At 41.4% G+C, this 1,079,849-nt stretch overlaps 44 protein-coding genes across 71 annotated transcripts; 32 read left to right on the top strand and 12 right to left on the bottom strand.

Moving 5' to 3' along the window:
• Positions 1 to 1,925: 1,925 nt before the first annotated feature.
• On the top strand, positions 1,926 to 2,882 carry LOC102233407 (olfactory receptor 146-like). The gene has a single exon (XM_005803583.1). The coding sequence runs from the start codon at positions 1,929 to 1,931 to the stop codon at positions 2,880 to 2,882; it is 954 nt and encodes a 317-aa protein (XP_005803640.1). The 5' UTR covers positions 1,926 to 1,928.
• A 10,471-nt stretch (positions 2,883 to 13,353) lies between these two features.
• On the top strand, positions 13,354 to 21,874 carry LOC111610099 (olfactory receptor 146-like). The gene is made up of 2 exons (XM_023342531.1): positions 13,354 to 14,270; positions 21,793 to 21,874. Exons 1-2 carry the CDS (start codon positions 13,354 to 13,356, stop codon positions 21,872 to 21,874), a joined length of 999 nt encoding a protein of 332 aa, XP_023198299.1.
• A 1,337-nt stretch (positions 21,875 to 23,211) lies between these two features.
• LOC102224575 (C-C chemokine receptor type 4-like) lies at positions 23,212 to 27,573 on the bottom strand. Its single transcript, XM_014470443.2, has 2 exons — positions 27,510 to 27,573; positions 23,212 to 25,329 (listed from the first exon to the last, which is right to left on the bottom strand). The coding sequence occupies exon 2, from the start codon at positions 25,313 to 25,315 to the stop codon at positions 24,257 to 24,259; it is 1,059 nt and encodes a 352-aa protein (XP_014325929.2). The 5' UTR covers positions 25,316 to 25,329; positions 27,510 to 27,573; the 3' UTR covers positions 23,212 to 24,256.
• A 1,331-nt stretch (positions 27,574 to 28,904) lies between these two features.
• LOC102233145 (neuronal acetylcholine receptor subunit alpha-10-like) lies at positions 28,905 to 36,152 on the bottom strand. The gene is made up of 6 exons (XM_023342166.1): positions 35,942 to 36,152; positions 33,153 to 33,298; positions 32,928 to 33,082; positions 32,516 to 32,762; positions 32,160 to 32,445; positions 28,905 to 30,079 (listed from the first exon to the last, which is right to left on the bottom strand). Exons 1-6 carry the CDS (start codon positions 36,150 to 36,152, stop codon positions 29,454 to 29,456), a joined length of 1,671 nt encoding a protein of 556 aa, XP_023197934.1. The 3' UTR covers positions 28,905 to 29,453.
• Positions 36,153 to 37,937: 1,785 nt separating this feature from the next.
• Positions 37,938 to 45,011, top strand: LOC102232878 (E3 ubiquitin-protein ligase Siah2). The gene is made up of 3 exons (XM_023342169.1): positions 37,938 to 38,486; positions 39,242 to 39,421; positions 42,522 to 45,011. The coding sequence occupies exons 1-3, from the start codon at positions 38,061 to 38,063 to the stop codon at positions 42,891 to 42,893; spliced, it is 978 nt and encodes a 325-aa protein (XP_023197937.1). The 5' UTR covers positions 37,938 to 38,060; the 3' UTR covers positions 42,894 to 45,011.
• Positions 45,012 to 45,108: 97 nt separating this feature from the next.
• On the bottom strand, positions 45,109 to 48,291 carry rbmx2 (RNA binding motif protein, X-linked 2). The gene is made up of 6 exons (XM_005803580.3): positions 48,216 to 48,291; positions 47,411 to 47,526; positions 46,376 to 46,427; positions 46,176 to 46,305; positions 45,908 to 46,091; positions 45,109 to 45,820 (listed from the first exon to the last, which is right to left on the bottom strand). The coding sequence occupies exons 1-6, from the start codon at positions 48,218 to 48,220 to the stop codon at positions 45,390 to 45,392; spliced, it is 918 nt and encodes a 305-aa protein (XP_005803637.1). The 5' UTR covers positions 48,221 to 48,291; the 3' UTR covers positions 45,109 to 45,389.
• Positions 48,292 to 48,508: 217 nt separating this feature from the next.
• On the top strand, positions 48,509 to 56,093 carry ap4m1 (adaptor related protein complex 4 mu 1 subunit). 3 transcript variants are annotated; one of them, XM_023342167.1, is made up of 17 exons: positions 48,509 to 48,801; positions 49,651 to 49,729; positions 49,848 to 49,933; positions 49,997 to 50,103; positions 50,169 to 50,265; positions 50,675 to 50,785; positions 51,081 to 51,158; positions 51,236 to 51,298; positions 51,588 to 51,654; positions 51,748 to 51,801; positions 51,882 to 51,988; positions 52,064 to 52,155; positions 52,548 to 52,592; positions 54,503 to 54,553; positions 54,775 to 54,892; positions 55,181 to 55,418; positions 55,525 to 56,093. In XM_023342167.1, the coding sequence occupies exons 2-16, from the start codon at positions 49,669 to 49,671 to the stop codon at positions 55,370 to 55,372; spliced, it is 1,329 nt and encodes a 442-aa protein (XP_023197935.1). In that variant the 5' UTR covers positions 48,509 to 48,801; positions 49,651 to 49,668; the 3' UTR covers positions 55,373 to 55,418; positions 55,525 to 56,093. The 3 variants fall into 3 exon arrangements, with proteins under 3 accessions (XP_023197935.1, XP_005803608.1, XP_023197936.1); XM_005803551.2 differs by having other exon boundaries at positions 55,181 to 56,093; XM_023342168.1 differs by having other exon boundaries at positions 50,169 to 50,259; positions 55,181 to 56,093.
• Positions 56,094 to 57,864: 1,771 nt separating this feature from the next.
• arrb2 (arrestin beta 2) lies at positions 57,865 to 67,725 on the top strand. Of its 2 annotated transcripts, none has more exons than XM_005803546.3 (16): positions 57,865 to 58,240; positions 60,778 to 60,808; positions 61,271 to 61,331; positions 61,413 to 61,457; positions 61,685 to 61,782; positions 63,005 to 63,103; positions 63,822 to 63,881; positions 64,196 to 64,263; positions 64,377 to 64,512; positions 64,596 to 64,680; positions 64,767 to 64,839; positions 65,192 to 65,329; positions 65,560 to 65,643; positions 65,920 to 65,996; positions 66,071 to 66,125; positions 66,204 to 67,725. In XM_005803546.3, exons 1-16 carry the CDS (start codon positions 58,218 to 58,220, stop codon positions 66,289 to 66,291), a joined length of 1,221 nt encoding a protein of 406 aa, XP_005803603.1. In that variant the 5' UTR covers positions 57,865 to 58,217; the 3' UTR covers positions 66,292 to 67,725. The 2 variants fall into 2 exon arrangements, with proteins under 2 accessions (XP_005803603.1, XP_005803602.1); XM_005803545.3 differs by having other exon boundaries at positions 57,866 to 58,240; positions 66,201 to 67,725.
• Positions 67,726 to 72,103: 4,378 nt separating this feature from the next.
• On the top strand, positions 72,104 to 81,185 carry LOC111609997 (homeobox protein CDX-1-like). The gene is made up of 3 exons (XM_023341843.1): positions 72,104 to 72,692; positions 78,895 to 79,043; positions 79,256 to 81,185. The coding sequence occupies exons 1-3, from the start codon at positions 72,242 to 72,244 to the stop codon at positions 79,472 to 79,474; spliced, it is 819 nt and encodes a 272-aa protein (XP_023197611.1). The 5' UTR covers positions 72,104 to 72,241; the 3' UTR covers positions 79,475 to 81,185.
• Positions 81,186 to 89,254: 8,069 nt separating this feature from the next.
• Positions 89,255 to 93,493, top strand: LOC102222784 (transcription initiation factor TFIID subunit 9-like). Its single transcript, XM_005803543.3, has 7 exons — positions 89,255 to 89,361; positions 90,694 to 90,775; positions 90,886 to 91,022; positions 91,093 to 91,227; positions 91,299 to 91,380; positions 91,451 to 91,564; positions 92,754 to 93,493. Exons 1-7 carry the CDS (start codon positions 89,326 to 89,328, stop codon positions 92,909 to 92,911), a joined length of 744 nt encoding a protein of 247 aa, XP_005803600.1. The 5' UTR covers positions 89,255 to 89,325; the 3' UTR covers positions 92,912 to 93,493.
• A 1-nt stretch (position 93,494) lies between these two features.
• LOC111610121 (GTPase IMAP family member 8-like) lies at positions 93,495 to 96,987 on the bottom strand. Of its 2 annotated transcripts, XM_023342700.1 has the most exons (5): positions 96,905 to 96,987; positions 96,121 to 96,183; positions 95,603 to 95,718; positions 94,850 to 95,395; positions 93,495 to 94,734 (listed from the first exon to the last, which is right to left on the bottom strand). In XM_023342700.1, exons 4-5 carry the CDS (start codon positions 95,382 to 95,384, stop codon positions 93,932 to 93,934), a joined length of 1,338 nt encoding a protein of 445 aa, XP_023198468.1. In that variant the 5' UTR covers positions 95,385 to 95,395; positions 95,603 to 95,718; positions 96,121 to 96,183; positions 96,905 to 96,987; the 3' UTR covers positions 93,495 to 93,931. The 2 variants fall into 2 exon arrangements, with proteins under 2 accessions (XP_023198468.1, XP_023198469.1); XM_023342701.1 differs by lacking the exon at positions 96,121 to 96,183.
• A 1,168-nt stretch (positions 96,988 to 98,155) lies between these two features.
• Positions 98,156 to 102,892, top strand: LOC102231849 (GTPase IMAP family member 4-like). Its single transcript, XM_023341767.1, has 4 exons — positions 98,156 to 98,392; positions 98,952 to 98,993; positions 100,353 to 100,457; positions 101,591 to 102,892. The coding sequence occupies exons 1-4, from the start codon at positions 98,371 to 98,373 to the stop codon at positions 102,361 to 102,363; spliced, it is 942 nt and encodes a 313-aa protein (XP_023197535.1). The 5' UTR covers positions 98,156 to 98,370; the 3' UTR covers positions 102,364 to 102,892.
• Positions 102,893 to 105,075: 2,183 nt separating this feature from the next.
• On the top strand, positions 105,076 to 106,417 carry LOC111610128 (olfactory receptor 1571-like). The gene has a single exon (XM_023342730.1). The coding sequence runs from the start codon at positions 105,428 to 105,430 to the stop codon at positions 106,415 to 106,417; it is 990 nt and encodes a 329-aa protein (XP_023198498.1). The 5' UTR covers positions 105,076 to 105,427.
• Positions 106,418 to 110,083: 3,666 nt separating this feature from the next.
• Positions 110,084 to 118,659, top strand: LOC102231326 (GTPase IMAP family member 8-like). The gene is made up of 3 exons (XM_023341677.1): positions 110,084 to 110,144; positions 111,354 to 111,401; positions 116,030 to 118,659. The coding sequence occupies exons 1-3, from the start codon at positions 110,120 to 110,122 to the stop codon at positions 118,156 to 118,158; spliced, it is 2,202 nt and encodes a 733-aa protein (XP_023197445.1). The 5' UTR covers positions 110,084 to 110,119; the 3' UTR covers positions 118,159 to 118,659.
• Positions 118,660 to 119,994: 1,335 nt separating this feature from the next.
• Positions 119,995 to 123,561, bottom strand: cystm1 (cysteine rich transmembrane module containing 1). Of its 2 annotated transcripts, XR_002753491.1 has the most exons (6): positions 123,476 to 123,561; positions 122,499 to 122,627; positions 122,198 to 122,241; positions 121,161 to 121,275; positions 120,695 to 121,088; positions 119,995 to 120,304 (listed from the first exon to the last, which is right to left on the bottom strand). XR_002753491.1 is itself a non-coding variant. In XM_014470432.2 (5 exons), exons 2-5 carry the CDS (start codon positions 122,566 to 122,568, stop codon positions 120,976 to 120,978), a joined length of 342 nt encoding a protein of 113 aa, XP_014325918.1. In that variant the 5' UTR covers positions 122,569 to 122,627; positions 123,476 to 123,561; the 3' UTR covers positions 120,601 to 120,975. The 2 variants fall into 2 exon arrangements, 1 of the variants encoding a protein (XP_014325918.1); XM_014470432.2 differs by lacking the exon at positions 119,995 to 120,304 and having other exon boundaries at positions 120,601 to 121,088.
• Positions 123,487 to 141,666, top strand: LOC111610085. Of its 3 annotated transcripts, XM_023342476.1 has the most exons (10): positions 125,358 to 125,436; positions 129,979 to 130,056; positions 130,130 to 130,385; positions 131,419 to 132,011; positions 132,136 to 137,381; positions 137,864 to 138,062; positions 139,849 to 140,081; positions 140,168 to 140,452; positions 140,520 to 140,626; positions 140,721 to 141,666. In XM_023342476.1, exons 2-10 carry the CDS (start codon positions 129,988 to 129,990, stop codon positions 140,957 to 140,959), a joined length of 7,227 nt encoding a protein of 2,408 aa, XP_023198244.1. In that variant the 5' UTR covers positions 125,358 to 125,436; positions 129,979 to 129,987; the 3' UTR covers positions 140,960 to 141,666. The 3 variants fall into 3 exon arrangements, with proteins under 3 accessions (XP_023198245.1, XP_023198246.1, XP_023198244.1); XM_023342477.1 differs by lacking the exons at positions 129,979 to 130,056; positions 130,130 to 130,385 and adding an exon at positions 123,487 to 123,549 and having other exon boundaries at positions 125,320 to 125,436; XM_023342478.1 differs by lacking the exons at positions 129,979 to 130,056; positions 130,130 to 130,385 and having other exon boundaries at positions 125,300 to 125,436.
• A 4,539-nt stretch (positions 141,667 to 146,205) lies between these two features.
• Positions 146,206 to 151,324, top strand: LOC102230807 (GTPase IMAP family member 2-like). Of its 2 annotated transcripts, none has more exons than XM_023342480.1 (2): positions 146,206 to 146,263; positions 150,596 to 151,324. In XM_023342480.1, the coding sequence occupies exons 1-2, from the start codon at positions 146,245 to 146,247 to the stop codon at positions 151,231 to 151,233; spliced, it is 657 nt and encodes a 218-aa protein (XP_023198248.1). In that variant the 5' UTR covers positions 146,206 to 146,244; the 3' UTR covers positions 151,234 to 151,324. The 2 variants fall into 2 exon arrangements, with proteins under 2 accessions (XP_023198248.1, XP_023198247.1); XM_023342479.1 differs by lacking the exon at positions 150,596 to 151,324 and adding an exon at positions 148,236 to 150,381 and having other exon boundaries at positions 146,211 to 146,263.
• A 2,557-nt stretch (positions 151,325 to 153,881) lies between these two features.
• On the bottom strand, positions 153,882 to 165,861 carry apbb3 (amyloid beta precursor protein binding family B member 3). Of its 3 annotated transcripts, none has more exons than XM_023342659.1 (13): positions 165,197 to 165,861; positions 160,426 to 160,589; positions 160,284 to 160,339; positions 159,865 to 159,913; positions 159,505 to 159,654; positions 159,072 to 159,199; positions 157,488 to 157,493; positions 157,266 to 157,380; positions 156,812 to 156,893; positions 156,660 to 156,743; positions 155,768 to 155,883; positions 155,514 to 155,693; positions 153,882 to 154,772 (listed from the first exon to the last, which is right to left on the bottom strand). In XM_023342659.1, the coding sequence occupies exons 1-13, from the start codon at positions 165,243 to 165,245 to the stop codon at positions 154,518 to 154,520; spliced, it is 1,434 nt and encodes a 477-aa protein (XP_023198427.1). In that variant the 5' UTR covers positions 165,246 to 165,861; the 3' UTR covers positions 153,882 to 154,517. The 3 variants fall into 3 exon arrangements, with proteins under 3 accessions (XP_023198427.1, XP_023198426.1, XP_023198428.1); XM_023342658.1 differs by having other exon boundaries at positions 160,284 to 160,342; XM_023342660.1 differs by lacking the exon at positions 157,488 to 157,493 and having other exon boundaries at positions 160,284 to 160,342.
• A 2,075-nt stretch (positions 165,862 to 167,936) lies between these two features.
• sra1 (steroid receptor RNA activator 1) lies at positions 167,937 to 170,871 on the top strand. Its single transcript, XM_005803542.2, has 6 exons — positions 167,937 to 168,601; positions 169,197 to 169,310; positions 169,389 to 169,472; positions 169,540 to 169,688; positions 169,777 to 169,885; positions 169,975 to 170,871. The coding sequence occupies exons 1-6, from the start codon at positions 168,577 to 168,579 to the stop codon at positions 170,208 to 170,210; spliced, it is 717 nt and encodes a 238-aa protein (XP_005803599.1). The 5' UTR covers positions 167,937 to 168,576; the 3' UTR covers positions 170,211 to 170,871.
• A 1,594-nt stretch (positions 170,872 to 172,465) lies between these two features.
• On the top strand, positions 172,466 to 189,608 carry LOC102222103 (calcium/calmodulin-dependent protein kinase type II subunit alpha). Its single transcript, XM_005803540.3, has 18 exons — positions 172,466 to 172,700; positions 174,534 to 174,628; positions 176,807 to 176,866; positions 179,600 to 179,654; positions 181,458 to 181,523; positions 181,614 to 181,686; positions 182,143 to 182,245; positions 182,785 to 182,868; positions 182,953 to 183,047; positions 183,124 to 183,246; positions 183,417 to 183,500; positions 183,585 to 183,627; positions 184,753 to 184,793; positions 184,869 to 184,917; positions 185,043 to 185,118; positions 185,892 to 185,986; positions 186,063 to 186,291; positions 186,540 to 189,608. Exons 1-18 carry the CDS (start codon positions 172,639 to 172,641, stop codon positions 186,541 to 186,543), a joined length of 1,437 nt encoding a protein of 478 aa, XP_005803597.1. The 5' UTR covers positions 172,466 to 172,638; the 3' UTR covers positions 186,544 to 189,608.
• An 861-nt stretch (positions 189,609 to 190,469) lies between these two features.
• On the top strand, positions 190,470 to 193,501 carry rps14 (ribosomal protein S14). Its single transcript, XM_005803539.2, has 5 exons — positions 190,470 to 190,570; positions 191,294 to 191,444; positions 191,518 to 191,679; positions 191,755 to 191,831; positions 193,389 to 193,501. The coding sequence occupies exons 2-5, from the start codon at positions 191,296 to 191,298 to the stop codon at positions 193,454 to 193,456; spliced, it is 456 nt and encodes a 151-aa protein (XP_005803596.1). The 5' UTR covers positions 190,470 to 190,570; positions 191,294 to 191,295; the 3' UTR covers positions 193,457 to 193,501.
• A 2,312-nt stretch (positions 193,502 to 195,813) lies between these two features.
• LOC102230281 (A disintegrin and metalloproteinase with thrombospondin motifs 2-like) lies at positions 195,814 to 210,647 on the top strand. Of its 2 annotated transcripts, XM_005803573.2 has the most exons (25): positions 195,814 to 195,972; positions 197,292 to 197,731; positions 198,271 to 198,430; positions 199,266 to 199,363; positions 199,918 to 200,001; positions 200,205 to 200,288; positions 201,447 to 201,600; positions 201,731 to 201,836; positions 201,927 to 202,070; positions 202,140 to 202,272; positions 202,921 to 203,034; positions 203,202 to 203,347; positions 203,418 to 203,507; positions 203,606 to 203,688; positions 205,475 to 205,608; positions 205,888 to 206,011; positions 206,901 to 206,981; positions 207,053 to 207,216; positions 207,303 to 207,462; positions 207,533 to 207,665; positions 207,752 to 207,962; positions 208,315 to 208,444; positions 208,516 to 208,590; positions 208,896 to 209,223; positions 209,791 to 210,647. In XM_005803573.2, the coding sequence occupies exons 1-25, from the start codon at positions 195,906 to 195,908 to the stop codon at positions 210,434 to 210,436; spliced, it is 4,089 nt and encodes a 1,362-aa protein (XP_005803630.1). In that variant the 5' UTR covers positions 195,814 to 195,905; the 3' UTR covers positions 210,437 to 210,647. The 2 variants fall into 2 exon arrangements, with proteins under 2 accessions (XP_005803630.1, XP_023198010.1); XM_023342242.1 differs by lacking the exons at positions 195,814 to 195,972; positions 199,266 to 199,363 and having other exon boundaries at positions 197,647 to 197,731.
• A 1,162-nt stretch (positions 210,648 to 211,809) lies between these two features.
• On the top strand, positions 211,810 to 215,689 carry ndufa2 (NADH:ubiquinone oxidoreductase subunit A2). Its single transcript, XM_005803538.2, has 3 exons — positions 211,810 to 212,121; positions 215,336 to 215,442; positions 215,518 to 215,689. The coding sequence occupies exons 1-3, from the start codon at positions 212,018 to 212,020 to the stop codon at positions 215,607 to 215,609; spliced, it is 303 nt and encodes a 100-aa protein (XP_005803595.1). The 5' UTR covers positions 211,810 to 212,017; the 3' UTR covers positions 215,610 to 215,689.
• A 913-nt stretch (positions 215,690 to 216,602) lies between these two features.
• On the top strand, positions 216,603 to 221,346 carry ik (IK cytokine). Its single transcript, XM_005803537.2, has 19 exons — positions 216,603 to 216,815; positions 217,611 to 217,677; positions 217,752 to 217,844; positions 217,934 to 217,993; positions 218,089 to 218,256; positions 218,340 to 218,454; positions 218,528 to 218,598; positions 218,669 to 218,715; positions 219,346 to 219,509; positions 219,588 to 219,696; positions 219,761 to 219,800; positions 219,870 to 220,027; positions 220,104 to 220,185; positions 220,276 to 220,362; positions 220,498 to 220,555; positions 220,630 to 220,718; positions 220,795 to 220,903; positions 220,982 to 221,016; positions 221,174 to 221,346. Exons 1-19 carry the CDS (start codon positions 216,806 to 216,808, stop codon positions 221,199 to 221,201), a joined length of 1,590 nt encoding a protein of 529 aa, XP_005803594.1. The 5' UTR covers positions 216,603 to 216,805; the 3' UTR covers positions 221,202 to 221,346.
• A 938-nt stretch (positions 221,347 to 222,284) lies between these two features.
• Positions 222,285 to 227,348, top strand: LOC102221052 (rab proteins geranylgeranyltransferase component A 1-like). Its single transcript, XM_014470434.2, has 17 exons — positions 222,285 to 222,380; positions 223,414 to 223,480; positions 223,600 to 223,672; positions 223,747 to 223,871; positions 223,938 to 224,035; positions 224,103 to 224,155; positions 224,223 to 224,366; positions 224,450 to 224,566; positions 224,634 to 224,745; positions 224,827 to 225,049; positions 225,375 to 225,452; positions 225,785 to 225,886; positions 225,963 to 226,026; positions 226,218 to 226,311; positions 226,380 to 226,478; positions 226,659 to 226,804; positions 226,895 to 227,348. Exons 1-17 carry the CDS (start codon positions 222,329 to 222,331, stop codon positions 227,249 to 227,251), a joined length of 2,004 nt encoding a protein of 667 aa, XP_014325920.1. The 5' UTR covers positions 222,285 to 222,328; the 3' UTR covers positions 227,252 to 227,348.
• Positions 227,349 to 227,451: 103 nt separating this feature from the next.
• Positions 227,452 to 231,007, top strand: LOC111610141 (GTPase IMAP family member 8-like). The gene is made up of 4 exons (XM_023342811.1): positions 227,452 to 227,562; positions 227,835 to 228,002; positions 228,763 to 229,386; positions 230,021 to 231,007. Exons 2-4 carry the CDS (start codon positions 227,996 to 227,998, stop codon positions 230,824 to 230,826), a joined length of 1,437 nt encoding a protein of 478 aa, XP_023198579.1. The 5' UTR covers positions 227,452 to 227,562; positions 227,835 to 227,995; the 3' UTR covers positions 230,827 to 231,007.
• Positions 231,008 to 231,441: 434 nt separating this feature from the next.
• LOC111610134 lies at positions 231,442 to 236,736 on the top strand. The gene is made up of 6 exons (XM_023342752.1): positions 231,442 to 231,648; positions 232,503 to 232,583; positions 233,486 to 233,779; positions 236,174 to 236,305; positions 236,382 to 236,477; positions 236,548 to 236,736. Exons 2-6 carry the CDS (start codon positions 232,535 to 232,537, stop codon positions 236,598 to 236,600), a joined length of 624 nt encoding a protein of 207 aa, XP_023198520.1. The 5' UTR covers positions 231,442 to 231,648; positions 232,503 to 232,534; the 3' UTR covers positions 236,601 to 236,736.
• Positions 236,737 to 237,700: 964 nt separating this feature from the next.
• Positions 237,701 to 252,972, bottom strand: LOC102220797 (arf-GAP with Rho-GAP domain, ANK repeat and PH domain-containing protein 1-like). 2 transcript variants are annotated; one of them, XM_005803535.3, is made up of 26 exons: positions 252,037 to 252,456; positions 251,423 to 251,499; positions 251,301 to 251,356; positions 249,499 to 249,927; positions 248,723 to 248,821; positions 248,231 to 248,420; positions 248,061 to 248,156; positions 247,605 to 247,709; positions 247,450 to 247,510; positions 247,242 to 247,362; positions 246,408 to 246,672; positions 246,135 to 246,334; positions 245,942 to 246,027; positions 244,045 to 244,227; positions 243,893 to 243,961; positions 243,718 to 243,817; positions 243,594 to 243,650; positions 242,914 to 243,049; positions 241,706 to 241,805; positions 241,439 to 241,640; positions 241,165 to 241,210; positions 240,846 to 241,060; positions 240,303 to 240,512; positions 240,117 to 240,222; positions 239,901 to 240,042; positions 237,701 to 237,919 (listed from the first exon to the last, which is right to left on the bottom strand). In XM_005803535.3, exons 2-26 carry the CDS (start codon positions 251,497 to 251,499, stop codon positions 237,851 to 237,853), a joined length of 3,420 nt encoding a protein of 1,139 aa, XP_005803592.2. In that variant the 5' UTR covers positions 252,037 to 252,456; the 3' UTR covers positions 237,701 to 237,850. The 2 variants fall into 2 exon arrangements, with proteins under 2 accessions (XP_005803592.2, XP_023198237.1); XM_023342469.1 differs by lacking the exon at positions 252,037 to 252,456 and adding an exon at positions 252,626 to 252,972 and having other exon boundaries at positions 237,831 to 237,919.
• Positions 252,973 to 254,146: 1,174 nt separating this feature from the next.
• Positions 254,147 to 264,690, top strand: LOC102229755 (platelet-derived growth factor receptor beta-like). Of its 2 annotated transcripts, none has more exons than XM_023342470.1 (27): positions 254,147 to 254,253; positions 255,000 to 255,066; positions 255,791 to 255,859; positions 256,065 to 256,159; positions 256,235 to 256,433; positions 257,295 to 257,555; positions 257,626 to 257,756; positions 258,156 to 258,237; positions 258,370 to 258,444; positions 258,527 to 258,710; positions 259,068 to 259,183; positions 259,263 to 259,374; positions 259,446 to 259,533; positions 259,608 to 259,716; positions 260,007 to 260,101; positions 260,190 to 260,322; positions 260,425 to 260,529; positions 260,597 to 260,701; positions 261,803 to 261,905; positions 261,971 to 262,077; positions 262,152 to 262,267; positions 262,985 to 263,107; positions 263,192 to 263,303; positions 263,383 to 263,482; positions 263,597 to 263,702; positions 263,773 to 264,083; positions 264,383 to 264,690. In XM_023342470.1, the coding sequence occupies exons 3-27, from the start codon at positions 255,802 to 255,804 to the stop codon at positions 264,477 to 264,479; spliced, it is 3,123 nt and encodes a 1,040-aa protein (XP_023198238.1). In that variant the 5' UTR covers positions 254,147 to 254,253; positions 255,000 to 255,066; positions 255,791 to 255,801; the 3' UTR covers positions 264,480 to 264,690. The 2 variants fall into 2 exon arrangements, with proteins under 2 accessions (XP_023198238.1, XP_005803628.1); XM_005803571.3 differs by lacking the exon at positions 254,147 to 254,253 and adding an exon at positions 254,273 to 254,789 and having other exon boundaries at positions 264,383 to 264,479.
• Positions 264,691 to 268,637: 3,947 nt separating this feature from the next.
• On the top strand, positions 268,638 to 283,771 carry LOC102229494 (macrophage colony-stimulating factor 1 receptor 2). 2 transcript variants are annotated; one of them, XM_023342471.1, is made up of 22 exons: positions 268,638 to 268,754; positions 275,926 to 276,198; positions 276,279 to 276,581; positions 276,686 to 276,819; positions 276,903 to 277,065; positions 277,169 to 277,499; positions 278,011 to 278,126; positions 278,216 to 278,321; positions 278,510 to 278,673; positions 278,891 to 278,997; positions 279,101 to 279,227; positions 279,315 to 279,419; positions 279,497 to 279,607; positions 280,410 to 280,569; positions 280,821 to 280,894; positions 280,970 to 281,058; positions 281,256 to 281,378; positions 281,461 to 281,572; positions 281,662 to 281,761; positions 282,696 to 282,822; positions 282,906 to 283,014; positions 283,085 to 283,771. In XM_023342471.1, exons 1-22 carry the CDS (start codon positions 268,700 to 268,702, stop codon positions 283,153 to 283,155), a joined length of 3,060 nt encoding a protein of 1,019 aa, XP_023198239.1. In that variant the 5' UTR covers positions 268,638 to 268,699; the 3' UTR covers positions 283,156 to 283,771. The 2 variants fall into 2 exon arrangements, with proteins under 2 accessions (XP_023198239.1, XP_014325907.1); XM_014470421.2 differs by having other exon boundaries at positions 283,088 to 283,771.
• Positions 283,772 to 284,371: 600 nt separating this feature from the next.
• tmprss15 (transmembrane protease, serine 15) lies at positions 284,372 to 293,856 on the top strand. Of its 2 annotated transcripts, none has more exons than XM_023341896.1 (28): positions 284,372 to 284,607; positions 286,190 to 286,314; positions 286,384 to 286,508; positions 286,680 to 286,747; positions 287,319 to 287,461; positions 287,969 to 288,015; positions 288,854 to 288,977; positions 289,239 to 289,344; positions 289,424 to 289,533; positions 289,620 to 289,760; positions 289,840 to 289,989; positions 290,060 to 290,165; positions 290,240 to 290,396; positions 290,472 to 290,613; positions 290,874 to 290,963; positions 291,042 to 291,167; positions 291,247 to 291,390; positions 291,462 to 291,572; positions 291,776 to 291,899; positions 291,965 to 292,072; positions 292,133 to 292,182; positions 292,250 to 292,330; positions 292,402 to 292,546; positions 292,633 to 292,814; positions 292,984 to 293,079; positions 293,175 to 293,314; positions 293,512 to 293,566; positions 293,640 to 293,856. In XM_023341896.1, the coding sequence occupies exons 2-28, from the start codon at positions 286,203 to 286,205 to the stop codon at positions 293,750 to 293,752; spliced, it is 3,096 nt and encodes a 1,031-aa protein (XP_023197664.1). In that variant the 5' UTR covers positions 284,372 to 284,607; positions 286,190 to 286,202; the 3' UTR covers positions 293,753 to 293,856. The 2 variants fall into 2 exon arrangements, with proteins under 2 accessions (XP_023197664.1, XP_023197663.1); XM_023341895.1 differs by having other exon boundaries at positions 284,374 to 284,607; positions 287,969 to 288,040; positions 288,858 to 288,977.
• Positions 293,857 to 296,001: 2,145 nt separating this feature from the next.
• ttc1 (tetratricopeptide repeat domain 1) lies at positions 296,002 to 298,307 on the top strand. Its single transcript, XM_023342949.1, has 7 exons — positions 296,002 to 296,355; positions 296,542 to 296,602; positions 296,701 to 296,813; positions 297,411 to 297,447; positions 297,525 to 297,673; positions 297,852 to 297,906; positions 297,990 to 298,307. Exons 1-7 carry the CDS (start codon positions 296,002 to 296,004, stop codon positions 298,127 to 298,129), a joined length of 909 nt encoding a protein of 302 aa, XP_023198717.1. The 3' UTR covers positions 298,130 to 298,307.
• A 45-nt stretch (positions 298,308 to 298,352) lies between these two features.
• Positions 298,353 to 301,446, bottom strand: pfdn1 (prefoldin subunit 1). 2 transcript variants are annotated; one of them, XM_023342950.1, is made up of 4 exons: positions 301,341 to 301,446; positions 298,930 to 299,096; positions 298,775 to 298,859; positions 298,353 to 298,478 (listed from the first exon to the last, which is right to left on the bottom strand). In XM_023342950.1, the coding sequence occupies exons 1-4, from the start codon at positions 301,374 to 301,376 to the stop codon at positions 298,398 to 298,400; spliced, it is 369 nt and encodes a 122-aa protein (XP_023198718.1). In that variant the 5' UTR covers positions 301,377 to 301,446; the 3' UTR covers positions 298,353 to 298,397. The 2 variants fall into 2 exon arrangements, with proteins under 2 accessions (XP_023198718.1, XP_005803591.1); XM_005803534.2 differs by having other exon boundaries at positions 298,353 to 298,481.
• A 2,446-nt stretch (positions 301,447 to 303,892) lies between these two features.
• On the top strand, positions 303,893 to 307,086 carry LOC102220081 (deoxycytidine kinase-like). Its single transcript, XM_005803532.2, has 8 exons — positions 303,893 to 304,125; positions 305,106 to 305,224; positions 305,576 to 305,659; positions 305,735 to 305,844; positions 306,056 to 306,203; positions 306,390 to 306,505; positions 306,580 to 306,679; positions 306,779 to 307,086. Exons 1-8 carry the CDS (start codon positions 304,044 to 304,046, stop codon positions 306,803 to 306,805), a joined length of 786 nt encoding a protein of 261 aa, XP_005803589.1. The 5' UTR covers positions 303,893 to 304,043; the 3' UTR covers positions 306,806 to 307,086.
• Positions 307,087 to 309,374: 2,288 nt separating this feature from the next.
• On the top strand, positions 309,375 to 317,437 carry LOC102219821 (solute carrier family 22 member 6-like). Of its 3 annotated transcripts, XM_023342761.1 has the most exons (16): positions 309,378 to 309,529; positions 309,703 to 309,783; positions 309,862 to 310,029; positions 310,604 to 310,677; positions 310,748 to 310,877; positions 313,016 to 313,119; positions 313,257 to 313,411; positions 313,758 to 313,926; positions 314,266 to 314,389; positions 314,461 to 314,576; positions 315,330 to 315,384; positions 315,465 to 315,624; positions 315,961 to 316,069; positions 316,148 to 316,226; positions 316,546 to 316,673; positions 317,021 to 317,437. In XM_023342761.1, the coding sequence occupies exons 2-16, from the start codon at positions 309,757 to 309,759 to the stop codon at positions 317,169 to 317,171; spliced, it is 1,749 nt and encodes a 582-aa protein (XP_023198529.1). In that variant the 5' UTR covers positions 309,378 to 309,529; positions 309,703 to 309,756; the 3' UTR covers positions 317,172 to 317,437. The 3 variants fall into 3 exon arrangements, with proteins under 3 accessions (XP_023198531.1, XP_023198529.1, XP_023198530.1); XM_023342763.1 differs by lacking the exon at positions 317,021 to 317,437 and having other exon boundaries at positions 309,375 to 309,529; positions 316,152 to 316,226; XM_023342762.1 differs by having other exon boundaries at positions 309,378 to 309,783.
• Positions 317,438 to 317,541: 104 nt separating this feature from the next.
• pwwp2a (PWWP domain containing 2A) lies at positions 317,542 to 326,989 on the top strand. The gene is made up of 3 exons (XM_014470441.2): positions 317,542 to 319,988; positions 321,261 to 322,830; positions 325,148 to 326,989. Exons 1-3 carry the CDS (start codon positions 319,177 to 319,179, stop codon positions 325,223 to 325,225), a joined length of 2,460 nt encoding a protein of 819 aa, XP_014325927.2. The 5' UTR covers positions 317,542 to 319,176; the 3' UTR covers positions 325,226 to 326,989.
• A 211-nt stretch (positions 326,990 to 327,200) lies between these two features.
• slc23a1 (solute carrier family 23 member 1) lies at positions 327,201 to 336,369 on the top strand. 2 transcript variants are annotated; one of them, XM_014470439.2, is made up of 15 exons: positions 327,201 to 327,505; positions 327,589 to 327,641; positions 329,333 to 329,488; positions 330,206 to 330,363; positions 330,431 to 330,519; positions 330,602 to 330,669; positions 331,274 to 331,455; positions 331,573 to 331,693; positions 331,771 to 331,927; positions 332,002 to 332,149; positions 332,221 to 332,326; positions 334,650 to 334,779; positions 334,854 to 334,997; positions 335,463 to 335,558; positions 335,843 to 336,369. In XM_014470439.2, exons 1-15 carry the CDS (start codon positions 327,490 to 327,492, stop codon positions 336,109 to 336,111), a joined length of 1,893 nt encoding a protein of 630 aa, XP_014325925.1. In that variant the 5' UTR covers positions 327,201 to 327,489; the 3' UTR covers positions 336,112 to 336,369. The 2 variants fall into 2 exon arrangements, with proteins under 2 accessions (XP_014325925.1, XP_023198528.1); XM_023342760.1 differs by having other exon boundaries at positions 327,207 to 327,505; positions 327,594 to 327,641.
• Positions 336,370 to 337,184: 815 nt separating this feature from the next.
• LOC111610101 lies at positions 337,185 to 341,804 on the bottom strand. Its single transcript, XM_023342532.1, has 4 exons — positions 341,327 to 341,804; positions 340,374 to 340,722; positions 339,297 to 339,471; positions 337,185 to 338,656 (listed from the first exon to the last, which is right to left on the bottom strand). Exons 2-4 carry the CDS (start codon positions 340,713 to 340,715, stop codon positions 337,185 to 337,187), a joined length of 1,989 nt encoding a protein of 662 aa, XP_023198300.1. The 5' UTR covers positions 340,716 to 340,722; positions 341,327 to 341,804.
• Positions 341,804 to 348,211, top strand: mat2b (methionine adenosyltransferase 2B). 3 transcript variants are annotated; one of them, XM_005803529.3, is made up of 7 exons: positions 341,804 to 342,027; positions 342,725 to 342,919; positions 344,075 to 344,189; positions 344,655 to 344,807; positions 345,589 to 345,785; positions 347,365 to 347,481; positions 347,617 to 348,211. In XM_005803529.3, the coding sequence occupies exons 1-7, from the start codon at positions 341,998 to 342,000 to the stop codon at positions 347,788 to 347,790; spliced, it is 981 nt and encodes a 326-aa protein (XP_005803586.1). In that variant the 5' UTR covers positions 341,804 to 341,997; the 3' UTR covers positions 347,791 to 348,211. The 3 variants fall into 3 exon arrangements, with proteins under 3 accessions (XP_005803586.1, XP_023198524.1, XP_023198525.1); XM_023342756.1 differs by lacking the exon at positions 341,804 to 342,027 and adding an exon at positions 342,173 to 342,337; XM_023342757.1 differs by lacking the exon at positions 341,804 to 342,027 and adding an exon at positions 342,174 to 342,337 and having other exon boundaries at positions 347,368 to 347,481.
• An 8,827-nt stretch (positions 348,212 to 357,038) lies between these two features.
• On the top strand, positions 357,039 to 621,944 carry LOC102228205 (opioid-binding protein/cell adhesion molecule homolog). 2 transcript variants are annotated; one of them, XM_023342407.1, is made up of 9 exons: positions 357,039 to 357,285; positions 547,215 to 547,305; positions 589,875 to 590,107; positions 598,054 to 598,179; positions 609,802 to 609,930; positions 614,227 to 614,347; positions 614,573 to 614,724; positions 616,714 to 616,749; positions 620,036 to 621,944. In XM_023342407.1, exons 1-9 carry the CDS (start codon positions 357,216 to 357,218, stop codon positions 620,134 to 620,136), a joined length of 1,059 nt encoding a protein of 352 aa, XP_023198175.1. In that variant the 5' UTR covers positions 357,039 to 357,215; the 3' UTR covers positions 620,137 to 621,944. The 2 variants fall into 2 exon arrangements, with proteins under 2 accessions (XP_023198175.1, XP_023198174.1); XM_023342406.1 differs by lacking the exon at positions 357,039 to 357,285 and having other exon boundaries at positions 546,737 to 547,305.
• A 16,693-nt stretch (positions 621,945 to 638,637) lies between these two features.
• LOC102219138 (opioid-binding protein/cell adhesion molecule-like) lies at positions 638,638 to 789,939 on the bottom strand. Its single transcript, XM_005803528.2, has 7 exons — positions 789,381 to 789,939; positions 709,498 to 709,733; positions 688,359 to 688,484; positions 647,775 to 647,912; positions 644,235 to 644,355; positions 642,682 to 642,833; positions 638,638 to 641,701 (listed from the first exon to the last, which is right to left on the bottom strand). Exons 1-7 carry the CDS (start codon positions 789,536 to 789,538, stop codon positions 641,601 to 641,603), a joined length of 1,032 nt encoding a protein of 343 aa, XP_005803585.1. The 5' UTR covers positions 789,539 to 789,939; the 3' UTR covers positions 638,638 to 641,600.
• A 155,751-nt stretch (positions 789,940 to 945,690) lies between these two features.
• On the bottom strand, positions 945,691 to 954,681 carry panx3 (pannexin 3). Of its 4 annotated transcripts, XM_023341772.1 has the most exons (6): positions 954,552 to 954,678; positions 954,083 to 954,337; positions 948,841 to 948,983; positions 948,356 to 948,570; positions 946,750 to 947,501; positions 945,691 to 946,381 (listed from the first exon to the last, which is right to left on the bottom strand). In XM_023341772.1, exons 2-6 carry the CDS (start codon positions 954,264 to 954,266, stop codon positions 946,323 to 946,325), a joined length of 1,353 nt encoding a protein of 450 aa, XP_023197540.1. In that variant the 5' UTR covers positions 954,267 to 954,337; positions 954,552 to 954,678; the 3' UTR covers positions 945,691 to 946,322. The 4 variants fall into 4 exon arrangements, with proteins under 4 accessions (XP_023197540.1, XP_023197541.1, XP_014325930.1 ...); XM_023341773.1 differs by lacking the exon at positions 945,691 to 946,381 and having other exon boundaries at positions 946,388 to 947,501; positions 954,148 to 954,275; positions 954,552 to 954,681; XM_014470444.2 differs by lacking the exon at positions 945,691 to 946,381 and having other exon boundaries at positions 946,388 to 947,501; positions 954,083 to 954,275; positions 954,552 to 954,681.
• A 3,485-nt stretch (positions 954,682 to 958,166) lies between these two features.
• Positions 958,167 to 1,056,246, bottom strand: pknox2 (PBX/knotted 1 homeobox 2). 3 transcript variants are annotated; one of them, XM_023342788.1, is made up of 13 exons: positions 1,056,168 to 1,056,246; positions 1,025,707 to 1,025,749; positions 991,738 to 991,844; positions 988,333 to 988,469; positions 987,785 to 987,796; positions 973,011 to 973,182; positions 970,795 to 970,980; positions 970,522 to 970,657; positions 968,006 to 968,103; positions 963,789 to 963,908; positions 963,417 to 963,493; positions 961,598 to 961,776; positions 958,167 to 960,028 (listed from the first exon to the last, which is right to left on the bottom strand). In XM_023342788.1, the coding sequence occupies exons 3-13, from the start codon at positions 991,822 to 991,824 to the stop codon at positions 959,757 to 959,759; spliced, it is 1,476 nt and encodes a 491-aa protein (XP_023198556.1). In that variant the 5' UTR covers positions 991,825 to 991,844; positions 1,025,707 to 1,025,749; positions 1,056,168 to 1,056,246; the 3' UTR covers positions 958,167 to 959,756. The 3 variants fall into 3 exon arrangements, with proteins under 3 accessions (XP_023198556.1, XP_023198559.1, XP_023198558.1); XM_023342791.1 differs by lacking the exon at positions 987,785 to 987,796; XM_023342790.1 differs by lacking the exon at positions 1,025,707 to 1,025,749 and having other exon boundaries at positions 1,056,168 to 1,056,225.
• Positions 1,056,247 to 1,066,044: 9,798 nt separating this feature from the next.
• On the top strand, positions 1,066,045 to 1,076,226 carry tmem218 (transmembrane protein 218). Its single transcript, XM_005803562.3, has 3 exons — positions 1,066,045 to 1,066,470; positions 1,069,261 to 1,069,363; positions 1,074,371 to 1,076,226. Exons 1-3 carry the CDS (start codon positions 1,066,352 to 1,066,354, stop codon positions 1,074,503 to 1,074,505), a joined length of 357 nt encoding a protein of 118 aa, XP_005803619.2. The 5' UTR covers positions 1,066,045 to 1,066,351; the 3' UTR covers positions 1,074,506 to 1,076,226.
• The last annotated feature ends 3,623 nt before the right edge of the window (positions 1,076,227 to 1,079,849 follow it).

Genomic DNA, 1,079,849 nt, shown 5'->3' on the forward strand with positions numbered 1-1,079,849 from the left:
CTTTTCCTGATATACATCTGATATTTAGCAAAGCCAGACACAATGGTAGATAATTTTTAAAGTTGAGGTTGCTCTAGACAGGGATCTCATAACATCAGAATTAGGTTTATTTTAGACGACTGCATTTTTTTCAGTAGTAGTATTTCTGTTAGGAATTAGCACAGAGATCCTGTATTGTGCTGTTGGGGGTGCAGATGAATTCTGGGAGAAGACGGGGGCCTTCCATGTCAGACTCCTATCTGACATGGAAGACACAAGGCCTTCTCCATGTCAGACTTCTATGCAGATTGCAGGTATTGATAATACAGTCTAGTTAGTCAATTGTGAATCCCAAGCGTTATGTGTTGATTGATATTTTCGGTGAAGTTAAGAAACAACAGGCCAGGAGATGTTGGGTCTGATAAAGAGAAGAAAGAAAGATGTGGGATGAGGGGACTGGCGGCACTGGGTGTCTTCAATGTGTGAAAATTGAGGTGCAGGATAGAGCCAACCACAGACTGGCACAACCCTCCATGTCCGCAAGATCCATTATCCCACAGCCCAAACCTGACTGTTGTGTAGTAGTACATGTGGTGTGATGTCACAAATGTTAATTATGAAGGTCTGGGTGCCAGACTCCCCAATTGAGAAGGCTTCCCAACTCAAAAGTTATAAAAAATGGATAGGACAATCTTGTGAGGTACAGTTATTTCTCCAGTCAATATAAAAGTATGCAGGAGTGTTTAGGTCAGCCAGAGCTACATTTAGGGTGTAGCTTTAAATGTGTATATGATAATTAGAATGATGGATGTTATCAATACTCAACACCAATTCAAGTGAGAAATTTGGGAACTGATCTAAGATTTCAGAGTAAGTGGCACTTGGAGGGTCATGAAAAGCTTGGTACCTATCCATGGGGGCCAATAGATGATTGACAGGGCACACCCCAGATCAACAGTCCTTTGGTAAAAAGTAAATTTTTTTTTATTGTTGTTGTAGTTTACTTTTGGAGGCTTCTTCACTTTGCTAGACTTCAGTCTGGCTCCATTTTGTGAAACATTTTATTCCCTTTGAGAAACCAGCAGTAGAAAATTCTCTTAAATGTAAAAATGGTTTCTTTTACAGATAGACCCAAACTCCTATAGCTAAACATTACATTAATCATAATTTTCTATTTACTGTTTACTTTTAGTAGTAGAGAATGTTTCAAAGATACTAAAATTAGTTCATGTCCAAAATTTTAGCAGTTTCAACAGATTCACAATTTCTTATAAAATCATGGAACGTCTAAAATGAGAAACAAACTTTTTGATATCATTTGTGTTAAAAATGTAGGGTTAGATGCACATGTAATGGCCAAGTGTTGTTGTTGAGCTGCAAGGATGACCACATGATTTTTTTTAGGATTACATCACTCAGTATGGAAGAATATCTACACCCTACCAAATGCCAACTTTGCTTTCAAAATGTCATTATTTACCAAATGACACTTTATGACAACAGTCATCAATATTTATGAAGAATTATTCAAGTTCATGACAGGTGTTATGTCATGTTTATGACAGTGTCATGTCAGTCTTATGCACGACTGACATGCATAAGACTGACATTATGTACATTACATTAGGTAATGAAGTATTACCTGATGTACAAATTAAAGTGTGAAGAAGAAACCTTTCCAAAGATAAACCCCTCTGAGACAGTTGTAGTCACAAGATGGATTTCTTAACATTACGTCAGTTAGCATGCAACCATAAGCACACCCATCCAAAGATAAACTATATCTACCAACAGGAGCATTGCTGCTGACAGATGGTAAAATTTTCCCACAGATACCACGCTCCTCTCCATGCGCTGCCTGTTACTGTTATTTATTTTTATTGATTCTATGATAAGACTTTTGTTGCTGTGTTGTGACTTACTGGTTTCAGCTTTTGTTTTTCAGACTGATGGAAAACGTCACCTACAACAGTTTTATGCTCCAGCTGGAGGGCATAGATTTCACAAAGGAGGTTGTGTACATCGCCTTTTTCTTGTTCCTAGCTTTCTATATTTTTACTATGACTCTTAACTTGGGTTTTTTGATTCTAGTCATTATTGAGAAGAGCCTTCACCAGCCCATGTACATTCTGTTTTGCAGCCTGACAGTCAGCGACATCATTGCAGTTACAGAAGTCTTTCCTCGCCTGCTGGTGGATATTTTGAGGCCTCCGTCTGAGCGCCTCATCAGCTACTATGAGTGTGTGGTTCAGGCGTTTCTGAATCAGTGGGTGAGCAGCACTTCCCACACGCTGCTGATGATCATGGCCTTTGACAGATACGTTGCCATCTGCAACCCTCTGCGTTACGCTGCGATTATGACCAGCAGGATGCTGGTGAAGCTCACGGTTACCGCCTGGGGCGTTCCCTTCTTGTTTGTTTCGGTTCTGATCGGACTCTCTGTCAGGCTCAACAGATGCAGGACTTTTGTCTCAAGCCCGTTGTGTGACAACGCCTCCTTGTTTAAGCTCTCCTGTGAAAGTGTGGAGATCAATAACATCTATGGCCTCTTTTACACCGTGCTGCTGCTGGTAGCATCGGTCGGCTCCATTGTTCTAACCTACGGGAAGATTGCTGTGATATGTCTGACCAGTAAGAACAAATCAATGAAGAAAAAAGCCCTGAAAACCTGCAGCACTCACCTGGTTGTCTACCTGGTTTTGTCGTTCAGTGGATTTAGTGTTATTGCTCTGCATCGATTTCCGCAGTACTCACATTACAGAAAAATCCTCACCATTCTGTTTTTTATCATACCTGGAAGCCTCAACACTATTGTTTATGGTGTCCAGTCAAAAGAAATACGCAACTTTTTATCTGAAAAAATTAAGTCACATCAATGTTTACAATTAAAAAATAACAAATAGTGACACAGACTTTATTTTTCTTGTATACCCAATAAAACGTGAGTTCCAACTTTTAGGATGTGGTTGTTTTTTACTGTGTAAATGTCTCACTAAAATTCCTTTTGTTGCAGTGAATTTATGCTTTGCATCTAGAATAATAATAATGAGACGTCATGCTAGTAGAAATGTGCTTATTAAGGATGTATATATCTTAAAGTGTTTAATCTCTTTTAATCTGACGAGTGTTTGTAGCTGACTCGTGATTAACCACAAATGAATCCGATTTTTTAAAAATATTCTTCATGTACTTTAACAGAGTGCTTTTTTATTTTTATAATATTCTTTGAAACACTGGAAAAAGAAACTTTTCTCTTTGAAATGTAACTTTATTATAGTTGCAACAATATCAGGCAATACAAACTCAGTAGCTGGAAAAAGTGTTTCACCCTTGCACTGTGCAATTTCTGGCATTTGCACAGAAATCAAACTTAAACTGTATTAAATTTATTTGTATATACTTTATCTTTTCAGGCGGCTGCTGTTTTATTGTATAACTGCAGGTTGCGCTTGCTGCCCAGAGAAGCGGCACGTTAAGCACGTTCCGTTTTGTTGTTTTTTTTCGGTCGCACACATAAAGTGATTGTTTACAAGGAGCGATCGTCGTTATGCAAACTGCATTTGGGAGCAGATTTTACGAGTTTTAAAAGGAACAATATATTTCCCTATCGAATCTTCATAATAAAAATGACATTTTAAAAAAACTGATTTCCTGATTGCATTTATTTAATTTCATCAATGCAACGAAACACAATACATTCATATTGTAACGGAAGGTAAACTTAAAGCACCATCGTACAACAGAGTCACCTGGTGCGTCATTCCTTCCAGGACGCACAGCAGGAAAATAAACATTTAATCATGAATGTACGCACTTATTCGCTTTGATAATAGGCTAAAATAGCTAATATAAACACTTGAAGCCTGTGTTGCCTTTATTATAAGCCTTACATAAGACTTTTAATTTTTTGCGGCTCTAAACAGATTTGTTTTTGGGTTGTTTTTGGTTTTTTTTGGTCCAATATGGCTCTTTCAACATTTTGTTATGCCGAGAATTGCATGCCCTGTCTCGGGAGCGCGCATCGCTCTAAACTCTCGCATATTGATGAGAAAACGGACTAAAATATGACCAAAGAGGAAACTTTTAAAGATATTCGTAACATTATCACGTCTCTTAACCATGTAAGCCCTAAAACGGTGGGTTTTATTTAGCAGATTAATTGAAATAAATACGGTTTTTACAGCTTTATTGAGACATATGAGTCGAACGTTTTTCAGTCAGTGTCTGATGAAAATGTTCTCCACAGATGGTCTGAAATTCCCCGATTTTTCTTTGAACACCATAATAGCTTAAAGCATTACAAAGCAGAAGCCCGTTATATAGAACATTTTATATCATCCTTAACTGTCTAGTCCCCAGGCTCAGCTTCTTCAGCATATTTTCAAATATTTGTTTTTTTTAACAATTCAAATAACAGTGCATGAATTTGCTTTTCGATATTTCAATAGCCTTCATGACCTATTCTGCATAGGTCATGAAGAATGGCATGATAAAGCCCAGCAGCTGGAATGGAAACAAGCATGAGAAGATAAAGGCCAGCCACAGTCCCAGGGCTCCCTCGTCACCTCCAGGTGGTCCCAGGGCTCCCTCGTCGCCTCCAGGTGGTCCCAGGGCTCCCTCGTCACCTCCAGGTGGTCCCAGGGCTCCCTCGTCGCTTCCAGGTGGTCCCAGGGCTCCCTCGTCGCCTCCAGGTGGTCCCAGGGCTCCCTCGTCGCTTCCAGGTGGTCCCAGGGCTCCCTCGTCGCCTCCAGGTGGTCCCAGGGCTCCCTCGTCGCCTCCAGGTGGTCCCAGGGCTCCCTCGTCGCCTCCAGGTGGTCCCAGGGCTCCCTCGTCGCCTCCAGGTGGTCCCAGGGCTCCCTCGTCGACTCCAGGTGGTCCCAGGGCTCCCTCGACGCCTCCAGGTGGTCCGGCCCCTGCGCCGACATTGTCCGCCGGACCGGCCTTCAGGGATTCGTCTCCTGCACCACCAACGTTGCCCCCTTGCTGGATGGATGGATAGTTTTGGCCCCACTTGGAGAACATTCAATCCCCATGAAGACAGAAGAGCCAAGGCTGGGTTCCCGAAGCTGCGGCAGCGGTTTGACACCCCCTATACCTTCTGGGCTAATTTACCCACCGACCTGCAGCTTAGGAAGCCCAGAAACACCATCCTGAGCAGATGGATTGCCACAGCAAGGGGCAGCCATCTTGCTGTGGCAATCCACATTTTAGAAAACAAAAGAAATGTTTTAATCACACCTTAGCAGAATATAGAGACCAATTAACTAAAGTCGTGACTTTAGACTGTGGCAGGAAGCCGGAGTACCCGGAGAGAAACCTGCAAACAGGAAACCACTTTTTGAATAGAGGGGGCAAAGGTCAACTAGACAAGCCAAATCAACCAACAGTCATTTTGTTGGACTCTGGGATGAAGCCGGAGAGAACCCACTAATGCACTTGGGGAAAATGCAAACCCCATAAAGACAAAAGAACCCAGGCAGGAACTCAGACCCAGGCAAATGTCTTATTCAAAGAAAAGAAAAGAAAAGAAATCACACCTAAGCAAAATTTAGAAACCAATTAAGTAAACAGTCTCAATTTCAGACTGTGGCAGGAAGCCGGAGCACCCGGAGAGAAACCTGCAAACAGGAAACCTGTCAAATCTTTTTACCTTTCAATCTAATAATTTAATTTAACTGAACACATCAGGATAAGTGTTCAGTCCCAGTCAGATTTCTCCAGCCTCAAATGGTCAATTATGATTTGTTCTGGGATTTTTTTTATCTTCCGAATTTGTTATTTTTAGCTCCTCTCCAAAAGATCCTTGATCATGTTGAAGAGGAGGGGCTGGAGAAACTGTAACGTCAGGTGTGATTTCATTTCTTACCTTTTCCCAAAGACATCCGCCGGTTCTTCCTTGCCGTTGAAACGCCTTTCCAAAACTAGTTGCTGCCGTCGTCCAGACAGACCCGGGACACACTTTTGTCCGCTACCTTCTCCTAACCCGACATCGCCACTTTTGGAAGGTCCCAATGAATCGAGAGGGTTTCCTCCAGCGTTGAGGGAGAAAACGCCTCTCTCTGGCACCGAGAAGAGCATTAGAAATGCTCCTTCGGGCCGTGCTCCATCGGGCCCTTGCCGTGGCAATCCATCTGCTCCACCAGGTGTTTCTGGGCTCCCTCAGCTGCAGGTCGGTGGGTAAATTAGCCCAGAAGTTGTAGGGGGTGTTAAACCGCTGCCGCAGCTTCGGGAACCTTTCAAAGATAAAGTCAATGATGAAAATCTTGATCCCTACAGAAACACCTAGGATAAAACCCAGCAGCTGGCATGGCAACACGCATGAGAAGATCAAAACCAGCCAGAGTCCCACGTAGATCTTTACTGTGAGCTCTGGCCGGACCCAAATGCACAGATTTTTGATCTTCTCAAGCGTGTCGGCCATGTTTCCAAAAAGCTCCTGGGTTTTCTGAGCAGAATTGAAAGCCAAGTGAACCATCTGTAAGACATTTGTGCCTTTCAGATGTTCCCCTGGCTCACACATGTCGGGTATGATGCTCCCCGGGATCCTCCAGCCTTTGGTAATTAAATAATTTATGGAAAGTTGGAGAATCCCGAGGAGCACGATGGAGGAAAATGTCCAGCTAAACCACACTGTGCACATGTACAGACAGAAAAAACAGGCTGTCATGTACACAGAGTGCCAGCTGGACAAAGCAGACAGGTTTTTAGAAAGGTGTGCCACAGGTCTGAAGTCTCGTTCAAGGCGTCTCATGTTCTTTGTGATCTTTATGGGGCTTAGTGGGTCCTCCCTCTCCACGATCGCCTTTGGGTGGAAACTAAGTTTTTCTCTAAACGCTCTAAGGCGATCGCGGATCTTCATCTTGGCTGCCGTTGTTCCTGGTCTCTATGAAAACTCTGTGGGCTCAATGTTGGAGGCAACACATTAAATCTTTAGAACTTCTTTGATCTATTGTGATGTACATGATGTCATCTATGACCTCATCAGTGAGCTCACTGGACTTCTGGGGCAAGGTCTTGCTTCTGATCGTTGCTATGGAAACAATCAGAACAGTTCTGAATCAGTCAAGCTGAAATAATGACTAAATACTTAAATATTAAGTAATATTTTTTATTTAACATGAAGAGATTAACAGTAGATTTCTACAAATTAGAATTTTTGCGTTTGTGGTTTTCCGTACCTGCGGTGGTATAAGTGGTTGTGTATTCCAACCCTGACTGGTTTCGATGGAGTAGGTGGGCGTGGCGGCGTGGCGAAGTGACCTGTACCACCATTGCCATATGTTTGGCTCTAGATTCCACATGTTTCGACTGAGCTGCACCAAACTTACTGGGATGGATCCTTATCCAGCCCCAGACAGGAATCCATAAGAATCTGCAGACTTAAATCAGGGATTTGTTCCTGATCACTGTTTTCTATTTGTCTTCCTTTTTGTAATACCACACACTCCAAGCGTTCCAGTTCAACCTCAGAACACCATTCAGCCCATCGTCTTCCAGCATTACATCACCAGTAACATTGTCCACAGATTCCAACTCAAACTCACTCCTACTTAAATCTACAACAGACTTTACTGAATGTTTTGTTCCATCAACAAATCCAAACAAACCAGTTCTGTAAAACTCACCAAAGGTTGCACAACTTGAAGGCTTGAGTTCACTATCAAAGCGATAAGGTAGAAATAACTGCATTATGCTTTGGTAAAACTTTTCTGGCTCTTTTGTTTCAGAGAAACGCGCATATCGAACAGCTGCTGGTTTTGTCCAAATTCTTTTTGCAATAAACCCAAAGTCATTATTCAACTTTATTGCATTTCTACATTTCTCATTTTTTGTCAAAACGCTATAATCTGAAGCCAACTTAACCAGGCACATATTATTAAACACATTATCATTCGGCCTATTCTTATAGCGGTCAACTATACCAGTCATCCACATGTCTTTTGGGGTAAGACCCTGTGATGTAGCTTTTGTCTCAAAACAGAAATGGGAAAACTCATTTTCACAATATTATCACCAGTTGGAATAAAAATAACGCTCTGAGAAAACTCCTTTAAATGCATGTTGGTGAGTCACATGTCACTTCATCCATCCAAACACAAGAAATGAAGTGACATGTTGATGTACAAATCACTTGAGGATTTATCCTCAGAAATCAAATCTGGATTTTATCCTCAGATGAAGAAGTTTAGAAATAAATGTGCAGAAACTTAAACTGGTTCTTGGAAATGTGTGGCTTTAAAATCAGGGCAAAAACAATAAAAATGATAATTACTCACCTGGAAAATGTGAAAGCAGACATGGTTTTTACAGGAAACCCATCTTTTGGATTCATGAGAATAAAACCTCGAGTGTAACCAATGCAGCCATTTTAATTCATCAGCATCATCGGTCCATCTGAGTCGGCGCGGTTACGACACGTGGGTCAAGTGGCAAACAAGCCTGTGAGCATGACTTCAGCTGCGTCTGAATAGCACGAGGTTTTCCCCCTTCCTGACATTGCAACGTGGTGCAAAAGTATATACACAAGACCAGAGTGCAAAAAAGTAGATAACAAAAGACTTGGTTTACAATGAAAAGCAGAGTTGAATAAGAATTTTAAACGAAATTGGCAGGAGCTGCCAGCGCCCACTTCTGCGCCATTGACCGCTCAGCAGCGCCCTCATTTTACAGCTTTAAGCGGATAAACTGACTCATTATGGATTTATGTCCTATTAATAAAAACTCTCTGATGAAACAAAATAAAATGCAGATCTGATCCGGTTCTGTTTTCACATGGTCTTAACTGCCTCCTTCACAATAAAAGCCTGGAGTTCTCACCCTTAGCATGTTTGTAAGGACAAACCGAGCCTGCATTAATCATGTAATATTAATTTTAGTCGGCCATGCGGAGTTTAATGTGACGTTCAGGAACAATCCGACTCTTTTTTTAGCGGCTCTGTGCCCTGAACAGGAGGACTCAAATCTCAGTTAGTGAGAGCCTTTCTTTGTTTTGTTTTGTTTTTATGACTTTGCTTGCTTATAATGCTCTGCATATGTAGTTCGGCGGAGAATGGGATGTTTTGTTGAGCGTTAGACCTTATTGTTGCCCAACAATAAGGTCTAACTCCGTGGCATGCCCAACCACAGTGTTAGCCGTGCCCGTCCTGGCTTCGAAGCTGTTTATTTTATTTTTTTGTTTTTGTTTTTGTCTCCGAGTGGTGAACTTTCCACTATTCGTATGTTCATATGATACGGAAAAGACTCCTGCACTTCCATTATATGTGCCCTCTGTCCACCGCACTTTTACAGTCGTTAAAACGGTTTAATCCGTTGATAAAATGTAGTAATGCGTTTTTCCGAGCCGCCTTTAAATGCAACATTAGCGTTAAGCGCCAGTGGGTTCAGGACAAACATGTTGCTATGCAACAATCATGGCACAAAACCATTAAAACGCAAACATCTTTGCACTTTTTCCCCCTAAACACACCGAGTAAGTAGAGTAATGCTGTTGGACGCAATGTTAGCTAGTTAACGACAATAAGTCTCGTTAAGCTAGTTAAGAATAGTTTTTTCCAGCTGGGTATTAGTAGTTACATTTATGTGTCCACACTGGAGAGAACCTTAATTATAACCTGTCAAAATGAAGAACGGCTTCAAATTTTTACATCGTTTGAAAAAAGAAAAAATGGTCAAATGCGGAAAATATTCGTTAACGCGGCCTCTGCATGTAAGTATCAGCCGATCACCATCCACCGAAATTAAGGAAATCGGGTGGACCTGGTTCTGGTTCTGGTCCTGGTTCTGGTTCTGGTTCTGGTCCTAGTTCTGGTTATCTCAACTGGTTGCTCTGGTAACAGCTTGCTGGTTTCCTGTGGATAATCAGACGAGGTTTTATCCTTTAGCATCAACTGAACAGAACAGTTCTGGACCTGGGCACTACTGGACCTAGATGGTACCGGACCTGGATGGTTCCCGGATCTAGATGGTACGGACCCGGTTCATGTGTCAGACTCAATGTCGGATCAGATGTTGAGGGAATGAACGATTCCCTGTTTGTCTTGTAAAGTGAACTGATCTAATGAACTCAAACCTTCACAATAACAATCCCGGTTTATTTAATCTGCAGGACTCTGGCGCCCTCTGCTGGCCGCCATTCGTCACTGCACGCTGGAGTTTATATGGAAAAATGTTTTTCTTTTGATCAGATCAAGAGGATGAACGTTGTATTGTCCTGCTTATCAAACTTTAGCAGGCTAAACTGGACCACATTAAATCTTCAAGAGATGGATCCATTTCTGCTGCATGAATATTAATATTATTAGTGAAACGAGTGAAACTCGTCTCTGGGCCCAAATACAGAGACGAGCCCTGCAGGAGGAAAACCATTTTAATGACAAATGCCAAAACGTTTGGAGTCTGGTGGTTGTCATGGAGATTCATTGTTCTGGGTCAGTGATGGAGTGGTTCTGGTCAGTCGGCCTCTCCACCGGTCCAGGTGTGGATCATGATTCTGACTCAGGTTCTCTGGAGACCAAAGTCTCAGTTCTGTAGGCGTTTCTAGAAAACTGCAAAAAATTTGTTTCTGTTGTTCAGGCTCTTCAGATCGGAGCAGGATGTCCTGCTGTTTCACATCTGTAAAGTTCGGGTTCTGATCGGGCCTGGATGAGAATAAATTGTTTTCAGTTTTCCAAAGTTGTGGTTAATTGTTCAAGTCATTATGAAGACGATATTTGGCACCAAACAAAAAAAAACCTGGAAACAAGCAGAAAGTTTGTGTGGAATAAGAGAGCAGAAAGCTGAGCTGCTGTTTCTGTTGATTTATCTTCCCTTAATTATGGTTATAAATTACATTTTTACATTTAGTCAGGTTATCTTTGATATTGAAAATCTGATATATTTAATTATGGCGTCAAACCAGAACTGCAAGCACATATAATGGGTTTCTCGCCCCACCCAGCAGGTCCCCTCCTTGCATTGCCCACCCACACACAACGGGTAGAACAGGCGGCACAGGCCTGTTCCATGCAGTGCTGCCTGAATGCATCATAATATACCAACATGTTATTATGGTTCTTTTCAGAACATTTCTTGTGTTTTATCAAGTTTTTTTTTATGTCTTAAAATTCATTTTTGATCAACAGACAAACATTTTTCCACTATAGTGTAGTAATTCTATTTGGCCATACAATGGAGCCAAATCCACATCTATCATGTCAACATGTCTGAACTTCAACATGCTAATCTCTTGTCTTACTTAATCTATGGGGAATCCCAAGTTTAAATGAACCGTTTAAGCCATCAGATCTATGTAATGTTTATTCGACCGCAGTTTGATTTGCATTTTTCTGTTTTGCCTCGTTTCAGTTTCACACTTTTTCGCATTAAATCCTCTTCAAATACAACTCTGGCCTGGTCCTTGGAGGAAGTGACGAGAGACACAGTTTGGTTCACTGTGAACATCCACAGTGCTTTAATCTTCAGGACTGTCCTGCTTTTGAAACCTCGCGGGATAGAAAACCATTCTGGAAAGTTGCCGATTGTAACTGCTTGGAGTTCTAGTTTAGCTTTGTCTTCTGTTTATTTTATGCTTTCAGGGGGGGTGACTCATATGTCATCCACCACCAGAGGGCGCTGCAGTCCTCCCGTTCTGGATCTCGGTTCTGAAAGAGTTCATTGGCTCACAGATTAGAATCAGAAGCAGGGAATAATTATAAATATCATTTATTGTAAATCAATACAATCGCAGATTCAGCTGATTGATTATACTGACTGAACAGTGAGCGACTCATGCAGTGTTGGTTTATAAAGAGGATCAAATGTTAAAGAATCAGAACCGACTCCGGTCCAAAATAAAGCTCCCAGGTTTTAGGACGTTAGATGATTTTATGTCCTTAATAAAGCACTAAATGATCAGATTAACGGATAATCTGTTGGCATTTAATGTCTTAAGAATCAGAATGAAAAACCTCTGAAGCTAAACATCATCAACAAACATGAGGAAGTTCTGGAAGTTCTCAGGTCCATGAACGACTCGGCCCAGCTAGAACCAACGGAGCCGTTTGGACCTGCAGGGAACCGGAGCCAGGTTCTCCTGGTTCAAATAGCTACACATTATTGCTTCAAATATTTTAATCTGACTGTATTCTTCACTTCCAGAAAACCCGACTTCCTCTAAAGGTTGTGGGATAAAATTCTGCTTGGTTCTGTTTGGGTTCAAAGGTCATGAAGCAAAACATGGTGAAAAACTTCAAACTTGATGAGCTGTAAAGGTGAGAAACCTCAGCAGAGTGGAGGTGACCAGATGTTCTGGTCGGATCCGTCAGACGGCCTTGCCCAGGATCAGGACGCTCATGAAGAAGAACATGACGAAGAAGAGCCACATGAAGAAGCGGTCCATGACATTGGCGACCTTCCTCCACTCGGCGACGCGGCTCTGGGCGGCGCGCTGGTCCTGGTACGACCCGGCGATGGACTCCACGCTCTGCAGCAGCCGCTGGTGCTGGCACACACACCTGGTTCTGACCCGGATCTCCCTCTGGGTCGCCCCGCCGGCCGGCTGCTCTGCCTCTCTCTCCTCGGAGTGGTCGATGGTGACCAGCAGATCCTCCTTCCACACCGCTTCCTGCCCCCCTGCCTGCTGCTCCCCCACTTCCTGCCCCCCTGCCTGCCTAATGACATCTGTAACTAGTCCAATGTTAAAGAGAAAATATTAATCACAATTATAATTATCTCATAACTGTCAAAGTTAAGACTAACAACAAATGACATAGTAATGTTATAATACACAAAGATACAAAACATTTTCAATTTTGATAATTAACTATTATGACAATTATTGCAGATGGTGATTCTTGGTTAATGTCAGCTTGTAATAACAAAGACATTTTGAGTAAAGCCAACTTTGCTTTCAAAATGTCATTATTTACCAAATGACACTTTATGACAACAGTCATCAATATTTATGAAGAATTATTCAAGTTCATGACAGGTGTTATGTCATGTTTATGACAGTGTCATGTCAGTCTTATGCACGACTGACATGCATAAGACTGACATTATGTACATTACATTAGGTAATGAAGTATTACCTGATGTACAAATTAAAGTGTGAAGAAGAAACCTTTCCAAAGATAAACCCCTCTGAGACAGTTGTAGTCACAAGATGGATTTCTTAACATTACGTCAGTTAGCATGCAACCATAAGCACACCCATCCAAAGATAAACTATATCTACCAACAGGAGCATTGCTGCTGACAGATGGTAAAATTTTCCCACAGATACCACGCTCCTCTCCATGCGCTGCCTGTTACTGTTATTTATTTTTATTGATTCTATGATAAGACTTTTGTTGCTGTGTTGTGACTTACTGGTTTCAGCTTTTGTTTTTCAGACTGATGGAAAACGTCACCTACAACAGTTTTATGCTCCAGCTGGAGGGCATAGATTTCACAAAGGAGGTTGTGTACATCGCCTTTTTCTTGTTCCTAGCTTTCTATATTTTTACTATGACTCTTAACTTGGGTTTTTTGATTCTAGTCATTATTGAGAAGAGCCTTCACCAGCCCATGTACATTCTGTTTTGCAGCCTGACAGTCAGCGACATCATTGCAGTTACAGAAGTCTTTCCTCGCCTGCTGGTGGATATTTTGAGGCCTCCGTCTGAGCGCCTCATCAGCTACTATGAGTGTGTGGTTCAGGCGTTTCTGAATCAGTGGGTGAGCAGCACTTCCCACACGCTGCTGATGATCATGGCCTTTGACAGATACGTTGCCATCTGCAACCCTCTGCGTTACGCTGCGATTATGACCAGCAGGATGCTGGTGAAGCTCACGGTTACCGCCTGGGGCGTTCCCTTCTTGTTTGTTTCGGTTCTGATCGGACTCTCTGTCAGGCTCAACAGATGCAGGACTTTTGTCTCAAGCCCGTTGTGTGACAACGCCTCCTTGTTTAAGCTCTCCTGTGAAAGTGTGGAGATCAATAACATCTATGGCCTCTTTTACACCGTGCTGCTGCTGGTAGCATCGGTCGGCTCCATTGTTCTAACCTACGGGAAGATTGCTGTGATATGTCTGACCAGTAAGAACAAATCAATGAAGAAAAAAGCCCTGAAAACCTGCAGCACTCACCTGGTTGTCTACCTGGTTTTGTCGTTCAGTGGATTTAGTGTTATTGCTCTGCATCGATTTCCGCAGTACTCACATTACAGAAAAATCCTCACCATTCTGTTTTTTATCATACCTGGAAGCCTCAACACTATTGTTTATGGTGTCCAGTCAAAAGAAATACGCAACTTTTTATCTGAAAAAATTAAGTCACATCAATGTTTACAATTAAAAAATAACAAATAGTGACACAGACTTTATTTTTCTTGTATACCCAATAAAACGTGAGTTCCAACTTTTAGGATGTGGTTGTTTTTTACTGTGTAAATGTCTCACTAAAATTCCTTTTGTTGCAGTGAATTTATGCTTTGCATCTAGAATAATAATAATGAGACGTCATGCTAGTAGAAATGTGCTTATTAAGGATGTATATATCTTAAAGTGTTTAATCTCTTTTAATCTGACGAGTGTTTGTAGCTGACTCGTGATTAACCACAAATGAATCCGATTTTTTAAAAATATTCTTCATGTACTTTAACAGAGTGCTTTTTTATTTTTATAATATTCTTTGAAACACTGGAAAAAGAAACTTTTCTCTTTGAAATGTAACTTTATTATAGTTGCAACAATATCAGGCAATACAAACTCAGTAGCTGGAAAAAGTGTTTCACCCTTGCACTGTGCAATTTCTGGCATTTGCACAGAAATCAAACTTAAACTGTATTAAATTTATTTGTATATACTTTATCTTTTCAGGCGGCTGCTGTTTTATTGTATAACTGCAGGTTGCGCTTGCTGCCCAGAGAAGCGGCACGTTAAGCACGTTCCGTTTTGTTGTTTTTTTTCGATCGCACACATAAAGTGATTGTTTACAAGGAGCGATCGTCGTTATGCAAACTGCATTTGGGAGCAGATTTTACGAGTTTTAAAAGGAACAATATATTTCCCTATCGAATCTTCATAATAAAAATGACATTTTAAAAAAAACTGATTTCCTGATTGCATTTATTTAATTTCATCAATGCAACGAAACACAATACATTCATATTGTAACGGAAGATAAACTTAAAGCACCATCGTACAACAGAGTCACCTGGTGCGTCATTCCTTCCAGGACGCACAGCAGGAAAATAAACATTTAATCATGAATGTACGCACTTATTCGCTTTGATAATAGGCTAAAATAGCTAATATAAACACTTGAAGCCTGTGTTGCCTTTATTATAAGCCTTACATAAGACTTTTAATTTTTTGCGGCTCTAAACAGATTTGTTTTTGGGTTGTTTTTGTTTTTTTTTGGTCCAATATGGCTCTTTCAACATTTTGTTATGCCGAGAATTGCATGCCCTGTCTCGGGAGCGCGCATCGCTCTAAACTCTCGCATATTGATGAGAAAACGGACTAAAATATGACCAAAGAGGAAACTTTTAAAGATATTCGTAACATTATCACGTCTCTTAACCATGTAAGCCCTAAAACGGTGGGTTTTATTTAGCAGATTAATTGAAATAAATACGGTTTTTACAGCTTTATTGAGACATATGAGTCGAACGTTTTTCAGTCAGTGTCTGATGAAAATGTTCTCCACAGATGGTCTGAAATTCCCCGATTTTTCTTTGAACACCATAATAGCTTAAAGCATTACAAAGCAGAAGCCCGTTATATAGAACATTTTATATCATCCTTAACTGTCTAGTCCCCAGGCTCAGCTTCTTCAGCATATTTTCAAATATTTGTTTTTTTTAACAATTCAAATAACAGTGCATGAATTTGCTTTTCGATATTTCAATAGCCTTCATGACCTATTCTGCATAGGTCATGAAGAATGGCATGATAAAGCCCAGCAGCTGGAATGGAAACAAGCATGAGAAGATAAAGGCCAGCCACAGTCCCAGGGCTCCCTCGTCACCTCCAGGTGGTCCCAGGGCTCCCTCGTCGCCTCCAGGTGGTCCCAGGGCTCCCTCGTCGCCTCCAGGTGGTCCCAGGGCTCCCTCGTCACCTCCAGGTGGTCCCAGGGCTCCCTCGTCGCTTCCAGGTGGTCCCAGGGCTCCCTCGTCGCCTCCAGGTGGTCCCAGGGCTCCCTCGTCGCTTCCAGGTGGTCCCAGGGCTCCCTCGTCGCCTCCAGGTGGTCCCAGGGCTCCCTCGTCGCCTCCAGGTGGTCCCAGGGCTCCCTCGTCGCCTCCAGGTGGTCCCAGGGCTCCCTCGTCGCCTCCAGGTGGTCCCAGGGCTCCCTCGTCGACTCCAGGTGGTCCCAGGGCTCCCTCGACGCCTCCAGGTGGTCCGGCCCCTGCGCCGACATTGTCCGCCGGACCGGCCTTCAGGGATTCGTCTCCTGCACCACCAACGTTGCCCCCTTGCTGGATGGATGGATAGTTTTGGCCCCACTTGGAGAACATTCAATCCCCATGAAGACAGAAGAGCCAAGGCTGGGTTCCCGAAGCTGCGGCAGCGGTTTGACACCCCCTATACCTTCTGGGCTAATTTACCCACCGACCTGCAGCTTAGGAAGCCCAGAAACACCATCCTGAGCAGATGGATTGCCACAGCAAGGGGCAGCCATCTTGCTGTGGTAATCCACATTTTAGAAAACAAAAGAAATGTTTTAATCACACCTTAGCAGAATATAGAGACCAATTAACTAAAGTCGTGACTTTAGACTGTGGCAGGAAGCCGGAGTACCCGGAGAGAAACCTGCAAACAGGAAACCACTTTTTGAATAGAGGGGGCAAAGGTCAACTAGACAAGCCAAATCAACCAACAGTCATTTTGTTGGACTCTGGGATGAAGCCGGAGAGAACCCACTAATGCACTTGGGGAAAATGCAAACCCCATAAAGACAAAAGAACCCAGGCAGGAACTCAGACCCAGGCAAATGTCTTATTCAAAGAAAAGAAAAGAAAAGAAATCACACCTAAGCAAAATTTAGAAACCAATTAAGTAAACAGTCTCAATTTCAGACTGTGGCAGGAAGCCGGAGCACCCGGAGAGAAACCTGCAAACAGGAAACCTGTCAAATCTTTTTACCTTTCAATCTAATAATTTAATTTAACTGAACACATCAGGATAAGTGTTCAGTCCCAGTCAGATTTCTCCAGCCTCAAATGGTCAATTATGATTTGTTCTGGGATTTTTTTTATCTTCCGAATTTGTTATTTTTAGCTCCTCTCCAAAAGATCCTTGATCATGTTGAAGAGGAGGGGCTGGAGAAACTGTAACGTCAGGTGTGATTTCATTTCTTACCTTTTCCCAAAGACATCCGCCGGTTCTTCCTTGCCGTTGAAACGCCTTTCCAAAACTAGTTGCTGCCGTCGTCCAGACAGACCCGGGACACACTTTTGTCCGCTACCTTCTCCTAACCCGACATCGCCACTTTTGGAAGGTCCCAATGAATCGAGAGGGTTTCCTCCAGCGTTGAGGGAGAAAACGCCTCTCTCTGGCACCGAGAAGAGCATTAGAAATGCTCCTTCGGGCCGTGCTCCATCGGGCCCTTGCCGTGGCAATCCATCTGCTCCACCAGGTGTTTCTGGGCTCCCTCAGCTGCAGGTCGGTGGGTAAATTAGCCCAGAAGTTGTAGGGGGTGTTAAACCGCTGCCGCAGCTTCGGGAACCTTTCAAAGATAAAGTCAATGATGAAAATCTTGATCCCTACAGAAACACCTAGGATAAAACCCAGCAGCTGGCATGGCAACACGCATGAGAAGATCAAAACCAGCCAGAGTCCCACGTAGATCTTTACTGTGAGCTCTGGCCGGACCCAAATGCACAGATTTTTGATCTTCTCAAGCGTGTCGGCCATGTTTCCAAAAAGCTCCTGGGTTTTCTGAGCAGAATTGAAAGCCAAGTGAACCATCTGTAAGACATTTGTGCCTTTCAGATGTTCCCCTGGCTCACACATGTCGGGTATGATGCTCCCCGGGATCCTCCAGCCTTTGGTAATTAAATAATTTATGGAAAGTTGGAGAATCCCGAGGAGCACGATGGAGGAAAATGTCCAGCTAAACCACACTGTGCACATGTACAGACAGAAAAAACAGGCTGTCATGTACACAGAGTGCCAGCTGGACAAAGCAGACAGGTTTTTAGAAAGGTGTGCCACAGGTCTGAAGTCTCGTTCAAGGCGTCTCATGTTCTTTGTGATCTTTATGGGGCTTAGTGGGTCCTCCCTCTCCACGATCGCCTTTGGGTGGAAACTAAGTTTTTCTCTAAACGCTCTAAGGCGATCGCGGATCTTCATCTTGGCTGCCGTTGTTCCTGGTCTCTATGAAAACTCTGTGGGCTCAATGTTGGAGGCAACACATTAAATCTTTAGAACTTCTTTGATCTATTGTGATGTACATGATGTCATCTATGACCTCATCAGTGAGCTCACTGGACTTCTGGGGCAAGGTCTTGCTTCTGATCGTTGCTATGGAAACAATCAGAACAGTTCTGAATCAGTCAAGCTGAAATAATGACTAAATACTTAAATATTAAGTAATATTTTTTATTTAACATGAAGAGATTAACAGTAGATTTCTACAAATTAGAATTTTTGCGTTTGTGGTTTTCCGTACCTGCGGTGGTATAAGTGGTTGTGTATTCCAACCCTGACTGGTTTCGATGGAGTAGGTGGGCGTGGCGGCGTGGCGAAGTGACCTGTACCACCATTGCCATATGTTTGGCTCTAGATTCCACATGTTTCGACTGAGCTGCACCAAACTTACTGGGATGGATCCTTATCCAGCCCCAGACAGGAATCCATAAGAATCTGCAGACTTAAATCAGGTATTTGTTCCTGATCACTGTTTTCTATTTGTCTTCCTTTTTGTAATACCACACACTCCAAGCGTTCCAGTTCAACCTCAGAACACCATTCAGCCCATCGTCTTCCAGCATTACATCACCAGTAACATTGTCCACAGATTCCAACTCAAACTCACTCCTACTTAAATCTACAACAGACTTTACTGAATGTTTTGTTCCATCAACAAATCCAAACAAACCAGTTCTGTAAAACTCACCAAAGGTTGCACAACTTGAAGGCTTGAGTTCACTATCAAAGCGATAAGGTAGAAATAACTGCATTATGCTTTGGTAAAACTTTTCTGGCTCTTTTGTTTCAGAGAAACGCGCATATCGAACAGCTGCTGGTTTTGTCCAAATTCTTTTTGCAATAAACCCAAAGTCATTATTCAACTTTATTGCATTTCTACATTTCTCATTTTTTGTCAAAACGCTATAATCTGAAGCCAACTTAACCAGGCACATATTATTAAACACATTATCATTCGGCCTATTCTTATAGCGGTCAACTATACCAGTCATCCACATGTCTTTTGGGGTAAGACCCTGTGATGTAGCTTTTGTCTCAAAACAGAAATGGGAAAACTCATTTTCACAATATTATCACCAGTTGGAATAAAAATAACGCTCTGAGAAAACTCCTTTAAATGCATGTTGGTGAGTCACATGTCACTTCATCCATCCAAACACAAGAAATGAAGTGACATGTTGATGTACAAATCACTTGAGGATTTATCCTCAGAAATCAAATCTGGATTTTATCCTCAGATGAAGAAGTTTAGAAATAAATGTGCAGAAACTTAAACTGGTTCTTGGAAATGTGTGGCTTTAAAATCAGGGCAAAAACAATAAAAATGATAATTACTCACCTGGAAAATGTGAAAGCAGACATGGTTTTTACAGGAAACCCATCTTTTGGATTCATGAGAATAAAACCTCGAGTGTAACCAATGCAGCCATTTTAATTCATCAGCATCATCGGTCCATCTGAGTCGGCGCGGTTACGACACGTGGGTCAAGTGGCAAACAAGCCTGTGAGCATGACTTCAGCTGCGTCTGAATAGCACGAGGTTTTCCCCCTTCCTGACATTGCAACGTGGTGCAAAAGTATATACACAAGACCAGAGTGCAAAAAAGTAGATAACAAAAGACTTGGTTTACAATGAAAAGCAGAGTTGAATAAGAATTTTAAACGAAATTGGCAGGAGCTGCCAGCGCCCACTTCTGCGCCATTGACCGCTCAGCAGCGCCCTCATTTTACAGCTTTAAGCGGATAAACTGACTCATTATGGATTTATGTCCTATTAATAAAAACTCTCTGATGAAACAAAATAAAATGCAGATCTGATCCGGTTCTGTTTTCACATGGTCTTAACTGCCTCCTTCACAATAAAAGCCTGGAGTTCTCACCCTTAGCATGTTTGTAAGGACAAACCGAGCCTGCATTAATCATGTAATATTAATTTTAGTCGGCCATGCGGAGTTTAATGTGACGTTCAGGAACAATCCGACTCTTTTTTTAGCGGCTCTGTGCCCTGAACAGGAGGACTCAAATCTCAGTTAGTGAGAGCCTTTCTTTGTTTTGTTTTGTTTTTATGACTTTGCTTGCTTATAATGCTCTGCATATGTAGTTCGGCGGAGAATGGGATGTTTTGTTGAGCGTTAGACCTTATTGTTGCCCAACAATAAGGTCTAACTCCGTGGCATGCCCAACCACAGTGTTAGCCGTGCCCGTCCTGGCTTCGAAGCTGTTTATTTTATTTTTTTGTTTTTGTTTTTGTCTCCGAGTGGTGAACTTTCCACTATTCGTATGTTCATATGATACGGAAAAGACTCCTGCACTTCCATTATATGTGCCCTCTGTCCACCGCACTTTTACAGTCGTTAAAACGGTTTAATCCGTTGATAAAATGTAGTAATGCGTTTTTCCGAGCCGCTTTTAAATGCAACATTAGCGTTAAGCGCCAGTGGGTTGAGGACAAACATGTTGCTATGCAACAATCATGGCACAAAACCATTAAAACGCAAACATCTTTGCACTTTTTCCCCCTAAACACACCGAGTAAGTAGAGTAATGCTGTTGGACGCAATGTTAGCTAGTTAACGACAATAAGTCTCGTTAAGCTAGTTAAGAATAGTTTTTTTTTCCAGCTGGGTATTAGTAGTTACATTTATGTGTCCACACTGGAGAGAACCTTAATTATAACCTGTCAAAATGAAGAACGGCTTCAAATTTTTATATCGTTTTGAAAAAAGAAAAAATGGTCAAATGCGGAAAATATTCGTTAACGCGGCCTCTGCATGTAAGTATCAGCCGATCACCATCCACCGAAATTAAGGAAATCGGGTGGACCTGGTTCTGGTCCTGGTTCTGGTTCTGGTTCTGGTTCTGGTCCTGGTTCTGGTTCTCTCCACTGGTTGCTCTGGTAACAGCTTGCTGGTTTCCTGTGGATAATCAGACGAGGTTTTATCCTTTAGCGTCAACTGAACAGAACAGTTCTGGACCTGGGCACTACCGGACCTAGATGGTACCGGACCTGGATGGTTCCCGGATCTAGATGGTACGGACCCGGTTCATGTGTCAGACTCAATGTCGGATCAGATGTTGAGGGAATGAACGATTCCCTGTTTGTCTTGTAAAGTGAACTGATCTAATGAACTCAAACCTTCACAATAACAATCCCGGTTTATTTAATCTGCAGGACTCTGGCGCCCTCTGCTGGCCGCCATTCGTCACTGCACGCTGGAGTTTATATGGGAAAATGTTTTTCTTTTGATCAGATCAAGAGGATGAACGTTGTATTGTCCTGCTTATCAAGCTTTAGCAGGCTAAGCATTACCACATTAAATCTTCAAGAGATGGATCCATTTCTGCTGCATGAATATTAATATTATTAGTGAAACGAGTGAAACTCGTCTCTGGGCCCAAATACAGAGACGAGCCCTGCAGGAGGAAAACCATTTTAATGACAAATGCCAAAACGTTTGGAGTCTGGTGGTTGTCATGGAGATTCATTGTTCTGGGTCATTGATGGGGTGGTTCTGGTCAGTCGGCCTCTCCACCGGTCCAGGTGTGGATCATGATTCTGACTCAGGTTCTCTGGAGACCAAAGCCTCAGTTCTGTAGGCGTTTCTAGAAAACTGGAAAAAAAATTGTTTCTGTTGTTCAGGCTCTTCAGATCGGAGCAGGATGTCCTGCTGTTTCACATCTGTAAAGTTCGGGTTCTGATCGGGCCTGGATGGGAATAAATTGTTTTCAGTTTTCCAAAGTTGTGGTTAATTGTTCAAGTCATTATGAAGACGATATTTGGCACCAAACAAAAAAAAACCTGGAAACAAGCAGAAAGTTTGTGTGGAATAAGAGAGCAGAAAGCTGAGCTGCTGTTTCTGTTGATTTATCTTCCCTTAATTATGGTTATAAATTACATTTTTACATTTAGTCAGGTTATCTTTGATATTGAAAATCTGATATATTTAATTATGGCGTCAAACCAGAACTGCAAGCACATATAATGGGTTTCTCGCCCCACCCAGCAGGTCCCCTCATTGCATTGCCCACCCACACACAACGGGTAGAACAGGCGGCACAGGCCTGTTCCATGCAGTGCTGCCTGAATGCATCATAATATACCAACATGTTATTATGGTTCTTTTCATAACATTTCTTTACAGTGTTTTATCAAGTTTTTTCTTGTGTCTTAAAATTCATTTTTGATCAACAGACAAACATTTTTCCACTATAGTGTAGTAATTCTATTTGGCCATACAATGGAGCCAAATCCACATCTATCTTGGCCAGCAACATGTCTGAACTTCACCATGCTAATCTCTTGTCTTACTTAATCTATGGGGAATCCCAAGTTTAACACTATTCAAGACCCTGGCCTTATTTACATTACTGTAAATTTATTTATTTACATTACTGTAAATTTATTTATTTACATTACTGTAAATAAGGCCAGGCCAATAACGATCTCTTTTGTCTTGTCGACGTTCAGGAACACGTTTGTCTTTTTACACCAGTCCACAAGATGTTGTACCTCTTTTCTGTAATTCACCTCATTGTTATCCTGATTGAGGCCTACAATTGTCATGTAATTTTAAAGCATGCTGACACATCCTGTATTTGTGCTGCTTTACATGATTTGTATACAGATTTTTCACCGGATAAAAACCTCTTGCTTTGAATTAAAATTAATTTTTGTTTTTTAAAATTCAACATTTGATTGAACTATTAAAATAATTTCCAGTGTACCACACGACTTAAAGGAATCTAGAGGAAAGTGTTTTTAAATTAATTTTGTCACAGCACTGCGGTGTGACGTATGTGTTTTATGTTGGCGTGTATTAAACACATGTCCATGGTCCATTACAGAAGAGAAGCTTTATAATTCATATCCACAAAAATAACATTCAATAAGACAAGGTACAGAATATTTTTTTCCATTAAGTTTACATGAAAGAAATTAAATGCAGAAAATAAGCGTTTGACATTTGGAAGATAATTTATATCTTAGTTTTAAATGCTGTTATCTTAATATCTTAATCAGAAGCTATGTTTACTGACTATTCCACCTTTTACACAGAGTAATCATACTTAAAAAAGAGAAGATGACAATTTAAAAAGTAAGCTAATGCTATCAATGACTAGTTAGGTAATACTGTAACGATTAAGACAAAAGAAAATCAGATTTCATATACTCTATTAGGGCAATAAAAAATATACTGCTGTATAAGTAATACTGTCAAGAAGGATGCAGCCAGATAAACAAGTGACATGACGATGCTGCAAAGGTATTTCAGCTTGACAAACTGAGAGTGGACCTTCACATATCTCAGCTGTCGTGTTCCTTTTTCTCTGCTACTTCTTGTTCTGATGAGTCATTGCAATGTTTCCTCTCTGAACAGTTCAGACCGCTCTCAGTGTGATGTGTTGGCAACAGTTGCCAAAATCACTCATATGAGTTTGTTCCCAGATGGCCACAGTTTGAAAACACTTTACATTAAAATGATCATTGTAAACATATCGGTATGTTTAAAACCCATTTTAAGAAGAAATTCAAAACCGTTCAATGTATATATATATATTTTTTTCACAACAGTAATAATTAAACTGACCAGGTTTCAAATATAACTGCTCCTTGTTCACAAAGTTTTAAATCTGGCAGGTCATGGCTGTGGGGCTGAATATAACAACATATTCCCTTCAAAATGGAAACTAAAGGCTTACAGTCTGGAATGACCTGCAGAGAAAAAGGGAAGTTAAATGTGTAGCATATCATAATGGCCAAGCCTTTAGAGAAGACTATTTATTATTGTATCATGTCAGGAGAGCGCATTATGACATTCTGTATCGGTTAAAAGATCAGGATTTCCATGTTTGCTCAGTATTCGTAAACAGAGTGAGGTCTTCTCTATGATGTGCTTCTAGTGCTCTGGCTGTTGAAGCTAATGTGTCTGGACAGGCAGGGAATTTTTTCAATCACCAGTTTGTTGAAGTGACTCTGGAACTTTTTCCCTAGGAATGTGTAAAACATTGGACTAATGCAACAGTACAAGTATGCAATGTTTCGGGTCAAGTAATATGCATAATCTAGGTTTTGTTTGGTGGAACATGATTCTTCCTCGTCTGTCTCGCCAGCTGAAATACGAATTGCTCGAAGAAGGCATACAAGATTGTAGGGTGTCCAGCAGACAAAAAATGTGAAGATGATAACAAATATTAGCTTTATGGCTCGACACTTCTCCTTCATCCGGGTGGAGAGAATCCGCAGTGTGATCCTAACGTAGCAGTACATGACCATTATCAGAGGTAAGAGGAAGAAAATCATGAACTGTTGATAGAAACTGACCAAACGCCAGACTCTCATACTGCTTGCTGATAACCCTGATTCTTCACACATTTTGCCTTGCATTGAGTTCACAAACACATTTCGAAGGACCAACTCTTTAACACTTGCTGAAATACTGATACACCAAACAATGACAGACGATATCATGGCATACTTTTTCTTCCTGCGCTTGCAAGCTGCAAGCGCATGCACCACAGCTAGATATCGGTCAAATGTCATGAGAGTGAGGAAGAGGATGGAGCTGTAGAAACCGATGAAATAAGCACTGCTGACCATTTTACACAGAGCTTCTCCAAAGATCCATTCAGACAAATGGTAGGTAGCCCAGAAAGGCAAACTGGAGGCAAAAAGGAGATTGGAAAGCACCAAATTCAGCAGAAAGATGTTTGTGACTGTGGTGAGCTTCTCATACTTGAAGATAATGAGGAGGACAAGGCCGTTTCCAAGGTAACTCAGGAAGAAGTTAACAAAGTAGAACACCGGGATCAATTTTGCACCAAACATGTTAACAGTCTTTTTGGCACACAGCTGGACAACTTCACTGACCACGTGGCTCGGGTCCTCTGTTATATTCATATTCTGCAGGTAGAGCATGTAGTTATAGTCATCATCATCCTCCATGTCTGGTGTTTCTCCTGTGGCACATTAAAGAAATATAGAAGTCAGACTAGAGCTAGGATAAAATCTATTTTCCTATAAGTTACACACAGAGGCCTGGGTTGAAACTCTTACACGACTAATACAAGTCTGAACAAAACAGACAAAAGGTTGAAAAACTACAATTATTTCCCCAAAATTTATAGACAGACATTAGTTATTTTTATCATCTGTATTACCTTATTAAGGTTAGTTGTATGATAGCTTGTGCTTCACCATGTCCAAAAGGTTATTGCAGATATGTAACATAACTAAAAAGGCTAACTTACATATATTCATACATTCACTTGCATACATCCAACATAACTGAAAAGGTTTTGGCCAAAATCTGCTTGCACATGCAGCTCAACACATAATATATTGACCTTGGTCAATATATTAACCATCACAATATGTTTCTAACAGAACAAGGCCTTGTACTTAATTTGTACTTAATATTGAAATATGAATATAGACTAAAATCTGTATTGAGGAATTTTTCTGACATTTATTTGATTCTATGTACTAAAAGTTGTTAAATAAAAAAGTGGATTCAACCAGATGCTACAGATAAACAGGCCACTTAAATCCCAATTGGGGCTTTTCTGCATGAAATTTCCATGTTCTCCTCATTCTCTCTTTACTTGCATGAAAAAAATTGAATGCAAAATTCACAAATACATGCACAAGTCTATGTGAATATTCCTGTGTTGTCTAACAAAACTCATTGAACACTGAGTATTGAGAGAAGAATTAATTTTAGTACATCTTTATCAGATAATGTTGTAACAACATTTAAAGAATCAGTCCCCTTTTTAATTTCCTTAATATCCCCAGACAAGAAATAATTATAATAAGTTGCAGTAAGTAGAGACTGTATTAGAAATACTGTATGTCTTAATCAGAGACATTTAGACCTAAAGTTATATCTTTTAAAACTCCCACATTTATTCCATTAGAATTGTTACCTCTTAAATGTTTGAGATTTGTCATCTCCCATCTTCATATTTCTATAATTTTACTCTGATACTTACTCTGATATGTTTACATATGTCTTAGAGAGAAGTATAGTGTTGAAATAAACTTTACCCATTGATTCATAAACATTTTGTCACACTGATGTTTTTCGTCCCAAAATCAGGAATTGAAACTGCTGATCAGCAAGATTAAAAAGTCACGTCTCCTACGCCTTCGCAACACTGGTATATGTATATGTTTGTATATATATATATATTTAAAAAAGTGTTGCTTCTTACCAGAAATGATACGTTGCCAGCTTTATTTTTGAAGAACATTGTGTTTTAACTCCTGGCTATGTCCGGATGTTGAGATTGCACTGCAGATTTCTCACAAAAAGCTGTGCTAGGGACTGAAATTAACACCGCCATCAGAACAGATGCTTCTCTTGGGTCATTGCTTATGTTTCTCCATCTTAATATTATTTCAGAACAAAGCTTTACGTTCAAACCACCAAACTGTCCAAACATCTGGTCACGTTTCCTGATGAGCGGTTGCCACATTAGGTGCTACATCTAAGCAGTTCATGGCTGCTTCCTACAATTCTAAGAAAAAAGCAAGGCTGTAAGAAGTCATCTTTTTTTAAATTTTGTTTAAGAAATATTGAAAGTCTTGAATTTGGTGGGTGTTTTGCACAGTTATTAGACTTAAAAATGTTAGAACCTGCTGAAAATCACACCATTATTAAGTCCTGATATATAAAAGCCTACAGTTATAAGTACAGTTCCTATTTGTACAATGAGTGCATATGAATAAGAGCTTGAAACAGTTTGAGTGGGCAACTTTCATTAAATTAAGTCTATTTTTTTTAACGAACATTAAAGCTTTCTTCATCAGTAGTAAAACTTTAAGTTCCCAAAAAGCTGATTTAGCTAGAAACGTCACTTTTAAAGGAAGTCATTATGGTAAACCTAAAGAATCAGGCCTTCTCGTGAGTTTAAAAGAAAATCACTACATAAAATAAATAAATAAATAAATAAATAAATAAATAATAAAAAAAAGAGCTACCCCTTAAATAATTTCTGAAACTATATCCTGGTTATAGTTTCGGTTTAGAAAAGTGATGAAAGTAACATCTATATATGTGATTCTCACAATACGACTTTAGCTAAAGTTTTATAAAATAACAACAGCATCAAGAATCAAGCCAACTTGACCTTACCAGTGCAGCTTTGTAGATATCAGCCTGTGGTCAAGACCCAAAATGAAGTCGCATAAAATTTGTTTGCGACTTTGACTTTTGAGAGTAACAAAATCAGAGGGGGCTGTACCTTGGCAAACGGATGTTCTTAAAAGCCTGTGGGCGTGTTTGTGTCTTTCTGTAGACTATTCAGGAAAGATATGACACATGAAATCCAATAACTTTTTGCCAAAAATTTACTTCTATAAGAAGCTGTTATGCACTGTAGCTTCTCAGGAACAAGTAATAATATTACTTGGGTGATATTATTTTGAAGCATCACTACTCGAGTAAAATTCTGCGCTCACTGTGAGCATGCAGTTAACAGTGGACATTGTCTCTGCAAGTACTTAGTATTGTTCCAACATGTAAACATTACCTTCTATAAGTAGTGGTTTCAAAAGTCACGTCATGTTATAGAATACTGCAATAATTATAATTCTATATTTTGTCTGTATGATTACATCATTTTCACAACTTAAGTCAGACTGCAAAAAAGAAAACTACTCAAGTACTCAATACATGAGGCCTTTTTACTGAATATGTTTTGCTCTTCAGTAGTTTTTCCCAGATGACTATTTTTTACTTCTACTAATACATCTCCAAAAATAATAATTACGATGTAATAATATAATATTGCGTAAATGTGCAATCTCAAAAAGTAAAGGGGTTATTTTTTAGAAATGTATTACGGAGTCAAATTCTGACAAGCAAAACAATAACTGTCTTGCTTGTCAGTTATTGTAGGATGAAATGACTGGCAAGAAATATTGCATACATTATTCTAATTTTTTTGAGTTGTGCTAGTAAAACTAGTCATCCAAAAAACTACTGAAGAGGAAAAATATTCATTGAAAACATGCTATGTATTGAGATAAAGACATGGAAGTATAACAGTAGTGCTACTCTTGATTACTATTTTTGACTGCTCTACCTATGGAGGAATTTTTCTGCCATAATCCAATAGCACACATTTTCAACGTGAAAGCAGAATTTCATATATTTTGTTCTCAAAACTTTTAACACTTTTACTTACATTTTTATTTTGAAAGCAGGACTTCAGGCCTTTCTTCTCCAAACTTGTAATGATTGTTCTTAAAACTTCTCCTCGTGCTCAGACTCGTGCTAGTGCCAATCTTCACTTGCAAAACTCTCTGCTCGCTTGGTGGAATTTTCCTGCCATAATCTCGTATGTCATCCACCACCAGAGGGCGCTGCAGTCCTCCCGTTCTGGATCTCGGTTCTGAACCGAACAGGTCCGGTCCAGAGTTCATTGGGTCACAGATTAGAATCAGAAGCAGGGAATAATTATAAATATCATTTATTGTAAATCAATACAATCGCAGATTCAGCTGATTGATTATACTGACTGAACAGTGAGCGACTCATGCAGTGTTGGTTTATAAAGAGGATAAAATGTTAAAGAATCAGAACCGACTCCGGTCCAAAATAAAGCTCCCAGATTTTAGGACGTTAGATGATTTTATGTCCTTAATAAAGCACTAAATGATCAGATTAACGGATAATCTGTTGGCATTTAATGTCTCAAGAATCAGAATGAAAAACCTCTGAAGCTAAACATCATCAACAAACATGAGGAAGTTCTGGAAGTTCTCAGGTCCATGAACGACACGGCAAACGTCCCAGCTAGAACCAACGGAGCCGTTTGGACCTGCAGGGAACCGGAGCCAGGTTCTCCTGGTTCAAATAGCTACACATTATTGCTTCAAATATTTTAATCTGACTGTATTCTTCACTTCCAGAAAACCCGACTTCCTCTAAAGGTTGTGGGATAAAATTCTGCTTGGTTCTGTTTGGGTTCAAAGGTCACGAAGCAAAACATGGTGAAAAACTTCAAACTTGATGAGCTGTAAAGGTGAGAAACCTCAGCAGAGTGGAGGTGACCAGATGTTCTGGTCGGATCCGTCAGACGGCCTTGCCCAGGATCAGGACGCTCATGAAGAAGAACATGACGAAGAAGAGCCACATGAAGAAGCGGTCCATGACCTTGGCGACCTTCCTCCACTCGGCGACGCGGCTCTGGGCGGCGCGCTGGTCCTGGTACGACCCGGCGATGGACTCCACGCTCTGCAGCAGCCGCTGGTGCTGGCACACACACCTGGTTCTGACCCGGATCTCCCTCTGGGTCGCCCCGCCGGCCGGCTGCTCTGCCTCTCTCTCCTCGGAGTGGTCGATGGTGACCAGCAGATCCTCCTTCCACACCGCTTCCTGCCCCCCTGGACCCTCCTCTTCCTCGCCCCGCCCCCCCCACGCCCGCCCGTTGACGTCCCAGCTGGCTCCTCTTTCTCTGTCGGCGGACCGGCTATGGGACTCCTGCCGGGACAGCGGCTGCTTCCTGGACGGCCCCCCCCCCAGGCAGCTGGCCCCCACCTCGCTGACGAAGCAGATCCGGGCCAGGAAGTTGAGGACGAGGAGCTCCGCCCACTTTGGGACGGGCCGGGCCTCGGAGCCGCAGTGGTGAATGTTCATAATGAAGATGGTGAGGGCGGTGGAGGCGGTGACCATCGTCATGGTAGCGATGTAGTACTTCCCTAGTGGGACACAGACAGGTTACCATATGGACTCAGAACCGGGTCAGACTTAAAGATCTGGTACCATGTCTTCCAGGGACATAGTGCCATTTTACAGCTCAGTAACTATGTTATAAAAATATCAAGTACAACTTAAAAAATGCTACTTCCTTATTTAATGCTCTGAAATTGGGCCTCTGTCTCTTTAAGAATCTCCTCTGAAGCTCCGCCTCCAGGAAGTCATCCCAACATGGCTCCTCTTTTAACCCTTTACCATTATTACCAGCATTGCTCTGAGAAGCAGCTCCCATAATGAGCTCAGTAGTTCCACCAGCTCTCTGCTAATTGCTGCTGGCTAGTCTGAAGGAGCTGACAGGGGGAGGAGCTGCGCCTTGAAGGCAGGGCTAGGTCCACCTAGGCGTTTTGCTCAGCTGAATGGTTGTCATGGAGATTAAAGGATTTCTCACACATGAAAGAATCAAACCAGCCCTGCAGGGAAAAACAACATGATGAAAACTGATTTTACGTGATACTGCTCCTTTAAACAGAACCAACCCTGACCACAGCTAACTGACAAACAGATTATTTTTCCCATTTCATCCGTATGGTCGTAACCACGGCGACGAGGTCAAAAAGACATGAATTTATTAAAGCTGAATATTTATTAAGCCTGATTTCAGCCTGCTCCTTTCTTCTTCCGTCCTCAGTGTGTGTGTGTGACAAGGTGTGTGTGGGTGACTCGGTGTGTGTGTGACTGGGTGTGTTTGAGGATTTAAAGCTGCTGCTGCCGGAGCTACCCGGTGCTGAATGGATCGGCGGATCCTGAGCTGTGATTGGTGGATTCGCTGACAGGAAGCATCGACCCGCCGGCTTCCTGCTGATTGCTCTGCCACAGTCATTACGGCTGATCTGCTGACTCAGCAGGATTGAAACTCTTCCTGGTTCTGCTCTGATGGAGCGACCCGATGTGGATCCCGGCCAGGAATCTAAATCCTTTAATTAGGAGCAACGCCTTCGCCCCCCCAGCAGAGCAGAGCTGGAGGCTTTATCTGTTCATCTGGAAGCCGTTTCCTCCACGGAGTCGGACTGAAACGCTGCTGCTGCTCATTAAAACTTCCCTCAGAGAAATTACAGGATTCAGTGAGAAAATAACTTTATGCCTCCAGGCAGGTTTATTAGATCAAACTGCAGCGTCTCTGTTCTGTACGATTGATTCTGATGATTATTGATGTGATAATAATGTGATTATTAATGTGATTGAACTCAGCTGTTTTACTGATACAAGCTGACATTAAACCTCTGCCTGGATGCAGCATCAGCCTCATCTGCCTGCAGCTTTAACAGCAACAGGGGAAATTAGAAACCTGCTTTTTTATCTAATGAAGAATCGTAGAAATGTACATAATCTCTCACTGCATCACATTAACTTTCATATTTATTTCTCCTGAAGATATAAAAACCAGAGAGAAATATTAACATTTCTGCCTGAGATCATTTCTGAATAAAACACCGTAGCATACAGTACTTCTTGTTGTTGTAGGGCAGGCCGTTTTAGCATTAAATCAGTTTCATCTATAATTACATTCTAGTTATCTAAGCAACGGCTGCTGAAATCCGCAAAGAATTTCCTGTTTCTTAGAAGAGATAAAAGTGCTGCAGTCGAACAACTTAAAACAATATTTGATTTTTAATTTAAATTTTAATACGTTATGTAAATCTGGGACATTTTGACAGAATAATTATCAGTGATGTTTCCTGACTAGTTGGAATGTCCATTCAACATATCTGGAATAGAAAAACCATCTAGATTAAATATATCTACTTCATTCGAAGACATAACGAATTATGACGAGTCGGAATTCCAGATATCTATAAGTTAGTTTTGATGAGTCATCATTAGGTTTCATCTGCACAAATATAATATTATATATCTAAGCTTATTATATCTTGAATGATGGAGTCATTAGTGTGTCTTCAATTGGACCCAAAGGTAATCTGTCTTAATTGAGTTTTATGTTGATGTTTGACAGCAGACATGTTGAATCCTCCAGTCAGAGACGTTTGTTCTCTGCTGAGGTTCAGGACAGAGGAAACTCCTCACCGATCAGCGGGACGCTCTCGGACGGCGGCATGCTCTCGGCCACCAGCAGCTGGAACACGGTGAGGGCCAGCAGCACCGTCACGCCCAGCGACACCTTCTCGCCCGAGTCGGCCGGCAGGTAGAAGCCCAGCGGCGCCAGGAAGGAGATCATCATGCAGGGCAGCAGCAGGTTGAAGATGTAGAAAGAGGCGCGGCGCTTCAGGTGCAGCGTGAAGGTGATGTCCGGGTACGGGTCCGAGCAGCAGCCGTACAGGATCACGTTCTTTTTGGCCGGCATGCGCAGAACCTGCGGGACAGGGGTCAGAGGTCGGTCAAGGCAAGCCGGGCAGCGGGCGACCCGGCCGGTGACCGCCTACCTCCCACTCAACGTTAGGGACGAAGTCGGCCAGGTCGGCGCTGTCCAGCGCGTTGAACAGGTCCATCTGGTTCCCGTTGTGGGTCCAGGAGCCGAAGGTCAGGTGGCACTGCTGAACGTCGAAGGGGAAGAACGCCACGTCCACCGAACATGAGCTCTTAGTGATGGCCGGCTGGTCCCACGTCACCTGGCCGTCGTTACGCAGCACCACGTTGGTCTCCATGGAGCTGGAGAACTCATCGTCCGCACTGCGGAGAGGCGAGGGTTAAACCTGGAGGAAACCAGGGCCTGAAGACCACAAGCACTATCCACCCTACAGCATCCCCACCCTGTGCCCTATCCCCGCCCCTGCAGTAGCTCTCCCCTAGGGGGTGGAGCTAGAGACTCTATCAACCTGACGTAGCCCCGCTCACCTGTTGTAGAGCACGATGTCGGGCCTCCAGACGTAGCTGCTAGGGATGCGGACGACGTCCAGGCCGTCGTACTCGTCTCTCCTCCAGCTCAGGAAGGCGTCCATCCACACCTGGCGGACCCACAGGTAGGTGGTCAGGATCTGGTTCCGCTCGTCCTGCAGAGAGCGGAGCGGTGAGAGTGGGGAGCCGCCGAGCGCGCTCAGATGGTGGCGGCGGTGTGGTTACCATGTCGATGATCTGGGACAGCGTGATCTGCAGCGTGACATTGATGACGTGGTCGGTGTCGTCCACTGGCCGCAGAGCGTTGGTGTAGTTGGAGAAAAGGTCGCTGAGCAGCTTCTGGGCGAAGCGGCCATGGGCCGAAAAACACCCTGCAGACCGGATTACTCTGGATTATTCATTCTTAAAGACTTAGTTTACAACTTTTTCTCATGTTTCTTTAATTTCTCTTTTCAAACATTAACTTGTTTCCAGGAGTTTCTGTCCTCTTATCTGATTGTGAATCGTTTCTAATCCGCAGCGCTTCCTGCTGCAGCTGATTCATTCCCTCCTTAATTAACCTGATCATCACCTCAGCCTTAATCTGGAACAGCAGGATTACACTAATCCACTCATTAATGAGGAACAGGATCAGAATCTGATTCAACTCTTTTAAAAATTAAAGTTGTTCAGCATTCTTTTCATGAGTTCATATTTCTGTATTTATTATGTTTTATTGGTTGGATGCCTGCAGCTGCAGACCAATCAGATGAGAGAACCCTGCAGGTGATCCATCAGAACCTGATCTCCGGTTCTTCCCGTCTCCTCCTCTGACCCTCATAAGGGTGGAGGGAAACTCTGCAGATCCATAAATCAGTAAAAAAAAATCCATGAACGGCCCAGAACCAGCAGCAGAACCAACTGGGCCTGCTAAGGTTCTGTCGTGATCCCGGTTTGGCCCAAAGCTGCTGGGTTCTGATGAAATGAGGTCCAGGTGAATTATAACTAGAATATGAATGAATCTCCTGTGGTTCTGATGGAAACAGGAATAAAAACCCAGTTACTCTCTGTGGCCGTTGGAACTGAACTGGGTTCTTGTTCGGCTCGGTTCTGGGTCCGATTCATGTTTCATTGAGTTGAGCAGCAGCTCGTTGAACTAAAAAGGAGCGGCTGCTGCGGCGCTGACCTTCAGATTCCTGAGGACAGGAGACGCTGCTGCTCTGGACAAACATGGACATGCTCACTGGACCCGGTTCTGACCCGGTTCTGGCCCACTATCTGCACCAGCTGGGGCTGTTTGTCAGAACCTGGCGGCCTTTAGCGCGTCTGGGAGATAATCTGAGACGGGACGCCTCCCACGTCTCTCTGGGCTAAACATTTACCTTGTTAGGCTGATTCTCTCTGGCGGCCATCTTGTCTCTGGGGTTATTTACCTCCAGATTAGATCAACTTCCTGCTCAACGTCCCTCTGTTTACCTCATTCTAACCCTTATTACTCAGGGTGCGCTTTAAATCTAAGGCCCAAATCACGACCAGAATCAGATACAGATCAAGTCACCATAAACTTGTGCTGCATTACATCATGACATATTTGCTGCTGCCTCGTTAATAAACCCCAACGTCTGATTGGTTCCGCTGGCTTCAGGGGAACCAATCAGGTGACGCCTTAGTCCTCAAGTCACAACATTTACCCAATAATTACCAATAACTTAAAGAAACATTTTATTTATTTACTCATTAAGGGTAACTGAATGAATCTGATGCGTCAGGAGGCGTGAAGCGGGCGAGTGTCATCAGAGCCGCTCTGCCTGTCGCTTCTTCTTCCCTCAGCTTCAGAGAAACAATCCTGGGTCCAATCAAATCACCAGAACCAACTTCCTGTTTCTGTCTGAAATGTGGAGGAAACTCTGGTTCTGCTGGACGGACAGATGGCTGCTCCAGGTCCGATTACCTGGTTCTGAAATGATCCAGACACCAAGCTAATGCTAACATGGATGGACAGCTAACAGCCGTTAGCTTCCCATAATAATCCACCAGCATCACTGGATAATAATAATAATAATAATAATAATAATAATAATAATAATAATAATAATAATAATAATAATAAATATTATTAACGATAATATTAATATAGTAATATAATAAGTACAGTTATTAATATTATTATTATATCATTGGTAATAATAATAGTAATAAGTAATAATAAAGCTCCTGGTTTCACAGTAAGCCAGTTCTTCCTGTCCCTCCGTTACATTTGATAAATTCTGGAACTGGACGGTTCTGGTCGTTTATTTCTGTCTCTTGTGATTCGAGCCTCAGCCATTAAAGCACTAGACGTCCATAAGCATCTCCCCACTCAGCATGATGCTGCCTCCACCGGATCACCAGCTGGGCTGAGCTCCGCCCACACTGGAGCAGAACCCACCAGAACCAGAAGAACTCGGCTCCCGAAGCTCTGCTACTTGGAAGGTCCTGGTCCAGTGGATTTGTGGACCGAGAACCGAGTCACAGAAAACCAAACCAGCCGGGTAGAGCTGAAGAAATGTAACCAGAGAGGACATGGAGAACCTCCAGACAGGTTCTGGTTCTGCTGGATCAGCTCAGTGAGCCTAGATTGAAGGTGCTGGTTCTGATGAGAAAAGGTTCTGCTGAGGTTCTGCTCTGATGCTTCAGAGGCTGCTGGTTCGGAAACTGGACCGGACCGGGAGTTTCTGCCTCACTCTGTTTAACACCTTGGTTCTGTCAGAACAGAAACTGTTCTGAATCGTTTCTGTCCTGACGGTTCTGACCCATTCCACTACGTCTCACTGCCCAGCAGAACCAGAACCCGTCTGTAAAGGTCCTGACTTCTGTCCTCCAGGTGGGACGTGATGGACTCTGTCAGTCCAGAACCTCCACAGAACCGGTTCTGTTGTCAGAATAAAGCATCAGAACTTTGTGTCTCACTTCAGGAACCAGTACCAGTGGAGGATCCGGTTCTGGTTCTGGTCCTGGTCCAACCCGAGCGCAGACCCACATTACGCTGTTCTTACCTGGAAGCAGCAGCAGCAGCAGGACGGCCGAAGTTCTGCAGCAGAGCTCCATCCTGGTTCTGATCTGACAGTCGGACTGGGTCCAGCCTGAGGAGGAGAGGGAGCGGGAGGGGCTGAGGCAGAGGATGGTGATGAAGGTCTGAGCGTGTGCAGTAGAGCACTGGTCTCTGATGTATGAGGAGTCGTTAGTGCTCCTCTGGCTCTGCACCATGTTAGGACAAAACTCTGCAGGACACCGTCCACCATGCCTGGAGGACAGACCTGGTTCTGTCCACAGAACCAGGTCTTTTGGGTTCTGCTGACCCAAAACTCCATCAGTCAGTTCCTCTTTGATGCAGTTAAAGAAGACAGACTGCAGTTCATCTGATTCACGATTGAATCAGATGAACCGATTCAATCTTTTGAAGATTTCTGCCTGAGCATGCTCAGTTCAGATCAGTTCAGTTCAGTTCATCAGTTCAGTTCAGTTCAGTTCAGTTCAGTTCATCAGTTCAGTTCATTCATCTATTCATTCCAGTGGATCCTGGTTATCAGTGCACAAAGCTAAAATCATTGTTCAGATGAGATTAAAAAGTTTCTAAGGAAACCCAGCAACATGCTCATCATGCAGACGGACCTGTAGAACCTGTCAACGTCAAAGTCTGCAGAGGTTTATCAAAACGTGGTGAAACAGGAAAACAAGTTGACCTTTTTCTCCTACTGCTCTCCAGTCTGCATTATCTGCTGTTATTCCAGCTCTTAACTTTTTGTTTTCTCAGTTATTTCTACACCTGCTCTGTGTTCTGATTGGCTGATTCCCTCCTGGAGGCGGGGCATCAGCAGTCATGATGCTGCCATCTCCTAATAGTTTTCTGTCTCCTGCTGTTAACTGTTCACTGTAACATAGAAAGTTCTCCTGGTTCAGTTCTTCTGCTCTGTCAAACCTCCAGTCGGGTCAGACGGCCGCTGGTACTGACCCGGTTCTGGTTCTGCTGGAGGTTTTTTCCAGTTAAAGTGAAGCGTTTCCTCTCTACTGTCGCCCCCTGCTGGCCAGGTGCAGCTCTGCTGGGTTTCCATAGAAACTGAATTGATTTAACATTCCTCCATTGAAATGTTAAAATAGAAAAACAAAATAAAATATTTTCATGAGAGCAGAAGATCAAAGATTCCTGCTGTGAACAGAACCAGAACCAGTACCAGTACCAGGACTAGAACCAGGACCAGCTGATGGTTCTGGAGTTTCTGATCCAGTTTCCCAGCTGCTGAAGGACGGAGTATGTGACGTCAGCTGACTGTCCAGCAGGGGGCGCCAGAGACTTTTACATCAGCAGGATCAGGTTCAGCTGCTGGGTTAGGGTTTCCACCAGGCTGCAGATCAAACGTTACATGTTGCTTTTGGGTGTTTCTGATATTCATATATTGATTTATTATTGATTGATTTATTTGCTCTGCCTTCTGGAGTTGTTTTTTTTTTTTTATTTGGTTTGGCGTCTTGCACAATGATGATAAATGAATTCTGATTCTGATCTGATGGGCAGCAGCACCAGAACCGGAATAGAACCAGAACCACAGCAGAACCATAACATAATCAGCATTCTTCATCAGGTTGTTTAGCCTCTTCAGGTCCTTGATTCTGGTTTTGGTTCTGTTCCGGACGGTACTGGTTCGGAGAAAGTCTGAAGGTGATGGTATAACATTTAATGTCCACTTTGGATCAATAAACCATTTCCGAATTGACCAAAAAGGATTAATAATTTATAATAATTTGATTTATAAATGTTCATGCTTCAGTTAAATGTTTATATGAAATAAAATTTTACTTTGATTTAATGCTTAAGAAATAAGCAGATTTGAATGTAAATCAGTGGTAAATTATATGGGAAGTTGTGTGTTTGTTCTTTCACTTCTGAATATTATGTAATGCCACGCCCCCTCTCTCTGATTGGCTGAGCGGACCGTCACTCCAAACAGAACCAGCCAATGGTAGTGCGCGGATCAAGATACAAACTAATACAAACTATCCGCCGCCATGTTGCCGCCATGTTGTGTCTCCGCGGCCCGGAGGGACGTCCGGTCGTAAATAGTAAATGACGGTACCGCCCGCTGGGCCGCTGACTGGACCGGACCACAGAAGGACGCAATGAGCCGTCCGTCCTCAGCCGGAGGTGGAGGACTGGGAGCCGGTAAAGCAGGCGGGGGAAAGCACGGAGGCACCGCTTCTGCCGCCGCCGCCGCTGCTGCCGCCGCCGCGGCCGCAGCAGTGGCAGCTGCCGCCGGTGTAGGCTCCGTCCCCGGCTCGGGTTCCGCCGCCGCGTCCTCCGCCGGGTCGCTGCCGCCCGCCGCGGCTCTCCCCGGTCAGCCCTCGGAGCTGACGGCGCTTTTCGAGTGCCCGGTGTGCTTCGACTACGTTCTGCCGCCCATCCTGCAGTGCCAGGCGGGTCACCTGGTCTGCAACCCGTGCCGCCAGAAGCTGAGCTGCTGCCCGACCTGCCGCGGCCCGCTCAGCCCCAGCATCCGGAACCTGGCCATGGAGAATGTGGCCTCCACGTTGCCGTTCCCCTGCAAGGTAAGGTATCGGACCGGACCGGTTCGAGGCGGGCCGGGCCGGAAGACTCCGCTCGACTCTTCCGCCGCATGCGAGCGCGTCGGGTGACGTCAAGGGGATTCCTTCTGAACCAAAACAAAGCTAGAGTCTGGACCCGTCCGGTTCTGGTCCAGAAACAGAACCAGGAATGAGATATTCAGGTGGTCAGAGCGTCTGGTTCTGGTTCTGGTCCCTCAGGAACCAGAGACGGGGTTCAGTACGATCCTTATCTGGAATAAATATTATTATTAATTCAATGTTTTTCTGGTACTGGGGCTGTTTGAGTCAGGTCCTGGTTCTGCTGCTCAGCCTCAGTGTAACAGAACCTGCCGTCTCTGGTTCTGTTACAGACACATTAAAGTTGAAGTGGATTGGACTGAAATCTGAGTCCTGACCTCTGACCTGATCTGGGTTCTGGTACTGGTTCTAGACATCAGCATCAGAAGTGTGTCCTCTTAACTCTAGGAGATTTTTTCTCATTAAAAAAAGCTTTTATATATATATATATATATATATATAGTTTCATGATGTTTTTTCTGGTCAAATTTAGACTTTATTCTGATAATGAAACTCTGATTCGCTGCAGTTCAGAAAGAAAAAGAAAGTGAGGGGAAAAACTCAGATGTTATTTTTAAGCAGCAGAACCAGAACCTGTTCTCAGCTGCAGAACCCAGACATCCAGTTCTGGTTCGGTTCTGGTTGTGACCCGGCTCCGGTCCGTTCCTCTCTCCCTGCAGTACTCTGGTTCCGGCTGCCTGCTGGTCCTCCACCACAGCCAGAAGGCCGACCATGAGGAGCTGTGTGAGTTCAGGCCGTACACCTGTCCCTGCCCTGGAGCCACCTGCAAGTGGGCGGGGCCTCTGGAGGCCGTGATGCCACACCTGATGCACACGCACAAGTCCATCACCACACTGCAGGTCAGAACACACACACACCTGTCTGGAGTCCAGTCAGAACCAGCAGAGCTAGTTCTACTGAACGCCTGTAAGCTGTCAGTAAACTAATCAATATCTCCCTTCAGTCATCCTAATTCTGACCAGACGTATGTAAACTTCTGAGTTCACGGAGGTTTTCATCAGAACCGGTTGTGATGGTTCTGATCAGAACCCAGACGACGGGTTCTGATTGGATAATAGATAAATAACAAATGCTTTAGATAAGATAAGATAAGATTTATTTGTCATTGTCATCAACAGATTAAACGAGATTGAGATTTGCTCGACTCGAGTTAAGATGCAGGTTATGTGTACATACGTAATATACAACGATAAAGAAATGAATAGTACAAAATGAGAAATAAATAGACATCAGAAAATTGTTGCAGCGCCTGGAGGTGTCGCAACAGAATTTACATTTATAACAAAGTTGTGTCAAGAGCAGAAGTTCTTATGCCTTTGAATTTAGTCCATGATTGCCATCGGGTAAAAACTGTTTTTTACGCGATTTGTCCTGGTTTTTATTGCTCTGGATCTCTTGCCTGATGGCAGCAGCTGGAAGAGACCATGGCCAGGGTGTGAAGAGTCATTTAAAATGTCCAAAACTTTCTTGTGGAGCCTGGAAGTGTAAATCTGTTCCATAGTGGGGAGGGGGCAGCCTATGGTTCTCTCTGCTGCCCTAACAACCCTCTGGAGCGCCTTCTTGTCCACAGATGTGCTGCTGCCGTACCACACACACAGACCGTACGTGAGCACATTCTCTATGGAGCAGTGATAGAAGGCCTGCAGCAGGTCTGAGGGGAGACGGTTCTTCTTGAGTATTCTCAGAAAGTACAGTCTCTGCTGTGCCTTCTTCAACAGCTCCCTGGTGTTGGTGCTCCAGGTTAGCTTGTCCTCCAACTCCATGCCCAGAAACCTGAACACTGGGACCCTCTCCACACAGGTCCCACTGATGGTGAGAGGCTGGATGTCCGTTTTGTTCTTCCTGAAGTCGATCACCAGCTCCTTTGTTTTGGAGGTGTTGAGGAGCAGGTTATTGACTTTGCACCACTCTGACAGCCGCTTCACCTCATCCCTGTACTCCAGCTCCCCCCTCCCGCCTGAGATGAGACCAACAACAGTCGTGTCATCTGCAAACTTTATGATCTTGTTGCTGAGGTGGTTGGAGACACAGTCATGAGTGTAGAGGGTGTAGAGAAGTGGGCTGAGCACGCAACCCTGTGGCGATCCGGTGTTCAGGCTCAGAGCAGTGGAGGTGTGGGGGCCCAGTCTGACCCTCTGGGAGCGACCTGTTAGGAAGTCCAGGATCCAACTGCAGGTGGCTGATGGGAGCCCAAGGTTTGCTAGCTTGGACACCAGACGTTGGGGAAGTATGGTATTAAATGCTGAGCTGAAGTCCACAAAGAGCATTCTAACGTAGCTCCCCTACTTCTCTAAGTGGGTCAGGGCAGCATGAAGTGCAGTGGATACAGCGTCCTCTGTGGACCTCTTTGCTTTGTAGGCAAATTGGAGAGGGTCCAGCTCAGCAGGATGTGACTCCGCACCAGTCTCTCGAAGCACTTCACGATGATCGGTGTGAGTGCCACTGGACGGTAGTCGTTCAGGGTGTTGATGTTGGTTCTTTTCGGCAGGGGGACAATGGTAGAGGACTTTAGGCAGGGAGGGACAGTGGCTTGAGACAGGGACTGGTTAAAAAGATTCCAGCCAGTTGGTCTACACAGTCTTTAAGCACCCGTCCCGACACACCGTCAGGTCCCGCAGCCTTCCTTGGGTTCACCTTCCTCATCACCTGCCTCACCTCACACTCCTCTACTGTGAGAGCAGAGCTGCTGTGGACAGGCAGCTGTGATGGAGCTGTGGTAGGTGTCGCCTCAAAGCAGGCAAAGAAGATATTCATCTCCTCTGCCAGGGAAGTGGTTCCCTCCATGCATGGCTGGTTGCTGGATCTGTAGCTTGTAATGTGCTGGACACCCTGCCACACCTGCCTGGTGTTGTTGCTCCTGAGCTGCTTCTCTATTCTCCCTCTGTATGATGCCTTAGCTTGGCAGATGCCTCTTCTCAGGTTGGCTCTGGCAGACCTGTAGAGTGCTTTGTCCCCGGACCTGAAAGCAGCGTTCCTGGCTTTCAAGAGGCCCTGGACCTCCTTAGTCAAACAGGGTTTCCTATTCGAATAGATCCTGATGAGTCTGTTCCTGGTGACATTGTCCGTGCAGAGCCTAATGTAGTCCAAGACTGCTGAGGTGTAGTTCTCCAGGTCCTGATGTGCAAAAACCTCCCAGTCAGTTCTCTGGAAGCAGTCCTGTAGTTGGTGAGAGGCATCCTCAGGCCAGATGGTGACAGTCTGGGTTGTACTGGGGACACGTTTCCACAGGGGGGTGTAAGCAGGGATCAGTAGCAGGGACACGTGATCAGACTGGCCAAGGTGTGCTAAGGGTTTAGCCCTGTATGCTTGTCTGATGTTTGTGTCCAGCTTGTCCAGAGTTTTATCACCCCTGGTTGTGCACTTTACGTGTTGATGGAATTTGGGGAGGACTGATTTCAGATCAGCATGATTAAAGTCCCCAGAGACGATGTGAACAGCCTCGGGGTAAAGATGTGATCAATATCAATAGATCAAACATGATCCATTATCAATAAATAAAAGATCTGAATGAATGTTCAATATTTTCACTGATCTCTGATCCTGAACTGCACAGCATTCTGGGAGATGTAGGCTTTAGCCACTTAGCCTGGGTCATTGAACTCCCACTTTCTGGTTGCTTAGCAACAGCCTGCAGGATAACAGACAGTTTCAAATTCCCCCTGACTTTGGTTGCCTAGCAACAGCCTGCTGGGTACATGGCGCAACAGCATTTCAAGTTCCTCCTCTTTGCCTTGGAACTGCTTTGAAATCAAAATATAGAGTGAAAACTGGACAAAAGGTTAAAGGTCACATCACCAGCTCTGCTGTATGTCCGATAATAAAAAACTGATCAATAATTATCAATATAATAAAGTTTTCTAGCTGTAGCGTCCAGCCCTGGGCGTGTGTGTGGTTGTGTCTAAGCTGCAGGTCAAAGGTCAGCATGCTGTCTCCCCGCAGGGCGAGGACATCGTGTTCCTGGCGACCGACATCTCGCTCCCCGGCGCCGTGGACTGGGTCATGATGCAGTCCTGCTTCAGCCACCACTTCATGCTGGTTCTGGAGAAGCAGGAGAAGTTCGAGGGCCACCAGCAGTTCTTCGCAGTGGTTCTGCTCATCGGCGCCCGCAAGCAGGCCCAGAACTTCGCCTACCGCCTGGAACTCAACGGAAACCGGCGCCGCCTGACCTGGGAGGCCACGCCCCACTCCATCCACGACGGCGTGGCGGCGGCCATCTTGAACAGTGACTGCCTGGTGTTCGACACGTCTGTCGCTCACCTGTTTGCCGACAACGGCAACCTGGGCATCAACGTCACCATCTCCATGTGCTGAGGACGGCCCGGTACCGACACGACCCGGTCCAGATCGGGTCTGATAAAAGCTGTTGAAATAAAAGTTCTGTTGGTTCTGGTTCTGGTCAGTGATCTGTGGATCAGAACATTGTCCCAACTCGGAGACAAAACCGTTTCAGATTGTTGTACCCGTTCAGCTGGCAGAACCTTCGGGGTTGATGGCCCGTTTCTCCAGGGTTCGGTTCTGGACAGACAGAACCCTGAATGGGCTTGGTCACATGACCTTTGACCTCCTGTTGGCAGAACTTCCACATCAACTGGTTCCTGCAGAAGTTCTCTTTTGGGGCACCAGGGGACGGTTTCCCTGCAGCTTTGAGAGGAGAACCAGAACCTCCAGGATGTCTTCAGGTTGGCTCCAGAACCGCTGGATCTGGTTCAGTAGAACGACACAACAGAACCATGTGTTCCTGACTCCGTTCTGAAGGGCTCTTGAGCTGAACCGGACCGACCCTGGGGTTGGGAGGTTGCTGGTTCTGATCCAGCAGCAAACAGTCCACCACCACAGCCTTACTTTTCTACCGCTGCCCTCTTTCTGTGCTGCTGAAGTTTTGATGAGACCCACTGGACCCGGAGTACAGCTCAACTCTACACAACCATCAAGACAGAACCAGAATACAAACAGTTCGGGTTCACTAATGACTGCAGCAGGAAGATACCTCAGAACTCCTCCAGAATCCCTCAGATGCCGGGAACTGGACCCTAACTGCAGCTCAGAACACGCTGGTTCAGCAGAATCTGCAGATTTGGGGTCAAAGTTCAAGCCTAAAATATTTGAAGCTACTATAAAGATCAGTTTATGTGAGCAGAAGAAGAAACATCAACAACATTTTTCGTTATTAGGACCTTTAAACTTCCTGCTGAGGCCGGAGAAAACCTCCGGCCCTTTAAATCGTTCCAGGTAATTAAACCTCACAGACACCTTCAATCAACATATGAATGTAAAACACCATAAAAACATCAATGAGGAATAAAACCTACCTGATGCTCCATCAGCCCACCATTACACTGTCAGGGGTTCCACTGGCTGAGGCTAGCTTAGCATCGTGAGCATGCTAGCTGTTGGATTCCAAATAAATTTCTGACTGATGAGGAGATGAACTTCAGATGTTGAACATAAACACTGTCCTTTAGTTGGTCTGTGATCTGATTAAACCGGTTCTGGGCCAGTGTGCTGGTCCGGACCGGGACCGCAGCTTTCTGGGGTTCAGTCCTCTCTGAGATGACCTGAATAAAATCGGATTCAGACAGGTCCAAGTCCTGTCTGAATCCCTTCAAACACTCCTTATGGAAAATAACTTATTTTCTCTATTTTCAAATAAAAACAGATATCAGGTGTCTAAGCTGGCATGTAACAGGTTAAACCCTAAAAACTGCTGAATGTTTTGAGTTGGGTTCAACTTTGATGAAAATTATACTGATACAAGATTCATCTGGAAAGTTTTCAGCTGTTTTTGTGGCAGCTGTAGCTGAAAATAAATCAAGCAGTAAATCAGATCATGATTTAAAGCTATACACCCAGCATGCTATACTATCAGGACGTTTTAATGATTAAAACTAAAAATGTTTTAGGTTTATTCACATAAACTGATCTCATCTGTTGTTACTATGTTTCCTCTAATGGGAGCTAATTCGGGTAAAAAAGTCTTTACTGATCCCAGATGGACATTAAATATTCAGGTCTGACCTCTGAACCTCCCCGGTTTGGTTAGCAAGCATGTTGTAGAACCCGGAGAGATGCTAACAGTGTTAGCATTATCGTTAGCCTGGATGCTTGGTGCAATAATAAGGATTTATCATAACTTTCTCACTTGCAACTGAAACAAAATCAAGTTGGCATGACATCAAAGACTGACTTCCTGTTGATTTAAAATTACACTTCCTGTTTCCTTAAGCCCACCCACAGGTGTGTGTGTGTTCTGACCTGCAGTGTGGTGATGGACTTGTGCGTGTGCATCAGGTGTGGCATGATGGCCACTTTATTCTGATTGGCCAGTTTAAAACAGAAAATGTGTGAAGAAATTATTTCTACTGTTTGCTGTCTGGAGGTAGATTCATTTTTTTCAGATGTTGTAACCAAATAAAAGTGAGTAAACAATGATTTTATTTGCTCCTATTATTTTCTGTCTCAGAAACATTCGGTTCTGTCTGGATAAACCCGGATCAGAACCCGGTCCAGTGACTCAGAAAAGCAGGGAATCACCATAGTAACCAGTGACTCAGCATTTTCCAGCTGCTTTTTCTTCTATTGAACTTCAAACGTTTCTCAGAAATGAAAGTTTCAGCCAGCATTTTATTATTTTTTTATTATTAAACTGATCTGTAAAAGTCTTTTTTTTTCTGCTGCGGGTTCTGGCCAGCACCCCCTGGTGGCTGGATGCCATGCAGCTACAGCAGCAGCAGTATGTGACATCACAGGAAACACGTTTGAAGAGAAACTAAAACAAGCTTCCAGCTCCGGTTTCAGCAGCCATTGTCTTCATCTACGCTCCATCTCTTGTCTCCTGATGTCTCTGTCTCTTCTTCTGCTGTCCTCTCTGTCCCTCCATCTGTCTTCTCTGTCTTCCTCTCTCCTATCCTCTCTTCTTCTACCATCGTCCCTCCTTCTGTCTGTCTCTCTGTCCCTGACGTCTCTCGCCCTCCTTTCCGTCTCTCTGTCGTCTCTCCTTCTGTCCCTGTTGTCTCTGTCCTCTCTTCTGTCCATCTCTCTATCCATGTCCTCTCTGTCCCTCCCTCTTTCCTGCACCCCTTGGTGGCTGTACTTGTCATAGGCGGCGTCCTGTTTCTCCTCTTTGACCCGGATGGCTGCAGGAGGACGTGGAGACGAATCAGTCGAGGAAGACGACTCTCTGCTCTTTTTCTTCTTCTTTTCCTTCTTCTCTTTCTTTTTCTTCTTCTTCTCTTTCTTATCTGAGGGAAATAAAAACAGCAAAAGAAGAAATTAAGAGGCGTCTGGTTTTGGGTCGGGAGTTCCTTGCCAGCAGGAAGTGACCTCACCCTTCTTGGCTTTCTTCACAGGGACATCCTGCTGCTCGTCTTCCTCAGAGGGGGCGGCAGCAGCAGGTTCAGTGGGTGCGCAGCCGTCTTCTCTGAGACGCTTGGTGATGTCATCAATGTCCTCGTGGTCTTTGGGAGGACGGTAGTTCTTCACATGGTCCACCCGGATGGTCCGCCCCTTGATCTGGAGACCAGAAGCATGTCAGTACCAGAAGCTGGTACCGCCCCCTGCAGCTGAGCAGGGGGCGGGGCTTCTCAGCATGCTCACCTTGATGCCGTTGAAGTTGTCCACAGCCAGGATGGTGCTCCTCTGGTCCTCGTAGCAGACGAAGCAGAAGCCTTTGGACTTGCCCGTCTTCTTGTCTCTCACCAGGTTGATATTAACGATCTCGCCGTACCTGACCAGAACATAGCGTTAGCTCCATGCTACCAGGACGACCTCTGGAGGTCAGAGCGAGCGGGACTTACTGGGAAAAGACGCAGATCAGGTCGCCCTCTGTCAGCTCGTAGGGAAACCCGCCTGCAGGACCATAACACACACACAGCTGATCACTGACAGTGTAGGTCATCATTCACACCCTGTTACATCATTTCCTGTCTGGACCTGGACAGAAATACGGACGACTAAAACAGTGAAAGCTAACTGCATTATTATTACTTACATTTTAATGTCTTGTCGTAAAGATTTTTAACATTTCCTTTTGTAATCTTTGTACTAATTAATGGATTAAACAATCATTGCAAATTCTTTAGGATTTCATGAATGTTTTTGTGATTTTTTTGTTTTTTTATTAATCAAAATGTATTATTTTGTGGAACTACTTTAGAAATATTTACTAACAATATTTTTCATCTTTAAATGTTCCCTTCAAAATCCACAAATGGAATCAATTTGAGAAAAAATAAATAAGCAGACAAATTTAAAATTCTTATTCTTTAAAGACTTTGATCAGGAATGAAAACTAGACATCAAGTCAGGCTGAAGAAGTAGCAGAAACAGAGTCACTTAAATTATGATTTTCAGCATTTTTACAGAAAATTCGAGATAAACTCACAGTTATCTGTCACTGTTAAAAACTGGAGGAATGGATACTCACTATATTTAGAAATGAAGCCAGGGAATATGAATGCAATGTTTCACAGAACAATAGTAAACGATTTAAACATCAGTTAGGACAGGGGTGTCAAACTCCAGTCCTCAAGGGCCGCTGTCCTGCAACTTTTAGATGTGCTTCTGCCGCACCACACCTGAATAGAATCATTAGGTCATTAGCAAGGCTCTGGAGAACTGATCTACACAAGGAGGAGGTAATTAAGCCATTTCATTTCAGTGTTTTGTACCTGTGGCACATCTAAAAACTGCAGGACTGCGGCCCTTGAGGACTGGAGTTTGACACCTGTGAGTTAGGATCTTATTATCCTAGCTGAGCCGTGTCTGTAGTAGCTGCAGATTTTTGGCCACTTCAGGCCTCTGTAGAAACATGTGTCAGGTGAAGACCTCACCGACGAAGATCCAGGCGCTGTCCCTGTACTCGCTGTGCCAGGACACGGCCTCCTTGATGCCCAGGTTGGCCTCGCGCTCGTTCAGCTCATTGATCAGCTTCACCTTCGTCAGCGGACTGCAGACACAACAGAACCACCGAGTCGGACTCAACAACCAAACTGGACAAATTAGGACATCAAGTTTAATAAATCCATGCAAGGTTTAAATATGTATCTCCTTATAACAGATAAAGGAGCTGTTCTACATGAGTCTCATCCATCCTCCGGTGTGAAGTCAGGTCAGATTTATTTCCCATCTTACTAAGGACTTTCTCCTTCTCTGTTGCCCTCAGGGGGCTAAGCCCCCCTGGAGGTTATACCCTAGGACAGGCCCTGCCGTCAAGTTAAAGGCCACAAAAACTAAACCAGTCCAACCAGCATGAAACGTCTGGTAGCAAGCAGAACCTTTCACATCAAATCACATAACTAAATAAGGCTGAATCATTTTTAAATCCTCAGGAAGAAAACGATCGAGAATTAAAATTATAAAGTTTTTGCGTTATTGTATGAGCCGAATTAGAGAGCATAATATTTGTGTCTCTGGGGATGTTCTAGTATGGGTTTGTTCTGATTTATCAGCCAGTTATTGATACACGTAAGTTTAAACTAATCAGATTGTGAATTAGGTCCGGGGAGGAGCGGAAGAGCGGCTGCTTCCCGGACCAGCTGCGGCTGCAGGTCGGCTACAGTCTGCAGGTAGAGGTCCTCAGGTCATCGGTTCACTACCAGCAGAAAAGCAGCCTGAATGAAGGAGAAAATCACTTACTTCATGGTTTAACACAGCTCGGAGGAAGCGGCGTGAGGAGGAAACTGTTTACTCTGTTTACATGAACAACTTCCGCTTCAAAACTCTCCTCTGCTGCCACCTAACGGTCAGATTAATACAGTACTAGTTGGTTATTAAAACGCATCTACTGTAAATAATATGAGAGTTTAAACGATGAAATAATTAAATAATTTAAATTAAATCAACAGTAATGAGATATGAGTATTTTTCCTTCTCAATAAACCAGATAAAACAATCCATTCTACTCCCCTCCTCTAGGGGGCGCTGTGAAGCTAGCGGTTAGCTGTTGAGCCGGTTAAAAGTCTGCCTGGTCTGCTCGTAAACGTTTCATTTATGTCTAATTTGACCTCTAAATATTTCAGGAAAATGGTTTATTCCGACGTTGATCAGTTTGATGTGAGCTAGAGTCATGAAATATCTTCAGTTTTAATATAATTTAGCTAAATGTAATAACCTGGATGCTAAATTAGCTCTTCTGCTGTTAACTGAGGCAACTTAAACTTTCAGGATTTTTATGTAAATAGGCCGAACCGAACTGAACCGGGTCAAGCTCTTACCTTCAGTGGTGAGTACATTTAATTTAAACCCGAATGCTGGAGGTCATTTAAAGCTTCCTGTCAGTTTCTGAATGTGGAGGTTTCTGTTTGGTGGAACTGAGGGGTGGAAGTGAAACGTTACAGGAGCAGAGGTAAATAAAATCGAAATAAAAGATGGTAGAGGACGTTAGGGACTGGGGTCAAAGGTCCAAAGATTCTGGAAAAGAGGCAAGGTCATTTTATTATTATAAAAGATTTCGGCAACAATGTTATTTAAAGAGCTTTACATGATTAGAAGGAACATAAAACGAGAAACAAGCAAAAAAAAACAAGGCAAGAGGTTGAAAAACAGACACAGGTTATGATGCTCCACTGCTCACCAGGTAGGTTTCAGCCTGGTTTTGAAGAGACTCGATGTTTCAGCTGGTTTTCAGTTTTCTGGAAGTTTGTTCCAGATCTGTGGTGCATAGAAACTGAATGCTGCTTCTACGTGTTTGGTTCTGGTTCTGATCCAGCAGCAGCAGCTCTTTAATCCATTCAGTGATTTATGAACCAACAGAGGGATTTAAACAGGCGGAGAAGAGGAAGAATAATTGTTGCTTTAAATTAAGAACATTTGATCCGTTTAATGTTGTAAAGCTGCGATGTCATCATCCGGCCGGTATCTGACTAGACTCCAGAACCGGGTCAGGTTGGACCTGTCCCAGACCTGGTTCTGGTCTAAACAGGCTGAGCTCCCAGTAAAAACAACTGGGCTCTTTTCTGACCAATCAGAATGCAGCCTCAGCTGTGTCAGGTTTGGGTCAGTTCTGTGGCTCCTCCTGCCAGACAGGGGGCGCTGTGGATCTCAGTCTGTGGTAACCTTCTGTTTGTCTCAGAGGACCAAGACGACAACGATGATGATCTCTCAGCTCTTCATCTTGTCCTCCAAGGGCGACCACCTCATCTACAAGGACTGTATCCTTCTAACCCAGTTAGCTTCAGGTCCTGGTCTGGATCTGTTTCTGGTCAGCCTGGCATCAGCCAATCAGAGTGCAGCTTTTTTCTGTGTTCAACACTTGACTCTGAGACTCAGACCGTGGAGAGGCAGGAAGTGATGTCATCGACGTTTTCTATGAGAAGGTCACAGCGCTGACGGGAGACCAGCCGCCTGTTGTCATGGTAATGCTGCCGTCCCTCTCTCCTTCCCTTCATCCCTCCATCTGACCCTCTGTTTTCCTGCAGAGCCATAAAGACCTCCACTTCGTCCACATCAGGCAGGGCGGTCTCTACTGGGTTGCCACGACGACAGCTGACTCCTCTCCATTCAGCATCATCGAGTTCCTGAACAGGTTGGTGTTGGTTCGCCTCCAGCTGCTGATCCGTTAGCCGTGGTGACCTCTGACCTCTGCTCCAGGCTCAGCGGTCTGGTGAAGGATTACTGCGGCAGCCTGTCAGAGAAGGCCATTCAGATGAACTTCGCCCTGATCTACGAGCTGCTGGACGAGGTGCTGGTGAGTCTGTGGCCACAGGGATTCTGTGCTGTTGGTCTGACCAACAGCACAGAATCCCTGAGCCAGAGCCGTAGCTCCGCCCACACGCACAGAGCGCTTTGTGTTACTGTCAGTCATAGTAACGAGATATTTAACTGAAAATGTGTGAAGAATGTCAATAAATATAAATATAAAAAATACAAAAGTTAAAAACTTGATCAGTCTCTGTGTTGGAATAATCAGAATTATTTTACTGTTTTAAAACTAATGAGAAACATGAAAACTGATCAATACTGAAGCAGCAGAGACCCGAGGAAGGATCCATGTCCATCTGTCCATCTGTCCTGCTCTAGACATGAATCCCTCTGTCAGTCTGAATAATCATTTAGCTCCATGTGAAAGCGTTCAGGCTGTGACTCCATGTCTCCAGGACTACGGTTACGTTCAGACGACATCATCAGACGTCCTGAAGAACTTCATCCAATCAGAGGCCGTCTCCTCCAAACCCTTCAGCCTCTTCGACCTCAGCAACGTGGGGCTGGTACGTATTGCCCCCTACTGGGGCCCCCGAGTCATTACCTCCCTCTCAGCCGGGCCCTGGTCACAACCTGATCAGAACCTGATCAGAACCACATCAGGCTCTGATTCCATCAGCAGAGGTTCTGCTCTTCAGGTCCAGCCAGTCTGAGCTGAGTTGGACCAACGTATCCAACTCGTTGTTCTGGTCCAGGTTCCAGGTGAAGCCGAGCTTATCTGGTAGAATCTGGACCCGTGGTGCTGGATCTGATGATTCTGGTGGTTCTGGTTCTGATGGTTCTGGTTGTTCTCTGTTGTAGTTTGGAGCGGAAACCCAGCAGAATAAAGTTGCTCCCAGTTCTGCTGCCACCAGACCAATCCAGTCCAGCAGAGACCCGGTAACAACACTCTGGCTGTGTTCGACCAGAACCGGACCGCTGGTTTTGATCACTGACGTGGTTCTGTTGTTCTCCAGGGAGGGAAGAGCGAGATCTTTGTGGACGTGATCGAGAAGATGTCTGTGGTGATCGGCTCCAACGTGAGTTCAGTCCAGGTTCTCCACGACCAGTAATATCCAGAACCAGAACCGCAGTCTGGAGGTTCTGGAGGTCCAGACTCAGAAACAGAATCCAACAAACCCGGTTCTGAAGTCCGTCAGAACCTGGTGGTGTCATTCAGAGTCTCAGTGGAGACGTTCTGGACTTTTCTGGAAATGAACTGGACCTTCTGCTCTTCAGCTGTCAGAACCTGAACGGTTCTGCTGGTTCTGTTGACCCATGACCCGAGCCGTCAGCAGCAGGCTGAGCTGTCTGTGTTCTGACCCACAGGGGGTTCTGATGAAGGCTGACATTGAGGGAGAAATCCGAGTCAAGTGCTACATGCCGAGCTGCTCCGGTGAGTCTTAAGAACCAGAACCAGAACCGCTTTAGAACCTGGTGTTACTGGGACGCCTAGTCCAGTAACTCCAGATGTTCCTCTGTCTCCCAGAGATGCGGATCGGTCTGAACGAGGAGTTCAGTGTGGGGAAGTCCCAGCTCCGAGGTAAGCCCCACCCCCTGACCTCTGACCCCTGACCCATCCAGCAGCAGGCTCTGTCCACTCTAAGGTTCTGACCCATCCAGGTTACGGCGCTGCTGTCCGGGTCGATGAGTGCAGCTTCCACCAGTCGGTCCAGCTGGACGAGTTCCAGAGCCACCGGATCCTCAGACTGTGTCCCAGCCAGGGAGAGGTGACCTCTGACCCCATCATCGCTGAGCTCTTCATCCTGTGATGACATCACTGACCTCTCCTCTTCCTCCTCCAGCACACGGTGATGCAGTACCGGCTGAGTGACGAGCTGCCGTCGGCGCCGCCGTTCCGCCTCTTCCCCAGTGTGGAGAGGGACTCAGCAGGACGGTAAGCCCCGCCCCCTCAGGGGTTCTGGTTCTGCTTCTGGTTCTGGTTCTAGTCTCCATCAGACTGGAGAACTGTTAGTCTTCACCAGCAGGGGGCAGCATCACCATAACCTCTGGGTCCTCCATGTTCCTGCTTTTCCTCATTTTACTAAACAAACGTTTTATTTATTTGCATCTGACCTTTGACCTTATCTCCATTCTATACCTATGATGATGTCACTTCCTGAGTACTTGATGAAGCATTCCCAGAATATTAAAGCTGCTCAGCCTGTTTACAGCTGACAGTTCTTATCTCCATGGTAACAGTGAACCGCCACCTGGGGGCTTAGGTCCCTGCAGGTGAAGCTGCTCTCTGATTGGCTGCTGTAATGAAGCTGTTGTTGTCCTCCTCAGGTTGCTGATGTACCTGAAGCTGCGTTGCGACCTTCCGCCCAAAAGGTCAGTCTCCCTGCTTCCTGAGGGGGCGGGGCCAGCGGCTCAGGTGGCGCACACCTGCTGCTCTGCGTCACTCGGCTCCCTGAGCGCAGCTGGAAATGGCTTGTTTGTTTCAGGAGGAAATTGATCTGAGTTCTGGTGGTTCTGGTTGGACCCGTTAGTACCCGGGCCACCGGACCCGCTCTGACCAGAACCAGGCTGGCCTGCTGCCACACCCTGCAGCCACTGCTCTGGTACAACATGCTGAACATGCAAAACAGGACAGCGTGGCTGCAGCTCACCTGGCGGGTTGCTAGGAGACCACAGGTAGCCGGACTGGTTGCTAGGAGACCACAGGCAGCCAGGCTCCAGCTGGGTTCCTGTCTGAGGAACAGCAACTTCTGGTTCTCCTGGTTCTGTACCTGAGCTGGCCTGGGTCTGATCCTGGCTCTGCTGATGGAGCTCAGTGACCCGGTTCTGATCCAGTTCTGATTTGGTTCTGACCCTGTTCTGACCTGGTTGTGATCCGCAGCTCAGCAGGACATCTGTGCTACTTTTTTTGCTATTTTGTTTTGAGTTTTACTCACTAATTCAGGCTCAGATCATCTCCTGCCTCTAGTTCATAAACAGAAACCAGCTGCATAAACTATAAAATAACAGAAGAATCAAAGATTAATATATCAATCAATCAATCAATCAAATTTTATTTGTTTAGCACATTTCAGCAACAAGCCATTTCAAAGTGCTGTACATCTTAACAACCACAAAAACACCAAGTCGTGCAACGTAGAATCAACAATCAAAACATGACATTAAGTCCAGTTCCATCGTTAAATTCATAATCGATTACATTTCAAATGCAACTCTAACCAGGTAGGTTTTTTCGAGATTTAAAGGAAGTCAGTGTTTCAGCTGTTTTACAGGTTTCTGGAAGTTTGTTCCAGATTTGTGGTGCATAGAAGCTGAATGTTGCTTCTCCTTGTTTGGTTCTGGCGATGCAGAGCAGACCAGAACCAGAAGACCTGAAGGTCTATATATATATATATATATCAGGGGTGGGCACTCCTGGTCCTCGAGGGCCGGTGTCCTGCAACTTTTAGATGCATCTCTACTTCAACACACCTGAGTCAAATAATGAGGTCGTTAACAGGACTCTGGAGAACTTGACTGCACTTAGGAGGAGATTCAGCTGTTGGATTCAGGTGTGTTGGACCAGGGAGACATCTAAGAGTTGCAGGACACCGGCCCTCGAGGACCAGGAGTGCCCACCCCTGATATATATATATATATATATAGAACAAGAACCCGGCCAAAACTGACTCAAAAGTTACCGGTTCAATCATCCAGCAGGACGGGTCACATCTACACCCATTCATGGGTTAGAATGAACCATTTGGTATGAATATCTTGTAATTATGTGAAAAAATGCATATGGTGTGAATAACTTTCACAAATGTAATTTAAATTATTTAATTTGGGAAAGTATTCATATTATTAATAAAGTATTTTTGAATTTGAATTGAAGGTCAGGAGTTGTGAAATCATTTCAGTTCAGGTTCCTTCATGGTGGAAGAAAAACTGTCCATCTAATCCGACAGATTATCTACCTTAGATTACACAGGAACAAATGAATGGGTTCACAGCTGCACACTACAGACACTACAGTAAGATACTGTAACAGGAAGTAGATATCACTGTAACAGGAAGTAGATGTCACTGTAACAGGAAGTAGAAGTCAGTGTAACAGGAAGTAGAAATCACTGTAACAGGAAGTAGAAGTCACTGTAACAGGAAGTAGATATCACTGTAACAGGAAGTAGATGTCACTGTAACAGGAAGTAGAAGTCACTGTAACAGGAAGTAGAAGTCACTGTAACAGGAAAAATGGAGCACAATGATGATGATGATGATGATACCCCTTCTTCTCTTTGTAGCACCGCCATCAACCTCAGTGCCTCCATCCCGGTTCCTAGAGGCTCTGTGAGGTGAGCGTTGCCATGGAAGCTCTGATTTGACTGTGGTTCTGGTGTTTGATTCTCGACCCGATTTGGTTTGTAAAGTCGGATGGAAATAAGGAGCCGGCATCCGTCCCTGATGGATGGTTCTGGTTCTGATCCGATGGTAGAACCAGAACCTGTCTGGGCCGTGGATGGATGCTGACCCCACGGTGACCTCTGACCCCTGTGAATCCTGTGTTTGTCCCCAGTCTGTCCCAGGAGCTCAGCAGTCCGGATCAGAGCGCGGAGCTGCAGCTGCAGAACAGAACCGTGTTCTGGAAAATCCCGCGGTTATGTGGAGGAACCCAGCTGTCTGCCCTGTTCAAGGTGACCCGGTTCTGTTCTCTCTACCTGCTGGTACCAGAACCTGCTGGTCCAGAACCGGTCTGCCAGAACCTGTAGATGGAATAATATGTCCAGTTTCTCACCCGGTTCTGGAATCATCCGCTTCATATTTTCAATCATCATCAGAGCAGATGGGTTCTGTACGGGCCTGTCTGGTACTGTACCAGTCTGGTTCTGTACCAGTCTGGTTCCGGACCAGTCTGGTTCTGTGCTGACAGTGCATGCTGTCGGTAACAGAACCTCTGATTCTGTCCTGTCCTCTATCCCCAGCTGGACGTTCCGGGTCTGAGCTCCGCCTCCATGCTGGAGGTCGGTCCGGTCGGGCTCAGCTTCGAGCTGCCTAAGTGGACCGGAACCGGACTGCAGATCCGCTTCCTGCGCCTGTCTCCCGTCCATCCCGGCCCGTCTCAGCGCTGGGTCCGATACGTCACGCACTCCGACTCCTACATCATCCGGATCTGACCCAGTTCTGAACCGGCTGGACCCGGTCTGAAGCTCTGGAAATTAAGTACTGTTATACCTTTTAAAGCAGAACTCTGAGTCTAGAACCAGGAGGAAGTTCTGTGCTGATTCAGCCCAATCACGCTCACTGACCCATTCCACTTCTGCTTCAGAACTTCCTGCTGATAATGATTCACTAGCCGACCCGGACCAGCGCAGCGCTGAAGGTTAAACCCGGCTACGGCCCAGCCCGACTCGCTAGGCTCGTCCTTTCCTCTGGGGTCCCACAGGAAGGCCCGTGGTTCTGATCCAGAACAGCGACAGGAAGCGGAGGAGGCTGCAGAGACAGCAGTAACCGGGTCGGCTCTGGACATCCTGATGGAAACAGTTCTGACAGGCCCGGTTCTGAGCAGCGGCTCCAGAACATGTTGCTGCTTTGCTCCTGTTCAGGACAGAACCAGAACACGTCCAGAACTCCTCTGACCCGTCCTGAGATGATAGTTACTGCAGGAAAAGTTCTCCTTTGAGTTCTGTGATTTGAGTAAGTTACTCTGATTAGCACTTATGCTAATCAGCTAATTTTAGGCTTAGTGCTAACTCTGAAGCTTCCCCTAAATTAATGTGGATGGATAAATTCTGAAGCACTGATTTCCTTGGATGTTTTGTAAGATTTCAGTTGAATGAAGTTTGACATCTGGGTTGAAGTTTTGGTTTTTGACTATTAAAAATCTTCAAAACCTTAGACGTTATAGTCATGCACTTATTTTGAAGTCTGTTGATACAGCAGCTCCGATTCATCGCTCCACAGTGAACAGTTTAAAATCTGCTGAAGTCCTGGTGCTTTCTGACCGAAGACCTGAAGCGGTGAGTTTGGCTAAACTAGCAATAGAGTTAGCAACAACTATGAAACTTAAACATGGTATAATTCACTGACACATGGGGCATATCAATATGACTGAATTTAGTGCTTTAGCATTCACTTCTGCTAATTACCATGTTGGTCTAGAGCTTTAGCATTAGTTGGATTATGAGTGGGCATAGCGCTTTAGCATTAGTTTCTGCTAATTACTGTGTTGGTATAGCTACTTAGCGACAGCAGAACTAAAATTTATGATTAGTGCTTTAGGGTTAGCACAGCTAGGTTTGCAGTTAGCGGTCCTACCACTGAGTTAATGTCCTTACTCAGTGGGTCATAGAAGCATCCATACAGGCTGACCTCTGACCTCTGGAGGGACCCGGACCTCCTTACCTGCTCTGTTAACAGAACTCTGAGATGATCCAGATCCATAACTGGAACAATAACCGAAATATTATTTTGATCAGTTTCACTTCCTGCCAGATGTTGAAAGCTTCCAGATGTTTTTCCATGAAGACTTCCAGCTGTGAGCCCAGCCTCTTCCTCCTCTCCCTCCTCTTCCTCAGCCTCTGGGCCGTGTGCAGAGTCGACCGAAGCTCCTGCAGCTGAGTGAACAGGTTCTGCTGATTAACATCTCGTTCCACTCAGCGGACTGCAGGACGGAGCCGGGTTCTGCTGGGACCGGCTGGAACACGTCGGCACCAAGAGGAGCCCGGGCGGTTCTGGTCAGAACTCAAAGCCAGGATCTGGACCCAGACTGAGGTTCTGGTCGGGACTCAGAACTAGAATCTGGACCAGGATCGAGGTTCTGGAGGAGCTTGAGTCAGTCCTGACCCAGAACCAGGAAGTTCTCAGTTTTGTTTTCATGTTAAGAATTCTTACTAAATATTAGCATAAGCTAAAAACAAAACAACTTCCTGCTGAGTCCTCCTCTTTTCTTCTGCTGTAAAAAGGTTTTACAGCCTGATGAACTTCGGACTTTCATCATAATTAATGTTCATCAATAAATTATGGAGGCTTGGTTTTGATCTGGGAACCAGCTGGACCCGTCCAGCTAACCAGGGCCGGCCCAGTTTGGCTGGTTCTGACCTCAGATAAGCAGAAGGAAACAGGTCAGCGCCGCAGACCTGCTGCCTCAGCTGTTCTGGGGAAACAACAACTGGCTGGACTGAACCGGTCCTGGGTCAAAAGAACCGGGTGCCGGTTCTGAGCCGGTCCCGACTTGTGTATATTTTCTCTTTAATAAATGAGCTTTTATGCTTCTGACTCATTTAAATGGTTTTGTTTTCAACTATTTGTTTATTTATATTTTTATTTTTAACCGTCTTCCAGAAACATGTCAGGAAGCTTCAGACTGATCATGTAAAAAACTAAAACAGCTGAGTGAGGAAGAAATTATGTTTGCATATTTGTGAGAACATTATGATTAATATTTGTTATCTTTATTCACATAATAAAGTTAGAGCCCGGGTCACCGGGCCATTAACCGGTCCGGGTTCTGATCTTCTGGTTCTGATCTCGGTTCTGGTTCCTCTCGGATGAATCCTGATCTGTTGAACGTTTCACGCACCGTGTTGACATGTTGGAGGACTCCGCGTTGCGCAATCTGCAGTCTGCGCGCGCACACACACGCACGCAGACGCAGGTTTGTGTTCCCGCATGCCCCCCCCCCCGTCCTTCTCCTCCTCCTCCTCATCTGGACGGAGTCCTTCACGAACCTTAAATCCAAGTTGTAACCTTCGCAGTTGCGGTGAACGTGCGCTGCTCCGGGTTGGCGGCGCGCTCGGTCCTCACAGACACAGCAAGCCCGCTCTCACACACGCAGCCGTTGCGGAAGCTCGGAGCAGCCGAGGCGGCGCTAAAACCTATTAGCATACTAACCAGTTCTGGGTGGATGGACGGCTGAACTGAACCTCCCGGACCGAACCGACACCGTCTGACAACCAACAACACTCCGCCGGCACAGGCCTAATTTTGTTGGGATTCTGCTGCCGTCCGCCTGCCGAGGAGATGGGGGACAAGGCGGGCACCAGGTAGGGGTGTTAGCCGCTGTTAGCTGCGGTTCTGACGGGCTGAGCTAGCGTTAGCAGCCGCTCTGCTGGTTCTGGACGGGGGGAGTTGGGCCAGGCGGCACCGGCGGGTTTAACTGCTTTATTAGAAGGGGGTACCCGAACCAGGGCGAACAGAACCCTTGGGGCTCGGTTCGGGTCTGTTCCCCCTGAGGACGCCAAGGCTGCGGGCGAAGTTAGCCCCGCAGCAGGGTGGGGTTAGCGGGGCAGCCCAGGCTCCAGAACCGGTCTGACTAGAGCCACTGCTGTGGGACTGGAACAGGTTCGGGTCGTGGGTGGAAAACACGACTCCAGCATGAAGACAGGTGGGCGGAACGGACCCTGGAAATCCTGGAGTTTCACGGAGATGTCCGTTATTTCCGGCCGGGAACACACCGAGCTGCTCCGGTTAAATATCAGCCTGGTTCTGGGTACACCTGCTGGTTCCGACCCAGCTGGAGGAGCGGGTCGGCCCGGTTTCAGTCACTGGTTTGAAGCCAGTAAACAGGAAGCCAGCCTGATGGCCTTCTGGTTCCTTCAGACACATGAAAGACTGCATTTTGTTGTGTGTTTTCACCAGAACCAGAACCAGGCCGGTGGAGCCCACCAACCTGCTGCAGAACCTGCTGCATGTGGATCCAGTCGAACCGAGAACTCTGAGTCCCAGTTTCACATCCTGGTTTTAGGAGTTTCCGGGTCACCTTCCATGGAAACCCAGGAATAAGTTCATGTGTTGCTGTGGAGTAGATGGAGCCCCAGTAGCAGTCGGTGTTTCAGGGACTCTTTGAGGCATCTGACTGCAGACGGTTGCCTCGTGCTAACAGCTGATGCTCCTCAGTAATCTGTCCAGGATGACATTTGGTTGGGAAGTTTTTGCTTAGCGACCAGGTGAACTCAAAGTGAGCAGAAACAGAACAAGTCCCATTATGATCCAGTTGATCCCATCAGAACCGGTCAGGAACCTGTCATGGAAACCAGAGTGAACGGTTTCCATGACAGCAGTTGTGTTCTGCTAGTTCCAGAACCAATCCGAGTCGGGTAGCAGCTCGGCCTGGACCGTTTGTTTAGGAAATCTTCAGTTTTCCATTTTGGAAATGTTCCAACTTCCTGAACCGCTGCTCAGCCACTTCCTGTCAGGAAGCGGCTGGCAGGGCAGGAAGTGAGGAGCCAACATGGTGGCCAGCTGCAGGAGGAGAGTTCTGGTTCTGCTGCACCCGAGTCCACAAGAACTCACCAGGGGGAACAGGCTGGTTCTGGTTCAGTGTTTCCTGCTTCAGTCTCACTGGTTCCAGTTCACACAGAGAAACCTGGAACATTCAGAACACTGAGACCGGAGTCAGGGTTACATTCAGAGTGCTGAAGCCACAGGCTGGGTGGTGGGTCTGTGTTTTTCTGGTTCTGGTGATCAGACAGAACCCAGTTTGGACCAAAAGTAGAGGTGCGTACTAGGCCAGTGGAGCCCCTGATTCTGTAGAACCCGGCTGGTTCTGGGTCAGATCATCAGAAGCAGCCCACAGCAGCCCCCGTCTGTTCACCTGATTTCTAGAGAGAAGAGGCTTTCAGGATTGTGACCTCTGACCTTTGTCCTTCTACCTGTAGAGGCTGACATGGAGCTCGTTTCTCTGAGCTTCCTGTTCTGTCCTTTGACCCCAAGCTGACCCTGCTGAACCAGGAGCCAATCTTCAGGTTCCTTCAGATAGAACCATGAGAACCAGCTCCTCCTCCTCGTCTTCCTCCTGCCGTCTGGCGTTTTCCCAGCAGGCCATGCTGCAGCAGGTGGAGGTGATTCCCAGGAGGAGCTTCAGTCTGTAAACACAGCGACATCAGCAGCTGGGCCAGAACCACAACTCGCTCCAGTCTGTGTCTGACTCATTAATACTGAATAATAAATGGGAGATAAAGGTCAAAGGTCAACCAGATTACCAGAACCGGAGATGGTGGGTCGGCTGAACCATTGGACTGGACCGGGATTCTCCTAGAATCATAAACTGATATCACAGCTCTGTGGAGCTCCAAACACGTCACTGGTTCTGATTGTGCTGGAGGTCCAGCAGCTCGTTATTGTGTCAGAGGTAGAGCGACCTGCTACTTCCTGTTTGGTGGTTGTGGTTCTGATGGTGGCAGGAAGTGAGCGTTGGACCCGATAAGAGTACAAATTATGACTTCCTGAAGTTGTGATGGGCCTGGACCCGGACTTCCAGAGGGTCCCAGCACAGCATTAGGCTCTGGACTTTGAATAGGCCTCTGACTTTTCCAGAACCAGTTGTTTAGAGAAACTGCTGTTGTCATCAACCACTTCCTGCTGACTGCACACCAACAGGAAGTTCACACATACACACACACACTTCCTGTGGCTGCTGTTGCAACTCACCTGCAACCTGTCAGAACCACTTAGAACCGGGGGCCCCATTCTGGACCAGTGGCCCCGTGCAGAACCAGTTGCTCTTTCAAACACCTTTCAGAACCAGCAGCTTGTCTCGGACCCAGACTAACTTTCTTCTTCTTTTCCTCTTCCTCCTCAGAGTCTTCAAGAAGTCCAGTCCGAACTGCAAGGTGAGTTCTGCTGAGTTCGGTTTCTGGTGGCCAGACTTGGGTTCTGTTCAGTGGTTCAGGATCCACTCAGTGATGCTGATTAACTAAAACTGGATCAGAAACAGGAAGTGAGCAGTTAAGCCTGAAAGAGGGGGAACAGCGCCTCCATGTGGTTAACATGGACCTTATAGGTTCTGATGGAGACGGGTCCATCAGAACCTACATGGGTCGGTACAGAACAATAACCCAGTCAGACGCTAAAGCCAGGTCCGGTTCAGACTGAATCAGGATTGAACCGGGTCAGGCTGTAGGAGGAGGTTCTGTTCCTAAAGGAACCCAGGTTCTGAATGCACACACAACAGAACCTCCAGAACCAAATGAACAAGTTAGAGAGCTGATCTCAGTGTCACAGACGGAACCAATCAGAACCTGGTCCAGTTTCTGGTTCTGCTTCTAACTGGACCTCCTTGTTCTGACCCGCAGCTCACAGTCTACCTGGGGAAGCGGGACTTTGTGGACCACTTGGACCACGTGGACCCAGTGGGTGAGTCCCGACCTCCAGAACCCTCAGATGTTTGACCAGAACCGGGTTTTGGACACCGACTGATGGGTATTTTCCTTCCAGATGGAGTGATCCTGGTGGACCCGGAGTACCTGAAGGACAGGAAAGGTGAGCCGGACCTCAGAACCGTCATCGGGTTCTGTCGGAATCCTGGAATTCTGTCGGAAGCTGGAGGGATTTTGTCCTTCAGCCAGACGGGTCGGTTCTACAGAGCGGGTCAGACCCAGCAGAACCCAGAATGAAGGTCCAGTCAGAAGCTCTGGGTCTGAACCCTGACTCCGGAACCCGGATATGGTGGGTCCTGCTGACCTGTACTCCTCCTCTTCCTCCTGCAGTCTTCGTCACGCTGACCTGCGCCTTCCGGTACGGCCGGGAGGACCTGGACGTCCTGGGCCTGTCCTTCAGGAAGGACCTGTACATCTCCACCTTCCAGGTGAGACGCTCCACCACGAGGAACCGCTGGCTCAGACTGACACCAGAACCACAGCTCGTTTAGGAGGATACAGACCCCACGAATCCATCAACTATAAACGCCGGGTTCCCCCAGACACCCTGCTGAGCCCGGTGGGAGGGCGCTAGTGCAGTCATCCAGCGGCCTGCTGTTTTTGAGTTGAAAAACTTTTGAAGTTGACAAAAAATGTTAAAATGTCACAAGGTGATTATGGGTTATTGGAAAACATTAATAATACCTAAACACCAACTATAAAGTCTTAATAAAGCGAGACATTAAAAAAAAAACCCTGAAATAAATAAACAAGCTGTGCCTGTCCTGGTGAGGGCATAAAGACAGCCTGGTGGCCTGCCAGGCTTATAATAAGTTGAGGGAAACCCTGAAATGCCTCAACGCGTGATTCCCCAGCACTCGAGAACTTCCAACGGTGTGACTATAACTAAGCTTTTAGAGTTCTGTTGTGGACCATCGGGGTGGAGTCCCCTTAGTCTTCTGAGGAAACCTGAGATTAGAAAGACCCCGTAGAGCAGGGGAGGACAGCCGCAGGCCTCCAGTGTCCTGCAACTCCTAGAGGTCTCTCCTGTCCAACACACTTCAATCCAACAGCTGAATCACCTCCTCAGTGCAGTCAGGTTCTCCAGAGTCCTAGTGACCTCTTTATGTGACTCAGGTGTGTTGAAGTAGAGACATATCTAAGAGCTGCAGGACAAGGGCCCTCCAGGCCTGGAGTCAACCAGTCCTAAGGCAGGTTGACTCTAAGAGGTCAACCTAAGGTAGGTTGACCCCTTAGAGTCCAGTAGGGACGCATTGAACCTGGTGTGAGGGGAATGTGGTTGTCCACCGCTGAGTCTTTGTAACCTAGTGCGGATCGCATGTGGCACTGTTCAGGTCAGAGCAGTTCCCCCTGGGCTGACATTTATATAGTTGCTCTATGAGGAACCATTTCAGGAGAATACGCCTCTGTCAGCTATAAACAGCATAATTCTTGCTTGGCCCGTACATGCACAACACATACTTTCAAAAGTGCAACTATAACTGTAAAGCCCCAATTAGACACCTCAGATCCTGGTCGAGACCCATAGACTCTCTGTAGAGTCCCGTTGAGACCCCTGTAGACCAGTACAGCCCAGTAGAGCCCTGTAGAACCATCCACCTGCAGCTAAATGCTGATTAATGACAAGCTGTATCATGTCGTGTTCTCCAGGCATTCCCTCCAGTTCCTGAAGAGAAGAAAGCCAACAGCCGGCTGCAGGAGCGTCTACTGAAGAAGCTGGGCCAGCACGCCCATCCTTTCTACTTCACAGTGAGTCGTTTCTACCGCTACAGCTCTACCTACCTCTAGAATGGCTGTTAGAATCTGCTGAAGCTGATGGGTTTCAGTGGAGCTCAGGTTCTAGTTCTGGTCCGTTCCCTGCTGTGCTTCCTCCATCCAGTCGTGTCTGTTTATCTGCTGAACCAGATGATAGCAGAGCCTTGGTTCTGCTCAGAACCAAGGCTCTGTTCTGTTCTGTAGCCTGAACAGAACCGGCTACAGGCTCTTATCACGGGAAGTGACTCATTTCCTGCTTTGTGGCGCGGCAACCAGTTCCTCTGCAGCTCTGCGTTGTTCTCCTGCAGGTGACCCTCCAGTCACACTGAGACCTACAGCTGTGGAAAACTTCTAGAAATGACTTTTGTCCCTTTAGGAAACAGTGAAAACTGCTTTTTGATTCTGCTGCTCCCAGATCAGGTCTAGAAGGGACACCCGGGCCCCCAGAGGGCCTCTTGCTGTTTCCAGACCAGAAGAGTCTCCAGAGCTCCGGTCTGCAAAGCTGCACTGATATTCATCAGATCTGGGTCTCTAGTTTATAATTTATAGAGATTAAAGTGTTAATCTCACTGCAGACAGTGAGCCATGACCTCTGACCCTGGGTTTAAATGAGAGATGAGTGAATGCATCCCATAATAACCAGTAGTCTATGTAGCTCTTAGCATTGGTGATGATGATGATGGTTTAAACTATGATGCTGACTGTGTTCCAGATCCCTCAGAGCCTGCCATGTTCGGTCACCCTGCAACCCGGACCAGAGGACACTGGGAAGGTAACAGCTCACCATTATTCATCATTGATTAACAGTAGAGCCGAGTGTCTGGCTCATATCTAAGGGAACCAGCACCTGGACTCTTAACTGGACCGCTCCAGAACCTTAATGTTGATCAGGTTATAAGACGACTGCAGGGGTATGAATAATTCTGAGCTTAGCTGTAGTAGAGGAAGCAGATCTTCAGAAAAATCAGCTGGACCGGCCCGGTTCCACTGGACTGGTCTGGCCAGTAAAACCAGTCAGTCAGCATTAGTCCAGCCTGGTTCTGTTGGTTTTGGTTCTGAAGTGAACCTGGTCTGTTCTCCTTGTAGGCTTGCGGTGTGGACTTTGAGATCAGAGCTTTCTGTGCCAAGTCCATAGAGGAGAAGATCCACAAGAGGTGAGTTCAGAGCAGCAGTTCCACCCTGACACCACCAGGTGGTGCCCTTCCATCCCACCATGGTTCAGGTGCTCCCAGTGTGCCCAGTGCTCCCATTGTGCTGTGTGTCTCAGAAACTCGGTGCGCCTGGTGATCAGGAAAGTCCAGTATGCCCCAGAGAAGCCGGGCCCTCAGCCCATGGTGGAGACGACCCGGAGCTTCCTGATGTCAGACCGCTCCCTGCACCTGGAGGCGTCGCTGGATAAGGAGGTACTGCTGCTGCTTCCTCATCCTCCTCTTCATCGCTCACCTCACTGCTGCCCTCACTCAGCTCTCTGTTTCCCATCATGCAGCTGTACTACCACGGCGAGCCCATCAGCGTGAACGTTCACGTCACCAACAACTCCACCAAGACAGTGAAGAGAGTCAAGATCTCAGGTCTTCCTCCTCTTCCTCATGTGTGCTCATTGGGCCCAGAAAGTTCTGAAGAACCCATTGGTGTCGCTCTCATTCTCTCTCCGCAGTGCGCCAATACGCCGACATCTGCCTGTTCAGCACCGCCCAGTATAAATGCCCAGTGGCCCAGCTGGAGGCAGAGTGAGTCCCAGTTTAACCACAGCCAACACATGATGATGATGATGATGATGATGATAACTTCAGGCTTTCTGTCAGAAACCTGTTTGCAGATCAACTGGTTCACATACCAGCTAGAAACTGGTTTAAACTAGTTTGAGATTGGTTAAGCTAGTTTGGACCAGTTTAGTTGGTGTAAACCAGTCTGAACTGGTGTAAGCTGGGTGAAACTGTTACAATTGTTATGAACTGGTTTAAGGTAGTTGAATCACTTAAACCGGTTCACATCTGTTCACATGGTGTTTTAACTTTACACCAGATAGAAACTGGTTTGAACAGGAACTCTGAGACTAACGTCAGCCTGTGGTTTCCATAGTGACCAGGTGTCGTCCAGCTCCACCTTCTGTAAGGTGTACACTCTGACTCCGACGCTGGATAAGAACCGGGAGAAGAGAGGCCTGGCTCTGGATGGGAAGCTGAAGCACGAAGATACCAACCTGGCCTCCTCCACCATGTAATACACACACACACACACGTTATCATTGACTTCCATTCATTTCTACAGCCTGACCCTAAGCAAAAGTCATTTAGCCCTAAACCTGACCTCTGACCCTAAAATAGTGTTTCCCCTAATGGGGACCAGGAGCAGAGGTCCCCACAGAGATACAAAAACCTGTTTCACACACACACACATACGTGCTCTTTGCTATGGTCGCATGAACTCCTCTTTCTCCTCTTCCTCAGAGTGAAGGACGTGACCAACAAGGAAGTTCTGGGCATCCTGGTGTCCTACAGGGTCAAGGTCAAGCTGGTGGTGTCACGTGGAGGGTAAGACACTTCCTGCTCCACTTCCTGTTTTCTTATCGTTCACATTGGGAAGAAAAACCAGTCAGTTTCCGTGGCAACAAACCCCTTATGGCCAATTAGAGCTCTGCAGGTCATCTTCAGGGCTGCTATTGGATGCACTATTCAATTAATTAGCCTCAGTAACAGACTGGACCCTTCACAATAAAAGCCTGCAGCCAGTTGACTGAGCAGTTATCCCAGTTAGTGGCTACTGTTCTGGTTCCACCCGGTTCCAGCAGCTTCCTGTCTGTCCTGCAGGGACGTGTCGGTTGAGCTGCCCTTCATCTTGATGCATCCCAAACCCGTGGAGCCGCCCGCGTCCCGCCCACAGTCAGGTGAGACACGCCCACACTCGCCCTCAACCCATTTCCATAGCAAACCCCGCCGCTCACCCTGTCTCTGGTTGCAGCCGTGCCGGACTCGGACCCACCCATCGACACCAACCTCATCGAGTTTGACACCAAGTGAGTCACTGACGGGTCCGACCAGTTGCTGGTTCTGTTTCCGATTCTGACCGTCTGTCCGTCTCATTCTCTCAGCAGCGTCTCCCAGGACGACGACTTCGTCTTTGAGGACTTCGCCCGCCTACGCCTCAAAGGCGTCGTGGACGACAAGGACGAGGACTGCTAGGAGGACGCCTCACGCTCGCTTCAACACACACACTGATACATACACACTGATACACACACACACTGATACACACCGACACGCTTCATCACCTTACATTCCCCATCAGGGGGCGGGTGAGAGCTGGACTGCATTGAGGCTCTTGGTTCTTCTTCTTCTCTTGTTTCAACTCCTTATCCCCCCATAATTCCTCCTCCTTTTCTTCAGTGGGCGGGACTTAGAGCTGGCCACTTCCTGTTAGGTGTTTCTGAATGTGGATTGGTTTTGTCTCAAACCAGCGTTCCCCTGTCCTCTGTGCTGCTCCAGTTCAGCTTCAGACTGGGAACTAGTAGTACCAGTCAGTTGGGCAGCAGGAGCCAATGGTCAGCCTGTAGCTGAGCAGAGATCTGCTGCCCCCTGGTGGCCAATCCAAGTCACTGATGTTGTTCTTTTGGTGTCTCAAGTTCAGGAGTCAGAATCCGGTTCCTCCCAGTCCTATGATCAACACCAGCGTTCCCAGTCCTGTTTCATTCCACGTGGACCAGCTGAACCGGTCTGGTCTGGTACAGCTCCTGTTGGTGGCTTGGTGAAGGAAGTGGAGGTTCTTCCTGATGGTGCCAATCAGAACCAGAACAAATCTGACTGGTTCCTGTTTTTAGAGGAGAATCTAAAAAGTTCTGATGTTCAACGTAAACGGGTTTGCAACCTGAAGAGTTCTGGTCGGTTCTGGTCCTTTAGAATATTGTCCCCTTTTCAGCACCAAATGTTTTGGGTTTTCGGGTTGGAGATGAGGTTCTGTCAGAATCTAGATGTTTGTTCTGGAGCTGAATCAGGGTAGTTGAGTTGTTTCTAGACAGAACGGGTTCTGATCTGATTGGGTTCCTCCAGCTAGACCTGAGCCTCCATCAGTCAGTTCTCCTGTCGCCCCGCCACACCGACCTGTTCAGAACCGAGCCCCTCTCAGCCGGCCCTCCGACCCGCCCGTCCGGCCTCGCTCACCAAGAAGAAGAAGGTTTTTTTGTTCCCACGCCGTGCTGTGAATCGTTGGAGCTGTGATTCTGTCCTGGTTTCGTCGTGCTCTGTGGGGTTCCTTCGCTCTACGTGTAAACAGTGCCACCCCCTGGCCGCTGCCACGCCCTGGGCTACCGCCACGCCCTGGACCGCCAACGCCGCCCTCTGGGCCGACGCTGCCCTTTGGGCCGCCGCCATGCTTATGTCTATACAAAAAGAGAAGTGATCTGGAAACATAGAGTTCTTCTTCTATTATTATTATTATATTATTATTATTATTATTCTGCTTCTGATTATTATTATTATGGTGACTTATTACTGCTACTGTATCATCAGCGACCATGATTATCCTCATAATCAGTTCAGAGTCTGTTTGCCATGTATTTTTTATTTTCAGATTTTTATTTAGTTTTCTTTTTATTATTAAAGTGAAATGAACTAACAGTCTGCCTGTTATTATTGATTATATAGAAATAATAACCAACTAATAAACAAAAAAAATTGACGTTCTACTTAATATCTGAACCATCCATCTTCCGCTTATCCAGAGTCGGCAGCCTCAGTAAGGAGGCCCAGACTTCCCTCTCCCCAGCAGTGACATCGTCCCTTCAGTGTGTCCTGGTCTTCCTCTGAGTCTCTTCCTGGTAGGACCTGAACTCCTCACCAGGAAGTCTCCATCCTCACCAGATGCTGATCCACCTCAATTGGCTCCTCTCAATGTGAAGGAGCAGAGGCTCTACTCTGAGCCCCTCCTGGATCACCGAGCTTCTCTAAGGGAGAGCCCTTAGAGAGGCAGAGGTTTTCTGCAAAGAAAACTCATTTCAGCTGCTTGTATCCGTGACCATGTCCTTTCGTTTATGACCCAAAGCTGATGACCATAGATGAGGGTAGGAATGTAGATCGACCGTTAAATCGAGGGCTTAGCTTTTTGGCTCAGCTCTCTCTGGACAGCACCCACTTCACTGCAGACGCCACGTCAATCCGTCTGTCGATCTCCTGCACTATTTTTCTCTCATTCATGAACCCAGAGATACTTAAACCCCTCCACTTGGGGCAGGACCCTTTCTCTCCCCAACCAGGAGAAGGCACTCTACCCTTTTCCGGCTAAAGACCCTCGGTTCTGGAGACACTGATCCTCATCCTGACCGCCTCACACTGGGCTGCGAACCGCTCCAATGAAAGCTGTAGATCATGACCTGATAAAGCCAGTAGGACCACATCATCTGCAAAAACCAGAGAGTGGATCCTAAGACCACCAAAGCGGATCTCCTCAACACCTTGGCTGGTCTGGAAATTCTGTCCATGAAAGTGATGAAGAGAATCGGTGACAAAGGGCAGCCCTGGCGGAGTCCAACCCTCACTGGAACCGAGCCCGACTTACTGCCGGCAGCCCGTATCAAAGGCCCGGGTACCCTGGTTCTCCGGGAGGGCTCCCCAAGGGACATGGAGAAGACATGTAGAGCGGTTGGGCGAACGTCCAGCCCTTTGAACTCTGCTTAAATTTAAAATGTTTAAAACTGGAATAAAATGCAGAAAATAAAAATAAGTAAATAAATCAGAAATAAAGTCAGGTTTTGATTAGCGCTATCCTCTCTCTGCTGCCCCCTGCTGTTCAGGAAGGTAGCGTCATTGTAAAACCCTGAGCTAGACCCAACTGGGTTTAGAGTGGTTCTAAGCAGCCACTGGTTCTGGTTCTGTTGGATCCAAGTCATGTGAGGAACATTAGACAGAAAATCATCACTTATAACAACACATTTCTTTAATGTGCCGGACAATAAAGTCTAAATTATATTTTCCATAAAGTTTTAGACACATCTACAGGCCTCTGGCCCTCGAGGAAAGTTGTGTGAGACCACTGGTCCTGATGGGTCATCATAGCAGACAGAAACCAGTCAGAAACTGGGAACCAGTCCGCTTCGTTTAAATGGTGCAGAGGGTGACGGTACCAGCAGGGGGCAGCAGAGAACAGCGGATAAACCGGACACTGAAAGACACTTCATCCCCTCATCAGAAAATATTATTCTTAATTATTATAATGAAATATGTTTCTATCACGGCTACAACAGAAACCAGCCGGAAGCCAAAAAATCTTTATATTCAAAGTAAAAGTGAAAACGACAGATATGTCAGTATATTATTATTATTATTATTATTTTTATTGTAGTTGTTTCTGATTTTATTTTCAGAACCAGGCTTTTATTTTGAAGGTCTCGTGTCGGCTCTGACCCCATTCTTCATCATTTATGGCCCACCACCATCATCATTCTCCATAAAGTGAAGTTTTATGAGCCTCGGGGTTTAATGATTCACCTGCAGACAGGTGACAGAAAACAGAACCTCTCTCAGGTCACCGCCGGCTCCCGGTTCTGGTTCCGGTCCTGGTTCTGCTCGGTTCAGTCAGAACCTTCTCCCGGTTAGATCTGGAGCTACTTTCTTGCTTCTTCTCCAGAACTTTGAGCTCCTCGCCGTTTAACTGAAGGCTGGATGAATTGGTACCGGTCCGCTGCTCAGCCAACAGAATCAGAACCGGAACCGGAGCTTCAGGAACGCGCCAGAACCTCTCTGGTTTCTCTGTTGGATTCCAGAAAACTATCAAAGTTCACAAGAAGCAAAAATGAAACATAAATCTGATTTCTGTTCAACAGTTCAGACAGAAAGAGTGAATGGGTCCATTGTCCCGATTCCTGATTCTGAAGATCCGGATCCGAATCTGAAGATCCGGATGTTTTCCTTTAAATTCTGAGTTTTTTTCCCTGAAAACAGAAGCAGCATCGATCTGCCTTGATCTAACGATCACATCACAGAGGATCACTGATTCCTCTTCTGGCTCATATGTTGACAACTAAATTTATTTATTTATTTATTTATTTATAAAAGGAAATGATTTTGTTAACTTCAGTAATATCACACCCATTTATATTCCAGCTGAACTGACTTGTTTATTATTATTATTATTAGTAATAATAATAATAATAATAATAATAATAATGTCTAAGTCATCATTAATTGCCTACATAAATAAAATGAATGGAAGAAAAAAACCCCCACCAAAAATAATCGATTATTTGGACCTTTAAAATGGAACCAACTAAAAACTAGAATATTTCTGAAATCAATTTTTGTTTATAAACAAAGAGTAAATGTTTGTAAACAATAAAGGACCGCGGAGGCGCAGCGATGATCTGAGGCAGAAGTTTAAACATCATTAAAGCTCCAATCAAACACTTGAAAAGATGAAAAGTGAAGCTTTACGCGGCTTTACGGCGCCACACTAAACTAAATACTCATCAGCGTAAAACAATAAATCTCCCATAAATCCATAAAGACGCAGATAATTCCTCCACAGGAGGCCGCGGAGGCTTCTTCAGGGTTGTCGGTTCGAGTCCCTCAGAGAGAAACAAATGAAAACCCGATTTATGAGAGAAAATCTGAGAAATATTCCCGACTAACTGGAAGAGTTAGAGCCAGGAAACATGGGAATAATGGAACAATCTGTTCACTGCAGAAAAACAGATCCGAGTTTTTAACTCTTTATTTATGTTAATTATGATTTTTAAAAATAGAATTGTAATATTAAATCAGAACAATAAAAACATATAAATGTAGAAACACGGAAATAATCAGTTAGGATTAGCATCTGCTTAAAGGTCTTTTTTATATTTAGATATACTATAATGAACTAGACACACACACACACACACACACACACACACACACACACACACACACACACACACACACACACACACACACACACACACACACACACACCTGTGAACATTCCTGCGTGTCTAGGCTCTCACTGCGCTGGCCCAACATTGATGTTTATAGAGAGTAAAACCGAACCGGGTCAGAATATTTAGTAACAGAAACGGAGGGAGGTGACGTCAGCAAATGTTTACGTTTCTACTATAATTACGAAACGCTTTTATTTTCCCTGCCTCCTCAATCTGTGAAATATGTTCATATTTATTTATATTAAAATGAGATAAAAGTCTGTTTTACTCTTTGAACATCTTTAGGTTATTTATTCATATGAAGAATAAACCTGCGGAACATTTGGATCCGCGAATCGAACCGCTGTCGGTTTCATCAGAATCAGAACCACACACACAAAAAAACCCCCAAACACATAAATTAATGTTTCAATTTATTAGATATGATCTTAATAATCTTGATGAATTCAAAGCAACTCAGAGATTATTTTAAATCTGATTAAATAATGTATAAGTGCTTAATTTAAAATAAAATTAATCAATAAAAACAGCTTCTATCGATAAAAAGTATTATTATTATTATTATTATTATTATTATTATTATTATTATTATTATTATTATTATTATTATTATTATTATGCTCAAGGCGCATTTTGTAATTAATGCGTAATTCTTAATAATCAATTGAAGACGAAACTCATGTAAAATGATTTTTAATAAACGCCAATAATTAATAGAAATTAAAACATTACTGTAATATGAAGTTCAAGCACGTTCTTAGAACAAGCTGAACTTAAATAAAAGTAGATAATGTGATTTTCTTATGTTTTCAATTTTAGCTTAGCTGAAGTGAAAATGACTTTAACTAAACTGTCATTAATGATCAGATATTTTTATTTCAGTTCATTTTTGGTTCTTTATAGAGAAATGGAGCGCGGCCCTTTGAAGTGTAAAAGCCCCCCTTGGGGATGATGATGACGATGTTGATGTTGATGATGATGATGATGATGATGATGATGAGGGGGAGGAAGAGGAGGATATCAGGCCATAAACGAACCATGTGACCGCGGCCGTTTATACCTGGCGCAGCCGCAGCGCGCGCAGACTCGCAGGGCGGCCGGCAGGCAGCAGGTGGAGGCGCGCGCAGGCCACGGACACGCGGACACAGAGCTCACCTGCAGACAGGTGAGCGGCAGCAGGCAGGCTGGAGCCGCAGTATGCTGAGGGAGAGCCCTCACCTGGGAAGATGTACGTCAGTTACCTGCAGCTGGACAAGGAGCCCACCATGTACCCGCACCAGAACCCGGTGAGCCGCCACCCGGGGCTCAGCCTCAGCCCGCAGAACTTCCCGGTACCAGGCCCGCCGCAGTACCCGGACTTCCCCGGGTACCACCACCACCACCACCACGGCCTGAGCGCCGAGCCGCAGCAGGCCGGCCCGGGCGCCGGCGGATGGAGCCCGGCTTACCCGCCGCCGCCGGCCCGGGAGGACTGGACCGCGCACCAGTACGCCGCTGCCGTGGGCGCTCCGACCGCGGGCGCCGGGCCCGCGCTGAGCTTCCAGGAGTTCCCCGGTCAGCCGTCCGCGCTGCTGCCCGCCGCCCTTAACCCGTCCGCGGGGCAGCTGTCACCCGGTTCCCCCAGGAGGAGGAACCCGTACGACTGGATCCGAACCTCCGCGCCGCCCAGCAACCCAAGTAAGAACCGGAACCAAAATCAGCAACTGGGCCGGCAGACGGTACCGATGCTGCAAAAAATTAAACATTATAAAACTTTAAATCAATCGGTTTATTCTTAGTTAAACATGGAAAATGTTCCGTTCCTGGTGACTCGGTTCGGAGCAGTTTGGGACCGGGAGTCCCGCCGCTCCCAGCAGAGAACTGTTGGACATTTTAATATGAGGCTGATATGAAAACAGAGACGATACGAGTCAGCTTCAGCAGCTGCAAAACTCTGGCAGGAAATACAATAACTAACAATAATTAATCATGATTAATTATTAATATTGACAATATTAATAATGATATTTATTATTATTATTATTATTATTATTATTATTATTATTATTATTATTATTATTATTATTATTATTATTATTATTATACCGCGGCTTTACACTGCCATTAAATATTACATATATATTGTTTATATGTTCGGGTTAAAAAAATTTTTTTACATCATATTTTATCTGGATGTTTCAGCTTAATTTTCAGTTCGTTTCCTTTGATCCCCAATTATTTCAATAATAATAATAATAATAATAATAATAATAATAATAATAATAATAATAATAATAATAATAATAATAATAATAATAAAAGCCTTTCTCTAACGGAACCGAAACATTTCACTCCGATTAATCTAGAATAAATCCTAACTATCGGTGTGAGTTCGGCGGCAGGAGGTGGAGCCGCGGGTTCGTCCGTTCGGTTCGGAGCTGCCATGAGGCTTCATGATGGAAATGTTCCGGTTCGGGCCGACACACCTGGACACTGTTGATGAGGAGATGATAAAGGCGGCACTCACTCAGAGATGGAAGTGGACCAGAACTAGAACCAGAACCTGGAGTTAGGCGCTTGAAAACCGGACCGTCAGAACCGACTCACCGTCCTGTTTAATACCACGACCTGCGGTTCTGTACTCGGAACCGAACCGAACAGAAGTTACTGCTCCTATTCTGACCCAAATGATAGAAACCCAAATCTGGTTCTGAGTTTGGAGGGAAAACCTTTAGCCGGTACTGATCCGGATCAGTCCGGGGTTCCGTCGGGTTGACGGAAATATCAGTTCTCCATCAGAAATATTGAATATTCCGGAAATTTGACTCAAAACTCATAAAAACTTTGATCGACAGAATAATACTGAGGAACTGGGCTGTTGCCATGGTTACAGCAGCCAGAACCCGGAAGCCCCTTCTCTCTACTGGACCATTAAAACCCGAACCCTTCCTGCCAGTAGATCCCAGTAGAACCAGAACGTCTGGACCTTCCAGAACAATCCAGAACCTTTTAACTTCAAAATTTCTGTTAGAAATGATTTAAATAAATAAAATAAAATAGTTTTATTTATTCATTTAAATTTTTCCATTTTCTTTTTTCTTTTTCATGTTTCTTTGCTTTGTTCTGATTGACTGAGATGAACAGAACCAGCCCGCGGTTCTGGACCTGTACCGAGTCAGTTCCAGTATGGTGGAGGCAGTGTGGTGCTGTGGGCAGTCGGTCAGGAGAGACGGTGACCTGAGAGGTCAAAGGTCAAAGCACCAGAACTGTCAGAATCTGTATTGGACCTTCAAACGGGTCTGAAGAACATCTCAAGAACATTGAATCGAAATGATCGATTCGGTTCTGATTGGATCGGGCTGGTGTTGGTTCTGACAGATGTTCCTTTGGTTCTGAAATGCTGGACCACTAACAAACCGGACCGGACCACTGTGGGTTCTGGTTGATTTTGTTGATGACAGATCTGGTTATCAGGCTCTGACAGACAGAACTGGAATGGGTCGGGTCGGTGCTGCCTGCTGCTGCCTCCTGTTTCCTCAGTCTGGTCCTGGATCCAAACCGGGTCCGACTGGTCAGGGGCAGAGCCTGAAGGATGGACCCTTCAGGTTTTGAAGAGTCTGACTCCACTCTTCAAAACCGTCCATCCCGACCTGAGTGTGATCCACTCGGGTCTGGTGACCAGTAACACCGTTTCTGACCTTTAACCCTGCCGAGTCACCTCTGACTTACTGCAAACTCTCTGGTTCTGATTGGACTCTCTGTATGGTCAGAAGGACTTCTAATTCCAGGTTCATTGGGTTAGAACTGGTCCTCATGGACGCCGGACCAGAAGATCTGTGAACAGAACCAACTGGAACAGGATCATCTACAGAACACCAGCTGTACACAAGACCGGTTTGGTCCGGTCTGGCAGTCCGACCCGGTCTGCTTCTTTTCTTTGGTCCAAACAGAAACGATTAATTGAATTAATTGATTATTGAAATGATCACCAACTAATTTAGTGATTGATTAATCGTTCACTAATAATCTAAAATGGCCACATCTGGGGTATCTACAGTGGTGCAGCTGGTAGTCAACTTTCTGACAATAACTCTGATCTCGAGCTGCGGCTCCAGGTGCATTGTGGGTGATGTAGGCTCCGGCTCTGGAAGGGATCAGTCGGTTTCAGCAGTCATGTGAACTCTGAGGCCATAAACAAATGAAAACTGATAACCTGAAAACTGGATGCAGGCGTCTGACTGCAAAAGTGAAAACTGCTCTGCCTCTGGCATCCTGCAAAAACTCACATCTTTACATACTGACAGCTGATGTCATTAAAGGCTGCAGCTGAGAGGAAGAAATCCTGCTGCAGAACTGGGTCACTGCTTGTCAAAATGATCGCTGTACGACCCTCTGATTATTTACATATGGATCCAACAGGAAGTGATGTCATAAAAAACCGTTATGATTATAAACACAGTGAAGCATCTGATGTTCACAAGGAATAGATGATGGATGGATGGATGGATGGATGGATGGATGGATGGATGGATGGATTGATGGATGGATGGATTGATGGATGATGGATGGATGGATAGATGGATACAGGATGGATGGAGGGATGATGGATGGATGGATGGATAATGGATGGATGATGGATGGTTGGATGGATGCATGATGGATGGAGGATGGATGATGGATGGATGATGGATGGATTGATGGATGATGGGTGGATGGATGGATGATGGATGGATTGATGGATGATGGATGGATGGATGAATGGATGATTTATGATGGATGATGGATGGATGATGGATGGAGGATGGATGGATGGATGGATGATGGATGGATGGATGATGATGGATGGATGATGGATGGATTGATGGATGATGGGTGGATGGATGGATGGATGGATGGATGGATGGATGGATGGATGGATGATGGATGCATAATGGATGGATGGATGATGGATGGTGGATGGATGGATGGATTAATGGATGTATGGATGGATGATGGATGGATGGATGGATGGATGATGTATGGATGATTTATGGATGGATGATGGATGGATGTTGGATGGATGATTGAGGATGGATGGATGGATGATGGATGGATGGATTGACGGATGATGGATGGATGGATGATGGAAAATGGATGATGGATGGATAGATGTTGGATGGATGGATGGATGGATGATGCATGGATGGATGGATGTTGGATGGATGGATGATGTATGGATGGATGGATGGATGATGGATGTATGGATGGATGGATGGATGATGGATGTATGGATGGATGTATGGATGGATGATGGATGGATGGATGGATGGATGGAGGATGGATGGATGCATGGATGGATGATGGATGGATGGATGATGATGGATGGATAATGGATGGATTGATGGATGATGGGTGGATGGATGGATGGATGGATGGATGATTTATGATGGATGATGGATGGATGGATGATGGATGGATGATGGATGGAGGATGGATGGATGGATGGATGATGGATGGATGGATGATGATGGATGGATGATGGATGGATTGATGGATGATGGATGGATGGATGGTGGATGGATGGATGGATGGATGATGGATGGATTATGGATCGATGATGGATGGATGGATGGATGGAGGATGGATGGATGATGATGGATGGATGATGGATGGATTGATGGATGATGGGTGGATGGATGGATGATTTATGATGGATGATGGATGGATGGATGGATGATGGATGGAGGATGGATGGATGGATGGATGGATGGATGATGGATTGGATGGATGATGATGGAATGGATGATGGATGGATTGATGGATGGATGGATGATGGATGGATGATGGATGCATAATGGATGGATGGATGATGGATGGATGGATGGATTAATGGATGTATGGATGGATGATGGATGGATGATGGATGTATGGATGGATGGATGATGTATGGATGATTTATGGATGGATGATGGATGGATGATGGATGGATGGATGGATGATGGATGTATGTTGGATGGATGTATGGATGATGTATGGATGATTTATGATGGATGGATGATGGATGGATGGATGGATGATGTATGGATGATTTATGGATGGATAATGGATGGATGATGGATGGTTGGATGGATGCTTGATGGATGGAGGATGGATGATGAATGGATGTATGGATGGTTGGATAATGGATGGATAATGGATGGATGGATGAATGCATAATGGATGCATGAGGGATGATGGATGGATGGATGTTGGATGGATGATTGATTATGGATGGATAGATGATGGATGGATGGATTGACGGATGATGGATGGATGGATGATGGAAATTGGATGATGGATGGATAGATGTTGGATGGATGGATGGATGGATGGATGATGCATGGATGGATGGATGTTGGATGGATGGATGATGTATGGATGGATGGATGGATGGATGATGGATGTATGGATGTATGGATGGATGATGGATGTATGGATGGATGTATGGATGGATGATGGATGGATGGATGGATGGTGGATGGATGGATGGATGATGGATGGATGGATGGATGGATGGTGGATGGATGGATGATGGATGGACGGATGATGGATGGATGGATGGATGGTGGATGGATGGATGGATGGAGGATGGATGGATGGATGGATGATGGATGGATGATGGATGGATTGATGGATGATGGGTGGATGGATGGATGATTTATGATGGATGATGGATGGATGATGGATGGAGGATGGATGGATGGATGATGGATGGATGGATGATGATGGATGGATGATGGATGGATTGATGGATGATGGATGGTGGATGGATGGATGGATTAATGGATGTATGGATGGATGATGGATGGATGATGGATGGATGGATGGATGATGTATGGATGATTTATGGATGGATGGATGATGGATGGATGGATTGACGGATGATGGATGGATGGATGACGGAAAATGGATGATGGATGGATAGATGTTGGATGGATGGATGGATGGATGGATGGATGGATGGATGGATGATGCATGGATGGATGGATGTTGGATGGATGGATGATGTATGGATGGATGATGGATGTATGGATGGATCTATGGATGAATGATGGATGGATTGATAATGGATGGATGGACGGATGATGGATGGATGGATGGATGGAGGATGGATGGATGGATGATGATGGATGGATGATGGATGGATTGATGGATGATGGGTGGATGGATGGATGGATGGATGATTTATGATGGATGATGGATGGATGATGGATGGAGGATGGATGGATGGATGGATGGATGGATGATGGATGGATGGATGATGATGGATGATGGATGGTGGATGGATGGATGGATTAATGGATGTATGGATGGATGATGGATGGATGATGGATGGATGGATGATGTATGGATGATTTATGGATGGATGATGGATGGATCATGGATGGATGGATGGATGGATGATGGATGTCTGTTTGACTGGGCTGTATGGATGCTGATGGATGCTTTCTGGATGGATGCATGCTGATTGATGGCTGCTGCTGATGGATGGATTAGCTGGCTGCTGATGGCTGGCTGATGATGGATGGCTTGGATGGCCTGAGGGATGAATGGATGATTTCTGATGGCTGGCCTGATGGCTGGCATGGTTGGATGGCTGGCTGGATGCTGCTGGCCTGATGGCTGGCTGCTGGATGGACTGATGCCTGGCTGACTTTCTGATGGCTGCTGCTGGCTGGCTGCTGGCTGGCTGGCTGGCTTGGCTTGGCTGGCTTGATGGCACTGCCTTGCTGGATGGCTGGCTGCTGGCTGGCTGCTGGCCTGCTGGCTGGCTGGCTGCTGGCTGGCTGCTGGAGGCTGGCTGCTTGGCCTGGCTGTTGGTGGGTCATGTGACCTGTCAGGTTCTCCTCTCTCAGCCTCTCCTCTCCTCTTTGTGTTCCAGATGGTAAAACTCGGACCAAGGATAAATATCGGGTGGTGTACACCGACCACCAGCGGCTGGAGCTGGAGAAGGAGTTCCACTACAGCAAGTACATCACCATCCGGAGGAAGGCGGAGCTGGCCACGGCGCTCAGCCTATCAGAGAGACAGGTACGTTCCGATCGGGTCCACTCTGCTCCGAACCGATCCGATCAACAGGAAGTACGTCCCCAGCTTCCTGTTTGAGGCTCTGTGGTAGATCTCTCTGTTTTTAACCGATATGATGTCATGTAAAAGTTTGTCATCCATCTTTGTGTAAATCATCTGGAAACTCAAACCGACCAGCCGCGTTCTGCAATACCAACGTTCTGATCCGTTTCCAGGTGAAGATCTGGTTCCAGAACCGCCGAGCGAAGGAGAGGAAGATCAACAAGAAGAAGCTGCAGCAGCCGGCCTCCTCCACCACGCCCACCCCCCCCACCTGCAGCACCGGAGGGGGCGCGCTCAGCAGCAGCAGCGTCACCATGGTTACCAGCAGCAGCGGCAGCAACGGGCTGGTGTCTCCATCTTCTCTGACTCTGAACATCAAGGAGGAGTACTGAGGGGTATAACCGCAGAATGAGTCGTCCTTCCACCAAACTTTCTCTGGCTGTTTGATCCGGAATGGCTGAAAGAACTCTGATTGGTCCAGAACTCGGCTCCTCTGGTGGTTGGACCAATCAGCTCCAGACTCGGGGTTCAAAGGTCGCGGAGCTTCAGGAAGAACTGCTCTGGTTTATGATTGGCTGACAGGAGGTCAGGTGAACCCTGAGCTCCTCCTGGGTTCTGGTAGAGCTGCTGGACCCGACCCGCTCTTAACAGAACCTGAGACCTTCAACCAACAGCAGAGACTGCTGTCACCTCTGACCTGGATCTGGACCTCCTGACTCATCGTTACGTTTTTTTTTTTTTTTTTACCTTCAGACAGTTCAACAGCTGATGGTAAAACTAATGGTCAGAACCAGACGGTTCTGATGGCTCTTGTTGGTTCTGGTGATTTTGGAAACTTCAATCAGAACCATTTTCCATTTCTTCTGGATTTAAAACTCTGAAGGTTTTTTTTCCTGCATTCAACAAGAAATAATTTAAAACTGTATTAAAATGAAAAACACAACTTTTCCTAAAACTGAACTAATTGCTTTTATAGGCTGTTTTATTTTCTAATGTTATTATAACAGTTAATCATTTGGACTCGTGATCATCAGAACCATACATTTTGAATTTTATACATTTGTATAAAGAATTTATCAGATTTATTTATCAGCATGTTTACCAGTCAGTCGTCCCAGAAATGCTAAATATCAATAATAATAATATCAATAATAACTCGATCAATTGAGGAAAATATTTTTATTTTAAAGTTTTAATCCTGAGGATAATTTCCTGTCCAGATTAATGTGATCAATATGATCAAAATAATTGCCGTTTTGTCTGAAAAACGTCATAAAAGGTCTAAACTTTTATTAAACACATCCAGATTAAAGTCAAATGTTTATTTATGTATATTCTTCTTCAGTGATTTTATTTTGGGAATTTGGAGAGTAAAACACAAACAAAGAACTAGAAACAGGTTTTTATGTTTAATTAGAAAAGAATGAAAACATAACAATAACTTGAATGTTTATTTAATCCTTCATAAAACGTCTGAAGGAAAGTTGATGCAATCCGCATAAATATTATGACATCAGACGTCCTGAAAACAATTAATGAGCTGTTAAAAAAAGATAAAGCAAAATAATCCACAGATTTAAAAAACAAAAACACACAAACAGTTTAGATATTAAAACATGATTACAAAATAAAGAGTCAGGGAACCAGTAACTGGTAACCAGTGGTCCGGTCCAGTCTATGAAAACATTAATCATTAATAATTAAACTTCCCATTTCTGTCGGACCAATCAAAGCCTCTCCTCCCGTAGTTTCCATGGTAGCAGCGTCTTGAGAGAAGTTCTGGAGGGAGAATCTGGACCAAAACTTTAATTGGTCTGGTTCCATCGATCCAGTAAAACCGGGAGGGAAAAAGTTTCCAACTCAACGTTTCAACATTCCGAAGCTGAAATGTTTGGAACCAGAACTCCAGCAGATCCTGACCCGCCTGGTGGTTCTGATCAGGTTCAGGTTCTGGTCCAATTCTGTAGGAACCGGGTTCTCCAGAAGTTCTCTGCTGATGTTTGTTTTTGCTCTGATTTCCTGTAAATGTTGGTGATTTTAGAATTCATCATTTGTACATTTCAAATGTCGTTTTTATTAAAAACTAAAAGTTTTATTGTGAAAGTTTGTGTTGGTGTTCTTGCCCTGCTGTCCTGGACTCCTGGAGTCCAGAACCCAGAACCCAGACCCCAGACTCAGAACCCAGACCCAGTCAGGATGTTCTGGTAGGGTAAACGTCCTGTTCCTGCTGATCGGCTCACCTCGACGCTCAGAGACCAAATGTTTCAGGAATCAGAATTTAAACCAGACAGAACCAGCAGACATGTTGGTGGAACCACTGAACCGGGCCTGATCGGACCTGGAGCATCGATTGTCTGATTTTAATAAGCTGTTCTGGAGTTCTGCTCAAACAGAACCATGTTTGCTGAGCGGCGCATCGGTTGAGGTGTGGCGTCCAAAGGGCAAACACAGGATCTGCTATCTGTCCACACTGAGACCTTTGTCCTCCAACAACAGCCCTATCTGACGCTGATACACACTATCTGCAGCGCGTGTGTGTGTGTGTGGAGATGTGTGTGTGTGTGTGTGTGGCAGCTAACCATGGAGTCCGGCGTCTTGAACTTGAGACCTTCGTTCTGTGACCAAATGAAACAGATCTTCAGGAATCATTTGTCTTGAAACTCCTAGAAATCAAAAGTTTTAAAAATTTAAATTTAAAAAGAGACTCGAGCCGTCAGCCCTGAGGAACTCCTGAACTGATCCGTTTCTGTTTCTGAATCAAACATCTTTACAGCTTCCATCATAAATCACCTGGCCATGAAGTGAAGCTGATTATGACCAGGTATTTCCTGGCCTTGACTCTCCGTTGCCGTGGCAACGGGGCTGCCTTCAGGTTAGTGGTTTCAACCCTGCAGACGCTCCAGCAGCTCAGGACGAATCAGAACCTCGTTACGGTTCTGAGCCATATTCAGAACAGCTGAGAGAAAATTAAATATTTTATTTTAATATTTTTAATCAGAAACATTCGTTCATACGCTAGATTATTCAATCCAATCGATTGATTTTTAACTTTATGAATTAAGTGAAATATTTTTATTTTTGTGACCCGACAGAATCAGTAGTTCCTATTTATAGTCATAAACACCTTAACCTGAACCCTTATCGTTTATATAATTCATTAACATCTGTGACACCTGCAGCTGACACAAGGAAGCGCACATGTCGTCACGTAGATGGTTTAGGCCACGCCCCCTCGTTAATGTGACCTGAGTGTGAAAATGTGCCGAGTCACTGAGAGCAGAAACAGAAATACTCTGAAGAAATGTTGGAAACCTGAGACTAAGGTCATATTTTTATTTAAAAAAATGTTTACAAATATTTTTCCAGGATTAAAGGTGAAAATTTAACAAACGTAAATCAGGTAATTTTCTGATATTGACAGGAAATCAGTGATGGAAAGTCAAAGCGTCAGGTTCTGTTAGAATATCCGGGTCCAAACGAGTCAGAACAAGTTGGATCAGAAGGTTCCTGAAGGTCACCACAAGGTCAATATGAACCGACAGGTCCAGAGGAAGTTCTTCTCAGCGCTTCCGTCTCAATTTTATCACATTTTAGTCCAACCAAAGGATCCAGTAGAACCGGCCCAGTGGTACCAGAAGGACTAGTGGTTCTCGGACCGGCTGCTAGTTTTTACTGGAACTAAAATGTTTTAGTTCTGTCAGCAGTTCTGATCCGTCTGTGGTTTTGACACAGCAAGCTGCTCTGGTTCTGATCCATTTGGGATGTGGTTCTGGTTCTGGTCCATTCTGGGTCTGGTTCTGGTCCATTTTGGATCTGGTTCTGGTCCATTCTGGATGTGATGGAAGGCCGGGTCAGGGTTGGGGGGTTAACCCTAACCCATACCTTGTCTCCTTTATCGGGTTGGTTCAGAAAAAAGCCCAGTTCTGTTGGTTCTCTGAGCTCCTCTCTGCTTTCTAGGGGCGGAACTGCCAGGTGGGCCTGATCGGCCAATCACACGCAGAGCTGCATCAGCAGCAGCCAATCAGAGACTAAATAAGGAGCTGATGATGTTTGAGTAAAATGATCAAAATCATGACAGAAAGTCCAGTTGAGCTGCAGGAGGATCAGGAAGAGAAAAACATGATCCAGATATTAAAACAATAAATTCAACATGTAATGGAGAAATTCTGGAGTTATTCTGGAAAACATCAAAGAATTAAATTCAGTTTATTCATGAAAGAAACCGAGCTGCAGGTTGAACATCTAACTGGTTTAAACCTGTTAGAGGTCCATTTATATGTACCGATAGAAACAGAGGATCTGATCTGGATCAGATCTGGATCCTTTAACCTGATCAGATCCAGTCTTCCCATTCAGAGGAATCCAGAGTATCTGGGTGGATCCTCTGCAGCAGCTGCTGCTCCTCGCCTCATTTTTGGGCAAACAGACATAATGAGAGCGAAGCCATAAAGTTTATTATGGGATGGACGCAGTAAAGATGGCGTCTCCTTAGAGACGCAGAAATGTTGGAGGAGGGAGGAGCTGCAGATCTCCGAGGGGGAAACGTCCCAAACAGAATATTACGTTGTTCCTGAAACGATCTGGAAGCTGATTCTTCCTCTGATTTTAATATTTTTCACATTTTCTAATATTAATATTCCTTAATTTGAGTCAGAGACATTAAAATGTCTGGATGTGATGGAGACGTTGTCGTAAACATCCGATTGCTATAGAAGCTCAGAGGATCTGCAGGTTTTCTCGGATTGGTCAGAACCTTTAACCTACTTGATGCCCCGCCCACTTCACCCCGTTTCCATGCCGATAGACTGTTGGACAGATGATCAGGTCCAACCAGGTTCTGGTCCCTATTGGACCATCAGAGACTGGATCCTCCAGGGAGGACAGAGCAGACAGAGGTCCACATGGTGGAGGTGACATCATGCTGCGGGCTTCCCTTACTGCCAGTAGCCATGTTGGATCAGATTAAACATGGCTGGATGGAGAACCACGGAACCAGTAAAACCAATCCCGTCTGCCTCTAACTGGGTAGCGTCTGTTAGTGTGTCTCCACTGGCAGAGTGTTCCTCTCTGGGCAGGAAATGGGAGGAGCCACGTTCACAAGAGAGGTGGCCACACTCTGATGATGTCATTCAGCTCATCTACTACTGGCGGCCATCACTCTGTAATCTCTGGGTGTGTCAGGTCACTGCGGGTCGCTCCATCTGGCTGGTAAAACAGTTTGGACCTGAAGGTTAGACCACAGAATCATTGATTCACTGCTAGCTAACAGCTAACTAGCTAACTGCTACAGTCTCATCACGGATTGGTTGACGTAAATCATTGGCAAATCAATGAACGCTGTCTGCTGCCAATCAAATCGCTTAAGCTCTATAACCGGCTAAGTTTGGCTGGAACCACCAGAACCGTGCAGGATCAGTTCTAACCCAGTTTCATCCTGAGCTGGAGGCGGGCTCACAGGCCAACGACCAATCAAAATGCTTCAAACTCCTGCATTAGTTTGATACTTAATCTGTGAAAAACCAGTAGAACCCAGAGGCAGAACCACAACCAGCTGGTTCTGATGGTCCCAGAAGGACCCGGCCTACACAGAGCTGATGTTCTGGACCATCTCCAGAACTCCAGCCCGGTTCTGGATCCATCACATCTCTGCTGTTGGAAAGTACTGGTTCTGGTTCAAAGCCCTGTTTTGGGTTGTGAACTGAGTAAACTGGTAATCAGACCTGCTGGTTCTGGTTCTCCAGGTCTGCAGCCCGACTTTGGGACTCCCAGCAGAACCAGCAGGTTTACGACCCGGTCTGTTGGGGAGCTGCTCTCTGTTAATGAGGAACAACATCCTGGCCTCTTATCTTGGGTCAAAGTTCACCCAGCAGCAGGAGGCCGAGCAGGAAGTAGTGCCGTCCGAGAAACGCTGCTCCGCTACTCCATGTTCGCCTCCAACTCAGTTCTTGAACGTTCGTCCTGGTTTAGCTGGTCTCTGGGTCCAGGTGGGTCGGGTAGGTTCAGCTGAGCCCAGCTGGGTTCGGGTGGGGAAGGTCCGGTATCAGTCAGCCTCCGTGTTCAGGAAGCTGGTGAAGGCTAGCGGACAGCGGCCATTTTAGGACACATTTCTGCTCCTCCAAACAAAATGGCTGCCAGCCGCGGGCCGGCTACCGGTCCGGACCGGGCCTCTGGGCCTACGAACCTCTGCAGAGAAATCTCCTCTGTTCTGCTCCCGCTGTTCCATAAACAATGATTAGAGCAAATAAAAGAGCGTAAGTAAGTGCACCCCTCGCAGCCCATAAACTGCCAGGCTTATATAGCCGCCTGTTTATGGGTCATTTTCCCATAAACTTTCATTTACAATATGCTAACTGGCCCTAATACGGCTATTGGCGCTGATGGAGGATCAACACAGAGCCGTAAAGCAGCGGCAGTAAAGGCCTGATTAGCCCAGATTAGCATCGCTCCCACCGGCGGCAGACTACTGGTATTCCCCGCTAAACAAACCGGAGGATGGCAGCTTCCTCAGCTCACACCAGCTGGACCAGTGTTCCCAGTTCATTCACTGTTCTCCACCCGGTTCCGGGTGCTCCTCTACCTGAACCGGCCCGGTACCAGTCTTGAGCTCAGGTAATTCCGGATAACCTGCAGGTTTTAGCAGATTCCCGCCTTTAAACCACAATTTATTCACTATGAAAACGATTTTATATAAATGTCACTTTACTTTTATTCAAGGTTTTATTTTAGTCTTAGAAAAAATTAAATGAGTAAATATTTAATTTAATTATTTAACAATATTAAAGTTTAAATTATGAAAATGTTAGAATATAAATATGTCATATTTTATTATGTTATTTATTTATTTAAAAAATATATTTTGTGTTTCATTATTATGAAATTTCTCTGTGGTGAAATTTATATAAAAATAAATTCTTTAAATGTGGAAGTTTAGGTTTTCTTTAAACTATACTGATAAGAACAGTAAATCAATGATGTCGATTGTTATAATCGACTTATAAAATTAATGGTAATTATTATTATTATGTAATTATACTTATTGATCAGAAAACAATCTGAAATGTGACAAAGAAAAACAAACTTAACTCAAGTTGGAAATTAGAAAGATGTTAAATATTTAATAATGAAAACATAATATATTTCAAACAAAACCTTAGAATAAATCAAAGCAAAGTTTTTGAACAATTGTTAAATTAATTTACAATTAATTAATTTAACAGTTTGAACTGTTAATGCTGCATTTCTTAATTTTAGAAAATAAATAGATAGTTTTGCACATTCAACATGTTAACCGTCTGAAAACTTAACATTCGCCTCATGCCAAACTGGGACTGATTTAACTTTTATTAGTATTGATTTTATTGGTTTAACTGTGTCGTTTTATTATGTTATGAATTGAGTTTTTAATTCATTATTGAGTGGTTAGTTTGGTCACTTTATTTTTATGCTTTTATTTTATGACTGTAAAACTGCTTTATAAATAAAGTTATTGATGATAATGATGATTGTAAACTGTACTGTTAAAATGCTATTTTCTTAAATTTAATAAGACACAATTTTGTAATGTGCTTTATTGCTTTTAATTTAATAATATTTTAACTTAGCATCAGTGTAATTGTTCTTTTAATGTCACGAATGTTTTAAATTGGTAAAAATGAGTTAAAGTAAATAACATTTTATTAATGTCATAATGTAATTTTTTCATTTTGATGAAATTAAAAATAATTTCAGATTTAGTAAAGATCAGAAGTGATGAGTTTAATAAGGCGGTACGGGTCAGAACCAGAACAGGAAAGGTTCTGTCTGCTTTGGCTGCTGCAGGAGGAAGAGGAAGTTGAGTTGATGAGAGGAAGATCAGCCAGGAGAAACCATAAAGCAGCGGTTCTGGTCCAGTTCTGATCTCTGGTGGTTCCGGTCTGGTTACTGATGAGTTTCTCCACATTTGATGGATGTTGGTTCTGGAGCAGAACCAACACCGACCCAGATGAGATCTAATCAAAGTTAAACCAATTAACCTTAACGAGTTCTGGTGGTTTGGCAGGAAGACCCGGTCTGTGGATCAGAACCAACATGTGGGCCCATCGAGTTCTGACCAGTCGAGTCAGAACTTGACTAGTCGGGTTCTGATCCTGATTTGACACCAGTTTGGGTCCAACAAGTGGTATCATTAGAGCTGGTTTTACCATCCAGAACCACAACCTAATGGATTCTCTGGTTCTGGTTCACCCTGCTAACCTGGACTCTGTCAGAACCATCTGCTAGACCTGAAGGTTCTGATGGTTCTGAAGGTCCAGTTCTGTAACCCTTTTGTTTCTCACCTGCAGAGCTGAGTACCTGCTCTCCCTGAGGCTCCGCCCCCTTCCCGATATGGCCCAGCCCCGTATGTCACGAAGCCCCGCCCCTGTCCCTGAGGCTCCGCCCTCTTCCAATCTCCCCCTCGTTAACCTTCGTCCCTGTGATAATGTCTGAGGTTTCAACATTCCAGATTCCCGATTTCCCTCCAGAACCTCCAGCTGTAGAACCTGACCACTGATCCGGACCAGAACTGATTGGCAGGAACCGGTCAGGACTGAGACCTGCTTCAGGTTCTGACCCAGTTTTGGAGGCACTGAGAGGTGATGCCGGGTCCCTCTGACCCGGCTTCAGCAGAAGCCACATCAGGGTGTGTGTGTGCGTGCCTGTGTGCATATGTGTGTGTGTGTGCGTGTGTGTGTGGTTGTGTTCCCGTTAAACAGTCAATCGTTAACCAGCAGCAGCTAAAGGCTTAGTGACACCTGAGTTCATCACCGGTTGCCATGGCGCTGACCTGCTGACCCCAGCGTGACCCCTACCCATCATGGATTCACGACCCAGTGAAAAACTCCTGGACCTGCTGCCTAATGGTGCTATTATTATTATTATTATTATTATTATTATTATTATTATTATTATTATTATTATTATTATTATCCTGTGATGTCATCACCTGGTTTCTTCTTTGCTGCAGACGAAGCAGATCAGGAAGAGGAATCATGGGAAACTGCTGGATCCCATGACTCTTCTTCAGGTTCTGGAGGTCCAGTCTAATAGGAACCATTATGTCTGAGTACAGAAAGCCTGAAGTTCTCCAGAACCTCTGTGCTAACCTGACAGCAGCTGGCTTTGATCCAGAGGAAGAGTCGGACCTCTGGATGGTGTCAGCCCAGGAGGTTCTGAGGAGGTTCTGTTGTGCCTCAGGTTGGTTCAGGCCCAGCAGCGGTTCTGTAAAGTTTAGGTTAAGGTTCTGCCGGGCTTCCTCGGGTTTCTGTGGTTGACCTTCGACCTGCAGACGCTCGTTGCAGATAAGACTTGGCACGCAGCTCTGTTTATGATTCTCAACAGGTTTCCTCTTGTCACGACCCAGTCATGAATAATAACCTTCAGCTTATTGATTATCAGCTTATTGATTATCAGCTTATCCACTATCAGCTTATTGATTATCATTATTAATGAGGAAGGTGCTGGTTCGATGTTATTCTTCTCTGATAATTTCTTCACTAAGTTGCTGATAGAAACTGAAACATGAAGACTTACTGATGTTTCCACATGTTGTTCTTTATCCTGCAGCGCCCCCTGCTGGCTCTGCACCATTATGGTGCTATCCTGTTGAGTTCTCAACGTGTTTCAGGGGAAATGTAACTTTTTTCTCTCCTCACTCGGTGTATCCAGATTTCCTATTAAAATATTCATGACTGTTGTGCATATTTTGACACATTGTATATGTTTTAAATAATTAATAAAGATGAATAACACGCAGAAAGAGTTCATAGAAATATTAGAAATGTTTCTGATTGATAAGGAAATAAACACTACATATGTTACAAGTTTATGATGGGATGAGAAAAGGAATGAAACATTTGACGAAATAAAATAACAAATATGGAAGAGATGAAGAAATTCATAAATATCAATGACTTTGTAAACAACAGACAATACCGCACATTAAAAGGGGACAAATAGTTTTGCTTCCAATCGTTAATTTTGTGTTGTTCTTATTCTCTATTTATATGTTTTTCAATACTCTTGTACATTTATATAATTCTGTTTTCTGTGTGAGAAAACAATCATTGTTGACGTTGTTTCGCCATCCTGGTTCTATTCTGTTCTATTTGAGCCGGTTTAGATTATAAATCGATGCAGTTCTTCATGTGAACCTGTAGGTGGCAGCACTGCACTGCGGTGCCAGTGTTGTGTGCAGTGAGGAGCAGCAGAAGCAGTAGCCGCTAAGATGTCTGCACCGAAAACAATCCCAAAAGATGCACAGGTAACTTCCAGACATGTATCACTTTAAGCTGTTTGGTTTGACTGAACTAAAGCAGTTTCTGTCATATTAGCAGTTGTTCTGAACTGCAGCTAAAATGAACGGAGACTCTGTTTAACTTGTTAGCTTAGCTGTTAGCCGCTAGCTTTTAGCTCCTCGCTGTTCTCGTAGGGATAAAAACAAACATTTGAGTTAAATTTATTATTATTTGTTGATTTTAGCTAAACATAAAGTACATTTATAGAAGATGAAGTGTATACTTATTATACATTATATTTGTGTTTTTTGCTGAAGCCTTAAAGCTAACTGCAGAGGTTTAAAACGGAGAGGTGTTGTGGTAAATTTGGACTCCTGGTTATGATGCTCAATCAGCCTTTAATCAGTCCAGCTGGTTTACTGTCAGTTAAATGCTTGCTTAAGTAATCACAATAAATCAAATGTCAGTTTTAATAATAGTAGATTATCATCTTGTATTATATGATGTTATAACAGATGCTGATGAAACACGTTTATTATTATTGTTATTTTTTATTATTACCTCCAAGAGATCATCCTCCTCTCAAAAATGAAGGCGGCCGTACAATGAAATACAATAATCATGTATGTCATTTCAATGACACATTTAAGACATTTGGCTTCTTTATAAATCTAATGTATTACATCTCTTCATGTGTAAATGAAGTTATGAGAATCAAGTGACTCATCTGGTAAAATAAATGTTGCATCATCAGAATAAACCAAAACTTGAGATTAAAATCCTTCATGGATCTGACTTTATTCCTCATTATTATGAGCCTGAACATTAATTGTCATTGTACGTGTTGGAAATGAGTCGATTCTGGCTTTAACGTAATGGGTCTAATTCACAGGTGTCAAACTCCAGTCCTCGAGGGCCGCTGTCCTACAGCTTTTAGATGTGCCACAGGTACAAAACACTGGAGTGAAATGGCTTAATTACCTCCTCCTTGTGTAGATCAGTTCTCCCAGCCTTGCTAATGACCTAATTATTCTATTCAGGTGTGGTGTAGCAGAGGCACATCTAAAAGTTGGAGGACACCGGCCCTCGAGGACTGGAGTTTGACACCCCTGGTCTAATTCAACAAGCAGCTACCAACAGATTTAATACACCTCCTAAAGGAGAGACCAGATGACCAGACACTGTTTACAGAAACATTAAAAACTTTATTTAAAATATGGTCCTGTCTGATTGATGCAGAAAGAGTTCAGAGTATTTTCCAAGGCTTGCCAGAACCCATCAGAACCATCAGACCCATCAGAACCATCAGACCCATCAGAACCAGGCTGGTCCTGATGAATCCGTTCCGTGTTTTCCAGGTGATGATCCAGATCCTGAAGGACATGGGCGTGACAGAGTACGAGCCTCGAGTCATCAACCAGATGCTGGAGTTCACCTACAGTAAGTCACTGAAAAAGAAGAAGGTTCAGATCAGGTGACCTCTGACCTTTTCAGGGTGCTCTCAGGTTGACCTGTAGCAGGAAGTGACCTCTGACCCCTGCTATCTCCAGGATATGTGACGACGATCATTGAAGACGCTAAGATCTACGCATCTCACGCCAAGAAGTCAGCGGTGGACGCCGACGACATCAAGCTGGCCATCCAGTGCCGGATGGACCAGTCCTTCACCTCGCCGCCGCCGCGAGACGTAAGCCCCGCCAAACTGTGGCCCAGGGCCCGGTTCTGGTTCTGGTGTCCATGATGTGCTCTGTGTCCAGTTCCTACTGGAGGCGGCGCGGCAGAAGAACCAGACGCCGCTGCCGCTCATCAAGCCCTACACCGGCCCGCGTCTGCCGCCCGACCGCTACTGCCTCACCGCGCCCAACTACCGCCTCAAGTCCATCCAGAAGAAGGTCTGCTCCTCTTCCTCACCCCCAACCCCCGCTCTGATGACTTCTGACCTCTCACCTCTCTTCCCCTGCAGGTGTCGTCATCCGCCGGCCGGATATCGGTGCCCCGCCTCAGCGTCGGCGCCGTCTCCAGCAGACCCACAACGCCTACACTGGGTGAGTTCAGGAGAGGAACCAGTAGAACCAGTATGCAGCCTGACCTCTGACCCCTCTGTCTGGTCCTCAGGAACCCCTTCGGTCCAGTCGGTCTCCTCTAAGGTTGGAACCCCAGTGTCTCTGACGGGTCAGAGGTTCACGGTCCAAATCCCTCCACCCTCCCAGACGGCCACCACCAAAACCAGTAAGACCTTCTCCTTCCCAGTGGGCCGAGCCCAGAGTGATCAGTTCAGGTTCCAGTCTAGGTTCTATCCCAGGGCAGTTCCTCAGGTTCCTGAAAGGTTCTAGCTTTCTTCTTCTGTGGTGTTGGTCAGACAGAACGTTGAACTGGTCCCAGTCTGACCCTGGCTCTGGTTCTGGACCCAACCAGAACCAGGCTGATGGTTTCTGTGGGAGGTAATGAATCCTCCCAGTATGTGACAGGGAGTCACAGCTCTGTTTTCCCACCATCCGGGTCAGAACCATCAGAACTTTAGAAATATGATGATCAGGTTTGAATATTCTCTCCAAAAGAAACATCAGAGTTTTGGTGGCCATCTTGGTTCCTTCTACTTTACTGTTCAGTAGTTCACTAGCGTTAGCTACTTTTAGCTAATCGCTCTACTAGCACTTGTTGGCTTTTGGAAGCTAAGGTAACATTAGCTTCAGTTCTACCTTTGATTCTGGTTCTGATTCTGGCTCTTTGGATCCAGTCAGTCAGAGGTTGTGGGTTTGAGTCCTGATTTGAGTTGTGCTGAGAGGAAGACTCCGGCTGATGAAGTCTCCACTCAGCTGACCTTTGACCCTCTAAACACTCCCAGAACCATTTGGATCTCAGCTGAGGTCAACAAGAAATGGGACCTGCTGACTTCCTGTCAGTGTTCAGTCATCAGACACCAGAGGGCGCCATAAGCAAACTAAATATATTCATTTGATATAAACCATGTCATCAATCAGGAACAAATCCTTTTGTTTAATTAAATAAAAATAATTAATGAAACATTCAATATAAAAAATACATAACTTCATATTCATAGTAAATATGAAGCTAGCTCACAGGCTGCTGTTAGCATGCTAATATGATCTAGTGAGCTAAAGTGTGGCTGTATGCTAGCATAGCATGTTAGCTTTTTTGCTAGCTGTATTTCAGAGAACTTGATGCTTCCACAGATTTATTTTCATAAAATAATAAATATGTAATAAGTCGCATCATGTCCTGTGTGAGTGAAACATTTTATCAGAACATTTCCAGCTAAAGGATAAAATCAAACAATAAAACCAATAAAATCAGAATATGTAACATAAACCAGATCATTTCCATAAAGTCGTTCTGTAGTTTTTCCATCAGCTGAAATGTGGCAGCAGAGTGATGGCGGTCGTCTGTGTCTCCATAGCAACAGCGGCGTCGCCGGCCGTGTCCAACGTCCTGATCAACCCGTCTCTGATCGGCTCCAAGAACATCCTGATCACCACCAACATGGTGGCTCAGAACGCCGGCGGAGACGCTCTGAAGAGGAAACTCGAAGACGACGACGACTACGACGCTCTATGACCGCAGCTGGTCTCAGACGTAGACTCTGGTTCCTAGAAGCTGAACCAGGACAACTTCTGCTCGCATTTTCAATAAATTAAATAAAACCTGAAACCAAACGTGAACAAATCACTTTGATAACCAGAAGTTACTGAGTTCAGATCGGAGATAATTTACTGATCACAGATGAACATTATGCAATGCTGAAACTCATGAAGTTATAATGTATCAGCATGAACCCATCAGTAACGGTCCGATCAATAGAACTGGGCCCATGTTAACAAATGAGTGAAGGAGAGTCGAGTGTTTAACTAGAGCAGAGAAGAAATAATCATCTCTGGTTGGGTTTCATTGTCCAAATGGTAGGCAAATAATATCAAAAGATATTGGATATAACAGCAATAATATTGTATATCGGCCCAGATTTACATTTCTGTGTATTAGAAATGGAAATTGAACTGATATCCAATATATTTTACTTGTATAAGAAAGTCTCTTTTTACTGTTTCCTGTTAGATGCTGTGAGATATTCCACTCAGAGTGGAGTTTGGGTCAGAACTACCTGGCTGAACCTCTGACTAACAATAAATGGTTTCAGTTCAACTCAGTTCAAAAGTTCTTTATTTGTTGTGAAGGGAATTAAATGTTGAAACTCAAATCATCTGAGCATCTTCAAAGAGTTGTGGATGGTGAGTCTGTGGACAGGAACGGTCTCCAGTAGCAGTCAGTGTTGCAGCTAATCTAAAGAGGCCTCTGACTGAAGACAGTTGCTGTATGATTGTTATGACACACTGACAGATCAACATCCAGACAGCAGAGACCAAAATCAACCAGCTGGTTTTAGTCCTGATTTAAAGGAACTCAGTGTTTTGGCTGTTTTTCAGTTTTCTGAAAGTTTGTTCCAGATCTGTGGTGCACAGTAGCTGAATGCTGCTTCTCCATGTTTGGAAAACAACACCTTGTTGGCTTGGTTACGTATCGTAGCTGTCCAAGAATAAAAAAAGCAATAAAGTAGGAGCATAAGTCTTTATGAAATGCTCTTTAATTAATTGACTCGTAGCCATTTCGCCCTGATTGACAACATCCACAAAACAAATATCTGAGACACTGACAAAGGCAACAAGAACTGGAAATGCTTTCGTCTGATGATTCTTCACCAGGTGACCTAGGATCAGTTGACCCATAACCGGATGGAGCATTTCCACCAGACCTGGACTGTGAGCTTTGTGGAAAAGGCGTGGGCTTTAATCTGTCACAGTGTTGTTCTCCATTTTGTTGAACCATCTTATCGACTATCTGAAGGAAGTTTCTAACCTGCTGCCGGTTTCTACTCTGGGTGTTGTCGAACACACAGTATCTCCCTTCGCACCGTTTTAACAATTCAGAAACGTCTCTGCTGGCCCCGATCTTCTCCTCAAAGCGCTCCCCTCCTAGACCATCTCCATGAGTAAAAAGCACCATAGTAGACCTTAAAGCATCAGGGCCAAACATGGATGGGAAATACTGAAGAAAGCTACAATCTTCTTTAGAAAGTTGACCAATCTTTACCACTATGACCAAGGCATGGACATGTTTTTTATGTAATGCCTTCAATATGTCCACAGCTACTTCCTGAGGAGGCCTGCTGCTGTCATCCACACCTGGAGTGTCCATCACTGTGATTTCCTGACTTCCTATTATGGCTGACATGCTGACACACATCTTGATACTGGATTCAAAGCCACATTCTGACTTGAACTTTTTTGATCCCAGAATGGTGTTTCCTGATGAAGTCTTCCCGGCTCCACTGAGTCCATACAGAACAATCTTTCTCTTCTCCAGACTTTCAGGCGCAGACAGGATACCTGGGAGGAGAAAGCAGACGGTTGGAAGAGACAGAAGACCACTCCAGCTATATTCAGGTGTTTCACAGAACCCTGTTGACTAAATGATGTTATAATCTGAGTCATATTTCAGTACCTGTCTTCTGGAGCAGTTCTTTGACCTGATCCGGTCCTCCATTTATGTTGTTGAAGCTAAAGTATCTTCCTTCAAACTTTCGAACGATCCTCTGAAGTGGAGATTCTGGAGATTTTTCTTCTTTGTTGATAAACTCCTCAAGTGTCCCGTCTAAATGATCGGCACCAGTGAAGAGCAAGTACGCTTGGTCCAGTCCGTATGGTTCAATAACTGTGATGGTGGTGTCCACTGCTTTCTGCTGCTCCTTAGTGAATCGATCTATTTTAACTACAACCAGAAACAGGCAGGATGAGGAATCCAGGTTCTCCTTGCAGAAGGTTTGGATCTCCGTCTCTATGCCTTCACTCAGGATCCCTGGAGTGTCGATCACTGAGACCTCTCTGCCAAACACCGTGTCCGTTTCTTCCTTTATCTCGGTGGTCACAGATATGAAGGTGCGCCTTGATTCAAACGCTGTTCGTCCTAAAATTGTGTTTCCTGAAGCACTTTTACCGACTCCTGTGTGTCCCAGAAGGACAATGGAACGACGAGCCATCGTTGAAAACCCTGTAAGGTGAGAGAATCGGTTTAAAGAAAACATAGTAAAAGTTTCCCCATGTCTAAGTTACAAACTATCTTATTAGCAAATAAAGTAACAGAAAAACTGCAGAGAGAAGAAAATCTGAGAGTGTGAGTTCTTAAGTAAATTGTTTAGCTGCAACTAGAAGTAGGTTAGTTAATTAGTTTTATTCTGAAAATAAGAAAAAAACGAACCATTCTGTTTTCCTCATTCCTGTCTTACGATGGGTCCAAATACTGAAAGGAAGCAACCGACACGTCAGTCCGTCCAGACCAGAGTCACCCAGAGACGCCGTTTCTCCATACGTCCCCTGTGGAAGTTTACATTTACAGATAATTACCGTGTAACACACTTTAAATATTTCCTATTTATTACTTTGAGTTCAGTTACAGTACAGTTATCATTCAGATCGCTCTCACATTCTAACTATAATACAGTGTTGCGTATTAATTAAAGGTTTTATTTCTGACAGAAGATGAGGTCCAGTGAGGATCATTCTGGATCCTCACTGGGCTGCAGATTAATACGGTTTCTGGACCAACAGACCTGCCTCATCAGGAGGTTCTGCTGCTACAGCAGCTCCATTCACTCCCATTATTCTCCACTTCTCTCCATGCACACAGTCCTCATGTGCTCTCGCTCCAGCCATTGTTCGTAGTAGGTTCTTGTTTATCAGTTTTCCATTAAATATTCAACGTAACTCAGTACTTACATTTGCTCTGCGATTCTGGGTCAAACCCACATCGTTCTGTGGAGTTTTGATTTATGTTCCAGGCTTCAGAAATAAAGAATAAACACATTCAGAAGGTTTTCTACTGTCTGCTCTGCTGTACTGTTAACAGGTACTAATAATAACGATAGTCAGGACATTAAATCTATGAAATGTTTTCTATAGAAAAGAAATCAGCCATTTTGGAGACCTGGGATGTAAAGTTACCTGTTAGCCTGAAGCTTTGAGACAAACACTGAGTTCAGACTCATGAAGAAATGTAAAACAAGTGAAGCCTTCGTTTTAAGCAGACTCAAAATTATGTTTTACAACGACCCCATTAACAAAAACACATTGAATATTTTAATATGCTGTAGAACTTTTTTTAAGACAGCTAATATGGAGGAGGAAACTTATGAATGCTCCATCAAAACTACAAACCAAATAATCTCTCACCTGATTCTCAATCCGTCAAACGTTTCAGCTGTTCAGTAAAGTGAAAGTGAAACTAAAAATGTCAAGGATCGACAGCAAAACCTGAGTCAAAACTTTTCAAGTTCAACATTTTTCTGTCAGGTTTTCTTTCAGCCAGTCACACAAACACGGTTTTTTCTTAAAGGTGCATCGGAGTTTCTAGGAAATCTCCAGTGGCTTTGATTATATTTGATCAAAACATTACATTTGTTTCTGTAATATTTCAATTGGTTTGAAAGCTGATTTTCCGTTAGTTCTTTTTTTCCCTTGTAGAACTTTCTCTGGTAAACTGCACACAAAATCAGTGTCTTACCGTGAAAAAGTTCGGCTTTATTTCAGTTTCTCTCCCCGAAGCTGCGGTGAAGACAGGCAACTTTATTTTTCTCCTAGAGATTAGCTGAGCCCACACATTGTGCTTTACGGTAACAGAGCAGGGGCGCCATAGGCTCTCCTGCTGCTTTTCTTATTATTGAGCCTTTTAACTAATAAAAATCATTTTGGTGATTCTAGCTGACCTAAAACAAAAGATTTGTTCTGATTTAACTTAAGATTGTTTAAAAAAAAAAAAAAAAAAAGGTCTACGTGTCTTTATTCAGCGTATGTAAACTTCTGCTTTCAACTATGTGAAATGAAACTGTTACAAAAATCTGCTGCGATTGAAAACATGTCGATGTTTTGGTTGCTCTCTGTGGGGAACATTTAGATGTGAAAGAGGCAACATTTACTGACCCAAAGAGAAGAGTGGGACCTCCTGCTGCGTCAATGTTAGATTTAATGGTTCACGTTTCTGACTATTTAGAAGTGAAGAAGTTAAAAAAAAAATCTGCCCCTTAATCTGTTTTTCAGGAGATTTTTCATTTTTTTCTGTTTCACAAAAATATATCTTTATAAGTTATTTACATTAAAAAGTAATTAAGTAAAAAGATGTGTGCATCAATGACACTATTAACTCCGTAAAATACATCTGATCTGAACACGGATCAGATGTTCCGTATTATTTGTTTTGACAATAACCTATTATAAAAACAAATGGGTGTTTTTGATAATAGGTTATAGATTGTAGAAACTAAGATGAGCAAAGTGTGGATATTGATTATGCTACACAACACCTGGATCCATGTCCAACACAGTAAAATTAAGAAATATTTATTCCTGTATATATGGGGTAGTAACAGGTGGAAGGCCACCCCTGCTGCTTTATTACCGTAATGAACCATGTATGTGCGACGCTAACTCCCAGATGCTGCAACGCGCAGGTAACGAGGTCCGCTCCTTTACAGTCAGCCTGAGGATCACGCCGGAAGGAGCAATGAGGCGGTGTGGGAGGAGTTTCTGCTCAGCTGCTGCAGAGCGACAGGTTGGACGGCGCCAGAGACGCCATTAAAGCAATAATCATCGATAGGATAATTAGGAAATAATCTCACATTGAGACACTAACTTTAATCATTTCTGACATTCTTTATTTCACACGACATCTTCATTCATCTCCGCGCCGAAACAACTCAGCTTCGTCACATGACAGAGATTTATTGAGACCGGCGTCTTCGCCGGTGTTGAAATGATGCAAACCCGCTGTGCGTCTTTGAGAGACTTTCTCTAAAACTTTCCTTCTTGATGTTTTTTTTTATGTAGATTTGAAGTTTCTCATTTAATTTGAGGCTTTATTGACGTATAGCTGTTTCGGACCGTAACAACCTGATTCTAAACCCAGACAGGTGAACATTTCCGGGTTGTTCTCTTCCGTGTTCTCCAGCGACCGGAGCAGACAGACAGGTCGACATGGCGCAGGCCGCAGAGTTTGGTAAGTTTTTTTTTTTTTTTTAAACTTTATTTTTATTTATTTTTAACAACCCATGTTCATAGTTACATTCTTCTGTCTCTTACTGACATTTATCATCTGCATTATAACTTGGCAACAGGAGATGAGTTTGGTAAGTTTACTGACCGACGTCACCAGCTGCACTGATTTACGTTAAAACTTCGGGGTTGTGGATCATTTCTTTCCGCTGTCAGCTCCATCACAATGCGTCACGTTTCACTGGTTCTGGTGCTGCGACACCCTGTGATAATAACGTTTATTATCATTATTATTATGAGTTACTTTGAGTTTGCTACCGCGTCCTGCCTCTGCAGCGCACCGGGCAGTCAGCTGATGTTTTAGTGAAAACTGGTCTTGTTGCTTCATGGCTCATTTAGTTTGTTACGACAGAACATGCAGTAAATGTACCTTTGTGTTCCTATGGTTACCTTGGCATTACTTTCAGATTATTATAACTGATTGCATGTTTTCCTAATATTGTGCTACAAACTGAGGGATTTTTGTCAGTAATGCAAACACAGCTGTTCATCTGTTTCTACAGGGACAAGAGGAAGAAGAAGAAGCAAGGAGCGCCCTCCTCCAGGTATTATCTATCTATCTATCTATCTATCTATCTATCTATCTATCTATCTATCTATCTATCTATCTATCTATCTATCTATCTATCTATCTATCTATCTATCTATCTATCTATCTATCTATCTATCTATCTATCTATCCTCAAGAACTGAGTACCTGTTTTAATCTGATGTGTTATTTGAAAATGATGTAATCAGACAGACTAATTCAACTATTTTCTGATTTTAAAAGTACAAACACCGTAATTACAGAATCTGGCAGTAGAAATGTTTCTCCAAATGACTGTTTACAATATGAAACGTATAAATCTGATACCGACAGTGTTACTGTATATGTGGAAGTGCTTCTAGTGCCATATGGATATTTTGCTGTTTGTTCACTGAACCTGCAACAGACTCAGGAAAATATCACAACAGCAAAGCTGCTGAACAAACAAGAGGTCTCACTTCAACGTTATACTGTGGACCTCTGCTGCATTTTTGGCTCCACTGCTACAGAAACTTTACTGAACTCAGACAAGTGATGCAATAAAATTACACAAGTGAAAATGATGCAGTGAAACTCTCTTTAAAAACAGGTAACTTAGGTAAATGTAACTTGTCACTACTCACTTCTATATATTGTGTACAGTTACTCTCCATATTTCATAAGTTAATATAAGAATTGTCTTTAACTGGTTGGAGAATCTGGCATAAATACAAACTGTTAAAGGGCCAGTATCATGTCAAAACAGCTCTTTATCTTCAATAATGTTCCAATGCTTTTTCCTGTCATGTTGCTTTGATTCTTTCATGTGTGAGAAATCCTTTCATCTCCATGGCAACCATTCAGATGCAAAACGCCTCAGTGGACCTAGCCCCGCCTACAGGGCGCAGCTCCTTCCCCACTCAGCTCCTTCAGACTAGCAAGCAGCAATTAGCAAACAGCTGCTGAGCTCATTATAGGAGCTGCTGCTCAGCAGATGTTGTTAAAAGGTTGACAGAGGAGCCATGTTGGGATGACTTCCTGGAGGCGGAGCTTCAGAAAGAGCCTCTTAAAGAGACAGAGGCCCAATTTCAGGGCATTAAATCAGAAAGTTAAATTTCTATTAAATCATATTTGATACAGACAGCATTTAATAATAACTGAAGGTAATATAGTTACTGATTGTAACTATATTACATTACAGTAACTATGGCAGTAAAATTGACACTATGTGGCTGGAAAACATGAGACTGCCTCTTTAAAACATGCTGCGATGCTACATGGTTTATTAGAGAAATCCTATCACATGTAGTAAAATGAGTTAATGCAGATGTGATGTTCATTACGAAAGTATAATATTGAGCAAAGCATTGTGACTTGGTTTACTTTCCTTCTCCAGATCTCAGACTGGTTCTTGTTGGGAAGACTGGGTCAGGGAAGAGCTCCAGTGGGAACACCATCCTGGGCAGAGACGCCTTCGTAGCCGCAGTCAGTCAGTCCTCAGGTATTTAAATCTCTGTTCTGAAGCAGACATGGAGCATCTGCACCAATCAGAGCTGATTATTAAGGGCTTCATATGTGAGAATCTGGGATTATAATCTGGATTAACAGGAAAATTAAAACAGTAGAAATCTGATCTGTGTTTTTAGTTCCCATCAGAACTCTGCTGCAGTGGTTTGGATCAGCTGAAGGATTTTAGCTGCTCTTTATGAACTTCCTCACAGTAATCCACCCAATCAATCAAAGATCAATTTCTTTTCAAATTTATGATTTGTTGAATAACCATAAACCGTATTTTATGTTAATTTAGATCAAACTTAATTAACCTGACACTATTTTTAAAAAAAACAATATTAATATTTCTGTTATGGCCAACAGCCAATACTTAACTATATCCTGAGACACAGCATTTCATTTGTGTCCTTTATATTGGACATTTTGTTCTTTATCTTCCTTTTCAATTTTGAGTCACCATATTCCAGGCATTCCCTGGGCTGACCTGCTGGAGCTTAACTCCATTCCTCAATCAAAATGGCCGCCTTAGCAGCACCCATGACCTACTATATACTGTATATACAGTACAGGCCACAGGTTTGGACACACCTTTTAATCCAATGGGTTTCCTTTATTTTCATGACTATTGACATTGTAGATTCACACTGAAGGCATCAGAACTGTGAATAACACATGTGGAAATATGCACTAAACAAAAAAGTGTAAAACAACTGAAAATACCCCTTATATTCTAGTTTCTTCAAAGTAGCAACCTTTTGCTGTGATTACTGCTTTGCACACACTCTGCATTTTCTTGATGAGCTTCAAGAGGTCGTCACCTGAAATGGTTTTCACTTCATAGGTCAACCTGTCCTGTCAGGTTAATAAGTGGGATTTATTGCCTTATAAATAGTCATGAAAATAAAGAAAACCCATTGAATTAAAAGGTGTGTCCAAACTTTTGGTCTGTACTGTATATATATATAGCATATATATATATATATATATATATATATATATATATATATATATATATATATATATATATACATATACATCCTGCTTTGCTGCAGCACAGAGAGTAGGAGCTCAGAGTGTTCTACCATCCTGATGTCCTGATCATACCCTCTGTGTTTCTCCCAGTCACCAGGCAGTGCTGTAAGCAGGAAGGCGAAGTGTTTGACAGAACAGTGACCATCGTCGACACGCCGGGCGTCTTTGACACGTCGTTCTCCGAACACGCCAGCAAGAGAGAGATCTCCAAGTGCATCAACATGTCGGCCCCGGGGCCCCACGCCATCCTGCTGGTCATCAAGGTGGGGCCCTTTACCGATGAGGAGCAGGACGCGGTGAGGCAGGTGGAGGAGATCTTTGGGGCGGATGCCTGGAGGTACACCATGATCCTGTTCACCCGGGAGGATGAAGCTGCTGAAGACGTGAAGCTGCAGCTGCAGGAGTGCGGCCCCAAGCTGCAGAGCGTCCTGCAGAGGGTCAACAACCGATACCTGCTGCTCAACAACCGCAGGGCCCACGACCGCAGCCAGGTGCTGGCGCTGCTGGAGGAGGTGGACAGGATGGTGTCCGAGAACGGAGGAGAGTTCTACTCCAACTACACCTACCTGGACGTGGTGGAGATGCTGCGGCGCAGAGAGGAGGAGCTCAGAGCGTTCTACCAGAAGCAGGTGGAGGAGCAGACCAGAGCTGTGGAGCTGAAATACGAACAGCTGCTGACTGCTGCTCAGCCTGAAGGGCCCGACCTGAAGAGGAGACGCCAGGCTGAGATACAGGAAGTTCAGCGTTACTATGACAACTTACAGCGGAGCGCGCGCCATGTTGTAGAGCAGAGCACAAAGCAGGATTCAATGGAGGACATTGTCCAGTTCTCCATGACGCTGAAAGTGAAGGCCAGCTCCTAAAGACCCAGAAGTCCCTGTTTTCATTACCCAGCATGCATCACCATCAGGATGAACAGTCCTGAGGTTCTGGTCCGCACTGATGTTCGTTCACTCAGGCTCCTCTGAGAAACCACTGCGGTCCAGTCAAAGTCCTTCCTGCTGAAAGGTTTCAGCAGCAGCCTGAAGGTTCCTGAAGGAACTAAAACCTTCTGCTACATCAACCAGTTTCTGCCCACATGGGGATTTTTCCTCCCTGAACTGGCAACCAGTCATTTCATTGTTGAACTTTGCTGTAACTTAGTCTAATAGATCATATTGATCTATTGTTTATTCATAAAAACATTAACAAGCAAAAGTTGATCATTGATGAAAGTTGTTGTGAATGTCAGAGTGATGATGAGCTGAGCTCTAAACCTGCAGCAGTTCAAAAACTGTTTTTTAACCCAGTGTTATTATAATGATGCAGGATGAAACATTTTAAAAATGTTTCATATGATTTTTAACTGTGTCTTTTTGACAGTAAATTGAATAAACAGTTTAATAAATCTGAGGAATGTGTGTGTTCATTAGAATCAGTCAGATGGAAGCAGCTTCAGCCGCCACAGATCCATGAACCTGAAGAACCGTGACAATATTTCACTTTGACCCGTCAGACGTTCCAGAACCAAACCCAGAATTCTCCCCTACAGACGGATAATCTCGGGTTTCTTCTCATAATCTGGGTTCTCATTCTGTCTTTCTGCGTTTGCAGATTCTTCCTGCTGCTCACTGAGTCCAGATTCAGAGGAGCTAAATATTAAATATGACTAAACATTAAACCAGAAATATCAGAACCGTTTCCTGTAAAATGTAAATGTTTAGTCGAAAGTTTGGTGAAAAACGTCTTGAAAATAAATGACGTGATGAACTGAAATCTGCAGAACTTCAGGAAAATCAAACTTGCTGTAAAACCTTGACGGATCGTCCAGCTGCTCTGCAGAAGTTTTTCTAATTTTTAAAAAAACTTTTTATCCTCAGAGAATCTCCTCCATTAGAGCTGCTGTCAATATTTACTGCTTTAATAATTAATGCTGCTAAATGAGGCGCCGGGGGAGGAAGGAGCGCTCTTCATCATCATCATCATCATCACACCCAGAGGATTACATCACTCAACACGACGTCTCCATGGCAACCACCCAGTTGACTTTAATGTGAGACTCTTCCAGATTAAAAACAACTTTTGTTAATCTGCAGTAACTGATGGATGTGCGGCAGAGACGGGTCAGAACCAGAACCTTTATCTGGGTCAGAACCAGAACCCAGCAGATGATAAAACCCAAAGTGCTTCTCTGGTTCAGTAATTATGTGAACAGAAATGAACGGATCAGAACCGCTCTGACCCGTTGACCTGGCCCAGTTCCTCCAAATGGTTCTGCAGGTTCTGGATGTCCGGTCCAGGTGCTGCATGACCTTTGACCCCAGCTGCTGCAGACGCCTGCTGGTCATCCAGTCATTCGGGTGGAATAGTTAAATCACGGGCCCCTGAGGACCAGGGTGGGAAACCCCTTATATAAAACACAAACACATGAAGCCCATAGAGGTTCTGGTCCACCTGGTCAGAACCAGAAGCACTTTAATGATTCCTGAATAAATGTTCAACATCAAGGAGAATCTAGAACCTGAACAGAACCGTCTGATTCTGGATGATCAGAACCAGACGGTTCTAAAGGTTCTAGCAATGAACCAGAACCTCCTCAGTCCATCATGGATCAGCAGAGACGATGGATGAACCGTTTGAGACGGAGAAACGTTCTGCTGGAACTCTGGTAGCTAAAAGCACAGACATGATAAAACGATAGACGCCTCCTGGACCGCTCTGGTCTACTGGCGCTGGCGAGACGCAGGGCGGCCATCTTGGAGCGGTCGACCTCTCCAAGATGGCGCCATATTTACTGAAACCCGGGCAGCCATTGCAGGGTCTACTCGTTTATTATGTCTGTGGCTAAATGTAGCTGAGCTGACACCAAGCTAGCAGACAGACAGAAGCAATCGATCAGCAGAGATCAGATCAGATCCAACTGGAAGGAAAACGACTCACCAGGGACAAAAAGTAAAGATTCTGGTTCTGTTCACTAAAACTCTGAAACCAGAGACACATCACTGATCCTGCCGGCCTTCATCCTCCATCATCATCACCTTCACCATCATCATCATCATCTGTCACTCAACCTTCACCAAAAGGTCAAAGGTCAGGATGTTTTCAGTTGTCTACAGCACAACGTTAACCCAATAGGTTAGACTCAAACATTCTGATTATCTCAGTAAAAACTTCAGTCTGAACTCAATAAGATCCCAGCAGCTCAGGATCAGGATCTCAGACCAGTGGAGGTCAGGGTCTACCACACCGGACCAGAACCAAGATGGAGGCTGTACAAAGATGGAAACCGGCCAGCAGATAGCAGCTGGGCGTTTGGAGCTGGTTGGTAAAGCAAACATGAAGCATCATAACCTGGAGGCTGGAACAGTCTAACATCGGATCAGATTCATTCACTCTGGGACTGAAGAGTCTGACATCCAGCTGAGTTTCCAGTTCCAGACCAATAAACACGATGACCAACCAACTGGGTGGACAAAAACAGAAAAGATCCTCAGCGATCTGGAAGAGAGAACCATCAACCTTTAGAGGACAGACATATAAAACCTCAGAGGCCATCGTGAGGAAGAGGACAGCTGTGGTCTTTTGTTTCAGTGAATCTTGTTTATTATGAATCAGCAGGTCTGACCTTTGTGAACATCATCATGAAAACATTTCCTGTTCTGTTTCTCTAGTGAAACTTTTGCATGGAAACTTTTATTTCTCAGCAGAAAACAGTAAAGTGTGAATCAGTAAGGAAGTGTTGACGATGTGCTGCTGCTCTGAGGTCATGTGATGTTTTCAGCTCTCAGCTGGTGGCAGCAGAGAGAGGATGAGATAAAAGCTGATGACAGGAAGTGGATCTGCCAGAGCGGCCGTTCTGATGATGTGGGGTTGTAGTGGCAGTGACCTCTGTGACCTCTGTGGCCCTGCTGGGTGTGTGATGATGATGATGATGATGATGATGCTGTGATGCTGAGCAGGAGTGAGCTCAACGTGACGGTGACGGGGCCTCACCAGGGGGTCCTGGGCCTGGTGCTGTTCACCATCGTCACCACGCTGCCATGCTGCGCGTTCCTCTTCATCAACCTCACCATGCTGTACACGCTGCGCAGCCGGCCGCTGTTCAGAGAGGCGTCCCGCTACGTGCTGCTGTTCAACCTGCTGCTGGTGGACACCGTGCAGCTGTTCCAGAGCCAGTCCATGTTCCTGCTGTCCGCGGTCAGCCTCGCGCTGCTGTACCCGGTGTGCGCCGCTCTCACCGCCTTCAGCAGCCTGACCCACTGCGTGTCCGTGGTCACGCTGGTCAGCATGTGCCTGGAGCGGTACGTGGCGGTGTGCTACCCCCTCCGGCACAGCGCCATCGTCACCCTGAGGAACACCGGCGCCGCCATCGGGGTCATCTGGGGCGTCAGCTCCTCCCACGTCATCGTCCAGCTCAGCCTGATGCTGTCCCGCTTCTCGGCGGCTGACCTGGGGGTCATGCAGATGGTGCACTACTGCGGGAAGGAGAGCGCCTTCATCGACCCCGTGTCTGACCACTACGACAGAGCCTTCACCTACTTCCTCTTCCTGCTGGGGGCGGCCACCGTCTCCTTCGCCTACGCCGGCATCATCGTGGCGGCGCGCTCTGCGTCCACGGACAGAGCGTCGGCCGTGCGGGCGCGGCGCACGCTGCTGCTGCACCTGGTGCAGCTGGGCCTCAGCATGTCCTCCACCGTCTACAACTCGCTGCTGATCGTCATCACCGGCAGCCTGGAGCGCGTCCCGGCCGTCCGCCTGCAGATCGGCCTCTACATGGCCGTCATCATCCTGCCCAAGTGCCTCAGCTCGCTCATCTACGGCCTCAGAGACCACAACATCCGGCCCGTCCTCGTCATGAACCTCATCTGCCAGTGCAGAGGCTCGGCTCTCCACACCAGAACCAGAACCAAGAACAGAATCAGAGTCCAGCTCAGCTGAGACGTTCACTAGAAACTGGGACAATAAAGACGATGATGGGAGGAAGTCAGAATGTTCAGCAAATAAACCTGCAACTGTTTTCACTGAACCGATAATAATAATAATAATAATAATAATAATAATAATAATAATAATAATAATAATAATAATAATAATAATAATAATAATAATAATAATAATAATGTTTTTATTTGCAGAATGTCTTCAGGAGATCATAAACATGTTTGTCTAATAATTAAAACTTGAAGCTGATTTTTCATGAAGAACTTTGAGTAACTTGTTGAAACCTGCAGCTTCTAAAACAACCTGAACTTTGATTAAAAACATCTGAAACATTAATCTGACCATGTTGAACATTAATCCTGCTGTGATTTAGTGAACCTGCCTGCCTTAATGCTGAATATGAAATATCAGAATTGTTATGATGTTAATGTGTTTAATATGGAGTAAAACAGGTTTCTATCATCATGAGATCCAGGATGTTTAAACCAAACTGGATCATTTCCAGCTGCAGATCGATTCGTTTCTCTAGATAAAACTGGAATCACAGTAGATTTCTGGAAACACTGAATTCCTATAAAACCTAAAATCTCATTAAGTTTAAATCTGTTTTTGATTTAAAACTGGGACATTGATTCATTTTAGTTATATTCCAACTCTCTGTTATGCTTCTTTATTATGCTGTAACTGTTTGTTTAGTTTTGTGTTTTTATCATATAAAGCAGCTTATATGCTGCCTTGCTCAGAGGTCAGAGGGCAGCTGGAGGCTAGAAAACTGATCTGCTTTGAGTTTGGTGAATTAAACTAATTCGATTTTATAACTCAGAGTAAAGAGCATCAGTCATTTTCTCTGGTTTTCATCTTCATCGTTCTGCTCCTCATCACATTTCACTGCTCAGCTCTGAAAAGTACAGACAGACTTTGGTTTGTCTACATTAAAAATTAAAATAGATTTTACAATTTAGTTAGAAACGTGTTTGTATTTTAGTTTAGTTTTTTGAAACCCCATGCAGATTTAAAGAGACATATCATGCAAAAGCCACTTTTTTAGCCCTTAAATATGTTTTGTGTACTTTGAGTGCCAAGGAGTGCAAAAAAAAGTAAACTTATTTACTTTTTTGCTGTGCTGAGTCGATGGTTTTATATTCTATGGGTTAGATTTTCCAGTCTGTTAATTTTTCTCTATTGTCTATAATGTTTTCTATTATGTCACAACATTTGCTGTGGAACTGATAAAAAACATGATTTCCAGCTAATCGGTTTTGTGAGGCCTCTTTTTTACTTTCCTTGCAGCCATTTTGTAGTCCAAGTTCAGTTATATTGAAGTTGCAAGTAAACAAGTCAAAATCTTCTGTTCTTGTGTGCATTAAAGCACCTGGTTCCTTACACAGCCCCTTGTCTCTTTGATTAAATTAGATTTTTCTTGGGAACGTACCCACATCAGTGCAGAAGATCCGTTTGCACAGAGAACTCAAAGACGAATGTTTCAGCAACTTCTGCCAGCATCAAGAGGGATTTTTCAAAATATTTAGTCTGAAAAGAGATTGATTGTGGCTCAGTTCCTTCTCTCTACTGAAACAGCAAAGCAGCCAGCTGCTAATGGCACTAAAGTGACAACAAAGTTTGTATTAGAGATAAAGTTTGTAGGGGCGCACCAATTTATTGGCACCGATTTCCTTAGTTTTGGGAGATTGGTGATCAACTGAAACTTACATGTGAAGCCCGTCTTATCCTCTGATCTTTTCTACCTCAGCAAAGGTTTAAAAATCAACCTCTGTCCTCTTCTGCTCTGCAGTGAGAGGTTTGACTGACAGACCGGCCCACCAGGTCATGACTGAACGTTTGCAGTTAACTCAACAATTTTCTTGCTCTACTTAGTGACATAACTAGTTTTTGTCAGTGTCCACCACCAGGTGGTTGGTTGAAGTGAGGGGAGGAAGGGAAGCTATTTATAAAAATGAGAAAAATCTAATCCTTCATCTGACCTCCAAACTTTACAAATAAAATCTTGGGGAAAAAATCACTTTGATCCAAATGAGCTCATAAGTTTCAGAATACTTTCCTTGAATTGCTTTTAATATTTCATACACTCTATGTATAGCCGTATCTTCATATGCCTCACTCTGTTTTTAGACAAGTTTTTGTTTAACACAAATATGTGTATCTTCCACAATCATCGACTAAACTGCTCACACCAGTGAAACTCAGTCATTCTTCACAGTTTTGCAAGAATCTCTGCTTCTTTGTTTGAATAAAACCAAATCAAACTTTGAGGCTGAGTGCTCTTAAAGTTTATTATTGTTTTCTGCATTCATAATCAAACAGAACAGCATGAAAATAAATCCAGCTTAAAGGAGAGACAAGTTTGGTTATTTGGTGTTATTTTCAGATTCTTAGCACAAACTGGCAAAATTTAGAGACCTTTTGCATCCTTGACCATAGAAGTATGGAAGAAATGAGAGTGCACCTCCCTCCATTGTGTAATCGTCCTATCCAGCCACATGATGAAGCCACATTTATCTGAGTCAGCAAGATTTAGAAAATTTGACTCAAACTGTTTAATTTAGCTCAGTGTGTGTTTAAACCAATTCATATAAACTTAAAACAGTTTCCTCTAAAGGTAATTGATCGTGGCTCACCACCACACCTTCACAATGAAGTTTTAGTTCAGTTAAGCCTGATCTGAGTTCATCTCTAAATCTAAATCAACCATTGCCAATGAAGCCACCTGATCCATGTAAGGTAATTTATATAGTTTAGTAATTGTATTTGGCAACATGGTGGAGTCATATACCAAATTATCTTGGCCAACAACATAAATGTCTAAACTTTGAGACAGAATTATCTACGGATAATTCCAAGTTTAAATGAACCTTTTAATCCACCGTATTTATATAAACTAATGTTTATTCGGATGTAATGTAATTTGCATACTGAGTATTTTTCTGTGTTTTCTGTCATTTTTCTTTCACACGTTATTCCATTAAATCATCTTCAAATACAACAGCAGTTCATTCAATAAAGTGCACAATTTGGCTGACTGTGAACAGTTTAGACTGTGAACAATGTAAGAACAGTGAAAATCAGTCCGGACATGGAGAGTGACGTTGTGTTCAGCTGAGCCGAATCAGGGGAACGAGGAGCAGCTGATAAAATGCTGAGAGTTTTTATCTGAGACATGAAAACTCACAGTTGGAGAATGAAAATATTCACAGTAACAAGATGGAAAAGTTAACAGTTGGTGAAGCTGAAGCATGAAAATAATGAGACTTTATTAAATCCAGCTCTGGGAAGAAGAAAGTCACCAGAAGATATCATGTTTAATTTAACAAACTGTTAAAAACCTTATGGGAGTTTGAGTTGTAAATATTAATCCACAACAGGACAGTCTTAGTGAAGTTGTGCTACAGGAATAGCTTGGAAGCAGAAAAGTTGCAGCAGCAGAGATGCACAACGCAGAATTACTTTAGGTTTGGGTTGGGACTTTAACAAAAGATTCTGTAAATATTAAACCGTTACATTTTAAACTCCAGCTGTAACTTTCTATTTCATCACCATCACTTGCTCTGTTTCCAACCACCAGATGTCACATGTTCACAGGTAGAACACGTGACAGACTGAATATATCTGAGCTAAGATGAAACTGAAACTATTGAGCATCAGAACATCAGCAGCAGCAGGAGCAACCAGAAGAGACCAAACATGAGTGATACAACTCATCTTCTTGGTAAGAACATTTATTAGCTAATATTTTTGACTCTCTTCTTCATTAGATATATTTTTTATATAATTTTATCTAATTAATATATTTATTTCTCATTGTTTATGTTTTCAAACTATTTCTTCACATCATTGTTCACTACCTCCATATTACTGTCTTTAAAGTTTAAAGATTTCAAATGATAAGAAAATCACCAGATTTCACCAATGAGTAACTTTATAAATTAGTTTGTGTTGCAGCTCATTGCTTCAACTTCCTATTAATATCAGAGGATATTTTGTGTTTTACTTTCACTAGACTGTAGACTTTTATGCCTTCATAATTTATTGTTCAATCATTTCATAAACATAAATGTTCCACAGTTTTCCTCTCCGTCTGATTTAAAGTTGTGACCGTGGCTGAGTGGTTTGCTTGGTAATCGAAAAGAGTCGATGTCAGTCCTAGCAGAAGCAAACTTAAGGCAGAGATGGTCAAAGGAAACATCGATGCAGCTTCTTCAGACAAACCTTAGTGGTTGAAAACAGATTTGACGGGGAATTGTTTCAGGAAGCTGGAGGACTGCATCAGATTAAGATGAGCTTTATAATTTCCCAGTTAGAGTTTTAGATGAGCCCGGGCTTGAGAAAGACCGTTTATTAATTCCTGATAAACCGGTTTATAACAGTCTTTCTCTGTGGCTTCTTGTCCCTGCATGTAGTAACATCTTCTTATATAGTTGTTGTTTACAGTTGTTTCATCAACATGGTTCTGAAACTTAACCAAAAGCCTAAACTGCCAGATCTATGATGTACTGCAGTTGTTTCCAGTTACAGAGCAGATTCAACATTACAGCAATATTTCTGTTCAGCTTCAGCTACACAGCTTGTTGTTAAATAATGTCACTAATTTAAAAACTGTAAAAATATTCCTCATAGTTCTTTTTTAATCCGCTTTATGCATTATGTTGCACTTAGGGCTAAAACATTTTTGATGTTGAGGGTATTACTACATAGAGTAGAAGTTGCATCCACAGGGACATCAATGACTCTTTTAAAGGTGAATTAAAATAGCAGTCACAGGTTTTTAATTATACATCATAACCAGAACAACCAGGGATGTAATGAAATGTTTCTTTGTTTATTTTGTCACTATGTCTGTCTGAAACTGGTTTAGCCAGAACTAGGTCCTCATGGCATGTTCTACCTATTTATAATATGTGAAAATGTAATTTCTCAGAGGAAATGGAGGTGACTGGAGCAGCTGCAGCTGGATCAGAAACACAAGGTAAACTTAATGCACATACTTTTCTGAATGTTGAAACTAAATCCCAGATCATTGTGTTTTGCATTGTGGCCTTGAAACATTAACTTCAGATTCAGGAATCAGCAGCAGGTCAGGGAGAATGTTGTAACGATGTTTAAAGCAGAGTTTGGATGTATAACATCATCCCAAGCTCTGAATATCTCACAGAGCTCTGATCAACCCTGGTGGACACAGATTGAGATCTGGAGTCTTTTCCACAGCAAACATGTGGTAGTTTGATCAGAGGAGAGCAGAACAGATCTTTCTGATAATTTTTCAGATTTTATTTGTAAAAAATAAGATCACTCGCCGCTTAATTCCACTTTACAGTTATCTTCACATAAGGCCAAGTTGGAGAAAGGAAGCATCGTGTTTTGTAATCAGTCATGTGGTCTGTCCACCATTCTCACCTGAGCTTAAACAAATGATCGTCTAATTTTCCTGTTCAACCGTTTTCTTCCCCTCTCACCATGAGTCACTGTGGGCGTGGGTAACAAAGCAAAGTGCAGACACAAATGTTTTAATCTCATGGTGGATTTAATAAAAAATAAAAGAAAACATATACAAGTAAATACTTGTGCAAAACAGGTAATACATTTGACTATGAGGGAGAATCTGACAAGGAGCAGAGTTTTATAGGGAGGTTATGATTCCATTCACATAGAGAATCTACATAGATACAAAACCAAATTGTTCTCTTTCATAAGGGAAATTAAACATTCAAGGATATTTATGATGGTGCGTAGCAGACAATCAATCTTATTCATATAGCACATTTCAGCAACATGGCAGTTCAAAGGCGTTATATTATAAAAACACAAAAATACAAAGTTATAAAATACACCATCCAGTAAACAGTTGAAAAAAGCAGTAAGCAATACATTTTATCAAGTGTCATCATCACACATCAAATAAGTTTGTCAATATTTTATTTATTCTGGTTCAAAAGCAACTCTAACCCTGTGGGTTTTAATTTAAATTTAAAGGAATTCAATATTTCAGCTGTTCTGTAATTTTATGGAAGTTATTTTCATGTTTCTATTGTCACATAGAAATATTCATGAAACAGTTTACAGTATTGTAAAACAGAGTTTAGAGAAACCGCTTCATAAGACTTTCCCATGAGCATGTGTATCACACAAGAATGAAAACACTGTTACACATTGAAACAATCACGTAGCAACCTTAAAATATTCTCCTTACAATATGGAGAGTGAAGTTGTGTTCAGCTGGGCCCAATCAGCTGATAAAGGAAAATACTGGGCAGGAAAACTAAGGGAAGGAGAATAACTAACAAAGAAAACACAGAGGAAGTATGAGTAGACACAAAGAAGAGCAATAATAAGTTAAAATAAAACCACAGATAAAAGCTAAACACAAAGAAACAGACTAAGTTTTTACCCAACTACAAAAACGAATACAGAGAAACTAACTGATGAAGAAAAACCCAAATTACACTAAGAAACAACCAGAAAAAAGATAAACATCAGAGGATCATGACAGAGATATTCATAGCAAAGATAAATAGTTTTAACATTACAGAAAAAGATGATTAAAACTAAAGAGTATTAATTTTATAGCAGCATCTTTATAGTGATTGTATTTTGGTCAATCCTTGATTATTAGAAGATAATTAGCTCAGTCTAACCTGAAGACTTTAACAATCTTCATCATAATAGTAAAGTATTTACTACTGTAGATGAATAAACATGTTGAAGGTCAGTTTTTGAAGGGGAAACATCCAGGTGGCCCACCAGCAGCCAAAACGGAGTTATTTATCTGAGACATGAAAACTCACAGCAATAAAAATGTTCACAGCAACAAGATGGAAAAGCTAATAGCTGACGAAGCATGAAAATAATGACATTTTATTAAATCCAGCTCTGATAAAAATAAAGTCACCAGAAAATCTCGGGTTTAATTTAAAAAACTGTTAAAAAAAACGTATGGGAGTTTGGGTTGTAAATGTTAATCCACAACAGGACACTCTTGGTGTAGTAGGGCTATAGAGAAATAGCTTGGAAGAACCTGCTTGAAGTTGTTCACTGCATAAAGACTCCTGTCTACCCCATACAGTCAGTAAGACTAACATGGTTAAGACTAAAGAGCTGTCCAAAGACAAAATGGTAGAGCTCCACAAGGATGGAAAGGGCTACGGGGCAATTGCCAATCAGCTTGGTGAAAAAAGATCAACTGTTGGAGCGATTATTAAAAAATGGAAGAAGCTAAACATGACTGTCACTCTCTCTCGGACTGGGGCTCCACGCAAGGTATCACCTGGTGGCGTATCAATGATCCTAAGAAAGGTGAGTGGAAAAGGGGAACCATTGGTTGGATCCTCCAGGCAGCTTCTAGCCACGATTGAGATGGACAAAGAACTTTGCAGCTGAAGAAAAGCCGGGGCCATGGAGCCGAAGACTGTCCGGTGCATGGGGACCAACCCGTCGGCCCCGCAACATGTGGCTTCAAATCGCACATGTAATTGCGATTTCAGCTGATTCCAGCTGATTCCAGCACATCAGCTGGAATCAGACCCCAAAGATGAAGACCAAGGCAAAGATAAAGACCTGGTGCCTTCCTTTCATGAGGTTGACTCGTCTACATCTCAACGGACCAGAAAGATTATGAGACAAGATGAAGGGAGCTTCAGAGCCGCAAGACAAGAAGCTGAGGAACGCTACACACATGAGGAAGTCACCCTAAGACCCGAGACCTGTCGCTTTAAATCAATACTCTTCCTGCCAGCACCCAAGTCCTGTGTGACCTCACCATCCATGCAGAGACGAAAGCTCATCAGACCTACAGATATTCCTGCCTTCATCGATCCATTTCCTCCTCCTGCTGCAGCACCTTCTTCATCATCAAGCCAGGTCTGGGGTTTGAAACACCAAACTCTGTCCGTCTCACTCAAAGGTTCCTTTTTTAGTTCTCAGTGTCAGCAGTAGGGAAAGATAGACTAGATGATTGATTTTACTTATTTGATTATTTCTGCTACTGAATTAAGCTGTACTGACCCTTGCAAAAATGCCTTAATAATAAAATATTTAGCATAAAGAAAATCTAAAAGATGTTGTGGACATTCAGTTAATGAGTCACCTTAAAGTTCTTTGATGGTTGTAAAATAGCTGTGATGTTTGATTCTGGAGAGGAAAAAGTGGAAAAATGTTTTTAGGTTGCTGGTAGCCCATAGTAAAACAACATCCTTGGGACTCGCTGAGTCACTAAAACCAACCTGGTTCAGTAACAAGAGCAAGTTGTAATAAAGAGAAAGAACTGACGTTAACAGGTGTGCTCTGTGAAACTAGTTGGCTGCAGGCTGCTCAGTCTGGCTGATTCACAGGGGGAAGAAGGTTGGGGCATCTGAATGAAGGTTGTCAGAAACCAGGCGAATCGTTTCTCGACGCCAGCGTTAAACTGAGTTTACTTCAGTTCTGGGCAGGGTAAATCCCAGCAGATTTAGGAAACTCAATTCACTCTTTAGACGGAGAGCTGGTAGCACATCTCCCCTCTCAGAAGAGGAAGTAGAGAGAGAGAAGGGGGGTTGCAGCGACAACATACCATAACTGTTGGAATAATATTTTCTTTGCTGTCTTCTGCAGGAGACATGCACAGTAGAGTGGCTGCTGACGCAACTATTCTACATCAGCAGAATGACGTAAAATGGTCATTCTGCTGATCATTTAGTTGTGTGTCAGTTGCAGGAAACCCAAACTTAGAAATTATATTCAAATTGAGGATGTGTTTAAACTGTTAAGTTAAATATGAACAGAAGACAAAGATCTCTGGAGAAAATAGAGCTGGAAAACAAAGGGTGTTTTTTGTGAGCTTAATGTGGTTAAGAGTTTTATTTTGTAGTTCAATATTCTCTGTATTATGATTCGACGAATAATCTGCTTATGAAGACGCAACAGAAAGACCCTGATCTGTTCTGGCTGTCAGAAGCTCATATCTTAGTTGGCTTATTGAATGAAGATATCTTTATTTTAGCAACATTTATTGAACATAAGGACAGAGTTTTGAATCCTTTATTGTATATTTTAGTTATGGAATTGAATTATTTAAATGTTTTATATCTGGGAAGATTGCTCAGCAGCCATCTTGGTGTCATTCTAGTTCTATGTTATTTATAATGACCAACAGGATGTATTATTGACTTGGATTTCCTCTTGCACTACTTAAAATACAAAAGAATAGCTTTTCAATTCTTTCCTGAATACTCATTGTAAATATAACCCTTGACAGTGACATGTCAGAGGGTGATGATCAGCCTTGATCATATATTTAAAAGTATTTTAGACGGTTTTTGAGAATAAAATTTAGTGATGGACTGTCAGACCAACAATAACGTAAACAAAAACAATAGAAATCTCTCACATTTTTACTGAAGTCTATAGTTACATCATTTATCTGGGAGGGTATTTCATAAAGTTAAACTTATAAAGGTTAATAATTTTAAATATCCCTTATTAGTTCTTTCAAGCCAAATGATATTTAAGTAGAAGGTTGCTTTTTGTTCTGACAGTAATGCAGCTTAAACAAATGAAAGATTTGGAAAATTATTTTGTTACTCTCCTTCTAACTCCTCATTTATTTAATATTTTTCCTAACAGAACCAGTGGATCCAGTTCTCAGGATGGTTCTTCTGGGAAAAACTGGAGCTGGAAAGAGTGCAACAGGAAACACGATCTTAGGAAAAAAAGTATTTAAATCTTTGTCCTCATCTTCATCACTGACACTGAAAAATGAGAAAAAATCAGGAGAATTCGAAGGCCAAACTCTGGAAGTGGTAGATACTCCAGGTTTCTTTAACACAAAAGGTGAGCCACTAAAGGTGATGGCTGAGATCACTAAATGCATCTCGCTGTCTGATCCGGGTCCTCATGTGTTCCTGGTGGTGATCCAGCCAACCAGATTTACACGAGAAGATGAAGAAACAGTCAAGATCATCCGGAATCATTTTGGAGAAAAATCAGTCTGTTACAACATGGTGCTGTTCACTCATGGAGATGATCTGGAGGATGAAGATGTCTCCATTGACAACATTATTGAAAACAACGAGACTCTCCATGACATCATCAGTCAGTGTGGAGGAGGATATCACGTCTTCAACAACAGAAACAAGGATCCATCTCAGGTCAGAGAGCTGCTGGATAAGATCAACAGGATGGTTCACAAAAATGGAGGAATCTGCTACACCAAAGAGATGCTGGAAGAAGCTCAGAGAATTAAAAGAGAGGAACTCCGGATTGTCCTGGTGGGAAAAACTGGAGCTGGGAAAAGTGCAGCTGGAAATACCATATTAGGAGGGAAAATATTTACATCTTGTATTAGCTCCTCATCAGTTACAGAAGAGTGTCAAAAAGAAACACGAGTGCTCAATGGTCAAATGCTGAGTGTGGTCGATACTCCAGGTCTGTTTGATACTTTTCAGAATCAACTACAGGTGAAAGAAGAAATCCTCAAATGCATCTCATTTGCTGCTCCTGGTCCTCATGTGTTCCTGGTGGTGATCCAGCCAAACAGATTCACAGAAGAAGAACAAAATGCGGTGAAAATCATTCAGGAAATTTTGGGAGAAGGATCAGAGTGTTACAGCATGGTGCTGTTCACTCATGGAGACGATCTGGAGGAGGAAAACCGCTCCATTGACAACCTTATTGAAAACAACGAGACTCTCCATGACATTGTCACTAAGTGTGGAGGAGGATATCACGTCTTCAACAACAAAAAAAAAGATCCATCTCAGGCACAAGAGCTGCTGGATAAAATCAAGAGGATGGTTCAAAACAATAAAGGAATCTGCTACACCAAAGAGATGCTGGAAGAAGGCCAGAGAATTAAAAGAGAGGAACTCCGGATCGTCCTGGTGGGAAAAACTGGAGCTGGGAAAAGTGCAGTAGGAAATACCATATTAGGAGAGAAAATATTTACATCTGGTATTAACTCCTCATCAGTTACAACAGAGTGTCAAAAAGAAACACAAGTGCTAAGCAATCAAATGCTGAGTGTGGTCGATACTCCAGGTCTGTTTGATACTTTTCAAAGTCAACAGAAGGTGAAAGTAGAAATCGCTAAATGCGTCTCACTTGCTGCTCCTGGTCCTCATGTTTTCCTGGTGGTGACCCAGCCAAACAGATTCACAGAAGAAGAACAAAACACGGTGAAAATCATCCAGGAGATTTTTGGAGAAGAATCAGAGCAGTACAGCATGGTGCTGTTCACTCATGGAGACGACCTGGAGGAGGACAAGGTCTCCATCAAAAAAATAATCAATGACAACAAGGCCCTGAAGAATTTCATTGATCAATGCGGTAAAAGATACCATGTGTTCAACAATAAAGCTAAAGATCCAGCTCAGGTCACAGAGCTTATCAAAAAGATTAATAAAATGGTTAAGAAAAATGGAGGAAAGGGAAAATATTACACCAACCAGATGCTGGAAGAAGCAGAGGAAGCCATAAAGGAAGAAATGGAAAAACTGCAGAAGGAAAATCCAAACATGAGTTTTGATGAAGCAAGAAGAAAGGCTGAGAAAGACAACAGCTTCATCCGTGGAGTTTTGGCCTCTGCTGGAATTGTTGTTGGAACAACAGTTGCTGGGATTATCACTGAAGTTGCTGTTGGAGCTGCTGTTGGAGCTGCATTAGGTCCTATAGGAATTGCTGTAGGGGCTGGAGTGGGCTTGGTGACTGCAGTTACAGGTGCTGTAGTGAAGAAGAAATTCTGTAAAATTCAGTGAATAATTACGCTATTGAGTCACCTGAAGGTTAGTTCAGGAATAAATCACAAAATTAAAGTATCTCTATCATTTAATCATGATTGTTCATAGACTTTCCAAGGAATCTCCATTTTCAAGGTGATGCATGTTTAATTTAGGATGTCTATATAATCAACACTGCTTACTGTATATGTGATTTCTAGAGCATGTGGATAGAAAACTGGTGAGATATATACTGTATATATAAAACTGTTTTTGTATAAGAATAAAGAAAATTGAAGATACAGTGATTTAATTTACCACATAAGAAATGAAACCTTAGACCTATAACTGAAATCTGTTTTGTTGTGTTAGAAGAGTAAAAAATAAAATAAAAAAGAGAGAGAAATATTAATGTAATCAATTACTTTGAAGGGGAAGTATGTAACTTTGATAAATATGTCTGATTTAAATGGCATTTGCATAGAATTAATTGTTTTCTGTTTGAGTTCTGAAATAAGATCAAATAAAGTCAGAAAAAAATGTGTGTCTGGTTTAATGTTGATTCGCTACATTTTTAAAAAAAATATCTGTTTCACCATTAAACTAATAACTGTCCCATCTGATGGGAAAAGGAGAGAATCCATCAAAATTAAATCCCCAATATGCACAATTCACCTGTTCACACAATTCACTATAGTTACCGTCAAAGATAATTTATTGCACAACTTTACACAACAGTTCTTAGTGGTAGATGCTGTTTATTTTATAAAATGGAGAGTAATATGGCTGGAGGTTTTTAGAGGGGAAACCAAATGCCGTAGGACAGATAAATTTATAAGTGAAATAATAAGATTAAAATATCTGAGGAAACCATAAAAGATCCAGACCAACAGGAGCAGCAAAATGGAAGAATCCATCAGTGAGACAAACATGCCAAACAGTTTTAATGCTGTGGAGATGCGAATAATGCATGAAACCAAGTGAACGCAAACAACAGAATGAGGAACAGCTGGAGGAAAATCTGGACAGAAAACGGAGGGAAGGCAGAATAATTATTAGTAATAAATAGAACCAAGAGTCAGAAATAGAAATCAAGGGAAAAAAACAACATTGATCTCAGGAAACTAAACGCACAAAGAATAGAATGTAATAAAGTAACAGATACAAAAAACAAACCTTTTTTTTTTTACTAGCAAAAATAAGAAATGGGTGAATATGACACCCAAAGAACAAAATAAAAAGGAGGTGGTACAGACACAAGCACAAATGAAACCAAACTCAAACAGCCAAAGATCATAGAATGAAGTCTTCTGGAGAATCAATTTAGATGGTTCAGTTCTCATGTTTTTAGTCTCAAAGGAGATTCTAAAGTTTTGGTTATTTTCTTGGGACAGTAAAAATGCTTCAACAACAGTTGTGTTTAATATTTCGTAAATTCATGGCTACAATAAGCACTCTGGCCCTGGATGGCAGAAAAGAGCACTCCAATCATGATCTAACTCTGATAGAGGATATTCCTTCCTACAGGTTATTCTGGATCTCATTTGTGAACAAAGGCAACTAGTGTTTCAGTTACATAAAATCTTGTTACAGTGGTAGCACTGTTGCCTTGCAGCAAGAAGGTCCAGGGTTCGATTCCCGGCCCGGGGTCTTTCTACTCCGGGTACTCCGGCTTCCTCCCACAGTCCAAAAACATGACTCTTAGGTTAACTGGTCTCTCTAAATTCTCCCTAGGTGTGTGTGTGTGTGTGCACGGTTGTGTGTCCTGTCTGTCTCTGTGTTGCCCTGCGACAGACTGGCGACCTGTCCAGGTGACCCCGCCTCTCACCCGGAACGCTAGCTGGAGAAAGACACCAGCACCTCCTGATCCCACTAGGGACAAGGGTGTTAGAAAATGGATGGATGAAAATCTTTTTATTTCATTGTATACTTCTTATAGGAACACCCCTATCCCAAATATGGGATGTTTGTTCCTATAAGAAGGGGTGTATCATTGGGGCATTGAGTAGTTCTAGGAAAGTAAACAATCAATCTGCTTAGATCTGCAGCCGAGGACTGTCACTATCCTGTACATCATAGCTTCTACTGGCAGGTGACCACTGGTACTGAGCCAGAGGAAGTTTTCCTCTCCACTGTCGCCCTCTGCTGATCCAGGGGGAGTGATGCTGCAGGACTCGATGCTCTGCTGGAGAGAAACAGCAGGCTGTGACTTCAATACTGACAGGGAATAATGAAGGTGAAAGAAATGATTGGTGGTTTTATGATGGTACTTGATAAAATGTTGTACTGGCTGCTTGTTCATTCTATGTTCTTAATCAAATAGTTTATTGTCTCGTGTTTTTATCATGTAAAACACTTTAACCTGCTGTGTTGCTGAGATGTTTGGCACAATAAACTGGAACTGAACCAGCTGAGAGGCTTTAAATGGTCAATTAGGGGAAAAAAATTATTAATAATAATACTACTAATAATAATAAACAAAACTGCAGCTGCATGAGAGGAAACATGTTTTCTTTAGAAAAAAAAAGAGAAAATAGAGGAAAAACTGTTAAAATGTTACAATACAAACAGTTACCTATCAATCACTTTATAGATCAGCTGTGACCAATCTGATATAAGATCAATAGTCAATCATCAAAGAGACACCAGCAGAGAGTGGTTAGAAAACGCTTTCAGATGATGTCATCATCCTCCATGTTTGTTTCTGCTCGCTGTCCAATCAGACAGCAGGATTTTCCTCTGAACCTTTAATGACAATAACGTCGTTTTAAACCCAAACATGTCGGACATTCCTGGTGTCAGCAGACCGGACGGTCACATGGTCACTGCTGAGGATGATGATGAAGGTGATGATGGTCAGCGGTGCAGCAGGTCATACAGGCAGCAGCAGCACAGAGCAGCAGAACACGCGGCCAGGTACGACCCGATACCGCCCGGCTGCTGATTGGTCCGAGGATCCATCAGCAGAACTGTTGATGACATCATCAGTCTACCGTTAGTCTGTGGCCAATCAGACTACGGTCTGCAGGTGAGGAGGTTACCTGTGGGCTTCGCCGGATGGGAGGCCTGGTGTTTGTTGCCATAGTAACCAGGTGACATCACCGAGGCCCCCTGCTGTGCAGAGGGTCCTGGTTGGACGATGGTCTGAGGGAAAGTCTGGGAGAGGGGAGGAGAGGGGAGGAGGGGGGGGGGGGGGGTTGTTGGAAATTCAGATGTGAAACTTTAATCTCCTAATTTAACCCAATAATCTGCTTCAATTCTGTTCTGGTCCAGATCCGGATCAGAACTGAACCAGTCAGTAATTTTTATTTTCGAAGCGACTTTTATGGATAAAACGTCTCAAAGCGCTTCACAGGAAGAGAAAGTGCTGAACACACACACACACACACACACACACACACACACACACACACACACACACACACACACACACACACACACACACACACACACACGCACACACGCACACACACACACACACACACACGCCTACACAACATATTGTTTCCTTCTGTTGTCTTTGTTGTAGTTTTTATAATTTTATTTTGTTTCTAATGTTTTAATCTAGTTTTTATGGATGTTCATGTATGAGAGCAACAGATTATTTTATAATTTCCTCTGGATTAATAAAGAACCACCCAACTCAGCCTGGCCTGAATGGCGCCCCCTGCTGTTCAGGTTTTTGTTATCATCCTGTTCTGCTGTTTGTAGTATGAATTTTCTGCTGTATGAATTTTTTCTTGGATAATAAACGTTACATTAAATCTTATGAGTATTTCTGTAAAATGAAATCAGCTGATCTCCTCAGATATTAAAACGTTTTGGGCTTCATGCAGCCGCCAGGCTGGGACTGAGCTGGATTATCTTTAAACTGGACTTTATAGTTTTATTTTATTTTATTATGTTTGGATTAACTATGATAAAACAGCTGGTTATTAACTTTCTGTTTTCTTGTTAAACTCCGTGATATAATGAATACATTTTCTGTAGTTTATTCTGAACTCATTGTCACATCAGCAGCAGGTGAATTCAGTCACATGACGTCTGACAGGAAGCTGCCGCGGTGCATTCTGGGTACCTGATAGGCGGAGCCGGGGAAGGCAGTGGGCGGTGAGTAAAAAGCTGAGAGAGAAAAAAAACAACACATTTTATAAAAACTGAAGCAGGAAGATCAATGACATTGTCTCATAAAGATGACAGCTAAATAAAGTCAGAGTATTGATGTGATAAATCTAAACTAATTTATCATTTGTTTAGGATGAGAAATTACAATAATTACAGAGGTTGTGGCGTCTATGCAATAAGAAGTAAATAACAATTCACTAAAGTTAAAATTTTACTAAATTATTTCTGGCTTTGTGATGAAAACAGAAACAGACCTGGAGGAAACATGGAGGGAGACGAATCGTCAGGGAAGAACGGACGATACGGAGGAGGATGATCACTCATGATGATGGATGGATGATGGATGGATGGATGATGGATGGATGATGGATGGATGGATGGATCTATGCAGAAAGCAGAAACATGTTTTTAGCGTCAGATGAAATATTTTATATTAAATATTTTGATTAAAATGTCTTTTTTTCAGATTTAATATTTTAATTGAATGAATCTAATCATTTAAGATAAACGATTAGATTCATTTTAAATCTGAGACATTATTTCCGTCTCTGTGAATGCCTGAGACGCTCCAGGACATAAATCTGATGTGTCTGCTGCAGATTCATGTGTAATAACCTCATTAACATCGCCATGACGACGGACGTCCCTCCAAAACAGTCAGTCTGACCTCTGACCTTTCGCCAGGCAGTAAGTAAACGTTTGTCCCTGCAGAGACATTTGGACGTGTCTGTGTCCCCCAGCAGACACACAGTGCAGTCAGCTGCCTCCATACCAGCAATCATCTAATTAACAAGTTGCCATGGCAACCGCCACACGGACACAAACAGCCGCCTGTCCCACACAGGAGCAGCTTGTTCCAGTTAAACCAGTCAGCTGCTGCTGGGAGAGCTGGACCGGCAGCATGTTACCATAGCAACTACCAGAACCAGCCCGAGACCCGACCCGACCCATCAGAACCACCCTGATACCTAACTAGCGTGTTGAACAGCTGCTAGTTACTACAGCAGGTACTGATGATGTCATCCAGGTGATCTGGCTGTGATTGGTGGACAGGAACCGTCCATCTGTCCTGCTGCTGCTCCGTCTTCACAAGAGGACAGAGAAACACGCAGCGCTGATGTCTCTCATGTCTCTGATGTCTCTCATGTCTCTGATGTCTCTACCGTTTTAAATGTTTCTAATGTCTCTTATATCTAACGTCTCCATGAAGTCTGAATAAAACTGGACTTACCTGAAGAGGAACGGCTCTGCTGTCCTGACCAGATGCTGACCGACTGAGGAGACGGTCAGAGACACGAGGACAGGGTGAGGCCCAAGGACCCTCCTCCTCCTCCTCCTCCTCCTCCTCCTCCTCCTCCTCCTCCTCCTCCTCCTCCTCCTCCTCCTCCTCCTCTTTGTTTTTCTTGTCTTAGCTGCTTTTTCACTTTTCCTCATTTTTTTTCTCCTCTTGTGAAGAAAGTCCAGTTTGTCGTTTGTTTATGGATCATAAATCTGTTTTTTTAAACTCTGTTGCTGCAGAAATAAGAAGTCAAATCAAACCTTCCTGTTGACTCTACAAAGGAAAACAATCTTCAGGTTCATCCTGGCCTGCAGATAATATCCCATCCATCTGCCTCTTCATAAATATCTCTATAATCTCTCCCATCCAGCAGTCCATTGGTTAAACTCCGTCTCTTCAATTTAAATCAGCCAATCACCTCAGCCTTCCAGAGTGGAGAAAAAGAAAACAAACACACATAATATAAACATTAACAATTATTAATTGCTAATAAAGTATCAGGCAAACATTTGCTGTATGCAAATCCACACATTACAAGTTTTTTTATTATTATTCTTTTAATTACTTTAAGCTTCAACCAATCAAACTGCAGCTTTTATCCCTGAGCTGCATTTCAGGCGGGCCTCCTCTTTATCTTTGGGACCGAAGATGGCCGCCACTAAAGACACACCCACAAGCTAACTAACATTTCATCAGGACAGACAGGAAGTTAATTTACACTCTGGAACTGAAGCTTAGCTGAGATAAAATTAGTGACTCTTAATCAGATTTTGTGCTGCTGATTCAGGTGTAAGAGCAGCATCAGGTAAAAGATTCGTCCAGTTTGGTTTTTCCATTTTGATTCAGCTAAAGGAGCAGAGAGCTAGTCAGAAGAAAATGGCAAAAATATTTCAATAGATTGTTTTGCCTACCTGAAATCACCTGCCAGTTATTTCAGGCAGGTGAAATAACTGTTCACCAGTTATTCAGAGAAATGTTCAGACAGGCGCAGTTCTCTGAATAATGGTGGATCATGTTGTGTGTAATCGTGGTTCTTACTGCACAGATTAAAAACTGTGGATTTTAAGTCAGATGCTGGTTATAAAAAAACTGAGGCATTTTTCTAAATGTTTATTATTCCAGTGAAGTGAGAGGCAGCAGAGGAGGAAAGGTTTTTCTGTCTGTCGGTTCAGGAGGACATGGCTGGACCTTAGACGTGTCTCTTGTCCTCCACTGTGGCAGGAAACGGTTAAAGGTGGATCAGAACCAGAACCACGTGGTTTCCAGGAAACAGAATGCTGCCTCTGCTGCTTCCAGGAAGCTGCTGGCTCAGCCAATCAGCACGGCAGCATTTCTACTACTTTTACTCATTTCATCATGATCAAGAAAATAGATCAGATTTTATAATAAAAAAATTAAAAATGTGATTTTTAAATTTTTTTTGCAGTTTTTCCCCCCATCTTCCTTCCAACTTTCTGAGGCTCCCCCACCAACTCCAAGAGGCCCTCCAGGGGGCCACGGCCCCCACTTTGATAAACCCAGTCATTCAGTCCATTATTTACTTTATAAATTGGAGTTCTTGTGTCGACCAGCAGGTGGAGCTAAAGTCTGACTCAGCCATGAGTCGTTATCTGCAGACAGAACAACTTGAGTTCATGCTGCAGCTGCTCACACCCCCCCACCCCCCCCCACACACACATGCACACGGACATACACACACACACACCCACACACACACTCCCACTGGGAGTTCCCTGATAAACTCTCTGTAACCTCTGATGTGAACTCTATGCTGTTCTGTGATTGGTCCTCTGCAGATACTTCTATAAAGCAGCGGACCATGAGGGGACGTCCCACAGCAGGAGACAGCTGGGATGGACAGAGGGACGGACTGAGGGACACACAGCAGGACTCTGTCTGTAGCATCCAGCACAGTAAGTCACGTTCGGTTCAGATTATCTTCAGGATTTAGAAACTTCCAGTTTCCTCAGACAACAGCAGATAGAGACCAGAAACACTTAGCTGATCAGACAGCTGAAGCTGCAGCTGTTGGTTGTTGGTGTTGTAATGTTGAACTAAATATAACAATCAACTGTAACCTGTCTGGTGACGTGATAACCAGAGGTCAGAGGTCACAGTGTTGGGTGGGATTAGAAACACTGAAGCAGTTTCTGTTTGTTGTGTCATGTGACCCGGTTCAGGTCTGTGCAGAACCAGAACAAACTGCATCTAAATTTATCCTCAGTGAAATAAAACCTGAGTTTCACTTTGAGTCAGCGCCGGTTCCCTTCAGCCTGTCGACCAGGCAGAACTTTGACCCGGCAACTTCCTGGAAACCAGCCGAACAGAACCAGCTTTCCTGTAAACCTCTCTGGTTCTGATCCAGCCTGCCGGTTCTGATCTAGTCTGCTGCTCCATCTTTAACTTTTTTTTAGGCTCTTTGGCCGTTTCCATTTATCATAGAAATGATTCTGTTGTTAATAAATTTCAGATAAAATTCACAGCATCACTTTCTTAACTGCTGTTTGAAATGAAAGTGAAGCGTTCAGCCAGACATCCACCATGATGATTGTTAAAGAAGAATAAATAAAGAATCACATGACTTCTATCTGTTCTCTGAATGCTAGAACTATCTTAACTAGAACTTCCTCACTCTGTTATATATACATCACCTGAAAAACAAAATGTTAAAGTGTTTCTTCTCACTGAATTTAATCTTTTTTGTTATTTGTGTAATTTTTTATTTCAGTCTAAAATACCACAATGTGAACAGTCTGAAGTTTTGATCCGTACTCTTTGGGCAGCATTTTCTTACCAAATACTTTTTAACTGGAGGGATTTCTTGGACGGCTGGTTTTAACTTTTAGCCAGGGGTGAAAGTAGGCGGGTAAGGTCGGGTACTGGGTACCGCCGCTAAATCAGCCTGCAAGAGAGGGGAGCGGCTGTCTGCTGTGAAAAATCAATGGGTGCATGTGCAGCCGTGAGTGGACCCACTAATCAGCAGTGACTGATTAGTTTTTCAAGAACAATCTAAAACACGATTTAACCAGTTAATAAATAGCTTTTTTTCCCCATTTTATATTGTTTCTGAACTGTTCGTGCTTTGCTAGAGCAGGGAGGATCAATACGTCGATCGCAGAAGGTTTGATCTCAGCATGAGGTGACAGACTGAGACCAGCACGTCCTCCTCTGATTCGCTCAGCAAAACATTTTTAACTTTATTAAAGAACAACAACAAAGAAGAAGAAAAAAAATCAACAAAACGTGTTCAAATCAATGACCCAACAAAAATAATAATCTCAATAATTATTGTTTTAACAAGGTGTTGCGCAATTCTGTGCGTTTCGGTTCCATTACCAAAGTTCAAATTAGCTAATCGACCATCGCTGTGTTCAGGGAGATCTTATTAATAATCGCAAAATAAATATCAAGCCTGAAAACCTGATATCGTAACGGACCGAATGTTATGTTTTTAACGTAATCTCTGCTTGCGGAGGCGGTTGTCACGACAACGGGTGTGCTTAAATGACAGAGAGAGAATAAAAAGGTAGGAGTGGTTTTGAGTTGATCACCTATTCGGGTTATTTTACCTTTGTTTTCCTTTGCTGTGGCGCATTACAGCCGCTGTAGTTTCTGAACGTTCAATAAACGACAAACTGATGTGAAATTAAATTAATTGTTTAATATTTTTTTAAAAAAATAGTTTGGGCATCTTGCTTTGAGATCAGAGTCTGAGAGGCTTTTCTTTTATCAAACTATTTTTTTGCCTCTTATTTAGTGGAAATATGGATGTTGATAAGACTTTCTACAAAATAATAACCTTTTTCAACCTTTATAGCTCCACTGTTGAAAATGAGGCTCTAACATTCACAAATGACGTTGAAATAAAATCCAGCTCAACATCTGGTTTGAAATGGAACCTGTTGGAGGAAAAATATCCCAACTTAAGAAGATGTGCTTTTAACTTAACAGAGCTCTGTGGTTCCTCAGTATGAGAGTCAGGGTGAGGAGGCGCCATGTCAGGAAGATGACATGGAAGCTGCAGGATCTTCAGAACAAACAGGTCATGATGCTGATTATCCTTCTGTCTGGACACAGGACCAATGTAACCAGTTTAAAAGCTAAATGAATGGTTATATGCCAGACATGGAAAACCGGGATGCACTCCATGTCAAGATTGTGAAGGAAAAATTTAGTAACAATGTTTATTTGTATGTTTTCTCCATTTGCAAATGTTAATTAAAGCTGTGTTTGTTCTCTTTTAAAGCTGAAGTTTGGTCTAGAATTTTGTGCAACTTAACAAGATGTTCAGGATTTAGGTCTCATGGCATCTCAAGGTGCCAACATTGCAGCCAGTGGGCTGAGGGAAATACAGCTCCGTTTTTTAGAAATTCAAGAGCTACTCAGCTTGCAATAAATATCTGAATAAAATAAATATACACTTTGTTCTCCATCTCTGATTGTTGCACATCCTGTTTATCTCCTGCTTTCCTCCTTCAGCGGGGAAATAAACACTCTAGAAGGTGGAGCAAACCTCTGACAGGAAGACATTTGTTAAACTGACCTTGAGCAATAAGTGGGGGTGTCAGAGAGATCCTGGAGGGGAAATCTTCCTCTAGACCTTTGGATCAGATGTTGTTAATCCAGGAGTAACTAGAACTTTGACTGGGCCCAAAGTGGCCCAAAGGAACCTCAGTTTAGTCAAGATAGATGAAAGATCAACAACTGAGCCAACAGCTGCATTTTACAAATTATTCGCTGAAGATAGAAAAATATTTTCTTGAATCAAAAATATGTTTGTACTTATAAACATATGCTGTGTACGCATAGGCCACCGCTGCCACCTGCAGTTTTGGAGGACAACTGCATGTTCTGGATCTGTGCTCTGCCGGGACGTTCCCTCTCTGGGTTGATGTTGTTTACATTAAACTTTCAACTTACTGAGTGAGTAACAGTGCAGCGTGTGATCATCAGCTGCACTGATGATCTTCCCTCTCCCAAACCTTCTGTAGAGATTAGATTTACTCTGTAAACAAGCTGAGCACAAAGTTTATCATGTTAAAACCTCCAAAACTGCAGTTTAAAGCATGAGGAAGTTTCTTTATAGGTACTGAATATGGAGCTTATTAATGGATGTCTTAAGTGGATGGTTTTACTACAGTTTCTACTTATATGTTGTCTTGTTATTTTTCTCTGTCTTAATCTAAAGGGTTTTCTATATTTTTGGAACTAAACAAATGCAGGTTTGAACGGTGGGTGCGTGAGTGAATGTAAGTGTGTATAAATACATGTTTACAATGGTAAGTTTGTTGTTTGTAAGTTTGTTGTGTCCTAAAACAGAAGATTCAATAAAATACATTTTGGAAAAAAAAAAAAAAGAAGTACAATTTGCTCATGAATTGGTGTTTTCTCTCTTTTCTCTGCTTTGCTAACTTGTTCCTGGTTTTCTGGTGACAAATGTTTCCATTTTGTGTAAATAAAATGTCACAGAAACACAAGGAAAATTCTTGAGGATTACTTTATTCATCTCTTGGGACTTTGGCCAGTATGAACCCGTAGCAGCAGCGCCACCTAATCATCTGCACTTAAGGAACAGTGGAAATATTTTACTTTGACTTTGAAATTTAATGGAAAAACAAAACTTGGAGAAACCAACAGCTGACCCAACACTTTGTAGAATCACCTTAACCAGGAACAACCCAGAGTCCGTTTTCCATCTGATATTTATAAAATTATAATATGAAGCCAAAATCATTCCTAACACCCGGTTGTCATATTGTTATATGACAACCATGCATCATGTATACAGTAGTTTATGGTCTCTATGTTGAACACCTATCAACTTGGGCAGCAATGTCTTTGTGATTTTATTTGAAGGTAAAAAGCGATCAAATGAGCAGAATGTTCTTTATAGACTGGATCCAGGTAACTGGTGTAGATCTGAGGAGGTGCTGCTCAGCTCTTACAGCTTTCATCACAAACTAACTTATCAGGAAGTGAAAGTCCTGACCACACCCAGGCTTCACCACAAGCAGAGCACTTTGTGCTCACAATGGAAATTAGTCATTAGGCCTACAAACGAAAGTCACAATAAATTTTCCATTACATTGTCAATGGGCGCCACACTACCGGAGGTCGGACTTGCCCAGGTAGGGTGGCATCAGTTGGCCACTGAGATCCTGACGAGGCCCCAGATGAGCTGTTGGTGTTGGAGATTTCCTGATGAGCTGTACGGCTGCAGCGTTGTTGGCGTTGGAGTTTCTGGCTCCTGTTTGTGCTGATGGACCAAACAACAGTCCAGATTCCCAGAACCTCTGTGGAAAACACAGGATGTCCCTGAGAGACGGCGTGTTCGAACATATCTGAACTGTAGTCATTGAAGGGCCTTCAATCGGGTTAATAAACTGCTGAAGTTTGTCAAGAGGAACACTTGAATTTATTGTTTCCTGTAGATAATTGATTCTTTGTCCTTACAGAGCTGAGAAATGGTAATCACCATTACAGTAACCAATAAGACCCCTTACACCTGGTACCACTCTTATGATAAAGACCAGGTAAGAGTCCAAACCGAGATATGAACCAGTAGATGAACCTTCCCCGACTGATTTTTTCTCCTCGTCCCCACAGAGTGGGACAAAACTGAAGCCACATGATACAAAAACAGGAGAATGGCCTTTAGGATTTTCGTTGTTAAAATATCCATTCCGATTGTTTGATGCTGTTTTGGACAGAGGCGTCTACCTTAGCTATGGAAACCACTCCAAATGGGACCTTCAATCTGACAATCGCATTGATGATTTCACTGTAACAGAGAGCGATGATCGAGAACACTTTGAGCTGGTCAACAGTTCTGATGAAGTGGTTGACCGCTGTCCCAACTATGGTAAGTCTTACAGAAACATTCAGGCTGCACATTAACGCTTTACTTCCTGGACTGGCGTGGTCTGCTGTTCACAGAGAATCTGTTTCTACTGAGCGATACAGGGAAGTTCCAGTTAGTTCAGATTATGGGCCGATACCGAACAGTTAATGCTGAATGATTTCTACACACCTAGATGAACTCAGCTTCAATTGTTTGACTTTATGCGTGAAATGATTTGGTTAGGAGACAACTCAGCTGGAAACCAAGAGAGAACATTGATCACTGCTGAATGTTGGATTGAGAACATAATGAGTGAACATCTTTTTAGATGTTGTGTTTAGATCAGTGGTCATTCTTTATTAATGTCTTTTAATCCATCCATCCATCCATCCATCATCCATCCATCCATCCATCCATCCATCCATCCATCCATCCATCCATCCATCCATCCATCCATCCATCCATCCATCCATCCATCCATGACCTTCATCCACCATAGTTGCCTCTACTTCTTTAGTGGATTGTTTAGACGCTTGCAAACTAAATATTTATTTGGCTAAGTACTTAGCTTACTAAATAAAAATTTAGTTCCCCAAATAATTATTTAGTTTCTAGTTCTGACGAGAATAAGTAAACGAATAACAAAAAAAATGAATAACATGGCAGAAATATGACTTTTAAAATGAACCCCCGATTTCTAATTAGGTTACATAATCCCAAATTACTGCTGTTAATTATTGACTGGGTAAATTTTCAAAACAGCAACCCATATTTTTCAACTTCAACCTTGTTAAGGATTGTTATTAATCTACTTTATGGGGTAGAAAATAATCTGAATTTTTAAGGCTAAGAGAATAAAACATAAAATATTAGGACCCTCTGCCTGAGACTTTTAATAGTATTACTGACTTATTTTGTGCCAAAACTCAGTTAAAATAAAGTTAACTTTTTAAAACCGTATAAAGAAGTACTAACCCAGAACATGCTCAGTTAGCTTTGATTAAACCAAAAAAGGTGATAAAATTCACAAGAACATTCTTGAATTTTCTTTTAGCAAGAATCGAAGAAGAGAAACGGGAAAGAGAAGAACGCAAAAGACGGCAACAAGAAGAGAAACGTCAGAGGGAAGAAGAGGAGCAGAGGCGCCAGGCAGAGCTGGAACGAGAAAGAAAGATCCAAGAGGAGACAAAGAGGAGACAAGAACAGGAACGCCGAGAATGGGAACGTCGAGAACGTGTAAGACGAGAACAAGAAAGGCAAGAACGTGAACGACGAGAATGGGAACAACGAGAACGTGAACGACGAGAAAGGGAACGACAAGAACAGGCAAGACGGGAACTTGAAAGGCAAGAACAGGAAAGGCAAGAACGTGAACTACAAGAATGGGAACAATGGAAGAAACGACAAAAAGAACTGCAGAGAAAAAGGCAAGAAGAGGAGAAAAGACGCCTGGCAGAGATGGAGCAAGCCAGGAGAATCCAAGAGCAAATTGACTGGGAGAACAAAGCCTCCAAGAGAAAGATCAGAAAAGCTCAGGAAAGACTTCAAGAGCAGGAACAAGCCAAAGCTCAAGAACACCAGCAGCAAAAGACTGAAGTGCTGTACCAGCTGCTGGACGATCATACAGCTTACATAGAGAGAGATGAGGTAAGGTTTGAGATCTTCTGGGTTTACCACATTAAATATGAAAAAGCAAGTTAGACTCTGGCAATAGTTGACCATATGAATGTTTAGACTTGATGCTAATGTGCTGAATTTATCTTTTATGCAGTTCGGAGATGTGCAGCAACGATTTGAAGAACTTCTGTCAAGCTACCAAATCAAAGAGAAAGAAAAGTCAAAGATGAACCTTGAAGACAGAATGAAGTTTCTCCAAAATGTGCTGATGTTAAATTACCTAGAACAACAGAACATCCCCATCTGGTCACAGTGGGCTTTGGATCAGGCCACTGGATACGTGGACCTGTCCCTGACCGAGCGCTTCAGTGTTCTGGAGGCTGTGGTCAAGGTTACTCTGGAGGGTGAGCCTGATTTTCAGCTTGAGCACAGAACAGGACAAGACAAAAAAAACATATTCTTTCTCAGTTTGGAAGATCAGCTGCAGATTTCTAATCCAACTCTAGCCAGACGGGTTTTAGTAAATATTCTTGAAATTACTTCAAAGTTGCCAAAACAAGGCAAGGAAATCCTCAGTCAAATACTTTTCAACAACATCTGGACTCCAAAAGAAATCAAGCTGTTCATTGGACGAACGTTGGGCATGGATCAGGAAAAAGTCTCAAACATCCTTCACTGGGTATGCACCTATAGGTTAAGCTGCATAATGGCTGTCACTGCACTGAATCACAAGAATCCCATAGGATATATTCAAGATTGTATGTCATGTGAGGAGGACAAAGATCATGAGACTATCCTTAGTGAAATGAAGGAAAATAACTATCCAGAAGATCTCCTGTCACAACTGGAAGACACTCTTCAATACGTTGAGGCCGTGTTGCCCAGATGTAAAGGAGTGGACCTAGAGTCAGACGTGATTGAAGACTGTAAAAGGTGGATAGTTTCAATAGATTTTTCCAACCCTAACACTGACATGTTAAAGAGCATCCTCATTGTCATGTCCATAGCTGTGAAGACATGCACAGCCTTCATCACCTCCAGTGGAAAGAGCGTTCAGGGATACTTTCCCAGACTGACTCAGCTTGCATCATTACTGCTACTGCTGCTACAGCAGTCCCAGGACAAACGAGGATGCCTCTTGGAAATCGGAACCGGTGAGGGTAAGACCTGCATCTTAGCCATGTTTGCCACCATCCAGGCGATACGAGGTACTGCGGTGGATGTTGTGACCAGCTCCCCTTTGCTTGCCATTCGTGATCAAGAGGAGTGGAAAAAACTCTATACAATGTTTGGTGTGACCTCATCAACTGTTCCTCCACAACACCAAACTAAAAGTTCCTTTGAAGACCATGACAAGCTGCTTGAAGAAGCTTATTCTATGCAAGTAGTTTATGGCACTGTTTGTACTTTTGCTGCAGACATACTGAGGCAAGAGTTTGAGAAGAAAACAACTCGAGGACAGAGAAAGTTTGACTGTGTTATTGTGGATGAAGTGGATTACATGACGTTGGACAGTGGAGTCCAGGTAACCTTCTTGTCACATCAAGCCAGTGGGCTGAGACACCTGGAACAAGTCCTAGCAAGCATCTGGGCCTTGATGTCTTCCTGCCGTCCGATAGAAATATTTGAAACAGGCGAGATCCAATGGGGAACTAGGATCCAGTACTGTCACAAGGTTGCCAAGCAAGCTGTGGTTGGCTCAGAATCAGACTTTTCAGAAGATGACATACTGTTGCTGGGTGTGGAGCTGGGCCTTTATTCTCAGCAGGATCTCAATAAAGTAAATGAAGCAATGAGTCAAACTCAGACAGAGAAAGGCAGCTCTGAAGATCCCACATTGCAAGTCATTGGAACCATCATGGCCAAGTTGGGACATCAGCAGCAGCATGAGCTGTTCAGGAAACTTGAGACAGAAGTGCTTGATGGCGTGGTGGTGGACTGTTACTCACTAGTAAACAATAAAGCCAAACGCTACGGTAAAGACGATTCTCCCGCAGACCCTGATGTGAAGATACTTCTTCTGCAGAATGGATGTGCCTGTGAAATCATGTCTGAGAAATCACTCATTGAATCAACTCTTGAAAAACTGAAATCCAAAATAAGATTTTCTGGTGAGTGCTCGTTGAAGTCAGTGGAGGAAACTCAGGGATATATTGTGATTCCATCTTTCTTAAAAGAGTATGTTGAGAACCAGTTGCCCATTTTTGCAGAGAATGCCTTGAGAGCCATTCAGATGGCGCTAGACAGAGAGTACATGATTGAAAAGACACCAGAGGTTGACAGGCCTGGTTTCTGTAGTGAGCACTCTCATCACTACGATGCCATAATTCCTGTAGACTTCCAGGCCAGTGGGGTACTAGAGAAAAACAAGCGCTGGGGTGAGGGCCTGCAACAGTTTTTGGAGATGAAACACCAACTGGCAATTTCACAATTATCTAACGTCACAAACTACATGTCAAATGTCCACTTCTTTAAAAAGTACCTGACAGGCAAAGGGATTTTTGGAGTCTCTGGGACATTAGGGGGCGAAGCAGAGAAAGCATTTCTAAAACGGCAGTACAAAGCAGCCAGTTACATCATTCCAGCTCACCGTCATAAAAAGCTTGTAGAACTGCCAGCAGTTCAGGTTTCTGGAGGAAAAACTGAGTGGATCCAGGTCATCTGCGAGACCACATGGAGAGCTGCAGACAGGGGGCAGGTTGTTTTAATTATCTGTGAGGATGTCAAGACTGCCAAGGAGCTGAAAAGTAAAATACAGGTTCAAAAAAGACACGCTGCTGAGATCAGCATGTACACAATCAGTGAAAAGCACAACATTGAAAAGGAGACTTTCAGGAAGGGACACATCATCATAGCTACAAACCTTGGAGGCAGAGGAACAGACATAAATGTTCACCAAGAAGTCAATGAGTGTGGAGGTCTCTTTGTGCTTCTCACATACTTCCCTGGAAGTCACCGTGTAGAGAGACAGGTGTGTGGACGCACTGCCCGCAAAGGAAACCCAGGAATGGCACAGATGATACTTAACCGGGATCTTCTAGCACCAGCATACCAAGGCCACTCAGTGGAAACCATGAGAAAACTCAGAGAGGAGTATGAAGTCAGACGTTTGGATGGTATGGAGAAAAATGAGCTGCTTCAAATTGAACTGAAGGAAAGTCTGTTCTCCACATTTTGTGAGTTTCTCTGTGACTTTGACAAGCACTACACAGAAGAGGAGAGAAGGGATATCAAAAAGCTGAAATCAAAAGATCTTCCTGAGTGTTTTAGGAGCCATCGTCAAAAGTTTGATTATGAGACTGCGATCAATGCTTTGAAAGAATCATGGGCCTTGTGGCTCATCCTCCATGAAGAGCACTTCAGCAGGCATGATGATAGCCACCTCCTGAAAGAAAACCTTATGAAGGAGTTGAAGAAGACTGCAGATCAAATCTTAAAGGGGAGGAGCAACAATTTCTATGACTACATTAAACTGGCAAAAAGCAGAACTGACATACACCGCAGCAACAAAAAGGAAAGCGACTTTGGAGCATTGCTGTACTGGCAGAGTGCTGTGCAGTGCGATCCTTTCTACTGTGCTGTGGCACTTTATAACCAGGCGTACATCACAGTCAACCTGCAAAGGAGCGGCTACAAAGAGGAAGCAAAGCAGTTATTAGAAAAAGCAAAGACTGCTGTGAATGTGTACCTGTCAGAGTCAACAAACATCATGATGTTTTGTAATTTCGCTGTGGCTCATGACTTTTTACCCCACCACAAAGACAGCAACCTGCAGAACCAAATGAAAGCCAGAATGAGTGTCTTCAAATGTTGGAAAGGATACATTGAAAATGCCCTGAAAGCCCTCCAGCACATTGAGAATAGCAAAGGAGAGGCTATCTTAGAAGACTCCAGTGTTTACAGCCTTTCCAAAGACAAAGACCCCATCACCACGAATGAACTAATGGTGCTTCATGAGTTTGGTCTCTGCATCGTGTTTGAGGTTAAAAAGAAGCCAGAGTTTTCCATCGATGCCTTTCTTTGTTTTTGTCTAGGAGTTGTCCAAGTGATAGCAGGTGTCCTTGTTTGTGCTCTGTCCTATGGAAGCGCCAGCCAGTTTGGGCTTGGACTCATCAGTGAAGGGGTTTCTGACATGATTCACGGCATAAAGGGAATGATACAAGGAAGCTTTGACTGGGCGGAGTGGGCAATCTCCAAAGCCATTAGCATTGGGGTGTCTCTGGTCTTTGGTGGACTGAGCAAACTCAAGGGAGCTGTAAGGGCTGTACGAAGTGGTGCCAAAGGTCTGGTTGCTGGGGCTAAATGTAGCTCCGTCCTCACAGTAAAAGAGTGCTGTAAACATGCAGGGAAATATGCTGTTCAAGAACTGGCAAAGCAGGGATGTGTAGCTGTGCTGAGCTACACTGTCAGCAATGCACTTCCAGCTGTGTTTGAAAGGATTCTGAATGAGGCCTTCAGGGATAAAGTCTTTAAGATGATAAAATCTAATAGCCGCCTGGATTCTGCTCTCACAAACTTCATTTGTTCAACAGTACCAAAGACGGCCATGGAGCAAAACTTCACCAACTTCACAATAGACATGAGTTGTGAGAATGAAATCCGTCTATCAGTGGACACGATGACGCGAGACATAATCCCTGACCTGATGATGGACTGCACCCAGGTTGCTAAAGTTCTTGATACCCTGTCAGAGGTCTGTGGTTCTGTGGCACGGCACATGGAGAAACAGAAAGAGATGAAAGTGTTGATGAAGATTTTGGAGTCAGCTCAGTATATCAAACTCTGTGTAGAAATCTTGAATTCATTTCCCACAGAAGACGTCATTCATAAAACCTTTGTGCCTGGGTTGTTGAAAAGCCTGGATCAGCTGCCGCAGGAAAAGTATGACAAGGATGGAAGGCACTCATTAGCTGATGTGAAAAGGCTTAAAAAAGACCTTCTCCACATTATAGCTACAAGTGTTTCAGAGTCATTTGTTGAAGCTTGTTCAAGACACATGACCTCCATCATCACCAGAACCTGCATGACTCGCATAAACAGCGCTGCTAGTAGTGCTGTTGGGAACCTACTGGGCAGGGCTAATACTCAAAGTTTTTTTGACAACCAGCTGTATAAACACCAAATGAAGGAGGCCATCCGCAGACCATGTGAATCTCTATCAGAGGAGGGCAAACAGGACCTTCATTGTTACATAGAGGAGGTTTGTGATGTTGATCGTCCTGCTTCAGCTTTGGACATCCATGTCCTCACTCAAAGTGACGCTCTCCAAGGCAAAGGCATCAGAGTTATAGTTGTGGACAAAGATAGGAAGAAGCTTTCTGAGGATTACTTTCCAGGAAAGGACAGTTCTGCAGGTGATATCGTCCTCCAACTGAGCAAAGACCCAGAAACACAAAAACAGTGAGTAACGATTGAGAATCTCATATTGATGACATTGATGTGTTTTATTGTGTTAGAGTTAAGAAGTATTCATCAATTCATTTTCATATAACCTTATTCACAGCAAGCGTCCTCCAAATACACATTATAAAAAAAAAACATTCAGTTTATATACAGAAATAATCCATTAAATTCAATCATTTCAAGTCAAATACATCCATTCCAATTCAATTAAATGCGCTAAGCAAGATAGTTACATTTCTATTCAAATTGGTAAAAAGATCTTTATCTAAGGAAGACAAGTTGACTACATTGAGTCACTTCCTGTGCAGAAATCTTTGGTTTAATGTATCAGGATATTTTCATAAAATCATGAATTGCCTACCACGTCTTAAATTAGGTCTTAAAAACCTCAGATGACCTTGAGGGTCTTCTGGTTTGCTCTGTTAGATGGTGTTCCATCTGTATAAAAGTGTTTTGGTATTTCTGTTTGTAATTTTCAGGACGTTTGCAGAACGGCTTGCTGGTGAAACGAGGCCCTACAGCGGACATTTCGACATTGTGAAGCCAGACGGCGCTGTGATTCCCGTGAACTCTGCAGATATGAACTGCTTCTATCATGCTGTGGTCCAGGCCACCAGCTGCAGTACCGTTGACCACAAACAGAGGGCAGTGCAGCTTCGAAATGAAATGAAGGATCTGGTGAGTATCATGTCATTCAAAACATTAACAAAACACAAAGTGTGCTGATAATGAAACTAAAGTATTTTTATGTAGAAATCATTTAAACGTTTTGAGAAATACCAAACATAAAGACTTCCAGTCACTCTGGCAGAAACTCACAGCCTCCTGCTCCTCTCACCTCAGTCTGTTTTTAAAGCCTTTCTGAGTTTTTATTTAGCTTCACTTTATCCGAATAAAATCACACTGAGGTTAAAAACTTATTTTTGGAGAGAGTCCTGGCCAAGAGGCGTCAATAAATAAAACACTAACAAGTAACAGTTTAAAGAAAACAACAAGCTATGAAAACCCGGCGCATGGTTTTAAAACTTTTACTTTGGAGGCAAATGCACAGTGAGATAACATCAGTTAATTTCAAAGTTTTCTGCAGCAAGTTACAGGATCAGAGAACAGAAAAAAAAGTCTTCTCCGCCAATTCAGTCTGAGCAAATGGTGCATAAAAAAGTGGCCAAACCAGGAGAGTCAACGTTTCTCAGTGCAGATAGGCTGGCAGGAGCCCAGGTAATTCTTATAGGTAAAAACGGAGCAGGACCAGACTGAACATCCCACCTGTGAGGATGAATCACAGAGTCTGTTGGGATTCTGCGGTTTGTAAAGAACCTCAGAGAGCAGAGGTTGACAGTCAAAACATCTCTATAGTCCAACACAGACAAGCAAACTGCAATGACAAGATAGTTTTTATCTCTGTATTACAAACAACCTATTTAAAAAAATAAAACCCAACTTTGATTTTAACCTTTCTACTAGATTTTCCACATTTGATTTAATTTCCTCTGGGAAAAATTAACCAGTTTAGTTGTATTTGTTTTAAGAACAAGTTTTAAATGTAATAAAGAGTGTTGGATAGCAGCAAAACCTTTCTGTAATAGTTCAAAGACCGGAGTAGGAGTGGATCCAGTGCAATAAATAATCGTCATCTGCACAAAAATACAAATCAGACACATTTTGTCCCAATTCATTTATATAAATTATGAACAGAAGTGGATCTAATATAGATCCCTGCTGTACCATTGGTACATCTCCAGACAACAAATCATATTTAATACATTGTGTCCTCTCCTGAGATAAATTGTGAATCAAACAGCTTGTTTTGAAATACTAGAGTCCCCGAGCACTGACTACCAGAATTTTGTACTGAATGAAATTGTTCTGATAAATCCACAGCACAGCGCTGCTTCTATCCAGAGCTTTTCCAGCTCCCAGGGAAACCAGTTTAAACTTAAAATGACTCTGAACTGTAAGAGTTAACCACAGAAAACTGGGTGAAATTGATTGTCTATGAAAAAGAGAACATCAAGTTATTGGTAGCTCAGCTGTGGCAGCCAATCAGAGACTCAGTTCAAAGAATCCAAAGTCGACATCTTCTGTCTTATCAGGACTTAAAACAGAAAGATGGAGTCATCCAGATGTTTATGTTTTCCAGACATAAACTCTAACTAATGGACTGGATTAATCAGGATTTATGGACAGATACAGCTGATTTTCATCAGCATCACAGTGGATGTTTATCCCGGTTTCACCAACCGGGTGAATATTTGGCGATTGGTGGTGGAATAAGAGGAATAAAACAAAGTACTGATAAATGTTGTTGGTGGATCTCAGCTGCTGAGTTTATATTTATATCTCCATTGTAATTTAAAATATCTGCTTAATTCAGCATCTTGTTGTCAGAAAAAACAAACTGAATGTAGCTCTGACGTAAGGAAAAGTAGACATGATGAAATGTTTGTGACGTGTCATGGTTCAGCTGCTTCAGGACACAGGCAAGTTCGCAGCAGCCGTCAACCTGCAGAGAGGATATGAAGAAACCCACAGATACCTGAATAAGTACATCATCAGTGGAGGAGGCAGGAAGACGCAGCAAGTCATCAAAAAAAACTTCCAGGACAAACTAAACACAACAGACATGCAGGATGTCCAGGAGCTTGAGGCCAATCTGATAAAAACTTACGACCTGGGTCTGGTTGGAAGGTTTGATGAGTGAGTTCATTCTGTCCAACGATTTAAAATCGCAGCCGTCACTCTGCAACACACAGTCATCTCTACTTGATGTTTGGTTTGTGAAGCATCAAGGGCCTGCGGAGGACAAACAGACCCAACGCCGATAACAACAACCGGAGCTGTCCTGTGAATGCAGACCACATCCCACCTATCAACGCCTTCCAGAAAGCTCATGAGATGCTGCAGAAACCAGAGAACGAAGCCCTGAGGGACAGGCTGAAAACAAAGCAGCCTGAGCTTTACGCCATGATTGATAAAACCGGAAAGCGAGGGCTCTGCAGAGAGGTTCTCACCGAACATCACAAGCAGGCGCTGACCACCGGAAACAGCAAGGGGTCTCACAGAATCAGGTGAGAATGCATCACTTCCTGGCTGATTTCAGCCCTTTGCTGATGTCACTTGCTCTGTTTGCTGCAGGGAGAAGCTCGCTGAAGTTCTGGTTTCTGGTGATGCTCATAAAGCAATGAAGATGTCCTTAATAGCGGCCAATCCAGAGATGTCGGAGTCTCTCCGGAGAGATGCAGGTGCATAACAGAGACTGATTCAGCTGCTGCTGCAACTAGCCTGCAGAAAAACAGGCTGTTTCAACCAGTCGGCTAATGTTTGCTCTCTGTGCAGGAATTTATCAGCAAAACAAAAGACCTGATGTCATGTCCACCAAAGCCATCAGGACGTATCACGGCATTGGAGACAGACTGCTGTTGGATAAATACTGTGAGATGGGAGTCATCGACCAGAGCTCTAAGGATGATCTTCGTCAGTGGACAAAGTCCCAGCTTTACTCCAGGAATTCAGCAGAATATCATGAACTGCTGGAAGTGCTGAAGCCGTTTGCTCAACACCAGAAACGCCTTTAGATGTACATTCATCTAACTATTAACACTTATATATACGAAACCAATTCCTAGAGTCCAGCCTATGTGTAACGAATTGGTCTGAATTGTTCTAAAATTTGTAAATATAGCAGTAAGTGAGGAGAGGCATTTTAATATATGTTCGTTTTAAATACTTTTTGTAAACAAATTCGTTTTAAAAATAAAATAAACTAAAGAATAAGCCAAGAAAATGAGGAAATGGAGGATTGTGAAAATAATGTATTGGCAAATAAATAGTTGACTAATTGAAAAACTAACTAAATAACTAACTAGATAAATAAATATAGGAATAAGTAGATAAATATGATAAATGAAAAACTATCTGAAAGCTGGAACAAAAGTCGAAGAAGAAAACAAGGAACAAACAGGAATGTGAAACATAAAAATAAGAGGGGAATAAGAATGTTTTATAAAGGAAGAGGAAGCAGTTTTAATGTCTGCAGGAGGAGATAAGCATGCCAAAGTGGAAGGAGACGCCAGCCACTTCCAGAGAGCTGGAAACACCCAAAGGCTAACGGTGGAAGTTTGTGACCCAGAGATACGGAAACTGCGCTCAAGACTTCACATGCAGAAATATAGGACATTGCACTGTATAGAAAAGATAGATAATGTCATGATCTGTGTTTTTCTGTGTATTTATTTCGAGTTTCTGTGTCCTTGAGTCTCTTCATTGTCCTGTTCTCCCCTTGATTACTCCCAGGTGTTTCTTGTTTCCCTATTACCTCCTGTGTATTTAGTGTCACCTGTGTGTCTGTGTCTTTGTCGGGTCCTTGTCTAATGTGCGCTCAGTCCTTCGTGTGTCCAGTCGTAAATCAGTTGCTACCGGCGTTGAGCCCTGGCTTCCGCTCAGTCGTGCTGCCTGTGTTTTTGGACTGTTTTGACTTTTATTTATCATTAAAACAACCATCAATCATCTCAACCTGGGTCTACAGCGTTTGCCTCACCACCTTCACCACACCGTTTCATGACAGATGAATGTGTTAGCAGCTGGGTTTGTTGTTTGCCCCTCCCCTAATTAGCAGCTGCCAATCTATGTAAACAGGGTTCTCAAATTACAATTAAAGGAGGAGAAGAAAGAGGGGACATCAGAACTGGTGTGGAGACAGAGACAAGGAGATGTCCCTGGGCAGAGTTCTCAGTTCAATTGTAAGAAATTTAACCGTCTCTCTGTGTTCTTATTTTTGTCCAGCGAGAATGTCAGGTTATAGATCTGACATTAAATTGGTCCTTTGTACGCCGGTACTCAAGAAATTTGCCGCATTCTAGCTGGCAGAAGGGAAATCCAGAGACGCCTGTGCGCATGGCAGCTGAATCCTTTGTTTGGACTGGGACTCGTTTCTGCTAGAATCACGGCGACTTGACGGGTCATCCGTGGACAGAGAGAGACGGTTGAACATAAGTAAGAAAAATCTTTGCAAAGTGTGATTGTAAGTCGACCGTGAGGACGTAGAATCGTGTGAATCCGAGGCTCTAACACATAAATAAAAAGCGAGGTTTGGAACCTGGTCCTGCTGTGGGACACGGGGCCCGGTGTTAATACCTGTGAGGACGACGGGGCCCTGCGAGGAACAGGCGCTTAAATTCCGTAACAAAAGTGTGTTTGATAGGATGTCGGAGTCCTGCTACAATCAGAGCGCATCATGCTAAACCGATCCGCCGCACAAAACCATCCTCCAACGTTTATCATATCAAGAGTTTTAACAAGAAAGAGAAACACGGAGTACAACCGGTAAAATTGTTGCTTTAAAAGTCACAACAGTTGGGAGTGTACATTTTATATTTAGGGTTTTATGTAACACCGTACTAATAAGCTACATTATTGTTGGTGAATAATATCACAGTGAACACAGATCCTAATCATCCATCACTAGTGGATCTGCTCTTCTCTTCTTCTGCAGCCCCTGGATGAACAGGAACAACTGATGTTTGTTTGTTCTGTAGGATACAATTTCCCTGTAAGGAGAAAAAACATGAAAGTTTTGCTCCTTTTACATTGTTGTTTTTAAGCGCACTTAATAAATTAAAATAAAAGTTGTTCATTTACATTATATTCGTTTGGCTACAAAAAGGAAAGTTATTAATTAGTTATACTCTACAATTCAAAGTAGAATTCAATTTTTAACAAGATCCAAATTTTTTAAAGTTTTTGACCAACCTTAAAGTGTCTTCAGCTCGTGGAGCTGTTTCAAATATCTTACACAACATAAAATTCTTGAAGGTTTCAATAGTTTCATAAGTTCATATTTGCTGATTCTGTTCTTTATCAATCAATATTTATTTATCCTTTTTCTTCGTTTTCCTTCAGCTTGGTTAATCCTACTCATAATAAACACATGACATTTTTACATGGGTAAAAAAATAATTGACTCTTTCCATCTTTAAGATGACACAAAATTAAAAATAGTTTTAAATCACGGATATAAGGATGAAAAAATACATCTGATGTTGTGATGTTTCTGCTCTATGTGTCCAAAAATATTTCCTAAAGGCTAATAAATTGTTGGAGCAGATGACTGGTTCCCTCCTTGGTCATATGGACCCAACAGTTTTACAGGTCTCAGGTCTCATTCTGTCCTGATAACAGCCTTGCTCTCAGTGAATACAACTATCATCTTTGTATTTTTCTTTCTAAATCCTCTTTTAACCTTATTTCTTGTCCAGTAGCAGAAACACTGACATTAAGAAACCACAATCCCTGAATTACCAAACCTTCTTTAACCGCTGAAACGAATAATTATGGAATTGTACGTATTTATTCATATTTTAAAGATATGTACTTTTAGGACAGCCATCTAGTAAAAACAAGCTGCATGAGCTGGCTAGTACTGTCTAAACCTCAGTCACCATATCTTCTAAAACAGCCACCAGGCAGATCAACAGTTTGACAAACAGATTGCTTTGTGGAGCACCACCTCACTGGGAGGGTGTGAGGCCAGATATGAAGTCTGGTCTGAGTTTCTGCTAACATGCCAATCAGGTGCAAGTTGGGCATGTTAAAGTAAGAGAAACCAGATACTCCATTCAAAGCACGATGAAGACCAGCGAGCAAAACATTCAGAGTGGATGTAGTAGAATATCGGAGTTCAGGAGATACAAGATAGAAGATTTGACTGAATCAAGACATTGCCCAGAAGTTCAGACCGGGAAGCTAACTGGCAAATTGCTAGCTAAGTATGTGGAGCAGGAAAATAGGTCATATTTACTTTAATTTATGCAAACCAATTCCCTCAAAAAGATTCAATTACTGCAACATATAAAAGACAAGTGTAGTTACACCGTGTGATTTTGGCAAACAATATTCTTAAACTCATCCAAAATATTATTCTCCACAAAACTTATTTTATTTTCTGCTTACAGCAGCAGCAATATATTTGCTACATAGATTAAAGATTCATGGTCTCATTATTTGACATGGTTGTTCTGTTCAAAACCTTCTGGTTTGCTTGAGCAGAAATGGCGTAGTGTCTGGGCATGTTAAAATGTTCAACTTTTACCACCCATTGTCACATTTTCTTAAGAAGTACATGTAGAAATGAGGAACATTTACTGAAATGTATCACACTAGCAAGTGTTACAGAAAAAAAATCTATGAGTTTAAAATTGAAGTGATGAAGGAAATCACAAACTCATAGTCAGCACTGGCTAATCAAGATACCATAAATAATGAAGTAAAATAATTAAACTAGGTTTTCTTTAGAGGTATGTTGATAGGTATTTTCCTTTCGAACCTAAATAAAAGAAAGAACCACAGACAACGTATATGAATTTTATGTAGAGCTTTTGCAAAAGGAGAACGCTCTATCAAAACCTCTCCTCCGATCAGTTCTACAGAGCGTTCTGACCTGTTCTCACAAAAACTCCTGTTTTTTTTGTCAAAGAAGGACAGGCAAGGGGGCAGTCAGGAAAAACAACAGAGGTCGTAAAGCTTCTAACCCAAACATCTAACAACCCAGGTCCAGATGTGATATCTGATCAAAGGTCTGAGCCCGGTTCAAATCTCGGTCAATACTGTCAAGAAAACAATATACGACTGATTAAATTAGGAGGTGTTCTTGCAAAAGGGTTTAAAGTCTGAGAAACTCAGTGTTATCTATTTCTCGTAAAGTTGAACAGACAGTAGTGACCTCCAGGTCATTTAAAGAAGAGAACACTTTAAACAGAAAATCACTTTAAACAGAAAATCACTTTAAACAGAAAATCACTAAGATCTATAGACTTAAGGTGAACTAGAGTAAGAATAAAATGATAATACCAAAAAATCTCTAACATATGTATTTACTATTGTGCCTGGTCGTACACACACACACACACACACACAGATGGCAAGGATAAATCTAAACGTATCTAGGAAAGGTGACAATCTATGTATTAATCTTGGTACTGATGATCACTTATTGTTTTTTGTGCTCTAATTGTACTGTACTTTAATTTGCTCACATGTGCACACACACCCTGGCACACAGATGGCGTGCTGCAGATCCTGAGAGCTGATAGTAGATGAGCGCGGTGAACAGAGGTTGCGAGGATGAACCTGTGCTGCTTTAAATTGTACCTACCGGATCTTTGTTCAGTCTGGAAAAATAATTTCCAGAGACATAGAGTTTCGTACATGCCATGTGTGATGACCCAGAGGTCATGAGAACCACCCTGAGGGGCTTTTATCCCACCTAACACAGATGGCAGGGCCCTCTCCCGCTTCATGCAGTGTCTCAGGAAGATATTCTGTTTAAAACCAGAGGTACCTACAACATCCCTAATCTATTTAAATATACCATATTATATATATTATTCTTGATTATCTAACACTTATTGTTTTTCATACTTTAATTGTATTATTCTTAAAACTTGGAGGTCAGAAGGAGTTCACCAAAAACAATGTGCTGCATTGATCAGAATAACAGAAGTAACCGATGGGTGGGGTGAGTGGGGTGAGTTGGACATCCTGTCACCGGATGTGGGGTGGGGTCGGGGGGCACCAGAAATTAAAAGCAATTAATGATTAGGGTCATAAATCACTCCCCGATTAAATTTTGACAGAAGGGTGCCTATATAGTTTTTTTTTAACAAGTATTGTTTTTGTTGTAGCACCTCTGTCACTAAACTGTCAATGTATGATGTCCTGAGGCATCCTTCTGATATAACCTCCAACCCTAACTGGGACGTCACCCTGAGGCGTCCCGAGGGAGGAGTCTGCACCAGATATGAAGTCTGGTCTGAGTTTCTGTATCGACTCGTCAGAAGAAACCAACAACCTGTGAAGAGCAAACATGGCCAGCAAAATGCCTCGTGAGTACATTTCTAACTTCCAGCCTTTTTCTCTAAATGTTATTTTCAATCTGCTCTGAAACACTGTTGGATCAAACAAACATCATTTACAATGCTGCTGAACTTTGAATATTTCTGATTTGATTTGTGGTAAAACTGAAAATGTTTGAAGAGTTTTTATGAGACAGGAAAGGTCAACAGATAAAACATTTCTCTGCCTCTGACATAATTACTGTGGGTCTGTTTGCGACTTGGTTTCGACGTGTTTTTCCATGACCACTGCCTTCCTGTTTCACCAAACTGCTGCAGACAGACTCCAGTAGTATCAACTTGCTTGGTTGCTTGGGGAGTTTGTGGAAGAAAGCTCAACATTTCTCAGTCTTCCTTTTATGACACTTTGTCTGCGTGCCATAAAATGATGAAGGTGGAGCTCAGCTCCTACACACACAGACACTTTACAGTAGATCCTGCCAAACAGGCAGTTCAATGTGCTTTACAATCGGTGCTTTAAGTTGATGATTTAAATTAGTTAAAGAGTTTCTGTCTGAAGAAACGAGAGCATCAAGTCATTCACTCCTCCTGGTCAGCAAGGACAGTGGAGAGGAAAAACTCCCCTTTAACAAGAAGAAACCTCCAACAGAACCAGAACCAGAGAGAAGGACCTCGTTGCAGCAAACAGAAAGGGACCACTGTCAGTCACATACCTTATTTGGAAATGGGACCATTGCACTCCCGAAGTGAAGGGGGTGGTATTTCCTATATTATCCGCGATCTGCCGTTTTTATTTTCTTTTGAAATCTGTGATATATTTTCACCTTTAGGAAGGATTTTCATTCTCTTTTCTTTTCTTTTCTTCTCTCTTTTATTTACTTCTGTGCAGCTCACAGTTTTTAACAAATGCTGTAGCTTTCTGTGTACTTCTAAACATTTTAACTTTAGACCAAATGTTAAGTTTTAACATTTTAACTCAACAACCTCTACCTAACTAGAGGTTAAACACAAGCTCTAGAAGGGTAACCCCAAGATCACTGGGTCTTCTAAAAAGATAGAGTCTCTGAGAACAGTTCTTAAAGATATAGACAGTGTTTTCAGCAAAGTTGAGCTGACTGTCCAGGAACGATCCAAGGTATTTAAAATTAGCCACAGTTTCAACAGGTTGGCCATCAAGTGAAACTGGAATCACTTTCAGGTTTTTTTTAATGTAATTTAATTATCTCTACTTCCTTAAGAAAATGAAAAGGGATGTTCTTTTGTGAGGGATTTTAAATTTTACGGTTCCAGTAATTCCAGAATTAATAATAAATAATAAAGACTTTATGGTATTCTGATTTAGTAATGTAATTATATTAGTTGTGTTACCATCCCCAAGCCACTAGAGGCAGTAGCAGGCCCGAAAAGATGCGACTAAGATTTAGAAGTATACTGAAAACTACAGAATTTGTTAAAAACTGTGAGCTGCGCTGAAGTAAATAAAAGAAAGAAGTTCAAATACATGCTGGGAGTGAAAATCCTTCCTAAAGATGAAGATATATGGCAGATTTCAAAAGAAAATATAAACGGGAGGCCACGGATAACATAGGAAATGGCGCCCCCTTTACTTCCGGAGTGCAATGTCCCATTTCCAAATAAGGTATGTGACTGACAGTGGCCCGTCCCCGCCCCTTCCTGTTTCCTGTAGTGAGGCGTACTTGGAACCAGAATCTGACCCTGGCTCAGTACCAGCGGCCGTCTGCCTCATCAATTGAAATAATTAAAAACATTTCAACATTTTGCTTAATAAGAAAAATGTTATAAAGAAACCCTAAAAATTAAAATATGGATATTAAATCCAAGTTTAAATTGAGGTTTAAACCTGGCAAAGCAGTGAACTGCAGTGAAAATCAGTGATTGGGTAAGACGGCTTTAAACCTTGGTAAGAACGTTTCCAAAGTTTTCAGTCAATAGTTCAACACCCAGTCGTTATCCTCATTATTCATGTGTTGTTCTCCAACAGAACGAAAAGAACCAAACCTCAGGATGGTGCTTATTGGGAAAACTGGAGTTGGGAAGAGTGCAGCAGGAAACACCGTCCTGGGGAGGAAACCTTTTGAGTCCAAACTGTCTCCTTCCTCCCTGACGTCAGTTTGTAAGAAGGAACTGGGAGAGTTTGAGGATCAGACTTTGGCTGTGGTCGACACTCCGGGTCTGTTTGACACCAGCAAACAGGAGACTATTCTGACAGAAATAGTCAGATGCATCTCATTTGCTGCTCCTGGTCCTCATGTGTTCCTGGTGGTGATCCAGCCAAACAGATTCACAGAGGAAGAACAGAAGACCATCAAAATCATTCAGACGACGTTTGGAGAGAAGGCAGCGTGTTACACCATGGTGCTGTTCACCCATGGAGACGATCTGGAGGAGGAGAACGTCTCCATTGAGGAATTTATTCAGAAAAGCACACCTCTCCGTGCTTTTGTCAATCAGTGTGGAGGAGGATATCACGTCTTCAACAACAGAAACAAAGATCCGTCTCAGGTCAGAGAGCTGCTGGAGAAGATCAACAGGATGGCTCAGACACACGGAGGAAGCTACTACACAAACGAGATGCTACAAGAAGCTGAGAGAGCTATTAAAAAAGCAACTAAGGAAATTCAGGATAAAAATCCAGGTACAGATCCTAATGATGCAAGGAGAAAGGCAGAGGAAGATAACGAGTTTATTAGTAAGTCAGTGAATGTTGGAGCTGTTATTGGAGGCGTTGGAGGAGTTGCTGTTGGTGCAGGAATCGCTGCCGGGACTAAGACGGGGGCTGTAGTTGGATCTTTTGCCGGTCTGGCTGGAGCTGCTGTTGGAGCTGGTGTTGGAGCTTGTGTGGGATTAGCAGTGGCAGGTATAGTTGCTGCTGTGGAAAAGGATGCCTGTGTCATACAGTGAATATGCTTTAATTATAATTAAAGCCATGTTATCATAAACACATCAAGTTTTTTACTGCTTTTATTATTTCACTAAGCATCTATGTTTAATTTTAGAGAAGTGTCACTGATGGTTGATGATGTCATCACTGATGACGTCATCACTGCATGTGGGGATGATAATGTAATTATTGCAACTAAAAGCACGAGTGTGAAACTTTAATAAAAATGATTTTTGCATATTTGTTGAACCTGTCACCATGTCAAGACATTATAAGGTGAAGCAGATAATCTGTGAAAAGCTCAAACTGTTGCAGTCTGAAGAAAAGCACCACTCACAACCACAACAACCAATCAGAGACAGAAGGAGGGGCTTAGCGCTGTCAAGCACGCTCATGCACTCACTGCCAAATGTGGCAGGAAAAACAGCATCATGCTACAGGAAAACAGTTTATTCAGTTCATTTATGGCTGTGATGAAGCAGAGAGAAAAGGGTAGGATGTGAGCAGCACATACATGATGGTGATGGACAGCGATAAGACCCGCCTCCTGGCTCTGATTTGTTGTTTCTAATGTGTATTTCTGACAGCCTGAGAAACGAAGCTTAGGGTTCAGTTTGTTCAGATTGTCTCATACTTTAACTCTTTCAACAAACGTATAAAAAACATTTTTCATAAAAGTTAAATACTGCTGCTTTAATGGAGGTCCTTGATTTCTGACCAATATGATTATATTTTTCATTTTTATGTCTTATTTTTATGTCTTATGAACCAAAAGTTCCCATTTATAAAATAAGCTGAACTCTGTGCATCACTAGTTAATCAGGATTTATGTTCATATCTTCATATTCAGTTAACCAGAACAATGAGGCCCATCTGTCAGATTAATAAACATCATTTTTTTTATCTCACAGTTCTATATTAAAATTTTTTTTATTATTTCATGTAATATTTTGATTTTAAATGTCATGTTTTTATTGAAAATCATCACAATTCACAGGAATTAAGGCATTAATCCAAACATTGTGTTTCACTCAGTGATGAAGTTATCAGGATAAAGGAATAAATTAACTTTCAAATAATATTCTGGCTTATTAAATATGGCTGAATCTGGAATTTTTGTAATGACTAAATTAACTGATTTCATGTTTCTGTGTAAACTGTATGTTTGTGCCTTGAAGACATTTAACTAGAAAGATTCTATGTACAATAATCTGTGTGAAACATGTTAATAAAAGCTTTTTTTTCATGTTTTGTAGGAGGAGTCATGTTAGAGGACATGTTATGAAACGCTTCGATCAAACCATCATTTGTGTGTTTTCTTCCTGCAGCTTCTGTATATGATGCTAATAAAGCAGATCTCACTGAAAGCCAGCGTTGCTTCTTCTTTGAAGCTGGTGTGTGTGTCTGACTGGTGATGAGTGACTGTCCAGAGAGGATCTGATGAACTCTGCTGTTTTCAGGCTCAGACCTCAGACTGGTGCTGGTGGGTCAGGAGCGAGTGGGGAAGAGCTCAGCAGGAAACACCATCCTGGGAAAGAAGGAGCTGGACAATCGGTTCAGCTCCGTCCCTGTGACTCTGAGCTCCCAGAAGGTTGAAGGTGAGGTTGAAGGTGGAAGACTGGTGGTGGTGGTGGACACCCCTGGCCTCTTCAGCACCCAGCTGTCTGCAGAGCAGGTGAAGGAAGAGCTGCTAGCAGCTGTGGAGCTGAGCTCCCCTGGTCCACACATCTTCCTCCTCACCCTCCAGCTGGGCAGGTTCACCCCCCAGGAGCAGAAGGGGATGGAAACGCTGCAGAAGATCCTGAGTCCTGAAGTCTCCAAACACACCATGCTGCTGTTCACCTACGGAGACCGTCTGGAAGACACCGACATCCAGCGGTTCATCAGGGAGGATGCCAACCTGATGAAGCTGCTAAAGAGCTGCAGCGGCCATTACTACGTGTTCAACAACAAGAATATGGAGGACAGGAGCCAGGTCCAGCAGCTGTTGGATAAAATCCAGACAATCTCCCAGGATGGGAGCCTGATCTACCAGATAGAAGCCAAGTCAGAGGAGTCCATCTTCACTTGGTTAGGGAAGAAGTTCCTTAGACGCTGATGGGTGTTTGCCTTAGCATCTCCATCAGAGGAAGAAAAAGGTTTGACAACATCTGTACAAACAGTAGAAGGAGGTTCTAAATGTTTCAATAAAGGCTGTGATGATAAAGTGACTGAAAGTTATTGCTCTGCTACTGATGAACTGATCTTGATGTTTCCCTGGTCCATCGTCAAATATGTCAGAAACCCTGTGCAACAGTGGCTGTAATATGGCTATGTGTCTTTTAAGGCTTATAAAATAACCTACTGTTTAAATAACTCTAGATGAAGTCCAGCACTAGCATTTTCCAAACAGCAAGACATATATAAACACAACTCCAACATAATGACTTACAGTTACATACTTGAACAAGGTCAGTAAGCTAATATTCAACCAAACCACTGAGAAAAAGATGGAAGAATAAATGTCTAAAAGTAAAACATTATACAAGAATAGAACCAGTATTATGATGAAAGATGTCCCAGTTCTGTGTGAACTGAATGCTCAGATATATTTTAGAGGAAATGAAGCCAAAGAAGACCAGAAAACTGTGATGCAAACTAAAGAGTAAAGCATGAAATAACCAATAGAATAATACAATATCACAGTCCAGTATGAGGACGTCTCCATTTGGAACCGCTTTAAGTATCAATGCTAACACACTGCAGGACAGCTGGGGCTACCGCCAGCAGCTAGCCATAATAAGACACAGTCTCTGCCCAGACACAGTTAAATCATTTAATTAACACTTACCTGAGTCATGTTGGAGAATCTAATCTACTAAGTAACGACTACCATACCATACCATACCAACTTTATTTATAAAGCACTTTAAAACAACCACAGCTGATACAAAGTGCTGTACATCAAAACACAACATAACAATAAAAAAGCATAAAATAAAAACTTACAGTTTAAAAACAAAAACATACAATTTAAAACTAGATCCTGCTAGAGTTGAAAGCCAAATAAAATAGATGGGTTTTAAGACGAGCTTTAAAAGTGGACAGTGAAGGGGCCTCCCTGACCTGCAAAGGCAAGTTGTTCCATAATTTGGGGCCCATGACAGAGAAAGCCCTGTCCCCTCTGAGCTTCCTTCTTGATCTCGGTACCCCCAATAGCAGCTGATCTGCGGACCTAAGAGACCGATAAGGTATGTATGGGTGAAGAAGCTCAGAGAGGTAAGCCGTGGCAAGATTATGTAGTGATTTAAAAACAAACATAAGAATTTTAAAATGAATCCTAAAATATACAGGCAGCCAGTGAAGTGAGGCCAGGACAGGGGTCACGTGTTCCCTCTTTCGAGTTCCTGTCAGCAGTCGTGCAGCAGCATTCTGTACTAGCTGCAGACGTGAGAGCAGCGACTGACTAACTCCCAGATAAAGTGCGTTACAGTAATCCAATCGAGTTGAAATAAAAGCATGGATCACTGTTTCAAAATGCTGCCTGGAAAGAAAAGATTTCACTGACGCCAATCGCCTTAAATGATAAAAGCTGGACTTAACCACCGTTCTGATTTGGCTGCATGACTACCACCAGTTCTTCCCTAAGGAATGGCAGTCAGTTTCTTGGGAGTCTTTCCTTCGTCGACCTCCTGACTTCAGCATTCCCTTCCTGGAGTTCTGCTCCAACAGGGATGACCTCACATGTTTCAGGTCCACTTCGATCATCACAAGCTCTGATGGATGTCTGGACGTTTGGGGAGCAGGTGACTGAGTTTGCTCACGCTTTAGCTGCTGCCCTATTGATGCGGATTCATGCAGCTCCTGATCCTGAATCTGTTGTGGCTCAAACGCTGGAGCTTCAGGATTAACTGGTGGCTCTGGAAATGTTTCATTTGTCTCACCCAGTTCAGTGTTGCTGGTTTCTGTTTGTCTCTATCATATGGATCTTATATTACCTTTATATGTCCTTGTTCACTTCATCATCATAATTTCTGGTTCCAACATCATTCACCATTTCCATGGTGTCATATCTTTTTAATATTCCTCATCCTGAGAGTCTGAGCTGCATTGTTCAGTCTGCAGTTTTAAGGGAACTTGTGGCTTCAGGGTTTTCGTCTATGGCTGAAGGGAACAAGGTAAAACCTCAATTCAAATTTCTTTTTGAGACTCAGTTCTCACTGCATCACAGAGGAAAAGCTAATGAGCTTTAGAGACTCTTCTGAGTCAAAGTCAACAATCACTTTAAGGTCTTTGAGTCTTACTATTTTACTGACTTACGATGATACAACCTCAACAATACCTTAATCTGTGTCACCATGGAGTATGCCCTTCAAAATGATCAATCTCCAGGCATTTGCACCATACTTACTGCCAATTCAACAATAGAAGCCATATTTTTCTCTGGTCAAAATTACAATGGGTACTTGGTAAACTCTATACAAAGGTTGTTTGAGGAGTAAAAACCTCCTGGCTGGCTCGCCATGTTGGGTAATTGATATCTGGAGGTTTGCCTGTGGCTGTAGGGACCCAAAGTCAAACTGGGAGACACAGGATCCTCAGAACTAAAACAATCTCCCAGTTACCAGCTGATTTTTACATTTCATTGTAATAAGCAATGAAAGCATTATATTGTTATTGTTATGCAACTTAAACAAAAAGCTATATTGCAAATTAAAATAAACTGATAAATAAAAGAACAATAAATCAAGTCAGCAGGAAGCAGAATGAAGCATTTTCTGTTTTATTCAGATTCATTCATACATGACATCATTTCCAGACATAAAGAGCCTCAGCAGCTTATTGCTTCCTGAAACTTGAAAACTCCTCAACCTGCAGAGGCATCAGCCAATCAGGAGGGAAACCAGGAAATGTGAGACTAGTGTGCGCCCCCTGATGGTCAGCAGCACTCACTGCAGCTTCAAGGTTTCCATTCAGAAGAAGCTGAAGCAGACAGAGGAGCTGCTGTCTGGAATGGAAAAAAGCTTTCTGCCCTAACTCTACTTTTCTGCTTTTGAAGGACATTTTAGGGAAATCAGAGGCAGAAATTCTCCTGGACTTTCATCACTCTTCATCAGAGCAGTTCTCTGCTGTTCTATGAAGGAGTAACTTGGTATTGACAGCTAACATCTGAAAATCCTGAGTCGGTTCAGTTTCTACAGGTTGGTTTGTTCTAAACGAAGGAAGAATTGATCGCTCTGATTGGTCAGACACCTGCAGACGTTCCTCCTGTTCAGTTCAGTAGCAGCAACAGGTGAGACAGGAACCCAGCTGCTCCTCAGGTGGGTCTCGCCTCAGGTGTTGCCAGTTCAGACGCTGATGTCATCGCAGTCCAGTCGGACCAGCGGCGTATGGCGGCCATCACTACGAGGTGGCAGCTTGTTTGTTGCGGAACGTCTCAAAGAATGCCATCATCCCTTTCCTCACATTGCTGCTGCTGCCCTTTGGCATCGGCACCAACGTGGTGCTGCTGCTGCTGTTTCCATGGTGATGGGATGTCAACGGGGGAAAGGCGACGCCGTCCATGGAGTTGGCTCGTTTCACCTTGGATGGAGTTGCACGCCAAGATTTGGTTCTGGGAGGCGGAGTCTGAGCCACCAGACACTTCTGGTATTGGAGCTGATGGGAGGAGACAATGAGATGATCCACCAGCAGGAGGCGACAACACAATGACTACAAAACACATGAATGACCACACAGTGTTGGGCATCCCAGGCAATTCAGGGTGGGATTACTATTCACATCCAGCCTGAAGGGGCTCAGATGTTTTCGCTTCATCATTTACTTTTCAGGCTTCCTCGAGTTTTCTTTCTCTGATATAAAAATTTTGTTTGATAATCTGAAATGTTTCAGTGAGACAAGAAAGCAAAAACAGAATAAATCTGCAAGGGAGTGAATACTTTTTCACAGCTCTATAGCCATCAGTTGCAGCCTGATGACATCTTACTTTGCTTGTTTGCAGTCAAAGGGAGATAGCTCCCCCTGTGGTGATAAACAGTACTGCTAAGGATGGAAACTAATTCACAGCTCAGTTTGTTAAACCTCCAATCAGTCAGATAATAATACGCAATAATACCAGCAGTACTATTAGTAGTACTATCAGTGGTACTATCAGCAGTATATCAGTAGTACTATCACTGTAATATGGCCCCTAACTTCTGCAGGAGGAAACAGGAAGGCCTCCAGCTTCTCTCTAAGGGTGATTATATTTTTCTGTCTGAATTTCACAGATACTAAAATGTGAAAGTCTTTAGCTGTGTTCTGATTCCCTGTAAAAGCTCATAATCCTCAACGTCCTCCCCCTCCTCATCATCTTTCCCAAATAACCATCATCATCATCATCATCATCCTCATCCTCACCATGCACGCCGCCTGGACGGCCTCAGAGATGATCCCTGCGTCCGGTTCACACCAGAACACGTGACACTCGAACTGCTGCGTCCCAGCGTCCACGATGACAGCGAAGGTGTGGCTGTCATGGCCGACACCCAGGAAGGTGAGGAATCGCACCTGGCATTCCCAGAGTGGCTCGTCTCCATCCTGCTGGCAACCAGCAACAGTTAGACTGGTGAGGCGACATATTACCTGAGCTCCACCAGCGGTGAGGACGGTACCTCCCCCTTCCACAGAGACAGAACCCTGTCGCTGATGTGGATCACCGTTGGCTCCCAGTCGTCACGGTCTGTGGAGTTCATGATGCTTTCGATGGCTCTGTTCAACACCTCCATACCTGCAGAACAGCAGGTGGTCCAGCGGGTTGGTTACAAAACTCCCCTTTATTCAGAACTGGGTCTACTGATCGGGATCAGCAGAGGCCTTGTCCACACGTAGCTTTTATACAAACAAATCTGTCACATTTGATAAAAAGTCATATCTTACAGATCAGTGTCAAAAGTTTTCATCCACATGAACAAATCTGCCCTGAGCATTGTCTTAAACATGCCAGACCCATAGGGGGCAGTGTAGCACAAAGCTAAAAATGATAAGCCAATTAGATTGGTTCTAAACAACCATGACTTCCTGTCAAACATGCCACCAGGAGGTTCACCTGTAGGTTGAACAACTTTTAAATACAATATTAGAACATAAAGTTGATAAAAACACAAGACGATATAGACTGGGAAACCGAGTAAGTTGATATATTGCCATAATATCTGTTGTAGACTGTAATGTGTCAATACTAAGACTCCTTTTTCCCATGAACACACAAAGACAGAGTTTTCTCAAACCTCTGTTGTGGTTGGAGTTTTTATAAATAATCATTTTTATTGATATTAACCTGGGTTTTTGTTCAGATGGAAGGACCAAATGTATGTAAATATTTATGTAGCCTTTGTCTAGGTGTGGATTAGGCCTCAGGCTGCTGAGGAAACTGGGAACCAGATCTTTAGGATATTCTGGAGCTGACGACCCAGGGATGATTATCTGATTAGTCGGTTTAACAATCTGGGAACTAAAACAGAGCTACAGAACACCTGGTGGACAATAGGTGAGTCTCTGTCCTACCCATGGCTCTGGACACCGGCAGGTTCCCGATGTACTGGACCTCAAACTTCTGGACCTGCTGCCTCACCACCTCCAGGAACTCCACTGAAACAACAGAGCATGGTTACAGAACCTGTAAATGGTACCAGGTGGACCCGGAGAAGGTGAGTCACCTTGTCTGGGCAGGTCTTCAGGTGAGATGCTCTCCATGGTGAGAGAACGCGACGGTCTCATCAGAGCTTTCTCCGACATCATCTGCATGGAAGAAAGAATTCAGTCAGAACCGAACAGAGCAGGAGGAAACCGTGTTTCCATGATGATCAGTGAGGAGATAGCAAAAACTGGGTCTAACACAAGGTCCAACAGAACCAGAACCTCCTCCAGCAGGTCCAACAGATCCAGGACCTCCTCCAGCAGAATCAACAGACCTTGCTCCAGTTGTTTTGATTGCTGATGTCTCCATTGCAGTAACCTGATGAGCGCCTGCTGCTCTGGAGTTGCTCAGACTGATGGTAATCAGTTGATCAGTGTCCTGGTTCTGACTCAGCCCACCAAGCTGGACTCAGCTCTTCAGACTTTGGTCTTCATCAGTTCACTAGCAGGGTACTTCAGGCGTTGGAGTCTCACCTTGGAGCACATTTCGTGCAGCGCGGAGGCGATGGCCTTGGCCGGAGCGTTACAGCGAAACACATGGCACTTCAGGACACAGCTGTCCTTATCGCCGGCCACGAAGGCGAAGTCCCTGAATGCACCACAAACACACACACAAAGAGCCTGGTGAGCAGCGGCAGCACAGGGGGAAGTCCATGGATGACCCTGACGTTCGGCTGTGAGTGTGGAGGGGTTTACCTGTCCCTGCACACATAGGGGTGGGCGTGGCAAAGAAACAGAGAGCAACAATGTTAGAGCGCAAAACACAAAGGTGAGCTTGATTTGAGCTTCTCAGCATGCAGGAGCAAAGCAGCAGCAGTGAGTCCAGCTTAGCTTAGCAAAATGACTGGGAACACCCTCCTCAGAGGCCGGACCCGTCCTACAGCTACAGGTGAAACTGACGGGCAGGTCATGAACAGGTGGACTGTCCAAGCTGGGGACAGACGACATGACTGGTTTCTACAGACCGGCTTTAGTTTCAGCACTCAGGATCAACCAGACCAGATGAATCACTCTGAACTCATCAAACTCTCTGTTTGATGCGTTCTGGAGGTCTGATGGGCCTAACCCATCAGCAGGGGGCGCTAAGAGCAGATATTCAAATGGGTTATATTCCTGTTCTGCTGTCGCTACATCCAGGTGGAATGAACTTTCAATGCTAAGCTTTTTACTAAGGGACAATAGTATATAGAAAATGGATGGATGGATAAATAAGTGAATTGAATTGAATAGTTTCACTCATCATAAATTAATAAAAAAAGAGAAATAAAAATAAAATTACATTATTTTAAATTTGCAAAGTTTATCCTACAGATTTATATAGATCTGATGGTTCCGATCAGATCTGCTATAGTTGAGAGTTTGGGTCATAATTTGTTTTAGAACAATTCTCAAAGCTGGTTTTATCATAAACATGTTTTGTGTATAACAAACACTATCATGTCTGGATCACACAAATAAAAATACGTGGCCTCCAAACAGGCCACGTTTGGAGGCCTTAGACCCGCGGACGTCGCAGGTTCGACTCCCGGTCCCGACGACCTTTGCCGCATGTCCTCCTTCAAAAAATGGCGCCGGCTCAGCTGGCTGCCTGCAGACACAGCTCCTGTTGTGTGCTGTAACTGCGAAATAATTTCCCTGCTGGGATGAATAAATTAAAAATTAATTAAACCTATGAAATGTTTACTTGTTGTTAAAAATGAATTATTTGATTTATTTATAATTTCCTTCATTATTTGCTGTTTTAGTCTGATTTTATCCTGGCATGACTGTAACTAACAAGCTGAATATTATACTGCCCAGCGCTGTGCATTTGTAATGTCAGATAGCTACACATAACGTTTTTTACTGAAGGCGACTCACAGCACCTGTCATGTCCCAGCCTCATTCTGATTGGCTGTCAGCAGCACATGTTTACAGTCGTGTCGATGATCTGTTCAGACAACCCAACCGGGTCGCCCCGTATGTTTGTTTAACCGAGGCCAAGGAACGGTTCCCTTCTTTCGCTAACTCGCCCGCTTGCCTTGCCGATTGACCCAAACTAGAGCGGACTGGTCCAGACTTTGTGGACTAGTCCAGACTTTCCCCAGCTCAGGACCGGCAGAAAAGTCATGTAGCTTGGCCCCAGCTTAGGTTGAGTCTAGACCAGCGTTCTGCAGGTCCAGTCTTTGAGTCCCGCTGGAGGTCTGGACCTACAGAACTCTTATCTAGAGTCATAATAATGTAATTGAAGTTGATTCTGAAGTTTTTTTGTTTCGAGCAACCCGGGTCTGATTAACTCACCTGCCGTTGTTGCAGCCCACGCCCCACACTCGGATGTTGATGATTGGCTGACAATGGAGGGGGCTGTGGTCTAATGGGTCCAATAAGGTCAAGGTGTCTTTCTTGAGAACCAGCATCATCTCCCGACCCTGTAGGTCAGAACATGCTCTCATAAGCATCTTCCTGCTGACTCCGGTTAGCTTAACCTGTTCTGGTTTATCAGCATCCAAGGTTGTTAATATAACATTAGTTTAGTGAGCCCCCTAGTGGCTGGTGAGTAGAACATTACGCAGGTGAATGGCATTTTTAATCCATGGAGGTGCTGTGAATATGACCAACAATATCAAACTGCAGAACTGCTGTCGTTGCACAGAAATCAAATTCACAGTAAAACCCAGATAAAAACAGGTGCAGTTCCAGTATACTGCCACTGGATGCAGCTCTCACGTCTCACCTCGCCCCAGGCCCCAGACCTGTCTCTCTGCTCAGGGCTGCCACAGTGAGACAGCTGCTGGATGACGTTACTGACAGCTAAGCTGCTGCGACCCGGAGACAGATCCTCCTCCTCCACCTGCAGCCAGCCCAGGGAACGAACGGCAAAGCACTGCAGAGAGGCAGGCGACATCAGATTACTGCTACACAAAACTATGGTGAAGAGAGATTAGAACAGATTAGACCATCAGATTAAATCCTAATGCAGAGGAGGAGCTAAACTCTTATTCTGGCATCATGCCCTTCATCATCACTTCCATATTATTGTCGGTATATTGGAACAAAAGTACAGTCTTTCATAGAGAAGATCTTTTTGTGCTACCTTTGAGTCAGGGTCATGGTCTGTGAGATAGTCCTCCTGCCACAAAGACCTGAGGGAAAAGAAGTTCATATAAGCTGTGGAGATGCCGATGATGACTGAACAGTAAAGGACGTCAAGACACCATCTGCATAAAACTGCTGGTTTACTAGCATAAACACTTTAGAGCTGCTGGTTACGGGGATGAAGACAAAAACTGGTGGTTTATGGGAATGTGGAGGTAAAAACTGGTTTATGGGGATGTGGACATAAAAACTACTGGAGAAACAAGTAAAATCGCCTCCACCTCCCAACTACTAGGACCTGACTGGGCCTGAGGTCCAGATGTGAGGCTAACAGAACATCTGTCTGTCCAGAAGCAACTGTTCAGAAGTTGTTTGACCCCCAGCAAACCTAACAGATGGACATTCATCCTGAGTTACCATTCCTCAGAGGCTCCCTCCGTGCCTTTGGTGGGACTCTGGTCTCCTGCCTCTTCCTGCTGAAACACCACAGAAGAAGAGCAGGCTGAGCCACACTGGTGCAACCGGAGAAGCTACAAGAGGAAAACCAGTCAAGTTTCACCTGTGTCTCCAGAGGCTTTAATGTCCCGGTAAGGCGGGGGTGCTGCCACTGGGTGGCGCCAGTGGGAACGTGCCAGTAGTAGGTCCCCGTGGAGTCTTTGATTGTCCTCCAGCCAGAGGGAAGGTCTGGATCCAGGAGGAGGTTCTGGTCTGTCCAGATGTTGTCTGCAGGGACGCAAAAAGCTGTCATCAAACAGACACACCTATCTCTGTCAACGCCCCCTAGAGGCAGCAATGCTCCCCACAGGTAACACAGGAGTGAAGTGATGGGTTTTATCAGATCTATTCAAACTGCCTCTATAGCCAGCTGGTTTTGATCTGCAAGTCATTGTAAAATAAATATAAAATAAATACATTTACAATATAATTATAGAATTAGTAAATATGTAGTAAAATGAACCATCAAGGAGTTAAATGTTTCAGTTTCTGTGCTTTATTTCAGGAAACAAACAGATCAGCTGCTAGAATAAAATTTGCATCACATCTGGAGCCGGTTAAAAACATCCCTGATGATCTCCGCCTGCATTTAAAACAGAGATTATGCAGCATTTATGGGAAAGATTGTAAGTAAGTAGGTCCTCTTTAACAGATAAAAGCACAGAGACAAAGAATAACAATTAATCCATTATTGAATTGAAAAAAGAAATATAAATGTTTATGGTCCACGAATCTGGAACCAGAAAAACCGCTGAAACACTGAGCTCATTTAAATCAAGAACAAAACCACTTGTCTAGAGCTGCCTTTCATTTCTATGAACTGGGACATTGATCGTCATATTTGATGATGACATTTGACAAAATGTAATGTTTATTGTCTCATAACAATAAAATAAATTCATAATTGGTGACTGAATGATGTTTCATGGTGAACACACTCTAAAATTCCTTGTTGCTGAAATGTGCCGTGTGAATAAACTTAATTTGGGTCTGAGGAGAAAACCACATATTTACCACTTTTAATCAACAATGTTTATTTTTATCTGTCGTTGCAGGCTTTTAAAACATATTTTAAAAGATCTTTATTATAAATTCCTCTAAGAGTTTTAAGTCAACTTTCCATCTGTCAGGTTGGTGAAAGATTTATGTTTTAATTGAAGATTTGAACTCAGACTTTCAACAGAAGTAGAGAACTTATTGATCAGTTTCTTCTGTCCAATCAGTCGCTGGGCTGAAGAGCTCCTGTCCAATCAGCTGTCCGTGTCAGCAGCTCACGCGTTGTTTTTATATTTTGCTGTGATCAGATGACATATTGATTCTGATGCCTGCATAAGGACGAAGCAGGAAATTTAACCCTCCTCTTCTTTATGTCCTCCTCGTTGACTCAGCAGTTTCATTCCCACAGATGAAGGTCACCTTGATCATCGAGGGTCGTTGCTGACTCATCAGAACCATGTTCATCACTCAGGACAGCAGAACCGGCCCAAGGTTAAAGCAGGTCCTGTTGGAGCCACCAATCACTGCAGCTCCACCTTTACCTCCACTGTTTTTAATGGTCCGTGCTTCACAGCTCACCTGGATTTCTACTTTAACTCAGTTAGCTTCATAGTTTTTAACAAAAGCATGTTAAAGTCTGTTCTCTCAGTAAAGGACTGTAGAACTGGGTGATGTGCTCTATCTTCCTGATTTGTTAGTCAGACCTGTAAAGATGCTGCTGCAGAAATCAATGCCACTAAAGAGAAACGCCTGGATGAGTTTCTCTGATGCTGAGACATTAGTCCTCTGAGCCTGGAAATGTTCTTCAGCTGAAAGAAGGCCCACTTTGGAACTGTCTTTATGTGGTTCTGAAGGTTCAGGTCAGATTAAACATTGGAGGGTCAGGGTTATTTTACTCTAAAGCTTAGATTTTAGTTTTAGTTGAATAAATTTAACCAACTAAAACAGACCTGGGACTAAGCATGCTGACAAATGTGACTAACACTAAAGCTAACATTTAGTCTGACCTGACCCAAACAGAAAAAGGTTCTGTTAGAGTTAACTAGGCCTGTCGCGATAAACGATAAATCGATTAATCGTACGATAAATTAAAGCTATCGACGTCATTTTAATTATCGGCACTATCGTCTCTTCCGACCTTTTTCTCTTTCAGCTAATGAGACTGAATGAAAAAAGGCTCAACTCCGGTGCTCTCCACTGACTCCTCCCTTCCTCATTTCCTCAGTGTAAAGCCCAGCGCGCACTATACGATCTTAGAACTGTGGCCGATTGTCGGCCCATTTTCAAAACCTGACAGACCACACATTAGCCGACAGAAATCCTTGGTATAACGGTTCGATCGGGTTCGTTCCTGCCGTGTGGTGTCCAACAATGGGCACAAAATAATGGCTACAAGTTCAGTGAACTAATTTTAAAACCAGGCATTAATCAATGCTTTACTACAATCTACCTGCAATGCATGTGGCTAGTATCAGCGTAAAGTCCTGACTGAATGAAAATCATTAGAACCTATTTACGCCACGTTAACGAAGAACAGCTGAAAAGTTACCGGGTTTATCAACTGCGGTAGCAATTTCGCTCCAACTCCTCCTCTTGTCATTTCTATATTCTTTGCATGTTGAATAAACATTAATGTTGTTTCCACATATCATCTCCAATGTCCGCTGGACTTCGGGTTGCGCCGTGTCAGCTGTTTGGGACGTAATTTCCCCTCAGAAAACACGGAGGAGAATCCGCGCTTTCTGATTGGCTGCCTGTCACATTCAACAGGCTGCGTTAAGATCCCATTCGGGGAAAAACCCCTGATTTAGATCGGAGCGGCAACGAGGATCTACGGTAACACACAACACAATCTTAGAAAGACCAATGTTTTAAGATTGTTGTAAGGGGAAAAATAGGATTAAAAAACCGTGTAGTGTGAAATATTGCATCAGGTAGTCGATGTGCCCATTTTCTCTATTTAAATCTAATTATTACTGAAGGGCAACATAATATACAGACTTCATAATCTGCACTCTTTTGGTTGAATGCAGTATTTATTTCCACTTTTACTTTATGTTGTTTAGTTTTTTTTTTCCAAGTGAGTTTTTTGTTAATGGAGACTGAGAATCCATTTTATTTTTGTTTTTGGTTGTTTTGTTTATTTTGTTTATCAGTTCAAGTGTTTAGTGTTCTTTTGAAAATAAACTGTATCTATCTTTGGCAGGAAATAGCATGCATTATTACATCATTTTCAGTGTAAAAAGGTCTTCAAACAATATTATCGTTGATCGTAATAATTTTTGAGACAATTAATCGCTCAGCAAAATTTGCTATCGTGACAGGCCTAGAGTTAACACATCCTCCGGTGAACGGCGGGTTGGTGGTTTCAGATTAATCTGGTTGAGGTTTCTATTCTGATAGGACTCGGTTCTGTCTTGTTGACCCGCGGGTCAGGCTGGATTCTGATTTCCTCCTGCAGCAGCGGCTCTCTGAACCCAGATCATGTTGCTGATCCAACATCATGTATCAGGACCGGCACCATCGATCTGGTCAAACTGCTGAGCAGGAAGAGATGAAACTGAAGAAGCCGTGAATAATTAATAAACCCTCGGACACACGAACCGCTGAATCAGCTGAGAGAGACTAGACATCCTTCATCTCTGTCAGCTGCTGGGCGGAGGCCCGGGTTCTGAATAGAACCAGAACCCTATCCCCCTAGAGTCTCTGGGTCCAGATTGTTTTAAAGCATCAGCCACTCCAGGCACTGATATCCAGCTCTGATAGGTCCAAACCAGCAGACAGGGACAGACAGCTGGATGTCCTATGCAGCAGAAACAGGACGACCCATTAAAGGACTCGCCCTCCTCTTCCTCACAAACACTTCCTTGCTCTTCCTGGTCCTCCGGACTCTGAGGGATTTTGCTGAAGAGCTGCAGGTCCAGAGGCAGAGAGGACTTCAGCTGGACTTCTGGAGGCGGAATCTCTAAAACATTGTCAGAAATAATTAAAACTTTCCATCGAGTTCTGTCTGGAACTCAAACAGCAGATTCTTTTGAAGTCATAAATCCAATTTCTGCTGATATCAAGTTAAAGACATGACGAAGAGATGCAGAAACTGAGTACAGAGTTTCATTACCAGCAGGAAGATGAAGCTGAAGGAGGTTCTAGTTGAGGGCAGAAAATGGATCACAACCAGAACCAGATGTAGAATCAGCTCAGGGATGGGAGTAATGTGAGTGATTGGTTAATATAAATCCAGCAGAGAAAACATTCATGCAGCAGAGCAGCAAACTACTGAACTAACAAAGCCGCTTCAGTCAGGAGTCCTGCAGAGCTCCACAGGTTCTGGTTCTTCTGGACCTTCTTGACAGGTTGTTCATGAGTGGTTCTGATGGGTCGGCCTGCTGGGAAGGCTCACTGTGGTTCCAGGTGTGAATCCTGGTTCTGACTGAGATTCTCTGGAGTCCAGGACCTCTTAGGTGGTTCTGGAACTGTTTCCAGACTGATGCAAGTCAGACACTTTGTTTCTTATCAGTTCTAGTTCTGCAGTTTGGTCTTTGATGAGCTGCTTCGGATCTTCATCTTTGTCGAATACTAAACTCAGTTTGACCAAATGAACTCTGGTCAAACTGCAGGACTTTCTGCCTTTAACTGTGCCACTAGTTGGGATTGAAACTAAAACATCATTGAGCATCTGAGCATTTACACCCAAAAACATCCAACATAAGCCCCAACCTGCATCAGGATTAAACATCCATTATGAGGACGGTCCTCATAATGCTGTCCCACGCCCCGGACCTAGGATCAGATGGAAACCTGAATGCGTGTGTGTGTGTGTGTGTGTGTATGTGCCTCACCATCATAGTTGACGATGATGATGGCCAGCATGTAATCCTTGCCCATCATGGCTCCACCCTCCCCGGTGAGTTGCAGTCAGCTGATCAGGCCCAGAGGACGGCTGCTGCAGCCTGTCTCTCCCCCGCTGTCCCGCTGTCTCTGTGGGTGTCTCTCGTCCCGCCGTCTGCCCTCCTCTCAGACACCATCAGTGTTTCTTCTCCTCCCTTGTTTTGTTCCCCGTCCCGGCGTTTTCTCTGCCTCCTCTCTGCCTCTCTCCTCTCCGTCTGATGAAGGGTGCTGTTTTCCTCCTCCTCCTGATGATGTCATCACTGCACTCCCTCTCTGCCTCACTCGCCCATCCCTGTAAAAAAATGACTCCACTACAGCAAGTTATGCTGAAAGTAAAATCTGTTGGAACATCTTCATCCTGAGGCTGAAGCTGGAACAGGAAATACATCATCATGCTCAGTGGAAGCAATGATGCGACTCTCAGCAGCGGAGAACCTTGAAGTTCTGATAGACTCATATAAATCCAAATATTTCATTTTGCCTCAGGATGTAGCAAAGTCAGTTTTTGAGTAAAGATCACAGGAAAAATCTACAGCTTGAAAAAAAAGCAAGTAACACTAGAATGGCTAGAGTTAGTCCACTTTGACGTATACCTATATCGGCTTCGATAGTCCAACTGGCCTGAAGGATTTTCTCTAGCAGGTGCTTTTGTTCTGTAAATAGGGCCATTACCTTATCAGTACCCTGGTAATGGCCTCAACGCATCTCACAGTTGCACAATTGTTCCTTAGACTTCGACTTCGACTTCGACTGACTTTGTTGTCATTTTCAACAGTATAAAATATGAATATAAATCTAAATATAACATATAAAGTGCAGGACTGACAGTAAAATAGAAGTTATTTAGCTCTGTACATGTGCAAGGTATAAAGTGGAGACCAGTTTTTGAGTGCAGTCCAGTTAAGAGTTCAGCAGTCTGATGGCAAGTAGGAAAAAGCTGTTTCGGAACCAGGTGGGCCTGCACCGGATGCTGCAGAACCTCTTTCCAGAGGGCAGCAGGGAGAACAGTCCATGGTGGGGGTGTGAGGGGTCACTGATGATGTTTCAGCCTCAGGACACGCATCCTGCATCGATGGTTGACCTGACACTTCGCCCTTTTGCCTGAGCTGGGTGTGGAAGGTTGTTGCCGAAGCAGTTTCTCCTTGTGTGCCTTCTTCTCACTCACATGAGAGTTACCGAACTCTTTTGCAGGCTCAACCAGGAAGTCCACCCGTCTCTCCTGCACCCCAATGCATGCCTGATAAAGCACATGTGCATTCAGTGCTGCCATGTCAATCATGTTTGCCAGGTTTGCTGACCAGCTGTCACATAGTGATGGAACTTTGGTCACCCCCCGCAAGATTATGACTGAAATAAATGCCATTAGTTCTTGTGAACTAAATAGGTGAAGCAGTCACCTATTTATCCTCCACAGCACAAAAGGCTGCATGCAAATTTGCATGTGCTAAGTCTCCCAGATTTCTTTTGCTTACACTTTTTGCATGATTTTTTTGAGGTGGATCAACACAATTAATTTGGTTAGTTTATTTCTAAACTGTCATGTTATACCCTCTTAGCTTTATTTCAAAGAGAAACATTACTAATTTCTTTTAGAAAAACCTTTGCATATTTTTTGAAACAGATTCTATGTTTTGCAAACTCTATGTACATTTGGCAAAATGACCTGGATAATGCAGCACAACATCATGGATCAGCTGCAAAAGGTCACATCTCTCCAAAAACACTTCATGTATGCTTCAAAACTAAACTGAAGAGCACTACCTACAGGAGACCTGATCTCCTGCTGGTATCATAGATACCCACCCCCAACATGGACTATTCACATTCCTACCTTCTGGCCTGACGGTCAACGACCACATTTACAATTGAAGAAGGGATGCTAATTTGAGCCATCAGAGTCGTCAGGGTGGACTCCGGCCTTTTGGCCCTGTTGAGCCGATATGGGAAGGACTCGAAAACTGTATCATCCTAGTGGTAAAAAACAAAAAATTGTACCTGTGGCCAATATTTTCTACTGTAGGAAGACTTTAATGTGTGATGTGACGGTGTTGACCTAATTAAAAATAGAAGGTTTCTATCTACATCAAACAATTATGCTGTGGGGAAGAATTTGCATGATTTACAAGGGCCACACACAATCAGTTTGGGGACCGCAAATGCCCCCCTGACCACCGTTTTGGACACCCTGATTTAGGTAATGCAGTCAAGCGATGTAAAGCAATATCTATGCATGAACTTTATTGGCTAGAAAAACCAAAACAAAGAATAAAAAAAAGGTCTGTAAAATAGTCACTGTAAATCCACCTGACGCCGTGCTGACGTCACACTGTTTCAATAGGCGTGTCACGGTGGCCACCTCCCGGACATTCTTGAGGAACTGGCAGCACTTAAAGCTAGCCTTTTCAACAGGAAGTAGAATTATTCACCTCTTCAAAGTAAATATGACGATAAGTCCTCTGAAGGACTTCAAACAGAGTCAAACTGAACATTTTGTTTCTGGATTCATTTTGATGACACAGTTTGAATCCCAGCCAGCGGTCAGGCTTGTTGTCCATGTGGACATTCTCTGGGTACTCCGACTTCCTCCCACAGCCCAGAAATATGCATGTTAGGTTAGCTGCTGCTGCAGCAGATGGGTGACCTGTCCAAGATGGACCCCACATACTCACAGACAGCTGGAGGCATTAACTGCCCTGCGTGAAAAATAGGAGCAGAAAACAGATAGAAGTAATCATCCTTAAAACAGAATTTATATTAACTTTATATTACCTAGCTATGAGTTTTATGAATGTAAACACATTAAAACACAAACATACAGCAATATTGTTTTACTTTTGCTGCAACATACTAAATTTTGATGCTTTAGTTTTCTCTCAGTGTAAAAACTTGAAGATAAAAACCACAACAGACACATAATTAACTACCTGTAACTGATATTAACCTAAAAATCCTTCAGTCAGGAGTTGATTCTTTGGCACATTTGAACATGTAAATGTGCATAAATATGACTTTAACGAAAAGATAAGACAAGAGAAATCGAAGAGTCAAAATTAATTAAAAACAGGTTACATCAGAAGCTTTTATTTTGTTGACATTCTGACCGGATGTGGTGACTGCAGTTATCTAACTTAATGAGTTATTTATTGCAACAACAAAACACAAGACTTTGTGTTTAGTTCATGGGAGTTAGACAAGAAATGGCCTTTAATTAAATCCAGGGTTTACCCGAAGTTTAATTTACGCCTTTATTCTGTAAAAGCTCTTCCGGTTAGCCTAGCTGCTAGCTCCGCTCAGCCTCCCCGGAAAGAATCAGCTGATTCCAGGCTCCAACATGGAGGACATGTACGTGAAACCCGGTGAGTTTCCTCCACAGCATCCGTGCAGTCCGGGAGAACATTACGAGAGTCCCGCTGCGAGGATTACAACGGTCTGGCAGCTGTTAGCCGGCTGCTAACAGTCACAGACTGGAACCTCAATTAAAAACCTCTGTATTCAAACTTCTCCGATCTATCCCATAATAGTCTCTGAGTTTAAGTGGATTCATTATGGCGGTGATGACAGACCTGTGTGACGCGGTGAATTCGGGTCATTAGTAGCTCATCTAATGTCAACCAGCTCAAAGTATGAGTGCTGGAACACTGATGATTTATAAACTTGATGTTTATTGTTATGTTTGATTATTGATCATACATTTCTGTCCTGCTGGATTAAAGCTGCGGGTAGTTTGGATTATTGATCAGAGGTAATAACTGCAGGTGATAATCCAAGCCTGATTAAAATTTATTATTATTTATTATTTAGTCATCAGGGAGTCTCTGGATTTTTTCAGTAAAATAAATGTTTATTAGAGATTATTTTCCCATCAACATGTTCAGTTTCAGAGTGTCTCTCTTTGTTGGTCATAATCAGGATTTCTGCTGGACTGCCTTTATTTACATTTCTGTTTCCAAGGTAACCAGGAGCGAGGCTGGAATGACCCCCCTCAGTTTTCCTACGGGCTGCAGACGGCTCGCGGACCTCAGAGGAACCCCTTGAGCAAGAGAGCCGTTCCAGCAGCGAATTCAGGTAGTCTGACTCACCTGAGCATTGCTTTTCCCTCACCTGTCATCTGATGTGAAACATCTGAATCTCATTGGTCTCCAGGTCCAGGAGCTCCACCCACAGCCCCTCTGTCCTCCAACCCCATGGCCCCGCCCATGTGTGGAGTAGCTCCGCCTCCTCTGCCAGGTGAGAGTCAGAACTGTCTCACTGCACCTGTTCAAGGCACCTGAGTGACGACTTTAATCTCCTTCAGCTGGACGTCCACCTGAGGCCACGCCCCCTGCCCAAACGGGACCAATGAGAAGGCAGGGAGAGGCGGATAGCAGCCAATCAGAGCCCGACCTGGAGGCTGTGATGTCAGTGCTGAACAGAGCGCTAGAGGCCTGCAGGAGCTCCGTGAGGGTGAGTTTCCACCAGCAGGGAGCGCTGAAAGCCTGCATTACCGCACCTGGCCAGCAGGGACACACACTAACACATCACCTGTCTGCAGGCTCAGGTGTGTAATGAGGTCGCTAAGAGGCTCTGCCTCCTGGAGGACAGCTGGAGGTCAGGTAAACTCAGCCTACCTGTAACCAGACGCATGGACGTCCTGTCCCAAGGTAACCTGCCCCACCTGTCTCACCCTACTGTCCCACCTGTCTGTCTCATGTCTCACCTGTCCACCTGTCTGTCCACCTGTGTGTCCCAGAGCTGCAGGCCGGTCACTGGGACTCTGCTGATGAAGCTCATCGCTCTCTGATGGTCGACCATGTGACCGAGGTCAGTCAATGGATGGTCGGCGTTAAGCGGCTCATCGCTGAGACCCGCAACCTGAGTCCAGAACACCTGAAACTGCTCCAGAACCCAACGGTACCAGCCCAGGACCCAACAGAACCAGCCAAGGATCCAATAGAACCAACCCAGAACCCAGGATGCCAGTCCTGAGTTTCCCAGAACCCTGGGCGAGATTCTGTACTGTTCTTCACATCTTCTGCGCCGGACCAGTTTCAGTTGTTTTGGTACTGGTACCATCTGTTTCTGTTCACCTGTTTTGGACTCCTACATCCTGGGACTCTGATTCTGCTCAGACAGACCCATCATCAGAACCTCAGACGGTAAACTGAACCGGACCTACTGACATCAGAACTCTGGACTCTTGGTTCTGGAACCAGAACCTCTGTAGGTCATCAGGTGGACTCGTACCAGAAGAACCAGAACTTTAAGGCCCAGACTATGAGGGTTCTGGACTTTAGGGAACCAGAACTTCTTCATCAGAACCAGCTGTTTAGAACCAAACTGAACCAGAGCGGACCATTCAGCTGATTGGATGGAAAGCTTCAGTCGTTTGTTGATACCATAGAACCTCAGCATGGGTCCAGACCCGGTTCTGGATCCTCAGCTGAATGACTGGTAAACATTGACGTTTCCCAGCCGATCAGCTGTGTGCATAGCTCCGCTCTGATTGGTCAGTTTTCCTGTAGGGGCCACTCTGATTGGTCTTCTGAAACGATTACAGCTTTGACAATTTCCTCTGTGTGTTCTGATCCGATTGTAACCCTGACTGGTTCTGTTGCGGCGCAGCAGCAGAATAAACATCTGAAAAGTGTGGCGTGTCTTTATCGGCTTCATTAATAACCGGAAGGAGAATAAATGCTGCAGTCAGGTTTCTAATAAACCAGAGTTTCTGACTGGAACCAGAAACATTGATGGAAACATCATGTGACTCATGTCAGACTCCAGGTCCTTCCAGGTCTCTCCAGGTCCTTCCAGGTGGTTTTTGAATAAATCTGTATTTAAATTTAAACATTTATTTTCCTGTGGCATCTTTCCTGCTGTAGTTCCAGTGTTTGTCCAGCAGGTGGCAGCAGAGGATCAGACCGAGATGCTGGTTCCCACCTTACAGGTAAGGCTGGTTCTGGTCAGGCAAGTTTTCTTTCCAGGCCCGGTCTGGACGGAACCTACTGGTTCTGGAGCGGTCCTGGTCAAACATCCAGTAAACCCGGATTGTTTTTAGGTACGACTTGTCGTTATCAGAACCAGAACCTGTCTGGTTCTGTTGTTATCAGAACCAGCTGGCAGCAGGAAGTAGGCTGGAGACCCAAATCAGCAGAACTTCAGGTTCTGATCAGAACCAGGGAGACTGTTCCAGACCCATCTCTGAGGTGGCCAGAACCTCTGGGTGAGCAGTACCAGAACCTGTCTGGTTCTGTTGGACTGCAGGCTGAACTCTGCTGACCGGGCCGCCCTCCTCTCCCTCCTCTTCATCTCTGGAGACAGGAGGAAGAGGAGGAAGCCAAGCAGAGAGAAAGATGACAGGAAGAGATCGGATCCCATCGGAACCAGAATCTAAAAATAACCAGGAGGATGGAAGAGATGCTGCAGGGGCCGACTCACAGAGATCTGTACCAGAACCTGGAGGACCAGGACCGGGCCTTCAGAACCAGACCTCCAGAACCTGCAGTCAGCCTGTAACTGCTGAGTTACCAGACCTGACGACGGGTCGGGGAATCGAACTGGTTCTGGTTCCATGTAGAATCCTGGATGTTCTTAAAGGGCCAGCACCGCCAGCATGCGTTGATGAACCCATGCGCTGCTGGAACATTAATAATGTGTTCATCTGGAATTAAATAATCCTCTTTCCCGTTCATCCTGAGATTTTTTGAGGCTAATCTAGAAATATTTGCAAAATTGACATTAAATTTGTATTTTATTACTCAGCATATTAATCACGGACTTTGACTAGACATGAAGTAAAGCTGGGGCAGCAGAAATACTGCCACCTACAGGTCACGTAAAGCCAGTTCTGGATTAGCGGGAATAAATTAGTAAATCTGATGTAGTTTAGCATCTCCACAGGGCCACAGAAGAAGCATGTGAAGGGCCACATGTGGCCCCCGGGCCTTCAGCTTGACACATGTGATCTAAGAGGACAGAGGCCCAGCAGGGACATTCACTGATTGGGTTGGGGTAGCCCAAACCCAAACTCTCTCCAGAACCAGAACTTTCTCTCTCTCTCTCTCTCTCTCTCTCTCTCTCTTTCTTTCTCTCTCTCTCTCTCTTTCTTTCTCTCTCTCTCTCTCCTTCCCGCTGTCAGCTCTGGCTGAGGACTCAGTTTCCATGGCGACGCAGCACGGCCTCTGATTGGCTGAGGGCGCAGTGGGCCGGGGGCCGAGCCTGTAAAGCTTCGGCGTCTCAGTTCTGATTCTCATTTCGGTTTGAGAGACGAAGCGGCTCTTCCTCGCTGCTCTCTCCCTCCATCTTCCTCCTCCTTTTCCTCCTCCTCCTCCTCCTCTTCCTCAGACGGTCGGTCCGACTCCTCGCCTTCGCCGCCTCCATCATCATCCTCGGAGCCAGTCGACCCCTGACCCTCACCATGGCAACGGTCATCAGCACGCGCTTCTCCGATGAGTATCAGCTGTACGAGGAGCTGGGGAAGTGAGTACCACCTTCATCACCCTCCTCTTCCTCACTGACATCACACCAATAATTTTAATCTATCAATAAATGATCGATCATGTTCATCCTGAATTAAGCTGTTTTAATTATTATTACTATTATTTCTTTACGACTTTATTGGACGTTTTGATCATTTTTAAAAGTTTCATGAAGCTTTGCTGTTTATAATAATGTTCATCACGTTGATTATCGATATTATCAATATTACATGTTTCATTATTTAATTAAAACATAAATCTGTGTTTATCTGAATTTAATAATTAGATTATTTAAAGATTCAGCTGGTGATTATTACAACTATTGATTATAGATTATAAATAATATCAGGTCTAGATCATAAATTATAGATTACATCAGGTATGGATCATTGAATATATCAGGTATAGATTATTGATTATGAATTATACGATGCACAGACTATAGATTACATCAGCTTTAGATGATAAATTATATGGTATGAGGTATGGATTATTGATTGTGCTGCCGATCAGTCGCTGATGAGCAGCAGGATTAACACATCGATGGACGGATGAAGGGAAGAGTGAAGCACCTTTCTGACCCCATCCCACTCACCACCCACCCACACACACACACACACACACACACACACACACAGTCTCCCTCACACTTAATGCCAGGTCTCTTACATAATGCGATGGTGGGCGGCAGATTGCAGCTCAGAAGAAACTCGACGCTTTCAGCTTCACTTCCCCTCAGGAACGTCTCCAACTGATTATTGATTATTGATCTGAAGGGATCAGGTGGACAGCAGAGATGGCGGGGTTGTTGACGATCATCTCCATGTCAGAGTCTCTCATTCATTCATCAATTCATTCATTCATTCATTTAAACACAGTAAGATGAAGATGGAGGTCAACATCCCAGGCCCTCAAGCTGCAGATTCAGCCTGAGGTCAGAGGTCAGAGACATGACCAGAAACCCCGGAGCTCCATCCCTCTGTTAGCAGGTCAAAGGTTAAATGTCAGGGCCCTGAAAGCCTCTTCTCTCTAGAAACACGATGGTCACCAGACTGAGGTCAGCAGAGACTTCTGGGAAAACATCGAAACTCGAGAGGAGATGATGGACAGGGAGATACAGAACCAGTCCCAGCAGATCTGTAAAGCACGGTAGAGGAGGGATGGTGATGTGGGTCATCTCTTCATCTTCTGGAGGCAGTGTTAATCGATCTGTCCTACAACATGGCCCAGTCAAAGGCCTGAGCAGGAAGCTGAATGAACTACATCTACGCTGAGAAGAACGGACCAGAACCATCCGGCTCCGATGGACCCACATTCACTTCCCACCCCGACCTGGAAGGGCTGTTTCCATGGCAACAGCCGCTCCACTGGGATGGGTCAGTTAGCTTAGCTTAGCTTAAACATTCAATAGTTCAGTATACCCGTGTGCAGCGCCCCCTGCTGGTTGCATCACAAGGACTCTTTTCTGGAGGGGGATTATGGAACAGGAAGTGACATACTGCACTTCCTGCAGGATGGAGTTCCAGGTTGGTTATGAGTCCAGACCAGACCAGAAGCTTCGGACCCATCCATGTCTGTTCTGGTGTTTCCTGAACAGCAGGTCCAGACGTCCACTGAGTCCGTCCACCAGGAGGCGCAACGACCAACTTCCTCCTCCGTCCCTCTGTAGACATAACAACCATGGGACTGGAAACGCCTCCAGAACCTTTCCTGGACGGTTTTCTCTGGTTTTAGCTGTTTTACTGGTGGATGGACGGCCCCAGCTGTCCATATGTCTGCCTGTCCATCCGTCTGTCTGTCCTGTGACTGATCAGTTCCTCCTTCTGTGTTTCAGGGGAGCGTTCTCCGTGGTGCGGCGCTGTGTGAAGGTTCTATCGGGTCAGGAATATGCTGCCAAGATCATCAACACCAAGAAGCTGTCTGCTAGAGGTGAGAGGTCAACAAATGGCAGACATGTTTCCATCTGAGCTGCTGCTGAGATGCTACTGGCCCAAGCGGGAGGAGAACTGACGCGATTGGCTGAACCCTAACGAGGTGAAACGTGATTGGCTGAAAAGGCTAACCTCGTTTGGCTGAAACCTAACAAGGTTAACTGTGATTGGCTGAAACCTAACGAGGGGTTTGGAGTTTGGGTCATGTGGGTTATCTAAGGACAGCATTTAGTTGTTGGCAGCAGTAAGTCAGGTTCTGCCTTAGGAAACTGGTTCCACTGGAGAGGAGACCTGCCTCCCTGTCTGCTGGTTCTGCTGCAGCTTCCTTCCTGTTAAAGGCAGAAAGTCAGAATGGGGATTGCTGCAAGTTAATGAAACCTCTAAATATTTAGAACAATAAACTGGACGTCATGTATTGACCAGTTGAACTGCAGCTGTTTACTGTCATAAGGCTTTATGCTGTTGCTCTAATTTAGTCTCTAGCAGATGTATAGTCAAAGCACGGCTGTTTGGATCTGTACAGAACCAAACGGAGGAGAGGACCGCCCTCACACACACACACGCAGAGACACACACACACACACACATACATACCCCCGGCTGAAACTTAGTCAAGCTGAAGGATTTTTCACTCTGGGAATTTTTTCACTATTCTGGTTTTAAGATTTCCTTCGGTTGCTTAGCAACAAGCTGCAAAGTTGACAGAGAATATTTCTGTGTGTGTGTGCGCGCGTGGGTGTGTGTGTGTGTGTATGTTCTGCTGCTCGGTGTTACATAACGTTCCTGCAGCTGTTTAACACACCTGATCAATCAAACAGCTGCAGCTGAAAGAAACTGACTGGATCCCTGATTCACATCGAGAAGTCTGAGAACTCGGGGAACCCGGGGAACTTGGGGAACTCGGGGAAGATGGGGAACCTGGGGAACTTGGGGAACTCGGGGAACCTGGGGAACTTGGAAGTGAACTCTTCCTTTCCTGTGTGTATCTTTCTCCAGCAGCGTCTGTCCCTCTGCTCTGCTTCATCACTTTTATTTTTTATTTTTCTGACTTTTGTGCAGAAATTTGGGCAAACTCTCTGCTATGGGCTTTACAAAGACAATTGGTCTGGGTTTCCCTGAATGACCCGGTACCATCATGACCCGATACCACCGTGAACCAGTACCTCTGTGGTCCCGCTGAAGGGGAGGTTCTGTTAGCTGCTTATAAATGGTTAGCAGCTGTTAGCAGTTAGCAGCTGTTAGTGATTAGCTGCGTATTGGTAATTGATCAGCAGCTGTTAGCAGTTAGCAGCTCTTACTGGTTAGCAGCTGTTAGCAGTCAGCCGCTAGTAGTTGTTAGCTTCATATTGATAATTGATCAGCAGCTGTTGCCGGTTAGCAGATGTTGGCTGTTAGCAGCTGTTGGCGGTTAGCTGCATATTTTTTAATTGATCACCAGCTGTTAGCGGTGAGCTGCATATTAGTAATTGATCAGCAGCTGTTAGCGGTTAGCTGCATATTAGTAATTGATCAGCAGCTGTTAGCGGTTAGCTGCATATTAGTAATTGATCAGCAGCTGTTAGCAGTTAGCTGCATATTAGTAATTGATCAGCAGCTGGTCGCAGTTAGCTGCCTGGCTGTGAGGGAATGAGCCATTCTATCAACACTCAGACTGAGAGCAGAAACACACACACACACTGCATGGCTATAAACACACACGCTCCACTCAGCGCCCTCTCTGCCCCGTCATGCTGTCAACATGTTGCTTTATGTGCAGGATGTTTCTGTGAGATATGACCTTTCCCCTCATCTCCGATCACAATGTTGTTATTCTCAGGGCTGCAGCATCAGGCGCCACCGATCCGTGTCTTTATTGTTTATATTCTTTGAACGGGCTGAACTGAAATGTGATTTCACATGTGGTTCGGTTGAAGTGATCTCTGGTTTGATTTGAATGTGAACGCCAAGTGAACCGGAGACCACTCTAAATGCAGGAAGTGGACTACAGCACAGGGCATTCTGGGTAAATACAGCCAAAACTAACATGTTAGCCAACTAACGTTTTAGGGATCAATCACCCCTAGCAACTCCAAGCTAGGTGTGGTTGACCCATTACCAGAACCGGACCCAGACTAACTGAATGTCCTTCATCATCTTCATGGTCAGCCTCTGACCAACCTTCTCTGTTTGTCCCCAGATCACCAGAAGTTGGACCGAGAAGCTCGGATCTGTCGGCTGCTGAAGCATCCCAACATCGGTGAGTTGCCATGACTACTTGATGTTGCGATGATGATGAAACTGTTTCCTGGTCACATCTCAAAGAAAAACCTCTCATTTGTATCATTCGTTCCGGATATTAATAATGCTTTTGGAAACAATCAAAACAATATTTACACTTTGAGGAAATATGAGAACATGAAGATCTCCACCAGTCTGGACCAGAACCAGAACCAGGACCAGGACCTCCAGATATCTGGTCCAACCGCACCCACATTCAGAATTTTCCTGGTTCCTCCTGGCTCCCTGTTCGCTCCGTCTCTTTCCAGAACGACGACGATGATGATAATGATGATGATGAAGATGCTAATAACGCTGAGGACTCTCTGGTCCTGGTATTGCTAATGGTAACCATAATCTAGTAGCTAACAGCTAATTATGGAGGAGATGCTGTTTCCATGGCGAAGTCAGAGGAGCCTTCCTCCTCCAATCTGGTCTCAGATCTGCTGCCTGTGTGTCTGCAGAGCAGGGCGGCCGTGGAGTTCTGGGACAGGTTCTGCAGAACCTCCTTTAGGCCCGGCAGTTCAGATGAGTCTGATCCGCTTCGCTTTGACACACTTTGGAAGTAAGAAGGCAGGGTGCCAAAACTTTAACGCCAAAATCATCAGCAAGTCAACAGAAACCACTGGACAAAGACAAAAGGAAAAAAAAACTGGGTGAAGGTTTAAGTTACGGTTCAGGTGACCTGGCACTGCTGGGGTTAAACTACCAACCACTGAGGTCAAACTACCAAAATCTGGGGCTAAACTACCAACCACTAGGACTAAACTACCAACCACTGGGATCAAACTACCGACCACTGGGGTCAAACTACCGACCACTGGGGTTAAACTACCAGTAGTTGTACTGGTCTAGTCCATTCTGGCCCAGTGTGGTCCGTTCTGGTCTGGTCTGGTTTTTACTGGCCTGGTCCAGTCCAGTCTGGTCTGGTTTTTACTGGTCTGGTCCAGTCTCTCTGACTCAGCGGTTCCTTCCAGTTCCGGCTGTCTCCCGTTCCGTCTCTTCCCGACTGACGCTCTGCTTGCTGAGGGTTCAGGAGGATTTCACCGTCTGAGCTGCAGCCAGGTTCACGTTTCTCTGATCAGATGCTCTTCAGCTGTGGACTTTCATTGTCCACCGTCTCTGTGGACGAGTTTTAGTCCTTTCTTGTAACGTTGCTTCGGTTCCGTGAGGTTTGCTGAGACAGTTTTGCCCTCAGAGTCCCATTTTGGACGAACCAGGTTTCCCTGATGAATGAACGCCGCGAGCTGCTGCTGTTCCTGCAGGTTGTGGTTACATAATGAGCCGCTGCACTGCGCCCTGAGGTGGATTATCCACCATAGAGTCACTAGGGCGCCATCAGAAGGACATCGCAGCATCATCAGCGTAAACGCATCACTTTTCATTCCCTCATTTCCATCCAGGTGGATTTGAAACCAGACGGTCTTTGTTTCAGTGAGTCTCCACTCTCTGACTCAGAGGTCTCTTTAGGATGAGCAACTAGCCTTTCAAAATAAAAGCCTGTCTGAACAGTGCTGCTCTCTGTGAGAAACATTTGAAATGTAAAACTGAAGCAGTAAGCCTGATGAAGTCTGGAGGAGAACAGCCAACGGGAGAAGGATCAGTCACATGGCCCAACGAGCCAATCAGCAGGCAGCGACCCAGCTCCGCGGCCAATCAGGACACTCTATGGGAAGGTGATGGTCCACAGATATGAGCGGTGTTACGTAACTGTGTGTGTGTGTTGCTAGGAAACAGCGCCCATAGGTGAAGGCATTAAAACCATCCGTCCTCCTACACACACCAACAGAACGTACCTGTGTGGAGCACTCAGCAAGAAATCATCAGGTTTCTCTTCAAACACTCCTACACACTGCAGCAGTGGGGTTTAATGTGTGTGTAAGTGTGTGTGTGTGTGTGTGTGTGTGTGTGTGTGGGCAGCAGCTTCTTTCTCTTCTGTGATAATATGAGCTATTATACAATATAAGCAGAGAACAGACGCCTGCAGAAAAACTCATCCATCATCTTAGGACGACTTCCTGCAGAAACTCATTTAGACTCAACATCAGCTGGTGTTCCTCAGCATCCAACCACTGGAACATCCAACCACCAGATCATCCAGCCACTGGAACATCCAACCACCAGGACAACTTCCTGCAGAAACTCAGTGAAAAAATGTCTGATAGGCTCAACATCAGCTACTGTTCGTCCAGCATCCAACTATTGGGACATCCAACCACTGGAACATCCAACCACCTGTTCATCCAACCACCAGATCATCCAGCCACTGGAACATCCAACCACCAGGACAACTTCCTGCAGAAACTCAGTGAAAAAATGTCTGTTAGGCTCAACATGAGCTACTGTTCGTCCAGCATCCAACTATTGGAACATCCAACCACCTGTTCATCCAACCACTGGAACATCCAACCACCGGATCATCATCCAACCACCGGATCATCCATCATCTCTCCTTCCTGCTCCGTCTCCTGATCTCCTGCTGCTCTGCGTCAGACGGACGATAAATGAAAATTCTTTGAGCGATTCTTATTTCCTGGTTTGTTCTTGTGAACTGATTCTCTTTAAATCCATGAATGTCTTTAGGGTTATTGTGAGTCAAAGATGTGGCTGTTTCTGCATTCTGACTCGTGATCAATAATAATCACTGCGGTTATAATCAATCATGCAGCGACTGAAGCTGAAATTCAGAGAAAACCTGTTTTCTGTTTTTCAGTTCGGCTTCATGACAGCATCTCAGAGGAGGCGCACCATTACCTCATCTTCGACCTGTGAGTTCATAGGACTGACTGGTTAAAAGGGACCGTGTACAAGGCTTAGTGCCATCTGGTGTTCAGGCTGGGAACTGCAGAGACGATTATGCATAAAATACAAAGTTTCCATAGCAGTCAGTTAAATACTCTGCTGAGAAGAAATGAAGTGAAAATCATCAATAGCTGCTTTTCCAGTCACCATAAAACGTGCAAATAGGATTTGCAAAAATAAACTTGCTTAATGCAAACTGAAAAAACTCTGGTTTTTGCACTGGGGTAGTTTTTCAGCAGTGGTGAAATTTGTGTTTTGGAAACACCGGTGTGATGTCGACACACTTCTCCCTAATTTGATTCCAGCTGATTATTTGCAGCTCTGGCCTCCTTGGATTAGACCATCTGGCTCCACCAGAGCCGCCACAGCAACACACTTCAGAAAACGTCTCATTCCAACGTCTTAAATCCATAATTCCTCTGTAAAATCACCAACTACAGTTTCCCCAAAGCATGCATAGCTGCTCCCAGGTAGGCTGGGCTTGTCGTTCCTCGGCCTGAATTAGACGCTGATGTCTCCTTTGGCTGATTGGCTGATAGATAATGAGCGCTAGCTCCACCATAACTGATTTATTAATGTATGTTTACATCCATCACTGCAGGGTTTCACCCAGAAAACGAGCTAATCCCAGAGGTCCGGGCTCCGAGGCTTTCCACCTGCAGTCAGCCGTGTGGGGGCGGCTAGCAAAGCATGGCGGGCCACCAGGCTTATATTACACAGGAGGAAGCCCTGTCACTGCCATTATTTTAAGGACTTATTGTGTAAACAAGCTTATCAATGTGGTTTTAATCTCATTTGTTATTTAATGGAAACAATTGGGTGTTTTTGATATTAGCAGAAAACAGAGTTTTGCTTACATAATGCAACAGAAACGCAGCTAGTGAGAAGAGCAACAATAATTCATGTCCATCTGGAGTTTACTCCTGACACTTATCATCTTTTTACCATCATTTGATCCGACTTGATGGAGGAATGTCTCTCAGTGTTGATCAGGGAGCCATTAGAGCTTTTTATCGGCCGATTAAAAAGCTCTAATGGCTCCCAGTGATGATCAGACTGAAGCTGTCATGGCCGATAAAAGCTCAGATCTTAGACCGGCAGTGATTTACCATGTGGCTCCGTGTTCAGCCCGGGGCCAACAAGATAAATCATTGATCAGCTCAGATCTGATCTCTATCAACAGGAAACATTCAGACGGTTTAGAGGAAGTAGAGTCAGTCCAGTGACGGAGAGCAGATCAGACCTGCAGCAGTCGGAGAGCCTGCAGCCGTTAAGGATCCGGCTTATCGGCGCTTTCTGGGTGTTGACTCAGTTCTGCTGTGAACCAAACACCTTCTGTTACATCACATTCTGTTGTTCTGCTGCTTGACTTTCTGCAGCCAAATCCGGGATTATTTATAGAAATGTGCTGGTTTTAATGCAAGCGTTCTGTTTCTGGGTTTATTTAACACCTCCGCCTCTTTATTCATAATCTGACTTAATCTGACTCTGTTTCAGTCACATCCTGTAATTCTTTTATACTCAAAGCAAAACCGATGCATAAAAACATTTTTACTCTCAGAATCAAAACGTCAGTCACTTATAACTTTATTTATTTAAATTTACTCAGTTTTATGAAATGAGTTCTGGTTAAATTCTGTTATTTATTTATTTATTTTAATGAGATCATGTGTGTCTCACTGTTACCATGACATTAATACTTCAGATTATTTCCCTGATTATTGACCAGATTATTTATCAGATTATTGACCAGATTATGGGGTTTCCAGGGTTACAGGTGGAGAGCTATTTGAAGACATCGTAGCAAGAGAATATTACAGTGAAGCCGATGCCAGGTGAGAAGCACACCTGCTCCTTCACTTGTCTGGAGGCATGACGCCTCCCGTTATCAACTGCACCATGTGACCTCTGACCTTTACCTGCAGCCACTGCATCCAGCAGATCCTGGAGGCGGTGCTTCACTGTCATCAGATGGGCGTGGTCCACCGAGATCTTAAGGTATCATACCACACAAATGTTATGGAGAAAACTGGAAAATGAAAAGAGTCTGATCTTTGGTCAGCAGCCAGAAATATTCTGATGGGTTTAAATTGTTACTGGTCCTAGAAACTCCCAGGAGCTCCGTTAGCATGGCTAGCTAACGGAGCTCCTGCTACTGTTAAAAAATTGACAGAATTAGCATTGTTAGCACCAACCATTTAAACCAGTGGGCAGAGTGAGCATTGTTAGCACCAACCATTTAAACCAGTGGGCAGAGTGAGCATTGTTAGCACCAACCATTTAAACCAGTGGGCAGAGTGAGCATTGTTAGCACCAACCATTTAAACCAGTGGGCAGAGTGAGCATTGTTAGCACCAACCATTTAAACCAGTGGGCAGAGTTAGCATTGTTAGCACCAACCATTTAAACCAGTGCGCAGTTAGCATTGTTAGCACATGTGCTCTGTGTCTCCAGCCAGAGAACCTGCTGCTGGCCTCCAAGTCTAAAGGAGCGGCGGTGAAACTTGCCGACTTCGGCCTCGCCATCGAGGTGGAGGGCGACCAGCAGGCCTGGTTTGGTGAGGCAGTCCTGACTGTAGTACTCAGATTACTTTTACTGAAACTTTATCATCCCTTCATGCTTCATTTGGTCCAAGTACTCTGTGTTGTTGTTGTTGTTATGAATGCACATTTTGTTTATTCAGTCTTAGCTCTAGGGTTTTTAACAAATTTAGATTTTAGTTTATATTCTGTTTATTTGGCTTTTTTATTTCAGAAATATTGTCAAAATAATAGTAAGAGTAATTTCCCTGCTGGGATGAATAAAGTACTTCTATTCTACTCTATTCTAAAATTATTTTTATTGTTTAATTTTGTTGTATTTTTATTATAAAATAAAAATGAGACCTGTTATATAAAATACAGGTTTAATTTTTACTTTACTGTCTTCCTCAACATGTTTTCTGTTTTCTCTTCTTATTTTCTAACTCCATAAACAACAGAGCATTTTCACTACCAAGCTGGCTGGAGCTTAGCAACCAGCCCAGTAGCCATGGTAACTGCGTGCAGCAGATGTTGTCTCTGGTGTAGCTGTGTAGTTTCCTCTGTGTGTTTGCAGGCTTTGCGGGAACTCCAGGCTACCTGTCTCCAGAGGTCCTGAGGAAGGACCCATACGGGAAGGCGGTGGACCTCTGGGCCTGCGGTCAGTCTCTCCTCATGTCTCTGTGTTGGTCACATTCAGCTGATCCGCTGCATTCTGGGTAAACGCGGCGTTTCTGATCCTCAGGCGTGATCCTCTACATCCTGCTGGTGGGCTACCCTCCGTTCTGGGACGAAGACCAGCACCGCCTCTACCAGCAGATCAAAGCCGGAGCCTACGACGTAGGTCACATGATTCGCTGTGAAGTCATCGACACGGAGCACTGCGGTTGGTCAGTCTGCTCTCCTTGCCTCCTAGTTTCCTTCCCCGGAGTGGGACACGGTGACACCCGAAGCCAAAGACCTGATCAACAAGATGCTGACCATCAACCCGGCCAAACGCATCACCGCCGCTGAGGCGCTCAAACACCCCTGGATCTCTGTGAGTGGGGGGAGTGTTGGAAAATGATAGTGGTGCTTGATTAGGATGAAGATGATAATAACAATGAAAATGTTGGTGATGATGACAATGATGATGATGATAACAATAGTGATGATGATAACAATAGTGATGATAACAATGTCGATGATGACACGACCTCTTCCTCCCAGCACCGCTCCACCGTGGCTTCCTGTATGCATCGCCAAGAGACGGTTGAATGTTTGAAGAAATTCAACGCCAGGAGGAAGCTGAAGGTGAGGATTTTCACAATAAAGTGACAGGAAGTGATGTCACAGGGGTCGGCTGCTGAAGATGCAGTTTCTGCTTCTGTCCTGCAGGGGGCCATCCTGACCACCATGCTGGCCACCAGGAACTTCTCCGGTAAGCTGATCAGAGGTCAGAGGTCAGGCTGGAGGCCACAGGGCTCCTCATTGCCTGTGAGGCTGGCAGGTCATGACCTTTGCACTGCAGGCTTATGTTTCAGTAGCTGGAGCCTTAAAGAAATCTACCAATCAGCTGCCAGCTTTACACACAGTTAGCGGGTTAGCACTGTGTGTGTGTGTGTGTGTGTGTGTGTGCATGTGCAGCTGCTGTGGTCTAAAGATAGCAGGAAGGGAATCCCCCTCCAGGCTCCCAGTCCTCCCAGTCCCTCCAGCTGGACCAATCGTGTCCAGCCATCTGCACATTCTCAGTACAGATCTGAGAAGGAGCTGCTGCTGCACAACTTCCGGTTCTGCTGGTTTTACTGGTTCTGTTGGACCACCTCTTGTGCAGCGCAGCGCCCCCTGCTGTTACTTTGCTCTCTGATAAAAACTGAACATTATTCAATATTGAAGTTTCGTTTTAGAGAATAAAGTCTTTCACCCCGCAGCCAGTAGGTAGGGTGGGGTCAGAAGGTCAAAGGGTCACCAGGTTCTCAACAAGCTGGGCTTTAATCTGACCAGAAAGTCTCAGGTTCGGACTACAAATCCTCCCATGATGCATTTCTCCACCAGAGTCATCGGATCGTCTCCAAGCTGCTTCTGCTCTCTGCCAACCGTACCGTGTGATCAGTACCGTCTGATACGGGCCAGGTCCAGAACCAGGCCTGAAGGTCCAGATGCTCAAACAGCTGCGGCTCAGAATATCAGGAACTATAAAACCAGAACCGGACCCGTTCTGGTGTAAGCAGCAGAACTGGACCTGTCAGCAGCTGGCTCTGTGAAAGCAGGCTGGTGGAGATCAAAGGTCAGGCGCGCTCTGTGCAGCAGAACCGGACCGGGTCGGGCCCTCAGGAATGTGCCGGGCTCTGCTGCTATCTTAAGTTGCTCCTAAATTTGGCCTCAGCCCCCAGGGAGCGACCCACAGGCAGCCAGACCGCCCCCGGCTGCGGGGCAGAACCAGTGTGGTTCTGACGGGTCCGGTTCTGCTCCCGACCTGCGATGGCGCCGCTCCTCTTCTCTGCTTTCGTTCCATTTTTTCTCACTTTGCTGCTTCTGTTTCTGTTCGTTGTCATCCCTCGCTCAGGAGGAAAGAGCGGCAGCAACAAGAAGGCCGACGGAGTCAAGGTAACACTGCTCCCAGTTACTACCAGAACCAGTACCAGAACCTGCCCCACTAACTGACTGCTGTTTCTGCTGCAGGAGTCGTCTGAGAGCACCAACACCACCATCGAGGACGAAGACACCAGAGGTGAGGCTCCGCCCACCAGACCTGCCGCCCAACACCAACCACCACCCTGACTCTGTGTGTGTGTGTGTGTGTGTGTGTGTGTGTGTGTGTGTGTGTGTGTGTGTGTGTGTGTGTGTGTGTGTCAGTGAGGAAACAGGACATCATTAAAGTGACGGAGCAGCTCATCGAGGCCATCAGTAATGGAGACTTTGAGAGCTACACGTATGTCACCGCTTCACTGTCCTCACTGTTGCAGGCTTTTATTCTGAAAGGCCTTTTGGTAACAGAAAGACGGTAGGGGTCACGAATTTTCATAAATTTAGCTCTCTGCTTTGAACGTCTTAAAAAAGAATGAGCGGTGTTTCAGCTGCTCACATTAGCAGGGAAATGCTTTCTAATTCCTCAATCCATTGACCTAAAACACACGGTGGAGCTCAGCTACACAAAGAGGTTTTTAAACATGGCCGAATAGAACAATGCTGGCACTAGCCTATTTAGCTTCTCAGCACAGTTCAAGATGCTGCAGAGCCCCATTAGGCCGAGGTGGGCACCACTAACTGAGAAGTTAACGTTAAAACACCATACCAACATGGTATTTTGCAGAAACTAAAGCTAAACTTCTACATTAACAAAGTATTTATTGGAAAGCTAATGCTAAAGCCCTACACTACCACGGTGTTTAGTGGAGGCTAAAGCTAACGTGCTAAATTCAGCCATGTTGATACACACCATGCATCATGAGATGAACCTAATCTCAAAATAATTGATATTTATGAGTTTTAACATGTTTCTGTTTAGCTCTAGTTGTTAGCGTTGTATTCTTCTGTAAACCTTCGTTGGCTTGTTGAATATTTTGCATTTGCTCATTAAAGTTTCTTCAGGGGTGGTTATACTGGTAGTTCTGGTCTGGCCCACGAAGTTCTGCTCTGAGGTCAAGAGGTGCCAGCAGAACCTCTCTGGTTCCGTCGGCAGAACCTCTCTTTCTGTGTCTCCAGGAAGATGTGCGACCCGGCGGTGACGGCGTTCGAACCCGAGGCTTTGGGGAACCTGGTCGAAGGCTTGGACTTCCACCGCTTTTATTTTGAAAACTGTGAGTTTGTCTCAGTCTTGTGGACGGGCCAGGCCGGCTCACCTGCACAGGTAACCGCTGTGTGTATGTGTTTCAGTATGGTCCAAGAACAGCAAGCCGGTGCACACCACCATCCTGAACCCCCACATCCACCTGGTGGGCGACGAGGCAGCCTGCATCGCCTACATCCGGGTCACGCAGTACATCGACTCCAACGGCACGCCGCGCACCGCCCAATCAGAGGAGACCAGGGTGTGGCACCGCCGGGACGGGAAATGGCAAATCGTCCACTTCCACCGCTCAGGATCGCCCTCCACCCTCAGCAAGTAAGAACCGGCCACAGAGGCGTTCAGGTAGGCTGGGAAAGACCAGACTCAGCGCTTTGTCCCAGCATTCCTGAATGCCTCTACGCCACAGCCCAGCTTTACTACGCAGCAGCTTTAGATGAGCTTGTAGACGATAAATGAAACATTGACCAGTTTAGTTTCCTCCAGTGTTTTATGGTTATGATGTTTGCTGTAATGATGCTTCCTCCATCATTCTTAGCTGAAGCTCTCTTCCTTTGTTCCTCCAGCTAATGTCCTCCTCCAGAGTGGGCGGGGCTCTAATGGGGCTGCTGTCGCCTTGACAACGGGATGATTGACAGCAGGCCAGTTGTTGTCTGACACCAACCATTCAGGATTTTCTTTGAGGCGTTGGAGGAGGAGGCTGCGGGGTCAGAAAGCTTCAGTCATCCAGCAGTGAATCCCATCACCAATTAACCAATCAGTCATCCAACCAATCACACGGCTTTGTAACCGACCAATCAGCTCGCTCCGTGCAGTGGGTAGGAAACCTTGTATCTCCAGCTGTATGCACACAGCGCCCCCTTGTGGTCAGAAGCTCTCATTGATTAAAGTGTGTGGTTAGCTCTGACCTCTTTGATGCTACTGAGCATGTGCAGAAAGCTCTGCGCTTTCATCATCATGTCAGACGTTTATTATCAACTAATCTGAATCTGAAAATCATCAGAACCAATCACATTGATCCCAAGGAGCCTGAAGTAGTCTGAGACACAAGGTTTCCCCCTGCTGGTCACTTTTGATATCTGCAGTAATAAATAAGATTTAGTTTATTGTTATCTTTAGACTTAAAATATAAATAAGTTGTAATATTGATTATCTGCTGATTGCAGAGTTTATTATAACATCTCATTTACACACACACATACACATCTCTACCTGACATGCACACTGCACCCTCTGGGGTTCAGAGAGTGACAGAAACTTCCTCCACTTTCGATCTTCCACTAACACCACCCACCACACCTAGGAGGGCTTAACGAGCTAGCTTAACGAGCTAGTTTAACGAGCTAGCTTAGCGAGCTAGTTTAACGAGCTAGCTTAGCGAGCTATCTGCTGCCTGCTCCTCCTCCACGGCTCTTTCAGCTGGAGGAAATTTATCGTTCTGGTTGAAAAGTTTTTCATCTAGAAACAGGAAGAGGAAGTGACCTCAGGTCTGTGGACTTGATGTCTGTAAGACTCGTTCTGCTGGGAGATTCTAGGCGCTGCTTCAGTAGAACCAGCAGGTCGTTTCGGAACAAACGCAAAAACAGACGACCAATCAGAACCACCGACACCAAACAACAGCCAATCAGAACCACGACACCATTCACATCAACCTAATACGAGTACTAGTACCATGGTTGGTACCATGTGTAGAGGTGAGTAAATGGATCAGAACTTGAACTGGACTGCAGGTTCTGATCCTGTATATTTAGATAAAACCTTCTAAACGGTACGGATCACAGATATTGGGCTGAAATGGATCAGAACCAGCTAAACTTCCATGATCATTAACCACCACCAGGTTCTGGCTGGAGATCTAATTGTGCTCGTCCTGCACAGTCCATATCCTGGTTCTGGTTCTGATTGGTACTCTTGTTGGACTCGTCTGGACCTCTGTTAGCAGAACCACCAGGTTCTGTGGGTTTGTTCTGGATCGTCACTGTTGGGTTTTTCGGAACTTGGGTCGACCTGGACTGAAGCAGAACTCAGCAGCTCCCTCTGGAGGTTGGTTCTGATGGACCCTGCATGGACAGCTCGTGTTTCTTCCTCCTCGGTGCCAGTTCTGTACAGACTGTGTGACTCTCTGCATGCTGGACTTTGTGTTTAGTGTTTGGGCTTCAGGCGCCGCCGCGTTCCGGCCGTTCCCGGCTCTCGGACCTTTCCGTCGCTAGGGTTTAACTCTGCTGGCATTCCTCATTGGGATCAATGGTGTCCGTTAGCCTTGAGCTAACGAAACGCCGCCGGTGCCACTTTGATATTCTGCCTTTTTGGACCCGTTGTGTTTGTCTCTGAAGCTTTCAGGAGCTTTTTACCGTCGGGAGAATGTAGAACTTTGTACAATCAGATTCTTACCATGACGACGATGATGATGATGATGATATTATACCTTCTTGTGTGGCATTTGTATATTTGAAGCTTTTTAAGCTTCCAGCTTCCTGGTTTGGGTTTTTCCGTGTTTTAGCAGCTGCTGAATGTTTTCCCTGCTGCTGCCCTTTGGTTCGCTTCACACTGATCTCTGGGTCATCCGGAGTCCAGGTTGAGGACCCAGGGGGGCGGGGCATCGGGGGCGGAGCCTTCTAGCTAAGGTTTAGACAACTCCCACTGATCCAACAGAAAGTTGAGTCAGAAAGCCGCTGCACCTTAAGGCGGGTCCATCAGGTTCTGTTCTGGTGACCTGTTCTGTTCCTCCTGCTCTGAATTCATGCTTTCATATCAGTGGTGGGCACAATAATGCTAATGCGCTAACAGCAGAGCTACTTTTTAGCTTCAGCGTTGTTGCCAACTTATTTTGTCCTGACTTGATTTTTCTGGATAAATTCTGAAGTGCTAATTTTCCCAGCTATTTTATGAACCCTCAGTTGAATAAAGTTGAACATGAATAGCATGTAAACATCATTTTGTAATGAACATGGAAATCATAATGTCAACATTAAAGCGGTGCTGACGGGTTGTCAATAATCTGAATGGCTTTACTGTTAGCATTTGTTAAATACCGTGTTGTTGTAGCGTGTTAGCATTAGCGTAGCTAACTTTTTAGCTAGCGGTGCACACCACTGCAGAAAATCTCTGTTTACGCTCCTGTCCCTTTAAGATGCCCCCTCTCTGCTGATTGGCTAGCCTGTGGACGAGCCCTGACCTTTAGAGCCAGTGTTTGCTGCAGCTGATTGGATAATAAATTGCCTCCAGAACGTCAGCTGCAGCCAGCCTGCATTGCAATGCCGCGCCTGGACTCCGGGTGGCGCCGCAGAGCGAACGGCTGTTTCCTACAGTCGCGGTGGTTTTTACAGCTGCACCTTCACTCTGAACTCTTACGACACTTGAAAGTATTTATTAGTGGTGAACGATGCAAAAATATCTGAGATGTCATTTTTTAGAAACTTTTGCTGTTGAGGCTGAGTCGATTCCTCTCCCGAAAAGAATCGTTCTGCTGCAGGATCCGCTTCAGGATCCGCTTCCCGACTCAGCGGCGCGGCGGCGTTAAGATGTGGGATCTCACCTCTCCGCCGCAGCTCTGCAGACAGGAAGCAGGAAGAAGCTCCAGACGTTAATAAGTTAATAAATGAGCCGGCTGAATGTATCCCTGCTGGTTTAAGGTCCAGCCCAGAGAGCCGCTCTTCCTGCTTCCTGTCGGTCTGCAGAACCAATCAGTGATCAATAGTCCCCAATAATCCTCTCAGCTTTTTCTACTATGATGGATATTGTTCTGTACTGTATTAACTGGACTAATGCTGCATGCTCAGTGTTTACCTGTGGGAGTCTGTGTGTGTCTGAGGGAGAGAGTGTGTTTTTAAATAGTTTCTTTTGTAGTTTTTGGAGTATTTTCTTCTTCTGCATCGTGTTCAATATGATTCTGTAAATAAATGAGATGGTCAAACTCTCTGCTCTGATTGGTCCGTTTCTCCTCCCAGTATTCACACACTGCTCTAATATCTGGTTTCTAGATGCTCTGACCTTCTGCAGTGGTACCGGGTCATGGTACCAGGTCAGACCGGTTTTATCTGTCAGAGTTAGAAAAACTGCTGAATTTTAGATTGATTCTAATAATACAGTTATTTCTCTGATAGCTCATTAAAACAGGAGAAATAAATATGCTAAATTAATAAAACTTTAAAATGTGATATAGTCATGCATGCACATGAATATTTTCATTAATTAAAAATTATAAACATAAAGAAAATAATATAAACTGTAGTTGCTTCAAAAATAAATATAAGTAAAAACAAAGAAATTGTTAGTCTTTTTTTCATGTGAAACAATATTTAAAAATGAACAAATAAATAGACTCTATTTACATAATGTAAGACAAGATCAATTAAAAAGATGATAAAATTAAAATAAAAGCACCATATAATTAGCAAGAAAACAAAATCATGAAACTATAAAGAAAGCTGAGTGTGATCAGATCAAAATCGAGATTGAAGGATTCAATCTGATAAACAGAGAGGGAAGAAGTGTCCAGCAGGGGGCAGCAGCAGCAGCTCGAGAGTCTCATTATTTCTACTTCCGGTGGCGGAATTTCCTTCCTTTCTGATTGTGCTCAGTGAAGAGACGCTGTAAGGTGAGTCCTGCTGAGGAATAAATCCGCTTTAATCTTCCTTCCAGGTGACCATCCTACCAACCCAAGTGTGTTTTCTGACAGATTGATGCATTAAGGTTCTGTTGGGGTCTGAATTAAGTTTCTGTGAAATATTAAAGCTACGTTTATGTTCCGTTTTCCGCTGTGCCGTGCCGCCATGTTACGTTTCTCACGGTGCTTTCTCCAGCAAAAAGAAAATAGAGCTGGTTTATTGTGAAAGTTATTATTATAGAGATTATTTAGGGTTCGGAATGATGAGGTGGGATGCTCATAGCGTTGAAATTCTTCACCGGGTGATAAATGTTAGGTTTATTTCAGCGGCGTCTGAGGGAAAGCTAACATGCTAACACTATCCTGGCTGCGGGTTGTGACTCGATGTAAATGTAGAATTTACTGCAATATTTAATAGCAGATCCGAACTTCAGGAGAACATTCTGGTGTCAGTCCGTTAAAAGAACTGGGGCCGCAGCTTTAACTGGCTCTGGTATCGGTTCTGGTTAGCATCCGTAGCATCAAGCTGCAGGTTGAGCTTCCATTGCCGGACAGCTGCTGGTGTGATTCTGAACCTACTGCTCTGCTTGGTTCTGAACACACCCAGTAAGGGACTGGTTCTGAGAGGATCCAGTGTCTCTGTGATGCTCTTGTTCTGAACAGACACAGTGAGGCTGTGATGTTCTGGTTCTGATGCTGTGGTTCCGTCAGCAGACATGGCTCCCCGTAAAGGCAAGGAGAAGAAGGAGGAGCAGGTGATCAGCCTGGGCCCGCAGGTGGCTGAGGGAGAGAACGTGTTTGGCGTCTGCCACATCTTCGCCTCCTTCAACGACACCTTCGTCCACGTCACCGACCTCTCCGGGAAGTAAGTGCACCCCTGTCCCAACCTCTGACTCCCCAGTCTCCCCAGTCTGGTTCTGACGGCCGCTTGTTTCCAGGGAGACGATCTGCCGCGTGACGGGCGGCATGAAGGTGAAAGCGGACAGAGACGAGTCGTCGCCGTACGCCGCCATGTTGGCGGCTCAGGACGTGGCGCAGCGCTGCAAGGAGCTGGGCATCACGGCGCTGCATATCAAGCTGAGGGCCACCGGAGGGAACAGGTAGGCTCAGCTGGAGGTCAGGGTTTACTGCCCGGAGGTCAGAGGTCAGCACACTGAGCTGTGTCTCTGTTGCAGGACAAAGACTCCTGGACCCGGAGCCCAGTCTGCACTCAGAGCTCTGGCCCGGTCCGGCATGAAGATCGGACGCATCGGTACTACTTACTCACACACAGTCGTGTTTTCCATTGACTTCCATTCATTTCTACAGCCTAACCACCTTAGCCCTGACCTCTAACCCTAAAGCACTGGTCCCTACAACCCACACTGTAGACAGAGATGTTCCCACCAGGATATAAAGACCTGGTTCACACACACACACACAGTGTGTGTGTGTGTGAAGAAGCTGAGCTCTGATTTGCTCGTTGTCCTTAGTCACATAGTGGTTATTATGGGATGTTTGTGAAATTTGTCTACATTTGCAGACTCATTTGTTTCCATGGTAACCATGTTTAACTGTAATCATGAAGTCAGTATGTTATGCTGGTGTTATTGTGGTTCCAATTGGGACTTTACTGCCCCCACTGGACACTTGGAGAAGTTTCTGTCTAAACTTAAAACTTTATTTTCCATCTAAAGTTTAACGTTGACTTAAACTCGGGTGAAATCTACTGATTGAGTCATGTGACTAGTGAGGGATTTTGGGTAATGAAGGCGCCAGCAGAACAATACACATTTCTAGTGCAGAAAACTGTAACAGACGCCGACATCGGGAGTAGAGACAGAGGAACGCTGACTGGCTCAGGATCGCTCCAGGTTTTATGTTAGAGGAAACAGGAAGAAGATCTGAATTTTAAGCTGTTAAAGATTCTGCTGATCTTTAATAGATCAGCAGAATCTGATCAGATCCGATGATCTGATCTAAAGGAGCTGTAGACGTTACCAGGATGGACAGAAACAAATCTTTACCAGAAATATGTCAGACATTTTGATCGCTTACAAATAAACAGTTAGCATAATAAAATAAAAAGGTCTCGTTTCAGATCAGTGGCTGCTGTTGTAAACAATATAGCTTTATTTTGTTTCCCATTTATATCAATATTTCCCACTCAGTGTTTGTCATGAACATCTGGCTAACTTTCAGAGGAAAGTATAAAATAAATGAGTCAAAGCCACTTGGTCACCTGAAACCCTTCAGATAGAGGTTTGATCCATGAGGTGGAAAATATCTGCATTATTTTCCTGAAGGTAGAATAAATGTTTCTGGGCTAGAGGTCAGGGAAATGCATTAAAATCATATAAACAACTCAGACTTGTCATAACTCTGTGATTCCTGGATGTTTTTCTGCTCTGCAGGCAGAAACCAGTCTGCTGCAGAGCCCCTCCCCCACCTGTTGCTGGGAGGGGCATTAACCTGGGACAAATTCATCATCACGATTTAATGATCTGATGTTTAAACTGTTTTCTCTGTTTGTTCAGTGACTGTATGGAGATCAATAACTGATCAAAAACTGATTAAATGTTAATAACTGAGGGTGGTTCAGAAATCCCGTCTCTCTTTGGGCCTGAAGCAGAACCTGTCTGTTGCTCTGCCTGTTGCCATGGTTACCATCACTGGTCACCAAGGACCACAGCCTGGTTCTGCTGTCATGGAGTTCTGCTCTGTGGTTCTGATGATCTGTTCGGTTCAAAGTGTCAAGTGAACCTCCGGCACGGTTCTGGTGCACTGTCCCTTTAACTGACCGCCATCTTCTTCTTCTTCTTGTGTCCAGAGGACGTCACTCCGATCCCGTCAGACTCTACCAGGAGGAAGGGCGGTCGCCGTGGTCGCCGTCTGTAAACAGCTGCTGGAATTTCACAATAAAAGCTTATGTTTAACTCTTGAGTCTTGTTGATGTGAAAATGTTCTGATTGGTGCTGAAGCTGAAACCCGCTGAGCCCAGACTGGCTCTGACCAGCAGGGGGCGCAGCCAGCCAGACGTCAACATGGGGTACATATAGGTTTATGTTGCCTTTCAAATAACCACTTTATTAATCTGAAAGGATGATTAGCATAAACTGAAGGTTATTTCTAAAAATACAAAATCTGAGGTTGTGATTTACAGTAGATAGAAAGTTAACCTGCCCTGTTCATGTCAGGTTTTCAGTGTGTGAAAAAGACAATTTCACAACTTTTTACACCTTCAATGTGACCTTTGACCTGCACAATGTAGCAGAAAAACAAACTGAAAAATGCAGAGGGAAAAGAAATAACCTGGCTGCATAAACTCCTTCAAGCTAACGGCTTGTTGCAGGACCTCTGGTTTTCTTCCAGCCTGTGTTTTTGGGAGGAGCCTGTTCTTTATAAAGCAAACAGGCAGCTTGCCCTGCCTGTGCTCAGCCCTCTTCACATGTTCCATGGGATCCAGGTCTGGACTTTGACTGGGCCATTCCAAAGCCTCAGTCTCATTGCAGTGAAGCTGTTCTTCGTTTGATTTCTGTGTGTTTTGGGTCATTAAAACATGAAGTTCCTGTGAAGGCTGAAGGTTTTACTCCAACACTGACTGGTATCTGGAGCCGTTCAGGATTCCCTCCATTCTGACTAACAGCTCCAGATCATGATGCTGCCACCACCATGCTCCACTGTAGATGTTTTCTTTTCATCTGACCATAACATGTTTTTGCTAATGAAGCCGGGCTTGGCTGTTTTCCTGTCAGCTCAGGTTTCCCTCTGGCTGGCCTGAAGCTCAGACACGTGAAGAAGACGATCGTCTCATGTAGGGCACAGGCAGTAGTTACAGAAACTCCTGCAGCTCCTCCAGTGCTGCCTTCCTGTTCAGACATCCTATTCTTGGTAATGTCGCTGTTGGGCCATATTTATTCTCCACTGTTCCATGTGGATCATTGGAAATTCTTTTGTAGCCTTCCCCTGACTGATACCTTTGAATATGAAGACCCCTCTGATGCCTTGGAGGCTCTCCATGCTTTGTGCTGGGAAATGTCTGTAAACATGTCAGGAAAAGCAAACGAGACCAGCTGAACTCTGTGGGCGGTAAATGACTCCCAAATCCCCCAAGCCGCCGGGCCTGGACCGTTCTCATTTCTTTATCTTCTGTCCAGCTGCTGCCTCATTTTTATCAGAACCGAGTGGATTGGATAGAATAGAATAGAATTAAACTTTATTGTCATTGCACTGTCACAAGTACAAGCAACAAGATGTAGTTTGCATCTATCCAGAAGTGCTCTACGAGATATAAATATTTATTTACAGATGTACAAGACTATGTATGTATGGACTATAAGGGGTTATAGCAAGAGATATAGATATTGTGTATAAATATAAATATGGAAGCTATATGCACAGATTATACAGATTATACAAGAATGTTAGGGAATGGATTATAGATGTATATAATATAATACAAGATCCGAACAGATCCAGAACTTCCTCATAACAAAAAGTTTTTTAGATTTTTACACGTGTGAACAACAGAGCAGCTGATTAGATTCAACATAGAGGGAAACTCCTGTCTGAACCATCATGGAACGTTGCCATGGAAATGGCCCTCTGTCGTCTCCATGGAAACGCCACGATGCTGGGATGTTGGTATAAAAAGGTTTTCCTGCTCTGAGCTCCGGTGGAGGACTTTCTCTGATTGATGTCTCAATCAGTAGATCAGAGCAGCTTTGGACCTGGTTCTGATGACGTCCGGTTCTGACGTCATCGTTGGACCCGTTGGTTCGGTCCAACGGTAATTACTTAACCACATTTCAGCCAAAAACTATATATAAAGTATCAACAAATTAAGCAACATTTTCCAGTCAGGTTCTTCAAATTGCTGAATCACTGAGGTTCAGAGAAATTTTTTGTAGCAAAGGGTTTCTCTATCCGTTCATCTTTCCAGAGTTTCTTTAATTATTTGTGGATTATGGATGCTAACATTAGCATTAGCTGCTACCTGTTAGCATTCAGATGCTATTTTAGGCTAGTGTAGCTTCTCTGATAGGCTAACTGCTTTTAGCACAAGTTGAACACACCAGAGTTTTCCAGTGTGACTGCAGCTGCTGTCCAGCAGGGGGCGCAGTCACACCAAGCAGCTGCAGCAATTCTGGCTGGTCCAGAGTCACAACATCAAATTATTTCACACACACACACACACACACACACACACACACACACACACACACACACACACACACACACACACACACGGCGGCGGCGGAGGGAGGAGATAATGACAGAGTGAAGGAGCCGGAGCTCCGGCGCTCAGTCAGTCTGGATCGGTCCGTCTCCCGTCTGTCCCTCCAGCATGGACCGGCCCGGTTCTGGACTGCTGGTCCTCGTCTTCCTGCTGCACATCAGCTGCTGCCTCTCAGGTGAGTTAAGGTTCCTCTCTTCTTCTTCTTCTTCTTCTGTGGTGGACAAGTCCTCCAGCCATGACCTCTGACCCCTGCATGCTCCCTCCATAAGGCTCAGAGTTTATGTTTCAGGCGCTCAGAGAATGTGAAGCAGCTCAGGTTTCATCACATCCTCCTGCGTGTGTGTGTGAGAGAGAGAGAGAAAGAGAGTGTGTATGTGTAAATCATATCAGCTACTGTGAACACATGCATCCATCCGTCTGGGGTTCCAGGGAGGGAAAACGTCTACTGAGCGCACTTAGAGCAGGGACCTGCAGGAGTCAGAGGGATCCTGGTGTTCCTCCAGAACCAGAACCAGAACCATTTCTCCAAAATAAACAAGGTCCAACCCTCAGAAAAACACCAGAATGAAGCAGAACGGATCCAAACCAGAACATCAAAACAACCTGGAGACAGAAACCAGGAAGAGAAACAACTGGACCCATCTGTACCCGACTGGACAAAGACAAACAGGAGAAGAAAGATTTAAATTCACAGTAAACTCAAAAGGAGCCAAATTAAAGATTAAAATTGTCTCGGAGGAAAGAGAAGAACCTGCATTTTGTCTCCAAACAGACGGGTTGGTTCTGGATGGAGTTTAATCAGAACCATCTGACTTCTAGGAACCGGAATCAGAACCAGGATGTTGTTGCACCTGAAGCAGTTGCCTGCGCTCGCTCTGCTCTGATTGGTGGAGCTGGGTCAGATGACTTCTGGTCTGGTTTCAAAACTGGACAGAAAGTCTAGGAAATATGCCTCAGAGTGAAGCATCTTCCTTCAGTTAAAGTCTTGGAGCCATCAGTGGACACCGGTCGGACCAGGCGGTACCAACCGACAGGAAGAACCCAAGAAGCAGAATCAGCAACTTCCAAGCTAAAGCTCTAGAGGGGTTCTCCTGAAACCAGAACATCAGAACCAACGGTCTGGTTCTGGATGGCTCTGCTGTTGACGCTACAAGATGGACAGAGAGAGACCGGTTTGGTCCAACACAAATGGACCCAGTCCAGTCCCTGGTCCCCAGTAATGAAGACCAAAATGTCTGTTGATTGGGTCTGACCGTAGTCCTGGTAGGGGTTGGTACCGGTTGGTCCTGGTTGGTCCTACTTTAGCTCCAGTAGCCTGTCACATATGATGAACTCGCTGGCTGCAAGTGATGACTGACTTCTAGGTTTTTAATGAAGGTTCTGCTGAAGATGCAGTTGGGTCCATTTCACATTAACCGGGTCAATAATTTTTCTGATCTGCTGACATTGATCTGATGATGACCCGATCTTAAATATCTTCTCTCTGTCTCCCAGGTTCTCTCCATCAGGTTCTGTCAGAGTTCAGCATAATTCGTCCAATCAGAACCGACTCAGAGGGACGGCTCCTTTCAGCATCAGTCTCTGCCCACCATCCGTACCGAAGCAAGAGACACGCCCCCTCAAATAAGGACACGCCCAACAACTCCCAGGCACAACAGGCCCCGCCCACTTGGAGATCATCGTTCAGCCATTCATGGAGGGGGAGGAGTCCCAAGGAAGAGGCGGAGCTCTTCTACAACGTGACGGTGTTTGGTCGGCACCTCCACCTGCGGCTGCGTCCAAACTCCCGCCTCATCGCTCCCACTGCCACCTTGGAGTGGGAGGAGTCAGGATACTTGCACTCTGAGCCAATCAGAGAGGACGACTGCTTCTACACAGGAACAGTGTCAGACCTGGATGACACGTCTGTGGCCATCAGCAACTGCGACGGACTGGTAGGTGGTTTCCAGAGCCGAACTGGTCAAAACGTTCAGGACCAGATTCCTGAAAGATGAGGCTGAAATGCTTTGGGGGAACAGCGGCCATATTGGACAGGATGTTGAGAAGAGCTGACAGGGACAAAGAGTAGAGGCAAGGATCAGGTGGTGACGGAGGACAAGAAGAGGGTTGGTTCAGCAAAGGAGACTGGTAGAGACAATCTGGAGACTCCTTGACATCTGGTCCTGGTCCTGGTTTAGGTTCTGGTAGGAGTCAGTGTTTCACATCCTTGAAGATCTGTTTCTCAGTGATCTGCTGAGGAATCTTTGGATCTGAGGAGGTAAATGTGTTTTGAACAGGACTTTCAGCTTTCCTCCAGACTGGCTTTGATCATTTTGGTCTTCATCATGATGATATTTTATCTCTGATAAAATCTGGTAAACTGTACCAGGTTCATCCACTGGGCCGATCCAGTCGGTTTTAGTTTAATGCTGGTTGCTGCCCAGACAGGTAAACTGATCCAGAACCGGGTTACAGCAGGCTCTTGTGTCTCCAGGCAGGAATGATCCGGACCGGAGGAGACGAGTTCTTTATCGAACCGCTGAAAGACGATGAAGAGGAGGGCGAAGGCGAGCGAAGGCACGTGGTTTATCGCTCTTCGGCCATCATCAGGAAACCATCAGCTGCTAATCAGACCTCAGATGACTTCCTGCGAGGTGAGTCAAGCACTGGTTCTGTTCTGCCAGATCTGGTTCAGATAACAGCAACCATCAGGAGGTCAGGAGTTCAGATTGTTGCATTCTGTGCTGAGTGTTAGAATGCTAACAAACCGAGCCACAGCTCCTCCACCTCCTTCATTCCAGCTGAAAGAAGGAAAATAAAACGGTGGAAAAGGTCCAGGAAACTTGGCTTTGGGCTCAGAGACACTCTGAGACACACAGAGACACTCAGAGACACTCGGAGATACAGAGACACTCTGCAAGCAAAGCACTGAAACAGAAAATGCTGTGAAAGACATTTCAACACATCTCAAAAATACACAGAACCCAGAGGAAGATTTTTCCTTCCCAATGGGTTTCCTGCCACAGTGGACTGTAGTGGTTCCCAGTGGTCTGTACTGGTCAGTACTGGTGCAGCCTCATAACTGCTCCTCAGACGGTTTATGAGGTATAGAGAGATTTTCTCTGCCTTGTCTCCATAGCAACCGTTTATGGACATCAGGGTTTGCTGGCTTCAGTGTGTGAGGTCAGAGGTCAGCCTTTGGCTTCTTGGCTTCATCTGGTTTTTATTTCCAGTGTATGTCGTAGTTAAAGCCTGTGGCAATGAGCTGAACTCTGACTGAGAGCCACTGCTGTTCGGTTGGCCGGGTCGGGACTCGTTACAGGACTGACTGGTTCCATGTGGGAACTGGACCCACCACTGGGATTCTGATGAGGTTTTTGGAGGTCTCTGTGGTTCTGGTCCATTCTGGAAAGACCATCAGTTGTTTGGGTCCACTGAATCAGCTGAGCTGACATCCTGACCTTCAGACCGGATGAATTGTGCTTGCAGGGCCGCTGCTAGGACTGCTGAACCCGAACCCAACCCTGGGTCCAAACGGGTCAGGTCGCCGGCGCCGCGACACCATGGCTGAAATGTTTCACATTGAGGTACGTGACCTTTCTGACCTTTGCCCTCTGAACTCCAGATTTATGTCGGAACAAAATATTGGCACCTTTGATCAGTTGAGCAGATGAAATCCCAGGAGTCCATCTGCTTCTCAGCCAATCAGAGATTAGGATGAGTCACCTGAGCACCAGAAAAAACACCAGATTATTTAATCTTTCCTGGTGTCACACCTGAAGTCCAGCAGCCAGCAAAGACTTGAACTGCAGCTAGCGAAGACAGACTGGACAGTTTCATAGACCCTCCTCTGTCTGGTTCTGGAGCACCAAGAGAACCATGAGGTTCTGAAGGTCTTCACTGTGATGCATCAGAACAAACCGCCTGAGAAACGGTTGGTCAGAACCAAAACCGCTCACTGCTGCTAACCTTCAAAGGTCAAAAGTTATCTTCTCCATCTCACCTTATTTTTTTGTGACTCGACGTTTCCTCATGTTTTCTACGTTGATTAATTTTGTGTTTGACATTTACGGTGTTTTCTGGGTGAGGCATTTAGTTTCCTGCTCTCTCATTGGTGCTTACCTGCCTCTGCGTCCTCCAGGTGCTGCTGGCCGTGGATTACTCCCTGCTTCTCTTCCATGGCCGCGAAAACATCCTGAAGTATCTCCTCACCCTGATGAACATTGTAGGTGGAAGCAGTTGTTAGTTTTGCATGCAGCCCTGTAGGCGCTGCAGAGCGGCGCTACATGAATGAACCAGAACCCAGAAGGACTGCTCTGGGTTCTGGTTCCTTCTGTCTGTTGTTCTGCTCTGTCCGGACCTGCTGAGGTTTCCTGCTCTTGGTTTCATTCAGAAGCTCCTCATGCAGATTCTGCTCGTCTCCTCCAGGTCAATGAGATCTACCAGGATTCCTCTCTGGGGGCCAACATCAACGTGGTGGTAGCAAGGATCATCATGCTGAGCGGCACCAAGGTACAGGCTGCAACGTACCACAGGAAGTCACTCTGCTCAGGCCACAGTTAACAGAAAGTCAGTCTGCTCAGGGCACATGCAAATAGGAAGCCACTCTGCTAACAGGAAGTCAGTCTGCTCAAGCCACAGTTAACAGAAAGTCAGTCTGATCAGGCAACATGCTAACAGGAAGTCACTCTGCTCTGGCCACATGCCAACAAGATGTCACTCTGCTCAGGCCACCTGGTAACAGGAAGTCATTCTGCTAACAGAAAGTCAGTCTGCTCAGATCACATGCTAACAGGAAGTTACTCTTCTCAGATCAAATGCCAACAGGAAGTCACTCTCCTAACAAGAAGTCAGTCTGCTCAGGCCACATGCTAACAGGAAGTCAGTCTGTTCAGGCCACATGCTAACCGGAAGTCTCTCTGCTCAGGCAATATGATAACACGAAGTCAGTTTGCTGAGGCCACATGCTAACAGGATGTAACTCTACTAACAGGAAGTCACTCTGCTCAGGCAACATGCTAACAGGAAGTGACTCTTCTCAGACCACATGCCAACAAAAAGTCACTCTGCTAACAGAAAGTCAGTCTGTTCAGATCACATGCTAACAGAAAGTCAGTTTTCTGAGGCCACATGCTAACAGGAAGTCAGTCTGCTCAGGCCACATGCTAACAGGAAGTCATTCTGCTCAGGCCACATGCTAACAGGAAGTCAGTCTGCTAACAGAAAGTCAATCTACGAACAGGAAGTCACTCTGCTAACAGGAAGTCAGTCTGCTCAGGCCATATGCTAACAGGAAGTCACTCTGCTAACAGGAAGTCATTCTGCTCATGCCACAACTAACAGGAATCAGTCTGCTCAGGCCATATGCTAACAGGAAGTCACTCTGCCAACAGGAAGTCATTCTGCTCATGCCACAACTAACAGGAATCAGTCTGCTCACGCTATAGGAAGTCAGTCCTGATAACAGGAAGTTGATCAAATGTAGCTCAGTCTTGTTCCTTTTAAAACCCGATATTAGGATCTCTATGTAACACCAGCTGGGTCACAGTTGTAGAGGTTCTGATCCGGCCCATTGCTCATTAAACCTCTGACCTCAATGAACTATTCAGGCAGAATAGCTCCTGTTTAAAGTAGAAAACCATTAAAAGCTGGACTTGTTTGGCCCCTCAGTCCCAGGAGCTGATTGCAGTGGGGAATCCTCAGAAGAGCCTGGAGAACGTATGCGGATGGTCGTATCTGCAGCAGGTGGAGCAGAGCCAGGAGGCGCAGCATGACCACACCATCTACCTGACCCGCCAGGAGTTCGGTCCCACTGGCATGCAGGGTACCACTACTTTACTACCTCTGGTACTGCTGCTGTACTACAGCTACCTATAGTACTACAGCTACCCATAGTACTACTACTACTAACAATAATAATAATAATCCCCTTCCTGTGCTGTGCGGTGCTGCAGGTTATGCTCCGGTCACCGGGATGTGCCAGCTGCACCGGAGCTGTGTCCTGGTTCTAGAAGACGGATTCTCCTCGGCTTTTGTTGCTGCGCATGAGACAGGCCACGTGTGAGTCACACAAGAATGGTCATACTAAGGATAATACTATCTGTTTAGTGATAAATAACTAAGCTAAGGTGTGTGTGTGTGTGTGTGCAGGCTGGGCATGGAGCACGACGGGGAGATGAACAACTGCATGGACGACGTTCCTCTGGGCAGCATCATGTCTCCCCGGGTCCAGGCCACCTTCTACCGCTATCACTGGTCCAGCTGCAGCTGGAGGGAGCTGCACCGCTACCTGAAGTGAGTAGCAGCTGCAGTGCCTGCAGCGCCAGGAGGGTTTCCACTGACAGCCGCTCCCTCTGCCCACAGCGCCTATGACTGTCTCCGTGACGACCCCTTCAGCCATGAGTGGCCCGCCCAGCCGCAGCTACCGGGCTTCCAGTACACCATGGACCAGCAGTGCCGCTTTGACTTTGGCCCGGGATTCAGCATGTGTACTGCCGTAAGTCAGAGTCTAACCGAATCCAAGGTTCTTACTGATCCAGAATCCAACCGGACCCAGAGTCCAACCGAAACTAAGGTTTTCACCAAACCTGAGCAGCGACCCTTTACAGCTGCCTCTGAGTCGGTTCCTGCTGAAACCTCTGAGCAGAATGATCTACTTATTCATTAATATTAACCTGAATAGAAAATGAACCTCCTACGATCTGGTGGTATCGTCCCTTTAGCCCGTCATTCCCAGACTCTGTCTGTCAGAGGCGAAGAGCTGGCAGACATGCTGGTTGAAATGTTTCCTGTCCTGATCCGATTCAGAGGAGAAAACCACCAGAACCAAAGTCATCAGTAGAAACGTCCAGCTCATCGGGCTCAGAGCTGCTGGACCCGATCTGCCAGGAATGCTTCCTGTTATCAGATCTGAACAAACACTACATCTGGACCCGACCAGCACCTGGACCCGGCTAGCAGCTGGACTGGAAATTTCAGAAAGCTCATTAAAGTCCTGCTAGTGTTTTCCTGTCAGTTGTAGGTTTTTTCTTCATGGAGCTCAGGGTTGTTTTCATTTCACATCTGGAGAGATTTCTGATTATTTTCTGATCAACAAGATCATATAAGCCACAGATCCTGATCTCTGAGTGATCTGTGTCTTCAGTACATGACCCCTGATCCCTGCAAGCAGCTGTGGTGCAGCGACTACAACAACCCATTTTTCTGTAAGACCAAGAAAGGCCCCCCACTGGATGGGACCAAGTGCGGACCAGGCAAGGTGAGTTCACGAATTCATCGTCAGCGTTTATTTAGCGGCCAAGTTCTGTTGGCAGCAGAGAAACCATCCAGTACCTCCCGGGTACCGGTTGGTACCACTGCAGGACATATTTCTAGTCTTTATCCACACAGCCAGATGAGTCACCAAGGCAGCTGTCTGTTTTGCAGCACTGCTTCAAAGGCTTCTGCATCAAGCTCACCCCAAACCTCCTGAAGCAACACGGAAACTGGGGGCGCTGGAGTCCGTTCGGCAGCTGCTCCCGGACCTGTGGGGGTGGGGTCCGGTTCCGGACCAGACAGTGTGATAACCCCCCGTGAGTGACCGGCAATGATCTCACTCACCAGCTGCACCAATCAGACACACTTACCTGTCGCTGTTCTCAGTCCAGCCAATGGAGGGCGCACCTGCTACGGGAACAGCTATGAGTTCCAGCTGTGCAGCCAGGAGGACTGCCCCCCCCTCACCGACTTCAGGTCAAAACCTGGATATGTCCTTCTGCTGACCGGGTTAGAACCTGGTTCTGTCCTCAGGCTGACCGGATCAGAACATCTGAAGTGTCGTTGTGTTTCAGGGAGGATCAGTGTAAAGCCTGGAATCCATTCCTGGAGCATGAAGGAATGAAGCATCATTGGCGCCCATATGAGCATCCTGACCGTAAATACACACACTCAGACATACAAGTTAGCATGATGCTAGTAGCAGACACTGTCATGCCAACATGATGCTAGAAACAGACACACTGCTATGCTAGCATGATACTAGTAGCAGACACTGCCATGCCAACATGATGCCAGTAAAAGACATATTGCTATGAGGCGTGCTGTGGTGGCATAGGGGATAGCGCGACCCACGTTTGGAGGCCTTGAGTCCTCGGCGCAGCTGTCGCAGGTTCGATTCCCTTACCCGGCAATATTTGCCGCATGTCTTCTCCCCTCTTCTTCCCCTTTTCCTGTCAGCCTACTTTCATATAAGGGACACTAGAGCCCACAAAAAAGACCCCCTGGAGGGGAGAAAAAAAGGACATATTGCTATGGTACCAACATGTCAAAAGTTATGCTAATGTCATATCAGTAACAGACACTCCACTATGCTAACACATTGTCAGTAACAGACACTCCGCTATGCTAACACGTTGTCAGTAACAGACACTCCGCTATGCTAACATAATGCCAGTAAACAGGAACTAAGCTGTTCCTGGCTGCTGCTGATATAAACAGTCTCTGCTGTTGCCAGATGTGTTTTTAGGACCTCTGGGTTCATTTTTTAGTAGAATCTCCTCTCATTGTGGGGATGTTGTGTAATGCTGTGGGACGGACCAGATCTGGGTTCAACTTCAGTCTAATGTCCCTGGAATGCACTCTGTAATTCACGGGTCTCACAAATATCAAAGACAGACCTGTGTGTATGAGTGTTTGTACTTGTTTAGGCTAACTCTTCAGGACTTGTTCTGGCATTTTCATGCGTCTTTGAGGACCAATGACCGAGTAAAGGGACTGGATTAAAATGTTAATGGAGTTAATTTCAGGGTCTGTAATTAATTGCTCACATTTAAATCTAAAATCATACATTAATTAAATAAGCAACATTTCCAATTCAAGTGTTAAACCGCTGCTAAATTATTGAATAACTAGAATATGAGCTCAACAACAAAGATATTTAGTTTTTTATTCTTTCTTTTTTATTGCAAACAATTTAAAAAATAAAATAAAAATTATGTTGTTAAAACCAGAAATGTGCAAATACAAAGGTTCTGACTCAGAACTTCTGTATACAAACCCCCCCACAAAAAACAATTAATTCCGTTACAATTTTTAACAAGTTAAAATCTATGAAATCCATTAATTTAATTAATAAATTAAAATTATGACCATACATTTAACTTATTCGGACCAAAGCGAGGTCTGAATTATCCTAATGTGGCGATAAATACATGTGCGTGGCAAAGTACATTCTTGCATATAACACATATAGAGGAACTCTTTCACCCACAAATAGAGGTCAGTGGGGAAAGTGAGGACATTTTCACGGTCCTCACTTTTCTTGCAGCTTCTAGCTTAGGTAGCTTTAAAGGTAAGCAGTGGATTAAGTTCTGGTTAGGGTTAGTAAGGACTAAACTAGTATTGTGTAGTGTCCAGGTTAGGCACAAATACAGTTAGTAAAATGAATGGAAGTCAATGCAAAGTCCTCAGTTTGTATAGAAGTACATGGATGTGTGTGTGTGTGTGTGTGTGTGTGTGGTGTGTGTGGTGGGGGTGTGCGCTCACATGTTAAAGTCATCACACAGGAATCTGTTGTTGGAAGGAAACTCTGAGCCTCTCTTCCCTTTAACTCTTCATCATCTGAGAATAATTTAGTGTCTGCAAGATTTTTATGATCATCTTCAGATATTCCACCTTAAATCTCTCTGAGCCTGTGTGTGTGTGTGTGTGTGTGTGTGCAGAGGACAAGCGCTGCCGTCTGTACTGTCAGTCCAAGGAGACGGGTGCCGTGGTGTCCATGAACAGAATGGTGCATGATGGGACGCTGTGTTCCTACGACGATGCCTACAGCGTCTGCGTCCGAGGAGAGTGTGAGGTCTTTATTGTGCTTCAGTTTCCAGGCCTGACTCACATCTTGATCTGTTTTTTCCTGACTCTTGTTTCTAACTTACTGAGGAATAAAGAGGGAAATAAAAACTCTTGACCCAAGATGAGCCTGAATAATTAGGATTTTATTTTCTTTCAGCCAGTTGTTGTTTTCCCTGTAATTGACCAATTTGATCATTTTATTGTAGAATTAGTTCCTATTTTCTGAGGTCTTGTCGCTCAGCAGCGTTGCATTGCTCAGCATTGTTGCATGTCCTCCCCCCCGCAGCATGTGGGATGCGACGGCCAGATCGCCTCGGACCGTCGGGAGGATCAGTGCGGAGTCTGTGGGGGAGACGACTCCACCTGTAAGATCGTTAAGGGGAACTTCACCCGCAGCACCAGGAAGCTAGGTGACTCACTGATCAGGCACAACATTATGACCACCCACAGCTTCTCCATCAGAGAAACCCCGGGGACCAGGTCAGGGGTCAGGGTCTTCAGTCTGACGGGTCTTATGTTCTCTTTGTCCAAGCTGTTCCATCCAATTGTCATGAAAATTATAAACTAATGTTTGAAATGTCACAAAAAAACATCAAAGAAACAAACATAAAATGTGAATTTCCATGTTGGTATGGAGTAAATCAACCAGGCTGACATGGCTCAGATGTTGCTGCTACGTATGGCAGGAATAACAGGAAGTGGAGGTCGCTAACTGGACCAGGGTCCTTAGTGCCTCTGGTAAGGCTCAGACCCACCAGTGACTGGGAGCGATTGTTACATCTGAACTTACTCAGCTAATGTGTGTCACAAGTCTGTGTAGCGCTGTTAGCTACAGATAACCACTGCTAATGGCAGCTAATAGCAGCTAGCAGGAGCTAGAAGCAGCTAACCAATAATATCTCCTGCCTCAGCTATGCTGATGATATTTAGCAGTTTCTCATCACCACCTCCTCAGATGAAACTGAAAACTTTCTTTCCTGTCTTTCTTTCTTCACTCTGGACAGTTAAAAACATTTTTTAATCTGCTTTTGGTTTTTCTGTCTAGTTTTAGCTTAACTGTTTAGGACTTTGGAATTTCTAAATCCTGAAGGAATTTGGAATTTAGAAATAAAGTTTTCAATTCTTCAAACTTCGGGTTGTGGACCAACCAGTCTGAGGCTTCAGGTTCCTCATATGGTCAGGTTCTGACTGCTTGGACTCCAGAACCAAAGCAGACCTTTGGAGTGCTGATGGAGTCTGTGGTTGTAATGTTATAACAGGTTCATGAATGTCTGAATGATGATTGGCCCCATACTGTAGGTTACCTGAAGATGCTGGAAATCCCCAAAGGAGCCAGGCATCTGGTGATTCAGGAGTTTAAGGGGAGCCCTCACACCCTGGGTAGGTGGACTAAAGACGCTTTCGGTCGGCCAATGACTCAGGAACAAAGTTGATCTAGTTTTACGTTGCAGCCGTGAAGAACCAGGAGACGGATCACTTCTTCCTCAACGATGAACATGAGATTCCTGAGAGCCGGGTGGTGATAGAGAAGGGAGTGGTGTGGCAGTACAACAAGACTGGTGAGCAGGAGGCGCTGCACAGCGACGGGCCGCTGAAGTACGGCGTCATACTCATGGTCAGTCCAAAGAAGGACCGGTGCAATACTGCCAATGGTTCTGAAAGGCCCAGAAGAGCCAACCTCCTCCTTTCTCTGCTGTTCAGGTCCGTTCTCACCTGGACTCCAAGGTAACGGTGTCTTACAGCTACATCATTCAGGACTACATCCGCTCCTCTCTTGAGTCCAACCTGGTGCAGGAGGAAGCTGTGGTCTATGAGTGGGCCCTGAAGAAGTGGTCCCACTGTTCCCAGCAATGCGGTGGAGGTATGTCCTGGCCAGCAGGTGTCCAGTCTACAGTGACCCTCCTGGGACTAAAGGTCAGCGTCTGTTGTAGGGACGCAGTACACCCGGTTTGGCTGCAGGAGGAAGGCTGACGGGAAAATGGTGGAGAGGGTCTACTGCTCCGACATCAACAAGCCCAGACCCATCAGCCGCAAGTGCAATGCCGAGAGCTGCAGATCTCCACAGTAACTCATGCAGATGACCACAGAAACCCAACATGACCAATCCGTCTGGTCAGCAGCAGCAGGCTAACATTTGGCTCTTCCACCAGGTGGGTGACTGGGGACTGGGAGGCCTGCAGCGCCTCCTGTGGGCAGACAGGGTGGCAGCGCCGCTGGGTGAGCTGCCAGCAGGAGTCCAGCAGTGGGAAGCAGCGCCGCTCAGTGAACAGCAAGCTCTGTGGCGATGACCGGCCAGAGGCCAAGCAGACCTGCAACCGGTTCCTCTGCCCCGCTGGTTGGAGGACCGGGCCCTGGACCGCGGTGAGGACATGGCTACAGGACCGCGTCTGACCCGTTTCTCCTCAAACTCTTAAAGCTTCCTTTCTGTTCTCGAGACCAAATTCCTTCAGACTTCCAGTTTCTTCCTTTATTCTGGTTTTAATTTGAATGTTGTTAAGGATTTTTACATGCTTCCCTTCACTAAGGTTCACATTTCTCTGTGGAACAGTTGTTCATGCACCCTCGGCCTTCCTTCTTACAGCTCATATAGCTGCTAACTTCCTGTTTCCTCAGACAAGTCGAATGCCAGCGGGTCACTGGTTCTGGTCCAGCGGGTGACTGGTCCAAGTCCGGCGGTCTGTTTAGAGTCTAACTACCATGAATGTGTTCACAGTGTTCGGCCTCCTGTGGAAACGGGACTCAGGACCGTCAGGTTGCGTGTTTGAATCCTGAAGGCTCACCTGGAAACTGCAGCGATCTGCAGCCAATAGCAGCGCGCCCTTGTCAGGCCCCGCCCTGCAACGGTAGGCCTTGACCAATAAGCAGGTCTCTCGGCTGCAGCCAATCAACCGTTGACGGTGTGTTTCCTTCCCAGGAGACCCGAAGAATGCCATCATCCTATGGCTGTCCAGGTCCAACCCCAGCTTCCCGGCTCCACAGACATCTCCCAGTAAGAACCTGCTAATCCGTCTCCATCTTCTGACCCGTTAGACCGACGTCTCCTCGTTTGTCCTCTTTATGCCAACAACTAAACCGGTCAGAACCATCAGCCACGTCCAACTGGACCTTTGGAGCGTTGCCTATGTAGCAGAGGGGTCGTCTCTCTGACCAGAACCGATTATTGTTGTTGGTGTCTGTCTCACTGGGTCAGACTGGCATTAGCATTGCCCAATCTTTGAGGGTTCCGGCGGTTCTGTAGAACTTCTTGGACTGCTTAGATCTCCCAGAACTTTCTTGATCCCTCTGTGTCTGCAGGGCAGCGTTGCCGTGGCGACCGCTCTGTCTTCTGCCGGATGGAGGCGCTGAGTCGGTACTGTTCGATCCCTGGATACAGACAGATGTGCTGCAAGTCCTGCAGCGAGAGGAACGCCAGCAACTCTGATGGGTTCAATAACTTCACCAACTCCAGCAACTTCACTAACTCCAGCAACTTCACCAATTCCAGCAACTTCACCAATTCCAGCAACTTCACCAACTCCAGCAACTTCACCAAATCCAGCAACTTCATCAATTCCAGCAACTTCACCAACACCAGCAACTCCAGCAGCCAGAGTCCCACTGACTCCCCAGCAAACAACAGCAGGTCAGTAAAGTAATGAATACAGTTTTAAGACATAAAATACACACTGATGTAAAACCCACTGAGACCGTGTCGGACCAGGTCTAACCAGATCAAACTGGTTCAAAATTAGTCGAAACGAGCCAGAATGTTCTGATTGTTATGAATCAGTTGTCTTCTTTATGATTGCATGACATATCTGCTGAATCAACAATTTAGCTGCAAACTTTTATTTATTTATTTTGTTTTCCTCACATTTTTCTTCTTCAAACGTTCAAAGGATTTATTGGACCAAACTCAGAAGACCATACCAAACAATTCATACCAAAGAGCAACTACTACAACTGTTTGGTATTAGCCCTAGCAAACAGCTAATACCAAACGGCTAACAGCCAGGGGTCTATATCAAACAGCTAATACCAAACAGCTATACAAAATGGCTAATACCAAACAGCTATACAAAATGGCTAATAGCAAACGGCTAATACCAAGCTACTTCTACCAAATGTCTTGCGCCTACATGGAGTAGAGAAGCCAATGTTTCAGAGCTCATACCTATTTTGATGTGAAATTTGTGCCTTTGTCTTCTAGTTCCTGGGAGTTGACTGAAATGATGATGTCGGTGACCTCGTCTACCTCATCGGTTGGTGATGTAATCAGTGATGTCACCAACACACCAACCCCTACAAGCAAGAGCAGCACCGACTTTGTCTATGTGGACTACGACTACGAGTTTCAGACGTACGTCGACAAAACGGCTGTTTTTCCAGCTACCACAGCTGCCGCAATTACTGCGGTTACCATGGTTACCACGGTTACCTCCACAGCTGGAACTACGACAGCACGGCCGATAGGAACCACTCCAGAGTATCTGCTGAGCAGGAGAACCGCCCCGGTGTCCGTGGTTACGGTTGATCAGAACCAGACAGCGCCACCAATCAGAACCTCCGAACACACTGCCACAGCACCAGTTGTGCCGGCACTGGCCTCCAGGGAGAAGAACTCGGTGGATGAGGTCCAGTACCGGGTGGTTGGAGCGGACGGTACCACCAGAAACCAGCAGAACCTCTTCGTTCCCCGAGTGCTGCCTTTCCACGAACGGACTCAGAACCAGCGCATCCAGCAGCTTCTGAAGGAGAGGCAGCTGCAGAACCTTCTGAGGCTGGAAGAACGGACCAGGGCGAGGCGGAACCTCCTGGCCCAGCAGAACCAGACCAGGGCAAGGTGGAGGGACTGACCCAGTTCTGTTGGGCTTAATAATATCAGTCAATGAGAAACAGAAACTGACAGAAACTCCTCGATCTTTGTTTCTCTGAGCTTAAAGCAAAGTTACTCTATCAGGCATGAACGACCAGAACCGGGCTGCAGAATGCTCCGGTTCTGTTGGGTTTTATACTCATGCTGTTTGTACCAACTAATCCTGTCTTAATAAAGCAAAGTCTCTTCCAGCTTCTGATGTCATCATGACTCATCAACATCTGGATCGCCTCAGTCCGTCTGAGTGTCCCACAGTCCGCCAAGGTTTCTAGAGAAGAGTTTTTCTCCTTCAATCCTTCCTAGCAGCCAGACTGGTTCAGGGTTATGACCTTTAACCTGCGGGATGTTTGGTCAGCTCTCTTAGCTTCACGCTCTGACCTCTGACCTTGGAGCAAGTGCTGACTTCAACCCAAATCACCAGGTTCTTGTCCCGTCTCAGGTCCTGGTGTTGCCATGGTAAGTGTTTCCCGGGCAGGTTCTCCGGGAGCCAACCTGCAGGTTCTGGAAAGTGCTGCAGATCCAGAATCGGTCCCTGCTTCCAGAACCACCTGATGCCAGTCAGTGAATCAGCCACCAACTGAGACAGGAAGCAGGGAAGGCCTAAAGCAGGCAGGGCAGGAGGACCAGGGAACATGCAGATCCTGCTGCTCCAGGATCTGCATGTTCTGGTTCTGGTTCTGTTTCCAGACCAGAACCATACCCAGGACTTAGCCTGGCCCTGCAGAATGAGGCGGTTCTGATTTGGTTTTCCGGTCCTGACTGGGTTAGGCACCGCCCCATGGTGAGCAACTTTTAAGCAACACGTTTAACTGATTAGCTTAGCGGTTACGTGGTCCATGAAGGCGTTGACCGATCAGAAAGCCCGGTCTGTTAGTGCGGTTCTGATCCAGAACAACATGGCAACATGGTTTGTTGTTCAGATAGATGAGAACAGTTTTTCTCTGGATGAAGAAATAAAACCATAACTATCTTCAGCACATATTTCAGGTCTTATTTTTATTACTTTTTCACTGATTTGATATCAGCCATATTTTCTCTCAGTTCTGATTCTGGTATATTAATTTGCTAAATGACTTCTCTGGATAATAACCTGAACATGATCCGTAACACTATAAGATATAAAACTTTCACACAATATAGAGAAAGAATCAGAATGCTCCAATTATCATAAAAGTCACTGATGTAACTATTGAATCGCTGTTTTTTCCCCATTAATCATAACAAATCCTGAATTTTAACAGCTCTACACTTCTCTTCACTCTGTGATAAAGAACTAGCAGGTGAGCGCCCTCTGGCGGCCAGTAGTTTATCTGTGATCAACTTTTCAGTCTGCTATCTTTAATGGCTTAAATATTTTCAGTTTGATGTCAGGTATAGCTGTACAGAGTTGGGAAGATGCTGCAATTTGACTTCCTGTGAAAGGTTGTGCGTTTATTTACGCAGCCTGATCCTGTGTCAGGACAAACCCAGGGAGAAACACGCCCATATGAGGAGCCTGTCAGAATTCACCCGGGGCTGAAACAACCCACAGCTCGTCCTTGACAGACGAGAAGAAGCCAAGATGGCGGCCGCCGCAGCGAGAAGCCTAAGCTCCAATTTGGCTAAAAACCTCCGAGAGATCCGCCTCCACCTCTGCCAGAGCTCAGCAGCCAGCCAGGGGGCCAGGTGAGCGGGGAGCCGGGGCCGGGGAGGTTCTCCGGTTCATACCGAGGCTAACTGCTGCTAACCGGGGCTAGCTAATGCTAACTGATGCTCACAGGGGGTACCTTCTCCCTGGTTCTGAATATTATTCTCAGTGTTGACCAGGGTTGGTCTCCACCTACCGCATTCTGCGGCCCAGAGACGGAATGAACGGAACAAGAACCTTCCTGGTTCTCTCCGGGTCAGCAGATTCTACTGAGGTCCAGTTTATTGGCGGTTCTGTCCCGGTCTGTCAATCCCAGAAGAGTGACCAACTGTTAGTGGGTCGACGGTTCTGCTGATTGGGTCACTGAGCTGAAGAGAACCGGGTCCAGTTCAGAACTACTGCAGCTCCAGAGCCGCACCCTGTAATGGGTTGTAGTCCTCTGCTCACCTGGACCAGGTGGACCAGGTGTCTCTGTCCTTGTGGTGTGTTTAGGGGTAATTGGTTTCCTCAGACTCCAACAAACCAGTCGCTGACCATCAGTCTACCTGGTTATCACCTGGTTATTATCTACAGGTGCTAGTCAAAAAATTAGAATATCATGACAAAGTAATTCCCTGTAAAAAGTAAAATTTGTATGTTTCATTACTCAACTAATGAAAACTCCAAATTCAGCATCTCAGAAAATTTGAATATTGGGGAAAGGTTAAATATTGAAGACCCCTGATGCTACACTCTAATCAGCTAATTAACACCAAACACCTGTAGATCTGACCTGACAGTTGTCTAAAAGATGACCTTTGACACCTTGTACAAGAAGGCAAGACACAAAGGTCATTGCTAAAGAGGCTGGCTGTCCGCTGAGCTCCGAGTTCAAACACATTCATAGGGAAGGAAACGATGTGGCAGAAAAAAAATGGACAATCATAATAACCTCACCCTGCAGAGGACTGTGAAACAAACCCATTTAAAAATGTGGAGAAGATTCACAAAGAGTGGACTGCAGCTGGAGTCGGTGCTTTAAGAACCACCAGGCACAGATATAGACATGGATTGCAGCTGTTTCATTCCTTGTGTCAAACCTGAACCAGAGACGGCATCAGAAACGTCTCACCTGGACTGAAGACAAACAGGTCTGGAGGAAGAGCGGAGAGGAGAGGCAGAATCCAAATTGCTTGAGGTCCAGTGAAAGTTTCCAAAGTCAGTAATGTTTTGGGTGCCATGTCATCTGCTGGTGTTGGTCCACTGTGTTTTCTGAGGTCAAAAGTCAACGCAGCCACCTACCAGGAAGCTTTAGAGAACTTCCTGATTCTCACCAACTTTATGCAGATTTAATTTTCCAGCATGACTTGGCACCTGCACACGGTGCCAAAGCTATTAGTACCTGATTTAACGATCATGGTGTCCCTGTTCTTAATTGGCCAGCAAACGCTCCTGACCTTAACTCCATAGAAAATCTCTGGCGTATTGTGAAGAGGACGATGTGATACACCAGACACAACAATTCAGAAGAGCTGATGGCCACCATCAGGACAACCTGGGCTCTCATAACAGCTGAGTAGTGCCACAGACTGATCGACTCCGTTGCTGCAGTAATCTGGGCAAAAGGAGCCCCAACTAAGTACTGAGTGCTGAACATGTTCATACTTTTCATCTTCATACTTTCAGTGTGCCAACATTTCTAAAAATGCTTTTTTAATATTGGTCTTAAGTAATATTAACATTTTCTGAGGTACTGAATTTGGAGTTTTCATTAGTCGCGAGTTTTAATCATTTAATCATCAACATTAAAAGAAAAAAATCATTTGAAATATATCAGTCTGAGTGTAAAGAATGAATATAATATACAAGTTTCACTTTTTGAAAGGAATTACTGATTTAACTTTTTCATGATAATCAAATTTTTTGACCAGCACTGCTATTATTACCTATGAATGAATGATAATAATAACCCATAAACTGAGGGAAATTCACATGGCTATTACCATGTGAATTATTTTTTTTTATCTAGAAATTATCTAGTTATCAGCTGGTTATTATCTGGTTAATTCCTGGTTAGTTGGTTATCTAGTTATTATGTAGTTATCACTTGGTCTTTACCTAGTTATCTAGAAGACTGAGCAGAGGAGAGCCCACTTGTCCTATAGGGACACACCCTAATGGATTCATCCTGGATTTATTTGGATTCATAATAACAGGATTTCTGCTGTTTGGAGTTGGCGGATATTGGCACATCAATAAATTTGTGATGGACTGATCCGAACCAGTGAACACTCAGACTGACATGCTGTGGGACAGAGACGCGATTCTTTCGCAGGCAAGCTTTAGATGCTAAAACTCACTAGCGGCCTGGAATCCATCTTGGAGAAGTTGTTAGTTTCAGCCCAATGGGACGACCACGCTAATTTGGATGATTGGAGATGAGAGATGTACCTGTTGAGATTTTAGGGCAGATGGAAATTTTAATTCTGCCCGATCTAAAGACAATAGTTTATTCTGAATCTAGCTCCCTGTGGCCTTGGCTGGCTGACTATCTCAAATCTCCTGGAGTTTATCTAAACAAGTTGCTCTTTCCAATCTCCTCTCCCCTTCTGAGTGACAACCGTGGAGTCATATGGCAGGACTCAAGGACTTGCTCTGAGATAATACCACCTTATCAGAAACTGTTTTTTGCAAGGGAGAGCAGGCTGCACAAAATTCATGGTCAAACTGCACACACATTACATTGTTACAGATACATTTCCCTGACATCTCTGCCTTTGCTGGCCATGTCTTGAATGTTGCTACTTGTACTGTCTTTCCCTGATGTGTTGGTTCTTGCCCTGTTTGTATGTCTAGTTTATTACTTCTAGAAATTGTGCAGTACTCACTATTTAGACCAATATTATACTTTTTAGATTATTATGCAGAGAAATTCCTGTTAGTTTTTCCATGGAAACTCTTTCTAGCTTTTAAATTATGGAATACTTATAATTATCTTGCAACCCAGAAAAGGCATTAGAACAAACTTAGAATCCAGAAAACCAACTTCCAGAACAGGAACATTTAGTTTGCTATTTCCTTTGGTTTATTTTGTTTGTATTTCCTTCTAATTCATGTAAAGCACTTTGAACTGTCTTGTTGCTGAAAATGTGCTAAATAATATTACCTTACCTTACGTTACCTGGTTATTACATTGTTATTACCTGGTTATCACCTGGTTACAGACCCCCTGGTTGCCACGGCGCCCCATGATGATTGTGTTTGGTGTTTCAGGAACTTTGTGGAGCAGAAGTACGTGGCCCTGAAGAAGGCCAACCCAGACCTCCCCATCCTGATCCGGGAATGTTCTGGAGTCCAGGCCCGGCTCTGGGCCCGATACGGTGAGTAGACGAGGATCTGCGGAGGTCTCACTCTGCTGCATTAAGCTCAACCTGGCCTGATGTGTTTGTGCTCAGATTTTGGGAAGGAGAGGAGCATCTCTGTGGATAACATGTCAGCTGACCAGGTGGCCACCGCCCTGCAGACTCTGGCCCAGTCCAAACATTAAGCCCCGCCCCCTCTGAGCCAGCTCTACTTTCTCTATTTTCTCTGTAAATGTGTTGATATGAATAAAGACTCTTGATTCCACAGCTGTGTGTTTACTGGGAGGACTGGGAGGAGTGGTCCAGATTGGTTCATGATGAACGGGTCAGAACCAGAACATCTCAGATTCACTCTTTATGATTTCATAAAACTAATTTCAAAGATTGTTTGTTTTATTGAAATAAAATCCTGTAAGATGTTCAGTTTATTCATAAATAACCCAAATAAGAAAAAAATGTCTTGTGTTTTCTCTAAGTCAGATTTTAATGTCTGAGTGAAAATAAAAAATGTTGAACGTCAGGAGAGCCCTGGATGATTCACAGCAGACCTCCATCTGTGTGAATGAGACCGACAGCTTCACTCCGCACTTTATAGATTTTATACTAAAACTCATCCAGAGATTCATAAGGTAGAACAAAATAGATCAAATTAAACATGCATCTCAGTTTTTAAGCAGGAAAATTAGGATCTTTTTTTTTTTTTGGCACATTGTCCACACAAACAAAAAAAAATCTGAATATGGTTCTGCTTTGCTTTCAGCACAATACAACATTTAATACATAAAGATTATACATAAAAAGAGCCAGAAAATACATGTGCTTTCTATGTTTAGTTGCTTTATTTTATGGTTATTGTAGCTGAACGTCAGAGGTCGTTTATTAGATAATTGAGAGAACTGAAGCAGCAGCAGAACCTCCGGCTGGTCCTGGAGAACCTTCAGCAGAAGAAGCTGCAGTGACTTCTCCAGCCTGCAGGGGGCTGTGTTACCCTGCCCAGTCTGACGGGAAGAAAGCCCTAAACTGGTATTTAAAATAAATTTAATTTCTACATAATCCGTGTCAAATCTTAGCTCTTTATTTTCTTTCATTATTTTATTTTCTTTCATCATGTTCACATTTCTAGTGTCTGTGCCCGTTGGTGCGCTGCTTTAAGCCTCCTGCTGGGGTCGCTGTCTGAATGAAACGGCAGGAAGTGACGCCAGTGCACCTCTACACAGCTTCAGACAAACACAACAAACGGAGCAGCGGAGAAAATCATCTTCAACCTACAGAGAAACACTCAAACACTGAGACTTATACCGTCCCACAGCCGGGATAAAGCTCCTGTCAGCCCGGAGCAGAAAACCAGAAGCCCGCAGCGGAGAACCAGAGACCCGCAGAGATGCCTGAGAGTGAGTCTGTTAGCATGCTAACTGTCGGTTAGATAGTGTAGCATCCTGTAGCTAAAAACAAATCTCTATATAATATAGCAATATGATTATGAATTAAACTCTATAATCCCAGAAACATCTCTGGTTGTTTCAGAATGGGTCCTTTAATCTCAAAGAGACTCCGTTAGCTCAGACCGTCACCAGACTCCGCTCTTCTTCTGCCGGTTTGAAGCAGTTTTGCGGTTCAGTTTCTCCTCTTCGTTGCTTTTAAGCTCTTTATCAGGAAGATTAAAACTGAGGACTCGCGGATCATATCGGCATAACTCTCATCATCTGTAGGGTAAATTAGACCAGACAAAAGCAGATTACAGTGGCTGGTTCCGTGCAGGCCAGATAAACCGGATTTCTGATCATGATGTGGAACCTCCAGATGTTTCCTCAACGGTCTGGCTTTAGGTCTGACACCCAGGGCCCGGCTGAGGCGGGCCGGGTTCCTTCTGGAGACTCCAGGCAACTTTCCTTCTCTTTGTGAAACGTGAGAGGAGGTTGATGAGCTGAGCGCCTCACTCACTTCTTCTCACTCACTTCTCCTGAGTACACGGAGACCCTCCTGTAGGAGCAGAAGACAGGTGTTCTTAGGTGATCTCACATGTCTTCTGGTTTGTAGAGCTAGTGGACGCCTCAGTCAAAGGTCAAAGGTTTGTCCTGGGACTGGGGGTCGCGTTTGGTCCTCAGCCCCAGCTTCCTGTTGTTTGGAGGTAAATGTGTGGCGCCCCTGCTGTCCGCCTGCTGCCTAACATATTGTCTGTCTTGCAGCTGAGAGCTACTCCAACCCTCTGGCCCCTGAGGGCCACGAAGTGGATGACCACCGCTCTGCCGCGCAGTGAGTGCTGCTCACACACACACTGCAACACACATCGTCACGGCTCCTGCTGAACTCTGTGTGTGTCTCCTCAGGTCCAAACTGACCAATGATGACTTCAGGAAGTTGCTGATGACGCCTCGGGCCACGCCCGCCTCGGCTCCACCCACCAAGTCCAGACATCATGAGTGAGTTGGCTCAGAGAGCAGGAGGAGGTCAAAGGTCAACTGTTTCTGCTGCACCCCTGCTGACGGGGAGCCGTGTGTTTATTTCCCAGAATGCCGAGGGACTACAACGAGGACGAGGACCCCGCGGCCAGGAGGAGGAAGAAGAAGAGGTCAGAGGTCATGTTCCAGGCTGGTCAGAGTTGGTCCATCTGTCCTCAGCCGTCCTCAGCTGTCCCCTGTGTGTCCCCTGTCTGTCCCCCTGCAGCTACTACGCCAAGCTGCGGCAGCAGGAGCTGGAGCGGGAGAGAGAGCTGGCTGAGAAGTACCGGGACCGGGCCCGAGAGCGCCGCGACGGCGTCAACAAGGACTATGAAGAGACCGAGCTCATCAGCACTACGGCCAACTACCGGGCCGTCGGACCCACCGCCGAGGCGTGAGTACTGCTGCTCCTCCTGGTCCAGGTCCAGGTTCTGGTTCTGGTCTCTACATATAAACCCGCCGTCTCATGTGATCCAGGGACAAGTCTGCAGCAGAGAAGCGCCGGCAGCTGATCCAGGAGTCCAAGTTCTTGGGTGGTGACATGGAGCACACTCACTTGGTGAAAGGTCTGGACTTCGCTCTGCTGCAGAAGGTCAGGCTGGGGATCAGGGGTCAGGGGTCAGGCAGGGTCCGCTGGGTCAGCTCTGAATGTGTGTGTCTTCCAGGTGAGAGCTGAGATCACCAGCAAGGAGAAGGAGGAGGAGGACATGATGGAGAAGGTCCAGAAGGAGACCAAGTAAGACCGGCATGTCCTGCACGGCTAGAACGGGTCAGAACCAGTTCTGATCTGCTCTGTGTTTAAACAGGAAGGACGTGGAGCCGGAGGAGAAGATCGAGTTCAAGACTCGACTGGGTGAGTCCCCGGTACCAAGGACATGTTCAAGAGTTCAACCCAGGAGTCCAACTGCTGCTAGGGGTGGACAAACCCGTTACTAGGTGGTCGACCCTGTTGCTAGGGTTGCTGTGATTGGTTGTAGGTGTGAACCTGGAAAGACAGGTTTACACCTACAACCAATCACAGAGACTTTTATTGGTGGTTCCTCTTGTGTAATGGCAGTTGATAACAGTTTTCTGCAGCATTGGCGCCTCCTGCTGGTGAGGTGCAGACGTCTGATAACTCTGTCCAGGTAGCTTTGACTTCCTAAGGCTCAGATAACGCAGCAGGTCAGGTCTTGGCTCTGATTGGCTGAAACGTGAAACAAAGTAAAACAATAAACCCAATGCGCCGCCCCTCTACTCCAACTGAGTAGGGGGGCTTCTTTACTCAAATTGAAGCTCCGCTCCTTTACTGTTAACATCAGCAGCAGCTGTGAAGGCCTGACACACTGCAGGAATCTGAGGGAACATTCAGAGAGAAATCGTTCTGTAGTCGTAAGAGTTTTTTCCCAAATGGTGTCACCGGTGGCTGCTGTTAATCCCGTGCTAAAAGTAGCTGCCGTTAGCCTCATGTCCATCCTGAAGCCGTTGTCCCGGGCGTCCCCAGGCAGGAACATCTACCGCGTGGCGTTCCGGTCGGGCGTCCAGGAGAGGAACGAGCTCTTCCTGCCCGGCAGGATGGCCTACGTGGTCGACCTGGATGACGAGTTCACCGACACCGACATCCCCACCACCCTGATCCGCAGCAAGGCCGACTGCCCCAGCATGGAGGTCAGACACGTCCCCACAGAAACACTGCTGTCCCTCTGTCTCCCTCTGTGTCCTCACGCTGTCCTCTTGCTGTCCCAGGCTCAGACGACTCTCACCACCAACGACATCGTGATCTCCAAGCTGACCCAGATCCTGTCCTACCTGAGACAGGGGACACGCCACAAGAAGATGAAGAAGAAGGATAAAGGTTGGACTCACTTGCAGCCTGTGTCCCCTGTTCTTGTCCCCTTCCTAACGTGTCTCTGTTTCAGGTAAACTGGATGACAAGCGAGCTCCTGAAGCTGATCTCAGGTGGGTTGTCCTTCACCGTCTCTGTCCCCACGCCCGGCTGTCCGAGTAACGCCTCCACTCCTCTTTCAGCATCTTTGACGACATCGGGGACTACATCCCGTCCGCCACGTCCAAACCCAAAGACAAAGAGCGCCACCGGGGACGAGACGAAGACAGCAAGAACAGAAGACACGCCTACTTTGAGAAACCGCGCGGAGACGAACACCCGCTGATAGATGTAGACACGGGTAGGTGTCCCCCACTCTGACCCAGACTGACCAGCTGATGGGTAACCTATCCATCTGTCTGTCCCCTGTCCTCCAGCTCCTGGGTCGATCAAAGACCAGATCAAGATGATCAATGAGAAGTTTGGAGCAGCAGCCAACCAGTGGCAGAACCAGGAACCATATCCTTATTTACTGGGACTTCCTGTCTGACTCTGATCCGGTTCTGAATGGTACCATGAGTCCAGTTTTCAGCCTTAACTGGTGTTTACTGGTTCCCAGAGGAGGGACTCCAGTAAGGAACAGCTGGGAGATTTCTTTGGAGGATCCAACTCCTATGCAGAGTGTTACCCAGCAACGTGAGACACACATGCACACACACCCCCCCCCCCCCCCCCCCCCCCCCCCCACACACACACACACACATGCTGAGCCAGGTGTGTCCTGACCTGAGGACCAGCCGCTGTCCCCTCTGATCAGGTGTGTCTCTGCAGGATGGATGACCTGGCGGTGGACAGCGATGAGGAGGTGGACTACAGCAAGATGGACCAGGTGGGTAGTTCTCCCAGCATGCCTTGCTGCTGGCGGCATGGGGTTGGAGGTGATGGCCTGTGGTTCTGTTCCAGGGTAACAAGAAGGGTCCGCTGGGCCGCTGGGACTTCGACACCCAGGAGGAGTACTCTGATTACATGAACAACAAGGAGGCTCTGCCCAAGTAGGCCGGCTGCTCCCTCAGCGCTGACTGGCAGGCGCCAGGCTGCTGCTGCTGACGCTGATGTTTGTCCCCGCAGGGCCGCCTTCCAGTACGGCATCAAGATGTCTGAAGGCAGGAAGACGCGGCGCTTCAAGGAGACCAATGAGAAGGCAGAGCTGGACCGCCAGTGGAAGAAGATCAGCGCGGTGAGTCTGATGAAGGCTAGAGTCTGGTTGAAGCTCCTTCCTTCTGCTCTGGAGGCTAAACTCTCTGTTCTGATGCAGATCATCGAGAAGAGGAAGAAGATGGAGGCTGATGGGTAACTACTTCCTGTTTACTGCTTCCTGCTTTCCACTTTTTGTTTTCTCCTTCCTGTTTACTTCTCCTTGTTTTCTCCTTTCTGTTTACTCCTTTTTGTTTCCTCCTTCCTGTTTTGTGTCTATTGTCTATAAAACATTATCCGGTTGTTTTTCCAGTGTCGATGTTAAAAGACCAAAGTATTGAAGACCTGCTGAAGTTCTGCTCTCTGACCCGTACTGACCTGTTGTTAGGAACCATAAACACACAGTCTATTGTCATGCAAACAAGATTTATCCTGATTATTGTATCTGTTATTGTTGTGATTTCCCAATAAAACCATCAGATCCCAGTTTGTCTCACTGGTTTGATGTTCCGGACCTTCTAGGCTTGTGTAGCAGGAGATTGGGACAAGGGATGGACTGAGGAAGGTTCTGGTCTCCAGCGATCCTGAGGCGAGTCCACTCTGGGCCGGCCAGCAGAACTTGGACTCTCCTTCTAAGATAGAATCGTTTTGAACCAGTTCTCTGATGGTTCTGGGCTGGTTCTGAATGAAGTGTAGTATCTGATGGCTTGCAGGGGGCAGTGCTGCTCTGAGCTCAAAGTTCTGGTTCTGGTTCCATAGCACAAACTGAACAGGACAAGTATGCACTGGGTTGAACCCATGGTTATTTACCACAGCAGGAAACAATGAAAGGTTTGATCTTTATTTCCTTGCCAAACTGGAAACAATAAACCGTAAAAAAAAAAAAAAAAAAAACGTCCAAGCTTCGGACATTGGACTTCTCTTGCTGTGTGCGACAAACTGGCGAACTGTCCAGGGTGTACCCCGCCTCTCGCCCGAAACGTTCGCTGGAGATGGGCACCAGCACCTCCCGACACCACCAGGGACAAGAGTGTACAGAAAATTGATGGACTTCTCTTGCCTGCGTTGGAGACATCAGCTCAGTGATGTAACTTTTACAGGATGTTTGGTTTGACAAACAGTCCCCCCCCCCACCCACATACACAGAGGCTTCTACGGATTACAAATCCAGTATTACACACGCACGGGTATTTTGAGACTATTTTATCTTCATAGAGAAACAGTTATATTAATATAATAATTAGCGCATCCATTTATGCTGACTGGATTTAATGACGTCAGTCAACAGTTAGGGTTCAAGCTTTAAATGGATATATAACTGTAACTCTATACTGGTACATTTAGGCATTTTCTCCCTGTATTATACCTGAAACTTCATAAATGACAGAACACGTGAAAAAATAATGCTCTAAAAATAAACAATGAACACGTTTCCTCCTGGTCACATGACCGTGTTTTTTCTGCCAACATGGCTACCGAGGACCTGCCGTCTGATTTTGACATCGTCATTTTGGGCACAGGTAGGCGCTAACCTGGATGTTGTGACGTAATCTGGCTTGGGTCTTGTGTCGTAATAAGTTCTGGTTCTGGCTCGATCCAAACCATCCCCAAAGACCGATGTAAACCAGTCTGAACCAGACCAGGAGCTGCACTTAGCCAAGCCGTTAGCTATAGGCTAACAGTCAATGCATTTTCAATGACAGCGGCTAGAAGCTAACGGTTAGCTGCTAGATGGAAGAAGTAAGATAAACACTACTACTACTACTAATAACAATAATAATAATATTAATTGTAATAGTAATAATGTAGTAACGAGGCTGAAAGTGACAAGAAAGAAGAGAAGCAAAAAAGGACTACAAAACTGAGCTAGCTTTAGCTAGCTGAGGCTAGCAGCTGCTCAGGCTGGTGGGTGTGTCAGATCATCGGTAGTAAACAATGTTTATGGTCAGCAGCAAATCAATAATCACTCTTATCATCATTGCTCCTCTTTATTAGAACTGAAACGCTGATTGGTTCCAGATTAATCAGAATCAGAACCTGGAACAGGACCCCCACCCACAGACTCAGCAGAACACCAGTGTGCTTACTGGTTACTGGTCACTACAGAACCTCCACATGAGAGCCGTCATGTGGAGGTTCTGTAGAAACCCGGTTGTGTTCCTGGAGGTTCTGATCTGGAGGTTCTGCTGGGTCTAATAAAGTTCTGGTCCAGACTCTTCTGGTTTTGTTAAGTAGAACCCAGATGTTCTCCTCTTCAGAATGAAGCTTGCTGCTGAGAGGCGTTCACCAACATGCCTGAATTAAAACATCTTCAGTTGTTTTTACTCCAGAGGAAAAGTTCATTTCACTGTTTATATTAATTTAATAAACAACAGAGCTGCACAGAGACTGAGCCCCGTGCTTTGACTAGGACACAAGGGAGGTCTGTGGGGATTGTGTGCTATGTGGTTCTGGGTCCGGATAGAAAAGAACTGAGGCGGGCCTCCTTTATCCCCTCCTGTCATCGATTCTGAATGTTAGATGATGAATCTGTATCGGTTATTGATTGATCAGGTTTGGCTGAGTCGGTGGTGGCAGCTGCCTGTTCGAGGGTCGGACAACGAGTTCTCCACCTGGACAGGTGAGCTCCAGCCTGCCTTAGGTCAATGTCTACTTAATGATCAATCAGGTCATTGATTATCACCAATAATATCACCCGGGAGGGCTTTTATTGTGAAAGGCTTCCGTTTGTGTCCTCAGGAGGAGCTACTATGCCGCGAACTGGGCTAGCTTCACCTTCAACGGCCTGCTCACCTGGATCCAGGAGCAGAACGTGAGATTATTGGTTATTGATCATATGATCAGTGATTATTGATCTTCAGCTGACTGATTTGTGTGTCTTGGTAGGAGGAGCCAAAGCCAGAGGAGGTCAGGGATTGGTCAGGTCTAACGGAGGAAGGGGAGGAGCTAATTCACCTGTCACAGGCAGACTCCGCCTCCATCACCAACCTGCAGGTGTTCAGCTACGCCAGGTAAGCTACGCCCCCTGCCTCCACCTGTGGGCTGGGACGACTTGTGAGCTGTTTACATCTCCCCAGTGAGGAAGAGGAGGAGGAGGAAGCTGCAAACACCACAGAAGAAGAGAAAGCAGCTGATGAAGAAGTGGTTAAAGAGTCGTCAGAGACAGAATCTGCAGGTGGGACCTCATCGATACTCATTCTCTGTTATTGATCAGCATCTGGATTAACAACTCACATGTTCAGACTCAAAGGAGGAAGAGGAGGAAAAGGAGGGAGCTGGGGAGGAAGAGGAACAGGTGAGGAAAAGTCAGTGCATTAACCAGGTGTGATCATGTGACACTAACTGTTATCAACCAATCACAGGCCAATCAGGCCGAAGGGGAGGAGCCAGAGGCTGACCAGCCACACCCCTCTTCTCCTGGCCAATCAGAGCCAAGCAGGGAGAAGATCAGTTACGCCCAGCTGGTGAAGGAAGGCCGGAGGTTCAACATCGACCTGGTCTCCAAGGTAAACACAGCTGTGATGTCATCATTTGGACAGCAGGAGTAGCAGCTAATGATGTGACACACTAAGCCCCTCCCCCTCCTCAGCTCATGTTTTCTCGTGGCTCATTGGTTGATCTGCTCATCAAGTCAAACGTCAGCCGCTACGCCGAGTTCAAGAACGTCACCAGGATCCTCACCTATCGCCACGGCAACATAGAGCAGGTTGGGTTTTGGTCTGCCATCCTCCTGCTAGGCTCTCTACTGACCTGTGACCTCTGACCCCTGCCAGGTGCCGTGCAGCAGAGCAGATGTGTTTGCGAGTCGCCAGCTGTCGGTAGTGGAAAAGAGGAAGTTGATGCGCTTCTTGACTTCCTGTGTGGAGGAGACGGAGGAGCAGACAGGTGACTACTACCTCTCCTCCTGATGACATCATCAACTGTTCAGCCTGAGGCATTGTGGGTAATGCAATCTTCTGCCTTCAGCATACCACGGTCGGCCATATTTGGAGTTCCTGCGGGACCAGCAGCTGGGGGACAATCTGCAGCACTTCCTGCTTCACTCCATCGCCATGGTAGCCGAAGACACACCCACAGAGGAAGGTCTTGCCTCGACACGTCACTTCCTGCGCAGCCTGGGTCGCTACGGCAACACTCCCTTCCTGTTTCCTGTGTACGGCCTTGGAGAGATCCCCCAGTGCTTCTGCAGGTGAGAACCAACTGTTCCCATGACGACGACGCCACAGGTGGAAGGGAGGGAGGTTCTGCTCCGACCCGGTACTGCTCGGCAGACATCAGTGCTTGTTCTGCTTGATTTTAAAGTTCTGGTCCGACCTTCTTGGGAGGTTCTGGTTCTGTTGGGTCGGGTTTGATCAGCTGGTACTGCCTCCAACCACAAGCTGGACAGTGTTTGTTTGCAGTTGGGATGTTACAGAAGAGAAGGGGCGTGGCTAGACAGACAGCTACCTCTGATTGGACGGCATTAGAAGCCAGTAGAATTGTGGTTCTGACGCTCTGACCCGGTGTCGTTGCAGGATGAGCGCCGTGTTCGGAGGGATCTACTGCCTCAGACATTCTGTCCATTGTCTCATCGTGGACCGGGACGCCAACAGGTAACCATGGTAACCGCACCAACCAGAGTCATGGGACGGTTTGGACCGGTAGAGGCCCGTTTGGGTCAGAACCAGCATGTTCGGTAGTGTTCGGTCCTGCTCCGGCCTGCTCTGACCCTGTTCTCAAAGAGCGGACCTGGTTTGACCTTTGACCCGACTCACCTGTAATGAGCCCCAGGTCCAATCAGAACCACTCAGAAGTCAAACCTCAACCCAGTTCTGCTCCATGAGGGTGCAGAGGGGAAGAGGTCAAAGGGCACAACCCCATCCAAATGGGCCATGGTTCGGGTTCTGGTCCAACTGATGCTTTGTAACATCACTTCCTGTTGCAGGTGCAAGGCGGTGATCGACAGCCGAGGACAGCGAATAAGCTGCAGCCACGTTGTCATGGAGACCAGTTACCTGGACAGGAGCAAGGTGGCCACACCCCCCAGGTGAGTTCAGTGAGACCATAGAGCACCTGGTGATGATGATGATAATGATGATGATGGTGATGGTGTGTGTCTCCAGGTTCCTGAGCCGAGCCGTCCTCATCACCGACTCCTCAGTCCTTCCCTCAGAGTCGAACCAGCAGGTAACCCCTCCATCAGCAGGTAGTCCCCAAACCCCCCGCCCCCTCATCAGCAGGTAATCCCCTAATATGGGGAGGTAACCTCTCCCCATCCCTCTATTAGCAGGTAACCCCGCCCCTATCCACACTGCTGGATCTTGATTGGAGCAGTAAACAGGAGTAGGAGCTTAGCCATCTCACCTGTGTGTGTGCAGATTTCCATGGTAACGGTTCCCCCTGAAGGAGGAAGTCCTGCAGTGAAGATGGTGGAGCTCAGCTCGTCCTCCATGACCTGCATCCCTGGAACCTGTGAGTGGGCGGGGTTCATCAGGTTGCCATAGAGATGGCCACAGGCTCTAATTGGTTTCCTGTTTCAGATCTGGTCCACCTCACCTGTCGGTCGGTTGGCTCTGCCCACCAGGACCTATCGCCGTTGGTAACCAGGATGTTCAGAACCACAGAGTCTCAGGAGGAAGGTGAGAAGCAGAACTGAGGAGGAGGAGGCAACACAGGTCCGGTTTCCTCCCCTTCTTCTGTGGTGTAATGGCCATGTTGGTGGTAATGAGGAAGGCCTCTGGCCCCGCCTACCTTTGCCCGGCCTTCCCTGACCCCGCCTCATCTGGCCCAATCTCCTGATGTTGTCCCTTTGTCCCCAGACCGGCGTCCCTCTGTCCTCTGGAGTCTGTATTTCAACATGGCAGACGGCATGGCGTCGCAGGTCGAAGGTCAGCCACTGCCTTCTAACGTCCACATTTGCCACGGTCCAGACAGTGCTCTGGGACACGAAGACGCTGTCCAACAGGTGAGACACCTAGGGTCTCCTGGTCCTCACAGGTGGTATTGTGTTAAGGGTTATCATGGCCTCCAGCTCTTCTTCTTCTGTTGTTTTCAGGCAGCTTCCATCTTCCAGAGGATCCTCCCAGAGGAGGAGTTCTGTCCTCCGGCACCCAACCCAGAGGACATTGTCTACGACGGAGACAACTCGTCCACTGGAGAGGACAGGGGAGACATGGGCCAAGACGATGGGCAGAACCCAGAGCAGAACCAGAACCAGGAGAACCCAGACCCAGAGCAGAACCAGAACCAGGAGAACAGGAACCAGAACCAGGAGAACCCAGACCCAGAGCAGAACCAGAACCAGGAGAACAGGAACCAGAACCAGGAGAACCCAGACCAAGAGCAGAACCAGAACCAGGGGAACCCGGAGCTGCAGAGGGTTGGACCTGAGGAATCTCCATCTTCATCCTGAAATCTTCTAGAACCAGCACCGGGTCAAACTTTCTGCTGGCTTACTTTGTTCTGTTTCAATGTTTTGTCTCAATAAAGTTTCATTATGAATCCAGAAACACCAGCAGGTCAGGTGTTTACATACCCATCAGCCTCTCAGCGCATATTGGACCAGTACTGACATAAATAATAACATGCATGCATACATATAGCCGCAATGCGCCTGCGCAGTTGTACAGTCACTTCCCGGAAGTGACGAAGCGAAAGTAAATCCCTTCAGAAAGTTAACTCAGCTGCGGCTTCTAAGTTGTGTGAATCGTTTAACCTGAACAGGTGAGTCCGCTCTGGTTGGGTTGTGATGTCAGAGTTCCGAACCTGCACGGTGCTGTTCGGCCCGGGTGAGGTTTGGACCTGAGCTCGTTACCAGCCTGGTTTTGGAGCTGCAGCTCAGGCGGTTGTAGGTTCTGCTCTCTGATTGGTTCTGATGAGTTCAGCTGTCAGTTTAAACGGAACCAGGAATGAGTGGGATCTTGAGTAGTTCAGATTCGGGTTCGGTTCTGGACCAGAACCACAGCTAAGCGCTGATTTCTGCTCCGGTTCTGTAGCTTCACTCCCTGGACCCGGATGGATGAGACCTGAGGGAAAAGAAGAGGAGGCCACCGACCCATCGGTCCCAGTCCCGCTGCGTCGGTCCATCATGGCTCCGATGGTTCTGTTGCGGCTCTCACCAGCAGAACTCTAACCCGAACCATTCAGACAGTCCAGCATGTACGGTAAGCTAGAAGGGCCATGATTCAGTAAAAAGTTCTTTATAAACTAATAATTTAGTCAGTTTGTCTTAAATATCTAAAGTTTAATTCAGAATCAGCCAGGGTGTTGGACCCTGCTGAGCAGGTTCACCAATCAGCTGTCAGGATTTATTCTCAGAAAGGGGCGGGGCCTGGCGGCAGACCCATACCATATTTTAACATGCTCCACTGCACTCCAGAACCGAAGGGGGCGCTACTTCCCACATGAGCCTCGATCTTACACTGTTGTTTTTTTTTTTTTTTTAAATCTTTTGATTTGTTAGAACAGTTATCAAACACTAACATAGTTGTTGGTTTTACTCTTAATTCTTTTCTAAAGCTGCAGACACTTACTGTTTACAACTTTTTTATTATTAGAAAAATTATCTAATGTATGAAATAGCTCCCCCTTCAGTTCTGGAGAGTCTCCAACTCCCCCAGTTATGACTTGTAAGGCCGACTTTGCATTTCAATATGGTTGTTCCCAGCATCAGCAGCAGTGTTGGTTTTAGTTCCCTGCAGCAGCAGACAGACCAAGGTTTTTATTGGCTCTAGTGGCCTTTATTTGATAGTGAATTGACAGGAAAGTGGGTAATGAGAGAAGGGGGAAGACATGTGGCAAAGGTCACCATGCCGGGAATCGAAACTGCGATGGCCGCCTCCATTACTAAGGCATCCATATGTGGGTTGTGCTTGACCCCTGCACCACCACAGCACCCCATGATGAACGTTCTCTGTCCTGCAGGACCTTCAGCCATGGAACCAGAACCAGAACCGGACCTGACCATTGTCCTGCTGGGGAACTCTGGTGTGGGGAAGAGCGCGTCGGGGAACACCATCCTAGGCCGCGCGGCGTTCATGTCCCGGGCGTCCTTCAGTCCCAGCAGCATCCCTGTCAGACAGGAAGTGGGTCGGGTCTTCGGGACGCGGGTCCGGGTCGTGGACACGGCCGGGATCCTGGAGTTCGAGGAACAGATCCGGTTCTGCTGCCAGGAAGTTCAGCGGACCAGCCGGGCCCACCTGTTCCTGCTGGTTCTGAAGCTGGACCGCTTCACCCAGGAGCAGAACCGGGCGGTTGAGGCATCCCTCAGGGCAGTCGGGGGGGAAGGCTTCGACCGCTGCTTCCTGCTCTTCACCCATGGAGACGCCCTGAAGGACGCCTCGTTAAGGGAGGCCGCCTCGTTAAGGGAGGCCGCCTCGTTAAGAGACGCCGCCCTGAGGGATTTTGTGTTCAGGGACGAGCAGAGCTCGCTACCGGAGGTGGCTCGTAGGTTCTATGGGCGGATGCACCTGTTCAACAATGAGGACGGTGGAGGACAGCAGGTCCAGGAGCTACTGGACAAGGCTGGACACCTGTTGCTACCTTCAGGTAATGAGCTGACTAGCTAATTAGATAACAAGCTAGCAAGCTAATTAGAATTAGATAGCCAACTAACGAGGTGGTATTATGTAATATTGACTTTATATTGTGTTCTAATGTTTTTCCCGCAGTGTTTCTTTGATTCTTTCATGTGTGAGAAATCCTTTAATCTCCATGGCAACCATTCAGCTGTGCAAAACGCCTAGGTGGACCTACCCCCGTCTTCGAGGCTCAGCTCCTCCCTCACTCAGCTCCTACAGACTAGCCAGCAGCAATTAGCAAACAGCTGGTGGAACTGCTGAGCTCATTATAGGAGCTGCTGCTCAGAGCAACACTGGTAATAATAGCAAAGGGTTAACAGAGGAGCTTGGGATGACTTCCTGGAGGCGGAGCTTCAGAAAGAGAAGGAGTTTCTTAAAGAGACAGATGCACACTTTCAAGGCATTAAATCAGAAAGTAAAATTTCTATTATGAAGCATTTTTATAACAACTGAAGGTAAAATGGAAAACATGGTACCGGCCCTTTAAGGAGACAGCAAGCGGTCCACTGGCTCTGTTGGGTCGATTGTTCTGTTTGATATTCAAACTGGTTTAAACTGGAAGGGTGTGAATACTTTTCTCCCCACTTTCTCTGGTCTTGCAGAAACTTCCAGTGACGGGACAGACCGGGTCACAGGTTCTGATGGTCCAGACGGTTCTGATGGTTTTGCTGGTTCCGCCCTGCTGAGGGACAGGAGGATCGTCCTGATCGGACCAGCTGGTTCTGGAAAGAGTTCTGCTGGGAACACTCTGCTCGGGTTCCGGCGCTTTGAACCAGACTCGGATTTTGCCGGAGTGCGGTCAGACCCGGAGCGCTGCTCTGCTGAGGTGGGCCGGGTCCAGCTCACTGTGGTGGACTCGGCTGGACTGTCGGAGGAGGTTCTGACCCTAAACCGGCTGGTTATGGAACTCCGGACCTGGATGTACCTGGCGGAACCGGGACCTCACGTACTGGTTCTGGTGCTGAAGATCGGCCGGCTGAGCTACGGTTCCACCCAACTGCTGCGCCTGCTGACCCGGCTCCTGGACCAGAACCAGAATCTGGCCCGGCATGCTGCAGTTCTGTTCACCCACGGAGACGCCCTGGGGGGCCGGAACCTGACTGACCGGGTCCAGGCCAGCAGCTGCGTGTCGGACCTGCTGACCCGCTGCGGCGGCAGGCACGCGGTTCTGGATAACACTCAGAACCAGGATCAGGTCCAGGTGGACCGGTTCCTACGCCTGCTGGACCAGATGGTCCAAGAGAACTCGGGACGGTTCTTGAGCCCAGCTGACTGGAACCGGCCACCAGGTCCGGGTCAAACGTTCTGGAGCAGACTGAGAGGATCGGGTCTGCTCAGGGTTCTGTCTGCAGTCGGGTTGGTCCAGATTTTGCTGGTCAATAACCAGAACTATCGGTTCTGCTGCTGACCCAGAGACACGGGGCCAGACCCGGTCCTGGTTCTATTCCTGGCTCCATTTCTGAATATATCTGGAGCATTCTCTGTTTCAGAACAGTCCTGTCGAACCGGACCGGGTCTGTCCAGGTTCTGCTGCTGAGCCAGAGACAACGGTTTTCATTTTTCTGCAGAACAAAATATTTCTGTTTTTTATTTTGCATTTTTGGATGATTTTATAATAAATTTCTAACATTTCATGAATCTGGATTCGTATCGTGACGTTTTTATTCATGAAGCTCGTTAAAAGTATTCACTCTCCCAGTTGGCAGCATCAGGATGCGGGAAGCTATTGGTAAGCTAGTCTGTAGTTTCAGTGTTTTGCTACCATGTTAGCTTACTGTTAGCTTGCTGTTCATCCCACATTACCCAGAATCCCTGTCTACTTTCTGTTGAAGGTTTCTAAGTTTCCTCTGCTACTTTCTCCTACTGCTCTCAAATTATTAAACCGAATGTTCAGATTCAGAACCAGCCGGGCCCAGAACACCCTCTGCTGGTTCATGGCTCCACCAGCAGGGGGAGACACCACCTACTTCCTGCTGAAGGTTGTATGGTCCAGTCACTTCTCACTGTGTTCATCTATAGGGACGTCGCTCCTGCACAAGCCTGGTCCTGAGATCCTACCAGAATCTGACCTTGATTCAGAAACTGATCTTGATCCAGGTCTGGACCAGAACCGGACCAGAATCCTCCAGGAACAGCAGCAGCTCGGTTCTGGTCTCACTTCCTGCTTGGTTCACTTTGGTTCCACTTTGAGTCGGATCTGCAGCGATTCGGGTCGACCAACAACTCTCAGGTAGGAAGAGCCGCTACGGGTCAGAACCCCTACGGGTCAGAATCAGTACAGGTCAGAACCAGTACATGAACACACTCTAGGAATAAAGTAACATCCATAGTAAAAATATTAGTATGACGGTTTATGCTGGGGGTTCTGGAGGGGTGTCTCCTCTGGGTCCATGGTGGTCTCTGGTGTAGTGGGTTTCCACTCAGGGCTCTGGATTTGGGGGCGACTTGTGAACATTATTACAAGTCCATGCCTGTAAGGTTATGGAGAAACCTTACAGGCACACACACACTCAGTCTCAGGTGTGTGTGGGGGTGTGTGTGTGTTTGGCTACGGTTTGCAGTGAATGCATCAGCCAATAGCATGAAGCGTGTTTGTTCTACTGAGATTCTATTATTAAACACGCCGTTAGCTGTTCTAGTTTCCGTTTTTTCTCTTTCTGCAGGTTTAGAGGCAGATCGAGGGCTTTAGCACCTCGTTACATTAAACACCTGCTGCCTTCCAGACCAGTCAGGTCTGCTGGTTCTGATCTGCATCCAGAACCAGAACCAAACACAGAGAAGCAGCATTCAGTTTCTATGCACCACAGATTTGGAACAGACTTCCAGAAAGCAGAAATACCGACGAAACCCTGAGTTCACTTAAGACCAGGAACCTGGTTAGAGTTGCTTTGATTATTGATGACTGGAACAATGCTCAATATAATTGATAATGATTCTGATGGTTTGACATCATGTCTGATGTGTTTGTGAAGTAAATGTATTTGAAGCACCTTGGTGCGTGGGTGGAGGATGTAAGTTCTGTCTTGTTAGAAGTCATGTGACCCAAACCCACTCTGACCACTGACTTGCATTTCCTCTCCACAGATCAGTGGGGGGGCGGAGCCAGCTGTCTCAGCATGTTGCCCTGGGTGACGATCCTGTTGGTGATGATGATGAAGAGAAACAGTTAGTGACCTTTCATTGTTCCCACCAGAACCAGAACCACATGGGTCATGATGGTGACACCTTTATTCATAAATCAGAACCAGCAGGATTTGGTTAAACCACACAGGCTTACCAATGTGAAGCGTAACCATGGAAACAGTGCCTTAAACAAAGCCATAAATACCATCATTATCCCTCATTTTTAATCAAATAAACTTGATAAAATGTTAAAATCAGATGTTTTTTTTAAACCTCAGAATCAGCTTCACTCAGACTGTGGAGGAAAACAGCTGCTAATGCACTAAAAGTAGTGGTCATTTTTAGATTATAGTGCGTTAGCACTTTAGCTAACTTTGAAAACAGTTAGCATGCCTGGCTTCCTTTAAATGATTTTTTCCAGATTAATTCTAAAGCAGAAATGTACTTGGTCGTTTGTAAACTTTCAGTCAAATAAAATTCTACATCTGTGTTGAAGTTTTGTTTTTGACTGTAAAGAATCCTTTAGGTAGTTAGTCTTGTATATTCATGCTCTTATTTTGAAGGGAGCGAACACTGTTTCTGTTTCCTCTCCACATGTCCTCTCTGCTTCTATGGGGCAAATTCTAAGGCTGCAATAAACGAACAAATGAAAAATACAAACGACCAGGATATTATATAAATATTTAAATACAAAAATTCATGAATAGATCTCTTTGAGGGAAGGTTGTTGTTCCTGGACAGCAGCAGGAAGTTCATCTCTGCTGTAACTTGTGAACAGAATGTGGGAGGAAATGATTCAAAGACTTGAAGGATATGAAACATTAAATCTGGTTGATAAAGATGTGATGAACCTTCAATAACTGAAGGGAAATAACAGTGCCACCTGGTGGACAGGTAAGGTACTGATCCATCACATGTTCTCTGTGTGTGACCTCTGACCTCAGATGCCTCTGCTGACATTACCAATGTAACTAGAACCAGCGGTGAGAGCCTCAAGCTGTTCCCTGACCTCAGAAGGGGGCGTAAGGGGATCGAACTGCATTTCAGGTGGACCCACCCCCTCCTGCTGCTGGACAACCAGAGAACCAGGTGTCCCCACGGCCGCTGTGAGCTGCTGGAGGACGGGTCGCTGAGCTTCAGCAGTGTCCAGCCAGAGGACTCTGGAGTCTACACCCTGGAGGTCTACAACCAACAGGGGTATAGGCAACACAAGCAGGTGTTCCACCTGCAGGTGGAAGGTGAGTCCAGCAAACACCAACAGCCTCCATAAACGGTGTTTATGAAGGCTGAGGTTCTCCACCTTATGGCACCATGTTAAGGCCAAATTTAAGACTATTCCTCAGCCAGCGGGGCTGCTTCCCTCCCTCTGGAGTAAATACATCCTGAAACCACCCATCTGATTATTGATTGTTGATTAATAATTAATGATTATTGATTAATGACTGATAGGCCAACACAGGGAACTCAGCAACCAGCGCCAGCCAATGAGAAGGAGAATACTAGCTAGCTTTGTAAAGGCTAGCATGCATTAGCTGGTCACCTGTAGCCACTTCTGTCTGTACGGAAAGTTCAACAAAGGATCATAAATGTTAAACGTTCTCTACGTGTGCAGGTTGTTTTCAGGTCCACAAGTCACGCTACATTTACCCATTCACACACTACAAGCTACGTACTGTAGCCACAGCCTATCCAATGCTAACACTAGTTTATCCATTAATAACACTAGTTTATCCATTGCTAACTCCACCCTATCCAATGCTACCACTAGCCTATCCAATGCTAACATTAGCTTATCCATTGCTAACACCAGCTTATCCATTGCTAACTCCAGCCTTTCCAATGTTACAACTTGACCAGGGGTGCCCAAAGTAGGTCCTCGAGGGCCAGCATCCTGCATGTTTTAATTCTATCCCTAGTGGTAGTAACAACCTTTTCAGCAAGTCAGTGTTCTTCTTAGGCCTCTAACGAGCCATCATTGGATCCAGGTGTGTTAAACTAGGGAGGAAACTAAAACATGCAGGATGCCGGCCCTCAAGGACCGACTTTGGGCACCCCTGAACTAGACTATCCAATACTGACATTAGCCTATCCAATGCTAACATTAGCTTACCCAAAGCTAACACTAGCTTATCTACTGCTAAAACTACCCTATCCATTGCTAACTCCAGCATGTTAGCAATGGATAACATGCATTATCCATTGCTAAAACTAAGACTAGTTTTTCATAGACCTAAACTAGACTATGAAATGCTAACATTAGCCTATCCAGTGCCAACTCCTGCATATCCAATGCTAATACTAGCTTATCCATTGCTAGCACTAGTATATCCATTGCTAACTCCAGCCTATCCAATGCTAAAACTAGACTATCCAATGCGAACATTAGCCTATCCAATGCTAACGCTAGCCTATCCAGTACCAACTCCTACCTATCCAATGCTAACACTAGCTTATTCAATGTTAACACTAGCTTATCCAATGCTAACACTAGCCCATCCAAAGCTAACATTATCTTATTCAAAGCTAACACTAGCTTATCCAATGCTAACTTTAGCATATCCTATGCTAACACTAACCTATCCTTTGCTAATATTAGCTTATCCAATGCTGACATTAGTTTATCCAATGCTAACATTAGCCTATCCAATTCTAACACCAGCCTATCAAATGCTAAAACCAGCCTTTCTTATGCTAACCCCACCCTATTCAATGCTAACTGTAGCCTATACAATGCTAACACTAGCTTATCCATTGCTAACACTAGTATATCCATTGCTAACTCCAGCCTATCCAACATTAAAACTAGCCCATCCAATGCTAACATTAATTTTCCAATGCTAACACTAGCCTATCTAAGGCTAACATTAGCTTATTCAAAGCTAACACTGGCTTATCCAATGCTAGCTTTAGCATATCCTATTCTAATACTAGCCTATCTTTTGCTAATATTAGCTTATCCAATGCTGACATTAGTTTATCCAATGCTAACATTAGCCTATCCAATACTAACATTAGCTTATCAAATACTAACACCAACTTTTTTATGCTAACCCCATCCTATCCTATGCTAACTGTAGCCTATGCAATGCTAACACTAGTTTATACATTGCTAACACTAGTATAGTCATTGCTAACTCCAGCCTATCCAATGCTAACATTAGTTTTCCAATGCTAACACTAGCCTGTAAAATACTAACATTAGCCAATCCAATGCTACCACTAGCTTATCCAATGCTAACACTAGCTTATCCTTGCTAAAACTAGACTATCAATGCTAACATTAGCCTATCCAATGCTAAAACTAGCCTATCCAGTACCAACTCCTGCCTACCCAATGCTAACACTAGCTTATCCTATGCTAACACTAGCCTATCCTTTGCTAATATTAGCTTATCCAGTGCTAACATTAGCCTATCCAATTCTAACCCCACCCTAACTGTAGCCCTTCAGTTGTAGGCCTTCCACTGCAGGTCATTAGCATCAGAGGTCAAGCAGCCTGAGCATGGTCACCTTCTCCAAAGCTAATGCAGTTCAGTAGTCTGGTTCCTGGTGTCGACCTATCATCACTCATGGTGATAGCTTCCTGCTACCAGGTCGTAGCCGTGACCATCCACAAATTTCTGTGTCCCCAGAAAGCAGTCAGTCCAGGATGACCGCCATCGTCTGCTCGCTCCTCCTGCTGCTAATCCTGCTGCTCTTCATCATCTCCTTCCTCCTGTGGAAGAGGAGGCTTCTCAGGTCCAGCATTTCAAGTGCAGCAGCCGGTCAGAGGAAGGCGGAGCCAACAGGTGTTCTCTCCAACCATAACATGCCGGCAGTCACTGACTACCTGTTTTGCAGGTGAAAGGGACACCCAGACCTACATGGCGATGCGTGGTAACCATGGCAACAAGGACCAAGAGGAGGGGGAAAAGAAGGAGGAAGAACCTATTTATGGTAAATACATGACCTCTGACCTCTGACCTCCGTGTTGGTCTGCAGCTGAAGTTCCCCCTGTTCTCCACAGTTCCCTGTTATCCTGCAGTTCCTGCTGAGCCGGCTGAGAACATCTATGTCTGATGGCCAATCAGAGCGCTGCGCTGCAGAGATAGCCAATCAGAGCACTGTGGGGCCATCTCTCAGCTGTGATTGGCTGAGCTGTTAAACTGTTTTCCTTTCTACCAAATAAAAAAAAAAAATTAACCCAGACTTTGATGTTAGAACCTGCTGACATTTTTCTCTTCAGGTCTGGCCCGGTTTCTGTCAGACAGAGCCAGGTCCTTTACTGCTTGGTTCTGCTTCATGGATTCAGAACCAGAACTGGATAAGGACTCTGATCATAAACCAGCTGCAGGTCCAGATGGTCCCAGAGTCCTGAAGGTCCTGGAGGTACTGGAGGCCCGCTCTGTGACCCAGGAGAAGGTTCTGGTGATGTTACACATCCGGACCAGCTTAGCATCAGGCCACAGGAAGCCGGTGGAGCTCTAATTAATGGGACAGGAAGTGGTTTCAGAATAAAGGTCATCAGAGCGGTTGTCATGGTGATGCATCTCAGAGGTGACTTGTTAACTTGAGGAAGTGACCTGGAGCTTCACCTGGTGGCAGGAACACATCACCGCAGGTTGAGGATCCAGAGATCCTATTCCAGTCATGATAATATCACATTAAAGTTAAAGTACTATGTATTGCAGCTACTCCTGAATAAACATCATCTTAACAAGTTACTGAAGTAACTGAGTAAATGTAACTAGTTACTCTGCAGTGAAGAGGACAGAGGGTGAGTGAATAAAACCCTCAAGGAATGAAATGACTTTCTGAGGACAAAACAGGAAGCTGACAAACATTCATGAGCTCAGAAAATCCTCCAGATCGCCTCCAGCAGATTAAAGATGGCCGCCACGAAGACCGCAGGACGCCATCACGGTGGACATGGACTCTGTCCTCTAAGGAAGACAATCAGTATACAGGCAGACGACCAGCAGCTTTAGGACTCCCCCTCCTTCAGGTGAGCCTGGTACTGAAGGAAGTCCAGAAGTTCTGGTATGAACCCGGTTCATGTACCGGGCCTTAGGGAAACAGTTCTGATGTCCTCCAGTGAGTAGAACCAAAGCAGCGGTTCTGTGGGCCACCTCCATGTTTAAGATAGCAGTAAAGACACAGAGCCGCCCAGCAGGGGGCGCCACAGTAGACACGAGGCTTTTATTGTTTGAATCAGTGGGATTACATGAGATTGGATCAGAACCAACACCCAGAGGACAGAAACAGGTCATGATTTAAAAAAGATTCTGATGATCAGGAAATATTCAGGCATTAAAATCAGAGAAACTTCATCACAGGAGGGTGATCTGCTCCTCTTCATCATCCTCTTCTGCTTTGTCTTCATCCTTCCGGTCTGGAGTCTGCACACAGATTGGATCAGAACCATGAGCATCACCTTCAGCCTCACGTCCACCAGCAACAGCCAATCAGAGCTCAAGTTTACTCAACACACCTTGGACCATTCCTCGACACAAAGGATTCGCGTTACTGCCATCTAGTGGTCAGATTTATGTCAGGTTATTATGACTCCTTACTGGATTAGAGCAGCCTTTCTCAAACTGTTGGTGGCCCGCGGGCGCCCCCTAGTGGTCCGCGAGGTGCTGCACGTAAACGACCGTTTATTTGGCGTGACGTCTGCTCAAAGTGCGACGGTACAGCTAGCTTACCAAAGGACTGTGTTAAAAATAATAATGGAAAACTGGTTTTAAACCGTGTCACTCAAAAGAAAAGCTGCAGGTACAGGTGGAAAGAAAACAACTCCAGGAATATTCTTTAATCAGAAGAAGATAAGTCACAGCTGCTGAGTGTTGATTCACTAGCGACTCGATTCCTTTGAACGGTAGGAATCGCTCCAGTTAGTCAGAACTGTTCTTTGTTTTTCTAACTTTACTTGGTAATGAATGATGCTCTGCTTTCAGGTCAACAGCAATTGTCATTTTTATTTAATTAAAAATTATTAAACTGAATTAAATAAATACAATTGATAGAAATGGGTTAAATGAATTTTATATTTAACGGTGCAGAAAAGGATTTTTTATTTCTGTTAAAGCAACTCAAATCTGTTTTTCTTTAATTGTGCTTCTGAATCACAAATAGCGCTAAATGTTATTAATGCACATAACACTTTTTTTTTATTTCTGTGTTTGACATCATTGGAAAGCTTAGACACTTTAAGAATCTGTAAATAACTCAAAGTACCCAAGTGTTCATGGCTTCGTCGTGGCCAGTCACATTTACCAAACAGCACCACTCTTCTCATTAAGATGAACAAAGAAAACAATAATATGTGAGTTAAAAGACTATTTTCATTTCAGGTTGCATCATATATTAAGTTGTGTTATTATCGAGGGGGAAATTTCAGGTTAGGTGGTCCATGACAGCTTGCTAAATGGGTTAACTGGTCCTCAGCCTGATAAACTTTGAGAAACACTGGATTAAAGGCGGAGGAGGCCCCGGGGAAGACCCAGGACACGCTGGAGGGACTATGTTTCGCAGCTGACCTGGGAACGTTGGGATTCCCCTGGAGGAACTGGAACAAGTGGCTGGGGAGAGGGAAGTCTGGGCCTCCATTCTTAATCTGCTACCCTTGCGACCGACCCCGGATAAGCGGAAGAAAATGGATGGATTATAGGCTAACTTCGTATCTGTTATCTGAATTTTCAGTATAATTGTAAATAAATTCAGGCAGTGAAGGGACATCAACAACAAATCAAAGCTACATTAGAGTCAAAGGTGAAAATCTGCAGTAATTTGTAAAGATTACTTTTCTTTTTCCGATTTATGTTGTAATTCTTTGACCTTTCCTGCCTAAGCAGCTAGCTGGGCTCTGGCTCAGGCTGGAGCTATCAAGCTAATATCAGAGCCAATCCCAGAGCTAATCCCAGAGCTAATCCCAAAGCCAATCCCAGAGCTAATCCCAGAGCCAATCCCAGAGCTAATCCCAGAGCTAATCCCAGAGCTGGTCCCAGAGCTAGTCCCAGAGCTAGTCCCTGAGCTAATCCCAGAGCTAATCCCAGAGCTAGTCCAGAGCCAATCCCAGAGCTAGTCCCGCTCAAAGCCGCTAACGATGTTCCGACCGCTGTCAGTTCTGGTTCTGTTAGACACAGGTAGCTATCTGATGGCTAACAGTTAGCTTACAGATGGCTAACAATTACATTACCGGTAGCTAACAGGTAGCTAATAGTTAGCTAACAGATGAGTATCAGATGAGTCTCAGGAGTATTCTGTGATGTATTTCAGGTGTGTATCAGAGTTGTGTATTCTCAGGTGATTTCTCAGGTGTGTATCAGAGGTGTGTATTCTCAGGTGAGTCTCAGGCAGTGCAGTGGCGGCGGCGCTCACCAGGAACAGCAGCGTGTGGTGGATGATGAACTCTCTGGTGAGTGCGATCATGTCCTGGCTCATGACTTGGAACATGGAGGGCGCCAGTACCACGGCCAGGTTGTGGGCCGACATCTTGTTGTCCTGAGAGAACACCTGGACCCTGGATAGAGTGGGAGGAGCTAGTGAGCAGGTGGGCATCAGGCAGGTAATCATGTCAGGGTTCGGCTCGGTTACATGTAAAGGTGTCCAAACATCATGTTCAGGGTGGCTCTGCTGTCAGGGGGTAGTTGCCGTAGCAACCGTCGGTACTCTTTGAATCTGCTGCGCTCCTTTGGAATCACTGGGAGATAGTAACTGGTTAGACTGGTGGCTGCAGGTGGAGACGCTTCACCTGTAGGGTGGGGGAGAGGGGGGGAGTACCTGCAGCCTTCTGCCACTGCTGCAGCTCCGCCTGCGGCACCAGGCTCTGCTGGTCCCGGATGATCTGCTTGAGTGAGGAGCCAACGTCCAGGATGCCCTGCTCGTGAGCCTCCAGGGGGGCGGAGTTTGGTGACGTCATCAGGGCCTTCACCAGCTCTTTGACCTTCAGCGCCAGGCCGCAGCGCCGGTACAGGCCCTCCACCTTCAGCCCTGCACACAAGTACACTCCGCCCACTCAGGTTTCCATGGAAACACTCTTAACACAGTTCAGCACAGTTTAGATCAACAGCAGTTCTGGTTCTGCTGGAGGCAACCAGGTCAGTCAGGAGGTTTTGGTACCAAACTGGTTCTGGTCCATCAATTGGACCGACCCGGTCTATCAGAATCAGACGTGGGCCACTGATCTGGACATGGACCCCATTGGTTCTGCTTCAGGTTCTACAGCTGGACCAGAATAATCCAGGTTCTGACCTGGCAGCTCTCTGGTCCACTTCCTGTTGGCAGCTTGTGGCAACAGGAAGTGGACTCCTGACCCAGACTCACCGTAGGTGGTGATGTGTGAGACGCAGCGCTGGATGGCCGGGGAAACAGAACCTTTCACGGCGCCGTCAGTCATCGACATCTGACTCAGCCTAGCTGGGTTCTGATTGGCTGCAGGTGGACCCTCAGAAGCTGGATGCTGATTGGCCAGAGCTCTCTTCAGGTGCTGGAACATGGTCTCAGTGCTGCGCTGCTCCTCAAAGCGTAACGACACGGTCCTGATGGGAGAACACCTGTCCAGGCTCAGCCAATCACAGCTGGGGCGGAGCTGCTCTCCGTATGAATACTTTTGGACTGGACTGAAGGTGTGTGAGAGACTCACCTTTCTGCTGTTACCAAGGTAATGGTGTCTTCATACAAAACCATATCTGAAAGAGGAAAGAGATCCAAACTGACTCAAGATATGAAGAAATGGAAAAAAATTTACATCAACTCAACCTGATGGGGGTACAGGTGTGTCTTCTCTAGAAAGAACAGGAAGTTGCAGTCAAAATTAAAAAATGACTATAAACATCCATTTCCTTAAGGTGTGATTATTTATGGGTGTAAATATTTTTAGGGGGTGAATATCTTGGCGTCAGCCAGTGCGGCTCTACCTGTGGGACTGAGCATGCTCAGTGGGAAGGTCAGGCTGCGCTGCCCGGCTCTCTCCACCGGGTGGAGGCTCACTCCTTCGTCCCACAGCACCAGCCAGGCGTCAGACTGAGTGGAAGCCCCGCCCACGTCCACCATGCGCACCTTGCTGACGGCTGAGGCCCCGCCCACCTCAGCGTAGGACACCCCCCCTGGTAGAATGACCTGAAGGCAGGGCAGAGGTCAGTTTGTCTGCCTCGGCGTCAACGGCGACGGCAGCAGGTTTCTACCTTAAGGATGTGCACCAGGTGATTCTGCAGCGAGTCGCTGTTGTCGGCGTCACAGATGATGTGATCGTTCAGCGTCACCATCTCAAACTGGAGCGCCGACCTGAAATAGCCACAGGTCACGGAATCAGAATTGGAAAACTGAACGAATCATTCCTGCTGGAAGAGCATCCTGAGGCTGCAGCATCTCTATCAAAATCTTCGTCTTCTGACTAGCATTAGCATGCTAACTCCTCAGGTCTTTTCATATTTAGACAGCCATTTTTCTTTTCGAGATGGCAGTCATTTGGAAGTCGCTTAGATCAATTTTGAAGCCTTTTAGACCAATTGAGGCAAACAACTGCCTCATCATTTGTTTTCCACTTTGCTCATCCGGTGGTTCATAATCTTCTGAAGCGAATCAGAAACTGAGGAGCTAGCTGTTAGCCAGCCTCACTCCAGGCACCAACCGTAAAAGCATGAAGATGAAACACAGACTGAGACAGTCGTCTTTATGGTTATCGTTAGCTTCTGCTAAGTGCTTAGCTACTTACAGTCAGCTTCTAATAATTATTTTGTTTAGAGGCTTAGTGTTATCTTTCACTAGTTTTCTATGTTTTTGGTAGTTTATGATTAGTGGAGCTAAGATTCTCGTTTCGCGAATTAGTGGTTGGTGAAGCTAACTTTGGTTAGCTGTGCTGTGCTACTGCTGATTTTAGTGCTAATACATTCTTCATTACAACCATGGCGGCCATCTTGAAAAATCCAAATATTTTCACGAAATATTTCTGTGTCCAGTTATGTCTGATTTGATACCAAAAGTATTAATCCGTGATAAATTATGGCACATTTTGTGCAAAAATTAAGTTTCATTGACAGCCATAACCACCATCTTGTTTTTAGTGGCCAGGCATTTGTTTAAAAAAAAAAATTAAAAAAAATCAATCCTCTGGAAACATCTGGACCACGTTCGGTTCTCATGCACGCAAGTGAGGATTCAAAAGAAATAATCTGCTGCATCATGATGGAGGTTTGTGTTCACACTTCAGCTGGAATAATTAATTTTTCTGGAATCACGACAGATTTCTGGGACTTGTTTATCATTTATTAATTTCTGTTACAAGTAAAATTAATTAATCTTTTAGTATTATTTTTACTGATGACTTCTGATTGGCTGGTTGAGTTTTATGTTTCTGATCTGGTTTCTAATCCTGTTCATAATCTGGATTTACCCGTCTTTGAGGAAAACGGACAAAACTTCTCTCAGGTCCAGGACGTCACAGGCTGCAGAATCATTTTCCAACGAGAAGAAGAAGCGATCTGCCTCCAGTTTCCCATGGAGTTCTTCCTCCTCCTCTTCTTCCTCACCTGCCCAGGTAACACAGAACACATTATTTAAAGGGACAGAGCGCCTCCTGGTGGACACACTGCACTGGGCCGACTACAGGCTCAGAGCGTTCTGGGAGGGGGAGGAGACAGCATTGAGGTCCAATCAGAACCACTGGCATGGACAACAGAACCAGCACCATCAGAACTGGGCCACCAGGTTCTGGTGCTGGTTCTGATAGCAGCTGGTCTTCAGCCTCCTACGGACCCACAGCTCCCTCTGCAGGCGGCATTGGGTACTGCAATGTTTCTGCTGTGATGGAAGAACCCAATCAGAACCTGGCCGGTTCTGAGCCTGGGGTGACACCAGAGAGCCTTTCTGGTTTGGGTCCAACTTCTGATGAGGTCTGACCACACCGGAACCAAACTCTCAGAACAGCCAGGACTTCCTACACCCCAGTCTGGTTCTGGCTCTGGTTCTGGTTCTGGTCCAGCAGTCTTCAGGTTCTTTGTGTTTCTGTTCAGAAGGAATCTAACCTCGGCAGTCATGGTGTCTTTGCTCCAAGGGTCAAAGGTAGAGCCTCACCTGAGGGGACGGAGGCCTGCTTCCTGTTGGCTGGTTGAGGCTGGTGAGGTCGGACTTCTGCAGGAGAACACAGGTGTGTTAGAGGCTTCAACTGTGACCTCAGGTGAGGTCAGGTGAGGTTTACCTGTGTACTCGTTGAGACGCAGCAACTCAATCTGCAGAGCCTGGCTGGCTTTCTCAGCCAGCAGGATGGGGGAGGGGCTCTGAGGGTCAGACGAAGACACCTGCACACAGGTAGAATGGTTCAGTTGATGGTTCGGGGGTGTAGAGGGTGCAGCGCTAAGCTAAGAGAGAGAGACCTTGGCTCCAGAGCAGATCAGAGACATTGTTTCCTCCACATTGTCACTGACAACCACCTGGCACAGCCTCTGAAACAACAACAACAACATCAACATCATCATCATCATCATCATCATCCGTTTTCCTTTGACCCGGTCGCCTCTGCTCTCACCTGGTTCATCATGGAGCGGCTGGAGGTCAGAGCGTGGACTCGCCTGTAGCGCCCCCTGCTGTATTTGTTCTGGATAAACGCCGCCCTCTCCTGCTCCGTCGCCTCCGGATGCAGCTGGTCTGCTGCCGGCACGGCTGGAGCCCACACCTGATTGGCCAGCCGGTTGCCGTAGGTGACAAAGAGCTGAAAGGATGGAGAAAGGTCAGGAAGAACTTCCTGTGTGGCAGGTTCAGCCGACTGAAACGCTCAGGTTTGTTCAGGTCATGGATCCAACATGGCCTTCACCAAACTTTCACAAATCAAAGTTTAACAAAACTCGAACTGTTTACTCCATGACTGAAGAGTCTGAACTTTTTAAACTAGAGCGATCCTCAACATGGGGAAAATATGGTGGAATCTCCCTTTAGCAGTTAAGAGGCTAACTTCAGCTTGTATAATTCAGGATGTTTATGTTTGGACTAACGCTGGATTACAGTCAAATATGTCAAAACACATGGTAGCACATACAGACGTAGCATGGCAACCATGTTTATTTATACAGATTTCTTTAAAGAAGAAAATACAAGGCGTGAGTGGCTATCCCAGGCATACTAGCTATTAGCTTATCCAAGGCTAATGCTAGCCCATCTGAAGCTAACATCAGCTTCTCCAACCCTAATGCTAGCCTACCTACAGTTAACACCAACTTTTCCAATGCTAATGCTAGCCTACCTACAGCTAACACCAGCTTCTCCAATGCTAATGCTAGCCTACCTACAGCTAACACCAACTTTTCCAATGCTAATGCTAGCCTACCTACAGCTAACACCAACTTTTCCAATGCTAATGCTAGCCTACCTACAGCTAACACCAGCTTCTCCAAAGCTAATGCTAGCCTACCTACAGCAAACACTAGGTTCTCCAATGATAATGCTAGCCTATCTAGAGCTAACTCCAGCTTCTCCAAACTTTGGAATGGTCATGGCCTCTTAAGACGATTTCCCTGAAGAACCAATGTTGATCCTTCAGGCTTCACCTGTATCAGTGGTTCAGTCTTAATTTTGGCAGTAATAGGACACCATATGTACGTAGTGTTCTGGAGACAGCCCTTCCTGGGTAAAGCACTCTGCTGTTTCCGTGTTGCTATCAAGAACCAAAACACTGCAGCCAGATTGCTGACATTTTGAGTCGTTCTGGTGATTCTAGTGAAGTTTAAACCTCTAAACCTCCAATTATTCAGCTTTAGCCAGACAGGAGCCCCTTACTTCAGACCCTCAGACCTATCAGTCCTCCTCACATTTCAGAATCACCCAAAGGAAACTTATGTTTTAGTTTTCAGCCTTGGCCGTTACACCCGGGGTGTTTAGAATGCTTAACACCTTCACTCTTCCTGCATGTTTGCTCAAAGCTGCATTTCCAGTTTGCTGCTGCTGCTGATAATTATGCTGTTACCTTTGTGCCCCAACCTGAGACTGATCTATGTCTCTGTCAGCAAGCAACAGTTAGTGATGTGTATGTCTGAATCTGTTCTGGCTCGCCTCCACAGTGATAAACTCTAACTATTGTCAGGGTATTCCCTCCTCAGATGAAATACAACTTATACCCAACCAGTCAATCAGCATCAAGTTAAGCATAAAACATTCTTACTTTGTGCCTTTTAGTTAATATCCCTGCATTTCTACAGCTACCATGTTGGGTATGAGAGAGATTTCATGGTTTTACAGGAGATTTTTAGAGATGTAGCCAGAGTTGCTCATCTCGCCTTGTGTAGCAAGACTTCCGGAAAGCCAGTTTTGTCTTCTGTTGAAGCTGCTGCCACTGAGTAAACGGTACCAACCCCCACGTGTTTAAAGCTTAGTTTTGTATGAATCTGAACAATGATCTACGTTTCCCAACATGTTGATCCTTCAGGCTTCACCTGTATCAGTGGTTCAGTCCAGGTCTTGTTGTCCATCCTCAGGCTGCGGACCCTGGACAGGCTGTTGCCCAAAACTCTGTGCTGAGCTGAGAGCAGACAGACATTGATGGACAATCAGAGCAGTCTGGTCTCTAGCAGTACCTTTGGTAGCCACATCCTCAGTGGCTCCGCCCACAAGTTGTTTGCTTCCTACCTGCACAGTTATGGCAGATGACCAACAGCAGGTTAACCGATGCCCACTCAGGATTGGCAGCTCCGCAGTCACCACACACTTTGTTGTAGGGGTTCTCCCACAGACGTAGTGCCACCTGGCTGCAGGATTCAGCACTCTGGATGGTGGAGGTCAGGCTATCCAGCCAGAGCGACAGGTCCTTTGACGAGTCAACGGACAGACTATAGCACAGAAACAAGGTTAGCAGTGGTGCCAAGCGTAGTGGACAGGAAGGCTTGACGGACAGGTGAGTACTTGAAGGTCTTGTATGGGGTGACGAGGGCAAACGAGTGCTTTCCTGTCGCTTTCACCGTGGCTACGTTCAGGGGCACGGAGAAGGAGGCGATGCCCAACTGGAAGCTGTCTTTGTTGGGGTAAATCCAAAGGTCGTGACCCCAGACGGCAGCATAGGCACGGCTCCGGGAGTCTTTCAAGGTGACCTGTCCATGTAGCTCAGAGGGGGTTGGGCTTTGCAGGCCACGAGTCGCCAACAGAGATGTGACCCACCCTTCCTGAACCTCTGGGGGAAAGAAAGGAGAAGAAAATAAGGATGAGATTCCGAGGTCCTACCAAAGGAACAAATCCAGAGGATTCATGCTCCCATCTTCTGATCTACTGCCAGAAACGTGTCTGATCCTGGGTGATGGATAAGGGGTCTGAACTGGAAGTGATTTGATCTGACATTCCTGTTCTCACTCTGTAGCTCCACCAAACTTCACATCAGGACCAGAACATCTGGAGGGATCTAAAGTGATATCAAATTCTACTGAAGTACTTAGGGACCACGACTAAAGCTATACAAGGCTAAAACAGTGGACAGAGTTAAGTCAGAAATGTCTTCAGCTCATATCTCAGGACAAGAGATGGGGCGAAAAGAGACGGGACAAACTGAGACCTATGAGGATGCAATTCAGGAGAGAGTTTTTAACAATGTTCTTCTTGGAATCCATGTCTGTGTTTGTCTCTCCCAAGACGTGTGGACAGCACCTTCATAGGTAATCAATCATATTAACATGAACCAGACATGAGTCTCTGAGGAACCAAGTCCCAGAAAGACAACAGGACTCTGTCCAGGCGTCACTGTCCTACCGTTACTGTGAGCCATGAAGTCGTAGTGTTTCTTCCTGAAGTAGACGGAGAAGCGTCTTTTGTCCTGAGGCTTCACGTTGGTGATACTGGAGACATGGAACAGCAACTCACTGAACCGGTCCTGATCCACAAAACAAGAACCCAGTCAGTCAGCTGGCCGACACACCGGAGAACACACACAGGTTAAAGCACACAGGAGTACACTTACTGTTCGTTTCTTACGCAGGGACATCAGCTGGCCATCCAATGTCACCCACAGAACGCTGTATCTGATGGACAGAAAAGATATCATCACCTGGTATCCATCCATCTATCCATCCCCCAAAGCCCCCCTGCAAAGCCTTGAGGTTCTGGTCCTGGTACCTGAAGCCCTTCCAGACGTCCAGCCAGCTGGCCCGGACCACAGCGCTCTGAGGAGCTGAGCCTCCGCCGCCGCCCTTCTTCCTGGAGACCCTGATGGTGGCTGCCCTGCGGAGCAAAGAGCTGTCAGCAGACTAGGGCATCTGTCAGGTTTTACTCTGTGATCCTTTAATATACCCTGAGTTAGATCCACTGCTCACTGGTGCTACCTGGTCAACATGACAGGTGTTCTGGTCACATGATTCTAGTGTGACCACGTTGGAATTCAGAGTCCATACGTTACCATTATTAAAACTGAGCTTTAATGTTATTGGTTTCTATGACAACATGTCTGTGTTTCTGGCATCAGCCAATAGGAGCGCCTGGAGGCATTAAAACCAATCATCAGCTCTAGTTAAATGTTGAACAGAAGAAGAACCCGGAAGGAGATCCCTCAGAGAACATCGGACCTGGACATACCTGGGAATCTTCTGCTTCACTGGTTTGGACTTCCTGCTTGGAGGGGGTGGAGCCGGTCGAGTCGGTTTCAAGCGATCTGATTGGTTGGGTGAAACTCTAGATGGTAACCAACGAAAGAATAGCGTCAGTGTTAGAAGAAGGAGAAATCATCATCATCATCACAGACTCACCTGGTGGTAACCGGGTCAGAACCAGGATCCTTATCCACTGATGCCTCAGAACCAGAGACGGCGGGGCTACTGCCTTTATCATCCTCCTCATTGGACGACTCTGATTCAGCTTCTTCCTGATTGGTCCAAGTACCCAACACTGTGACATATGGATCTTCTTCTTTGATGGACAGAGGGGATGGAGACTGAACTGGAACCAGAACCATTGACCAGAATCAGACAGAGAGAAGGAAGGAAGGTCAGCTGATCAGAAACAGATCAAAACTGCTTGGGTCAGTAAGACAGGAACCAGTGGAACCCTGGGCAGGAATGATTGGACAGTGAGACAAGAACTAGTAGAACCCGGAGAAAGGAAACCAGGGTTTATAAGAGCTTTGATCAGTGGACCACAGGTTCTAACTGTATTCAGATCAGTTTAAGCAGATTTAGAAGAATCTGGATTCAGACAGGTCCTGAAATTCCAGAACAGAGACAGGTTGATGGTACCAGTACCTTCCTGAGCAGTAACTCCAGCGACCTCCATAGATGGAAACTTGACTCCTGCGGTTGGGTCCAAAGATGCCTTGACCAGCTGCGACAGAGCCCCGACATCTGGACACGTTCAGAACAACATGGACAGGCAGGTTTTACCATGGGAAGATGTCTGTCTGTCCTGGGTCAGTCTAAAACCCAGAGGATCAGGCTTTAGGGTCAGAGGTTCTGGTCCTATTTCTGGGTCAGAAGAAGACCGTCTGAACCCATCTCTAGAACTTCAGTCCATGTCATTTAAAAACAGGCGAATGGACAGACTTTTCTCTGGTTACAGAAGCAGGAAGCAGGTCATCCCCCCTCCCTGAAACAACCTCCAGCTCCTCCTGGTGGGTTCCACCCGTTCTACCTTCAGCTGTAATCAGCCACCAGGACCACGAAGAAGCAGCAGCTCAACTCTGAGCTCCATGGATGCACAAAACTCTGCATTCATCAATCTATGTTCTAGATTGATGAATCCAATCTAGAACATCTACGGTCCGTCTAAGGCAGCGATCCCCAAAGTCGGTCCTCGAGGACTGGCATCCTGCATGTTTTAGTTCTCTCCCTGGTTTAACGCACCTGGATCAAATGATGGCTCGTTAGAGGCCTAAGAAGAGCATTGACTTGCTGTAAAGGTTGTCGGTACCACCAGGGAGAGAACTAAAACATGCAGGATGCCGGTCCTCGAGAACCGACTTTGGGGACCCCTGGTCTAAGGTTTGTCTATGTCAGATCCTCAATCTGATTGGATGGCTTACCTGTGTGACTCCCTCCGTTCATGTTCAGTGGTGGGTGTGGCTCAAGTGAAAGGGGCGGAGCTGATGGGTTAGGAATGTTGTTAACAAACTCCTCCAAGCTGGTGATGTTACTCAGTGAGCTGATGATGCTTTCTAGGCTCGGAGAGTCTGAGCTGTTGGCAGCAGGTGTGGAGGGGGCAGGCCTTAGCGTAGCCTCACCATTAGCAGCCACAGCGTTAGCAGCCTCAGCTAACCCAGGAATGGTTGTGGAGATACTGTCAGTTAGGCTGTCTATGGGGGGAGGCGCAGAGGGGGCGGAGGCGCTGAAGCTGGTAGCGACTCCAGCCAGAGACGGGATGTTGGCGGCGATGAGGTCTGTGATTCCGTCTAAAGTCGGGAAGTTGTCTCGCGTTGACTTTCGAGGTGAGGAGAGAGGGAGAGCATCTTCATCTGGGGGGAGGAGACAGTGATGTCATCAGTTACATCATTTCATAGGTTGATATTGACATTAATGCCCCCTGGTGGATTGCTCTGGAAATGTAGGACCCACCAGTGAGGACAGAGACTGAACGGATCAAAGTGATTCTGAACCAGAGAGAAACGGGATTAATGATTCAGGACCAGAACCAGTCCCAGAACCAGCAGAAAAATCTGGCAACGTTTGTCAGGATGATTCCTGATGGAGCTTCCAGAAAAAACGACTTCATGATGATGAACTAGGCCGGAGGTTCTGGAGAATGACAGCAGAACTTTCTGGGTCTGCAGGATGGAGGAGACCCTGCTCATGGAGGCCCGGTAAAGATTTGGACCAGAACTTTCTGGCTCCAGTAACTTCATGATGTCTGACTCAATGTCTGATCAGATTCCCTCTCAGAACGAGCCGAGAGCCAACAGTTCTGCAGCTCAGCCTGGTTCCAGGCTCGGTTCTGGTCCGTTCAGGCTGCAGAGGTTCTGGTCCAGCTCCAGACTGAGCTCAACAGAACAGCGTCTGAGGACAGACTGGTTCACAGAAGTATTGCTGGAGCCGGCCGGTCAGACTGGTTCTGCTGGTCTACGTCAGCAGCTGCTGGTGAACAATCAGTCAACCCGGGTCTTGTGACGGGCCTCAGCGGCCCGGGTCATGTGACCGATCTCTCCTCTGAATAACAAACTGAAAGGAGAAGAGAGAGCCACAGATTTTTATCTTCAAGAAAGAGAAACTAAGATGGTTTATCAGCTGAGAGAATCTTTTACCGGATCACAACCGGTAAGACAAGAAAACTAAACAGTGTTCATGATTCCTGACATGAAAACTAAGAGCCCAGAGTCAGAGCCCAGGTTCTGCTCTGCCATGGCTTCTGGTTCCGGTTCTGGTTCGGAACCCAGATCATTTCTGATAAACCTGCATATCAAACAGTTTTTCTCCTGGTTCAGTAGGAACGGTGGTCCTTCAGAACCGATCAGGTGGGTCCAAGTGGGTCCGGTTCTGGAAGATGATGACATCACAGCAGAGGACAGGAAAGGTTGCAGATAAAATTCCTGCTGCTGAACAGAATCTCCCAGAACCGGACCAGTCAGGTCCATCTGATGACTCGCAGGCAGACGGACCAATCAGAGCGCACCTGGAAACTCCTGTTTACATCCTGGCGGCAAGCTGTCTCACCATGATGCTCTGATGAGGTCATGATGATGTCACAGCTGGAGCCAACCTGCTGAGGTCAGTCTGTGACCTCATCTGTGACCAGGAGGTCAAAGGTCATTAGATGCCTGCTGGTTAGAGTAGTGAACCTGTTGGACCTTCAGTGAGGCCGGATCTGGACTGGAACCAGAACAAGAGTGTTTACCTGTGCTCTGGTGCCGTCCTCTTGGGAAGCTCAGCTGCAGCTCATGAGCCGAGTTTCTGAAACACAAAGTCTGAGTCAGCCCGAGTCGGTCTGGTGGATGAATCGGTACCAGGTGAGCTCACCTGTTTAGGACTGAGGGGACGCTCTTGGAGGAGTGGAGCCGAGGTTTTGGAACTGGAGGAGAAGGGGGCAGAGCCATCTGCAGAGCAAGAGCACAGAGACCCATCAGAGCTGACACTGACCTTCCTGAGGAAAACACACCTAGCAGGGAGAGGTCAAAGGTCGTTCCCAGCTCCTTTCTCAGGAGGAAGACACACCTGGAAGAGCCAGACATTTCCCTGAACCAATAAAGCGAAGACATGAGGAGAGCCAAGTCGGACCCTGAGTGTTCGGATCCATCCCGTCTCCACGGAGACTTTTCCTAACAACATGGAAGGTATGATATCACCAGGACCTGGACTCCTATATGACACACGGGCCTGGTACCGACCCAGAGACGATGGTCCACTAGAGCCAATCAGTTTCTTAACATTTATGGGAAAACTAAATCAGTTTCTCTAAACGAAAAATTAATCAGCAGATTTCAGTTTAACTCCTGTAACCGAATCTGGGTCTCCTTCTTTCAGAACCGCTTGCCAATAGAACCCAGAACCTCCCTTCTCCATGTTCTCCTAACCCTCAGTTTGGGTTCACCTGAACAGGTAAAGTCTTCCTGAGAAACAGAAGCAGATCTTACCTTGCTGTCGTCTCCTCAGAGGCTCCCAGACACCTGCAGTTCACCTGTTCACTGGTTCACCTGTCTGTCCCGGGACCTGCACTGCTACCTGTGGCTCACCTGTGGACCGGGTGTGTCTGCTCTATTCTTTTCTGCTCTAATAAACTGCTGCGGCTGGTTTTCTGTCTCTGTGAGGACACCCTTTGCAGAACTCTCAGGGTTCTGGTCTGGTCCGGTCTAACATGCTGGACTTCTGAAGGAGTCCAGAGATGTTTCCAGAACCAAAACCAGACAAAATGGGATCCAGAGATCCACAGAGCCCAGGTTCTAATCCGAACTGGGAAGTCAGAACCTGCTAGCTCAGAACCTTCAGAACCAGAGCTATCAGAACTTTACAGAGGACGTTTCACCAGAGCAGGACCGCCAGTTCCTCTGAGACGGTTTTATAGAGCGGCTTCACTTGTTCTACCTGCTGCAGGAATGTGGGCGGAGCTTCCTCTGGCTGTGCCGAGTCATGTTGCTGTGTGTGCGTGTGCTTGTGTGCGGGCATGTACGTGTGTGGGTGTGTGTGTGTGTGTGTGTGTGTGTGAGCGTGTGTGTGTGTATTTACCGTGTCAAACCTGCATCAGAATCAGAACTCCAGATTCTGGTGTCGGTCCAGGAGTTTCAGAACCTTCAGTCTGTACGCGGTTCTGACCCGCTGATCTGATCTGCAGAACTCCCTGAGAGCTGATGATGATGACGATGGTGATGAAGAGTGACTTGTCAGACAGCAGATCTGAGTCCCACTGAAACCCGATCCAGCCGGTCTGAAAGGTTCTGCTGTAATGGTCCAGTTCTGGGAGCTTCAGTTGGCGTCAGAGTGAGACATCCGACCCAGAGAGGATCTCTGGTTCTGAGAACTGGGACAAGATTTAATCTGTTGACTTTCTTTAAGACCACGCCCCCATCAGACCACGCCCCATTATGCCACGCCCCTTATTTACCTGGGTCTCAGTGAAGCGGCACCACCTATAGGCCCAGCTTTGGGTCATTATGGTTCTGAATCTGGCCTAAAAGCAGAACCATCTCTCTGGCACCAGAACAGGGTCTGTGTTCTTGCTGTTGAGCCAATCGGATCTGGGTCAACTGGTTCTGATCACAAAGAAATCAGATAGAGGTCAGATCTAACCCTATAGAGAGCCTGGTTCTGTCAGATCTAACCAGATAGAGAGCCTGGTTCTGTTCAGATGAACCTGGTTCATCAGAACCTGTGATCAGAACCTTCCAGTAGCTCTCCACCAGCAGACGGTGAGTGTGAAGCTTTGCAGTCCTCTGGGCTGGATGCAGCGACTGCAGGCTTTAGTATACACACCGCCTGCTATAACTATTCATTTTATGATATTTTAATATTGAAAAAGATTTATTTGAAAAAGTTTTACTTTATTAGTATTTTATATTTCAGTCTTTAAAATGCCAGAATTAATTTAAATTCTAAATCGGATTTTCTGATCAGTTATTTCAGAAACATTTCCACCAAACTCTTCCTCAGCCACAGTGACAACATTCTGAGGCGTTTCTGCCCCCTGCTGGCTCCTTAATGCCAGCACAGTCTGCTTCACTCCTGCATTCAGCTGCTGCTGCTTACTGAGCTGGACCAGAAACAGGACCATGAACAAAACCAAGACCAGAACCAGAACAAAAACCAGGACCAAAACAAGAAGCAGGACCAGAATCAAAACCAGAACCAGGACCAGGAACAAAACCAGGACTAGAACCTCATGTGGTTCTGGTTCAGTAAAGCCTGGGTTTAGAGTTTTCACTGACATGAACTGAAGACAGACTGAAGCTCCCATACTGCTGTATGTGTGTTAGTGCATGTGTGTGTTCTGGTTTAGCTATTCTAATTAGGCCCATTTCTGATGTATTTCTATCCTTGTGAAGACCGATGGCATTATGGGGCCCGAAGCCCGGTTCTACTGCGCTGACCCCGTGGTTTAGGGAAAATGTCTGGGTTACAGATAAACACGTTTACTAAAATGAATCCTACACAAGTTCCTCATATGGGTAGAAACTGGTGTTTAGACCCGACCCACTTCCTGTCAAAGGAGAGACGGGGCGGGCGAGCGAATTGAAAACAGACCTCCTCTCTCTTTCTCGCTCGCCCAGCTGGATCAGAGTCAGACTGAAGAGGAGCAGTGAGGAAGAGGAACAGTGAGGAAGATCCGATAGAACCGAGGAGTGGAGCTTCATCTGAAGGTTTCTAACTTTTCTTTCTGTAACTTTTGCTGATTCTGCAGTTCTGAGGTTCTGCCGGTCCAGTTGGAGGTTCCGTCTGTGCGGCTGGAGGTTCTGCTGGTCTGGTTGGAGGTTCTGGGTTCTGAACCCAGGCAGTCTGGCAGGAAAAGTCTCTGAGTGGAGTTCTGCTGGTTCTGATCCGATCCCCTCCACGGCTGCTCGGAAACTTGTTTCAGGTCAGGAAGTTGATCCACAGAGGATCTGGTCCCAGATCAGCAGCCGGCGGTTCTGATCCGGTCATCCAGATCCTCACAGAACTTCCAGGTTCCTAAAGAACCCAACTGAACTGCCAGAACCAGCAAAACTATTCTGGCAGAATGACATCAGGACCAGCTGAAGGGTTCTGACGGACAGCTCCAAATACATGGACCGGACCGGGACCGGAGCTGGACCCAGATCTCCATCTGGACCTCTAACTGGAACTGAAACTGGACTTGGATCTGGACCCAGAACCGGACCTAAGACAGGAGGTTCTGGAGCTTCTGCAGCTGAGCCCGGTGAGCTCAGAGACCAAGAAGGAAACTGCTGTTGTTGTGACATCATGAGCATCTGCTGCTGACCCCAGACAGTCACATGACCGCATCATGACCTCATGACCATCATGACATCATCGTGACCTCAGCTCACCTTCCCGTGTCCTGAGTTGTAACAGCTGCTGGTTCTTGTTCTGTTCTGGTTCTGCTCACTCTTTCTTTCTCTGTCTGCAGGTCAGAGGTGATCAGTCTAAACCAATCAGGTGCCAGACAACAGGTCACCTGGGGCGCTGACAGCCAGGTGAGAGTGACATCACAACTACTTTGTGATTGGCTGCTGCAGGTTACCTGGACAGACGTTACCTGAGGACGAGGACACAGCAGCTACTCTCTCTCTCCTCGCTGCAGCCACAGGAAATACCTTCTTGTTTATTTTCTTCTTCTGTGGTCCAGCCACATTCTTTCCTCAACCAGGACCAGCTGTGATTGGCTGAGCCCAGAGCAGGACGAGCTCTGATTGGACGGCTGCCCTCCGGCACAGTGAGGGATTTGTTTCCGTCTGTTTGAAGGAGCTCAACTGCTTTAACAGACGCTGCCTCCAGGAAAACCCACCAGAACCAGAATCTGGGTCAGTACCCTGCCTTTCCCTGTGGTTCTGTTCAGACAGTTTGCTGAACAGAACCACAGGGACAGAACGGTTCTAGACCCGGTCCTGGTCCGGCAGACGAGTCAGAGGAGAAGTCGAGTCCAACTCATAAAACTGAATCAGAACCTGATAGACATGTTAAGAGGCTCGTTAACAATCTGGCAGATGAATCTGACCCTGGGTCTGATATAAACACTCGGATCAGTCGGGATGATCAGATTAATCTGGATTAGAGGACCATGCTTGGCTGATCAGAGCTGATCAGCTGATTGATGGAATCTGATCAATTTCAGGTCTTCAGGCTGAAGTCGGAGGCGTCTGAAAGTTTCATCTCCAGGCCTCGGCTTCTAACAGACTTTTATTGTGAAATGTCCATCAGGACCAGCAGCCATGACGGCATCCATCAGAGCCACAACAGGAAGTCTGAACCTCCTGCACTTCCTGCTGGGTGAGTTTAAGAAGCTTTCCCCAGGTGAGGCCTTCTACCTGTCCTGAGGAACTGGCCCAGGTTCTACAGTCGGTTGGATGGTTCTGAGAGGAACAGTGGACCGGCTGGGCCGGGTCGGTTCTGTAGAACCCTCTACCGGATGTATGGCTTCTCCGTCACATCGTTGTGGTTCTGACCAACCGGAGCTTCCTGTCCGTCTGTCCAGGTGTGTTCCTGAGTCGTCCAGAAGGGGGCGTGGCCCTGGAGCTGCTACCTTCCTCCCCAGAAGTTCTCCTCCAATCACAGTCCAACTTCTCCGTGGTGAGCTTCACCTGCCCGTCTCTAGGCAGATCCACCTGAGTGTCTCTGCAGCGCCCCCTGTCTTCCTGTCCACAGGTGTGTTCAGGGTGGAGTGAGGTGAAATGGCGCTTGCCTCAGGATGCTGACGGAGGTCCAGAGGTTCTGGTGCAGGTCGACGGCTCCAGTCGCATCCTGCAGCTCCTTGGCGCCACCTGGAGGAGCTCCGGCAGGTACACCTGCGAGGAGCCGTCTGCCGATCAGAGCCGCGCGGTGGACGTCTTCGTACCTGGACAAGGTAACGGTCCTCAACAAGTTCGTGAGCAGGAAACTTGGTGGGGTTTCAGAGTGTCCAGAACCACCCTGATCCAATCAGAACCACTCTGATTGGACCTGCAGGCTTCTGTTTCACGCCTTCTGATGATGCTGTGAAGAACCAATGGAACCAGTGGCTTAAAGCACTGGTGAGTCCAGAGAACCCAGGAGACCAGTCAGAGAACTGAAGGTCTTCTGGGTGGAGGCGGAACTTCAGAAGATCCATCGGGTTAGAGGGAGGTCTGCGGGGTTAGAGGGAGGTCCGCGGGGTCAGAGGGAGGTCTGCGGGGTCAGAGGGAGGTCTGCGGGGTCAGAGGGAGGTCTGCAGGGTCAGAGGGAAGTCTGTGGGGTCAGAGGGAGGTCTGTGGGGTCAGAGGGAGGTCTGTGGGGTCAGAGGGAGGTCTGCGGGGTCAGAGGGAGGTCTATTGAGTCCTGATGAAGCACATTGTTGCAGCTCTCTGATGTTCTGGAGAAGTCTTGGTGGATGCAGCAGCTCATCTGTGAACCAATGTTGAGAGAGGAACAAAATCCTCTCGTCCTTCAACGAGGACTGTTTCATCTGGACCCTCCTGTCCTGATAGTCCTCGGGTTCCTCAGACGGACTCGTAGTCCAGCTTGGACTGAACCTCAGCAGTAGTGCAGGGGCTGCAGCTGGTGGAGCCCCTGACTACCTGGTGAAACATGTCCAACTTCTCGAAGCTTCTTCAAACCCAAAGTTTATTCAGATTTTCTCCTGCTCTGGCCATCTTCTCTCTCTGTGGGAGAGGTTTCTCCATCCGGCCGAGAGGTTCCGTCAGATCATTTGGACCAAATGTTCAGTCCATTTGTTGGTTTCCTTCCTCAGGTCCAGAGCAGTGGTTCGTCCCACAGAGTTCCTCCCAGGTGTACAAGCAGTCAGAGGAAGGTACCATTCCCTGCGTGGTGTCCGACCCAAAGCTCAACGTCTCTCTGTTCGAACGACCCGGCAGAACCGCAGTGGGCGGGGTCAGATACGAGCCGGCTCTGGGCTTCATGGGACGCCTCAACGATGCAGGACATGTCTGCGTGGCGACAGACGGAGACCAGGAGAAGGAGTCCCAGGTCTTCTATGTCTTCACCGTCCTCGGTAAGGACACTTTTACTGACCCAAAGCATTCTGGACCCACCTGTAGTGACCAGCTCCGGTCTGTCCTCAGAACCAAAGCAGATGGAGATGGAGCTGTCGGTGTCCAGCCAGGTCCTGAAGCAGGGGGAGGTCCTGACCATGAACTGCTCCGTCAGAGATGTGGACATGGCCTTCTTCACTTGGACCTTCCCCCGCAGACAGGTAGCCATGGCAACAGTACTGAGTCAATAGCAGCAGGATGACTCTTGCAGACTATCCTACTTCCTTTCTGCTTTCTGAATCTGGAGTGCAATGGTAGGAGTTGATTCACCGAGTCATGACTCGGACTTGGCTGTAGGCAACATCTGGCAGGTGGAACAGAGCCAAGGGCTCAGGGAATCTGAGTCACAGCATCTCAGTCATGACAGAGGTTCTGGCCGTATGGAGGGTCAGACCCCTCACCCTGACATGGGGGGGCCGTGCATCTCAGTACACTAGAGTATGTGGGAGCCTTCAGAGTTAAAACATGGAAGAACACCAAAGCACCATGGTGGCTGTTTTTATTGCATTTTATCTGAATGGTGATGTTCAGTAACCGTCAAATGAATGGTTTCTCTACAGGAAGTAGAACCTCTGACAGACATCCTGTCCAATGAAATTCGCTCGTTCATTAACATCTCCAAGGCAACAGAGTCAGACTCAGGTATGTGTTTCAGCAGGTCTATCAGATCCTACACGCCACTGCAGTAAGACTCTTGACGTCAACAGATTGCTATGGCAACTGATGCTGCTGCTTTAGTTGACAGCTTGTTACCATGGTGACTGTTTCCTGCAGGTGTGTATGTGTGCAAAGCTCAGGACTCGCAGTTTAGATGGACCGTGAGGAAAAACATCACAATAACTGTTCTGGGTCAGTAGCGCACATACACACACACACCGACACACACACACAGACACATGAACAGGTACAGGTAACTCCTCCCTCTCTGCAGACCGAGGCTATGTCTACCTGTGGCCCTCAGGTGAGACCAACATCTCATCTCTCGTCCACCACACCGTGGAGTTGAAGGTACAATGTGACGCCCACCCCACGCCCACCTTCACCTGGTCCAGGCCAAACCAGACTATCGCCATAGAAACCAGCTCCATCAACACCACTCACCTGACCAGCAGCAGGTATGTGGGAAGATTCGTTCATCAGTTTAGTGCAGTGAGAGGTGGAGGTTCACACCTTCACCTCATCCGGATCTTTAACTTGACCTGGTGCTGTCCGGAGAGGAACTGGAAACCTTCCGGCAGGTTGAGGTCAGGAACCACAGAGTTTAAAGTTCAGGGTCCTCACATCGACATCTGGTGGGAACAGCTCTGTGGTGACAAAGTTCTCCTTCCCAGGTAGAATCCAGCTGAACTGTCTACTGTTCTCAGCTGGGACAGTCACTGAGTCTTTCCTTCATCAGACGGTGTTGGTCCTCCTTTAAACTCTAAAACATGCTATCCAGTTGGTTGGTTGGTGGAATGATTGGTTGATTGCAGGTATGTGAGCACCCTGACGCTCCATCAGGTGCAGTTGGACCAGACAGGAACTTACACTGCAACTGCATCCAATGAGGACAGCAGAGAGGACATCATCTTCTACCTGCAGGTCACAGGTGAGAGAGATATGCTGACTGGTCACCTGAGGGGTATTTACCAATCTGTGAGTTCACTTGCCAGTGTGTCCTTGTCCAGCTCCTCCAAGGATTGTGTCTCTGTCTGAAGTTGATAAGAAAGACATCCTGTGTGTCAGTGAAGGAGTCCCGACTCCATCTGTTACCTGGTACACCTGTCCACGTTCGATCAGGTAGACACCCATACACACAGGTGAAACGACGACCATGTTTCCATGGTAACCTTTTGATTTTCCTGCTGCAGGTGCAGTAATCTGAGTGACGGCTGGAGGAGCCAGTTAGGGGTGTTGGAACAGGACGTCACCACAGTGATAGAAGGAGGCGGTACCCTGGTAACCATCATCATCACAATGTGGGAGGGGCTAACTGACCATTGGCTAACCACCCGTGTGTGTCACCTGTTCAGGTAAAAAGTGTGTTGACTCTGAAAACTCTGAACTCTGTGTCGGCTGTTCGCTGCGAAGCTACGAACGCAGCAGGAGGACGAGCGCGAGACCTGCGAGTCCTTCGCACCTGTAAGTACTGCTGGAGTATGGAAGCACCTCTGTGGTTCAGGGTGAATCCTCCAACCTGAAGCATGCTGCAGGATGATCCAGGCTGAATCATCTGTGGTGTTGAGGATCCATCAGCTGCTGAACATCAGAAGGTCGATCCTGAAACCGAGCTGAAAAGCAGCTGGTCAGACATGACCAGGGATCTGCTCTAGACCAGATCAGGGATGTTCGGTTGAGGTTTGAGAAGTCTTGGAGAAGAGACTGACGTTCCCGTTGAGACTCCATGTAAGACTCTGACCTTCTTCTTCCAGCCCTTCTGTCCCAAGTGGTCGTCTTGGTGGCGGTCCTGGTCCTGGTCATCATAGGTGTGATCTTCTTCATCATCCTCATTGCTCTCTGGAGAAACGTCAGTAAGATCATCAGGTTGAGTATTTATTTACCAAACCTCTGCTACGGCCCAAAGAGTCTGGAGTCTGGTCTCTTCGTGTCTGCAGAAGCCTCACTATGAAGCTCGCTGGAAGCTGATGGAGTCTGAAGGTTCTGACGGACAGCCGGGTTCCTACGTGGACCCTGGAGACCTGCCCTACAGCTCCGCCTGGGAGATCCCCAGAGACCAGGTGGCACTCGGTACATAGCACCAGCACCTGTAGGCTCTGCCTGGCAGAAACTCTGCATTCAGTTCACCCTCAAACGCCCCGTCAGGTCAGACTAGTGTCTGTCTGTCTGCAGGTCAGGTCCTGGGTTCTGGTCCATTTGGACGGGTTGTAGAGGCAACAGTTTCTGGTCTGACTGACTCTGACGCACCAACCAAAGCTGCAGTGAAGATCATGAAATGTAAGGTCCTCCCCCTCTGAGTGTCTGAGTCAAAGCTGCGTCTCAGCCTGTGGTTGTGGTTTTGCAGCCAGGAGGGATGCGGCCCAGTCTCTCGTGTCCGAGTTAAAGGTTCTGGGTTACCTGGGTCCTCATCTGAACGTTGTCAACCTGCTGGGAGCCTGCACCAGCCCAGGTACACATTGCACACCTCAGGAGATCCACTTCTGGTTTCACATGCTGCCCTGATCCGGATTAAACTGTTAACAGCTAATCCAGATGTAATCCAGATGTAATCCAGAATAGATGTTACAGGAAAAATGGACCCAAATCCCAGAGTGAAACTGGATTATAGGCAAAAATTTCCATTCCGACGCAGCTGTGTGATTGGTTAGGAAAAGTAAAATAATTTTATTTATATAGCACATTTTCGGCAACAAGGCAATTCAAAGTGTTTTACGTGAATTAGAGAAAATACAAACAAAATAACAAATGAAAAACAAAAGTATAAAACGTTTACAAAAAGGTAAAAGTATAGAGCTACATATTTGTTCCCCATGTTTAATAAGAATAAGAATTTATAAACTAGTCTAGGTTTCTCTGGATTCTTGATCTGACAAAACTAAGTGTTGGTTCTCCATGTTTGATTCTATAAAGTAGATGGTCCTGAATGTGGATCTAAGATAATGAGTCATTTCTCTGAACTCTAAGTTTGTTCTAATTGCTGCTATGGGTTGAGTGAAATCCTCTGGATCTTTTTGTTCTAATAGGTTTGATTTCTATCCTTGGTTGAGTGTCTAAAGTAATAAATACTCCACAGTTTATAAAGTATTTAAACTAGATGCTTCTGTTTTGGGTTGCTTGGTAAGTGTAAGTACTCCATAGATTATAAGATGAGAGTTTATCTGGATAAATTAGACAAACATGGAAAAGAAATGACACATCAGGAAAAATAGCACATGCAGCACCATTTAGTTTCATTGGTCAATGAAGCTGAAAAAAAGATAAAGAGGAGCTGAACTCTGTGATCGTCTCACCAGCCTGAGAGGAAAGAAACCAGAGATTATACTGGAAATAACCTGGAGTGGGCGGGGCCTGAAACCCAGATCCTGGTTCACCATCAGAACCTGAAACCCAGATCCTGGTTCACCATCAGAACCTGAAACCCAGATCCTGATTCACCATCAGAACCGCTGCTCAGCCAGATGTTCCATCGGGTCTAACTGGTTCTGTCCAGGTGCACTCAGACCTCATCCAGAGTTTAGAACAAAGAATAAAGTCCAGTTCCGTGTTCCAGGTCCAGTTTACCTGATCACTGAGTTCTGTCGTCATGGCAACCTGCTGAGCTACTTGCAGAGGAACAAAGACACATTTGGACAGGTGGACATGCCCATCAGGAGGTGAGCCAACCCTCTGATCTCTGACCTCTCTCTCCCAGTGATTGCTCACCGTCTCTCGCCCACAGTAACAGCGACGGCGGCTACATGGACATGAACCAAGACGGACGGGGACGTTATGTCCCTCTGAAGGAGCTGAAGGACACTGAGCAGGGGACAAGCCACGCCCCCACAGGTGATGTCATGTGATCAGGTAAACGCAAACAGGAACAAGATGAACTTATGATCACCACTGCTGTTCTCTTTCAGACCACCAGAAGGTGCCATCGCTCCTCCTTAGTGACTCTCCCGTCCTCACCCTGGAAGACCTGCTCAGTTTCTCCTTCCAGGTCGCTCAGGCCATGGATTTCCTGTCCTCCAGGAAGGTACGACCGCCGCCATGTTGCTTTCTGCAGCCAGACTCTCCTCCATCCTGCTTGATCAACCCATCTGCTCAGTTTGACTCGGCTGAATTTGTCTTTTTAATGTCGCACCAACTTGACGAAGTGTCTCCAGATCAAAAACAAGGTTTAAAAAAATCTGTTCAACTTTGAATGAAAACCAGAGAAGATCAGCTGGAGTCCTTAACAATGCCAGATGTTTGCTACAGTTTGACCAACCACAACATAACCCAGGGGATTATCCCAGGATAGGCTGTAACCCTAACCCTGATCCTGATGGACCTCCTGACCTTCTCCAGACACGTTTCAGCAAAGTCTTCACGTTTGGACCAACAATATGGTTCTGGTGCCACTGGAGTCATTAAGTCAGCTACCCCTGATTACTGATGAGCTGCTTTCAGAGGAAGTACTGCTGGTCAGACGATTCTTCCTTTGTTCTTCTTCCTTCTGAGACGTTCAGCTCTTTGGGCAACCTTGGAGAAGTTTCCTCCCATCACACATGAGCAGATTGTGGCTGTTGGTCTGAGTGATTCAGAGGTCAAAGTTTGCTTCATCTGAAAGTGTTCTGTTCAAGAACTTGGATGAAACGGTTTGGAGAAGCAGCAAAGACCCTCCAGAGTCCCACCTGGGACATCTAGGTCCAGATGTCTCTTGAACCGTTTTACTGCCTGACATGTTGTCCAAATGTTGTGTGTCCCTCAGTGTGTCCACAGAGACCTGGCAGCTAGGAACGTCCTGGTCTGTGAGGGGAGGCTACTGAAGATCTGTGATTTTGGTTTGGCCAGAGACCTTCAGAAGAACGAAGATTACATCATCAGGAGAAACGTCAGTCCCACACAAGACATTGGTCCCTGATTGATGACATCATCAACCAGGTAGCTCATGTGTCCTGTGCCTGTTTGGTTTCAGAGCTTCCTGCCACTGAGGTGGATGTCTCCAGAGAGCATCTTCCAGAACATCTACAGCACTGAGAGCGACGTGTGGTCCTACGGAGTCCTGCTGTGGGAGATCTTCTCTCTGGGTAACTCAGTCTGACCAGTATACAGACCCCAGTATAACCAGTGTAACCAGTTTACACGAGGTGGTGTATTGTGTGGCAGGCTGCGCCCCGTATCCTGACCTCCTGACAACCCGACAGTTTAGTTCTGCTCTGAAGAGAGGACACAGAATGGGCCGACCGGAACACGCTACGTCTGACATGTACGACGACACGCATCAACCCGTCTCAACATGCCTCAACACTCAACATGTCTCCACATGCCTCAACACACATCAATACACCTCAACCTGCATCAACACGTCTTCTGGTTCCAGGTATGCTGTGATGAAGCAGTGCTGGGATGAAGATCCTCTCTCCAGACCATCTTTCTCATCATTGGTTGCTGCTGTGGGCAACATGTTGCCAGCTGACTACCGACAGGTGAGCTGACGTGGATGAGCAGTCTGAGTCATGTGTGGGGTCGTCACTCCTCTGTGTGTTGGGTCCTCAGCGGTACGCCCAGCTGACCGAAAACTTCCTGAGAGGAGACGGCCCGGCCGTACTGCAGTCCAGACGCAGCCTGTCCCGGACGACCGAGACGGAGACAGAGACGGACGTCCATTTGGACAGAAACTCCTCCCACTGTGCCGCACGCTTCCAGGAAGCTGAACTCGGCTTTCACTTCACAGGAAGTCCTTCCTCTGACGTGAAGGAGCGCCTGCTGGAGGCGGAACCAGATGACTCAGGCCCCTCCCATAATGCTTACATCATGCCTGTCGTCACCATGGCAACCAGCAGCAGCACTGCGCTGGACGCAGTCAGGTACCTGTGAAGAGTCTCTCCCTAAATCAGCCATTCTGTCCCAGCTAGCAGGAAGTGATGTCAGAGGCACCTCTGCTGCCATCTTGGTTCTGGAGAGACATTTTTTAACTTCAGTAGAACCTGGCAGACGTGGTTCTAGTTCTGGGTCCAGATGGCCTTTTCCATCCTGGAAGGATGCAGGTGAACCAAGCTGGAAACAGAGCATGCTTTTATTGTGAAACTCCTGCAGGAAGCTGCACAGCATGTCACATGTCTTCTCAGTGGCGTTTCCTTGACTTGACTGTGTTTTTATCCTTCAGCCCTTTGCTGTCAGATCCGGCCGCCATCTTGGAGTCACAGGAAGTGACATCACCACCAGAAGCTCCTGCTGAGGAAGAGGAGGAGAGCTGCCTGTGAAGGTGCCGCCTGGTGTTGGCCCCGCCCCGGTGCAGCTGGACCAATCAGAGACAGAGGAGCAGCCATATTTCCTGCTAATACGAAGACAGAAGCAGCTCTGGCTCCGATTTATCCGCAGTCATACTCTACGCCATGTAGCTCTACTCAGATTACCTGCTCCTGGACCAAATGGCCCAGGACCAAATGCTTCAATAAAATATATTCAACAGCTTCTCAGTCTCATTCAACAGACGTGATCCACCTTCATCATCAGTTCTCTGCCCCATCCCTGTGGGGTCGCGAGGTCATACTGCTGCTAGTTTTCTGTAGCATGTCTGCTTCCTTCAGGTGAGTTCAGGAGTTCTTGGAGGTAAATCTTTTCAGTTTCTGGTTTTCAGACGTAAATGAAGGTTAAAACGTGAAGCATTTACTTAGCACCAGAGTCTTTAGCAGTTCATTTTAAATGACGGAAAGCTGTTAGCATGAACCAGTTAGCTCGCTAACATCAGGCTAGCTTTGAGATTGACCAGTTAATGCAGAATCATCTGAAGAATCTGGTGAAACTTCCAGCTAATTTCACCCTCGTCGTCTCTAACCTGCTCTGATTGAAGAACTAATTGCACTAGATTATTCCACAGTCACAGCACAATAATCCAGTTTCTAACCTAGATTAAACTGCTGTGGGTTTTGGGTAATCGGGTGGAATGTCCCTTTAGCTGAATCAGAACCAGGTTCAGGTTTTTCCGTGTTTACGGGTTTCTGTCTGCAGCCTCTTCTGGTTTCTAATCGGATCAGGTGCCAACCCCACAAACCGGGTCACCAGTTTCACTGTAGCTGTGTTCTGGTTCTGGTTCTCATTCAGCCTGAAGATTAACATTTAGTTATTATTAAAATACTAAAATGACCTCTAAGGATAAAACACTGGTTTGTGTTGAATGTGATGAGTTATAATCTACTGGTCGTCTCATTAGAATCTATTTAAGCCTCAGGAAATGATGGAAACAATTTTTATTCTAATTATTGTAGGATAAATAACATTTATTATGTTCCTCAAACCTTCGATGGACTGGTGACCTGTCCAGGGTGTACCCTGCCTCGTCCGAAATGTCTCGCTGGAGATAGGCACCAGACCTCAAAAGGGACAAAGGCGTAAGAAAGTGGATGGATGTTCCTCAAACTAAAATGGTGATGGTTGTAACACTTTATTTGAAGGGGTGAGCTCTGTACATAAGACATAACACTGTCATAAATAACAGGATGGAGTCTTCATGAATGTTTACAACTGTTGTCATAAGGTGTCATTCGGTAAATAACACATTTAATCAATGTAGAGTTGCATTAAAAGTCCAATATAAGAGTGAACTTTGCATTATTTGGTCAATAATGATCCTTTTAATGCAAAGTTCTATTAAAAGTTGCATTGAAAATGTTATTTACAGAATGACACTTAATGACAACGGTCATAAACATTCATAAACACTCCATGTTCACGACTGTCATGTCAGTCTTATGTAGACCCCTTCAGATAAAATGGTGCCATAGTTGTTTTCTGAAAGCATCGCATCATCATCATCATCGTTTCTGCGTTGCGTATTTCTGAGGTGTGTGAAAACAGCTGCAGTTTGGTCCTGAAGCTCAGCTCCTCATCTGGACGTTGAGGATCTAACGCTGCAGCGATAACGCCGACGTCCAGACGCTGCAGCAGTTCAATCTTCATACGGTCGGCTCTCATGGACAATCTGGAGGTGTGCGCTGTTACAGCCGGCCTGGGCTGCGAACAGCTACTGGCAGTTTCTACTATCTGCCAGGTTCTACTGCGGTCTGTGAGTCAATAAAACCACGGAAATCACACACACACGGTCAGGATAACTTATCTTCAGCTCAACAAAAATCGAGCTTTGGCTTTTGGAGCAAAACGGACAGAAATGATAAAAACAGCACTTATATAATTATTTATTGTAGTATAATGAAACATATTTCTCGCCTGCCATAGCAATGCATGGAAGGCACCTGTTGTTCTACCGTCAATAGAATGCCGCTTTATTTATATATTTCAAATGTATCAAAACGTGCGGCTTGATCTCGGCATTAGGCTATTTTTTTATTGGGGTTTCGACTAAAAATGGCGACGGAATTAGCGAAAAACGAGCAAAATTTCCAACTGCCGACATTTAGAGTGTGATTTATGGTGGACTTCTGATTTTTTAACTCCTCACGCCCACAAATATCGCTCTACTGGTATAAAAGTCGATCTTGACATCACACCGAATGCCTGCTTCTGAAAAATGTTTTCAAATTTTCTCTAAAGTTTAGGGTTTTCTGTCAAGATTCTCCAGAGCGAACTGGTGTCGCAGGGAAAACTCAGGCTCTCAGGCATTCATTTTCATACTTTTCTCAAAAGTGTCAGAGCACCTCTCTCTCGTTGCTATTACTGTGAGTGAGGTTCCGATATGTATCGAAAACTATTAATTTCATAATTATGAATGAAGTATTTATTCCCTGTAATGACTTTCTGCAAAAAACGTTCAAAATAAATATCAATTCCTGTGTTATTTCTATATCACCATCACTTTCTATGACTGAGATTTTGAGATGTGGTGGAAAATGACTACAAGTTAACATCTGCTGATCATGTTATATGAAATGCTTGTGAACTCTCACCAAAAGAACTACTTGGGTTACATGTACAAGGCTGGGAGTTGTTTTCTACAGCTGCATCAGAACCAGACTGTCTCGCCCCTTGTTTTTTAATTCCTTATCCTTGGTATAAAACTCATGTGTTGTCTCTGCCTGGCAGAGCTTTTCATCCAGACCTGCTTCATTACCGATTGTCCTTCAAGCTCTCTGTATTGTGCTCAATATTTGAATAAACCTGATTGAGTGATTTCACCTGAACAGTGCTTGGTAAAATAGTTTTTTTCCCCCCACAACAGAGACGATAAACCTCTTTTCCTTTGCAACTTCATGAAGGTTTTTAGGAAGATTTTCAGGAGTGACAGAAATCTACTCCATCTTATAACAAAATTCGGTCTTCCAACAGGGATGTAGGATTAAATTATGATATTAGCGATTTAATCCTCGGGCTAAGTTTTTACCCACAAATACTGATTTCTAAAAATCAGCTCAATTTTAAAAGTGAAATAATTCTATTTAAGAGAGTGCTTAAACGCTGCAACATCACAAAAGCCCAATGTTTATACCAATATGTTAACATCTCAATTTAAGATTTGAAATTCCTCTTGCATTCGTTACATTTCGTTTAACTTTCCTCAATTTGTGACTATTCTTTTTATTTCGTCTTTTCCTGCTCAGTTTATCATATCTATCTTTTTTATTACTAATGTGTGCCTAGTACTGATTTTTTTTGTTGTAGAATTTTCTATAAAGACGAAAACACAAACTCTGCCATAATTTCGCCTTTTAACTCCATACGTCACATGCAGCAATGAATTGTGGGTAATACATTTCACCAAATGTGGGTTTAGTGTAAGGGCGGAAATAGGACACAAAACGGGCGGAGCCAAAGCAGGAAGTGGAGAATTTGGGACACACTACGACCTGAAACCCTCCAACACAACATCAGAAGGATGGACCGGATCTTCCTCACTGATGCTGGATCTGACCACGCCCCCTCTCCGACCACGCCCCTTCTCTGACCACGCCCCGGGTCTGTTGCCCCGCCCCCTCCTGTCTTTCCTCCTGCTGCTGAGTTCATTTTCATCATTCTCATAATGTTTACAAACATCTCAGATTCATAGAGACATGAGAATCATATTCAGATTGAATCACTATTCAATATAATAAATGATAAAAGAAAACAAGAATCAGGATTATTTAAACTATTTGTAATTCCAACCATTCAATTTTTTCAGTTTTGGGCTGATCAGCTCCTCAGAGCAACAGAACAATTTTAATTAATTCATATTAAGATAATTCAGCCATTACCTCGACGTATCTGGACTCGGGTCACTCCAGGTCGTCACAGATGAACTTCTGGTCCCGTCTGATCCAAACCTGAACTGGTCAGTTTCTCAGAGTCAAAACGTCACAAACTGGAGTCGTTTATGAGCTTTGAAAATTGTTTGATGATGTGATTGCAGAATCAGATCATGTGACCAGAAGGAGGAGGAGAAAGAGGAGGAGGAAGAGGAGTAGGAGGTCAGTTTGTTTCAAGAGGAAGTTTCTCCTTCAGTCAGATTCACTCTGGCTTCAGCCTGAGAGAGAGAGAAAGAGAGAGAGAGATGAGGCTCCATTCAGTGCTGCTGTTGATCGCCCTCGGTGCCTGCGCTGCTGCAGGTCAGATCATATTTATTTACTCATTAATTACCTGTTTATTAAACTCTTATTCACATTAATTACCCAAAATGGTTCCTGAATTTAATACATCAGACCATGTTCATTAATAATCTGATGATTTTATCAGATTATTAAACCAAACACATCAGCTGTTAGATAAAGTTTTAAAAAAATCTGCTCATGATAATTAAGCATTAATATAATTGAGCTGTTAATAAATGTTAATAAATGTTAATGACCTTTTGTTACCTGCCGGTTTAATACCTAAGTTGAATTAATGTGGAAATGAAACCAGGCAGATCCATGGGGTTCACTTACTTTCTAAACTTATTAATAAAAACAACAAACTGATGATTTCATGGGAAAATGTTTTTTTTTTTTTTCATTTTCTTCATAAAATAGATTTGATAATAAACAGAATCTGTTCAAACTAATAATTTAATGCAATATTTCCTATAAACTCAGCTGGTCATAATTCATGTTAAACAATAATTTGCTGTTTATTACTGCATAATTAGTGTTTACATTGAAGATAAATAACTAATGAACCCTTAGGTCACCATATAATAGCCTGCTCGTTATTGATTAATGATCTGATGATTATTGATTAATGATTTGATTATTATTCAGCCGCTGCGTTTACAGAATTACTGTTTTACACAGTAAAAGTGAAATAAAAATAATCCAGAAACATAAAAACTGGCTTATTAAATATGAATATTTATGGATCAGAAATGTTTTCCTCTTTTAAACTTTCTTCAACCGATTCTGACCTGAAGAAGTTTCTCAGAATCGTTTGGACCGGGCTCAGAACCAGAATCAGACTACTGACGAGCTCCGTTACAGAGTGAACCAATCAGGCGCTGGTTCTGACTGACCCGTCCCGGCCGGAACATGAAGCTGGTTCTGATGATGATCAGTTTATTCTGACAGCAGCAGATCATGACGGTCTGGATCTGGTTCTGGTCCAGTTTTTGGTCTGGATCTGGCCCAGTTCTGGTTCTGGTGAAGCGACTCGGTCCAAATGTTCCTCTGATGTTTCACAAGCAGTAAGAGGCCGCAGGTCACATGACTCAACAGGAAGTCACACCTGAAACAGTTGCAGGTTCTGGTTCTGGTTCTGATTCTGCAGGTTTTGTTCCTGCAGGGCCCCAAACGACCGTTTAGACAGCAGACCACAAGCAGGTTACCATGGTGACGACACCTTTGGGATAAAGTAGAGTCCAATAAATGGTTCAGCTTTTGACAACAGTAGCATTAAAAATAAGATTTTAAAGCAGAAAATGTGAAAAACGCTTTTATGTAATTTATTTTTCCAGGTTTATTAATTTGTCTCCATGTTGTTACAGTTTATGAGACAAATAATCTCAAAACAGATCTCCTCCAAAACAATAATAACAATAATACTAATAATACTAATAATAGAAGCATATTATTATTATTGTTATTATTATAACAACAATAATAATAACAAAATAAGCTTATTATTATTGATATAATAATAATAATAATAATTATTATTATTATATCAATAATAACAATAGAAGCTCAATATTATTGATAGTAATAATAATTCATTATTATTATTATTATTATTATTATTATTATTATTATTATTATTATTATTAATTATTATTATAGTTCAGTTTGGACTTATAAAAAGTCCAAACTGAAGTTTATATCATTTTTGTGACATACTGTGTTTGCTGTTTAGATCTGAACGGTTTCAGGATTCCGATCGATCGCTAAACGTTTCTACTTGGAGGAAACTAGCATATAGCTACGTGTCTCTGTGTGCTTAGCGCTATCAATCACTGTTGTGCACACGCTGCTCACTCACTCGCCAGTTACTCTCTGCTACCCTAGCAGAGCCTGTAGTGAATGCTAAGGCTAGTTAGCATAGCTACCATTGAGAGCAGTCACTGGTGGCTATGCTAACCTGTTGCTATTCTAACTTTCCATTACAGTTTTCCTAACAGTAAATTCTTTCTCTGTCATCAGCACATTTAGCAGTGAGTACATGATGATGATTGACAGCGCTAAGCCCCGCCTCCTGCCTCTTATTGGTTGTTTTTGGTGCGTTTCAGCAGCAGCACCTCAGGGAGGATCTGCTCTGATTATCTGAATCATAACAAACATGGAGACGGATCAATAAATCTGTAGAAATTTCTTATCATAAAGTTCCTCTGATGTTTCACACATTAAAACCTCAGCAGCTGGAGGTCTGCCGGTTCTGATTCCGGTTCTGCTCAGACAGCTGAGTCCTGACTGAAGGTGACCTGTTGCCATGGAGACGTCTGAGTTATTTTATACCCCGATTGTTTATGACGGGATGTAAACATGAAACTGAACAGAACCACCGAGTTTACTGTCTGACCCGATCCCGGCTCACCGCTTCTGGTTCTGATTCAGAAAAACACACGTCAGGTCCAGAACCGCCAGAACCACCAACAGGATCTGCTGCAGGACCTGACCTCTGACATCCAGGAGAACCGGACCAAGACAAAACCGGACCCCTGAAGAACTGGACCCAATGCGCTCCACGTTCTTGACCCGGTAGTCAGCCTGAAGGCGCTCCTGTGCCAGATCGTTGGTACCGACCCATCACCAGTGGTTCTGGAGCCGACGCCCTCAGCCCCCACTCCTCCTCAGTTGGACCTATAAATACCAGAGAGTAGGGTGTAAACACGTCGCCGTGGTAACCGGTTCCTCCAACGTGCCGCAGAGTTCAGACCAAAGAAGAAGTCAGAGGAGGAAGTGGGAGAAACCTGGGGGGGTCCAGTGTGTGTGCGTGAGTGTGTATGCGTGAGGATGTGTGTGTGTGTGTGTGTGTGCGTGTGTGTGTGTGTGTGTGTGTGTGTGTGTGTGTGTGTGTGTGTGTGTGTGCGTGCGTGTGTGTGCGGTCTGCGGTCGAATGTGTTTCCTGGCTCTCTGAGGTTTCTTCACTTCTCCCTCCGATCTGAAACCGACTGCAGAACTTTCTCCAAAAACAGAAGTGGGACAATAGGGCCTGCATCAGCTCAGCACCGCTCCCAACCCGTGGGCCTGAACCGGGTCAAGAACCTGGTGCCAGAGCCGGTGTTCTGGTTCTAGAGCCAGAACCTGATCACCATCCATGATCAGGTTCTGCTGATCACCGGACGATCTGATCCAAGTGCAACAGAGACCCGGAGTCGGGAACTGACCTGAAAGCCTCATAGAGAAAGAGGAGGGCAGAGAGCGCCCACTGCTGGTGGACCCACCTGCAGTGGGGGGTCACCTGTCTCTGTCTCCATGAAACTTCAGGTTGTGCAGATCAGACAGAACCAGAACCAAACCGTCCAATCACTGAACAGAAACATGAGAGGATGTAGCATCTCTGGATCAAAAGAGTTCTACAGTTATAGCTCTAGATTTCTAAATCTAGAATTATAGATCTAGATTAATAAATCTAGAGTTACAGATCTAGACTTATAGATCCAGAGTTGTTGATTTTGATTTATATATCTAGATTATATTGCACAGCGTCAGTTGTTCCAGCTGGAAACTAGAGATCAGGCTGACCTCTGAACTCTGACCTGAACCTTTAGAGCCACATAGAGACGGTTCCAAAGTGGGCCTTCTATCAGCTGAAGAACATTTCCAGGATCAGAGGACTAATGTCTCAGCATAAGAGAAACTCATCCAGGCGTTTCTCTGCAGTGGCATTGATTTACTGCAGCAGCGTCGTCACAGGTCTGACTAACAAATCAATGGTCCAGAACGCTGCTGCTGGAGTTCTGGCTAAACCCAGGAAGATGCAGCACAGCATCCAGTTATATATCACCCAGTTCTACATTTCTTCACTGAGAGAAGAGACTTCAAATACTGCTGGTAGTTTAGAAATCACTGAACAGATTAAAGATCTGCTGCTGCTGTTGGATCCATCTGCTGGTTCCGCTCTGCATCAGAACCAGAACCAAACATGGAGAAGCAGCATTCAGCTACTATGACCCACAGATCTGGAACAAACTTCCAGAAAATGGAAAAAACAGCCGAAACCCTGAGTTCCTTTAAATCTAGAAAACCCAACTGCTTAGTTACTTTTGAAACTTTGATCAATAGTCGATTTTTATTTTTGATGATTCTGATGATGATTATTGATCAAATTGAATATTTGTCGATGAGTTTAATGTTTTATGATGTAAATCATCTTCAACTGCTTTGCTGCTGAAATGTGCTTTACAAATAAACTTCACTTGACCTGAGCCCCTAAGCGAACCAAAACCAGACCAAAGATGGACCAAAACCGGACCAAATCGGATCAAATCCGGACCAGCTGTCCAGGTTAAGCACTGTAGGATCAGTAGATTGAACCGGGCCAGAGGAGCTTCAGTGAACTTTGGGTCCATTCCACCACCAGCAACATGGTGACACGCTGCCAGAGTGTGTGTCCGTGTGTGTGTGCAGTTTCAGTTCAGCTTTTCGCAGATTGTGAAACCCGATGACGTCTCCAACGGTCACATGAAGTTCTGCAGCAGATCTGTTCACTGGAGGCGGTTCTGATCCAAACAGGAAACATCTGCTGCCTGGAGGATCCTGCAGTCTGAACCCACAACACAGCCACACACACACACACACACACCGGAGACCAGAACCTAACCAGAACCCGACCAGAACCATGTCATTCAGAGTGATGTTCAGCGTTTTGCATTCAGATCATAAAGTTCAGTTTAGTTCTGGTCTGACCAAAAATCCTCCTTCCTTATGTTTGCTGAATCCAACATGGCAAATTGCTCACGGCTAACTGTTAACATGACTTCTGATGGCTTCCTTTAACTGATGGTTGCCCTCATTGCTGTGGATCATTTGGTCCAGAGTCTCCATCTTGGCTGATCTCTGATCAGAGCGCTCCTTGTTCAGCCTGGAAGTTTAGCTGGACTTTGACTAGGCTGTGTCTTGGTTCCATTGGACCAGTCTCTTTAGTTTCTGATTGGAGAGTGAGATGTTCAAAGCCTCAGCCTGCCGTGAACTCCATGAGCGCTCTGCGTGCTCCTCCACGATGCCGTTTGCTCCAAATCATCTCTGAACCTCTGAAGCGTCACAGAGCAGCTGGAATAACTCTGGGATTAGATTAGATTAGATTAGAATACACACATCTGGACTCTACTTAGTCATTAGGAAACATCAGGCAACTTCTGAAGGCAACTGGTTGACCTCTGAGAAAAGGGGGGAGGGCAAACAATTTTGCTGCACTTTTCAGTTTTTATTTGTAAAAAATACTTTGAATCATGAATCATTTCTACCTCATAGATACAAAACACTTTGTGTTGATATTTCATATTAAATTCCATATTTCTGACAAAATATGAAAAAGTTCAAGGGGTAGGAAAACTTTTGCAAGCTGCATACATACAGATACACACACACACACACATATATATATATATATATATAAATATATATATATATGTACGTATGTATGTATGGGTGTGTATGTATCTCTATGTATGCAGCTTGCAAAAGTATTAATATATATAGAGATTATCTATCTATCTATCTATCACATATGTGTGTGTGTATATCTATCTATGTGTGTATGTGTTGCGAGCGTTGCTGTTGCCATCGAGGTTTTTGCAGCAGCAGATCTTGCGGTCGAACCTCAAACCTCTCTCTCCTCCCAGAAACCATCGGGCCTCAGTCACTTTCTGTTTTTATCAAACTTCTTTCACTGTCCTATCAGGCGCCGCCTGAACTCACTGCTGCCCTCTGGTGGCCGCTGCAGAGAACTCGTTGATGCTTCCAGGTCGGGCTGCGCATGTTTTGGTTTTCAAATGAAGTCTCATCTTTGCGTTTCCATTAATCTCCCGGCATCTTTTGGTTTCATGAAATCCTTTTGGTTTCTGAATGTCTAAACTGACCTGAGCTGCCCTCACTTGCCCTCACCTGGAGTGAGGTGTGAAACTGTCGTCATGGTTTCTGACCAGGAGACTAACAGAGCCGGACTCTGTAAAGTTTCACCTCCCTGGTCATCTTCACTGCAGGTGACCACCGACCCGCTGCCATGACGATGGGCGCCGCCCAGGCTCCCAACCAACCAGGGCTCGGCCCTGCTGCCCCGGATTCCAATCCAAGGATCTCAGAACTGGTTCAGAACCAGGAGCAGGGCGACATTTGGAGAGCACAGGTTCTGGAGCTGCTGACCCGGTTGGTTCAGGTCCAGGAGGAGCGAACCAAGCACCAGGCCCAGGTTGTGCAGCAACTCAGCCTTCTGGTCAACCAGGTGAGTCTAGCCCAGTCAGCCCAGGTAGCCCAGTTTAGCTCAGCTAGGTCCGGTTAAGCTTATCGTCTAGTTTATGAAATGTTTTGAGTTAATCTGTTAGCTTTAGCTTTAGGTAACCTCCAGAACATCTGGACCACATTTCTGGGCCAGCTTGGTATCGCTCCCATAGATGAAGGACCAACAAGAACCTTCTGCTCATGATTGGTTCTGATCCATTCTAACTGAACTCACCTGGACTCACCCTCAGGGCTCCCAGCAAATCCAGAACCTGCAGAACCTGGCCCGGCACCAGAACCTGCTGGTGGAGAACCACCAGGCTTTACTACTGCAGACGTCACGCATCGCCACCCAGCTGCAGGAAATCAACAAGAAACCCACCGCTCTCGGCCCATGAGATCCTCCGACTGCCCACAACCAGCCAATCAGATCTCTGTCTCTACATGCCACCAATCAGATTCTTTAAAATCAGACATGCAGTTGAATCTATGTGCTCTTCTGAAGGCTGACCAATTTTTTTAATTAACCAATTAGCCTTTGCGTTTAATAATTAATGAATTGATTGACTGATTCTGTGATGTTTTAAACTGTAAAACAAACAAACTAACTGTTCACCTGTTCAAGCTCTAAATCGCTTCAGGCTTTAATTGCTCTGTTCCTCTGATTTTAAATAAAATTTTACATTTTTGCTGCAATTTTGGCTTCCTGTTTATGATGAACTCAACACCTGTGTCTTCACACACCTGTCTGTTTACGTACGGTTCTGCATAGACTAGGTTTATGTGAACCTGCCAGGCTCGGTGGGTGTTGCCAACACGTTCTGACCTGTGAGCACCACCTGGTGTCGAGCACCACTTGGTGTCCTCAAGTGTGCGCTCTACCTGTTTCAGGTATTGTTGGTTTACCGGAATTTGTTGTTTCTCCTCGTTTCAGAACCTCCAGGACCAACACTGATCCAATTAAACTCGATCTTCCAACCAAACCAGTCAGAGATCATTCTGACTGCCGGCTCTAAGGTCCAGCTCGGTTGCCTTGGTGACGGGTTGGTGAACATGTCCACCACTGCGCTTCGTCCATTACCGAGGAATTGTCGGAACATCTTGCAGATCAACAGTGTGTCTCCCAGACACACCGGTACGTACCATTGCAGGTACGCCAACCAGAGCCTGGACCACCTGAACACCTGGATACACCTGTATGTCAAAGGTAAGCAGGCCCCGTGACCTTCCTGTTTATCTCAGTGACATCATTGACATTACCTCATTTCCATGATTCTCCTCTGTCAGATCCAGGTAACAACTCTACGGTGTTTGTCACGCCTCGCTCCACACCTAGGTATCCTAAAGAGGGTGACAACTTCCTGTACAGGTGTCTGCTGACTGACCCGTCTGTCACAGACCTCACCCTCCAGTCAGAGGGTGAGGACAGGGGGCGGGGCCTGCCCCCAGGTATGAATGTCACCTTAGACCCTCGAAAAGGAGCCTTGATCAAACATATAAGGAAGACCTTCAAAGGCCGGTACTCCTGTTCGGGTTGGAGGAATGGTCAAGAGTTCCGATCAGAGCCGTTTGCCCTGATGGTGGCTCCCAGTAAGACACCTGTCTCTTTACACACCTGTCGGACATTACACCTGTCTGTCTATCTGTCTGATGCCCCCGAGTCTCTGCCTCACCCTCTACCTGTCTGTCTGCAGTGGACCGCCCTCCCTCCGTCGCTGTCAGTCAGGGTGAGTGGGTCCGTCTACAAGGAGAACGGTTCACAGTCACCTGTCAGAGCAGCAACCCTTCACACAGCTACACCGTCACCTGGACCCACCCACACACAAAGGTGAGCAGCCAGACGTCACTTGTGTCTCTTTGGTCCCGACTGGCCCACCTGTCTTCCTCTAACAGGTAGTTTGGTTGTTTTAGGACCTGGCAGTCAGCGAAACCACGACCTACGTCAATGGGTACTTTAACATCAGCAGCACTCTGACCGTCTCTGCTGTCAACCATCAACACAGCGGACTGTACACCTGTACTGCTGTTGGCAGAGCTGGGGTTGCCACGGTAACCACCCACCTGACCGTGTTGGGTTAGTAATCAGTCAATACCAAGGCGATGATAACAGATCAGGAAACTGGACCAGATATCTGGAGAAAACCTTCATGCTGTCTTCTTTTCCTCATCTTCATCAGATCACCCTTACCTGAGGATCTACCTTCAGACTGCCAACACCCAGCAGGTCTCCGATGAGCTGCCTGGCAACTTCAGCAGGGAGGAGATGACTGAAGAACCAGCGGCTAACGTCAGCTTCGGTTTGGAGGAGCTGCAGAGAGAGCTGGTGTTTAACGGGAGCAGAGGCAGCGGCTACAGGAGGGTGGAGGTGTTCGAAGGTGGAGACCTGACCCTGACCTTCATCATGGAGGCCTATCCTCCAATCAGACAGCATCACTGGACGACACCGGAACACGTAAACAATGATGGCAGCAGCATGTATGAGAGGAGCTACACAGCTACCGCCTACAGGTATCCCAACAATTCCACCTTAAAGCTCTGCAGACTTAACAATTTCACTTGAAACCCAAAATAAAGACACCATGCTAGTCACGCCTTCATAACCTGAAGTTAATACCACCTTAACTAACCACACCAACTGCACTACCACCTTGGAAAGTCCAATAATCATCAATACCACCTTAATAAATGCAGTTATTTCAGGTTTGAAATAAACCTAGCATTCCGTGCCACCTTTAAAACAATAACTACATACCACCTTAATCATGTAACAATGTTTTTTTAGTGAAGATCTTTTAATATTAATGTTTGTTAAGGTGGTATGTTTGGCACCACTTTAAGTGGGTGGTTCTGGTAATGTGTTTTTAAGGTGGTATTTTAGTGCAGCCATTGAGGTTTCAGTGCTAGGAAGGGATTTTATTTAATGATTGAAGGAGATCTTTTTGGTCACATTAAGTTGTTTTTTAAGGTGGTATATATAAGGTCTGTGACTTGTTTTAAGGTGGTATTGTTGTTGGAACAGGTCAGAGGCCAACCTGCTGGTGCGGCGCATTCGTCAGGAAGATGCCGGTCGATATTCTTTTAAGTTTTCAAACTTGTTCTTTAACGGGTCGCAGGATGTGGACCTCCGGATCTACCGTAAGAACCGGTTCCACCTTTTCTACTTCCGATTGTCTCATTGGGTTTTTTGTGCTGGTGAACCGTTCGATCTGATCCGAACCCTGCAGATCCTCCGACTGTCAGTGTCACGCAGCAGAACCAGTCCCTGATGTGCAGCGGGTCTGGTTATCCACGGCCCACGGTCCTCTGGTCCGTCTGCACCCACGTGGACAGGTATGTGAACTGAGCTGCCAGTGCCCCATAAAGGCTCGGCAAGGTGTGTCCTGAAGGGGGCGCTGCAGCCAGTGGCACTTGAAGAACATGAAGTTTTATTTGTTGCTGTTGGGAAGTTTTGGTCAGAAACATCTGCAGCCATGTTGGGATCAGAACAAAAGCCAAGATGAAGCTCTGATCTCCTGCAGGTGTGAACCCAGCTCCAACCACCAGGTGTCTCCATCTGCTGCAACCTCAGAGGACGGGGAGGAGGTGAGGATATTCTTTCCTCTGTCCAGCCCTGACGATGATGTCACAGTCAAGTGTTTGGCGTACAACCTGGTGGGCAAGTCTCATCAAGTGTTTGTTCATCGTGAGTATCAGAGGAACTCAAAGTGAAAAACCTCAGAGATCTGATCCCAGACCAGCTCCGCTCTAAGTACCAGACTGTCCTGGGCCGGCACGGCTCATCTGAAGGAGCAGATTATTATTAACAGAGCTCAGTCTCTAAATCCAGATTAGGTGTAAAACTGACTCCTGCCTCCAAAACTGAGCAGTTGCTAACTTTGTCCATCCGGTGCTGCGTTCAGGTTCCACAGGACTTCGCACCGTCTTCACTCCAGCTTTGATTGGAGCGCTGAGCGTCTCCTCCGTCCTCCTCCTGCTGCTGTTGATTGTGTTCTACAAGTGCAGACAGGTGAGTTCCTCTGGGGCTGGTGAATACAGGTTCTGGTGTTCTTTGTGAGCGACAGGAACCAGAACCAGAACCACAGACAAACAGTCTTCTTCTCTTCAACCAGAAACCAAGGTATGAAATTCTGTGGAAGATCATTGAGAGTAACGATGGCAACAACTACACCTTCATTGACCCCACCCAGCTGCCATACAACCAGAAGTGGGAGTTTCCTCGAGACAAGCTGCGACTCGGTATCAACAGGACCTTTGACCTCTGTGTAGCCTTCCTCAGCCTTCCTCTCCCATTTTTTTACTGTGTCACTGCTCTTTATCCTTCAGGGGGCGTCCTGGGCTCGGGGGCGTTTGGAAAGGTTGTTGAGGCGACGGCGTACGGCCTGGGAACAGAAAACAAGGCCACCAGAGTTGCTGTCAAGATGCTCAAACGTGAGTGGTCCCTCCTTCACAGTCAGCATCCGGCTGCCATGTGACCCACCACCTGAGTTTCATGTGTTTGCCTGCAGCCAGCGCTCACTCAGAGGAACGGGAGGCTCTGATGTCAGAGCTGAAGATCCTCAGCCATCTCGGTTACCATGACAACATTGTTAACCTGCTGGGAGCGTGCACGCAAGGAGGTAATCAGTCCGAACCCAAAGGGTGTGACAGACGGAACACTGAGACCTCGGGATTACCATCTTTAAGCCTTCAGATAGCCTTAAACCAGTTCCTAGCCACTCTTGAGACATTCTTAAGCATTAGTCTACGTTTTAATGGTCATCCATGTTTCATGTAAACCCTCTGGTCCTTGGAGACGGTGGAGTTTGTCTCAAGCTGCGTTTGGGTTGAGAGGCATTGGACACCCTGGACAGGTCTAGAGACCTGAGGACAAACACAGACACCAGTTAGCCTAACTGTTGTGTCTTTGGGCTGTGGGAGGAGGCTGTTATGAGTTATTCCAGAACCAGTCAGGAACCAGGAAAAGTCTGAACCACTCTGGTCTAAACCAGTCTGAAACTGGTGTGTCTAAACCATGTGCTCTAAACCATGTGGTCCAAACCATTTCCAGCAGACATCTGGCCCAACTAGACCAATTTCAGTCAATTCAGTTCTGGTGAGTCACACACCAAGTTTAAGACTCCCCAGAACCAGTCTTAGGTCAGGTCTGATCTAATGTAAACTGGTCAGAAACCATTTAAACCATTCCTGACCCAGTCTAAAGTTGATCTTGGAGGAACCACAACGGCCCTCAGGTGTGCGACGTCCATGTGTGGACACGTTCTCTGTCCCGGTTTGTATCGCCTGCCGATGTTCATCAGAACATCCAAGAGACGCTTCAGGTTGCAGATGAAAGTTCTGCAAACTGGTTTATTGATTGTTTCATGTTTGTTATTAACTAAAACATTTTGAATCTTATCTCTTAACCTTTGACCCTGACAGGCCCCATGCTAATGATCACAGAGTACTGTAGCCAGGGCGACCTACTCAACTTCCTACGGACTCACGCGCCAGACTTCATGGCGTCCATGATCACCGTAGACGAGGTTGGAGACGAGGTCTTCTATAAGAACCTGACAGGACAGCAGGAAAGGCTACGCAGGTCAGAGGTCATCTGTTCTCTCCGGGGTTTCCAGTTGAATCTGTCTGTTGGTGACAGATTCTAAGGAGGCCTCACCTCCACAGAAATCAGTGACCAGTTGGAGTCCGGTCGTCAAAACAGCCAAGATGTTGGTTAAAGTCAGATAATTACTATTTATTTCTGTTGATGCCGATGAGTTCCTGGTACTTAATGTCTCTCCACCTGTAAGACCTGGTCAGGTGAATGATAACATCCAATCATGTGACCCGCAGTGACAGTGGGATTTCATGCTGGTCAGAGTACCAGGAGATGCAACCGGCACTGTCTCCAGGTCCAAATGAGCCAGGTAAGACTGAGCCCACCTGGACGTACCCGGTTTCACCTGCACTTTCACCTGAGCTCACCTGGGGTTCTCTGTCAGGTGAGCACATGGTGAGCCTGTCCCTCTGTGACCTCCTGAGGTTTTCCTACCACGTGGCTCAGGGATTGGACTTCCTGTCCTCCAGAAACGTGAGAACACATCGCGACATACACACGCAGTAAATCAGTGCAGGAATGTCTGTCTCAGAACCAGAACCCAGCCAAGCTTGGTTTCCAGTGCAATCCTAGATCCGGTTTAAGAGCTGCGACCGCATGAGGATGAGGCAGAATGTGTTTAAAATGCTGAAAGTCCTCTGACCTGTATCTCTCACCTGTTGGTGCTCCAGTGCATCCACAGAGACGTGGCTGCGAGGAACGTCCTGCTGACCGACTGCCGGGTTGCAAAGATCTGTGACTTCGGTTTGGCTCGAGACATTCAAAACGATGACAGCTACATCGTTCAGGGAAACGTCAGTAGTTTAACTCAACACAGACTGATTCCTCGGATTCAAAGGGAACTTTATCTTGAAATTTGGTGTTTTATTTTGACAGGCCCGGCTGCCGGTGAAGTGGATGGCTCCAGAGAGCATCTTTCAGTGTCTGTACACAGTTCAGAGTGACGTCTGGTCCTACGGGGTCCTGCTCTGGGAGATCTTCTCTCTGGGTAACCATGGAAACAGTAGCCTGAACCTCACTGAGAAAAGGTCAAGCATCTGAGCATCTTTGACTCACTTCCTGTGTTCATCTGCTAAGGTAAGAGTCCGTACCCCAACGTTGTTGTGGATACCAACTTCTACAAGATGATCAAAGATGGCCACCATATGGAGCAGCCGGAATTCGCTCCTAATGAAATGTGAGAAAAATCTTCTTCATGCTTGTTATGTTTGGAAGCCGGGAAGAGGTAAAAGCACGAGTAGACAAAGAACTCTTCTTTACAGCTTTTATTCTTAACTTACTCAGCAGTACAGCAGCATCAGGTATTCCTTTCCTCCATCTCATTTGCTCTTCTTCTTCCCTCGACAACCAGCACTACTCTCTTACACCACCTAGTGGTAGACACAACAATGCTGATTTGATGGGAATTTATCTTCTCGCCTATTTTCAAGATATTTTAAGATTATCTGAATTTCCATGGCAACAGTTCTAGAAGGTAAACCAAAACCTGCATGAAGAAGGGAAATGTAGTTCCTCCAACCCCGGTCCTCCAGATCTGCTGACCTGCAATACAACTTTATTTACAAAGCACTTCAGAACAACAGCATTGGCCAAAGTGCTGCACATTAAAACAGTTAAGAACTTAAAGCCAACAAGCACCTCAAGCTGAGTCAAAAGCCAAAGAAAACGTTTTAAAAGGAGGAAATGAATCAGCGTGGTAGGTTTAGGGTACCGCAGTCACAGCCTTTTCTTTTGCATCTTGAAGCAATGCTCGAACTCACTGGTGAAAACTGCCCAAGAGAAGGTCTGACCTTGTAGACGCCCACAGCTCCGTCCGAGGGCAGCTTTGGGTTTGGAGAGTCCAGTCCGTCTGGTTTCAGAGGTTGAGCCATGATGGGAGCCAGCCTACATTTCCAGAGCGGCTCCTATCCTGTGATCAGGGTCCTGGGGCCGTTGGACCCCCAGGACCCTGATCTCTGGACCTCCAGGAGCCGGCCTGCTGGAGGAGTCATGGTCCACTAGCTTACTGAGTTTTCCTCCCACTGAGCCGTGAGCCAGGGCCGGTCGTTCAGAGTCAGTTGTTCAGGTGGTATCTCTGTGCAGGAACCGTAACGAAGCTGATTTCCTCTCAGGTATCACCTGATGAAGCTCTGCTGGAGTGGGGAGCCCACCCACAGACCCACCTTTAAAACCATTGGTCAGCTCATCGAAAGGCTCCTCCCCTTGACCAGTGACATGTTGCCGCGTCACAGTGACCAGGTGAGGAAGCGGAGGGGTTTCTAAGCCCTCGCCATTTTCTGACAGGCTGTGGCTTCATTGTTCCACTCTTCTTCTCTCCTCAGGTGATGTATGCAAACATTGATGAATGCAGAGCAGAAGAAGAAGAGGAGGAGGAAGAGGAGGAGGATGAGGTCCAAGGTGGAATACTGAAGAGAAAAGAAGAAGAGCAAGGTAAGATTTTCTAAAGCCGCTTGCGTCCTTCATAAAACTGATGTCGCTTCACTACCTGTTCTCCTGCTAGCAGATCGCCGTGACGACAGTGAAGGAGAGGAGAGGGAGCCGACGATGAACAACATCTACCAGCTCTCCTGATCAGTGATCCGGTGAAGAACAGGAGAGCTGCCATGAACTCACATTGAGTTCATCTCATGTCCACACGTCAGCAGCTCCTCTCCGCTCTCAGACTCTCCTAGAGACTAAAGCCAAAAAGGGAAAGAGTTGCCGTTAAGCCAGCCTGGTCCTGTCTGATCTATTCTAGAAACTCTGGATCTCCAACCGATTGCAGGTTAAGAGGGTTTCAACCGGCAACCTTCTGAATCTGATCCTCTCCTCCAGATCTTCCTTTCACTCCTTCAGACTGAAGCCGATCCACCAGGCTGGTTTCCAACCCAAAGGTTAGAAATCCAGAACGCAGCCCTGAGGCTCCCCAACCAGGTTTGGTCCCTGGGTGGGGTCACCAGCTGGGGTCACCAGCTGGGGTCACCAGGCCGTCCGTCCAACATGGTTTCTCATCTGATTTCGATGATTTCTTCCTCTTCAGGTTTGCCGGTTTTTGGACGTTAAGCGTGTTTCTTCTTCTCTGAAACGTGTTCAGTGTTGCTCGATAAATTGATGTTTGTGATGTTTGAATCATGTTGTGTCATAAAGCAAACAGGAAGTGCCCTCCAGAATAAGGGTCTGGGCTTTATGGAATAAACTCAGAAACAAACTGCTGTGTCTCGACTGGTTTTATTTTCTGAACTTCTAGGTTTCATATAAAAATGTTTGTGATGCACTGAAGGTCCATTTGGACCAGAACCGGTGACATATGAGGTTCTGGATCAGAGATTCTGAAGGTTTCATATGAACAGCTGACACTGGTACCGTGCCGGACCGGCTGACTGTCAGAACCAGCACACTGGAACTCCAGCTGGTTCTGCTGCTGTGGGTTTGGATCTCTGAGACCTGTTTGGGTTCTGAGTCGTCTCTGGCCGAAATGTTCTGATGACCTGCCATGTTCTGACCCGACCTGATGGCGCGGACTCTGCAGGTGAGCCCTCAGGTGTGTCTGGGTGACAGGTAACGATCAATAAGCCGATTAGGAGAAAAACAGCCGATAATCAGCAGCAGTCAGCTTTATCAGGTTTATTCCTCATCAGTCACGCGGCGGCGCCACAGGTGAGCTTCCTGCTGCGCGGCCAGGTGTGGGCGGGGCCTGATTGGCTGACAGCTTTACAGGTGCTGGACTTTAGATTGAGATAAACCAGCAGCAGCTGCTGACGTCAACTCAGCGACAAGCTGACCCCGGCAGAGGTCACGCTTCCCCAGCAGGGGTCTTTAAGCAATATGCTAGCAGCAACATGCTAAGAACAATTGATGCTGGTCATGAATGATTCTGCAGAACCGGAACTGGGCCGATGGAGCCGGCCCCCCGCTGGCTCCTCCGTTATCAGCTGCATTGATTTCTGGCGAGTCAGGGATCGATATAAAAGATCTGATCGCAGGATCGGATCAGAAACTTCTTCCTGGTCTCAGCAGGACCAGGAGCTGAACGGAGCGCTGCAGGTAACTGGTTCTGGTTCTGGTTCTGGGTCGGATAAAACGGTCTTTAATCTCACAAAGCTCTTCTTTAATATTTCAGGTTTGAATTTCTTGGCTCTGAAAATAAAATAAATGAATGTTTTACATTTTAGATTTTATCAGACAAAGTTTGTTTTAATAGGTTTTAAGCTGTTTTTATAGAAATTATAAATTTATCGTTTCATACTGACAAAACCCGAATAAATATACACAAATGAACAATTTCTCTTTATTGCTATTTCACACGAGAATAATAATTTCAAAGTAATTAATGATTGAATTATTTTACCGCAGTGTTTGTGTAGCTTTAGCCAGAGAGCATGCTGGGAGAAATTGGCCGGTTCATTTCCGGCTAAATTATTGTTGCTTTGAATATTTCCTGTTCAAAGTGCAAATTGTTCTAATATAAGAAAAAAAAACATGATTCTGATCCAACCTTATGAACTGAACTTAATTCAGCTTAACTGAACTGATTCTATCTGAACTGAACTTATTCTATCTGAACTGAACTTATTCTATCTGAACTGAACTTATTCTATCTGAACTGAACTGATTCTATCTGAACTGAACTTATTCTATCTGAACTGAACTTATTCTATCTGAACTGAACTGATTCAATCTGAGCTGATTCTATCTGAGCTGATTTTATCTGAAGTGATTCTATCTGAACTGAACTGATTCAATCTGAACTTATTGTATCTGAACTGAACTGATTCTATCTGAACTTATTGTATCTGAACTGAACTGATTCTATCTGAACTTATTGTATCTGAACTGAACTGATTCTATCTGAACTTATATCTGAACTGATTCAATCTGAACTGAACTGATTCTATCTGAGCTGATTTAATCTGAAGTGATTCTATCGGAACTGAACTGATTCTATCTGAACTGATTCTGTCTTAACAGAACTGATTCTATCTGAACTGATTCTATCTGAACTGAACTGATTCAATCTGAACTGATTCTATCTGAACTGAGCTGATTCTATCTGAACTGAACTGATTCTTTCTGAACTGATTCAGTCTGAAGAGAACTAATTCAATATGAACTGAACTGATTCAATCTTAACTGAACTGATTCAGTCTGAAGAGAACTAATTCAATGTGAACTGAACTGATTCTATCTGAACTGATTCTATCTGAACTGAACTGATTCTATCTGAACTGATTCAATCTGAACTGAGCTGATTCTATCTGAACTGAACTGATTCTATTTGAACTGATTCTATCTGAATTGAGCCGATTCTATCTGAACTGAACTGATTCTATCTGAACTGAACTGATTCAGTCTGAAGAGAACTAATTCAATGTGAACTGAACTGATTCTATCTGAACTGAACTGATTCTATCTGAACTGATTCAATCTGAACTGAACTGATTCTATCTGAGCTGATTTTATCTGAAGTGATTCTATCTGAACTGATCCTATCTGAACTGAACTGATTCAATCTGAAGTGAACTGATTCAATCTGAACTGATTCTATCAGAACTTAGCTGATTCTATCTGAACTGAACTGATTCTATCTGAACTGATTCAATGTGAACTGAACTGATTCTATCTGAAGTGAACTGTTCAGGATGTCTCGCCGCCTGTCCTCTTTGGAGGTCGTCCTCCTCGTCGTCTCGTCCCTCCTCTTCCTCTGCTGCGGCGGCCTCTGCGCCGTTTCTTGGCTCAGCCTGACTTCTGGAGGTAAGTGTTCCGGTTTCACTCATGTGACTCTAGGTTCAGTGCTGATGATGTCACCAATGATGCGTTCAGGTGCAGATGAAGCCGTGCAGCTGTCGGGTCGCTTGGTGATCACAGCAGGAGTCGAGTTTTCTGACGAGCTCAGAAACTCCAGCAGTCCCCGGTTCAAATCCCTGGCCTTTGACCTTCAGCAGCTGGTGAGGCTTTTATTGCGAAGGGTCACAGGAACACTTAGCAGGGGCTTTTATTCTGAAATGCTGGAGACAGCATCCTGCTAAAAAGTTGGCTTTTAACATAAAAACCAGGAAGTTTTGTTCAGCTTCAGGAGAGGTCAGCTGACAGCAGTCTGGCCTCTGATTGGTTGGCAGGTTTATGAGGCGTTCAGCATCAGCGACCTGCGGCAGTTCTACCAGTTCTGTTGGGTCCGAGACTTCAGGTTAGACCTATGACCAAACACTAACCAATCACTGATTAGTCAATCACTGAAAAATCACTGATCAATCACCGACCAATCAGTAATCAATCTCCGACCAATCAGTAATCAATCACTGATCAATCAGTCAATCACTTTGATTAACCTCAAAAAGCTCTTCTTTAATATTTCAGGTTTGATTCACTGATTGATCAGTCAATCACTGACCAATCACTGATCAATCACTGATCAATAAATGAACCAGTTCCTGTAGTTCCAGGAGGTTTGTGGGTTTTGTAGTTCGTATCGTAGCTATGGATTCCAGGTTTCCAGTGACAGGTGGACAGGTAAACATGGCTGAAACTATGACATCATCAAGATAAATGTTTGAAACTAATCTGACCTCATTTTGGAGGGAACTTGAACATTTTTAGTTTGAGCCTCTAACACGTCCACAGAATGAATCCAGAATAATTTCAGCTGCTCATCAGAAAGAAATTAAAACAGGAAATGAGGAACTGGACAAATTCATTGATCATTGATCATTTCATTCAGTGTGATTATTAATCATCTGGTGTTTGGTTCTGACCTCCAGTCCTGGCAGCGTGGTGGTGACCTTTGACCTGAGGTTCAGTCATCCAATTGACACTGACAAGGTGGAGCAGCAGCTGAGGGCGGGGCTTCATGTGGCTGGGGGCGGGGCCTTGGTGATTGACACCAACAGCATCCAGATTACAGGTAAATCTGTGATGTCACATCCTGATCAGGGGTCAGGATGTGACATCACAACATGAGCAGAACATTGGATGAGATTAGATTAGCTGTTATCTGGCCATTCAGAAAGAAACATTCAGCTAATGTCCACCATGAGTTGATCCAGCGGCAACTGACAGCAAGAAGTAGGAAGCAGAACCAGAACCTGAACCGAACCAGTACCAGCCAGAGAATCCAGCCAGGATGGGATGACAACAAGAAACTTTTAAACTGGAAGAATTGGAAACCAGTGAAGCTTTCTGGAGCTCCCAGTCGATCTGAAAGATTTGGACTGGACCGGGTTTGATGAGAGGACTGATGGACTCTGAATCAGATCAATAATTATCAATAACAATCAATAAGGATCCTTATTGATTGTTATTGATGAATGTTGATCAATAGGCAGTTAATCCAGTCAGTCTTAACTGGATCATCTCTGTTAGTCCGGATTCATTTCCTCCAACCAACCACCAGCTCTCTGTCTTCCTGCAGAGAAACCTGAAAAGACAACACCTGCAGCAACCGGCAACACGCCTGCAGCAACCGGCAACACGCCTGCAGCAGGTGAGTTTTTCTCCGGGCAGAAGTTCAGTGAAGAGGTTCCAGGTTCTGGTTAAAAGTTGACCTGCAGGTTCCTGACAATCTAACACTGATTGATCCACCTGATCCGTCTGATCCTTCCTCCAGTTTCTCTGAGCTTTCCTCAGACCGAGGTCCGATCGGGTACAGAACCTGAGTGGGTTCTATCAAACTCATAAACCCGTTTGGGTTTATTGGTTTAAGTGATTAGCTGTGTTTCCTTTAATCATAAAATTGCACATATTGAAACTACAAAAATAAATTCTCTTAAAGGAAACAACAATTTTGAAAAAAAAACCCTCCTGTTTTTAATAAGACGTTTTTGTGGTTTTTCAGCCGTATCAAATTATTACACAAAACTGCAATGGAAACTTTTTTGCATCCCGCGAGTCACAAGATCAGCAGCTGGAAGTTCCTGCTGGCAGAAACCATAAAGATGGTGACAGGGCATAGCAGAGCGATGGTTGGTTTGTGTTTTTCAGATAATGTGTAGACGGCTCCACCAGACCTCCCATTGAAACGCGTTGAATCCATCGCTCTTCTCTAAAATGGCCGACTGCAGTCTTCCCAAACGCCACATACGTAGAAACTCCCAAGTTTATTTTATGAACCGTAGCGTTTGCCGCCTTCCGCTTCCAACAGCTGCAGAATTTGGACACAGATCCATCCATCTGTCCATCCAGTATTAGGAGACAATGGTTCTGATTGGGTGTTGATGGTTCTGGTCGGGTTCTGATTGGGTTCTGATCAAAACTTGACTGGGTTCTGATGGTTCTGTCTCTAATGGGTCTGTGTTTTGCAGTGACGTGTCCTCCTGGTCAGACTGCGTGTTCTGACGGGTCCGGTTGTTTTCCGAGCGACTGGTTCTGTGATGGAGTCCCTCACTGTTTGGACTCGTCTGATGAATCTTCCTTCTCCTGCGGTCAGTGAAGAATCCAGAGGGGCAAATAAACCAATCAAAGCGGTGCATTTATGAACCAACGGGGGCAGGGATTATTTGGGGAAGGTCATGTTGGGTTCAAGGACCTGTTAACTGCTAGGCGCTCTCTCAGGTAACAACGGGCTGCTGTGATTGGTTGATTTGCCCTGGAGGGTTTTGGCAGGAATGTGATGCATTAGTTTCTGGAAGTCAAAGGTATTCTGGTCATGAAGGACTGTGATGTCACTTCCCATGTCTCCATAGCAACGCCATGTGATGGACAGTTTGTGTTGGAGGGGCCAAGCGGATCCTTCAGGTCGTCGCAGTCTGATGCCTACAACAGCAGCGTCTTCTGCCGCTGGATCATCAGGTCCAAACACGGTTCTGAACGTTCTTCCTGACCCAGTTTCCTCTTTAGGTCCAATGTTTTCCTGTTGCGATGCGTTCAGGGTGAGCAGGGGACTGTCGGCCCAGGTGACATTCCAGCAGTTTGAGACGGAGGCGAACATCGACGTCCTGAGGCTGTACGAAGGAGTTGGACCCAACAAAGTTCTAGCAGGTCAGACCTCCTTGGTTCTGGAGGACCCTGAATGCCTCGCGGTGCGTCCAACACGTTGAACTTTAACCTGGTGATCTTATTGGCAGCTGAGCTCTCAGGCTCCGAGCCCCCTGGTACTGTGTGGCTGCTGACCGACCAATCAACAGTGGAGTTTACATCGGACAGCTTCAACAGTCTACTAGGCTTCAAAGCATCTTTCAGAGCCGCCGACACCTCTGGGCTGTCCGGTAAGAACCGGGCTGGGTCAGAACCCCATCCTACAGTCAGAACAGGGCTGGGTCAGAACCGGCTGCTTTCTGGTTCCAGACCCAGAAAAGCTCAGCTGCAGCTTCGAAGACGGAATGTGTTTCTGGAGGCAGCAGCAGGATGATGAAGGAGACTGGATCAGAATCAGCGGCGCCACCTTCCCCTCATCAACGGGTCCGAATTTTGATCACACCCTGGGGAACAGCTCAGGTGAGTGGACCGGTTCAGTTGAGTGGACCCTTTGGAGCGGTTCTAGTGGGTGAACCCTGATCTCTGATAGGGTTCTACCTGGTCACCCCTATGAGTCCCGGCCAATGGGAGAAGAGCTTCCGGCTGCAGAGCCTCCCTCTGACTCCACCCCCTCAGCCCACCTGCCTGAGCTTCTGGTAAACAACAAACGTGTGAAAATCTGTCGTCTCATGCTGGGCACCAGGTGTGTGAGCATGTCACCTGTCTGCAGGTATCACATGTTTGGTGTGGAAGTCCATCGTCTCAGAGTCGTCCTCCGTCCCTCACTGCCAGACGCTGATGCCGTCGTGCTGTTCCAGAAAGACGGTAACTATGGCGACACCTGGAACTATGGACAGGTGACCCTAAACCTGACCTCAGACGCCATGGTCAGTGACATCACCAGGTATTCCACATGCCAGACGGTGTTAGAGGTCACCTGACTGACCATGTGACCTGTGCAGGTGGAGTTCGAAGCTTGGAAGCAAGGAGGCAGGTACAATGACATCGCTCTGGACGATATCACACTGACACCTGAGCCCTGTGGCCCCGCCCCCCCAGAGCCAACCAACGTCCCACCTCCCACTACTATGGCGCCCATACCAGGTGAGTCAGCCACACCCCCATGCTAGCTAAACATCATGCCACGCCCCCAGGTTAGGTAAAAATCAGTCAGACCCCCATTCTGGGTAAAAATCAGTCACACCCCACGCTAAACTAAACATCAGACCACATCCCCATGGTGTGTAAACATCAGGCAACGTTTTATAACCTGGTTGAGTTCCAGTCAACCAGAACTCTGTACCTGAGGAAGGCCATGTTCACACCTGTACACCTGACCCCGTCCTTCTCTCTGATTGGTTCAGCTGACTGTGGTGGACCTTTTGATCTCTGGGAGTCGAATTCCACCTTTAGCTCTCCAAACTACCCGCGTTCGTATGGAGACATGGCCAACTGTGAGTACATCTGTGTTTCTATCTGTGTTCCTGAGCCTCGTCTACCTGCTAACCTCACCTGTCTGCTCACCTCTGCAGGTATGTGGACCCTGCATGCGCCAGCAGGTCAGAACATTCAGCTCCACTTCCTGGACTTTGATGTAGAGGCGACCTATGACATGCTGGAGGTGCGGGATGGGGCGGGGTCTAACTCCACCTTACTGGGTAGGCTCCAGGTTCACCTGTCCCGAGTCTCCAGGTGGGTTTGCTCCGACTCAGGTGACCTGTTTCTGTTTCCTCCCAGCTGTCCTCACCGGCAGTACTGGCCCTGCCCACGACCTGTTCTCCACGTCCAATCAGATGACGGTCCGGTTCTTCACGGACAGTAGCGGCGCTGGCCGAGGATTCAGCGCCAACTTCACCTTTGGGGTAGCGCTGGGGTCTCCAGGTGAGAGCACACCTCAGAGGTCCAGGTTCCGGCCCGGCCAGAGGTTCTGATCACCGTCTGCTTGTGAACAGCTCCGTGCGCGGCGGCTCAGTTCCAGTGTCAGACGGGAGCCTGTATCCATGGCAACAGCCAATGTGACGGTACGCTGGACTGTCCCGACGGTTCTGATGAAGCCAACTGCGGTATGTAACTGGGTCAGAGCGGGGAGGGGACGGGTCCAGGGGATCCCAGAACTGAGCCTCGGACCTGGTTCCAGTAGGATCGGGTAGCACTGATTGGCCTGGAGGTTCTAGGTCAATCAGAGGCCTAGAACCTCCCCTAGTCTCAGGTGTTGGCACAAACAGGAAGTGATGCGTTAACCCCTCCCCACTTGTTGCTGTGTCAGTTACGCTGCAGGTAAACGGCTCCAGGCGGCTCCGGGTCCAGATCGGCTCCACTCCGCACACCGTGTGTTCTGACGGCTGGACCTCTCACCTGTCAGACCTCACCTGTCGGTACCTGGGACACAGGTACCCCTGATCTGCAGACAGGTCCCGTAGGACCAGAACCGGTTCTGAGCTTTGACTGCTTCCAGGTCCGGAGACTCATCTCTGCTACCAGCTCTGCCTCAGGACTCTCCGTTCGTATCCGTCAGCCTGACCAGAACCAGAACCGGTAACGGGTCACTGGAAACCAGCGTGAGGTAAGCAGAAGCAGAACCAGATCTGGTTCAGAGGAACCTGCTGACCTCTGACCTCTACAGTGAGACGTGCAGCAGCGGGGAGGTGGTGTCTCTGAACTGCACCAACCAGCGTGAGTAAAGCCGAACCTGAAGCAGAGAAACGCTGCAGCCTCAGGCGCTGACTGTTGCTGTTCACAGCTTGCGGGCGCCGCCAGGTGACCCCGGACCAATCAGAGGCCAACACTTTGGACCAATCAGAGGGCAGAGGACCTGCAGATGGTGAGATTCTGGATCTAACCTCTACTTGACCTTGTCGGGGTCGTTGGGTTCAGTCTGACTATCGCTGCCAGGTGACCACAGAGTGGTGGGCGGAGTCAATGCAGCAAAGGGGGCGTGGCCTTGGATGGTGTCTCTACATTGGAAGGGCCGCCATGTCTGCGGCGCCTCGTTGATCGGTGGCGACTGGCTGCTGACGGCGGCGCACTGCGTGTACGGGTGAGAGACGCGCCTGAGGCTAGCAGCAGGTGAACCGCCGACCTGCAGGTGGCGCCATGTGCCATGTTCTTCTTCTCTGTCTACAGGAAGAACCTCCACCTGGAGTCCTGGTCGGCTGTCCTGGGGCTGCACGCTCAGTCACAGATACACGCTGCGGAGGTTCAGACCAGACCAGTCGATCAGATCGTCATCCACAGAGAATACGACCGGCTGACCAAACACGGCGACATCGCCATGATGCGTTTGCAGCAGCCAATCAACTTCACCCGTGAGTTACACATCAGAGTCCTAGTTCACTCACCTGACACCTGCATGTGACTGTAAACCCAGAGCAATGTCTGTCAGGCTGATGGTAAACCCCGAGTCTTGTTTGTCAGGCTGATGGTAAACCCCGAGTCTTGTCTGTCAGGCTGATAGTGGCCCTTGGTGTGTTGCAGAGTGGGTTCAGCCTGTGTGTTTGGCTGCTGAAGGTCAGAATTTTGCTGCAGGAAGGAGATGCTTCATCGCCGGCTGGGGCCGAGAAGCAGAAGCAGGTTAGAAGCAAGAACAGCCAGCAGAACCCAACAGGGACATCGTGTTGTGTTCTCACCTGTCCACCCCTCACCTGTCTCACCTGTTTGAGTTGCAGGTTCTCTTCCTGATGTCCTCCAGGAGGCAGAGCTTCCCCTGGTGGAGCAGGCCCAGTGCCAGCTCCTCCTACCTGAGTACACCGTCACCTCCAGCATTCTGTGTGCCGGTTACCCTGAGGGCGGAGTCGATAGCTGCCAGGTAACGGCTCACCTGGTCTTACCTGTACAATTGGTATAGAATCAACACAACTTAAACCAGTTCAGGAAGCTGGTCAAATGACTGACTGAGGGTCAGAGATGATCTGACAGCTGATTGGTCAGAAATTATCTGACAGCTGATTGGTCAGAGATTGTTCCAGTTTTTCACTGAACTGGGAATATTCTGTCTCTTTGCAGGGAGACTCTGGAGGTCCACTGATGTGTGAGGAGGACGGACACTGGACTCTGATTGGTTAGTGTGTCTTTCTGTCTCTCTCTCTTTTTCTCTGTAACTTGCTTTCTGATCTCTGATTGGCTCCTGACAGGCGTGACGTCATTTGGCGTTGGCTGTGCACGACCTCAGAAACCTGGGGGCTATGCCCGCGTGTCAGCCTTCGCCTCCTGGATCGCTCAGACCAGACGCTCTTCCTCTCCGTAACATGGAGGACTCGGGGGAAATTGCTTGATCAGAGCAGTAAACTTTTAAACTTTGATTAAATCTGAAAAATGTAATTGAAAGAAATAAAAAGCGTTGAAATCTTCTGAGTTGATTTGTGATTTCTGACACAGTCCAAACAGCTGATAGCATCAGGTCTCTTTCCTGGTCTCTTTGGGTTTCCATGGTAACAGGTGGACTGAATCTCTGAGCTAAACCAGAAACTGATTGGACCTGCTACAGATAATAATAATTTCCTGTTTGTTAATATGCTTCATGGAAGCTCCGCCCACTTTGGGTGTGGCCAGGTGTGACATCATCATCTGTGACGGGGACTCTGGTTCAGTTAACTGGTGATTATTTCTACAGAGCTTCAGCCATGATGGAAACATTCCCAGCAGCATGATACTGCCATTGTTTATGCTGCATCACGTCTGACCTGGTCCAGACCAGAACCTTCATCAATTAATCAATCAATCAATAAATCAATAAATCTTTATTTAGACTTCACACACCCAGAAAGACCAAAGTTATCTACAGGACAATAAAATAAAACGTGACCAATAAAACTCCTACAATAAATCAATAAATGGATCACTAAAGATCAGAACATCCTGATCATTTTAGATCATCTGAGTTTTGAAAGAAAAGAGCTTTTAAAACCAATAATTGATGTGTTTTCAGTCACTAAAGCCAGGAAATGACGGTGAATAGGAAAACTTAAAAAGCTGTTAATCAGATCAGGCTGCAGTTAAACAACATAGTGTTCTGTTTCTGTTCACTTTGTATGATCTGACATGACCTGAGACAAGCAGCGATCTGAATGTCAAAACTTTAAAAACCAGAATTAAAACCTAAAATCAAACCACAAGCATCTAGGCAGCATATATATATATATATATATTTAAATATATATATATATATATATGTATATACATATACATATACTGTACATATAGTATACAGTACAGACCAAAAGTTTGGACACACCTTTTAATTCAATGAGTTTCCTTTATTTTCATGACTATTGAAATTGTAGATTCACACTGAAGGCATCAAAACTATGAATAACACATGTGGAAATATGCACTAAACAAAAAAGTGTAAAACAACAGAAAATAGCCCTTATATTCTAGTTTCTTCAAAGTAGCAACCTTTTGCTGTGATTACTGCTTTGCACACACTCTGCATTTTCTTGATGAGCTTCAAGAGGTCGTCACCTGAAATGGTTTTCACTTCATAGGTGTGTCCTGTCAGGTTAATAAGTGGGATTTCTTGCCTTATAAATAGTCATGAAAATAAATAAAACCCATTGAATTATAAAGGTGTGTCCAAACTTTTGGTCTGTACTGTATATTATATATATATATATATATATATATATATATATATATATATATATATATATATATATATATATATATAACAGGAAGTCCAGTTGTAGTTATAACAGTTATAACAGGAAGTCCACATACAGGAAATTGTCAATATTGTCAATATTGTATAATTGTACAGAAAATGAAACAATAGAACATATTTTAGTTTGTAGAAGGTATGAGATTAATGTTAGAGGAATTTAGAAAAAAATAAAAAACGATTTGATTTGATAAGTGTGCTTCGGGTAAATTTAGATTGTTTTCCAAAAAAACAAACTACAATGTGAATATAATAAAGATAATTAATAGAATATGGTAATGTTTGTAAAATGATGGACTGGCGACCTGTCCAGAGTGACCCTGCCTCTTGCCTGTTGACCTCTGGAGAGAGACACCAGCTGACCTCTTGACCCCACTGGGATAAAGGGGGGGAAGAAAATTGATGGATGGACCATGTTTGTATAAATTCATGTCAGTAGGTGACGGTAATGCAACCATCAGGTTTCTTGCCAGCCGCCAATAAAAAAAAGAAGAAGAAGAAGAAGAACCCGGAAGTGACGTCAGACTACCCGGCTGTCTGTGAGGTGTTGTCGGGTGAGACGGCGTAAAATCATCTGGTTTCAATATTTAATCCTTTAACTTGCTGATCCGGATCGCTTCAGCCCGCTGACGTCACAGGGTCGCTTTTCAGCAACAGCTAGCTCAGCAGCTAGATGTTAGCGTGTAGCTGATCTCAGATCTCCGACCTGCAGTACCACGTGATCACGCTCAGGATGAAGAAGATGATGATGATGGAGGTGTAAACTGGTTCTGGTGTCTATCTGAGGTCCAGCTGGAGGGTCAGAAGGTCAGTGAACGTCTCATTTCAGCTTCAGGATGAGCAGCCGAGGAGCTCATAGGGAGGAAGAGGAGGAAGACTTCTACGACTGTCAGGACAGCATGGAGACGAAGGAGGAAGAGGAGAAGGAGGAAGAGCTTCCGAAAACAGACAGAATAATTGGGAGAGGAGCCAAAGAGAGGAAGCGATGGACAGAGGGAGGAGGGGACGAACGGGAGCGTCAGGAGGAAGAGGAGAGTCAGGAGGAAGAGGAGAGTCAGGAGGAAGAGGAGCGTCAGGAGGAAGAGGAGAGTCAGGTCTTTCAGGATTCAGATGAAGAAACGTCCAGAGTGGAGTTTGACGATGTCTACCTGAGGGAGGTGGAGAAGGAGCTGACGGAGGAGGAGAAGGAGGTAACACCAGTCTCTGCTCCACAGTTCCCCCCAGTTTAAACCAGTCAAACCAGTTCAAGCTAGTTTACACCATTACAACCAGTTCAGAATAACTTAACCAGTTTATACCAGTTCACACCAGTCTGTGGAGCTTTCAGGCGTCAGGTTCTAAGTAGTAAATCTGAGCTGCGAGTGTTTCCGTTTCAGAGTCGTCGGCAGCAGAGCGTCGCTCTGAAGGAAACGGGAAACGGCCTATTCAAAGCCGGAGGTGAGTTCAGTTCTGCCTACAGTCTGGCCCAGGGTTCAGGTCATGATGCGTTCAGGTGCCTTGTTCCCCTCTGTGCAACTGTTTTTGTGTTTCTGCAGACTGGAAAGAGGCGGCGCTAAGCTACACCCAGGCCTTGGCTCTATGTCCAGTTAGCTGCAGCAGAGAAAGAGCAGTGATGTTCTCCAACAGAGCGGCTGCAAGGATGCACCTGGTAAGGCTAATGTGATGCTAACGCTATGCTGCACCTGGTAAGGCTAATGTGATGCTAATGCTATGCTCACCTAGTAGGGCTAACGTTATGCTAACGCTATGCTCACCTAGTAGGGCTAACGCTATGCTGCACCTCGTAAGGCTAATGTGATGCTAATGTTATCCTACACCTGGTAAGGCTAATGTGATGCTAACGCTATGCTGCACCTGGTAAGGCTAATGTGATGCTAACGCTATGCTCACCTAGTAGGGCTAACGTTATGCTACACCTGGTAAGGCTAATGTGACGCTTATGCTATGCTGCACTTAGTAGGGCAAACGTGACACTGACACCATGCTAGAGCTTTGCTGCTTCTGATTAGGCTAATGTGATGCTAACGCTATGCTACCTCAATACAGCCTGTTGGCTCCTATGTTTTTAAATATTCTAAATGTTAGTTTCTTTGAGTTTTCTCGGCTTTGTTGCTTTGCGTCTAGTTTTTGATATATGAGTGGACTCAGCTAACCCAACTCTCCTGTTAAATAACAATGCTAAGTGTATTAGCATTATGCTAATGGTTTGTACTAGCAGAACGCTAACAACTCTGTGTCTTTTCAGGACCTGAAGGACGAGGCCATCTCAGACTGCAGCAGAGGTGAGTCATCACATCATTTTATCACCTTTTACTTTAAATAAGCTAACCAATCAGCACACTGGCTCTGGTTACCATAGCAATAGATCTGGATCCAGAGTACCTGCGGGCGTTGCTGAGGAGGGCGGAGCTTTATGAGAAGTTGGAGAAGCTTGATGAAGCTCTGGAGGACTACAAAAAGGTTCTGGAGCGAGATCCGAGCCACAGTGGAGCACAGCAGGCCTGCATGGTGAGTTCACTGACCGCTGGGACCAACGAGCACTGAAGTCTGGTTCCGACTTCATGAGGAAAACCATGTTTCAGATTCTGTACACCAAATTTGACCCAAATCCTCAGTTACGCTTTCAGTTTAAAGTCCTTTTGTTCCCGTCTCACCTGTCCCACCCTTCACCTTGTGTGTCCCTCAGAGGCTGCCTCAGCAGATTGAGGAGCGAAACGAGAAGCTAAAGGAGGAGATGATGGGTACGTACTGCCCTTGAACGCACCGCGTCTGTGCTGTGAACACCTGGTCCCTGAACCTGTCCTTAAACGTGTGTCCTGTCCAGGTAAGCTGAAGGACCTGGGGAACCTGATCCTGCGGCCGTTCGGACTCTCCACTAACAACTTCCAGATCGAGCAGGACTCGTCCAGCGGTACCTTCTCCATCAACTTTGTCCAGAACCCCAATAACAACCACACCGGATGATGTAATCGTGACATCACAGAAACAGATTATCAAATTATGGTTGAGGTTCCTGATTGGTTAAAGCTACAGGATACCGCAGGACATTGCAACGCCAGACTTCAGACTCAACCAATCAGGAGCTTGCTTTCTGATGACATAATCTGCTGTATCAGCTGTTAATAAAGCAAACAAGAAGTGATGCAAGCATGCTTTTGTGACATCATCAAACAGACGGGAAACGGGGCGGAGCTTAATGAGTTTATTATGAGCAGGAAGTGAATCTGATTGGTCAGTGGGCTCGCCGGGACAGGAGCATCTCTCTGATGTTGTCCTCTGCTTCCTTGACGCTGCGCTCCAGGTACACCTTCTTCTGCTGAACACACACAGGTCAGAAGTCAGAGCGGACCATACAAACACAAACCAGGCTGAGTGTGATGATGTCATGGCTTTGGAAGAGCCTGATAGGCTGACAGTAGATCCTTCAATTTCATTCAGAGCAACTTTTAAAAAGTGAGTTTTTGCTTTTTGAGTAAATGATAAAGTCTGAGCCGCCTCAGGATGATGAAGGCCACAACTCAGGTCTGCAGAACCGGACCTGCCGCGCCAGATGAACCAGCAGCAGAACCGTGATGTGTTCAGGGCGTGCAGCAAATCTCAGCTCTTTACCTCCAGCTCTTTGATCTTGTCATTGACCGTCTTCTGTTTGTCGGTCAGCAGGTCGTCGATCTCTTCCTTGGACTGCAGGACAAACCTGAAATGGCAGACAGTCACAGATCGCCCTCTCCGCCGATGATGTCACGGCTCAGTGGGGGACCACTCACATGCGGCCGACGCCCTCGTAGAGTCGCGTGTTGGTAGGGAGCGTGGAGATCTCGGCCTGCGTCAGCTTGGTGTGTTTCTGGACCCGACCAAGCTGCTCGATCTGCAGGTCGGCCAGCTTCACCTTCTGCTGCGTGTCGATCATCTTCACCTGCAGTTCCGAGAAGGCCTGCAACGACAGGAGGCGTCACTCTGAGCTAAAAAAACAGCCCCAACAACAGGAGGCGTCACTCTGAGCTAAAAAACAACCCCAATAACAGGAGAGGAGGCGTCACTCTGAGCTAAAAAAACAACCCCAATAACAGGAGAGGAGGCGTCACTCTGAGCTAAAAAACAGCCCCAAGACAGGAGGCGTGGAGCTGCAGCTTCAGGGCCTACAGTGGAGCCTTTGCTCCAGTCATTGAGGGACATGTCCTTCAACCTTTGGACGTGTCCCTGGTCCAACACATCTGAGTCTCCTGCTGAGTTCTGCTGATGACCTCATTATTCTCCTCATGTGTTGAAGCAGAGACGCCTAGAAGCTGCAGGACACCTCCAGGCCTGGAGGACCTGGGGGACCTGGGGCCTCATGTATAAAGCGTGCGTACGCACAGAAAATGTGCGGCGCCATGTTTTACACACAAGTCGGCATGCACACGTTTTCCCTGGTGTGAAAATGTGCGGCAGCCGCGCGAACGTTTTCTGTGGACAATAACAAACTACAAAGCGTTAAAACTCACCTAAATACACTGAAATCTGACGACATTCACATTCAATTATTTAGACCAAGATATTATTATTAAAATAATTAAAAAATTATTTTAATATTTTATTGTTTAAACGTAAACGATGAAACTGAAGCACATTCATCCTCAGACAATAACCTAACAAGCACACAAAATGAAAATAAAATTAAAGTATGTGAAAACCTCACTCCAATGTAAATAGTACTTTTCCTCAGTTTTTGTCTCATAAAGATGTAACGCGTTGGTCTGTGCGCCGGAGTGCATGAAATGCATCTATGGGGTCATTTCATTCTCACTAAAAGAAGAAAACAGCAGATTAACTCAAACCTGCTGATTAAAAATAATCATCAGGTTTGATTATTGATCAAGGTGTGTATACATACAATATCATGTATACAAGCAGCTGCGTAAAGGTGAGCTTTGGCTCTGATGGAGAACATCGCCAATGGAAGGATTCAGAGGGAGCAATTGATCAGAGATCATATTGATCTGCTGGGAAATGCTGATGATGGTTTATTAGTGTTTAGATTAGACTGATCATCCTGGAGCTCTGAGCAAAACTTGAAGAAGTTGCAGTACCGGTACCGGTACCGGTGTAACTGCCTGCAGTCGAGCCAGGCCCGCTTTGTGAATGCGCCTTTCTGGACAGAAGGCATTTCTACTCTGTAAATGTACGATTTATGCTCATGATTCCACTATTTAGAATAAACGTCCACATTCCCCACTCAAAGCTCTGACACGCTCCCTGTCTTTAAATCCCGACTGAACGCTCTGCTGTTCAAACAGGCATTTTCTTTCTTTATCTTTTTTTTAACAATTTGGATTTTTTTTTTTGCTTTAAAATGTATTATTTTTATTCTTGTGAGGTGACCTTATGTGCTCTTAAAGCGCCTTTTAAATAAAATATGTAATTATTATTATTATAAATGCTTCTACTGCTACAAACAAGGACGTTGCCATGGTTATTGCTTCACGTGGTGGCAGACTTCCGGGTATTTAAACTAATTTACATATGTATTTATGGGTGGCGACAGGGCGGACCATCAGCTGCGCTCTATTTCCCGCAAGTTGGGATTTATAAAGGCAAAGTGCGCGAACGGCTTTTACATCTGAATTTGTTTTTGTGCGCAGCCCTTTTCTAAATTTGTTCGTACGCAAAGTTTTAGTGTGAAAACTGCGCACTCTTTTATGCACGAGGCCTCCAGCAGTAATCCTCCCTCAGAGTTGACCCACGAGGTTTCTGGTCCTGGTACCACGGCACCAGGGTCCGGTTCCAGAAAGGAAACCAGTGGGAATAGATGAGTGGTGCGTTCAGAGGCCGCTATTTCCTCCGGGTGAACGACCGGGTTCTGACCCTAACAGAGCGGCTGCATCCTGAGGAGAGCGGGGCGGATACACGCAAAGAAAGGCGAAAAATAATCAGAATAATCAGTCCAGAAACAGAAGAGTTCTCCGGATTCTATGGAAGGTCCAAACCCGACTACAGAGGAACCATAAAGTTGGAACCGCTCTAACAGAACCCCGAACCTTCCACACTTATCGATAAATGAGGTTCTGGTTCCGGCTAGCCAGATGCTGCAGGCTAATTGCTAGCTGTTAGCTTTCTGTATGGTCAGACCGGAAACAGGTGAGCGCAGAGAGTACCACTTAGTACCACTTAGCACCAGACAGAACCAGAACCTCGGTACCTTCTTCAGTTCCAGATCCACGGGAGCTGCCATCATGCGCCTCTTCTTCTTCTCGGCTCGCAGCGACGTGGAGGACTTCCGGGTGCGTCACTGCCCCCAGCGGTGACCTGAGAATGTTTTTCAAACAAACAGTACAGATGGAAACAAAAACCTTCTGTACAACGAGAACATGATGCAGGAATAATAAAACATTTAGATCAATGAAAGGTTTTCAACTATTCTGATTCGCTCTTTAAACTGCTTTTATAAAATTTGGTTTAGATTTAAACAATGAAAAATTACCCGTTAAAATATTATTTAGAAAATTTTCTTGTTTATTCAAAATATAATGAATAAATATTCAAAATAAAAGCACCAAATGTAATGATTAGTCAGACTGAGGCAATACAATGTGAAACAGTTTGCAGTTAAATAGTAAATGGATTAAATCTCATTTTCAGCTGTCGACCTTTAACCTTCTGCCGATTTATTCATCAGGTAGATGGACCTCATCTGATCCAGGACCTCTTGAACCCGTGGGACCCAGATTCAGATCCAGATCGTCCTCTGGGTTTTTATGGTGGAGGAATCCCCCCGCCCCCACCACACACACACACACACACACACACACACACACACACACACACACACACACACACACACACACACACACACACACACACACACACACTAACCAGTAGGTGGCGCCATGTCATTTCTTGCAACATCAATGAACCATCATAATGATATAATGATCCTCAGTCACATTGAGAAGAAGAAAATGTGTTTTTTTGGAGGATTGGGCTGAAATATGTACAGGAAGATTTTAATGATAATATGGAGCTGAGAGTTCAAATGAAGTAAAACAAATCCTCCCAAAGTGCTCATCCTGTTCATGTTTCATGTAAAAAACTAACAAAAAAAACAACAAGAACATCCTCTAAACAGATGAAGAAGAAGCCCACAATTACCCAGTCTAACTATTAATGGAGTATCATTCACTGACTAATAACTCAATAACTACGTAATTAGAAGCTGTCTACACAAAACTTTATTCACTTGGAAGATAAATAAAATTAACATTCCTTGCAAATTTACAAAATAATCAATTGAAAGGTTAAAACCTCTACATTTTAAAACTCCACATATAACCGAAGGTTAAGGAAACACACTCTAAAATTTAAATTTTATTTATCGCTGCAAAGAGCTACTAATAAATCACTTTAAAATAGATGACAATAAATGCTCATTCTGTGAAAGGGATATAGAAACGATGGACCATGTCTGTTATGAATGCAATCAAACCAAGACATTTTGGAATCGCTTACAGAGGTGGAAAAAACTGAAAATTGCACTTCCTGATTTCTAGAGATATGGTAACATTTGGAGTGTTATTAAAAAAAGGAAAGCAATAGAACTCTGGATGTGTAATCTGATATTTTGTCTTGCAAAATTCTTTATTCATAAGCAAAGAGTGCTGAGATTCTCCCTGTCATGGAAGAAATTACATTAGCAAGAGTCTGGATGAGAAGAAATAAGAAATTTATTAAAACCTTGGAAGATGAGAACAGAAATACAGAGTCAAAGGAGTCTGTCAGTCTGTGCTGACTAACAGTGGACCTGGCTTCTGGTCAGAGAAGAGAGACTTGATTGGACAATAGGTGTGAATCCCTGATTGTGATGTACCAACACAGATGGTCTGGCCATTTGTCTATTGTTAAGGATAGGGGGTTGTTCTTTGATGCTAGAGGGGGAAGATAAGTCCTGGGTTGGGGAAGTAACACTAGATAGTCTCCAGGATCAAGGACGTCCCCTGCTGTTATATGGCACTGTAGAAGTCTATAGGAGAGCAGCTTGACCAATCACATGATAAGATCATGCAGATAGATGATCTCATCATCAGACACAATCTTAAGCAGAAAAGGGGTGAGGGGCACATTCTAAAATTTTCCATTACAGTCCCCAGTTCTTAACATTATTTTATCTGAATTCCAGATTTGAAATCTCCAAAATATATTGAAACATATGAATACCTGACTGAAAGGGTAATGGAATTGCCCACCAACGCATGTTGATCCTAAAGCATTTATCTCCTTGTTGTAGTTTTATTTAGTATTTTTATTATTGTTTTAATCAGTTTTTTTTTTTTTTGCATTCCCATAAGTCCGCCACTGCAATGTCCTTGATGGATTTACACTATTGTGAATTATGCTTGTTTTGGTAAAGTTAAAAAGAAGAAGAAGAAAAGGAAGATTTGATTTTTTAACAAAACATGTATTTATACAATAATTTAACAAGACACTGTTAAATACATGATCAGGACATAATAAATAAATAAATAAATATTCACATAAGCAGCTTGTTATAATGTAGTTCTCCCTGATCAGAAATGCTTTACAAAACTCTTAAAGCTCTAAAACCCTTCAAGTCCCCGGTGTGTCTGTGAAAGAACAAATATTATTAAATTCCCTCTGAATATCTATTAAGACCACACTCCAGTCCGGTAGGTGGCGGTAAATGCGCCTTAAGTTGGTTGCCATCCGCCAATAAAGCCAAGAAGAAGAAGAAGCCCCGCCCCGCAGGCGGAATTCTGTGAGCGCGGAATTTAATCTGTGAAGCGAGTCGCGCGGTTTTTCACAGTTTCAGCGCGAGCTCAGAGAAACACCAGCTGGACAGGTAAACATCCGCAGCCTCAAGAAATCCTCCCGTCATCACCGGTCAGACATGGCGACTCCTCCGAAGCGGCTCCGCGGAGCTCCGACCGGCTCCCGCAGACACAGGAAGATCTCCATCGAGGGAAACATCGGTGAGTTCTGCCTCAGAACCTGTGGACTCAGGAACAGAACCCGTCCGACCCGCCAGAACCGAAGCAGGTGGCGGGAACACAGCGGACCAGCCGCTGGTGGAGGGTCCGGGCCGGACTGCGACAAAACGGCGGTCCGGGCGTTTTGGACCAGACAGGCCCACCAAATATAACTCCTCCGTATTTATGATTCTTAAAATTCTTTATGTTTGAAATACTGAGCAAATGACAAGAGCTTGATTATAGCCTAAAGGTCACAGTACCAGTCTGTGATTCAGAATTCCTTCTCTAACAGGAGATTAGATGAAGCATTTCTTTTTACAATCTCTTATTAATCAATTCCACATTGATTGTTTGGAGGCCCATTGAGACCAGAGGACGGTGAACTGGTTCAGCTGGACTGAGGATCTTCTGATCCGTTTCATTAACGTTCTTCTACAGGCGGTTCAGGGAGCGGCCGGCGTCTGCTCACAGCTACTTCAGGCTGAAATTAAGATTTGATGCAAATATTTCACAATGTCAGGTAGAGATTCTGTGTTATCCAGAATAAAGGTGGTGCATTTCAAAGTTAAGACTTTATTGACCCCTAAGGGGGGAAGCTGGTTTGTCCCAGCACAGCACACAATAAAACTTAAAATAAATAAAGTAATAAGAATAAACAAATAACAATGAGCAGTGATAGTCTTAAGGACACACACATATCGCTCAGTACATTACTAAATATATATTCAACATTTAAGACACACAGTTCTACAGACTGTATGAATTATAAGAAACTTAGGAGGGTCGATGGCGTGTTTACGAAGGAGAGAAATGGTGGTCTGTTTTCCACTCGGCATCACATTTCACTGCATCACTCCCTGTGGTCGGCAGCTGAACTGTCAGCTGGATTCGGTTTGTCGGGTTCAGTAGGAGAGGAGCTGATTGATGGGTCCTGGTTCAGTCAGTGGGTGCTGATCAGGTGTGTGTGTGTGTGTGTGCAGCTGCAGGTAAATCCACCTTCGTCCGCATCCTCCAGGCTTCTTCCTCGGACTGGGAGGTGATCCCAGAACCGATCGGGAAGTGGTGCAACGTTCAGAGCGACGGCGACGATGTCTACCAGGTGAGCAGCTGAGGCAGCCAATCAGAGGCTGGTCCAGAGTGGGAGGAGCTTCCTGTTGTAGAACTGCGTAGACCAGAATGGGCTCTTTGTGATGTTTGCTTCATTTCATGCTGGTGGTTCTACAGAGAAGTTATGAAGAAAGTTAATCGATCATAAATTCATTAATGGGTTCAAGGATCAAACAATATGAAGCAGCAGGAAAAAACTGCAGCTGAAAAACAAAGTTATGTTGAAGTTTTTGGTATTTTAAAGACTAATATGAAAGTTTAGCTTCTTCAGACTGAAGGGTGAAAGTTTCTCCAAACTGATCAGCAAGACAACCTGACCTCTGACCTCTGTCCACGCGCCTAGGAGCTGAGTTCCTCCCAGAAGAGTGGAGGGAACATCCTGCAGATGCTGTACGACAAGCCGAGCCGCTGGGCCTACACCTTCCAGGTAAGTGCAGCAGGCTCCGCCCCCTGATGCTGCGCTACGCCTCACCTGTGTCTCACCTGTGCCTCACCTGTGCAGAGCTACGCCTGCCTCAGCAGAGTCCGGTCTCAGCTTCAGCCTCCATCAGCCAAGCTGCAGCAGGCGGAGAACCCGGTTCAGTTCTACGAACGCTCCGTCTACTCAGACAGGTACCGACCAGAACCAGAACCCCACCGGCCGGGTTCGGTTCCTCCAGAACCTGATCTGGATTTTCTAGACAAATCAAAGTGTTGTGTTTCTGTGGGCGAGTGTGAAAGGTCATCGTCACGGCAGCACCTGGCAGGTTCTGTCAGGGTTCTGGTTCAGCCCGAGATTCTGACTGAAACCCAACAGAACCGTTTCTCTCTCCACCTGTCTCAGGTACGTCTTTGCGTCCAACCTGTTTGAGAGCGGCAACCTGCTGGACACGGAGTGGAGCGTCTACCAGGACTGGCACACCTGGTTGCTGAACCAGTTTGAACCCGATATCGCTCTGGACGCCATCATCTACCTGAGAGCCCCCCCGCAGGTAAACGACCACTCCTCTCCCGCCAGGTGACCGGCCCGATTCTGAGAGCATAACCAGGTCGGTCACCTGGCCGGGTCTGAATAACTGATATAAACAGATCTTTAGAACGCGGTGCCTTCAGGGTACCTACAGCAGGTTCTGTGTGAACCTGCTGCCGGTGCCTTCAAGGTCCTCTGTGTGTTGCAGCGCTGCATGCAGCGGCTGCTGCACCGCGGCCGGCAGGAGGAGCAGGGAATCCCTCTGGAGTATCTGGAGCAGCTGCACTTCAAACACGAGGCGTGGCTCTACGACAGGAACCTCCGGTAACTGAGCGCGCTCAGACGGCTGCTGCTGCGTTCAGGGCCAGTGGGATAAAATCATTTTTCTGTGCGTGCAGGCTGGACTTTGAGTACCTCAGTGAACTTCCTGTTCTGGTTCTGGATGTGAACGAAGACTTTCACAACGATCGGATCAAACAGGAAGACATCGTTGATAAGGTGCTTTTATATTGAAAGTCTGGTGGCGCATTTATTCTGAAAATCAAACACAGCTTTTATTCTGAAAGTCTGGTCACGTGACATTCATTTGTTCTGCAGGTCAGGGAGTTTCTCAGCACACTATGAAACTCCTCCAATCACCTCACAGAATGTCAACAGCAAGGCTTCTGATTGGACAGCAGCTTGTTATGATGTCCCCCTATTGCGACTTTGTAAAGTTTAATTTGTTCAGTTTTTATAGTGAAAGCGCCTCAGTGTGTGTGTGTGTGTGTGTGTGTGTGTGTATTTATGCTTCAGGTTTTTTTTATTGGTCTTAAATACTGGAAGGGTTCCTGTTTCCTACACACTAAGGAGACAGTGAATGCATCCCTTCCTAGATTCTGTAAATAAACGAAATTGAACCCAAACTGCTCTGACTCTGTTACTGGTTCTGGATGGAGTCGGCGCAGTTCAGAACCCAGCTCTGAATAAGACGCTGATAGATCTTAGAAATCTGAACTTTTTTTGCCTTTTATGTTTATTAAACCTGTATTTTCTGGTTGTCATGGAAACGTGAAGCTCTCCAGTCAGCGCTCCGATAATAAATCTGAATGTTTCAACGGTTCCGGTCCAGTTCCACCAATCAGCCTCAGAAAACGCTGAACCAGGCCTGTTCTGGTTCTGGTTCCGGTAGGGTGGGTGGGTAGACCTGTGATGAACATCTGTCCAGAGTGGGTCCATCGGTTCTGGTCCTGTGCTGTAACCTAAAGCATCAACAAATTACCATTGCTAAGATGACTGGATGAGACTGCCGCCTCACAGATTTAAACTTTCATCAGTACTGGGATAAAGATCCACAAAACGCCGAGTCATCCTGACTCACTTAGTGACCAGAACCCAGACAGAGCAGTCTTCCTCTGCTGCTGCACCCAGAGGACGCCCCATTAGCAGAGGAACACCAACTGGTCCCTCTATGGACCCCAGACCTCCAGCTCTCTGAAGAGGTGTGGGGCCCACTCTGACTCAATCAGAAAGTCCTTAATCAGCAGGTGGAGAAGCCAGATCTTCCAGTTAGCATGCCGGTCTGTCAGGGTGGGTGGTACTGGAAGCAGATCTGAAGTGGACCGAGCTGAGCTCTAAGTGGAACACATCTTCAGCTGACCTGCTACAATCTGGTATCAAACATGTGACTGAACCAGTTTCAGAACATTTCCTCACCAATGAGGTGATTTTCCTGGAATGTGAATTATGATAGAGAACTTGAGCCAGGATGGGACTCTGACCTGAGACGGGAACAGACTAAAGATCTAAAGACCCAGCCATCAGGAACACCGTCAGGTCCTTTTTAGGTCAACACACTGCAGTGAGCGTCTCGCCTCACATTGCGTCACCTTGAGGATGGAGCTGCTTCATTGCACTACATAGGGTGAGGGAGTGAGAGCAGCAGAGTTTTGAGTGGAGTCTAGGATGGGCGGAGTCTATCATTACGTTTATCGTGGTTCAGCTTAGGAAAAGTTTGGTGGAATGTAAAGGTGAAAGGTCTTCTGCATAGCAGTGAAGATTGAGGGCTGAAGGGAGATGCTTCCAAGAGGGAGAAGGTAAAGGACGAACAGAAGAGCACCGAGCCCTGGGGGACGCCTTGAGGTGGGGGCAGTAGAGGAAGAACTACTGGTGAGGTATGACCCAACCCAGGCTGGAGCAGACCGGAGGTCGCCTGTTGGTCTATCAGGTTCCCTAAGTTGGACCTCATGCTACTGTCCGGTTCCCGGGTGTCGGTGATCTTTATGAATAGAACAGATTTATATTCTGCGTGTGATGCTCTCATGTGTATCTGGACAGGTCATCAATTCATCACCGAGACAGAGAGAATGAACCACACACCTGAGGAGAATTTAGAGACCTAGTCTTCCTCCTGTGGGAGGCTGGAGTACCCCGAGAGAATCCACCATGCAAACTGAGACCCGGTCCAGGTCTCAGAATCGAACCCAGGACCTTCTGGCTGCAAGGCAGCGATGCTACCATGAACTGATCATATTCTCTAAATTTGACTTTTTGGGGTAGGGTTAGGGCTAACCCTAGCATCTGCAGGCTGCTGGAGACCCTAACCCTTTTATTTTTGTTATGTTTTGTAAGAAAATCCCGTGAGCCTAGAAAGACGTCTTTTGTTACTGTTGGAAATCAAGGGTTGTTGCCATGGTTCCTGCGAGTCATGGCAGAAGCGTTGTGCATATTTATGTATTTGTGGGCGGAACCAGGGCGGTCCATGCAGCACCTGCAGCTCTGCTTCTTGCAGATCAGGATGAATGGAGGAACACAGCGCAGCCTCATGCAGGTTCATGCAGCTGAATATTTCAGGATTCCCTGCATGCCTTATGAGGGACGCATGAAAACTCAAACTGTGAACTCTTACGCATGAGGCCCACACTGAGCCTCCAGCAGCTTCATCATGTCTCCTCTGCTGCCTCCTGATTGGCTGAGCGGCTCTATGTGACAAACTATGTGACCGACCACAGATGCTGCGAGGCTCGGCCGACCTGCTGGGATGTTTGTTGTCTGGGACTCAGCTGGACCAGCGAGGAGCCGGGTCAGTGAAACAGACGGAGGTGGGAGGGCGGGACAGGGTGTTCTATACCAACCCAGGTCAAAGCAGCAGGTGGACTGGTGAAACTGGCCGTAGGGTCAAAGGTTAACCTTCTGGAGACTCATTGATCCGAGGCCGTTAGCATCAACCAGAGTGGCTCAGTGCTGGACTCAGTTCTGTTTCCTTGTCCAATCATTAACCCCCTGCAGTTGTCCTCTGCTGCTCCACTCTGCTCCGTCCTCCATTCCTCCAGTCCTCCAGTCCTCCAATCCTCCAGCAGCCTGCAGACGGTAAGTACAGCCAGAAAATCCTCTTTTCTTTTTCTGTAATCCTTCAGGAATTTCCCCAGACTGTTCAGATCGTTCAGGTTTCGGGTCCCAGGGAGACGGGGGGTTTGGGCAGTCCGGGATGTTAGTGGGTAGGTTTTGGGTGGTTGATGAGTTTTGCTGTGACGGACCTGCAGTTCGGACACTGACGTGTCCAGGCCGCTCCTGACTGTCCACATTGCGACCCTGGGATGGGCTTCACCGACTTGCTGGACCAGGTGAGTCCGCTCTCTTCCTCTGCGGCGCTCCTATCACCTGATGAGTAACTTTACTGTTGTCTGGCTGCCATGGTTGAGGTGGGCGGCTTTGGCAGGTACCAGTGGATCCATGTGATACTAATCAGTTTACCTGGTCTGATGACGGCGAGTCAGAACCTGCTCAACAACTTCGTCTCAGGAATCCCGGTCCACCACTGCAAACCAGCGACCAATCAGAGCCTGCATGACCTGGGGCGCACCTACCAGGTAACTGTCTCTCCTCCAGGTTCTGGAAGAGCCACTCAGCCAATCAGGAGGCAGCAGAGGAGACATGATGAAGCTGCTGGAGGCTCAGTGTGGGCCTCGTGCTTCAGAGTTCTCAGTTTGCGTTTTCACGCTTTCCTCACAAGGCACGGAGGGAATCCTGAAACATTCAGCTGCATGAACCCGCATGTCTTTCCAGGCTCACAGCGTCACCTTACAAAACCTAACAGAAAAAATAAAAAAAAGAAAGGATCAATTCAAGTGAAAATGTTTCTTCGAACTCAGCAGAGAATAACTCCAGAGTGGATGGGAGATTAATTATGGCTTCAAATGTTTTTGTATATCAGGCTAAATGAGGCTCAGTTTCATTATCGTCGGCTGAAAACGTTTGTGTGGCTGCTGCGCATTTCCACAGCAGGAAAAGTTTCCTTATGTTCACACAATACTCATTTTTTACCTGCATGAAACAGAGTTGATGCAGTCTAATTGGCTGTTCTAATGTGGAGCTCTGATTGGCTGTCCTAATGTGGAGCTCTGATTGGCTGTTCTAATGCGGGGCTCTGATTGGCTGCTTCAGGTAGACGAGCAGCAGCTGCTGAAGGTCTTCATCCCTCCAGATCCTTCAGGAAATAGACTCGACCGCTGCAGGAGGTAAACTGGTTTCTGCCCTTTGTTCTCCTTTGTGGTGACATCTCTGACATCACTTCCTGTCCTAACTCAGGTACGTGGAGCCGCAGTGGCACATGTTGAACTTGAATATTTCTCTGAATGCCAGCGAGCTGCAGACCGAAGGATGCGTGGATGGATGGAGCTTCGACCAATCAGAGTTCTCAGCCACCACCGTCTCCGAGGTAACAGCTGTGATTGGCTGAACGAAAGCAGGAGATGATTGGTTTGGATTCAGCCTGCGGCTGATAACAACATTAACAGCATTAATAACATTACTAACTGGATTAATAGCATTAATAACATTGATAATAACATTAATAATAGCATTAAATTCAAATTCAAGTACTTTATTAATCCCAAAAGGAAATTAAATGTTGTAGATCGTGATGGCTGTTGGCAGGACAGATCTCCCGTAGCAGTCTGTTACAGCGAATCTGAAGAAGCCTCTGACTGAAGACACTCTGATGAAGAGAATGGACAGGGTTAGCTAGAATTTACTTGGTTTAATGAAAAATCCTCCTTTGCATCGTCATCTATTCAGGTCCCTAGTTCAGTTCTGATGGCGCTTTCATCAACAGACTGATGTTAGATAAAAATCTTGAAGGATCTTATCTTCCTCCTGTCGCTCTGTTCTTCTTCAAGAGAACTGCGTCTCCAATCTGTCCAGATGAACACCGAGGTTTTTATATTCCTAAGCCATTCCTCTGGGTCTTTTCCCGGTAGGACCTGAACTCCTCACCAGGATGTCTCCATCCTCACCACATGCTGAGCCACCTCAATTGGTTTCTCTCAATTTGAAGGAGCAGAGGCTCTACTCTGAGCCCCTCCTGGATGACTGAGTTTCTCTCTCTAAGGGAGAGCCCAGACACCTTGCAAAGAAAATGGAAGGCATGTTGGTGGGAGTGAGGAGGTCTTTGAAGTATTCTGCCCACTGGCCCCCAACGTCACAAGTCTAGGTCAGCATCACACCATCCCCTCTATAAACAGTGTCGGTGCCGTACTGCTTCCCTCTCCTGAGACAGACGTCTTTCTCCATGGCCTCTCTGAACTCCTTCCACTCCCGAGTTTTTGCCTCAGCAACCACCCCTTGGACTGCCTGTACCCATCAGCTGCTTCTAAGGTCCCGCAGGCCAAAAAGGCCCGATAGGACTCCTTCTTCAGCCTGACAGCATCTCACACTGAAGGTGTCCTCCAGCAGGTTGGAGGGTTGCTGCTCCAATAAGCTGCCTCAACAATGGAGGCGTGAAAGTCCCCCAGAGGGGCACTCTCCAGTAGCCCTTCTAAGGACTCCAAAAAGAGAAGATAATCTGAACTGCTGTTTGGCGCATAAGCGCAAACAACAGTCAGAACCCGTCCCCCCATTCATAGGCGGAGGGAGGCCCTCTCATTCAGCGGGTTGAACACCAATGTTCAGGCACCAAGATTTGGTGCAACAAGTTTGCTCACTCCTGCCCATCGCCTCTCACCATGGGCAACTCCAGAGTGGAAGAGTGTCCAACCTCTCTCAAGGAGGCTGGTTCCAGAACCAGAGCCATGCGCTTCAGCTTCAGCCATGCGCTGAAGCAAGACCGACTCCACACAGTCCTTGTCTCAAACTGTGGTCTGTTAGTGAGGCAGCCATAGATCCAGGTGAGGCCGAGGCGCCACCTGAGTCTGCTGGAGACTCACCAATCTGTAGAGCAGATTAGGCTAAATGGAGAAATCAGATAACCTGATCCTCAGATCCGCTGCTTTGTCCAGGTGACAGGGGGGTGGAGCAGGTGTCTCCGTCTCCATGGTGATAAGCAAATTTCAGGGGTTCCTGAAATGTGCTTGTCTGCTTCCTCAGATAGGTAAGCAGAACCTGACCATCTCACATCCATCATGGACTTCATCATCTGTCAGAGGGAGGTAGAGGAGAATCTGAGACCATCTGTCAAAATATTACAACTGAAGCCAAACTGGATCCTGCAGTATGACAATAACTCCATCCTCCTAACAGGAAATGGACGCTTCCTTTTCGACTCCTCTTGGACTTCTGGCTTCAGCTGTGGTATTATTTCAGCTTTTACTCCAGAAAGGCAAGAATGGAAGTTTGAAAAAGAAAAAATGTCAATGAAAGTTCAAAGCGACTCCAACATGCTACCACTCTGAGCAGCCCAGCTCTAATTAATAACATTAATACCAACATTAGAAACAGTGTTAATAACAACAGTAACATTAATGACCAAATTTCTAACAACATTAATCACATTAATTCACTTTACGATAATAAATTGCTTCATGTTTCAGAGCTTCTATTGCCCCAACCTGACTTTATCTCTCCACCCGTCTGTCTCAGTGGGACCTGGTGTGCTCTCTGCGTCCTCTGAAGCAGATGATCCAGACCATCTATATGGGTGGCGTTTTAACCGGAGCCATTGTGTTTGGTGGCCTGTCAGACAGGTGAGACTCACCTGGTCAGAGTTTCACCTGACCCATCAGGGCTGTGGGAACAATCAGACATGTTCTATATACTAAGTCTGAATTCATGTCATTTCTATCAGCCATAGGCATTTCCTAACACTCTGTTTGTCTCTCAGGTTTGGCAGGAAGTCTGTCCTTATATGGTCATATCTACAGCTGGCTGTGCTTGGCTGTAGCTCCGCCCTCTCTCCTTCATACACCGCCTATTGCATCTTCAGGTTTCTGAGCGGGATGGCCATGTCTGGAATCATCCTCAACGGAGTCTCACTCAGTACACGTTTACCTGTTTACATGTCTGACTGGTTGCCTGTCGGTTTGTCTGTTTAATCATTTAGCTATAGAGCTTAGAGCTGTAACAACACATTTCCCCAGTAGGGGGCGTCAAAATGTTTTAAGTGAAAACTTTTTCTGAAGAGCTCTTCTTCTTCTTCTCCTTCATTGAGAAAATTAAACCAAAATTTCAGTAATTTCTGTACTCCCCCCTTTTTAAATGTTAGATTATTGGAGAAATGTAATTATTAGAAATTTTAACATTATTTGTTTATTGTTGGATAAAGTAGAACAGCTCCAATATCTGTGCTCGCCTACTGACTGTCTTCCTTCCTGACTCTCCTCAGAGGTGGAGTGGATCCCAACCAAAACCCGGACAGTAGTGGGAACTCTCACCTCCTTCTTCTTCACCTTTGGTCAGATGATCTTGGCAGGCCTTGCCTACTGGCTGAGAGACTGGAGGAAGCTCCAGCTGGTTGTCTGCGCGCCTCAGTTCCTGTTCTTCACCTACAGCTGGTCAGTGAAGCCCTGGTACAGTGGATCCCCGGGATTCATGGGGATTAGGGACCACAGGCGCCCACCAACTGCTAACATCTGTAAATACTCGAGACCACGTCTAAAAATGCTCCTAGCTACGTCTCTTAATAGTTCATACACCAAATATACCTTTGCACCAGGGATGGAGTCGAGACAGATTCTTCCAACACCAGAAGGGGGAAAAACAGGCGGGGTGGGGAATGAGGAGGGTGGGGAGTCCACTGTATCTTCCTACGATTGTCCTGTGATTGGTCAGGTCGTTGAATGTCTGGGCTGTGATTTGTCAGGTGAGTGAATGTCTGTCATGTGATTGGTCAGGTGGTATGTAGAGTCAGCTCGTTGGCTGGTGCTGAACCGTCGGTCTGAGGAAGCCTTAAAGGGTCTCCACAGAGTCGCTCGGATCAATCGGAGACCAGAGGCCATCAACAAACTGACCTTAGAGGTAACCTCTGACTACATGTACAGCTGTATTCTGATCAATGAAGACCTGACTTTGGCACCACGTTACTACAGGTACTTCACTCTCACATGAGGAAAGAGATTGAGTCGAGCCGTTCATCGTTTACAGCCTTCGATCTGGTGAAGACCAGAAGGATAAGACGCATCTCCATCTGTCTGACAGCCGTCTGGTGAGAAATTCACCAGTTTTAACCAGCTTCACCTGTTTCTTTCCTTCATGTTGCTGTTCCTGTTGGGGTTAGGTGTTCACAGTGAACCTTGTTATGGAAATTTCATTTATCAAAGAATGAGAATCTGTTTCAATAATAAGAGAACGATTAATCTTTGTCTTTAAGTTTATTTATTCGAAGGCAAAAAGCGTTCGAAGTCCCGTCTCACTGAACGCAGTCAGGAGAAGAGCCCTGAACACAGTCACATCACATTGTTGTAAAGTCACAGCAAGGAAAAGACCCACCCAAAGTCTGATATATTGCCAGATGGACCACAGTGCTTACCCCCACCTCATGAACTATCCCTCACCTCTTGGAGGGGACGACTTTATGGCAGGAAAGAGAACCGATAAGGGTTTCAGGAGAAACTTCTAATTTTTCTTTGTCAGTTTCTCATGGGTGCTGGGTCGAACAAGGGTACAAACTACATTCCACACGTCAGTCCTTTAAGACAACTGCCAGCTTAAGCATTTTACCCAAGATGTCTTCAGGTCTCTTATACTATCACAGCTGCAGAAACAGCTAAACATTATCTGGAAACTTCTTTAATGGAAAAACACATCTTGCAGAAATACAAAAACACAGCAGCTATAATCAGTAAATAAATGTTAAAAATGTATCATCAGTTCCATCAAAGATGAAATAAGGCTAAAAACAAAATTTTCTATTACAATCTCTACCTGTGCAGGTGTTTACCTGTGTACCTGTCTGCAGGTTCTCCACCAGTTTTGCTTACTATGGTTTGGCGATGGACCTGCAGAAGTTCGGGGTGAGTTCTCTGATTTCTGCTCACCCGTCTTCCTTGTTTCTGGAGTGAACTGCATTCTGATTGGCTGTGGGTCGTTCCAGGTAAGTATTTACCTGATGCAGATCATCTTTGGAGCCGTAGATATTCCTGCAAAGTTCTTGGCTCTGGGCATGCTCAGTTACCTGGGCAGGCGGGTCTCCCAGGTGTCGTGCCTGTTCCTGTCAGCTGTCATCATCTTTGCCAACATCTTTGTCCCCACAGGTACAGAGGTTCTGGTTCTGATATGATCCTAAATCCAGTCCTGACTCACCCTGATTCCAGATCTGATCTCTACCCCATCTTTATTGGGTTTCCAGAACTATCTCCCGCTCTGGTTCTGATCCTGACTCTGTCTCTAATCTTTGTTCAGATTATGTGTTAAATTCTGACCCGACTCACAGTGTGGTTCTGATTCTGACTCAGGCCAAATCACTGGTTCTGATCCGGATCTAATCTCTAATCTGTGATTCTAACCCTGATCATTTTGTGATGTGTGGTTCTGGTTTTAACCCGGTCTGTTGTCTTGATCTGGTTCTGGTTCTGGTCTCTATCCTGCAGACATGCAGAGCCTCAGAACCACCCTAGCCTGTCTGGGTAAAGCCTTCACATCGGCCTCCTTCACCACCGTCTACCTGTACACCGGAGAGCTCTACCCCACTGTCATCAGGTGGGTCCAACAGGCCCGGTTCCATCCTCATCAGAACTTCTGACCCGGTTACCAGAACATGTTGTGATGTCTTTCCAGGCAGACAGGAATGGGCTTCGTCTCCACGATGGCGAGGATTGGCAGCATGGCAGCGCCTGCAGTTCTGATCCTGGACGAGGTGAGCCCGACTGGAACCAGAACCAAAATCAGAACCTTCTGGTACATTTTATAGCTAAACAGCAGCTGGTCCGCTTGGACAAGGAAGTATTTATTCAGCTTCGGTACAACAGGTCCAATTGAGATGTAAACATGGTTCGGTTTTGGCCAATTACAGTCCAGCTGTTAGGAAACTAACATTAGGTATTGATTAATTATTGATCATAACGGTTCAGTTAGAACAAGGTAAATGTCAGATTTTTTTACCTCCCCGCTTAAACGTACCGTATCACATCATCACCGTAGCAACCGACCCACAGAGCTGTTCTTCACATTGCCAGGTGTTTCCTGCACTACCCAGTATGGTCTATGGGGGCGCTGCAGTGCTGGCCAGCGGTTTCGCCTGCTTCCTGCCGGAGACGCTCAACAAGCCGCTGCCCGACACCATTGAGGATGTGGAGGAAAACAGGTGAGCTGTCTGCTGCGGCTCCAGAACTCTTCAGGTTCTGACCCGAATCCCAAAACAGAGAGCTGCACCTCAGCCGGTTCTGATGAAACAACGCAAACATTACAAACAGAACAACTCAAAACCTGCTGAGGTAGTTCCCACCGTGGGATCCTGCAGTGGGATCCTGAGGTTAGACCCGGTATCTGGATCCTTGTGATCGTGGTTCTGTGGTTCTTTTTTCTGGGTTCTGGGAGGTTTTGATGGACGGCATCCAGAGCGCTGCTCCTCCATGACCCTGGAGCTTTCTGATCAGTTCTGTCCTCTAATAAATAACTTGATTGGAATCATTAATTATTCTGTGTGTCAAGGACTGGAGGAAGCTGTGGCTCCCACCTGAAAGAGGGCGTGGCTCTGAAAGAGGGCGTGTCTTCTCCTGATGACTGCAGCGTGGTCACAAAGGAAGGCGTGGCCTTAAAAGGACTGAATGAGAAAGAGGGTAGTGGCCTCAATGCTCTCTAACCAATCACAGGATGCTACATCACAGGGTCTGGGCCAATCACAGAAGACCAATTAGACATGTGGACAATTTTAACAGTGAAATTTAATCTATAATCAATTAGCAGGTGATTGTTTAGAGATGAGAACATGAGCTGACCAGATGATGAATGGCGTTTAATGTCTTGAGTTGAGATATGAATAAATTGACTGAAGACACTGATTATTGATTACTGATTATTGTCTGAAGCACTTATTGGCTGCCGTCAATAAACATGTTGATAAATTGAGTCTGAGCTGTTTCTTTTCTCAGTCACATGGTTCACAGGTCTTGTGTGCTTCAAGAACATTCAGCAGGGATCATGGATCCAAAGGAGCGTGGCCTATTACCCACACAGGTTAGCATGCATCAGGTTCAGATGCCTTCATAGCTTCGATGACGGTTGCTCTCCATCCTCAGCATCACCATGGCAACATGGTCCTCAGACAGGAAGAACACTGGATGATCTCACTGCTGTCTTCTCTCCTTTGTCTCCCATTAAACTACTAGAAGGGAGACCAAACTCCTCCCCCTGCTGGAGGGTGTGTGACCTGCAGCACCATGTTAGTCCTTGTGGACTCCTGTTTGTCTCCATGTTATTGAATTGACTTCAGATGTTTTTGTGCTTTAGTTTTATTCCTCGGGGTTATTCTGGTTCTGGTCAATTCCCTTTTGCTGTTCAACTTTTCAGTTTACCCGTTTGTTTTGTCATGTCCTTTTTTGTTCTATAATAATAATAATTAATAATAATAATAATAATAATAATAATACATTTCTTTAATGCCCATCACATCTTGAGATCTCAAAGGGCTACGTTGTGTCACTGACAGGCATCAACAGAATTAATAAATCTGTTCTTTTATCAAGTTCTGGTCCATGTGAACAGAACTGTTCACCTACTGTCTAAGATTGCAATAAAGACTTTAGACCCTAAACTTTGTTTTAAACTGAGCTGCAGTGACCCGGTTCAGGTTCTGTTCAGTCATCATCTGTGTTTTGATCCATTCAGGGTTCATTCCCCTACAGTTTGCTGGTTGATGGCCCAGCTGGAAGTGATATTGAGTGGTGTGGGAGGAGCTTGTTTTCTCCAACAAATTCTCCATCTACCTACAGCCAGTATCCAATAGCAATTCACCCCGAGAGACAAACATACTCGTCCAATGTACAGGAGTACCAAAACTCCATCAAACAGATTGAACTTAATCCTGGTAATTTCACGTTACATCAAGTTCAGGTTATGATGGTGAGTAAACCAGACATTTACTGGCTTCATCAAGTGGCAGTAGAAAGAAATAACATCCATATAACAGGAATAAAACCTCCTTCAGGCCAGAGCCTGAATTAGCGCGAGCAAACATCTTCTACAACCAAAGCTTTGAGAAGTCAGATGCTGTCAGAGGAAGCACTGACTTTCTATAGGGAGAAGTAATACATCCTGACTCCTTCATTGTTGAGAAACAGGGAAGCAGATAAATGCTGAGTCTGGAAGAACATCTCTGGATGGAGAACAGAGAATATGTGGATGGTGGCAGCAGTGAGGGAGGAGTCACAACATCTTATCTGCTCAGATGAATCCAGCCTGATTGCATCAATAACAACTAATAAAGTGGAACATTTTAATATACAGATGTTATGTTACTCCAGGCTTATGAATAGCCTGGAGTTCTTTATGAATTTATTTAAGAGATTTTGCTGCGATGTGGATCACGTGAGTCACGTGATCCTGCTGCTGGATCCTAGCGGGTCTTCCCGCCGGAGATGCGGTGGGTTTCATAGAGAGAAGCTCCGACCACAGGATGCGCCGCCTGTTTCACCGGCTGACAAACGATGCGTAGTCACAGAGTCTCGCTGACTCAGCCAATCACAGACGTCGCTCTGCCCGCTGTCATTAACTGACAGGACATCGGACCAATCAGAGCAGCTCTAGGCAAGAGGCCGTGGAGCAGGAGGGCGGGGCTTCATCGCCACTCAGTAGATCAACGGAACAAAATGGCGGCCGTGGCTGCGGAGCCAGGAGCTGCGGTTCCGACCACAACACGGTCCGAGATTCTGCCGGAACCCGGACCGTACAGCCCCGCACATCACGAGATTCCGGCGGAACCCAGCGACGGCCCAGAATCCAGTCCAGGCGGGAACCCAGACAACGGAGAATCCAGGGAGAGCCGCCATGTTGGTCCGGAGCAGAACCCCGGGGCGGGACCGGTTTTACCCGCGACAGACAGAACCATAGAGGGTCAGCTAGACCGGAGCGGGACCACAGAGGATGTGTTGAACCGGAGCGGCGTCCACCCGGACCAAACCGCGACCACAGGCCTTTCGAACCTCCCGGTGGACTGCAGCGGTTCTGAGAGGGTCTTTGCCGGACTGCCGAACTCAGGCAGTACCAGTACCTATCAAACCATTCCCCTGGACCCGCAACCCCCCGCAGTTTTTCTGCACTCGGTTCCGGACCCCGCTCCGGTCTCTGAGGCCGGTCTATCTCTGGCCGAACCGGCAGAACCTACCGAGACCACGGAACTGGACCGGTGTTACACGATTCTGGAGCAGGAGGAGTTGGTACCTGGACCTACGGAGGATTCAGTTTTGGATGAGAACTCAGAATCCGCCAACGGGTTCTGTAAGAGCTCAGCGAGACCGAAGCTCGAGGATAGCTCTGGGTCGGAACCGAGTTCTGTGCTGGACCTGAGTCCTGGTGCCGAGGTCCGAGTCAGCCTGGAGCACGTGATCGATGACGCGCTGGTGGTGTCGTTCCGGCTGGGGGAGCAGGTCTTCTCTGGGGTTCTGATGGACGTGTCCAAAAGGTACCGATCACACCCACAACACCCACCCAGCAGGTTTTGTATTGTTGTGACCAGAACCTAACAGGGTCAGAACAGAACTTCTCATGCCATGTGGGTTTAGGGTCAGTGGTCAGAACCGACCCGGTTAGTGGTTGGCCCTGAAAAGTTCTGATGGTTTCTGACTGGATCCATCCATTCATCAGTGGAAGACCTTCTTCGTCTCTGGTGTTTTTCCAGTAGCTGAGCCAGTGTCGGGTTCTCCACATCATCTCCAAGTTCTCGTCTCTGCATAATGATCTCTTCTGACAGAGCTGGTTCTGACAGAACCGGATCGGCAGCATTGTTTTGGTTCTGGTTTCTACATGGGTTCAAAGGTCCAGAAACTTCGTCAATTGTCCTCAGAGCTTTCGTCAGTTGTCTTCACTATCAAAACAACATGGTGTCCGGCTGAGTTTTGGGTCACATTTGATGTTTTTGTGCACTAGAGGCAGAACCTCTACAGCAGGGGTCTCCCAGTCCAGCCCTCAAGGGCTACCAGCCTGCAACTTCTATGCGTCTCTGCTCCAAAATATCTGAATTCCCTCAGCAGCGTTCATTCAGCTCTGTAATAGGCTGGGAACAAGCAGGTTATTTGATCCAGGTGTGTTTGAGCAGAGAATAAGATGCATCTAAAAGTTGTATCATGTAGCCCTTGAGGACTGGACTGGGAGACCCCTGATCTACAGAACCTCTACAGACCTTGGTCTCAGTAACACAGCTCAGCCAGCTTGGTCTCTAGAGAGAGACTGGTTGAGGTCGGCCATCTATGGGTCAGAACAGTTAGGTTGTTCATTGATCATGAAGGAAATTATGTGGCCCATTCATACAGACAGTAAAATTAAAGAGCAACTAGATAAAAATTAAGTATTAAAAAACAAATGTCAACATGATGATGATGATAGCAGCTTTATTTCACCTGATGCCCACCCACCTGGTTGGTTCTGGCAGGATGGTTCTAGTTGGGTTCCTCTCATCCAGCACTGCAGGAATTCTCGTTGGGTTAGGGTTGACCCTTCCAGACCAGCTGATGACTCAGCAGGTTTTGGTTCAGAAGTTCTGGGCCAAAAACAACAACCAGATTGGAAGTAAGCTGAGCCAGAACCAGAACCATTCAGACTCTCCAAATCTTGGTGTTGCTATCTGGGTCGGTTGTGAGGGGGTTTTGACCCGGTTCTGATCCGGTCAATTCTATTGACCAGATGTTCTGGTACCAGCTGTTGTTCTGGTTATAACAGTACTGCCCTGTCTCTGCAGGTTTGGACCTTTTGGGATTCCTGTCACCGTGTTTCCCAGACGAGACGACCGCTGCCGTCCTGCGGCGTCTCTGCAGATGGCCGCCGCTAGCGACAGGCCGCGCACCGAGCTGGATGAGGCAGCCGCCCCCCAGCCATGCGGCCCCAAGCCGCCACCGCTGTTCCAGGAGGGGGCGCCATACCCACCACCTTTGTTCATCAGGGACACCTACCACCAGGCCTTACCTCAGCCGCCGCCACGTAAGATCAAGAGGCCGAAGCGGCGTTACCGCAGCGAGGAGCCCACCTCCATCATGAACGCCATCAAGCTCCGCCCCCGCCAGGTGCTCTGTGATAAGTGCAAAGGTGTGGTGGCATCAGGTGGCCATCGGGAAGCACGACGGGGGGAGGAGGCAACGCGGCGGCGCCGGCCAGCGGACGCTCCCATGTCCTCGGAGTTGAAGCGTCTGAAGATGGACGACAAGTCGGGGCGCAGTACCGACAAGCGGTCGTCAGGGTTACAGGGGCCGCAGTCCTCGCGGCGTGTCCTGAGAGGTGTGGTCTCCTCCTCTTCCTCGACGGCGGCATCTGGCCGGATGCGCCTGCAACTGAACTCTAAGAAGGGTTTGACCCCGGCGGCAGACCGCCCCGACGCTCGCAAGGTCCTCCAGAAGTTGGCTCCGCACCGCCGGCCCAAAGACCAGAACCAGGACCGTGGCAAGGCGGTGACCCGGGCCGCGGCGCTGCAGAATCACGGCCAGAAGGTCCACTTCACCCGCCGCTTGCAGAACCCGGGCGGTGCCACTGTCCCTGGGCCGCTGCCACCCAGAATGCGCCTCAAACCTCAAAGGTATCGTACCGACGACCCGGCGCCGAGCTCCGCCTCTGAGGCGTCGCCCCGAACCGCTACAAGCCCCACCCCCTCGCCGCCAGCTCCTCCCACCCCTCCCCCAGCCGCTGTCGCCATAGAAACGAGTGACGGAGAGGCGCAGGAAGGAGCTGGCTGGCAGGAGGCGGAGCCTCCCCTGCCGTCCTCCTGCTCCCTAGACTCCTCCCACTCAGAGTGCAGCTCCACAGAGACCTTTGACCTCCCGCCCCCCGGGGACCCCCCCTCCTCTTCCTCTGCCCCTCCCCTACCCCCACCTTCCTCTTTCGTCCCTCTGTGCACCCCGCTGGCGGGCGAGGACGAGGAGGACGGCGACCCGAAGCGCCGCAGGAAGTCGTCCACGTCCTCCTCCTCCTCGTCTTCGTCCTCGTCGTCCGTCTTCTCCAAGTCCGTGTCCAAGTGTCTGCTGCCGGACGGCCGCACCGTGTGCGTCGGCGACATCGTCTGGGCCAAGATCTACGGCTTCCCCTGGTGGCCGGCACGCGTGCTGGGCATCACGGTGGCGCGCCGCGGTGACACGGGGCTGGCGGTGCGGCAGGAGGCGCGGGTCTCCTGGTTCGGCTCGCCCACCACTTCCTTCCTGCCGCTGGCACAGCTCTCGCCCTTCCTCGAGACGTTCCAGTCGCGCTTCGACAAGAAGAGGAAGGGGCCGTACCGCCGGGCCATCGCCGAGGCCGCTAGCGCCGCCAAGCAGCTGACGCCAGAGGTCCGTGCGCTGCTCACTCAGTTCGAGACGTAGCATAGGCCCCGCCCCTATTACACTGGCCCCGCCCCTTTCATTCACTGGGAGGAGCCAACCCAGACTAATAAAGACTGTTTCCTGTGTGGAGAGGAGGGGAGGAGCCTCAGATGGCAGGGGGCGGTGCTTAATCTTCCATCTGGTCAGGTGGCAGCATTTCAGCTTGCTGATGTCATCATTTATCAGGAGATTCAGAGCGATGATTGGCTCATCAGGCTGACATCATGATGACATCACTCTTACCTGACCTGTTGTAAACACTAATCCCTCATCAGGCTCCATAATGGTGAGGTCATCAATCAAAATGGCTGACAGTTTTATTTTTGTATCTATCGATGACGCTCTGGCGCCCCCTTCAGGTCTTACTGGGGCTTGAAATGCTGACACACTGACATCACTTCCTGTCGAGTTTGACTGAAAATATTTGTACTTTATTTTGAAGTTCTGTTTAGACATTTAACTGTGAAATTGAGTGTGGTCCAAACTGAGGCTGCGGGTCCAGAACATGGTCGGGAGTCACACACTCTGGTCCCTAGTGTGCTTACATCATCGCAGCTGCGTTTGATTGGCTCCAACCGTCAGTTCAGTTCATTGGTAAACTGGGTACCTTTAATATGGTTCCCAACTGGTTCCCAGTAAGGTGGGTTCCAGTAAACAGGAAGTAGTTTTAGCCAATCAGATTGTTCGATGTAGCTCTTGGATCCTCCTGGTTTACGTTCAGAGACGTTTTGTTTTGACGTCTCACTCGTTCTGTGTTTGGAGCCCTGAGCCTGAGTTCATGGACCGGGGACAGGTGGGACAGGTAGGACACACTGACTGTTAGCCAGACGAGGATGATGAAGGTGGATCTTCTCTCTGCTGTGACTGTCGGACTCTTTTTACCGTCTGTTTGCAGATCAGAGACTCTGACCAGTGTACATGTCTTTCTGTTTGAATCTGTTAATAAACTGTCCAACTGCTCTTTAACCATCGTGGGCGTCATCATTTCCGTGGGCGCCATTACTTCCGTGGGCGCCATTACATTCCCCTCTGTTTGACTGCCGGTGCCTTGCTCATGGGCACGCCTCAGACTTTCTCACCTGCAAACAGATGTTGGGTAAACTGGTCTGCAGAGCGGCTTCAGAGTGGGAGAGTCCCAGCAGGCACTGGCTGAATCAGTCTGTAGAAAGTATTCACGCCCCTTCCAGATTCCTCTGAGGGTTTCAGATCATCAACGCGTGTTAGCATCAGACAACCTGAGAAATGAGAAGGTTTCCTGGGTGGAAAAGTATCCACAACCTGAACGCAGTAACTGGTCCCATCAAGTGTTTCCAATGGGAACGGGTTTCTGGCGTCACTGGGTGAACTCTGACTCCTGCTCTGCCGGGGGCTTTAATTCAGACACTGGCGGGTTTTCCAGCTGGAGGAACCTGTTGGGAGTCAGGCTGCAGCATTTCTGGTTAAATACTAGGCTTTGACTAGGCCACCCCATATAGATACTTTATAGATAGATGCAGCTCTGTCTGTAGATTTGTGACGTCCCTGAACTGATCCGCTGTAGATGTTCCAGACCTGTAACTCCTAGACATGTCCCTGGTCCAATTAGAACCTCCTCCAATTGGAGGAGGTTCTATTTCAGGCTGGTTCTCCTCAGGGTTCAGTCCGGCTCTGCTAGTGGGGGTGTGAGTTTAGTGAGGAAATTTTCCTGTGTCTTAATTATTTTGTCAATTCCAGCAATAGATGATCAATTTTATTTCTCAGCAATGTAGCAGTCAGCACTTACAGTTTAACTGTTGGAGATTAGCTTTTATAGCTTAGCTGGTAGCGGTTATTGCTTAGCAGTTAGCTGTTATAGCTTAGCTGTTAGCAGTTATAGCTTAGCTGTTAGCGGTTAGCTTTCTGTCTTCCTCGGGGGTTTCTCATGTGCTCTGGAGGTTCTGCACATCAGAGCTGCTTCTGGAAATCTTGTGGCCTACTTTCTGTTGTCAGGCAGGTTCTGTGACCTCTGGGTTGCGGAGGTCAGACTGATTAACTGAACCTCAGGTCCGAGTTGGTTTGGAGCTTTTTCCTTCAAGGATGAAATCGTGATTTAAAACTTTTAGCTTTTATTCAGGTTGTTTTTGTCTGAGATGAGTTGATGATCTGAAACAGCAGCGAAGCTCACACCTGTGTCAGTGGGTGGCGTTTATTGTGTGACCTGAGCACAAGATGGAGAGCAGCTGGAAGCACCTGGTTCAGACCGAGCCAATAATCAATGAATTGATGATGTGAATAAAGTGTAAACAGCCTTTCTGTGTCTCTGCAGCGCGCCGCTGAAGAGCTGCTGACGCTGGAGGCCGGCTTCACGCAGGGGCGGGGTCTGAACACACATGGACATCAATAATCAATATTTAAGGCAGAGTTTATATTTATGAAGAAAAATCAATGTATTGATCTTACTGCTGTGTTTCCATGGATACTAGGTACAGGTTATAGGTTCTTGCGTCCTTCAATCAGAAATTGATCAGTTGATCAACTCAGCTCGGCTCCTTATGGAGAGTTTCCTCACCTGCAGACGCCATCTTCAGTTGGAACCAGCAGGTGAGGCTCCGCCCCCAACCCCTCACCTGGGTGTGGCTCCAGGTGAAGCGGTGGGAGGGCTGAGCGGCGGCGCCACGCTGCACAGGTCAGAGAAAATTATCTGTTCTGATCCATTTTCAGACAAAAATGAAAAAGTGATAAGTTTTTATTTGGTTTTGAATCGGATGCAAATTATTAAAATGTCGGACCAGATGTGATTCTCATCTTTATTGATCGGGTTAACGTGACCCGGAAATATTTCTGCGTGAAATGCCAGAGGTTTAGTGACACTGTGGAGGCGCTGGGGCCAAACATGGACCTGGCATGGTCAACAGCAGCCTGAAGCACGCAGATGCTTCCTTCCTGCTGAGGCTGAGGGACTTCCTGCTCAGAAATGAGCCGCAGAACATCAGTAGAGAAGAAGACGTCGGATGCTGGGGTTGGGTTGAAGTCAACACAGGCTGTGATGAACTAGGAACCAGTCTGGCAGGACCATCCCTCACTCCCCTGAATGATACCCAAAGCTCTGCTGGACAGGAAGACCGCCTGCTTCCTGTTCCTCTCAGTGTCAGGTTCTGATTGGACGCTTCAGGTGACCAGGGAGTTTTTTCCCCCTTCACGTCCTCATCCTCGCTTCATCCGGTTCTACTCGTTGTTTTCAGCTCATTTCAGTCTCACGATGGTTCCTCTGGTCCAGTTTGGTCCGGTTTGCTTGTGCCTATTCCGTTCTTTTTCTCTGGAATGGTTGGATCCGGTCCATTGAGATCTGGTCCAGTCTGGTCGGGTCTCTGTCCTCCAGCGACTTTTCTGGAGGCGTGGCAAAGCTCTGGTGAATTTTGGTCCCATGAGTCTGCTCTCCAAATCAGCCTATCAGAGAACAGGTTCTCTAGCAGCTGATTCTCCCAGTGATTTTTCAGATCTGCCCAGTTCCTGGTCCAGTCAAAGTATTTCAGTGGGAACTAATGAATTTAATCGGGTCAGAGTGGATATTTAAACTGGTTTGGTCTGAAATGGTTTCAATGTCTGAATTTATTTCAATATTATCTGATTAAAACTGCTATGTAGTTTAATCTGATCTAACCGGGTTAAAACATGTTTAAATTGGTTTAAACTGGTCGGAACTGGGTATTAATGGTCTGAAATAGGTTAAATCAGTTGGAACTGGTTCCACAAAGTTTAACTGCACCAGTAAACAATTTTTTGAACTGGTGAGAAGTAGATTAAATGTGCCTGACATGGTCAGAACTGGCTAAAACTGGTTTAACTGGTTATAACTGCCTGACCTTGTTAAAACTTGTATAAACTATTTTGAACTGGGCTGAAGTTAGTTGAACTGGTTAATACTGGTCTGACCTGGTCTCAACTGGTTTCCACTCCTTCTGAAATGTTCTAAACTAGTTTAAATCAGCATCCTGCGATTGAACCAGTGGGAACTGGTCTGAACTGGTTTTTACTGGTTGTCTGATAACTTTTTGAAGGTTTGATTTTTTTCTTCTTTTTGTTTGAGTTGAAAATGATGCAGACAGGAAATTGTTTTAATATTGTTTACAGATGGAAATGCAATAAAAATGCTGCATGTGTGAAACATTTTCCTGTGTCGGTGGGTTATTGATCAGGGGTCAGAGGTCACATCCTGATGATGTTTCCCACCTGCTGTCCACGAGGTTTCAGACTCACTTTGGATAAAGAAAGAAATTAACTTCACCAGGATGAAGATGAAGAGGCTGTCTGAGAGACATCAGAGCGCGACGGTTTCCTGTCCTTCAGCGTGACGTCACACCGCCGCGGCGTCTCGGTGGAGAGAGGCCACCGAGAAGAGAGGCGGAACCAGTGAAGAACCAGTATAGCCGGCTTCCACACCATTCCAGCTCCATATTTTGCACTTCATGCTGATCCAGGAGGAAGACGCCTCTGCCTGACGAGTTTCCTGGTCCGACTATCAGGCCATGACAGAACCCTGAGGTCAGAGGTCAACAGGAAGCCTTTTGTCTCCTGAAGCAGTTTCAGCCACAGCTTCCTTCCAGGCCTCACAGCGAGAGCGGCTGGTGATGAAGGTGTGCTGCTCTCAGCTTCCTGTCCTCGGGGCCAATGATTGGCCCCTCAGGTGAGCTCAGGTGTGAGATGGGTAAAGGTTTCTGTGCTGATGGTTAATAATCTGTTAATAATCTGCTGGACTCTATCCTGAAGCACAGAGTTCCTTCAGACGGACGACTGCAGCTCGGATGGAGGACGACACCAGGGTAAGGCATTCACGGTTCTGATTCTGGTTCTGGCTCAGATTCTGGTCCAGGTTGGGGGAGTTCTCAGAACTTGAGGTGAGGCTTTCAGGGCTCAGAGTTAAGCTTTGTTTAAGCCTTTCCAGTGTGATAAGAATCGGTTTCTGTGAAGACATATTATTAAATCTGTGACGAATGAAACCTCCAAGCCATCCAGCTTCAGGTGTCAATGCACCTCTGGACACACAGGTACACAACACTTGAAGTAGGTGTTGTGTACCTGTCCATTCTCAGAAACGTGTGCGCCTTCCTGGAAGTGGTAGCAAAGTTTGTTTGCTCTGAATTGGGTCACAGTGACACAATCAGCGGTTTATAGTCCATGCAAATGATCTACACAGTTACTACATTCCTCAGTCAGTTAGAATGACCTGAAAACACCAGGAATCACCTGGAAACACCTGGAATCACAAGGAGAACCAATCACTTCCTTCTGTTAGGTGAATCACAACAAGCAAGCACCTCCTTCCTGCTTCTTGTGAAGAGGTTGAGTCAGTACCAGGAGCTGCTAGTTAGCTGTTGGTTAGTTGCTGGTTAGCTGCTGGTTAGCTGCTGCTGGCTAGGTGCTGAGGGCTAACTGCTAGCCAGCACGTTATTATCAGATTCCTGCTTTGCAGCATCAGGAGTTGTTAGCACAATGCCACGGTGGAAAAACTCAGCAGCAACTGTTGCTTCTTTAAGGGTCAAAGGTTATTTCCAAACCACCTAAAGTCCATCGTTCTCCAGAGGAAAACACCTCTGTCAGTAATTCTTCCCTTCTGCAAAAGTTTGAACCAGCACCTTCCTGCTTTGCTGTCGGTTTTATCCCGACATTTCTGTTCTTTCACAGGCAGTTTCTTGCTGTTTCTTGTTGTTTCTGTCCTCACAAAAGCTGTTTCTGTCCATTTTTGGCCATTTCTTTTTGTTTCTGGCTGTTTCTGTTATCACACAGGCAATGCTTTTATTTCTGTCCGTTTCTGGCCTTTTCTGGCTGTTTCTTGCCGTTTCGCACCGGCCACAGAAAGCTGCCAAAGGGAAGCTTGCCCTGTCGTTTCAGTCGTTTGTTTCCATTTTCTGCTCTTGCAGCAAGGCAGACTTTGGAAGAACTCTGGTCAGAACATCAACAGTGACTAAACGTCGTTCAATGTCTGATTGGCAAATAAAAACATGAAACATATTAGTCGTGTTAGGAACGCAGTCCTCTGTTTTCTTCTGTTTCTTGTTGGACACAGGTAGATTTTACCTGCAGCACCATCTGCTGTTGGTCTCATCTGAGACCAGCTGCTGACTGGCTACTGCCTCTCAGGCTGGGTTTTTATTGGTGAGGAGAACCAGCTAGTGGGTTCATACTGACATGTTTACCCTGCAGGGTGTAAAGATATGTTCATTCAGCTTCCCTGATTTTCTCAGGAAAAAACTCTTTACTTTTAAACCCCTTCAAGGAAAGCTAAACAGAGCGGCAAGTGCTGCTACCTAATTATCTGGCCTTGGTGTTTTGGACCTGGAACAGAACTCTGGACCTTAAGGAGTGGATTCAACACTACTGTTGTAGAAAAATCTGTTTTCTCAGAACTAAACCGTTTCTTCTGCAGTTAACGTCTTATTCTCACTAAATATTCCTGAACTCCATCTGTTGAACCTGAATACCTGGTCAGGCTGCTGCACCTCTGTCCACACAGAGCCCGGATTGCCTGGAAGATGGACGGGGCCCCAGGCCGAGCAAGGCCGACTCTTCCATAAACCAGCCAATCAGAGCAGAGAGGGCGGGACTAGACATGATTTATACCATTGAAGATGTTCCACCATGGTACCTGTGCATCCTGCTGGGACTACAGGTGAGAATCGGACTAAGCTGGTCCAGTTCCATCCAGAGCGTTTCTGGCAGAACTCTGCAGACCATAATGGGTCAGGTGGGTCCTGACTGGATGTTTCAGTTTACTTCGTCTTGTTCTTGATGAATCAGAATGAGTCACAAAGCAAAGATGTCCTTCAAACAGCCTAAAAATGTTCAGTCCATTTAAATCCTGTTCAGGAGTCCGATCCAGTAAATCTGGAGGTTCTGACAGAATCCTGCTGGTGCCGGCTTTCCCTAAAATAACCACTAATTATTTTTAGCAGCAATAATCAAATGACCAATGAAGTTGTGCAACATTGAAGAGTTTTAGGTTTTCCTCCCCCCTGAGTTGCTTTCCAATCAGTTTTATTTGGGGTGTTGCCAAGGAGACCCTGTGGTTGGGTAGCGGGTCTGAAGCAACTTCCTCTTCGGGACGCTGAGATCCTTGACAGGAAAGCAGCTCCATCACAGTGGGTCAGAACCGAACTGTAGCACGGCCAAAACTACCAGCGTTTGATCAGTTTCTGGAGACCAGAGAAGTTTCGGAGTCTGACATTGGTTTGGCAACGTTGCACACCGGAGCAAAATTAGCTTTACAGATAGCTGGTTAATTTGATCAAAACTGCTCATCAACTGCCAGCGGGGGGCGCAGCCACCATTTGGGTCGTTGAGCTTTCTTCTGAGACTGAAGGGTGACTCTTTTCTCATTGGTTCACAGCATTACCTGACATGTTTCAGTGGCACTGTGGCAGTCCCATTCCTTCTGGCTGACGCTATGTGTGTCGGACAAGACCAAAACACTGTCAGTCAGCTGATTGGAACGATTTTCACCACCGTTGGAATCACCACACTGATCCAGACCACCTTTGGAGTCAGGTAGGTCTCTGCTGAAGCTTCAGGAGAATATGAGGAGCTTAAGACTAAAGTGAGTCTGTGCTTCCAGGCTTCCTTTGTTTCAGGCCAGTGCTTTTGCCTTCCTGATTCCTGCTCAGGCCATCCTCAGCCTGGACCGCTGGGCGTGTCCCAGTGAAGGTGATGCTTTATTTCTCAGCACCGATGCTTTGTTTCTGTAAGTAAACATGGCGACCCTGACATTTCTGGGTTTTATTTCCAGATGTGATTTATGGGAACTGGAGTCTTCCCCTCAACACCTCCCATATCTGGCACCCTCGCATCAGAGAGGTACGATGACCTAGGTGGTCAGGCATCTAGATGTGGGTCAGGACTAATGAAATTCACGTTTTAAGGGTCCACACTGAGGCCAAGTTCACTTTTGACTCATACCTTGGTAGAATCTCTGCATCAGGAAACTGTAAGAACCAAAACAAAACCCATTGAAACTCTGGCCTCTTCAGACAACTTCAACAAGTCCTTAAAGAAGACTAAACTTTAAGGGCCTGAACCTGGTTCAGACAAGGTCATGACAAACTCTGGACTGGACCAGAACTGGACCTCTGCCTCTCTACTGGAGCCTGGTTCTCTTCTGTTGATCAGAGACAGAAGTTGCCAGGTTCTGCTGCAGGTCTGATAATAGAAGACATTGCTCAATCTCGTCAGACTTCAGTTTAGCTTAAAACTTCATTGTTAAGGTGGTTCTGATCCATTTAGTATTTCATGGCACAGAGTCCTGTGGAGTAGTATGTCACCACTTAACCACAGTGCCCTCCTGACCCCTGGCCAGCCTGCATCTCCTCAGCTGGGTCAGATGGGTCTAAAAGATTCTGTGATGTTTCTGTTTTCTATAGGAGCGCATGCTAGAGACGACTTATTCTTTGCTTGTTTACAGATTCAGGGAGCCATCATCATGTCGAGTCTGGTGGAAGTTCTGATTGGTTTGTCTGGATTACCTGGTCTGCTATTGGAGTACATTGGTCCGCTCACCATCACACCAACCGTCTCCCTGATCGGTCTGTCCGTGTTCACCACCGCTGGAGACCGAGCTGGGGCCCACTGGGGCCTGTCTGCTTTGTAAGACACCTGTCCACCTGTCTGTGAAACCTGTTTATCTGTCCACCTATCAGCATCTCTCAACTTCTCAGTTTGAAACACGTAACCCTTAACAGACATGTCTGTTTCTCTCTACAGATGTATGTTACTGATTGTGCTGTTTGCTCAGTACCTGAGGACAACATCACTCCCTGTTCCTGTTTACAGCAGAAGAAAAGGCCTGACGTCCACCAGAGTCCAGATCTTCAAGATGTTTCCTGTAAATGAGACTCCACAGAGACGGTGAAGTCAGCGAGGACGTAATGTAATGATATTATCCTCTGAATCTCGTCTCAGATCATCCTCGCCATAATGCTGGTCTGGCTCGTTTGTTACGTTCTGACTTTAACTGACCTGCTCCCTAACGACCCGAAAAGCTATGGACACAAAGGACGGACCGACGCTCGTGGGGACATCATGGCGTCAGCGCCGTGGTTCAGGATGCCCTACCCATGTAAGGAATTTGCCAAGGAAACGCCCCTGATGTAATGAAGACACAGGGCTGATAATGATGGTGATGTCCCATAGGTCAGTGGGGGTTGCCGGTGATGACTGTTGCTGGCGTGTTGGGGATGTTGAGTGCCACCATGGCGGGGATTGTGGAGTCCATTGGAGATTATTACGCCTGCGCCCGTCTGTCGGGCGCCACGCCGCCACCAGTTCATGCTATCAACAGGTGAGTCTGGAACTCGGTGGCTGTTTTCCTTTCCTGTTCAGATTGTTGATTTTCTGCGTTGCTTATTTCAGGGGGATCTTCACTGAGGGAATCTGCTGCGTCATTGCAGGTCTGTTAGGGACAGGAAATGGATCGACCTCCTCCAGTCCCAACATCGGAGTCCTTGGAATCACCAAGGTGAAAATCTTCACCAGGATGAATGAGGCCCTTCTTTATATCTGGTCAGATTACTCCAAGTTTTACTGGCTCCAGATTAACTGGTGCAGGATTTACTGGTACTTGGTGTTCTGTTGCTGGATGTAGTCATCCCGGGCCTACTGGTCCATTTATTACTAGTTCTAGATGATTGATGATAGGGTTTAATGTTCTGCTCTATTTAAAATTATTTTGTTTATTTAGCGTCAACTGACAGCTAGTGTCACGTCACCATGGGAGCTGAGTGTCTTGTAGTTTCTGGTCACCACTAGGGGGAGTATCTCAGTTTCATGTGCTGATTCCAACAAAGGCAGCTAAGCGGTTATTTAAGGCCAGTAGAAATCTATCTGGGTGTTGCTAATGAAAAGGGGAAACGGTTTTCTGTTGTGCTTAAACAGTTATCTGGCTTGTTCTTAATAGAAATGTAAAGATAAATGTTCTAGTCCTGGTCAAAAATAACACTGAGGTTCTTTATTGCTGGAGATCAGGTGATTGGCCAAAGAGTTTATGTTTTATAAACTCTGGATCCATAGACAACGTCTGACTTCTTGAAACAGGTCGTTACTATTTAAATGCTCACATACTTGATTAACGACTATTTTCTCAAGAATTACAGATTAGAAAGGAAGATTAGATGTAGGTCTGTAAATAAGCCATCATAAGTGAGAGAAGATTTCTAAGTAAAAGTTAAATTACAGATAGCTTAAAAGGTGGTGGTCCATGTACTAAGGAGAGGTTCATCCTATCTAAAATGGGGGCAGGAATCAAAGGAAACACTTTAAATAATTTGGTTCTGATTGGGTCCAACATGCATGTTGAAGGAAGAAGATGAGATGTTTAATAAGTCAAATCTCCGCTGACTCAACACAGATCAGCTCTGTAGTTACATCAATGCCGCTTCACTTACTGAGGATGAAGCGTTCATGTTCAGGAGGATGACAATCATTTTATTTTTAATAGAATCAATTTTGGTTGGTTTCAATGATGAAAATCTTTTGTTCTTGCAGGGCCAAGTTTATTAAAAAATAATTAGACAGCACAGGATTATGGGTAAGTACTGTTATTGCTTCACATTTAATGCCAGATGTGAGCATAAGGTCTACAGTCTGACCGTAAGAGTGGGTAGGACAGTGAATTCTCCGAGTAAAGCCAATTCAGTTTAAGATAGCATTAAAGCTACATTTAAGCTAGCATGACTGTCAACGTCCCCACATAAATGATCTTTACAACTAAATCAGATATAAACAGACATCTAATTTGACAAGACGTATTTCTGACATTAACAAACATTGACCAAACTGTGAAATTATTCCTTCATGTTTAAGATCTTTGCTAAGGAGCAACATGGTGGCGTAATGTGGTAATGCGGTGCCTGTGATGGACTATTGACCTGTGAGAAACCGTTTTCTTCTTAAATCAAACATGACTTAAAGAAATGTTGCCTCCTGATTTAACGCCTTTAAATTGGGTCTCTGTCACTTTAAAAAACGTCTGCTCCTTCTGAAGCTCCACCTGCAGGAAGTTGTTCCAACATGGCTCCTCTATTAACCCTTTAAGGTTTTGACCAGCGTTCCTATAATGAGCTCTGCAGCTCCACCTTGGAGATTAAAATATTTCGGAAACACAAAAGAATTAAAGAAACACTCCAGGTTTGTTGTTGATGTGGAAATAAAATTATAACATGACGGAAAGTTCAAAAAGCTGATTTCACATCATACTGACCCTATAAATGGAGGAGTTTGTCTTTTACTGCTACTTTAGAAAACAGTCTTCTAAAAATGTCAGAAGGTTTAGGAGTTTTAAAGTCAAGCGGAGCAGCGTTGTAGTTTTCTGGCCGATCGCCAATTACCGATCTTTTAAAAAGCTTAACCTGCCGATTCCGATTTTGGTCGATGCCAATTTTTTTTTTGTCTGAAATGTTGCTCAATATAGCAAGAACGTTGTTGAGTTGGCAACAGTGGGTCACTGTTAATAATTATAAACGTGCAGACATAGCTTGGAGGGCCGGTCTGTCAGTCAAACTTTTCTCACTGGAGAGCAAGAGAGGACAGTGGTTGATTCTTAAACATTTGCCAAGCTAGATAAGGTCGATGGATAAGATCGGCTCCGTATGTAAAAATTGGCCGATCAATTATCTCCCAAAATTAAGGAAATCGGCACCAATCAATCGATAAATCGGTGCACCCCTAGTTGGTAGTAAACTCTGTAGACCTGGACAGGCCCGAGTGTTTAGTCCACGGAAAGAGAACATGATGGCGTTTTGCAGTGTGTGTCGATGTTTGTCTGAAGGTCGACCTGTGTGCAGGTGGGCAGCAGACGGGTGGTTCAGTTTGGAGCTGGGATCATGTTCATCCTGGGAGCGGTTGGGAAGTTCACGGCTCTGTTTGCCTCTCTGCCGGATCCCATCCTTGGAGGAATGTTCTGCACATTGTTTGGTAAGCCACAGGTTCTTTCAGCTCAGGTGAGTTGATGAGATCACATTAATCCTTTTTTTTTCTTTCATCCGCAGGTATGATCACAGCTGTTGGCCTATCAAACCTGCAGCTGGTTGATTTGAACTCTTCCAGAAATCTTTTTGTTCTCGGGTTCTCCATGTTTTTCGGCCTCACGCTGCCAGCATACTTGGACACACATCCGAAAGCCATCAGGACAGGTGAGTGTGTTTACCTGAGAATGTTAGTGTTCATTAGAGTTTTTTTTGTTTTGTTGTAATATTTTCCTTGATTTGCTGCTTTGAGTCCCTCAATTTAAAACATGAAAGCTGAGCTGACCCCCACCTGCTGGTGGATAATGAAATGACACCAGAGTTACACACTGCTAGTAGCTGCGTCTGCATCCATGACCTCCAGTCACCTGTCCTACCTGTCGTCGTTACCATGGCAACTGCATCTTGTGGCTGGCCAGGCAGGACTTTCTGATTAATCAGTCGTTCTACAGACCAGAACTGAACCGGTTCTGATTTTGAAACGTATTCAGTTTCAGTGTGAATAAAATCTGGAGTCCTCCTAACTGAACATTAAAGACTCTTCTGGTTGGCTGTACTGGTTTTCGTCTGGAGCTGCTGGTTGGCTGTACTGGTTTTCATCTGACTGAAATTATTCTCTCTCTTCTGGTTCAGGTGTTGCAGAACTGGATCAGATTCTGACAGTTCTTCTGTCCACTGAGATGTTCGTTGGAGGTTTCCTGGCTTTTTGTCTCGACAACACAATACCAGGTGAACAACAACCCAATCATCTGTTGCCAATAGCAACAGCTGATCAGGAGCATTTTCAGCTCTAGTCTTCATGGAGAACTTTCTACTGAACGTTTCACAGAATTTCAGTTTTTATATCAAGCCTCTACAAATACAGAAAAGCATCAAATCCCTTTGATTAGATTTATTTCTTAAAAAAACCAATCCAAAAAAATGACAAGAATGGAACCAACAAAACCTAAATATTGTGGACAGGTGGAGCTGCAGTGATGTCACACTCACCTGTTTTCTTCGTCTGTGTTCAGGAACGAGGGAGGAGCGAGGACTTGTGCAGTGGAGCTCCTCAAGCACCGCTCCCACATCAGGCCACGCCCCCTCTCCAGGCTCCGCCTCCTATGACTTCCCTGTGGGCATGGGCGTGGTCAGACGGACCCGCTGGCTCCGCCGGTTCCCCATCTGCCCCACCTTCACAGGTTTCAGGGTGTGTGAGGAAGATCTGCCCCTGGAAGGGGAGGAGCTAGCAGGACAGGGGGAGGAGCTAGGAGACGCCCCCCTGCCAAGCACCAAGGTGTGACAGTGATGTCATAAGGCTGAGCCAATGAGGTTGAATTTGATCAGATTAAAGCTGCAGTTTCTTCCAGAAAATTGATCAGAAGGTTCGTCTATCAATATGATTATTGATTAAATTATGGCACCTGCAGCTGGACTCATGACAGCTTCCTGTTTCCCATCTGCTGTAGCGCCGCCCCCTCCTCACCTTTAGGGTCAGAACCGGGACCAAATGTTCGGGTCAGAAGCTTGTTAGGTTTTCAATAAAATGTATTGAACTGTGTTTCTGGTGATGCTCTAATTTAACTTTACAAATGGCGCCCCCTGCTGGTCAAAAGCAGCCAAGTTACTCAAGAATCAACAAGTTCTCATCGGGAACTACCTGAGCCCCGTTCTGTTTGGACTGGCCACAGAGTTATGATGCTTTAGTGGAACCCGGTTCCAGAGGTCAGCTCCACTTCCTGGATCCACGACTGAACTCTGACCTTTGGGCTTCCTCAAGGTCAGGAACCATAACCCTTAATTCACCGAGTTTCAACTTTCACCATAAAAGCCTCTTCAGTTCTGATCGGTTCAAATTGGTTCTGATCGGTGGAACCAGACGGTCCGCATATCCAAGACACAACGAGTCCAGTTCCACTGCTGTGTTTACTTGAGAATGTGGCCATCTCAACCACGATGATTATTAAATTTAAACGTAAGAATCTTGAGCACAAATTTGATCACAATGGTTAATTTATTGAAACCTGAAGCTTCAAAGTTTGACATTGAAAGAATGAAAATCTGACATTTTTTATTTCAGCACAGATTTCACATTAAATGAAATTGCAGCCTTATTTTATAAACTCCACTGCTTTTCATGTTGAAGTTTGTTAGAAATGAAGGAGTCAGTAAAGCTCAGAAGCAAAGGGTTAACCCTAACTCTGACCCTGAAGTCCTCCACTGATCAATTAGCAGTTTGTCAGCAGAACCTGTAATGAACTTTGACCTCCTGAGAAGGAAGCTGTTGCAGCAGAGACGGCCTATTTAAAGTCCTTTGGTTTCGCTGACATTAAACATTAATTAGCAAAAATAAAATCTAGAGGAGCAGCTGGAGCTTCAGGTCTGATGGAGGATCATGGTGGCATCATCATGAGGTGTTGTCATGGTAACAGGTAGGTAGGGCCCACCGTACAGCAAGGGCACGCCCATCAGTGGAAACTGACTGACTGGCAGGACTGTCGGGTTTCCCGCCAACATGGGGAGGGCGGAGCCTGCAGGTAGGAACACCTGGACGAAGCGTCCAGTTTCCGGGTCCAGCAGCAGCTTCCTCTGAGCTGCTGGGCCGGCATCCATGTAGAAGCAGCGATGACTGCTGGCGTCTAACATCAGGTGACAGGAAGCAGGGACACTAAGCAAGGATCCGGGTGCTGCAGTGGAAACCAGGTCCTTGCATACCAGGCCAGGTGTGAAAGTCTGTGAGCTCACAGGTAAGGGCTGCTGCGGCGGTTGAACCTGTTCACGCCTCCCAAAGCTCCTGCAGTCTGGATCTCTGCTGGTTTCAGTCTGATTTGAAGAGTTATCCCTGACTTTGATCGGATTTTTGTCAGGGTTCACCAACAGGTGGAGAGGGGGAGGAGCTGGGGGATGAAGGTGGGATGGCATGCAGTTCAGAGGAGGGTGGGTGAAGGGGACACTTCTCAGGTGTGACTGCAGCCTGTAAAAACAGGGATGGAGGAGCTGAATGGGAGCAAAGGGAGAACCTTCACATCGGGTGGAGCGCTGGCTCTGGGTGCAGCATGGACGGAATTGGGGATCTGGGGCAGACTCAGAGGACTTCTGTTTCTGGAGATCAGGTGATGAGCGCTGCAAGGGGGCAAGGGACACTGCAGCTGTCTCTGATTGGTTCAGTTCTGAAGGGACATGGTGGACGGGTTGGACATGGCAGATGGGTTGGACATGGCGGATGGGTTGGACGTGGTGGATGGGTTGGACGTGGTGGATGGGTTGGATGGGTTGGACGTGGTGGATGGGTTGGACGTGGTGGATGGGTTGGACGTGGTGGATGGGTTGGACATGGCGGATGGGTTGGACAGGGGGCCTGCCTTCAGACTCGCCCATTGGCTGACTGTTTTGTTTTTCAATTGCTGTCGGATGGCTGCCAGCGTCGTCCTGTTGCCTGTTTTGTGATTTGCTGAGAGATGCCGTAACCATGGCAGCACGATGTTTACCCTCTGCAGCTGGGTGACGTGAGACGCTCTCCTCCTGGCCAATAGCGTTGCGGCTCATTGGGTTCATGCTAACAGCTTTGCTGTTGCTGATGCTTTTGAAACTTTTCACATCTCTGACCAGGTGCAGTGGAGCTTTGGACGCACCTGTCTCCACCTGCTGCCCTGCAGGGGGGGCAGGTGGAGCATACGGGGCAGGTACTGCCTCCAGCTTCTTCAGGCTGTTAGCTGTGCTGCTGCTCTGCTCCACTTGCATCTTCTTGGACAGGATGTTCATTAAGAGGCTTGACGCCATCTTTGTTTTACTTTCATCCAGAGAATAAGATTTCTGAAGGCATCGCCGGCTTCCTTCCAGCGGGAGACCTGAAAGATCAGAAAACTGGATCAGAACTCAGTCTGCCACCAGATCTGGTCACGTCTGTACAGGGAAGCAATATGTAAGTCAGTTCAATCTGGTTTACATTAAAACATGAGCAGCAAAAGGCTTTCAGGACAAACGGCTGATCAGCTTCAAACATCAGCATGGAAACCTGATGATCGACCGACCAGAAAAACCATCCAACCAACCAACCAACCAACCAACCAACCCACCAACCAAACACCCAACCAACCAACCACCCAACCAACCAACCAACCAAACACCCAACCAACCAACCAACCAACCAACCAACCAACCAACCAACCAACCATCCAACCAACCATCCAACCAACCATCCAACCAACCAAACACCCAACCAACCAACCAACCAACCACCCAACCACCCAACCAACCAACCAACCAACCAACCAACCAACCATCCAACCAACCAAACACCCAACCAACCAACCAACCAACCAACCAACCAACCAACCAACCAACCAACCAACCAACCACCCAACGTCAATGTTTTGTCAGTTTGCTGTTTTGGATCTCTCCGATGTTTCAGTAATGACCTTGAACTGCTGCTGTGTTTCAGGATTACATTGAAATTATTTTCTAAATATCTGACAGAGAAGCTTTTACCGCTGTTGGCCCCTGCAATACGGCCTTTGTAGACCCTGTAGCTGCCAGCCTCGCCACTGGCTGTGGGATGCATGTGCAGCGATGCAGGCATGCTGTTCTGGCGTAGAAATGAAAGTGGACGGGAATGTCTTTCGGTAACTCCTCCCCTCTCAGGAGGGTCGTCCTTCATCATCACCTGTTCAGGTAAGCAGACAGGAAGACAAATACGCTCATGTGATGAAATATTCAGTTCTTAACAAATGTCCCCCATTGATGGTTTTACTCATTAAACAGAAGTGAAGCATCACTCACACACACTCACACACACACACACACTACCAGCTGCTGCCCCGTTCGGCTAAATCTTGTTTCCATCATGGAGAAGAAGTGGAAGAATATGAAAACTTCGGCGTTCATCCGGACAAACTGGAGATGCAGCAGAGAAACGTCTAGACTCTAGAGGAACAGAGCGACTGCACGTCTGCAGACAAACTAGTTTAAACTACGACATAAAGAATATGTTGACAGATGGTCAACGTGTTCTAATTCAACCAAATATGGTTTAATGTTTGACCATGACGGGCAAAAACCAAAACAACAACAGTTGTGAGTGCATGACTTTGGACTAACTGCACTCACCTGTCTCTTAAAGGGACAGTGACCTCAAAATGACAGGGTGGACAGGAAAGTCAGGAAGTTGAACAAATTATGGGAATGTAAAATAAACCCTGTGATGGACTGGTACCTGTCCAGGTGTCCCTGCCTTTGGCCCAGTGTCTGCAGGAAACGGATGATGGACGAATATCTAAATGTTTGAATGCTTTCTCTTTTAACCCGTTTGGATTTGGTGCAGCCATCATGAGGGAAATGTCAACAATGTGCATTCTACCTGAGATCTGCAGCGCTGCACTAAGACGTGTGTAAATATTCAGGCATTAGTTCCACATGATTCTGTAAAATGTCCTCTGGGTGGATTTTAATGGAGCAGCAGAGAGAAGCTGAATCACTTCAGGGATCAAATCTGATGAAAGAATGTTTTCACTGATTTATCTGCTGTTCTCAGGAAGGTAAATCAGTGACGATGTCAGAAAAACTCACCTGTGTTTCCATGGTTACGCGCACACATCCTAAGCCACTCTCAGGCTCCAACTCTTCATCGTCCGATTGGAGGATAACGGAGGGAGAGAAGTGCAGAGACAGATCCTCCTCGGACCATTCGCTGCCTTCGTCCTCTTCCTCGTCATCCCTGCTGAAGATGTCCAGGTACTCCACCTCACGCTCACCTGTCCAGGTGACTTCTGACCTCTTGTCTGCAGGAACTAGTGAACACGGCGGAAGGATCTGTGGGCTGGAGCTGTGACAAGGCGGCAGGTCAGCCTCAGCGCAGCCATGTGCACCGAGGTCCTTCCTCACTCCTCTTCCTCCCTGCAGGACACTCATAGTTTTTCTGTGGAGGAAAAAGATAAAAAAAAACAATTTTGCTGGTGTTTGGTGTTAATGATGGGTTTACTAGAAACTCTAAATAATTTACACAGAAATATTTAAAAGACTAAATTGCCTTCCATGTTGTAACTATCCAGTTTACAGCAATTAGTTGATATTTCAGTTTAACTTTCTATATTTATTATTTTATCTTTATTTATGATTCTCCTCAAAGTTCTGCACTTCATCCTCATGTTGTCATGATTAATCACTAAGGTTTCCTTAGTGACCTGTGTGATTATTAACACATCTTATTAGTGTTAATAATCACTAATAAATCTGATTAATCACTAATAAATCTGATTAATCACTAATAAATCTGATTAATCACTAATAAGACTGATTAATCAGTCCTGTGACTCCCTGCTGCTGATTAAACATACATTTCTTCAGAGTTTAAATCTCAGAGTTTCGGGTTCTGTGGCTCGGTTTAACTTCGACTCAACGGGAAAGAGTCCTGAAACTGAAATCATACATCAAAACACTTTCAAAGCGAAATGAGTTTATTGTTTGGTTAAAATAAATCACATAATTACACATCAACAGTTGAACCAATCAGATCTGTTTACCTGGGATCAGATCAGAGATCAGAACCGACTCGGATCGTTCAGGTTCTGGACCCAGCAGAGTCTGGCTCCAGGTCCAGGTAGAATATTACTATTACTGTACAACCAATAGTCCAGGTTCCCGCTGCAGCTGGTTCCAGTTCTGGAGTCTCTGGGTCCAGAACCGGGCGATCCACACCAACACTGCAGGAAACAGAGACAGAGAGAGAGATTTCTATTTGTGGAGCTGACTGACAGACGAGGCTGCTGCTCTCTCTCTCTCTCTCTCTCTGCCTGTTTCACTGAAGCTTGCTCGCCCGTCTCCAGTCTGTCAGCAACTCTCTCTCTCTCTCTCTCTCCTGTCCACATTGGTGTTGTTCTCCAGCAGTAACCCGGCTGGAGCCATTGATTGGTCCAGGTCAGTTAGAGGAGGGATGTATCTAAGAGTTGCAGGTGGAAGTTTCAGAGGATGGAATTGACCATCTCTGATTTAGACTTTATTTTCTGAAACTCAAGGTTCTGATTTGAGTTTTGGGCCAGTTCTCGCTCCCGACCAGGCGGTGGCGGTAGTGGGCCACCTCGCTGCTTGCAACGCTAGAAATAACCAGCAGCAGAAGACTCGTCATTTCCTTTGCCATATCGGGAGCTGCAGCTGGGTGGTTCTGGTTCTGCGGTTTCGTGGCGGTCCGCATCAGATGCCTGGGTTCCAGTTCTCAGCTCTGCAGGTGGGTTTGCAACCGGTGCCGGTAAAAATCAGGAAATCAGCACTTGGATCCGAGTCATGCGTTATGGACCCGGACCACAGTTCGAGTGGTGGTGCTCTGGTCATTTCCGGTTAGCCGCTTGCTAACGCCAGAGCTGCTTTACGGCAATCAGCTGATCTGACCGGAAGTGAAGGACCAAGTTGCGCAGCAAGTCCTCAGACAGAGATCAGTGGCCGACACCAGAACCGGTACCAATCAGTGGACGGACATGAGCAGCGCATGCGCAGAACAGAGGCTGGTGTTCAGCCCCGGGCTCGTGCAGCTGGTGCAGGTACCGTTTACCTGTAAAAAAACAGCTGGAGGCCTTGGGGGCGTGGCTGCAGGTGGGAACAGGTGGGAGAGCTGGTTCAGGTGGGAACAGGTTGGGCCAGGCAGGTCTCGACAGGTAACAGAGACAGGTGCACTCAGGTTTACTAGCGAGGTGGTCCCGTATTTGGAACAGGTCTCCATGGAGACGCTCTGTTCTGTCATCAAAGTGAGGCCTCCATGTTGTTTCTAAATGTGCACTAGGACTGTTCTGGTTCTGGACGCTAGCTGTTCTCTGGTGTTAATATTCAGTTCCTCTCGGTATTTCGGACCTTCAGTTTGGTACTGAACTTGCCGGTTCCATAGCAACAGGATATGGCCCTGTCTAACCTGGCTCTCTGCTCGTCCCCAGGATGAGGTCCTGCCCCAGGGCCCGAGGGTTCTGGTTACCGGGGCGACAGGCCTTCTGGGTCGGGCCGTCTGCAAGGAGTTCCAGAACCACGACTGGACGGTGAGCGGAACCGGCCTGCGGCGGGCCCGGCCCCGCTTCCTGCGCTGTGACCTGACCGACGAGGACGCCGTGCGCCGGCTGCTGCAGGAGACCAAGGTACCAGAACCTGACCCCGTATGAAAACTTTTGACCTCCTCTCCTCTGGCCAGGTCCAGATGTATCCTGTCGGTGCATGTGATTGGCTGCAGCCTCTGCCCTCTGATTGGTTGACTGTGCTGCCCCTTCCACCAATAGCAGACAACAGACTTCCTGTATGCTTGGACTAGACCAGACTGAGGTTCCTGAATGCTTGGACTAGACCAGACTGAGGTTCCTGAATGCTTGGACTAGACCAGACTGAGGTTCCTGAATGCTTGGACTAGACCAGACTGAGGTTCCTGAATGCTTGGACTAGACCAGACTGAGGTTCCTGAATGCTTGGACTAGACCAGACTGATTTTGACTTTATTGATCTCAGAACAAATGAAATGTTTTCACTCGTCGTCACCTTTGAGTTTTAGATCAGATTTAATTTCTCTAAGTTTACTCAAATACTGATTCTAAAATATGAATAAATGAACATGGAAGATCTGAAAATCCAGTAAAAGTCCAGATTCTTCTGGATCAGAGTCGGATCTGATCCTTCAGCACAACCTGACAACCCGCAGCATCCTCTTCATCAGTCCATTATACGACAGAGTGTCTTCAGTCAGAGGACTCTTCAGTTTGGCTCTCATACAGACTGCTACAGCAGATTAGTAATACTTTTAAACTGGATTATCAATAATACTTTGGGACCAAATTATTATTGATCTCAATAATAGCTTATTGGGATCAATAAGTTATTATTGAACTGAATTGTTCCCTCTCGCTGTTGAGCCGTTTTATGTAATGGCGGCTAATAACCAATTAATTTTCTGCATTAATTTAAACATTCCTTCATTGTCAAGATGTTTGTAGCATCTCTGTCCTTGGACAGCCAGACAGGGTCAAAGGTCATGGGTGCAGCAAAGCCCAGGTCATGGGCTTTCAGAGAGATTCATTTTCTGTAAATCAGACATTTTGTGGATTCCATTTTGGCAGCAGAGAAAAAACAGGAAGTACACTCGATGATGTCACTGATCCTCTGACATCATCAGCTTTATTTTTAGTAAAGAGAAATAAACTGGAGGGTCATTTAAAGGTCTGCTCAGGTTCTGGTGCTGATTGACCCGGTCGGCTCGCCGGGCTTCAACCGGTGTCGTCATGGTAACCTGAGCATTTCTGTTCCAGCCCGACGTTCTGGTCCACTGCGCCGCAGAACGGCGTCCGGACGTCATGGAGAGAAACGCGGACGCGGCGGTCAGTCTGAACGTCCACGCCTCCAGCACCGTCTCCAGGGAGACAGGTCAGTGGTCACATGACGCCGCGGAGCCAGACTCCAGGTTCAGACCACAGACTTTTATATGTTGCATCAGCTGCGGTTCTCACTGACTTTTATATGGCCCTGTTGCCCCACCGTACATCTGCCCCCGGTTCAGACCCGGACCCTCTCTGGTTCTTTATGACCTGGTCCAATCGGTTCTGGTACAAGAACCCAGTTGGTTCAGATAAATCTAGAAATCCAAAAACAGGAAGTTTGTTTTTGCTCCAACAGCTTCCAGTCTGTTCAGAAGGTTCTGGTTCTGTAGAACCATTCTGACGGGACGCCCAGAGAGCCGGATCAGTACTTGTTCAGGTTCCGCTCCAAACCAGGGGATTGTGTTTTGGTTCTGATCACAAGGAAAATGGATTTTAACAATCCTGGTGTTCATGTGCCAGGAGGATCCAGGTCATGCATGTTTCCTGTAACCTTTGACCTTTCTGACCGCAGCCGCCTGCGGTGCCCTGCTCATCTACATCAGCACCGACTACGTGTTTGATGGCCGGAACCCTCCGTACGGCGAGGACGACTGTCCCAACCCACTCAACCTGTACGGGCGGAGCAAGCTGGAGGGAGAGAGGGAGGCGCTCAGACACTGCCCAGGTAAACAACAGGCAGGCGACAGGTGGTCTGTCTTGTTGCCCAGGTGACTCACCTGTGGGGGCCAGTTGGTGGCGCTGATGTCTTAAAGTTACCTGATGCTTTACCTGCAGCTAATTCAGGACAGATTTTCACCTGGAAAACTGGACATTTTGGATCAGCTACTGTTCTCACTAAATCTGCTTATTGTGCAGAAAATCAAAATCAACTCAAGTAATTTTTTGATCCGAACAGAAATTAAATAAATGTAATAAGTAAATTGTGGAAGTCCAACCGGCCAGAAAAACCTGGGCTGCAGGTTCTGTTAGGGTTTTGCATTAGGGAAATGGTTTCCAACAGTATTGTTAATTTATTACAAAAAATAATTGAAAAATGGTGAGTTGGGCCAAAAGCAGAGGTCAAAGTGCAACACAAAGAACTGAAGCACAAACTGACCAAGCAAACAAGACATGAGGGAAACTTAAACAGTAGAGCATCACTCCTCCTGACCAGTAGTGGGCGACAGTAGAAAGGGGAAAACGCCCCTTTAACAGGAAGAAAACTACACCAGAACCGGGTCAGTACCAGTGGCCATCTGACCCGACTGGAGAGAAGACAGAGCAGAAGAACTGAACCATTAGAACTTTCTATGTTGCAGTAAAAAGTTATGATAATGCAGACTGGAGAGTAGTAGGAGAAAAAAGTGAGGTAGTCAGATTGTCTGCAGCCTGTAGCATCATGACTACAGAGGCAGCTCAGGATGACCTCGTGGTTCATTGGTGGACTGACCGCTCACCTGTTTCAGGCGCGGTGATCCTGCGTGTTCCCGTCCTGTTCGGGGAGGTGGAGTCTGTGACGGAGAGCGCCGTGACGTCGCTATGGCAACAGGTCCAGGAGGCGACGGAGGAGCGGCGGGCGCTGGACCACTGCCTGCAGCGCTTCCCCACCGACGCGCGAGACGTCGCCGCCGTCTGCAGGAAGCTGGCTGAGAGAGCGAGACAGGTGGGAGCTCAGAGCGCCGCCGCCGTGCGGCGCCTTATTTTACGCACAAGTCGGCATGTATAAAAATGAACGTGGCGTGAACGTTTACGTAAACAAGCGCAAACTTTTGATCTGCCATGTGCGGCGGCCACGCAAACTTTCTCTGTGGATAATGACAAACTACAAAGCGTCAAAACTCACCGAAATACACTGAAGTCTGACTACATTCATTTATTTGGATCAAGAAGCATCGAACCCGGTGTTTATCATAACTTTAATATTTTATTGTTTAAACATAAACAATGAAACTGAACCACATGGTCCTCAGACAGTAACATAACACTCACACAAAATAAAACAAATATATATATAAAGGATGTGAAAACCTCACTACAAAGTAAATAGTACTTTTCCTTCCTGCTGTTCAAACAGGCATTTGCACAATCTCTTTATTTTTTTAAATTTTCTTCAAAATGTATTATTTTTATGTTTTGTGAGGTGACCTTATGTACCCTGAAAGCAACTTTTAAATGAAATATATAATGATTACTTATACTGCTACAAGCAAGGACCGTTGCCATGGTTACTGGGACTAGTAGTGGCAGGCTTAAACTAATGTACATTAAGATGTATTGCTGGGTGGCGACAGGGTGGACCAGCAGCAGTTGTGCTCTATTTCCTGCAAATTGCGATTTATAAAGGGAAGGTGCGCAGCGTGCGCACGGCTTTATACATCTGAGTTTTTTTTGTGCACTGCACTTTTTAAAATTTGTCTGTACACCAAGTCTTATTGTGAAAACTGCGCAATGTTTTATACATGAGGCCCCTGATGTTTGATAAGTGAAGTCTCAGCTGACTGAACACAGGTCAGTTCTATAGTTATATTAATGCTGCTTCACTTCCTGAGGATGAAGCGTTCATGTTCAGGAGGATGACAGTCATTTAATTTTTAATGAAATCGATTTTATTTAAGGAGAATCCCATGTAGTCGTTACTGCTGAGATCTGGAATCGATGGATCAACAGAGCCGTGACTCTGAGGAAGTTTGGCAACTGGACTGAGGTAAAACCTGGGATTGTTATTATTCTCCTCTGTTAGTCCTCTGTTCTTTGTCTGAGATTTAACAAAGAACTATGAGGAAATACGGCCGTGTGTCAACACAAGATCAGGAGTTTGATGATGGGAGTGTGCAAGGTCTGTTAATGTTTTGAATACAATGCTCTGACTCTGAATGTCCTCCACTACAAACCACAAACTGAAGCCATTTTAACGCTTTGGAACAAAAATCTAAGTTAGTTATTTGAATGAATTGCAGGTAATGAAAACTCAGATGTATAGAGCCGTGCGCACGCTGCACACCTTCCCTTCATAAATTCCCCCGGCGGCCGAAGTCCTGCTGCCTTTAGATGTGCCTGTTGGGTTAGATGGAGAAAACTGCCTCACTAGCCTGCAGTCACATCTGCACAGCTCTGCTGATATGCTAATATGCTAATGAGCCAATAGGATAGCGAGCTGATATTGGAGACAGGTGAAGTTGTGAAAATGTCAAATACCGTGGAGTTCCCAGCCAGGTCTCTGAAACCAAATCTGTTTCTCTCAGCAGGATCCGTCCATCCGAGGAATCTTCCATTTCTCCGGTAAAGAGCAGATGACCAAATATGAGATGGCTGTTGCCATGGCGCAGGCCTTCAACCTGCCGTCCAATCACCTCGTACCTGTGAGTCACCTGATTGCTTTATTGTTTTCTTTTGTTTTCCTAAGACATTCATTATTGCCTGCTGCCAATAATTTTAAGTGGTGCTGATTGGAGCTCTGTTGCATCATCTCATGCTGTCTCTCCATCTGTCCACAGCTGACGGAGCAGCCGGCCGGGTCCGCTCCTCGTCCAATCAACAGCCAGCTGAACTGTTCCCGCCTGGAGCAGCTGAGCCTGAGCGTGGAGCCGCGAGCGTTCTCCGTCGCCATCAGCGAGTGTCTGTGGCCGTTCACGGCCGACAAACGCTGGAGACAGACCGTCTTCCACTGAACCCGTCCTGCTGAAACGGCACCAGTCCACCTGCTTCAAGCTTCACAATGAATGTTTTAGTCTTTTATTTTTTTTTTTTTTTCCCTTTTGGAGGAGTGAGACACTGGGAGGGATCTGCGTCTCCAGATCATCTGCTGTGGAAACTGAAGTGATGCTGTCAGTGGAAACAGGTTGAGCTGAATATTTCCCCACAGGCCTTGATTTAAGTTTAGCTCTGGTTTAGTTTCTGTTCATGAATCTGATTTACACTGAAAAAAATTACATGACTGCTTGGACTCGAGAGGAAATGACAATAAAAGAAAGTCATTCTGATTTTGTTTGGATGTCACCTAAGGTTAAGATCGAGTTCCCGACAGCTTCAGACTGGAGGTATGAGGGCAGGTTACGTGTCTCATTATAAAGTCATGAAGTTTAACTTGAATTATGTTGGTGTTGGGTTTTATTTTCAACAGCGAAGCGTCTCGTCCGTCAGCGTTCCTGATGTTTGTGTCCAAACAGGAAACATGGGCCAGGATTCAGTGTTTGGAAAGACAAAAGTGATAATCCAGCCTTAATCTGGCTGTGAGAGAAGGGGCCTTGATGCCTCAGTGTTTAATAATCTGACACCAAGGTTTAACATGTCTACGTTTCAGGAAAACACCAGTCAGGTTTTAGATCCCGTCCAAAAGCTGCTAAACATTCAGGTGTTGAAACATCTGGAGTATAAATACGTAGGCTTTAGGTAGTTCTTTAAGCTTGTGGGATGGTCACGTGGTTTTTATTTACCAGTTACTTTGATGGTCACTTCACCCATTCAGTCGATCAGTCGATCTCTGCTGTGGAAGAGATCGACAGCAGGTGAGATAATCAGAGCAAGAGAAGCAGCAGAATCCCGTGGAGCCTGTAACTTGTTTGCCTGGAACTTTGACGTAAATAAAGAAATGCCTTTTTGACAGACTTTTTGGAACTGCGTACGCCAGAAACCCACAGTGCCTCCAGTGGCTATTTGAAGTGAATTCACCTTTAAGTCTCAAGTTTTTGATTTTTGGAATTTTGAGTTGTCCGTCAAAAATAGTCACTGCAACGACTTTGATCAGTTTGGTTGAAGGTGGAGAAAATGTGGTGACAGAGGGCAGGAGAGAGGACATGGCAATGGGCTTAGTTTCCAAGAATGATGTGAAGCATTTCCTGAGGAAAGGGCGACAGCACCCTCTGCTGGCCAAAGTGGAGAACAACGTTTTAGTGGCTTATCTAAAGTCAGCCTGCTGACTACAGATCCTATGAAATCGCAATAATTGTGATTTAATGAGACCGGCAACAGTATGTTTGCAGTGAAAACTTGTTTTAAACAGTAAATCATGCGTTTCTCTAGGCTTAAAGAATACTTTAATGTCCAATAAGCGGCTGTGTTGAAAATTTGGTCCTTTATAGGTGGTTGTATCTAAACAGTCAATGGCGGTCTTAATAGTCAATTTAACTGAGATATTGTGATTTTTTTTCAAAGTCCTTAAAAATTCCTCAAAATCCTCTTCAGAAAATGACCGAACGGCGAAAATATCATCTAGAAATCGGAAATAATGTATGGGTTTCTTTGAACATTGTTTTTTTTTTTTTAGGGCCGAGGTCTTCCCCTGGGACAATAAAAATATTTGGGTAAGCAGGAGCGAGTTTTTTTGCCCATCGCAGTGCCCTTTGGAGAAAAAATTCTCCATTGAACTCAGTTTCTAGTGAGTTTGATCTGTAACAGCTGTAAGAGCTCTTTCTCTGTTGTCTGGATGTTCTTTGAAGATCTTTCTCACTGCATCAATTCCTTCCTGAATGTCTATATTTGAGTAAAGACTATCGATGTCGAGTGAAAATAGAAACGAATATTCAGGAATAATTAATTATTTAACTGCTCTACAGCGCCCCCTAACGTGAGATGGGACAAACCATAGGTTGTAGAGATCTGACATTCGGTATGTACTGTATGTAGATCACCCCAAATCAAGAAAAAAGTCTCTTGGAGACAGGGAGGTGGCCATTTTGGGTCAGAGGGGAAATTTGAGCCATTTTTCACTTTTACACTTTAACAAACTCCTTAGGATTTAACCTATCAGCTTCACTTTTGGTCTGGATGCGGTAAAGGGTGGGGCATTAAAAGTTATCAAAACTATACATAAACGCTCAGGGGGCGTCACCAAGTGGCGAACTTGGTGTACTTGCAAAAGCAAACAAAACGCTATAATGTTCCCAAAAAAGGTCAATTGGTACCAAACTTGGCATGAGTGATCCTGACTGGATGCCTGACCGTCCTGTCGCCACAGTCTGGAGTGTTGGATCAAACAACCTGGATGGGTAACTGAAAGAGCTGGGCTTCCTGCACCTCTTTGGTAAAAACAAATGTGGGACATAAATGTTGCATAGCTTAAATTTACTCAGAATAATTCTGCCCAGAAGCACAGTCATGACAGATAAAATAAACATAAAACTTGGTAATGTATGCAGCACCCAAAAGGACGGATGAATTCAGATATTTTCTAATGCATTTTATCAAAGCAAGAAATTGCAAATGGTCCTAATTTTCTTGCTTTCATTTTTACTAGTTGAATGTTCAGTTTACACGTCTGCTCATTTGTATACAAACTCTAGCAGGCGGCTCTATGCCTGAGGATATACAAGATTTCTCTTATTCCCACACATTATTATTACCGCAGACTTTTGATCTTATGAGCTCTCCTCGGTACACCTATTGACACAAACTGAGGCAGCAGGATTTTCGAAATCCCACCTTGCACGATCTCTTTGCCCATCAGATTTTTTTGTGATCATTATCATGCCAAACACCTACTCAAATAAATGTCAGTAAAAGTCAAGACATTCATCTGACTCCCTAAGGCATAAGCGTCATTTACCATAAAAAAAAAAAAAATCACTATGATTCCACGCTGCTCAAGCATATAAAACCAAGGACCGTATCCTAGTCAAGTCATATTAAAGAGTACACCAGAAGATGAGATGTTTGTCACTGGTTTGTGTCTGCAACAGTAAGAAAGCATTTATCTGATAAACAGAAAAACAAAAAAACATTCCACAGAAATCTTGGCTTTGTGCATCACTGTGCATTACCAAGGCAACAGAAGGGACAAACATTAACATTTGGATTAATAAGAATAGGGTGTTGCTTTTGTATGCAAAAAGAATAGTTGCTGGTGATGGATGAAAATTCATGAAGCTTACGGCATTATACATGCTGTTCTCTCAGTTTCTCACAGACGGACTTTCTGGCATCTCTAGTTGATTTTCTCAGTGACAAAACACCGTTAAAATCCTCCCGTCTCTCTCTCTCCGTCTCACTCTCTACCTCCAGAGAGGAGAATGCATCACCTGAGCTTATGGAACACGGCTTCTTCCAGCCCGGCAAATATTTCGTCACATAACAAGTTGAAGCGAAAATGACGCATGGCAGAAAGTCAGGTTTTTATTCAATGTTCACGAACAGGTACAGGTTGATGATTTTATGAGGCAGTAATTCAGTAATTCATTTATTATAAGGAACATCCTGTCCTGGAGAGATGCTGACAAACCATGATTCAGATTCATCTCATCATTCCAGCCTTATGGGGATTGATGAGACAAAAGTCTGGAAAGTGTGGGTCCTGTTACATCTGGTATAAAATTAACAGGATTTCAGAACCAGAACATCACGGCAGCAGTCAAACGTGGTGGTGTGATGGTCTGGAGCTGCTTTGCTGCCTCAGGAACCGGAGCCATGAATTCTGCTCTCTAGCAGAACCCTGAAAGCGAATGTCTGACCATCAGTTTGCGATCTGACATTCAAGAGCACCTATGTTCTGCAGATGGACAATGGTTTGACGATCACCAGCAGGTTCACGCCTGAATGGCTCAGAACAAACCAACTTCAAGTTTTGGAGTGGTCCAATCATAATCTGGACTTTAATCCGACTGAGATGCTGTGTGGCCTGAACTGAAAGAGGCTGCGCATACCCCCCAAAGTGTCTGAATTAAAACAACTCTAAAACAAAGCAAGAACGACTCATTGTAAGTCATCAGAAATACTTTGTCAGTTTTTTCTGCCAATTGAGTGTAACAGAATAGATATTGGACATAGCTACACCGCTTCCCTTTTCATTTATTTTGTTTGAATTGAAGACTGTTCTGTTGTAATATGGAAATTATTCATCAAGCTGTATTTCTCATATTTAGACTGAGGGTGGCAGTAAGCATGTAGTTGCAGAAGTTCGCCACCAGAGGGCATATCGAACACAATAGTGAATACATTTGACTCCGCAAGCCAACGGTAATTCAGGGCTGCTGATGAACGGAGACGCTAATCTTTGCTCTAATAATACCTGTGTGGTAACAGGTAAATATAAATTAGTAAGTGAATTAAAGCAATGAATTAAGTGTGTTAAAGGTTCCTGCTATTGTGGGGAAAGTTGGCAGAGGTGGGCAGAGTACCCAAAAAATCGTACTCGGGTAAGAATAGCAAGTCAAAGTAAAAAGTAGCCGCCTAAGAAATTACTCAAGAGTAAAAAAGTATTTGGTGAAAATGCTACTCAAAAACCGAGTAACTTATCAAATTATCAATTATATAATTTTTAAAAAATTACACAATCAGGCGGACCAAAATATAAAGTAAAAACTCTCAACTTTGACAAAAATTCATAACAAAAATGGATAAAATCAGGCAAAAGAAAAACATTTTCATATCAATTTCTTTCAATGTAAAACTTCTGAAACTTTAACAAAAACTGTAGGTGTTTGTCTGGTAAATTTTTAGTTGGAACATATTTGTTTTTTTTTTCAGTGGGTACAGAGTCCAGAAATGTTACTCATGTAAAAGTAGCAATATTTCATAATAAAATTACTCAAGTAAAAGTAAAAAGTACAGCGCCGTAAAAATACTTCCTAAAATCGTTTTTTCCCCCCCATAAATGTCACTCAATTAAATACAATTGAATAAACGTAGTTACTGCTCTCTGTCCCTGAGTATGTAGTGGTTAAATATTATTAATTTGTTACTCTGGGTAATCTGGCAGCTTATAATTAACCATTACTGTGATGTTGGAACTTAACTCTCCTGTTATGTTTGTTTCTGAGGTACAGCAATAATGTTCGTGGGTCAATTTGAAAAGTGTTTAATTATGCAATAGTGTCAGAAACCAAAAAATTCCTCCAAAACATTTTTGTATCTGATTATTAACTCCAATACTAACCATTTCAATCAATATTTGTGCAATGATGTTTTATTATTTCTCACAAATTAAGGATCAATGACGACAACCTGCTCATTTACTCATTTGGACATAAAAAATGGAATTTACATTTTTTATGTCCACTGATAAAAACTTAGACAGAAAAAAACTATAATTTCCTTGAAATTGATCTTTGGTCATTTTTTTTAAATTACACTTTTTTTTTCAATGGGTGATTTTTATAATTGAACTTGAGACACACATACTGTTCAGGGTCAAATTGACCCGCTGATTAAAATCAAGATAAATGAGTCATGCAGAGATTATTGATGTTTTCCTCCACTTCTGCTGAGTGTCACTCAGTGTGGGTGGAGTTTGTCCACAGGAACAGAAAACGTTCCCGTCAAAAGTTGTTTCACTTTTCTAGTGAAGTAAAGAGAGTAGTGAGAAAGTGGATTTGTGTGTGTCTGTGTGTGTTGTGTTGTGTTTGTGTGTGTGTGGTGAAATATGGTTCATATTAAACTTATGAATGACCAGCGGAAGTCAACATTGTAATGTGTGATCTGACAGTGGATTAATTCATGTTTATACAGAACAAACATAGCAACAGGTCAAGAATAAACAGGAACATTTTTCAGTATCTGGTAACGGTTGACTACAAATGACTTATAGTAATAACTTAGACCCTTAATTAGATTTAACTATGGTTAACTTCCTGTTTGTGTTTTGATGCTTTGTTTTGAAGGGACAATTTCCTGTTTAACTGTTAGTGCAACGGCAGCTTAATGGAGATCAAAAGATGGAAGATAAGTTGTATAAAGTTTGCCTCCCCTCTCATCGAGGCACAAGGTATGTTTATGATTTGAATAATTGCATGTTTTCAGTATTGTGTGACTTAAACTGCATTTGTGTGTATTTGTCTATCTGCACTCTAAACTTTGACAACTTTACTTAAAAAAAACTTAAGTTTTGTTTACTTAACATGTCCTTGTTCAGTGTACTTAAGACCTCGTTGTATGAACTTTATTGAGTGAAGTTAATTTAACTTAGTTAAGTGAAGTTGTTTCAACTTAGATATAGAAAGTAAATGAACGTCTTCTTAACTCAAATACATCAGGTTAGTCCAACTTACATGAACAGGACAGTTTACTTAGCAGAATCTATTAAACCGATTGCCTTAAACGAATTAAATAGCCACAACAAAAGATTTTAAGTTCACAAGATTAAATGTTTTATTTGAGCAAAATGATATACTTAGCACAACATAACAGTCAATAACCCCACAGGAAACTGGATGAAGTCTGCCAAGGCACCTGAATCCTGTGGATAATAAGAAAAATACAAATTAAAAAGAAAGAAAAACATGAGGTTAAAGTTTAGATTTTTTTTTCATAACCTCTGACACAGAATTACAATACATACAAGAGACATTGTAGAAACCTCTCCCATCATCGTCGAGGAAAACTGAGACGTCACAAGATAGCAGTCCCTATGGCAACAACATCCAGATTAAATCGTTGTAAGGGCTGAAAACGTGCGATGGACAGAGGGTAGGATCACTTTCTGTATCAAATCAAAATATGAATAATAGAAAGTTCACTACTTCGAAGCCAGGGCGGCACGGCGGAGTCGGTGAGCTGGCAACGGTGCCGGGCCTGCTAACAGTGAGGGCTAGCGCTCCCCAATGACACCACCAACATCCCCTCAAACAACAACTCCTGCGAGAGTTAGCTTGCACAGCCTCCGAGGGTGAGACAACATACAACTCTGGCCGAAGTCACGATTCTACTGACGTCAAGCATAGCAGCATTATGAGAGGAATCACCTGCACTAAGCGACTTGTGCGTAAGAAGATAAAAAGAGACTGAGCTACTGATGGCATGTTGACTCACCGGTACCACCGGGACATGTGGGGGGTCCCATGTGACTTGGCTGGCATAAAATAATCCACCTGTGCATGCACAATAATGCTGTCAAATAAGAATGTTCTTTAAAATGTTTACAAAATATGCATTTTTTTGCAAGATTCAGAACAGTATGACATGTAAAGCATGTAAAGATTTACTTCCACTGAAAAAGACAAAATAACAACAGAAATAACAACTTTTTCATTTTTTCCACTTAAAAAAGAAAAGTAGAATCCAGATTCACTTCTTTTTAAAATTATTACTAATTATTTTACTTGAAAAAAAGCAAATAAATACCTTTTTTTATTAAATAAAAAAACACTTAAAGTAATGAAAGTACTTGCTGAATGTATTCTCTAATACAACGGTCTCACTGAGTGTGTATAGTGCACATATTTCCGTTTAATACATGAACAGTGTGCCATTTTAATGAACAATGCTGCAGATAATGCATATTGTTTTATAGTGTTTACTCTCTGTGACCCAGTTTACCCTCTGCACATCCAAATTTCAGGCATGACCTGCACAGTTAAAAGCTATTAAGCAAAGTAAGAGAGAGGTTGACTGCAACTTTCAGAGGTTTTAGTCAACACAAAGCAAAACCAATGTTGTTGTTTTAACTGCAGTAAAAACATTCAAGCAAAAGTGAATGTTTTCACTTTTGCTTGAATTGGTTTGTTCCATAAAATCTGAATAAAACCTAAATCAAATACATTGTGCTTGTAAAATGTGGGGAAAAAAAAAAAAAAAAATCATGTAGGGGAAATATTTGTACCAATATTTGGTCAATATTGGCCAATGGAAAAAAATGACCTTTTTTCATTGGCAAAATGAAAAAAGGGGCATTGGTCACACCTGACAAAGGAATAGACACTGATCATTTAGTTTTTCATCTACTGTAGTCAGTCGTCACACAACGTTTCCTGCATGTGTCAATAGTGAACTATTTTAATTTCCTGACGCCGTTTGCACGCGAGCGTTGAGCCACATGGAGTCGTGTGTTGAGTTAACTTGAATAAACCATTGATTAGGCCAGGCTGACAATGTTTGTGTCTGTCTGTTTTTCTTCTGCTTGTTTCGGGTTATTGCGTTCAGAGGGGAAGCATTGCAGCTTCAGGCCCCTGCAATGAAACGTGGTGGTTTGTGAGGCGCGTCTCTACAGCTGTTTGTTGCCTTCTGACTGGGTTTTAACTGTTAGCTTGGACGTGTTTCCCAGTAAAGCCAAGGAGTTGTATTTTTGCGTTGTAAACGCTGCATTGTTTCAGCGATGGTTGCGTTAGAAAAGTTTGAATGCTAATGTGTCCTTACAGTAACAACATGAACAAATCAGTAACAAAGAAAAATCCCCCGAGAGGGAATCTGTTTATGAGTCCTTGATATATAACTGCTTTGGTTACGCGTTTCCTTTTTATGAAATAGCCTTAATTTTTTCTTGAGAGACACAGAGAGACACAGAGTAAAACCATTGAAAAACATGTTGCTGAACCAGACAAGTAGTTTTTTTTTTTTAAATTATACGTTATAGGCCTATTTACTCATCCATCCCAGCATATTTCAGTCGTTGAAACATAATGCACACTGATTTTCTGACAAGGTTTTTATTCACAACAGTTTGACCAAAACATTCAAGCTAACAAAGAAAACAAACTAAAAAAAACAAAACACGAATTGCTGCGTCTCTGTCGCAGCTTTCTGTCAAGGCAACATCAGGCAGAACAAGTTTAATCCTCGTCTTGATTAAACTCTCCAGAGTTTGAATGACACTGCGGCTCCTTCAATCGTCCTACTTTGTTTAATGAGTTTTTTTCCCTCCGAAATTTAATATTTAAAAGGTTCTTTTCAACATGTTTTAGATTAGAACACGTGAAGCTTACGTCTTTGCTTTTTTTTTTTTTATCGAGCTGGTTGCAAAAAAAAAGAAAAAAAAAAAAAAAAGGGGGCCAACAATGGCTAAATAACACCAGCTGCACCGCCACAAAAAGTGATTATTAGCGCCGCTTCTGCTAATTTAAACAAATTAAAACCGGAGGTGGGTTGATTGGCGCTTCAAAATAAAAGCGCCAGCCCAACCGTCGGCCGGAGAGCAGAGGAGAACCCAGCAGGTGTCTCTTATTGGATGGAGACTGGCCGGAAGTGGTTGCTGCGTTTTGCCGGTAGCTTCCCCTCTACTCGCCTCCCGGATCCTCGCTGTTGAAGGTGGGAGTTTTGTTGCGCGCTGCAGTCAGTGGATGTTTTCCCAGTCAGCTCGGAGGACTGGGAGAATTGGACTTTTTGTGGATTTTCAGAAGATTTCCGACTTATTTCCGAGTCGACCCCCCCCCCAGCATAGTCAGCCGAAACGATGGGCAGCATGAAGAACCCGCTGTACTGGGCTGTGCTGATCGGAATGACCATCCTGTTGATGGAGCAAGGTAAAAATGTTGGAGGACTTCTTCTAGTCGCGTCTGTGCTTTGCATGCTGTCGGGTTGTTGGCAATTGGCGGGACGCTTTGCTGATGTCTCCGCTGGGTTTTGTTTTTTTTTTGTTGCTCCTTGCTGACCGCATCATGACCGCCGGCTGAGCTTCTACTTCAGTAAAGCGATTAGTGAGATGCGGCTGAGCGCTCTTGGCTCCCTGAAGTATTTTTACACCGGTAAATGTTTGGACTGCATCCTGGGACCGACTCCTCTTTGAAAGTTTAATCCTATATCCGGATGATCCCAAGTAGTCGGGCTGTTGATTTTTATAATTTTATTTTATTTTTTTGTCGCATGTCGGTAATAAGTACAAAAGCGAGAGGAGGCGAAGTGTTTCTGCAGCGTCTTTGTGATGCACCTGCACGGTGCGGCTGTCCTCCCCCCCCCCTGTTGTTCTCCCGGCTTCTCTGCAAAGTTGATTGCGCATTAGTTCTTTAATTCGCTTCGACAACGTCTTCAGGTCACACAAGTTAAGCCGCGTATTCTTCTCCAGGGCTGGAGGGAGGTGGTGTTGTACTGGAACAGCTCGGTGTGTCCAACCTTGTCTGCACCTGGCATTAAAACAGTCCGTTCATGCGCCGGACTTCTGAGGGCTGCTAACGTGGAGCTCTTGCCCAAAACGACCCAAATGTGAGAGTCAGTCCCCGATTTAAACGTTATGGATTTATTTATTTTTTCCTTCTACTTTCCAACTCTTATCGCCAGTTTACAATTATTCTGTAATTCCTCTTTGTCCTTCCATAATTACCCTTGGAGTCAGGGTGGAATAGTTGAGTTGATGAATCGGTGAAATAATGAAATCAATAAAACAGGGGCAGGGAAGAGATGTTGTAGGCACCCAGTGAACATTTTGTCCTCAAAGCTAATGGGTTAGAAGCAGAAAATTGGCTTGATGTTTAAGCGTTAAAGTTTGGAGGAGGGCCGGACTGTCATGGCCGGAGCAGAGAGTTTCAGAGTTGGGCTTTGAACCCGGCGTGGAGCCGTGAGTGGGTCAGTAATGGCTCCAGAGGGCCCCAGGAATCAAAGTAAACAACAAAAAACGATACACGTACATTAATTATACACTTTTTACAGCAGATGCTTTGTTTGGAAGTTCTTCCAAACAAATTCAAGTTATGTTTTGGCAGGTGATGCACTTTGGATTGTTGTTATTCCCCTAATTTGGCTATTTCAAGTGCTTGTACTGTATGCGTTTTGGAATATTATTTAAAATCTGAAATGGGGAAGTTTACACTGCAGACTTATTTCAGTTCGTTGGGGCTGAACAGCTGATACTGAAATGCATTTCTCATGTAACTGTTTACATCCATCGCTGCCATTGGCTTTAATAACTTATCGCATACAAGCAGGTTGTAATTTAATGTCTTCTTCAACGGAAACGCTACCATTGCAAAATAGTGCTTGTTCGACATAAGCTGAATCTAGACAAGAGATTTGCGCGCATTTGTGACGGAAATGCAGCTGCTGCCTATCAAAAGTTGCCCAAGGTAAGAACCAATCGTCCACAGGGTCCTATGGGGAGGGAAGGCTTGGTCACACGGTCCTGTCCAACAAGGAAAGCTACCGGAGCTCAGATTTCTGGAGAACCTGTCTGGTTATCCAGACACGGATACACAGACATGCACTGTGCATCACAGGTTGTTGTTGCGCATCTGCAGACCAGTCAGGGTGCCAATACTGGGCAAACGAGTGTCAGCTGGACTGATTTAAGGCACTGACCACTGTGTCCATCTTCTGCTGATCTCAGTCCAGATCACATCAATCTGAAGCACATTTACAGACTCAGATTATTGCACACAGAGTGAGATAAGAATAATTATTGAGTTAGTAGGATACTCAACTGGTGCACCAAGAAATTAGCGGATGACTGGAATCTGAGAAGATGATCATTGAATACACATCGCATTCATGCACTACCAGGACAACCACACCCTTAGACGACCTTGCTGTTTTAATCGTGACTGTTTTAAAATGCTCTTTGCTCTCTGAAAGCAAAGCAGATTCTACTTAAGTCTACATCCCATTTGATTCTGTGCAGGTTCTAAAGAGCTGAATGAGTGTTTGTAGTCTCTGTAGGGAATGCGGATATAAAATTATCTGAAAATGTTCAATATTTAGTTTTGTTAAAAAGGAAAAAAAAAAAGGTCTGCGCTCGGCAGAGAAGTTTCCATTAATCATGAACTGCAAGGAGATATTTCATGTTTGTCTTGAGAGATATTTTAATTAAGTAATACACGTGGATAAATGTAACCTATTGAAAAAATAAATGTGCGATCTTCTGTGGTTAACGAGAGCAAATGTAGACGAGTGGAGAAACTCAGTGGCAGTGGGACTTCTATCCCCACTGCTTCGCAAAACCGTTTCACATAGGATTTGCTGATATAAACCCTCTGGTAGAAAACGGAGTGTGGATGCTTTCCTGCAGCCAACGCTCTCATTCACATATTACAACATCCATTGAAACGCTGTTGAATTTTTTTGTGTGTGTGTGTGAATTTTTAAAGGGAATTAACTTCACGACTGATTTGAAGCTGCCATGCGTCCACCTCATTCTGGTGGGTGGTTTTTAGATTTGACTGGCAGTCTGTTGTGCATATTATTACAACCCCCACATGTTCAGCGATGCATCTTGGTGCCACTCCTGACTTTCCGTCTTCGACTACAAAAGCATCTTGTGCTGCTGTGGATTGTAGAATGAAGACGCGTCTCGGGGTAAAGTGAACGAGTTGGGAGGGGACACGTTCATGCGCCAGTGTTCAGTTAGCTTTTTTCCAGTGTGCATTGATTGTCTGAAACATATTTTCACATGATGATCCAGTTTTCAAAAACCTCACCTGCTGTAATCTGGAGCACTTTCGGTTTCCAGACTCGGGTAAGAAGTGGAGATGCACCAATCAGACTTTAAAACTGAACGCTTTTTGGATTTCAGGTTCTGTTTCCCATTTCGGATGTTAACAATATGTTGGGTTCAGCAGCATGGTACTAAACAAAAGACAAAACACATAAGAAGATTAAAGGACTGATGTTTTTGTTGGATGTTTTGCTTTGTAGATAAAAATATGAGTATCGTTTTGTATCAGGACAAAACTGGTGATTAAAGGGTGAAAGGAAGGATAAAGAAAAACAAAGTACACCAACTTGCAAAAACTCAGCAGAAGCGTTGGATTGAAGTGTTGGGCTGGCAGACAGACGATGTACCTGTGGAGGTATTTGAATGACGGCTGGAGTGAATTATGGATGAGCATTGAATTATGAATCTTCCAATGGTCATTACGCTGTATGTGAACCGTAAGGGCTCAGGGGAAGTCTGTTTGATACGTCGCCATCTTGTTTTAATTCAATACGTTTCTGCTACCACAAATAAATATGTAGTGTTTAATTAAATTTGGTAAGAAGAAGGTGCACTCTTAATAAGACAGAGGCTATGTCTTCTTCTTATTATTATGTGTGTGCCTCAAGGTCAAAGGTCAACCCTTGAGCAGAAGCTAAGGATATTCTGTGTGGAGCTCTTTTATAAGATTATCTGAACTGAAACCAAATGCAAACAATGCAAGATTAAATTAGCACGTCATTAATGTACGACAGCAGTCTGTCGTTTGAGGTCAAAGCATTCATAGATGGAATATTTTCATTAATGTTGACAGAGTAATTAGTGTCATTACAAAACACAAAGAGTGCATACCCATACTGCAAATATGAGATATAAAACAGCAGTGGAGCAATAACATGCCGTAAAGCCAAATGATGCATTAGAAAGGTGACACTTGCTGCTGACCATTTACTGATCATCTATTTAAGATTTTATTAGCAACCTTTAGAAAAAAGAAAATTCAGAACAGGATGGGAAAAATTCACCATGAAGCCAACAAAGACAGAGGCTAAAACACACCTCAGAGTTCAGGTACTCCACAGGTCACACCAGATAATACACAAACCTGGCTATGTGTATTATCTTGAGTATGCTGACATATATGTATTTTTTTGTGTATTCCGGTACCTATTATGTACCACAACATGTTTCAAAACACTTGACCAAAAATAGTTCAAGATCTGAGCATTAAGTGGGGGAAACTTCCAAGGTACATCCTTGCAGATTTTCTTTGACAAAGTAAAAGATGTTTACCGATTGCTGATTCATTCAGATGTTAAATGGAGAGGCTGAAACATTCAGCTGTTGTCTTATCCACTAACGACTCCTTTATGACAAACAATCAATACAAAAGTAGAGAAAAAAAATAATTATGCTACCAGAATTGAAAAATTGTCATTGACCTTGGAATTATGGAGAGTGCTCGCGTTATACATTATATATAATCTCCTTCATTAGGGCAGCTCAGTATATTCCCATCGCAATATTAGTGTTTCTCAATGTTCATTTTGCAGAAGATTGTTTGGAATGTATCGATTACTGGCTAATGTATTCCAAGTGTTATAAATTTGCTTTTTTTTTTAAAATCCTAACATAATATGTTAATCAAAGATGCAATTCCTGAAACCAGACATAAATGTCTTTATCCAGGAAACTGGAAAGATGGAATCACAAATCAGAAACATAAAAATAGAGAGATAAAGGACCAGTACCACAACTGATGTAGTCATTGCAATATTTACTTTTATTGTCAAAGTTGCAAGATTTTCTAATATCAAGCAGATCTTCTCTGTTTTTAAAGGCATATCTCAATTTTCCAGCTAAGGAGCAAGCGTCCAGAACACTTACCAAGATTACACTCAATCACACCAACTCTTTTCAGTCGGCTTTAGTCGAACTGTAGCTTGTTTGTCCATAAAGTCCGGTTCATTTGGGGAGGTATGAATGCAACTGTGAATGCTCAATTGAGCTCTGATGCAGACCAAAAAAGTGAACTCTGGTCCACCTAAAAACCCAAGTCTCTGTTCGGTTGCGGTCGGTGCTCTGTGACCACGCCAAAAGACTGTAGCGGAGGGATTTCTTGGTAAATACAACCAAAACAAATGTGAGAGTCTAGCGCTGGCGCAAAAATGGCTTGTAGTCTTTTTTACAAAAGACAAAAAAACCCCCAAAAAACCCCCTACAACAATGCAATCTGATGCTACATTTTCTGTGGAAGGAAGTTGCGCCCAGTGACTTCTTCTGAGGTTTTGTGTCGTTTCCTTTGGTAGTTCTTGGTGCAGCAGCACCACAGGCGAGAGGAGGATGAGGGGGAACGTCGCTTTCAAAGGGTTTGAGTCGTTTGACATTGATCGCGGTGTGAAAGCAAACTGCAGCAGCTGAAAATGTAACAAATGTTGCAACTTTGGTCCCCAACTGAACCGAGTTTACTGCACCGTCAGGTGTGAAAACACCCTTAGTGAAATTAGTTTTTGGTCTATTATATCTTGGTTATAACAAACGCCTTGGCAATAAATCATATATTGTTGGAAGGTTTAATTTCCATTTAAACAGTGCCACGTTTGTATGGGGGACAATACAAACGTGGCTTGAGCAACTGAGTTGAGTATTCGCTTTATATATGGTGACCAACCAAGAGTTGAATTTTATGACTTGAGTTTGACCAAAGTAGAGATATTTGCAAGTAATCAGTTTATTAATTTATTGTTAAATAGGTGATGTGTGAAACCTGGGGCCTTCTCATGATGGTAACCAGCTTGGTTTACACACTGCTGTGACATGTTATCCTATTCCTAACTAGCATTCCTTACCAGTCTGCTAAGGTGGTTGTGCTGATCACTTTTATTAAAAACACACCACCAAACCTGATACCACAAGTTTTCCACAAGATCCCATTGTTGATCCCATTGTGGAATTGAAGGCTTGACTACAGGCATCTTTTAAATATCTTTTTTATCTTTTTTCTCCCCCTCAGACTTTCTAGAGATGGTCTCCATGCATGAAGCTGTTGCTGAGCTGAAGAGCTCCTTCAGTGACAAACCTCTACACCCTAAATGCTCAAAGGCGTGTCATTGCAGATTTTTCCTCCCAGCAGCTGAAAGACTATATTACCATTACTACTCCCAACAAAATCAATGTGTTTAAATATATTCTGTTTTATTCAGTTTTACTCATTTTGTGAAAAGATTTCTGCTGGTATTTGCACACCTCTGCTGTCACACAATTTTTATCGTCACTTATTATTATTTTAAATTTACTAAACTGTTTCATTAGAGTTTCTTTTTTAAAGGTTTCATTGACTCTAGTGGCCTTTATTTAATGGTTGTCAGACAGGAAAGCGGGTTGTGAGAGAGAGGGAAGAGGCGGGCTGGGACTCGAACCCATGAGGACTGAGGCCTCCCTTTACGGATTGCCTTCTTTTTATAGCGCTTTTATAAATTTCACATTCTTACGTTTGTGTGAATCTACTTTGCCTGTCTCTTCACTACTGTTGCACCGGGATTTCCCCATTATTATAAATTATATTTCTATTCTTCTCTCACATCAATGACGTAAAAGTCAGATAAAATGCAAAATGACCATTCTGATTGGTCATGTCCCTCCTGCCCGACTTGGGCGGGGGGACATTGCGGTCGGGTCATTCGGACTGTCGTTAAAAAAAAAAAAAAAAAGTCTGATTTGGGCAAAAGAAAAAAGGAAAGGATAGGCTTCGGATCAGACATCCAACCTGACTCATGACAGAAGCTTGTTGAAGGTCGGTGTTCAAATTGTTTATGCGTGTACTTTATTCTGTACGTGTAAATCTAACCCTGTTTGGATTAGAGAAGGATTCCATTCAATTTGACCCAAATTTAATAATCATTCCGCCCTGAAAATACAAATATAAATGGTTTGAATGCATCACTGAAATAATATGGCACAGGGTTTAGTACTGTTGCCTTGAAACTAGAAGGTCTTCATTTTGAATCCCAACCCTGGATCCTCCTGCGTGGAGCTTGCGTGTTTGTTCGATTTTCTTTTGGGTTCTCCCTACCACAGCCCAAAAACTTACTGTTGGGTTAAAACTGTACTTAAGACACCCTGAACCGCTGCGACGGTCCTTGTACACAACTCCCAGTGTGTGTGAGTCGAAGCAGACCGTTCGGACAGCCTGCAGCAGCTCCTCCGCTCCTGCTGTAGAGAAGTTCTTTGCTCCAGAGAACTTCTCCTCCTCTGTGGCTGTATGTGAGGCGGAGCAGCTTTCAAGATGTACTCCGCCTTGCGCGCAGTCTCTTAAGAACACAGGGGCCTCAGTTCAAATAATAACACTGCTGCTCGTTGCTCTGCGAGCTGCCTGCCATTGAAATATCCTTGTTCAAGGAGTTTGCAACTGATCAGAGGCTTCCTGTTTAGTAAAGTTGATTCCTGCTTGACTCCCCTGAAGTCTGACTCCTGCAGGGTCTTAGTGTGGCACAGCCACAGCAGCACATGGCATGTACAGATGTGGCCCTACACGTACCCAAAGATAAGATTGATTTCTAAAGACATAAAATATTAATGAAGATATTTAACATTTTGCCTGGCATGGATGCCTTAGTGTGTCTAACAGGTTAACTGCAAGGTTATGAGTGGTGAGTTCAATGTTCTGAGATTTGTCAGTTGTGAAAAAGGCGTAGAATAAACTCAAATACCACAGCAGATGCAACATGGAGCAGACGGACACTTACCTTTATGCTCCAGAGACCTTTAGTTGTACTACAAAAAAAAGAGATAATGCTCTATTATTTTCAATACACTTGCAACTGTTTTTCAAGAAACGGGTTGTCAAAAAAAAAAAAAAAAAAAATATGAATAAGGTTGGCTATATTTCTCTCGTCTCAACGTTGGCGAAGTCATTGCATAGAAGGCTATTTGGCTCCTACTAAGAAAATAATAATTTGAAAGTGTTGTTTTGCTATATATCAATACAATAACAACATAACACTTGTATTGGGGTTTATAACCTTTGTCAAAGTTTATACCTTTGCTTAAGTTGTACAATTAGTTATAAAAGAGATTCAACACTGTATCCATGGTTCCTCTCTGTACAAAATGTTTTATGAGGTGCAAAGAACTGGTCCACAAAAAAATGTTTTCAGCAGTAGCTTGTGTGTTTCTGGTAATTTTCATAATATTGTCTTTGATCAAGAGTCAGCCGGAACGGTTCCATCTGGTTCTTAAAGGTTTCTGCTCTGTCAGTTTCAGTCTGGAGCCACTGAATACATAACGTGACAATCCCATATGGATCACTTAAAATGGGAATGCAGATTGTCAACAAAATCTGCGTGTGAAAATCAGCGAAATTTTGTGTGTTCGTCATTTTTTTCAATGGGCCACAAAATCCCATTGTAATTAGTTGTGCTTTCTTTTTGCTAACTTCCTTCATCTTCTTATGATCTTGTTATGAACTCCAGTTGCTGAATAACTTTTAAAATCTATTAATAAACAGCAGCATCCCTCGTTACTTCCTTATTGCTTTGCTGCTGTTGTTGTTTTGCGCATGCAGGTCACTGTGGGGTCATAAACTGCTCAACTCCTCTGAACACACACACACACACACATATATATATATATATATCAAATTTTTGGTCACAGGGCCCAAGATTCCTGGCGGCGCCCCTGCTGCTGGGTGAGATCCAGTCTTGTATCCAACGCAGTGAGGGTGCATCACACACACGTAGCATCTGAACCACCATCAACTTTGATAAAGTTAGTTGTAGTGTTGCCAGCCTGGTGTGGGAGGGATCAGGTTGTTGCCTTTACATGAGGTCAGCATAGTCAGTTCTTCTTCGGATTCTCTAACCAGTCCACGGTGGTGCATGCAAAACCACAAGTTATGCATAAGCTACCAATGCTTCTAACTGGCTCCTCCAGGCTTCAGCCAGGATGTTTAATGCATGTGCAGAACAGCCAGGGAGCTGGCAGAATATGTGATCGGGAACTTTCTGGTTTTCTGTCTTTGAAAGTGTCTTTTTATGCTTAAAAAAAAAAACCTCAGTAGTTCATTGGTGGAGAAAATCCAGATTTTCCAAAAACGTAATCTTCATAAACAGAACATTTGAATAATCGACAAAATCAATTTATCGCCCAGCCCTAGTTTTAGATTATACAGAAATATAATTTTGCCTAAATACCTGAGTGAATAACGACTCCAACCTCCTTTTTAAAATTTTTTTTTTTTACAATATCTAAACATAACATGGACCAAAAGAGAACAAACATCCGACACAGTCAGTCAAGTTACTTTAACATGAAGCTCAAAGTCAAAAGTGACTCATTTCTTAGAGTCTACCGTAACGCCTGTGGTGCTAAAAGGAAAACACCAACGGCGCTGTGGCCTGTTCATCTGGTGCAAAAGAAACAGTGTGTTTCAAAGAACAACTAGATAGATAATGTCCAAGTTTGACCTCTTTGGGAGAATGGCCTGTGGTTTGATAAAACTGAAATTAAAGGGTTCAAATAACATCAATTTGCTTAGATTTTCCTAAAACGCCATTGACAGCAGCTCGTTGTGTCAGTTCTCAGCGGCAGCAGGGACCTGGGGCACAGCACGAAGTAGATGACGACATGAAGAAAGAACATTATGTAGAAATATTGAAAAAATATCTCTAGGCATCAGTCAGGAAGTTAAAGGCTTGGGTACAAATGGGCCGTAACAAAGCCCTAATCTCAGTCTCAGAGAAAATCTGTAGGCAGAGCTGAAAAAGCTCATTTGCGTTTAAAACGGACTCTTTTTACATCTGTGCTGCATAAGCAGCAAACTGTTGTGAGAAGCTTCTGGAAAATGTATATGTATAAATGTAGCCAACGAACTCAGCAGCTTGTATTTAAATGGAGTCGGTTTCACTGCAGTCTGATGTCCTTCAGTCATTTTTGGGATGCAGCTACAACTTCAAATATTTTGGGGGTTGCCGCAAAGCTTAAAGCCACATACGCACAACCGTCTCCTGACTTGTGTGCTGCTGGAGTCGCATGTGTCTACTCAGTCATTAAGTGAAAAATGTATAATTTTTCCTCTTTCTGTTTCCGCCTTCCTAGTTATGTGGATGGTAGCATGCGGAGCAAAAAGTAAAATTGTGCTTAATGTCTTAAATAGAGCAACACTGCCCTAACACTGATCTCACCATGCTCCAACGTGCTGCTTGTGCACAGATATCTGGAATCAAAGCCATGCCACGGGTCCATAGGAGCAGTAGAATATCACACAACCTCCCTCTTCATTTAAAACATGCCATAGTGCAGAGAAACCCACAGCGCTCAACATGTAGCTTAAAATAAACCTCATGGCCTCGAGTATAAAAACTCTTATTTTCCTTCACTCTCTTTCCTTATAACCTAATCCATTTATGTGGTTCAGGAATTACCCATTTCCCTGAGTCCCACTACACCAATTTGTGAATCTTCAATAATCTACCCTTAAATATTTAGAATAAATACTTTCACCTTGAGCAACAAAGCGTTAGTTTTAGCTGATGCATGGCTTCTCCAGAAGACATCGTAGAGCACACAGGAGTGATCCAGAAAGCAGAATCCAGGCTCCGGTTGGAACGTGAGGCCAGTTCTCTGTAAATCCTCTGTGATCTCTTACTGGAATGTCCTTCCTTTTAGGCTCACCTGCGGCCAAGAAAACGACCATGCTTTTCTTTTGCTGGCAGCTTCAGAATCTATATTTATCTCCCCAATTATGTGCTTCAAACATGAAAGGCAAAAACAAAGGCTCAAACCCATGCCTTTTGTGTATTCATCTAATTCTCCGTAGGAGACTAACAGAAGTCTTTGTGTCCTCACTTTAGCAGCTCTGCTTGTTGCTGTATTAATGCTGATTGGTTGACGGCTTCGAGTTCTCCGATTTTTCCTCCCACTGTACGCCTGCACTCGTGTTTTCTGTCGACTGAAACCCATTCAGAGACGGACATGCTGCGCGTCGGGATGTGGTTTGGGTTGCGTCGGGTCTTTTTCCTGACTGGTGAATGGCCTCCCACACACAGCCAATACAGGGTGCAAATACACTGGCGTGTTCTATGTGAAGGTAAACTTACAGTGGGATCATCGGTAGTCTGACTCACTTATGGGTGGGATAGAGGAGCTAAAATGTTATCTAAATATGTAAATTGTGGGGATTGAGAATGAATCGGTTCTGTGTCAAAGCTGCTTCACCTCTTTGAAGATCCTGACAGACTGTATCCATCTCAGCAGATGGTGGAAGTTGTTTTGCACGGGCAATCTTTTTGCCATACAACGCGGTAACAGGGAGATAATTTTGCCATTAGTATGCAAAAATATTCTCAGATCACGAACCTGAAAGTGTTGCTCAGAATTTCAGCCGAAAAGTTTGCGATTTGACCTCCCGACTTCCAGAGCCGACGTGATCTTAGGGAGGATTTTAAACTCAACATTTCGCACGATGCGTTCATTTTAATGCATGTGAGAAAACCGAGTAAGCATTTGCGTAAACACACATTTTTATTTTTTTTTTAAAGTGTCATTAAAGTACTTGCCGTTGTTTGTTGTTCTGCACTATGTGATGGCAGACAAAACTATTTGTTTCAAAAGAAAATCTGCTATGGTTCACACACTACAGCGTTAACATTAAGAACACAAATGTGTAAACTCTGCATGCATAATACTATTTTATTCATCCCAAAGGGAAATTAAAGAGTTACTGTTGATATTGATGGCTCTGGGTAGGAAGGAACTCCTGTAGCAGTCTGCACTGCAGCGAATTCGAAGAAGCCTCTGGCTGAAGACGCAGTTTTTCAAGACGATGGTCAGGGTTGTCTGTAATCTGTTTGATTTTTTTTTAATGTAAAATCCTTCTTTTCACCATCATCTCCAGAGATCTCAGGTTGTTGATGCTGCTGCCCCAACAGAAGAGATGGCACTGCATCACGTTATGTTCCACAGGAGAGGAGTCCGACGTCCGGCTGCTCTGCTCTTGGAATTGGACATAAAGAAAATTAAAACAAAATCGCTAATTAGCCTACGGAGAAAGTTTTTCTTAAAATAATGTAATTAATGGAAAGACGACTCAGGCCAGTGACGTGCAGGGATTTGTATTATGGACAATTCTGTTCCTTCGTGCACCACAACCGTTTACTTTTGCAGTGAAATGGCTAAGTACCTGTAAGGTACAGGATGATAATGACTCAAAGGTCAGAAGCGAAAGCATGTGACTGAAGGTGCAGCTACATTTGTCGCACCCATGAACCTCTGGGGTTATTGATTTACACCTCAAGGCATCGGAAAGTAATTACCTGGTTATATATGAGGTGATTTCTCTGCACAGGGGATAACCTTTTCACTTCAGTATAACATCCTCTACTCACCCTGGAAAGTAATACAGGACATGTGGGACTTCACATTCACAGAGGAAGGAGTGATGGGTCGGTTTATTTATCGCCGCTGCAGACGGATGTTCTCCTCTGTAGGTGTTTGGACTCGTAGGTTTATGTTTTCTTTCTTTTTTTTGTTGCTCAATTGCTGAGATCTTATTTTAGTTGTTTCCTCGTGTCAGTTAATTCTCACTATTTGTGCTTTGTTCTCTTTAGATTATTTCTGTTTGTTTTATGTTGGTTTCTTTCCCCTTTTTGTCCTGTCTGCTTTAGTCATCTTGTCTTCTCTGCCTGCCAGCTTGTTGCTCTGCTCAGCTGTTTCACGTCTCTTAATTTCCCTCTGCCTCCTCTGTTCCCCAGCTGCCTTCGTTTACCTCTGATTTGTCTTTCCGATCAGGCAGGTTACTGGGCACCATTTCCTTTCCCTTGGTATATTTAAGCTTTATGGTTTACTTTGCACTCTTTTATTTTCATAGTTCCTTGTGTTTTCGTGTCCACCATTAATTCTGTCTGTAAGTTTCCTGTCTTCATTTATGTTGTATATTTTTTCATCCTCTACACTCGGGTTCTCTTTACTTCCACACATGACAAAGGAAGGATATTGCTTGACTCGGTAAAAGGGGAATGTTGTGCTTAGGAGCTGTCATACACCATACTTTTCATGCAATATTGTTTGTTCCTCTCAGAGGACGCAACGTATTCATCCTTAAGATAAAGCTGTTTTTATTTGTCTGCCTTCAGCAGAAAAAGAGGGCAAAGAGACCAAAATCCATCCACCAACTGTGAGCTGAGTGAGCGCGGGGGGTGGCGGGGTAAATCGGAGAGAAACGGAAAGCGCGGCGTACTGGAGGTAAAGAGTACAGCTGGGGAGAAGAGAGAGAGAGAGAGAGACAAGAAGGTAAGGAGGCAGTGAGAGAATGAAGAGAGAAAATAGGATGGGGATGAGAGAAACGAGAACTGCTCCATGTTGTGCTGGACGGCTCCTCTTCCCAACAGTCTTAGCAACCGGGGCACAAATTTCAAGTTGCCAAGAAACTGGATATCAGCGTTGCTTTGAGCCCTCTTCCTTCTTTCCCCACTAACCTGACTTCACACATGCTGCTTTTATCAGCTATGAATGTTTTGAAGTGAGAGCTATGTGACGCTCCTTGAGTGTTTTTTTTAAATTCACGTTGCTGTCTAAAGCTTTGGCGTTGTGTTTTGCTAAAATGCCGTTGCTGCGGCTAAGAATGTGGCGTCACAAATGATCTTAAAGAACAATTTTATAGTTTGAAATGAAAAGCACTGAATACTACTATTGTAGTTGGTTGTACAGTAGTTCTAAATATTACTTTTTTTTTCTAAATTATGACCCATTATCTTACTTCTCTGTAATAATCTTGTTAGACCTATTAGAAATATCCCACAAAACTCAGAAATATTGCAGTTAATTTCTTTTTTTGTGCCGCTTGTATAAATGCCTTTTTTTGGATTATGCAAATTCCAAGTCTAATTATCTATACTATGTTCTTGTACAGTGATAAACTCACAACAATGTCGACTAGATTAATACTAAAAATGATGCTAATGTGCTGTGTTTCTGCTATTCACACATTAAACATCAAATACCGTTTTTTTTTTCTTCTTTTTTTTGTTCCATAACGACAAACTAAAACTTTTCCTGCTCCAGTGAAATCCCAAAGGTTTCTTTTTTTTAAGCATGCCCAGCCAGATATGTCAAACGAGGATTTATTCTTGGGACCAAGAATAAAGAAGAAAAAGTCAAGAAAGAATAAAATAAAGCTCTAAAACTCTGAACCATTAAGCCGTCTGCTTCTTGAGCTGACATGTTCTCTGCTGTGCTGTTAGCTCAAGAAACATGGCCGTATGTATTTTATTTGACGCGTCGTGCTGCTATACATTCATCATCGTCACATGGAGTTTTGCAGGCCTGTGTGAAATTTTCACCCGTATCTTAACTCTGCTCACCTTGAGATTTCAGTGTTGTGACCTCCTGGTCCAAAATGTGGAGCAGAAAAAGCTTTGTGTTGTCGAAGTGGTTTTTATTAGTGATTTGGCACTAAAATATCGGCACTCGGTCAACTTCAAGACTGAGTACTGATGGGGATTTTTTGTCTGACCAAAAGTCTCTTTATTTTTACTTTAATAAAGATGAGGATTGGCTTTTCATGTTTTGCAGTTTGTGTAGGAGGTTGAGGTTGCTGATAGGGGGAATGTACAGAGTTTAAATCATTGAAGTGTAGAATTTGCTTCAATCATTTTCCAGGATTGTTGGGGAAAAATGATTCAGATTAGTAAAAAAAAAAAAAACAGTTTAAGTTTTCCAGTCTTTACAATTAGAATATTTTAATAAAATCTGTATTTCTAAACAACGACCTTCTCCTTCATTGATTTAGATTGAATTAATAATTTAATTTGAAATGCTACTACTACTCTCAACTTCATTTTTCTTTTGCAAATCTTTTGATTAGTTTGGCTTTCCAGCGGTCGATAACTCCATAACTTTTTATCTCCGTTTTGAATTTGAAAATGGAACCGTATTTCTTCAAAATGAAATGATAAAATAAATGCCGGGGGGAAAAAATGAGGCCAAAGAAATTGCACACTCAAAGTACGAGTGATTTTTAAAAAATGTCTCTAGCTTTAATTATTGAAGAAAACACATTGAAAAAATGAAAAGGGCCATTTAGCTGGGTTCCTTTTTTTAATCTACAATCCTTAGATCAGATTGTGGCTTTTACAAACTTTGTCTTTAAAAAAAAATGTAAACTAAGCTAGAGTGCAAACGGTTCTCTCTTTATATACAAGTCTTCCTCAAGACGCACCGATAAATGGTAACATTTGGCAGTAGTTGGGGTTTGTCAGATAACAGACAGTGTTCGCCTGCAGGAGTGCAGATGAAGTGCCAGACCTCGTCTCTGAGATGATGAAGACGTGCTCCTCGTCAGTTCTGTTGACTGCAAATGTTTGTTTTATTATTTTTTTTATTTGTTTTGAGTCGGAGGGACGTTGTTCAGCCTGAATTTGCCAGAAATGGAAAAATGCCGGCATCTAATAGAGGAACGGTACTCGCTGAGACGCAGCGTATACTGATTTTTAACTAACTAGAAGAGTCACAGTGTAACATTGAATAGTAATAATAATATTTAGACATGTATGACTTAAAAAAATCAAAGTTTTTTTTTTGTCAGAACAGACATCATATTAGATGTTGAAAGGTTGTAATAATTATTTATGAAAGGTAGAGTGCCTTTGTGTTCAGATAGGTTTCCATGTATTTGCAATATTGCAACATAATGCATCTGATACAACACAAAGTGTTATTTGTTCCTAAACAGGACTGACGGTTTTTTTTTTTTTTGACAAGATGTCACTATATTAACCTACTACTAAATCGTATTCAGAGATAAAGCTCTTTAGTCTGCAGTGAGGATGACGGAGACGTCACAGCAATAAAAACTGAACCCCATAGCGACGTATGACAACGTATGCTTTAAAGATATGGACGTACCGCCACAAAAATTATATAGTATCAGACTCCAGACTCGTAAATCTAAGCTCAGACAATCTGTCGTCCCTTCCGGTTACTGCGGCGAAACAAAGGCCATCATTCAGTCCAAAATGTCGCTTGTGTTTAAGGCCAAGTTTAGGACTTGCTCAAGTCCAGGGGAAAATATATTTCTGTGAATGTGTGGACTGGAAAGAGACCTGACAGGGATGTGATGTGGAAACGGTGCCTGCAGCCATGCCTCCAGAAATGTGACATTGGGACATTTTAAAGGAAGAGGCGGCATTTGACCCCGCCATTAACTTCCAGTCCCTCTGCCACTTTGACAACAAACTCCTGTTGCGACGAATTAGCATATTTATCTTCCTCCTGCACATTTGAATACACACTCGTGATGTTAAAACATATTTATTCTGTCTCGTAAATTCAAATTGGTTCGCGTCTTCCACACGTCTTTCTCTCTTTCTTATTATGAGCTCACATCCCCCGAGGATTCCAATTTTCCACTGCAAAACTTTGTTCTTCACCGTCAATTACGGCAGGCCAATGTTTCCTCTCACCCTATTATTACAAATCAGAAAACAATTACATATCCCTCTGACTGCGTGATTGCCTCCTGTCACTCGAGCCTGCTCTTCCATAATTTAATATTTTGCTCAATGATCACTCAGAGCACTAATAAAAGAGGCTCCCATTTACAGCGCATTTCCTCATCGTCAGCCGCCCTGCTTTTGTTGCTTGATAGACGTTTGGTGGAGGAGAACTCCTCGGTGTGACGGTGTGTGTGACTGAGCTAAGCACGAGGCAGGCCTTCACATTCTGAGTGATCAATATCTGGTTACTGAGTATTTAGCCTTTCAGCAGAGAACCTGAGAGAGGAGACGAAATACGTCTTCTCTCTTCGGTACAAGACTGCCAAAAACACTGGCACTTTGTGTAAAACGAACAAACGGCTTCCGGAGGAGAAACGGTTTGAAATGGAAGTGCTGGTGGGAAATCTTCCTCAAGTCACAGCTCTCAAAAAACAGAAGTACTATTGGGCTGCCTGTAGGGTTACTGGCATATTTATTTTATTTAAAAAAATATATATTTTCAGTTACTTGCTTGAAATTACCAGAAAGAGAAGCTCGGTGAAAAACTTCCTGAAACTCAGAGTATAAACTTAAGTGAACAAGACTGAACCAGAAACGACTCCTAAATATTTTCAATGACCAGAATATCTGGGAAGTACAACCGGCAACAAGTTTAAGAACAGCGCATTTCTTTAAAAAAAATAAAAAATAAAATTAAATGAGATCAAAGTGTAAACAAACCATTGTTTTTCTCTAGTGATGGCAAAGATTTGTATGCAAGGGAGGCATATATTATTGTCAGGTTGGAGTTTGTGAGAAACCATTTTCTTTTCCAATGTCAGTCCTGACCCTTCTGTTGTTTTTTTACTGCAAAGTTGAAATTTGTGATATCAGTGTCATTCCTAATACTTCCTCTTCTCTGTAGGTTAGAGAATTAACCTGTAACAATAATAATGGCTCTTGTCAGCCTGGAAAAGAACTACGCAAAAAATCTTAAATTCTAAACATCAGGAGTCTCACAAAGACACTTCAAATGTATGATTAAGTATTTAGTTTATGTATTTATCTTCACTCACTTTGCACAGGCATTTTATACCGTCTGTGTCCATGTGTTACATGCCCCATTCACTTCGGACCATCCTGTAGGGAGGAGCTCCCGGAATAATAATAGAAGGGCCGTCATATAACATTCATAGCGCCGGTCAAGTTAAGGATGCCATAAAAAACCAGAAGAAAACCCAGACATTTCCATCAGCCAGTGAAATCCCCTCGGATGCTCTGGACAAAACGTGGAAAGCTGACATGTCTGGGGAAAAAAAAGTATGTTTGGTCGCTCCGCTATGCTCACACGTAGAAACCATCGACGACTCATTGGGGGAAGTGATGGCGTTGCACAACACAAATCATTATCCGGCGAGAATGCATGTCACTAGATGAAGCTTCGTAGGAAATGATCTGCGTTACTATCAGGTTATTCTACTCATTCGATGAATTGTTGCAGCCGCATAGCCGAGAAATAAATTCAATTTGACATACGGTTCTGCACTAAAATGATGGGCCTTTTAGTTATAAAGTAAGTAAAAATAAAATCTTTTTTTTTTCTTTTGGAAAGTTACAACAAATAATTTAATCACATTATAGCTTATAAAGAAACCTTGTTTCAAACTGTATGGGTTTTTAATTTTTTAATGTATGCAAATGGTCCAAAGGTAAGCCAAAATTGCAGTCTCCAAGTGAAATAATAAAAAATAGACATTCCCTGGATTCAAATCTCAAAGGGCAAATCATCTCGACCACATGTGGATAGTTCTATATCTGGGTTCACTTGGTTGGAGCTATCGTTGCCTTCCCTTTGCAGAAATGGCGATGTGGCGTTCCAGCTACTGAAGATTAGCAAAAAAAAAAATTATTTTTTTTTTTCGTCAATTCCCAAAAATCTGCCAGTAAAGATTTTAGCGGTTCAACCACCGGCTTGCTCAGCACACTGGCAAAATGTCTTCAGTGCATTAATTTGCTGTTTGTACCGACATGAGTGTGTTGGACAGAGATGAGGCACCGAATGAACCAACAAATGAATATCCAGTGAGAATTTGTGTTCTTCATTCTGCAAATATGGTTTTCAGTGTGAAACGACTCTGAGAGGTCAGCAAGGCTATAGGAAAGCCTTTAAAAAGCGAATCTTTCCCAGCTTGTACTCCGACTGGCCAAATGTAATCCACTTCCCATTCGTGACATGACATTTAGCACATGTTTTATCTCAAAAACAAACTGGCAGGAAAGCACATGTGCTGTCACCAATGAAAAATGATGGCAGTACAAACCATAAATCTCACAGCTTGGAAAATCATTTTTCTGACATCCTACAAAAAGCTATTTTGTGCATTTAACTCCTATTTACAATTACTCCACAGAAAAAAAAAAAAAGATATTGTACTAATTCATTTACATTCTGCTCTTGTAATAATTCCACTTTAGTCTTCATTACAACAACTTGCAATCCAGAAGCTTTTTCTCGGGAATGTGACTTTACTTGTTTTGACAAAATAACGTTGTCTGGATTGTGATTTTGGAGTAACAATAATAATAATAATAATAATAATAATAAAAAAGACAGAAACAAGCCAGAGATACAATCGGCTTTAAATTCCGATCAGATCTAGTCTCTGTACAGGCAGAACACTAAAAAGTACAACGGACAGAAATACAGCAGGTTGGAAAAAAGGTGTCTGCGCTCCGTCATCACATCATTTGTCTTTGTGCTGTGATAGATGGATAGCCTTTATATTGGGTGCTCTGCACTTTCTTCATTGCAACTTGAGGATGGAATATTGGCTATTTTTGGACCGTTGAATAATTTTTACACTCTGCTCTAAATATGTGTCGCACATAAAGGTAAAACTGTTTCTGAAAATGGAGGATGCCAGGAAGGATAAATCCTGGAATGATGCCCATTTTCGACATGGAATAAACGAACAAGGGAGAAAATGATGTATGCAGACATTTGCTGTTGTTCTGTGGCCAGTTTAGAATCGCAGGGTGCCACGTGTAGGTACGTCAAAAGCATTTGAATATTGAGAAAACTTTTAGATATTTTTATGCCACAGATAAATAATTATAGACTTAAAATAATTGAGAACCACTAAATCAGCTCTTGTGAAGCTCCTTCAAATTCTTGTGTGAGTTTTGCTTGATTCTAACCTTGTCTCTTCTATTTCCTACCATAGTTTTTCCTTCTGCTCAACTTTCTATGACTTTGCTTAAATACAGTACTGTGGGAACAGCCTCATGTAGCCTCAGTAAATCAGTGATAATCATGAGGTTATTGTGCGTTTTCCCCGTGACAGAAACTGCAGTGCTAGCTTCGTTACTGAGACGGTTTTTATTTTCCGGGTTCCCGTGGTTCTCCTCCGGAGCGGCTCGGCGGTTCTACCTGCAGCGTGTGCGGGTTGATGCCCAGAGTGGACGGGATGTGGCTGCACACCGCCGGCTCATGGTTCGTCAGCACCGCTGTCTCCATGTCGACCAGCGGCAGCTCGCCGTCCTCCTCCTCTCCTCCCAGCATGCTCTCTGTCGGGATGCCCTGCGTGATGTCGGCCATGTCGCCGTCCAGCTCCGCCACGCCGCTCGCCAAATCCACGGCGGTGGACTGGAGACAGAGAGAGAGCATGAGGACAGACAGAGAAACTTTGGACAGACCAGGTGAGGTCAGAGGTCAAGCGTCCATGAGAGGAACCGGATCAAACCTGCAACATTTCCTCACATCGACCCGATTAGAGGATCGGATTCACTTCAGACTTAAAATAAAAAACCGAAGAGAGAAACTAAAAGAATCTTTAATACTTTATTAAACAGAAAATAGAAATTACATTCATGTTAAAAAGTCGCATTAATTTCACTTTAAAAGCTTCATCTGAGAACCAACAGGAAAATAACTCACACATCCGGCCTCTAACCAGAATCAGAACCAGGAGCATCAGAAAAAGTAAATAGCTTCTGGTTCTGACGAGAACCAGAACCGGATTGTTTAGCTGAGACCCGGAGCAACAGAACCACCAACATTGAAACACCAAAATGATGAAACATCCATCAGTCAGACAGAAAATCCTGATTTACAATCAATCAATCAATCAATTGAGTAATAAATCAACAAATTTATGGTTAATAAAAACATTTATTCTAACATGATTGGACTGCAGTGAACATTAAACTCGTCCCAGCAGGCAGGTCAGGATTTTGTTTCTGTTTACCCAGCAGGTAAATCACCTGACTGGAATAAACCTGAAAACATCCAGATTTTTATTAATATGTCAGATAAAAAATGCAAAAAAATCTAAATTATTAATTATTCTGAAGCCACCTGGTGGAGAAAAGCTCCGATCAAAACAAACAATACTAGTAATAACAATAATAATAATAATAATCAATGATAATAAATGTGAATTTGATTCTTCCGGTTTAAATTATTTTATCACCAAATTAAATGAGAAAATCTGATCAATGTGTGAGTGAGGAAGAGGAGGAGTGAGGAAGGCGCAGGCTGCTCTACCTGGGCCTGCGGCGCCACGATCTGATTGGATGCTGGGAGAGACCAGTGTGTTCAAGTTGTGCTAAAAGCAGTTAGCCTGTCAGAAAGCTATGCTAGCCTAAAATAGCCTCAATGCTAAACATGTAGCAGCTAATGCTAATGTTAGCATTTATAATCACATTTCTACAGACGTTCCATGAAATTGTGAAGATAAAAGGATAGAAAAACATTTTGAACCTGAAGAACAGATTAAAAATGATAAATATCTTTGTTATTTATTTCTATGACTTGTGATGTAAAGCAACAAGAACTGCTGTTGCTGAAATGTGCCGTAAAACAGGCTTTATACAGGAATCCTAGACTTGAATTTACTACCTATGTTTACTATCACTACAATATCTTTACTCCATCCATCCATCCATCCATCCATCCATCCATCCATCCAAGGTAGGTTGGAGGTAGGATCTTAAAAAGGGAGGACCAGACTTCCCTCTCCCCAGCCACTTGTTCCAGTTCCTCCAGGGGAATCCCGAGGCGTTCCCAGGCCAGCCGAGAGACATAGTCCCTCCAGCGGGTCCTGGGTCTTCCCCGGGGCCTCCTCCTGGTGGAACGTGCCCGGAACACCTCACCAGGGAGGCGTCCAGGAGGCATCCTGACCAGATGCCCAAGCCACCTCAACTGGCTCCTCTCGATGTGAAGGAGCAGCAGCTCTACTCTGAGTCCCTCCCGGATGACTGAGCTTCTCACCCTATCTCTAAGGGAGAGCCCAGACAACCTACGGAGAAAACCCATTTCGGCCGCTTGTATCTGTGATCTCGTTCTATCGGTCATGACCCAAAGCTCATGACCATAGATGAGGGTGGGAACGTAGATCGACCGGTAAATCGAGAGCTTCGCTTTTTGACTCAGCTCTCTCTTCACCACGACAAACCGGTACAGCGCCCGCTTGACGGCAGACGTTGCCCCAATCCGCTTGTCGATCTCCAGCTCCCTTCTTCTTCCTCAATCGTGAACAAGATCTCGAGATACTTGAACTCCTCTACTTGGGGCAGGACACCTCCTACTCCCACCCCTCCACCCCCGACCCAGAGAAGGCACTCTACCCTTTTCTGGCTGAAGACCATGGACTCGTATTTGGAGGCACTGATCCTCATCCCAGCCGCTTCACACTCAGCTGCAAACCGCTCCAGCGAGAGCTGCAGATCACGACCTGATGAAGCCAACAGGACCACATCATCCACAAAAAGCAGAGACGTGATCCTAAGGCCACCAAAAAGGATCCCCTCAACACCTTGGCTGGTCCAGTGTTGCACGACCAGGACGAAAACCACACTGCTCTTCCTGAATGCGAGGTTCAACTATCTGATGGACCCTCCTCTCCAAGACCCCTGAATAGACCTTGCCAGAGAGGTTTAAGAGTGTGACACTCCTGTAATTGGAGCACACCCTCTGGTCCCCCTTTTTGAACAGGGGGACCACCACCCCAATCTGCCAATCCAGGGGACCTGCCCCCAATGTCCATGCAATATTGCAGAGTCGCGTCAGCCAACACAACCCTACAACGTTCAGAGCCTTAAGGAACTCCAGACGAATCTCATCCACCCTCGGGGCCCTGCCACCGAGGAGCTTTTTAAGCACCTCGGCGACCTCGTCCCCAGAGATTGAAGAGCCCAACCCAGAGTCCCCAGGCTCAGCTTCCTCAATGGAAGGCCCTCCGATTTTCCGCCTCCTGGTGCTCCCTCCGATTCTCCCTCGACGCCTCCAGGTGGTCCCAGGGCTCCCTCGTCGCCTCCAGGTGGTCCCAGGGCTCCCTCGTCGCCTCCAGGTGGTCCCAGGGCTCCCTCGTCGCCTCCAGATGGTCCCAGGGCTCCCTCGTCGCCTCCAGATGGTCCCAGGGCTCCCTCGTCGCCTCCAGGTGGTCCCAGGGCTCCCTCGTCGCCTCCAGGTGGTCCCAGGGCTCCCTCGATGCCTCCAGGTGGTCCCAGGGCTCCCTCGATGCCTCCAGGTGGTCCCAGGGCTCCCTCGTCGCCTCCAGGTGGTCCCAGGGCTCCCTCGTCGCCTCCAGATGGTCCCAGGGCTCCCTCGTCGCCTCCAGGTGGTCCCAGGGCTCCCTCGTCGCCTCCAGGTGGTCCCAGGGCTCCCTCGATGCCTCCAGGTGGTCCCAGAGCTCCCTCGTCGCCTCCAGGTGGTCCGGCCCATGTGCCGACATTGTCCGCCGGACCGGCCTTCAGGGATTCGCCTCCTGCGCCACCAACGTTGCCCCCTTGCTGGATGGATGGATAGTTTTGGCCCTACTTGGAGAACATTCAGTCCCCATGAAGACAGAAGAGCCAAGGCTGGGTTCCCGAAGCTGCGGCAGCGGTTTGACACCCCCTATACCTTCTGGGCTAATTTACCCACCGACCTGCAGCTTAGGGAGCCCAGAAACACCTTCCTGAGCAGATGGATTACCACAGCAAGGGGCAGCCATCTTGCTGTGGTAATCCACATTTTAGAAAACAAAAGAAATGTTTTAATCACACCTTAGCAGAATATAGAGACCAATTAACTAAAGTTGTGATTTTAGACTGTGGCAGGAAGCCGGAGTACCCGGAGAGAAACCTGCAAACGGGAATCTACTTTTTGAAGAGAGGGGGCAAAGGTCAACTAGACAAGCCAAATAAACCAACAGTCATTTTGTTGGACTCTGGGATGAAGCCGGAGAGAACCCACTAATGCACTTGGGGAAAATGCAAACCCCATAAAGACAGAAGAACCCAGGCAGGAACTCAGACCCAGGCAAATGTCTTATTCAAAGAAAAGAAAAGAAATCACACCTAAGCAAAATTTAGAAACCAATTAACTAAACAGTCTCAATTTCAGACTGTGGCAGGAAGCCGGAGCACCCGGAGAGAAACCTGCAAACAGGAAACCTGTCAAATCTTTTTACCTTTCAATCTAATAATTTAATTTAACTGAACACATCAGGATAAGTGTTCAGTCCCAGTCAGATTTCTCCAGCCTCAAATGGTCAATTATGATTTGTTCTGGGATTTTTTTATCTTCCGAATTTGTTATTTTTAGCTCCTCTCCAAAAGATCCTTGATCATGTTGAAGAGGAGGGGCTGGAGAAACTGTAACGTCAGGTGTGATTTCATTTCTTACCTTTTCCCAAAGACATCTGCCGGTTGTTCCTTGCCGTTGAAACGCCTTTCCAAAACTAGTTGCTGCCGTCGTCCAGACAGACCCGGGACACACTTTTGTCCGCTACCTTCTCCTAACCCGACATCGCCACTTTTGGAAGGTCCCAATGAATCGAGAGGGTTTCCTCCAGCGTTGAGGGAGAAAACGCCTCTCTCTGGCACCGAGAAGAGCATTAGAAATGCTCCTTCGGGCCGTGCTCCATCGGGCCCTTGCCGTGGCAATCCATCTGCTCCACCAGGTGTTTCTGGGCTCCCTCAGCTGCAGGTCAGTGGGTAAACTAGCCCAGAAGTTGTAGGGGGTGTTAAACCGCTGCCGCAGCTTCGGGAACCTTTCAAAGATAAAGTCAATGATGAAAATCTTGATCCCTACAGAAACACCTAGGATAAAACCCAGCAGCTGGTATGGCAACACGCATGAGAAGATCAAAACCAGCCAGAGTCCCACGTAGATCTTTACTGTGAGCTCTGGCCGGACCCAAATGCACAGATTTTTGATCTTCTCAAGCGTGTCGGCCATGTTTCCAAAAAGCTCCTGGGTTTTCTGAGCAGAATTGAAAGCCAAGTGAACCATCTGTAAGACATTTGTGCCTTTCAGATGTTCCCCTGGCTCACACATGTCGGGTATGATGCTCCCCGGGATCCTCCAGCCTTTGGTAATTAAATAATTTATGGAAAGTTGAAGAATCCCGAGGAGCACGATGGAGGAAAATGTCCAGCTAAACCACACTGTGCACATGTACAGACAGAAAAAACAGGCTGTCATGTACACAGAGTGCCAGCTGGACAAAGCAGACAGGTTTTTAGAAAGGTGTGCCACAGGTCTGAAGTCTCGTTCAAGGCGTCTCATGTTCTTTGTGATCTTTATGGGGCTTAGTGGGTCCTCCCTCTCCACGATCGCCTTTGGGTGGAAACTAAGTTTTTCTCTAAACGCTCTAAGGCGATCGCGGATCTTCATTTTGGCTGCCGTTGTTCCTGGTCTCTCTGAAAACTCTGTGGGCTCAATGTTGGAGGCAACACATTAAATCTTTAGAACTTCTTTGATCTATTGTGATGTACATGATGTCATCTATGACCTCATCAGTGAGCTCACTGGACTTCTGGGGCAAGGTCTTGCTTCTGATCGTTGCTATGGAAACGATCAGCTCAGTTCTGAATGAGTCAAGCTGAAATAATGACTAAATACTTAAATATTAAGTAATATTTTTTATTTAACATGAAGAGATTAACAGTAGATTTCTACAAATTAGAATTTTTGCGTTTGTGGTTTTTCGTACCTGCTGTGGTATAAGTGGTTGTGTATTCCAACCCTGACTGGTTTCGATGGAGTAGGTGGGCGTGGCGGCGTGGCGAAGTGACCTGTAACACCATTGCCATATGTTTGGCTCTAGATTCCACATGTTTCGACTGAGCTTCACCAAACTTGGCAAGAGTGATCCTGGTTGGATGCCTGATGATCCTATAGCGTCATAGTCTTACGTCATCTAAGCCCCGCCCTCTCAGAACAGGAAGTGCGTTTTTTTTCTTGGAAAGCGCTATCTCTGGCTCTCTTGACCTAATCAAGATGATTTTGTGTTGGATGACAGATAACAATTGGGCTCACTTGCTTTAAAGTGCTAAGAGTTTTCAATGGAGGGCGTGGCCATGGCGACGCAGCGAAGTGACAGGTCACGCCGCTGCCATATGTTTGGCTCTAAATTCCACAGTTTTGAGCTGAGTTGCACCAAACTTACTGGGATGGATCCTTATCCAGCCCCAGACAGGAATCCATAAGAATCCTTGGTGGGCGTGGCCTAATTTATCTACAGCGCCCCCTAGAAGCTTTTAAAACATCAGCTCCAAGCCATGCTTCAACCCAGACGTATGAAACTTGGTACACATGTGTATCTGGTCAGGACCTACAAAAACGTCTCTTGGAGCCATGGTCCAAACTCAACAGGAAGACGGTCATTTTGGATCAAAGCCGCCATTTCCTCTTTTTTATAGACGTCTCATCTGATCGAACTCGTCCTACAGCTTTTGAGATACAGACTTCAGAATCACTCAGCATAACCTTGAGGCACTGAAGGTCAAACAGTTATCACAGGATTTTTCATGTGGGCGTGGCTTAGTGTCAAAGTCTGACTATTTGCCATAAAACATCAAGGTGCAATAACTTCCACATACAAAGTCAGAGCTGCATCAGACTTTCTATGTCTCATTATAGACCAGCCCTCATCACATTCACATGGTTACCTGATGACATAACCTGCGTCCCTCCCACTTCCAACAGGAAGTCACCTGTTTTTTCTGCTGGATTTCTTACTTTTACACTTTGATTCATATATAAGTGACATAAATGACATGATGATGAAGTCTCTCAGAAAATACTGAAATTATTGTTTGATCCCTACTTCTTCACTGTGTGTATGATCAAATGGGATCATCTAACTCTTCATAACAACACATCATGTCTATCAAACCCTACAGGAAGTTCTTGCTAATCTTTCACTACTAAACAGGAAGTGACAATAACTCATCTTTCGGATGTCAGATATCAGCCATCACATTTTTACACAACATGTGCTCCTTTACCCAATAACAACACTTCTGATAAGCAACTATCGACTCACAGTCGACAAGAAACGTTTTGATTCATGTTCAATTGCCCTGATTAAATGATTTTTTCCTGTGCCAGCACCACCTGTAATAAAAATGTGCAGTGGTTAAGGATTTATTCCATTAAGCTTGGCTAGACACACAAGCTCTTACGCGTTTTCCCCGCCTGTCCACCAGGCGATACACATGAATGCGTTCGGCAGCGCTCCCTAACGACTCACAAAAAATCTGGTGCAGATCAGTCGATGTAGCGAGGAGATGTAGCCGATGTATTAACTTAGGGGGTGCAGTGGAGTCAAATTACATTTCAATGCTGTTGGGATCTTAAGAGGTGAACAAAGGTCTTACATATCCAGTTTGGCGCCAATCGGATGATCCATGTGTGATTTAGAGCCAAACGTATGCATATGGCAAGGAACTGATATTCGCCATTTCGCCTCGCCCACACGGTTCAGCCAGCAGCGAGCATTGACAGAGTTCATCATCATATCATTTTATGTCAGTTTGCACTGCATTAAATCCATGTAAAAAATACAGTAAAAGTAAGACATACAGCAGAAAAAACAGGTGATGTAATGTTGTAACTCATTTAGTTGGAAAGTAATTGTAGATGTTGATGGCTTTGGGCAGGAAGTATCTTCTCTTGCTGTCTTTATTATAATGAATTTGAAGAAACCTCTAACTGAAGACTCATGAAGAGGACGGTCAGGTTTGTCCACAATTTTCTTAATTTTCATGTGAAATGCTTCCAGAGGTTCGAACAGAACCGGCCTTCTTTATCAGGTTGTTGAGCCTTTTAGGGCCCTGGCTCTGATGCTGCTGCCCCAACAGCACAGTGCTCTCAATAACAGAGTTATTGAAGATCTGCAGCTTCTTGCTGCAAACATTGAAGAGTCTTGGCTTCCTCAGACAGTTCAGTCTGCTCTGACCCTTCTGATAGACGGCTTCACTGTTAAGTCTTCAGTCCAGTCTGTTGTCCAGGTGATTTTTCTTCACCACCTCCACTTCTTCTCCTATGACTGAAACAGGGTTTGATGTACCCCTACAATCATCTCCTGTGCTTTCTTTATTTTCATATTTAAGATGATGAAATTCTTCTTTCACCAGGCCACAGTGGGTCAGGAGCACTCCCCATGATTGTGTAGCCTGCTGACTCAGCCTGACGGCCCATTTAAGAGTCAGGAAACTTTTGCAGGTACTTTGAGTGATTTAGCTGATTCTGGAGTTACACCATACATTTCCAGTAGCTTGAAATATTCCACTCTATGTAGCGTAAATTCACAGAATGAACTTCACTTTCTTAAATGAAAAATATTGATTATTTTTTTTGTTGTTTTTTGAAATATTCAGATTTTTTTTTTCTTTAGTTGTACCTGTATGATCGCTCGTGTAGCGACAAAACATTTCATGCCCAGCTGGAGTCAGAGCCGCATGGGAGGTCGCACTGTAAACCTGCTGCACATTTTCGTAACATATTCTTCCTTCATGAGGAGAGAAATGACAGAGTTCCCCGTGCAGCCGCCTCAGGGCTGCTGCGTTGGGAGCCATGGTGTGCCGAAATGAACCACCTGCACCGGCGCGATCCAATATAGAGTGAGATCCAAGTGTAGAGGAGGGGGAGAGAAATATTCAACTTTAATAAGAAACTGAAATCACAAATACTGTGTAAAATACAAATCAGGCGATTTGGTAAGAAAACCATGACATTAACAAGTTCAGGAGGGAAATCCCAACATACGTCCCTCCGGCTCATTTTGGGGAATCTTGAGGCGTTCAAAGGCCAGAAGGATTTACAGTTACATACCTGTCCAAAAAAGAAATCATGTCCGTGTCAGAAGTTATCAGTTTGAGAAGTCGTTACGTTTCAACGTCCAAGGAGTTTGCTGAAATCCTCTTTAGATGGGAATGAACAAACGATGAGTAAACTTACAAGAAATCAGATAACCTAATTGCTAAGCGACATGAGCGGCTGCACAAAGACAATGGCCTTGTACCACAAAGCAGGATCAGTGGCTTATCAAGCCAACTCTGGGTTCAGGTCAGGATTTTCTGCCATGGATCTGGTTCATTTCTAACCGGCGCTGCCTTCTGACCAATCAATAACTTAAGCAAATGAAAGAAATTAAGAGGACAGCAGTTGGCGAATTGCCTTTTTTCTTTTCGCTGAGTTATATCGTTAGGTTTTCCTTTCGTTGGAAAATTTCTTGAGAGACGTTGCAGAGTCGGGATGGCAGGAAATGAATGTAGATATTTACAACGCCTCCATCTGGGGGACTAAATTTAATCTCTAACAGGGTCAACTTTTTATACGGAGCAGTTAATACAAAGCCAAAATATCACAGGCATGCTCATTTGACTGTAATATTGATAATCATATTTGTTTTTACTTTTGCAGGTTCATTCCTGAGTTACACTAACTTACCTAGTGGATAACCAGTAAAAAAAAAAAAACTTCAGTTCAGCTGGCTGGATCTCTCATTCATGGTCCCCTAGAGCATGAATCACCTCATGAATACTCACTAAAATATGAAACCCACACAGTGCCACAAAACTTAAACTAAGTCCTTGACAATGCTTGGAAGTTAAACGTAAGTAATCAAAAAACTAATCAAAATGTATTAAGTATCAAGTATTACGCTGATTTTAATTAATTTTGTTCAACAAAGACAATTTAAAAGAGTTTTTTTTTTTTTTTTTCAAAACAGGTTGCAGGATTTAATGATCAAGGTTGAGAAATATGAGTCTGTCGGTGGTGGATTTGAAACATTTTATTAGTATTTAACACTGATACTTTGTATTTTTCTCAGCTCAAGTGGAGAACAAGAAAGCGGCTTATGAGAGAGGGGGGAGACATGAGGCAAAGGTCAACGGGCCGGAGCGGACGCGTCGAGGACCGAGGCCTCTGTTTGTCCAGAGCTGCACTAGAGTTATGTTGCCCGGAGCAACAGAAGCATCATATAAACCACAACAATATTCGTAGCTGATCATCAGCAAAGACAAATGATAGCTGCTGATTATGAGAAAGCATAAGAAGTGGAAAGAAGAAGCGAAATATGGCAGCTAAGACTAATAAAACATGTTGGACAAAAGAATATCAAGTCTTTGACTTGAGCTTTTAATGATGTACATTTATGATTAAATGTGTGTCATGATACTCAAGTCCTGTACTGTATTCTACTTCGTATTTATTGTCGTATTATATTGAAATCGTCAGAGCGCAGTCAGGCTTAATTATGTATACCAATGCCTTTCTGCAGCACCTTCCTTAAGCTGCTACCTAAATTTGTATCAGTCCTGACCTAATCAGCTGCACTTGCTAACACACAAAAGAACTGAAAGAATCATCCTGTCATACAGTAAAGGCTGAATTTAAATATGACTGCAGATAAATTCTCCTGGCCGCCCAATACCGTCTTTCCCATTCTAATTTCAAAAGACACCAACAGTGGACTCACTGCTGCAGGCACAACGAATTTAACATTAACATGATAACAATTGCGCTGCTGGAGAGGGTGGAGAAATGAGACGGGCTCGCCGTAGTCGTGTCGCCGTGGCCTCACTCTCTTGGGAAGCGTACAGCAGTTTGTTGGGAAAGGAGGGAAATCGCGTCCAGCTTTTCAGAGCAGGAAATGACAGCAGGCAGACTGTTGTTGCGTATCCAGCCTCGTCTCGCATTCGCTGATCAAGCATGAAGATTTGACGGCTCCACACCTCTTTGAATCTACAATCGGGTGACAAAAGGTTGAGCAGGAGATGATGAATCTCTTCAAGCCGTCATTTTCTACATATGTTAAAACAAACAAACAAAAAATGTAGAAGACAGAGAACACTTGGAAAATTATGACTTTCGTGCAGAGGACCATAATAAGAAGGACATCCGTCTCTGGATTGGACCTTACAGACGTAAAGTGCTTTGCTACTCCTGATATTTGAACTCGAGGGTTTGATTAGTCTCAATAGCTCTCCCATTAAGAGCCTGTGTTGACCTCTGTGGAATCATTCCTACTCCTTAAGGACAAACGGACATCCTTCAAAAGCAATGCACACTAGCAAATAACTAGCCATTTCTTTTTTAAAAGCTAAGATCTGTGGATTTCTGTTTTGCTATAAAGGCTTACTGTATTTTTAAATGACTTCATAATGCCATTTTAATCTTTCTGCTGTTGAGTCCGGCTCTACATCCATGCAGCCTCTGTTTCAACTCCTCTGTGATTTGGGGTCATGTTTCAGGCAATATTTAAGCTGCTTGATGCTTCACCTGTCTCATTTTTATTTAGCTAAAGATACTTTGAAAAGCCTATATATATATATACATATATATATATATATATATATATATATATATATATATATATATATATATATGACCCTACATGTCGGTGTAAGCTTAAACAGGTCATTATTTTTTTATTTTTTAGCTTTGTGTTGTCACTGATGCGGAGTGGTGGAAGAACAAAGGACAACAAAGCATAAACTCTGACAGAACTCATTGAACAGAAGGGTATCTGATCGCTTTTTGACATTCTGCTGCTTGCTGAGAAACACCGAGTCTAACCAGCGGATGTTAGCTGGTTAATTAGCTCGTCTATCTACAAACATATAGTCTGCCAGGTTCGAAGACATGCTGCTCAGGCTTCATACAAATCCGATGTTCATAGTTGGTGGTGCTCCTTTTGTTTCCAAATCACGACTTTCCAAGTATTTGACTTTCTTTCTTGTAGATGTTTTCTGGCGTCGAAGAAGAGACGGGCGTTGTCGAGCAACTCGGCTGAAAACAGACGGAGAAAACTGCAGTCCCTTCTGCTTTTTTCGGACATCTTTTTGTCAGAAGGGTGTGCATAGATTAGCGAGTCACTAGCAACCTTTGATTTTTAAGGAAAATAAATAGTTTTTGTTGCTTTTGAGATTTTTTTTGTGCCTCTATTCATAGTAGGTTCTCTGTGTTGCTTGGATTATTCCTGTCAAAATACGTCTCATTTTATATCGCATACAAAACAAAACTTTGAACGACTGAGTAAAATTCTACTTAATGTTTTAAATTTAGTATGTGCCAATTCCCAGGAAATGTCATCTCAAGGTAATAGTTAGAATTCGTATCTTAGCAGGCTGTGCTGATTGCATCAAGTCTTTGACTTTGCAGCAATCCCTCCTCCTGAGTGAGCACGTAGTGCGAGTTAAAAGGACTACAGGAGGAAACTTCCTACAGAACGAGGCTCAGTAATAATGTGAACAACTTGGGTGGCTGGAAAGGCAAAACAGTCACACAAAAACAAAGAGCTACTGGTCCAAAAACCCTCTTCATGGTAAAGAAAGGGTGAGATTACTCTCAATCTTGGCGAGAAAAGGCTAAATAAAAAGGCTCTAATAAAATCTATAGGATGAAGAGCAGAGTGTACGCTGTTTTATAGCAACAGTCGTCTTCAGTGGCTATTTCCAAAGGTGAGACAAGGTTACACAGAGAGAAATGGGCCAAAGTGTACCATCTACAATACGATGCTATTGGCAGCCGTAGCTCAGCTGATTAAACACAGAGATGCTGGGGCAGGTGCAGCTTTTTGGAGAGAAAACCGAGTCGTGCACATCAAAACGGTGACCGAACTCACTGTGTCTAGTCTTCTCTCAGCGTGCATGCATCCTATATAAACAGTGAAATGTTCATTAAGAACACTTTGTGACAGTTTAATGAAGAAAAGTGGATGCTGTTGAATTACGTTGAAAATGAGCATTTGTGGTAGAGGCTGTGTGCACAAGGAAGACGGTACGGGAAAGTTTAAACATTCATTACAAATGCAACAAGTTGACTTTAAAAAAATTACGCAAACTCGATGCCTTAAAATGTATTTATTATGAAATCAAACATGTTAGTTTAATGTTAGTAACTGGATCATTTTGAGTAAGTCCAACAGATAATATAGTACACGAGACATATTTATTGCCTGTAACTTAAGAATTTTTTTAAAACTTAGATATATGTAAGTTACTTGCACTGTAAAGCATAATTAGTTCTTCTTACTTAAAAGAAAAAGCATATTCGGTGCCTCAAAAGGTTCTACTTTTCATTACATTAACTGGTGGAGTGAAATTAACAGTTGATGGCTCCTGCTTTTTGTTTTCCTACTCAAACTTTGACAGAAATTATAGAAAGCAGTGATGGTTTGCTCAGTTTATTTCAGTAAAACAAACACAATGTGCAGCTACGCCATCAGGCAGAGACGGGGTTGTCATGAAACTGAACATACAACTCACTCATGGTGTTCAAATGTAAATGCCAAAGAAAGCCATTAAGAGCTGTGCCGCTTTGAAAGTAGATGAAATGACTGCATAGATGAAGCTTTTGAGTCTGCCTTTTCACCTTTAACATCCATCCATCCGTTTTCTTACACCCTTATCCCATCGGGGTCGGAGGGGTGCTGGCGAATATCTCCGGGGTTCACCCTGGGCGGGTCGCCAGTCCATCACAGCACCTTAAACATTTTTGAAACAAATTTTTGTGGTTTAATTAGTTGCTGCTGCCGGTGGCTGGCACAGTTCGCTGTTTCAAAAGGCCCTCAACTTATTTAAATCAAGTCATTAGTACGACCATGCAAATAATAATAATAATAAAAAATTAAATCCACTTAATTAGTTTGATCAAGGGCAGTTGGTAGCACTGTTGCCTTGCAGCAAGAAGGTCCTGGGTTCGATTCCCGGCCCGGGGTCTTTCTGCATGGAGTTTGCATGTTCTCCCTGTGCATGGTGGGTTCTCCCTGGGTACTCTGGCTTCCTCCCACAGTCCAAAAACATGACTGTTAGGTTAATTGGTCTCTCTAAATTCTCCCTAGGTGTCTGTTTGTCCCGTCTGTCTCTGTGTTGCTGAAACGTTCGCTGGAGATGGGCACCAGCACCCCTCAAAACCCCACTAAGGGACCAGGGTGAAAATGGCTGGGTGAATGGATAGTTTGATCAAAGTCAACATTGTAATTGAATATACACCCAAATTTTCACTGTACTTAGTTTGTGTTAGCAAGAACTTGACCGAGTCGAGCTATGTTCACTCATGTTTTTCAAGACGGTTTCTGATGTGGGCGACATCAGAAACCACGGCCGCCTGAACAAACAAAGTTTAAATTACATTCCGAGTCGCTGCTGTACCTTAGCACATGCTAACTACTACTCATGTAACTATTATTACAATCACAGTTGGTAAACAGTACTTGCTCAAATCTACATTCAAATTGTTTGTTATGCGTCACACATAGCAGGTTGTAAGGAAGGAGGCATCAGACGACATATTCAGCCCTTCATTTAGTTAATGCTTCATTTTCAGCTTCTTTCTTTCACTTCCAATGTGCGTAACGCAGCCTTTAGGGGCACGGGTCAACTTCATGCGCTTGAAATGCAAACAAAAAGATGGACAATTCTCACCATCATCATGATCACATCACATGATGATGTGATCATGTGCAAAATGATCACATCATCATTTTCCTCATTGTATGGCTGTCAGAAAACACAAATGTCTAAACAACAGCACAACAGCTCTCCCAACAAGCTGGAAAAACCTTAAAAATTGAATTTACCCAAACACATTTTTTGATAGTTCCTATCCTATCTTATCAAGACGGCACATTTCCAGAGTAACTTTCCTCCGCGCTGGCCTTGTGGGAACTCTCTTGGCCAAATGAATCAATGAATGCTTTGGGAATAACTCATAATAATCCTTTGATTCTGTCCTGCAAATGTTTACATAACCCATCACTTCCCCTGCTCCCAGCTACGCAATAACTGGAAGTAGAGGAAGTGGAAACGTGAATTTATTACACATCAACGCTTTAACACCTACATTTTTCACAAGATCGCTGTTCAATAGGTAAAGTAACAAAAGTATCCGACATGGACCACATCGGAATCCGTACATCTGCTGCTGATGAACTAATCATTTCTCCTGATTAGGAGCAAACATGAACAAATCTTTAATCAAAGGTGCAATCAGTCCATGAAAAGAAAAAAAAACCTGAAAAATGCCTACAAAAGAAAATAACAAAACAAATTTATATATATATAAAAAAACAGTTTAATCAGAAAATATATTTCCATATTCAAAATGACTGCTCTATGTGATGCAGAATAACTTAAACCATCTGATTGCAGTTAAACGTCTTGATGTCGTTTAATACAGTTACAGTCATTGCAAAACGAAAACACACCACATGTCAATTTTATGCGGGGTTCTTGAGTCTAAATAGAAATTTTGAATTCGGAAAAGAATATGTGAAAAATAAGTACACCCTAAATCCCCAAAATATGTACAAAATACACAAAAACCTTAAAATTAAACAGGTGTACTTTTGTTTTACTACGATTGTATGATAAACTAAATCGTTAATCTTGGTGAACACCACTAGTAGGTCGTGAAAAATTTGTTCTGCTAAAGTCGACACAAATGTTTCCTTCTACAAGGTAAAAATGTTTCATTCTTTTAGAGAAACGAAGCTGCTTCAACCATGTTCTTTCTTATAGAGGCCATGAGATGACAATATTTGATTTCAACAAAACCTTCTACTGATGAATAATTAGTATGCTTTTGGCTTTTGTTAGGTTATAAATCACTCTATGGCACTGAAATACATTAAAGTCCTGTTGTTGAGCCTTCCAGACCTCTCAGGTCTGCTGGTTCTAGTCTGCGCTGCATCCTCAGAACCAGAACCAAACAGCATTCAGTTTTTATGCTCCCCTGTTCTGGAAAAAGGGGAGAAAATGGCAAAGCATCTGGAAAACTAAATTCATTTAAGGGCTGAAAATCCTATTTTTAATATTTATTATTACCGTAATTTCCGGACTATGAGCCGCGACTTTTGTCTCACGCTTTCAACCCTGCGGCTTATGCAATGATGCGGCTAATTTATGCATTTTTTTTCTAACGGCCGCCAAGGGCGCTCGAGCAGAAAAGGTAAGAGTGAGACAGGCGCAATATATGTGTCGAGGAAGACGCAAGTTTAATGTAACTTCGCTCTTTGTGCATGAATAAAATTAGCATGAACAGACCCTCATCATGGAAAATGCAAGAAGAAATGCATATGACGCAGCTTTCAAGTTAAAAGCAATCGAGCTGGCCGATGAAGAAGGAAACAGAGCTGCTGCACGTAAACTTGGCATGAATGAATGAAATGAATTGAGACGCTGGAAACGGCAGCGGGAAGAACTGGAGCAATGTAAAAAAAGATGATAAAAGCTTTCAGAGGTAAGAAAAGCAGGTGGCCCGAGCTGGAAAACATTCTCAGTGACTTTTACCGGTATGTTTTTTTTTTTTACCAGCGCTGTTAGTGCTGTGCTACCGTGTTGCTGCCGTGTCACAGGCACTGTTTGGAAAGAAAAGCTAAGGTATATTATTAAAACTTTGAAAACTCTTTCTGTGTACCGTCTTTCTTTGTAAATGTTCAATGTAGGCACATGCGGCTTATAGACAGGTGCGACTTATGTATGTACAAAATGGTTTTTCCTTTAAAAATGTACTGGGTGCGGCTTATAATCAGGTGCGCTCTATAGTCCGGAAATTACTCTAATAATAACTGGGGAAAAGGACAATTCTGGTCTGGAAGGCAACTTTCCATTATTTCTCTTTATTGTGTCACTGTAATGTAATGTCTCTTTTTTTGTGCATTGTTTTATGTTGCATCATGTAGACCCCTTTCAGCTGCCCTGTTGCTAAAATGTCAATCAACTTGACTTGATTTGTTCATCACTGCAGGTTTTTAAAGCTCCGCTTGTTTTGCATACATAATGTAATCTGATAAATAACTTGGTTTGACACGTGATGCTTTCTGTTCCACATCAAGGATTCTCATGACAATGGCCGTGATGAGTTTAGCAACAAAGGCTATCGCAACCACAGCAGTAATTTCCACTCTAAACAGACATCACCTTTAATAGCTGGAGTCGGTGATTTAGGTGGTGGAAAGAAACGGATAAGTGGAGACTTATAAAAGCTCTCTCTGAAGCGTAATGCCTCTCCAACGTTTAAGGACATCTAGCAATGCCTTTCCCAGTCTATTTGCAGCGAATCATAAAAATCTCACCGCTCACTTCAAAGTGCGGCCGGTACAGGAAATCGCTTTGAAGGATCTCTGAGGATAAGTGAATCTCAAAGAAGAAAAACTTTTCCATCTAAGAGTATCCATTGGTTATCTTAAGGCCCAGCTTTACAGAACAAAGGGGAGTGGAATGGTCTTCCTTGGTGAAATCCAACAGTATAATGCAATAGACTTTACATTTTAGTTGGTGATTACTCTGGTATTACCACAGGCGTGGTGAATATAAGACAGATGGGAAAACCTCCGGCGATTGTTCTGTTATTATTCCTAAGATGTCTCCATCACCTTCCTTCTGTGATGATGGCGATGCCTTCCTTTCCAGTAAAGATTGAACTTTGTTTCTGACTTTTGCAATTGCTGTGCATTAGTCTTATCTAAGAATGTGGGATTGTGTATTTTAAATATGTTTGGCATTTTTTAACAGTTTTCAAGTTTTATCTTCTCGGATAGAATGTGTCTTTGGCCCTCTTTCTATTTCTGAGCTAGCTACGGTTGATTTGTCATTCATGCATCTAATTTAAGAACACATTGCTCATGTGCTCCTCTATACTTAAAAACATCCTCTCTGGTTTCAAATATTGTTTGCTTTTCTACAAAACCGTTTCTAACCCTACATTTTCTACAACCTACACTAATATCCTCTTCTTTCAGCCACTAAAATGACAGCGGGGGGTTGTTGGGATGTCACTGCTTGCTTGTGGATTTGTTCTAGTTTTCTTCTCTGAGATTTCTCACAAAATAGAAATCTGTTCTGTTTTAGTTTTTCACAGTTGCCAGCACAGAGCACTTTTTCTAAATCTAGAGCTGCCTCGGTGTGAAAGATGCTTCATTCGGCCAGCACCTTTAATGCATGCGGGTAAATAAGAAGAGACTCCCCAGTGAAGCAGTCTGCAGCTTGAAGAAGCTGCGTCAACAGATTTGTCAGCTGCACATCTGTGATGCAAACTTGTTCATTCCACCACACGTTGATCAGAGTTGAGTTCTGCTGAATACATTGGAGTACAGTGATATCTTTGTCATGTTCTTGAGACCAGTTGAGCTGTGAGACATGGTACAATACTGTCTTTTGACTTTTGTTATGTCATGCATAAGGGTGTAAAGACAATGGATGCAGGTGGTGTGACTTGAAAGCCCAGCTCCTGTGTGGTGGTGGTGTGGTATTCTGCTTGCTTCATGGTTCTACGTGTTGAAGGTTTAGAGCTCGTTCGCAACCGTCCCTCCAACCGAGGCATGCGGTTAGCTGAGCTGCTGTGATCTCAACCCAATATGCAAATTCTCCTCAGAGACACTGCTGCAATTCTCTTAACAATTCCTTACAAACTTGAGATGCGGTTAAAACTCAGAGTAGATCAGCCGATCCTAAAACACTCAGACCAGCTCGACTGGCACCGACAACGAGGTAAAATTCACTTAAATCCTCCCCAGCTGCCTCCTTTCGTTGGGTCTGCCAGAGGTCTCATCCTAATGCGATATTCCAGGAACACTTTGTAAGAAATGCGCCTTTACAAGCTGTCCAAACCACTTCCGTTCCTGCTCTCTCTCCGTCTCCCTCGTCAAGAGAAGCCAAAGTTGTGATTCCCTCTGAAAGGGGAGATCAGGCCTTGTCCCAATGAAGCTTGTACTGGTTGCTTGTATTTGTCACCTCATTCTTTCAGTCTTTACCCACGGATACAGTATCGAAAGTGAGAAAGTAGATAATTTGATAAATTAAACGTGAATTGTCTTTCAATTCAGCCCTTTCTTAACCACAAACCAGTGCAGCATTTACCCCGCTGCTGGAGCTGCTGTAAAATTGACCTTGAGACTGTGAAATTTTCACAGCACGATGGGACTTTGATTGTTGCTGTTACCTTGAAGCAAAAAAGGTTGTTGCTTTTTTCTGTTGGCTGCTCATTGGTCTGAGCGTGTGCTTGGATGGTTAGAAATGACCGCGCTACAGCAAAGGCAATTAAATGGTTTACGGAAGAGAGAAGAGGATCTGTGAATTGTTGATGACCTATTCTGTCTCAAGAAATCTGTTCCCCGAGCTCACTGACGAGCGCCACTACAGGTGCTGCCTAAAGCTGATGAGAAGGAGCTAATAAAGAGCCGGGGAATGAGGCATGCGATGTGCAAGTTGTGAATAAAGTAGCTGCAAGGACAAGGCTAAGTAGGTATAATCCACTTGTGGTAGTTGGAGCCATTCTTTGATACATTGCATAAAAAAATAAAACTTTTTCAAGACTTTTACTGTTCAAGGTCAGTTCTAAAATAATTTTTTTGATTAACACCAGAATGACCTCTTGGCTGATGTCTTAAACTGTTGCCTCACATTTCTCCAAATGTCTTTTCTCATGATTCTATAGCTTCACCCCAACAACACAACTCTGAGTGAACTTCTCAGCTTGGATGGTTTGATTCTCAAGCCTGTTTTTCTTCCAAGTGTTATGATGGTCAAGCTCAGTTTTAATTTTGTGTTGCCGCACGACAAAAATGAGTCTTTCTTCATTTATGCATTTGCAAACTGTCTGATACGATTTCTCTAGGAGGAGGATTTACAGCCAAGAAGAAAGGTAAAATTACCACAATCTTTTATTTTTTTATTTAGTTAAGATGCTGTTTGGTACATGTGGACTTTACAGACAGCTACCAAACAGGAAACTGGCAGGAACAAAGGTCTCAAGGTCAGGAATCAAACCTGACCTTGAGACTACAGTTGAAGTTTGTAGCCTCTATGCGTGGCGCCCGTTCTGCCACTACACCACCAAGCGTCCCACACAACCAGCTAGAACAGCGCTGCGTCTCTCCTAGAAACAGCATCCCAGTGATTATTCCTGTACCAGTAGACTGTACTTCTGCACACACATGCATGGTGAGAAGCTGGCAAAAGGAAGCAAAATGGAATAAGAAGAAAAAAAAAACCCTGCACACAATAGACAGAAAGATATACAAGCACAGTTCTCTGAACGGAATCACTGTAAAACCATGATCTATTTGAAATATTCCTATAGCACTGATGGTTATCATTGCAATATTAACTGCTTACTGACTGTTTGTCTCAGGCTGTTTGCTTCGCCCACTCTTGTTTCAGTGTGGCACTTTATTGAAGAAATAAATGGAACTGCATATGCCGTCTACTTTATCCATTGGGCTTTGGCTGAGGGAATTATTGAAGCATATTGGATTCATAGATCATTGTTATCAGCCGGGGGCTTCAAGTATCATTAATATTCCGACTGTAAAGATCACTGAAGTGTTCCCCTGTTCCTTCTGGGTTATTACAATGTTTTTCTCAGCTTCAAGATTTTTTTTTTTTATTCGTCTGCTGTCTTTGAAAAATAGTGTAAAGTTAATATTATCTTTTTTTTCTTCTTCTGGAATTCAGTTCACAGAATTACATTAGTCTTTAGCTACCGGTAGGCGTTGACTGCAAAGTGATTAAAAGTTTTTTATCAAGGTCTCTCCTCTCTATACAGTCGGTTTAGTAAAATGCACTTATGTTGTGAAACTGGAAATATGTTTTTAGAAAGCATGCGGTATTTATGCTTCCGTTTTTGTGGAGTCTAATTTTATTGAGTGTATTGAACAGAAAGACTTTTAGTTATAAAAATAACTAGTTTCTGATCTGACTTTGCACATTTTCTATTGCAGACTTTACACACTTCCATTCTTTTCCTTTAGTCCACCATCGGTGCTACGTGAAAACATTTGATAATTTAATCATTTTTTGACATTATGGGGAGCTTTTTTCTATTGTTACTAACCACTTTCAGTTCTAAAATGTGAACCTGAACAGATTTTCAGACTGTGCAAATCACTGTGCTCATTTGCATTTTTTTTTTAAGACTTCATCCTCATCTGAGGGAATTTCAGGATTTATAAACTGTGAGAAAAATGACTTTGGCCATGTTAAGTCTTGAGGCAAAATCATCCTTTCAAAGAGAATATAAGAGATGAAAATGAACTGCAAGGATTGATAGGAATTTGCTTTTCAAACAGAATGAAGCTGAGATTAAAAAGGAAGAGCTTTTGGGGAAACAACTTCTGGTTTTTGTGAAACTTCAGTCTTTTGTGTCAGGAGAGTCTCTGTCCTCTTACTGTGCAGAGAGTTGAGGCCTCTGTATCTTTGGAGGCATTTGTAGAGCAGGTCAATGGACTGAGCATTTAATAGTGCCATGATCCATTTTTAGTTCAAACATCCCAAAGTAAAACAGGTTTCCTACCAATATATAAAATAATAGTGTTGTAAATCTACTGTAACCACAGCAGCTTGGATGGTGACAGAAATATTTGACGCTTGTTAACCTTGGATTGTGTTTTGCCTGCACAGTGTAACATTTCTAAAATATGCAAGGAACTCTGGCTGCAGCGATACACTAATCTTACGATACAATATGATACGGATTGTGCTCGCGATGCGATATATATCACGATATTCAGCAAACGATTCGATGCTATCTAGTACATTTTTATGATTTTCTGAACGACAGAGTGATTTTGGTGACATTTTGTGACTGTTCCATAGACTTGGATTGAATTAATTGAACTGATGGTGTAATGAATGTTGTATTTGTTATATATTTGCTTTGTTTAAATGGTAATTGTGTGGCCTTGTGTATTTGATTATGCAGAAAAATAACCTTTTTTTCATATTCACTTATATTAGATAATGTAGTTCATCTATTTCATTTCAGTTTTTCATTAATTGTAACTGGTTGACATTAATGTTGCACATGTACATTAATGTGTTTTTAATGTACATGTGCAACTGAGTAGATAATGTGAGGTGTGATAGCTGTCATTTAATTCATGTGGATTTGGCATAAAACTTAACACGATACTCACGGATGAGAAATCGATACTTTATGAGGAAAAAAAATATCGACACATATCGTAGAATCGATAAAATTACACAGCCCTACAAGGAACAGAGTTGTTTTTTATGAGAACATTGAAGTCCTGCTAATTCCTGCCCGGCACTTCAGCAAACTGAAAACATCAACGAAAACGAGACACGAGCTGAAGTTGGACGCGTTGATGCCGAATAAACTCCTATGGTTTTGTTCAGTGATGTGTTCCAAACCGTAGAAGATAAAATATGTTTTTGTTCATGTTCTGAACAAGATGAAAAATATATACAAATAGTTTAATAAAATCCATTAAACATAAAAACGGTGATGTGTCTGTGTGTGTGTGTGTGTGTGTGTGTGTTGCGAAACATGAAAGGTGCATAGGGGTGTACATGGCAGGATATGCAGGAAAACATGAAAATACACAGCCTGAGTGAAAGCCTAGTTATCTACACTCCCCTACAGCTTTTTCTCTTTCTTTCTGTTTAATAGTGAGATCAGAAAGGAGGAGGTTCAGGCAATTACTGGCAGCCCAGGCTGTCTCCACAGACTCACTTTCAGCTGTACCGTGAAAATATGAGCCCCTATTTCAAATGTATGCAGATTTGATGCAGTATGGAGTTAAACAAACTGACATGAATTAAGTAGCGGAGTAAATATTTAGAAATGGAAAAGAGTACAATGAGGCCTAAAAGCTTTCTGTATGATCAAGGCTTCACGATATCAGCAGGATATCAGAAGCATTTGATACCATTCCTAAACACGGCGACGACAATATGAATGACAATTTCCCTGATTCTTTTATGCATTTGCTTGTTTTAGAATGACCTCTCTGGGAGCTTTTACCCTCCCGGCCACTAAATGTGGTCGTCGACGGCAATGAAGGTAAAATATATCGCTTGCATAATTTGCATACAGGAGAATTCAAATGTAACAGGTATTACATCACAGCAGCCCTTTTTGTTTGTGATGTTACATGCAGTAAAACTGTGATGAGCTTTGTGAGCGAATTCACAATATGGTGACAAAGCATTTTACATCAAAACATCTAATTTATATATGAAAAATATATAGTCCATTCAGTCCAGTCACACAGACAGATTCCACTTCAGTCACACGTGTTGCAGAGAATGGATGCAAGTTCTAAAACAACAGTCAGGTTCAGTTTATCATGCCAAATGCTCAAAAGTTTTCTAAGGAACTCCAATTTCTGTGGCTTTACAGTAATTGCTCCTGCAGAGTGAACATGTAGTGGCAGTGGAAAGTCGACTGGACATATAAGTCTTCAACTTTGCAGCGATGCCTCATGTATGCATGAAGCAACAGCAGGACAGTAAACTCCACATGAACATGAAGAAACCTCCAACAGAACCTGGCTCAGTGTGAGCAGCCATCTGCCACGACCCTCTGGAGATCTGGAAAGACGGAGCAGACCCACACACACACACACACACACACACACACACACACACACACACACACACACACACACACACACACACACACACACACACACACACACACGTCACTAAAATACACAGAGCAGCAGCCGTGCAGGAGTCCTATGGTAAAGAAAGAGTAAAGAGATAATCGTACGAGTAGCTACTTTATTCATCTAGGATAGACTGTCGGATGTCTCTGTGGTGTACTACGGATTGATTTTGAACATTTCATACATTTCAAATTAAATGTTCAGAAATGCATCAGTATTTGCAGTGTTAGAATTGATATCCACTTCTAAGTGAAATCCTAAGGGATGGCGACTCGTTCTTGCTTCATCGGGGCGAAGACCTGATCCCTCAGTTGAATCCTTTTTCCGTGGGATCCCTGAATGCGTCTTCACAGCACTTGAAGCATTTGCCTCTCCTTGAAACTTATAAGGAGCAATATACTTGTCTGTGAAGCTCCTTTGATGCAAAGTGATAATGGCATGACGAGTTTCCTTGGAGGCAACTGTTTGACAAAGAAACGACTATTTCATGCTCCACTCTTTCTGTAAAGCAACAATCTGCTCTGTCAAAGTGACATTATGTGCTCTGTCCTGATGTTCTTCCAGGCTTTTTATTAACACTGAATATCTCTAAACTTTTATCTCCATTTATTTATTCACTCGACCTATTTTTTCCATAATGGAATTTAGATTTTCACCGCGACTGCATAAAGGATGTACAACTTTCTAATATTATACATAGAGTGCTTTTTAAGACAGCAGTCCCAGAGCTGTGCCAGTGTCTTGGTGAGATTGAGTGACAGTAAAGCAATATCACATGATTTATAGGACATGACAGCCTGGAGTGGACCCATGACCTTAACACGCTTTACAGGAAGACTAATGTAAGAGCAGATCTAACTTGTGCGAGAGACGGGAATCTTTCAGGGAGTAAGAAGGTTCGCTCCTGCAGAGTGAACCTTCTTATGAACTGGTCTGGTCAGAAGTTTATTTGCCCTGTTGTGCGTTTTTATATTTCAAGAACTGGAACGGTACACCTTGAAATGTTGCCTGTAAACATAACAGACATTTAATTTCTGGACATTTATTTTATATTGGCAAAGTTTTATCCAAATGTTGCAGCCTGGCTGCTGCTGAGATCAGTCTGGTGTGTTTCAGAGTCAAGTATTGAAAACGACGTGCTTCAGACTGATGTCCCTGGAGTAAACAATCTGCCTGTCTGCTGTGTGGGGAGGTGAACGATTTTAATCCTGATACCAGAGGCTGTCAGTTCAACTCAATTCAATTCAATACAATCTGGTTTTATGGTATCAAATTACAACAAATGCTATATATATGCGCTTTGTCAGACTGTCAGGTCTAATTATTATCCTGCTATATACTGTAGGTCACAGTTATATACAACAAGTCAATCTCCTTCCAGTCCAAACAAATCATATGAGAGCATTTAGATCCAAGTTCAGTCTAGCCAAACAAAACAAAGACGCATCTCTGAAACGACTCAGAACTGACGGAAGCATAATGACTTCCCCAAAGTCTGACATGTAGCGCAAAGCCAGACTTTGTTTGATAATCCTTGACTTAGTTGAATATTTCATAAAATCAAAGCAGATGGAAAAGACATTGACCAAAAAAGATGAAACCCTTTTTATCCTATGACAGCAATTCCTGCCAACATGTAGCCGCTGTTGCCAGGCTCAGCAAAGCCTTCCCAAAATAAGTCGAGCCACTACCATGGTTCACAGCGGGCTTGGTGTGGTTTTCTCTGAAAGCTTGTTTTTTTATTATTCTCCTCTTCTTCTGTGAACATAGTTGATAAGTCAGGCCAAAGAGCTCCAGTTTCGTCTCATCAGTTCAAAGGATTTTCTCCCAGAAGCTTTGGGGCTTGTCAACATGCATTTTAGTTAAATCCCGTCTGTTTTTTTTTTGTTGTGTGTGTGTGTGTGTTTTTCTTTTTCTTTTTTTTTTTCCGTCAACCGTGAAGCTCTTCTAGCTCTTCCACTACAGAGCAGACTTAAGCTTCAAAACCAAACAGATAGGAGATTGTCGTAGCTTGAATGTTTTTTGGTTTCTTTCGCTGGTTTTTTTTACCACCCAAGTCATCTGATCGTCTTTTGGTCACGTCTTCTGGCTTCCCTGTCCCAGGAGCTTCACTGCAGTTCAAACAACCTTCTATGTTTTAACAACATCGAAAGCTGTGGCCAAAAGAAAAAAAAAACACACGGAGCAGCTTTGGAGGTGATCTTGTAGCCTTCATCTGTAACATGGACATCTATCATCTTCGTTGTGAGCTCCGCAGACAGCTCCTGCTTTTTACTTTCTCTGTTCCCTGTGGGGCGAACGCTCTGGCACAAAACTAGCCAGCAGCAGCAGCATGTTCGCTTTAATTGGGCTCCATCAAAAGCCATGATCAATGGCCTCTTTAGATGCACTATTAAATCTGGCCGTGCTCCTTCAGTAGGTGTTTGCTGAATACATAGTGAATCCCTTCTGGTTCATGACATGCTAAAGGATTTGCGGTACAGGCTAGATGGTTGCTTTTAACCCGAGTCGTTTGTCGGAGGTTTTAATGAGCAGGAAGGGTCTCCGAGTGTATATTTACATATTTGAAATCGTTTGCAGCTGTGGCTTCACTCAGATTGAAGTTTCCCTGAGAAGCAAATTTTGAGACGTCTTCTGCCGTTAAGAGTTATTTTCAGAAGCAGATTTTCAAAAAGAACTATAAGAAACGGGATTTTAAAAGAGCATAAGATATCAGGCAGTGGCCTGTTTACAGAGGCGGAAACTTAAGTTTAAAGTGCTCCACATGTTGCACTGTTGATGTCATTTGATTCCCTTTCCGAGTCGTCTGAGGACAAACCGAGCGGCAAACGGGAAGCGTCTTTCATTAACTGGGCACGAATGTTGGCAGATAAAAATATGTGGTTTACTACAATTTATTTAGGCCAAGGTTCATAGCATTGAACAGTTCTATATTTTCATGTATGTTTTGAGCGAGGACAGTTTTGTTTAAACCCAAAGCTGTCCAAACACTCGCAAGGTTCTGCACCTGAAATTCTTTTCAAGTTTGTTTCTCAAAGAAACTGCGGTATTCCTATCTAAACACTTTAAAACAATGTTAAAGGAGTATCAGCTAAGAAATGCGTGTAAATTACCATTGTTTTTGTTTATATTTTATTCATAAGATGTATGCCAAAAAGTATTTTTGCTCCTCTTAACAATCAGGAGGAAAACCTTTGCTGGCATTACAGCCGTCTAACATTCGTACAAACTGTGAGCAGCTGTTTGCATGCTTCCACCTGTATTGTGATGATATTTTGTGTTGATGAATTTCAACTTATAGGTTGCAAAGCCTGCTTGCCGTTACGTTGATCGCTCCACAGACTCTTCATCAAATTCAAAGGCTCTTCTGCCAGTGCTATGAACAATCTTGTATGTTGTTAGTGCGTGAGGACCGCACAGTGCAACACAAACCTTTCATATTTGGAGTATCAGTGTGTGCAAAATCAATATCACAAAGAACTCCATGAACAACATACAATACAACAGGTATTGTATGTTGTTGCAGTTCTTAATGATGTCTGTAGAGTATTTGGTGACAAAATGTTTTACAGGCTCATGAAAATGTAAGTGTGTGCATGAATGACTGGATGTAGTGTGAAGCTTTCTGGACTAGATGAAGCGCTGAACAGGTACAGGCCAACTCACAAGGATGTCAAACATTTATTTTTTTTGCCGTGCTAGCATGTTTCTCATTGTCAGTGGAGAAGACATGGCCAGATGCTGCGTTTTTTTTTATTTTAATTTTAACAATGTTTTCTTACATTTTTCCAGTATCTGTATAGTCCAGCACTTGTCTCAGGACTAAATTTGTAGTGATCCAAATGCACTGTAAAAAAAAATTCAAAAAGTTTGCGTACTGGTTTTGATGATGAAGACGAGAGTCTGCTAATTCCTCCCTGACTTTTATTAGAAGCATGAAGGCAGGTAGTCCAGGCTCAGACAGTGACCAGCTCCAGGCTGGAGGGAGGCGACTTTGCCGTCAGGTCTTCGTTTTATACCTTGGAGTTACACCTACTGATGCCCTTCGTTATCAATACGCATTGTGTGGGCACTGTTCTCAACAACATGCACTGAGAACGCCATCTTCTCTCTGCGCCTGCTGCTGTGTGAGTACAGAGACGGACAAGCCGGCCAGTTATCTGCTGAAGTCCCGTCCAGTCGGACCCGGCTGGTTGTGTTTTATCTAAACCACGCGTTCCTGTCGTCTTAAACTGGAACTTAGAAAAGTATTCATATCCTCCACAAGCATCTGGGCTCACCTTCTGAATAATACATTTTCTACCTCAACAGGTAGAAAATTTAAAACGGCAGAATTTAACTTTTACAAAAATATGTCTTCTCCATATTTGTTAAAACTGTCAGTGTTGCGACTGTATGTAATATAAATCAGATCATCTGTTTTATACTGTCACAACATAATAATGATTTTAACAAGTATGTAAAAAGTATTTTTTAAGTTACATGCTGCCTGCACCCTTAATACTGTGTACTTAAACATTAATGTACAGCAAGCCCCATCATCAAGTCAACAAGGTGCTTTTCTGATATCATTCAATCAACCAACATCAATTTAATGGGTTTGTAATCTGCAAACAACATTACTGGAAAAAAAAGTGCTTTTAGTTGGAGGGGGAGTGATTCTATGAAAAATCCAGGGATTTTTAAATAAAATGCTATTGTGTCTTTCTTTGACTGATGTTAAAGAAACACTTCTGTTATTTAATAACTCGTGTACCTTTTGGTACCACTTGAGCCCAATTAAAACCTAAAAATAGAGATGAGTAACACTCAGCACAGAGAAGAAGAGATGAGAAGCAGCTTTTCAAGAGTAATTCATGTCTGAAGCCTTGGGCTTTTTTCTCTCCTCATGTTTTTGGGGTAACAGCAACGCTCGTCTGAAACATCCGAGGAATGTTTCAGAAGAACGGCATGTCTCAGGAGAAGTGAAAACAAAAGTGGGTGACTCCATGGTTTGCGCGTCTGTAGTATTGTTGTCATACACCAATGATTAAAGAACATTATTAGGCATAAATATTTTGTATATGTGAATTCCACTTGAATGTTGTGGGTTATGTATTATTCAGATGCAGGTTTTTCTCACTTAGCAGTCGGAAGCAGCAACATGCAAACGCATTCAGGTGCCATGCTTGTCAAATGCAATTAAGCTCCCTGCCATTTGTACAGAAAAATCCCAATCAGCATTCTCTAGCTAAGATCAGAGTTGAGCTTTTTTTTTTTTAATGGGCTTAATAATTCAGGATAGCTGAGACAACAAAAACAAACACAAAAAATGGGGAAAGTTGTATTTGGGATTTTCTGCATCTAAGTAGAATAGTAATGTATAATTTAATAATAATGATATATACACTGTATATACACACAAATATATAAACAAGTACCCATTTTTTTCATTTGCTGTTGGTTAAACATTTTACGTACAGGAAGGGTTTTGCTTGCACATGGAGATTCCTCCCTCAACTTTTACAACATAATCAGTTGCCTTTGAATAAACTGTCAGGAAACCAAAGATAAAGTTGCTTTTTATTGTCCTGGACCATCAAGTTTAAACTCTATCAGATTCAACTGAAATTATAATCTTTGTTTAAATCAATGTTAATTGTTTACTTTCAACAGTCTCTTTATTGTAGTTTCTCTTGGCTGCACTGTTTCCTGTACACGTCATTGTCGACTATTAATGTTTCAATCCAATCAGATTTCAGTCTCTGTGTTGCCGGGGTCAATCTAATCTGCCCAGCACCTTCAGAATCAGTAGAGGAGGCATAAGATAAGCAAATAATATAGCAGTTGAAAAGTTTGGTTTTACCCTACCAGCTTTCAAATTTGTCTCACAGAGCGAACGAGAAGGCCCACAATGATGTCAGAGGGTTTTTTCCCCTCTGGTCACAGTGACTTTATCAGCCCCCAGCTTTGCCAGCTAAGCACAACCTCAGCTGTGCACATTAAGACTTATGAATTTACAGTATTTTATACCTACAAAGGCTGATGGAGAAGGTCTCAGGAAAGGTTTTAAAAAAATTTCGAGGGTGACTTTTTCCCGTAGAACATGACATTGTAAACTCGGACCACTCTTAGCCACCTGGAAAAGTGTTAGTAGGTCTGGGCGGCACCACAGGCTTACCACATCTGAGGAGCATTGCAAATTATATTCGTGGGAAAACCTGCTACTTGCAAATGATCAACTTTGTGTTTGGAATAACGGCAGCAGGTCAGGATGGTTCGTGTTGTAGGAAATCCCTCAACATGAAGCAGAACTATAATTCATATGTCACTTATAGCTGCGTGTTAAGTTTCCTGACAACTACAGGAAACTTAACTCAGGACATCTGTGATGAACGATGGGGGGAATACATCCATTGACTAAACTGCTCCAGGTTCAGTCCCCAAATATGGCCACACTGCACCACTGTGATCTAAAAATTACAGCATGGAAATCAGTTTATTTTAGCTCAATTTCTTCACATAGACTAGACGTTACAGTTGCTTAAGAGATTTCTTTTCTTTTTTGGTAAAACCCATTTAGTGCAACACAGGAAATTGCTATTGCGGAAACATGACCCTTGTTTATACCCACTGCCCCTTTGTCTCTGCTGCAGTGCAATGCAAGATTGTAGAAAGTAGCCCGACTTCATCTGAAAGATTGACTGTGCGACACTTTGCTGACCTTTCTCCATCCCATTTCAGTTGCCAGCCATTTATTTCTTGTACACCCCCAGAGCAGACTAAATGTGTGCTTCACTTAGGGGGAGCGACCACAGGAGGAGAACATTGTCTCTCTCCCCATCAAGCCTCAGAAGATAAAAGACACTCTTCATTTTCGATCCTTCTTCGCTCCTCCGCTAACTCTGTGTTGTGGTCAGACTTGGGAAAAGAGGGAGAGGAGATCAGTGAAGGAGGAAGGTGCGGAATACAGATCAGCAGCAGAGAGAACTCATGCCCAGATTATTCAGAATGCCTAATTGACCTCTGGCTCAGAAACGCCGAGTGCTGCTGCACGGTCTGCCCTTCCCCAGGACCCGCCACCTCCGACCCCCCCGCCCGCCATAATATTATTATACGCGTTTTGTGCGTGCCGTTGCAAATTGGAACTCCTGGGAGCCATCTGTGGGTTTTTTTTAGACTCGCTCCCTCTGTAGTCTTCGAACGGCAAGACAAAATAAATAAAGTCAATTCTTGATCTTTCCAGCAGAGGCAGAACCATTCGGTCCCCAAACATGCTTTACATGCTTAGTGGAAGTAAGGGATAACGTGCTTTACTTGGATTAGGCTTCAGCTGTTGTTTCTGATGTGTTTAATAAGCCAGGATGATTTTCCATTTAAACTCACTGGCTTAAATGAAGTATTAGATTCGTTCAATTTTATGCTCAATGAAAAGATAAAAAGCTAAGCAGTTTTTCACCAACGTTGTTACTCTGGCAGTGCGGAGGGGTTTCCCCAGCAGATCTATAAAAACATGCACTCATTAAGTAGCCGCTCAGTCTAACAAGATAAATGCGGTGAGATTTTGTTTAAAGATGTTTGGGGGAAAAAAAAGTGACAGCAGTAATACCAGGCATTTAGTACAAGTTTTGTTTTGGTATTAGAAGAGCTCGATGTACATACTGTCCCACATGGTCGTCTGTTTTGGGATCACCAACTCACAAACACACACACACACACACACACACACACACACACACACACACCCCCCCCCCCCCCCCCCCCCCCCCCACACACACACACACACACACACACACACACACACACACACACACACACACACACACACACACACACACAATCCACACTAGCCGAGAAATTGCTGCATTTTTGCTCATTGGTTGTGTGCTGTTATATTTACATTTGGATCACAAATGGCATGTGGCAGCAGTACAAGTATCACTAGGTGCTAATGCCCTAGTAACACTCACTCTTCAGCTTTTAATCCAAGGCTTCTTATTCAAGCCTTGGCACGATGAAGCAAGATGGGTTAATATACACTAGATGTGAAAGGAAAGTCCTCTTCGCAATGTTTACAGAAATCTGAACATAAACAAGAAGGTTTTGACCTGCAGTTCAGTCTAGTCAGAAAAGAGAAAACCAGTTTAGAAATGTGCAGTAATATGTTGACTTGCCGCCTCGTTTCTCACATTATGCCAGCAGCAGCAGCAGCAGGTTGTCACTGTTTACACTTTTCCCTCAGCACAAATATTAACCGAGTCAGAAATCAAACTGTGGCCTGGAATGATCTCACTGGCATCTACTGCAAGTGTTTTCTGACTAAAGTGTCTTCAGTGCCATTGAAGAGGAATCTGTCCCACCATTTGTAGCGCTCAGTTGGTCTTTGACGGATAATGTGCAGTTTGTCGTTTGGTGGAGGTCACGTATAACCTCCGTGTGAGTCTGCGATATAAAAAGGAGCTCCTGAGCAACAGTATACTCAGCCCCTGAGTGTGTGTCATAAAGTCCCTTCTCTTTAGTTAAAACCTCATTTTCTAACAGAGAATTAACTAAACAAACCTTCTCTCCACCGAACACACACACACACACACCGACAATCATATGATCCAAACGGTTGAAAGTCATTAAAGCTCAGCTTATTATGTTAACTTCGCTTGCCCACTTGGATGTTTTGCATCGGATCAATCAAGCAACCAAGATTCCATATTAAGATTTAATTTTTGTAAAGCAACTCTGTCCCTAGCCTGCGTAGGCAATCACCTTCTCCATATTGCAGCCTTGGAATACCAAGATGGGATGGTTGCAAAGAAAAAAACAAACTTAAAAAAAGGAGAGTGTTTCTGACTGAGAAGTCAATTGACCACAATAGTGCAGAGAGAAACATTTGTCTGTGCCAGGGCTATTGGATACCATTTTTATAGCTGTTGGGTATAGAAACTGCTACGGGGATTGGACACGTTCCCATTTCAATTATGGCAGAGATCTACAGTGTTGAACAATGGAAACGGTGATAACCAAGGTTGTTTCTAATTCACAAAACAGTTTCTAGATCGTTTCCTTTGACAAAAGTAGTTCTGTATGAATAGATATCAAAGTAACACCACCTTAAAAAAAAACCCAACCTATTTTACCTTCACCTTTCCTTTCTCAGCACACCTCAATTCAGCTCCTCTGAGCCATTTGTTCAAGCCTGTAATACACCACCTGGCTTTCCCTGTCAAAGAGACTGAGTGTCTACAAAAGGGTCTGAACAATTTTCCTTCCTAGCTAGGAGACTTTTCCCTGGAGCTCAGAAAGAATTCTTTTCATGCGGACCAAATGCTTCTAATGCCCACCTAGTTAAAGTTTTTTTTTTTCTCTGCCCACACATTGTCCTTGTAAATTAAACAGAAGTAATAAAGTGAAAAGAATTAAATGGCCATTCATAGCTAATAACGCTATGAATGGCGTTATTAAAAAATGTTGTGGCTGTTTTAAATGACTGAAAGTTGCTTGATCACCTTGATCTGCATGAGAATGCTTTTGATTACTGTGAACATCTTGTGTTCAGATGGTGTAAACACACATAAAGGAAACGGTTCTCCTGAGACACACCTGCTAGTTACGGCAACAAAGACCAGTTTGTCTGAATTCCTTATGGGGTTTAATTAGTGGGGTAATTTAATAATTTACTTCCTGTAATTTTTCAAAATAAAAGCTATAATGAAAATATAGTGCAGTGTGAACATTAAACAACATGCTTTATGAATGAATACTGATTGGTTTGTGTGTTTGGATTGCATAGGGCAGTTTGTCTGTAACTTTGGTAACGTTCAGTGCATAATAAAAGGCGCATTGCAGATGGAAATGGACCAGCTAAATTAACCGTTGTTGGACTTCTCGTAAATGTTGTAAAAATATTATGATATTATCAATCTTTTTTTTTTTATTGCTCTGTTTTTAGGTTTACTCAGATAATCCGACTAAGAAGTTGTGTTCTTATTTTTAAAACAAAACTTTGCAGTTGAAAACCAACGCAGTGACATGCTGTGTGTTTGTGAGAAAGTCAATATGTATGTACATCGCATCACATCATATACCAGTCAGATCTTACAGAGACAGAAGAGGATGGATGAGCATTCAAAGGGCTATTTTGTTACTTTTTTCTCTCGAACTCTTTCCATGTATAAGCTTGAAACCCATGCACATTATTCACTAAATCTAAATAGATTTTACAGCAGTAAAGGTGCTTTTCCACTACAAATCACAATACACACTGACACAAGCAGAGCCACTTCTTCACATTGACTAGTTGCATAGATAAGTGTTTGTAGAGTATAGAAATTTGAGTTTTTTTCTGCCTGCAGGTTGGCTCACAACCACATTTTTTGCTCCAAGGTTGAATCTTAGCACTACATTGTTTGCATTTCATTTGCTTTGTCATTCAAGACAAACGTATGATAAATGTCAAGTTTCTGAACCAGACTGGTGATACTTGAACAACCCCTTCAACAGAAGATTGGAGGAGGGCTTTATAATCAAAACCTTCTCAGATTTATAACAAAGTCCAGGTCCATCCCATCTTTAGCCCTTATTTCTATGGTGTAGGTGGGGGAATCCTTTGTTCTGTCCACATCGGCTAGAGCAGGAGTGGCTAATGGACGGCTCGCAAGCCGCATACACATTTTCTCGCTTTTCAGTGCGGCTCTCTGTGACTTGACTGGTGTGTCAAGATTCCCATGTAGTTTGTATTTTATTTTGAAAATATTTTTGAAAAATGTCAGCGTCAGCCTCCGCTTTGACTTCTGTCCAGCAAAGACGCTTTACACGTCTGTGGTCCAATAATCTTTCTCTAATGCAGTTACTTCAACTGAGCCACTGGCACATTTAAACGGGAAGGTTCTGCTTCTGGCACAAGTCATGTTCGCTGTTTGGCAGAGCACACATGTTCTACCTACATTTTTAATTATTATTATTAAATACTTATTTGTAAGGGGAAAAAAAGTAAAAGAAAGCAACATTTCTGCTTTTCCCTGTTTGTCATGAGCAGAAATCCAAAAGATTTTCTGTTTGATTTACACATTTATCATACAGCACATAAGGCCAAGTTAAGTCATGTTTGTTTACTGACAAGAAAGATGCGAGAACTGATTGTGCATCAGATCCTTAATGTCCCACTTCTCAGTTGACTTTTTTTTTTAAACCATAAACTAAATACCTGCTACAGAGGGAGGGCGGGGCGGATGCTCATCTGTCTCAAGGCAATCCGGTTACATCATTAAATTAACAAGCTCCTAGATTTATACACTTTCTCGGTTTCAAGAGGAATGTATGACACACTTGGATTACTATTATTATTATTTTATTTTTTTTAACCAGAAAAAGCCTTTATTGTGAGTCCTATCGTTGAATTTTCATTGTCAAAGTTAGTGAAGATTCAGCCTGGCAAAGTTTCCTCTAACGTGGGCGAGGTTACGTAGATTGTGTTTGATCCACCTGTTATTTTTCTTTTGTCTTTCAAGAAAAGTTTTTTTTTATGTCTCTCCTGTTAAGTTTGTTTATGTGGAGACAAAAGAGAATGTTGGAAAATATCAGGCTATACAATAAAAAACTCAGTGCAAGTTAAAAATACCAGCATTGAGTTATGAGGAATTAATAGATATGTTTATGTGCTACACATTCAAACTTAAGCTGAACACCAAATACTGAGTCCTAATGTGATTATCTGCAATGGAATGCATATTAATTGGAAAACACTGGAAGGTTAGCTTGTTCAAATGTAAGATTACTGCAGAGCAATTTATGTAACACTAAATCATAATTTCAATACTGCAATAAGAGGGAAACGTTTTCCTTATTGACGTGAACATGAAGCACTTTTACAGTCGGACCGTAAAAACTTGACCTGGTGTACAGCATCCTGAAGAATGTTAGCTGGTCCTTTTAAGGCAGGGCTGCAATGAAGTTGAAATGTGTTTTGGGGGATAAAGTTCATTTTCTAGGCAAATATTGACTTTGCAATTAATTGCTGATCACTCTTTATAACATTCTGGAGTATATGCAAATTGCCGTTATAAAAACTGAAGCAGTAGACTTTGTAAATATTAACATTTGAATCATTCTCAAAACATTTGGCCATGACTGTAGAGAGAGAAACACTGAGAGAAAGAGAGATTGAGACACACCTTATAGTTTGGGAGAGTATATCAGATATGTCTCTCAAGCATACTGTATTATTCAAAAACTCTGAATTAATGAGATAAGTTTAATGTGCAAACTAATTTCTGTTGTCGTTTATCTATTGAAAGTGAATTTCATGTGCATTATCTTGATGTATCGGAGGAAATCCATATCCATTACGTTTTTTTTTAACCTTGATTTATGTGTGCAGTGTTGCTAACAGAGGGACGCTGAACCGTGCTGCTGCCTCACAAGAGCCATAAGTTTAGGTACCTCCAGACAAGCTTAGTTGTGCAACTCAGTTTGAAAAGTTCCTCTCCTTGCTAAGTAAAGTAAAGCAAACTTGTCAGTTCAAACATTATCACTCCACATTCAGACTGAAAGTCCAGTTTTTTAGCTTTAGAGGATTGGATACAGATGGTTTTTTTTGTTCGTTTGTATTCTTTGGTCTACTAAGTGACTTTTAGCTGCTGTTTTAGCACTTCTAGTATCTTCATAGAACAACTTCTGAAATCAGAAGTATCAACATCTCAAAATATAGTATCAGTAAGATACTATATTTTATGCCAGATCTCTCAAGTTTGGATGTTTTTTGTTTTTTTTAAAATGATGTACAATGAAGTTGTTTTAATTAACTAGAATTACACATAATGTATAAGTGTACTTCCAGTTCATCTGTACAATCGTCACCTGAAACAGGAAACGGTTTCATGCTAATTGTCAGGGAAAAGTTTTGATCCTTGTGTGCATTTATGCTTCCTGTACTGTCTGGTTGTATGACAGGACGGTAAAGCTGTGATTAATTGTGTTACAGGAAAAGGTGAGAGTGATTTCTGCGTGGGCCACAGATTCATTCTACCGGCTGTAGGCACAGAGTGTTAGGACTGTTTCACAGTGATTCGACTCGGTTTGAAGCTTAGTATGATTTTGGATTGCTTCCCTTGACCATATAAGGGTCTGAGGCGGGTATAGCCGAATCCAACATTAGGCTATACACACCCAAATTTAATATAAGTAACCCATATCAGAGGCACCTGCGGGATGTTATCGGAGGGTACGCACAACACCATCACTGCACCTGACGTGCAAGAGCACAACCACGTCTCTGACGTCATGACGCACGTCACACAAAACCAGCACAAACCTAAACCATATGCAGGTGTAACACGCGTGGCCCACATTTTATTTTTTTTATTTTTTTTTTACAAATTATGCGAAATAACAAGTACATGAAAGCAAAGCCTACCTGTTTGACACAAGGAAGGAGGAGGACGGAGATTCCCAGGTTCAGGTGGTGTCCGTACAGCTGCAGGCCCCCTGACCCATATATAACTAACTAAAATTTACTCAGAGGAAATATATCATGGTTTGGGTTACATAAAAATAACATATATAATACGCCAAACTTAATTTTAATGAGCCCGGAAACCGAGCGTCTTTCTCTTTATTACGGTCTTCTTGACAGTTTAGAATTCTTTACAATTGTTGCTTGAAAAGCTCAGTGAAAGGATTGAGTGAAACAAAATGAACAGAAAATGAAATTTGCACCAGCTCTTTATGTGAAACAAATGCACCAAACAAAACTGCTACTGCTAGAAAACATGCATAAGAGTTAAGCTTAGCTGTTACTAATAAACTGTCATTTTAGCGTTCTTTTCATATGCTAATGAAGTCATTAGCATCGTTGCTATGCTAATACACAGTACAAAAGCAAAACAAGCTGTTGGGATGAGGCTAATTCCTGGCAAAAAACACATAATCACAAAACAATCTCTAAATCAGCTCTTTTAAAACAAATGATGTCAAACAGAACATAGAATAGACTTGCAGCATTGCTCTCGAAGGTGTAAATAAAGATCCAGGACACGGGAGGTGAAGTTTATACATGACAGGCAGGTTTTCTCTGTAAAACATGTCTGAGTCACACAGCTTCTCATTCATGGCCAGGACGTCATCAGCTGTGCTCACACAGCTCCCTCCGGTGGTTCCACCAGTGGTAAAGCAGATTTTTGACTCAGCAGGGTATTCAGCAAGTGTACGTGCAGTTTCTGTGTTTCCCCCACTTCCCTGAGAAGCGTAACCAGTCGTGTAACGACGACCTCTCTCCCAAGCCACGGGAGCTGCTCATGCTCGATGAAGAGCCAGGCCTCCCAGCAGGAGTTGTCCTGGGTCTTCCCAGAGCGGAGGTTGTGATGGGGCTTCTCATTCTGTGGAAACCGGGACTATGCACGTTTGAGGTGGAGCCAGGTGTAGTAAATTCCAAGAGAGGTGATTTATCTTCTTCGCTAGATAAAGAAATATTCCATCTTTTTTAGGATCTGAAATGACAAATCAGAATCTAACAACTACATGCATTTGTACCTCTGTTAATCACTGGAAAGACCCAGAATAGTTACTGAAATAACTTGAAATGGAAAATAATAATAATAAATTACTCAAATTTACAGGCATATTGCAAGAAAATAATGTTCAGCTAAAACAGCCAAGAATGGCTAAAAGCAAAAAATTGCACTACTGTATTCTGGATTGGCCTTCTTCTGCTTTGCTCTGCCTGCCATTGTAGGAGGTAAAGTGGCAAAGGGGAAATGAGCCTGGTGGGTGGGCATTCGAAGTCAGCTTCCTTCTTATTGTTCATTATTAAGATCCAAGCTTTAAGTCGGAAAAGTTCTCTTTTTTTGTTACTTTTCATTTATGGAGTTCTTTCTTTGTTGGAGGACTGATCCAGCCAAAATTGGCAATAAAAAAAAGCAGAAGAAGGCCAATCCAGAATACAGTAGTGCTGTAGCCAGAATGACATTTGTTACATTTCACAGATACAGGCACCCAGAAGTAAAACATGAAAATGTTTTCATTTGTATGGCAAACCCTCTTGAGTTATTGACTTCAGGTCTTCAATAAAGTCGTCTAAGTATTCTTTGACAGTCAGGCTTGGACAAGCCTGCATCCAAACCAATGACAATAGCACCACTCTTTGGAAATGTCTTAATCATGGCCAAAATAGGCCATAACTCGTTTTTGAGCTTCTGAAGAGCGCCAACCCATCAATGTTCATACGTAGACGTAAAGTGTCAGCTGAAGGATGAGTCGTTTAACATCTGTGAAGTTGTAGCTTTCGCCACTCCAAAATGATAGAAAATACTTTCCCATTTCTTTCACTTGAAAGGTTTTAGGACTTCTTGAATCCTTGGGTAAATCCAAACTATGGTGCGCTGAAATATGTAGTAGCTCTGTCAGTGCACTGTGTGAAATATTTTGATGTGCTGCCTTATCTGCTAGCAAAATTTTAAGTTCAAGTGTAGGATCAGTTTCTTCACAGGTGCTGTCCAAGTCTACTTCAATGCTACTGCCAGTATATTTTGTTCCAGTTGTTGTTGTTCATTTTCATCTTCAAATTCTGTATCAGACTCTTTTTCATTTTCACTCAGACCAGCTTCACAGCTCCTCTCCTCTCTGGGTATCTGGTTGTCCACTTCAGAAGCACAATCCTAGTCAGAGAATGCACCACTTTTGACCTGGACGTCTTCCAAAAACTTGAACTCTGAACTTTAGTCCTTCCTGTGGCTCTTATCCACCTCTGCCTCATTATATAAGCTCATAGTTTCTAATTGTTTTTTGCTGGTTTCTCCCCTTATTATCTAAATGTTTTGTTTCTGTTGCCTGACCTGCATTCCATGTTTTGCTACGCTGTAATTTTCTGCGTACGCTTTTCTGTTGATCTTTAGTTTTTGTGTTTACAAAACTTAACTGCAACATGATGCTAATATTGTCAGATTTCTTCATATTGGATCTTTTCTACTGCTCTAAAGAGTGCCTCAGTCAAACCCGATAAAAACGACACATAACCTACTGTACATGCCTGTGTGCTTAATGACTACAAGCTAGATTATTTTTTATAATTTTCTGAAAACATATATTTTCTTTAGACAAACTGCTGTTAAGAAACAGCTGCTGAAGTTCCTTTGACATTTTATTTTCACAAATGTTTATTAATTTACAGAGCGAAAACACTAACAATGTTTAACTAACCTTGTAAAGCCTTAGTTACATTTCTCAATAGGATTCAGTGAATCGGTCTGCCTGTGCTCCAGCATACGGTGGAGCTGCTTTTAACACTTTGTCAAAATGCCGATGTTTGGAATTTTCTTGTCATGTTTTTATTAATCCTTTTTTTTTTTTTTTGCTCTGTAATAAAAAGTTACATTTCAAATGTGAAAATAAGTATTCCAACTGTTCTTTTTAGGGCTTTGCAACTAATTACATTTGCATTTTCAACTGAATTTTGGCCCCAAGTAGTCATAAATCTACATAATTTGCAAAAAGATAATTTTCCCCTTTTTTTCCCCACTTGTAGTTGCCTCTCAGAGGCCCCACTATATAGCTGTGAATAAGTGAATATTGGCTAATATTTATGGTATTTTTCATAACAAACCAACCTATGATTGAAAAGAAACAGGACTAACCCTAAAACCTTTTGGCTGTTTTCTGTCTGTCTGGGTGACTGGAGGTCTCATTGATAAAGGATTGCGTCGGATTCGTACTAACAGTGTAGGTGCCCCCAACAAGCAAAAATGGCATACGCCAAAAAAAAAAATAAAAACATCTGATTTATAAAACCGTGTGTAAGCACAACAGCCCGCAATTTTCCTTTTATAAATTACAGATGTACCTCAAAGCTCCCACCTCGGGTTCTGCCCACATTCAACCATAAATAGTCAATGTCAGTTTATTTAAATGAGCCAGCCGATCAATGTTATTTCATGATTAACGGGAGACAAAAAGGGAAATTAAACACAATTCCACAGAGGCAGAAAGCGATGTGAGCGAGGTGGCGGGTTGGAGACATAACTTTCAGTTGCCACGGTGATGTGAAATAATGTTTATAAACCTCCACCTGGTTGCTAGGAGCCACACGCCGTCGTCGCCAGTGGATCTGTCGCGCAGCATTATGGACGGGATGCTAACAGGAATCACTGTGTATGTTGATCACCTTGTCATAATTTATGCTAAAAAAAAAAGACCTAAAATAAAATAAAACTGGTGTTTGATCATTGGGAAGAGAAATATGATGGTGACAGAACGTTTAAATATCCTGTAGACTTTGGTTTAGGATTGGGGCTGCCTTATAAACCTTTTATTTGAAAGGTTTTCGTGCTCAAGCATATATCAAAAAGCATTTTTAAATCCTTATGATAAAAGTGATCTATGGTTTAAGTTAAATATGTAATAAAATGTATGAGGGGATCATGATGAAGTGTGGCTTCAGTTCCCCATCTCACCATCTGTCATTATTTTCACCCTGTTTCCAGAACAAGCGTACGTGGAACAGTGGTGGCGTAGGGGACCGCTCACTTTCACGTCAGTTATTGATTGTAAAAGTCCTACTATTTTGTTGCTTTTCACGTAAAAATAAAATAAATAAAATCTGTCCAGTAAATGCAGTGTTTTCCCAAATTCCTGAGTTATTCTAGTACATAATTGACCAGAATAATTTTATTTTGCCTATATTTTAGCAACACAGCTTCCTTGGTTATTTCTAATGCTGGGCTTTTCTAATACATATTTTTCCCCCCATTTCTACAGACGCACTGAACCAAAAGACTTTTAAAAGGATTAATAATTCCTTCCACACACATCAGGTTCACCAGGCTGCTCTCTTTTGGCAAACATTTAATGTCATTCGTTTTGTGACTGTTCATATTGAAACCACACCTCTGACTCCTGAAGCACTGGCTTTAAGCATCCAACCAAACTCAAACCTGTTTGAGAACATTAAAGCCATGTAAAAAAAAAAAAAAGTGTCATTTTCTTCTGTCTGACTGTGACCAAATTGGTTTAAGACTATTTTTTTTTTATTTGGCTGTTTTTGGTCAGAATGTTCCATTTGAACATTTTTCCTTTCCATTTCAGCCCTTTGTGACTTTGCCCTTTGTGCTGAAATAGGAAAAGCTGTGGAGCGAATTATCATCCGACTTCCTCCTCTGTTAGAGCTGTGCAGCAGGTTAAAGGGTACGCTGAGAGAGCACAGACACCTGACCAGCGGCGCTTCCTGAAGACACCGTATGGAGTCAATGTCTCTGCACCAACTACTTTTTTTCCAGGGATCTGTAAAATACTTAAATCAGAACGGAAAATCTTTTCTCAGCACGTCGTTGAAATACCATTTTGGGGATTTTAGCTCTGGGAATTTATTGTACATTATTGGCACTGGGCTTTTCTTTGAAGCTGTTGGCACCAGTGATGTTATGTATCGGCTATATATTGGCTCATTTGTTGCAAAAGTTTAGAACTACTTCAATTTTATTAGAATACGTCAGCATCGTTCCTCTGTCGGGAATCCAAGCAGATTTTCCATATTGAGACAACTGAAACAAAAAGAAAGACATCAGTATTTCCCAAACTAAAGTTTTATTTTTTCCCCCCTTTTCCAGTGAAAGTAGGATTTGAAAATCAAGCAGCATTCGAACCAACTGAACATTTCCACATTTTGCCATGTTAATGCACATTGTGTGGTAGACCAGCACAAATGAGTAATTTAACCTTTAGTTGTCCATCTGTCTGTCCAACCTTCCCTCTGTTTTGAAACAAATTGAAGTCCTGCACAAAAACCACATCAGTACATCTCAATAGCAAGCTCTGGGTTTTTACTCAACAGCGATGCCAACTTCAACTGTCAGTGCGTTTGTCAAGCAACTGACAGGTAAGTCCTGTTCTCGTATGTTTCCTTTCTGATACCACGATGGGTAACGTCCATCGATTGTCTATAAACGCTTTATCCACGTAGGGGGGAGGATGGTGCAGAAAGGAGGCGCCTACTTCCAGAGATTAAAAGAATGCCCATTTTTCCAAATTAAATACAAACACAAAAAAACGTGAAGAGCAGGCATTCTTTTGTATTCAGGCCTCTTGATTTAATTCTCAGTAGAATCCCCTTTTCCTGTTATGTCTGTGCACAACTAGCGACTGAAGAAACGGCTCACGGCCAGTTAGTGGTGCATCAGATTTTCAGTGAGATTTGGGACTGGACTTTAATTTCGCAATTCCAACTCATGAATATGCTTTGATTTAAATCAGTTCACTGTGGCTTTGGCTGTACATTTAGGTCTTTGTCCTGCTGAAAGGTGTATCAATCCGTCCGCAGCCTCCGACAGGTGATTGCCTTGTGTTTAACTCCACCAGCTTCCAATCAACTCTCTTCAGCTTTCTTGTTCCTGCTGAAGAAAATTATCCTGACAACCTGTTACACCAGGTTTTCCTGTGGAGTGTGTTTTCAGGGTGATGTGCATTTTTATTATTCTCCAAACTCTTATGTATGAAACTGACATAGAGGAAAGAAATTGTATCGTTATTTGTTATGTTATTGCTAAATTTCTATATTTGGGTAATGTGTTTTTTTTTGTTTTTTTTTTACCCACTTTGATATTTAGACTGCTTACCCAACATTTAACTTGTGTGCAAAGTACATTTTTGCAAGTACAACTTAGGATATAAGACAGAGACTTTATATGAGGTACTGTAGATAACTGACATTTTTTTAAATGTCAATCAAAAATTTAACTTTTTAATATGGGACAACTTTAATGTACAGTTTTTGTGCTCTGCCATCAGTTTCATCAGCTTCAGTGATGTTGAGAAACTGGATTCACAGATGAAAACATGATCACATTAATCAGCTTCTATCATTTCTTTGTACATGCTGAAATGATGTAGCACAGATACATATTCAGTTTTCCATACAAAATACTTTATGTTAAGAATTAATTATATTTGTGATGAGATTGTTGATATTCACTCAGTTTGTCAAAAGGTTTTTGGTCTATATTCATATATATGTCCGTATCTAAATCGTGACTTTGAAGTTTCTACTCTGTTAACTAAATCTATAAATTCAAGCTCTACACTTAGAGCTTGATGTCTTGCGTTGTAGCAAAATGCTAAACAAGACAAAACAAAAAATCATACGTATGACACATTTTCAGCTCAACAACCTGTCTTTAAGCCTGTAGTGGATCTGAAGTGAGACTGTGGGTGAAGCCATGTGGTCTGAGCAGCGGCTGCAGCTGATAGAGTGGTACCTGCTCAGTCATTGGCTTTTTCAGCCACACTGTCACTGTCCTTGAGCAACACACTTACTCCCACATTGCCTCTGAGTTGGTCAGAGCAAGAGGTGTCCATCTTTGAACGTAAGTGCTTTATGATTATCGTGGGAATGATTTCACAGTGAAAAACACTTTATTTGACGGGGTGTGCATAAGACTGACATGACTCTGTCATAAACATGACAGCACCTGTAATGAACATAACAGAGTCTTTATGAATGTCTATAAATGTTGTCATGAAGTGTCTTTCGGTAAATATTGACACTTTAATGCAAAGTTGGCACTTTTAATGGACTTTAAAGGCAAGTTTTAGAGCAACTTTGCATTAAAAACCTCATTATTTACCGAATGACACTCCATGACAACAGTCATAGACATTAATAAAGACTTATTCATGTTTATGACTGTGTCATATCAGTCTCTTAGTGCACCCTTGACAGGGTTAAGAGGTCATCTGTCTGTCTGTCTATGTACTATATATATGTATATGTATGTGTATATATACAGTATATTTGTACATATAGTGCAGACTGAGCCTTGTTTCCGTTTGTCTTGTTTTTAAAGAATTATAGCTCTGATTTTTATCAAAGCGTGGGTGACCTCATTCTTTTTTCTTTTTGTAATTAAAAGAGCTTTGTCTCAAATAAAGGATTTTTATTGTCAAACAATAACATTATATAAAAACAACATTCTTAATAAACATCCTCCAGGGAGGCAGTTCCATTATTTTATTATTATTATTTTTTTTTTTACCAAAGCTGGTACACATTGCTAAGCTTTTACCCATGATTGTTTGGAAAGGTCAGCTGAGTAATTAGTTTGACAAATGAATTGGACAAATCAGATCATTTGTCAAACTAACTGCAGAAATTGAACATTTTATGAGCTGTCAGAGTTAACCACATATTCCTGAGACGTGGCAGATGGCTGTACAGTCAAACATAAGAGCACGCGACCGTTTTGCACAAAAGCTTTCAAACAAAATTCTACCTAATGTAACTGAATGTTTAATAATTCAGGTACCAGCTGGAACTGCCACAATTTTTTCCTCGGAGGAGCATGATTCACCACCATATTTTCTACCAGTGCAGTTTTTGTGCTTAAGCATGAATCAGTTTTTTCCTGGCTCTGTAGAACCGCTGTGTTTAGTTTTCCGAGCCAGAGAATCGGTTCGTCTCTACGTCAGTAAAAAGGTTTGGTCTTTTCCCCCGTTGGACCATTTCTGTAGATTAGACAAGAACATAACGACACTATAAAACTAAACCGAATATAGATAACTGTATAAATCTGCCAGTCTCATTAGAGATTTCTTTTCAATGTACCCCATTCTGGATAACTAAGCATTTTTTAATAAAATGCCTTAGTACAATTTATTAATTTACTAATGTGGTTGTTTGTGTAATGTTGGTGGTTAGTGGGTTTCCACTTGGGAGCCTAATTAGAGTAGGATGGAAGATGATAGCTGTTATCCTTCCTCTTAATACTCATTATTATACTCTGCTGTCCCTGTCTCAAATCAAAAGATTAACAATCCAGTAGTCTGCCTGTTAAAATGTGGTCCTAAATAAGAAAGTATTATGGATGGACAGACACGTCAGACAGATAACCACCTGTTCCCTCCATAAGTCATATCATGGAATCAATGTAGCCATAAAGGGATTCAGTGTATAAAAAATTCATTTAATCCTCCCCCCACTATTTCCCTCTCCATTTCAACAATTAAAAACGAGTTCAATTAGGAAAACAAAGACATTTTTAAATACTTACAGACTTGAAGTTGTATTAAAAGCCCATTTCTTTTCCTTCCTGAGTCGGACCTCGTTCTCCATGTTAAAAAAAGATCCAGTTAAAAAGGGTTTATTAAAAAGGATTCATAATAGCAGAAAGACACAGCACCTTCATTAGACCATCCTGAAAGGGCTTGGCAGGAAGTTCTAGGTGGGATTATTACAGACAGCCGACATTACATGTTAGCCACGGTCTCTTGTAGTTCAAGGTTCTACTGCATTTATCTGAACTAGAATTGTCAAAGATGATTCCCCTTGAATCTTCCTGTGACAGATGCAGACTAGAACCGGCCTTGGTAGCATTTATGTCCAGAAATTACACCTCACTGGAGTACTAGTTTTCAATTTCCCTCCCCCAAAATTTAGAAAAAATAAACAAATCAAGCCTGACTCACTTTGACTCTATTTGGTGTGAGACTGTTGGGTGGATTTTATTATGTTGGCAACAGAACAGAACTTGCCTATATTGAAGAATATTTTGGTGCATTTTAAGCAGCATTAAATATTTGTTGAAGAGGAAATTTGATATTTTTCACTCAACTTGGCAGTCCTTTATGAATTATTTCAACACAAATGTATGATTAGTTTGGTACATCAATGTCCTCTAAAGTTTGTTCTTTAGTTTATGTGTATGCGCTTTTATGTACCATGATGAAAAAACGCAAAGATAACAAAAAAATATTTAAAAAGTCCTATTACTCGATGTTCAGCAGCGAGGAGAGCAAAAGGCATATTTTTCACGTCTTATGCATATGTGTTGCATATTCTAAAATGTGTCATGAATGGGTTTGATTGACGTGGTGGACCCAGCTTGAAGTGCAAAAAATGATGGTTCTAATGAAATCCGAAAAGGGTATAAGGTCCAGGCGGCACAGGCGGGCAAAAGGCAAGGAGCTGTGACACTGGTAGCAACTGGAAAAGCAAACACACGAATGAAACACAGCAGACAAAAGGAACCAACACGTCTCGACATACGACTGCAATGACAGAGACCTGACTGGGAAACACCGACACAGCTAGGATTAAATACACAAGTGATAATCGGGGAACACTAGACACAGCTGGGAACAATCAGGGGCAGACGATAATAAACCCACAGAAAACCAAATCCTCACAAGATGAAAGTTTTCTGCACCATTTTAATTGTATAAGCCTTCAAACAAATATTACTGCTGGGAGGGGTTTATCGCTTTCGTATTGAATAAACTGTATTCTTGTTCTGATATGACTTAAACCTGACTCTTATATTGTGACTGCAAACTACATTACTACCAAAAGAACATTTATATTGGAGGAGCCGCCCGTTCCGCCCCGGCTGAGCTTCTTTCCTGCTGTGCGTTTGCATATCTGTGATGGCTCCGGTGGAGACAGAAGCTCCAACACAAATTACTTTGCTTTGCTGTTTCCTAGGATGAATGCCAATTATTAAAACACAAGCACATTAGCAGAGGGTTATTAGTTTCACATTGTGTTGTCAACCGCCCGAACGTGTGATGAGCAGATTAATGCTCATTTGACTGTGTTGGGATTATTATATTAGCTGGCCTGCTTGGGAGTGAAAAGTGTAGTTTGCAGGCATGCAGATATGGAAAGATATGTTTATGTTGGGCTTTTGGTGCTCGACTATTTGGTTTATGGCTTTAGTTTGTGTAAATAGTCTTTGCTCATTGTGCTGGAAGTATTTGCTCTGTTATCATGTTCAACATTTGGCCATGTTGTCAAGGGAGATTTTCAGTCTCTGTCGAGTTGGACATCGCCTGATGCTGCTTGATCGTGATTTTAATTATAACCAGTTATTTTTTTGTCAATATTAAAATCAAAAATACATTTAGAAAAAGTTCTTGACAGAAACTGTCCAACTATTGCACTTGAAGGACAGTGAACAGATGTAAACACGCTGTACATGTAAAGTATTCTCTCACCCATCCAGTTGTTAAATTCAGACGTTCCAATCACTTCCATGGTGACGGGTGTGTAAAATTCAGCATGTAGGTAGAAGATGTGCTCCAATGAGCCGGCAGATCGGCTTGTAGAGAGCATTATGGGATGGGTTTCCATGGAATCCAAGGCTTACACCACAAGTGCTACGCGAAGGTCGTGTGCAGTAGGGGTTGCATGGCTTCGCGTTGTTTAAAGTTGATGAAAAGTTGAGTCGACTTCGACTAGCTGCTGTGGCATTGGAGAAACGCGCATTTTCTTCAACTCGCATTTCCAACAGACACTGACAGAGGACAGCTTAGACTGAAGTCTATTATGCAGAACCAGAAACAAAAACAGAACATTATCCCGGACGTCTTAGCAGAGTCGTTTTCTGTCACTGTGGTCCAAAACGTTGCACTAACTTGAGTCTGACATTTTTTTGTTTTTCTCTTAATACCAGTTGATACTGGTGATCAAGTTATTTGCTCACCTGGGACAGCCTCATCTAGGAATCAAATGAATACTTTGACCACAATTGTGCATGTTGGAACATTACAAACTAAACTTGTTATAAACTAAACATTTTTACTTCGGGGTACAATTAAATTCAGCACACTCATATTTGCTCCAGGCGGCTCTCTCTCGATGCGCTGCAGGCTCCTCTGGTGACTCCGACATGCAGCTCTCTGACTTTCCTCAGAATGGAGTTTGAGCTACGTTTGTCTGCGTTTTTGTAAATGTTCTTCCAGGTCAGAAGCTTCAACAGAGTCTGACATCTTGTCTTGCCGCACTATTATTCAAGTAGCCCGCTCGCGATGCCCCAAATCACAATAAGAGCAACCTGGCAAAACTGAGTAGACCAAAACAGAACAAGACATGTTTTTATGATCAAGTTTTCTCGATTAACTACATATTCCTAAAAGCAGCTATTTGATTTGTTTTCCCTCTCTTTTTTTATAATGACATGCTGTCATTAAAAAAGTGCCGTCAATAATGCTCTTATTGCCAAAGTAGCGTTGGCATTCACTGGATGCCAATGAAGCGGCTGCTGTGTGGAACAGCAAAGCAAGGTTTTTTTCCTGGTTCCCTTCATTTCTCTACAGTTCCAAAAAAAAAACATGACCCGTGAGCGAGTGTTACCGAGAGCAAAAAAAAGAAAAAAGAGAAAGTGTGTGTGATTGATTGTTGGTCAGCTTTCCCCGCGCGGCGCCTCAACCTTTGTTTTTCACAGAATCTGTCGCCGCAGACGAGGGCGCATTCCCATCTAATGCAATGTGACACCCGCCCTATCCGTGCAGCTGTCAGAATAAATATCGCAGATCAAATGTAATCTGATTCTGGTTTCACCCCAAGATTCGCATCTGTCCGCGCTGCGTGCATCTGTGATGTTCTTAATGGAGCTAGCATCACACGATCAGCGGTGGAATCGCAGCATCTGTCCAGAACAAATCCTTGTTCTTCTGCAGAGGGATGAAGCAAGAGATCAAACATAGCTTTTGCCAGTACGCATTTCTGGTCTGCATGCCTTGTTATTACTTTCTGTTTGGCTCGTCTGTCTCTTCTTCTCTGTATATGCTTCCTACACCACTCGCAGAAAACCAAGGCAAACAGCATTCTGCAACAGCACACATCACAGGCTAGAATTTTTTTTCTCAAACTCACATTTCGCCTCAGTAGTTTGAGCTCACCAACACCTTATATATACTGTGCAACATTAATAGTTATGACCTTCTCTCTGTCTTCTCCCCACCCCCATTTGCCCTTACCGTCTTGGTTCTCCTTCAAGTTGTTTGTTCCGTTTTGGTACATTTGTGCAGGACTTTTCCGAAACAGATCGGAAGAGAGGGGAAGGGGCAGTGGGGGGTGAAGGGCGGGGCGGGCTGCCAGAAGCTTCTGCTCTGTGCCTGGCCTTGTCAAATTGATTGATGAGAAAGGCAAGCTTGTGTTCTTGGCAGGCTGGGGATTCATCCTCCTGGCAGCTCTGATATACTTATCTTGGTTTAAAGTGGCGGTAGAGGTGGGAGGGGTTGCCATCGCGCTGCAAGGGTGTAAAAAGGAGATTAAGGTGCTGCACATCATGCTAAATGAGATTAGACGCCATCTGATGCACACGCTGCAATGCTATATGTGCTAGCTTCCACATTTTCTTTTTTTTTTGTTTTGAACTTAGTCAAAAGACAGAGTGATGGAGGAGATATGAGAACGCACACGTTTGAAGCTGATGTTTGCTGTCTCCCTTAGACTTCAGCACCGTCCGTCTGAAGCAGCGCCGGCTCCTCAATCAATCATGGATGGATTTTTGGAGACCTAATATATATAAATAAAATATTATACGGGGTTACATATGAATAAAATTACATGTGTGGAGAGTTGTGGTGTACTCTAAATATCCTTCTGTCTCCAGCGTCGGATGCCTCCCGTCTGTAACTTAGAGAAGAACAAGATGCGACGTTAGTCTGATCAGCTGTCCAGATCTCAATGTACAGCAGCAGATGTGAGTTATATTGTTATTGTTACCCCTTGCCTCGACATGTGGCATGATTAATGAAGCAGCAAATTGTTTGAGGAGTCGTGACGGCACGATTCCTTCGGTTGGTACCGTTGGTTTCATCACGCTGCATAAGCACGTGTTATTGAAATTACAACAAAAGTTCTCATATATGTACATCAGCCCCATTTTCTGTCTTTGACTTCGTGTTCAGTGAACATCATGTTTTCAGGCTAAATCGGTGAGGTCCCGGCTCTGAGGCCCTCATCGACCCTTTTCTCTTCTGTCCTTCTCTTTGTGAGAAGGACAGAAGACCACTTTTGCTCTCGCTACAGACTAACTACGGAGAAAACCCAGCAGAGAAAGAATTTGGGCAGTTTGCTCATGTGTGTTTGCAGAAGCAGACTTTGCTCACTGGTGCTGCGTAACTTTTTCCTCTGAAATACATTCACAGAGCAACAGACGGAAAGAATTGGCTGGTGCTGCTGGTGTGGAAAAAAAAGATTGCTTTTGACAGGGTTTCTCGCTCAGTCATGAGTGATGGGCAACCTCTCGTTCACCCACTCAAACACTCAAAACCTCAGTTGCTGCTTTGGCTTCCTCACATCATGAGCAGGAGGTAACTGCAGTCTCTTGTTCTCCGACTCCCGGTTCTGTCAGCGTTTCTCTCTGGCTTCTCGTTAAATTTTAATTGTTTTGTTGCGGTCGTATATATTGTTCCAGCTGCTCTCGCCCTTTTGTTTCCCCTCTAGCAGAATTGTGACAAATTGGGAGGTCTCATGGTCTCGTCTATGTTAAGAAAACATTTTAAGACAAATAGACTTGCCTTACTAATGGACTGAATCGAGAGACGTGGCTTGCAAAGTGGTTCTGAACCCAAATTATCTTTATTGGAAGATTTCCCTAGTTAAAGTCTTGCAAAAGTTTCTCCAAATTATGAACCACTAGGAGCAGTGAATATTATGTACAGTTCCAAACTCTTTCAATTAATTATGCGTCAATCAAAAATCATGAACAAATTAGATCCAAAACCTGCATTGAGACGAGTCCACCAACAAAGAAATGTTGCTGACGCTGTTTTGGATTTATCGTCTATTCATAAATTATCCATCAGCTTTCCGCTCACTAATTATGTAAATTTATCCTTAATTTTGGTCCTGAACATAAACATGTGAGGGCAGAACGGAAGACGAGGCTCAGGAGGATTCTGACGTCAAAGCAACAGAACGTTCGGTTTTCATATGTGCTGACTAAGCAGCAACAGATAGATCATTTTGGGCCAAAATGCCTCTGATATTGCATTTTTTTTTTAATTGAAATATTGAGTCATGAGGATTTAATGAGATTTTGCATTTGTTTGGTGTGACACGTTGTGGTGTGCTTGTTGAAGGCTGTGTTGATGTGTGTGGGGTAACTAATTACGTCCCGAGTGAGATTCGGCTTAGATGGGAGATGCAGTATGTATTTGGTCCAGTAACCATAACAACTACAACAGCCAATATTGCAGCTGTGGTGCTTGGCCAGGTCGAGTGACATTTCTGCCAGCCTTCAAATGATCAGTTCCTCTGTAAGTCTACTCACAGAATGCTTAAGAAGATAGTTTTCGTTTTTAATTCATATTTAAGTTCAGATAGTTAAGTATTAAATAATTGCACCAGATATCACCTGATATGTAAATCCGATGTTCAGATATAGTTCAATTTGTTAGCACTCCTGGTAAACATGGGCCAAAAGCATAGAAATAAATGGATCTTTTATGGTAGCAGTGTATACTGTGTTTTCAAATTGAAAAATGTGGGGCGCGTTCACACCAGCCCTGCTAAGTCTGCTTTAATTAAGCCATAGTTTGTCTGCCTAGAAAGTCCGGTTCATTTGGGGAGGTGTGAATGTGCAACCAAACTCTGATGCAGACCAAACGGCAAACTCTGGTCCAAAGGTGCGGTTTGAATGAATATATGGATGACGAGGCTGCTCCGAAAGCAGGAAGCAGACGATGGTGCAGGGCATTCTGGGTAAATACAACCAAAACAAATGTAAAAAAAACAAAACAAAACAAATTTTTGTAGACGTTATATACGGGAGCATTGCCGCCACCAACAAGTAAGGACTGTTATCTTTTCTTTCCCAAAAAGAAAAGATAACAAAAAAAACACACTAGAACTCATGTCTTGTACAAATTACATTGTTTTAAATAGATTATGGCATGGTAGCCTTACTTCTCGAGTCTTTTTTAAATAAATCGAGAAACCCAGAATTTGACAAATTTTGGTTGCTAACCAAGACAAAATTTACATTCAGCCCAACCGGCACCCCAGAAAAACAAACACACCTCCAGACGTGACCATGAAAATTGAGTTGATGATGATGAAGTTATGCAAAATTAATTGCCACACAGCTTCAACATGTTTGATCGCACCTTGTCTACAGCTTTGTAACTAGCCAAGCTGGTCATGTTTCTCCACCTCATCCATTTTATTTATTAATTGGTAATTGGTAGCATTGTTTGGAATGGTTGACCAGGACAGAGGAGCAGTGGCTGCTGTTGGCACAGTTTGGTTGTTTTGCAGAAAGCGTCTTTACTTTTTGGTTTTCCAACATTTTCCCTGGTTAAGACACTAAGAGACTCACTATTGCTAACATTTTTTTTCCACTTTAGGACCGCTCTTAAAGCCTGAGGTACTTTGTGGATAACTTATCTTACAGAGGTGAAATCCTAAGAACAATCTTAGAATTTCAGAAATTCAAAGATTTCTTTCCTGAAATGTCGACAGGTTCCACTTTTAGATTCTTTGTGCACGCGGGTCCTGGTCTTAAATCTTATGATGAGACGCATTCTGTCAAGGTTCCCAGGATGTTGTAGAGAAAAGGGCCACAGCAGCTCAGATTGGAGTCTTTATGCCCTTTTTGACTGGATTTGATTACCATTCATGAGGCTACAATTCGATCTGAAGTCTAAGAGCATTGAAATCAGTGACAAAAATATTGACAAAATATTTTACAGTATTCTCATTGCTTTAGATGTACCTGTAAAGCTTGCTTAACATTCTTTGAGTTAGGTGTTCCAAAGTGTTTTCTTTAATTTCACACATGGTATAATTTTTGTCATCTTCCCTTGAGAGTCCAGGACATGTTGAAAGTGACCTTATGTGTTCGGCGTAATTTGTCAAGGTGCCACACTTCTCTACTTCCACGATCTGTTTTCTTGGGATCCTCAAAATTAGGACATAAATTCACAGCAAGTTAATCAAGTTTTGGCATTTCTTAATGGAATCGTGCGGGTCTTCCACTTGACGGGTGGGAAACATTTATGTTTTTCCCCAACAGCCCTAGTATGAGATGCTTCTCCACATTATTCATCCTTGCTTTCCTGAAAAAAACCCAAAAAATCTACAGGCTATTTTGGATTCATATAACCGAAACATATACATGCTCCTGAATTTATTTTAAAGCATTTTACAGGTCTTTACTTGGGATTCCAGTATATGTTTCCATGTTTTCTGCACAAGGACTCTCTGAGTCTGAACCTGATTCTATTTGAGAAAGCAATTTCTGCTTTCCTTTCTTCTCTTTTTTTGTTTTTTCGCTTAGTTAAAATACACACATTTTCTTCTTTTCTTTTCACTTTAGTTCCATTTTAGTTCATTGTGTAAGTTACGTCTTGTGTTACATTTTTAAACACTGCAGTTTGCGCTTTTGCTATGTTATCCCCAATGTTTTAAATATATTTATGTAGCTCCCCTGCCTAAAACCTTCCACGTCTCGGGAACACAACCAAGTCTCTGCTTTTCACTTACCTTTATGAACATGAGGGGTGGGAGGAGATTGTTTAATAAGGGAACCTGAGCATATTTCCCATCTTTTGCATGGGACAAACCAGTGACAATCAAATTAACATAATTATTCATTAAATAGGCAAACAATCCCAGATGTTCAACCGCCAACAGATGTGCACCTTCTGTCCGCAACCATTCGGTATGAAAGGAAGTGCACAGAAACCATGAAAAAGAGTGATTTTTAATAATTTTACTTGAAGAGTAGGAGATTGGGAAAACCTTCACAGAATTAAATTTTATACTGTCAATCAAGCTGGAAGAGACCGTCTAAGAAAAAAAACAAAAACAACTAGAAAGCCAGCGAGGACCTTGGCAAACAATATAGGTGTGGTGTGTTACTGTTTGAAATACACCTGAATAATTGACGGCAAGCGTTCTGAACTACACGTGAAACTTATGCAACAGCATGAGGAGGCTATATTCAAGATTCATCCTGTACAACAACGACTAGATCGACGTCTCCAGTAACTGTACAGCAAATGTGCAGTGTGTGAAACGTCCAGACTGTATTCAGCCGGAGTCAAAGGAACCGGACTCCTTAAGTTGCAGATGAGAACATCATCAAAACAGACGAAGCTATCGAGAACGTTCACGGGGGGCTTGGAAGAGAATCTGAACGGCGGTCTTCCGTTCTCTTTGGTGGAAGCGGAGGAAACGGGGCGTTGTGGAGGTTGAGTTTCGTGAAGATGGTTGCATCATGAACAGGTTCAAAGGCAGAGGATATGAGAGGTAGTGGATACTGTGATCTGACTGAGTCCTCCACAGCCAACGCAAGGTCAGAGAAACCCGTCAGTTTTGCTGACAGAGAAGAATCCTGAAGACGCTCTGTTTTTTGTTTGAGGTCAAAAACTGATTAGTTTTTAACTTTTAACTTTGAATACAGCCTGCTGGAATATGTAAGAAAAAGAAATACTTAAGAATTGCTTTACAAAATGCTGATTAAAAAAAAAAAAGTATTAATTTCTTTGTATGTTATTGTCAGCAGTATGTGCTGTAGCTTAACCTGGTTAACAAGCTGCTGTTTGTGTTGGAAACAGCCTCCCTCACCTGCAAGAGTGCCACTTTCAGCGAGGCGAAATATTGTTTCTGGGTCCTGGAGAAAAACTCAGTGACTCTCAGAAACAAAACATTGGCTTACAGTACACAGTGTGAATCAAAGCTTTACACATACAGCTTTACTGCTGAGCTACTTACAGCGTTCTCATCTCTTATTCTGTTTGATAGTGATGTTAATATGCATTGTGTTGGGCTTGCTTCTATAATCCATGATATAATAAACAATGCAGACTCACCGCAGGAGCTTTTCATCTATATAGAACTATTAGGGGATTGTTTTTAAATTGTTGCTCAAAGCATCTGATGCTGCGACAACCTTCCCTTCATTTCTCTCTCCTCTTTCAAGCACCACTGGTGAGGAGCAAGCTACGTTCTCATTTGAATGTCATTATTTAGCAAATATGTAATGAATATTTTCTGAGGAATTACCGTATTTTTTTGGACTATAAGCTGCTACTGCCCCCCCCTCGAACCATGCGGCTTATAGCCCGGTGCGGCTTTTCTGTGGATTTTTCTTCTACCGCCAGGGGGCTCTTTAGCAGGAAGTGAATCATTGGAAGTCAAAATCGTTTGTTGCCAGTCACGTGGTTTTCACTCGGTACAAGCCTCAAGCCTGGATTCAGGTGGACCATCACTACCTGGCGGTACAGGAGGGAAATAGAGCCGCTGCAGGTAAGCTCGGCTCATGGTTCGGCTTTGGAGACGGAAGGCTGCGTCCTTAGCCCTCTGCTGGGTCCTTATGGAAAACCGAGAGCGGCGGAGATACCAGCGGCTTATAGTCCGGCGCAGCTTATGTATGTACGTTTCCAATTTGTTTCAAAACATTTGTAGGTGCGGCTTGTAGTGAGGTGTGCTCCATAGTCCGGAAAACATGATAGATCAAATCTCAAAATGACTGTTTGAATTGCAGGAAACAGGTGCTTCCTCATTTTCTTTACGTCTTTGTATCACATCCTGCATGTGGTACTCAATTATCTTTTATATATATATTTTTTGTCTTCATATGTTTTCACCTCTTACTACATGTAAGGGTCAGTTTGGAGCGTCTTCACGTTTCTTTTACTGTGCTTGTAACCATTTGGCGTTTAGGTATATGTTTCTTACTTACCTAAAGTATGATAATAAATAATATATATTTTTTTTACTTCCTCAAAAGGTGCCGATAATTTTTGCATGTTAAGCAGGAAAAGACTAAACCTGTTGTCTGCTCAAAGTGAAGTCATAGAAAGCGAACTCATCGAGTTTGAAACTTTGCCAAACGACCGGAAAACTTTGCTGCTCGGTGTTGTTAATTTTGCCATGATTTTTTATTTTGATTTTTTTGGCATTTCTTTGACCTCATCGTCTTCTAATAGCTTGGGTCACAATATCGTTTTTAAATGGCTGCACATCTTTGGATGCATTTCAAACATTTTGCTTGCTTGTGTGAAATCATTGAAAATCTGAAAAGAAATTAGACATGACGTACGGAAAGGAGTTGTAACCCTCAGAAGTCCGTCTCTATCTTCGGTACAATTTCCAGATGAGCTGAGATGCACTTCTCTTGTTTCACCTCCGACAGTAATAGCTTTTGGTCTCTTTTCATTTTTGGCGCTAGAAAACCTGCGCGATTGGTAAATGTTATTTTTGTTGTTTTTCCGAAATAGCAAACGGTACTGTAATGCATCAAACTCGCGGTGTGTTTCTACTTTTCACTAACTTGACAAAGTTGGTTCCATCCACTTTGTCCTAATTCAATATGCAATCACTTTAAACAATGTTTCTGTGTGATTTCGCCTTTAGATTACATTTTAAAATAACTCACAGATCCTCAGCTTAGCAAAGTACAACCTGACAGACAAATCTTCACACATTTTGCCTTAGGAACTGAAATAGCTCAAGCATGACCAGAAGAAAATCTATTAGAAGACGGTTTGCAAAATTAGCTTGACCTTCTTAGCTGTAAGGATAATGCTTATCCTCCAAGACTCACACAGTACACAGAATGCACATAATAGCTGCCATGGAAAGTGCAAATAGATCCAGACTCACAGTTTCTGTATGTAGGACAGATTTTTTTCCCCTTTTTTTTGTGAAAATCGAGTCCATTTGACAGATAGGACAACCTGTTTTTAATTGAGTTTCCTCTAGATATTAAATTTGACAAATTATGAGAAGAAGTCTGATACGTAAAATCATTACGGAGTTTGACTTCCCCCCTCTTCTTCCCTTGCAAAGACGTGAGCTATTGCATCTACGGAGTAAAACTGCGTCCAAAGTAAATATTTCAGTCTACTGCCTGGATAATCTGTGATTGAATTCCAGCCAAAAATAAGCCTCGGTGCTGTCTGATTTGAAAATCCGCAAACAGGATCCTTGAATCTTAGATTAGAAAGAATTAGAATAAAAGATTCCCAACATGTCACTGAAGTGACAGCCCCTCTGTCCTGAGAGCAGGAAGAAAACACTGCACACACTGTCCTGCTGCTTGTTTCTACAAACACTTCCACCACCGTCCCACTGTAAGCTCAGGGCGCTTACCCCACCTCTAACCGATTGCAGTGACTAGTGTTGTTTTGTACATGAACAATCTGTTCAAATGAACAAATTATTTGAGTGAACGAGCCAAATCAAATCATCTTATTAACTAATTTGTTCACTTCTCAGTTCCGATAAGGTCAGCGTGAGGCTGCCGGTCGGGTGGATCATCTGTGACTCAGATGATCCACCCGTGGTGATTAAGATTCCCTCAGTGAGAAACACACTTTCTTCCCTATATGCATTAAACTACATGAAACAGTTTTTAAAACGTTCTTAAACGTTGTCTGATATCATAGCAGCTAATGCTAGGCTAAGGTACAAAATAGCTTTCTTTGTCACGCTGTGGTCAGCGGTAGCAAACCGTTGGCACTTTTAAACAATAATGTGCTTAAGAACATTTGTACGACTTACAGGATCCCCAAACGTGTCAACACTGGCAGATGTGACATCAAACCGGACGTGCATCTCTCAAAGTCGTCCCAAAATATTTCAAGATGCATTTTGACTAAATGAAAGCTAAATTCGGTGTCTGTGGTGACTGACTGGTGGATTAAGAATCTGTTGTCCAAGGTGCAATTGATTTATTGATTTCTCATTAGAAGAATAATTTAATCAAACTGACAGAAATGCATTGTTTTCTTTTCTTCTTTTTCTTATTTGCTGCTTCCCGTTTTTTGTAGTTTATTACTTTTCATTATTCTTTCTTTTTAGCTGAGTGCCAAGAACTTTGTGAGTTTCTTAAATTAAGTATTTTAACTGCAAGGTTAAATTTGTTTTATTTATTTTTTGTTAATACATTCTTAGATTTTGGTGAGAAGTTTGTATTCATTCCATATATGCATGCAGAACTTGCTGTTTGAGAAAGTCTGTCTATCTAAATCCTTGGTTATAATGTGTGGGAGATTAGAGTTGCCACCAGGCAATAGAAAAACAGAGCTGTAGCTATTACTTTATAATGTGAAGGAAGCCTAAGCAGCTCCCTTTCGTCATGTCTTCTCCCAGTGGCGACCATTAGAGGGTTTTCAGCCTTTACTATTTTTATTTCATGTTTTTTTTTTTTCTTCAAAACCAATGCAGTAAATGTTTAATATCAAAATCTGCTAGTGTTACGGTCTCAGAAAGGCTAAGACCTTAAACTTAGACACTATGTCTAAATAATTACATATTCCAGAGATTCTTATATCAATACTTAATATTGCAATTTACGCAGCAAGCAGAGCAATGTTGTCTTGTTTTTATTATAAGCGTGCTTAAGGCTAAATACACAACACAACGTCGAGCAACCCAGGAATTTAAATGGCTTCTATGAAGCATCAAACTCTCCAGTTTATAAAACAAAAGATTTCCCAAGTAGAACGGCTCTGATTGCTGCAGCAGAAACAGGAATGTATGAATCATCGTAGCGAAAAGAAAGGTTGCTACGTGGCCACATCATGTTTTTGTCATTCGATCTTGTTAACAATTTTTTTTTTTTTTTTTGCCAATCTTTGGCATTAGCAGGGCCACACTTGACACTAAAATGGCCAGAACGGGAACGCCCACCAAACTGTTTGAATTTCAGGATTTTTGAGGTTTTCCATTTTGTGGCTTCATTGTTGTGGTGAGGACCAATATAAAAGAAAATCTAGTTAATTAGAGGGATTGTAATGACTTAATTATGATTAATTACACTTATCAAACACCAATATTTTCCAAATCATTAAAAATAATTACAGTATAAAAAGAATCACTATGATGTTACTTTCTGTCGGTTTTGATGCACTAATTTAGTGGCACAGAGACTTGCTCTCATAACAGAGGAAATCATTCGATTTGAATAAGGAGACTGCATAGCTGACCTAATTATTAAGCCTAAATAATAAAGACAACAAACAGGTTTTCTGCGGGTTGCCCTCCTAATTGACTGTTTTTAACTTAATGAAGAAAACATGACTTTTTGGGGTATATTACACGGTACTCTCCATCTTGGAGTCTGGGTCCATCACCCAACACAATGCCTACACACTTGTGGCAGATCTGGGATCCAAAGCTTATTGTGGAAACAGATGCTGGCAGCCCCTTACCTCACTGTCTCCATGGTTCTAATTAATGACAGGTCCTGGATGTTTTCCTGTTTGCATATAAAATCCTACTAAAAGTGCCTTGACATGTTGGTACAGAGTTATGCTGCAGAGCAAGCAGCCCATTGCTTGAATGATACCATGTGCTGCCTCCCCCCCTTTCCCCCCGTTTTGTTTTTCCCCCAACTTCACTGGAAGACAATATCACTCCAACCAATTTTCCAAGTCGGTTTATGTCATTGAAGGATGTAGAGAAAAGCACAGTAGATGTGTCGTGCATGTCAAAGCAACAGGAAGAGGAAATACCGGAAGATGGCGAGAGGCTCCCAGCTGGCGGAAACACGGCGCGGCTACATTGTGGTGCGTTCACTGTTAGCTGTAAGTCTTCAAGTTGATAAAAAGTCACAAGTCGTTCCTGTGGGGGAAAAAAAAAAAAATCCCATCAGTTGACTTCAAGATAAGACTTTTTTCTTGGGTGAGTTTTGGGAGAATTCAATTTAATACAGGGAATGTTTTCAAAGTTTGTTGGCTATAAGGGACGAAAAGTCAATAGTGATCTATTTCAAGCTCTTTAAATAGATCCCTCTTTAACATGAATTATTCTCGATGAAGACCTGAGCGTTTACTCGTTCAGTTAACCCAATTAGTTTTCTGACTTGCCAACGTAAGCACCTCTGAGATACAAGGCAGACTTTCCCTCCATTATGATCAAGTGCAATTGGGGACAGTAAACAGAGTTTGAGAATATTGGAAAAGATGAGTTCTCCCCCATGGTGATCACACAGGCTGTAGAAGATGCTGCAGTATCTCGTTACGAGCCGCCCCCAACCTGTCCTCAATCTGTTTTTCATTCTTTCCAGTGAACCCACTTTTTTGTCTCACAGGTCTCAGGTTTGTATGTATTTCTAATCTGAGAATTTCAGAGGGAACATGCTTCCACACAGATGTCAAAACTCCTACCAGTGACAAATTTGCTCATCTGAATCGCAGTGAGTTCACATCCCTGCATGCCTCTGCTTTCAAGCTGAACATTAGGTTCTGGCAGAATTTCGTAAACCTACATTCCTGTTTCTCCCCCCCTTCTTCTTTGTTTGCTTTGCTGGAAGCCTGAAATCATAACCCTGCAGGCTAATTATTATTCTTAGTACCTTGTGAGATTGACAGGCATTGCAGGCTTCAAGCTACCACATGTGGTAGAGCAAATCTTTTGCAGCTTCCTTCTAGTACTCTGTCTGCGAGTTGTGTCAGAAGGGAGAAAATTTGACTTAAATTAGATGCTTAAAAATATCGTGGATTTAAACTTATTTTGACGGGTCGATCGGAGTCTCGTTTTTTTTTCTTTTTCTGAGTTGTTTATAAAAACCATTTGCCTACCACCCTGTAAAATGAGCAGATACCGAGCGTACTTTTTGAGCGTCACGCATTCTTTCCTTTTACAGACACACTCCAATGTATTATGACGTATTGCAATTGCAATCTGTTGCCAATTAGAAACATGTTATCAATCTAAGGAGATGCAGATAATAGCATTGAGTTATTGACTCTGCAGCGTCCCATCTCCTGGACAGAAACAAGAAGAAACCTCCAGCAGCACCACGCTCAGTTTGAAAGTATTTTTTTTCATTTAACCATTATTTGACCATGACGTCCCTTGAGATGAAATCTCTTTTCAAGGGAGAACTGGCCCAAGATACATTATCTGACATGGAAAATACTCAGATCGCACACAAATACAAACAACTTAATATGTGACAAGAGTTTATTGAAAAAAGTGCCGGACATGATAAGAGACAATCTTATTAATTAGAGACTTTTGTAATTCATAATCTTTTCTATTTTTCTTCAATACAGATACATCACACAGTATTACACATTTTTAAGCTTTTGAACACTAGAGTCATAAATAGGCATATGGTATATGATTTTTACTATGATTATGTACTGTAGTCTAACTCGACTAATTCCTGTTTCACACAGCGAGATCTTAAAGGAAGGATGTTAGCAGCCAGCCTGTTGGCTGAACTTAGACACGTTGCTTTGGAGATCAAATAAGGCGGTGAGCACTCAGTGGAAACCAGTCAAAAGTCAACAAACATTAGCAAGAAATAGCTGCGGTGTGATTACTTTCTGTAGGTTTACTACAGGCTGTGCTTGCTGCTCTGCTTAAGCAGCCTAGACCCACAGCAGCATGACAGCAGAGATAACTCTGGAAACTTAAACCTCTTTAAGATTTTTTTAAGAAGGAAAGTTTTGAACCTACTTTTGCAAAACTAGACACAGTGTCTGCGGTTCATGGAAACTGGAACGGCGCTTCTCCATGTTTGGTTCTAGTTCTGAGGATGCCACTCTGATGAGAAATTACCTATTGAAGCAAAGAAGTCCCTGTTCTTCAGGTAAGACTTGAACCGGTCAAGAGAGTCCGACCCAGCTCTCCAGCTCTAATACGTCATGGTCAACAGTGTCAACGTGCTCCGCTGATGTCCAGCAGAGCCATCACTATGGTTGTCCCACTCTCTGTATTTATGTGGATGTCATTGAACTCTTTGACAGGCGTAGTCGCTGTACTGTGGTGAGCACAGAAACTGGACTGAAAGACATCAAAGCGGTATTTCGTTTGTAAGAAACTAGAAACCGTGGCAACAGTTTTTTAATGATTTTGCTGAAGAAAGGAAGGTTGGAGATTGGCCTGTAGTTCTGCAGTATTGATTTCTCCAGATTTTTCTTCACAGTCATCGGTGGGACGTCCGTGTTTACAATTCATTCAATATGTAGCGCAACCGAAAAGCACTGACTTTCAACAGGCCAGGCAATAAAAGTAGACCATAACTATTTTCATTTTCAGTTGGATATTTAACAGTTTGCTGCTCCACTGACAGGCATCATCATTTATCATTTGTCCCACAGCTTTAAAATTGTTCATAGCTCTATTAGCTGCACTGTTTCAGGGATCAGGAACGTTTCACTTTTTTACGTTTAATATGACATGTTAAGTAAGGTGTGCAAATATAAATGATCCGTCTTGTGAGAGGTGGTGATGAGTGTACTGGGCAAGAGGGAGGGATAATGTTTTGAAACCAGTGGATTGGCTGCAGCTTGTTACACTGAATCGTATTTCTCCTCTTAGTTTATAGCCTTGCAAACTGCACACTGCAGGATCTATATTTACCGTTGGACATTTTAAAAACCTCATGTATTTTGCAAGGAAAGTGTATCTGACTGACTTTATGATCTGTGGGTGAAATCTTTATCAAACTCTTTGCCTCTGACATTTTTTAGGTCAGATTTCCTCTGACTCAATTAAAGCAGTTAAACCTTATATTGGATTTCGCTTCTTCGGGATCCTCTGAAGCATATCTATCCTATTAAGGAATTCCACAGGGTTATTCCTGAACCACAAAGTTGAAAAGTTTCCAACTGCAGGTTGAAACGGTGTGTTCACAAAAGCTCAAAAATACTCAGTCTGAGGTTAAAATTTATGGGGTTGTTTTTTTTTTTTCAACCTTCATTGAGGCAGACTACCAACCGAAATATTTCACATAAACGAATGACTACTGAAGAGTTTACATAATGGAAATATTATCTCTCACATATTTTATGCTGAGTGGGAAAATAGCTGAGGTTTTGCTGCTGTTTTTGGTGTTTAGATCTGTGGAGCGTAAAACGGATGTTCTGGTAGGTTTTCATGACAGAATCGCATATAGACCTTGATATGGTAGAAAATAACTTTTAGGCTTGCCTCCCACATTCTCACATAAGTATTTGAAATATTTCCTTTTGTCTTTACAAAGTTTGAGTCGTGCAAAACAGAAAAAAAGGACAGTCGGTATGTTTCTCTATGTGTAACATTGACGTTTGACTATCTCTGTCTCGGTCTGCTGGTGAAGCTTTTTGGTGTGATTGGAAATGCTGCTCCTCTCCAGTTGTCACATTTGGCCAAGGTTTCCTCTTCTTGTGCCTCCAGCCACAAAATACACACTCACCATGGAGTCGGCATGTCTGGCGTCTCTGGAATCACCGAGCTCACCAATACAAATTTACCACTAATACTCATTTTTTACAGAGCAGCACTTTCTAACATCAATTTGCACAGAACAAATTGATAGTCTTACCTGAAAGACTAAGTTTGCTCCCGTCTTTGAATTGGCCAGTTATGATGGGTATTTTTTAAATTTGGCTATGATCAATCATGTACTTGTGTGAGAGTATGTGTGCATAAATAATTCATGCTGCTGAACAGAATGCTATGGCCATAAAATATCATCAATGACTTTTTCTGTTATTTGGCTTTTAAAAACAGACGAGATGAAGATTAAGAGTCAGCGGTTTCATATACTTATGACAATGACTTATCAATATCTATCAATCAGCTAAAGATAAAAAATTAAGGAATAAATTATATGACATTCTGCTATTCTTAAAACACCTGATAAAAATCATCTGCTTGAAAGAATCAATCTGCATAAGACACACACTGCCCAGTCTGGATTAAATAAAAATTGGTGTGCTATTAGCAATAATGGAAGGCTTATTAATCTACCACCAGTCCTACATAATATGGGGCTGAGGCCTGGGGCAGTTTTGGGCCTGCTCTTGATCCCGGTGGGGGGCCGCTTGTGCTCCTAGCAGGGGGTGCCTCCGGGGTGTCCCTAGCCTAGAGGGAGCTGGAAGCCATGTTGGCTGGGTTTTATTAGAACAGGAGAATGAAGTGGAGGTGAAACAGCGTTGGAAGGGAGAGGGGTTGTTCGGTGGATGCAGTGTTTAGGTTGTTCCACTGTGTGGGGCAGCTGTGGGTTTTGGGAGGGCTGGGTGCACCTGTGGTCCTGCTTGGTCACTACTCTGGTCTGGCCTGAATTCCCTCAGACTGGAAACATAAAATGCTGCAAATTCCCCACTAGGGGGAGTAGAACAACAAATTGTCTAACTAAAGACCATAGATATATTTCTATACCTATGGAAAAACGAGATGTCATGATTTCGATCAGTGATTCCGAAATTGGTCTTGAGGGGGCCTGACCAATTGCAGGCTAGGCGCTGTATGAGTAAATGAAAAAATAATTCTTGCACACAGCGAGCATAATCAGGGTTGGATACAGTTTGAATTGGAGCGATTCTATTTCCAAGATTTCAGATTCCTTGTGATTCTGGAAGGACGAAATTATGTGTTTTACGTCATGTCTTCTTGAAACATTTACATTGTTATTGAACATCAGAATATTTACCTAGATAATATGACCTACTCCTAGACCTACTTATACCTTACAGCATGTTTTGCCATTTGCTGTGCACCTATTTAGACTGTAGAATAGTATAAAGGCTAACTTATATAATTTTTAAACACTAACTTTTTAAAACACTGATGCCAAAAACCGGCCCTAGCTGACTTTTTCTTCTCTCAGACATATTTGTTGTTTTTTGTTTATAAGCTTAACCCTTTAATTTTCATAAACTTAGTGTGTACAGAGTGTGTCATGTTGTAATTTAATAGTATTTATGTTTGAAGTTAACATTTAAATTTTCTTTGAGCTGTTGAACTGTTTAGAATATTATCACCTAGCAACTCAAGCCTCATTAGATGCCCTGCAGCACTTGTGGCTGTGCCTCTGATGTACCTAACCACACCTACACTCCATCCATCCATCCATCCATCCATCCATCCATCCATCCATCCATCCATCCATCCATCCATCCATCCATCCATCCATCCATCCATCCATCCATCCATCCATCCATCCATCCATCCATCCATCCATCCATCCATCCATCCATCCATCCATCCATCCATCCATCCATCCATCCATCCATCCATCCATCCGTCCATCCATCCATCTTCCGCTTATCCGAGGTCGGGTCGCGGGGGTAGCAGCTTCAGAAGGGAGGCCCAGACTTTCCTCTCCCCAGCCACTTCTTCTAGCTCTTCCGGGGGAATCCCGAGGCGTTCCCAGGCCAGCCGAGAGACATAGTCCCTCCAGCGTGTCCTGGGTCTTCCCCGGGGCCTCCTCCCGGTGGGACGTGCCCGGAACACCTCACCAGGGAGGCGTCCAGGAGGCATCCTGACCAGATGCCCAAGCCACCTCAACTGGCTCCTCTCGATGTGAAGGAGCAGCGGCTCTACTCTGAGTCCCTCCCGGATGACTGAGCTTCTCACCCTATCTCTAAGGGAGAGCCCAGACAACCTACGGAGAAAACCCATTTCGGTCGCTTGTATCTGTGATCTCGTTCTATCGGTCATGACCCAAAGCTCATGACCATAGATGAGGGTGGGAACGTAGATCGACCGGTAAATCGAGAGCTTCGCTTTTTGGCTCAGCTCTCTCTTCACCACGACGGACCAGTACAGCGCCCGCTTGACAGCAGACGCTGCGCCAATCCGCCTGTCGATCTCCCGCTCCCTTCTTCCCTCATTCGTGAACAAGATCCCGAGATACTTGAACTCCTCCACCTGGGGCAGGACACCCCCCTTGACCCGGAGAAGGCACTCTACCCTTTTCCGGCTCAAGACCATGGCCTCGGATTTGGAGGCACTGATCCCCATCCCGGCCGCTTCACACTCGGCTGCGAACCGCTCCAGCACACCTACACTCATGGAGGAAAACACATGAACAATAAATAGCCCTTACAATTATGTCCTCACTGATATAAAACAGTATTTAACAGGTTTGCCAGAACAGAAGGTCAGGGATGGACAATTAGGCTTTATTTCTTCAGCAACTTTCTCAGTGTGATGCAAGTTTCCCCTCTTGGTACAAAGAAGTATAAACACCTTGGAAATTGTGTAAAAAAAAAAAAAGAATATAGAAACAACCCATCTTATTTGTATGTGACTATAAAGGAAATAATTGTTGGCAAATGCAGTGCTATGGGTTTCATATGAGTGGCAACGACGCGGAACAGTTCCGAGTAAAAGATAAAGTGTGAATAAAACAAAACCTATAATCATTCAGAAATGTTTTTGAACTAAGCAGTAGAGGTGTTGGTTTACAATTAGTTTGTTTCAAACCTTTGATTCACACAAAAATGTATTCCTGTTCATAGTTTGAGGTCTGGAACATCACTCAAAGCGGTGAAGAACCTTGTTACCTAAGAGACAGATGTGCTTCTGAAACATTTATTTTCAGCGCCCTATACACACTCATATTCTTGCTTGAAGCTTATTAACCATGTTTTTCAGCTGCCTGGCATTAATGTGCGAGAGAAACGCAGCCGTCTGAAAGGAACACCTCCATTTTAATCCTCACACCTCTCTTTCCTCTCTGGTCATGCATCAGCTTCGCTTTGCCTAATAGTCTTGTATATATCAATGTTCTAGGTACGTGTTTAACGTTGTTTCCTCCTAGACTTGAACATGTTAGATGTTTGTTTTTTGACTCAAACTAAGATCCTGATTTTCTTCCAACCAACACAATATGTTATTTTCAATATGTTATTTTCAATATGTCCCCAAAAATAAGAACTGGTCTAGGACAAATACAATGAGCTCTGTCCTCAGTGCCTCATTTAGGAACCCCTCCCCTAATTTTAGCCCCAATGTAGAAAAGGCGCGTTGGTAGCCAAGTGCCCCCTTGTAGCAGAAGTTCAATGTTTGAAGAACTCATGATCATAAAGCTTCATCTAAGATTTATAAACTTAATTCAGAGCTTAAGTTTGTGCTTTTTCGTGTTTATTTATACATTTTTGTTGAAACAGAAGTTTAAATAGAGTGTTTCTCCACACTGTCCCATGATTGCCAATTTGGTTTTATCTGGTTTTCTCTTGCCAGATGGCATTTTATTTGCAATCTGGCAAATAAAATGCCAGATTTTATTATGCATTTTATTTGCAAATAAAATCTGGCATTTTATTTGCATTTTATTTGATGCAATAAAATCAAATATTTTAGCAGACTGAGAATGACAGTCTGAGACAGTCAGACTGAGAATGACAGTCTGCTGTCATTCTCAGTCTGCTGAGAATGACAGCAGACTGTAATGACAGTAATGACAGTAATGGCAAATTACAGCCGACTCTAATTTGCCATTGCAGTCTGCTGGCATTCTCAAATAGTTTGTTTCTGTTGCCACAAAGCTAACAAGTTTTGTCTAAAAAAAAATAAAATCCCCCATTAGTAACTGTGTTTTTAATTATCAGGAGCTCTGAGCTGTATAAAGTTGTTGCTCTGCATCAATAAAATTTAGTTTGACTCAATGTGACAAAACGTCCACTCAACTAACTGAAAGAAATGATCTGTGTTATTATTCTAGCTACACTTCTACGCAGGATTTCCCTACATTTTTTAATACTTAAACTGAGAAAACTGCATTTGCATAAACAAAAGTTATGAAATGTGCGCATTATCCTAAACACGTTTCCTTTGTACATCCCAATCAGTGCGGAATTTATTGTAAATGAGGGAATATTAGACTCAGGGGAAAATCAACGTCACATTATGTCAGTCATCAATGTCAGTTGGACGAGATTCTAAACGAAGTTGAGAAATGCAAAAACATTTGGCTTGGCAAGCTGCCTTCCAGCATTAGGGCGAAACGTAAGACAAGTGACCGGGGCAGCGTGTGTGAAACTGTCAAAGCTTTCGGGCCAAATCAGCACACGGCCACTGCAATAAAGAAACAATGGCCTGAAATAAAGGCTGAAACGAAAATGGCTCATAACCAAAGTGTGGCGAAAGGAAGCGTAGGATTTACGGGGTGTTGATGAGGCATTTCTGTCATTACGCCTTTGTTTGTTCACACGACTACTGGAAATACAGAGACTGGCACTAACTTCAATGGTCCAATGAGGAGAAGATGATATCTTTATAGATTTCTCTTGTTGCACATAACAGCAGGGTTTCCCTCAGTATGTTATAAGCCCTTTGGGCCTCCAGGCTTTATTTGTGACCCCACCAGGATTAACATTGCCAATTTATCTTAGGTTTTTCTGAATTATTGCTTTTTTTATAGTTGGTGTTTAGGTATTAATCTTCCAGGCTTCCAAAAATGCATAACTATCAAGTAATATTTACAAATTTCCTGTCAACTTTAAACATTTTTGTACTCAAAAACATGGCAACCGGCTAGATGACTACCTTAGTGCCCCGAGCAACCGGGCTTAGCAAGTTTTCTGGGGGGAAACCCTGAACAGGGATTCAGATTATGACCATCAGGTGAGTTTATCTGTGAAGAAGCCACCTATCTTGTGCTATTAAAAAAATTAATCAATCATACACTGTATCAGGCCACTCAGAAAAATTGTGCATTTGTGCTTCACATAAAAATGTGTCCCGTTAACATAAACTCCTCATGCTATTTAGCAACATGCTGAAAAGGTGAAGGCCAGCAGCTCCCTGTAATTTGTGCTTTGATTTTGGCCTGTTTGAGAAAGTTGAAGGATTTATAGGTAATTGAATTCCTGGCCTGGGTTTAGAAAGCTTGATGTGGTTGAGGGTGTTGTGAGAAACGTACGTATATTTCATCATCTGTTTCTGGTGTATAAAATATTTGCACATCATTAACACTTTTCCAGCCTAACTACTAAGTTTTGCCGATGGGCAAAATTTCTCAGTTCGTTATTGATGTGAAGAAAACAGTGAAGACAACCTTTATGTGTTTTGACACTCTTCTTACCTGAGGCCCAGGAGTGAACGTGTGGAGCAACAAGCTTTCAGCTTTGGTCATAAAGACGAACATTAAGTCTTCAGGTTGTGCAATAAAGCTTGAAGTAAGAGGGAAATGCATTTATCAAGAATTTACTACCAAGAAACAACTGCTTTTATTAGGAACATTCACTAGAGGAGATAGAACAAGATCACGGCTCTGGTTTAGGTCCAGTAGTTAGGATTTGTCCTTTCTGTGTGTAGTGGTTATAAAACTACTTTAGATAAATAAAAAGAAAAAAAGCGATAAGCAAAAATAATACTGTTTTGCAGTAGTAGTTTAAAACACCCCCCACCATAATTCATTTCCCTATCCGAGTAAAACTAAGTAGTCTGTGATTGCAAGATCTAGTGATCTACAATCGATTACTTTGGTCTAGCAAGTTAAAAACTGCAGACCGATACAGTTAAGGGATGCATAGGTTTAATTGAGTTTAAATGTATTTTCTTTAAAGTTACTTTTCTGGTTATGTTTGTATATATTATTTAGAGAGTTCAACCGTCTTAGAATTTAAGTCTTGAGAGTTTGTTTACTGATCGTGTCTCGATTGGTTTTGTCTGAATCCATGCGTTGCTTCTGCTCCTCCATTACAAACACTGGAAGTGAAAGGAGTAACGTCGTGTGTGTGTCTGTTTTCATTATTCCCCTTTACAGGGGTGGAACAAGTGCACATCCAAAAGTATTATGCGTTCACATAATACTTTTAGCTAATAATCCTAACTAAGAAATATCAAATAACATCAAATTCAGTGCACCTAAATGGGATAGTAGAAATACTTTTAATTACAATGAAAAGAAACTCCACTTTTGGTACAAACCAGTAACTCACAAAGTTGTGGAGTTCAGTCCTCGATTTGTTAATGTCCTGTCATTCTTTTTTTTTTTTTTAATTCAAGCTGCTAAAGAGGCTTCAGTAAGGAGTTCATTCAACTAGAATTTTCATAAACCCAATGAAATCCCCCGGACAACAGCTGATCTCCAAGTTGGCTAATGTTCCGCAGTTAAATAAAAGCATTAAAGGGCTCGGCATGCGACACTGGGAACACAATGAACAGCTTTCAGCGGCTAACAATGAATCTGTGTGCTCCATTCTTTACGGGTTCTCCCCGTCATTTCTCCTAAAGAGACGGATCTCTTTTAAAAGGGTTCACTGAGCACAGGCTGGCTTTCAAATGTAGCCATCGAATATCAGCGTGATGCAAATGACGGAAAGTATATCTCTAGATAAATTTGCTGAGGGTCGACCGCGTGCTGTGTGGGCTTCTTTAGAAGCCGGGCGAAATCAGGTCAAGGGGAGAGTTGGATGTTCGATTATCCTGACATGGCACCTTGTTTGTATTATTGATCTTCTCCGGTTGCATTTCAACGTACGGAGTACTCAGGGAGTCTTGTAAGGAACAGAAAGTTTTGAAAAGAACAGTTTTCCTGTACTCAGTTTGCCCAACTTGGCCTGTTTCAATGAAATGTTTCTTCATGTTCTCATCGAACGTGTCCCAACACCGTTTTACGGATTTCAGAATTTATGAGGAAATTTGATTGAAATGATTAAGAAAGTCCTCCACATTTATTGTCAAAACAATGTCAAGTCATAGAATAACATGTAATCATATAAAGGAATTAATTATGTAATGTTAAGCACCGTTTGGACATCAGAGTTCAGGCTGCAGCCCAACACATTTATTCTTTCTTTGGAGTTTCCTCTTTTTGCAAAAAGTCAGCTGCCAGATTAACCGATCGAAATATTAATCCAATGCTTTAAAAATAATGTTATTCAGATTAAATTGAATGCAATAAAAAGTTTTTTTTATTTTTATTTTTTAAAGAAGTAAACAAACATGTTTCTCATGGCCAGATCAGAATTAAACAGCCTTATTAGTTGTGGAATAAAGCACTTAAAGATCATTGTTATAACTGGTTTAATAGAGTGACGTTCTCTTCTAGATGGCAGGAGATCAAGCGACTTATGAGCGAGATGAGGGAGTTTTCTCAAAGACTCAGAGCGGTTTTCTTCCATGTCCTTTGAAAAATAACCTCTAAAGAAGAGGATGAGACACTGATGACTCTTCTGTTGTCGTTGTTGCCACAAGTTGTTAAGCCCTCTTTTCAGAAACGTTGCAGCAACTGAATCATGATGCCTTCTGGCAGCCAGGAGCGTCTATTGTCCCTCCTGATGGAGTCTAAAATCCACTTACAGAAGGAGAACCTTCGTCTGAGGAGAAAGAGCCCCGCTCTTCACGGTTATGGAATGACAGTGATGAAGATGAAGTCGATGAATACCTGACTGTCAGAACTAATCTTTTATGCAGAACTTGGATTATGTGTGAATGCATTGAGTGTGTAAACCTCATACGGTGGGAGTTTCTCTTCCCCCCCCCTCTGTTAGTCAGTACAGTTCCGTCTACTTTGGGGTTTTTCTTTTCCCCATCAGTCTGGTAAATGGTAAATGGCCTGTACTTGTGTAGCAAATACAGGTACACATTCACACTGTGATGGTGATAAGCTGCATTGTAGTTTATCAGTCTTATGAAATGAAATAATTATTTTCTTATTGGTTTCAAATCTATCAAAATTCAGTCGGAAGAGTAGATTATTTTTTATCTAGTCAGGGTGAGATGTCTGTATTGCGGACATAAGAATACCAGCTTTCACATCTGGATATGAAATGATTATATTGCAAGTCAAATCAGCAAAGGAAAAAAATGTATTCATCATCACAATAATATACCTTAAATAATTAAGAGAAGGAATAATACAAAACCTCAGAAAGCAGGACAACGGATTATAGTGTTACAATGTCATGTCCTTGCCTGAATAAATATATTTCGATAGATATTGATATGCAGCGTAGGATAAATATTATTTTGACCTTTGTAGTTTGGTTACTAGGTAGCGATTAGATATTGCGTTACTCTTGGCCTGGGCCGTGTTCTGACAATTCTCAATCAGCAGAACTTGGTCCCCAGAACTGGGAAAATTACACGGAACTTTTTTTTTTCTTTAACGTCTTTTATTACATTTCTTAGAAGATAAGAAACCCAGAGACAAATTTGAAAGGCTAGAGCGGCAGCCTGGTCAAGGTTTACTGACTAGCACTAAAGCAACCGGAGAGACTGTTATAATCAGGAACAGACAAGAATGCATCTCTTTCAAAAGTCACTAGGGACATAATTCATGCAGGCAAGTTAAAAACTGTTCCCAAGAAAAAGCCAGGTGGAGTCTGAGAAGCACTTGACCCTCAGAATGAAGGAAAGGAATAAAATATCTTATTATGAAGCACAAAAATCAGACAAGCCAGGCGTTTTACTTTTTTGCAGCGAGTTAGATTAAACACTGCGATAAACCAAACTGATGCGGTCCCTATGCAGGACAGACAACATGGCAATGGTTCCATCGAGCTAGATCAGCTAGATCGCCTGACTTCACAGAGTGTGTGACTGACAATGTGAACCTCTGTGTCCACAGCACCTGGATCACCAGTGAGCTAAAGGAACTGTTAAACAGGAAAAAGCTCCTTCAGGGAACGGGACGGGGAACTACTAGGGTAAACAGGCGCAGCTCAAAGTCGAGATTAGAGACAGCAGGAAGGTGAATGTGCAAACAAGGATTTTACATAAATCAAAAAAAAAATATGGAGAACTGTCAGCATCCTCTTCATGATCGCCATTGTCGTAGCAATGGCTAATGGATGAATTCCCAAATTGCTCTGTCTTGTGTACAGTTTTTATGCTTTCCTCATCAGAAAACAAATCCAAACATTTGACTGAAAAGTGGCAAAACTTCAGAATCACTCACTCATAACGGAGTTTTGACTACAGTCTGGTAAATCCAGGCGGCTGCGTCCTTGCATGATGGTCTGAATGAAAATCCGAAACTAAAATAAGTTAATTTTATTTTCTCAAAATCACGGTGGAAGGTTCTTTTCATTTTATTTCTCTTTTTGAAATATTTGTGTCTGCTTTAAAAAGAAAAATCCAAAAGTGAATGCTTGAAGGTTTTTGCTTTGTTGAATAAAATACACTTTGTGAATTTTTTTCGAACCATTGTCTCAAAAGAACTTGTGCTGCCGCAGTTTTTGATTAAAGATCTATTATTACTCAACTGCATATGCACAGACGAGCAAAAGATGAAAGCAGATAAAGAAAAAAAAACTGTTTAGATGGTATAACATTCCAACACCTTTTAATTGATGGGGTTTTAAGTACTTTATATAGGATTTTACCAATTTTACTTGACAGACAGTAATTTTTTATAATAATAATTTTGAAACTGATTTCGATTGGGTTTTTTCCACATGTGGTTCCAATAAAGGTACAAATTAAACCCTTGAACTGAGACTGTGCTGTCTTTTAAATTATTAGAGCAGTTGAGATAAAAAGAAAAAAAAAATAAGGCTAAGCTAACTTTATGTGAGCAAACTTGGAATTTGAAACGGGACCGTTTTAGTACTTTACCAGAACTGGCAGCTTTAGTGTTGCGTGCATCTTGGGGGATCTGCATACATTTAGGTTGTATTAGTATCTCCAGTCTGTTCATGCAATCCCAGACTGACTCCACGGTGTTGAGATCAAGACTCTATGGTGCCAGACCATCTGCTGCATTTCTTTTTGCAGCTGAAAATAATTCATCTCCATTCTGAGTGAATTGGTCGGATTTGTTGTTGTTTAGTCCAATCCTGTGAATTAGTCATAATATTGAGGCTTGGAAAAGCGTCAGAGGAACCAATTTTGTTTCGTTTCTTTCTCCTTTTTAAGCTGGACTCTTGATATCTTGAGTCTTAATGAGATAACCTGTGTAAATAAACGGAAAACAAGTTAAAAATCTTCCTCCTTCCTCATCATTAAATGAAATGTTGAAGCTTCTCTTCAGCTGGACCACACAGCCGGGCAACATTTGATCCGTTTTGAGCTGATTTTCCATTCGTGTGACAATTTCTAGACTCGGGTTAAGCTTCAGCTTAATTGTGTGTAATTTAACGAGTAACATACAGGCGCTAGCGAGAAGGAATGAACACCTCATGAAACACTTTTGCCAAAAGCAACGATTGCTGGTTAAAATGTCCTGGTATGGGCTGGCATCTGATGAAAAGAAAGGTGAATGGAGGGATGTACCAGGACGATCACAGCAGATGAAACTAGGGTGAATGCAAGTAAGAGCTCCAAGGAAACCTTTAGCCTTTAAAAGAAAGTAAAACGGCTACGATCGGCCAATCTCATGACTTAGTTGAAATATGTATGGAAATACCTGAAGATCAGTGGGCAGATACAGCAGTCATGTGGTGTAAATTATATGACTCATTAGAAATATTTAAAACTAAGAATCTTGATGTCTTCACTACCACATTCACCTGCTTTAGTGCTTTTTTCCCCCTTTACGTACACAAAAATGGCATATTTACATCTAATTTAGGTTATGAGTAGAACGAACACTGACTTGTGTTTATATAAGGTCTATTTATAGCCTCAGCATCAACATCAGGTGTCCTTCTCTGTTTAAATATTTCTCCCAACAGATTACTGCGTAGGCAGAATAGGTTGAGATCAACACATCAGGGGTAACGTCAAGAACGTCACGGATTAGCGTTGGTCTTGTTTCCTGAACCTAAGGTGTCGTCTGGCAGGTGTGGGGCTTTGCACTGAATATCAAAACCAAGATGTAACGTTTGATATTTTATTTGATATTCGGTCAATTGTTGTCAACTGAAGTGTCTCCAAAAGGCCTTAATTAAAGATGTCGTTAAGCTTTTTCAGAGTTTGCTCATTTGGTAAAAGGGAAAAAGCCGGACCTCTTGAGACTGCTCCAAGAGGTTTGTGAAAACCTTTATCTACTTATTGGATCTCTTAAATTACTTTTTTTTTGGAACCTTTATCTATTTATTGGGTAAAATTAATTTTTTTTTTTTTTTGCATGTTTTTATGTCTTAGGCCAGAACATGACAAAACCTTCATTAATGTATGTGTTGATTTTTTTTTTTCTTTTCCAAATTATGCTCAGACTCTGACAGTTTCCTTCACAGGGACTCATGCAGGATCGTGAACTCAGCAGACTTTGACTAAAGGAGAGTGTCAGATTTGCAAAGCCACTTCAGGTTGTACAATTTCAAGCAAAAATGCATTTTTTTCTTGTAAAAATTAGTATTATTTATTTATTTATTGTACCAGAAAAAGAAGCAAGCAAAATTGAAATAGTATAAGTTCCCTGAGGCAAGCATGGATGTCAGTTAGTTATTTAGTGACATCTTAAACTCTGCATATATCAAGTTTTTATTTTACTTTTTTTTTAAAATCGGGACTCTTTGGAACGCTCCATTAGCTTCCCTATAGCCACACCAATCTTATCGCCTGTCAATAGCCGTGGACGTGAATTTCTGCTTTCATTACAGACTTTATCGAACGTTCTGCGTGCAGAACATCAGCTAAGCCTTTAATGAAGTCGTTCTATACATGGTTTGCCATCTGTAACAAAGCTCAGCTCTGTCAGCACGCTGGCAAATCCACACTCTACTTTCCATGCAGCAAGTTGCTCGTCGAAACGTCGACTGTTGCAGCGGACTCTTTGTTGCCGAGGAAAATACATTTCCGTGCACATTAAGCTTCTAAATTTGATGTGAAGAGGCTCTGTGACGCTGTGTGAAATTAAAGCATTAGTAAAAGTTCGACGTGCAAATTTGGATCTGTGAATTAACAGACAAATGACTTTTCTGAAGGTTTTCCTAGAAGGTGAGGGGGAATAAAGACAAAAAAAAGAATGAGGTAATTCAAATGATTTGGACTCAATCTTTGTTTTTGAACAGAATATTAAAAAAAAACAACACAACTAATCAATTTACAGTTCAGTTCATCGCAGTGCAGTAAATTTGAGTATACGGACTAATCTGATTATAAATGAAACTAAATTATTTGTTTTTACAATCCCTTTTATACAATCTTATTCAAGTAAAAAAAAAAAACAGTCCAGTTTTTTCATTTCATCTTATTGTATCTGCTGTGGGGCGAAGCTGCACAGCTGGCAGCACTGTTGCCTTAAAGCAAAAAAAAAGGTTGTGGGTTTAAATCCCACCATGGAATGTCTCTGCACATAAAGACCCCTGGAGGTCTGAACCAGCCCGCGGGAATCTGCAAGAACGAGCGATTACTGGCAATAGATGAGCGCATCCGACTTTAAAACTACGGCTGCATGTAGTCAACTCCCATACGCACAGATGCGGTTACTTTAATCAGAATCCTGTCCAGTGCAGTAAATATATCGGACTAATGTTCAGAAAATAGCTGCTATGGTAATGGCCTAAGAAGGAAAGGACCAAATAAGTGGATATGCAGTCGGTGAAATTATCCAGTGAGCGCAGATCAGTGAAGTAAGAAATGGAACTGTAGCCACCACACTGCATAATCACTTCATTAAGACTCAAGTCAGCTTTTCTGAGTTTGTTTTTGAAAATGGAGTGGAGTTGGACGGCGAATGGGGTTAGAAAGACAAATCAATGGGGGGATTAGCACAAGAGGCCAGATGGTTCCGGGAGGCGGCTCAGACAGAGGCCCGCGCACCCGGAGCAGGAGAGGAGAGGTAAGCAGATGGCAAATGAGAGGGCTCATAAAATCATATTACCACTAGTGTTATCATTGTCATGATCACAGGTGCCATCTGCAATAAAGGCGCTTATGTCGAACACTGGTTGCTGAAGGTCTGGGGGATGACTGATGGGGAAGCAGAGCTTCGAAACTAGAATATTTACTTGTTTGATCTCGATGATGGTAATTACTGAGAAGAGGATTGTCTCACTCAGCAATTCCCAGTTGTCTTGGTGCTGATTAGAATCTGAGTGATGTGATGTTGTGCTGCAGGAGTCATTTAGTCCTCTTAGTCTGTCTACATATTCAGTTCTTTGGCATGTTTTACTGAGTTAGCATGCATTGCTGATAACTTAAGGGACTTTTATAAACTTTGCTTTACTTCACTCTTTATTATAGGGTACATTTAAATTATTATTTTTTTAAAACATTGAGATTTCTCATTGTAAAACCTGCAGTACAAATGTACATGATCCCATTTCCTGTATGAATATTGATCCATGTGTGAGCATCCTTCTATAACTCGGAGGAAACCATTTCCTAGAATGTCTCTTGTATCAACTCATCATTTAATCCTCTGCCTTATGACAATTATGAGCTAAAAGCACATTTTCATTTTCCACTGCATTTGATAATTTGATGCCTACACTAAGGAAAGTCTTGTATCTTTAATTGAATAGAATCTAAACAATTTAAAATATATTTTTATAAGCATATTTTCATGAAAAAATATTTCTCAAGTTCTGTAAAAGTCAAAATAGTTTTGAAGGTGCTGACCAAGTCTCAGTATGGTCAGCATGTACAACCCCCCCCAAAATCTGTCATTAAACGGAGCATTAAAGGCTCATATTTTATCGTTAGTTCCCATTAAACATTCAGTTTTTTAACATTAAAAGTTATCTAGCTTCTACGTTATCAATAGCCGAGTTACTACAGATTGAAATGTATTTATTTATAAGCGTTTGTCCTGAAATTTACTTAAGGGTGGACGAAACGGGGGATTGGCTCTTGCAATGTGCCTCCTATCCACCCCGACCCTTCAGTCTCCTCCAGACTAGTGGCAGCAGCAATTAGCAAACACCTGGCTAACTGTGAGCCTGCTGAGCTCATCACGCAAACTACAACGCTCCTCAGATGGCAGTAAACGGCATCCTGGAGAAGCATCGTGATGACGATGTGCTGAACGCAGAGCGTTGTAAAGCGTAGGAGCTACTTAAAGAGACAGAAGCCGATTTCAAGACTATATAAAACATGAAAAAGACTCTGTGAAAAATGTGTTTGGGTGTATTTTTGATGCAACTCTGCGTAGTTGCTTATCTTTTGCACACCAACTGTTTTAAGGACAACATTTTAAAGAGGCTTTCTCTTGGCCACTTTTCCAAACAAACCTTGTTCAGTCTTTTTGATTCTTCATGCCGTGAGCCTTCAGCATAGATTGGCTGACCTTGCGGGAGGGTGGGGGGGGAGCTCAGTGGAATATGAGCTGCAGGAAACGGCCACGAATGTTTTCCGCTGGTGAAGAATCCGTCTCGCTTTCACCGTCTCTCACTCGACTCCTAATTTTTTCGAAATGTCCGTCTGACCCTTCCTAGAACGATGGACAACAATGGCTTATGTAAGGTCACTACTGACGTCTTTAAGCCCTTTATATTCTGCAAATGCACGCCCCAATGCTACTGATGGGCAAATTGCCAAAATATAAGCCTTAATAGCGGTGCTGACAGCTGGTGATGATTGCTTTTTTAATTCACTTGACTAGCAGCACCTGGCTGCTTTGAACTTCCTTGTTTTCCATGGAAGCAGCCCCCATGGGCTTTTTTTCCCCTTTCTTTTCTTCTTTTAGTTGAAATCCGTCTACCTTTGTTGAGTTTGGCGGTACTCGCGCTGCATAGTGAACACTTGCCTGGTAGTTTCAATCTGAAATGCTTATTTTCCCTCAGAGTTATTAGCAGTCTGTCTCGCGGAGGCAATCCCGTTTAAGTTCTTTCAAAGGCTGCAGCACAAGTTTGTGAAGTGGCACGAGGAACTAATAGCTGCTACGAAGCAAACGAGTGGCTGTCGGCGGCTGAAGATTCGTGTGAGGTAAGGCAGTGAGGAATGCTTAGCTGCGCAGATGAAAAAGCGAACAAGATTTACAAAAAAAAGGGGAAAAAAATGCGAGAGGGTAAAAGGGATTTCAAGATGAGGTCAGTTAAAAATAATGCACAGAGAAAAACCAGTTCATTCATAAAGCATCGATTCACAGCAAATGTCATTCTGATGAATACCAGCTCCACTGAGTCTGGTCTGCCGATGCAGATTTTTATTCTAACTGTTGAATGTAACAAATATTATCTATACGGGAAAAGGTTACTGTCGACTCCATTCTAGCAGGAAAGGCGGAGAATCCAACAGAAAATGAGATTATACGATTTCCCCTATTTATGCATTTTTCCGTACATCCCTACACTTTATCTGAACTCAAAATAAAGTGCAAAACAATGTGCTATCTCCCCCCCCTCAGTGTTTATATATTACATAAACAAACAGCAAGGATTTATTGCATTTATTGAACTTGGACTAGCTGATCACAGCCAGAGCCAATAACTTCATTTTGATTTAATCAGATCAGAGCGGTAGACGATCTAAAGGAGTCCATCTGAAGTCCCTCTTTCAATCTAATTATGTGGCACAGTGACTGTGAGCCACTTCAAATCATTATCGGTCAAAAATAACGACGCAGGCAACGAAACCCCTGCCAAGAATCTTCCACTTACAAAATAATGCAGGGTGTGGCTGTTGTGAGAAGGCAGAAGGTGTCCAGCAAGGCGACAAAAAAAGAAAAAAAAAGTCACTTCCGTTCAATAGAAGTTTGTGTAGGAAGCAACAAAGTGAGACAGAGTTGTTCTGTTATCTGGATAATCATTTGTTTGGAGAAGAAAAGGCCAGCATTGACATAGTGCCAAGAGTGACCAGAATGTGTGGGGTGTGGATTCACGTGCACTGCTAAATATCTGTGCTGTGAAGGGAGAGTGAGATTCAGTCGACATTAAGAAGCACTTTTCTCAAAAACGACGTACTGTTTTCAACTCTCCTCTTCGGTGTAGTTCAGCTGCGTCTGAAAAAGATCCATCAATCCCAACACCGGCGACATCCTGTTTGTGCCACTGGCAGAATTTCTGGCTGCACAGTGCTTTTGTCTGGGCTTCGGTGAAATGAAATGTTTCCTTTCTTGCGTCTGCGCTGGAAACAATGAGACAATTGTGTCATCAACAAAGGATTAAAAACTAGAACAGAAACATCAATCCATTTTTTTTTGTTTGTTTGTTTGTTTGGCTGCCAGACGATCTGCTTGCAGCGCGATGCATCAGTGACAGTGTAATGTCCATTACCGTGACAGTTTAAACACACCGAGAAAGAATACTGCACGTCTGCGATGGCTCTCAATCTGCTAGCGAATTTCCCACAAGGTGATCTTGAGAACCAAAGGAGGAAATTAAAAAGATGACACAAGCGATGTCTCTGCATGGCGCTCTGGCATTATGTATTCAACATATGCACGCAGAGGTTTCTTTGTACACCTATATGCTCTCGCAGTCTTATAACAGTTGTCAGTCATGATGGCCCCATATTTCCCTGAAGCCTCCATATGAAACACGCCTGGGTCACGAGGAGCCGTCAGGTGGGTGTGTGTACAGGTGCGCGCCACAAATCTGAGCGTGCAGTTCAAGCTGGCGCATATTAAGATATTTGTCATGTATTGCATTGAGGCTGTGTTGCGCAGCATTACAATGCGGATGGGGACTTCCTTTGATGAATAATAGAACACATTTATAGAGCCTTCCAGGGAGCCTAGATACCTAGCAGGAAAAAAAAAAAGAAAAAGGAAATCTGTTGAAGGAAATGTTTGAGAGCAAAGTTTCATGAATAATTGAAAAGTTGTGTTTTTTTTTTTTTTTTTAATTTGCATAATCTCACCTTCTTGAAGGTCACATCTGCTGTTGTTATGTTTGTGGCCTTAAAAATGGGGGAATTGAATTATAGCTCATTGCTTGGCTCGGATCAGTCGCTGCACCGAGAGCAGCGACTGCCTCCCGTTTATCAAAGACGACACGTTCTAGTAAAACATAGACAAGATGTCAGCGGGTGTCAGCAAAACCCGGAGTAAATCTGCGCTTTAGAAAAAAAAAAAAAAGAAGAAAAAAAAACATTTTTAGTTACAGATGGGTGGAGTTGAAAACTGAAGTCCCAAAGATACAACAGGAACGTCGGAAACATACAGGAATTTGAATGATTTATAACGCTTAGAGTCTTAAACTCTTGAACTCTGATGTCTGGCGTATGTTTTTAATCCGTTTTTGCCTTTGACAGGCCCAGCGCGGTCGGGCCAGAGTTCAACTGACGGAGTTGTGAGGCGTTCATTTTCTCTCGCCCCCTTCAAGTCACACCGAGCCAAGCTGCTGTGAAAACCCTCCAGCTGACGAAGTACACGTCACGGCGTTTTTGTCATATGTGTGGTTCGCAGCAGCATGGTGCATGGCAGAGACCAATGACTATTTTGAGTTCACAAGTTCGGATGTGGAGGAAATAATGATCGATCAGCTGAAACATTTCATTTTATTTTTCGTATTATTAATAGCCAAAAAAACAAACGCTTGCCCACTGAATCGGACTAGAACCGACGCAGCGGGAGTTCAGTTTCGGTCCAACACGACGTACGTTCTCACAGCCCCGGACAATTACTCTGTTTCTCTGCATTAAACAAACACACTCACAAAATTCTGACCAATCAGAATCAGAATTTCGCTATTCCCCTGCAGGACTTTTGGTATTATTCATGAAGGAACGCCAGGATTTCATGAGCTTTCAGATGTCATAATAAGACTTGCATGCTACTGGTTTATTGTAATAAAACTCTCTTTTAGTTTCTGGTGGCCTCCCTTGGTGGAGAGGAGTCTCTGCAAAACTTTGCCATTTTAAGTCGGGAGCATTTTGAAATGTTAAATATGATGACACTATAAATCGCTTTAAACACATGATATGTACCTTTGTTTTTGTGAGTGAAATGTAAAAGTTAAACTTGCAATAAACAGCAAAATTCTGGTTTATTTTTCAAAAGTGAGCCACTTTCATATGGGGTCACAAATTAGATAATATCTGATGGTTGTCAAACTGTCATCTCACTTTCACATCATTACGTGCAACACTTAGAATTTTGCGTTACGGAAATCGGCCAGATCAAACTCTTGTGGCTGCTGGTCTGTCTATTAAAATAATAATAATGATGGCGTTTATTATTTAAACGCATTGGCTTGGGTTAATTTTTTTTTTTTTATAAAGAACAGACAAGTCACATGTTCACTAGCTGCATTTCCTTTCCCGATGTACACAACACTTCTTCAATATTCTGCTGGTGTTGAAAAGACACAATTTTGCAACTGCAGCGTTTCCATTAAATAAGAAGTGCAATTGGTTGTCGAAAGCAGAGGCATTTTAGAAACTCAAAAGGTTTCTAAAATGAGAAACAAAAATAAAATCCATATCAACAACTTCCCTCATTTTCTCCACACATTTCACTCTCTGCCTTGTGTGGACCAATACTATTTACTTCTTCATTCTGTGTGCAAGAGGCAAATAGGAGGCAGGGCACAGTAAATATAACTTTGCCATTTTGGATCCTTATCAAAACAGGTAAAGATGGCCGAAAGCTTCTCTCCTAAAGAACCATAAAGAAATGATTATGGAAAGGAGAAAAACTTTTGATGACGACTCCAAAGAAGTTGTTTATGGGTGAAAATTTGGAGTCTGACAGTGATTTCAAATAATAGGATGAGACGGAAGACCAGCTATTTCCAGAGCAAAGACGAGCCAAAGGAACAGCCTGTGAGCAAATTGTCTCCAGGACCAGAATAAGCCCAAGAGCAGTGAAGAAGAGAAAACATGCTGATGTAAAATATTTAAAAGGGTGAAAATGAACTGCTTCTTGCCTCGGAAATTGGCCGACCTGCCTGTGTCACAAGTATGCAAGCAGTGCCACCACAGCAGTCATTCAGTGCAGGACACCGTTACTTTAAAGCTTTTAAATCCAAGGTTCCATCCAGAAAATGATTCAAGATTTGCTCTTACTTAGAAGGATAACAGGGCTTTGGACGGAGGAAGGAGATGGACAAGCAAAGCTCAGTCCCTGGTGGGACAGAGCTTTGTTCAGTCCCTGGTGGGTAGACTGAACAGTCTGTTCAGTAAGGCTGATGAATTGTCTGGAGCAGTGTCGGGCTGAGGACCTCTTGACCCACTAACAAACACTCAGGGACCACCAATCTTGAAAATGTCCCCATGTGAATGCAACATCTTAATATATACAAAGTGAAATTAAAATATTAGTCTCTTTGTGCCACCTCAACTGGGCAGGTTTCATAGCCTCATTAGCTAATATTTCATAACACAGAACACAATGCGGTTTTGGATCCTCCTCATGACCAATCCAAAAAAAACACCCCTCAATTCTATGTAGTCATTGTGGTATTTTCATCTTTCCTTGGTTGTGAATTTTCTGAACTCTTGTCGAGTTTGTGCAGCGATCGTTTTTGAGAATGTTGCTGAAGATAAACCGCAGTCGTCTTGGGACTCAACAGCGGTGCTCGACAGGATGCCGCTTGCATTCGCATCGAGTTGTTGCACTTTCACTTTTGTGTCAGATGTTTCTTCGGCTTTTCTTCAAGCGGTCCTGTCACTATTACTTTAAACAATCCTTTAGTATTTGTATGCTAACTGTGCGTGTCACACTTTGAGTTTATCTCATGGCAAATAAACGGTTGTTCACATGCAGTGCCTTGCGGACCACTAGGGGGCGCCCGCGGACCACAGTTTGAGAAAGGCTGGTCTAGTTTGTATGTCTTCATCTTTTGGTGTTTGAACTCACTTTAATGGGCAAAATATGTTCAGGTGTGAACATATTTTTTCACATAGATCATTGCTAAAATGTGATTGATTTTGAAGAGATAATTTAAATTTGAGTAGAAAGTAAGTTTTTTTTTTAAAGGCTTTTTAGGCATTATTTGAAAGCTAAGGTAGGAAAGTAGGTAAAGAGAGAGAGGAAAGACATGCTGCAAAGATCACCAGGCCGGGAATCAAACCTGCGACGGCCAGCTTAACCCCTGCGCTACCACAGCACCCCTGATTAGAAAGTTAGTGTGACTGAAGCATAAAAGGAAAATATGTACCATATTTGTTGCTTGTAACTAAGATGAAGTACATATTTTTAGTAGTTGAAGGAAAAGGTGTTTTGAACTGAACAACCCCAAAATGCTTCATGTCCACCAGACTCACAAAAACTGGCTGAATAACAAATAAATGAACACAGCAGTTGCAGTGAATGTTGCCTTAGTGAAATGTTTTCCCAGGGTAAATGACAAACGGACTCGGCTTGCCGTTCCTGAGTGGAACATCAAATCCAGCTACCTTCTCCCACTGCTCTTAAGTCCAGTTCTGGTAACCTCCACGTTGGAACACGAATTACCAGTCCTGACAATTCCCCTGAAACAGAAACTGTGTGTTCAATCAAATGTGTTGTATAGTGCTTTTTTTAAAGGAACCAACAAGAGCCATGACTTGAGCTACAGCAGCCCCTTTGACTCGAAATCACAAACTAGCCATTGTGGTTAAAAAGAATCAGTGAGTCATGCTTTCCCCTCCTGCACTTGTTTTAGTAGATCCTGATGACTGCAAGCAGGCAAAATCCCAAAGGAGCTGCAGATATCTGATTGCTTTGACCAAGATGGTTCTTATGATCTACGGAATTACATTTACAATTTCTTTTTTTTGTGTGCAGCATTTTAAAAACAGAATGTACATTTTCTGCCAAATGCGTCTTACCTAATGCTAGGTGCCATTTCAAGGTGGTAAGCAATGCTTTTTACTGAGTCAGTCTCTGGTGGTATTATAACGGGTAATCGGTGTGACAAGTGATAATTTCTACAAACTAGAGACAACTGTCTACTTCCTGTCATCAGAGTATATAGTAAGTATTCCCTGAGAGGATTGTTGAGCAGAATTGTAATTGGCATCGGCTTTCCGTAAATCTGATTTTCCCTTTCCACCAATCTTAAGAAAGAAAGAAAGAATATCCGAAAGGCTCTTAAGGTAATCTTAAGAGATCTTCCTGCCGCGTGTGGTGTGCTCAGAGTGATCCGGTCTGCTCTGGAGGATGTCGGGAATGCTCTGATCTGAAATCACATTCCACAATCGTGGAATCCAATCAAAAAGCGAGGTGACAGAAAAATGGAGAGCAATCCAAAATACATAGAAGACAAAACAACCGCTGTGGTGGACCATAAAGTCCAGTGGGCGTGTGCTTTCATGGTATTTTCTCTGTTTCTACATAGTTCATCATCTATCATCACTCCTTCTTCCAAGTCGGCCATATTTGTTTACTCTGAACTTACGTTTGGTCTCAAGAGGCTTTGAGAGATTTCCTGTCTGACATCTGAACGTTGGTGAGTGAAACTGGCTTGTATGTGCGGTGTTACTCCTGCCGTCTGGCTCGACACTGTAAAACCAAACCTGTCAGACCGATAAATTATTTTATCATTATGTGTGTGTGACCGCTCAAGTTTTGAAAAAAAAAAAAAATCAAACCAACAGTTTTAAAATCTTGTCATGTGAACCAGGCATTGAGTTGCTTTCAGTGGGTAAAAATGAGTTGAATAAGAAGAAAAATCCCTGCTTTCTGATTGGCAAAGATCTCCGTTTGGAATTTGACACTTTTCATGTGAGGTTTAGAGCGACGGGGAGGTATTGTCACAACAAAAAGGGAATTGCACAAAATTTAGATTTTGTTTATGTGCCAATTAGAAGAAACACTGACTTCTGACATCTGAAGTACAAACTATAGACCACGTTGGTGTAATTAAGTGGTTTGTGGGAAGTCTTCCATCTTTATCTCCACAGCAATGTCACTGTGACGTCCGCCCCCTTTCCAACGTTTCTCAAGATAGGTTAGAAAAGAGCATACCCCTGCAGTGTCTGTCTGAGATGAGGAGAGAAATGGCCCCCGAGAAACTGCTTAGGAATGATTCAAACAACACAGCTCAGATTCAGATGTGCTGCCCCGTCTTTCAAAGTCCAAAAAAACCAATACTAATGGGATCTGATGGCATCTCTAGGAAGCAGGCCCAATCTCTAAACTCAAAGGGCTCAAAGGATCAATTGTTAATCTCCCAGCACCAAACTCTGAAAATGTGTTCTTGTGCTTGTCTTTGTGTATCTGGAAAGGAACGGAATAGAAAAAATAAAATGTATAAAGCCTGTGCATTTGTCTCAAAACTGAAGATTGCACTAGTCAGTATAACTATTACAAATACTACAGTGGACACATTGCGCTGATGCCAGTTGTAATCCTGCTTTTTAAATAAAAACCCATCAAAGTGTCGAACGTCGTCTCAATCTGTGTAATGAGGACAAGAATGTTGAAAGGCTGTACAGTCACACACAGAGAAGGACATCCACTGCACTCCTGATCACTGGTCAGTTCGTCCTGCTTCCATAGCTTCTCTCTCAGGTCAGCTGCTGTCAATTCAGCTCAACAGATCTTATCAGGCTGGTTTGGTAGCCATTTTGGCTGTTGGAGATGATGTATCCCCAAACCTTTTTCGTACTCGATCATGAAATCCTCAGGAGAACATTGAGGCAGTGTGGTCAGGGCTCATTCGTTGATCATCCTGAAAGATTCCCTGGGCTGGTATTACTCTGTCGTATTGGTTGTGCTCATACTACCTGAACTTTTTTCCATCTTGTCACAGACCTTAAGAAATATATTTTGGATTAGAGACAAAGCATTAATTGTGAAGTGGGAAAAAAAAAGAAGAATAATACATTGCTTTCAAATCTTTTCAAACCTGACAGACATAACATTTCTTTTGTCCATCCTCTTCGCTGACACTAAGCTGTAAGTTTATCTGTGTGCAATTTGTTCTCAGTGTTTGCACAGCTGTTCTGTTTGCAACATGCTGCAGTAACAGATTCATTATGGCCTCACAGTTAAGTGCTGGCCATTTAATCTAATTTCCAGTGTCTATGGTTACATTTACGGCGCGTTTAAATATAAAGTTTCTGTCGATGGTGTAATTTTGAGACATTTCTTAACTGAAATAACAGAAGGTGAAGAAAATCAACGCCCCCTCCCCTCCCATTCTACATGTATAATTTTGCTCAAAAGGACTTTTAGCAGAGAATATTAGAGGTCATATTATGTATCATATTTTTAAAATCCAAAGTCATTTAATACAGCTTCCATTGAAGGCAACACTGACTGCATTGTTTTACTGCTTTCACAGTAAAACATGCAGAGCTGGACTTTTTAAATACATTTGCATAAGTAGTTTATTTATGTTTCGTTTGTTTTTACCTTTATTATTTTGTTTGGAAGACCATTGTGGTGTGATCAGGACATGTTTTATATATATATAAAAAATCTGAATAAGTTTATCAATATCATGAGACGACGAGAGCTAATGGCTTCCCCAGTTTTATCTTAAAAAGTACAAAGCTGTGTTTTCACAACAGTGTTGTTGGAATTAAAATCTACAAAACCATGTATTAAATAAAACCCCATGCATTTATTAAAAACTTTACCACCTGGAGATCTTCGTCTCGCAGAGGCGACTCTCCTGCTTGGGACTTTGGAGAATTCTCCCAATAACTATTCCAAACAATAAGAACAATCCGAACATGAAAATAAGAGTATTTCTTTCTTGTGCTTTTTTCCCCCCCCTCTTTGATGACACTTGACTGTTGTCATTAAGTGCTAAGGTTGCTCCCATCTGCACCATTTGTAGTCAGTTCCATCAGCCCAGAGACCAGAATGTGTGTGGAGTTTTTCACATCAGGCAGCAAAGCAGCTGTGGTGTTTACTATGTGGTTCCAGAGTCAATACAAAGAAAAAGTCAAGATGAAGACGCACATCTCAAGTGAGCAGAAATGGATGCATGTGTGAATTCTTCTGTGAGTTTCACTGCATTGTTTTCTCTGAATGCATGTAAGATAATTGTAAAAACATTTCCATTTCACACTGAAAATAAGACGAGTGAAAGCAGAGCCAGCGCTGGGGAAAAAAAAAGAGGAAGTGAATAATGGAGTTATCAAGATTGTCTCTGCAGTATTTGTGTATTGTTATTCTCCGTTTCAACTCTTTACCCTGGCAGAGTGTTAGAAAGTGCAGCTTCAAACGCTCACCGTCAGAAATCCAATTGCAGCCGTTTTAGAACGAACCAGATTGATGACACTGAGAAAATCCCTTCTGCACAGTAAATAAAGCTAAAAAGGCCACACATTCTCCTATGTTTACATTTTTTAAAGTTTGCTGTCCACAATGTGTCATAAAAAGATATCTGGACACGATTTTTTGTTTGTTAGCGAATAGCTGCCCCTGGATTATTTATGTTAAAGCTCGTTATGATGCATTACGTTTACATGTTAAGAGTCATGTCTCATGCCCAATATAAAATATTTTTACTCCGCTGTAACGCCAAGAGCTATTTATATAAAGAAAATTAAAAACCAGCTCTCCCCCCTAAAGGACAAATTACCTCTTCTATCTGACTCACTCCTCGGCTCATACGCACGGCGTTATTATGCAGCGCCGCTGAATGGACTAATCCTTCATGCTAAAGGCTCATATTATTCCTTCACTGGCTGTTAAGTTAGTGTGACATTTATTCTGTGCATTAATCACTTGCATTTGATGATCCATTGTGTTTAACCTTGACTGCAAGACATAGAGAGGTAATTCCTGGGTGCAGCTTTTTTTCCACTTTTTCTAAGCGAGAGCTGTGCAGTGGATCGTTGTCGGTGCGTCCGGGATCCGTGAATGTGTTATTGCAGATTTATTTGCTCATGGACGATGGTGTCCAAATGTAGCATCCTCAAAGATTCGCTGAATGTGCATTTCAAGTAGAATATGGAATAAATCTAATAACCCTGGAAAGATCACCAGTCCGTCACTTAATTGACAAACACCATGAGAAAAATAAGCTGCTCTAAAACCCAAGGCACGTCTTTAAACTGTCAGTGTCCTGGGAGAAGAGCAAATATGATTTAACACTAGCCAAAAACTTGAGGTGATTTCCGGTGCCAATTTACCTACCAAGTGAAGCTAGATGTAACTAAACAGATTGAAATCTAGCTGTCAATATAGGATTTTTCATCAAATGAAATGAACTAATCGGAGTCTTCCTCTGAGACATTACTCACGGCACAAATCTCTTTCATTTAAAAACCATATAATCTCTTGAGATTCAAGGAATGAAAAAAAATAAATAAAGGATGGATGTCATCTGTTACATGAACGTTGGAAGCTTCCCGATTGCTTTTTCTTTTTCTTTTCACCTTAAAAAAAAAAAAAAAGACTCCCAGTACAAACACGTTTGTGCAACATGGTTGGAATAATAAAGGCCTCTATTCCCCGTGAAAAGCTGCTGTTAGGCTGACAAGAAATTCTGAGCTCAAGACACGTGTAAAAATGTAGCTGAAGAGAAGAGCGGAATCTGTTCAAGTTCCATTACAATAAATGCATATATAATGGACCAGTGCACTTGTCCCCATTCCATAAATATTTAAACAGGCCCACTCAGGGTTCGAGGCCTACAAGATTTGGGTGACACACAAATACACACACACACACACGCACACACACACACACACACGCACACACGCACACACACACACACACACACACACACACACACACCCGCTCACTGGAAGTGTCATGTCTCACTAAGGCAATTATGGTTTGAGGAATTTCTCATGAGGCTTACCCCCACTACTCGACTAAGCAAATACCTTTATATCATCTGAAGAAAAAATATGAGCTGGAGTGGATGCTGATAAAATAAGGCCCAGGTGCACTGAAGCGCCAGGATGTAGTAAATCAGCCATAAAATTAATTTTTGGAAAGTGTACGCTTCAAGGCTACTTGTGTAAGAAATCTAGAACCTATTGTAGAGAGGAACTGTCATTTGCATCAGGGATATCTCCTGTGATTTATCGCCTGTGATCAGCTGGCTCAGTCACATTACGCAGGTCCCACAGAGAACGGGGACATGGACACCGGTCAGTCTGTTTGGATTTTATCTCATCACTTAAAACTTTTAAAGGTGTTGAAGCAGCCTAGAAAGGTGCAGGGTTTCCGTGACAAATTCAATAATTGTTCAATGTTTTCATGTTTCAACGTCTGCTGCTCCTTCACATGCTCACATAATTGATTGGTGTCCCGGTTGACGTCAGGCAACATCCAGAAGTTGGATTTGAACAAAACTGGAGATGCTAATCAGCTGCTTATATTTTCTAAAAACACTGCAGTGTTGCCATGGTTGCACATCCTAATAATTGTCTCTAAGTAAAAAAAAAAAAAAAGTAGGAGCAAAAAATCCTTCCAGCTACACAGCATCCAAAAGCAGAGGGAGTAATTGCTCAACTCGCAACGCCTCAGACATAAACATCAAGTCTTCATGGTCTACTACTATAAAAACAAAATCAACATAGATGTATCAGAGGTAGTCCAACTCTAACTGCCTTTGTGTTAAAATCCAGGAGCCTGATTACTGATTGTTTTGGGGCGTTCTCTTACGTACAACATTGCTTTGATTTATTTGAGTTTGCTGACATCATGTGCCACTTTTGCCCTCACTGTGCAAAGTAAAACTTGCATAGAGCAACAACAAAAATGGACTTCATAAATATGTACTAAGTAAAATGTTTTATTACGAAAGCTAAAAAAAAAAAAAAAAAAAACAGAACTAAGATTTATAGGTGGAGGGGGGATCAACCAGCAACCTGGCGAACTCCTACCACCATTGTCCAGTTCCAAAAAAAGAAAAAAAAATACAGTACTGTAGAAGAAGGTGAACCTTTTCTATTATCTGACAATGAAAACAGATAGGAAGCATCCTTCCTATCTTGTTACTTAGAAAAGTCTGCAGATTTTGCACAGCCACTTGCAGAATAAATTTCTTATTGCATCCATAATCAAAAGAGGAGACCCACATGTGGCAGGTTGCACACCTCTTATATAACTCGTCCCGGATTAATGGGGAGCAGCAATTGCTTATCTTTGAGACTCCTAATGTAGTTGCTCCTTGGCATTGTTTTAACACACACCTGTATGGTCCAGATCAGGGGTCAAATAGGGTCAAGCTACGTCACGGAAGAGTTGAAAAGGCCACAAATTGCAAGTGACATTTTCATGCCTCTTTTGGTTCAAAATAATTGAAAAAAAACACGACGCAGCCCGGACTTTTGACATGTTTACCAAAACGCTGCTTTCATACAAGCAGCACCTGACTGTGACTTCTCAGTGCTTGGAGAATCTGAGCGTAATTTGCGCAGCATGGTACCCACGCAGCGAGGGGGCAGGTAATCGTCTCTGTGTAGCAACAGACATACATTACAGCAGCTGAAAGAGCGTCGGGGTGGAAATGGCTTCTGTTGCGGCGGGTTAAGATCCATCTATTGTACGATAAAACTAGTGATCCAAATCCAGGTAGTCTGGTTTAAACTCTCTGAAGAATGTCTGTTTAAGGTTTTACTCATCATCTGCCGTTTTGTTACCATAAAGTTTCTCAAAGAGAGCAAATACAAATGGTGAGATCACATAGCTGAAGAGAAATAAATCATGATTTGTACTTTAAGCTTCAGGAGCACATTACTTGATACTTTCCTTCTGACCTATTTTATTTTTCTTTGTAAGAAAGACGTAGCTCTTTCTTGTACAATATTTTTGGTTCGAACAACTGCACACACATTCCTATGTTTAATCTTTTACAATATATTATTTTTGTTGTTATTAACATTGTTAATCCCATTTTATATATTCTCAGCTCTTTTCTTTTTTAACAGAAATATAACATCTTAGTCATGTCTTTGCGCAGTAGATGATCGATTTAATCGATCATCTACTGCAGTGGTTCCCAAAGATTTTCTGGGCCCCCCTATGGATTACAATAAACCCCACCAAAAAGAAGAAAAAAAGAATCAACTGGACACACACATCGTTCAACCAGACATAAACCTATACACATATTTTGTTTTAAAACTCCACTGAAGTTTATTTCACACTTCAGGTTGCAACAAAACAAACTACAAACCATCTTTACAGTGAAACACTTTTGTGTAACTGTTTTTTAAAATTTTTTATTCATCCATACCGCTTCCCGTGCCCCCCACACTTTGGGAACCACTGACCTACTGTAAGTTCTCAGCTAGCAACTCTGGAGTTCTAATTATCAAACAGTTCTCTTTTGGTATTTGCTATTAGAAATTTGTAAATATTGATAATCACTAATGTCTGTTTAAAGATTGGCTGGCAGAGTTAAACTTGAAAACAAACAAAAAAAGAGCTCTGTGGCCCTCCCTTAGCTCAGACGGCCACAGTTATAGAACTTCAGGATAATAGCTGTGGCCTTAAATATTATTTTATCAGTCAAATCAATTCAGTTGTTATTTTAATAGGGCCATATTACATAGAGTTTTATGTAATGTGAAAAGAAATATAGACATTCGTTTGGTACAATTCATACATTTAGATGCATCAACATTATCAGCAGAACAATTGTACAGTATTTTTTGTAAATAAAGTTTTTCAAAAAATATATTTTGTGATACCTAAAACAGACATATAAGCAAATCTTAGCCGCATTTGCATTTGCTTCATATAAGATTGTCCTGGCACTGACAAGATTTCAGTTTTCCTGCACAACTGTCTTGATGTAGTTCCCCATATTTGCACCATCTTTTCTGTTCGTACTCATTCTGATTGCAGAATTTAATTAGCTATTTAAATATATATTTTTAATACGCTATTTTGTACTTTCCAAAACAATGTGTGGCAACAGACTGCTTGCTGAAAAACTCAAATTAGGGCGAGCGAGAAAAGAGATCATGCATTAAACTGAATAAATAAAACAAACTATAGCCTCATCTATTTCAGTTATCCCTGACTGTCACAACACCTGAATCTCACTTGGCTGGCTGAATGTTCCCTTTTGCTGGCTATTAAAGGTTCTATAGTAGAAGTTTTTCTTAAACTTCTACTAACAAGAAGTTTAAGAAAAACCTTTTGAAATTACAAGTCACCTGTTGGATAAAAGAGACAGAAATAATCTTGGAACTCCCTTCCTTTGGATTTCTGACCAGATATGATCTCCAGAGATCTCCCACATCCAGATAACAGGATGTTGAAATTGTGACTGAGATGTTTATGTTGCTGGTGCTCACACATGGTGGCAGTTGTTCAGGGTTTTTAAAAAGCCATCAAGTAGCTGCAGCCCACATTGAGAGTACTTGAATACATAATGGGACAGTCAGTTGCCAAAACACTTAGTCGTGCTCAATGCTGTCCTCAACCCACTGGGACAGTGGATGTTCTCTACACAAGCCTCAGTGCCATCTGGGCCTCCTGGGAACAAGACAGACACCACTCATCTGACTGAGACAACAATAACTTGACTGCACTGAATGACCTCCGCAGTGCAGTCAAGTTCTCCAGAGTCCTGCTAATGACTTGATTATTTCACTCAGGTGTGTTAAAGCCGAGACGCATCCAATGGTTGCAGCACACCCGCCGTCGAGGGCCGCAGTTGTCGTTCTAGTATTCAAACAATGCAGTTGTTCAAATTCTTTGAATTTGGTGAAAGTGTTCTGCCTAAGGGAAATCAGCCGATTACATCGAATCTCTGACCTGCAGCATTCGCTCCTACTTGACGAACACGCAGAGGCAGTGGGCAGCTAGTTTCATTTAGTTGTACCAGCTCTAACTACGCAGGGTAACTAATAATTGCTTTTGCAAAAATGAGGGAACTTATCAAGCCAGCCATAAGTCAGTTGATGAGGTACAGATGAGTATTTATTGATATTAAAGTTTCAGCTGTTACCTAAAGGAAGTTGTTTACAAAGTGGCAGTCTACAAACATGAAGTAATTACTTTGTGTCAATGTTCAATACAAGTATAAGCTTGCAGCAGCAGGAGTATCTAAAATTATTCTAAGACGTCTGTCTTAGAATAACTCTTATTCTCAGACTATACTGCTGTATTGCCGGCAATACAGCAGTATAGAAGTCGATGGGAAAGTGGTTCTATTAATCTTTTGTATTTTCTGCCAGCAGCACATTTGTAATCATTGTTTCAGTCAGATTTTAATGTGATTTTATTACGGTATTAGTAAAGGGTATATGGAAAAATATGGAAACACGAAAGCTGGAAAAATCTGATGATTATGTTTTTTGGGGTTCAGGCTGGCTGGGACAAGTCTCTTTAATCTTCTTAGACATTATGAAAAAAAAAAAAACGAGGGCAGTTGAAGTTTAAAACAGGAGGAAGAGAATATGAGGATCCCCCCTTGTGCAAGCTATAGACTTAGGTTCTGTTAAACTGAAGTGTAGGATGCGACAGGAAGTGGCTACACATAGTCCTTTTTTTCCCAAATGTACATTTTGTAATTCCACTAATTAATTTCTTTAACACGTGTTGCCTCTAAATGCCCACATGTATGCTATTTTGAGGTTATTTCCAAGGAAATGCATCAGTTAACTTCCAGCCAATCTTAAACTGACAAAGGCAGCATGTTCTGATAGACATGCTCTATCAGAACAGACTCCGCCTTGTTGAAATAATAATAATGTAACCAGGGTGTTTTTCTTAGCATGTGGATCCATGATGTCACTATCATAGAGCTGTGTCATCAGAGTCCAGAGGGGAGCCGGAGTCGTCCCGCCTGGCTCCACACGCCCTCAGCGTAGCCACATGTACAAACAGCGGTGATCTCTGTTGACACAGAAACGACATTCGCTTTTAAACATGATCGCTCACCATCAGTCACAGCATTGCTATAAAAAGTCTCTGCTCTGTTGTGAACGGCAGCCTAAAAAACGGTATGGTTCCTGAACACACAGCACGTCTGCAGTACATGATGGCTGGTGTAAAACATCCAGTTGTGTCTGGACTCACACAGACGCAGTTGTAAAGTCGCATCTGTGACAACAGTCTGTTCTGGGAGAGTGAAGCCGTCCTGTACAGGCGCCCGCTGGCATAAAATATTGGCCCAGTTCTGGGCTCTGTGAGCCCAACATGTCATACTTGTGCAAACCCACACAGTAACCCCCGTCATCACTAACCCAATTCACATAGCCGCTTTTGGTGTGTATCAAATTATGTTTGACTTGTGGTGTTCTTCATGGACCATAAAATTCCATCAGTGATTGTGTTTTACGTAACACTGGATCCCATAGTTATGAATAAGGTGAAATAAAACTGTTTAGAGGAGCTGTGGATTCCCCCCCAGCAGCTCATATGTGATTATTGCATATGAACAAGTCAGTATGGTAATTATGGCACAGAAATACACATCAGACAGTGCTACTCTCTGCACAGCTTCAAATAAACAACATGTCAGCACCCAAAAATCTTAAGCCTTACAAATAGTCTAAAAACCAGCGGGGGTTTTCCACTGGCTGTATCCATCTTCTCCCCTTCATTTGTCAAAGGATAGCAAGCCTGTTTAGATAGAAATGAACAATTCAGCTAAACTGTTCCTTTGCATTCACGCCAAGCTAGTTTTTTTTTTTTTTATTGTAGTAGTTTTCCAAGCATCCTGAAAAGCCTTAAGGACTGTGACAATGACGATAGTCATGTCGTGATTATAATTTGAATGGCAAAGCCAAAGCATAGCTAGGAAATGAGAAAGTTAAAAGAAGCCATAAATCAAATGTCACTGAAGCAATTGCTCATCATTTTATTGAAGTCATTGTCAGGGCAACTATTGCTGATAAGATGCACAAGGTCGTGCGCAAAATTAGGACTGTGTGTCTTGTTTTCGGCAGCTCTTTCTTACGCCGCAGAAAAAGAAAAAAAAAAAAAGACAGCCATAGAGAATACTAAGAAAGGACATGAAGCTGCACAGAGACGCAATGTGGGGGAAAAAGCAAGGTTGAAGACTTAGAATATGCTTCAGGTTTCTACCGCCAAATTACGTCATTTAGATTCATGGCACGCATAAAACCGATGATGTACATGGACTAACAGTGTCCCAGCAAACTTGGCGATTAAAATATCAATGTTATTCATGTCACCTTCAGGGTAGGTGCACACCAGTTTATGTGATGCCTAGTTCTAGTGCTTTTTAGTATCCGTTTTCGTGCGGCTTTTTATTGACTGTGTAGGCAACTGCTATCGATCGGCCTGGTGTTTGAAGATAAAGTTCCCAGTTTGTTGGGAAGAACTGCACAACAAGCAGAGGAAAAGCAACTTTGGTATTCAGATAGTTTGGAATTTGACAAATTATTTTGGACTTTTTTGCAGTCGCCTGAAAAAGTCAAAAAAGATCCATAAAATGAAAAAAAAAAGAAAAAGGAGGACATTGTTTACATTTTAATGACTCGCCTTGACTGTCGGGATCCGATGGTATCCCTTTGAAACGACACGGAGAAATGAGAATTCCAGTTATGGGTTTATCTAGGATACTGTCAGACAAATAAATGTATAACCTTCTGTGAAGCACTGGAGCATGCAGCCTTCTGCAGGATACAATAAAATGTTGCTAATGCAGCTGAGCTTGGAGAACTCGAGATGAATTTAGTAAAACAGCTGTGTGCCACAGAGTCACGATTCGATGGAACTGAATCGTGACTCTGTGACTCTCCTTTGGCCAATCAATGCCGAAGCGGAACACTATAACTAAATAAATTGCCCACTCTTTAGGATAATGAAACATGATCTCAAAATGCAAAACGTTAATTGTTTGTTTTTCTCTTTGTGTTTTTTTTTTTCCAGGTAAGTGGAAAAAAAAAAAAACAACAACTGCTGAAGCTGATTGAAAGTGGACTGCCTTCAGGTATCACATTCAGCCACTCACCAGACCCTGGGAACCACTCAGCTGTCACGCTAATAGAGTTCATTGCTTTGTGAAGTTAACATGTGGACTGAAAATCAGGTGGCTTGATGGAATAAAACCTGGCAACAACTTGACTGAAACAGTTCCATCTCACCAGCACACAAAGACGATCTGTTGCACAGCAACATTGAAAACGGCTCAGGGATATTGCATACCTTAACTTAGCAGAAGCCGTATTGCTCCAGTCAGCTGACAAGGTGTGTTAAATCTCGTAAGTAATGTTATAAGAAAAGGACGTTTTGCAGGATTCGGGATTTGTTTTGCAGGATTTAGTGACGGTGACTCCACAGATAATATGATCACAATGTTAAAATGCTTGACTCTCGAAAGTAAAACGATGTTCAACTTTTCTTCAAATATTTGTTACAACTCAGCATAGCTACAAAATAATTTGCTCTCGATATGTAATTCCTTTTTTCAGTTTTGGTGATTTAAAGGCTTTTATTTTGTTGACTACGCAGCGACAAAAGTAACGCGTCAAGTTCACATGTACGGTGGTCCAGCTCGCTGGCACACAGACTGTCTGTTGCACTGCAGTATGTTTTATTCTAAATATAACATTCATTCAGAATACTCTGAACAATTAGAACCCATTTCTGTAGGATTGCCTGTTGAGAATAAGGTCAAAATAAATAATCATAACCAATGTTTAGATAAGTATTTTTAGGCAGAGTGAGGTTATGATAGTTCTGATTCCAAAAGGACAAACATTCACAAACCTCAAGAGACTTTTGAATAAGTTGATGTTTTTGCTGTTGGAAAAGCTTTTCAAGGATTTTATAGTCTGCTGTACAGTCAATAAGTTATTCTGTAAAGTGTCTGTTTCCATTTGTAGTTTACATCTCATAATGCATCCAGCACATTGTCTCCATGGTTTTTACTGCAAGCCATTTCAAAAGATCTGTTTACAAAGCAGACAAATCTACTACGAGCTGACACTCTGCAGCGTAAACCCACATTACACTGATACAGTCATGTTTTTACGAGTTTACATGATATTCCCCTTTAAAGCCTGGTCTGTAAAGTTCAGAGTGCAGTATATGTGCCTCCCTAACCTGTTGTGGATGTTTAAAAGAGGCATGTCTCAGTTTAATAAAAATGCTCATCTCACCACTTCAAACAAAACTTTACATCACTCATCCTGGTGGGTCTTGTTGAATATAAGCAGACCCATGTTGTGATAGTCAAAGATCCCGGACAGACTAGAAAGAGTCCTCTACGAGAACCGGTTCTCTATTCCCATGATTCCCATCCCCTGGGCAGGACACCGACGCTTTTATGTTGGAATTGGGCACCACTGAGTCAAACCAGACTCTGAGTCTCAGGCTCTAAAAGTCTGATTCAGGCAGAGGATCATACCAATGTCCCCTCCTTTGTGAGTTTAGGACAAGCAAATGACATATATTTGAAAATGTTTCTCTGCACAGCTGGACAGAACAGAACACAGCCACACTGAAGACTCTGTATTTATAGTCCCACAAATCTTTTCTCTGCTTTCTGAAATTCTAAATCTGAAAATAAAAACTGCTGCATACTTCTAACCATGGAAAATTTTACTATTTTATCACATATTTATATGAAAATGATATATTTTTTTCTTTCTTTTATTCCATTCTTTCCTCTGTTTGATCAGTCCGTACTGTTGTTGGCCCTTTCGTTTTCCCGGGGTTCCCTTGGTTCTGTCTCTGACCGCACAGTGTGGGCACTTTGTTTGATTCATATCAGCATCACAGTATAATGGACCCACAGGTCAGATGCCTCTTTTGCACAGCACATGCAATTCCTGTTCCATTGTTCTTGACACAGCGGTTAGTGGTCATATAAGCATATCTGGATTATGTCTAAAATAGCGTGCTACTGATTTAATATGGGTTTTAAAATGAGAAAATCTAAAGAAAAAAGGTTGCAAAAAAGGATAAAAGCACACAGTTTTGGTACTAAGAGAAAAGCTCTCTTTCTAACAGTACGCTTCAGTGGTAGTACCATTAAGCTAATGTGCAGGGTAATGCATTTGAAACAATTTATCAGCATAATGGGGAAAGCTAATTGAGTGAATTCTTGTCCAATTGCCCAACTTCCTGATGATCCTGACCGTAAGCCAGTCAAACATATCTGAGTCACAAATTTACACCACCTGTAGTATGAGTATTTGGAAAGGGCAAATGGCCTTTGCCTGTGACAGATGCTCAGTCCCCCACATGCACTCAAACGTCTGTGACAGATAACATCTAACAGCAGAGCTAGGATGAAGAGAAACGACACCGAGAAACATTCCCCGCCAGGATACTGCAGTCTGTGTCAATTCCAATGGACATTCAGAGTAGGGAGCAGCTCCATCTAAGTGGCAAACAAACAGATGAAACCTGCTGGGGGAAGAAAAATATTGGAATACTTTTGATCGACTCACTTCTTTGTTATGGATGTAAATATAAAATGTGTTCTGTATCATCTCGGGGTTAGAATCGACATGCTAAAACATATTTCGTAATTGTCGATGTCGGACAACTAAAATCTCAGAGGTAACCTGAAAATGGAATAAACTGAGTATATTTGTGATATACACTGCTCAAACAAATAAAGGGAACACTCAAATAACACATCCTAGATCTGAATGAAAGAAATATTCTCATTGAATACTTTGTTCTGTACAAAGTTCCATTTGCACAACAGCAGGTGAAATTGATTGTCAATCAGTGTTGCTTCCTAAGTGGAAAGTTTGATTTCACAGAAGTTTGATTTACTTGGAGTTATATTGTGTTGTTTAAGTGTTCCCTTTATTTTTTTGAGCAGTGTATATATATATATATATATATATATATATAATTTCATAGACCTTCCTTTATTTAGTGGATTGCAGCACTTGCCATTGTCCACAGGTTTTGGCTTACTTGTGTGTTGGTTTTCTGACATTTTCTCTGTTGTTCATTATTGTTAGTGAGGTCTCATGATATAAAGTTGTTTGTCATTGTTATTGTTACTGGCATATCCCCAATATCATGCCTTGTGTTGATTTTTCTCAGTTTGTGCTTCTTTTTTTTGGTCACCAGCTATGCTCCCTGTTTTTTTCAATCTCCCTCCACAGCTGTTCATCGTTCCACTGATTGGTCTCACCTGATTGGTCTCTCCTGATTCTCCTTTGCATTTAAGCCTTTTAGCTTCAGTGCTGGATTCTTCAGTTGTTCTCATCCATGTTTAATGACTCAAGCCATTGATGTAAGTCTGTTTCGCATTAGTAAATATTTTGTCAGTTCCTGCTTCTGCTCTACCTGCATTTTGGTCCCGCCAAACAAACATTGTACCTGTTTTTCTTGAATGAGCAAAAGGTTTAACAAGTAATTATAAATATAGAAAAAAAAATAAACATCCTGCACTCTTAACACTTTGCTTGCACGATGGAAATACAGTTTAGCAAATTATTGTCTCTCTTGAGATTAACAATCAACTCATTTACTCAAATGAAATTACATAAAGAATGATCGCTTGATCCATTAGCTTTCTGTATTTAGTCTCTGTTCTGAGTATTACTACAGGACACCGGACTCTGACTGATTTTGAACTTTTAAGCCTCTGCTGCTTTACTACTAGAGAACAACACACAAGGAGGGCGAGATTAAGGAAACAGCATATCTGGATTTTTACTTAGATCTTCCTCCCCTCCTTTCTTCTTTTCTACAGTGAGAGCATGTGTCTTGTGTGTCTTTGTGGCCACATACCTGGTGCATTGCATCAGTGGCAGCAGCCCAACTGAGTGCTGGATGATTTGCAGAAATGGGGACAATTTGCTGTAGCTTACATACAGGAGGTGCTGCCTTCCCACTTCCCAACTCTTTAAATGTGGTAGGGGGCCTCCTGTGAAAATCAAGCTGCAGGCAAGACGGCTTTGTCGAAATAGCCTACAAATGAATGAAAGTAAAGGAAATGAGAAAAGTGGTGGGGGGGGGGGGGGGGGGGAATGCGCAAACACGCAAATGTGTGAAGCTATTTGAAAAGATCATATCTGACACCAGTACTTAGCAAAAATGTTTTTTTCTAGATGCAGTAGGAATTTTCACAGTGAAAACTTGCCTATGTAGGTTTACCTTGTGGTACAAGTGAGCACACGGGTCTAAAGGCTAAATTCCTGATGTATGAGGTTGAAGAAGAGCCAGCGAGTTGAATTCATGAATTGCATTTATTAATACCAAAATGCACCTGGTCAATTTCTCATGCTACCTTTAGGAGTTAGCAGGACAAAATGGCAACAAGCAACACTTGGTAACTTCCTTTGATAGCCTCTGTCTAAGCTACACCCTAAAGAGGACGTTCCCTAGTGTGTCATTTCCTTTAGCTTTAGCTTTGCAACTAGCTAAAAGAGATAGAAGAAAGAAAAATACAGAATTATTTAATCTAAACAAACTCCAAAAAAACAGAAAAAAACACTAACAAAAAATGACTATAGGGTGGTGAGACAGTCCATTGCAAATCATTTGTGCCCGTTCCCCCAAATTTCCTTGAAATTTCCATGTGGATACCAACAGGTTATTCTGCGTGCTGGAAAACCATCTATTCAAAGGCCAAAAATTGACTAAGGCCACCTTTTTGTTTTAACAAAATGTTAATTTGAAAGGGGAAAAAACTCGTCATGTTTCCAAAGCTTCAGCATATGAACCAAACCACATCCAAAACGACTGTTTCTAATGTTTTTATTATTACTTATGCAGAAACCAACCACATTGTCTGTTCTTATTTAATCCTGTGTTTGAAAAAATACGAAGGTGAACTAAATACCGCACCCTCGGATCTCTCGCTGATGATGAAACAGTTGTTAATGTTTAAATAGAGGCTTGTCCTTCATGCTTTTCAGTTAAGGCACCTTGTCACAAGCTGTGCCGTTCCTCCTCTCCACCAATGCATTAAGCTGGATATTAATCTAATATAATACATCTCTAGAGAAAAGTGTTTACTTGCTCACAGAGGCAAACTCAAGGTAAATGTGCCTTCGTCTTTGCTTGGATGCACTTGAAAGAATAGGTGCAGCAGTTTTCAAACGTATATGCAAGAGAAAACACAAAGTGCCACAACGCGTTAGTGTGCTCCTTTAGAGTTTGCTGTGTTGTTTATTTTGTTGTTTTGTTCAGTCCTCCAGCCAAGGCTGCAGACCAAAGCAACAAATGACTACATTCTAGAAAGCAATTGGTTACACTAATGGATCAATTTAGCTCGGAGGAGAGTTGAAAAGTAAGCCGGGGCTGAGACGAGTTCGGTGCAAAAAGTGCTGACCGTTTTTGAGCTGATCACCGAAAAATGAAGAGAGGATGCTTTGTAACTCTGCAGAACAACTTTAAGCGACTCTTTATATGTAGCTACATTAAATATGTGTAGCTGGGTAGCATTGAATACTAAATATTCCATTCACCCTTTCAGCTTCCAAACCCTGAAGGGAAAATGTTGGTATTGGAAAAAGCATGTGATGGAATAAAAACTCTGCTTAAAGAATTAAGCTTCTTGCTTTGGCTTTTTAGTTTAAGTACAATTGGTTCAATAACTATTTGGACAGTGACTGGGTTTTTTTTTTTTTCTAATTCTGTTTTTGTACAGAAAAATTCTGTACTTATTGTTGCTTCCAACAATAAGCTGGAACCGTCCCCGACTTGTTGCAGTTGTTGTTAAATTAAACAACACAAGTGCAGTTAAAGAGCAGACTTTCGGCTTTGATTCAGTAGGTTCAACAAAAAAAGACTGCAGAAAAGTGTGAGGAACAAAAGATTATTATAATAACTTTCCTTCAGGGACTCAAAAGTAATTGAACAATTGATTCAAAGGCTATTTTATGGGCAAAAATAGAAAAAAAAAAATCTTCCAAGGAATCGCTGCAATGCAAGAAGAGGCTAAATCTACAGTTTGATCCATCCGGACAAAATAAGAAAAGCAGCGGTGAACTCGACGACGCAAAAAAGAGATTTAGACATCAATGGAAGGCAACAGTGGTAGATGATCACATATGCTGAGTAGTTTAAAGACTTTTTATTCATTTCTTTAATTAATACATGTGAGTATCCTCAAGTATTTATTTGAATTCTCTAGAGATTTTTTTTTGTTTCACCCAGTTACTCTCTTCTGAGCCACAAAAGAAAAGAAATAAATCTTTAAGTAGGAGGTGCATAATTCTCATTCATCAGTATTTTTGTAGTACCGACACGCATACAACTTTTTCTGGCACACTGACGTGATGTCATATTTGTAGTAATAATGACATTGGTGCCTTTTCTTCTAATAGAAATATTAACAATACCAAAAAAGAATAGAAAAGCTAGACCAGACATTGATTAACAGAAGAAAAAAAAGTGAAGAGTTCTGGAAAAGCATTTTCTTGCAAAATGAACCTCAATCAGAATGACGGCGAAGCTGGAAGTATGGCGAGCGGAACAGCTCCTGATTCAAAGCATGCTTTGGCCAGGCCAGTGGCAATGAAACTCTGGTGTTTACCCACGATGTGACACAGGACAGAAGCTGCCGAATTAATTTTGAAGTGTTTAGAGACTTTGCCGTCGGCTTAAATCTAGCTAAATGCAGTGAAATTTATTGGGCAGCGTTTTCATAACACAGATGGGCAATAACCCAAAACCTACAGGAAAAAGCAACTCAGGTGTTTATCAAAATAAAAAAAGTGGCTATTCGGAGCCCATTGAGCATGCATTTTATTTGCTATGGACAGAAAGAGCCACAAACACAGCGACTGAAAGCTGCCTGGCAGAGTATTAAAAACAGAGGAAACCCAGCACCTGGGGACGTCCATGAGTTCAAGACCTCAATCTGTCTTTTCCAGCAACGGAATTTCAATCAAGTATTCAAAATGAACATTTTCTCTTCAGTCTTAACTGTCCAGCTATCTTTTAGCACCTTGAAATGAAGTTGTTGCGTTCGAAATGCTTTAGTTCGTCACATTTTTATGCAATCCTGTTGTTCAAACCATTGAGTCGAAGCTGAAAGTCTGCTCCATCACTGCCTCCGAGTCGTTTCATTTAGACTTCATTGTGGTAATTTTCAGAACAGAAATTCAAATAAAGCTTCTCTCTATCTATATTTTTATGAAACTAATTGTAAAATTGTCAAGTCAGGGCACTTTACACAAAAAAGAAGAGGAAAAGGTGAATTCAGTCCAGTCATAAATACATTATAATTGAAACTAGTTATCAAACAGTCTTTGCACATAAATTCCATATTAAACACATTTCTATGATTTTCTCTTGTTTGTTGTCTCCTTTACAGGAGCGAAGATAAAAAAAAATAAAATAAAATTCATGTATTTGCATGGACCAGACCGAACTAGTGAAATTCTTTACATTAGAGGCCAATTTAATGACATCCAGACTGACTGACTCAGACGTTTTGTTTTTACAGATTCGAGCCTCCAAAAAGACTTTCTTTTTCTTGTTACAGAAGTGGATTTTCATGCTGTGGTTCAATTTGGATATGTACTTGGTAACTATACAACCCAACAATTATTTCATAAGTTATTTGGTGTGTAAGGGAGAGTTGGCCACGGCTGGAGTGTCTGACAGAGAGCCGGAACAGGGAATGACACCTGAGTAACATTATTTTCTAGCAAGAAATATTGAGGGTGATGGGACTAAGAACTATTAAATGCATGAAATATATTGCTTATGGACTACTAACGCAATTAAAATGTGCATACATCTTTTTAAATTAAAGATAAAAATGCATGCAAATTATTTTATATGGTAAATTAAAATGTTTTGGTTTTATAAGTGTAGATGCATTACCAGCACTGCCCCCGTTTAATAACAGTATTTATAACTGTTACACTTAATGAAATGACCCAGACATCCAGACTCACAGTGGCTCTGACATCCGTATGCCTCACATCCCAGGAAATGGCAAGATTTAACAACCCCATAATTACAAATAATGTTCTAGACAGTGAGAACCATTGATAAATCTCCACTCATCCAATAACTTAAGCCTGATAAGATTTCTAATGATTAGGGCATGGTGCCTTGCACACACCACCTAGCTCCTGCTAATGAAAATTATTGGTCATATACATCAGCCCAGACTGATGCGCAGTGGAAAACACGTAAATCTAAGCAACTCCGCTCCACAGTTGGCGAGGTCGGCCCTAAATGGGAAAGTCGTTTGAGTGTGAATCTTGGCACCAACACTCATTCAAAATGGAAACATGGTCAAATTACAAAAGAGAAAGTACCAGATAAAGCTCAATGAGTCACAAATCAGCGATGGCTCATTAAACGGGAAGGAGATGAACAGCTGGTAAGAGCACCTTTTATGGAAGCGTACACAGATTTCACCGTGCAGGCCGGTCACGTTAAATCCAGTTTCACAAACACTGAAGTAAAATCTGTCCTCCAAACAACGTCGCTGCGCTTTATTCATCATCATGAATCCTACCTTATCTTTAGCCAAAGCTAAGGGGATTGTGACGAAAGACAATAAAGTTTATGGATTGAACTCGACTCCGAGTTTGTTTTAGCATGAGGAGTTTTTACTGCTTCGAGTAGCGCTGATCTGTGGCTCTGCACGGCACTGCAGTCACTAAGGGAAGACAAATCAGACTTGCTTTGAAAAGAAGCTCAATGAGAATTAGTCCCAGTTCCTTTGCTTCTCTAAATTATACATATTAACTGAAGCTAATGCCTGTTCCTCAAGAGTAATCCAAGGTTTCAGTGGCTCCAAAGTTTCTTTAAAACAAAAGTTACTGATTCAGAAGGATGAACAAAATAAAGGTCACTTGTGTTAAGAAAGCTAAGACTAGTGCTATAAATTGGATTTGCATTAAACTGACTTAAATAATGGAGGTATGTGTAATCTAATTCCGTATGAATTATATTCCAGTAAATGAACAGGCAATATGTCTTTTTTTCTAACAGGACAAATGCTGATCGGTGTCGTACTGCTTCATTTTTTTTTTTTTCTGCATTGAGATTTTGGAAGCAGGTCTATGTCAACAATCATGGCAAAAATGTATTTTTGTTTTTACCATATATGACATGAGGCAGAACTAACACATCCCTTCCACTGAGTCAGATGTGGATTCAAAACATTGTTTTATTCTGTAGAGACTAGATTTTGGGGCCTTTTTTTTCCCAGTATTTTCCATGCAAACTGCAAGTCACAGCAGTTTGTTCTTATCTAGGCGACCAGAGTTCTAATAGATTTAGAGAACAATAACTGTACCTCTGTTTTAAAAACTAAATATTTGTACTTGGAGACTGTGGAAAGTCCTTGAAAAGGACAGAGAAGTTGGATTATTTCTGATTTTTATGTTATGCATCTATTGGTGTTTCTGTAGCATTAAAATAAATGTCTAATGTAGGGCAGTTGTAAACGAATATTTTAGTAATCGAGTAATCTATTGATTATCCTTATGATTAATCGGGTAAATAAATTGATAAAATATCACCAGCATAATACCAGTGTTACTATTGGATATCAATATCAGTCAAACTTTTCATATTTGAGCATTTCTAAGTTACTTTTTTGTAGTTTAGAAAACTAACCTGTAACAATAATAGCTCACTTTCTAAGTTTACTTGACAGGTATGCCTTGCCCAGCCATTTATAGCTTTTGTGTCCTTGTTAACAACGGGATTTGACACTTTCGTTCGTCACACTCAGAAACTCATCTACCAGCCATGTACCACCACGATGATTTCCGCCACCCGTTTGTTCAGACCGGGATGATATGAAATTCATTGTGCTGTTCGTCTGTTCGTCCGTAAAGCTACACTTACACTATAAGCATCAGCTACTCAGCCGCCCCCGTTTACCTGTATAAATAATCCCGCAGCGCTCTTCCCGCCGTTCACTTTCAACCAGCAGCTCCTGGAGGAGAAAGGCTGCCATACTCCAGGCAGCGCGCCAGTCATTTTAAGGATTCTTACTGGTCCCCAAAAAAATCGATGAAAACCCGGGCATTATGATCAATCAATAAAATCCCCGCAACTGAACTTGAAAATTGAACGTTATGCCACTATCACTTAGCTTTCGTCAACAACTCAGAGGAAGAAGTCAGAGCTCCGCGCAACGCAAGTAATGTCCCGCCCGGAACACGGTGCGCTAAAGAACAAAACATAAATTAACAAAGCTTCGAGGCAGGTAAATTTTCCTTGAGGAATTTTAATAATCGAGGTACTCGAATCATTCGAGGAATCGTTTCAGCCCTAATCTAATGCTGTGTTTAATACCAGTTATTATCTAGCACTATAGGCTTTAATAAATGTGCAAATTATGACCCTTTTTGCTCCAAAAACCTGAAACCTTTTCATACCAGTGAGTTAAAGGAGCAGGTAGGATTTTAAACTCCCCTGTTAGTCTTTACCAGCCCTTGTTGCATTGCTTTAAGGTGGAGAGTTGTGGAGTTGAAGGATGTTGTTTTGTGGAATATTTTTGTCGTAGTTGTTCTGTGCGACAAATGCTGATGGAAAAAATGGTTCATGCCGTCACCAGAAGGGCTTTTAAGTGATTGATTTTGTCCTGTTTCCAGTTTCTACTGAAACTTGCAAGATGGTTGATGCCAAACAGTGCAGTAGGTGCCAGGATAACATGGCTGTGCTGCACTCTGCACTTTTTCCGAATACATTGGATATGGGGACACACACTGCCTTCCAGAAATATCCATGACATTTGATTTATTTATTTATTTTTTTTACATAGACCTATTTATTTGAAAGATATTATTACATCTGTCTATCTGTCAGTATCAGAAGTTAAGTAGGAAACAATTGCAAGAGCTGTCAGCCATTTAAATTTTTTTTTCTTCACAGTTTATTTTCTTTTTGCTCGTTGTGCTAATTAGCCACCAACAGATCACAGCGATTTGTTTATGAGGAAGATTGAATTTGCAGATGCTTGACTACAGATTCAACTCCCTGGCTGGAGCCCGCCCCCACAGCAGTGTTTCCCAATACAGTCAGGCAGGGGCTCGGCCTCGCCTGCACCGAACTCGGAGTCGTCCCTGTGTGGCGGAGAGAGAAACTCCGGATAAGATGACTTACTGCTGTCAACAGTACAATTAGAGCAAACCCTCCCAGGAAGCTTCCCTGATGAATCACTGGCAAAACTTTGATTAGATGTGCCGTGGCAGAGCTCATAATGAAATTCAGCAATATGCAATTACCACGTTTTGATGATGTGATATTATCATATTGTTTTACATGCAGCCTAGTTAATATTTCACGACACTTCGTAAAACCTTTGAACGGAGCGCTCGATGTAAAAAAAAAAAAAAAGGTCGACAGAGTTGAAACAGACATGCCATTCAATAAATCTGAACACTAAGAGGACAGACTGTAGGACAGCGTTGGTCAGAGCAACGGTTCACGCTAAAGGCAGGCGGCTTGTTGCTACTTAGATCAAGAGACTGAAATGTGTTTTTGTGTTTCCTGGTAATGCTTCAGTTGCGGGACGTGGGCTTGATATGAGAAGAAAAGCCACTCTGTGTCACATAAACAGTTGGGCCATAAGTGTTCCTCTACTTCTCCTGAAAGCTTGTAAAATGTAAAACAGCGAGGCAAAGACTGCGACTCTTCTAATTGCTCTTTCACTGGCGGAGATGGAGCGATTACCTATTGATGAAAGCCTTTTATAATCATGCTGAGAAACATTTATACTCTGACTTATGTCTTGCAAGCAAAGCCTTGAAACATCCAAGTTCAGTTCAGAGCACATTGCTTGTTTGCTTGTCACCCTATTACGGAGATGTTTTCTGTTTTTCCAAACGTGTCCGCAGATTCTTTTGTAAACGCAGGATAAAAACAACCTGTAATTAGACTAGAAAGATCTGCACCCTGTAGCTGCCTGGTAGTGTCAAAACGGCATCCGTGGAAGAAGTGGGACAGAATAGAATCCCAACACTGTCCAAATTTTTAACCGTGACCTGATGACCTCTTTAAGCTGCTGGGTGAAAGCAACTCAGCTGGTGCTATTTTTCTATGAAAGAAGTCAGGAGACCAAACTCTTTTGTTTTTTTGAAAACATAAGGTAAGGAAGAATGTTGTCGGTCAATCGGAAGTGTGGAAGCAGGCGTGGGTGAGACAGTGATGAGTGAAGTGTTGCATGAAGAAAATAAAAAGATTTAAAAAACTGAGGGATTCAGAGATTCCCTCAAAACTAAGAAATAATTTGCTGCCCTAGCTATCACACGGGGACACGGGGGCACAGCACATCCCAGCCACACCCACTCAGTATCTGCAACAGAGAGCGGAAACGATAAACAAGCCAAAAAGCAGAGCTTAAAAGGGATAGGGTCATCACAATAAAAAATTTAATGATCCATCCACCCACATACTCACATGTATGGGTTATTTGAAGTGGCCAATTATCCTAACAATCATGTTCCGGGCTTTTGAGGGGGAAGCTGGAAGGCCTACGGAGAACCCACTCATGCACAAGGAGATCGCCCAGATCCCCACACAGAAAAGGCCCCAGCTGGACAGCCGGCCCTGGGAGGAAACGACAGCGCTCTCGTTTGCTGCATCGACGGCTCAGTGAAAGATGGCAAAAATAATGAAAACGTCACGCGAAGCATGAGGTTAGAAACATCCCGCTCTGAGGGTGATTTCTGCAAAGGAGACAGGATGACGGCGCCGTATGGAGGGGAGGACGGATGGGGAAATGCATCACAAGACTGTGGACAGCAACCTTCTTTCCTCTGTAGGAGCATTGGAGATGGGTCACGACTGCGGCTTCCAGCATGACAATGAGCCCAAACACAGAGCCAGGGCAACTGAGGAGTGTCTCCGTAAGAGTTCATTTCAAGGCTCTTGAGTGGCCTAGCCAGTCTCCAGTCCTCAACCACACAGAAAATCTTTGGATGGAGCTGAAACTCTGTGTTGCCTAGCAACAGTCGTCAAAACGGAGAGACCTGTAGTGTATCTTTATGGAGGAATGACCACAGTCAATCAATTCTAAACAAAGACTTTTGTACTAAATGTTAACTCTATTTTTAAAAAAAAGGCATACATTATAATTATCTGCATTATTTTTTGAGATTCCGCTTCTCGCAGTAAAGGCGTACCCTGAGGAACCTGTGGTGTGCTTCTGCACAAGAACCAGGTACCCCGACTCCTCCGAGGCGTGTGTCGGCTCCCTTCTCTTTGTATGTAAATTACTGCGCCTAAGGGGGCTCATATGATCCAGGACAACGGCGAGTCTACAGACAGACAGGAAGATCCGCTGTTACGTCAAACTAGGACTCCTCCTTTGTAGGGTGAGCAAAAGGACAGCTAAAATCTCCGCAGACCCCAAACATCCTGGGCCGCTGTCTCAGAAGTGAGGGGACCAAATTTTTCGGATGTCTGTTGAAATCTATTTATCTATACTTCATGTCAGTCACGGCTCTCCTAAGTAGGTGAAAACATGATGACAGACTGAGCAACTGTCGCGGCTGAAGAAAGTGTGTGGGACACGTTCCACGCGTAAACCTCTGTCCTTTACGCCCATGTGCTGGATGGAAACTGCCCAATCTTTCACCTTCAAGTTGGCTATGCAAAGCGCTATTTGTAAAAAAAAGAAAAAAAAAAAAAAGAAAACAACAGCTATCTCAAAGGCAGTTTCTTCCCCCAGGCTGCCACTCTAATGAACACTTGAGAGTCAGAGTGCCCACATCTATCGATTTACACTTGCACTACTTCAGCCTTGTCTTCCTCTTTTTTGCACATTTTTATTTTTATTTCCCTTTTCTTATGTTTATATCTAAAATGTCCTGATTAAGAGCAAAGTGGAACCAAAGTAAGATTTCTTGTTTATGTGCACAAACTTGGCGAATGAAGCTGACTCTTTCTTTTTTATTTTTCAATAAAATCTCTCACTGTAGGTGGTTGCCGTCCGAAAGCCTTACAAATTGCTCAGGGTTACAAGACAGACTGATGGACATCTGTGATTTTCATTCTTATCGGTTTGTAAATTGCCTTAGGACAGAGCAATGTGTGTTGTTTTTTTATTATTATTTCAGCCTGCTTCATATAGTCATACAATTTCTTTTTGAGCATTTTTTGTTTTTTTATCATTCCACAAATCAGGCTGTTCTGAAAAAACAAAGACTTAAAAAAAATCACCAAGGCCCGGGTGGGATTGGTTAGATTCTTTGCCCCAATAAAAGAAATAATTTCAAAGCTGCTGTTTATCTTTGGTTAATATTAAAATTTACTTGATGACCTCAAACACATCAAGGTGGCAAAAGACCTCAACTAAAGTTGAGAAATAAATTTAAGGGGTTAAATACTTTTTTCTCAGCACTGCATAAATACACTTTCTAACAAAAAGAACGAGTATGAGGGGAAATATATATATATATATTATTTTGAGGACTTCAAAACCAACAGTCCCCTCCTCTGTGATGCTTGAAGTATCTTCATCTTTTCTTTTCAACAAGTTTGGCCTCAACATGAACTGAATGGAAAGCCACTAATGGCAGCCTTAATTGTCTCCACATTTGTAGGTGAAGTGCTCCAGAGGACTAATGAAGCAGGCCTGATTGCTCCACTCTGGACCACACTGGATGGGGGAAGAGGGGGAATTTAACTCCGAGCATAATAATCCATTCCTATTTTCCACAACTCCACAGCGAGGACAAACGACAGCAAGGGACGCGTAAATCCGAAATGAAATTCCTTTCACATTCAAACTGCTCTTTCAACAAAAGGCAGAGCTGCCACTGTGACTTCATCAGAGCAATTTATCGCCCAGCTTGTGCTGTATGACCCTTCTTTCTAATCATACATGAAAAGCAGGTACTCGTGGAAAATTACGCGAGGAGCAGGTTTCTTCTTTACCACGCAGCTTGACAGCCTCGGTGTTAAAGGACGCTAATTTTCACCCAAGCACACTCCGGCTTATTGGTTTTTCATCAGCGAGTGGAAGATTTGTCAAGGTCGAAGCTGACAAGTGAGCAAGTGGGCGTCTCTCGTGGAAGCAGCAGGGACGCAGAGCAGATGACGAGGACTGTGTTCTGCATGTCATCAGCACTGTTACGGTTGTGTCCTGAGTACACTTCCTCCCAGGCTCTGATGTGTGTGTGTGTGTGTGTGTGTGTGGGTGGGCATGCACTTGAGATAAGTGTTTGTAGTGTTTTTTGTGCTTTCATGAAATTTAGCTAAACCACATTCCACTTTGTCTGGCATCGTCGTCACCGCAGAGTCACCATTAGCAGCAACTAGCGCTGCAGCTTTAGAGGACCTCGTTTAAATTTGGAGTGATTTCTACTCGGAATAGAAAATGCTACGACTCCAACAGCGTTGCTTTTATGTAATTATGTCCAAAGTGAATCGATAGAGAACACATAAGCTGAGGGATCGTTCTCTTTGTGGACCTCTGTTTTGGAGGCCAAGAGTGTTTTTTTTTTTTTCTTCGGGACAAAGTCTAGATATAAAGCCAATTTTATTTTATTAACTTACTAATAAAAAAAATATGGAGGCAATGTTTGACGATGCAAATAGGATACAATGAACTGATACATGTTGTAATGTTTAGAACCTAAAAAAATGCTTTTCATTACAATTATATGGCTCACATAATCAAACTAACTGTTAAGTTAGACAACAAAAAGGAGAATAAAAAACGACTGAAATTATTTTATTTATTAGGGGACAGAGAAAATACCTTTATGCCTATTTCTGAAAAATAATCACCCTTATTGGTTTTTCCACCCATGGCAGCACCAATTGCCATCAAGTCTTTTGACGTGTGTTTTACATCAATGTGGAGGAATTTTGGCCAACTCTGCCTAGCAGAATTTCTTTAATCCATCCACAAAAGGGTTTTAACCATTATTTAGTCAATCTATTTTGAGCTACTGATTTGAAATTGCTGGTTTTTTGCTCTTACAGTTCCCAAATGCCTCTCAATTTATCGTCTCCAGCCCCATATGTTTGCATATCTAATATTGTTGAGTTTTTATCTTGACATGTAGTTGTTAGAAGCGCAAGAGAAGATGGCTTTCAGTCGGCGGAGCTAGCCGACTGAAAGCTGATCTAGCTTTTAGTAAAAACTAAATTCAGTGGAACTCAATTTCCTCTAAAACAATAAGTAATATTTCTAAATACTTGTTATTAAAAAGAAATTATTCTAAGTCATAAGTAAGACTTCATTACACTTTGCCACATTTTTTCAAGTTGTCAACTTTGCTTTATGGCTTTATTCATGTAGTGAATATGCTCTTGTCTCCTGTACCTCATGTAAGCATTTTGTCCAAAAAACCCGTTGCGGTGCGAAGACTGAGAAGCACTTTAAAATGTCAAGCTTGATTACTGTTTGGGTCATGCTTTAGAGCTTTGGTCAGTTACTCAGATGCAGACCTACTCCGAGGATGAGGGACAGAAAAAGATGAACAGGCAGGTGAGGTTTGACGGTTTTCTCATTTATGATAAAAAAAACAAAGAAGCTTTCTAGCACTTAAATAACTGATTGAAATTTTCTTCTTTGTATCTTTTCTCTGCATGATCTTAAACTGTCTGACGAAGAGACACAGTAACGTTGAGAGAAAGCCATTTTTAGGCAGATGGCATTGATTGATAGAATTGACTCTGAGATAACGGAGAGGGGAGACAAATTGAGCAATTCTTTCCAAATTAAAAAAAAAGTGAGACGTGAATTAACAGTTCTTCCCTCAGACTGCAGAGAGTGAACAGATGGCTTTGGGTCAAGAAAAAGAGGAGGGCTGGGAGAAAGAAAAGTTACTGTGTCGTTTAGGCTCTATTGAGTAGAAGGAGAAAAGACAAAAGACGGGAAAACACATGAAGCGACACGCAGTCTTATGAGAAATCTGCCCATATTTTATGTATCTGTTCCTCGCACTTATGTGAGACTATACAGTTATGGTCTAGTCAGAAGTGAAACGGAGTTTAACAAACTGAAAAATAGACATAACAGGTAACGTAAAATATGTACTTGATCTGGGGGTTCGGGGCGGGGGGTTGTGTGTGGTGGCCAGTAAAGGTTTAAATACTATTTGAGTCAGCTAGGGCTGTTCCTTTGACAACACCTCTAGCTCTCTTCAGTGTACAAACATTAGTTGCCAGCAGCAAGCATTAGCTTAACATAGCTGTGCCTGGTAGACTTGTCTCTGGGCACTCCAACATCAGCGAACAGTCCAGAAAAGATACATTAAGGTTAATTGGCTTCTCTAAGCTGCCCTTAACGTTGACCTCCCTTTTTGTCCAGATGGTTTTTATTCAATTGAATTTAACGTCTAACCGAATTCTTTAGTTTGCCTGTGCCGATAGGCCTTCTCAAACATAAAAAGTAAAAACCAGTTTTAAAGTTTCGTGTGTGGATAAAGAGAAGCAAAGAAGAAGGAGAAGGAGAAGAAGAAGAAATTCTTAAATCAAAAATCAATCAATGTTTTAACAGCCTGAGAGTGGAATTGATCGGTGGCGCAGTGCCGGGGCTGGTCTGCTGTCTTCAGACGGTGCAGACCAGAGCAGCTTTACTTTTGGAGGTGACTCAGTTCAGCCCAATAGAGGACGACACAAATCTGTAGATATTTTCCTCTCACTGTTCAGTCATAATGTGTTCCCAAGGCTGTCCAGACAGGGTGATGCATTCTCAGCTGCGGCCTGACTGCTATTCACGGCTGAAACCAGCAGCCTGTCATCCTCACACAATTGGATTAGAGTAATAATACGTCTTTTTGCTTCTAGAAGGCTGCTGCAGCTTTCTGGTGGTTGGTTTATCACCTGTTTAGTTAATATTACTAAACCTGCCGCTTTTCTTTCTTTGCATAACATGAGGTGTGATTGTTCTGTATGACTCCAGAGGACCCTGGTCTATTTGCCACATTTATGCAGGTTGCTATCGTCCAACAGCTCCAGCATAATTGCATATTGAGAACAATAACCCTTTTTCTGCTTTAGCACAGTAAAAATCAAACACACGACAAAAATATGCCATTCGTGACAAATGTCCAGGTTTGTTGTGACCTCATTTGTGATGCTGTTTGGCACAAAACATTTTTCTAATTACTCTGAGTAAACTAACATTATTCCGGTTTCTAAATCTTAGAATTATTGTTTTTATATTTACTTTGTTTTCGACAGTATTAAAATGAACTCATATGTTCATAAAACCGTAAAAAAAAAAAAAAAGACATTAGAAGAAACATTTTTCTGGACCTTACGAAAAAGGAAGCGTCTCTGAAATCATATAATTGATGTGCTGCATGTATAATAGGTAAGGGAGTTTATTCATACGGCACCATTCATTTACATTACAGTGACATTTCTCAGACAATGTTCCAGCTGACAAGCTAGCAGTAACTGTGATGCAAGACAGGTTGGCTGACGAAGAATAGGCTCTACAGCTGGAAGGAACCCTGCAGATCTGAAGGAAATTATTACATTTTGTTGAGCCAAGAGACAGATTGCCTGAAGTGTCCGGAACGTGACGTTTAAGAGTCGGCAATCTGGACCTAATCTGTTGAGAGGAACGAGTTACTACAGCCTGGAAGATTGTTAGGTGAGAGAGATGAGACCTAGACACCAGAACCCGGTAGGAGGTGCGGCATTGACTGAAGACTCCAGAAAGCACTCACATTGTGATCCACTGTCTGGAAGTTCTGTCGAAATTAATGGTTTCGATATCAGGATTATTTATAATGACTACTGACTGAATTTGGTACAACTATGCATGCGTTGTGTACGAAAGCCTGTTTACACCACTGATTAAAAGAAATCTCATGAGATCTTGTGTCATCATAATGAGATTATAATGAGATATTATTATTTTTTTCATCAGAGTTTGCAGAAACGGGCTTCCGTAGTTATGCTTAGAATTAGAATTAATTAGAATTACAACAGAATTACAAATTTGAAACAATTTTTCTCATAACCCCCTTGTTGAATATTCTGTTACAGTAACAGACTATATTTTTTTCCCCCCAAATATAAACTGTTGAATGAAGATAAACACACATAAAACAAGCAACAACCAACATCAGTCGATGAAGGTTATCAGGTATTTTGTTAGCATCTTTAAATTTGCACTAGATACTTTTCGCTGGTCGTTTTGCCCCTCTGCCTCTTCATACAGTTCTGGACGACTCGCGCCAGATTAATTTAAGAATGAAATAGTGATGTAGGATGTAGGATGTCGGATACAGTAGGAGTCTCAGTACAAGACAGCCGTCAGTTCAAATAAACTACAATTTTTTTCACATAAAATTTGAGCATTCTTTTTTTTGACGCCGATTGAAAAACAACGGGAAAGAGAACATCAGAGGCAAGCAGTTCATTCTGAAACATTTACTGTTCTCAATGCTGTTTTACCTCAGGTTCTTTTATCAGTACAGTCATGCTAAGAGATGTTCCTGATCTGGCCGTTCATCCTGCAGAGTTTTTTAACGGATGACAAACTTATCGGCCAACGTGTTTTAGGATTCGAATCAAGTCAGGTGAACACTATAACCTCCAACGATCAGCTTGTGTGGACAGCAGTGGCCACATGCAAAATGAGACATACAAAATGCTGACAATGAATCAGCCAGGCTTGTAGCAGCTGGGATGAAAGATGTTTTCTGTCAGTTTTTGTAGACATTTTGGATGGTGAAGGGTTAAAGAGCCAAATCTGTATTGTCTAAAACAGAGTCTGAAAAGTAAGAAACATTATTTTCCCAGTCCTTCAAAAGACTCCCAATGTCAACAACGACCATTTTAAAACTGCTGACATATTGTTTTTATTATTCTGGCCTGCGAGATGCAAAGTTAGCAGCAGGATAACGTTGGAAACCATCTTGAGAATCTGAAGTGCAACATTGTTAGATATTAAGCCGGCATTGCCTTTAAGAAGCTTTATTTTGATCCTCATTCTGTTTCCAACACATATAAGGCTCTGCTTAGCTCAGTTCCCTCACATACTTAAGATGCAGCCGTCCATACCTTCCAGCTCTCTTTGGGATGATAAAACACAGTCGTTCCACCACTGCACTCTAACAATCTCTCTGCATTAAACTTGAAACAACCCACAAGCCTTAGGGGAGAAAATTGATCCTCTTGCAGACCTTCGTCCCATCTTTTCCTACTGTCTCAACAGATATGTTATTTAAGACGTTCAATTTTGTTATCTTTTGGAGGAATAAATGTGTCTGAAAAAAAAATCTATACAAATTAGAATTTTCTATATTTTCTTTTCTATTTTTGTGGAATTTGTGGCACAAAATCATAACGAACCAAAGCTGTTAACTGAAATCTGCAGTGAAAATTTGTAAAATCAATTATTTGTTGAGTGACTTCTCAATCGTTCATGAGGAAATTAGGTCATTTAACAATTTTTTACAGGGGGAATAATTTATTTGGTCATACCTAAGTCAAACACATTTTCATATCAAACTAAGATAATCTGAGAAAATACGAAACGCACTTTCCAAATGGTGAAAAAGTAATCACCGCCGCTGTTTAATTCTTCATTAAACGATATAATCCATATTTTATGAAAGCTGAGTTCAGCTTTACTACCTAACAAGTAGAATCAGGAAATCGCCTTTAAATTCTGACGGGAAACATCTGAAAGGGCAACACATGGAGCTCCAACTTAAAGCAAAGCAAAAACAGTTAAACAGATTAGGTAGCATTTCTAGCCTGAATAGGAATGCAAGCCATTTCCACTGCCATAAGTAAAAACAAAAACCGTGGGCAAAAGAGAACCTTCTCAGGAGTAGCCAGCTGACCAAATTTACTCCCAAGTGCACAAAGTCGACTCATCCATGAGGCCGTGAAAGATCCAAGAACTTGTGAAGAGGTGTAGGTCTCTGCTGGCCCAGTCAGGGTCAGTGTTCATCGTCCACCACAGAGAGAGTCCCAAGGCCGTAACTGCAAATGATCAAAAATAAAGAATACAGCAGCTGCTTTGCTGCTTTAGGACAGAATGATCGCTGTACTTAATAAAGACATGAATTTCTGTTCCATAGCAGAAAATCCTTCAGGACAGTTTCTGCCCTCAAGTGCACTTTGGTTGTACAGCAGAACAATGATTTGAAAGTACATCTGCAAATTCACATCGGTATGACTCATCAAAAAAAAAAAAAAAAATTAAAATATGGTTTTGGAACAGGCAGGTTGAGTTTGGTTCTGTGATATGAACTTAAACAGGCCTCGCGCTTTAAAAACATGCGATGACGCTGACATTTTTAAATGTGGGAATAAACGTGTTTATTCAGGCTATTTTTTTGATATTAACATTTGTTGATGATTTAAAACACTGAAATAAAAAAAAAAATAGTGCTACAAATACATTGCCGTAGCAATACTGTGTAGATGATGAATGCGTAATGTTGGAACTGGAAAAGACACAAAGGTATAAGTGTACAACAAAGTCAGCCACATGTGGAATCAGGCTTGGCCGTACATGGAGCTGTTTGAAGCTCTGCTGTCCTCTAGAGGAGAGCAGAGTACATCGCGAGCCACCAGCAGCGTCAGACCACATCACAGTGGACAGGAAACGACGATGTCTACTTTAATGTCTGCTCTTCTGTATCCAATCAATTTTGTCCAGTACTTTAGTTCTCTGTAGAATAAAGGCGCAGTCGGTGAAATAACTGTTGCAGACGGCAGGGCCGTGCAGGGACCTTTGGAGGGGCATTTGGCTATTAAAAGATCAGAGCTGTATGTCTCAGCGATTTATGTTGGATGTTGTTGAAACTTAGAGAGGCTAAAGGGACAGTTATAATTTTTTAAAGATGTAGTTATCAGAAGTTCAGACCTGGAAAAAAGAAAGAGGCACTGCAAGGCGATGTTTATAAGGTTAACTTCTAATTTTGCTTAGCATTCTGTACAAGGCAGTTTAAAAAAAAAAAAACACAAAACAATTAACCACTTTCAATGCTGAAAATCTGTCGGCACCATCTCACTTCATGGTTTATATTTTTATCCCAGAGGAGCGTCACACCAGCGTCTGTTAAAAATAGAAGCTCTGTAGTTCAGAGCTTCTTTATTTCTCTTTTTGCAAAATTGAAATATATTGTACGTGTTCACATTACATGTCAAATTCTCTGACACATCAGTGGAACAGAAGTTGGAGAATAAAACGGCGTACAGCAGCTGCCTCAAAGACTCAAAGCTGTCGTAACTTAGCAACAGCCTGGGAAGTGGGATCAGAGATGAAAGGGTGGAAGAGGTAATTGGTGGAGAATGGGGGTGACTGGAGGTGGTGCAGTGGGTTAATGACCAGCGTGTTCAATCTTAAGCTCCCTTGTGTATCATCTTGTTAATGTTGATCTAGTTTGTCACAGTTTAATTGTCATTTGCTTATTGGACCTAAAGAGGAAAGATCTAGAGTCAGTTATTACAGCGATCAGGCCTGAAATATGGGTGTGGTCAGAGCTGAGCCACATAAAGATAGTTACAAAGTCAACCTTCTGTCACCTGGAGAATGTTTCCAGGATTAAAGGACTAATGCCCCAGCAGGATCTAGAGAAATCCATGCATGTTGTTCTTGTTCTGACTGAAACCAGCAAGATTGAGCACAAAACCCCAGATCTAAAATCCTTACACTGGCTCCCTTCAGTTCAGAAAATAGACTTTAAAATAGTTCTTTTAGTTTATAAATCACTGAATGGCTTAGCACCGTTAAAAATCTGCTGTTGTTCTACCAACCATCCAGAACCTCTCAGGTCCAAATGAGGAGGAGCAACATTCAGCTTCTATTTATCTCAAATCTGGAACAAACTTCCAGAAAACTGCAAAAGAAAACAAAAAACCCCACCAATATTGAAGTAGCTCTAAAACTTTAGAACTACTTCAACATTGGAGTCACAGCTTTTAGACTAACAGTTATGGCTGAACGGTGAGGGATTGCTCTACCACTGCACTGGTGTAATGGTCAGCAATATCTTAGTAAACTTGGTGTTTACTCTGTATATTCTGTACATATTTAATCGGGCATTGTTGACTCATGTGTCACTGAGTTCATCTTCTCATAAAAAGATTCATGTGATCCAAGACAAGTAGTGTTGTTGTCAAGACCACCTAACCCGAGACCGAGTCAAGACCAAGACCAGAGAGTATCGAGACCAAGTCAAGACCAAGCCTGGTCTCGAGTACTACGACACTAGGAGACAGAATAAAAAGGCTCTAGAAATTGATACATGTATTCTGGGCCCAAAATATAATGACTGACTACTTATTTAACACCACATTTCTATTAGACTGTGAGAGATGTTTGAACAAGATTTTTTGCACCTCACCTCAGAGGTCATAATAGGTCATCCTCGCATACCTTCTCCCACAGGCTGTTTTACTTAATGATGGCTGTAGGTGGACATCTCTTGCACTGAGGAGAACCTAGAGTTTGGAAAACAATTTACTGCTAATTTGGTCCATTTTTCTCATCAAAGCATTGGGAATTGACTAGAAATGTTCTAAGTGTGTAATGACGCAATAACATCAGTCTGACCTTTAAGAAGAAATCATTTAGTTTTAGGGACTTTCTCTTGTTTCTGATTGTGACCCTCCCTTGAGGACAAGCCTTCAAGCCATCAGGTCGGCAACTGAAGGCTTGACACCATGTGGGTGTTTTCGTTATTTTGAAGTGAAGTATAAGACTGTGCATATTAAAGTTGTTGTTTTTTTTAAATGATGTGTTGTTGCGGTGTCAGTATTTCAACAGGTTGTTGAACAGATGACTGACGTGATGCGGTGTGATGAACTGAAATGAGGAATGGCAGAAAGCACATCTCCTGTAATTAGACCTTTAAATAAGTCTCAAGATTGGTTTGTGAAGTCTGAAGGGAATGGATCAGAAACTCATCCCAGGTCCCATTTAATCAACCAAATTTCAATACTTATTTTATTAACGTGATTTCTAAAGTAGTACACGTTATTTCAGTCAATTGCACTGAATCTCGCAGCATTCCCTCGACTCATTACAAACGGCCACTGAGCCGAAGCTAATCCTGGGGTTCTGTTGCTGATCTATATGGAGGGTAGCAGGGTGCCCTTTATGTCTTAGCTGTCCTACAAAGCTCCAAGATCTGAGGAAGATTAACTGAAAGGCAGTAAAACATAGTTGAAGTTGTGCAAGAGTTGTGCATAATCCAATTATAAAACATTGAAAAATCTCAAATCCTTTTCGGTGCTGTTCAAAGCTGTACGGAAAAAAAAAGAAGAAGAGAACGCTCTTTAAGGTAGAAGCATTTTTAAAGCAGTAACTTTTTTTTTTTTTTCAAAACTAAAACTTCAAAAGAGTAAAAAGTAAATAAATAAAGTGTTATCATGTTAGTCCAAAACATAATCATTAAACCAGCAACACACCTTTTGAAAAAATAATAGAATATCCTTCTGTAAGTGGACAGCAAAACCAGAAAGCTGTTTTCTTTTTCATCTCTGAGCATCAAGCACAGCGGGTCGTCTGCGGTTTGAATTGAAATTGAACACCTGTCTAAGTTTCCATCTTTCACAGAGCCAATTATTATTGGTTGTTCTGTAGTTTTTGTTCAGAATTTGCTCTGAACAAAAACTTTGAGTTTGAGGCAGACAGTGTTTGTCAAAGGCAGATGAGAGTAAAAAAAAATATGAGGCGCTTCACTGCTGGTCATATCTCCAGTACCTCCACAGTATAGGAAACGTTGGACTATGTTTGCGTACAGACTCATCACAGGTGGCTCAATTTACTCAATAAACATCATTCTAGATTCCCATTCTGTCTTAAAAAGCACGTTTTTGTCTCTGAATTTCATTGTAATTCACACAATATCCGCGCTCTCTCTCTCTTTTTGTTTTCCCTGGTGGGTTCATTAAAGAACAAGGAAACAATGGGAGACCCAGCCTCATTTGTTTACACTGTTGCATCAGATAAAAGAGAATTCTTGCAGTTGGCTTAACAACCATAAACGCCAGGCTGCATTTGAAGGAAATGGCTTCCTGGATAGCACTCACTGGTGCACTATATCACTATGTTGACACTGCCTGATGAAACTGTCTAAAAGAGCAACATACATACCCTCAAATGGCCAAAGGCCTTGTTTGATAAACTGGAACAGAACTGAAAACTGATAGCGGAGAGCACAACTAGTTTTGCCAGAGGCATCATAGGATTGCTTTCTCTAAACCATTAGCATCACTTCTATCCACCGTGTTCAGTAGTGCGGCACAAGTATCCTGATCCATCCCAATGACTCCAAGCCATCCGGAAGTGTGGGTTGAAGCCCTGTGGCTGGAATAAAGGGGATAAGGCAGGTTTTGCAGTGATTACCGTTTCTTTCCCGAGGTCAGTTCAAGATGGAGGTGACAAAAATGGTCAGTTTTTACGCAGTGTCAGAGCTTGGAGCTAAACAGAATCAAAATGTGACTCTTTTAAATAATTACATCAGGCCAAGCCAGGCGAGCTGCACCTGTGCAGTGCTATTCACACACCAGGCAAGTGTCATGGTTCCGGGTTGTGTTGGGTTTCTTCTGAGTTTGTATTTTGATCATTTACTTCAGTCCTCCTCTTGTATCTCATCTTTATCCTGTGATTTTATGTAGGTATATTCGGCATTTAAGCTTTCTAACCAAAAGCCATGAATAACAAGTTCCTGTTGGAAAACTGTATGCATTTACTTAACTGAAAGTGCTTTTACAGGTTTCCTATTTGCCCAGTTTGATGAGGTAATGACAAATATGTATAAAACTATTCTACATGTGAGGACATAAAGAAGGGAAGGATGCTATAACATCTGTGTCACATCAATTAAGTATTTTAAGCTGTTCATTAATTTTGAAGTGTCTTCACTATCGGAATTTCTTACCTGTATCGTAAATGTCCCTGTGAACATTTACAGTTTCAAGCATTTGGCATGTGGTGGGTAGGTGAATATTTATCAGTGTAGAGAACATGCTGCTGCCTGAGATTTCTCAGGAGGAAAAACTAAAAAGACAAGGTAATAACAAATAGTTAATAATGAATATTTGATGTGGTAAACATAATCATAACCATATCCATATTAATACACTCGTGTTTTTCTCCATAGATAAACCAGATAAACATAAAATTATTTTATTATAGCAAATATCAATACACATTTGTAATATAGATATTTTCTTCCCACAGTTTCTCTGAGTTTTGACCTAGTTGTTAAAATAAAAGGGCTGCACAGTGGCGCAGTTGGTAGCACTGTTGCCTTGCAGCAAGAAGGTCCTGGGTTCGATTCCCGGCCCAGGGTCTTTCTGTATGGAGTTTGCATGTTCTCCCTGTGCATGCGTGGGTTCTCTCTGGGTACTCCGGCTTCCTCCCACAGTCCAAAAACATGACTGTTAGGTCTATCTAAATTCTCCCTAGGGGTGAGTGTGTGTGTGCATGGCTGTTTGTCCTGTACGTCTTTGTGTTGCCCTGCGACAGACTGGCGACCTGTCCAGGGTGAACCCCGCCTCTCGCCCGGAACGTAGCTGGAGAAAGACACCAGCACCTCCAGACCCCATTAGGGACAAAGGGTGAACAGAAAATGGATGGATGGATATTAAAATAAATTTTAGAGCTAAAAGTGGTAATATCCAAGATGTTGGAAACTGTAATATTTACCTCAGTCATGCCAAGTGCCTCTTCAAAGTCTTTGATTGTGAACATGATCCACTGCCTCCTCTGTGCCAACACGTTTTGTCCAGAGGTAGCTGGTGCGATTCATTTGAGCAGGTTATCCTACCCAAGGGAAGGCCGGCTAGAAGCCTGGAAGGCCAAGGGACAAATCTGAGCAGGCCCCACCTTCTCCCCCCAGCACCTTCTCCCTATCCCACTGTAGTTGTCAGAACAAGTGAACCGGTTGAAAGCTAATTATTAGGAAAAATACGCAATTTCATTTCCTTGTAATGCATTGCATAAGAAAATGAATACATTGTAGTCAATCAACTTTTCAATCAGTTCTAAATTCAAAGGGAGAAAGTCTCCTTATTATCCTCTTCACGTCCACGTTGATGCTCCTAAAAGAGAAAACTGCTTTTATTATTATTATTTTATTTTTTAATTCTTTACATTTTTCAGTCTTCTACTGACTCAGAATAAAAAAATTCTAAATGTAATATTTTCCTCACATTCAAACGGGAGGCGTCCATGCATGGGTCTGTGTGCACCTGGCCTTTTAGACTTGGAGCATTGCAAAGTTTCCCACTAGATGGCAGAAGTGTTCTACTAGGTTGGAGAACCTGGAATCTGGGTTAGAGTCTTTCCCTGAAAAAAATGGGATTTCTACCTCATTGGAATACAAAGATTCTGCTCAGATTGTCATTTGCACAGTGCCGTTTTTCGGGTGTCAAATAGGTTTTTATGGCTGACGAAAACAGTGTCTTCCAATGGGGACTGTCTGACAGGATGTCCTGAAACTGCAGAAGCAAGCTAAAGAAAGAACATATTCTTTCCATGAATACATCCAAGAAAGCTCCCATATCTGAATGGTAGCATGTGCTTAATATGTTCCTTCCTGAATGGCAATGGGGGTTAATTATTTTTGAGCCAGTTTAAATATTAATTTCATTGTTTCACAAATAATACCGTTTTCTCACTCAATATTCCATGTTCTCCAATGAACAGTTTTGAAAATGACTTTTCCTTAAATGGTGGAACAATAAGTGACTCAGAAGGAAATATTGTGCTTGGTGGCCCGCACGTGCGCCTTTCTATTGGCATGGAAACAAACAGGCATGCCTAATAGAACGGCTCGAGCAAGCAGAAAATAAATTTCCTGCTCCATGCATACTAGCTCTCTCCAGTTTCATCCTTATTCATTTCAGTGCTGCTGCTGGTGCTGTCACTGATAGTAAGGAAGGCAAGGACTGTTCATCCACAAAGCATTTCTCTTCTCGGAAGAATTGATTTAATGACAACGTCCTCTGCCCGCAATCGATGGGGCAGAGGGAAAAGTGCATTATGAAGGAAGGAAGAGTGATAATGAAAGATCACAAAGCTATTCCCATCACTCTAACTAGCACCATCAACACTGCACTCTGGTTTATTCCCAAAGTGCCCAGACCATTGGTGGAATTTCCTTCTGCAAGCCCCGTAAATTTTTCTCTTTTCATAATTAGTGATGTTTCATCAGGAGCTGAGCATGTGCTGTGGGATGCATCATCATGCTGGTTCGTTCCCACGAATTCATACAGACAGGTCAAATTACTTTTCCCTCAGCTGGGTTTTATCAGGAATCATCCACACTTCTTCAGCCGCTTTTCTTGGCTCTTCTCAAACATAGAAACATGTACATCATAATTTTAGTCGTAGTCTTGCTTGTTACTCGCAGGAAGTTCAATATCACCAAAGTGTAAAGCATAATGTTAAGTTTTGCTTTACAGTTATGTATGAAGATGCAACCAAAGATCAATGCTTAACATTTGCAACAGAATGCTAAAGAAGGAGCCATATGAGGTGGATGAGGTTTAACTAGGAAAGCAGAAGAAAATTCTACCTACCGTCGGTTTTTGTGATTCTTCTGAGTTTTTTTGATCAATAGGGGAGATGATGGATAGATATTTCTGTCTGTAGCTTGAAGCTCTTTTAAGCTGGTGGATTTAAGATGAGAATCAAAGTACTTACACATGTCTGCTGCTAAATGGTACAGCTCTTTCCTCTGCAACATAAATACTAATTGCAAAGTATGATCTGAACACAGAGTGACGTTTTGCAAATAAGGCCATGGGAATACTATAAAATAAAGGTCTCTTTGCTTCGGCTGCTGCTGCCTCTGTGCCCTGATCCTGGGTCAAGAGGAAGTCAGTAGATGGAGCTATTTTGGTTGGCTTTCTGGGAGTTTAGTTCAGCGAATACAGATTTATGTTGTTTCCTACATGGCCCCTTCTTTGGGAAACTTATCTTTCAGACATCGTTCTCTGGTCTTCTTCAGTCTCCATCTTGACCAGTTAATCAGTGAGTTCTGCTTTTCCTTCCCTTTCCTAGTTTTTCAGCACAGCTTGATGAGGGAGCAGCTTGGTGGATGACAAGCGTTGTAAGAATGTGGAGGAGTGGTCTCATGGTCAGCTATAGTATTGGCAAGGTGATCAGCTAGAGGAGTGGCCTATTGGTCATCTGGAGATGTGCCGATATTGGCAGCTGGAGAAAGATGACCTGTGACCTGTGAGGGAGCAACGTTGGATTCCACTGCACTGGAACCCAGTTTGCATAATCTTTTGTGTAGCTCCTGCTGGAGTTTTTGTTGTGGCAAGACCTGGTGCGGCATATTGCCATGTTTTTTTTTTCCCTCTCTCATTTATTTTCATCCAGGAATGACTTGCAGTGCTCACCATATTCTTTAGTGGGCCATAAACACTCCTGTCAAAGGGTTGGAGTTTGTGACTGCAACAAACTCCAATGTGAGCATCATATGTGAGCATTATAACGCCATTGCTCTACCAGAAGTCAATGACTGTAATTGACAACTGTGAACTGTGGTAATCCATGAGGAGAAGCATGGCTGAACTCGGTGTGGTTTTTAAACCACTTTAGAAAGATGACAAAATGCCTTTACAAAATCTGTGCCAGCTGAAATGCCAGACATTGTACAATGTTTACCACAGATTTGTTGGACATGTCCTGGTTTTTACCAACATTTCAGACTCTTAGATAAAATACTGAGAGGCACCCCTCAGTTAGTCTTTATATTTCAGCATCTAGGAATGTTGAAAGTTACATTTTCTTTTGACATAAAACCAAAACAATATTATGGTAATTATAACTGACCTAGACATCTTATAACCAACTTAGATTACAGCTAACAGCTAAAACTATAAACATGAATAGATTATATCCCCATTCACATACAAAATTCACAATTTATTAAATATTATGAGATTCTCAAACATTATTCAAATGATCCCTTTAACTCGTAGACTTCCGTTCATATCACTTTTCTAAAATAAAATGATCGTCCACATTAGTGGCTACATGTGTTGTCAAATATTGTCTAAAAAGCTGAGAGAAAATTACATTTTAGGAGTGGCAAATGTTTATTAAAAAGATTTAGGGAACAGTTCTATTTTATTTCAGCTACTTTTCCAATCTCATTCTAATCATTCTGGCAAAAAAAAACAACCAAACAAAACAAAAAAACTGGAAAAAAAAAATCAAGACTAGCTATGAGAAATTCGTTCTCCAGATGTAAAAGACACCAAGCAGGAAGCTAAAGTTTGATTTGTTCATCTATTTGTTTATGTTTCCCCCCATCAGTGCAGCGGCTGTGGAAGGATTCCCAAAAATCATACTCTGAGATTCCAATTTTTTTCCCTATCTCAGAAGTAACAGGGAGATTTTCTCCCACATTACAGCTACAGTCCCAAGTAATGAGTCGGTTCCTCTCTCTTCTCGTTGAAAGTGAATGACTTTCAGGTAGCAATCACTGCATGGAATAGTCCTTTAGACGAGGCTTCAGATTTTCCTCCCAGGCAACTTGTGATGATTTGACAGTTGATCCAACAGAAATGAGTTCCTGGTTAAGAGATCCAAGCCACCCCTCTGATCCACACGACCACCAGTTTTTTAAATGTTTGCTGAACAAATCTAACAATGAGACCTAAAGCGACAAACTAGGCTTTCCGATGTATAATGCTGAGTGTTTGTCAGAATGCAGAAAATTGATCACCTGCCTGTGCCTCCGGGCCTAATAGGCCTCGTATATTGCTTTATTCTGCATAACGTAGCAACTTTGCAGTAGCATTGCTATTTCACAGACCTGAGCAAGATTCCAAACTTTCCTCACATCCACTTGGCTTGCCTAATGTTGCTGCCGTGGCGGTGTTTTTCCTTCCCCCTAATTCCCAGATCGCCGAGGAGTCCAGGTGTTCATGCAGAGCAGCTTGCAAGGCAGCAAAGTGATATTCCGAGGCGTGATGACAGTCAGCTCACGCCGCAGTTCTGCAGCATTGTGCCCGCGCCGTTCCTGGGGGAAAGTCAGATCCTTGGGCCTGCGCAGCTGGCGCCGCCTCCTGCCAACAGCCGCGGCTCCCCGTCACAGATGTTCACGCAGGCCTCTCAGCTTCTAGCTTTTTGTGTTGACCTCATTCATGGAGACAGGCAGCCACTGAGTGAAAGCGGGTCCTCGCAGCCATCAGTGAAAATGTTTAGGACATTTGCTGAGATCACTGATGCCCCGTTGAGAGTTAATTCAAATGGATCAACCGGTGTTACCCATGGCAACTAGCAGGTGACCACAACGTTCCTCTAGTTATTATTATTATTTTTATTATTTTTTGTTGAAACAAACAAACAAACAAAAACAGTTGTTATCATCAACAGTTCATTTACCTATAGTAAAACAAAGTATTATCACCATGAGTGTCATGACTTTGCATTTTTTTTAATATAAATAATGACACTTTATTGCAAAGTTGGCACTTTTAATGGACTTTCAAGGTAGGTTTTAGAGCAACTTTGGATTATAAATGTCATTATTTACCAATGGACACTCATAGACATTCATAAAGACTCCTTCATATTCGTGACAGATGTTATGTCATGTTTATGACAGTGTCATGTCAGTGTTATGCACACGCCGTCAAATAACGTGTTACAAAAATATCTTCTGTCCATATAGATATACTTACACAAGCACACACAGGTTACTCCCCAAAACTTGCATTTTAGATTCATTAGACACACTAAGGTTGCGTTCACACAGCAGGTCTTGACGCACAATTCAGATCTTTTTTTGCTGAAATGGCACGGTACGCACCCAAAACCAGACATATGAGCACAACATGGCATGTGAACAGTTTAAACCAATGTTGACCAATGGATCTCACAGTATTGTCACGAGATCATAGCAAGACAAAGGCAGCCAATAAAAAGGAACGTAGCTTTTGTGGAGCATCAACGGTCACATCCTTCGGCTGGACTGGCTGCTGCAGGAGAAAGGTCGGCTCCTGAGAAGCATCCACGTGTGAGTAGGCACACGTCATTTGAAGAATAACAGATTACACTGGTGACACGGGAACATCCCAGCCTCTTCTTTCCTAGTGGCACTGTTAACCTACACCAGACAATTGCAACTTAGGGCTAGTTGAATGCGCGATCAACGAGCGTTCAGGGATTTAAAACCATCGAAAATGCCTGAACAATATCGGATCAAATGATTTGTTTTTACCTCTGTTCTCCATCCATTGTACTGCAGCTCAATATGCTGTTATACAATCAGAATCCGTTTCTTCAGATCACCCTCCCTGACTTTGAAAGATGAAAGTGCAGCTGATATGATCAAATAATCTAATTTAGAGTAGTAATATGTATAACTCTCTCTGCTCTGTAACAGACCATTTGTTTACATACACCTAGAGAACACATGGACCTCTGAACGAAGCTCACCCAAAGCGTCATTACTTGAGGAATAAGTTGGGTGTGTACATGGATATTTATTAAAGGATATTGATTAAAATCTGAGTCATTCAGAATTTTTATGTCAGACAAAAATCTCAAAGTTGGAACTTTACATGCCATAAAAACATCAACCAGAATGGCTTAAAGGCCGTTTTCACGTCAGATTCAGACCTAAAGACCAACATCATCATTAAAGATTAATATCAAGTTCAAACACAGCATGTTTTTTTTTTTCAGCGGCACCACAGTATTTCTTTAATATTGCCTCTTACAACACACTGCATAAGTGTCTTAGATAATGTTTTGTTTTTATTCATATGCAAAGGTTAGATTACTTAACTTATATTTACAAGAGTCTTAATGTAAACAGCTGCTCTTTGCTTAAAACACAGAAGTAGAGAAACATATCTTTGCCCTCACTTTGCCCTAGCGAGGAGAGGAAAACAGCCCACCATCACCCTCAGTCTCACCAGCCTCATATGCTCAGAGTCAAACGGAGTAATTTTTTTTTACAGAGACAGAGCAAAATGTCATCAGCACCGTGCGAGAGCCTTCACATCCTGTCACCTTCTCTCCCTTTCTCGCTTTCCCCTCCGTTTTAGTGATTCCCTTCATCAATTAAGGCTGCTCTCAAGATTGTCTTCAGCTATTTCATTACAGTCAATTAGCCTGGAAAGAGACAGCGTGAGACAGAGGAGAGCCTTTCAGGCAGCGAACAACGTGTGCGGCAGGGTCTGCATACCAAACAGTGACAGCGGCAGGCGGCCGGCCAAGCTGCTCTCAGACTGGCTGAGGGCATTCACCCCTCTGAAGACTAATAATGTTTCTAGGGTCCTCTGTGGAGACCAGTAAGACACACTCAGACCTTATGCCAAAGGACTTAGCCAAATAGAATATTTTAATAATTTTACAAACTCTGTTTTAAGCTCAGTCTATAAACCGGCAGTGAGCTATTTAGTCCCACTGCATGCATTTACAAATGACTAAATGTGTTGATAATGTGTGGATGTTACATGAAAATCATGCTGCTGAACCTGAACGACTGCAGGTTGACTTGACTTGACGCAACCTGCTGAGTTTCCTTAGACAGAAATTTTCTAAGCCACTTTGAATAATTAGACGAGCATCCTGCATTGTTTTAGAATTAGGATGAATTGAAATGCATGTGTGATTGAACGGAAATGATTTTTTGTACAGGGCCTTGGGACGACATGTTATGTGCGCGCATTGGTTATAAATGCTTTTATGCTACCTTCATGTTTCAGAAAGTATGTTTCCTTTCCTCACATTTAGTCCAAGATAAAAGGTAGCTTTGGTTACACCAGCCTCTTTCTAATCTCGCTACATTCACAGCAGGACTAGACAGTGGCTTGAATAAGCAATTATTCCACTTCCACCCTTGATCAGTCTCCTGTATTTATTTATTCTGGAAAGTTGTCATCTACATTTTCCCAAATTGGCATTCAAAGCTCCATGAAAATCCAGCTCAGTGCAAAACTTCTGTATTTGATGCATTATGTTACAGAGACATGGTTATGCTTCTTTATAAAAAGTTTATTGTTCATTCGACATATTTACCATGTTATAATTAGGGTTGCGATGAAAGGATTTAGCTGGTTCTGTTCCGTCTGTACACTCTGGATGGTCCAGTTTGTGGCTATTTAGCATATGGTTGAGAAACAGCTGGCCAGCTCTCCTGAAGCACAGCAGCTTCTCACAACTCCTGGGAATCCAAACGGCTTCTTGGGGAGATCGCCATATGTCTGACTGTGCAGTTTACTAAGAATTGTTGTGTTTTTGTTTTTCCATCTCCATGATGTTGTTGATGCTCGTCCGTCGTTGTGCTTAAATAATCTGCTTTCTTCTTTGCTCTCCGAGGCTCACTTTGAAAATGTTCACTGGCTGGATTTGATTTGCGGTTTGTCATGTTTACGGTTAGTTTTTTTTTTTTTTTTTGATTAACAGAGAAGAAATTGATAACACCATCATGGGCTGATATCAAGAATAGTTTAGCTAAGCAATAAAAGCTTTGTTACGATTTAAGGTTCAATTGTGGTTATTTTGTTCAGCTAACTTGTCATGTTGGGTTCCAGCTTCTTAACCCACATGCAGAACAGGACTCAGATAAATAAAGTTTATTTAAACAATATGAAAAGATTGGTTGAGTGGATCTGATCCTGGGGGCAGGCTCATGGAGTTGTCTTCACACTACAGAACAGCAAAGGGAGATGGTGAGTTTGTGGTTCGAGAGTAATTAGACTGATCTTACTTGACTTGATGATTATTTCCACCAAGAAGAGGGGAAACTGCGGGTTCGTGGTTTCGGTTCCTTTGTGGGCATCTTTGAGGTGATCCAGGTTCCAGAGAGTGGGTTCGGATGAATTTGTTCCGGGTGATGATGTGGAGGCTGCAGCGGAGGGCGGACAGGTAAGTTCAGGCGTGGAGGAAAACAGAGGATGCCAGCTGGGAAATCCAGGAACGGTTTATGGTCAGTCTGAAGAGGTGATGGTGAGACTCGGGCAACCAGTGGGTAACAATCCACGGCGTCATGAGGGAGAAAATCCATAGAGCCAGAACTAGGGCTTCACAGAGAATATTCCACGGCGTCACAAGGAAACACCTGAGAGAGAGAGCAAGGCAACAAGAGTTGATTACTAAGAGTAACTTCTCAGGGAAAACACAGAGCGCTATCTCAGGGAGGCTCAGAGTACCATTACTGTCAAACACTAAGGCGTGGTGGTGCTGGCAGTCTGCTCCTCTTAAGCTCCAGGATAATGGACCTTACCAAGCTCCGCCCACAACCGACCCACGTGACCACAAGTCTCACAAGCAAAGCCTCTCTGCATGTTGTTTCTATGTAAACACGACTGATTAGTGCATCATTTCTACCGGATTTTCACAATATATCAGCTACTCGTTACTCGTGAGGAACTAACAAGTTCATGTCATCAACTGGGAGGTTACTGGTTTCTCAGTCACAAGCTGGTTGCAAACCTGAGGCCTGCAGGTGTCAGTCACTTATGGTAGATCTGAAATTTGGTTTGATGACGTCAATATGAGAAGCTACAGACTGATAGGAGGAACCAAAGAGCTCTGTAAAGGTAAAGGCAAATCTTCTGAAGTTGGGATATAGTTAATTTAATTTCACATAATTACCACAGTAGAAGCCATTTGTTTGTTAAAATTTTATGAAATATATTTTTTCTATTTGATGTTTGTTGTGAATGACGTAAACTCACAAACGATCGAGGTAATTAGTCCAACGTTTAGAAACTACAGCGGCTGTAATGAGCCACAGCAAAGGTAAACAAAGGTAAAATAACCCGAACAGGTGATCAACTCAAAACCACTCCTACCTTTTTACTCTCTCTCTCTCTTTGTAGTTTAAGCACACCTGTTACCGTGGCAACCGCCTGCGCCCCGCAAGACGAGCAAAGATTACGTTAAAAACATAACATTCAGTCCGTTACGGTATCAAGTTTCCAGGCTTGATATTTATTTCTCGATTATTAATCAGCGCTTCCCTGAACACAGCGATGGTTGATTGACTAGCTGTACTTGGTGCTAACGTGGCTAACAGGAGTAACAGTTTAGTCCAAAGCCTTTTCTGCTAAAATAAAATCTTTAGTGTATGTCAGATACAGACACATTGCATATTGATCTGTTTAGCTAACGTCAGACTGTGTAGAAGTTGTATCAGTTCTGCCATTATGCTGTACTTAGCTAACGGGAAGCTAAGTGTGTTTGTGAGACGGCCACGCACGTGACCACATAGAATGGGCATCAGCCAATGAAAAGCGGCCCCTGTGGAAAGGTCCATTGGATGATGAATCACAGGTGCTCTGGCAGTCAGCGGGCACGCCCCTCCAGGTGTGCAGCCTCTAACACCATCTGGTGGAGGAAGGATGAAGTAGCAGGCGAACAGAGAAAGAACCTACAAAGACCAAAACCCGGTTCCCAACATAATGACAGAAAAGAACAGAACAGCAACAACTCTCTGCCATAAAGTTGACTCAAAATGAAGTTTCTGGCTTTTCTACCTAAAGAGATGAGATTACTAAATAAACAGTGGCCAGCTGTGCATTTCATCTGCATGAAAACATTTTCTGAATGGTTCTATTATCATGTCATATCATTGATTCATTAGTTTTGTCTTAACCAAGATGTGACGGCAGCACGAACAGTTCAAGAAGCAGTGTGGCCTCCGAGTCCAGAATATGTGAAGGAATGCCAGGCAGTTGTTGTACAGTGGAGCAATAGTTGCGGGGCTGATGTCGCATCCTCTCTCTTCGCTAACGTTGCGATTTGGTTTGGCTAGAAATAATTATCTTGCATGTTGAAAGCAAACCAGAGATGAGGAGAAAAGTGGAAACAAGAAAAAACAGCAACTCTACTGGGGGAAATTAAATCAAGCTGCTCGGCGTAAGATGTGCTAATTAACAGCCCGCATCGTGTTAAAGCATAATCCTATGGAAAATCCGTCCCAATTTTAATGGCCCATTTATAACGCAAACAAATCATAATTCTTTTAAATGCCAGAAGGACTCTGCTCGTCTTCTGTAAACATGCGTAGAGGTTTTATGTATTTATAGTAGACATTTGCTATAATATTGAAACAAAACCCAAAACATTTTAGCTTGCAGTAAGTAGATGTTTACTATTTGTTAGGAAGCAGAGAAAAAAAACTGAGATATTACTACAATGTATATTCATTTCCACAAGGTTTTGTTCATTTAAACCTTTAGAAGAAGCAGAAGTACAGAATTATTTCAGAATGATGCCATGTGTGGCTTAAGCTTCTTGTCCAATTCAAGCTAACTAGTTCACAATATAGAATCGATCTGCTTTTTCCTACGTCTACTTAAAAAAAACAAAACATGGACGTCCACTAAAGAACTCCGGCCATATCCACGTCACTGTATGTGACATCTCTGTATTTCTGAGATGAGTCCCCACCTGGTGGGATGCAGCGTCGTCAGATTAGAAGAGGCCTCAGAGAACAGCTTCAAGCATCTCTATGTCGCGTGTAACTGTTGATTCCTAGTGCTTTACTTCCCCTCAAACCTGAATAACTGTGAAATCAGAAAAAGGTACTCCCGCTCAGCCCTTTTCTTCTCAAGTAAATCAGAACTGAGCTAATCCTTCAGGGGCTTTCAGTTTGCCGGCGTTTGGCACCAAAAAGATTTGCATTTGAATAGCCAGGGGGAACTACATTTTTTGGGATGTGTAAAAAAAAAAAACAACCTCAAAATAAACATAATTTTTGCTCCTTAGGCGAAACCCCTTTTTGCCAAGACGGGCATCACTTGGCCGTCTCCTGTGATATTCCTCCAAGACGGAGCATGCAGAGATAGACTCTTTGACCATTCCTCATTGCTCGTTAAGTACCGGTTCATGCAGAGTTCCTGTTCATCTTCTACACTCTCCTCCCTTCAGATCACCCCAAAGTTTTGCTTACAAGGGCTGGGAAACCTAGAGACGGCTCAGCAGGTACAAACATCAACCACTAACTAATAAAATCGGTATTAATTAGACCAAATGTTTTGGATCAGTATCCTGATGTATGACCCACTTATGACCAGTTTGACTGGTTGAGCTCACCAGATAAAAAGATTCAGCATATTCATGATTTGTGCCACGGTTCCTAAGGCCTTATGAGAAGTAACAGGTCCACAACATCACAGATCCTTTACAGTACTTAATAGCGTCAGTATTCAAAGTACACTTTCTTTCTCACTCGACACACCAGGAATGTTTGTTAATGAAGAGTTAAATTTTAGTCTCATTTAAACAAAACACTGGGCGACAATTACATTCTCAATTATGGTTATGTTTGTTCCAGCAGGACAGGAACGGCTTTTATTCTGGGATAGTTAGCAAACAAAAGCTCACCATCTCAATGAGTTTAATGGTTTTTATGAACACTTAGTGACAACAAGATGTCAGTATTTGCTACAGAGAGCTTTTCTTGACCGCGAGGCCTTTGTGTCACATCATATTTAAATTATAGGATATAGCAGTGCTTCCCTTTAATTAATGTTAAAACAATTATGACATACCACCGTTCCTTTGGTGACGTCGTTACAAACAATAAATTCTTAACGGGATATTTTGTCACATGCTACACATTCAATGAAGGTGTGCAGCTTTGTGATTCTGACAAAAAGTAAACTAATAAGTTAACAAAATTTCGCATATTCTTCATATACTCAACCCACAAAGTGGGACAGAGAAATGAGAGAGAGAGAGAAAAAAAAAATTTATGACACGCAAAAGCAATTTAGTCAGTTTTCTTTGAAGCCTGTCTGTTTAAGACTTCTCCGCAGCAGGTTTTCTGCATTCCTTCTTTACCCCTCCACGTACAAAGGGGGCTGTCGGTGTGAGATTTTCATACAGCAAGAGATGTCGCAAGCTTTCAACCCACTGCCTCCCACCGCCGTCACTATCGCCACACAAGACATTCAGATTCCCTTTATGAATTCCTCCAGTGTTTCCTGTTTATGCAGAGACAGATTATGTATCATGTTTTTAATTGATCCCTTTGGGGTGGTCGCTCACAATGAGGGGAGACTCTGGTACGAACCTCAGTCCAGTGATTACCATGCAAACATTGCGTTTTAGATACCTAGCTTCAGGCTGCTGTAATTGGTTCTGCATAGACACAGACAGCGAAGAGACGCTGTGGCCGACTGCAGTTGGATCAGGGTGTTTTTTGTGGTACTGTGTGTAACAGCGCATGCACATCCTGTGGAATATTCTTTGTTCAGTCTTGGGAGTTCATTGAGATTTGTTACTCCTTCCTCTGTTGTTGGACTCCAGGATCGTGGTGCTGCAGCTGCACGGCAGCAAGAAGGTTCTGGGTTCAAATCCCAGCCTGGAGTCTTTCTGCGTAGAGTTTGCATGTTCTCCTGATGCATGCGCGGCTTCCTCCCACCATCCAAAACAAGACTGTTCGGTTAATCTGGTTTTCTAAAACGCCCATAGGCGTGTGTGTGTGTGCGTGTGTGTGTGTGGTGTGATTTAAATATTTTTTAAGGCGGTTACCCCCACAAGTTACATTTTAAAAAGCTGGTCATTGGACTGTATAAAACTGAACGTTTATGGATTTGAAGGGAACACAGTTTGACTTAGAGCTAATTTTTAGGCAGTAACATTGAGATTTCATGTCTGGTCCTTAACCTCACAGTCATGCCTTACATTTTTGGCAGTGATAAAAACGTGTTTAGTGATTTCTTCAGTTGGATTTTACAGTTCTGATCAAATATGCTGGAAAGCAATTCCTGCATTCCACACAATTTTAAGCTGTTTAATTGGCAAAAATGTCAGATTTATCCCAAGAATGAATAATAACAGATTGCCCTTACTTATGTGTTGCAGAATATTAACTTGTAGGAAAAAAAACGTGCTTGATGATGGCTGTTCTTGTGATGACAAATTGTCCTCTAATACCACATGTGCTGCATGTACGTAGCTAACATCCGGAGAGTTGAACAGTTTTTCAGGTCCCACATTTCAGTGTCTGATGAACCACTTCTTTATCGGTTTCTTCCTCTGACACCAACGTTCAGTCATGTTCCCGGACATTGCAACATCCTCACCAGGTTGTTTCTGTGTTGTCTGAGGAAGATAAACTCAAGGAATGTTCTGGTCTCACGGTTTTTTTTATGGTACTGTTTCTGGGTAGAAGTGTGAAAAAACACCTCCACCCATATATTGTATCAAAATGTATTGTATGATTCTAATAGCATGATAAAGGAGTCACGTCAGACTTTTCTGCCCATCTTTTCCTTTCCAAACAATTGATTTTCTGTATATTATGAACAATTCATCAGAGAAAAGGACATTGCACCAGTGGTCTGTTGTTTCACACTGTCCTTTGATATTGTTCTTGGACAGAATCAATCAATCAATTAATCAAATTTTATTTGTACAGCACATTTCAGCAGCAAGGCATTTCAAAGTGCTTTAAATCATTACAAACACAAAAACACAATGCAAGATAGAATCAACAATCAAAACACAGCATTAAGTCAAGTTCCATCAATAAATTTGTAATTGATTACATTTCAAATACAATTCTAAACAGGTGGGTTTTTAGTCGAGATTTAAAAGAAGTCAGTGTTTCAGCTGTTTTACAGTTTTCTGGAAGTTTGTTCCAAATTTGTGGTGCATAGATGCTGAAAGCTGCTTCTCCTCATTTGGTTCTGGTTCTGGGGATGCAGAGCAGAACCAAAACCGGAAGACCTGAGAGGTCTGGAAGGTTGATACAACAACAGCAGATCTTTGATGTATTGTGGTGCTAAACTGTTCAGTGATTTGTAAACTAACAACAGTATTTTAAAGTCTATTCTTTGAGCTACAGGGAGCCAGTGTAGGGACTTTAAAACTGGTGTTATGTGCTCTATCTTCCAAAGCGTCTCTCTAACTGCCCTTCTCGTCATGAGGCCATTGTCCAAATGTCTTCACCTCACGTTGTGCTCATACCAACCTAATCTCAATGCTGAGCAAACCCTGGCCTGGTGGATGTGCACTTCTAAAGAGAATACTTCAGTGGGACACGGTTCTGGAATGTGTTGGACTTACTTGGGCATTCCGGTGCCAACTAAAACATTTGCCTTGAAGGTTTTAATGACTCTGAAAGCAGTTCTCTCAGCTATAACAGTACAAGCAACTGTTCTGCTTATAATGACAGGAAGTAAATGTTGCTAACAACACTTCTCTCAAGAAAATCTGCCTGTGTTTTTGAAGAACTCATTCAGAGGACAATGGCAATTAAGGAGGATGTATCTAAGTGTTACAAACTGCTTCACATTCAAGAAAATATATTAAAACAACATCATAAATGGAACAACAAGAAACATATTATGCATCTTCCAGGCACAAAGTGGTTATGAAAACGATGTATACATCAAACGTAACTTAAAGAAATGTTTACTTGGCAATTTGACACCTTGAGTAGGGACTTCGAGACGTCCCTACTCTTTCCAGCACTCTCTCTTCAGTATGTCATCACAACGTTTACAACTAGCGTTGGGCTGAGACCTAGTTTGTATGACCAGCTCAGCAAATGCACAGTTCCACCAGGTGTTTGCTAATTGCTGCTGGTGCTAGTCTGGAGGAGCTGGGTGGACAACAGCTCTAAGCAGGAGCTCCGGATGAACAGGCAGCTCTTTGTGGGAGCGAGTCCTCTGAATGGCTGTCATGGGGGATTCAAATATTTCTCAAACATGCATGAAGGAATCAAAGCAACCCTCCAGGTAAATTTCACATGAGGGCATATCATGATACAAAGATAGGAAAAGTCTTTTTTTTTTAATTAACCTGTCTAATCAACTGAAGCTTGTCGATTCCAGTCAGCAAAATATTCTAAAACTAATAAGACTTTTCACAACAAAAGCAGAAGGTTCAAAGTTACAAAGCCGTACATTTGCGTAACTTAACTTCTTTATTTCCTTGCCATGACTGTAACACCTCCAACGCCACTCTGCTACAGAGGTCTGGTTTAAAGGATATCTCTGGAGAAAATGACTCACTTATTCCCATCCATATGTGACAGGTACTAAAGAGCTGTGAGTGTGAGGCGGCCTTTTTCTTTTGTCCTCTGTAACCTCACTGTTACTTCACTGCAGCCCTTTAAGGTTGCCTTATCCCTCTGGGGTATTACATGTCCTCATCCCCGTCTCTGGACACTTTGAGAGCTGAGATGATCCTCATTAAAGCGTGTGGACAGAGGGCATGTGTCTTTGCGGTTTTTCTTGTCCACACACTGAGAAACTCAATCTGACAAATCCTCTTATAAAGATACCGCTCTCCCTCCATCCAGTCCCAGCCTCTGTTCCCATTAAACGTTTCGGCCTGATTCGTCCTCTCCTGTATGCGCCCGCCGCCGATCAGAAGCAGGCGGCAGTGAAACTAGGACAGGCAAAGTGGATGGTTGTAATAAATGATGAATATCCTTGGCTGAACAATTTTTTTATTTTTTCCCAGGGATTTGACAGATGAGGTACGGCGATCACCATCAATATAGTCTGTGGCATGAAGATGAAGGGTCAGGTTACCATCCCATCAACTACAATAATTGAACTGTCGAATAAACTGCATAGCCCTCTTCTGGTATCCCTCTACCTCTTTCATAAAATTTTCATCAGCCAAAGGCAGGGAGTTATTTCTTGTCTTCATTTACTCAGCCGACTGGAGTACTGTTGAGGACTCGGCTGACAGGAAAGCTGATTGGCAGACATGTTTTTATTAAATTGAAGCTGCGTTCTCCAAGAAGTGCAGTTCAGAAGAGAGCACGGTGTCTGACCTTTAAATGTGAGGCAGCCACAACGTGCTTGATGTTGAAGTCCCGCCCTGCCTTTGCAGCCAACGTCTCACAGATCCCAGATCTGCTGTGCTGCGACATTAAGGAATGCACAGCAGGCAGCAGAGAGCCTTTAACAAACTGCCACGCAGGTAGATCCATTTTTGTTTTTTGGACGGTGACGCAAAATGAACGCTGGCCTCTACTGATACAGCAATAGTGTAGTAAAATCATTGTAATATAATTTTTTCTCACTTTAAGGTGATTAAAGTGCAGTGATTAAAATACAAATGTTTCTCTTGTATTAATTTAAAAAAAACCAAAACAAGCGAAAATCAGTAACACCAATCCTTTTTATTAATGACACAACATTGTTGACAAGAGTATTCAATAAAGTTTACAGTTAGAAACTCTTGAGAAAGAGTGAAGCGATCCTTTGAGCCACACATTTTTGATAAACGGTTGTGTTTTACTGCTGTTTTTCTAAACTGGCTTGCGGTAATGTGTGTTTTTCAACTGTGTTTGGATTGAGATTGGTGTTTCATTTGGTTCATAACGTCTTTTAGAAGAACAGTGTCATGTTTCCACTGCATGAGAAGATTTCTATTGGAACAAGAAAATGTGCCCATTCTATTTTAGTCTGTTCTGTTCTATGGAAGACAGAGAAAGCAGCACTAATGGGATACCATAAACATTTTTCAATGTAAATCCAATATGTCTGCTTTCTTGATAGCAGATATAATCAGTGGAAAGGTACTGATGGGATGGTAACCTGTCTGGAGTTGTTTTGTTGTTGTCGTTTTAATTTTATTGCTACTTTAAGAATCAATACACGCTATTCAATTTTTCATAACTCTTTGCTAAAAGCAATTGTTCCATGTTTGCATAATGTGCTTTTAGGCCATTTGACCATGTTTTATTCTTCAGTTCACAATCTCCAATTTGGAACACATGGAAATAAATTGTTAACGTGAACAGAAGAAATGAACATTGTGGAAATATTTATTTCTTGATGCACAAAGGGCAGATAACATCTGTCAGCTGCACAAGGCAATCTAGAGAGAAACTGTTTTCACTTAGTTTTAGGTACTTGGATGTGAGTTTATTTTGAATATCTGTGGTAACAAGGAACATTTTGAAGTTCACTTCTCGTTGCAGATTGTTCTGACAAATACACACACATTCTCAAATCATTTAAAAATCTCAGTTATTATTACTGCACTAGTATTTTTATGAAAATATGGTAAATGGATGTGGAGCTACTGAGACATTTAGTGGGGAAACTAGTTTGTCACTAATTTCAATGAAGTAATGACACAGATCTTAACGTGCTAAAAATTTTAAAGCAATTCATTGCACTTTTCTTCTTTACGCCACAAAAGTTCTGAGGGAGAAACCTATCAATGTGCCCATCAATAAAGCAATTAAAGTCTCAAATAGCATCTCGATGCTAAACATGTTGCAGCAGCGCAGATATTCCCAGTGCTAGTGTCAGCGTTAATGTTAGTCCACATTTCTAAAGAAGTTCCATGAAAGATCAGGGCTCAATGAAACACTGGAACGCTAAATGGGTACAAGAGCCGTGTGCATCAACCTGATGGTGGAAGAACCTGAATAACAGATTAAAAACAATAAATGTCTTTGTTGTTGCGCTCACACATCCGTTTATTCAATAATTTAGCAGCAAAACGGGTTTTTGAAACAGGATTATCTAGCATGTCAAACATCTCATGAAAGAGCTGGAATTTCAAGAAAGCAAGAACTATATGTTGAGAGAAGAGGACACAAAATAGACTGACATGACTGACAATGCGCAGGAATTAACCAGACCAGCAGACAACCGCAGCCATCACTTAAAAGAATAATCTTTATCAGACAACAAAATGCTTTTTCCAATATGAGCTACATTACGGCTGAACATGAATTAAATCAATTGTGAGGCTAATCAGGTCGAGAAAAGAGAAGCTTGCACAAAACCACGGGGCACTCTGATATGAAGTACTCTGGAAACTGTTGGTGGAGGAGATGGGGGCGGCTGATGCCTGTGGGCATCTGAGTAACAATGCTAGTCAGAACTGGAGCACAAATTACAACATCTCTGAATGATTTAAATTCATCCGTCGGGTTTGTTAAGTCTCCAGTCTACTACAACCAGACTACAGTTATCTTGATTTTCTCCTAAATTAGGCAGTCACCATGTAGATCTTCACTTTATGGACTTTAAGGTACTGAGATGAACGCTTTTGTGTCACAACCTTTTTTTTTTTTGGGATGGACGTTGAGGCAACACCCAATGTAACTTCATATTCCTTCTATGGTTTTGGACTTTTTCACTGGTCATATATTCTGTTTTTTTTTCTTTTCTGTTCAGGTTTGAGAAATGTAAATACATACAGATGTGGTTGAAAAAGAAACATTTTTAAAATAATGATAAAATGCCCATTATCACACACACACACACACACGCCCCCACAAAAAAAACAAGCACACACAAAACTTCCAAATTTACAACGGTAAAGTATTGTAAAATGTTCAAAGTAGTTACTGTTATTGCGCAGTGTTGATCTTAGTGTTTAAGTGCGCTCATGATTGTGTGCTAATAACAAAAACCACACATCGATTTTGCAATATGAAAGTGACACTAACCGCTATTAGCCTATGATTACAAAGTGCAGCCCAGGTTTTATTTCCCAAGCTGTAAAGAAACAGCTCAAAAAGAAGCAGAAGTGTGTGTGTGTGTGCGTGGGGGGGGGTTCTTGTGTGTGTGTGGTAGGAATTGTGAAAGGACAGAAAAACAATAATGTCGGTCACAGCAGCATATCCCTGGGGAAGTCAAGAGGGAGCAGCCATGGCTGTAGGTATTGCATTCACTGATACAGTTTATAATCTCTCGGAGTCCAAAACAAGGTGCTAGCTGGCTGGCTGGCGGTGTAGCCAAGGCTGATAGACTAATGGAATTCGAATGGCTGGCCTCATCTTGCTGTTATGATGGCTGGGTGACAGGCCCTGATGGATAGCTGGAGCTAAAGGTTCGCCTGACAGTCAAGCGCGGTTGATGAATTGTGAGATGAGACAGACATACAAAAGCTGTGGGCAGCCTAGACTTAAAAAGATCCCCCACTCCTCCTCCTCCCCCCGCCACCACCACCCCGCCGCCATTCTAGTCGGTCATCCAGCACGCTCTGGATGACGGCGGCAGCCGAAACATTTTCATCCGTCTTATACCAGGACCTCCTGCTGTGGCGCTGATGCCTTGGGCACAGTGACTCAGCACCCAAAGGAGAGAATTGGTGAAAATTAGAAATGCTTTTTGTGCTGACTTTTTCTTGGCATTGTCGTGTCATTAAAGCTAAGTGTAGGATTATTGAAGCCTGGCAAGCGTTACAGTTACAGCGGTCTCATTGAAACACACTTTCTGTTTGGTGGATAGCGAGTCTTTTCGAGTGAAACTGCGAGTCATCGATGTGAATGACAGGTCAAGTTCAAAGTCTTTTATGATGCCACCGAGTCGATGTCAAAAGTCATTCAATTTGTGACTCTAGCCTGACTTGATTCCTCACCACTGGTTTATAAATTCCTCATTGTCAGTATTTAAGGTGGGTTTAAGGTAGCACTGTCCTGTTTGAGAGGACATGACTCGAAATAGTTTTAAAATGTGTTTGAAAATGGTCACCTTTAAGAACCAGGGAAAGGCAAATTTTGATTTATGTGTGTTTTCTAATTTAAAATATTGTAGGTTTTCTGGCACTAAAATATGATGATCTATCCACCGTAAAAATGTAATACTATTAGTATGAAAAACAACCTATAGATAAAAACATAAACAGAAAAAAACAACAGAAAATCTAGATAATCAAAAATAAAACTACTTGATGTTTTGAAAAATTGATTTTGAAAAAAATGTTAGTTAGCAAATCTATGAAACATTGGACTGACTTCTTTCAGAATAACTCATTACCCAAACAAGAGAAAGAATGCGTTCATTTAATAATTGACCTCGGGATTGCAGAATGAACGAGAAAGTGCATAAATAAATAAATAAATCATGCTGTCAGAATGTTAGTTTTAAAATATATATTTGACCTGTACCTTTGTAAAAAAATAAAAAAAGGAAGTCCTTCCTATGCCTGCTCATTTCACCAGCATTACTCCCAGTGACGGGGCTCTGTTGTTCCTCTGGGCCTGAGCTGCAGTATTTTGTCTATCCTTGCTCTTTTAAGAGGCGGAGAAGAAGAGCAATGTTGTCTCATCTTCAGCTTTGGCACACATGCTTTTCCTCTAATCCTTCAGGCACTCAATTTGCAGGCGGTGAAGTGTGAAGCTCTGTAATGATGGGTTATTGACCCATTCACTGTTTGGCAACATGTGTAGAGGTAAAGCCGATGGACGGTTCCTGTTGTTCCTTGTGATATTCTGAAGCTGCTAATCTGCTGCTAAGGGTAATGTAGATGAAATGGATCATTTGATTTTCTAATAACGAGAACACACAAAAAAAAAACTAATAATGTTTTGTTGGTTAAGGCCGGCCGATCGAAACCGGCGGTTCAAATTCAACAGACAAATATGGTAAGAGAGGTCTGAATGTAGATGTTGGCTCGTTTGAACTTAAAAGGGGTCCGTGTTGTGTATGAAATTTGAATGACTCAAACAGCAAAGAGGTGAAGCTGAAGACATTTCATAGTGAAAAAATTTAAATATTGTACAGCAGGGATGTCAAAAGTGGAGCCCTGGGGCCATTTGCGGCCCTCGGAGTGATTTTGTGCCCAGGGAACCGTTGACGATATATATTTAAAAAAATATGTTTGAGTAGAATGTGGCTGTTGTGAGAACTTTAAAAAAAGATCAGAGTCATATTAAAAATGCAAAACATAAGGTGCTACACAGTCTTTACCGTTCATTGACCATGTTTTATTGGTTTAAATTTAATTTGATATTAAATAGCAAGGCAAACATTCAGTGACTGTCAGTAAAAAGCACACTTGGAAATACAAAAACAATACACCTTATACTCTTACTGATGCTGAAATAAATAAATAAATAAATATATATATATATATATAAACAGCACATTGTATGCTGCTGCTTTTTCTTTCTTTTTATGTTTCAGCACCAACATGATTTATGGAGCTGTAGAAGTCAGACTACTTTGCTTGTTTCATGAAAACATATAAATGAGCTTAATAAGACATTTGAATGGTCTAAAAAAGTAGTAATAGGCACTTTGCGCCGCTGAATGGTTGCCATGGGAAAGTAAAGGATTTCTCAAACATACATGAAAGAATCATGTTCTGTCATACTCTCCAGGTATGTTTTTGATAAAAGAATAACATCATGACATGAGGTGAAGCTCATAAAAGTCGATTTTACATAATGCCACCCCCTTAAGATAATCTTAAGAGATATTCATGTGGAAGAGCGATCCAGTCCGCGCTCAAGGACGTTGGGACCAACCCAATCTAAAATTGGGGATATTTACCATGTTGGATTGTCTTGGCCCAATATTGCAGTGTGTGGGCGTGGTGTGTGTGTGTGTGTGTGTATGTGTGTGCGTGTGCGTGTGTGTGTATGTGTGTGTGTGTGGGGGGGGTGCGTGTGTGTGTGTGTGTGTGTGTTCCCAGTTGGCAAACAAGAACATAGCCTGTTGAATGTGACTTGCAGCCAGTCAGGATACAAAGTGACGGAAACACAAAGAAAATCTAAAACAGAAGATAAAAAAAAAAAAAATTGCCCCAACAGAAAGTCCGGTGGAAATCTGAGATCTCTTTTCCTATCGTTTTTCTCTCTGTTAAACGTGATCCTCAAACTATTGCCATTGCTTCTTCCCAGTCGGCCATGTTTGTTTGTTCTGAACTCACGTTTGACCTCAAGGGGTTTTGCACGATTTCCCATCTGACATCTGAATGCTGGTGAGTGAAATCAGTTGGTTTGTGGTGTGTGTGTGTTTCTCCCGCCACGTGGCTCAACGCCACACACTGTAGAACCAAATCTGTTATAACTACGATTTATTATTATCATGTGTGTGAAAATCAGTTTCAGCACAACTTCTATCCCAGCCTTGTCACCTCCATGCAAACTGTTTCATTTACCTGCACGTTGCTGATCCTCGTGTCCATTAGGTTGAAGTCGAATTAGACTATTCCTTCTGGAACTTTAACTTAGTGCTGTATTATTTGTTTTTGCATTGTCCTAAAGGAACTATTGCCAGATTATTCAGATATATCAAGTGTGAGGACAAAGGTCACTTTTATTTAGAGAAGAAAGTGCATTTGCAAAAATTGTTTTTTTTGGATGGTCTTAGAAATACAACTTTAAGGGAAGAGTTTTTTCTACTTCTTTTTAATGTAATTCATTTCATTACTTACTCCGTTGCATCTAAAAGACTTGGAGCATACATAAATCAAATTAAGCAATTTACCCCTGTATTGAAGCTTGCAAAAGTTTTTTTTTTTTTTTTTTTTTTTAGCAAAAAAAGAAAAACAAATGCGCATAAAAATGGATTTACATCAGATTAAGTTTGTCTGTTTTCCTTTTCTTCAATCATCTGTCTTCTGCAGCTCCCTCCCTCTGCTCTGCCTCTCCTGGGGCGCCTCTGGTTATCTCTCCTGACACGAGGAAGGGAAACCTCGGGGTAATGCTTGACAGGGAGTCCTCTCTATGATTCCCTGCAGCTTTTTTAATTCTCTTGTTGTCGCTGCAGCAAACTGGAAGGGACTCATAAAAGAACCCTGTCATGTCATTGTCGCAGACACAGTGGGAAACCGAGATGGCCGCGACCAGCGCTGCTGCTGCTGCTGCTGCTGCTGCTGTGTGTCTCCGTATATTCTGGTGTGAGTAAACAGAAAATGCACTCTGACGTTAAACAAACCAGCTTCGAATTTCTCACAGGTGCTTTTTAATTATACCATCTCTGATTTTACGCTGAAATAGTATATATTTTTTAATTCAAATCTATCACTGTTAAGACATGAATTCATTCTCATTAATGATAATGTTTTTTATTTTTTTTATTTTAATCCCATATACGGTGGGACAGTCTGAGCTGCTCTGTATCACCTAGATAGAGCCGCTAGCAGAGTTCTAGCTGCTGTCCAGCACTGTGCTCTGTTTTCTTTACCATAAAGGACGCTCCCAGACCGGCACATCTTTAGCTTTCCGTGTCTGATTTCTGTCCTCTGAATCCCCAGCTGGTTGCGGCAGATGGCCAGTTATATTGAGCTCGGTATCTCTTTGTTCCACTGTCACCACATGCTCGCTTCGGAGGAGGGAACTGTTTTCAGTTGCCGAGGAGCCAGAAACCGAAAACAATCTGTTGCGTTTTCTGAAAGAGAATTTTCTTTTTTCTTTGTCTTTTTTTTTTACAAATTTCAGGTATAAGGTCAACGGACAGCAGAGTTGCACTGTGCTATAATTAATGCTGACAGAAAATAGTGTTGACGAAAGGTGGCCAGAGATGGTAAAGAACTGGGAGCAACTTTTAGACTTTAGCCTATAAGCCTGCAGTCTGGGAACAAAATTCTCTGTAGGGAACAAAACATGTTCTTTAAAACAATATAGTTTGGTCACTGAAGAAATACCTAGAGCTTCTCTATGAGAGAGTAACTATACACTGGAAGTCATGAGGCGCCAGTTAATTAGAGCTAAAATACAATCGCAAACAGAGTTTAGGATGACGTCTCATCTGGGTGGAACAAGCGCAGCCATGTTGCAGCAAAAAAGTTGCTGGGTTTCTGCACTAGTTTCCATGCTTTCTCCCAGTCAGCAGACAAATGTATCACACAATGTGTCACATTTCAAAGGCAACATTTTCTTTGATATCAAAATGCACATTTATTGAACGACAGTCTATTGAGCACTGGTTTATTCAGAAGTGGCTGTGTTCTTTGCAGACTCGGGGAGTTTGTAATTACCAGATGGGCAACGTAATGAGGAGCTGTTGTGTAAATGTTGAGCAAAAGGCATTACGCCTTGGGCTTTTTCTTTCATCTAACAGAATGGTTGCAAAGTGAAAGAAACTACACTCTCGTTTCGGGTTATTTGGAGGTGATTTAGTAAAATACACAATCTCTGCAGGGCATTCTGTTCTCCTGCAACCCCAAAATAACTGGGATTCAGAAACCTGTGACATCATCCGACGTACATTTGGAAATATGCTTTTTTAAAAAAAAAAAAAATCACATATAGCATATAACATCATTTTTGGGACTGAGCCACGCAGTTTTGGGGAAAACCGATCCCTCGGATTTCTTATAGACAAATTTCATACTCTTTGTTTTTCTGTCTTTGTGTCGCAAATTTGCAGCAAACTGTCAAAATGCTTTTGATAGCAGATTTTTGAAAATGTTTTTAATTTGGATATAACTGAGATATAACACAAAATCTATTATTTCAATATTCCTAAAAAAAAAAAAAAGGAGGTGATTACTGCTTTTCTTAGTTTTTGTTGCTGTTGCTGTAGTTGTACGGCAACAATTTCTTGAAAAAAATGCTGAAAAGAAATTCTCTCTCATCTTATTCCGCCTTGTCTATTATATAATGCAAACCAAAAGGCAATGAATTGGATAAGCAATTCATTGGTTAATGAATTACTTATCTGAAGAAATGAGTGGCAACATTTTTATTTGTTCCAATAGAGATTTTCCAACCGAACCCTCGGCTTCTCATAAAACAACTCGAACTCAGATTTGTAATTCATCATTCTGTCACTCCATTTTTAATTCTGAGGATGAGTAATGGTGCTCAGGTGATTCCTGTATGGCTCAGCATTCAGTTAAAGCAGCATCAGTTCCTGATGAGTTTCTGATGTACACAGAGTTCTCCATCTGTCTCTCGCTCTGCACCTCGGAGAGGAAATTCTGTTTATGTCACTTTGCCTCTGAAGGTCTACTAATGATCATGTACAGGTGGTGGAACTGGTCTATGTAAGTAGGCTTCTCCTCACCTGCTGTATAGTTGACAACGGAAAACCCTAATTTGTATTACACAACAGCAGGAAAGCCTCCTCAAGGACGGGACATCGAATTCGGTTGGTTTCCATTGCAGGACTCGGTTGGTTGGGATGTGTCAGGAGACAAATGGGGCCCCTGGCCCTCGTGATCCATCAGCCAAACAAGTGCTGCATGCTCAACTACTCTCTTAAATCCCCGTTCCGCTCTAATTTCCAGGAGTGCAAAAATAATTTCATTTTTATTAATGCGTGAAAGGGCAGCACTGTAGAACAGCGCAAGAAAAAAACCCCAACAAAACACACACACAAAAAAGGAATAAACGAGGACTGGAAGAGGGTTTAAAAATGATTCGAGATATTTTTGTTGTGAACCGACTGGCTCAATGAGGAGCCTGGATCAGTTCAGGAATGATCTGCAAGGCAAGGAAAAACAACTGGAGGGCGTCAGATGCCACCTTGAACTGATTTAGTTTTGTATTGATCGGAGAGCGTTTGCCCATGATCCCACCCGTTTAATTGAGCGCCGGCGTAACCTGTGCTGCTGTAGATGCAGGAGTCCAGCAGGAGACGGGCAGAAATAAAGCCAAGAAAACAACAGTCCAAGGTCGTGGGGGGGGAATAAAAATCAGCATGCAGCACTAGGAAAATGTTTTTTAAAAAAAGATGTAGAGGTCCTTTTTACTCCACGAGTCTGCGAGGTGCTAAAGGTGGCAGATGTAATGCGTGTCGCGTTGCTGAGCCTCGACAGGCGAAGCTGCGTTCCAGTTGGCCATGTGTGTTTATTTCAAATCTCAAAATACAAAGGTGGATAACTGACATCCACAGCACTTCCTGTGAGATAATGTACGTCACTTTATTTACAGTATTTCCTTGTGAATATAATTTGCAGGCAGAAGATGAAAGAGACAAGCTGCAGAGCGCTTACAGCTAAATTTTGATTTTTTTCTTCTTCTGTGAGCAACAAGCAGACTGAGTGGAGGCAACTTGGTGGCAGACTGAACTTGCTTGGTGTGTTCTCTTTCTGTTTCACGCCCATGTATTTGTTACGGAAAAAGGGTTTCTCTCCTTTGTTTGCTCGCCCCTCTTGTCGTCTCATCTCTGATGCGAAGGGGCACGGCTGGCAGCACAGAAATGTTCAAAGTACAAATCTTTATTTGCTGCGTGAGAATGCAGTCGGCAGTTTCACTCTATGTTGCAGTGAAGCAGAAGAAAGCGATGCTGTAGCTGTGCTCCTGACATGTTGATGAAAGATATCTCAAGGACCACAACGCTGCGGTCCAGTTTAGTTTCATGTATAAATATTAAGAGTAACTATCATTATGTAAGTGTGCAGATTTTGAGTTTCAGTAACATTTGTTTCAGCTGCCTGAATAGATCACAGTTTAGTCAGTGTTTTAAAGTGCAACTGTGATCAGAGGTTAGTGTGTGAAAGCAGATAAAGCTGAGAGAGGGGGGAGAAGAGCGCTGTTTGTGCGGACGGTGTTGGAGGGAGGCTGAACAGATTGTATGTGAAAGGAAGCAGACACTTTGCATGCAAACACTACAAAAGGTTCCAAACTGAAAATGCTGGCTTTTGATATTTGGCATTTTATTTCCTGCACGTTTCCTGGCATGACCAAAACCAACGCGCCAACCTTACCGCGTCGGTATCGATCCGATACTCGCCTCGCTATCGACATGTGGATCGATAAGCCAAACCCTTACGGAGTTTCGAGTTTTGTTGCCGAGACATGCAGGCGAGTGTCGCTGTGCCGTTTTTAAAAATACGGGGCGATTCACTCAAAGTGTTGAATTTAAAATAGCAATATTTTAACTATGGAACTTCTGCGCCGTCATAACCTTTTAAAACATCACTGAGCTGCTTCCAAATGGCATATCAAATCCCAGTGAGTTATTAACAGTAGTTAATCTTTGCACCGTTATTATCAGGCTTTCCAGCGGCTTTAATTATGAGGAACAGTTTTGGTGAATAATACGACCACCCATGAATAGGCCTCATTTGGCAGCTAAATCTGCCCATGTAGTACGTTTAGTGAGCTGGAATTGATACAGCAAAAGGCAGTCAGTCTATACATCAGTCAGATTTGAACAGATTAACTGAGGGGACGATATTAAATATGCGGCACAGTTTAATACATTCTGGTATGCCGAATAGAGTTTTTTTTATGTTAGATATCAGATAACGTCGTTTCACAAATTACACGAGACTTTTTCACAGCAGCAAAATGGCCTGTTCCTTTTTAGGTTCTGAAGTATCTACCTCTATTAGCACAGAATGAAGGTTTTCACATATCTCTGCGTGTCAGCAGACTCGCCGGCGAGGACCTGACATCCCTACTCATCCTATCTGCAGGTCAGCTGAACCACAGCTTTCTACCCAGAGATAATACATTTTTCAGCAGAAACCCCAGGGGGTGATAACGCACCGGCTCATCAACTGTCTAAACTGTCAAAGTTTTTTTTTGTTTCAGTCCCTGTTTTCTTTGAGGGGAAAATAGTAAGTAGATAACCCCACACCGCATTTATATATATATATATATATATATATATATATATATATATATATATATATATATATATATATATATATAAGAGACAAACATAACTGTATTTGTAAATCCAAGCAATACTCTGTAATTTCTTTACTTGTTATATTTGTGGTTGAAGTGTAACGAACTAGATGTTTGTTTCTTTCTTCACGTGACTCAACATCAAGACAACATTACATTTTGTTGAAATAACGTCAGTAAGATGCTGGGCTTGAATCCTAGGGTTAGGGCTACTCTAACCCTAACCTAATGATTTAGAGCAAACTATCGGGAACAGAAGCATCCTCTTCCACAAAAAAAAAAAAAAAAAGGTTTTAACAAACATCCTCTAAAAGCATTTCAAACTACTTTTTAAGTTTGCCTTTTTTTCTTTTAACAATCTTTCAGTTGGACAAGACGAAACACGCCGGCCTAAATTACAAATCGATCTCCGAGCGTTACTTGGCACAGAGAAGAGAAGATGGATAGATGTGTTCTCAGATATGAAATGTGCCGCCGGAGTGTGGCAGAACACAGACCTCCAATAAGTACTCTTCTTGACAATAAGACTATGGGACTTTTTCTTCTCCCCCCCACCCCCTTTCCATAACATTATCAATAAAAGCAAACTGAAAAACTAGTATGAACAGCAGAAGCTTTATATAAATGTTTGACAGTGGCAGTTAGCTGTGACGCATAAAGTAGCAGTGAAGGATCTGTAGGGAGCGGGTGGGGAATCTGACGGAGAAATCATTGAAATTAATCTTTTAGTTGACAGAAGCATTCTGTCACCCTTCACATACTCAGTTATTATCTGCAGATTGGAGCAATTTTCCACCAAGAAGTGCCTCCTTTTGGCACAGAGCTTGAAGAAGTAAAGGGTCATTAGTCTTCGAAATAAGGCCAGGCTAATGAGGGCCAGTCAAATATCACTGCGGTCCCCTATAAAGGACGTTGGTTTGAAAGCCTGAAGGTGCTACGTTCCCTTGAGATGTTTCTGTCAAATATATATGCAGATATAGAAACCGAGGTGTCCATCATTAGGCTGAATTAGGCTCCTCATTTGAACTCAGTTTACTTATTCAGGGATAATTGTCCACTAGGCGCGTGTGGGGACCGATCCAAGCTAGCGAACTGCTCGAGTTGACGTCAAATTAGGTGAAAATCGTCTCAAAAAAAAATATTAAGCTCAGTCTAATTCCATATCCAGTCCAACATACCTCGAGCCAAAAGTGCAAGGTTAATATTCAAATTCAGGCACATGAAATACAAATCGTTATTACATGGACGTTTAGTAAATTGTAAAATGCCAAAAGCAAAGACAAACAAAGGTAAAGTAAAATGTACAGTCATACTTCAGAAAATTGAGAAATCGTGAGAGAAAATGTCCCTCAAAAAAAAAAGAAAGAAAGAAAAAGAAAAAGTTCAACATATTGTCTTTTTTCCCCCTGCAGAGTCTACATCATTTTTCCAGTTGTTTATTTAGACTCATCCTCCAATAATCCCATCATCTCTCTTCATTCTCCCCGAACTACTTCCGAGTAATTACCTGTGCCAACAAAACTTTACTAAGCACACAGTGAAGCATCTCTGATGAATCACCTGCAAACAATTCATCAAATGGAGAGAGGCAGAGAGCCGACTAGACATGACAGAAACAACAAACTATCTTCAACAAACGAGTCGTTTTAGGGTTTGGAAGAAAACGAGAGAGAGAGAAAAGGAGAGCGAAAGTCCCGAGGGGCCGTCCCCCGCCGCACATTAATGCATAGCTCTTTTAAAAATTTCAAACAAGGCCTTTCTCCTGACCTCCTATTGGACTCCATTGTGCTCTGATAAATGACAAAGCATCCCAATGGGGAGCTAACCTTGGTTTAGAAGACCAGAAAGGTACATGCTGAGCTGTGCTAGCGCTCAGGGCTAGGCCTTTTTAATGAACAAGAGAATAGCTTGGAGTTAAAGGAAATGAGCGCGTTCAAGGCTCACTGAGAGGGCAAGTGCACACACAACATCAGCTTCTTCTATTAGAAAAGTACGACCTCTAACAATCCTTAATGCTTACATGGCGAACATCTTTTTGGGAAGCAGAAAAAGCTCAATTGCTCTAATTTCGCTTCCGTGATGGTAAAGAAGAGGATAATATGAATCTGCTGCCAATTCGGTATGAAAGCCTTCCACAGCCATCACTAACAAGCTCGCATTTTCAGCCAGAATCGGGTCAGAAGTGCCTGCTGGCTTTTATTGCCAGTTGTTGATAAGTCTTTTAAATATCTCCAGCAGTGAGAAAGTGTTACCATCATTTTTTTTTTTTTTTTTTTACTTTCTGCTCAAATTGATCAGGCAGCACATGTTGGCAGGATGATCAAGTGGCTCGTTAGGCAGAGGAGGAATTAGGACTGAGTGTGTCAGATAAGAGAAAGTCGTGGCTCCCCACAGGCGTTTGTGTGGTTTCCCATCGCATGACACCTGTGCTCCCCGAAGGAGCTTTTGGTGCTGCATTTTATCAGCCCGGGCGCTTTTACCCCTCCAAAGCAACCCATATGCGGGGCAGGCGCGCTGCATCTGTGTGTGGGAGAGATAGTTCAGCTCAATATTTGGTAAACACAACATGACTTGGAACATTCTCATTCTGTTAAAATGAGAAAATGTGCAAATGCGTCGCAGTTTGTGTGTGCTGCGTATGTACGGGGACCACTTCAAAAAAAATGAAAATATCATTATAATTGAAACAATTTATGTAAAATGTTAAGCTGATATTTTTACCGTCGTGATTTTCCGCTTCCAGTTAATGAAAACATGGCATAGATTTGAATATTATGTCCCAGCAATAATTTCTCTTTTACCGCGACGGGGACCTTATGAAGTATGTATAATCCCTGCATAAAGGTTGTTATTTTAAATGTACTTTAATCTCACAATCGACCTTCCTGGGAACACATATTTAATCATCTTTTATCTATAAATATCACACAATCTCTCTCAATAGACGGACAGGTAGATATGTGTATTTTATCTCTAAACTCTATTATGTTTAATCAAATGTTTTGCTTGTGAACACAAAGCTGGCCAATAATCTCATTCTAATTGATTCAAAAATGGTTCTGAGACACTCAGACAGTGTTGCTGTATTCTGCATTGATTGATTTTTTTTCCCCCACCAATCAAAGTCGCATAGACAGCACTAAGGAGTTACATAAAAAAAAGGATACATATTGAAGGAGGAGAGGAGATAAACACACTGCAGGTCAGAGGTCACCTGCATCCCTGGTCAGTCTCACTAAGCTCAATTAAAAGCAGCAAAATAATGTTTGAAACTCGCTTTCAGCAAAGCAGAATTCATTCTCTCTCCGCCTGCCGTTCGTGGTAACAGTAACTGCGTGGGCAATATTGGCTCCTACTGCGTGGCTTAACTACAGAGCCCTCTAGGGGATGTGGGATGTTCCATTTTCTTTTGCGTTACCCTACCCTGACCCCAAACCTAAGGAGAATTAAGTCATTCAGTCATGTTTTTGGACTGTGGGAGGAAGCCGGAGTACCCAGAGAGAACCCGCTCATGGACAGGGAGGACGTGCAAACTCCACGCAGAAAGAATCCAGGCAAGGACTTTTGCCGCAATGCAACAGTGCTGCCAGCTGTGCCACTGTGCGGCCTCTAGAAACGACACGTTCATAAATAATGATGAAAACAAAAAATGGCACCAGAGCACCAGAAAATGCAGCCCCTTCAAAAACAGTCATAAATAAATCAGGACACCCTACAAATGCTGGAGTGTTTTCCTAACCTATTTGTACACACTGATGTTTAAAATGATTTTTTTTCTTTTACCATACAAAGAACTTCAATGTAAATAGCAAAACCTAAATTGTTTTGTAAAATGTCACAAAAAAAAAGTTGATGTCTAGTAAGGAAATAATTAGTATAACCCAATATTGTTATTAAAAATGGTTAAAGAATAAATAAACAACACATAACTGCATCACATCATGTGCACATAATTAAAACATGAAGGCTTGCCTCGTTAATCCCCAGAAGTGTAGGTTGTTGTGCTGCTGACCTTTGCAGGAAGAGTGAACATTTTGGGAAGACCAACAGAAAACTTTGAGGCCTTCAAAAAAAAGACAGCTATTTCTCTGGTTCGAAACTTAAAGAGGCCCCAAAAGAATTTGCAACTATCCTTTCTGCCCTATGAAAATGAGAGTCAGGCACTAAATTATTTATAACCCTGGCAGTTGTAGATTTAAAATGATTTTTGCGCAACCAAAAAGTGTGTCTTTGACAGAAGATGAGGCAGGCATATGTAAAAAACAATTGCCATTTCAGCCTGTCAAAACCTGTTATTTGTTGACCGTCTTTTTGCACGTTCCCTTCAGACGTCAAATTCAAATCGAAGATTTTTCGTGGTCTCCCTCAGTCAGAGGAAACATGATGGCAAAATCAAAATATTAGTTCAAATCTAAAATCTACCATGAGATAAGAAATGTGGGGCTAAACCGTAGCCTACCAGTCGGACACTGATAACTGCTTACCACGTGCCTGCGTCTGTTCAAGCAAGCTGGTGTTTATATCCAGCAAATATTGAGTGAGAGGTGGGATTTATCCTGGACAGGTCACTATTACATTACAGAGCCACATAGAGACAAATCCCAGCCACTCAAATACTCACTCCTAAGACCTAAAAAAGGTTATTTTTAAATTCTCAAGCATATGATCAATCACTGATTAATTCGCTTGAGTTTATTTCCAGCTAAAATCAAACCATTTTACCTATTACTTTTGTTCTATTTTAAAATATTACAGCGAAAACCTTTAAGTTTACAGCTTTCTTAAGGATGGCTCTAAATCTGATTTTTGTAGAATAACAACTGACTTGAAACAAAAAAGATTTTTTTTTGGATTTGAATATCAGTGCTGCGAGAGAAAGCAATAGGTTAAAATATAATTACACGTGAACTGTATCTATGTAACATTAAGTGGGTTAGATCAATTTTTATGATTTACTATGAGTCTGTACTTTCTTGACCGCGACTTAATTTATGTTTCTGCATAATTACTGAGAGCATGTGCAGGGAAATGACACTTTCTGTGAGTTGCAATACGTGTGTACAGAACATAGACTGCGCTCAGGATCGAAACACTCTGTAATTTCATGCAAGATTGCTCCATTTCAAAACAAATGTTCAAGTCCACAAAATAGTTTTTTTTTTAATGAATCAGCCTCTTGAAAATTAAAAAACCTCAAGAGATGGACATTTGTAACATAATGGAGTTCCATGTAGATTGACTGAATTTGTCTGTCTGATTGGATTGATTTGATTGGATCTCTTGCACTCTCCTTGGGAAGCAGACCTATGTGTCTGTAGAGGATGTGTATGAGTCTCGTCCAGGTATGAGACTTAAACGAGGTTTATAACAAGGCTTACTCTTTGATAGTAAAATGTAATCACCGTTTATGCGCAGTGGCTCTAAAAAGGTTCAAACTCCTTGTAAAAATATCAAACTTCTGTGAAGCAAAAAGTAAGGCTTAATCGATCTCGTTAAAAGTGCATTATTTACAGTTCTATGATAATAACCTTTACCTAACCAGATACGAACCTCATTGAGATACACAATCTCTTTTTCCAAGAGGGACCTGGAACGATAGCAGCACCGTTGGCTCTCTGTATTTCAAATCAAATACACTTTTAATAGACGGCAATTTGTCAAAAAGCTCCAATAATCTGGTAGCACAAACCCTTGAAACGTTACTTTGTTGAAGAAGCTGTCGGTTCAAAATTTAGTGTTTTTGGTTTCAATCCTGGCACTATTTATAGTGAAACTGAGCTAACTTGAAGTCAAGTTCAGCTGCAGAATGTTCTTCTGCATCCTTCAGTTAAATCCATACTGTACACATACGTTACCACGGATCAAAATGACCTTATGGTAGAAAGACATTGGTCAGTCAAAGAGCTAAAGATGGCACAACATTCTACAGTGCATACACCATGGCACAGGAAAGGTATAGACATTACTGGATATTTGTTTAAAGAGGTCCAGGAGTCTGCCAAGAGGTCGACAGCAACACTGAAGGAGCTGCAGGAATTCCCAATACATCTAAAAGATGGACAATATATATCTATACACATGTTATCTTTGTTTATCTTGCGATGTATTATGGGTTTGGCTCCTGTAATGTTCATCGAGATGAACAGGACATTAGATTGTCCAGCACTGGTCACTGTGAGACGTAAGAAGAAACGTCGACCAAGACGCAGAGAATACAAAGACTTTGGTGTCTGCGAACAGCTGTGCTTCGGTGTCGTGAGCAGAGCCCGGACTTTTGTCCTCAGCTTCTTACAGTAAACCATTGTAGCGTGCTGACAATGGGAAGACCAGGTCAAAGGCTCATGGAACTGGTAAATTCACGTACACAACTTCATACGGCGTTATTGCCGCTGATTAACTCAACGTTTCCGACGTTTCTTTGTTGAAATACACACAATATTTATGATCAAACATGTCTATCGGGTCTGAGACTTTGTTGGTCGTGTGAGAGCTTGGAATCAATAGAATCACAGTGAATATAGCAGACTCTGGCGCCGTGTCTCACATATAATTATTAATAAGAGGTTTAACACAATCAAAAGTTGAAATACTTTTAAACCATCTTTTAGTGGAAGAGGAAGCTTTTCATTTGCTAGTGTGTTAAGCATTAAATACTTTGCCTGTATGACTCGCCACAGAATTCCCACAGTCTAGTGGAGTAACTTGTAAAGTGGAACCGAGTGCAGCCGTGTTTGACCTTCACTTGTTATTGCTCAGGGACCAGGGGATGCCAGCAGTCTTAGCTACTCATATTCAGATTGAATCTATCGGGCCGAAAGAAAAAAAACTGATGCTCTTGCAAGTCTTGTGATGTACAGTTATTGTTGCTGTGGGATTAGTCTATTGTAAGCATCCAACAGATCAAAGGCCAAGGACAGTTTAGCAAACTGATGAAAAGATGAGCTTCTGCGAGTCTCGGCGTAGCAAAAAGAAATGTGACCTGGCGCTTTCCACGTGACGCCGGAGGAGTTATTGAAGCGCGGATGGATAGGTGAGGGGAGGGAGGGGCGGATGGCGGCTAAATCAACGCCGACTGTTTTGTGTGGCGTTTCGAACCAAAACAAGTTGTTCCAAGCTGTGTGTAATTCACCCCACAGATGATGGGTTTTACAGCCTCTGCGCGCGTATTCTGTCCGCAGAAGATCTGTAAATCTGTCAAGGAATGAGTCGCTTCCATTTCCCTGGGTGTAATCTCATTTGCCTCCGGTGCCAATGGAGCATCAAATGTCGGCGCCGGCTCCTGGTGGTTGGATGCCGCGACTGTCTGTTTGCCTGAGTTTAGCCTGGGAGTAAATCCCACCTGTCCCACATGAGGTGCTCCATCAACCACAAAAATCCATTATCCCCAGAATGTTTTAGAGGGGTAATGGAATCCTTATCTTTATTTTGCACTAGGAGAATTTAATTACATGCTGTAATAAAAAGCTCTCCTAGTCTATCAGTGTATGAATATCTGCTCTCTTTTTTTTTTTTTTTTTTTTTATGGGGCTCATATTGTTGTGTGACAGTGTTCCTTGGGCTGACGTCTATATTTTCCGGTACGGACTGCCAATCACTGGCTGCAGTCCTGATTCCGCTCCATCGTTTGTGACTCTATTACATCTCATTCCACAGATAAGATGAGATGAAGCCTCATTTCATACAGCATATGCTTAGCAAACATTACTTGGCATTTGCCTGCAAACCTGTTGTGAGCTATTAAGATGAAAACGAGCCGGATCTGAGCGTCGCAAAAGAGAGGAAAGTAAATATTTAATCACACTGAAGCTTTGTTTTTTTTTTTACATCCTTACAGGATTGCACTTTTCTCCCCGAGCTCCGGCTGTTGTTCGCTTGTTATGCAACTGTTGCATTTTTTACGCATTTTACTGAGACGCTGCAACGTTTTGTACCACGAACTGTTGTAGCTGTTGCTTCCTTAAAATGATACAATCTCACAGTGACTGCTGTATCCACGGTGAGCTGAGTTGAAGGTGAAATAAGATTCTTTAAAAATAAGATTCTAAAAAAAAAAGAACCTTTGGGATGAAAATATAATCATGTTAGTCCATGTTTGGAAATATCAGTGTATCTGTTAAAGGTTTTATAAATTACAGGGATCTGCATAATTATTTATTATCATGGAAAAAAACAATCTACTTTTGTAAGGCTCTTTATTGGATGAGCTGTAAGGGATTTATCAGTTTAACTTTGTTTGTTAATTATTCTTCAATTCTATTAGTAGTCATCTTCAATTGATTAAAATATACATCCTGATCGTTTGACAGATTAAAAGTACCTTTCCATTAAGCCCACATTTCTGTTTTTAATGAGTTTCTTTTTTTTTTAAATGACCTGATGTAATATTCTATTTTTAAATGTCATGTTCTCATTAGCTGTAAGTGGAAAATCATCATAATTACCAGACGTAAAGGCGTTCAAACATGCATCTGTGTGTAATTAATCTACATAATGTGTTTCAACGAGTGATGAAATAAACAGTCTTTCCAATAACATTCGGATTTATTGAATGGGGCATTTATTCCCCAAATGAAGAGGAAATGCTATATGCTCACTTCTGGTGAGCTGACCTGTCTTTGCCAGGTTATTGCATGATTTAAATCTAACCTCAGTGAAAATTTTACAGTAGACGTCCAGCCATTGTATTTGTTTTATTGTAACCAGGTGAAAAAATGGGTACATGTCAGAAATGTGTTTTGTAAACCCTGTTTTGCTTTGTTTCGCCAACTGGTTGCAATTCTTGTTTTTGCCAGCATGTGGTGCTGCTTTACAGAGAGGTCAAAAGATTTCAGGAAGTAGAAAAAAAAAAAACCTCTTGTGTATGTACCGTGGCACTCTTAGAAAAACGGAAGAGAAGGACATTTTTGTGGGCCGAGACCTGGTGAAAAGGATGACCACATGGAGAATCCAAGTGTTCGAAGTGCCACTGCCGTTTAGTACACCCTTTGTAAGAGTTCAGTTTTTTTATGTGAAGCTACGTTACTACATGTGAGCCCTCCATTTTCACTGAAGCTGAGACTTTATATTGATAGAATACGGGTCATTCTTACATTTGTTTCTTTGCAACTCAGAGAGAGAGAAAAGTGTTCTTTTTCATCTAAAAAATAAAATAAAGGACCCATTTTATTTGAAGCTCCGTGTGCTGCATTACTCCCGACTTCATTATTAAAGATGAATTCAATTCAAAGTGGGATCATGCACCCCAGAAAGCCTTGATACAAATGAAACAAAGAGAACCAAGATTTTACAGTGGATGTGCGTTTGTTTAGTTGTTACAGTACAAAATGAGGATCCAGCAAAAACATTTGCAGTTGGCTTTTTACCATTATACGGTAACATTTAAACTCGTGTATTGTATAGACACAGCTATGCTAAACTATTGACAATGGAATGCGTTTGGTTTAAGTGTTCAGGAATCGTGGTGTTTGTTTACTGTTGCGAATACTGTAACTCACCGCGGAGCGAGAACCGCTGGAGTCAGAATCCTCCGTGGGAACGATGCCGGCCCTCAAGCCAGATGCATTTCAAAGCATCATGGTGTGTTGGGTGTGTTGCAGCACAGGACTGAAGTGTCACTGCAGGTTTTCACATTTTAAACAGAGTCCTCCCGATGCTTTCTTCTCCATGCTGTCTGTGAGAGCTCGGGAGCTGCTTTCTTCGTCCACTCAGGCATCATTTACAACAAAACCAACAAACAAAAAACAGCTGTGCATATAATTACAGTACATATTTGCTTGAGGCGGGGTCCTGCTGAGAGGTTATGAGCTGTTGGTAACTTACCTGCGACTGTGAGATGTTCTAGCCTTAACTTATGTCACATCCTTGATTTAAGAGCTGCTTTACAAACCATCATGTTTGCGTTGAGAGGTTGTTTTACATCCTAGCAGGTCATCATCCGTTTCCACTGACCTACTAAGTGAAACAAATACTGCAAACCCACATATGCTAACTGCATTCAGCCAGTGTCTGTAATGCCCTAAAATGACTTTTTAAAAGAAGAAAAAGAAAGAAATATTTCAGTTGCTAATGCCAGTATGTTCTATTTCTATATGTCACTTTCCTACTTTTCCATCAGGTATTTATTCCGTTCACAGGATGTAAACAAGGTCTGTTTTTCAGAGTGTATTTCAAATTAGATGTCAGGTGTAACCAACAACAACCTGTCATGTTGACAGCCGGTGACCCAAATGTGAAAACTATTGGGAACAAAAGGTACGATTAAGAGAAAGTTATGTTTTTGTTGTCAGCCACAAATATTTATTAGTTTAACTTCATCAAGTTGCAACAGTTTCATTGTTTACAACAATTCTGATTGCCAAGAAGTTACACTGAGTAATCTCTGGGGGTCCACAATAGTGTATATTTTGTTAATTTTAAGGGGTCATTTATATTCACGATGTTTTTAGAAAAGTAAGAAGCTATTCCAATAAATGACAGTAATAGGTTAAGCTTTCTGCTGACGTTTCTTTTCTAACACTTTGAACAAACGTTGCTGCTTCACACAGACACAAACTAAGATCTCTAAGTGACCCAGATAAAATTAGAGCCAGTTCAAGATGATTAAAGACCACAAATTGAAAGCATTAGGATAGATTTCACAACCAACCAGTCACACACATCATCAGAAGTGCTTTTTTCTGTCTTTCTTTTTCGTTTTTTTTGTTCTCTGCTTGAGTCTGTTTTATGCCTTCCTTTGTGGCAGCATAAGAAAAATCAGGATGGCTGTGTGGGTGCTGTGACTCTCATGCTTGACATTTTCATCATTTGGTTTTTCATGAAACATAGTTTTTTTTTCTTGAGCATTATGCTCAATTAATCCTTACATTCTTTTTGTCAGGAAAGAGCGTCTGCTGCTTGATCGTTATGATGGCGTCACATTACGGAGGGCTCTTACTGCAGAGCTACACAAGCAGATTGATGTCAGTAATGAAGAAAACATGTTTTGTGTCAGTTAATTAGGTTTTATAGTTATTAGCATCGCTGTCAGCAGAGCTGACCTTTGATCTTTGAATGAAAATATGACCTACCCATCTGGAGCCCTTCAGGCCCTTAGATAGAATCTTGTGGCAATGAAACAGGGCTTTGAGCCTAATAATCTAAAGGTCAAGGAAGCCAGGAGTCATTCAATATCATTTGCAAATAACAATACAATCTTTAATGGTAAGGACACCGTTTTGAACACAAATATTGCCAAGTCATAAAACTCTTAGTCGAGCTTGGCGTAAATATTCAGATTTATGACTGAAACATAGGAGAGGTGATGAACAAATATGGCTTGTGAAGGTCAGAGGTGACAAAGTTCAGTAACTTTAACTTTTCCTTCAGCATCGGTTTGTAATCAGACTTAGACGCTTATTCACATTTATTCTTAATGTTTTCAACTTTATATTTTTCTACTCAGAGCTTCTTAAATGGACTAGTACCTTTCAAGTGTTAATGGTTGTCACCAGGGCAACCGCAATGTCTCACTGGGTTGTCAGAGAGATGTCCAGGTGTCCAGCCCCGCTTTACTGGGAAAGAGGATTACTTTACTGGGACTTTGGTGGACAGCGGCTGGGGGCTTACTGGGAGAGCTTGCTGACTTGTGCATAAAGTGAGGGTGGAGTGACAGATCTTCAGTATTGTAAGGAAAGCATCGATCTGTAACAGACACACTAAATGACATGCAAATGACCTCATGTCATTTTTTTGCAGTTGCAGAAAAAAATATAGACAATGCCAGCAGAATAGGACACAACAGCAGACAACTTTTGACGATCGCAAATGAGGATTACTGTACTAAAGGAGGCACAAGTTTAATAAAACAATCAAACCTTTAAGTATAAAAGGTCATTTCTAATTTTCTGTGTTGAGATGTTTTTAGATTTATACTGGCCACAACAGTAACCCCATTTTTTTCTTTTCTTTTCATTTTTTTAAAGCAAACATGAGATTGGCCTTTATGTTTCCAGTGTTTGCTTTTGCTTTGAAACGCTACTGTTGGTGCCATTTTGACCCGTTCCTTTCTTAGTCATGATGAACTCTGACATGACCTTTTTTCTCATCCTGGAATAATTTTGGTAGACAACTCCTAGGAAGGTTCACCGCCACTCCAGGTTTTCTCCATTAGGGAGCAATACATCTCTCTGTGGTTTGCTGAAGACCCAAAGTGCTAGAAATGTCTCACCAGTCTGATAGATGCCACTGGCTTTGTTTGTCATTTGTTTTTTGAATTTATTTAGATTGATTCAAAAGGAAAAAAAAGCAAATGCTATTTCACTTCTTGCTCACAGGTGTGAAAGCTCCCTGGATGCACCTGCAGCTGCAAACAATCCATCCCATCATCCAAGGGGTAAACATCAGCAGGGAAAGGAAGTTTTTGTGTTCTGCTGTTCTTTTCTTTGAACACCGTGCGGCTTTCATCATCACATTGTCAGCTCGGTCAGCTGGCCTCTTCCCAGCAGCTTCTTCTCCAAACCAACCTGTGTGTGTAATCTGTCATACATCACTGAGGGTTGTTGTGGTCGTCATCAAAACCAGAAAAAAACCCTGCGCTTCTGTGAGCAGAGCCACAAAATAAACGTCCTCATGCTGGAGCGAGAGAAGCCAACCGCAAACCTGTTTATCACCATTTTTATACTTGAATGTTTTCCCAAATAACATGCATATGTGTAGTTAATGACAACATGCTGCCCAGCTCTAACAAAGTCTCACTCTGGAATAGCATGGCATCGACTGCTTTCTCGTCTGAGAACAAAGTAAGCCACTTAAGTGCACTTACCTTCGCTCGTAGTCAGACAGCCATTGCTCAAGGGTGAGGAAGACAATTTCACCAGCATCAATCTCTTTATTAGAAAGTAATGGTCACTTACATTTCGGATTTCTAACCTCAAAGGGCTTTTAGTATTGATTGTTCAAGCCCACAGTAATAAAGATCTTGGCAAATACTCCTTGTGAGGCTTAAAGATGAGCGAGAGCCTGAAGGACCTGCCGTCCCTTCTGTGGGAGCAAGTGAGAGGGCTGGACACCAACCAGTTGCCATGACAGCCACTTAAAACAGAGCGTGCCCTACATGTCACTGCTGCTGTTTGTTTCCCAGTAATTATTCATTTTGTACGTGAGCCAAAACACAAGTCAAGGACTTTCCGTGGCCACGCTTGTGAATGTTTGAGTAATTACTTTAAATCCCGCTTGTATGATGTGAAGGAATCTAGAAACGTGGATTCAAAAAGACATAGAGAGAAATGTGGCGTATGGCCCAGATCATGAAGCAATAAGCGATAATTCATCTATAGACAAGTAGTAGCTGAATGTGCCCAGCTGGCTGATTTGCTGAAACATTTCCACTGATATGCTTCCTGGAGTCAGCGAGGTAATCATTCACAAACATCCTGTTACCTGATCTACCCTTGTGGTCAAAGAGAGTCCTAAAGATGGAAGGTGGCCATCTGGAAGCGGACAGGCCGTTGTTTAGATTGGCGTCTAAAGAATAAGCATTAGCTTTTTCACTGGAGACAAGAAAACGTCTCGGAAAAATACCACAAGACTTGAACTCGAGGCCAGTCTTGATTGCAGCTTCTGCCACTCTTTATGTTGATGTATTTCATACCATGTTATTTGTTGCTGCAGCAGAATCGTGTTAGAAAGATCAGGAAAAAAGAAAAAAGACATGTCCATCAGATATTTTACAGTTAAACTCTGGGAACAAACAGAAAAGACAGTGAAGAAACTTGCTAAAATAGAACAGCAAAAAGCATCTGTCATGCCAGTCGTGACAGATGCATCACCATCCTCAGACATGTCTGACACGGTTTGGTATTTCTTATGAATGATTTCCTCTTTGGTCATGAGAGAGCTAAATCACTTCGCTGTCTGTTTGTCACACTGAACAACCACAGATCATCAACAGAAGCTCACAACCACTTTTTTTTTTTTTTTTTAGAAGTCTTTCCTAACCAGATATGTCGTCTTTGAAGTCCAGGCTTAGGCCACTCTGTCATAGTGCAGAAGGCAGCTGAGCAGAACTTTATATCAACGGTTCCAGATTCATGGATTAAAGGTTGTCTTCTTTTTATTTGCCAGTCAAATGGAAAGTCAGTATTACACGTGCACCAACTATGAACTAGATTTATTTGATCTTTTTATTTTCTTTCTATTCTGTTTGTTGCGTTGAGCAGTGGGGGTAATAGCAATTTTGAATGGAGTCAGTTTTAGACCCGATTTCTTTCATCGAAAAGAGAAGAAAGTGAGTCGGAACATCTCAGGCACACATCACTTTACCCATCCATAAACCATCACCATGTTTGCTTCAGACGTGTCTCCTGCTTCCCTTTTTCTCTCATTTGTGAATGAGACCCTGAGATACTTAAACTCCTGTAATCATAGAAACGATTATCCCAAAGCAGAATGTAAGAGGATTGGATCAAAAAGCTCCTCTGTGTCTGTAACAAAAGTAATTTGAATTGAAAAATTAAGTACATGTACGTAATCTGGTGCTAACGTATAGAAAAATGTGGTCAGATTTAACAACAACAACAAAAAAATGCAATTAATTGCACTGGTTCATTAGTTAGACACATTTTTGCTCATTTTAACCTTCTGTACGTTCTGTCTGTAGTGAGTAGATTAGCGTGTATTCAGCTCACTTTTTATATGAACTGAACCTGTTTGCCTTTTCCAGAATTAACAAATGCATAAATAAACTAAGCTAAATTGAAGTGAACATGACTGTACTGTTAAGGATTCCTGTCAAGGGCAATTGGCAGCTACATAGTCAATAACAGTGAGGAAATGGATGAGGATAACAAGAATAGCAAGAATCCATTATCTCTGACTTTGTTTATTTGTATATACTGTATATATACTGTACACATATGTATAATTTTTTTTAATTTTAGTTTTCTTTTTGATCAAATGGCCTTATTCTCCACTAATGCGCTACACTGCTGGAAAAAAGCGAAGCCTAAAATGATGCATCCAGGCCAACAACCTGACAGGGTCTGTGTGACGAGTCTAAGTGCTGTAGTTCTCTTCCCTCCTCTCGCTCATATGCTTGCCTCTTGAAGAGACTCGGCGGGGGCCTGTCATCTCTGCTGATGCTTATTGTTGGTGTGGCATATAGCAGCACTTAAAAGCATGAGGCCCTCACATTTCAGAGGAAAGCACTTTTATTTGTTCCAGTGTGTGATCATTGCAATCATGTGCACCTAAATGGGCTGAACCCAACCTGCACCGCACAAATCCCCCGAACCGGTAAAAGTCGTCTCTGCGAACAAAGCAGTCGGGTTGACATGGACCCTTGCATAGCTTTGTACAGATAATCAGCATGTTATATTTCTGGTCTTAGGCAAACCATTATGTATTTAATTTTGCAAGACTTTTTTTTGTCTGTTTTTTAATGAACTTGTTGCCCAAAATGAGTTGAGAACTAGTTCCAAGCAATTGAGTTGTTCCTGGAAATAAAAAATGTTTCAGTTCTGATTTTTTTTTTAATAAAAAAAAAGGTAAATGAATGGTAGATGGAACCTTTCATTCAACACTTTGAAATTTATCAAGACAACCATGTGAATAAAATAAGGCTATTTGGCAATCGCGCTTTCAGAAGAGCACACACTTGTTAAATGGTCAGATTTTCCCATTGTGAAATAATGAGCCTAAAACGTTTCAAACCTTTTCCAGTTATCATGTGACTTTATACAGTATGTCCTTAATTTAATCTTCAGCTTTCTACCAGCCCCCAATCAAAAATGTAACCCACCTAATAGACATGTTCATTAGACCTAATAAATTCTCACAAAACAGAACCGCAGTTACTGCAGCAATTGACTTTTAAAGCTTGTCCACTAGAATACATAGGAATTAGAGGCCTACTTATTTATTTATTTATTTATTTATTTATTTATTTTTACCAATATTTATGAAAGAGAGTGATTGCAAAACAAGATATGTATCACCCTTATTAAAATGAACACGTTTTCAGAAACAATTGAGATTTAGATCAGGATGCCAGACAGAAATTGCCAATTGTTCTCTCACTGAAGATATCAAAAGCTCATTAGACAAAGAACATCATGAACCATGTGAGCAGTGTTTCTAGACTTGAAAGGGGCCTTTGACAACCACGGCATCCTCCTGGACAAACTGTAAGCAATTAATCAGCTGGTTTGCTCCTTACCTCAGAGGTAGAGAACAAAATGTTTAGATGTACGGTGAGCAGTAAACACCCAAAAAACCTGCAGCGTCGTCGCACAAGGTCCCATCTTGTGCGACGACGCTGCTTAACGTTTACATATGATGTTTGAACCAGCTGTAAAATGCTGATGCTGATGACACAATCATTATATATTGGTTGAAACTGCTCCAGCAGCGAGATTAACAAATGACATAAAATACATATTAGGATATCCTTAAAAGCAGATGTTACATACTCGATGAGAGACCTAAAGTATCCAGGCATGAAATTGCATTTTAACATTTGTCTTACTGCGTAGCTGGATGGAACCAGGATTCATTGTATCAAAATTGTTCATATAAACAGTTACGAAAACCAATGAAAAGACATGTTTCAGTTCAGTTTTTTTTCTCGAAAGGAAAAAAAAATATCCTTGAAAAGCATATTTTCTCAATCTTGATTTTTTATTTTTATTTTTATTATTTACTACTTTTTAAATGTGTGAAAAAACAACTTTTTGGCTAGAATTTTCCTGCATGTCACAAAGACGAACGCAAAAAGAAATATACCAGGAGGATCAACACATGGCCGCTGAAGAGTGCACTCACTTCCAAGCACCCTTCATCTGGTCGCCTTTAGCAGTAGAAGTGACACACGGTTCCAATTCACCTCTAGCAGAAGTAATGATAAAAACACTGAGTCATTTGAAATTTATTTAATGATGGGGTGAAAAGGTGAGTACGACAAAACCATCACAAGAATCACCAAAGAAGCAATTATATATTAACAATTCATTTTTGACTTCATGAGAAGGTGCAATTCTATGATAGATTTTAGATGATTTCTTCAGATATTTAAAGATCTGACAGGCATTTTTCAAGATAGTTTTGTTTTGTGGCTGTACCAAATATAAGACGAATTATACAAACTTATTCATGTCACTACTATAAACCCACTGTAACGTGCAGCATGTTGTTGTTGACGACACTACAGTATCGTCACACGCACTGACTGGTAGACAAATAACCTTCACACTGAACATGACTCACTGGCTTAAAATAGGCAGCTCACCTGCACAACTGTGCATGGTACAAAGCAATTGCTTCCTGTTCTCGTGTCCTGAGCAGATCGCCTCACTTCTCCGGCACAGTTTCCAGCAACAGCCGCGACAACCATTGGCCCCGTTTCCCTTTTTCTGGGTATTGCCTTTATGGACATGCATGTTTTGTTAAGTTACTCTTCTTCTTTTGTTTGAAGTCATTTTCATCTCGAACATTAAAGAAAAGGTTTTTAATTTTGTGAGGAGATATTAACTGATCGTTTGTGCCAGTTCAACTCACATCGTTTATGAGATGTTCCACAGACTCATTATTTTATAAAAAATAAATAACTGGAGAATTTTGACTCTCTCTTCTTCACTTCCTGCACTCAGTTTGTTCATTTCTGTGCAGATTTTTTTTTTATTGAAACACAGAGGAAGTTCAGTTCCTCTGTGTTCCACCGTTCTTTAAGCTTGGTGCGAGCTGTTAGCACAAATACGATGTGGACAAATACTTTGCAATGCTTGCAGTTGTTTCAGGTGAAATCTAAGCCATGCACGTTCTGTGGACAATGTCTTCATAAAATTCATATGGTTCTGCTTTTTGTGATAACCGTTTTATTAGTTTTCGGATTTAATATCCTGATTAGTCCCTTATAATCTGGAGGGGGTTTTTTTGTTGCTTATCTCCACTCCTTAGAAGAGTGACAACTGTCTTTAGTGTTTTCTGCTTCAGAGCAATCTCTCTTAATAGAGAGCGATGGACTCTTATGTGTTTTGTAATTGCCTGATAATCATTTTCAGATTGACTGAAATTAAAAATAGCTTCATAGAGATCACTTTGAGTGTTGCTCCTCCTCGTTCCACACTGATGTGAAATCTCATCAGGAGAGGCAAACTGCCTCACACTTTTATTTTTTTACAGACACACAGAGGACAGTTGAATCAATGCGCTTGATTAGCACCATCTGACTTCCTACAAACCCACGTAGTCCAGTGGCGCATAGGTGGAGATTTCCCACACTGCATCTGAGGTTTTCAGAAGTCTTTTTTTCTTTTTTTTTTTAAATACGACTCATGTGCTTGTGTCCTTAAGTTGATTGACTGATAAAATAATTATGACCCAATTTGCAGAGGAAAATCTTTGAGGTGGCCGTCATGTTGTACAGGTGCAGAGTGACGAAAGGTTCAATCATAGAGAGATGATACAGTCAGATGTGTGTCTGAGACTGAATAAAGATCACCAGAGAGATAAGGGACGCCTTGCAGACACATGGAGAAACAGCAATGGACTTTCAGCTGGGGGTCAGATGTTAGATCTGCGTGAGGCTGGGCGGCTGTTTCGTGAACCTTACTTGGGTGTAAACATCATTCAGCCGCTGTGAAACTCTGCCGGGTGCTGGCAGCGCTGTCCGATGAGTCCCCGAGGCTTCCTCTGCATTCGTTAACTCTGTGTTGGGACTGACTGTCAGGAGCTCCGATACCTGTCTGGAAGACGGCTCTGCGGGTCTGAGGCCTAAACATGTTCCCCATCGAGGGGAGTGGGAAACCTTTGTCAATGGAATTCTTGCACACCAGTGGACCGAAGTACACTAAAGTATAATAATAATAATAATAATAATAATAATAATAATATCTGAAAACAAAAATGTAGAAAAAGGTATAGTTCTCCCTTTAAAATGGACTATTTCCTTTGAACAAACCTGTCATTATGATTTGATTCGATTCCTATTTATTTGCGCCTTTCTTCATGTATTGTCTCAAATTTTTTAACGAAAGTTAGTTAATGCGCCTAAAATACTTGACGCACACGAATAGTGCGAATTTACACATTATATGCATTATTGATTTATGCATGTAATTGTTTGTTACATAATACTTTCCCCTTTGACTCTGTGTTTGGCGCAAGCAGAAACAGAAAGCGCTGCTGCTGAGAGCCAACAGAAGAAACAGAAGATCTGTTGGAGACGGAGAGAACCGGGAACTTGGCATCTCTCTCTCCTTTAACACCCCTGAGCCCCCCCTCCACATCCCATCTCCCCACTCTCCCGCACCCCCTCCTCGCATTCAGTGCTAGATTAACCGCCTGTGTGATCCACGATCCTCATAGACGCACTGAAGGGATTTGCGCGTATTGTTTGGAATTTCTTTTAATAAAAAATGAAAGAGAGAGAGAGAGAGAGAGAGAAACAACTGGAGAGAAAAGCGCGCTTTGCTTTCGAATGACAGCAAACAGTAAGAGTGTATGTTCCCAGACAGACAGACAGACTCGGCGTGTGTGTGTGTGTGTGTGTGTGTGTGGTGTGCGCACCGCGACTACCTGCACACAGATTTGGATTAGGACTAATGAACTGGGGTTGAATTATCTCCTCTGGGCTGTTGACCAGACGCCTCGTTGTCTCGCTGTGGGAGTTCTTTTTTTTTTTTTTTTTTTTTTTCTTCTTCTTCTTCCTTTTCGGATTTTGACGTCCGGATTTTGACGATGCCCGTCCGGACATCTTCCGTCGCTTTTCCCAAATGCTCACTTCTGGTGTCGCTGAGGATTTTGCTTCTTGTGCTTCACGCAGGGTCTCCGGTCTACAGCCAGGGGGATTCTCAGTCCGACAACAAAGTGATGGACAACATCACCGTCCGACAAGGAGAGACGGTCTTCCTCAGGTAAGCGCAGATGAAGTGATCTAGCAACGCGGACCTGCTCTGTGCCGTGTGTGTTTTTTGCTGCTGGCTCTCGTTCTGTAGTTGTGTGTGTGTGTGTGTGTTGAAGTTGCGCGCTGCCTGCGGGCTTCACCCGAAGGGATCGACGTGAAGAGAAGCGCAACTTAACTGGTTGCCTCTTTTTAATTTTTTATTTTTTTTTTATCATGAAGCAACCTCGGTTTTAAAAGGGGGGGGACCGGGATTCCGCGGGATTAGTGCCAGCAAGAACATTGAACGCAGAACTAATAGCCTGCTTCTAATCTCTGACAGCTGTCAGCCACACTCTTGGCTGCTTTTGCAACTAATGCAGAGTTTAGTGGGAGGGGGGATGATTGTTTTCTGTGAAGACGCTGTTTGGTCAGTGAGCAATACTGGCCAGAGCTGACCTTTCCCCTTCCCTGCGCGCTGAGGAAGGTTTACTGCACTCACACGGATTTAGGTTGTGCCCAAGTGCCGCTGGGCTTTGGTGAGCAATGATCACAAGTGTCTCACTTTAACAGTAGATGTTAATGTTTATTGACCTAAGTCTCTCGAAGCAACACAACGCAGTGGTGCAAGGTTAGAACAAATAAATACACCACGAATGTCACAAAAATCGACATGGGTTAACAAGTTCAAATCGTTGCCATCACTATTAAAAATGTGTGGAAAAAAAAGTCATGAAAGAAGTTTATTCATTTCGTCGTCGGTGAGAAAGATTCTGGCCGCCAGGATTTTTTTTTTCTTTGCTCCTCAACGATTACTTGCAAAAGCGAATATTCCAGTGGTGTGAATGGTTGTGTAGCTACTCGGTTTGCAGAATCAATTTAATACACAAATTGGAAACTTTGTTACATACCTCTTCAGGACACTGCTGTTCAGAAAACAACACTACACAGTTTGAAGGGGCTAATAAAAGTAATTATTTTTCTTTTGCCCCTGCTTTCCTGCTCTTATTACACTTTTGACTTGTGCACGCCTACACACACACACACCCACACACACCCACACACACGCCCCCCTACATATATATTCTTGGTGGAGTCAGTCCGCCTGTGCTTCCCCTTACTCTGTGAGCTGCTCGGCTATTTGTGAAAAGCTCAGACTGTAGTTGCTTTACTTCTGCATTGAAAGGAGCCAGTTTCTGGCAAGAATTCGGTCTGGACGTCTCCCAGTGGGAACGGGCCTCAGGGCAGAACCACTAGATTAAATCACACTTCTGCTTTGGGAACGAGTCTCACCACCACATGAGCAGAAGGATGAAGTTGAGGGCAAAAAAAAAAAAAAAGAATAAAAAAGTTTCTGAACATCTGGGTTTGTAACCTGCAACCTGCTCTCAGATGGGCAGATAGGTATTTGCTGTCGAGGTCAGATTTAAATACTGTGGTAATATCTCAGTTATTAGTTAAGACTGTAATATCTCAGTTATTAGTTAAGACTGTAATATCTCAGTTATTAGTTAAGACTGTATTGGTGATTAGAACTGTTAGATTTAATGGCTAGAGTACAGATAATTGCTGCAAATGGCGGCCCTTAAAGTGAAAAGGCAAATACCCCTTCTATTTGTTTGAATGTTTGAAGGACAAGCTAAAACAGACTACAATAAGTATTACATATTTATTTGCTTTGTTTACAAATGTGTGAACTTAATGGCAAAGTTGCAGATAATTTTACAAATAAATTATGCCGTGAGCATTTTCTGAATTATTGACTGGTTTGCAGGAAGGGCTTGCTTTTCTTTTTTTTTTTATTGTCATAATGTCTATCTGACAGATACTGCAGTCAATTTGTAAGTACAACTCTCATTGTGATCAAGCTGCCTTTTTAGTTTTTCAGCTTTAACCAAAGTCGCTGCAGAATCTCTTTTTACTACTTAACCGACATGGAGATTCAGCCGGCTTCCTGCATCAGACCCAAAACAATTGTGTTAGAAAATGACTTAATATTCAGAGTTCATTCAGAGTGTGATGCATCTGGAAAAAAAATAAAAAAAATAAAAATTAGCAATATTTTTTGCCGGCTGGAGAAAGGGAGACCTCGTGTGTTATCAGCAGAAGTGAGTTATATTTATTTCAATTTAAATGGCACATTTAAATTTTGCATCACAATCAAGTAACTATATTACATTCAGATGATATGAACATTTTGTAAAATAACTTAAAAAGAAGCGTGACTTTGCGTTATAGTCCTGTCTGACACCTTGAAATGGATCTCTGTGTCTGTAGAGCAGGCTTTGGCTGCTCTACAGATTTAAGGATTAAAAAAAAAAATCATAAGTCAATCAAAGCAACACAATATTGTACAAACTAAAAAAAAAGTTGAATTTGCATAATGCACCCTGCCCCCTTTAGAGGATTTTATTGACCATGAAGTCCTGAGGAATTTTTTACTTGCAATTAGGTTCTTAGGCAACACACGAAGTCCGGCTCTGTTGGCCTCCAATGCTCGATGTCAAGTGTATTACGTTTAAAGTCCCATTTTTCTTTCTTTATTATTTGACCTGATTTTAACAAACAGCTGATGAACCGTTTATCTCAGTGGGAGCTCAGCTGTGAGCGCTCACCTAGCCAACCCACTAGAACCGTAGCTGGAGTGCACACTAGCACACATGGTGCTCTGAATCACATAACAACGCCGCCAGCCAATGTTCAACACCGCTTTATTGAATTTTCACAATGAAGATAAGGATCTATTCATGAAGGCAGAATAAGAAATTGCTAAAACAATACGGCAGGGCAGAGACTCAGTGGCACCTAATCTGCATACAGGGCCAGAAGCGCTGCCAGTGAGTGCAGAGTGAAACACACACACTGGGGACTGGCGCATCGGAATCACCAATGCCTTTGCATTCAGAATGGTGACTGATATGCTAAATGGAGGCGCAGGAGTGAGATCTGCTGTTTTATTCTGGTTGGCATGTTGAACAACCCGCTGCGTCGCCCCTCTGCTGACTGCTGCTCTTCCATAAGTTTATGTTTATTAGAGAATTTAATATTTTATTCAGTTCTACGTTTGAAATTAAACAAGGTAGTTAGTATTGTGAGAACAACCCCACTTTTCTATTAACCAGAAAATTACGCAAATTGAAGTTACAAAAATAAATTCACTCAGTGGGAGCTCCCAATTTAGAAAACGCATTTCGCGATAAAAAGCTGCTGAGCTAAGCGCAGGTGGTTTTTCAGCTGTATTGAAAGAGATGTGTTTCACGAAACCGCAATCAGAACACTCACATGAACAACAACATGGCAGACAACAGGAACTAGTAGGAGGATGACGGTTTGTTTTTGTCTTTCACCGACAATGGATCTACCAAAGCTCTCAGGTTCATAAAAAGTTACCTGTTACTCGAAAATGGTGAATCCGTAGCTCTTCTGTAAAATTGCCAATTGCAATTTTCCCCTATGCTGTACATGTAGGCGCTCTTCCTACTGCATGCGAGCTTGGCACTCCTATCTCTGAATAAGACCCTAACATCAACTGGGATGGCTGACAGCTGATGATAATTATAGGAATATTGTCATGCTGAGGTCTAACTTCTTAGCCCACATGCAGAACAACACCAGAAGCCGAGATTGATTAAAGAGATTTATTACAACCAAGGGGAAGGGGGAAAAAACAGATAAACAATCCGGGAGCGCTTTGGACTGGATCTCAGGTCAGCTAGGGAAGAAACAGACGGTAAGTTTGGGGTCGAGGAAATTTGGAGATGGCGCTGACTGAGAGCTTACCTCCGATCGGGAGGAGAAAGGACTGGGGGAAAAAACCTGGGAAATCCGGAGTCTGTTTTGAGGCGCGGAGGGCTGCGGGCTGCGGCGGCGTTGGAGGGCGGACAGGTAAGTCTGAACTGTTCTGCCAGAAGCAGGCTGCCGAGCTGTAGGTTCGGAGGGGGTCCTGGGCTGGATCTATCTTCAGCACGTCTCAGGTCAATCAGCTGAAAAAGGTCAGAGACACAGGTGGATCAGAATTCATGAAGCAAACAGGAAGAGTAGAGCTGGAGTGAATCGGTACCATAACTAGCTAACAATCTGGCAGGGAAGTGTCAGCAGCCTCCTCCAGTTATACAGCTCCTGATGGCAGAACGGTTTCAGGTGCGTGGTTCAGGAGACGCCCTCAGATGGAACAAGGCCTCCAGCGCCCTCTGGTGGATGAACAGCTCCGGATCCCAACAGTACCCCCCCCTCAACGACCGCCACCTGGCGGTCCAACCGAGGAAGGCAGGGAGGAACGATAATCAGAAATCAAAGAAGGATCTAAAATAAAAGAACCAGGAACCCACATCCGATCCTCCGGACCGTAGCCCTCCCAGTCGACCAGGTACCGCCAACCCCGGCCCTGTCGACGGGAGTCCACGATCCGGCGGACGGTGTAAGCAGGATGCCCATCAATCTCCCGGGGGGGTGGAGGGGGCCCGGACGGAGGGCACAGCGAGCTGGTCAAAACAGGCTTGATCGTGGAACGTGGGGTGGATACGGAGAGAAGAAGGCAGACGTAACCGGACAGCAGTAGAACTGATGACGGACTCGATCTTGTATGGGCCAATAAAACGAGGAGACAACTTCTTGGTCATGGATTTCAGTGGGATGTTCCTGGTGGACAACCAAACTTGTTGACCAGGTGCATAATCAGGAGCAGGACGTCTCCTCCGATCAGCGAAACGGCGGTTCCGTTCAGAAGAACGATTTAGTGCCGTGACAGTGTTCCGCCAAATGGAACGACAGCGGCGAATGTGGTGCTGGACCGATGTAACGGCAAGCTCCGTCTCATCCGCCGGAAACAATGGAGGCTGGTACCCTAAGGAGACCTCAAAAGGAGAGAGACCGGTAGCTGATGAGACGTGAGCGTTGTGTGCATACTCAGCCCAATGCAGGAACTGGCTCCAGTCAGTGGGGTTGGTGGAGGTGAGGCATCTGAGTGTAGACTCGAGCTCTTGATTCATGCGCTCGGTTTGTCCGTTCGACTGAGGGTGATAACCAGAAGATAGACAGACTTTAGCTTCCAAGGCGGCACAAAAGTGTTTCCATACCTGAGCGGTGAATTGTGGTCCCCTGTCCGATAGGATCTCCTGCGGAATGCCATGCAGTTTGAAAACGTGTTTAACCAAGAGCTGAGCGGTCTGCAGAGACGTGGGCAATTTTCTTAGCGGAATGAGGTGGCAGGCTTTGGAAAAGCGATCCACCACAGTGAAAATGGTGGTCATCCCTTTGGATACAGGTAACCCAGTAACAAAATCAATAGCAATGTGCGACCAGGGTCGTTTGGGGATGGGCAGAGGTTGAAGCAGACCAGAAGGGGGCTGATGAGATGATTTGTTTCGGGCACAAACTGAGCAGGCCAAGACAAACTCTTTAACATCTTTGTGTAGTGATGGCCACCAAAAACGACGGGAAATTAAGGCTATGGTTCTACTGGTTCCAGGATGGGCTGAGAATTTTGTTGTATGCATCCAATTAATTAACCTAGCTCTGACTGAAGATGGAACATACGTACGGTTGGGCGGCCCTGTACCAGGGTCCGGCTCAGACAACAGTGCGTGTTCTATGATGTCGGAAACCTCCCAGGAAACTGACGCAACTGTACAACTGGGGGGCAGAACATTGGCTGGTGTCTCAGACTCTTCAGTAGAGTAGAGTCGGGACAGAGCGTCTGGTTTAATGTTTTTGGACCCAGGTCGGTACGTGATGGACAGGTTGAAACGGGAAAAGAAAAGAGACCAGCGGGACTGACGGGGATTGTGTCTTTTGGCAGATTGAAGGTATGACAGATTCTTATGGTCTGTCCAGACCAAAATGGGATGCTCTGCGCCCTCCAGCCAATGTCTCCATTCCTCCAAGGCTAATTTGATGGCGAGAAGTTCTCTGTCTCCAACATCGTAGTTCCTTTCAGCAGGGGAGAGTCTACGAGAGAAAAAGGCACAGGGGTGAGTCTTTTGGTCAGATTCGGAACGCTGAGAAAGCACAGCTCCGACTCCTGAGTCCGAAGCGTCTACCTCTAGGATGAACTGTTTCGTGATGTCCGGCTGAATGAGGATAGGAGCATTAGCAAACCGAGTCTTCAGCTTTTTAAAAGCCGTTTCTGCTTCGGGGGACCAGTGGAAGGATCTCTTAACTGAGGTTAAAGCAGTCAAGGGTTGGGCTGTCTGACTATAGTTCCTGATGAACCTCCGATAGAAATTTGCAAACCCCAGAAATCGTTGAAGTTGTTTTCTATTCTCTGGGGTAGGCCAGTCTAGAACAGCTTTGATCTTCTCCTCCGATGGTCTTACCTGTCCGCCCTCGAGCACGAATCCCAGGAAGGTGACTGATGGGCGGTGAAATTCGCACTTCTCAGCCTTTACAAACAATTTATTCTCCAGCAGTCGCTGGAGAACAAATCTTACATGTCTCTTATGTTCTGACAGAGTCCTGGAATAGATCAATATGTCATCAAGATAAACAAAAACGAAAATGTTCAAAAAATCTCTCAAAACGTCATTAACTAAGGCTTGGAAACAGGCAGGTGCGTTTGACAGGCCGAAAGGCATCACTAAATATTCGAAATGGCCCAGAGGTGTCTTAAAGGCGGTTTTCCACTCATCACCCTCCCGGATCCTGAGAAGGTGATAAGCGTTTCTAAGATCTAATTTAGTGAAGACAGTTGCTTCCTGAACCGGTTCAAACGCTGAAGCTAGGAGAGGTAGCGGGTACTTATTCTTGATGGTGATTTGATTTAACCCCCGGTAATCTATACAGGGTCGAAGGGAACCATCTTTTTTGCCCACGAAGAAAAACCCCGCCCCGAGCGGAGAAGACGAGGGGCGAATTATTCCCGCGGCTAGTGACTCATTAATGTAGGTCTCCATACTTTCCCTTTCTGGTTTGGAGATATTATACAGCCGACTGTTGGGCAGAGGCGCTCCAGGTAGGAGATCTATGGCGCAGTCATATGGGCGATGCGGAGGTAGAGAGAGAGCACTAGCCTTACAGAACACAGGGGCTAAGTCATGGTAGTCTGGAGGGAGAGTAGCGAGATCGGGTGGGTCCGCCTCCTGCCGGTTTGCCGGTGACTGACCCGTCGGCACGGCAGAGCGGAGACAGGTGGAGTGACAGGAAATAGACCAGGATTCAATATGCCTCTTAGACCAATTTATTCTGGGGTTATGAAGAAAAAGCCAATCGAAGCCCAGGACAACAGGTGAGTTGGCAGCCGGGAAGACAAAAAATGATAATGTTTCACGATGGTTACCTGAAACCAGGAAATCCAACGGCTTAGTTTGGTGTGTGATGTCAGGTAGTTCCTTGCTGTCTAACGCTGCAACTCTGAGGGGTGTGGCTAACGGATAGGTCTTTATGTCTAGTTGCCGGACTAAGTTTGAATCGATTAAATTTTTCTCACAACCAGAATCTATCATGGCGGATAACGTCAATGATTGATCATCAGTGAACAGTGTAGCTGGTAGCAGCAGACGAGGAGAATTTCCAGATTGTAGATGGTCCGCCAGTCTCCTCATTTCCTCTGGCGGACCACGGCTTTTGCCTTGGAGGGGCAGGTGGAGATGCGATGTCCAGATTCACCGCAGTACAGACAGAGGTTCTCTTTGAACCTTCTTAGTCTTTCTTCCGGGGAAAGCCGAGTACTCCCGATCTGCATCGGCTCCGTTTCGGCTGGTTCTGAAGATGGAAAAGCAGAATTACTGGTCTTGTCAGAACATGATCTCACAAACGGGTGGCAACTCTTGGCTCTTTCCCTATTTCTGGAGCGTAGCCTATTATCCAACCGGATGGTGAGGTTTATCAGTTCCTCCAGGGTCTTAGGCTCATCTAAAACCGCTAACTCATCTTTTATCGAGTCGTTTAATGCATGGAAATATGCGCTTTTGAGAGCCGTCTGTCCCCAACCTGAAGCTGCTGCCTTAATCCTGAAGTCAATAGCAAACTCAGCCACCGATCTTCTGCCCTGTTTCAGTTCTAGCAGACTTCGGGAATCCGATGTTTTATCTGTATCCTGGTTAAAAGCCTGCTTAAACTCCTCCAAAAAGTCATCAAACGAGTATCCGTAATCTGCGGAGTTGGGAAATCTAGCCTCGGCCCATTCTAGCGCTTTTCCTGATAGATGTGACAAAATGAAAGAAATCTTTCTTCCATCATGGAGGAAGCTCTGAGGGGAATGATTGAAGATAATGGTACACTGAAACAAAAATCCTCTACACTTGCTGACTTCTCCAGAAAATCTTTCAGGCAGGGACGGACGGAAATCTGAAACTGTAGAGCGAACCGAATCTACAGACCTGGAAGTAGCTTGTGGATCCGGAACTGGAGCGGGTGCTGAAGCCTGTGAGCTAGATCCTTGCAAATAACTTGCAATCTCCTCTAATCGGCGGTTTGTTTCCGCTTGACGATTGTTTAACTCTCGCAACGCGGCGTCATGGTTCTGAATGAGAGTGTGCTGTTGTTCCAAGGTCTTCCGGAGTGTTTCCGCAGGGCTAGGTTGTTGGCCAGATTGTTCTGTCATGCTGAGGTCTAACTTCTTAGCCCACATGCAGAACAACACCAGAAGCCGAGATTGATTAAAGAGATTTATTACAACCAAGGGGAAGGGGGAAAAAACAGATAAACAATCCGGGAGCGCTTGGGACTGGATCTCAGGTCAGCTAGGGAAGAAACAGACGGTAAGTTTGGGGTCGAGGAAATTTGGAGATGGCGCTGACTGAGAGCTTACCTCCGATCGGGAGGAGAAAGGACTGGGGGAAAAAACCTGGGAAATCCGGAGTCTGTTTTGAGGCGCGGAGGGCTGCGGGCTGCGGCGGCGTTGGAGGGCGGACAGGTAAGTCTGAACTGTTCTGCCAGAAGCAGGCTGCCGAGCTGTAGGTTCGGAGGGGGTCCTGGGCTGGATCTATCTTCAGCACGTCTCAGGTCAATCAGCTGAAAAAGGTCAGAGACACAGGTGGATCAGAATTCATGAAGCAAACAGGAAGAGTAGAGCTGGAGTGAATCGGTACCATAACTAGCTAACAATCTGGCAGGGAAGTGTCAGCAGCCTCCTCCAGTTATACAGCTCCTGATGGCAGAACGGTTTCAGGTGCGTGGTTCAGGAGACGCCCTCAGATGGAACAAGGCCTCCAGCGCCCTCTGGTGGATGAACAGCTCCGGATCCCAACAAATATATCGCAGTTGTTTACATTCGTCACTGCCATAATTTTGAATCGCTTATTCGTGTGTGATTGAATTTTTTTTCTTATTTAATGGAAACACCGCAATTGTGAAATTTTGTGGGGGGTTTTGTACGTCAGGTAGAGACAAAGATTTGCCTTATGCACAATTTGTAACAGAAACACAGCTTGAGTCACACATGTGCTCTGGAACTGTAGTTAGATCTAATATATTAGAATATTACTGAATAGTTCATTCATTTCAGTAAGTCAACTAACCAGATCAAACACAGCATTTAAATGAATTAAACAGACTGACATTTTCAACTCTTTATTTCTGTTTACTGTGATGATTTTCCAGTTACAGCTAATAAAAACACAACATTGAAGGTTGAAAGATTAAATTAGACCAATTCAGAGAAGCATTTTCAATGGTTTACTATGTTTAATACCTGCACAAAGGGGTGGTGTTATGTACTTTTCAAGCACGTTGTGCCATTTTACAGCGCAATCCAGAAACTATGTTATCAGATTTCATAAAATGCTGCATATATCAAACATATTTAAAAAAGATATTTGACGTCACAATTTGAAGTTGGCTTTTGCATATTTAAGAAGCTGCTTCCCTTTCCGTCATTCTGTCTTCAGCGTGTCGTCACAACGTTGCTCCTTCATCATGCCGTTTACAACCGTTCTTAGGAGCGTTGGGCTGAGAAATAGTTTGCATCATAAGCTCTGCCGATGTGCAGCGCCACCAGGTGTTAGCTAAGTGCTGCTGCTGCTAGTCTGGAGGACCTTTGCGGGGAAGCCATGGGGAGGGCGGAGCTCTGTGAGGCGGAAGCTCGGTCGGAGACTGCAGGAGCTTAGCGGGAATAGGCGGAGCTTCGTGGAAGCAAGCGGCTACACACCCCGAATGGTTGCCCTGGCAGATGATGATAATTATAGGAATATAGATTCAAGGATTCTTCAAACATGCATGGGAGAATCAAAGCAACACTGACGTCACAACGTGATGTAAACCTAAAACAGAAGTTGCTTCTAGTAAAACCCCCCAGTTAGAGGTTGTTATTTCATCTGGTGAACAAACCTCATCAGAAAGTAGATTCTAATTTATTGAACATGACTGTAGATTTTATTTTTGTTCACACTCAGCAGTGAACATTCAAACTATGTGCTCAGTGAACAGGCTGACTACCAGCAGTAGAAAATTTACAGCAAAATCAGAATCAAGTGTAATTGGCTTAATTATAGGCAGAATGTGAACCTGACTTTGCCAGAGGTGTAAGATTAAAATAGGAAATGTGTGTTTTTACTATAAATGTATGACCACAGGGTAGTTTGGGTGTCTGACTGGAATTTATCCCAGATGGCGATCAGAAATCAGAATCGCCTTTCTGAGAACACATGTGAGATAATATTACCAGACAGTGGAAGAGTCCGACTGACTGAATGTTTACCTGATACTTGATGCTCGCTGGAGAGGCTTCAATGTCAAGACTTCACCCAACCGGCTTACTTAGAGACGTTTTAGCAGAACAGTTCTATTCAAGTTACTTTGATTGTACTTTAATGTAATTTAATCTGAACGTGACAAGACGAATGGATTTAATTTGAATTAGTTTCTATTATCTATCTATCTATCTATCTATCTATCTATCTATCTATCTGGGGAAGACCCAGGACACGCTGGAGGGACTATGTCTCTCGGCTGGCCTGCGAACGCCTCGGGATTCCCCCAGAAGAGCTGGAAGAAGTGGCCGGGGAGAGGGAAGTCTGGGCCTCCCTCCTGAAGCTGCTACCCCCGCAACCCGACTCCGGATAAGCGGAAGAAGATGGATGGATGGATGGATGGATGGATAGTTTCTATTTGATTTGGACCAAGATGACCAGCTGGTAATAGTTGTTCTAATATGTATGAAAGAACTGAATGAACTATATTTTAAAAGCAATTTTCACATTTTCCACATTGTGCCTACTGCCACGTGACTGAAGCAGAAAAAAGCTTTCTGTATAGAGCACAAAAGACAGAATCAAAAGTACTATGTGAGTGATGAAGTACAGTACATACTCATTTCACTTAAAATGAGTACACAGACAATGCAATTTGGACTTGTTTGTTTAATCAAACACACATAATTGTATCTTGAGGGGTGCATGAGAAAATGGTGAAGAGAGGTGGTGTCTCCATGGTGATCTGGTTTGGATTCTTGCCTCACAGCTTGGAGGTTCTCAGCTCCAGCTTGGGTGGTGCTTTGTGGATTTCCTATGAATGCATAAGTCATAAAATGTAAACTGTCTATTAGTGTAAAACATTAGAAAAATTTATTCAACTGCTGGGAAATGTTATGTCACTCAGGACTGTATAAAAAACTTCTAACCTTTTTCTAGCTATCTGAAGGTCTGTTTCAGGTCTGTTTGAATTACTGCAATAATTTCCATTTGCTAAACATCAGAGCAATAAATCAGACAATGTATTCATTTTAGAAAATATTTCCTTACCCTCTCAATTTCACAATTTCTATTTTTCTTTCACATTTTTATATATCATATGATTGGTGTTACCGTACACAACTTTGGACAACGCAAATGCTTTTATGACTTTTTAGTCTCTGAGTTAAATGGATGCACTCTCAGATGTATTTTAAGGCAATACTGTCATCAGGAGAATGTCAAAACAAATCAGAGAAGATATGAGGAAGAGAATAGTGGATCTTGTTCTGTTTTTTCCATGGGTACAAATTTCAAAAGTCTAAAGGTGCCTCGTTCATCTGTTCAAATATTTGTATGGCATTTTAAATGGCATGTACATTTTTACCCATCATTCCGTGTGTCCCAGGAGAGGAACATGTGTTGATATGAAGTGTGTATGTCAGCCACAGAACAAAAGCAAAAAATCTTGCGAGGTCATTATTCACAGCGAAAGGAGCCCTGTTCCAGTTTGGGCTGAAAGGCCAGTAGGACGGGAAAAAAACATTATTGCAAAAACGTGACACATATTCAGAATGCAGGTTACAGATGACCTTATTTTTTACTGACATTTCCTGTGTCAGTAAATGTCAGATGAAACTAAAATTCAGTTGTTTGGCCACAACCAGCCATTACCTAAACTATCTTATTCAAGGAGGTTTTTGGCTGGTGTGGATCTCCAGAGGTCTGTTTTAAAAAGATATAGGTTTTTATGTCTGGGATGGACTTGCAACCTGTCCAGGGTGTACCCCACCTCTTACCCGTTGACCACTGGAGATAGGCACCAGCCGCCCTCGGGACCCTTCAAGGATAAGCTTGTTGGATAATGTATGGACAGACAGGTATAGTCTTCAAAACATGCGTCTAGTCTGCCAAAGTGATTGAAATGTATTAGGAATTATTGATTTATTTATCTGAATATCATCAGCATACCCGTGGAAGTTTACTCCATGTGGTCTAAGTTTATGAACTAGAAGCATGTAGTAAAGAGAATAGACCCGATCACTAAACCCTGTGGTACTCCACAAATAATTCTGGAGCACGAAATAAATTTATCATTACCTTGATAAAACTGGAATCAAGTATCAGGTAATCCCTACATGTTCAAGTCTTTCTCAGACAATGCTGAGATGAATGCACCAAAAGGAGCCCTGGAATTTAACAGGACAAATACAGACACGTGAGAGAAGGATGCCCTAAAGTATTTGAATCAGAATCACACAGTTTACAGGTAATTCTTCCAAAATAAAAGCAATGGTTGTAAGACCCAGAATATTTCTAAATCTCTAAAAATTCTGTCTCTCATTATTCTCATTATTCTCATATTTAGCAAGTAGAAATGATTTTGCCTACTCTGATTCCAAATACTAGAGATATTTAGTCTAATTCAATGAGAATCATTTGGTTGCATTCTTTTTAATAGTGTAGGGACATATGTAGTTTCAGCTGTAGCTCTTTTGTAGCTTTCCTGACACGTTTGGGGCCTGATCTTCTAAAAGTTTTGTGCATTTAGAAAACATATAAAATGATGTCCTGCCTTCACAAATAAGCAAGACATGCAGCAAGCTGATCATCAGACAGCGAGGATATTCCTCCCGCAATAAAATTGACTACACCCGAGTTTAATACAGATGTTTAGAGTCTTTTTTAGATTGAATTTTAAATGTTTTCACTACTGTGCTGTACCGCGTTGTATTCTTATTCAGATTAAATGCATAATTATTATTATTTTTACCAATTATAATACCGCCAATGCCATGGCTTTCAACACCTAACCTTCTTTTATAGCCACTCTGCTCTCCAGTGCCTTTCATGATGACACAGAAAATCTTTAGTAAACGAGGAAGGTCTGCAGAACCTATGTATCCCACTGCAAACCAAATCTTTGTGGATCCAACACAACCCTCCAACCCTCTGCAATTTGTCTTTGCTCAAGCAATGTAGCGCTCCTTATTTGGAATCTTTGTAGATCAGGCCGCCTAGTGTCCTTTCATGTTTGCCACATAAAAGGACCGTAACTTGAATAAATCAGAGGTATGTTTAATTTTTGAAGGCACACCATACTCCGGTAGACGAAAGAAAAGACAAAACGCCTCCCGAGGCTGCATGTAATGAATGTCGCCACCCCGGCCAAAGTTGGCTGACAGCCTCATGAGACACTTATCAGCCTGCGCAGACCATGTCGGTCCGAAAAGCCACAACATGTTAACAATGACTCAGTCTGCCTGATCATCCATCTGTTATTCAGGTTTTATGCTTCATGTCAAAGCTTTTGTTCCCATGAGCAACATGCTTTCATTTGCCCTGATATTTCTTTTCTTTGTTCGTTACATTAATGAATTTGTGTTCTTTACGTCAGCACGCAGTCAGTCAGTCAGTCAGTCAGAACTTCCTTGCCTGCTGTTTTTCAACCCTTTCTTACAGCTGAAGCATTTGTCTTTCAAAGAGGACATGCATTTTATTCCTAAAACGTCATGAGCCAAGATCGGAAAGCAGTCATTTGTGTTGAGGATGGCAACAATTTTCTCGATAATTCCCCTTTTTTTTCCCCCACCTCTCCGTATCGCCTGGCTGCCATCCACTCCCACCTATTGTCCTTTCAACTGAAAGGTGTCAGTGAAGTTTTCAGCATCAAAACATGAAGATTCCAGTTAGCTACTGTACAGTTTTACCAACCTACTTCAGTGCTGTTCATTCCAATAGAGTCCTTGCAAAATAAATGTCTAGCTTAGTTTAAAAAAATAATGGCTGGATTCTCATTGTTCCAGTTCCGTGTTCAGTGGACGTAATGATGACCGTCCACCATGTTTCCATCATGCTCTAGCAGACCTATAGGAACTGTACTGATTATCTACAACATGAAACAGAAGCCTGATATCGCTTTGGCATTCTTCATGCTTCTATAGCTGTAGAGGGCACAGACAGCTGACCTCCAATGATGGGGTGTAATATCTGTTGTTAGCAGATAATCTTGTTGCTCCCTTGGGGACTAAATGAATCAGCTCATCCCACACCGATCATATCACATTTGCTTCTGATTAATCTGGAAAACAGATCAACACCATGGTCGTTGTGCTTCTGCAACATTTCTGAGCAGATTTTTTCGGTCTACAGGGCACATTGTCTTGTTTGGCATGGCCATTGAACGACTCTCTCAATAATTTATTTGTCTCAAGACAAAGCTGATCAAAAGGAACAAGATATTTTCAATTAAAATTTTTATTTAAACTTGTAAAACAAACAATGCAGTTTGAAAAAGGGAATTCAAAACCTCCGGTCTCATAACAGGATAAAACATTTTGCAGTTTGTGCACTAAAACACAACAGTTTGAAAGAACTTTCTTTCCAATTAGCCTTGGTTCTTGATATTTTATTTAGTTCCTCTGTTGATATTAATGCAGTGGTTTGAGTCCAGTAGTCATTGTCAGAGCACTGTGATAAGTTAAGTCTGAAATGTGGAGTTTGACTGTCCTTGCCCTCTAGATGGACAGTCTTGCAATGCCCCATTGGGGACAAAACTGGTTGCTTCTGGGTTGGCTTGCCATCTCCCCCATCAGGGAGAATTTCAGGTTCCAATGGGTCTTCTTTTGTTTTAGCTTTTATGCACCTCAAGTTGAATTTAATTCAGTTTAGTTTATATATACAGTGCCAATTTACAACTATAATTTGTGAGTCAAGAACCCAAAGTTTGGATTGTCTTATTGGTCATAAGAAGCTACCGTCTTGAGTTGTTGTTTTTTTTTAGATTTTCCTTTTCTCAAAGGGTTACCATTTTAGTTTATTTATGTGGTTCTCAAATAAATAAACAAAACCAGCAGCAGACCATATCAAACCACTACATAACAAAAGAGATCCCTGAAGACGAGCTTCACTCTGAATTCTAAAACAGGAACAAGGAATCATCCTGCATTCTTGTTCTACATCTCTGTTTGTAAGAAATATTACTTAAAGTGTGAGCATGTGTTAATGCATGTTGAGAAATGTACAGTCGATAAATTTGTGTGTCTGCATTTTTTCATCTATTAGAAGTATCATTAGAGACAACTGACTCTGGTACCTTATGTGGAACATTTTTGATCAAATGTTAAAAGCTTCACGGTTTTATAAAAAAAACATTAAAGGAATGGTTTCTGAGATCATTTTACTCTTTCCAAGTACGCTGGACTAATTATGTTTCTGTTGAAGATTTTTTTTGCTGATGAACCTTTCAGATTTGAGTATCATATTAGACCATCTGTCAAGAAATATGAAAGAGACACTATAGGACATTTTCAATAAAAAAACAAAACAGAATGTGCACATTCATGATGAAGTTATGAACCGGACTCTATAACCTCAGGCAACCCCATGGATAAAGTGTGTTCAGTATTGTCAAAATTATCAATATCTGCAGTAATGTTGTCACTATGTTAAAATAAAAAAATCAGATGTTGATACCATAAACAATATTTTCCTCCAGCACTAAACATTTAGGATTATACAAACTTGTCAAAATTTGAACCAAGTTAGTAGCCACCGTGCCATCCCACCAATCCTCGTCTCCGCACCACCATGCTCCCCTGAACATACATTACACCCCAGACAACAGCTCTCAGATAAATCATCATGTCCATAATGTAGAGTAGATGGTTGAGAATTATTAATTCTCCCTGCAGAAGATATCCAAGAATGACCGAAACCAATGTATGGTAGATATATCATGAGGTGTTTTCCGTCGCTGATCTATTATCTTCCTAACTGCTTGTGGGCCTGCAAGTCAAACTTTACAGTACTTTTCAGTAAGGAAAAGAGATGAATAATTATGTACAAGATGTGTTGCTGGGTCCATTGGAAATTGTACTCTGGTTAAGACTGTAATTTTTCCAGTAGCCTTTTCCCATAGATTAATTACCTCTGGACAATCCCACATCAGGTGCATAAAAGAGCCAATGGTTCCTTGGGGGGCAAAACGAGCAATATGGATCAGAGACTAATCCCATTTGATGTCTTATTCTCTGCATTATACATGTTCTATGAAAGAATTTCAGATGTATAAATCTCTGACTAGGGTTCTTGGAAACATTTACGATGCCATTCCAAATGGATTCCCAGCCTATCTCCTTCCCTGAACTTGTCACATCTCCGCCCAGTCATTCCTGATGTAGGAGTGCATTTCTCATTATTTTGACTAATTTGTTAGGAGACATTTGTATCCATCTTAAAAGTGGTCAGACCCCCAAGAAGCCCCGTAGGGTTCACAGGCAGATCTTATTCTAATATAAAATAAACGGGAATGTTGTGCTATGACACTAATTCTTGAAAACTCAAAATGCCATCCACTGCGTTAACACCATTCAACCTGTCTTACCTGTCTTGCCAATTTTTGTGACCAAATGTCGTCCTCATAGTTAAGATATTACTGTTATTGCACAACTAGGATTTATGCCATACATTTTTATACTTCATACACTGCCCATTATTATTTTAAAGAAGTATGTTTTTAATAAAAAGACACAGGAAATTGCAGTGTGATGAGTAGTGACCTAAGTATTTAAAAGAAATAAGAAGTCATCCAGCCATTTGGCATTCTAAAAATAATTTCAGTATCACGTTGATCAGGTAAAAATTGTTACAGGCGTTAATATTCCTTGATAAAATCATGTATTGATGCAGTGGAAGAACTAATTGGAAAACAGGTAGACTAGGTCCAAGACGCTTCACCAGGGTCGAGCTGCTGCTATTCAGCAGCAGCTCCTCTCAGTTTCTGGTCAGTCAACGTTCTACATTTCTTGGTTGTATCCTAGAGTCAGCTAGGATGGTTGCCATGGTTTCTGATCATTTCTGCTTGACTTTTGTCAGCTTCTGTTTGGATATCTAAGCACACATAAAGTAGTTTTAAAGCAAAAAAAGAAAATCTGAAGTTCTCAATTATAAAACATTTGTTAGGACTGAAATGTGTAGGATTTATTGTATTGTAGCTTCTAATTGTTTTACTGTTAAGCAGCTGAGCAACGAGGGGGATGCTGTTCAATTTGCCTCTTTGCCATTCCATACCGTAGCAGTTTTGGACATTTCTTGCTTGATTTAGTCTGCTACCTCAGGACAAGTTGCACCCACCATGTGTCACTTCATCACTGAGGGCTACAGGCTGATAATGGAGTTCTCAGCATGTTACTAATATTTAACTGATGTCTTTTGCTTTTGCTGACCAACATGTTTAATATGTTGCTGTCGTAAATAAGGAAGATTTACCGACCTATACAGCGTCAACTTTTAAGACGCTTCACCAGGGTCGTGGCGTTACAGTGTACTCCCTGCTCTGTTGCTCAGCTTGGGTAAGGCCTTGCCAACATTGTTCGACTTCACCAGTTTTCTCCAGGCAGCCTCCTTGATTTGGCCATTCAATTAAAAACTGGACATTCTTACAGCAGATTTAAGCTGTCAGCACTAATTTATTGTTTCATTCTCAGGCATGATTGTTCAAGTTGTGCTAAGGGAGCTGAGCATTTTTGTTTGTATTTGCTGCTGTTACACATTGTATATCAGTCTGGGAAGATTTTAAACAATTTAATGGAAATGAGCAAAAAAAAAAAAAAAAAAAAAAAACCTTCTTGTTTTTGGTACTGATTATACCAACGTATTAGATATTTTATCAATCCTGCTCCGTCTGCTAAAAGTACATTGTTAGCAGACATAATTGTAACATAAAACTTATATATTGGTTTCATTTAGCAGCAGATGGAGTGGAAATGTACTGTGGACCCTCTGTGTTTGTGGGAGTTAAGGAAAACGTATTTCAGCTCTCCAAGCTGCATTTTCTTTTGAATATTTAGGAAGTTTACGGTTAATTCTTGTAGGCTTTGATGTAACCCACAGCTGTAAAACGCAATCTGTTGAAATATTTTATTGTCCTATTTCACACCAGGCCACTTCAGGGTTTGCACTGGAAGTCGAAGTAAACAGAAATCATGAGATATGGGCACAGAAATTTTGTACAGATTAAGCAAAAGTTGACAGGAAAGACTGTTGATGTAAAGTGTTAGAAAAGGATTTGCTAACTGTTGCATTTAGCATTTCTCATTTAGTCGTATCCTAGACAAGCTTCGCCTCACCATGTATAAAAGAGCTGCTTCTGTTGCTCATAAAATGGATAAGATTGGGAGCTTAGAACTGATTGCTTCCGTCTTTTAGAAGCAAATTGGGAAATTAAGAAGTATTGGACTCTGAGAGTTAATAACGCCTGCAATGTGTGTACAGAGTTTGATGTTTTATTGATCTGCAATTGTAAATCCATAATCGACTGACTTTGAAATCAAAGATCTCATCAAATCATGCCGCTGGGAAGGGTTTCTCAAAGATTATACCTTCTGCCTCAGTAGCAGAACTAACCAGACCCATTTGTGGTTTACAGTTGTGTCAGTGATATTAACTGACTATTGTAATACTGCAGGATTTTTCATTCTTCTACCTTTTTCATTGTCTCTGGTCCACTGGTTGTAATCCATCCGTTTTGTATGGATATAAACTTGTACACAGTCAGAGAACCTGGGTTGGCTGAGCAAGTTGATACCCATCATCAAAGTATCATTGAACATGACAAAAGAAACCCTGAGTGTATTGAACTGGCTTTGTAGTTCAGGCCTCTGGCAGAGAGAAGCAGAAGAAAAGAATCAGAAAAAGGAAAACTTCCCCGCAACCAAATATGGAGCATAACAGGAAATCAAACCAAACAATTCAACTGAAAAAAACTAAACAAAAACAAATCATTCAGGTAAATCTAAACAAATACTTCTCAAAAAAGAACATATTAAAACATACACTGAACCAAATCACAAACATATTAATACTCATAATGTAAATCTGGTTCATTATGAACAAATGTTAAGAACATTTTTGGCTACTCTAACTTTTTTAATCTGTAAAAAAAAAGGAAGTGGTTGATTTACTAAGCAAGCAAAGACTTCAGGAAAAACTAGCATTTTTCTTGAAAAAAAGTTAGAACCCCCTACCCTCTAACGACCAGCCTTCCTGCTCTTGCTGTAATCCTTTGCTGTAGCCATTTGCATCTCTGTCTACAACAGCCATCTTAGACATTAGTCTGAAGCCAAGCCCTCAGTTTGGCTTCTTGCCTGTTTCCAGTCACCTTTCAAAATCTGCATTAGATTCAATTTAGTCTTTGACTCTGCACCAAAATGTCCATTTTCTAATTCACACTTGTGATGGATTTATTGGTTTGTTTTGGCTCAGTGGGGCTTTCAGCTTATGAGGGGCTTTCAGCTGGTAAAGGCTGAAATGACGATCTTTCCACTTCTTGATAATGGCTCCAATGTTGCTCACTGGAAAATTCAGAAGTTTAAAAAACCTTGGCCAATAGTGGGTTTTTTCTCTTTTCTTTTACTAGTCATGATACTCTGATCAGTACTTTGCTCATGAGATTGCTTTTCATAGTTATTTAGTGCTTTATTTATAGCTATTTATTTCATAAATACTGACAGACGTCAGCCGGGCTTTTAATCTCCATCTTTGCTTGTTTCATTCTATACATTGAATACATTCCAATTTTTTTTATCCATATCCTAATTGATGGACTAACTTGTTTTGTTTTTCTTTTTCATATGTGGAATTCCTTTGATTGTTGTCGACATATGGTGTCAATTTCACGTCGGCGGCCCCATTAGAAATACGTAAACTAACCAAACCGTTGAGACGCCCGGTATTTATTTTACCCACCTGTTGTATACTCAGGGCTCTGGAGGCATTTAGTGGCCCATTTTGTTACTCTATCATGTTTCCATAAAACTGTTGAAAAGTGGAAAATGATAAGATGTCAGCTAATGCTGTGTGTCTGCTGCCCGCCCGCCCAGTTAAGTGCTTGCGTGGCAAACCGAGGGTAATGGATTTATTTGTCAGCATGCGCCGAGCAGCATATGCCTACGAAAGATTACACTAAGAGGAGCCTCAATTGTCCTGTTCGGCTCTCACAACATTATCAATAACAATCCAATTCTTTCGGAGACTGACGAAGAAGGTCTTATCTATCCGCACGTCATTGAGAAACCGAAAGCTATCTTGTCTAATAAAGTATGATAGTTGACCACCAGACCCACGGCTGAGATCCAGATCACTTTAGCAATTTTTCTCGTTCGCACTCTGTGGGTAAAACATCTGTTCACCTGAAAAGCAGGCTGAGTTTGGCGTGGACTTTTCTGATTAGCTTCTGAGGGTCAGGAACATCTCTCACGTCAGCAAGCACTTTCTGTTGCACATTAAATGTTACAGTCTGAAGACTTTGTTATATTCTGGTCACAATATTAAACACAAACTTTAATGTTTCGCCATGAATGAAACACCTGCCCCCGCCCATCCTCAAGACGTTCTACAGAAGCACCATAGAGAGCATTCTGACCAGCTGCCTCTCTGTGTGGTGTGGAGGCTGCAGGGCCTCCGACTGGAAGAACGTGAGGAGAGCGGTGCGGACAGCAGAGAGGATCATCGGGGCCCCCCTTCCCTCCATTCAGGACATTTCATCCCAGCGCTGCGTGTCCCGAGGCCGGACATCATCAGTGACCCCTCACACCCCCACCATGGACTGTTCTCCCTGCTGCCCTCTGGAAAGAGGTTCTGCAGCATCCGGTGCAGGTCCACCAGGTTCCGAAACAGCTTTTTCCCACTTGCCATCAGACTGCTGAACTCTTAACTGGACTGCACTCAAAATCTGGTCTCCACTTCATACCTTGCACATGTACAGAGCTAAGTAACTTCCATTTTACTGTCAGTCCTGCACTTTATATTTTATATTCATATTTTATACTGTATTTTATTTTATTCTGGAGTAACCTCACAGCATTGGAACCTCAAAATATTGTCCTGAGCCGTATGCAACGAAATTTCGTTCTGTATACACCCTGTGCATGCAAAATGACAATAAAGTCAGTCTAAGTCTAAGTCTAAGAAAGGTTAAATGAGACCCTATTAATAGAAAACTTGCATCCAACAGATCCAAACTGTTTCTCTCTTTCAAATCTCAGCTTTCTACACTTTTTGAGCTTTTCTGCCATTCATACGTTTTTTTGACAAATATTTTCTGTCTTACAGATTTCTGATTGATTTTAAACTTCACACATATGCACGTGGTCAGATGAATCGGTCTGAGAATTTACAAACCGATTAAGGGAATTAACTTTTTAAAAAATCTCTGATTATCTCAGCGGTTATTGCAGATTCGGGACATTGTACAATTCCATCCACAGTCATTCATCGAGGCGAATTACATGCGGGAGACAACTTAAAGTTTAAGGTGTTCCTGCAAAGTATTTGACACAGTTCTGTAAAGGTGTTCAATATTTATTTCCTGCTTCATTCCAACTTTTGACCAATGACGTCATGTTTGAACTATTTTGCTTTCATTTCTTAGTGTTATTTGCGTTGCTGTTGTCATCTCGTTGGAATTTTATTCAAAATAAAACATAAAAAAAATCAAATCAAGTATAAAATTATGCTTCAATAAAATACAATAAAATTTTTTTCTTCCTTATTAAAACTTAAATCAAGTCGTTGAAGGCGGGCAGGAACTCCTGGGCTGCTGCCTAGGCCCATTCTCAGGAAGACAAGATTTATCTTTTTTACTGTGTCTTTATTGCAGATAAGGAGCAGAGTTTGAAGATAAAAAAAACAAAACAAAAAAAACTTGCATATATCATATTAATTATGTTTTTAATAAAGTACAAAAACCATAACCAGGCGGTTGTTTTCACCCTGGATGGGGATGCCTCGTCTTTCAGGTCTAACAGGATAACAAGAGTCTGGCGTCGAAAAGCGATGGAGCTGTAACTAGGAGTAACGATATTGTGAAATGAACATTTCGAGCAGGGAATGCTGGGAACAGCATCTCGTTAACCTCAAGTTCATTCTTCATACCTTCTGCTTTGATATAGCGGTTGCTTGATGTAACCCCCCTGACTCATTTTTCTTCACAATGTCGGGTCTTATCATTTCTTTTGTAAAATAGGCCAGCATGTGCTGCTGTTTTAATTTCAAGCTTATTAAAAAAAGGAGGATGAAATTGAGGGAGAGTATTAAAGGGTAGAATTAGCATGTAGAGACAATCCTCTGTGAAATTACTTCAGCAAAGGGCAGCTGGTGTTACCTTTAAATCTGCACTGTGTCTTCCAGTTCCACTGTTTACCTGTTTCCCTTCAGCATTAATTAACCCGCCGCTCACTTCTCATCTCGTCTCCAATCGCTGCGAAATCAGACCAGCCGTTCGAATCGTTTGGCGTTCCAGATTTTATCTTACTGCCTCAAATTCCCTATGGCAAAATCCGCTAAACCTGACATGTAATATTGGTACATAAGGCAAGATATTTGAGGGACATTGATTTCTCTTTCAAGCTTCGATCCAGAAAGTGCTGTGTTTGCTAATGTTCAAACAGGAAGTGAGGTGCGTTGTATACATTCATATTCCTGATCTGTTGACAGCTTTTCTGCTTGGTTTCTGCCCGTAATCAAGTAATTCTTGTCATTTTAGACTTTAGGAACTTTGTGAGTCATAACAGCTGGTTTTATGCGTGATAAAAAGTGGAAGGCTTATTTTTTTTTGTTTTTATTTGACTTTTTATTGATTGTGAAAAGTGTCTGAGGATCTATGCTAACCTAACTGTTAGGTTAAGTTTATATTTTACTAATTAGTATTAACAGGCATAAGCAACTTTTCTCTGAGGTTAAAGTTGGTGTCTAATTCATACTGTTTACTCAACGATGCTTGTTCCACTGTCTGAACGTATGAGATGGTTCTCTGAATCATTAATTATGTCACTTCATTTGTGCTTTTCCACCTAAAAAGCTCAGTTTGTTTAACAGTTTAAAAGCTGAATGGAAATTCGACAGAATTTTCTCTGTCACAAAAGCCGCAGAAAACACCTGGCAGCCTGAGGTGAGATGAAATTATTTTCAGAAAGCTCAGATAGTAATAAGCCGTTTTGTGGCATCAATAGGCTATTGAATATTACAATGTAGGGAGCTACTAATTTCTTTTGACTTTGTAAAGCGTGAATATAATCTACTTTTTGGTTAGCTTGCTAATTTTAGTCTCCGTCATCTGCTCCTTTTATAAAAGTCATTAAGAACCCCGCCTGTCAAAGCTGAAAGGAAACCTTTTTAAATTACTGGATAGTTATTGAGCTTTTCACCACTGGTATTGTACCACGAAGCAAATATATTTGCAGATATATAAAAATAATCTCTCCAGAGTGTTCCAAGTGCAGACTGTACTCTGCCGTGAGTTGGCCCCCTCCCCTTGATTCGTTGTGTTGTATTCATGGATAGGATCTTAAGGCACAAAGGAGCTCAAATGAGCTTCCTCCGTAGAGAGGCCGGACTCAGCCTTAGAGATAAGGTAGAAAGACCTCAGTTATCCTCCACTGCATCGTCAAAGTCACTTGAGGTGGCTTTAAGCATCTGATCAAGATGCATGATGGGTGAATCCCCTGTGGAGGTTTCTGGATTCATCACACTCCAGCGGGACCCTTGGGCAGACCCAGAACTTGCTGGAAGGACTCTGCATCCCTTTTGGCCTGGAAAACACCCTCAGATCCTGACCTGAGAGCACCGCTGAGGACCAGAGTGACTGGACATGGAAGGGAGGGAGGGAGGGAGGGAGGGAGGGAGGGACGGACGGACGGACGGATGGATGGATGGATGGATTCTTCTTTCAATGTAGTATATTTAGGGGTTTTTTTCTGGGGAGAAAAAATTTGCTGTTTGGTGTTGCATTTTCAGCTTCTATTTTTATTTATTTGCTTATTATTTTCTTTCACAGAGTCTTTGTATTTTTAAAGCTGGTGTTTCTGGAGTTAGAGCTCTAACATGCAGCACAGCAGCAGCTCGGAATGGTCTACCTTATCTCACCCTGTTGGTTTAAAGACAGAAAACTGCTTTCTACATACATATAGGAACAGAAACGGCTGGAAGGCACTAAAGGGCAGGGTGCAGGTAAACAGTTTCAGCTTACTGCCTCTCTTTGAAGACAGGTTTGAAAAAATATATTTATTAGTAGGATGAAAAGGCACCACTGTAGAGTTCAGAGATGATCACGGAAGCCTTTAATGCCTCTGCGCTGTTTATCAGGGTGAGACTGTTAAAGGAAAAGCTACAGATGGTGAATTAAGAATCAATGTTTGTGGGACAATTGTGGCTCATCATACAAGGGAGTTTTGACTGAAGAGGGAAAAAAATGCCTTTAATGTTAAATAAGCTAAAGGCGAACAGGCTTCAGTTAGGCATGAAAGCCTGTTCACGCCTAACTTCAAACAATGGAATATCAGTGGAGAACAGCTCCTTGATCTACACCACAAACAGAAGCTGTATGTTTTCATGGTCGTAGTTTTTGGTCAGAAAGATTTGATCGTTTTGCATCAGCCCGTGTTGGTTCTGACTGCATTTTTTTGTCTCTCTAATGTAAATAAGAGCATGTTCTGTGGCGTTAATCACTGGAGATGCTATGGGTTTGCTGACACTGATTCAGAGACAGACGTCTCTTTCAGTCAGACCGTCAACTTCCAAAGCCACGCTAAAAGCTTGTAAAAGCGCACACGGTGTCTGTGCGACCCCGCCGGAGACACGCACAGAGTGAAAAACCTGTGGAGTCTAAGTCACTCATAAGACTGCAGGACGGTTGAAGGGGTTTTATGTAAAAATAGCTTTTTTTGAAGTTCTTATGTTATTATACTATTCCCTCATTAAAAGCATTCCTGGAGTGTTGCTTCGATTCCTTCGTGGACGTTTGAGGAATCCTTTGATCTCCCATTTTGGGGGTGCCTAAACGCTTGCTCCAACAAAGCTCTGCCTATTTCTACGCAGCTCCTGCTTGGAGATGAACTTTTTCCTCACAGAGAAAGAGCACTTTTAATTCTAATCTGGATGTAGTGGGAAACTAATTTGAAATATGAGCTTTTTAATTTCACGACTTGTGACAGGATATTTCAAATTTTGACAATATTTGAGAGGTGGACGAAGGAAATTCTGAAAACCTGTAACATTTGTCAATGACATATTGTGGTCTAAGATGACTCAAGGGCCCTTTAAATGATCACAAAAAGCCAACGAGTATTTCAAAAGTTCAGTATTCTGCTTAACTTGTTTAAATTAGTACAGTTCATGAATAAACATAGCCGAGTATCATTGGCATAGCAGTGGACGTCTCTGATCATTTTACTAAGTGAAAGCATTTATTTATCAAGGATTTTGGAAAAAAATAAAAACTGAAAAGAAAGTGGCACATCAAAACTTATTTGTATCTTTTTAGATAATCAATAGAAAAATCTTTTTCTTCATCATGCCTGGGTCAAACTTCAGAGTTCAGTGTAGTTTGATTGTGTCTTTAATTGAGTCTCATAATAATGAGACTCTGTGGTGTTTCCCACCAAGAGAAAATTAGTAAATGGATGAACTGTGCCAGAAATACTATACACATGACAACTTATTATCACAAGAATTTACTTTACTACAAATATCCTTTTGAGCCACAATTTCTAAATTTTAAGCATGCAGTGCACTCTTCAGCTCATCAGTGTGCCCTTATCTGGGTCTGGCAGTGAGTTCTGGGTCGGCCCTGGGGCCTCTGCTGGAGGGCCTGCTGTAAGCTCCTGAAAAGTCTGTTTTTCGGGGCTTAAACATCGAGTGTTTTAGGTTTCATGCATTCATGTTCAAGGATTTAGTGAGGACTATTTCCCTGTAGAATATTATAACTGTTACATGCTAAGTTATGGGAGAAACTAGTGTGTGTAGCACACACCGAACAGTGGGATTGAATTCATTATATATATTAGATCTTTATAGTGTGCAGAAAGTTTAGATTTAATCACACACTTTCAAATTTTTTCCCACACCAAATCAAAATGTTTTGAAAATTCTGATTTAACACACGCAACAGCAAATAATATATATATTTTTTATATATATCCTGGAACAGCTTTTGGCATAGCAGAAAGTATTATGAACATATTGGACATATAAATTCATCTCACCACTGTTGTGGGGATGAGAGTATAATAAATCACGTCGTCTGATTTGCCCTCCATCTAGACGTCCACCCACTGAAAGTCGACTATAAAGTGTAGTCAAGCAATACTTCTGTAGTTGCACTGGAAGTACATTTTGAGGGCTTTCAGACTTGGACACCCTCTGTGGACTCAGGAAGTTTGTTGCCCTCCAGGGCTTTAAGTAAGCCTTCACAGAGTTCAGTGGTTCGACTCAAACATGTGCGAATGCTGAGCTGTCAGCGATGTTCTGATGCTCCGTGATAAAAAAAAAAATTAAGTCTGCGGATAGGTAATGATCTTTTGTCCGAGGAGAAGATTACAGAGAAAAAAAATAAAAGTCAGAAAGTTCAACTTAGATGTCTTAACCTCAATTAAATTTAATCTGTATCTTATTGCTATAAATGCACAGAAATAGTAAAGTATGTGGTTGCACAGGTAGCATCTGCTGTGGTATTGCATAGGGAAATAAATCTAGCCAATAATAACAAACAGTCCACAAAAATACATCCTATAATTCTAAAAAAAAAAAAAAGAAAAAAGAGAGTCCAGTATCTGAGAAGGCAAGATGAACTGTTTCTTTATGGGACTGAATTCTTTTCAGTCCAATTTAACCTACTTGACTGACTTGATACAGTCAATTTGATCCAGTTCAGTTTAATTCAAGTCATTTCATCTGAGTTCAGTTCATTGGTAGTCTAAGCAAACCTAGGAAAAATGATATTTTTATGTTTGTGAAATGTTCAAATTGAACAAAAAAAAGTGTTTTTGATATTTTTATGAAAATGTGATGCAACAATATGAATCTACGAGCTGATCTTTGAATCTTATTGACCACTTATAGTGCTTTATACTAGAGTCCCATTTAGCCAATCACACAGATGAGTGGACAACTTGGAGTAAAGTGGGTTGCACCTCAACATGTGACCTTACTTTGTGCTTGAACTGCAAGGCAAGTACTCAAAATAACTTAAACACAATTATTGTCTCTGTTGGACATTCCCCAAATACAAGCTTCAAGTTCCAAGTTAAGCCATCATGCTATACAAAGATTTGAAAAGAATCTATCTTATTAAAAATAAAGAAAGTATTTCACCGATAAAGTTGATACATCTTCAATAGCAATCACAAAATAAAACACTGATCCAGCCACGTGTAAGAAACAATGGTTTACCTTCACGAAGTCAAAAACCGAAAGAGATTTTTTGGGAAATCAAAGGACTAATTATCATAATAATTTACAAAAAGGAACAAAAAAGAAAAATCCTAGCATTCTCATTTTCAGATTGAAAACGTTTTTTTGTTTGTTTTTTATTCTCCTTCCACCAAAACCTAATTATGTGGAACAATTAAATAACTGACTCACAATATGCAAGTGACATGTTTGGTTATTCCTACAGTTCGTCAACTGCGTTTCCGCCAAATGTTTTGCAACTGAGAAAACAGAAACAGAACAAGATTTTGCGTCACTGTTTCAGGGACAAACATGAATAGAATAAACGAGGAGAATTCATTTTCTTTCGCGATACAAATAAAATTGTAGATTGGGATATTTGAGTATGTTATGTAGCCCCTAATCCTGACCCTAGAAATAAGATAGTTAGAGTGGTGTTTTTAGACCAAATGATGTGCAGTGTAGAATACATTCCAAACCTTATAGATTGATTCATTACCATGCTGACAGTTTCCTCTTTTTTTTTTCTTTCCTCTTTTTCTCATTTTTTACTCCAGTGCACATTATCAGCTCTTTGCAGACTCTGGCCTTCTTAACTAATTCCCACTGCCAATTATTACAGGCCAGACAACAGCTTGTTCTTCATCCAATGACCCTGAGGCGCCGAGTGTAACTGGCCACTGTATCAGAATCAATCTTTCAAGGTGATAGCAGAATCCTTTGGCAGGGGGGAGGGAAAGAAAAAAAAACAGTAGGATAACAAATTGGTCACCCCTGGAAAGCCAATGCTTTGGCCTGTTGAAAACAGACTGGAAATCAGTCATGATTAAGCTGTTGTTCGGTGGTCAGACGTCCCAGGAAAGAGTAGAAACTTTTGCTAGAAAATGACAGTTTGCTAAGAATTTACGAATACATTTAATACAGGAAATGCTTTTGCTTTATGCACATGCGAACTTCAAATTTTATTTTTTCAGAAAGCACTATGTACATTTGGAGTAGCACAAAGGTTTTATATATATATCTTTAATGAGGAAACTGCCCGTGGAGCGTTTGGCCAATTAAAAAAATACCCACCTACGTACGGTCAGAGGGCAGCAACATTTCTAAGGTTTAAAAAAAAAAAAAATCTAATTTGTACTCCTGACAATACACAACACATATTGGCATCAATAAAGTCTATTATAATCTATCAGGACTAAATAATAAGAGGCTGGGGGTGGGGGAGCAAAGTGACTGCAAACAACCTGACACTGGACTGCCAGAGAAAACGTTGGAATACTCAGAAACATGCAGTGGAGAAATGGGCAGAGTCTATGCAGAAAGACCGAGGATCAGGATTAAACCCTGGACATCCTTGCTGCAAGGATTTGGTTTGGGTGATTAAACTATGTCTAATAAAGTAAAATGATACAGGGCGTAAGTATTATGTTCACTGAAACTGGTTCTGTTCTTCATTAAAAAGGGCTTTCTTGTTTTTTGCAATTACAGCCTATTTATCTTACACAGAGAAACCATTCACTTTTTTTGCTTTGGGGTGATTTTGATTGACTCTTACACATGAACTCTTTCTAGCTCTTACAAGTTTCTGGGGGCCCACGTCTATGGACTCTGATGTTCTGTTAGATTTTCCTGAACTGCGTGCTTGGAATCACTGTCTAGGTGAAAAATCCGCCCTCACTTTTCTTAACCTGATGATTATCAGAGACCAGTTATGATTACGATACCAGTTTGAACCCAGCTGGTTCTGATTTCTTCACTTTGTGGCAAAGGTGGAAGCAGAGAGTGGAGCTGAAGGACCAGATAAACGAACCATGAGGAAATACAGCAAAGCTGAAGACTTGACGCGATAAGCCCTCCACTGTCACTACAAGCTTGTTTAGGAGGCATAATAACGCAAAGTTAATGACTCAGTGCTGCTTTAGATACATAACACTTTACCATTTGGTATTATACACTTAATTGGAAAGCATTGTATTAGAACTCGGGAATGGTTGAAGTGGAATTTGTATCATTTGATGTTGTGCAGATTGAATTTTTAGGTTTTCTCACGTTAAAATATGCTGAAATATGCCCTTTAGCTGCTGGAAGGTTGCTCTCTCTTTTCCCTTTTTTCTTTTCTGTGTCTGCAGAGACTGGTAAAGCTGAAACATGGCTGTTGTTGTCTGGTTTCCTTTTAAATCTCTGTCTAACCGAACATGCTGGTATTGGACAGATAAATACATAGACTGCTCCATGTTTACTCCCTGGGAGTTATTTTACCCACTCTAGATACCATGGCTCTTCTCCCGTCACTTTTAGGTCCACTTAACTCTGAATCAATGCTCATCAGCAGAGGCCAGGGGTGACTGTAAACGCCCGACAACGGTGCACTATCGATCAGCATCCACCCAGAATAATTTAAATTGCATACGTCATTATTGATATGGCCAGTACTGACCCAGATTCAGTGTTACCGCTCACAGAGCTCGTCAGGGCAGCTGATAGGCGGAACAGTGTGTGAGAGTCCGCTGAATGCCGGATAATTACAACAGAGAGTTGTTGATTCCCTGACCATACACTTTGCCAGCAGTCTCTTTGTTTTCTTGTTTGTTTGAAATCTTTCCCCGTAATACAGCAGTGGGTAATGAGGTCGTGATGGAAAATAAACCAGCAGCGTTTCACGCTTTTTCAAGCGATCAAGTCCGGTCGTATTCGACTGGACTTGATCCTAAAATAATCCTAAAATATCAAAGGATTAGCTGCTATATTACTTCGTCGGGCAAGTATCAAAAAATGGTGACAACTGGATTAAAGGTCAAATAAATCTGTATAACGATCAAACTGGGTGAAAGCTCCTCTGAACATCAGCCTCAACTCTGACCAGCTTCTTTGTCCTTTTTTTTACAACGTTCTATATATATATTTTTGGTAAGTATAGAATTTGCTTATAAACATTGTCGGTATACCTTCATATTCTTAGCTGCTGTAGGAAATTATTTTAGCCAGATTTATGACATTAATCCACACATCTCTTCACAATCGTTTCCCGGACCCGTCTGTTGTGTGATGCTGTTTCTTCACTGATGCGCTTTAAGACTTCACAAAAAAAGCTGCATTTAAACTAATTTGGTCAGTGCAGTTAGGTGACCCGTATGATTATCTAAAGGTTTCAAGGTCAAGTTCATTGGATGCATGTGGAAGCTAAATTTTTTTTGGCTTTAACAATTTTTTAAAGAATTTTTTTTACAATTCACTATTATGTACGGAACTGTGACCATGTGTCAAAAACAAATTATGAAAGCAGTGAAAAATAAAAATAAATATTTTGTAAGGTACCCTGGATACTTCCACTGAAGACTTCAACTGGTCTTGCCAGTCCATACTAGTGATGTATAATAACAGATACAACTAAATGTAACATGTTAAAAATATTCTGACACAGAGTAATGAAGTCAGTGTTCTGTAAAAAAAGATAGATATTATAAGGCGAAATCTCCTCTGGAAATCACAACACGTCACACTCTTTCCTCTGTATCTGATAACTTTTTATGGAGTTAAAAGATGACAATTTAGTTTGTGATTGCTGATTTACTAGACCTTCTGTGGCCTATAACAAACCATTTCTACAATATGTCCCAGAATTTGTATTAATATCTGTGGAACTGTGGAAGCGTCTACAGCCTTGTTCAGGCTCAGCTCAGTCTAACAAAGCACACACACACACACACACACACACACACACACCCCTGATTATCGTCAGAGGGGTTGCTGCCTTTGTCCCACTAGCTTGTATGTTTTCCATATTTTTACCTTTGTGAAAACAAAGTGTAAGGGAGTGGGTGGAGGGTGAATTTCTGTCTGCTAACCGGCCAATGTTTATGTGTCATCATAAGAACTTGCATTAAACCCTGGCTACCTGTGTGTGAGTACATCTTGGTCTGGCCTGTTGCACTGAATCCAAAGCATTTCCATCGGGACAAATTATATCCTCTCCAAGAAATGTTTCCTCCTCTCGTTTAAGGGCCTCCCCAGAGAGGGGAAGAGGCCAAATCGAACTCAGCTACATCACCCGTGAGCGACCTCCCTGAGCTAGTGGGTGATAAACTAGAGCAGCATTGTGTCCGTGGAGCTGTTTGTGGAACAATGGACTACTGTGCATGAATAAAATCTAAAATGCAGTCCCATAATTCTTAACTTTTTTACATTTTTCTTGCACGTTTCTTTGCGAATTGTATAAGCCTTTTTGTTTGTTTGTTTTTGCAGTTTTTGGGGATTTTATTCCTTCACAATTACAATACGTTACTTATTATACATTAAATTTAATATTTTACTATATTATTATTTTAAAGTCAAAGGAAGATTCATGGCTGCCTGGGGAGTTCCTGTGGTTAGAGCTATTGTCTCTAATCATAAATGCCCTGGGTCCGAATCCTAAACATACAAGGTCTCTGTGTGGGTGTTTTGCTGCTGGATGCTCTTCTGCTCCTTATAAAACAAGCAACAGCAAAAGTAAAGAACGTTGTGTGGAAAATAGTGAAGCAAGATGTAAATAAATCATGCAGACCCTTAAAGTTTAAACACAAACTGGTGTTACAAATGGACAATGAGTCGAAGCAAGTCTGGCTAAAAAGTGGCTTGTGGTCAACAAGTTCAGTGTCTCGGAGTAAGCATCACAAAGACAGTGGTTTCCTGTCCAGAGGAATGGACAAAAGAAATCCTGCAAGTGTTTGTGAGAAGCTTGCAAACGGAAACACAAAACAGTTGACCCGAGTCAGTTCAGGTTTACGCTGTAAATGAATCTATAAGTTGATTAATTGTCACACATTTGCCCTGATAAGACAGCTTCTCCTTATTGCAAGCAAAATGTAAAGCTGCAGTAATGTAGTGACAAGAGCTGCATGCCTGACTAAGAAACGCATAAACTGAAATATGAATGAGTCGGCAATATTTGTCTTTCAGCTGATCTTAGTTGTAGAAATGCACAAGTTTGCATTTCTACAATTTTGTGCAACTCTGGTTGCCAGGATCTGACACCACTGGGCTTCATGACAAGTGTTCATTTAAGGGGCTGGGAAAAGTCAGGGTCAGTTTCAGCAATCTTTTTAATATACATCACAGTGGCTGACCTTCTCACAATAACAATACAATTCACCTTAGCGAAGCTGTTTTATTCCTGTATTGTTGCTGTTCAACACTAGTGGTAAGAAACTATTGACTTTAAATATAGAATGCCTTACGATTAATAGTATGAGAGCTTAATGGGTAGCAAAAGCAACAACCCAATGTCATTATTTTATATTAAATGATATTGTATTTTTAGGTAGTGTTATATAATATGTGAGTCATGTACCGCACAAATCAGAATGTTTGTGTTGTCTACTAAATGAGACTGGTATGTTGACCTAATGGAAAGCAAAATGATCCTTAACCTGACGCAAAAGGTTTGTTTTGACTGAAGACTTAACAATAATGCCCATGGATTTCCAATCTGTCAAATAAACAATTAAAAAAACACGTGAAACGGAATAAAGAAACAATACAAGTGGCAAATAATAAATAAAAAGCCAAACGACAAATTTAAAGTCCTCAATTCTGTAAAAGTTGTACATTTTAGGCTGGAAGAGGCGCCGTTCTGCACGAATCAAGCCTGTGATCCGATGAACAGTCTCTCATGAACGGATCATTCACGAGAGACTGAATTCACGCAAAGCGTCACTATAAGATGCTGTGACATTTGATAACTTGTGGCTGACATAATGTGCGCTTTAGATAAAAGAGGTTCTTGTTTAGAAGTTGGATTCCTCCATATATATTTTTGTAGAAGGGCTACCAACACTACTTCAATCAAGCTAGATGCACCAGCCTCAGCCACGTCACATGTTGTGGCACGGTCACCTCTTACACTGTTGTGTTGTTCATCGCTGGCAGAGCACCTGTCAGCATTTCTGGGCTTTTCTACTTAACAGGAAGCCTTGCCCTCTTAGACATTTGCTTCCTCCTACGATTTAAAGTTGAACACATTTGTGGACTATCATTGTTATAGTAGAAATTCCTGAAACGCAAGGCAAGCTGAGTTCAGATACCACCTTTGGAGACGTCTTGCAGGCACAGAAAGTGCAAGAGAGAACAGACCACAGGAAGACATAGTGGGTTGGGGGGGCAGCAACATGAGGCGCTTGCTGACAACACAATGCCAGTAAGGTTTGTCTGAAAAATTCAGACTCGGAGGAAGCGATCTTTATGTAAGCCTGACTGAGACCCTTCCTGGCCGTGCTGTATCAAATAAATTGTGACTTGAAAGGAGTGAATATTTAAGCAATCGATTTTTCATGTTAAATATTTTTTTGCAAAATAGCTACATTTTATTGATTATTATTGATTTGTAAAAGCAACAAAAAGTGTAAAGAATAAAAATAAAAAATCCAAGAGGGGTTGCCAAATTCTTCCTCGTCACTTTTATGACTAGGAGAGGTTATAAGGGGGGGGGGGAATTTTTTTTGTCATGGTCTGTTCATGTCATTGTGGCCATAAAATTAAACCATGTTGGAACGGAAATGATCAAAGTAGGAGTAGAAAGGAGGTCAAACTGGAACGTCCAGTGATCCCAACTGCTTTGATGATCAGTGGAATATCAGTGATAGCCAGGGTCCAGAACCAACTCAAGACTGCTATGGGAACTGACAGAGATCATGATAGTATCAGAATTTAGGCATGAGTGCGTTTTGTCTGGCCAGCTTCTTTCTGCAGCACGCACAAATTAGAAACTGGAAATTATCCTTAGGAGTTGGACCCAGTGTGAGGTTTTCTGTCTTGCGTATCTTTGCATTAGCCCTGGAACAGACTGGCTCTAGTTCAGGTTGCACTCTGCTATCTGATTGTTTACCTGCTATGATAGGCTTCAAATGGGAACAGATATAACTCTGAGGTGAAACTGTATACCTGCTAAAATGTTCTTAAACAATACATTAAAAATACTGGTTTGAAAAGTTCACCTTTGTGTGGGTGTTTGACAGGAACATGTTCTGAATGCATCGGACCCATTTTACGACCGTTTAAGGTTAGCAACAGCACAGTCCACCCACTTAATATCGATTAAGTTCCCGTGTTGCAACTGTAAAGTTTTAACCCATTCAGAGTTGAGCTACTTGCTTAAACAAAAGAATTTATGAGGTGGGATCTTCTGGTCAAACTCTTCCAGAGATCTTCCACCATGTCAAGATGTTCAAGTGGTTTTTGTTCTTCACCAGCAGTGAAGAACAAGATCGGTAACTGCTTGATTCACCAGCAGTTACTGAAACAATTAAGAAATTGTATTTTCTTCTGCGCTTTATCCATACGAATGGTAGAATGTAAACTTCCCTCCTAAATCTTCCCTTAAGCGGTGATCGCAAACCGCAGTTCTCGAGGGCCAAAGTCCTGTAATTTTTAGATGTGTCCTACATGCTTGACTGAAATGGCGACTGAAAAGAGCTTGATTGCTCTACGGAGCTCTGCTAATGAGCTAATCTTGAACCCGGGTGTGCAGAAGCACACATTTGAAAGTTGCAGGATACTGGTCCCTGAGGACTGGAGTTGGAGACCACTGTCTTAAAGCATAAATTTTTTTCTGCTCTCTTGCTTCTTTCACATTCTCTCTCCTGATGTCTTCCAATAATTAGCAAAAACAGAAGCTAAACCTTCTGCTTGGTAAAATGAAAACATGTTAATCATAGCAGGCCAGTTTTGTTCAGTGAGCGCAAGAGATTGTAGGCAGTCTGAACTTGCCTGTCTTGCTGTGACACATATTCTCTCACTAAGGGTGTGAAACAAACTAGATACTTTTTTCACCTTTGTGTGAAAGAAATCACACACTCACCCACAGCTCTATTAGAGCCAACATGCCACTACCAGGTTGAACCCCGTTGTGCTTTAAGAACTGTCTTAATTCTTCATGGCTTGAATTCAACAATTCAAACTTTCCTGCAAGATTTTGGGTTATATTGACATTACAGCGCAATTACAATTGACAGAGATTTGTTGTTTGCATTTCTGTGATTCACCATGTCACAAGGGTGCTCTCTTAGATCTGGTGACTGTGAAGGCAAATGGAGTAAAGTTCACTCATGGTTTTTAAGCCACTTTTAGATCATTTGATCTTTGTGACGTGGTGCACTGTCCTGCTGAAAGCAGCCGTCACATGGTCGGCATATTGTGGTCATAAAGAGACAGATGGTCAGCAGCAGTACTCTGTGGTCTGTGGTATGTAAAACATGCAGATTCTCAGCTAGGACCAAGGAACCACAAAATAGGACAAGAAAACTTTCCAAAGTTATAACATCGCCACCTCCACCCTGATTCTATTTGAATTGTGTTGTAGCTTCCTGTTATCGTCTTTGTGGCATTGTCTTACTGTAGTCCATCGAAATGTTTGATAAGCTATAATAGGAACTGAGTCTTGACTACGAATTAGGGCAATTATTCATAGACCCAATAATTTAGATTAAAACTACCAAGTCTTGATTATCAAAACAATTATAGCCAAATAATCCAGTCTCAGTTATTGTTTCTAAACACCTCCGTGGTAAGGCGTAAGGTGTAAAATAACAGGTGAAGACCTAACTCCATCACTGAACAGCAAGATGCTACACATGGTTATGAACTACATACAGACGGCTTCTCTCCAGCATACACATGTTTATTACACAAAAGAGTTGTGAGAACTAATGAAAGAATGCTGAAAGTAAAAACAATAGAAATCCTAAAATAGATGAAAAAAGAACCAATAAATAATAATAATACAATAATATTGTATATACAGTACATAATATTATAATATAATAATAATCTGTATTAATGATAGGTGTTTGGATATTTTCATTTGAGTTGCTGTTACGCCTTTATAACATTTGATGCATGCTAACACTATTGTTTTGTATGGATCGGGTTGGAGAACTGGAGCACATGCTATGTGCTAATGCTAATATCTCCCGATTGACAGATTAAATAAACGGAGACCACCTCCAAACCCAGACTTGTGGTTTGTCCGTTCACCACTTAACACACACAACGCAGAAGCCCACCGGTCAAACTTGTTTAGTTTTATAGTTTCTTTCTTGTAAAGAAACTATAACATGTGTTGCTCTGTATCAAGCTCATCAGTACAAATTGTGAATATGGAGAAAATGGGTTTAATTCATGAGGAATTTAGATTGTCAATTAGTTTGAGTTTATTAAGATTAAGAGGCAAATTAGCTCTAAATTCAGGCTAGTATAGACTAATTGACAAGCTTGATATTGATTCCAAATACCATTTTACTAAAGACAAAACTTTCATTTGAGACTGTAATTCTGTATTAGTCTTGACCAATAAAGTGTTACTTTATAAGTAAAGTAAAGTAATGGTTTATTTGGAGAATTTTGAAATTCTCCAAATAATTGATCTTTAATCTATTCATCAATTACCGCAGTCATTGATAATTTAGTCATTTGGAAATGCCAGTATGGCGGCATAAATGAGCAGACAGAAACTAATATTATGCTGTTTGAACAATCTTTCTTTTTAGCTCAAAGCACCGTAAAATTCGATATTATATATTTATGAGTGTCATCTGTTGCCTATGTTTCGGGAATGCTGGAGTCCTGACTTACATTTAGCTGATGTTAGCTTCACTGAAAAGCCACAGCAAGGGGTTGTTTGAGCTGCTGTCGTCATCTCAAACCAGTTAGCCCATTCTACTTATCTCTGACATCACGAGGCCTTTTTGTTACTAGATGTTTTCTCTTTTTTCATACCATTTTGTGTAAAGTGCCAGTAGATTAGCGTTCTCTAAAATACTTGCACTGGGCTGTCTAGCGTCTGGCACCAACAGGCATCCCACATTTACAGTCAGAGAAATCCCCCTTGTTCGACACGGAGACGGCAAGTTTAAATTTCAGTGAGTCATCTTTACCCGTGTGTAAATATCTAAGTGGATTCAATTGCTTCCATGCAATCGACCGAGTTTCTCGTTGTGTTTTCAAGCAATTAAACACCTAATAAAGACCTAATAAGTATGTAATAAAGGCTTACATTTTTCATGGGTAATGTTTGTTGTCCAAGACTTCTTGTAGTCAGACAGGAAAAAGAACTAAAAGTTCATCTGATCCGCTTCAATACTCAATCGAGCATTTCCAAAAATTCTGCTTGCATTTGTTGGGATCCAATCAGCAACACTCTGGGAGCCATGATGACTGTTTGCTACCCAAGAGAGCAAGCTGAAAGACACAGAAAATTAAAATAAACGCATGACCTTTATATCTCTTATATAACAAAGGGTAATCAGGCAATGTTTTAATTTAAAGGGTGTTCACCCCTGTGACCTAACAAAGAATATGTTTGTTTCAAAAGTTCGCTGGAAATTGTATTTCCTGACATTTAAAAGCCCGGTCACGGGGGCGTGCCGTGGTGGCGTAGGGGTTAGCGCGACCCACATTTGGAGGCCTCAAGTCCTCGACGCGGCTGTCGCGGGTTCGACTCCCGGACCCGGCGACATTTACCGCATGTCTTCCCCCCTCTCCCTCCACCTTTCCTGTCAGCCTACTTCATGAAAAGGGACACTAGAGCCCACAAAAAGACCCCCTGGAGGGGTTACAAAAAAAAAAATAAATAAATAAAAGCCCGGTCACTAACAGCAGGATGGATTTTATGCAAAAGTGGACATTCAAGTTGTAAGCAGACAATTTCATAAAACCAGTTAATGCCATCATTTTGTAGAAATTATATTTTACTCTGAAGTGCATGACCTTTGCTCTGCTTGAGGAAGGGTCATGGGAATGGTTTTGTGGGGAGAAATAACTTTCAAAAGCAATTTGTACAAGCTAAGTTACTGTTCTGTTTTTATCACAAAACATAATAAATATTAACTTTATTATTTAGTGCATGAGACAGCAACCTGTCAATATAGCATTAGAATTTAGGCATGAGTGCGTTTCGTCTGGCCAGCTTCTCTCTGCCGAGCACACAAATTAGAAACTGTAAATTCTTCAAATGGGAACAGGTGTAACTCTGATGTAAAGCTGTATACCTGCAAAAATCACTTGGAAAAGAGATGGGGAAAAAAAAACATCAAGTGAAATCTACAGGAAAGAGTTATGGATATTGAGCACACGTGATGTCACAACTACACATAACCTGATCTGGCAAAGATAATTTAAGCACTTTACTTTTCTGTTAGACTCTAGAAAATACAAAGCCAATGGCAGTATGAAGACTGATTGTGTAGCTCATGGGATTCAGAAGTAAAGTGCAGGAAAGAAAGAGATCAAAACAAGATGCTTTTAAGAACCAGAAGAGAGTAGGGACTGAGCATTAAACTCCAGGGATCAGGGCGCGACCCAAACAGGTCACAGGTCATGGAGCATCTCTTTGTCTTCAGAGCAGCAAAGCTCCATAGCGGAGATCAGTGCAACTTTTCAATAAGCTACTGGAAGGTGTGCACTTAGCAACAGATGGCTTTGATGGTAAAGTGGTCAATGCACCAAGAAGAATGCATTAATGTTTCAGTGAAAACTGCTGGAGACACTTCTGAGAATATTAAGCTGAATAAAAAAAAAAAAAAAACTTGGAAGAAGCTTTTTATGTTGGAAAAAAAAGCAGCCAAAAATCCTTATAGCTGAATACAGTAAACTTACAAAGTTTACACAAGAAATACACGAGGAGACGAGGAGTTAGCTTTAACGTCTAAAAGTTAAAACTCCAACTGTAACTTTTGGAAATTAAAGTTGGAGTTTTTATACACCATCTGTAAGAAGTTATACACCATATTGATACTGGGGACCTAAGTACTCCAGTTTTATAGCTTTTTTAAATTCAAGAAAATATATATTTTCTCTTCTGCTATGTTTTGTTACTTTGTTATTGTTATTTCATCCTCAGCATGATCTCTCTGGTGCGCCAGGAACCTTCGATTCATTTTGGCGATTTACAGCCGACTACGAGGCAGCCGGGCTGAAAATGAGCATCCAGAGTCTAAAACCTCAGGCCAGAACAGCGTTAACCCCGAATTGGTTTATAACTTTATAAATTAAACAGCAGCTAAAAAAAAAATATCCATTTATATATCTTTCTGCCTGTCTGCCTAATGCACCAACACACTTCTCCTTCATTAAGATTTGAAGCACATTGAACCTGAATTTTATTCAAGTTCAATGTGAATAAATGTGAGCGAATGATACCTTATGGTGCTCTTCATGAATTTAGAATAAAATTGAGCAAGAGGCTGACAGGCAAGTAGAATGGCAATCAGTTTTATTTTTTAGAAGAAATTAGCTCAGTTGTCAGTAAAGCAGATTTACATTTCTGTATATCTGGTGATTCTGCAAACTTTAAAAAAATGAGTTAATATGCACACATAATTGCAGGCATAAATATTTTATCTACAGGTTATGTGAAGCTTGTTTCCATTGTTGTGCAGGTTTTCTTGTATATACCTAATTTTGCGCCTTATTATTATATCATATAATTCCAAATGTCACCATTCCAAATTTCCATCAAGCATCTCATGTTTGATGGCTGAAGTGCTTTTTTTTAAGTGATTCTACATTTTCCTGCTCTGTTGTTGTCAGTTTTTGTTGTGATTGTAATGTTGTAGATGGCGATGTTTACATTTATCAGTTAAATTCTTACACAAGCGTAGATTTTTTTTGAAAATGGGTCATCTTAAAATGCTCATAAGTGTATCTAACCTTTGCGATTTGTACAGTTTTATAGACTTACACTAGATCCATGGGTACATCAAGATATGGGACTTTTTGTAAAAGATGCCTTGCTTTCTGTACATCTCTTGCTATGGTACATGCAGTTTGGTACTTACACCATAAATCTGCACAAAGGCTGTAGCAATAAAATGATTCTCCTGAATTGGATTTTTCACAAAGTGTGGCTCATTTCGTCACATCTATTTGAAAAGCTTTTTATACTTCTGCAAATGGGGGGGGAAAAGTAGTGTTTTATGTAACAGTTTAAAAAGAGAGTTTCTGAATAAATAGCATAGGAAACTTAGCTTGTATAGTATGTAGCACTCAACAAAAGATCCATTAGAGACTTCCTGCTATTACCTCCCCATATGTGCAGTCTTGTATACCTCTTCCATACTCTCATTCCCTTCTAAGCAGCAGCTTTATGACCTTACCATTTCTCATCTCAGTGATACTGAAAGGTGATGCCAGGAAGCTGTTCATGTTACTGACCCTCTCTTATTAAATAGAAAGCTTGACACAGAAAAATTTCTTAGTTCCTCTAAATTTATTTAAGTTTTTTTTCAAAAAATGTAATCATTTTGGAGGGTCTTTCCCTCAACTGCAGGCAATAGCAAAGATTTTGCAGGGTTAGAAATTACAATGTTATAACCATTATTGAACGTCTGCTTGTTTGTTAAAGGGTAACGTTTCACGTAAAGGAAGACAAATTAAATACTGTCTAGATACCTATTATTAGCTGATAACCCACTTTGTGTTTTAAAACACTTTTGATATTTTTGAATATTTCAAATGAACTCACTTTGCAAATAATGATCTAAGAATTTAAAATTCTTACAGATTTCTTTTCTATTCAGTGAGGAGTGTAAAAAGGTAGCACATGCAACAACAAAAAAACCCATCAAAGAAGTAATGAAAAAACTATGACTTAAAAATTACGAAAAGAAATGAGAAAAAGTTATGGGACGACAGCAAAAAAAGGTTAAGTGTAAATGTTTGGTGGTCACTATTTGAAACCAATCTAGACTTTAGAGATGGACAATGCATCTCTTGGACTTTAAAAATGAATTCATTTAATCGCTCAATGTAAACACCGTAAAATTGAAACATTATACTGAGAGTATAAGTGAAAGAGGTGCTATGTAGAGATAGAAAGGCACAGAGAAACGTAGTGTACGTAGCCATGGCAGGACCTCAGAAGAGCAGAACGAATGAAAGAGTGAAACGGTGATATGAGCTTTGAGCTTAGTGCCGGACCGGTTTGTGTTCATGCTGCCGGGAATTCTGACACAAACTCTGGCATGGATGCTGGCTCTCGTGAGCCCGTTGGTTCGTAGAGGGACTGTCATCTCGAATGTAAGCCGTGTGTTTTGGGCCTAAAAGCATGTGGCTCCGCTGGAGCACTTTCTGCAAACCAGAACATTTTAATTGAAGCCTATAGGACCTGAGTGGGGGGGAGGGGAGAAGCCGAAATCTGACAAGATTGGTTGTTTGTAGAAAAAATAAATAAAAAAAGAACTAAAGTGAGTGAATGGAGAGCACAACTGTTCACTACTTTTTTGCTTCCAAGGCTGGACAGCACACCTGGTTGTTTGTGCAGAGAACCCTGCTGTTGATAGACAGACCATGCGACATGCTGACATTTTCTATAAATTAGAATTGACGAGGACACCTGAATCAGTTGACGGCTCGTTAGCAGGCTTCTGCAGAACATTGACATGTTGCGGAGGTATTTACCACCTGGGCGTTGAACCAGGGACAGAACTGAAACATGCAGGACACTGTCCCTTCAGGACTTTGGACGCCCCTGCACTAATACTAAAAATTCCTCTTCCCTGATCTAAATTTTAATAAAACAGATGTAGATAAAACACATATGCTTCTTGACCGAAGAATGAGGTTCATGTACAAATAAGCAAAATCAGCTCTATGCATACTTTTAATTACTTGATAATTACTATTTAACTTTTGACCTGATTATACACAGTAGATTGGGTGATTGTTCTGAGACTGACATGTAGTAACAGAAATGTCCATCTGCCTTTTAATCTTTATATTATTTGCTTGTTCTTTTTCACAGGTGTGAACAGGGAGATGTTGTGACACACACAGCATGGCTGAACCGCTCCAGTATACTTTATGCCGGCGAAGACAAATGGTCTGTTGATCCCAGAGTGAGTCTGGTGACCCTTAACCAGGAGGAGTTTACCATTAAGATTGAAAATGTGGACATGACGGATGAAGGACAGTATGTGTGCGCAGTCCAGACAAGCAGTCGGCCGAGAACAACCTCAGTACATGTTCTTGTCCAAGGTAAATGAACATCTAAGAGCAATCTGGCTACTGTTGTGTGTGTGAATGAGCGAGAAGGTAGTAGACAAATACCATAAAATATTTAGTGCTAAGAAGGTTCAAAAACCTTGTGGTTTATTAATTGTGTTTGTTGTGGTTTATCTCTGAATTTGAAAGAAAACTGGAGCAGTTTCACTTGATTTACGTGTTTTCTAATGTGTAGGAAAGAATTAGGATTTATTCCAAAAAAATATGCTTTAGCTGTGTTTTTGTCCTCGTGGTATTGGCGCATATCTGCCTTTCATTTATGAAGCCGTGGAAGGCACAAACTCTTCAGAAAATAATGCTCCCACCTCACATTCCTGGACCCATTAAGAACGTCGCCAAGGATTTTTTTTAACATCCCAAAAAATGTCATCAAAGGTGCGAAGTGCTGTGGAGAGCAATACCTTCAAAGATTTTTTTATTTTATTTTTAAACAACGAATAAAGTCAAATAAATAATAGTAATAATATGCGGCCCAGGCTGGCACAATTTCCTTGTGCTCTGTGTTGAAAAAGCAGCAAGAAAAATGAATTCAGAAAAAAACAAACATCAATTATGTGTCCTTTCTTTGTTTTTCATTAGTTGGTAGACCTTGCCCTAAATCTATTCTACAGTGTTCACTGTGAAATTACTGGGAGAGGGATTTTAACACCCAATATTGTCAACTTGGAACCAGAGAAAAACATAAAACTAAGAGATCAAGAGGAATTAAAAATACTTTTTTTTTTATTACCAGTCATTTCTATGCACACTGTTAGCCACCAAGTACTAATAGATGCACAAATCATAAATATACTGTACATATTGAAGTGAATCTGACAAACCCGAACCATTAACTGATGTATTTATCTTGTGCTTAATCCCCTCCTAATTTGTAAAAAATACTCCACCTTTAGTCCCAGGCAGGTATATTTTGTTCAAATATAGACAAAGAAGACAGATGGAAACTGATTTCTCAACAGCAATACTTGCCTCCCTTTTAACAAACCACGTTGTCCATGTTTATTCAGTACCTTTTATATATGTGTAGCTATAGAAATGATGAACTGGAAGCAACCTGCTGATCTTCTGCATTTCTTTTCACGTCTTTGGGTACTTGTAATTTGCGTTAGGTCAGCAGGCATCGCAACACTCAGAAGTTGACAGGAAGAACTCATATAAATTACTGTCTCCTCTCAGGCCCCCAGTTGGTTGTGGCAAATGGGCGCTTGTACTAGTCCAGATTCTGCTGGAGGTCTCTTCCTGTTTAGGGGGAGTTTTTCCTCTCTTCATGCTCGGCGTGAGGGATTGCTGTACAAGTCAAAGCAAAGTACATGCTCATCTAGGAGGAGTTAATACAGCAAGTCAATGACTCGAAGCAATTTGCAGGGTTTCCTCAAATGGAAACTTTCCAAAAACGTTTTTGAATAATTAATTAAGCAAACTGCAATGTTTCATAACTAAGATCAATTGGAATGTATGTGTGATTGATTTGAAATCATTTTTTTGTAAAGCGCCTCGAGACGTTTGTTGTGAATTGACGTTCTATAAATAAACTGAAGTGAACTGAGTGTAGGTTTCTGTCACTCAGTGGGCTTTTACCTGTGACAGCATCTTAGGTGAAGCTTCCCCTCCTGTCTCTCCCTCATTATGATCAGGCTAAGGCTCATCAGGCTCTTCAGGCATCAGGAAAGCACAGCAGTCAAAAGCCTCTGAGCAATTTTTAATTTTTAACCATTTATGTTTTGGATTTTCTTTTCTGTTTTACTTTTGCTTCACTTTCCACCTTATTCTACTGCTATAAATGAGTTACTCTTCTTTGACAGTTGTTTTTAAAAAAAAAAAAAAAACATACATAGAAGTTAGTGGAAGCAGGAATGCTTCATTTGCTGATCACAGCTGCTACTTTCTTTAAGTCGGACTGACATAACTCGTGTGTCCAGCAGAAGGAAATAAGACACAGTTATTAGCTCAATGCTTACAAAGTCATGGCACTTAAACATGATAACTCTGACTTTTGCAGTCAAAAGTCGTGACTCTGTGCCACGGGCGTATTTGTTTGCTCCTCTTCATCAAGCTTCTTGCTGATGGACCTAGTGTTTGTGAGGAGTAGGACGGGGAGCGGCGGCTTATGAGGCTGTTTGCTCAGCCTGCCTCGTGGACTCCCCCGGCTGCCGTCTGTCTGCTCCGTCCACGACGCCGCGGCTTCCTGTCTGAGCCCGACCGACCGTGATCCACGCTCCTGATAACTGCTCTGGATGGAATGAGACCGATGGAAGTCACTCGCTGTGTCAGTGTGACGTTGTTGTCCCGTTTTCAACAAAACCGCCTGACATGTATGTGTTAATAGTCTGGTTGAAAAGCTGAAAGCTGGTGTCACCATGGAAATAGTTATTGGTTGGTTAAATAAAGAAATTGATTCAATAGTTAAATAATTAATTGAACATAATTTAAGCCGTCATATTTGCTACTCAGGTCCCCCCGCCCTTACTAATGGCGTCGTTGCAAGTGAGTGGCTTGACTGTTCTGTAAATTATGCTACAATCTGGAAAAAAATATTTGCCAATTATTGCAAGGGCGCAATTTATTTTTTAAATTTTCACATTGCTCCTAAGAACTATTCATTGGGGTATGATAAATTGCATTTTTGTCTTTTCTCGCACGAGCTTTCAACTTCGACTTGACATCATAGTTGGAGTTCAGTCCTCGCTCATTGTTGCTTTGGAAACGGCGAAAAGCAAGACAAAGGCAAGCCCACCCTGTAGCTAAGAAAGTCTGTGAAGAGCAGCCATGATAAAAGATGTAGGGTCACTGTGTGTGTTCTTGCAGGTGGTACTGCTTTCTGCCGGAGCAACAATAGATTTGCCCATTTCTTTGACTATTTCATCCCCTGGGAGCCATTTATCTGCTCCAATTGTGCAGAAGGTTTTATAAAACAAGAAAGTTGTATTTTTAGTAGATGGTGTCAGAATTAGCTTTTCAAATAGTTTTTCCCTCATGACATGACCAAAGGTCTAATATTAAATGTCAAATTTAAAACTTAGAGGTCCTAATTATAGGGGATAGCAGTACATTCTTGGAATTTGTTTCCAGCTTGTTATACAAAATTAATGTAGGAAAGTCATAAAAATGCGTAACTGTGCTGCATTATTTAAGAAATAGGAAGCAACAGTTTGCTGTCATATAGTTCTATCCCTTACCTTTACACACTGTGCATTTTTGCTACATAAATCTTTACGGAATATTAGGAAAATTTGTGGATATTTTTGACACAAAAGAAAATAAAATATCTTAACATTTACACTAAGCTAAGGTACGATCAGGAATATTAAATAATGTGCCCTAACTCTACGCCTGTGTGCTCAAGATTCTTGTTATCTTGAACAATACACACTTGGTGTTTCTTTTTGTTTTGTCTGGAAACCTTGAAGACTATGTTGAGATTTAGTTTTTATGTTTGATGGTTCGGCAGCAATGTCCCAAAACAAAGATCTTTTTTAACAAAAGCTGGTCTGCTGCAGATTATTGTTTTTTAAATTTGTTTTTATAAAGTTGTCTCAATGTGGCTAAACTCTCATTAAATATTTACAGGTATCCACATTTTATCTTCCATAAAGCAAAAACAATTGTAACATTTTCTATAAAAAAGCACCACCAGACAGTACTTATTTAAATTGCAGCCATCCCTAAAGCATGTCATGCTCTGCATTTTTTATGTTGATCGTCATGATTCATAATGCTGTGTAAAACGGTCAGTGGACAAAATCTAATTTAAATACATTAATTTGCCGCCTCCTTTCTCTACCTGCCTCTGCTGCATCTGCAGGCTCTTTCTTCCATGAGATGAGACTTCTATGCACTAACAACAGCTGATATGGGCAAGATAGAAACCTTTGTTGATATTGTTACATTTAAAATAAAGAAAAATGTTGTATGTTGTTTTTTGGAATTCTAATTAGTACACTGAACTTAGCTTCTGCCCTGATATTCCTTTTTAAATGTTGCTATATGCTAATATTCTTGTAATCCTGCTTCCAGTTTCTGTTGAGATTAAACACTGAATCAACAATATGCTTCAGGTGCTCCATTCCTGGCGTCTGTCTCGAGTTAATGTCGAATCATCAATCAATCAAATATCTTTTTTTTATGGCACATTACATCATGAAAACACAAAAATACAAAGCTATAGAACACACAGCCAACAGTTGGAACATTACATGTTAAGCGCCATTGTTTCATATCAGATTGTTGATTAATGCTTCATTAATTATGTTTCAAAAGCAACTCTAATCAGGTGGGCTTTTAGTCTAGATTTAAAGGAAGTCAGTGTTTCAGCTGTTTTGCAGTTTTCTGGAAGTTTGTTCCAGATTTGAGGTAAATAGAAGCTGAATGTTGCTTCTCCATGTTTGGTTCTGGTTCTGGGGATGCAGAGCAGAACCAGAACCAGAAGACCTGAGAGGTCTGGAAGGTTGACACAACACCAGCAGATCTTTAATGTATTGTGGTGCTGAGCTGTTAGGTGATTTATAAACTAACAACAGCATTTAAAAGTTTTTGCTCTGAGCTACAGGGAGCCAGTGTAGAGACTTTAAAACTGGTGTTATGTGCTCTATCTTCCTGGTTTTAGTGAGAACGCGAGCAGCAGCATTCTGGATCAACTGCAGCTGGAGGATTGATTTTGTTAGGCAGACCTATAAAGACCCTGTTGCTATAATAAACGCGGCTAAAGATAAACGCATGGATGAGTTTCTCTAGATCTCGCTGAGACATAAGTCCTCTAATCCTGGAAATGTTCTTCAGGTGGTAGAAGGCCGACTTTTTAACTGTTCTTATGTGCCTCTACAGGTTCAGGTCAGAGTCCATCTGACTCTATTCCCAGATTTCAGGCCTGATCACTAGGTTTTAGTTGTAATAATTGAAGCTGTGTGCTGACTAGATCATTCCTCTTTAGGTCTAAAAATAATAACTTCAGTTTTGTTTCAACAATTATTTGTTGGCAACAAATTCCACTTAGTAGTGTTGGTGGTAGGAAGTACCAGTTATTAATATGGTGTTGTCTAAAAACCCTTCTTTTATTTCATGCACTCAACGTGAAGTGAGGCTTCATTCAACAAAATCTCCTTCACACAGAGCAGATGATCAGATTTCACAGAGATGCACTTATGGTGTGAAGCTGTTCATAGGTAATGAGCACAAATACGGATGATGGTTCAACAGCAGACATTCTTGGTAAACCTACATTATACCAAGGCCATTCACTTTCAACAAACCGCTGAGTTCAGCATGAGTTTAACTTTCATCTCAAACTGACTGTAATTTAATGAATTTGATAACCCTCATAAAAATACACATTTGCACTGCTGTTCAGGTCGGTCCAGGTTTTCTGTACTCGCCTACAAAACCAGGGAATGGTCCAAATTGGATAAAAATTGGAACAGTGATGTGCATACATGGTGGCGGGTGCAGTGACTGTGATTGAACATTGTCGGATGTCAGAACAACCGACAATGAAAATCATGTGCTAATGTTATATAAGACACCGAAGGCACTTTGTCAACACAGTGGACATCAATCACAGTTGACTCCGTTTGACACAGAAAAGTGTGTAGCTAAGGCCAAGTTGCTGTATTATGCAATTACCTAGCAGATGGAGTGTGTAGATGTCACTGTGGTCCAATGCCAGCACCAGTGGGTACTAACACAGTCTCTTTCCACACTGTGTGGACCTCACATGCTGACTGTAGTTCTTACATCACCCTTTATTTACAATCTCACTCCCAGAAAAACCCATTTGGCACAACTAAATGTGCGTGTTCTCTTTCATCCACTAAAGCAGACTCGGAGTTTATCTGTTAAGACGTGTCTCTCTCCTTGATAAAGCCGCTAAAGGAACTACTGCTGCCATTAATGCCTTAATTCTCTGAAACCTAGAAAGCACTCCTGGATCTGTTTCTTTTTCATGTGTATGTTCTGTGTTCTCAAATTCTTAGTCGGTAACAGCAGATTACCGTTGACTCTAAGCCTGGTTCTGCTGGAAGTTTCCTTTCCGCTGTCACTACATGCATGCTCAGGGTGAGGGATGGCAGTAAAGTCAACGGCAATCTGCTGTGTTTCCTTATATGGAAAACGTTCTTTAACCAATTTGAATAATAACCCGACTGCATTTTCGGATAACTAAGATCCAAAGTGGAACACATGTTTTTATCCTCCAGCAAGAATGAATAAAGATAAACAGAACGTGCAATTCAAAAGCATTCAAGCTCATTAGCTCACATTTTCCTCTGGCTACCTATCAGCATCTAAATACTGAAAAATACTGTAAACTGTAAAAAATACACAGTTCAACTACGAATTAATGGAAGAACTTAGCATCTTTTGCTCCTGATTAGACCCTCAAACTCTGCAGATAAGTCAGACAACAAAAGGCTATAAGGACAATCAAACATTTTCTTGGGAGTGTTTTTAAATCAAGTGAGATATTTTTTCTTCCAAAGGACATAAAAAAAAACATTGTCATGAATTTTTGAGCAGAGGTCAAGAGAAACCTCAAGAGCTGAGTTTGCAAACTAAACAATAAAGACGATTAGTTTCAATAACTAAATGTCTTCTTGTTATGGACACATTTTTTTAAGTAACCATGAATTAACGCTTTGCTGCAAAGAAAAAATTGAGGATTTACTTCCATAGTTTGATGTTTAAGTATATTAATTACTAAACATTTTATTTGACTCTTTTATTTGACTCTACTGGAATTCCTGAAGGAGTTAATTAATCCCAGGTTTTCTTGCTATTTGACAAATAAGCATCTAAGATTGGCATGAGGAGGAGAAATAACTAGGAAGAGGTGGAGCTGGTTGTAAATTGCTGGTTTTATTTTAAATCGTTGTTATTTCATGTGGCAGTGTAATTGAACTGCTACCACACACCTGTAAAGTGTTGCTTGACGTTTTAAAGTTTTCACAAAAAAACCCCAAATCATTCAACGGATGCTATATAAAATCTAATTCTTTGCAAAAATCTGAGAACAGATTAAAACTCATGCAGTACAAAAGCAGATCAGTCTAAAATGTCAATCACTGGTGACATGTTATCAGTGATGTGATCAATAATGAGGGTATTTGCTAAACACATTTTCTTTTATTTTTTCTTATTTTCAGTATAGATTTCAGATGGCAATCATCTATCAACAAAAAAATCCCAAACAAGTAAAAGGTGCAAGTTCACCTGAAAATAGGTGAACCGTAGAGCTCAGAAGTAAACTGGTCCGTTCCAGGGAATGTGTTTAACAGAACTGGTTCTGATTTGAAATTTCAACAAGCGCTTTTTATTACAGAAAGCAAATTGAATCTGAGGAACTCATTAGTTACTGGTTGTTTTGGACTTTCAGCCTCATCCAGGAATCAGATCTGGACCTTTGAATATACAGTTTAAGAACACATGCTTTGTAGGTTAAAAAAAAAAATATATATATATATCTGATTTTCTCAAGTTCATGGCAGTGGTAGCCCTGTTAGCCATCTTGTCATGAAGAAAAACTTTGTTTAACATAGAATGGGGAAAGAGAGAGTACACATGGATGATTGCAGCAGCAGCTCCTTCAGTGTCTATGTCCAGAAATGAGACGTCAAAAACACAATTATTCTAACGATAATATAAAAATGTGTGTACAAAAAAATTGGTTATTGGATATTCTATATATTTAACCAAAGTTAAATAACACTTCAACCAACAGAGATGCTAAACTGTTTTTTTTTCTCCTGCAAGCTGATAAGTTATTATAAAGTGATTTATTAATTTAGCTTTTCACAGAAGACTCTTTACACCTTTAAGAGACTTTTCATTTGTAAACAAATCCAGATTTATATAAAAAAAACTAGTGTTATTTTTAGATACATGAAACCATTTACTAATAGATGCAACCTCTTTCTCTCTTTTTGTCTTAGTGCCTCCAAAAATCATCAACTTTTCAAGGGATATTGTGGTAAATGAGGGATCTAATGTTACCCTGATGTGTCAAGCCGGCGGTAAACCAGAGCCGTCCATCAGCTGGAAATTTATCTCCAATTCAGGTAAGCCTGCTAAAGGAGTGACATTACAGAGGAGCTGTTCGGCCTGCTTCATGTTTTAGTGCTTTATGTTGCTCCTGTCTCTCACTCTCCCCCACATCCCAGGTGTTTTCACATCTATCTGTGACTTTGTCTCACCCCCGGTGGATTTTGCGCTTCGCTAACTTCCCATCATTACCTGTTCCAGATCATCATTATGCTGCAATCATTTACTGGGAAATAAATTGGCCCTGTTGTAATTGGACTAATGAATTAGTATAACTAAATGGACGTAAATATTTTATGAGCAGTTTGACTGATGGAACAAAGGAAGGAGGATTAAAACGGGACGTTGCTTTTAGTAGAGCACCGTGGCCAAATCTTTTTCTGTCTCATTTTCATCCCACCTTCTATGTTTTTAGTATGTTTGCTTCTCTATTACTTTAGGAAGATTGGATTAAACTTGAGACTTGGTTGCCAGTTCTGTAAGCTTGTGTAGCCTTGCGTGGCCTAATTAGGAAAAACACATGCATTTATGTGCTTTTAGAAAACCCAAACTCTGTGGTGTCATTTGTGCTGCTCTTTATTTAAGCCACAGTTTGTGTGTCGAGATTCTAACATGGTGTAAATGTGACTAACCTGCCTGGGAGGAGATAAGCAGCGAGAGGAGACGGTAATTGTTTCTTTGGAGAATCAGAAACAGTGTGCCAGCTGTTTCCCCTGGAAATCGGAGCCAATTGTTTTCACACATAGATTTGGGTGTAATATAACGGTTGAGTGGATTGCTTTGCGAGACTTATTTTATTATTTCTCTCTTTCCAAAAATGACTAAACCGCTACATTTATAAACCTAATGAACTGGGCGACCGTTGTTGTGTACGGTGGGCAGACGAGGCACTTTACTTTCGTAGCAGAGACCAACAATTCTCATATAGATTCCTATTTTGTGTCTGTCTTGATGTAACAAATACAAGTTGAAAGAGTACAGAACAACAAAGAAATCAGTAACGTAGCAATAGACGAACGCTTAGTTTCTGTTTTGACTTCAAACTGAAATGGTCGGCGTGTCGAATAGCTCATGATTTCTCCTTTTCCCTCGTGATTTTCCTGCCAGCACTCTTGAGCTCGTAATTCCCAAACGCTGCCATATTTCGAAGGAAACCTCAGACTTATAGACTGATGCTTACAGGCTTTAATAGGCAATTTGCATTTAAAACCGCTGCACAGATTGTTATAGCCTAAAGGCCTGAATATACCGCCGTGCATCTATGAATGCCGCCGAGTAGGAAAGCACAGAGCATTCGTCTCTGTCTGTGTTGTACAGTCACCTCTACAGTACCGGTACGGGGGATCAAATTTATGTCACGCAGGCTTTGCAGTTGAGTGGACAAGAGAGTGGAATGAGAGGTGTGAATTAGGTTAAAGTGGAAAGAAAGAGGACTCCGATGCAGGACAAGGAAAACTGCATTATTGCTTTTTATAGTAGAACTGCATCAATAATTTATTGATGATTGGGATAGCTTGCTCCATTTTTTTGTTTTTTTTTCTGCAATTACATACAATGACTTTAATTTGGTGGACTCATGACATGCTTTACGCGAGTTGAATCTGATTCTTTCATTTCAATAACTTGTTTTATTGACAAACTGTGTCTGCCGAGCTTCCTTTGCCTTAATTATGCTGTAATTAAATTCATATCCTGTATTCAAAGAAGAGTACATAAGATGATTTTAGAAACTCTGTATATGTAGTCAATGAGGTTATTGATTAAGAAGCAAGAGATACATATATGAATGCCTCTTTCATCATATTTACCCAGATAATTAATATTAAGTGGCTGCACTAACACTGAAACAAGCTGAAAATTTCATTAATTAATTCAGCTACTGTTGCGGGTGGGTAATATGGATTTAAAGTTTTATCACAACATTTTGCAGTACTTTAATGACAATGATAAACGTGGCAGTTAGGACTATGAATTGCTTCTTTTCACATAAAGAAACATAATTTGTATCACTAGACTGAATACAGTCACTCTGTTTAATCATATGTTCAAATTTATTGACATGTACTGAATTATACTCTGAACAGTGAAGAAAATGCTAAAACTGACAATCCCAACGATATGGTCAGTTTACATTTTATTTGAAACATTATTAATTGGAATTATTTTGATAACAATAAATCAAAATTCCTATCATGATAAGAAACGTATCACGATAAATGATACAATAAATGCCCACCCTTGGTTCCTATTAACTGAACACTTATGGGTACTAGTAGAGCTCTGAAATTTTGTTCCTAAATTTTCCTAAACTAAATAGTCGGATGGTCAGATTTAGTTCAGATGGTTATGATGAAGAAAAGTAATGTACCTGGCCATGATGCAGCAGAACAGTGTGAATTCCACTGCATTAAGCCCATTATGCAAAAAATGTTCAGAACAGGAATGAGCATCAAACATGCTTCAAAAACACGACTGGTTGTGATGTTGAACAAAAAGTTTTTTATTTCCACATGTTTAGATCAACAAGTGTTTTTTTTTGTCAATTACTATTTTGATGTTTATTGTGTTTTTGTAAGACTCCAACCTGGCTCCAGGATTCTGACCACTATACATTCTTTGTCACCATTTTTTGTTTACCAAAAGTTTTCATTTTTTTATTCTCTTACGCAGCAGATTCTTGCCCTTGGAATTACATGCCTGCATTGTGTGTGAAGTTTATTTCTGTTTTTTGCTCAACTATTGCCTATCACATCGGCTCCTTTGTCAGCAGTCACACTGGAGGATTGACAGAGAAATGTAATAAGAAAATAAGAAGAATAGAGAATAGCATAGCAGCATGTTCTAATTCTTGGAGGAGCCCAAATCTTTGTTTCAGTACCTAGCAACTTCTGTGTAACACGTCCAGCCCAGGGCCAGTCAGTGTGGACCTACTCAGTGTGAGCACTCCTGTGTGTTTTAAGAGTGAATTAAAAAATAATGAGACACGGGGTGTGTGTGCGTGTGTTTGTCGGCGTGTTTGCGTGTGTGTGCTCCAATATCCAAAGGATTTCAGACGAGCAATGGGGCACTCAGAGGACTGAGACAGCTGGTCATCACATTTGATATATAGTTGGCTTTAAGGCCCTGTGATGGATCAGAAGGGATTCCTGTTTTCCCTGCAGAGCACACAACCTGCATAGTTTTCAGCGGAGGTGGTCAGCTATCACAGGCTGCAACAGGGCAGCCAGAACAAACCTGCAGACACTAGACACTCGGAGAGCTTCATTTAAAAAGGTGGACTGTGGAGGTTATAGCAAGAGTCTTGGCTGTGTACTTCAAGAAGCCACAAAGGCCAAATATTTCCATGCTGTACATGTATCAAAATACATTTTTTTGTCTTTTTGCAGTTTAGCAAGAAGAAAAACTACGTCTATAAAACATAGTTGAAACCAGATATTTACATATGCAACATGAAAGTACGCAATATTGTTCTCTGTCTGAAAGTAAATCAGACTTCATATTTACTGTTCCAGATCAGTTACCAAATTCTACAACAATACAAATTATTTAGAGAATTTCTTTGAATTTTTTTTTTGTTTTGGCTCAGGTGGCTTTTATTTGAGAGTGGTTAGACAGGAAAGTGGGTAATGAGAGAGGGGGAAGACATGCAGCAAAGGCCTGGATTTGAATCTGTGATGTCCACGTTGAGGACTAAGGAATCCATACGTGGGTTGTGCTTTTAATCTGCACCATCACATCACTCACACTTCTTAAAGTTTACTCAAACTCTGAATTTTTTATGCATTCTATAATAATTGGTAAATTTGTGTTTTAACACTGTGTGGTTTTCTGAAATGTTGGCCCATTTGTCCTGACAATACTGTTGAATCAAGTTTGCTTTGCTCACATCCACACACCTTTCCAGCTGTGCACAGATTTTTTCCCTATGGAGCTGAGATTTTTGATTTGTGATGGCCACTCTGAAGTATTGCCAAGCCAGATTGTTACCAATGGGGCTATGCTTGGGGGTTTTTTTGTTCATTTGGGAGACCTATTTATGTCAGAATAGTAACTTTCTGCTGAAAACTTGTTCAACAGTCCAGTCTGTTTTCTGCTCAGCCCAGAAAAGACACCTGACATTGTCTCTGGTTCAGAAGTGGCTTGATGCAGAGAATGTGACATTTGTGTTGTCTGGGTTGAACTTCACTTGACTGTCCTAAAGGCTGTGGTTCTCCCTGTTGCTGGTGCATCTGTTTCTTATGAACTTCTTCCTTATACTCAATTTTCTGTTAATATGCTTGGATACAGAACCAGCTGGTTCAGCAGTGACCTTTTCTGTCTTCCTCTCCTTGTGAAGGCTGTCCATGATTGTCTTCTGGACATCTGTCCAATCAGCAGTCTTCCCCACGATGGCGTCCTATACCGACCCACAGTGAGAGACAGCTTAAGGGCTCAGAAACCTTTGCAGGTGTTTTCTGTTACTTTGCTGATACGGTGTGATACCATGAGTTTCGAGTTTTGACTCTTTGCCACATGTTCTAATTTTCTGAAACACTGAATGTTGGGTTTTCATTATCTCTAACACAAAATCTTCAAAATTACAAGAAACAAGACTTAGAATATTTCTCTCTATACGTGATGATTCTGTAATATATATGAGTTTCACCTTTTTTAGATGACTGGCAAAGAAATATTGCGCAAATATGCCCTATTCGGCATTTTTGAGACGTACTATTAGTGTTTGCAAAGTAGATGGCGATATGAAAAGCAAAATGCACACGTCTCCATTTTCCTTGAAACCAGGTATTTGACCAACACAGACCGGCTTCAATACTATCCCCAAAATAGCTCGCAGTGAGCGATGCTCTGCAATTATGAGTGAGTCAAATGTTGATCAGTTGAAATAGGGAATTGATCTGCCGAGAGAATAGCCTCATCAAGTTTTATGTCATTTTAAGCATGATCGCTTTGTTCCAGAACGATTTCGCCATAGGAAATATGAATTGTGTAACAGCTCAACTGCTTGCCTGTAGTGAAGCAATTAGACTTAATACGGGCCATCTCAATAGGACATCACGATGTCTATTTAGTTGACAACTGTCTTTTAAAACATTATTAAATGCACAAAGGGAGTCTCAGAAGTACGTAGATCTACATTACCACCAGGGGTTTTTATAAAAGACTGGTTTCTCTCAGGCTTAAGTTAACAAAAATAATGACAGTACATTTACTGTAAAAAAAAAAAAACAGAAGGAAAAAAAATAGTCACTGAAAAATAACATGTCCCTTCAGCTGGTCTGTTCAAGCATAGCTTATGTGACAGAAATCTGATCCAAATGCCTTTAGTTTTGATTCTCTAAGCATTATAAATAAAACATTTAAACATGGAGAGTCATATAGAGAAATATTTTCGTCTAGTATTGGTAAAATGGCTGCAGGAGAATAATGAACATAAACCACGTTACAAATGGCACGTTTGTTTCCCTAATACATTTCTCTTTGGATTAGCTGCTACAAAAACATATCACCAAACAATAAGAGCTGTAATCATTTCTTCGTCTGTCTTTACATGAGAAAGAATTTTGGACTTCCATCCTGAAAGCAGCAAGAGACGCTCTGACTAACAGAGCTGAAATCAATGGGTGCTCTTATTTACACAGAGTTAGCAGCAGAAGATGATAAAATGGAATTTATTGACATTCTCCTGGAGGCTTTTGAGAAACTCTAATACTGCTTTAATCTTCTTATGGACTTCTGAGAATATGTGCCTGCTTCTTCTTCTTCTGAGGGACAGTGAAATACCATCAGGGTATAAACTACGGTTTAGATTCAAAATTGTCAGGCTGCCTTTCCCCATTTTGAGAAAAAGAAACCTCCGCGGGTGTTGTTGATTCATGCCAGTCGGATGTGATAACTATGGAGGCTCTGAAGGGCAAGACATTTTCTAGCAATGACACAAAAAAACTATAATTAAACTGACCTTATAACTTATTGGAAGATTTCGAAATAGTTCTCTTTTTAACCGAGAAAAAAGTTAGACTTTTATTCATAAAAGTTTAACTTTTTTTTTTTGGTGGCCCTGAAAATGAAGTGGAAAAAAAAAATATTTTGATTAATTAACTCTGATCAATTTTACCTTCTGTTTGTTTTTCTAAAAGGCTTTTTTAAAGTAAATGTTTAGCCCTGAAAAGCAATTAAGAAATGAAACAAATAAAAGGTTCATTTTTGTGTGTTATTTCGAGGGCATCGCATGAAGTGAAACACTTCACAGACATCAGAAATGGGATCAATTAGAAGTATTGAAAGTAAATAACAGAATGAAACACTTGGTAGGTAAAGTATAATAAAATAAATATTACATGTGCCAGAAAGATCTGCTTACTAGAAATCTGAGATTAAGGTTAACGAATCTTACAGATTATCCATGTGTTACTTGGCCGCTATGCTTAGTGCTGTGATAGTATTCCTTGTACTTCTAAACAAACAGTTTAGTCAACTTTATATAAAGTATGAAGGAAAGTGTAGAATAGAAATGTTCAGTTATCATCTCTTGTTTCGAAGCGTTGAACAAATAAAAACTACTTCTATCACAAGTAGCAGAATACTGTGAAGAATGCCATATTGTGGACGGAGGTGAAGGGAGTCTTCATGTTGTCAGCGCAATAATGAAAACTATAACATTTCTGAAGAAATTTAAACGGGGCCTGCCAAAGTGTGCCTGTCGGCTGGAACCCAGCGTTCTGATGCTAAAAATTAGCATCAATGCTAAAGTAAGCTACAATGTACTCAACAGCATGTGGAGAGTCACAAGCAGGTTGAGTAACATGGGCTTCATTCAGTACGTATAAGCTAAAGTTAGCCAAAATGCTAATGTTAGCCTAAATGCAATGTTAGCATGCAGGTTAGCAGGCTAGCATATTGTCTTACATTGACTTCCTCTATTCAGTGTGCTAAACATGGCTAATAAATAAACAAAATAGCTAAAATGCTTATTTTAGGAAAAAGGCTACTGCTAATGTGGACATTAGCTACTGTGGGGGGCTCATGTTTGAGACCCCCACATTAGCACAAACATTAGCACTGCTAATGTTTGTGCTAATGTTAATGCAGTGTCTTTATACTTCATGGCAAGAAAAATAAGCTCTTTTCTTAACACCAAATTAATTATTGTTTATAAAACATAAGTTCTTTTGAAATACTGCTTATCTGCTTGGACACAAGATATTTACAGTTGGTAAAATTTACTTCGTGGCACTTGGTTACCAGAAAACACGCGCATCTCTTAGCAACAGATTAACAACAAATATTGTTGTTCAAAAAACACAAGATTTATTCTACTCTTTTCAAATACTACTTACCTTATACTACTTGCTATATAACAAGAATTGTGCATTTGGTGAATTTTTCCGAAAATTGACAATGTTTCTTCAAAGGAAGTGGCAGTTATTTTGAGGTGTAGAGTAAGAGATGCCTTCCATGCGTTGCATGGATAAATAAATAAAAAAGACTGGTCCAAGGCTAGTTATTTTCAACCCCAAGCCAGTTGTTGAAAATAACAACCCTAACCCAAAGCACCTCTGGTCGCCTCCCTTTCCCAGAGGGAGAAATCACAGAAAATTATTAATTATTTACAAGAATTACAGCACATTTATAGTGGTGAAAATTTGACCATTAACTCAGGCTAGCGACGTCAAACAAGAAAATTGTAAGATGTTAAACTCTTGTTACTGTGGTCACTAACCCGTCCTGTATTGGGTTCACCCTAAGTGATGGAAATTTTGGACTTTTGCTCTTGTTTGTTGCTTCCGTGTTTTGTGTACTGTTTTCTAGATGAAATGAAAGCTAAAAGCCAAAAAAACGCATGCTAAAATCACAGCACCACCTAGTGTCCTGGCCTTATAACTACAGGAAAGTCAACATGTCTTGGTGGTCTTCTGTTTACATGGAACTTTTCCCTAATCAACATTGAAAATAGCATCAGTTTCCAGACCGTGGTCTCCTGAAAACATAGCCTGAGCTTCCTTAGCCAGATGCGTGGCTTTCAGGCTCCAATAAACATCTAATATTAATAATTTAGACTTCCCAAACGATTCCGCTCTAAGCCTATCTCTACAAATGTTGTATCTTTTCATTTCACACTTCTTACAATATGCTACAAAACAGTGTGAAAGCTATTGACAAGCCAAATCTATATTTCCAACAGATACTCTGTGCTAGCAACCGTTTCAGAAGACATTAAGCTGCCTTGTTTCATGGTAACACAGACCCAGAGCTACAGTATTACCAAGATTCTATTTTTTCCTCTCTCAGTCTTTTTATGTTTGGTTTCTTCAAAGGAAAGAAAAAATACATCAAAAGGGCCCTGGCAAATTAGGAAATTCCATATGCTGACGGATGATATTCAGCAGAAGCACATGTATACTCGCATCTCACACAGGCATAATTTAAGAGTTAAACTCATTCGATGGGTGGCTTATTTGTGTTTTCACTTTTCTTGTGCTCTATTTCAATAATGTAGACTTTCTTTCTGATTCCCAGTCAAAACAGCCTTAGTGTGGTGCCGTCGCCACCTCTTCTCTTAAAGCTCTTCACTCAGTGACCTTTCGCTCACGAGCAAGCCGGTTACAGCTTTTTGATTCCCAGTTTGTCGTGGCTTACGCTTGCTACCATCTAAGCAAATCCTATCTGCTATTCTACTTCAATTTCCTCTTCCCTGCCTGCTTCAGTTCATCAATTTGAATCTACCCTCTTTGTGTCTCCACACTCTTTCCTGAAATGCGTGCATCCCTCAAGCATCTGCTCTTACTGTCCTCCCCTCCTCTCCCCACTAAGTTGCTCACCTTGCCCTGCGCCCAAATGTCTTTGTCGCTTTCCATTTTCTACCCCATTTTCTTCTTTGCCCTTGAGTTTGAACATAGCATTTCAGGGACACAGAGAGGGTACATTATCTTCTGCCCAGCCTCTCCTGAGACATCCCTTCTCTCTCTGCTTTCTTCTTCTGGAAACCTTCTTCTGTGTGGTCTCCCTGATGACCTGCCCTGTCACTTTGATGGCAGTGTAGGACAAAGTACTCTCCTGCTAATGAATAGGCCACAAAGCCAGAAGTCCTATTTAACAAAGGCTAAGCCACTGAAAGTCAAGGGTAGCTTTGCATCGCTGCTGAAATTGCAAGTAGAATCCATGTTGATTTTGTCTATATGGGAAAACATATTTTTTGTGTGTGTATTTTTCTGAATGTTGGATGGTGCTGCAGGCATTCAGAGTGAGTGGGTGAGAGGCATTCACTTTCTATATTCTGAGACAATTTAAAGTGGTCAGAAACCAACAATCAGTTAAGGTGAAATTACTTAAACTTATTATGATTTTTTTTTTTTTTTTACTTATTTGATAAAACTTCACAAAATATTGCAAAGTCATTCTAACCAGCTTAGGCTTTATATCAAATAAACTGGTGTTCAGGTGTGTGTAGATATGGAACTCAAGGTTGAAGAAAATGTATTGAAAGGTAATTAAAAGCAAACTGCAGGAGAAATGAACATGAATATTATGGACTGCTTTATACTGGACTAGGTTTCTAATTCTGCTTGGCTGGCATTGCACCAAGAACTTTACTGCAACACTTTTGGTTCTGTGGCTTCGATGTGAAAACACCATAATGTAGCTCGTCTGCCGCTGCAAGGATCTTAACAGGCATCTGAAACAAACAGAAATTTTAATTCTCCACGCAAAGCCAGAAAAAATGCACTGTACCTGGGGTCGCTGCGCAGAGGTCAGTGTCGGTTACACACTCAACCATGAGACGGCTGGGGAGGCCTTTCCAACGTGTGCACACACAGATGAGCCCAACGGTATCACACTCCTGGCAGATCTAAGTTAACTAAGAGCGAGAGGAAGTTTAAGTTCTTCATTTTAAATACAAACTGTGTTTGTCGTGATGTCTGTGAGTCCCGTGAGGGGGAAGGGATGAAAAAAGTGTGAGCAGCAGCTTTTAGGATAGTCACAGTGAGACTGACAAAGACGTTCAGGCTTCGGTGTGATCACCTCGGTTAGCATTGAAAACACACGTTTTGGATTTTGGTGTGGATAATTTTTTTGGGACTGCGCAAAATTAAAATGTAAACATCAAAAGGCAGAGAGTGGTGTGAGACGCTGTTTACAGAAAGTGCTTCATCTGCCTCTTTCCTCTAGAGGAAGGTAGAGAAACAGAGACTGAGGAAAAAGTACAGATTTAATGACATCAGAGTCGATACATTTTGTTTTTTCCTGTTACTTTAAGGTTCAATATATGCATAAACTATTTTCAACTCTTTATGTTGTTCTATTTTCATTATATTGGTGAAATCTTTTAATTGTTGGCCTTTTCAAATCTTTTGTTTTACTTACAGGCGGTTGGGTAAGGTTTAGTTTTTACCAGGATGGCAAATTTCTGTGCCTCGGTTTTCATGAGGGTTATATTTACTTTAAATGTATTTACAAAATCAAACAACAAAAACACAGATATTTTGTGTGTGTTTTTGTTTTATAGAACCACATTATAATTCTCAAACCGGTGGGCCAAGTGAGCTGTGATTTATGCGTACTCTTAACATGTTAGACATATGCTTTGGCTGCAGGACCTGGCAGGAATTCAGCTCCTCAGCCTTATCATGATTAGCTGTCCGCTGAGGTTTTACTGTGTCTTTAACAGAGATTATGGTCTCTGCTGGTGACTTAATAATACTATAAATCCCAAGTGAGGAAAAGCGTAGCTGAAATCTGCACACTTTTAAAGCATCGGCCCTCCTGATACTTCTCATCAGGTGACGAGTGTCACAGAGACTTTCCTTTCTCTTAACAGCCTTCCCAGGTGCAATTCAGTAATGTACTCAAACCCAGTCAAGTGAGTCTGTGAGCATTTTATTAGTCACATTTAACGTCTTTGGAGGGAACGTCGTGTCAATTCTGGCTTTTTGTTTTCTGCACTGAATGCTGTATTAAGTCTCTCTGTCAAGCACGTCCTACTGATGAAAGTAAAAGAACCAGATCTGGTATTCCATCCCGTTCACTTTCTCATACATCTCTACAGCAGACTTTAGGTGCTTGCAGGCATAAGAGACAGAGTAAAAAGGAGGATGATATGGACGTTTTGGCAGACAAGAAATGATGAGTGGGGGGCTGAACAAAGCACTAATCACGAGTCCTACTCTGAAAATGTCAATGTGTTCAAGAAACCTCTTTGCAAGTGTCGAAAGAGAATACACGTGTATGAAAGGCAGACAGAAGTGGGCATATGTCACGATATTTACCAGTTTGAGCTTCAACATGCGCAGTATGTGTCTGGTCATGTCAGGCCAAATTGCTGTTGTTCAATCGTGGGAGAATCCTCAACAGAACCACTGTTACTCGGTTTAAATCCCGGTGTTTTGATAGTGGGAGGCTCCCTGCAATTTACAAAGCATCAGAATGACTACTGTTGTCGTGCAAAAGCAACAAGGAAGAAATGATGAATCACATAGTTTTACAAACTATCCATTAGCCTCTGTAATCAACATCTTCCTCCTTCTATCGTCCGACAATATGAGATGCCACACAGCGACACTAACACCAAATGAGGCCACAGATGTTGACTCATCATATTAACTGTTAATGACCCTCTCCACTCTGTGTGTGATCTTTCACAGGGGACCTGGCTTCAGATGATGAGCTGCTGGAAATCTCCTCCATCTCCAGACAGAAGGCAGGGGTTTACGAATGCACGGCTGTCAATGATATCGACACGGACGTTCAGACTGTAGACATCACTGTCAACTGTGAGTCCGTCTGCTGCAAGTGTTTGCTCGCTCATTTCAATTAGTCATCATGGATGCATTATTGGGTTATTAGATGATGCATTAAAATTCTGTATTTAGGGGTATTTGTGATGAGGATAGTGTAGCTATATTAGATGAATACTTACTAATTATTTATTTGACTTTTGCCACATAATCTTTAATGTGGCAAAATTATGGCTAAATCTGGGGTCACACTCAGAGGTCAAAGACGTCAGTGCATAGAAGCACAGGTTGAAGCTCGAATGCTGGTGACGTTATTGTTTGTTCACATTACTATGCACTCTTATGTCAATCATATTTATGCGATATAGAAATAATTACTTTTTATGGTCCAAGTTATTGGCGTCAATAAATAGAGTTTAGATCAGGCCTAAAAAAAATCCAACCTGGCCCGAGTCCGACCCGACTTGTTGACTTTAGTCGTAGGGATGAGTCCGAAGTGCACCCGACATATGATTTTAATTATGATTTTGCTGCTTTTGTTTTCAGACCACCATTTAAGTAAGCAGCGTAAGAAAGAAAGAAGGAATGAGAGAAAAAAAGGAAAGAAGTTAATTCAAACAAATTAAAATTTTGATTATTTCTACCAGTATAAATTGTATAGCATTCGATTAAAAAATAGAATGCCGCACAATGTTAGAATAGAGTAATACCAAAAAAACCGTAAGCCTGTAATTTAAGAATTACTCAAAGAAAGAAAAAAGAAAAGAGTGCAGACGAGAAAAGAGAAAGGCCGTTGAGCTTGGTAAAGCCTGACCAGAATGAGGTCAGTGATCAATACCAACACGATGAAGGAATCCTTGACAAGACACTGGAGAAATATTCCTGCGGAGCAGAAGATGGCCTGTCACCGTCGTCAGCGTGGCAGCACTGAAGATACGGGTCCTCAACGAAGGCTTGATGTCTACACAGAATGCATAATTCATGATTTCATATTGGACCTCCCAAAATAGTTTCATTGGAAATATGAGCTGTTCGATAAATGCAAAACGAACAAATGGTCACAAAATGCTCAACGTGACGAGTAACAGAACTGGAGAACCTTGAATACTAAGAAAGTAGCAGCAGCTTGATACGCCGGCCCACCTTCAACTGTTTGCTTGACATTTTAATACAACAATTTTATAGTGGTCCTTTAATATTAATATAATATGTGTGAAAATGAAAGTGCTCATTCGGCATTAATTCACTTTCTTTTAACTCTGTTACTTTTTTATCGTGCAATAAACACACAGGTTTCTGTATTTTTTGAATATCATCTGTGCTGCAGTTTGAACATAATTTCCTCCACTGTTTTAGCTGTTCCTTTATGGGATTCATCTCCAGCTTCTTACTAAAGTAAGCAGCTCCAGTCCACCTCTACTGTCCACCAAACAGATTCAAAGTATCGACATTAGTAGCTGCCCTTTCTTTGAGGGCGTTCTTTTTTTATCACTCAACTTTTCAGCGCCACCTTTCGGTTTGTAGTTTGCTTTTGCTGCTCCATCTTCTCTAAATATGTGGATTTATTTAATGTTACTTGTAGCTTGATTGTTGTTCCCTTAGCTACAATCTGATGCTATGAGTTTAATCTTAATGTTTGAGCATGTTTTTTTCACCAAATGCATGTCAGCAATTATGCTTTAAAGCTTGGGCAATTAATCTTGTCCCCACTCCTCTGGTTGTGATGTTTTTAACAGGAAGTGGGGCCCCGAAACCATATTCTGCTTAAGGCCCCAGACAACCTTGGGCTGGCCTTGCATCCGGCACTGGAGTGCCTGATGTGAGACACAAACAAACACATGATTTATGTGGCTCTAGCAGAGACGAGGCTTTTCTGTTTCGTCACTGTTGAGTTTTTAATAAGCGTCACAAAGACTATTTGTTTCTTAGGCTGGGCTTTATGGGACGAGTTTTTCTGTTTTCCGCCTTCATGGTGAACCGCCTGGCCCTGTAGCACTCGTTCATGTGTTTGCAGGTCTACTCGCGCTGAGATCTGCCTGACTGGAGCAAAGGGAGAGGTAGAGGAGGCGTGTGATACGTGGCATAGTTTGAGGGATTGTTTCCGCTGCGAAACAACGGCGTGCTGCTTGACTCCAGAGTGAGCGTGACAGCTCCTCTACGGGAAAAAGCACCAGCCCATCAGGGAAATCTCCAGTCATATGACAGTCCACCCCTGGGTAGCATGCTTCATGTGGACAAGATTCCTACAAAGAATGTCAGTTGCCAAAGCATCAACTCAGATGACAATAACAAAATGAGCACGATTAAAACAGTTGTCTTATTACTTATTACTGGTTATGAACAGGCTAGCAGTAGCGCTGAATTAGAGTTAGCTACAACATGAAGGTGAAAAATAACTCAAGCTAGCTTTAGCACAACAGCAAACTGTGCTGTTGTGCTAAAGTTTTATCAGTCAACAAAAATGTTGACTGATATAAAGTGCTGAAATAACAAATTGCTAAAATACCATCTTTATTTGCTACCTAATGCACAAAGATAGGGCTAGCACTGTGTTACTATTTGCTACTATAGGAAGCTTGAATTAGCAGGCTAAGACACTCTTTCCATTGTTGATATTCTAACAAAAATGTTGACAAAAGGACAATTTACAACATAGAAACTTAAGATTTAATTCTTTTAAATGTTTAAATGCACCACTTAGCGTTAGCACAGCAACAAAATAGCTGAAAAATTAAAACTTCTTAAATAAATGGAGGCAAAAATATGTCTGTTCTAAACATTCTGACAAATGTGCTGATAGATGCAGAACCAAGATAAAACTAAACAGTTAAAACTGAAGCTTTGTTTTTTTTTTTTCTTTTTTTTAGCAAGCGGCCTCGTGAGTGCTTTACAGACATGTTTGCATCAACATTTATTTAAAAAAGATGCTGCACATCCTTTATGTAAACTTATGGACATGTCTGAACATCCTCTTCATAAGACTGCTTTGCAACAAAAGAGTCTTCAGTCAGAGGCTTCTTCAGACTTGCTGCAATACAGACTTCTGCATGAGAACCTTGGATATTATGTGTCTAAGCAACATTTATTATTCCTTTTAGATTCATAAAGTAATTTAATTTCAAATAAACCATACACCCAAGCCACATGTGCAAAGAGATATATATATCCAGTGTTGTGTGCTTTGAATTTTTATCAACTTTCTTGACAATGAAGTGTGAAAATAATTCAACATCCTCTAAAGACATAAATGATATTTGAAGATTCACTTTTCTATTGTTGAAATGCGTCATGTACAAAACCAAAAAAGGTTCAAACATTTCATATTTGTACAGGAGACTCAAAACTTTTAACCTAAATATAATTCCTATCATACAATCTGTTAATTCCCCCAAAGATATGACATGAGTTCTCTTTGCTTTGAAGATAATTTTTAACTTTGTGTCCCATTAAACTCTGGTGGCACTGCTACATTTTTGATCCCAACTGTACTGACATTTAAAACCTTTTCCTGTGGAAGACCGATTTATTATCTGGTTAATTTTGTGTTATTTTCAACTCAGAGCCTTTTGTTTCATGTTCCACAGTTCAGGTGCAGTCCTGCTTAGTTCAGCTGAGACAGACAAGCTTAGACTTCAGTCTTTTCTACCTGCTGCAGATTTAGAAAAAGGTCACTCGTGTGTTACTTCATCTAGACTTGATTATTGCTGCACTTCGTTCTGGGATAAGTAGGTGAAATATTCAGACTGTGGCTCGTACAAATTGCCACTGTTGAGCTTTTAAAATAGACGCAAAAACGTTCCATATTTGTCCAATTCATCCTGTTCTTCAAAGTCTGTCTTAAAACTCACTTTATAGATCTATTTATTCTCTTTATAGATCTATTTAAGTAGGTGCCTCTTGGAGAGGCACCTGTTTAAATATTCAGTCTTTTCAACCTTTTACGAGACTTAGTGAATCTTGGCGTCTTGTGAAGATTTATTTCTGTGGTCAGATGAGCTTACAGGCATTTTGAAGGTTCTGAGATTATTTCAAGGAAATGTTCTGTCCCCTTATTTTCTTTCTAAATTAAATGTACTTGAACTAAAGGTTGAAATGTTCTAAAATGCGATATTCGCGTACTGCAATAAACAGTTAATCTGAAACGTTTTGGAACCTTTTTCCAGAGGTACCACTAAACCTAACGATGTAAATAAGTGTTATCCAGATTACACTTATGCTTAAAGCCCAGGCAGAGATTGGAAAAAAGACTACTTCTGTGTCCCGATAAGCTGAACTTTGTGCTGCCCTGCACTTGCCAAAACGGCTCTTCTATCTTCTGCCGTCTCCTTGTAGATCCTCCGAGCGTGTCAGAGGGCAGAGATGCTGGAGTGACTCTGGGTCAGAGAGGAGTGCTGGAGTGTGAGGCCGACGCAGTGCCAGAGGCAGATTTCGAGTGGTATAAAGACAACAGAAGGTAATCACATTGGGACTTACATTTTTTCCAATCAGGACATGGAAGTATGAAGAGAAGAATTATTTTTATAATAGAATTATTTTTGTTAGCCAGTTTTAATCAGTTGTCTTGATTAGAAATCCACTCCCACGCTTACAAATGATAGAATTTGGATTCCAAGTTCAATAGCAAACTTTTTTTTTTTTTTATAGAGTATTTATCTGCTGACATTCTTTCTCTTTCCAGGATCTTTAATGGCTTTGACGGCATGGAGATCATCAACACAGGATCCCTGTCAAAGCTGACCTTTCATAACGTGTCTGACGGTGATTACGGGAACTACACATGTGTTGCCGTCAACAAACTAGGCAGTTCAAACACAAACTTCCTTTTGTATGGTAAGTATTTGTAGAAATAGTCACACTCAATTGTGTTAAAAAACTGGGTCAGGCTCTCCATATCAAATAGTTCAACTATTTGATACGGTTGAACTGTTTTCAGCAGTCATCTTAGGCAACCGAGCCTGGTTTAGTGGTCAGTGACGTACATTATTACAATATTCTTGAAGTGTGCTGTAATTTAGTTAGATTGTTTTGGCATTGACAGTCTTAATGAACATTCTTAGAAAGAACAGTTGGAATCCATCTGTCTACTAAGATGGTTCATCAGTTTTGAGAGGGTAGAACTAAAAAGTAGAGCTGGAAGATGCTGCAGAGTTGCTGAATCTGTTCTTTAAAGGAGTCGGCCCCAGGCTCCCTGCTGGGCCATCCCACACTCTACCAGCCTCAGCACCTCCTCGCAATATTTTGTTCTTCAAATTTAAGATAATTTAAAGATACTATGAGGATCTTCGGCTGATTACAATGCCCTAAAAATATAACTTGATTTTTTTCTTTCTTACATTTTGTGAAAAGTCTTAATATGAGGTTTTGTCTTGCAAATATCATAATGGAAATGTAAATAGATGACATATATCAAAAGTGAAAATATAAATTTTATTTTCACCATAAAAGAGAAAATATGATTTAATGTTTCTTTTCGAACAGAAATGTTTTGTTTTGTCTTTCTAGAACTATTATACTAATTTACTTAAGCACCAAAGCAGTAGTTAGGGTAGTGCTTGTTATTTACAATGGAAGTTATTTAAATTAATCAAAGTAACACACAATATGTGTTGGTAACCATCACTTCCAGTGCCTTTCAAAAGTTTTCATAGCCTTTTAACTTTTTAACAAACATCTGTGTATTTTATGTGCTTGTCTACCATGTTTGGCATTAAGAGACTAAAAGTTGGATAATTATTTGCCAAAAAAGGTTAATTTTAGTCTGACTTGAAGGTGAGTGTTTTTTAGATACATTTTTAAGACCCATCACAACTCAATGGCTTGAGTTTCTGAAATTCCTGCTAACACTTTTAAAGGATCCACAATTAGTTGTAACAATAGACTTTATTTGAGAAATATTTATTCTACATGTAAAAACAATACCATGAAAATACTGTAGGCTGTTTGGTTTTTATAAATGAAAATAAATATTGTCCGGTAACACTTGTTTAAGGTCTTGTCTTCGGTCCGGTGTCGGGTCTGTAATTTCACTTTCAGTATCAGTGGCAGTGGCAATAGCTATGCTATAATTTAAAAGAGCTGCCAGCATCGCCTCTCTCTCCTAGTGTCTGTTGCCTGCTAGCTGCAGTGTTTAGGTGCTTTGCGGCTAAAAACGATCAACACGGCATGTGGTTTACAAAGGGTAACAACCACCTGTTAGATCCTTCATTAGTTCAGCTCATGCAAATGACTCGGCCTTCTGGAGAGAAATGTTGTGCTTCCAACATTTCATTTACAGCCAACAGTGACACAGTGTGACATTGTCTAAATTTACAACAGTCAAACGCAATATGATTAAAAACAACTCGGGTAAATTTAACATTCTTGCGTTTACTCTATAGATTCCAGTACAGAACGGACCCAAACTGCCTCATGAACCCAGCATGGTAAAAAAAAAAAAAAAGGTGATTTCCACAGGCAAAAAATATAATGAAAGATATAACATTTTTGAAGTAATTATGAGTTTTTATGTATTACAAACAGCACTTGTTTAGTTAATAGACAACTTACAACATATTTAGGCCAACAACTAATTGTGGATCCCTTTAAGGTGAACAAAATACCAAGGAGAATCAATATATTGATATTTTCCCATCGGTAAGTCGGCCTTCTAGCACTGGCAGTTTTTTAGCTTGAACCCCTGAGGATAGAACGGTGCAGGCAGAATGTAAAAAAGAAAACTCTCACAGGCCTACTTCTCAGGCTTTTTTCAAGTATTCTCAATGATGTGTTGCTGTTCTGTTTCCAACTTGTGTCTCTGTTGCACTTGTTTCCCTGATGTAGTGGTAATTGAACCCACTAGCTCAACACTACTGCAAGGTTAGTATTCCACACCAGCGTGTATTTCAGCAATGTTCAGAAAGCATTAACTGCATGCCGGTAACCCCTTCAATACTGTCATTTTCACAGTTGTACTCGGTTCCCTTTCCGTTTTCGTATTTGACGAGCGGAAAGAAATAATCTCCTGGCTCTTTCGGTCCTTCTTCATTCCTGCTTTTTTCATTAAACGAGATAGATGTTTTAACGATCGTGGGACGGGTTTAAATCACGATGAGGATAAATGTCAAAGCAAACTGCCGTCAGTGTATAATGTGACTGATTGTGAAAATGGCAAATGCAAACTCCATTTCTTAATCATCTTTCATCTCTCTCCTTTTCACACCTAACTGGCCCTGTGTGACATTGGCTTCATTTTGATTTTTGCATGCTGCCATTGTAAGTATTCATCATCTTTTACCATTTATAATGTCCTTGACTGAACCTGTATGCCTGTACGGCCAACTGTGCGCAGCATTCTGCAAAGATAAACAGATTTGGAGACGTTGATACTGTTTATTTAATCTGAACGGCGATCTTTTATGCACCTCGGGTATAAAAATCTACAAATTGTCCTAGAAGTGCTGCTGAAACATAGATAAACGTCTCACTTACTACATGCAATGACTGCTAGTTGAAGAGTCTCGTAAGCAAAGCCACTTCATTAAGACAGCAGAAGTGTATTAATGGCCTTTCTTTTAAATACAAGTGAATGTAATTATTCTAATAAGCCATATGCAGGATTAGAGATAATCCGCTGTAGCAGAGCAACTGGAAAGAGACCCCAAAGGATCCTGTGGAATAGTGAAAATTCCGGGGAAATGATTAGTCGCGACATCAAAAGCTTCAAAGTACAAAGTTAAAATTTGGCCTCAATCGAAATACATTGTTTTTTTTTGTTGTTATTTTTTTTTTTTAGACTGACCTAATTTATCAAAAGAAAAAAAATGGATGAAAAAAAGGTTTCGCTAATTGCAAAGTAACAGTCACGTCATAATAAGTACGTAACCTTGGTTTTGAGGTCTAGATTGCTTTGCAAAAATACTAATGAACACATAAAAATTATACAGTTTGCTTAACTTTAATCTAAAAATAGTACCCAGTGTTTCCCTTGCAGTCAGCTCTGGCTTGGCAGATTATCTATGCTTGCTGTATGTGCAGAGAAAAAGAAAAACAAGTCCAAACTGAGACACAAAATATACCTACCAGTATTTATTTTGCTTTGAAGGTATTGCAAAATAAAATAAAATAAAAATGATAAAAATAGATGAAGTTCATTTTGAATTCAAAATACTTTATTAATCCCAGACAGAAATTCAACTTTGTAATTCAACTTTGTCTGTGATGTTGAGGCCTTCAGAGCTTCTGTTGTGTATCACCATTGCAATCAGTGATTGCATTGTGTTGGTGTGGAGTGCTCAGGTAGTTGCTTTATCAACAGATTTTATGGCATGGCACTTCACTTTCAACAACAGAGTGGTGATGAAGTATCTTGCATTTGCTGTCCGATAGAAAGAGTTGTTGCATTTATAGTGTGATTATACATTTGGACCTGTGCTCAACAACATATTTCTTATTTATGAATGTAAAAAATGACAGAAATTTGAATTTTGTTCTAACATTGTTTGTGCTAATATTTTGTACACGTTGTGTTTCTTAAAACCATCTTCTGCATCTTAAACCAGAAACATGTTCAATTTACTACTACGGAGAATACACTGATGTAGTTAACAGTAACGACAAAATGTCCAAGGACCCCATGAGAGGTTCTAATTCACTATACAACATAAATGTGCACATTCTGCTTTAAACAAAACAAAAACTCCCTCACATATTTAATGTATTTCTCTGCTCTGCTTTCCTTGCAAGCTTTTCCTCATTTTAGCAAGAAAAAAAGCAATAATTGGATCTTGCACAAAATGTTATATTTCTCATTACATGTTTGTTGCACAACTATCAGCTGCAACTTTCATTTAATATGATGTCATAAAAAATTCTTTGAAAGTGGATGTAAATGTAAATGTAGTTAATATGCTGCATTCCATTTGCCTTCGAAGATACAAGTCATTTTGTTGTAATCAAATAATGTGAATTTATCCTCTGTAAGTCTGGGGAGTGTTGATATTAACAATGTACAAGTTTTGGTATAAATGGTCTCTATATTCCAGATTAGGGATTGCTTTAACAGAGATTGGGGTATATTGCATCGTCTGTAGGGCGGTCAGAGGTAATAGGCAAACTGGTACAGATACGGTGATGCATAGAGGTTGGCTGTGATCTGTGGTTTAACAAGCTGCTCAAACATTTAGTTGTTCAGAGGAGACATATTTTTCTCTCTTGGTTTCAGTAGAAGCTTTGAAGCATCTGGATGATGGCTTGACTGAGAGAGACATTAATGTTGTCAGTTAGAAGACCTTCCAGTTCGGCGCAAGCTTTCAAGACAAACTCTGGGATGTTGTGAGGACCGGCTGCTTCCTGGGGATCCTGCTTGAAGCCCTCCGAGCGTCAGCTGTGCTGATGATGAAAGTCGACACATCATGTGGTGGGGGAGGTGCCAGGTTTCTCTCTAGCAGTTAAATGCGCACAAGCTTGCCGAAAAGTCGGTGACCCTGCCTCCAAGAGGGAAATTGCTGCCCTCAGGAACGGGGAAGGGGTTTATAACTTGTTAGTGTTTGGATTCCCTGTCACCTTGGTTTGACGTCCCCTTTGCCGCAGATGTGCCCCTGCATCTTGATCTCCTTTGAAAGTGCAGAGTTGTTGAGCAGAGAGCCGTCATGTCCCCTGTCCGCCCCGCTGGCTGCAAATGTGGCTCCTTCACTCGCATTTTTTATCATGTAAAACTTACTAGATTTTAAACTGCAAGCAGTTTGTTCTTGCATGTATCAGTACTTTTATGCACGATGGTCTTCAGAAATGTTCAACTTTCTAAATACGAATTAGTGGAAGTTGTCATTTTCAAGTTGGAACTTTGTAAGGTCGAGTAAGTGGAGTCCAACATTATGACAGAGGTTCGACAGAAAAGATAGGGAAACAATTTCCATCTCACCTGAGTTTACACTTAATCTAAATACCATAATGTATTTTATCTAATCACTTTCTGCTTAATGCATATTGTTACAACGCCACACAGTACGCTTCATTCCCTGGTAATGTTCAGATTTGTTATCAGCAGACAGAAGCTTCATCTAACAATTCACCCACCAGTAGTTTTAGCACTGTGGAAAAAGCAATGACTGTCTGTGAAACTTACTCTAACATTTTATTTTCCCGTTTCCTTCCTTCCTGTCAGGACCGAGAGCAGTTCAGGACGGCAGTGGCGGTGTGAAGACAGCGCACTTTCACACCTGTCTCCTCTTCATAGCATTTTTGCCCTTCCTGCTACGCTTTTGAAGAGAATTGGATTTGAAAACAATTGGTTTGTTTGCAAGCGTGCACGTGTGAGTGAGCGCGTGCGTGTGTGTGTGGGCGTGTGTGGGTGTGTGTGTGTGTGTGCGCATTTTTTTCTCCCACAGAAACATAAACTGATGCACAATGAAGTATCTTGTAAAGCACTGATTTTGACCTTCTTAATAAGTTTTGGTTGTCTTTCTTTCCTCTTTCAACTGAAGATTTTCAATATTTTTGTCTAAATTATATATATAAAAAAAATGTGTTACTTCCTTTGACATTTAAAAAAGTAACCTGTTATTTAAATGTCTTTATCTTATTGCAGTGGTTCTTTTATTTTTAATCACATTGAATATTAATCTCAGCTGCAGCAAAATGCAAATTTTCAGCTAGTATGAGAGGTGAATGATAAATACCTCAAAGTCAAAGTGAGAGAGTGGAGCAGGAGCAATGGAGGTTACATGAAGACATTATCATTTTGTAATGTATATTATTATCATTCAGTCTGCTTTGGAAGCAGAACTGTTTTTGACTTAAAAATTTTTTTTTCCTTCTCAGCGTTGTAATATTATTATAATATATTGGAGTTGTGTAATGCTAACTTTATTTTAATTTTCCAAGTATATTTAGTCCTGAATATGTTGAACATGAGAACAGAAGAGATAAAAAATTGTAATTATTTACAAATATATCAGATTATCTGTCTTTGTTGTCTATTCTTTTTTTTCTTTTCCAATATAGCCTGTACACTAAAGTGTTAAGTATATTCATAATAGTATTAAGTATTTAGAAATGGTGAAAGAGTTTTATTTCATTTTTGTAATGCCAATTTATGAATGCTTCTTGTTTTACCTCATGCCATTTATACATAACATAATTATTTGGAAAAAATAAAAATAAAGTGGACCTGCTCACGTTCATAAAAAAAAAAAAAAAAAAAGATTTACTGGATCGTTCATAATCTGTTAACAGAGAGTACCATGTTGTAGTTTTTATATATACAAAAAAGAAAAGAAACACAAAATGTGCTGGTTCCCCTAAATGATGTCCTGTGGCCGGATACAGAGCCCTGTGGAATTCCTTGATTGACGTCATGCTTTTCAACTGTATGTATTTGGTGAAATTCAAATAGTCCGACTATTTAAAAAAATGTTATGTCTTATTTTTTTACTTTTTCAAAAAAAAGGAAGCAGAGAATTTCCCAAGTCGAATTCTGTCAATCACAACAAGAAGTGGTTTGTGCACGGTGCCACGATGTTGTCCTTGATTCTCTGGGCCCAAAGGAGTGACATGAAGGTTTTAACAACATCTCGTGCATAGAAAGTTTTTGATATTAAGATTAAGATTATATTTCTCAAAAAAGTCAAGTCTGTCTCATGAATATTGGCTTGATAATGAGGCCCCGGGGTGAGTTCATGACGCTGTCTGTATTTGAAAGTCTTATTTGGAAGGTAGAACAGAAGCAGTTCTGGAGAAATTATAATGCAAATTATTTGTAAGCACTGTGATAAAACTGCAACAGGCTGCAGTTAAAGATGCTAAGATCAACATCTGCCCTGTAGGCAGTGGAAAATTCTAAGGGCCCTTGACCACAGCGGGGCCCCCACAATTTTTATAGAAATGGAAAAAAAAATCAGTCAATTACTGTTATTGTGTATTTTTTTTATTGTTTTTAGCAGTAAAAATTAAATGTTCCCCCTCCCAGACCAAAAAGCACACGTCCATATTTGCACTGAACTCCCCCCCATCTGCGTTAAATGGTTCGTTCCTGCTTAGTGCTTGACGGTGACGTTTCAGCAGCAGTCAGTAGAAGACAAGAACGACTGTGGCAAAATAAATAAATAAATAAATTTTAAAAAAAGAAGAAAAAGAACGACTGTGGCTGTTACTATGCTGCCTAAAAGAATAATAAAGTTATGTTTTCAAAAAATAGAGGTTTGAGAGAGAGAAAAAGACAAGAGTGTCTATTTGTAACAGATTTTCTCCTCCAAGAGAGGTGAGTAGACCGTGTGAGATTATCAACCATTTAGCATAGTTAGCTTAGCTACAGACCACTGTTTGCCTCCATAGCATTAAATGAATTAAAGAAAATAAATACCAAGATATTCATAATTTTAACTTGTCCCTGTGCCTTTTGCCACACTTGACAACAGGTGAGTCAGTCAGCAGCAGCTCTAATCCCCGATACCAACATAAACCCCTTACCCCGTCCCAGTGAAAAAGGTGAGCAACGCTGTATCCAATGACAACCTACTTAGCATCATTCCAGGGAATATATCGGTATTTCTCTGTGTCTTTGCTCTTTTTACAATTACACAACAAAAACAATATATTTGTTGCTGACAGAAATTCAAACAATCCTTATAAAATGATTTTTTTTAAAAACAGTCTCCTGTCTGGACTGCAGCCAGTCCAAACACTTTTACTTTAGCTTGCATTTAAATTACAGCTATATATTCCCACGTCCCTCCTGACCCATCCTCTCCTAAGTGAAATTAAAGCTGCAGGATGTAACTTTTATAAAAAATATATTTTTTTATATATTTGTTTGAACTGTCATTGTGTTGTGACAGTATGGCATGAGAGATAATTTGTGAATAAATTATTTCCTCTGCCTTCTCCCAGTGCTATCTAGAAACAACTAATCAGAGACAGGAGGCGGGTTTTAGCGCTGTCAATCACAATCTCATGTGGCTGCTCATCTTTCCTCCCCCTTGCTCTGTACTATGCTGCAGCTAGCATAGCACAGAGCTATGCAGATTCAAACTGTGAAGGCTCAGTTTAGTTAGCGTAGCTACCAATGACGGCAGATAAACAGTTTTCCTGTAACAATAAGTTGTTTCTCCACCATTAGCACATTTAGCAGTGAGTGAATGACATTGATTGACAACACTAAAACCCTCCTCCTGGTTCTGATTGGTTGTTTTTGGTCAGAACGGTGCATTACTTTAGCTAAAGTACTTTAGCAACAGTAGTAATGCACTACTGTTGCGTTACTTTAGCAACAGTAGTGCAGGGAGGAGGTGGAGGAGATTGATTTTTTTCACAGATTATCTGTCTCATAACTAGGCCTGTCACGATAGCAAATTTTGCTGAGCGATTAATTGTCTCAAAAATTATTGCGATAAACGATAATATTGTTTGAAGACCTTTTTACACTGAAAATGATGTAATAATGCATGCTATTTCCTGCCAAAGATAGATACAGTTTATTTTCAAAAGAACACTAAACACTTGAACTGATAAACAAAATAAACAAAACAACCAAAAACAAAAATAAAATGGATTCTCAGTCTCCATTAACAAAAAACTCACTTGGAAAAAAAAAACTAAACAACATAAAGTAAAAGTGGAAATAAATACTGCATTCAACCAAAAGAGTGCAGATTATGAAGTCTGTATATTATGTTGCCCTTCAGTAATAATTAGATTTAAATAGAGAAAATGGGCACATCGACTACCTGATGCAATATTTCACACTACACGGTTTTTTAATCCTATTTTTCCCCTTACAACAATCTTAAAACATTGGTCTTTCTAAGATTGTGTTGTGTGTTACCGTAGATCCTCGTTGCCGCTCCGATCTAAATCAGGGGTTTTTCCCCGAATGGGATCTTAACGCAGCCTGTTGAATGTGACAGGCAGCCAATCAGAAAGCGCGGATTCTCCTCCGTGTTTTCTGAGGGGAAATTATGTCCCAAACAGCTGACACGGCGCAACCCGAAGTCCAGCGGACATTGGAGATGATATGTGGAAACAACATTAATGTTTATTCAACATGCAAAGAATATAAAAATGACAAGAGGAGGAGTTGGAGCGAAATTGCTACCGCAGTTGATAAACCCGGTAACTTTTCAGCTGTTCTTCGTTAACGTGACGTAAATAGGTTCTAATGATTTTCATTCAGTCAGGACTTTACGCTGACACTAGCCACATGCATTTCAGGTAGATTGTAGTAAAGCATTGATTAATGCCTGGTTTTAAAATTAGTTCACTGAACTTGTAGCCATTATTTTGTGCCCATTGTTGGACACCACACGGCAGGAACGAACCGATCGAACCGTTATACCAAGGATTTCTGTCGGCTAATGTGTGGTCTGTCAGGTTTTGAAAATGGGCCGACAATCGGCCACAGTTCTAAGATCGTATAGTGCGCGCTGGGCTTTACACTGAGGAAATGAGGAAGGGAGGAGTCAGTGGAGAGCACCGGAGTTGAGCCTTTTTTCATTCAGTCTCATTAGCTGAAAGAGAAAAAGGTCGGAAGAGACGATAGTGCCGATAATTAAAATGACGTCGATAGCTTTAATTTATCGTACGATTAATCGATTTATCGTTTATCGCGACAGGCCTACTCATAACAAACTGTCACGACATGGTACAACTTTAACAAATGTAGAGAAAACATATTTTTATTAAAGTTACATACTCCAGCTTGAATAAAATGCAACTACATAGCATTGTTTTTTGAGAAGTCTGGATTGTTTTATGCATATTTTGTACGTTGCCTGGGACTGTTGCAAGTGGGAAGAGACATTTCAGTGAGATAAAACTAATAATAATTTTTAAAAAATCAAGCAACGCATGCTGCATGTGGACTATTGCATGTAAAATTCACTAGCAGTAAATATTGTGCTAGTTATCAGTATTGGACCAAAGAAAGCAAGGCAGTTGCAAGCCATTAAAATTGTGATACTTTTGATAGGTCAGACAGTCTCAAGAAACTGTAACAGTAGTTACTATTTAACTACCCTATCTAATATTAACTAGCAGTAGTTAATATTAGATAGGGGGGCCCAATCTAATATTTTGTCATGGGGCCCAAGATTCCTGGCGGCACCCCTGCCAGTAGGCACCAAATAACGGGCTGTTTAACAGGTTTTATAGTTAAGACTGGATTGGAGTCTCTAGTTTGAAATTTCAAACGCTTAAAGTAATAAAAGGTATTTCTACAGTGAACAGATATTCTTTAAAATCTTCCTTTTAAATAAGTTAGGATAGATTAAAAGATGTATATTACTTTTTTTGCACAGAATCTGTCTCAGATAGTGAGATTTCACATGTTTAGTCCTGCCTGTTTTGAGCAGGCAGGAGGTGAAACCTTTATGCAAATGAGCTTCTGCTGGCCAACCGTTATTATGACCAACTTAGAATTAGACAAAACCACCAATATCTGGAGTAGAAAAAGATGGACTGAAGGACTGAGATATTTGTTAAAATATTGTGAATTATGAAAACAAACAAAGGCCATTTTTAATTTATCAAAAATATTATCCTCATTTTGCTCTCATGAATCTAATATTACATGTGAAGGAAGTGGAATTCATTTCTGCTTATTTTTTTATAGCAATTATTCACAGAAATGATTTCTCAGGATAATTTATAGTCAAGTCAGATGACCAAGCTAATCCAGCTCCATTTGTCTGTCTAGCTAATCACTTTCAATAAAGATCCTTTTCACCGTCCTTACTGATTTCTCATGCAGCTCATCAAAAAGCCTTTTCTTTTGCTCGTGTTGCAAAAGAAAAGTTTTTTTTTTCTTTTGCGGTTCTCTTTGCCTAATGTCTAGGCTCAGTAGTTCTGTCTACTTCCTTTATTCCACTTTTTCTTTGCCATCTTCTTCCTCTGAATGCTTTCTGCTTTCCCCTCCAGTCTGAAGTCACACATCACTACAGGTTCTCCAATCATATTATCGTCCTCACAACAGTTCTTTAGTGATTCTGTACCCAAAATAATAACAGTAATTAATTTTTCAGGCACTCCGTCCATCTTCTGGCAGTGGTGAATTTGAAAAGATCACATTAGGGAATGAATTGGTCAATTCCCTAATTTCTTCTGTTCTGTAGGAAAATTGAAAGGTTGTCTTCAAAAACAAGTCAATGGGATTCTTAATGCATAATTCTCTTTGTAAACATCCTAAAGCCAATAGACCACGAGGTCGACGCAGAATATTCAGGAAGGGCTGAAAGGTTTCAGTTCAAGCCTTACCTCAAGAAGTTGTGAAGAAAACGCACCAGCCAGCCCCCCGGTGTGTCAAAATCCATTTCCGCATGATCAGTTAGAAAGGGTAGCCCCCCAAAATGGGGAGAACTTTCAGCTTTTTCTTCAGGGAATTCTGCTTTTTCTTTTCTTCCTCGTGACTTGTCTCCTCTCTCAAGGTCCTCGTCCATCATCTTCCTTTTGAGCTCGGCCCCCTTTGTGGCTTTGATATTGAGATTTGTACACCTTGATCTGGAAAAAAGAGCCAATATCCAAATCAAAGAGGCATGAAACAGATAGAGCCATTATTGAAACTGATTGTGGTAATCATCGACTGAATCTGACAGACTAATCATGGTTTGTTTCCACACGAGAGGAGGAGAGACAGAAAGACTGCAGATGATTATTCATCCCCCAGTGATGTTTGGAAATGACATGGTAATTATTCTATCCTAGCTTGAGGGATGGCGCTACTGATCTCCCGTCTATCCTGGACAGTCATTTTGCCACACAATTAACCGCATTTAGAATGAACTGAAGTTTGGTCACTTCTCAGGGAGCTCTGCACTTCATCAAGATGGCGGCTGCCAGTGTGCACAAAACTGTCACTGCCTAAGTGCTCAGGTTATTTGTGAAACAAGCTGGGCAACAGCTACAGAAAGGAAAAATATCAGTAAAAGGAAACATGCGTCAATTTTTTCTTTCTTACTAAAGCTTTTACATAAGTATCATGGCTTACAGTTTATTGTGTTGTGCTCCTGTCAAGATTTGTAAAAGATTTGGTGAGTTTTTCTAAACAGCGCCTCGTGTGTTTTATCATTGCTACGTCTGGCAGTTGGTGTGTTTATGTAAAGCCATATATATATATATTGTCTCAGTGATCTTAAAAGCTCCTTGGTCCCCAGGTTTAGCTTTCAGCTTTAACCTTAACTAACTATATGTCAGGTTTTAATGGCCGTTACTACTGATAACGATTTTTAATGTCATATTAACTTCAACATTGTGAATGTTTGGCCTGCATTGGGATAGCAGGTCCAAACACAGGGCCTCGCAAAAGCTTAAAGTAGGATCAGGTTTTAAAACACTACCTCATAGAACAATGTTCAGTCCGTCATCTGAAAAACAAGAGTATGGCACAACTGCAAAACAAACAAACAGGCCTTGCAAGTAGGGCATTATTTAGAGGAACAATCCAGAAGCCCATAGTAACTGGCTAACAAGTAGAGATTCACAGCCTAAGAGGGAAAATCTTACAAGAAATAGCCTAACTCTACCTGGTCTTTTTTGACAAGGAGAAGCCATAGTTAAGAGAAAGGTACAAAAAGTTCCAATGAAAGTCTGCCACAAGTCCTGTTTGGGTCTCCAAACTCAAGATTCGCAAAACCGGTGGGAAGATGCACCGAAAGATCTGCAGCTATAATCGGAATGAAACATGGTTCAGAGAAGTATGATGTACTTAAACACACCACACTTTTGAGGGTTTTTTTCATTGCAACTTGCCCTAAACTTGACCTAGCTTAGGTCAAGTCGGTTAATTGTCCTTCTTATTGGATGCAGATCCAGCAACATGTGATACTGAGACGATCTATGATAAGGAAGCCTTAGGCAGCAAACAGTTTGGTCTCAGTCGAGATCGACGCTGACGGCACTTGGTCCCTCAAAGGTCCGCAGCTTTTCAGTCTTCATTCAACCATGTAGGATATTAGAAAGAAAAGCATCAGTATTATTTCTTTGTTCTAAAGACTTCTTTACCCACGAGAATTCAAAGAAAAGATGATTGAATACTTTTTGTTTTAGAATGTGAAAACAAATGTTGATATGGTTATCACTTGTGTCCTCATTGCTTCATAGGAAATATCCTACATGGGCTGCAAAACGAGGCTGAAAATATCTGCAAGTGTCATATGCAATAAGTGCGACATCGTTATTTGTGCAACCATATAGAGTTTGCAATGTTCTGCCTCGGTTACTTGAGGAAAATATTAGAGGTTTCCAGCTGGTCTGTATATTGCCTTGGTAATTGGACACATCCTCCACTTTAAAATTGGATGTTAGACTCATCAAGTGAGATAATTGCAGCCCCTCGCTAAATACACACAGTACATTATTGTGCTTATGAAACAATTGACTTTGGGCGTTTAAAGGGAGATGTGGAAGAAAGCACAGAGAGAAGTGATTGATCATGACCAGGTAACCGTATTAGTTACACCGCCTCTGTCTGGAAGAACGGGCCAACGTTCAAGCAAGCTAATGTGAGAAACGTTTGGAACTTGAAACGGTTGAAGAAAGAAAGAAAAAAAAGTCTTTCTCAGCTCAGTTTGACAATAAGAACAGATGTTTTGGGTTTTTATAAGCAGCGGGGATAAAGATGTGATTTCAACTGAAACACTTACCAAGTGAAGAATGGCTGTCCTCTAACACGCAACACATCATCAAGCATCACCTGATTTCAAAGGACAAAAGTGGAAATAAATTATAAAATAATATCTGAAGTAAATAATTCAACACGGTCGGATAAATACGACAAAAACAGAAGTGGGCACAGGTAATTTCATAAAGCTGACTTTGGATTGAAAATCATTCAGCTTCTCTTGGATTGAAGTAGAATATTGTGTAATTTCCTTTTGTCTGCATGGCATTTAAAAGTTTAAAAGTCGGGCTTTTCACAGACTTGTCAGAGCAAATGCAAATTCTTCCAGCTGCTACCAAGCATGACTTTTAAAAGGAGCATGTTTGACGTACCACTGAAGCCAAACCTACTTTTATATTCTCTTGCACAAGGTGCAGAGGATCTCAGAATTACACTCATAAAAATGTACTGATCCTCCACCAAAGTTTATCTGTCATACAGGAATGTAAAGGTCCAGATCCAGATAGTCGTCCAACTCTGGTTCTCAGCCCTTTGCTGGCTCATTTTGTTTGCTCTATATTGTTTGCTTGTGCGCTGCACAGGGATTGTGGAGCTCACCCTCCCACCCAATAAAAGCAAACATGCTTTCACACTGAGCCAAATGACAAAAGAAAAGGCCATTACTGGGTTTAATGTATTGATATTCTTTAATACAATTTTACATATAGCTTAACATAACACAATTTATATTAAAGTTATAAAGTTGGAAGATTTTCGTGTCAGATGGAAAGTGAAAGGAGCTACAAGGGGATTAGCTTAGAGGAGGCTTGTCATGCAGAATACCCACAATCAGTTGAGATTTATTTTGAAAAATTCATATGGCATAAATTTAGTCTTTTACATAACAAGTCTATAAATTAGGCTTGTGTGCCACCATCATGGTAGGGAGCACAGTGGTCGTTCAGTAAGTGTAGAGAGGAGCTAGTTAATATATTTTTGGACCAAGATGGAGCTCATGTTTAAGTTATGTATTGTAAAACTGTGTGTTTTCATTCTGCTTTGGAGCTTTTTCTTCAGAGAAACAATGACATAGAACATAACATATTCTTCTATATACTGTACTGCCATCACAGTTTTACACAGAAAGAAGCTGCATAGTACCTTTCGATGCGATCTGTCCAGGATTTTATAGATTCTTCTATCCTGACCTCAAACTAAGCTGTTTGTCTGCTCCATTACTAACAACCCCAAACTCCACTTCCCTAAATGACACCACTGTCACTGAGGCATGAGCGCACTGTCTTTTAGGGATTCTGGCAAGATCATTACATTTTGACTCAAGCAGATCTGCCTCAACATGAGCCAAAAGCTGTTTCACATAGTTCATCAATGCTAATTGTACGTACTTATGTTACATGATAAACAACATTTAGGCAAAATAAGGATCTGTCAAGACAGAGACAGGCGTAGAGGCAATATGATTTAATGATCAGGAAATGTTGCTACTCATGAAACGCCTGTAAAATGCACAATGGACATAATTCTTTTAGGTTTCATAGCGTTTTATAAGCAGTGCCCGTACTCATTAAAAAGACCAAATGCAGAGATTCTGCTGGAAGACAAGAGTTCAATTAAATCTAAGTACTAAGTCAGTGACATCAGAATTAAGACCTGGTCACATGATGGCTTTTGATAGATTTATTAAGAAATCTAAATTGTTTTGCCATAATTTCTTGTTGGAAAAGAAAATTTCCACTTAGAGTTACTTTTTAATCATCAGTGAGTTGAAAACAAAGCATATCCATCCATGAAACACACATACCCACTGTTTTGTCTATTCGAAATGAAGTAAAATACCATGAACAGTAAATGTAATGTAGTAACAGAATAATACTACAAATGAACCCCAAGACGATAAGAACAAAAACCACAAGTTGTTCATATGAAAAGGCCTGTCTGCCTGAATTACATTCAATTAACTCATCCTGTTAACTTCACATTCATTTCCAAGAGTTTGTTCATCTGTTTAAAATAGAATTCTACATCAAAAAGGCTTTTTACAATCAGAATATTGCATCTTTTTTTAAAGTTCTGTTGGAACAATTTACAACTTGTGGATGGCAGAGGTCTAAAGATTAGAACCAAAAATTGTCCAGAAAACCAGTAGGGAGCATTGAATCTTTCATTTTATTTAGACAACATCCTGAAAAGGCCTGAGTTGAGAGTTAAGACTAAAAACTAAAAACTTAAAAAGGAATAGATTTAAAACTGAGCCAGGCTCTGGATGAGTGCCTATCTGCCTGAGTGTCCAGCTATGAGTCAGGCTGTTCTGTGACATTGTGTGAAACTATCAACACCCATTTATATACAGTATATAGATTTATTTATTTATTTTTTGTTACATTTTTTTTCTTTTCTTACACCAAAATCACCACCTGCTTCAATATGTACAACATGGAAAGCCCTTTTTAAACAATGCTAAACAATTTGGTCTGGCTTTCATCTGCATAAATATAAACAAATTTTGGTTGCGCTTTTCCCAAGCAATTGCATAAAAAGTAGTTTAAATGTGGGAAAGCTGTCGATTAAAGCCAGTTTTAAGTGGCATGTGTCATGTTTCACAATTTAAGGTAGTGATGTCCCGATATTGATATCAGTTCTGGTATCGGTGCCAGACCCGATATCAGTGTCATTAAAAGCAAGACGATATTCCAAAGCAATGCCAGTTTTCTGCTGGATTTTCCTCCTGTGCTGCACTGCAGTGCAACTCGTAGTCTAAACCACACTTCATAACAGATGGTGGTGGTAGTATACATTGTGTATTAGCACCAGTGTGTATACACCAATGTATTATTCATTCATGTTTATTTTATTAACAGAGATCATCGATATATTATCTGCTGATCCCTGGAGCAGAGGTCGTTGCTTGACTTTTTCGTTGTCCGTCATTTTGACCAACACTGTCAAACAAAAATCAACTGAAGTGATCAGAATTTGGCGAGACTCTCTGAACGTCACCTGGTCCCACAAACACTCCCCTCAGAGGGAGAATAATCCTGCAGCAGTGATTCAGCTGCGCTAGACGCGCTCCAAAGCCTATAGGCCACAAATCCTCAACGTGCCACCGTCGGCCCTCAGATAGATCAGATCAGGGATGTTACTGTGACGTAAATTGTTCTTATATTGATTGATCTAGAGTGTTCTCGGTGTGTAAAGTTGAAACTGTCACATGCCACATTTTTCTGTCACCATTTAAAAAAAAAAAAACCCGTCAAAAACGGAAAATATTTGGCGACTCTCGGCTAACCCACAAAGGATATTATCTATTAATAAAATAAATCGATGAATAATGCAGAGGAAGTCAATAAATCCAATTAAGTGACGTGGATGAGTACAATACAATGTAGTCACCTGAAAAGATCTGCTGTTTAGCTCCAATTCTTTGAATTCCTCATGTTAAGCTACTTGACGCTACATGAAGTTTCCTCATGAAGTTTATCCTGCTAGCGATTGTTCTTTGCTGCGCAGGATACAACAATACTGGAGCATCTTATCAGTTGTTGGCACACCGTTTGTCCTCTTTACCTCTTGATATGGACAAGGATCAGGACTATGTTTATCTCCTACATAGAGGATTTGTTTCTGTTCATTTATTTAGGGCCACGTTTCTTTAGTGTATATTCTCTTGGGAATATACACTTCCCAGGTGTATATTTCCTTCCCGAGGGAGCAAAAATGAAAACAACAAAAAACAAACAAAGAAAAAACTAAAACAGAAAAAGGATATAAAAAAGTGATGCAAAATAGCATCAAAGTGTCTTGGTTATTTTTGGTAATTTTTTTTTACGGAAGACGTTTTTTATACACTTCAACCTTCATCCAGAGACATCCTGTGGTCACGCGGGACTCTGGTAAACTGCCTGCTGTGATGTGCTCAGGCGGGGCATTGCAGAGGTTATTGCTTTTGCCACAAACAGGAAAACAAGGTATTTAACAGGCTAACTTTGCATCTGTCTCTGTCTCCTTCCTGTTCTTTTCACCCCTCGCCAGCAGTGAGTGGCCCCATTAGACCTCCGCCATCAATTCGCATTTCTAGTCTGCGGTTCACACTCCAGTCATTCTGTCTTTCTACTGTAATATTCAGCCCCAGCTCGTTCCAATGTTTTCATCCGATTGTTATGTTTTTCCATTGGAGGTAAAGGCATCACAATCACAGGCATACAAGAGTGTTCATGTGGATTGTTGCTGGCCATCCAGCGTCTTCATATAAAATCCTATTTACTCTTTTTGTTCTCTGCCATCGGTGACAGTACATACCCAACAGAGTTGCAGTTAAAATTTTTGTCCAAGATGTTAATACAGTAAGCCATACAGATAGGATTGGGTGAAATTGCCATCTTCTAAACTGTAATTTAAAAATAAAAAAGAAGAAAAACATCAAAGCGGCAGAGCGACTCATTTTCTCAATCTAAAGGAACAAACATGAAAACAATATCAAAATCAGTTTACAAAAAAAGGATTTCAACATTTACGTGTTGAGAGTGTTTGGCTTGTGGAGAGACATGCCTGAGCAGCGAGGCATCCACCAGGCAGACCTCCCCCCGAAAACATGATTAATGAGATGACAGCCATCAACCTTCACAGTCTACAGTGCTTTCATCCGAGGCCAAGAAATGGGTTTCTGCAAAATAAAAGAAAAAAAAGAAAAACAAAGCCTGAGAAATGGTTACACCTCCTGGTGTGAACCAGAAAAGGACTTTCAAATGGCTCCCTTTGTGTGCACATGTATTTTTATAATCCCAAATAGAAGCACCCTCTGGGTTAAACATGCTGTAGTCACACAATTACAAAGCTCAAGCATATAGGTATAAACAGATGCAAATGAAGCTGTCAGAGAGGGTTAATTGCTAAAGGTTGAGATTTCTGTAGATAAGCGTGAGCCGCGTCTGTGACGTGTGCCATGATGATCTGTGAAGTATTTAAAAGCTTCTGCAGTGCCCACGCCTGGATGCGGCGTTCTCACATTTATCTAGTTTTGCCTTTACTGCGCCACATGTTTGGATTTTATATCGGTGGGTTGCCGGTTCAAGCCCCCGCCTGCCCTTCCTGTCGGTGTTTGTCAGAAGGGCCGATGGTGCAAAATGGCTGCCTCGCTTCTGTCTGACTGCCCCAGAGCAGCTGTGACTACTATCCAGTAGCTCACCATCACCAGCCTGTGAATGCGTGTGTGAATACGGGTGACATATTTTATGGTAAAGCGTCTTTGAGGGTCATGAGAAGAAGTCTGATGTCATTTCATATCATAACATTACGTAAGAAGACAGTATTGTTTGCCGCATTTCACAAGAGGAACAACTGGTTCCTTGACAGATGGTACATCAGCGTGTACCTTATGCTATTATTGTTATATCATTCTTTCATAATGAGATAATGCTTACATAAAAGGTGAGCTTATTCACAGGAAAACATCATTGCTCTTCCTTTCAGACATGTCAGTCAAACGTGTTTTGCAGCAGGTACATCAGCGGTGTCATGTCGAGCCATCAACATTGTTTTGTCTGCCCCCCAACATTACCTGAAAATTGGTAGGGTTTTATAAATTTGCACAAGCAAAGGGACATATTTAAAATAAAAAAACATAAACAACATTTTAGCAACATTTTAACTGAATTTATTTTATTTCTAAATGAACAATGTGAGCTATATGATGGGTCAGCATGAAGTTGCCAGAAGTTAAATTATCTTATATGTGAATATATACAGAGAGTACTTTTATTCTAATGTAGAATAAATTGTGTTAATGTCCAGCAGGTGCAAACAGAAAATGCCTCGTTACCTCAAGAACAATATCCAAGACAAGGACAACAACAAAAAAAAAGAATGATGTTACAGCAGCAGCGTTGCTAAGGGACGATATATAAAGTTAAGAATTATTTGCACAAAAGTCCTTGAAAAGTGACAATAATAAAAAAATAGCCGTTCATACTTTTACTGCTTCTGAAAGAATAAAGATAAGATCTCCAATGAATCTCTAAATTTATTGTGATGAATTGAGGAATTTGTTGACATTAAAAACACCTTTTTGTTCCTATTTTCAAGTTTTAAAATAATAAATAAAGAAATAAAATTTTTGTAAAAAAAACCCAAAACAAAACAAAAACTTTTAGTTTAATTCTGGAACTGTGGAAATGTAAGACAGTTATCCCATGAAAAGACAAAAATAAAATAAAATAAATCTCCATTTGTATTTATATAATTATATTTAAAAACATTAGTTACTTCTTTGTCATTTTTGGACACTGGGAATTAAAAAAACATCATTTTGTCTTGTGAGACGACTAATTTTCCAGCCTACAGTTAGAGTGATATTGCTAACAGCATAAACATATGGTAACTTTTCTAGGAATTTCTTTAGAATGACGTAATGTTGTGTATTGAAAATAAACCATATGGAAACAATATATTCCATTTGGACGTACCTAACGTACCATCTAAGGTATCTGTTGAAGAGGCATCATTAGGCTGCATTAAAAATGCAAGCAATTTGCTGTGAACAGAAGCATAAAAGAAGGAAGTTCCTACAATTTGGTAAGTCACGTTTGCAGCTTACATGTAAGAATTATTTTGATTAATTAAATACCAGAGTTAAAAGTTAGGGCCTTCATTTCTTACCCTGAGTTCATGATTGAGTATGATGTGGATCTGTTCTTTCATCTTGGGATGAAGTCAACAGTGAATTGAACAGAGTTTACTAATACCGGGGGATTTCACTTTGTAAGTGAAATCCCCCGGTATTCACTTACTTTCACTTTTTCACTTTTATCTTTTACTTTGCATAAAGTAAAAGATAAAAGGAACTGTGTGTACATGTCTGTGTGTGCAAAATAATTTTTTACATGAAGAAAAGAAAAAAAAGAAATAAGCAGGTTGTGGTAGAACAAATATGCCTGTTTTGTTTTCATAGCAGCAGATGTCTAGTCTTGCTGTAAGATGTTCACTGTTTGCATCAGAGAGAGTGAAGAAAATGTCTCCTTAGTGGCTGGTTTTTCCAAACAGTTGTGTCCAGGATGTGTGGGGACTGCAGAGATGCAAGCTGCATTTTTTTTCCTGACCCTTAGACCTCTGCAAGTCCTGATTGAAGGAAAAGTCAGTTTTTTGTTTTTGTTGCAGTCTGGATCTGTCCTGACTGACAGATCCAGACAGTCAAACCACACAGTGCTCAGAATAATGCAGGTGTATTAGATGATCAGCAGGTCCTGTCACACAACGTAATGGTCATGCAAAATTCCGTGTCCCAGAAAATGTTAATATAAAAAAATAAATAATTTTAAAACATAAATGTCAGGCCTCTGAAAAGAATGTCCATTTCCTGACAGTCAATGCTTGGTTGAGGTTTATTTTGCATGAATTACTGAATTGTTGTCATGTGGTTCTGATTTTAAATCAATGCAGTAATAGTTCACTTTTTTTAATCAATAAATGTGTAAATAATGAGTTTTACTTGACCAAAAAAATATTGAATGTTTTTGCAATGCTTGATTTTTTTGAGCTGAAATTGTGCAATCAATTTTTCAAAATTAGTTGGGTGGAAAAAAAATCAAGTGTTCTGAAAAAAATGTTGAAAGTTTGCTTAGAAAATAATTGCTGTCGAAACCTGTTATTGTTTGTCTGGTAAAATCTACAAATAACTTATAAAGTTGGATTTTTATCTTTGTAACATTTTTCTCCAGCCGCCTCCACTCCTCACCTCAGAGGAAAAAAAAAAAAAAAAAATTAAAACTAAACACAAAAAAGCTTAATACAAAAACTGGAAGACGAAAATGTCTATTTGTCCTGTCGTTCGTTCTCTATCGTCTTCTTTTTTTTTTTTTCTTTTTGCTTTCTAAAACCTCTTATTTAGACCCACGGCAGGACAACGTCGATGCCCTTGACCTTGGCTATGGCTGTGGAGCAGCATCACATTTCCCAGCAACACTAAGTCTTCCGGGATTTGAGCGGACTTTCAGACCACAACGAGACGGCTTCTTCCCAAACGGCTGTTAGTGGACGGTTTGTATCCTGCAGCCAGACAAAAGGGAAAACATGCAACAAAGAACTTAAGCAGCTTAAGTGTAAACAGTTGAGCTACCGTATGCGTTTCCAATAATCACAGAACAAAAAGCGGAACATTCTGGACATGGAATCGGTGGTAAAATGTTAAGAAACCCCGTTTTTAAACGCTGCGTTTTGTTCCAGCAGCAGCATTTGTAAAGCTACTCCAAGACGAACATGTTGAGTCACAATTATTGTATTTAAGTTGAATCTGTTGCATCATTTTATCCATTTAATTGATTAGTTTTATAATTAAGTCGATACTTTTTTTCTTTTTCTACTTTGTATTGCCATTAGTGCCGTGTTACCGCAGCAGCCATTGCGTCTGAAAACCACTGCAGTGTGAGGAGCGCTCCTGTGTGTGTTATCCTGTTCAGTGTTGTGGGGTCACCAGCCTATCCTCGACCCGCCATTCTCACACACTCAAACACACAATTTAGAAGTAATGAAAAAGGAACTCATGTCCTCCTGTTAAATTGTCGAATGAGAAATAACTGCCTCATCATCCTCTGAAAACACTAAGTGGGTTTCATCTCTCACATTACGGCTCACTTTTTTTTCTTTTTTTTTCCCAGATGTTTTCGATAATGCACGGTATTCATCACCAGTAAATAGTTCGACACTGCAGAATGAATATGGAAGGAAATTGTTGCACAAACTCCACCTTATATGTCAATAACTCTGACTCCTGACTTGACACGGCTTGATTTTCTCTGCTGCACCTCATTTCCTCTCTGGTGTGGACCTGAGTAGATCTAAGAGCTGGGCTTCGAGGAGATCCCGTCCCATCACCCAAACGGATATATTCTCCCTGGGATATTTTGTTCTTTCTTTTTTAACTCTTCTCTTCATGACTCATTTCCTGAGAGTCTCTTTCATTTTGTCAACTCGTTAAATAAGTTCCTTTTTGATACAGCTGCCAGCAATTGATCAATAGCATCTATTTTACACAAACTAAATCACACTTGGTTAAGACCATAACAATTGATAGACATCTATTTAATTATTATTATTTCTTTCTTGATTATTACAAGAGAAGATCAAACTAAATGAAAAAGAAAGAGAAAAACAAAAGGATGTGATTAGATCTGTGCAGTTTGGACATTTTACTTTTCATCGTACAATGAGAGCACCGGGCCATGAATGACCTCAAAACCACGATGTCTGTAAGGAAAAAGAAACAAAAAAAATGTTCAGACTTCCAGGCAAAGCGCGCTTAACTTTATTTTGATTGAATAACGTCTCGACGACGACTTCAGCCACAAACGCTACTTAATGCTTCCAAAGACAGAAAATAATCTTTTGTCTTTGGATCTTCAGATAATCCGTCTCATCTGCAGACCCCGGGGGGGAACCATGCTCGGTGTTGCGTAACCTTGCAGGCGCGACCATCACCAGCCATTACGGACGTCTGGGAGAGACGCGTTTCAGAACGAATAGAAAACGGTGGCAGAGCAGACAGGGGGTGGCTATGGCAACCAGATAGCATGAACACTTGTAATAGAGCCATTAGCTGTATTATATTGACATATGCTTAAACACCGACATACGTTTCCCTTACTCAATTTGCTTGTTTTGCAACATGATAATGTGACAGCTGGCAACTGGACACATGGTAAAAAGTCAAGCTCAGTGTGTGAAAATGATCTTTGATGTTGGTAACTTAGGCAGAAAATCTCAAAGGTCAAAGTGACATGTCAAAGCTTCTGGCTTGCGGATGTTGAAAGGGATGGACGGAGGAAGAAGGGAAAGAAAAAAAGAGAGGAAGGACCAAAGTTAGCATTTAACGTGTTTTACAAAGTGATGTTTGAAACTTTTGAGAGTTTTAAAATCATTTTTGAGCCTGAAGAAAACAGCCATTGTCATTGTAAGTTTGCTATTTTCTTCTAATTATTAAAATTACAAAAGTAAAAAAAAATACTTTTCATATATATATATATATATATATATATATATATATATATATATATATATATATATATATATATATATATATATATATATATATATATGTGTGTGGTATCTACATATATGGGAGATATAAATGCCACACCTTTCAAAAAACACAACTTAAATTCTAGAGTCGGTTTGTTTTTTTCTTTTTTTAATCGGGATTTAAAATAAAGTGATTCAAGATTATTGACATCAATATTGGTCATGTTGCTCTATCTGGAATGGAAAGTATGACACAGACCCTTTAACCTTTGTTTGCAGAGGTCATATCTGCAAATGAAAACAACAAAACAAACAAACAAACAAACAAAAAAAAACAAACAAAAAAAACGGCTAAAGATAGATATCACATCCTGTGAAATACACTGACTGGCCAAAAAAAAATAAAAAAAAGGTGTCCTTTTGGAGGAGAAGTGCAGGGATGAATGTTTCAGCTTTCATCAAGTTAAACTTGATGCAGCAAGTCAAAGTCAAAGACCGGGACCAACTGGACTGGATCTGAGCGTAAAGAGTGGTTCAGGTACATTTACAAACAGATTGAATATAATAATGTGCTTTACAGACATTGGTCTATCTTACTGTCTCATCGATCTCGGTTACATAAAAAAAAATTATAACAATCTGGAAAAAGAAATTAAACCTTATTTTTTCTTCACGTTTTTTTTTTTTTTTTTTTTTTTTTGGCCAGACATTGTAGTCCGTAACTGACTGGTTCACGATCATCTTCACAAGCACGTAGGTGAGTAAAGTACAAAAACACTCCCATATACATCAGTCTCATCCAGGTTCCTTTGTCTTTAACACGATTCTTACTCATAGTTTTGCACGAGAGTGGAGTGAACGACAGGCGGGACGTCACGTTGGCAACCGCTTGTACTTCTCAGTCAGTGGGGAACTTAGTCAAATGGTTGACTGAAAATTTTCCCCTGAACGTCAGTCCGCCGGCCTCCGGTCCAGGAAAAACAGCTTCCACTGTAGATGTCGGGCACATCGGGTTAAAAGTACACATTCACAAAACATGAATGTCGCTTCATAGCAGCTACAGGGAACATTCATACGTGTTGACATTAGTGAGATGTTTTGCTCTATTATCGTTTTAAAGACTTAAATCAAAGAAATTCTTTAGCAAGCTTGGCAAAGAAATACTCACTGGGTGACTGGACAGACATTTCAAGTCTTCATTTTTTCTCTCTCTCTCTCATAGTTTTACATGACTGCTGCACGACAGCAGACATGTAACGTAGAATAAACAATAAATACAGGAAAAAGATGGAAGTTTGATGCAGATAGAAAGACGAGACAATAAGAAGCCGGGATGTCCCGATGCTACGCAGGTGTCCCAATCATAGTCCTGAATAATGACTCCGGAGATCCGGATGAAAGTCTGATGAAGCTTCTATGCCAGAACCTGATGCAGTGGCATGATTTACAGCCACTTTTGGAAAAACAGAGAAAAAGATATTCCTCCTCTTACAATGTTTTTAATGTTTGTATTTTTGTCATCGTTAAATGTTTGGGCTTTGCTCTACCCAGGACAGTCCATAATTTAGTTATTAGCCACTCCATCTCTTTAGTCGTTGTCATCTTGTTGGGTTCAGTTCTGCTTTTGCTTTAAGTCTTTCAGATGGTCTCATATTTCTCAAGCAGCCCCCTCCTCGACCCCCTCCGAAATTTATGGCGAGACAATTTGCTTCAAATTGCTTAATGTCAAACGTGTCCACCGTTCTGGTAGACCAAAATTTAAAACCAGGAATGTACTGAAGCACAGTAATGCAACTCGGCCTCACCGGAATCCTGATCAGAAACATCCCAGATTTTCAGTAATACTGATATGAATTGAGAGAAATGATTGCTTTAAGTGTGAACATTGCACATTTAAGTTTTACTTCCATTTCCCAGCAACAATAAATAAAATGTCAAAAAATAAACTATAAAAATAAATAGAATAAAGATTTAGTACAATTAATCTGTCACGCGTTTTCCCTTAAACGTCAAAAAAGATGGCTGTAAAATCTAAAGGTAAAGTCTGGTTTGCATAGAGGTCTAATGCTCAAAACAGAAGCACGAGGACCACTGTGGCAGTCTAAGAAGATATGGATTAAATAACCTCGGCTTGTTTAAAAATGGTTTGGGAACAACAGGTACAAATAACTGAAACGCTTATTAAGAACGCAAAATGTAAGAAGTCGTTAATTAAGCCTGACACAGTTCACAACGCTGTCAAACAGGCGTCGGCTCTGAGCCGACAGCGCGCAGACCGAACCGTCGTCCCTCCTGACGCTTTTGTTTTGAAGTAAAAATCACACCAGTGAGTCGCACGATTCGAAGTTCAGACTGTCGGTATGAACGTGCCTTGAAGCTGCTATGACTCTGTGATGATGAGGTGTTTCAAAAAAAATCTCAGAAATGAATGCCTTTCCATAGAGTGCAGGAGTTAACTGTTCACTTTGTACATTTTCTACACACACTATGATCAAGGTAAAAATGAGGATGCACTATGCTATAGGACTTTGCCTGAGAAATAATGGTGTATTCTGTAATATTCTCGACTGATCGCCTTGGAAGGACCAGCGTGTTTTCTGTTTTGCATACAACTGTAAAAAATACAGTGAAATTCAACAATCACATTGCATTATTTCCTTTTCTTTTTTCTCATTGACTTAAAAAAGCTTACTGGTACTGTACAGATATTGAACAGATGTCACACAATAATAGTATTAATCTGAATTTACACTTCAATATTGGGCAACAAACAGTCAACTATCAACAGTAACACACATTTTTTTCATTTTTTTCCCCCTATTTCACATACAAAAGAAGGTTTTTTTGGGGGGTTTGGGAGGACACAAGCTCTGTAGTTTTACCATCATCAAATTAGTGCATGTTTAAACTTTTCCCTTCTCTCCACAGTTGCCTGTCACTCTTGGTGAACCAACAGAGAACAGACTCCGATGTAAAGCCGAAAAGGAAATACGAAAGAAAGCAAAGAGTGTGAGCCAGTGGCATTCTTGGTTTCCTGTTCTTCTCATAGGACTAAATCGTCTGTTCTTGTTGTTCAGCGCTGCGAGAAGCTCGGAGTGGGGGGCCACGTTTCTCATCAGAACTTGAGCAGGTGGGATAAGGCTACAGTCAGCAGGAGGCAGAGGGAGCAGCGGCGGAACATGGGCGCTCCGTTTACATCATGCATTGCACCCGGACCTGCGGAAGAAGCAGAACGTTATTCCACGTCTGTCTGCAAATTTGTTTTATTCATTTTCAGTGTTGGCACTGCAGGAACTTTAGCGTCAGTTCACTTTTTGAGCAACACAAAGTAAGTGCTGCCCACCGTGGTTTATAGCACTGTTTTTTATATATTCTTTACCTTTGCTTTATGATGGAAGGTTTTTTTAAGCATGAGGAACAAACATATTTTAAATTGAACCCCCCCCCCCCCCAAAACAAAAACAATGTAGGACTAGGTTCCAAAAATATATTCTAAAAATTCACAAAAGTTGTTTTTTTAAACAAGCATTCTTTCTATTCCTAACATTCAGTGGATGTAATTTCGTTGATGATGGCTCTCAGATTTGACTCCACATTAAGTGGATCTGATTTACATATGATTTGTTAAATATACAACTCTAGACTCTGCATCCGAATGGCGACAACCCTTTGTCAAAAATAGTTTACCAGGTTAAATGCTTTCTGATCAAATGAGATCTGAGGATTTCTCAAACATGCATGAAAGAATGAAAGCGACACTCCAGGTGATTCCCTTTTTCTATGAAGGAATCACAAACCAAAATCTCCGATTTTCCTGTTTGACTAAAGCTTTATTTATTTTCCCAACAATGACATGTTGGGTTTCATGAAAATAATGAGCTTTGCAGGCTGTGCACAGGTGTCACCTGGGAATTTTCCACAAATCGAAATATAGCCCTTTTTTAGTATAAACGTAGATATTTTCCAGACAGTGTTTGACTTAAGAGAATAAAATACATTTCATTATTTTTATAAATTGTTTTAGGATTTATCAGCCTCCCTATTTTCTTTAAGGTCTTTTTCCTTCCATGCTGCAGGACAGTGTTGGATAACAATGCAGCTGATGAATAGTAAAGTAGACTAACATGCAGTGAGTTACATGAAGAACCAAGACCTTCTACAACATTTAGGACTTTTAAAAGTGTTTCTATACTCACCATAAAGAATTATACTGGCATTAGTGATTCCCATGGTGTTCATGGCGACACAGGTGTAGTTTCCATAGTCTTCTTCTGAGACATTGAAAAAGATGAGCAGTGACTGTTTTCCTTGAGTCTCTATCTTAAGACCGTTTATTCCATTGAGAAGCCTGTAAAATAAAGACAATCTATCAAAGTCCAGAACGATTGGGGTTCAGGCAATAATCAATAACCTGCGCTTTTCAATTCATCCTCATTCTGTTGGCTCAGATGTTTTATCACATTGGTAACATATACAATCAGCTTACAATAAAAATAAATCTGAAGAAATACACAATTCTTATTCTGTATCAAACATTTCTACAGTTGTTTGTAATATTTAGCATTTCATTTATAAAAGAAACCCTCCACTAATCTCTTTTTTTTTAAATATTTTTTTCTTAGCCATATTGCATCAACACTATGTTTGTCCTTCCATATGTAGAGCATTATTTGGTTCTGGTTGCTTTTTTTGTTTTTTTTAGGTGACTACTATTTGTTTGTAACAGGGATTTGATTGGTTTTTATTGATCCAATATTTCTCAAAAACCTGGTCCAGATTTCTGAGTTTGGTCCAATCAGGTAAAACATTACACTATTTACAGCTGGTGACCAGAGCAGGAAAAAAAAAATAAAAATTGAGGACAAAGACATGAAACGTTTTAAATTTGTGGCAATTCACAGGAGCTCTGGAAAGTGACTGGTACATGTATGTCATATATTTGTGCACTTTGTAATACCTGCTGGAATGTAACAGAAATGTTCAAATTTGTCACTCGGTGTTAAATAAGCACCAACAAATGGCAAAATGGCTGAAGAGCATTTTAAGTGTCAGTCTGGCTGAGTGACAACCGTTTCATTTTATGTTGCAGGTTTTTGTCATGAGAAAAAAAAAGGTCTTACTTTGTATTCTACATGACTTAAAGACAGTCCTTATCATTTTCATAGCAACAGAGGTCTACTTTCAGTTTTAGAAGTCAACAGTTTACGTGCCATGTAAATTAAACGTAATGGAATTCATTAAAATGCTGTAATTCTAGTCACCTTTTAGCCTAACGGCATTAATTTCTTTTTCAAGTTTTACCAAATTCTAACAGAAACAAACACTTCCATAAGTGCTAAACCATTAAATGTTCTAATACAACCCTTTGTCAAGAATAGCTTGGCGGGTTAAATGCTTTTCATAAATAAATTTTCTAATCTCTGACAAGTTCCTTTAGTAAAAGTTCCTGCATTTTGAATGAAACACGTACACAGCAAAAACCGGTAGCGGCTGCATTTTAATCCAGAGATTATTTATTCTTTCTTTTTACAAAAGATGACAAATGACAATCAGGATGCCATTTAGTAAATCCTCCTTTTCATATAATATGAATAAACATTGTATTAATTCACAGAGCCAAATGACATCCAATGAAAAGTGACCGAATCCTGTGCATAAAGCAATGGCGATGAAAAAATAAGAAAAAGAAAAGTGTTGTTCTTTTCAAAGCCGTTCTCACAGACACAGGAAGCAGAAAAGGTACACTCGCCTGCGGTCTTCTTTGTACCACTCAAAATCTGCCCTCGGAACGGCAGAGGCTTCGCACTGCAGGACGCCTCTTTGTCCGACCGGAGTGCCTGTACTCCTCGCCTTCGAAATGAAGGGAGGGTCTAAAAATGAAGCGGGGGGGAAAACAACAGCCATCAAACCCAATCAAAGCCGACAGAGTGAGCAGTAAATACATTTAAAAAATAATAACAAATTATATAAGTTCAGTTTTCCAAATGGAAACGTGAATAAATGTAAAATTACTATAAACTCAACTCTGATTGGTTGGTGGTAACTTACTTATTTTATTTTCGTTGCACAAAGAAACTTAAGTGAAATTGGCCATGAAATGTCATCGTAATTATTACTCTTCATGTTTTACGTAGCTTTTTCTTCTTTTTTTCCCCATGGCAACTAAAGGAAATTAATTGTACTAATCATTTCTAGCATTTTATTCCAATTAAATCATTCAGTGCTTTAATGCAGAGTTGAGAATAAACCTTAGGGAATCAGTGACAAAGTAGGAAGAGGACAAATAGAATGAGGAAGTCCACAGAGACTCGTACGTTCATTGCTAGAAACAATAAGAGTAGCAGCATCATCTCCGAAGCTGACGTCTTAGATTTAAGCCCAAACGAAAATGCACATACGTCACACTGAAGGGTAGATTTTCTACTAACCTACAGTTGAAGTTTCTTATATGAAACCAATGCAGCTTCGCCAGACTCCACACAAAAAGACCCCGGCTTAGAGAGAACCGCTGATCTTTATTTTCTCAGACCCAACTACTGCTCCACTTTTCAGACGCCTTATCTAACTGAAACCGACACAAACCTCCCAATAAAACACATAGTACACATAAGTTTATAACTCAGGAGAAAATCCCACTTGTTTGAAACGGAAGAATGCTTCCCTCATGAATAAAGATTTTTAATTTAACAAAGCCATGTGTAATTTATCATTTCAATTAATGATAAAAACTCAAAAAAAGAGAAAATGGTGGTTGGCTTTTTATGTTATTTACTTTACAATCAGACACAAGAAAGAAAGAAAATCTTTCTTTCCAGACTTTCAGCCTTGAGCTCAGATAAAAAAAAAAAAAAACCTTCTCAAACGTAAAATTTAACTTCAATTATTAATCGGTCAGGTTTATGTGACGTGGACGTTCCTTTGTTCGTATTGTTAACATTAGCTTTTAAAGCAGCCGTGATCCTCCTCACTCCGTCAATGCATTAATTATCCATCAGCAGTGGAAAGTTATATGTCGATCAAAGCAGAATCCTCTCTAGTCCAACGTCTGACGGATTTCTTTTTCTCTTTAGATGATGCTCTAAGATTTCCACCTGCTGATGCGAATGGGATAATTCTGCGCGTGTCAAACATGTGTTATGTTGAACCGAGTTCCACCTTGGAGAATTTTTTCTGTTTTTTTTGTTCACCAAAACACCTGATTTTGTGGAAATATCCCTGGATAATCTTCTCAGAAATACTTTTGCAATAATTACACAATTTCTTTTTTAATTTGCAAGTGACACAAATGTCTTATTCAACTCATCGTGAGCAACATCCTTGGCTATTACCGGGTGAGTTTCTGGTTTTTCTAAAAGACATTTATTCAATGAGGAAAAATCAAACCGTTACCATAAAAATGGCTCAAGTTGAAACAGAAATCCAATTTAAAACTTGTTCCGTATTGCGAGGCAAACTAGGTATCCTTCATGTTGCTGCCTGACATTAGTTGTCATGGCGATGAAGACAAACGGCTCAATTCAGAGATAATTAAAACAGTAAATATTCAATCAGGCAGCGTGGAATAGTTGTCTTGTTTGAGGTGACCTTGCTGAAATTCTCTGATAATAAAAAAATAATCATCTCTTTATTTCATTTCATCATTTCATAAAACAAATATGAAATTTGTTTTCATATTTGAAAGCAAATATGAAAACATCCAGTTTTAGTGCCCTTAAAACTGGATAAGGGTATGAAGCGGTGGTTTTTTTCGGGCAGCATTTGATTCTAAAAAACCTATTTTCTGAAAATGTTTTATGTAAAGCATGTAGGATAACATGGATAATCCATTGGATGCACCATGAGACTGTTTAGACGCTTCATATCATCACAAAACAAAGAAGGAAATGCATCTTGAGGGAGGAATTTGACAGAATTGTTCAACAATTCCATTATTACATTAAATGTGTGGTCTCCGCAAATCCATGTTTGCTGAGACCATGAAAACACTTCAATCAACAATCCATTTAGTGTTAAAATTAAACTATTTCCAGTGATCCGTTTGTCCATCTTCCACCTTGTCCTGAGCCTAAAACGTAAAGTTGTTCAAACGAAGCCTTTTTTCATTATTATTATTTCATAAGAAACACTTTTATGTTTTTAGATTTTGATTGTCAATGAAAGACGAAATAATACTTGGAGTTTAAAGCCATCAAAAGCTTCTGTTTTCCTCTATAATTGAAGGCATGGTATGTTCTTTGTGAAGCAGGCGGCATCTGTTTACAGTCCATTCTATTGAATTTCATATTACCGTACTGTAACATATTGTAACATTTTTTACAATTTCTTTTTTTTTTTTTACTTAATACATAAAGACGCTTAGTGATGTTGGAGAAAATCTTACCGTGATATTCAAAAACTCTCTACTGCCCTTGAAACAGGCTTTGCAGAAACCTGTTTCCAGTTTGTGTTGGTGCATCTTCACATCGGTTCCCCTTTGTTAAGCCTGGCACTTGAAACTGCCTTTGCATGTATTCATGTGTGAATGTTCCAGGATCAGGTTACCAAATACAGGTTAAATAATAAACCACCTCTTACCTTGCTTTAGCTAAATGTATCCAGCCACACAAAAAGCTGATTACTGTTACAGGTCGACGCACATCGACGGTGCCATAAAACACTGTCATCTTCTCCGAAGTAGTTTACACAAATATCTGGTCCGTCCAAAACACCGGTACTTCTAGAAACCTGTGTTATATCACAGCATTGAGTCTACGGAATAAACGCAAATATCGCTACACTCCGCTGCACTGATTCTGGAGTTCTTCTTCTGCTGTTGCACTGAATCGTCACTTGCGATAGAAAAACTTTCCCATCGGTGGGGAAATTTTAGTTTTGGGCACGAAGATAATTCTGTATGTCAACTGTAAAAGGAAGCATCTCGACAAAGCATTCCAAAGGTCAAACCTAAAACACAAGCAGAAGCCTAAAATACAAATAATTAGGACCACAAGTGCCAGAACTTAATAAGCTAATAAGGTCCAGAATTGAAATGTATTTCTTTTAATCAAAACTGTAGATGCATATATAGTACTAATTAAACTATCTTATATGTTAAACAAATAAAATATATATTAAGAAGTAGCTATTTATATTTGTAAGTGTGGACTTCCTGCGTCAGAAGCATTCTGTTTGTTCCTCTTTTTGCAAGGAAATGATGTGCAACCAAAACAGCTCCAAACATCCTGAGCCCCCGATGTCGTCTGAAAGCCGAGAGCCATTCTGACCATGAATACGGCAGCTTGGTGCTTACAGTTGACTGTGACTTGCACTCTCCTGATGTCAGAGCTGGAGATGTCGTTCGAGGCGATGCACTCGTATATTCCCGACTGCTCTTTGGTGATGGAGATCAGCTCCAAATGTTCCCCCTCTGTCACAAATTTATGGCCACCTGCACAGAGTAGAGAAAACGGGAGGCATGGGCATTTCGTCTTCTGGCAACACTCACTGGTTTCAATGGAGAACGCATTACCTTCATATTTTATTTTTTTACAAGCCTGATGAATATTAAACAAAATGTTACATATTATTTATATTTGCAATGTTTGATATTACATTTATATATTAATCCATATTTCAATATTACATAGGAATGTCCAAATTACAATTCATATACACACTCTACATGTGGCGGTAAAAAAATCAATGTTAGTCAGAAAAACTGTTTACTACACCTTAGGAGGATTGAGCAATAACCTCCCAAGATAGGACATTTTTACTTTCAAAGTAATTAGTGAAATATATAAAGTCTAAGAAAAGAGCACCCAAAAAAGTAAAGGCAGCCATGTTTTCTGAGGTGATCACAGATGGCAAGGTTTCTCTCTGGTCCGGACAGATTGGTTCACATACTGTGCACATATAAAGTCACGGCGACAGATGTTTTATTTTTCCAGTGTGTTGAATTACAGCAAATGTATATTTCTGATCTTTTGCTGCTTAATAAATTAAAAGGAATTTGTTTTTTGCTTGGCCAGACCCTTCTTTAGAGACACAGACTGTAATCGCACAAAGACACAACAAAGAGTTTGGCCACAAAATGTCGCAGGCTACTGGAGAAAGAAATACTGAAAAGATGTAAGTGGGCCTATATATATATATATATATATAGTGTATATATATATATATATATATATATATATATATATATATATATATATATATGTATATATATATATATATATATATATATATATATATATATATATATATATATATATATATATATATATATACTTTTGACCTTTGGTGCTGCTGCACTTGCATCACATAGTGACAAACTTGGTCAAGGTTCTGAGAGTGAGGAAGCTGCAGAGTTTGATGTTTTCCTACATGTCAGACATCCTCAGGGCCTGATCTGCTAAAGGTTTGCGTGCATAAAAACAGACACAAACTTGATATCAAGTGCAAACCTGATCTGCAAACAACACATACGCAAACGGGTCTGTGTGGCAAAACGAGAAGAATCACAGGCGCAATAAATTTAGCATCGCGTAGGTTTAGAACCAGACTGCTAGAGGCAGTTTTTGCAACTATATCTAATACTTTTGAAAAGTACGTGTAAAACTGGTATTTGTATGTATTTGGTTACTGTGGCGACCAGGAGGCGTAGATACATTGACTTCATTGCTTGTCCAATAGTTGGAAGATTTAAAGGATGCAAAATAAAATAAATAAAAAAAACAAATTTTGAGCTGCAAGATTACTGAATAATTCATCACTTTATGGCAGCACACTGCTGCGTCTTGATGCTCTGCGGGAGCGCATCTATTTTGCCCAGAAAAGGTGATGCAGATTATATTTATCAGCATGTTACACAAAGATCTTGGCTGGTGGTGTGGCACATGCCAGATCACATATTGAGTAAAATGGGTGGGTGTCAAAACACCCACGTCCACCATCGGATGCCCATATAAGACCTTAAAAAAAAAAATCAAGCTAGCAGGAATGGAGCCAAAGGAGGCCTCTGCGTGCGACAGCTCATCAGTTTTGTTCTATTTTGAAGCGAGGATTTACCCTTGGCTGAAGTTCAGTGATCTGTTCTGACTCAGCGGACATCACTGCAACCCGTTTTTGTGTTACTAGAAAGAAAAAAAAAAGTCTGTCCCATACCAACAATGTTAGTCCCAACATTACCTTAAATTCCCCGGCTGGTTTTCTGTACAAACTACATTAATGAATATTGCATTACCTTGAGGCTGGTTAGCAGGGGAGACATTGACTTGTAATTTGCAGCTTCCTGTCCGCACTACAATAAAAGACTGTTTCACAGTTTGCTTTTTTTAAGTAACATAAACAGGATTTTAGCAAGTCTAAATCTAAAATACTTAGAAATATTCTAATGAGCAATTCTTAGGCTATTGACCCAAATTTCTTATTTTATTTAATTATTATTATTATTATTATTATTTTTTTTTTGCCTCTTTTCCCCCAGAAAATCTAATATGTGCCACTTCCATGTGTGGTACAAGTTTGGATGCGTATCCGATCACTTTTAATTTTACTCTAAAGAGTCACGTCGCACTTCAACCGACTTTTGCGTCGCTGACGTGAATCGTGCATCACATTCCTTCACCAGAACAACCCGGACACTGTGAATAAAAAGATGGAATCAACGGCTGACGTTTCTAATGATGAAATTACAAAAGAAGTCTGTGTCAATGAAGCGCATCACTATCACACCACTTGTACTTTGACTGCACATCCAAACAGACTTCTCTACAGTCAATGCAGCAAAAGGCCATCGCAATTAGGTTGTGCTTTCTTTTTCTTTCCTCGCTTCGTCTTGCTACGATCTCGTGATGATATTGTCAGCTCCCACTGCTCTGTATCTTTATTATCGATCCATAGACAATAGATTGATTTGTCTTTGGATCCCTCTGTAGTACATTATTACATCCTTTAGAGGCCTCTGTGTGAACCTCCGTTCACAGATAAGCCTGACTGCCGTCACATTTGTTTAGCATTATGAATGGTTACACACACAAAAAATGGGATTTTAGCCAAATAATAATAACAAAGATACTGGGACTGAGCATCGCAGATTGTAGCCTAAGTTATTGTTCAAACCTTGTTTTGTTTCTTGAGCAGAATGTGTTGCTGGATCCCCAGTAAAAATGTTATTTAGGGTTGGAATGGTGGTTAAAAATGGCCGGTGGTAGCAAAGACCTGGGCTAATTTATTTTCACATAGCCCTTCCTTACATTAGTCCTGTCTGTCTTACTAGCAGTGCTTACTAGACTGAATGACTTAGGCAGAATAAAACCGTTAGGCATAGCTCACTTGACGCAAAATAAGGCGGAGCAAACAGAAATAAAATCCAGTTCTCACCAGCGGCTATGAAAGTTTTTTAAAACTCTCGTTTAAAAACATCTCCTTCACATCTCTCGTCTCTCTAGGAATTAGTTTGACTCTTGGGCGAGAGCTGCTTTATGATCCGTTCTGGAGCTGCACTTTCACAGCACTTCTGTGCAAAAGTGTTTTATTATGACATAAATGTAGATTTTTTTTAATTTTAAATTTTTTTGTGCTAGGCGAGAAAATAGATAGGCGATCTAATCCAAATCAACTGAAATATCAATCAAGCAATATTTCAATATCACCATAATGTGCAGACGTTACTGCAGCCGGCTGGGGATTCACTGCAAAGGCTGTGGGCAGGGGGATAATCAGCTTGTTGCACAGAACCTGGGGATCTGCTAGCAGTTAATTGAACATTTTCATCACGGACAACTAGATTAGGTAGAAGGAAGCTGCTGAGTTAGTGGACTTATCATGTAGCAGCCAAAGATCGAGAGAATTGTGCCGACAATAATGTAATTTACTCACTAAATTTGTGGGAGATTTGATTATTTATGTCTGAATTCAAACACTGTGGTTCTCCGTCAAGATTTAAGGCTGCAAAACCGTTTCAATATCAGCGTCAATTTAGAACATGAAGTTGTTTGTTTCTTTTCTTTTTTTTAATTTGGAAAACAAGTGCGACCCGTTTCCGTTTTAGCGCCGAAAGCTGAGTGAGTGCTCAGAGCCTGTTGCTGCCGCTGGGTTTTTGTCCCAGTGAGTACGTTCGTCTCGGCTCTCATCAGATTCCCATTAAGCCCGCCGCAGATCATTCATTTGGAGATGAGCGAACATGCGTGCGCGTGCGTACGGCCTTTATGGAAGAATAATCAGTCACATCTCGGTATTCAAATAGCAATCTGAAGGGAGCACAGGTGGAAATAGCTCGGACAATAGTCTGTTTATTCCAGCTGAGAAACCTGATGACTGCAAAACCAGAACGCCGAAGCGCTCTAAAAGCTGCGAAAATAACGACCTCAGAATAAATATTAGGATATAAATGTCAATCTAACTTACCGTGGAGAATACAATTAAAGAGTGAGTCATGAAAATCACATAGTACTTGCAGTGAAGAAAAGCAAAAAAAAAAACAAAAAAAAAAAACAATCATCATCATTATCGACTGCCTTGTGGAATGATCTGTGGCCAAATCTTTTGTGCAACATTAGCGTCCATACAGCGTGACTCGATGACTAATGAGAGACACGTTAAAGGGCCAGGCAGTGGCCGACACAAATGTGCAACTAGAAACACTTCATACAAAACCTCAGCAGTAGAAACCATTAGTCTGGTGCTCAGACGCTGAACACAAAGGCTTCAGCTGAGAAATTAGTCCAGAACAATTTACGGTTTTACAGTAGAAAAGAACAGAAGACCAGGAGCTGGTGGGGGGGGGGGGGGCGACAAAAAGGTTAGAAAATGACTTACAAAGCACATAATAGAACATGGTATTTGCTAACCTTGGAGATGTTTTTTTTTTTTTTTTACAAACCCCAAAACAGATATGAATTTGTTTCATGTGGTCTGTAAAAAAAAAAAAAAAAACAGCCAGTGCATTGGCTGCATTTCTGAAATGGTTTATTGGGAAATATTCAGATAAATCTAGATCTAACATGTTGCATCAGAGTTCTGATGCTCTCTAGATGGTTCTTCTATAACAAGTGTATTTCAGCAGCCTCAGCATTACCTTTTACTCTCTATACTGTAGAAAGTACTCCTGGGTTATTGCTTTTCTTTCGTTTCTGCATTTCACATGCTTTGTATTGTTGATGCAATTACTGTTGTTAACTGAACTGTGTCACTTTAGATATATATATATATATATATATATATATATATATATATATATATATATTTTTTTTTTTTTACCTTCGTTTCATAGAAAGTAAGCAGTGTCACATTCACACACAGAGCCAAAGGAGGAGACGCTGCTGCCATCACCTGTGTGGATTCTCCTTGCCTTTTATTTAAATTGCAAGTATATTTTTTTGTATTTCTCAGTTTTTCTCTCAGCTGTTCCTCCTGAATCTGACTCTGCTTGAGGTTTCATCTTGTTAGAGGTTGTTGTTCCTCTGCAGGCCTGCTCAGGATAAGAGATTCCTGTAGTGCCAGCAACTAAAGGTTGCATTTCTTTATATGTTGGCATTTTATGATAAATTCAATCTGACTAAGTTATTGGATCAACTGTACTGGAGTAGCCTGTAAATAACTGAACCTAAATTTGGAGTACAGTATACTTAGTACCTACATGGATTATATATAACTGGCTGTAAATAATATCTTCTTGTCCAATAACAGACTCCAAAAGAAGTTAAATATTTTTATAGGATATTCAACATGATCTGATGCCAGTTTTGCATTTGCATTGCTTCTTCTTCTTAATAATAATTAATAATCAGTCAATCTTGTAAAAAAACTAATTACAGCAGCAGGATCTATTTATTCTAGATTCAGTTTTTATTACATCATACATTGCCCCCCCCCCCCCCCCCCAACACACACACACACACACACAGTTTCCCTAAATGTGATTTTATTCAGAAGAATCCACAGAGAGGAGCGATCACGACTGTTAGCTAGGTGAATTTACTGATCCGCGATGCATCGGAGTGAACATAAAATCAAGCACTGCGCAATCTCCCTGACAAAAAGAAAGAGAAATGCTCTAATAATCCTCTGGTGTTTGGTAAGGATTAATTCACACAGACCATGAACTTTAATCTGTATGAGTTAAAGAAAAAAAAAAAAACGTTAGGAAAATTGTGGCTGCTCTGTAATGAATTCAGTTAATCTCTGAATTTTCCCTGCCAACATGAAGCCCCCCCCCCTCCTCACAATGTGTTGCAGAACGATCAATATGAAGTGCCGTTTCTTTCTAATTAGCTACTCTTGATTGCAGAGAAAGTTTAGAGGATATACAGCAGCGAGGGCATAGCAGGATTTTTTCGGGTGTGCTTGACAGGAAGCCGTGTGCTCCAGCTGTAAAACAACGCCGCCGCTCGAGACCTGATATGAAGCTGTGTATCTGCTCTGACAGCAGCCAGCAGTTATTTTAAGAGCTTCATGCTTCCTAGCCATTGCAGAGCCCTGTGGTCATTCTCTAAGCTGAATTTTGTACTCAGCAGACGGTACTTGAAACAGGTCATGGTCCATTTGATTGCTAGACACTCGAGCTACCCCGCAGAGCATGGCGTCTCCCTGAGGACTGGTTTTCTGCTGACACCATTCACTGGCCTTTTCTCTTCACCTTCACCTTGCTGTCACATTCCACCAATACCTCTTTGCCCCAGGCAACAGTCTGGGCATTGAAGGGCACATTTAAGTTTAGTTGCATCTCCCATTCTGTTTTTTTGTTTTTTTTTCTGACTTTGACCTTCTTAAACCACCATCCCCTTCCTTTCACTCATTCACCCTGGAGCGGAATACTGCCTTAACAGAGGACGCTGCAGTCATGTCCTTTTAGTGTCATGCTGTTTGGCAGGGAGCAGGGAAATCCTCTTCTAATCTCCTTTTGCTGCACTTGCAGTTCATTTAGATGCGTTTCCATCAGATAGGAAAAGAATGCTGAATTTGTGCTTCTTATTGTATCACAATAGTTAGTACTTTTAAAGTTGTGGAAGAAGAAGTAAAGAAAAAAAAAAGCTTCAATCATATAGACTCCAAAGGGGTGGTTTAAATAAGTGGGCTTCTCTGAAGTAGCTGTAACTAGTCACTATCTTACCAGCAGTAGAGAACTTGAAAGCTAACGGCTAATCAGACCTCAGGTAAAGATTTCAGTTATATACTGTAATAGCTCCTGGTTTAATCCTAAACTGTTTTAGCCAAGGTAAAAAAAAATAAAAATAAAAAATGTATACTGTAATACTGAGGTTTTGTTTCTCAACATAAGACTATCAGCGTCACTGAAACGTGAATAAATGCGCTGAGGCGGCCGACTGTATCCGTCTGACCAAATCAACTCAGACTCCTGACCAAACGCAACTGAGAGACCATTAACATTTGTGAATATGATAGAGAAAATATCTTGTCTGTCCCCGGGGAGATGGAGTAATAACTCTATGATTCAGAACATAAAAAGGAAAACAGCTCTGCGTGGAAACTGTAGAAACAACGAACTAGATAGTATGCGGTTTTTATTTTTGTGTTTGTTTTGTTTTTGTTTTTTTTTTCCTCACATGACTTTACATTCCTACAATCTTCAACTGTAAGACACATTCTTTCATCTGAATTACTTCCTTCAGAGATTTGCAGTCATTGTTTATTCGTTCCTTATCCATTCATTGTCTATAGCGCTGATCCCTGCGGGGTCGGGGGCTGTAAGGTGGGTGTATATCTCCACAGGTCATTGGGTGATGTGTGGGGTACACCTTGAACAGGTTGCTAATCCATCATTCTATTCATGGAAGAACTGTCATACCACATTTCCTGAGCTTCTCTGTGAGTGATCCTTGGCCTCCCTGATTAATGTACGACTCTACTGTCAGCAAATCCTGCTAGGGGGAAACTGATCATGACCAGTTCGTAGAGAAATTATGTTTCGAATTACGGCCACCAAAATTATTCACTGGAGCATCAAGACTTTCAGAAATGAAATCCAGGCAATAATAGCTGGCAGTCTTATGCCGCCTGAATGTTTTCAAAAGACAGACAGGTTTTCAGCGCGTGTTGGATCACTTGAACAGCTGCCAACATTTAGAGTGAAATTTATTTTTATCGGCTTTAAAAGAAATATGTTTACTCAGAAAAATGCAGATGTATTCAGTATTTTGCTATCCTCATTACATAAATATATTTTTTTTATGTTTATATCTTCAACATTTCGTTTTACGAAAGAAAAAAAAACAAAAATCAACACACACACACACACACCAGAAAAAAACAGCACCTAGAAACTAAGCTATATATACCTCCACTTTTGTAACAGCTTTATCAGCGTTATTATTCCCCGGGGCGATAGTGGCTCAGCTCGAGTTGCTGGTTCAAATCCAGCAACTGTCCATCTCAATCATTTTGTCCTTGGGCAAGACACTTCACACACTTCACTCAGCTTCTGTCAGTCATCATAGTTTACCACCATGAGTGTGTGAATGTGTGTATTAAAGGGGGAATGACTGAATGAAGCGTTAAGTGCTTCGAGTCCTCCATCTTGATAAAGTGCGTTACAAATGCAGTTATTTAAAACCAAAACAGGAGCAATTTACCACCAATTTTTGTGGCAATTTTTTCCACAAAACGATTAGAAAGGAAATATAACTTATATTAATATACTTATTTAATATAACTATATCAACAGACAAACCACTTTAGCATAACATTTGGAAGGAGTTTAATACAACGATAAGTATTAGCCATCCCATTAAGGTACAATTGTCTTTGGTGCTCTGTTGACTTTAATAATGATACGACAAATATCCTCTTATTCACTTATTTTTTTGCTGGAGTTTGTACCATTCCCAGCATTCTGCACTTCCGTGAAATAAATACACCCATTAACTACAGAACTGTTGAGGTACAGATTATGGTTTCCTCAAAACTGGTCTGGAAACAACCAGTCCATCCATCCATCAGGAGGGAAACCTCCCCTGAAATACGACGGCGTTGTAAGACGACAGACGATCCCAGCTGCTGATGTCTGACTGACACAGAATGTGAAAACATGGCTTTATCCTTAATTAATGTAAAAAAACAACAACAAAAAAACAACCCCCTCAAAAATAAAAATCCATTAATCCACCATTTGTTTAGATATGTCGGAAATGGAAATTATTCTTCCTCCTTTTTTTTATGGTTCCTTTCCATTGCTGCGTCTCGCACACAGCAATACTTGACGTACTCATTCAGTGACACCCACCAAGCCCATGCTCTTCAGCACAGCAGTCGCTAATCACAGTCGTGTTGTTGTGGATCCTGCAACCTAGTTATTTCCCTAATTTCATTCAGTTCGTCGTCATGCAGCAGAGTGCTGAGAGGCAGACGAGGCCTCTTCAGAGATCTGTATGAAAAAAATCTTTTTTAACTAATGATTTCTTGAGGATCCGTTATCTTTTGAAGCAACGCACAACTTTCTTTTCTTCCACCTCACAGCACCTGAAGGTGAACCTCCACTAGAGAGAAGGTTCACTTGTGGAGTCCTGAGGATTCACAATTATTGTTGGTCTTAGAAAAAAAAACCCAACTTTTTTAATTGACATGTTTTATGTAGCTCTAATTACATTTGGTGGCTTGCTGTATAATTGTAGGAGATTTGCATTGAGATATAGACTGTAGTTTCCTGCTGAGAAGAAAGTTGTGGTCATTAAAGAACGTAAAAACTTGTAAGACTCAGAGTAACTTGTAAAAGAAAATCTTAGAGATATTAGAGAACAGCTAACCACCTCAAGCGAACTGTTGTTGTGCAAGGTGCTACCTTCGCCCCTTTTTTCTGGCGGAAAATAAAATCTTTTTTTTCCAACGTTGAAGATGTTTCTTTTAATATTTATTTTACTGTTTCCATCAGTCGTTTCTACAGTGATTCCTCAAAAATGTGCATAAAAAACATAGATGGAAACACAACTACAGTGATAAAATAAATTTTTAAAAAATCCCTCCTCATCTTCATTTCTCTAATAGGCATCTGAATCCCTTGAGGAGAATTTGAAATTTATTGAATTTATTTGGAACTACCCATAACTTCATCGGCGTGGAAAACAAAAATGAAAACAATTCTGATTCTAAAGAAAAGTAAAATCAGAAAACGTCATGAGACCTAAAGGAACTACAGCAAAAATGTTTTTTGAAGAGCTTAGGAAGGCGTGACTTCCATGACAAGAACACAGATGATTCTCATCTTATTCTCACTAAAAATCATCTGACAAAAATATAATCTCATAACTAAAACAGTTGGCAAACTGTGTATTTGCCAAGCTTGAGTTTTAGACAGCAAAAAACTTAAATTACATCATCAAAAACACCAATGGATGACAAACGAAGAACACTGTGTGTAATACATTCCAAAGTCCATGAGGACGTAGAAGCTATTATAAGGTAATGGTGTTTATTTTATAGATAAGTGTTTCTTTGATGAAAAAAAAAATATCAGTAGAGCTGCAGATATTCAGATAGATTCAGAATACTAATTTACATAAGCCATTAAAGGGGACATTGACCAGAACCTAAAAGACATTGACCTGATAGTATCAAAAAATCAATTTGCTCATGAAACCGTCTCTGTGCTGTTTTAACAAATAAAGTTCAATCTGCACAGAGAATGTGTTGATTTAACTTTAAAACAGCACATCTGTTTGAAATCTCTATCTCTATATCAGAGATATAGAGATTTATATATATCTATTTAGATCTCATATATATATGAGCCATGAGATATATGGCTAAATAAAATGAATTTATTTAGCCATGGACTGAATAAATGAATGGCACTGTGCCTGAGTTTAAGAAGAATCACATTCATTAGTAAAGCCATAATGCAAAGTTGTTCTTTGTAATTGTTTGTTTGGAGTAAATGAAGCAGTAACCTTGTTTCCACCTGAGGTGCTCGATGGAATCAAGTAATGAAAAACTTGTCCTTGATTTTAATAATACAATTCAGGCTATCTAACTTTAGCTTTTAATTCATAGTCAGTCACGTCCCACTAAACGAAAGTGTCAAAGCTCCTCAGCTAAAGGAATAATGAATATATATATTTTTTTCACTTATTACATCACTAAGACATTTTGTCTATGATAACTTTAGCTTTTCTTATTCAGCAGGTTTTAATTGCTCAATAAATCCTCAAGCTGGATTCACAAAGTCTACTGACAAAAACACTTAAACGATAAAACATGGAAAAAAGGAAACCATTCTGTCCGTTCTAGTCTACGTCTGAGAAACTCAGGGACCCTCTGACATGTTCTACGCGTGACTGATTCTTCTCACTTTGACGTGATGGCCGTCAACTTATTAAATGATGGATTTATAACCGTTTTTATATAAAATAATAAAATAATCACAAATTTTGGTAAGAATAAAGTATGGAAGCATTCACCTGATCATACACATCAGGTGAAACATTGCCACTCACCAGATATTTACAGACTTCACAAAAAATAATGTCAATTCAAACACACATCGGTTCCTATTGATCCTCGTCATCAAACGGTACGCTTGCTAAATTATTCAAAGTAGTTTAAAAAGTTGCTATGTAAGGAAACCTGGCAGATTGCGTCGAGTCACTGACTTGCAGCACTCACCTCCTCCTGGACGACGCGCTATGCCAACAGAGATCTGCATAACTCTAGATTTTAATAGCAGAGTTTTGCTATTTAGTTGAAATGAAAGGACATGCCAGTAAGAGTAAATGTTTCAAAGAGAGTGCATATCGTGAGGTTAAGTGTGCAAGAAACCTTCCTCCCTAACAAAATACCTCTGCAACAGTGTTCCCTTAACAGATGCTTTCCGACATTTTACATACAGGCTTTATACCCACCATTTGCAGAGAAAAACAAGGTACTTTTTAGTACCTGCAATCAAAACACCTTCTTTTACAGGGATAAAATATATTAGACATTAACATGTAGGTATTTTTTGGCATAGAATTGAAAATCTTTTTGGCCAGAAGTGTCAAGCTCACTTTCGTTTTGGGCAGTATCAAGATTATAAATGTCCTCAAAGCTCCGGTTGTGGCAACACGTACTGATGAAATTACCCATTAACAAAGTCTGAAAAAAATAAAATAAAATTAATAGCTGTCTTAACATTTGATTAGTACTTCTCAAAATTTAATATAGAATATCCTTTCAGATTGATGTAATTTGGCAGGATACAGATGAAAACTGATTTCATTTGATTGACAAAATAATGTTCAAGAACATAATAAGTGCCATCTTAGAAGCTCTGTTTCTGTGGCCCTTGGGACCCCGGAGAGCCACATAAAAAAAACTATGGTGGGCCAGATTTGGCTCTAAAAATAACATTGGCATTCTTTAAGTGAGGAGTTAAAATATTAGATTCTGTCAGTGTTATATGATCAATTCTTGGCTCTTAATTGGCTTTAATTTAGAATTTTACTACTTATCTTTGTGCAACTCCCACATTTAAATGGATTTCAAAGTACTTAATTTACTGTGATTATTTACCACTGTTAATCATCTCGAATGGCCTCCAGCACGAGCAGCGCTGCTCAGATGGATGCGCCCTATCCTTTCTCTGTTCCAAGTGTTTCCTAGAATGCTGTGAAATGAGTCGTTGCTTTTGTCTCCCAACCTGACTATCAAAGCTCTGATTCGAGAGAAACGCGGGCAGAACCTGGATGGAGATCCAGGAGAAGTCGGCCACAGGGATCCCTGTCATTCCTCCCCAGGTCCTCTGTGAGCTCCGGCTTCTCCGCCTGCTGCGTCTCCCTCTACCGTGCTGTCGCTCCGAAATCTTAACTGGGTCAAGTAAACAAATCATTTTTTTCAGTAATCGGTAAACAGAAAGCAGAAAGTTTATTTTCCCTCCTCTGTCGTTTCTCTCTTTTTCTTCCCTCCTCCTCCGGCCGGGAGCTAGACTTTATTTCTAATCTTTAAAGTGGTCCTGAGCGTTAGTTCCAAAACCCGAAAAAAGAAACCTGTTTTTTAATTTTTTTATAAGGTCTTGTTATAAACATTGTCTTTAGCATCATTAGACAGCGTATCAGAACGTGAACTTTCTTAAGCGAGTTCATATAACCGCCTCCTGCTGCTTTTAGATCCTCCACAGCGTGACGACCGTCACATCAGCATGTTTAATTGTTCCCTAGGAAACCGCAGGGTTGCGGCATCAGAAGTTTCATTTGGACGGTGCGGGTGCCCTGCTGACAGGTTCTACAAGACACTCCAATGCGGTTCTAAATCCAAAAGGATGATCACGTTTTATTAATAACAACAAATATTCATGGCTATAGAGACATTTTGAACAAATCGGAGAGCTTTCAGGGAGCTGTGTGTTAATTAGTGCCGCTGGACTGAACTGCTACTTTCAGAGAATTATTACTTTTGGGCAGCAGATTTTATAATACAGCACCGGCTGTTGTTGTTGTTCATGTCAGACGCTTGGATGCAAAACGAACTCACAGGCAGCAGTAGCTCATCTGCAGTCAAACAGAGACCGCTGACGTCTGATAAGACATTTGAGACAGAGAGGCTTAGATATTTGTGTGCATCAAAGAGGCTTGCTTCTGTACAGAGAATTGTTTTTGAAAACATTGGAATCATGTAAACCGTTTATGGCCAAATAAATGTTGGTTCTAACAATAATGGTTATAATTTCATAAATGAATTACCGGGCGTCTGCAACATCTTTTTGTTATTGTTGCGAAACACCAAAACAAGAAAGAGTAGAAAAACAAACAACAAAAAAAATCTTATTGCTTTTATTTATAAATATTTGCTGCTTTTAAGACAGAAGAAAATGGATTATTATGCTTATCTATAATATTTCTCTTAGTGCTGCTTTGATTTTGATATAAAGACGCTTAAAAACAGAGTTGCTACAAGGACTAGTGACAAAGATTAACCATTCATAACCGGTAATCTTTTTTTTTTTTGGGTAAAGATATCACCAAAAGTAAAAAAAAAAAAAAAAAATTGTAGTCAACCGAAAGTAATGTCATAAAACTTGATGAAATGAAAGCGGAAGCTAAAAGAAGTTATAATAGCCAACAAGAAAAATTCTGGAAAACATAAAAGAAAAATGCAGCAATAAGATAAAAGGAAGTTGTTTTTTGTCTTTTCTTTTCTTTTTCGGTGGGCGGGAAAGGGTTCTAACTTTTTTAACAGCCCTCTAACCTGTTTTTCTGCTTTCATCCTGTTTTGGCTTGCTCTGGTAAATACGGAAACTGCTGATGCTGCAGACTTGAAACATATCACGTTCATGCAGCACCCCGAAAGGGTCGAACGGGAGCGGGGAGGGTGTGGGGGGGGGAGGGGGCAGGTTGGGGATGTTAAAAGTTAGGAGGTGAAATGTTCTTTCAAAATATTCACATCTGATGTTCCTGATCGTCATTAAAAGTGTCTGCTGTTTAAAATATGGTGTTCATCCATTTTTGTGGTGTTGAAAAATGGCGATCCATCTTTATAACGGCGACTGGAAAATCGGAGTCACTCTAAATTCACACAGAAGCTTTTTTCCCCCCCCCAAACAGCTACTGCCAAATCAGTTGCCAAGCCAAAATGTGTCCTTATCAACTCCCTGCGCAGAGCGGCAAAATCTCCAGAAACTCAGTGTGATGGCGAACTGTGAAATTCCCATTTCAGTGTTGCGTCAGTCTGGTAATTCTACCTGAAGATAATTAATAATGATCCACCAGTGAGGCATTCATGCGCGGCATCTACGCCTCACTCCTGTGGCGTCTCACAAAGCCGGAGTGGAGACAGTAGCTACACGTGTGGGACGAAAGGAAACATGATTCGAACTGGGAGTGTCTGTTGCATTCATGCTTCATCAGGTGTGCGACTGGCTTTATAATATGCTTTTTCTAAAAAAAAAAAAAAAAAAGAAAAAGAAAGATGCAGTGTGTAACGCTACGCAACTAATGGTAATGATCTGACATAGAAGCTTTAGTCTGGAAAGTTTAGGCGGCTCTCGAGAGGGATCACAAGCCATTAGCTGTTCCTTTAGGGACCAAAGAGCCTGATTCTATTGAACAGTTCACTAATGTTTTTTTTTTTTGCTGCTTTGAAACCTAAAGGAAGAGTAGTGGAAAAATACCCCGGAGCGTCTCAGGAGTGATGGGTTTGAATTAAAAAAAAGAGGAGATTTTGCTTCGTACTGAGATTTGTCCCGGTGATGTCGAAATATTTAATGATCAAAATATACTACATCTGTGTATATATTCAGGGAATTGGAGAATTATTGGCGACAAGCTGAAAGGACCTGATATTGATAATGTTTATAGTTCAATTAGATAAACTCAGGGTTAGTTGTTATAGTGTTTTGATATTCAGATAAGTGCTGTACGAATCTGTAGAAAATCCTCTCTAGCTTCCTGTAGAAACATTGTATTCAGCCCAACCTCTCTCCACCAGTATCTGTGGACATAAAAGGTGCCTGTTTCTTCTAAGAACTGGCTGATAACAGACTGTTTACCCTTTAAAACCTGTTTTTCACTGCTTATCTTCGGGCACACCAGGCTGTCAGGCTGTGCCATCCAGATCCCTTCCGCCAATGTTTTTTTTTATTTTTATTTGATATTAAATAGTCGAATAAATCAACCAAACTGGTTATTTCTGTCTCATTACGTTATCATTTTGCCCCTTAAACACATAACTTGCAGTTTGGCACCACACAACAAAAAGCTTTTTTTTTTCTTCTCGCAATTGAAAAAATAGATAAAAGAGGATATGCCTCACTTTCTGATAAAAAAAAAAAAAAAAAACCCAGACTGAACCTTTTCTGTTTTAAGTCTGTTAGGAAAGTTTACCGAAATTACCTCAATTTTCTAAATGTCAGAATATCGATGTTTTTTCCAGAGTTTTTTAAAATTCTTTTGTGACCTAATATTTACGACTCCTTTCTTGTTGTCTACGTTTCTTGGTGAGCCGCCACTTGTTTGTGATTGGATCTGAAATCTGCCCCAAACATTCGCGTAGATGCGTCCATTCTGTCACAAAGCAGCCGTACCCACACACAGCATGTCATCTGTCCTCCTACATTTTAACCTGGCGACCACTTTGCACGTAACGGCTCCCCTGCAATCCGCTGTCAGGGAGCCTGTCATTAAAAGCTTCAGCTTAGGAGCGACAAGAATCTGTAAAGTCAGAGTGGGCACCACACCGTGCTGACAAAACTTAATCAGTCTGACGACACAACATGCAACAGCTACATGTGTTCACAGCACAAATTGTTACCATTGAAAAAAAAAAAAAAGGACTTGAAATTGCACGATAAATATGTTTTGCTTAATAATTTTTTTCCCCTGCACAGATGTAGTTTACATCTCTATGATCAGCAGGAAGCTTTGATGTTATAAAATGCAGACAGGACGGACCTGGAGTAGTTATTACCCTCCGTCCGTTTTCATGCTTTGAAGAAGGAATTTGAACTTCTTGTTTCATGCTTTCTTTCCAAGTGTGGCCAACAGTTAGAACTTTGAAGAACCATCAATGACATAGTAAAAACAAACAAACAAAAAAAAAGGAAAAGACAAATCTAATTTAGATTTCATTGGGTTGACAGAGAATCAATGAACTGTCTCTGTTGTTAGGCTACTGGAGGACAAACTGACCACTTTTTCTCACTCTGCCACTTTCTTCTTCTGCTGCTTCCCAATTTGTCTCTGCCATTTTGTGTAGCTGTGGTTCCTTCCTGGATTTGGCCGTCAGCTTAGAAAATGCTGCCAACAAGTAAACACTCTCCCTCTCCTGGTATTATTATTTTTCTTTTTACGTTTCCTTAACACAGAAAGTAATTCTACATCAGCTCTTCTGTTTTGCTATTTCTTATTGCACATTGTGCTCTGTTGTGGCCGACGGCCGCTTGTACTGAGCCAGGATCTGGTTCTGCTGGAGGTTTCTTCCTGTTAAAGGAGAGTTTTCATTTCCACTGTCACCACATGCACGACTGTCTACTGTCCAGGAGGAGTGAATGCACTGTTTGATAACTGGAATCAATGGGAATGCATAACTTGAATTTAATTGAATAAAGAACAGATGACCATAACAGGTTCAACAGCAACAAGCAGGATGCCTCATAACGGGGCTGGCAAGTTTCACCCGACTTCATGAGAAGGATCAGAGAAATGCTGGAGACATGAAAAACAGCAAAAGGAGCAAAACAAGTATTGGCAAGGCTCCAGTACACAAGAGTTTACTGTACTTGGATTAGGAAGATGTCTTGGGTGAATCTGAGAAGACCAGTGATCAACACTAATTTCAGGCAAAGACTAAGCAGTGGCTTTAGTGTCAATACAGCTTTTTAAAAAGTCAAAAAAAAAAAGGTAAGCCTTGGTGGTACTTTTAAAATAATAGACCATCTCTGTTTCTTATGACTACTCCGTCTGTAGCCACAAGCTTTTTCTTTTATGATTGCATCGAGACTGACACTTAAACCACAAAAGATTTATTTTGTTGTTAAGCTGGCGACAGAAAAAAAACTGTCTAGTCTTAAAACTGAAGTCTCTGGAATCACTGCAGCCTTCACACCTTTGTCCGGCAGCCTTTCGTTTAATGCTGCTGGAAGACATGAAAGTATAGAAACATGACACATCCACATCACCTCTCCACACTCATCACCTGGTGTGTTTAGTTAACGCACTGTCAAATGCAGTTACATTTAGCTGATTTCTTTAGGTTCCCAACAAATATGCTTTCATTTGTGCTACATGTTACCAAGGGCGTAAATCCCATCTCATTATTGGGGGGGGGGGGGGGGGGGGGGGGGGAACCATAAACGGGAAAATTTCTTAAGAGCAATTTTGGGGGGGTCGGCAAATGTACCGTAAGATATTTGTAAACTATGGTTTACAAAGTTTTTAAACCACATTCAAGCTGCAGGACCAAAAATGACTAGTAATGCACATCAACAAACTATTGAGAAATAAAACTAAAATTCAAATGTTGCTTCTATGCAAGTTTTGTTCAGTCCCACTGATCTAATTTCTGCTACACCTTTACAAAAATTTAAGGTTCTAAATAAAAAAGCTTTAATGAGTAATTCAATGAGTTGAGTTACTCAATTTGGCAATTCTAAACTTTTCCAAGATTGGGGGGGTCCGGACCCCCTCGACTCCCTGGGATTTACGCCTATGCATGTTAAATCTTTTGGGGAGAGATTAAAAACACATATTTCTTGTTTTCTTTATGCCTCCGTCACACCTAATTCAAAGTTTCTTAATGTGAATAAAAACAAAACTGAGACAATTGGACAAACTTGAGTCCTTTGCTACTCGTAACACATTTCCTAGTCCAACCTAGAATCTGTTTCCCTTCAAGAGATTAAATGAGAAAACAGCAGACTGATGTTTTTACTTTTGCTCATTTAGACTTTTAGATTTCCTTGTTTGGGTTCTAGATCACTCATCCATTTGCTGTCTGTCGCTGCCCTACGACTGTTGACAGGACGAGAAACCGTGACCATCACCATCGCCTTGACTTCACTGGCAATAATTTTATCAACTGTTTATAAGGCTCTGATTTCTGTCTATGTAGATGAATTTTACACCAAAATATTTCAGCAAGAGCAACAAGGTCTGCTTCCCCGATACTCACGGATGTCTTACAACCAGACAACAGTTGCCAGACAATTAAGAGTGGCTCAAGCAGTCCTGCAGAACCTACCGATGCAGGAACAAATTGCTCAAAACATAGTTTCAGAAGAAATGAAAAAAAAAAAAACCTGCCTGGAAATTTAACTGCACTCTATTTTAGTGTAGTTTCAATACCTGATTAATTGTTTTAAAATCTATTTTATATTAATTAGTTTATTCATGATGTATCATTTTAATTACCTGTTTCTTGGTTTGGGTCATTTCAATTAGTTGTTTTCATTTTATTGTGTAGAACTTTGGTCCAACTAGTTTTAAAAGTGTTTTATTGAGAGTGACTAAGACTTTGTTTTTCTTCTTGCTGTAAGCTTTGTTCCAAAACACTAGTTTACAGGACCTGTCCACAACAGCAAATAACTTCTTAAACTTTTACTAGACATCTGCAGCTGCTTCGCATTTGACCTAAGGACTACCACTATGGCTGATAGACGCAAACATGCATAAAAATTATAGAAATCATTTGATTTCGCCATCTGTAACCACACGTTGCTTTTTTGACGAGATTCTTATTGTCCATTTACTGAGGTACAAGCCTATTTTAAAAAAAGTAATGGACACAGCATGAGATTTCTTTCAGTAATGGACCCTTTCCTGAGATCCAGTTGTCATTGTAATTTAGTCGCAGTGAAAACAATTTGCCTGTTACAGCGCTTTGTGGTTTTGTAAAGTAATAACAGATTTGGAACCAAAGTGAAAAATTGTTTCAAGTGAGTTTCTGTGTCAGGACAATTAACAAGCACCCAGACCAGTACGAGGCAAATTTACATTCACTAAACTTTGTAAATAAATTGTACGTTCATATGCATTTTTAAAAGAGGTCGGTGGTCGAAGAATCATTTGCTCTTCAAATGATTCAATAAAAAGAAATGAATGAGATTTAATCTTCCATGTATCCTGATTTGTTTTGAGCGAGACCCCTGCCAAGAGCGATGAGTCCATGCAAAAAGAAATACAAATACTGCACCAGTTCCTTTCTATCTGCAGTGATTTTCTTTCAAAATTTCAACCAAAGATTTTATTAAAAAAAAGAAAAAAGAAAGAAATCATGGACAATCTTTTTAGACCTTTAAAACGAGTAACCGCTTTGAAAATGCAAACTGCAAGACAGACGGTAACTGGAGTACTGAAAGTAAACTTACAGTTCATAGTTAGCGGAAACATGCCTAGTTGAAAGCTAGACCCCATGCTGTGTGCTGACCCTCTGGATGACAAGTTTCTTTGCAACCATGTGATGCTGTGGAGGTCAGACCAGGGAATCTGAATTTTGAGTTGCGGCCATAAAGTTCTTCTTTGCAAGAAAAGAGAAAATATCCAGCGAGCGGCAGCCACATGGACCAAAAAATGCCATGCCGATGTCAGAGGTCAGAAGAGAATTGGCAGACTGGTTCAAAATTATAGAAAGGCAAATAGTTTATATAACAATTGGTTACAACCAAGACATGCAAAAAAAAAAAAAAAACAATCATCTCTGATCTGCAGCAGCAGAGTAACCACACAGGGTTCCATTTCTTTTATCATTGAACAGAAAACGGAGGAAACAATTTATACAAGGTTATTAAAAACGGACAGTTACAGATTGGAAAAATGCTGCCAAGTCTGATTAAACTATCATTTAAATGGGCAAGTCAGAGTTTAAGCAAAAGGGAAGCATGGATGTTTCTTGGTTTTAATCATCTGAATCATGTTTTAGTGTGACGATGTGGGAGCATATTAATGTTTCACACACATACTGTATACCAACTGGGTATTGCTTAAGAACCACATCCTCCTTGAGCGCTGTTGCTAACAACATCCATCTCTTCTGATGGCTGCTTCCATCAAAACACTACAGCATGTGTCAGTTTTTGTAAATTATTGTTCTTTAATCTATCATTGATCTATCATTTGATCAATGATAACATTTCCACTCCACCTGATGTCCTCCCTTCACACAGCACAATAATTTTCACGTCGTCCTACTTTCATTTAATGACAGGTTACGTTACGCCTCCAACATTTATAGTTAAGCGGAAATTTTGGTATTTTAAGGATAAAAATGACAATAACTCATGTAAGTGACAAAAAATAAAATAATCAGGCAAAAAGAAAAAAACATTCCCAAATCAATTAAACTCGTGAAACTTTAACAACAGCTGCAGTTGTGCGGCTTTGTCCAGAAATGTTACTCAATTATGAATAGCAATACATTGTAAGGAAATTACTCAAGCAAAAGTAAAACGTGCAGCAGTGTGAAAAATACTCGTAAAAGTAGCTTTTATTTTTAAGTTGCTAAAGTAAATGTAATTGAGTAAATGTAACTAGTCACTACCCAATTCTGAGATTTACACTTGATGTGTCCTTTGAGCCGCTGATTTTATGGACCAAAACAATATCACTGTGTGCAAATCATCTCAAACTAGATTGTTGGACACGACCATGACCCCGTCGGCGTCCGCGGTCGCTACATCTCAGTCCAGTGGAGCGCCTTTGCAGCGCTCAGCGAGGTGGAAGTGGGAGATCTGCGTCATGAACATGCAAGCTAGCAACTCAGTGCGGATTCTGTGATCCCTGGAAGTAAATATGGATTCAAATCTCCGAGAGATGCTTCTGGAAGTTTGCAGAATCTATGCCACAAATAATTAGGCAGTTCAGTCACCAAAACGGGAGTCAAACCGGGTTCACCTGACAAAAGTGGCTCATGCGAACTTTGTTACTTTCCATGAGGTTTCAGGTCATTTCAACCCATAAAGAATAAGTAAATAAATAAATATTCTTTTCTTGCTCAAGGTAAGTCAATTTGACAGAATGGGGACAGTCTAACCAAATTTGATACATGGTAATAAAAATGTTGCTTTCTCAACAGAGCATATCAAATTATGCGTCAAAAATAGGTTCTTTTTTTTATTCCACGCTACCTTAATTAATGACAAGGTAAAAGCTTAATTGCAAAGAAAACGTGCCTCTCTTATATTTTCTCAGGGTTACTCAAATGTCTCCCTGATGATGAAAGCAGAACTGAGAGCTGACATTCTGGTTCCTTAATTAAAAGTTTGAAGAAATGTGCACCGGAACGCTCATTTCTACCCGATTTATTTAAAACATAACTAGGCTGTGGTCATCTCAACAGTGACCACAGCACATTTTATAACAGAGTCTTGCGTTCTCCAAACAGTAAGAACCTTGTCCTCTTGTCCTTGTGTTTTTAAGTTAAATGAAATCTCGTTGCTGTTGACTGTCGCTCTTTAACGGACTTTATTCAAACCATCCATCCGTTGATGATGTTGTGAGACAAACAGGCTGAGGGAAACTCTTCTGCACTGTGTCTTCTAGTATTTGTTTGTAGTATGCATTTCTTTTTTTTTTTACTTTTAGCATTTCCACTCCCCTCGATGTCCATCGCTCAAACAAGCACAGTCATTTTCTCTTCTTCCTCCTTACGTTTGATGACAGGTTACATTACGTCTCCCAGTCCCATCATCACCTTCCTCACCTCTCCTTGAGCGTAATTAAATCGCCGAGCCCTCCGCCAGCCCCACTCTCCCAACTCCTCTGCCTCATTCATTTCAAATGTATGACCTTTTCCAAGAGCAGTTTTCAATCAATAGGTGTTTTCCCTCATCAGCTCATTTCAAAGTAGAACCACTGAATGCAGTTATGACACGAAAGGGCCGTTACTCAAGCTTGTAAAAATGCCAGTCAGGCCCCCGTTTCATAGAACACGCGCCGTCACTGCGGTTCAAAGGCGATTCGATGGGTTTTGTTTGTGTGGATGTCAAATTCTCAGTCGGCCGCTTCGTGCATTGTGAGAAAAAACAACAGGCTGGGTCAGAGCTGAGGTCGGAGAAGGTAAATATGCAAACTAGACAACCAGTCTCGACATGTTTCTGATTCACCACCGACAACAATCATCTAATCCGCTATTTCTTCATGCAATTAAAAGTAAGGAAATAGAAAAATGGCAAAAAAGGTGGAAAGACAGGAAGAAGATTATATAAAGTGCAAAAGTCAGTATTAATTAGAAATATTACTGAGAGAAACAGAAGGGAAGAAATAATAATGATCAGATTAAGAGTAGGTCATACTTATTTAAATGACATTATATATTTAATAGGGAGTAAAAATAATGATAAATGTGAAGGATGTGGAGAGAAAGAAAATGTAGAACACGTATTGATGAACTGTAAGACATATGAACCAGAAAGGGAGAAACTGAGAAGAATGGTTGGAAGGACGGGTCAAGAATGGAGTCTTAAAGGAATATTGGGAAATGAAGGAAACATGGTGGATATTTACAGATTAAGGAAAACATCATTTTTTTTATTTATTTTCAGAATACAAAATTAAAAAATAGAATTTAAGAGATGTAATGTTGCTAGACACTCGTGTACAGTAGGTGGCAGTATGCACCTTACAGTTGCTTGCGATCCGCCATAACAGAAGAGAAGAAGAAGAATTTCTACATGCAGCGCTGCAAAAAGCTTTACTGTTTAACAGACTGTGTCAGGATCCTGGGTGGTTTGAGATTTTTGTGTTTGCTTTCCTGTTTACTCTGCTAGCCTTAGTTTCTGTCCTTGCTTCTAGTAGTTGTTTATTTATGTCAGATATATTATTTGTGCCTTATGTTTAGTTATTCTTTGCCATTGTTATGTTTTTACGTCATCATTTGCCTCCTGGATTCTGTTTCATTTTGGTCCCACACATCATGACGCTACGTGTTTCTATCTTGTTCGTCTCACCTGTATTTAAAATCATCAAGCAATTTTTAAAGTCACAAAAAGATAACCTATCGTAACATAATCCGTTTTCCAATTGATATATATTTCATTTAATATTGGATTTCTTTATGAAGTCATAAACTAACTAATGTCGAGAGCCACCACTATTTTACTGCTATATGTGAAAATCACTGGAAGGTTTTCAGCTCCTCTTCTGTCCCTAATTAATTGGATTGCTGGCAGTGAATTAGGAAACATAACCCATCAGTCATAGACTAGTAATCCTAATATCTATTAGGTAGCCAGTTTGAAGCAGCGTCTCACTTAATTCAGTGATAGCGAACACTGAAATTTCTAGAATGAATAATGAAAAAAAAAACATCTGCAAAGCATCTTTTTATTGAAACGGTTTGCCAAAGGTTTCCAAAGGGCCAAGAACCCAATTCAAATAAATGAAGACATCCCGTGTCTCTCCTGACAAAGTGCCTTGATGACACAGGTATTTCAACAACTCATTATATTGACATATAGCAGTTAATTAAGAAACATCATTCCTCTTAACCCTGAGTCTCCAGATAAGAGGCCATAAGACCCTTCTCTCTTTTCCACTCTTGAAAGGGAAACAGGTCTTCATGCAAATCCTCCCCTTGTTATTAATGGTTCAGTTTCAGGAAGGAATTTATCACTTCACTGTTGAGATTAATGATGAAAGACAGAACAGCAGACGCCAGTCATTTGGAATGGTCTGCACCTGTCTTAAGCTCTCTGACGGCTGTGTTTGAGTAAAAAGCAACAAATTTCATGTGTGGATCATCTTGGTGAACTAACATTTTCTTTAGATTCCTCTGCAAAGTTCAGTTCCATCTTTATGCTTTTTCTTTGTGCAGCCATCTGTTTTTCATTTACAAACTCGCTGCAGACCTGCTCCCCTTTCTCCTTCAGCACTTTTTCTGAATGCTTTTTTACTTCGTGCTACAGAGCACTTAAAGCGTGCGGCTGAGTATAAGAAAAGTCTGACTGAAGGCTTCAGGTTTCCCACCAGGCACCAACACATCTACATCTACATCAACCACATCTGACAGCCAAACAGCCTCAATTCTGACTGTCAGACTGGAATTTCAACACAAGGGAAAGCTTACTAGGACAAATCGAAAAAAAACCAAACAAGCCACTGTTTGGGTTATTTGCTCGATAAAGTTTTAATGTCTGTTTCCCTAATTCTTCCAGGCTGACGCCATTGACTGCTTGGCCACCACTGGAAAATGATCAAGACATACTCCTACACAAGATATCATCTTTAATATTAACTGACTGTAACGTAAATGCAACTTATGGCTTGTTCAAACGTAACAAAGTGGGTTCCAAGAAGCAATTTTACTTCAGACAACGGAGCAGTTTTCATGTTTTCTGTGGTGCAATTCATAACACGCAGGGAAATTAATCCACACATACACACCCCCACACACGCTGCAGAACAAGAGACAGATGCAGTCTCCCAACAAAGACCCTATGAGTAATTTAATCATTCTGAGAATTATAACCCTCAATTACATCTGAGGAACATGCAATCCCTGTCGGTGAAACGAGTACCTGCTTTATAAAATGCACAAATGACATTTACAGTCATACCAAGACTCTAATTTACATTCTAATCATTCTATGGTTTGTACCAAGCTATTTCTAAATCTAATGACAATCTAAGTTTGATGAATTCTGAAGTCACTCAATTATTCCAAAAATACATCTGATAATAAATATGGTAAATTTATTGATACGTAGTATTTTTATTTTTTTAATTAGCTGTTGGTGACTGCGCTCATTGAAGTCAAACAACAAAATATGAAAGGCCAGCTGAAACTTTAGATTCTCTTACTGTAAAATGTCTGTTTGAAACAATAATTAGTGGAAAAAAATATCAAGATGTGCATGTTTTTGTATTTCGCAGTATGTTTGCAATCGCTGAGAACAACTATTTGTTCTTCCCAAACAGCCACCTCAGATTGCACAGTATCAAGTGCTCATCCTTTCAGCTGTTACCTTACGCACAACGTATGAGCTCACAAAATATGCATTTATACCGAAGCAGCCCTGCAAGAAGATTCACCAAGGTGAGGCAAGCTTCGATTGTTGCTTTAAAGACTCTTCATAGGTCACCAAAGATCCAACCCTGTTGCTCAGCAACAGCTGTGTCTGCGGTGCAGGGCCTACATTGTTTCTGTAGAGGTAGAGATGACTCCCCCGGTGGTCCTGGATCTAGATGATCAAATCTTTTATTTTGCAACACATACTTGCAATAACTGACAGGAGGACAACGAGTTCTCATTGTAGGAAGAGTGAGACAGAGTGGGTTTCATTTAAAGTCAAACTAAATCTGAAAATATGTATGTTGTGAAAATGACATCAGCTTTAGTGTCATATGGATGATGATAATAGTCTGTTATTCTCACAGCGCTTTTCGGTGAGTAATAAAACAGTAGATAGCTTGATGCAGCTCATTTTTCATAAACTCTACATGGTCAACATCGCACTTATAGAGCATCTACAGACATCTGAAATCTAATTTGATAATTATATACAATATATGTAATTTTATAACAATAATTTAATTATTATAGTTTATTTTATCAATTCAGTTCTGACTGCAGGGGCTATGATTCGATTCAAAATTGTTTTTGGATTAAAAACAATTATTCATAATGATCCTCTCTAGTCCGCTATGCATTGCAGAGTAACAAATTGAGACATTAAAGTGTCTTCTATACATTTACTAAGCTTTACACATTAATGATTACGGGGAAATTTTTCAAGCGGTATCACATTTTAGTGCCACTTTGGTGGTTTTTCGTAAAGGAACTGGCAACGTTTCCCTTCGTTTCTTGGTAAAACTGTGGCAGAGTTGTTCAAAGTTGTTCTTTTTTGATTTTGTAGCATCTACTTTGGGACATTTTATATATAATTCTGAATCGAACAGAGCAAAAGAGAATCACAATTCTTATGTGAAAATTTTTTTTACTACACGCCAGCTGACAGCTCTCGCTCTCTCAAATGGTTTTTTCTTAAATTTATATTTGTTACAACTAAAGTTTCTTCTATCTCACCACTGCCTTACAATGACCAATAAGACAGTAAAGAGACCAGAGCAAATAATAATAATAATAATAATAATAATAATAAATAATGATCAGAGAGACAGAGATATTGGTAAATGATGTAATAAGATGTAACTACTCATATGTGTAGCAAGAGCCCTCTGTCAGACTACTGATTTGTCCCAAGGTGTGTATCATGTAAAAGTTTGGAGATGTTTGGAAGTTTGAGCTCTTGGCAGTAAGGGTTACACTGGATGTACAGCACCAAACATAATGTGTTAAAATGTAACAGTAACACAATAATAGCAAAAGCCTTAGTTATTTCTAGCTTAAGGTGCAGGCAAGACACTCCTGAAAACAGCAAAACCAGCATCTGACTATAATAGCGAGGAATCAGCTTCAGGAAGCCATTTCTAAATCAATAATCGATGCGAATGTTTTTATTGCATAGCAACAGACTGAAAGCTCAATCTCTTTCCAGAAAATCAAAGACTTTTAAATAAAAATGTTTCAGGCATTTGAGCCTTTCTGATGGTCATAAATGTAATGTAAAATTCACTTAATAAAAGTGTCAGACCCAAATTGCAAGCTGATGTCTTTTCGGCGCATGTCCTCCTGCAGTGAACGCAAAAGCTGATCGGGATGGATTGTCCTCGGTGAACCTGAGCCGTGCTCTGTGGTTTGGATGAGTTTTATTTAGAGATCTCATTTCCCAGAGTTCTGTCCAGTAACCTCTAACGGAGAAGCACAAGCTGTTCTGTTATCAGAAGGTTTGCATTCTAGACCAAAATCAGGATCAAAAAGAATCGCAGGCCCCACTTGAGCAACGTATTTAGAGATGAACATGAATGCAACAATGTGAGACGCTTGAATGGAAGATGGGGTTTTATGTACATGTTGACACTAAATGTAACTTTTTTGGAGATAAATTGCTGTTTTCAATACAAAACTGCAAACCCCCATCCCCCCCAAAAAAACCATTGTTGCTTTAAGGGAAATTTTACTTCTTTTTTGTGTAAAACAGGATTTGATTGCAGGTGAGCACCAAAAATGAATTAGTTTTAAACATCAAACAAATGAAACCAACACAACTGGATTGTAGCTGATTAAAAAAACGATGTTCACCCCATCCCCTAATCGCTCATCTCACAACCTTCAGTTATGATAAGTCCAGTGAGGAGCTTTTTGAAGCCATTCTGACCCACTCTTCACTTTCACCTCAAGATGTTTGAGACGTTTCTTCCATTTCCAGCCCATGTCACATGTCGTCACTTCACGTCAATGAGATCAAGTTCTGTGCTCTGACCTCTCCCAGGACTTTTCATTTCTTAGTCCTCAGGCACTCCTGGGTGGATCCACTGGTATGTTTTGTTCATTGTCATGTTTTCACAGATGTTGTCACATTGCCCTCAAGGATCCTCAGATGCACGGTGGAATTCATGGTGGTTCTTAATTTCCATCAAGGAATAAATTACACTGACTGTAAAATTTCTGTCCACTGTAAAGCCAGCAGCTTAGCAGAGGCCGACTGCCTCAGTATGCAAGAGCAGAGATGGCATCTTAAATGTGTGATTGAATTCTTATAATTTCTTTTTCTGGAATCAAAATAGACAGAACATAGGTACAACATAAAATCCCGTACCTGTGTGATATCCAGCCATTTGTATGACGTGTGTGAGTGACTGTGTGTGTTTACGTTGAGTGGATTTTGTGTGCTTGGAGTAAATGTGTGTTTGCGCGTTTGTCACCCAGAGGTACAACACAGCGCCCAGAAGCAGGAAGGCGTAGTCAACCTCAGCAGCGCCGGGCTATGGACACCAGTCACACCCAGAGAGCCGTCATGTCATTAAATATCGAAACATGATAACTTCTGTTTCAAAAGAACTGCTCTGTTTTAGGACATATTTACCGGTGGTTGGTGTGTAGTTTCTCTGTGAGTTCTGCAAACCCTGAAGCCTTTGTTTCATGCTTTCCTTCTTTCTCCCTCTGCCCATTTCCTGTGATATTTCTGTGAATAAGGGCCACTACTGTCAACAAACCTTTAAAAAAAATGTTTACTGACTCCAAGAACTGAAAGTGAGCATTGCCATTCCTCAGTATGTCTCCATTATGTTCTTTGTCCTCTCTGAATGGATGCCCACCACCCCGTACAATGATGAATGGATGGAGTATTTACTTGATTGAGTCGATGTTAAATCTTTTTAACATGAAACATGAAAGAATGGTCAGGACTACATGTTGCTCTTGAAAGAACTCACAATACAGCAAGAACTGCTTTCAAGCTAATGAGCAAGATAAGACTGTTTGTTTTGCAGATCAAATCTAAAACAAAAAAAAAATAATTAAAATATTAATGTCTGCATTTTGTTGAAATCTAAAATCCTCCCAAAGGATCTTACATAAATATTTTGTCGGCCCAAGAGTCCACTTCCACCTATTTGTTTGTTGTTTAGCTGTTTATATCTTTTTAATATTCACACTGTTTTCACTTTGCTTATATAAAAGTGAATACCTCAGGACATTTAGATTTTTTTTCTTACCATTATGATGTAGACATTGTATAGACTTTGTGGCAGTTTATCTTGGTTTTCCAGTTCATCTTTTCCCTTGGGCACTCGTTATGTCATTCTGCAGCATTTTCTCTGTTTGGTTGGAAGCCTGTGACTTTTTATGTTCTTCCTACTCCTGCTGCTCTGGCCCTGTGATAGTCTTCTGTTTCTGCCTGTCTCGGCAGTTTGGTACAGTTTGCAGTACACGTTTTTAGTTTGCTATCTCTTTTTTTGTTGTTGTTAGCCTGTCTGTTTACCTACAGTGTATATCAGTACATTTAATAATAATAATTGGACTATTCTGATGTTTGTATGCAGGGTTCTGCCTCTGTGTCGCCCCGTGATGAACTGCTGATTAGTCCAGTGGTCATCCTGCCTCTTGGCCTTACATTGCTGGACCTGTGGTCTTGTTCTGGTTCAGCAGGAGAGGAGGATGGTGAGCTTGTTCCTGAACGGAATCTGATGAAGAATGTGTTCAGATCACTGGCTCCAGACCTCCATCTGTTTAGTCCTCCTGCTTGCAGCCTCTGATCTTCTTTATCCCTTTCCAAACATCTCTGGTATTGTTCTGCTGAAGCTTGCTGACCAGGTTTCTTCCTACACACCTCCTTGCTGCCTCTAATCTTGACTTTAAGCTCCTTCTCTCTCTTCCTTAACAAGTCTGTCTCCCATCGAGTCTAAGAATAGAAAACTAATATATATTTTTTTCTTTTATATCATAAAAAAAGGTTTTATGGTCTATCAGATAAAAATCCTGGTAGAGAAATACAGTCATCCAGTAATGATGCTGGCTGGTTGTCAGGAATTTTAACTCATCAAGAAATAACATAAAGGGTATTTGTGAAATGTCATGTAATTTACATTTATGAAAGGTTCATCTATTTTCTGCTCCTCACAGGTTTTATTTTACATTATGAACCCCAGCATGGATCCTCGCTCTACTCCCTGTGGTAACTGCATCGCCACGACGTGTTTCCTAGCGTTTCCCTTATCTTGAGGCGGCATTACTAGAAAAGTGTGCATTTCTTTTCTGCTGTGTAACACCCTGAGTGACACTGTTTAGGAGAATAATCCCAAGTTGACAGCAGCTGTCTGGGCTGCTGTGCTTCTGTCACAGTCTCTCTGCGCTGTCAGTCCCTCAAAAGATGTCCTTCAGATTCCACGTGAGCATTGCGCCTCGCTGTTTAACGTCAAATCCTAAAACCAGAAATTCCAAAGAATTGGGGGGTGAACACAAGTAAGCTTTGCAATTACTTAATATAATGGATTATATTCATGAATCATCTTTAAAATATGTCTTCTGTCTCGATTAAACAGTTTATGCTATCTGTTGAATTCCCAATGCTACAAAGGATAGAAAACAATAAGACATTTCTCTGCTGTTATCTTGTAAAACTGACATTGTGTGTTAGCTCCACATAATTGTATGTTATGATGTTTCACAAAAGCATCTAGTCATGCCTGTTTCTGCAAACTGCCACAAACCAAACTGTCTGTCCTCAGCAGGACATGCTGTGATATTACAGGTGGGATAAACTTTAAGGGCACATTCTGCCCTTTTTAGCTTTACCGACATGATATGATGTGATATGAAATCCTCGAAATAAAATAAAAAAAAAACAGCTCAGTATCAGTTTCCTTCATTAATGCTGCACATTTATTTTCTGGCAATTTAGCGTATTCAGTTCATTTAACCAGCTCACGGAAAATGTAATCCGGAAAACAGATCCAGTTCATTTCCGGTCACATAAAAAGAAATTCAGTCTGACACAGTCAGTTCAAAACAGTCAGGTTCCCTTTTAAATTCAGCTGCATGCAGTCTAATTAGATTGTTGTGATGCAACACAATCAGTGGCAGGAACAGAAAACTTATTTCTGGATGCTAGTTGTTTGCAGCAATGTCAGTAACATGTTATTTAGTAACAAATTACTTTAAGTGTTTTTACTCTAAACCTCTTTCTTTCCAGTAATGAGCAATTTAACACGTAACTACTTACAAACCATCCGTCAGATTAAAGTTACTCATTCAAAATCACTGTGCGATTTTACTGTATATATATATATATATATATATATATATATATATATATATATATATATATATATATATATATATATATATATATATATATATATATATATATATATATATACAGTACAGACCAAAAGTTTGGACACACCTTCTAATTCAATGGGTTTTCTTTATTTTCATGACTATTTATAAGGCAAGAAATCCCACTTATTAACCTGACAGGTTGACCTATGAAGTGAAAACCATTTCAGGTGACGACCTCTTGAAGCTCATCAAGAAAATGCAGAGTGTGTGCAAAGCAGTAATCACAGCAAAAGGTTGCTACTTTGAAGAAACTAGAATATAAGGGGTATTTTCAGTTGTTTTACACTTTTTTGTTTAGTGCATATTTCCACATGTGTTATTCATAGTTTTGATGCCTTCAGTGTGAATCTACAATGTCAATAGTCAGATACAAGACAGATACAAGAAACATTGATCAAGTCGTTCAGATGCATCCTTCTGTATTCCCAGCCAGGGCTAATTCACAACTCCAGCCTTCAGAAGGTCTTTTAAGAGTTATATATGATGAAAAGTTAAGATCAAAAGTAAATACAATAAAATGATTAAAGATGTTATAAAAATAATCTATTTAAAATGAATGAATTGAAAGAATAACAATGAGTACAGTTTTGATTTATCTCCAGCAAATTCCTGAGCCATAAAGTGAACATTTTAATGTCAAATATGGTCTTAAAATCAACGCCAAACCTTACAGCTCCTAACAGAGAAGGCTGCTTGTCCAAAGGTCGTCCTGTAAAATGATATTTTACAGTCGTGATTTGTGGCGCTTCTACCGACTCTGTTGACGGTCGGTCTCTCTACAAGTGCATGTAATAGCTCAGGTGCTAACGATTGATGCTTTTAGGGAATTGTTTGAGGAAGCAAAAATGGATAAAGTCGTCAAACCTCATGAAATCATATCTAATGATGGACTTTTTATCCAAACTTTGTAAAGTATAAAGATCCGATCTTGTGGAATGTGCCGACGAGACGGCGCACACGCTGAGTTTAAATTAGATTTCACACAAATTACATTTGTAAAGATTTGTCTGTGTTGCACAGCTTTGGTGAGGTGCAACAAAGAATCACTGTTGCTCTGACTGTTGCTCTAAGGGTCAGACAGAGAGGTCAAGGTCCCACCCAGGAGGCGCCCTGAAGCCCTGAAGCCGTGCACAAAGCCAGCATGCTGATATACAAATCAAAGACGTGCTTTTATTCACTTGAAGTTAAACGATTTTAGTCTTACACAAGTCTGTGTTTTTCCATTCAGCCATAGTTTTGCTCTATGCTGCATCTCTAGTCCAGTATTTTAGATACCATAGAAAAAAAATATTCATCTGAATATCAATTAGTGGTTTTCGTCTCTTTGCCCTCTCAAACTTTCACGCATGGAAATTTGTAGACTACCATACGTGAGAAACACGTGGCAACATTGCTACGTCAAACTATAGGGAATGAAACCGTTATTAAAAATATAAATCAAATGGCAATTTATAGGCAATATGAAAACGATCATTCTGAATAGGAGTTCACCGATGTGCAGACTGGACACATATTTTGTTTAAAAAGCACATATAAAGCTAAACAGCTTTACAAATTGCATTTTTTAATAAAAAATTGCACCTTTTTGTACTTCAGATTCGCAGCATTAAGAAAACACTGACTAAAAAGTTAGTCTTTGAATGCTTAAGCTTCACACAGCCTCTGTAGAGAATTATGCTTGCTGTTGGTTTTCTGCTGTGTTTCTGCCTTCCAATTACTTGGCAAGAAATAAAAAAAATCATTCTAATCAATGCTAATTCTTAACAAGCACCCTTTCTGTGGAAATGCCAGACAAACGATGAAACTACACACGTAGAGGAAAAGTGGGAGAGTATCAAAAATGTTTGACTGAAGTCATACAGTTTGAAAGACACTATGCGTGTATGTAAACTTTTGAATTCAAGGAAAGTTACAAACAAAGTTTTCTGGCATTTAGAAACAGAAATAATATCGGTAATTCTAAGCTAAAACAAGAAAAGCTTGGTTGGATTTAACTTTAGACAGTGAGGGGAGAAAGAAATGAGTTTGTGTCTTCTTATTTGGTGTATGCAAATATCTGATTTCATCTGTAGCTCCTGAAGGTCTCTTTATATATTTCTAACAGAATCGCTCATCCTACCTGGTAAAAAAAAATCTGCACACTGTGGGATTTCCCACATGAGTGGGGTAGTGGGGGGTTGTAATGTATTCATAAGAGCTTAGAGAAACTGAATGATTATTTTGTAAATTTATGCTCAAGTACTGAGGCTGTTATTTTACTCAAAAATCATATTAAGCATAGTGCTTATTTATTATATCTGCCAGCTCTAATCTAGATCATGCCGTTAGTGTACAGTATTTTACCCTTTGTTCTGTTTTTATATATTTTATATGATACCTGTTATTGTCTATTAATGGGACAATAAAGTGAATTTCTATTGTATTTCATTCCATTCTATCCTCAGAACTACATTCCTAATAACAGCATCTGAGGTGAGATCCTTTGTGGGTTGTGTTGGGGTGAGTTCCCCTTTTGTTTCCTCTTCATTGAAAGAAATCAGGTGAAGTGGTGCCTCCAACTGGGATGCATCTTGAACGCCTCTTTTGGAAGGTTTACAGGGACTCTTCCACTGTACATAACTGATTTTAATCTTTTGCTTTGATCCTGGAGGTCAAATTTCAAACCTGGATTTTTGGAAAACCCTTTGGGGCTGAGGTTGAGCTCATACGGCTATTTAATTTAACAGTTTAGCAGCAAAAAGGGGGGCTGAATTAAAAATGTTGATATGTCAATATTTTGCTTAGTTTTGTTTTTGATTTAAATGTGATTCATTGGGATTAGTTAACGACAATTAACTAAATTCAACATATTAAGAATCCCACCAGTTATTTAATCTAAATCACATTTTGGTATTTGTGTGTCTGTGGGTGTGTGCAAGGACCATGAAGACAAAGGACCTTCTTCATGGTCTGTCTTCAAAGGACCATGAAGACGGTCTTTCAAAGGACCATGAAGATCTTCACAGGAAGATGGTCCTTTGAAGACAGTCCATGAAGACGGTCCTTTGTCTTCATGGACTGTCTTCTAACGGCTATCTGTCCAGGGTGTACCCCACCTCTCGACCAATGGCCTACGGAGTTGGGCACCAGCCCCCCACAACCAAGGCCAGTAAGGACAGGCAGGTATAGATGATGTATGGATGGATGATATTTGGAGCTGCAGTCATGTACATCACCTCTAGAAATTAATCCTTAGTGATATCTGGCAGACTGTTTTCCCACTGGACATCTGCTGGACTGACCCTTAAATAGGCTGCAGGGATCTTAACTGCGTTGTCCCTAAATAAACAGTTTTCCTCAAACTATAAACCTTTTAATCCTTCTGCTGACCTGCTGCTGGAATCAGAGGACGCTGCTGAATAATTTATGAAGTCCCCTTGTGCTCAGATGGAGACTAAGCATTGAACTGCATAAAATAATGGTGACTTAAGTTGACTTGGTACATATATTAAGTAAAGGGCCAATGAGGCTACACATTTATGGTCTGACGCTCTCCACACAAGTCTCATTTATGTCAACACACCTACTGCAGGATTTATTGGCACAAATTATTGTGGCTCGAGAGCCTCTCTACAGTTAGTGGTGGAAGGGGGAGCAAGGATATTATTTACTATCTTGTGGAATATGATGGCTGCTCAGTTTACCTAGCCTTATAGTAAACACCATCCTTTTTATTTGCTTCTGTTTTCTTGGCAGCAGGGGGCTGTTTCCTAATGTCACACGTCAGTTCGAAAGTGGAACGTCAACGCTTGCTTCTGTATCAAACAGCTGCTGTGGTACAGTTGCTGTTTGATACTCACAAACTGTGAGTGTGAAATTGTTTTAATTGGCAGTTCATGCAACAACAACCGTCAAAACGACAAAGCGGCTACACGGCAGATCTGAGACCTTCGCAGATTCCAGTTGGACTCTGGGAGAAGGTTTGCTTCCTTTAGCGTTGATCTAACAGCTCTCTTCAGAGGGAACAGTCCATTACTGCTGGGAACAAACGAGAAAAGCAAACCATGAGGAGCAGATCAGGAAAATGCCTCTCTGCAGGAAAAGTCATTTAAGATTTGTGGCAACGAGAATTTGCTTAGCCGCCTAAACATTTCTCTACGTAGTCTGTCTTTTCATGCAACTCAGAGAAATGTCAAGTAAGATAATCCATTACGCTTTCCCCACAAACACAGAAACAAAACACACCTACAGGCAACACACTGAATTGTCTGTATTTAGATGCCAGGAGATCAAGTCAAGTTCCTTTTGCCACGACTGCTGCTTGCGTACAGCACAACGCGCTAGCTGCAACTTGAAATTATGGAAGTTAATGAAGCATGGTTCCCTCCCCTTTAATAAAACCCATCAAGTTTAGGGTTTAAAGAGGAAACGACGTGATTTTTGCCGATGGATCGGAAACGTTGTGGTGATCCACCTGGCTTTGTGGAAAAGATTCTACTGGCTGGAGGTAATGGGGAGGGAGTCGGAAACAGCTGGGCTGTAAGCATCCCTGTCATTTCCAGGCTGAACATCTAATCCTATAGAGAAGCAGCACATGACTCACGCTGCTCAATGCTCAGTGGGAAGCGCAGTACTGACACAATTAGAGCACAGCACACACGAGTACGCATGCAGATGAGAACGCGCACACACACACAGGCGTGCACACGCAGCTTCTTGGCATTTCTTTTGGCTGTGATGTGCCAAGAAAACACCGAAACAGCTGTGGCCACCAGCCAAGTCTTAATTTGATTGGAGCCAGTTTGTCAGGCCACAGGTTGTGCTGCTTCAACTACCTAAATTACTCGAGCTGAAAGAAAACAGGTCAGTAGATTTAAATCTGGCTGTAGTCATCATAAATAATAATTTGGCTGGAAATGCAAAAAGGCGTAAAGAGGCAGATGTTTAAACAGTGTTTTGGAAGTAAGCAGGTAAACAGATATTCCTATGAAGTAAACTCTAGAGTTTTGAAATTTCTAATAATGGTTTATATAGATATACATCATCGTGAAAGCTGTAAAGCTCCAGTGATGTGAAAGTAAATCTGGTGGGATTCACCTTGGCACTCAATTCACTGTCACACAGGACATAATAAAAAAAGAACAATTACTATTTCTTGTCTTACTTTTGAGATTTTTTTGAACAAAATTAATTGCCGTCTTCTTCATTGTTGTTGCTGTAAGAGCCATTGTGTTTTTCACTTTCAATCAGATAACCATCACTACTTTATTCCTTAACTCTAGCCTTAACCAAAACTTAGTTAACATCATACCTCTAAGCTTAGCTAGGAGACGACAGAAGACCTGAGCAAAGGGAGGACCAAGAAAATGTCCTCCCTTTCCACAAATGACCTGCATTGATAAAAGTTGTGCTAGCGGTCTGCTAAATGTAGTACATACACGCCCACACACACACACAATTTACATAAACATATTAAACTCATAAATACACAGATCATATTCCATTTTTTTTCCCTGTGACCCTTTTATTAAGGATTAACCAACATTTCTTTCACTATTCTGCATCACAATGTTCCCACCGCTCTGTTTAGCATCAAGTACAAAAACTATATATCAAGTGTTGACATCAAGGCCAGTCAAAGTTCCTCCATTATGTATCACTGGGTTCCAGACTTTGCATAGAGGGCATTGCACCTAAAATAGTATAATAATAATATCCTTTAAAAATACGGACCCATGCATCCCATTGTATCAAGGTCTGCCTTCTCCCTATAACCTATAATGCTTTGCATAGAATTTTGTTCACCACATCCAGAGCGGCTGTCTTCAATGTAAACAAATAACACCACAAATAAATCTAAATGTCATGATCTGGGGCATCATGCATAAAAAGCGTGCGCAGTTTTCACACTAAAACTTGGCGTACGGAAAAATTTGTAAAAGTGTGGTGCACAAAAAAAATTGGATGCGTAAAGGCGTGAGCGTGGCCGCAAACCTTTCCTTTATAAATCCTAATTTGCGGGAAATAGAGCGCAGCTGATGGTCCGCCCTGTCGCCACTCATAAATACATATGTAAATTAGTTTAAATATCCGGAAGTCTGCCACCACGTGAAGCAATAACCATGGCAACGTCCTTGTTCGACGCAGTATAAGTATTTATAATAATAATTATATATTTTATTTAAAAGGTGCTTTGAGGACACATAATGTCACCTCACAAAAATAAAAATACATTTAAAAAAAAAAATCCAAATAAAAAAAATAAAAAATAAAGAGTTCCTGCAAATGCCTGTTAGAACAGCAGCGCGTTCAGCCAGGATTTAAAGACAGACAGCGTGTCAGAGATTCCTTTGAATGGGGAATGCGGACGTTTATTCTAAATACTAGAATGTCCATAAGGCGCATTCACAAAGCGGGCGACTCGACTGAAGGATGACTGCAGCTGGACCGGTACTGGTACCGCACGGCTCTTTTGCTCAGAGCTCCAGGATGATCAGTCTAATCTAAACACTAATAAACCATCAGCAGCATTTCCCAGCAGATCAATATGATCTCTGATCAATCGCTCCCTCTGAATCCTTCCATTGGCGATGTTCTCCATCAGAGCCAAAGCTCCACAATTGGCGGCTGCTTTTATACATGAGATTGTATGTATACACACCTTGATCACCTTAAAATAATCAAACCTGTTGATTATTTTTAATCAGCAGGTTTGAGTTAATCTGCTGTTTTCTTCTTTTAGTGAGAATGAAATGACCCCATAGATGCATTTCATGCACTCCGGCGCACAGACCAACGCGTTACATCTTTATGAGACAAAAACTGAGGAAAAGTACTATTTACATTGGAGTGAGGTTTTCACATACTTTAATTTTATTTTCTTTATTTTGTGTACTTGTTAGGTTATTGTCTGAGGATGAATGCGGTTCAGTTTCATCGTTTATGTTTAAACAATAAAATATTAAAATCATGAAAATTATCGGGTTTGATGCTTCTTGGTCTAGATAACAACGAATGTCATCAGATTTCAGTGTATTTAGGTGAGTTTTGACGCTTTGTAGTTTGATATCGTCCACAGAAAAGGTTTGCGTGGCTGCCGCACATTTTCACACCAACGAAAAAGTGTGCGTATATTTAAGCAAACTTTGACGCAATGTTAATTTTTATTCTTGTGCGTAAAATATGGCGCCGCACAATCTTTTGTGCGCATGCACGCTTTATGCACGAGGCCCCTGATGAATTATTACCCATCAGAAAACACAACTTTACTCATTATTTCTAAAACCTAAACTCATCCCTCATCTGCTCTCAGCAATGCTGTTAATTCCTTCTAGAAGCTGAAATTTCTTCTCTGGTGGTCTGTCATAACCCAAGCATGATGTGGAATGAGGATTTTCCTTCCTGGGCTTTTTACCTCTATGAAGTAGAAAGGAAAGACAGCTGCAGGGCTTTTGGTGCTCGGTTTAAATTTAGATTCCTCAGCCCCATTCATTCTAATTCCTTGTCTGTTGGCAACCTGTTGGAAACTAAGGCTCTGATCACAGGAATACTCCGCTTTCCCTTTGGGTTCACATCATTTATGTCTTCCACTGCTGAAGACATAAATTAAACTTTGTCTGACAAATGGTGCATCCGCAAACAAGAAGAAGTTTGCAAGTAGTCACTTTCAGAGATCTCTGAGTTTCAGGAGGGTTTGTCACGGTATGTGTGTAAATATCAAAGCAGACAAATATGAGAAATTACATTAAACTGCGAAGATAAGTTCCTTCAAAAATACGTTTGCCTGTTAACAACCAAATCAAGTGGCTTTACTCTAATTGTAATTAGGGAAACCTCTGGGTTAGGCATAAATGTGGTTACTAAAAAGAAACTGAATACAAGCTCCTCTGACTGATGGAAGTACAAGGTTGTGTGTGCTTGTGTGCGCATGATAGAGGGTGAGACATTCAGAGACCAGGATTATTTTTTTTTTCTTTTTCACAGAGCAGCCATCACGTTGTTAATCCTGCTGTTTTCGCCAACATGACCTTTCAAATGTTCATCTCCAGGCTGTACAATCCCAGAAAACTTTCTGTCCTCCGCTTAAATCTTGTCAGTATTTTTAGCGCAGTAAAGCTGACTGCACTCGAAGGAAACTGCTTCTCTGGGGTGAAAATGCACTCAGGATTTCTGGACGGAACGGACAGAAATGTCTGCTGTCTGCATTGTATTTCAAAGTGATTAAAACTGTAAGGCAGAGAACAACTTGATTGTTAAAATAAAGATACAGATTTCAAGGGTTTTAAGAATTTTATGACCCTTCCTGTGATTGCTTATTCATTTATGTTCTACAAATTCTAATTTGTCCGTTTTATTTTTATGGGCACAATGGAGGCAAAAAGACAATTTTACTTTTACTCGACATCCATAGCGCACTCCCGAGTTAAAATAGTTCCGTTAACAAAGCGAAACTTGGACATGTACTGTAGGTATTAATTTGGCAAATGGAACCCCCCCCCCAAAAAAACAAAACAAAAAAAAACAATGTACAGAAATTGTTGGTACATTGAAGAATTACTCGAAATCACTTGCTCCCTTTTTTCTCGATCTCTGTGTCGGCTACTCTTAACGTAGACCCGTTGCCATAGCAACTGATTGACAACACCTCCATTAATGTGTCAGGACTCACCGCCAAAAACATGCAAACATTTTACGCACAGAGAACAGAACTTGCGGTTATGTTTACCGGCTTGATGCTTATTTTGCGATAAGTAGCAAGTGGTCGTCTAAACAAAGCGCTGGTTGCTTAGTTCCTTACGTGTACATTTAAGACTTAGCGTGTTGTGTTGACAAATGAAACCAGTGCTAGACGTTGTCGATGAGTAAGGGGATCTTGCGCGTGTCACGTCACATTGCAACGCGTCTATTCTCCTGAATGAAGTGCTTTGTCAGACAGGTTTGAGTACTGCTGTAGTCCTCGCCATAGCGACGAGGGATCCTCAGACTAGAGGGACACCAGCCCAGCGCAACATCTTCACATGGCCAGCCATGGTTTGGTGATGCACCTGAAGCTTTTCTGTTCCATTGAAGAAAGAAGACCCCCAGATCCCTGGCTGAGCCTCTGTGACTGATGAAACGAGACGTCTCCAGTGGGATGTCCTTGTCATGCATCTACTTGAAATCAGTTCCCCTCACAAGATAAAACTTTCTTCCACATTCACTATATCAATGTTTCCAAACTCTGCAGTGACAGATCATTATGACCGGCCTTGCAAGTCCAGCTCATGTTCTGCTATGCTTTTCTGCAATACAGAACGACGTTTTGCCTTCGCCATCTTGGGATCATGACAGTGTGAATGCCTGACTGAAAATGACATAAAAAAACTAATTTATGTGCAGATTTGGACTTGTTAAGGCTAATAAGCATAACCCGTCCATCAGCTAGTGAACAGCTTGGTGAGGTTTTCTTTTCTTTTTTTTTTAAGAATTTTTCTCGTCTTATTTTTTTGTCACTTGCTGCTGTTTCTTGTTCTTACACGTTTAATAGCTACTTACAATCTGGTTATGATTCAACCTTAATGAATGTGAATGTCTTTAAATTATTCTCCCATCTTAAGACTTTGATGAGGAGCATTTTACAAGTTTTCTAATTTGTATTTTGTTTCCCCTCTTCCACACTGAAATACACATTACGATCAAAAGTATTCAGTTGCCTGTAAGTGAAGAAATTCAGGTTGTGGGCTACAAGATGCCTTATCGAATAAAACTTTGCTGACAAGCGTCGGGGCAGAAATGGGTCTTAGTAAAACACTAAAACAAAAGAAGAAGTCTTCCCTACCTCTCGGTGACTGATGCCTCCAGGTGACGCTGGCCTCAGGTCGTCCCACCGCCTGGCACATCAGATTGACGCTGCTGCCCTCGTTCACTGTGACGTCCTTCGATATATTCGTTATCTTGGCAGGTACTGACAAGAGAAGGGAAAGGAGTGATTGATGTTTTCAATGTAATTAAAGACACGTGAACAGAGAGCCCACAGTCCCACAAGATCAGAGGCGCAACATGGATAAAAATAACACCAAGGTTGGGGACTCAATTAGCATGAAATTAGCTGACAAATCTGACAATCCTTTGGCATGCCATGATGTTCTACATGATTGATTTTCTTCATAGCGTACTGTAGCTTTGCTGCGCTGCTCATTAGACGAGCATGAAATGATTCGGAGCTGGATGGGATTTTTTTTGTGTGTCTCTGACAAGGCCATGTGTGTTTATGCTTTGGGACGAAAGATTTAAATCAAAGGTTTTTCATTTGCTTTCACTTTGTTTTTGGGTGTGTGCTTTCCGGCAGGCCCTTTATATAAACGGAAAAGCTTATTTAATTTAATTTTTTTTAAACATATTTATCAATTTCTGTTTTCAGTAAACATGGCACATTTAACTGTAATAGCAGTAAGTTCTAAAACTCGGCTCTTGTTCTCCTTTTTTTGTATAATTCAGTGCTTCCACAAATCTGGACCAGAGTTAACCTTCCAAAACTAATCAATGCAATAATTATGCAGCTCTCTTTATGTTGACCTTATGTTAAATTTGAGCAGTTATTCTGTAAACACAAATCAATATGTCGCATATTTTTTTTTAAAGAAGCAGAGGTTCCTGGGGAAATATATTAATATCAAGACTGAAAGGAAAACAGGAAAAATGATTTTTTTTTTCTCTTTCTTTTGTAAGCACAGGGGAAGTCATTGCAGAACATCTAATCTTAAAGGTCAGGTATTGTTGGCTCTATTTGCAGGCTCCTACTCGCCACATAAGAAGTCAATAAGGGAGATTTTACAAGCTAAGAATTGAATTTGGTGTTTTTCCTCTTTGTTTGGTTTGTTTACTATGAAATAGACAGAGCCATCCTTGTGGCTCTGCGTGAGCCCAAACAGCCCTCCTCTTGGAGCATTTTCCAATTGTCAGTAAAGCGATATCTTTATAATCCAATAGAGTGCACTAAAATGATTTGAGTCCCTTCCCTATGAGAAGTCTTCCCTTGTTCTCCAGACAGAAATGCCTCAGCTTTCTGTCTACAACAGCCAAAGACAACTGTTGTATGCTGCATATAAGATATATAGCCCTGAAAAAAGTGGAAGAAATAAAAAAAATCTGATTAATTCAAAATGTGTATATTGCTAAGGTAAAAGTAGCCAGATGGTATAAAATAATTCTGGTGCATCTGAGAGGAAAACATGAAGGAAAAGTTACAAAGCTGATCTGACTGTGATGGACCCTGCAGTCTACGCATCAGGCGCCCCGTTTAGCTTTAGGCTAACCGTAACTGTTGCCAAAACACAAGTTCACAGTAAACTACATGTAGGTCTGTAGCAAGAGTTCTGCTGTGTGCAATGTGAAGAATTATCCGTTCTCCATGCTGAGTTATTGATGTATGAGGTTGAAGAAGAGTCAGTGAGTTGAATTCATGAATTCCATTTATTAATACCAAACTACAGCTGGTCCATTCTGACATGCTAAGTTTAAGAGCTAGCAAGACAAAATGGCAACCAAGAACAGTTTGTGATCTGCTTTATTAGCCTCTATCTGAGCTACGTCCTAAAGAGGGCGTACCCTAATGTGTCATTTCCTCCAAGCCTAGCTCTCATTTGCATTTCCTAATATGTCATTTCTTTAACGTTTTGCTTAGCAACTAGCTAGAAAGAGGTGGAAGGAAAACACATAATTATTTATTCTCAAAAGCAACAAGGACAGAATGTGCAGCTACATCCCCATTTGAAACTCTCAGCTCCTGAACAGGCAAAGAGCAAGGAAGAAGCTTTGCATTAATATGTCTAATTGTAAGATACTAAAGACTAATTACGGGTGAAATGCAGCACGTGATGTCAATGAGTCTCTGAGTGGAAAAAAGTGAACTATAGAGGTTTAAAATGGCAGCACCTCCAGCAGAGAATGAATGAACAAGCATCTGTGTCCTTCTGCTTTGAGACGCCAGTGGCCTGAAGATAAAACTCACAGTTCCCCTGCTACTTGGGCTGCTGTGACTGAGACAGAGGGCCTGTAGAAATGTGACTCCGCATGTTTGTGCTGCCAGTGTGCTAAGGCCAACCCAGTTTGTGTAACTGCATTCCTCTGTAATACTTTCTCAGATCACTAAACGTGCACGGCTGAGATTAAAGAGAAAATATGTGACAGCGTGTTGTGTAGCTGCTCCCGCGACTCTGGCGGCTCTTCTAGCCCCTCCATTTTCCATTCGTTATGCGTTCTTGTCAGCTCGTCTGCTTCATTAAGGTGAAGTCGTTTTGCATCCGGGTTTGTAGTGATTGCAGATTCCAACACACCTATAAGTCTCAATCGCTCCTGCAGTGTTAACCCGGGTCTTATCTCCAGATGCCGCTGAGTTTCCAGTTAGATGTGTTGCACTCTTACAGCCTCACCTTCTGAGCTGAACTAAATAAAGTCATCTTGTGCTTTTACTGACGTACCTTACTCTAAACGGTGCTGCAGAGGATTGCCTGACGGTAGAGCTCCATATAGCAGTGCTGCCTTTATCTATTTTGACTGTGCAACTATTTGCAAAAGATAAATGCCAGATTTTGTTTTGTGTACAATGTGGTGCGGTAGCTTCCATCTAAGTGCACATTTAAATAAAACAGCAATACAAAAGAATGGCCTGTGTGCAGTCTACTCTGCTGAGTCCTCTGGGCCAGAGAGCAAAGCCCCCCCTCTGGCCAGCACAACTGACCAACTGCACCTTCTTTGCCAACAGCAGCAGACTTCTCCAGCTCTTCTTTTTTGTTTGTTTGTTTGGCTTGTTTTTCCTGAACTGCGTAGTTTTCCCGTGGAGGTTTCAGCTCTTCTGTGAAAAATGAATCTTCAACTAAGCAGGCCGAACAAAAGGTTGTGGATGACTCGATAAAAAATGTAAGACTGATCAGTGGAGTCAGCATGTTGGGAACATGCAATGTTACACGGGTGGAATTTAAGACAGGCCGCTGTGGAGTAACGCACAATGTCTACAATGTTCACAGTGAGGTGTTTTTTTTTGTTTGTTTGTTTTTTTACTTTATTCTTTTGTCATTTTCCAGAAAACTCAAACAAGCAAAAAGCAAAATTTTTTCACTTCTTTACATCTTAACACCCAAAAAGGGAAAAAAAAATTCAACTGGGTTTACACAGAAATGAAAACACTCGCGATTCTCAACAGCCTGGACCATTAGCATACAGGCTAGACCTAACAATGCAATCTTAATAAGCTATAGAAAAGAAAATAATCCTCTTGACAAACACTCCTACATTGCTAAATCCCTTCAAAATGTAATTTTCCATACGCAGTAGCGCAGTGGTAGTAGAATAAATATATACATCTGTAAAAGAAAACAAAAGCCTCTATTTTCTTTTCCGTTCTACCTGCTGGTGCGATCATTGCTAGAATGAACCTTTAAAAGCCTTAATTATGGGGCAGCCAGTCCCTCCAAACTCCTCAGCTAGATGGTGAGTCCAAACCAAGGGGAAAATGAAATTATAGTGAGTATGCACAAAAATATGAACAAAGGAATCGTTTAATTGCGATTTACTTTAACTTAAAGAAAACTCTAATTTATCACTGAGTGAAAGATGTTTAAATTAAATGTAAAATGTGTGTCAGTTTGCTCTTTTGTCTGTGAGCAGTAGTTCTGATCCAAACTTAACAGTGAACGGTGAACCCAGCAGGTTTCAGAGGTGAAATAATGTTGGTTCGGTTCTGGATTCTCCTTCATTCAGACAAAACTTTCCATTAAAGTTGCTGCATGTCCTCTTGGTTTCAAACATCAACGACCACCAGGCCTCAAAAGGTGATATGTGACAAATTCAAGTCACATTTTGGACAAAAATCCTTTTAGATTTTATCATTGCCATGTTCTGGGAAAATAGAAAATGAGGATGTTTGACAACATTGTCAAATTTCTGACCGGGTGCTTAATTTTTAGATGCTTGAAAGGTCAGACTGGCACAGTAGGAAAAAAAAAAAAAAACTGTTTCTTGAAGACCAATCTTGTAGTGATGGTAGCCCGTGATGGTTCCATGGTGGTTCTTGTTTCATTGTATTCTGTTTTAAGAAAAATTTTAAAATATATGCAATTATACTTGTTTCTTGCTGTGCTTTACTGTTTTCTGAACAGTTCTGTGTTGGTAAGTGTCCATTTCAAACTAGCTATGGATGTTGTAGTGTTCAGTATTTGCTTGCACTTATCCCAATGCACCTAAACAATAAAGAAAGGAATTCTATAGCAGTGGCACATACTGTATGTGCACTACTTATGGTGTCTGAACGTTTTTTTTACCTTCATTCCGAGGAATTCTTATTAGGAAAAAAAAAAAAATCGATGTCAGCCTGTCATAGGAAGTAATTGTGTATGCCACAGAGTCAGAGGCAAAGGAACTCAATGCTGGAGGGTTATTTATCTGAGGCAGCACATGTTCCCTCCCAAGTGAAAGCAAAGCAAACACAGGAGGATCCTTTCACAAAGTGGTTCATAGCATTATTTCCCTGAAAGCACTACGACTACTTCTGCCTACAAAAGCATCAGTCTCATTTTTGACAACATTGTTGTTTTTTCTTCCTTTAAAAGAATAAGTCATTTAGAAAAGATGATGTCTTGTCCTTAGTTGATAAAGGGATGTTTAGAGAACATCCAAACATTGGAGAACAAGCTTGAACTCAGTTCTACTTCTGTTTCAGTGACAAGGAAACTTGCTTTGTTGGGGGAAATGCTCTTAACCCTCAGTCACCTTGAAACCAGGTGGGTTCGTCACAGTCAGGGTTTGTGGTCAAAGAGATTCTGTTGATGTGATTTATTGAGACTGACCTCAAATCTCCAAAGGCATGTGGTTAACCAGAGTAAACCATTTGATGAGGCGGAGAATTTCCTTTCTCATGGGGTTAAATTCCTGTTTGGAATTTTTTTTACCACTTAATAAATCTGTCGTCATTTCAAGAATGCAGTTTGTATTCACTCAGCTTATCCCATCTTTCTAACAAAAAAAAAAAAGAAAAAGTTTGACAATTCTGAGTTTGAAACAACCAATAAAAGGAAAAATCTAAATGGAAGAACATGAAAAAAAGAAGATATAAAAGCATTCAGAGGAGTATATTAGACTGAGGTTGGACCTTTGGCCTCCCCAGATATCAAAGCCACTTCTCTTGTTCTAACATTAAATCATTAAACATTAAATTAAATCCTGAATAGATACTTACTTCTTTGTCATATCAAATTATCACCCCACTAAAGCATCAACAGAATCGATGTCAGTGAGTTTTTCATCCGTCTGTTTTATTTTTCAATCTCCTGTCAGGACAGGGATAAGTTCACCATTCCTGTCCTGCAGTTGTGGGTCCAAAGTCACACCGAATTTTAAGAGAATGAAAAAACACCAACATCCTCGTCCTATAGATGTAATTAAATACCTGAGCAGTGGGAGGAGCAACTTGTGCCTCATGGAAATGAACTTGTTTCGTTTGGTCACTAGTTGGCAAATTTCTCAAGCATCTACACCGTATTCCAAATTATTATGCAAGTGATATTTTCTTAAATGGTCAATGCAAATGATGGTCAGTATAATTTTTAAGTCATGAACCATTACAATATAAATCAATTTTTACTGAACAAAGCTCCCCATGAGAACAGTATTTATTTCAAAAATAAAAAAACTCAAAATGCACTCTTCCAAATTATTATGCACAGCAGATTTTCTAAACATTTTATGGATTATAAACAGTGACGTGCGGTGAGGTTCATAGCTGGTGAGGCACTGACGTCATCAGAATCAGATTTGCAAATAGATGCATAGATTGACAGCAGTTTACAGGTTATGTTTCACTTCTACATCCTTACACATACAAACTGTAGCTCACAAAACACACATTTCCTTAAAAAACAAAACAAAATAAATGTTATTACTGTCTTACCTGCTTTGATTGAAAGTCCACTTGAGAAAACTTTTTTAGTGCTGTAATGTAGTCATCCATGTCGAAAGTCGGGATAAGCGAGAGGAAAAAAATCACTATCTCTATTATAATCTATCGCTGCACTTGACTTGCTTCCCGAATCGTTTAGCCTAGCTCGCTGTCACTTACTCGGCAGTTGAGGAGTGAACAAGACGAACGTCTGGGATCTTGAGCGCCCCCTGCCATGAGGCAAGAGAACTGCCTGCCTCACCTCGAACCTGTTCTCTGCCGTTTATAATCGCTCATTACACGAAACACGTTACACAAACACAGTTGGTGACAAAAAGCACTGTACATTATATACATAAGCTAAATTATTGGAAATAAGTTCACATATTAAATTTGTTTAAACCATTTTATTGACGCCGTACAGCAACATGCTCTCTCCGCTTAGCAGCCAGCGCAGAGCCAGGGGTTGCGCAATCCAAGGTGAGGCAGAGCTCGCTGCTGCCTCACCGGCATCGCTTCCAAGCATTTGAATGGGAAAATAAGAAAATTCAGCGATTTTGAACAAATAAAAATCGAAATTGGTGAAGCTACATGAAAAATAAATATTTTTAGTACAAACCACCGGATGAATATAACAATTTAAATTACTTTATGATTATATATTTTCTTTCTTTCCATGATGGCTGGTGAGGCACTGCCTCACCTGCCTCCCCTGACCGCACGTCACTGATTATAAAGAACTGCACACGGTCATTCTTTGAATGTGCAGCATTAAATGTACTAAAATCAAAAGCTATTTCAATCAAAAATATCATAACAGACCAAGTTACATGTTAACATTGGACCTTCTTTGATTTCACCTGCGCAATTCTTGCATCCATTGAACTTGTGAGTTTGTGGAACGTTTCTGCTTGAATTTCTTTGCAGGATGTCAGAAAACCTTCCCAGAGCTGCTGGTTTGATATGAACTGAATTCCACCCTCAGATCTTCTGCTTGAGGAAACTCCAAAGGTTCTCAATAGGGTTGAGGTCAGAGGTCACAGCATGAGTTTCTCCCCTTTTATGCCCATAGAACCAATGACACAGAGGTATTCCTTGCAGCATGAGATGGTGCATTGTCATGCATGAAGATGGTTTTGCTGCTGAAGGTACGGTTCTTCTTTTTGAACCATGAAAGAAAGTGATCAGTCAGAAAGTCCTTATATTTTGCTGAGGTCATTTTCATACCTTCAGGGACTCTGAAGGGGCCAACCAATGATTCTCTCCCCATGATCTCTGCCCATAAAATGACTCCACCACCTCCTTGCTGACATCACAGCAGTGTTGGGATGTGGTGGCCACATGGTGGCCACCCACTGCGGCCGTTTCTGCTTGTGAGCTCTGGTTAGGGGTGGCTGAATAGTAGGTTCATTCACCGCAAGCCTCTGGAGGATCCTCCACCTTGAGGTTCCAGAGGCTCCAGCAGCTTCAAATAACTGTTTGCTGCTTTGTAAAGGCATTTTAACAGCTGCTCTCTTAATCCGATGAATTTGTCTAACAGAAACCTTCCTCATTATGCCTTTATCTGCACAAACCCATCTTTGTTCTGAATCAGCCACAAATATCTTCGCAGTACAAGAACGCGTCAGTTTTCGTTAAATATCTAATGTTTTCATATCTTGTCATACGGCACTACACTATCTGATGATTTTCATCAGCAGAGATCCTTTCTCTTTCCCATATTGCTTGAAACCTGTGGCCTGCTTAATAATTTGGAACATCCTTCTAAAGTAGATTTCCTTTAATTGAGCTCAGCAGACAAACTAATCAACCAGCTCTCTGAAATTAATTATAATGATTCAAAGAGCCCTGACACACAATACCATCTATAAATTTAATAGCACAACAAAAAATGTAATCTTTATGACACTTAAATCCAACTAGCATAATAATTTGGAACGCGGTGTATGTGCTTCACATGTGCTTCTGTGCTGCATTTTTCACTGAGGTGTTCATTCCAAAGCAGCACTGAGGCGATGCTGAATGTTAAGATCCGCTATTCTCTTCTATTAAGAGAGCAAAGGTTCGAATAGTTTAGCTTCATCCTTCGGAGCAAAGCTAAACTAGGGAACATGGCCTAAGGGTCTCCAACTGTGTGTGTGCGTGTGTGTGAAGGAAAGAGAGAACAATTAAGGTGAAAAAGAGAGAGAGAGAGAGAGAGAGAGGACCAAGAAATCCCCAAAGCCTGCTTTTCATAAACTGCTCTGAATGCCAACATTTCTAACACACGTTACCTTTCAACCAGCAGCATATCAGACCACAGTAAGGAGCATTCACCAACATGTAAAAATGAAAGACGGTTAAATTGTCTTATTTAACTAACATACTTTTCATCCCAGACACTAGAAATCTGTATCTCTTAGTGTGAGCTGATGAAGCTCACTCAGGATGTTCGGGTAACCGGAAACAAAAACGAAAAAAGAATTGGATAGCAGTCAGTTCTGGATCAGCAGGCAAGCTGGCGCACATAGCTGATGGGCTCTAACAGAGCCACTGGGTACAAAAACCAAAGGGGAAAAAACCACTCATCGACGTTCAGACGTTTTAGAAAGTGGAATTGCAAAGGATTTTGGGTATCTCAATTTCAATTGTACGAACATACAACACGTGAGTTTATGCTCTCTTGTCCGGGTCTGTGTCCTGAGGGTAAAAGTGAAGGTTGTTTGCAGAGATCAGATTTGCGCAACATTTGTAACATTAGCAATGACTTCAAACAACGCTGGAAAATATGTTTTGATCAGTTTGTTTGAGGAAAATGGGGTTTTCCTCTAACCTTCCTTCCTTGTTTGAGGAAAATGGCAGCCAAACAAATGGTTGGCACAATATCTTTCCTCTGTTTTTCACTCACATATAACAGGCCCAGATCAGTACTATGCATATTTGCACTAATTAAACCTGGTCTTCTTCTGTAACAATATGTGGATAGTTACAATGACGCTCACTTGTCAGATTAAAAGTAGAATTCGGAAATAACACCCTTTAATGTCATCATGATTCTGACGTTAAATTAGATTGTTAAAGATCCATAAAAGTCCTTCAAGTGCAATACTCTCAACAGCAGTTTCCTGCATGAAAGGCAATTTTGATACAATGAATTTGTACCTTTTTTTTGTGGATAAGCATCTACAAAAGACAAATATTTCCGCTTATTGAATTGACAGAACTGCGACAGACTGGCGACCTGTCCAGGGTGAACCCCGCCTCTCGCCCGGAACGTTAGCTGGTGATAGACACCAGCACCTCCCGACCCCTCTAGGGACAAGGGTGTTAGAAAATTAATGGATGGATGGAGATTGACAGAACAAATTGTGAATCTCCATGAATCTGTTATCAGATGCAAGACAGTACGTCATCTGTTCACAGATTACATTACGTTGCAAGAATAAACATGACTGCGTATTTAATTTGACTATTTTTAAATTTATATCAGACGGTTGAAAATGCAAAGCTATAGTAAAGTAAAAAGAACAACAGGAAGATGTTGCCATTTTGGATTTTCTAATCCACGTTGAAGCTGTAAAGGTTTCCTAAAGTTTGAAGCAGAAGGAGCAGAGAAGAAGATACGACAGCATCATTGTTCTGATGCTGTCAGAAAATGTGACACTACTCATCTGATCAAAGTCAATTATCTGTGCCAGTTAGCAAAGCTAAACACTCATTGAACGCTCAATTAGAAACACCTGAACTCCTGCTTAATCATGCAGTTTCAGCAAAGTGGCCAGTAGGGTGACAGTAGTTTAATGCATAAACTCCTGGAGATCACTATCCGGTGATTAAAATGGAGGAAAATATGATGTCAATTACTATGATTGGGACTGGTGGCAGAAGACTCCAATTGTTGGCATCTGAAAATTTAAGTTGGGATCTTCTTGGTATTATCATTCAAAACAAGTTTTGTAAATAAAGAAAACAATATGTGGCCACAGAGGAGTTTTCCGCCAAAACACCCCTCAAAAATCCCTAGAGTAATTTCACACGTTTACAAGAAAAAATTGGGGACAGTGTCTGCTGTCAAAATTGCTAACTCCATATGAATAAAGTATTAAAGCTTCTCATGCTGTAAAGTCAGCAACTTCTAAGAAAAAAACTCTCAATCTGAAAAAAGTCTTCCTGATTTTAAATATAGACTCTTGCAACAAATAATGCTAAACGGTTTCCACAATTCACCTGTTTTGGGAAGCCTATGATTCTGAAAATTGGTTCTTAGGTTTCCTTTTGTCGGAATTTTTTTCCGAGCGTTGCATCTTTCACTGAATTTGTTGGAAAAATTTCAAGCTGAATCAGTTGAAAATATTGGTAACACTTTATTTGACAGGTTGTGAATAAGACTGTCATGACACATTACTGATTAAACTTTAAAAATTATGCAGCTTTATGTTATTAAAGCTACAGTTTAACCAGTAATACTTTTATAACAAATATATGATTTCTTGGTTAGTGTCAAGTTGTCATAACGAAGACATTTTGAATAATGTCAGCTTTGTATTAAAAGTGTCATAATTTACTGAATGAAACTTTATGACAACAGTCATAAATATTCATGAAGACTTACTCATGTTCATGACAGGTGTTGTGTCATGTTTATGACGGTGTCATGACAGTCTTATTCACAACCTGTCAAAGAAAGTGTTACCAAATTTTTTTTCCACTTGATATTATTTCTTACAGCAGAATGATGCTTTTCAGTTGTTTTAATAACAGCCTGACAACTGATCTAAGATGATCAGTTGCTTGTCTAATCTCATTGCGGATGTCTTTCCATATTGACGTTGTGTTAACACACCCGAATGCTGCTGACCAGCAAAGATGTACATCCTTGTGACCTCCTTGTGCCTTAAAATTGGTCAAAAAAACTGACCAAAACAACAAATCTGTCGTGGCTTAACAGATTTCTCTGTTAAACCACAAAAGCTGGTCTGAAGGGAGAAAACATGCGGCAAAGATCATCAGGCTGGGAATCGAACCTGCAACAGCCACGTCTAGGACTAAGAACTCCTTGTGTAGGTTGTGCTCTACCCCTGCGCCACCACAGAACCCCGATCGCTACAGGGTCTCTCCTTACGTCATGACGCATGACGTAGGATACGAACGCGTCATTGAACTTTATTCTTTCATGTATAGTCAAAGTAAAAGTTCCTTTAAGTCAAACATGTGTAACATTTAAGTTAATTCAGCACAAAAAAGTAACTTGTCATCACCGAATCAAAAATAATTAAGTGAGATTAATGTAAATAGGTCCATAATATGAACTACAGCCCAAAAACACTTTTTCGAGTGAAGATCGGCATCATACACTCATCAAGTCGAGCCTGATTTTAGAAGAACTTCATTGCATTTCCACATAGTATCGGATTTGCTCCTGGGGACAGCCTCAGGGTCACTAATGATTTGTTTACTTGTGTTACATTGCATAAAAGGTCAAACACACGATCCTTCATGTAACTCAAGCTTCTGAATGTAAAAATAACCCCACTATTCAAACTGAAATAGTAGCTTTCCTCCTGAAATGCAGAGACTGACTTGAATGGTGAAATAAATCAATAGGCTATGACGTGCATTAAGATATTTCTATAATGATTTTAGCTGTCCACAGTCTTTCACATGCACATGTATTTTATTTCCACATTGGATCAATATTCCAAACATAAGAAAAACAACAACACATTTTTAATATTTAAATGTCAAAGGCTAAACAGCTTGATTTTGACTGGATGGCTGCAAATCTGAACAACCACACTTCAGTGTAAAGGTTCTGATGATAATGTCGTATAAACAGGATGTTTTCTGCTGCCTTTTCAGCCATCTAATTAAGGTAATTCCCTAGAATCTACCAAATTCTCCTATAAAGATAGGTGTCTCTCAGTTTCCAGCCTTGCTGCAGAGAAGCAACCACAACCAGCATTGTAAGTTTTGGGCAAATAGTTTATATTGTTTTTTTTTTTTTTTTTTCCTGTATGGAGAGTTACACACATCCCTGCATGTCCAGTCTAAATGAAAGCATTCGATTTGCCGCTCCATCACTGTTCCAACCATCAACTACGGCCAGGAGATTCGGATCGGGACCAAAATAGAGAAATCCTCCAGACAAACATCTAAAAGGATGTCTACATGAAGCAGCTGAAGGCCTGGGGGCAGGTCAGAGTAGAGATGCTGCTCCTCCTCATCGGAAGATGACAGCTGAAGTAGTTCAGACATCTGTGCCTTCTGAACACATTCCATTAGAGGTTTTCTGGCCATCTCCCACTGGTAGGTCACTTTCTGACAGAACGGACCTCACTACAGGCACTACACAGCACTGAACCAGCTTGTGACTGGTCAGAGTTGCAGAATGCCTCTAATAAGAGGAGTCTGGGTTTCGTTCTTAAATCTGTGCCACCTGACATTAGATAGGTAGAAAACAGCGGATGCAAGGTTCCAGGTCTATAATCTTGTCATCAGCTCTAACTTGTAGAAATAAGACAAAATAAAACAGAACCTAAAGGATATGGCCCTGGTAACACAGTTAATGTTACATATTTAAAGCACAAAGGCCCTCAGGGAGCGGGTGTATGTTTTAGCAAGAGCATAAAGTCACTGTAGAGTCCTGTAGGAACAATTAGCATCAGTTCAGGGGCAAAGAACAACCTGTTAAGAAAATCCCTAACAGACGATTGGTGAGACATGATGTTAGAAAAGACACACTCGGCAACAAACAGTAAGTTCTTTGGTGTATCTCAGTTTGGGAGCTTTTTAAACAAATAATCAAACACACACACACACACACACACACACACACACAAAAAAAAAGGACAAATATTGTATTGTGTCTCAGCTGTAAAACTAAAATATCTAAAAGTGTGTCAGTGATGTGGCTTCTAGCAAATTGTGGTTTGCTGCAGCACAAAATCTTTAGGCTTCAAGTTAAACACAGACTCAGTTAAAACAAGAGATGACATAGGACTGAGTTATAACTCAAAGGTTGTGGGTGACACTTACTGCTTCTGCAGAATAAAGGATAAGCTAACAAGTCAGCTGCAAACAGGGAAACAATCAAATGGAATAGATGTATAATTGATCATACAGTTAAAACATTTTCTGGATTATTCATCTTTCAAAGAATACCAGTGTTACTAGAAGATCCTCAGTTCAAATCTCAACTGAGTCTTTCATGTTAGTAGTACATACTGTATATCTGTTCTCAATTTTCATTGGCAGGTTTTCTCCCGTTGTCTGTATTTTAGTTGCATTGATGTTTCTCATATGCCCAATGCATTATTGCCGTGCAGATACTTCGGAAAACTTGAAGTACACCAGGAAAGCTATCATTTTAAAATTCATAAAATTCAATAACTGGGATGTAATCCACACTGGAAAATGACTTTCCTGTCCAACACAGAATTTACATATTCAGAGAGACAGTGATTATATGGTTCAGCCAAAGTCACACAGAGAGGAACTTAACCCGCACAGAACTAAAGTAGTTTTATTTGGGATTATAAGAAAACTGTCTTGATGCTGTTTCACTTCCTTAGGGGTTTGTTTGTACTTAGGCACTGTGGTATATATTACAAAGAGCTCGAAGATATTATTCTTTCTACTGGTGTGTTTTCTTCTGTGGAGTTGTAATGGAAGCAGACGTCCCGCACAGCTGGGGGATATTAGCTGACAAGGTCATTGGGCTGATTAATGTCGTCTTTACAGTCTCTCCTCAACACACTCAGCACAAACCTCCACTTTCAGATTCCAGAGAGCTGAGGAGCCACAGGATCGAAAGGTCCTACTAATATCCCCAAAGGATTCACTGATCCGTCTTTGCCAAAAAGATATCAGCATACCATTTACTGCTTTATTGGTAACACCAGGGTATAGCATAATCTCTGCCATTTTCTCACAAAACAGTGGTACTTCCCCCAGTTTACCGAGTGAGTTCAGCTGTGTATGAACATTCTTATTTCATCATGATGAAGAGCAGTGCATGTAAAATGACCCCACGCGAGTATAAAAGACCGCCAGCATGGGTCCTTGCTGGGTTCTTTCACCGGATCGCTGTCCCTCCACTTTTATAAACAGAGCAAATATGACACTGATATCGCAAACAGCAAGCTTGCATGAGCACTGCCATTATGTTTACAGACGTAACTTGAAGTGTCTTTGTACAAACTGACATACACAAGTTAATAGAAGAAAAATTTGAACTAGGAATAAAGGGGACAAAATAGCAAACACTCTTCATTTTGACACTTAATCCAAAATGCTGTCAAAAAAATAGGTTACCAATTCTTTTTAATTGAATTTGGACACAATCTTATTTTTATATTTTTGAAAAGGTAATTTAATTGCAAGTAAATACAAAGAAGACCTTATTTTACTTCTTAAATTTAAACTTTGTAATATCTAGTCCTACTCCAATAAAGATGGTCCTTGTAGAAGTGTACCACCTCTGACATAATCTGTCTGAGGACATTTTAGACCACTCCACACATTTTAAGGGTTTTTCTGGTTTTAAGGGGTTAAATGGGGCAAGCCTTTAGTAAAACTCTGAGTGAAAATGTTTTAATCAAGTGCAGAAGTACAGCTTTACCCTTTAAGGACAAACAGACTTCAGACAAGCAAAAAGAGATGATATGTGCCATGCATGTAGTGAAATTGATTAAACAGAATAAAACACTTTTCACCTCAGAAAGAGTTCTGTTTTCTCAAAAACACTAAACCTACTTTTATGCATTTCTCAGATAGGATCTAAAAGAAGTCATGTACTTTTCCCAGATCAGACTCGGGTCTTCCATGGTCAATTGATTGTTCTTGTACTGTAATTTGTTGCAGGCAGCAGTAGAACAGCAAATATGAGACAAATGCTGATGCAAGACTACAGTAAGATACGCAGTGCAGCTTTTGCAACTTATATTCTACACCCTGCGTGTTTCATAGAACAGGTAGTGAAGACTATGCTTAGACTTGTATATACTGTATGTACAGTATATACACACACACACACACACACACACATGCATACCGTATAGTATTCAAACTCTATAATTTAGAATATGTCAGACTTTTGTTGCTTTCTTTTACCCTAAAACTGAATAAGGAAGATGAATTGCACTAGACTAAAATGATGGTCAAACATTTTGGCATTTAATCAATGTTGTATTTTGAGGCATTAATATTTTTTGTTCAGGTCACAATAACATATAAGACCAATTACCGCATTGTACATTAAAAAGGAGATTTATGGAATTTCTCTTGACAGTCAATATTTAAACTATTGACCCTTCTTTGTAACTACAGCAAGGTAGTTTCGCACAATACATGGATGTAAACATCCAGATTTTATTCCTAACTTTTGCAGTAACACCCCATAAATGTACTTTATCAGAACATGTGGACCACACAGAAGTCGTGATTACAATCCCTCTTTTCTTCTTCAAACACTGACTTTTCAAATAATTGTGGAATGCTATTTACTTAAGGTTCCATGTGGATACGCTCTCACCCATTTGCTGCGTGCTGAACTAACTGTGCAATATTGAATATACTGAAGTTTTTCTTGCTTCAGCTGAACTTCTCATCATGGCTTTATTGATTGGTCTTAGCTATATTTTTCTCACGTGTAAGACCATTCAGATGAATACCAGTGACAGACGGATCCTTTTGTTTCTTTTAATATATTGATTTAAACAGTCATGTTTAGCAGTGCAAGATTTCAGGAGATTAAGTTGTTTTTCATAAGACGTTTTTCTTCACTGATTTGTTTTAAAGATTGTACGATTGTGTGAATGGTGCATAAGCAATCCAAGTGTTTTGATGGAGATTTAACCTTTGATTAGTACCTCCATTTTGGCTTTGAACTACTATCAGTTAATGAATATATATTGTATTCCTCAAGCTTTAAAAGGGTAGCAATACAAAGTTCTGTTTAAAGTTTGTGGATGATGTTTGGATGAGATCTGTTTTGTTAAATCCAACAGTGGACATCACCCTGAACACACCATGTTGAGGGTGAAACATGGCCGTGGCAGCAGGTCCTTTGTTTCAGAAGAGAGTGAACCTGATCAAATATGATGGAAAGATGGATGAAACTAAATTCTCAACAATCCTAGAATTAAGCTATTGAACGGGCGCGAACCACCCGAAACTGGGGAAGGACAATGACTGTAATCATAGAACCAGAACTACAAAGAAATGCTTTCAGTCGGTTTTCTTTTCTGTCTAGCTCTATAGCTCATCACAGTCTATCAAGTGTGGAACCTACTGACGACAGTTACTGTGCACATCCACTCAATGCTGAGAATATAATACATTTGCTTAAATTGAAAAAAAGTTAATCCTGCTTTTATCCAATGTTGAGTTGTATCGAAGAAAGCAATCTCATTTTCTGCTGATCAGAATCAGGACTTCCATGAACACTTGATCATTAATCTACTGTAATGTGTCGCTGGGAGCAGTGAGAGGAATAGCAAATGAGTTGCATGTGTCGCCATTATAACATGAATATTATACCCAGAATACAAAATTATTTAAAGGAAACTGTAGTTCTGAGCAACACTTAGATTTGTGTTTTATGAAATAGGACATGCTTCCGAAGATCTCTCATTTATTCAAGGATGTTTGATGTCATAAATAAAAGTAAGCAAGCAAACTAAACTGAAAGCTCCAAATTGATGTTGGTTTTTTGATCAGATCTAATGACCGATGTTGTCTTGATACATAACTAAGAATGATTTTAAAAAAAGTCGAGGCCCGACAGCAGAGCACCACAAGCGCCAAGAGGCAGAGTGGAAGGCGACCCCAAAGGTAGAGACGGCCTGGTTTAAATGTTCTGTTCTCCAAATTACCAGATCAGCAACACCTGTAAAGGGGAGGAGCACAAAGGCAGACGACAAAAACACCTGCAACCCAGCCAATGAGGCTCAGAGCCGTAACAGACACTGCAAGGCGAAATGAATGCTCTGCAAGTTTTTGTACAATTTGAATATAGGAAAAGACCCCTTTAGCTCTGAACCAAAACAAAAACCCTCATATTGCCCAGTGAGGTTTGACAGAAACCTCAAAGCAAAAATCATCTGCTGCCTCTGATGGTGTGCCTTTTATGCACCAATTTTGAACAATCTCTGAAGATATGTTAAGTCCTGTTCTAATCAACTTAATTTATTGAAATAATAATTATGTAATAAGGTCAATTGCTATGTAAAGCTTCCTTTTCTGTAGCTTGGAAAGTCATGTTTAAAGAAAGTAAGTTGTGGATAACCAGCAAGCACATTGTTGAACTCAGGTAAGTTGGACACAGACTTTCAGTTTCTTTTAGTTCAACTCCTGAGGATAAACAAAAGCCCTTGTGAGGTTCTAATGGAGACATCCTGACAACTCTTCTCAGCACAAAGGACATACATAAATCATCAACTAATCAAGGATTATTTTCTGGTGTACTCATTTGCCTAAATAATGCAAGCAAAAGGGGTTACAAGCATTAGGTTGATTCAGGTTAACCTCAGCTAAATCAAACTTGGACTCCATACTGGATCGGTCCAGTCTTGACTGCAAGGTAGTGATAGGCAAGATAATAGCTACACAGCATGTCCAGCTACAAACAGAATATAAGCATGATCGGATTGAAATAACTTTTTTTGTAAAGTGCCTTGAGATGAATTGAGTGAGATGAGTTGTGAATTGGCACCAAATAAAAAAACTGAACTGAAATTGAACTGAGACTGATGGTGAGGAAGATAAAGACAAAAGCAAAGCTGAGGACCAGGTGGTGGAAACTGAAAATGTTGAAGGATTTTCAGGGATCAATGGAGACAGGCTCTTGGTGGTGACTCCCAGAGGAGTGAATGGCTACAGATAATGTGATAAGGGAGACATGCAGGAGGGTGTTTGTTCTGTCATCTGGGAGTAAATGATGCAGCGGATGGTGAAGGTAGAGGTGACAAAGGGTGTATGATGACCTGCATACCAGGTTGGACAGGAAGGAGGGAAAGAATGATTAGTACAGGTTGGCAAAGCAGAGAAATAGAGATGGAAAGGGTGTTCAGCCGGTAAGGGTGATTAAGGACAGGGAGGGAAATGTACTGACAAGTCCCAAGTTAATGATGGAAAGATGGAAAGAGTACTTTGAAGAGCTGATGAATGAGGGAAATGAGAAAGAATGCAGAGTAGAATAGGTGGCTGTTGTGGATCAGGATGTAGCTGAGATTAGTAAGGATGAAGCGAGGGAAAGGCACTTGGTCCAGACAATAAACCCGTGGGAATGTTTTAGGAGAGGTGGCGGCAGAGGTTTTTACTGGGTTGTTCAACGAGATCTTGACGAGTGAAAAGACGCCTGAGAAGTGTTTTAGTGCCAAATTTTAGGAACAAGGGAGAAGAATTGAGTCAACCGCGGACAAAACAAAACTAATGAGTCATACGATGACGCGGTGAAAAAAGAGCAGTACAAGCTAGGCTTAAGTCAGAATGGTTATGGTTTCATGCCAAGATGCAAATTTTGTTTGTATGATGCTGATGGAAAAGTACAGAGACGGCCAGAAGGAACTGGATTGTTCCTTTGTAGATTTAGAGAAAGTGTATGAAAGCAGTGGTATGGCAGCAGGAAGTCTGGAGAGGTAATGGCCCAGGGTATGTATAAGAGCTGTGAGACAGCAGTGAGGTGTGCTGTAGGAGAGACAGAGGAGTGCAAAGTGGAAGTGGGACTGAATGAAGGATCGATTCAATCGGTCCATTCTCTGACAAATAGACAGCTGTATAGAGAGGGTGATTACTTGTAGTGACCCTCAATAGGCAGAATAGGGTTTGCATCTAGCCCTTAAGTCACACATTTTTTGTTTCAACACTGTGTGTGGTATCCACATTTCCATATTGACACATTGTGGACTTGAATCCACTGTGTTTCCCCAATAATGATAAGACCGCTAGATGTCAGCAACAGCAACAGGGGACTTTCATCTTCCATGTAACATCAGCCTGTCACAGTGTCACTCAGATATTATGGCTGCAGCACCAGCGCCACGGTTTTACTTTCACTTTCAGAAGCAGTTTGCTGCCTCCTCTGCAGAAGGACCCTAAATTAGAAGAAAATGGCATATTCCAAATTTGCTGCAAAAATAAAAGATTGACAACATTTTAAGCACCAGCGCTTGTGTTCTTAAAGTGCCTGAAAACCGTGGCTTAGAAAAATGTTTCCAAGTTGAAAAAGAATCATGTCAGAAAGGACAGACATTTTGTCAAATTTCAATATGAGAACAAAAATAATCATACAAAGATTGCAGGCAGGGTTCTTGTTTCATCTGTGACACAACTGACATGTTGATATCTTTGTTCACTCTGTGGAGGGTTTGATTGTTTTAGTCAAACTAAAAGGCACCTTTAAAGTTATTTAAAGGTTTTAGTTACTTTGAATATATCTGCATTTTGCCGTGTGGATTGATGGACTATGATACAGAGCTGTCCAATAATTTAGAATATTGTTGAAATATTATTTTTGGAACTTCATCACTGTGTGTTTGCTTTTATGTGTGTTAATTGTGGCGATTTGGGTTTAATAAAACGTATGTTTCCAAGTGTCCACAAATAGAAATTTTGAAGGGTCAAAAAGACATTTTTAGTCAAAGAAAAGCTCAAGACTTGCACTTGAGTGTAAATGTTGAAGAGGCTATAAAGCAAAACCCACGAAAAAAGGAACCAAAACCTTCTGCCCTGTAAGAATTAGGGGGTAAAGAAAATGAAAGGTCAAGCAGTGCCAAAAAAACCAAAAGACAAAAGTCTTGTCTTGTGTTCCATAATCTGTACCCTTAGAGCCTCTTCAGTTTGTAATTTTCTGTTTTAAAGAACCAGGAAAAAGCATTTGCCATTTTTCTTTTTTTTGTTTACTGTCAGCTGAGTTATGCATGTGTTGTGTGTTCTGTAATACTCCAATAGTTAATATTGTGATGACAATAAGTAGCGTAATCAAAACATGGATTTGCTGTGAGCATCTAATATCTAACTAGCTAATGTAACAATAGTGTTATTGTAAAATCCTATAGTACTAGTGCTTTCACATAGAGCACTTTAGCAGAAATATTTGTTTACACTGTAATATGAGTTATGAGAGAACAGTTCCAGGATTTTGACGTTCACACACTCTCACATGCACCAATGAATAGTTAAAAAGCAAATTTTCTTCGGCAAAAACTGTACGCATTTAGCACTTGGTTCTGTTTTAAATTGTGTTATCTCCAGATCTGTTTGTGAGGCTGGAGTGGAGCAGATTGTACAAGCCTTCACGGTTAGCGAACATGGATAGATAGAAAAACGGCAAATTACATTTTCTGAATAAATAATATTTTGCGAGAGACTTGGCTAAGATTTGATTTGATTAAAGCCAGGGCCTAACGCCTCGGGGTTATTCGTTTCAACATATTTTGATAACGTTGTTAATTAATGTTGGCCAGTGGTAATTAAGGTTATAATTTAATGAGAGAAAAAAATTCTTAATAAGATAATTTTATTGAGTTCCATTGAACACGTTTTACTTGAGTTGGTTTCTCTGCAGATTACACAATCATAAACAGGGGAATCTTTATCTACTTAGGAATGTAGACAGCTCAGTTCTGATGTTGATCATTCTCATTTTGATTCTCCATCAGATATCTCTACCAGCTAATGTAGTAATTATGTTTGATCTTTCATTAAATGTCTTCTGGTGTAGCCACAGGGTTTGGACTTTTCATAAAAATCCTTGATTACAGAGCTCAATGGCTGTAGAAAGTGTGGCTTAAACTGATTTCATCATCAAGATGATGAAATAATCTTTTTTATTGTACAACACCCACTATTAATATTGACAGGGAATTTAAAATGAAATTGCGAATGAATGTCAGTTTCACCATCAGGTTTGATACTCTTTAAAAATCACCTAATCACACCCTCCAAAGCTTTCCCCTTTGATTTTTAGCCTGACAGTGAACACCCAAGGGGACAACAGATTGACATCTGGCAGCTGAAAGGAATCCCTGACAAAGCTGCAGCAGCTGTATGCAATCCAACGACTTACCTTGAACAATGAGATGCACTTTTGTGGATTTTGGTTTCTTGTTGGTGAGGATGGAACAGACGTAAGGTCCCTCGTCGTGAATGTTAACATTTTGGATCTGAATGCTGTACTCTGTGATGGCAGTGTTTTCCATCAGGATGACACGAGGATCCAAAGACCACTTCTCGGTCCCCGCAAACAGAATGGTGGTGCGGTTGAGCCAAGCCACTCGAGAGACTTTGCTATCGACGCTGCATCTGGATGGCAGAAAGAACGATAAAAACTATTAGCATTTTACGCAGTAATCTGCTGTAGAAACCATTGCATTGCAAAACTAATTACAGGAGTAGCAGTCTTTTATTAGATGTTGTAAACAGTCGAGCCGAAAATGTCAACAAGGTCAAGGCTGCAAATTGGTAGTTTTGCCCAACGAATTGCAGCAAACCCCACCGACAGGTCCGGGTGAAAACAAGGGCATCTAACAAGGGATCAAAGATCATGACCAAATGGATAACATCACCCAATTAATTTATTTATGCATAGCAATATCGATCAGCCATTGCACACACTAAATTGAACTCATTGCCTTTTGTCACTGATTCTGTTCGTAACCTTCATGGACAGAATTTCTAGGCGGGAGCCAAGGTGTGTAGGGGATCTATTTTGGTGCCCTCAGAATCAGATCTCTGTTTTTTTTTTTTTTTGTAAATGATGTGGTTCTGTTGGCATCATCAGAACGTGATCTCCAGCTTTCACCGGAGCAGTTGTGAAAGCTGCAGAATAGAAGAGTAGAGTTCAAGTTGTGAAAGCTGAGTGTGAAGTAGATTGTGATGACAACCAGCACCTCCAAGAAAAACCACGGTTTGAGACGGAAGAGAGTAAAGTGCGCTTTGAGTTCTGGAAAAATGAAGTGGGAGACAGACAGGTGGGTGATGTACCGCGCTGTCATGGTGAAGAGAGAGCTGAGCCAGAAGGTGAAGCTCTCGATTTACCAGTCGATCTATGGTCCCCACACTCATCTAAAGCTAGAAACTGTCTAAGAAGAAGTTAAAACAGCAACAACCAAATCAGCTGAAAACGTATTTCTTTTTGACCATAATGCTTTAACCATTGTGCCTTAAAAGCTGTCCAAGCATTCTCATAATTTTTCATAACCGCTAATAAAATTTGCAGTACTGTGCCAAATAAGAGTCTGCCAAAACTTGAGCCGCCTTCGCTGGAAATGACCCTAGTCTAGTAGAACAGTATTACTTGGCGCTTGGCAGCTATTTCTGTCTTGAGTATCACAACAACAGAAAGTCTTGTAGTGCTGTAGTGACTGGTGGACGGAACAAGTGCTGAAATCCCAAGAAAGATGTAGAGCCTGTGTGAACTCCTAACCCTATTTAAGGTACTACTTTATAGGAATTGCTTTTTCTTGCACACTAAGCTGTATTTGATCCAACAAACCTACAACACATCGCATCCAACATACAGCAACCACAACATTTTAAATTCGATAAAAAACTCAAAATAAAAAAAAATGTAGCTAGTGAGTAGTTTTCCAAAAAGAAATGATCAATATGTTACAGCAAATGTTAGTAAGGTCTACTCTTTCACAGTTAAGTGGTTACAAAATTTGCTAAAGCTGGTTATTGATCTGGTCAAAGCTAAAAACAGATAAACAATCATTGCCATCAGCATAGTTAGGATAAATTGTATTCAACCGCAACATGTGTGTTAGATGGAGGCACAGGAGTGTAAAACAACATCATGGGGAAATAAATGAATCAAGTCAAATATCAGGAAGTGAATTATGAACTGGATCCATTTTCCAGATGCCTCACAGTCCCACGCTCAACCGTTCAAACAATTACACACAACACCGCATATTAAAGAAACATTTGTAAACTTTTACAATTGTGGAAATTGACATAATGTCTTAAAATAAACCTTGAAATAATTCAATTTAACATTCCCCCCTGGTATTGTAAGATTTAGAAACCTACGCTTCAATTATGTGCTCTACCCTTTTTCTTCCGTGTAAATAATCCTTACACTTTACTGATGTTAAACTCCTAATTTCTCTTGAGTAGAATGTTTTCTCTTCTCTTTCCGCTTCTGCGATGGTACGGTGCCAGGCTGTGATTTCTGCTTCTGGCCAACAACGCTGATAATTGAGGGGAAAAAAAAAAGATAGAAAAGAAGACAAACTCACTGTGAAAGAAGCAGTAAAGGGGCATTATTTATTACAGTAATGGTTTCTGCGCAGCTCACAGACGAGCCTCACACAGCTAGCAGTGTTTGCTAACCCCAGACACTGTTCCTTGTTAATAGCGTTAAACAAGAAATCATAGATTCACAGATTAGCACGTCCCTGCTGAATTGAAGGGGTGAGTGTGTGTGTGTGTGTGTGTGTGTGTGTGTGTGTGTGTGTGTGTGTGTGTGTGTGTGTGTGTGTAATAATGTGTGAGAAGAATGTCATGAACAAGGCTAAGAGAGACTATGAGCAACGAGAGTGTCAGCAACAACATGACTAAAAGGGTATTGGACAGAATAGAAAACGTCAAATGTAGCAGCAGATAATATAGTTAGATATATTAATTATATAACTACAACCGTATTTAATTATTTAGTCATTACTTTGTATTAGTATTTCAAGCTGACAAATTGTGCTGATGTGGTGCTATGTACGCTGAAATTGAACTATTAAGATACCTCACAGAAACCAGCAGGAGGTGTGTATGTGACGGGAGGTAACACATCTCATTAGTGTTCAACGGTGGGAGGAAAAAAAGCAGGGTGATCATGTGCAGAAATATCTGCTGGAGGAGCCGTAATGGCCTTAAAAAAATCTAAAGGTCAGTCGCAGTCATTAAACTGTGGCCTTTTTGTTTAAGCCTGCGGATGATGCATATTTTACATGAAACGAATAGCCGTTCATTTAGAAAAAAAAAAAACCCAGGGTGGCACCACTGTGTTTTTTTTTTTTTATGATCAGGGTGATTGTGGATAGCAGCCACAGTGGCTGGCACTATTCCTCACTGGAAGCAGACGCGAGTGTGAGAGTGCCTGTCCATCATGCTTGTCTCTGTGACTCCCTGTGACGGCACAAGAGCTCCAGAATGTTCCCAACCTCTCGCACACCGACTTGTGCAGAAGGACGATGTTGGACTGAATTAAGCAGTTTGAGAAACTGGTTGTAGGGGGGAGAGGCTGCCCCCCAAAACCCTGAGCTCTTGGCTATGATTGGATGTATGCTAAAAAAAAAAAAAAAAAAAAAAGACCCCACAGGCACATCATAACAAAATATAGTGCTGTGAAAAAGACATGGGTGCATTACATAATGTCATCCACGTCCTGAGGCCAAAGAGCCGTTTCTACCAACACACTGTTTTACTTCTAGAGTGCTATTTTTCCAAAATTCACACACAAAAAAAATTGTTTCCCCCCCAAAAAAACCCTGCGGAATCAAGATCATACCGAACTTACTCTCTCATTGCTTCTCTTGTTGAAATCCAGTTGCACAAATGTACAGTGAGAGTCTTTTTTTTTTTTAAACAGACAGACCTTTGCTTTCTCTTTCTTTGTCAGCAGAAGTTTGATTTCACCCAGTCTCTTTCTTATTGTTGAATCACGAACCCCGAAGCTACAGATTTGTTATATCTTTATTGACATATAAAACTGGGGTTGCATTGGGAGAAGCTTATTGCACAACCATTCTGACTGTAAGCAAAGACAACAGAAAACCTGATTGGGACAACTCTACTTACGGCTGTTCTCTTCAAAGCTGACACAAGACAGCATTGCTGTTGGCAAGTCTCAACAGCAATGCTCCCACTTTGCTTCCTGTACCACAGAGTATTTCCAGCAATACTGGATGACGTGTTATCGCTGCCACACAGTGTGTGACTTCAAATATTACAAATAACATGTATGTCTTGGGTGAGGAGGAGTTTTTTTTTTTTTTTTTACGGTATACACATAGAATAACACTGATTCTGTGTTCTCTTATGCAGCAGTTCCAAAGGCTTTTATGAACTGAGAATGACAAAATATAGTTATCTAAATCTGATAACCTGAATAGAGCCTCCACTTGAGCAAATACTGTTAATATGGAGATAAGACAAAAGGATTATAAAGCTGTAATCCTATCATGTTTATCTATTAATCTGTCAAACAAGCTAAATATACAGGAAATGGCTGTAAATTGTTTTTACATTTACATTTTTTTTTTATTGTACAGTCAAATATAACTGGATCATCTGTATACTTTACTTTTATTTCTATAATTATTCTGGCTGCCAATCAGCATCTGGCACCTCTGAGGTCATTCCAAGACGCAGGTGTTTCTCTCGAGCTTAGGTAAAATATTAAAACAAGCTGTGCCCGGCATATGTTCAAAGATACTTTGTTGACTTTGAGGGAAAAAAACAAAACAACAATTTATTCCAGACTCAAACCTCCTCTGCAAAGACAACAAGTAGTTTTAAATAGAGTCTGAGTAAACTAGAGGGATGGGTGAAAAAAGCAGTTATAAAAAAAAAAAATGCAATGTCAAAAAGACAACTGTTTATGCTAAACATTTTATTAGAACTCATATATATGATTTAAAATTGAAAAACAGAATTCAATTCTACGTTAAATAATTCATACGAATACAAGTGTTATGAAGAGCTCAACATTTCTGCTGATATTTCAATAAGATAAGATACATTCAGTCCTTACAGCTAGTTTATTGTGACCTTTACCAAGATTAGTCACATTTCGAAGACTTACTTCAGCCACAAACTCTTCAAAAGCATCACTGTGAGGCTTAGGAGATACAAAGAGAGAGGAGAATGTGAGGTTTTACAAAATCACATTTCACCCCAAAGCCACTAGATATTAACCCATAAAAAAGCACTGTAGTAAAACACATGGCAGCTAACTTACATACACTTTCATTAGTTCATTTAAAAGAAAAATACACGCGGATATTCCCTGAAAAATATATCTTGTGCTTTGGATTTTTTAACACAAGCCCTTTCAATGAGCTTCTAAAAATAACTTAATTAAACCTAAATCTTTTCTTAAGAGTTTTCCAGAAGGTTTTCCAGTAGATAACTTTTATTAAAAAAATTGTGTTTTTACATATTTGTTAAAACTGTCCCCATGTCAGGACAGTATAGCATGGGACGGACAATCTGTGGAAAAAATCGAGTTCCGCTGGTCCTTTCCTGTTGTTCTACTGCCATCTGCAGAAATACACCACACCCAGACAGAAACAACCAATCAGAGTCAGGAGGAGCTCTGATTGGTTGTGTATACGCAATACAGCTGTGCTTTTGGTGGAGATACACTTAGCATCACAGGACAAGTGTTCATCGGCCATAACCAGCTGCCATGCTAACTAGCCTGCTGTGGTGTACTGTAGCTGCCTCTGATTGGTTGTTTCGGATTTAGCTGTGTATTTCTGCAGATGGCTGTAGAAGCACTGGAAGTAAGCAGAGGAGCTCATCTTTTTTCACACATTATCTGTCCCCTACTGACAGTTTTAACAAAAATGTAAAAAAAAAAAAAAAAGAAATTAATTAGTTACTTACTGACTCTTTCACAGCATGATATTGGATTTTTTATTTCTGAGTAGGTAACACAGCAAAGTAAGGTCTGCTGGTTTCCCTTCAATGTGTTCCAGGATAAAATACATTTATTCAATCATTATATTCAAACTGCCAATATAATACAATCCCAAGGACAGTTCTGAAGGTGTTCTCAAGAAAGTTATTCTAAATGTGATCAGATCAATATGGATTCATTCTATAAACAGTTTGAACTGGGTCTATTTCACCTTTTTTGTCTTTTTTTTTTTTTTTACAAACTAAGATACTTGGTTTTCTACTTATCACACCATCTGTTTCTGCTTAGGAGTGTTTCTGGTTTGGAATAATCACAGTAGAGCTTTATGAATTAACTATGTTGCGAAAGAAATAAACACAGTGGGAGAGAAGAGCAGCAAGGAGCCACATCTGCAAAGTGCCTGGAGGTATAATTTAAAACTTTTTATGTTTATAACATTTGTAAATACCAATGTTATAAGCGCTTATGTTTCCAGTTTGTACTTCAAATTTGCTTTTCATGCTATGTGATTGATAGTTCTGACTCCAGAGGCTCAAAATTAGTAAATAAATAAATAAATCTGAGAAGAAAGATTAACAAAGAAGAGCTTTAAAATATTTGGGGAGCCGTCAATCAGGACCAATGTGATTACAGTACAGGTCAGGTTTATAAGGGATTGTCTTAGGAAAATAGAACATGTCTGTAGATATGAGAATGCAGCACAGTAAGCTGGAGTCGCTGGGACAGACCTGGTGACAAAGAATTCATATTAAAGACAGATTATTGTTTTCCTTCCAAGCACACACTGCCTAACCTTCAGTTCAATGGACCTCACAAGATGAAGAGCATTACTCAAGCTGTCACTTCCTACTGCCACTGCAGGGTCAGAGGCGACAGCTGTGTGTGTGTGTGTGTGCGTGTGTGTGTGTGTGTGTGTGTGTGTGTGTGTGTGAGGGGGGGGGCACTTCTATCAGAGTACTCCATCAAAGCTCTGACGTGAATCTGAACTAGTGGACAAACACTTCCTGCGGGACAAAGGTGGTGGAGAGCTTCTTTCGTTTGTCTTAAATGATCTGAAATCAGCTCGGAGAGCCGAACGCGTTTTAACCGCATTTCCACATAGCAGATGACAAGTTCGAATGTAAACTTGTCATTATTATTAATGACAGATCTGCATTTGACCTGGAACATATTAGGCAGAAATAATAGTTTCTGATGTATTGAAACAATGAAGCAGGTGGAGCCACAAGACAAAGCCTTTCATTCTTCACTGGGACTGCAGAAGCATCCCGAAAACTTTACTGACATAGACTGTTATGTCTATGTCGGTAAGATTGACATAGACATAAAAGACAAAAAATTGAAAAAATATTATCAGTGAGTTAATGTTTTGTTTTTTTGTGTGTTCACAACATAAACTTCCAGCTTTTACCTTTTAGAACTTTTCTGGAAAACCCTGAGGGCAAAATGTTTTTCTCTTTAGAAGCTAAATCCTCCTCATTTGTTGCTCCTATCTAACTTTGTCCCTGTGCCGTTGCCTCTAAGAAGCTTATATACTCTGTAAATAAGCTGCCTTGAGCTGCTGAAGAAAAGAATCAACTAAAACTAGTAAAAGTCAGATTTTCGCCCACTGCTGTCCATCAGATCCACATACAAATAAGACAAAATGCACTACAACACAGTAAAACCTTGCATCAGATTTTCCTTTGGGTAGGCACTATTAATATTTAGATTCACCAAACCGCTGGGATTACTTCCAACTTAACTCAAGGACTGTGTGGCATTATATTAACGGGTGTATAAATTGACAGCTTTTGGTTCACAGCGGCAGTCCAAAGCTTGAAGAATATAAAAAAATAAAATGCTTTTCTTTGATGTCAGTTGGACACAAACACAACTAATATGTATTGGCTGAAGTAAAATGGCTTAAATGCTCAGTAGTTGGACTGTTTTGTTCTCTGCCCGACTTCAGTTATGACTTGCACCAATTTATCAGTGGAAACTGAGAAGCGTCGTCCACTGAAGTGGGAGTAAACAACTCCTTCATTAGGCCGTTGGAAGTTCAGCTGAAGCGGAACATTTTATCAGTCAGAGCCGGAGGGTCTGAAACGTCCAATCAAACGGATCTCATGCGTGTTCACGCATTCAGACTTCACTAACATATATATATATATATATATATATATATATATATATATATATATATATATATATATACACAGTACAGACCAAAAGTTTGGACAAACATTCTAATTCAATGGGTTTTCTTTATTTTCATGACTATTTATAAGGCAATAAATCCCACTTATTAACCTGACAGGGCAGGTTGACCTATGAAGTGAAAACCATTTCAGGTGACGACCTCTTGAAGCTCATCAAGAAAATGCAGAGTGTGTGCAAAGCAGTAATCACAGCAAAAGGTTGCTACTTTGAAGAAACTAGAATGTAAGGGGTATTTTCAGTTGTTTTACACTTTTTTTGTTTAGTGCATATTTCCACATGTGTTATTCATAGTTTTGATGCCTTCAGTGTGAATCTACAATGTCAATAGTCATGAAAATAAAGGAAACTCATTGAATTAGAAGGTGTGTCCAAACTTTTGGTCTGTACTGTATATGTATGTACAGTATATATTGTGGATAAACAACAGAGGAAAGCATTTGTGGTGGATGTAGCAATACCAAGTGATTGCAACATCAGGAAAAAGGAGCACGAGAAACTGGAGAAATACCAGGGCCTCAGAGAGGAACTGGAAAAGGCCTGGAAGGTGAAGACAACAGTGGTGCCTGTGGTCATCAGGGCCCTCGGGGCAGTCATCCCCAAACTGGAGCAGTGGCAAAAACAGATCCCAGGAACAACATCAGACATCTCAGTCCAGAAATGTGCAGTTCTAGGCACAGCCAAGATGCTGCGCAGAACCCTCAAGCTCCCGGGCCTCTGGTAGAGGACCCGAGCTTGACCTATTTATTCCACCACGAATGCTTACATTTTTCACTGCATGTAAAGTTTAACACATTCCAGTGTTAAACTTTTAAAAGATAAAGCCAAATTGCATAGGAATTCTTTATCGCTCGTTAATAAGTGAGCCGCGACCCTGCTGGCTTTGTCTTACTGATCATGTTAAATAATTAAATGTGCAGCACATAACAAACAAGATAAGGTCACAACTAAGGCTTCCTAAACTAAATCTTTTCACTTAGTTTTTTTGCAGTGGGAAGAAGACACTTTTACAGACCATCGATAGTGATCATTTAGTAAACCATTTAAACATAGTTAATTGAATATCATCCAGAAGATGTGTTCAGTCAATATTTGCCAATGAGTTAATGAACATACTCCATACGTCCTCTGTATAAACTCACAGGGATTTCTATGGACCTTTGTCTCTGGTTGCCATAGCCACAAGGCTGAAGTGCTAAGTACATGTGTCTTGCCCTTAACAACATCTGAACAATGGATTTCGTTTTGAAGATTTCTTGCTACATTTTTCAATGCTGCTGTTTTTTTACACTATTAGTTCTCAACTCTCCCAAGTCTAGCCAGACACAGAGATTAGCAGATGAATTTGTTTAGCGAGTCACACCCAAGAGTGCTAAATTTTTACTTTAAGCTACAAACGCAATATCCCCACTCCCAGGTGTTTCTCCGTGTGACTCTCATTATTCTGTTTCTGTCGAAATGCAAAACAGGAGCAACACATTGTTTCATTTTTGGCACCCTCCAACACCCCGCTTCACTACACTGATTTGGTGATTTTAAAATATAATGCTGAGTGCAAGATACCGACTTGCAGAAGCACATTAGACAGTCATGTCTACAGATTTTAGATTTATAGACTTGTCAGGAGAAAAAGAAGAGACGACTGGTAACATGTAAGAGTGACTAATCAGAACCAAGTGGAAAATCCCCAGTGGACTGGCTCGGTAGGGCGTGTGCACCTCAAAGGGGTGCTGTTAAATGGATTCACCACCTGGGTTAAAACAGGAGGCAAGCTGTGCTGTGTACATCCATGGCACAGCTAATCCTCGCTGTGTGGCCAAGCGTTGGGGCAAGTCATGTGACCACAGCTGACCTATCAAACAAAGTAATATAAATCATGGTAACAAAAGGAAATATATGTCATCAAATGTGCCCTACCAAGGGACTTCTAAAATCCATTTTCAAACAGAAAAGAAAGGGAAAAGGTGAATAAGCATCTTACATTACTTTATGGTAAATGATGCTTCAGCATCACCTTTTTGTACAATAGCTTTACAACCTGTTCACTGACTGAAACTGTTTTAGAGACACCAGAATGCCTGGCAAAATAAACATCCTAACAGCAACTTAGGGTTGTAAGAAGGCAGCTAATGTGCAACAATCCTGGCAATGTCTGAAAACTATAGTTCAGTATTTTGAATGATGTAGGAATTGTGACATAGTGTCTCTGTTTATGAAATAGTCTATATGAAAAAGTTCTTTGCCAATACCATGTTAGGATGCTACCTAAATGAGATATTAGTAGCACTAGAGGACAACAACAACCGACAGCCATAAAGCTTTCAGACAGGTATGATGAAGTGAACATTTAAATAATAAATTACTAGGTGCAGATTCTTATCTAAAAGAGATTACAAAGTATACTGCTTTATACTAAATCCGAGTGAACTTGTTAGAAAGCTTTTTATTGTGGGACAATTTGGCCAAGAAAATCCAACTGTTTGTGTGCCGTCCAAAGAACCGCTGCCGTCACCGCCAGTGCGGATCAGGCAGTAGATTTTGAAGTGAGAAAAATGAACGGCTTCGTGTTAAGATTTTGCTTATTCATAGCTTGACGGTGACCTGGTGTATTGACAGAGTTGGCTAATGAAGAGGCTTAGGCGGACACTTAGCTAACCTTTGGTTCCACAGGCAAGGAAGAAACCTCCATCCTTTTTAAGGCATTTGTGTGACAGCATTTGAAACAATGACAGAGTGACACACAAGATATGAATAATTTATAAACGCTGTGAGAATATAGGTGTGCTCCCACTTCGGGAACGTGCTCTGGAACCAGAGGAGTTTCCTGGAGGAAGTTATTCTGCCTCTTGTGTCTCCAAAGGCAATACTCAGCCATTTCTCACTGGTTAAATTTCCCAAGCATTTTATTTCAGTCATCTCAAACGTTCTCATTCACTGAATTAGAGTCCTATGTTCTGTTCATTTTAAATGACGCGGGAATTTTGTACAATGTTCGCAAACACAGTATTTACATCAAGACAGCCATGCTGAATGTCGCAGTGTTACAGAGTTTGAATCTTCTCTGATTAATGCTCTCCTTCCTAAGTCCTAGAGTTTAGGAGGACAGTCATGTTTCATCAGGGTTGCTGTTTTTCAACAATCATCCCATTTTCAGACGCTGGTCTCTCTGTGTTTTAGGACAATGTTGTCCTAGACCTGTCTGTTGTGTCCCTTGGTCTCTGAATACTGTTTTGTTCACAAATGTTCTCTAACAAACTTCCAAAGCCTTCGCAGAACAAATTTGCCTATTCTGAGATTTATTACACTCTGGTGCACATTTTACTAATGAGGTTGTTTTCAAATACAATTAGTTCCAGTTTCTTTTATCTTGGAGTGTCACAGTATTAAATCCAAATTTTGCTTCATTTTTAAACATGTCTTAATTTTTTTAGCCATTAAAACTAAAGGGAAAAGTTCAAGAAGTAGGAATTATTTTCCAAGGCTCTGTACAAAAGGCAGTTTAATCAATGGAAAGTCTTGTAATAAGGTGTAAAGGCACATAGTCAATCTGAGATAATCACCTGCTTAGTGTTCAGAAACAAAGACAGAAAATGTATTCTTAGATTCAACGTTCAGATAAATTCTTCTCTGAAAATATATAATTAAACTTGTGTCTCAACAAGAACTTCACAAATGTTTTTTATTTATTTATTTTCCTATGGAAATGTGAGGAGAAGCAGCGAGTCAGTTTCTTATTAATATTTTCCTGCTAAAAGTGTTCTAAGCGCCTGGCAGCTACAACCAATTAAGTGAACTAACTCCCAGTTAAACACAGCAAGCTGCATCACAGTTTGAAGAGACGATAATTGGACTCTCCTCTTTTACTCAACTTTTCTTACCGCTGCTTTTGGTGGATGAAAACAAAATACGGCAAGCTGCTACACGTAAGCTGCTTCGCGCTGCTGACGCTCACAGGCCAGGACAGAGACTGTGAGGTAAAAAGTCCAGTTACTGCTGCCAGAGCAGATTGTGTAGCCAATCAGCATCAAGTTACAAAGGTCAAAGTCACCTGCCAAGCGTAACCCTGCCCCGAGTTTTCAACGCTCAGCAAATTTAGTGTAGTACAGTCCTAATGAAAATCAACGCTGACAACCAGGTCAATGCTTTAAAAGTGCAGAGCTGATGCCAGTATTTGCATTACTAAACCAAAGTAACTTTATTTCTTCTTCCTCACTTCACTGCCATACATCACGATGCAGAGCGGCAAAATTAAAGAAAGACGTTGTTGTGCACTGTCCTTGCAGGTGGAGAACGATAAGCAGCATTGCACCTGTGCAGGATTAAGCTGAGACTTTTGTTTTGGTTTTCTCGAGTCACGCATCAAAGAACCAGCAGACTTTGAAGGGCAAGGTGCAGAGCTGAGTTCCTTCCTAAGGAAGACGCATGGCTTCCAACGAGAGCTGAGGAGTTTAGATCCTCAATGATTAGGACTCACGATTTGGTGGTGAGGCATGTCGTTGAATAAATAAAAAAGTTACTTTGTCATACCTACCTGACAATATGGTACCTGGTATGGTACCCTTGAATGTTTTGCCCTTTTATTGCTTTTGCAAATCAGTCATGAGCAATAACTTGGGCTTTTGACGACAAAGAAAAAAACTGTAAAGGTCAAAGTGAAAGCTGATTTCCACAAAATAATGATAATTAGATACAAATAAATAACTGTGTAACACATGTCCTGGTAAGTTGACCATTCTGACAGTAGCAAGTACTGTATGACGTAGGACAGCCAACCACACTTTATCTTTTGACCTTGGTTCCCTCACGATGTTTTGGCATTCAACCTTCATTCTCACCTAATTTTCACCATGGCACGGTCACAATCAACCCCCACTGCCCCCAATATAAGGTTTATATAACCCAGTAAACAAAACTGCAGTTTGTCTATAAATGTTAAAGTTACTCATCTAATGGCATGGGTCACCTCACGACAGCAGTATAATGCACAATGAGACCTTGGACTTGATAGAGAGCTATACAAGAACAGAGCCATTTACCTTTTAAACAAATCCAATCTCAGAGGTTATATACCGCACTATGCAGCAAGTGAGTAAATAGCAGGATATGCTGCGGACGATGAATTAACAAAAACAGTTTCGATAACACTCAGCTTGCCACTCAGATTTCCTCGGAGCTTCCAGCTTTGTCTAAGAGCTCAGATGACTGTCTGTCAGGCCAGGCGCAGGATGACATAAACCACCGTATCTTTCTTGTTGCTTATCCTGTCACAATGAGAACAAGAAACGTGCCTCTGCTGACAAGTGAGTTTTGGGCGTCCTTTGTGAAAGGAGATAATTTGCCACATCCCAGAACATCTCACGTCCTGACAGAGACCTTCTCAAGATATTTGATAGGTTTGCAAGGCTCACAAATGTGTGCCAGTCAACACAACTCAAAGGGAAATCGGTGATAGGTAGGAATATAAAACAGATGGTCCTCGTTCTGCAGCACACGGAGGCGATGCGTTGCGTGTCAGACGATGGATGTGCTCTGAAGTAAAAGGAAAACTATTCCTATCAAACTGAGAACATGTTTGAAATGTTAAGATTTATTGCAACATATTGCGTTGTCTCTGGAGCAACTAGCATTAGAGTGGCAAAGACTATAGTAAATGCAGTATGATGTTTATTTCAATGAGACATCTCATCCGTCACTACACATAGGAATGAATGTTAAGTGAAGTTTGGGATTCAGGCTCAATCCTCCTTAAGGATATTTTCTTAGCGTTAATGAGAGAGAGAACAGCAGTGGCTTCACAGGGTGAAAACATCAGCCGCACCATGTAGCCACAATCAGCACAGGTCAACAATGGCAGCACATTTGCTGAGAGAAGATGGGGACTCTCCTAAAATAATGGCCTAAGCCATTTTTTTTTTTGCCAAAAGTAATTATTAGGTATTTTTGCACAAATCATCTTTTGGCAAAATAGAAGTGGTGAATTTTTTTTTTCTTTTCAAAATTACTTTTAGCAAAAAATGACATAAGCCCTTATTTTAGGAGGGTGATGACATAATAGTAGCAGCACATTTGATATGCAGTGTAATCAGATCTACTGCAGCAGTCCAGCTTGAGCTGCCTTTCCAAAAAGTGTGCAGGACTTCATCCAGTTCTTTGCTGGGCACCCTGCACAGAAATGCAGATTGTATCACACAAGACAAAATACAATAAAAGAAGAGATGCACTGCGACTGGCTGGCTTCTATTGGTTGTCCCAGAGCAGGTAGCACTACATATATAAACACAAGTGAAGTTCCAAAACAAAACTAACAACTGAATATAAAATTGAAAGAAACAACAGAACCTACTCTATTCAACTATAGAGTAGGTTGAATAGAGACTCGAAATATGTCTATTTCGAGTCTGAGGAAAAAAAGAAAAAACCAAACTACTGAATGTTGAAATAAAAAGGTTCTTTTTGCACAGTGATATTCATAGTTTGCATGTTGCAATTTATGACTTTGAGTTTAGTTTGGTTAATTTTGTCACCGTATTTTTGCATGTCTGGTCCATTAGTAGTGTTTTTCTTTCCTCCATTGCTTTCTGCTTTCCGGCACCTGTTAATTTCCCCACCTGTATGGCATTAAGTAATCAAACTCTTCAGAGGTTTTTCTCCTCGGTTCATTTACTCCATGGGCAGATTCGTTGCTGCTGTCACCAGCCTGTTTTCTTGCTTCAACTTCAACTGTTCATTAAATCCTTATTTATCACCTTTCTGCTCCAGTTTTTCTACAACAACATCGTTACATGACAGTGAAGTAAAAGGAACGTCAAGTAAAGACATTCATTAGATGAAAAATGTTACACCGCAAAATATATGTTGTAAGGAAGAAAGAAGATTATGAAGCAACGTCTTAAGAGATCTAGGGATATAGCAGTGAGTTTTAGAGTGGCCATAACAAAGTCATTTGCTGTCTCCCTTTCGGTAGCCAATAAAGAGAATACAAATAGATCTCCTCGTTACATGGATGACATGGCCAATTTGTTCAAATCTAAAACATTTTAAATTTCTAGGAAAACTTTTTATATTTAAATAAACCCCTGAAAGAAATGAATCGCTCTTCATCTTTCTATGGTTAGACTCCCTCAGTTTTTTCAGGCCTATGAATCTATTTTGAAATAAAATATTTTGTGTTTGCAGCAGAAAATTATTTCCAGATAGTGAAGGCAGACCAGCAACACCCCGAAGAAAAAGGATATAAAGTTACTCACAAGTACTGTACCTGAAACGCTTTTATTCTCATTTTAAGACAAACGTGAGCAATAAAATTAGAATTTAGCAAAAACAAACAAAAAAAAGAAAACCCTTCACTGTCAAAGTAAAAGCTGATTTCCACAAAATAGTACCAATTAAATAAAAATATTTTACATAAAATAGGTGACTGCATAAATATTCACTCCCAGAGAGTCTGTGTGGATCGGTCTCAGTCAGGCTGCTCAGCTGGACGCTGCAGTTTCACTCAATTCTTCCTGCTAAACTGCTCCAGCTCTGTCAGGCTGCATGGAGATTAGCTGTGAAAAGCCCATTTTAAGTCCTGCCACAAATTCCCTATTGGATTGAGGTATGGGCTTTGACTGGACCTATCCAGAACGTCCACCTTGCTTTCTTCAATCCATCCCTACGTAGCTTTAGGTGGATGCTTCGGGTCGTTGTCTTGCTGGAAAATAAACGTTCTCTGGTCCTCCAGGATTTATCAATGTTTTACTGCATTTATTTTACCTACTTTTACAAGCCTTCCAGGGCGGATGTTCCATCAGACCGACAGTTTCCGAAACCACACAAGAATAAAACCTCGTAAGAGTGCGCATGGGTCAGTGCAAGCTAGTGGGGTCCATAATGCAACATCTCTTAAGGCAGCAGGAGTGAATGATTTTTATAGGCATTGTATTTGCACCATCATAATGTAATGGTTGCTATCAGTGTTGGTTACTGTAGACATTTGTGAAATGTGCTTTGCACATTTTTAATCTTTTGGTATAAATACTTTACTTCATTTCACTTCATTTAATCAGCCTAAGAATTTCACAACAATCATATTAAGGAAGCTGTATAGGATATATAATCGTCACATTCATCAAATAATTACAAAAACAACTTTCCTGATTTGCTATGCAACACATTCAGTAATTATAGTTCGCTAAGCATTGGTGTTATATTACCGGGTAAACAAGAACGTTCAAAAAGGCTTTTGAAAACCTTTTTGAAGTTTTCAAAAACTAAAAAAAAAAAAAATTATTTGAAGAATTTGATTAGTGTAAAATATTTCCAGGGTTTCCCCCAGTGTATTATAAGTCTGGCGGACCATCAGGCTTTACTTGTGCCCCCACCAGGCTAAGCATTGTTTATTTATTTTAGTTTTTCTTAATTATTGCCTTTTTTTTAAGACTTTGTAGTTAGTGTTTAGGTATTAATCTTAACTCAAAAACATGGCGGACAGCTGGATGACTGCCCTAGCTCCCCGAGCACCGGGCTTAGAAAGTATTCTGGAGGAAACCCTGATTTCAGTTTATTTATTGCGTTCTGGCTAAAAATAATCCTGTTGTTTTTTTGTATCTAATGAAGAACCCTCTGTCTTACTTCAAGATAAGAGTCTCTTTATGCACACCCCCCACATATCTGGGAATAACAGAAACAGCACACATTTAATTTATCAAATAAGGACATGGTGAAAGACCATATTTTGATGAGAAATTATGCTTTGATATTGCTAGGTTTTACGCCATGAGATCTCGCTGCACTGCTGTGGTTGTGATGGAGTCAAATCAAAACACTAAAACTAAGATTACTGATCTTGAAAATTAAAACAGTGAAGTAAAAGCAATATTTCGTCTCACTTTGCTATTACGTCAAATCTATAAAGTGTCTTCAAACATTTAAGAGTAGGTCAAATGTGCTATATTCATAATCTCCTTGTGTAACAGTCAACGTGGTGTTGCAGTAAAATTTAATTTTAAATCAATTTTTGTCCAAAAAGTTGGACCGTCTAAGACCAGCTATCTGTTTTCACGAAATACATCAAATGAGTTCTTGTGCTGTTCCACAGCAGATACTGTAATACTGGTGTCAGTAGTATTTTCTGCTGGTACCATGGAAAGCAACGAGCCTTTTCCCATTAACCACACCGTGTTATATTATCTTATCATAATCATTTCTCTTTGTATCTGTCAAACTGCAAGGTTACCAGGAAATTCTGAGCCATATCAGAATATGCATAATGCATGAGAAAAAAATCATGTAACATAAAGCAACCAATAACACATTCTTTAGCCTGACAGAGCAGATGAGATGAGGAAGTACTGATAGTTCACATCATGGGATGCTGTCATCGTCGGCTACAAAGCAGTGCGTTTTTTTAAACTCAATTTTAATGGAAATCAGACCAACGGCTGACCTCACGTTTATTCCACCAACTAATCAAGCTGGGAGTAAAAGACAGAGACACTGATCCAATAAGCACTGTAACGGAATGACAGAACTCATCAAAGATGCTGAAAAAAAGTAAGGAAATTGTTTTAGTGTGTCAACCAATGACCTGGATTTTATTATGTGAAATGTTAAAAACAGTCCTTCAAAGTTTGCGGCCGGAGTGCTGAAAATGATTCTTAAACATGGACTGGAAATGTCGCTATCAAACCGACAGAACCAGATGTTAAAATGAAAACATGTAAAAAAAAAAAAATGTACAGCTATGATTGTTCCTGCTATTTGCTCACTGATCTTTTCCCCAGATAGTATTCTCCTAAAAGCATTCATAAAACAAAACGAAGGCAAAATAACTGCTGGGTTCAATAATAATCCTGATGCCTTCAGTAAAGAAAACATAGACCTTCTCTCATCAGGTTTTATAGCTGAATGTTGCTGAAATAACAGATATATTTTTTGGGCTGTGGGACACGGCTCATAAATATTCATAAACAATGATCTGCATTAGTACCTTTGTACAAGTGTTTTCATTCCCTTGCTTCATTTACCTATTACTCTTTCCGCTTTGAGATGAACGGTTTAAATTTTGTGACCCGTTTCATGTTTTCCCTTTAACAACTGTGATATAAAAAGATGTGAAAACAGCATTTAACATATTTTGCTTGAGCCTTCATGCCTCCAGCAGTTATTAATTACTCCCATTAAGGAATAGAGGCAGCCTAGTTCTAAGTGAGATAGAAGTTGCTGTAAAAAAAAAAAAGTGCTTTACATTTTTGTTTAACCCTTGCTGTCAATAGGCAGTTAACAAGCAGGAAATGGGGAGAGAGCTACGGGGGGAAGACATGCAGCTAAGGTGGAACCCAAGACGGCTCCAGTGCTATAGTCTCTGTATGTGGGGCGCCTGCTCTACCGCTGCAACACGTGGCGCACCATAGTACAGATATTTCCTACCACTGCAATGCTACCCTTAAAAGGTATTTGTGTCAGCTGAAGAAAAGAAAAAGTTGTACAGCTTTGTGTGGATTTCTTCTGTCTTTTTCTTTACAGAAAAACGTCAAAAGTGTTGAGCAAAAAGTTCAGAAAAAAAGACAAAATTTCGGGGAATCCCACCGACTGATCGCCGACGTTGCCAAATCTTGCGAAAGAAACAACTGGCTCTGTGAAAACGAGCCCAACTGGCAACCCACGCCCTTGTGTAAAACAGAGGGGGGTTGTAAATGGTATAAATTTATATATCTATTGTAAAAAAAAAAAAAAGTTATGAATGAAACGAGATAGCCAGATATCAAGTTTATATCCACTGATTTATTTTACACAACTAACTGGGACTCAGTGGCAATGAAAATAGTTTGAGTACAAAAGCACAATAATAATAATAATAATAATAATAAAAACCCACTATACGAATGTTTGTGTGTTTTTGTATATTCTACTGTTGTCTGCAAAACTCTGATTTTTAAAAAAGCTATTTTTACAAGGGCATCTTTTTTCTCACTGACAGAAAGCCCCTTACCATCTTGCCATTTTAGTTAACACCTCGTTTTTGTTTATTTGTTCTCCCTGTTTATTCTTTGAGTTTGTTTCTTCCTGTTTATTTTAGGTTTGGGCTCATTTCCCCTTTTTTTTATTTCTTTGCTTTATTTACCTTCGCTCTTCCTGCTAGTTTTCTCCCCTTCCCAACTGCTGTCAGTAATCTCGTGTCTCCCCTGCCTGCAATTCCTTCTCAGCTGCATCCACTTTCCCTGATTAATCCCTCTGGTTCTTCTTGTTATTTTACCACCTCTGCCCCACTTCATATAGCTCCTGTTTTTCATTCCTCATTACGATTTCCTCGGTTGCTCTTAATGCAATTTCACTGATTCTTCAGTTTGCTTTCTAGTTCCCCATGTCAGGTTCTCAGTTCTTGCTCTGCTGTTTATCTTTTTGGTCATTTTCAATAAACCTCTGCACTCCACCGCTCTACTTTTTGTGCCTTTCCTTGGTTCTTACCTCATTATTATATGGAAATATCTCTTACTTGTTGTAGGAATTGTTTTTTTTTTCACTCCCTAAGAAGCCTTTATGTGCATTTTGCGATCAAAAAAAGCATCAGAACTTTATGTTTCTGCTGCTTTAGGCAATAATTATTTGAATTTCTCAGTGCCTCTCTACCTTAAATGAGTACACGCCATCTTTGATGTGCTGCTTTTCAAGGTCGTTGGCACCAGTCAACAAATCAGAAGAAATGTTTGGTTCTTTGTCTCGCTTAAGAACAATCTGACAAGGGGTAAAGCTCAGGATCAAACCGTTTCAAACGGATTGAAATTGAGCATCGTCACATCATTATTCTAGCAATCAAATTAATAAAGAATATCTGACAGAACATATCGGTAAGTGGCAAAAGCACACATGTCCCATCGAAATTCAGGAAACCAACCTCCTAGAGTTTGTGAACAGAGAGGCAAGCACATTTCACCATATCTGACACAATGTCTGTGTATTAATGTGTGTATGTTGAGTGCAGTAGGTATTTTAAGTGGACACTAGATGTGTTTACTCCATTTCCATTTCAACAAGGGCCGATTGTTTCAGCATGTTCATATAAATCCTGCAACTGTGCATACATCTGCAGATGAGCCTGTGCAAAGTTTACACTGTTGAAGTTCTCATCCGTCCTGGTCAGACTAAAATCGGTCCTTTTTTCCTGTTAATCATTTAACAGGCTTCACTCGCTTACAGCTGAAGCACTGAGAGCTTCAGCTCTCAGCTGACATCTGACTAACATGCATGACGGAGGGAGAATACTAACCAGAGTCTGAAATAGAGACCTGTCTGGGCCGCGACTGTCAATTCAGCTGGGTCGGGGATGGCTAGATTAATCTGTGATACAGCTGTCCATCATCCCGTACAATCAGGTTTTATTTTTATCTTGCATCAATCTGAATTACTGCAGACAACGTCTGATTACGTGAAGTAAATCCCTTCCCCGAGGGAGGCCTGTAGCTTGGGCCACACTTTTTATTCCACGATTATCTCCAGAAGAAGGAGAAAGTGTCATATGCACATAAGCAGTAGAAACCATATATTTACGTACACTGTGTAAATGACATTGTCTTGATATGAAGACTAAATGTTCCTAAATGTTCCCTCTTTAAGGACAGTTAGGATAACAAAATCATTCCCGCTCGCTAAATGCCAATGAGAAAGCGAAAACTTTTTAGAGATTTTTTTTTTAAATGAAATTTCTTCCAGGTGGTTTTACGTACACTGCTTTCATACTTGATAGTCCCGTTGACTCGTTTTGATTGGGGGACCAAAATTACAATGTTTGATTTCACACCACAGAGTGTCAAACAAACAAAACTCTTTGAAAAACCTGTTCACCCCACCTCGCCTGTGGTGGCGCTGCACCAAGAACCACTCAAGGAAATGAGAATAAAACCTTCAAAGAAGACTTCCTTCCACACAAAACGTAAGCACAAATGGAGTAGTGTCAGATTTTAGCGGTCAGAGGATTTCCCCATCATCTACCAGCCATTAGAGCACTAGAGTATCATGTTTGTTTTGATTGCATTTACTTCCTGCAACTGGAGAAATCTCCAGTCCGCTTGCATTTACATATGCATTCAAACCACGCCGGAGTTCACTTGGCAATCGAACTGAGACCTATGTTTTAAGATGGACCAGAATTGTTTTTTAATCTGCATCAGAGTTTGATTATGCAGTCACACCTCCCAAAATGAACCAGACTTTGTAGAGAAACGAACTAGAGTTGAGTTAAAGCAGCAAAGTTATCATTGCTGCTTAACACAATTATAGGGAAGTACACGGAAATGTCCAGCCATTTTGTCGTTAGGTAAGATGATTGTTTTTGTTGCCCCATGGATTTTTGTGTTCTGATGCGAGTTGTGTGTATAAAAAATTGAATGATCTTGTACTGGCTTTTTCTCCAGGCCAATCATTATTGAAAGTGAAACAAGTCCTGTACTAGAATGGGCCACAAAGCCACTGGGAGAGTAAGAAGCCATTACTGTTACTCTCCCAGTGACCTAAAAAGCCAAACTGTTTCCAAATGTAATTTTGGAATGTCTTATGATTCAAAAGAGCCTAAGTTGACGTGTTTTGAAATTATGACTATCTTTCTGAAACTACTTTTGAATTTAAAAAATGCTAATTGTCTTTGCCAAAACTTAACAGTTAAACTGACTTAAAACAGGAAAAGCTTAGATTGATTCAATGTCAGAGACAAAAAGGCTATGAGTCTTTTTCCAAAGTTTGTGTACATATCTGATTTCCACTGTATCTACAGTAGCGTGAAATGATATTTCTTCACAACATCGGTGTTGATAATCATGAACTGTCCATAGTCAACAATAACATTTGCCAAGTATGCTCTCCTGCACTTTGATGTCTCACCCAGCAAGTGGCAAGAGCCTCTTCAAAGGTGATAATTAATAAAACTCTCTTTCACCATATGTCATAAGGATAAGCGGTTAATTAAAAACGAACCAGGGAGGGAGAAGACCTCATGGGTGTTTTGAAGGTTCGGATTTGGAGAGTACCTGTTAACTTGTTCAACATTAGCTGCATGAACTCCGTTGGAAATACTCCTGCCATTTGCATTTCTGTTACTTTGCATCCACAGTCAGACAGGCTGCCTGTGCTGCCAATCAGCACAATAAACTAAACCTAAAGCTGCGGTTCTCTATTTTGCATCCGCAGTAAGCGAGAATCACTTCTTTTGGCATTCTGTCGTGGCAATTACCTTTAAAATGGGATCGGAGCACACAGATGTTTGTAAAACCTCTTTTAGTTAAAAAGATTGCATTGATGTGCAAGCTGTTCACATCGCTTAAAGCCAATTGTTTTAGCATGATGTGCAGGCCTTTAATTAATAGTTACTGGGAATGTGTGAACATTTAAACATGTTGAGGCTCCTTTGTTCGCCATCAGCACATAAAACCAGCCTGTCCAGCATCCGTGGTAATAACTATAAACTGCATATTTATCATTTTAAAGGCATCCAATTGGATTCATGAGAAAAAGCTGCTAAACAGCAGCAGGGTGTAATAAAATTGAAATATTATAGTCACAGGAAAAATAGTATTATAATAACAGTTCTGTGAAATAAACCAAAGTAAGAAAGAAATTTGGAGAAACCTTGGAGAAGAAACTGTCAATTTTTTTATTTGTATTATTTTCAAAAAAAAAAAAAACAGTTGAGGACCATCATCCTATGGTAACAAACCTTTTTCCAGACAATTAACCAATCTGCCCAGGGTGGAACGGTCCTCCAAATTCCCAAAAATGCGAAAGCAGTTGAAAATATTGCCCATAATGCTCATCATGCTGGGCAAAAAGCAACTTGCGCATCATGAACAAGCCACGCCGCTCAGGTTTGAAAACCGGGCCACCAAGAACACAACACAACCGCAACTCTACATCAAGATGTCTGAAAAAGAAAAGAATCCAGCTGCTACAATGCTCCAGTCGACATCCAAACCTCAACTTGAAAAGAATTTTGCATTTAGAGGTTTGTGTAAACAAAGGAGCGTAAATCTCAATAAAACTGGATTGGTCAAAATGCCTCCACTGTCATATATGCAACTTTTGCAAACAGCGAAGTAGAGTCCCATGCCTGCTCAGTCAGCTACCAGCAGGCAACTGCTAAGCCCCCAAATGACACATTTTGGGGTCCTGTTCACTAAAGTCCAGAGCAAGCCAACGTCAGCCTTCAAGTTGCTCAGTTGGGGAATTTGTGAAGCACCACAACTCCACACTTCTCTAGCTGGCTTCTCCTATATTAATCCCTGTAATGCATGCAAAATAGCTGTAAAGCCATACCCTGCTGGCTGTCGGGATAGCTGCCAAAAGCAGGCTACGAAGAAAGTACTGATTGACTTTCTGAGACAGTACTGTAGGTGGTACTCTGTGGATTTAGGGTAAGACTTTCCAGCCATGACGGATTTTGCTCGATACAAATGACTGTTTGTCATGAAACAGGTTACAGCAGGTAAATATATTTTTATTTTAAATGCTCAAAGACTTGCATTAAGTTCAACTTCAGGTTGGAATTCGGGAATAATGCAAATCACCAGATAAAAAGATCCTTTTCTCAGCCGTAATGTTGTGAAGTTTGTCAATGTGACGGTATGTTAAACACTGATAAACATTCAGCAAGATCAACTGAAGGTTTGTTGAATTCTTAATGGAGCTGTTTATGCAGCAGCTACAATAAGTGCTTTGCAAAAATATGAGGGAGAATATATTGTTATTCACAAACTGCAAAAACTGACACACATCAGGGGACGGAAGGCAGACAGCTAATAACCCATCGTAATAATAACCGTAGCTGCCGAGGTGTTAGCTCAAACAGAGACGTTAAACCCCACAGGACCATTTGCTTCAACCTCCAGACTCTGGCAGACGTCTGACACCTCGGCACCATGTACATTCTACAGACAAATCAATCTAGAAATGAAAGGCTAATTGCCAGGAAACTCGCGGTTTTGACCTGTTCCAGCCAGCCACCTACCTACCCACACACACACCAGCTGAGTGTCATGTCAGCCGAACGGCATAATGTGAAGAAGGCAACAAGTGAGCAAAATCCAACGACTTGTATGGGTAATTCAGGTTAGTATTCTATTTGACACAGCAATACACATGAAGGACTGCAGATTTTCTTTTTGCACTGCCAGATGAAATGAGGAGAGTCATTATTTAAACGTCCCCTATCTGAGAAGCGTCAGCAGCTAGAGCTGAATCCAAATTACTTCAGTAAATATTTACGTCCGCTAAATAATTCAACTCAATCTATTAGTATGTTTACAACAGTCTGCAATGATAAAACTTTTTTAGATCATGTGTTAATATGTCGACATTTTGTCATATGTTAAAGTTCAGAAACCAGTCGTCATCCTTCTACATATTCCACTTTTTTTATTTTTTTACCATCAACCATAATTTTACACATTTAACCTAACTACTACCGATTGAAGAAAAAGAATAAATAACCGGAAAACAAACAACAGAAGGACCTGTAGTTAAAACTGAAACAAATCTACCTAGATGAATGTTGGTTTCTTACAAACACAGGAAGCCTTGTAATTCATCAACGATGACAAATTATAAGGTTTCATCTGAATTCTAATATCTCACTCTGATCAGAAAGCTATGAGGGGAATTGTATCAAAGGCCGAATTCACCACAATAGTCCTTTGGTCTGGATCAAACGTGGACTTCATTTTTATTTTTTCGTTTGGTGTGGTTTGCTTTCACTTTTTTTCTTTTTGCAAATGGACTGTAATTTGTAAACGAAGCCACAGGTGACCATCATTGCTGCCATTGGACAGAAATGACAATGAGAGGGACAGAACACACACCTGAAAAGTAACAAAAAACATGGGAAAATTTCATGCTGTACTTCCGTTGGGCACGTGTGTTGTTAGTACAGCTATAAAAAGATTTTAAATGTCAAGAGCAGCTCACTCAGTGCAGGTTCCCCCGTGGGATATTCTTAATCCTGGGACAGCGTCAGTAAATGCTGCCGCGAGCTGAATGAGACGAGAGGCTCTGCATCCTCTGACTCACAACCTGCCGGCGGCAGCCTCACTAAGCAGAAAAGGGTGGATCAGGTACGATTTCAGTCCAATCAGTGCATGCCATAGTAGTGTTAGCAACACTGAAGGGCTCATTTTCAACCATGATGCTTGGCAACGGTGGCTCATGAAGTTCAAAAAGACGTCAGTTTCCTGTAGTCGGTTCGGATCGAGATCGGTCTGTATTCACACCAGAAGTGATCCACACCAGAGTAGGTTTTTTTTAAGCGAAGCGAGATCACCTCAAGACGCAACCCATTCTCACTCCCAACTCGTCATATATTGACGCATGGGACGGTCCGTCCTCGTCACATGTTGACGCGCAGGGTACCCCTTTCGCGTCAATATGTGACGCGAGGGGTTTTACACTATGCCTTACCGTAATTTTTGCCCTAAACCTAACCAAATCGTTGGGTTTTGAAGGTTCGGCAGCGGTTACGAGAACCCTTCGCGTCAAAAATCCAGGTAAAACATGTAACCTGCCCAAATCGTCAACATGTGACGCTGAAGGACCCTGCCCAAGTCGTCAACTTTTGACGCGAAAGGGGTACCCTTCGCGTCAATATGTGACGCATGGTCAGAAATTGTCCTAACTCGTCAATATATGACAAGTCGGGAGTGAGAATGTGTTGCAAGACGTGGGTCTCAGTCTGGTTGTTAAAACACACCAGGGTTCGCTTGAGTGTATTCACGCCTGCAGAGAAGGTCCGGATCGGCGAGGGAAACAAACTCAGGTCCGTTTAAAGCAGACCAAATGTGTCAGGTGTGAATACAGACAAAGCCAGGACCATCTTTGTGACCAGTCATCTTACCAAGCACTGGACAGTTGTCACAAAAAATGGAGAAGAAATAGAATTTAGTGCTCAAGGCAGGGACGGAGAGTTTTTAAAAGGAGATTCTTCTTACTTTAATGTCATGTTATAATGTCATTCCCTCCTCCTGGAATGTTGCTTCAGCTCATTCAAGCATGTTTGAGAAATCCTCAATCTCTCACGGTTGCCATTCAGGGGTGCCATAACGATTGCTCATGCAATATGCCGCCTACACCCAAACTGAACCAAACTGGGTCTCTATGGATGCACAGTTTTGGAACTTGTTTCTGAATGGCTTGGAATGCTTTGAACCACAACAGAGCTGTGTTAGTCATATGAACGGACATTCAACCTGAAATGTCTTGACGGAAGAAGTAGAGCAGCCCTCCATAGTGTGTGAAGGAAAACATTCTCTCACCACAGTTTCACTCGGTGTTGATTTAAAATAATTTAAAGAAAAGATTTATCACCAACTCCTTTTCTGGTCCAGGAAAAAATAAATATTTCTGATTATAGGAAATCGAGTTAACTGACAACAGCTCAAAACAGGAGTGAATACCCAGGATGGCCTAGGCAGGTAGAAGCTGGTAAATCAATCAAATGTAAAACTAGGGAAACCATGAAGTGTGCTCAGTAAAAGAATAACAAGTTACCCTATCGATCTTTTTTTGAAGGTCTTTTCTTTTGGGCACCTGAGAAACTCTTCTAAGCTCCACATTTGCTGTCGGATGAAAACCTTTGAACTCCAAAGATTGATCTTTTCACAAAATGCAAAAACCCGTCTTGTTTCTAAATGTAAAAATCCTGCTAATTGGCCAAAGCTACATGTTTTGTTTTGTTGTTTTTTTTTTCAATGGAAATGTATCAATAAAATCCCAGAAAAATTGGAGTGAGAACCAATAGATACAATGGTTTTACCTGATGACAAGATAAAATAAAATAAAATAAAATAAATTAGAAATTAGCCATGAAATTTCTTTGTCATGACCAACCTTCCCTGTTATCCTGCAAAATCTAACATGCAGCAATTTAAAAAGCAGCATTCACATTAAACATTTCACACAAATAGGAATGATTATTTAAACTTATGGTTAATTAGAGATCACTTTTGAAAGTCTATGTGTTCCTACAATAAAGATAATAAAGCTATCAACCTATTGAACCTCTTCCTCCTTCTGCTCCAAAACATGAAAACTATACACCCCTGCACTCTGGAACCTACAGTAATTGTCGGAGCATTCTTTTGATTTTCTGTATTGCTACCTTCTTCGCCTCACATCCACACTTAGACTGTTTACAGACAGCACAGACCACCCAGCCTCATGCAACAAGGCAATTTCCAAACACTTGCTGAGTAGCTATCAAACATCGCCTTCATCAGGGATAGCTCTGCGCAAAGCAAGCCTTCCAGCTGTGGACTGACAATAGGAATCCACTCACTTGAACCAAACAAGAATACATGGACAGCAATCAATAAAGCTTCTCTTCGCTCCAACTCACAAAGGCTGCATTTTATTACAGTGCACACTGTGCACGCTGATATTGTGCAGCACATATTTGTGTGTTAGGGGATATACTTCTGTTCTCTAGGAAAACATTGCATATTGGTTTTTAGCCAGTACAAAGGGCACTGTTAACAAAAAGGAAGCGACATATACCATGTGCAGGAACTGGTCTTTGGCAAACAAGGTGGAAGCTTCATTAACACAACAGCAAATTGATGAATCAGTCTGATAACGACAGGCCCATTCAATCAATCAGAATATTACTGAAAATCCAGTTTATTTCAAGAAGTGTATCACTAAGTGAAACACATTATAAATATTAATTACACACAGATGGATGTTTGAAAGTCGTTGTTTCTGTTAATTAAGACGATTTCCCACTTGCATCCATTAAAAACTTGACATTCAAAATGAAAATATTACATCAGGCCAATTAACAAATAAAGATGTGGGCTTAATAAAAAAAAATATGTTTAAGGACATTTTCTCCAGGTCCTTTTAATCTGACAAGCGGGCCTCGTCAGAATGCATATTCTAATTTATGACTGCAGAAAACAGTTCACCACTGTTACTAACGGCTGGAGGGATTTGTGGCCTTACCTAGTCAGGACAAGACTGCAAAGTCTAAAGCCACAGGAAGCTGCAGGTTCCTCCCTAGGAAGCTGCTCCAACCGTTCAGCCAACCCATAGTGCAACCTTGCTCCAGACTGACCATCATCTTACCCTTTCAGACGAAGATACGAGCATCAGACCTTTCACTGCCCCACGCTACTCACTCCAATCATGATGAAGTGTCTGGAGAGGCTGGTTAAAGGCCAGTTGATATTCCGGCTACCTGCAACACTTGACTTTATGTTTGCATACTGGTTTGGTACTATGTTACTGCAGAGAGAAAATCTATAGCACTTTGTTAGAACCTAGCATGTCTAAATTGTCACATAAAAATAATAATAATAATAATAATAATAATAATAATAATAAGGTCATCAAAAGACAAAGGTTCCAGGCCACACACATGTAAAGCGATGATAAATGAGTAATACACATAATGCATAAATGACTTACTGACAGTTAGTTAACTGTAATGAGATAATAACTAAGCTGTATTTATGCTATTTATTTTACTATTATATCATTTAAAATTTACTCAATAGAACAGCATATTTATTGGAAATAGACATTCTCTTTATGAAGACTTACATTGAACTTGTGTCTGTTTGTATCAAATAATACAGCAAATGCAGTACAATTTTTTATGCAGTTGGTCAACAATTTTTATGTTATTTCTGATCTCTATTTTTTACAAAGTATATATAAGATCTCAGAACAGCATTCATATTTTTGGCCCTTATATCAGGAGCAGTTAATGGTTACTTTCATTAAGAGCAAAACACATACGATCCTGGTTAGTACGAGCTTTCACTGTAAAAAAAAAAAAAAAAAGTTTTTCCATTTAAAACATGAAGACAAGACAGTCATGGCATTTGCATTTGAATCTGTTTTCTTTTTTGGGGGGGGTTGTAATTAGTGTGGCTAGCATTTCGAAAACCACAGACGTTCTGTTTTCCCTAGAGAATAAAGATCCTCGCATTAACTGAGGTTTTAAAAAGGCTGTCTATGACGGCAAATCCAGCTCGTCTCCTAGCAAAGTTTCAAAGTTCTAAGCAAGTTAAGATGGGAGCACAGTACAGACCTTCCCCAGTCTTTATGAAATATCTAACGGCTTGGATTTCTCACCATCAGTGCAGGGGTGTGTGTGCGTGTGCATGCAAGGCGGGGTTAGTGAAGTCATTAGTGTGTTTTGGACTGTTAGCTTTATACATATAAAAATTATTTCTATCTTTGCTGAAAACAGTATAATGTTTAGATTGAGTTGCGGAAACACACACACACACACACGCACACGCACACACACACACGAGTTTTAACTTGATAACTTCATTCTAATTTTATAATAATAATTTTGCAAATTAACTGAATTAAATAATTTCTACCTTTATGTTCAACAACATGTTTAATTTATGTCCTGTAAAGAGGCTTTTTTTTTTTTCTGTACTTCATTGTTTAATATTCCAGTGTCTGTCTCTCATTTGGGCTTTCTCTCCAGATTGATGCAAATATGTTCCAACTGGAAACTGTGGTTAAACTCGGGCCAAACATTGTGCAGCATCCTAGACAATAACTAAACTCCAATTAGTCTTTCTGTTATGTCCTTCAAGACTCACTCTCAAAGTCTAAGGTCACTGTAAGCACGTCTTCAACAGCAGAAAGAGAGTTTCTTACTTCTATGTGCTTCCTCGTATGTTTTCTTTTTAAACACCTCACTGATACATACAATTAAATAAGTTTGAGTTCATTATTTAGAAACCAAGAAAATCAGTGCAAAACAGTGTTGTTACTGCCATCTGATTGGTGTGTCTGCTGATCAGAATGATCCACTCTTAATAGCCATTCAGTCTCTGCTCAGGGTTAATCCAGCAGAAAATAATGGAATTCTATTTTCATCTCAAAAACAACAGCTACAGTAGGTATAGCATATTACAACTTGGATATTAACGAGGCAAAGTAGCGAGTCGAATCTTTCCGTAAAACAAATTACATAATAAGATACGTCTATCGCCATTTACGGGCTTTTCACTGTACACTGCAAATGTCAGCTTCCTCGTTAAAAAACACAGCAGCCACTTTACTTTCTGCAACGAACAGAAACTGGAGTGAAAGCGCCCTGACCATCAGCGTCTGGGGGCCCTGCTCAGCTCTGACACTGACATGAATTAGGGTTGAGTCGGTTACAAATGGACAGCTTTAAGCAGCTTAGACTGGTACTAAATCAGCCCTAACTGATGAGATCTGTTACTAGAAAACAAACCTTCGGAGTTCAACCTTCTTCAAACCACCTATAGAGATGGCTGATGGGAAGCTGTCCTAAACCTGTGTTGAATGCATCCAATCATTGCCATCCACCTCTTTCAGCCATATAAAACCTTGATAACTAAAAAGACTCTTAAATTATATTATTGCCAACTATGATAAGGATCTGATCAGTAATTTTAATCGTTGTCATTTAGTTCTGGTTCCTTACTTACTCATTGCTGCAGCTGTGTGACAAAAATCGTGTCGTTTTGTTCTCAGCCTCATGTCACCCACCCCTTCTTGGTGCAACACCCCGGTCAAGCTTTTTGCTCCCCTCTGCAGGGGAAACTATTGGGTGTTTGGTCGTAATTTGTGTTTATAGACTCAACTAGTCGTCTTCCCAAAGCCAGTTTTTCAGCCAGAGAGCATCATGAATAGTTTTGAGGAGCAATTGTCCAAAACTATGAGGAAGTACTGTACGTACCGTTGAACCAACACTCTGAACGCCTCCTGCTGGGTTCTGGTCCGATGAGGTTGGCCAGCGTCCCAACGACGCCTTCTGTTCTTTTTTCCAGTAACGTTGAAAATAAAATGAGATGTTGCAGCTCGTCAGTCATTCCTACTCCACTTGAACTTGTAACAGTCGGTCCCCTCTGCCAGAGTTGTTGTGTTATCCTGTTGCACTGTTGTATGTTGCATACACATAAGACAAAACGCAACAATGGATCCTGAAGTGAGAGGGGTTTCACAGGAGCTTGGCTTGGTGTGTCCTGCGGACCTTGAAGAGTTCCAAAATAAAGGCCCCATAACCCCGAAACCGTGCATCGACTGTTTGGCTTTGGTCTGACCATTCTGGGTCCTTCACTGTATGCACATTCTAATCTGCAGTTTCTGTTCATTACTGAATAGCAAAAATAAGTAGCATTGTTTTCTGTTTGTTAGGCTGAATAAAAGCAAAGCTTCATTTGTTTTGTAACGATATTCTGTAACGATATAACTGCAAGAATATTCATCCCAATTCTCGCCACAGACTCATTATGATAAAACTCGTCAGCGGCAAATCTGTTCTCATAAAGTTTTCCTTTAAACTCACAAAATGCAACATGGTGACCTAAACCACCCTGCAGGAAAACGGCTTGCAAATGCGCACTGAGGTAAAATCCAAAGTGGTCCCATCTGCAGGAGCAAATTACCGATGTCTGTTGATCTTGATGTGTTTTGTCAGATACACGACCACATGATGCTCTCATTGTAAACTGGAATACAAAGTTGCCGGCAACAGTTCATCATCTGGCAAATTTAGAAAGTCAGACGTTATGCACAGTTTTGTGGCTGGCCATGCTTCTGTTAAACAGTTTTCTGCCTGTGACTTGCTTCAGGCTATTCCTCACAGGGAGTTATTTAAACTAAACCTGAACCTTTAGTTTTCACTCATTTTTTTCTTTACAGTTTCTCATCCTCGCTTTTGTTTGAGCCGACGGTTTTATGTACGACCACAGTATCCACAAGCAGGTTCTCGGTGTTTGCAAACTGGTCATGTGCCACAGTTAACATATGGCCAAAAAGCTTCCACTTCTCATCGCTGCAGGTTCTTTGAAGCTGCATCTGTGTCAGAGCTCTAAAGGGCAGCAGCAGCGACTAAACCTACTAACATCAAGAGAGGATGTGAAACATTCATTGCGCTGATGACTGAAATCTGACCTTTTAAATGGGATGCAACGACATTTTAGAATCAAATTCTGTGTCAAGAGCCTAAATTAGAAACAAAAAGCTTAAGCTACACGAGTGTTTATCATACTCTACTGCAATCACAGTGTGGATTTGAAATTAGACAGGAGGTCTGTGACATATTTTACTGTGTTCTGCAGAGATTTAATTTAATAGCCACCAACCAATGCTTCAACAAAGCAGAACTTTCCTTTTGTCCCACTTCTGTTTGTATGAAACCCGGCTGTTTTTTGTGTGTTTGATCCTGACAAGTCAAAGCTACGGGGTTATAAGCCGAGGCCGTCTGGGTAGAAAAAGAAAAAAAAAGTTTAAAAAGGCTGTGAAGAAGTGTTTATGATGTAGAATACATTCAAGGTGTGGGGGGGTTTTCTAATGCCTGTTTACATGTCATTTTATCTGCAATGTTTTCCCCATACTGCAGAACAAAAACATATATCCTTGTCTGGCACATTGGAATACAGCGAATGCATTTCTTGCAAAGTCTGGCAAACACATCGCCTTTCAGGTGGAGATTTCTGAGACGCAGAGTGACTTAGTAATTGTTTGAAGCCGGAAATGTAACAACAAAGATCTCCTTTTAGAACGGCACGCAGTTTGATTTAAAGTGTGACAACAGAGCGGGCCGACTTTTCACGGGATGCAGAGCCAGATCCATACAATGCAGGGACAGACGGAAGTAAACTTTCTTTTCTTTTGTTTCCTTGTTTTAGCGTAACTTCTGCCTCTTTATTATTATTATTCACCCAAATTTACAGTCATTTATAATAAATTACAATATCACTGAAAAGTGTATTATTTAATGTACTCAATTCACCAAGCAAGATATATTATAGAGATTAATTCCATGTAGACTGATGTTTAAATGCCTTAATTCTTGTTAATTATGATTTTTCATCCAATGAAAACACATTTAAGATAAGAACATAACTTCAGACCAACAAAAGAACATTTGTAATACAGAAATGGCTTAATGAAAGGAATGTTTAGTACCTAGCTAAATGTTGTTATTTCCTAAAGATTCCATTCATTTGACAACAATGATTAAATCAGCCAATCATATGGCCTAAAATATTCTAAAATATTTTTTAAATTCCAGGTTGGACCAAGGATTATGTCATAAAGTCAATATATAGGCGAGCTTCAATTCTTCATTTTTACATTTGTTTTCTTCAAATTGTAATTGTAGTTTAAATATTACTTTATCTACAATAATTTAATTACATTTTATTACAGAAATGTAATCAAAAGATTAAATAAGAACAAATCAAAATAATTTTACACAGGGTAAAGTGTATATTATCCTTGTGAAGACATTTTGACGTTACCCTGGAACACATTATGTGATACAATTAAGAAGTTCAGAAGGGAGAATCATAGGTGAATTAATTAAAATATTTATATCCATTTCAAATCACAATAAAAGATAATTTTGTATTTAAAAATAATTTACTGCAAACGTATGACGGCAGGAAATGGGCGCAGCCTTTCCGCTTCTCTTATTTTTACTTGCTAGAGGAGGGCTCAACACCCTGCTTCACCCCTTAACTAACTCCATCAACATGTCCAAAGAAAAACTGAAAAACCTGTGCACAATACACCCATGGACCACCATGTGTGTTCAGACATCACACGCATGCAGCCCCGGACCACATTTGGGAGGATTTCAGGCAGCTAGCAGATTCTGCAAACTGGCTTCTTGTAATTACAAGCCAGCAGAGGAGAGGGGATGGATCACCTATTTCCTGCTTCCCCACAGGCAACATTGGAGGCTACAAATTGAAGATGATTCCCACACATGGCCCAGATTCCGCCCGGAGTCAAATGCCCCTGTGCCCCGAGTAACAGCTTATCTCTGTGCAATAACAATGTCAGAGAAAATTGTGCACCTGACGCTCCGCCTGTCCTCCCCTCCAACCAGATCCTCGTTTTCTATCATCGTGTTGTCTCTCCCACGACAGAAGGCAAACACCTGTGTAAATCAGGAGGACGGTGAGAAAATATCCCCATCCTAATACCTGAAGATGTATGCCCAGTGTTGGCTTGAATAAAAGAGATAAAAGGAGTCCTAACCTACCCTTAAATGAAATAATAAGGTATCCGGGCAGCTGTGTGCTTTGCAGTAAACTCTAATTAGCTCTGCAGAGGGAATGTGGGAGCGTCCCGTCCTCTGGGCTCAGTTAAGGTTCGGATTAGCGGCTGCTGCCGAGTCCGCCATGTGTGAGGCTCCGTCTGTTCGGCATCTGGCGGGAGACTTGTCACTTGCTTTAATTTTTTAAACTGAGTTCTCTCTACTGAGGAAGAGAAAGAAAGGAAAATTCTAACTGCCATTGATATACATACTTATGATGAGACAGCATCAGAGCAGCCTGCGTTGTATGAAACAATCGTTGCAGCAGAATAGGTTTCTTCAGGGCTTTTGAAAATAAATAAATAAATAAATAATGTTGTCATGAAGCACCGCAAGACAAATATTCTGAAGAGAAAGAGAAGGAGTTATCGGGCTGCTGATCAGTGGTTGACTTTATATTTGATCTCTCACATGGACTCATGGAAAACCGGAGTGGGCCTTAGTTACAGAAACTTGTAAGCTGTCAAAATATTTGAAGCAAAACCACTGGAAGAGAAGAGAGCACAGAGGAGAGAGAGTCAGAGAGAGAGAGACGCTGCAGAAACGCGGCACAGCAACAAGACACCAATCCCCTCATCCGGATGTTCCGCCTCTGCGAGAACTCGCCCCGCGGTCAATCAAAGAGCCATTCAACCTCGGAGAATAAGCTAATGCCGCGCCTGGCACCTGGGCTCTCGTAGGCACACAGGTAAGGCCGAGACGCGTCTGCTTGTGGCTTAACGGCGAGCCTGAAAACGTTGTTTACTCTGTCACTGAATGGACACCGTGCCTGCTGTTCTATTTAAGCTGTCAGGCATCACAGCCTCAAAACAGGCCCAGCTGGCTGGCTATGAGCCTTCCACAGTAAGATTGATGAGGGGACGCCTGGCAGAGGGAGCGAGAAACGGGCCTTTGTGTTGTTCTGTATGTACACATCATTTTCTCTCATTCCACAGGAGAATCAGCAGCAGCAGATTAAATGACAGAATTAATTTCCTTCACTCCGTACACATGTTCCAGTGAATTTGTGTAACCACTCAGTGTAACCTGGAATTAATTAGGCATACTTGAATTCTAATGCTGCAATGGTAACTCAGCGCTGTGGCCGAAGCTAATTGATACCGTCCCGCATTAAAGTCCTGTTTTATCACCATGCCAAACAGCAAGCATTTTATGTTTTTAATATACGCCCTGAAATTTGGAGCAAAACCCGTCTAAAAGAGAAAGATATTGGCAGGTCATGCAGTCTCTGCTCAGCGCTATGGTGATGTATGCTGCTGTGAAAATGTATTTGTAACATTTCAGATCGCTCCCGTTTTTGGTTTATTGTCTCACGTACATGTTTCGAATCAGCAAACATATTTTAATATTATATTATCATCACCTCAGTAAATTGAAATGACAAAAGTAACTTTCCTCCTTAAGCTGAGAACACGTTGTCCCATCACTGGAGACAACAACAACCACCGAGGCTTTTACTGTTTACTGCAGAAATCTTTGAATTCAGTAGAATTTAAACATTTTCAGGGCTTTCATGCTGTATTCAAGGTCATGCCCTAACAAGTCATTTGTATTAAAAAGTACAACTGGCGAATAGGCCACTTCAAGGCAGTAATTTTCTTTTTTTCCAGACATTCAGGACAATTGTCTTGATGGATAAAGCCGAGTGTGCTCTAGTTAAGGTCAGGAACTGATGGCTGAACATTCACCTTATGGATATTCTGGTACACAGCATGATTCACGTTTTAATCATTTACAGGAAGTCACCCAGGTCCTGAAGCAGCAAAGCATCCAGATCACCATCACAATGCTAGCAAAGTTTCACTTCTGGTATGATGGTTTGTTTTTTTTGTGGAATGAGATGTAGACCTTCCTAAAACTTTCACTCTTTTTTTGGAAAAAGAGTACTTTTTCCAAAACGTGGGGAATATCAAGATGTTTTTAGCATCACTGTTGGCGTTTGTGTTCTATTCGGCCAGCAGTGATTTTTGCCTGGGAATTTTCCTACAGATGCAGTACCTGCCAAGCCTCACTGAATATTGACCTCTGACCTTAGCTAAAGCAGGTAAGGCTGTAGTTCTTTAGACGTTATGTGTTGCAGATTTGTCTGTTGCCTTGGAGTGATTTTGGTGGGTTGGATGACCACACACGGAATATTTTCATATTTTCTCTATTTGTGTATAATGGTTTCTTTTGAGGTTACAACCCATTAGGCCGTGTAACCTCTTCCTGTCTGACCAATGTCTATAACTTTATGTCTCATCTGTTTCTGCTCAGGGCATGGCATGATGTGGCGTTTCTTTTATCCTTTGAGAAATTTTTAGCCTACTTCATCTTTTTTTTTTCTTTTTTAATCGCCCCGCAAGGGGTCTTTTTGTGGGCTCTAGTGTCCCTTTTTCAAAGTAGGCTGACAGGAAAGGGGGGAAGGAGAGGGGAGAAGACATGCGGTAAACGTCGTCGGGTCCGGGAGTCGAACCCGCGACAGCCGCATCGAGGCTACGTTGCCTCTGAATGTGGGTCGCGCTAACCCCACCGCCACCACGGCACGCCCCAGCCTACTTCATCTTGTCAAAAAACAATTCTTGGTCTTACTGGTCTGGCAGTAATCCAGGCTGAGTGTGGCTGATATCAGCTTTCCAAAAACAATGGGCTATTCACAAAAAAGAAGAAAAAAGCGGTACTTAATTCTTCATTAGAAAACTTCATTTTGTATTTACCCTGCTTATCTTTCTATTATATTCAAGTGTGTTTGATGATCTGAAACATGCAAGTGCGATCAAAAACGGAAGAAAATAAATGGATTCTCTAAAAAATACAATAAAAGAATAGAGGGGGAAAAAATTCACACTACTGAATTACTGCATGTACAGAAGTTAAAGTTTTGTGATGGTTTACATTTTTGTGTGCTAATGGATTTTAGTCTATAAAACACTCCTTTTTGCCATGTGGTGTTATTTAATATACTTCAGCTGCCAGCACTCTTTTTATTTATTTAAACACTTAACAGGAACTCAAAGCAACCACAATGTTGATTTTGCTTGACTGAGGCACTTACTATGACTAATTGTTTCTTTCCTCAGCGAAGCAAAGCTCGGTTTCAGAAGATTCTATCACTTTATAAAAGGGCTGTGCTAGAAAGTAAGATTCAGGTCCTAGCCAGCTTGCGGTGAAAGTTTTTGTCACAAAGCTGGCTGTATTTCACCCAAACCATCATGGAAACAAATGATGGATTACAACTTGCTCTAAAACAGTTTTTGTTCAGGCCTTCGGAACAAATTCTCTCCAAAAAGCACCAGAATGATCATAACTTGATATTTTCTACAGCAAAATCCAGCTCAAGGTCTTATCAAGATAGCTCTCACTAGGTTGAAGTTGAGTCTTTTCCCCATGTGGAGCAGTTCAAGTAGGTTTGTTTCTCACAAGTGACAACAGTAATGGGCAGGAGATGTACTAACTGACCGGACCTTGTCTGCAGCGATGCTGTGCCACTCCGGTCTTTCGTAATGAAGACAGACTTGTGCCAGAGAGCAAAACTCTCAGTTTACTGACTCACCTACACCCCGACACTTACCAGAAAAGAAATGAGACGTGGAATATGTGGAAAAGCATGAGACTCAGAGCAACTGAATTGGATGCCCTTCATAAGGTGTTTCATTTTTAAGGCTCCCATATACTTGAGCATACTGTGCGTTTTCTGTGAGCCGCACAGACTCCACACACTGAACGCACCCACAGTGCACTGAGCAATGAAAACTCAACCATCTGTGGACAGATTGCCTACATTTTTTGTGACAAATTACTTAATTTCCCACAATCCAGATTGATACTAGCAAGTTTGATGAGCTAGATGAACACCTAGCCCAGCTTCTTCTCCACCAGTGCAGCCACTGCACACCTGTTGGTAAGGCACAGAGTGACAGTCTGGCTGATGCCATCCTTGGAACTGGTTTCGCCGGCTCTTCATCAGCAAAATGGTTTGATATGAACACTGCTTCCCCCCCACAAGCTGCTGGCTGAGTGACACATATTACACATACTCAGTCATAAAAGTTTACCTTTGCATGGACATGTCCGGTGGGTTCGCTTTGAGTGTGCATGGACCTCCATGGAGTATATATTCCTTTATTTAATCAGGTTAACCCCGTTGAGATCTAGATCTCATTTTCAAGAGGGACCTGAGGGAGTAACGTAAGCACGAGTATGTGGGGGATCGAAAGGGAGCTCAAAGCACACCTCCATATTAAAAGAAGTATTCTTTTAATACTTCTATTAAAAGCTATTAAAAGAAGTATTCTTCTTTTAATAGCTGTAGGGATGCACCAATTGCAGTTTTTTGGCCGATTGCTGATTACCAATCTTTTAAAAAGCCTAACTTACCATTCCGATTTTGGCCGATACCATTTTTTCGTCTGAAATGTTGCTCAATATATCAAGAAAGTTGCTAAATTTTCAACAATGGGGTGACTAGTGTTAACTGCAAATGTGCAGTCAAGAAATGATCGGCCGGTTTGTCAGTCAAACCTCTCTCTCAGGAGAAAAGAATAGCAGAGTGGTTGAGTTTTAGACTTTTGCCGAGGTTGATAACATCGGTGGATAAGATCGGCTTCACATGTAAAAATCGGCCAATCACCGATCTCCCAAAATTAAGGAAATCGGCACCGCTAAATAGGCTGACCGCTAAATCGGTGCACCCCTATAAGGTAGTTCAGGAATCTGACAAGGATCACTCCTAGACGATTCCGTTGGGGGTTTTTAAAGTATGTAATACTGAGAGAAGATCCCAGAGCAGAGCCAGAATCTGCTGGAGGGACTAAATATCTGTTTGGGTCTTAGAACACCTGGACATCTCCCACAACAAAACATGGATCGATGGATGGATGAATGGAGGGATTTTATCACAATTACCCTTTGTTAAAGCAAAGTTCGTAAAAAATGGAACAGAGTCCAAAGAATATTTTGGAACATAGTTTAATTTTAAAATGGCAATACTCACTCCAAACTAGACTGAAGCCAGTTTATGTTGCTCAAAATATAGAACATTGATGCAACAATGTCTCTGTTTTGGCAGAGAGATCTCATTCTCAACACATTTTAATTCTTCACGATCCGATATCTTACCACCCACCATGCCTTAAGTTTACATCTTATCAAGCAAGGTTCTTATACTCATCAAAATATTTTTTTCAGAACAGGCAAAATTAAACTAGAGCATTTTTTGCTTTTCATAGAAAGTCCAACATTTTTCATTCAGTTTGAGGGACAGAAACCTAATGTCAGTCTGCTCATCAATTCTACAGCTATTCTGATGTACTATTGGGATCATTCTGTTGTTCACTGTGTTGATCCAATAGGGACCAATCACTTTCAAGGTGAAGAACTACTGCAAAGTTGTTACAGTCACATTTTTCATAGTAAATTATAGCAGCAACAGCCCTTTTGTCTAAATTTGCTACACACTAGAGAGAATACTTGCAGCAACATATTGCTATCTGTTTCTAGCTGTCAACTGTATTCAGAATGACTGATGGATCTAAAGACCAGAATAATATCACACTTAGATTTATTTATGGGTTGTCAAACTATATCAGTCCGATTTTTGAAGCTTATGCACAACCGTGCATGGCTTTCACTCTAGTCGTCTACCACCCGGCCCCTACACAGAAACAAAACCCTAAATTTAATCCCTGTATTGTCTGTAAACTGTGGTAAATAAAATATAGTGAAGAAGAAGAGCCTTTGACATTAATGAGGGTAGACAAGATACAGCATGGAGCACATGTGAGGTACCAAGTTATTTCAGGTCACTCTTAGGTTAGGCACTGAAAAGAACGCTTTGACACTGCATTTAATATGCAAAATGTTAAATTTGCTCTTCAGTTTCTATCCGTTGAACCACTTTTGCATTGCTAGTCACGTTTATCTATTCTCACATACAAACCTTCTCTCATTCATACATCAGAGAGGTGTTCATACACTCAACTTGGTGTACAGTGCCATTCTTTTTTCTTTCCCCAAGATGTTCTCAAACCTACAATCTCTTGATTCAGAGAATACAGTTGGCTGTGTTCTCCACTGACCCATAACCATCCCATATGGAGTAGAAAATTGACAAATATGTCAGAAACCTTTGCAATAAGAGGTCTTATCTAACGGTGGCACATTCATTCTTTTCATACCTTTGCCACTCTATTGCCAAGGGCGAACAACAACATAGCATCGCATCATTGGCATTTCACACCATACAATGCTCAATTTAACAACTCAGGCTTCCGCCGCACATTTTTGGGATAAAAATTCCACCACATGAGCACCTTGGATTTCAGTCACATTTAATGAAAACCAAGCACATGGACCACTGCTCCAGAATTAATCCAACTACAATGCAAATATTGCAGCAATAACTCAACAATAACCATATTCTCATCCCTCATATTCCAGAAGCGTCGCTCACATCGGGATGCTGGATGTTTGAAACTAAATGTCAATATGGCAGTCAGCTGATCCTTTAATCGGGAAAAAACTCAAAGTTGAGGTGGTGACATCAAAAGGAAAGTAACATACTATGTTCTTATGCAGAAAAAAAGCATGAATCCCTAACAGCTGATCTCAAAAGGCAGCTGCAGAGTTCATACAGGACACATATTCCCTCCAGATTTATAAACTACCTGATTTCTTACATAATCACATTTCTTTTCTTATAGATACACCATCATGTGCTTCTAGAAAGGAAACAGTATGACAGAATAACGTTCAGCATAATCCTGTGAAATAAATTATTACAATTTTGCTGGAAAGGCTGTCATAAAAATAGTTCAAGTTGAAAATATTTAAGTTTAATTACATGAAAATCATAAAATAAAATGACTTGATGTATACCTACTATGTGCAATCATGCAACACATGGCATAATTAACACTTGTATTAAGGTGTGAAGGATGTGATGTATCAGATATTACTCAGGTAATTGGAACATATGGTAAAGTCATATTAAGGGTAAATAGAAGGGAAAAACATGACCAAGTTAACTGCGAAAATTATTCTGCAAGGAAAAAAGGAAAACATATTTCTTCACCAAGGAGATCAAAGAGGACTAAGTGCAGACACAGACTGGATAAAGAAAGTTATGAGCTCTTTCCCCTTCATGAGCAATTGAGTCTGCCAGAGGACAAGAACATATCCTGCAGACTTAGCTAACCTAGAAACTAACTATGCACACGGCTAAAAATAAGACTGATAAACACCCTGAACTCAAGATCAACATATTGCAAGATAATGCAATAATGCATACCAAGCAACCTTCATTGTTTAACTCGGCACAGTATTTACACAAATGAACATTCTTTTCACATTTTCTCATGAACCAGGAATAACTTAGTAGTGCTGCCATACCACTAATCTGGAAAAAGAATATGGGTAACGTTGAAATTTACTTAGACAACAATGTAAATTTCAAATTTCATTCAATTGAATGAAATTCTTTAATTTGTTTTACCTTCTTTTGTCTTCCAAATTACTTTTACCCTTAGATTGTACTTGTTATTGTTGTTTTTTTGTTGTTGTTTTTTTTTTGTAAGGAAGCAAGCTAGCATGGAATGCTACTAAGAAAATAAAACAGATTGCTGCATTGGCCTTCATTTATTTAAAGGCATGAGAAAACAAAATATATATCTTATAGAGCTTGTTTGTGAAGGGAAGAACACATTGATAGAATTTCGCTATTTTATATTTGAACATACATCAGATTTTACTGTGGAAAAAAAATCTGCCAAGATTTCTACACTCGTATAGCCTGGATCTTTGAAGGATTTAAGAACAAAAGCATGCTAGTAATTTGTTTGGCCCCCATGTGGACGTGTGTATGCTCCGACTGACACTGCAGGTTGTTTCTGGGCAGATCTCCACCCTCACCTGGAACAGGAGACCATTTAGCTCTAGAACAGTCTGAATGTGGCCCAGCAGCGTTACACCAAGACTTAATCTCTCAGATGTTTCCAAAGGATCTATGTCAACATGGATCAGTTGTGTCAATTCTTTCGTCCTCAGGGAACTATCTGCATATTCTCCAACAGATAATGTTTCTATTGGTAGTCATTACCAATCATCGACTCAAACTGCTGTTCCTGGCAACCTAGCATCCTCCCCAGTTCCGTCAGATGCTTTCAAATTTGTTCTGAGCTCATTTGTGATAAGTGCAGGGAACCAATGATGGAATTCTGTTATTCAACAGGAAATCCCAACTGAGCTTGATGATGCTGAGCAGTGAGAACACAGCCCTCTGGTAGACAGGTAACCCTTGACCCTGATGCGTGTTTCTTATTTTCTGGTCCAAAACCTTCACCTCTCCCTCTTTATGATAAATGGGTAGATGTTGGTCCTGCTGATGGATGAAGGACCTTCCATAACCCAGTCCAGGTCTCATAGACTAACATCCTGTCTTCAAGAATCTCTGCCATGTTCTTTTGACTGAGCTGTGTGTTAAAGCAAACGTTCTGATAATGGAAACATACTGAGTTTTTTCAAATATATTTGGTCTATACACTACATAATCCATTTTGATGACTTAACTATGAATTAGAGATGTTTGCATTGCTCAAATAAGTTTAGAAATAAAAGGACATTCTTGTAGTTCTACAGAAAATGTGTTTGGTGAAAACATTCCTTGTCTCAAAGTTGTGTAAGCAGCACATATCCATGTACTAACGTTCTCATTGTGCAAAGGACAGTTGAAGTAAAAATAGAATCGAGGTCACAGATAGCCTTTGTTGCTCATATTGTTTCTGCGTCTTGGTTCCAGCTCTGCTGTTTTGTCTTCTGTACAAAGCTCAAAGCTCCAAAGAAAGGGTCTGATTCAATCATCTGTTGTTGGGCAAGACATCGAAGCCTAACTCGTTGCCAATATGCTCATCAGGATATAACTGAAGAAAGGAAAGTGCATTTAGACGTAACTACACGACCAGAAGTGCTTTGTTGTATGTGCGAATATTTTGGGTATGAAATGTTCTGCAAAACAGATTGAAAAACTTGTCATGAACATGGTTCTATTTTCTTGGCTTCCAAATTTCTAAAACCAAAAGTCTCCATTTTGATAAATTTGACTTACCTCCCACACTTTATCCAAACAAAAAAAGCAGCTGTACAGTGATACACAACTGAGTTAATTGGAGAATATACAACAAGACGTTGGTTTAGTAGCAGTGTTACTAAGAATAGGTCAGTACACTTAACTAATTAGCTCACCATGGAGACTAAGAGCCTTAAGCATATATTTTCCTACTGAGAGTAAAATAGATGCAAAACTTAATGTAAAGTCAGGAGACCTCCAGCATAACTGTGATCACAGTGTTTTGTGTCAAAAACCTACCATTCTGCAAAAGTTCTTCATACTTATATTTCCAAACCCCTTAATATGGTACATCTTCCCCAAACTAACTAACCTTTGTAACTAAGAGACCTGCAGAGTGAAGGCAGACTATAAACTTATGACTGCTGTTTTGATAATCCCAGCAACACTGTAGTGTTCTGACTTGAAACTGATGGAGAATTTGTGGAGAGAGCCAAAGACATGGAGTTCATCAACAACAATCAACGATAAATCATCATCACCATCATCAAAATACAAAAAACCTATGGAAACATGCAAAATGCTGGTTAGTAATTACAAGTAGAGTTTGATTGCTGTAGTGTCAATAAACAAATGTTAGTATGCATGTTAGTATGTTAGTATGAATGCATAAAACGTAAATAAAAAATATTTTCATTTCAAAATTTATCATAATTTTAAAGAGTTGTATTGTCTCTTTTATTGTCTTTTGATAGATGCCTGTCACAATTCGATCGTGAACATAATGTTATGAACAGAATAACAGAATGGTATAAATAACTTTAGGCTTAGCTGTAAACCAATCCTTGAGTGTGATATTTAATATCAGCCATTTGTTTCAATGCCAATGGAAAACACATTGCACTAGGAAAATAAAGCTCTTTGCCCCTGCAGGTGCATATTTTCAGTGAAGGCATATGATCATGTTTTCCATCCAGAACATTATGAACAAAAAAAACATTGTACAACAACAACAACAACAACAACAAAAAACCTTTAAATGGTGAGTTGTCAAAATATTCCCTACAAATTGTCTCATCATAAGACCAAACTTGTGGAAGCACAGAACAGCAGGTGCCACACTTCCACATGTGGCAGTTCAAATAAAAACAAAAAGCACAGAATAAGGATTTTTATGATCCTTATGAATGTGTACGCATACAGTAACAAAACAACTCCCATTCAAAGGGTGACAGCAAACACACAATGAATCCAACTTCACAAGCCAATTCATGAACAAATGAAACACATTAGCATTTAAGACCTATGGATGAAAAAAATGGCTAGTATTTGGGCATTTTATCCATCTGTATATATTATATTGGAAAGCACCTATTAGCCACTTTAGCTAGTGACATGCGTCCGCAGGCGCTGTTACTATGCATGACTCGCATCAACAAAACCATATTATTCTGTTGCGGGATGATCATTCATCTGTTCCAAAAGTGGTTTGGGCTCCCTTATTTCTTGTCAGATTTCAATAAGATATGGCTAAAAATAAAACTGAGAAAATTGCCAATGTTTTGATATGTAAAAGTATGTATTCTCAAAAGGCATAAATACACAAGCAGCCTGGTCTCTGCCAGCATCTGTCAAGATGGTAGAGAGCGCTAAACAAGTTAATTTAGACATAATTGCTGCTGTAGTAGTCATAGTTTGGTAAACACTTGAGGAAATATTTTTATCCAATTTGATGTTGTTTGATGTTCTTGTGGCAACCAACGGACAGAAATTGTACTTAAATGTAAAAGGAAGATCAACACCAAAAACAAAAAGATTTCATACTCAAAAAAAATATATAAACAGTACATACAAATCCCAAACAGAACATTCACTCCATTACGGTGCTATGTTTTCGGGCTTGACGTTTAATTTGTGAGTAAGTGGTTGATCTGTCGCAGTGAGTGTGTGGGTCACATATTTTATGTTAACTGAACCGATACTTACCGAAGTGCACAGCACGTGTACATGCTGTACAAGTCAAGCTACCGTAATTGACTATTTTAAACATTTGTTTGGTGACCTGCAAAAATTATACTCTTGTTGTCGTAGTGTTGACAATCAATAGCGGAAACTGCTTCCTTCCTTTTCCGGATTTTTTGTGTGGCTGTTTGCAGCGTGTCATTTACCCTACCATCAATGTTCCCGACTCCAACGCGTAGCAGTGGTGCCAGTGTGTCACCCGCTAAACGTGATGTCCCATCCAGTAATATATGTTTAACACAGGAAACAAAACAACAATCATTTCCTAGTGAGAGATCATTTTATTCATAATTTTCTTCCCAATTTTTAAGTAGACAAATCAAAAACAAGGCTGTTGTGAAGAATGTATATGTAAAGGTAGAATGCTATAGTTAGATCAGCACAAAAAAAAGCAGCACATAGACACAGTTTAGGTCTCCAAAGCCAATTGAACATGTTTTAACCACGATCCTTACAACATTTTAGTAGTTTACTGATAAGCCTAATCTCAGCTCCTGACGAAATTGGTTCTTTACTTGGCCCGGCAAAAATGGGCTGCTGAAATATCAGCCTTTTTTGAGGTAAACAGATATGGTGCTAAGGAAACACTCTGCCCAGCTTAGCACTGTGAAAGTTTTTTGCTACAAAGTGCTTTCAGAAAATACGAAAACAAACCAACAGGTGTGTTCATTTGACTAAAGCCATGAATCCAGAGAGCAGAGCTGCAAAGTGGCACAGGCACCATTACATGTGCTTGATTAGATCATTGAATTCCAATTGATTAAAGGGCTATGAACCATCTGCCACCTTTTTGAGGGCTGTGCAAAGAGATTGATGATGTTTATCAGTTTCTATAAAACTCCAGAGGTGGCTCCAGAGCCAGCTCATAACTGGCCTTTAGATCAATATCGGCACAACAGACACGGCAAAAATGATGGAAGCATGCTTTCAGCCCTGCATGTGTCTGTGTCTGTTTGCGTGTGTGTGTGTGTGTGTGGGTGTGTGTGTGTGTGTGTGCGTGTGTGTGTGTGTGTGTGTGTGTGCGGGCGTGTGCGTGTACTTCAACCAGAGTCTGAAATTGAAGCATCTGCTACCAAGGACAGCCCATTCCAAGGGTGGAAATGGCTTTCAAACAAACCCATAGGTGTGCTGAAAATGACTGTTACCAACTGCAAAACCGTGGAAAATTAGAAGTTATACTTGGTTTCACACACAGCTAGGAAATTTTAAAAAAATGAGATGTAGCAGAATATATAAGGAATGCTTCCGTCTTTATAAAAAGTGGCACAGAATTCCCAGAAGAGTACGCAGAAACTCTTTGAATTTAAATTTAAACCTAGGTCTGTTTAGTTCCTGTCAGATATTCTTAAGAAATAAATTTACAGATGAGGAACTTTTACATCTATCACAATGGCAAGTGTTACAGGGGAAAAAAAATCTTTTCAAATGTATTTAAACCAACCTTTACAATTTTGGAGAAACCATGAAGCAGTGGGAAGATCAGTGTTGATTCAACAGCAAGAACAAAACTGACCGAAAGCATTCACAATGATGCCAGGACAAATTCTGGAAAGGGAGAGATGTTAGAGGTTGTCTTTCACTTTAACTGCAGAAAAGTTCAATTTGAGTAGCCTCACGTAGGCCTGTTTACTGTCTGACACATATTCTTAAGAAGGCGTTTACCACAACAAGGTGACACAAAGTTGGTGAGCAAATGTCTTGACCATCCTGAGGGGCTTTTACTTCCTCACACAGATGGCATGTTCAGCAGGGCGGGGTCAGTCCTCTCCCCTCCCCTTCATGCTGTGTATCAGGAAGACGTTCTGCTTAAAACCAGAGGTAATTACAACAACAAAATCTATTTCAACTTCTCAAGGTATAGTATATACTATATATTATTCTTGATTATCTAACACTTATTGTTTTTTCATACTTTAACTGTATTACTCTTAAAACTCAGAGGTCAGAAGGAGTTTACCAAAACAAAGTGTCACAAAGATGGGACTAACAGATGTCAAAGGAATGTTTATTTTGGGGGATGAAATGTTTATTGTAGGGGGGGCACATCCAATCACCGGAAATTAAAAGCAATTAACGATTAGGGTCATAAATCAGTCCACTGATTAAATTTGGTCTTAAGGGTGCCTGTATATCTCTCTGCTGTTCTAATCTCAAATGATTTATTTCTATGAAATGTGCATCATTTCATGTGTGTCAATAAGGCCTTTTAAATTTTACTCTCACCGAGTCGGTGTGAATTAGTTAAAACACTGCAAAAGGTAGATTAAAAAAAAAACCACTCACTATCTCTGGAGCTACATAGTATTAATCATATGCTTATCGCTAACCCTTATCTGTCCTATTTACCTGATTTAAATCTGTATATGTGTTATCATTGCCTGGGCAAAGCCTATGTAGGCTAATAATTAATTACATTTTCTCAGCAGCGACTACTGGGAACAATGCATTGCAAAGGACAAACCACGCCAGTTTTTCAAATTTTATCTGCAGACAGCTTTGTTTTGTATGTAAATTACTTTCAATTGAAAGGTCAAACAACACCAGACACATATCACCTTTCAATAGCAAATAACCTTTAAGCTCAGTGAAAAGGATGTAAAGCATTGCATTTTTAACTGACGTGAACCCAATAAAAGTCTGCTACGAAAGGACGTTCATGATCAAGATTATTTATTCCAAGGTCTACCGGAAGAGAGTTAATCAATGGTAATAAGTTAGGAGTGGCATATTTAAAGCATGATTAGCGTATGTGCTTACTCTTTGTTTGTTGTTTGCAAATTATAATCCATTTTACAAACCTAACTTCACAGCGCTGACACTTCTCTGGTGAACACGATGCTCTCCTCCAAACACAGTCTCCTTAAAAAGAGTGTGTTTACAGTGCCACTTTGTGCATCCTAAATTTGCAATTAATTACTTGATTAATTACTTAAATTAATAACAGTATGTTTATTTACTGGCATACACAGTAATATGTGTCCACATCATGTAAAGCAAAAGAGTTAATGTTCAGACCCTCAAAGTCTGATTGTTTGGGTAAAATCTACTTCATATCTTAGCCCGATATTTTGTGCTATTTGCATTAAAATAAAAGTGCTACAAAAGGCTTTCAAAATCCAGCAGTGCTTTTAGCTGCTAATTAGTGCATTCTGACAGACGGTCACAAAAACAAATACTGCTCTAAAAATAAAACTCACCCGTTATCAAAGAATGCACAACTATAGTTACAGTCAGTAGTGCTAAACCACACAAATATAAAAAAGTTAATAATAAAATTACATATGTGCAAAAGGCTAGTGAGTGTCTCACTAGACGTGTCTCAGGAATGTGAAAATTAAAACCCTGCTTGGTGAATATATGTAGTGCAGCACTATTATGACTGCTATATGACCGAAAAATGTCTTTTTAATTTGCATTGATGTAGCCGCATTCCTGTTGTGAAAGTCGACGAGGGCCTGCCTTCATCCTGTGTTGAGCAGACATTTAGAGTACTGACTGTCCCACACGGTTTGACGGTGTGATCGGAGAGAGCGAGATCATTGCGAAGGATTGGAAACCCACGTCGGTCGTCATTCCCTGAGCTAATTCATCAGAGCTCCTCGCATGGTGAGGACGAATTCCAATGTATCGGACACATCAGTAAACTTTGTAGAGGCCACAACTGACCTTGTCAATCGAACAGCGACATATTTTCAACCAGTGAGAGACCTATACTCTCAAGGGCATAACCAAGTCAGAGTCTATGAATAATTTAAACACTTGTGTCACTCTATATATTTCATCGAAATATATTACCAAAGAATAAAACTTTCTAAATATTGGGTGAGTAGAAGAGTAATACCTCCTTTTTTACGGGGTTTTGTTTGAAAAATCAAATTCTCCTTTTGCTCGCATGTTCTTTGCTCACCGAATTTGGAATTCGTCTCTGCAGCACACCAGAACCAGAACCATAAAGGCTGCGATACAAAGACAACACACAGAGGGCCTGTTGCCAGTAATAATTCATGCTGACAGAAACACACAGGGACTAGTCATTTAAAAGTTCAGCCCTGTGGCAGTCTGCAGAAGGAACAAAGTGTTGATGGACATCTTCGTTACAGAGTCAGCCATTGCTCTCTGTTGGTTTAAAGAAACTGAGAGCTGGCACACGTACTGGAAGTTGCATTCGAGAATGCAACTTCAGAAACAGAAGGGACACTGTGGATGTTGAGGAACAGATTTTCTTATGCCGCAAAAAATCCTGTTCTGAATATATTTTGATAGCATGATATTTTATCTCGAAGTGAATTCGAGGACACCATATTACATAAGCCTTTGTGGTAAAAGGTTTTCAGAATACTGTTACCTAATAACGAAGAATAAAATTACAAATGTGTCTTGTAATTAGAGTTTTCTCATGTATTTATTATGTGCTTATAAACTAAACAAATCGCCACAAATGCATCAATATTGCTGAGAAGAACATAAAAAAGGAGAATTTGAAATGTGGTTTACAAATAAGGATTTCATTTATCAAAGCGGAAGAAGCTGTCTATTCCAACCCGATATTTTCCCTCATTGTTAAATCATAAATTATTTGACCATATTTTTGGACAGCTACGTTTCAATTCAACTAGTCACTCCAGGTCTGATTACCTAACGGTAGAACTGAGACATCACATAAAAGACTTGCTACCAGTTATCATGTCTGCTGGCAGTGGTTTCTCCAAAATGGAGGCAAAACTAGTTTTTAGGATAATTATTTTTTTCACACAGGGCAAGGTTAGTTTGAATAGCTTTTTTTCCACTTGAAGAGAGAAATAATCATTTCAAAGCTGCTTTTTGTATTTACTCAGTCTACCTGTCTTTCATTTTAAAATTATCTTGACCTAAAAATATTTAAGTGTTACACAAAAGCAAAAAGAGAAGACATACTTCTTTTTTTTTTTTTACCCCCCGGCAAGTTAAATCAAATATATAGGGTGAAAATCCATGTAGAGACAAGGGTTTTTATGTTTTTTTTAAAGTTCACTCTGGCCTGCAAACAGATGATTTTTGGAAGGCTAAAAAAATTAGTTTCTTACAAGCTGTAGAGGTGCGCAGTTTATTTTTATTAGCACATTGAATCATGTTTTCTGCTTTTATCAAAGTTTATTAGTGGAAACTAAATTTAATGCAACACTTCTAATCACAATCCAGCTACGCTGCTCATTTCTGTAGCTGCAATCACTGCACAACAATACACAGCAGCGCACACCTGACAGTTTCCAGCCCTGTAATTAAAGCTTTACGACCATGATAGCTCTGACCTCCATGGAAGTCAAGCAAGGCGCGCCTATTTGACAGCTCTAAATTCAGTGCAGAGTCAAAGGGGTCACTGTCAACAGTCTGCTTTTCATAGTTCTCATTATTCTCAGTGCAGGGGAAGGAACACTAGACATCCAGAAGAAGGTTAAACGCCTACAGCCTCAACATTAATGCCACGAACCCCAATTTTGATAATGTGCTCAACCTGTACAACCATGCTGTGATACTTGGCCAAGATTGAAGAGAGTGCCATTAAGTTGCCGCACCAGAAATTTCCTGCGGTTTCATTTTCAATGTTTAACGCAGCGCGCCTGAGATAAGAGGGCCATGTGTCATAATTACGCCCTCCCTGTGAGTACACCATTACAGGAACATGAATCAGCTTTTCTCCAGAAAAGAACAAATAATGGTAAAAGAATAATGATATTATGTTGCTGCTTAATATTTTTTCTTCCAAAAGTCTGGTAGCCCATTAAGTGCTGGGCGGACTGGCCCCATTTCTCAGACAGAAAGTCAGATTAATAGTGGAGCTCATTTAGTTTCCAAAGTGTTTGTTTGATTTATACGTGCCTCTTAAAAAAATGCATACAGCTTTCTCCTAAGATGACGGATGGAAATTAATAATAATTGCTTTCACATCTTGTTTTCTGTCTTTGTGGGCTTCAAAAGAAGAAGTTCTAGAGTAGTCGTGTAAAAACCAGCCCATTGCTCTACCCTTCGGTTTGGGCTCTCGGTTGTTGAGAAACGATTTGCTTCCTGGATGTGTGGACTCTGTTGAGGTTTAAAGTTTTACCCAATCACCAATGTTTGGCTGTGACGTATGCAATGCGCCAGTTTGATGCTGTGAAGCTCACGGGAAGTTGTCTGCGCTCTAAACAACCATTCCTCGCTGCAAAGCGAGAAGTGCCGAGCCAAACGAGGCAGCTGTTGATGTTAATATAATTGGATAATTTGATCTACTGCATTGTTTATTTGTACTGTAAATTTTGATGTCTTGTAATTTTGAGAATTATAGCTTACAAATAAAAACCCAAAATACTGCCTCACAGGAAATCAGATTATGTACAAAAAACTATAATAAATATTTCCTTTTCTTTCATCCTAATAGGTGAATGTCTTTTAAAAGGACTTAATACGAGAAGTGTGAATATTATTTTAGAAGGCAAAAACAGCAACCAGCTTCATTTTTGCAAGACAGCATTTGACACATTACTTTCCCTGCTTTCTCATTAATTAAATTTGGTTTATTCCTCTCTGACAAATTTAAGCCTCTCATAGAATATTCAAGTTCAGTGTAGGGTCAGCTGACCCTAGATTTGAAACTAAAATGAGACAGTGACATCACAGCAAAGGTAACATACACACGTGCCATCCAAAGTGAGAGCACCGCAAAAGAGACGCACGTAGTTCAAAGACATGACAAGATTTGATATTCCACAAAATCCGCTTTGCTACATGATGTTTGGATCCGTTTTTCAATGCTGGACTACACGTAGAAAAGCAACCGCGACAGCAGTTTCAGAGGCTCTGCTGAGCGAAGAAACTTTTCGTCAAACTTCCGGACCTTCCCAACTCCAAATGAAACACATGCGACACATTGGAAACGTTGACAACAACGTGTCAAACCGCTAATGCATTCCACGTGTTCACTTTCAGCGAGTTGGTGCTTAAGTTCTGCTGTGTTTTAACCCCTCCATCTGCCAAATCCATCAAATGCTGACAAGTGTTAATTAGATATCAACAATTCATTAGCACATTTGTACTCACTTGCGTCCAGGTAGATTTAGATGCAGATGTGTTGCGCACCAGTCTATCCTTTTAGAAGACACCGCAATGTGCAATATGTAACGCAAATGATTACATACAGCTGGATTAAAGATTTATTCCATCAATTTAAATGTCAGTATGACCTTTTTCATCTGGTTCAACCTGTGCTTCAATCACGTTTAGCTAAATGATTAAAAATGTGACTTGAATTAACTTAATAAAATTGCAATGGCCTTGTCTGCAGCAGCCTTAAGTCAAGGCAAGAGTCTGCGAACTGCATTATGGATACACAGCCAGAGACACACAGTAAATCATTTTAGTATCAACTTTGAGCTGGGAAGTCGGAGTGCAATACTCTCCGGCATCCACTTCCACACCTGTCAATTACAGTTTCATAAGATTATTTTATTGCAAACTGTGCTCCAACTTGCTATTACCTGTCTCCATTTCAGATTCTCTTCTGTTATTTATTGAGTTGCGTATTTCCGTCAGTAATTTAAAATCGCAGTGTTACATATGCTGCTCTGCTCCCAACCGTCAGAACCAGAGAAGTGAATCATCACAACACACCAGGCTCCGCAGATGGAAAAGCATTCTGCTAACGGTTAGCAGAAAACTCCTGACTTAATGTGGACTTGAAATACTAAAGCAGACTATCTTGCAGTTAATTTGTTCAGCTGCCCTTATCATGTTGGTATATTGCAAGCCCTTATCACAGGTGATGCAAAGTTTTGAATTCGACTGTTTTCGCTTTATTGAATAGAAAGTTATTCCTGGTGCGAAGGAAGAACGGCAGTCCGACTGCTCAAATCAAGGTTTCGACTCACCAACAGACAGTTACACATGACAGGATTATATCACATTACATTCAAATTTACCATTTAACCTGTTTTTATACATATGCAAGAAGTCTATTAAAAATGAATGTGCAAGTATCGTTAAGTACAATTTCACATTTCCCCGAAAGTGGGCCGTTCCAATTCCTTACCTGCAACTGTGCATCAGATCTGCTGTCAAATGAACCTCTTGTTTTGTACGCCACAAAAACAAATAATACATTCCTACGTTAATTCCCTTTTGAGTTTTTTCCTAAAGAATTTTTTGACATTCAGTGGAAGCCTTTTGAACAAGTTTCTTAAGTGTAGTTAGGAAACTGGTTCTTAAAAGCTGAAGTCGTCGTGTCATTTGTGGCCTTGATTTGGATGCTTCATTCAAACTGTAAGCTTCCAAGCACAAAGTGCTAACTTCAACTTTGCTTTTCCACCTGAAAAGAGCTGTAACTGCTCTTTAGTTTACAATCGATCAACATCTCTGCTGTCACAAGGCCAAGGAAATCACCTGCCAGGATGAAAACAAATTAATTGCTTTCAAATCGCTCAGGGTACGTACTCCAGTTCAGTTCTGTAATTAGTTTCTTTTTGTGACTAGTTGGTGTCATGACGAGTGAAGAATTTAATTATTAACTATTAATTAACGCAGGCTTCTAATAACTAACATCAACTCTGAGTTGATGTTAATTATTTTATTTTAGTTTAAACTAAGCGAGTCTTTTGGAGCCTAAAGAAAACTGAAATGAAAGTTTTTAACAATTAAAAGCAGTCCTTATTTAATGTAAAAGTTAAAATATTAAGTGAACAAAACTTTTACCCCAGATATTCTTCTTCTCAAGAAAAGTAGCCATTAGATTAAATTGCTGGACTGTGCCTTTATTTTTAGTGTGAAACAGAAATGGAAATGCTGTGCAGTTGTAACATCATCTCCTTAATGATAGTGATGGTATTTCACACTTTAGTTTTAGAGCAAAGTAGTTCATACGGCAAGTTTAAGATTGAAGTAAGCGCTTCATTTAAGGGCAATGTTTTGAGGTGGGCCAAGTAGAGTCCACATTTAAACCAGATAGAAAACCTGCTTGGGGAGCTAAATATTTGCATGATGGCAATAAGACTTGGAGCTCATCACTGAAGACAGATCGTCAAAATGCGATTGAAAACATGCAAAAAGCTGCTCAGCAATTTTATAAAAGCGTTTCATTACTGTATTGCCAAGAAATATTTCCCTCAGACGACTGAAAAGGTTATGAGTTATTTTCAAAACCGATTCTTTCATAAGGTGCAAATAAAAACATAGAGAGGTAATTTCTGACTACAGAGACTTTACATCATCTATATGTATACAATACATTGTATTCTCTATAGATGAGACATATCAGTGAAGCGCACCTGCATTTTACAGGTCTGCGTTCACATTCTGGGACACAGATCGACTCCCTTATGCTATGTTAAAATTCTCACCCAGAAAATATTTCAGTGTGCTTGTCAGAGAGTTCATTTCTTGCAGTCTGTTCTTTGTTCTGCTTTCCTATTTCACGTTCTCTGATGATTGATCAGCCCATCTGTCCTCCATTAAGTGAATACCTCCCTCAGTACATATCAGAGATTTAATGGCCGTGATGGAAGAATTTCAAGAAATCAGTGGCCACAGCATATGTATCCAAATAGTACGTACAATATTGCTTGATATACTGCAGCCTGGTCTCACTGGCCCCTGGTTGAAGGTCGTTTTGACAGCCACAGTGAAGTCAAGAGTTTTCAACAAACACAAGCAGTTCATCAAAGCAAACAGCCAAGGGGGTTAGGATTAGGGTAGGGATAGTTTTAGGGTTTTTGTAAAAAAAAATAAAAAAATCACCAAACCAATTTTTAAAGCAGGTCTATAGAAAACTAAACAAAAACATTATACTTAGGCTTAGTTGACCTATTTTATCAACTCCAACAGCAATAAGACAGTAGACTTCTCTATGTGGTATTGTATTCAACTTTCACTCTTCAACCAAATGTTCAGTTAGTGAAAGCTTCGTTTGAGAGGAGAAATTGCAGGATTTACACTCTGCTAAAAAAAAAGATGACTGGAGGACTGGAACTTGATGATCATGAAGCTTGTTTAAAAATAGCTGCTGATAAACTGAAGTTTTTAGTCTTTAATCACTAAGCAGACATAGATCCCCAAAAGTCGACCTTATAAACTGCTTATTTCGTCAAGAGCAAGACCATTTGGATTCCAATTATTTGCTATGAAAAGCAATTACACTGATAGCATCATAATGCCGTCCTGTCTTATTTTCATATTCCTCATATCAGATAAATTTGACTTCAACATTCTAATGACCTATTTCAGATTGTTTTTATTAAAGACGATGGGTACAAGCACGCATCGTTTAACGCGCTTTTCCTCTAGACTTCTAAATTTGACACTGGATACGAACGCCTGACCAGAAATACGGAGCAAGGAGCACCTCGCAGCATGACTTATTAATTTAGAAAAAAAAAAACAAAAAAACATTTTGATGTCATTCCTCAGATGTTGTTCTCTCTTGTCAGATGTTGTCAGTTAAAAAAAATACAACAACACATATGCGGTAAATGAGAATCTCTGATTACTGCATCTAGTGTTTGTGGGTTGGAAGAGAAGTGCAAATTACTTCCATCTGCCGGACTCGATAGGAGAGCTTTTCTACTGCATGCACTTAATCCAAGCTGCTTTGCAAAAGATAAATTAGCACGACAAAAAAGTTGCCTTCTTCGTTAATTCCAATCACCGTAAAAAAATAAATAAATAAGAGATAAATTAAATATCACATTTACAGCTGAAAGTGACACACATTTGGAAGGTTTTGCTAAATGGGCATGACTTTAGATTCTCACTCAAACACTAGTTGCAAACGAGGTTTCCCTTGCCATCCGTTCGACCAGTGCTGAATGTGAAATCCCAGTCAATAACCGTTCATTAGTTAATATAGAAAACGACTTCTCGGGATCACAATTCCGGCTGCCTACATCATTACATTGCGAGGTGATTTGAAAAGTAATTTGATTAGACCATTTAAAACAATCATACGAAACAGCAGCTATAAATTATTAGCTGCTTAATGGCTCGTGTTATTGCACGGCCTGAGAAGCTGATTGCTGTGCTGCACTGAAATAATAGTTTAGACTCAGACCGTGAAAAAAACCCCAACAAACTTCCCCATATTGCCAACCAAAGCAATGGCACCTGTTTATTTGGACACAGGTGAAGGCGAGTGCTCAGGAGAAAGGTCAAAGCTTTTATGGGATAATATTCTTCTAAAAAGAAAAGACAAAGGGAAAAAAAAAACAGGTCGGGTCTAGGTTGACTATTTCTGCTAAACAAGAAAACATTCTGCTAAATTGGCTTTATTGATTTTCCAAAGTTAAATTGTGTATGTCAGGAAAGATTTACAATAGTTTCAAAGCTTTTCCTCCTGCCAAGCTTCCATTTATTATCTTAGATACAGCTCACAGAATATGTGTGGGTAGACAGATGGTGTTGCTCCACAGGTCAGAAAAGGACCTGTGGCCAGGCCAGAAAAGTCCAGAAATGCCTCAGGACTACACTAGCATGGTGGGAAAAAAAAGTCAGAATGTTTAAAGCAAATTACAGTGCAGTCAGATCCTATTAATCATTGTCACCAGACAAACCTTTGGGAAGGTTTTGCAAAACCGTGCTGTGAGGGATTCCTTACATTTACATATATTTTTGTTCAGTTCAAATTATCTCTAGCTGGAATATGTGAGATATAGAATGTTTTTGTTTTTTTTCTAAAACTCACAAAAGCTCACGAGGGAGCTAACGTACATTTTCGTCCGCCAGCAGCAACAAGCTCTTGACCACAGAAGTGTCAGCCGCTGCTCCGGGGCTGCTGAGTGGAGCAGCAGAAGACTGAGGCAGCACAGGACAGCTCCTGAGAGGAAGCTCTATGTGGAAGGATTTCAAACTTGTTGCATTGATGAAAGCAAAAAAAAAAAACTGTTAGATTTGAACCCAGGACCTTCTTGCTGCAAGGCAGCAGTGCTAGCAACTCTACGTTATAGTTTCAAATTCTAAAGTTTCTTTCGTCAAAAAGATAGAGTACAGACGACAAGCCGATGTTGCATGCAAAAGTTAAATAGCTATAGGAAATCTACCACAGTGCCTTGGAAATGTCATAAATAGGTAATGTCCAACTACCAGCTACATTTGGAGCAGAGTGTCTGCACCAAGCTGAATTAAAAACAAAACAAACAAAAAAAACCCCGTCTTTTCCAACATTGAAAACATTCAACACCATAATGCAGAGGCAGTTCGAGAATGGTTATATTCAGGGTAGGAATAGAAGATCGACCCAGGTGGAAGAGCTTCTTAATCTTTGATTTTCCTCATAAGTGTGGGGTGGAACAGATCAGGAAATCTATAAGCAAACAGGGGCACATCTGCAGAAAATGAATGAAGTCATTTTGAGGAGAGAGGTGAACGAGAACTATTATCTCTATGGGTCTGTTGACTGATCCGCGTGAGCTCCTATATAACCTCACTAAAGACCATGGCTTTAGCTTAAAGATGCAAATATGCAAATGTTGCTTAATTTCCCTTTTGGGATCAATAAAGTATTTTTGAATTGAACTGAACTGAATCTTGTGAGAGGAAAAATACTTAGGACAAATGGAGTTTGTTTCAGATCATAATTACAACAATTGATTGTCAAAGTGCCAATTTAAAAGTATGGACAGTTATGCCACCAGGTTAATGCAGCTTTATATATATATATATATATATATATATATATATATATATATATATATATATATATATATATATATATATATATATATATATATATATATATGTGTGTGTGTGTGTGTATATAATTTTGATAAATTAGTTTTTCACTTAAATTGGGCACAACATTGTTTTTTATGAAGAATGCTTTTTCCAATTCCCATTTTTAACATCAAAGCAAACTGCCACTTTATCTATAATGTGCAACACACTGATCTGTGACAAACACACTGTGTAAGCTGAAGGGGGCGACCTGGTCTCAGACGAGTGGTGAATTACATATTGAAAGAGATCATATAAAAAAAAATTGCTATAAGGAATATGAAAAAGAATCGCACAAGTACTGATTTATCTACGCTGATAAAAAAAAATCCACAGTGTTATCTCAATCGTTCTAATACTGTAAAAGCAAAAAACTGATACAGTTTTTTGTTTAATTTAATAGTGCAGAACCAAAACATCAACTAATTCCATTTAGCTAGCAGCTTCAGAATGATATTTCACGACATCAACTCAAGACGGACGTGATTCCCAAATGTGATTAACAATAGAGAAGGAGGAGGGGTGTCAATGAGAAGCTAGCAAATCAATTTATTACAGCCAGTGGTTTCAGCCACTTATTTGTTTAATGTAGTATGACATTCCTCCCAGATGACTCCCCGTCAGTTTTATCCATATTAATGAGCACCATCAGCTGGCAGCGTGAGATAAATTTGCCGCCTCCTTTGTCCTCACATAGAGAAACCCAGTTGTAATAAAAATGTAGGGCTCCTGTTGGTTGTAATGTGCCAAAACCAAACACACCAAAAAGTGACTTCTATTAGAAGAACAGGGGAAACGTGGCACAGTTTGAGGTGCTTTACATCCCAACACGTGTTCCAGTTACTTTAAGCCTTTCCTTAAATGACTGCAGCATCTTTCAACACATTGTGATCTGGTTGTCAGCTTAAGGCAATATTTGAAACATTGGAATTTTATATTACATGATGCAAGCTAAGATGTTTTGCTTACAGTACGCCTGTCAATATAAGCAAACATGAAAGAGTCAGTTTGTGGCTTTTTTTTTGTTGCTTTTAATGCTTGATTCCTACCAAAGACAGATAGGCGACACCACAAATGGTTCAGACAGCAATAAACAAGATGCTAATCAGAAGCAAATCGCCGTAATGCACATGTTCACTGGAAAGCTTTCGTATTCAGATGAGCTCGTAAGCAGAGGCTGGCAGTCTAGTCTCATTTAATGGTCATATTTCCTGTACACTGCCTTTTGATGAAATATGCTCTTTTTGTTTGGTTAACTTTCCTCCATTACCATTAGTTGGATCTCATTAAAGCAATGCCCTTATGCTGCATTTTTAACATACCTTCACTGACAAAGTGAGCTTATCACCCAGAGGGAAAAACCTCGATTAGATTATAGTGTGCCTAACAACCAGATATATGTTTGGAAAAGATCTATGGAAGTAGCTGGGATGTTCAGAGGTCTTCAAAGACACACAAGACAGCTTTATTAACACTTGGCAGAGATTTGTAGAATTTGTGATTTAGGTTTGCATGGCCAAACGGTCATTATATACAACTGTCCAATATACCCAGAATGTGTGTCACATAGGCCCAATCTTGCAAGTGGTAGTTGAGGGCACCTAACGCATTGTACATTTTTTCCTCACCTAAGTCACCCCACATCAAGAAAACATGTTGCGGCTCAATAGGTACAATCACCGTCTTGCAATCTAAAAGTTGTGTGCGCGATTCCAGTTTTCTCTTACCACATGTTGATGTGCCCCAGGGTAAGGCACTTAAGTCCAAGTTGTCGAGAGTGTACGAATGTGTGTGCATCTGTGGCTATCTGGGCCCATCAATAGCCCATCTGTGGGCTATTGTGTAAAGCACTTACAGTGGTCAAAGAGCTAGATAAATTCAGACAGGATTCCCATGACAGCTGCATGTTAGATATTTTGCAGCGCCGCTTTTTGTTCCACACCAGATTATAACTGTCCAATCATGCGGCAGCTATTACATCAGAGCAGAGATGGCTGCGATACGAGTGCTGCTATGATCAGTATCAGTCAGCATTAACTAATTACATGTTGTATTGTACCTTGTTTGCTGATAAACCATGGGTGACCATCATGTGTCTGAACGGCGGTATCTCTGGTTAGCTCAGAGATCAAGCTCAACTATAGCTCTGATGGCCCAATCATAACAATTAAGTATTTACTTCTTGGTGCACAAGAGAAAATTCTGTTCTACACTGATTTGGTGTTGTGTCCATGCCCAAATAGAGTGCCAAGCCTTTTTTTTTATTTTTTTTTACAAGAAACCACCTCTGTGACTTAACTTGTAGGCATCTCCAATTCTATTGGAGCTTCATAATAAGCCAATAGTTAGACTCATGTGTCAAACAGTACAGTATGCTCAATTAACTATTCAAAGTAGTTTAGAAAGTTTCTATCTCAGGAAACCCAGCAGATTGGAGTTTACCAGGGAATCAGCTGGTAAACTGGTTTCTCCAACTGCTTCACAGCTACGGTCCTGCAAACTTTAGTTGCATTCCTGTTCCAATACAATTGAATCAAATAAATGGCTCGATACAAAGCCTGTGAATACAAGCCCCGTGCAGAACTTGATGATGAGGTAATTTAGACATTTGACCAAAGTGTGTTCAAGCAGAGACCCACTGAAAACTTGCTGGACCGTAGCTCTGGAGGACTGGAGTTGGAGGCCCTGGATATTAAACATACAAAGAAATGGATCTTGAGGACTGACTTCGGAGACCCACTCTTCTAAAGCCAGAACAGTGCCTATTTTTTCTAGAGTTGTAATCCTAATGATTAAGGATTTCATTTCATTTTGATCACTTATTTTGTCATTAGCTTGAATAAAATTTGGGAAACATTTCAACTATCCTAACCCTGAACAACGTTCTGAAGTCCTATATGTGGGTATGAATTGCTCAGGGAACAGAATGAATGAATATAACCTGCTTCATACTGCATTAGCACCTCGTGAGCATAAAGCCTGGCGCTATGAGAACTGATTGAAGAACACACTACACATGGTAACCAGTCTTGCGTGGCACGGCAATAGGTGGCCAGCGAATAAGGCGCGTGGGTGACGACAGCAATAAAAACGTTAATTGTTATTTTCCAACTTCCACAAAAGTAGCAGTGTTTGAAGCGATTGTAGAAAATGCGGCAGCACAAGTCCATTAAAAGGCTGCTTGCTAAACTGTTGCTTACAGAAAAAAAAATAAGCAAATTACCACTGACTTCTTTTAATAGGAATCTACATCATGTGCTGGTGGTGAGAGAGAGAAAGACAGCATGTTGATGTGAAATAGACAACCCACTGTATCTAACCGGAGCATCTTCTTTGGAGACGATGACCTACTTTTCCCGCACTGCATTTTTAGAACAAGTATCTTTTGCCACAGAATCCATTGCAAAAACACGTCTTAATGCACTCCCTCTTTTTATAAACAGCATGAGATATTAAATACAGCCATTAAAGCAGGGGAGGTCAGTAATTAAGCAAAGTCAGTCACTAATTAATTTATCTCTACATACTTATCTTTGCATAGCACATGGGGAATATTAAAATTAACTTCTAGTCTGACAGCCTAAAGGAGGTAAAAAAAAAAAAATGAGGAAAATCATTAATCACTTAGTTTTCCAAAAGAAAGCAGCTTGTTGCAGTGGAGTCCAACTGCCTACAAGGGTTAATATTGGGCACACATATGCGTACTATGATGATAACAGAATAGAATAATAAAGTCTAATTATGATTAGCGAGTTAGCAATTTGACTGGCTACCTTAAACCTGCAAGGATAACGAGTACAGAGAATGTTAAGAGTTCAGTTCATTATCCAGGCCCTTCACAAATACTACATACAACACAATAACCCTATTTAAGGCCAAGCACATAAATGATTTTAGTAAAGCAAACTAAATTAAGCAGTCTGTGGCACCCGTAACAGTCAAGTTAAGGTTGTTTTCCTACATCCTGGGTTCTTACATTTGCCACAGATTTTTTTTTCTTCTCACAGTCAGAGCTGCAATATTCACAAGACATTCAGTCCATGTCTGGTCTCAAGTAATCTGAAATCCAAGTCAGCTCTCAAAGTGTCTGAAAGTGAATACCAACCGTTCTATGGGTTCAGTTACAGTAACAAAACAATGTCAGCAGGCAGGTTCTTTCAGCATTACAAGCTGAAATTAGCTTTATGATTTATAGCTAATCTAATCTGACTGAGCTGGAGCTGTTTTGTAAAGAATAACAGGGAAATATTTAAATTACTAGACGTGCAAAGCTGATAGAGACATACCCTCAAAGTCTTGCAGCTTTAACTGCTGAATACTTTTGCACACTGGACTTTTCAGGGGGGGGTTTGTTTTGAATTTCCACTTCACAATTGTATACCACTTTGTGATGGTCTTTTTGTTTGTTTGTTGTAACACTTTTGCAAGCCACTATAATTAAAATCTGGCCTAAAAGCTCTGCTATGTTTCTTTTTAACTGCAAGGCTTTGCATGTAGGGAAATAAAAATTACAGTCCTTATTGCAGAAAACTAAACTTTGAAGTTGTGGATATATGAGACACTTCTACAAAGGAGAACAAATTTATTTAAGTGTAGTACACCCTCCATTGCAATCACACCACAATATTTAACAAATCTTATACAAAAACGTATCACAGTTACTCCATAAAAAGTGTCGAAGTTAGAATATCCGAAAACCTTCTCAGGTTAATTACATACGGAATCCTACTAAATGTGCCTCAGGGATTCTGAAATGTGGTCCAATTAGTAAGGAAATCTTTGGACTGAAGTTTGTCCACAAGTTGCTCCACTCTATGAATAGAATCAGATGGGTGAGAAGGATGGTAATGTATTAAAAAGAGAAGGGAGAGGTAGGTGGGAGGAGGCATTAGGGCGTAAATTGCCTGGCAGAATGTGCCATGAACGGAGCGTGTTCTTGATGAGTATTAATGATATCAGAAAAGTGCAGCCAAACATGCACAGTGGAGAGACAGCGAAGACAGGCTGTAATGGATGAGGCTTAGTGAGAGAAGTGGAGGAGCTAGTTGGACTGCAGCACAGCACATAGGTTGCTGAATATTAAAAATTAATGACTATCTCGGTGATTTACGGCAACACAAGGGTGCTGTAACCCAACCTGTGTAAGATGGATGTCTTGGGGAAAGCTAGAAGAAGACTGATGCAAACCATGTGAACTACTAGAGAGTGGGTGCATGGGAGCCTGACCCTTATCCTCTGGTACTTTATATCCAGTTGGTGTTTCTCTGACTGGCGAAATGTTTCTACAGTATCCTTTAAGGAAAAAAAAAAGAGGAAGCAATAAGACCCTTCGCCTGTGTTATGAGAAGCATATCTCAGACGGGGGTTATAAAAATAAAACATGCTAGGTCTGCTACTATCCAACTTTGAATGAAACCATAAACCTCACACTGAGTGGTTACTGAAAGGAAAGAAAAAAAGAGAGGTGGAATCTTTCTTGGCTCATTCTCAGTAAGTGGTAGATGCGCAATGACATGCAAAGTCACTACAGGACCCTTTCATTAAATACATTTGAATTTCATTTAATTTAGTCTATTCAGTTGGATTTTTCTATATTGCACCCACACCAAAAAAAGCCCTTGGGTCCATCACAGAGACACACCCACCAGTTAGAGTGGCTTATTAACCTAAAATATATATTGGCTGTGTGAGGAAACGAGAGCACCCACAGAAAACCCACACCTCCACAGGCAATACACAAAAACTCTACACAGAAAGACCTGAGCTGAGATTTGAATCCATGAATAACTGCAGTGCATGCCTTCATATCAAAACGCAGAGATCCGACGGAGTTGTACCGAGTTATACCGCTGCAACCAATAAGAAAGCACTGTTCGACTGACGGAGGCCAGCAGCGAGACGGTCTAAGGCAAAATAATGCCGAACTAAACAAATTGCACCCAAATGTCAAAATTCGCACAGAAGAATAAATTGAGAATTCTGAAAAAGAACATAAAAGTTCTGATAAAAGATTGTCAGCAAAAAAAAAGTTGATTTGGGGGTAAGTTTCACTTTAAGAATTGACCGATCATCAAAAGTGTCAGAAAATCTATTAACACAATTTTTCAGTGCACCTCCAGCGTATATCAAGTATATACAGTATATGCCAATAACCCCACCTGCAACAGTACTTTGCAAAACACTAATCAGTACAGTTACAGGTGTATTTTGGTGGATATGTTCCTAACACCTTCTAACATCTGAGTCAGACTGGGTGGAGAGCAGCTGTGAACATCTATTTTCAAAACCTGTCGCAGAGAGCAGGATCTCGGTCCGGACTTCAACAAGGTCATTCTAACATATGAATACGCTTTATCGCCATCCATCTTCTCATCTCCTCTAACCAGCTTATTTGACCTTGCTAAAGCATCACCACAGCATGATGCTGCCACCACCATGTCTCGCCATGGCGAGGCTGTGTTCAGGATGTGTATGGTTTCTTTTCTGCCACACACAGAATTTTGCATGTAGGTCATCATTTAATTCTACTTTAATCAAACTCGTGCTCCCTAACCCGCCTGCCGTTTTAGGGGCTTGAATCTAGGAATGTCTTTTTGTTATGTGGAAAACCACGCCTTCTCTCCTTCTACTTCACAAGTAAACACTAATTCATGTTGGTCTATGTCATAAATCCCAATAAAATTCATCAATGTTTGTGTTGGTAAACATGACAAAGTGGGGCTGCAGAGTTTAATAACTGGTGGAAACGAAAAGCACGTGCCCACTTTGAATCTGTCTGTTTGACTGGATTGAATGGATTATATATTTCAGCATATGATATGGATTTTTTTTGTAAGGTGCTTCAGATAACATGTGTAGTGGTTGGAGCTCTACACTGAACTAAATTGATTCCAAAGAGTTTATGAATCCTTTTGAAAAGCGATGTGTTAGATACATTTTTGCTCCTCAGAATTGGTAAGTTTGTTTTTTTGTTGTTACTGAAAAACTTTGGATTTTTTTTCTGTTTTAATTGAGATATAAAAAACTGCCTTGAACACAGACAGGAAACATAATCGTGTTTCATAATGAGTGGCTGAGTTCATTAAAATCACTGATATATGGTTGAAATGAAACAAAAGATACATGATTCCAAGATTTTGAATGACGCAAATAAGCTCAGTGCCCATTTCTATCATCGTTCCTTCATGCTTGTTACAGGAGCACACCCTTCTCTGCTCATTACCGTCATATTACTTTCAGAACTAACTAACTCCCTGTTAGTAGAGCTGCGGTGTATAGCCGTGTTTTGGGTCAGATTGTTAAGTGTGATGAAACAGTGAGGCAGGAGCTTGTTAGCAGCGAATCACCTTTCTTTCTAACTGCACTTAAAAATGGAAAAATGCAAAAAGAGAAAAATGAAGCACAGTACTGGACACTTTATGCTCAAATTAAAGCAACTTTCTTGTTACAATTTTTATCTGATTTATTACCACTCGTATTAAAAATATTGTTCTTCAAAATGAAATTATGTCGGTTTGAAGACTCTCTCTCTGAACAAATACGAGATAAACCTGTTAACTCCTATCTACTCTAAGCCGGGTAAATGATTTATGCAGCAGGGTGAACCTCCTGGAAAAAAAAGAAAAGAGATCTTTTTAGTGTCAGACCTGATCAGTGAGAAACGGGTCAGAATCCCAGGGATGGTAGTAATATTTCTGTTTCTTCCCGTTGCTATTCGAGATCATGTCTCACAGTCAAAATCAGAATCAGAAAACTAATAATATTAAAGCATTTCATGGATAATATGTAACTTCTATCTGCAGCTTTATTTCCCTGCTTTTAAACAGAGGTATATATTTCAAAAAGTGAGTCTAGAACAATATTTTTGCTCAGTCCAGATAATATTACACCCCTGATCCACTGACCAACCTGAAAACCTTTATGATCCTCAAGAAGAAACAAGTTCCTCAGCAGAATCATGGGGGGGGGATCTGTTTAAAAAACACTAAAAAGTTTGCTTCATGTTCTTTTTTATGGATGAAAGTCATAAGCAGAAGTTGTCAGAGACATTTAGATTGCTGCTCCATGGATTAAGCCTGGCTTGGCTTCATATTTGCATTTTGAGTATTGTCAGTGTGCCAATTTTTATTGTTCTCCAGTGTAAAATGCATATGGCATTAAAACCTAGCCGGAGGCCATATGAACTGTTGGTGTGTCTTATGAAAAATGTGTCTTGGTGTTTTGCCGGTCTGCGTTTCCCCTGCAGCTCCGCATCGCCCATGCGCTAAAAAATAAAATGTGCATTCTTGCAAGCTCACAATCGGAGTTGAGTTGACTTTGCTCAAATAATTTGTGTGAGTCTTCACGGTGGAAGTACTTCCTGTGTGTGCAATCAAGGAAGACCGGGAAAGAGCTTTGAATGAGATGGCTGGCCGATGGGGGGGAAAAGCAACTATAGCCACAGGCTTATAGTTTTTGAATTGATTTTGGTTTTTATACCAATTAAAACAATGTAGAAAATATATTCAGAGTAAGCTGATTCAACTGTAGAATAGTTACCCTGAGTTAACATAAGAATCTATTTACTCATTTTATGAATTTTATTGAGAGGTTCAACATATGGCAGAGCATTTGATAATGAAAAATAAACTAATCAGGCATGTTGAATATTGATTTTTCTTTTCTCTTAGCACCTGCCTTAAGAAGAAGAAAGGCCGGTGATTATTATCAAGCAGAGGAGATAAAGATGACCACACAATGTTCTTCAGGGGGAATTGAATTCTGAAATCAGGTGAAGAGGACATTATGTGGTTCAGGGCTGCACAGTGACGCAGTGGGTAGCTCTGTTGCCTTGCAGCAAGAAGGGTATGGGTTTGAATCCTGAACCGGGGTCCTCCTCCATGGAGTTTACATGTTCTCTCTGCGCATGCATGAGTTTTCTCCGGGTACCCCCCCCCCACACACACACACACACAAAAAACATTTTTTGCATGATTAGAAATATCTGGGATAAAAAAAGGCATTAAGCTTGCTGGTGCTGTTGATGTCTGCATTTAAGAGGCTTTGGCTGAAGAGGTGATGAAGATTTACCTGCTGCAGAACAGAGACAGCTCAGTCGAATCTACCGATGTAAGGGTTGTAAATTGAGGGAATAACTGTTCTCAGTAATCTTTGGGATTTCAGCAGAGGCTGTTGCTCTCTGTTGGGACTAGCCTACGCTTTGGATCTGAAATAACCCAAGAGTATCAGAAATAGTTTTGAGGCATTTCAAAAGGATTCCTAGAGCTGGATCCCAGAAGCCTTTCAGTCAAGGTTCAGCGACTTAGTTATTATTGAGAGGCTGTAGCTGAAAGTTATTGTTATGTCTTTTTATTCACTACTGTTTTCTCTTATGTCATGTTTATTGATAGGAAGCAGCACAGTGAAATTTTCAAGCAATGAACTGAATTTTTAGCATCGTGACTATATATATACCTAAAACTTAACACAGCACATGAGACAGTCATCCGTATGTGGTGGGAAATGTACGTCCACTGTTGTTTAATCCACAGTGGAAGTACTGTGGATTAAAGATAGTTTACTGGATCTGTGCTTCAGATATGTCTCAAAAATAGAGCTGTTTATAAAAAATAAATATGTAATTTATTGGAAAATGCTAACTCATGATCCTCCTTTATATGTTTTTTTTTTCTACACACCCACACACCCCCACCCCCACACGTTTGCGCACCTATCTTTGCGGGGACTTTCCATTTACTTAAATTCATTTCTACAGCCTAAACTTTGCCCTTATCCTAACCCTATCCATTACATACCTAACCCTAACCCTAACCAAAACTCAATTCACACCTTAGTCCTAAATTTGACCCCTGACCCACAAACAGCATTTCCCCTTGTGGGGACCAAGGGGAAATGCTCCCCTTGTGGGGAGCAGTGTGTCCCCACAACGTAGTATATGTCCCCACAAGGTATTAGAAACAAACACACACACAGGCCAGTTAAAGAGTGAGAAAAAAAGAAGGTAGTCGTAAAAAATAGTATTTAAATAGGCTAAGCTTTATTCTCTGAGTTCGGACAGCAGAAGGTTGATCCAGAAAACAAGTTAGTGACCTGGTCTGGATTCTGCAGACCAGGAACAGCCAGTGCAGGTCAATCATTGCGGTATATCGCAGACAGATGGCTGCCTCTCAAGCAACTAAAGTGCTCCCATTTAGATGACAGGAGACACACCTGCAGATTTCAAGTAATAAGTTGCTGTCCTCGCTCCATGTTGAGTTACAGATTCAAAGAGCTAGAAACTGCCAGAACACCTAGAGGTATGTTGCACTTCAATAAAAACAAACAGCGATGGGGTCAAACGTCAGCCGCAGTCCTTGTTATTGGCTTTGCACAGGTGATGGTAGCTGAGCCGGAGGTGAGAAAATTCACTTACAACCACACCGTGTTGCCCTTACACTGAAGCTCGTTGCTTTCAGGGGAAATAAATCCTTGGTTAAAACCTACCATGGAAGATATTACATTTTCAAGTGACTTAAGTTAGTTGATTTTTATCATTAATATTGTTTTATAACTAATAGATGCTATTGAGCTAATATGCTATATGCATTAATTAGGTTTGGGAAAAAAATTAATGGCATAGACAACAAATGTTGAACACAATTACAGGATTTACTAAATGATATGCAACATTTTCCCTACCAATGTTTGTCAGTCCAGCAAATAATTATTGTGCGATATATTAGCGCAGGAAACAATTGGACATTTCCAATTTGGAAAAATAGAGACATGCACAGACTTATTTACCAATTTAGAATGCAAAAGAAAAAAAAAAAAGTGGAATTAGTTGCCAAAAAGTGCAAAGTTGCATATTTGGTACTACTTTGACTTTAAAGGGGATGAAGAGGTGGCTGTTTGCCCTTGCACTGATTCAGAAAAGTACTCAAAACGGTCCGGCTGATTACGCTACACAATCACCAGCCGCTGCAGCCTATCAACAAACTGTGCAAAAGCTTTTCACTCACAGAAATACAAAACACGATTAAATACGAAGAGGACAGTCCCAGATGGACACAACACACCTTGGTTGTAAATATCTCCCAAAGGAAAATACATGACAGATGTTCCCAATTGATGCCACAAATGGCAGGAAAACGTTCATACCGGTCTTAAGCAAAAGCAAATCTTTAAGAGGAGCTAATGTCGGCTGGTTTGACCGCATATTCCCAAGTATCGGCTCATTTGACCGCAGCACGCGCAGACCTTCTGAACTCGTCCTCAGAAACGTAGGTAAAAATTGTTAACCACCTGCGCACACTGCTAAATCCAAACAAGGTAAACATGCTTGTTTTCCTCACCAAAGCAGGAACAATTTTCGCCCAAACATAGTGTGAGCCGTAACATCCAAAGAGCTCAGCTTTGGCCTTATCTGACCAAACTACATTCTTACAGGTGTTCTGCAGTCAACATTAAATAAACTTTATCATGCTTTTACTTCAGCAGTGAGTGTGGCGAGAGGTAGAGGTAATTTTATTTATATAGCACATTTTCAGCAACAAGGCAATACAAAGTGCTTTACAAGAATTAAAAGGAAATTCAAACAAAAATAATAAACCAAAGGAAAGAGCAAAAGAAGAAAAAGCTGATAATGTTGATCCAAAGTAAATAAACTAGAGAGGCCACTAGGGTTAGCTGTGTTACTTAAATGTGCCAGTTGTTTTCAGGGTCCTTTCTGAAGGTCACAGTGAATGCTCCTTCACTGTCGGGCAAATCATTTAATTACTTCCTTAATTGTCTGTTAGAAATCTTAGGAGGAGCACCCGACTGTGGCTGTTTTATGCTAAAACTTAGCACTGTAACATTTAGAGTTTTATAAGTTACCAGTTGATAAGAAATTAGCTGATATGGATTTGCACATAGGAGCAGTAACGTTTACTAAATCGCTAACTTCATTTGTGGACTAATTTGCTTTGATTTCTTTTCAGACATCTGGTATGAATTTTATTTAACAGGAAGCATTACAAGCATTACAACCTAGTACTCCTAGTGTTAAACTACATGTCCATCCATATTTTTCTGTGCTGTAATGTGATAAACAGAGTCTGCTTGGGGGTAAAGACACTACTCTGAACTAGCTATATTGTCACCTTTGTTATTGGAAGTAACCACAAAAGTTTCTAATCTCGTTTAAACGCTAAACATCTCATTCAAATAAGTTATAAGCATAATGGAGAAAAATAGAGAGACACAATAAATCTGACAATTTCTCTGCACAAACAGCCGTACTAGTAGAAAATTTGAATTAACATTGTTAAATGCATGATTGCCGCAAAGTATGATCTGATAGGTATAAAATTAGTATAGAAATACATTCTTATTATGAACAAAAGTGTTGGACTGCTCATGGATTCACTGGGGATGACTGAACACATAACGTGCTTCCAGCTCCTTGCAGCTCTTTCCCTCTGTAGTCTCTCTACAGTCGACAGAGTCTGACACTGCAGCACAGTTTCCCCCTGAAGAGGAAATAATGTAAAGATGCCAAGAACTCTGAGGACACATAACATGATGGCGTACTTATCAATCACTGCATAAACATTTTACCGTGTCCCCTTATGAACGAAACTGGTGCTGTATTATAAAATAGCACATGACAAACAGTAACGCGTGATTTGATTGTAATGCGTTGATTTGAATATCCGCTCTGTTTGTTGATATGAAATGGACTTTAAAGACAGTCTAAGCAGACAGGGAAAAGGACATAGCACACCATATTGCAAAAAGAGGAATGACAGTGTATGTTCCTGATGATTTATTTATAAAACAAAAGCAAATCTTCCTTCTGAAGCTTAATTTGAATGACAGTGAAAGGCAATTATTCCTGCTCACATCTGCCTAAGTTCAGGTTGGATGTGGTGTCGCTCTTTATATTATAATAATATCTATTTGGGTCTCTCATTAGCTGTCCTAATAATGCAATTTCCTAGAAGAAAAATATTCCCCTGGGAAATATATCAGGAAATCATGAAGCAGATGCTGCAATCATTGATTAAAAGATATTGCCAAGATTACATTCATTATGCACTTGTGTTCTAAGCACCATTTCTTTATTATGTAAAGTAGAGAAGATTACCAGGTTATGTTAATTAATTATTAATATAAATGCGTGCTTTTCACCCATGTTTCATACCTGAAACCTGAAGTAGGCCGGACTCGTTAATTAGTTCCATATTTTCATCAGAAGACGAAAGCCTTCAGATTTTAATGTGAAGAGTGTTTACATCAGTAAACAAAAGACTTGATCTAATAAAATGTGCCATGAACTGGGAGATGGCTCGATCATTTCAAATCCAATTGCCAAAGGGTTTGTTGTAGATCCTACACTGTCAACGATTTTTATATCAGGATAAATGTCAGTGGATCTGCTCAAACACCCTCACAGACACAAAGCTAGCATGTGCACAGTGAGTCGAATCCATAATGAACTTAGGCGTCAAATGTCCTTTGACTCCCATTCAGAACATTTTTCAGAACTTTCTTTCGTCTGTACAATGCAGCCAATATCTTTGGAAAATTCAGCCTTAAAATGATCCACAAACTAGTCGCTTCGTTCATTGCTAAACTACTTTGATTCTTTATAATATTGTCCACATAAACAAAAGGAAAAAAATAGCCTTTCAGATGATCCCAAATTGCTGCAAGAGATTTGATGACAAGTAAAAAGAGAGCTTATATTTATCCAGTTTAGTTGATCTTCAGAGGTTATTAGTTCAGTTCAGGGTAAAATTTAATTAATCTGTTTTCACATACGACACTCTGAGTGACCAAATTCAATTTATTTGAGGCAGGTGATTGTTTAATTTCTACCCAACAAGCCACTTTTCTATCGTACTGTAAGTTTACTGATGGTAACCTCGATAAACACAACGGGATGTTGAAGTTACGAGACTGCTGTGTGGTGGAACCAGGTCTCATTTTGTATCGTGTAGACAGTCATTCTGTCTACTTGAAGCTTTCTTTTTAATTAAGCTTATAGTGAGAATGGTTTTGGTTTATAGTTACTCTGCAGTTTGTTTGCCATATATTTTTTTGATCTGCTCTCTTCACTCATTCTAGACGCACTTGCAGTTACTGCTGCTGTTAACTTTATATTCTTCTTGTTTTCTCCTTCCATAAAAAATATGCCCTACTTGTATGTCTGACTCTTTCGTTTTCCTGTCATCTCATCTCCCAGCCGGTACGGTAGATGGCAGACCATTAGCCTTCTTCTTCTTGACGTTTCTCCCAGTTAACAGTTTGCTGTTGTTCTCCACCATTGCTCCATATTTGCTCAGGTTGAGGGAGTGCAGTAAAGTTAATCTTTGATGCAATTGTCTGTTTATGATCAACTAATTATGATCTCATTATAATATAACTAAATTGAATTAATATTTCATTTTTAGCCAAGAGTATTGGTATAAATTGCATTGTATAGAGATACACAATTTATGTATTAGATGCAAACTGCACAAAAAAATGAACTAAACTGAACTGAAATAAGCATATGAAACCAAATCTGACCAGATGCACCAATCAGATTACTCAAAGTGGTCAATACAGTTAAGTCCAGAATTATTCATACCCCGTTAAATGGTCCCTCAGTCTAGTTCTGTAGGCTACACAATCATGGGAATGACTGCTGACTTGACAGTTGTCCAGAAGACGACCATTGACACTTTGCAGAAGTCACAAAAGAATAACTGCTAATGAGACCGACTGTTCACAGAGCTCTGTGTACAAGCACGTTCATAGAGAGGTGAAGTGGAAAAAAAGATGTGGCAGGAAAAAAGTGTACAAGCAACAAGGATACTCGCCTCCTGAGAATTGTGAAACCAAACCCATTTTTAAATGTGGGGAAGATTCACAAAGAGTGGATTGCAGCTGGAGTCGGTGCTTTAAGAACCACCACAAACAGATAAATGGCTTCAGCTGTCAAATTCCATGTGTTAAACATTCGAGACCTGGCTCTAGTGTCACCTGGGACACTTCTGACACCCAACTATTAGGTCTAATAGTTGTTGGTTGGCTTACCAAGATTTTTGTTTGTATTATGAAAGAAGGTTGAGAAAGATAATAAGATAGCAAATCTTTGCCAAAGGAGTAAGAATTTTGAAGAAACTATCCTTTAAAAATGATGTAAAAAATTATTAAAGTCTTTCGCTGTCATTAAAGGCAAAATATTTATTGGCATCACAGCAATCAAACACTTGCTATAACTGCGATGCTTCAATATTTTGCCTCCTTTAAAAACATCTCAAAAGCCCTTCTTGCTTTAATCTTAAGTTCCCCAAACAGATTCTCTGTCATGTTTAGGTGTGGTCTTTTCCAGGGTCACTTAAAAAAAATTTACATCTGTTTCAGTCAAAACTAATTTGCTATCCAAATTTATGGATAACATGAATAACAAGCATGAATAACTTTGGTCTTGTATGCCCAAGATTGTTGTAAAAATGGATCTGCTTGCTATAATCCATGGTACACATTTGGATTGGCAAAGGCATTGGACATAATAATGTACAGCAACATAAAGAAGAGTTCTGTGTTAGCAGACCTGAACACACAACATAAAAAAAAATATGTTTAAAGTCAGCCAGAGTGCAGCAAAGTCCCAGGTAATTATTGCATGTACAGTTTGACTGATTTACTGTAAAAATGCCAGAATTTTGTGGTAAAATGGGACAGCATTAGAGACATGATACAAATAAGTCTTTGTGGAAGATCTGCAGTTCATCCTGGGGACAAATATGAGTCAGACTTGGACATCAAAGCACAAAACGAAGCAAACATCCAATCTACTTTCCCCCTGTGTTGTACAGAAAGCATTTGGTAATTCTCTTGTTTCAGCTGAGAAATGCCAAATTTGTAGAAATGTCTTGATTTGTTTTGTGCACACATTACAATAAACGTAATAAATGTTGAACAGAATTTGGGCCTGAATCAAATTCTGTTTAAATCCTGAAACATTTCTGAATACTAAATTAGTTTAGTATTTATTTGAGAATCAGAATAAAGTAGAATTCTTAAATTAATAAATACACTCCATCTCTAAAAGGACCTGCTCACCTACCCAAATCATTGAGTTTAGGTTTTCACAGCACTTTCAAGGCCACAGATGAGCAAAAACCAGGATGCAGAATGATTATTGCTCTGAGGAGATCCTCACATTCTACTGCAATACATATAGTCATACAATTCATTAATAAATACAGAGACCTCTGTATGGTTTATTCATTTGGCTAGTTGTTGTTGTTTTGTTTTATTAAAGTTTATGCAAAATGCTATGGAGGCAGGCAGCTAGGACCAAAGAAAAAAGTGAAAAAGGAGCATTGAGATAGGTTTAGTGCTTAAGTGATTAGTGTGGTAAGCTCATAAAAATATTCTGCAACAAAATGTTCCTCCCACATGTTAAAAGAAATTACAGCAATCAGGATTCCTGCCACGGGATTCTTTAAAGAGGCAGCAGTGGCTAAAAAGGTAAAGGGTTTATATAACAGCAGTAAGGTCGGATGAAAACCTGTCCTTTCCTGCTAACTGTCAAAGTGTCCTTTTGTCTCTGTGAGACACCATGCCCGACATTGCTCCTAATGCTTTCATTGTGGGGGGAAAAGTAGTGCAAAGGAAAAAAAAAAAAAAAAGACCAAATGTACTGTTAGAAGTTCTGTGAATATGGGCTGGTGTGGGTTATGTGAAGTGTAAATTGCTTTCTGTGATCAACTCAATAAGAAAAGCTCTGTTAGCTAATAGAAGGAAATGACTGCAAGTGAGGCAATCATGAGTTCAAGGTGGCTCTGTTCCAAATACCACTGATGCTTATGCTACTTTTACACTGGCACGAACTGAAAGGCAGATCAGTGTTTACATGAAAATTACAGACGGGAAATCATTTCCCCAAATGTGTCCAAAGACTGATTAGATAGAACTTAATAATGATGACATGCATACTAATTTGAAAAAGTCTAACCGATCCAATATGTGTACCAAATACAAATCAACCTCACAGCTGTTTTGCTTCCTGCCTCCGGTGCGTGGCCCCTGGCCCCAGCCCTCCCCTGTGCGCCTGAGCCTCTCCAGCCAGCTGTCCCTCCAAACCTTTGCATCGTTGCCATTTCGGTGCCGACACCCCTCACAGGCAAGGATCACTGCTTCACAGGTATCACAGGTATCACGGCTCCAGCCGCAGGTTGCTCAGCGCATGCAGCAGTATAGCTGTCAAACGTGTGGACAATGCAATCACATGCCAACTCTGCAGGGATTATTCCCACCCACAGAAGCCAGAAAGAGGCATGAGAATTATTTTTTTTTCTCTAGTTCTTTAAACACCATCCAGCTCCTCTGCACCTAGGGAAAGACTCAAAGCAATGTGGGCGGATAAAGTCTGGTTCCCTGGGACTGTGTGGCTCCTTCACTGACAACCGGTTCATCTTCTGAGGGACGGCCGGTTGGACACAGTGCGGAGGAGCACAGTGGAGCCTCGGGTCAGTGCATTGTCAACTCCCTGGTCCACTTTCAACACCTTTTAACACTGTGCTTGGAATTCAACCCTGTGTCATGGAAGCTGCACCTCTTCTTTGATACCTTGCCAATTGAGAGGGGCCCAGGTAATGGTTAGAAAAAGGAAAGCAGCAATGTTCCAAAATCCAGAGTGAAAGCTGCTAAAGTAATGGTTTTAGAAGAACCAGCAAGTCTCTTCAGGGCTGCTAATCAGTGAGAGCCAGGACAAATCTGGAATGGCTTAGACGGAGGCCAGGAGCTGCACAGACCAGAGTGAAGAAGATAAAGACTAAGCAGATTTTTACTTCAGACATTTGCACCCTCCCTGTGGCGATCTGGTGCATGATGACCTATGAGCCAAAAGATAAGCTGCATAGCTACGTATCTAGCAAGAAGTATAAGGCTTAGCTATACCTTTTGGCCACCTAAATATGTGGCCAAAAGGTGGATCAAATGCATCTCTACGAGTGAGACTATAATCTTAAAGTTGTTGATTATTATTTTTTTTTTTGTAATTTAATTCAAAAAGCAAACTCCTAAACATGGGTATATAATTTAAGCATTTAAGCCTGACCATTTTTATGGCTTTCAGATAAATACAAAACCTACAATCCAGTCTCTGAGGAAATTAGAGTATTGCTAAGATCCAAAAATAGTTTATGCACAAACATCATATTTTGACGTTGTGGCCAACCAAAATGTGAGGCAGATTCTGGATTTGACAGCTGTCCACAGCAGGCGGTCACTGACCCTCTTTACATGAAGGTTAAGCCATGAAAGGTCACTGCTAAAGAAGTTGGCTGTTTACTCATTGGGAAAGTTGAGTGGAAGAAAAATGTGTGGTAGAAAGAAGGAGCACAAGCTACATGGATTACTGCTGTCATGAGAGGATTATTAAACAAAGCATACCTAAGAGCCTGGGGAGATTTACAAGCTGTTGACTGCAGCTACAGTCAGAGGTTCAAAAACCACTGCACACAGATTAATCTAGGACATAAGCTACAACTCTCACATTTCTTATAGTAAGCATCTTTACTGGTCTAAGAATAAAACGGACTAGAAAGTTAATTTGTTCTCCAAAGTCATCTTTTTCGATGAAAGAACATTTCTGATTTCACTTGGAAATCAACTCAGGTTCCATAGCCTGAGCATGGACTGGTAAAAAGCTCTGCAGATGCTGATTTAATTTTCCTTCAGAGCTTGGCACCTGCCCACATTGCAGAAAGTGCTGAAACCTCCTTTAACTGCCCTTGTATCACTGGGCTTAAATGGTCAGTAAACTCGCCAGACCTAAACTCTAAAGCTAATCTATGGAGTACTGTCATGATGAAAATGAGAGACACACGCAACAATGCAGACAAGCTGAAGGTGTACTGAATGCATTTCATGTATGATGCATGGGCATCTCGTTCAGTAGGCTGTTAGAAATAACCATCAGAATTTACTGAAATACTTGAAATCAATCACTGTGTAATAAATGTATATATGAGTTTACCTCTTTTAAAATGAATGACAAAAAATGTATTTTTAATGGTTGTCTAAAAGATTGAACAGCAGCTGAAAACTGCGGCTTTAGTACTGAAAACAGAATTTTAAATCACATGCCCATCAAAACAAAATCCAATGTTCTTTTGCTGAGGTTAACAGCCATCACAATCTACAATAACTCTTTGAAGAATCGGAATTAATATGAGTTATAACAGCATTTAATTCCCTTTGGGATCAATAAAGTATTTTTATATTGTATTGTTTGAATACCTCGACAAAAGCAGACTTTTTTTTCTTCTCTCCAATAGAATGAATCATGTTATCTGGGAAGGTTTTCCAAAATGCTGGTCTCCATCATTTTGCCGAAAGAAAAATGAGTCACAGCTTGCCAATCTTTTCTAGCTGAAAGTGTCGGATAGATAATTCCGACTTCAAACAGCCCTCGCTTAGCATGAGAAATGTCTAAATCTACAGCAGTCCAATTAGGAAAGACGGAACAAGTATAGCTTGATTGAACTGCTTGCCAGGATTATGTGTACTCTCTGTAAAGGCAACATGGCAGGATAAACTTGGTATACAAAACGTTATGTGAATAAATGTAATGATTTGGATTAGGTTTGCAGCAAAGACGGGGAAGAGAAGGACAGACCCAATTTGACCCTGGATCCATGATAAGCTACCAGGTCAGCAGCAGAATTGGGGTTTACCACAGGTGCCGAAGACTCAGGATAAATCGTTTTCTGCAACTGTCTCTTATTCCCCGCTGAAACTGACTTCCTAGCCTGCCCATCTGTCACCTCTCCTGGAGACGTGGGCCACCCTTCACTGGCAATACACCACGGTGAGAGCCCGCTTTTTCTCATCATCATCAGGGTGAATTCTCTTTCCGTAAAGGAGTTGGTTATTGCATCTGGAACGGATAGTTACTACAAAAGCTATAGAAACATCTTCGGAAAAACTGAGCAAAGGTTTGATCTCCGTCTATTTAAGCCTGTTGTAGTAGAAATGACTTATAAGGCTCAAATTATACGAAGGCACTCTACAGCACTATTACTTTCTTCGATTTACTGGGAACCTAGGCGTTGCCAGAGGAATTTTAGTGAGACCTAACCCTGAGGATGAAAGCCACATTGCTCCTCCTAACTCTGATATTTGACCATCAGTCAGATCCTCCTCTCAAACACCCCAGGGGGAAGTGGGATCCCTAGATAATTGAAACACACTAACTTGCGTGTCCTTGAGCATCCATTATGTTATGTTGTTGAGTACTCGACTTATTGTCTGCTTAGTCATGACATTTCACGCTTGTTTAAGGGTTACCTTCAGTTCATTTATGTACTGGGTGTGAATGTATAACCTTTTAGATGACAACTAAATAGATGCCAGAGGTTTTTTTTTTTTTTAGAGGATTACGTCTGGAGAAAGTGAAACATCTTCATCTGAGGAAAACCAGTCTCCAGGAGTCATTCCCTGATGCTGTGACCTCAGTATGTTTGGGTACTGTCATCCATGAAGAAGAAAGTCGACCTAAGTCACTCTTGCGATGCCACAATAATTGGATGAATGATTTTATTCAGGTACTGTTACTTTTTTAAACTACCATTCATAAGGTACATGGCATTTCAGTATTGACTGGAGTCTAGTCAGTATTGCAGTCTGGGTGGTTGAGTCTAGTCACCCTCGGCCTCCTCCCATGGCTCATTCACTGGCAACAGCAACTGACGCATGGCATTCTCCTTGACAAGTCTTGGTGGTTTTCTATTCTGCTCAGTAGAAATCTGCTTTCTTCAAATTGCTGTACTGAGGCCCATTGGTTCCTCATCTAGAGTAAATGCTCGCTGACACATTCAAGATGAATGCTGTGTCAATTATCATGGAAGGTCTTCTCACACAGAGACCATGCTGACGTAAGCAGGGTTTTTATATGGGTGGATGTGACACTCCAGAGTCTTTCACCTCCCTTTGGATGTGCCTGGAGTTAAATAGCATTTCCCATCTGGTTCCACAGGACACTGTTACTAAGGAAGCAGTCATCAACATGGTATCTGGCCAAAATACATCCACTTCTAAGTCTCTCTGTGAAGCTTCCAGACTCTGTGTGTCTCTGCAATCTGTTAATGACACTCTGTGACAGTTCGGTGGCGTCTGCCCTCAGAGAACATCCTGCCTGAAGGCTCACAATACCCAGGAACTGCTTATTGACCGTTGGGTGTCGTCTTGATGCTATGTGGCCAAAATTTGGACAGCTTATCAAAGAAGGGCCGTTTAACTGTGAGTTGTCATTGATCCCAAAAATTTAGTGGTTGACACACACATCAGAGAGAATAAAAAGAAAAGAATTTAATAAAATTATAGTTTTTTGCAATTGAGTGCTGGAAATTTGTGCCATTAGATGTGATTTTCAATTAGAAACATTTGTTATGCAGTAAGCACTAAAACACTGAAAAGATTTGTTATTGAAAAATTTCATAAGATAAGCCATACACACATACAGACGATAGATAGATAGATAGATAGATAGATAGATAGATAGATAGATAGATAGATAGATAGATAGATAGATAGATAGATAGATAGATAGATAGATAGATAGATAGATAGAGTTATTTAGTGGGGCAGATTTTAACAATTGCTACATACTCTACTGCTTCCAAAACACGCCCAGACAACAGCATCTATAACATGTCTATACTGTGTGTGTGGGGGGGGAGGGGGTGCGTGTGTGTGTGTGTCTGTTAGAATGTGAGACTTTTTTGTATAAGTGGGATGGGTTCAATATTTTTTACAGGTGCTTATAGAAGCCTATTGCAGGAACGGAAATAGTTTAAGGAGCTCAAAAAAGCCTTCCTACGCCCTCATTTCCAAAGGAATCTTTCCAAACTTTCACATTAGCAGCCCATCATCATTTTTACACCTCTGCTGACACTTCATTTTAGTACATCAGCTGTGCATCCTAAGTAAGATATTAACCAAGCAGATCAATAACACTCAAGGGCAACGAGCCCGGCTGTAAACACCGAGTTTAGCACCAGGACTCGTTTATGTCGCACATAGTTAAACACACAACAACAAGCATCTGTGTGCTCCATAAGCGCTAATTCTGAGCCAGTTTAACTCCGGGGCTGCTGTGCCTCGGACCAACACACAGTGTAAAGCCCAATAGGAGCACATCGTTTTTGAATAATAATAATAATAATAATAATAATAATAATAATAATAATAATAATAATAATAATAATAATAATAATTTTAAAAAAAGAAAAACAGTTCGAGACTTACTTTAACACGGCGCTGTCCCCCTGTCTCACGGTGATGTTGTCCTTCAGTGCAGAATCCCCGCTCCTGGCTGGAACTCCTGCAGGCACAAGGAGCAGCAATTTAAGTCCGAGGACGACCAGGAATTTCCCAGGTTCTGCCAGGTAGCCACACATTCCCATGTTTGTTTGCTTCTTTCTTTTTCTCTTTCTTTCACTGAGCAACTTCCAGAAAATAATAATAATTAAAAAAAGAAAAAAACCCAAACTTAACGCGGTCGTATATATTCCTTTTGCGTCCTTATCAGCCTCTGCTCCTGGCACACAGATTTGCTGCCACTATGTAGCGCCGGAGAGATGCGTTCTGTCCGGTTCTCAGCAAGACCACCGCGTTTCTGGGAGAAATGCGCGCCGTCTCCTCTGCTCCCGACTGTAATCTCTGTGAAATGGATGCTGAGGCACAGATGCATCAGCCTGAGCTCCTGTACGTTTCCCTCCCCTCCCGCGGCGTCCTTTTCTCTCTGTCGTCGGGGTGAGGCGGTGAGAAGCTGAGAGCATTCAGAGCAAGCGGCTGAATCCGCTCACTATCCTTTTTTAATTAAGTACACACACATCTCTCTCTCGGTGTGTGTGTGTGTGTGTGTGTGTGTCCCTCTCTCTGTATCTCTCCCTCTTTTTCTCTCTCCCTTATGTCCTGGTACTCTTGCACCATGAGGACCTGTGGACATACCTGCCAATTCATAAGGGGATTCCAAGTTGTGGTCCATGGAACACCAAGCGGTCCCTGTGTTCTGCATATGGGACACTTAAATAACTTGAAATATGCCTGCTATCCATAACCTCGGGCTATTTCCTATTATATTCCACGATGGTTGAATCATAGCTACACGCTAATCATCGAAGATTGGAAAGATTTCTAAAGATGCACACCAGCATACAACTCTGGTTCTCTGGCCAAAGAAAATAATATACTGATAGTGACCTGATGTTTTTATGCATTTAAATCGCTGACAGGTGATCAATTGTGTGTTTTAAAATATCCATGTGTTAGATTGCTGCTGTAGGGGAAGAATAAGTGATCATAAAATTTAACCAAGCATTCTATCCCAAACCAACAATCATACCTGATCTGCTCTCAGTATTGCTGTCGATGCTTTTCATGAGCCAGCAGCCGGAGCTGAACCACAACATGGGGTAAGGTTTTCCTCTGTGGGCATTTTGTTGACATAGTGAAAATAGACGATGTATTAGGATGCTTGTTAGAAACTTTAAATGTGTCTCAATTTGATATTTTTTAACTAATTGAAATAAAGTGACCACAGAAATACTCCCAGTTTACTTTGGCTGCACCTGCTGAAACCAGAACTTAAACGTAGTCCTTTCTTAATCTATGCAGACATGACATGACATGTAGTCACGTTCAAACATGTCCAAGCTTCAAAGACATGTCTTTAGTTGTGTGATAAGATGACATGAAGTAAACTGATAAGTAGTTACTTCAAAAATATGTCTCTCTGCATCTGATTGGCTTCCAACAGAAAATACTTTACTGTGGCATTTCCTGTCCTGTAGTAAATTTCCCAGTACTCAACAGCAACTGAGAAAAAGTTACTCCACTACACATGCGTACGGGTAGCAGCAAACGTTTTTTCAGGGGACAGCTGATATTTTATTTTCTAGTTCTTATGTGTCCCACCACTTTCTGATGTCACTCTGGGCAACTGCCCACTTATCCCACATCAAAATCTGTCACTGTGTGCATGTTTTCTAAAAATGTATTAATGTCTCAAGTTGAACATGTCTGAAGATTCTCAGTTTTCCAGGTTTTTATATTCAGGGAATGAATTTTGTTTTAAACGTTGATTCAGAAATGCCCCTCTCCGTTAATGCAACAAAGAGGTGACAGGCACTTGTCCTCATATCATTGGTGGACCCAAATGCAGCAGGCCGAGAAATTGACGCGTGGTATTGAGGATTTAATGACGAAAGATGATCAAAACGCATACAAAACAACCCAGTCCTGACACCTCATACAGCAAAGCGACTGGCGTAAGCGGCCGTGCTTGTGAAATGTCAAGCTTGTACATGTGAATGTGCACATGTGGGCTAGTGGTGGGACAAAAGAAAGTTGAAAAATTTTCAACTTTTGTTGCCGTCTACTGTCACAGAAAACGTTCATCTTTCGTAGCTCCCCATGTGCGGAGTCCATAGCATGTTGCTGTGAACTACTGTATGCATCCCTCTGCGGGATAGAGGCTTTTACTACTTCGCAAGGGTGTAAGTCCCATCTCATTATTGGGGGGGGGAGGGACCATAAACAGGAAAATTTCTTAAGAGCAATTTTGGGGGGGTCGGCAAAATTACAATCAAATGTACCGTAAGATATGGTTTAAAAAAGTTTTCAAACCACATTCATGCTGCAGGACCAAAAATGACTAGCAATGCATATCAACAAACTATTGAGAAGTAAAACTAAAATTCAAATTGTTATGTTTGGAAGCTAGGATGAGGTAGAAGCTCAAGTAGACAAAGAACCCTTAACAGCTTTTATTCATAACTCGGTAACATCAAGTATTCCTTTCCTCCATCTTATCTCTTCTTCTTCTTCTCTCTCCTCTCTATCCTATTCTCGTACACCACCTAGTGGTAGACACAACACAAATGTTGCTCAGATACAAGTTTTGTTCAGTCTCACTGATCTAATCTCTGCTACACCTTTACAAAAATGTAAGGTTCTAAATAAAAAAAGCTTTAATGAGTAACTCCTCTTAATAAAATTCCTCATAAACATTGATTTATTGAAATGGCTCCCAATACACGTTATGGCCTATTTAAATTATAACTTGTTAAGTTGCTTTATTTTTAAGCCTTCTTTAGTTTTGCCATGTCCTGGATGACTGAGAACCAACAAGTAGATAGAAATTAATATCTGGGGGGTATTATAACTTAAACATAACACTTAAAGCACCAGGGTTTATGTAGAAAAATATTCAGATTTTTTTTTTGTGGTTTTAAAGGCTCTATGTTGAAGACAGTGAGAAATAAAAATAAAGGCATAACTTTCTGTTTTTTCTTTGTTCTCTCTTCTGTTCTCGAAGGGAACAGAAGGTCAGCCCCTCCCTCCCGTTTCAAACTCTTCTACTTAACTTAAAGTTAAAAAATCTCAATATGAATGTTTGCTACCTTTGACAAAAAAGCTTAGGTCTATGAAAGCACTGTAGCTGTTTTGCTAAAGAGGCAGCTTATCATGATTCAGCCAAAGTAATGAAACAACGAACTGCAGTCTGATCTTTATTGTCAATGTGTTTCTTCTTATTGAGCAGTGAAACTAAATAAAATATTTGCATGTTTTTTCCTGTAAGTACTGGTATTTACTTACTGGAGGGGCTTTTATTTGTGCTGCAGAGCCACAGCTAACAGTTAGCTCCTCACTTCAGCGGCTCTGCCAGCCTTTGTTCAGCGCAGCTGTTGTTCCACTTTGGACTGAACCATTGTTCTAACAATGATAGGGGGGGACCTAAAAATTTATTCTTATTTTTGTCTGAGATAAATTGCAGATGTTTGTTTCTTTTGCCTTTTCATATTGATATTATTATTATATATTTTTTTTACCTCTCCAGGGGGTCTTTTGTGGGCTCTAGTGTCCCTTATATGATAGTAGGCTGACAGGAAACGGGGAAGCAGAACTTGTAATGTTCACTCAAACCTTTCTCCTTGCGCTCCTGCAGAACTCAAGTTCTGGCAAGTTCTCAGAAAATAGAATGAAAGTGTTGTACTGGAACACTTTCATACTGAAAGTGTTTGTTTCCTTCTAGCGGGTGTGCCTGCGTGGCTACTATTGACCTGCGCCACACACTGGATGGGAGTTAGTTGGATGAACAAACTCCTGCCTAATATCTGAAGGCTGTTAGCACACCGCTAGCGGTTGTTTAGTGTAATATTTAGCAGAAAGCTCAGGCCATTGTTTCTCCCTTGTAGCAACCTGCACCACCCACTGGATATGACAAAATGTTCTTTGGAAAGTCAGTTTTAAAAACTAAAGACATTACAGAAAAAGACAGAATATGGAGGTGAAAATGTCAAAGACATGACCTTGTGGGCCGGTCTGTCAGTCAAACCTCTCACTGCAGAGCAGAAGAAGACAACGACTGATTTTTAAACCTTTTCCGATGAAAGTAAGATCAGGAGATAAGATGGGCTTCACTTGTAAGTAGCCGATCGCGATCCCCAAAATTAAGGAAATCGGCGCCCAGAAATCCACTGGCCAATAAATGTATCCTATATTAGGATTTTTAGAATACATTATATTCAGTTTGCATAGGATATAATGCAAACAGCACCATCAGAGATGCAATAGGTTTATAGCAGGTGTGCAAATGATCTAATCCTCTAACTGTTGATTGCAGCCAGTCCACATTGTTAGCAGAAACAAAGGGCCCCAAAACCAAATTTCATTTAGGGCCCCATGGAGGCTTGGGTCGGCCCTGGCGGACTAATAGCAGCACCAACACTATCAGACTGATCCATATATCACTGAGACTGACTCCAAGTGGCAGCTACACAGTAATATATGCACATGAGTTTGATGAGCACCAGTTTAGCTGCGGATGGCGCGGTATCATCATGAGAGAAGTTTCTTAGTAGGTTACCGGCTGATATAGAACGAGCATATTAGGTGACATTTCACAATAATTGTATTTAGTTCGTATTAAAAATGAGAGCCTCTGGCTAAATTCTCTTCAATGCAATTGCAGTCTGTTTCAAGTTAAAGGCGAGACAAAAAAATAGGTTAAGGACATCTTCTAGCAAGGGTAGAGGAAGGGACAACATTCCTGCTCTATCTCTAAACCTATCAAAAACCGTTCTCTTTTAATGACCTCAACCTACAAAGTTTGTTGCTCGTAATAATGTTCTGTTTGACTGGACGTAACACTGTAATATTACAGTTGAATACTGCACAGAAAAATCGATTGAAATTAAATCACATTTTCCTCCCTATTTATTTATTTTTCCTTATCAGAACCTTGTTTTACTCACCAAGCTTTGTGATCCTTGTCACGAGGATCTACAGTGCCGTGAAACAGGTTTTTTCTTACATATTTTCTCTGTTTTTATGTTTTTCTTACATGAAAAATGTTTCACATCAAGAAACACAGTCACTCAGAGACAGCCCAAGCAAATACAGCATACAGTAAACAAAATACAATTGAATTTATTAAGAGAAAATGAAATCAAAATTACTGCAAGAGCACATCAACTACTCATCCAGAAGATCACAAAGATCCTAAAACATTTAAAGCACACCAAGCAAGAGACAAAACGCCTATGAATAAACCACATGTATAATTTGTTTTAATATCAGACCCACTCATTCTGATCATTTCGTTTGTAAGGACTGTAGAAGACATGTGGCAAAAAATGTTCAGATCACAAGATATTTTAAATGTATGCCTCAAAGCTTCAGTCTCTTAACATTTTAAATTTAAAAAGTGCATCAAAGTTGATGTTTTTGATTGATTCATTTACAGACTAAACATGGTAGGATTCTTGCCCTTTAATTCTTAAAATGTATGGGGGAAGAGGGGGGTCAGGCTACCTGCAGTCCCAGCCAGTCATGAAAAGACAAATGATTCTGATTATAGTTGTAATCTACGCCACATAGATATTTGGTTATTAAATACTACATTCAAACCGTTCTTTGTTAAATTGTGACAATGATGGCAATTTTCTACATTGTGTTGCTCCCCCTGGGATGCAATAAAAGCTTTTGAAAGAAGTGTATTGGCCAGACCTCAAATTTCAGACACCTACATCTCATCTAATGCATGGGGTTATATAAATGATTTTTGAATTTCATAAAACGGTATTGAAATCAAAGGTACAGCAGGGCAAGTGTGTTTAGTACCATTCATACACAGGGCAAATCAAAGTGCTAAAGTGGTTTTAGAAAAGAACACACACTTCAAATAGAAAAACTAAGCCATCACCATCATGAAACAATCACAATACCACTGAAAACGTTTCATCAAGTCCCAACATGTGCTAAAGCAATCATTGACCTTTATGTGTAAGCTCTGGTCAACGGTAATGTTTTCAGACCTGATTTAAAAGAGCCAACAGTTTCTGTACATCTCCGGTTTTCAGGTTCCAGAGCTGAGCAGCATACAAATTGAATGCTATCTTCGCTTAGACGCTTCCCCAATGTCAAGTCTCATTCTAGCCGGTTAATGTCTTGTTCAGGTTCAAGCCAAGTGGGAGTGTCTCCATTGGCAGTGTGTTCTTCACTCTAGTGGGACTGAATATAGGCAGGAACATTGGAACGTGAGCGGGCCAACAGTGCAGTGGCATTCTGCAGTGGAGAACCTCAAAGTTGTGATGGACTCTGATGGACTCAAATAAACCCAGATGTTTCTCTTTGCTTTTAAAGACAAACAACCAAAAGTGTCAAGAAGTCAAAATTAAAGCCTAAAATTATTGTGTTACACCTCATCCTCCATCTGTCTGTTATCCTGGCTGTCTCAATAAACCCAATGTATTTCATTTTGTGTTATAGAAATTCAACGCTCACCCAAACATAATGAAAACAATTCAGATTATCTTTGCCCAAGGTCATTCAGTACCTTATAGATTATAAAAAAATTATTTTTCTTGATTGCACAATGTGGATTCTTTGTTCAGCTTGTTAATGTTGTTTAAACTGAATGAAAATAAAATTCATCCATCCATTATCCAACACGCTTATCCCATGAGGAGTTCTGGTACCTATCTCCAGTGGTCAATGGGCGAGAGGCGGAGTACACTCTGGATAGTTCGCCGGTTCATCACAGTGGAAATAAAATTCAACTGAATATAGATCTGGAAGATGACTCATCTCTGTACCCGCCCCTGTAGGTAATGAACCACTCAATGGCTGATTTCACTCTGAAATTTGTTCACTCTGATGAAGAAATTTTTAATTAAAAAAATTCAAACACAAATTCAGAAAATTTTTTTTGATCCCAAATGGAAATTTCATGGGCAGGAGAGAACTCCTGTAGTGGTCTGTATTAAATTTTATAATTATTCAATTAGTAATTAAACTATACCACTCTCTTTTGTAAAAACAATGTGTACATTCCAGAGAATATATATATATTTCCGTTCTTACATATCTATGTATTAAATGTTTTTGGACGGCAGAGTGAAACTGAACTCAAATTCCTTGTTTGTGCGCACAAAGCCCGGTGGATTTTCTTTTCAGATTCTGAAAAGAAGGTGAGGTTTTATTGCATTTTGGGCTTAGAATAAGACTTAATCCTCTTGATAGTAGATATCAAACACACTGCTACCAGAGGTGAAGAAGAAAAAGAAAATAGTTTACTACTAGGTTGTGAACAAGTAACTTCTCTCCCTGCAGAAAGTCAAGGATGTGTGGCATTGATTTTAACAACTTTCATGTGCTTGCAACGTCCAGTTTGCAGCTGTGCCCTGGAGGTAAATGCATGTGTCGGACTAACACTCGGTATCGACAGAAAGTCAATCTTAAGAGACTCGAATTTGTTTCAAAGGGACGGCTTTTGAGCCATCTTGATAGGATATATTTGCACTGCATTTTAGTTTGGTTGTTCGGTCATAAAACACCTGACTTTAAAACACTGTTTTGTTCTGGGTCCATATAGACTGGGTGAATTGACCTTGCCGAGCAGCCTATTACATTCCAGTTCACCCTTTGAGTTAACGGTTTAAGACAATCTTTCTAAGATGACACATATTTTATTAGTAATTGACCTCTACTTAGCAGCTCTACTGTGATGTATTTAATTAAACATTGCATAACTGTCTCATAGACTTTGAAGAAAATGCAGTAGCTCCCACATTGCATTCTGATTAAAACATGCCAACAGTTCAATTTGGAGTAAATTTCCAATCTTGTTGGTCAGCTGCAGGGTCTTTTGTAAAATAAAAAAGCTAGTTCTCGCATAATTAGTTTGGAGTGTGAATCGCCACTTTTGTTGAGGAATTGGGCGAGGAGAAGAGGCTGCTTTGAAAGGAAAGTGTTGAAAGTTAATCAGACTCCGAATTTCTCTTAGACTAATTCGCGGGAGCATTGTTTACTAATGCTCCCGCTCTTTCCTTCCATCTTCTGATCTGTATGCATGGAAGGGCTGCTGGCCACGAGGGACACAGGGAGGCACATTGCCGCGCGTGGAACAGCATCTCTCACGATTACGATGACAGCTTTTTGGGTCTCACGAGGAGCATGAACAAGTTAATTTCTTTACCTTAATGTCAGTTTGACAGACTGTTAAGATATTGGATAGGCACGGAAAGAAACAACAGTGCTCTGGCGGCTCCGGATGCCTTCATTGGAGAGAGATACAAATAACGCACTGTTCTCGTCTGGTGTCAAGTGTTTGTGTAAGTGTGAAGACACGGACGGGCTTGTATTTGCAAGCTACAGACTATCTTCTGTTGATCGGGCTCCTTCCACTTACCATTTATTTTACATAAAAGGCATTTCAGTATAAAGACAATGTGCAGCACAGCACAAGACAACCAAAACAAGAAGAAAAAAATTGCTATCTGAATAAAAGGGCTTTCGGGACAGTTTATTGATCGATTGTGTGGATCCACTCTAACATTTTCAGCTCAGCAGAAGCAGCGGTTAAGGTAGCAAGACACATACTCTGCACTTTCCATGTCAGCTGCTTTCTTTTCACTTCGACATTTCAAGGTTTTCACAATGCCTCAATGTCACAATGATAGAAGTCCTTAGCTAACATCGAAAGAAATTCCCTGAAATGCACAAGTCAGAGCTCGTTGAATGACCAGCCTGCCTAAACCCATTCATCAAGCCTGTTGTTCGGTTTATTTAAAGGTTTTTATTGTGTAATTATGATGATGTTTTGTGCAAGAGAAAATGGTCAAAGATAAGACTTAATTAAAATGATATCTGGCTGGGATGCAGCCCAAGTCCTGACGATGCTCACATCTTAATGGTTTTTAAATTAAACCCCTTCCTGACCTCAGCAAAATCCTGATAAGTGGTCTTAATTAGAGTCAATGGGTAGAAGGAGGAGGTGAGCTGAGGTTCCCGTTTGCAAACCTCCCCCCTGTCACGGAAAATAAGATCTGATGAGGTTTTTACGACACTGTGTAAAGGCCATTGCCTGAGCTGATAGAATTGTCTGTTTTTTTCTTTCTTATTCAAACTCGTCTTGATGTTGGCTGGTGCGCACTTTTATTAGTACAATTGTCAAAAGAATAGCATTCTTCCCACTTTGCCACAGTACCCCGACACCCCAAAGGACTGCCAAAGAGAGGCACCACCTGTGCCCATCTCTGTGGTCACACTTGCAGGATAACACAATCCTGCAAGTATGCTCAGGTAAAGGACTGGTTCCCAACTCTGGTCCTCAGGCTCTACTGTCCTGAATGTTTTACATGTGCCTTTGTTCCAGCACACCTGATTCATTTCAGTTAGATGTGTGGCATGGCAGACAGCGGTTCCCTCGGACCATCCTAACCCCTACTTAAAACACAAATAAATTCAGCCTGTTGAAAGATTTTCAGTTGCAAAATGCAAAAAAAAAAAAAAACGTGGTTGAAACCAAAGGACCACAATAAAGTTGGCAAGCAGCTTATCTGTCAACAGCCAGCCCACTGCAGGCTGGAAGATGGGTAGAAGATGGTTAGAAATATCAGCTTGTTGTACTCTGGTATCAAAGAGCAAAATGTCAAAAAGTAACAAATACGTGAAGACTGCAACATAAACTTGTTCAACATAGCTTAAGTGCATTATTTTGGAATTAAGACAGGAATTAAGACAACAGATAAACTGAACGGAAAGCACGGTAACACACCATGCCATCAAAACAAACGAAGTAAAACGTACAAATAATGAGAACTAAATAATGTTGAAAGATGTTTGACTTCAATAACAAAAAAGTCTTATGTTGTGTTAAATCTTATTTATTTATTTTGCAGGCTCCGATTAATTTCTTAATAATTCAATGGGTTACCAAACAAATAAATCCTTTAACGCTATGAAATATCTAACAGTATGATTAGTGTATTGAAATTTTAAAATTCCATAGACAATGGCCCATGTTTAAGGTGAATTTGATATTTCTCTCCCAAAATGTCTCCTGTCAGTTATCTCCAAGATTTTTTGTTATGAAAATGTAGCACAAATGTTTCATATGAAAACTATAAAACCATCCATCCATCCATCCATTTTCTAACACCCTTGTCCTTGGTCGGGTCGGGAGGTGCTGGTGTCTATCTCCAGCTAACATTCCGGGTGAGAGGCGGGGTACACCCTGGACAGGTCGCCGGTCTGTGGCAGTATAAAACAATCCTTTTTTTAAAATAATAATAATAAAGTAAATATTCAAATATGACCCTAAATTTCTCACTTTCAGTATAACAACAAACAACAGCTGAGGAAGAATTTACAGAAATGGCAGGAGATAACGAGCTTGTTCCTCTCTGTGAAAACATTCTCTGACCAAAAAAAAAAACTGGCTCAGCACATGTTCACTTTGGAGCTTCCATTATTCATGGGTAGATAAAACTTACCAACAGAACAGCCTTCCTGCTTCATAAATGAAGCACTTTGCTTTTGCAGGTCATAGTTATTGATGAACAGTGCTTTGCTGCAGTCAGGTCTATATCAGACTGCTGCCGGTCTGAGGGAGAGCTGACCTTCAGCTGAGTGGGTCACAGACAGACAGGCTGCGAGATCGCGGCAGACAAGACATGCTCTGTTTTGCATCTTTTTTGTTCGTGTGAAGATTCACTTGCATAGCATTTTGATCTTTCGAGAATTGTCATATCAAATGCACAAATTACCAACTTCTCTGTCTGATTCCATACTTTTCTGTGTCAAAATCTATGGTTTAATCGGCATTTGGTGCCTGATTTGACTTGCTGTTCAGTCCTCTTCTGAAGAGAATTCATACTGTAAAGCAGCAGAATGAACATTTTATCAAAATCATATGTATTCTAGGTATTTCTTAAAACTTTCATTATGGAGCAACAGTATGAGGTGAGCCAGGTAATCTTTGAAAAGATCAAGCTGCTCTGCATTTTCTCTCTGGTCCTGATGTCATCTGCTCTGATTGGTTGTCAGAAACAACCAATCAGAGCCAGAAGGAGGGTCTTAGTGTCGTCAATATGCTTGTGTACGTGATGCAGCTGTGCTATGAGCAGAAAAAGCAACGTGCAGTTGCAAGAAAACCGTTTATCTGAAGTCATCGGCAGCAATGTTGCTACAGGCTACAGCAGCCTGTGCTGTAGAGTAGCAAAGATCAAGCGGGAGGGTGTTAGCAGCGGGTACAGCGTTAAGATCCTCCTCCTGGTTCTGATTGGTTGTTTCTACTTGAGCCGTGTATTTCTGCGGACTGCAGAAGAAACCGGATTTTTCACAGATTACCTGTCTTATGTTATTCTGACATAACATAGTGAACATGTTATGAAATATGTAAAAAGCACAAAAGCTACATACCGTAGCTTTAAGTTAGGTTAGCTTAGTTGGATGACCATTTCTTGGTAATTTTGCAGGTGTGCCACACTAAATGTTTGGCATATTATTTTATAACCTAACCTTCTTAAAACATCTCCACAACCCTCTTCCCGACCCGTCCGCTGTGTTCCTAATGCTTTTAGATCATTAATGTTCTCTAAGAAGCATTTGAGGCTTTCATTGGAGAGCTTGATCTGTGCTGTGGTTTCCTTTTTCTAATTGAGGAAGTAAAATTATATGTAGACGTATCAGAGTAAAAGGGGGCTAAATACAATGCTTATCAGACTTTTGAATTTTTCATACATAAAAAATATTAGGTAGATTGGTGTAATAGATGGTTACAACCATTTATTATTTTCCATCCACTTTAGAACAATGTTCTACTTTGTGCTGACATAGCTCATGGGAAATCCCAATAAAGTGCGTTAAACTTTACAGTTTTAATGTAACAAAATGTGAAAATTTTCAACGACTCTTTTGAAAGGCAATGCAGAATGGCAAAATAAAACCACCACCCATACACTTGTCTAAGCCAGCATTCCTGCAGTTTGTTTTTACATAAAGATATAATAGGACTGTAGTCTAATTCTTCTAAGTCATTGAAAATAAATAAATATATATATATATATATATATATATATATATATATATGTTTTTGAAACCCCTCAGGTCCTCTGCTCTGCTGCACGCTGGGTCATGTAGATCCAATGACCTTGCCAAAGTTCCAGTGTGAGAAACCGTGCCAAGCATGCAGAAATGATGAATTAGAACAGCATTGTTTTTTTTTGTTCTGCTCGCATGAATCATTCTTGATGCATCACACAAACATGGCTATTTATCGAGTCAAAACAAAAAGGCTTCACTGTGTGCACTAACTGTGCTCCCACAGAGGAAGTGTATGTATTGGCTTTGAAATGAATAAGAGCAGTGCTCTCAAATCAGCGTCTTTATGAATGGTTGCAACGGTTCTAGTTGTTATTCTTATTCATTTCATTTCAGTATAATTTCCTGCAGCACCACATCAACACCAAGACAATGGGGAGCTTGTCAGATAATCCGTGCTAATCTTCATTCACATCATGCAAGAATGACCGGCACTAACAATGAACAGGCCCCTGACCAAAGCAAACTAATACTCAAGAAAAATATGGCTGGACTGAATCTAGACAACTCAGTCAGTGGGTTCAGTCATCTGTTAAAAGCTCAAATTTCTTTGGCACACTAAGAGCAAAATTATGGATCAAATTTATGAGAGGCTGATGCTGGAAGGCTCAATGTGCAGTAAAGTGTTATGAGATACAATACAGCATAATAATATTTACTGTATTGTCCTTACTTTTATTCAGAAACATTTGAATGATTTTGTTCATGATTGGGGCGAATCATTTCTGACAACGCTGCTTTTAAACTGAGAGCTGAGCTCGGCTCACTGAGGCGACATTAAACAATGTTGTGTTTTCGTTTAAATGGCTGCTGTAAGTAGAGGACTGCTATTGATAAAATGCATGCCTATCTCCCTGACTTGATCTTTGAGCTGCAAAAACAAAGTACACGTACCTCAACCACCAAAATGAAAGCACAGTCAGAGTGTTGTTCTCAGATCTCCGCTTGCAGGTGGAGTATATTTTTTGGAGTTGCCTATAACAGGCCTTTATGAGATTTAAGGCAGACTTTGATGAGTACATACATTTGACTCCTTTTACATTATTAAACAATCCAAATATTTTTACAGATTAAGTGACCCCAAAATTTAGAGACATGATAAAGCCAATAAAGACCCCCCCTTGAAACTAAAGTTACTTTGCCCTTTACACTTCAGAGCTCCAGAACATCAAACCAATTTAAATAGTCAAAGACACAAGTAACAAGAAAAAGCTAATTATTGTTAGTTATTCTAACTCTGCAGAGATGAGTGGTTTTCCAGCATGAACAGCCTTTTTAACAGACTGATCCCACATCATCTCGATAGGATTCAGGTCAGGACTTTGGTTAGGGCTCTCTAAAGTTAATTTGACTTTTCTTCAGCCATTCGCAGGTAGACTTGTTGGTGTGTTCTGGATCATTGTCTTGTTGCAGAAACCAAGTTCTTTTCAGCCTGAGGTCCTGAACAGATGGCCAAGCATTTTCCTTCAGGACGTTTTGGTGGAGAGCAGAATTCATGGTTCCATTCATCATAGCATGTCTTCCAGGTCCTGATGGAGAAAAACAGCCCCAGACCATCACACTACCACCATGGTCTGAGATGCGTAAGTGTGACAAATAATGTTACTTTAAAAACAGCTATCCTTTATTTCCTCATTTACTGGTCACACTATTGCCACCATTTGAAGCCATATATTGGGTTTGGATGTTTCAGCGGGAAAACAGGAAGACTGTTGACCGTTTTTTTTTTTCCAGTGTTAGATGAACCTAACCGAAATGATTTTGCAATTTTTTTTGGTACCTATATATTCTATGCCTAAACCAAATGAAAAAGCCAGAGACTGAAAAAAGAGAGACAAAATTACAAGTTCTGAGAAAAGATCAGCGATGAAAGTAAACTCCACTACCTGAGCAGACGCAGCCAAAGTTAGGCAAAATCTAAATCTACAAAGCAGCACCAGCTGATCAATTTCTGTTTTGTGAGTTGAATGTATATGCTGCTAAACTGGCAACGTTTTGCACACAACTTAAAGCTCTCTCTCAAAAAGACTATGTTGCCTGTGTTGTTTAACATGGCCACCATCATACCTGCACCAAAACAACTGTAACAGCAGCAGCTACTGATCTGTTGTCAACAACGACTTGACGTAATGACAGAGGCCCAATAGCATCCCACCTTTTCTCTAACCTTACAGTTTGCCTGTTGTGTCAGATGATTCTACCATGACCTACACACAAAACAGCTCAAATGCATAAAAGAACAGCCAGTACCTCCTCTGAGTTCTCGCAAGACTTCAACCCAGTTTCCTCACAACAGCTCAGAGTCCAGCTTTTTGTGCTCAGGCTTTGAAACATCACTTCGCAAACAGATCTGAAAGTTCCAGTTATAAATTATTAAATAAATCAATATGACAGCAGCACAAAAAGGCATTCAGGTCAAATGAGCTCAGAGGTCCCTTAAGGATATGTGTTCAGTCCCTTGTTATTTAATCTGCAGACACTTTATTGTGGTGCCAGATTCAGGACAAAAAAGCTCATTAAGTTTGCAACAACTGGTACAAACGTCCTGGTGTAGAGGTGGAACCATTGGTGGGAAGGTGTGGAGGAAAAAATTGAAAAGTGTTGGTGGATCCTAAAAAAACAAAACAAACAAAAAAATCAGAACATGAATCCCCTATGGAGGGAACCAGTCACACATTATTGGGTTGGTTCTGGATGACTGGGGATTTCTCCTGGATACCCAGCCTGACACACTTGGCCAGGAAAGCGCTTCCTCAGGAGACTGGAGCATATGAGAGCTCCACCCTTCATCCCTTTCTTCTACCCAGGGACTATTGAGAGCTTTCTGACCTGCTCCATCATATCTTGACATGCCGTCTGCACAGTATCTGCCAGGAATATTTAGCAACTTAAGGGGCGAGGGGTTGAGACAGTCTGCCAGATCTTACTGTTTTCCATAAAAGCCATTTTCGAGTAGATAAGCAAGAAAAAAAAAGTTGTCAGTATTGTGAGATCTGTTCCACCCCTTCCATGTGTTATTTCTTCTCCTGCCATCTGGAAGAATGTATCAGTTTATGAATTGAGATGAATCATAATGTGCAGCAGCCTCACTCCCCTGGCAATGAGGCTGCTAAATTCCCATTAACATGGATTTGTATGAGGGGGAAGAAACATAGTTCAGTTACATGTCAAATTCATCGTGAAATTATGCATATTTGAGCAATAGTTATTTTCTTAACCATAGCGAAATGGTTCAGATTTCTTTCTTTCTCAGGATCCCGATTTGTCTTTACTTTAAATTTGGAAGAACCGCAATGCTCTGGGCATGAAGGGAATCAGACGGTTTCAACTTTGATCTCAGGTAACGGCACCCACCTCTGTCTTCATTTATCAGACAGCGTATAAATCACTTGCCTTTCCTCAAGTCACTGCGTCCCACACAAATGACTGTGTCTGTTTGCAGGTTTTAAAAACCTGAAGCTTCTTTGCTGTCAAGCAGGTGTCTCCCCATCTGATGTGATCACAGGGCCTTCCATGTTTCTCCCTGCTAATGCTGCACAAAGTGTTGCAAAGTCAGTCAATGAAAGCACGACAAGGGGACATGAATTATTTAGGAAGCTGGTTTAAGATGATCTGAATGCTCTGACATGCTGTGATATCAATAGGTGTAATATTCTCTGTGCTCCCAGCAGGCATGTGTTTGGCAGATATGCTGATACGGTATCAGGCACTGTCCTGCTGACCTCTACATGACATTCCTGTTGGTGTGCGTGCGTGTGTGTGTGTGTGTACTTGCTTAGCTGTTATTGTGAGGACTTACTCTAGACAAACAACCACCATTTGTAGTTGTGAGGACATTTTATCATGTACACTCAATGTAAAAATATATTTTTTATGTTAGGAAATAAGTTTAGCACTAAGCTGTGAATTGAGTTTAGGTTAGGAAAATCTCGAAGTGGTTAGGTTTGGAGAATAGAGGAAAGTGTCAGGATTATGGGGGGAATTTTTCTGAAAGCAAGATTTCATGTCTTTTTTTCTCAAAACTTGTAATAATTGCACTCAAAACTTCTCCTCGCGCTCACACTTAGCCTCTGCTCGGAGCAAATCGTCGCTTGCAAAACTCTCTGCTCGCTTGGTGGAATTTTCCTGCCATAATCCAAGAGCACACATTCTCAGTCTGAAAACAGGATTTTGTGTCTTTTGTTCACAAAGTGTAATACTTTTGCTTACACTTTCATTGTGTAAGCAGGACTTAATGTCTTTCTTCTAAAAACCTGCAGCGCTTGTACTCAAAACTTTTCCTCGTGCTCACACTTAGTCTCTGCTCGGACTCTTTGCTCGCTTACGAAACATGGAACCGCCTTTTGGCACAGTCGCCTGGCAACCTCTCAGCCAATAGAATGAAATTGTTGTATTAGGTGCTTTTGTTTCCTTCTACCGGGTGTTCCTACTATCGATTGTAGCAACCTGCGCCACCCACTACATGTAGGGAGAAACGACGTCAACTTTCTGCTCTGTAGTACACTAAACATCCGCCAGCAGTGTGCTGCTGATTACTAACAACCTTCTGATCTTAGGCAGGAGTTTGTTCACCCAACCAACTGTCAGCGAAGATTTTCTTAGAGCAGAGACTAAGTCTGAGCGTGAGGAGAAGAATTGAGTACAATCATTACAAGTTGTGAGAAGAAAGATATAAAGTCCTGATTTCAAAATGAACATGTAAGCAAAAGTATTGAAGGGTTTTGAGAACAAAAGACATGAAATCCTGCTTTCAGACTGAAAATGTGTGCTCTTGTGTTACGGCAGGAAAATCCCCCCCTACAGGATAGGAAATAGAAATTAGTGGAAGTAAATGCAAGTCCACACCGGAGTGTGGACTTAGAGTGTGGAAACTCCTTTAGACAGGCGTGTGTGGATCTGCAAATGTGTAACCACGGAAGCATCAGGAATAGGGAACATTTTGGTACAAGTCTAAACATAGAGTTAATTTTGTCAAAGTTGTTTCCTTTTTATCTAATCTGTCAATACCTGTCAAGTTTTGACCAACACAACTAGAGACATATAATGGATGTAAAAGTTGTCTGAAGGTCAAACTCAAATCATCCTGCATTATCCACATCCAGGGTTTGTTTCTGAAAAGCCTTGAAAGTATAAAAGCCATCAATAGGGAATCAGTGCGCCTTAGTGGCTGTTTTTGAAGCCTTGTAGCCAATCTCGCCTCGCAGAGTACAAAAGAGAATCAATTCAATCTCCTAAATACTTTCTTTTTACATCCTAAATGTTGCTGCAGTATTGCTTAAAGTTGGTAGTTGTTCACATAGAAGTGCTTCATCTAGCAGGGAGCAAATCTAGGACGGATGTTTCAATGAATGGATAAGTAAATGCTCTGAGAGACTGATTTAACAATTACTTTTGGGGAAAAGTCTAATAGGCTTTTGTGAAAAATGAGAATGAAGAAATTAGTTGACTGAAGAGCTAAATTAAGTTAATTAAGTTTATGCTTTGAACAGAGACTTTCACTACAAATTTTTATTACTCTTTTTTTTAACAATTGGAAATTTGACTATCAGTGTTAGTTTTAGCAACATTAAACTTAATTTTATGCATGTCTGAATAGCACTTTAGCACAGTTTACATGCTGATAATAACTGAAATGAGAAGATCAGATTGGAGTGATGATCATTTGGGCACAGACTGCCATCCCAGAAATGGGCTGTGCTCAATTCAAGGCATAGAGATCAAGCTAAGTAATTTCCATTTCAGTATCAGTCAAATGGAACTGATACCTCTCAGATGTTTTTCTGTTCCCTGTCTTTCTGTGTATCCCGGAGTTTGGAAAAGCATGCCAGTCTAAACACGAGGAAACCAAGGCGAATTTCTCGAGCACTCTGACATGTTTCGGAGGTATGTTTGTAACTTTTGGCTTGCTCCAATCCAATTCCAAATAATACAAGTGCACGCTCCTAAATTAGAACATGATGAACTGATCATTTTTGATGAATATTATACATTTACTTATGACACACACAGACTGAAGTCTTGAAGCCTTTACGATTTTCCGCTAATGAAACACATTATGTAATGTCACATAAGAAGAATGAAAGACATTTTAATATAGTAATGTGGGCTTAATGAAAAGTTTGTTTAAAATCTGCTTAGATCTTAGAGATCAAAAGTTACATTTAATCTGACCAGCTAGCTTCAGCAGAACACTTATTTGTACCTGCATACAGAGATCAGTGTGGTGTAATTCAGTGTCCTGCTACATCACGACTGGGTACAGAACTTTTCCACAACATCATTGTATTGTTTGTTGTTTTATTTGTTTGTTCCCCTCCACCCCCATAAAACCAACAACAGTAGGGATACAAGGCGCAGACATACAGATGTATTTTTTGGAGAATGGCAGAAAATGTTAACGTGGTGAGATTATACAATTCTGACAGTGGATTATTGAGTTTTTCAACAAACATTCAGTACAAAATTATATAAATATTTAACTTCTCTTATATCGGGTTATCACTTTTCAAAGAAGTTGTACAAGAAACTATTACCACCGTTAAAACATATTAAAAAGTATGAGTTTTGGGATTACATGCATGTTGTCTGACACTCTTCATAATAAACACACTTTTATCATATTTTCCTGAAACACTAAGATATAAAAAGTTTAATTGCTACAGTAGAGCTGTTGAATATAATTTGTTTATACTACTTATGTATTACCAGTTTTACTTATGGGAAATAAGATCTTTGCCACTGAGACATTGTGAGATCGGGGCTCAGGTTGGCATCGGCAGACAGACTTCTGTCATGTCAGTCTCAACCTTGACACAAACATGTTACAAAAATTAAAGGCATCAAACAGTATCAGAGCGACTGTGCTCCCTGAAATGACTCAACAACAACTTTAACACCTCAGAAAGGCCACTGGGGGAAAAAAACTCTCTTACTAAAATGTTCACACAGCTCTTTATAAAACATGCTCAACAAGTTCTTTTTAAATGATTTATTCCCATGACTATTTATTCCAGGCAAGATTTGCCCAAAGCCATTAGTATAAAAACACCCATAATGTTATTAAGCAAAATATAATAATCTGGGCCTTCTGAGAGGCATACCCTAAAACCATTTCTTGTTTTGTTCAAAATTGAGACTCATGTCTCTTCTGCTTTTTTTTTCAAAGGACAGTCACGCTGCACTATGGATACTTCATTACTTGGCAAGACAGGAGTCTTACGCAGTGTCAATTTTCTTTCTGCGTAAATTCTGGATGTAATTCAACAGTTTTCATATGCTCAAACATTTCTGTAAAAACATACAAATATGCAGAGGCAGGGCTAATCTGTGTTTGCCTGCCTGCTGACGCAGGCAAAAACAGTAGAGAGTGATGTTGGGTAACGTTTTTAACTAAGATACTATTTGTAACTTCAAGGTTTCTGACCTGGTTTGAGGCGATGAAGGTATTGTAAGCCTTCCAGAATAAAATAGGTAAACACAACTGATGCTAAAAAGTATTTATCAGCCCAGTCAGGGCCTGTGATTGGTTTTGCGAAATATCCTAAAGGTTCCTAAGACCATGTTCTTTGTCACAGTGATCATAAGGATATTTCCAGTATGAAAGCACTTATTGCTGAAAAATGTAAGTTATGTAATTTGTGAAGATAAAGTATCTCTCTGCACAACAATGTCCACAAAATCCCAATAAAACTGGGGAATGGTCAGACATTTATTGGACAACATGTATAAACTGACATGGTTCTATTCTCAACTTTACCTGTCAGTGCCTCCCACTTTAGGCCCATGCTTGAATTAATATTTCAGTACAACATTTCAGTCACTTAGAATGTCATTGTAAGTGATATTCCTGTTAATATGTACCGCAATTTTCAGATGGACTGGTGTAGAACTTGCATTGTGAGTCTAGCAAGTAAGATTTTTTACCATCACTTTCTGAATTTAGTCTATAAAAAACAGCAAAACTGTCTGCCCGTCTTTCATTCTGTGTCACTCATATGTCTGTAGATATGTGTGCATAACAAGACAAAGATAAAGCACTGAGATTCCTATTGACAGCTTCTGCTTTGAGTGAGAATGAAGGGACACCTGATAGTTTAATAAGTTGTGAAGATATATCTGTGCACACCAGACAGTAGTGTAAAGTGATGTTAAAAGTACCACCCTAATCCATTTGCAGGGAGTTTGTGTCTATTTTTCAGCTACATTTCCAATTTCCCAATATCATATGTAAGGACTAATAAGGATTTATTTAAAAGCCCTGCTTAAGTCCCTGCAGGGACCTTTTCTGACGATTTTGTAAAGTGCATCATTTTAACTGAGAGCCGGAGTATCCCTCCGTCTGACCATGCAGCTATTGATCAGAATATTTAAATTTCATACTTAACAGGTTTCTTTGGCTTCCTTATTTCCCTAGCATAATATTGAAAAACAAACAATACTAGTATCATATAAGCAATACCACATAGACAGAAGTCTGTCTATGTGGTATTTGCTATAGGCTCGGTTTGCTCGACCACAGTCTTTCTTTTCCCCACCATCTCTCTGTCTGTTCTCCGTCTAAGAATTATCTTCAATTATTGCTGCCATCAACTTTATGTTCTTTTCTATTTTTCTCACATTTTTTGGTGTTTACACAAAAGATATGTACAGAAACTACTTCCTGGCTTAAATCAGCTCTGAAAACGATCCTATTTACAGCAGCAGTACCACACATTCAGTATTTGTGCTCAGGGCACCCATGTGGATAGCAACAGCCCTGGATGAACCTCTTGTGTCACCCAGGGGGGTTCCAGATTGAAATAGGTTACTAGTCCTAGCAAACTTGAATGTCTGCCCTAAAGCGTGAATTGTTTTCTACAGTGCAACCTGCCTGCCCACTCCGCGTCTGGCTCACTCATGCAGCCAGATTTCTCCCCACCCTCCACCTTCAACAATAAATCTTCCCTCAACTGTCACTCCTGCATCCTGGGGCCAGGTGGATTAAAGATGTGTAGGCACAAAGCACATTTATATGCCTGTTTTTGCACTCAAGGAAAATGTGAGAATGGCTTCTTGCATTCTTGAGTACACGCACACACCCCAACACGCACGCACACATACAAAGTATTTTTGTCTATCTCCACAATGACTTTGCATGGACTTCAATTTGTTCATCATTCATTTCTATAGCCTGACCCTGACCCTCACTGAAAACCAGAATTTCTTCCTATGAGGCCCCATAAAGAACAGTCAGCTCCCACAGTATAGCATGTATTTGCTTACAATGTATTACATACATGAATGCACATGTTCTTTAGAGTTGACTTGTGGTGCAGACTGGTCTGTTTTTTCTACCCACTCTCCAACAAACATTTGTAAGCAAGCACATGCATTGAAAGAAAAATGCTACCTAGCCGCCAGACATGAGAAATGGTAAATGGTATCTATTTCTTTAGCTTTTTATCTACAGAGTAACTACAGAGATCTCAAACCACTACATGCTACATTTAATCATTCACACACACACACACACACGCACACGCACACACCCACACACACACGCACACACACACACACACACACACACACACCCACACACACACACACACACACACACCTCCACAACCCCCCATAAGCTGCCTTGGGGCACACTGACAGAGGTAAGGCTGTCCTGCACCTGCCCCCTTAAGCCCTTTGACCACCAGCAGGTGGTGGTCAAAGCAGGTGTTCAAAGAGGGTAAAGTGCTTTGCCCAAAGACACAACGACAGAAGTGAAGGGAATTGAACCCGCCGACAAACTCACCCCACCATGTCGACCATCGTCCAGATCTGTGTGGACTTGCCTCTCTTGCAACTTTTCTGTCTTTCTTAATTTTTGAACGGAAAATCAGACCAGACATCATCCGGCAAGACTGAAGATTGACAATGGAGAAGGGGCCTAACTCAATCCAAGTTTCTATCAATCTGCTGAATAAAGACTTCCCTAAAGCATGGTACTATAACCACCATGCTTTACCTTTGGATTTGTATGGGATGTGCAATGATAATTTGTTGCATGTGGGCCAAAAGTTCATTGTTGGTCTCTGCAGATATTCTTCTATATGATAATGTGTAACAGTTTGTAACATTCGCTTGTTACAAACTGCAACCAGCATTTCTTTGGACATTTTTTTAACAGTGGCCTTTGTCCTGCTAACTTTACAAAAGACAAGTTTTTATGGAATGCATGTTAACAGATTGTTCCATCTGAGCTGTGGATCCGAGAAGGCCTGTCAGAGTAACCATATGCCTCTTGACTGCTTCTCTTCTTATTGCCCTGCTTGCCCTGACTGTCTGGTTTACAGATGTGCAGAGTTTGTGTCCCACCTTCAGGTGATGGATTAAATAGTGCTGTGATATGTCCAAAGCCTGAGGTATTGTTCTATAACCTAACCCTGCATTAAGCTTCTCAATAACTTTATGCCTGGTCTGCCTGATGGGCTGTTTCTTCACTAATGTTTTCTAACAAACATCTGGACACAGCAGCTGGATTTATGTGGCAATTAAATGAGACACAAGTGAACTCTATTTACTGATTGGGTCAATTTAGAAGACAGTTGGTAGCCCTAGATTGTGTTTATGGTTGGCTGAGTAAAGTTAAAACTGTGCTTCTTCTCAATTACACACTTGTGTTTATCTCGTGAAATCCCAAGACCATGCTTTGAAGTTTTGGGGTTTTAATGCAACAAAATATTCAATTGGTTTTTCATACGTCTGCAAGGCAAGATAGCTGTAATGCGCTGCAACTCCACTCACGTCTAGCCACAAGAAATGTTTCTTGCGACCTGCAAAACACCTCGGAATGACGGAGAAGCAGTGTTTATGATTGAAACACATGTAACCAGAATGCTGAAACTTCCTCATAGCAACCTGTTTGTCATACAGAGAACCATGCAAGAACCAAGCCAGGTAGTTTACATTCATCATGTGAAATTAGACCTGAAAGGTTATGTGCATGTATCGCTTATAATGTGCAGGTCCTGACTGTCTTTACATTATCCAAGGGGGATTTTAATGTGTAAAGACTCAATATAAATGTTCAGTGGTGTATTACTGTATGCTACAAGGCGGACTCAAAACAAACATCTGCTATTGCAGCATTAAGAATGCATGTTCAGCCCATAAGAAATTGCCTCTCATTATACCTCCACGAGGTAACAAGAGGGTATATTTAAGAAAACTCAGAGAGAAATGAATGATAGTGCATTTGATGTCTTTGACACATGTTCTTACAGAACATTTCAGTACCTTTGTCGTACTGTATTTTGGTCTATTGAGGGAAAATATGTGTTTCTTTTGAGGCTATTTTGAGAAAACGATTAAGAAATATCTTTGATCTAACTTACAAGTAATTCTCATTTTCAGTAGATTTTCATCATGAGAGACTTATCAAATTAAAGTAATTATCATTGACTGGACACGTCGCTTCATTTCCTTGCAAGAGGCAATAGGTAGGTTGTTTGCTTGAAATAATCAGCTACCCAAACATGAACGAAGAAACCCATGGCAAAAAGTATCTTTATTGTCCAAAAGAACCATTGGAAAAATCAAAAATGTATATTTTGTTAGCAGTTATTTGTCAGTTCATTTTCTATGCATTCCTAATTATACCCAGGATTACGGTTTGCTGATGCAAGATGTCCAGCGGTCAACGGAAATAGACCTTAAAGCAGGGGTGGGCACTCCTGGTCCTCGAGGGCCGGTGTCCTGCAACTTTTAGATGCATCTCTACTTCAACACACCTGAGTCAAATAATGAGGTCGTTAACAGGACTCTGGAGAACTTGACTGCACTTAGGAGGAGATTCAGCTGTTGGATTCAGGTGTGTTGGACCAGGGAGACATCTAAGAGTTGCAGGACACCGGCCCTCGAGGACCGGGAGTGCCCACCCCTGCCTTAAAGTGTTTTTAAATGGTTTTTGTTGATCTCACCTAATTTTATAACTCGTAAGGATAAATAAGTTTTTTTTTTTTCCCTCCCAAATATCTGTATACATAATAACACATCGGTATTTTGGACTACAACCGTTTAACTTTGAAACACATCTCATTATATTTTTTAGTACAAACGACAAGAATTTCAAAACGGCATTGCCTTCGGAGTCAGCTTTATGACGCTTTTAGAGTTCCAACTTTTGGTCGATGATCTCAAGAGGTGCTAATCCTACACAGTTTATTATTTAGGTCACTGTGGGTGGTGCTGCTAATACTGCACATGAACGCCTCCTGAGCAGGCACAGACGGAGCTCCAAAGACTGCAGCTGCTGCTCTGCTGACTCGCTGCTCAAGCAATGCCCTTTATTTATATATGGCTTTGGTCACAAGCACAAAGACACACACCCAATACACATTCACACACATATGCTATATTGGCATTACCAAGACAACAGACATGGTAACATAAATCATTTTTCCTGCTTCTGCCTGTCCCACATATTTCTCCGTCACCAGAGCTGTGTTGTATTTTTTCCCTCCCTATCAAACATGTAACTGCTGAGCTCAATATTTAGAAATGATCCCTTGGAACAATTAGTGAGAATTTAGATTGTTCTCAAATGCTTTCATCAACAGATTTGTACACTTGGAGTGCTTTTTCAATAGGGGGATTTTCTAATGGTCTGAGATTAACATTGGAAAATGGCTATTCAGATATGGGGTTTTTTCTTCCTTTTTTTTGGCCACCCAATTTTGATACAAGAGACACACAGACTTGGAGAACAATATTACAACTGGCAACAGAAGAAAAGTTAGGCTTTATTACAGTCACTTTATTATCTAGGTGAAAACTCAAGAGACCTATGAGAACAATATTTCAAATAAAAGAATCTAGATGTACAGTATTTATTCCAAATATAGAAAAACACTCTAGTCTTTTTTAGTGCTGGAAAATCCCTTTTGGCTTGAATTAAATGAAAGGGGTAATTATATTAATATTGTTCTTTATTTGTCTAAGCTTCTTTCAAACACCACATGTTTACAAGTATGATCTTGTACAATTACAGAGCTTTCTAAAATGGCTTGCTCTGTTACAGTCATCTGTTTTCACCTTTATTGTCACAGTATCATCTAACAAAATTTAATATCAGACAAAAAAAGCAAACAAACAAAAAAAATAAAACGTGGGCAAACCTGAAATGCAACCTTTAAATGAGGATTTTATAATTAAGGGAAAAATGTGGTTCAAACAAACCTGGCTGTATCTAAAACATATTTGTTTCCTCCTACAGCTAATAACTTACAGAGAGAAATGAATGATAGTGCATTTGATGTCTTTGACACAATTTTGTGTCACTCTTCTTTGTAGAAGTATTTGAAATCCAGACCTAATAGTGGATTTTGATTACTACTTCTCAGTGCAATGCTGGTAAAAAAGGAAAAAAAAAGTTAAATGGTTAACAGAAGAGCAATGTTGTGATGACTTCCTGACGAAGGAGTTTCAAAAAGAATAAGAGTTTTTAAAGTGACAGATTTCAAGGAGTTAAATTACAAAGTCAAATGTATTTTAAGTCATATTTGACATATAGCGTATTTTAGCATCTGAAGTTAACTTAGTTACTTGATTGTACTATAAAATGGCAATATGCACACATAATACTGCCCCTGTAAGTTGTCCTGGTTCTGAACTGGTAAAGTAGACCCAGTCCATAACTCCACCACCCGTATTTTCACTGTAGATATGATTTTCTTTTTCCGAAGTGCTGTGTTACCCATATGCCAGATGTAACTAGGCAGAGAGTTGGAAAAAAAATTTCACAGAATTTTTTTTTCTTTTTCCCCAAAATCCTTGGGATCATCAATGTGTTTTTGTGGTAAATGGGAGATGGGCAATGTTGTGTTTTCGGTTGCGCCTTTTGGCTCTTGAAACTTTCCTGCAGACCACATTTTTACCACAGTCAGTCGCAAACGCTGTCATGGCTGCGTTCACGACTGTCATTCAGTCGTGAACTCTGACATTAACTGAGGCAAACAAGGCCTGCTGTGTTTTAGATTTGTTCTTGGTTGTTTTTTGTGACAACCTAGATGAACTGTTGATGCATCCCTGGAAAACATTTTGGTCAGCCAGCCAGAAAATATTGTGGAAATATTCACCGCTCTCCCATATTTTATGCATTGTGAATAACAGCTCTCCCTGTCGTACCCTGGAGTAAACGAAATGATCACTTGATGACTGAATTTAGCATTTTACTCAGATTGTCTTTGTCAGTTTTTAGGTTTTGTTTCATAACCTTGAAACATTTCAGTGTGTTAAAGAACCAAAAACAGAAGGATTCTATTGGGGGGAGTCAATGCATTTTCACATAACTCTCTATATATCATTCTCTTTCTGAATATGATTTGATAGGTTCAGCTACTGAAAACATTTCCAGTGGCACCACTTGGTTAATTCCCTGTGGTAGATCTTAATTAACACAGCAGAACCTCACAGATGATTCTCATGCCAACAGTATTTGGTCAGTGGGGATGATTGCTTGAAGTTGATCTGCTCATTCAATATTCATTATTTTCCTGTCCTATTTTCTCACGGGGCAGAGCAGGTCTGTACGGAAATCTCACATCTCGAATTCATACCGACTTGAAATCGAAGACTTCATATGAAATTAATTCTATCAAAAGCGCAAAACTATTTTAAAATTAATCAAGCATGAAATGCTTTCCTCCCTCGGCCCACCAAGTTGATTTGGCCACATTTAACTTGTTTTAACCTTGCATTTGAATGAAACGTGAAATAAACATTTATAAATTGTCTGAAAACTGACTCTGACTTGTCAATTTCCCCCCCGCGTCCTACATAAATAAATTCTTCCAGGGCTGCCGTGTTAGCACTCAGAGCTAAGATTGCACCAAGCTGCCTTCCATTTTCAGTTTACTGTAACAATGATGTGGGAAAGAGCTCAGAGGATGGATTTATTATCCTTATCAAAAAGCCCTAGAGAAGCCAAATATAAACCATTCATCGGCTCTCAGCCCTTAAGCACAAAGCCCAAGGGAGTGGCATTAAGACAGCTAAAATATGCTCTTTAAAAGTGTGTTGAAAGGAGGTGCCACCGCGCCACACAAACCCACAATAATGTGATCAAGACGGCAGCACAGTGGGCTGTTCTCCAAACCTGTTATTGTTTCCATCACGTTTGACAAAGTCTTTGCAGGACTAGACACACAAAGGAGAACTCTGTCTCAAAAGGCTTCTCGCTGGCATTGTTCAATTTGTTTAGAGGTCTGAACGGGAGAAGAAACCAAATCATACAAATTCACACAAACGTGGAGAGAAACGCACCGCCAGGGCATGTAGGAGGTTTGGAAAACGCTATTGTTCTGAGATTGTCTTGTTGCAAAAATGTGCAAAAGAGATTCAACTTTACTGTGTATTGAAAAATGGAATCGAAATAGCAGCAATTAGAAGTTCTTTGAAACATTATTTTAAAATATATCTTTGATATATCCACAGTTTGACGCAGTTAGCAGATCAACTCATAGATTGACCGAGCAGAAGATTCGCCTTCACCTGTAAACAATTTTAACTTTTTTAATTTCTCTTTTTTTATGATATTCAAACTCTTTCAGATGAACCTGTTTAGTCCCTTGTGACATGAATAGCATAAGGAAACTTTCCCAATCTGTTTGGTTAGTAATTTGAGCTTCTGAACTTCATAATTTGCAACCACCGGTGAGATCCTTAAACAAATACACTGCTGACAGGAAAGGAACCGAGCTCTACAAAACAGGACTTTGACTGGTGTTGTGGAAGTGGATAACAAGGAGAAGTACTATTTTTTTTGGAATATTAATAACTTGAAAGGATTGCTGCAGCTGCAGATAAATATTTGCACAACTTTTTATTTTTCATACAGGTTTTTGAGAATGGCTTTCCAAATATGTCTCAAAGTGCAACAGAATGCTGACCATTTCCTATAAACATTATGACAGGTGACATTTAAACTGTTTATTTTTTTATTAAAAGGAAGTCAGACAGCTCCACAAAAACAAAAAAAGAATCAATCCACTGACCTTAACATATCATTGACTTATTGAATTGAGTTGTTCCGATCACTGTCATGGCCACTGATTTACAAAAATTCAGGCTACTTCTCCAAACATTTGCGAAGGGATAGGTTATTTAGTGAGCCTCACCATGGTTCTGTCAGTGATAAGAAACCAACTGTGCAATAAGTTCAGTCATGACATTTCCTCACCAATAAATATTCCTGTGTGTTAGTTCAAAGTCTTGCCAATTATTAGTAGCAATATACCAATCAGAGGCAATGTGGTATGTTGAGAATTATCCTTTCTCGTTGCTAAGTTCTTGATGTATGAGGTTGAAGAAGAGTCAGAGGGTTGAATTCATGAATTCCACTTATTAATACCAAAATGCAGATGGTCCATTTCCTGCTAGCTTAGGAGCTAGCAGGACAAAATGGCGACAAGCAACACTTGGTAACTTCCTTTGTTAGCCTCTGCCTAAGCGACGCCCTAAAGAGGACGTACCCTAGTGTGTCCCATCCTTTAACCCTAGTTTTCATTTGCATTTGCTAACATGTCATTTCCTTTAGCTTTAGCTTAGCAACTAGCTAAATGAGATAGAAGGAAAACACAGAATTATTTATTCTCAACAGGCACAAAAGCAACTTATTTGTAATTAAAAAGAGCAGATGATGAGATGCGTAATGAGCAGTTTTTCAATTTTCTGTGTAGCCAATAGCTACAGATCTCTGAAATTCTCGTGGCCTTTAGATTAACTAAAGAATTGTGTGTCGATAGCTTCGTGGAATGGTTTTGCATGACTAGGCAGCTGCATCCAAGCCTCTCGTCATCAGCTAGAATGGAAAGCTTTAGATGCAGTGATGTAAAGCGTTCCACCACTGGACTCCAAAGCAGCGCAGACGTCCTCTGTGGAGCATTTCACCCGCTTAGTTTCACTGAGAGGAACCCCAGATATTTTGAACAATTTCATGCTCCAAATGTCGTGAGAACACTGTGAAGGTGGCCCCTTCCTGAAAGTCTTAGGTGATAGAGTTTGGAGTGAAATAATAGGAAGGAATAACGCTCATTACGCTCTCTCTTGACCTTTCTTTGTAAGCCTGAGAGGTGAGAAAGGTCAGAGTGAAAATCCGAATAGATCACCAGTTTGTGTCCCATCTGACATCAACATCTGGCATGCCAATTTTAAAATCACCTGAGTCCCAATTCTTCCTCCTTCTCAGGATTAGTTTGAATGTTTGGAAACCGCCTTCACCACAACCAGATGCTTCAATACATTAAGGTTCAGAATGGCTTACTTGTCATTTATGTTAACAAACAATTCACCAGGTGAATATATTAAGTAGTGATTATATAGTCAATTTTATTTTTTGCCAAAAAAAAATTCTTTAACCTCTTATTGTTGATCTCCTAGTCAATAGCTTACTATTGAAGGTGTGAGTAGATTTGTTGTTTTTAAAAAGATGAATTAAACATCCTTGTTTATAATTAGTTACTGTTTCTTTGTCAGGAACCCTTGGTCTTTTGGCAAAAGTGTGAGATGCTATGATTCATGAAGATCAAGAGTTGTTTAGAATATACCTCAGTCCTTCGAAACACAAGGAGCTACGGTTGTTTGTTTTCTTTGCGCCTGCATATCCCCGCATCCCTTCATTTTCTTGGAGTCTCTCTTCTGTCTGCTGAAGATGAATATCCATCCTAACCCTGAAATAACTAAGCAGGCAATGATGACTATTGTCAGGAAGGACTTAGAGAGGCACAATCGCTCGCTGTCATAAAGTTAGTCTCACCCGGGCAACCCTCTCTCTGAATCTTCTCATGTGGTCAGCTTTCATTTGCAGACATTTTGTCCTCCAAGTTTTAAAGACGTTTGACATGTTGGGTTTTTTCTAATTTTCACTTCCACACAGCTCCTGACACTTTTTTTTTTAGGTTAACAGGCGAAGACTCTCTCGAGCGGTCTTCCACAAACCAGTGCTGAAGGTTACTTCTGGCTAAAACTACACCTACGCGGTATGCACACCAAAAAAAACCCAAACTGTCAGTTGTAACATTTGCCTGACCCACATCTATGTAAATCCACTCTGAATGTAGAGGGAATAGGAGAAAAAAAAGAGAACATTTTATTCATTGTAAAATTATTCATGAAATTATAATATTAATTGCGTGCTGTTGAATAAAGACAAAATGCTTTTCAATTTAATTTACAATCAGAATCACCTGTAATTAATTTTTCATGCTTCACATGAGTACTTACAGAGAACAGGCTGTCAGGAATAGGTGTCAAATTAGCCTTCATTGACATTAACTGGATGTACAACACCCACCACTAATTATTTTCCTTTCTTTTTTTTCTTCTTTTTTAGCTCTTGAAAAAGCATAATAGGGTGGAAGCTAATTTCAGGTACATAGATAAGCCACTGATATCGTTCATCGAGTGGAACGTTTCAATTTAATTAGAAACACTGGAGTTGCTTATTCGGAAACCGAGATGAAAGAAAACATTTTTCCTTCTATTAGGTGTTAATGTGCAGTGAATGCTTTTATGCTCTCGTGTCTGATCCTCGCACTGCATGCTGCCGTTTCTGATACAGTCCCTCCCCCGCCCCATTCACGTCATGTCGGGGTTCTTCTCTCCAAAATTAAAGGCATGAAAAGGAGCGGAATGCGCCTTAATTCTGAGAACATTATGCCCAACTTCCAGCAGCAGTGTGTTTATCACAAATTTCCCTCTCGGCAAAAGCAGTGGTGCTTGCTAAGATAAGCCCATGTCATTTAAAATATCGCTGTCGACTGACAGTTTGTAGTGCTCAGCGAATACGCGGAGTGATGCCAGCGCTTTACTAAAGGACAGATTTTCTCTCTCTTATCGCAAACTGTGCTAAGTGACACGTCGGACATGCAAACAAGCCGTAAGGTCAGAGTCAATCAAGCTCAGTCTTTTGCCGCTTGGGCATGTTGGCATTTCATCAACACCGCCATCAACAGCCAATCATCTCAATAAAAGATTGGTCAGGCTCTTAATCTGGCAGTTTTAATTTTTCAAGTTTTAATCCCTCTTTGGGTGGGGTTCGGTGTGAGGTTTCCAAGATGCCCTGTCTGAACAAATAAAGCGGGAGTCTGATAAGATCAGACTAAATTCAGTGGCAGCAGTTTGAGTTCTCTCAGTCTCTGCACAAATACTGCAGGTGTATTTGACTTAGAGCAACCTATTGGACACAGAATAAAATGGTGTTTAGAATGATCTATTTGCATATTTACAAATAATTTAAAAAAAAAACTTTATTAATAACATCAGCAACTCAAACCAAGGCTAACAAAGTAAAAAGTGTGCAAAGGGTTAAAGTTTCAAATCTTGTGCTTGAAAGGAAAATTTCAGCTTAATATTTATTGACACACTACTAATATTCATTGGTCAATGACCAGTGGAAGACATCATGCGGTAGCTAGGACAACCGCAGTGCCTTAATATGCATTTAGCACAGCCAGACTCCCAACTCGGGTGCTAAGCTAATATTCCACAATTAAACAAAATACTTTACTAGCCGTTGGTGCTGCTTTTTCCAGCCCGACATCATCCATGTTTCTATGCAGAGTTTTCTAGGTTGAGCCTGCTGGCCGTATCAATCTGCCAGATCATGACATCTCACACTCTGCCAAGAACGCAGTCAGCTTTTGGATTTGGCATCAGTTGTCCAGCAGCATTAATGATGGCATTTTTCTGTGCTTTCCAGATGCTGTGGTAGTTTGAATATCATGCTAGTAGACTCACATTCAGTAGATTTGATAATCTGATCAAATAGATTCATACAGCATATCACTGACTCCCTTGTTAGTATCTAGTATATTCTAGGATTTACTTTCCAACCATTTTCCAACAAGCTCACAAGGACTTCTTTCTACTTCAAATGAGAGGAAATTATTGATAAAATATTCACCTAATGTAATTTTAAAAAGCTAAACTAACCCTTTGATCCTATGGAGCACCAAAAAAAAATGTTTTACTCATCTGGGCATGCTAGAGTCTTGAGCTCTTTGAATTTTTTCCTGCATGAAAGTTTATTTTTAGCTGTCCAAAAAAAAAAAAAAAAAAGAAACAAAACAAAACTCAAATATTTAAAAACATTTTCTTATTCCTTTTTGACACTGAAAAGGAGACACTGTATTGTAAATTTGGTTATTGTTTTTTTTAAATATCCAATTCTAAAGTTAAAATCTAATGACCAAAAAAATACATTCACTGTTCCCATCCCTGCTGGTATTTTACACAGTTTTACTCATTTGTGTGTTGTTTAAGTGCACAAATACACATTCACAGTTTTGAATATTAAGAATAATCCTACTCAGTTGCACATTACCTGGATCTGAGCAGTCTTTTCCTGATGAGTCCGTATCATTTTATTTTATAAACTAGCCTTTACTTATTCTTCATGTTTCTTTTTACTTTTTTTATTCTTTTATCTCTGTGTGGACATACATGCCTTGATGTCCTGTCACTTTGCTCCCGTTACACCGATTTCCCCGTTGTGGGTCAATAAAGGATATTTATATTGTATATGAGAAACTAATCTATGGGAAAGAGCAAAATAATGTAGATGGGGGCCGAAATTGAACAAAAGAGGAAATACACACACTTTAATCCATATATTGTGTTCCTGAATCACCTCAAAGGGAATTTTTACACATTATATATGCAATTCGAAACGGAATACAAAGAATAGTTGCAAAAATCTTGTAAAACTTTGCCCTAAAGCAACCAATGGAGTTACACGGATAAACAGAAAAATATGACCACATATATCATACTGATATTAGCCTAATTGCATTGCATTGGAGAAGGAAATTAAACCCTACTCCTAATTCTATGCCCCATTTGTCAGGAAGTGAATGTCACTTAAAGACCCGGCCAATGCTGATAAATCTGAGCTGTTAAAGTGTAGGACTGAAATGCTCTATCATATCAGGAAGGTCTCAGGGATAGTGACAGAAGCTTTAGAGGCGGCTTGGCATTTGCAAATAAATCAAACAAAAGGCAAGGCCAGTCCTCAGATGGAGTCTGGGTTGTCTCCAGTGGAATGACCTTGGCTAACATAGTCTAAACTGGTTGCCAGAGATCCTGTCGGATCCAATCAGTGTTTTGTTCAGACGCAAAGACTTGGGATTTTTATTTATTTATTTTTTTCCTTCTTCTTGCCCAGTGTATTGCTGTTGGCTTTGTGTGGAGGGCTAAAGTCTAATACAATTTTGACTTATCACGGCGAATATTTCATGAGAGCCGTATTTTCACCCCCGATAGTGAAAATAGAAAGATTCGATTTCCGGGAGTTTATTCCTTCCTGTAAGCATAGCACGCTCTTTGATCTTAAATACGGAGATCTTCAGAGGCAATGTAGTGAGAGCCTGAGCAAGAGTCTGATTAAAACATAATCTCCATAGCTGCTCCTCTCAGAATGAAGGATAAATTAAATTATGACCATATAAATAAAATTAAGGATGTTGTTCGTATACACACATATTATTATTATTCATAGTACATATTAGTATTCATAGAAGTATATAACGATATGCATATAAACCAAAGATTCTGTTAATTGACTCCATCCACTTAAATAATATGTTTTTTCTATCTGCTTCAAGATACCACACCAAAAAGAAAAGGTTCTTACACTTGTTCTAACATTCCCCCAAAAAATAAAAGTCCAACAACCTGCTAGGTTGTTGCTAAGCAGTCTATCTAGTACATATCCTCCATCACAGACCACATGTAGTGAACACCAGATGTCCAACATCGATTAGTATCCTTAGTATTCCAGGCTTCAACAAATATGTCGTACACATCCATCACCTTAGCTGTATTTATAGCAGAACAGAAATCAAGATAGTTTGTGATAAAGGCGATAAAAGGGGATTTGGCAAAAGGCAGGAACACAAGAGGTACCAATAATTATGGTTCATAGGATTTCATGTACAGGTTGGCTGTCCTTGGGGACACCTGAAGAAAGTGATAAGTTTTAAAATAGTTAAAAGGACTGTGGCTTCTGTGGTTGCACAAACAAAATCTTAAGCATGGGAGAAATTTCGACAGACTGTGCAAAGAAAGTTCTGGTAGGCCACACGAAAGTTTAAGAAAACCCTTTGGTGACTGAAACAGGAGACACTGCAACTGTTTCAAGAAATATGCTTTGGAGGGGGCACTGTGGCTCCGAACTGAGGATGCCTCTGGGCAGTGGAAGGAACACTTTGAGAATCTCCTCAATCCAGTCCCCATATCCTCCAACTCAGGAGAAGGTGGTCCAACCACAATGGCAGAGGTTGCTGAGAAAGTGCAAAAGCTCCTTAATAGGCAGTAAACCAGATGTGAGTGAGAATCTGAGATGCTCCAGTCACTTCAGGGCTGCCTTGATTAAGAACCCTTCGATGGTGCATGGAGGACTGGGAAAGGCATGGTGAAGTGGAGACTTGGGTCCCAAGTGGTCCCAATATGTCACCCTGTCACTGATCTTGTTTCTGGATGGACTGATCTGAAGGCATGTGATGGAGATGAGGGTGTCTGGTTTGAGAATCTCAGGGTTTCATCTTTCCGTAGATGATGTTGTTCTGTTTGCTTCGTTAGGCCATAACGTGTACGGTAGTGACTCATGGCTGAGTGTGAAGCAGCTGGACGGGGAGTAAGCTCATTTATGTCTTCAGGTCCTGGTTTTTGACCTCGAGTGCCTGAGTTTAAGTCTGTTGGTGTCTTGTTAATGATTAATGTTAGAATCAAGTGGGACATGGACACACGGCTTAGATTAAAGTGGGTTGTTAAAAAAAAAAAAAGGTAAAGTGTTCTAATTGTGTGAAATGTGACAAATGCGAGGTGGGACAGCATTTTAGGACTCTTGTTTTTGCAGCAAAAAGGTGCTGGGTTTTCTATTGAAGTTAACATTGCACTTAGCAAAATCAAGTGTTAGTTGGTGTGACATCATGGATTGTAGCAACTTGAAAAGATAAGATAATGAGATTTGTAAATCATCTGTATTGACAATAAGAGTAATAACATTAGTCTTATTGAGCAATAATAAGAGTTTTTGAAAACATGTCCTTTTGTAAGGTCACTTGTTTTTGTAACTGCAACTTTACTTTTTTAGCACCTTCATTTCTCTTTGATGAAAGGGGAAAAAAGTGTGAAATTTCCTTAACAAAAAAATATTTAGCATACCTGGGCGTTCTACTTGTCAACCCTGAGTGACAGACATAATTGCAGACCAACTCTGCTGTGCTTCTGCTATGTAAATTTGAGAGGTACACAGCTTGAGGGTTACCAAACATCTCATTAACAAAAGATGAATGATGGTGTTCATTAAGGAGGGGCTTCAGCTGTGCAGATTTGCATTAACTGATGTGGTTGATATAATAATACTTGCAGGAATTGTAGCACTTCAAAATTAAGAAACAAAGAATAAATTATTTGTGTAACTGTGTAAAGAATAGAAATAGTAAAGTTGTTCAAGGGAATGTTAATATATCTTTTGTTAATCAAACAGAAATAAACGTTTTGTTGAAGCATTTGTAAATGTGGTTGAAAACTGAATAAGTAAAAAGAATAACCATAGACGTCCAAACAGATTTGGACATCTATGGATGCTTTTTTTAATTTTTAATTATTTTTTTTTTACCTCTAAAGCCTCTAGCTTTGTTGTGTGACACACCCTGTTTGCTGCTGGTTTTCAGAAAACATGGCTGTGCCGTCAATCAAACAGAACCCATATGGGGTGGAGTACGTGCCAATAGTGATGTCTGCTTTGTCCTTAGCTAAAGCCAGGCAGAACCGGGAACATTTAAACAAATTACGTCATTACAAACTGACAGCATTTCTGTGAATGTTTCTATCATGGAAGTACTGTTGCTAGTCTTAAGCTGCCTATTTTAATACAGCTTTGGGTGCAACTGAAGGGAGTTGCACATTGAATAAGGCCACACAGTGACACAAACAGTAGATAAGTTTGCACTTTCACTTAAAAAAAAAGCAAAGACAGAAAGAAATCTGTGAGGGATCAATACATTGTTGTTACTGTTTGTGACATGGATCTCTCAAAAAAAAAGTCTCATTTTGTGGCTGTGAAGAAAGATAAGTTATTGATAAGTCATTTAATAATGTCATGTTTGTATGCGAGTCCAAAGTTGTACTAAACTCAGAAAACAGAGAGCTGTCATCAAGCAAATGAAAACCCTCCACCACAATTTTACAATTGCGCGTTGTTCACGGAGAACTATTGAAGATGAACTCAGAGAATACAGCGGCATTAGAGAGGCACTTTGAAGGATGGCTTTCTGTTATATTAGGTTGGGGAAATTGGAAAGTACTTGGCGGATTCCCTTGATCTCTAGTGACTTTCATCAAAGGTTCGGAACTGCATAGGATGATAGCAGGATTATTTCTGAGTGTTTGTAGGCTTTGGAGCTGAATTAGTTATGGCTTAAGAACACAGAGACTTCTTGCTGTTTAAAGCCTACACTTGTGCAGAGTTAACAAGGCCAATGCGTATGTGTGTGGGATTATGATCGCATAGATCGAATCAGATCACCAAAGATAATCAAATGAAATGAAAACTAGAGTTCCCAAACAAATGGTTTAACCTTTAACTAGGAGTTTTCCCTATGTGAATGTCACACTCTCCTGCAGAGTAACTGTGAGGAAGAATTGTGGATTCCATCCTCCCTGCACCAAGTCCATGAATAGAAACACAGTTCTTTAGGGTGGAGAAATGAAAACCTGGAACCACATTATCAGGAAGAATCAGCTATTTGAGTATTATGTGTACAAGATGCACTTGGTTAATGACTATATTACTTATTAAATTTGTTTACAATTACTTTAATTAGCTTTGTTATTCAGCTAATAGGGACAGAAATCATTATCATAATATCCTTACAACCAAATGTCAAAAGTTACATTTATGAACAGCAAAATTGTTCTTTTAAGTAAAAAGATGGTATTCTGTGTTTCCAGGATCGGCTATGTTACCTTCAGTATGCTCTACATACCAAACATAACTTTAAATTGGAATTTGACACTGTGAAATTGGTCTCTGTCTCTTTAATGGTTGCTGCTCTTGCTGACACTTTTCCAACACGTCATCACAACAATGCTCCACCACTAAGCCATTTACAAATGTTCTTAGGAGAATTGGACTGAGAAATAGTTTGTATGATGAGCTCAGCAGTTCCTCCACGTGTTTGCTAATTGCTGCTGCCACTAGTCTGGTGGAGCTGCGTGGGTTTGAGGATTTCTCAAACATGCATGAAATAATCAAATCGAATCAAATCAAATCGAATACCATCATAACTTGACATAAAGCTCAAAAGATTTTACGCCCTTACAGAAAGTTCAAATTATTCAAAATGTGTCATCTTAGGGGTTTTTAAGGCATCAAAATGAGACTAGTGGCAGTTGTAAAATATTCTAAAATACAATTTTAGTGTACAAGCATTACACAATTATCCTAAAGCTCACATGAGTTGCAAGATTCAATCAGTAAATCACCCATTACTCCTGTATCATTCTTCTTCTTCTTCTTTTCCTCTTTCCATCATTCCTCCTTCAAGTTCAGCTGAATGGGGATGCTGGTTCCAACATCACCCTCATCATCACCCTCTACTGCGCTCCACTCTTCACCACTTTGTCAGCTTACCTACTTGGTGGAGTCCGTGTCAACACATTGATATATTGTGAGAGGATTGTTTGACCTTGCTGTATGTTGAAACTGTCAGTGTGCCTCAGAGAAGAGCTGGTTCTGCCTGTAAGCTCACTCAGCAGAGGCCTGGATAATAAGCCTAATTAACAGCTTAGCGAGCTACATGTATGTTGAGCTGAAAGTAAGGGTTTAGAGGAAAGGAGGGTTTTTTCAGTCCTTCTTATTCATGTGTGAACAGTGAACTGGCTGTGGACTCATTTTACCCGCTTTATATCAGTGAGACAGCAGACTAAAATAAATGGCATATTAATCACCAGATTTCTAAACAAAACATTTTACTTCTCTTTACCTTCAGTACCATTAGAATTTGGTAATAGCTACAGAATATGTATCATTCTTCATTAACTCATACTGCTGGACAGAAATAACAAAAAGACTGAAAGAGGTCATCCTTGTTTCGTCTATTGTGCCACACAAAGGTGCAGAGTGGACCGGCGCTTTCACCGGCAAAACTGTAAATTAGGTTTTTGGTGTAGTATGAGCTGCATAATGTTTGATTTTGAGGTATACTTTGTAGGGAGGTCTGATAGAAATCAGATTTTATTTTCACAAGAATAAGAAAATGTGCATGTGAAAATCAGACAGTATTTAATGAGCAGTTTCTTTTGTAGTTGCCTTTGAGGAAAATTAAACGTTATCCGGATCGGAATCAGATATAACCGAACATTGCTAAAATCGAGAGCTTTATGTCACAACCTGAACAGCAGATTTATTTATTTATTTTTGCTAAAATGTTGCTTCTTGTGTTAAATTATTTTTGAAGTCCCATTCTCAAGTGACAACACACAGACTTTGGAGGTCTGCATTGACAAAATAACTTCTTAATCAATCTGGCATAACATGCATTTTTATAAACTTTTTTTTAATTAACATTTTTATATAAGGGTTTGTCGAACCCAGTTATAAAATCTCTGAAATAGTTTCATGTGATTAAGAATACAAACATCGAGCAGAAATTGCACATGACATTTTCGAGGGTTTAACTCCTCTTGAACAAAACACCTAGTAAAACTTTTAATCTACTTTGCTAATTTATTCATTAAGAGGCAGTTTAGAGAAAAATATACTTAACCATTACACTGAACTCTAAGTTACCAACTCAGAGTCTCGGTGTGACTCTTTGCAAGTCCTCTGGATGGACAGTAAGACGAGAATAACAACATAAGTGCAAGCACTGTACCGTTCCATCTACCCTTGCAGTCGGCAAAGTTACTTTTCTTTTTAAAGCAGTTAGTTACAGAACATTTGCTCAACACTCTTTATCCACACAACTCAACCCAAGAAAAAAATGTGTGTCATTGTCAGTGAAAGGTAAAGCTTTGACCCAGTTGCTAGAGATTTTAGTGGAAGTATGGGCCAGTAAGCATGCAAAACAATTCAAGACAATGTCATCCTAAATATTAAATTTATTGATCTCACCAGTTCAATTAAATCTGATCTTGTTTTAATACTTGATATTTGCCTTTCTGCCCTGTTAGATTTCAAGTAAATGAGTTTGCTCCCACCACCACACAAACACGCCCACACTTTTTTAAATCAAGGATCATCTCAGTAAGAGGGTAGACCTGTAGGCCTATGTGAACATAACTTTATGTTCTAAATAACAGCAGAGCATGATCACAAACTAGGTCAGTCAATTTCGTTTTTCATTTGACCATTACCTTTTCTTAAGGGGCGATGCTCACAGAAAAAGAAAAAAACAAAATACAAATGCAGTATACTTTAAAAGCATGAATGGATGTTTGGATTAACTGATATCTTCTCTGACCCACATAGAGTCCAAATGAAACATGGCGGCTCAAACGTATACATACGCCCCAACTAATAAACAAACAATGTCCCAGAGGATTTGGGACATTGTTTGAGCTACCGAGATGCTAATCAGCTGCTACTAGTTTTAAAATCAATGCTTTGTATGCGTTATGACAACGATCCGAAGTTTAAAAAGTTGGAGCAAAAATCCTTTTTGCTGTGCAGCATCCAAAATCAGAGGGAATAATTGTCCAAATGTGTAACTCCTCAACCAAAATAATGTATGTTTTTGCAAAAAAGATCAAATCAGACGTAACACAACAGTGCTACTTCAACATGCTAACACCATAAGTGGTACAATTCTAGTTGCTTCAAAAGTTAATTTAATGGACCTTAGAGTTGCTTCCTTAGACTTTCCTTTTGCCTCTAAGAAAGCATCCTTTTTAGTGAATATATCCCAGTTTCAGAAAATAGAGGCAATAACTTGGATGATGTAAAGCAGCACTAGTGGGAATGAGCGAGCAAGTGGAGCAAGTGTTTCTAAAACAGTTGAAGTGAGCAATGAACAGTTTTAATAGTAAGTGAAGGGCATGAATCAGAGGTGGGGGAGATTCTTAGTTTGGCTTTCGACTTTCAGACTGTGTGTAAAACCACTACTGTACTTGCGATGTCATCAGTCATGCCCTCTCAAGACTGGCCATGACCTTAAAAATTAATCATTTACACAACCTCTGCTGTTCCGCAAATTTACCGAGCTGTTTTCAAATCGCACCACTTTTAAATTAGCTGTTTCATATATTAACTGTTGTGTTAATATATGATTTTCGTTAACCTCACATGGCACATTAACATGTGGTTTGCTCACTATCAGACCTTCACCCCCCCGTAGCCCATGGAGCCCATGAATATAGACACTAACTGTGGGCAGCTGAGGTTATTTGAATCACAGTTTGTGGGTGGAACCATAATCAAAGAGTCTCACATACTGACTCAGCAGGACAGCTGGTGTGGCCTTTTACCGCGTGAGTAATAGTTCTGACTCCTACACGGTCTGATATCTCTCTCAGAGAGTGATTCCACTTATTAAAAAACTTCACTGATACACACACTCGTCCTGTTCAAAAACTATACGCAGAACAAATGAGCTGCTATGAGAGCACCAAGACTCATGCTGCCTTGTTAAAGGTCATTGTAGATGTCAGCCAGCAGCACTTCAACACTAACTCTGCCTGAATGTGAGGTCATTCAGTATTTCAACCAAGAAGGAACGTCCTTGCGTGCTTCGAAAGGTTTTGGATAAAAATGTTGTTTTACTGAAGTTAAAATTTTTTTAATATCTAATTACTTGCTCTTCTTCTTCCTGTTCAAACATGTCCATGTATTACAAAAACACTGTAAGGGAAAAGGTCTCACCTCACGGGCTGATAAAGGTTAGCCCCCAACAAAATCTAAAATTAGAGGAATTTTGAATTGAGTCGAGCTGGGTTAAAAGTCTTATGATTAAATACTTGACACTGGATAGCCATAAAGCATGGACTGATAGATGAAACCTATTGTCAATCACAATTGAATTATTAATGTATTCAGATATATTTTTGTTACTATCAGTTTCATAATCCAAACTCCTGCCCTCCACAGAAGTATATGTCTGCATCTGACACCACAAAGAGCAGCAGATTTGCCAGCTTTCTATCACAGTGCCTAGGAAAAGTACTTCTTGGAAGTTTCAACCTTTTTATTGCTTGAAGATATTCATCAAGCTCAAACAAAATTTTGTACAAAAAATGTATAAAACCCTTTAGTGTCAAAGTGGCAGCTGATTTCAAAACGGAAAAAGAAAGACTATAACATTTTATGTAGCAAAAAATAAGTGCATATATATCCTCTCACTCCCTTCTTTAAAGTGACTGACCTAATTCAACAGAGGGCCAGACGATCTGGACCTCAAAGATCAAATTTGCATGATCATGATTAATTTGTAAATATAATACAAAAGGGGAAATATCCAAGGGGGTAAATACTTTTTATAGGCTGTGTAACTTCTATGAATTCATATAAAATGTACACCTACAAACAAACCCAACATCTTTTTCACTCAGTTGGGAAACGCCACACTGGAGTTAGCATCCGACGAGAAGCATCCAGTTCCACAGTAATGTTCAACCAGATTTATACGACTTCATTTGCTGTTTGCTGGGCAGTGTTTCCTCTTTTGATAGGCAATGCCCTGTTAAAAGTAAAGCAAAGATTATTTTTTTTTTTTTTAATTCCCATCCTTTTTACTCCTTACAGACTTGTTACTATTAGAAAACGTTTGCATTCTTACCCAGACAGGGAAAGGTTTTTATAATTTACCTGTAAATTCATCCGAACAGAATACGAGCCACTGTTTGCGTTTCCCTTCAGTGTTAATTCAGTCATTTGCTCATTTTGAATAGAAACAAGTTTGGATTTGGAAATAAATGGTGACACTCTGTTACTGCTTTAAATAAGACAGATCGGAAACTCACCATCCAGGTTTTCACCTCTCATCTTATTTGTTCTTTTCTTAAATTCACAAAATAACATAATTGTTCAGCTGTCACTTTATAAATATCTTTAGGATAATAAAAATTGGAATGAAATAGAAAAAAAAACAACTTTATTTTTTATCCCCATTTAAATATTTTCAAGCAAATAAAAGGGTGCAGTTGTTGCATCATGTCTTCATTGCCTCAGGATGGAAGTCTTAATTCATTTTGTATTAACCAAGAAAATGTGTCCTACAAATACAACAAAACTGCCTAATAACACTAACGCTACTTTACAACTACATAAGAGTAGTAGAATCTCTTTTATGTTAGAAATCCATAATTTCAACCAGACTATTTATACTGTTTTTATCTACTGGCTGTATTCTGTCATTCTCAATAGGGGTTAGCAATAAAACAGTTGGAGTTCACGCTTTGGCCTCAGTACTCAAGGTTTCTTGCATCGTTTTAGCTGATTTAGCTCTGGAGAAATCATATAAGAAGATCTTTGCCGTATAACGGTCACAGCCCTTCATATCCCAGCGACTGTGAGCAACACAGATGCCTTAACATTTCCACAAATATATTCATTCATTTTGTTTTGTGAAAATACTTAGCATTGAAACACGACTTTACAGGTCTAAGCCTGGTCACTCTCATTCTCCTTAACGATTGGTTAAAAAGATGTTCCTGCAGACCAGTGGCTATCTACGAGCCAAAGCTGACCTGCAGGCCAACTCTATCCAGCTTGCAAAGAATTTAAAATGTCAATAAGTCAAGAGCAGACCAACAGAAGAATCAGGCAGCCTCCCTCAGAGTGCTACTTTATCACATCAGAGCACTTGGTCTCTCACTAATGTGGTGGAAACACACACCAAACCTCCTGCTGGAATTAATTATGCCAAGTACTGGAGTTGGTTAAACATATTCTTTTTCACTTTTTCTAAGTTATTGTAGTGTTACACTTGTAATTCCATCATCTGATTTGATCAGTGGGGATAGTAAGTGATTTAGCTTCCTTGTACCATGAAGTTTGGCATCTTAAATGCAGAGTTAATACAAGAAGGAAAACATTGCTGCTCCCAGCCATGGATTAGATTGCTGTCTGTTGCATCCTTCATCCTAACTAACTTATTAGCTTATTAGTCGCATGTTTCGGAGTGACGTGGATTAAAACTAACGATCCCGTTACGACAAAAAGCATCATAGAATGTGACACCGTTTGTAGTGCAACTCACCCATTCCTTGCGAAGCGACGTCACAGACGTGTCGTGAAACATAACGCACAGATGGTGCAGTACATAATCTGAAGTGCTACTTGAGCAAGAGAAATGTGAGGCTGCAGCAGCAGTAGTGGGCGTTAGCAGGAACTAGATTGCATAACTCATTGTTTATTGACATTGATGCTCACAATAGAAAGAACAAAACAGCAGAAATGCAACTCTGTTGTTAGATTTGAGCAAAAGAATATGCTAGAAGCAGACTAAGGAAAACATGCATATTAAGTGAACATGAACTGCTGTACCACCTTGTAAATGAATTAATGTAATCATGAATAATGACTCCAGCTGCTTGCCTGGATTTCTATTGTACTGCAAGGTGAAGGTGCATAGGATTTCCAATGAGTTATGTTAAGTTGCAACACCTTTTTTGTGCACATCTGAATGGATATTTTCCTCAAGCTAAATATTAAACTCTGTTCTACGATGCGTTGACCTGTTTTGCCAGAATGCATACATTTAGTTCGTTTATTTTATTATTTTGCTACCTATTTGCTATTTAATGCAAACATAATTGTGTACAGATGTAAAATAGTGGAGAGCAGAACATTGAGAACCTTTGCAAGCCGAGGTTTGCAGCAATAAATCAGCAGCCGGAAGCTGTGTTGTATTTACACTTTGAAGTCAGAAAGGGAATCTGAGAATGATATAAAACCTCAATTGAACTATAGAGTCACAGCCCAGTGGGTTTTGCTAGATTAGCAGAGGTGGTTAGTAGATCATTTTACTTCTACTTGAATACTTTTACTATCTACTGACCCAGTTGTGCCATTTCTAGGTTAAGTGTATGTATCAGAAGGATCCAGCAGTGGGTGAAAGACAAAGAGGAGCGTAAATACTGAAGGACAGGTGGAAGTGACAAAGGGACCAGAAGAGCTAATCACAGGTGAGAGGACGCAGCTGGGGAAGCAAGCAGGCAGGGGCAAATAGCAGGCTGAGGGGAAGGTGAAAAACAACGTAAGGGAAAACCTAAAACTGAAATAAACAGTAAACAAAAAGGAACGCTGAACTAAAAAAACAAGTCCAAAGCAAAAATGGCGAGAACTCGTGAACCGAGTCAAGGAATAAACTAAAAAGGCAAAATCTAAACAAATAAGCAATAAATAAATAATAAAAACAGAAACACAAATTAAGTTATAGTTTAAGGTGACAGTTTTAATAAAGATTTAAAAACATATTTTTTTTTATTAAAAGTTATATGCTGTAGCTTTCAATATAAATGTAAAGATCCATAGGCGCAGCCTACAAACAGATGAGTTTCCTAGTTCAATAGCTGGACATGCTCATTACCCAGCAGATTCAAACCCACCCCATGCTGGAGTGTTTTAATATACGCACGCTGAAGCAACTAATTGTGCAGACTAAACAGTTGGACCGAGCTAAGCCACCATTCCCTATGGGAATGTGCCTGGCAACGTTATGGTGTGGAGGAGGTGAAATATTGAAACTACTTTTGTTGCGTGCCGTTTTGCAGTTTTAGTACTGCTTTATGTTCGTCCCAATTTTTGTTACTGGTTGTTTAACCATATGAAGGCGGCGAACTGAGGCCATTTTTTTTCCACTAGATGTGACTTAACCACAGTGAGAACGCTTCAGTTATTTTTAATAGCAGGCAGGGGGGTTATGTTAGAAAGATTGATGGATGTATTCTTATTTTGTCCTGTTGAAGATAGGTGTATGTGAGTTTAACATATGGTATGAACTCCTACTCATCCATAAATTATTGTGTACCAGAGAAAGAAGCACCTTTGTTCTTGAACGCTTTACCGCCCCTGATATCACCGGTCACAATCACAAGACTGATTTAAGTGTGTTAAGCCGTGCTTGGTCTCAGGTGGAGGCACATTTAACCATTATGAATTGTATTTACTCTCTGGAAGTTAACTTCAGCAAACATTTGTTCACCTCCACATCTAATTAGCCCAGTGTATTTACCAAGGAGGTCTTCTGCACACTGTCTAAGTTCAAACAAAACTGTAGTCCCCGTGCTCATTCAGCACATTCTGCATCCTCTGCTCATTTACGCAGAAGCCTCTCGCTGGCAGTTAATTCTTCCTAATTCATCACAGTGTTTGCTAATTAGCCAGCAGCTCCGGGATTTTCTCAAGTAGAGTCAACACATCAGTTCCTTTATTTTTTCATCCAAGAAATTTTGTAGTTTTGTGATATAGGCCCTCTATGATGAGCTACTTTGTCCTAAAAATTATAAAGAAATAGTGTATTGTCTCAAGCCAAACATCTCAGTTTTCTAGGTTTTATATTGATGGCAGTTGAAAAGAAGTCATTTTTGCTTCAAGCTGAATTTAGAAATGTTGACTATAAACTGGTTGTGCTTTGGTGGAAGGATAATTCGTCATTGGAAAAAGGTGGCCCCATGCCAGCTTGGTTTTTAAAGCAAAATTTGCTGCTGGGTTAAACCACAGAGGGAGAGAGGATTTTAGGTCAAAAATAGGTAATGAGATTAATCTGCATTATGTAATATTAACACGTGAAACTTTTCAGATGAATCGCATGCGTTAACGCTGACAGAACCAGCTTAAACCCAAACCAGGTCCGGATAACTGACGTTTTTAACGATCTCTCTTCCCTCTCGCTCTCAGCCAGTCTAATTCCCGCTTGCTCTGTTTTGATGCCAGATTGCTCTGTTTTGATTACATCCTCTACAAGCAGTACTGTGGTTAGCAGGTGGACTAGAGATTTATATCACAGGCCAAATTTTGATCATTTCTACTGTGCACCGTATATCCCGCACATGACTAATTAACACATTTGTGAACTTGCTGCTATGAGGAGGGGCCCATCCATCCATCCATCCATCCATCCATCCATCCATCCATCCATCCATCCATCCATCCATCCATCCATCCATCCATCCATCCATCCATCCACTTTCTGTTCAAAGTTAATCTGGTTCATGGTCACAGCTGGCAGGAAGCAGTGTGCACTCCTGACAGGTTGCCAGACCATCACAGGGTCAACACAAAGGAGGATAGAGGACAGACAGTTACACACAGAAACACACGCCTTCATACATGTGCATACACAGGCTGAATATGAAAATCCCACATAACAGAGACACCAGCAGAGTGTTGAACATAGCGCCTCCATCCCAGACCATCACACCACCAGGTACATAGAGGTCATGTAGTAAGAATAAAGCATTATAATTGCATGTTGAAATTTCTGAGTTAAGTTTTAGTCTACGGTATTTGTAGATGACTATGGACCAGAATAAAACAGAAACATCTTTTACTGTCCCAAAATGGGGAAATTCAGGACTGCATTTAACAGGACTGAAATGAATGAGGTTGTTTTAATATGAGCTTGGATAGAATTGGTTTAATTCAACATAAAGTTGGTCCGTTTGTGTTATAATTCGTCTTGTGAAGGCAATTATGAACTGCCGCTGTTAAGGTAAGTCTGTTTAGTTTTTATTTACACAGAAGAATGCCAGTTGAGTAACTATAGCTTTTTCAGAGATAAATCATTCTTCATTGATGTGACAGTTTAACATTGTCCATCTTCTCCTTGCCACCATTCTTTAGTATGAAATGTCTGCTTTGAATAACTACCATAAATGCAGTTCACTTAGCACAAGATAACACTAGATTTCGCTGTAAAATGCCTTTCAAAGAATGGAATCCTCTGTATGTTTTACTACAGGAGAGGAAGTCCACATGTTCCCTGGCAGAATCATTTCATCTACAGTCAATGTTTTTCATCATGTTCACTGTAACCTTCATCTTTTTAAACGTTTGACCTGAAATCATCTAAGTCAGGTAAGGCGGACGTAAGCCGGCGCCAATAGTTGGGGCATGGACTGTAGAAGATTGATGGCAAAAGCAGATAGTAATCAATGTGTACAAGGAAATCAAGAATCAAACACATATTGTTTTTTTCGTTGCGTTCTGATGCAAATGATTGCCAGCACTAAATGTTCTTTGCTAAATCTGAAGTACAATTCAAAATGCCCATTGGTAGCGCTCTCTTTATCATGGACAACAAAAGAAATTAATAGCTGACCAGATGTGAGAGGATATATGGGAGGTTAAGGAACAAGGTCTGTTGTGATCAAGAAGCAGAAAAGGGAGCGGTCCTTCATTGAATGACTCGGAGGGAACAATCATTTAAAAGCGATTTTCAAGGCATTCACTTTCCCACCATAACAATCGACCCCTCTGTTTTGGTTGCTCTAAATAAAGAAATGGTCATTATCTTCCCTTGGAGATCCACTGAGACCTATTGACGGAAGGCCTGTTGTGTTGGCAAGTGAGCAATGCCGTCTCGTCACTGGGCATAAATACAGTATTGATTAGCCATTCTACACAGTTTTCTCTGTCATTTTTCTACCCAGCTCACCATGAAGAATTAGTGGACAGTAATCACCAAGCGTCCTGCAGGCGGGATCATCTGCTGGTCCGAAACCCAATAAATCCTATTCACACACTCGCACCGAATCCACCTGTCACCATGAAATATTCGCCAGACAGAGCATGGAAATACTGCTGTTGTTGTTTGCTGGCCTAAAAATCAGGTCAGTTTATATATTTTTTTAAATAGTTTGTAGCTAAAGAAATGCCTCTACTCACATCCCAGGCATATATCCAATATTTGGACTATGAATTTGACATTTCATCACAAGTAATGAGAGCAAGACAGTTTCTGCGGAATTTCCATATTGGGCTCCAGCTTGCTGCGCAGGCGGTACAACTTGTACACTGGGAATGTATCAAAACTAACTCCAGCGGAGAGAAGATCTCACTCCATCTATGCTGCAATTTCTGCCAAGCAATTAGGTTTCGGTTTGACATTTTACCCGTCTGGTGGAAGCGTCAGTCACTCTGTCTTTTCAGAACGTTTATGCACATGTTGCAAAGTAACAGGACTGAGCAAGTAAATAAAATTTACACAAATATTTAAAAATGTGTGTCTTGTAATGAGAATATCGGCTGCTGGATCCTTTTCACAGTTTATCACGTTGCAGCAATAAACTTTAATGCATTTCATTGGGAGCTTATTTACGAAACCATCACAACGTAATTATGAAGTGGAAGAAAAATAACTCATGGTGTCAACAATTTTATAGTAGTAATTATTCCTCAGTTACAGTTGTTTATATTTATATTTACATATTTCTACCAGTTTTGTACACCTAAAAACAAAAAATAATGTCCATTCTGTTTTGGCAAAATAGATTCTTTTGCACCTTAAGCTATGGTGTGTGACAAGTTTTTCTTTTTTAAATAAGTAAGTATGACCACTATTATTTAAAATGATTTTTTTTCTGGGCTGGATCTTCAGACGCTCTACTGCCCCAGTGTTGTCTGTGAAGAAAAGCTAGCTAATGACGCAATGAGACCATATTGACTCTGTTATATTCATATCAAACACCTACTGGGCTTGACACACGAAGCATGATAGTAACATCTGCAACAAAAGTTTAACATTTTTCAACTTCCTTCAGTCTCGCCTCAATCTCGCGTGTGCACGTCTACGTGTTCGAGCTCAAAGTTTTACATGCGCGAATGTCGCTGGTCACTTGACTCGAAGAGGGCAAACTATTTGTCACAGAGCGTTGTTTCCTGTGTGTCGGGCCCTTCATTTTGATGACAAACCCCCGAAAGTTTTTGAAAGAAGATGAAATAAACTGCAGTTTCAGCAAAGGTTAGTTCATTCTTTTAATGCTGTAAACGACAAAGCAGCTGAAGCATCAGATCATGTGGAGCTACACATAGCTAAAGCAGGTATACCCCACAACCTCAGTGAGAAATGGATGGAATAAAAAAGACAATAATGCAGTTGGGGGTTGATGGGCGTCAATGTCCATTTGCTACTTCTCAAGGAAGTTGTCATAATTAGTGACGGTGTAGCTTCACCCAGAAGTGAGCTAAGTTGAGGCAAAGTAAGGTTGAAGTCTTTAGTAAAAGGAAATCAAATCTTACAAAAAGGTGACGATCCGAACATGTTGGGTTATATGAGCTAAAGTGAATAAATACTAACGGAGGAGCTGGCAAATCAGAAAATGGTCTTCAATAAAGAATAACTAAACACAAAGGATGAATAAGAGCGTTAAAATAAAAAAATAAACAACAAGTTATAAAGGACTGATAAAAAGTAAGGAAAATTTTAATCAGTTACATTGGTGTCTCGTCCAGACTGTCAAAAAAAAAATTCTGAAAGCCCTTAAATATCATTGTTTTCTGAAAAAGGACATCAATTTAAAAATATTACTTTGTCAGAGCTTGAAAGTGTATAATAAGCTTTTATAAATATTCCTTCAGGGAGTTCCCCAGATGTGTAAACTATATATTTCAGTCATTGCTCAGAGTAGGATGATGCTGCCTCTTCGTTTTTATCTCCTTCCAACTAGAGCTTTAAGTTATGCCTGATTTGCTGTACCTTGAAGGTGGGAAGCTTAATACTCTTCCGATATTGCATATCACCACCATAAACCAAGCAGAAGCAGGAAGGGGTTTGTTATTTTGACTTAGTTTTTGGCCAAAGGGCCTAGGGATCTTGTAGTTATTAAGAAGACTTTGTATAATTTTTAAGGCAAATGCTAGGAGTAAAAGTGCTACAGGATGGCTCTGAAAGAAAACAGTAGACGCTCAAGTTCATAAATTCTAGGAGTGAAGTTCAGACCTCATCCTTGTAAAACAGCCGATGGGAGATTTGTGGCAAGTTGGGTGATAAAAGGAAAGGCCAAGCATCTGAGCCTCTCGTGAAAACACTGAGTGGTTTTCTGTTTAACTTGTCAACATTTCAGAGCTGTTAATTATGTGACGAAATTAAAAAACAAAGATCTGCAATGATTATTTCTGAGTTAGGTTTTGTAAAATCCACATACCCCTGTCACAGAAGTTAAAGGAGTCGCCCTAATTGTGTTGTGGAACACTCATTAAAAGTTCCTCAAAATTCCAATTAAGTTGAAAAGAGATAATGAAATTCAACATTCACTTAAGATAAAGGCTATATTTAAAATGTTGGGGGTTTTTTATTACAAAATTTTATTTTATGTTTTCATAAAGATGACAGGTGAACACCGGGGCTCGGTTGTCCTAATTCTGTGTCGCAGGGAAATGGCGCAGATATTTGACATCTCACTTTTTACAGTCATCTGGAATGAGACGGGCGATATTGTATTGTGTTGTTTTGTTGTTGTTGTTCATATTTTCTAATACTAAATGTAGCAGACAAAGACACTTTATTAAACATAATGTTTTTGTAAAAGTGAAAATATGAGAACAGCACAGATGAAAAACTGCAGCTTCATCTCCCTGCACCAAGAATTACGATATCCATGCAAAAAGTTACAGAGCAAATAGGAAAGATCTGATAGAGGAAATTCAAATAAACAGTTTTTCCACTGATTTTTGAAAAGGTCGTAAGATGTAATATATATATATATATTGTTTTACATCTTACAATATAAGATGTATACGGTATAATTATAATGTATAATTTTTAAAAAATTGGTACACATTTAAAATGTCTTAACTGTTTTAAGAGATTTTTCCTGTTAGAAAATAAACTTCTTGAATGAATTGACATATTCTAAGTTTAAATATTCCAGTGGTATGAATAACTTTGGGTTTCACTGTAACTACAAATAGTTGTTAAATATAATAAGGTCAAACATGCTTGAATCCATCATTTTTCCATAGAATATATGGGAAAATCTTCTAAAAAGTACCATATGCTGTGGCATCTCTACTACCACATCTCTACTAATATGAAATATTAATTAAAAATCTGCAAAATCAGTTCATCACTTAATTGGGCAGAATATGGGCATTTACAGAAAAAGGTAGGAAAAAAAACATCTGAAGAATTGTATTTATTTCACTAAAGGTTGTGTGGAACATTCACATTCACAGCTTTTGAATCTTTCATTTAGTGGATTATGGCTAAATGAATCATACTCCCTCACTGCTGAGGCAGTATGATTGTGCTTTTTGATATGCCTACAAGTAGCCACATCGATTGTAATCATTCACAAATTGTGAATTTCATTGACCAGACAGGATTTCTAATGAAAATAAATCATTTCCTTAGTATGGAAAATCTAATTAAAGGACACTTAGCAAATAAAAAAAAAAGGATTTTGAAACTACTCTTATCACAATTATTTTATTGATGGCTAAATTTAGATAAACCAGGATTAAAGATTCAGGTCAGGCGGCACAAAATCAATAAATCAGCAAAATGTCATTCTGTACGTCAGTATTTCTCCTTGGTGGAGTGTAGCTTCAAGCTGTCACGTACACACAGAAAGCATATAAAAGAGTCAAGAAATAAAGAGTTGGTATTTTTTGTCTGAAGAGAAAATACATAATGCATTAAAAAAATAAGCAATAAAATGTTAAAATACACGAATACGTTGTTTTCGCTGTGGCTTCTGCAGAGCTAATGCTGTCCCACAGAACAACACCAAAACAACACATACGCACCGCTTCCCATTGATAATGTCGACAAAAACTTGCAGCTGCTAGCTTACTGTTAAGTGCACAGAGGCAGACAAACTCTCTCCTTTCCAGTGTTGTCGGGAATTTAAGGTCTTATTCTGGGCTTAGTTTGGCTTTAGGAAGCTCTAACAGCGTGTAAATAAGTCTCCTGTTGGCATGGCTACTCATCATAACAGATCATTGCTGAAAAGTGCCAGAACAACCAAGTGAATTTATTTAAGTAGAGCAGAAACAATCCAGTGTTTCACCGCAAAAAACCCCAAAAACAAAAAAATACAACAACATTATATTAGCAGACATACAAGCTGCCACTAAAGTTTGGCTTCACCAGAATTATTTTACATAATTTAATAATTAATAAGAAAAAAAAAAGTCAGACATGTTTTTTTCTGGAAAAAAAAGTGCTTACTGTTTCAAGATAGTTGTTGGTTTTTATTCAGCTCCCTCAAATCCCAAACGGCTAGAAGAACATTTAAATGTATGCAAAAACAAAGCTTTCCAAAGAAAGAAAGAAGGAAAGAAAGAAGAAAATGAGGAAAGATAGAAAAGATATTAGTATGCATTACTTAAAACATCTGCAGCAATAAATGGTTATGTCTGGTTATTTTCTATGATTTGGTGGAAGCCTTATTGTCACCATTTACATAGTGTTCATAGTGTTGTAAAAACGTATTTATTTTTCAGATGTCTATCCATCTCTAATCACAAATTGAAGAAATGGCAAAAAAAACAACACCAAAGAATGCAAAGAATAGAAGGAAGGATATTGACTAGATGCATACTCCTAGTAAATATCTGGCCAGTCAGGATTTTGGTCGCTATTGATTGATTGATTGATTTTTTTGTATAAAATGTTGATGCGTATAGCAATAAAGTTGCTAAGTTGACCACAGTAGAGTGACAACTGTTAACTGGTCATTTGCAGGCATGACCCGGTCGGTCAGTCAAAGCTCTCTCATTGCAGAGGAAAAACTGGACAGTGGTTAATTTTTAGACCTTTGCCGAGGTAGATAAGATTTGCTTTGTATGTATTAGTCTATCACCAACTTCCCAATATTAAGGAATATCGGGGCTGATTTATCAGTCCATCTGTCCATCCGTCTTCTAGTTCAAGGTTGCAGGGTGAACACATAGGAAACCCAGACATCACTCTCTCCAGCAACAGAAGGGATCGTTCCATCAGTGGGGTCTGTTTCCAGAGGAACCATAACTCCAGACTTGGAGGAGCTGACTCTCATCCTAGAAGATCCTTCAAGATCTTCCAGCTGCTGAAGATCACACCAAAAAAAGATACCAGCAAAATGTGCTCTTATGGCTGCAGAGAGCAGCTATTTAGGTCATGATCTTTCATATCTTATAGGTGTCTACTGGCTGACACAGGGATCAGAGCCAAAGCAAACTGAAATAATAACTTGCATAATGCAGAGCCTGTAAGATTTTGGTTTTTTCTCTGTTAAGTTAGGTTTTTGTGTCGTTTTCAGTTAATTGAGTCTCCGTGTCGTCCTTTCTACCCATTGATTGTTCCCAGCTGTGTCTCCTTCCCTGATTACCCTCTGTCTATTTAATGCCACCTGTGTTCCTTGTTGGGTTCTTGTCGAATCTGTTGCGTCTATTCTGTTTTGCCGTCTAGTTTGTCTAGACCAGGGGTCTTAAACTCCAGTCCTCGAGGGCCACAGTCCTGCAACTTTTAGATGCGCCTCTGCTGCACCACACCTGAATAGAATAATTAGGTCATTAGCAAGGCTCTGGAGAACAGATCTACACAAGGAGGAGATAATTAAGCCATTTCATTCCAGTGTTTTGTACCTGTGGCACATCTAAAAACTGTAGGACAGCGGCCCTCGAGGACTGGAGTTTGAGACCCCTGGTCTAGACTGTCTGATCTTACATCTGTTTTGCCGTCAGTTGTTTGTTGTACCAGTTGCTACCAGATTTTGAGCTCTTAACCTTCCGCTCAATCTGTGCTGCCTGCATTGTGGACTTTTGGATTATTGTGCTCATTTCATCAATAAAAGTCATAATTTTTTCACTCCAACCTGGGTCCACCGCGTCTGCCTCACCACCAAATCGTGACAGAATCGAGTATTTAAAGACTATTCAATAAAAAATATAGGTTGGAGATTTAAGCTCTTTGCCAAGCTTTTCTCTCTTTGTTTCATGAAAATGCTTAATAAGGAAAATTAACATTATGCTACTGTTTATTGCTCAAGGCTAAGAAATGAAAGTCGGAGGGGATGAAGCGGCTCCATTGAAGGAACAAACAAAGCAACCCACAGCTACTCCGGTTCATGTTTCCTCTTTTATATATATATATATAAATATATATTGGTAAAATATATATTTAATTAATAAAACTCACGAGGCTTGCACAATGTTCTGTATACACAACAATAATGACTGATTAGAGGCTATATCTACTTTATGTGCTGATGATGAACACTGCTGTGATTAATGTAACAGAAATGGTTTCAGAAGCGTTTGACTCGTATTCGAATTGTATTGTGTGCTTAGTGGACTGAGACCAGCTTCTGCGAAACCTGACGTTCGATCCATCAGCCACGTGAAAAAAAATGTTTTACCAACAGTCACGGGTGAAATCTAACGTTGGAAACATAAGCTCACTCGTACAGTTATAAAAGATTTTTTGATCACCAGTCATTATCTGTCAATAACCCACTAACATCATCACCGACCCAGACAACTAAAGTTTTTCAGTAGCTTTTTAAAGAAAATGGTGTGGCTTGAATCTATTGTAAATGATCCTGGTCTTGTGACATTATCCATACTCCTGTGTGACAACAACAATATATATATTTTTTGACAGTTTGAAAAATCCTAATTAACAACTGACCCTTATTATCAGAAGACCGTTATGAATAAGATAAAAAAAATTAAATGCGCAATGTTAACACTGCATTCCGGGAATCCAATAAAAATTACCAAAATATCCTGGTAGCTGAAAGCCGTCTCCCCAGGCTGCCAAGACTCGTTCTTATTTGCAATAAAATGCAAACATAAAACACAGAAATCAGGAAGATGATTCTTTCTAAGACGTGTAAATAAGACATAATCCGGAATGAGTTGCTTTCATCCACATCTCCAAAGCAATTTAGAATTTGCCACAGTTTTACTGCTGTCAGTGCAAAGCAATTACTGTAAAACATCTTCAGAGATGCTTCACAAACACCTCTGTTCATCCTCCGCCTCTCGAGTTGGCTTTCTTATATCTCTCCATCAGACACAGGGAAATCTTTGCGCAGAACCAAAGTCCCATGTGTTTGTTTCTTCATGTTTGGTCTAATCACTCGTCCAAAAACAACGGAGGGATGAAACTACATTTTAACCAAGGGCAGACAGTCTAAGCATGTAAATTTCACGAAATATTCAGCTGTTTGTGGCAACATTGTTTCACATTTCTTTAGGATCTTCTGTTTTATGTTACTGCAACATTACCGCCCCGCCATTGCAGACTGTACAGTATATCATGCTCAGCTAAAGGGACATGGACCAGACAGTTTATTAAGTACATGTGCTCAATTGCTTGTCACCACTATTAACCAGTCACATGAGAGCAACTTAATGCATTGAGGCATCTAGAGGCGGGCGTAAGCGACTGAGGCTGCAACCAGACGGGCTGCACAGTGTTTTAAAAACTACTGATGTACTTGGATTTTCACCCACAACCATCTCTCAGGTGTACAGAGGATGGTTTGGAAAACAAACGACAATAAAAAAAATTAATAAAATAAAATCGCTTTGCAAGCAGCATTTGTGTAGACGAAACATAACTAGCGAGAATGTGAAGTAGAATTCATAAAAGAAACTTGTAGGACCTTGAAGCAGATCTACAGGGAAAAGGTTGCTGGGCTGCAACATTCAGTTCAATTCATTTCAGTTTATTTGTATTGAAATGAATTCACAACAAATATTGTTTGCACTTTACAATAATATAATAATAGTAATAATGATAATTTCAGTCAGACATATTCCAATTGATCCTCGTTATCCCACACTACAGTAAGCTCAGTTAATTATGCACAATAGTTTTACCTCTTAACTGTCCTTATGACAGCTAAAATGTTCTCATGGACCTATTAGACAACGTGTAAGCATTTTGAGGGTGACAGTGGAAAAGTTAATAAGATTCAAATAAATTTTATTGAGTCACTGACTTGCGGCATTCAGTCCCCTGGACGAGAACGCAGCGACAGCAGAAAATCACTTGCATTATTTCGTCGACTTTAGAGAGATAAATCTTTATTGTCATTGTCACAAGGACAACAAAATTTAAAAGGTGCCATCAGTCAGTGCATATGCTTAAAAACAAAAACAAGCAACTCCTCATGCTGAGCAAACATTCAGATGGAAAGATCAGAGTTTGGGATGAACATGACAGCATGCTTCATTCTGCTCTGTATCAACGGTTCGGGTTGCTAGTTGTGTTGAAATGGGGTGGAGAATGCTGTCCTGGCACACTTTGTGGTCTTTTGATCTAACCGAAACTCAACTAAGCGCCTCAGTGTTCATAAGTGCAGTGTGTGAACGCAACATCTCTATCTGAATCCAGAGCATCGGTTACCCAGAAGATTTTCATCAGCCAAAAAAAAAAAAAAAAAAAAAAAAAAAGTGTGTGTATTGCAGTCACTGAAAACAACACTGTGTAGAAGTAACAGTCCCAGCATTTTATTGGAAGATATTTCTTCTTGATGCTTTAGTGCCCTTGAATGAGCAGTAAATGGAAAGGAAATAGGGAGGCGAGGAGAGGGAGAAGACATGCAGCAAATGTGTCATGTTACATTGTCTTTTTGCTTTTTCTAGCTTTATAATCTTTGATTTTTGCCAAATTCCATCATTTGTTTGCCATTATTTGTTTTAAATGGTTTCAACACCAGATGGCAAACTTTTTTTTTTTTTCCCCCAGACGGCAAGTAAGTAAGAAAGTTGTTAATATGAACATCTTTAAGCTTTTTTTTTCCTGAGCGAATTCTGTTAAAAACAAGAAATTCACACCCTTGACTTCTCATTCAAAGAGCAAATAAACTGACAAGGCTGAGGAGTTTATTTATAATATCAAAGGGAAGAAGAGCCTTCAGCATTGCCAAGCCAGCAAAAGCTTTCAAGGTTCAGCTGCTACAAAATGAGATTCTCTCTGTTCCATTACGAATAGCATAAAATGAAGGGAGGGGGGGGGGAATAAATAAATAAAGAAAAGAAACTTTACTCCAACAATGAATTCCAACATTTGTTAAGGATGTTGTGCGCAATGAAAGACAAGGATTGGGAGAAAATGCCTTTTCTGAAAACTCAATTATTGTCTGTCAGTTCCAAAGGAAGACAGTTCTCATACTGAGGACGCGTTTCTTAATGGAAACCTTGGAAAAACACAATCTCTGCTGTAATGGGAACAATAAGGTAAATATTGACGCGACCGAGCAGAACCAGGAGTGAGCTGTTCAGAACAACATGGAAACTGTATTTGTTGTGGACAGAAGGAAATCAAATAAAGCAGCACATTCTGATCACTCGTAGTAAAACCTTTAACATCTTGACCCGTAAAGCCTCAAGTTCAATAAATATCACTCTACGGGTCATTTCATGCTTTATTCTTAAGTGTTTATTTTCATGCTTTGTTCTACATTATTGCACCATTTTATGGGCTCTATATATTAATACTGTTTCACTTGTTAGTAGTTCATTAGATTCATTATGGTTTCATCTTTTACTTAGTTCAGTGAAGTGTTAGTAGCTTAGTGAGTTTGTTGATTTATGCATTTTATCTGGAAGGTTGAATTCTTTTTGTTAATAAACTTGTTTATTGGAGATGAGTTGCAAAATGTATTTATCGCACGTCTTCTCTCTGCTAAACAGTCTAGTTCATAAATGTCAGTGTTCCTGACACTTTATTTGATCCCCCCCAACAATTTTACGCTGGTGTGTGTGTGTGTGTGAGACGTTGCCACCCACACACCACCAGCAGCTCTTTCACAAAGCAAAGTTATTTGTACGTAGAAAAAAAAAAAAAAGGAACCCAGGTTACTTTAAGAGTGAAGTGTTTTAAGTAGCACTTCACTCGGTGGGGACATTTGGGGCTCATTGAACATAAACAGAAAGTCCAACGTGCGGCGTAAAGTCATGTTTAGAAACCAAGGTCAATTTCACGTCAGCGTTCACAGTAATTCAACCATAAACCATTTTTCATCCTGAAACTGCAACAAAAGGCATAATTATATGTATTTGTGTCATGCCAACTCTGGTGTGCTGCCAGGTCTTGCATCAAAAGATTATTCATAACCTTTTACTGGAGGAAATGCTAATTTGTTAGTATTTGGATCATGGATTTGGCTCTGATGAAGAAGTGCAGAAAGGAGAGCAAACCTCAGCCTGCTGAAATAACACATCTGCATGTTGGCGGTGCCATTCGCCTTCTCACTGCAGGATAAGTCAAAGGTGTCTCTGATTACGACATGAAAACAAACTTCAGAGATCCAAAAGTGCCTTTGACCTTACGGTTCCCTCTGCCGTGCGCAGCGCTCCCCGGCTTGCCTATGTGTCGCTTCTAGCTGCAGAGCCACAAGAACAGAACAGCACTGCTCAGCTGACTCCGTCATACAGACATCAACACGGGCAAAAGCTATTTTAATGTGCTAACTTTACAGTGCAACGCTTTAAGCAGAAACACAGAATGATTTATACACAGGTGGATGTGAGCAATTTCCCGACCTGCCCTGCGTTTACGAAACCCATAATTTAGAACACAGCTAATTTATAATCTGCCGGGGTCATTTGTTATTTAAGTACAGCTGCCCACGCTGCACCTCTCCACCAAGCACTTTCCTCTGTAGTGAGTCGATTAACCTCTGCTGGTGAAAGCAGAAGTGGTTGAGACTTTGCCAAGGTCACGGGTGCTGCCCTTTGCTGCTCACCCTTAAATCCCTGGAGGTCACAATTGCCCTCTCAGCGGCCATTCCGGGCTCCTGATCTTTATGGAAAACTACAAGCAAAAACGCCCATTAAATAAATTAAAACTCTGAATGTTTACTGAAAGAGTAACCTAGCAGCATCACACCACTACTACTAAGCTTAATGTAAAGCATATCGTTTTTTTTCTGTGAATCAGAAGTCGAACAGGACAAAAAACTTATTATTAAAAAATGTTTCCAGGTTTTATTTTAGCATATTCTTTATGTTTGACGTCGCAGCGGAGCTCCCAGGACAAGCGTCCGACTCAAACAGATTAATGATGCTTTTAAGTTGCCTAATTACAGCTTTCAAGATAATGAAGGTCACCGCTTGTTGTGTGGGAAACGGAGCACGTTATGCGAGTAGAGAGGAGTTCATTTAACTTGAGAAATGGATTAAAGTCTCCCACTTAACCCCAGACCCAAAACACTCAAGACCTGGTAAACACGAAACCTAAAGAGTCACAGCTGATCAGTTGGAAAGCACACATCTGCTGTCCTGACTGGCTTTGTCTTTAGGATTTCTGTAGGCTTTGCAAAAGTTCTAACGAGACCGACGCGTTGTAGAAGAACAAAAAAATAAATAAATTACGTGGGAAAAGTGAAATCAATTAATTAGCTTTATTCAAATTGCTTGCTTTTGTTTCTCCACACAGCAAAGTCTGTCTGTGTGTAGCATTCATTTGGATAAGTAGCTACAGCCGTGTGGTCGCAGTGTGTCCACCGTTTATTTCACGCGGCGGCCAGAGACCGTTTAATGTGCGAGTGAAACTGAGAGGACTGTGTTTCACGTCTTCACTTAAAGTAATCAGTTTCGTCGCATGAACATGTTAAAGCGAGTCCAGAAGGTTTACAAAAATATATTTTAAAAGTGAAAACGGCTGAATGAAGTGAACTCAAAAAGTGCTACAGCTCGACTCCTAATAAGCTGTGCAAGCCCAGTTTTGAGTTGGAAATGCACTAAACTCCCTTCATGTCGTATCAGTCAGTAAATGATTAAACTGAAATATTAACAATGGCTCTGGTCATATTTCAACAGACGTGTCTAAAAGCAGCTGCGAAAGGATTATCGTCCCAATCTAAACAGAGGTTGAGAGGTGTTGAAATATAATATGTGAATATGACATGAAAATGCAAGAAAAAAAACAAACAACAAAAACCAGGTCAATGAAAAAAAGACAAATGCGAAAAACTGAATATTCAGCTTTTTCTTTGCTTGGTAGCATGACAAGCTTTTTATAATAACTGATCATTTACTGTCTGACACCCAAGTCTGTGTGCAGCATGTTATAATTAAATTGATAGAAAATCGCATTACAGGGTTTTGTGGCATTTATCACTTTAGCCTGTGTAATTTTTGTTGAAGACTTTGCTTTGTCCTTCACTAATAAAAACCTGACTTGGCTGCTCTGTTCAGACTACATGCGCTATTGAAACCTGTGTTGCAGACAAACAGAAGTTCTCGCTGCAGAGTGAGGTTAGCTTGCATCATGTGGAAACACTTTTAAGGAAGATTTTGTGATGCTAAAGCACATCTGAGTTCAAAAAACATTGACAGTAAGTCAATTTATGAGATTATAAATGTAATACATTCATCCTGCATTTTATTTTACATAATTAACCACATAACTCTGTGGTTGATTAAATTGAAGATGTACTTATCAGAGGTATTCATGGGCGGTGCTCTAAAATACCATACAATATATAGTATATTATGGTTTCACTACAGGATAACATTTAAAAAGCCATGGTTTTCAAACAAGTGAAAAATTCCATCACAAATTGTTGCATCTTATATTCCTTTTAATGAAGTGGCACAGCTAGTGATCAGAGTTTTCCTCAGCTGCATGGACCAACTAATAATGAGAACTACACATAATTTTCCTGTATCTTACACTATGCAATTGCACAGGTGAATAATTGCATAAATGTTTTTGTTCTTAGTCCATGTGGAAGGAAATCACTAAAAGTTGCTCTCTGCCTCCAGGTGTCAAGAAAGTTAACCTCTGACTGGAAATTCTGAATGGTCTGGTTTCTTTCTTGAACTTGGGACGCGTGGAAGCTGCATCCTAAACCCAAGGGTCTGCTTATGTTTTGCAGGACAGTTCACTGAAAACAACACAAAAAGGTAAATGGCAGCCACATGTTGGTGGTGATGATCACTTACTGAAATATAACTAATAAAACACAAAGGAAGGGAGATGAGAGGAACTGCAGAGAAACTGACTGCACAAACAAAACAGCAGGACCACACACACACACACACACACACACAAAACAGCCATGGACAGATCAGACAATCGAAGTAAATAACCTGATGGGTTTACCTGGTGGGAGCGGGAGGGGAGTGATTGAGTGACATGAATCAGACGAGGACTAATTAGGGGAATGCAGAGCAGCTGAGTGAGAACCAGAACAGAGAAGCAGAGGTAAAGGAAGAATTAACAGAAATGCTGATTAAAGAATCATAACAAATAAAGACAGAATAAAACAAAGAAAAGAGAAAGCCAGACATGAAGGGCTGAGAGTGACAGACTGAACAAGCCTAAAAACTAAAACCAAAAAGGAAAACAAAGAGTCAAGATCCTGAGACCAGTGGATCACAAATAAATAAATAAATATAGTAATGCAAGTCTTTTTGTTTGAAGCAGTCAGTTTCTTCTGACTAGAAGCAATGTGAATGTTTTGCACCAGAATAACCAGAGATCCAACTTGAATCTGATCAGTTAAGGGCAATGGGAGGACAATAACCTTAAAGTCTTGGAGTTTATCAGCAAAGATAAATTTTAAAAATCCCAGTGAGAAAAGATGCTGAGAAATTATGTGCAGGATTATTTTAATGCCTATAATTCTTTCATTGACTTCCATGAAAGGCATCAATACAATTTGATGTCATTTTTTAACAATTTAGATAAAATCAAAGAAATTGCTTCTTCTGTATATAGTGCTACATATTTTAATCTTGCTTTATTACCTTTAAAAAATAATAATAATTTTTAAAAAGTCCGTTTTGGTGTCCATTAGTTTTGAATGCTTTGGGCTCCGCTGTATTTTGAAGGGTCAGTGCAGCAGATGGACAAGGACACAATTTCCTTTCAGCCCTTCACAATAACAGGCTTAAACATTCTCCTCTCTGATCGTCCAATGACAACATTTCTGAAGCCAGTTAACCTTAGCTGTCACCCCAAAAACACTTAAATGCAAGTCAATGGGTCCTTGAAGACGCTGGGGTCCTCATGGACCAGTTAAAGGGTTAAATCGTGCTCTTCGCTTTTAAGAAAACAGAACCGTCTAACTGCCAGGTGAAGTGTGTGTGTGAGGGTGCAGACTTCAATTTGCTTCAGATTTGCTATTTTGCAGATACAATGAGATATAGAAAAATAGTGCGTGTAATTGAGAAAGCTTTGTGAATTAAATTTTTTTTTTATATAACTAGAACTGAAAATTGTAGAGACCAAATGTTAGTATTATTTTACTTCTGACAATCTTGTGAAGTACAAATGTGTGCTGAAAAGAATTTGACCTAAATACACCAATGTTATCTTGCGGTAGTTTTTTCTGTAGACGAATTGTGATGAAACTTTGACAATGATTTATATATATATATTTTTTTCCCAATTAAAATAATTTTGATAAAATAGCTTCGAACATCGTCCACCCTTATTTGCCACCAGAGGTTTTATTTAGTTTAAGAAAACAAGTAAAGCATAAAGACAAACGTGTGTTGCTTTTTCTGACTGAAACATCTCCCAGTACTGAGGTTCGAATCCTGACTGCACCACACATAACAAAATCACATAAAGCCTGATTAACAGAATATCAGCTTTTACTTAGTTGTGATTAATTTCAGGACTCTTGCCTGGGAAAGAACACTGTAGCATGTTAAAGGAAAGAACTGTATAAAACCATTTTGAAAATGGTGATATATTGACTGTATTTAGCCTAATTCTAAGTTGACAACCAATCTGTCTATTATTATTATTGCAGTATCTGAAAGAAACACCCAACCTGAAACCTTCGTACTATGAGTGACCTATGCGTCCCGGAGCTGCAGGCTGCCATATATGAATGTCTATGGACAAAGATAATGACTTGGAGGTCCAATTTACACAAGCAGTGACACCAAATGTGGGGAGCTGTGGGTGTTGCTTCCTGCACCCCTATAAAAGGCAGAGACAGTCTAATTTTAGGGATGCTGGGGGACTTTATTGGCTTGATTGGTCCCTTCAATCTGTCTCTAAATTTTGGCTAATTTAATCTCTAAATGTTGGACTTGCTTAATCTGTAAATATTATTATATATTACTTATTTTGTTAAGTCTGTTTTTACGTAGTCTTCACTTACACACCTCAAAAAAAGTACATTACAGACAATTATATGAATATATCAGTATAGGAATGAGGTTTATTTTCTTTACATTAATGATTGTTGCTGCCAGCAAAACGGATGACATATTGTAGCTTACTAAATGACATATTCTCGAGCTAGTATTGTATTGATTGTTTGCAGTTACATTAAAAATCTGCCTCTTGAAATGCAGCACTTAATATGTAATTCCCCTATATTTTAAGAAAAAAGGAAATTTAAATCCTACCAACTTTAAGATCCTTCTTTAACGTTTTAGGATTTCAACTGGCAAACGCTTCCTCTGTGGTTCACTGTTTCTGCTGCCTTACTGTATCTATTAGAGACCAATTAAGTAGGAGTGAAAACAAAGACAGGCATGGTGTTGGTGGAGGCTCAAACTGGAGAATTGTTTTAGGTGGTGGGAAAGCTGAATGTAGGGCACCACCAGAATTACAGTCTTGTTTGAATCCACTGTGACAGAGCTTGTCTCGTGTGTCTCCGCGTTCCGAAGGCAGCAGTCTTTCATTAGCAACCCCTTTAAGAATCCGAAAGCAGTCGGATGAGGAGACTATATTGTCTCTGCTTACTATGTATGCCCCAACTGTCTCAGACAATATCCTTTCCATTATCCATGTCTTCCTCTATCTATCCAAGCTTTCACCTCTATCTCCTGCTTGCGTTGCGTCTTTCCAAACAAGCTGAATCTCACGGCCTCCCATCTAATTGCCTGGTTGCTGACGGACAGCTGAATCACAGCAGTGTCACAGCTGCCTATATGTTAATAATGTGGGAGTGGGGAGCCATTTTAGGCTCCTATCAGAGTCACTGGTGAAACATTATCCCTTACTTTTGTTTTAAGGGGGCAGTGTTATGTGCTTTCCAGACACATAGTGCCATTTTATAGCATTAAGCCATCAGTTGTTAGAAAAATGCTGTATTTATCGAATATGACTTAAAAGCAATTTGACTTCAATATTTAATGCCTTGAAATTTGGCCTCTGTCTCTTTAAAAGCTCCTGCTCTTTCTGAAACTCTGCCTTCAGGAATTCATCACATCATTCCTCTATTAACCCTTTAACAACGTTTTGACCAGCGTTCACTGAGAATTTGCTTGCAGACGCTCAGTTCCACCGGCTGTTTGATGATTGCTGCTGCCACTAGTCTGGAGGAGCTGAGTGTGTGAGGGCTGCTCTATGAGGCAGCAGCTCAGAAGCTTGGAAAATGCAACTCCGAGGAGGAGCTAAGTCCACCCAGACGTTTTGAACAGCTGAACGGCTGCCATGGGAGATTAATAACATTATAACAGGGTGTAAAGCTTAAAAAAGTTGATTTTAAATAATGCTGCCTTTTAAACATATGATGCTTACATTGTCAGATTAAACCCTAAACAGCATGTTTGCATTTTAAAGGGACTATTTTGGTTGTGACTGAAATCTTCTTTTACACACAGCTATAGACGGCAGTTTGTACATGCTATACACAGCAGCTAGCATTTATTTCCATATAATCTGACAGCATTAGTTGCTTCAGATGAATCCAAACAAACCATCTTTTCTCCTTCTGCCTCACGCCATCGGATGATGGCAGACATCTAAGCCAGGAAGGGCTCCGGCTGTATGCTTGATAGATCACTATTTGTGCACGAATACCCCGAACCCACATTGAGCAGTAATGTATTTTAAACAAACAGCGAATGCGGAATGATGTGTAATCTCAGTCAGCGCGTCTCAGATCCAGGGAGAGCAGCGTGGCAGGATGTCAGCGGCGGGTCAGCAAACATTTTTGCTTCAGGGAGAGCTCTGGCCTCCAAACCAACTCATTGCCAGCATTTCTTCCACACACACCAGACGATGACAGCTCGACACTGTAGCTGCTAGCTACCTGCGAGTAGAAATGGTGTGTAATTGTCTACGTTTGTGCAGATTCTTCTCAGGAGGATGTAGTCTAGCAGTAGTTTACTGCTACATACTCTCAGAACGCACATGAAGGACGCTTTTTTTTGTTGACGACGTGCGTGCAAAGGGGAAAAGTAAGTATTTAACTAATTGTTGTTCTCAATAAATACAATATTTTTAATGAGTCCATTACACTGAAATTTACGCCGGATGTCTGCAGCAACCCCAAGAATTCCACATATAAAAAGGAGGCCATAAAAGAAGTGTGATGAAGTGAAATGGCACGGGGGAATAACTACTGAACAAACGAGGGTTTGTTTGGTCCAAAATGATGGTCTATAAAAATATTAACATGAAATTGCACGAGTATAATGGCGTGATTCACAAAAGCTAATAACACTCTCAAGACCTACGCAACCTCATTGATGTAAAAGATACTAATTGGTTACAGAGCTATTTCTGAACTTCTGAACGTTCCAGCGAGAACCACTGGGGATGTAATCCAGAAGTGGAAAATAGCTTCCTTTACCAAAGACCAGCCAAGGCCACAGAGGAGTCAAAAACAACCAGAAGAGTCATGTGCAAATTTCATAGCAAGAGAAAGAAGTTGTATTTGAAGGGAGAGTTTTTCATTAAAACAATAAGCGCGGCAATCTTTTAATGTCTGCGCACTGCACAAGAATCTACTGCTTAGTTAAAGTTGGCTGCCAAAACATTTGGACAAACCGAAACAAGACCATTCAGAATACAATCTGAGATAAAAAATTAAAGTGAGGTTTTGGTGGTGAAAACATTATAACGCCGGGTTGTCTTTCTGCGTGAATGAAGAAATACGCTAACTTTATTTATAAGAAGACGAAATATCCATTATTAAAAAACAAACAAACATTGGTGCCAAACAAATAGCCGAGGAAACTTGGTTTAATTCAGAGAAATAAAAAATACAATTGGCATCTTTGTGCCTTATTCAATCATCCACCCCAAATCCAACTGAAACTCTAAGGAAAGAATCACGGGTGGAAATCCACAGACCCTCAGAACCTTCCAGATTTGAAGACATGTTGCTGTCAAACTCAAAGTTCCCCATGTTATTAACTCTTCATCACAAAAAGGTTTTGATTACACATTATTTAATAATTGTCTCATTTAATAAATATGTTACACGTGTCTTTGCCACTCAATTTATGGACTAATTGTTACCTATGAATTCATCGGATTCCTACCAAACTCCATAAAATGTGGATTTTATGCCACCAGGCCAGATAGAGACGACATGTTCGATATTTCTTTCCCCCGCAGGACAAAAGAAAATTCTTGTCGGCAGCGGCGAGCAGATTCAGAGTAGTTGCATTTCTCTGATCCATTCATCCACTGTGCTGTGGAAAAATGTTTGAAAAGGCCATGAGAGGGAGCCATGGCCACCTCTCTGAAAGACCGAGTTGGTTGTTTGTCCGAAGAGTCAGCAGGCCTGTGAATGCCAAGCGCAGCGAGGCAAAGATGACAGTCAGGGAGCTAATCCTCTGAAATAATTTGGTAGGCAGTCTCTGAACTTCCACATTATCTTCCTCTGCATACGGCAGATGATTTAAGCGCCTCAGCCCAGTTTTGACAGGTGAATAAAAGTCTGAACCAGTTTGTCTTTTTTTTTATTTTTAGGAAGAGCAAATGCTGTGGACGAGGTCCATGTTTTGGCCCGCAGTTTAAATTTCTTGTATACAAACGGTGCGAGCAGCCTTTATTTCGAGATAAGGGAGCTGACAGAGTGAGCAGTCTGAGCCTCGGGGCTGAAATCTGCTTGCACATTGGTTTCAGCTTCATGTGTGACGCTGGATGGTATTATTTGCCGGTTACCTTGTCACTACACTCACTAAAAAAAGATATCCTCGGTGCCTATATTCCCTCAAGAACGCTTCTGCTACAAAACCACCTGCTTGGCACCGGAGAGGAAATGTTTACCCATTCAGGCAAATAAATAAACATGTCACAGAAGCAAACAAGAAAGAAATGACTCCCCAAAGTCATACCTGTGTTGTATTTGGAAAACTCAACACTGATGAAAAAGCTGATAAATTGGACGTCTTCACCAAGATTGCTTTGAACAGGCTAACAGACAGAAATGGGAAGCTCTAAATGTGAAATGTACTTGGGGAAAAAAAATAAATAAAAAGAAGAAGAAAGATCTCCACCAGCTGTCTAGAATTGAACGCCTTAATTTTCAGGAGCAAAGTGAGCCTGAATCAAGATTTAATTGGTGGCACACAAGATAACAGGGCGAATTGAAGTTGAAAAGAAAAGCCTTGCATTTAGCTTAGCCCCTGGCTCATTCTGCTTAGGAAAATGTATACATATGTGTGTAAATATTTATGTATATCTTTATGCATTAGTTTCTGCCCCAAAATAATTTTTTCCCTCTCGGCTTTTGCTTCATGACCTGACGTGGTAAGTGGATCATTGCACTCATCCTGCCGGTGATTTTAAATCCATGTGCCACTGTTTCCTGTATGTCTAATTAAGATCATGATCTAAGTTCACAGGACTTGATCCGGCATTATCACCAGATCGGTGTTTAATTTTAAAGCGCGATCACAAAATCTAAGTCTCGGTATGCCTTGTATGTGTGTGAAGCACTTCACTCCAGTCGAGCAACGTCTGAGTCACTGTTCTTTCCAAACACACATGGAAATGAAGAAAGCAAAGTAATATTAGAAACAAAAAGAAAAAAAAACTTTATAAATTTGCGTGTTTGTAATTTGTTAATTTATTACAGGCAAGTTCTAGATTACCCTGAAACTCACTCAGGGTACGTCGACGTTGATGTAGATATGAAATGGTGGCGTTCAGTGGTCAGCACAAACCAAGTTACATACTTAGACGGAGTGCTCTCAACTGGAATACAGAATGGCTATGTTTTAAGAACTCGAGCCGTTTTTGTCAACAAGCAGAGTGCAATGTGCGAAAGTAAACTAACTTTTACCGTCACGCTGAGCACACTGTCATCATTGTGAATTTTGGTAGTGGCTGAAAGATGTTAAGAGAGGCTGATGATGTGACGCTAAACACGGGACATTCCTGAACGAAAACCGACGGTGATTCGCATTTCTGCCCAGCAAGGACATTAAACATCCAGAGCTACAGTTCAAAGTACAATCCTGTGTTTTGGATGATGCAAAGTCCACACTCTTTACATTTTCATTCCTCCAACCATGTGTCATTTCCCTTAATTTCACAAGGATTCGCTACTTGTAAAAAACGTGATTGCTTTTACTCGGCACTGTACTGCGTGTGCTTGAGAACAGCTGCTTAGAAGAAACATATTCCACCTCCTGGTTATTTTAAGCACGCTGCAGTAAATTATTAGAGCAAAGGAGAGCATAAAACCCAAGTCTTAAAGATCACAGACCTGTAAAAGCCTCAGATAACGTGGGGAGAGCACATCAAACCATTTGCTTGTGTGAATCACGTTGTCTGCTTGGCAGATGCTGTGCTTTGACTCTCCTCCTACTTGCCTCCATCCTGACTGCAAGCAATGTAGACAAAAGCCTCAGGAAGCCCCTCAAGTTACTTATCTTAGCAGAATGGATAGACACAAGCCTCCCACTTTCTTCACACAGCTAAAGTTTTAGCAACAAATGTTTCGTTACCTGCTATGCATTTGAAAAGTTACACAGGCTTTGTTTTTTCTTTTTTTCTTTTACAAAAGGTTCTTGTCATCAGTGAACTGAACTGCGACTCGCTTCTCGATGTTTGGAAATGCGTTATTTAAAAGGCCGAGCTCCTCCAGAAAGCTTTTTAAGAAGGCATATAATACCAGAATACTCAATGTGTAAAGGATATTTGTTTACGTTCCTGGCGTCTGGGTTCACATTTAATTTTGAATTAATGAATACAAATGTGTTTGTCCAAGTGGTGCTTAATGTGCACCGTCTTTTCATTAGCAAATGTGATGGAGCGGTGACAAAAAAAAAAGAAAAGAAAAGCTTCCTCTCGGCATCCTGTCTCCAGGTTGAAAAAGGAGATTTTAATGCAGATTGCACTCTTCATTAGAAAACTGATTTTGCCTTCTCTTTAATGTGTCACAATATGGAAATGAAATGCGCAGCATTTATGGAACATAAAAAAAATGAAATAATAAATGGAAATCAAGTGAGGAGGTAAGTGATAAAAAAAAATAAAAATTGATTGTTATATGTTAAATGGAAAACCCGAAGAGTCAGCAGTTCATCAGAATAACAGAGAACCAGTTCTGGTTACAGGTTGAGCAGCAACCATCGTTCAGTTTAGTTTTATATTATTGGTTAGGAATGTCCTGCTCTTATTTTATAACGTCTCCTAAAATATATCCGTGATGTGTGGTCTTATATTTTAAAGTAAAGTTGGCAGAACGAGAAGAGGAGAGGAAGCCAAACCTATCTCTACTCCCGGGATGTCCAAAGCGTGGTCCGGGGGCCATTTGTGGACCTCCGAATGACTTTGACTGGACCATTCTGACGCATGAACATGCTCTGATCCAGGATGATTTAGCAATTTGATGCCTGAAAGCAAAAAAAAAAACCCAAAGCAAAAAAAAAAAAAAAACGTTTTAAAATTAAAACAAAACCAGAGAAAGGCTGCGTACTCACGTAATAATACACAGAAGAGACAGCCTGAAATAAAGTTACAGGAACCTCTTACAATTTAACACACACACAAAAAAAACTTTAACTAATTTCATGCAAAAAACAGTAAAAAAAAAACAAAAACTGTGCATTTGAGGACAGCTTCCGACACACTTGAAACACCCCAACTGAAGTCAGATGGAAAAGTACGAGCAAGCGAGATCCAGATTACTACGTGCGATCTCAAAGCATATGTGAAGTTGTGCCTTCATGCCCGGTTCTGCTCTCACTGCGTTGGAGCGCGCTCTGATCCAGTTCCCGGCTTGCAGGCGACGAGGCAGAAAACAGAGGGAAGGGAAGGAGCTTTGAGAGACGTAGCTGCTTCTCTCTCTCTCTTTATTTTTTTCTCTCAGACCTTTGTGTATATGTGTATTATCAAATTTGGCCCTGAATTTTAAAGAGGTTGAATATGAACATGAATTTTTTAGCTGAAATCCATGTGAAGTGAACTTGTGTTCGCTAAACACCGTTGATTTTTATTTATTAATTTTTTTCTACTGCATGTTTGCGGCGAGGCTTTCTTCAGGTTGGCGATCTGTGATTCTAATTTAACCGATAGTGTGTCGTGTGTGTGTGTGTGTGGCCTTGATTGCGTAATGGACTGGTAGGTTGTTGTGTGTGTACCGTACCACCTGCCCTATGACAGCTGGGATAAAATATGACCAGCCACACCTCTCGACCCTGAACATGGAACAGAGCAAGTGAATGAATAAGCAGTCCAGTCTTACAGTAAGCGTTGACTAAATCGCTTAAAATATGTTATTAACAAAAATACATTACTTCCCAAGCTGTTTCCTTTGATATGTTTTTTTTTATTTTTAATATATTGGTTAATAATTTGTGCGTTGTTGTTTCCTCCGTTGCCCATGCTGTTCTTTGTGCTTGTATATAAAAAGCCCACAATAATATTTTCAGTCTGATTTGTATCCCTTTTACAATGCATCCTCCCTGCACAGACGAACAAAAGATACTGCAGCCTTGTCGGCAGCGAAGACTGCGATAAGCAGAACAATCTTTTATGAAACATGATGGGCTGGATGCACAAGCACAGTGCCCACGCCGAAACAACTTTGCAGCTATTGTAGTTACACGAAAAAGACTTTGGGAAATCATGAAGGTTTTCTTATGTGTGCCGTTTGGGAATAAATATTTGGACGTTTTTATGCAATGGAGCATTAAAAAAAAAAAAGAAAGTAGAAGTCAATATGATTTTCTGCTGCTTTTCGTCAATACTTTGCCCCCAGTTTAAACTCAAACTGATGGGTCTCTCACCTGCGAGCTGTCGACAGTGGATTCCCAATAGTTCCCGTTCTAGACCTCGACTAGAAACGTGACTGTTCTCCCAGATGCCTGAACAAAAAAAACAAGCCACAAACCCCTGAACGCAAACAGCGCCTTTCTTCCGAAACGCAACTATTTTTAGCCAGTCCTCACACTCTTAACAGCCAAATGCTAATCTCAGCCGGCATCTTTTTGAAGTAAAGAAGATACTTGAGGTGGATTATTCATGGCCACATAGCCATACTCTAAATCCCAGTTAAGGCTGCTATAAACCCCTCACTGTAATGTCAGGAGGGCTGCTACATAAATAAGTGTTGCCGCAGTACGTCATGCACACGGCACCGTTTACCAAGGATAATGTTCAGGTTTAAGGAAATAAAAGCTCCCACATCTCCCTCCTTCCACCTTCCTCTTCATCTCTGCTAAAAGACAAAAGGGGAAAACGCAAAATCACAACTGAGCGTCCACGTCTCGTTAATGACATGCCCGGCCTTTGCTGCTGTGACGTTGCAGTTAGCACTGCCAATTGATATGCTAATGTACTATATGTTTGCGCGCATATTTTCATTTCAAAGAGCCAACAACAAATGCATGAGATGAGCAGGTCTGGAAAATGGGTCACCGCTGCTAAATGTTGATAGTGCTACTTTGCCCCCCAGTGGCGCTCGGGCTGAGTGCAGATGAGGAGGTTTCATTAACATAACCTTCAGGGTGTTGATTTTTTCTCTTTTTTTTTTTTCCTCTGCACAGATGCTGGGATGTAGAGGTGCTGCATATATGCTTTGGTAAGACACCTTCAACAGACATGCATTTGTCTGGCAAAAACATGTTTTTCATATTAATCTGAAATTGTAGGGTGAAGAGGTTTTTTTTCTCCTTTTTTTTTCGTCATGCAGTTTTTTGCTTTCGTGACTCATTTACAAGCTGCTCTGACGGATGACTCATGTATTAAGGATACTTGGCGTCCCATTTCAGAAGCTGCTGTAAAAGCCACTCTATTTTAATTCCGTTTATCATCTGAAACCGTGTTTATCACATCCTCACAGGTTAACAGGCTTTGTTTGAAGGTAGAAACCCAAAGCAGGGATGTGTACATATCAGTAACAACCTGCTGTGCAAAACATTGAAACCAATCCGCGCGCTGTTGCCAAAAGACATCAGGTTCCTTAAGAGACAATAAGGATTTGATTATTTATTTCCGTGTGTAAATTAACTGGCTCCGTTTTTGGTCTGCTGGTAGATATCAAATCCTGCAGGAGATGGTTTCCCTGTCTGTCACCTCCTCTGCTAATTATAGCCTGCGAGAAGCAGCTCGTGCTTAAGGAAGTGAATGTTTAAGCCAGCCTCATGTCCACACACACACACAAACACGCACACACACACACACACACACACACAGAGGCCAACACAAGTTTTAATAATTCACAGTAAGCTGGCTTGGCTTACTGGCTTGGCTTTGGCTTGGTTATCACAAGCCAAATTGTATTGTTCCATATGGACTGTTTTAGCGTTTTTGACTTGTTCTGCAACCAGTCGTTACTTCTGACGGACATGAAAGTATATTAATTAGGCTGTAAAAGCTAATTATTGTAAGGTTCTCTTAGTTGAATACTGGTGTGACAAGTTAAGAAACACTAACTTTTTAGCTCTAGAGCTTAGGAGATCATTAATGGAGATCATTGTTGTTTTTAAGCATTTATTTCTGCTAATTACAATTACTTTCTGCTTACAGCTGTAGGAAATATGATATTTATGATTAAGATATTACATCAGAGCAAAAAAAAAGAAACGATAAAAAAGAAAAGTGGGCTTGATGCCTGGTTAAGGAATATTTTAAATGATGCTTTTGATCAGTTAAATTAGCCTCCTTGAAAAGCATGTTCAAATGTATTTAATGTTACTGTATGTCCTGTAAATTAGCACAGTACTGTTCAAAATGGGGGAAAAAAATCATTTGAAAATTTTTAAATTCACTGTGAAGTTATCAGTTAGTAATTTCTGCCTCGCTTTACGTAGCCTGCTTCCTCTAGCAGGGAGGTTTCGGTTTTGGTCCAGATAAGTTTATTGTTAAAATCAATGAAGATCAATGTAGTGTACCAAGAAATGTAACTCCTAAACCAAGGCCAGCTGAACCACGGTTCATGTAAACCTCTAGCTTTCTCATTTTAGTTTTCAGGCCACTGGCTACCAGAGGTGTCATTCAGACACTGCTGGTGAAAATAGGGACTGTTTGTTGTAAAGCTGGTTGTTTGCCCCTTGTCAGCATTCCTGTCAGGGTGTTAATGGACTGGAGCTCAGATAGGGTTCTGTGTCTTCAAGCTTCTTGCACACACATCGGAGCAAAATTCAGGCATCTATGAATGATTTCAGGACGGATGACGAAATGAACAAATCAGCTTTGCTTTGCTTTAAAACAAAAGTTAGAAATTTAGCTGATGTTTTTTTTTTTTAAACTAGATTTCATCCACGCATCCTTCCAGGGTCGCGATTCTATGCTAACTAGCTTAAATGGCTAGAACAGAATCGATGTGTGATTCCACATATCCCATTCCAGCACATGAAAGTTGTTTTCAAAGGCTTTATCTCCAAAGGCTTTATGTTGTCCTTTTTGCAAAACCAGAGTGCTGACAAATCCATTTTACAGTCCGGTGTAGCCCTGCCAAACTGCTATTAAGTAACCCTGCTAAATTTGCAAAAGCATCAAATCCATAACACATTACTGTGAGGTAAGTTGAAATAACCTTAACAACAGCATGTACGGATGAAAAACTTCTGGAACTTGGGTCTCTCCCAACACTTTAGCTGAGTAGATTTCCCCCCCCCCCAAGTAACAGACCATCCATTTTTGAAAATCTGTGAACGACACACGGTGGTGTGACATTTCCAGCGGGGACAAACCTGTGATAAAATCCGTAGAGAGGTGTGACAAGGAACCGGATGGAACAGGAAGTGGTTGCGGGAGTCCAGCAGGTGATCCAACGAAATGGTTTTGATTGGATGCCAGAAACAAGTTTTTTTTTGGTGTCTTTATTGAGAGGAGGCCAACAGAACTGAGGCTGGAACTATGACAAAAAAGAAGAGAATTGTAGTAGAAGCTGAGTAATTTTGCTTTTAGGTGGTCCAGGTCAAACAGACAGTAATCAAAGTAGTTTTGGTGGTCCCCTCCTAAAGATAAACCAAAACCAGAAACTCCCTAGTTTTGAGAATCCAAAAGGGTGACCAGGCAAATCCTCTTCAGCCTGCACACTGCGGAGATACTCTCTCTTCTCCAGAGAAAAAGAAAAAAAACAAAAAACAGGGATTGGCAGATTAGGTTGAGGAAGGCCTCTCAAAGTCCTGGACAGCTTGATTCACACACGTAGTGGAGGGTGTCAGCAATATTTTCCCAATCCGCGGGGTTAAACAAGAGACAGGGCCAGGGTCATGAACAAGGAGGCAGAAATCTGATTACTTATCCAACGAGCAGGTAAAATGCAGAGGAGGACAGAAACTGGATCAATGTCCAGAGATCAGAGGCCTGGTAGAAGTGACAGCAAGAGATGGCAGGGAAATTCAAGATCTAGCATTTGATAAGGAAAAATATATATAATATATGCTTTCAATGCAAAATATCACAGTGAAACTACATTTCTGTTATGTATATTGCAATCCCACATATATTACTTTAAGGGTTTAGTCTTATTCACTGTTTAAACCAATATTACATTTTTACTAAAGTGTGTTTTTTTCTTAAGGAGCCTTAAAAAAAGCAGAGATAAAAAGTAAAAACAATTTACCTTTTTGTAACCAAGTACAATTTTTCACGTATTTACACTTTTTAAAATTTGAACATTTACTGGAATATACTCAATTCCATTTGAAGTCTTACCCATTATTGAGTAAAAAAAAAACAAAATTCTGATATACAAAATGAAAAGTCACAAACTGTGTGTTCTGCTAAAATGTAGACTCATGGATACATGTCACCATTTGCGGGAGCATGCACGGTTTGTAGACTGAGTGTGTGTTGCCTGCTTACGGCGGGGGTGTGCGATGTTTGAGTCATTTTTTGGCACAACACTAGACAAGCATGTGACATTGTCTGCCCAGCTTACAGATGAATCCTGTCACATTGTGTTGCCGCTGAACTAAACACAGTTCACTCAGACACAATAAATCCCCCTTAAAATGGAAATTCCTTTAACATAAAAATAAGATGTTTTGGCTTAGTGGACAATATGTGAAGATTATCTTCAATATTTGTATGTCCAACCTGATATGAGTCCTGCAGCATTAATATGCTCATTCTGAGGATTGATGTTATTCAGCAAGAAACTTTATTAAATGATGTTTGTACATGATTTTACTCTCCTATTTAACACTAAGGTTTTATTTATTCAGTATTTAATTACGTTGAATAATTTATTCCTGAATTTATATCCAACAATAAAAAGGCTGCTTATGTTTTTGCTGTCAATCAGTTGCTAAATTACTTGGAGATTATAAATTAGAAGATTGCACCGACCATTAGTGTAGATTTAGGTATGATGCTAATTAGACCCACCAGGTACTTAAGGAATGAAACAAATAATTTCAATAAGTTTACTATTTTTGTTGATGCTGCTATTGCATAGAGAAAATGCATGCACATCATTTACATTTTCTATAATTACATGTCATATGCAGCTTTTTTTTTGGCCTAGTTTATCTAAAATGTTCCTTACCCCAAGTTTGAAATAACTTAAAATTTAGGTTATATGCTGTCTATTCTGATGTATTAGTTGTAGAGGACATTAGTCATCCTAAATACTATATTTTTTATTTCACAACCTAGCTCAAGGTTAAGATTATCTACTGAGTTTATCAGCAAAATTTCATGCACTTATCCCACTGCACACTTTTGCTTAATTGAACCAGTTCACACTTCGATAGCTACATTGGTATCAAACCACTTCTATAGAAACCTTAGTATTAAAGGCATAAGTATCAATCAGCATTTGAAGTATTCATACAACCTCTTGGCTCTATTCTCAGTGAAGGCGGTATGAAGATAATTAGCTTCACTAGTCCATAAGGGGTTAAAATGGATAATTTCCCATTAATCATATTAATAAGTTCTGAGTATATGGTCTAATCTCAAACATCCAGCCTATTGAAAACCAATTCTTACCAAAGGTGAAGTAAAGGTGAATTGCATCTTAAAGTGGCAACTGTAATTGCAGTTGGTTTCGGTCCTCAGGCTGACAGCTGCTCACTTTGTGTATTTCTGATGATTCTAGTAAAAATATGATGATTGATGATTAAATGTTTAAATTTGTATACTTAAAATTAGCTGCTATACAAATGATGGAGTATTAGCTGTTCTGGCTGCATGAGGTACACGTATTGACCTAATGGTTATATTCTGCATGTTAAAGGAGGAAATCCTTGTGGAGGGAGAGAAAAAAGTTTCACAGTCCAACACAAACGAAATCAGAGCATAAATAAATGTCAACACTGCGAAACATTTAGTGATTTTGTTGATCTGTGAAAATATTGAAATTAAACTTCGCGATCTACCTACTCTAGGTAGGGAAGCCTTACATGCTCATAGTTGCTAATTCGAACTTGTGAAAATCCCTGAGCTATATGTTTCTTAGCAGAATTATGTTGACAACAACATTTGCATATGATACTCATGTTTAAAAATCATGAATATGTTTTTTTCTGAGCCTGTGTGAAAAAAAATAGCTGAGTTGTAATAATAATAATAAGAAACTATGGTCAAACTAGAGGGAGAGCAGCTAATTTAAAATAGTTTTTTTTTTTATATATATATCCGCTCCGTCGTGGTTCATCTGGAGGCAGGCACCAACAACCTGCAACCCAGCAGAGATTAAACGGTGACGTTGTGTCTCAGTGTTCCTTTATTTCATTACAGCAACTGCAAAAATAGCTTGTGTTAACTTGTAGCTTTCTAAAGATTTATGGTGAGTATAAAATAATTTCACCACATGGCTATTGCAGACTGGACTGCGGAAGCAATCAAAACCACAACCATTGTTACTTTCACTCTAAGTATATTTTTGCTTTTGCTGGACTACAATTGGACAAGGTTCCAGAAATTTGCTGAAGTATTCTTTGTTTAAACCTGCAATAGGTCACGGAAGCAAGACGCTTTTAATTTGAGTATGTCATTTTTAATAACTTTTTATGACTTCCTTATGTTGTCCAATTGCCCTAATTGTGTAATCTCTTATTTTTATTTTTCTGTTTCTACATGTTTTTTTTAGTTTGGCTCTGCGTGCTTCCATTCACTGTGGAAGAATAACCAAAATTTCTATTCTATTCTGTTCTGCAGAACAGCCACCAGTAAAAGCTTTTCTGCAGCCATTTTTCCACACGATGCGCCAAGACAAGGCGAGCTGGTCTGTAGGTGAGACGATCCCGTCTTAAAGAGGGCCGCTTCTTCCAGCTTGTAAGCGTTTGCTTTATTCCCTATAATCAGTCCTTTGAGACTTGCCCGTGGCCTTGTTTGCAATTTTCACAGACTGTCATGCATATAAAAACGGGAGCATTTTCATTTAGCAAATTCCAATTGTCATTCTTAAGTGGCTTTTGTGAAGGGCTTACCAAACTTAATCCTTAATCTCAATGAGGATGGTTACGCCTATCGCGAAAGAATTCCGTTTACAGAACGCATCACTCAAAACCAATTCCATTTAGTCTTTTCAGCCGCGTGTAGCCGTACTGCAAACGACGGCGCAATCCCCGCACATGCGAGGCAGGACCTGCTGTTTCACATAAAACTCAGGCAGCTGCCTCGGAAAAAAAAAAAAAAAGAAACAAAATAATCACAATAAATAAATACCGAAATATAACATCAACATAACAAAGCACCTCATTACAGGAAGAAGGAATGAATATGGGTCATAATAAGTCACACCGATAAGCCATATTCCCATTAAAGTATTGGCAGTGTGGGAGGTTTGCACAGAGGAAAGCCATTACTATGAAACAACTTGAACATGCACAGTCTCCTGGGATGGATTAGGAGAGTTTATTCAGTAAAATAAATATTTCCCGGCATTTATCATTTTATCTAGAGGTCCAAATTGCAAGCAATGACTGGGATAATCTTGTTTTGCTGAATAACTGCAGCACTACAAACAAGCAGGGGGGATTAGTAACCCCTGTTGAGAGATTTTATTTCCACAGAGGACGCTGATAGTGGTTGGCACCAAGGGCAGGGGCTTGATGTCTGAGCAGTAAACATCGATGTTTTTCTCGCTGCAAGAGCCACAGTCTGTCTGGACAATATTTCATATTGATAATAGCATTTGAGGGCGCTTGAGTAAATGGAGTTGGATACAGCAGGTGACGGCGTGAGGTGACCTTATCACACTGTGATGAACTGGAAATGGGGAACTGAAATCAAAATGCCATCACGGAGAAGGAGGCGGAATTCATCTGTGCCGCGACCAAGGGTTCCGCTAAGATGGGTGAAAAAGAACAAAAAATAAAATGAAATAAGAAACATGCCCCGTTGGAAAGAAGATTGCCAACCTGACAGTATGACAGAGTTTGAGGGTTCGGCTGATCGAGTGTCCTGTCACGCCTTCGGGGAAGTGGAGTTGTTTATTTCTTTTTTGATTTAAGGATCGCTCCATTAGCATTCAAAACAAGACAAACGGCTATTTGGAACTAATTAGGTCTAAATGGCACCTGATCACGATCACGTACACACACCCCAACACGAGCAAGGGCATGTAGACACACACATGCACACGCCTACGTGCACACGCACACAGACCATGGCAGAAATTACTGCTGTCTCTTTCAGAGACCCTGAGAATAAACATCAGCTCATTCCATCCAGGTCTCTGAGCAACAACTAAGGTCAGGACAAATTGAGGTTCTTTGCAACTGTGAGCGAACTGTAAATGAGCAAGATGAATATCGCCAGAGACAGATTGTCTCAGGATCAGTTAGATGCAGGACACACACACACACACACGCGCGCGCGCCAACACACTCATCTTACAGTACCCTTCGAGACAAAGGTCGTCCTTCGGAGAGGAAAACACAGAAAGATGTCTTACCTGTGAAGAAAGGACAGAGTGCAATTAGTTTGATCTGATATTGACTAGCAGGCGGTGCTCGGCACTAGCTTGTTTGATTTAGAAAACGCTGAGGACATTTCTCTCATTATATATCTGTATCTGCAGTGCTGTACTAAAGTATTTGCCTCTTCTTTTTTTTTTTTTTGCCCCTACAGGGGGTCTTTTGTGGGCTCTAGTGTCCCTTATATGGTAGTGGGCCGACAGGAAACGGGGAAGGAGAGGAGGGAAGACATGCGGCAAATGTCGTCGGGTTCGGGAGTCGAACCAGCGACGGCCGCGTCGAGGACTCAAGGCCTCCAAATATGGGTCGCGCTAACCACTACGCCACCACGGCACGCCCCCAAGTATTTGCCTCTTCAATGATTTCTTTTGTTTGTGCTTTTTTTTGCAACTATTAGGGGTCCAAGATCATCAAGCGTAAATAGAAAATTTAATAAATCAATCAAGTTTATTTGTACAGTACAGAACATTTCAGTAAAAAAAAAAAAAGATTAGTTCAGAGCTTTACATTGCGAAAACATAAAAACCCTCATCATAAACACATTCTGTAGTCAACAGTTTAGAAAACCAGTAACAAACATTACATTTTGTAGAGTGCCACCTTCAAAATCATCAATACTCATCAAATGTGTTGGTCAATGTTCCGTTTATTAGGGTTCAAAAGCAAGTCTAAACTGGTGGGTTAGTTTTGCTTCTTTACAACAAAGAAGCACAACACAGCCGCACTTACCCGGGTTTTTATTAAAATGATGCGGTGGAGATATTAGTTTCTATAAAATTATCTCTTCCACACCTGTTAGGTTAAGTAAACATATTAATCCAATGAACCTGTTGAATTACACTACTGAGTTATGTTTTAAAGATGTCATACCTCTTTTGTGAGTAGCCTGATTAAATAGGCTATAAACAAGTATATATCCATCCATTATTATACACACTCATGCCAACTGGGGTCGTGAGGGTTGCTGGTGCTCCAGAGGTCAACGGGCAAGAAAAAAGCATATCTATTTATCTGTCTGTCTGTCTGTCTGTCTATATGTGTGGAGGGGTGTGTGTGTGTGTGTGTAGATTTGCTGCAATGACTGCAAGCATTTGCAATAACTAGCAGTACGTCCATTACATTGCTGCTGGGGAATTTCTGCTCATTCTTCCTTTCAACTCAGGCACATTGAAGGATTTTTGTACATAAATGTCCAGTTTGACTTCATTCCACAACACAGCAATCGGATTCAAGTTCACACTTTGACCAGGCCACTCCAAAATGTTCTGTCTTTTTTTGAGTCCTGGTATTTTGAATCACTAACCTGCGGCATAAAACAAGTGGACTTGAGTTTAAAGGCACAAACTGATAGCTGGAGAGAAGAAATGTCATTAAAAAATTGAGGCTTCAGAGGACGGCCAGAATATTACTCTATAGTTGTTAATGTTTCACTTTGAAAAAAAAAAGATTTAGAAACATGTGGCTTATCAAACTTAATTTATGATTTTTACAAGGGGGCCAAGTGCGTTATATGATTTTCAATGCATTCACAGCTGTCCACCAGGTTGGCGTGAACACCTGTGAAGAATTAAAAATAAATCGTCCAAAACCTGCATTTTGCATTTACTCAGGTTATCTTTGTCCGATGATATGGAACAATCAGGTGTAACCAGAAGCAAAGACAGAAGGAATCTGTTAGGGAGCAATTACATTTTCACAGCATTGTACTTAAAATGGAAAGAGGTCCGCGCTGACTGGTGCGGCATCACATGACTCCTCAGAGCTGGCCTTGGCATGTCGCACTCCTTCAATTTGCCACCCTAGTGGCTCAGCCTCAGTTCTTTGATTAAAATAAGGGGGAGAAAAAAACAAAAAAAAAATCATCCATCACGGCTCACTTGAGATCGCCAAGTCTGCACAGGCTTTTAAACGGGCTCACTCTCTAAGCACTCGCAGCGTGCCATCCCAGCAGATGTCAGTGTTACTCGGCTTATTTCTTTTTTTTAAAAAAGCACAGACGCTGCAGTGTATGTATAGCTGAGCAAATAGCAATCACAACCCTTCTGTGATTCATTTCAACCAAAAGGATTCGCTCAGCCGGCAACAGTCTGAAACTGCAGGGAGATTTGCTCCGAAGTTAACATGCAAAGAGTGTGCACAACAACTTGATGATCGTGGTGAAGATGAAGAGGGATGAAGAGGGAAGAGGAGGAACAAAAAGCCTGAGAATCGGATGCCTGCAGCACGCTCAGGATTGGAATCTCTTAAGAAGCCGAGAAAGCCAATTAGACGAGGTTTGATTTAATAGGAACTGTGAGCTGACTTTTTCACAAAATGCTGCATTTGTTGACATGTTTGTGTTCTGTTTTATGTGACAGACACGCTGTGACTAAATGCTGATGTGGTTTAACACTTGCAGAATCAATTTAAAATAATATTACAGAAAATAGATAAAAGTTTCACCTCGAAACAGGTCGTCCTTCTATTTTTGTTTCAAACTAACGCGATCTTGTAGCGAGAGACAATAAATGCTTTAAAAATGAATACCACAAACTTGCTTTTTCATGAACTAAAAAAAGTCATAGCATCTAAGGCCCAGCGGCAATGCAATGTTCACAGCATAAATTATAGGATGAACAGGTGCTGAGAGAACTGAGAGGTTCAAGATCTGCCAAAAAACGTTCAAAATTCATCTAAATTTCTATGTTTGAACTAAACTTGGGACTAAAAATGAACATGTTTGCTACGGCAGCTTGGCAGTGGGTCATCACAGGTAGAAATATGCTGTGTTTAACTCTAGGCTTCTTCTCTAAACTACATAGTATTTTACTCTCTTTCACCAGTGCCAGTTTCCACAACACTTGGAGTCCATATGAATGGCGCCCCAAGCAAAACCCTACTTTTGCCTTGGGTTTGGTTTTTTTTTGGCTTCTTTCAGTCCAAAGTTGCCCTAACAACAGCAAAGCTGGCAATGCTCTCTGGTTTTTGTGACTTTCAGAATTAGCAGTTTCATAAAATCTCAAAATGAGTTTTAAAAGATCGCCGTTTGGGGGTAGAGCTCAGATGTGTTCTTTATTTTTAAATGTAGACGATCCAACACGGCACAGAATCCGACATGATCCCTAATTACATAAATTGATGATCAGAGGGGTCAGTTTTTAGTCACAGATTGTAGGTTTGGACACACTGAGAAACTGAGACTTGGTAAGTTTATACTGTACACTGAACACGGGGCAGACAGTGGCTCAAGTAGGAGCGTCCCGTAACCAATGGGTCATCAGTTCGTGCTCCTGCTCCTTCACACTAAAACGTCACTGCTTCTGTTTACATCCCGCAACCTGCATTTGTAATTCTGTGCAGTTTTACTCATTTTAAACAATATTTCTCTTTGAATTTCCACATCTACATTGTCTGAGCAGATTTTATTTTCGTATATTGAAAAGTTCCCCCCTGTCCTCCCTTCGTGGCATTGCATGGATGAGCGTGTTCAGACTGTAGACGGATGGATGAAAAGTCTGGCATCTTTAACGCACAACAAACACATTCTGTAATTTTTCTTACAATTATACCATTCAGCTGCCTTGGATTGCAGAATGTCAATCTATGATGTAGAAGTTGGAGAAGGAAGTATAGAGGCCAGTGTTGGTGCAAGGACACTAAAGATTTTATTCATTGAATATATAAAAGATTTTGTGAGCTCAAATGCATTTATTGGTACAAAGGTGGAGATGAGAGTATGTGGTTGAAATCTCATGTCTGAAAGGTTGTACACATAACAGGCACAGGAGCATTAGAGGCTTTTTAGCACTTCAAGTTTGAGCTCAGTGTGCTTTGGTGAGTTGGGTTCTTGTTTTATTTGGTCATTTTCTGTTATGATTTTTCTTTTTCCTACTCCCTTGAGGAATCTCTGTTATTGTTTTCTCATTTGACTTTAACTGGTGGTTCTTCACAGTTGTATATCAGTGTGATCATTTCTCAGTTTTTACTCCACCAGTAGCTCTACTCAGTATCCTGACTCCTAATTTCTGCAGATTATCCTGCTCGTTAGATTATGTTCATCTGCTTTGTACGTTTAGTTCAATTTATTAATCATCCATTCTTATATTATCCTGCCTGCCTCGTCTATGCTGCTTGCTTTCAATCAGTTGGCAGCTGAACCTGAGTTTTAAAATTGTTTAAAAAGTTAATAATAAATTATTTTCTGCTTGTGGACTGTGACATCAGGTCAAGGGGTGTCTTTTCAATCTGTCCAAGATGCTTTCAGGTGCCTTAACTAATGAACATAGGAAGTTGTTTTATACTATCTTTGGAGGTTATGGGTAAAGAGTCGACAGAGCTCGGCACATACGCAACTTGGCATGTTCTGGTTACAGAATGTTATATTATACGTTCTGCAGTTCTTCAGCAGTTCATGCTACTCTTCCCACCAGCCCGACTGCTTAACGTCACTCAGCCAAATCTCCAAATACTTTTTCCCTCACTCAGACATTCACAAATACACTCACTGCCCACCTAATTAGATAAACCCAGCTTGAACTTGTCTTTTCCTTCAGAATTAATTAGTTGATAGTGACTTAAGTTTCACAAGGTGTCAGAAACACTCCTTAGAGCATTGGTCCAGCTTTTGTATCATATCTACAAACAGTTGCCAGTTTGCAAATTGTGATGTGAATCTTTTCTTCCACCAAAATCTCAAAAGTGCCATGACCATCTGAATACTGATGTCATAAAGGGATGGAGACTGTCGGCAACAATGCCAAAGTAGACTGTCGGGCTCTAATGGTGTTGCATTATTTGGCCCAAAGTGTAGCAAAAAAATATTCCCACGCCATCATACCACCAACACTAAACTGAACCCTTGATACAAGGCAAGTTAGATCTCAGCTCTTGACCTGTTTACACCAAATTCTGGCCCTATCATCTGAATACTGCAGCTGAAACTGACACGCATCACACCGAGTAATGATTTTATAATCTCTTATTGTCCAATTTTGGTGAGACTGCGTGCATAGTAGTAGCAGTGTTCACTGCTTTACCTAGACGTTTCACTGCAGACCAGACGAAAATTAAGCTTCTTTCCTGTAAGTTCAACAAATTGCCTGAATGTGGTTTAAGATTTCGTACCAGTGCATATGCAGAAATTAAAAGGCCAAACATCTAGAGTTTGAGAGCAAAATTCCATATCTTGTGTTTGTAAATCATAATGTGGCGGAATACCATAATACTTTTGTGTTGAGTATGAAAGGGAAAATAGTATTTCTATTTAGCCAACTGCACATTACAGTTACACTTAAGTAATAAACAATTGTGTAGTGGAAGGTAAGAAGAAAATTATTTTACCTATTTTCTGCTGTTAGCAAATTCAAAATGTTAATTGTCAAATAAAAGTTTACATATGCTTTTAAGAGACGATTTCTCCATTGAAGGACAAACAGGTACAACTAAGTCTGAAGTAATCTGGAGCTGCTTTTTAAGGAATTGTTTTCTCGCCGTGCTTGATTTGTTGTTTGTTTCTCTGTTTCATTCCACTAAGTACGGACAGATTGCAGGAGCTTGGAACACACCTGAGACCACAAAGCAATGACCAGAAGATTTTACAAATTGAGCATCGTTGGCAGAATCTTGGCGGAGTGACCTTCAGGGACAGCAAAGGAATGAACAGAGTCTGTCAGAGGCTCGGGACACCATCCATCTTTCTGTGGAGAGTCATATTAATATGGGTGCAGATATTGCCTCAGTGGGTAAACTGCCAGTTTACACCTTTGTAATTAATTTTCAGGTTGAGAGGAAGGTAATTGCCACCCAGGCATGAAAGTGAGACTGCAAGTTGTTTTCTATCCGGTGTGCTACCATCCAGATAGGGATTTCTAGGCTTCCTCGTGTTCAGCTCACAAAGTGAAGAAAACAACAAAAAGATACATGTACCTTTAACTCTCCCCATCTGTCTAACTGATTATTATGTTCCTGCAGGAGGTAGCTGTCACATTGGGGCTACACACGACAGAAGTGACTTACCCATAGAGCAATCTTAGTCATTTGGGCCTGTTTCTTGTGTGCAGGTTCACAAGGGCAGGGATGCAAAATTGTGTAACATATTGTTTTTTGTTTTTTTTTATGTCATAATAATTGTAGCAATCTCAATACAGAAAATGTATGGTAACATGGGAAGATTTGTAGGGACATATTTTGATTTAACCTTGCCATTTATAAGTAAGGGAAAACTATTCTGTTAATTAATAAGTACAGTTAACAATGCTTATCGATAAAAATTCCTATGGCATTCTTTTTTCCATTTCATTTTTTTCAGGATAGTCTGTTTATTTGCAGTTTTCTAATCTGTAGTAACATAAGAGATCCTTAGAGAACTATTACAGTCTTAGAGCTAATCGAAGGCCTGATGCAGCATCAGAAAAATCTATCTTTTTTTCTTTCAAGTAATGAAATGGATGAAATAATGAAATTAATCAAATGGATTTTTTTTTTTTTTTACAACGTTCTCAGAAGAACTTGATTTCAAGTGTTCAGTCTAACCCAAATGCATCGGGGTTATTGCTGGTGTATGTATAGAAGTAAAAAACAAAAACAAATTAGTACCACTAATTGCTGTGTGCTGGGTCTGACCCTGTCACAACAGTGTGACTGCACCTTAGAGGTTTTAAATGACTGTGTGGCTTTCACAATAACAAAACCCGGTTTGCAAGTGACCAGAAGCAGCTGCCGATCAAGAATAAAAAAGCTTTCAGAGGAAGAGACGGGTTGTTTTTGAGGACTATACCAAATAAACTTAACGTCGAGATTAGAGCTATTCATCGTTATAGAGAATCGATAAATAGAAAACTCCATAAGAAACAATAAAAAAAAAGCTGGCTGGTTAGTGATCACCATTTACAAACAGGAGGAGATGGAGATCTGCGTAATGTCAATGAACTGAATGTGATTCTGAAATACTTGTAGCCAAACAGAAAAAGAAAATTACTGTATGTTAAAAGCTTTTACATGTCAAGCGTTACATCCATCGTGGAAGAAAAGTGAAGGTGGTGAAAAAGTTTTAGGTCATTATAACATCCCCCTATGTAAGTTAACTATATGAATACCTCAGTATTCGCCTGGACTAAAGACTGGACCAGAAAAGTCTGAGTGAAGCTGTAAACAAGAAGAAAAACAAAACAACTGCATTACTGCAGAGAGCTCAGGTCCTTCTGTGGTTCCAGCATGATGTTGTAGATAATCTATCACTCTGTTGTGGAGCGTGCAGGCTCAAATGGTAGCAGCATTGAGAGATTTGAAGAAACCGATAAAGAAGGCAGACTTCTGGAGTCTGCTCTAGAGCGACTGAAGATAACTGTATAAAGAAACACCCATCCATTATCATACACGTTATCCCTTGTGGGGCCGCCAGGGGTGCTGGTGCCCATCTCCAGAGGTTAATGGGGTACACCCTGGACAGGTCGCCAGTCCGTCGCAGGGCTGTATAAAGACTCAGACTCTGTAAAATGAAGAACATAGTGGACAGCCTGAGCATTGCCTTTTGCAATAATGTAATAAGAACATCAGTGTCTATTGTCAGAGATCTGTGTAATAATGATTTCAGAATTCCCTGTGCCCCAGTAATCACCATCTATATTTACAGCTGAAAGGAAATTTGATGGTGAAAGTTACTACAAACACCCAAATCTCCTTTGAGATTGAAGTGTTATGTGGAAACTTGTTTTGATTCAGTGCAATTCTACATGTTCATTTCAAAGTTTGGATGTTGAAAAGTAAAGTTCACGACTTCATGTACTGGTAAGCTAACAGCTTTAGTGAATTACTTTTCTAAATCGTCACTGCGAGTTTTACATGTGTAAAAAAGTTGGGAGCGTAATCAGTGGCAGGTTTTAGTGCAACAAAGACAGAATTCCTGCAGTTTTCTTGTTTCAGTAAACTGCTGTGTGTCATGTGCAGTAAGAGCTGGATGCCTGAAAGACATCTGGTTTGACCTTGTTTAAATTATAGGATGTGACAGGACTGCTGTTTCTGCAGCATCAGGAGGCACAGACAGAGTTTGTACAGATTGAATTAGGTCAGATGAATTTGGTAGTTGCTATTATAACTTCAAGTACATTTTTATTGAAGGCACTTTCCTGTGACTGGATGATGACTATTACTAAGATGTTAAGGTGGACGATATTTCCCAGATTTCTGCAACTCTTCAGACAGATTCTGTCAAGAGAACAGCCCATTCGAGGATTTTTACTCATAAAAGACGATCCAACAAAAATCCTCTAAAAATGTGATTAAGAATTGTTGAATGGAGAGGGGGAAAAAAGAAGAGTACAACACATCCATCCATGGTTCCCATGAAGCAAAAAATAATAATAATATAAAGTTCCCCTCAACTCTAACACAAGGGGTCTGGCTTTATATCACAATTTGCTATAAATATATATTTTTTAATTTATGGGTATTGAAGTTAAGGAGTCTAATATTTAAATATAACACTTATGAGAAATGATTTTGGGTTGTTTTGCTCACAGCAAACACAACATATCGTTGTGTCATTGAATGACAATCTCACGATTACTATTACTATTGACAAGTTCATTTTCTGGTCTTACCTAACTGGGAAAAAAAGGTCGTCACTGTCACAAAAACACAGTCAGCTGTGCTGAGACATACATTAACCACTATCAACAACAGTAATATTAACAAAACTCACTCTGAAATCACAGTATGAAGCTTAATGCGTCTTCAAACACGTCATCACTTGCTCATGTTTGAAAAAGTCCTACATGAGCCGTGCTCAGTCACATTCAGGTACACTCTGCAAGTCTCGATTGTTCTACACCTACACAGGGCTGTAATGTGCAGTAACTAACTTACAAGATACCTCATGAATAAAAGAGAATAATTCATGGCTGCTGGTTTTAGCATTAGCACCACTGAGCGAACTGATCATTAAAGGTTGTCTCGAGCAAATTCCTTCCAAAGTGTCATTTCCATCTTCTCTCGAGGTAAAAAAAAAAGAAAAGAGATTTTAAACAATGCTGCTGAACATTAAAGTGCTATCAAAACAATTACAACTCATGTCTGCTTTGATTTTCCCACCCTTCTATTTTATCTGTAAATGAATTAATATTCCAGAGACAAAAAAATTTCCAATTACTTTGGAAATGTTAGTTTCTTCTGTAACTGAGGCCAGTCAAAGTTATTGAAAGTAATAGTTCAAGTCCAGATCGATGTCTTCGTCACAGATTTGCCTTTTCAAGTGTTGGACAAAGTTTCTTCTTTTAGAAAGGCGAATAATTGTACCCATAGTTAAATAAACATTGTTTGATTTGAATTTTGACCCAAATTGACTAATTTCTTCCTTGTAAATCTCAATTCTACACCTTTGTATGGACATGACCTTTGCTATTTTTTATATTCACAGCTCTCTGTACTTACAATATGTAAAAGGCCACTGATGTCAAAAGGGACTTTTGTCATGATGGCTTCTTCCTGAAAATAAAAGCTAAATTCTGAACAACGGAATTGCAGAAATGTGGTTAATATTATATTAATCCTGAATACATTAAGTATCACATAAAGCAGGGAAACTTGTAATTGATCAGTTAGGTCTTTGTTGTAAGAATACTTCTTGGCAATAAATCGTGCACCATTGGAAAGCCGTTCATTTAAAAATCGGAATCAGATTTATCAGCCATGATTGTCTGCAATAAAAAGGAATTTTACTTCGGTTTCAAGCATTCACAGCATACAGACATAAGGTACATATATTTAAACTTTCGTGTAGATAAGATATTGCATAAAAAAATATGTGCATGTATGTATATGCACAGCCTTTTTTATGCATATTCTGTAGATAAGGGCAAGAAAAAAACTAGGTAGATCGGCTGTGGCAGTGCAAACATGCTTGTTGTGTTTCACAGTAGAGAAGCTGGCAGCTCTGGCTTTAAGATGTTCATTGTGTTCGTCAGCGAGAAAGCCTGGAAGAAGAAACTGTCACTGTAGTGGCTGGTTTTTGAAAACAGTGATCTGTAGTGCCAGCGTGAGGGTAGAAGTCTCAACAGGTAGTGCCCAGGATGTGTGGGGTCCACAGAGATGCTAGTGGCCTTTTTCCTGACCTTAGACCTGTTTGAGTCCTGGATGGAGAAAAGATCAACCCTATGATCCTCTCTGCAGCTCTAATTGTATGTTGCAGTATGGATGTGTCCTGTTCTGTAGATAAGCCAAAGCACAGTGTTTGATGTGCACAAGACAGACTAACTCTTTTTGAGTTGCAGTAGGAAGTACAGTCTAAATGAACAATGTCTAGAAGTAAAGATATTGTTTTTACAATGTCCTTGGTAAGAACAATGGTACAACGTCATGCTCATAGTAGGCACCTTCTGCGGTAGTCCACCATCATCTCCAAAGTTTGAACAAACTCCATTTACAAACTTCAGCAGACTGACAGATTGGTTCAGTGAGGTGAAGTCATTTGCATACAGAGAGAAGAGGAGTAGGGAGAGAACTCACCCCTAGGGGTCATGAGTGCTGATGGTCCTTGCTTGGGAGAGGATGCTCGTTCAAGCTTCTCCAACCTGCAGCAGAGTTGTTAGGTGAGAAACTAAGTTCTCTAAGGTCCACTGATCTCCTTGGTCATTTTGTTCCGCGACTTCCTGGACATGGTTCGCTTCCCCACTGCTTCCTCAGATCTGAAGTTAATCACGGTTTACCAATGTTGTACGCGCAAAAGGTCTCGTTCTGGACACACATTCCAACAAAAAATTATGTGTGATGTCACAGTGTGGATAAAGTTTTTAAAAAAAATCTGTGGCAGGCCCATAACATCTGCATTGATTCATCTGTCCACTTATTAAGAGTACTGACCACAGGCTGAAAAGATTTTAGATTTTCCTGTATGTTGTCATGATTTGTCATGATGGCTTCTTCCTGAAAAGAAGCCATCATCTTCTGTACATGTGCAGTATGCACAGTTCATGTACATACTGCACATGAACTGTGCAGTATGTATCTTCTAAGACTGTGTAATAATGGTCCAGTGTCTTTGGTGGGACTCGTCACATGCTGTTTGTACTTTGGAGGTTCCCTGGCAACGTTTGCTCAGTTAAAATCCACAAGAACAATATGGACAGAGAGTGTAGGTGTTTTTTGTTTTTCCTCATGTCTTTATCAGCTCGATGAGCTGTTGTTTTTCAGCTTCTGAAGTGCAGGCTTGAGGTGGGCTGTAAACACTGACCAGAACAAACGAGAAATCCTCCCTCAAGTAAATAAAAGATTTACAATTCATAAAAAAATGACCCCAGGTGAGGGCTACATATCCTCTGTAACACCGGTACACAAGAAGACTGACTTTTATGTATACAAAAGGAGATAGTAAGTCTGGAATCACAACAACGCTGTCCACATCGTGCTCACCAAGCCAGCTTTGGGTGAAGCAGAGGGCAGCAGATCCACATAAGCCTGAGTTTCTTGTGCTAATAAGGAGCAGGTCTTCCATTTTGTTCACTAGGTGGAGAGAAGGAAGGTGAGGATGCGGTCTCTGCTGGTAGAGCTTGTCGAGCATCTCTGCACATTTTATCCATCTGCATCGCGAGTAAATCCGTGGTTTCAACTAGGATCTCAGATAAACTTTCTGGAATGATGAAAACTGATTAAAAACTGCCCAGAGAAGGCTGCACTGTGCTTAAGAGGTTTTATTTGCTGAAAGTGACAGTATATAACAACAACGTATAGTAGAAATGCACCAAGAAAAACTTCAAAGTATGAGCGAGCGCAGTATCGAGGTGGCCATCCACACAGAAGAAACCCTGTAATGATGCTTCTTCTGTGGGGAAAAAAAATGCACTTGTGGTTGGAGCTGCAGTGCTGAAACTCTTCATTGTGCCCAGATATTCTCTGCCAGTACCAAACAGTTTATTCTGCTATTCACTCTTGTTTGCTGTGGAAGAACCTTTCACAGCCACAGCTGCCAGGCTTTTATCTGTTCCCTAATTAACATTTGTCACAATTCAGCCAATGCGGTTGCGGTAAGTCACTAGGGCACAATCACCACACCCAAGCTGATACCACAACAGTTCAATTAGTCTGAGATCAGATCTAGAGGCAGGCCATCCTATCCTCTCCACCTCTGAATTCTGGAGTGATAACGCACTGATTAATTCCTCTGTGTGGAGGTGGACATCAGCATCTGAGAGGACGGTATAGAGATATGGTTGCAAGGTTCTCATTGCCATTGTGATTGTCTCTAATGATGACAAGTCTCTCCTTTGAAGTGATGAAGATGCCAACCCACACCATCAATTTGGTTCCCGAAACCTATGTGATAGTGCCAGGGAGATGTAACAAGTTTTTCCTGTTATCTCCAACACAAATTGTTACAACAAAAAAAAGAAAAGAAAGTATTTATTTTTGTGCTTAGCTCATAAGCTACAGGTTTGAAGATATAGATATACTGTAATGCTGATGAGAAACAAAGATTCTTAGAATGGATACTCTGTTTTCCTCGAGGGGGAAGAAATGAGCAACTGCTTTCTTGAACATGCGTAAGAAGGGGTGAGCTTTTCAGAGTGAGTCAGGAATGACGTGTAAAAAAATAATTGAGGTATGATTCGTTTTCCAAACAAGTGCAAACAGAAAACCGTAGTTTTTGGAATCTATTTGGAGAACTCTTGCAAATGAAGCATTTTCACATGGATCCCACTTTATGCTTAATTTATAATTTTATCAAAAAGGCCTGAAGATTTTGTAAACCTTGTCGTAGAGTGTCATAAAAGAGGCTTAAAAACTAAATGTAAAGTACACAGTAAATTTAATATTAAGCGTGAATCCTATGAATGCATGCTTCACTTAAAGGGAACATGAATGGTGTATGTGTTTGCCTTTTTAGTTTTTGATTTGTTGCTGTATTTATGCCGCTGCAGGTTTTCTTTTGTTTGATTTTCTGCACTCGCCAATTATCAAACTATGCATGGCTAAAATCCAATTAGCATTGTCATACAACTTTTAGTGATGCTCCAGAAAACGTTCTGACAAAGGAATAAGGAAGCTGCCTGTGATTCAACCTAACAAGAAATCCTGTCAAACTGTACATGCAGCTTAAAGAATTTTAACCACATCTCGACTTTTTAGGAGGACACCACTCTGGTCTGCCACCTAATTAGAAGCTGTGATCTGCTGGCTCACTCCAGGATCTTGGCTCCAAGGTACTTTGGGGTCCCTGATTGATAATGTCCACCTGCTCAGCCGCGTGCCTTCCCACCAACACACAGATGGTGGGCTGATGAGAGTACTCTTTTACCCACTTTCTCCAAGTGTATGAAAATATCATTCTATGCTGGAGCCAACATACATTTTTATACAGTGAGTATAAAATAATGCTGAGGTTAGAAGCTGAATTTTCTACAAAAAAAGTATCCAGGTAGCTGTCTACCTGATGTCAGAAAGTGACTTCTTCATAACTTTCAAATGCAAACTTAGAACTCATCTATGGTCATGAGCTTTGGGTCATGACCGAAAGAATGAGATCGCGGATACAAGCGGCCGAAATGGGTTTTCTCCGTAGGGTGACTGGGCTCTCCCTTAGAGATAGGGTGAGAAGCTCAGTCATCCGGGAGGGACTCAGAGTAGAGCCACTGCTCCTTCACATCGAGACGAGCCAGTTGAGGTGGCTCGGGCATCTGGTCAGGATGCCTCCTGGACGCCTCCCTGGTGAGGTGTTCCGGGCACGTTCCACCAGGAGGAGGCCCCGGGGAAGACCCAGGACACGCTGGAGGGACTATGTCTCTCAGCTGGCCTGGGAACGCCTCGGGATTCCCCCGGAAGAGCTAGAAGAAGTGGCTGGGGAGAGGGAAGTCTGGGCCTCCCTTCTGAAGCTGCTACCCCCGCGACCCGACCTCGGATAAGCGGAGGAAGATGGATGGATGGATGGATGGATGGATGGATGGATGGACTTAGAACTCACTCTTCCCTTTTTATTTTCATTTGGCAATGAGTAATTTGTCAAATCTGAAATCAATTACACACATACACACACCCACAAATAAATAAATGAATATATATGATGGGCAAAAAAATAAGTTATTTTTCCCTTAATAAATAAAATTATTATTTTTTTAGTTATTTATCATTGCCTTATGTCAGAATGTCTATGTTCTAAAACATGTAATTGTACCAAGAAGAAAATAAATCTCTGAGGAGACAAGAAATTTCAGTATCGGCCTTGTAAAGATTACAATGTTGCGTTTAGCTGATCAGCTGTGACAAGATTATACTAACTGTTTATTTATATGAAATTACATTTCCAGACATTTTCTACATTTGTCTTTCTTAGACAAAACAAAACATGAACAGATGGGCAAATGTAAAGGTGCTTTCGCAGTAATTACCAATTCAAGGGTTTGTTTGCCGTCAGGTTTCGACATCAGAGCAAATACTAATTAAAAAAAAAAGCAAACAAAAAAGAAACCTTTTATAATTTTGGGCAGTTGGTTTCAAGACTGAAATCAGCAGTGGGAGTAGAACAATAACATATTGATTGCAGTTTATCATTAGTAAGTAATTATGCATGCAATCAACATCAAACATCAAACCAATGCATTCTGTACAAAGAATACAGCTTATGCCGGTGTGTTCCCTCAGTTAGAAGGTAAACATCAGGAGTTGCCCATCATACTGTGAAGTCATGGAGATATTGATTAAATCTGCAGAAACCTTGACTGTCGAATTTTCGCACCCATCAGCAGTCATCAAGAGCAATTGCACGAACATTGTTGATGTATACGCATCATGTCTGCACAAGTGAAACAAAACAAAAAGGGGCTGAATAAGAAATCATGGATTGTTGTGAACCAGCATTCAAGCAAAATGTTTTGAAGATCATTTGAAACTTCTGTTGCCCTGTTTTTTTTCCTCTTTACACAATGAGTAACATGCATTTGTCTTAACTATTTCATAGCGGGTATTTTATAGCACCTTATGACCTTATGTTGACGCAAAGCAGGATACTCTGATAAGTCTACCAGGAAGGTCTCACTAAACAAGTTTATCTTCATAAACCTGAGTAATCAGACTATTCCATAGCTTAAATAAACTAGATGCAGAAAAATAGTTAGAAAACCATCATAGTAAAAAGTATTTAAGTACAAAATAAGTTTATTATATTTTCCTCATGAAAATGAACAGAAAATACTGAAGAAACTTTTGTAACTGCTTCTATTACTACATAAACTACTTCATAACAACAATGCTGCCCCGTCACCAGAGAAACGCTCTAACCGACATTGGAGGAGAGAAGAGGTACACACAGCATGCTGCTGTGTTGAACCGTTTTGCGCTCAGAGAGGGGCCGAGAGAGGCACACTTGACAGGGCATGTAGTGTGTATGCGTGTGGGGGTGTGTGTGCGCATGGGGGAGTGTATGTGTGTGTTTGGTGGGGGGAGTTTTGACAGAGAAAATTACCAAAATGTGGGGCAATTTTTAATCCAGAAACTCACGGTAACAAAAAATTCAAAAGGGCATACCCTCTGTATGCCTTTCCAAAAAAGGAAAACAAACAGGTGCTGTAGTGCCACCTAGTTCAAATGTATTGAATATGACTGTATATTTACTTCATGTTTACCCCTGGTGTAATTTATTCACAATTGATGTAAAGTAGTGGTCTCAAAAGCCAGTCCTCCAGGGACAGTGTAATGCAACTTTTGGATGTCTCTCTGCATCAGCACACCTGGCTCCAATCTGTTAGCTCATTAACAGAGCTCTGTAGAGCTTGACTGCATGCTAGTGAGGCAGTTTTGCCATTTAATTCAAGTGTGTAGGACAAGAGACGCATCAAAAAATTGCAGGACACTTTGGTGTACATCTATTACGGCTAAATAGATGAACCTACCGCATTGCCCAACCAAAGTGAGCATGGCACAAAATGGCCCATATGTAGGGTCCAATGTTTATTGTAAGTGGGACTCAATGTATGAAACAGTATTGTTATAATTCTGGCATAGTACAGTTGTTATGATACACTTTGCGTCTTTGAGATTCATTACTTAAAAGTGAGTTATAACAATAATATGTACTTTTTTTTAGTATTGTTATTCTTAGCTTACTATTAGTGGGTTTATTAGTACTGGTGTGTCAGTGGTTGCAATAGTAGTACTGGTAGTAGTTGTAGTAGAAAATATGTTTCTACTACAATTGACTAGCTGGGCTTTAAAAATGCCCAGCCAGTTTAATTCCCAAGAATCTTTTGCCAGCCACTCTGGTCTGACTTGGATGCAGTGTCGGCATTATTTATTTCTCCTTATTTTTGCAAATGCTATATTTTCTGTAATACATTTTCAATAAACCGAGTGTGACAGTGCTGATTTCCCTACAGTCATATTACACATAAGGTAAAATTGGTTCAAACCCCTCGAGTAATACACTTCCAGTCTCCTAGTAATTTGAGCTTAACGTCACCCTAGTCCAGAAAACCTCACACGCACGCATACACACATGTACATGCCGCCTTAGAAATATTCACAATATCCTTTTCCCGATGGCACGCAGAGTAAGTCAGCATGATGTGGGCAATTTGACCACAGGGTAACTTTCAAGCTGCTTACCTAATCCTAAATGAACTTTGCTTTTACATGGCAGGAAAAATAAAATAAAATAAAAACAATTTAACATTGCTTAAATGCATTTTAACATATCAACTACTCAATCTACAAAGTCAGTTGGATGTCATGTAATTGGCACTTTCACTTTTTTTTTAAGAGATCTGCAGTTTTCACAGGAAAACAATACCATCTCTTACCCCCTTCACTTTGGAACAGTCCATATGTAACCTCAAGCAAAAAAAAGTAAAAGAATATACACACGCCACATACAGTATTTCATCATGTATAATGAATATAGATGAAACATTAAGATACATGTTTCACAACAGGATATGAAAAACAGAATATAAACATGTATCTTTTTATCATCACTATAAAAGGCAAACTATAAATGGGCATCTCATATAATTTTCATTATGAAATCTCTCCTTCAATAAGAATATTCTGCAAATTTACAAAATACTGTATTCCATTTCTTATATGTAAGCATGTTTGGTTATTGTAAAGCTTTTAATTATTTTTAAATTTAGCAACATTGGAGCGTCTATTACTATCACCACTGAGTTTACGTCAAAGAATCTCAATTAGATTTTTTTCTAGACTTCAACTATGCCACTTTGACCTGATTAGAAGTGGACAGACTGGCATGCGTCCAAAGTCACAAACTGATGGCCGGTTTAGAAACTGATGGCTGATTAGGATTTATGACAAGTGGCAAGAAGTTTATGGCAAGTGGTAGTAAGATGTTCAGGATCTGAAGCAGTGAAGCACATTCCATAAAAAAAAAATGAAAATCACTTTTGTTTTGGCAGTACATAAAATGGTTTCTCTAGAAATTCTTTGACTTCTACTGTAGTTTTGACCATGGAATTCTTTAATGGGCACCATTTTCCCCAGCTTGTCATTTTGTAATGAATTACACCATGATTTGGATGTTTTTTCTGTGTCCCTTTATAAGTCCTTGATATACTCTATATAATTTGTAGATTTGCCATCACATGGCAGGGTCAGCACTCTTCTGAGTTTTCTTGAGTTTTATGAGAATGGTTCTCGTTGTAATTTGCTAAACTCCCAAACACTTACAAATTTCTCTTAATTAATCTACTTCTTGTTGTCAAATATGTTCTCTTTAGATGATTTATTGATTCAGCAGGCCTGATGGTAATCTGGTCTGGGTGTGGCTGTGCAACCGAATCAAGCAAATCTGGCCAATTATATTTAACTCCTGCTTTAATATGGGGCTTTTTATCTTAACGTCACCCAAGTAGAACCCAGAGAGCGTGATTGAGTGGTGTTGGGTAGTGGTACCAGGGTAGCCTGGGAGAAAGCTCCATGAACTAAATCATAATTCAAAAAGCAACTTGTGACGTGATCATGTGTCTGAGTGACATGGTTTTATAACCAAAGCTGGAGCAGTAGCATTGAACTGCTTTGGCACTGTTTCATTGAAAGAGGGCAATACTTAAACAGCTGTAAGAAAAATAATGCAGAACTAAAGAAATGTACACAAAAATGTCAAAATTCTCACAGAAACATGAAGATAGAACCCCCCCAAAAATCTATTTAGACAGTTCATAAGCAAAACAAAAACCAACTTAGGGTTCAGTTACACTTTAATGTATTTACTCTCATTAAGTTTGTCTGTTTTGAAACAATCAAATGTGACACAAAAGAAAAAAACTGAAATTAACCGTAAATGGTAATATTGTTTCTCACATGCCTCAGAAAGGAATAAACTGATTGGCTATTTGTTAAACGAAACCAGGGAAGACAGATGACTTAGTTGTCACCACAAAAGAATGATGAGCTTCTGGAATTACTAACCTGTCATTGTACATGTTTTTCTATTTTTGCCTTTGACAGCTGTCTTCCATGATGTAAAATCCATTAATTACCTGACATCAGGTGAGGGGACTGTCTTCATGCAAATACTGAGCAACAAAGATTTTGTTTTTGAGACATAGGAAAATTGTACATATGTGCATTCTGCTTTTCAGACATCATGCGTGTCGCTGGTCATGATCATGTATCTCAACACCATGTAGGGAGACAACAGGGAAGGAATGAATCAAACAGCGTAAGTTCAACTTACCGTAGCTAAAAAAAAAAAAACCGGAAAAAAAAAAGTTAAATAATCTTTAAAGAGAGTTCAAGAGGGCTTGAAAATTTTACGAGGTAAATGGGTGGGGTCTGCGCAGTCTGCTCAAGGGATTCAACTCGACCATGACCAGCGAGATTTGTACGCACCCCTGTCCAATGCGTCAACCATAAACCTAGCTTAATCCATCTTTTCTATTACTGATGCTGGCATATAAAAACGCCCGGTTGGCTGTGACTCTGTGTACGTTGAACCTGCAAACAGAGTCAAAGTAGCTGTGTGCAGGAGAATTGGATAAGGAGACCCAACAACATGGGTGATCTTCTGGTCACAAAGACTGAGATGTAGGGCTGGAAAGAAGTTAGGGAGTTGTGAGTTGTTGATGCCGAGGGCGACATCAGGATGCCTGAACTAGTCTGCAAGAAATATGTTTTTGGTGAGAAATTCATAGGACAGTGCTTGTCCTTGATGTGACCATTCACTATGAACTGGATACACACCAGTTCAAGCTGCACCAGAAAAAAGTGGCTTCCTACCAACTAGTGGCAGGTCAGAAAAGGCTGCAGGGTGTAGTGTGAAGGTCACGGGTTTCCCTGAGGGAGCGTGGGGTAAGTGGCCATCAAGCAACACCACAGTGCTAAAGGAGTTAGGAAATCCCACTGGTACTTGAGATTAACCATGTACATCTGACCAAATAGGTCTTTCTATGCATCATACTGAAATAATAACCAATTCTGTTCCAACAGGTTGGTGGTAAGCAGACAAGGAGAGAGCGTGGACAAGGTCTGTCCCAACTGGAGAGACAACAAGCTCAAATTGTGGCAGTGGCAGCTATAGTGGCCACCATGCCGGGGCTTCTGAAACATATGTAAAGGCTTTTGTGGCATATGCCACTGCTTCCGTGTAATATGCTATGGCTTTTGTGATGGATGGCACAGCTTCTGTGACATCCGTCACAAAAGCCATGGCATTGGTCACACAAACTGTCACCGAAGCTGCACCAAAACAGTGGTGGTTGTATGTGTGGAAGTCATGCAGTAAAATGCCCTGCTACTAAGGTCAAGAAGGATACCCAGAAAACCTGTTCCTGCAACGTATATGTGTCCCACATTGTTCTTCTCTCAAAGAGGTCTCTGTCTTCATAAGAAATGTAAGCATCTGTGCAGGTGTTGTTGTAGCGACTGCTCACAGCAACAAAATAGACTCAGAACAAAAAGACCAATCTCCTTCAGGGCATGGGGAATATGAGGTTGACTGAAATAAAATATTAATTCAACCTCTCAAAGGAACTAAACAAAATTCTAAAAAGGTACATAGAGGACATAAAAAGACCAAAAAAAGGATTCACAACCCATGGAGGTGAAAGTTCAAGAGGTGAGATGCCCTCCATAGAAAAATTAGCAGAAGGCTTGAACACAAAAACCTCCAGTCTTTTCATAAAAAAAACAGCTGTAGCAGCATGTAAGATACTTGATGATAAGGAACCTTGTAACAGCAAAATCTCGAACAGAGATGTTCAGGAAACACACAAGAATTTATGGGAAGGTACTTATGAATTCAAAGTTCAGTAACCTCCACAGAGTGGGTAAGACCTTTCTCAGCTGCCCCATCTTGGCAGAAGATGAACAACAATCGCAAAAAATGTTTAAGCAAGGCAGTTCCACCGGATCAAATGGCAAAAAAAGAGCAGACTTATTAAGACAGGCGATAGAGAATGAAACTTGTCAAATACTGTAATGCCATTCTACAGTATATAACAGCAAATTGCCTAGTTGTCTGAGGCAATTGGTGACCCATCACCTTGAGATCAAATGCACTAAAAAACCTCTTCAACATTATTACTAACTGCCTACATGACACTGCTGTAACTCTTTTTTCCCTAAAGAGTATTGTGAAAGGGGAAACTGAAAGGCAAAAAAAAATTACAATTCTAATGAGTGAGTCCCAGAACTAATTACAGTGAACTGTATGAAAGCAGAAAACACTTTAATAGGTTAAATAAAGTTTTGATTTGGGAAATCAACAGTTACCATCCTGTTTCTTCCTTGATGTTAAAGACTGAGCAGTATGAAACTGCTTAGTTTCAATCATATTATAATGCAGAATTCATTTATTTGCTACGGAGTTTATTGTTAAAGTCATGGCAGATGATTAGAATGTTTTGTAAGAAGTAACCGGTTTTAACATTTATTGACTGCCTTGTTTTGCGTTTCAGTTTTGCAGAAAACGTCGGCAAAATCTGGCTCATTTTGGAGAGATTAATGAATCCAAGCAAGAAAATGACACAAGCACTCACTGTGGTTTTCATTGACTGAGCGTATGCCTTTGACTTAGTCTCGCACAAACACATTGATGCAGTCTCATGTAGAAGACGAGTGGATAAGCTCTTTAGAGGACTCATCTCAGTCTCCTACAACACCAGAAATTCCTCAACAGGTGAAACTGAGAAAATGTTTGTGATAGTGGGAGTGAAACAAGGTGACCCACTTTCTCTCCTCAAACAAACTTGACTTCCCAAGAAAACAAACCAGAGTTTGATTAAACTCTGGTTTAAAACATGGCTGGTGTGAACATACCGTAGAACAGAGAGGGGTGCAAGCAGAAGCTGTGATGTTCATAAGGTTTGAAAGTTATGAAACAAGACCACAAAGATCAGCATAACTTTTTCAAAAAACACTTTATGCTGGCTTGGTCGTCCTCTTTGACTTTGCCCAGAGATGGATGTTTCTTTTTAACTATTATGACCTCATCATTGCCTTATGGAAGTCCGAGCAGCACCAACAGTAGTGACAGTGTGTTGAGGGCCATTGCCTACGCTGCTGTGGGCAAAATAACAGCAAATGAGATGTGACAGCTGAAAGAGAAAACAGGCCCAGCTGATGGGGCTTAAGTGAACACTGGGTACCATGTGAATCAGTATTTTTCATGGTAACTGCAAAGAGGTTACTTTTGCAAATATTTGTTTTATCCAATGGATTTCATGTGTGTAGACTAGTTGTGTGCGTAAATATGTATTTTTGACTGCATTTAAGTATATGACGAGGTGTAGCACAAGCACAAATCTCAGGTATTACTGGCCGTGAATGACTGTTATTTGAATAAAAATAAATAAATAAATCAGCGGGTACTACAGTCATCTTAAAGCTCATCTGTTTGCTAAAGATCTGAGCTCTCCTTGTGATTTACAGGAGTGAGCTGATGGAGGAGGAGGAGGTTGGAGGTCTTACTGAAATTGTTGTTTCATCAATAAATAATGACAGAACTCTAATGGCCGTGGTGCGCCTCTGATCTATGATCAAACAGAAAGCACTGTTCCCTTGTCAGACTGCAAATATAGCTACACACGATGCATCATACATACACGTGCTCCAACACACGCGTGCACACACACCCCGTGGCAAAGAGGACAAACACTCCTGCCAAACCTAACACAGCAATTTCATGATGCATTATTTCTCTAAATCATGGTTTCCACAGTTCCAATACGTCCCTGCGTTGGCGTTTCAGCCACTGCTATTGTTCCTTTTGCTACTTCACGGTCTTTAACTTGCTGAATCACTCCAATGTCCCTACTCAAGTTGGTTTTAAAGCACTTAGGAGTGAGCTGACCGTGGAAAATTCTACCTTGGGAAAAGCAGTACACCACGCTATTCAATCTTTTTAAGACCTATCTCAAACTTAAAATGTTTAGGTCATGGTGGATGATTAGAATGTTTTGTAAGAAATAACCTGTTTAACCATTTTTCTTTAAAGATAAATAAATGAAACTGTCAAAGTGAAAGCAACATATCCCATCTTGATGCACCAGAGCACCTTATCTGACACCCTTGATCTAAATGAAAATCCACTCTGCAAATCCAAACAAATTAAATCAAAATTGTCACATACATACACCTTAGCACAGTTTTGTGCTTTTTAGTGGAACTGAAACTGGGATTTGACTAGAATAAAACGGCACAGTGATATAACATCTCATCAGCTGTGATCACACTTGTACTCGGCAGTTTCTCCACGGCTGTATTTTTTTGTATGAAATACACAGACACTGAGCTGAGATACTGTTTAAAAAAAAATCACCAGCAGTGTGCACACAAGTTATTTCAAATTGTGCCAGTGTCAACAGTGCCAGTACATGTTTGCTGTGTCGCCCAGCAACAGGTGAAAAGATCAAGTAGGAGGAGACCTGACCATCAAAAGAGATGGTTGAAACTGTTAATGTATTTAGAATGACTAACACACACATAGAAAACAATGTTCCTGTTTAGCAAAACTACTTTTCTTATATGACAAGAGATTAGTTACTATAGAGTGAGATAGTAAGAAAGAGAGGAAATGGGCCTCTTATGTAACAAGTGGCAACCAAAAGATGTGACAGGACCCATACATCCACCCATCCATTTTCTAACACCCTTGTCCCTAGTGGGGTCAAGAGGGGTGCTGGTGCCTATCTCCAGCGAACGTTTTGGGCGAGAGGCAGAGTACACCCTGGACAGAGACCGACAGGACAGACAACCATGCACACACACACACCCACCTAGGGAGAATTTAGAGAAACCAATTAACCTAACTGTCATGTGTTTGGACCGTGGGAGGAAGCCCGAGTACCCAGAGAGAACCCACGCTTGACACAGGGAGAACAATGCAAACTCCATGCAGAAAAACCCCGGGGCAGGAATTGAACCAAGGACCTTCTTGCTGCAAGGTGCTAAGGAAAATGATTATTTAATGCTAAAATACACTTAATCTTACGACATGTGTAAAGGGATAGCCAACACTTTATTTGGAACAGTTTTCTGTGGAGCATGGGGGAAGCAGGGCCTTTTCTTCCCCATTGACACAACAGAGCAATAAATTTGCATTCCAATGGGAGTGGGGGCTACGGAGGTGTCTGTGAAATCTCATCTTAGGACGTTTGGCGCCAGGGATCTTCCGTATCAGGCAGAGATGACCACGGGGTAGTCCGCCCTCTGCTTAGATAAAAAACAGACACCTTTGCTATAAATCAGGAAGTCCCAACTTTCTTTGGGGGCCTGAGGGAGTTCTAATTGGTCGAAGAGCAGAACGCCTTCTTTGCATATATTAAATAGGGAAACACCCTTTTGGTTTATAGTTTCAGGTCATCACCGGAGAGGGGAGAGTTTTTTTTCATCTTTTCTCCACGTGGGCGCCTTTGTCTGTCTTATGTGTTTTCGTGTTGTCTGTTTCATGTTGTCTGTATAAAATGTATATCTCTGTACCTCTGCAGCTCTGTTAACGGATTCATGCGGTGCTTTGTATGAATTAAACTATGTGATCTGTGACGTCATTGTGCCTGCCGTTTCCTTGCCAGCTGTGACGAGATCCGCTCGCGACCCGGCTAACAGGAGGAAGGAGAGCCATGCTTTTTCCAAAAGTTTAAGCTAACCTAATAACTTTCCTTCTTAACAAAGGCAACAGTGCTGTGACAGGACCCGAGGCTGTAAAAAATCTACTTCATTTCTTTACATTTACATACACTTAGCGTGTTTGTCACAATGCCAGAATGCATGGCAACACAGGAAACAGTGTGACAGCAACTTAATCAACTCCGCCTTTGGCACTTGCACACAATGCTTCATTTTTTATGTTTAATAGAAACATTAAACCACCTTCATTTCAAACTAAATAGCTTTACAGGAAATACTGCTATTGGACATTTTATCTATTTTTACATCACAGCATCACACAATTAGGATCAGTGGTTTAATTTATGCTCCTCTATTTCCATCAGAGCAAGGTAAGGCTAAGACAATCCTATTTAAAGCACGCTTCTGTCCCGTCTAACCTTTCTGCCTTCTAGTCATATCTAATGGCTCCCAGTCTCTCACAAACTCCTTACACTCCCCTATGACTTGTTTCAGTCCGTCTGTCTTGCTTCTTGTAGCACTCAGCTCCAAGTTTCGTGCCAATACTGCTAACTCTTTCTTAGCCTATTTTCACCTTACTGCCTCTAACTGAATAACAGCATCGCTGCTAACTTGGCACAGAGTAGTTCTTCAGTCCTTCCTTTTTGCTGATCTGATTGTAGGAATCGTTCAGTAAAAGAAGAAAAGTAATGTTGTTTTCCATGAACATTACATGTGGTGATAGTATCAGTGTAGCAGCCTATGTGACCTAGGGGTCATTAAAGTTATTTTATCCATGCCATAGATGGTGGTGTCTCATGTTTTTCATCTATTCAGTGGTGCTTCTTTTGGCACAGACTGTATTGAACTCTACTTCCTTTGCACTTAGCTTCTTTTTTATGAATACATTTCTTGCTTCTTTTGTGTGGCCAATTCAAGAAGCAGAATTTTTTTAGTTTTCTTTCTTTTTTCCTCAGTGAAGATAGTTTTTTTTTTTACCTTTCGATTTTTTTACACAACTGACAGCACAAAGAAACTTCTATTAATGCTTCTGTTTTTGTATTTCATCTTCATAATTCTAAATACTACTATTGTAAAGGAAGACACTGGCCGGAGCTGTGGGAGCGACGGATTTGAGGGATCTTTTTACTCTAAAACTAATTGGATATTGGGTCTGTTGGGCAGTCTCAATGGTACCTATAATCCAAAACTGTAGGACAAAGCTTTTCATCTCAGTAATGAATTGGAGAGAGGCTCTTCAGCAAACTGTCGGAAGTATGAGATTTTTTCATCTCACGGTGGCTTCCTCTGTTTCTATTAATCGTCATTGCATGACAGAACAGAGTAAATGAAATAAAAGCAATGAATAACTCCATTGCATTTTGTTCTTGGTTTTGTCTTTATTGAAAGGTTATATTACTTGGGGATCGGGTGATACCAACACTATCAGAAGACTTAATAGTTTTTGAAAGAAAATATCACACAGATTAATTTTCTCTTTCAGTTACAGTGAGCATGAACTCCGAAACTCATGGAATGGGGACACATGGAAATGGGAGTGTGTGGCATGACACAAGGTTGCAAAGATAATAACACAAACAAATAATATTACATCTTATTTATAAGGCACCTTTGGAGAAGCTCAATATGCTTCTCCAAGGATCGTACAAAGGTACCTTAGCGTACCTTTGTACGCTAAGGTTTCTGACTCCTTTGCATTGATTTGGCTTAAGGCTCTGAATGGTCAAGCCGACATGGCAGACTTTTCTCCCCCAACCAAAGACCCCAAAACTACATGGCAGAACGTCAGCAGTTCGATTTTGACCTGACCATGGTGGGCCCTTGAGACTAAAATGCTAAAAGTCTGAGGTATTTATTCCCCTTAAAACTTTCCCTACAGAAATAAATGAACATATTAAATAAATGGTTGATTATGGTAGCTCTAGTATCCATAAACATCTTGTAACTTCTGGACTATACAGATGTCAAGACCCAAAAAGCAAAATGACATATTTTTGTTTGGGAATTTTTTGTTGATATTGGTCAGAAACAGACATAGGGTGAAATCCATGACCTTTATCGTTTTTGGTGGTTGTTTTATTTTTTTAATGCAATACATTATTTTTATTAAGAAGTTTCCTTTTCAGTATGGCGACTCACATTTTATTGTTCAATTGTAAAGCATGCAAGAAGACAAGTTATATTTAAAGTTCTCAATCAAACATATTCTTGTAAAAAGATAAGATTTAGTCAATTGTTTGATCCTCTACAACAATTACAGCTGCTTCTGTGACCCTTTAGGAAAAAATAAATATATATATATATATATATATATATATATATATATATATATATATATATATATATATATATATATACTGATCACCTCCTGAGGCCTTTTTCAGTTCTAAAGTTGTGCAATTACATTTACAGAATTATTACATTCATAAGAAAAATAATTATTTAGAGCAGTTAAAAGTAAAGCATAGAATTGCTGGAGTTATGACTGGATGAAATTACCCAGCATGAGAACAGGTTATGGATCCCAGCTGAGGAACAAGAAAAATCACAGCAATTTCCAAGCATACAGGCCCTGCTACACTGCTACCCTCTACTACTAAATGCCTGCCAGCATATAAAAACTTAAACCAAATATTACAATAGTAACTTATTTGTGAGAAATTTATATCAATGTGTGCTAAAGGAAATCATCCTCATAATCAGTGGGTTTTCTGAGAGGGCACATGAACATTGTCTGTAAAAGTAGTAGTTTGTGTCAGGACCTCCCAGTTATCCAATCTATATCTTTTTGAAGGCCACACCTAGGTCCATCTGTTTAATCCAACATTTTGTATCACTGAGTTGGTGGCCAGGGTTTACAGTCACAAGCTACTATTCAGTGTTGTACCAGGATCTGAATGGTTGTGTTTATGAGGAACATTTAGCCACAGACTTCATGCAGATCAATGCTATTTCACTGTTGCTTTATTGCTTGATATAAAAACAAGGACTGTATCAATTTGGATCTTTAAAAGGATAACAAGATGTTGTTTAGAGCAATAATGTCATTGTCCAGTGATACTTGATGTCATTTGATTATTCCCATGACTCCTTTGTCTTAAGTCTTCTAAAGAGAACTTTGTCCCAGTCAGATTTTGATAAAAAGATCTTCTCTTCATCTCAGGATTACAGCCCCAGTGGGGAACATTGAAAGGTTTCCATGCTGGTTTAAATCTTTTTGTCCTAATGTCCACACTGTTCTCTGTTCTTTTACACATGACTTATTTTATGCAAAAAAGTTGCTTTGATGACAACTGGTTTAATTTCAGGTTTAAGTTTAGGCTATTAGTCAATAGCCTAAACCTTTTAGGCTACTAATCATAAAGTTCCACCAATGAGGTTATAGCATCTTTATGATTAGGCTACTATTGTATATTTGAAATATGTTTGCTGATGTATGAATCATGCTAATAGAACATATTTCTCCATGTCCCTTGAAAGTTTAAATGCAACCTATTGTTGTGCTTTTGTAAAATTTCAAAACCATACAGAGTCCATGGGGAACACCTTCTTCGTTTGTTGAGATTTTTAAGTCAGACAGTTACATGGTTGTGGTTTCCTAGGACTGAAAGTCAAACAGAGCCTAAAAATTATTACATGCGTTACCCTTCAAACTGCTTTCACAAATCGATCATGTTGCTCATGATCGATTTGTGAAAGCAATGAAAAGGTTAAACTATTCAAGGGACTGAATATGTTTTGTAGGCACTGTAGATGCTTGCCACTAGAGTGTGGCAAGATTTCTCATCTTTCCCATCGTGAGCCAAGGTCTCTGATTTACATCCAGCAGCAGGTTATCAGCCATTGCAGTTTTTCATGAAATCCCAACCTGATTCCACCCACTACAGCATAAATTTACACTTTTACACCTTAGGGGACATCTTAAAACTCTTCCGTCAGAGGAAAAGGGGAGAGAGAGAGAACCAGGGTCTGGATTTGATGATAGTTTAGTTGGCAGTGATGATACCTTTTCAGATCAGACTTGTTTGGGAGTGTTATTCCAAAGGCTGCCTTGCTAAAGGTTAATAAAATATCCTGTCTTTCCATTATGGTTCAGAAGAAAGACAGCAGGTGGGCTGAAATGCCGTTTTCCAACAGATTAAGTCAATTGAAAACTATGGCATGTATTTACTCATTTGATCTTGGTCTCATATTAATACTAATTAGATTATCTCATATATGTAGATATGACCCAAAAATGCAAAAAAATAACTGAGGAAATATCTAAGTGAGTAAATGCTTTTATTTGCAGCACTAAAACTCAAATAAACACACATAAATTCCACTTCTGTGTAAAAGTTGTGGTTTGACTTCCCCTTGTGAAGAATCATTTAAAACCAAAGCATGTGTAGAGATCAATATGTTATCCTCGAGAGAAGCCACATGATACCAGAGCTCACAGGTGGATTTGGGGGTGATGGTCAGGCATGACGTGAATTTGCAGCAGCTGTTGTGAGGGATGCGCAAATGTGTGCTTTCTCTGCTTAGACTTAGCTGGCTCATTGCAATTCATTCTGCTAGTTAGAAGATGAATGCAGTGCTTTTTGCAATAGATAAGGAGATCCAGTTAATTGTCACCATCTGTCAGTCTGTCTATTGCCTGGCCAAAAGAAAAATCTGCACTAAACCCAAAGCCTTCTCCAGCAAACTCAAAAGATTTTCAATAGGCAAAGGTCCGGGCTACGCGGTGGCCAGTGATGTCTAATAGTTCCAGAACCACTCTTTAATGAGTCCAATGTATCCTGGACTTGTTATCTTGGAATATATCTGTTGATGGAATAACTTATTTTGCCTCTCTTCTAAAGTGCCCATCACTAAGAGGCTTAATTTGCACTGAAAGATAATTGCCCGTGATGTAATTATCCAATAGCTATCCATATATTTACAAACAAGACGACCCGCCAAACATAAGCATATTACGGTGGAAAAAAAACTAACGCATTGCCCACTGATAAGTGTAGACTTAAAATAAAAGTAACATTTAACCACTCACTCTGAAGAGCCTCTGTTGCTGTGTAAGAAATTATGTGGGTTAATAAACCTAACAAGTGAACATTCTGACTCATCTACTTGTTGCCTCGAACATGGACTGCAACATTGATGTGGCAAAACAAAATGTATGGTGGATTAATTTAGCTGAAAATTCATGACCCTGTTAAGCAGTTCTGCACAAAGGCTGTGATGTTATTGTTAAAAAAATCATAATAGGGAATAGAGCAGAATGACCTAATAGAAAAATATGAGCCAAACAGAAGATATTTATTCAGCAATAGGAGATACTACGTAAGTTTCAGCACTACAAACACTCAACAAAATGGACTAAAAGAAAGTGGATGTATCTGCAATATGTGATTTTTGCACGAGTGATTGTTACAACCAAAACATTTCCTTTTGCACTTTTTAGGCCACATTTATCAAGCAATTTTAAAACTACTCTTTTACTTCCCCTCACAAACTTTTATCTGTCTGTGCTTTATTTTTACCCTTGTATATACACTCCATTTAGTTTGCCCTAATAGCTTTACTACTAATTTCTGTATTTCTGAGTCTCTTCCATACTTTTGTTTCATACAAATTAACTGTGGATTCATTCAAGCTCCCTATTGTATGGTGCATTTCTCTAGATGTACATGTAAAGAGAAGGTTCTGGTAGCCGTAAATGGCGAGATTAAATTAAGAAACTGGAGGTTACAAAGACATTCTAATTTTAGATGCATTTCTCAAAAATGTAAGAATCAGCAACTGGAGAAACATACATGCTACTTTCACTATACTCCTTTGGCTGATCACATAAATACATCCCCTGTAGATGTTTTGTTAGCATTACACTAAGCAAAACAAAAACAAACACACACGCACAAAAAAATAAAAAGATTAAAGCAAAACATTTCCCAGACAGCATTATTATGTTGGACATAGATTTAGATCTTAGAAAGATTCCAGATTCCACATTGATTCCAGAGGAATCAAGTCAGTAAGTAGCAGTCTACATTGATTAACTGATCATTGTTGATATTGATGAAGTCAGACTTATTGACAGTTTTCTCCTCCACAGGATTGGTGCGTGCGTGTTCGGGGGTGTGTGCGTGTGTGTGTGTGTGTGTGTGTGAAACGGTTACCAAAGTGTGATGGTATAATGTGAGACAGAAAATCAGGGAAAAAAACAACAAAACAAAAAAAACTAGAAAAACAATAAAGCTTCTCTTACTTCTCCCACTGCTCCTATTGCCATCTGCAGAAATACACCGCTCAGTCAGAAACAACCAATCAGAGCCAGGAGGAGGGTCTAACACTGTCATTCACCCACGTGTATGTGCTGCTCACACCCTCCTCCTTTCCCTCTGCTATGCTACAGCTGAGTCACTATAACATAGTCTGCCATGAATGCTTAGGATAGTAAGCATGGCCACTGATAACGGAGGATATGTAACAGTTCAACACCATGTCAGTGGTGAGTGTTTAAGATTTAGCTTGTTTTTATTAGTTCTGTATTTCCATTTATATTAGTACAAGCTAAAAACAAAAAAACAAAATTGGCCCATGGTTTCACAATAGGTGAAAATCCAAAATTTGGGCCAGATGTGCGAATGAGTCAACCATAACCTTCTCTGTATACCAGAGTATTTCTGCGTTAAATCTGAGTTTTATTATCCTACAACTCAAACTTGTCCCAATAGGGCCATTTAAAAAAAGCCTCATTCCCTATTAGAGCAACAAATCTACCACGAGTGGCTGAGAAACAACAGGACCAAACTGCCTTTAAAGTGCACACTTTAATCTGATTGAACTGCTTTGGCTGGACCCAAACAGACCCGGAGCTAAATGAATTCATGAAAACCTCGGTAGCAGAAGTAACTTTACAAAGAGAGAGGGTTGAAATCTCAACAAAGATGTGAGAAACTGATGAGGTCATACAGAAGACAATTAGTTCAAGTTATTGCACCTGATGGCAGTTTTACAAGCTATTGATTTATGGGAGGAATTAGTTTTTTCCACACAGTTTCTGCATTGTAGCTTCATTTGGGATTATTTCAGCTCCCTTACAGGAAGCAATTCCTCTTGAATTGAACACCCAGATAAGATAATGGTGTCAGTTATCACTGCTTATGAAATTACGTTGAAGGTCAAATTAACCTGTCTCTGACCCTCAGGAAAGCTGGTGCATTACCATCACACCATTATAACGGTTTGCTACCATAAATCAGTTTGATTTACTACTCAACTGTTAAATCATTAAATGAAGGACAATTTTAATCTGAACATAAACCAACACAGCCGGGACAGAGCAATACTGTTTTTGCAATGGCTTCAGAGCCAATGGTATTTGGGTTTTGCAATGCCTTGCAGCAGCCCTATAACACTACGCTTCATTGTCCGTTCATGTCAGCGGTTTGCTTATCCAATAACAATGGCTGTAAGTCTGAAACTCTCATTTGGTCACAAATGTTCACTGGGGGTTGAAGTTCTCACACCAACGGACAGCATGTTTATAGAAATGGAGGACTTCTGATGAATGCTAGCCTCTGTCCAGTCTTCCCACGGTGTGTTACAGTGTCTGACAGTGACTCCAGCTGTCAAACACTGGAGTCACTGGAAACAATAACTCCAGTGTCTGGAATCTACAGTTGATTATGTGTCATTAAAATAGTTATTTAATAGTAGTTTCAGAATTATTTTGTGACAATGTATTCAACAGATAAACAGGCCTCTTCACAGGCATTGCCCTACCAAAGGGCACAGAATAAGGGCCCAGACAGCATTATTATGTTGGACATAGATAATAATGCTGTGCCTCTTTGAAATTTTTTACGTTTTCCAATGTTAAAATCAGAAACATAATGTATGTTGACTGAAGACAAAGTAACACAATGCTGCAAATCTTTTTTTTTTTTTCCACAATCACTCATTTGAAAAATGTAGGGTGCATATGTATTGAACCCCCTTGAGTCACTACCACCTTTCGGTGCAATTAGAGCAATTAGTACTTTATGGCGTCACAGAAAAAAAAAAGAAGTTCAAGAAGTTAAATAATTTATTTGATCAGATCTTGCTGATAAAAAAGGTTGATTTGTCCTGTTCTGATTCAACTCCTTCTTTTGTAGGAGACTGGGACTTCATCAGTATTCTTCTTCACAGATGAAGGAAAACCAGGCTTTCTGTTCAGGTCCCCAAACATATGAAATATTATGCTATATTTTTGGTATGCTGAATTCTTTACTAAACAGCAATTTCTGCTTACAGCTTCCAAACTCAGCATTAAAACCTGGCCTCAGTATTCCCTGCTGAACAAGCAAGAGAGGAAGAGATGTTATAATTTCCAAGCAAGCTGAAGAGAGTGGCAGAAAAGACAGACTGCTTGGACTGCAGCGTTACAAAAAGACTTCTCATTTTGCTTATTTTACATTTTGATTTCTATAGTAAAAGACAATTAAACATGTTTCAGTGTCCCGCAATCTTGTGATTTAAATACTCAGCATCCTAGTGAGTGATCACTTTAGTCAGCTTCACTCATGATCAAACAGAGTGCAAAGCAGCGGAGACATACTGTATATATACAGTATATATATATATATAATTTACATTATATCAAATACTATTTACTAAAAAAAACACTATTTATTAGTTACAAGCATAAATTAAGCCATGTTTAAAGCAAAACTGCCCAAATATTTGACAAAAGTTTAGACAAAAACAGAACTTATTTGTTTACAGTAGATTTCTTTTCTACATCTACTGTCCTTAATTATGAGGTTGTCTTTATTAAAAAAAAAAAATGTTTTCACATAATTAAACTCTGTCATTTTTCACAGCTGAAACTGAGCCACATTCTGCCGTATTCATTAGCGTTTCTAATCTTATACTGCTGAGCAAAAAGATAATTGTTCTTATTGGCGCTAAATTAAATAACGAGTCAACAGAGCCATTCTCTTTGATGTTCTGCTGAAACAAGGAGTTCTTGCAAGGTACTTTGTATGAAAAGGTGTCAAAATATGCACAGTTCTCAGCATTTTATTTTAATTTTTTTTTTTTTTTTTTTGCAAAATAGGGAGACTTATGCTCATCAAAAATACTTCAATTACACTTCACTGACACTAATGGAAATGACAAAAATGGAAGCTAAGGTTCACATTTCAACTGAGATCTTCTTTCACTGTCTAAACAGAGAAAGTCTCTCACCATAAAAGCACAAAGTCATTTGAAAAACTAATTCTGCTCTTTAGTTTAGTGAGTGTATTTGACATTATGGAATTTCCATTAAAAAAATCTCAGGTTCAAAAATCTTGAATGTCATCAAAAAAAATAAATAAAAAAATCATCCTTGTAAGTAAAGCTACTTTCCACCAAAAGGTTTTCACACCCTTTGAAGTTTTGTCACATTTTGTTACACAATGGTTGTATTATTAGCACTCATATTATTAGCATCATATGTGACGGACCAACACAAAGGAAAAGGAAAAATGTCTTTAAAAAATTTTAACTACTAGAAATCGTTTGGAAATGATTCAAATTCAGTCCCCATACGGTTTCGTCAGGGACAAAAAAGGCTGTCAGAGTAGATGGGAGACTGCAAAAGACTTGAGGTTGAGGTGGACGGTTCATCTCCCAAAAACACAAAAACTGTAATCGCACATCCAAAGCTGCAACAGAATGGTTTATATCGAAGCATATTCATATGTTGGGATGGTCTAGTCAAACTCCTGTGCGTCCCTTGTGTGTGTTTGACTTGGCAACTGACATTCACAGAAGTTCTCCATCCACCTGACTAAGCTCACACATTTTGTAAAGAAAATATTCAATCTGTAGCTTGAAAAGACATTCTACTCATGGAGACTGGATACAAATGTATGCTTTTCAGATTACTCAGACATAAGACAGCTGTTTTACGTTGGTCTGAAATAAAATGCACTGACCTCTGTCAGTTTGCCGCAGAATATTGATATTTCCTTTAGTCAAAGCTGATTTGTATCTGTTTATTTATTTCCGTATTGGTTAGCACAAGTTAATCAATTTTAAGTTAGGAACATTCAGTAATGTTCCTAGCTTGCATATGGTAAAGATATGCTAAATTTATGAAGCACTTTTCTAGACATACCAACCACTCAAAGCACTTTACACTAAAGCCACATTCACCCAGTTGAACTCACAAACATGCACAGATTCATACACCGACACACAGATGAGTAACTAATTTAGAGTCAAGTGCCTTGCCCAAGGGCACATCAACTTTTGGCACAAGTAACCTAGAATCAAACTCACAACTTAGTTTGAGTACTCTTCCTACAGTTTGGCAACTAACAGAAGCACCATTACCTTCTTAATACAAAACACCTTCTCTCATTCAGTTTAGTTCTATTTATTTATATAGCCAGTCTGAGTAAGATGAGTAGATTAATACACAACTTCTAAGAAAAAAGAAATATTTGGAAATTACAGTATTTGTACGTGCTACACCACCTCAAACACCGACCAAATGCACGAAGAAGGTGAATGACCTTGTCAGCAAGAGTACAACACCTCGTCTTCCAGATGGCTCGCACCCAGCACCAGCAGGTATGCAGCAATTGCTCAGTCAGTAGAAGAGAGACCAACTGCAGCGCAAGGCACCAGGTGTGAAAGTAAAACACGGCCAGGGTGTGTGTGAATGTGAGACAAAGTGAACAGAGAAAATGTCTCGTCCAAAGGAGCTGATTTAATTCCAGTTCATGCTTGGAGTGAGCCATGGAGAGATTCTTCCGTTACCCAGCAGCTTGGACGACATTGCCATAATCACGCGTTCGCCGAGAAGGAACTTAGAATTAATGGAGGAAGAATGAGTCCAATCTGGTTGAAGTGGCACTATTAGACAATTACAGATATACAGTATCTAGAATCATACAGCGTTGAGCAAAGACAAAATTACCCCAAATTAATGTGGCATGTTGACAAACAAAACTGTTCGGAATGTGAATAAGAAAAGAAAAAAAAAAGATTTATGTTTTACGTTCCAAATATGAAGCTTGTTTTGCTGACACCATCTTTGTTGTTATTCTAGTAACATAACAGTATGTTGCACAAACAGAACAAATTGTTATTACAATAAAGTTTTTATATAATAACATGATATAGCTAAAATTTTTCTTTTGCCTTGGTGGCAGTTTTTTTTTTCTCTCACATAGAAATCATTGTGAATAGAAATACTGAAGAACAATCAATCATGTTGGCACGCTTGGTACTACCTCCACAAAACTCCACCCGAAGGTTCCTGATGGGGGGATAGTTGTGAAAAACCGGAATGGTTCACCCAGAATGGTTAATCACACTTGACAGCTTGATCGAGGTCACATTTTACATTCCAGTGAGGCTGAGTAGTAGTGCTGTATGATTTCTTGGTTTGTAGGGAGGATTCTTTACAACACGATGTAGGATGACAATAGCTGTGGTAGCCCTAATGTGTTGACTGGTTTCAACATCCACCCACTGTTACATCTTCATGCCCCACATTCTGGACAAAACCATTTCTAATGCTGTAGAAATGACATGGTACACAAATTTTGAACTTCAAGTTCAAGGTAAAAAATAAACAAAAATTCCATGCAGGCCCAAACCATGGCCCAGAAACAATGATGAGGAGATGTGCAAATAGTTTTATCCATTTTATAAACATGAACATTTTTGGAAAATGCCAACCACGTTATCCAGCCATTACTGTCTATCTGGTTTGGTAGGAACGACTAGCTTCCAGGGTTTTCTGAGAAGTAGGTGGTGTCACTTTAACACCTGCCCCCTAGAGATTATTGATCTTTTTGTTATTACTGCCGAGGGGTTTCTCAGTCCAACAGTATGAGATCTGTTGCTCACTGCACTGTTTGTTTTTTGTTGCTTTTCAGTACCGTGAAGAAAAATTCCAGTGATCATTTCCAATGTTTTTTTGTCCTTTTTTTTTGCTTTAACTGAATTTCTCCCACGGGCAGATTTTCTCTCTTTATGCTCATTACAATGTTAATGAAAAATCCAGAATGCAGAGGCTAAGCATCATGCTTAGGTATACAATGAATATCATTAATTGTTTGAATAATTATTGTAATAGGACACAAGAAGCCAACAAAAAGTTTCCTATTACATTAATTATTGTCTTCTTCAAGCAGTGAGGATTCTGTTCCTCTCCAGACTCTGGGATCTTGATTTCCACATGAAATGCAGAATTGCCTTTCATCTGAAAACAGGAGTCTGTACCATTTGCAGCACTCTAGTTCAGGAATGACTAAATAGGAGGAATGGAACATCTGAGGTGATGTTGACTGAAGTTTCCACAAAGTACTGATTTGGGGGTGCCGTGTCATCTCTTGGTGTTGACTCACTGTCTTCACCAAATTCCACAGTCAATGCAGCCCTGGAGATGCTGATTTCATTTTCTAACTTTCTAGCAGGAAAGTCCTAGCAGAACAAAACAAGCCTGCGATTTGTTTTGCAGGCTTGCCAAAATTAGCCTCAAACGTATGCTACTACCTCGTCATGCTAATTGTGCCAGACTAGTGTTAGGCAGTTATTCCAGGTTGCAGCAAAGGATGTAGTGCAATTATTATGCACATACTGTAGCTAAAGCTACATATTTATTGCAGATATACATTTTTTTTTTATTCAATCTGGCAGTTTCCTGTTTTATATCAGGAATTATTGTTAGAATTATTTATTTACCAAATTCTAGCATTAATTAACTTTCTTCAGATTGAGAAGTTAACACGTTTCCTTAGTGTTTGGTAGAGTTTGCCTCGAAAGACTTGGGATGAATATTTTAGGCATTCTCTCACAAGCTTCAAACAATAACCTGCTGAATTTTTGGTCCATTCCACCTGACAGAGATGGTGGAACTCAGTCGAGTTTGTAGGTTTTCCTACTCACATACACCTTTTCAGTTCTGTCCACAAATGCTTCATGGGATTATCACAGCTTTGATGGCTACTCCTGAACAAGGACTTTGTTGTCCTCAAGCTACGAAATTTCGTTCTGTATACACCCTGTGCATGCAAAATGACAATAAAGTCAGTCTAAGTCTAAGTTCTTTGAAACTAATTTGGTGGTATAATTAAAGTCATTTATATTGAACCAATATTTTACCAGTAGAAAGAAAAAAATCTCCTTTCATGTCCATTTGTGGCAAAGACTTTGGCCTCGGTCTTCCCGCATTTTCTTTCCTTGGGATGCCGATTTGTTTTGTAAAGTGCACCAATCTCTCCTGTAGCAGTACACTTACAACATGAAGATGTCACAGTCAGGATGGTGTTATCATGCCCGCAAGCTTTTCTCTTTCTCCTGCAACTAAACCTCTAAATTAAAAAAGAAAATGTGTCTGATATTTAGCAGTCCTAAAACAGAAGCACTTTACTCTAAATCAATGTCAGACAATTTACAAAAAAACCCAAAACAAAAAAGCATTATTTTTTCCACGTTTAACTTTAGACCATCATAAGGAGATACTGCTGACATGCAAAAATGCACGAAAGGTGCGGAACACTATCTTGGGTAGGCTTAAAATAGTAGGTAAAAAGCAAAATGTCAAGCAATAACAGCATAGAAGCATCTTTATTCTTCCAGGCTCGCTGCAAGCTAGTAATGTTCTAAAAGGTCCTGCGGGCTAAGAGAGCTTTACCAGATCTTCATCCACCGTGAGGGCACTGTCAGAGCACGCAACTGCTTAGTGACTTGTTTTCACACGCAAACACTGAAAAATGACAAGACAATTGTGTGCGGTTTTTGCACGACATCTCGCAAACATACATACAGTCCTCTGAAGGGCACTTGTTAATGATTCAAATCAAACTTGACAAATTTGAATATGTGTCCATTTGACTCAAGCATCAGAGCAAAAAACAAGCAAATCTTGGGCTCATGTTACATCAGCTTAAATGAGTTTTTCTACGAATGTGTTCAAGTGTTCACTTGAAAAAACAACTGCAATTTTTTTGTATTAAATTTTCCCAAGCTTGTAATGTTGTAAAGTGATATAGTCTAAGCACCTTTTGGGGAAAAAAAACCCCAAATGTTTAGCTTGGTAAAATGTTTCAGTTTAACTCAGTTGAGTAAACATTTTTTATTTGAAACATTTTTGAAGATTTATTGATCTGGGAATTTTCTGGCAAATGTTTCCTTGCTTTTCAGTGTGACGATTATTTTTATATTTATTGGTGTTAGTGAGCTGCGCTGCGCTGCTAGCCTGCGTTTATTCTTGCCTCAGACCCATGGTACCAGCACCAACTGTCATCTTCGTATAGACTAAAAAAAAAACCGGGGATGAGGCAGAGAAAACTTTTTCTTAGTACTGAAATAGAATCCATTTGACAACTTGGCCAACACTGCACGTTTCGGCAAACTTAAGAGTCAACTTTGTTTTTGAACTTTCCGAGGAGAAGTCTCACAAATATCAGTGACACAAGACTTGTAGACAGAGTGTAGAGATCATGAAGCTATGCATCAACAGTGCACTTCGCTGTGCATCTAAAGGAGCTGGATATCTAGAGAGAAGGGGGGTGGAAGGATGTAAACACGTACAAAGAGCAGGAAAAAAAAAAGAAGAGGTCTTACCTGGAAACACAAGGACAGCAAACACCCATGACAGGATGATGAAACATACTGAATTACACATGCTTCCCAAACAGTGCTGATTGTGATCTGGCCGTTTGTTTTAAAGAGGCTCTTTTTGTATCTTCGCCACAGTGGGGCTTTTAGATGTCTGCCCACTTTTCTTTTTTTGTCTCACAGCCTATTCTCTAGCTGTCAGTGCGCACAGCGTCTCATCCCCACTTGGAGGCAAGTGAAGATTTATGCAATCCAGTGCAAGTCGCAGCTGCGGAGAAACAGACGATTCCTCACGAGGTGTTCAGGCTCCCTCTTTGCTCCGAACTACAGCACACAGAGGGACCAGCATTCTGCAGGATTCAGGGCAGAGTAGGGGGAGGGCAGCCTGTGCTCAGTTCAGATTGGCTGACGGTTCTGCCGTACTCTCAAGAACAGTCCCAGCTCTGTTTTATTTTGTGTCCTTTTATTTTACTGGCTGCTTTGACTCAACCCTTCTTTTGTTTTTGCCCCTAAAACAGAGCAGAATGGACAGATTAATGCAATCGCTACACACCGATTTTTTTTTTTTCACCTGAAGTACTTTTTGTACAATATTTTGTTGTTGTTTTTTAAATCAGAGATGTTCAGAGAAACTCTTTCCCACTGGTTGCAATGGGGTACCTAACTTTACCGACATAAGAAATTGTTCAAAGTAAGACTGTCAATGCACATGAAATGTCTAAGGCTCTTATTGTGAAGGTGGTGGAAGTTATACATTGTGTGAGAATGCCCCAGTGAGGTAATCCCACACAGAAGGGACATCAGCAATGACATGCCCTGCTCAGATCTACTGGCACTTTGCTAATGTGAGAAACAAACACTAGAGCTGTTTGGGTGCCAAACCAGGAAGAACAGGAGTGTAGAGGTCAGAGTTGGGACTTTGAATGCAAGGACAATGACAGGTAGAGAGAGAGAGTGAGTGTTGGCAGACATTATGGAGAGAAGGAATGTAGATATTGCATGTGTTCAGAAGACCAGATGGAAGGGAGTAGGGTTTCAAAGTGTTTTACCAAAGTAACAGATAAATAAGAGGAACAGAGTGTAGATTTTGCTTAGAAGATGAAAATGTTGGTTGTCCAAAAATGTTGTAACAAGTGGGAGAATAAAAGGGTAAGAGTGGAAGTCCAAGCAGGGTGATTATTAAGTAGTAGCAAGGGAGAGTATAACAAAACCAAAGTTATTGAGCTGTTATAGTTGCAAACAACTGCTTAATTTGTCTCTTTTATGAAGAGGTTTGTTTTTTTTGTTTGCATTTTCTTATTGTTGTTAAACATCATATACATCAACGTGCCAATATGACTAGAGATGGAAAATAGCCACTTGGCTATAATCTCATGTAGTTACATGTAAATGTGAATTAGTATGTAATGTATCATTTTTAAAACTTTAACTTGAAACAACCGAACAACAACAAAATCATCAATGGTGGTTGTATAAGACAACAAAAGGAACATTTCTGCCATCGATTAATGTGCAGTGGGAACAAAACACTGATCTTTGTATGATTTGATATGAACAAATTGCATGGCAGCCAATCAGATTCCAAGGGTAGTTGGTGCAGAAGTAAGCTCACACTATAGGAGAGAAGAAAGGAAAAGTTGGTGGTGGAATGAGGAAGAGCAGGAAGCATTCAGAGGAAGAAGGCAGCAAAGAAAAAGTGGAACAGTCATGTTCCACTTAAAAAGTAGAAAAAGTAGACAAGAATATTGTGAGGTTAGACGCAGGGCAAAGAGAGCAACAGAAAAGGCTGCCGAGCTGTATAAGAAATTAGTAAGGATGGTGAAGATGATCTGTGTTGACTTTTTTTGTTATGAAATGTTTATTTAACAATATGGAAAACACGATGAGATCAAAACCACTTCGACAAGAGTGACCAAGAACGGCAGCAGCATAAGTCATGGTAGACAACACAAGTGAACAGAAATAACAAAACTAGACATCAGAAATATATAAATTCCATCAATTTAAGAATGAAGGGCAGTTCTTCTGACAATACTCATTTAAAAAACAGTGGCAGTTTAAGATTTGAAACACAGCCACCATTGACATGATACTCATTGTTGAGTCTTTTAAAATTGTTGCGGTTAGCTGGACAGAGTAGAGGTGGGTGGGGTGTGAAGCAGGTTAGGGTGCCACAAGATTGAAAGGGGAATGTGTTGATGAATGAAGAAACTCTGTTGAGAGTATGGAAAGAGAACTTTGAGGATGTGATGAATGAGGAGCATTAGAGAGAGGAGGACAGATGGTGCATGTTAGGTACCAGGCTGGTGGGTTCTTTTCAGATCATCCACCAGAGGGCGCCTGATGACAGCTGGTTCTTGGAGGGCGTGCCGGCAGGTCCTAACCAGACGCACCTGTGGGGAATTGCCATCTCCTGGTGGAGTATATGAGCAGCTGACTGCCAGCACATCTTCGCCAGAGTGTTTGCCTGAACTGGTACACTGAGCCCCTCAAGAATTGGTTCGCTGAGCACACTTGTGATATTCGAGTTGTTTGGAGATCTAATACTCCCTTTGTGATCCCTTTTCCAGGAAGCCTTCAGGAGAACTCGAGTCATCCCTTTTTGGAAGAAAACCTCCAGAGGCACTGTGAAAGTTCTACTGGGAGCCCGAGCCTCACCTTCACCTTCCCAGTTACTTACCGGTGCAGTTCTCAGTTGGCTGTCAGCTCCATTACTTCTCCGTGCGGTCTAAGCACAACCTGTCCACCCTCCGACTCTCTGCCCAGCTGTCGCCCTTTGGACTTACCCACCTCCTGGTGCCTGACCTTCCTCCTCCTCTGTTCGGACCCCGACTCCCACAAGTAAGAGCTTCATAACCAGTTCAACAGAGTTGATTTGCTGATCCTGTACTCACCATATCTCTCTCCCTCAGTGAGCGGCAGAACCCGGAACCCTTTATTGATGCCAAGCGCAACTACCCGTTCTGAGTTTTTTGTGAATAAGGAAAATAAATCCTTTTGAACTTTTACACCAGTCTCTCTGTGAGTGTTTCTGCATGTGGGCAAAGAACGTTAAACCCAGCATGACAGTGCAGATATACTGAATCACACAGTAAGGGAAATTAGTAAGACTGAGGTAAGGGCAGCTTTAAAGAGGACAAGAAGTGCAAATTCAGTTAGTCCAAATTACATGCATGCATCACGTTTCTGTGGTATTGGGTTTTGTTTTTTTGTTTGTATTTGATCATTTTCTTTTGGGTTATTTGTGCTCCGTAGGTCTTGCCATACTAATTTTGCAATTTTTATTATTGCTGTTAATGTTAATGACAGCTGGGTTTAGTTTTTGAATTCGTTTTTCTTCAATCATTGTCAGCATTCTTCTCCTTTTGGGTTTCTAGAGCTTTTGTTTGGCTTCCACTGTGTTAGATCCTTCTGTTTCACCACCTCATCTCTTCTCTTCCTTTACCTATTCCTTGTCCATTTTATCTCATGCAAGTTGTTTTTTATTTTTTTATTTTTTTTATGAAGCCTTAAAAAAACGCATATGCCAAACAAAACATAACAACATGTATGGCGATATGCTTATCGCCATGCCTCCCACAAGCCAAGATGGTGTGGGAGGTTTCTGAACAGGAAGTGGAGGCTGTAAAGGTTACATGAAAGAAGCCCTATTTCAGCTACAAACATAAGAGGTTGTGCACACCCTGGACATCAGTGCATGCATGCTGTTGAAAACTGTGATTCTAGCATTGCAGAGAGATCTTTGATCTGCCCCTGCATGTCTGAAGCCACATCAGTTGCATTTCTAAAGCAAATGTTTTATTTCAAATGCTCAGGGAACCTCTTTGAGTAACTTTGATGAACGAAGCGCGGCAAGCCTCTGATGCACACTTTAAAATCGCTGGGTATTGGCGTCTCCCTCTATACGAGAACATTCCAGCTTCCTAAACATCTCTAGAGCTCTTTATTACTATTATTATTTGAAGCAAGACTGTTTCAGTCACAGAAGTCCATGCTCTAAAGTAAAACTCAATACCCTTTTTCTTCTTCAGCGTGTAATCCTTTATGTGTGTAGATGGTTTCATTCATTAAAGTCAGTAAAATAACCAAAACAAACTGACCTTGTGTAAAATAAGGAATTGCCCCAAACTTAATAAATGGTTGTTCCAGCCTTGGCGGAAAGACCTGCCATCAAGCGTTAGAGATAACTGGCAATGAGTGTTTTGTATTGTTATAGAGGGTTTTTTTTTTTTTTTTAAATCCAGCCATATTGGAGGGCTTTCAAGCCTGTTAGAGCATTTTATTTGAGAAAGTCTTCCTACTCTACACTCCTTCAGAAAGCGATTGACAAAAGAAGCAATTTTCGAGACATTTTTATCCCAGGATGCCGAGAGTCTGATTGTTCTGTAATGCAGAAGGACAGCATGGACAGGTAGAGCTCACTGGAAGAGCATGCAATGCCCAGGACGTCCAATTTGTTTTCACTGCACAGTGGGAGGATGGTGAATGTTCTCTGCTTTTAGAGAAGTCGCTTTTAGATGAAGCCAGTTCTGGATTGACACAGAGGTAATATTCATAAAAGCTCCCAGAATTCAATACACGTCACGCGTTGGGTGCTTCATACTTCTGTCAGATACACCCACGGAGCTGCCAAAGGGAAGAGGAGGAAATTCAGCAAAACATCTAACTCGTCTTCTGAGAGTGACATGTTGCATCTGTGCATCAGTAAGCGTCTTATAAAATGTGTTACCGTGTGTGATGACATCAACAGTTTTATGTAAGTTCAACCTAAGTAAGAAGTGGTTGTGTAGCATCAAAATAGGCTTGCAGAAATACACTTGGTTTAAACTATTAGTCGTGATGTTTGGGGCGTAAGCCGCCTGTTATGTGTAAAGTGAAGAAGAAGGCATTATCATTAAGGCGAGTTTAACACAAGGGAGAGGCGAACATTATCATTAAAGGGACTTGCTGTGTGTGCTCAACAGCTGAACTGTGTCTTTGCCTACACACACGCACAAGACAAACACACACACGGAGCTGCAGCAAAGTAGTCACCCAGCTTTTATGTTAATGACACCATTATGAGCTGCGCCTCGATTCAAGTATATTATGTAAAGATTCCATAATGCATTTCAAACTTTTAAAAGTGAGCTCCACTGATGAATGCGTTCATTCCTGCTGGGGATCACAATAAGGGGCGAGTTAACAATAGTCATCACAGAGTTCGACGGTGGGACAGAGGCAGCATTCCAGTTCTGGAGGTGTTCAATGTCTGTATGATGATAAATGGCGGCTGGACAAAGTGAGTGGGAAAAAAAAAATGCAGTTAATAGAGGAGCTTTAAATACCCTTAGGAATGACAAGGATAACAGAGGTGTTAAAATATTTGAGTTCCTGTAGCTACCACTTTTAGCACATTGAGCAGCGCATACATGAGCATGACTGACCGTGCTAAGACCCTCCTGCTGGCTTCGATTAGGTTGTTTTTGACCAGGAGCAGTGTTTAGGGTTGGTGTACTTCTGGAGGTTGAACCTCCACGTCCGTCTCAAAACTTGTTTTTTTTTTATTAAAATGGTTTCTTCCATGTTTGCTTATCCTCAACAAGCTTCCTGCTCATTTCCAAAGGAAATCATTCCCACAGCATGTTGTTGCTGCCACTATGTTTCACTGTTGGGGTTGCATTGTTAGTTTTCTTCCATGCATAGAGTTTGGCATCTATACCAAAAAGTAAATTGTCATTTTTTGTTTTGTTTTTCCTTTGACATCATGAGGTCATGACAGTATCTGCCTGTCCAAATATAACAAAAAGCCATCTTGGGCCTCAGACTAATTATTTTTGTTAGGCTGATAAATATCTTGTTTGTCTTTAAATGCAGTTTTCAAGAAACTGCCTGGTTTTAAGTTTTCATTTCTTGACCCTGCTTTTGATTTTTGCATTTTGAAGCTCCACTTAGTAGCTGCTTATGAGTCACCAGCAGGATGTGAATTATTGTAATTTCCTCTCCAGACATCAAATTGTGATTAGGTGTGTACATACAAAAGAAAATTGTACTTTATGTCTCATAAAGTACGTTGCATATGACTATTTTAGTACAATGAGTAAAAAAATGTAAGTGACCCCTAACATGAACATGAGGATCAAGAGCAGAAAGAAATTAGATTAGACTGTTGTTGATTTGAGGCATGGAGATATGTAAAGTTGTTGGAAAGTCTTCCTTTGTTATAACTAATCATAGGGTTACTTGTGTTGTTACCTCTAAGCGTACAAAATAGATGATTAAAAAGAAAAAAAGAGTACAAAACAGATAACGTGTGGTGAACAATTACTTTTTGCAGTTGCATGTCATGATTCTTTCATTCTGCCTCTCTTGGGAAGGATTCATCATCCTTTTTAACATAAACGAACCGAAAAACAAACCAAAAACTAAAGAAAAAATGAATGTCTACCTGCTCAGCTAATGGACCCCATACTAGTTTTAAATTCTGTGCTATCCTTGAATTTCATTATATTTTCAGGTTGTGACATTTCATTTTAGTGATGATGCTTGCTCTGTTATTGTGCTATTTGCTTTGTTTTCAAATTGCCCTGATCCTCGTATTTTGCTTTGTAATCGTTCTCTCAATTAGTCATTTTCCTTTATGTCCTTGAGCCATGCTTACCACACGGCTGCTGTGGATTTAGTGTAATTAGACTCATCTGATCCTCGTACCACAGTCATTAAGCGGTATCTGTCCTATTACAGAGGTTTCATGGTTTGGCTTTTCGTCACACCTGCACATAGTATTCACTAGACCAACGTAATCTGACTAATTAAAGAAAGCTGTTGTCAAATAATGCTTTGATTTATTAAGACAAAACCAATCCGAACCAACCTGGCTACATATAAAAAGAACATGAGTTAACTGTGTTAAATGTACTTGCTACACTCAGGCTAGATTACTTATTGATCTAGTGGTATCAGTTATTTTTTATACATATATACAGTATATATAATCAACAAGCAAACCAAGAAAAAACATCTAATGCAATGCAGGCCTCACTTGACTTATTTAAGGTCGGAGTTCAATTCAATAACAAGAGAGAGACTGGCCCAAGAGCGTCCATCAGAACATCCCAAAGCCCAAACCACTGCTGACCAAAACCAAATCAAAGACCCGTCTCACATTTGCCAAAACAGATGTTGGCAATCTTTAACATTTTTGGGAAAAATATTCTATGGACTGAAAAGAATTTGTGTGTCCCATTAGAGGTAGTGTTGAGCTAAGCCAGGGTTTCAGGAACAGAGCATCACATGACAGTCAAACAAAGTAGAAGTAGTGTGATGGTCTAGGGCTGCTTTGCTACTTGAGGATCCTTTAACATAGCTGAATCTAAACAATTTTTAAAAAGGAAGTAAAAATTCCTCCATAGATTTAAAATGCTCCGTTAGGTTTAGAGGTCAATTACTTTTTCACTCATATTTTGAATATGGGATATTTTTTAACTCGTGTTATCTTTGTTTCATTTTAGAATTATTTTGACGATCTGAAACCAGAAGGAAACAAATTATGTAAAGGAATAAATATATTTTGTAAAGCAGTTTACGTGGTCCCAAAGTTTCCCCACATATTCCTCAATGGTTTGTTCCCATCTATGTTTGTGTAACCACTACTTAATTTAATTAGCAATAAATTCAGTAGGAAAGTTACTTTTGTTCTAGGGTCACACAGGAGGATGATAAGCATACAATTTTTAACAACTCAAGTTTATTTTTCTTTCCCCACAAAAAAATAATAATCCAGGTAACACTAATTACCTTAATAAAATTAAGGTATAAAACTTAAATTGTCCACCCTTATAAAAAAATATCAAATTAATATTCAGAAAATTGAGGGTAGTTTTTTTAAACAGTAGCTTTAAAGCTTATTTCAACAAAAGAAATAACATATTCCAATATAACAGTTCAGTCAGTCAGTTCAGTCAATGTGCACATAAGTTGTCAGTTTTGAAAATGTTCATGAACAAATAGTTTGTGGAATAAAAAAAATTAAAGATTTGGGGGCCCCCTTTTTGTTCAATAAGCTTACCTGTTGTCCAAGCAAAATATCCAGCAGCACCAGGCCCTCCGTCTTTCCAGGCTTCAGTCCGAGTCACAAAGATGGCGGCGGATCCCTCCTGCTTCTGGAACCACTGGCTCGTTCAGGTATCGGTCGTCCAAAAAAAAAAAACCAACCTGCATGCAGAGCTTTAACCGATGCAGGTATACGGAAATCATAGAAATCTTTCAATTACTTCTCAGTGAAAATCAAATTAGCGTTTAAAATCAACCAAAAACGCTCAGTAATAAAGAAATGACTTAATAAACATCACTTCATCATAAACGGTCTCATTTCACAGAGCTATGCTGCTTACAGAGCGACACTTTATACTCCGGTTGATGTTTTTTTTTCCAGTTCGAAAAAAACTGAGCAACGTTAGCTCCAGCTAGGTAGCCATTCTGCGTAAGTAAGCAGCTGAAAATAAAACAACAGACTCACCAGAGAATGTACATTATCCAGTTCAGAATAAACAGATTTCTTTCGTATCACATGTTAAACATACTTGTCGCTTCTTCTTGTTTTGTTCTATTTATTTATTTTCCTTAATTTTCTTATTTTATTTGCAGCCCTCTCGTCTGTCTATAGGCACTATTTAATCATCTCTTATTACAGTTTAATATTGATTCTCTACAATAGTTCCATATAATGTTTTTTATTAACCAATAAGTTATTTCAAACTTAATGTTAGCCTTCAACAACAAATCTTGTAAATTTTAGCAAACTTTTCTATATTATACCAATTTCTATTTAACAAGAGAGTGACTTCTAATTTATCTTGTCTAATTATCCGTAAGTCCTGTAGATTTAACAATATTTTATCTATCTTAAAGTTTTGGTCTGTTTGAAAAAGACTGATTGTGAAAATATCTAGAGTCAGTTGCATATTGCAGTTTGTTGTTATCTGAACAATTACCTCTTACAGTTAGAGCCTGTTTCTCTAAAAATCTTCGTTTTTTCTTATCCTCAACTCATGAAAAAAGTCCTATTTTACTCATTGTATGTTATTCCATTTTCCTACTACCTTCACAGCCTTAGAAGGAATAATTAACATTATATCCACTATTTAGTTCTCAAGTCTATATAAAGTTTTATTTAATTTATTTCATTGCTGTACCTAATCAGTTATGTATTTATCTATTCACCCATTCACCATATTTATGTATTTAACTATTAATTTGCCAAGACAGCATTTCTAGAATCCTCTGTGACCTCATTTTCTTGGCTTATTCTTTCTTATTTTATTTATTTATTTATTCATTTATTTAACCTTAGAACCCATAATTTATTTTCAATTTGTTCAGATGATTTATTTTATCAAGATTCTATCCTTTAATCACCTTCCAAACTTTTCACTGCAGGTCACACTTTACTGCTGTTATTGCTTAATTTTAATAATTTAGTCCAAGTTAACACAGAGGATGTTTGTAAAAACTAGAAATTTTGCACCACATAACAGCACTAAAAAATTGCTCTGTATTTTATATGACATGAAATACCCAGTGGTATTTTATCTCCAATCACACACTCTCTCACACCAACATGAATTGCAATTCAACACAAGAACACAAAACATGTTACAGAAAACACAAAACACACACATCTGGCCAGGTTTTATAGTCAGTCAGAGTTTTCAGTCAGTCATCATTTTATCAAAGTTGTACTGTAATTTTATCAAATTTTCTGTAATTTATATCAAATTTACTGAAGCTTCAGGAATTGTCCAATGTTTTATTAACATATTTCCATATGTCAATTTAATTAATTTTAAACCCCAATCGTCAGGAACCTTTTAATTCCCCGTGCACGTTTAAAAAGAGACATCTCAAAGTTATGTTAAAATCAAACCACAACCAATAATTTTGTTGTCTGGTACCAGTTTAATTTACTTAACTGTTATGTTTATTTTTATTTATTTATTTTGTAAACTAAACGACCACGTTTTCGCCATCGTTCTACTTTCCCCGTTAAGACGAACCCCGACCATAAAATAGCGTATAGCACGTGTCGCAACTCAGCGTCCATAATAACTTTACAATAAAACGCAGCAAAAGCAACCCAAATTCACACAAACAGCGCTATCCAAACAACTTAATACTCTGCTCAAACACACAGCCTGCCCGAACTCGCGCACGCGCACACACACGGCCACACACACACATACTCACACAGATACACACGTGCACACATAGACACACCTAGAGCTCTGGAGCACACAGCCTCGTGTCGCGGCAACAAGCACACATCGCGACACACAGAGAAACACAAACACGGTGTCGAACAAACGGAAGAGACAACGGGGAAAAAATAAAATAAAATGCCGGCTTCAAAAATGCATTTCTATTCGTCACCACGGGCGACGCAACCCAGCTCAGTCACTTCGTCTTCCTGAATACAAACGATTTGCCTTGCTAAGGCACTACGTCTGACTGAAGACAGGCGATTCAGCCTTGTTAAGCCAATTGTAAGTCTACTGGAGATGAGTCAGTCTCCGGGCCAATACAAGCCCAAACTACCAAATTGATACACAATTACCAAATTCTTTTTTAGGGACCCAGTCATTGATTCCCAGGGCACAAGAACATAATTAAGAAACCCAGCCTTTTTACGACGGAGTGAGCGCTACGTACTCCGTCTGAACTCGCCACGATTCCCTGTAGTGTATTTCGACCAATTACTAAACCACAAACTCTTTTAAAAACAAATCTATCCTCCCCTGCAGCTTCGAAACTCCGAGCAGCCGCACACAACAAAAGAGTAATTAAAAAAAAAAACGTCTTACCGCACGAGCCGGACAGATCGATCGGGGAGAGACCGCCACCCGCCAAGATTCCAGAACCGGACGAAGCCCCCAATTATTAAAAAAGAGGATCATTTAATGCTAGCTTTGGACAAAACGTTTGGCTCCTTCTTCCTCTTTAATTTTGCCCGGGATCGACGACGAGTGACGTTCTCCGTGGACGTGCAGCGACCGCGTGCTGCTAAAACGAAACAACAACAAAGCGTGTTGACGTCACAGATCACAGAGTTTAATCTCATACAAAACAATGAACAACAAAGCTGCAGAGGAACAGAGATATGCATTTTTCTCATCAAAATAAAGACACACAAGGGGAAGACAGACGAACACAGAGACAGACAAAGGCGCCCACGTGGAGAAAAGATGAAAAAACTCTCTCCTCTCCGGTGATGACCTGAAACTATAAACCAAAAGGGTGTTTCCCTATTTAATATATGCAGTCAAGGCGTTCCGTTCTTTGACCTATTAGAAACTCCGTAGGGACTCAGAAAACTTGGACAGTCCCCTCATTATGGCAAAGGTGTCTGTTTTTTTTATCTAAGTAAGAGGGCGGACCACTTCGTGCCCATCGCTGCCTGATACGGAAGATCCCTGGCGCCAAACGTCCTAAGATGAGATTTCACAGACACCTCCGTAGCCCCCACTCCCATTGGAATGCAAATTTATTGCTCTGTTGTGTCAATGGGGGAGGAAAAGGCCCTACTTCCCCCATGCTCCACAGAAAACTGTTCCAAATAAAGTGTTGGCTATCCCTTTACACATGTCGTAAGATTAAGTGTATTTTTAGCATTAAATAATCATTTTCCTTAACACACAGCAGCACTTACGAGTAGTAACTTCTCTACTTCTGCTGAAATGTGCTTAGTCTGCATAGTCTGCCATTTCTTTTTTCTTCTTCCCTCTTCTTTACTCTTCTTCTCGTACGGAGACAGGAGAAATGTGGGTCTAGTGCCCCCTACAGGACATTCTAAGAACTAACAAAACAAACATTAATCATACAGACAGATCATCATAGTTTATGGGGGTTACATTTGCAACAGATAATGTTTCCGATAAGGTTTTACCGTCACCTTCTAAACATCTGTGACCAACTTAGCAGCGCAATTTAACAACAGTAGTAAACCTAGATCAATATACTGTAAGTGAATGATAATAAAAAGTAACATGGAGAATTTTTGATGCAGAGCTTTGTGACTGCTTCCTTTGCAATAAACACTGGAAGAAAAACTAGTAACTAAAGAACTAATACTTTCTGTTGGCAAAGAATTATGAGGGATAAAAAACGGATTAGTTTGCTTACTTTTCACCCTGTTGGACCACACCTGTGTTACTAGAATTTAAACACAGCCATACCATCAGGCTTAATCTTACTCTTTTGTTCTTTGTTTGACCTTGATTATGCAACTGTTCCCTATCCACCCCCAAATGTCCTTGATGACGTGAACCCTGGAGCAGGTGGAAAGAGAGCCTGTGCAAAAGAATGCCAACAGTTCAAAGTTAACAAGTCGGGCCGCTTTGTTCTTTCATAGAATAATGGTGCGTTTGATTTACGATGTCTTGCAGAAGTATTTTTCCCCTTGCCCTATCATTTCAGATTTTATGTTGGCCTGCTACATAAAATATGACAGGCCAACATAAAGTAGTGCACAATTGTAAAATGGAAGAAAGTCTTACATGATTTTCAAAATATTTTACAAAAGGAAATATCTAATAAGTCTGGCATTCATTTGCATTCAGCAACCAGAGTCAGTATTTTGCTGAGCCATCATTTTGCAGTCTGTGCGTACTCTGAACAGAAAAATTGTCTGCATACTGTTAACAGCAAAAGCAAAGCGCTCTCTGGTCAGGATTTTTTTTTTTTTTTCAGTTCACAAAATACTGAACTGCATGAACTCCTAAGCATTCCTAATACAGTTCTGCAACTCAAAGCATAGAAACCACACCTGCTTTAAATTTCTAACCCATCACCCAAAGGTTGTCAGATACCACACAAGAAGAAAAAAAAAAGTTTACCCCAGATGAAGAGTCAGGAGGCAGTTCTAAGAAGTCCCAATTCAGGGCCACAAGGGAAGAATGATATTCTGCTCCCAGAGCCTTAGACAAGAGAAAAATGTTCTCTGTTCTTACAGATAATGTACAAGGCTTGGTGAAGGCATTTGGTGGGGGGTTGCTCATACTTTTTTGCCAAACAGCATAGGAAATGTCAGAGTTTTATAAAAAAAAATAAATAAATACATAAATAAATAAAAAGAACCATCTGTAAACCTTAATTTTCAAGTCCTGCCACAGAACAGAATAGAAATGTTTTTTTTTCCCACAGTAGGAAACTTCAGGTGTACTTGCACCATTGAGACATGTAGGTTCATAGTAAGATAGATTTTTTTAAAATGTAAATAAAAAGCAAATACAAACAAGATCATAACATAAAAACTATTGTTCAATTATCAGAAATTATGTACTCTGATCCATGGAATGTGCAACTGAGTAGGATACATTTTTTTAACAATGTACAGAAAGGTGCATGTTTGAATTAACAGCAGACTATTTATTTACAATATATATAAATAAAAACCTTTGATTAAAACTGTTCAAACAAATGTACATTACCAGCAGAAATCCTTTTTAAATGAGTACAACTGCAAATACAAGTAGGAATGCAAATACTTATTGATTTTTGTCTAGAGTAGGGATGGTTATAGAACGTAACGTCTGAAATGAGGAATGATATCCAATCGTTCCCTTATGCAATTAGAATGCAGCAGCCTGCCACTGAAGTATATCACTGCCATGGAGCATCAATTCACAACTAATTTCTTTGTCATGCACTTTACAATTGAAATAGATCCAATTCACACAGAAAAATAGACTATTAATCCAATCAAACAGTCAAACACAAATCAAATCAATACCAGTTTGATATGAGTTCAAATGCAATGCTGTTTAGTTTATTATGCCAATTGTTAAAGGGACAGCATTATGTAAAATCAACTTTTTTTGAGGTTTACATCATGTTACAAAGTTGTTGTTTTTTCCTCATCAAAAACACCCCTGGAGTGTGGCCTTGATTCTTTCATGGATTTTTGAGAAATTTAATTGCCCCTGGTTCAGACTCCTTCAGACTAGCTAGAAGCAGTTAGCAAACACCTGGTGGAACTGTGGATCTCCTGAGCTCATCATATAAGCTACTTCTCAGAGTAATGCTGGTAAAAACATGGTTACACGGTGAGTAGAGGAGCAATGTTGTGATGACCTCCTGAAGGTGGAGCTTTAGAAATAGCAGGAGTTTTTAAAGAGATAGAGGTCCAATTTTAAGGTGTTAAATTACAAAGTCAAATTTCTTGTAAGTCATATCTTACAAGAAATAATATAGCATTTTATAACAATTGGAGGTGACATAGTTACTTATACATAATACTGCTCCCTTAAAAAAACCAGCTATCTGAGGAAACCACCTGATTACAATGAATCATTGAGTTTGACACTATCCCTCATACGGAGCACACGTAAGCATGTGCAAACAGTAAAACATGTCATGTCAGATTGTGCAATACCAGCTCCTTTCCCAACAGTCCTTGGCACTGTCTCGTATCCTGCCATCCTCTGCTGTCTGTATTGACATAGTACATCAATCAGAGTTCAGAGTTTCCTTTAGATTCGGAGGCAGATGCGAAATCTTGATGCAGCAGCAGATGTGTATCAGTCTGTTCGGGGTGCAAAGAGTACAGAGCAGCTTTTCAGCTAAAAATGATGTGAACGCATGCATGAACAGAAGACTGTCACTTCCGAAGTTACTAGTGATGATGTAGAAGTGTAAAAAAAAACTGCAAAGCTACATATTTGTCGCTACTGTCGTGGTTTACTTTTGTTATTCTGACCGACACCAAGAAGAAAAAAAAGGAAAAAATTAGAGCTTAGATTTCTGGAACTAAAAATATTGCTATCAGCTGATATCTAAGACAACTAACTTCAAATCCAAACAAAAAGATGGATATATTTCTAGCATTGACACTTAATATCAATCATAAGAAATTAGCTGAGCATCCAGAGTCCCAATTCTAATATTTAGGGAAACAAAAGATTCAAATCCTGAAAAAAAAACCCAAAACATTTATCTTTAATCTGTATATTTGTGGCTTTGTAGTGGTGGATAATGTTATAAATGTTATGCTGGTCAGGGGGAACGATGTTTGTTCTTCAGCGTTGTATCGATTTGTATGCATGTTTTCTCAAGCTGCAGCGGGTTGGAAACTCAGAACTACTAATCAGCCACCCCTCAGGGGATAAAATCTAATCCTAATGTAGACATAATTGAGAGTTTTCTCATCAGATAAAAGTTTCTTTACACAAAATCAGCAGTGTTCAGATCAGTGATTACACATAATGGGGAAAAAAGTTTGAAATATGTTCAGTCCTCAAATGAATGATGTCTCTGTTGTTTATTTTAAGTGTTATAACTGAAAAATTTGGTGAAAAGGATTTGTTTTTGAGAAAAAAATGCTTTCACATTGTACTTTTAAAGAGAGATTTAATGCAAGAGAGTATTTATTTTTCAAATTTCAATAATACTTTTTCATTGCTTGGTGATTTTACTTCATTAAAAAAAGAGGCTTCGGTTCTGTATTTAATGTCTTGTTATTTGAGCTACAGAGTTAATGGCAGGCTTTATTCCACTTGTAAAGCTATTTACAACAACCACATAAAGAAGGTCAAATGTCAGCAAGAGTGTATTTTTACACAGTGGTAAAATTTTTCAGCACCTTCAGAGGTAAGATTTCATTTCATAACCATTTTTTTCAGGGATTTTCTGGAGTTAAAAATAATCTTTAGGAAAAGCAGACACATTAATATAATAAAGTATCTTATTATTGTAAATTAAATGCACCTAAAAAAAACCTGCAAAGAGAAAATCCAAAATTGAAATTAGCACAGTGTTTGGTTTGACTGTAAAGCGTAATAGATAATACAGGAGGTTTGCTTAAAATAAAACTGATATTTAATTGAAGTGCAGTCAAGAGAAAAATCCTTTGAACCAAGTTCACTGGTGAAGATGCCGCGCCTCCTCCTTTTCTTCGTTCTCTGATTGAAAATTTAAAAGTTGTACTTTGATGCCGAGTCCTCAATAAGAACTGCATTGCCATTTATGTCAAGCCAAGTTTCTGTTCAAATGTGCAATCAATATTCTGATCTGAAATAAAGCCATGAATTTAAAAAAGCCTCGTTTGAAAGGAATCATCTGACGTACAACAGCGCTCTTCGCAGAGTAGTAACACAAAAGCTTCTGAGACTTCCAGATTTGGAGTTATGGATTATGACAGATTTGGGCTTATTGTCATTCACAGCATTGCCTTGCTTGATGTGATGTTTTTAAGTCAGTCTGCAGCTTGCAGTGATAGATACAGAAACAGTGGAACAAGTTGAAGAGAAGTATTTGTCCGGTGAAGTATTTACTGGTGCCCAGAAAGCATAGGAGTTGTTGATGAGGCCCGTACATTGGGAGGCAGAGGAGAAGGGTTGGTGGTCGGCTGATGCAGCTCATATTTTTAGGTGAGACGGGATGCCAGAGTCGTAGATCCTGAGCAGTGAGGATTTTGCTGGTGACAAAAAGGTGGAGGATGACGCACTTCAGCACCGATTACCAGTCAATGGATGAGAAGTCTGGGATTCGGTTCATAATATCTAGAACTGTAGCTACAGGGGAAAGATAATATTTGGGCTCCCACTTCACAATCCAGTGATGACGATAGAGGTGATAGAGACACAGGGCTGAACAATATTGGCTGTGTCTGTGAAAAAGCACCAGCTGTGATTGACGTTCTGCTCCGTTTGGGTTTCTGTCAGCACCGGTTCAGTTTGGGGTTGAGGTGAAAAACTTAAGCAAAACACCTATTTGCGCCCACTCCGGTTTGCCGGAGCTATGACGGCGTAGACTTGATGGGAGACCGTCTCCGGCTTCTTCAACGGGTAACCCTGTTTACTTGGCTGGTGGATGCTCTCCTTCGGCTCCAGGTATTAATTTATGTCACTGCAGAGATTGTGAGAAAACATTGATGGATGGGATGGGATTTTGAAAAATAATCTGATAAATCATTAGAGATCCACAGAATTTCAGTGCAATGATGATTCAGTGGAATGGTTTCTGGTGAGAAGAGGTATAATGGATAAATGTGTTTTTTAGGGGCAAAACCAATAAAAAAAAAAAAAAAACAGAAGGGAATTTCATTTGTAAGGACAATGAGAATGAGCTACTGTGAAGGTTTTAAAAAAATGTTTTATCTCTCTCCACAACATAGCTACAGAGTAAACCCCCTGAAGCTCTGCGTCTGAGATGCCGCAGCCTCACCATACGAGTCGACTTTTGATGTTTGCTCCTGAGGGAAAGGACTGTCCTGATTTCCCATCAGCCATCAGTGCTGCAGCGACAGACCAAAGGTTGTCAGACTGGAGCTGAATCGTAATACCGTTATAAAACCTCCTACTGAGAAACCTTTCGCTGTTACAGGAAGACAACATGTTGTAATCAAAAAACAAAACAAAACAAAAAAAAGCTTGAACTCAAATACATGCAGAGGCAGTCTGGTGGAATCTTTTTTCGCAAAGAATTAACTGTTGAAGTGCATTCCATCAGTAGATGTACTGGGATGCATCTGTGTTTTTTCTTTAATAAAACTCAACCTTTACCTTCTTACACACTTTTAACCCCCCAAAATTACAAACTTGGCAAACACTTGTAAGAAACACCTTACAGCCTTTTCCCATTAGTTATCAAGATAATTTGTTGCCGTTTTAAAATGACTAGAAGATTTTTTTGAAGTATGCTTGTCTTATTTCCCATCAGAAACAAACTTCTTGGCTAACTGAAATACACTTTAAATCTGTCTTGCTCCAGAAAATTTTAACTTTTAACAGAATTACGTTCCTGTGGTGAATTCGTTGAATTCATGAAACACTTTTCTAATGACAGAGACCACTATAGAGCTGCATTCACCGAATCGCAGCCACATTTAATTATTCAAGGTAGTTTGAAAAGTTTCTATCTAAGGAAAACCCATCAGATTGCATTGACTTGCATCCCAAGCTGGACAGTAAATCTGCTCCGCCACAGATTCCACTTCTTATTGTTAGAGATTCATGTCATTTCATTTGACTTGAGACAATAGTTTTAACCAATCTGTAGTTTCTTTTAAGAACCAGAGCATTGGTATTAGGCTCATTTATAGATTCCCAGAGCAAAAACTGATTTGCATTCACTCTGTATCTGCATACAGAGCAAATATTGATGCATGTCTTCTCAGGGAAAGATTTACATAGGTTTTCAGATATTCTACCCAAGTGGCTGAGAAAGATAAGATGCTGCCCTGAATAAGCAGTTGACAGGCTAGTTCATAGGCATTGCCGATAAAATCCCTTCTCCCTTAAGCTTGAAACTAATGAGCCACATATACTATTTCCGTGACGATTTTGAATAATACGGCTCAGCCTCGGGACTCGGATAGATTTGCCGATATATTAGGCACACACACAACTTTCCGAGAGTAAGATACAACTGAAGTTACCTGCTGGTGTTTCATAATGGACATTTTATCTGAGCTGAGCCTGATCTCTTTGAAAGGTGGTGAGCAGTGTGGAACGTACCACATATGGAACATAACTCTTACTTTGCATGAGAAAAAAAAAAGTTTGAACAAAGTTTACATGTTAGCGGCACAAATGCCATAATCACCTAACAGAACTCTCCTTCATAAACATTAGAACTCCCTAATGTTATAAAGTATTCGGTAGCAGTCTATCAACATTGATCTAATGTGACAGGGTTCAGTAAACAGTTTGGAGATGAAGGTGGGGAATGTTTAGCTATCCAATCACCTGCTACTTTGCATGCAGCCTGCTGCAAAGTAGACTGCATGCAACTGATGCATGCAGTCAACATTTTAATAGCGTACAAGAAGGCTATTGTTGAGGAAGGAATAAAACCTGCTGGCTGTAAATTAAAACCTAACACCCAGTGACACCATTACCAAAACATCTGAATCGTTGCACCATGTAATTGACCTTGTCTGCTCAATAGAGTTGGGACTATCTTCTGCAGTGAATGTGAGCAGCTTGAAATGCCGGCGTGGCGTAGCGCATTTGGGGGAGATCTTTACATAATTGCAGACGGCTTTGTATCCAGCATAAACCGACACAAAATCCCAGACTAGAGGTTATTAATTTGGACACAGAACAATGGGCAGATGGAGCAGGTAATTGTAAGGAGCTGCTGAGCAGACAGCGGAGGGTTTAATTGAATTAAAATATGGTTTCACCCCACAGGCAATAAATCGTATCTGGTTTCCAGAACATTCTCTTTTATGTTCTCCTAGTAAAAGTAAGGAGATCTGTTGTTCATCTCTTGGAAATTCTGTATGTCTGTTTATTTTCTGAAGCCTTTATGCAACGGAGGACAAAAAGCTTAACGTGTGTCTGTCTTCAAATTGCATTTTGGAAAATGCAGCAGTGAATTTTCCAAATCCCAATTTTCTTACAATGAAGTATTAACTTAATTCTTTTGTATCTTATCAGTCAAAAACTTGCCCTCTGGATATTTTGTTACTGATGTTTTAGCCTTGGAAACTCTGAAGCCTTTTTACTCTCATTGTGTTTGTAAGGCCCAGAGCCAGAGGAAAAATAAATAATTGAAATGTTGCGTTTCCTTACGCACCCTTTTTTTTCCTTTGCTTTACATTGTGTTAAATGTAAAGCATTTACATTTAACACAATCAGTGTTCAATCAGTGTTAAATGTAACACTGATTGTTACACTGATTCTAAGGTTGCACAGGGTGACAGGTTGTTCAGGTATGATTGAGCACACCTGAACATAAGCTGCACCCTCTAACTTTAAAAAGCAAATAAAAAAAAAAAAGTGCATAGGCTGTAGTATAAGCTACAGGTATCCATGATGTAACAAGATGTATTCAGACAGAAATATATTGCACAAAGATTTATATAACTTTTAATGGAAGTTAAAAGTTCCATACAGAAATACAAGTAGTTCTGGTAACAGACAGAAATACATGTCTGTAACACAACTGCCTAAAAAATACAGTGGACTACTACTGAAACCACTGAAGTCGTCTTCTTAGTGCACAGCATTGTCCTGGCCAAAGTTTCTGCTCTCATCATTTGCACATTTTTAGATGTAAAATGACCAGCGTACTTATATCTGGCATTCACACATTTTTAAATGTCATAAATGTTAATTGGGAAGTTTGTGTAGTTACTTTATAATTCTTACTTCAGCAAAAGTGAGACGGGGAAAATGTGTGTTTTACATTTTGCTGCGCAGTAATCGTGCCCAATAATAATTGTGCTCATTTATATGTTCTTGTAAGAAAGCCAAGATGTTACTTATAGTGCATTTATGAACAGAGAGCATTGTAGTTGGTGAATAATAAAAAGAACCCTCAAATATAAGTTTTCCATATAATTGTGCACACTGCCTATTTGATTGGAAAGTTCTGCATATGAATAGATTTTGATGCTAAATTGATAAAACATTGCGAAAACAACTTGTAAACTGTCACGGTGTCAACGTTTTGAGATGTGTTGTGGGGATTTTTGTTTCATATGTTTCGTTTTCTGTCGAATGTCAGGTTTTATTTTGATCTAGGTGATTCTCTCTGTCTCCTCTATTAATTTAGCTCATGTGTGTCACCTGTGTCTCCTAATCAGTTATTCCCCTTGCCTGTTTCCTCTTGCATTTAAGTTTTAATCATGTCCTTGTCTGGTGTGGGGGGGTCATGTCTGGCTATTGACTATGGTTCACCAGTGTGTGGCCTGGTCGTGTCAGAAGTAATAAAATTGTAAGACGCCACTCCGCTGTCTATCTTTTGGCTCATCCTCACCTCCAAAAACACCCTTCCAGACAACAACCTCATTATTTGGAGAACAAAATGAGGATTTTAATAAGCAGGAGTGCATGGGCATTTAGCATGACAGAGATATTTTATGGGCTTCATTAGCCACGCAGAAAGAGAAAAACATACAACAATCAGAGAAGTGTTTAAGCAGGCAAGAAAACATAGGGCTAAGAAGTCAAATTTAATAGAACACTTCCAGGCAGTCGGCAACACTCTGTAAAGTATTCTTCCCTTGATCATTCCCAGGAGGCAGCCTGTATTCAGTTTCCTCGGCAGGCCTGCATCTTTTCTCGAAACCATGAAATGGGCATCAAGCAGCTCGGGACAATAAATATTTTTCCATTAATATTCAAAACCCATTCGCCTTAAAGTTCTGTATGCTAATGGTTTAGCGGTCTAGCCTTCCGTATTCAATAACCGGGGGAGAAGCTTTCTGCAGAATTTATATGAAGATTAAAAAACTAAAGCAGAATTGGAAAGTATATTTCTCATGTGATTTTTGTTGTTCTTTTTTTTTTTTTCCCAGTGGGGCTTTTCTGTACTGATAAGAATTTGTTCAACTGAACCCACTGAAACAGTTCATTATTTAGCATAATAATAAAAGTACAGGACCACCCTGAAGCCTTCAGACGCACCTTATCAAATTACAACATCCTCACAGGCTGATAATCAGAAAAACGAAGGCTGTAACCTGTGAAGAAGGCATTACGGGATGAAGTGCCTCACAACTAAGTATATTTGCCCACTAGCTAGTTAAATATAGCAGAGCACTGGCTTTAGGATAGAGCATATCCTTTAAAAGGTCTCCACATTTTGCATAACACCAGGAAAAAAAAAAGAAAAGAAAAAAAACAGCAGTAAAAAGATGGATTAGCTCCACCGAACTACGCATGATTCTAAACTGATAAAAAGAAAAGAGAAACAGACAAATTTAATTCACTGAACAGCATGAAAATCTGCAGGTCCTTGAAATGAAAGGCTGTCAGAACCTCAATATCAAAGTTCTGTGTCTGGATATCAGTAAGCAGACCAGTGTACAGGTTCAAATGAATACAGCAGAACACTGACAAAACATGCTAATAAGATCTGCTTGCTTTGAAGATGAGAACTAATGACCGTCCTGTTCGATCAGTTGAGTAAAAGCTTACAAACCCAATTAGAGCGGGCTTTTATGATGGATGAAAGGCCCCCCCTATAATGGCTTGCTAACAACTGCCCCTTTGCACAACAATGGTCTAATTGCAGTAGACTGATGCGATGTGAGCCATTTGTAAGACATCTGCATCTGTATGTTCAAACTCAGCGTAATTTAGTTATGTTTGAAGAGGCTAAACTATAACAGATGACATGAAATAATGTCAGGCATTCCTCTGTGCGCTGTACGCTGGGGTGAAGTGGTAGGACTTTGGTTCTCAGGTTTTATACCTTATGCACATCTGTCAACACGAGTCACTAAAGGAATTTTTTTTTTCTACAGAGCAAAATAAATGATGTTAGCTTCACTCAGGTAACATCATTACCGGATTGTGAGTGACCTTTAGCCTTGTTGTTACCTGTTGGTTATTTTGTAACAAGATTATTCTTATCTTGAAGGAAGTGTGACTTGTAGAGATGTCTTGAGTAGTCCTTGTCCAGCTTGTTCAAAGTACTGAGGACGGGAGTCGAACCCGGGATGGATGCGTAGAGGTCTATAGCCTAGTGATTAGGGTGACTGCTCTCATCACTGTGCCACTGTCCTATTTTATGTTTCAGGTTAAAGAATGGCTTGTTCAAAAATGCTTTTATCATGCATTCTGTAATTGCATGTAATGCGGCGGGTGGGGCAATTGTAGCTCTCTGGTAGTGATCATGTTTCGACTGGGAATTTGTTGTCTAGAACTAAGTTTGTCTGGATAATGTTGCCAAAGTATTAAACTCCCCTCCAAACAACAATATGTAGGCGTTCAAATCACTTCCACGGCCCCATCTGCTTAAAATCAAATCTCTATGGTTGAAGTATGCTTCTACAAACATTTGTAAACGTCCTCATCATTTAATGTTACACAGTTAAATGTTATTGCTATTATAAGAAAGTAGAAACAATTACAGCTTTCTGCCTCCAGAAGATTTATGAGGAAAAGTAACAGCATGTTGCACATAAAGAAACGGTTTTTGGTAATTAATGATTAGCAAGTATGATAAAACCAGGAGTTTGGACACTTTTCTGATCCAAAGTCTACAAAGGGTGTGCGAACAGTGCACCAGTTTTCGTTGCCATTCGATTGGAAAATATTTATGAGATCAAACTTTCCAAGTAATTTGAACTCCATCATTGAACAGTGAGACTGGAAGTTATTCACAAGTTGGAATCTGCCCAGAACTGGATGGACATTTGCAACAAATTCAGACAGTAAAGAAATTTCTGCAACTCTAAATGTCGTCTCTCTACAAGCCTCAGTTGGAACAATAAATGTTAAAATTAGCGATCCTACAATTGGGGAAAAAAAGAAGAAAACGTGTTACCTATTTCTACTTCCTAAATATAAATACTTACTAGGGACGTCCTGATCTGATCCTCAGTGTTTTCAAATCAGGACAACATGAGGAAACCTCAGCTCCCAATACCTAGAATTGGTCCTGAACCTAAAACACATAGTCATGCTAAGAAAAGTTTTAATCTATAGAGTTTTGTTCACACAGAGTTGGTACATATTTTAATATGTGTAATTAGTACACTTGAGATTAGAGTTGCTAAAGTTTTTTATTTTTATTTTTGATAGACATTATAATTTACATTTCCCTGTCAGATCCTAAGAATTTACAGAGTCTACAAGTTTTACAGAGTCAGTTAGTTTTATAACAAATGAATATCAGCCACCATCTCTCCCTCCTGTGTGTGTACTTACTAAAATATACAACTTAATGCACAAAATATGAAAGAGGAAAACAATTATGAAGCTGCACACATTCCGATAAAGGGAGGAAACACGCAGCAATCTCCCTGCATCCTGGTTGTTCCGAGTTTCTTGTCGTAGCAGAAGCATCAGAAACGTTTGACAGGAAGAAGAATGGCATTAAAATGAACAGCTATTTTCCATCAGCAAAATTCCCATTAGAATTAGATGTGTCTCTGCTGACCCACAGATATTAGCAATAGAACAAGAAAAATCATTTTAGTGCAGATTTTACTGAGTGTATCTCAAGGTGGGGTGGCTGGGTTGGGGTGGTGGTAACTGAAATTCTATAAGTCATGCTCATGGACTATTGATTGAGATTAATGACTAGGCCTTTGGGAATTAGGTCTAAAACAATAACCTATTACACTGGTTAATTGATCATTTGAAAAATCAATAGCAGTCCTATCCTCAGGCTAAAATTAATGTGTCTGCCCCTAATAATTCATTAACTGTTTGGAAAGTGGTTGGCATTTTTTCAAGAGCCAAATTAAAATCCAACAGCAGAAAAATATCTCGCTGATTTGTTCCGTGAAGTCAACAAGCCCTTCTTTTTTGTTCACAGCGAACTTCTCCAGTTTTGTCACTTTAGAATATAAGGTGATATACAAATTACATGAATAATAAATCACAATCTTCTAGATGACTAGTGGGGAAATTCAGTTCCTCCAGCCTTTTTGGGTGATGAGACACATATACACACCAGTGCTCTGATCCTGTGGCCTGACAACAGTGTTAACATTCCCGTTCTCTGTAAAATCCTTTTACATACCAAATTACTACCACAGTAATAATCAACCTTGCCATACAAATTACAGGAAACCGTTTCAATGTTGTGTGCAGGTACGTGTCCAGTTTTTTTTTTCCAGTATCTGTTTTATGCTTTTCTTTTTCAAGCCAGTACTAACTGGTTCAACAGTTAATGAACAACGCATATGTTCAAGTCTGGAGCCTAATCCACAAATACATTTCTTTACAAATGTAGCATCATATTTATAACATTAAAACTGAAAAATTTGCAAAAGTATTCTTACCCCTTAAATGTTTTCCCCTTCGTCACACCACAGTGTATTTTTTAAGATTTTTATGTGATAGAGGAGTTTTTAATTGTGAAGTTAAATGATAATTATTTACAATTAGGAGTCTGAAATTTGTGGAATTTTTATTCAGCCTCCACAGCTGCCGGTGTTTTGGGGTTTGTCTCTACCAGCTTTGTATATCAAGTGACAGGTTTTGAAAAAAAATCTGCAGGCTCTTTAAAGATGCTTTTACACGTCCAAGTACAGCATATGGAGTTGGATTTGGGAACAAAACGGCAACATTTAATACATGGAGCTGTTGTGGTTCGCTTTCATATTGTACTGTGTTGAACGCTAGTGGTGGCGCTACACCAAGAATTACTGGAGGAAACGACACAGAAATCTCTGAAGAAGACACTGAGCGTGACTTCCTTCACAAAACTTAAATCCTACGTCTTAGCAAATGTAGAATTTCTCCTTTTGACTTTGGAAAAAGACCACAAGCCATTTCTGCTAACGTTAGACACGCATGTTTATTTTAGTTTTATTTACCCAGAAATCCCTCTGTCCCCTGTTTTAGTCCACTTCCTGCTTTTGGAGTGATCTCTCGTCCGCTTGGCATTCACATATGCATTCAAACCACGCCAGAGTTCACTTCAACTGAACTGAGCCCAAGGTTTTTAGGCAGATCAGAGCTCGTTATTTTGGTTCACATCAGAGTTTGAGTGTGCACTCAAGCCTCCCCAGACATGCCTGAATTTCTTAGCAAAAGAAGTAGAGTTCAGTTAAAGCGGACTAAACATGGCTGGTGTGAATGACTGGATACATAAGCTGATTCTGCACCGAAGCGGCTTTAACCAGAGACCCGCATAGTGCAGAGGAACGTAATTAGGAGTTTAATTTTGAAAAGTGCCAGGAGGACATGCATCAATTATTGGAGTGGAATGACTTGTCCTTGTGGGTTTGTATGCATCGTAAACTAATAAACTAATCTGAATTTCTTTCATTACATTTTGACCAGCAATACAGAGAAAAAAATAAATATTTCGCTTTATTTGAGTCCCTCAAAACCTAAAGCTCCTCTGTCACACCTCCAAAGAAATAAGCCACTTTTAAAGATACATTTTAAGCAAGGCATGTTAGAACATAATAAAAAGCATCTGTAAATTCTCTAATCTCAGGGAAGTCATTAAAACTCAAATGCGCTGTTGAGGTGCTGCATACTGATGAAAAAGCAAGAGATATTACTAGAAAACTTGCAGTTGTCCAAGACTGTATAGTGATAAAGAAATCATTTCAAAGGTTCAAAGGCAGGATTTTTGGCTTCAATTAAAGCTGACTTTCAAAAGAACCACCAGAGCGGGAGTGTACAGCTTTCAACAGAGGTTTCTGTACACAAAAACATTGATGTATTCACTGCATGCAGAACTAAAAGGACTGAAAGAATCAAGAAGCAGCCAAAATGCTTTGATCAACATGTAAGAGAGGCCAATAAAAATCCTGATTTAAGTGGACCATAAGGTCTGTACATGCTCTGCAAAAGCAACAAGTCCTTGCAGGTTGTTTTTGACACTGCAAAATATAAAAATAAAATAAAATAAAATCCTTTTTTGTGTGATGTCCACTAATATCTAAAAATATTGCTTGGCTGGTTAGAATTTGAAGTGAGTGTGGTTGACACAGTGGGAAGTCCAAATGAGGATTTATTCCTTGTGAAGTATAAAATGGAGTTGATCTTCCTAACCCAAGAAAACCAACAATAATTTCAAGCAGTTTTGAAATTATTGTCATCTACTGAGGGAAAACTGTTATCTAAAGCTAGCATGGCTCTGTGTTAAATTTCAAAAGCCACAGTAATGCCTGATTACTGCCTGGCCATTAGAACTGAGAAATCCCCTACAGAGAACCTGTCTGATAAACTGGCATACACTAAAAGATTTAAAAAATAAAGAAATTCAAAAACATTTGAGGACGTTCACAAACACATGCAACACAAAGTTGTGAGGTACTCTTGGGTTTTTGCCGCGGTTAAGATTCAGCCTAGGAGCTTGGATTGGAGAACCCTTTGATCCGACAAAAGTTTAATCATAATTCAAAAACAAAATAATTTCTGGTATAAAAACAATGTTTTTTCAGCAGTCAAAACTGCCTTTTGTGTTTATGTATTTAATGACAAAACTAAAACTAAAAATCAATCAACTAAAGCAGCAGCTTATGAAAATCAAAGTAAAAATTAAACAAAAAACAACCTCAAAAACTACACTGACATGAAGGGCCCATGTTTTTCCTCTCTCCCAACCCACTTTCCTGTCTGACAACCCTTAAATAAACCCCACTCTGTAAATCCTGAGGGCCGCAGTCCTGCAACTTTTAGATGTGCCTCTGCTGCACCACACCTGAACAGAATAATTAGGTCATTAGCAAGGCTGGGAGAACTGATCTACACAAACAGGAGGTAATTAAGCCATTTCATTCCAGTGTTTTGTACCTGTGGCACATATAAAAACTGCAGGACTGCGGCCCTCGAGGACTGGAGTTTAAGACCCCTGTTTTAAATAAAAGGATATGCAAGATATCAGACAGACCCAGTCTGACGTCTCACTGCCTAAAAAGCAACAAATCAACTGCAAAGTTGGCCAAGCAGCAGCGCTGATCCGCTTTGTTTATGGGGTAAAAAGTTTGGCCTGCAGCAGACCAGCCATTCGGGAAACTCCCTTAGCTCCCAACGGCTAAGCAGCCCCTCTGTGCATTCTAAAAATCTTCCGAGTCATTTTCGACACCTGGTGTTTCGAACAAGAAATGGGCAAACAAATTGTGATATTTAAGGGGGAATTGCTTTTTCTTTCAAGTTTAGCTTAGCTATTGTTCCTTAAAAAAAGAAATCCACATTTTTTGTTTATTTACATGGGTTACGATTAAATAAAGAAACTGAAAAAGCGCTGTAAAGGCACACTGTAGGTGTCTTCTTTTACTCCTCCTCTGAACCATCCTGAAGGGTGTTCTGGTCCTTGTCATGTAGAATAAGCTCCAAGTCATGGAGTTGGTGGAAAAACATGGAGAACACAAATAAGAAGAACCCTCTCACTCTTGAATAAGAGTGGTTTTCTTATTCAAATGACAATTTTTATATCTTTTTTGCGTTTTTTAAAAAAAAAAACACACAAAAAAAATCTATTGTGTTATAAAGACAGTTATATTACAGAAATTTTCCTAAGCAACATATCGTGGCTGCAAACATCCCTCCTCCATCACTTCGCTTTATGAAGAGTGGACACATTTAGCTGGAATGAACAGCAACGCACAAAGTTGGAAGAGGTAAAAGAGCTGCATTATGTCAACCCTAGAGCATATATATATATATATATATATATATATATATATATATATATATATATATATATATATATATATATATATATAACCTCTGAGTTTGAGTCAGAATCGCTTGAGAAATTGCTGAATTGAGTGGAGTCCAAAGCCACGTTATCAGCTGAAGAAAATGTGTTCAGGACCACATGGCAAAAGCAAAAGTCTTCACGTACACAAAAAGAGTTTAGCCTACTTAGACAAATCTAAGAGCTGCTTTATGTGGAAGACAGGCCATGAAGCTGAAACACACAGCTCAAACAGCGGACATGATTTTCTTGCTGGCAGGAACAGGCTGACTCCTGACTCCCTCGGGTCTGAGGTAATCTGACAGTATCAGTAAAGGTGCGAGAACAGATGTGCAAACTGGATGAGCTTCTCAGAAAAGCAACACAGAAGATTAAAAAAAAAATGCTATCTGTCTTATGCTTCAAGTCCGAAAGTATGAATCCGGAGCTTTAGGGGTTTAGTTGAATTCACTACAAATTAGACTGTAACCTAACATTTAAAGAGTAGAGGTATCTATAGAAAAATATGCGATGAAGGACCGAGGCAAACAAAAATTAAGTTTTTGGCTATTGCTCCTTGGTACGATGTATCAATGTCTCAGCTTGACCTTTTCAACAGTACCAACAATTCCCTGACATTCCAGCATGGATCAGGAAGCCCAGCTGTAATGTTTGGTTTCCCTCATGAAACCAAACATCACATATTTTTGCATATTCCCTGTGCAAAAACATTGAGAGTTTCACTAGTTACTAACTTCACTTTAATGCAAGTCTTTTGTGTCTTGTTTCTAAATGTGTAGTTGTTTACTTGGTTCGGAATTAAGCAAATATCAAGTCCCAGAATCTGTCTGACATCCAGGTAGTATTTAGTCCGGCCTGTGTACCTTTTCCTAGATAATCCATCCCGCAGTAATCTGGTAATATTTGCTATGCGAACATCCAGGCTATTCTGGACTGTACAATAGACATGAAGACAGGCATAAACAAACGTGTCGGTAAAGGTGCTCAACTCATTGCCATATTTTTGTATCAAAAGCTTCTCTGGAGATTGCTTTCTCTTATTGTTGATGAAATTATGCAATGACAAACTTGCAGATGAGTAAATAGAGACTGAAGGCAGAATGTCTAGGTAGGATGTTGTTGGTCAGAAATCTATTGTCTTTCAATCTTACAGATTAACTCTTAAAAGTGTGTGTTTCACTTTAAACACTTCTTGAAGCCTTTGTATCCTAACAGGTCTAAACTTCATATTTTCAGCAAAAAAAAAGAAGCTTAGAGAATGTGCTTCTACTGCCCCTATGGAGGCTTTCCTCACCACCTTTTAAAAACACATATATTGGGGCGTGCTGTGGTGGCGCAGGGGTTTAGCACGCCCCACGTTTGGAGGCCTTAGTCCTCGATGAGGACGTCGTGGGTTCGACTCCCGGTCCCGACGACCCTCACCGCATGTCTTCCCCCCTCTCCTCGCCCTCCTTCCTGTCTGCCTACTGTGGAAAAAATACGAGCCACTAGCGCCGCAAAAACTCTTCGGAGAAAAAAGCAACAAAAAGAAACACATATATTGAAGGAAACATCCTTAAAACATTACAAAGAACATGAATCTCCAATTCTTTATTTAATCATTACAAATACAACTTTGGTTACACCTTTTTTTTTGTCATTTGGAACAATAAATCCCTGTTAAAGTGAGGCCATTGTCTTGTGGTCACTATTTTGATTAGCACTCAGAGCAACTTCCATTACATTTGAAAGTCTCCCTTAGACCCAAGGGTTGGGAAGTGGTGGTGGCAACACTAACCAAGTTCAAGAGCATTTTCCCTCAGTTTTCAGAGGTAACAAAAAATTCCTCTTGGCAGCTGTAAATCTCAAGCAATTTTAAACTATTTTATGTGCTGAATGCTGCCTAAAGCGTTCCAAGGATGCTTTAGGCAGCATCACTAAGGATAAGTTTATCCTTAGTGATACTAAGGATAAACTCCTATAACGTGCTACTAACAGTACTTCTCTGTGTGGCACCATTCAGTCAGAAACTGTAAATTCAACCTATTATAAAATATTTTTGGCCAAATGCAACCCTCATGGTTCAGAAGTATGCACTTTTTAAATCATTGCTCCAAAACACAGCAACGACATAATCAGTGTACATAGCTGAATGTTTCTTTCAACAAATAAAACATAAGTTCAACCTCCAAATCTTTGCTTTCACAGGTTTTTTTCTCAAGTGGATTAAAGAGTTTTCTCCAGAGCTTGCAGATGTTGTTATGAGTGGCAGAGAAAGAGGCTGCAGGACGTCTAAGATAAAGAGATGAAGAACTATGCTGATGTGGACGATCTGAAAATATCAGGGCAGAAGACAGATGTGTAATGGCAGTGGGAGAATGACAGGCGATGTAGCTCAGCCACTGTAGGGGTTGGCAGGAGAGGTCGCAGGAGAGGTCAGAATCAGCATGAATGACGGTCAACTTCATATAGATGTGTCCATCACAGGGCCCACAAAACAAAGATGAGGCTGGACAGAATTTTAAGAGGTGCAACACAGACACAAGGCTCATTCTGGTACTGACTAGTTCAAAAAGTAGGGGTACTAGAACAAAATCTGGAAAAAACTTTTACTTTAAATCATCTTCAGCTGCAGCCTGTTCTCTGACAGTCACAGCTGTGACTCTGTGACAGATTAATGTAGTGGGACCTCATGACGGTACAAGAAGGACATAGATCGATGTGTAGTCAATTTGGTGCACTACTCTAGAAAACTAAGCATAGCCGAGGCCAGTTGGAAGATTAAGCAAACATCCTCTATCAGCACCTTCAATCCTGTGAGTCTCAGACAGATAAATGGGAAGCTGCTTACAGGGAGCTATTATCTCATGTGACTTTATCAATTACACAGGATCATTATGTTGAAGCTAGAAGTTGGGGGGATTGTTGTTAAATGTTAAGTTGGATGTCATTTTGAAGAGAAAGAGGATTTCTGGAGGAAACTTAGAGGTGGTAGGAGGAATCTCGGGAGGGTAGAAAGTTGCGATAGCGACAGATTTCAATAAATATGTTAGTGAAGGAAACAGAGGTGACATGGAGATGCTTGGTAGGTTATAGAGAGGAAGTGTGGAGAGTTGCTAAATGGAAATCGCATTAGCAGAAGACGGTGGACCATAGGATCCCATACAGAAGTGGAGGAAGGTAAATACAGAATTGTGTCCAAAAGGAGATGAGGATTTATAAAGTAAAGTCATCAGAGGGCATAAGAAAGCAGCACAGAAGGTTAGCGTTCAGGAAGACGGCAGAAAGAAAGAAGACTAAAAAGCCAAGGGTTCGACGGTTCAAATCGAACGAGCATGAATGTTGCAAGAAGTTCACGGATGAGTTCAGGTAGGTTCTTTGGGTAAAAGAAATCCCTACAAGAGGACTAGTGTGAGAGCAGATAAGGTGGAGACGGAGTGCCGTGGTGTTTTTGATGAGCTTGTTTTTGTTAAGCGGAGTCCTGGACAGTGAGAAGATGTCAAATGATCAGAGGACAAATGTGCTGCTGCAGCTTTTACAGTATAAAATGCTGTAAAAAGAAGACTTCCAAAAAAAATCTTAAAATCGTAGCATGTCTAAAAACGTCTATACATAAATTGCATAAAACTTAACAGAAACACTTATTTGTTATGCATTTTTCATACAATTACACATTTTTATGCAGAAGTTATTCCAATGTCACATTTTTCTTCAATGCGCTACCAGTTCACATACTGAATTTAATGAAATAAGGTGTAACAATGAGTTGTTTGAAATTCAGATTACATACTGTGGCATCAAACCTTTAAAATTCAAATGCTTCTGTTTTTTTACATCTGCTGTGTCTGATCTCTGCTTCTGGAAGAGAGAAGTAATTATGTGGTTGTGTGATCAGCTTCTGCATCATCAGTTTTCATCAATAGATTCAGTCGCTTAAGAGAAAAAAAAAAGGATGGCAACAAAGAACTTCTTTGGTGTTTTCAATATAAATTTTAAAAGCAAACTGCTGAGGTGGAAGTCCTTGATTTAGTTCCTTGACCTTCGATGCTTGTCCTTATCGCTCTCGCTTCATTTTGATTACTTATGTTCAAATGAATTCAGTTTAGGTTACATAGATAGCACTTTATTACAAAGAAAGCAAATTTAAGTTCAAATTAATCAATTTAATTTTAGTACAGTCAAATCAGTTCAACCAAATTCACGATTACATTTCACACTCCTTGACAACAAATAAAAACTTTCCTACGCTCCCCTTGATCTCCAACAATATCTGAATGCTACTGGACCTCAGCAATCCTCTTTTGAGTCTGCAGCACATTTTTAGTCGAAGGCTATCAGAATATTCTGTGGGTTCCTCACATAGCAACACCAGCATGACGAGGCTTGTATTGAAGAGTTTTGTTGCAGTCACGGTTTCTAATTTAGTATTTTGGGATACCAAGAAGGTAGTCTGGTAAAACCCAGCCCCTTGTTGTAACACTTTGCTACGTACAGAAGGTCTGAGTTCTCAGCAACTGAGGATTGGACTGTGTTGAGGTTTTAAATTTTACCCAATTGTTAATGTTTGGTGGTGACTTGTGTAAAGTGCCATTTCGACGCTATGAAGCTTGCCGGAAATCGCCAGCACTGTAAACAACCATCCTCCACTGCGAAGGCAGAAGTGTCAAGACAAACGAGGCGGCTGCTAGTGTTAATTCAATATTTGGAAGCATGGCCGACACCGACTAAATGGCTTCATTCACCTCTACTGCTGTCACTGCTAAAAGTACAGGCAGACTACAATTCTAAAGCAGTTCAGAAGATCAATCATCTTTCACAACTTCTCTTTGTGTTCGCTGATCGGCCCGGTTGAAATTCTATTCCACGAATTCAAGTCAATAGGAGGCCGCCCAGACTGACCTGCAAGAAAGAGCTGAATCAAGCTAAATATCGTAGGAAGGCAGTGGCTTAACAGACATCAATAAGCTGGATTTTGCTGTTTTCAACAATCTCTTTTAAGTCCAAAGCACCTTAACCAACAATATGGTGGAAACAGAAGAAGGACTTCAGTAAAATGGAGTATACTCACGTTGCATAATTGAAAAGGACTCTTAATCATTCTACAACCTTATAAAACACTGTTTATACCATACGCTCTGCGGTCTGTTTATGCCCAAGCAGTTTGAAGGATTTACAATCCTGTGAAAAACAAAACACCGTGAAATAAACAAACAATAGTCAAATTGTTCATCCTAAGCTAATCTCTGCCGAGTCACATCTCTTACATGAACAATTCTGGTAAGAGAATCTCTGGTAGACAATGAGTTGCATGATGAAAAAGGAAGTGTAGCCTATGTACTTTTGTCCAGTGTTATTTGAGCCTACAGCCAATACTGAATCCAGTATTAAGCAATAAATATACTCCAACTCTGATATGGTACTGCCAGCCCATATTATGGCTGCGACATTCAAATTAGCCTATTTGATGAAACTAACAAAATGTGGACACGGGACTCCACTGCAGTGGATTTTAAAGGTCATTATAGGAACTCAAAAACGTTTCAACAGTCAACATTCTAATACCTGAAAGTAACAGAATAACATTAACCTGCTTTGGCCATTTTAAATGTTATAAAGGCAATATTACAACAACATGCCAATAGTACACTACAATTTCTTGGATTTTGTTTTTGTCGATCGTAATATTTTATGCTATTGTCATAAAAAAACTCCTTTGAAAATGTAAGAGCTTTCAGCGACATTGTAAAAATTAATTGCATTTGTTAAAAATAAAACACTAATGGCAGCTTTGTGCAGTTTGGTCAGTGTAAATATAATGAAGTGCATAGCATACTCATCAACTTCATTCATTCAAGGATATGAGCTCTTCAGCACTCGCTCTTTGACTAAGGTTGTAAGGGTCAATTTGAGGTTCTTGTTCTATTCAAATTCAAAAATACTTTATGTATGTAATAATGTTAATATAATAATATATCTTTATATCATTATATAAAGATATATTACCCAGTTGCCTAGATGTGTAAATTCATAATTTAAGGTATGAATAATTATTTAAATAACTACTGTGAAGTGCATTTGGTTGCTAGATCAGTGTGCAATAATTCAGGAAGAGAACAGCGGTCATCTAAGCTACACTTAAAAAATTGTATGTTATTGGCTCATAAAATCTATTTTGAAAAGTTATGCGATTAGTTTCATTACTTATAAAATTGCCAGAATTGTATCTTTATGTACTGTTAACACATTACAGCTTCTTTTTTAACTAGAAGAATCACAACAGGACCAGTCCTGACATCAGTAGTTGGTCAACAATCATCGTTTCACCATCTCTGCCTCACGCAGCCTGTAGAACTTGCGTGCATTGAGTCACTTGAAGCCATCTGTGCTAACCCTGTTAACAACATTACTATCATGTTTGCAAACAGGGGAACGATTGAACAGGAGGCTTTGGATGCCTCTGGTCTCTCATTTCTCTCGGTCAAACACCTCTTTAAAGAGTGAGCATTGTGCCAGCCATTTTGAGCTGTGCAGAGCTAAAACAGGGGGAATTGATGTCTAGCCTGCTGACAAAGCGAAGACTGCCAGTAACTTCTCCGTTCCAAACGGCAAGGCTCCAGCCAGCGCAAGCCCAGCATCCTCACACATAACGACTGTTTGAATCTGGCTGCGGCAGAGAGGCTTTAACGGACTGGCCACGGAGACGGGACCTGCTGAACGTCTGATAAGTCTCATTTGAAACAGGATGGCAGTCTCCTCAGTTTTGATTACAGGAATTATAAATATCATCAACAGGCTCAGTTGTGAAGCTGCTCTAAATTAATACGTTGTGGCTATCCAAACAATGACGACAGTCTAACTTAGGGATGATTCAATGATGCCCTCAAGTGGCCCAAGCGCAGCAGCTGCATCAGATACAGCAGAGAGCGGAGGCCTATGAGATTGCCTTTGTGTCAAGCTTTGAATTAAGACTGCCCTCAATTCAGAATACATGGCTGGGAATATTCATTATCATAACCTGCCGCCTGTATCTTACTGTGTGCCAGATGAAGGGTGGAGAACAGGAGGTGGCATTCCCTGCTTTTGATAGAAAGTATATCAGCAGATAGCCTGCTTTAAAGTTTAGCTATTGTTAAAATCAAGAGACTATGTGGAGTGAATAAAGGCCACTAACATACGCTGTCTGGCTACTTCACGAGGTACACCTATTCAATTGATACTTCACAGCAATGGCAATTAGTCCAAACGCAAGATAGCTCCTTAATGTATTTAGGTAACTAGATGTGATGAAGACAACTAACTAAACCTCAGAAAGAGCAAGAATGTAACTTTGAAGGCGGCATGCTTGTTAGTGCCAGAGAGGCTGGTATAATCTACTGAGGATTTCATCCAGGAATGGTTTGAAAAGGGACATTTTGTTTTCAGATGATCCAAAGCCAATAGTAGCTCAAACCGAAGGTTTCCTGAATACTATCTCTAAAAAGACAAAGTGTTGTACCAGCACAAGCATTGCCTGGTCTGACAAGTTTTGATTATACAGTCAGAAGTTGATATAAAAAAACATGAATGAAAGTTTATATCTATATTGTTTCAGAGGGCTGCCTTTGGTGTACAGTACTTACATTGACACAACCCTTTCATGCATAGTGGTCACTACAGTGGACAGCTTTCTAAAAGCCATTTTCTTGTGCTTCCTGTGGATTTTTATGTTATAAATGCACACAGACCACTGAAGTGGACACTAATGCATCATAAAATATACCATCAACTACTGGCCATCAGCTGCAAATGCAAGAAATTATTTTTGTTAAATACAATATGGCCGACAGACAAAAAAGCATGAGAACCGACCCGGTCCCTCCTTCTACTGTAGACGACTCTTGCAAGTAAAAAAAATATTGTGACATCAGAGAACCCCTAAGGAACAATACTACTGATGTATTTTTCAAATAACAACTTTGTATTTGGACAAAATTACAATTGATCACATTAAAAATAAAAAAAAATAAAAAAATTATTTTTACAAAAAAAAATTCCTACCGTTTTTATGCTTTAAGAAAAAAATTTTAAAAAATGGAAAAAAATGTTGACACAAAGGATCATAATTCATGCATGAAAGGGTTAAGTCCCTTAGTACCAAATGAACATCAGGTAAATGCTCCGTCAATGTCTTTGCTAACCATGTCCATTCCTTTATGACCGTCGCGTGTTCATCTCGAGTATAGAACACCATAATTATCAAATAACTTAAAACTGGTTTCTTGAACACGTCAATAGGGTTAGCATGATTAATCTTTAGGTTACTCCAATGACCTCAACAATGCAACAGAGCACCTTCGAGCGGTATCAAATGAGAAATGATCACAGATAAGCAGCTGTGTGTTTCTATCGTGACAATACGGAGCAGAATATCTGAGGAATATTTCCGTTACCGTGTTGAAGAACGGCTCTTAAACCAAACGTGGGTCAAAACTGGTACAAGATAACTAATGAAGTGGCTATTGAGTGTAACTCTGCAATATGTATTTCATGGCTTTAGCGTGTTTCACTAATGTGTCCCATATGAAAAGGTCCCTTGCTTAATTATCTGGTAACATGGCTGCTTGTGTGTCTGTGGTACAAAGTAACTGCTTTAATCCCTGAGTTGGTTAGCGTTGCATCTCAAAAAACATGAGATGTAACGCTACATCAGCATCTAGCTACTGAAGCTAGATGCTGAACGCCAATTACCTTGACAGGTGCTCAGCTACATTCGTGTGGTTTTTTCACTCACCACTTTAAGAGTCTGTCACAATGAGGCACATTCACACATTCTGACAGCATTTCATAACTTCCACACAGCTTTTTTCCATCTTACACACAGTGAAATAAATGGTTGGACGAGGTGAAGCAGGGCCTAAATCACTGCACTACCAAATGGAAGGCAAGCACTGAACTTGTGATACACTATATGGACCCTAAGACATTTAAAAACCAACCTGGACTGTTTGAAATAATGTTGTGTGAAGAAGTCATCAGCAGTTTGTACTTTATCTAAACCAGACTAACGTTACAGTGAAGTTAAAAGTGAGAAACTGCAACATTTAGTTTGTTCATTTTCCCCGAACAGCTGGCACTGTCATTTTACAAAATAAATCCCCAGAACTGAGAGACTGTAAGAGTGAGTGATCAGGACAGTGAAGATGACTTGTCTGTTTCTGGGGAGATAAGAGGATATCTGTGTGAGCCAGAATACAACACAGGATATTGGCTGATGGGAGAAAAACAAGAAAACAGAGCACAGAAAAAAATGGGCACTGCTTGTGTGTGAAACTCTCATAGTGAGAGAGAGAGCCCCATCAACCTGCTAGCTCAGATGTGATAGCCATATATCACTGCCATCAAATCTTCACTGCAGTTGTTGTCACGAATGGGACTTGCCAAGAACACAACTCCATCGTCTTTCCGGCAGGGAAGAGGGGATGCTTTACCGTCAGTTTGTATTATGAAGAGTTTCCTGCACTCATAAATTCCGCTAGTTTAATTAACTTTTATGACAGAAGAAAAAAAGTCAAAACATTTAAAAGTCTCTCTCGGCTACTGGAATGAGGTGACAGCTGTACTCATCAAGATGGCTGTATCTGTAGAAAGAAAAAGTTCTGCAGACACTTCTGTTGGATACCAGTTGCTGTCAAATCAAACGGAGAATTCTGGATGTAACTGGATCAGGATCTCAGTCAATTGTAACAATAAAAAATCCTGTTTCAGAAAGAGGTGAGACACATAATAGGAGGATTTTTTTTTTCATTACCTACCCATCCATTTTCCACGCCTGGTTGTTCTTGTAGGGTCATAGTAATGCCAGTACTTTTCTCCAGCAGTCACTGGGAGAGTGGTGGAGTGCACCCTGGACAGGCCACCAGTCCATTACCCAGCAACATTAAGACACAAGACAAACAACCGTGCACACCCACTCTCATGCTTAAGGACAATTTTAGAGAGATCAATTAACTGAACAGCCGTGTTTTCGGACTGTCCAGGAGGAGTGAATGCTGCAAGTCAACAACTTGATGCAATTTGCTGAGTTTCCTTAGACAGAAAACTTTTTTGAAACTAATTTGAATAGTGAACCAAACGTAGTGCACTGTTAGATAAGTAGGAGCAAATGGAATGTATGTATGACTTTGTTTTGGTAAAGTGCCTCAAGATGATGCGGTGTGAGTTGACATTATGTAACTAAACTGAAGTGTCTGTGTGATTACGCCAAAGAGACCCCCCACACATACACAGGGGGGCAAAAAGCAAACTACATGCAGAGAAACCTCAGGCAAGGATTCGTACTCAGGACCGTCTTGTTGCTTTTCTTGTTCCAATGTGCAGCCCTGATTTTCTGATCATTTCTTTCCTACATATCTTTGTCACTCACTACTCATCCCTTGGACATATTTTTTCACACTGTTAGATTTAGGTAGTGTGACATTTTATATTGGTTGATTAGCAACATTAGTCAAAAAATGACACTAATTTCTTTATGTCTATATATTTAAAAAAAATACTGATACCAAGAACTTTATTTGATGTTGAAGTGAAAAGAAAACAACAGAAAGATGATAAAAGCAAGCTGTCACAGAAAAGCAAGTGCATAACACGGTGGATAAGTAATACTTATTGAATGTTACAGTGGCTCTCACAGAAAATGAACAGACAGAGTACTAAAATCATACAGCAGTTTCCATTTAACATGCGCTTTTGTCTCTTGACATCAAATAAATACTGACTAAGCAGAAAGCTGGAGCTTTTCACAAGTGTTTTCTCCTGACAAGTGACATCCTGGCAACACAATTACAAGAACCACTTTTTTTTTTTTTTCTCACAAACTTTCCTTTGACTCTTTTTAAAAAACACATTAAGGTCTCTGCTGAAAGACAGAAGAAAGATCTGTGGCAGCTACACAAGCCCAGAAGCTAAAACCTGACAAATCCATATCCCATTGACATTTCTAGTCAGAACAATTTGACCTGAAACTCTAAAGGAGTTTTTTTGTTTTTTTTTCTAGAGTGCTGAGCCCCAACTGGTGTCCAACCCTCTCTTCTCCCAGACGTCTTAAAACTCCCACCCACCCCATTGCTATCACATTGATTGAGTCCATTGAAGGTCTAGTACTGACTAAATGGTGCAGTCTCCTTCAACTCATGGTACCCCTGGTGGTTTGGCTCTGTAAAGAAACAGAGAGGTCAGTTAGGGCAAAGAAGTACCACAAATCCATCTCTTCTGCATGTGCCAGAAATGTTAAAGAAATACTACAGGCTGCTTTCTGTTTTACACAAAAAGGCAACGGAGTTAAAAAAAAAAAAAAGAGAAAAGAAATAATAATAAAGAAACCATTCATTTTGAGTAAATTGTTTACAGTTTGAGCTGCTCTCACCTCCGTTTAATCTCCTTACACAACAATATGAAAAGCAGCATGTAAGCAGCAGTAGCATTCTGGGGATTACTAAATGATTTTCTGTACGTCCCAGATGATGAAAATGAAAATAGACGCTAAAAGTATACGTTTGAGTGTATAGATAAGTGTTGTGGTACCCAGGCTCATATTTTCTTCCATTAGGGGCTTCTTCTCACTGCAGTTCACCACTCTTCCCTGAGCCGCTCCCAGAATAGTCATGATGTCCACCAAGTTGAGCTTTCCTTCCTCCTTGGCCTCCCCTATTTCTTCAGCGAGCTCCATCGCTGCTTCTTCGCGTTCCTCCATTTCTTCTTGCGTCAGCATTGCGTTCAAGCCCTGCCCGGCTGTTGTGTTGCCCACTTGTGGCGGCGCAAGGGAGCACAAAGCTCTTACCTGCCCGTAGGATTTCAGGTGAGCTACGTTGGCACGCAAAAACAGCAAGAGGACGTTGAGGTCATTCAGTGGGCAGCCTAGTCGTTGGCGGTTGATGAGATCCAGGGCTGGGAGGACCTCATACACAGAGATGAAGCTAGTGTCCCAAACAAAGAGTCGAATAATGCTAAAAAGCACGATGGGTCCCAGCAGGAGGTAGATTGCTCCGTTGACCACACTTATCACCTGAAAGACCAGCTGCCCAATCATCTTGCACTGAACCAATTCAGGAATCCAGTTCTGATCCCGCAGCATGCCTGTACGAACAAAGCAGTTAAACTCATCCTGCAGTAAGGCCGAAAGGTGGAAGTAGGCAAGATACAGGCAGGCAGAGGTCATAAAGGTCAGGAGGAGGAAGCCCCGCAAAAACAGCATGCTGACGAGGAAGTACGAATTTTGCTTGCACTGCATGTATCTCTCCAGAAGGGGGTACTCAAAGTATCTCTTCCGCTTGGCTCTGGAAATAGACAAGAAGAAGAAAGTCAGGAAGACGTTGCTTTTCACACAGCAGCATGTTTTCTCAAACGCCATCGTAGTCCTCAAGATGCCGCTCTATTGATAGTCTACATGTTACTGGATTGGACATCACATGACTATCGTGTGACACACATCATGAGGCAGGAATATCGACGGTCGATAAAAAGACAAAATCAGGCAAAAAGTCTGAGAAAGGGATGTTTTTGTATTAATTGTAAACACTACGACTACCAGATATAACAAGGTCCAAGTGTATCACATTTCAAAGTCGAGTAAAAAAATTTAACTGAAGAAAAAAGTAGCAAGGACGTGGCAATTAGGTGAGTGATGCCAGCTTAACTAGGACAACCTTAACATGTGCATGCTGACACTAAATATTTAATACAAACTATGTCTCCTACAGCGACAATTGTGTCAAATTAAATTCATTGTCCAATATAAAAGAGAAATGTGTTTAGTCCTCTCTTGCATCTTGGCAGAACTGATGGAAACCAGACTATTTATAAACTTACATAATGGGAGAATACATATTTTATGTATCAAAAAGTGGCCAAGAATATCAAGATATTCCAGTTGGGAGAATACACATTGTTATATTTTATATCAACAGCTTCTCTGCAGTATTTTTTGTTCTTTTTTATTGTGTCAGTATGTTTTTCTACCGCTCCAATAAAAATACAATTTTCTGGAATCATTAGGACTCCAGAGGGGCGAATGAGTACCCAGGAGGTTGGGCTAGTCACCATAAGCAAGACTACAGAGCTATATAGAATTTGACAGGCCAATATAAAATAACAAATGTTTGTGCCATGAGCAGAGCTGGAGAAGTCTTACCTTTGAAGCTCGGCCTGAAATGTGAGCGGGTTTCTTGTATTCTGCCGCATATCCAGAATGCTTTGGGCCAGTCGGACTGATCGGTTGTAAGACTTGTCAAGTTCATCTATTATGAAGAGCAGGTCTGAGCCCAGTGTGGGCGTGACAAGCTGGCGCCAGATGAGAGCCGGCAGGTACATCAGGATGGCCATGGCCAACAGAGAGTAAGGAAACATCTGAAACGACGACGAGAGAAAGATGACAGAAATGGGCCAAGGAAACAATAAAGAGGGCAGGAACAAGTTCAAACAAACTAGAACTTGAACTTTCTGTTGCGTTTTGCAAATGAGGTCCTCATTAAAAATGTATGGTGACATTTTCAGCTGACGTTTTTAGCAAGAAAAAAGAAAAGAAAAAGGCTTCGGCGTATGACTGTTCGCAGCCTATCAGTCGAGGTAAGTGGGTGAAGCAAGTCAAGGGAACCCAGTCAAACGCTTTCCACTCACTTTGTGCACCCAGAGCGAGCGCTCCTCAAAGTTCCCGTCGCCGTCAAACTCGTGATGCATGAGAGAATCCCAGCAGTACGTGTCGACATAGTCGGCCTGCTTAACTGTGAAATTGCTGGGAGGGAAGCAGCTGATTTGAGGCCCTGCGAAATAAACAAATCAGAGCTGTAATTTGAGCTGCAAACGTTGAGGAACAGCTCTACAACTTTCACTTGATCATGCCGTATCAGAGCGCCTGCGAGCCGTCCCCCTGCACTCCAAATCTCCACATAAAAACTGACAGATAACAGCGCTGGAGGTTCATTACCGAACGCAGAGATCTGAGCTTGTTTTTTGCCCTTTTCCCTTCAGTGATACAGATTTTCAGCAGAGAAATCACGTTTCCAAATGGCAACCTGACATTTAAAAACCCTGGATGACTCCTTTCTAAGTTTGTTGCCTCTGCAGCCTTATATTTAGTCCACCTAGACATTACCACATTGTGGTTCAACCACTTGAATCCATTCTACACCAATCTGTCATTTACCATGGCTGCTCCACCCTCTAACAGTAGGTTGAAACTGGTGGGACACACCCTTGGTGTGTCCCACCAGTTTCAAAGTGATGGGAGAGACTTTTTTTTTTTTTAGCCTTGCCCTCCGTTGCCCAGCTCTGGAAGTAAAAACCAGCCACTAATTTACTGAGACTGTGTGATTTGTGCTACAAGCCAACCTTATTATAGATCACAGCTACATGTTTCCATATGCTCTTATCATACGTGTGTGTTCTTAGTCAGCTAAAACTAAATCCACTCTACTTATGGGGATGTGTGTAGTTAAGATGGTGTTTCATTATTTTTAAACTTGAAACCTGATTCAAACCTTTTTTTTTTAGCTCAACACAAAAGTGAAACGGACAATAACAGTTGTGGTAGAACATGTTAAGATTTTTTTACATTTTTTTTTTTTGGAAAGCAGCTTGCTGATGTGCGGTATATTTATCCTTTGACTGATCCATGCAAGCTAAATTCAGGACCTTTTATGGCTTTTCACAAACTTTTACGAAAGTTGTCTTTTCTGTGAGGCAAAGGCTTGTAAATGTCATCCACAAATGGTTGGAAAGAAAAACTCTTGTGGGTGGTGTGAGCACTTCACATATAGAGATGGCTTTTAGTTCTCAGCATGGCTGTCTACGATTCCCAGTCTCGGGACCTTTCCTGCACATCTTCCCTTGTCCTTCCCTTAACCTTTCCTGCCTCATTGCTGTGAATTAAGGCCACAAGAGATCAATATTTGTGTTGCCACCATGATTTCCTTACAATGTATTTCAAATATTTTATTTATAAACCAAACATCTCGAAATCTGTTCAGATTTATCTACAGCTGAGCAGACTACTACAGACTGCTGCATCCCATAATATGCAGGGTTGGTATTTAAAGGCTCTATTTCAGGGTTTCTTAAGTTTACTCTGATCCTCAGGGCCCACTGCCCTGCATTAGGTGCTTCACCTATGCCACATACCTGACTTAAACGAATGGAGAATTTTTGCGTGCTTCGGAAGCATTCGGTGGCGTGCTGACGGGGGTTATGCAATCATTTGCATCAGTTATGCTGTAACAGGAAAAAGCTCCGAAACACAAAGGACCGCGGTTCCCCCGAGGCCCGGGGTTCAGAAGCACTGCCTTAAGGCACGGATCCGGCGTGCTGGAGAATGCTGAATCGGTTTGCAGGGTTTTTACCCAGAAGTCTCTGTGTAGACGTGGGATCAGACACTCCTCTGGTGTCACCTCATCTCATGAGCGATCCTTGTTTGTGAGACCCACTCAGAAAACACATCAATAAAGAATTTGTTGTAAGAGTATCTCTGAAGTAAAAGTAAGGCAAAGCCAAAAAAAAAAAAAAAAAGTTAGACATTTAATGAGTGCTTTGTTGTTGATTTTTCTTTGCTTCCCTTTTCTGCCAAAGGTTTTACATCTACTACTCCTATGGCAATTATCAATGTTCTGGAGTTGTTTTAAGGTGGCTGACAGCTTTGATCTTTGCCCCTACTCGACTAGCTGCTAGATTCAGCATCTCAATCTACATCAAGGCAGATGATGCACAACGGCTACATTGCCGTCTGGTTGTGAAGAGAAATTTTGAACGAGCAAAAAATGGAAAGGGAATGCAAATTAGACGTGTTTTAATCTACTGATTTGGAGCAAAGCATAATTTCATCAGATGTTGACGCTACGCATGGCTGCGACAAACAGGAAGCAGAGGTTGCAAACTAGCATGGGGTGCACATCTCAGAGAAATGGGGAGGTGTTTTCAGGATTGTGTTACTATTGGACCAGTTGTGGCTGTCCTGTCTTGTCAACTGTTTGTGAAGTCATGTGCTGTCCGGAGACGTTCGGAAAGAAATTCAATTATAACGCAGTAAAACGATGATGGAAAGAGCGGATCAGTCACGCTAGGTAAAAGTTTGCTACTATTACCTAGCATGACTTATTTGGCAGCTATGCTTGCATCTCTCCTTTAGTGCTTTTAGCTATTTTTTTTGGAAAAGCGAAAAACCAACTTGAGCAAGTATAAAATCTTTTTTGCGAAGTTCTCTCACGTTTTGCTGTTTACATCAACCATTTCTAATGCAACACTCCAAAAATACGAATGAAAAACAGTTAAGTGAAACATGGCTATGTACTGGTGGAGTACATGTGTGACAACAACAAAAAAGTGTATAAAAAAACCCCAAACATGGAAGATTTAAATATAAAGATGTACATATAACTACATAGAATGGATTTTGAATGACTAAAACAAGTAAACAGAGCAATTAATTTTTGCAATAAGGTCTGGAGTTTGCATGGACGATCAATGTGCAATGATGGAATTACAGCAGTTTTCATTGTCTGCCACCTGCTCGCTGGTTTTTGTGTCTCTTCCGTGTCCAAGGTGCAAATCTCGCGAAAGTGTGTCGTCGTTCACTCAGACAGCCATCAGATCAGCTCGATTCAAATTCATCTAATTTCTGCAGTGACATCTATCACCTGAACCCGCTGAACACGTGGGTTATGAGAGGAGACGTCAGCCATTGTCTCAAATGTCAACCTGACTATCGAGCCTTGGCGAAACCGCGACGAACACGAGGAGAAACGCTGATCAGGCCCTTGCACCCGTCCTCAGCTTGCTGCGCGTTGTTTGTCTTTGTAGAGCAGACGTCCTGCGCTTGCAGACACGGTTCTGTGCACTCGTAATACATGCAGGAGCATCTGTTTCCACGTGCTCGGCTTTCACCAGTAATTAAATACCATAATGCTGCCACACGGATGGCATAACCCTGCAAGTGTTACCCCGACGACACTCTCCTTGCACACGGTTGCTAGGTGATTCATGTGTGAAACTCTCCAAAAACGAAAGGCAGGAGTTCATGTTATTAACCCTCAAGGAAGTAAACCAACAACGCCGCCTCGAAGGGAATCATTTTTCTTTTCTTTTTTTGCTTGTGACTGCATTGGCAGACACAAGTTACCAGATCAGCCTGGGCAAAAAAAAAAAAAAAAAAGAGATACACAAATAACCACTTTTTAGTGTAAATCTTGGAAAATCTTTCAACCTCTGCCTATTTGGCGACGGAGCAGAAGCTTGTGCCTCCATCTCCCAATCCCCAATTAACGTTGGCAGATCCCCGCCACATTTGTGCCTTGAACAAGATTTCTTGGCTGAGAGTGCAGGTGCAAGTAAACCCGACTTCTCTGCGGCAGAGCAATCAAGCACTGTTGTGAAATTGTCAAGTCTAGCAAACCAGGCAGCCAGGATCCATGAGATGGGCCCGACACTCCAGCCCCCCGCTCCCACCCGCTGCTGGTTGATCAACATATCCCCTCATTTGACTCAAATAGAGAGGAGCCGCCACACAAGAACTTTGCCTTGTAATTACAGTTTGCCCGTCTCAGTAAACGCAGCTCTCAATCATCCCCTGTGGTAATTAGCATCAGGAGCATCAGTGCTGATTGCAGGCCAGCTCTGAAGGGAAGACATTCTGTTCAAAGTCATGAGAGTCAGTCTCCTCACTCTCTCCCTCCTTTTAGAATGACTCTAGACACCCTGGTTGTGAGATTTTCCATTCTATATATATATATATATATATATATATATATATATATATATATATATATATATATATATTCTTTCAGATTGGCTGAAAACCTTTTAGATGACAAATGAAACGGCAGAAAAATCAATCAACTCCCCAGTGGAGTTTCTCTTTCAGCAACTTTGTTTGGCTGCTGCGTCGCTGCTGCGGCCATTTGCAGGAGAGAAATTGTCATTTAACTTACTTCTGAAAATAAAGTAAAAAAACGCATTCAGATTAACTGCTGCAGCAGAGATCATTGCGGTTTTAGTTTGTGCCAAAGCCCAGTAGCAAGCGTAGCAATGCTGCTACATTTGGAAAGCTCATACAAATGAGACGCCATAAGGCCGTGAGTCCAAATTCCGAGTTACGTTTCAGTTTCATGGACTTTAACTCTGTTGATTTGAAACAATTTTGAGCCGAGCTAATTGGGACACATCAATCATTTGTAACTTTATTCCGATATTCCTGAAACGTTTGACTATAAATATTGGAATATTTATTCCAATATTCCTGAAACGTTGACATGCAACGTTTCATGTCAAACGTTGCATGAAACATTTGACAACGTCATGCATGAACCCATTCAAATTAACTCTCCCTTCATATAAGCTGTAATAGCAGGCTGTTTATATATATATATATATATAATTTACCCAATTCTGTGAGCAAAAGAACAGGACAGAATTCAACAAATTAATAAGCTGTTAAAGGCCAGGGTGAAAATCCTGTACAATTTATGTATAAATATATATTTTTTTCATACATAAAATATAATAACTGAAAAAGGACTAATTTGCGTGGGAGCTACGCTGAACTGTGATCATGAATTTATTATTTTGCTCTGGGCTGAATGAATTTAGAAGTAGTTCTCGTTGAGGGTGAACTGGCACAAGGCTGTTCAGGACAAGCACAACATAATTAATATGCAGAAAATTCTAATATTGCTTAAAAAGAGCAAAAAAAAAAAAACAAAAAAACAACCAAAACAAAATCACCACTGTGGAACACAAAGCCAAGCTCTTATTGCAGGGTATGATAAAGGGCAAAAGCAAATGGAAAACAAAGCAAATGTCCTGCCACTGTGTTTTTAAAAAAACAACAACCAAAAAGAAAAAAAAAAAACAGCTTAGAGGCAGAACTGCTCACCCAGGGAGATCTCGCGGGCGAAGGCCATGCAAACCAGCATTAGTGGGAGGCCCACAGACACATACTTGATGACCTTGTCCAGAGGAAGCTCCAGTTCCAGGTGGTTGATCCTGTATATCCCAGAGCTGTCCTGCAGCAGGGCATCTGATAACATGGCCTTGGCCGCTGCCTGGGCGATTGACATTCTGGATACCTACCCGGTGATAACAGAGCCGCTTATTTTTCAGGACAGTAAAGGAGGAGAGGGAGCTTCAGCTGTGCATAAAAAAGAAAATAATAATAATAATAAAAAAGTCCTGCTCGTGACCTTCAACATGTCACTCCCACTGCGTCGTTAGTTATTAACAAAGTGGGATACAATAACACGGAAATGTCATTGGGTCTCTTAGGCTTTTTAAAAAAATAAAAATAAAGAAAGAAAAACAACAACAAAAGCTCCAACAACTAATGAAACCTTTAAGTTCCTTACTTTTAGTTTTCCAGTCTTTTCCCCCTGATATCCGTTGTTTGCGGAGCCAAACAGTCCCTCTTAAGGCCCGTGTGGAGTTGGAAAGCTCCTTAAGTATTCAGGGAGTGCCTTGGTAAATGAGGGGTTGGATCTGGGCTGGACCGGGCCGAGCCGGGTCTGGCTCTAATTACAGAGTGGACATCTGGGAGCGTACATGTGCCCAGATGGCACTGACAGCAGCAGACCTCCAGTACTCAACAGTGGGCCTTGAAGCAGCCTATGTGTGTGGGCGTGTGTGTGTGTGTGTGTGGGGGTGTGTGGGGGTGTGTGTGTGCGTGTGTTTGTGGCTCTGCTGTAGTTGGGCTGTGAAGCATGCTGGCTGTGGCCCACTTCAAACAAGTGAACCTTCGCCAGTGGCTTTTCCAGCCTCTGTCATTCTGATTCTATTTTTTCCTGCACTTCAGCCTCTGAGCCACTGCTGAGACGCTGCGGCGTACAGGCAGGCATGTTTCTGACTGCATGCATTAAGAGAGAATCAAACACGGAGCGCGCATTCTGTTCGAGGGGATCTGACGTACAGGGAACACTGGTGACTGAAAAGATACTTTATGCTAACATGTCAGTGCTGCTGAAGGGCTGGAGCAGTTTCTTTCCAAAACTCTGGGGGGGGGGGGAAAACAAGTTTTAAGATCATCATTTCATGGCAGCTCTTCTGATCATGTGCTCTCTCAGACTGGAGAAAATGTTCAACTGGAGTCGGCAGTTAACTCCGATTCCTAGCTTCTTTGAATTTAGGAGATATATTTTTAATAGGCTGCGGAAACGGTTACAAAATAGTACAAAAATGAAAGCGACTCTGTGTTGGCAGACAGTAGTTTCTTACCTGTTCATTCGATTGGACAGGGGAAGTTGCTGCAAGTTGTTTCCTGTTAACACTGCTTACTACATTTCATTAAACTGTTTTGAACATAATTTGTATAGGCAGTGTATATATCACACACATTCTCCCTGGTAGTCCAGCTTCTTCCCACAGTAACACAGTGCATATCAGGATGATTAGTATCTGTAAATTGCGGTTCAGAGAGAATGTGAATCTGGTTTTGTGTCTAACACAAACCCAGTTAAGGCTACCAATGGCTCAACTGTTCAAACTTCATTCCAGTTTCACCTTTGGATAGTCTGTCTACTCTTTGGCAGAAACAAGCCATGGAGCCCATCGTGTAATAATGTTTAATTTGCGGATAGAGTAACTTTTAACTGCGTAAATTATGTTTACTTTGTTTTACAGGAGTTTCCCTACTTGTTAAGCTACAGGTAGTCTAGATGCTAAAGTTCCTGCATCCTGAAACAGCAACAACAATAAATAATTTATATTGTTTAGGGCCGTTATTATTTGCTTCCTAATTCAGTCAAATACTAGCAAAGCTTTACTTCCTCAAAAGAAAGTTCTGTCTTTTGAATTGTGAAATAATATTTGGAATACATGTAAAGTCTGTCAACTGGTCTAAACTAGTTGTAATTCCTTTAGGGCTAATTTGGTCAAAAATATCTCTGCAATGCAACACTTGGTCTTTAAGCAGACAGGTTCACACTGAACTGTGCATTATTGGTCATTATTGGTGATTGGCTCTATTTCTAGTTACTCTGTTTTTACATTTAAAAAATGGCTGTATGGTGGAGCAGTAGTAGTGGTAGAGCAATCGGAAGGTTGTAGGTTCGATTCCAGCTTCCTCCTGCCGCGTCGATGTGCCTCTGGGCAAGGCACTTAACCCCAAATTGCCTACCGATCTTCGTATCGGTGTATAAATGTGTGCACGTTTGTGATTGCGAATGGGTGAATGTGACTCTAATGTAAAGCGCTTTGAGTGGTCAAAATGACTATTTACTTTTTAATCAATAATTTACTTGAGCATTTGAATTCTTTCGTTTGTGGTATTCTGTATTGGAGAGAAGTATCTGTGTTTATTCTGAACATGTGCAGTGTCTCGCTGTTCAAAGAACACCAGCGCTGGACTTATGTCTTCATAAATCATTTTAAAACATAAGCTTTATCAGAGCGGTATTTTTAGAGAATAAGTGAGACTGAACTATTCGGATTGTTTTTCTGGTGCGCCGACCTGATAATTTTGGTCTAAATTATTAGTTTTACTAATAATTGTCCTAAGCAATTATTTATAGTTATTCATAGCCAAACCTAGACTCCTATTGTGGCACAACATATATCATATATTTATACTCATTCTTTTTATCTACGGACTACTAAGGAACTCTATCAAAGCCCGGCATCCCAAAGTCAACACAATGAAACCAAAATAAATTCATTCATGTTTTTCTTCAAGGGGATTTTTACCAAAATACACTTCAGATGCATCAGTAACATTAACACTGTGACCAGTTTAAAAATGCTGCTTTTATGTTACAAAAGCTGACTTTAAAATTCTCATCGATTGCCTACTAATTACTCTCGAGGTAAACTGTTTGTGTTAATAAAGGGAAACTCTGGCGACTACCAAAAATACTTTTTGGTTTTAAGTACGGTGGTAGAGTGCATGTGTGATGTTAAACATGAGCAAAGAATGCAGAAGCTAAATTTCAGAAAAGCTGCATTTTTAAAGCGGCGCCAGCTGACTGGATGAGTGGGTGTGTTCCTGTGTGTTAGATTACAGGTTTGAGGAAGAGCCAGTAGGTGGGAAGCTATATAAAGCATGTGACAAAGAGCTGAGGTAAGTAAGAGAGGTAAGGCAATGCACTGTGGGAAATTCAGACATAGGAAAAAGCAAGTAAACACCCAAAATTATGTTGTTGTTCTTTTTTGATACTTTTCTTTATGTATTTTTTTTTTTTGGTTTAAATTATGTTGATTTTTTTGCTTCTTTTCTTTATACCAGGTCTGTAAAATTAACCTAAGAACAGAAAAATTACTTATTCAAGAAAAGTCAACATTTTCCACTTGTTCCAGTGAAATCTTGGGCTGCTGTTTTTTTTATTTATTATTATTTTAACTCTTAAAACCCGACACCTTTGGCACAGTTGACATGGTGCAAGAAATCTGTCATTCAAGGTTAGACCCTACGATGGACTCGCGTCTTACCCAGGCAGTATCTCACCTCTTGCTCAGTGACCGCTGGAGATAGGAACTATTTTTATGATACGGACGCCAGGAAACGTAGCAATTGATACGGCAAGGGCTAAAAAACAAACCGACCATGTATTGTCATTCAACTGCTGGCTGCATGTCAGTCCAGATCATCAGACTTCCACCACCAAGGCGTAATGTTGTACAAGGTGATACTGTTTACGAACTTTATTTGGTTTTCTCTATGTCGTTCAGATCCAACATTATAAACAAAACCTAAATAACGTTTTCTGGAGAGTGAACAGGCTTTCATTGTGCAACCCTGCCAAACAAGCTAGGCTTTTCAGTTGCGTCTTGTCACACTGTTTTAAATTTAACATGCCATCTAAAATTTTTTGATAGCACGTCCGAGTTTGTGCCCTTTGTTTTTCTTTTCGCTGTAATGTAAAGAAGCTCTTTTCAACCAATCCAAGCGTCGACGTCTCGTGCCGTTGCCGTGTTCGACACTTGTGTGCATTTCTTCCGCAAACAGAAAGCATCAGGAAATGCAAATGAGTACGTCAGATTTACATGTTTTAATTATTAAAACTGATCTATTGAAACACAATAGATTTTGACAACAAAGTGTACAAATGAAATAGAAATATTCCCCTAGTTGCTCTGGAAGATCCATTAAAAAAGGCGATCAAGAAAAGAATATTAATGAGCAAAGTACTTCACAATGAACTATCAGAACATTCAATACAGCATGAGTTTTTCTGTGTGGTTTTTTTCCGTGTTAAACATTTTCACATTGGAAATGACTGATCACCGTTGTGGTCTGGACAAAAGAATTTCATGTGATTCCCAGTTTTCTCAAAACGCCTTCTCTGTTTTGCTTGTTTGTTTTTTTGTTGTTTTTTTTTTTGCTAAAAATGTCTCTCAGCTCTGAAGTTTCCAGCTGTCACTGTGGGATTTCTGCTGTTACAACAAGTCCGCGGTGACGCGATGATTCCAGCAAGGTAATAAAAAATACACAGGCCGTTATTTCTGGATTCGAGTACATATGTACATGGCGGCCACTTCTTTTGAGTCAGAAACTGTCACCTTTGCTCAAGTTACTCTGTGAGGGCACACTCGCAGGCAGACACACAAATAGAAGTGAATAAATATGCAAACCTCCCAACATCAGGATGCAAACAGAGGGAAAAATCCAATTTACATACTGTATGAGCAGTCGGTATACACTGGTGTACAACAACTATTTGTCTTTTTTCCTCCCCCCGGTGTGTGTGTTTTTTTTTGGCTCACAGAAGAAGAAACTATAAACCGAGCGAGTTTTAAAACGTCATGCTGAAAATGCGGATTTGCTGCAGCGTCGATTCAGGGGTCATGCCTGTGAGGAAGAGACTCCGTTCGACCTGAGAACCTCGGAGTCATTTGTAAAGGCGCGAGCCGTGTCCCAGCGGTGGGAGCTCCCTTCGAGCTCACTTCTGCGGGTGTTTTGGAACGCAAAACACAAAGCCTCCCTCCTTCCTGTCGACCTTTTCCTCCCCCACCCCGCCCCTGTTTCAGAAAATAAGATGACACATTTTGCTGCTAAACTTCCTGTCGGTAAAAACAAGATTGAGAGAAAAAAAAAGCATTCTACAGACCTCTTTTTTTTCCTTTTTTTTTAGGAACTTCAGGTGCCAAAATATTACATTCAGTTTAATATCTGTCCCCACAAATCATCAAAAATTCTTCCTGTGCAGATTTTAAGATTTTTGATGCATGGAAACTCCTCACCCTCCTCGTTGTTCTGTGCAGCTTTCTCTCTCTCTCTCTTTTTTTTTTTTCAAAATGTCCCAGAATGTATTAAACAGGGATTGTTTCTTTTCCACAACTAACCCAAGCTGTGAAGTCCAAAAATGTGCTACCAACCAAACATCCCAGCGGCTCGCTGAATGATGACGTACAATGATGAAGATGCAACAACACAAATTTGTCAGTGAGCTAAACTTTGTTGTCTACAAACAGGACGTTTTGCCTGCGGTGAAGATGCAATGGGGCCTTAAAGAAGCAGGAGTTGTTTGGCATTAGAGCCAGGCCGTTGTGGTGTGAAAGGGTCTCACATTAAGCTGACAGCTGGGGGTCAAAGTTCACGCTGCCCTCTCCCTCTTCCTGTCCGACTACTCCAGCTCGTCTCCTGCATCCATGCTGAGCTCTCTTCGTCCCCCTCCCCTGCCGGACAGTTGCCTTCCTCTGTCGTGTTCCTCCTCTCCTTCTTCCTCCTCCTCTTCTTCTTCTTCTTCGTCCATGCCTTCCTCTTCCTCCTCCTCGTCCTCGTCCTCGTCGTCCTCCGTGCCGTCCATGGAGTCGTCGGCCCCCAGCATGGCCTGCTGCATGGCCAGGGTGGCGGAGTCTGAGGACAGCGACTGGAGGCCGTCCATGCTGAGCGGGTCTGTGGCACAGGGCAGTGGAGTTAGTCTGGGCACGGAACAGCTAGCCACACAGTTACTGTAAAAAGAAAAACGCTTACATATTTTATTATGCTGTTCCTGCAGTTTCCTGCAATTTATTGTAATGAGATGTCCAAAAACATGCTGGGCCGAAAAAAGTTTTCCTTTTTTGGGCTACAAGAGCGTAGAGCAATAAGGATTAAAATAAAAGAGTATAGGAAGTATTAAAAGAATGATCGTTTTAATAATAATTTTAATTATAACGGTATAATTTTATAAAAATAACTAATGCTGTAATTATATATTAATGATAATAATAATAATACCATTCTAAAATGTTAATAGCATAAAAACATGTAAGCCATTGTGAGAACAGCTAAAAGAAATATTAACAGTGATAATGAGCATTATCATTATTGTTATTCTATTTTATTGTACATAAGATTATCACAGCTGAAGTAATCAATGTTATTTTTTAAGTAGTAGCAACAGAAATATTTTTAGCAAATTAAAAAAAATAGATAAATGAATACTTCTTTTTTGTTTGTTTGTTTGTTTCAGTAAATACCACAGAACTGTTGTATTTTTAAATCAGGGGTCATCATGATGTGAGAATCTAAAACCAGCCCACAGCTAATTGTCCAAACACGAAAAACACATGAAGAAGACACTCTAATGAGGTGCAAGACTAGATCAGGTCAGGAATGGAGCTAATGGGGAGTTAGTTTGCTTCCTTCCCTGCATTGTTCAGTCTCTACCTGCGTCACCTCAGGTGCCGAGATAACAGGGAATAAATTACAGGCAGCTTAAATCCATATTGCACTCTGGGGACAGTTCCTTTGTCTTTGTCGAGTTGCTCTCCGGAGACTTCCAGCTAGTTTTAAAAACACGCTCATCTGATTCCTGAGGGAAAAGTTCTCTCTCTTTTTAAATTTTATTTCATTTTTTAAAAAAAGATGACAACCTTTGTCCTTGAAATAAACTCTCACTCAGGTCGCAAAAACCGGCCAACACCGCCATCTAGTGGCTAGAATGTACACACAATTTAAGTTCACATCTACCCATGACAAAAATGTGGACACAAATGGAGTGTGTTGCACTCCATTTGTGTTGCACATGTTACGTGTTTTGTTTGTTTGTTCTGCAGAGATTTTAATGAGTTTAGCTGAAATCAATGTCATCTTGCAAATGGAGAAACTGCGATCAACTGCGACCTCTTGATAGTCTGGAAGGCTCGGTTTGTCTACCAGACAGTCAGACCCCAGTCATCTTGATGATGAAACATTTGTTACATCTTCAGCTGTGTGTCTTGCTTTCGCACTGCACTGTGTCAAACAAAACAAAGTCTTTGAGCAACCTGCTTACCAGGTGTTTACCAAGAACCACTGAAGTAAACGGCACGGAAATCTCTGAGGAAGACGCAGCCTCAGTCAGGATTTGACAATTTCAAATTTGATCACAACAGCATGTAAAATAATGTTAAAGACATGAAACAAAATGTGTGTCCATGCAAACATATCTGGCTGTGATTTGTGGATAAGATGTTGATTTTTGTGTGACTGCTGGCCTACTTTCTGAGTTGTTCACTGTCTGAGATCTGTGTGTCTGTAGTACTCCAGCCACGATAGAGTCTGGCCAAAAGCGCTGTGTGGGGCGGTGCTGGGACTTCATTTTCTTCGCTTTAGGAGCTGGGTCTGGATTACTGGCATCCAACATGGGCTGAAGAATACGGCGCCGGGCATTGATGAACCTTAAGAACCGAAAAATGGCAAAAGGATGACGGAAAACCTAACAGCGTGGATTGTAATGATCAGCAAACAAAAAACTATTGTAAAAACTATTCAATCATTCAAGCACATGAACCCCTTCTGGTGACAATAATCTAAAGACATCGACTGCAATCAGTCTCTGAGATTTTGCTGGACACAAGTCTTCTTTATGACTTGAATTTCTGAGAACATTGAGGTTTGCAGAATAGTTCTCTTTACAACTACTGCATTGGCTCACCATGATATTTTTCATGCTAGCATCTTTCACCCTGGTGAGAGATGCTGAGTCATTTCTTGAGCCTGCACATGGTGGGTAGATATGGGAATCTATTGTCCTGGTGCTCAAGGCATGGACATGTGCTGCCTTGATCAGTGCTTCGTTGCCGTCCTTCAGACCTACTCTCTTTGGCCATTGGTAGAATGTGGCCATACCAACCACTACAGCTGTCTGCCAGTGGTATAGTCCATGTCGGGGCTTTGCCTCCAACAATATCTATCTACTGTATGTCATTGGAGAAAAATGTGTTTTGTCAGGGGAGACAAAACTGGGCTTTCCAGCAACAAACACTCCATGTGTGTCTAATATAAAACATTGTATACACTCTGAAAAGCATCCTATGTCAAATGTTGAGGATGTCAGAGAACCACTGGTACTAGGAGTCTGTCCATGAAAGGCCACTGAGAATCTTGTGAGAGTAATGGTCAGATCCCTGTATGCTCCAACCTTACAGGACAATGAATTCACAGCAAATCTTCTCAGAAAGATCATACATAACAACAGTTCCTTCTCTATGGTTATTGCTGACGTATCTGCCCCGTCGCATTGTGTTAATATTGACCTGGATGCTCCAAAGCAGTAAACCTCGCAAACTCCAGTTGTTGCATGGTTCCTCGCAGCTGCTGCTTATAATTAGAATCTATATAAAAGCTAACAAATGTTAAATTCTTTAATAATTCTTAAAGAGGGGGTCCTGAGTTTTTCTTATTAAACAAGTTGTCATATTGTATCCCATGACCAACACAACCTGTATTTACAAGGTGTTTTATTGTGCCCTTTAATTATCTATGTTTTATTTTTGTTTGTGTTTTGCAGAGATATGTTTAGTGGTAAAATACACCCAAAAACAGTAAAAGGACCCCCCCAAAAAACTGGAACTATCAAACTATCAAGAAGGACAGCAGCAGGAACTGGCAAACAGTAAATAAAAACCCAGTGATTTATTTACTACGGTGGTGATTATCTGCTTTAAAACAGGTGAGTCTATTGACAACATGCTGCAGGAAAGAATGAGGAAATAGCAACATAAAAAGAAAGGAAAAAAAGGAGCAATACTTTTAGATCCTAAATTTTCCAAAATTATTTCTTATGTGTTAAAATTACCAATAGCTAATATCTACAAGGTATTCTGCAGATATTTGACATTTAGGGAAGTATTTAATTCCTGGTGCACATAACATATATGGCCAGCAGATGGCAGCAAAGCTATAGCAAAAATAATCTGTAGCTCAAGAGTCTATACTTTCAGGAGTTGCCCATGTGCCCAGTGCTGCCTCTCTGTATGAAGACTTTCACCCTTCAATGCAGATTTAATTAGGAGCTGATAGGGTTGCAGCAGCTTACCAGTTGTTCACTTGCAAGAGGGTGAGACTTGTTTGTGCAGCAATCTGCCTCTTCTCATCTTCTGTTGGGTATGGATGCTGGAAAAAGGAGGGAGGATGCACAATCTCAGTTTTTGTCCAGATTCGTGCTAGTGTTTTACTTCTTAATGAAGGTCGACTTCTGTTAAAACAAATAATTCTACTGCCCCGTCCATGTTTCATGCTTGACTATTCATTGCCAAGTTTCTTTGTTCAGAACATTTCTGCAACGAGGCAGTTCCAAGGACTTTACACGATCCTCATCTCTTCTGATTCTACAGCAGCCACTTCAAAACAGTTCCTTTCAAAAAAGATTTTTTAAAAAAAGCTGATGGATGCTGATGTTAAAGCTCACCATGAGATGCTGGAAGAGCCAGGAACGCATGATGTTGGTGGCGTGTTTGGGCAGGACCCCTCTCTTGTTCTTTGACTTCTTGTCTTCACTGTCCAAAAGAGATGACAAGTCCACATTTACCTTCGCAAAAGGCAAGGAGGGAGGAGGGAGCATGAAGGGGGAAAAAAGGCAAAAAAAAAAAAAAAAGGTTAGGCTTAGTTATTGTTGCCACGGAAACAAAGGGAGACTACCAATTACCTTTCCTTTTTTCAGCAGCAAGGGCAGAAACACCTTCTAAAGTGTCACCATGGTAACTGAATTTGAGTAATGATACTTAAAATATAAAAATGCAGAGAAGCCAACGAGTCTGTAGTCTGCTTGGTGTCTTACATTAAGAGTTAAGAGAGCCCAGGGTCAGGCCCCAAGTTTGAATTTCACAGCACGGTGCTGATTTAGTTTACTACTGGTAGGGAAGCAGAACGTGTTTGACTTGCTTTACTCAGTTGTTGACTAAAGCCTGTTGGGGAGAAATGATTATTCAGAAGGTTTTTATCTGGAGTGTGAATGCAAGACAAAGAAACGGCCTTTGCTGGCAAAGACGTAAATATAGCGTAAATATGGATGGTGTGTGTTTCTGTGAGACTGAGCTTATTGTGGATGAAGCAAAATCACTTCATGCATTTAAATGTCTTAATTGTCCATACCAAGATTTACAGTTGAAACTGCATGTTTACATCCAGTGTTTTTTAAAAAAAACAAAACATAACCTTCTGCTCAGTTTCTGACTTTAAGATGAGGTTTTTCTCATTTACTTTGATTAGGGTGTAAAGGAAATAAATACGTCTTACCTAAGGTGAAACGCTGACTCAATCAAGAACGAATCAAAATGCATTTTGATTATTATTTTATTAAGAAATTAAGCAAAGAATATAACAATGACTCCCCTGGCTGGTCCAGGGAAGTGAAGAAAAGATGAAGGTACATCGCTTTTAATATCCACCAGCCCTCTCTTCTGATTCTACAGCAGCCACTTCAAACAGTGGCTGCTGTTTTGCTCCCATCTTTTGCTCCCAAACATGGGAGCAAAAGAGTTGGAGTATCCCACCAGTTCCAGTTTACTTCACAACTCAGGTATTTGCACCTGCAGACTGTGACCCTGGATGGTTCAAACCTAGTTCAAAAATACCCTTTGTTATGTGTTTCCAGCGAGCTGCCTCCAACATGACGGGTGCTTTATAGCTAAAATTAATTGCTTGATTGAAATAAAACAAAGTTTGACATAACAAGGGTTACCAGAGTTATTTCTATATACCATTCTGTCCTCATTATGCCATTTATTTTGTGAAGTACATCAGTTCCTCCTGCAGGTAAGCATCCATACATCTCCCGTACTTCACGGTTGGGATGGTGTTCTCAGGTTGGACAAGCTTTCTCCGTCTTCCTCCCAATATAACAATGGTCATTACCTTAAACTTTAGTGTCATAAAACCACAGGACATGTCTACAAAAAGTGATGTCCTTGTCTTTCAGTGCATCTGAAAACTGTAATCTAGTTTTTTTTTATGTTGCTTCTTCCTCTCTGCATGACCTCTCAGCCCACCTGGGTGCAGAACTCATTTGACCATAGCACATGACACTCTTACCAGATTCAGCCAGATTCTACGGCTTATTTGTTTACTAAGGTAGAATTGGAGGTTGATCTTTCAATTTTCAGACACCTTAATACTTGCCCTCTGCTATTTTTTTTCTTCCATTCTCAATTTCTGCGTTGTTTGGAATTTGTGGCGCTATTACCCTGCCACATGTGTTTGTTTATTTGTTATTTGGTTCTTTTTTTTTTATCTCCCCAGAAGGAATGCCTGTTCCATTATGGGCTGAAATATGCCTCTATTCCGCACAGAGTTCCTGGAGCTGTTGGTGCCTGAAACTTTATTAACCTGTCTGTTTTCCATCAGATTTACGCCACAACAGGCCTGATTCAAGCTTTTTCCTCCTAAAAATGACTCAGCACAATTTGGTGGTCAGGACGACTGAGGACAACTTTGGACTTAAAGCTTCATGGGATCAACCGATTTATTTTCATTATGATCAAATTGCAGGGTATGTAACTGGGTCACATATGAGCTGATCTGAACTGGATTTGGATCAAACTGGATTCTCCCTGTTTATAAAATGCCGTGTTGAACCTTAAGGCTGTTGGAGTTTTACGCCATGTTGATAAACTACACTGAACTGCACTGAATTAGTAATAAAACCCAGCATGCTTCCTAATAGTGTAAATTCCAGGCATTATGAATACTTAACATTTATTAGCAACCAGGATAAAATCCATGATAAATAAAAACTGAATTGGACTGATATCCGCCTTAGGAAGTGCGTAAAGTCCAAACTTAATCATTTATGTGCTCTGGCAGTACAGTGCATTATATGGGAACTTCGCTTATTACTAATGACTACAACTTCACGTCGCATTTATAGTCGCGACACAAAACAAGACTCATTACAGTTGCAGATGGGCTTCACTTGGATAACCTCCCTAGCCCAGGGTATGTATGCGTTCCAGGGCAAAGGGAGGCTGAGTTAATTGGTGGCACTGAGCTCGAGAGTGTGATTACCCGGGGCTTGTCTGCAAAGTAGCTATGGGGCGGTGTTCAATTCCCAGCACAAATGTAGCACTCTGCTTTGGCAGGGTTGATGTTACCCAGTGGGCTCCTCTATAACTGTCAAGCACAGAATTACCTGTGTGAAAATCTAAGTCAGCACTGCGGCAGATACAACACCGCTGCTCCAGGTTTTTATACGGCGATATAGGTAACTCTGTGATGCGTTTGACGTTGCTAGTTCTATAATCAGAATTCTCTTTTGTGAACTCACAAGCATTTTAGGAAGTGAATATACAATTAAACTTGTTTCAGAAACGCCTCGGAATACTGTTCCTTGCCTACCTCTTGATGTTTTCCACATTTTATGGATTCTGCTGGGATTTTAGGTCACAGAACAACAAAATAGCTTCTATTTGAGAATCAGAATATAAATAAATAAATAAATACAACTCAGAAAAGTGTAGCAGGCCTCTGTAGCCTCCCTGAGTCAATGCTTTGTAGAATTACCCATCTTTTCGTCAGTCTGACCCAGCTTCCCCATCCATCCTGAGAAAAAGCTTCACCACAGCATGATGTTGCCACCCACGTTTCAGAGACTGCATGGTAGCTCCACGGTGACGTCCAATGTTTTTCTTACCGCTTTGAATGTCACCCAAGAAAGGAATAATATGACCAAAACCTATTTTTCCAAATGTTTGCTGTATTCTCGACAAGATGTATGTTTTTCCATTAAAATGCAATCAATTGCCACTAATTACAGAACCTGAATTTACCTCCACTAATTATTTTCCTCCCACTTCTCATGTATGAACTACTTTGTGTTGTGCTGTCACATGAAAGCCCCTCTTTTCCCCCCAAAACAAGAAGACATCATGCGAAAAAGTTTAATTGGGCATGCTGATTGAGACCCACGACCTCTGAACACACTAGATAAATAATAGGATTATTTGAAAAAAGAAATACTCATGTCGTTTTATGTTTAAATAAACTCACTAATCTTGTCAGAAGTAGTCGACGTGCAGCTGGAAAGTTGAAGGTTTGACTCCAGCTTCCTCCTGCCTTGTGTTGGTGTTGCCCCTGGGTAAGTAAGGCACGGAGCACCAACCAAACTGCACATCGGTGTATAAGTGTGCGCACGTACGTGAGTCCAAATGAGTGGATGTGGCTCTAGTGTAACACACTTTGAGGGGCCGGTATCACCGGAAAGGTGCTTTATAAATTCATTCCATTTATTATGTAGTCTGTGATGCTAAAGGTTGTATATGTAAGGACATGTCGGCCCTACATGTTCTGTAATAAACTCTTCTGCACATCTACAGTAGCTACTAAAGTGTTACCCTTGCAACATCTATAGCCTCCACAGTGTCCACACTTAGACTTTTCAGCCATGAGTCCTGACAGGATCATAATGTCTTTTATGATCCTGCCTGATAAACATCAGGAAGAACAAACAATTTCCATTTGTTTGGCAGCAGGGGGCACGTTCAGGTAGAGACAATGAAAAGGAACAAAGCGAAAGGGTGAGGAGAGAGGGAGGCGGGGGGCGTTCAGTGAAACATAAAGAGACGCGTTGAAAAGTCAAACTGTAAAACAGTGGGAGGTTTGACGAAGCGCCGCCAGTGTACATGGCGTTACCTGCGAGTTCTGAATCTGGATGGTTCCTGGAGGTAGTGCCTGCGTTAACACTTGCCCTTGCGATGTCACCATGGCAACCGGCTGGTACAAGGTTCCACCTGAGGGGATAATTTGCCACCGTGAGTATCAAGTGGCCTCAACAGCTACTGGAAGCCCCATCACGCACAGCCACCGGAGGCTTATTAACTGCTTGTCGGTCTCGCAATAAAAAGAAAAAAAAACAACAATAAAAAAACAAAAAACACAGCAAATAAAGAAAGCAAGTGATTAAATCCAAGGTGGTATAATGTCCTTTAACCCTGACAAAACAAGAAGGAGGTGGAGTGTCTTTTTTTTTTAATTTTTGCTCCTGGCTTAATTAGCCTTGATCAAGAGACTCTTATCACAGTCTGTTTGAGCTCTACAGTGTGCAGTGATCAAAGGCGAACACATTGATTTATTTTGGGCTAAAAGGGATTTCCAGAGGGCAAGATTAACATTTCACTGTACAAGCCTGACATTATAAGAGCCAAGTAGCAAGCCAAGCTCTCGCTCAAGCATACACAGACATAAAAGTTATGGCTGCAATAAAAGGCACGCCAGTTCCACTGATTGCTTCTCATTAGAAGACGGTATGTACTTGATCGTATCGATTTGTATGCGCGGCTACGGCAGCCGTTTGTGTGTCAAACTTAATTTATTCCAAAGACGTCATCTTCAGATCGTTCGGCACGGCTTCGCGCACATGTGGCAATGAAGCATCGCTTTGGATACATTTTACTCTTCTGACACATCGATAATGCTCTCCCAGCTAGAGGGAGGGACATGTGGAGCACTTCCTGAAAAATCTACTAGAGTCCATGCTGCGGAGGTCAAACATGCATCACCTTTTAGCAGGACTTTCCTTTGCAGAGAGAAAAAACAGCAAAGTGACCATTCTTTGTTGTGATAATAGGGCTGCAGCTGGTGATTATTTTAGTAATTAATTATTCCATCAATTACTGTGATGATTGATCAGGTGAAAAGTTCTGCAGATTTTTCATTTAAGCACTGAAGCCTTTTTTTGAACAATAAAAGCTGGAAAGACACCAACAACTCTATTATTATTATTATTATTATTATTATTATTATTATTATTATTATTATTATTATTATTATTATTATTATTATTATTATTATTATTATTATTATTATTATTATTATTATTATTATCATATTACAGCATATAACAGCATTCCTTTGGTGAACCCTTGATCATTTGTAGCAAAGGATTCATCTGCAGCAATAAATAAATAAAAAACAAGAAAGAAATCCTTCTAAAATCAAAATGTGAAAAGCTCAACTCTTTCCACCTGACTTAACAACAACACTGGTCTGGTAATTATTTTTGGATTAACTGATTAATAACTGGATAGCAAAAGGTTCTTAAACTGAGATTTTTTTTGTTTGTTTGTTTTACAGAATTTGAATCAGATGAAACCAAAGCTGCAACCTGATGGGTTTTGATTTTTTTTTTTATCTTAAATGTAAAGTGTGTATATTTCTTTGCACAGTCTTGGCTCAGAGCATGCTGTTCTTTTATCAATTAATGATGAATGAATGATGAAAAGCAATTCAAACCAATGTGGTGGAAAAAGTAGCTGCCTTTTAAGCCTAAGCACTAGCTGTTTCCCTGCATTCAGCTGCATCTGCAAGATTTCAACCCACTGTTTATTTTAATTCAACTACACAGACGGGGTTTTAACCATGAATGACCCTCTTTAAGGTGATCACTTATCTTTTTGTTTAGATTTAAATCTCCATGCGTGCTTGGCATGGCGCTCACAAACTGATGGGCAAATCTCATCTTTCAGGAAGAGAGCACCCCATCATGGTTTGTTTATTAGCTGTTCTTGAATTTAAAAGAATACAAATACGTCGGATTAATTCGAGATCATTTAACATATACCAGGGCCACTGGCTGGTATGGATTTTATCTCCATTTTTAAATGAAATTGTCATCCTATAATTGTCATTTGTATTTGCCCAGGTAAATAAAAATGGGTAGATATGACCATCCTAGTGGCCATATCAGCCACTAGAATGTTTCTAGGGAACAAACTGAGACATTCTATTGTGACAAAAAAGCAAAAAACAGAAACAAAGCTGTTGGGGTGCGGGATCAATTTTTTTAACAGTATTTTTCACAATACTGTATATGAGTGTTATTCTTGTAGTTTTCAAACAGTGTTATCTTAATAAGACTGACGGTGGCAGTAGCTTCCACCAGAAGGCAGATTTTTGCAGATGGAAATATTTCCAAACAGTCAAATTAGTTTCTTAGTTAACATGGGAATAGTGAAGTAATCTGTGGTTCACACAGTCAGACGATACTATGGTGAAATGTTTTTGTAGCTTTGAAATTGAAACCGTTTTCAAACCTTGGTATAAATGAAAACCGGCCTCCGCATTTTAACTTGCAGTTCGGCTACTTCCAGCTCTTGATCTAAACTCAACTTTGTCAAGTTTGTGCCACAAGTGTGCAATCACATCCTAACCTGATACCACTTGTGAGTTGATGGTGGTCATGGCGACGTTGCTTTGCTGCAGACCTCCGGCGGGCACCACAATCCCTGAAGAGTTAACAGAACTGGAGACAGAGGTCATGGATGGAGAGGAGGTCTGAATTAGTTCCTGGGGGGGATCGCAGAAGGAGATATTGGTGAGCAATTGTGGTGCGGGGCAAAGCACAGAGCAAAGCACACCTGGTGGTATGCGACAAGGAATGCCCAGAGGAAACAGTCCTACTCCGAGGTTTGGCTGAGACTAACCTGCTGCATGCTGAGACTGGTGTGGGACGGAGAGTAGGGCCCTCCGAGGTCGTTGCGCAAAAGGTTGTCGCTGTGCATTTTGGTCTTGAGGCAGGTGATGTAGCGATTGCAGAAGTCCTTACAGAGCTCATTGACCTTCTCTAGCTCCAGTAAGTGGATCCGTAATACCTGGATAGCCTTCACCATCTAAGAGTACACACAGGCACATGTCAAACCATGTCACTTTTGTGCATGTTAAGTCTCCAGTTGAAGTTCTTTGCGCCACGTTCTGGAGTGCAGTTCCCACCAAATTAGAGAAAAAGAGGAGATTTTAAACTCTTAGTTAGTCCTCGGTGTACCTACTGGCTAAGACCTCCATAGTCTGCCCAAATAGGTTTGGGCATTTCAGTCTGAGCGAACCTGACTGGGTTCAACCAAAAAGCCTACTTAGAGCCTAGGCAAAGTTACCCATCCAGCCTGAGTCCATCCATTTTCTAACACCCTTGTCCCTAGTGGGGTCAAGAGGGGTGCTGGTGCCTATCTCCAGCGAATGTTTCAGGCGAGAGGCGGAGTTCACCCTGGACAGGTCGCCAGTCTGTCGCAGTCCAGCCTGAGTTATACCCAAATATTGGCCAAATAAGTTTGCAGGTTTGGTACTGGTTTCCTTAAACGGGTGACTTCTAACATTATTTTAAGCTAAATATATCCTGATTTACACTGACGTTGACTGTTTTAAGTTGTAACTGAATTTGAATCTGAATTTATTAGATTAAGGGAAATGATTTGGGACGAGTTAACTGCATATTAATCTGACCTTTTCAGAATTAAATACAGCTTTTTAATCCAGATTACTACTACAACTGGGCTACTAGCAGTGCACTTAAATCAAATACAATTTGGACATAAGAGAGTTCTAAAAGTATCAGAAAAAATATCAAAACAGACAAACACATTAGAATGTATTTAAATGAAAGGACACATACTGCCAGTGCCTCTGCATTTTGGCATCTTTGGCTGCTTTTGCCATTCTGTAAAACTCTGCTCTAAAGAAGGTCAACAGAAAGGTCAGAAAAGTGCTTTGCCAAGGAGAAGATAAATGAGCTAATGAAACTGCCCTCCCTTAATCAAGGGACCGGTAACTCCTGTACCCATGGCAGCCAGCAGGGCCCAGAGTAACATCACTGCCCTGTGGAAGAGTTAGTGCCCTCTGGGAAGGGTGCTGACACCCAGTGGCTCATAAAACACACAGATGCAGGGTTAATTGACCGTTCAGCACTTGTCAGCATGCCCTCCTGTAGTGTGATGACAACGCTGACCATTTAAAATCCAATTTCTCTTGATCAGCAGGCATCCTCTTTTTATTTGTAATTCTTCATGGCTATTGCAAGCAGAGTGTTTCTCTGTGTGTGTGTGTGTGGGGGGGGGGGGCAGGAATGACAAGGGGGAAAAAAATTGTTGGAGTGAATTATTAACAGTGATGTTTGGATACAAAACGTTTTAGTAAGACAAAAAATTAGATCTACTTGTTCATTTCTAATTCTTTTACACATCAATCTGTATATTTTCATTTTAGTGGGAATTGAAAAGCTGAAAACATGCTCCTTACTTCCATAAAGTAAGGAGCATGTTTACCCTAATGCTTACCAGATCGCTCTTCTTGCAAAATGAGTTTGCAGGTTTGATACTAGTTTCCTTACCCATGGAATAGCGACATGTGGTTACATGTAGCCATTGGAATATATGGCTACATGAAGACCCAACACAGAAAATCATATCCATAAGGCTATTTAGCTCTTTCTTTCTATAGGTGTTGCTTGCAAATGAGCCAGTAAGCTGTAATTTTTGAGCGTCATGCTTTCTGGTTTGGAAGAGTTCAATGCAGGCGAACCATTTAAAGTTTATATGCTCGCTTGACATGGTTTTTTTGAGCTATTCTGAAAAAGAGTTACAGGAGAAATTGAAAGACATTTCAACTGTCAACTGACATATCAAACATTTTTCTGTTTATCTCATAGGAATGAAATCACTCATCTCATTCACTCTTACAACCAGGCAACAGGTCTATTCTGAACTTTCTTTTTATTTTTGTCTGTGAAATTTAAAAAATGATCTCCTGACAATTGGACAGGAACTTAGCCGAGCAGCAAATCTGTGGGGACACCTGAAGAGGGACGTGGACAAGAGACGTCCCCAACCTTTTATGCACTCAGTGTTTGTTGCCTCAGTCATTGACCCACCAAGTTGTCAAGCTCCGGATCCTCACTGAAGAAGGGCTTGTGTTCTCGTTCTTGCTGGTGAACAAAGTTTTCAATGTCTACATCGAAGCTGGCCGACGTGATGCACTCGGATCCCTGCGTGGCCTGTTCACATTTCTCAAACAGCAGAGCCAGCAGGGGGAACAGCGGATGTCTGAAGGAGACGAGCGGGAGAAAAAAGAACTTAGTGCAAACCAAATACAGCAAGACAAATAAATGATTAGTCAGTTCATTTTCCTCTGATGAAGATTTTCACATTTTATAATAACTTTTTCGGTAAAGAAAGTCGAAAATTTCAAATGTCGATGGTATTCTTCGATATCAGTCGTTTTCTGCTCAAAGGAAATGCTCTACATATATCCAAGCGATATGAACAATTAGACGGCGTGTCTGAGCGATCCTATGTGAGTGACATTCCTGCGAGAAGCTAAAGGTGGGAATGTAGGAGAAAGTCTCATTCGACCATATCCAATTCATTTCAAGATCTTTTCAAAGATCTCCAGCAGAACCTTGCTTAACATGTTCAGGATTTTCCTTAGGGTATGTCATGCTGCTAAACAATCAAAACTGCCTGTACATTTAAACACAATAAACGCAGAGCCAGCAGAACCCGTTTGCATCTGCTTTGTGTTTCCATTGGACAGAAACACACTGCCTCAGGTTAATGCCACTCCAGCCAGAGTTAGGATTAACGCATAAACGCATTTAATAGTATTATGTGATTTAATTGGAATGTATGAGTAACTGTATTTTGTTACAATTACCTCTGAAAATATTCGCATTTGCAATTTGCAATTGCCGTCTGCTATGTGGCAACGCATAATATTTATGGTTTTGTGGACCGAGTCATGGCATCATTGTCCAGAAAATGTTCCACAGAACTTCAAGAGAGAGATTGTGACTTATGAACACGGTATAGGGTTACACGGCAGAAACCTTTATATCAAAATTGATCAACTATAGTTATTTTCTGCAAAATTTTGTTGACCAGGACATAAAAAGCTTTTGATTTGCGTCAACTCAAAAAGATAAAATGACAAAATTCATCTTGAATTTACAGCACCACTTTCCAATGGAGATATTGATGCCAATAAATACGAACCTCATTGTTCTTCATTTCATTGTTCTGGCTCAGTACTTCTCTGTTTGACTCTTTTTTTTCCCTGCTGTTAGCTTAAAAGTGATTTCAACAATTAGCATTCGCATTACCTAATTAACTGACTTCCTTCCACTGTCCATCACTAGATCTCATTGGGATTGTATTGTATTTGGAATAAATAGAGTTGATCTGAATATATAATGTGGTGAGCCAAGAGACCATAAAGCTGAAAAAGAACTAACTGTGGATCGAATTATGTAACTCTGTTGTAATTTGCCCTTTTAACTCAGTGACAGCTGTTTTTTTAAAAAAAGGATCCTACTCTGAACATTATTGGTATTTTTTTTATTTTATTTTACTTTGCGTCATTTGTATAAAGATGTGTGTGGAAGTAGTAATTGCACAGCTTAGCATATGGCTAGGCAAGGCCACTGCTCAGACTCTAACCCCTGGCTCCCATTTGCAGCCTTTAATAGTCGTCTATATTATACTCTAATCTCCCTGATCCCAATTTAATGCTGCTCCACCAAACAGGCATGGCAGGAATACTAAACAGGGGGACCACGTGCTGAAAGGAAGGCCTCTACCTTCTGCGTGCTAGGGTTTGTGCTCGTTGTGCAGCAGAGAGCGGTGCTCAGTTGGGAGCGAAGCTAAAATGAGGCCAAAACTGATAGCAGGAGGATGTGCGACATGTAGATACTTTTCTGTTTAAGATTTGTACCATCAATCCCAGCAATAGGCTAACCAATTCTTTAAGTGTTAGCATGCCAAACAATCTGAATCTAATAAAATGTCTACAGCATAAACAATTAAACAGGCGTGTCGAGCTGCTGCAAACAAAGGAAATAAAAGCAATGTTGACAACAAATAATTATTAATAATGGGCAGCTGAGGGTAGTCCTAAAAGAACGTCTGCACTAATGAGACTGCAAGCTAGAAAGACCCGACTGCACAGTAGAAAGTCCGATGTTGGACGTTGTGGTCAAGTCTTGCAACATAACTATGGGGACAAGGAAGCTATGCTGGACAGTCGGCTCAGTCTTTTAATCAGACTTCTGGTTTGATTAAAAGAAATGAAAGTCAGAAAAAGAGAAGTACAGGCGAGAGTTCACTAGCCAATCAGTGACTCCTAGTGTTCTGATGTTGCGCCCTTTAAGATCTCTAGGTACTTTTGGTGGACGGCTTAAATTCGGAGGGGTTTACTTCTCTTCACCTCCAGAGAAGCAGCGTTACGGCTGTTTCTCCGGACAATATCGTGGCGTCCCGTTGAAGTCTGGAACTCGGTGTTAATGTTTTGATGACGAGAACTGGGTGTGCAGCCTGACAAAACTTGGCGAAGCAAATCCGCCTAACCAACAGTAACATGAGGCAGCCTGTCACAGACTGGACAGAAGGCTTCAAGCTCCTTATAGCAGAGATAAAAAAAGAAATGTGGCACACTTGCTGTAGGTGGGTTGTGTAATGTGTGCGCTGCTCCTAAGGAATATTTACCACAAATGTATTTGAGGAGACAGAGAGAGGTGTGAAAAAAGGTAGGCTGTAGTTTTCTTCAGGACATAGTTCGCCTCTCATGTAGTGAAGACCAAAGTAATTCATACTCTGGATAGATTTACGTTTAAAAATTTTGGTCCAGTCAAAATGTTTGCATCTACTAAGAAATGAGACAAATATCTCTCAAAAGATATTGAATTCCAAATCCAGCAGTAACAAAGGAAATATTTATCTTAGTATTTACACTGAAGTAAACAAATAAATAAAAACAGATACATACTTCTAAATCATTAAAATCTTTATCGGTTAACAGCAATCTGATCCTTTTAATAACATTTTTGCACTGTTTTTGCTAACATTGGCTGTAGGATTCAAGTGGATCTGCTTGGAAACATCAATAATGCTTTCAAGTTGGAAGAAATATGTTGCAAAAATAAAATATTTTTTAAAGCCTCCATCTGCCAGGGGGTTTGATTATGTTCTGTGGTAACCACTGAGCAAAGTCTCACAAAAGCTAAAGGTTTAGGTTGATAAATTAAAAACTACGGTACATTGCGGTCTCCACCTTAAGCGCATATACGGGACTTAGTGTGAAACGAGACTGGAACATTTCCAAGACTCAAAAATTTAAGTTGTCAGAAAACAGAAAGAAGCTGCAGCAAAACTGATTGGGAATTTTGCTCGATTTTACATTTTGAAAATGTCAAAATAAAACAATTCCAGTGCTGTCTGGCGGGAATGAAATAAAATCGCTCACATTTCCATTTCACCCACCCGGGGATGAGGTAAAAACTCCACTGCTCTGTGCTTCCTTATGACCTTTACACAGTCAGGATTAAGACAGATGGGGTGTGAAAATCCAGGTCTTTTTTATGTACATGGGCCTGCATGTGTGCGTGACTGTATGGTCACATTATGGGTGCTTTTTATTCTCTCTCTTGCACTATCTTCTAAACCCCCTCCGCCCCTCAAGCAGCCCCATGTTCACAAGCGAGCACGGCATGTCCTATCTGCAGTGCGACGGTGGGGATATTGCCGGCTGGGGGATCATTACAAGGGCCATAAAAGAGCGATTTACAGATCGCCCAGTGAGTGGAGTCAGCACGGCAGGTCCTCCCACCCTGCAGCATCGCTCCGCGCTGGGTCACCAGCAAAAAGCCCAGAATCAGAGGCCAGTACGGAACGCGGCGGCTTACGCACCAAGCTGAGAACTATTGGGTGAGCTTGCAGCATCGGGTTTATGGTCAGTGAGTCAGAGGACGGAAACAGGCGTCCGTTTTATTGCTGAGGTTCAGCTGAGTGGCAAGATGTCCAACGAAGTTGCAACGGGGAATTCTCTGGATTATAGGAAGCAGCTGGTAGACCTGGATCCGAGTTTCTGGAAGGGGATGCATGAAGTAGTACGGAAATGTATTCAAACCCCAAAAATGTTCATTTTAATGTGGAAGACCGACACAAAATACATAAATGTGACGTGAAAGGAGAAAGAAATGTACAAATACACAACTAAAGAGAGTGAGAAAGATTAGTATTCGGTTCCATCAGCTTATCTCATGTTTGGTTCCAAATAAAGAAAGTTGTTTGATTGCAAGTAAACACCAAAACTTCATCTTTCTATCTTATTTAATAAAGGGAATCAACAGAAATCTGTATTCTAACTGTGGTTCGGACAGCATGCTATAGCAGCCAGTGTTGCTAAAATAACTCAGAGCAGCCATCTAATCCATGCAAAAGGAAGTTTTCCCTCACTTTCAGCTGAAACAGATTTCTTCAGTTTCTTGTGTCTTCAGCCTGTTTCAGGTGACATCACAGCATCTCTCTGAGATAAGGCTTTGAATCATTCCACAGCTTTCCATTATTTAGTAGTCCTTCCTGGGTGAATTTACCCCTTTTCTTTTGAGTCCTTTTTGACATTTCGCAGCATCCAGTTCTGCACCAGCGTATTCTTTTTTTACAGATTATCTTAGGATTTCCTTCAGCGTCTGATACATGGTGGAATTCTTTGTTGTCCTGTACCGGATCTATGCTGTCCAAACATTTTAGATTTCTCTAGAAAACTTCCACCCAGAAGTCCTTATCCACATTCTCTAGGACTGTCTGGCATGCTTTTTTTTCTTCTTTTGGTTACATTAACACGTCGGGTTTTGACTCTCAATTCCAAGTTTTCATAGAAATCAGATTTTTTTTTTCATTTATTTATTTATTTTTTGGCTTTGTCGTTCATGCTACTGAATGACCGCAGTCGCACTTTTGTGCAAACGGTTTACAAACCCAAAGAGGCCCACATGTGCAGAAGAAGAGTGGAGAAGTCACACAGAAGCGCACTGATTAGTAGTGGTCGTGCTTTTAGCCGTCTCGAGGGCCGGCTATAGTCTGGTGTAGTTTCAGGTCTTTGAAAACTTGCGTTGGTATCTTGCGTTCTGCTGTGAGGGTGAACTTGCTTTGACGTGTTGTTTTTAATATTAGCCACTGAGAAACAACTAATGACACTCTCGTCATATGCGGCTGATGAAATCTACCATTTCAACTGGAAATAAAAGTGCTGGTAGCCAAATCTCTTCACCATATAATTTTTTTTTAAAATTACATTTATAGAAAATGTTAAAGTATGTTGTTTGCTTTTATTACTTGAATTGTTCAGTTTTGCTAAAATTGATAGTAGATACTGATAGGAGACAAACAGGCTTTCATAGGCTATTTCTTTCATATAACTGCAGTATATTTGCATTCAGAGAAGAGCTCTGCATGCCTAAACCTTCTGCATCCTGAGAAGAAGGGGATCAAACTGGATCCTCCTTTAACGTTGGATTTAATTTAAGGGCTTTTCTGAACACAGTGAAGAATAATAAACCTGTTCATTCGAGGCGCTGCCGCGGACAAGCTTGAATAAAAATCCCTGTAGTCATCTTCAGAACAAATTGCATTTGCCAGTATTTACAAAAATCTAGCAAACCACCAAGAGGGCACAGATGGAGGGCAGCGCTTTAAAAAATATGTGTTTATTTGAACGCGTGCGAGCCGGAGGTCTCTGCGTCTGCGCTCCCCACCGTGTAGCAGTCTAATCAGGCCGGCTGTATGCCTGCATATTAGAAACCAGATTTGCTGGAGTCAAGCTGTGTTTGCTCCCAACGAGGCCCCTGTTTCCCCGGGCTACATGTCTGAAAAACACCCCTGTGTTCGAGGAAAGGTGCGGGGTTAGAGTGTACAAAGGAACACACACACACACACACACACACCCACACACACACACACTTAAATAACCCCGAGCACTGAATAATTCCTATTTCCATTTGACTAATTTTTTATTTTAGACTTATTCTAATGTACTGTCCTAATCGGATGGGTTTGTTTTTAACAATGCAGTTTCCTTAACAGTTTTTTTTCTTTTATGGCCCCCTAACGTGTCCGTCAGTTAAGGGTGAAAATAATTGCACACATTTGGAAATTTGTTGGCAACAGCTAAAGAAAAAAAGAAAGTTTGTTGTTTTTTGTTTTTTTTCCGGTCTAATAAAAATCCAATTCAATGTAGGAACAATTAGTTGTTTGTCTAAGTCGGGCTGGGGGGGGTCGAGGAAAAGCACCAACTAGTAAAAGAAAAATATATCTTGAACTTTGTTCTCATCTAAAGTCAACCATAAAAGAAACTCGTAAAAATAAGTATCCAACAGAAACAGCCAATAAAACCACTTGAGCTCTGACACAGTTTCCTGCATCCAGGAGCCGCTGAGCACCAACACATGCTGACCTGTGAAATGGAAAGAGGCACGGCCTTTTTCTTTAAAGCCCGTCAGACGGCCTGAGCAGCTCGCTGTAGGAGGACGCATTCATGCATTTTGGCACCGAGGATAAAAAGACTTTATGGTGCGTTACAGAGTCCCATGAACACACTGCCAAGCCCGAAAACCTTCTGGACGACATCCTTGGGTCCATGGAATTAAATGTGTTTACTTGTGTTGGGTAATAGAACTTCAATCTTCTGTGTATTTTTTTGGCTTTTAAAAAGAACTAAAAATGTGTATGTGGCAGAATGAAACCCCGAAATCCTAAATCTGTTTTTCCTGCTGATTTAGTACAACATGCTACATTAGACTTCTTATGAGAAGATGACACAAAAAGCACTCTCACGGTGCTGTTTATTGTTGATCTTCATCTGAGGGAGACAAACGGCAAAGTTGTCCTGTTTTTTTTTTTTTTTTTTTTTCCCGGTAAAGAAAGTTCTTCCAAGTCAAGTTTGTGAAGTCACAAGGACATTTCTGTTTGAAACGGAGCTGACGCTCGCGTCTCTTTCAATTAAACGCATATTTCCATTTCCGAGCTGCGGAGAGCCTTACATCCGCAACCTGCAAAAAAAAAACAACAAGAGCCCTCTCCGCCTATTTAATGAGATGCAGAGAATCCAGAAGGATCTTTACAGTAAATGCCACAACTCATTAGGCTAATCACCCTATCACACAAACAGTCAGCTGTTAATAACAAAGCATCCAGAGAGAGAGAGAGAGAGAGGAAACCACACATCTCATCATAAAGCTGGCATTCCAGCAATTAGTGAAAAGAAACATTAAAGCCTAAGCCGACTTCCTGAGGAAAAATGATTCTTAGAAAAATGGCAGGGATGTTGTTTTCGTTCATGCGAAAAGCCTTCAGCCTCGACATAGGCATGGTGCTGATGCAGGAAGGCTGACAGATCTGAGCGTCTATAGAAACGACACAGCTATTTGTGCCTCCTTACATCATCCTACCTACTGTGGGAGTGGGAGATGAAGTCCAGTTTAAATGTGACTGTAACAGCAAGACAAGGCGCGTTTAGCCATTTGCTCCCTACGTGAGCAGTGTTTATTCTTTACTCTTCATTTCCATGCCAGACGACCGACCTGGGGATCAGATTGTAACAGGTGTGGATATGTGACAATATAAAATCCTTAACTATGTAATTACTGCTTATTTTCTGCCAAAACGTAGTGGTAAATAGCTGAAGCTGGAAAATATTTAGCCGGTCACGAATGAGACCTCCATCAGTACCATGCGGGTCCAAAGAGGAATTTAGGGGGTAAACTGGATCTGGTGTTCAAAATGAAAGAATAAATCCCACTAAGAGCAGCAGTTTGTGAAACACTCCAACCAGTCTGCCTGCCTGGCACCATCAACCGTGCCACATCTAAGGCGCTTTTCCACTGGCAAGACGCGCTCTGATCGGTTAATGCGCGGTTCGGTTCTACACCAGGTAGTGAGCTTTTCCATTATACACTCTGCTCCTCGCTATGGTGGGTGGGATGTGAGCGTGCAGCAGCTGTAGTCAACTCTCCACTGATGTTTGCAGCAAGACTCAGCGATGGAGAACCTCTGAGTTTCTGATGGACTAATGTGAACCCAGATATTTCATTAAACATTAAATACTAATGTCGTTTGCAGTTTTCGGTGATGTCGTAAATCACGAGCCAATCAACGAATGCGGTCAGCTGTAGATCAAATGGTATCTGTGCCATACCCTGCTCGGTCCTGCTAGTACTACCTCTGAAGTAGGTGTGAAAATCTGAGAACAGCCGGGCTGAGTGCCAGTGGAAAACGAATCTGGCCGGAGGTGGTCTAGTGGAAAACGCCTGTAGTTTTATTGAGATCATCTTTGTTCAGCATTCTGACGCTTTGTCTGAACTCCAGGAAGTCAATTTTCCTTAATCTAGATACCTTAATGCATTGAGTTGCTGTCATGTGATTGGCAGATTAACTATTGGTGATAATTCCTAAGCTCATTTTCATCTCACTTTCTCCAGAGTTGCTAGTAAACACAGGACTCATCCTGGCCCGTGCCACAGCAACAAGTCCTACGACCATGTTGAGCAACATCGACATACATTACTGGATAGGTCAGTACCTATTAGCCGCTGTAGCTAGTGATGTGCTTCTTCAACTGCATTGATTCATTTCAATCAGGTTGTTCCGATAATGGATGAGCAGGAATCACAAAAGTGTTAGTAGTGATCTTATTTCTTATCCGATTTCTATCAAATATTAATTTAAAGCGGAGGAATTTGCTGATGTTTTGATACATAAAATATGTCTCCTCCCTCCCTGGATATAAATCTAGAAACAGTTTTGTTTCTCTCAGTTCTGTCAAGCTGCAAGTGAGGACTAAACAGACGGGGTTTTTTTTATATTGGACAACTAATCACATTTTTTATACTATTAATTGCTGCTGTAGGATACACACCTTCCTAGCTGCTTTAAGATATATTTTATCCTATTTGGCGACTGTGTCACAACGTTATACAAATGGGCAGTCCACTTTCTGTCATTTATTTGAGCTAGAGTTTCGCCACAGCAAAGAGAAAACAACGCTGATAAACAGGTGAAGAGCAACTCAAAGCCATATGTACTCTCCTTTTCTCTCGCTCTGTGTCAGCTGTATTCCACATGCACAGCCGTCGCCATGGCAGCAGACACCATTTTTGTTTTTAATTAAAACATTTTTACTGAGTGGCAAAAGAATATCCCCCTCGGACCTCAATGAGCGTCATTGTATTGACAACTGAAAGTAAAACACCGCGTCCCCTTTTCAGATTCTTCGTGCGGTTGTGTTATTTCATCCGTGACTCAACGCAATCCGACGACACATACGCGACACACGATCGTCACGTAAAGTCATCCGGTAATAGGCCTATCAGTGGTGAGCATCCACCAGCCGAAACGTAAATCGGCGTCTCTGCATGTAGATAAGAGCCAAAGGGTTTGCTTTCTCCGGCAAGGGGAAGATTACTGCCATAATTGTAGTCAGGAATCAGAACACGGATCGTTTTCTTTCACAGAACCACCTGAGATAAAAATCAGAGCAGCTTTAGGATTAGTCACTCTGCAGCAACAGCTGTGCTTTCTGTGACAAAAGGCCCTGAAGGCAGCACGAGCTGGCGCGCACTCATTGGCTGTCATCTGACTTTACCTTTTCTTGCGAGCTCTAACACACTGTATCCTGCTGTTTGCTCTCATTTGCACTCTTAGTTTGAATTGTGCCTGACAGGGAACTGTCCCAACACGTCATGTGACAAACATGGATCCATGTCTCGTCTCCTCCACATTCAGGCAGCCGAAGGCTCAGCAATGTTGGTACGTTACTGCTGTTCCAACAATTCCCTGATATTATTATTTTAATGCCAGAGGATTTCTCAGTCTCAGTTCTTATCTCAGTCGTATCGGATCAAAATCACCTGCGTGAAGGAAGTGGATTTGTGTTCGGTCGACGTTTTCTTTATTGCAGCAATGCTTCTTGGCAAGAAACACAAACCATCAGAAACTATGTTTATTTCCCTTTATATGGTGCCACATTTGTAGGGAAAATCTGGTTTCCAAATGCCAAAACTAAACAGCTTATTCTGCTATGGACTTTGGTTTTGATGCTTGAGTTTCAAGCATCAACCAGGCATCATACCCTTGAGATTGAAACCTGCCAGAGCAGTCGGTCGCTGTCTGCTTCATGTTTAACTGTTATCTGAGGCAACTTCAATCTGGGTTCCTTTAAACCAAGTGGACACGTTATTTTTTTTCTTCAAGTTGAAGGCAAAGTGACATATAAATGGTGAACTGCCGTTCTACACACGAACACATTCTTTCCTACAAATGTGTGTTTCGAGAAAAATAACCTGGCTTTTTAATGGCATGAGATTTATGACAAGAAACTTTGCTACAATAAAATAATTAACCAAACACAAATGTGCTCGCTTCAGGTTTATGTCATCATCGTCAGTCCAACATTATAGAAACATAGAAAGTGACTCTACCTGTATCACCCCAACAAGAATACAAAAACCGTCAGTAATTATCACCAGTTGCACAATCTGCAACACAATCAAAGATATTGACTATAATACTCAATTAACATCAATATTTGTAGTCGGCACATAATTTTCCTAAACTAATCCTTTTTTATTCTCCTAAACCTTTTATTAAAAAATTTAAAAACTGTGGCGAACAATCATGTTTGGCTCTGGTTCAGACCACACGTTAGTGGACAAAGCATCTCCTTCACTGTAAAAGGGTTTCAAAAGTTATCCAGAATCCAAAGTGTTGTGAAGTATGGTGATATTTTTTCATTTTGCTCCTGGGAGTATTTCAAGCTGGGCGATGCTTGGATGCTCTGTAAGGTTTCATTATGAGCCACAGCAGCACAGGTAGCATGAAGAATGATCAACCATTCATCCCCAGAGGAGTTCTTAGGAAAGAATCATTGTTTTGGACAGTAGGGACAAAAAGCCAACATTACATGAAGGGGAAAAGCAACACATATTAGAATCGGTGAGAAAAATCAGAACTGAATTAAGACTTCAATTGAAGTAAGATCGTCCTACCTTTTCAAAAAAAAAAAAAAAGGGTTGTGCCCTAATTAATTATAGTGAAACTATAAAAATCCTAAAGTACATATGGGGTGGATGTGCTGTTAGGAAAAATAAAAAGTCAGCATGTTTTCCTCTTCTTATTGAGTCCCATCAAGTGTTTCCAAGTAATTTCCACAGCCAAGAATAGATCCACAAATCCCAGCGCTCATGGTGTGCACAAGCATAATTAACATAAATATGATCTCTGATGAGGACCATGAAATAATAAGAAACTCCACAAAAAGAACGAATATCTAAAGTATGGGGGAGAAAAGAGAGAGGGACTAAACAAAAGAAACAAAACAAACCAATATGTAAACATAATATGTAGAAATGCGGGAGTACGGCAACACGCAACAAAATATGCACAAATATTCATCGATAATTTCATTTCCCTTTTTGCAGTTTTATTAGTTTAATTATTTCTTACAGCATAAAAAGTGTTTTTATCACTTCATTATCTCTAGGAGGTTTCCCTCTGGTTTTTTTTCTTTTGGTTTTACTAATTCTTCCAACATTTGCTCTCAGCCCAGAGTCAGTTTGAAGATGCCAATCAGTCAATCATGAGCTCATGACCGGATGAGGACGTCGTTACGGTGTTAAAAAGAAAAAAGAAGAAAAACATCCCTGCCTGAGTGGTCTTTGCAGGGTTTTAGCGAGCCGTTCCAAGACATGCTGAGCATGCTCTTAATTACCCATAAGAAAACATGAGAGGGTTTTTAGGCATGAACAACTCTCTATTGGAACTGTGGCAGCTTACTGGGGGTTCTAGGAGCAGCATGGTTGCAGCCCATGATGTCGAGTAAAAAGAGCTAAAAAATGTTTGCAAAACAGACACTAAGCGCGGAAACCTCCTGTATTTTCTGCACGATGACCTCCTGGGGCAGCATCCCTGGTAGAGCGGCTCCAGGGCTCCTCATCGGTGTTTGATGTAGTTATGGCAGTAAAGAAGTCGGATCATCATCGGAGCGTGTTTTGGCTCAAGACAGCGAAGAAAAATGCACGAGTGCGGTGCTGAACGTAGCGACTTCCCAACTTCCTTCACACCGAATGAGATGCAGCAACCAGGACGTTGTCCAGGTGTGCAGGTCACAAAGAGTGAGGCAGGTGTCTCACTGCTGTGTGAGTGCATGAAGATAATGATTGGATCTGGGCCGTGTAAACGGGTCAACATCCTACAAGTGTAACATTTATCTTTGCTCTGAAATGTGCTCAACAGATCTTAATGCGTGCTAAATTTGAACTGAAACTGACTTGTTTTTTTTCAGTTCAGTAATAATAATAATGGTTATGACAGAATAAAAAAATAAAAACATTTAATCGGTATAAAGAAAAACCAAGGATTAAAATATTTAAATGCTATAATTGTTTACATCTGGATAAAAATCATGACTTTAACATGGATAACTTCAAAGCTACTTTGGCTTAGCTGTTTATTATTGTTTTATTATTTACTTGCTTGTTTATTTTATCATTTCCCTGCTCTGCTTTATCCTCTGCAAACCAGCAGAACAACTCATATCTCAGACGAGTAAAGAAAAAAAAAACCCTCCAAAGATGCTCCTTTAAACGTCCATGTTGTTCTTGTCGCCATCATAAGGCTTCCTGTGCGGTGCGGTGTACTGAACGGGTGGAGAAGGAGAACGGCAGCCAGCTAGAACGGGTACATGGAGGAGGAAGAGGAGCTGACTCCACCGGCGCCACCAGGAGCTGCTTCAAACATGGCTGCTTCACATCAAAGCCCGCCTCGTCTCCCGGGGGAGCGGCTCAGGACTTCGCCGTGGCTCGCCTCGGGTCGAAGCGTGGAAGCTCTCGCCTCCTCAGAAGGCGGTGGCGGATACCTGCGGGCTGCACCCAAGGAGCTGAGGCAGATGGCAAACTGCTGGCTGGAAGCTCCAGGACGGCAGGGAGCGCACGGCGCCCTCAACAGATCCAGTTGGCTGCTAGTTTGCTGACTCCATCAGATGGGGGTGGGGGGCTTTTAGACATGTCTGTGTATTTGAATATTTCACTTCATGAATAGGTAATGCAATCTCGTTACGAAGGTACATCAATATTGTAGTGATAAGCTGAAAGCAGAAGGAGGCGGTTGTGTTTTGAGACTTGCCCAGCAGCCTTTTTCTTGTTGTTGTTTTCTTTTCTCTTTTTCCACCGAACAAGAATGGGAACTTTGGGGCTTTTTTGAAGGAAAGGTAAAATAAATGTAGCCTCAAATTTCTCTCTTTCTTGCTGTAGCAGATACGGTTTGGGTTCGGCCTCTAGTGCTTCAGGTCTGCGGCTTTTTATGTGTGTGCAAGCTTCACCTTCGCACTAGTTAGCTTCTGTTGTCTGAACTCATACATACAAGTTGAAACCTTGAGCTGTGTAACATCTGAACAATATTTGGTGCTTTTAGGTGTGTGTGGTGGTGGTGGTGGTGGGCAGGGGGAGGGCATGAAATTCCCTCAATTGTCTATCAAGAAATTAACTTTATGTGACATGATTTACAAGATTAGAGGAAGCTCTAACTGTTAATTTATTCAGTGTGTTTCCATCGTGTCTGCACCTGTCTGATCTGGTTCAGTATCAAAGGCTTGAATTCACTCCAACCCAGAGATAACTGAGGAAAACGTGAAGCTGCAGGGAAGAAGAAAATCTATCAACACAAAGACGTAGAAGAGCTACAACCTACTGAGAGCAGCTTGGAGCTGCTAACTATCCTAACATACAGTATTTTTGCACAGTAATCACGACTCTTGAACATTTTTTTACATTTTGTTACACTGCTGCTATCTATGAACTCGATTCTATTCTATTTGGAAGTGGAAGTAGAACGACTCGTCATTTCCTACTTTTTCACAAATTCAAAGCTTAAAAGTGTGCTGCGCATTTGTATGCAGCCCCCACAAATCACCAGTGGTTAGTGTCTATCTGTGAGTGGTGTGATCTCAGTACGAATCCAATATGAAGGCCTCGGCTGTTTATTTGAGAAGGTCGGAGGAAAAAAACGGCGTCGTGGAGACGAAGGAACACAGCGGACAGGTAAGGGGAAATGCTACGGAGAGACCAAGAGGCCGTGGTATCTCTGGAGGAGCTGCAGCTGACACCAGAAAAGAGCACACAATGCCTCCCACATGTAGACGTATTTGCAGATAACCGTTTTTTTAGAAACGCTGCGTATGTTTCGACCACCTATCATGAGTAAATGACAACTGTTACCGAGTGAGAGCGGCTTATATCCAAAGACATAAAGCGAGTCCTCTGGTACTCCAGCAACAACAAACCGCATCCTGCAGAGGGATAGTTTCTATTTTCACAGTAATTCTAGCTTTTTGGACAGTAATGAAAGTTTTTAGACTTACTGTGACTGAAGCAGAGTCTTTGGAAACATTTTGCAATTTAATCAATGCATATTTCCAGATTCTACAAATTCAACATTTGAACAGCTATGTGTGAACGCATGCGTCATAAAAAGGGTGGTAGGTGGCGCAGTAAGACTACCACTGCTGACTAAGATAAGTTATGTTATCATCAAGATTAAATGACAAACATGACAGTGGATTTAACGGATGTGCAGAATGACACAACAGCTGCTAAAAAAAAATCACAGTTTAATCAAAACCTCATTATGTGTCTTGTAATTCACAGAGAAATATCAGGTAGTTTTTTTTACTGCTTATCCGTTGGCACACGTTGGATCTTTAAAATAAAATGGTAACAATGGTGAAATCTACTAAAACTAAAATGTCTTTATTATTTCATTCCTGATATTTGTCCAAAGCCAGAATGTTTCATAAAACCTCTGTGATCTGGAGAGTAATCCTTACCTTTGAAAATGACTGTTGGCGTGAAAGAGAAATGAATTCATTTCACAATGTTGATCTCAAATATTTGTAACAAATTCTGCTTGACTACTGAAAAGTCTCACATCAGATTTTACTTGTTTCTTGTTTTCTTTTTCAACAGAGCAGTTTCAAAAACGTTTAGCTTCTTTTAGCTTTCCCTGGAAATACTGGTTACAGTCAAATAACCAGAGCGCCTTCTCCCCGTGCATTCTTCTGCTGGTGCAGAATACTTTCCTCTTGGAGTTATAAACTCATTATTAACAACTTTAATCGCTGAAAGTACTATTTTGTTTATGAGGCAATTAAAAGAAACCTTTTGGGTAGAGCTTTAAATGTTTTTACGACAAAGCCTGCTCAGAACGGATGAAAAACAAACATGTCCTGTGACATTTACTAACAAACTGTTTAACATCACAGAACATTACAGGAATTTGACTGGTCATACTTTAAGTTATGAAGGAAAACTCAAGAAAAAGTTCCTATGCAACAATGATGAATGGCCTTAGAGTAATGTTTACTCTCCTACTTACCTGTAAACAGCTCTCTTGTCAGACTCAAGCTGGGCCTGGGGGTCAAGGGTCACACTGACAGAGTTATTTCCTGCTGCAGAGGCTGCTGGGATATGGACCTGTGGGGTCTTGGAGTTCTGCTGAGTTGTGCCCGTCATCTGGCAACAAGTGACAAAAAAACAAACAAACAAACAAACAAACAAACACAAAGTTAAAGATGATTTGAACTTCGAACTCTCACAAAGGGTTTGGGTGGTGATCAGTCAGAGTCTAAGCTGGGAAACGATATTCTGCTCCCATTTAGGAAATGGCAGAACACAACAGCTTCATTATTGGTCCCCATTTCACCAAAACAGCCCCATGAATTGGTGCAAAGGGCAGTGGAAAACTAGAGAGGCCTTTAATGTGTTGAGGGAAAACAATGAGTTTGGACCCAAAAGCAAAAAAAGTCACTTAAGGAAAATAAAGAGGAAAATAACATTACTGTATAATAGTACATTAATATACCATCGTACATAACTGTGCCATCTCACTACTGTAAAAGCATTTCCTTCAATCTGTCTCCTCTTCACTGTCAATTAATCAGATAATTATTTCAGTGATATTCATTCAAATTCAATGTTCTACCATTTGATTTGATTCCATTTTGAAAAAGAAAAGAGACTAATTCAGAATCAAACTGTTTGTTTTGTCAGAAGGCTCCGATTCATCGTGGGGGACCATGGATACTCCCATCAAGGTTTCACTACACTTCCGTCCTTTCAGCTTTATTGTCAGTTTTAATGTTATTTTGAAAATATAATCAAGTTACGTCAAGTATCTAGAGAAAAACTGCTCAAGTTGGACTGGCACTTATTAAACCAAAGGAAGGACAATAAACGTGGTTCGAACTTTTGGTGTGGGAACTCATCATTCAGCATAAATAACATAACAAACTGCTTCCTGTGTTTCACATTACTTTTTTCTGAGAGCTTGATAAGTCAGCGACCACGTTCTCCAAACCGAGTCCGTGGTCGTCGTTGTTGCATACCCAGCTTTCCTCTCTCTCCATCAATCACTCCATGGTAATGGGTCTAACGTCTCCCATCCCCCCTGTTTTTTTGAGTCAGACTGAGGTAGCAGGAAGCTTCAAGTCTTAATCCCAACAACAAATGGGAAATAAATTACCTTCTTCACACTTAACTAGTTCTCATTTGCATTTGTGGAGTGCCTGTGCTGCTGCTCTGGACCTCTTCCCCTGGCACTAATCCTCCGGGCGACACCGGAATGCGGAGAAGGAATAATAGGTGATCAGAAGAAGATGCCATGCGGTGCGGCCGCCGGACCTTCGGCACGGCGCTTCAGGGTGCACATCTATTTTATGGAGGTGATTTGTTTTAAAATTAGGCTTTCCTGCATTATCCAGCAGCCTCCATAATTTCCACAGGATTTCTACCTGTCTTTTGAGATATTTCCATTCACTCATGATTGGCATAAAAGTCCCAATTTTTTTTTTTCTGGGGGGGGTGAGCTGCTTTTTCCTTAATTGGAAGGTGTATACAATGTACAACTTTACATTTGGGGCACAGATTACTCAAATCCACACAATATTGGAATTACTACATTTGGGTAACTCGTGCGCTTTCTGAAACGGTTAACACGTTTCTATCATGTTTCTGGCTGCATATTTGACTGTTTCAATCAGAAACGGCAGGACTCACTGAAATGAGTGGGCATTCTGCTATGGATCATAACAGTCAGCAAATTTTTACAAAAAATAAAACTTAAGTTTGAAGTTCTAAAAGCTAAACATTGTCCTTTGTTGTCTACGTAAGAACCAGCTTCATGTGTGTTTGAAATTGTTGTCCTGTTGGAACACCCATCTCAGTCCAATTTCTAAACATCTGGTGGAGTGTGTGAGGGGAAACTGGAGAACTTGTAGGTAGATATGTGCTTTTATTATTCTGTTTACTGTATGGAATACCATCAGCAGTAGCAAACAGACAATAAGAATGTTGTCACACCTGGTAGACCCGATGCGTCTACTAAAAGTCCAGACAATAATCAGTCGACTCACTTCTCCCTGGTCAGAACGAACACGCAAAGTTTTTGAAACTTTGACATTCCCCTTAACCTCATGGTCAATAAGAAGCAGGCCCAGACCAAAGCAGACTTCAAAGCAACCACAATCCTTAAGATTTTCTACTAACAAACAGCCGTATGTAAACCCTTATGTGTCATGTCTAAGATTGCGAACGCTTCTTTGAATCTTTTGTTTTAGTTTTTGATCAGTTGTTCCTGTCTTTCAACTTTTAATTAAATTAACAGTGTTTGTAAAGATAAAGATGATAAAAGAAATCAACCAAGGAGGTTGTTACGGCCCTGGGCCTTGTGGGCTGGGTTGCAGGTGCTTTTGTCTGTCTTCGTGCTCCTCCCCTTTGCAGGTGGTGCTGGTCCGTTGATTGGAGCACAGAGTATTTAAGCCTGGCTGTCTCCACCTTCTGGGTCATCTTCGGCGTCCACTCTGCCGCTTGTGGTGTTTTGTTGCCAGGCCTCAGCTCCCCTCCTTTTGCACGTTTGAGTTTGTCTTTGTTTTTTCACTTCAACACTTCCATATGCACTCATACACCACATCCAAGCATTTGCATTACACCACTGATACTGACATCCACAATCCATTGTTGTTTCTGTTAATAAATATTCCTTTTTATGCACTTTAACCACTGCATGGTCTCCTGTTTTTGTTATGACCTTGAGCCAGTTGTAACAGAGGTGTTGTTATATTTTTTATCTAGTTCATGCAAACCACTTACCAGGTGTCCGGCTACATGCTTTTCTGAGAAACGGTTCTGTTGAGAGGTTATGAGGAGTTACTGGACCTCAGCTTGGTTACATAGAAAGAATTTTTGAATGTTCCCTTAACCCCATCATTAATTAGGAAAAGGTCTTATCCAAACAAATATCAGTCATTTCAAACAATTTCAGTTTTAAAGATTTATACAGGGTTTATATATCTTATGTCATTAGATAGAAATATAACTGTAATCATTACTTACTCATGTCAAATACATTCTGCGTAATGAAACGTGTTTTACAGAAGTAAAACCGCATGACCTGGAATATGCTACGCTGATTAAAGATTATTTCATTTGTACTTCTGTGGGTTTTTTTTAATTATTGTTTATTTGTAAATAGAAAAAGTGGGAATCTTAAGTTTTCCCAAAGCCATTGCTAAACTATAATCTAATGGGATTATGAAATGAGATTTCAGGAATATTTTATTGTTGTGTAAACTCACTCTTGTTACTCCCTCTCTAACTTCTCACTCTCACCGATATTTTTTCAGATTTTGCAAATACATTTTGGAATGAAGCATGAAATGATCTACAGTCTGACAGTTCCCCCTTTCCTTTGGGGACGGGCTGCTGGTAAAGATGTCGCTCTCACCTGTTGACTTTCCTGGTATGTTGGAGGAGGAACGCTCTGGGTGGCCATCATTGTCACTGCAGGCGGTGGGGAATCATGTTGCATCATGGGACAGCTTCACATCGAGACTGGAAGACACACACAGGGAAAGAAAGATCACCAAACATGAATCGGGTTTGAAAGGTGCTTTTAAAATCTATTACACCGGCAGCCACCAGGTGCTGCTGTGACTGAATAATCAAAAATGAAACACACAAACACACACACGCACACACACACACACAGAATCTCAGTCTTCTTCTCCTGATCTCGACAGACTAGTTCATTTCTTTCTCTTTTCTGCTGAGTCTGCCTCTGCATGGTGCTCCACAGAACTAGCAGACAAGTCAGAATGATGTATTAATACGGAGTGATCAGACAACGCAACCAAGCAGAAAGGAAACAAATGAGAACATCCTCAATCACCAAGCCCGTTCCGCAAATATTCAGCAAATGCTGAGCAGCGGCAGCGGAGATCTAATGGCGCCACATACAAACCCAAGTATTTGTCTCCCAATTACAGAGAACCGGGCCTGTTTACTAATTAGAGCTGGCTCTAACGCCACGCTCCACGATGGAGCCACAGTAGGACAGTCGTCTCTGTTAGTTGGCTGCTGGTGTTGTTGTTGCACTTTAACCAAGCAAGTCATGAAGGCTAATTAGGGCTCTTCAGGACCCCACAGGGTCGAGGACAGTACCCTGTGGAACTCTGCTGCAACCACTGGCCCCACCCCCACTGATGGAGCTAATTGGCTCGGGGGGAACATTACACACACCAATAGACCCCCTGCCCGCCCCCCAACAGCACAAACACACACAGCAGGTCATCCAGCCTGGAGCTCCGCATAACCTGTGCGTTCGCACTGCTTGAAAGCAGACCTGAATATGTAACCTTATGTCATTTCTCTTTTTTTTCCAATATTAACAGAAGCTCTTAAAATTATTTCTAAAATGGCCACATATAAAGCCATGTGTGTCTATGGAAGGCAGTGGACTAGCGGACTTGGGTCGACTGGTATTGACCTGGAGGAATCGTTTCATTACATGTTAGTCAAACAGAGCCGGAACATCTGAGCACAATCCCAGTTCTGGTTCCTACAGAGCTGCGAAAGTATGCCAAGAATCTGAACACAAATGAAAGATGATGATGTTGTGACTTGATAAATAAAAGCTAATCTTTAATTCCTCTTCCATTCTGGGTTAAACATTTCATTCAGATGTAAAGAAGTGTCTTTACATCTTTCCTTGTCAGTCTGGATGTTTCATTCTTCTGAATAGAAGAACTTGATCGACTACAGCCTGACTAAAATAAACATTTCTAATTACTAATTATAATAAAATGACATTCAGTCAAGAGGACATGCCTGAAATTATGCTCATTATGTTTACCAGGAAACAACATTGATGTTTTCAGTCCTTATTTTCGACTGAAAATATGATGTACAAAAAACCCCACATTGCTTAAAAAGATCATGCATGACACAGAGATGAAGTCAGTTGGCATTGTGATAAAACAGATCAGAGATTGTTAAACAGAAAGAGATTGGCACCACTCTGTTCCATAGTTCTCTGTTTAATCCGTGTGTTATGTCCAGACGACAACTAGACATAAATATGTCTAAAAAGTGTTTTAGGCCCTTTTTGCATTTGCTCTATGCCATAATCTCTTCTTCACTCTCTCAATCTGCACAATAGTCCAGCATGACTAAGAGAGTCGGATCCTGGCACTGCCTCCGCCTGGAGAACAATAGAACTGAGATGCTTCTTTGTCTGATTGGCATCCAAACCAAGTGTCGCTGCCAACATCCTGATCATAAATGGTGGTTTGGTTTCTAATTTAAGGTTTCAGCTGAAAAATCTGCATTTTTAACATGCCTTGCCGTTGCCGCGTGCGGACTGAGCAGTCGCTGCTTGTCCCGCGCGCCTTCGCACTTGTTTGTGTGCCACGCGCGTTGCCTCCGCGAGTCATTCCGTGTTCTGATTGCGTCTTCTGGTTTCTGTTCCCATTCCAGCTGGTATCAGCTGAAAGACATCTTCTCTGTTATCAGCCCTCATTTTAATTGCAAATGCAGCGAGCGTGTTAGTGATTAAATGGAAAATTGCACATTAATTGATGAGACTGAAGATAAAGCCAGTCCAATTACCACATGGTATTTTGGGCCTCTCAAGTTTTCGCTGTTCCTCGAAGGAACAAGCCGCCAAATGCCAAGTTTGAGCAGGCAATTGGGCATCCATAAATATGCACAAAGAGACACAAAATGTGTGCGCAAACACATGCCGCACGCTGGCTGCCCAGGCGTGAAAACACATACAAGAAAGACAAGAAGGAGGGAGAAAAAAAGAGACTAATTTTAACACACATGTCCTCTTCAGTGTGAAAGCACAAACCTCTCTTTGAACTCACCAAAGGTGTTCAGTTACACAATAGGCTGTCGAATTCATTGTGAGGACAAATGACATGTTTGTTTCTCAACAAAGGCCTTGGAATTACGACACAGTTCATAATGCATATCAACGGGAGAGCGCCTGTAGTCGCAATCAAAATTCAAAAGCAAGCATAAAGTGGAAAATGAGGGAGAAGTAGGCATAAAATTATTCCAACCAACATCAAAGGCTTTCCCGAGTTTAGATTGGAGGCAATTTCCCTTTCAGTGGATTCTGTGCAGTAAGAAACACTTCTGTTCACAATTCAATTTTCTAACAATCTCAGGCATACAGTGTCCTCCTTCTGCATCGACGCAAGGCTTGGTAGCCTCCCTCTCACCCTCTTTTACCTGCAGCACTGAGACGAAAAATCATATCAGATCGCATGTAATCTGATTACTGACCGCCACCACTACAGCCTAAATATGTCTGAAGTCATTTTTCTTGTCAGCTTGAAGGGAAATTTGTCACACGTGGCTGAAATTCAAATAAATGAGGCCTGGGATTGCTTCCTGCTTCCAAATGAACTAAACTCCAGCGAGCGTTTTATAGTTATAAACACATCAACACCCAGCACTGAAATATAAACTTTAATATGTTTTAGCCGAGTCTGAGCTGGACAAAAAAAAAAGAGCAGCATCAAACAGTGTTTAACTTGAGACCTCACCATTACTAATCGAGATTGTATTCTGGGCAGCTTTATAGTTTTTACAACATTTCCATCAATCCATACAGTGTGAATATTTCATTGCAGTATTAATTAATTTACTTAATTTTGTGCACACAAATAAAAATATTTTCCTCAAAATAATGCTATTGCTAACAATACAACTAAAGAATGAACAGTTAGTTTATGAAAGCTCCATTAGGTTTGGGTTTATATTTTTCTTGGCGACTTTATGTAATTTCCATTCAAAGTTTAGATTGCTTTAAAACCAGGAATTGGTCTAAACCTGGAATAAATATACAGGTTTAAATCATTGCTAAACAAAAAGATGTATCCTGAGTGATAATCTAGTTAGGTTTGTTATAGCTTCTAGAAAGAAAGAAGCAGTTAGCTTTGTAAAATCACTACAAAGCAGTGAAATAAAATACCAAGTTAGTTTACGATGGACGTAAAGTTGTGACTGCGTGACTTTTACTGAACTTCCTTTGGAAAAAGCAAAGTTTGGTAAAGATTCCACAAAAAACAAAGCAACATTTGCTTTTTGTATCCAGAACCTTTTTCTCAGGAACCTTTAAAACTCATCTCATCCCTGCTTGACTGTGTTTCCACAGAGATCCGAGGATGTTCTTAGATTAGGAAAGTTAAGTCCCCATGTCGCTCTTTGTGTGTTCTTGGAGCGTCGCTCTTTTGGAACGGAGTTTAAAAGTAGGAAATCCATCGCTTGTAGATTTGTTCTAATACTGGAACAGTCTCTTTTGCCTGCAAACACTCAAAAACCTGAGCTTTCATTTGCCTTTGTCACACGGGAGATCCAAACACAACATAGTCTGACTTGCAGAATGATGTTTTACACAAATTAAATGTTATCTTTCTATTATTTCACCACAATTACACTCTTATTTAAGCAGCATATATATATATATATATATATATATATATATATATATATATATATATATATATATATAAGCATATATATATATATATATATTTTATTTTATTTTATGTTATTTTTTTTGCATTCATGGATGCAAATATATATATATATATATATATATATATATATATATATATATATATATATATTTTTTTTTTTTTTTTTTTTTAAATAGTCCCAAACGGGAATATATAAACATAACAGGATGGGTTCAGAGCCCTGAGGAAGACAGTTGTGTGTTGTGAAAGTATTTGCCCCCTTCCTGATGTCCTGTTCTTCAACTTCAGTTATTAGGTGTTCATTATTAAGGGAGAGAAAAAAATTCCGTGTGAAAAAGTTATTGCTCCCCAAACCTAATAACTGTTTGGGCCAGCCCTAGCAGCAACAACTGCAGTCAAGCATTTTTGCAGAGTTGTTGTAACTGAGTCACACTGGATGGATTTTGAGCATGAACTGCATTTTCAAGGTCATGCCCCAGCCTCTCAAGCCACAGCATCTCAATAGGACCCAGGTCAGAACTTTGCCAAGGCCACTCCAAAGTTCATTTTATTTTTCTTCAGTTATTCAGTAGAAAACTTGCTGGTGCATTCTGGATCATTGTCCTGCTGCAGAAACCAAGTTGGTTTCAGCTTGAGGTCACACACAAATGGCTGAACGTTCTCCTTCAATCCAATCCCCTTTTCACCCAGCGTCATGCAGGTTTGAATTTATTTATTGTTTACTCCCTTAATAATAAACACCTTCATTTAAAAACCCTTGTTTCTGTCAACTTGTGTTGTCTTCGGCTAACATTTAAACCAGTCAGAAGTTATGAAACACAAAGTGTAATAATATTCCCATTACGGACCCCGTCCTCATTCATGGATGCAAATTTAAATTGATTTTAAAAATACTCTGCAAGTATTCAACTGGGCGACATTTTTGGCAGCCATTCTAAAAATCATGGCTACATATGTGAGAACCTCATTTGATCTATCCCCTTTGAATATTGTTGTTAGGAAGTTGACCTGCAAAAGCAATGAATAACATTTGGAAGTAGGCATGTCACCTTGGTCAGACATTATGCATCTTGAGGGTTGCTGAATAAATAAATCAGGTGTTTTTGAATATGAGTGGGATCTAATCATCGCCTTATTGTCAGGCCTGATTTACAATGCAAACACCAGGAGGCAAAGCCTTGATGGTGTTGAGTAAAGCCACGGAGGGAAGGACGGAATGGTAATGAGATCTGGACCTGCGAGGGAGGAGTCTGTGTACATAATTGTGCCTGGACTCAACAGAGAAAAAAATCGAAAAACACACAGATCAGGGCAGGGGGCCTCCGCATGCAGGAATGGACACACATGCAAACGCAGGCATTTATAATGATGTGCGCATTGCGCAAAGAGATCTTAAAGCTTCAACTAGTGTCATCCTTGGGGCAATAAATCTTTCACAACCTCACAGCCTGAAGTACAAGTACAGATGTGCACACACATTAAAGTAGAAGCACATACATAGCCGGAGGCAAGGAGAGTCTAACTCGTGGTTTTAGGGCTACAAATATCCCCCAGGCGAAAGCAAGCTGCATGGACGCTGCAGTCAGAATCCAGTCCACACTCCCAGGCCACCTCATTAACCCCAGCCACCCGTCTTCCCTCCATCCGTCCAGCCAGGCTTGCAACACTTTGCTCCATTCTGGCCAATGCTTCAAATTCCTGCTAACATAATTTATTCATCATCCACTCTTGAGTTGATTGGACGCAGTCTTGTCCACAATAAAAGATGAGGCATGAAACTGAAGGTGAGCTTCAGCATGGCTGCAGACAACATTGGTCATAACGAACACGGTCAGGCACGGCATGGCTGGTGTTGGCCACAATTTGAAGGCTTTGGGTCTCTTGGGTCGAAACGATATACACCTCGCTTTTTATCTTGGCACTCTGTACGTTGCTTCGTCTTCCCTCACCGCAAACATACCGGTGAAGGTTACGGTTGAGGCGCTCTGTTCTGAATGAAATATTCAAAGGAGAGACCTGTGCACCGTGTTTTTGGTAGCAAAGAGGAAGAGCAGCCATTAAAGATGTCTACCAAGAACAGTCAAGTTATAGTTTGAATTTGTTACAGTGTGACAAGATTGCTTATTCCCTCAGATAGCTGTTTCAGTATCAAGTAGATTAGAAGAAGACGGTGTATATTTAACAAAACCTTGGAGCTTCATCTCAAGGAAACTGAACACTTTTCTTCAAGGGTAGCGCTGAGCTATCAGCCGTTCTTCTCAATTACTTCCCTTCAAAAGATCCCTTTCACTCGTCCTTATCAATTCACAATGACATTTTATCCTTGAATTTCTATAACCTTTCGAGTTTATTGTTTCATCTTGAACTTCTTAATGAGCGCCCTTCAAGTATTCAAATACGCCCCACAGCCTTAATGAAGACACAAGGATTTCCCTTGGGTGCGGCAGTTTGCGAGGCTCTCTTCCCGACTGCTGACAAAGGCAGCCGCGCTCCGATCTGACTGCAATTCTTGTTTTCTTTGTATTTATGCAAATGACTGTTTGGATGTTGCACATTCCAAGTTTGATTGTGTTGCCTCGGGTTTTTTAAAAAAGAACACTAAACAATATGGATAGTGTAAAAACAACACTACGGTTAAAACGGCTGAAGTATACCTGTGGGATAGGTGGTCTGCTTGCAAACGACATTGTTACCGCAGCTGAAAGAACTTAATCATTTCTCTCTTAAGCAGTTTTCTGAGAAGTTAAACTTTATCCGAATCTTTAGCCTGAGGGCCATTTCTAATCACTCACAGGAGTTAATTATATTGTCGCCCTTATTTATATTAAAGAGAATTACATACAGAGCAAATATATATGCTAATAACTTTAGAATTGATCTTGACCAGTTAGCACCGGTACTTCTACATAATGAACGCTAAAAAACAAATACAAGTTTACAAACCCCTGTTAAAATGCAAGGACCAAAAAATTAGTCAATGGTATATTATTTCAAAATGTTTTGGACACTTGATGTGACAAAAATTCTGTACTATTTTTGCAATAAAAAAGAAACAACTTGAGATACAGTATAATAGTTGAGCGTACCGATTACGTCCACCTCCTGTGACAAATTCCTACATTTGCTACAATCCGAACTGTTACTAGCAAGTTTGATGAGCTACTTGGGCACATCGCCCTGTTTGTCCACAAACTTATCGGCGTCACATACAAAACGGTTCGATGTGAACACCGTTTCCTACCGAGGCATTTCCACACAGAGTGTGCATATACAGTATATCTTTGCGAGAACGTTCGGTTTGAGTACATTTACCTCTTTGGAGTGAAGTTCGCTGGAGTATTTTGGGGAAATTAGATTATAGTGATCAATTCCCCTTTGATCTTCCAGAGAAGATCAAAGGGGAAGTGGTGGAGGAGGTGGAGGATTACAAATACCTGGGAGTTGTAATCGGCAACAGACTGGACTGGGCATCTATCACTGACGCTGTGTGCAAGAAGGGGATGAGCAGACTCTATTTTTTAAGGAAGCTGAGATCCTTCAATGTGTGCAGCAAGATGTTGGAGACCTTTTATCACAGTGTTGTTGCCAGTGCCATCTTCTTTGCTGCTGTGTGTTGGGGAAGCAGCATCAGAGCCAGCGACTCTAATAGACTAGACAAAATCATCAGGAAAGCTGGCTCTGTACTGGGACTAAGGCTGGAGTCCCTGGAAACTGTGGTGGAGAGGAGGACACTGAAGAAGGTTCTGTCTATTATGGACAATAAACAGCACCCTCTCCACCACATAGTGGACAGACAGCGGAGCACCGTCTCACATAGGCTGCTCCAGCTCCGCTGTCGTAGGGACAGATACAGGAAATCCTTCCTGCCACATGCCATCTCACTGTACAATAAAAGCTAAATCATTGTTCTGCACTAATCAGTCCAATTTTGCACAACTGCACTGTGGCACACTTGCTGTACATATATTTACAGATACATACTGTATCTGATTTTTTGAATCTTTGCAAGGACTGCTCTAAGCTGCTTTTTATATCAAAAGCATTTTATATTTTATTTTTTATTTTTATCTACAAGTACTATTCAGTGGTAGTTGTTATTGTGTCTTGTCTCTATGCTGTAACTGCGAAGTAATTTCCCCGCTGGGATGAATAAAGTACTTCTATTCTATTCTATTCTATTCTATTCTATTCTATTCTATTCTATTCTATTCTATTCTATTCTAAGATCATAACGCCCACAGAGAGTGATGGGAACATCATGATAGTAGAAATGTAAGGTCAAGATGAAGGCAAAATCGTAATTATTCATAGAGCAATACTTGTTCTTACAAGTACAAATTCATAAGTGATGAACTCGAAGGTGTCTTTAAGGGTCCGTGAAATCCTGCAACAGCAGCTTTAACATCCCGATGTTAAAATGTGGCATTGAGCCGAGTGTTTGAATTATGTGGTTGACAAACAAACACAGGCAGGAGGAGGATTTCTCCTTCTAGGCTGATATCCATCAGAACACCGAGGGCATTAAAAAAAAAAACACACACACGCATCCAAACGGGAACGAAATGAGAAGCTTGAGGAGGGAAACATAATTCACACGAGTTCCCCCGCTGAATCTTTTCCAGTACCTCTGCTCTGCCTCCCTTTCCGTCACTTCTCCCACCACCACTGCCTCTTTGCTTATCTGGCACTTCATCAGTAAAGTTCCTCTTTGTTTTTTTTTTTTGTAAATGAACACGTTCTTATCAGAAAAAGAGAGTGCCACCCATATGTCACTCTGCAACCACTTTGGTCACTGCTGGAGTGTCGTGACTGAGAAGTAAATAAAATTTAATGCAGGAAGGCTTGCTAGCATAACTCCTCGAGCATTTAACACAACAAACTGGTGCTAGCCTTTTATGTGAGCTCATATTAAAAAGCTGGTGACTCTAAACAGGGAAGCATTTAAAGTAGATATAAGACTGAGTGGATATTTTTTCCTTTTTGAAATCTCAAATGTCAGTATGAGCAAACGTATTGAGTCGATGTCGATTGGACATGTGCTGAGAGGAAGAATCATATTATATTTAAAATAGAAAGGTAACATAATTCTGCTTTTATGTTATGAAAGCAGAATGGTAGAAAATGTTTTTTTTTTTATTTTTTATAAATCTCCAGTAAACAAGATGAAGAACAATTTTCATGGTTCCGCTCCGTCTGAATAACAATTTCAGAAACAAAATTAAAATTTGCCCAGGAGAAGTGGGACCTGACAGATTGTAAGCAAGTGAACCAAAGTGCAAAATGAACGAAGCTCAGTTTTTCTTATTTCAAAAGCAGGCAAGCCATTAGAACACAATGTTCTGAAATAAGGGATTTTGGAGTCACGCCTCTGAAAAGCAGAAATAAACTACTGTACTGTATATAGACACAGAATATGGAACAGCAGAATGAACATAAAGAGATTGTTTTTAATCTACTCACCAACCAAAACACAGGGAGGCAAGAACCCATCATTGATAAATAAAAAAAAATGACAAAGAGAACTTTGTGCCACAAGAACTACAGATAGTTCTAGGAGAGTCAGCAGCCAGACTGTTAAGCAGCTCATTTTTCCCAGTGCCTGAGCCAAATGAACGGCAGACTGCATATCAGAAAGGTATTTTGACTTCCCTTCCAATCTCCAACAGTTTGCCATTTGTTTTCTTTAAAGATCAAATGACAAGCTGTTGTGGGAAAACTAACTGCAAACAAACTCACAGAAAATTTCTTTATCAAAGTGAGACTTTTTGTCTTCACTGCTTAATTGCTCTCTGATTTACTTGTGGCACGGTAATTAGGAAAGACAGGTATGCTGCCAGCCTGACTCAGACCTACAGCTCAGACATGGGCTAAAAATTCAAACTTTTACGTAAACACAGTCATTTACCACTGAGGTCATTTATAGACTGGGCCTGGAGAGGAAAACGTTTAAATTCCTCGAAGTTGTGTTTGTTGAGTCTCCAAAGGACTGAATTTCTAACTGACCGCCTCCTTCTTTCAAGACACATTTGGGGTGAGAATCTTCAATATCTGACCTGATGGTTGAGGTGAAACGTTACCATCACTATCTTTTTACTGTTTGGCCATTGTGGTGTGTGATGATGATGCTTTATATCAAGAGTATACGGACAAAGAGTTAGGCTCATTTCACATACAAGAATCTAAGGTCGACTTTGTAGCAACAGCCAAGCACAAACAACCTTTACTTAAGCATAACAGTCTTGTTAAAAAAATGATGCTTCTGAACTTGTGTGTGGTACTTCCATTTTACTGTCCACCTTACAATGACATCAATTTCAATCATTGATTTGCTTGCTGTCTAAATGATCTGAATCGAACAAAAGTCTGAAAAGAAACTTCATCAGACGACGTTCTTGGTTTGTAAGTGAAATATATCTTGATATGAATGTTGGTGTCCAAGGATGGTCCTGTTGCACAGTCCCCCTCTGCCCTGCAAGAGCCCCAAATTGCACACTTCCTCACAATGAGATCAGCAGAAGGGAATATTTGAGGAGAGTGGAAGGGGGATTAATGAGGGGGGGGATTAGCAGGTGGGGGAGTCTGTCTTTTGTGTGTCTGTATGCGTGTGCCTGTCTGTGTTTTTTAATATTGACCACTTGGGTCTCTGCAGCTCTCGGGCTGGGGGGCAAAGGGGTAGGGAGGGGATGGTGAGTTTGTCTTGGCAAAACGCGTCAGGCAGGCAGGAGTCTGCCCAAGAGAGCAGTCACAGAGCAGACAGAAGCAGACGATGACTGAGCTGGCACTGAGGAACTCCACTAGGCTGGTCACAGTCTGCATGGTCTCAACATGTGAAGATGGTGGGAACAAGCTTCACTTAGCAAGTGGTACATGGGGACATTTCTCCACATGTGCATCTACACATCTGATGTGATTTGCTGTCCTAGTGGCTTGCATTTGTTTGGGTAACATCAAGAAAACTTAACCAAAGGAAAAGTGAGGACAACAGCACAATCCACAGGAAAGATCGAGATTGTGACATTACAGTACACTTTAATGAGGATCATCATTATAAGTCATTATTGTGATTTTGTACTGAATGGGTCACTTTTCCACCTCGGTCTGGTGACTTTGATAAGTTACTCAAATAAGTCATCAAGTTGTTTGATAAGTGAGGCTTTCTGGGTTTATACCCGTAAAGCTTTAGCTCCAACCAGACTAAATGATGAATGTCTTTTTAAGGATCAATGATTTGTTTCACTAAAGTGATTGGACTTTGTATGTATTGATTTGAAAATGTCTGCTGATCAGATAATGTGAGGGGATTTTCTGGGTAACTATGCTGTATATAATTGTTGTACACCTTTTTAATCAGTTAAATGTGATTGGTTAGACACTTCCTATTTAAGATGATATTCAACCATTGTGTTGTGTTTGCCTGATAAAGGTTTGGCACTGACATGTTACATATTAGTTTACAAGCTTAACATTCCGTGGAAAGTTTTTCTGTTCTTTTTTTTGGCGTTGTCTTTTTTTTTTTGTGGTCCCTTGTTTCTCCTATGCAGCTATTTGAGCCTTAGATGTGTTAAGTTTGTTTGAATGGACTGTTTCAAATCAGTACATAAAGAATTGTTATGAAACTCTGATGCCTTCTTGGTATACTTTGTATGGTTTTAGCTGCACAGCGTGGATATTCTAGAGAGGTCCAGTCAAAGCCCAGACCTCAATTGAAGAATTTTGTAAGGAAGAATGGAGTAAAATTCAGCATCCAGATGTGGAAGCCTAACTGAGTTCTGTCCACACAAGGTGCATCTACTTATACTGACTTGAAGGGGGTCGATATCTATGCAGTCACTTATTTTATTTTACATATTTTTGATTTATTTTGATTTATTTTTTACTTTCTTAATAATTACTGATTTGTAAAAGCAGTAAACTATAACTATAAACCTATGGTCTACTCAGGAAAATAAATATTCAAGTATACGTCACACATGAATCTCGACAAACCAAAATGTGCAGTAGAAATGCAGTGATTTATTTTAGTCAAAGATGATTCCATATTCACTTTCTGCCCTGATTGTAAGGCGATCAGCCGGTGGCAGCTTCCCACTCCGGAGCCTGCAGTCAGACCCACACAGGGAAGAAAATATATCTGATAATTATACTTCTCTGTGATTGTTTAGAGGCAAAATCAAAACTGAACACCGAATTTGATTTACTGCACAGCCCTAACCTGTACAATTTTTAGGTTTGAGTCACAAATATTAAAATATTTCTCATGATGGATTAACAAAACTAAACCACCCTTGGTTATTAAAATGCCAAAGTATTTTTCAACAAGCTTTAGTTAGTCTTGCGGAGCTCTGCCCAGGTAGTGTCAGCATGACCTTGTGTGATGAAAAAAGTGTAATCTGTCATTATGACACCTGAGTATAAAGATAAGTGCTTCAAGCTGAACACCCTTTATTCTGTTTGCGAAAAGGATAAAAAAAAAAGGACCTCTTAGGTTTTATAGATGTCTGATCATGAAAAAAATGTTGTCCAGTAGCTTGCTGGACTTGCACACAGACATGCACAGCTAGCTCACACCTAGAGGATAAAGACTGGTGTTGTTGACTCTTCTATGCTTAAAGAATGTGACGTATGTCTTTAGTTTACCGTTAATGTAGCCCACTTAAAATTCCAACGTCTTAGTTAAACAGCAAACAGACTGCAAATAGACAGCGCTGTTCTCGTCTTAGCCAACGACTTAAAGCAATTTTAAGCCAAATCAATATTTCAGGACCAAAAATGACAAAGAACACTAGAAATAAATAAAAAATATATTTCCACCAATCTCTTAACAAGGACTAACCCTAACCCATAAATACAGAGTGATGGATGGACTTTCATTTTTTTCTGTGTGGTTCCTAATGTGATTCTTTTGTAACTAAAAAGAGAAAATAATTCTAATTAAGGCTCTGCTTGTTTTTGTTTTGTCCTCAGGTTTTGCACTGATCTTATGTTTTCACCTCCTATTTCTCCTATCCTCGCACGGATGAACAGCAACGTCACTGTTGTTGTAAAAGAACCCATTTTCAATCAGTCAGGATTCAACTGTCTAATTTGGTACCAAGATGTTTCTGTGAACAACTTTCAAATGTGCATTAAAAACTGATATTTAGAATAATTATTCAAGTATTTGATTATACTAAGACGCTGTAGCATACAGCATGGAACGTATTTAAGTTGAATATTAAAGAGGGGTTTAACAGTGGAAATCACCAATATTTTAAGTATTATTTGGCTTTATTTAATATTTTCCACTTCTGCCGAACTTCTTAAAATGTCAGACAGTCAGACGGAGCCAGGAGAAAGCTATAAACCAGGAAGATAGAGCACATAACACCAGTTTAAGTCACTACACTGGCTCCCTGTAGCCCAAAGAATAGACTTTAAAATACTGTTGTTAGTTTACAAATCACTGAACGGCTTAGCACCACAATACATTAAAGATCTGCTGTTATTGTATCAACCTTCCAGACCTCTCAGGTCTTCCGGTTCTGGTCTGCTCTGCATCCCCAGAACCAGAACCAAACGAGGAGAAGCAGCTTTCAGCATCTATGCACCACAAATTTGGAACAAACTTCCAGAAAACTGTAAAACAGCTGAAACACTGACTTCCTTTAAATCTCGACTAAAAACCTTCCTGTTTAGGATTGTATTTGAAACGTAATCAATTACAAATTTAATGATGGCACTGGACTTAATGTCATGTTTTGATTGTTGATTCTATGACTTTGTGTTTCTGTGTTTGATATGATGTAAAGCACTTTGAAATGCCTTGCTGCTGAAATGTGCTGTACAAATAAAATTTGATTGATTGATTGATAAAAACATTACAGTCCACTGTGTTTCAAAAAGTATAGACAAACCACCCATTACAACTCGCAACTCAGTTTTGCAAAGTTGTTTTTGTCCAAAGAATGATCTTCAACTGCAATTCAAAACAATGCAATACATCCACAGAAGTCATCAAAAACCTTTTCTAATAGATCCAGAACGAGTTTTCCATTTAAGACGGGAGGAAAAAAGAGAATGAAGTGAGGCAGGAGTCACCTGAAATGTGAGGAGCAAATAATGAGGCCAACAGCAGCGTGTGTTTGCTGCTCTTGGCTGGATGGACTCTGTTTGTCTTAGTGTCAGGGGGGGCAAAGAGAGCCGGCAGCTGAGTGGAAACGCCAAACAAACCCATATTAAATTTCTTCTGAAATGCCATGGGGGAGAGACGTGGAGTACGCCTGGCGGGGGGAAGAACAGACAGAGAGGTGGACGGCGGAGGCACACACACACTGCAGAGGGTGAGAGGAAAGAAGGCACTCTGTGATAAGGGGTGTGTGGACAGCTTCAAATAAAAGAGACATTAAGGTGAGAGCGATTCTGCGGCCTAAAAAGGAAGCCATGGGGGAGGAGGAGTCTGGTGGGAAGAGGAGAGGGGAAGGTCATGGTGGATAAAGAAAGAGAAGCTGGGAGACACAGTTAGAGAAACAAAAGAGTAGTGAAAAGAGAAGGACATGCAGAACAAGCAAGAGGTCCACAGACTGAGCAAAATATATCCCTGAAGTAGTCCGGCTTTGTTTGGGAGGGCAAGCACATTGTTCTAGTCCTCTTCGTATAGAGATGATACTGCTGGTCTATAGATCTGAATAACAAACAAGGCTAAATATACACCAGATATATTGACCTGGGAGTTAATATCACTGCCACATAAAATAAAATATAGTGCTCCAATCCAAGAGCAACTCAAGCATCAAGTATCGTATACCATATGCTACAAATAACCATAAGGTAAAAAAAGGAATATATATATATATATATATATATATATATATATATATATATATATATATATATATATATATATATACAGGTTTTAGACCACAGTTATTGTGGTCTAAAACCAGGTGTTTCAGTTTCATTTTCCAACCCCTGTATATATATATATATATATATATATATATATATATATATATATATATATTATCCCCAACATATATCTCTTCTGTTTTCACTGAAAGAAAATAGAACCTTCCTGACAACAAGAAGAGGGCTGAAAGATCTGAAAAAAAGGAACAGTGATTGTCCAGATCGAAGGACATAAAGCAAAGATGAGAAATAAAGATACTGACATCTGTCAGTCTGGAAAGGCTTACAAAAGCCTGAGAGCCACACTGGGAATCTTTATTTACATGTGGAGAGAACCTGGAGCAGCGGTGAGTAACCGAAATGACTCCAGGAGTGCAACAACGACTCAACCAGGGGGTTTCCGACCCCAGCCTGGAACTATGGGGGGAAATGGAATCCTCACCTCAAGCTAATGACTGCCTGTGACACTTTCTACTGTGGTTTCAACCACAGAAGAAGGTCTCAAGCATGAATGGCCTATCTAGAGTCATGCAAAAGGACCTCAACTGGATTTACAGGTGCGTTTACCCCAGCCCTGTTTAGCCGTCTTTAGTTGAACTCTAGTTTGTTTACATAGAAAGTCTGGTTAGCTTGAGGTTAGCTTGCTATGTTTGCTTGGGGTTAGCATGATGAGGTGAGAATGCAAACTCTGGTGGAAGAGTTCAAAGGGTGTTATTACTATTGCAAAGCACTATTGACGTATGCTGTCTATAGCATGTACCCATGCTATAATACATGCTATAGACATGCAGGTTCAATTTAAGATACTTCAACCGAACCTTATTTCATGCAGAGCATTGAGCAACACTCTCATGCTATATAAGCTATCGAGACACTTCCACAATCAGACAAACTCAAATTAACTGCATATTTTTTAAAAGAGAATATATATATACTTTTTTTTTACTTACATAACATTCACATGAGCCCAGCTAATGAATGTGCAGCCATGACATGTCCCCAACGTCTAACATTAAATCTCCACTTAGCTTTGGGTGTCAAAGTCATGACCTCTGGTTTGTTACACAACACTCAATAAAAAGTGTTGTACAGTCTGTGTGGGTGGCGACCACAAATCATAAATATCACCAGAGTCACAAGCTAAGTTATGTCAGAAGTAATCTGAGTACCTGTTGCTGTATGTAAATAAATTGATGATTTGTTTGTAAATCAACGTCTCCTTGATTTTACTTTGCCCTGATATATATGCATAGATGTAAATACACTTAAGAGTTGTTGAAAGAAACTTGAAATCCTGGTTGAAGATTTTGGCCAGAACACAGTCCTGAGTCGCTAACAGGTCGTGTCTTTTTTTCAGATGACATGAGAGGGAGACAAATCTCCGCCGAGTTGCAAAGAAAACAGAACGCAAGCGTCCTACGAAACGGCCACAGGGGGAAGTGCTGTTTGCCTTTTGTGTAAATGCCAGTGCAACTCTCTTCAGCTTTCTCTAAGAGCACAAGCTGCAGGTGCACCAACAACAATTCCTCTGAGGAGAATGTTTGACGAGCCAGAGCTGGAGTCTGTGGGCGAAGCCGAGGTCTGCTTTGAGGTACGAAAGCCTCCAGTTATCCCTCTGTGCTCCCCTCTCGCCTCTCTTTCTTTCCTTCTTGGCTGAAAGGACATCTGGAGCGCATTAAAGCAGTAAGGACATTGGATCTCCCCAGAGCGCTTGGCTGGATGGGTGGCCCACTGTAGCCCCCTTTCAGCAGCAGGACCCGACCCTTCCTGATTGATAGTGGGAGCCCCACACACACTTAAAAATGACACACACACACTGATACATTCTATGCAGCTGACAAGAATCACCAACTATTGAAATAATGGCAGTGCTGCTAACAGACTTCGATTACCATGTAGGTTTTTATATCCTCGTTTCAGAATAAACTTGAATTGATGCTCTGCACTGAATATGACTGAGAATGAATAAGATTTAATCTGTTGACAGTGAACAGAATTTTGATTTAGATTATAGATGAGCAAAGAAATCGGCTGGCAACTTAAACTGGATGATTTTGAGCTGACTCGTGTGCAGCTTGCTCAGAAACTCAAAGGCCGGATCTTTTTCTTATCAGTGAAGGCATCATGCGGTGCCTTTTGATGTTTTACCCTTTTCACTGCTTTACAAAAATTAACAATGATCAGCAAAATTTGACTATTTTGATAAGAAAAAAAACTGTAATTTTAAACTGAAAATTACTTTTTTCAAAAATAATGACAATTAAATAGAAATATGGAACAGGATTTAGATCACTGCATAAATATTCACCCCCTTCAGGTCAATATTTAGCAGACGTGTGTGGATCGGTCTCAGTCGGGCTGCACATCTGGACGCTGTAGTTTTTCTCCATTCTTCCTGCTAAACTGTTCCAGCTCTGTCAGGCTGCATGGGGGTCGACTGTGAAAAGCGCTTTTCAGGTCCTGCCACAAATTCTCTATGGGACTGAGGTCTGGTCTTTGGCTAGGCCACTCCAGAACGTCCACCTTGTTATCTTGAAATCATTTCTTTGTGTGGTGTCCTCTCTCTCTCTCTCCCTCGCTCTCCTTCTTCACGGTCACTCAGGTCGTGAGGACGGATTGATCTAGAGATATTTACAGTTGGGCCATATTCCTCCCTTATTTAACTTAATTCCAGGGGATGTGCAGAACCTTAGATAATTTTTTTTGCCCATCCACTGACTTATACTTTTCAATTATCTTTTCTCTGATTTGGTCGGAGTGTTCTGTATTCTTCTTACTGTAATGGGAGTCGGAAATCCCGATAAACCAGTGAAGGCACCTTCCAGATACAGGTGTCTTTATACTACAGTCACTGTAATCAGGTCACCTCCACTCCATTCATTATGAGACTTCTAGCACTGGTTGTCTGGACCTCTTAGGTCAGTCACTTTAAAGTGAAAATAATAATAAATGTTTTTATTTAATTGTCATCTTTTTGTAGGAATATGTTTTCGCTCTGACATTAAATGTGTTTTTAGGCCCGAGCAGCAAAGCGCTGCGAAGGCCTATTGTTTCTGTACTGTTTCTTATTATTATTATTATTATTACGATTCTGCCCCCCCAAAGAGGCGCCTTTTTGGGGGCTTTATCATATTCAAAAACTCACCAAACTTGGCGGTCGCGACTAGAAAATTTAAAAATTTTGAATTTTAAGGTTGTCGCAAAAATCGCAAAAAAAATTGCTCAACGGCGGCAACTAGCAATTTTCTGTTGACACAATGGTATGAACGTATTTCATCGTAGAGACATGAAATTTGGTACACTTGTAGAGCTCACCAAAAAACTCAGAACTTACATTTAATGTTATAAGCCAACTATCACAGGAAGTCGGCCATTTTGTATTGAACGTCCATTTTTTTCCTCGATTTTGACGTTTACAGCCTTCGTATTTGATCGAACTCCTCCTAGGGATTTCGATTGATCGACTTCAAACTCGGTCAGTCTGATCATAAGGCATGTTTGATTTAAAGTTATCAAATTGGTGAGTTTTGGAGTATGTTGAAGGGGGGTTAGCAGGGGTCAAAGTTCACCTACTCGCCATGAAACACGAAACTCTTATATTTCCTATAAAAAAACACATAGAGGGACCAAACTTTCAGTGATTGATCGGCATCGGATGTCCTAAAATACCCTGTGGTGAAATGATGACATCACTTAAGCCACGCCCCCTGAGAACAGGAAGTGTCATGTTTTACTGTGAGCGGTCGCTCTCTTAGCCCTTTGACCTAATCAACATGAAACTGTGTCCAGACACAGAAGACATGTTGGTGTGTTGAGGATTCCAACCCTGACCGGCTTTGAGATAGCAGCTGGGCGTGGCGGCGTGGCGAAGTGACCTGTAACGCCGATGCCATACGTTTGCTTCTAGATTCCACATGTTTCGACCGAGCTGCACCAAACTTGGCTTGAGTGATGCTGGTGTGATACCTGAAAATTCTATGTCATCAGATTATGACGTCATCTAAGCCCCGCCCCCTCAGAACAGGAAGTGCTATTTTTTTCCTTGGAAACTTTCATCTATGGCTCTCTTGACCTAATCAAGGTGATTCTGTGTTGGATGACAGATAGGAAGTTGATCTCGCTTGCTTTAAAGTGCCAATGGCGGCAACGCCGTTCGTATACGTTTGCCTCTACATTCCACATATTTTGACCGAGCTGCATCAAACTTGGCCTGACTGATCCTGGAGGCTTGCCCGTCAATCCTACGTCATCACATTATGACGTCATCTAAGCCCCGCCCCTCGGAACCGGAAGTGCCGGTTTTTTCCTTGGAAAGCTCTGTTTATGGCTCTCTTGACCTAATCAAGTTGATTCTGTGTTGGATGACAGATAGGAAGTTGATCTCGCTTGCTTTAAAGTGCCAAGAGTTTTCAATGGCGGCAACGCCGTTCGTATACGTTTGCCTCTACATTCCACATATTTTGACCGAGCTGCATCAAACTTGGCCTGACTCATCCTGGTGTGATGCCTGACAATGCTATGTCATCATATTATGAGGTCATCTAAGCCCCGCCCCCTCAGAATGAATTAGAGAGATCTTCTGTGTAATTACATAATAAACAGTCCATGTTCGTTGTTTGTAGGGCAATGCTGCCCTCTGCTGCCCACTGAAATAGTTTCATTATTTCAGTAATTCGACACCAGAGGGCAGCATTGCCCTACGGAATGACAGTTCAATGTTGAATTAAAGAGGAAAAAATTAAATAATTTGTAATTCTAACACAAAAACTCACAGAGACACCAAAGTTTGAGTTATTGATCATCCTCGGGTGTAGAATAATATCCAATGGTCAAATGATGACATCACGTAGGCCACGCCCTCTGACAACAGGAAGTCTTGTATTTTACTGTGAACGGTCGATAGCTTCTGCACCAAACTTTGCACGAGTGACCCTGGTGGGATCCTTGACGACCCTATGTCATCATATTATGACGTCATCTAAGCCCCGCCCCCTCAGAACAGGAAGTGCCGTTTTTTTACTTGGAAAGCTCCGTTTATGGCTCTCTTGACCTAATCAAGGTGATTCTGTGTTGGATGACAGATAGGACGTTGGTCTCGCTTGCTTTAAAGTGCCAAGAGTTTTCAATGGCGGCAACGCCGTTCGTATACGTTTGCCTCTACATTCCACATATTTTGACCGAGCCGCATCAAACTTGGCCTGAGTGATCCTGGTGGGAGGCCCGTCGATCCTACGTCATCATATTATGACGTCATCTAAGCCCCGCCCCCTCGGAACAGGAAGTGCCGTTTTTTTCCTTGGAAAGCTCGCCCTAAACCATGCGAGAGCTTCTGCGGTGGCCGGAACCCCCGCGGTGGCCAATAGGCCGGAGCGGCGCTTGCTGCGAGGGCCGCCCGAGGCTGCTTGCAGCTTTAATTTTTTGTTGTTGTCGTTTTTGTCAAAAAAACAAACAAAATTGTGTGGCTCATCACTGACTTATAAAAGCAACAAAAATGTTAAAGGATCCACAGGGGTGAATACTTTTCATAGACAGTGTATAAGCTGCAACGCAGAGGTGAGACATTTTTAAAATGATTATAATCTAGATTCACCTCTCCCTAATCTTCCAATAAAAATAACATTTACGTTATCGCTATTAAATACATAAAATAATTAAATAAATATCCTATTTAAATATTTTGCATGATTTATATAAAGTTTTCTTTGGCCATTCATACACTTTTTTTCACTCAAAGAGAAAACATTGCCAGAGAGCAATAGAGTGGGAGAGACTCTCTTGCAGCATGAGAGTCTCTCCCACGTTCAACTTTTTGATGATAAAAACTTGTCCCCTTTTATCATTTGGAGCTTCGTATCGTCTTCAGTGATGAAACATACTGATCCTGGAAATGTTGTCAGCCTTTTTGAACTCTCAATGTGAAATTTCCATTTGTGCAAAGCAACACGCACTGAATTTTAACAGGGAGGCATGAATTTGCCTCTTTCCCAAACAAAAATAATAAGTGACTGAGCCTGTTGCTGACATAAAAGTACACTATGGTGGGCGTGCCGTGGTGGCGTAGCAGTTAGCGCGACCCGTATTTGGAGGCCTTGAGTCCTCGACGCGGCCGTCGCGGGTTCGACTCCCGGACCCGACGACGTTTGCCGCATGTCTTCCCCCCTCTCGTTTCCTGTCAGCCTACTATTGTACAAGGCACACTAGAGCCCACAAAAGACCCCCTGGAGGGGTAAAAAAAAACAAACACAAAAATGAAAAAAAAAAAAAAAGTACACTATGGTTTTAATAAGTTAGACTTTTAAAACCCCTACAGTGCTCCGCCATACCGTGGCGGAGCGTTTGTGTGGATACTCAGTGGTGTTCACAGCGTTCTAATTTCAGGTAGGCTGAACAAAACCCTGCTCTCGTTTTAGAAATCAGCAGGTCGAAGCTTCACGAAGCTCCAGCAAAATTCTGATGAACAACTCTTGACATTTGGGTGAATAATGGAATCAGCAGCAGATCTCCAAAGTGAGCAACCCTTTATTCCAAGGTCTCACAGAGATGTAATATGTTAATATTACCACCTAAACAATGCTGTAGTGGCATAGAGGTCTCCTTTCTCAGCTAAGAAGTTGCACCCAATCAAACCATTTTATTTTTCACATTAATTAAAGTTTACGATTCCAAGCACTACAAAAGACAATATGTAAAGTAGCTTTACATATTGTAAAAGAAATGCAGTATTGGGACGAGATAAATAATGTTTACCAGATCGGCACAGATCTGAAAATTAGGGTTGCAGAAATCTGATCACTATCCAAGATATTTACAGAATATCTGTCAATTATCACCTCTTGGTTCATGCATATATTGCTCCCTGAAGTTGAGTGTTGCTCCACACGCTGGTAGAAACAGCAACCCAGAGCATATTCTCGAACAAACTAGCTGAATAGGAGGGTCTGCATCCATTCAGAGGGTTTGCTGGTTCCCATCTCCAGCCGTCATTAGGAAAGAGGTGAGCCGACGCCCTGGACCGGTCACCAGTCTATCTCAGAGCATGACAGACACCAGAAAAAGAAGAAAAAAAAGTTGCCCGGGCCCAAACTTGAGGTCTCCAGCTATAAATGATGATATCCTATCAGACAGCAGTTACATACTTCCCACTGCTAGGCATGGGTACACTGTTGTTTTACTCTATCCACATTGCTGGGAGGCAAACAACATGGTGGCTGGAAACATGGCGGGTGGTCGGTGATGCTCTGCATTTTTTCCAATTTTATCTCCCATTTTACAACATAATCAGCGCTCATGTCTACCAGCAAGGAAGACTCTGTTGTTTTTTTATTGACTGGAGATTAGAATCTATCTGAAAATGGGGCACGATACTAAGAAATAGACAATGAAATTAAGGTGGTCCACGTGAACATTTTTAACTGTTTGTGGTGCTTTCTTTTATTCTAGTCAGAAATCATTAGAAACAATGATATAGAGGTCCAGCTTGTCCATGTCCAATATGAGTATGCCCACTGGAAATCCCAGCAGCAATGGAGAAGGTTTAATGTTTTGTTTTTTGTCCCTGGCAACGTAAGCATGAGCTCTATGACGGAAATCCGTCTGAACAAAGGGCACAGTTACAGACAGTTTTTAAAAAGTAGTTAACATTGATGAACGCAAATGCTTCTTCCAGGTAATCTCTGTGTTCGTGTCTTTCTGTGTGATCAACTTCAGATTCAGAAGCTATAGAAAGGCATTTACTCACAAAAATAAGGAGCAAATCAAAGCCCGTTTTGTTTCTCAGAATAGTTTTTTCTTTAAAAGCACAAAGGGAATAGTTCTATAGGAGTTCCTTTTTTTTTTTTTTTTTTTGCTCTTCATGCAATGAAAATCCACAAACTTTTTTCAAAGGGGGAGAGTTCAAAGAAGCTCCTCATTTCCAGTAAATTGCTTTGCCTGATTTGCCATTTCAAATAAATTGCAATGTTGGCCAAAATTTGCAATTCACAGGAAGATGTCCCCTGAGCCACACAGAAGAGGTTAATCCATATTTCACATTTGAATATAAGATAGAAGAAGAGAAAAAGGAGGAGGAAGATAGGTAACTCTTTGCCAGGAGACGAGAAGCGGCGGGGAGGGGGGGGGAAGCTGTGGGAGTGGAGAAAAACTGAGAGAATGGGAAGAAACAGGCGTCATTTAGAGTAAATGGCATCCAAAAACCCTCTCCAATTATCTTTGCCTTCCATGCCAGTGAGACTGACTTAATTAAAATGACTTGAGAGGGAGGGGAGAGAGGAAGGAGCTGCCAATGATTGAGGGGGCAGGCGGGCGACGTATCTACAACGAAACACAAAGCTCAAGCATTGCACAGGCTGTCCACCATTCTCCCTTTTCAATTCCCGACTTCAAAAGAGAATAAAGAAATAATAATAATACAGTGAGGGGGCTCTCACCATTTGCAGCCATGTAATTGCACTATTTAAATCCTGCATTTTTTTTTTTTTTTATCAATGTAAAAAAAAAATTGGTGGCAGCCGTGTTGTGCGTGTGTGTGTGACTGTGCTGGTGGGTAAATGTAGAAGAATGGGCAAGAATAATGCTTTTAGTTGTTTCTGGGCCTCCCTATTATATATATATATATATAATTTTATTTTTTAATAAAGAAAACCCTCAGCACTGACCTTTTCAGGGGTGTTTCTATGGCAACAGATCACTGTCCTATGAAAACTACAAGGCCCACTTCTAACAAATACTCAAATCTCCAATTTTGCGTGTGCATTAAGAATGCGGCTAATTTTTCCAACAATAAATACTAAAAAATAAAAAAAATGGTGCAATATAAACACTTTAACCGTTATTAGTTAGAAATCTGTAATTAATTACTTTAATTAATTATCATTTCATGAATTATGAAATATTGAATTGTTTTCTTAAGACGGTTTGCTACATTACAAGAAGCTCAAGCACAATGGTTGCTTACATTAGCATGCATCAGTAAAACTATCATTTCAAATAATCAAATTTATAAATATAGTGATAATGCAGAAGCAGAATTCCCTGCTGAACAACAAAACACTTATTATGTCCAAAAAAACTACGACATGTGACAACATAGAGAGTTGGGTTAGCAGGCGTCGGCTGCTCAGTCAGCTCAACGTTCCCAACATGACCTAACATTCTCTTATTTGCATAAGTCTGTCTCCAAAAACACAAAAGCTTTGTGTTACCCACCGTATTGTATTTACTTTATTGGCTTCACTTCTGTCTCACGTTGATAAAAATGTTTCTACTTAAAAATAAAACTTAAAAGAAAGAATGACAGTATTCCTATAAAGAAAATTCACACAGTTTTATGGTGTTGCTTCTACATAGACAATAGTCATTTTTTTGTAAATTAAATGTTCCGTGTGCTAACTTTCAGCTAGGTAAAAGTATTTTCAGCATTTTCTTGAGTCCTCCTATATCATAGTTCTTAAAGACGAATCCATATTGGATGCTCTCAGTTACTGAGCATCAGCTGGTTCAAATTTTTCAGAAACCTAATATTAACTTTCTGAGGTCACTCTAGTGCTAGAAAAGTGCATGTTCATATCAATTAGATGTTTGACAATGTGGAGAATTATCCGTTCTCCATGCTGAGTTCTTGATGTATGAAGCTACAGAAGAGTCAGTGAGTTGAATTCACTGACTCATTTATTCATTTAATAATACCAAAATACTGCTGGTCCATTTCACATGCCACCTCAAATTGGCGTCCCACAAGAGTTTCCCATTCCCTTTGTTACCCTCTATCTGAGCTACGCCCCAAAGAGGTCGTTACCTAGCTCCTAGTATCCTGTAATCTTAGCTTTGAGAGCGTTTCCTGACATGCCATTTCTTTTAGCTTTAGCTTAGCAACTAGCTAAAAGAGATAAAAGGAAAACACAGAATTATTTGTTCTCAACAACTGTTTACAGAAATAGTCAAACATGCCAGAAAAACATTAACATTAATTCTAAAAGAACTTCGTTTTGAAGACGTAAATGAAAAAAAAAATAAAAATACAACATTGTCTGGTGAGTTTAATCATGGGACAATCCATGTTTGAGTCTCGATTCACTTATTAAGTCATCCGACTTTGGTAGACATACCTTCCCATGTCTTCCTCCAATGAGACTTCCCATTAGGGACGTACCAACAATCCCAGAGAGCTGAAGAACGTACACTTTTACAAGACATCATGCAACTTGAACTGAGACGCGCTCGGTGCCAACCACCCGATGTGCTGCTGATGTCAATAGAAAAAGCTTCATACAGGCATCTCACACCTTGACCATCCAAAGCACACTGACTCCTCATGTGTCACAGCTAACACCTGTTACTGTCCCTTTGTTTCGCAGGCCCATTGTGATGGCCTCCGCTGTGTTCCCCACAAACTTGCTTCATTGAATGTGTTTGCACAGAAGGTTGGTGGGCAATATTATCTCAAGTGTGAGAATTCACAGAACGGGATCATTTACACGACCAACTAATTGCCGTATCACTGGGAAGGTAGGGTATATCTAACTATATCTGGTAAAATAAATAAACAAATAGGCGTAATTTAGTTTTTTTTGAGTAAATGTTATAGACTACCGTAATTAGTTAAAAGTCAATGGAAATGCTAAAACAGGGAGAAATTTTGATGTGTTAAAGTGGTAAATTTCTAGTAAAATCATGATAGTATGTCATACGCAGTAGTAAGAAAAGAAGTCATGCCGGCGGGGTCGAGAGGTGCTCTGGAAGGTTGACGGAGTAAAGATGGCAGCTGTTATTTTGTTGGAGTTTTTTTTGGTCCAAAGCCAAGTATTATTCCATATCCATTTTCTCCCCCCATTTATCTTCCCGTTCTCCCCGCTTCCCCATTCATCGCCACAGTTCACACATTCTCCTCATCCAACCCAAACCCTCTCTGTTCCCCTCGCCGTCTCAGGGAGATTCACATTCCCTCGTGTTCAGCTCAGGGAGTTGTTTAAGAAAAACAGGGAGCGATAGCGCACCCAGCGCACCCCGGTGTGGTTTGGTCTGCGGCTGTTTGTTAGTCGGTTTGGGAAAGATTCGGTCTAGTTCCAGGTTATCTCAAGGAAACATTCAGTGGGAACATTTGCAAAAGTGAAACACAGATAAAGTGAAGCAGGGATCTGCAACCTTAACCTTCAGTTTTTCCACTCTCTGACTAAACTCTGCTCCCTGCTAACGCATACAGTAAACACACACACACACACACACGCCCATCAGCTCCAGTTGCCAGGGAGACCGCCATACCAGGGCTCTGACCCAGGAGGTTTGGGACTGTTTTTCAACCCCAGATCCCACTCCCCCTCCCTTTCTGAAGCCGGAGAGATAGCAGCTGTGGGACAGCTGTTTCTGCCACGGCCGAGCCTTAAACCGCAACCGTCGTCCCACCATCCCGGCAGCTCAGATGGACAGCAAATTAGGGGACAAAAACACCCCGCAGCCCCGATGATTACACACATCTGTCTCACACTTCTTCAGGAAGAGTCTGGTGGAAAAAGGTGACTCAGGGAAGAAGTTTTGCTATTTCGACAGACACATCACATTTCATCCTTTATTCATGTGATACAAAAGCAGCAAGTCATTTCAAGATGCTCTATATACAACAAAATTCAGGTTTATTAATTTTACTCCTCACAGTGAGGTGTACGTTTTATCAGATGAGTCCAATAATGTCCAACGAAAATTCTGTCAAAGAAAATCTGGCTTTAAAAAAATGCTTTAGGAACCAACAAACATGAGATAATATGGACTCACCTTTAAAAGAAGAACTCTCCAACAAACCTCCATTTTAAACCATCCTCTTCCTATTAAACCCTCCTATTTGGTTTTGTTTTTTGGGGGTGGGAGGTGTTGCTGGTTATTTATCTATTTTATGCATTTCAATTCTTGGTCGTTTCTTATCAATTTGTACCCACTTTTTACAACGAGTTAAAGTCATTTCCTATTGTGCACTCAGAGGCTACCGTAGTGAAATGTATTTATATAACTCCAACTAAAGCATAAATCATTTTTGTTTGTTTAAGACTCATAGTTCTTTAAATTGAATTAAATATAATAGGCTCAAACAGGGATTAGAACAGTAATAAATGGAAATAGTTTTCAAAAATAAACTGAATTGCCTGTGAGTAAGAAAGAGAAGCAGGCATGGACAAAACGAAGATACAGTTTGTTCAAGGGACAAGTTGAGCAATAACATAAACAGGGATTTAGCCTAAGTAAGTATACTTTTTGAGCTGTCACAAACATAATTCTTCTTATAAAGATCCACGATGATCATAATTATTATCATGTTATAATCAGCATAACTCCCAATCTGTCATGCAACAATGGCCTCTTGAATATCAGGAACTGCACAATGCCACGCATCCCTAATCTGGAGATAAACTCATCAGAAAGGCCAACTCTGTCATTTTGATGATTCATGTCGTTGATCTTTAGTCGTTGTTTTACTTTGGTTGCGTTTTACCAACAACATCCTTTGGTTAGACATTTAAAATAAAATATCGCAATGTTTTTTTATGTTTATTACAGGTAATGGAGAAACCCGAAGGCTAAGAAATACTGATGCAAAACTGTGCAGTAAAGACTGTATTCAAACCACTAATCATACACAGCATACTGTCCATATTACCTACAGTAAAAACACACTTGTGTGGAGTAGTATGTGGAACAGTAGATCAGAGAACAACTTTCAAAGCATGTCCATCACACACTATGGCCAATACTGGACTTTGGCTCAAGAACTATACCAACAAAGCAAAAAACAATGATGCAGACAGGGCCGGTACCAGTCAGAGGTTTGGACAAATCGGCCTATCCTTTATGAGCAGATGTGTAAAACCTTGAAAGTGTAACTATGTGTTCACTCTCACCTCTACTGTGTCGTCAGTGTATGACTGACACAAATTTGTCAGTACAATGCTTCAGACCTGAAGTGCCATATTTCCCTTGGAGCCAACTGTATTTGTATGTTCTCCCTGAAGTAGATCATTGTCTTCCATTTTGGACTAACGCTGAAGAGGAAATCGTCATTATTTTAGATGTAGATTAGCCCAATTTATTTTACTATTTGCTTCAGTGTTGTTGTTTTAGAAATCTTATACCGTATTATACTTGTTGGAACATCATGTGAAAACAGAAAGGTCCATCCGTCACTCCTAAAGAAAGAGTCAAGGTCCTTATGCTTTTATTCCCTACAATATAACAGCAATAAATCTACCTTATGTTGCAAACAGTCATACAAGGATTTAGCTACAATGGAGAATAATGTATTTATGAACAAACAAGAAACGAATTCTGAAACGTTTCCTCGTCTGTAAAAGAAATCTTCAGCAACAATATAGTTAATACAAATCTCAAAACCTATAGTGAGTTGAGAGATTTTTTTTTCAAAGGCTCTAACAGAACTATTACATAGATATTAATAAAATATCAGAAAAGCCATGAAGATAAGACAAAAATGTGTGGCAAAGCATTAAAGTCTATTGGAGAAAGAAAAAAAAAAACGAAAAGAAAACATCTATATTATTAGTTTCAGAAATAAATTTGAAAGAATAAAAGTCGAAATGTTGACACCATTACTTCACTGTGTAAAAGAACCTGCTCTGGTTCTTAAGTACACAATGAGTGACTTGCTGTGATAGAGTCTGGTTTTAAAAGTGTTCTGGTTTTGTGTCATACACAACAATGCATTATGCATATGCAACAAACATGTCTTAGCCGCTTTGTTGGTCTTGACCTGAGCGGTTTCTGCTTGCACTTCTCATTTAACCTGCACAGATTTATACTTTGGATCACTGCCTTTGATTTCGGAACAGGCTGTTGTGTAAAAGAACCCACATTCACATCTATTTCTGTGCTGCTCAGCTCTGCCTCTGTCTAAATAATGTGTGAATAATGTGGGAGTACTTGGCCAGGACTGTCCACGCTGCAGAAAAAAAACATTACAGTTCTTCTGTCTTTTGCTGCTACTTTGCTGGTAAGGGGTTGCTGCCCAGTCGTGAGGCACATTATAATAACTTGTTTACGTTCAGCTGAACGGTCCAGATCTGTTAAAGCACTGCATCAATTTTTCCACTTTAGGTCAGGATAGAGGTTTTAAGTGGCTTTGTGTTTACAGTTATGTATCGTTCTTTAATAGCAAAGTATGATTTTCTTTTTTGCTTGAGTGACAGGAAGAGAAGCGGGCTAAGTTACTTTGGTTGTGATTTGGCTCTCCCCCTCCATCTGTTTTGTTTTCCCTCCATCTTGCTGTTTTTGATGAGATGGGTCTGCAGCCCCCTTTATAAAATCCCATTAGCTCTTAATGAAGTCAGGCTCCTAGCCTCTCGGCCTCACCTCATTTAGCACGATTGTCTGGCGGCCATTAGCATGGAGGCAATTACAGCCGCACGACAAGAGTAATTGGAAATGCCGACAGGGACCCTGAGAAATGGGAATAAATAAATAAAAAATATATTCCAACTAATAAGCTCCCATTCAGATAGCATGGAGGGAGCTGCATGTGTTTAAGTTAAATCAACATAATTACAATTAGGATTGGTGGGGTAGACACTATTTCTGAGGCAGAAATTGATATGAGTGGACTAGGAGACAACAGATAGGCACGGAGGTAGCGAGGGTGATGGAGAGATCACACAGTGAGGCTCATAATGAACAACATCAAGTGTTCAAGGGAAGCCGTGTCACAAAAAGGTCAGGCAAAGTTTCTCAGGACATGTCCCCTAGAAGGTCTTTCACATAGTTTCACATAGTTTGCAGTCACACTATTGACACAGAAAGTAATCAAAACCAGAGGGAGGCACCGATATGAAAATTTGGGTCAATATCAATATCCGAAATTGATATTGCTATAACAGTCAATATACAGTATGTATATATATTTATGTATGGGCACATTTTTAGTTTATCGGACCGATGTCAATACCGATATATCACGTGTTCCAGTTATTGACTTTAGGAGAACATTATACTTTCTCACATAGCATCAGGTTGGATAGCTTGATGAAATTGCAGTTTGGAAACTGCTATTTCATTTTTATTAAAAAACAATTTGATGATCAGAAATAGTGTAAAAAAAAACTGAAGAAGAAATCTGGAGGGGTCAAGAACCCTGGTGTGTAAGGATGGATGGGGAACATTTCGACCGCATGAGTTCAGGAATCATTGCACAATCTTAGAGGCTCTGAGTAAGCTGAAACAACAGGCAGGATGCTGGCACGGTGCCATATTGCCATGGCACCCCACCCCCTCCCTCCTACTGCCCACCACCATTTCCCTGCCTGCTAAGCTGACTGACAGGTGGCAGAAACCTGATCGGCATGAGCCTTCAAGAAGAAAGGAGTCCCATCTGAAATGGGCACTCTGCCTGCTCACCCAAACAAGAGGGCCACGGCATAGATGCTTCTTGTACTGAGCGGTGTGTATGAGTGTGCACAAAAATAAAAGGGTACGTGAGGAGGTGCATAATGGACATTTTGGCCGAGGCGCTGAGCCCTGGCACTGGATATCCAGGACTGAAAGGGGGGAAACAGGAGGCTAGCTCCCACAATAGTCAGTGTGAGAGTCCCACAGGGTCCACAATAGCAGAGCAAGCGGCTGTTGTCAGCAGTGACCTCCGAGACCTTACTGCTTGAAGTGATTTGATCCCACCCTTCAGCACTTCCCTTTTAGCACTGGCCTTCAACTAACGCAGGGATTATTAAAAGAGAACATTTTAGCTTTACAATATCTGACCTGTGTGCTTCAAGCTTAAGTAAAAGTACATTTAAGGCACATAAACTGAGTCATACAATGACAAACACAGAGTAGTGACCAAACCTGATGTAGATTTTAGTTTTGGTCAGCCTACTGTGCTCATAATGTTTTCTTATCTCTCCAAACCAAATCAGATCTGAAAATTCAGCCACAATCACAAGATCACCAGAGTATCTTGGAACAAAATGAAGAATCCCACCATGGAACTGGCCTCAGCTTTTACAACTCACTGTTGCTGTTGTTCATTAAAGAAAAAGCAGGACGTTTAGTTGTGCAAAATAAAATAGCTTGCTGAGCAATCTCTCAGAAAGCTGGAGTGATTTTAACTGGAAAGGGGGACGAGGAGGGGCTATGTTAGGAAATGAGGAAGTGGGGGTCTCCAACCAGGAGGAGATTTAATTAGTAAAATCTCATTAAGTCTAACAAAATTAAGCGTAAAACAATCCTTGGCAGAGAATCATGGTGGAGATTCTGAGAGAGGAGACGCAGGGAAAGAGTGGGGAACACTTGGGGGCTGAGAGGACAAGGAGACAAGCTGTGTGATTATTTGGGAATGTGTGGAGGAAAACACAAATGTCTTAGTTTACAAGGCCTCCTCTGACTATCAACCAACGACAGCCGTATGTTGTCTACGTGGTCTTATAAGTTTGAAGTAAAAAAATTCAATTTAAAGAGCCATTAGCATTAAGGACTGAATTACAATTGAGTTAAAGGACTACGTTGTATAAGAATAACAGAGATAGCTTGACTTTAGTAAAGACATGTCATATACTGTAGAGTAGGAAATTGTTTCCAGTCTAAAGGACTGGAATCCTTTAGATTCCAGTAAAGAATCTAAAGGAGTGATTCTGAAAATATGTCTGTAACAGTCTATGTTTGTCCAAATTCACATAATACATAGTTCAGGCTGCAGACAACAAGACTTTGCAATCTGTTTTTCTATTTGTTTTTTGTTGTAAATTGCAACTTAACTGGATGAAATTTAAAGTGAACAAAACCAACTTTAGCATTCTGACCGCATGATTCCAGGTTGTCCTCATAGGTGCTATGACTCCCACACATGTACTGTGAGTATTCTGTGAGCCGCATGGACTCCGACCGCACAGTCCATTGTCGGTTGAGAATTTTTTAGTTGAGCGTACCCATTGCCTACATTTCTAGTGGCAAATTCCTTCTTTTTCCACAATCCAAAAGGGATACTTGCATGTTTGGCCACCACACACCTGTCAGTGTGGCACAGACGGTGGCAGTCACGCAGCGCGTCCTTGAGCCCGACTCTCAACCTTATCAGCTCGGTGTCACATACAAAACAGCCAAAGCGAACGCTTTCTCCTGCCAAGCAGTTTATTGTGGGACACTGGCTATGCGGTCGTAAAAATTGACCTTCGTTCAGACGTGTCCGGCGGACGTCCACTTTGAGTCCTCATCGAGTACGTGTGGACATCCGCGAAGTGAAGTGCGCCTGAGTATGTTGGACACTTAAGATTACAGAATGGACTCCTGGGTTCACTTGTTCTGAGGTTTACTTGTATTCTGTAGAAAAAAAGAGCCATATGTTGAGAGCAATGGGGAGTTTCCAGACTCAAGAAGATTACCAGACTTTATATAGGTAGACAGTTTTTATTTCCAAGTACCAAATGTGTATATATTAGCAGTCCCTGCACAACAACCGCATCACCATCATGAATGCTTAAGAAGGCAGATAGACCAAACCAGCTCGCTCATCCATGACTGTAAATGAAACATACAGTTATAAATAATTACAAATAAACACTTCCCCATTGTTAAAAAAAAATATTACTTTCGCTTTTTATTTTCTACAAAAGTTTATGGGGTACACAATTATAAAAACAAAAAATAATTCCTTTCTGATTTTATTTTTGCTCACAAGGTTGTAGGATCTGAAAAAGCCCATCCCTGATTTTCTTTGGAGATTATTTCTCATTTAGCCAGAGCTTAAATTGTGTGCTTTCAGTCCTTCAATTTGCAATTAGGTGCCAACATGAGGGACCAGAAGACATTTAAATTTGAAGGCTTAATTCAGTCTGAACCACAGGGACGGCCATTAATATTCAAATCCTCCAAGAAAACAATTTAGCACTTTTTCAACTGACTGCTTATTGGCCGAATAGAGCAGAGGTGGAAAACAGCTCACAATAAAAATACTAAAGGAGGAGACACTCTCTTGAAGGATATGCTGATTAAAGCTATTATGTACAAAACATATTAGAAAACTACATGATACAACAGCTTTAGAAAAAGGAAATATCAATCACTCAATAACTGCCTGAGCAATAATGTGATTGTGTTTGTGATTTGCTTAAAACAGACCAAATAGTTGAAGCATTGGTGTATCGATATGCTAATAATAAAGGAGTAAAAAATCTAAAAGTTTGCCCCCTTTCTGAATCAAAGAAATATTGTTTCTTTGATATCATTTATTTATTTGAATCACGGAACAGGAAAAGAATACTAGGTATTTTCAAAAACTTTTCAAACATTGCAACATTTATTACATTTTCAGCTCGTCCCGTTCGCATTCACGCTGCACTGCGTTAAAGGAGCCACTCCAACTGAAAAACCTGCTCCTCACCTCTCCTGTGGCGGCGCTGCACCAAGAACTACCAAAGGAATCGCCACTAAACCTCTGAAGAAGACCAACGCAACTTCCTGCTTCACAAAATGTAAACCAAAATGGCGCCATATCAGATTTTAGCGGCAGAAGGACTTCTCCGTTGGTATACATTACTTTACTCCTAAAGCATTAAGATTTTATTCACACATGGTCATTTGAGACAGGAAAAATAAAACAAGACCATGAAGTAACACCAGATGAAACACCTGCAGTCTGGACACAGCAGAAGTCCAAGCCCTTCATTCCAACACTCACCAGCTATTAAGCACGTCAAATATGACACAGGTACTTTGAAGACAAGAAGCAGTGGCAGTAGCTTTAAGAGAAAGAGATCACACCCGTCCTCATGCTAAAGTAGATATTGTGTTGTTTGCTGCTGACTGAATCTTTTTTTTTTTTTTTAAACTGAAGTGCCAGTTCAAAGGGAGCAAATTAACCACGATTAAGATGATATTTTGGTTTAACTGAGTCCCAGCAGGACAATCTTTAATTCTGTACATATGTAAGCTTTTACAGATTATAGCTCTTTTCAAAAACGTGGTAGTCCAAAGTAAATTTAATGGTTACTGAACGTACTACGATGTTGTTAGTAAAGTGTAGAATCAAAGATTGCTCAAGAAAAAGGCAACAGATGACTTACATTCAGCTGGCCCGCACCAAACATCCGAATCTCCGGTCACAGCCTGTGAAAAGATGCAAAGGTTCGCCTGTTTATAAGTTATAATTATATCTCTTATTTTAACTTACTGCGAGAATCAAGGCTTGCAAGTCTGTAACAATGCAATCAAACATACTGCTATTGGGTTCACAGAGAGCAAGTAATTGTGAAAGGTATTGATAGATTCAACAGTCGGAATTAAATCTTCACCAGAGTGTCTACTCTTTTTGTCAGTACTGTAAAATTTAAATAAATATTTCTCTAAATTTATTAAAAACACACAAAGAGGAACATACCTTTCATAAACACTTTCACTTACTGTTGCCCGATTTGTCTAGGTTTGCTTTAGAGATGAACATTTAAGTAAAAAAAAAAACCATCTTACTTGTGATGAAAAAGTTGATTTATTAGGATTGATTTAGTAATTTTTTAAAAATCTTTTTTTTTTTTTTAACCAACCTTTCGGGAAGTCTTATTCAATTCAGAGGCCAATGTTTTTGTAACGCTAGCTATGCTAATTGCTAAAATAAGACGCAGTTTCAAATGTGAACTCCCAGATCATTGTCTTTGTTCTAAAAACACAGTACAGCCAGTTTTAAAGCAACCTCTCTCTTACACATAATCACATATCCACACACACAACATGTTACGTCACCTCAGCTCATGAGCTAAATAATTAATCACTTATGGCAGAAAGATCAGGAAAAATGCTTTCAATACTCTTCTTTTATCTTCTGCTAATGTGGATTATGTAATCTAAAACAGCGGAGATCAATATCGGCAGTTCAACGCTTTCCATAGATCGAAAATATGCCACAAAATTTGGATTTTTCCATCTCTGGCTTAAGGAAAAGAAATTTCCTTCGGACAGTAAAACGTTATCCCCATAAAACAAAGGATCATGTGACTTAGTTCTCAAAATGTTTTCGGATTTTTATTTAAACAAAGTAAATCAAATGATCAAACCCAAAATATTTCCATAACTTTCAAATGAAATTTGTGAAAACATGGAGGTCAGTCAGACTCAGGCCCGGCTGAGCGGTTGCCAGGCTGGCCACGTTTGAGCCACATGGTGAGCAAGTCGTGGCGCACATGTAAAAGATTTAAGTTCAATCGAGCATTCAGGGCCGGACACCTGATCTTTCGCTTAGAGCTCCACTTGAACAGTGGGAGTGTGGCCGGGCCTCACAGCACGCTGCCACCTCCTGCAATCTGCTAGCACGGAGCCTCTGAAGGGTTGGTATTTAACCAGTTCCTGCACATCTCAGTGGGGACTGCTCTGTGTGTGCGGTGGCTGGGTATGACCAGAGGCCCCACGCTGATCAGGAGGGGAGACTAAAATAGAGGCGGTGGAGATTATAAGAAAACAGTTCCAACATTTTTGAGTTTGGATTATTTCAAGAGGGTATTGGAGGGTTGTGTGTGTGTGAGGGGAGGGGGGGGGCGGGGTTAAAATATATATTTTAGGTAATTTTCATATTGGTTTTTGGGAAAACTAGAAAATTCTTTTGGATTTTTAACTATAAGAATGTGAGAAGGTATGTGGAAATCTGTCAGAAACTGGACATGCTCATGTTTATTGATGCATCCCTTACAAAAATGAAATTCACATGCGAGCACATGTGAATCACATGAAAATCACATGTGAATTTCATGGGATTTTTTTTGTAAGGGTCGACATACCTCCTTAAATTGAATAGTTACTATCAAGGAGAACTGTGCATATACAAATGGAACCTTTGGGATTTCTATTTGTCTCATTTCAAAATTTTTTTAGGGTTTAAGATTCAGTAATCAAAGTTTAGAGATAAAGAAAAAGAAAAGTCCCCGATGTGGTGTCTTTGGAAAAGGGCCACTCAAATGTGAGCAGGGCTGTGCAGAAGAATTTCTAAGGTTTCTTTCAGCCACAAAGAAAACATTTTAGTCTCTCCGTAATCCTTTCCGTAGTCCTCCCTAAGCCCCTTCCTCCCTCTGTCATCCCTCCGACCCCTGCCTGAGATCCTACTGAAGTGCCTCCGTCTATTGAAACCTACCACACACACACACACACACACACACGCACACACACCAAAATCTTCAACTGTTCTTATCCATGACCCTTTAGGGACAGAGCCGACCTTCCTGTCCACATCAGAGTAAATCAGAGCAGGAGCCAGGGCACAGAGGGGCTCCCCCCGGGGGGCTGGAGGTCTAATCACTGTGTTCCTAACAGAAGTCACAGAGGAAACATTAGCATTCCTGAATCTGCTTCGCGTCGCTCGCACTGCCTCCACACAAGTAGACCTGGGGACACACAGTGCTGGTCTGAGGTTTACATCCACTCATTGTGGGGATGAATGCCACACTGAGTTTGTAGAAACATGTTTGAGTTTATGATGTGTGTCCTTTAATCCACACAGGCACAAATGTATACATGCTGGCTAACATACCCCAACAAATGTGTGGTTAAATGTTTTACAGTTGTAGTGAAACCACTTTTTGAAGCCACGGGAAAAGTCTCGGGGAAACTCTGACTGTCTGGATATTTTATATTTTCTTCACATAAATGCTTCATTTAGATGAGCTGCTTTCTTGACACAGACTCGCCTTTAGGCATTATCCATAAATTTACAATCGGGTTCAGGTCAGAGCTTTACAGACACTTTATGCTTGCCTACTTCATCCACCGCAAAAGCAGTTTGGTGTTTGTTCTCCTGTTGGAACACCTTTGTGGACAAGTCAAATGCCGTGGGGGCAAAAAAAAAAGGTTTATGGTCAAATGAGATCAAGAATGTTTGAAAGATTCAAAGCGAGTCTTTCAACCAAAGAACACCACTAATTATCAAACATGGTGGAAGTAGCATTATGCTGAGGCTTTGTTTTTCTGGAAAATAGCACAAAGTGGATGTAAAATGAAGAAGGACACATCCAGAGTTTTTAAATTCCTCTCACAACAGCAACTACATGATCCCAACTTGGATAACGCAGAGTTTTTAACAAATGAAAGATCCCAAACACACCAAAACCCAGAACAATTCAGCAACTCAGATAAATGTAACACACATGGCGACGGCGAGGTCATGTAAGGTTTCACTGTCACTAGAATCATATCCAGTTTTGCTAAGCAAAAATACAAAAAAAACTAGTAAAAATATATCAAAGAAATCTCTGAAACACCATCGTTAACCTAATTCATCAGGTTTTTGCCTTTTGGCTTGTGGGATAATACTATTTGTTGTTTGTTTAATCTTTTTATTTTGGCAAAACATATATTAAGGAAAATATCTTGGAGACAAACAAAATACTAGAATACATCAGTTTAATATTCAACATTGTAATTGGCCAATATTTAATTTACCAAGGAGGAGACAGCTGTCTGCTGGAAGACTTTATGATAAAAGGATATGTATTAAACATTATATTGATTAAGATTATATCGATTTTTTTTCTATTTGTTTATTTCTGGGTCGCATTGTGGGGAAGTGTAAAACACCAAGAAGCTCAATTGCTCAGCTTTCATTTGGGGTGTTTGTGTGTGTGTGTGTGGGTGTGTAGGCGTGGGGGTGTGTGTGTGGGTGTGTACTCCCTCGGCCTCATGGGCTGTTCAGCTTCGTCTCGCACACATTCATATCAGTTGAGCTGAAAATTCTTTCAGTGTGAACGTGTGTGATATGTTGTCTCTATGAGTTCAGCAGCATATGAATCAGACATATAAAAGAAGGAAAAGTGTGGGGAAAAAACAAGCTGAAGATTTGGGCTAGAGAAAGCAACTCAAGATGAATAAACATTAATGTGGGTTTTTTTTCTCTCTCTCTCAAATGAAAATAAATGTTCAAGGTCTGGAGAGTGATGCTGAAGTTGTTTCTTTTCTCCTTCAGGAGTTATTTAGCCTAGAAATGGGTGGATAACGTCGCCTCTGCATACACTGAGGGTTAAATACCTATTTATATGAAAATTTTTTCTGCTCCAACATAAACTCACAGAAATGAGCAACTGAATAGTTTGTTGCCAGCAATCAGATGCATGTTAGTTTATTGTAAAGAGTTTTTTTATGTACTTTTTCTTTTTCTGCTTTTTCCACTCTGGCACAAAACGACACGTTGGCTTAAATCCATTACAATCATGAAGGTGTGAAAGTCCAACTGAAGTCGCTATCAATCCAATTAGCAGCCTGGTTGCTAATTGCTTGCAATTAGAGATGTTGCAACCAGGATTGTTTTGTCCCTGTTGAGTTATTTAGGGTTACGCATTTCTTATACTGCAGTGCCTTCTTCTTTTTTTTTCACATTTTGTCACATTACAACCCCAAACTTCATTGTACATATAAGTGACCAACCAACACAAAGTAGTCCCGAAAAGCGCCACAGCACTCTCCCTAACCTGTCTGTTTGTCCACCAATATTCTCTAAAAACAGCTGAACTAGACTGAATTATTAATTAGGCGATTTGTGAATGGAGCTGATTGGTCTACGTATTATTTAGGGGTATCGGATCCAGGGCGACTGAATCCAGTTTTCTGAATTTAATTATTAAAAAAAGTAGGAAAGCCACTTGATCTTGGTCTGTCACATAAACTCCATATAAAAGGCTTTGAAATCCGTGGCTCCAAGAACACAAAATGTGAGGCAAAGCACTGTAATAGGATCACTTCACTTGCAGTTGAAATTATAGTTGCATAATTTCAGGTGAAGTTAAATAAATCTAAAGAAACCACAAGTCGGGAGCTGCTTTATAGATGAAATGTGTATCTAAATGTTCCTCTTCCTAATGCAGGTTGGAATGCAGTTGCTCTTGTCATTTGTATGAAAGGCTCAGAAGAGTAAGGCAAGCTCACTTGATCAGTTCAGTTTCTCTGCACACCCAAAACCAAGAGGAATAACTGAATATTCTCAACTTCCTGCCTAAATGTTGTATGCAGGTTTGATAAGGGAACAGGTAACCTCCAGACGGACGTCTTCAATCCATCTTGGTTCGGTTGGAGGAGTTTTGGGGTCAAGGTGTCAGGGGAGGACCAAAGGACCTGTTCCCCCACAATTCCTCCGCTTCAATAGCCCCCCACCTGTTTAAGGGCTTCCATAACAACAGCTGCGCAGAGGTTTAGTGGCTCATGTTGCTATGACAACTGCAGGATCAATTGGCATGCACAGACTCTTCGTGCTAATAGGAAAAGTGACATTAAGCCACAACTTCATTCCAGTTAAACAATGGAAGTGAGTAATGGTGCTAATAAAGAGACACAAGGAGAATGTAAACCGTGAACTGCCAATTGCAATAAACTCGCGCTCATTCTGACACTCGTTCCACCAAACAACTCCAAACATGCATTGAAAATGACCTCAGTGGTGACAGAAATCCTTTCTAGGTTCAAACAATGCATGCTAAATAGGTCTTAATGCCCGGCAGCTGCATGTGCTACAGATCACTGGCCGACAGGATGTACAACAATCAGAAATATTTCTGCTCGCCTCGCAAACAGGATACTGGGTCACTTGGCCACTGTAGCAGTTCCAGAGCGGCTTCGTGGGAGGGACGCAAGCCCCAAACTGACTGCTCTAGATGCACAGGTTGCGATCCATGCACATTTCCATTATAAAAATCATTAGTTTGTTGCTGTTTTTATCTGGTTGACTGGTTTCCAGCTAATTCCTGGCAATTATTTGGGACCTGGGATGGGAATGCAGGTACTCCCACAGGAGTAACCTGAGCCGCCACAGTATCAGTGTGGGTGTAAGCTCAACATTTAATGAGCACATGGTTGATCCAGGCAGCTGTGGCAGACAAAACACCATGAAAACCTCCCCAACCAAAGGAAGCATGCTGCACTGCTGCCACACACAGCGACCAGCAGCACAGGAGGTTCCCGAACTTCGTGTCTCTGATCATTGCCTGATACTTGACATTGATTATTTCTCCCGTTCTCACAGAACATGATATTCTCTAATGAACAATGAAGGGGGCTGTCTGTAGGATGGAGGGGGGCAGACAGGAATCTACAGCTAAAAATACCCCCACCGTGATGACTCAATACAGACTGAGCAAACACAAAGAGACCTGTTAATTTCCTCCTGCCTGGGCTTTGGGTGACGGCTTCGGAAAGGAACTTCCAGTCCTCGTTGGCACAGATGGATTCCTTAATGAATCTGACTGCATTAGGGGAAAAAAAAGAACAAAAACAACATACGGGGCGCTGGGTTCCAAAACAGATTACCCAAACGGAGGGTAATGATGTAAAGAAGATTTATAGGCTACAAGAGCTCTTAAGGTGCTTTGTGAGGACATGTTAGGTGGTGGTCGGCAGGGTTTGCTTTCTGGTGATGATCACAATCATCTGTGGAGTGTAGACAACATCTACAAGTTCGAGGCCACTTCAGGTTTCTGTTATTAGCCTCCGTCCTGGCAGTGTTGCTGAAGAACTGATTGTATTTTCAACTTTTGGTAAAACTGTGAGCCTTCCACGATAATAAATTCTACTGGATGATAAATTGCCCCCGCAATTACTGCGATAAACAATAATATTGCTGTTTAGAGACCTTTTTAAAATAATATCTTGAAAATGGCACAATAATACAAGTTTGTCCTCTCAAAGACCAATAAACTTTAATTTTGTGAAGAACACCTTCCACTGGAACCGGAAGATATTTTAAATATCCCGATATAAAAACAAACAAACAAACAAAAAAAAAAACATTAAATAAAATGGAAATGAAAAACACACACAATGGAAACCATAAATAAAATGGATTACGATGTTTCTGTAAACAAAATTGCCCTTCGTAAAATATGAATCGCCACAATGGAAATTATCGAGCTCATTTTAATTGAACATGCAATTATAATAAGCAATTAATCGATTAATTGCTTATTGCGATGTGCTTAAGTGAGAGCTACAGTAAAGCAGTGTGAGCTAATAGTACGCAGGAAGCTGTATATTTTTAAATAACTTATTTGCAGTTTTGTGAAATGCATTGTTTTTATTTTTATTTTCCCCCGATAGTTACACTCCTATAACCTCGTCCCCGCAAAAACTTTGACACTTCATTGTTGCCCTGCTGCTTCATCGCTACATGACGAAGAAACTACATTTCTGGCTTCAGCTGTTGTTAAACATGGACCCAAAGTGAAATGGGATGAGTCTTGTGATCAGTAATTGTAGCATCAAAATGTGTGGCAACCATTGAGTACATTGCATGATTGCTCATTTCAATTGGTAAAACAAAAACTACAATTTGCAGTTTGGCTGTAACCAACCTCCAGAGAAAGCTACTACGTGCTTCTGAAAGCAACAGATTTTAGTAGTAGGATTTTTCATCAAAGACGAAGGAAAAGTACCCTACACTGTACTGAGCTACAAATAACACAAAAACTGATTATCAAAAGTAGATTGATTCACTAACGTACTCTTGTATTATCATTGTAATAATTGAATATTGCAGGTCTGGTCTTTACGTCTCTGGAAGCTTTAGAGACTTACAATCATAGTCAAAATAAGCTATCAAAGTTAGATTAAATCTTCATTCATCATCCATAACAGTGAAGTAGACAAAGCAGCTAAACATGCTGGTACACGCAGGTGAATTACTTCAAGTTGTCCTTGTAATCGACCAATGAAGCTGAAAAGTTACAACCATAATTCACAACAAAGAATGTTGGGCTACAAGCCTTACGGTTGTAAGTTTGCCAATTTGTACAGACTTTCTGAGAGTACAAACTGATGAAACTACCACGAGCTACCGAAAGACGAGATCCGCTGCAACAAACATGTTTTTGTATTTGTTCTATAGTTGTTATTTCGCCCACAGTATTACAGTATTTATTAGTTTATTTAGTCAGTTTGAACTGAAAGTTTGTCTAAAAAAAACACAAGCTTAAGGCTTTCCTTATATGACAGATATTAAGGTCAGTGTAATCCTGTTTGCTCAGCCCAACATCCACGTCTTTCCGCAGCGCAAAAAAACCTCAGCAGGGACTTTCAGAATTACACATTTATCAATGTCTGCCGGTGTTATTGGATTTCAACCCAACTTCCCCAATGTAATAAAAGAAATGTAAGTCATAAGATTTTATGTGGAGAAATAATTATGTGAACATGCACTTCAACACTATTGCTCTCTCATTCTCTTAGAATGATTCTTACAAATTTAGGCAAGAGGTTCTCCAGCTGGATTTCAGTGAAATCCACCAAAAGAATAATTTGAGCATTTCTTATTCTTCCCATTTTTGACATGAAATAAATCGGTGCAGTCAAAAGCGTTTTAGCACTTTCTCAGTCAGAAAAGACCATTGTTACTGTTATAAGCGTGCGGCCGGGCAGAAAGTAGGCGGTATGTTAGTGCTGTGTTGGACCTGCTAACCTGGGCTCTTATTTTATGTTCTGTTAATGTAATAATAATCTGTTAATAATTCTGAATAACTCTATTCAGTGTGGAGATAAATAACCCTTTCTCTCTCTAAAAATATGAGAAAAGAAACAGCATGTAGGAGTCTAGCCAGTTTTCTTTGTGGGAAAGGCCTTTAGATATAAATGAATAGAGTGGCTATTCGTTGTGATTGCGTTTCTTGAACAGCTGTCTCATTTCTGATAGAATATGTTAACTACCTAATCCTAACGGGTAAGGCACATTCCCTCTGTGCAATGTGTTACAACTACTCTGGTCCACAACGCAAAAATCATTTTGTCACTTTTTTTTTTTTACTTTGAGAAAAGTATCTTGAATATAGAAGTGTCAAGCACATTTAATTAAGACTTATTCAGCTACGGTTAAAAAACTGCAAACTTAAGAACCAACAGGGAAGTACATTCTTGTTACATAAGTTATTTTAAAGCAAAATGAAAACGAGAAAGATTTTGTTAGCAATTTTCCCAAAATTCATATTTTCTCACCTTCCTAAAAATAATGGTCAAGTCAATTTCTGCCAAAGGCCATTTTTGGTTTGTGCCTAAATTAATGTTTGGCAAAAAAGGGGGTAATTTATATATATTTTTTAAATCAAAATTTTGGAAGGTTGCAATTTTCTATTTAAATAAAGTTGACTCCTGTGATCCTAGCGCTGCTTGTGTTTCATTTCGTAATTATGCTCCTCCACACTTTGCTGCTCTCTGATAGCAGCCAGCGCGTCCACTGGTCCACTGCTGTTCCATGTGAAAAATATTTGCGGTGACATAAATCAGGAGCCAATCAAAGAATGCAGTCTGCTGCTAATCGCATCGCATCTGCGCAAGATGCAGCTTCATGCAGCTTGTGCCACCTCTGAAGTGAGACTGCGAGACGGAGAAGAGTCTGTCCCAGATCAATCTGGCCAGACCCAGTTTTTTTATGTTGTCTACATCAAATATAACATTGAAGAAATTTGAGTTCGTAATTTGATGCTTTGAAATTTGGGCCTCTGTTTCTTTAAGAAGCTTCTGCTCTTTCTGACATGCTGCCTTCAGCACATGCTTCTCATTATGCTGTTTGCAGCCATTCTCAGAAGCGTTTAGCGAATTAGAATTACTTTATTCATCCCAGCAGGGAAATTATTTCGCAGTTACAGCACACGACAGGAGCTGTGTCTGCAGGCACATTTAAAAATGGCGCCATTTTTGAAGGAGGACATGAGGCAAAGGCAAAGGTCGTCAGGACCGGGAGTCGAACCGGGAGTCGAACCCGCGACGTCCGCGGGTCTAGGGCCTCCAAATGTGGGGCGTGCTAACCCCCTGCGCCACCAAAGCACGCCCCTTTCAGCAGAGTCACAGTTCCAGTTTGCTAATTGCCACCTAGCTAGTCTGAGGAGCTGAATGGCAGAGGCACATGGGAGGGAAGTCTGACTCGAGACTGCAGGTCAGAGGAAGAGCTTTCTAGAAACCATTCAGGGTGAACATTTAGGCGGCCCTGAATGGTTGCCACGGGAGATTGGAGGATTCCTCAAACATGCATGAAATAATTCAAAACATGCATCACAGATGCATAACATTACATAATGTCCCTCGCGCCCTTAACAATTCATCACTATTTGCAAAGCTTGTAAAAGTCTGTCAGTTATTCATGAATACGTAGCAAATGTTTTACAATAGAGTGAGGAAGAAGTCTGTCTAGTGAAATGCAAGCCCTTCAGATAGAAACCTAATTGGTACAATGTTGTGACGAACCTTCACTGAAAATGCATATTTTCTTATTTACTTGCAAAAGAAGATCTTACTGCCTGCAGTCATAAAGTCCTCGGTGGAAAAGCTAGAGCTAGCTTGCTTCCTCTGCTTTGAGATGACTGGTAGTTTGGCTCATAACTGATTTTCTTGTGGTTCTAGTTAATTATTTGTGAACAAAAACTTAAAGAAGAGTTTTTCTCCTGCTTCATAAAGAGCTTTGGTTTGAGCACTGCATTTATTAATAGTGTTTTGCACTGCGTTGGCCGTCTAAAGAGGAGACGAAAACACACTTGGAGCCCAAATTCTACAGGTGACATCCACCAAATAACCAAATTTATATCAGTCTGCATTTGACTTGAATTCCTATTTATTTGTTTATTCGTGTAACTGTCTGTGTTTTAAGCAATAATGAACATTCTGCAAAGGATTTTTGACAATCTGATATTGTCGAATTACCAAACTCTTATGTCAAAGTGACTGTATAACAATATGTTTTGAAGACACAAAGCAAACATTAGAACCATGTCTCTTTAAACAAATGACAGAGAAAACCAACTACAGCTGACGAACAATACGCGAGTACGAAGATTAGAATCTGAAAAAGAGTCCAGATTCTCCGCTCAGTACTTTAAAGAAACTGCCTTAAAATCCCCAGAGTCGTCTTGTTCTGATTCTCTGAAACATTCCAGGTCTAAATGAGGTTTGTTTAAAAGAAGATATCTAAGCTTGTATTATCCACTCAGCTCTGTTATTTACATATAACGTCCACTGGGCATTAATTATCCTGTCAACGAGGAGAATCTTCAATAAATGCACAACAAGAACCTTGAATTTTGCTCAGCTTCCTTTTTGATGTTCTGTGAGAAAGAGAAAAAAAAACTAATCAGCTCTTTTAGCTCTGTCCTTTACCATGACAGAATAGGAATAGATGAATACAGTAGCAATTGGCGTCTTTCTATTTTTCAGCACATGTTCTTCATCTGGGGCTGACTGATAGTTGGTGTAAGATAAAACAATCCTTGCTTTTACTGCGAGAAACAGAGCAAAAAATTAAACCAGCTTAGCATTGCTACCCAAAGCAATTTGAAGAAACAACAGGATATCATCTCAGTCCTTACAGATGTTTGTGTTGAACAGATGTTACGCATAGCAATACTGTAAGATCGTCTTATGCTACATGTGCATAATATTTAGTTTTAATATCTAAATTCGACATATTGTTTGACTTTCACAGTATGTTTATAAAGATGGAGGTGGGGGACAAGTGCAACGTGAAATACGTTTCCTGAATTTTGCCTTAAAACGGTTCAGTGACTCCATCAGAGTGTTGCTGTTGCTTCCTGATGCAGCAGAGAGCCAGTAAAGCTCAGACACAATGTCTTCTTCAGGAAACATAAAGAACTCTTCATCTGACTTTGTCTGAAACAGTCCGTGTCTCTTCATCATTCCCACCAGACCCCATTATTTTTAAAAAGCCAATGTTTCTAAAGCGGATTTAGACCAGTTTTATAGTCAGAGCATGAAACAGTTAGGACAGGAATGGAAAGCAGAAGCACTGTGGACTTGGCAGACACGGCCGAGGCAGAAAACACAGCGAGGAATTCCCCGCAAGCGTCACAAGTAAACGAACCTTGGTTTTTTTTTTTTTTTCCTTCCTGACTCGTCCCTCCTGGTGAGAGTCCAAGAAAAGAAAGTTAACTCTTTCCAAATCTTTCTGATTGTGCTAAATGCTGGTTTGTTTGTTTTTTCATGGTGTGCCGCTCCTTCCAGCAAAGCATTGCATCCACCTGGACTAAGCCTGCAGAATATCCTGACAGTCAGGTGTTCTTTATAATGCATTTCCTCACATTAGAGATGCTCCACTTATTTAACAGTCCCCTCAGCTCAATATCCAGGTAGTTAAAAGTAAAGTACCTTCTGTCCATTTCCCAAGACAGAGAATTGTGTCTTTAAACTTTTAGACGCCTCACCATCTGTATTAAATTTGTCGAGCACCTAACAAATGCCACCAACTGTGGGGATTTAAAGAGGGTCCATGCTAGTTCACTGAAAGTTTTTTAGTTTTTTTTTGTTTTACCGTAAACGTTACAGCATATTTGTAGTTTATATAGTAAATATCTAGCCCTGTCAAAATAGACAATAAATCAATTAATCGCACAATGTATTGAAAGAAACTCAATCATTTTCATTTGCTTGATTTATCGTTTTCCTCTTTTTTTCTCTGTTTTTTACCAGAAACTGAATGATAAGAGTCTTCAGTCTGGTGTTTTGGTCTCAACTTCCCCTTTTTTTGAAAGAATTTTGTTTACAGAGACTTAGTACATAAACTACTGAGAGTATATATATATATATATATATATATATATATATATATATATATATATATATATATATATATATATATATATATATATATATATATACATACAGTACAGACCAAAAGTTTGGACACACCTTTCTAATTCAATGGGTTTTCTTTATTTTCATGACTATTTATAAGGCAAGAAATCCCACTTATTAACCTGACAGGGCAGGTTGACCTATGAAGTGAAAACCATTTCAGGTGACGACCTCTTGAAGCTCATCAAGAAAATGCAGAGTGTGTGCAAAGCAGTAATCACAGCAAAAGGTTGCTACTTTCAAGAAACTAGAATATAAGGGGTATTTTCAGTTGTTTTACACTTTTTTGTTTAGTGCATATTTCCACATGTGTTATTCATAGTTTTGATGCCTTTAGTGTGAATCTACAATGTCAATAGTCATGAAAATAAAAGAAACTCATTGAATTAAAATATATTGAATTATATATATATATATATATATATTTGTTGTATTAAAGTTGTGACCAAAGAAACAGGAAATGTGTTTAAGTGGTTTGAAAACTATCAGTCGCTATCGATCTCTGTCACTGGAGTTTTGGAAGAGCACCTGGCCTTCTTAGTACAGGCCACTGCACAGAAAGGGTGAGAGGTCACATCTGGGGATCTAATCACGAGTAGAGAGCTGATGATTTTACATAAAGTCTGGCCAACTAACCACCCGACCCAAACCCCCAGCCTCCGCCCGCCACACACACACATGCACACACACACACACACACACACACAAACTTCCTTTTCTTTTTAAGCCAAACAAACAAATCTGATCAGCACTAACGCATTTCCAACCCCGTGTATTTGCCAAGCTGACACCAGAGCTGTACTGAAGCTGTGCCAGCAGGGAGACGGGCACAAATGCACCAAACGGGCCTGGACTGGTGGGTCTTTAAAAGCCTCATCACTTAGCAGCAAAGAGGAACTTGTATCATGCAGTAAATACAGCAGTAAAGACTGCTGTATTTACTTTCCTGCCAACTCAACAGCTGACTATAACACACACGCGCATGCACATAATCTTAAATCACTCATACAGAACCGCTATCAAAGGTGTGATTTCCTGATAATAGCAGGAATCACATTTAATTGTATAAGCTCTGACACCCCTCCCTTTGCCTTTTTATATATATATTTTTTTTTTTCATTAATGACTATCTGGATCTGGAAATAGTTCCGTGATGAAGAAGCTCATTATGTTTGTGTTTTGCAGACTTTTGGCTCAGGTTAGTGAAAGGTGGGACTTGCCAGAACTGCTCCACGGCCAAATAGGAAAAAAGAAAAAAAAAAAAAAAGGAAGTGAAACATTTGGTGTGAAAGACGTTCCTGTTGTGGAGAACTTGCAGCTTCAAACTCTCCAAATCGAGGAGAGATTCCTCTCGAATGAGGGAGGCTGTATTTTTTTAACACACTTTTTGTGCCTCTAAACGGGTAATGCGTATACCAGACTCAATGGCAGAATGTTTGCTGAAATAACATTGCGTTCACTCTGCATGCTGAGAGCGGTAAATCATTTTTAAAGGCCTCTGCGATTTATCTGCATGCTGTTTAAGTAAAATACTCTAAAATTGCTGTATCTGATAAAATTAGTAGATATTCCTGTTTCATATTACGCTAGAAGGTTACTCTGGGCAAGGCAACACGACGGGTGATGATTGGCGATCATTGGTTTCCGTCAATAAAACCCACCAAATGGTGCAGCATTAAGCTGAAAAAGGTTATTTGAATTGAAAAGCTGCTGCTACTTGTTCTAGTCCTAAATGTCAACCTTTTAAACTAATACTAATATTGCCTGTTGTTAGTTCTCGTCAAAAACAAAATATTTCATTTAATGCTTTTGTTTTTGTTCATTTCGACCCAAACTTTTAATGCTTCTAGAATATTAAAAGCACAAAACACGTCCTTCCAATGTTGAATCGCCGTCTTTCAACGATTCAAGTTTCATTGTTTAACTTTGTTGCTGAAAAGATACGAGACATTTTTTTTATTATCATTATTATTTTCAGTTCAACATTTTGGCTTTATTTTTTAAGAAATAATCAAAGGAAGCCGATGACATAGCTGCAATTTGTGTTAAACGTTTTTTATCCAAATCCAGTAAGGGAAACATTTTAGAAATCACCCAATTGTTCAAATTCAAAGTTGTACTTTTTTTTTAAATGAAAAATGCAGCCTGTGTGCTTAATTTCTAAAAATAAGTACCTGCACATAATTCGAGCTGGATGATTTACAAGAAACAGAGCCGTCAGCATTGAAAAAACATTGAAAATGACCACAAATCGCCTTTCAGAAAGTGAAAGTTCAGTCTGGTCAGCTCTGCTGTGTTGGCCATGAATCCAACTCAAACACCATCAAGGAGACAGACGACTTCAGGCAGGTAGAAAATGAAAGAGGACGACTTCCTGATGCAGTGGCTCTAATGGATCCTGGTTGTATATTTTAGATCCATCTCTCTTTTTTTCTTCTTTTTCTCAAGGAATGTCTTCAGCAGAATAATCTCTGAGAGACGTCTTATCGGGGGCTCATATCCGAACATGCTAATTACCCCACACACAGTTTGAGTTCATTTATTATGCATGAAATAATATAATATGATGACTGTGATAATTATGCGCACTTAGATAAGATAAAAGAGTGGTAACTAATTATGGTGAGGGAGTTGGGGGGGAAAAGTAATTATTCTTTGCAGTGCGGTGAAGTCGGGGTTCAGAAGGAAGGGGGCTCAGCCTGTTTTCCTCTTCCTCTTCCAGTTCAGTGTTGCAATTAGCGACAGGCCTCGCGTCTGCGCTTTCTGATAATATTTGAGCAATATTTTTCTTGATTGAGCACACTCAGATTGTTGTTTTCGGAAAGAGGAAAGTCAGCGAGAAACCTCTCTCTGCACACGCTGATTTACAGCCATGCGTCTGTTATGATAATTAAAGCGCTCTCGCTCCCCGAGTCTCTTCATACGCTCCAGAAAATCTGACATGTTTACATTTCGGCTTGAAAGGCAACACGACTCGGAAGCCTCGGATCTCGACAGCGGCAGCAAATCAGAAAGGACACGGAGAGGAAGAAGTGGTGCTCAGAGTCGAGTTGTTAAATATCACCACTTCTAAAAAGAAAAAGGAAAAAAATCGGAGCTGGCGTGCGGTTAGCCTGCACCGTTGTACAAACTGATTTAATACAGAGCGGATTTCTTTGACAAATTGCGAGTCTGCCGCCACAAATCATGGGAAGCAGAGCACTGACAGAGTCTCTCAGTCGGTGCTTTGGCTGGAATTCTCTGTATAAAATAAACTTTTGTCTGATGGGAGTGCAGCATCCTGGAAACAGAGATTAACAAGTCTTAATATGCTGGCAAATATTTTTGCTCATGTCCCGGGGAAGAAATGTCTTAAGAGGGATTCTGGGTATTACGTAGGAACTAAACTGGTTTGAGTTTGCTGCTACAGACAATACAGTCAAATGCAAAGACAAAATAATAATACAGACCTAAGATGGAGGTTGAATATTCACATTCAATAATATCTATTTTTAGAAATGTTTGAGAAATTGGCTTCTATAATTGAATGTAAAACCCAGTCTTTATTCTGCTTAATGAATATCCCATACCTAAACTCTTAACAGGTCAAAAGCAACATTTCTTGTTGTCAGTCTCAATGAGATGCTTAGAATGTGTTAAAACGGAAACGTTCAGGTTGCTATTAACCTCTAACAGAGACGGACACGTCTGTAGGAAGATGGTTGTTCAATCTAGTGCAGGTCAATGAAGAGCAATAAGCATATCCATCACAGTAGACCTCTGATCAATATACATTTGATAGAATTTTGATAATTTCACTGAACTCAGACCCAGAACAACTCTGCATTCTGGGGAATGATGGCAGAGGAAAAGCTTTAGCTGCTCAACCTCTCCTGACCAAGAAAGGTTGGTGGCATCAACAAATTCACTCACTCTTTAGTTAGCTAGCAGCAACCTGTCGTGTTACATGCCGTTTCACATGCAACATTCCTCTCAGATCCACACATGCGCTAGGTGGACTCAAATCTGGAAAAGAAGTTTGATAAGCTAGCCACTTCACTAGCTTATCAAACTTTTTGGATTTTGATTTGGATTCCCCATTTGGATTGTGGGAAATTAGTTTCTTAAACTTGCTAGTATCCAGTTGGATTGTGAAAAATTGAGGAATTCGTCACAAGAAATGTAGGCAGTCGGTACGCTCGACTATGAAATCTTAACCATCCCCGGATGGTGCGCGGTTCACACATGCCTGAGTGTGTGGAAGCAGTTTCATGTTTTGGTACCATAGCTGCTTAAAATGACAAAAATAAATAAAAAAATTATATGTACTGCTTAACATGTAGAGAATAAACCGATGCTAACTGTGCTCACATCTATTGGGGAATAGTGATCTTGCAATTTGAAAATGTTTGGTTTGATTCCAGCTTCCTCCTGCCACATATCAATGTGCCCCTGGGCAAGGCACGTAAATATCAGCGTATGTGTGCACATTTGTGAATGTGCTTCCAATACGGTTTTGATCAGAATGACTAGTGAAGAACTATATAAGTTCAGTCCAGTCATCATCGAAAACATGTTAATGGTCTTTGTTTAAAAATACCAGTGAAATCTACATTAACTGCAGACCTGTGTTATATTGACTGCTCTCTGTCGCACAATGTGTCTCTGGCCTTGATAAATAATTTACATTCCAACACATAAAGGGCTTTTTAACATAGCAACAATGAATGGTTAAATCATCATTTGGATTGGTCTTAAATATGTCAAGTGTGCTAAAAAAAATGATAGTGAGGATTAATCTGTCTTGTAAAGTAGCAACGGAGCTGAGTTGCACATCAGTCCCATCACTGATATGCATCAGAGAGATGGCTCTGTAATGTGTCCCTCTCTCTTATTATTGTTTAATAAACATTTTTTAAAGCCTTTACATTTTCATTTTTTTTGTACTTAGACTAAGTAACTTCTACGCCTTTGTGTAAATAATCTTATTCAGAGAAATCAGCCAAAATTATTATTGGCAGGTCAGAGCTTTCTGAAATAAGCGAGAAAAAACAAATCTCTTTTTTGTACACATAACCAGACATCTTTGTTAGTCGTTTCTGAGTTGAACAGACACCGCATTCAGGTGGCTTATGAGGACGTGCGTCACGCTCATCCGAAAATATCCTTTTACTCGCTTCCACTCAAAGTCTCCCTTGTTCGGCTTTTGTTAGCTCGACTATTTGCACAGTCCGAGCCTCGGGCCAAATCTTTTACTCCAGCATGATAGCAGTTAACCGAGCACCAGAAGGGTTCAGAAAGCACACATCACCACAAACTGCAACACAAATCTTAACCAGACTTTTCTGCCTCTCGGATCCTCAAAGACGTGGAAATGACATTTTCCAGGCAAAATGTTTCCACGTAGGTGTTGATCCACTCTCACCGGAGAAGAGGAAATAAAAGACAAGAAGACACGGGAGCTAACAAAGGGACTGACAATCAGCTCTCTGTTCTCTGCAGGTTAACGTCAGCGCGGCTCATGTTTCCTGACACTCCCAGCGAAGGCATAATGTTGTAAATCTAATGAAGTGAGGAGAGGAGAAAGCAAGGGCGACGGATACAGACAGCCGAGGCAGCGATGATAACATACCATGCGTTTCATATGGACAGCTGATGCTGGGAATAATTGAGCTACTGCAGAATTCTGCAGAAATGACTTCTTCACACACACACACACAGTCGTGTTTTCGTCACTTGTGGGAACTTCACATTGACTTCCATTAATTTCTACAGCCTAACCCTTACCATAATCCTAACCATCATATACCTAACCCTTACCTTAACCTTTACCCTAAACCGAGGGGCGCCGCCAGGAATCTTGGGCCCCCTGACAAAAAATTTGATTGGGCCCCCCTGCGCAGCTGCTGTTACAATATTTTGAGTCTATTTGTCCCATAAAAAGCTTTACATTTTTAAAGGCTTGCAACTTGCTTTCTTTGGTTCAATACTGATACTAGTACAATATTTACTGCTCATGAATTTTACATCCACCAGTCTGCAAGTAGGTTGCTTAAATTTTTTCTATTAGTTTTAGTTTACTGAAATGTCTCTCCCCACGAGCAACAGTCAAAAGCAACGTGCAAAATACACATAAAGCAATCCAGACTTCTCAAAAAATGCTATGTAGTTGCATTTTATTCAAGCTGCAGTATATAACTTTAATAAAAAATATGTTTTGTCCATATTTGTTAAAGCTGTCACCATGTCGTGACAATTTGTTACGAGTAATAGATTTTTCACAGATTATCTCTCATACCATATTGTCACAACATAATGACAGTTTTAACAAATATGTGAAAAAAATATATATTTATATAAAATACTGCAGCTTTAATTTCACTTAGCAGAGGACGGATCAGGAGGGACTTGGGTTGGAGCTGCTGCTGACTGACTCATCTGTTGTTAAGTGGTAAAAAGTACAAGGGACAGGTTAAATATATCAATATGTTGGTAATTTTTTTCCTTAATTCATTAAATGCTAGTGAAAAGGGGGCAAACAGTAGTCTGTAGCTAAGCTAATTATGCTAAATGGTTGATAATCTCACACAGTCTACCCACCTCTCGGAGAAAAACTGGGTTACAAATTGACACTCTTACCTTTTTGTCTCTCTCTCTTTTTTTTATTTTTATTTTTTTGAAAGCCTGAGTTTATCATTTTTCTTAGCAGCATAGTGACTGCCACAGTCCTTCTTGCCAAACAGGCACTGACTGCTGCTGAACACCGTCACGGTCAAGCGCTCCAAGCAGGAACGAACCATTTCATGCAGATCCAGGGGGAAGTGGGGATGTTCAGGGCAAATATGGATGTCTGCTTTTTGGTCTGGGAGGGGTAACATTTAATTTTTACTGCTAAAATCAATCTTTGAAAACACAATATGATTAATTTTGTAATTGACAGGGCCCCATTTTTTCTTTATTTCTATGAACAAAAAATAAATAAATAAATAAATTGTGGAGGGCCCCCTGTCGGTCAGGGGCCCTTACAATTGTCATAACTGTCCCCCCTTATACCATCACAGACCTAACCACTAACCCAAAAACAACAATTTCCCTCAAGGGGACCAAGAAAATGTCCCCACAATGAGCAATGGTCCCCATAACCCCACATTCTAGACAGGTTCCCATAAAGATATGAATACCTGGTACACACACACACAGGGATGCTTTTTGGATGTTAAGCTGTGTCAAGACAGTGACTTCAAGCTACTAGTGGGACATCCTTTGATGGAATGAGAAAAAAATTTCAGTTTTCCTAAACTGACTTAAATGATTAAAAAGGTTAACTTAAAGTTTGATCATTCACAATTCTCAGAGGAAATATTCCATCCATCCATTTTCTGTACACCCTTGTCCCTAGTGGGGTCGGGAACCTAGAAATATAATGTAAATAAAATCTATTTTCAACAAAACTGACCAAATCCCAGAACTACATTAAAACGTCCGCTGCAAACGCTTTTACTGCTCCATCGGCTGCAGATGAAAATCATCTGGGTTGAATAACAATGCAGAAGCATGGGATATATAGTCTGTAGCTGAACATCCTGGTGAGACAATGTGCTGAGTCAGTGGATGCTCTTTAGCAAAACATAACAGATATCCTTAAAATCATCATGTATGTAAAAGATAAACTGATTTCATGTTTGTTTTTTTACTCCATATGTAAATGTCTTATATCACAGTGGGGGTGGGCAATATGGACTTTATCACAATATTTTGTGATAATAATGATAAAAATGATGATTAACTATTTATTACATTTTTTAAGTAACTGTACGGCTGTCACTGCACAGTGCCACAAAAACAAATACTGCTCTTGAAAAACATTCCAACTTAAAACAGGCTTCTTCTGCCAGTTACTTAATCACTAAACCACACGCAGTAACTGCGTTTAATCATACTATTAAGTTTTATATTTGTATACATGGAACAAACAATGTAAATAGCAGTGAACAGGAAGACTAATACTTTTATTTATAATGTTATTTTTTTTAAACATCATTAAATGGAATTCATCAAGGTGACGATTGATCGAAATTCTCATCATGATGAGTGATTTTTCACAATAATTGATAAACAATATCAATGCCCATCCCTACAGGGTACTGTTCTGCCTAATGCTGTAAATGTAATAGGCTGGTAGGATTAGGGGTTTTCCCCAGTCATGTGTCTCTCCCCTACAATCACTGAAAAAGTTATCATTTCTGATAACAGAAAGTATATTCTTGTCGGTGGTGAACTATGGGAATTACAGTGTCTGTTGGTTAATTAAACAGTCCACTGCAGGTTCACTGCCATGGCAAATAAAGTTACCTAGCTGACATCAGATCCTAAAGTTGGTGTTTCTTCTCATTCACCCTGAACATATGATATCTCTCTTGCGTTTCAATTGACATTGATTCACATTTGTTAAAATGAAGTACAAAACTTTCAACACTGATTCACAGAAATATTTGAAAAGCAATTAAATAATCAGATCCAGGCACAAATGAAGAAGGTAGTTCTTATTTTAATCTGATAGTTTAGTTTTTCCACTCATAAGTTTGTGTCTGTATGTCAAAATCAATATAACTAGAACTATCGTAGAGCTGTAATACTAATAAATATAATAAATGAATGCAATGTATTACGTTCTCTTAGAATTGGCTGTAACAGTTGCAGTTTGGGTTTCAAATTAAAGAAGCAATTTAATTTACTTTTACATTTCAAGATTATAGTTTAACCATTAGCGTTCCATTAGCCTGCTGTATTTGGTCAGGTTTATTTTAATGTTTGAATCCTTTACCGTCACACTCCTACTTCCAGAATACTTTTTTTTTTTACACTAGACTGTGTCAGTAAATGGTCGGGGTGAGGTGGAAAGCAGGATTTCTGTAAGCTCAAGGTAAAATACACTGGCTACACAGTTAAGAGCCACGACAACTACAAGATTAAACTTTTATTAGAATCAAAAACCTGCGGCACTGAGGCATCAAGGACATACCAGAGGCCTTCATGGAATGTGATTCAGGAATAGAACAGTATTTCTCTTTGAATATTTTAAGACTGACAAGACAGGAGACAGTGGCACTTATAACCTTACCAAGGAAAAGGGTTCGACTGAGGCCTTCGCTCTCATAAAATCGCTCCACACAAGTCATTTGCTCTTATTATAAGTGGTATCAGTAAAAATTAAAAAAAATCAGAGTAAATGCTTGTGTCCTTGCCCATGCTCTGCACAATGCTTTGATATAAACCGTTGTTTCACCAGCGAGTGTTTCACCAGACGTCCTCAAAGAGCACTTGACGATCAACAGCAAGGCACACAAATGGATCTGAATACAGTCACTTTTGTTTCAGTCAAAGAGAAGGGCCGGCTGCAGACAGAGTGAGAGTGTTGTCCTTCGCGTAAATGCTTTCCTAAAGTGAGGTCAGTTGTCATTATTCAAGAAGGCAAAAGTTGCAGGAAGAGCAACATGAAAAACTTCTGTGATGCATCAGAATGCAAAAGGTCATTTCCTTCACTAGACTTTTTGCAGGAGAGAAATTTTTGCTCCTTCCTGCTAGAAATTCCCTTTTAGGAGGAAGTTGCTGGAGCAACAGCAGCATTTCAGAACACCGACTTATAGGACATAGATAAAGGGAGGATGTGATTACAGGTTTTAATGACAGCATTATTGTTTCAAAATCCGTTACCATTTGAACTGTATTAATTTTTGGCAGTAATAAATTAAAGATTGTTCAATATACACAGCATCCAGCACACAGTGGAAGTACAGCAGGGATTTGTTTTAGTCACCAGAAGTATTATTGTGGTGTAGTGCAGTTTTGTTCGGGACATTCACAACTAATACAAAACATTTTAAGGTTTGTCTTCAGAATAATCCGATTTTCAAACTTTCAAAATAAGATTCTTAAAGTGGAACACAAACTTCAAATATCACGCTTTAAAGCTATTTTAAACATGTCAGGTTCTACAAACTCAACTGTATGACTGCACGTCCCAGCTGAAACTGGTAATCAACCCCTAACAAAGATTTAAGAAATGTAACTTTATTTTTTATGTCAACTTCTTACTTGGCTACTTGTAAAAGCATTGAAAGCCCCACGCTGAGTTCACCACGATCAACAAAGTGTGCTCAAGATTAGTGACTTTTCACCGACAGTCAAATGCACATTTTCTGCACGGAGCTCTCTGGTGATGGTTCTATTTTGCTTTGAAATTACTGCTATTTCCTTAAAAATGCAAATTTTACAAATCTAGAAGTCATTTATAGGAGTTCACCAACTGCAGTTCTCAAGCCGATCACCAATCTTTTAAAAAGCCTGACCCGCCGATTCTGATTTATGCCGATACCAATTTTTTGGAGTCATAAAAGTACTACTACTAGTACTTCTACTACTACTAATAATAATAATAACTATAACCACTAATGAAATAATATTGACAGTAACATGCTTCAGGGAAATGTTGTAATGGTGTTGGCCACTGAAAATCCTGCCATTTTCAAAGCATTTAAACAAAGCTGCGATAAATAATCCTGATGTTTTCTGGTAGATAAAGGAGAAAAAAAGAGACTTCCCTGCTGCGGTAAAAGCACTGCAGAGATGAAAAGTTGTACCTGAACGCCCTGGAAGTCTGAAGTGGTCGTGAAATGAAAAACAAAACTGCATTTTGCGAGAAGCCGCTGTCAGAGCTTCTTGTTGTTCGAATGTTTCGCCGTGCGGCGTAAAGTTGGAGCTATTAGCAGAAAAAATAGCACCCTTGATGACTCTTCAGCGATTTTTCAGAGCATAACTCTGTGGGAAGTTTTCAAGAGCAGCAACAACATCGCGGCCTGTGCATTTATTCCTTTTGGATGAAAAGTGAAAACATAGAGCAGCACAAGTGCTTGGTGGCGTTTTTCCCCTTCTTCCTTCAATCATCTGCTGTTCTATTCAAATCAAATATCTTGAACCTCGCTCAGCTCAGCTGTTACCACGACTCCCATATATAATAAATTCAGGATTTAGTTACAGGCTTGATATTTCTCTGCATGAAGCTCTGCTCATTTATTGGGATTATCCACATTCCACCAGAGATCAGAACCGCGTCTACGTCGAGGGTTTCGCAGGCGCAATGTTTGAGAAGATCTTCATTTGATTGTGTGGCCCACGTTTGAATAAAGATCAATGATATCTAACAATAATGTTTTTCTTTGTGTTCACCGTAAAGAATATGACAAAACCTTTTCACGGGCTCTGCGGATAACTGATATAATTTAAAGATGCGAGCACAATAGATCTGTGTGTGTTCCTTTTAGGTTCATAGGAAAACCTGACTGGCTTTTTCCTCTCTGCTGCGTGACTTTTTCTCAGTTTAGGAAATGTGTCCTGCTGGGTTTTTATTTCCTCTGAAAAGACGAGTACAATTAGAGTACCGATCCTGAAATCATTACCTAATGACTCAAGGCTTTGTGGGACTCCTTTCATGCTGTGGCAGTCACTGTTCAAGCACACATTTGGAATTACTCTGATGATGACAGCATCGCTGAAACTTTGTCTGAGGTCTGTCTGCAGAGCAGTTCACTCAAATGTACTAAGAGCTTTCGGTCAATATTGGGCTCTTCTGACTCAGGGAAGTAAATCTGAAGCAGTCTTGCGGAAAGTTCACAAAAGTCATTTAGAAACACTTAATAGTAATGGGGTGCGTTTGTCATTTCCGGGCTGGTTCCAGTGTCAAAGCACACACACACACAAAAATAGCATACACTTCGATACTGACTTATAAACAGTCTGTGATTTCTTTTGTCTAAAGAATAAAAAAGTAATGTAATGCTAACAGTTGAGAAAGTTGTAGTTATTTTTTTCTGCACTTTTGTGGATTGTATTTTTTCACACAGCAGTTCTTTATGCTCAAAACCAATTATTTTTTTCCCTAAATCCATTTTTTTCCGTCCTTTTGCGAAATGGTTCATGCTACTGAATGATGTGACTTCAATCACACTTCTGAATGGTTTACAAACCCATAGTGAGTCACATGCATGGAAGAAGAGCATGGACGCTACACTGCAGCGCTGCTTAGTAATAATGGATGCCGCCATCTATGTATCAATTTTATACACAAAATGCTGACAAGAAATAATTTTTCTGCCTTCGGTTTGGTGCCGCCTCAAGCGCAGCCCCCATATTCACTGGGTGTTTGCTGGAAAGAGGTACAAATATTTTAAGTTTTAAAACCAACTATGTTTCCCATCATACTCTTCCTATGGTTTAAAGTCCTTTCCCCAGTTTTGTCCAGTTACACCAAGCACAGAGTTATGCCCTAGCTGCCACTTCCTCACCTGCTGCTCCACACTGCCAGTCTGCTGACTGATAGAAGACTGCTACATCGTTCATATTCTCACAGCAAGTACAAATGAAGTTGTTTGGAATGATTTCAAACTGCAAAATATTGTTAACGGGGCCCGCGGATGGATTGTAAAGGTGCAGGACAATAACCACTCCAGGAGGGAATAATGTTAATCCTTCTTTAATGAAGATAACCGAACAGGAGTACAGCTGGGTGGTTTAGGTGCTCTAACGCAGATGCAGACGAACTTTATACGTCCACACCAGAGTCAGCGAGCATCCAACAGAAAAAAAACAGTCCCACTACCAAAACATTCCCCTGGAACACACACCCACTGCATGCAGAGTTCCGTTAACAAGATAAATGCACAGTAACGCACCTAAACTCAGATTGACCTAGCAAGCATGGAAAATAGTGCTGGCATAAGCAGAAACATACAAGTACTACAATATTAAGAGCAATGCTGTGGAAACCAAAAGAGTGCCACCCATCGCTCTTTTTTTGGGGTGTGCTGTTTTAAAACTACAGTTGGTAAGCCACAGGCAGCATGTTTGTTAGGCCACTGACTTTCTAATTAACCAACTAATATGAGCTTGTTGTTGTTGCAGCAGCAAGTTGGAATATTATTAATAGATTTTGCATTTTTCTGGCACTGTAGAATTTGCTTTATGTTTCAAAATAAAAGTGGTTGAACCATATCTTTGCTAAAATGAAAACGATAAATTTGGGAAATGTGGTATTTTGCTAAATGTATAATGAGAATCTCATAGCAGCCCATGACTTATAAAAAAGACGCAGGCGGCCTTGTTAACCAGGGGGAATGAGTATTCCCCCTTACTTATATATCGACCAGCAGCCCTGCAGAAGCATGCTTCACTGAGCAGACACGTCTGCAAGCTGAACAGTGTTGCTGTGATTAGAGAGAGCGGAAGTACCACACACCTCTGTCCGTTAAACAGCTGCCTGCGCCGCAGCGGTAACAAGAAAGTTCTGACCTGCAAGGGGTCTCGCCGAAGAAGCACATACCAAACAAACAGGGCCACAAATACTGTCAGATAAATACAAAACAAGCATTTAGCATAGACAGTAGTGTTTCTCTACATGAGCAGAATGACAAAGTGCTTAAAAAAATACTCAATTGATTCCATCTTCGTTCTGTTTTTAGTCCATGTATTAAAATAAAAATCTATATATTTTGGTTTGAAGTTTGCGTAGGTGGAGTAATACTACAAAACTGTAAAGCTGTGGTATTTTCTCCAAAAGGTTATTTCACTGTGAGAATTTCATATCAATCTATGCCTACTTACTAGGCATAGATTTGTCTTTGTGATGCTTTTCTGTTTTGCTTTTATGATATGAAAATATTCAACATTTACTGTGTTTTTTTTTTATCTTTTCAACTTCGTTGCAACTTTTTGCCATCAGTGGCTCCTACACATGAGCATGATGTAAAACTTCTCGTTTTACAGATGATGAGGATGTAAATAAAGCCAACCCAACAGATGGAGCATTTCGCTGTGCAAGTTCAAAACCGGCTTCAGCCATGAAGAAATTCCTAACAACCCTGGTTGGGAGTTTTTTAGACGTAACCACAGCTTGATACAACATGTATTTGGTGTATCTGTGTTTCCACCTCATGTCCTTTCAGAAACAGAGCTCCCTGATGTTGACAGTGTATTGAAAATCGTTGAATCTCCCTGCTGTTGTTCTTGAAGCATAAATCAAGCCGATCCATCTCTCTCCGACCCGCGCTCCCCGGTGGCTCAGTTAGAGCCGTGCCAACGCAGCATCGGCCAGGCGTGCACCGGCTGTCCTTAAGCCAGAAACGGGCCCGCAGTGCTGCTCCTCTGGAGAGCAATAGGGATCAAGCGGGCTTAGCGGGCATGACCTGCGAGGCCGCAGACGGCGTGGAAAACATGCAACGCTACACAACTGACTTCGGGGCGGGGGGTTGCTGCACTATTGAACGAGGCAAAACGAGCCGGCATCACGCTGCTGGCGGGCCGGAGCAGGACCTGGATGTAGTCCGCTGAGGATATGCCCCGGCCCTCGTGCTAAATCCTTATGAATAATTCTGAACAGCTCGCTCTTGCTTTCTCCAACCGGATTTAGACCGGTTAGGTTTGAACAGAAACACAATCAGATCGCTGGAGGGCAGGGGAGAAAACATGCAAAGTGACAACAAGTTTTAGAATATCCAAACACGATGTTCCTCCACTGGTTACTGTTGGATTAAGCGCTGGCCTTGTTTACTAAAAAGGCTATGTTTTTAGTTTGCTGTTGTTTTATAATCATTAAAATATCCATTGGAATGCCAGCTACTAAAAATATACACACACAAGTAAAGTGTACATCAAAGGGACATTGGAGACCATCCAGCTGGGCAAGTTTATTATTGGCATGCAGGGGATGGAAGTTGAAATATTCATTAACATTGCATCCAATAAGTCCTTGGCGATAGTTTTCTCACAAACACGTGAGCCTGTCACGATAACGTTTTGATAAATTGTCCAAGAAATTATTGCGATAAATGATCATATTGTCGTTTTGGGACCTATTTTCAAGTGATAAAATGATAATGGTATAATAATGCAAGCATGCGTCATTTCTAGAGAACACGTAATGCTGAAACTGGATAGCAATTAAACATTCCCCCCCAAAAAATAAATAAACAAAACAACCAGAGGTGTAAATAAAATGGATCATGAAGTGTCTGTAAACAAAATTGCTGTTCAAAAAACTACAGATCATCAAAAGTCAATGAAAGCAGGCAAAACTCGGACTTTTGGAAACAAAAAAGTGCAAGCTGGCAACAAAAACACTCATTTAAATAACTCAACTAGCATTTCTCTGGCGAGTTACTGACTCCAGAGTTCGAAGCAGGAGAAGTGTCAAGACTGATGTGCTGGAGTGAAGCCTTTTGTCACCCTGTCTGTCTGGTTGTTTTGTTGTTGTTTTTTTAAGAAAGACTTGAGGAAAATAATCAATCATGCGGATGGAAATGATCAAGCTCACTTTAATTTATCATGCGATTAATCCACGTGTTGCTTATTGAGACAGACTTCCAAACACCGACATCATGTCAATATGTGGTGCCAGCTGAGATGCAGAAATTGTCTAACGTAGAGATAGAAATTCTGTTTATCCGGAGGAAGAGGAGCAGAAAGCGCCTGAGTGATCAGTTTTCTCAGGTTCCCTCCTTCCCCACGCGTTGCTGTGTACTGCTGGTCAGCTGGCTTCAACGCAGGAAACAAACAAGACACTTTCTTCTGTTTGGACACAATGACCAGCCCTGTTTGGTTTAACAAAAACCAGATTGGTTCAAATGTGCTGATAACCTACAACTAACTTTCGTCCATGTTTGGATTTTTATTGTAAGCATGAAAATTAGAAATAACAAGACTGACAGGATTTTTATAAATGCATCAATTAAGAAGCTGTGTGGTAAATATAGTGGAACCGTGTTATTTTTTAGTGGTGAGAACCTTGAACGGGCCCATGACTGTCATGTGTCAGTAAAAAGGCTGAGAGAAATCAGAACTTTTCCGTCCATAGTTTAGTTTCCTCAAATGTTTTGGTTCTGTACGACCAAAACAGTTTTGGGAAGTCTGATCTCCTCACTGTTCACTTCTTCATTTAGTACGCCTGAATCACTTTATTAGTGATTACCCCACACCCCCCTGTCTCCAGCCCCCTTCCCTAAAGAAGCTGCAGGAATGCACAACATCTCCGCCTCATCGTGCCGTTTATCCCGTATAGCAGAGATGGGAAAATGCAAATGGGGATGGAGCTTTCTGCAGCCCCCGAGGCTGCTTGTCCAATGACACAAATCATCAATTAAGATCCCAGCAGGGTTTGCTAGATCTGCTAAATTGACATGATCCCTCTTCTGAAGATACGTACATCTGCATGGGGTACATGACAACAAAGAATAAACATCTCCGAGGGCAACCGTGTGTGTGTGTGTGTGTGTGTGTGTGTGTGAGGAAGAGGGACTGTTTCAACTGCTACAAGAGTCTCAACAAAGCTTCAGTTAAAACTCAGGAGTTAGTTCCTCTGAGGGTTTCTACCTGGCGACAGCGAGGGCAGCTGAAGTCGTCCGAGTCTCAGGCAACCAGGTGTTTAGACACCAAATACTTCAGGTTTACTTTAACTAAGCTCCTAGCCGAACACGGTCGTGGTATTTTTCTGCCATCGCCAAAAGGCGAAGGTAAATCTGCTCAGTAAAATGACCACAGAAATGTGGAACCCGCAGGTGACGCCGGACCGGAGGGCCACCGATTAAAGCCGAGTCGACTCACAGGAACCCTGAGAAACTCCAAAAGCGCCGCTCTGCCCTTTTTTTCCCCTTCAAATCAAATCAAATCAAATCAGAAAGAGGCCCGTTCCCTGCCAGTCCGCTCTGTCAAAAACATTAGGGGCAGCCAAACCCAAGAAGTTTGGGACTGAACATATGGAGGGGAAGGAAATCTGCTGCTGGGTGGCGCACAAAGAAGGTCAGTGTTCAGTTTAGAGAGTTTTTTTTTTTCTTTTCCCCTCAGGCCTGGGAGCAAACGTGAGAGCTCAATGAAGAATTCAGAAACAACATCAAACAGAATTCTAGTCCTAATGTTTAATATTGAGAAATAACACGCAACAGAACAAATAGCAATAATAATATATATTTTTTAAAAACCTATTGAAAACAATTTCTACTTAAAGAGAAAAGTCTGATTCAGGTTATGCAATTACAGAAAATAACAAGGAAAGAAGAAGCAGGTATAAAAACAATATCGACTATTTTTTGATGAACACATTCAGGCGGATGTATTTACTCTTTCAAAAAGAAGAAACAGAAATCAGTTAAAGACGAACATCTCAGCCCTGTTTAGTCTGGGGTCTTCTTTACGCGCTCTGAACGGTAAAACGCGTCCCGCTCAGGCTGAAAGCATCCGCTCAGACAGTCAGACAAGACAAGAGAAGAGCCGCTGCAGAACTAAACCGTCCTTCTTTTCCAAAAAAAAATGTTTACGGAGCAGAACCCGGAGAGAAGGGGCCACTTCCCGCGGAAAGACGCTCACTTTACTCTGGTTTCTAGCTGAAGCTTCAGGACGCATCTGCCTCACAGACACCAACCCCGATCATATCTGCCTTTACATTCATAATAGTATTACTGTTATTATTAAAAAAAAAATAATAATGACAACAATAACAACAAAAGATCCGGACGCAGAAGCGCAGGAAAAAAGCTCATTCAGTCCAGCACAGACCGCATCTCCTCCTCTCCTCTCTCTCTCTGTCTCTCTCCCCCCCTCCTTCCGTTCCTCTCTCTCTCTCTCTATTTCGCTCTCTCTCTCCCTCTCTCACTTTCTGTTTCTCTCCCCTCCTACCCCCCCTCTTTCTCCCCAACCCCCATGCCAGCCCCCCACTCTGGCCTGGCTGTCTGACTGGGTGAATAATGCCCTGGCTCCCGTGATGGAGTGGGGGTGGGTTGGGGTGGAGGGGTGGTGGGTTGAAGGGGGAGGGGTGGGTGAGGGGGAGAAAAGGGGGGGGGGGGAGGAGGGGGGAGGAAGGACGCTGAAGTGCAGCAGCTCTGCTCCCATACACTGACACTGAAAATGAATGACAGCTTACCTGCATGCCAATCTTCATCAGACTGACACTGGGCTGACAGCACAGCCTATACTCCTCCACACAGCCGCTGACGTCAGCCGCAGCAGGCCCCTCCCACCTCCCCCTCCGTCTGCATCTACGTCCCCCCCTCCCCCGCCTCCCTAACACCACCAACCCCCTCCCTCCCTCCCTCCCTCCCCCTCATCTCGCTGCTGCTGCCTTCCAGGGTTCGTGGGAAAAACGTCGATCACGGGAAAAGGTTTCCGAGGGGAAAAGGCTGCGCGTGCGTCACTGCTTTACAGGACAGAACCACAGAAGAAGAAGAAGAAGAAGAAGAAGAAGAAAAGAAAAAGGTTTTCTGCTTCTGAATTCTGACATGAATCATTTCTGATCAGAACAGCATGTCTCTGCTGTTTGCCAACATCACTGCTGTCTGGGGATGAAGTTCTAAAGTGTTTATTGGGTTTTCCAGTGGAGAGGATACACGAAATGCTGCTAGCATGCACAAAATGCTAACAGACGAATGAAAGTAGTAACACTTCCACATGCAAACACTGCTAATAATTACCTTTGTATTGTAAATATATATATTTATATTCAATATGTGTTCAACTTACCTCAGAATTCAGGTGCTTGGAATCTAGAAAGTTGCCTCAATAAATCACTGAGCAGGAGAAAAAACAAAAGTCCTACTTGTTGTGTGACCAGGCTGACAGTTAGCAATACATGCAGTTAATGATGTAATTTGCTACATTCATTCAGACAGTAATGCAAGTTCACAAAATACATCAGTGAGTGACTGATTTGAACAGAAACTGTTCGAAGCGTGACTATGAATTTTATTTGCAAAATTTTGAACACTGTGATGCCAACTACTGGATTTTGATGGTTGATGCAAAACCTCAGACTTCTGATTTATTTCAGGAGGCATTGCAGTTTATCACTGTGAACTGGACACCAAGTGCTGCCGTTCATTTAGTTTGAAGATGGAATTTCTACATTTACTCAATCTCTGTCTCAGCCACATCTAGGACGAATCTTCCTCGCTGAACCCCACTTCTAAATCCGATATGGCTGCCGCGCATATAAAACATAGCAAAAATAGCAGCAATTTACTGTTTATTTGCACTTCAGATCCCATTAAATTAGTTCCACTGTACATCAGTCTACGAACACACTCCTTTAGTGTTGGATTGCATACGATTTTAATTTTGTGGATGCTAGCTTAAATTTCTAGTTGTAGCTATAGTTAACGTGGCGACAGAGCGTAGCAGCTAGAAAATCAAGCAGCTTTTCCCCACTTGTGACTGGAACAATAGTCAGTTTGCTGTGATTCCTGTATCTGAGTTCCATCTTTCGGGGCAAAACTGGTTGCAGTCTCTCTGTGGGGCGTGATGCTATTCTCAGATCAAAGCTTTGATTTCCAGGGCAAGTCAAACACAACATTCAGAACAACTGAAATTTGTATGCAGGCCCCCATATTACAAGGTTCTCAACAGACTTTAAAAACATACAGTCAACAAATTCAGTGTCTCAAAGGGAAGCATTAAAAACCAAGAAAATTTGCAATATAAATAGGGAGAAAGCATTTAAAATTATATATATATATATATATATATAACTAATAATTTTCAATAATTTTAGATGGTTTATCCATGCCTTCTTTATCATTTGTAGGTAAATGCTACGATGGCCCAAAAATCAACTTTACTTCTATATTTGATTTTAGGGGCCTTTAGCGCCTCCCAGAGGCCACAGGCCAAAATAGGTGATGATTTAAGAGGGAAAGATCTACAAGATGCCATGGGTGGTACGGGGTGTGTGTGTGCGTGTGTGTGTGTGAGTCTGTGTACATGCCCTTGTGCAAATTTTTTCTTAATTTTATTCTTTTTTTCTTTATTTTTCCAAAACAGTGTTAAATTTTATTCGCTTAGAGAATTTTGTAAATCAGGCTTTACTGAGAGCAAAGGAGTGAGCAGAACATGTGATACAGCTGCACTGCAATAGGGCTCATAATGTAGAGCACTAAGCAAAGCACATATAGCATTATTGTACTTATAATAAACAGTATGGCATATGCAGTCATATGAAATGAATGAATGAGACTCATCTGTCAGAAAAAAGTACCTTTTGAAAAGAAATGTTTGTGTTATCTATGGGCTTACTGAACTTGCAGTAAGCCCATATTTCTCTATTAAAATGTTATTTTTCTTTTGGTCTGATGTAATGTTCTTCTCTGAAAAGTGTTTTCATTTGCTGTAATTTGAAATTCGTCAAAACTTGCACAGATAAAGGCTTAAAAACATAACGTGTTTCCCTTAGTGAACTGAATTACAGAAGTAAATGAACTTTTCAATAATGCTCCAAATTATTAAATACAATTGCAGAGAATGTGTATGTATATTACAGAAAGACTGTTTAATAAGAGTGAATGAGAAATGTACAAATTCTTCAGAGCTTAGATGAGGTTAAAAGATGTTCAGTGAGCTTTATTCTATATAGAGATAGAAGAGCTAAGGCAGGTTATTAAGGAGAGATCTCTGGCATGTTCCTTTTTTAGCAAATATTCAACATTTTCCAATGAAAGTCTCAGTAAATTATTAGTTGGGTAAAGTAGAGCAACAATTTGTTTGATTCTGCCAGTGGTTTCTTCCTGTGTCTCCTCTCCACTGTCACCCTGTGCCATCAGTTTGGTATTTACTTACTTTTATAATCTATTTAATGTGACTGGGCTGGAATTAAATTGCACTGTATTTTGACTTATTTTAATCTAAATGTAAGTGTGATAAATGCACTTCTTTTTGTATTTGGCTGCATATCTAACATTGCCTGAATGGGAGTGGATTGAACTGAAGTAAATTGAATGAAATTAAACTGCAACATTGCAAAACCAAAGTGTAAAATGTCCGATATGTAGCGTATAGCCTTAAAATAATGCTGCTTCTCAATGAAAGCAAATAACCCTCTTCCTGCTTCTACTCCTTAAATCTTTTCCTTATAGCTTTTCTATTTTCGCAAAAAGATAACTTTGCTTTTGCTGATAAAAGTAAATAGAAATATTTCAGCGCTAAAATATTTCTATTTCAGAGCTGAAAAATAAATCTTGTCCAGTTAAATCGAGATAATCTACAAGGAAAAGGGCATTTTTCTCCATTTTCATTCTTGAAGATTATTTAGCTAATCTGCTTGCAGCATTCAATGGCCACGTGGTTCTAGCCCGTGTCCCCTATACAAACACTGATGCATGGATGTTACGAGTGTCACCTAAAGGCAGCAAGCTGTTTTCCAGGAAGCGCCGTTTACTGGCGCGTGTGCGCACACGCACGCGGTAACCTACACATTTGATTTGTGGATGTGACCATCCGGTTTGCCAGCGCGTGGAGCCCGGCTGGCCGTCAGAGATATACTACTCAAAACAAATGTAATTAGGCCCGAGCAGCAAAGCGCTGCGAAGGCCTATTGTTTCTGTACTGTTTCTTATTAGGCCCGAGCAGCAAAGCGCTGCGAAGGCCTATTGTATCTGTGCTGTTTATTATTATTATTCTTATTATTCTTCCACCCAAATGAATTGCCTTTTTGGGGGCTTTATCATATTCAAAAACTCACCAAACTTGGCGGTCGCATAAAACGAGTTTTAAATTTAAGTACTGTAAGGTCGTCGCAAAAATCGCAAAAAAAATTGCTCAACGGCAGCAACTAGCAATTTTCAAAAGACCCATTGCTATTCACTTACTTCATCGTAGAGACTTGAAATTCGGTACAGTTGTAGAGCTCACTAAGACGCTCAGAATTTACAAGTAATGTCATAGTGCAACTATCACAGGAAGTCGGCCATGTTGGATTGAAGGTCCATTTCGGACCCTGATTTGGCCGTTTACAGCCTTCGTATTTGATCGAACTCCTCCTAGGGATTTCGATTGATCGGCTTCAAACTCGGTCAGTCTGATCATAAGGCATGTCTGATTTAAAGTTATCAAATTGGTGAGTTTTGGAGCATGTTGAAGGGGGGTTACCAGGGGTCAAAGTTCACCTACACGCCATGAAACAAAAACCTCTTATATTTCCTATACAAAAACACATAGAGGGACCAAACTTTCAGTGATTGATCGGCATCGGGTGTCCTATAATACCCTGCAGTGAAATTTTTTTTTTACGTAGGCCACGCCCCCTGAGAGCAGGAAGTGTAATGTTTTACTGTGAACGGTCGCTATCTTAGCCCTTTGACCTAATCAACATGAAACTGTGTCCAGAGGCAGAAGACATGTTGGTGTGTTGTGGATTCCAACCCCGACTGGCTGCGATGAAGCAGGTGGGCGTGGCGGCGTTGCGAATGACGTCAAATTTCGTAAGGCTCTGAATTCCACAGTTTCGGGGTGAGCTGCTCCAAACTCACTAGGATGGATCCTTATCCACCCGCCAACAGGAATCCATAGCGATATTTGGTGGGCGTGGCCTAATTTCTCTATAGCGACCCCTAGAGTATTTTAAATGAACAGCCCAAAGCCATGCTTTAACTTAGAATTACGAAACTTGGTACACATGTGTATCTTGTCAGGACGTACAAAAAAGTCTCTTGGAGCCATGGTCGAAACCCAACAGGAAGTCGGCCATTTTGTATTGAAGGTCCATTTTGGACCTCGAGTTTGACGTTTACAGCCTTTGCATTTGATCGAACTCCTCCTAGGGATTTCGATTGATCGGCTTCAAACTCGGTCAGTCTGATCATAAGGCATGTCTGATTTAAAGTTATCAAATTGGTGACTGTATGAGCTTGCTGAAGGGGGGTTACCAGGGGTCAAAGTTCAGCTACTCGCCATGAAACACGAAACTCTTATATTTCCTATATAAAAACACATAGAGGGACCAAACGTTCAGTCATTGATCGTCATCGGGTGTCCTAAAATACCCTGTGGTGAAATTATTTTTTTAAGTAGGCCACGCCCCCTGAGAACAGGAAGTGTCATGTTTTACTGTGAACGGTCGCTATCTTAGCCCTTTGACCTAATCAACATGAAACTGTGTCCAGAGACAGAAGACATGTTGGTGTGTTGTGGATTCCAACCCCGACCGGCTGCGATGAAGCAGGTGGGCGTGGCGGCGTTGCGAACGCCATCGAATTTCGTTTGGCTCTGAATTCCACAGTTTCGGGGAGAGCTGCTCCAAACTCACTAGGATGGATCCTTATACACCCGCCAACAGGAATCCATAGCGAAATTTGGTGGGCGTGGCCTAATTTCTCTACATCTCCCCCTAGAATATTTTAAAAAATCAGCCCCAAGCCATGCTTTATCCTAGAATTACGAAACTTGGTACACATGTGTATCTTGTCAGGACGTACAAAAAAGTCTCTTGGAGCCATGCTCTAAACCCAACAGGAAGTCGGCCATTTTGGATTGAAGGTCCATTTTGGACCTCGAGTTTGACGTTTACAGCCTTTGCATTTGATCGAACTCCTCCTAGGGTTTTCGATTGATCGGCTTCAAACTCGGTCAGTCTGATCATAAGGCATGTCCAATTCAAAGTTATCAATATGGTGACATTTGAACAGGTGGAAGGGGGGTTAGCAAGGCTCAAAGTTCCCCTGTGATCGACTGTGTAATACAAAGGGCTTTGTCATGTGTAGGGCAATGCTGCCCTCTGGTGTCGAATTACTGAAATAATGAAACTATTTCAGTAATTTCAGTAATTCGACACCAGAGGGCAGCATTGCCCTACGGAATGACAGTTCAATGTTGAATTAAATAGGAAAAAATTAAATAATTTGTAATTCTAACACAAAAACTCACAGAGACACCAAAGTTTGAGTTATTGATCATCCTCGGGTGTAAAATAATATCCAATGGTCAAATGATGACATCACTTAGGCCACGCCCCCTGACAACAGGAAGTCTCATATTTTGCTGGGAACGGTTGATAGCTTCTGCACCAAACTTGACATGAGTGATCCTCGTGGGATGCCCGTCGATCCTACGTCATCATATTATGACGTCATCTAAGCCCCGCCCCCTCAGAACAGGAAGTGTCTTTTTTTTTCCTTGGAAAGCTCCGTTTATGGCTCTGTTGACCTAATCAAGATGATTCGGATGATGAGCTCTGTCAATGCTCGCTTCTGGCTGAACCGGGTGGGCGTGGCCAAACGGCGAATATCAGTCCCTCGCCATATTCATACGTTTGGCTCTAATTCACACATAGATCATCCGATGGGCGCCAAACTGGATATGTATGACCTTTGTTCACCTCTAAAGAGCCCAACGAGTTTGAAATGTAATTTGGCTCCACTGCGCCCCCTAAGTTAATACATCGGCTGTGTCTCCTCGACGCATCGACCGATCTGCGCCAGATATTTCGACAGTCGTCGGGCAGCGCCGCCGAACGCATTCACGCGTATCGCCCGGTGGAGGGGCGGGGAAAATGCGCGACAGCTTCTGCGGCGGCTGGCGGGCGGCGGTGCTGGAAACTGCGGCGGAGCTTCTGCGGTGGGGAGCGGGCTGCGGCTCTGGAAATCGTGCGAGAGCTTCTGCGGTGGCCGGAACCCCCGCGGTGGCCAATAGGCCGGAGCGGCGCTTGCTGCGAGGGCCGCCCGAGGCTGCTTGCAGCTTTAATTATTATTACGATTCTGCCCCCCTAAAGAGGAGCCTTTTTGGGGGCTTTATCATATTCAAAAACTCACCAAACTTGGCGGTGGCGACTAGAAAATTTAAAAATTTTGAATTTTAAGGTTGTCGCAAAAATCGCAAAAAAAATTGCTGAACGGCAGCAACTAGCAATTTTCTGTTGACACAATGGTATGAACGTACTTCATCGTAGAGACATGAAATTTGGTACACATGTAGAGCTCACCAAAAGACTCAGAACTTACATTTAATGTTATAAGCCAACTATCACAGGAAGTCGGCCATTTTGTATTGAACGTCCATTTTTTACCTCGATTTTGACGTTTACAGCCTTCGTATTTGATCGAACTCCTCCTAGGGATTTCGATTGATCGACTTCAAACTTGGTCAGTCTGATCATAAGGCATGTTTGATTTAAAGTTATCAAATTGGTGAGTTTTGGAGCATGTTGAAGGGGGGTTAGCAGGGGTCAAAGTTCACCTACTCGCCATGAAACACGAAACTCTTATATTTCCTATATAAAAACACATAGAGGGACCAAACTTTCAGTGATTGATCGGCATCGGGTGCCCTACAATACCCTATGGTGAAATGATGACATCACTTAGGCCACGCCCCCTGAGAACAGGAAGTGTCATGTTTTACTGTGAACGGTCGCTATCTTAGCCCTTTGACCTAATCAACATGAAACTGTGTCCAGAGACAGAAGACATGTTGGTGTGTTGTGGATTCCAACCCCGACCGGCTTTGACATAGGAGGTGGGCGTGGCGGCGTGGCGAAGTGACCTGTAACGCCGTTGCCATACGTTTGGCTCTGAATTCCACAATTTCGGGCCCAGCTGCTCCAAACTCACTAGGATGGATCCTTATCCACCCACCGACAGGAATTCATAACAAAATTTGGTGGGCGTGGCCTAATTTCTCTATAGCGACCCCTAGAGTATTTTAAATGAACAGCCCCAAGCCATACTTAAAGCTAGAATTACGAAACTTGGTACACATGTGTATCTTGTCGGGACGTACAAAAAAGTCTCTTAGAGCCATGCTCTAAACCCAACAGGAAGTCGGCCATTTTAGATTGAATTTCATTTGACCTCGATTTTGACGTTTACAGCATTCGTATTTGATCGAACTCCTCCTAGGGATTTCGATTGATCGGCTTCAAACTCGGTCAGTCTGATCATAAGGCATGTCTGATTTAAAGTTATCAAATTGGTGACTGTCTGAGCTTGCTGAAGGGGGGTTACCAGGGGTCAAAGTTCACCTACTCGCCATGAAACACGAAACTCTTATATATCCTGCACAGAAACTCACAGAGACACCAAATTTTCAGTTATTGATCAACAATAGGTGTCCTAAAATACCCTATGGTCAAATGATGACATCACTTAGGCCACGCCCCCTGAGAACAGGAAGTGTCATGTTTTACTGTGAACGGTCGCTATCTTAGCCCTTTGACCTAATCAACATGAAACTGTGTCCAGAGACAGAAGACATGTTGGTGTGTTGAGGTTTCCAACCCCGACCGGCTTTGAGATAGCAGGTGGGCGTGGCGGCGTGGCGAAGTGACCTGTAACGCCGATGCCATACTTTTGCTTCTAGATTCCACATGTTTCGACCGAGCTGCACCAAACTTGGCTTGAGTGATGCTGGTGTGATGTCTGAAAATTCTATGTCATCAGATTATGACGTCATCTAAGCCCCGCCCCCTCAGAACAGGAAGTGCTATTTTTTTCCTTGGAAACTTTCATCTATGGCTCTCTTGACCTAATCAAGGTGATTCTGTGTTGGATGACAGACAGGAAGTTGGTCTCGCTTGCTTTAAAGTGCCAATAGTTTTCAATGGCGGCAACGCCGTTCGTATACGATTGCCTCTACATTCCACATATTTTGACCGAGCTGCACCAAAATTTGCCTGAGTGTTCCTGGTGGGATGCCGGACGATCCTACGTCATCATATTATCACGTCATCTAAGCCCCGCCCCCTCGGAACCGGAAGTGCCGTTTTTTTCCTCTGAAAGCTCTGTTTATGGCTCTCTTGACATAATCAAGATGATTCGGATGATAAACTCTGTCAATGCTCGCTGCTGGCTGAACCGTGCGGGCGTGGCCAAACGGCGAATATCAGTCCCTCGCCATATGCATACGTTTGGCTCTAAATCACACATGGATCATCCGATTGGCGACAAACTGGATATGTATGACCTTTGTTCACCTCTAAAGAGCCCAACGGGTTTGAAATGTAATTTGGCTCCACTGCGCCCCCTAAGTTAATACATCGGCTGTGTCTCCTCGATGCATCGACCGATCTGCACCAGATTTTTTGACAGTCGTCAGGGAGCGCCGCCGAACGCATTCCCGTGTGTTGCCTGGTGGACGGGCGTGGAAAATGCGCGACAGCTTCTGCGGTGGCTAGCGGGCGGCGGTGCTGGAAACTGCGGCGGAGCTTCTGCGGTGGGGAGCTGGCTGCGGCTCTGGAAATCGTGCGAGAGCTTCTGCGGTGGCCGGAACCCCCGCGGTGGCCAATAGGCCGGAGCGGCGCTTGCTGCGAGGGCCGCCCGAGGCTGCTTGCAGCTTTAATTAAATATTGCTTTGGATGTTGCTGTTAGTTGTCGCAAATATTTATTTTTCTCCTCTAAATGTGTACCGTGGATTCTCCCTGTTTTCTCATTTGCTACTTTACTTTAGTTATTTACTTTGCAACGATAATTCCCACAGAAATTCATATACATACTAAATAAAGCCATTAGCGCGTTCTAAAGGGTTCGTTCCTTAGCAGTCAGCCGGGAAAATCCCAGCCAGCAGTGATGATGAGGCGCTGCGGAGAAGTTATCTTAAACGGAGATCAAAGCGCTGAGTGGAGTAGATCAGACGCAACCCGTATGGATGATTTGAGTTTATTGCGTTATTAACCACTGACGACGATGTAAATGCGAAATAATTAAATATAAGCTACAAGATCGATTTGCTGCTTGGAATTTAGCATATTCGGATTAATCAATTTGATTTAAAAAACAATATGTTAATGTTAACATGCAACACAATTTTTATTTATTTATTTTTTAAGTCAAAAGGTCGAAATGGTTATCCGTCTCTCCCAGAGGTAAGCTCCGACAGTCGTGAGGGACAGATATGCAAACCCCGCCTGCCAGGCGCACTGTTTTGTCCCGGCGGGTGAAAAATGGGGCGTCCCCACAGGTTCCAACTTCGTCGTGTTTTAGGAACGACGCATTTAATTGGACAGCTCTCTCATACGTGACTATCCAATTACACTCGAGCTTGTGGTTACCAGGAAGTGCAGGACGCCAGAAAGAGACTCTTCCCAACTCTTTCTAACCTTAAATTGCAATTTCCTGTCGTAGCCTTTACAGAAACAGGATTCTGTTATCGCGGTCACACAAGTTGCTTCTGTTGCCAGGGTAACGGCGTTCTCAGCACAGTCCACAGCCAGCTCGTTTAAATGTGACGGCAGGATTTGCCCAGCTAGCTTGTGCTGCTAACGCAAGTTAACAAACAAGAAGAGCGACGATGCCTCCTGCCAGCAGCAGTTATTAACCTTGTCGTCCCACGGACTGAACGACTTTTTCGCAGATGATCGATATGACTAACACTGTGTTGCAAGTCGGTACCGGTGTTGTTGTCATTGTGATCGTTTGGATCGCAGCTCTTGTGGTCGGGACCATTCTGCTGAGAGCCGATGGATCGGGAAAGTGAGTTGAAGAAGCAGCTTCACACACTCCGCTCACACGCCGTGATATGAAGTATAAACATTAGTGTGGGACCAGATGGATCACAAAGGGATTCATGCTGTTTCTACAACGGTTCTGCTGCCACGATGTTGGAACATATGACTTACGACATTTTAAAATGTGAATCTGGTATACTGACAGGCTGCTAAATAATCCTGGCATGAAGTAAAATAACCTCCTCACATGTTAGCAGTTTATGTTTGCAGTTTGTTGTAGTTGGAGGAAAGTTTCGGTGTGTTGAAGAAGTCCAAAGGAAGCCAAAGTCCTAGAGTTTTAGAATTTTACATCCATAAAATAAACTGAATGACAAAAAAAAGTAGAGCAGCAAGTCCAAAAGGAGGGACATCGTGGGTATGCTGTTCCATCAACATGCGGTAGGGATGGAAGATTCCGTTTTTAATGAAGGTGGCATCTTGACTTGAGCTTTCAGTATAGATAATAAACCAATACATTTCTCCTGCCTAACCTTTTGCTGCAAGGTGAGCTGGCTAAAATGCTACAGTTTTTCATTTACCTGTAAATGTTTTGCAGCAGGACACGAGCATCTGTAATATATGACATTCTATTTATCCATAATAATCAATATTCTGTGTTGTTTTAGCAGCAGTAGAAATGTTGTTTTAAATAAAACAAGTCAGTAGTAAAATACTGACCTGGCAAATTTAATTCATTTCATTTTAATGTTAAGCAAAAAAAAAAAAAAAAACGACAGATCATGATGATTTCTTCTGGATTCATCAGCGTCCTTGTGAGCGAGGACACAAACTGGGTGATGGGAAGAACTGTGACAACAGAATGAGCAAATGACTCCTGTAACATCAGCATTTACTGTGAAATTCCCAGGATCTCAAATGAACATCAAGACCTGACTCATTACACTGCATTCCTATTTATTTACTATAAGAAAACACCACATCTAAGCTGGTAAATAGCCCATAGGTGATACTAGTCAAATGAGTTTCATATATGTTTTTCATCACTGTGTAAAGGGAGAAGTTTTGGTCATTTGTAGCTCATATCTAAACCTATGCAGCCATATTTCTTTGTGTGGAATTCACAATAGAACAATTAAAAACAGACAGCATCTGGCCTGATTGGAAGGCTATGAAGGAATGTGCCTATCCTAAGGCTAATTGTCATTTTATTGAGAGTATTTTATCTAGGGCTGAAACGATTCCTCGAATGATTCGAGTACCTCCATTATTAAAATTGCTTGAGGAAAATTTACCTGCCTCGAAGCTTCTTTAATTTATGTTTTATTCTTTAGCGCACCGTGTTCCGGGCGGGACATTACTTGCGTTGCGTGGAGCTCTGACTTCTTCCTCTGAGTTGTTGACGAAAGCTAAGTGATAGTGGCATAACGTTCAATTTTCAAGTTCGGTTTCAGGGATTTTATTGATTGATCATAATGCCCGGGTTTTCATCGATTTTTTTGGGGACCAGTAAGAATCCTTAAAATGACTGGCGCGCTGCCTGGAGTATGGCAGCCTTTCTCCTCCAGGAGCTGCTGGTTGAAAGTGAACGGCGGGAAGAGCGCTGCGGGATTATTTATACAGGTAAACGGATAGACTGAACACGGCGGGCGGCTGAGTAGCTGATGCTTATAGTGTAAGTGTAGCTTTACGGACGGACAGTACAATAAATTTCATATCATCTCGGTCTAAACAAACTGGTGGTGGAAATCATTGTGGTGGTACATGGCTGGTAGATGAGTTTCTGAGTGTGACGATCGAAGGTGCCGTAAATATCCCGTATTGCTCCCCTGTTCTTACTTTTATCCCCTGGTCTACCGGTCGTACATGACGTTTGTTCGTTCGTCTCCCCCGCCCTTGACATACGTTTGTCTGTCCCCTGGTCTATTTCCTGCCCTTCACCCCCATCTTACGTCGTTCGTTCACCTGTCCCCAACTCCCCACCTTAAACCCCGCCCACTCCAGGCGACATTTCCCGTATTCTCAAACCCAAAGCTTGACAGGTATGGGGTAAGGTGAGAGTTCATCTATTAAACTGACTGGAGATGAACACATGAACTAAAAGCTGGAGCATAGACATTTTTTATAAACGTATTTGTGAGCCTGCCTCTATATTATTAAATTGAATATAATTTCAGATTTTTGTATTATTTCCAACTTAGAAAGTGATACAGTTAAAAAGGTCGAATTAGTTACTGGGAAATTCAAACTTCTTTGCTGTTAACGTCAGCAAAGAAGTGTACTGTGTTGTGTACTGCCTGCTGACAATCCTGGGAACTGTCATAAAACTGTCAGTCTGTTCGTCCTTCCAACTATTACATCTACAGACATGAATTTGCACTGACATAAACAGACTACTTTAGCTTGATTTCTTTAAATCAGCGGTGCCCAAAGTCGGTCCTGCATGTTTTAGTTCTCTCCGTGGTTTAACACACCTGGATCCAATGATGGGTCATTAGAAGGACTAAGAAGAACACTGACATGCTGAGGAGATTGTTACTACCTCCAGGGAGAGAACTAGAACATGCAGGATGCTGGACCTCCAGGACCAACTTTGGGCACCACTGCTTTAAATGAATAGGGATTTAGAGGATGATGACCTGGAAAATATCGCCGTTACGCTGTAGGCCAGCATAGTACTATTTGACAGAAAACCAAACAGTCAACATACTCAAACATTGTCTTTGGGGAATAGCTTTATTATGGCATAATGCTCAGGACACTGTCATTTACAGTTAATAAGAAACACAAACTGTTTTTTAATGCTTGTGTCCCGCAGGTTAGGAGTCATCCCCACTACCCTCCTGGCTCTCATCATCACTCTGGTGCTGGTGTTCTTTCCTCGGAGCCCAGAGACGCCTCTTCCTTTCAAAGAGATAGAGGTAAACCACCAGCTGATCAAACACGGTGGTAGAAATACTCACAAGTACTACTGGGTTCTCTCTTTATAAATGTCTCCACTGTCAGCAAGGTAAACGGAGACTTCTCAAATTAGGATTAGAGACCTTTTCAAATACAGCCAGATTTGCAACAAGAAGCATTTTCAAAATGTAGCTCATTAGAAAGCTAAAGCAACTGTCTCCGGTGATCTTTCGTAGTATTTGCACTGTGTTATTAATATGTATTTGAGATCTTCGCTGAGAAATAAAGATTAAAGACCGTGAACAAAATAACCCCCAAAAAATATCAGAGTCATGCAAACAAAATGGCAGTGAACTCAAGCACAGCATGCATAACACCGTAAGAATGTGAACGGGTTAATATTAGTTATCCTGGTGGCATAGCAAGGCAGTTTTTCATTTTTTAAATTTGATGGAAGCACAGAGACTCAAACAACTTGAGCAAAACTACAATGTCCAGAAAGTCACACCTGCCAATCCTAAACAATGGTCCCAGTTGTCAGTCAGGGCTCCCCAAAGCCTGGGAAAATTAGCATTAAAACTCAACCAGAAAGGGGGGGGGGAAAGTGAGCACATTTTCTTTTATGCTGTCAGGAAATGGTGTGTTTCAGAGTGGATGCATCTAAACGTTGTAGGATAATGGCTCTTGAGGACTCACAATCTAGTTCAGAACATCACTTCACTGGTCTACTTCTTTCCTCCTTTGTTGCCTTGGTAGTGGTTATGAGTTTATTGTCATACATGCTGGATGACCCATCGTGTACTCACCCTCAGTGGTTTGGAAAAAGTAGAAAAGTTGTGGCTCAAGATATTATACATGGCCAGAGAAGGACGTGGCTGCAGGCCTTTTCCGGTTCATAACTTTCACAGAACTACAAATGCAGCTTCATTCATATTACGGTGGTGGACCACAACAGATAACAAATGAACCCACGCAGGAAGCAGTACGAGAGTTTCACACTGTGAGACCTAGGAGTGGTGTTGGGACTTAAGGGCTCGTTGTGGTGGTACTGAAGTTAAAATGTCGACAGCGGCCACATAATTTCAGTGCGTTTGTTTTTACATAAACGCCCTTCAAGATCCTCAAAACACAGCAAGCCAACTTCTTCTGAAACCCCTTCTGCTGCATTATGCACCTTAGTGTTTTGAAAAATGTGACTATTTTACAGCAGCATAGTAAACACAACGACCTCGGCATGGAACAGCAACTATTACAAGTTCGTTGTTGGAGGAAATAATGATTGCTAAGCTGTAACATCTCACTTTATTTTCCGTGTTATCAGAAGAAGAAAAAAAAAAAGAACAGAGGGCGTCGGTGAGACGTTCGCCCACTGCATCGGACCAGAACTGAGCAGCGGGAGTTCAGTGTTTTGGTCCAACAGTATGTACTGTTGAGACGCTTGTCAAGGACACGCACACAGTTTGTTACACACATGGAATTCTTCACTTTTACACAAAGGCCTTTGTAGAAATAGCAACTTGGCTGACGTACGACATCAGGCAACCACTGGGCGTGTTTTTAGATATAAGCAATGATTCTTCCGTTTTTGATCAGATGCTGTATAATTTCGGTTATATTCACTTCACAACAATTTAGCCTGTGAGGGTAAGCGTCTCTCTTTTCTAGCACTAAAAAAGAATAAAAAAAGTAAACTCTGATTATTCTGTGTGGCTGATTTCCTGTTCGTGTGCTTACACGTTTTTGGTCCGTCGAGTTTAAATCACAACAGTACTTCGGACAATTTCTACTCAAAATTTACCGTGCTGTTCTCTGGCTGAAAAACAACAGGTACGGTCTTGGCTGGAGCTGCAGCTCTAGAGCATTTGATGGTCATTTCATATTTACTCCATATCTGAATAAAAATAAGGTGATGATCTTGTAGCCAATTCCAGGTTTTCACTGATATACTATTTTGTCCCTGATGTCCTCTGAAAGCTCTTGGGTCTTGTCCATGATGGTGAAGAGGTTTAATTAAAAAGAACAAGTTGAGATGAGGAGTATTTCTCTACAACTGATTGATGGATTGAGAGTCCTGTTCCCTTGTTGTTGTTGTTTCCACTGACTGAGGGTATGAGCTCTGGTTAAGAGTAAGGCTGCTCACGATAAACACCTACCCCAAAAAGAAACCTTAATTCTGCTCTTCTGTAAGCCTGCAGTTCCACAGAACTGCAGGCCTGTAAATAAAGCCAGCGTGTGCGTCTCTGTGCATGTGCTCGTTGTAAAGGCCTGTTCTGCTTTATCTGAATCCAACAGCAACACAGAACAAACACTCCCCATGTTGCCTTCGGGTCGTGCCAGTAAGCTGTCCGGATTTGCCAAGCAAGCTGCCTCCCCATCAAAATAGCAAAGCAGAGCCTTGTCCCGGCCAGCTCGTGCTTTGTATTCTCTGTACAGTGCTGATAGGAGAACAGCGATGCCGAGAGAACGACTGCAAAATGGGAATTCCCGCTGAATATTCCAAGTAAATTCAGACCAAACTCACTTTAGGACCTGGTTGGAATTGAGTTCCCAAGATCCTTCAGCACAAATGTTGCTTCTCGCAGAAATACGAGTAATTAACTAGAACGAGTCTAAATGTTGTAGCGTAGCCTGTACTCAATGAACTCGTCCCCTTTTGTCAGAAGCGGTACCTAAACTTGTCATTTCCTGTTTGCGCCTTGTGTTTTGGTGTGGATTAATATTCAGCAGCGACCGGCTGAACAGGACCAGCCAGCAGAGAGAGACATGTTTAACCTCTTGCTGTTAAACAACAGTGAAATATCACAGTACCAATTAGGCCAGTGTTAGACTGGAGGTGGGGGTGGCTCATACACCACCCCACCCCCCACCTGCTCCTACCCAGTGGCACATTAATAAAACATGGCCCACACACTTTGGGCTCCTGCTTGCTGCGTAATTGGCAAATTAAAAAGTGAGATGTGTTAAATGCATTCATAAGAGATGGAATACATCATCAGCAGCTCTCCCAGACACACACACACACACACACACACACACACGCACGCACTACTCCCATTCCACAGCAGTCCTTATGAAATTTCTCTTTCGGCAGCAGTTGGGCTCCTGCTCGTCTTCAATCATACTGGCTTAAGGGTGTTTTCTCTGTTTGCATTCTCATCATCATGGGTGGCTCATGACTGAAATATTAACACAGATCCAGAGTTATCAGTGAAGCATAGAACCAGTCACTCCATGGCAACCTTTCCATCCTAGGGAGCTGCGACGTTAGACCTGAAGATCGTTAGTTTTTACGAAGTGCCACTGATTTGCTTTGCATTCTCTTCATTGATTTCATTTAGGAGCGGCGCCACAAACAGCAGGAGATAAACATAAAGAGGCACTTTGCGCTTTAAGATGCCAGATTTTACCTTCTTCCTCGTTGTACGGCTCACTTTGACAATGCTTCTACTACTATTGAACTAGGATGTTTTGCTAAACATCAAACATACGGAGATAAGCTAGATTCACAGATATGTCATCTCACAGCACTTTACAAACGGGTCTAATCCATGTGAGAGTTACATAAAATTTGGTCCAGTTTAGCTCAGTTCACAACGATACGGTACAGTCACGTACTCACATTCACATCCAGTTACAGTACATGGAGTGCAGTTTGATTCTAACTATGGTAAAATGAAATCCGAATCAGTTGGTCATATAATCCCAGTTGGTAAAAAGTCAACAATTTAGTCAATGTTGAGGAGTTTCTCCTGTTATTATGGGATGGTGAACCTTAAGGCAAGACTTCAGGTCACCTCTGCTATCAATACGGGGGAAGCAGGCAGTGCTGCACATTTCTTCAGTCTGTTTTGATGTCTCCAGTATTCTCTTGGAGACATTAGGACATAAGAACACTGCTGAAGCCCCGCCCCGTTCAGCAGTGTTACTCTGTGTAACAGTATGCATTATCTGGCTGCAGTGTGTTAGATATGGGCATCCTGTTTGCAAACAACCTCAGAGTATTACATGCAGAACACATTTGGTCTCTTTCATGACCCTTCACCTGATCAAAAGAGAACTGGTACAGACAGAACTAGTCAAATTGCCACATAGAATGGAGTTATTGCACGAAGCCTTTAGTCTAACTTTACAGCTCACTGAGGAGAAAAGGCTTGTTGACCGTTTGCTTTGGGTAATATATATAAAAAAAAGGAAAAAACAAGTCAAACCTGGATTTTTGCTTTTTAATTGCAGAAGGAAACAGGAAAAGTAGGATATGTTCTGCTCTGGAATGATGTCCTTCCTTCCCTGGATACTTTAAAGACACTCTGACATTTAGGACATCAAACACCAGATGGTTTCATGAAGGGTTTTGTCCCGTTCTTCCTGCGCACACACATCACGGTGACTCATTGGTTCTGTATTCTCAGCACATTCTCCAGATCCAGAGTGCAATCATGCCTATCCCGGTATATGTCCCCTGTTCTTCCTTTGCAGTAGCTGCTGCACGGACCTATGTTGCCCTCGAATAGAATAGCATTCAAGTTTTAAGCGAACCATGAATTTCTTACACTGAAGAAATTTGTAATTTTTCTAACGTGGGGTTGGGTTACAGATACTGTGCATCGAGGTAGATCATTTCTATCGGATTTAATCTTAATTAGTCTGGCTGCAGCCAAGGTGTCTCTTTCATTTCAAACGTGGCTAAATACTGACTCAGACTGTATCTCTAATAGCAGCAGACCTCACTACAGTGAGCCACCGTCCTGTTGGAGGTAGGCACGTACGAAGCCCCGCCCCCTTCAGCAGTAAAGGCTTTAATCGCTGCAGGTTCCCCACAACAAAGAGACAATAAGGAAAACATCCAGACACAAAGCCTCAGCACCCATCTGCCCAAAGTCCTTTCATGACACCTAGTGGTTAATTGAGGAAATACTGGGGTGGGGAAAAAAAAGGAGCTGTCATGACCCTGGGTTCAAGAATGTCGTGAAAAATGTGTAGCAATCCTGTATGACTCCAAATCCATTCATTCTTTCTTTTCACTACAGATAGTCGACACCTTCTTCATTGGCCGCTACGTTCTCCTGGCTGTGGTGGGGACAGTTTTCCTGGTGGCGTTCTTCATGCTACTGCCCTTGCACTTCCTGGAGCCGGTGCATGCTAAGGCTTTAAGGACATACTAGGAGGCCAGCGTCATTGGTGGCAGCAGGGTCACATCCCCCCCAAGATACAGGACCCAGGGAAAACAGGGCTGAGGGGGAAGAAAAAGAATCTCTCCTTGTTGTGAAGGACAGAACTAGAGACTGACACTGCTCTGAAAATGAATGAGGAGAGCCAGCAGTCTCTCAATGAACTTCTGAAATTTCTTACATCTCTTTTTTTTTACTTGTAAGTAGCAGTGCTTGTCACAAATGTAAATTTTGAATCGTTTTTTCTCTTAACTTCTAGAGCCAGTTTTCATCTTCTCTAGATAAACTAAGAGGTGCTGAGTGTTTATGTTCTGTTTCTTCTCAGTGTAGATGGGTGAAGTCCTTCCCTGTCACACTGGTTCCTTTTTGCCATGTCTGTTGTTTATCAAACATTAACAAAATAGTAACAGAAAGATGCGAATCGCATTTTGTGGAACCTTAGGTCTTGAAGCACAGCGCCTGTTTAAAGTATTCACCCTCTTTAATGTTTAGTCTTTTATTTCTTTTACAATGATAAATAAAATGTGACCTTTCTGACAAGAAAGTTTACAAAAACATCTCCAATGCCAAAGTAAAACCTGATTTCTACAAATTAATGACAGCTAAGTAAAAATATGTCATAAAATTTCACAAAGTTTCAAAGTGGCCTGGCCATTGCGTTCCTATGCAGCTCTGCTCGATTCTCATCTCCCCTCTGTGCTCTGTCTGGGATTTCTCCCATTGAGCTAGAATTCTCTGGTTGAATTTCAGTTGGACCAATCAGGGAACAAGAAGGAGTTGTGAACAATGAGGTAAATTTTCTGTGCTGTTTTAGAAGTGTTGTCTGCCTGTAGAAGGTTGTAGTTTGGCAACAGCAGTGGAGGAAGTGAATGAAGCCACTTAGTCATGTGTTGACCATGCTTCAACAGAGCCCACACCTCCAGCAATCGATCGTTTCTCAATAGCCGAGGGTCCAGACTCTGTACGAAGCGAGCGTAGAACAAGGGGCTGTTTTTTTTTTTTTTTTTTTTTTTTTACCAGGTTAGTTTCAGAGAAGAGGACAAGTGGTTTTCATTTTCTTGCTGTGCATGCTAAGAGCTAGTTGAGTACTGCGGCCTGAATGCTCAGAGTTTCTGTGCTTTGATGAAACGGGTGAGTTTTCCAACGAGTGACCTGTCAAAGCTGGGCCCAGTCTTAACATCTGTCTGGCATGTTACAATAATTACATCTCCAAGATCACATCAGCTTGATCTGAAAGCTATATCATGAGCATTTCAGTTTGACACATTGAAATCTTTATCTATGGTTGCTGACATTTTAGAGTGCGGTACTTCATGCTCCATGACAACGATCAGCAATGTGAAACAGCTGCTAAGCAGAAAGTGTTTCAGAGCCTTGTGAAAGTATGGAACCTTTCCACAGGTACTATGTAATTTATTAGGATTTTTTTGCTAGACCAGCAAAAAGAAGTGAGTCCTTGTGAAGTGGAAGGAAAATAAAGCGTAGTTACTTGTCTACCTCTGAATAAAATCCAGTGCAGGCAGTGTATTATGTGTTTCAAATTGGAAAACGACACATTTCAATTCAGTGTTGATATCCGATGTGTTATGATAAAATGAACTCATTTAACATGGATAAAAAATAATCAAACTTTTGCTTTGAGCTCTATTTACTGAGTTATTTAAAAGTTTTTCATGCAAAATGTTGAATAGAATAAATAAAGCACATTGGCCTTAGTTTTCTTAGTACCTGGAGTAACTTTCAGACATTTTCAACTCTTTCTTCAGTGTTAATGTAGCACACTTGTTGCTGACACACATCTGGAACCTTTAAGGTAAAACGGTGTACGCCATTTTGTTGTGCATAAGCGACGCATGTTCAGTCCAGAAAGGTCACTTCGATCCCGTCCCAGAGGGAAAATTTCTGGACAAAGAGAAACTCCTTGAGTCGAGCAATGCCCCCAATCATTGATGTGAGGACTGAACAGGTTTGCATCAAAACGCTCATCCTTATACATCTTCACAAAATGAGGCAACTCAAGCAAAAATGGATTTAAGAACCTCCGGGCGTTATTGTGTTTTGCTGATTTGCGCAGCTGCTCTACATGTTGGTGCCGCATTTGACCTGCTGACGAATTCTTTTTCAGCCTGGCGGTTCGACTAACAGGTGACTCCAGCGAGTAACAAGGTTTTGCAGTAAACGGCCCCAATTGCACGAGTTCCTCCTTCCCTTCCCAAATTAAATTTAGTAGCGCGAAGCTGGAGAGATGTAGAGCAGAATTCCAACCACGATGATGAAAGAGAATCTAATGAATCAAAACCAATCCTGTTAGTTCCGGCCCACAACTCCAGACTGTGTTCCTCTTCTATTTTTTCTTTTTTTTTTTGTAGAAGAATCCGACTGACTGATTTCACACAAGCTTGGGAACTGGAGGGGTCGGCAGGGGCGGGGGTTGGACTAAACCAGGGTGGGATAGTGGATCTGAAACTATTCAGCGATGGAGGGATTTGTTACCTCTAATTGACCACATGAGTACCACTAAACACTATCTAAGCCAGTGGTGTCCAAAGTCGGTCCTGGAGGGCCGGCATCCTGCACGTTTTAGTTCTCTCCCTGGTGGTACCAACAACCTTTAGGTCTTCTAACGAGCCATCATTTGAGGCAGGTGCGTTAAACCAGGGAGAGAACTAAAACATGCAGGCTGCCGGCCCTCCAGGACCGACTTTGGACACCCCTGATCTAAGCAGTCACAGCCAGAGACACCGGAAGAGGCTCAACGCAGGCAGCCAATCTTCTTGCTTCAACTCCGGAGGAAGCCGATTGGCTTTTGACTCATCACAGCTTTTTGCTTTTTTTATTAAACAACGAGTTCCACCTGTAGCTGCTGCTGGAGATTTTGTCAGGATAGTTCAATCCCAAATACAATTTGGCTTTAAAACTCTTAACATAAAAACTCGTCTCTAATTGAAAACTATCCAATTTCCAAATATACAACAACAAAAAACGCATTTGTAACTTTTTTCTTTCTCAAGCCATTTCTCGGAGTATTTCTCCACGTCCTCCCTTCTTCTCAAACCCGGTCTCGGCCTCATTTTTCCGATCCTTTCCTCTCTCCCTCTGTCATTCCTTTATTTTAATCTTAGCGAGAAGAAGTGTCTCCCAGGAGTGGGAAAGTGAGCAGGACAAAGCATGTGGGGGTTCGAGAATCATTTGGAACTGGAAGATGCAGTCTTTGTGGCGCAGCCAGCTGGACATATAAAGAGACGGGGGAGGGTGGTGGAGGCTGTGGGGGGTGATGGTGGAAGAGAAAGCAATGCAAAGCCAAAGAGGTGTGAGCAACAAGCTCCGGGTGCTTAATGTTGGGACCACAGAGGGGACGGGTTGCATTCCCACCGGGCCAGACCCGGCATTCAGATGCATTCAAGCAGAACTTCTGGCTCGCGGTTCACATCTTCAGGCCTCTTGCCCTCTGTTTGGGATATGGTTACTGTCACCGCCCCACGAGATTCCAAAACCCAGAAAATCCATTAGTAAGTTTCGGACAAAATGTTCACTCTTATCCCTGAAGAATGTCATTCCGTTGGTGCTAAATCAAGCAGATGGCAATGTTTGCAGTCCTTTCACAGAGTTTGGTAAATAAAATCTGATTGGTGCTCCGTGTGGTAGCTGTAAAAATAGGAACGCAACATGAAATCTGATTTTACTGAGAGGTTAGCTACTAAGGATCGGCTACCTTAGTCCCTCCACGTCGAGAGGCGGAGTGAGAAAGAGAACACCGTGATGAACTAGAGCTTTATGCCGTGGCAACAGATTTTTTTTTTTTCACAGGGTTTTTATGTGCAATGAAGGAAGCTATTTTTAGAGCGCTTGAGCTCTTGGTGTTGTTTTCTCTCAGGAGAAAAAAAAAATTAACTCTAACGGGTCTCTGTGGGACAAGATGAAGGCTCAGAGGGGGGTGAGGTTGCCCTCTAATGGCCCCATTGCTGCTCAGACACATCTCCCGTTGAGGGCCAGAGAATGGCCCTCTAAGGGTTTTTATATGACAGTGCTGAGAGAGTGTATGACTCAATATACACCAGGATTAAAAAGGCAATGGATACACACGTCAAAGGCCGTAGCATTAGAGATTAACGTTCTAATTAAGGATTACAATAGAAAATGCTGTCTTGATTCGCTGTGTGTTTTGATGTTTGAGACGTGATGGTGAAATAATGGTTTCCTGTTAATTGGAAATTAGTTTAATTGTCCATAAGCAGAATTTAATTCCATTAAATTTTAAAATAATTTATATTTTAAACAAACATTATACTGTGTTAACCCTAACCCTAACTGAATCGTAGGGACTGGCTAAAGATCAACAATTGTTGAGGTAATGTAACGCGTCAGAAAAGGCAGTTCATCACATTTTGTTGAGTATGAAGCTGCCTGGCACCAGACCAGTCAAGGTTCTCATGCTGACCTTTTACTATTGACCACATGACCAGCAATGAGTAAAACTGGACCAGAGTAATGGACAAAGATGTCGAATCATCTGTCCGTTACCACTTGGATAGTCAGATGATCCTGAATCGCTACTCTGAGCAACACGTGACGCCAAAGTGCTTCATGTGAAAATGAAGGAACAAAGACTCACGTTAAAACAAGAAACACGTGAAAAGAACAAATAAAAACAAATTAAACGTCATATGAAGAAAATAAAGGTTGAGATGACAAATTTGAGCAAAAATAACCAGTGAAGACATGGCATACTTTAAGTGTTAAAGTAATCTCTGAACAATGTCTGAAAGTTGCAGCTGCAAGGTTGTGAAATTCAGGTCTTTTATCGTTTCAGTCAAAAAAATGACATAATTCAATGGCAGAAAATAATCCAAGACTACCGATGCAGTCCTGTATCACTCTCAGACAGAGATCACTGCGGCTGAGGTTTAGGTTTATTATTAATGCACTGGTGTTACTTTAGGTGTAGCTGTCTAGTCTGCTTGGAATTGGTTTTCAGCAACATGTTATTAAAAAATGTCCTTCCACTTCAATTTCAATGTTGTAAGGACAGCTTTTATTTTTAAGTCTTTGTTAAATTCATTCATTGAGAAAAAAATTCGGTAAGTTAGGCACAGAGCAACTTTCTTCGATCCACAATATGACAGGAGACAGATATTTGCAAGTTGATTTATGTGCAGAGAAAATTCACAGCAGCTTCGACTTTTCTACCCCACCTTCATTTTACATCCATCTATTATTGTTTGCAGGTGGATGTGATGTACAACCAATCAGTAGTGGAATCTGCTTCCTCCCAGGCGGCCACTCAAACCACACATACTGATTGCATTTGGATTGAGGAAAGACCATCCAGACATGGCTG

The sequence above is a fragment of the Xiphophorus maculatus genome, chromosome 11 (genome assembly GCF_002775205.1).
Source record: "Xiphophorus maculatus strain JP 163 A chromosome 11, X_maculatus-5.0-male, whole genome shotgun sequence".
In the NCBI taxonomy this organism is placed as follows: Eukaryota; Metazoa; Chordata; class Actinopteri; order Cyprinodontiformes; family Poeciliidae; genus Xiphophorus; species Xiphophorus maculatus.

Excerpts from the sequence above, each read along its gene's own strand:
- LOC102233407 (XM_005803583.1), top strand. The coding sequence starts at position 1,929 with ATGGAAAACGTCACCTACAACAGTTTTATGCTCCAGCTGGAGGGCATA.
- LOC111610099 (XM_023342531.1), top strand. The coding sequence starts at position 13,354 with ATGGAAAACGTCACCTACAACAGTTTTATGCTCCAGCTGGAGGGCATA. Across the intron at positions 14,271-21,792 it reads TTTTTATCTGAAAAAATTAA|GAGGAAAACCATTTTAATGA; the intron begins GTCACATCAATG and ends CGAGCCCTGCAG.
- LOC102224575 (XM_014470443.2), bottom strand. The coding sequence starts at position 25,315 with ATGGAGGATGATGATGACTATAACTACATGCTCTACCTGCAGAATATG.
- LOC102233145 (XM_023342166.1), bottom strand. The coding sequence starts at position 36,152 with ATGGTGCAGAGCCAGAGGAGCACTAACGACTCCTCATACATCAGAGAC. Across the intron at positions 32,446-32,515 it reads TCCCTAACGTTGAGTGGGAG|GTTCTGCGCATGCCGGCCAA; the intron begins GTAGGCGGTCAC and ends CCTGTCCCGCAG. Across the intron at positions 30,080-32,159 it reads CGAGAGCGTCCCGCTGATCG|GGAAGTACTACATCGCTACC; the intron begins GTGAGGAGTTTC and ends GTGTCCCACTAG.
- LOC102232878 (XM_023342169.1), top strand. The coding sequence starts at position 38,061 with ATGAGCCGTCCGTCCTCAGCCGGAGGTGGAGGACTGGGAGCCGGTAAA. Across the intron at positions 38,487-39,241 it reads CGTTGCCGTTCCCCTGCAAG|TACTCTGGTTCCGGCTGCCT; the intron begins GTAAGGTATCGG and ends CTCTCCCTGCAG. Across the intron at positions 39,422-42,521 it reads AGTCCATCACCACACTGCAG|GGCGAGGACATCGTGTTCCT; the intron begins GTCAGAACACAC and ends GTCTCCCCGCAG.
- rbmx2 (XM_005803580.3), bottom strand. Across the intron at positions 46,428-47,410 it reads CAGCGCCTGGATCTTCGTCG|GCGGGTTTCCCTACGAGCTG; the intron begins GTGAGGTCTTCA and ends ATGGTCCTGCAG. Across the intron at positions 45,821-45,907 it reads TGTGAAGAAAGCCAAGAAGG|ATAAGAAAGAGAAGAAGAAG; the intron begins GTGAGGTCACTT and ends TATTTCCCTCAG.
- ap4m1 (XM_005803551.2), top strand. The coding sequence starts at position 49,669 with ATGATGATCTCTCAGCTCTTCATCTTGTCCTCCAAGGGCGACCACCTC. Across the intron at positions 50,104-50,168 it reads ATCATCGAGTTCCTGAACAG|GCTCAGCGGTCTGGTGAAGG; the intron begins GTTGGTGTTGGT and ends CCTCTGCTCCAG. Across the intron at positions 54,893-55,180 it reads AGCTGTCTGCCCTGTTCAAG|CTGGACGTTCCGGGTCTGAG; the intron begins GTGACCCGGTTC and ends CTCTATCCCCAG.
- arrb2 (XM_005803545.3), top strand. The coding sequence starts at position 58,218 with ATGGGGGACAAGGCGGGCACCAG. Across the intron at positions 61,783-63,004 it reads TGTACATCTCCACCTTCCAG|GCATTCCCTCCAGTTCCTGA; the intron begins GTGAGACGCTCC and ends CGTGTTCTCCAG. Across the intron at positions 65,330-65,559 it reads AACCTGGCCTCCTCCACCAT|AGTGAAGGACGTGACCAACA; the intron begins GTAATACACACA and ends CCTCTTCCTCAG.
- LOC111609997 (XM_023341843.1), top strand. The coding sequence starts at position 72,242 with ATGTACGTCAGTTACCTGCAGCTGGACAAGGAGCCCACCATGTACCCG. Across the intron at positions 72,693-78,894 it reads CGCGCCGCCCAGCAACCCAA|ATGGTAAAACTCGGACCAAG; the intron begins GTAAGAACCGGA and ends TTTGTGTTCCAG. Across the intron at positions 79,044-79,255 it reads TCAGCCTATCAGAGAGACAG|GTGAAGATCTGGTTCCAGAA; the intron begins GTACGTTCCGAT and ends ATCCGTTTCCAG.
- LOC102222784 (XM_005803543.3), top strand. The coding sequence starts at position 89,326 with ATGTCTGCACCGAAAACAATCCCAAAAGATGCACAG. Across the intron at positions 90,776-90,885 it reads GATGCTGGAGTTCACCTACA|GATATGTGACGACGATCATT; the intron begins GTAAGTCACTGA and ends TGCTATCTCCAG. Across the intron at positions 91,023-91,092 it reads CCTCGCCGCCGCCGCGAGAC|TTCCTACTGGAGGCGGCGCG; the intron begins GTAAGCCCCGCC and ends CTCTGTGTCCAG.
- LOC111610121 (XM_023342701.1), bottom strand. The coding sequence starts at position 95,384 with ATGGCTCGTCGTTCCATTGTCCTTCTGGGACACACAGGAGTCGGTAAA. Across the intron at positions 94,735-94,849 it reads AGAACTGCTCCAGAAGACAG|GTATCCTGTCTGCGCCTGAA; the intron begins GTACTGAAATAT and ends TTCTCCTCCCAG.
- LOC102231849 (XM_023341767.1), top strand. The coding sequence starts at position 98,371 with ATGGCGCAGGCCGCAGAGTTTG. Across the intron at positions 98,994-100,352 it reads CAAGGAGCGCCCTCCTCCAG|ATCTCAGACTGGTTCTTGTT; the intron begins GTATTATCTATC and ends TTCCTTCTCCAG. Across the intron at positions 100,458-101,590 it reads CGCAGTCAGTCAGTCCTCAG|TCACCAGGCAGTGCTGTAAG; the intron begins GTATTTAAATCT and ends TGTTTCTCCCAG.
- LOC111610128 (XM_023342730.1), top strand. The coding sequence starts at position 105,428 with ATGCTGAGCAGGAGTGAGCTCAACGTGACGGTGACGGGGCCTCACCAG.
- LOC102231326 (XM_023341677.1), top strand. The coding sequence starts at position 110,120 with ATGAGTGATACAACTCATCTTCTTG. Across the intron at positions 110,145-111,353 it reads TGATACAACTCATCTTCTTG|AGGAAATGGAGGTGACTGGA; the intron begins GTAAGAACATTT and ends GTAATTTCTCAG. Across the intron at positions 111,402-116,029 it reads AGCTGGATCAGAAACACAAG|AACCAGTGGATCCAGTTCTC; the intron begins GTAAACTTAATG and ends TTTTCCTAACAG.
- cystm1 (XM_014470432.2), bottom strand. The coding sequence starts at position 122,568 with ATGAGTGATCATCCTCCTCCGTATCGTCCGTTCTTCCCTGACGATTCG. Across the intron at positions 122,242-122,498 it reads TCCCTCCATGTTTCCTCCAG|CTTTTTACTCACCGCCCACT; the intron begins GTCTGTTTCTGT and ends TTTCTCTCTCAG. Across the intron at positions 121,276-122,197 it reads TCCCCGGCTCCGCCTATCAG|ACTTTCCCTCAGACCATCGT; the intron begins GTACCCAGAATG and ends CCCCTCTCCCAG.
- LOC111610085 (XM_023342476.1), top strand. The coding sequence starts at position 129,988 with ATGGTAATCACCATTACAGTAACCAATAAGACCCCTTACACCTGGTAC. Across the intron at positions 137,382-137,863 it reads GACCCAGAAACACAAAAACA|GACGTTTGCAGAACGGCTTG; the intron begins GTGAGTAACGAT and ends TGTAATTTTCAG. Across the intron at positions 138,063-139,848 it reads GAAATGAAATGAAGGATCTG|CTGCTTCAGGACACAGGCAA; the intron begins GTGAGTATCATG and ends GTCATGGTTCAG.
- apbb3 (XM_023342658.1), bottom strand. The coding sequence starts at position 165,245 with ATGATGGGCAAGGATTACATGCTGGCCATCATCATCGTCAACTATGAT. Across the intron at positions 159,200-159,504 it reads GGTCTGGGGCCTGGGGCGAG|GGTCGGGAGATGATGCTGGT; the intron begins GTGAGACGTGAG and ends TCTGACCTACAG. Across the intron at positions 154,773-155,513 it reads CCGTCCAGGCGGCGTGCATG|CTCCAATACCAGAAGTGTCT; the intron begins GTGAGGATGAGG and ends TCCTCCCATCAG.
- sra1 (XM_005803542.2), top strand. The coding sequence starts at position 168,577 with ATGGAGGACATGTACGTGAAACCCG. Across the intron at positions 169,311-169,388 it reads CGTTCCAGCAGCGAATTCAG|GTCCAGGAGCTCCACCCACA; the intron begins GTAGTCTGACTC and ends ATTGGTCTCCAG. Across the intron at positions 169,689-169,776 it reads CCTGCAGGAGCTCCGTGAGG|GCTCAGGTGTGTAATGAGGT; the intron begins GTGAGTTTCCAC and ends ACCTGTCTGCAG.
- LOC102222103 (XM_005803540.3), top strand. The coding sequence starts at position 172,639 with ATGGCAACGGTCATCAGCACGCGCTTCTCCGATGAGTATCAGCTGTAC. Across the intron at positions 182,246-182,784 it reads CGACCAGCAGGCCTGGTTTG|GCTTTGCGGGAACTCCAGGC; the intron begins GTGAGGCAGTCC and ends GTGTGTTTGCAG. Across the intron at positions 183,247-183,416 it reads TCAAACACCCCTGGATCTCT|CACCGCTCCACCGTGGCTTC; the intron begins GTGAGTGGGGGG and ends TCTTCCTCCCAG.
- rps14 (XM_005803539.2), top strand. The coding sequence starts at position 191,296 with ATGGCTCCCCGTAAAGGCAAGGAGAAGAAGGAGGAGCAGGTGATCAGC. Across the intron at positions 191,445-191,517 it reads GTCACCGACCTCTCCGGGAA|GGAGACGATCTGCCGCGTGA; the intron begins GTAAGTGCACCC and ends GCTTGTTTCCAG. Across the intron at positions 191,680-191,754 it reads AGGGCCACCGGAGGGAACAG|GACAAAGACTCCTGGACCCG; the intron begins GTAGGCTCAGCT and ends TCTCTGTTGCAG.
- LOC102230281 (XM_005803573.2), top strand. The coding sequence starts at position 195,906 with ATGGACCGGCCCGGTTCTGGACTGCTGGTCCTCGTCTTCCTGCTGCAC. Across the intron at positions 198,431-199,265 it reads CTCAGATGACTTCCTGCGAG|GGCCGCTGCTAGGACTGCTG; the intron begins GTGAGTCAAGCA and ends TTGTGCTTGCAG. Across the intron at positions 200,289-201,446 it reads TCATGCTGAGCGGCACCAAG|TCCCAGGAGCTGATTGCAGT; the intron begins GTACAGGCTGCA and ends TTGGCCCCTCAG.
- ndufa2 (XM_005803538.2), top strand. The coding sequence starts at position 212,018 with ATGGCGGCCGCCGCAGCGAGAAGCCTAAGCTCCAATTTGGCTAAAAAC. Across the intron at positions 212,122-215,335 it reads GCAGCCAGCCAGGGGGCCAG|GAACTTTGTGGAGCAGAAGT; the intron begins GTGAGCGGGGAG and ends TTGGTGTTTCAG. Across the intron at positions 215,443-215,517 it reads CCGGCTCTGGGCCCGATACG|ATTTTGGGAAGGAGAGGAGC; the intron begins GTGAGTAGACGA and ends GTTTGTGCTCAG.
- ik (XM_005803537.2), top strand. Across the intron at positions 218,455-218,527 it reads ACTTCGCTCTGCTGCAGAAG|GTGAGAGCTGAGATCACCAG; the intron begins GTCAGGCTGGGG and ends TGTGTCTTCCAG. Across the intron at positions 220,028-220,103 it reads GCTGATAGATGTAGACACGG|CTCCTGGGTCGATCAAAGAC; the intron begins GTAGGTGTCCCC and ends CCTGTCCTCCAG.
- LOC102221052 (XM_014470434.2), top strand. The coding sequence starts at position 222,329 with ATGGCTACCGAGGACCTGCCGTCTGATTTTGACATCGTCATTTTGGGC. Across the intron at positions 224,156-224,222 it reads CTGGGGAGGAAGAGGAACAG|GCCAATCAGGCCGAAGGGGA; the intron begins GTGAGGAAAAGT and ends AACCAATCACAG. Across the intron at positions 226,805-226,894 it reads ACGAAGACGCTGTCCAACAG|GCAGCTTCCATCTTCCAGAG; the intron begins GTGAGACACCTA and ends TGTTGTTTTCAG.
- LOC111610141 (XM_023342811.1), top strand. Across the intron at positions 229,387-230,020 it reads ACACCTGTTGCTACCTTCAG|AAACTTCCAGTGACGGGACA; the intron begins GTAATGAGCTGA and ends CTGGTCTTGCAG.
- LOC111610134 (XM_023342752.1), top strand. The coding sequence starts at position 232,535 with ATGTTGCCCTGGGTGACGATCCTGTTGGTGATGATGATGAAGAGAAAC. Across the intron at positions 232,584-233,485 it reads GATGATGATGAAGAGAAACA|ATGCCTCTGCTGACATTACC; the intron begins GTTAGTGACCTT and ends CTCTGACCTCAG. Across the intron at positions 236,306-236,381 it reads CATTTCAAGTGCAGCAGCCG|GTGAAAGGGACACCCAGACC; the intron begins GTCAGAGGAAGG and ends CCTGTTTTGCAG.
- LOC102220797 (XM_005803535.3), bottom strand. The coding sequence starts at position 251,499 with ATGGCTCTGCCCCCTTCTCCTCCAGTTCCAAAACCTCGGCTCCACTCC. Across the intron at positions 241,641-241,705 it reads ACCTGGTGCACATCCTTAAG|GTCATTCTACCAGGGGGGGT; the intron begins GTAGAAACCTGC and ends CCCTGCCTTCAG. Across the intron at positions 241,061-241,164 it reads ACCTTGGTAACAGCAGAAAG|GACCGTGTCGTTACGCTTTG; the intron begins GTGAGTCTCTCA and ends TTCTCCCATCAG.
- LOC102229755 (XM_023342470.1), top strand. The coding sequence starts at position 255,802 with ATGACGGCATCCATCAGAGCCACAACAGGAAGTCTGAACCTCCTGCAC. Across the intron at positions 260,102-260,189 it reads TCATTGCTCTCTGGAGAAAC|AAGCCTCACTATGAAGCTCG; the intron begins GTCAGTAAGATC and ends TCGTGTCTGCAG. Across the intron at positions 262,078-262,151 it reads GACAAGCCACGCCCCCACAG|ACCACCAGAAGGTGCCATCG; the intron begins GTGATGTCATGT and ends GTTCTCTTTCAG.
- LOC102229494 (XM_023342471.1), top strand. The coding sequence starts at position 268,700 with ATGAGGCTCCATTCAGTGCTGCTGTTGATCGCCCTCGGTGCCTGCGCT. Across the intron at positions 277,500-278,010 it reads TACACAGCTACCGCCTACAG|GTCAGAGGCCAACCTGCTGG; the intron begins GTATCCCAACAA and ends TTGTTGGAACAG. Across the intron at positions 278,998-279,100 it reads TGTTCTACAAGTGCAGACAG|AAACCAAGGTATGAAATTCT; the intron begins GTGAGTTCCTCT and ends CTCTTCAACCAG.
- tmprss15 (XM_023341895.1), top strand. The coding sequence starts at position 286,203 with ATGTCTCGCCGCCTGTCCTCTTTGGAGGTCGTCCTCCTCGTCGTCTCG. Across the intron at positions 286,748-287,318 it reads TGTTGGGTCCGAGACTTCAG|TCCTGGCAGCGTGGTGGTGA; the intron begins GTTAGACCTATG and ends TCTGACCTCCAG. Across the intron at positions 291,900-291,964 it reads TGTCGGTACCTGGGACACAG|GTCCGGAGACTCATCTCTGC; the intron begins GTACCCCTGATC and ends GACTGCTTCCAG.
- ttc1 (XM_023342949.1), top strand. The coding sequence starts at position 296,002 with ATGAGCAGCCGAGGAGCTCATAGGGAGGAAGAGGAGGAAGACTTCTAC. Across the intron at positions 296,356-296,541 it reads TGACGGAGGAGGAGAAGGAG|AGTCGTCGGCAGCAGAGCGT; the intron begins GTAACACCAGTC and ends TTTCCGTTTCAG. Across the intron at positions 296,814-297,410 it reads CGGCTGCAAGGATGCACCTG|GACCTGAAGGACGAGGCCAT; the intron begins GTAAGGCTAATG and ends GTGTCTTTTCAG.
- pfdn1 (XM_005803534.2), bottom strand. The coding sequence starts at position 301,376 with ATGATGGCAGCTCCCGTGGATCTGGAACTGAAGAAG. Across the intron at positions 298,860-298,929 it reads TACGAGGGCGTCGGCCGCAT|GTTTGTCCTGCAGTCCAAGG; the intron begins GTGAGTGGTCCC and ends CTGCCATTTCAG. Across the intron at positions 298,482-298,774 it reads ACAAGATCAAAGAGCTGGAG|CAGAAGAAGGTGTACCTGGA; the intron begins GTAAAGAGCTGA and ends GTGTGTGTTCAG.
- LOC102220081 (XM_005803532.2), top strand. The coding sequence starts at position 304,044 with ATGGCGACTCCTCCGAAGCGGCTCCGCGGAGCTCCGACCGGCTCCCGC. Across the intron at positions 305,225-305,575 it reads ACGGCGACGATGTCTACCAG|GAGCTGAGTTCCTCCCAGAA; the intron begins GTGAGCAGCTGA and ends CCACGCGCCTAG. Across the intron at positions 305,660-305,734 it reads GCTGGGCCTACACCTTCCAG|AGCTACGCCTGCCTCAGCAG; the intron begins GTAAGTGCAGCA and ends TCACCTGTGCAG.
- LOC102219821 (XM_023342762.1), top strand. The coding sequence starts at position 309,757 with ATGGGCTTCACCGACTTGCTGGACCAG. Across the intron at positions 310,878-313,015 it reads CAGCCACCACCGTCTCCGAG|TGGGACCTGGTGTGCTCTCT; the intron begins GTAACAGCTGTG and ends CGTCTGTCTCAG. Across the intron at positions 315,625-315,960 it reads CAACATCTTTGTCCCCACAG|ACATGCAGAGCCTCAGAACC; the intron begins GTACAGAGGTTC and ends TCTATCCTGCAG.
- pwwp2a (XM_014470441.2), top strand. The coding sequence starts at position 319,177 with ATGGCGGCCGTGGCTGCGGAGCCAGGAGCTGCGGTTCCGACCACAACA. Across the intron at positions 319,989-321,260 it reads CTGATGGACGTGTCCAAAAG|GTTTGGACCTTTTGGGATTC; the intron begins GTACCGATCACA and ends CTGTCTCTGCAG. Across the intron at positions 322,831-325,147 it reads CCAAGCAGCTGACGCCAGAG|CGCGCCGCTGAAGAGCTGCT; the intron begins GTCCGTGCGCTG and ends GTGTCTCTGCAG.
- slc23a1 (XM_014470439.2), top strand. Across the intron at positions 329,489-330,205 it reads GCATCCTGCTGGGACTACAG|CATTACCTGACATGTTTCAG; the intron begins GTGAGAATCGGA and ends ATTGGTTCACAG. Across the intron at positions 330,364-330,430 it reads CAGACCACCTTTGGAGTCAG|GCTTCCTTTGTTTCAGGCCA; the intron begins GTAGGTCTCTGC and ends CTGTGCTTCCAG.
- LOC111610101 (XM_023342532.1), bottom strand. The coding sequence starts at position 340,715 with ATGAGTGTCCTGCAGGGAGGAAGAGGAGTGAGGAAGGACCTCGGTGCA. Across the intron at positions 339,472-340,373 it reads GCGTAACCATGGAAACACAG|GTGATGATGAAGGACGACCC; the intron begins GTGAGTTTTTCT and ends TTACCTGAACAG. Across the intron at positions 338,657-339,296 it reads TATTGCAGGGGCCAACAGCG|GTCTCCCGCTGGAAGGAAGC; the intron begins GTAAAAGCTTCT and ends CTGATCTTTCAG.
- mat2b (XM_023342756.1), top strand. The coding sequence starts at position 342,275 with ATGAGCAGCGCATGCGCAGAACAGAGGCTGGTGTTCAGCCCCGGGCTC. Across the intron at positions 342,920-344,074 it reads GGCTGCTGCAGGAGACCAAG|CCCGACGTTCTGGTCCACTG; the intron begins GTACCAGAACCT and ends TTTCTGTTCCAG. Across the intron at positions 344,190-344,654 it reads CACCGTCTCCAGGGAGACAG|CCGCCTGCGGTGCCCTGCTC; the intron begins GTCAGTGGTCAC and ends TTCTGACCGCAG.
- LOC102228205 (XM_023342406.1), top strand. The coding sequence starts at position 547,130 with ATGCCCGTCCGGACATCTTCCGTCGCTTTTCCCAAATGCTCACTTCTG. Across the intron at positions 590,108-598,053 it reads AGTACATGTTCTTGTCCAAG|TGCCTCCAAAAATCATCAAC; the intron begins GTAAATGAACAT and ends TTTTTGTCTTAG. Across the intron at positions 614,725-616,713 it reads CACAAACTTCCTTTTGTATG|TGGTAATTGAACCCACTAGC; the intron begins GTAAGTATTTGT and ends TCCCTGATGTAG.
- LOC102219138 (XM_005803528.2), bottom strand. The coding sequence starts at position 789,538 with ATGGGAATGTGTGGCTACCTGGCAGAACCTGGGAAATTCCTGGTCGTC. Across the intron at positions 647,913-688,358 it reads GAGGCATCAGTCACCGAGAG|GTGGCCATAAATTTGTGACA; the intron begins GTAGGGAAGACT and ends TACTCTGTGCAG. Across the intron at positions 644,356-647,774 it reads AGTGCAAGTCACAGTCAACT|ACCCTCCCTTCATTTCGAAG; the intron begins GTAAGCACCAAG and ends CTTCATTTTTAG.
- panx3 (XM_014470444.2), bottom strand. The coding sequence starts at position 954,266 with ATGTCAATCGCCCAGGCAGCGGCCAAGGCCATGTTATCAGATGCCCTG. Across the intron at positions 948,571-948,840 it reads GCTCGCTCTGGGTGCACAAA|ATGTTTCCTTACTCTCTGTT; the intron begins GTGAGTGGAAAG and ends TCGTCGTTTCAG. Across the intron at positions 947,502-948,355 it reads TTTCAGGCCGAGCTTCAAAG|AGCCAAGCGGAAGAGATACT; the intron begins GTAAGACTTCTC and ends GTCTATTTCCAG.
- pknox2 (XM_023342788.1), bottom strand. The coding sequence starts at position 991,824 with ATGATGCAACATGATTCCCCACCGCCTGCAGTGACAATGATGGCCACC. Across the intron at positions 970,981-973,010 it reads ATCCGGAGCTTGACAACTTG|ATGGTGAAGGCTATCCAGGT; the intron begins GTGGGTCAATGA and ends GTGTACTCTTAG. Across the intron at positions 970,658-970,794 it reads CCAGTCTCAGCATGCAGCAG|GAACTAATTCAGACCTCCTC; the intron begins GTTAGTCTCAGC and ends GATCCCCCCCAG.
- tmem218 (XM_005803562.3), top strand. The coding sequence starts at position 1,066,352 with ATGATCGATATGACTAACACTGTGTTGCAAGTCGGTACCGGTGTTGTT. Across the intron at positions 1,066,471-1,069,260 it reads AGAGCCGATGGATCGGGAAA|GTTAGGAGTCATCCCCACTA; the intron begins GTGAGTTGAAGA and ends TGTGTCCCGCAG. Across the intron at positions 1,069,364-1,074,370 it reads TTCCTTTCAAAGAGATAGAG|ATAGTCGACACCTTCTTCAT; the intron begins GTAAACCACCAG and ends TTTTCACTACAG.